This window comes from Phalacrocorax aristotelis, chromosome 6 (genome assembly GCF_949628215.1).
Source record: "Phalacrocorax aristotelis chromosome 6, bGulAri2.1, whole genome shotgun sequence".
NCBI classification, from domain to species: Eukaryota; Metazoa; Chordata; class Aves; order Suliformes; family Phalacrocoracidae; genus Phalacrocorax; species Phalacrocorax aristotelis.
In genome coordinates, this window is record NC_134281.1 from 14834187 (window position 1) to 15962500 (window position 1128314).

At 37.3% G+C, this 1128314-nt stretch overlaps 11 protein-coding genes across 44 annotated transcripts; 8 read left to right on the forward strand and 3 right to left on the reverse strand.

Annotated features, from left to right (window-relative positions):
- Positions 1-4332: 4332 nt before the first annotated feature.
- PDE12 (phosphodiesterase 12) lies at positions 4333-9370 on the reverse strand. The gene is made up of 3 exons (XM_075096145.1): positions 8035-9370; positions 6888-6966; positions 4333-6136 (listed from the first exon to the last, which is right to left on the reverse strand). Exons 1-3 carry the CDS (start codon positions 9256-9258, stop codon positions 5694-5696), a joined length of 1746 nt encoding a protein of 581 aa, XP_074952246.1. The 5' UTR covers positions 9259-9370; the 3' UTR covers positions 4333-5693.
- On the forward strand, positions 9310-86862 carry DNAH12 (dynein axonemal heavy chain 12). 12 transcript variants are annotated; one of them, XR_012661044.1, is made up of 75 exons: positions 9310-10061; positions 12739-12902; positions 15097-15187; positions 15471-15497; positions 16442-16631; positions 17948-18023; positions 18889-19047; positions 19718-19913; positions 21161-21349; positions 22437-22587; positions 22697-22788; positions 23055-23233; positions 23995-24130; positions 25003-25128; positions 26749-26883; positions 27876-28069; positions 29008-29248; positions 29835-30020; positions 30380-30580; positions 31702-31896; positions 32101-32222; positions 32355-32637; positions 33265-33384; positions 33779-33935; positions 34161-34333; positions 35842-35994; positions 36408-36647; positions 39654-39899; positions 40204-40323; positions 41052-41161; positions 42045-42228; positions 43382-43522; positions 44452-44535; positions 44619-44807; positions 45459-45578; positions 46385-46573; positions 47216-47367; positions 48636-48774; positions 48861-49027; positions 50010-50265; positions 52408-52707; positions 53895-54073; positions 55697-55889; positions 55979-56140; positions 57971-58165; positions 58985-59118; positions 59433-59595; positions 60053-60133; positions 61325-61501; positions 62304-62435; positions 62877-62966; positions 64539-64679; positions 64815-65056; positions 65398-65545; positions 66416-66561; positions 69730-69944; positions 70804-70996; positions 71867-72059; positions 73057-73229; positions 73738-73878; positions 74813-74971; positions 75974-76118; positions 76944-77094; positions 77416-77669; positions 78236-78376; positions 79202-79339; positions 80247-80301; positions 80423-80480; positions 80895-81080; positions 81613-81716; positions 82841-83045; positions 83240-83377; positions 83837-83928; positions 84184-84251; positions 85381-86666. XR_012661044.1 is itself a non-coding variant. In XM_075096135.1 (74 exons), the coding sequence occupies exons 2-74, from the start codon at positions 12739-12741 to the stop codon at positions 85569-85571; spliced, it is 11877 nt and encodes a 3958-aa protein (XP_074952236.1). In that variant the 5' UTR covers positions 9310-10061; the 3' UTR covers positions 85572-86862. The 12 variants fall into 12 exon arrangements, 5 of the variants coding, with proteins under 5 accessions (XP_074952236.1, XP_074952238.1, XP_074952237.1 ...); XR_012661049.1 differs by having other exon boundaries at positions 73143-73229; positions 85381-85691; XR_012661047.1 differs by lacking the exon at positions 80247-80301 and having other exon boundaries at positions 85381-85898.
- Positions 86863-87893: 1031 nt separating this feature from the next.
- Positions 87894-100514, forward strand: ASB14 (ankyrin repeat and SOCS box containing 14). Its single transcript, XM_075096147.1, has 9 exons — positions 87894-88880; positions 89390-89440; positions 90827-90963; positions 91060-91218; positions 93196-93441; positions 95676-95847; positions 96796-97339; positions 98200-98353; positions 99226-100514. The coding sequence occupies exons 1-9, from the start codon at positions 88753-88755 to the stop codon at positions 99417-99419; spliced, it is 1785 nt and encodes a 594-aa protein (XP_074952248.1). The 5' UTR covers positions 87894-88752; the 3' UTR covers positions 99420-100514.
- A 4370-nt stretch (positions 100515-104884) lies between these two features.
- Positions 104885-129892, reverse strand: APPL1 (adaptor protein, phosphotyrosine interacting with PH domain and leucine zipper 1). 2 transcript variants are annotated; one of them, XM_075096141.1, is made up of 22 exons: positions 129695-129892; positions 125023-125121; positions 123881-123940; positions 122345-122416; positions 121415-121502; positions 119803-119844; positions 118931-118989; positions 118307-118453; positions 117558-117640; positions 117292-117450; positions 115814-116002; positions 115276-115318; positions 114309-114365; positions 112453-112544; positions 111700-111882; positions 109345-109394; positions 108783-108957; positions 108646-108682; positions 107184-107330; positions 106882-106932; positions 106445-106534; positions 104885-105832 (listed from the first exon to the last, which is right to left on the reverse strand). In XM_075096141.1, the coding sequence occupies exons 1-22, from the start codon at positions 129746-129748 to the stop codon at positions 105683-105685; spliced, it is 2127 nt and encodes a 708-aa protein (XP_074952242.1). In that variant the 5' UTR covers positions 129749-129892; the 3' UTR covers positions 104885-105682. The 2 variants fall into 2 exon arrangements, with proteins under 2 accessions (XP_074952242.1, XP_074952243.1); XM_075096142.1 differs by lacking the exon at positions 123881-123940 and having other exon boundaries at positions 129695-129866.
- Positions 129893-136645: 6753 nt separating this feature from the next.
- Positions 136646-139729, forward strand: HESX1 (HESX homeobox 1). Its single transcript, XM_075096149.1, has 4 exons — positions 136646-137375; positions 137494-137699; positions 138024-138125; positions 139047-139729. Exons 1-4 carry the CDS (start codon positions 137162-137164, stop codon positions 139143-139145), a joined length of 621 nt encoding a protein of 206 aa, XP_074952250.1. The 5' UTR covers positions 136646-137161; the 3' UTR covers positions 139146-139729.
- Positions 139730-152791: 13062 nt separating this feature from the next.
- Positions 152792-208530, forward strand: IL17RD (interleukin 17 receptor D). 2 transcript variants are annotated; one of them, XM_075096151.1, is made up of 13 exons: positions 152792-152981; positions 182285-182342; positions 185737-185862; positions 190573-190691; positions 191146-191266; positions 194659-194703; positions 194801-194952; positions 195860-195925; positions 196488-196542; positions 197483-197593; positions 199263-199426; positions 202053-202974; positions 205262-208530. In XM_075096151.1, the coding sequence occupies exons 1-13, from the start codon at positions 152850-152852 to the stop codon at positions 205375-205377; spliced, it is 2187 nt and encodes a 728-aa protein (XP_074952252.1). In that variant the 5' UTR covers positions 152792-152849; the 3' UTR covers positions 205378-208530. The 2 variants fall into 2 exon arrangements, with proteins under 2 accessions (XP_074952252.1, XP_074952251.1); XM_075096150.1 differs by having other exon boundaries at positions 152793-152981; positions 199242-199426.
- Positions 208531-214772: 6242 nt separating this feature from the next.
- On the forward strand, positions 214773-363313 carry ARHGEF3 (Rho guanine nucleotide exchange factor 3). Of its 7 annotated transcripts, none has more exons than XM_075096165.1 (13): positions 214773-214977; positions 237499-237594; positions 271048-271114; positions 298692-298754; positions 344141-344248; positions 350962-351132; positions 353170-353232; positions 353587-353683; positions 353789-353865; positions 355370-355627; positions 358025-358195; positions 359678-359864; positions 360971-363313. In XM_075096165.1, the coding sequence occupies exons 1-13, from the start codon at positions 214943-214945 to the stop codon at positions 361315-361317; spliced, it is 1740 nt and encodes a 579-aa protein (XP_074952266.1). In that variant the 5' UTR covers positions 214773-214942; the 3' UTR covers positions 361318-363313. The 7 variants fall into 7 exon arrangements, with proteins under 7 accessions (XP_074952266.1, XP_074952267.1, XP_074952269.1 ...); XM_075096166.1 differs by lacking the exon at positions 214773-214977 and adding an exon at positions 221363-221433; XM_075096168.1 differs by lacking the exons at positions 214773-214977; positions 237499-237594 and adding an exon at positions 259384-261276.
- Positions 363314-372376: 9063 nt separating this feature from the next.
- Positions 372377-402948, forward strand: TASOR (transcription activation suppressor). Of its 7 annotated transcripts, XR_012661051.1 has the most exons (24): positions 372377-372901; positions 380052-380197; positions 381324-381416; positions 382368-382440; positions 383873-383964; positions 384320-384478; positions 385796-385923; positions 386573-386604; positions 387301-387406; positions 387801-387904; positions 388016-388119; positions 388349-388421; positions 388574-388648; positions 390290-391006; positions 392755-393197; positions 394309-394453; positions 397282-398222; positions 398976-399098; positions 399665-399824; positions 400466-400574; positions 400742-400920; positions 401004-401162; positions 401541-401746; positions 401821-402948. XR_012661051.1 is itself a non-coding variant. In XM_075096155.1 (23 exons), exons 1-23 carry the CDS (start codon positions 372511-372513, stop codon positions 401594-401596), a joined length of 4608 nt encoding a protein of 1535 aa, XP_074952256.1. In that variant the 5' UTR covers positions 372377-372510; the 3' UTR covers positions 401597-402948. The 7 variants fall into 7 exon arrangements, 6 of the variants coding, with proteins under 6 accessions (XP_074952256.1, XP_074952253.1, XP_074952257.1 ...); XM_075096155.1 differs by having other exon boundaries at positions 401541-402948; XM_075096152.1 differs by lacking the exon at positions 401541-401746.
- On the reverse strand, positions 402758-433129 carry CCDC66 (coiled-coil domain containing 66). Of its 6 annotated transcripts, none has more exons than XM_075096160.1 (20): positions 432984-433129; positions 431620-431684; positions 429281-429303; positions 428057-428477; positions 427049-427184; positions 426774-426877; positions 425680-425804; positions 424208-424384; positions 423209-423340; positions 420299-420552; positions 419803-419887; positions 418791-418952; positions 417147-417291; positions 413830-413949; positions 411195-411667; positions 409808-409845; positions 409259-409542; positions 408666-408793; positions 404755-404841; positions 402758-404097 (listed from the first exon to the last, which is right to left on the reverse strand). In XM_075096160.1, exons 1-19 carry the CDS (start codon positions 432992-432994, stop codon positions 404758-404760), a joined length of 2967 nt encoding a protein of 988 aa, XP_074952261.1. In that variant the 5' UTR covers positions 432995-433129; the 3' UTR covers positions 402758-404097; positions 404755-404757. The 6 variants fall into 6 exon arrangements, with proteins under 6 accessions (XP_074952261.1, XP_074952262.1, XP_074952260.1 ...); XM_075096161.1 differs by lacking the exon at positions 402758-404097 and adding an exon at positions 404115-404133; XM_075096159.1 differs by lacking the exon at positions 402758-404097 and having other exon boundaries at positions 404449-404841.
- A 27395-nt stretch (positions 433130-460524) lies between these two features.
- Positions 460525-935329, forward strand: ERC2 (ELKS/RAB6-interacting/CAST family member 2). Of its 2 annotated transcripts, none has more exons than XM_075096173.1 (18): positions 460525-460790; positions 461498-462904; positions 478809-479610; positions 546024-546440; positions 587585-587659; positions 599786-599941; positions 606455-606622; positions 648740-648907; positions 676209-676346; positions 684545-684685; positions 685235-685375; positions 695554-695747; positions 716513-716648; positions 758671-758831; positions 838136-838283; positions 856802-856936; positions 873933-873998; positions 935243-935329. In XM_075096173.1, exons 3-17 carry the CDS (start codon positions 478954-478956, stop codon positions 873957-873959), a joined length of 2862 nt encoding a protein of 953 aa, XP_074952274.1. In that variant the 5' UTR covers positions 460525-460790; positions 461498-462904; positions 478809-478953; the 3' UTR covers positions 873960-873998; positions 935243-935329. The 2 variants fall into 2 exon arrangements, with proteins under 2 accessions (XP_074952274.1, XP_074952275.1); XM_075096174.1 differs by lacking the exon at positions 935243-935329 and adding an exon at positions 923078-924761.
- Positions 935330-1013351: 78022 nt separating this feature from the next.
- On the forward strand, positions 1013352-1028346 carry WNT5A (Wnt family member 5A). Of its 3 annotated transcripts, none has more exons than XM_075096175.1 (5): positions 1013352-1013847; positions 1017257-1017390; positions 1018506-1018771; positions 1023622-1023914; positions 1025497-1028346. In XM_075096175.1, the coding sequence occupies exons 1-5, from the start codon at positions 1013842-1013844 to the stop codon at positions 1025953-1025955; spliced, it is 1158 nt and encodes a 385-aa protein (XP_074952276.1). In that variant the 5' UTR covers positions 1013352-1013841; the 3' UTR covers positions 1025956-1028346. The 3 variants fall into 3 exon arrangements, with proteins under 3 accessions (XP_074952276.1, XP_074952279.1, XP_074952277.1); XM_075096178.1 differs by lacking the exon at positions 1013352-1013847 and adding an exon at positions 1014174-1014834; XM_075096176.1 differs by lacking the exon at positions 1013352-1013847 and adding an exon at positions 1016748-1016824.
- Positions 1028347-1128314: the final 99968 nt, after the last annotated feature.

Consider the following 1128314-nt stretch of genomic DNA (forward strand, 5'->3'; position numbering starts at 1 on the left):
CAAAACAATAATTTGTACGCTAGTCTCCTTACCCAAACGCAGTACTACAACTAGTATAAAGGCACTGACTGTCATTTAAGTCATTGTGGATAGGTAAAAATACCTTTTTTGGCATTCTTCAAAATTGTTATTTTCTGGCTGAAGTCACGTGTGTGTGTATATATATCACGTGTGTATATATGTATATATATGAGGTATATCAGTAACAACGTATAATACAGCCCTGCTCTCCAGAGGCAGATGAAATTATTTTAAAGATCCAATTCTGTCATGTCTGTTAAGAGTTTAGATATACTAACTTCGTCATTTCCCTGTCAAGAATCAAATACCTGAACTGAGCTGTTGTCCCAGAAGTTCAAAATCTTGGGCAGGCACAAGACTGCTAAAAATTTGTTTGTCATTCTACCATGACGGGAATTTCTGAGTTGCAGTAGCTGAAATTTTTCATTGCATAGCATCAACTCCTAGGTTCAAACGATGGGTAAGTCAGTCTGGGAGGTCAGTCTCGTAATACAAGGGGTATGGAAATGTGCAAGGGGTAATATGCAAGTGGTTTTATTTCAGTGTATCAGATGGCCAGCTTGCCTACAGAGAGCAAAACACTGAAGAATGTTGTCTTTTTTTATTTGGCCATGCTGACACAATCTATTCCTTCTATTTTCAGTACACGCGTGATTGGCCTTTCATTTTTTCCAGTGTTCAAAGATATTCAGATCTATGTACAGACAAGTGCAAAGGCACTTCTTTTCTCACATGTAACTAACCTGATCACTCAATTCTACAACATGAACATAGTGGGTATTTGTTGGTTTTTGTGAACAACATAATCTAGAACTTGTTGTGCAACTATTTTGTAGGTAATCTGCAGACTTGGGTTCAGCTGCTTGCAAGTAGAATAAAATCTGTTCTAAACGCATCAGGAATTGGCAACAAGTGCTATAAGCATTTCTACTTGCTTGGTTTGTTCTCAGTGTTTTCAACATACACCAGTAAAACAACGTACTGGAGGCAATCGAATGCTGCAAGGGCAGTTGCAGCAATGGCCTGGCTTGTGTAGAAAGTGGTTTAGGGTTTTGCCAGTAAGGAGAACGCGGAGCCCAGTTTGCAGTCCCTTGCTCGTCTGAGTAACCTTTATATATAATGTCTGAACAAAGGCAATTTGAGTGCAATTTGATGAGACCTGGCACACTGCCTTGTCCTAGTACATCTTTCCTGCCCTTGTCAAGAATGGTATTAAGAAATTACATTCAGCATGCTGCCGTTGGGCCTGTGAATAACGCTTGGCTACCGGATACATTTGGCATTGTGCAGAAAAATTTCCAAGAGCATCAGGTTCTATTAAGGGGTCTGATGCAAATTCTAGGAAAACAGAAATGTTTTGGGCTCTTCCTTTTACTGGATGGGAGCTGAAAGTCTTGAATATTTTTTTTTTTTTTGCTAGGAACGTGAGAAACAAGGCCATTATGTAATTCATTTGAGGTGTCAAAAGCTCTGACTCCTTTGCACGTTGGGCGTTTTTCCCATTTTCTTGTACCATTTTGCTCTTTCCTTTTTTCCTCTTCTCAATCATACTTTGCATTGTTGTTTGCTATATGATGATGATCCATAAATGCATTTTATTGAAGGGTTGAATTAGTCCCTTCAGAAATAATAGTGATACAAGAGATAGCGATGTGCAAGAACTCAAGTACTGACCGTCACAGGCGGCTAAGACCCCTTTGTCTGGTATGAACGAGGTCAGGGAACGTGAGTTCCAAGTTGCCAGACCCATCTGAAGGGCATGACAAAACTCATTTTTTGCACAAAAATACACAGGTAAACTAAATTTCATAATAACCAGAATGACCCAAAAACTGTCCCAGTTTCTCTTACCTCTGGAAGGCCAGCCTTGCAGTGCTCTTATTTCTTGCTCTTCTGGGTGACAAGTTTGTCCAGAGCAGGAGCCGGTGTGAAGGGAGAAACAACTCCCTCCAAAGAGACCAGCAGTCACAGCAGGTGCTGGAGCAGTGCCGTCCCTCTTACTTGCTGCATCCCGTATCAGAGATGGGAAAGCTGATTAGGAAGAAAAGTAAGATGTTTCTTTTTCCCTTTTTCCGTAATGGCTGGTCTGGGAAGGTAGAATAACAGCAACAACAACAAACGAAAAGATGTAAAAAGCATATTGCCCAAATTTTTTTCTGTGAAGGATATGAAGCATCCCAACTGCTGGAAGGGGAACACAGGTGAGTTTAGGTTTATGAAATAAAATGGAGACAGGCTTAACAGGGCTTTTACAAATCTGTGTTCCAGAGGTGATTTTGAGGGGAAGAATTAATTGCTTGGCAAGGTCCAGATGTGTAAGGGGAGTTAAGATGGGAGCTAAAACTACCTCATGTGGAGTAGGAAGCCCCATATATTACCTCACGTAGCTGTAAATACAGCTTGGGAGCATGGGGGATATGGGCCAAAGTTGTGCCTGAGGGTTGCTTCTCACCATCCCCACACCCCCTTCCCACCTCCCGAAAAAACTCACAATTCTTTTGAATTTTGACTTTTTCCTACTGTAAACCCTAGGTCTGTGTTTTCACTCTGGAAATGCAGAACCAGTTCCTGACACATTGCTGCTCTTGGTACTCGGCCGCTGCTGCCGCATTTTACTGATTAAACCAGGGGTACTTGGGCTGGAGAGTCTGCTGCACTAGCTGGTGGGGCTGAATTTCCTCCTGAAGATACTAAGGGATTTTCTGCCGTGTGCGAGGGCCATTTCCTTTTACTGGGTGTGTTCCAGTGCCGTGTTTCTTCCTCAGCGCTTGCTGCCCGCAGATGGCAGCTCTCCTGTGCGCTCCCTCTCCTCGGGGTGCGAGCAGACGGCAGCAACCCCAGCGCCGCTACAGGGCGCGGGAGGGACCGGCTGTTTCTTGGAGGGCAGGCAGAACGCCGGGCAAGTCTCTTCTCTGAGCAGCCCCATCTGCTGGTACTAAGGAGAAGTTACACATTTTTAATGTTTCGGCTTCTGAAAATAAGTAATCCAGTTGTAACAGGTACTAAAAAGGACAAGAAGAGTGGGGGCGTTTTTAAGTTACAAAAGGAGCTCAGTTAGCCTATGTAAGTAATACGATTTCACTGCAGAACAATTGCAATCTTACTATTCTAAGTGACTGAGACCAAGGCATTTCTCTTGCAAGCCTGCATTACTCAGTGGAGTCTGGTTTTTCAGGCTGTTTTCCCCCCAAATTTTTCTAGAGCTGGCAAATTGTAGGTCTCTGACTCAGCTGTAACATAGTCATTGTCAGTGGTTTTCCAAGGTGTTAAGATTTTCTTCTTGAACAGCTCTTAAGATGCCATATACTTGCAAATGTTAAATCTTCAGGTGTAACCTTTCCTGCATTTACTAAATTAGTAAACATCTTTTGCCCAGATATGAGGTTCACAGCCTCCATTCTGCTTGCAAGATTTTTCTCCTCCTTCCTATAGGCTGAAGTTTCATTATGAATCACTGATACCTTTATTATCAACTTTTTAGTCTAGAAGAGTACAGACATCACCTTTAACTCATGCAAGATTGAATTGCAGTTTACTTCTTAATTAGACTTATCAGAGAACAGTAGCTAATCAAGCACCCACCCAAAGTATTTAGGGTCCAGTTTTTACAGGGCAAGTACTGTCCATGTCTGTTACAATGATCTAATGTCATTCATTGCTACTTTTATTGCTGTGTTCCCTGGTTTGCTTCCATTTTTTTAACCAAAAGCCCTTAGCTACCCTCTGGCTTAGCTAAAATGCTAACTTAGCAAAAACTGAAATCTGAGGGTTTACATATAAGCCTGCCAAAGCCCATTATAATAAATGTGTGCTCTTCCAATAAGCTTCTGTGTTATGTTTTGTGGCTTAAGCAGGTGAATGCTTAAGCAGGTGAATGCCTTGTTCCAGGCCTTGAACACTTATTCCCACCAAACCTGTATCTTGCTCTATGCTGAATCAGCGCCAAGATACAATGACCCACTAAAATAACAATACAGTCAAAAATGGCCCTGTATTTTTAGCTGGACCACAGAAAATTCTGGACAGTTAATGAGATTTGTTTTCTCATGTCATGTTGTCTGAGACATGTTGATGTTTATGGGACTGCATCTTTTTAGCCTTGTGCAACCTCTGTGGCTAAACCTGTCTGTTGGCTTTACTAGTGCAGTTGGTTACAAGCATCAATTTGTTAGATGCTCAGCTACTGCAGTAACAAAAAACAGTAGTAATTCTATTGAAAATAAAATAGAAAAGGCTGAAGAGCAGATGTTTATAAGCTTCTGCAAAGCACCACCCTTCACAGCAAGAGACAAGACCAACAACCCTCAGCAATATGCTACTTGAAAGCAACTTTTATTAGTATATAAACAGTTCAGTGAACCCCAGCTGTAACCTACAGTCCCCAAATGCAGTGGAGGTGAACAGTTGTGCAAGTATAGGGTACATTGCTTTCACCACCCTGGGCAGGCTTGTCTTGCCATGAAAGACACCAGAAACAAGAAAAAAAAGTGACAGACAATTGGAAAGGGACTTTTATTAGGTGAAAGAGAGAGGCCTAGTGAAACAGTTTTCAAATACTGTTTGTTTCATATGGACTAATGATGCTGGGAAAGAAGCTTGTTAAATGCTTCAAACCCCTCCAACATATTTAGTGAAGGTACAGATAAAATACATTTCCCCACATCCAAATTATCTCCTACAAAATAGGGAAGACCAGACTATTTCTAGAAAGAAAAAATCCAGGTAAAAACACTATTCAAAACTTTTTCTATGTAATAGAGGAACAAAATAGAACAATTGTGATACAGGTTTGCAGGTCACTTGTGTTTGTTGTTAAAGATTTAGGCACAGATTAATGTACCACTAACTATTCTGTATCTTCCCCCTACCTGAAAAGCTCCCTCCCATCCAGAGTTGACTGACCTAAACTTCAGTATTTCTTTTTTTGCCAATTACTATAAACAGCAGAAGAAAGTGATGTTCAAAGTAGATGCTACCTGTATGTGTACTCCAATTTTACCAGGTGCTAAAGTTACCCTTATTACCCATATTAAGTGGGGAAGCAAAATGCTTCCAAATCAATTACAACCTTGAATTTAATATGGCTATTTGTTGACAGAAAGTCTACTCACTGATAATTAAACAACATCTTTTCAGGAGGTAGTAGGGACAAGTACACTGTTCATGCCACTCACTAAAACAATGGGACACAGTAACGGTAAGTGAACAAGACCATTTCTGAAGTTACTTTAAAAAAACTGTCTTGTCATGACAGTAATTACAATGAGGTTGAATCAGCTAAATCAATTTGTTTTCAGGTTCTGCATTTTGTTCTGAATTAAACAGGGTTCAGTTTGTAGTGTCTTATAAATCAGAGTAAATTCATAGATCTCTTAAAATAATTCTTAATCCTTTAAAAACACTGATAAAAAGGTATATGATAATTCAATTTTCAAAAGCCCCTGTCTTAAATATATTTTTCCTATTAGGATATAAAAAGGGAAAGGAAGACTTGTCATGTAAATATTCTGAAGTGTGATAATATTCAGTAGAACCATTGAACACATAAGCTTTCCAGTAATCATTCTGACCTTCCGTTTAGTAGCATACAAGCCAGGGTGTAACCTCAGTTCCCCAGCAGTAAATCAAGTTTTGTCTTTGAAAACCCCCAAAAGCACCACACAAGAGCTGATCTATTTCCACTTTAAGTCACATATTAGTGCTATGTGATCAGAAGGATGTGAAATGCTTGGCAAAGCCTGATGGGTTGTTACTTCTTCATGACTTGGCAATGGAATCACCTGTTCAACCTCTAGAGCATTTTTATCAATGAAAATGTAGTCCAGACATCCATGAAACCCACCGACGTAGTTTGTATAAGCAGGTTCTCCACAAGCACTTAGCAGTTTGAAAGGATGGCTTAGAGGCATATTGCACCTTTCCTCTTCACCATTAGAGACCCAGTCTTCATGATCTTCAGCAATGCCACCAGTGTTTATAAAACTGTAAGTTCCAGATGATGGCGTACTATTAAAATCTCCACAGAATATGACTGGTATGCTAGGATACAGATCACATGCTACGTGCTTGATGTGAGACAAGGCTACAGCGATTTGGATGAGACGGATATTTCCACCTTAAAATATAAAAACATATTACTTTAAACACTTCACAGCAGCATTGGTGGAATTTCCCAAGTTGTTCATTTAAGCATGTGTTATGCATTGCCCTGAAACAGTAATCTCATTTTAAGTTTTCTATGCATTACATTTTAGAATAGCTTTCTTAAATAAAGAAGCTTTTGAAGTTTGTAACTGTGAAAGTTTTAAAGAGGAAGACCATGTTTTAATTTAAACTCGCACATGAACCTTGAAACACCCATGTTATAGCAGCTTTCCATTTTGTGACAACTGTCCTCTAAGTATTCCTGAAAGGCACAGAACCAAAAGAAAACTAATTTAAAAGAGGAGAATCTCTTGTAAAAAGCTTCTGTATCCCAATTTTGTTGCCCTTTTAGAAGTACCCCAGCACAACTCCTTCATGTACAATAGGATTGGGAAGCCATGAGCACACACAAAGCTATCTATATTTTATGGTCTATTCTTTGGGTGAATTGTGCATAACATGACTTGCCTTGCTTTCAGCTGTATTCTACTGACACCCAGGCAGACTAGAACAATTTTACTCTAAGAAAAACAAAAAAAGAAATGGGCCTAGTAGCCTGGTTTGATTCATCTATTTAAGAAACAAGGCAGGAAACCGTCAGTTCCAGAAGAAAAGGTTATACGTGCAAAACAGTGGGGGAGAGAAAAAAAATATTCTCCCTACAAAAGACAAAACTCTTTACAAACCCAGTCATCTTACATGCAGAAACATGACAAAATTACCTTTCGGATGCCAGTATAGGTGGGTATTAGCTACACAGATCTTCCTGGAAGGATCAGTTGTAGACTGAAGAACTGAAACCTTCAAGAGAAAAAACAATGTTTGGTAAGTCTTAAACAGAGAGGTTACACGTTTTTTAAAAATGCAATGGTTAGCTTAGGCCTGTATGGTCCAGTTCAAAGAATCTGATGCTTATAACTAATGAACAGTACAGCTCCTAGGCTGAGTCTATGTTCTATATAAGGTTTGGATATTAGCCAATATATTTCCAACGTTACTGCTGCATCCAGGTACTTGGCAAATGTTCTTTCTCCCTAAGTGTCTGATTTCGCTGTATTTTTTTCCTTCAACCCATTCGACATTTTTCATAAGATGTCGCTAATACTGTACCATTCTTAACTACTATTATTTTCTATTCTTCCACCTCTGCAACAGGACTGGAGCTGTATCTCTGGCATCAGCAAGCAAAGTGTAGCATTGCATAGTTGTTAAATTGAATGTAAATTTAGAGGTGATTGCAGTTATCAATGAAAGCTTGTTAGTCCTACGCAGCCCATGACTATGAAACTTTTACCAATGAGTGTTTCTGAAATTCCTCACACAGACCTGGATCTTACACATTGTACTTAAAGGATAGCTCTGCTGGCAGACCCACTGGCATCAACAAGCTCACAAATCTGTCCAACCTTATGTCTCTCCCTACTGACACTTTGTAAAGTGGCATTATTAAAACAAGCCAAATTAACCTGATCTCTTTTACAACTGACAGGTTTTAAGTTTTATCAAACACATATTCTGACATATGAGACTAAGTCGTGAAAAACTCGGCAGCCAATACCACCATTGATACCAGGCCCAGACAGCTGTCGTCATCCTAAAAGAATAATTTTGCCTTTTTTACCAAATTTTGGTAATTCCACGTATCCAGTTCAGTAAAACTTCAATGTTTTGTTCTTGTTCCTAAGGTGCTCTATTCACTACCCTAGTTAACAGAGAACAGACCACCACTGTTCTGTCTGTGTTTCAGACTGTTAATCCTTCGCCTCCCTTCTGCTGTGGTTTGATGCCCAACAAACCTAGCTTGGCTGCACCTGCCTGGAGACAGTGGGACAAGGAGAGGGGAAGAAGAACGCATGTAAAAGCTCACACCTGCAGCACAGATGATCTCTGCAGCACCTTCTCCAGCACCAAGGGGTACTTGGCCACCTTATCACACAGCTCCTTGTGCAGCGGGTCCGAGAGCAGGGCTTCACTGAAAGCGATGTCGTGCTGGCTAAGGAGGCTGAACTTGTCCCTGCGGTAGAAAGTGGCCAGGCCTTCGTGCTGCTTGTCCTTGATCTTGAAGAGCCCTTCGAGTCCAAAAGCATCTAGGGCTGGAGCCAAGCTGTCCACGAAGACAGACTTATCCACCTCTTGCAAGCAGATCAGGTCGGCGCTGTAGCCCGCCAGCTCCTTCTTCAGCAGGTTCTGCCGGTAGTCGAGCTCCAGGGCGTACGGGGCGCAGTACGGGTAGAGCACGGTACGGGAGAACTCCGTCTGGGCGTAGGTGTCGGCCAGGATGTTGTAGGAGACGGCGCGAACGGAGCCCTGGCCGCAGACCTTCTTGGTGTAGAGGTGCCGGTAGTCGAAGGTGCAGGCGCCGGGGCCGGCCTCCACGGGGCCGCTGCTCTCCACCTCGCGGGGCGGCCCGTAGCGCCGAGCTCCGTCCCCAGGCGTGCACCGCAGCTTCAGCCGCAGCCCCACCAGCGCGTTGGACGGCGTGAAGACGCGCTCGCCGGCAGCCGCCGCCTCCACCCAGCCCGGGCCGCCGCCCCCGCCCTCCGCGGGCCGCTGCTCGCGGTACCAGTGGAAGAGGCAGTGCTGCGGCGCGGCGAACTCGGCGCTCACCTTGGGGCAGACGGGGAAGCCGGCCAGGAGCGAGCGGGGCAGCCGGAGCTCGGTGAGCGCCGGCGGGTTGCGCTCCACGCGGTACCGCGCCTCCCCGATCTGCAGCACGGCGCCGTCCTGCCAGGCCGCCGCGTTGGGCACCTCCTCCGCCAGCGCCTCCCCGTCGCGGGAGAAGAGTCGCACGGCCGGCACCGGCGCCGCCGCCGCCTCCCCCCTCGCTGGGCCGCCCTCCGCCCGCCCCTTTTTGCTCTTCTTCGCCGCCTTGGCATGGCCCTTGGCGGCGTTGGTGGCGATGCGGGCCAGCGCCCGGCCCAGCGGCTCCGCCTGGTCGCGCTGCATGTGCTTGGCGCTGCCGTCGGGGAGCACGAACCGCAGGCTCAGCGTGGGCTCGGACGGCACGCACCGCACTACGGCCCGCTCCATGGCACCGCGGGTGGCGGGCGAGCCGCGGAGCCTCCCGAGGGCGGAGCGCAGCCTGCGCCACATGGAGCCGGCCCCGCCGCTCGCCCGCTTCCGACAGGCGTGCCCGGAAGCGACGGGCCACGCGCAGCCGCCTCAGCGGGACGGAGCGGGGCGAGTCGGGGCGGCACGGCGCTGTGCGGCGAACCGCCAGGACCCGGCCCGGGCTGAAGCACCGCCCCTGCGTGGCGCGGGTCCCGCGGCGCGCAAGGTGCGAGCGCCGCTGGCTCGAGGCGCCGCCGGCTGCGCTTCCTCACCGCGAAGTCCCGCCTCCTCAGGAAAGCTTCCGCGGCCACGTGGCAAACGGCTGTCTGGAAAGGGGGGCGGGCTCCACGTAACGAGTAGGCGGGCGCAAACTGTCCGTAGATGAATGTCGTGATACCACGGGCTTGTTTGCTGTTTGTGAGAAAACGTTTTCGCGTCTGGGATATTGAAACTTCAGACCGAATAGTTTTGGGCTGCTGAAGCGTGTCAGGAAAGTGCCCAGGACTTTTGAAAACGGATTTAAAATTCTCTCTGGTTGTTCTTCCAGCCCCTGCTCGTGCAACTATGCCTATACAGATATAAAATGAAGATTTTAAAGTGTCTTTGTCAAATGGGGGCAATTGTATAGTAAATCTCTGGAATTTCTTAAAGTTTCCGTTTGTAGTTTTACAGAATGAAGAAGCTTAGCAACAGCGATCTGATGTGTGAGGGTACTATAACTTCTCCAGCATTCTTGCTGTGATCTGGAACAATAAGGTGTCTGCTGTGCAGGCAGAACACTGCAGCAGAGACTAACTGCCTTGCTGAGGCTGTATTAAGCCCTGTGGCAGACTAGGAAGTTTAAGGTAAGATTTTTCCAAGTGTCTGCTTTTTTTTTTTTTTTCTTCTCTTTTTCTTTTCTATCACAGGAGTGTATTAGTCGTCTGCTATCGTTAAAATGCGACGAACCCCCTTTCTGTGACTAAAGAGGCCTTGAATGCGCTTTCCCTTCTGGGCAGATGAACCTTGTTGGCAGCAGGACCTGGGCAGGCACAACTTCCTCCTGACGGGTCGTGCCGCTTTCTTTTCACGGGAGAAGTCTGCCCTGAAAGCTGAGGAGACGCGGCCAAAGGTCTGGCCGTGGTAGGCAGGCCCTCGGGGAGCTGAGGAGGGCCGCCCGCGGGCGCAACGTGCTCTGTAGGCGGCTGAGAGTACCTCGGGCCGCCGTGTGCCTCTGGCCTTGGAAATGGCGCTGGCGAGCGCCCCTGTCCCGGCCGGGACACCCCCTGGGGACGCGCTCGGCCGGGGCCAGAGCCAGAGCCCGCCCGCCCTCGGCTCCGTGGCAACGCGTCCTTTCCTGAGCCGCCTCCGCGCCGCCGCCTGCCCGGCGCGCCCGGGACTGCGGGAGAGGTGAGGGCGGCGGGCGGCCCTCCGGGGGGCTGGGGCGGCCGCGGGGGTTCATGCTGCTCTTCCCGCGGGGCGCCCGCGGGGGTTGGTTGATGCTGCCCTTCCCTCCACACCGGCGGGGCCGCGTCCCCGGGCCCTGCTGGGCTGATGAGCGCCAGGAAAACGTAATACTGCCCCGGCGTTCTTTAGCTGAGTTTTATGTCTTCTGTTGCCTCCACCACAACCCGTTTTAATTAATTTCTAGTACATAGCACTGATTTGGGAGGTAGCTTTGGCTTTCTGCTTCCCTGTGAGAGCCTGTGAAATGCAGTTGTGAGCTTGTGTATCGTGTTTCCAGGGGAACCCTACCCTGAATCGTCTGGGATAGCTATACTCAGCCACAAGTAAGCCTTAAGCCATCATAGAAGTATAGTCTTTTAGTGAACCTGAGTCTAGCCGCACAACAGGTTTTTTTTTTTCTTTCTTTTCCTTCTTTTTTTTTTTCTATTTTTCTGTCTTTATATGATGCAATTATCAAACTTGGGTTGCCAAGTATCTTTAACTGTGATCACCCAGTTATCTGCTCTGCATCTTCATCCTGCCCCCCAAACTAGGATTCCTATTTGAAACCCATACCCATCTCTACTTCCTTGTTGCACAGCCCACCTACCCACAACCGTGGTCACAACCAGAACTCCCATATGCTTAGCTTGAATCCTATACCCACCCCACCAAATTACAAGCTGCCTTTTCATGGGGAATCGATGTCCACAGGCCAGGATTTAGCCACATCCTCTCAGCTTAGCCACATTAACACCTTGCTTGCTTTTTTTCATCATAGTAATATCAGTTTAGTCTTTGCTCAACTTAGCCTTGCTTTTGAAAATGCATGCCTTGGCATACTGTGAGTATTATTGAGAGAGCCCAGGGTTGCTGCAGCTTAGAAGAGTAAAGTACTGCCCAGCACCTGCTTGGTATTTACAGAGGCACTTGTTCTGGTAGCCCAGATAAACATTTCCAGGCAGGCAATTGAAATGAAATTGTGCCCAGCTCTGCCTTAGGTAAATACACAAACACTCTCCCTAGGGTCTATTGATGGAATATGTTTATGTGCAAGATAGCAGGCTGCTTGAGAACTCTAAGTTCACCAAAAAAATTTAAGCATCACAAAATTATTTCTGAATAGTCTCCAATTTTACACTGCTCTTTACAAGATGTTCACGTAGTTTCTTAACCTTTCCATATATAGAATAGAACTTTTAATGACTACTTTGCAGATAGAAAATAAGCTTAATTCTTTTTTTTTTTTCCTTGAGGAACATGAAAAGAAGAATAGGGTACACTTTTTTATAGAAATTCTTTCTTAATAATTTAATAGTTGTATAGTGTCTAAAGAATAACTTTCTCATAATTTTGTTCCCATTTGCTTGACATTGTGGTGAAGCTGTAAGTCTGTGTTGATGTCATTATGAATTTTTTTTCTTTTCTTTAAAGACTGCCTCTCACTTCAGTAGAATTCTAGGATCTGAAGCTTTATCTTTACAGCAATACCAAACATCAAGGATGCTTTTGGGAATTTTTTTCCCCCCATAACTTTAGAGGCCACCCTTGTCAGAATTTGTTCCACATTATCTACCACGGGTGGACTTAACAAGGCAGTAATTTTTTTTAGTGACCAGACAAGAAAGAAGTAGGTAGTACCTACTGAAGCCACAGGAACAGCAACACTGTCTCAGGCCCCATCAGAACAGGGAACATGCCTACATCAGGGCCAGCCTGGTACAGTCTGCCCGGGGGGTTCATGGGCTGCTTTTCTGGTGTATTCTGTGCTGTGTACAGCTGGTGGATTAACACTTAGATTTGTAATAGAACTGTACTACTATGCAGTGTGCTAATCTTGAGTTAATAGAACTGTACCATCGTTTTTTACTATTGCAGACTTTGTATGTACATGCTTCCTGTTGAATTTTGCCATTTTAGCATATACAGTACTTTTCTTTTTTCTGAAAGCTAAACTTTCTTACCTGGATTGTGGAAATCCAGAAGGATACCTCATTTTACATCTTAGGTGCATTCACCTTGGTACATACATCTGTTAAACTGCTTTCTGGACAGGATTAATTATATTCTAGAATATTGTTTTTGTTATGGTTTTAGATGGCACACTCCAACAGAACACCTTCCAATAAAAAGGCTTTGAGAACTTTGTTTCTTCCTGCTGTTTTACCTTCATCAGTCACATCTGATACGTCACCATTACAGAATAAACTATTGACTTACCGAAGATGCAACGAACAGCAAAAGATGCTTAATCGGTTACTGTGAGTGTCACGTAATTCAAGAAGTGTTGAAATTCAAATGAAAGAAACATTGCACATTTCACATCTGAGAAATAATAAAGGTGTTTTGTTAATTTTAGAGGTTTTTGATGCCACTATTGCAGTGCTGAACATTTTCCATTGAAAATCATTAGTAATAGAAGAACATTTGATGGAGTCTTTGATATCTTTTCTTTTACAGCACCCAAAATCAGCTTAATGTGTGTTTGTTGGGGTGAGTTGTGAGGAGAAAGTGGCCTTCGCATTTTGAACATTGTTTATGATAGACTGAAAAAAATCCTTTCTCTTTATGAAATCCTTTTTCAAAGATAATCGAAGTCTGGATTACTTGCTTGCTTTTGTATGAATGATCCAAACGTGGGTCTACTTCTAACAGGCTTCATTGTCACTATCTCAATGCGTTTGCTGCTGAGCTTAGTGATCTGTGTTGCTGTCAGAGGAGCACAGCTGCCAAGATGATTGGTAAATTCACATAAAATTGTCTTTCAAGATTTTCATTTGCAGAGGAAAGACAACAGGAAAAGGCTGCTTTCATGTATTTGTTGTAGGTCTAATAGCAAATTAGGGTTTTTTAAATTTTATTATTTTGATAGGAATTTATTCCTGAAATATCTATATTATTTTCAGGAACTTACTGAAGAATAGACATGCTGATTATTTTGGCATTAACGTGAGAGGATTATGTGGACTAGGGTTGCATTGTTTATAGTAGTATTATGAAATATATAGCAACTTGCATTTTCATGTAAAAGATTAAAAAGGTAAGGAAATCTAATGGTATTTGGTAGGATTAAAAAGCACAGAAAAAAAATGTTTTGGCTTTCAGAAGAAGAAATAGAAATTGAAGATCTACAGACAGTCTTAATTTAATCAATTTAAAATATTGTCACTGGTATCAATTTTATTTTCGTTGGTGTGGGTTTTTAGTCATTCCATTTGCTGTGACTAGATCTGGTGATGGTAACCAGTTACTGAACTAATTCCTATGCAATTGATGTTCTATTTCAGTGGCTAAATTTTTAAGGGGCCAAGTATTACAGGTTGTTTTATCTTGAAAGATACTTGTATATGTCCCAAATTGTTGGCTTCATTGGAGTTAGGCAGTGGTATAAAACCAAACTGCAGGATTGAAGTCTGAGGAGAATTGATCACAGAAGGGAATCTCACATGTGCCAAAGATAAGTGAGGGGGTTTGCCCCCCCCCCTTTTTTTTTTTTTAAATAATGGTAGCAATAATCAGTTACAGAAAGCAGTTAATTTATATAGAACTTAAAAGTAGAGAAAGCTGTTTCCTTTCTTTTAATAGTTTAAAGGCTGTTATAATGCAAACCTAACAAATGAGAAGTCTTTTAATTTTAGCTCTTGGGAAGTAAATCCTGACCTTTCAATGATACCTGCAGTAGCAGCGTGGAGTTTTTAGAATGCAGGTGTTCAGTATGCTGAAAATGTCAAATATGGTGTAGTGATACTTTGCTGTGCGATAAGATGACTGCTGAGCAGGCATCTGACAGTGACTATTCTGCTGGAACATTGATCCAGTTACATTTTTGTACAAAGTGAACTGCCTTCTAAATAAGGTCCCATGAAGTAATGATTTGACTGTATACTTGAAACTGGCAGTCGAACTTCCACTTGGGAGTTTCTAGCTGAGTTATATAGACATAAGGCTGAAATGCTCTTTGCAGGATATGTACAGTGTGTCCCAAAAGGATGGACTGAAATGTTTTAATGCATGGGGTCAGCAGGACATGTCAACATTAACCATTCGAAGTTCTCTGATAGTTATTTAGCAATGTATAACCACAGCAGTAAAAAAGAGCTCATCTTAAAATAAACAGCTTTAGGAGTTTTGTTCCGCACCTTCCCCCCCCCCCCCCCCCCATAATACAGTTGGGCAAGATCCGGTGTAGTTGTTTGAGGAGAAGTAAGATATAATCCTAGCAGGAGGACTGTGCAATTGGATGAGGTGAATCAAGCATGTATATATTGTGATTGTGGTCAAGATAAATGGCTCTTCATATAAGAGAAGACAGAGTATACAAAGGCAGCCTTACTTTTTAGTGATCAAAGAGTTGGTAAACATTAAAAAACCAGTTGTGTTAGTTAAAACGATAGCATTATTTTTAATGTATTATTTGTAGTTTTTGTGCACTTCTGACTCTATGTTTTACTTTAGAATTGATCGAGCTTTAAAAGTCTATTACAAATCCATGGAAGAAAAATATCACAGAGACCCTGTACGTCCTATCCCAGAACTGCCTTCCACTGTGAGAAATTATTTCTTTAATAATTTAACTGTTGCCTGTTTTGTTCTTTGTTATTGGGGCATTTATGCCTCTTACTTCTTAGTATTTACTTAAAGATACTTATATCAATCCTTAGTAATTCATAAATGTATTTGTATGCTCAGGTAGTCCCACTGAAATTGATACCTGTATATCTACAGAATAAAGTCTTTATTTAGGAATAATATTTGTTAAATTTTGTATTTCTGATTTGTTTGATTATGTGTTGTTAATACGTTACAATTTTCTGTTCCTTTTTATACAGATGAACAGTGAGCAAAAACAACGAAGAGTGAGTTAAATTATTCTGCTTTTTTAGAGTAGAAGAGTGAATATTCTTTATTCAGGGGGGTTGAGTATGTTATGTGGAATTAATGGTGGTTAATCACTAAAAGCTTTTTCAGTAGTCTTGTTGGGGAAGAATGGATAGGAAGCAAAATAGGAATTTTTCCTGGTGGTCCAATAGAAGGAAATTGTTTTTCTATTACAGAAAATATGTCCATCAGCAACTTAAGTTTTGATCTAAACCTTAGTTAAAGATCATTACTTAGAAAAAATTCTCACAGGCTTCAGGATTTTTTCAGTTGAGATCATAGATGGTACTTTAGCCTTTACAAAAAGTAGTCTTTGACATTGTTCACCTGATTTGAAGAACACGTACAAATCCTGGAATTTGTGAATAGCTTTTAAAGTAAGACTTTATCTCTGAGAGCCACTTTAAACTCACATTAGCACTGAAATATTTAGTAGCTGAAAGGAACATCTATTTTTCCTAGCCAATGTTAGGTAAACTCATTTTGAAGACTACAGAGATTCAGATCCCTTTTTGTTTTGTAACAAAGCTGTCACTCAAAAGCATAAATAACTATTTATTTGAAAAAAAAACCCCAAACCCTCCTATCTGTGCATATTTTTTGCTAGATAAATATTTTTGAAACAACAATAACAGGAACCTTGAACTGTTTTTTTGTCAGTCATAAACTTCACCAGAGAACCAAGGAAAATGTCATACTACAAAGTACAATATTTTGTATTTAAGCATTGAGACACGGAAACCGTTTTACCAACCATAGAGTAGCTTTTAGTGTATTAGTCAGTGAATGCTGAAAAGATTAGATTATGTTGCCTGCCCTTAAGTGTAAGAAATAGTGAATAAAGAGAGAATTCATTGTCAAGCCTAATGCAAAAATACTTACACAGCCAATTATTAGACCTCTGACAGTATTGTCTTTTCAGACAAACTATCTCTTCATGAAGGAGTGTGTGCGAAGTAATCCAGTGGTTCCCATTCAGCAGCAGTGGCTAATGTCCATGCTCACGTTGGTGCCACAGTCGCTTATGGAAGGCAAAGATAGAGAGCTGTTAGTTGAAAAGCTTTTAGGGGAGATAATAAGGGATTATGAAATGAGCATGAGAAGATGTATGGGTAAGTACCAGAAACTACACAGTACTAATATTAATATATTAATGTGTGTATATATATATATATATATATCACAAGCTGTTCATGTTCTCCTAATGAAAATAATTTCTGTGGATTGTTCTTTCAGCCAGGAATAATCTTTATAATTAAGCACTGATTTCTCAAATGTGTATTGGCCATAATGTTTAAGGCAAAACTTGATGGTTTTATTTGGACTAGTGAAAAGGTAACCAGCTGAAGGTATAATTCAAGCAAAGACAAAGGCAGCTGTAGACTTCATGACAGAAAGGTTGATTGCTGATTACCTTATTTCATTAAGTCTTTAACCTGTTTAATTAATTTGATGCAAGTATGTATCGCTGTTACCTGCTAAAGTAGAAACTTTTAACGTATCAGTCATTCTTTTTTCTGCCCCTTCAGGAACAGCAGCTTTTAAGCTGTTTATCCACAAGCACATCCATAAGTTTTCTGATGCTGCTTTCTATGCATGAGGCAGCTCACACTAAAAATCTGCAAAGATAATTAGCGGTTTTCAGATATCACTCATACAACTCACTTAGATTTTTAAGCTTTTTCAAAATAGTCATGAACTGGAATTTTGAAGGTGTATTCCCTTGAAATCATGTATTAATTTTTTAAATATTTATTTACGGTTATAGTATCTGAAATCTGAAGTTAAGCCAAACTTCGCCAATATTTTGGGGGATGGGTGATCCTTTTAAAAATGCAGATTAAAAAACCACACAATTTTGCACGGGTCTAACTTTTTTGTAATGTCCTCAGTGGGATAATTATAGTTATGCGCTACAATTATATTAAATAAAATTGCCATAAATACTTAGAATCATAGAATATCTCAAGTTGGAAGGGACCCAGAAGGATCATTAAGTCCAACTCCCTGCTCCTTGCAGAACTATCTAAAACTAAACCCTGTGACTAAGAGCGTTGTCCAGATGCTCCTTGAACTCTGACAGGAGTGGTGCCATGACCACTTCCTTGGAAAGCCTGTTTCAGTGATTGACCACCTTCTCAGTGAAGAAATTACTTAAGTGCTTAATTATTTAATTTTTTAACTGGTTATCTGAAAACCTTCATGAACAGGGGACAGAACTGGAATTAAGCCACCTGAGTCTGTCTAGATATTTAGCAGAAGCTGTGATTTTTGAGTTACCTTTGGGAGAGGTTGTGTTTTGAAGACTTGGATGATAGTTACCTTTCCATCCTACTATATGCTTGGTTCAACCTGGAGAAGGACTGAGGAAGTACAGTGCCTATTGAATATAGCTTAATTTTCTTCTAATGATCTTTTTTTTTCTTAGTGCGAAATGTTCTTCTTAAACCAGACGTAAAAGGACTTGAAGATGAAGAAGAGGCACCTTTGCCTTTATTACCTCTGTGAGTGGATTAAGTTAGCAAATAACCCACTGGCAAAATGCGCTCAGTTGAATGAGTGAAATTCTCGTTGGGCTGAATGAACAGAGTTATGGCACAGTATTAATTCTGGAGCCCCTTATTGAGGCAATTTTTTCTGTCTGTACAGGATCTTATGTTTGAACACCTCATATCTGAATACTTTACAAAATTTTAGCACTGACGGTGTTTCATCGCTGTTGTTACAGTTACACAGAGCAGCACTAATGACCGCAAATTACTCTTCTGGCTCTGAGTGCCCAGACACTAAAGTCATATTGCAGCCACCTCTGGAATGGAGTGTGTGCGTACAGGGTAGTTTACTAGCAGACAGCAGCATTGTACAGTACTTGAAGATGTTAAAACTTCATCTAAAGCTAAGGTTTCCTATGACCTTGGTGTTATGAGGTGAAACCCTGAGACCAAAGGAAAGGCTATTATGCTCTGCCAAAATAGAAGAGGAATTCAGGTAAACAGAATATAATTATGTGAATTGCACAGTTTACTGAAGCATCAGAATGTATGCCATCTAAATATTGATGATAAATACTTCCTGTTAGCAGTTGGTGAAGTTAGAAGCTTACATTGTTTGAAAGAGCTTCAGAAAGAGCAGGTGGTCTGAAAATACTCTGGAGTATAAAACATGGTTGATCAGACAGAGTATCTTTATGGTTTCCACTGCATCATATTGAGGGTATGTGTATGGTACTTAAATAACTATTCATGTTAGAGAATAAGCTTTTTAATGCTACTTTTTATATGTAAGAATGTTTTATTCCACTATTGCGTGAGCTCTTCACTTTTTGTTTGTTTGTTTTGGTGGTTGTTGGTTTGGGTTTTTTTTCCCCAGAGGCCTGGATTTTTCTAGACCATGGCGTAACAGTTTTATCCAAGCGAAAAATCAGATCCTTTCCAGCTTGCACATTCTCCACCCCACAATGAAAACTCTCCTGGATTTTGGTTATGCAGCATTTTCCACCTTTCTTATAGTGGATTTCTCAAGTTTCAGGTAAAGTCTGTTTTGGTGAATTATTAACCTGTATAGGTTCTTGAAGCTCAATTCTGTTATTTATCATAGGCTTTTCTATATAATAAACTTCTTCAATGTGTTATTTAATGTTAATTGAATAGGTTACTGTGTGTTATGAAACATTTTAGCTTTTCCTTTCTCTGGGACGTATATATATTTTATTGGTGCTTAAATTTCTGCTAGTATTCAGCCCTTTTGTTTTATGTTATGCCTTTAATTCTGTAAAGATATCCTCATTGTTTATTTAATCTTCATGCCATGATCCCCATAGATCTCTGGTTGAAGTAGCATTTGAAAAAATTACTTCTAGTAGTATTACTGTCTGTGGGGAATTCTATGCTAACTCTGAAGATCAGAATTCTTGCTGGTTTTCCTGAGCTGAATTTTGTTTTTAATCTTGGAATTTTTAGTTTTCATAATTTTCAATATATTTTTCCTCATTATATTTTCTGATAAGTGTTCTTTATTTCCTGGGGTTTGGGGTATTTTTTTCCTTGTTTAAGTCTACAGAAGTGATGCTTAGTTTCCCCCTGTGCTTTCTGCTAAAAAAGAATGGGTTTTTGTAATACAGTGTAAATTACTGTTACTTTACTTCATGGGTTTTTACTTTTTTTTGTTTAATGAAGCTGCCTGTAACTTTCCTTTCTAGATTGAAAAGGCCAATTGACTCTGAATCTTTAAAGACTGATGTCTCTCTAAGCTGTTCTAAAGCAGAAGCTAAGATATTGAATACGTGGTATCAAAGAGTTATCAGTCTCTTTACTCAGAAGCAGTCATTGAATGGTGTTAGGTTCGATCAGGTTGACTCTTTTTATAACTGTGTGGCTACACTTATGTCTAATCAGGTAAAAATCTTTCCTCTCCGTGATAAACCTAATGTGAAATCTAGGTAATTTTAATGAGTCAGCACACTATATGATATGGGGCCTATTTAATTAATCATTGTTAGCCATCTGTTGCATATAATCCAGTAAGTATTCAAGATGTTAAATACTTTTAACTTCCCTCATTTAAAAGAAATACATGGTCTTGTCTGTCTTTTTCTTCTAGCTTTTTAGATGCAGAAAATTTATTCATTCTACCAACAAGATTGTAATTAGCTTAAAGAAGGAAATACCTCACTGTTCTCAGGACCTTTCCTATCACCAATCTTGGCACTACAATTACATGTCATATATTAGCAAAACGAACAAAGCCTGGTCTCTCTCTTGGAAGAAAATGTACCTACACAAACAGACTGGAAGTCCAGCTCTGCCAACGTGTATGCCAGTGGCTATAGTTGTGCAAAATTTCCAAACACATTTTTTTTCTGTAGAAAATGATACCACAATGCTTTGCAAGTTAATTTTTTTCTCCCTGATTATTTATATCATATGGATGTTATATCAATGATCATCTATTTATATAAATATATATAACAATCGTATTATATCAATGGAAGTTACATGAAGCATTTCTCAGTTAATTTTTTTTTGTTTTAGGATTTTCCAATTGCGTTATTTCCTAATAATAATAGAACAAGAACATTCAAATGAAATCACTGATTTCAGATGGCGACAATTGTTTTTCAAAGTTCTTAGTTTACGGAAGATTAAAAATCCTTTAACTTCCAATTAACTTAAAGCATCTGTTGTTTACATTGTTCTATTTAAGAGTATAACAGTCATTTGCAATATATATGTTCAGCAGTTTGAGAGGGCAGTCATTTTTAGGATTAAACCTTTATTTACTTTGTAGAAAAATAACGGAACAATAGTCTAATCAAATCATTGTCAAATTAAAAAAAAAAGTTGGAGAAAAATGCATTCCAGGTACTTCGTTCATACATGTATTAGTAATAGAGCCTCTTTTGTAGCGACAGTAAATTTGTGGGCTTTACCAAAATGTTTGTTTACTTTTCATTAGTTTACATCCTTTAAGGGTTGGGGCTAATGCCCGTTGAAGTAATTAGAAAAATTCACACTACTTCAGTTATTCATGAATCAGGCCAAATGGACTAAAATGAATGGAAATCCTGGCTGATTGAATGAAGGGTAAGTGGGATGGGGCTTTCTGTTCTTTCAGCTAATAGGTGATATATGTTCTTTCCTAGCTGAAAGAATTATTGAGAAGAACAGTTGAAGGTTTTGTGAAACTTTTTCATCCTGAAGACAGACATTGTCTACCTTTATTTAAGATGGAATTGATTCTTGATGAAAAGAAAATGAAGTTTTATCCAAGCTTCCAAGACCTAGAAGAAGCAATACTGTTTATAGTAAATCGTATAGGACAGACTCTCCAGGTGTGCTTTTATCTTTATTTAAATATGTAACTGCTAAGTTGCTCTGTACATGAAAATATTAGTAATTTAGGACTCTGACTACCATGGTAATAGGAAGCAGAATGCAACCTGAGGTATTTATTTTCCATGAGCATTCTGCAGGTCACAGATGCCCAGAGCCCTGGTCTTGATGCCCAGTGGAACTCCAGCACTGAAACTCATTTTGTTATTCCTTGCTTATAAACAAAGTGCTACACCTGCTAGTGATTGGTTTAGTCTGCTGTTTTAATCTGCAAATCTGTGTGTATGTTTACAAATTTATTGTCTGCTTGTTCATTAAATAGAAGTCAGACTGAAAACTTACCCAGGAAAGAAAACTAGCTAGAAGATAACATTTTTGTGTTCTTAGGTATGTTTAGAAAAACCTAAGAGTGCTTTAAGTACAAGTAACCACATATTCTAATTTATTTATGTATTTATTTCTTACATTGAAAATCAAGTAGTTTCGCAGTGTATCCTTTCTGTGAACTAACATTTTGCATAGAAATGTAATGAGCACCTTATTATATGTGTGATGTTTTACAATAAACGTAGATTAATAATTAAGGTCCCCAGGGAAAGACAAGGAAAATTAGGGTTGATATTCCTTTTCTTTCTAAGAAAATGAAAAGCCTTCAATCCCTAACAACTAATATTTACAATATCTAAAGATTTATGTCTTAGGAACCAATCTGTGACTCCAGGGAAGAGAGCCTTTCTGGGGACTTTAGGTGTATCCCTGTGGACTCAGTATTGGCCTTTAATCATACACGATGGTACTTTCAGAGGTGTGTTTGGGGTTTAGTTTTGTGTGTTTGTACATAGGATAGATTTTCATTTTATGTAAGATTGGATAATTATTTTTGTCCATTTTATGTGTTTCCTGTTAAACTTTCTGAAACAGTAAGAGTCATTCTAGGTGTGCATGAAGCACCTGGCCTTGGTCATGATTAGGGTCTCATACTTCTCTGATACAGTGTCTTCTGCAGATTGCAACTTACTTTTAAAATATATGTATCCCTGCATTGCTTTTTGAAATTTAAATAATCAGAACTTGCACTTCTATTAGAACACCCAGACAGTACGCTCTTGGCTAATGGGAGGCATTACAACTCTGGACACTGAGCTTCCTAGACATGTCATAGCATGGGCCACATCTACACTGAAAAAATTGATCAGAGACAACTTAGAAGGTCCAAAGGAATATTTTGAAAACTATGGTGAGTGATGGAAGAGTGTTTAAATAACTGTTACATGTTACTTTTTTCAAAGCAGTAACTTACTGTACAGTGTATGCTTTATAATAATATTAATATTATTGAACTGTAGCTGAAAGGTATGGCTGGCTTGTAGATGGAACTGCACAGGCACGGATAGAAAGATTTGAAGCAGAAGAGCACAGTTTTGATGAATATACTGCTGTAAGTTTTAATTCTACATTTTATATATAAATTTTTACTATACATATAACAATAATTAAAAAGGAACAGAGGATAACAGGCGCTTACCCTTTAGCTAAAAATCATGTTGACTACCTACATATATACAACGTAAGTTTTTTTTTTTTCCCTAAAAGTCTGTGGGAAATTGAAGAAAATACTACTTTTCTTCAATGTGTAATACTTGGCTACATGAATAAGTATTTAAATAAAAGCTTTGAAGTGTGAAATCTGGTATTTTTCTGAAGTTCATAGATGAATTCTTCACCCTCAAGAAGGAAATCTTGAGTTTACCAGAGGTGGCTCATTTCCCTATGATCTGTTTGAATTGTGAGGATTTAAAGCAAGGTTTGGCTAGTAATGCAAACACCTTTGCAACAAAACTAATGGACAGACTAGTTGCAAATCACAGAGAAGAAAATGAAAAGTAAGTAGAATTTTCTGCATGTGAATGCTGTATGTGTTAAATGCATAGCAGAAACATGTAGAAGAAATGCGAATATACCATCTTCCTGTTCAATGAAGACTCCTGGCTACCTAATGATCTCACGCAAGTTACACCAGCTGATGTATTTTTTCTTCTGCTTTAGGCTCAAAAGCTAGAAGGGGAACTTACTAATAAACTTAGATAACAGAGGAGCTAAAGGATCAAAGGGCTTCGTTACAATTAGTGTGCAATACAATACTACTGCACTGTTCATGGAAAGACTAGCTAGATTCTCTTACTACATGACAGATACCTTTAAGTTTTCATAGATGACATAGTAACACTGATCAATTCTAAAGGTTAATTTGCAGGTATGGATTAAATCATGAGTGAGGTCATATTAAATAGCTTGGTTAAAATGAACACTTATAGTCAAGTTTTATAGTGATTCCACATTACCAAAATGACAAAATAATTACTAGGAAAGTGTGTTTGTGTACTGTACTTAAGTTCATGTACTTACCAAAAGTAATTGAAGCATTTATTGCAAAATAATACCCCAAAATCCAAACAAATCAATTACTGTAAGTTTCTAGACTGACGGGGTCATATTCCTTATTTAGTTTCGTAAAGTGATTAATTTTGTGCAGGGTTAATACTTAAAGAAGTAATTTGAACTTTTAATTCCATTAAAGCTGAGCTTGAAGCTAGTCAAACTAAAATCTTAAAATGTTGATATTTTATGTTAAATAAATTTATAGGATATGCAGGGAATTTGAAGCAATTAAGGAACGTGCATTAAAAGTTCCTGAGACAACAGAGGAAATGGTGGAAACAATAGCTTATATAAAAAAGGTCAAAACCAAAGGTATTCAGGACCTGTTGTTGAGGATCAAGGTAAATGACTATCCTTTAATTCTTAATTTTTTACCAAACATGCTGGGCTATGCAAATACAGAATTCATTCCAGAGTACAGAGACTTTTGTCTGATGATGCTGCATGTATGAATAAACTGTATCCTCAGTGTTACCTCAGAGAGAAGTGGGAAGTCCAGCTCATGCTTCGTCATATGCCTGCCTTTCTTATTCCCCATTCCCATGTGTTCTGCATGTCAGTGAGGAAATGCAGCTTTAAGTAAACGATAGCAGATTATAAGACAGTCAGTTTATTGTTTTACCTAAAAACTTACTTCAGGGCTGCTTAAAAAGCTATTTGTGAAAATGTAACACACAAGTGTAAAGAGAATTTTGTGTGTAAAGAGTCATGACTTGGAACACTCGAGGCAATTTACTATTTCAGCAGAATACAGATGACGTTGCATTAGCAGTAGTCCTTTGTGTGCACTCAGAGAACAAAATTGAAAAATTGTGTAAGGTGTGGGTCAGCCAAAAATGTTACTGGATAAGAAGCTCTTTGCTGTATGTTATGATGATATGTATAAGATTTTCTGTTACGGAAATTGGTCTGTAAATAAAACACACATTTATTCTGCAGAATTTATATTTTTTAATAATACTAGGATTTTTGCATGTAGATTTACAGGCCACAGGAATCTCATTTAGAGAAGTAAGCTCACAAATGCGGCAGTGATTTTAATAACTTTTTATATGTATTTTGAATATTAATACTCAATTGGCTGAAATAGCTCTGAATTCTGAAAAGACCATGAAATATAGACCTCTATTTTATCTTTGTAGATAATATTGTCCTACCCTATATTTTAATTAGACCTATGATAACTAAAATTTTGTGAAATCTCTTTTCATAGGAGTGCTGTCGGAAAATGGATTACTTCTTAGATACTTTTTTACTTGCTCCTGAAGATATTGCACTGAATGCAACAGTTCTGCTATGGCCAAAGATGATTAACTCTGTTTTTGATGAGCATGATGATGTAAGATAATTTTCTTAATTTATGGTATATTTGGGCTTGTTAGACTTTTCAGTTTACTTAAGCTATTTATGTCCTCAACAGGCTAAATGTATCTACACATATAACATGAACCATACTAATTTAGACATGCATAAATAACGTATTTCCAGATTTATATATCAACAGAGGGCTTTTTGTGGAGGAATATAAAAATTGTCACAGTAACTTAAAACCTTTAGCAAGTCTTAATTTGTTTGTGGTCAGTACTAGGTAATTCATAGGAAGATGAAAATTCACTATACTGCAGTTAACTAGTACTGAAAATGTAACTGCCAGGCTTCTAATAAGAGTTAGTGCTCTGGACAGGAAGTCATTTAGTTAAAATGATATTTTGTTCTGTCAATAAAAGAAGAGTGGGAATTGTGCTTTTTAGGTAGCAATCATTAATAGAAAATATGCAACACCTAATTTTTTCTCTGTGTGACTAGATGACTTTCTTCCACTTGTCTGTTTTCATCTTGCTAGCATTCTTTCTCTCTGGCTGTGATACAGTAAGTCAAGTCTTTTGGTTTTCTCTGGACTGTCTGTAACAATTTAGTATAGATTTAATATTTCTTTTAAAAATGTTTAAGGATTAATAACATTTTCGAAAATAAAAATCTCAATATCTTAAATATCACAACTGAGGATTTCTCTTTCACTGAGTCTTAGTATCTAAATAAGGGGTATGTCCACGGGTAGTAAGTATGCCTCTGATGTAAAACATACCCAGCTTGGGAGACTGCTATGTTTGCATGTTATCATTCTTGTAATCCCCAAAAATAAATGACTGAAATTGATTTTCTACTTGTACACAGAGAGTCCATGATGCTTGTTCAAATTATTTTTAATGAAAATGGTAGTACAGAGTGTATCTGACTTAATGAGAGTCCCTCAGGAGTATACCTCTCTGTAGCCAACTCTCTAGTAACTTGCATTGTGCTAGAGCTTGAGGGCAAGAAATGTTTTACATCAAGTTTTTATGAGTCTGCATATTTGCATTTTATACTTTCAGATATGAGTCCGTTCTTACTCTAATGCAGTAGGAAAAGACTGGTTCTTCCTTTGGAGAGGTTCTGTTTGTCTGCTTCACAGTTTTTGTGTGTCAATAGGTGTCCTTTTCTCAGGAGATCTCTGCCTTCATTGATTTCTTGTTTGGTACCTTAAAAATAACCCCTCTGGGTGCAGACCCAGTGCTTTAGAGTGGTGTTATGTTCTAGAATTTCTACCTTCTATAGCAGTAAATACATGTGGGATAGCACAGACTCAACAACTGTAGATGTCTCTCCTTCTGGCAATAAACCACCGAAACCCAGAGATTAGAATCTTCTATTTTTTTCTGTAATACTTTCCTATCTTTTGTCTGATTGCTGAAGGAGGCCTTTAAGGCAGTTGTAACTGCTATGATTATTGAGAGAAGGGTTCCGTGTTAACATATAGAGGTTGCAGACACTTAAATGGGACATACGGAAAGCAACTCCTGAAGAAATTTCAATTATTGTAAGGAAAACACTTACCTGTGTTGTTTATTTTCTGTCTGTTCATGCTAAATGTTTAATTTAGATTTTACCATTTTAAAAAAAACCCACAATTGTTTTATAGCTGATTGAACAGTCTAAACGTAAAGGAGAGCAAGAACTAGTACGTAAATGTGAGAAACTGATGGTGGAATTAGACAAGCTGACACGTTCTGTGATGGAGTTTGAAGAATGCTCGGAACTGGATTGCATGCAACAGGTCTGCTTAACATTTAGTATAAAATGGGTAGAAATATTTTGTATGTTTAATACACAGGGGTCATAGAAGAAACTTAGAATTAAAAGTGATCAGTTATTTTAACAAATGGGAGCTAAAAAGGTTATTATCCTCTTGCCACAGTGAACAAACTCATAAAATTAACTCTCCCCACCGTCACCCCTCCTTTTTGTATTGCATTGGCAATAACATTTGACTTAAAGGGAAGTTTACTCTAAAGTTGTGCTTAAATTAGCTGAAAGTTAATACCAGCAAGGTCTGAGATATTACAGATGCATAAAGTGAATGATTTATCTACCCTGGTTTATATAAAGCATGGAATTCTGGCCCCAGTGACATTATTCGCAAATAACTTCAGTGGTTTCAGAATTCTCTTCCCTGTTTTCGATATATTGAGGAACTGGAGGAAGAAGTAGCAAGTTAGAAAGATGGATTGGTAGCAATGTGATTTTTTTTTTTTTTTTCCTATGAACCTTAAAACTTCGTTTTTCTGCTAATGAAGAGCAGACCATGGGCCCCAAAACTTTGCAAATTTCTAGAAGCATTTTATAATCACCAGAGCATGTCTTGTCCTTTAATCGCAGGCTTATCACAATTGTGCTTGGTAATTTTGGTTTTTAAAACAAAACACTTCAAAGCACAAAACAGAAATCCTAAAATAATCGCAGTTGTCCTTATGATGAGTCAGGTACATAAAAACGTCTATGCCTGGGAACAGTGAATTTTAAAGCTCAAACATTTTGAAAATGGTTTTATACTCTTAAATTCAGTAATGATAAAATCAGCTTTATTTTTCTTCATGTTGATCTGGGTTCTTCACAGTTTATCTACTCAAGGATAAGAAGATGTGTTTGTAACTCATGTTTTCTAAAATATTAATAAATAAGAAGGCTTATTATATTTTGATATTTTATTTTGATGGCTGTCAGAGCATAATTAGTTATCTCTCAAGACATCCAACTATTTGATTTCAGTATGTGGCTGACCTGAGGGTGTTACAGAAACGCATGCAGGAGGCTGATGAAACAGTAGCTCTTATTAATAAAGAAGAGACTCTGCTCAAATGGAAACTGAGTGAGTTCCCACTCCTCAACAACTTAAAAGTTGAGATTGAACCATATCAGAAACTCTTTCATCTTATACTGAAATGGCAACGAACAGAAAAAAGGTAATTCAGCTCTTGAAGCTAAGTGAGGAGAGTGGGAAAAATGCTCATGCTGTTTTTGTTCATGTCAGATGCAGAATATGGATTTTTCTTAAACATTTATTTGTTATTAGCAATCTAAGTACAATAGTAATATAACCTAAATATCAGGGTTGTTATTTTAATTCAGCTAGAAAAAACGTCAGTTGTGGTTTGTAATGGGGATTTTGGGAGGGTTTTTTGTTCATTTTTTTTGTTCGTTTTTTATGTAATTCAAAGGTGTATATCACATACACATGTATTGGTCATGCCGGCAAAGCCTATAATAAGACAGACTGTGAAAGAAATGTATTAGGAAATAAAAATTTGGTTAATTATGAGCCAGTTTGTATACCAGGAAAAGAAGTAGTTCAGTTAGAAAGCTCACAGTCCGTATGTAATGAAAACCATTTTTAACCTAACGGCTGTCCAAAGTGCCATGCAGGTGTGCTCAAGTGATTACATTGCTTCCTCATGGCTAGATCCTATCACAAAAACTGTAGTATGTCTGAGGCTAAATTAAGTGAGATTGTTTAGCAGTTTCTGCACTCTTTGGAAGTTAGAATGTCACGTGGCTAGAAAGCGTGGATTTTTTTGAAAAATACAAAGGCCTAGTATATTTTGGTGTCATATGTTAATCTCTATCCAGAGCTTATCTTAAATATTTCTCTATCCGTGCAGTTACTTGGTTTCAATATGCGACTGGCTTGAGTGAATTACACAAATACAGAGAAGACACTGATCAAGCCACCTTTAGTTGCCATTCTATGCAAAATTCTAATGCACAATAACTAGAAAAAAGTGCTTTGCTCTAATTTAAATAACTATTAATCTACATCTCGTTTGTGTTGCAAAACAAAGTGTTAATTACTTGCGGTCTATTTGTTTATTATTCTGTTTTCTAACTTTGTGGGTTTTCTCAGATGGATGGATGGTACCTTTTTGGATCTAAATGCGGAAAGCATGGAGGCTGAGGTTGATGAGTTTTTTAGAGATATATACAAGGCGTCAAGACTGTTCCAACAAAAGCAGAAGAAAATTCAACAGGAGTGGAAAAAGACATCACAACACAGAACTGCAGAAGAGAAGACAGAAGAAGAAACAAAGGCAAATCCAACTCTTACAATGTGTTCTTCAGTTCTGGAGCAGATTAAAGACTTTAAGGTAAGAAAAGGTGAGGGATATTAATATTTCATGCCGAGGGACAAATGCTAACTTCAGCACTCAGTATAGGTAGATGATGCAGTATTAGAGACTCATATTATTACAGAGAGAGAGAGCTCTGAATCACCATTTCCAGATTGTACTGCCATATTGATTTTAAATAAAATTGGATTTTGGATATCTTTGTAGTTTTAGGAATGTAAAATGTTAAAGAGTGGACACATACAGCAGAAAAGTAATTTTTGGATGCAGAGGAACATTTAAGGATGTAGTTGGGAATTTTGAAATGGGAATATACATTATGTTGATGGAAGCCCAATTTAACATAAAGCAGCTGAAAAATGGTTCATTTTCTCTTTCCTGCTAAGACTGTGCTTAATAGTTTTATGTTTCTTCTTCAGTAATTTACTGCAATTATTTAGAAATTGAGTGGATAACTGAATGGATCCATCTGCACTTTTCAGAAAAGAACTTCATGTCATCAGCTACTGCAGCAGAATTTCAAATGCATGGCAGAGATGATTAAAAATTTAAGAAATAACACACATCACAATTTTTACCTTTATAAATGTATTTCCTCAATTAGGAGTATATTCCCACTGTGACTATCTTTTGTAACCCTGGCATGAGAACTCGTCATTGGCAGCAGATGTCAAATCTAGTAGGATATGATTTAACACCAGACTCTGGAACTACCCTGAGGAAAGTTTTAAAGCAGAATCTAGCCTCTTATTTGGAAGAGTTTGAAGCTATAAGCGTAGGTGCAAGCAAGGTAAGCACAAAAAATTGACAGTGACAAATACAACATAAGGTCTCTTGGTGATGGCTTTTATGGCTTACTAGAATTTTCGGCTTTGCCCTTATGCAACAAAAGAGACTTGGTGAGACTTCGGTCCATTAGATGATAACAGTGAGCGTGTAAACATTTGTATGTCATGTTACATCATTAGTATTTCCTGAGTGTACTGCTTTCTGTGCACTAGAAAATGATATGCTAAAGAAATAATAGCAAGAAGTTAATTTATACTGTTAGAGAAAAATAACTTATTCAGCTAGATAAGCTTATACGTTAGTGAGCTGGTAAAAGAAAATAGTTTATTTTAGACACTGCATTATTTTTTTCAACTGTAGGAATTTTCCTTAGAGAAAGCAATGCAGGCCATGATGGCAACTTGGGATTCCATTTCCTTCAATACAAGCTTGTATCATGAGACAGATGTTCATATTCTGTCTGCAGTGGATGAGATTCAAGCTGTTCTTGATGAGCAGATTATGAAAACTCAGACAATGAGAGGATCACTTTTCATTAAACCATTCGACAAAGAAATCAGGGTATGATGAGTACTTTTTTTTACCATTTTTACTTGCAGGATAACTATAATATAAGAGTATGTCAGCTGCATTAAAACTTTATTTGACTTGTTAATGAAATGCTTTCATTGATTTTTATTTTTTTTTCAGCAAGATTCTTCTGAGTTCATATAAGTCCTAGTTACATTATTTCTGTGTTGGCATTCCCTCTTCCATTCAGATTCAAGTGCAACCAAGAGAATGTGACTTATTTTTTTTTCCATATTTTGCAAAATCACTATTTCTGTTAGTGTCTTTAACTTTGCTGCTTAAAAACTGGAAACGTTTTTTATTATTGTTAATAAGAACAATTACTGATTTAATCCTGGAGTTTTGGACTCAAATTTTGACCTATAGTGGTTTTGTCTGGGCAAGGAAACTTCTTGAGGGCTGGGAGAGGTTTTTTTAATCAGGCCTCAGAACAATGATGGGATTGCTTTACAGATGCTTTTGTATTTTCAGGGCTAGAGTAGTCTTTGGTGGTAACACCATGACTATTGACAGGAGAGAAGCTGGTGAAATTGCTTTGCAGTTACCCTCCCCAGTTCTTTGTAGGTTTATGTAGGAAATCTTCAGGTTCAAGCAGGCTCAGTGAACAGAGGTAGTATTTACCCTTTACAGGCAGCTTCTCCAGCCTCTTCCAGAGGTATCTGCTATTGTTCACTTTAGGGACAGGATGCTGGGCCGGTTGGATCTCTCCTGTGATCTAGTGTGGCCTTTCTGGTATTCATGTGTCCCTGCTGTAATTAGCTGCAAACCAAAAGCTCCTTGCTCTGGGGACATGAAACAGAATTTATCACTGGTAGCCCCCTGAGTATTACTTAACCATTAAGTTGTTAAAAGATCATAGCTCTAAAGTGATAACTGCATTTTGGAAAATTCATTTCCAGGTAATTTAAACTTTCTGAACTACTTTGACCATCTGTTTATGTGGAAGAACCTAAATGCTCCTAAGTATTTTTCTTTTATTTTGTTTACTGCTTGGCATTTTTATTTTCTCCTTGGGAACTAGAGTATCACACTGTCTACTTTTCCTGTATTCATTCTCTCTAACGTTATATGTTTGGAAATATTAAGGTAACATTCTTTAAATATTTATTAAGGAATGGGAAAATCACTTAATTCAAATTCAGGAGATTATTGATGAATGGCTGAAAGTGCAAGCACAGTGGCTTTATTTGGAACCCATTTTTTCTTCTGAGGAAATTATGCAACAGTTGCCAGAAGAGGGGCGTCTCTTTCAGACTGTGGATAGATACTGGAGGGATATTATGAAGTATTGTGCCAAAGACCCAAAGGTAAGGAAAATATATGGTATTTAAAGGAAACAATAGCTTGTCTTGGTTCTTTTTGTCAGTGCTTTTTTCAGAATATATATGATGAACTAGTACATCAGTTGCCTAGACTTTGTAGGGCCAAAGCTATGTTGTACATTACTTAAATAACTTCTACTGTTTGAAGTATCTTATTTATAACTTGCAGTTTGCCTGTGTGTGTTACAGGTTCTTGTTGCTACTTCTATGATGGGGTTACTGGAGAAGCTTCAGAACTGTAATGAGCTTCTTGACAAAATCATGAAAGGGCTTAATGCTTATCTTGAGAAAAAACGTCTCTTCTTTCCCCGGTATGATGAGTTTTGGCTATTTAAAAACCAAAAATTCTGAATGGTTATTTTGTTGTGAATAAGGTCAGCCTTTAAAGTAGCTTGATAATACAGTTGGCTTTTTTTTTAATCTTTTTTTCTAAATTTTTTAAGCTTCTTTTTCTTGTCTAATGATGAAATGTTGGATATCCTGTCGGAGACTAAGGATCCTCTCAGAGTTCAGCCTCACTTGAAGAAGTGTTTTGAAGGCATTGCTAAGCTACATTTCCTTCCCAATTTGGATATTAAAGCGATGTATAGTTCTGAAGGCGAGCGTGTAGAACTGATTTCAACCATTTCTACTTCTGAAGCTCGAGGTGCAGTGGAGAAGTGGTTAATTCAAGTAGAAGATATTATGCTGAAGAGTATACATGATGTTATTGCTAGATCAAGAATGGTATGGGTTTTGTAATAGTTTAACTGTGGCACAAATAGACCTTCCTTTATTTTAGGGCTGTCTCTTTGCTTCCTAAAATTATTCCTGAATACAAGACTTGATGAAGTTATGGGTCCAGGACCAAGTTAATGTGACTTGTATTTATAGGCTGGTGAGATAAGTAAGAGTTTAGTTTGAATAAGAATCAAATTGCTTTCCCCTAACACTGGGTATAAATTCTTTTAAAAGCCTGGCAGCGGTACTGTGTTTCTAGGATATATCACCTGATGTAAATAAATTATTCAGGTTTTTTTATTTAATTACAAGTTAGAAATACAACACTCATATTATGTTTTCTCCCTCCTGAAAGAAAATAATTAGTCAGGAAGTGTTTCTTTGTATGAAGTTAGCAAGTTGTGAATATATACATAATATGGAAAGATAATTGCAAGAATCTTTAAAAGTTATTTTATAACAAATTGCAAATCTAAGGGGAAAAGAGCATTTTAAAGTTCACTTGGACTTTGAAAATAGGAAAATAATATTTTTAGCAAAGAATATTATTAGGATCACATTATACGCTTCTGTATTACATTATTATATATATACACTGACGCTGTATTTGTATACTGTATTAAACTTCTTCAGGCATATCTAGAGACTGAAAGAAAAAGATGGGTTCTGGAGTGGCCTGGGCAAGTAGTATTGTGTGTATCTCAAATGTTTTGGACAAGTGAGGTACATGAAGTTCTTAGCAGTGGACCAGAGGTACTTTTTCATGCATAATCTTTTTTAAAAACCTTTATAAATTTTTCCCTTTAGCTTATGTATTTTTCTTAATCAAATATTTTTCTAAAATCAAAATAAAATTTGAAAAAGCATCAGTATATGAGTTCGATATACATGAATTTGTGTACAGTGATTTATACCTTTGATTCAGGTACTTGAATATGCTTCTTGCTTAGAGCAAGCATAGATTTAAACATAGCTTTGCACCATAAATACATAACTCTGAGAGTGAGAGCGAAATTGATACAAAAACATGACAATGTAAAAGAATGGCTTAATAAGCAATCTCCATTAAGATATTTAGTCAACATGAAGTCTGGAACACTTGAAACTGTCATATAATCAGTCTCATAATTAAATTTTTTTCTCCTAGGGTTTAAAGGAGTATTATGATACACTTCAGCTTCAACTTAATGATATTGTAGACCTGGTAAGAGGAAAATTGTCGAAGCAAACAAGGATTACGCTGGGTGCCTTGGTTACTATTGATGTTCATGCTAGAGACATCCTCATGGAAATGATTGAAAGTGGTAATTACCTTTTAAAACATTTTTCTTCGTGTGTGTCTTAATACATAGTTAGGTAAAAATAGTTAACCAATCTGATCTTGCTGCCTAAAACACAACAGTATTAAGATATGTATGTATTACAATGTGAAGATCAACATTAATAATTTCAGAGCTGTTTTAAACCTAATAGAAAATCCAGTTACCTAAAACGTCTTTTATGAGTGCTTTCAATTCTGTGTTTATCAGGCGTGCAGAGTGAAACAGACTTCCAGTGGCTTGCACAACTACGATATTACTGGGAATTTGAGAATGTTCGTGTCTGCATCATTAATTGCAATGTAAAATATGCCTATGAATACCTTGGAAACTCACCACGCCTTGTCATTACTCCTCTTACAGACAGGTGTTACCGCACCTTGGTATGATCTTCCACCAGTACTGCTAAATACTGTATTTACTGCAGTGTAGTATTTCTTATACTGCTCATTACAGCCATACTTTTTAGGGCTTGTAGTTGCTGTCAGACTCTGGTATTTCTGTTAAAATGTGGTTTTCGAAGATGATAATTTCTATAGAATATTAACATGAAACTGACTTCTAACAACTAATCCGGACAGCCCACCAACATGACTGAAATATTAGTGGATTGTTCTGTTGTAGATGTGTTTTTTAATACGCAAAGAGAAAAAACACCCAATATTTTTATTGCTGTCCAGATTATAAGAACACAAAATTATTTTCTGATGTTCTGTGGTTGCTAAATAAAATGGAGAAGGATCCACTTGTGATCATATTGTTCCTCAGACTAGAACAACAGTTTGGTAACTTTTTAGTATTCCTGCTCTTGTAAGAGGTGTTCATTATTGTACTGGTCTATCCTCAGCTAGCCTCTGACAACTGAAAGGTACCAAAGTCATCTCAGATATGGCTTTCCTGGTTATCATTTACAGCCGTTTATTTGGCTGGACTGTGGTTTCAAGTTTTACTAGGCACCCATCCTCCTCCTGTTTCAAGATGGTAATTTTTATGCTGTGGAGACCTAATCACAAACTCTGTAGGGTTTAAAAAAGAAAAGGTCTGAAAACACCTGAATGATATATTTGAAGATTTTTTTTTTTTTTTGCCCTCTTCATAGCTTCAATTTTTATGGTATGCTTCTAGCTGATGCTTGGTACCTATTTGGCAAAACATCAAGGTACATTGGTGTGAGAGGAAGATATAGCTGGTGCTATGTTGCTTTTTTGAGCTTACACACCTTGAATCTTGGAGCAAGGTTGTTGGAATCCTGGTACCCTGGCAAAAGGAATTCTTGTCCTTTGCCCGCAAAGGTCTTAATACAGTATTCCCAGTGCTTGTCAGTATAGACATGGCCCTGGAACTGTGGACTGGAAGCCAAATAAATCTGAGTTTTTGTTTAGAGTCTGCAACTTTATTTTTTTTCTGTCAGATTTTCCTCCTACTTCAATTGAATGTAGGAGGGAATATGGAACAGTCAATGGAATACACAGGCAACAAGGTGGGACATGTGGGAAACAAAAAAGGAAGAGCAGGAAAAAGTATATTAAAGAAGAAACAGAGATAGAAAAGAGTAGCAACCAAGTTATTGCATCAAATTAAATTTGAAAGAGTTTGGATGCTTAGAAGGTATCTAAGCAGGAACTGAAAGATTGGGTCCAATAAAGTTTGAGTAACTAATCATGGTCATGATCATAATAAAACTAAACTTTCTGTTAGGGTCAAAATTCAATATGTAGTTCCAAGCTGTAAATACATTTCAGATTGTTTTTAATTAGCATAACCATACATATAATGCTAGTTTAGACCAGTCACTGTATCTCTCTAGTGCAATTTAATTTAACATTTTCATTCAGAATAATTTGATGTGAATGAAGTACTAATAATTTCCATAACTATTTCTGTTTCTTAGATTGGAGCCTTTTATTTAAACCTTGGTGGTGCCCCAGAAGGTCCAGCGGGGACAGGTAAAACAGAGACCACCAAAGATTTGGCTAAAGCTCTTGCTGTTCAGTGTGTTGTCTTCAACTGCTCTGATGGCCTTGATTACCTGGCAATGGGAAAGGTAAATAGAAAATAAATGTTAGGCTTTGTATTGTATTTTTTTTAGGATGAAAATTGTAGGTTGCTTACTTCGCAGAGACACTTAAATGTGTCACCTGTGACCTGCTACCTTTGGACACTATAAACTGGTCTCTACATATGTTTTTAATTTTCAGTGCTTTATAAAATCCTATTAAGTCACTAAAACATAAAGAAACAAGAGTTTGCAGGATCAGGATCTTCTGATTTAGCTTTCTTTAGAACCAAGGAGAAACTTTGTTCTTCAGTACATCACTGATCTTTGCTCTAAGCAGGCTTACATATTACTATCTTCATTGTATCTTTCATGTAATTAAACTTCCAACATGATACTGTTAGTTTCTTTTTTTCTAACATTCTGTCAGTGATATTATTGCTGTCTTTCTTCATTTGCAGTTTTTCAAGGGTTTAGCTTCATCAGGTGCGTGGGCGTGTTTTGATGAATTCAATCGCATTGAACTGGAAGTACTGTCTGTTGTGGCACAGCAGATCCTTTGCATCCAGAGAGCCATACAGACAAAGCTAGAAACATTTGTTTTTGAAGGAACTGAACTGAAGCTTAACCCCAACTGCTTTGTAGCTATTACTATGAATCCAGGTTACGCAGGGCGTTCTGAACTTCCAGATAATCTGAAGGTAAAATAATAATATAAATGCTTCTGCTTAAGAATGAGTTTTTCAGAAAAATTGAGGGACACATGTATTGCTGGTATTATTCTAGTTGGTACAGTCTGAATTATAAACATATACTTGTTAAAGAATTTACCCATACTAAGCCTTTTTTTTACTTCTTCCCTCCCGCCAAGTACTGTGGTTTTTCAAGTAATTTGAAATAATTTTTATTTTCTAATTTTTTCATGTTTTTCATTATTATTCTTCCAGGCCAAAGGCTGCAATGCTGTAGCAAGTCAAGTGGCAAGTGTCAGGCTGTGGGTAGATTATAAGATTTGGATGGTAACTTTAAGGTGGAGGCATAGGCTGGAAAAAATGCTATAAGAAAGTGTTTTTACATTGCATTTATTGTAGTCCTATGTAAAAGAAATGTTAGCAAAAGAAATGTATGCAGAGATGTGATGAGGAAGGCCAAGGCCCACTTGGAATTAAATCTGGCAAGGCATGTTAAAAATAACAAGAAGGGCTTCTTTAAATACATCAGCAGTAAAAGGAAGACTGGGGACACAGTGGGCCCACTGCTGAATAAGGAAGGGGCCCTGGTGACGCAGGGTGCAGAGAAGGCGGAGTTACTGAATGCCTTCTTTGCCTTGGCCTTTACTGCTAAGGGAGGCCCTCAGGTATCTCAGCCCCCAGAGAAGAGAGGACAAATTGGGACAAAGGAAGGCTTACCATTGGTTGAGAAGGATTGGGTCAGAGATCACCTGTGCAAACTGGATCCTTGCAAATCCATGGGCCCCGATGGGATGCACCCATGAGTGCTGAGAGAACTGGCAGATGTTCTTGCTGAGCCACTCTCCATCATCTTTGAAAGGTCATGGAGGACAGGAGAGGTGCCCCAGGACTGGAGGACAGCAAATGTCACTCCAGTCTTCAAGAAGGGCAAGAAGGAGGACGTGGGGAACTATATGCCAGTCAGTCTCACCTCCGGCCCTGGAAAGGTGATGGAGCAGTTCATCCTGGAGGTAATCTCCAGGCATGTAGAGGACAAGAAGGTTATCAGAAGTAGTCAACATGGATTCACCAAGGGAAGATCATGTTTGACCAACCTTATTGTCTTCTATACTGGCTGCTTTGACAAAGGGAGAGCAGTGCATGTTGTCTATCTTGACTTCAGTAAGGCATTTGATACTGTCTCCCATAGCATCCTCACAGGCAAGCTAAGGAAGTGTGGGTTGGATGAGTGAGGTGGATTGAGAACTGGCTCAACAACAGAGCTCAGAGGGTTGTGATCAACAGGGCAGAGTCTGGATGGAGGCCTGTCACTAGTGGTGTTCCCCAGGCATCTGTGCTGGGTCCAGTCCTGTTCAACATATTCATCAGTGACCTGGATGATGGGATAGAGTGTAACCTCAGCAAGTTTGCTGATGATACCAAGCTGGGAGGAGTGGGTGATATGCTGGAAGGCTGTGCCACCATCCAATGAGACCTGGACAGGCTGGAGAGCTGGGCCGAGGGGAACCTGATGATATTCAACAAGAGCAAGTGCAAGGTCGTGCACCTGGGGAGGAACAACCCCATGCACCAGTACAGGCTGGGGCCTGAACTACTGGAAAGCAGCTCCGTTGAGAAGGACCTGGGAGTGCTAGTGGACATCAAGCTGACCATGAGCCAGCAATGTGCCCTTGTGGCCAAGAAGGCCAATGGTATCCTGGGGTGCATTAAAAGGATTGTGGCCAGCAGATTGAGAGGGGTTATCCTCCCCCTCTACTCTGCCCTAGTGAGACCACATTTGGAGTAGTGTGTCCAGTTTTGGTCCCCCAGTTTAAGAAGGATGTGGAACTGCTTGAGCAAGTCCAGTGGAGAGGTACAAAGATGATGAGGGGACTGGAACATCTCCCATATGAGGAAAGGCTGAGAGACTTGGGTTTGTTTAGCCTGGAGAAGGCTATGGGGGGGATTTCATCAATACCTATAAATATGTAAAGGGTGGGTGTCAGGACGATGGGACTAGGCTCTTTTCAATAGTGTCCAATGACAGGAAAAGGGCCAATGGACACAACTTGGAACACAGGATGTTCCATCTCAATATGAGAAAAAACTTCTTTCCTGTGAGGGTGACAGAGCAGTGGAACAGGCTGCCCAGGGTGGTTTTGGAGTCTCCTTCACTGGAGACATTCAAAACCCGCCTGGATGTGGTCCTGTGCCCCCTGCTTTAGGTGTGCCTGGACAAGATGATCTCCAGAGGTCCTTCCAACCCCTACCATTCGGTGATTCTGATTCTGTGTTCACTTAGTACAGGCAATTAATTCTCGTAGATTACCTGATTAAGTGAAATCTTTGAGTTGATTGCTTTGACTAGATTAGCTGTTTCATTGAGGAGGCTTGGCTTTAGCATAATGTGGATCCTTTTGGAACAGCATCTGTTCCTTAAAACTCAACGTAGCGCAGTGCTGCTGGGCCAGAGCAAGTTGCCTCAGTGGGAACTGTACTGTGAATGCTAACTTAAAGCAGTTAATACAGCATGAAGAGTATATCAACTGCAGATTACTTTAATGAAAGCAAGTACATTATCTCGCCTGCCATGTGCAACACCTTCCTTCACTTACTGCTGTGTTGGATATGTCAGTGTAAGGGGCAAACTGCATTCCTGAGACAGGGATGAGGGAAAAGAGCTGGGAGTGACAGTGTCTTTTCTGTACCAGATTGTACATTGAGATAGGTCTTGATGGCAGCGTACTTATGTTAGCTTCCTAGTGAGTCATAAGCTGCAGACCTTGATAATTTGTCTATTTCATTGGCTCCCAAATGTTGTGCAGGCATTGCTTTCCAGTACAACTGTTTTAAACAATCCACACATTACCTAATCATATTAAGCATTTAAAGCATATTCATTTAAAATGCTGTTACTATTTTCAGTTAGAAATGCTGTGATGGGATGAATACTGAGCCATCACCTGCAAAAGTTCTAAGTTACTTTCCATTCCTCAATTAATTATTTAAAGATATTTCTTTGGCTGTGTATTTCAGGTTCTTTTCCGAACAGTAGCCATGATGGTTCCTAACTATGCTCTGATAGCAGAAATTTTGCTCTATTCATATGGATTTTTGAACGCGAAGTCGCTGTCTGTGAAGATAGTCATGACCTACAGGCTTTGTTCAGAACAGCTTTCCTCTCAGTACCACTATGACTATGGTATGCGAGCAGTTAAAGCTGTGTTGGTGGCTGCTGGGAATCTAAAATTGAAATTTCCCACAGAAGATGAAGATATATTGGTAAGTTTCTGAGGGAATAATTCTTAAGGAGTTTTTTACAGATGCATGCAGTTCTGAAGGCAGTTCCACCACATCTTGTCACATCGCTGATCCATGTTTCTTGGTTTCCTTATTTGTGAAACAAAGATAATAAAATACATGCTGCACTTTCTAGTGCTATACTGATGATTGCACAGTTGTGCTTGACTGCTTATGAAAGGCACCATTTAATTCATCTTTATTACATGTTAGATTATTTTAATTGATGAACATTTTTTTCTGTGTCTTTAATAAGAACAGTAAAATGTGTATTTGTTTACTCTAGCTTCTTAGATCAATTAAGGATGTAAATGAGCCCAAGTTTTTGGCGCATGATATACCTCTGTTCATGGGTATAACTAGTGATTTATTTCCTGGAATCAAGCTTCCTGATGCAGACTACAAGGTAAGTACACTTGTAACTTTTCCTTGGTCATAATCATTGTGGGTTGTTTTGTGGTGTTTTGTTTTTAACTAAGTGTAACTAATACAGTAATTTGTGCATCATTGGCAAGGCAAGGAAAATCACCAAATGTTTGCAATGAAACTTAGTACCAAAGAAAATTCTTAGATCTCTTACAAGCGTAACCCACATCTGAGTTCCGTTACGTCCAGAAGGGTTGTGTAAGACATCCTACAGATCAGAAATTGATCTTCAGATATAGCAAATTTTAGGGTCTTGTGCTGATTTTTTTCCTAATTTTTGGACATAATTAAGTGAGATTAAGCTTTGTGTTGGTATTTTCTTTTGTTTATAGCAATAATTAAAGCATAGCTCTTTTGTAGGAGGATGGTTGGAAAGAAGGTGAGCATGTTGGAAAAGACTAAATGGACTAACTTCTAAAAATTTCCAGTAAAAATGTATTGTTTGAAAGCACACTGTTGGTTTCCTGATGGTGATAATGCCTTCTTCTCAAGATAAATTTTGTAATTAACTCCTGTTCTAGCATGTGAAGTACAGAATTGATCCCACTCCCCCACTCCTCCCAGGAATGTTTCCTATATTCTGCTTATAGTATATCAGTTATTAATTAATTTGAAATCATTATTGATGAGCATAAACTGTTTTACTGTAGTCACAGACAATAATTTAAATTGTAGCAATGATAAGATTATGATCTGTTTTGATTTTAGGATTTTCTTGAATGTGCCAGTGAGTGTTGCATTCGACATAATGTCCAACCTGTAAAAGCTTTTATAGAGAAAATGATACAGACATATGAAATGATGATTGTGAGACATGGGTAAGATTCTCATTACTGTATCACAGCAGTATTTGTTGTAATTTTGGCTTATATCATCACGGTTATTTATATTAAATATAAAAGGTTTTAAGGGTGGCAAAATATTTCTGTTTGCATTGGAACAGCTGGTCACCAATACTCCTTTTACGTGTACCAAAACTCTTGTAAATGTATGCCTGGGGAATTGTACTACTTTTGATATCAGAAGTAGTGTCACCTGTGTTACAATTTTAGATGTGGATATCAGTATGGTGAAGACAGGACTGTAGAAGTTTGTCTATATTAAAATATTAGTTATCAGATCTCTGCCATTTTATTCCTAGCTTTTATTACTGAATAGCAACTGTGTGGAGAAAATATATGCAATGTGACATTAATCATATGATTGTTAATATTCAGCTTATTAATTAATCTTTTCAGTGTGACATTGTTATAGTTTCATCTGTCTGCTGGGTGACTAAAGAAGTTATTTTGAAATGCGGGTGAAGATAGTTTGATTTTTGTGTGTGTGTGTAGTATATGTTCCTACTGTTTGTTGTTCTTCCACAACTTTGTTATAAACTCTATCTAGACTGAAAAGAAACTAGAAAGTAATCTTTGATTCAGCAAATAAATGAACTAGTGTGCAGGTAAATGTATGTTTTAGAGGGCAACTTGCATGCAGTGGCTATGCAATCAGGTTTGTGTGTGCTAATAAACTGGTTTTGCCTACATGATGTTTCCTATATACAAACCAGATTTACTTGCTCTGCTTTTTGAAAGTTAGGTGAAAATTAGCTTTAAGCATACGAATGATGCTGCTGGCCTTCACGTGGTCTGTAAAAGTCTAAATTGCAGGACAAAGTTATTAATAGTTTTTTGTTTTTTTTTTTCCATCTAACAGCTTTATGCTGGTAGGGGAATCTTTCTCTGGGAAGACGAAAGTTCTACATGTGTTGGCAGATACGCTGTCTCTTATGAAAGAGCGGGGTTATGGTGAAGAAGAAAAAGTAATTTTTAGAACTGTGAATCCAAAATCAATCACTATGGGCCAGCTTTTTGGGCAGTTTGATACGGTATCCCATGAGGTAATGTATTTTTTAAAAATACTGTATAGTAACTGCCCACCATTTATCTGTTTCTTCCTCTCGCCTGATGTGGCTTTCGTGGGGTTTGTAGATGAGTGTGCTTGTGTAAGCATGTTCTAACTTCAGGTTGATTCACGGTGTCATCTGCAGTTGTTTTCAGGGGCCGGAAAGGCAGTTTAAAAGGCTCCTGCTTCTGTTTTTTATGTCCCAATTCCAGACAGCATTTCTTCATCTGTTCCCTGGACTCCAGACAGTGTTTATAGGGCTGTGCTATAAAATAAGTTGCTGGTTTGGTTTTAAGAGAAAAGAAACAAACATACCGGTATGGGTTCAAGACTAGGAGCTAACAATCCTCTCTGTTTTTTCTGCTTTGTAGTATTTTTAGGAGTGAGTGAGTTTGTTTTTCTCCCTCCCTCCTTTTCCTGAATATGTCAGACCTCTGTTACTCTGGATTGTACACTGCAGAATTCATAATTTTATTATTTTAAAGACAGATGAGAATGCAACTGTAATTTTTATTTGAACTAATATTTTTATGGCTTGTTTTAAATTAGTGTATAAAAAATGCAGTACTAAGTGTGCATGCAGTTGTGCAGGTTTAAATATAAAAAAAAAAAAAAAGGCAATACCAGTCTGAGGGTCATTGTCATAATAGAGTTGCACCCATGCAAGAAAATCATACCAAACCTAACTGTATTCATTTCTCTGTCTATGCCTAACCAGTATAATCAAAGTAATGCAAAAACTATCTAGAAGAACTTAGGAACTCATGGGTCCCCAAATGTGAAACTTAAGTTTGGAGAAGAAACCACATGAAGAAATGAATGTGAAATAGTTAAACTTAGGGTGACTCTGGGGAGGAACAGATGCAAGACAGAGCAGAAGCAGTTCTAAGTTTCCGTAAATTGAACTGTCGGTCTTCTGTGTGTTACAATATTTGTTAAAGTGAAAAAACCACTGTTTTAAAATTTGCTGATGTTGTATGACCCTCAGTGAAACTGCAAAGTTATGTTCTGCTTTCTGCCCACCAGAGAAAAATAATTAAAACAGAGGAATAATGGAAAGGAAATTGAAGGTTTTTCTGTCATTTGCAGTTTAAATTGAGCTATGTGTACTATGTCTTATATTTCATTCCTACGTTCTCCTCCTCTAGTGGACAGATGGTATAATTGCTAATACTTTCAGAGAATTTGCATTATCAGAGACGCCTGAACGCAAATGGGTTATCTTTGATGGCCCAATTGATACCCTGTGGATAGAAAGCATGAACACAGTTCTGGATGACAACAAAAAGGTATCAGTCAGTAGAAATAAATGCCTAAATAAAATAGTGTGACATTTCAAAAATATTCTTCTACATATTAAAAAAAAAACCACAAATGCAAACAGCAGTGCCTGGCATTTGAAAGAAGCAAATGCAAGCTGGCTTTGGTAACAAGTTGTAAGCCTTTTTTGGTTGTGTTTTGTTGTTTGTTTTTTTTTTATTTAATTGGAATCATAGTCAGAGAATGAACTCATTGCTGCAAGACATTAAATGTATAGTATTTCCTTAATGACATAAGTTTGTAGCATAATTAATTTGAATTTAAATTTAAAAAAATACATTTAGTTATATTTAATGCAAATCGCACAGTTTTAAAACTTGCACAAACGTAGGCTCTTAGGCTTAAAGACAGTCTCAAGACACAAAGGGTTGTTTTTTTTGATTAAATGACTTCTGAAGTCAAAGTTCTAACCATACAGCACTTTGGAAAATGGACCTTTGGAATTTCAATGTGAATATAAAAATTAGAGAAGACATTTTAAGTTTAAGTTCTGGACGATAGTGTGTCAAAATACTCAAACTGGACTTTTATTTTAATAAGTAGGAATGGTGGGTCTCCAGCTGGAATGCTTCAGTGTTAGCAACAATAGAGGCAGATATCCTTAGTCCTTTTTGCTTGCTAACTTTTCTTTATCCTGTCATACGCAAGATTGATAGTTACTTGTAATGAGCCTACTGGTAGGAAAATGTGGAGTACTATGGTTTAAGTAAAGAATTCAGCTAAAGCTTGAAAAAAACAATTATTCCTCCAAGTGATTAAACGTTTTATGTGGTTGACCTTGCCTTTGATTATACCCGATTTTGCTCATTTTCGTATAGAACTCTCCTGTGATAAGAAGCATAACTTACAACTAATTTTTTTTTCCAATATTGCTTGTGATTTTTTTTAACTATTATAGCTTTGTTTGATGAGTGGGGAAATCATCCAAATGCCCCTTCAGATGAATCTTATTTTTGAAACAATGGATCTTTCCCAGGCATCAGTAAGTTTTGTATTTAATGAAAATATAAAACAAAGTTCAATATATTAAATGTATAATAAAATGAGTTTACAATTTTTCCTTAGCCTGCTACAGTCAGTCGTTGTGGCATGATTTATTTGGAACCTTCTCAGCTGGGCTGGAGGCCACTTGTTACCTGTTGGTTGACTAAACTGCCTGAACCCCTTAACTTCAAAGGACATCAAGATCTTCTGCAGGGACTTTTTGATTGGTTAATACCACCAGCTTTAAGACTCCGTCAGAAACAGTGCAAGGTATCTTTTGCCTTTTTGTCCTGCAGTAGCTGGGTGCCCATTTCCGTTCCCTTACCCTTGGCAGGGAGGGACTCTTCTCTCATGACAAGCACAATTAGAATGAATATGCAGCAGCCTCCTGTTGTTTTGAGAAGGGTAAGTCTTGGGTCCAGTTTGGAAAATTAGGAATTTAAGACAGACATAGTTGATCATAGTTTTCACCTTGTTTTTTTCAAAAGTAAAGTAAGTATTTAAAGTCTTCCTGAGATAATTTTGTGCATATATTTTCTTTAAAGATGTCATGTTGAATAGGGAAGTACTGTTTTTTAAGTGTTAAGGGAAACATACATGTAGTTCCTTGCAAACACTCTGACAGAGTGCTTTAGGCTTTTGCTTATGTATTGCTGTAGTTACTTCCGTGGAGGTTTTTGTTTTAAGATGTATGATTGCAGTGGTCACATGGTAGCCATGAACATGGTTAACAAGCTAAGTGTCTTCATGTTTCAAAGATAAAGGAGGGCAAATGATCTTTTGAATAGAAGTCAGGGTAGAACTTGCCTTTAAATATTTGTACAGAGTTAGCTAATTAGCTAATTATTTTATCATTTTAGTTCCAAAAGATAAACTAACTGAACATACAAAGTATAATACCCATCCTTTTGTATCTCATAGGAACTGGTACCTACAAGCAATACCAATGTTGTAGTAGCTCTTACACGGCTTTTTGAAATGTTGATTTGTCAAACTGTGCAAGAAGATCCCACCAACAGAAACATCCGTGCCTGGATTATGGTTTGTTTTAACGTGTACAAAAATGTGTATCTGTTTCTGCATATGTTGGTCTTGAAAAATAACTGGACTAATCAAAACAACTTTAATTTGGGATAAGAGACATGTGAAATGATTTCGCTGCCTCCTTGCTCCCTCCCCACAAACCTTGGAAATGCCCAGACAAGACAGAAGTCTTAGAAGTAACAAATATGATTAAATATTTTACTTTTTCCAATTAATGGGGATAAATAGCGTTTTTGTTAAATGCACTTTTTAGCTAGCCAAGTAATTAGTTAAAGCAAAGTGTCTTGTTTCCCTTGAAGGAAATACGTGTTCATGTAATGCTGATCGGCTTGTTTGAGCAACCTTTCCTCAGGAAGAGTGTTTTCTGAGTTATATTAGTTGGATGCTCTGTCTGACCTTATATGACTGTTCTTATGAAAAACTGAAGAAGACAGAATATAAAAGTATTTCTTTAAAATTGAATTAGAAAATTCCTAGACCCTGGTTTGCTATTAGAAAGTCCTGAGACCACATGACTGAACTCTTCCTCCACCTTTGTCGTGTGACATAATGCTTTAGTCAGTGGCCTTTGTATTTTTTTTGGTCATCTCTCTCCCCCCCACCCTTGAAAAGGTTTTTAGTTTGCTCTGTCTTTAATCAGATTTTTAAATCCCTTTAGACCAGTTCTATTCAAAGGTAACTTGTAACACCTATCTGCTTAACAGTATATTTCAGAATTAGTTTGTTAATCAGTAATCAGACTGTACAAGGTTTATAAAATATGTCAACTTTTTAGACGGTTGCTCATCTTTTTGCCCTTGCAGGGTTGCTTTGCTTTTGCCATAATCTGGTCCATTGGTGGAACTTGTGATGGTGACAGCAGGGTAATTTTTGATAATTTCTTGAGGGAAACTTTGGCTGGGAAATCTGGAATAAATCCTGTACCGACAAGTGTGGGAAAATGGGAGTGTCCCTTTGAAGAGAGAGGCTTGGTCTATGACTACATGTATGAGGTATGGTTAATTGCTTCTGCGTTGATTGAAGTAGATTCTTATAGTCTGAATGGAAGGAAATTACAGCTAGATGGGTATTTTAAGTTCACAAAGCTTATTGGATGTTGTAGTGTTGGTATTGGATTAAATCCCACATTGCATTTTTCTTAGAAAATCCTAAGATGTAGGCATCACGTGTATTTACAATGTTGCCACATTATAGTTACTCTGTAGCTAAACCTAAGCTGAACTCAAATCTCCTTTCATATAGACTGAAAGATGTGGACTGTCTAGGAGGAAAGCAGGATATTGAGGCCATAGGCAGTTTGCTTATATTACAATTTTGTTTATAGTATCCATTAGGAATGTTACATTATAACTATGCTTTTTAATTTTTGCATATGTTCTTCTGTTGGGTTTTTATATGGATTTGTTTGTTTTGGCTAAACAAAATATTTAGAAAAGAAAGGAGGCTAGGCTTAGGTATGTACTTTAACACTTTATTAGTGAGATAAAGCAAACTAAAGACAAACTTCTGAAACAGTTAATATTTATTAACTTATTAAAATTAATCATTTTCATTTTTCAAAAGTGAAGTAGTGGAGAAAACCTTCCATATGTAAAGTAACACCATTGTATTTTACCCTGTGTATTTCTTCCTAGCTGAAAGGCAGAGGATGTTGGGTTCATTGGAATGGATTTGTTAAAAATATTAATTACAGTGATAAAAATGTGAAGATTCAAGATATTATAGTCCCAACTATGGATACAGTCCGATATACCTATTTGATAGAGCTATTCATTACCCACGGAAAGTAAGTTACTTCAGTGCAAGTTTCTGAAATACTGGTCATAGGTAGAAATATCTCTTATTCCTTCCATTGATTTCATTGTTTTTATCAAGCACTCAAAGTTTATTTGGCCTGTTAAAAATAGACATTTACTACAAAAAAATGCAATTTGTTGCATTGAAGTCTATTTTGGGTTTGGTTTTTTTTTTTTGAAGTCTTATTGTAATCCAGTTTTAGAGTGCTTATTCTGATGATACTGTTATGACAGCCCAGAGGTTTTGTACCCTCTTTCTTCCTTGGTAATGAAATTTTTCTCTTTTTTTCTCTTTGGTTAGTCATATGTTGTGATTTAAGCTGGCAGACAGCTAAACACCACACAGCCGTGCGCTCACACCCCCACACACCCTGCAGCGGGATGGGGGAGAGAATCGGAAGAGAAGGAAAAGTAAAATTCGTGGGTTGCAATAAAGACAGTTCAATAGGGCAGAAAAGGAAGGGAAAATCATAATAATGATAAAAGAATATACAAAGCAAGTGATGCATGACACAATTGCTCACTACCCACCAACCAATGCCCAGCCAGTTCCGGAGCAGTGGTCCCCTCCCCCCGGCAAGCTCCCCCAGCCTATATACCGAGCATGACACTATATGGTATGGAATATCCCTTTGGCCACTTTGGGTCGGCTGTCCTGGCCATGCTTCCTCCCAGCTTCTTGTGCACGTGGCAGAGCAAGGGAAGCCGAAAAGTCCTTGACTAGTGTAAGTACCACTTGGCAACAACAAACAACGTCGGTGTGTTATCAACATTATTCTCATACTGGATCCAAAACACAGCACTTTACCAGCTACTAGGAAGAAAATTAACTCTATCCCAGATGAAACCAAATCAAAATCAATTATATTAGCTATGGTCAGGTCATATAAGAGAATGAAATATAAAACAGCCTCAGGTTAGATTTCAAGGCTGAAATGTTTATGAATTTTGAGTTACTGCAAGCCCGATAGGGAGAAATTTAACTCCCATGTGTGTTCATACATACTCCAAAGCCAGTAGAATGAGGGTATGAGAAATGTCTCTTTCTCTGTGTCCCCTTTTTCTTGTTAGTGGGAGCAAACTAAAATTGAGGGTTATATGAGTACGTTAAAACCCTTTAGTTTCTTCTAAGGCATGTAAAGTTTTTAGAGGTAGAACAAGCAGGGCAAGTTAGTAAAACCTTTGACTTCTAATTACAATTAGTTTATAGTTTATTAGAATTCTGCAGTCTGTGTGCTTTATTTCTTTTTTTATGAAGACCACTGCTTTTAGTGGGACCAACGGGTACTGGGAAATCTGTGTATGTCAAGGACAAGTTAATGAACCATTTGGAAAAGGAGCGCTACTTTCCCTTCTTCATTAATTTTTCAGCTCGAACCAGTGCCAATCAGACCCAGGTTAGTAGAATTGATAGTTATGTTTCAAAAAGATAACATGTATGAATATTTAATCTATGTTTTGAATATTCCTGTCTGCGTTGTAGAACATTATTATGGCCAGGCTGGACAAGAGGCGCAAAGGAGTCTTTGGTCCTCCAATGGGAAAAAAGTGTGTTATTTTTGTAGATGATATGAATATGCCTGCTTTGGAGAAGTATGGTGCACAGCCTCCTATAGAACTTTTAAGACAGTTCTTTGACCATGGATTTTGGTAATTATTTGAAATATAATTGAAACTTTCTTGTTTCTGCATTTTCTGTTATAATTATTTATTCATTTGAATTTTACTTCCAAAACATGCTTTGTACATGTTAAGATAGCTTTGGTTTATATAACAATATATTATTTAAAGTTGAACGAACTCTGTGTTGCTCTTTAAGTGACTTTTCAATTTAGGAAATTGATCATCAGATTCATTTTGGGTTTTTTTAGAAGGTTTTATTGCTGAACTTCAGCAGTATTTGTATATATAAATAAAATAATTCTTTTACGCCTGGATTTTTATATGCCTGCATTTTTAATTAGTTTTATTTTTCCACTGCAGTTCCTTGTTTCTTTTGTTTCTCTTCCTACTCAGAGTGAATTGGCACTTTATATTTATATAAAAATTTTTATTTTACTCATTGCATTGGTTTTTACTGTCATGCCAGGTCACTTTTTTTTTTTAACATTTCAAAATTATTTTTAAACCAATAATAAAATCAGAGAAAGGCATGAAGAAAAATAAGCTTAAGGTCTTCCCTGCTTTTGAGGTTTTTGGCTCTGCTTAGATTTGAACAGGTGGTCTCTTGAGGTCCCTTCCAGCCTGAATTATTCACTGATTCCAGGCACTTCTCAAATACTGCTACTTTTGTGATTCCAGGCTCAAATATTTTTTGCTCTTGAATACTGGTAATATATCTTGCCACTTTACAGTTTTAAATACCAGTCTCAGGCCAGCATGGTATGTTGAGATTAACTGGGACATAGTTGTAAAGCTAGTTGTTCTTGGGGGTTTTTGTTTGTTTTATTTTGTTGTTTTGTGTTTTTTTTTTTTACATATATAAAATACATATTAAAAATGTAGTATATAATATTATATTTTTAAGTACATATGCATGCAGAGAGTACTCTGTAATATAGATGCATCTAAGCTGTAACAAATATGTTATATCTGTAACTACCTAAATGTCACATTGCAATTTATTTTGAAGGTATGATTTAAAGGACACATCTAAAATTACACTTGTTGATGTGCAATTACTTGCTGCAATGGGGCCCCCAGGCGGTGGGAGGAATCCTGTTACGCCTCGATTTTTGCGACACTTCAACATTTGCACTATCAATTCTTTTAGCGATGAAACACTGGTCCGCATCTTCTCCACTGTAGTAGCTTTCTACCTACGGGCTAGTGGATTTTCTTCTGAGTTCTTCACAACTGGAAATCAAATTGTCACTGCCACCTTAGAGGTAAGAGGCAAATGCCTTAATGGAAGTTTCCTTTAATTTATCAGTAAAGTTCCGCTGGTTCTGTAATAATTTAATTGGTAGAGTAGAGATTTTAGATATTTTTTCCTTACTGTTTTTAATATACAGCCTAATCTGCTTTGACAAAATTGTCCTAGTTTTATTGTTGCAGTAACCGTCTTATTCTAAGAAAATTGTCTTTGAATTTGTGTTAGCATGAGCTCTGTGGTACCTGTCCACGTGATGTCAGGTAGATGAGACTGGAATCTCTTCAGGGTCAGACAGGCATGGGAATCTGTCACATGCAAAGAGAAAATGAAAATGTCAATTCCAACCCTCCCAAAACTCCTTCTTAAAGACTAAGAAGGAAGAAATCACCTTCTCCACTTTCCTCCTTCCTCTCCCAGTGTTCATGCTAATTATGGGCACATCACAGCAGAGTAAGGGAGCTAACATGAACATGCAGCTTTGTACAGTCTGACCCCAGTATGACAAAAGACCGCTGAAATGTTGTGAAACTGAAAGCAGTTAGGCCCTGTTGTATCAAATTTCTAAATATTTTGTGACGTTCCATGTTACAGATTTTAGCGAGTATCACATTTGCAATGTACCATGCACATAAAAAAAGGAATGGCAATTTGTGAGATTTTTGCAAAGGAGCATTAAGTTACAGGCGTATTATCAAAGTATAACTTTGCTGGCTTATGTAGCAGAGATCATTAGCAGTATGAAGCAATCTATTGCCTACCATAAGTATTCATCATGGAAATGCGTTAGGTAGCTAGTATTTGACCAATGAAAAATTTTGACAGAAAATCTGATCAGCTTCAAAGGCAAAATCAAATGGCTGAAGTTTCACAGGGGATGTGACTTCCTTTTACTGCAGAACTGAGGCCTTTCTTAGACTTTTCCACTAGTTCTGCTTGTATCCAAGGACATATTCAAGACCAAATCCATCTCATTCCAAGGATTTGCAGAGCTAGTATTTCAGAACTATTGTTAGATAATACATTCAATGTATGAATCACAAGGCTGACTGACTACTGCCACTAGAAATCTTTTTGTAGGCTCGATTAATCCTTCCAAAAGAAACAAAAAGGTGATGAGCAAGAAATTCACAAGTTTTGCTTCTTTAAACAGAAAATAATGGTAGCAGCTACTAGGGATTTGAATGTATTTGACTACATATTTAAAACATTCAGTTTTGTCAGGACATGTCTTAGACCAATTTCAGAGTGTTGTCTTCTAATACAGTCATGCAGGTATTTCTTATCAGACTGCATCAAATTTTATTTATACTGTTAGACTCTTACTCATTTGCCTGCTACAGAAGGTGTTCTAACATGAATTTTCATCCTGTTAAGTAATACCCTCCAACTCCCAAGATTAAAGTAGAACTGGGCTTTGGAATTGGCTTTGGACTTGGGACAACAGATGAAATGTGTACTCACTACCATGGATATAGTCAAGCCTGTAACACTTGATTTTACCATACACTTTTTAGCGGGTTGATGTTTGATAATTGTCCTCACCTATGAGTATACAGCAACAGATTAAGTTTTCTCTGCCAACATTCGCTTCAGCATGTTACTTATGTGCAATGTACTGAGAAATTACTCCATTTCTGTCATAACAGCATGAGCTAACAACAGCTGATGTGTTCCAGATTAGAGCAAAACACAGTCAAAAAGCACTTTTCTTTATCTGCCTACTCCTTCAGCATTTTTGACTCTTTTTTTGTTTTTGAGTAATTTGTAGATATGCAAACAAATAGATTTTAAAAACTGAAAATCTAGGAAGCTACCATTACGTATCATTCAGTCCTTCACTTGAAGGAGGATTTCATATAATTAAAGGAAGTCAAGAGATTTCAGTGGCATTCCTGGTCCTACAGCAGATTTCTTTACACTTACTACAATTACTTTCCCATTTACGATTACGTTAGTAGTACATGTGTGTTCCAGAACTGCATAAAGCGTATCTGATATATTCAGGCAACTTCAAGATCTTCAGACATTATTACAATTTATTAGGTGTGAAATGTTTTTCTTGGAGAAATAAATTTTTTGAAGACATTTAAGATTTATTATAATATAGTTGGTGTTACTGTTTTGTTGATTTTGTGCTTCTTGTTATTATCTTAAGGTGTATAAGAAAGCCATCAAAAATCTTTTGCCCACACCAGCCAAATCTCATTATACATTCAACCTGCGTGACTTTTCACGTGTTATCCATGGCTGCTTGCTCATTAAGAGAAAATCGGTTGAAAGCAAACACGTAATGATTCGACTGTTTGTACATGAGGTATTTCGTGTCTTCTATGACCGTCTAGTGGAAGACAATGATAAAGCCTGGTTGTTCAATTTAACAAAAGATATTGTGAAAGAACATTTCAAAGAAGCATTTGATTTGGTTTTTGCACACCTGAAGCAAGGGAACACACCTGTGAGTATCATGTTTAACCTGTTGCAAAACAATTGCTTTCATTTTAAATTTAGGACTAGAAAGTTTCTCAATCACAGCTGAAATTTTGGATCAAATATGCTTGAAAATTTGAGTTGAATTTGGCAAAATGGCTTCTTTGGGGAAAAAAAGGAGTAAAAATGTTTGGAAGGGTTTAACTGTTGTACATAAACAAATTTTCAAAAAAATATTTCATTTACAATGTGGGTAAACTTACTACTTTTATGGAAAAGAATATTGTGTATATGATAAGAAATAAATCTTTGTTTTACTATTCAATTAAATCTGAAAAAACGTTGCACTATTTTTTTACCCCAAAACCGCTAGGTTTTTCTATCTTATGAAATTCAATTTATCAAGTGTAGTGTTCTATTAAGCTCCTAGATGTCTGCACATAGAAATAAAGGATCCAATTAGTAGGTCTGCGGAGCAACTTTTCAGAAAAAATTCTGTCACATCTTTTTTTGGAGATGTAGCAGCACATACTGAATCTTTGGGCAATGGGAGATAAGATAATAGAAACAATCAGAGCAATTTATAAATGACTACGGCAAAAGCGGCTGGGATCTGCACATAGTACTGAGCCTGCAAGGGGAAATATATTTATAAATACTCTTAAATGGACTTCTGGAGACCTGATTTACAGGATAAAGAAATATTCCCTTTTTAAATTTAGCCCGTGGCTGAGTTACTGTGTGGTAAACAGTATTCTGTAATTTTAATGAAATTTTAGTGTTTAAAATATTGTATAATCATGTTATACTGTATGCCCTGTCTTCCTTCTTTTCTGTTTTTCTTTTTTTCTTCTCCTGTCATTTCAATGATGTATAAAAGAAATAACTTTGTGGTCTTAATTATCCGTTTTGTAATACGTTGAAAATTGCTAAACATATCTGTATAAATTTGGTGTAATCTGAAGGTCATGATTATGAGACTGTCAATATCTATTTGAGCCAACTCTGTTCCAAGAACAAATTAAGAATATCGTTTAATATGAGAAATAGAGAATTTTGTGGTGGGTGTTGTCTGTGAGTCAAAATATTTCATTGTGCTTGTTTTCATGTCTTGAGTATTTGCCTAAATTCTCCTTTGTTTTCTAAAATTCCAGTGAGGAGTATGTTCGTTAAATATTAAACTTGACTTCATAATATGTTGAACATTTACCATAGGTAATGGAAGAAAACATGAGAAGTTTGCTTTTTGGTGACTATATGATTCCAGAACTTGAGGGAGATGAAAGACTTTATGTTGAAATTCCAAGCATTCAGATTTTCGGTGATGTTGTGGAGCAGTGTCTGGATGAATATAACCGAACCCACAAAACAAGAATGAACCTTGTAGTTTTCAGGTGCATACAATCTGTATTAAGAGCTTTAATCAGTAGTTAAGTCTGTATATCCAATTTTGTGGGCTGTGTTTTTTGCACATCTTCTCACCTGTATTCATCCACAAAAGTGTGTGTGGTGTCACACCTTTTTGGATGGAAGTAAACTGATTTTTCTCTTAGGTTCCTGCTTTTTCTGCCCAAAAGTAAATAATGAGAAGTTTTTCTCCTCAGTGACTCTGAATGTATTCTTTGGTTGTTAAAGAAACATTGTGCACCAAATCAGGTGGGTGCTCTACTTCTGCTAGGCCTCTGTTACCAGTGAAAATGGATTTTAGTTTTGCCTGCAGTCACTGGACTTTGATTCCACCAAGGACAAGGATTCAAAGGTTGTGGGTTGCAGAGTGAGATATAGCACATTCATAGCCATCTGTCTGCTCTGTTGTTATACAGCACAGCCACGACCCACTCTGGGTCATGTACCCAGCCTCATGCTGCATCTAACCTTGTGGAATTTTAGACTCTGCAGGCTGCTATTGTTACCTTGACTTGTGATCAGGCAGACCTACAACTGAGACAGATTAGGAGTTCACAACCCCTTCTTCCTCCCTGTTGCTAGAGATTACTGCCCTTTCATGTGTGCCAGTGTAACCTGACACATAGCTGCTTCGTGAAGGTGATTTGGGTTAGTTTAAACACTTCTAATAGCGGTTTATTTCAACCTAGGTCATTTTGACAAGCTGGATTTGTGAGTACCTGTATATACAGCTGTGCTGGGAGTTTGGAGATCTGGCAGCCTCTGATCAGAGGCCGCTTCCTAAGTGTAGAAGCAATATCCCAGTTACCTCACTGAACAGCAGCCAGAAGAGCATGTCTGACTGTACCCTTGGAGTCCAATCTCATGGATGACATCTGGATTTGACTCCCTTACTTTTCTAACCAATCAAAATAAACAAGAATTTATCTTCTTTGAAATGCTTTAACCTTTTTTTGAGACCATTTTTAACGGCTTCTCAGCTTACATTAACTACCCCATGCCCTGTGCTTAAACAGGCCATCTCCTGTAGACCTTGCTGCATATTCCAAGATAAACTATGCTTGTGTTTCCACAATAGATAGGACTCTCAGTAATGTGCAGATACTCTTTCTGAAGGTGTTGTTTCAATACCGATTTCACATGTAAGTTATAAAACACTGTCAGAGGCAGCGTGAAGGATAGTTTGTTGATATGACCCATTTTTTTCCCAGTTTTTCCTTTAAAAAGTATTTAAACTGTTATATTTCAAGAAAGGTAAAACCAGTAATGCTGTTATGATTAATAAGTAGAGAATTTCTGTTGGTTTTCTTTTTCTTTGACACCTTTATCCATATAGTGCTCCTGTTCTCACCACTGCCCGTTCCTTTCAGCAATTTGTAGTCATTTGTAATGTAGCTAAATACTGGTAGTTGTATGAAAGAAGAGCTGTGAGTTTTGTTTTATTTCATGGTGCATACCCACTCCCTTTCTTCCTCTTCCCCCTACCACCCCACGCCACCTTCAGAAATTTGTTTTGGAGATGCTACTTCTATACTTGTTTCACAGATTTATAGGTGCATAAATGTATATGTATTTTTGCCATTCTGGTAATCAGCACATTTCAAACACAGGTATGTGTTGGAACATTTGTCTCGTGTAAGCCGTATTCTGAAGCAGCCAGGTGGTAATGCTTTGCTGGTTGGAATGGGAGGAAGTGGACGTCAGTCTTTGACTCGTCTAGCAGCATTTATGGGAAAAATGTGTGTTTTTCAACCAGAGATTTCTAAGACCTATGGTACAAGTGAGTGGAGAGAAGATCTGAAAGTGAGTATTAATAACTGTCTGCATTTTGACTTAATTTTGAGGAAGGATATTTTGGAATGTACAGTATTTTAACTGTCTTGCCTTTTTAGAGTCTTCTGAAGAATGCAGGTGTAAAAGGCTTGAAAACTGTATTTATAATCACAGATGCACAAATTAAAGAAGAAAGCTTTTTAGAAGATGTTGACAGTGTCCTCAACACTGGGGAGGTACCCAATCTTTTTGCAGCAGATGAAAAACAAGAAATTATAGAGGTATCTGTAAAAATTCTCTTTAACATCACCTCCCTTTTAAGCTATTTTATCAGTTCAGTGTGAAGTGTGGATATATGCACTTAATTCCATTACTACTTCTGAGATCTTAGATAACTCAGACAGTTACTAGTAAACTTATGGAGCAGCTTATGCCTACTACTAGCTTTAATTCTGACCTGGCATTCTGTCCACAAACTTATTAAGTTGTGCCCATAGGGATCATTGACTGTTCACAAATGCCCCATGGCCATAATTATTTTTTCCAGGGTATGGTGCAGAAGAAGAACGTATGTCATAATGTTTTCATTGATCAGTTAAGGACAGAGACCTTTTTTGGGAAAACAGTAACTAAACACTAACTAAACTAGCACTAAAATCAGGCTTGGATTTTCAATATAGCAGTTACCAGGGAGAGGCATCAATCTTCATATACATCAAGTTGGAAACTTAATATTAGCTAACAATATTTGGAATTGTATGCTGTGCTGTCCTCATATGTCTCTCTGGTACGTTTACTAATAAATTACTTAGGTATGCTTCTAGTTGACATTCAGAGTGGTTCTTAGTACATGCACAACTGTTCTTTACTGAAATGGCTTTATCACTTGATAAATGTTACTGCTTTGGTTTTTCTTGTGCTTAAGTTATGGAGCATGTTGATACCAGCATTCCATGTATTTTGCAAAGAAGTTAGATTATAGTTCTAATAATCTTTCTCTATTACTGTTTCATTCTGGCCAGGTATATAATAACAATATTAAGATAATGTGGCTCTTCTACAATTTTAGAGTTTGTACAAAAATACTCGGTGTATGCTAGAACTTGGTAGCTATCCATAATATGCCAACTGGAGCGAAGTTGGTTTTTACTCATTTACATCTGCTCCATCAAAATATTTCCACTTTTACTCTGTTGCATCTAAACAGATTTTTGTAATTTATTTTAATTGCGGGATTGTCATGCATATATGCACAATATATATGTGTGCATATACATGCTTTTGTGGAAGAATAATTTGAGTTTCAAGGGTTTATAGTGTTTCATGGGTTGTTAATTGAGGATAATACTTTTATGAAGTATTCTTTTAGTTTCAAATCTCGAGGTTTTTTCTTGTTTTGAGAGATTACTGGTTTTGGTAAATGAATGAGTGGAGTATGTTTTGATGTTTGAAACCTTAAATCTTCCTCTCCAATTGAGTAAATACAGCATATTTTAGTATAATATTAAAGCTTTAAAAGTTCTTAGTAAGTTAATGTCTTGAAATGTTGTTTAGGGGACTTACATGGCACTGAAATGTAGGTGATGAGAAAAACATTTGCTTTTGTGATAATGGATTTTTGTAATAAAAGTAGTAAATTGCCTCATCTGTTTGTGGCTCCTAAAACTCTAAGAGACTGAAGACTGATTTTAATCAAGCCCGATAGTTGTGTTTATCATTAGAAGGCTTTGGTTCTTTATTTCTTGAGGGGCTAATTACAAATTCTGATTATTCAGAATGTGTCTTAACTCTCTCATCGTGATGTGTCTTATCTGTCTGGAGCTCATCTTGGGATGGATTTTTAGTTTTTATTCTGACGTATTCTCAGTTGCTCAAAGCATCAGATGATTATTTCTTGAATGTGTTGCCAGGGTCACAAATAAATATTGTAATCCTATTCTCAAATAATATTTACTACTTGTTCTGTTTTTCTAGTTTATTCTACCTGTTTCATTTATCAATAAAAAATTTAATTTCACGGTGATACTATCATTAAGAGGATTGCTGTAGGACTTCAGAAGTGCTTAATGAGAAATTATATATCAGTTTTTACCCTATGTATTATTCCTAAGGGTGTTCGTGCAACAGTTCAGGCTGGCAATAAACATGAAGAACTCAGTCCCTTGGCCTTGTTTGCATTTTTTGTGAACTGCTGCAAAGAAAATCTCCATATTGTGGTAGCATTCAGCCCAATTGGAGATGCTTTCCGCAATCGTCTGAGACAGTTTCCGTCACTCATCAACTGCTGTACTATTGATTGGTTCCAGGTATGTGGAAAAATTTATATTGTTTCCTCAACAAGCTACTTCAGTTTCCTAACAATCTATATTTTTAAGTCTCATTAGATTTTTCTCTTGTCTTCTGTGTAGGCGTACTGCATGTTTTTCAAAATTTTGAAACAGCAAAGGCATTTTCTGTAGTAGTTTGGGAGCTCTTTGGCGTGCAATCTCAGTATTTCTACAAGTAAACCTAAAATTTGTTGCTACAAATTTTATATTTCTGAAGTAGTGAATAGTCTCATTTTGGTGATGGTAATTTGTCATTTTATTATGTAACATGTATGTTTTAAAGGACTAGAGAAACCAATTGAATGTCGTTGTAAAATGAACTTAAGTTCTGCTGCCTGTTAAGCAGGTCTTGCATCATGGGAATAACTAGCGCATATAAATCTTGTTGTTTACCAGTAAATCTTTATAACAGAATAAAACTTGGAAGATTGCTGTACTTGACAATCCTTAATGTAAGCGCTGTTACTCTCAGTATAGTGCAATTAGATCTATAGCTTGGCCTGTTGCTGATCTCAATTAATTTTTCTGCCAAAGGATGACATAGACACAGAAATGTTTGGAAAGAATGGCAATATATAGCTTTTAACTAGAAGGTCAGCCAGGAGTTGCCAGAAGAGATTGCACAGGTAGTGACCTTGCTGCCTGATCTAACCCTTATATCAATTTGTTGTTCTTGAGACGTAGTTAGGACTAGTGTGTCTCATTCTGCTGTTTTGAATGGTAGAAGTTGTTTTTTAAAGTGTGAAGACTGCTAGCAGCTGAATTTTACAAAAGCTTCTCTCCTCACTTCTCCCTCAGCCGTGGCCTGAAGATGCCCTTGAACGTGTGGCTAATAAGTTCCTAGAAACACTTCAGCTCACAGACAGTGAGCGTCGGGAAGTTGTGCCCGTCTGTAAATATTTTCATACTTCAGTTTTGTCACTTTCTGTAAGGTCAGTCTGTTTCTTTTGAAAACAACTCAGTAATTTATAGAAATATTAAGAGGGAAAATATGCTGTTGAAAGTAGTAAATTGAGCAACAGAGAGCTCAGAAGTTGAATTTTTGGAAGAAACAACAAAACAGTAAGTGATTGAGTTTCATTACTACTCATTTCTGTCTTAAAAGTTAATGTATACTATCTGTCTGCATAAAAATATGCAAAATTGTCAAAACTGTTTACTCTTATTTTTCAGTTACATAACTTCCGCTAACAATAGTTAGACTAAAAAAGAAAACAAAACTTAAAGGTACTCTTTTGTTTAATAGGTTCTTGCAAAGCCTGGGACGCCGTAATTACGTTACTCCTACTTCTTATCTTGAGCTTATTGCTGCATTTCGGAAACTTCTTACTCAGAAACGAGACGCTGTAAGGAAAGCCAAGAAGAAATACGTGAATGGACTAGATAAACTAGCTTTTGCTGAATCACAAGTGAGTCAGAACAAAATGGAACTGAAAATACAACATGTTTGGCAAAAGCAGGTCTTTTCCTGGAAAAGACCTTTTCAGTCACAAGCATTATTTCAGATTTAGTTTAGCTCGGTCTTCAACAGTAAAACTATAAAAAAGTTATTTTGCCTTTTCTTTCCTACATTCATAGCAGTTGTGCTAGAGGCCACAGGCCTCTAAGCATGTATTGCGAAGCAGCATATGAACAGAGCTTCCCTTTCCTAAGTGGTTAACAGGTGACTATAAGCGAACGTAGTTCTTAAAATTAGAGATTGTATGTATGAGATAAAAATAAGTCTCTGAAGTGTTTTGGTTTGAAACTGGATGTTATTTCCTTCTATCAATAAATTAGTCATTAGGTAAAATCTAGCTCTTAGAAATTGTTGGAAATTATTCTTGGCACTTCTGAATCCTACCTGTTTCTTTTGAATACGTATAGGTTGGTGAGATGAAACGAGAACTCGTTCAGCTGCAGCCCAGACTGGAAGAGGCTAAATTGGATAATGCAAACATGATGAAGGTAGAGTTATACAAATATAAGTTTGTGGTTTTTAATGTAAGTATGTGTATACTTGGGATCTACAATTTCATCTGCGTAATAATTAGCTTTGAACGAGGAATCTTAATCATACAGTGTACTTCTACTTTAGTATTTCAGCAGATTGTAGATACATTCTAAAGAATATGTCTGTATAAGGTTGCTGATATGTGACTTTCAGAAAATAAGAGTTGAGTTCAGGTTTTTGAGCTCAATTCTTGTTTGCTGGGGTTTGCAGTGTTGTGAAAATTGCCATTATTTATGCTTATATCCTTAGAACTGGAAGAAAATTGTGTTCTTTATGTAAGATACAGACTCTGGATATACAGTCCTTGCCTAAGCTGCATGCTGAAGGATCTCAGAGGAACTTTCATGGTTAGACTGGATTTCCCAAGATCATTCATAAACATTGCAAAAGCCACAAATACAAAATAATAGGAACAGTTTTCTACAGTCTGTCTTTGCATGCACAGGGATTATACGCTTGATTTTTGAAAGGATCCTAAAAAGGATTAACTTCATAGAAATTGGTCCCTACATCCCACTAAATCTCCTAAGTGGTTTTGAAAAGTCCAATTTGTGAAAATACACTTACCTAGTGTGTTAGAGTTGCTTTACAAATAAAGCAAGCTTTGATAAATGTTTTTATGCAGTTGCTTCTGATTTGTAAGGGTTTTTACAGATGCAGTGGTATCTCTTCTACCTACTGTTACAAACCTCTAAGAAAACTAGATGTCACTTAAGTAGAACTGAAAAGGGAGTACTTGGATGAAGGCTTGACTCATTGCTGAAAAAAAATAAAATTCAGTAGTCAATGTTATAGACTATGGAGCTATGAAAACTCACTATAAAAGCTAGTAATTTTTTAGTTACAGCCTGATGCACAACATGAAGAGTTTCTTGTCTCTTGAACTTCAAATGTATTTTAAATAGATTTTACTGTCAGTAATCTGACTTTATGCAGTTTATCTACTGTTAAAGCTCCATGATGATGTTGCGTTATGCTAAGAAACAAATTATTCCCTTAAGATAATTAAAAATACATGAAAATATTGACATACCTAGATTTTTTCTTTATGTTTTACAGTATTCTGTAAGTGCTATACTAGGTAATTTCAGTTTATTTGATGATTCACTGCTCAATAGGAAACTCAGCGATGTGTTTTTCCTTAGACTATAGAAATAGAATCTGCAGAAGTGGAACAAAAAAGAACAACTGTAAAAGTAGATGAAGAAATTGCTACAGAAAAAGCTGAAGAAGCTCAGACATTGAAAAATGAATGTGAGAGAGACCTGGCAGAGGTGATTCCAGCCCTGGAGGCTGCACTGGATGCTCTTGACACTTTGAAGGCAAGCTCATCTAAGCTTTCGGCATTTGAAAGAGTTACTTAACATGACAAAGCTCTTCCATTTATTTGGGAAAGAATGCACTAAGATGAAAAGAATTTGAAAAGTGTTAAATTTCTTCAGTTTTGGCAGAGGAGAGGACCACTGTTCAGTATATTTCCTCTTCATGTACTCAGAATACAATGGGGTGGGTGCATTTAAAAAATTCCTTATTTGCAAGAAAGCCCACTCGTGGGAAAAGTAACCAAAACCTGAAGTCACCAGCAGTGGTATCACCTGAATTTCCTCTTTCAGCTAAGTTAATGTTGACGACTAGTGTGTAACATGGTATTTGTTTATGACTAAGAATTATCTAGATGCTTGGTTTAAAGGTTTTGTCCTTGTCCATGACTCACACTTAATCTGAAAACAGTGTTGTTGCGAAAGTCCTGCAGGAATTCAGTACAGTAGGAGTTATGAAGTATATGGGAAATCTTAGATGACACTTATGAAAGTGGATCAAAAATTATTCTGACCTGGACTTTTTAGAACATCCGCTTAATTAATCATTAGTTTACAGTTACTTAGTAACTTAGTTTACAGTTACTTCATTTCATTTTTATTTCCCCTGCATAGGATACATGGATGGATACTGTGAATAGTCCTGCTAACACTGTATCATCCCTTCTAAAAGTACTCTATAATTACGTTTATTGGTAATGGTGGTGTAATTCCCCTTTTTTTTTCTGTTAGTTCATTTATCTTAGTGGTGAGAAAGGCAGGACATCTGTCATAATTTTATAAAATGTGATTTTTTTTATTTTAGCCTTCTGATATATCAATCATCAAATCAATGAAAAATCCTCCGTCTGGTGTCAAACTTGTCATGGCTGCTGTCTGTGTCATGAAAGACATAAAACCTGAAAAAATTGCAGATCATTCAGGGTCTGGAGGCAAGGTAAAATGGCAGAAAATAGTTTCAAATAAAAGTTTAATTCATGTTCTCAATGCAGAGCACTTGTTTGGTAAACAAGATCACTCAAGGTCCACTAAAGTAGGCAAGTAATTACAGCTTTCATCCATTATTTTACTGAATGCTTCCAGAATTCCAAATTTTCTAAGTTTTGTAATGTGCAAAGAGAACACATTTAATTTGCTTGACTTGTCTATAGATAATAGATAATATGTAACTTCCCTGAGACACTGTTCAGTTTTTGGCTTTAGGTATGGTTTGGGGGAAATGTTTGACCTGATAGACTTTCTCCTTTATTGATGTCTCAAGGAGATATGAGGTCATCAGTATTAAATATGCATGAGTTTAAATTAAAAAAGATTTGTCATTTTTTGTTTGTGTGTGTGTTTTAAAGCTTGAAAATACATTTCCTACCTTGTTTTGTAGATTTTGGATTACTGGGCTCCAAGCAAGAAACTGCTTGGTGACATGAATTTCTTAAAGGATTTGAAAGAGTATGACAAGGACAATATTCCAGTAAGATTTCTGTCTAATTTTTCAGAGATTTTTACCATGTGGACACTTTCTTGCAGGGAAAAAAAAATAAAAATTAGAAAATACTATATCAGAGGCCCCACTTGTCCCGAGTTAGTCAACTTTTGTTATGACCAAGGATCTTTACAATGTGATGGGGTATCTCCATAGGATGAGTATGGTCAAGGATGACTCACGGCAAGTGAGTCAAAATTCCTCAGGCTGAACCTTCTAAGTTCCATTTCAGAAAGTTTTAGAATTCCCTTTGGGAATGTCTAAGGCTTCTATACAGCCTGTCTTCTATTTGAATGAAATGTCATTCTGCGCACAAATGTTTCTAACGTTGCAATTTATAGGTGATATCTCATTAGAAGGTAAAAAGAACACAAAAAAACCCTATCAGAGTGAGAAGTCTGTCCTGTCCATTATCCTGTGTCCAAAAATGGCCATAAGCAGGTGCCTTGGAAGGAGTAGAAATAGTATATATGATATTTTTCCAGCCTCCAGCACTTTAAATTAAGGACTTCCAAAGCTAGATGTGGCTGTGTTTTCTCTGTGTTTAGTAGCTTTCAGTGCATCTCTCTTCTGTAATTGTTCTAGTCTTCTTAAGCCCATGTAAATTTTTTATATCTACAAGATCTTTTTACAAGGCATTTACAAGGCTTTAAGTGGTATGAAGAGCTATCTCCTGTTTCTTCTGAACCTGGGTCCTTTTAGCCTCATGTAATGTATTCTGGTTTGGGATTTGGTTGGTGGATTGTTTGTTTGGCTTTTTTTGGTTTTGTGGAACCAGGGAACATGGATATCTGTCCAACCTTTCTATGCCTTTTTACTAGTTTTTCTAAATCAAGTACTCTGGCATTATAAACTTTTTTTCTATTTTTAAATAACTGCCCACATTGTTGTTGTTCTTAATAGCTGTTTCTAATGGTGTTTTTGTCCTCATTCATTCAATCAAAATAAGGGTAATATTTTAAGTATACTAGAAGATACATAATAAATGCGGAAATATACAGCTATATAACTGTAATTTAACATATTACCACCTCCCCCAGAGATCTTACTCTCTGAAAATGTGATTCTTGGTGTTTTCCCAATTCAGTGGAAAATGAATATGCTTTGCCTTTGTAATACTGGTCCCCAAAAGTAGGCACAAGTAATGTAATTCATTTAGACTTCATCTTACATTAGTAGAAATATGTTTTTATAATGATCCCCTACAGTTGTGTCTGAGAAAAGATAGCAAATAATGAAATTAGCATGTTTTGCACAAGGCACAGCATAAAGCAAGGCTTCTATGTGACTGTAATGCTCTCAGCACTTAGGTAGCTGCTGCATGGAAAACATACCAAATGCATGATTATAAAGGATAAGGATAGGATTAGGATGCAAACAGGAAAATACTACAAAGCCTGATAGGAAAATAAAAAGAAACAAATGCGTAGTGGTTTCTACCACAATTAATACTAAGTAGTTCTTTCCTATTTCATTGTGTAGAGAAATAGCAGTCAATCAGTATAATTTTAAAGTGCCAGCCACAAGACTTTGATGGGCTATAATGCTTTTGTTATCCAGGCAACTGTCATGCAGAAGATTCGGGCTGAATATTTGACTAATCCTGAGTTTGATCCACAAAAGGTGGCTAAAGCTTCCTCGGCAGCAGAGGGTTTATGTAAATGGATTATGGCAATGGAGGTTTATGACAGGGTTGCAAAGGTGCGTTTTTAATCCTAGTCCCTCAGTGCTATGAAATCTTTCCTTTGCTTGGTATATTCACTCTAAGCATAGTATTAAATAATAAAGTTACAAAAATGTGCTTCAAGCGTTCGTGTATTTTTTGTAATTGAATAGGTGGTTGCACCCAAGAAAGATCGTTTAAAAGAGGCACAGCAGTCCTTAGCAGAGACACTGACGCTCTTGAATCAGAAGAGAGAAGAACTTGCAGCAGTTGAAAATCATTTGGCTGCTTTGGAACAAACCTTCACTGAGAAAACCGAAGAAAAGGCTCGTTTAGAATTCCAGGTTGATCTGTGTGCTAAAAAACTAGAACGAGCAGAGAAGTTGATTGGAGGCCTCGGTGGAGAGAAATCAAGGTCAGGTTAAAGTTCAAATGTCAGCTATAACAGCCATTTTAGAAACAGAATTTGAATTGCAGTTCTCTGAGGTGTATCTCTGTCTGAGGGCTGTACTGCTGAAGAGTGTAACAGTCTGGGCCCTTGAAAGATTCGTAATTGTAATGTAAGAATGTGGGTAGCAACATAGGAAAAATTGCAGAGGTTTTAAAAAATGAGAATAAAATACACAAACACAGTGTCCTTATTCTCCACCTGAAATTAAGATAAACATCACCAAAAAAGGTTGATTTTTGTCTTCAACACCATTAATGTGGAGGTTGCAGCACCATTTTTTTTTCTATATATTCTGCTTGTCATAGGTGGAATAATGCTGCAAATGATCTTCAAGACACATACGATAACTTGACAGGAGATGTTCTGATATCAGCTGGTGTGATAGCATATCTGGGAGCTTTTACTACTGCATTTCGCCTAGAATGTACCAAAGATTGGAGCAAGCTGTGCAAGGTTAGAAGGTTATCTTAGATTTAAATAAGTGTTTGCTTTTTTTCAGACCACTGCAGAAGGCTTCAAAAATCCCTTTTTGTCTATTAATATTAGCCTAGTAAAACTCACTAAGATCAATGGGATAAATTCTGCTGATCCAGTATTCTGTAAACTTGAATTTAATTAAATCAGTGAATTTACTCTAGACTTAAAGTAGCATATCAGAAACGAGAGCACATCATTGACTTTGTAAGTCTTGATTATTACTTAAATAAAATCTCAGGATTTTCTCTATTTTCCCTTTAAATGAAAGAATTAGCTTGAAAATGCAGTTATTATAGAAATTTTTTTACATTATACATAACTTACGCTGTGACATATGCATATGTTAATTAAATGGTTGATTAGGCTGTTTGCAAAGGGACAGTTCCAACATGCTTATACTAATGCCATAATTCATAAATCAAGTGATCTGAAGTCACTGATTGTGACTGTGACATTAAACAGTAACAAATCAGCATTGGATTGCTGTATTGAGTTAATGGAAGATGTAGTCATTAGATGATTTCTAACTGTGTGTGAGTTCCTTAAGGTAATGCATTGTCATAACTTTCTGTAACAGCACCCCCCACATTTAGAATGTACAAAAAACTTGACAAATCCTACAAAGTTTGGAGAGAGAATAAATATTCAGTGGGGAAATATAGTTATAGAAACTATAATTTTATTTTTCCCACAATTCTTAAATCTACTTGACCTGTTTAAAACCCTTAAAAAGAAATGCACATTTTCACTTTGGATTGAAGTGACATTTAATAAAAGATGTAAAGAAACATGTAATAAGGATAAATGGGGTTTTCTTTTTTTTTGTTTTTCTTTTTTTTTTCCCAGGAGAAAAATATCCCTTGTTCTGAGAATTTCTCTTTGAGTAAGACTCTTGGTGACCCAATAAAAATAAGAGCCTGGAATATTGCTGGTTTGCCAACTGATATATTTTCTGTAGACAATGGGGTCATTGTTGACAATTCAAGACGTTGGTAGGTAACAAAAAGGTTTAATTTTCAAATCCAATCAAGTTTTCACTTTTAACAAAAAAGCCAACTAACTATATAGAGACAATGTATCTTCTGTAGAGACAATGTAATTGAAAGCATGAGTGGAATCTATATCCAGCTCCTGTGAAATTTTAGAGGTATAACACTTGAGAGATTAGTGTATGTAGTTACTTGAAAGCTTTCCTTTCAGGAAATGCAGTGCTCTTGGATAAAGTTGGGTTGTTTGGGTTTTTAGTTTGTTTGGTTTGGGTTTTTGTTTGATTTTTAAAATATTTTTTTACCTTGTTTTCCTATTACTGGCTAATAAAGCATTTGTAAGAATCAGTTTCAGAACTGCACAGAAATCCTCATTCTTTGTGTTTAATGATAGGATTTAGGTTATGCAAGTAGCAGGGTCCAGATACCACAGTCCACTTCAGGTTCTTACAGTTTTAAGGCTATCAGATGACATTTTTGTTTTATAGATACTTACTGTGTGTGAAACTCTGTATAAAGGATTCCTTTACAACCTTTAACCATAGAATCATTAATGTTGGAAAAGACCTCTAGGATCATCAAGTCCAGTCGTTTACCCAATGCTACCATGCTTCCTAAACCATGCCCTGAAGTGCCACATCTACACGTCTTTCAAATACCTCCAGGGATGGAGACTCTACCACCTCCCTGGGCAGCCTGTTCCAATGCCTAGCCACTCTTTCAGTGAAGAAATTTTTTCTAATATCCGACCTAAACTTCCCCTGGCTCAGCTTAAGGCTGTTTCTTCTCATCCTATCGCTTGTTACTGGGGAGAAGAGACTGACCCCCACCTCACTACAACCTCCTTTCAGGTAGTTGTAGAGAGCAATAAGGTCTCCCCTCAGCCTCCTCTTCTCCAGACTAAACAACCCCAGTTCCCTCAACCTCTCCTCATAAGACTTGCTCTCCAGACCCTTCACCAGCTTCGTTGCCCCTCTCTGGACGTGCTCCAGCACCTCCAAGTCCTCCTTGCACTGAGAGGCCCAAAACTGAACACAGTACTCCAGGTGCGACTTCACCAGTGCCGAGTACAGGCGTACGATCGCTTCCCTGTTCCTGCTGACCACACTATTCCTGATACAAGCCAGGATGCTGTTGGCCTTCTCGGCCACTTGGGCACACTGCCAGCTCATGGTCAGCCAGCTGTCAGTCAACACCCCCAGGTCCTTCTCTGCTGCGCAGCTTTCCAGCCACTCCTCCCCAAGCCTGTAGAGTTGCATGGGGTTGTTGTGACCCAAGTGCAGGACCTGGCACTTGGCCTTGTTAAACCTCATACAGTTGGCCTCAGCCCATCAATCCAGCCTGTCCAGGTCCCTCTGCAGAGCCTTCATACCGTCAAGCAGATCAACACTCCCACCCAACTTGGTGTCACCTGCAAAATTCCTGAGGGTGCATTCAATCCCCTCGTCCAGGTCATTGATAAAGATATTAAACAAGACTGGCCCCAACACTGAGCCCTGGGGAACCCCACTCGTGACCAGCAACCAATCGGATTTAGCTCCGTTCACTACAACTCTCTGGTCTCGGCACTTCCAGCTGGTGTTTTACCCAAGCCTCCAGTCACCTGGGACCTCCCCTGTTAACCAGGATTGCTGATAAATGGTGGAGGGTGGCTTGGGTAAGCTACTCTGCCAGCTACACCAGTACTCTTGGGTGGATCCCATCTGGCCCTGTAGACTTGTGAGAGTCCAGGTGGAGCAGCAGGTAGTAAACTGCTTCCTCCTGGATTGTGGGGGCTTTATTCCTCTCCCCATCCCTGCCTTCCAGCTCAGGGGGCTGAATACCCTGGGGATAACTGCTCTGATGGTTAAAGGATGAGGCAAAGAAGGCATTTAGTACCTCAGCCTTTTCCTCATCCTCAGTAGCAATGTTCCCCTCCGTGTCCAATAGAGGATGGAAGTTTCCCTTGGTTCTCTTTCTGTTGTTAATTTATTTGTAAAAACATTTTTTGTTATTCCTTAGCAGTGGCCAGGCTGAGTTCTAGCCGGGCTTTTGCTTGCCTTATTTTCTCTCTGCAAGACCTAACAAGATCCCTGTACTCTTGTGTTACCTGCCCCTTCTTCCAAAAATGGTAGACACTCCTTTTTTTCCTGAGTGTCAGGAGAAGCTCCCTGTTCAGCCAGGCTAATCATCTTCCCTGCCAGTCCTTCCTGAAGAAAGCCCAGCCTTCCTGGACTCCTTTGCCCTTCAGGACATCCTCCCAAGGGACTCTCCCAACCAGTGCCCTGAACAGGCATTGCCCTCCAGAAGTCCATGGTAGTGGTTCTGCTGACTCCCCTTCTTACTTCACGAAGAATTGAGAACTCAATCATATCATGGTCGCTAACAACTTTTTTTTTTTAATTATTCCAACGGAAATGTTATTTCAAGGAAGATACCTATTACATTATATGAAAACTTGTGATAACTGTCTGCAAATAATCTGCACCCAGTAGAAATAAAAGATTATAAAACTTTTCAGTGGTAATCTTGTGATGTGTTCTCTTGAGAATTAGTCTTTGTGATAGATTCAGATCACATTCAGATTACAGTGTGTAATTCAATTTTTAGAATGTTGCTTAGTTCTCTGACGGTGCAGTTAGAGGAAGTGTTTGATATCATTCATGCCTGACATTAAAATACATACATATAGATGAAATCAGCAAGTGCAAAGGGGGACAAATCTGTTGAAGCAAATTAAAATATTGTCACCTTTCTGTGCCCAGCTTACGTGTCCTGTCTTATACTAGCTGATATATCAACATCCCAGATTTAAATTGCATCTGATTGATGATTTTTATTTTTTTAAGTGAAAAAATATATTACTCAAAATTTGTAAAAATAAATAAATTCTAAATAATGAGAATTCCAGGGGAGAGGCAGAACAAGATTTTACAAGAATTCTGCTTTCTGGTGTATTTATGAAAAATGTTATGAACATTTTTTTGCAACTCTTAAAACTATTTTTTGGTTTTACTTTTTAAATTATGATAAAACACCTATGCATCTGTTTGTCATTGATCTCTTTAAATAACAGAATCAAAATTGTATCACTTTTACCGTGACAGTCTGACACAGAAACATTATGAAATAGTTTAAATAATTCGAAATTTTTAAAAACTGCAAGCACTGAGAAAACTGTCTTGTATGTTCTAGGCCATTAATGATTGATCCTCAAGGTCAAGCAAATAAATGGGTGAAGAATTTTGAGAAGGAAAACCACCTGAATGTTATCAAGCTCAGTGACACAGATTACATGAGAACTGTGGAGAACTGCATTCAGTTTGGAACTCCACTTCTGCTAGAAAATGTTGGAGAAGAACTAGACCCATCACTTGAACCTCTGCTACTTAAACAGACTTTTAAACAAGGTAGAGCAAAATTAATTTTGAACCCTGAAGTACATTACATTGATGTTAATCTTATAGTCTATGGTACTGTCTGATGTTTTTCTTACTACTGTCTGGTTTACTGCTGCCTGTGGTAAGAGGAAGGTAATTTCACAACAGCCTGAAGTTTTATTTTATTTTTCTAAAAAATGTCAGTCATATATCACTTGATAGTGGTTTTATGTGAAAACCTTCACCGTGTCACTATAGGAGACTAAATAAAGACACTTGACTCCGCAAAGGGAAGATTGTAAATGAAATTTTGCTTTTTCATTTTCATATCTCTTAGTCTAATAGTAATATTTACAAAATTTTGCACAAATCTAGAAAAGCTGTCAAGGCATTTTGCTTAAGGCACAATTTTCCTGTGTTTCTCTGGAACTTGCTAAGTAGCTATGAATTTAATTTTCAACTTTTCTTTCTTTTCCTCCTGGAAAAAAAAAAAGAGAAAAATGCAGGTAAACACATACTTTTTCCTTACTTCTTATGTTGGTTTTCACGTTGATTAGAAAAAAAAGTTTCCTATTTCAGGTAGGTAATTCAAGGAAAGAGTAGTCTGTGAGAATATCATATTTAAGAATATTTAAGAATAATTCCATGGCACTCTGTAACCGTCTCCAGGATTGAATATGCACATTGAAAGTACAGTAGTAATTGGATTGACTCAGTTTCATCTGCTAAGAGTAAAATGTGGCCTCACTGAAGTGTAGCAGAGTTATTTATTTATGTATTTTTACTTTTCAGGAAATGTGTAACTGAAAAGAAATCTGCTTCTAATTAATCACAAAAATAACATTTTTCTGTAACTAACTGAAGTAGGTAATGGTTTTCTTAACTTTAGGAGGCATGGAGTGTATCAGGCTTGGTGAGACCGTTATTGAGTATTCCAGTGATTTCAAGTTTTTTATTACCACAAAACTGAGAAATCCACATTATATGCCTGAACTTGCTACAAAAGTTTCTTTACTCAATTTTATGATAACACCAGAGGGACTTGAAGACCAATTGCTAGGTATTGTTGTAGCAAAAGAGAGGTAAGTCACTCTTTATGGCAAATAGCCATTAAATATTTTTATGGCACAATTCCAAGGAAACAAGAGATTAATTTATTGTAAAGCAAAGTGAATGTTACATGGTCTAAATGTTGCTCAGTAATGGCTTTAAAAGAAAAAAGTTGGTTTTCTAGTTTTCATAACTAAAAAGTTTGTCAGGGAGACAGATTGTCGTGTTTACTGTGGGTAAGTGTTCACAAGATAATTAAAATAGCAGATGTAAAATCATTGTGTTTTCATGGCAATTTTGTCCTGAAATATTCCTTGAAAGTTAGAAAACTATGTAAATATTATTTGAAGTTTATATCATTATTGTGTTTTTTGCAATGCGGCTGAGCTGCCAGACAAGGATGCAGAATTATGATGATTTAGTTTTAATTTCATATTAAATAAATGCACAGTACCTCTGAAACTGATTATGGGTCTTATCTGAACCCTCACAGAGATACAGACAAGCAATATCTGGGTTGTATGGAAATGTCTATTCAGTTGGGCTAAACTCTGCTAAGAAAGTGTTTCCAGCAGTAAACTTATTCCGCATATTACATGGTGTTTTTTTCAGGCAGCAGGGATATAAAAAAGGAAACTAGGTTGCGCTGACATTTGCAAAATGCTAAGATGTTAAAGTTTAGTCTGTTATTTCCAAATACTGGACTAAAGTTATGCAAAGAAATCCATACTCAGAATTATAAATACATGCTGAACAGTAACAACTACTTAGACTTAAGAGAATGTTGACAAATATTTATTGTAGGAAGAGGGAGTCATCTTCATGGCCTTCCTTTACAGTCAGTGAAGGTGAGCATTGACTGGTTTTGTATACAACAAACATAGAGTATTTTTCTTCATTAGACCAGAGTTAGAAGAGGAAAGAAATGCTCTCATCCTTCAGTCTGCAGCCAATAAAAAGCATCTAAAAGAAATTGAGAAGAAAATTTTAGAAACCTTACATTCATCTGAAGGAAATATTCTGGAGGACAAGACTGCTATCCAGGTCCTGGATTCTGCTAAAATAATGGCTAATGAGATCACAAAAAAACAGCAGGTAAGGAATGTGTATGTGTGCTTTCCTTAACAATGCATAGAAATTAGATGTTAAAATTTGCAGCTGGCAGATGGACTGTGAATTAGTTGCAAAGCATAAGGAGGAAATTCTGTACGCGTGAAATGTGAAGAGAAGTAAAATTGGATCCATTCTATAATCTTCACTGATAGTTTAGTCAGCCTTTAATTTAAAATGTTTTAAAGAATGTGTATCTATCTATAAAGACTGAGTGAAAAGTAATAAATTCTGAAGTTAAGGTGACATGTTAAGATAAAGGAAGGAATTAATTTTTTTAAACAACAGAAATATTCAGGGTGACATTAAGAATATGGGTGACTAATATAGTTACAGAAGCACAGGTTCTTTTGTTATACTTTGTGCATAAAAGACCAACTGAAGTCAGTGAGAGCTAAATAACATTGGTAAGAGAATAAAGGGGTTTTTAAACTTTTTTTTTAATTACTGTAGACTTAACAGAAATAAAATATTAGTGTTTTCTTTAAGCTGATTAGGCTTACTGCTATTTGTTAATGACTATCAAATATAATCTCCGAATTTGTCTGATGGTCAAATTCTCAAAAACCTTTTTATATTCAAAGTATTGTTTTGTATAAAGCTGATTTACAGGAGAATAAATAGAGCTTAAATACATAACCAGTCTGAAATCAGTCATATTTTTGAATATTGCAGAGGTAGATTGATACTTTTGATGCTAAATAATTCAGCAAAACTGTTGTGCCTCCTTTGTCCTTTGTTTTGACTGTTGTATCCTGTAGCATAGGTAAGTAGATCAGGCAGTACTATGTTAGGGGCAAGTACACATTTTACCTAGTGTACTCATTACCTACTGTGATTGTGCCTTCTAGAACATAAAAGTTGTCTAACTCTGGTGTTATAAAGTGCTGTATAGAACTATTTTAATGATGTTACTAAGTAGAAATATTTTTGTACAAAGAATATTGAAAGCTTTTCTTTATTCACTACTATTGATATTTAGATTGCAGAGAAAACGGAACTTAAAATAGCCGAATCTCGAGAATGCTATCGACCTATTGCAAAGCATTCATCGGTGCTCTTCTTTAGTATTGCAGACTTGGCAAACATTGATCCCATGTACCAGTACTCCCTTAGTTGGTTTGTCAACCTCTTCATCAACTCTATTCATGATAGGTAAATACAGTCTTTCTGGTGTAAAATAAGGTGTTTTCAGTCTCATCTTATGAATGGATCTCTCCATTTTGAAACCATTTACCACTTATCCCTCATTAAATGCAGGCTTTTGAAACAAAATATGATTTGTTAATGAAGTAAATGCTCTTTTTAGTTACTGTTTGAGCAAATCATGAGCTGTTACCATGTGCTTTATTTAAGTATTTTTAAGAATGTGACTTATAGAAAGGGTGAAGTCAGGTTCTGAACTAGGCTCCATTATGAACACTGAGTGCCACCCCCTAACTGTGACAAATTGATTTCAGTTCACTATTTTACTCGGGACTTTTAGAAGAGCTGTAAAACATGGAGTGTAATTGAAATTATGAGGAAATGGACATCTAAGTCCCTTGTGGAGCATGAGTGTCTAATATAATTTCACTGCAAGCTTAAATAAATTTAGCTATCTTAACTGATTGCCTAAGTTATTAAATGTGAAGTCTGAGTTTCTCACTTCTTTTCTTTTTAGTAACAAATCCAAAATTTTGGAGAAGCGACTTCGATATCTGAATGACCACTTCACATACAATTTGTATTGCAATGTGTGTCGTTCACTGTTTGAAAAGGACAAGCTGCTCTTCTCCTTTTTGCTATGTTGTAATCTTCTCATGTAAGCTCATTTTTGTGAAGTCTCTTAGTAACAGAAACGATTTATTTTCTTATAATGGAAAAAGGTATTGATGAGATAGTATGTTCTTGTACATACAGATAATAAAGCCTTTGGAGTAAGGTCATGGATGTTTTAGGCTTTCTAATACTGATAATATTTACAAGTGTAAGAGTATGTGAATGCATGTATCACTGTGGCTGGACACATTATGAAAAGAATGTTCCTATGCTCATTTAAACCAATGGTTTTGTCAATGATATATCTTTGACTCCCTTTAAAGGACCATGCTACATAGCATCCTTATGTCAAGAACAATTGCTATTATTTAAGGAAACATTTTAGAAAGGAATCTAAGACAGTAATGTGCCATCCCAACAACTTCTAGGCTTTTGTCTTTGTTTTTAATTTATCTTTTCTTTTTTATCCTTTTGCTTACATCATGAGATCTCAGTCTTCTCTCTTCCACCGGCTTTTTAGTTTTGTCTTGCTGTGGGTTTTTGTAATTATGTGTGAATACATTGTGAAAGGAAAGATAAGTTCAAAATTGCACAGTCACCATAATGTGTATACTTACTTAGCTATGATGTATACACATCTGTATATGGAGCATTCTTGCTGGGCCCATTTGTAAGGCTACTGTATTTCCAGAACCCATTATTTTCTTTGAAGCCTTTAAAAATCAGGAATAATTACACTTTTTAAAAACAAATAAGTCGATATAAACCATTTACTTCTTGAAACCCTTACTATAGTCTTAATCAGTCATTTTTACTATACAGTTTTTTAACTATATAGAATACTGAGATCTGATCTCAGCTGTTACTGCAATAGAAGTATTACTAAATGACAGTGAAGTGTAATTAATTTTAAACAACTCTATATTATGTAAAATTTTATCTCAATAACTGAATAATATCCTTTTTTTTTAATATAGGGCTAAAAATGAAATAAAACATCAAGAGTTTATGTTCTTACTAACTGGGGGTGTAGGTCTCAGGAATAAGTACAAGAATCCAGATCCTTCTTGGCTACCAGAGAAGAGTTGGGATGAATTATGTCGTGCAAGTGAAATCCCAGCTTTGAAAGGACTGAGGTATACTAAAATGTTGATGTGAACTAGCCTTAATTGTTTTGGGCCAAAACATGTGTAACACGGTGAAAGAAATGTTCCCTATACGTTTTTCAAACCAGTGCCAGAATGCCAACATGGTGAAACCAGCCCCTTTCTACAAGATTATGTTTGCTTCACTTAAATAAGTCAAACAGATCTCTAATTATAATATTATTTACTTAAACTATTTTCCTAAATTATTTAAGGCATTCCCTAAAGAAACTTTTCTTTTGGAATGTCTCCATCATAGAGGAACAGTGTTTCAAGAGGGTCAGTGGAGGCCAAAGGAAGTATATGTCGAAAATTCCACTGCAGTGGTGCTGGAGGAGGAATTTTTCTGGTAAAATCTCATCTCTTGAAATCAGGAAAATTTCGCCCTGGAGTTAAATAGAATTTAACCCTAAATTCTGAAGCCAGCATGGCTATACAAGTCTTGCATATAAATAGCTGACAGAACCCAAATATTTGGAGGATTTGTGTCTGACTGCAGAAACACTGCTCTGTTAAAAGAAATTGTCTGGGGCTGTTCTGTATTTCTCCTCCTTAGGTGTCTTAGTAGTAACGTGGATGATGATCCAGCCTTTAAATAGTCTGAGAGTTGTCCCATTGCAGAGGATGCATTCTGCATGTTGCATGAAGGACTTTTTTTTTCCCCTGGTTGGATTTCCTGGTAATCCTCTTCAGTTAAAGAGTGAAGTTTTCCTGAAATATGAGAGGCAGAAAATTCAGCCAGATCTATGAAGGTCCAAGCAGTGCTGGCTGGAAGAATAAGCAGAACTAATTGTCAGCTCAGAACCTTTCAGGTGGAGTCTCACATGTCTGCAAGAGCATGGTGGGAAAAGATTTTTCACTTTTCAGTGTGGAGAAGCTCAACTGTAGAATTATTTGCCAATGTGGATGTTGAGTGGCTTGTATGTAATTTTGATAAACATCAGAAAAGACTCCAGGTATTTACAGTAATTGTAAGTGCTTTTTTTTCTCCAGGAGTCACATCTCTGAAAATATAGATGAATGGAAAAAAATCTATGACAGCAAAGAGCCACAAAGCTTTCCATTACCAGAACAATTGAATTATAGGTTAAATGAATTACAAAAGATTATAATTCTTCGGTGCTTAAGACCAGACAAGGTAAAATGATCTATTATCAAGTGTTTGTAGACTGTTCCATGTCTTGTAGCATCATTTGCACTGCTTGTTAAAATAACTAATTTATTTTTCATCATACTTTATTAAGAAAATAAATTATATTCTTATTTTTCAGTTGAGCAATACAAACACCACATGTATCAGCTAAGATCTTTTGTCTGACATGCTTTAATGCATCTTTCAGAGTATACTCATTGTTCTAGTTTTCTTCAAGTGCTTGTCCATGTTGAGTCTGTTACATACTCGAGAGCAGGGTGTGTTGGCCTGAAAAATACACAGCAGTACCATGAGCTCTTTTACAAAGGGTTCGAAGGCAAAGAGAGATCAAATGTATTTATTTGAACAGCCAAGGCAAACTGTTAACACATTCTGCCTTTGGTGCACCTAGCAAATTGTATTAGGAACAATAAATGTTAGGATTTAAAGTACATATTGCAATGGCTCCTTAGAATTAATTAAAAATAATTAGATTAATATTTACTAAAGGGGAATGTGCTGGTTCTCCACATCAGGTAAAGCCTGAATTAAAGCTTTAATGTAATTTAATATTGTTGGTATGAGGTATGTTATTTTTTATTTTCTAAAAGCATAATTATTCCACTTGTAAGGAAAAAAAAGGGGGGGGTGTCAACAAGAGGTGAAAACTTTGCTTCTCAAGCATTCCGCAAGACTAGTTTCAACTCCCTGCAAAGAAGAGAGGTGTCTGTCGGCTCAGGAATTTAACTAATACATGGTACCTAAAAGATGCTGTCAAATACACAGTTATGTTGAATTTATGTGAATGGTTTTTATTTACTTTTTTACCAGATTGGTCCAGCTATAACAGCATTTGTAACTGAGAAACTGGGGAAGAAATTTGTAGAGCCACCACCTTTTGATCTAACAAAAAGTTACTTAGATTCAAATTCTACAATCCCTTTAATATTTGTGCTGTCTCCAGGAGCAGATCCCATGTCTAGTAAGTATATGGAAAGAGAAAACAAAAGCGTAGTACAGCTTTTCAGATTAGGGACCTGAATTTCCTCTTCAATACACAATGAGGATTTGCACTTGGTGCAAGTAGATTTGAGTGCATAATGCCACACTGGTAAAATTCTGTGCTCCCTAAAAATGGGAATGGTATGTTAAACTGAATAAATTTCACACTGTATATCAAAGCAAACCATCTTGTTGTATGTATACTTTAATAAAGTAGTAATAAACATTTAAAAATATTTTTTTCCTGATACAACTCCTTTTTAATGAAGAAATGCTAAAAATCTTACGCTTTCTGTTCAAGGCCTCCTGAAACTGGCAAATGACAGAAAGATGGTTGGAAATAAGTTTCAGTCCATCTCATTAGGACAAGGACAAGGACCTATAGCTACAAAAATGATTCAAAAAGCAATGGAAGAAGGAACCTGGGTTTGTTTACAAAATTGTCATTTAGCTGTCTCCTGGATGCCAGTGCTGGAGAAAATATGTGAGGAGTTTAACAGTGAAAAATGTCATCCAGTCTTCAGACTTTGGCTTACTAGTTACCCTTCACCAAAGGTACATGCATTGCCAAATAGTCTGTATTTGGGGAAAAGAAAAGTTGATGATATTTTTAGGAAATATTCATGTCCCTGAATGAGCTGATAATATCAAACTTCCCTGAAATATGATGAGGCTGTTGAAGAGAGAATTTAATTAAGAAAGGACACTTTAAAAAATTATAAACAGAGTAATATTGAGCTTTCTTTGTAATATTTTGATATTGTGATGTGGGATAGCTTGTGTACTAGTGAATGGAACTGCATTTTGCCAGCATATATAATTAAGAAGTTTTTATGCTGTCACTGAGGTTTTGTTTTGCATAAATTAAAAAATTTAATTTTGCACTTTATTTATAAGGTGTTGAACACCAGGAAAACATTTTAAAATATAGGTTGTTTACAAGAAGGTCTTACTTTCTTGATGCCTTTGAGAATTTATTTTTAAAGCTGTTAATGTTTAAAATGTAATTTCTTACAGAAAATTGTTTATATAACAAACACAGAGTAATAATACACTGTTATAACAGTATAGCATCTATTCCACACTTTCTGAATGCAGTTTTGCCATTTTTTAATTTCTAGTTTCCCGTAACCATTCTGCAGAATGGAGTCAAGGTGACAAATGAACCTCCTACTGGTCTCCGGTTAAACCTACTGCAGTCATTTCTTTCTGATCCTATTTCCGATCCTGCATTCTTCTCTGGATGCCCTGAAAAGGAGCTGGTAATGTGCCTATCTCTTGACGGTTTTATTCTTTGGGTTTTTTTGGTTTGTTTGGGTTGGGTTTCTTTTTTGTTTTGTGTTTTGGTTTGGTTTGGTTTTTTTTTTACCCACAAATATACTGATTTCTGTCCAGTCAATATTATAAGCTAAAATTTTTACTATGGTTGTGAGTTTAGGTTTTGCAATGATAAAGATGATTAGCTGAGAATTACTCTGCTAGGTGATTTCACATGGAACAGGCTCCCCAGGGAGGCAGTCATGGCACCAAGCCTGATGGTATTCAAGAAGCACTTGGACAACGCCCTCAGAGACATGGTGTGAATTCTGGGGTTGTCCTGTGCAGGCTCAGGAGCTGGACTCGATGGTACTTGTGGGTCCCTTCCAACTCGGGACATTCTAAGATTCTATGATTACTTGTGAAGGAGGTGAAAAACAGTGCGATTGCTTGGAGATATGAATATGGTAATCAATATACATAGGTATAAGTGGGTGCATTTAAGGACTTATATTAAACAATACATCTGTATTTTATGTTTGTCTAATGAGCCTTAAAAATAAATATCTGTTGCTATTTGAATTCTTATGAAGTCAGCTGCCCTTTACATGGAAGAAGAGAAAAATCTTGTGTAATGGTACTTGAGAAACTAGCTGAATGTGCTTGCATATTTGTTCCCAAGTCAAATAAACACAGCATACTTAATAGTTGCCTGTATTTGTACCCTAGATGGAGAGCGGTAATCAAATGGTGTGTTCTCTATATAAGCTACAGACTAACATGAGCATATAGCTATTTAATAATATTGTTTTGTTTTGTTTTTCTCAAAGGTATGGGAGAAACTGCTCTTTGGAGTTTGTTTTTTCCATGCTCTTGTTCAGGAGAGAAGAAAATTTGGGCCTCTTGGTTGGAATATACCATATGGATTTAATGAATCAGACTTGCGAATCAGTATCAGACAGCTGCAAGTAAGATCATCGATTGCTACCTTTCACTCTGATCATGCAAAGCATAGGAACGAGCTGATAGTCAAAAAGGAGCAATATACTTAAGTTACATCAAATGTTTATAGATTTTTATGACTGCAGTTCAGCTACAAAGGCAAGGAATGTCAATACTATTACAAATATTTTTCAAAATTACAAATGGAATAAAACAAAGTTATTCTTCATGAGGTTTAAATTCATACAGACACATGGAATATAATGAGTATATATGAGTATAATAAAAATTAAAGCACAATGAGCTCTTATATATGACAATTTTAAGTAACATCATGTCAGTGACAGTCACCTGCTATGTTTTGTGGTTAGGAGCAGAATTTTTTTTTTATGTGTATACCATTAGTTAACTATCCTCCTTCCCTAAAATGAGGTGCTGAGTGCTACTTGACCTTGAGCCTTCTGCAAGTCCTGTGTACAAAAGTCAGCAGAGTTAAAACTGTGTATTATAGAAGCTGAGGCTGAACAGCTGGAAAAGTTATAAAGAAGTTAATGAAAGAGATCAGAGGGTTCTGAAGATTGGAAGAAAAATTATGTGAAATGCAAAATGCACGCTTCTTTACTACACAGAAAAATGTCCATCTAGAAAGTTTAGACTGGAAAAACTATCCACTTATAAATAATTCAAGAATGACTTGGATGACTTACTAATTTGGATATTCATAAGAGGCTTTTACTACTAACTCCTCTTTGTTTTAAACAGTAATTTTACCTGAAAAAATATTTCAGAATTTGGATTTCCAGCACTTAAGGAGAAAACTCACTAAACTGCAGTTTTTTATGCACTGTAGCTTCCAGCCCTTTAGTCTGTAGGCCACACTGTTGTTCTGCAGATATTTCAAGTCTCTAGAATTACTCATGTCTTCTGTTTCAGTTATTCATAAATGAATATAGCCATGTTCCTTTTGAAGCTCTGTCTTACCTAACTGGTGAGTGCAACTATGGAGGTCGAGTGACAGATGACTGGGACAGACGTTTACTGCTGACAATGCTGGATGACTTCTATAATCCAGATGTAATTGAAAATCCTCACTATGCTTTTTCTCCCAGTGGCAACTATTATGCTCCACCAAAAGGCACATACGAGGACTACATTGAGTTTATTAAGGTAAAAAGTAGCAACAAGATTTTGAACTGTTATGATGATAATGCACTAAAAAGCAATCCTTAAAGGTTTCTCTGCATTAAAAAGGTAGTTTTGCAGCACGTTAAACTGTGCTTGGCTTCTTGCCTAAATCCTTGTATGATCATAGCCATTATCTAGAATGTCTCTGGGAGGGAATCGGTAAGTAGACAGGAGGACCTAGAATAGATAAGAATTCCTTGGAAACGGCTTTCTATAAGTGAGGTGATGGCTCTATCCCCAGTAATACTGTCTGCAAATATCTACCATTAAGGTCCTTATCCACCTTCAGTTGAAGTCAGTGGCAGTTTTTCATTTGACTTCTTAGAGAAGGCTTGCATCTAATTCCTAGCATGCTGCTTTAACTTATGCAGATGTTTATTGTTTATTTTGTCTTAGAGTCTTCCCTTTAGTCAACAACCAGAGGTTTTTGGTTTGCATGAAAATGTGGATATTTCAAAAGATCTTCAGCAAACTAAGATCCTCTTTGAATCTCTGCTTTTAACACAAGGAGGCAGCACTCAGGGAACTTCTCGAGGTGGTGACAATACTCTCTATGAAATTGCAGATGATATTCTCAGCAAGGTATTGTATTATAGCAGTGACTCCATTTTATCTTTTACAAAGCAGAAGTTATTTAACTAGAATCTTCACTGTCAAACTGATTTCATGTTGGAGGAAGAACCTGCTGGGAGGAATTTAGTGCAATATGAAAGTGAGGACTTGTGTGGCTGTAACAGACCACAGATATATTTTAGTTTAAAGAAGTTTTATTAAATAGGTAGGAGATAGGAGACAGAGAGAGAAAACAGCACAAACACAACTTGAAAAAGCAGTTGATTCATTTGTGTGAACAAGTTTAAAATTAATAAAAATGAAACATTAATAACTTTTCATGGTATGGAAAATTCTAGGTGGTTTTTAAAAGATAAACATCACTTTAAAAAACCCATAATTTTTATTTGGATTAAATTACTAAATACTGGATTGATGATGTGTATTCCTAAAAAAGTTTAATGGTAGGTATTACTCTGCAATTTTTCACATCTGCATACATTTAATGTAATACCGATGCATAATGATACATGGAATGATTTCCAAGTATTGTCACTTACAGCTTCCTGATGATTTTGACATTGAAGGCTGCCTAAGTAAATATCCTGTGAGATATGAAGAAAGTATGAATACTGTGTTGGTGCAAGAAATGGAAAGATTTAACAAGTAAGAGTCTTATATTTTATGAAATGTAACCCAAATAATTCCATTCACAGAAAAAGTTTTCATGCAAATCATACTGTGCAAACTCTATGTTCTGTGAAATGATTTATTTATTTTGTTCCCTTCTAATTGTCTGCAGTGATATCTGCAGTCCAAATACCATTACTCCTTGTGGAAAGTCAGAATGTAGGATAAATGACAGGGAAAATGATCTAGTGACAAGATGAACTGAAAGATTAAAACATAAGATAGAAGAAGGGAGTCTGAGGAGGCATTTGGAAAAGAGAACATGAACAATATTTTTTATGTTCCTTTTTTTTTTAACTTCACTTTCTCTTTCTTTATGTTCAATTATATTTTATTTTCTTCATATTTCTGACCTATAAAGGGGTTAGAAACTGTAATACATGCACAGTTATAGTTTACGAAACATTTTCCTTGATAGTTGGAAATATTTCTGCTTATTTCTTTATTCTCATATACTTCTGTTCTAAATTTTTCCTTTTTTTTTCCTCTTTCCTGATGCCTTTCTTCCTATACCTTCTTTTCACATTTATTCTCCTAAGATTACAAACCTATAATCACTCCTATTTTTCTCTTTGGATCCCCAGTCTTTCTTTTTACTTTGTTCCCTACTTTTCTTTCCTATCTTTGCCTGGTCCTCCAGTCTTTCTTCCCTGTTTTTCTGTCCTCCTCCTTCTCTGTTTGTGTCTTCACATCTCCCACTTCATTTTCTCCCAAACTTTCAATAATGCTCTCTGCCTTCAGTCTCCAAGTTTTCCTTTGTTGCAGACCCTACCCACCTCTTCTTTTGTAATCTAAAGCTTTCTCCTTCATCCAGTATACAGTGTATACATTTGGAGTTCCAAATTTATCCTCTTACCAAACAACACAGAGTATATCAGAGATAACAAAATAATTTATTAAACTGTTACTATCTTAAATAAATCGGTACAAATGCACAAATCCATGGCTTTACAGATATAGCTAATTATGCAGTTCTGTCCCAGCTATACAAGTTCTATAGATGGTTCCGTAATCCTGTTCGTTTCTTTTTCCACTGAGGAGGATGTGTTTTACAAATCATGCAAAACTTGTGAAAAATCTGTTTTATATTTTAATTCTAGTTTAATCCGAACTATTCGTGTTACACTAATTAACCTGAAGAAAGCCGTTAAAGGACTGGTTGTTATGGATGCTGAACTGGAGGCTCTGTGTTGCAGTCTACTTACTGGAAAAGTTCCTGAGAATTGGGCTAAACATTCATACCCAAGTCTAAAACCATTAGGGAGCTATATTCTAGATTTTCTAGAAAGGCTGAAATTTTTACAGGTAATGTACAAGAGCCAGTACTATCAATTATTTAATGTGCTTCTTCACATAATTTGTCCTTTATATTAAAGGAATATTGGGAAAGGAGTGATAGACCTTGCTTAGATTTTCTGAGTACGGTTATGTAGAAAATGGCCAAATGATGTGGGTTTTGTCTCTTTCTGATTATTAAATGTGTCATTTCCACTTTCCAGGATTGGTATGAATTAGGTAAGCCCACGGTTTTTTGGCTGTCAGGATTCTATTTTACTCAAGCTTTCTTAACTGGAGCGATGCAAAACTATGCTAGGAAGCACAAGATCCCTATTGACCTTCTGGGATATGAATTTCAGGTAGAGATAAATTATAAATGCATATTTTCTTAATCTGAGTCCTGATATTGCAGTTAGATGTAGTAAATAAATCCTGACTGGAAGGTTCATTTTGCAGCTAACTCACTGCAATTTGAAGACATACATTTAATTCCTTGGTAAGGTAGGCATGTTAAATAACGTGTAAAAGTTGTATATTAAAAGTAGTTCTATGATTGGACCTGGACCTCCACTCAGGAAAACAGCCTGTAGAATACATGTTTGTGTGATTAAAGCCTTATTTTATAACCTACAATAAAAGTAATTAACAAACCCACAGAAATCGGCTTTCTTTATAGTTTTGCATAAAATTAGTACCAGAAGGAAGGTATTACTATATTATTCTTCTTTTAGATTGATCTTCTGAAAATTGGTTATTGGCATAATACTTCAAAAAGCAAACAGCTATGAAAGTTTAGTAACATATAACACTTCTTGTAGGTTATTCCTCAGGATACGGCTGATACTGCACCAGAAGATGGTGTTTATATCCACGGATTATTTTTAGACGGAGCTCGCTGGGACAGGACCAAGTCAGTAACAAAGTGGTTTACTATGGTTTTGGAAAGCTTTCTTAGGTGCTCAAACAAGATTTGTTTAAATATTTTAAGTGATACTTTTTATATTATTGAAATAACACACCAAATGAAATACTCTTTCATGCATGGAAAATGGTAAAGAAAAAAAAAACAAACTCCAAGCAAGCAACAACCAAATCACATACACCAAAACCCTCTTTGGTTAAACCCAAAGCCACAAATACTTACTTTGTTGCTTTCTCTCACCAGGGGAATGTTAGCTGAGCAGCATCCCAAATTGCTCTTTGATATGATGCCAGTCATTTGGATAAAGCCAAGTGAGTATAATTTCTCTGAAGTGTGAGCTATTCAACATGAAATTGTAACAGTGAATCCCTTTTTTTACATAAGATCAATGCTCCTAGTCTCACCAAAGTACCCAAATGTGCACAGAATTCATGTGCACATGGCCTATGACTTTTATGTTAAAAACTGGGCCTGCTAGCTTGATTCAATCTCATCTCTTCTGAGCAATAGGCCTGTCCCTCTCCCCACAGACATTTTTAATTATGGATTAGATGAAAGGCCTAGTTAAATGAATTTTTTATAAATATGTATAGGTGCTGCCCAATCTGTTTTTGAACCATAAGTTAATCTGGGTAGGAAAGCACGTGGTTCGTGAATTCCTGGCTCTACTCAAGTTGAGGAGAACTTTTAATTAACTTAGGCTGAGACTCAGTGTTTTACCTCACATGATTTAGGAAGGTTTGCTCAGGTTATTTTTAGCTGCTATGCTAGTTGTCTGTCATACTAGTCAGCTATTTTCCGTAACACTGGTTTTCTTTGATCAGGAGCAGTAAGTCCTTCTTTTTATTTATTCACTTAAGCAGGACTTTCTACTGCAACTATTGCAACCTCAATGTTATCAGCTAATAGGCAGTCTTACAAAGTTTCCACTTTTTCTGTGCTTTTTCTTGAGTTTGGATGAATCTATTCAGACGTGCATGATTTTAGACTTTGCATAAATTTTATATAAGCAGTCTAGGCACACAAGAAGTTCCTGCAGAGTTGTGTCCTTGGATCTCAGGTGACTTGAATTGCAGTTAGGTCCTCTGGCTGCTGGACCAGAATTCTTGAGGAGCTGTTAAAAGCTCATGTATAAACTATGCTTTAACTATTCAGATTTTCATGTGTCTTTGAATGATTACAAAGCTGGTAGAATCACAGAAAGGCATCGAGTCCTGAAAACAAATCATAGCTATATTAGTTGGGTTTAAAAACAAAACAAACCACACAAGAAAACACAAAAAAAAGCCAGATAATTTTACTATATTATTCACAAAACAATTTTGCATTTTTATTTATCTTTAAGCATGTTACTGTAAATACTTAATATTTGTATGTAGATTATGTTTCTGTCACTAGATCTGCTGAATGTAATATATTATTTTTTGGTTTTTTTTGAAGCTGCAAAATCGGACATAAAGAAATCTAATGCATATGTTTGCCCACTCTACAAGACAAGTGAACGTAAAGGAATCTTATCTACTACTGGACATTCTACTAATTTCGTCATTGCTTTGGCACTTAACACAGATAAACCAGTTCAACACTGGATCAAGCGAGGTGTTGCGTTGCTCTGCCAGCTGGATGACTAACTTTGGACAGTTCAGATACAGACTTCTCAAGATCCTGTTCTTTTTGTTGGCTAACAGAGGAAGTGGAACATATTGTGTAAAAGAAACATATGGACTTCTTTATATTAAAAGAGGTCATGCAAATATTTTCTGGTCCTCAATGTTTTGCCTTAAATAAGAATGTATTGCTACTAGCATCTTAATCTATAAAAGATACAGCTCGGATTTTAGCCTTTGGTAATATTATTAATGTGTAAACATCAATTTTATGCATTACTTGAATGTTGCAAAATACATCCTAATGAAAAATAAAAACAGTCTGCACTTTCTGAGGGAAATGTTACAGTTAATAAACTAGAAGCATTAATTGTGCTGAATCATATGAGTGGAAAGCTAGTAGGTAGTAAGTTTTGGGATTTCAATCTAGATTTATATATAGCCTATGTTCTGTCATAGGAACAGTGAAGACTGCAGTATGATAAATCGCTTAACTATCTATAGTATGTACTTCTGATGCCTACCTTCCTCAGCAAATTAATCTTTTCAGGATTTAATTCAGATATTCTGATTTTCGCAATTTTTTTTCCCCCAAATAGTTTCCATGAAGAATAAATGATAAAATCTCCCTTATGACCACCTGCCATAAAAAGTTCCCTGTTTCCCTATTGCTCCAGAGTGGCAGTCCAGTTTCAGTTCCTTCACTGATTCTGCATTTTTGTTTTCTTTATTTGAAAAAAAAAAATTACTCAAGCATTCTTCCTAGATCTCCACCAGCAAAGACCTATTTCCACCTTGCATTCAGACGAGCCATCATCACTTCTTTGTAAGGAACCCTCTGTAAAATGCAGTAGGAATAAATTAAGCGCATGAAAGCCTCACTCCGTCCTACCCTCACTGTTATAAGTAGGCATCTATGTCCTTGATTTCCCTGCTTATTGTGTGTTACACCAGCATAAGTTTTCAGCATAGGTCTGTCTTTCTGAAACTGCGCTTTTCCTTTTAAAGACTTTATAGATTTATCTTTTGTTTGCTTTTCTGTTGATATATTAATATGTGAATTGTAATGAAGCAATTGGAAACACATAGTAATTTTTAATAGAATTCTTGCTTGTTTTTATTTGCTTGTTTATGTTTCCTTTTATTGGTTTTAGTTATTTTTTTACGTTGTCTTACTCTTCTAAGTAAGCTCCTAACAGTATCTTTAGTTTACTCTCTTAGGAAAGCACTAAGGAATTTTTTTTCCATAATGTAATAGTTACTACTTATAGTTGTCAAAACTAATTCCAAAAACTCTTAACACGAGTATTTGTACAAAGAAACTGGACTTCTAATTCCTTCTTTTGCTGACACCGTTTGTCAGGACAGATTATTAAACATAACTAACCTATATGAAAGAAACATGGAGAAAGTCCCGGAGTATCTTATGATCGGGTATTTATAGTGAGCTATTAATGGATGTAGGCTCTACTGAGATCATTTTCAATCCTGAAAATATCACTTTCAACTTAATAATCATTTCTTCAAAGTGTGAGGTCTTCCCTCTTTCAGAAGGTGAGGAAAAATGTTATATTTTCTCAATTCATAGGAAAAGTAGTAATTTTGTTATACACTCATTATACTGCAGGTATAGTCAAATACTAGTAGTTGCTTGTCTGTATATTTTGTTAATATATTTCTGTTTTTTGCTACATGTGCAATTACAGAGCAAGGCCTTGAAATCACACATTACATGGATCAGGTAAGAAATTAAATGATGCAAGTTTGCCATGAATTGCTGCTGCTCAACTTTAAGATGTTTCCAGGATTATTCCAAACTTTGTAAGTGGCATGTTAACAACTTCCTTCATTTTGCTGTGCTTATTCATTTTGCTAATTTATTTATTTGCTTTCAGTTTATTTTATTTTATTTTATTTTATTTTATTTTACTTTGCCCTGTATTTTTGCTTGATTTTTTCAGGCCAACTCCTGAAAAAGAGAAGTGGAAGTTTTGAAAAGGTAAAACAGATGAGAGGCTTGAGCCTAACAGAACATCCGTGATTTTAATCTATAACAGCATGTAGCTGAATGTGCGAAAGAACAGTATGACTGCTTATGCATGTAACAGTGTACATCTACACACACTGTACTGTTTAATAATTGATTTGGTCATTAATGATTGTTAATGATTTCGTCTTAAATTTTAACATTTAGACTTAAGAAATAGTATCAATGGGATTTATTTCTATGCTCCATTGTATTACAATCTTAAAGAGGTAAAATTATTTTTAATTGAACCCTTTCAATTTGGCCAATATTTTTTTAACTAACCCTATTCTTAAGCTTTTTTTTTTTTTTTTAAAGCAACTCCGTTGTGGTTACAACAGTGTTTTTTATTTCTCCCTGCATTTGGATATATATTGTTGCAGTATTTTTACATATCCCCTACAAGTATTAGAAAAAAAACAGACATGCATTGATGAAGAATACAGAATTGTAAGTTTGTCTGTTCTAAATTGCTGTAGATTATGCACATAAAGTGGTAAAGTGGATCTTATTTCAAGCATGGATTTTGATGTTGTTTCAGTTGGAATGCTGATGCACATAATAGCACAAATCTAAAATACTTCCTGACTGCCAAATATGGCCCTAATGATATCTTTGTTGAAACAGTCTGAACAAAAGCTATTATTAAAAAATTTAATGTCCTTCACTTGTCCTTCACTTCCAGGCCCTCTGTGAACAAAATGAAAAAACATCCTAAGTCTTATTGCACATCTGTCTTCCTACTAAGAAAATGTCAGAGCACAATTATGACGGTATTTGAGAGTCTGAAAGACTTAAGAGGGAATAACTATTTATCTGAAAACTAAGTTTTCCTTATTTTTATTGCTTTCTGATAAGTAGTGCCAGAATAAGTAGCTATTCTGTAAGTTCACTCCGAGGAACAGAGATAATAGCACATGCTATTGGAATGGAAAATCTTTACTCTGTTCTAAATAGAATAACTCTTTGGAACACAAATGTAAATACCTGGGAGGACGCTGGAGCTTGAGATGGAGAAGTTTCGACTCATTTATTTTAAACTATGTTTCGTTTCTTGTGATACTTAAACAGCAATTGCTATTTCTATTATTCCAGATTTAACCTGTAGATTTAACATCTGCTTCCAATTAAAAAGCAGTGTTTCCCTACAGAAAGTGAGCCAGGTGGTGCTGATTTGCCATGTATAATTCTACATATATGTTCAATGATGATTCTGATGATGAACTCCCAACCCAACAAGCTATTCAGGAAAGCTTACAAGATAGGCATAAAATTGAAACAAGTGGCAGTGCAACAGAGGATGAAAGGTAATAAATTATTACTTCTGTTCTGGGTGTTTTCTTGGCATTATTATAGGCATGTAGTAGCCTTATTTTCCTTTGTGACTCCTTATATTGTATTGCTCTGGCCTTGTCTCGTGGATACTGGAAACCTCTGGTAGTTCTGAGTCCTCCTTGAGAATATTTCCTTGAAAATATGGAATGTACAAAACTTTCAGATGGTGTTTTACATCCATATATAAATGAGTACAAGGCTTTATGAAGAAAAGTACATGATGTAAAAATATATTGATATGGTAGCTTGCCCCCATTTTAGTATTTAATTTTTGGCCTTTGTGTGAAAAATCCAATATTTATAGTGGCAGGGGAGGACCAACAAAAAAAGTGTTTCAATGTGTTAAACCCTCACAAAACCTATGCAACTTACAGAAATCTAACATGTAATCTAGACTTAAGTATTTAAGTAAAGGTATAATTATATCCTGAACTTCACATTAATTTTTACTTCTCACTTTATTTTTGCTCTGTTTATGCAGTTTCCAGAATATTGCAAGTGAAGAACATGGGAAGATAATTGCGGCAATTCGGACAGTTAAGTACAAATACAGCACACTAAGCCTATACCCCTAGGAACCACTTGGGTATTTGCATTGTTGAACAATGCCTACGTTTCAGGTGTTTGATCAACTGATTTAAGTGCAGCTTTTCTTTATATACTCTTGAGAGGAGTAAGGCAATAAAAACAGGACCCCCAAAAGCTAACTTATTAGATAGGAACATGGTAATGAGATGGGTTCAAATGTCACTCCTCTCAGATTCCAGTGATTCATCTCATGGAATTAGGGGACAATGCCAGGCCTTTCTTGTAAAATAAAAGAGAGGATGGCAAGGGCCCCAGTCATTTAATGCTTCCTAAAAGCATTTCACTTCATGAGATACCTGGATTAAAATCCATTTTCTACCTGAAGAGTGCTCCAAACTATTCCTTAACTGCCAAAAATTAGTGTATTCCTCTATGAGATGCTCTTAATCTGCTCTTCTGAAACTTCTACTTTTTGTGGTATAATCATTTTATATACTGAGTCACAGAGATCAGTAAACAATGAGCACAAGTAGTACAATTGTTAGGACAGTTGTCTGGCAGTGGGAAACCTTCAGTCCAGTCTTTATGCATGTCATAGTAAGTAACTATAGAGATATTTAGTGGAGTAGGAAGCAAGAAACAAAGTATTTTCTGGAAAAGCAGATGCTATATATATTCTGAACACTATAAAGAATGTGCCTAAATGCTAGTTACACTTGCTTTCTGGCCTTATGAATGTATAATTCTTCCATATGTAGGAAGACTTCAGCAGCAGAGATTGAGAGCAGTCTGTCCCCTCATACTATAGTTGTAGATAACAGGAGGGCAGACTGCCTTCTCCCAGGAATGATGGGATAAAAAACATGAAACAGAAACCAGGCCTCTACTTCATTTTCTACAGAAAACAGGCTTTCCAGCCAAGAAAGTTTTGCTGTTTCTTGATGAGATATAAAATGGAAAACATAATCATCTGTGTTGATTAAAGTTCTAGTAAGATTGTTAGTTAAAGCAGGAATAACAAGATAGGTCTCATCCTGTTAAATCAGCTTCATTTTACTTTTGCCAACCTAAATATTTTTCCTACAGTTTCACTGTTTACTTTATACATTAAACTTTCATGCACTGTTGCTCATGAGAGAGGATTGTATTTGAAATATTTTAGTCATATTAATTATAAGTAATTTTTTAAATTTATAATTCAAACTGCTCTGTGAGTCAATGTCAATCATTGATTGTTCCATTTATGTAAATGACCCTATGAGAAAAAATTGCTTTGAGAAAGCAAGTTGTTTATTCAAGACACACTGATGGGATAAATAACACTCAGTGTATTAGTTTCCTGAATTTTGTTTTATTATGGCTAATGGGGTATGTGTCTGTCTTAAAATATCACAGGCCATGAAGAGGCCTTGATGAAGTTGGTGAGGCACAGTTCTGCTTTTGAAGAAGCAGATCAGCAAGGCTGGCTTCCTGTGCATGAAGCTGCAGCACAGCTAAATAAGAACATCCTTGAAATAACTTTGAAAGGTATGGAGGCCTTGTGGTTTTCCACCAAAAAGTTCTACAAAGTCAGGTTTAATGAATGATCCAGCTTCAAATGTGTTCTGCTTTTCTGTATTTCAGCCTCCCGTGCCATTACGTGGGAACAGACCACTCTAAAAGGGGAAACACCTCTCTTGGTGGCAGTAAGAAATTGCTTTGTAGACAATGTCCGCTTTCTCCTGCAAAATGGCTGCAATCCCAATGTTAAGAATGAAGAGGGAGATTCTCCTTTAGTTATAGGTGAATACTTTATTTAGGGGTGGATAGGTGAGGGAATGAGGTGAGGTTATAGTTACACATTTTAGGTTTCAAATTGACATATTATACTTCAAGATCTAAAATACTTTGCTATAAGGAGCAAAAAATGTTAATCTCAGTATTGAATGCGTCTGTCCCTGTCTGTTTTTCTTAGATGATGTCAGGCCTTTAAATGAGCTGACAATTCCATGTTAGGGACTGTCAGCACAAAGTTTTTAGCATTATTTATTAATTAAAGTGTTAGCCTTATTGGTCTAGTGAAGCACGGGCAACATAGAGCTAGAAGCTAGAAGTCTTTCCCTAGTCTGATCCAATGCAGGGAGCTCCAGATACACCTACTATTTTCCATCCCTCAGTTGTAAAGAATTTGAGGTTCAGGCTGAACATATATCTTTGTCCTCAAAGAATCAAATAGCTTCCTCCACGAAGTGCCAGAATGTCTTCCTCTGCTTTCCTTGGCGTCATTTATGCAGTGGTGCCAGATAACCAGGTCCTCGTGCTTCTTCATGCTATTACTGTTCTTCATGTCTGCAGGCAGAAAACATTCATATTCTCTGCCTACATGGTATCTTTTTCATGGCATCAACTTATTTTTCTCCAAGAATCATGGTAATTGGCTTTGATTTTCAAAAATTATAGCAAACCAGCCTGATTTGTCTGTATTACATAGAGGGTAAAGCAGCGTTTGTCCCTTTTCAGACCTTGTTGGAATTAATCCAAGTATGACAAGTGAAGAAGCTAGCCAGGCCTAAATTCTTTCCTTTCTTTTTGAATTTTTTTGTTTGAAGAAGAAGGTCCCATACCTAGTAATGCTCTTAGTGTGAATGCCGTCTTAATGCGAACATGCACAAGAACTGTAATTCTTGAGTTGTAAATAAGGAGTCCTAATATTTTGCCAAGATCTTTTTCAGAAATGTTCTATGTTCATTTCACTTGCTTCCCCCAATTTGGGCTATGATGCTATTATTCTTATTGAGCTGTAGGCAAAAGAAGGAAAGTGTGATCTCATTATCTGAGTTCTAAATGAGCACCGTAAGTGTCTAGGATGAACCTTTCAGTCTTTCCATATTGGAAGGGTGTTTTTTTCAAAACTGTTGTTAAAGGAAGAGGAAAAAGCCTTCCTACCTATCTGTAGGATCCCCAGTCCATCCTTTTGAAATTATTAAAGCTTCTATTCAGGGCCACCTGCTTAGAAAAGATGTAGAGACTTCCTAGATACTTTTAAGTGCACTATATTAAAATGCACAATCCCCCAAGAAGGGGATGTGTGGGATTTATCTAAAGCAGCCGTGTAGGTTATAGACAATGGGACATCACAGGTTATAGTATGCTGTCAATGGTATTTCAAGCAGCTGTGGCACATGAAGCTTCTCTGCCTAATCTGTGTCCGTGAAGGGCACTCACTGTTCTACCCTGCACAGCCTAGAAGATCAAAGGTGGGAGGAGGGAAAGGTGTTGCCTATTCATTCCATCCACTGGAGGCAGTGCAGATTACTCTTTTAAGATCCTTACTGACTTGACAGATCAAGCTTATTAAGCTAAGAAGGCATATGACAGTGTCATTTTTAACTTTTTTTCATATTATGGTAACTGCTTAGGAAGATTAAATAGAGCGCTCTGAACAGGCCAGCTCCTGACCCCACCAAGTCCCTGCATACGATCTCCATCTAGTGGCAAGGAAAGTTGCATTCCGCTGCGTTGCCAAACAGTACAGAGGATTACAGAGAGAAAAAGAGATTACCATAAAATTATTCATTTGTATAGTTAATGTTATCCTGGAAACAAAGAACAGACTTGTTGATACGTTAAACCTTTCAGTGTAGTGTGACATTTCTCAGTGTATAAATAGCACTGTCAGGAACAGCTCGAGCGTCCCTGAGCTGCCACATAACAGAAGCCATAGTGCCTAGAATAGTGTTGAATAACATTCTGGCTGATACTTCACTTATTGTCTTATAGCAATTAAACAAGATTCATATGAGATTGCCTCCTTGTTGATAAGCTCTGGTGCAAAAGTGAATTTGCAGTGTATCCACAAGAGGACTGCTTTACATGAGGCAGCCAGACTAGGCAGGAAGGATCTGGTGAAGCTTCTCCTTCGTTCTGGAGCAGATCCTGACCCTCGCAGTGGATATGGGCTCACACCTCTAGCACTGGCTGCACAGATCGGACATACAGAAATTATGGAGCTGTTATTGCAAAAAGGTGAGACTTTATTATATAGACTGTTACAGGAAGGCAAGGCTCAGGGTGGGAGTCTATCTTGCTGGTGTTCAAAATACCTGATGAGATGGTGTAAAGAAGACAGAGCCAGTTTCTTCTCGGTGGTGCCCAATAACAGGACAAGAGGCATGGGCACCAGCTGAAGCCTAGCAAACTTTGTCTGAATATAAGAAAATACTTTTTTCTGTGAGCGTAGTTGAATATTGGAACAGGTCACTCAGAGAAGTTGTGGAGTCTCCATCCTCAGAGATACCAACAACCTGACTGGATGCTGTCCTAGGCAACCTGCTGTAGCTGACCCTGCTCAAGCACAGGGTTGGACTGAATGATCTCCAGAGGTCCTTTCCAACCTCAGCTATTCTGTGGTTCTGTTTTACAACTCAGTAGATTGATTTAGTAACATGTAGGTTCGGTGACAGTGTTCTTCAAGTGAGTAGAGATTGTCATTCACATGTGTTAGTACTGAAATATTTAAAGCCCAAATAGTTGTTGTGGTTTAACCCCAGCCAGCAACTAAGCACCACCCAGCCACTCACTCACCCTCCCCTCCCTGGTGGGACAGGGGAGAGAATCTGAAGAACAAAAGTAAGAAAACCGGTTGTTGAGATAAGAACAGTTCAATAATTTAATAATAACAACAACAACAACAATAATAATAATGTAATGAAAAGGAAAACAACAAGAAAGAGGAACAAAACCCAGGAAAAACAATTTATGCAGTTGCTCACCACCTCCTGACCAATGCCCAGCCCATCCCCAAGCAGCGATCACTGACCCCCTGGCCAACTCCCCCAGCTTATATACTGAGCATGCTGTCACATGGCACAGAATATCCCTTTGGCCAGTTGGGGTCAGCTGTCCTGGCCATGCTCCGGTCCCAGCTTCTTGGGCACTTCGTTGGTAGAGTATGGGAAGCCGAAAAGTTCTTGACTTAGTATAAACACTGCTCAGCAACAACTAAAACATTCAGTGTGTTATCACATTGTTCTCATACTAAATCCAAAACACAGCACTCTACCAGCTACTAGGAAGAAAAATAACTCTCTCCCAGCCAAAACCAGAAAAATGGGACAAAATGAATCCTCTTTCCAACAGAGAAAATTATTCCCAAATGCAGAGGCAAAAAATTGTTCTTAGCTCAGTGGCCAGTAAAACTGAAGTGAAAAGAAAGGAACTGTTACCATGTTACTGAGTATACTGCCTCTAGCATAAATAGAGCCAAATGTATACAAAATATATTTTTAGAGATCACTTACTTGTAACAAACTGTAGTAGTCATCAGTGAATGCTTTGCAAAACTGCCAGCAAATCTGACACATTGCAGAAGATACCTTGTTTGCATTTTGGATGGCATCTTAACTTATTTGAAGAATTTGACTCCCAAATCATGTGAGTTGAGGTCTGCCTAAAGAATTCCTAGTATCTAAATTTCATGTTGTAAGATCTATATATGCGTGTGTGTGTATATATGCACTCACACATATATGCGCACAAACACACCCATATATATTCCCTCTAAATTATTCAGCCTATTTACACACGTTTTTATTGGTTTTCTGAAAGGTCTGTGATTGGATTGAAACTGGTTATTGTAAGGTGTGCCTTCAGAAATAGCAGCAGAAGTAACTTCCCTTACTAAAGAAAATGAAACGCTATCTGCACCAAGAGGATTTTTGTGATGTAAAGTAAAGGCCTGATAAAGACTACATTTCCGTAATATTCAAATAATGTGTTAATACTTTAGTAAGTAGTTGTAATTGTTTTCTCATGCAGGCAGGTCACCTTAGGGAATGCCCGACAAGACATTTATGGTAGGGAATTTTATATGGTGGCTCAGCAGTGCTGTGACTGGGTTGTATGAACTCTTTTGATACTGGGTTCTCTCATATTTGCAGTTATATCTGTCTGGTCTTTGTAAAGTAGAAGAACTGAAATGCGTTGTATATAAGCCAAAAGCCGAGTGTCAGCATGAGTAAGAACCAACCCCTTGCTTACCCAGTTCTAGCATCAAGTCTTACTGTGTGATTGTGTTCAAAGCAATTTGGACCTTCTTGTTCCCAAGGATCAAGGATCCAACATGAAGGTTTTATGCCCATAGTGGTTTTATTTGGCAAAGAATAGTATCCATGATACCATGTCACTGGAGGGTTGGAGATGTTAATTACTGCTGGATATTTACAGTGTCTACTTTAAAAATCCTTGGTGCTTCTTTCCAGGTGCAAATGTTCTTTCCCAGGCAATGGATTGTGCTTCTGTATTATTTGAAGCAGCAGGAGGAGGAAATCCAGAATCTCTGAGTCTTTTACTAGAATATGGGGCTGATGCCAACATACCAAAGCACTCGGGTCATTTGCCAATCCACAGAGCTGCGTACAGAGGACACTTTCTGTGAGTTAATATACTTAAAAATAAACTAAAGGTGACACCAGAAATATTAATTCAAAGCAGGCAGCAATTCTGTAGTTTTGCAGAGGAATTCTTTTTAACCATGTAAATATGAGTTTTCTGTGTCTGAATGTAAGAGACCATACAGACTAAAATCTTCATCATTTTAGGATGAGCATACTAATTCCTGTAGTATTTCTCCAGTTGTCACAAATAGTAACACTGTCCGGTCTGATGTTGATGTTCTTGGGACACCCTCGCTCACTTTGGGTGTGCCTCATCTCCACCCCACCACAGGAAGTTAAATGTACTAAATCATCAAATAGACTTAGGGGATAAGAGTTATCCCTGTTTCAAAGGCAGGAAGGTCACCGGAAGATATTTATGCTAAAATCACAATCAGTAAGTGAGAAACAACTCTTCAATACTAGGAATGTTGCATTGTGGTTAAGAGTCTGAGAATTCTTAATTCTCTTAACCACAATGCAAGATAGATTAATTAATTAATTTATATCTTAAACTATATTTAAATGTAAATTTATTACATATATTAATTTATATTTTATATATTCATAATATTATATTAATTCATTAATTCCTATAGGTTAAGCAGTAACACTGTGCACTTGACATTCAGGAAAAGCTTCTATTGAGAAGGAATCGTTACTCCTCAAGTAAGGAACAGGGTTGTTAATTAATAATAGTATCATAGAATAATATTTTATGTGTAGTAGGTGTAAAGTCAGTACCCATTGCTGGCTAACAATTCCATTGTTAGCCATTGAAGTCAATGCAGAGGTATAGTGTGCCGTGGTACTGATTTGGTAGATTAAGATAATTGTATACAGTCATGATGAATTCAGAAGCCCAGCAACACAGAAATTCAAAGACTGAGCTAGGCTAACCAATGTGTTTAAGATTCTGAGATTCTTCCTTTTTTTAATTCTTCAGAGCCCTAAAAAATTTAGTTCCAGTTACTAATTTTGATGCCATTAAAGAAAGTGGGATAAGTCCAGTTCACTCGGCAGCAGCAGGAGCACATCCTCAGTGCCTTGAGTTTCTCCTAAAGTCTGGGTTTGATGCCAATTTCATGCTGGATCAGAGAGTTCGCAAAGGCTACGATGACCACCGGAAATCAGCATTGTACTTTGCTGTTTCCAATGGGGATATCTGTTCAACACGGTTACTGTTGAATGCTGGAGCCCTGCCAAACCAAGATCCCATCAACTGCCTCCAAATCGCCTTGAGAATGGGCAACTATGAGTTAATGAATCTACTGCTCCGACATGGGGCTAATGTCAATTACTTCTGCAGAGTGAATACAACCCATTTTCCATCAGCTCTGCAGTATGCTCTGAAAGATGAAGTCATGTTAAGAATGCTGATGAACTATGGGTATGATGTGCACCGCTGCTTTGATTGCCCTCAGGGAAACAGTTCGCATTCCCAGTATGTAACTGATGGATGGACTTCTACTGTTATCAAAGACACAATGGTAAGTATATCAGATGGCTTCATATGTTGTTTTACTAGCAGTATCCTTCCTGAAACTAAAAGAAAATGTACTTAATGCAGCGTCAGAAAAGGAAGTTGTGAAACTATAAGTCAGTTTACACATAAAGGTAGGAACACACAAAGCTTTAAAAATAAATAGATGTTGCTACGAGGCCTGGTTCATGACAGCAAATTATCATAAACAATATTTTTGAATTGTGAAAATGCAGGTAATGATACACTAAGATCAGTACAGAATTGGCTCTCCAGGGCAGGCTTGTCCATGCTGTGAAAGCAGGGACTTGCAGGCTGGGTTGTCTTGTATCGTAACTCCAATACTTGGAAGGCTGTTGTAAGGACGCCCTGGAGCTGGCATGATAAGCACTGACCAGAAATTAACAAACCTGGATCGACATAAAGAGGTCGCAGAGGCACCCATCAGCCTCCTTGTTTTGCAGTTTGCAAAGTCCACTTGAACCTAATAAGCCCTTCTTTAACCTGAAGATAAGGGGGCGTGGCATGCACTGGGCTGGCGGGTCCCCCTGTTCAGCACGCTGGGACACACATCTGAATTCCACTTAGGGAGTGGCAGCACTACTTTTTAAGCACTTAAGCAGCTTTATATTTGGTAACTAAGGTCATTTTTGGATCTGGTACAAAATAACCATCTCTCAGATTTTCAGATTCTACTTGTGAGGCTTAAAAGCAAGCTGTGACGCTCTCTAAAGCTCCCCTGACTGACAGAACACTCATTCTTGCTGGCATTCTGCTGAAGTTATTTAATTGCTCTCGTCCTGCAGACACAGAAGTCATTCACAGGAGTATTGACTATTATCCTTTTAAACATTTTCTTTCTGTCAGTTCTGTGAAGTGATAACCTTGTCATGGTTGAAGCATCTGTCTGGGAAAGTAGTGCGAGTAATGTTAGATTATGTTGATCATGTTAATATCTGCTGGAAGCTAGAAGCAGTGCTTAAAGAACAGGAACTCTGGCCAGACATCAACTCGATTTTAAGTAAGTATCTGATGTTTGCATTTGGAATTAAAAACAAGCTGGTTTGGGATTGGGGCCTTTTTTGTTGGTGGCAGTTTAGTTTTCATTTTATTTACCTCAGGCTGTTGCTTTTCTTGACCCTTGTTAGGCCAAATGTTACGTTTTGACAGTAACTGGCCTCTTAAAAATCATTCTGTGTAAGAGTTAAACTTAAATTTCTCTCAGAAGTCAGATAGGCAGTACCTGCCCAATTTATGTAGAGCACTTGTCTACATTGCAGTTAAAGTTCCCAACACAATCCTCTTCAAGGGGAGAAAAGCTTTTCGCCCTGCTGTAGTTGATGTAGCAGATCTAATAAAATTAGATTTATTAGGGTCTTTTTTTTAACCGTTTATTAGATTTTTTTTTTTATATATTTTAAAAAAATTTTAAAAGAAATTTAGGTTTATTAGATTCCTTGATTATTAGAATAATCTGTAGTTGATGGAACAAATCTGGTAACTACTAATTTTAATTTATTTCATTCCAGTCTAGATTAATTCTATGTCCTTTTTGTTTGTATATAGATTAAGTAGTAGTGACTCGTACTTCTACTTTTAGTAGCTTCTTCAGGTTGTCAGAAAACTGGCACCAATTATTTGGCGTTGAAGTACATTCCCCAAACTTTACTACTTAAACTTGCATTAACCTACATTTAGCCAACTTGATAGAAACAAAATCTGTTGATTTGGCTGGCAATGATTATGAATATAACTGAGAGAGGTATGGGCTGAGGTGAAAAAGCTATAGACCCTGACAGGTCAGGTTCTCCAGGTAGCAGAGTATTGAAAAAATAAATTGAACAAAATTTAATAAATAACTTACTTATATCAATCTCGCCTTCTCATTTCTAGCAAATCCTCGCTCTCTGAAGCATCTTTGTCGTCTGAAGATACGGGAATGCATGGGCCGGTTGCGTCTCCGTTGTCCTGTCTTCATGACCTTCCTTCCACTGCCAAACTGCTTGAAAGACTACGTACTGTACAAGGAATATGATCTTTATGGTCAGGAAAACGTCACAGGAACCTACAGCCTCAACTGTACATAATTATTAGTTCTGTTTTGAAGGGAACGTTGACGTGGATAAGACTTATGCAGCTGCTTCTTCCTTTTGGGATCTTTATATTAAGGCATACCAGCATTCCCCCCTCATCCCCTGAAGAAAATGGGGAGAACCCCAGAATGTAATTACTGGTGATCCCATTCTACAGATCTGCTGGAATAAAAACTATCTGAAAGTTATGGCAATAGTATTTTAAATGCTTAGTGTGAAAAGTTAACTGTAAAATGTAGCACTGCACACCATGCGCCGTTGCTAAGGTAAAGCCTGTCATCACAGATAACACTACCCCCATTGCAGGGTTAAACTCAGGGTTGAGTTAAAGGTCAGGGATTTAACTAACATGGAGAAGGGACATCGTTCTTTTTTCTCTTGTCAAGAACTAGAGTTTTTGTTTGTGAAGTCCTGCATCGAAGTTCCAAAGAGCAGCCTAAGGAGATTTGCATTTTTCACCCGATTAAGCAATCCCACATTCTAAGAGGCGAAGTGGGATTAGCAGCTATAGATACCTCTGCTTATCACAGCAGCTAGTGTGAAATACCGATGCTTCAACAAGAAGGTACTATTTCTGAAAGATGTGTTTTAGTTCTCAACTGCATTCTCAGGTATTGATACGTCTTGTCCATTATGTATTTTGATTGCTGTCTCTAGAACTAGGTTTTGCTTTTACAGTGCGACCCAAAGGCATGCTTGCAATTTTTGGAGTTTCTCTTCATATAGTTGAAGCTTAACCTTTTGGAGCACTACCTGTCAGCAGTCACAGTTGTCTTAGGAAGTCTTACATCGCACACGCAGACCCGCAGCGTGCCCATTCTTTCTAAAAATACTGCAGGTGTCAGGGTGGATTTTAGATAAAAAAAGTTGATCAACACACTTGGCATTAGTAGTATTTATTCCTTCATTATCAAGTAAGCATAGATTTTTCTTCTAGTTATACATGCATCTTTATCATGGAAGTTACATAATGCAAAAGTCTGCTTTTCCCCAGAAAAATCTACAAATCTTATAAAATACAAATTTAACCATAATGTAGTTATGACCCATTGATTTTTACATGGTGTTTATGATACAATAAACTAATGAAGCGTGTGAAGACACGTGTGAGTACCCATGTTAATGGTAGAGAGCTGGTATGGCCTCGGTGCGCATGAATTTGGATCGTTACCATAACCACAGCTCTGTGGAGTGCTGCACGTTGTCCTGTGGCCACAATAATATGGGCACTAAACACCAGCTACGTAAGGATGGTGAGGATTTTCTGCTGTTCAGTCTTTGATGTACAATAACTTCCTCTGAGGTTACCTGGCTAATATGATTAAAATTAAGATAATTGAGATACACTTTGACAACAGAGGGCTATATCTGCATGTTTAATGGAAGGGAATGCATCCTGTCACCAATAATGGTACTTCCTGGAAGTCAGTATTACAAAAAATGCAAGAGGTTTTTGCATCAGTACAAATGCCACCCAGAAAGTTATGATAGTTAAGCTTTTATTTAATCTACGAAATGCTGACTGAAGCCCTGGCATAATATGTTTACTATCCATGTTTCCAATATTAAGAGACAACAATCAAAGTTGACACAAGTATGCCACTGGAGGTTTTTAATACAGCTATTCAGGGAAAATGTGCAAGTTGGTCTCAAACATAGCAAAAATCACTTACACTTCACTAGAACAGGACCAATCCAGAACATCATCATCAGAAGAATTTGACCACTCCACTCTATTATAAAAATGACCTGAAAGATTGTACAAAGTCCTTGGCTTGCAATATAAACTTCATTAGGAATACAAGTGCATTCACAATGACACACTGAGACTTAAGAAATTCTTGTCATGACAACTTAGAGACCACTGTGTCGGGGGGGTAAGTAATTAACCAAACTTACTGCTCAGTTAAAAAGAAAACCCTCAGAGACTAATTGACTTGCCAGAAATTTTGTAAAATAGAGCAACGGAAAGATTATAAAATATCAGCTCTTGCTGTTAGACTAGACAATGTCTCTACTAAATTCATTAGGCAGAGGCAGATTTTCTTTCTCTGTGTGAATTATTTCTGAGATAACAAGAGACTATATCATAAGATAATTTTCTCCATTGGCTTCTCCTCAGTTCTGTGCAGCTAATTAATCAGAATTTACATCTTCATAACAATGTAAATTATATCTTCATAAGTAGCTTCAGCTGTTCAGGATTTTCAGCTCTGGGTTTACATCCATGTAAGGATGAAATCTGACAGCACCGTAGAGGGGGAATGTTCCTTAACTCCTAAGTATTACTTTACTGTTAGGTAGTAAATTGTCTTGATACAATTTCAAACCTAAATAGATTAAGGAAGTAATAGACTATCAAATACAAAGTCATTAATACTACCCACTTTTAACCGGTTATCTATGGCTAAGTTGTTTATGACTCTTGATTTGGAGAAATCTATTAATGGCTATAGAGGAGTGCTAGGTGTTATCTACAACGCAATGAAATGCATACCCATAAGCACACTTTATGTAATTTGATATTCATGCCATTACATACATAAAGAACTTGAAACAACTGACAGCAAGGCTTGCTTGGTCTGCAGTGTGTAAATCTACATAGTGTAACAAACTTAATATCCCTTTACCGAAGGGAAAAAACATGGCAATAACTATGAGGCTGCAATTAATAACATAAACAATTAGTCCTCAACAACACAGCTGCTTCAGTACCTATGCAAGGTCACTTTAAAATCATGTACTTGAAAGAATATTTTTAGGAGTGTCTGAAATAATAGCAGATTTACATGAAGCAAACTGCAGCTTCAGCGGGAAGTGCTTGAAAGACCAGCCTGTAAGCAAAAGCCAATAGGAAACACTAAATGGGAGAAATAAATTACAGGAGAGGAAACCCACCAGTCATTTACTTACAGTAATAAAATGCTCGGGTGGTAAAATCCTACTGCAGTAGTTCCCAGGAGAACACGAGGTGTTTATATTAGAAGTCATACTTTCAAGGAAAATAGTAAGCACTCTAATATTTTTTAATTAACAAAAATGTTTTCAAATGAAGTATTTCTAAACCTCATAGGAAAAAAGGGTACAAATAGCATTTCATTGTGGGGAGGAGGGCATGGATAAAACCTCAGCAGCTGTTTCGCCTTGAGGTAGTTCTAATTACAGAGCCAGGTGCTCCTCCCCTCAAGCAAAAGTCAGTACTTCTCACCCCACTGCTAACTCATTGCACCTTTCCAGTTTAACTTCCTCAGCTCCTCTGACCTGCCGTTGGCTCCTGCAACTTTCATTGCTCTCCTAGATGCTTTTATATCTTTTTGCTCATTTTACACCAGTGAAACTCTCACAAATGAGCAAAAACACCCCTCGTTTCATTCACGCATGTCAATCTGTTCTCTTTAACCATTCTCTTTGGTCCTTTCCCTTTTTTTCATGGTTGAGAGTCATCTGACATAAAAGAAAGGCCCTTCACGCCTACACTGTCTAGTTTAGAAAACTACATTTAATGACATAGATGGAAAGCCTGAAAAGTGAATGGAATAATTCCAATCATGCATGTTAAATCTGAAAAATCCCATATGACAGTGAAGAAGGCATCTGCCAGCTTTCTTTCTCCCACTCTCTTCCTCATCTTTGCAGATTTGTCTAAAACAGCAACTGTAGGTTTTGAGAAAAAAAATAGAGTGATTCAATTTTCTGACACTTCTTCAGTAAGGCTAATGCAAAACAGGTTCAAATCAGAAATGCTTTTTGCTGCAACGGCTCATCTATTAACTGCTTTCCCTATGGAGCTTGGGCTATCACAGCTGCACTGCTTACCACATTAATCGATCCTACTCTGACAAGCTGGGTGACTAGATTCTAGAAACTGGAAATGGCTGATTTCATATCCTTCCTGGGCTGTTTCAGAATTACTTCATCTTCAGCATGTACTTGAGGAAGTCACAGCAAGACAGAGTAACCTTGAGCTACGCTGTCATATTATTTTATAGAAAACTGAAATATCATGAAGTAAAAAACAAAAACAAAAAAAAAAAACACCAAGAGACAGCAACATGAACTGGAACAATTTGCAGAGACCAACTGCCTGCCATGCAATATCTGTAAGCCTAGATTTAGGCACAAAAAGGAAAAAAAAAAATTGGATTTGCTGCCTCTCTGTACATTTTTGTTGGCAAGAATAAAACCAGTCTCTTAAGGCTGAGAGATGAGATTAGACGACCATCTATGAAATAAAAATGCTGCTCTCTTTTAGAAAAATGCCTCAGAATTGTGTGGTCTGTGTGACAGTGCACCAGCCAAATTTGGGCACAGGGCAATCTGTTTGGCCTGACAGGGCAACAGCAAAAGCAGGTATTTCCACAAGTGACTGGCTATTCTGGGGATGAAAAATGTACTGGAACAGGAGTTGCTAACCAACTCAGGAAGAGACTGTGGAAGTGCTCTGCTGCTCAGCCTCCCCCCTCACCTCCTCTTTTAAGGCAGGAGCACCGTGCCCCCTTCCTCGGCTGCTCCAGCCCTTCTGTAGGCCGTGGTGCCCACAACACCTCCGACAGCTGCCCTAGCTCCTGCTGCAGCAGTGGCCCCGGCATAGCAGACTGTGTTAGTCCTGCCCAGGCGCTGCAGGGGCAGGCGCTGCTCCCCGTTCTCTCTCGCGACAGGAGCCAGGTACAGTGACCTTTTACACAGAATGCGCATCTCCAGCAGAAGGGGCAGGAGGAGACTGCTGCCTTCAGCCGCCACCGGGCCCCTCCAGTGCGTGAGGAGAGCTACGGCTGCTGATCCCTCTGCACCTACAGCCATCAAGCAGAGAGGGCCTGGGAGTCCTTGCTTACTTTGTCAACACTGAACAACCCCAACTATGAGGGGCTGGGCCACCACCAGCTGAGGGGGAGATACTCTGAAAATTGCTTCCATTCCTGAACACCAGAAATGCCCTGCAACAAACTGTAAAACACTCATAACTGTTATATTATAACTTGGAGTATAAGCATATTTTTATCTTTCTATATTTCCTGTTATTTTCATGCCACTATTAGAGAGATATCTTCTGTTCCACTGACTGTTAGTATTTATAGTAATTAGTGCAAAAATAAATATTTATCTTCAAACAAGTCTCCTCTTCTGGATTAAAAGGTCAATGCACATTTTGTACTATACAAAATAAATATTACACAGGGTATGGAACACAGAGTTCAGATCACAAGCCGTAAACAGACACTGCTTTGAAAAATGCTTCATGGGATTGACTAGGATGTAGGATTAGCACAGTCTCTTACTTCAGAGCTAGTCCATTCTGTTTGCAAAACCAATTCCCATTAAAAGATTTAAAAAGCCTCATCTCACTTTCAGTAAATGTAGCGTACTGGTGGCAAGGCATCTACATATTCAGAAGATTTTTGAGATGATGGAATTCAAGATGTTCCTGCAACTCTAAGCATGTTCTATAAAAAGTGAGCTCAAACGTTTACAGCTTTTTATTACAGGTACTGGGAAAATCAAGAACATGGCACTTGTGCTACAAGAATATATACATTATTCTTATCATTTGATAAGGAATGCTTTATACATTCCTCATGCAGCAAAGTGCAACTGTGTCTCATCAGCTCTTACCTAGGTCTGACAGCACTTTTTTCTCCTGTTGAAAGAAGACTTTCAGCATTATATTCACCAAAAAAAATAATCATGACAGTATCATACAGTGCAATATGAAACAAAAAATAAGATCTTTCTGCCTAGAACTATTGCACACCTCACTGATGTTAATGTGGATTTTTCTTCCTAAACCTAAGAACAGTTATGTGCAACAAATTAGGTAAAGCTTAGCACTGTCTTATTTGGACATCCACTTTTGTTTCCAGCAAGGTGTTCTCCATACTGCAGTGTAAAGAACAAATTTCAGCGTACTGCTGAATTCCAATGAGCGTTTTAAGTTTTGCTTCATGAGCAGTCAATTGCACAGAGGGGTGGGGGTGGGGAACCATTTTTTCCATAGTGCAGAGAAGCCTTGAGAAAACATAATTCTGTAATAAACATGGTAGCATCACCCCACTTCATCTGGCATACAGAAGAGAGATTATATTGACATGAAAATTGAAATTATTTAATTGAGAAAGAAAAATCAAGGCATAACAGGGTCTACATATTGTAAAGTCGTTTCTATACTACAACAGACCCTCCAACTGCATTTCACTTCTTGTAGAACTTGTGCCATTTTACCAGATATAGCCATGATTCCAATTTTAATAAAGTAGGCAACCTTAGGCTTCAGATTCTCTCTTCTTCTTCCCATCTTCTCCTAAATCGCTGTCTTCTGACTGGCTACTGCTAAGGACTACAAATTGTCCTTCTCCACTGCTCTGGTTCGATCTGCTGGAAGCAGCTATCAACCGGCTTTGCTCCTCTAAGTCCTGATTTGAAAAGGAGGGGTTGGGAAATCAGAAAAAGAACCTTAACTTTAGAGCCATCTACAATTGAAACAGAATACCATTATTATGATTTATAAAATATCTTTTAATACTATCAATAGACAGCTTTCTGTACAGAGGGAATGAAAAGACTGAATAGGAAACCACAACATTTACATTTCAGTAGTTGGCACCATTAGAACAGCTAACACATTAACCCATTTGTACCTCCAACCCCCAAACCACAGCAGGTCAGAACAAGGGCCCTTCATCTGCAGCTCGCTCCCTGCAGCCCCATCCTCACTGCCTCGGCTCAACCCTCTCCAGCAACTGAAATTATTTTGGGCCTGTGGTAGGTGTTCCTTCAAGCACTGCTCTTGAGTCTCCCTGTAAAGATGTTTTGTGGTTTATCCCCTCAGAAGAGCTCTTTTTAAAAACTACTATACAAAATTATACAAAATCTGCACAGGCAATACTTTTAATAATTAAGATAATTCCATAACTTTCCATGAACTTGCACTAAAGAATGTGATAGTGGAGCTTGGCGTACAAAAGCGCAAAAGAAAGCAAGCAGAAAGGAAAAAAAGAATATTAAGAAATAATGATGAAATGTACCTTTTCAATTTGCTTTTGTTTATTCAGTTGTTTTTGTTGCTTCTCTTTTACTCTATCTATTTCTTTTTGCTTTTCTGATGCTTTTCGATCCTAAAGGGCAAAAACAAAGTAAGTAACAACAGCCTGAGATGTTTGATACCCTACCAACGTATACGAATTTGCTCAAAACTGTTATACCACTGTTTTGATTATTCTTCCTTTAAAGCACCGGTATGTTTGTTAAAGGTATCTAGCCAAATCCTATCCTGAATATTGTTCCACAGCACACATTTGTCTTTTTATCTCAGGTTTAAATTTTAGAAAACAAATCCCTTGCAATACACTACAACATTATGACTGCCGCGATAAGCACCTTGCAGAATATCTTCTAGTACCCATATTAGATATGCTCTCTCCCTTCCATTTACAAGTGTCCCTTGCCCCAGAAAGATTCTTACCAGTTCTGCATGTAAAGCTATCTGTTTTGCCAGTCCAACCGAGTCACAAATCTAAACACAAAACAGATTGCAAAGAGTCAAAAAGACTAATAAAAATGCCTTTAAAATTAAGCCAGAATCCTGAATTAGAGATGATGGCATACAAAAGCACTCACAGGTACTTAGACCTCCAGTTTTAACTGTTTTTCAGCACATAAACAAAACACTCTCCCACAGAAATCCCTTAGACAGCTTGAATGGATCAGACATCTTGGGATCCATGTCAGGTTCAAACCCGATACAGGTATACCCATCACCAATACCTTTTCCCCTTCATTATTCGATTCAAATATGTAGCAGACGGAAGTTTGGCGGCTCTCAACTCTCCCTCCTGAAGTTCTAAGCACAAATCCAAAAAGGCGCTTATTCTCCTGGTGTGTAGCATACAAGACTACATTGGGCAAAGGAAACTGCCAAAAAGGATCAAATATGGAGATACTAAAATTAGTTCCAAATAGTTTCTATATGAGGTTTCAATATACTTCACATTAATTACTTCAATATCATAAATGCACAACCACACCAGGAGTTACAACCTGAACAAACATGTAATTACGAAACACAAACAGCAGACTAGAAGGCAAGGATTAAATTATTCAAAAGAGGAAAATTTCTAAAAACACTCTATATAAGAGAAGGGGACCAAATTTGCAATGCAATTCAGTCTAAGTGTGAATATGCTCCTTTTGTGTTTTCTTTAAAGAGACATCATCCATACAAATCACATATGACTAAGCTTTCAATATTTGGTGCCAGGTAGAGGCACCACTTCTCCAAAACCTCTACTGCGATTAGTTCAGCTCTCCTGAATTATATAAGCAAGAAAAAAAGAACGCCACTACTACAGCTGTTATAAACTGACAGGATGAGTTTTTCCTAACCTTAAATGTACACATGTCGAATACTGAATGTGCACTCAGTGGATACATCTCACCTGTAAAAGCTTACAGCTTTGGGCAGTTTTGGACTTAATGCCACAAACGTAAAGAAAGAAAAAAGCACCACTTAAAACATCAAGACATTTTCACGTGCTTAGGATTTCCTTTCACGGTAATTAAAGTAATTCAGAGTCCCTGAAAAACTGAAGGTTTTTAAAAGAAGAAAAGATTTGTTTTCTAATTCATAGACTGTGAATTGCGCATAAAGAAAAAGAGGGGGGAACAGTTTTGAAATATGAAAAATAAGAATTAAGCTGGCCTTATCTGATACCCTAAGAAGAATTCCACTTATTTCTTTCAAATGCTTTTTTGTGAAGAATTAGAAAGAAAAAAAACCCCAAACCAGAAACTGTACAACACTCGCAATGCAATTATGCAATAAAAAAAAAAGACCCAAAACAAAACAAAAAAAACCCACACACCAAGCAAACCCTTTTGGACTTCAGAACTAACTTGACTCCGACCTTAATGTTACCTCTCTACTAAAAATATAAATGTTTACAATCAAACATGTTGTTAAAAGACAATATTCTGTTTATCTAAGGTTTTACCTCATCAAATCAGGGGCAGGGGAGTTTCAAAAGCCTATTTAACCTATTGAAATCGCTCCCCTTAACCCTGATTTGCCAGTGGCTTTCTGTCTACTTTTAAAAGTATGCATTAGTCTCCTAATTTCAGTGGAAACTTGTCATGCTGTCAGTGATTTTTGCTAGCACCTAATAATACGATTTTTAAAGTAGAAGAATTACATTGCTAGGTATTTATCTTAAAATGTAAAGTTACTTACTCGTAGTCTTGTAACTTGTGTCTGTGGATCAATTAACCTAAAAATTTGTTTTTAGAAACAAACCAGAAAATAAATTTTACCAAAGCGGAAGATCATTCTGTAAATTAACATCAGCAGAAGTCAGGATGCAAACTTACTTTAAACAGTCACAAGTGACTAATAAATGTGATTCTGTCATCCTGAAAATGTTATGGATGGCACGAGCTGCTAGTATTTGACGCATTGTTTCATAAACAACATCTGGACTTTCATCAGACTTCACCTCCATAGAGCCAAGAAATCTTACAATAAATAACTGATGAAGAATTGAATCTAAAGGCAAAGAAAAGTATTGAGAAAAGTGAATTCCATTTGGGGTTTTCCATTCAAAACCAGAGATGGACTGCAGTCAGGAAAACTCCAAACTCCTAACAACTTGGAAAGAGATTGCTGATACTTAGGAATCAGAGGCAGTTACTACACAGCAAGTCACACACCTTTTCATTTGGCTTAATGAATACAAAAGAAGCCAGGAATTGTTTTTAAAGCAGACTTTCTGACAGTAGCCTGATTTAACTCAGCTTGTCTAACATGTCACTAATGGAACTAAGCGCTCTAACACTAGTGTTAAATTAGAAGGGAGAAGCTACACATTAAAACAGAAAATTAATTTTCAAATTCTGTTTTTTATTTTGCATTGAAATAAAATTTTTGCTTTACCTTCTGTTTCAGATTTTGAGCCTCCAGATTCACCAAAAGGATTTGTGCGTCTATTAAAAAATGAAAACATTAAACCAGGAGTCAGATTACAAGAACCACTGAAAAAGAATGTAGCAGTCTCATGCTGCATCAAATAAGAATATGTAATGATTTTACAGACTTGAAATCCAGATGAGTAATGTATGATAAATCATAAATACAAGCAATTTAATCATGAGTTAAACATAGATTGCTATTATTTGAGGGCTCAATTTATGGGAAAAATATCATTGTCCTATTGCTACCATAGAGAGTTTTGTTCACATGGTATTTTTTCATGTCTGAATTAAGCCCAAGACAAGACCTTGTTGATATTTGAAAAGGTATAGTTTTAGGGGATGAACTTTCACAGAACAGCCTCAGTAGGTACAGCCAAAAGCTAGTCCTTTCAGCACTCCTTAGGAGCACTACACTTCTCATCACTGTCTCAAGCTGTTGAATTACTTACTGAAGAGAAGTCACTCAGTTTGTTTCAAATGCAGCTTTCTGAAAACACCACTGGGGTTTTACTCCTAGAGGGTCAAGAGAAATGTGGCTATTTCTGGCTCTCAAAGACAGAATTGCTATCAGTTACAATGAAAAGTGAAAATACTCTAGGCTTCCAAGTCTACATTTTTCAAAAGCAGTAAAGCAATGCTGAAAAGAGTATGGGAAGTGGGGAAATTTTATTTAAAACTTCTGAAGAGGAAAACACCCTTTCTCTTTGGCTAACTGGTAGCTGAAAAACTATTGTCAAGGGTTCAACAGACTTCAAATTAGGTTTTATAGGGGAGTAATGAAGGTGTCACCTCTCAATAGTTAGTGTTCTAAAAGCAAATTTCAGAACTGAGAGAAAAAAAAGGTCAATCTCTTTTTCAGTTACATGACATACTGACTGCCAGCTTTATTTTATCAGTGAAACCTTTTAACTAAGAGATGTCTAAAGTAATAAAATTCTTCTAGATTGAACTCTGAAGTCAAGATTGCGTTGCTACAATGTCTACATAACATGGACTCAATCAAGAATCATCCCATCAAATGTTGGCCTGTGTCAATACACTAAAGGGAAATTCTTTTTATTAGCATCTCTTATTGCTCAGACTTTTATTGTCATTTAAGATTAGACTGGAAGAGTAAACAAAAAATCTCACAGGATCTCTCAAAAGGCAAAAATAAAATTTACATATAAGTCATCAGTATCAGAAACTGAGGAAAGCCTTTTTTTTTTAAATAATTAATACTTCAAAAGTAGCATGTTGTCTATCTGTACAAACACCAGTAATGGTTAACTGAAAACACTGAGCACAACTATGTATCATTTCTGCTATGAAAAATATGATTTTCTAGAATGGAATTATAACTGATGACATGAATTTAGCTGAAGTATTAACCTTTCCACGTTGTGGAATACAGCTCAAGTCTATTTTAAATCAATATGTTCCTAAGGATATAGTTAGCCAACTGATTACCCTGCTATACCGAACAACAACAACAAACTGTCAAAAAAAAAGAAGAGTTGAATGTGTATAATTTTAACTCCTATGTATCTGTGAGGTGCAACTGAAAATTCAAATATTTTTCTAGGGGGTAGGGGGATACAACGCATTATTGTGACTAGAGTAATGTAAATTAGTTGTCAGCTTTTTGGCTTTTTTTGTGGTTGTTAAGAGCAGCTGGATCTGCAAATATGTTTTCTTAATATCAGAATTCCATACATATAGTTCCAGAAATGCAGTGCAGATTTTTAGGTTTTATTATTATTTTTGAATGGGAAGTCTGCAAAAAACCAAGTAGGAGAAAATGTTTTTATCTTTTGGGAATTGCTCTTAGACAATTTCAAGTTGTCTGTATATGAGGTTACTCTAGAAGCCTAGATCATTTTCACTCACCTTTCAGGTTAAGAAGAGTGTCATCGTATGCCATCATCACCTGGAGGCAGGGCTACCAAATTTCTCTTGAGTTTCCAAGAGGAAATAACCCAAGCTGCTGGGTGAGCAAGCAATAGGAAAGGAAAATACTTTGTGAAACCAAAACACTCAAATAAATCAAGAAATAAAAGCATTAGCTGTTAAAGGAAGAAAAGTTGCTGCTGAATAGAAAACTACACCTTGAACCTACTGCATGTAATTAAGCCAATTTTTTACAACTCTGTTTAACAATTAAAACAATTGTTTTGCTTCGCTGGCCACTGCAAATTTTGTGACATGAGTCAGGGCAAAGGCAATGTGTGTTTTGGAGCTGCAGCCTTAAACGTGGTGTTCTTGTTTGTTTGGGTTTTTTTAAATTAATAACATTAACTTTAGGATTTTTTTTCTTCCGTCTCTCTACATTCCCTACCTGCCCAACTGCCCTGAAGATTTTGCTTGACCAGGCAGATCTTCACTAACCGGAGATATTATGTCAAATTGTATGGGAGTGTCAGGGGCAACAAGTGAATTCAAAGAAAGTGCCGATAAAGCTGCTGATTCAGATCCCAGTGACCCTGTGCTGCTAGTACGAGCTGCAGGAGGACGAGATTGTCTAAAACAAAACAAAAAAATTAAAATGAAGACATCTTAGTTTCAGGTTGGTTGATAATAAATTAAACCATATGGGAGACCAATGCAATATTCCAAAACTTGGATATAAAACAAAACAAAAACTAAAAACCTAAAGAATATCAGGGTATGGTAAACAAAAATGAAGTCTACATTCCTAGTCAAACTTAAGTTAAAGTTACTACTTGCATTAATAATTGCATCAGATTGTATTGTATTTCATATGTGATTATATATTGATGTTAAAACAATCTGAGGTCTGCTTCCAGGAGTTGGGCACATTAAGAAAAATCTCATTATTAATTCATACAACAAACCAGACATATGATGCAGCCAACAGAGCTGTCTAGTCAGCTGGAAATGTGGGGTACTTGTAACAATGGATGCTAAACAATGCTAAGAGGTGAGTTCAAGAAATTTTCCTCCAGCTCATCAAAGACTTAGTTTGGAACATAGGAAGTTTTGTTTTGGGTTTTTGTTTTCTTCCTGGGACTTCATCCAGGATTCTCTTTATAGATGTGCTTTTGAAATGACCTGAAGTTCATCAGCTTACACAGTTGGCCGCATGCTCTCATGCCTCTGCTGAAAGGAAGGAGATGGAGTAACAGCCTCCAGAGCTGACTGATTTACACGTGCAGCAATTTCCTGCAATAGAGAGATGGGAAAAAATAACTGAAAACACTTTACTCAAAATAAGCTTTAAGATTTTAGTTTTATTTATATGCGATTGACAGAAGTTATAAACTCAACCCTTTGTGAGAAACTTACATTCCTAAATTTTCACTAACATAGTTGTAGTATTTTCTTCTAACTCAAAACACATTTCCTGCTGTCCACTTTCTAAATTTACATGGATGCACTTGCTTTATAATACCACGAATGTTAATAAATGCCAGCAACAGAGAGAAGTCCCAGTGATAAGTCTGACAAAATAAGCAAATGTAGCCAGGAAGAAGAAGAAAAATTTCATTTGAGAAATGCAGTCCTCAACTCCTAACTAAAAACCATGAAGATTCAGAAGTCTACACTTGAACTTTAAGAATACTTAAATGTTTCTGAAAAACTGAGACATTAACAACTATCAAGTAAGGACTATGTAACAATGTTATTTCAGCAAACAATGCATCAGTTACAGCTGAAGAATTCCATTTTAATCTTTCATTGAAATAACTAATTCTGAAATATCAGTATTTAATGTTGATGGCTTCACTTCACAGGATAAACCCAGTAACTAAAGTCCTTGAGGAAAGAGGATTTTTCAGAGGTGGAAGGTGCAGCAGACAAAACACTTTGTGCAAGCGCTGACTCAGAAAATGAGAATGACTATAAAGCCATTGGGAAGTGAGAAGGCACTAAGATCCAGGTGTAACTGTGCACCCCCTCACTGATGTAAGGGAGCTGCGCCTGTTTATGCCAGGACTAAACAGAACCTCAGCTGTCTATTTTCATAACACATGCTTTAGGTGACCGAGCTCTGCCCTAAAACCGTTTTGTTTCTTAGCTGTAGAGTTAACTTAGACAGTCAGCCAGGTACTTGTATTATCTACAAAGTTATATTTAATCCCTAAACCGAAAACTGCCATGACACACTTTCCATTTCATCTTGATCATCCAGATCATTTGGCAAGAGCTTTGTGTTACACAGCTGAATGAGGGATTCCCGTATTATTCAACAAGCTGCCTGTTGGCTGCTGTATCTACCATTCTCACCTCTGGTGATCACTGGAAAGCTTCCTTTCCAATAACCTGTTTCAGACCTCAGCAGGGACATCAAGGACTACAATTTCACTTTCAACATGGTTTATATATAGATAAATGCTCTGTTATAAAACAAGAGATTCTGTTGGGCCAATCCCCCTAATTTAGCAAGTAAAAATAACTATGTAAGTTTCTATCAATATGAATTTACTATATATATAAATGAAAACCATATAAATGACATTAATTTACCTACCCACATTCTCTACATGAAACCAATAATCGTTTTCTAACTCATCAAAAGGCAAATAACTCTTGAATGAAGTGAAAATATCTCCTTCCTACAAAATTGCTATGCTCATCTAATTCCTAAGATTGTCAGTTCCCTCTAGGAGAAATTAAAAGTATCCATCCGAATATTTGTCATATTTATTTGTAACAAAGTATAATATACAAAGTACAAATACAGGATCTTGAAGATGTCAGAAAGTTATACCAAATATAAAAGTCACACACCTTTAATGCTTTCTATATAAGCATTTAGATGAAGGAGGCAACAGGCTGTATATTTCATACCATGAAAAGCTTATCAATTAGGCATGTAGGAAGTACTCAGCTTAATTCCAATTAGATCCAGCTCATCTCTTTTTAACTTTTTGCATATCTACATCTTAAAGGTATTACAGATACTATAAACTTTAGTCAAGTTACCTCAGGGTTTTCACTTAGATATATCTGTTTAGATATGTTGTTTATGGTGCATATCCACTGAAAGACAGAGAGAGAAAAGAAAAAAGTCATTTTTTCGTAGTTTTTTTTTAACAAACTTGATTAACTACACTCCTATACCATTAGGCTATTATGTGCAAAAAGTCCAGAGAAACTTTTTATTTTCACCTCTAGAGAAAGCTGAAAAAACTAGGGAAAATATATCCCTGCTGGTTGGGTGGGGTTTTTTTTCCCATTTCCTTTCTCCATCAATATTTGCTAGAACATATAAGTTTTCTGACCTAGTATATGAATACTGACATTTCTCAGCTGGTATTCATCCATCCATGGCACAGGCAAGTAAATCTGCATCACCAGACTTAGCAGCCATTCGGTAACAGCGATCACAAGCAGCAAGCAGCTTTGGAAGCAGTCCAAAAGTAAACTATTTTACATTTCTTGATTCAACTTGTTTGCAAAGTATAAACATGTTTCCCATCATGCATCAGGGGCAGAAAACCAAAGAGTTTTTCCTCATTTCTCAACCACCTGTATCATTATGTGTTTCCTAACCTAAGATTTCCTCTATTTCCCATTCCTGACAAGCAAGTAGGAAGAAAGACCATTGCAAAAGCATGAATAGGAAGAAGGAAAAGCAGCATTTGTAAAGATGCCATTACTGCTAGCTATTTTGCTGTGGGGTTTTTTTTTCCCTTCTTCCCTTCCTTTCTTCCATAATACTGTAAAGGACTTGGCAATCAGAACTGCATTTTTTTCTCTAGGAATTAAACACAGTAATATTTTGTTGGACTTCCTGAAATCTGCCATTATAGGTAGGATATAATGAGTTAAAAGTTCACTGTTCACCACCTAGAGAACATAAAATGAGCATTCCAACTCTTGTTACGAATACATTCCTTCTGCGCAATGGAAAATCACTGGACTCTGTGCAAAGCTCCTATAAGCTTACCTCTTCATAATCTTTTTTACTCTCAGCCTGTAAGATCGAAGACCTGAAAGAGGAGAATGGCAAAGACAATTCTGTCTATTTAAAATGCCTCACAAGTACGTTCACACAGGAAACCCCATTTTCATGTTTATACATTGCACAGTAAATTAAGGACAGCTAAAGACTCTGAGTACGTGGTGAGTGCAGTCAACATTTAATTGGAGGGAATAAAAACCCATGTTTTCATTTCAATTGAAAATAGAAAAGGAACAAAATCCTACTTGTGCCCATGTAATATTTAAGTGCTCACAAAATGTAATAATACACCATTGTAAACCGATTATGGTAATTTTATTCTGAAAAAAACACTCAGCTACATTATAAAGGTGATCAACTAAAAAAAACAGGCATTACAAAGTTAAAAAGACATCCCAGATTTTGCCTTTAAATACCCCCAAAATCTATCAAGCTATAATCTGGCCAAAGGTAGACCATCTTTCCTTTCTTAATTAGTGAGTCCAGTATGACTTACAGGTAACAGTAATGTAAGAATACTTACTTTTTACCATCAAAAGATGTTATCTGAAAACAGTACCGTCTGTCTTCACAGTCCACAGCCATTACAGAACAGTTGTCTATATCCATGACAAGTCCCCCAGCTACGTCACCTCTTGCCTGGCTCATCAAATTTCCACCTTGAGTGAAGTAAAACTGTCTCTCCCAACTGGAAGATACCAGCCCTGTCTTACTGTAAGATAGAAAGAGGTTCTTAGTTCATAGATTAGGAGTTCAGCTGAGCTGTATAAATTAGAAAAAAAAAAAATTACTTGGAACAAGCCATCTGGGCACTTAAGAAAACTTTTTTGCCCCATTTAATGTTTTAGGTTAGCTTTACAGCTAAATTAGTCTCATCTGTTGGTTTTTTCATTCTAAACCTATTGCTGGGCAAAGAATACATAAAATAGTTGCTTTCTTAGATTATGTGAAACAATTTAGAATAAAAAGTACTTCAGTTTTGATGATCAGCTTTCACGGCATTGCTTTACACAATATGAGTATTCAAATTATATGCATTATCAATATAATTGATAAGACCTCTGAACTCTGCACTTACGTTGTTAAGACTAAGTTTTGAAGAACTTTGTGTTAAGCATTAACTTAGGTAAGATACATCAATTTTCCAAGGATTTTGTACCATTTAACAAGATTTCAAAAATTTTGCTTAGACCATGTCATTGGGTTTGTCCTGCTCCCCATGGAATAACAGAAGAGGAACACTCTGAAACCAAAAATCAGTAACACTTGCAGTTTAGCCTTCCTTTTTGTTCAGCTACTCTCTTCAATATTAATTGCTGCAATTTTTGTTCTACTATGGAAACTGATGCCTCATTCACTGGGTATGTTACTCTAACTGCTGTTGTAAAAGTAACCTACATGGTTTTTAAAATTCCTTGGAGTTTATTGCATAAATTAGAGAAAAAGATCTGAGCGTAACAACTACTTTTTAGTAACTATTAAAATCAGCTGCTAGACTAACAGCTCCCTCCAGTGGACAAAAGAGCACCTCATGAAATAGAGAAGGCTGTTAAAAGTGTATTTCGGTTAACAGAGAATGTTTTGCCTTGTGTATCTCAAGCTTGTTGTATTTTATTAGTGACTTGACTCCCAAAGCTTTAACAGACACTTATATAACAATCCTGACAGCTGCAATCTTGTGGTTTTCTGATTACAACCCAGTGAAACTACACTCTCCTAAATTTTAATTTTTATTTTTGATGGGAAAATTCAGGCAAAATTATGACTAAAATCAAGATAACTATGCTTTGCACCTGAATGAGGCTATGTCAGTGTAACCACGAAATTGATGCTAATTAACTGAAGGAGTGCAGAGAAAGAAACAGAATAGTTCCTATGTGACTTACTCAACTAAGTTCATAAAATCAGCATAGCTAACTTCAGAAAAATATTGCATATGTTTTAGCTTTCCTTTCTCAACATTAAATATTCTGGAATTTTAAAGTGACAAGTTAGTCTTACTTTCTTGCATTGAGATAGCCAGCTTTCCGTGTTAGATTTCTGTGAACAGGAAATTTTGTAGTATCAGGATCAGGCAAGTACAGTGGATCACTAGCTACTTCCAAGTCCTCTATAGTTTGTTGCATATTTTCTACTTCACACTCCATTTCCCTGCGAACACTACAAAGGTAAAAAAATGTGTTATTAACAAAGATAATTTATTAATAAGTAGAAACAGAAAAATAATTGTCTTGATAATAGTTCAAAATTTGACAAAAGCAACTTACTTCTGCACACTTGTGCCAATGTTGGTCAAAAATTCTTCCAACTGCTCAGTAAGGTTTTCTGAACCCATTTTAAAAAAACTTATCTTAAAAAAAAAAACAGGAGGAAAAGGGAGAATTTAGTAATTAATAAAAGTACAGTAACAATTAACAGATGAAACCATAAGAGGTTAGTTTCTCAGAGAAATGTGTTTTCATCCCTCATGCCCCCAAAGCCCAGTTCTTCCACACCCTTGACTGAAAATGGTAGTGATGCGACTTTGATGACTATCTCATCTCAGAATAGCTGCCACAGGAAAGTTTAACTGCCTACACATGACTTTCTAACAAGGTACACTTCCACATGGACTTGCACGCATGAAGGTTTTAATCAGCTATTTCCATTAATGATCCAGTGGAAAAAGTACCCAGCAATGAAAACTTAGGCAGAGCATTAAATTTAGCCATTTGGGTTCTGGGGTAGAATATGACCTTTATATTTGGCACCCAGACTTTCCTAAAAGATTCTCCTATGGGAGTAGGCCATGTCAAGATGAGATTCATATACTGAGTGGGAAATGACTAGTGCTGCTGCTGACAGCATTCATGGCAGCAGCCATGACAGCTCTAGGGATTAGGATGGGGTATGTCTTTTTCTCCAGTTCCTCCCTTGGATTACAAAAGAGGTCTTGCAATGGATTTCAGTGCATCAACCTTCATGAAGTACTTTTGCATCTCCTTTTAGCCCTACAGCTTTCAGAATCTGGAATTACCTGAGCTTGCATGTATCCTAGCAAGGGTTCTAGCATAGCAATTTTCTTTTTGTACTGAAGAGTATTTAATGCACAGAAATAATGCATCATAGTCTGATGCTGTTTCTTCCTTGAAGTATATACATCTTCTGTAACTTCAGCCTTGATCTAAAGAGACACAGACAGGGGGAGGGGGAAAACAGAATGTTTGAGACTTGGTATTCATCACATGCCTTCTAGGCAGCTTTATAGCCAGCATGGAAAAACAACACAACAATGTTCTACCCTCTATCATCAGCAATTGCGTATTTTACCCTACCACCATTCTGCTTCTCTAACTTACATGAGACACATGGAAAACAAATACAGCATTCTTTTCTCCCTGGAAAGTGTGGTTATTTCTTTACAAAAATATATTTAATATAGTGTCACAACCTTAATCGTAGAGCAATCTGGTATTACAAGGCAGGCATGTATTGGGGAAAGCTGCTTTTCTGTTCTGAAGCAAACTGCCTAGACTGCTAAAAACCATCAAACTTCAGGTGCAATCTACCATACATTGTTTTCCATCATGAATATATATATTAGATTAAAATAATTTATCTCCTCTAAAAATCTTAATATTAAGTATTTTAGTTTACAAACCTTTTCATTTTCCCTTCTTTTTGATAACCGACTGTATCTGGTAATGGCAGCATCATGGTCTAAGCAATCAAGAGAGAATTTATGATTATTTTGATAAATTAATGACTTCAAAAACAAGAGCAGAAAACCGTTTATATCACCTCATGTTGCATAGCCAGCTGAATGCAAAATTCTATGTTATTAAAACCTTTAAGAATTATTCTTGCCTGTTTATAATTACTTCACTGCCACAAATACTTGGGCTGAAGAAAAATTCTAACCAGATGCAAATACGGCCAAATTGTTACAAATTTCCCTAAACATCTAATATTCTTCAAAGACAGAAACTTTCTATAAGTAGAAACAACTTTCCATTGTGAAAACCTGTATCTGATCTTTTTTGCTTCTAAAGCAATGAAGCAATTTACACTGAGAAGAGCAGAATCTTTACTTAATCCTTACTTAAAGAGTGTGCTCTCCATGAGGATATAGTAGAGCTAGCTAAAAAAAGTAACTTCTGACAGTGGGGAAGAGAACTATCAAACTAGTTTTAGGGAGGTAAATTTGTTTATTAATCCAGGCCTGACTTTAAAAAGTGAGCTAGCACCTTACTACTTTTAGTAATCTTGGTAGCATAATCCTAAATTACTTAATAATTATATATCCATTTAAAGTATTGTATAAAAGACTAATACTGTCAATTTGCCTTAGCGCTTTGCTACACAAACCAGAGATTTACAAGTGAACGAAGGAAAACTGGTGCCTAAGTATCGCTGAAAAAAATCACAGCTTAATTAGTTGCTTTAAGCCTTGCAAATATCTTTACTGAGTAAACAATCTACAATAATACTGTTGTCTTGTAATATCTATAACATTAAGTATTTTACACTTACCATTGCTTGCAATTTGGAAAACTTCTTTTAGAGTTAATATCTCTACAAAACAACATATCACAAGTTAAATAAGTTGTTATTAACATAATATTTATATATTAAGGTTTCTCATGCAATGTTTCACCAATGAACAGTTGCAGTTCACACCTAGTACCATACTGAGTTAGTTACCAGCACAGGCACTATGTGGCCAGCGAAGTCTGCTCCTTCTTAGGGCCTGAGCATTGTTTATGTGACTGTCCGGCTTACCAGAAAAGATACTGTACTGGACTGTACTATGGTAAGGAGGAACTTCTTGTCAAAAGACTTTAAAAGACATTGTCAATACAAATGCATCACCTATAGCTCTGGTCTGAGCTCTGGTCTGAGTTGGAGAAGTGGAAGCACAGGAGTCGGGGAAGTATCACTGGATCAAAGGAAAGCCCCAAACACATTGTGATTCCTCCTACCTAAAATTAGTCATGTTCTACATGGTAATTTGGTCTCACTGTGTCAGGAAACTGGAAAGAGTACAATACTTAGCACCTGTTCTGATCCTGCTTGTGGGTTTGTGTCATATTACAACACAAACAAGCAGAGCACTACATTCCACTTTATGGTAAAACAAAGACAAAAAAAGCACGCAAAAGCTTTACAGAATGTGCATATGAAGTCCATAGAGAAGTACAGTGTCATTAAAGACTACATCAGTTGGTGGTTAACAACTTCCAGTGGGAAAACTGAATTTGCGATTATTGCCTCAGGGGTGCTTCTTCAGTAAATATTAACAGGAGGTCTTCCAGGTTCTGAGGAGTAATATTAGCCTTAAGATACTCATGTTCCCTTGCACAAACAGCATAATCTATTTAATCCACAATTTTGCAACAAACTATTGCCAAAAAATTATTTTCCAAGATTCATAAAGAGCTAGAAGACTTAAGGAAGAGCTGTAATTTTTATTCCAATTTAGACTTAAAACATTTTTATGTTAGGTATACCCACTCTAGGAGGTTCACATTAGGGATTTAAGTTATTTTGGTTTTAACTCTTATCATTTATATTTGAAGCCCATTTGCCACACCAGTATATTCACTCGAGTTAAATCAGACACATTATGTATTATTTTAGACCTGGCAGAATAAGATACAACTGTTATGAAAATAAGAAGTTGGAAGCATCTTATGCCTGCACGTAAGAAGCCACCTGTATTACCACCTTTGAAGACCCACCTTCCTAGTTCTTAATAAGTACAGCTTGGGCACTTTGCTTTTTGAGTTTAGTCCAGACATTATATTGATGTCATGGTATTATAATATACACAAATATTTCCTGAACATGCAAATTACCTTAAGATTATTCCTTCCTAATGTTTACAGTAACTGCAAAATCTTAATCTTGAATAGAAGTGCTTCCATAAGTAATATTTTTGTTGAAACAGTAATAACATTAAGTTCTTCAACTGCAATACCCTCATGAAATAACTTACTTTTTTAAAAAAAATTGGGAGGTGCATGCTTTTGAGAGCTGAAAAATAAGTGACATATTCTATTTAGTGAAACTAGAGCTATGGAGAGTAAATGCTACATATTTGTTGCTGCTGCTGCTAAAAACAGTATTTGTTCGAGTGCTCTACCTTTCAGATCCCTTTCTTTAAACTGGGTAATAGGAAACATCATTGCATCCGCAAGTTGAGTTGAAAGTACTGCATGGCAAGAGCTGAGCTGTAAGACAAAAGAAAGAAGGAAATTTTAGGAAAACAGTGTTGAGATAAACAAAATAAAACAAAACAAAACAAAACCAAGTTGACATCAATTTCACTCAAAGATGACATGTACAACTCAAACATAATTTTGCACATTCGTTTTTTTGCAGCTATTCTTTTCTACATTCCTGATCTCATCGCTAGCTGTTTATAGAAGACCATTGGAGTTTAGTATTTGTCCCTGCTTTTCCAACTTCATTCCAAGCTACTGGATCATGTCAGAAGATGCTCTCATACGTTCTGATGACTAGTCAATTTATTTCTCCAGTTTCCCTCCAGCTACATCACAGCCCATCTTTCATAGGTTACAGAAGTAGACAAATGCGTTCTTCCTCCCAAAATGCTGTTTACATAGTGTTAAAAGTGAGGAGAGAGATCACAGAAAAAATCCTAATTCAGATCTTAATGGTGCTAAGTTGTCTTTCAGAAGAGTTGGTGTGTGTTGCTGGTACAGAGAGCAGGAGGTTGCTTTGTCAGTCAGGTACCTGAAATAATGCAATACAAATACCCACAAGAAAAACAGTTTCTAACTGCCATTCTGTAATGTTTTGTGGCTGTATCTACAGTAAGTTAAACTACATTCTTTCTCAACAATGTATCCTCACTTTGTTGAATTGATTCTTTATCTTCAGGTTATGTAACTTTAAATACATGCTGCAATATACAAGTAAGCGTTACCTTATTGACAAATGAAAGCCATTTCTGTACCTCCTATCTCAAAAAAGGCTGGAATAATTAAGCAAGTTAAAGTCTCTACATGACAACATTAGCAAAGTAAGTGAAACAAATACAAGTACTTGCCTCATCTATCACTTTTGCAAATTGCTGTAAAGTGGAAGTCATAACTTCATCGTCTCCCCCTAGTGGAAAACGCTAAAAGAAAATAACAGGAGGCATGTTTGCAGTGTCTTCTGCCACTCACAGAACTAAAATAATTGTTTCTATTAATGTACTGGGTATTCTGTTATTTTAAAATATTACTCAGTTAAGATATAATGAAGTGCTTCTTTATCGTCCTGTGAAGAAGGAATACTTTTTTGGGGAAAAAAGTAATAAACAATTCTCATTTTAAAATTCTAATTAGTAGATTTTATAAATTAATAGATTTTATTTAAAAAATCAGGAAAGATGCGGAATTGACATCTATGAAGATTTTTATCCAGCTCTCCAAATTAGTTTAAAATTATCAGAAATTAATAAATATTTGGTGTTCATCTTAAACTTCTAGCTCTTAAGTTATGTGATTATGTAAAATTTTTAAACCATTCAAAAGAGTTTGCTTCTATAATGCCTTGATGGAGGCAGAGTATGACCAAAATGGTCACACGTGAAAAAAGAAATAATCCAGTTAAAACTTTATTTGTGTACTTCTAAGCTAATCTCCTGACTGGGAAAAAAGCAGTCCAAAGGAGACAAACCAGAAAAATAAGTTAAAAGGGCCAATGCTAATTTAATTCTTCTTTTAATTTGCAGCAGCTATACAGGAAACACTTGGAAATATAAAAAAGAAAAAAACAACAACAATTTCTTTCTTAAAAACTTTGAGCACCTCTTTCCAACTTGTTAGGTTCCCCCTCCTTCTTCTCAATGAATGTAACAAAGTGTAATTGAAATAAGGTTATTTTGATATCCGTAACTGCTAATGAATGATAATATCATGCTCTAATAGATTCTTCTAATCTGAAGCTAGTTCTTTTCATTTTGATTCTCCAAAAGCTATGTTTTTGCTAGAAAACAGCAGAAACAGTGCAGTTCATTGAAGAGCTGTGTCATTAAAGTCAATCGGGTACTGCATCAACAATGTTAAAACAATTCAAATGACAGCATTGCAGCTACTACTAAAAAAGAGCACAAATAATTTCATTCCTGCTACAATCTGGACGGTGCACAGACATTGTATGCAGCACTTCCAGTCTGTCATTAGGAGTATATGACTTTTTTTAAAAAAAAGGACACTCTAAATCTCTGTCTTCCTCCATGTCTTCCGAATGGGACTGCTGTAGGCAAGAATATGCAAAATTAAAACACTTAACAGCGAACAGGTTTATAAAACAAAAACAACCCCCCACCACAACCCTAAGCAACCCTCAAAACACTGATCCAAAAGTAAAATATTCCAGAACTTACTAATATTCATCATGGTAAGAGAAACTGGATTCTTGTTTAGATGGAAGAACTAACAGGAAGGCAGTAGATTCTTTTGGCAAAGATTCGACCCACCACCTACAGCAGTTCTGGGCCAAACCTAAATACATTCTACATTGTGCTCTGGGAGATAAAAGACTACAAAAATATGTAATCCTGGCCACACAAAGACAACAATGATTTACACAGTACCTGTTTCTCATATTCCTTCAGAAGTTTTGAAGTCAGATGAGTTGCTGCACTTAATTCATTCTGATTTAAAAAAAAAGTCAACAAAACCCCAAGCTTGTTACTTTTTAATTAATATTTTAAAAATCACATATATGAAGAGGAAACTATTACAGACATGGAACTTAAAATCTGACTACAGATTTTCAGAAAACCTAAGCATCCCGCCCTTCCATTTCTCTAACTGTATTGAGAGTTACAGGTTACCAGTGTTCACAAATACCAAGTTCACAGCCTGTACTATGTGCACTGATTTCTCTATTTTTCATGTTATGCAGGGCATATTTGCATTTAATTATTTCAATTTAGCTGCCCTCATTAATGAGTGTTAGGAATTTTTTACCTGTGAAGGAATGAAAAGATTACAATGAACCCCAGTACTACCTGGCTACAAACTGCTTTGTACACAGGCAGGACCTAATTAGCAGATTCATGGTATGGAACAACTTCATCTCTCATGATGCAGTTGAAGGAGAAAGAATAGAAATTAAAAGCTAACTAGAAAGGCAGTAAAATAAAACTACTTAGCTGCAAACCTACAACAAACACACTAGTCATTAAAGCAAAAAATGACAGTAAAATAAAAATATGAAAAGCAAGAGTAACAAATCAGTAAAAAAGTCAAACAGCTCACGTATATGCAGGTTAAAAATACAGCCATAAACTCAATTGTTCAGAAAAACACACGAAATAGCTTCTGCCTTTGACATAAAATTGCAGTTACTTATAGATGATGAGTGAAAGATGGATATATTGTGGGTAAAAAATAATCTCCATCTTTGTACATACTATTATACACACTAAAAGCATGATGGGAAACATTTTAGAAACACTTGGGAAATACAATAAAACTACTAGAAGACCAGGAAATCTTTTCACTTGTCATAAGAAATTCTCTTGCAAAAGAAATCCCAAGAATTTAGTCTTTACCACCCCCTAACATACAGAAAAACAATAATTTAATTCTTATTTTATTTCACTTCTGCATTGAAAAAATGTGGAAGTTTAAAGAAAAAATACCGCTTCTCATAATTTGAAAAAAAAAACAAGACAGGAAATGTGGTTCAAAAGCTTTATAAGGCATTCAAGAATTTAATTAACATTACCTGTGCATCATATATTCTGTGCATGGCTTGAAATAACTGATTGATGTAATTGGAAATTGCAGTAGCATCTTCTTCAAATACTCCCAGCAAAGACCGGGTCTGTAAAAGTGAAACAACCAAACATGTCAAGTTAGCAACGTAGTATTTTAATGTAACAGAATTTCAGAGTTAAATAGCATTGTTTCAGGTTTCATTACTGGAAAGATTATAAACTCTCCAACACTGTTTCCAGGAATGATACATGTTGCATGCCAGAGAATGTTAAAAGTTATCCACGCTCATCCTCACACCTTCTGTCAACCTCTCTCCAGATAAATACATTTTCAAAAAGGAAAGGACCAAGGGAGATGGATAAGTGTATAAAAAAAAGTTGTAGCTGTAGGCAACTCCTGGACTCAGTATGGTACATCCCTATGGAAAAGGGCAAAGATGACTGGCCTCAAATAGCATGCCAGGCATACACATTTCTTCTGCAGTGAGATCAGAACAAAGGCTGTGGCATTATGGTACCCTCCATCCTGCATGAAGACAGCTGCTGGCTGTGCTTGGACCTATAATTCACCTGGGCAATAAGAGTCAATTCTGTGATCAAAAGGCTGAGGAACTAAAAGCCAAACCAAAACAGTGCAACCTACATCTTGTTGTCCCTAAGATAAATGTTTCTTCCCCTCACCACTCCCCCATGAAAGGGAGTGAAAAGATCTGTCCTTTTTGTCCTTACCCCAGCTTGTCAGTCAGTCTGTTCCTTAGCCGGTGTCACCCACAAGCTTGATGACCATGCATCCCATTGCACTGCCTGCATCACTGATGAAGGGGCTTAACAGTATTGACCTCAAAATCAACCTCTTTATCACTGTCCACCTATTAAGACTTCAAAACACTTATCTTTAACTATTTAAGCCCAACTACCCAGCCAGTTTTTCCACCCAGGTCACCTCTCCATTTAGCCAGAAGGGTGTTACCACAGACCATGTCAGAGCCCTTGCCTAAGTCAAAGTGAATGACATCCACGGCTCTTCCCTGTGATGAAATGACTGACTCTGAATGAAAAGGCAATCAGGTTGCTCAGGCATAATTTGCCTTTAAGAGTAAATGAGATGCTGACTCAGTGTTCTTGCAAGCTTTTTGCACTTGAAAGCAATGTTACTCCTCAACAGGAGGATATCAAGTAGCTTCCTTCCACCAAGACAAAAACCAAGAAGAGGGAAGAGCAGAGGATATACCTATAACTCTGCACAGGCTACATTTGCTTTTCCTAATCTAAAATGTTGGTTGGTATGCTTGGGTGTAGAACAGGAACATCGCTTGCAAGAATCCACAGAATAAACCCTTTACCTCTAGTAATGTTTTAGCAAGAGGACTGTGCTTTGTTTTTAGGTTTACACTAAAATTAATGTCCAGATAGTAAATAGAAAGAATAGTAAGTATATAACTGTTTTTTCCCAAAAATTATGGTTGTTAAACACTTGAAATCAGAAATTCTGTTTCTTAGTCTTCCCTAGGCTAAATAACTGTGGCTTTGTCAAAGAGGAAGGGAAGGAACTTACGGGACCTGAGAAAAGAATGAAAGACTGACACTACAAGTCTGGACACTGGGCAAACCCCTCTGATGAGATTAGCAAAAAGCACTCAGTCACACGGCATGTGAATTGTGGGGGTTTTATTATTAGGAGTTCTTGTGATGTCAAAGACTTATCTTGAAATTACTTAGACTTTAGTCCATTTCCCATTGAAGCATGCAGGTCTTTTTCAGCTACTTTGCTGTTTTTCTGCTTTTAATGATAATCGAGTACATATTAAACCTACATAAAGTATATTATTTGACCATTCTTTTGACATGAAATTCTTTTATTGAACTTGAATTAGATGTCTGGTTTTCTCACAAATATGATCATATCATATAATGCGTACAAGACAAAAAATATAATCAAACAGCATAATCAACACAATAAATCGCTTTAATGGTGGTTCTAGTTTATAAAACAAGTGGAAAAGGAAGGTGGAGGCAGAAAGAGTTGGAGGAGAACTCAAATGTTTGCCAGGTGTGGCAACGTGTTGTGTCATCCAAAAAGCTGTGGCTCTCCCATTAAAGGAGACATACATGAAAGAATGCTAAACTAAAAATTACATAGTACCATAGCCACTGAATTACAGACTCACGATGTTTAAATTTGAACATTAATAAACCTAAACATAAATACACCTGAACTTGTAATTTTAAAGGAATATCATGTAAATTTTCCGGATTATGCTTACTCCTTAAAACTGAACACTGTAGAATAAAAGCATTCTTATGTTTTATTGTGAAAATATCAGTTATTGATGTCCAGACTTCAGACTGACCTTTTATGATATTGATGGAAAGAAAATAACCTGAAACTGTAAACAAGTTATGGCAGACTATTGCTTAGCAAGAAGTCAGAGGAACTGTTTACTCATGTTTCTAGTAAAACTTTGCATCACTTTGCATGTTCTTTAAGATGCTTCCATCCCGTATATATGAGCAGGTACACTAGAAACTATCAGTGATAAGCTGCACAAAGAAACCACCTAGTTAGAAGTCAGTGAATTGTTCAGCATTTAATGTCATCATATGTACGGTACTGTAAGCGACACAAGATACACCCTGTCTTGGCTTTTTTATTGTGCAATGCTTTGGGAATGCAAATAAGTCTGAGCAGAAATTCTCTCTAAACATATATATAATCACTGAGTATGTATGTAATATATGTCCTAAGTTTAAATATTAACTGCAGTGCTTTGAACAGCAAAAGACACTATAAACTTGGCATTTGATTTAAATCTAAAAAAACAGTGGTTAGATTTTTATCGTGCAGCAAGAGGAAATGAATGGGTTTCGCCATTTTAGAAAAGCCTTTCCTTCCCTCAGATGTAGAATAAGTTTGATATAATGTTTATATACCTAAAGTTAGCAGCTGAAACATGTCAAAAGGTGCAAAACTCCAGTCCATAGTTCAGCACTAAACAACAACCTACGCTGATGATCTTTTTCAATATTCCACCATGACCACATTGATCAGAAAGTCATGGCAACTCCTAAGGAAAGCAAGGTTTCCTCTTTCTTCAAGCAAGATTTGCTTCAGTTTTCATTGCACTGCTTTTAAAATAACAGAAATGAAATCATGTAATAGAAGACTACAGAGTCCAAGTTATGTTCAGCACATCAAACTCATTGGACTGAGTTAGGCTTTGCTAGTCTGTCTCACAAATACCCTCAAATGAAAGATTCTAAAACTTATAATTATGTTCCAATATGGAGCTTTTTTACAAGGGATTCCCAAATGACATTCCAGTCTTAAGTGCTTGGGAAAAAAACACCCTATATTTTATTTTTTAGGGATCCTAAGTTTAACGCACATTTGATGTTTCCTATAAATATGAATAGTTCTGACTTCCATGTACTGAGAACAACCTTCAAGAGAGAATTTTGTTAAACTATTATTATAAGACTTTCAGAAATTTTTCCTCTTCAGGAAAGTACATCAGGTTTGGCTCCGGGCCAGAGACCATGTTCCAGGCTAGATCTCATCTAACATCTAGTATCTGAGCTATGCGGGGTGTTGTCCTTTTGCAAGCAATTATATGTTTTCTTCATGGCCTTACTCTGTTGCCTTTCCGAAATTGTCCCTCCACTTGACGTAGATTTGTTAAAATGGTTGTAATTTTAGGGGTTATAATTCTCCTATTAAGCAAGTCAAAGTTTCTCATCCTGTGGTTGAGGAACCAAAAGTACCAATGCATATGCTATTACAATATAGGATGTCTTGCTCATCTAAATAAACAACGCAGCAAAACAAAGATCTTAATGCAAAAGTCTGCAATAAAAGAAAATATACTCTAAGCTTTTTTTCTTGTCTAGGAAGACCAGTACAAAGTACTTGCTGCCTGCAAGAGAAACCAGTGCAATTGAATAAAGTGCTTCCTGCCTAATAGTAGCGTGAAAGAAATGCCAATGAAATATACGGCATCAACATCAAAAGTCAAGCAGCAGAAATGTAAGTGAAGAAATCAGAGCAACTAAAGGCCCCTCAGCACCATGGGTTTCCCACCTACTCACAGCATCAACAACCGCCACGATAACCTACCCAATAACTGCTTTTCATACGTATCTATTAAACCTTAAGGAGTTTAGAGTAAAATACAAAAGGTAAGAAAAATCGTCTTGAGAAGTGAAGACGGGTTTTGCCAACGCGAGGTCTCCAGAATAAGTCATGAATGTAACTGCGGGGGTGGGGGAGTGGGGTGACAATACGAGCTACGGCCCTGGCGCCCCAGGCTGAAGCACAGTCCCTCTGGGAAAACATTACCGAGTGCGCTGCTCTACGAACAGCTCGCTCGCCCGCCCGCAGGACGCCGGAGGAGGCGCCGCGAAGACCGGGGCGAGCCCTGGCCTGGGGCGCTGCCGAAGCTGCCAGCCCGAGCGCCGCGACTCCCGGCCCGAGCCCCCGCCGGCCCCACGGGCGCGGAGGGTGGGAAGGCACCCGGCCCCGCACGCAGCGCCTCTGCCCCGCACGGGGAGGGCCCCCCGTCCCTGCCCTGCCACCGAGGCTCTCCAACGAGGGGGGACGGAGCGGGGAGCGGATCAGAGCTAGGCCCAGCACCCGCCGGCTGAGCGCGGTCTGGCCTTCGCCCACCGGGCTGCCTCCCTCACCTGGGGGCTGTCTTCCAGCGTCTCCTCGATAGGGAGCTTGTCGATGCCGGGCATGGCGGCCGCCGGAGCGGGTTCTGCTCAGCGCCGCTGCAGCTCCCGCGCCGCGCCGCGCCCCACCGCACCGCAACGCGCCTCAGCCGGCGAGGCCCTCCCGTTCCCTCCCTCCCGTCACAACACAGCCACAACCGCCCCCGCCCCGCTTCGCGCCGGATGTCCCGCCCCACGCCAGCTCCCGCTTGGCCTTCCTATTGGGTCTCCTACCCAGCCCGCCCAGCTTGTTATTGGTGAGCGGGTCCACCTATTTGCTGACAGGCGCGCGCGGGGCGGTTGGCGTCGCGAGGTGCGTGGGCGGGCGCCTGCTCGTGCTCAGTCGTTCAGAGGAGGAAGCCGCGCGTCCCCGCCAGGCCCCATCCCGTCCCTCAGGGGAGAGAGCCCCGCGTCCCCGCCGGGCCAGCGGCACCCCCTCCTCCCTGCCGGCAACGTGAGGAGCGGAGAAGAGGGGCCCTTTGGCGGCCAGGTCGGCTGCCGCTGCGTCGGGCCGCCCCCAGCCCAGGGAGGGGAGTGGGGGCAGGCGGGGTACTCCCGCCCTTAAGTGTCCGTCCGTCGGTGCCGCCGGCAGGTGGTGCCTGTCAAGCGAAGTTACTGAGGGAAAAACGAGAAAACTTTTTATCTTTTCGCGTTTGCAGTTACACGCTGAGCGTTACAAATCGCCATGTGTGCCTAGCCCTGTTTGTTCCGGCTGTCGCTGTATCCTCAGAACAGGCAAACCCACAGTGGCATGAATGCTGTTGTGGCCCTGTCACGATGGAAGCATCTCTTGCGCTCTTTTGGTGTTACCTGGTGCACCCATTTTGAGAAGTCTCGTTCTTATCCCTGTCATGTCAGTCTCCACCACCCACTAGGGCTTTTATCAAGAAAGTATTTCTATCCCTACCTACCGAGTATTTTTTGTTACCAAGTGATAACTCCAGCTGAGGATCTGGTGTTCCTGCCTGTCTTTTTAAAAAACAAACTCATTGCTGACCACAATTTTTCCCCTCGAGAAGCAAGAGTATAATTGGTCCTAATGGACCCCCTGCTTCCTTGGACTGGATCAGCTTGGTGCTGTAGGTTGGTGGCCAATTTTAAATGCTGAAAACTGCTGTGAGGGGTCACTGGAATTGAACCAGATTGTTGTGCACTGTTTAAAAAAGACCATATTCTTGAATTGCCCTCTGTGATTAGTGTGTTTTGACCAAAGTTATCCTACTCTAAATTATTCCTGCATGTTAAGCAACTTGTATTTTAAGAGTAGGTTTCTTAGGAGGTGTTGATTATGTACAAACTGCTGATCAAGAATATCCATCTAAATTTTCGTTCATTTAAAAACAGATTAAAATATACTCAGTGTCAAACAAGAGGTTGCATAGAATTCTCACTCTTGAAACAGAAGCAAAACCCAAAGTGCACAGCATATTTGAATTTGTAAACTGGTTCATCTCCAAAATTGATGGTATTTCATTTCTGCATTTTAATAGATTATTTTAGGTACACTTCCTATTACAGCTTACAAATTTTTTTTAAAAAGGTTGTTCCCTTGCTGATTTTGCCTTTTTGGGGCCAGGAGAATTTACTATAAAACCAGATTAGAAAGTACACAAAGTCAGCCAGCAGAGTAAATTATTAACTATTGTGTATTTTTGCTATGGAGACCTTTCTTTATGTTGTACCAGATCATGTTTTACCTTTAAAAGCACATAAAGGAACAAGTTGGTATTAAATTACAAACAATTAAGGATTTTGGAGGTGGCGGTGGTGGGTTGTTTGTTTGGGGGTGGTTTTTTTGTAGGTAGCAGTGAGAAAATTTCCAAGTTGCAATTTGGTTCAGTCAGTACATTTCCCAGCTCAGCTGGTGACTCACCTGACTGAAGCAGGTCACACCACTTCTCTCTTTCCCTGTCATATGAGGGTGATGACACAGAGTTCTCTTACAAGGGCTTTTAAAGACTAAGCCTTGTATCTGTAATTATTATGTGACAGAACACTAGCAATGGTTCATGACCTATATATATGTGCATAGCTTTGTGGTTTTGAGATCAGTTAACTTGTGACTAAGTTTTACAGCAGTCTTCTGTGAGAAATGCTCTCTGGTTTATACTATAAGATGCATTTCCCTAGCAGAATTCAGGAAGGTAGTAACTTTAAACAGAATTGGGTTTAGTTAGTTTTGTACATTTACAGCTGTAAGTGGCAGAGGAGAAAGGATTTCTTGAGCTGCTATGAATAAAGAACAGCTCTTTGAGAAATAAATGCTTTGTAGAAGAAAAAACAAAACACTAACAAACATATCTTTAATATGTAGAAGTGTGCTTCGGTACCTCAGCTGGTATGTAACATAAAAACGTGTCTAGTTTCTGTTGATCTAGTGATTCAGTTCACTTTAGTTGCAAGAGGGGGGCCTTTCTAATAATTCTGTGGTATACTAGGGCTTCTTCGAATTAGTAGTCAGGTTTTTAAATACATCCCTTATGTTGAAACATAAGATATTACTAGTCTTGTTCTTACCTTTTGTGTACATTTTTTACAAATGTTACAAGGCATCCAAAAGTTTTGAGATACAAATTTGACAGCAACAGATGAGGTTCAATAGTAATGAATTGAAGAATCCCTCTGAACCCTCTAAGTGTGGTTTTAGTGTTACACTTCTTTCAGCATTGTAGTCTTTTTTTTTTTAGTGTGTGATTGATTTCTTTGTTAGTTTGGGTTTTTGGATTTGTGGAGGTTTTTTCTGTTCTTCCTGCAAAATACTAAGAGGCCTTAAAAATGTGGGGAGCTGACACTTGACACGATGTAAATAGGGAGAAGAGCAGCCAAAACGTCTCTAGAGGATTCCAGATACATCCCCTAATGGAGAGAACATGTTGCCTCTGCTGGAGGGTGAAAGTAGCTGTCTGGGTAGAGTAGGCTTTACTTGCACGTTACACACTGTTTAACACACTGTTTCTCAGACTTTACCTAGTGCCACCCTTGGATTTACCTTGAATTTATCTGTGTTCACTTTATCTCTCTGGGTCAAAAGAGCTTTTACCTCGGCCAAGAAATAGCCAACTGCTTTTAGTCATATTTTGTGAAAATTGGTATTAACAGTTTTGAGGTCTTCTTGCCTAAAAAAATGCTTTGGAGTTTTGAAGTCGGCTTTGAATATAATCTTTGTTATTCACGTTCAAAACTTATTTGAAAGGGAGCTGCATGCAGCAGAACACCTGAGGTGGTGAAATACTGGTGCAGTTGGGTAAAGAAGCTGGGGTAAAGGTAAGATGAATGACAGTTTCTTTGAGGGTGATAAGTAATCAAGAAAGATTATATATACTATTTATACCTTTTTTTAAAAGCTGAAAATATTGCATGGCTATTGTGATAGGTGACCTGCCAGTGGAGTAGCAATGGGTGACAATGGCAAAAGGTAGCAACAGTAAGCATTGGGGTTTCAGTCCGAAGCCACCAAGAACTCTTGGTGTGGTCTCTTCAGCTGGTATAAACAGAGTCCTTAGAGGCATCACATCTCTAAAGAACAAGAGCTTCACCTACTAAACAGATGAACTCTACTGTCCCCAGGCAAAAAACAGTGGTGCAAAATCTGAAAGGGAGATTAGTTTGCTGCCTCATCAAGTATGTGATGCTGTAAGAGGATTGGGTTTGCGTATCCACGGATCATTGATTTCTCCTATTGTTGATTACTTAGGATTTTCAACTTAAGGTTTGTTGTGTTGCTCTAATTGCCCCTAAAAACTGTATTTAGCTAAAACTCCATAGGTAATGTCATATGGGTTGCAAGGGAAGTATTGACCATTTCTAATGGGCCAAAATAATGGAATATAGGTTTTGAGTGAAAGCTCAAGGTCTATTTACACTTCCAGTGGGTATTCCTAGAAATTTAATCTGGTACTTTACTGTCAGGTGTTCTTAGATCTAAAACTTTCAGTTTTCTGCCCCGTGGAAAATATATTTTCATCCTCATTTCTTATGGAATGGTTTGTTGACTGTTTGTCTTGATAAAAAATAGCTTGCTTCTACAACTAAGCAAGATTCTGTTCAAAGAAATCTAGAAACATTTGAATGCTAGACCTTCAGCCAGACATTCCTGTAGGCTTGTCTCTACATAGATTATTTTTTTAGAATCATAGACTGGTTTGGGTTGGAAGGGCCCTTTAAAGATCATCTAGTTTCAGCCCCACTTTGGGGGCTTAAAGCCCATCCAACCTGACCTTGAACACATCCAGGGATATGATGGAGTTTTGGTATAATGCAGAGTTCTTATCTTTAGAATAAGTTTCCTTTTCTTGTGAAATTTTTATAAACAGTTATGTGGAGCTGCATTAGCATTTTAGAGGTCTCTTAGATATATGGTGTTCCAATTTCAATGAATTTCTCAGAAATTAGAGAGCATAGTGTGAACACCTACCTTGTGAACCTCTGAATTGTGCTTCCTGGTCCTATATGCAGTTGCAGCCATGAACTCTGTATAAAAACAAGACTGTTGATACATTTCAGTGACTGCATTGCAGTCTAGAGGTCTGATTCAATGCAACATTGAGCAAATGAATGTAATATGATGATTTTAATAGCACAGTTTCTTACTCAGATAACATTGCTGATCGAATGTAACAGCTGAGCAAGCCTCAACACCAGGTGGCAGTATTTCATGGACTTTTGGCCTATGCCTAGTGAAAGAGTTAATTGGTTTTGGCCTATTTTATGAAAATTATTTTTGAGAGCTACCAAGATCTCTTTTCCCTGAAAAGTCATTTAAAAAAAAAAACCTGAAAGAATGAGTGTTTCCAACTGGGAGTTAAAAGCAGACTACCCTGAAGAAGTTTTTTTCCATCTTCCACAATCTCAGAGACCAAAATTAAGTTGTAATTACTTGGTTAACTTAATGGTTAGCTTTGGAAAGAGACATGCCTCTCAAGTGTCCCTCTTACCACCACATATGCCTGTCTTTACTGATAGCTCTTGATTGCTTCCTGAAGAGAACATCCATGAAGGTATTTACCATTCAGGACTTGAAGTACATGGTAATTGGAGTCTCAGCTGTGTGGCTCAGGTTAATTTCATTCATATTTATCCAGGAGAAATAAATATTTTCTGAAATGTGTTTTGTATCAGTGCTTGTGTTGGTATTTTTATGTTCTTTGAAAAAAATAGTAGGCTGTATTTGGAAAAGAGCTATTTATATTATGATTATTAAGAGGTTTTTTTTGTATTATTAAAGCCCACACTGGTTTCTGAATTCGAGAGGCTGTCTCTCTGTCAGTGATCATACTTTTCACCTCCTTGGGACAGAGAAATTGGTAAGCAGCTCCAAGTTCAGTACAGAAGGAGATGTTTTGTCTTCTTTTTGACTTATTGTGTTTTATGGGAATTTTTTTTTTAAACCTGGTGTTCCACGTGGAGACTGTAGAGACAGAAAACTGATGTACCAATCACTGGTATGTAAGAGGTTTTGCGTTATCTCTTTAGTAACCTCTGGACCTGGTGTGCAGTCTGAATACTCAAAATAACCACCTGCAGTCAAGAAAAGGAGTCCTGATGCTTTCTTTGTTAAGGTCATAGGTTGCCTTGCTGGGAACAGCTGTACTGAAACATAAAGGGCTGTAAGGCCCTTGCTTAACATCCCTTCCTACTGACCTCTAGTTCACCAAATATTGCAGCAAGCAGTGGCTTCATACGTTGGTCCTTACGGCTTTTTTTTGTGTCTACACTTTGTGACTGCTGAGGCTGTTAAATGATGGTTGGAGCTTAGTTTGCAGACGGTCATTGCAGTTATATTGATGCTGGTCCAAGATCCATTGATACGTGCTGATAAGGTTTCCTTGGTAAGATCATTTCTTGAATTGTCACTCTTTGATAGTTTGGTTTGCCAATAATCTCCTTGCACAACACACAGTCCAGTAAATCAGCTTTCTTCAGCTGAACGTCTTTCTGATATAAAGCCATATATGGGTTGCGTTTTTCTCTGTAGAATCTCCCTCAGCACAGTATTGTCAGTTGTAGATTGTGCCATTTCCTCAGCAATTTTCCTGCTTCTGTCTATTCCTAAAGATTAGTCTTGGGTTGTTTACAAATGTACAGAAAATCAAAGTGGAGGCACTGTTTATTTCCTTGATATTAGCTGTTAGCCATGTGAATGTGACTGATTACACCGAATAAACTACTTTGAGAAAACAGTAAAACAACAAAAGGTAGAGGGCCAGATTTTTTTTTCTCTAAAACCACAGTCCTATATGCTCATGTGCCCTATATCAGGTGCTCCAAATTAAAAATTTTATTTAGGAGAGGTAACTTTTGCATCCTGAAATTAAGATACTGTTTTCATTTTAGCATGTTCTAAAATAAAGCTTTGTCCAAAATAAGAAAATGAGGAATCTCTGTAGAGAGGTTATCCTGAACCAAAAGCTGGTTTTGAACACGTGACGTGAACTGCTGTGTGGCTGACCTTGAATACAAAAATGTTATAGTCAGTAATGAATAAAATCAGAATTCTGTTCTCAAACTTTGAACTTCATGACAAAACCTTTGCCTTCTTTCTCCCCATTACTGATGATTTTTGGTCATTTTAAGTGTTCGCTCTGTAGGACTTAAATAAATTTCTATTGGTTATAAACCTACAAGAAGGGAGGAACACCTAGCAGTAAAAGGAGAGAGTACTGTTTCTATTACTTTAAGTTTTGTTTCTACATTGTAAAGAATGATCAGGAAATTTCACATATGGTATGTTTCAAAAAAGCTGCAACAAAGTTATTTTAATAAGAAAAATTAATGCATGAATTATTTAAAATAGTTGGTGCAACTGTTCCTGTTAACTAATCCAGGCACTTGGAAGGCAATTACACTGAGCTTTGACAACATTGCCAACCCACTGCACAGTGCCTTATGCCAAAAGCTATTGTTGTTTTATTGACCACGTTCACCATTACATATGCATATGAAAAAACAGAGGCATTTTCATCGGGATTACCCTAATAGCATTAAGAGATTATTTTTTAAATTTCCTTGGAAGGAAATTCACTTAAATGAGATTACTTATTACTTGACTGGTTTCCTATCATGCTGCTATGTTTAGGTAAGTGGAGTCCATTAGAGTATAAAGTTTTTAAAAAACCTGATTTTATACATTAATGGTTTCAAATAAAAGAGAAGTACTGTATTTGTGCACAGCTTCTTTTGAGAAAGTTAAGTCGATGTTCTGGTTAGGAGAGATAACACTTTTTGTCCCTCTTGGTGGCCCCCCTAGTGTCACCATTAGTTCCTAATTACTTGCAAACAAATAAACAATTAACTCCTCGTGCCTCTTGGTGGGAGAGTTTTCATTGACATGCTAAAACTTTCTAATAAAAGATTTTAATTAATGACGTTGCAAATCCAACCCCCTTGTCAACATAGCTATAAGGAGGACTTGCAGAGAAATGCAAGTACAGTACACATGCTATGCTGGCTGATGGTGAAAGCATGGCAAGTACATCGCTATGTGCCACTAATACATCAGCATCTCAGAATCTTCGGAAAGCGTCTGGTTTTGTAGAAAATAAAAGCACACAGTGCTCATTTTCCATTGAAAGTATTTTGGGACTGGAGCAGAAAAAAGATGGCATTCCAGCTGTGAAACCTCACCGACCATGGATGGATGCATGCACCAACTTGGGTAACTCAGCAGTCTGTTTTGTAATTTCTCAAGCTTTTACTCCTTTAAAAATTTATATATTTTCATGTTTACGCTGAAAAACAGTAAATTGAAGCTCTTGTTTGCTTGCTTTTTCTAGTTTTAGGTGATGAAAGTAATCCTCATCTGCAAATCCCTGTTGTTTGCTATGAAAATCCATTATTTCATGCTAACAGTAATCCAGGTCAAGAGGAAAAAGTTTTGAAATGTGAAAAATATTTTTCAGTCACAGAAAGGTTATCCTTCAAACGAGAATTGAGCTGGTACAGGGGCAGGAGACCAAGAACTGCATTCACTAGAAACCAGGTAGGAATTTTCTTAGTATTTAATAAATGAATAACAATGTAGTCTAGTAATATGTTGGTAGAAGCTTACAACAGCTGACTAATTCAGTATGATGTACCTCTGCAGAGAGAAATGTAATCAGGAACTAGTGTACGTTGTCAGTATACACTAACATTGTGTGTACATTAGTAATTCCAGCACACCTGTGTTTATGTGTGGAATCAAAATTGTGCAAACACTCCTCAGAATTCTCCTGTTGAACAAACTAAAGTGGTTTTTATATTTATTTTATTACTCCTATGAAGGTAGATAAACTATTCAACAAGTGTGTTTTAATCTCCTCAGATTGAAGTCTTGGAAGATGTTTTTAAAATGAACTCCTACCCTGGCATTGATATTAGAGAAGAGCTAGCTCGCAAATTAGATTTAGATGAAGACAGGATCCAGGTAATTAAAATTTTATTTGCACTTTTCTGTAATTCTATCTATATGTACTTCCTGGTTATATAAATTAGTAGTTTGGCACCAGTAGCAATAATTTTAACAGTCTCAATTTAAACCAATGTATATTTATATGTGTAGTATGCCTCCAATGATTTGTGAAATGGAAACCATTTAATTCCTTCTGAAATCTTAAACCTTCCATCACTATAATATTTCCATGATATCTGCTCTGTTTATGTCTAGTTAGCACATACAGAACTTGATCATTTGCTCTCATATTTTAAAATCATGCTTATGTTTGTCACCATATCTGAAAAACAAATTTGAAACAAATATTGAAACAATTTGTATGACTGTCTGAGTATTTTCTGAGACTATCAGTAGACCATACATGTGTTAAACTAATGTTTTAGCCTATGTCTTCACATGGCCAGAAGCAAAATCTATTTGGGGATTTAAATTATTGATTTCCAGGTAGTCCAGTGTGATAAGAAGCATACCTAAACATTAGAATTTGGGCCTCACCTTGATGTTTATTAATCTTTTGATGCAAGTCTTGTATTGGGGCTGATGGGAAGCTTGATGCTGAGATTAATTAAGACTTGTGTGTGAATTCCAGATGCTCAGGATTTGCCAGGGTCTGAATCAGTGTCACTGAAGTTCATATTAGTGTCTCTATTCTTTACAGTGAAGTTGGTCCTCACTTTCCAGTTAAGCTGCAGTATTATTTTCTTCATCTGTGGTGTTAAAATCATTGCAAGTAGCTATATGCCATCATCTGCAGATCTTAAATTTGTATTGAACTTCCAAACTACTGTCATTACACAAAATACTGTAAATTTGTGTGAATATTTTTAAGTTTCAAAGCTTATTCTGCTTGCAGTGCTGTATTTCTGAAAAACATGCTTTTTCTTTCAATTTTAGATCTGGTTCCAGAACCGTCGTGCAAAGCTGAAAAGATCCCATCGAGAATCTCAGTTTCTAATGGTGAAAAATACTTTCACCTCCAGCCTGCTAGAGTAGAAGGAAGGATATTTTTCTTTTATGGTACTACAATAGAACATGAAGAATTACTGGAATTTTCACAACTTGTATTAAGTAACTATGATATATTAATTATTATTTTATCCCCAGATTTGAAAGATTATAAAAATTTTCATTCAAATAAACTGTAAATACTTGAAGTATTATAATCTATTTTTTGTGGGAAAAGTGAACTTTTCATATGTATTTTAATAAGTATTTTCAGAAAAGTTTAGGTATTTTTGCAATTAAAAAAAAATCCAAACCATAGTTTGCACAAAATTTTCAGTTAGTATGAATTACTGCAGCTTAACTCAAGACAACTTAACAAAGAATTGTGGTTTTTTTAAAAAAAAATCAGTTTAAAGTCTGAAATATGCAAAATAGATTTTGGTACCTGAAGCAGCTTGTGCGTTGTATTGGAGTTTAAGTAGCTTATATAAAGAGTCTGATACTTTTCATAAAGAACATAATTTTTAGAAAAAGATATCTCAAATGGAAGGGCTGGTATTCAACTGACTGTTCAGTTTCAACAATTGTTTCATTAAAAGAAGCTAAAAATTAAAGTAATCTTTTTATATCATATTTTAATGACTTAAGATATTCGCCTATTTAATGCTTCACCTTGGATATCTCCTGTCTTGTCAATGTAAGTGTTCCAGTTATGGAAGTTGCCCTCATTATCTTTTAATGATAGAACGCAGCATTTCACAGGATCAAATCAGCTGGGACCAGAGCAGATATCCAGATCATTGCCATTAATTTTAGGGTGTTGAATTCATTTTTATCAAACAGTACATGAAAGTTAATTATTCTCATATTTGATATTCAGCCTGAAGTCAATATGCATAAGGAGAGCCTTATACAAAAAACCCAACTCTTCATGACCATGATGTGGGAAAACACCGTAAGTATGGGTTTACACTGTTCCTTGTTCAGCAGAGCTTTAAGCACTTGCTTGAAGTGCTGGTGTACTTGACTGAGACTTCAGCCTGTGTTACTTTTTATAGATACATTCTGCATGGGCCCAGCTGTGTATACAAAAAATCATTTTGTGTTAGGCTGAAGCACTGACTTTAAATAATATTTCAATCTGCAAATCTGAAAGAACCAGTAAATCCCAAAGAATTTAGACATAAAGCTTTGTTAATTGGGTTTTCCCACTTGGCTGACTTGAAAAATAACTTATTTTGAACCAATACTATATTTATAAAAAAAGAACATTGGGAAAAATTCTGAAAATTAGGAAGAAGAAATTATGTGAGTGCTTATGACATTCAAATTGTTTTCGTCTAAATCAGAGTTTAGATCTCAGTCTGACTGTCCCACATTGAAGGAATGCCTAGCCACTGAGCTATGATGTTGGTTTCCAGGTTTCTTGTGGAAAAAGTTTTGCTTTATACAAAGTACTGTGATTTTCACTGGAGGAAGAATTTGAGCCAAAGACTTCAATCTATACACCTTAGCCACCAGGCTTGTTCGCAGTCTGACACTCAAGTTCTCTGAAGTCAGGACACCGAGGACACAGAATTCAGCATATCATTGGTAATATAGGCTAAATGTAAATACCAAAAAGGGGAGAAAAATCCATAGATTCTTGCAGTGGTTTAGTAGTGCAAATACAGTTAGATTGCACTTTCTTGTTTAATAATAGTAAAATTACAACAGATTTTTTTTTTAATGTTACTTCCAGTGTAGTATAGTCTCTAGAAGAGAGTAGGTGTTAAAATTTTAAAGACCTGTGCCTACTGTTTTTGATTCCTATATCTCTTCTAACATGCTTTGCTTTTCCTTCAGTTTGTGTTCTTTCTTAGGACATCTCTATGTATTTCAGTTGTTATAATGGACGATTTAATGTAGCTTTGCTGCATGTTTGCAAGGTATAGCAAAATGCAATTAGTTTAGGATTTTCCAGGATACCATTGTACCTGTTACATCATGAACAAACCCAAGTATTGCTCTTCCTTTCTCAATGCTTGTACCCGTGATATCTGCTGTCCTATAGAATGAGAGGTAAGTCTGAGTAAAGGGGTGACAGAAAAATCTTAATTTTATGTAGTGTCATATTAGGAAAAGCTAAAGGCAAGGATGATCTGACTTCAGTCCTTAGCTGATATGTTGGATGATAGGTTGAGATATAAGAGTTTAAATAGAAACTATTTCTACATTTTCTGAAAAATATTACTGAAAAGCTGCATTACTTTAGAACCAGACTACAAGTATTTTCCATTTTTTGTCTCTAATTTCGTGGGCTTATTGCCTTCATTTTTATAAAATTTCTAAAATCTTGAATTGATTGACTTTGCTCCTGGAAATCCTATATTTTTTGTGAAAATAACATACTTTTATCCAATATTGCAATGTTAATTATCCATGCTTTGTAAGACTTAGGAAATAACATTACTAACTGAACTTTTGTTGTACCCTGAATTCAAAAATACTTAAGAGAACATTCACAAATAAAGCCATTTAAATGGAGCCAAATCTATTAGGAATAGTTTTTAGAGAAGCTGGGATCTCAATTCAGATACCTACCTGATCTGGTAAAGACAATATTGGGAATGCATGAGTACTAATTTGTTTTCCTTCTCACCTCAAAACATATATTGCCCATAGCTTAACCTTATTCCAAGTAATTTGAAACTATTGTCTACTTTACTGTTGGAAACAAGGTTTCCATCAGCAACAGATTAGACTAATCTGTACAGATTGGTGCCTAAGAACCTTACTCTATTATCTGGCAAATACCTAAATACACCTAATGTCTCTTACAATGGAACTTGTCTCAAGTGACGGAAGTCTGACAAAGCAATTTAAGAGAAGGTGTAGAATAATAGCAGAATAATAGTAGCACAAGCCCTGGTATCCAGGGCTCAATTAGCAAATGTTACCAGAAGGATGATTGGTGTAAGGTACTAAGAGTGTTGCACATACTGCTGAGGGGTAAAATGCTTAATAGCATAATTGCATTATTTGCTTCATCTTGGCTTGGCTTGTTCTATACAAAGTAAATGCATCAACGAGTTAAAGGAGAACCTCTAAATTTACATTTATACCTACTTTGACCAGCATGGGTTTAAACTGTAGCCATCACTTTCATAAATACAGCTGATTTTTTTTCCATCTTAAAAAAATATTAGTCTAGACCTTACAGGATTTTCTAATCTTGTGCTCCCTGGTAATATGCAGCTTTCTGGGCTACCTCGGTAATACGTGTAATAAGCTATGTTATCTGTCTATAGGCACAACCAGTCCAAATAATTATAGTGGATGAGACTATATCAGAAGAGGCCACCATGCATGCTGAAATCAGGTCCCGCTCCAGTTTTGCATATTTTTCCTTGCAATGTTTCTGTTTGTCTATCTGCCTTTCAGAACTGTGATCAGAAAAGTCTCAGTCTTCTTCATTCCTATTCTGACTTAAGCTTTGTGAAGCCACAACCTCCTTCCAGCCACGTTGCCTTGCATTGGCTCCAGTGGTCATTTGACCCTCACTCTTAATACTGGCAAGCTGTTACGTCAACATCCATCAACAGCTACAATTTAGGCTAGGGTCAGGTTGATACTGGGCTTCTGTCATTGACTGTGATGGCACTTAAACATTCTAGTAGTGCTTGCCTGAAATAGGTCCAGTGCCTGTGACCCTAATCAGGATGCTGGGCTGCATAATTATTTGTTTTAAATTGATGCTCTTTTCTTAATTAGGGTCTCCGTCTTAACATTTTTTTCTAACCACAAACTTCAGCAATGCCCAGTGCTGACCAAAAAAGATGAACTATGCTCATGGTCTAAAGGCAGATTCAAATTAATTTATACCAAGGAACCAGTGTTTCCAAAGTTCCATTGTAATATTCCAACTTGCAGCACACATAATTTAAATTACCAATGTTAGTACTGAAAGCCCAGATTTAGAACACCGTTCATTAAATTGTCATATAAAACTTTGAATTTGCAATTATTTAGTTTGTCAAGTCTGTGCTTCCAAATAGGAAGCTAGCACACCAGCCAAGTGTTTGTTATAATCTTCCTGGTGTGCGTGGGTACCTCTACATTTTTCCAGTTTTTCAAAGTTTTGTATTGAAAATACTTCTAAAGCAACAAAACCCAGGACTTCTTAGAGTTGCATGTAAGAAGATTAATGCTCTATTCATAACATTATGTAAAGGAAATGTGGCTTCAAAAGTCATCCAGCATTTATATGACTGGATTTAACAAGAGACTTGCACAAAAGTAGTGTAAAATCATTTGCACACACCTTCAGTTTACCTAACATGAAATTAAGCTAATTTTAAACAGTTGAGATTAACTCTAAGGGTTAACTAGTAATCACAAAACTAAAGCTTTTTAGAAATTTTTAGAAATTTTTAGAAATTGTAAAATATATTTTGTTTTGATTCTTTGGATTGACTTAGTTTCCCTCTCAGTTGTTAGGTTGATGCTATTTGTCCCTTCATATTAAAGGACTTAGTATGACATAATTGGATGGGAAATATTTTATTTTCAGAAATACTTTTGAACAATGGTGATTGATCTAAATTACTATCTCGTGTCCTGCTACTCGTGTCATGGATTCATCTTGACTCAGAATCATATTCTGATACTTTTATTAGAGCTATTTGGAATATCTCATATATTTATTTGGTAATGGAACAGTAAAAAGACAAAGTAGTAATGATCATTATGTGAGGGGGAACTGGGGCTGTTCAGCATCTTGGGGGGGTGGGAAGGAGCCTATCTGATCTGTTGCATTACAAAGGAAGTTCATGCTTTCACAGTAGGCCAACAGGATTGTTAGTAAGGGAGAAGAATCTAGGGCTGTTGAAGAGCCATCAGTTCTAGATCCCTTTGTGTGGGAATTGTCCCTTTACTTGCCTGACATGAGGAGGAAAGGGTTAGACAGAAAATGTGGAAGACCAGTCTTTCTGTTTTGGGCACCCAAAGATGATATCGGCATGGGCCGGCAGTATGTTCTTAGACCATATCAGGAGAATCTCAGAAAGTCTGAAGTGCTGCGTTAGCATGGCACAGTATTAGCATTGCAGTTTTGCTTTTTTAGATTGACTAGCAAAATAGAAAACTAATCATGTATTTGTTGAGTTTAGAAGAGCAATAAATTGAATGTTTTCTAATATCTGTTTTTGCAAGATGCTGTTTATTAGCAATGAGGTAAGAGCATGATCAAAAATGCTTAGGGATATACAGGGTTTTGTGTAGCTGTGGTGTAATTGGCAATGACTTTTATATGACCAAGTGTGTTTTATATTTGATCATATGAATGTGGTATGGTGATGGTATCGGAGTGATAGAGCAAGTGGTGCATTGCCTGTGCCTTCATTAAAAAATTATAAGAAGAGCAAAAAAGCAGTGAAACTATAGATTTTTCAAGTGTGTTTTTATCCACGTTGCAAATCAGTTGGTGTAAAGTCTAGTGCCTTTAGCAAACTGAATATCTATTTGTTGATTCAAACAGGGCACAAGTGATGCTTTTGATACCAATTTTCAAGCATGGTCATATGGCTTGGGATGTCATAAGGAACTGTATGTGTGGCCTGTAAATGTGATGCCATATCTGGATTGGGAGTAAAAAACCATATTTCTTCTTTTTGGATTTACAGTCCAATGTTTTGTTTTTGCTAGCTCCTAAACCAGATTTTCCTCTGCCACTGTGATGGCTGGAGAACCCAATGAGTGCAGTCTATTACTCTTTTCCTTAATCTTGTGCAATTTGGAGCAAAAAGGACAGAAAGTAGCTGGTTGTATAAGGTAGCCTCCTTCACTAAAAGTTATGTTATTAGCCTTGTTATTAATCACTATAAAATTCTGGGAGTTTGCCATTTCTAAACTGCATATGTAAGCATGTGTTTCAAACTCATTATCTCATTGTGACCTTTTTAAAAAAATCTGTAACCCTGCACCAAATTAATTGTTATACCTTATTTTCCTCTAATCCTTTATTGCACTTTTAACACTGAATTTTTAATTTATGAGTCCATATCGTTTTCCTAATTCTAAGGTGTCCACAATTTATAGATTCCGGGGCAGTCTTTTGTCCATGTATAACCAAATTAAGCTGTATATATTAAATGAAAATTAATATATATCTTTTAATGATAGGTGTCACATTCTTCTAATGTTTAGAATGATATTGTATCCATCAGTTACACTCCAGAATATCTTGGGATTCAATTTTTCTGAATGATGCCACAGTAAGGAAATTAAGACAACAGCAGATCAAATATCCTGCATTAAAGATTCTTGGCTATATATTAGCTGAATCTTAAACACTTTGCTTTTTCATATTAAATCAGACTTTAAATTCATAAATCTTGAAACAGTGGTAACACACTGTAGTTGAAATGCCTATAAAAATGCTGGGCTGCTTTTGCCCTCTTGTGGCTAGATATTATAATTACAGTCCTACCCGCCCTTAAATTATTTTTGGGTAAAATCTGCAGTGAGGAGTCAGACTGTTAATTAGTTAACTACTTACTTAACTGTACAAAATCTGTGACCAAATTTATATTGTACGTGCATATAAATGCTTGACATTGGGCCTGATTTTCAAAAGTTCTGAATAGTCAGTATTGAACTGAACTTAGTGAAAGTTGTTGGGTGCTTCATTTTTTGATAGCCTGAACTATTAATAATTAGCTATTACCTTAGGATTTCAGTTTTGGGCAGCCAACCTTTTAAAATCTTGCCTCTAAATTAATTTAGGCTGATTTCGTGAGTACATGTTTATAAGACTGCTTAACATAATCAATTTTTAGTAGCAGAATCTTTTTACATTCCAGAAAGCATTTGACAAAGTGGCCAGTAATTCTAAAAAACCCCATCCCTTAGAGTGTAAAACTTAGAATTACTTCTGGTACAATATCTGCTAATACAATTCTTCTGTGATAGTAAACACAATGTTGACAATGCAAAGGTTTGCCATGCAGAAACACTGATTACCACCAGACTTTTCATTTGTCATTGTTTTATCACATTAGAAGGATAAGAACTGACTTTGTGCTGTTTAAATAATGTACATTTCTTAACAGTTTGTCTTGCATTTCAAAATGTTCAATCAGGGTAAAGTATTAAACACTGTGATAGTATCCACTTCCATTTCTTTCTTGAATCAAGTATTTGTAAGTTACCAGATAGATACTTGGATATGAGGCATACAGCGAAATGCAATTCTCTCACTTTAGAGTTGGAACAGCATCTTATTCTATGCTACGGGATGTGGCTGTCTGACAATATAACTGCAAATTGCTTTAATTCATTTTGACAGAGAAAGGAAGTCGTAGGGAAGCATTCTAACAAGGCATCAGCATTGCCCTTAGAATGCAGTTGGCTGTGGCTAGATATTTTTGTGAACCTAAGTTACGTGGAAAACTTCCTTTTCTTGTAGCAGTTGTTCAAATGAGAAAACTGATCCAATCTTTCACTTCTTTCCTCTGTGAACATATGGTCCTGGGCAATAAGTTCTATCACAAATTACAATTTAGTAGGAGTGGGGTTTTCAGTGATTGTTACTATTATCATCTAACTAGAAACAAATAATAATTATCTGTTGTAACTTATGTTAATAGGCATTAACTTTCTATGTAAGTATTAACAAATTTTGTTCATTGTGTTTGATTAGTCTATTATTATCTGCATATTTATCTTACTCTTTCAAAAAATAAGCAGCTAACTCAGTCCTGATATCCAACTGCTTCAAATTTTTGTTTTAAAAGATTGCGCCATACTGTAAATAAAAAGGACCTTGAGTTTGTTTGAGAGGTAGGGCTGCCAGCAACAATTGCCATTCCTAACAGGACCCTTCCTCTTTTTTAAGCCCAGTCTTGTAGAATTGCTGTGGACTCTTTTGTAAATTTGCTATAAAATGTTTTAAAATCTCCTCTGAAATATTGTTATGTATCTGTTATGTAAACAAAGATTGCAATTTCCAAAGGCTTCCAGCCTTCCTGTTTTATTTGTGTATTTCCCTTAGTGGGAGTGGAATGAGGGGCTATTGACAAAGTGCTTTCCAATCTTCTTGTAATGGTGACACAATAGTAAGATTATTTTTTTTTAATTCTTCTGGCCTGTTGTTCTGAAACGTATCTGTTAGTGGTGTCTCTATGCATTTGAATTACAAAAAACTTCCAAAACATTTTCTTTAGCCTTAATTGCCCTTAGCTTTTCAGTCTCAAATAACGAATGATGTCATCCTGAAGCGCTTGAGCAAATAGCTCTCCTTCAGGTAAATGGGAAAGGGTTTAAGGCAGGTTATGCTCAGTGAGGGGTCCCTTAGCGTGCTAGGATTAATTTTGAAGACATTGCCGCAAGATGCTGTTGAATTTCAGAATAGACTGTTAAATCAGGTTAGGTTTGTTCCCCTCCTCCCCCACCATGTTTACCTGCAGAAGGAAAATGACAAGCTGTCTGGATGGAAGGTTTTGTGCTGTAATAAGAAAGGGTTAAGATTAGAAGGAAAACTGAGAAACTTTTGTAAAAATGTGACTTTATTACCACTTCTAGTGTTTATACAAACTGCATTGTGGGGATCTTTATTTGCATTTTTAATAGTTGATTGATGCCTATATTGCAGAAAAATATTATTTTAAAATCAAACATCAATGATTATTCAATTATTGCTAAAGAATAAAACATGCATAACTTTCGGGATACAGTTGTTGGTTTGGAATATTTCTAGCTCAGCAGAATTTTCATTGAAAAATTACTCTTCCATGCCATTTTTAATTTTCTTTGCATCACAAATCTACTTTTCTCTAAACATGCAGTTTCATATTACACTTAATCCAGTGTAACAGAAGACTGCTGCTGAAAGATGTGGTCCTGCCCTGCTCCCTCTTTTCTCAGAAATGACATGGGGCCACAGAGTCAATTCAGCATGCTTTTGGAGCAGGGAGATATGTATTTGGTGGCACATCAGTAAGTTGAATCATCTCTCATATTTATATGAATAAACAGATGAAAAACTAAACAGAAATACCAAGAGTTACCATTTGACTGCAAATGTTCTCTGCCAGCAGAACAAGCTGGCCTGTATACAATACAGAGAACTGTGAGGACTGGGGAATAGTAATATTATATGAAGATTTGCATCCGTGGTTCACTGATAAATTGTTATTTTTGATGGTGATCAGAGGTAATTTTCATTTAATGACCGTTTGGTTTATTTCAGATGGTTCCTTTTCACTGTAACTTACCCTTACATCGGATGCTGACTTGAGCCTTTAGGAATATAGGACTGAAACTTCCTTGGTCATTAAGTGCAATTTCCTGTAGAAGACACTAAGTCATCCAGAAAGGTCACAACACCTTTCACACTCTAATCTCTCAACTCTACAAGCCTCCAAATGCACCCAAATACCTGAAGGCAGACTTGAGATTTTTGAGAAAAAAGCTCAAACCTGACAGTGTGACATAACAAGTGAGCAGGAAAGAAATATTACTGCCTGTACGCTACAAAGGATTCTGTAAGGTCTAGCTTATTCAGCATTAAGGACTGGATGCTCAATTTCAAGGACTTGTTGCAAGGCATCTGGATATAGGGGTGGTGGCTGCCAGTGTCGAAGCAGAATTCATGCATCTAATTCCACTTTCAAGCCCCATCTGGACACAGCAGCAGCTAATCTAGAAGTGCCAATAAATGTTTGGACACAGCAGGAAGCAGTTGGCTGCCAGGACAGCATGCTGTGCCCTTTGCCATTCGTAAGATACGAGCAGCCAGTTGGATGGAATTGTTTTGGAGGCTGTATCTGGGCTCCACGGCCCACAGTATTTTAAGCACCCACTGGTAATGTCTGGATGACCTTAGGAAGTAGAGTGTGTGTCTGTAGAAAGAAGCAAATTACAAACAAAAAACACTACACCCAGGGGTCTTTCCTGTCTTACTAGGGGGCAGAGTCTTTCCTGACTCCAAATCTAATTACTGGTTTAGCCCTGAGCATGTGTGCAAGACATAAAAGCAGGCATCTTTATGACTCTGTGCTTAAGTTTCCCCGTCTATAAAATGGGAAAAGCAATACAGATTTTCCTTTCAGAATGCAGTGTTTTTCATGAATTCTTTGCAAATTTCTCAAGGCCTAGTAATTTTAAAGTTGCCTTGAACAAGATAATTATTCATAATAATTGATAGATTTTATTCAAATTTCAGTTTTATGGCCTGGAGTCACTGTCCTATCAGTTGATAATCTTTCACTTGAGCTTAGCCAGATCTTTTGCAACTATGGCATGGTATAATATGGAAGATTTTATTTCTAGGACCCTTGACACTGGTGGGAATGTTCATGTCCTTGCTGAGGGTGTCCACATCGATTTCACACTTTCTAATTTTGTTCTTAAGGTTTAATACTGGAAGGTCTTCCTCCTTTTTATGCTAGGTGTTCATTCCATAGGTAAACCATACCTGTGTAAGTGGGACACTCCAGTATAGTGGTTATTATCAAAAGATCTGGGGTTTTTGCCTTCTAGTATCCACCAGATGAAGTTCCAGAAGACTCTTGCATTGTGGATTTTCTGCTCTGGCATTATATTTATGCTTTTATGGGAAGTGAGATGATAATTTATGATTCCAGACCTGTAAGAGGTTTCTGAGATGTGACCGATCTTTTAGCATATTGTCTGCTTGGTTCATTTCCTAACAGTGGGTGGTGGATATCTGCAACAGAAGTGTGATACTGCAATAGTCATGATTGTCTGAGTCAGCTGAGTACTTCTACAAGCACGATGCATGCCTTCTGGCCCAAAGTGAGCTTTTTTATAACTCCTTTTGCAAAGTCAGTCTCTCTTGGGAGATTTTGGTGCTAGAAACATGAAGTATGGACGGAGCATACAACTTCCAAGTCTAAGAAGGAATTTTTGCTGAGCGATAGAAAAATTCAGGAGGGAATTTTTAACCGTGTTGTCAGAACTTTTTACTACATAAGTTTTCATGGTTTTATAGAAACTGCTGCGTTCTCACTGTTGCCTCCATCTGGGAACAGCTGCTCAGAAAGGGGAAGAAAAAACAAATATGTTTGTTAGCTTTAAGCAAGACAGTGGAGTGGCAACCAAAACCAGCTGTAGAATGCATGATATTGATACCCATGACTTCTGGATATTTTGCGTTCTACACTATTTGAAAACAAGAGACTGTTGTAAGAAGGACAAAAGAGCCTACAGAAAAGCAGAGTCCCCACAGCCACTTTTGCCCTTACATCAGCTAGCAGCATTTTGGAGAATCTAGCTAAAAATATTAACTGCTGTCATTTGATTCCCACCTCTCCCCTACCCATTTCCACAAAAGATTTCAGTGGCAGTTATTGTCAGTGCATACAAAGCAATACAATACTTCTGTATTCAGTCAGTTCATTCCCGTTAGCAAGTTGGACATGGTGGCTGTATGGAGATAATTTTTTTCAGATGTGTCATTTTGTTTTTAGCTTAAGCTGAGCTATTGGGAAGAGGGCATCAACGCTGATTTTGTCAGATGGCATCTTTGCTTTGTGCCAATAAGTCTGAGGTCTTAGTAAATATGACTGATGATTTTGCTGCTTTCTGGGTACCAGTGGTAGCTGAGGGTTCTTCAGCTATGCTGCTACCTAGGAGATGTCACTATTCATTCTGTATCTTGGTTTATATTAAAATTATTGTAGGTTAATTCATCAATAGCACGAATAATACTGATTTTCCCTCTTCATTCTCACTTAAATATTTCAGCTTCTCCAGCAGTCTAGAACTCTATTAACACAAAATGTCAAACAGATTTCCCCATAGTTTAGAAGGAGATGTGTTCAACAGGGGGAGTCATTGCTTGTTGGTTATGGGCAGCAGAGGCATTGTTGTCCTGTAAATAAATGTCCATATGTCTTCCTTTCATTAGCCATGATACTGGGTTGCTTTATGTCCTTTGTAATGTATTAAAACATAAAAGGACTAGTTATTTACAGTTTTTATACAGCCCGACTTGATGTAAAAAAAAAAAGCTTATGTAGTTTTCAAGCCTGCTTTGTCACTTCTGAGTAAAGCAAGAATACCCAGATAGAAGGGCATGGTGTACAGTGAAAAAACATGCTAAACTCTAATTCTGGTCTGGGATATACTTGACCTTAGAAAAAAAATCTCATCATAAAATCAGTGAAATTCAGCCTGTAGAATGAGTAGCGTTAATATTCCCTTTCTCAGAATTCCAGCCTGCAGGGGAAATGGAGATCAAAAGTAAGCATCATTAGTTCCCAGAGCCCTAAAAAGACTATGGCCTTATCTCCAATTTGTGCTAAATATGTTCAATGGCAAGAATTTAATTTCTGTTCTCGTCACAGCAAACAGCTTTGACCATCCTGAAGTCACAAACCTGTTTTCAAAGGTAACTGTGAGTGCAAGAACTGTGTTTCATCAACTTAAACAAACGCTTTGAGAGAGTTTTATTGTTTGGTTTTTTTTTTGCCAATAGTCACAAAGGATCAAAAACCCTACGATAGGTGTAAAACCAGCACTAGTTTAAAAATTACTGACGGGTCATGTTTCCTTTCAGCTGATTGGCTTATTGGTGCTTTTGCATACTATTTTAATCCAAACCATAATGTCTTTTATAATGCTGATGGGCTTGTCTATTCCATTAGGATTATGTTTTTGGCTAACATTAATCATGGCAACAGAAAGTGCTAAAATGAAAATCTTCAAAAATAATTGGAGTTAAGTGATGTGTAAAAGTGGTGTACGACGAGTCCTTCAACTGCCTGATCTAAAACTGTCTCCTCAGAGTAGTCCTAAAGTCAGTCAGACCTAATGGCCCCCCGAGGTCCCTTGAGCTAAACTACACTGGGGTCCTGTGCTTTGGAGGAGCCTTGGGCTTTGATGTCTCTTCAATGATTTTGAGAACTTCAGGCAAGGGGTTTGTAATTGATATGATTCACTGATGTATCAGAGCAGCTTGCATTTGAAATTTATTAGGAAGGTTATTTATTTTCTTTTAAAGAAAAATGTTTTGTCAAAGCATGTAATACCGAAATTAACTGTAGAGACTCCAACTGAAAAAGCTGAAACATTTATTGCTACGTACAACTTGTATTGTGTTTTCTGCAACTGAAATTCTACGATAGTATATTCCTCCAGCTTGTCTTAGTATTTCATGAATTCCTTTTAATTGCTAAAGACCTGGGATTAATTTTTGGCCCGCGGCCCTCATCTTGCAAAGTACAAAGACTGCACCGCGATGGTTTCACGACGACCGCTCCCGTGGCACCCATCCTTCCTTGCTTGCGGGGAAAAACCAGAAGCCCACATCCCCGGGTTACGGCGAAGAACGCCAGCCCCGCGGGGCAGCCAGCGGCGCAGCGCTGCGGTAGCGCAGCACGGAGGGGAGATGGGGCCGCGCCAGCGGGCAGTAGCTGAGCCCCGTTATTCCAAGGAGAGCAGCACCGAGCGGCCCCTCTCCCCGCGGACGGGGGCGGCCCCGCCTCCCCAGTGCCCCCGGGTGGCAGAGGGTGTCCTGCTGATCGCCACCGTCGCCGCCCACCGAGGCCGCGGGTTCCCCCCGCCCGCGGCAGGGCCAGCGGCGCCGCCGGCGGGGCGGGGGCGAGCGGCGGGGGCGCGCCCGGGCCCGGCGAGGAGGAGCCCCTCCGCCCCCGGGCGGGCGGCGCGCATGCGGACAGCGGCGGCGGCAGCAGCCCTCCTCCGCCCCCGCCGCCGGGCCGCCTCCGCTCGCCGGGCTCGCTGCGGACCATGGCTCCGGGGCTGCAGCTCGGCTCTTTCCTCTTCGCGCTCGTCGCCTGTTTCGGTTGTCAGCGGCTCGCAGGGGCCGCTGGAGGAGCCAGCGGCAGGAGGGGCTCGGCGGGCGATGCTTGCGGCGGGAGGGTGAGTGGGGCGAAGCGCTGCTGCTCGGGTCCCCCCGCGGGCAGGCGTGTGCGTGGAGCGGGGCTTTTCTGCAGGCTGCCGTGTTGAGGGGAGATGCTGAGAGTGCCAGCGCGGGGTGCTGTCCCGCGGGCGGGCGCGCAGCGCAGGTGCGAGGGGTGCTTCCCTCGGGGGCCGGGAGGCAGCGGGCTGCCGTCGGGGGGCAAACGACTTCTGCAGCTAGTAACGCTGCTCGAGGGCTCGGGCAGTCAGCTTGCGGCCGGAATAAAGGGTGGCATTTCTCGGGAAGGGATGTTTGTGGGTTTCTCGCCCGCGGAGGGAGGGAGGCGTCCCGTAAGCGGCGAGTGTGAAGAAGTCACTCAACAGGTCTTTTACCACCAGCTCTCTCCCCTTCCTTAAGTGGACCTGCGCTGCCAGGAGGATAAAAGCGATCACTTGGGCTTTGTTATTTTAATGATTCGAGGCCGGCTTGGGGTCTTAGCTTCGGGCCTGATCATTATACAGAGGATGTAGGAAATTTACGGGAGGGGGAAGGAGGGAGGAAGGTGATAAACATTTTGTTACTGGTCTTTACCTTTTGTTCCTGTTTCTGGTGTTCTGCTCTCAGACGTTTCTTGATTGCTTTTCCTTTTCTTGATATTTTAAATAACTTTCGAGTTGTGTGTTTTGTTTTGGCTTTTTTTCCCTTTCTCCTGATGTCTCGTTACAAATTTAGTTGAAGCGTGGTGATCCAGGAACACCGGAGGGAACACGGCTGACTTTCATTGCTTTTCCTTTTTGTTAGACTGTCACTAAGGATTTTCTTGGTTTCAGATCAGATCTTTTGAGAACGTTACTGCAAAGCACAGTTCAGAAGTTTGTAGGGCACAGTTTAGAAAGGCGAAAGCATTGGAAAAAGTGTAAAAGAAGAGTGTGGAAAAACAAACTTCAAACCCTGATAAAGCATAAGACCTAAATCTTTGTGTTGGATGGAATTGTTGAACCTTTAGACTCCCCTGTTAGGACTTTCTAACTGAGAATCAGGAATAAAATGTTTTGGCTCGGTATGTCTATTGTACGTTTCACCAGACACAGGCAGGATACTCCACATGCTCAGAGCGACCACCGAGTATCTTTCTGTCAAGTTTTGCATCAGCTGTTAAGTAAGTTATCACTCTTAGAAGTCATAACACTTGATTAGTGCATTTTGACGTTGATAGAAATATACACATGCAGTTTGTATTGGATTTATTTTTGTTTACGTAATGTCATTGTATGTATTAAACCTGAGTGTACCGCAACATAATTCTTTTAATATAATTATTTTGACTGGCTTTTAGATCAGTAAAGGTTACACTCTTTCCAATTCACATAAACCCCCCTTTGTCTTTATTGCTCACAATAAATGTACATTTTAGCTTATTAAATATTTGTACTGGGTTCTGTTTTTATCATATTTTCAGCTTCAAGTTCAGACTTTCCTAGCCAATTTGATAGATATCTTGTCTGATTATTTAGTTATAATTTCATAGTCTGATTTTGTAATACCAATCTTATGATTGCCTACGTAATCCAGGCAGGGCAACATTTATTTGAGTAATGACTGCAGGATGGTACCTATTGTCTCAGTTATGTGGTATTTATCTTGGTCTGCATGTACGTTTTGAGTAGACTTGACATGCTATTAAATGACTGATGGCCCCTCTAACACATTGTCTGCTCTGGAGCAGGGATGCCTTTGAAGTAGTACTCTGTAGGAAGTAAAGAGACTATTTGCTCTATTAAAATTCCTTGGTATTTCCTCTGTTTAACCACAGGCCACTTCCCCTCTGCCACTCTAAACACTGCAGGGACACTGACTGATTGAAAAGACACAAGCCCTGAAGTAATTGTATCCTATTCAAATACATATTCTTGCAGGTTATTTATAAGTAGTGTCTAATTAATGTATGTTAAGAGCATGAATAAATCTTAACATTCTATATAGAGAAAGTAAAAATGTCTAGATTGCATTAAATGAAGCAGTTGAATTGAGGTAATTCTCAATGGCATAAATACACAATAAAAAAATCAGTTACTTTTAATAGTTGTTTAAGGAGAAATAAAATGTAGGCAGCTGGGTGTTTGTAGGTATATTCAGATACACACATGTTGGATATTTTCCTCTGCTGAAACGGTGAATGTGTGGTGTACTTCCCACCGCTATGAATCTTTTCTTATTGTTTGAGTGTTGTTTTTTAAAATCTTTGTTCTGTCTTGGTACATTTATAAAAACAATGTTTGTTTTCCTTTCGCTCTCCAAAATACAGTTTTAAGTCTCCTCAATATTATGGGGCAGTAGACGCTTGACTTGATGAAAGCATGTTACTGGACTATGGTTAAAAGAATGTGATAAGGAAGTATTTGATATTTTGATTCATAGCTCCTGAAGTTGTTCTTGATGGCTAACGTTTTCAAAGCTAAAGTCTTTAGATGTGATTTCTTTTTTTTACAACTTTCAGCTCAAAATATATGCCTATATTAATCACCTTCTTCAGTAATACTTTGGCATTTGTCTTGCAAGCTCAACATACATCTGCAGCAGGAAAGCAGTTAATATCAGGATGAGTAACTTAACATTACTGTTGCTAAGAGTCATCAGTGATTTCAGTGGATCCAGGATTTGGATTGACTTTACTAAGTCTAGGATTTCTTTCACTGATGTTTAACAGAAGTTTTAATGTATTCCTGCACTTAATGTTATTTCAGATTAAGGTAGAACGCTTGCTTAAAGCAGAATAGTATTGCAAAGTAGCTTTCCATATGGATGGTCTTTTACTACATCATATGCATATCTTTATCCAGAAAAAATAAATCGGGGAAGGGCCTCTTTTAATCTAGAATAAATATGTCCACATGGGGAGCTATTCTGGAAAAGCAGTCTCTGAATTTTTTTCATCCTATAAAAAAGCCATGAGGTGTACAGAGAAGACAGACTTGGGCTCTGATGATGATTTGAATACATTTCAGATTCATTTATTCAGTGTTAAACACATGAGCAACTTTACTCTCAAGTTATTTTGTAGATTCTAATGGGACTACACACATGAGTAATTTTTTTCATATGTTTAATTCCTCTGAAGTTCCTGGCACTGAACTGTGCACAGTATAAAGCTTAAATTTAAGGAGACTGTATGCTGAGAAAGAATAAATACTAAAACATTTTAGCAAAACTTGCACACACACACACACAGGCCCCCCCCTGCCTTGTTAGCAGAGGGTTGTACCTTCCTTTGCTCTGCTAAGCAAAGCTTATCAGGCATAGTAGGGGTCTCTGTTCCTGTGCATTCTCGCCTGAAACTCTCCCTGTGCCATCTTCTATGCTTGTTATTTAAGGAGCTTTCTGTTTCCTTTTCACTTTCGTAGTAGAGACTCTGAAGATCCCCATTTCCTACCATTCCACTACCAGAATCTCTGCCTATCTCATTATTCTTTAGGCTCATGCTGCTATGTCCCTACATTTATCTCCTCAAGCATTCCTTCCAACACACACTCATTATTCTCTACAGCTAGGATTTTACTGAGCACAGCGTTTAGTCATACTGAAATAATTTTCCCAGCTAAGGGTATGTTTTGGGAACTTTCTTTAGGAGGAAGAATACCTTGTCAAATGGTAAGAAATAATTTACTGGAGTTTAAATTCCTCCATTTATTTGTTATTATTTTTCAACAGTTAATGAAATCAGATTTTCTCTTGCAGAGTATTTAAAAATTTTTAAGGGTAGTGGGCAGAAAACAGACCTGAGATGAAGCATGGTGGAAGGTGTTAATGTTTGCCATCAGGGGGTTCTTTAATCTGTAGACAGTTCCAGAGTTGGTTGAAAGCTCTGCAGACCAGATGCCAGCAGTTCTGTATCCCCCACTTTTTTTTAACTTTTAGAATCAACAGATTTTTCTTCATGGGCTTATAGAACTATGTGATAGCATTTTAGAATTGATCAGATGTCATTTAAAGCTTAGTGCATTTCTCTGATTAGATATAATACAACATGTTGAGTGCAAGGCTTTGCAAGCACGGTCAGTCATCCAGGTAGGCATCTGTTACTTTCATTTGACTTAGAATTTGGCTTCAAGATCACTCCAGAGTTTGTTGGGGTTTTTTGGGGGGTGGGGGGGTGTTGAGTTTCATTTATTGGGTAAGGTAGCAGAGAATGTGACCCCATTTTTACTCTAGTGTCAAAAAGTGTGGGTGACAGTCTGCCTATGTAAGTTAATTAAAAAATGCACCAAGTACCCTAAGTATGCTAATTTTTAAATACGCAGAGGAATGTTTCTTCAGGAACTATGAGGCTATACAGTTTAAATGCTGTGGTTTCAGGATCAGCATTCAAACACACAACTTAGAGAACAAAATTATGGAAACATAAGCCTGTTTGTGTAATTGAAACTAAGTATTAACAACAAAAATTTATATCTCCTTGTACGTTGGTGTGCAATTAGAAAATTTGTATATGATGCTAATTTCTAAGCTGTTGACCTAACAAGATTTCTGCAGCTGAAATCTCGTAGGACTGTAACAGATTTTATTAATTTCTTCTCTAGATCTAGTTTGGATGTCAAACTCCGCTCCCTACCTTGTTTCCCCCAAAACCTGCTTTTGTGGAAGCAGAAATGTAGTAACTACTGTATCAGACTTGTTAATTTAAAATCTTGAGACACTTATTTAAGAACAAGTTCTGCTTTAATATATTAATACTTTATAGGCCACTAGTGAAAAGATGTTAAGCAGTCATGATTAGACGACACTAGCTTTTCTTTTGTTAATTATTTGGTAATGTTAATCTAACATGGAAGTTACTTAATGAAAACTGCAACATTTAAGGGTGTTTAATAAGGACCAGCTGTCTTTTCCAACAGATCAGTCTAAAGATGATGAAACAAAGCTTTGATGTGAAGTTGCCTGCTTAATTCTGCTCAAAGGCTGAATTTTAGCCATACATTTACCATGTTTTTTTAGAACCAAACAAGATAAGAAGAGTGTGAAGTATTACCAGAGGACTGCTACGCTTGAATGCCAGTTTTAATTTTCGAAAGTAAAAATATTTATTTTTAAAGTATACTGCTTTGTTTTTACATACACTGCTACCAGTATAATGAAGTATGTTTTGAGATACATGTTTCTTTTCTGAAACTTTAGGTAAATACTAATGTTTCTATACCAGGTGTTGTTTTTTGTTAAAGATGAGCGTTATGCATAAATACATTACACTAGAAAAACACATCAAAGTTATATCAAATACATAGACTTTTGTTAGATCCTTTTCCCTGTATTAATTATGAAAAATTATTTTATGGAAGTGCAAGTTACAGTAACTTAAATCAAGGAACTATGACTACATCAGTACATATTAAGTATTTAATTTTAGGTTATGATAATGTGAGACTTCATTTAAGGATCAAAATTTAAGTGCAAACTTCGAAAAGGATTTTATCCTTTTATGCATACAGTATTTTACAATTGTTGTATTGTCCAGCTATTTGTCGTTTCCAGCTCTTCTCAACAGGAGTCACCCATCTTGGCAGTCAAAGCTTCTACATGATTTTGTCGGAGACTTTAACCAGATATATACTTACTAAAGGAGTGAATACAGGCTTATGCCAGTAATGGATAGACTAATTTCTGTAGTTTTACTGAAATATTTATTTAACAGAAACATATATATTATCACTTTGATTATCCAAAATTCTGCTAGCCAAGCCAGAGTATAAATGTGTATTTTAACATGCTTAAACCTATTTTACTTAATAAATTGTACTTTCAAGATCATATCATAAGACATAATTTCTGGATTTATAAAGAAGTATTGGTGACCTCAGTGGATCAGAGATGTCCCTGATCAAATGGGTGTACTGGTATAGAACAAGCAGCTATAATTTTTGGAAGTGAGTCAAACTGTGTAATCAATAAATATTAAGTAACAGAGGAAAGTACAGTTAAGAAATGTTTCTTAATAAACTGCAGTGGATGTCCAGTTTTCTTCTCTGGGTCTATATACATCAAGTGTTCTATCTTACAGATTACTTATTTGCCACCAAAACTCAGAAAGCTATCAGTAAACTTATTTCTTAATTTTGTCTTCTAATACATTGTAGCGTTTTCTGAAGTCCATAAATACTTTATAACTGGTTTTGGTTTTAGCCTATCAGCAATATTTTTACATCTGACTTAAAAACACTTCGAACACAGACTTTCTTGGTTGGGCATGTATATAGATAAGGGCCCAAGTTTTGTTTTTGAAAAGGGTAACCTACTTTATGGAGAAGGTGCATCTGATGACTCTGTATCAGTGTTTGAGTTTTTGCTAAGTCTTCTAGTAACACCAGCTTTCAATGGCTCTCTGCTTGCCAAGCTTTTTGTCTTACAAATTCCTTCGTTTGCCACCAGTGCTCAGAAGGCTAGCTGATACCTGGTGTGTTAACCACACTGCTCATGGGGCATGTTCTGTTTGGTTGTATCAGTCAAATACTCCTAGGAGATATTGTCCAAATGCACTGTTTAGTGAAGAATAGCAGTGGCCTTCTGGTTAATTTATGGTGTGACTGCAATGAAGAACATGATTGTGAGGAAGCAAACTTACTGTGATTCAGTAGTACCTCAGAGAGACTGATGGAAGTTAGTTAAGTTAGAGTGCACCTAGTAGGTAGAACACTAAAATTTGAAACATTTATGACAAGGCAATTTAGAGCAGCTGCTGGCCCAGCAGTAACTATCAGTCATACCTGTGCAGTTTGACTAAATTCTTTTCCCTGCCCAAAGTACAGTCTTAAGACTTCCAAACAGAGCAGCGCTGGAGGCAGAAGAGGTGGAAACAGTGCCACAGGAGCCTGTCGTGGTAAAAACTGAACAAGATGAGGCACAGCTGATGATCCTGGAATAAGTTCTAGAACAAATCACCTGGACAGGTCAACTAGAGGATGTTCTAAGAAGGCATTTCAGAGATCTGTTTTTTTAAAAACAGACCAAAACAAACCCAAAGCCAATAAACTTCAGAAACCCACTGAGGAAGCCTCACAGAGGCAGATCCAGATACGTTGATGACAACGTTGTAAAAGGTAGTGTAAGCACTAGTACATAAAGCCACGTGTACAAGTCACATCATTGATCTAGTCCTCCTGTTCCCTCTCACCACTGTATGGATGGATTCCAAGAGCATAAAGGAAATCAAATGGGCAGGCAGGGATTTGTTCTCTCAAGGTTTGAACTGATTATTAAAAATAATTAAAGCTTGGATTAGAGGTTTAGCAAGCATCAGCACAGGTTTCAGGATATATTGTATTCTTTGGAATTCTGTGTCACTTGAAGGCTATTACAATGTTATATCACTGTTGGCTTTGAAGAATTGTTCCAGACATCCTATTTTATTATTCCTTGTGCTAATAATGGTGCAAAAGTCATACGGGTATGCCAGAACGTGCCTCTTGGTACACTCTTCTTGGCACATCATTTGGGTAGTAAGGCAATAGCAAAAGGAAGCTAATTCTGTGGCTAGGAAGTGTCTGCATCCTAATTTGGAATCCTGTTCAATGGTCCCCCACCCTGTTGATGAGGATTTTTCAAACATTTGAAACTCAAAATGCTCTGTCAGGTTCTAGTAAAGGACACGTACAAAGAGGCTGTTTCTGTACTTTTTAAGCCCCCTCCGTTGGTTGGTAGGTTCTTTAGGCAGTAGGTGATGAATGTCTTCAAACAGGTGGATGAATTTTTTCTATTAGCTTAGAAAAGTAGTTGTCTGCTCCTGTCAGAGCTATCCAGTACATTAAACACTGTTCCTCCTTTAACCCGAGTTAAACAATCCATTACAGACCCTAGATAAGTTCCTTAATCTGTAATGACAAGGTTAAGAGTTAAGTATCAAATACTTTTCTTAGTTATGTTACCAATAATTAGGGCTGGAATCATGGCTAGCAAAACCTTTTGAATAGGTTTATGTAGAGATGAAATACAAAGTACAACAAGATTAATTTAAGTATCGATCTGCAGGTGTGCACAGTGCAGAAGGTAGGGGAAAGGATTGCTTTCATTTAGATGACCAAAGAGTCACATCACTGGTAGGACACTGTACTTCTGAATAGCCATCAAGATCTTTTAGGAGAGAGCCATGCACTTCTAGGGCAGGTAGGAAGAAAAAGACTGATAGCTCACCTACTGTGCGAAAAACACATTGATGCTGGCTACAAGTTAAGTGATTAACATTTTCAGTGATGTGTCAAAATCTGTCAGTAACATGGATATTGAACATATGGAATATATGTCACAAAAATATGATAAACATATGTTGTGGTCTTTCTTCATGTTACCTCTTACATTTAAAGCTGTAGGTGCATAAGCGCCCTTTATTTTTCTTACTCTTGTGGATCTGGTCTTGGGCTGTTATTCAGCAAGACAGTAGATCTGGTTTGGGGGCAAATCACTCATGCTGTTTATTCTAATATGCCCAAATAAATGTGAGAGGATGCTTTTTCCTAGGAGATTGCGTGCCAGATCAGGTATCATATATATTCTTGCAGTCTTGAAAGCATAAACTGAAATGTACACTCTGGTTAATTCAACAGAATGAGTTGTGTGTCCATGACCAATCTGAATCAAATTTGTACCACTTGGTGATCTTACAGTGTACAGAGGTGACTGTGAAATCATGACCTCTGTGTTGGCAGATGCACCTTCTTGTTGGCAGCATGGAGTCTGCAAGCCAGGAGTCTTTGAGTCTATACCTGGCCTTTTTCTCTTCCTTTACAAATGCTGTACAGAGCATAACATGTCACAGTAATGCAGAGATCATTGAAATGTCTTCAAGGGAAGTGCTGTTGAAATCCATTCTTTTTTTTTCTGTAACCTTTGTATTGTGATCTAACATTGAAAGTAGAAGCTCCTTCTGTGCTGGAACCCTGGGTTGACAGAAACTGTAAGGGACAAATGAGGAGCATGCAGAGTTCAAAGGGCTCTAACTAAATGTGTGTATCAGGTCATAAGTTGCTATAAACAGTGGCTATTACACTAACAACTAGACAACATCAATCTAAGTCTTGAGGCTGCTATGTGGAGATGATAGGCATGCAGTTTTGCCTGGAGCTGCACATTCTGTGCTACAGGCTTCCAAATAATTGATTTCTAATGACTGATCTATATGAATCTCTTACCTCACAAAACTGTATGTAATAACTGTTTCTATACCCACTCTAATACGGCAATGCTGAATTTCCCTCGTGGTTGGTGGGCAGTCTTGGATTTTAATTTCTGACCTTCCCTATGTTCTTCACTTTTATATCAGTGGGAGGGACTAGATATTTCTGATCTTACTTCTGACTACATTCAAATCCAACCAAGCAATCAGTGACTTCTCTGACTTTTTTTTTTGTATACTGCTGTGGGAAAATTCCTGGTTGGCTGGCTATGAATTAATGAAAATCCTTAGAATGCTTCACTAATGATAGCTCCTGTGGCTTTAAAAATGCTATTCCCTTTTTTAATTTGAGGGAGGTCACAGAGGTTTACAGAAACTAAGAAAAGAAAACTTAACATCTGGTTGTGCTCTGTTGATGATTGCTTTTGTGTGAAGAAAAGTTATGGCGTCTCCTCAGCATCAAACACATTCAAGGTGATCCTTTCTAAGAACTCCTTGCAAGAATACTTTTCACTCAAACTGTGTTTTCTAATTAATTTTGCTTTGTATTTTCAAATGGAGGATTTTAGTCCTCCATAGGAATCCAGACTCATAATATTGTCACTTAAAATACACCTTACCTTTGTAAAATAAACTTATTTTCTTGAGTTTTGTATTTATAACATAAAAAATATTTATGTATGTTTCTAATAGATTCCTTTAAAGTTATAGAACTCCAGGATTAAAACAAGCTCTTGTGTTAGATTCCGGGATTCATGAAAGGAAATTTTTTTGAATTTGCATATCCATAGTGAAGTTCAGTTTCATTTATTTGCATATAATGTTACAAAGAGTAATCTGATTTGTAGAAGTCCCCTTTTTATAATTTTAAATTTACAGGCTAAAAGAGAACTTTTTTTTAAAATAAGGCAGGTTAAAATGATGTGTGAATTTAGTTTAGCTAGTAGGAAGGCATAATATGAGAATGTTTAGGTCCAAACAGTAAATCAACTAGAAGCTATCAGCTGCTCAGTTAAAAATATGTATTCCAGGTGTGACTGGCCTGGAATCAGAAAGCATTAAAAAAATACAACTTTAGGGACTTTTAATAGTCACGTTATCATTTTATTTTATACAACGATTTAAACAAACTGCATGCAGACCTCTGTCATCTGCTTGTGGAAGCAACACCCCAGTCTTTTCCATTTAAACATAGGCTAAGGGTTTTGTTGATTGGTTTTGTTTGTGTTGTTTGGCTGGGTTTTTTTGTTTTGTTTAAAAAGCTAAAATCCTACCTGTTAAAATCAGTGGCAAAACTTTGACTTCCGTTTTGATGGGATTTTGTCTTTTATACCTCAAGTGGCTTGATGGTTTGTGATTACCTGGCACCAAGCAGCTGTGACTGACTTCAGTGCAAAAGCTGGGTGCTTTGCACACTTGAAAAAACAAGCCTCTTATCTGGCTGCTTCTTTGTGAATATGGCAATATTGCTGCCCACTAAACCAGGATGCAAGTTCAGGATGCAGTTCACTTCCCAGTAATGTCCCATGTGGAGAGTTTTTGGGTGCATGTTTGCAGCACAGGGCAGTGCTGCAGGCGGCCGGACTAACTCAGGGCCCACAAGCTGAATACCAGAAGCAGGACAGCTGTGTTAGTGGGGCATCATACTTGTGTTCATGGCTGACCCAAAGCAGAGCAGTGTGCTAGCATGGCAAATCCTGATGCTTAGGCTTTCTTGGTAATACATATTTTCAGTCTCAGTGTCGTGTAGGTCTGTCCTGGAACAACCCATACAGTGTGTTGTCCTAGAGTAGGTAATGCACTGTGAAGTTACGTCTTAGTTTATCACATAGTAATAATTTCCTTTACAAACAGGCCCTTGGGGATAGATTAAAAAAAAAAAAATGTACCAGAGTAACTTTGGGAACAGCTGCCCACACAATGAAGAGTTCCATCCCTTTCCCCTGTCTGAGCTATTCAGATGCCAGTCTGCATCTTGTCTCAAAGCCCTTGTAAAGCCTATGTGCCCTGCTTCATATTCCTCCAGTTTCTGTGGGGATCAATGTTATCTCCCTGCCTGGGCTTGCCCCTAATTATAGGCAGTAGTTACAATATGAGGATGGAAGTTGGAATCGGTAAGTTGTGCAATTTACTCTGAGTATAAAGACTGTTCTGTCTGGATGAGCTTTAAATACAGTGTGGGAAGGGGGTGTTGCTGAATCGCAAACCTTTCTATCAAAGTTTTCAAGCTTGTGCCGGGCTTCCCCTTGAAGTCTTAGAGATGCAGGGTATAAATGGGTGATTTAAGCGTCACCCTGTAAGTGTGAGCAGATCCTTGGAAGCTTGGAGTGGGATTCTGAAAAAGAAAGGAGAGCCCTAACTCCTATTAACTTTCAATGGGATTTGGTCTCTTTTTGTGGCCTAGGGTGTAGCTATGTTCTGTATTTATTCTGCAGTGAAGCTGGTTAGTGAAATTTTCACTCCCATCTCCTTCCTCCCACTTTGGTGTCGCTGTTTACCCTTCCTTCCCCACCTGTTTTAATGCACCTGTTTGTAAGCTGCATTGTAAATCTCATTAGTAAAACAGTTTGAATTGGAAGTATCCCTATTTTTTTTTCTTTTCACAACTGGGGTCATTTCAATGAAATGGATAAAATGAGGTCCCCATGCAGTTATGTTAAGTATATGTTCAGAAGCGGTGAACTACAGCATGAAGGAAGAGCCAGGGACTGGACAAGGGGAGTCAGGAAATCCCTAAACTAATTTTGTGATTAAGTCAATATTCCATGTGACCATTCAGATTCTTCTAAAATTCCCATCCTTGAGGTGTGTTAATTTAGATACCTTTAAGAAAGTATCTTATCAGAAGAGTTTGAGGTTAGTATGCTGAGCATCTATGAAACTTTGAAGTCTAAATTACACAAAATTTTTCATGTGAACATTTTCTAAACAGTGAATTTTTCACAAGCAAGGAGATGATAATGTTTCAGAAATCACTTCAGCGTCTGTTGAAATGCAGCCAACTCTGTGGTGGAATACAGAGAGCATGGTAATGCTATACAACACTTCTGGCCAGGAAATGAAGAGTAGTGTATTCATTTGTAACCCAAGGGGGGGGACTTCACTATAGAGCCTATAGTTTGTGAATGGAATTTGGGCGGATTACCACTAAAATTACAGTGTGACCCACTAGGTTTATATAGCTCTCTCTATTCTTATCTTGCTCTGAAGACAGCACCTCCTATTAGTACAGTATCTACGAGCAAATTTGTGTAGCTACAGAGTATGTTTAAGGATTATATCGCTATAAGGAGCTTTGATTTTATTAACTGCATCAGAATTTTATCTGAGGCCTCCTAATACTGCTTTACAAGGCATATATTAACAGCCCCAAAAGAAGAAAAGGCCAGAGGTATAGCATGATGCTTTTGTTATAAAAGAATATCTAATGTTTTGCTTTTTCTGTTGTATAATACAAAATATTTAGTTATTTTCAAAGAATCAATAACATGATCCACTCTAAAATAGTTACAGCTTTGCTTTATTGTTTACATTTTCCCAGCAAATTATGCTGGCGGTATTTAATAATTTACCTTAGTTTATCTTCTGACAGGAGTAGTAGGTTAAGAACAAAAAAAGATAAAATAAGAATCAAAAAGACAAAACAAACACCTAACTCAGCCTGACCCATAACAGGTGAAGAGCTGTTATTCCATGCTGCTTTGGAACATGAACGGAAGAAAAACCTTTATCTTTTATTCATTAGTTAGGAATAATGCAAGTTGGGATTGCTTAGGTTTCTCCATATAGTTGCATTTGTAAGAGTAATTCACTAATCATGCCATTCACTTTAGACGTTCTCTTTCAATAAGGACCACTAGCCGTGAAATGTCATGCAGAGGTTTGAAAATGGGACATTCAGCTCACTAAAGAATGAGCTACAAGGACAGAACTCTCTTTTATTACATTCTGGCAGTAAATGTAGGAATCAAAGCCACAAAATAACTGATAGAATAATGCCCACTATCATCTAACAATGCTGATAGACATGGATGACTGTTGTTCAGTGTAGCCACATTACATCTGATATATACGTTTTAGTTATTGTTTATTATATTCCATTCAACCACAGAAGTTAGCAATATGTAAACTCCAGTAGTTTATTTGCATGCTTGTATGGGGAAAGTTGATTTTTAGTTATAGGTATGATTTTTCTCCCTCTCCCCCACAGTAAGGTTAGGTTTTGTTGCAACAGAGAAAATAATTGTTTCCATGTTTATGTTTTACAGTCACATCCAAGTAGTATTCCTGTTCTAAGTTATCATTTATATTGGAAGTGGAACTTGCTGGTCTTCGGATCTACTTCTCAATTTACTACAAATACATAATTTTATTTTAATAGAGAGGAGGGTTTAAACTGAAAGGGATTTATGTTCTGTATTGTATTTATCTTCCTGTTCAATGTTTTATGATTAACTAATTATATATTCAGTTTAACTTTGATAAAGGGAAGTCAAGTAAAAGTTTGAGAGAAAGAGTTTAATTTACCTTTTTAATCTGTGTATTTAAATGCTTAAGCCCTTAAAATTTGTATTGCAGTCCTGGCTTCTTAAATAAGATGACTGCTAGAAGGAAGCTAGTTCATGGTATTGACTGTATAGAGACTTTTTTGTTAGAGGTGATTCTTTTTCTGTAGGAAACAGCAGTTAGTGTGCATGGCTTTTCAAAAATAAAAGGTTAAAAATTTATTGTAAATGCTTTTTCAAGTACTTTTTAATTTAAAAGAGTTTTTTTCATAATTTGATCAAAGTCGCATAACCTGTGGCTCTGTTTTTGTTACACATGCTGATGGTCTGTGGATAACATTACATTTTTTCAGCATGAAACCGAACACTTCAAATCCCTAAAGCAGTCTCAAATTTATGGTTAATAAAAGAATTTATTGTACTGGATGTCATCTGTTATATCACTCTGGGAACAGAAACTGGCAGTGAGTGGACAGGAAATATTTCCATTTCAAATAGCTTCAATCTTATGGTCTAGGGTGAAAGTGTCTGATTTCAGAAAAATCACTGTGAATATTGATGCAATAGAAGTATTTTATTTAAGAAGAGTATAATCTTTTTCAAATACTCTTTTGCTTTATATTATTTTATGTAAAAATACAACAGAAATTATTAATCTCATACTTTCTGTATTTCATTATTGATCCCTTAACCTTTTCAAGGCAGAAGGAATAGTAGTAATGCATTTTCAGATAAACGTCTACACGTGCCAAGTGAACAGCAGTTTGATGAGTTACTGTATGGTGGCCAAACTGCTTCAAAGTCTCAGACCTTTGTATTTAAAATTGGTTGTTTTTTTAAGACTGTGAACTCCTATGTGATGATTAGGTTCTTCCAGCTTAATGTATTTCTTCAGGTTATCTACGTTTCAAAAGTATTCAAAAGCATGAGATCCATGGATTGTAACTTTATTAATGGGAACTTCAAGCAGACAGATTGAAATTTCTGTATATTTTTTCATGTGTTAAGTAGTATTTGAACAGATCTACATTTTAAAAGTATTTCAAATAATCGTCCGTTTTAAATGGATATGTTTGTCTAGGGGACGTTATAACTGGGGGAAAGAAGTTTTACATTTTTAGCTTCAGCATGTATTAACATCCTGAAATATTCAAGTTTTCATTTTCATACTGCTGTGCAGTAATACATGATTATAAAAGTTTGGAACCAATAGTGTATTTCCTTCTTTAAGAGATATGTAGTGGAGACAGAAGTGTTCTTTTTTTTTTTTTTTTACAGGTACTTTATGAGACTGATTAAAATTCATTTACTGAAAGATGGGTGTCAGTTAATAAAATTTTTCAATGCAAACCATCTTATCTGGAGTTCCTTTGAGAAAAGTTACGTGAGAAGAGCATATAGAAGAAAACTACGAGGTGGTGACCATATGAGCACTAAACCTGATTGATAATTTTCATTTGAGTCCTTTCTCTTTCAAGTAATTAACTATATTTTATTTTATGCTTTGACTAAGTTTAGAGGTGGAAGTAAAAAGGAATTTGTGGATTATTTCAAAAGGAAATAATAAAAGTCTAGTATGATTGCTTTCCTTCTGGGTGTGCATATACCCTGATGTGCACAGGTATATTTGTAAATAGAGAAATGAGTTCTGAAGCTTTTTATTCATGATTTTACAGAACATGGGTAAACATTGAATTTGGTGTATCTCATGCCTTGGAAGATCTTGGCTGGAGTAATGAAGGTCATCATATTAGACAGAGATTAAATAGGGTTCAGACAATACTTGCTGTGTTTGTTTGATTAGTTTCTGTCTAACCATGGTAAAATTATTACATAAACTTGACTATTTACTTAAAAATCAAGACAGAAGTTAACATATCCTGTCACTAAAATCAGAGCAGATGATTGTTTTACCTGATTTACCCTGTTTCTGCAGGATTATAATTCACTGTCTTGAACGTCACCTTGTGGAAAGCCCAGTGTACTGCCACTGTAAAGGTGACCTTTGCTCATCCTTAAATGTTTTATATATTAATTTTGTAAGTTTTTTTCCCTAAGCCTCAGTAGATTATAATTTAGGTTTCAAATTGTTCTTGTGAAATTTATATCAGCACTTATTACCAGCTACCCTGATTGTACTATTATAATAACTTAACCTCACACCTTATTACTAATCAAAACAGCTCAAGCAAATAATCCAAAAATTATCATGTCGAAAACTGCGGGACTGTTTTCTTTTATAGTCAAGCCTTAGCTTCTGTGTACCAACTGTGCATCAAGTAAGTTAGGTGTATGGAATTTTTTTTCTGTTTTGCATTCCTGTGAAGCTGAAAAACAAGCTTTAATAGGGTCAAGATTTATTACTTAACTTGGGCAGTTTGGAAAAGTTTTATTATCTGAGGTGTAGACTAAATAAATAACTAATTAAATCTATATGTAAAAAGAAAGCACTCCCCTTTTAAAGAGAGGAAAAGTTTAAACTATGGATTTGTTGTAAAACTAAGTGGTTACTGTGATTATCACAAAGATATTAATTGAAATCTGCATCTCATTATTCTGAGTGTGCATTATGTGTATATATACACATTATAAATGAAAGTCCTTAGAGTACTTTGCTGTCTGAAATTATTTCATAGACAGCTGGAGAAAAGGAAATTCTGTTATCCCGTTTTACAAATGAGAGGCTAAGGCACAAAAGGTATTAAATGACTTTCTCAGAGTTGTCAGTATAGAGTATGGATAAAGCAGGAAATGAATTTGTGTTTCCCAAGTCTTTCAGAGAAATCACAAGATGGTTATTCTGTTCAAAATACAATGCAAAAGGTGTTTGTGTGTTTTCTGTTTGTTTTTTAATGGTCAGTGCTTCATGTCTAAGGGGTCTGACAGAGAATTAGGTGAGAAGGAAAGTGAGATTGATAATCTTTTCTCAGTTTTAAGGCTTTAGGATTGTCATCGTCCTCCTTTTGTGTATGTGCAACACCACAGGAACGCGCTGGTGTATGGCTGGATGTTATAAAATATGCTGTGGTCGTAATCAGTTACAGCTTCTTGCATGCTGGGACCTAGCCTAGCTTGACCTTTTAGGTGTTACTGCAATAGAAACGCTATGTAAGAAAATACGGCTTTGCTGAATTTTTTTTTGTCCACTTGAACAGCTTGTGTATTTGATATAGTATTCTAAACTGATTTTTCTATTTCCGGCATTTTTAGTCAGGTAGGTGAAATTACAGTTTAGGATACGCTGTTTTCAGGTTCCCCTCACTTGTAAGGACTTAGTGTGGAATGAGTCTGGATCGTATTGGTGCTGCTTGAGTGGAAAGCAGAGGAATTTCTTTAGAGCAGCACAGCAATGGTATTTTTCCTGAGGCTAAATGCACTTTGTACCATTCCTGCATCTTGTCAGAGTAGGCCATGAGAGAGTAGACCCATATGCCAAGCTTGCACTTGTACATCAGGCATTTGATTTTAGGATTCCTGTTATTTTTACCAAGGTGTGATTTCCTGTTATTATTAGTGAGTATGGAAATTTATCATTTAAAAGAAGGCTGCTTTGACTGAAAAATTAAATTTTATCAGGATGTAGATTTTCTTTGCCATAATTTTTTTTAATTGGATAATCTAATTTTAACCAGTAATTTTAACCAGTAATACAAGAAGTGTTCCAAGGTTCTAGGAACTGGGTAAGAGCAATCCTTCACAAAAAAAGATTTAGAAAGAAAATATTGCAAGAGCTTAAATAGTCATTAAGCAAATAGCACCAATGAAGTAATTTAAAGCCCAAGCAGGCTGTGATACAGGTTGTGTCAGTGTTTTAGCAGGTATCACATTTCAAGACAAGTAGCGTATTAATTAGTATGAAAATGGCAGTTACGAACTAGCCATGTACTGTACGGATAGAATGTGTAACCTTTGCTTTGGCCGACTTTCAAGAGCACTTAACGTGAAGTACATAGGAAAAATGCATCTCTCAAACGGTTTTACTTATTCAAGTGTATTATAAAGTGTGATATCCATAGGGTACAACTTTTATTAGTGGAAACTGAATGCAGTCAGACTGGACTTGCAATACTATTTCAAACACTAAATATCTATTTAAAAATTGTATTTATGTTCCCTTTTATTAGTAGTTAAAAACCTCATGGGACTGAAGAGAGGTGAGCACATAGGAATATTTGAATATGTTCTGTCTTCTCTTCATCTATTTTTTTCATTGTGAAAAGCCTCAACAATCTTGATGGCAGAAACTATTCTGTGTAAAGAGATGGTTGAATAGCACAGTTAAGGACAAAATACATGGATTTCCAGTGTGAAAATCAAAACTCTAGGAGGAGAGAGTCAGCCTTGATGATAAGGTGAATTCTGAGGTAAACATAACCAAGACTGGCGATTCTTAGAAACACTTTCAAGAATGCCTCCTCAGAAAGCTGTATTTTGGGTGGTTTTACTGTGTTGTGTTGCTCATCATTTGCCAGAACTTTTCCTACCTAAACGGCAATAAGCAGGGAAGCTCCAGTTTGCTTGCAGAGAAGGGCCGATATAGTTGGAATATTTGACTACTATTTCTTCCAAGTATCCTTCAGGTGGACCAGAAGTGTTTGTGCAGCTTTGTGTATATTTCTGACATGTTCCAAATGGAGATTTTTTGGCTGCAAGCATGATGGCTGAACTCCATAGAGGGTAACCAGGAGCGTATAAATTCCCTGGCAGCTGAAGCTTTAAATCTGCAGCCACCAAATGTATCTGCCTGTGTCTCTCAAGTTCAACCATGTGGATCATCAGCACAGAGTAAGCACTGGACCTCCTAATCCTTGCTGCTGATTGTATTACTGCTTAAGCTGGGGGAGTAATTTTCATCTTCTCTGTGGACCAGGACTAGACAGAGGCTCTAAGAAGAAATTTATTTGCTAAAAGCACATAGTTCAGCCACAAAAATCTCTGCTTGCTTGCCTCTGGGAGGTGGGAGTAACAATGCGTAGCAGTGAAGGAACCAAAGCCCATACCTTTAACGCAGTTAGAAGGAAGGGCAGCATAACTGACACTTGTTTCGAACTCTGCAGGAAGCCAGCTTATGCAGCTTGTCCATTAACTTGTGAAAGGAAGAAAGGGAGGAATACTTGATTGCTTTCTAGGGCTAGATTTTTTGGGAAAGGTAATTTATTAGCATAGTTGATGCACAAGAACTTTCGCTTCTGACCAAAAAGTATTTTTAGTCATTGTGTTTGATGTAATGGTCCCTCCGTTTTTGCTGGTTTGTTTGTTTTTTTTCCCATCCAGATTAAAAAAGTCTGATACAGTCATTACGCCAGTCTGTTCTGAAACTATAGCAATCTGCCGCTCACTTTTGACGAGGGGATTGTATAACATGGCTGTATATGGAATAAATGTGCTTCTTGGTATGTTGTTGTTGTTCTTATGTCCCTCATGATACTGAACTTAATGCCAAAGGTACCTTTGTCTTGCTGCTGAGTAGATGCCTATCACATTTAAAGTCCTAGCTTCTCGTTGCCTGAGCCTTTTTACATTATATAGCTCACAAGGATGGTAACTTTGGGAAGAGATGCTTGCATCATCTTAAAGTGGGGTGTTTTGTTTGGGTATTTTTTTTTTTTACTTCATCTCCTGCAAAAACAAGTTTAATATGAGGTATTAAAAATACTGTTGAGGGAATGGTGAAAGATTCTTTAAAGCAGAAACGTGGGATTTTGGCAAGCAAATAATTGATTGTTCCTGGAATTGAACCATACTGCTTATGAATTCTCAGTTTTAAAATCTTATGGATGAGTACAGTTGTGTGTTTCTAAATCCGTATGAATAGGTTTTTATGTCCAAAATAATTGCATTACTTCAAAGGGAGGGATTAAGATGGAACAATCCCAAATCCTATTTACTTTAAAAGTTTTATGAGTTCTGTGGCACTCTAATCAGTAAAGTAGAGTTATTGCTGAATTACCTTGGCTCCATATCCTCCAGAACCAAAACTTAAGTCTATTTATATGTTGGGCCTACAAAACCAGTGTACATTAGTTTTCTTTAGTCATGAGCTCCTGTGAATATTTAATGCTTTCCTTAGTTGTGCCTGTATGTTTCATTTGGGTAAGTTAGAATTAAAATTAAGTTTCTAAGAATATGCATTTCCTATTTTCTGACTGCAAAGCTGTTACAGACTTTCAGTGACTCTCAAATAATATGGGAGAAGGATTAGGACTAGGGGTAGACATTGTGTGAATGCAGACAAAACAAAATAGATGTGCTACGTCAAATTTTTCACATTCCAGCCTTTATGTGATGCTCTGCTTTAAAGGTTTCCTTACAAGCAGCTGTTCTTATCATTTTCAAAAGTTACAAATCAAATAAAGTCACCCTGTACTGCAAATGGAGTATCTCCAGTCTGCTTGCTCTAAGTTTGTTTGCAATGAAAATCTCCAACAATGCAGTAAATTTCAGATTAGAACTTTTCAGGCAGAACAGTTATGAATAAAGTAGTTAATCCACTTTTGATGATAGTTCCCCTCAGAACTGTTAGGGGTTTTTTTGTGTGCACTTTGGCATTAGATGGAAAATGAGCAAAAAAACCCCACCCTGAAATAGTAATAATTGTGAATTGTGTTCTGACTGAAGCTTAAAATTGAACCTATGAAGTCAGTCTTAGTTACTTTTACAGATTTTCTGTTTATTTGGATGAAACCTGGGATCAAAGAGCTTGTGATAGGAGTTTCCAATTTGAAGGGTAGGAATCTGGCAACAGCAGGTTAGTATTGAACCATTTATGATTCTGGAAATCAGCTCCTTTAGTTGTTCTCCAAGTGCCACTGCATATAGAATCATAGAATCGTTAAGGTTGGAAAAGACCCTTAAGATCATCGAGTCCAACCGCTAACCTGTCACTGCCAAGTCCACCACTAAACTATATCCTCAAGCACCACGTCTACCCTTCTTTTAAATACCTCCAGGGATGGAGACTCCACCACCTCCCTGGGCAGCCTGTTCCAATGCCTGACAACCCTTTTGGTGAAGAAGTTTTTTCTTATGTCCAACCTAAACTTCCCCTGGTGCAGCTTGAGGCTGTTTCCTCTCGTCCTATCGCTTGTTACTAGGGAGAAGAGTCTGACCACTGCCTTGCTACAGCCTCCTTTCAGATGGTTGTACAGAGCGATAAGGTCTCCCCTCAGCCTCCTCCAGACTAAACAACCCCAGCTCCCTCAGCCGCTCCTCATAAGACTTGTTCTCTAGACCCTTCACCAGCTTCGTTGCCCTTCCTTGGACATGCTCCAGCACCTCCATGCCATTCTTGTACTGAGGGGCCCAAAACTGAACACAGTACTTGAGGTGCGGCCTCACCAGTGCCAAGTACAGGGGCACAATCACCTCCCTGCTCCTGCTGACCACACTATTCCTGATACAAGCCAGGATGCTGTTGGCCTTTTTGGCCACCTGAGCACACTGCCCGCTCATGTTCAGGCGGCTGTCAACCAGCACCCCCAGGTCCTTTTCCTCCAGGCAGCTCTCCAGCCACTCCTCCCCAGGCCTATAGCGTTGCACGGGGTTGTTGTGACCGAAGTGCAGGACCTGGCACTTGGCCTTGTTGAATCTCATACAATTGGGCTCAGCCCAACGATCCAGCCTGTCCAGGTCCCTCTGAAGGGGTTTCCTGCCCTGCAGCAAATCGACACTTCCACCCAGCTTGGTGTCACCTGCAAACTTGTGTGTGCTTGATCCCCTCATCCAGATCATCAATGAAGATATTGAACAGGACTGGTCCCAACACTGAGCCCTGGGGAACACCACTCGTGACTGGCTGCCTTTAAAGGAAAAAACTTTATTTTTGGATCTGGCTGGCTTGGAAGTACTTGCTGATTTAGGAAAAGCAGCAAACCTTCATGTGCATAAAATCTTGGAAGATACAATTTGTATCTCTGAAGTATTGTTGTTGTTTGCCTTCCTTTTTTCCCTGATACCCTCTTCTCCGAAAGCTGTATAATTTCTTACTGTGGTAAGCAAAATGAATTAACATATCTATATGAATTTTAAATAAATAAATGTAAAATATATCTGTTGTTCTCATGTTTCAGTCACCTCTTGAAATAATTTCTTGATTGTCTTCTGTCTTTGAACGCCTCTGGGAGAGGACTGTCCCCCTCAGCTTATGCATCTGCATGTTTGCACATTAAGTGGACAGTCAATTAAATGAATGAAAATATTGTTTAATTGTTTTCTAGATATGTTAGTTTAGAACTGCTTGGGCATAAGCTAAAATTTAGTGCGTATGCAATTGTTCCTCTTAAGTGTGAGGGACCATGTAGGCTTGTTGAGATTGTTGATAACTTTCCACCATAAGAAGAAATATATTTTTTAATTTGAGTAGAATAATTAGCTAGCTTGTTCATTTTGTGGTATTCTGTGTTGTATGTTAAGCAGCACGCATTCATAACAGGCTTCATTAATTCTTCCTCCTCTATTATTTCAGATATGAGTTATTCTATTTATTTGTTGCTTATAGCACAAGTCAGTGTTTCTCAATCTAATTTGTCTTGGGTCGCTCTAAAAACAACTTTACCATTTGCACCTCCCTCCCTTCACAGTCACCATTTGTGCACCTGTCTTGGCATTGCTTTTTCTCCCCCTTCCCTTCTCAAACACCTCGTCTTTTCTCCCAGCTCTCCTGCCAGGGGTCATGTCCCACAGTTAAGAAAACACTAGTTTAACTACAGACTTCTGGCTTTTGTCCAAATATCCTTAGATTAGCAGATTTCAGTAATGTTTGTGGGAAATATGCATTGTTTGAAAATATTTATTCTATTGATTTTTGGGGAGCTTTTGGGGTATGGGTTTTTTTTGTTTGGTGGTGTTTTTTTTTTTTAGAAAGCTGTTAATTTACCAAACATTATTCACATAAGAAAATTGGAAAAAATTAAGTGACAGGGCAAAAAAAATTAAGTGACAGGGCAAACTATAGAAAACTTCTTAGGCAGACTTGCAGATTGCATAAGAGAAATAAGAGCTGGTACCCTTTTTCTGCCATGCTTTGCTGCATTGAAGTCCTGGGTTTGACTCAGAAATTTAAGATTTTCACAGTAGGCGGCAAACAGTATAGATTAAACTCGCTTTTATTGTTAAATTGTGGCTTTAAGAACTGTCTGTTCCTTAAAGTAAACCAGTTGACATAATGTTCAGTGAACAGCTGTGTGGAGCCATGTTGCATACTGAAGAGTCATGCTGTAAATACTTTTTGTAGTATTTCTTCCTTACAATGATTTCTTACCTCTCTATCAGACCGTCTAATGTGTAAGGGAACATTCCACATTGCCTTTTTAAAATAGAAACTACAATAGCCAGGTGTGAGGCATAATGAAAAAGCATTTCTACTGTTTTTTTTATTACTATTTTTAATTTTTTTAGATAGATAATGAATTACACTGTATCCTTCAATCAGCATGTTTCACCCCAAAAATCGTAAAAGACCCCCATGAGGGACGACCTCATTCTTTGAGAGGATTTAAGTCAGCAGCTGTTCAATTCAATATCCTTTCATGATAGGAGGATATTGAGAAAACCAGATCTAGTTGAAATGGCAGAAGAATTTGTTCAGACAAAATGTAATTACCTATGTGTTAAGTCAACCATAAAACCATGGATACTGTCGTCATTTTGTGAAAAATGAGATATTTAATGATCACAAAACATCAGGACAATTCTTATATAAATGGAATATGAGTTCCTTATGTTTGGGGTAGGGAAATAAGTATTACATGTTATTCTTACAAGGAAGTCTGCTCTCCCAGATTCTTAAGTAGCTTTTCTTGTGTTTTTGTTATACCTGGATTATAACTCATGGTGTCTGTGCCATCTATACAGTCCTGGTTTTGAATTTTTTACTTCTTAGAAGGTTTTGACTGTTGGTTAAGTTAGCACATTTTTTTAAAAAAAGGCTAGTCTGGATCCTTCATAATGTTTTTCCAAGTCACAGGGCTTAAACTGGGGTAAAAAGCTGTATTCTGGGAGATGGAGAAGGAATATGCTAAGCATTAACATGCCTGACAGTTTTAAACAAAGGGAGGTGTATTGTGCCTGCCTCAGGTCACCAGGCATCTGCTCCCTGGAAGGCTGAGCTGGGCTGAGAAAGTCAAAGCATTAAGTATGTTCACATGAAACAAGGGTTCTTCCAGTTCAGAGGAAGGGCTTAATTATCTACCAGAGAACCTAATAGTCTGTCTGAAAGGGACAACTGTGTAAAAGTAATGTGCTAACACCTGGAGATCGACCACTGAATTTTCACGACTAACATGGAAGTAAAATTGGGATCCTTGAACTTGACAGGCTGTTCTTGTCAAGGACATGTTAGAAAAGGACCAGCTAACCAGCTGGTATAACAAGAGGATAATCAGGGTTTGGATGGACCATGAAGTTCCTTCATGCTCAAAAATTATGGTTTCTTTCCTCCACCCAATACGTAGTTTATAATGAAGTAAAACCAATGCTTTACCTCCATATCTCAGGCCAAATTCAAGATGCAATGCTCTGAAGACACATTCAGCTCCTCTGCGGCTGAACTTGGGTGCAGTGGCTCTAAAGATGAAGCAATGAAATGGTAAATAACTACCAACAAAGAGCCAACCAAAATCTGGTAATTTCTTGTAAATCATTATGTTGCTTGCATAAGGAGGAACACAAAAGATGTAAACTTATTAAAAGAAGCTTAAAAAATGTTTTGAAGAATATAGGTCCCTGTTTCAGATATGAAATAGGCACTGAGAAGACTATTGCTCCTTGAATTCACTTCTATTAAAGCTTACTTCTCCATTGTCACTGAGATTTTTTAAAAAAAGTTATTCCCATAATTGGTGCATGCAATGCAGTAGGATATGTGTGTGTGTGTGCGCGCCTGTATATATAGGCAAATCTGAACAAAATTTATGGTTGGAATTATCAGTTACACCAAGGATATAGTAATAACAGTACAAACCCATCCACTCAGCATTTAGAATTCATTCTGCAGTCAGTGGAGTACACAAGTGATATAGAAACATTAGCATGGATTATCTGTTTTGTTCTAGTCTGTTGGAAGTATTCCAAAATGTAGGCATGTAAATAGTACAGATAATTAATCTTTTTACTGATGACTGTAGAAATAGAAAATATTTTAACTTGGCTTGAAAGCATCAAGAAAGCTTTAAAATGAAAAGAGCAGATGTCAGATATAAAGCTTTTAGTTTACTGAGCAATGAGTATGATAAACATTGATTATTCATCTTGATGTTAGAGTTCAAAAACAATTGTCGCTTCAGTTTGCCTCATGGGACCATGAAATTAGGACCATGTGTGTATTGATTAACAACATATGAAAGATGAATCATGATTAATGTTTTGGTCTGGTGCACAAGGCTATGCTTGAGGGGTAGTGATTTCCTACCTCCTTTACCAGATCTCTGTAATTAGTGCTAGCATCTATCTCTGTTTCCTAGTATTGATGATAATGTGGCTGCTTGACAGTGCTTGTTCACATGCATAAATTGCTTTTACTGAATGAAAAAGTGTTTGCTCAACAGAAGTTGAATGTTGGAGTATATTGCAATATTATTTGTAAAAATCGTTATTCATAGGACAATTCTGAAATCACCAATGCCACCGCTGGCAGCAGTCGTCAAATATAAAATATAGATGTTACTTTCAAATATGAAACATTATATGTTCTAGATTGAAAGGAAGAGGGAAAAGTTCAACAGTAAAAGTTAAGCAGATATTTTATTTCTTTCCATTGTATTTAATTCTGCCTTTGATGACAGACATTAGTTAAATATAACTTTTCTTGGAGGTACAATTAGTTCCTGTGGTTAAAGGTTTCATTTAAGCTTTATTTCTGGGAATGTAATCTTGTTTCCTTTCTGGCCTAGTAATGGGTAGAAAGTGTTGTTCTGAGTGCATTTCATTAATAAGTTGTTAAGATAAATGAGGGGTAGATATTAGCAAAATATAAACAAACAAAAATGCAGGTTAACTTCATGTAATAGTCTTTGCCTCTTATTAATACGTGTGCTCTTTCATGTTGAAAGATGGATATTTAAATAAAATGAAATTCCTGCACATCCAAATGAGTTATTCATTCTTCAGGAGATGATGTGTATTAGTGTTATTCAGAACTGTTCTGGTTTAAGATATCTTAGGATCTTAGCCTTAACTATTCAAGCTGTTCATGTGGATTGAGGAACAGATTCAACATTGATCTCTGTCATTTGAGGTATGTGATGGTAATTGTTTCTGTCTTGCTTGCTCAATATAGATGCAGGATTTGGATCTTAGCTTATTATGTTTTCTGTGAAGTTCTGTGCTTTGAGCTCACGTAATGTGAGATTTAATGTTGTTGTGGATAATGCCCCCCCGCCCGCTTTTTGACAAAAAAGATTATTTGTTATTTAATCTGTGCACATTTCAACTTTGATTATCTCTTTAAAGATCAGTGGTCTATAGTTCTACATAAAAGATGTTTTGGCTGTTTTCTTTCCTATGTATTCCTTCTCAGTCAGTGTGTCTAGAGGTATGTGGACCAAAGGGATTTTGTAGACAAAGCTCCAGGCAATAGAGACTTGCTTTCTAGTAAAGTTTAGAGTAAATTAAAAGCTGCATGTAAATTCAACAAATGTTAGTGGTTAATTAGCTACGAATGTAGAGCCCTAAGGCCATAACATTAGTTTTTATAGTTTTAAAGGAAGATGCTCTAAACAAGTTGTCTTAGCTATAAGCCATTTAAATAGCAGTTACTTTATAGCTTAAAAATAAGGGAATGCTTCCTGGAAGACTGGATTTTTAAACTCTCAGCAGGAAGTACTTGGAAGATAAATACCAAAATTTAGCATGACGAAACTGTCTGACTAGCTTAAATGTTTAAACTTATAACTACTATGACAATTATCTAGTTCAACACCTTAAGGTGACCCTGATTCTCACGCGAATTACTGCAGCCTTTTTGCACCTTTTATACATTTGAGAGCAAATTTGTACAACCAGTAAGTCTCATGTGCTGCTTAATTTCAGCAGTGTGGCTTATGCTATATTTACTTTTTGCATCTACTTTATTAATAGGTTGTGGTATTTTGATTTATACATCTACCGTTACGTATTTTGTGGTGTCACCATAATCCCAGTAGAAGTGCAATTAAAGGTGCTGTGAAAAGCATTGCTACATTATATTTTTTAAAATATAGGATATAAAAGATCCTATCTAATGGATTAAAAATATGTGTGCTAATTTTCTGTGGGGTTTGGTGAAATTTGTGTCTCAGAACTTCAACTCTACGATGCAAAAGGAAGAGAAGTAATAATTAATTGATTTGATATTTTTATCTGCCTTTATTTGTAGGTACGAAAAGTCAATAGTTTCTTTTTTCTCATTTTTTAATCAAACACGTAATGTCTCTGTTTTGCTGTAGTAGTAAGTTAAACAACATTTTATATACTTTGGGAGAAACAGAGAATGAGTTAGAATTGAATGGGTATTAATAGAAAAGTTAAGACTGAAAAAAATTGATGCCTTCCTGTTTCAGGAAACCTTTTTTGATAACAGCTTGTTTAATGCCAAACTGAATCAAAGTTAAACAAATGAAAAGCCACCTAAGAAGAAAGTGAGATTACAAATTTAACTTCTAACAATACTATCAAGATCTGATTTGCTTTCATCCTTTACGTGGTGTTTTACTGGTTTTTTTTTTTAAAGGTAACTTAACTCATACCTTGTTTTTAATTATAAATACCAGTGTCTGACTACTAAGTGACACAGTGAATATTTACCAGTGATCTTGACAATGTCTAATTACTGTTGCAGTCCTTTTATACTATTAACTTCTGTGCTTTACACTGTAGCAGTAAACCCAGATACAATTATTTGTAAAAGGTGGTACTTTTTAAGATAATGGCAGATATGATGTTATCTGCCTTTCAGAGAATGATATTACTCCATAAGAATCACTGTTCCAGTTTTCAACTTTGTGCCTAGTAAGGGTGAAAGTGACGCTACATTGTGTGTTTCAAGAACAATTTCATTGCTTTCTCAAGGGTAAGTTGTCGCATCTCTGAAGTCCAAAGTTCTTTCTATGAGTATAGAAGAGAGAGCAGACTCGTCAGCCTGCCTGTGTGTCTGGATTCCTCCCTGGGAGAGCAATGGTATAGTTCTCCAGTTGGCCCTCAGTTTCCGCGATGCTCAGCAAGGATGGCATTATCTGTTTTAATAGTATATGGTAATAGAAAGGGGTGTCTGATGTAGCATAATGGATTTCTGCAGTATGCACTTCTACTGGAAAAGTTATGGGATATAATTATCTGAATTATTTCAGTTGGAAATCCACTGTTTCATTTGTTCTCCTTTAACTATTGTTGATTTTAGCCAATAATCAGTGGGTAGATTGAAATTTCAATTCTCCACGTCTGTTTTTGTCTATTTAAGAAGTTCTCAGCAAGAATTTCTTTAAAATGTCTATAATGAATTTCAAAATGATTGGGGCCTCTATATGGGTGCCCTTCATAAATAAACGCAACAGAAAAGTAGTCCAGTACATAAGCCACATAAGACTCAAAGCACAAGGAGATATAAATTCCAGAAGAATGCTATCAGGCACAGACACATAAGTTACATACAAATATATGTGTATAAAATAATTTAATGAAGGATAGATGTGGGCACATATGTGGACACTGGACACTGATACTCTCTCTGGAGTAAGTTTCTCCCATATACAGCTCAGGCACACTGATGAACCAGGCCACAGGCTTTGTGTCTTGGCTTATCATACCTCTGTCTTTGCTAAGCTTTGAGTACTGTGTAGTTCTTGTGAGCACTGGATAATATTATACTTATGAAAAAAGCATGACTTGATTATAGATGAATTCTGAGTGTGCTGAAAACTTGGTGGGTTACTTTGCCTAGTTGACAAAATAGAGTCCTTCAGACAGCTGTTCTGAGGTAGTTAATGAGATGAGGAGTGTCTGGGAGGTGATGAGTGCTCTTTAATCAATTCTTCTACTGTTTTGCTCCTACCTTTCATTTCTTGCATGACAATGACCTTCACCAAGAAGACACAGTTAAAGTGCTACGACCACAGTGCTTAGCAGTGACATTACTTCTTTGCTCTGTTGGAACTTTGGATACTCTTTTTCACAACTGTGGAATTGAGGTCAGCTTTTTCAGGCTGACATTCTCTCTTCTCTTTTCTTGCATTGTATTTGCCATGGAGAACCCAAACTGATTTGTCATTAAACCTTGATTAAAGGTGTGGTTTTTGTATGGGCATGATTAACCTAGATGGTAGAAGTTGAGAACATCACATAACCTTCTTTCAAAAATAAGCTTCTGTGATTCACATCTACTGGGCAAGTCATACTACTGAAGTCACAATTTCATGTCTGCATTCAAATATTATATTCAGACTTAAATTTCTGATTTGTTTTCACGTCTTTGAGTATTACATTTGGAAAGTTGATGACAGGTGAGTGCACGCAGGTGTAAGCAGTCTGTTCTGTCATTGCTTCTGTTCAGATTGACCGATAGTGTGCCCAAACAGAAAGAAAAAAAACGTGAGTTCCATTGTCCTTCAACAAGCTATTTGCAAAATAAAAATCTACGTAAGTTCAAAGTAGCTTGCTTTACTCAAATTCTTTTCCTGATATTTCTCTACAGGGGCTGTCATCAGTCACCAAGAACAATGGACTACTCAATATCACCTTTAAATATGACAGTAAGTTGAAAATCTGCACTATATTCACAAAAATCAAGGACTCCATCACAGTTGTTAATATATAGCAACATGTCTCTCAAAAATGGCTCTAAGAATAGGATGAGTTCTTTAGTATTGAATAGAAATTTATTTTAGTCATTTTAAAATCAAGATTTGTTTCTGCCGGGTCTGGTGGATTTTCTCCTTCCTGTGTTTCATTGATAATAAAAAGATCAAATAATTTGTAGTAGTTTCACTTTCAGATTGGTCTACATCATCTACCTAGTATTTGGCTAGAAAATTATAGAGAATGGTTTTATTCTGTGAAAGAATGTAGTCATTGCAAGGTACACTACACACTAACTCATAAAGAAGGATTATTTCAAGCTTTAAACATCTTTTCTCTGATATGTAATTTTGGGGGAAAGTGCTGTAAAGTGTGTCTCAAGGCAGAAAATATGTAGTTTGTATTTGTATACAGGGAGTATATTAAAAATGTGTCTTAGCAAGGATTAATATTGAATATGAATATTGAAGATGAATGGCGTCTCTTCATCTAGTTGAAGTAGTTGGAACTTTTCATTAGCTACAGTGTTAAAGGACCAGGTTAGTGGAAAATTGCGGTGTACATTTTCAGAAGAGACAGATGGTTTTAGTACTACGGCAGATGTGGTCTGTTTTGCAGCTAAACTAAGAAGGAGGTAATCTCTAGCATAATAACAGTAAATAGCAGGTTGCAGCAATAATACTTCAAATGTCTACTAAATGGCTGTATCTTACTGTCTTAATTTTTTTAAAGGTTTTTGTCAGCTGTGTTGTCTAGTCAGTAAAGTATGACTATTGACTACATTGGGAATTTATGTTAATTTGGGCAGTTAGTGGCCATCATCAATACAAACTCAATGTACAGTCACAAGACTGTCCTAATTTACGGCAGTAATATTTGTATTAATGCCAGTGCAAGTCACAGGCTGGTTTTTTTGCCTACCTGAAGAAATTACCTCAGATGCTGAATGTGGGTAAAATTTAATCACTGAGAGCATGTATCACAATCTAACAATAGTGCTTTTGTTTCATTCTGATCATCCTGTTGTTCCTCTATTTTTGTGTTATTTTCTGAATTTGAGATCCTTCATTGTGAAGTTTTTAGTCTAATTTGATGTTAAATATTTCAAGTGAGCAAAATTTCAGTACATCAGATTGTATAAGAGGTAAGTGGTGCTACAACAGAGTTAAGAATTTTTTTTTTTTTAATCTACTTAAAAGAAAAACAGGAAGCAATACCCGTTAGAACAGAGATCCCCACGTTTAGTTAACACAATGGAGTCTGTTTAAGTCTCAGTATCTGCCATGTTTTTTCCATTAAGTCTGGCACCAGGAACTGTATTGAACCAATGACAAGTGTTAATTCAAAATTTTGCTGGCACCGCATGCTTCCTGGACAAAGGAGTTATTTGAGTTCTGCTGTACTACAAAAAGAGTTCCCTGATACTAAGGTTAAAGAGTTCGTCTAATATGAAAACACATACTTATCTTGAATAAGCCAGCACAAAAAGAGAACTTGGGTTGCTGGCTGTGGTTTAAAGGCTTTTTATTTTGCCATGCAGCAACTCTAGCAAACTGTGTTTTATGTTGTTAAATTAGTTGGTTAGATTATTTATTCAGGTGAAAAACAAATGTTTGTAAGTTTTAGTATTTCACTTATATTCAACTAAAAGAAGTGGTTTCCTGAAAAGTACAATTTTTCCCTGCTGTTTTCTTCCTAAATCTGTTTTCTTAAAAAATGTAAATCAGTGATGCACAGTCAAACTTGAGACATTTGTGCTACATTCCATTTTGGCAAATTGTCGTTTGACCATAAAAATTTAATAACCAGGATCCAAAATCTTGGGCTTGCTATTAATTAGATCCAGACCTAGCAAAAGACTGTTACTTCAAACTTTCCATTGAAAGAGATACTCTGTTCTCCTAAGGGGAAGTTCATGCTGTCATTGAGTTCACTCATCGCAACAGAATTCTACAGGCAGCAGAGTAAGTACCAACTGCCCAGCTTTTGTAAAAGGCAATGTAGTACAAACTATTCTATTCTTATTTGTGTGGCAGTTACATACAAGACCCCTTACCATTGTTATTCATAGTAAAAAGCCATTTTCTAAAACTGCTTTTCAGTTAATAATTTTACTTTCCTTGCCTTTACGATCATACCTCCAAATTAAATTCAAATTTCCTGCATTGGCTTATCATAACGCTTGATTTTTCATGTTTTGTTTCTACAGACTCTCTGTAGACAAATACATAGCATATAGATTATCTCAGTTTTTTTAGAATTAATCATCAGACAGTAATATATAGCCTACTCATCAACTTCTTCTGGATTTTGTTGGCTTTACTAGTTCAAAAAACAGAATGTTTGTGTGTACACATCTTCACGCATACTGTGCTCCAGACTATTGAATTCTCTAGCTGCTACTTCTCTTCCTATCACTAAGTATGAGCTGAAAAATTTTAAGGCTTTAAAAGTAATAAAATTTGGGTTATTTGTTTTCTTTTTTTGAATGTATGAAGTCAAGCATGTTTTTCTTATATTTTATTTTTTTAATGAAAGCTGGGGTTTTCTATAATCACATGTTCGCAGAGTTGTAACTGTAGGGAATATACTGTATTTTGTGAGGATAACAAGACAAAACCAGTTCTGACTGGATCCAATGACAGGAAAATGGTCTTACAGGGCTGCGGCTACTGCCTGGATAACAGAGATGACATGGATTTAGGCAGTAGGTTCTTTGTGGTCAGAATCAAGCAGTGTCGTGGTTAAAAAGCACTTCTTGAGCACCAGTTCTAAAGCTTCACATTGTTCATTGTTCTCATATGCACCTGATCATTGACCAACATTCTCTTGCTCTAAGCACTGTACATGCACAAAATCAATGTTAATCTTCATATTGTTTTGAGTAATCAGTGAGGAAAAGTTGTTCTTTTTTGGGAGAACAACATGTGTCATTTTTACTCATACTGTGGCACAGGCTACACTGGTATTATAAACTGGTAATTTCCTTTGGAGTTCTGTGAACTGGGGTTTTGCAATTGGTGAAAGTGGTTGTGCTCAATGATTTGTAAAGTTTTGTGTTTTCAAGTGTCCCGAGACAAAAGCTTCATCTAGATTTACTATCCAGTACTTTTATAGAATAAATAGTGCACATGTACTTTTTACTTTGCTCAGTCTTGAAGAAATATTAGGAAATTAACTTAATTCTTTATTTACATGAAAAGATGCGGGTCATGTTGGAAACCGGTTGCTTGGATAGATATTTAAGATTAAGTGCTGTTGGCAGACTATGATTTACTTGCTGTGGTATGGCACAAGAACATCAGCTACAATGTTTTTCTTAGAGTGTTTATTTCTCCATATTTTTAGACTGCACGCCTTATCTGAATTCTGTGGGAAAACATGTGATTGGAGATGTGCAGAATATAACAGTCAGTCAGTATGCATGTTATGAACAGGTTGCAGTTACAATACTTTGGACAGCAAACACCATCGGTAAGTAGCAGAGAGAAATGGACTAATTCATCATGTCTTTGGTAATAACTTCTTGCTATTTGGTATTAAGTAAAATAAGTAAATTATGCTTGGAATCATTGAAGCAAACTGCTTAAGAAGAAAGACATTCTTAACAGCTTTGCAAAGCTGCTCTTTTACCTAGCTCACTTGAAATGCCCTTACAACTAGGATGCTCTTTGCAGCCATATGCTACTTTTTGCTGTTCCAGTTTGTTGAATTGTCCTGCTCTTCATAACTGCTTAATAGCCCTGACTTCTTTCTCTGCCCCGAGGCATTGTTGCATCTCAGGCATTGACTGAGTTTAATTGCCAGTACACTTAAAGATTTTCTAGGATGCAGGTCGAAAACATTATTTAATCATAGCTATACAAACTTTAATGTGTTTCCTTGTCAGGTCTGGTCACTAAAAATATTCCTCAGTCACTTAAAAGTCACTGGAAGTACCTTGATGCCCACTAGAGCAGTAGTTTCCAAAGCGGGGGGTGCACAAGGTGATCCACTGGGGCATGTGAAGAAAATTTTAGAACTTCTATTTATGTATTTTTTTAAAATCTTGAAAAGTAAAACTAAGCTTTACTAGTATTTAATATATGGATTCACACTAGCACCCTTACTTGGTCTCTGTGTCAGATGTTCATGTTTCACGTGTGGTACATGAGGTATCCTGAATGAAGAGTGGGTGTTCTGCAATGCGGAGAGGTTCATAACGGGGCCTTCACTCCTTCATTTGCTTTCAGCATATTGCAATGGTTTGCAGTGTATGTGTGCCAGGTTAAGTGGCTTTACTGATTATCTTATCTTGTTTTAACCAAACTAACTGTCATGATGAAATGGACAAGCGGCTTAAGGTAATTGAAGATAATACTAATAATGTGAGCACACACGACCAATAGGAAAATAGTAGAGCTGACAGTTCCCCTACTCCTAGTACAGGCTCTTTGTCAGCCACATTAGAAGGTAAAAACAATTATTATTTAATCAGTTCTGATAAAAAGTTGCCAAAATTATCAAGACTACTTGAAATACAGATTTACACCTGCCATTGTTAATGATGAACCTTGCCCAAAGCATATAGTGTACCTTGAGGTATTAGCTAATACTGTGAAGCCACCACAGTTAGCAAGACATTTGAAAACTAAGCATCCAGAATATGAAGACAAACCTCTACAATTTTTTTCAGTGATGCTTGAAGCCACATGATACCAATAAAGTAAAAAATTTCACTAACCTTAATGGTAAATCTTTTAGAAATCTTTTAGAAGCCTCATTTTGTGAAATCTCTTTTGAGATTTCTTACTCAATAGTCAAAGACAAAAAAAGCCACATACTGGTGAGGAAACACTTGTTCTTCCTGCCACAGCAAAACTGGCTGAAATAATCCAGGGAAATATTGGAATGAAAAAAAGAGAAAGATTCTGGCGTAAGATTACAGAGGTAGCACCACACATGAAATTCAGTCATTGCATCATTCATAGGGAAACTATTTCAGCAATGAAGCTGGAGCCAGAAGTGCACAGGATGTCATCGGTGTGCTTAGTTTTATAAAAACAAGACATTTAAATAGTAGACCATGAAAATCTGTTGTGCCACACAGAGGTTCACTGGTTATCTTGTGGCAAAGTGATTAAGAACTGTCAGACTCAGACGTCTGAGTTAAGCATTCCTCTTTCACAAAAAGACAAGTGTTCCAAATTTGCTCACCTTTTCTGTGATGACAAGTGCCTGTCAGTAGTATGTTACTGAACAGATATTAAAACAAAACAAACACCAAAACCAAACAAAAACCCCCAAAACAACAACAACACACCAAACCAAAACCCAACAACCAAACGACAACAACAAACAAAAAACCCCAAACCCACACTTAATGTGTCTTTTCAAGGTAGAGGTGACATTTTAACAATGAGTGAGACAGTAACTGCTTTTCAAAAGAAACACATGCAGTGGAAGGAGCTTTTTGAAAATAGGTGTTTGGAAATGTTTCCTTTTATGTGACTTTGTTGCTGAAAACAATGCCAGCTTCTCACCTATAAAAACTCTCATACTTTTACACTTAAAATATCAGGAAACAGAATTTCCCAGCCTGTTTAAATTTTTTCTGAATGCAGAGTTTCAGTGGGTTTTGAACCCATTTATTAAAAAATATAAAAATGCAACACATTCTGATTAGTTTGCAAGAACAATTGACATCAGGGAAGACAGAAATTTATTAGCCAAATTTCAAGAAAAGCCTTTGCATAATTAGAGGATGGAAGTGAAGAATTAGTATCATGATTTAGTAAATGCAGCTGATGATGCACTTCCTCCATTTGGATCCATGTATCTTTGTAAGGTTATTTTTTCAGCTCTGACAGCCATTAAAACCAAGTAATGAATTAAACTGAACTTAGAACAAGACCTTCAAATTGCCGTATCACAAGGTGTTAAATAAAGATTAAATTAAAAAAAAAGGAAGCCTATTCAATCACATAGCTCTCACTCAAAAATATCATTATGATAATGTTTTTAACTGGGACCAAAAAAGTTTTGTATCGTTAATAAAAAATATTTTTAAAATAGCTTTTAATCTTTATGTCATGCTTTTTAAGTTTTGTTTTTGTGTATACTTGATAATGCATAGAATATTTACAGTATATACAGCATATATAAGTATATATGTGTATGTATAGCACAGTAATACATATGTGTATTTTATAAATATACTGGGGGTTTGTGCTCAAAGTTTTTGTTGTTAGGAGTGCACGACCAACAGAATTTGGAGACCACTGCACTACAGTCCACTCTCGCTGTACCAACACCTGGTCAACATCTTTTTCTTCACACTAATTAAGGTCCTAAATAGAGTAACTTAATATAAACTTTTTTTTTTTTTTTTTTTAGTTACCAGTGTTTAGCAAATGAAAGAGGTGGAGCTCCCTTCTTGAATGTTTTTAATACTTCATTAAAGAATGTTAACTGCAAAGGTGCTTTTTCATATCAATGAAATAACTAGAATTAAGCACAATACAGTTTTCAAAATTAAACCAGAAATTTGGGTTTTTTTTTTCATGTTCTTTTTCTCATACAGCAGAGTCTCAACTTGATATTTCATGGTTCATACTCCCTCAGAAAGCTTTTAAATCAGGTTTTTCTTATGATTTAGCGAGAGCTGGAAGTTCCCATTTATGTCGTAGGATTGCATCCTAAATGATGAGATATGGCTAAAAATGCAAATGTGTATTTATTAAACTTGATATAAATTTTTTAGCCTAGACCTGCATTTATTAAATAAAACATTTTAGACAAGAAAAACTGGCATGTTTTTGTGGCCTCCCAGTATTAAATCATTGCTTCCATAATTTTTTGGATACAAAATAATGATTAATTTCTGGGGTTTAAAAGAGTATTGAAGATTACACTTAATTCTGCAAAATTGTGCAGTTGAAAGCATTTGGTAATCTTCAGCTGCAGACTGGATGAATCAAACCTCTATGGGAAACAAAGCTTGGTGTTCTTGTAATGATCAGAAGTTAATCCTTTGGAAAGCGTGTGGACAGAACTGCCGTTGAAACATCTCGGGTAACACGGAGACTGGACACTTTCTCTTTCATGGTCTTCATGTAAGCACAAATAGTGCTTTTGTTCCATGGGATATTAAGAACACACTGGGCAACTCATGGTCTTTATCTTCTAAAGATTGTAAAACATTTTAAAAAACCCACAAAACCATGAAAACTAGTGAAACAGAGGAGGTCCATGGAAAATCATACATTTGGCTTTTTTTTTTTTAAATTTGACAAGCATAGCATAAACTCCGTCCATTTTGGTTTATGTAGCATTTAGCTTACAAAGCCTGTGGCTGTGTCTTTGATAAATATGTATCCTGCCATATGTAATGCTGTTGAAAATATGTAATTAGATGGAGTAGGGGTCGCTAATTCTGAAGAGCGCTGCAGTGACTTTGATACCTGAGCCACAAAACGGTTGGAGGGGAACACTCTAGCATTGTCCTGTGACATTTGCATCACTGTCACTCAGTGTAGTCATGTAATGAAATAATTTCATGATGACAAAATTGCAAAAAAATGTAAAGATGCTGCTGAGTGTTAGTTGTGTTAGAGTAACTTGAAAAAAATGGGTGTAGTTCTGGCATCAGTTATAAGTAACTGGAAGTATTCACTCACTGGAATAAATTCCATTCCATTTAAGTCAAGTTTTCTGTTATCCCATACTATACTAGAACTAAAGAAGTCGCAACAACCACTATCACTTTAATCTGGTAGTCTCAGAAATTATAGGAAGATGTCATAAAGGAGTGCTTCTGTAACTTGCTAGCAAAATGTTATATTTCATTGCTAATAATGGAAATGAGAAGTTTCTAGAAAGTATTCCCAAGGGTGGTGAAGGTAATGATAACTTATATTGCAGTGATAATTTGGAAGCCTCAGCTGAGATGTGGGCCCCTCTCCTCTAGGCATTACGCAAGTATGTAGTAATTGCAGCCTTTGCCAAAGACTGAATTCTAAATAGGCAAGATAGAAAATGTGGGAAGAACTGACATACAACAACAGGTATTAAAACATGAACTTATTTCGTATGAATGGTAAGTTTTATTTTTAAAGGCAAATTAAATATATTTGAATTACATAAAATACCACATTATGCATTTTGAAATATTAGCCTTCTGTTTAAATGCCCTGCTGTTTGCAGGGATTGAATACCTGAAAGGATTTCGAGTGATACTTGAGGAGTTAAAATCAGAGGGAAGACAATGCCAGCAGATGGTTTTAAAAGATCCAAAGCAGCTCAGCCCCAGTTTTAAACGAAGAGTAAGTGCTTTGTTTCAAGAAGAGTTTCATTGTTCTTGATTGCGTGAGTAGTCTTGAAAGTGTTTATAAGCTGCGTATAAATCTAAATATATCTCTGTCTACATATACATACAACGTACTGTTTACTAGGATGCAGGTTGCTTCCTTAAAAGTATTAATCTTCAAACTAATTATAGTTGTTGATCCAGGGATAGGTCTATTTGCCTTTTATAGGAGCTTTCCTGAAGCTGGAGACTGTCATTTGGGTGACTCTGGAGTACACGTGCACAGTTGTAATAGTCCACATCCAATTCTGTGCTGAGATTCCTCATGTCAATGTGTAATGGAGGGGTAGATGAAGGATTCTTACTGTATTAATTTCTGCTTATGTTTGCAAAACTGGGCCTGTTTTGAAAGATACTTTCAGTTGTAATAGTTGATTTTAAACTATGTTGCAATCTTGTCTTTTTTGTAGGGAATGGAATCCCAGCCCTTTGTAAATCTGAAGTTTGAAACAGATTACTTTGTAAAGATTGTTCCTTTTCCTTCCATTAAAAATGAAAGTAATTATCATCCATTCTTCTTCCGAACTAGACGTAAGTGTTGCATACAATGTAGTATTGCATATCATCTCTTCACCAATGGGTGCCCCCTCTCCGCCCCACCCCAGCTTTTTAGCTTTCCCTACAAAGGAATGTAGTAGATGACGATGTTAGATGAGTCTGGGTTATGATAGTTACTGACATAGTCTTTGAAGGAAGTTCTGGGTGTTAAGGGGAAAGAATTTGGATGACACAGATAAATCTGTGCTGTGTGATAATACACATTAGGCAACAACCAGAAGAAAAGTTTCAAGTAGGCCTCAGGTAGGACTTGCCAGAAGGAGGTTCTGGGGATCTACAGGCCTGTCAGCTTGACCTTGGTTATGGAGTGGTTCATGTCGAGTGAGCTCACCAAGCATGTGCAGGACAACTACGGGATCAGGCCCAGCCAGCCTGGCTTCATGAAAGGCAGGTCCTGCCTGACCAACCTGACCTGCTTCTATGACAGAGTGACCTGCCTAGTGGATGAGGGAAAGGCTGTGGATGTTGTCTTCCTGGACTTTAGCAAAGCCTTTGATACTGTCTCCCACAGCATCCTCCTAGAGAAGCTGGCAGCTCATGGCTTAGACAGGTGCACTCTTTGCTGGGTAAAATACCAGCTGGATGGCTGAGCCCAGAGAGTCGTGGTGAACAAAGCTAAATCCAGTTGGCAGCTAGTTGCGAGCGGGACTCCCCAGGGCTCAGTGTTGGTGCCAGTCTTGTTTAATATCTTTATCAATGATCTGGACGAGGGAATCGAGTGCACCCTTAGTAAGTTTGCAGGTGACACCAAGTTGGGTGGGAGTGTTGATCTGCTTGGGGGTAGGAAGGCTCTGCAGAGGGACCTGGACAGGCTGGATCGATGGGCTGAGCCCAATTGTATGAGGTTTAACAAGGCCAAGTGCTGGGTCCTGCACTTGGGTCACAACAACCCCATGCAATGCTACAGGCTTGGGGAGGAGTGGCTGGAAAGCTGTGCAGCAGAGAAGGACCTGGGGGTGTTGACTGACAGCTGGCTGACCATGAGCTGGCAGTGTGCTCAGGTGGCCAAAAAGGCCAACAGCATCCTGGCTTGTATCAGGAATAGTGTGGCCAGCAGGAGCAGGGAGGTGATTGTGCCCCTGTACTTGGCACTGGTGAGGCCGCACCTCAAGTACTGTGTTCAGTTTTGGGCCCCTCAGTACAAGAATGGCATGGAGGTGCTGGAGCGTGTCCAAGGAAGGGCAGTGAAGCTGGTGAAGGGTCTAGAGAACAAGTCTTATGAGGAGCGGCTGAGGGAGCTGGGATTGTTTAGTCTGGAGAAGAGGAGGCTGAGGGGAGACCTTATCGCTCTGTACAACCATCTGAAAGGAGGTTGTAGTGAGGTGAGTGTTGGTCTCTTCTCCCAGGTCACTAGTGATAGAACAAGAGGAAATGGCTTCAAGCTGCATTAGGGGAGGCATTAGGAAAAATTTCGTTACTGAAAGAGTGGTCAGGCATTGGAACAGGCTGCCCAGAGAGGTGGTTGACTCTCCATCCCTGGAGCTATTTAAAAGACTTGTAGATGTGGCACTTCAGGGCATGGTTTAGGAGACACGGTAGTGTTGGGTTGATGGTTGGACTTGATAATCCTAGAGGTCTTTTGCAACCATAATGATTCTATGATTCTATGAGATTATCCCAGGTTTGCCTATAGCAGGATTACTCCCATGGTTCTCAAGAATGCTTGACTCATGAAGAAGGTTTGCTCCTTCTCTCTGGACATTGTGAAGAAGCTCAGGTTGTTTTTGTTTTTGAGATCAGTTTCATGTCTAGATGTCTAGAGCTAGATTAGAAAAGTACATATAAAAAAAGATAGCAACAAATCAAGTTGAATTTCTCAAAATTACTTAGCAGTTCTCATTGGAGTTGGAGAGAAGAAACTGGAATAAGCTCCTCAGTGCTTAAATAGTATGATGAAAAACTGCAAGCACCCTTTAAGGTGAAATATTGATGCACTATAAAACTTCCTTAAAATATTTTCAAGTCTGCCTGTTGGTGCAAACTGCAGTAACATTTGTCTTTGTAATGGTGCCCAAAGGGTGGCGGTAAATAGCTCTTTTTCCAAGTGGCAACCTGTCACAAGTGGGGTCCCCCAGGGATCGATATTGGGCCCAATGTTATTCAACATCTTTACAAGTGATCTGGATAACGGCATCAAGTGTAGCCTGATGAAGTCTGCCGATGACACCAAATTGAGTGCAGAAATAGACACTCAGAAGGGCGAGCTGCTCTGCACAAAGATCTGGATAGGCTGGAAGAGTGGGCCAACAAGAACCTTATGAAGTCCACCAAGGAGAAGTGTAAGATCATGCACCTGGGAAAACGTAATCCAGGAGTGCAGCACAGACTGGGATCCACCTGGCTGGAGAGCAGCTCTGTGGAAAGGGACCTGGGGGCCCTGGTGGACAAGAAGCTCAACATGAGCGAACAGTGTGCTGCTGCGGCCAAGAAGGCCAACAGGATGCTGGTTTGCATCAAAAAGGGCATCACCAGCAGAGATAAAGAAGTCATTATCCCACTCTGCTCAGCGCTTGTCAGGCCACACCTGGAGTACTGTGTGCAGTTCTGGTCCCCTCTATACAAAAAAGGATGTGGCCAGGCTGGAAGGGGTCCAGAGAAGGGCCACCAAGATGATCAAAGGACTGGGAAGCCTGCCATACGAGGATAGGCTGGGAGAACTGGGTTTGTTCAGCCTTGAGAAAAGGAGGCTCAGAGGGGATCTCACTACCATGTACCAGTACTTAAGGTATAGCTACAAAGAAGATGGAGACTCTCTTTTTACAAGGAGTCACATGGAGAGGACAAGGGGGAATGGACACAAATTGCTCTTGGGGAGATTCCGATTGGACATGAGAGGAAAATTTTTCACAGTGAGGACAGTCACCCATTGGAATAATCTCCCCAGGGAAGTGGTTGACTCGGCCATGTTGGACACCTTCAAGATCTGTCTGGACAAGGTGCTGGGCCATCTTGTCTAGACTGTGCTCTTCCTAGAAAGGTTGGACTAGATGATCCCTGAGGTCCCTTCCAACCTGGGATTCTGTGATTCTGTGATACGTATTTACTCTGACTAAATGTATTTAAGGCTAGTTTCACCTTACTCTCCTGCTGTGCTGTGCCTGGTGCTATCCCTTCTGTCTTACTAAGGATTGCTATTTCAAGTTAATGAACCTGTGTTTCTCATATAAAGGTGAGAGGGAACTTGAAATCATAACAAAGAAGCTAAGTTTGCAAAATATATTTACTCCAGGCATATTAGAGACTGGGAAAGAAATGGGGGTATTGTCTTCAAAATTATGAACTCCCTTCTTTTGCCCTCATTCTTGTTCTATTTAAATAGCATGGCATTTTGATACTGTATAATTAATTTTTTTGTATATTTGCAGCATGTGAATTGTTGCTGCAGCCAGAAAACCTTGTCTGCAAACCTTGTAAGTAAAATGTAATATTTTATGTAGATTCATCTTACAAAAAGTTACTGTACTTGAAGAGTTGCTTTTTCCAATCCATTAATATCTTCTCTGACAGACTGGAAGCCAAGGAATCTGAATGTTACCCAGCAGGGTTTTAACATGCAAGTGTCGTTTGATCATGCACCTCATAACTTTGGGTTTAGATATTACTTTCTTCACTACAAACTTAAGCATGAAGGGCCATTTAAGCAAAAGACCTGCAAACAGGTATGTAGCTGAGTTTTGCAACTCTTGAAAGCACAAACCAAAGGTTTAAAAACTTAATATAATACAGAATACTATCAGTTTTAAAATTTTTAAACAGTTTGGCTATATGGTATGGAGGTGTTCAAAAAAACATGTAGACGTGGCACTTCAGGGCATGGTTTAAGAGACATGGTAGTGATGGGTGGACAGTTGGACTTGATGATCCTAGAGGTCTTTTTCAACCTTAATGATTCTATATTTATGTAAATAATAATTGTATTGCGATAGTACTTATCAGTCAAAACCAGGCTTGAGTGCTCCACTGGAGCTGGGTAGTATAAGCACATGGGAAGAGACTGTTCTTTCTCTTGAAGACTCTACAACTAGCTAGTACTTCAGACTGCACTTTTATGATGTTTGTTATACATACTGTTGGTTTTTTTTTATTTCACCTTTGCACGAAATTTAACCAGTTTATATACTACCCATCTGAGATAGCTCTCATTTTAGTATGTGCATAGAATTAGGGTCTCTGGGGTTTTTTTGTACAGCTGTGTGCCTTAGCCTTATGGAAGCTGCAGTTTGCTGTATTATTTTCTTTAACTTCCATTGGTATTCAATGGCGAATTTGTTCTCCCAGGTCAACCTTTAATCCTAAATCCAAAAGCTAGGGAGCTTCACGGCATAATGTAAAGTTTATGTATTAGAGCAAACTTTCAAGATGTCTTTTGATAATTAGTGGTATTTTAGTTCTGCAGGCAGAGGATTGTAGTCTTTGCATGTCTGAATGAAGAGACTTAGTTTTGCTGGTTTAAAGTATCTTAATACAGGAGGGTACTGTATATTTATAAATCAATGCAAATATATTTTTAATTAGGTTTTAAAAGTATGTGAATGGCTTGCAAAGTATTCTCTTTCTTTGATGTAGGAGCAAAACACAGATACTACAAGTTGTATTCTTCAGAATGTATCTCCAGGGGATTATATAATTGAGGTAATACTTACACATAGTCATTTGTACAACAGTAATGAGTGTGTTAATGGAGGAATTTACTGAAATTAAAGGAGTTCAAGTCACTTGTTGGTAAAATTGGACTTCAGGCATCCCTACCGAATTATCTTGAGAGAGTAAAAATTTTTAAACAGATTGTTCTTGACCTTTCATAGTTTTGCTTCCCTGAGCACATAGCAGTTTCATCTGTGTCTTCAAGTAGAGTTGTGGGCCTGCATAATTCTTGGGCTTTGATTTTTTTTTTTTTTTTCCCAATTGGAATTCTGTAGTTTGGTCACTTTTTTTCCTGTACTGGAAAGGTGGGTATTTCTCTTGGTGATGACAGCATGTGAACTCTGAAAGTTAATGTTACAACATCATACTATGTACCAACAAAGACAAGTGATTTCGCTAGTTACTAGGTTGTGGTGCTCTTTAATTTTAAATTTTGGACAGTAAGTTTCTTCACATTTCATTAAGAAAGCTGTCACAGTTTTTTACATACTGCAGAAAATAAATACAACTAAATTTCCACAAAATAAAATTAAACTTTTACTTTTCAAAGCTGGTTGATGACACTAATACAACACGGAAAACAATGCACTATGCCCTAAAACCAGGTATGAATTTTGTTTTTTAAAAAGTATACAGTATTTACCTTATTAATTTAAATTCAGTTTTAATTATGTTGGAAACAAGTCTTGATTTGACCTGTGTCTGTTTGCCAAAATCGAGACTACTGAGGCAATTGTGCTGTGATCTTTTGACCCAATGAAAAAGGGTAGACATGCACACTTGCAGGTACACATCTGCGTCTCTGTACATTTATATTTAGTACAGTTTAGATCAATATATCATTGGAAGTCTTTGGGGGAAAGTCACTTTTGTCGTATATATGGATGTGAAGAATCACAGCCTATATCTTAATTGATTGCAACTGATGGACACAGTATTGTGGAAATAATGTAATGAAACTGAGAGCAGCCTAAACGCGTTACCTGCCTGTCTACTTCAGCCCTGAAATGAATTTAAGCAGTCTGGAAAACCTGTCAGGTGAGTGCTTAGTCAGACCAGTTACTGAGAAGCTAAACAGAGATTTCAGAATGTAACTGCAGACACAAAACATAGCTGCAGATGAAGGCAACAGGCAAAATGGACTGAATCCTAGTGCAGGTTGCTAAAGGTAATCTCTACAGGAAGAAGCTTCTTCCTAAGTGGTTGGTCTAGCACCCTAGAACAAAAATCTGACAGGTCCAAATGACTATTGCATACCTTATCAAAACTACACTTCATGTAGAGTTCTTCTTTTGGGGGGGAGGTATGAGTTAGCATATAGCACTTGTTACTTATGTTGGTCACACTAATGCTGTGGTGATGGGGGCAATTCACATAAAACCTGTTTAAAATGGAGCAGAATATGTCGTTTGCCTCTACTGTATATTTGAGAATTACCTGATAGTAGTGTACTGCAGCAGTTTTACATTCCCAGTATGAGGATTTGATTAGTTAATTATAATATAGTGTATTTGCATATGGCTAATTCTGCTTTATTTTTCAAAGTACATTCTCCATGGGCTGGACCAATAAGAGCTATTGCCATCACAGTCCCTTTAGTTGTCATTTCAGCATTTGCAACGCTTTTCACAGTGATGTGCCGCAAGAAACAGCAAGGTAAGAGGATTTATTCGATACAGAGTTCCATTTAAAGATCTGCTTTTGCAACAAAAAAGAGTCTTAACTGGTAGGTTTATTCCAGATATACTTTCATCTGAAGAGCTTTCTTCTTTTCTACCTCTCTCTCCTTCCTCCCCACAGTTTTTTTTGTGTGTTGAAACTTGTAGCAAATTTTTAATCAGTGCATGATGGTAATTTGTTGCCATAGACAGTATTGTATCACAAATCAAGACTTCACTGTAGAAAGGAGCGAACAAAAGACCTGTTGGGAAATATTTTTGGTGTTGGGTTTCTTTTTATTTGTGAAGTACTGCATGACTATGTAGAATACAAACAGATCTGTAAACTTTTATATTTTAACCATTCCCTTATTTCATTCAGAAATTACTAATTCATATTTATTTTAAATCAGAAGGAACATAAAGCCATGTGATACCAATACCATTCTCGGCATTGTCTGGAATACTACCTGTATCTCTTTTTCCAGCTTTCCTCACTTTCCTGGAAGTTGCCTTTATAGTTCATCCTAAGCCATCTTCATAGATTTACTCTTTCTAAGACTTGCAGATGCTTCTCTAAATTAGATTCCATCCCTCTTTGCTGACTTCTCTCTGTGTCTAGCGAGACACACGTTACATTGAGATGTTAAAAATAAATTCTATACAAAAAAATCCTCCAATCTAGGGCATCGTGCAGTTTTATGAATATGGAAAAAGAGATTGCTTCCCCGAATCTCACGTATATCTGTGTTACCCATCTGAATTTTGGCACTGATGTATACTGCAAGTGCTATATGCCATCTGGGTTAAATCCTTTTACCTTCTGGTCTTCTGTAACTATCCCTTTGCAAACAGCTAGCGCAGTTCCAACAAAAAACCCAGCCAAATCACTAAGGATTTGTCTACAGAGAAAGTTGTTCCAGAATAGTTATTCCTGATGAATTGTTCTAAATTAAATCCCTAGATGGATATTTGTATTTTGAAATGCTCGTGCTTTATTCCAAATTAGTTTAATCAACTGTAGAACTAGATTGAATTAGTCTGGCATAAGACCAGACTTCGATGTTCCAGCATGAAAGCATCTATACAAGGAAAGAAACACTAATAGCTATTTTGATTTAAATTAATCATGTCTTAATTCAAATTAATGTCAAATTAATGTCCAAATGTGTGTCTGTATACATACCAGAGAGAAACTGTGTGATATTCTCAAGGGATTTGTGCTCCTGGAGTTTAATATTTTTACCTGGCCTCTATTTTTTTTTTTAAACAAGAGTCTGTTATACAGGAAACTCCTGATGATGGTTCATCTTCAAGGTTTATAATATTTTAACAGAGAGATAAAGACTGTTGAAGCTGGATAGAGGTGAAACAACCTCATTCTTTTTGTAAATAAACGCAAGGAAGGTTTATCTGAGTTGCACAGTAATAACTGCACATTTTACTTTCAAAGTGTGTTCCATATACGTAGCAGGTCATAAGCTGGATAAATAGAGCCTGTGCAAATTTTCTTTTTCAGGCTGCAAAAGAAAAAAAATCTTTTGAAAAAAGCCATTACTGTATGCATTGGTAATGAGCCTACAAGTGTTTTAAAAGAACAAACCCAAGCTTTACAGTGTAAAAACTCTCTATCTCTTCCAATTTAGAAAATATATATTCCCATCTAGATGAGGAAAGCTCAGAATCTTCAGCATATGCTGCAGGTCTCCATGTGGAAAGACTTCGTCCCCGGCCAAAAGTGTTCATCTGCTATTCCAGTAAAGATTGCCAGAAACACATTAACGTCATCCAATGCTTTGCTTATTTTCTTCAGGACTTCTGTGGCTGTGAGGTAAACTCAATATTTCTTTTGCAAACAGAGTTTCCTTAATTGACACAGCACCCCCAAAACTCGTAATAATATGTGCTTGAAAATGGGGTATTCCAGGCTCTCATTTCCACAGAGATAACTTTTGTTATTTTTCTAAATATTGGCTATATAATTTTTCTTCTCTTAGGGAAAGGAGCTGGTCATAGCCTGTGTAAAAAACAGAATAGTGGAAAATGTGTACCACATTGATTCCAGGACTTTGATTCAGCTGTGTTTAGCTTGTTTCATGTTAACTGCTTTTTCTGTTTGGTAGGTGTTGCATCTTTATGTTCGGCAGCTACAAAGACGTGTTATGTCTACCCAATGTACTTCAGTATTCCTAAAATATATTTTATATTGTAGTTTTAAAGTAGTTGAATCTATCAAAACTCCTACTCATAGAGCAAAATTGTGTAATTTGGATTAATTGTTGATATTATATATTAATTTGGGGGGAGTTTTATTTTTTTACTTCCCTTCTGTTTCATTAATGATGTAAAATAAGCATGTGTTTTGGTTTTGATTTAAAGCCGTAAGACAGACATTCACATTGCTACTTTGAACGACTAGGCTTAGAATCTCAGACTGCTTTCTAAAATATAATCAATATGTGGCCTGTCTTCCACTTTTCAACTGTAAAACGGCAAGACTATCGTTAGTCTATTTTTGCTGGATTTTAATCCTGTCACAGTGACTTTAAATGCATGAACTGGATCTGGTTTTTCAGCGCTACAGCAAGTCTGACCTCTAGTGGCCAGACCCAGTAACACAAGCGATGCCTCACATGTTCGGGGGTGTTCACAATTTATTCGTATGTGTAAAGTGGTTCAGGTAAGGTGTTTTATAAGTAACTTACTTGAATCGCCTTTTTAGAGACATACTTTGGCCCTGTTACATCATTCTTTGGAATAGTGTTAAGGTGAGCTGTGACTGCTATAACTATGTACCATGGAACATATAGTATCAGGCATTATTTAAGATAAGACAATATTGATAGCATCTATGTACAGAAATAATATATGTTGCTACTAAAGGTGTGCATAATGGAACAGTTGCACAAGTATTTTTCATATGGAATCAGAATGTTTTCTCATAAAGCACAAAACCAGTGGCATTTAATAGCCATTTAAAATAACTTGACCGTAGTAAACATCCTTTCTCACAGATAGGAGAGCAGACAGTTTTTTGAACAACAGAAGCAAAAACAGACACAAAAGAAAAACTACCTGCATTGTACCTTTATCAGCGTATCTCCCAAGAAGCTGTAAAACGACTTCTCTTCCCCATGCATAAACTGGAATAGGTCAGTTGGAAGGGACCTACAACCGTCATCTAGTCCAACTGCCTGGCCACTTCAGGGATGACCACTTTCTTCCTGTAGCTGACTGTGCGGTGACAGTTTTCATGAGTCCTTGTGTTCTAGCCATCCACCTACTCTCTGTCTTCTGACAGGGCAAAGTTTTCCTCTCTGTTATGGGTGATACAGCAACCATACTTTGTTCTTGGGAAAAATCCTTGAGAGAAGACTCAATAAATGGTTTTGATGTGTGTCTATTATGAAGATTTTTTGCATCTTTTCTGTTATTCTACTGCTTATGCTTTCTTTCATGAGATAAAGCATTGTGTCCTTCATCTTGGTGTACACAGGCATTTCAGACCACGTAGAATGTTCAGAAAATTTGACAAAGTACAAAATAAAACAACTCTTACGATAAAATTTTCAGAGTTTTCTTATCAGAGATAAGCTGCTGCTGTTCTGCATCCTAACTGAAAGGACTTGATATTATAGGCACTAATTATGTTTGTATCTAGATATGAAAATTCTTGGCAGCAGACTTCATTAATAAGCAAAAGATGATGAATATAGATTTCCATTACATTCAGCATATTAAAGACCCAAATATACAACAGTTAAATTGTTTGAGGCAGACACAGTACATTGTTTCTGATGGATTAATGATACCTAATTTGTTCAGATAGATAAATAGTAATTTACTTGGTCCAGCCATATTTTCTATGCTATTTTTATTCCCTGAGAAATACTGCTATGTACGAAATCTAGAGTGGTTTTATTTTTTAAGGAACTACCCAGTTTATATTCAGCTACTTGGCTTTGTACTGTTACTTGTAGATTCCATAAATTTATACATAACACAGGGATAATTAGGTATGTTTTTCTTTGTGTAATAAATAAGCAGCAAAATGGATTAATACAGTAACTGGCATTCTTTTTACAAAAAAGTCTGGAAGGTTTTCCTTTTTACTGTAGCAATTTACCCACTTCTGTAGCCCAGTGAAATATTTAGCCCGCAAGTAAAGTTCAGAACGAATGCGTGGCCTTGCTTATTTTGGTGAATAACTACTGACATAGTTAGTGTCGCTCATTCAGGTTTGTCCATTATCAAGGCTATGTTAATTATTACTTACTTCTCTTTTAAAAAAGCTTGCATTTGCATCAGGGGCAAGCTGTATTTAAACTCATCATTAATTCTCAGTTGTCGGATGAATACAAGCTGACTCACTGAGGATAACTCATTTAAATTTTATTAGCAAATATATCTAATAATCTGATAATGCATATCAACCAGAATGTTCTTCTCTTTTCCAGGTGGCTCTAGATTTATGGGAAGATCTAAAAATATGTAAAGAAGGTCAGAAAGAGTGGCTTATTCAAAAAATAAACGAGTCCCAGTTTATCATCATTGTGTGTTCCAAGGGAATGAAGTACTTTGTTGAAAAGAAGAACTGGAAACACAGAGGGGTAACCAAAGATGCAGGAAGAGGAGAACTCTCTCTGTTTGCTGTGTTGACTGTTGCAGAGAAGCTTCGTCAGGCAAAGCAGAATTCAAATGACCTCTGCAAGTTCATTGCAGTCTACTTTGATTACTCCTGTGAAGGAGACATCCCTGGTATTCTGGATCTAAGTACAAAATACAAACTCATGGACAATCTCCCTCAGCTGTATTCACATTTACACTCCAGAAATCTTAGTGTACAGGATTCAGAGGTGTTTCCTGTTAACATTAGTAAAAGGAATTATTTCAGGAGCAAATCTGGGAGGTCCCTTTATGTTGCCATTTGCAATATGCATCAGTTCATAGATCAGGAGCCAGATTGGTTTGAGAAACAATTTATTCCTTTTCCTCCACCTTCTTTACATTACTCAGAGCCTGTCATGGAAAAATTTGATTCGGGCTTGGTTTTAAATGACTTAGTGAGTAAACAGGTGATGGATGGCGATTTTTACCTGAAAACAGATGTAAATTCAGACTCTCACTGTATAATTCAGCACTTAAATCTTGGAGAAGATATAGAAACTCAGGACATTCAAGGTGGTGGCAGCTCTGCTCTTCAGCCGTTGTTACATGTTGTTAAAGCGTTGAATCTTAAAGATATGCCTCGTGATTCTGGAATCTATGATTCATCTGTTCCTTCATCTGAATTATCTTTACCTTTAATGGAAGGACTATTGACAGACCAAACTGAAACATCCTCCACTACAGGAAGTGTTTCTTCATCATCAGGTTTAGGTAAGATAGAGCAGTATAATATAATTTAAATAACATAATTTAAAAATTATATTCAATTACTGGGAGCATATTTCTGCCATCTCAAAATACTTAAGATAATATGTGAGGAGCCATACAGAAGGCTGCAAAGGAAGATAAGAATTGTGTAAAGATGGTAAGAAGATATAGGTTTCAGTAACTTCAGAAAAATTAATCTCTTCCGTCTTGGTGGGGCAGGGATCTTTAGCTAAGTAAGTTTTCACTAAAATTCTGTTAATAAGTCACTTCTCATTAATTGACCTATTGTTGGAGAGACTGCTGCGTTCTTCCAGTGACTCCTTGGCAGCTGGGATACTCAGCTGACAGCTGTGTGGTTTAAGCAAGGGGGTGATATAGTGAAGCATTCTTATAGAACGGCCATAAATCTAAAGCTGACATCCTATTTTGCTCCAGCGCATACTAGAACCTTTAGGGATATCGTCTGTACTGTGGTTAACTCAAGTTTCAGAATGACATTAGGCTTCTCATTGGATATGGGGCTGGGAGGAATGAACAAATGCGTTTCAGTAGAGGAATTTAAATGTTTGGAAGATGGTCTCCAAAACAGATACCCAGCTTAGACTCCTGCAATTAGAAGGTGTATATATTGCCTCAGGCTATATAAAGAGCTGATCTGACCTTACTAGTTACAGGACATTGAACTGGCATCGCAACTACATCAGTGTCGAATGCTCCAGCAATTGTATTCATAGGATAATACTGCAGTTTGAGATTTTCCTTAAGCAGTTACAACAGGTGGATATTGCATTTTGATGGTGGTATGCCGTTCTGTGTTCTTGAATGAGTGTTGACAGTGAGATAATTTGTTAGACTTTTATTTTGGCTAAATGGATTGGTGTGTTTTATCATTCAGATAATTCATAACTAATGTTTGATGCTAGAGTTACCTTGAGGGGAGAGAATATAGATGTTGATTTACAGATATAGCATCTATATCTATAGGGTAGATATATATAGGACAAAATAAAACCTGAAATCTTTTCAGGTGGAAAAGATCCAGATTTACTGATATGATTGCATAAGTCACAAATACTCTGTTATTGTTTCAGAATTAGTATTATATTCTTCAATTTCCTGCCATCTTCTAATATAGTCTTTTCTTGCATTTGTGGTGAAAATTACAGAAGATATCTGTAAAAGTTCTAGTGTTGGATGAAAGTAGGATGCTAGTTTAAAATTTATGGCCTCTCTGTAAGAATGCTTTACCCGTATTCCCCTTCTGATTCAATGACAGAGCTGTCAGCTGGGTATTCCAGCTGCCGTGGAGTCACTGGAAGAAAGAGACAGTCTTTCCAGTAATTAATTCTCAAGTCACATACATACTCATTAACATGTTTCAGCTACAGAGGTTAAACGTTACAGCAGTAGTTGGTAGAGTCGCATCTAAACACTGGTGTTCCAACACCTTAAGAAACCGCAGTAACTCTGACATTTTCCATTCACTGTCCCTGTCCAAAAGCACCACCGCGACCAACTTTCACCCAAACCTCCCCTCACCCAAACCGCAGTCCTAATTAGGTAGAGGGTACAAAGGAGACACTAGCTAGAAATAAGCATCATCTACCTATTAGAGTGCAACCCATTAAATCTTTTTACTGTCCCAGATATAGAAAATATTTATAGCCCTAATATTTATATGCCTAATAATGAAAGGAGTAGATAGAATTTAGCTTTTGTTCTTGTTCTAAGAGTTGGATATGTCTAAATTATTACTCTGAATTTACAGTATCATTTCTGTTCTGGCTACCTATTTTTTATCCATTACTTGGTCAGAACAGAAGTGAATAGCTCTGTCATTTAGCATCTCAGGGTAGATGTTTCCTTTCTTCTTTACAGAACAGTTTGATTTAATCTTTTGAATTAGAATCGTAAGTCCCATGACTTTTCTATCTATTTTTCAGTGCAGTTCATGTGCAGGCTACTGATCTGCAAAGAAAAGATTCTCAGAGAGATCATCATATTGGGCATCATCAACTGAAGTTGAAACCAGTATAATTTTGAGGAAGTACCAATAATCAAACCATTACAAGGTTCTCCAAGGGCTTCTCTAAGAAGCTCTGCCTGGGGAGAAAATTCATATTAATTCCTTAGATAAGGAGTTACTGAGCATGGTAGTTCAGCCTCATGGCTGTATGACATTATGATCCAGAGGGTTTTCATAAGTTTTCTTTGCTTTGTTTCTAAAACACTGACCAAATACAAAATCAATGTTTCAATTAATGAATCTCGCTGTTTTTTCCTTTTATAGGGGAAGAAGAACCTCCTGTAATCACTGCTATGAAATTCTTAGTGCCTGGAATATGTAAAGCAGAACTTCATTGCCGTATCCATACTGATGAACTGCAGGCAATTGCTCCTTTATAATACATCACAACATTGTTATGCATTGCCACTTTATCAACAGCCTCTGTTTGTACTTTAACTACCACACTGTCTCAGCACTAAATCTACTTGAAGGAACAAAATACTCCCTGAAGATCTATTATTCCAAAGGGTGTTTGGTTTTTTTTATGGCCAGTAAACTTGAATCTGTTGGTCTATATGAAGTCTTTCATGATTTGAAAATGCAGCATGGAAAAAGAGATGAGAATACATTTCAAAATTATTCCTATTACTAATTTGAATGTCATGATATTACACTGTTTACAGATGCCATAATTAAAAAATTAACTCTTTTTTTTCTAGAAATGATCTTGCAACTGAACATAAATAGCTTGGAACATTAAGCCGTAGTAAATTTTGTAGTCTAGCCTCTAGTTTTAAGTGCTGACATACTTGATGGCAGGAGTGTTGTAGTGAATGAGAGCAGGCTTTTTTTCAGAAGCAAGATAAAATGCCAAAGGTGACATCAAGAAATGCTCCATCAGAAGAAATAGTTTTGTTTTAGAAATGTTTGAGCTCCTTTCCTGACAGTCTCCTCTCTTTCCCAAATGTTAATGTGTCTCAGTATTTAATTTCAGATAAGTGCATATCTCCCTCTTCTGTATGATTCTCCTACCTCTTCCCTACAATCTGGCTATGGTGACTCACAAATAGTACCATACTGAGCCTGAAGTATCATTTTTATAACAGACAAAAATATAGATCCTGCATATGCTGAGTGATACCATGGAAACCAAGTTTCCTGTTTTCTTCCTGGAAGGGCTAATATAAAGAATACCTCAGAGATGAGGGAGGAAGACGAAATTTTGTATTCTGGATTTGTTCAGCCATGAGATCCGCTTTATAGCGGATTTTATATTCTCCTCCAAGGACAAAACCACCTGGGGTATAACAAGTTAAGAGAAGTGGTTAACGGGCATGAGTACTTTGCTTTGTTTTGAGCCAACCAGTAAACAGAAGCCTATGAGTTATTTTGCAGTTATTTTTCACACTACTTAGATAGTATAATATTACTAGTGTTATATTAAAAAAAATTGCTAAAACTACAACTGGACATGTTTACCTAAAGACACAGAGCATGCACATCATTTCTTTTGCAGTGACCAGGTAGGTGTACCATCATCCAGAACATCCCTGCTGTTTCCAAAGAGCAACTTTTCATAAGTAAAACCCATCTGTGTAACTGCAGTTCTAGGCACTATTATAATAAGCATAAGAACAGCAAATAGCCAAGGACACCTTCTCAACGTGCCTTTACTAATTTTGCTCATGGAGTCAGATTCTGTCTCATTTAGCCTGTCTTTACATTCCACTAACAGGAGGTTACTTTAGGAATACATCAAGGGAGAGCTGAAACACCTCAAATATTCTCTTACTTTTGATAGATGAGAATTAGACATTGCTAACTGTTACATTTTATTATCCATTTTAATAGCATGAGGTAAAACTATTAAACCAGGGATGATTTGGCTGAGTAGCTTTAAAGCTCCTGTTTTTGTTGGTTTGTTTTTTTTTTAGTCAGTTTATATTTAATAATTTGAATTTCCAAACAAAGTACTCTCAAAATTGTTGTCACATGTGGAGTAAGAAAGTGCTGTAACAATTATTTGAACAGAACCATCAATGGCAGAATTCTGGCATGCTTTGCAATTGTAATATGGAATTCTGTGACAAACTAGATGTATGTGTCAGATTTGGAGGGCTTTGTCATTAATGTAGTGTTCCTTACTCTTCCTTTTTTCAGAATTTGAAATAACACTAACTGGAAAACCTCAAACTTAAGTAAGTTTTAGGTAGTTTTAAATACATAGTGAATCATCTGAACTTTCAATTATGTTTTTGGTTTTGTTTTGGTTTTTTTTTTTTAATGCTGTGCCTTGGGCTGTACTGACAGCAAAATCCTTCATGTTTTCCTATTCTTTGAAGTTGAAAAATACCTGGGTCAAACTAGGCAGAAAAATACAGAGGTGAATGCTCCTCCACTAAATCCACCTGTGAAAGTACTTGATTCAGTGCAATTCTTGCCATTTTACTAGAGAAGGAGTTTGGGTTGATAAGATGCAGGCAAAAATGTTACAAAATTTGTGTGCTGAAGAGCTGCTGTGCATAGAAATGCCAAAGCTGCAAAACATGAGGAGGAGGTAATGCCGCTTTCCTCCATGGAAAGTCCCAGCTCACATACTGTTGTTTTATGCTAAAGATTGGGTAGATTTCCTGGTTCTGTTAAATTCAATAGCAGAATTGGTATTACTTAATGGAATTAAGTTGTCATTTTGAGCTCTAAGAAAGCTCAGTTTTGAAAATGGATGAAGGCAGTTGCACAAATAATCACTTGTCATTAATGTTTTTATTTTCATTTCTTCAAAATTTGCTGTACAATCCTGCAAATCTTATTTTTTTAAATTATAAAAGGCCTATGCAGATGCCAATCAAATCTGTCGGGGGGTGGTGAAGAAAAGAAGAATTCCTTCATTCCTTCTTAGCGTAAGGTGGAAACAGCGTATTATGTGTCCTCAGAAGAAAGAGAATATAATTAATTGAAAGTATAGAGTAGGACAAACCCACACTTAAAATATACAGGATTGATAAAAGTCATACTTAATCTGATTTAGCATAATTTTTTTACAAAGCCACAGTGGTTTACAAAATTCGAAGAATACTGTGTATATTGAGATGCTGGAAGGACATAGTACTGAATTTGCAAGAACTCTGTTTTTTCCCCTCAAATGAGAATAACAGCAAAAATCCTTGTAAAAAAATATTTTTGAAACAAATACATTAATGCACATATTAGAGGTTAGCTTACTACTATTTTCAAACATTAGTAAACTCTAAGTGGAATGTTAATGGTGAACGGATCCCTGTAATTTCTACTAGACTCAAATGTGTGGACACTGGTTGTTTTAAAGCGTATTTTCTGGGAGGGTGGAAAAAACATTGGAAAGCTGAAGGTTCAAGATATGGCGGTATGTTTAACATTTTGAATGATTAGTATAGTTGTTGCCATAATTTGTACCTGTACGTAAACACATCAACTGTTGAAAATAGAATGCAGCTGACATTTGCAGAAATAAAATTTTTATGATGCTATAATTTAGAAGGTAAATATAAAAATAAAACATTTTTGTTCAGTTTTTCATTTGGCTTTTCTTAATAGCATAAGAAGACTTGGCTTAAAAGTCCAATTGTTTTATCTAGAGCACTTTTAATGCAGTTACACACACCACACAAATAACCAGACTCTCTAACTGCTGTTCATACTCTACATCTGGAAGTGAAACAGATATTTTGATCAGTGTTTAATATAGTCAAGAAACTCTAAGAAACTTTATTTTTCAATAACTTCAGTATTGGACAGACTGAGTCTGATTATTTTTTTTTAAATGAAACTGCCTTAATATGATTTTATGTAAATATTTTTCTTACATCCTCCTTGAAGGTCTACTAGCAGTACATGGTTCTGCAAGTCAAGTGAAACCTATCCATACCAACTACAAAACTATAATAACCTGGATTGGATTAGTTTTATCAAAGAAGATGTAATAATTGCCGAAGATTTATGTGCTTTTTGTTTTCATCCAAGTGGATTTCAAAGCACTGTTCCAGTCAATGAACCTGCAAACTAATTTCAGGGATAAGCCTTGAAACCACTTGTATTCCTGATGTTGTTCAGGTACATGAAGGTTTCTATAATGGACTTCTGGTCTGGCACAACCAAACTCAGAATGCTATAGAAAAATCTGTAATGAGTCTGTAAAACTTCTTGTTGTTGAAGACTTGAACTGCTTACTTAATATCAGATAGTTTGCATACACAATAGCTATGTTGAATTTACGGGATGATGTTTATAATCTGTATATCTGTTGTCTTCTTTGGGCCTGTATCCCACAATTCCTAATTCTGCTTCTATCACCAGGTAAATCAGAGACATTATGTAAGGTCACTAAGCATGTGAATAGTTGCATTAGTAATTCAAAAAAGAATTTGATAAGTTACTTCTCTGTATTTGAACTGGACTTTTCTAGAGGAGTGTTATCCATACATATATTCTGCAGTCCTAATCTCTGTATCCTCTGCCTTGGGCCCTGTACACAAGGGACTTTGTGGTTGAAAGAAAATGGAAAGAAGTTATTGCTCTGGTTTTTATACCTTCAGTTTAAAACATGAGAACCCTTGGGATGCTTTCCTGATGTTTGGGAACTGTTGGCCAAAATTCTTACACCTTGACAGTGTGGAAAGATATGCTTTGATACAAGGATGTGCATATGGAAAAACTGAAGGAAGTGAGCTCTCATTTTTTTTTTCTTCTTTTTTTCTTTTTTTTTGTTTATCTTGCATTACAATATTGTGGTGAATTGATACTGAAATCCCCCCCCCAAATCCCACACAACGACAATAACTTTTTGAGTTATAGTGAAAAACGTGCACTGCACACAATATGTGCATTCAAACTATAACTGGTCAGACCCGCATTATTTCTACAGGGTCAGAAGTTAAAGGCTGTGCTGTAGATCAGCTGAAGGAATTTTCTCCTCTATCTGCTATAAGTTATTTTAATTTACTTGCTATCATCTGTTGCTGTTTCTCAGACATAAAAATATTGAACAATGGACAATTTATATCTTTCATAACAGGATAAAATTTCATTCTTCTCTTAGAACTATTTAATAATTCTGATTTACCGATCATGTTCATTTTTATGGGCAGGTCCACTGTTGACAATGATTTCATATTTACAGCAGTCCATGGGAAAAGTAAAGATTGGTTGTATTGTCCTGCTCACACAAAGCAGAGAAAATGTTCTTTCCTTGGTGTCAGATGTCACCTAGATGACCGGAAATTGAAGTGCTTGCCCATACCTACCTCAGGGTTGACAGCCTAGTCCTTAGTGATTTTGGTATTTTCATCCCATGCAGATACTTTGGGAAGGCTGCGGCTTTGAAAAAATATAGCATGAAAATATGAAACGTTGGGGGGAGGAAGTTATATGTAATTGGATATAACAGTTTATAATAAACTGTTAATAGAGAGTTAAATAGTAAACATCAGTGCAAGAAGAAATTAACACCTGGAGAAATTTCTTCATCAATTAATAAAAAGATTTAATTCTTAATGGATGGGGTTCTGTAACACTGTAACAGTCAAGGTTGATTTACCACAGAAATCAAACTACCTTTTCTCCAGACTCTGCTTGTAGGTTCACAGGCCTGGACCATAGATGGAAGATTGAACTAGCATGAGTGAGTGTATGGAATGCTGTCCTGTTGGGCTGCTGATTTAGTTGGAATTGTAACTATTTAGTTGCTACTGGTATGCAAAAAGATCTACTTGGAGAGAGGCAGTCTTGTTGGTTATATGAGACAGGTAAATTTACTTCATAATATTCTATAGAATTGGTATTTTTTCTCCACAGGGGAAGTACGCATCTGCGGTTTCACATGATTGTAAATGCTACAACCTGTGTACGCTGCCTGTGCAAATGCTGTATTAATCCTTTGACTGTAATTCAACACCAAATTGTTCACATAACTTGCTCTGAATTTTTGTAATAGCCAACCATGTTTATGATGAGATTTTACTCAACAAAAAATATCCGGCTACTGATAATCATAGTAAAATTTCCCAGGGAATGTGACATTTCTTACTAATAGACATGGAACCCAAGATTATACAAAGGACCTGGGAGAGTGATTCCTGTATCAGAGTAAAGCAGCCTTTGGAGGCTACACTCTGCCTTTTATTGGAGTATTGACTATTGCCAACAACTGCGGACCAAGAGTCCTGTATTACCTTTGACAGTACACTAAAAATACAGATGGAAGCTAAAACCAGAAGTCACCTCTTCCATGGCTGAGAAAATTTTATTTCTAACCCAAGTACAGAGGATTAAGTTTGTCAAAAGGCTGGATGCCTAGCATAGCAAAAGGGAAAATTAAACACTTAGGGAATGGATTTGTTTTATTTATTTCTTACGCAGTTATAAAACTAAACTGTGTTTCAGGGAAAAAAGTTTCCTGAAGGATTTTACATCGAGGAAATAAGTGCCAAGAATATTTTTACTGCAGCTAGCTACTGCCTGGTGAAGGTAATCTACAGTGCAAATTGTGGAACAATAATCACAATATACAAGGCTTTTTCAGTAACATTTTGTAAACCTTTTATGAATGCTGTGGCCACACCCTTTTTGGCAATGCTTTATTTCTCAGATGATTCAACCAATTTCAGTGGGTCTGGTTATGAAATCAGATATTAACAATGTGAGTAGGACATATATCAGAGGAGTTGTTTGGTGTGTCACGAGTCAGATTTTTTTTTCCTCACAAGCGCACAACTGGGGATATAAAGGCCATAAGCAAGTGTTTTTCTCATTTTACATGAGAAATGGACAGGAAATAGATCTACTTTGGGACAGAGATGAGGCTGGTGTTAGCTGAAGGCAGAATGCAGGGATTCATGTCTTAGTCTTGAGCTGTAATGGTGCTCTTTCAACAGTCTGTAACCAGTCAGTGTATTTGGTTAGAGATATTATTGTAGCTTTTGGAGTTTTGCAATAACCTGTGTGATAGAACAATCAACAGCATGCTGTTTGACGCTCCAGAGTTCTTTGGCACCACTGCAACAAGTCATCTACTGATGGAGCATAGTGGGAAACAGGGTGGCACAGCAAGAATCACGAGAGAAGGAGGTAGATTTAGGGCAGACGTTGAGCAATGTGTTTCCTCTACAACATCCCATGGAGACCTCTGAGTTAGCTTAGGGCAGCCTTTTGATGGACTCTGCAGGGGCCCGTTTCAGCCCCATAGCACTCCTTGGTACTACTCTAGGAGTGCATTGCTTGATGGGATCCTGGTTTGCAAGAATGAGTCCTTTATAATTTTGATGAAAATCAGGAGTGATTTCATTGCTGTCAGTTGCATCATACTTATTTCAAAATAATTAAAAGTGAGAATAGAATTAGACCTACTTGTCTTTAGCAATCTCTAATATAGGGGATGTACCCAGAAAAGTCATTAGTCATCAACAGAAAGGAAACTGTCAGCTCTTTATTGTAGCTTTTGCAAACATGCCAAGGTGTGATTTAGGTGTTAGGAAGGAAATCACCATCTCTTTGCAGAATAGTTGGACAATGCTCAGCTACTGAGGGTGGAGTGAGAATAATAGTTACAGTGAACCAGGAAAGCAGGGCAGGATTCTTATTTCTAAACTTTACGTTCTCTGCTTAGACTGCCTTTAGATCTGAGAAGTACAGGTATATTTATTTGAATATTCCTGCTCTTACCCTTAAATTGGCTGGTTAAAAACAAACTTTTTAAAGTATAGCTGTCAAATATTACTGTATTTTAAGATAATGTTTTGGACTGAAGTAATAGTAAATTTAACACTTGCATTATATATTTTGTACACTAAAGAAAATTTAATGCTTGTTAAGATTTAAAAACACTGAACAAACAACAATTGCAAGTTGCATTATATAGTTTTCATCTTAAAAATCAGGGATTACAAATTAGTCATCAATTTAAAAGTGTTAAATCTCCCCGGATAACATTTTTAGTTGGTGTGGTCAAGCAGATTCCAGTATGTTGTATAATTATAGAAGTTACATAAACAATTCTTCATTCTCTGTGTATGTAAGTAAGTGGAAATTTTGAGGGCACATAAAATAAACTAAAAGTTAAAGGTCTCTAAACAGAGCATCTTTTCCCATTTCCACATAATGAATACCAAATTAAGCTTTAAAACATGTCTAAAATTGTCACTTCATTACAGGCATGCTAAGTCCTGAATAAAAAATGGGCAGGCACTTGCTGCCTATTGCAGCTCTGCTTTTGTAATAGGCTCCACTTTAGTGGCACTACCAAAGGAGGGGGTGGGATGTCTTTTCTTGGCAGCAGCTGTGATGAAGACTCCATCTTTCAGGAATCTATTAGAAATAGTCAGACCTGAGCAGTCTCAGAAGATTTCTCCATTCTGCTCAGTATATTGATACTGCTGGGAGCCCAGGCCCTGTGTAGCTAACTTTGCCACAGGGCTGGATAAGCACCGGGTCCCCATAGACCTGTCTAATTTATGTGAATTGCTGCTTTAGGAACAGAAAAAAAGTAGTTGTGAAACTACTATGGCATCTCGATGGCTATTTGCCCATTGAATTGTCCCTAGTTAAAAAGAGTTTTTCACCTTAAGAACCTATTTCTGTAAATGTGGCTTTAATTCCAGAGTGTTTTCTTACTGTGTAAAGTGGAGTTCAGAGATTAGTTTAGTATCCCAAACCGAAGAAATTAAATGGAATTTAAGACATTTACTTAAAAAGAAACAAGGTCTGATGTCTATATGTCTGTGGCTATATCGCATTTCTAGTCTTAGCAATTTGAAAAAACTGAAAGATTAAATCTCACTGCAAGATGTTAGGTTTGAAAGCCTAACTGTAGCTGAGAAACACAATTAATTATATTGTTTTAAAAGACACATTTCTGATGTCTGGGCCACAAGATGTGGTGAGCCACTTTTCATCTTTTATTATTGTTTTTCCATTGGCTGTTTTATGCTGGCAATACTACTCTTGGAAAAGACCTACATTTAATTTGAATTTGCATTTGTGTTCAGTGATGTAATTTTTAGTATTTGTTATTATACTGAACTAGTGCCTGTAGACTTTGGTTACAGAAAATAAGATTATCTTTACCAGGCACAGTACAAACGCACACCGGAACGCTAGTACCTCATCTAAAGAGCTCATAATCTACTTGCTTCCATTTTCACAACCCTATCTTTTTTTCCTCTGATCAATAGGGTTTCCTGGTGTATTTCCATACGTTTTTCCTCCAAAACAGACATGCCTGTTACCTTCTGTAAGTTATTTGTCACTACTTTGCCCAGGTTGCTGTTCTAATGGGACCTGGCCACTTGCTGTTAATCTTGTCTGAGGTTCCCAGCCTGGACCTGGTGCCATTTGCCTTTTTTTGGCCGGTCTTCCTCCTTGACTGTTCTGAACACCAACGCGGCGGCGGGAGCGGAGCTTCCAGGGCGGCACAAGCCCTGCAGAGCCCGCGGCAGGGTCACCGGGAGCAGGGCGGGCTGCCGCTGCCCCTTCTCTCCTCCGGCGTCTCGGAGGTCCCCGCTTCCCCAGCCGGCAGGCGGAGGGCTCGGCGGTCGGTGAAGCCCGGAGCCCCGGGGAGAGGCAGGGGCCGGCCGGGGCACGCTGCGGAGGCACCTCGCCGGGGCGGGATTTCGGGAGGGACCCGGACGGTAGGAGCGGCGGGTAGTTGGGAAAGGTGGCAGCGGGTGCGAGCGGGGCGGGGCGGCGCGGAGTCGCGGGGCGGGCTCCGGGGGCGGAGAGGAGCGGGCTCCGGGGGCGGCACAGACACGCTTCTCCTCCCTCTCACCTCCCCTGACAGCCGCCGGGCCGGCCCTGGAACCCACCCCCCGCCCCACCCCCCCCCGCGTCCTCTCCGCTCCCGCCGCCGGCCAACGGCTCCCCCTGCTCGGCCCCCGGCGCCCTTTCTCGACGGCCGCCGCCGGGTCCTCGCCGGGCGGCAGCTCTGCGAGCCGCATGCCGGGAGCCGAGGAGGAGCAGGAGGGGGCGAGGTAAGGCGCTGTCCCTTGTGTCCGGGCTCTGCTTGGGGCCGGGCAGGGGGACGGCTGCCTGTCAGGGCTCGGGGGGCTCGGGGCCGCTGGAGGCGGTCAGGCCTGCGGGCACGGGGAGAGGCGGCCGTGGTGGGGCTGACCGCAGGGGTTGCGTTGTGCCTGCGGGGGGACCCGCCGCCCCTTACGGGACTCCACACGGAGCGGTAGTGGGGGTACCCCGGCGGTTCGAGGGAGGACCCCCCCCCTCAGCTCCCGGTGGGTGTGCGGGGGGACGCGTCCTTCTCATCTCCTCGCCGCCGCCGCCCCCCGCGCCCCGCTCTGGCCATGACCCGGGGAGGGGGAGGTGGGAGTACTTCAGCGTCGGGGCTGTGCGCCGCCAGGGCCGGTATAACGCGAGCCGGGGGCGGCGGGCGGGACCCGCCGCCCCGCGGACCCCCGAGCTCCGCGGTGAGGAGCACGCTGTGAGGGTTGGGGGCGGCGGGCGCTTGACGGCTTCCTTTCAGGGCTCGACAGCCGTTTCGGGTTTATTTCTTTATTTTTTTAAAAGAACTTTTTACGCTTATTTAGTGACAAATCTTACACGAGTGTCCGTTTCGAAGGAAAACGCCGCGAAGGAAGGGCCGAAGCCTCAGGCGCCTGTTGCCTGCTTTGAAAACCGTCATTGTTATCACAAATAAGTTATTCCCCCGCTGCTTGTTTGGCTTGGCGAGTCGGAGAGCGGTCCCGCCGGCCTCCGCCGCTCGGCCCTGCCCGCGCCGCCGCCGTGGGGGGAGGAGGCGGTGGAGCTTCGCGGGCGAGAGAAAGTGTCAAAAACAAACACCGAGCGTAATTACTTACACTTGTGAAGTCGGTGACGGTCGACTCTGAATAGGCTCTAAAAGAGAGACGACGTTATTTAGTATGGCACGGATCACTGCCTGAGTTTAAATAGTTAATGCCGTTGAGGGCCCGTGTAGGTGAAAATGCCGCAAGGGTGCTGTTGGTTGGCTCCGGGGTCGTGTTGCAGTGCCGGTGTTTTACCAGTTATCTGAGTGATGTGGTTGGCGGGGACCAGGAGTTGTGATTTACTGAGGAACCATTTACGCTAATGCAAGAAATCCGACTTTGGTAGCTGATGTCTTTATTTTTCTATATAGTTCTGAAAGTCTTGTGAACGTATAAACGGTCATGTATTTCTGTTCTGTGTGTGCATATGTACGTTCATATAATTTAGAGTTAAATGTTATCCTGTAGTACTTTCTGTGCTATATTTCCGTAGTGAAAGGGCAGAGAAAATTCTTTCATCCTCAAACACTTGTTAAGGAATTAATTTGGTTCTGAACCTGATTCTGTAGGATGTACAGAGGTCTGCCAAGTGCAGCCAGCTCTGAGATGGATGCTGTATCTGTACAGAATTTGAATTCATAATAGGAGAAGGCACTGGATTTGGAAACAAGTAGAGTTAAAATATCTATTGCAGAATGTTAGGTTTTGCAGAATATAGGTGGGGAACACGTGAAACGGAGCTGCCCCAGTGCATGTGAAATAGGGGAATGCACAGGAATACCTTAGGCTTGTAATTTAGTGTATTTAGCCGTTACATTAAGATTTTTATACATATCACTTGCTACCTGTTTGCAGTAAATATTTATTACACAGTCTTAGTAAACAAAATAACATCGTTTTGAACAGAAATCCCTTTTAATTTCCCATCAGAAACATGCCTATCAGTTAGCAATGTGACAAGGCCTCGTGATCCATGCGGACACTGTAACATTCAGTATCATTCCCTGCACATTTTCTCAGACCTCTGCTCTGTTTTGAATGGTGCACTTCTTCTCAGGCCTGCTTTTGTGTAGACAGTTGGTCTGGCATGGTTCCAAGTTGTGGGAGTCTTATGCACGTACGATTTGGAGGTATATTATGTGGCGTTGCTTCCAGCAAGTGGCTAGTGGGACCACATGTCCTTAAACAAAATCCTGTTTTGTTTTGCTGTTTATGAATTGAAGTGGGTGATACCTGGTTCTGCTTGGGAGTTTATATGTAGTGTCTTAATGTCCACTCAGGAGCTAGTTTTTCCCATGTTAAGCTTTCTGCTTTAGGTGCTAAAGAAAATTAACCTGACCTCTTAAATTCTCTTTATGCTAGAGTTTTATTTTTATGTTTTCAGTATTATAGGTTTTTGAACAATCTCTTTTGATGAAACATATTTTTTCTGGGTATTTTTTGTGAAAGCATCAGCCCACTGCTACAAATACTGCAGTAGATGCATTTAGAATCCTTTTGGAGTGCTCTCTGTATGTGTATTATATTGCAGAAACCTTATGCTTAGTTAAGTGCTTTGTGCGTTTTGAGAAGTAATTTGTTAAGAGTTGCCATTTTCTTTCTTGTGCAATATGTAGGGAAACTGGCAAATGATACACTTAGTGGAAGACTAAAAGATTTGGGGTGCTATATATCATGTTATTGATTTATTTTGCTTAACTTAGTATATTGATGTTTAATCAGTCCCTTCATGTTATGTATTTGTTCATTGAATGTTGGGAATGTAAACATTGCAAGGTCATATAGGTTTTATAGATTCAAGTACTTAGAGATAAATAGGTAAATGTGGTACTTTATAGATAAATTCTAATCTGTGACTTGGAAAAAGCCTGAGCAGAGCAACACCGCTTTGGAATAAAAGGTGGAAAGAGATGAAAATACTTGAACTTGCTGGACAAAGAAATCTTGAAATTTTCATGTTTGCATCTATACTTATTAACTGAAAAAAAGGTTATCTCCACATATTTAATATTTTCTAGGTCCAATAAAAGTCCCTTAGATTATTTTTTTGTTTGTTTTTATCAAATTTTGCACCTCACCTTGTGAGGGGGTGTTGCAGATTTCAGTTGTCCGAGTCATATGAAATCTGGAATAAACAAATGGCTGTAGTCTTGCACAAGTCTCTAAGAGCATGTTGAGCTACTGTAGTTAGGTAAATGTTTGGAAAATAAAGGACTTGGTAAATATGCTCCAGTAATCTGTTATTAACAAACACCTTGTGCTTTGTTTTTGACTGTAACAGCTGTGTAGTAACTATTCTGAAATAAATAGTTATATAGCATGTAACTGTGGTGGCCTCTATCCCCAAATGTAACATAGAGGATGTAAAAAAAAACAACCCAAAAAATATATTATCATTTAGTGTCAACCAGGGTTGAACATGAGGTGATATGCTGTCAATTATGGAAATGTAAACAATGATTAACTTGCGGGTGCTCAACGCTGTACAGAATCCAGCTGAAGTATTTAGCATGCTAATGGATCAGGCTGTTAATATCCAAGCACAAGGGCATATGAACATGCATATTTATTTACTTTTTCCTAATCGCATGCTGATGAGAAGTCTAAGGATTTCAGATCTGAGTAAGCATGCTGCCGTAGGTATATGAGTTACTTCAAACTAATGTGTGTCTCATACAGACCACTGCTAAGGGTTGTACTTAAAGGCATGGCCAGTAGTGAAATCAAGCACTTCCCTCCCCAAAATTTTTTTTAAATGGGGCAAGAAGCTGAAGCTTTATGTTCTTTACAGTAAAAGAGCAGTTTTTTGCTTTTCATGTTAAAACATTATATATACAAATAGAAATGGTAACATTATGTGACTAGAAAGGTGCCCTATACTGTTAAAGATTTTCCCTGCCCCCTTCTGTATAGGATTAATTACCCTCATAGTCATGCAGTTCCCCTCATAACTCTGCAGGTTTAGTCAATGTGTGGTACAACTCATATTCAAAAAGGTTTACTGGCTTTTATATCACTGAAGCTTGCATAAACTTGAAAAGTTGGCAGGAGTTATCTGGACTTATGTGGTTTCTGTAGAGCAAGAACAGCTGCTCTGCTGGTATCGTATCTATCTCAAACGTTTTAGTTGTTAAATAGAAGTACAGCTTTCATTAGTTTATTTTAAACACTTCAACATTTTTTCCAAAATAAATTTCAGGATCGCAACTAGAAGCGTAAGTCCATTACACTCTGTATGGTATCAGGAATCCTATTGATTTGATTTGAAATATTACAGCTCATCTGGCTAGTGTTCCCTCAGAAAGTTCTGTCTGGACGATCACCTATTTCTTGAAGACAACAACCAGCTATTTGGACAGTGAGTGTTTTGGGGGTGGCTGACTGCTTCTGCTTGTATATGGCCTTAACTGATGTGTCCAGAGAGTAGGTGGTTGGGAGAGGTTGGAGGCATGTATGAATTGCAGTGCAGTGCTTAAAGCCACCATGTTTGTAGTGACATAGGCTGTGTTGACTGCATCTCAAACCTGGTATCCCTCTGTAGATAGTGAGGTTCTTAGGTAAGTACAAGCCTTAAAATACTTTGCCTACTACTTATCTGTGGAGCATCAACACATGCTAAGTAATATCCTAGAAAAAATTCTCTCAAGCAAGTCAATTACTGTGTAGAGGGGTGATCTTGCAAGCTTTTCCATGTAGGTTTGGGTTCTGGCTGTGCTTAGCAATTGGGGGTGAAAAGCTATAAAGACTGAAAATAAGATAATTTTAGGACAATACACCTCTTTGTTTGCTGTTCAGAACTATTAAATAACCAGGAAAAATAAATGCAAAACCAACTGACAACCTTCAGTCTCCTATTAAACTGTGCAGCAATCCCAAATGAAATAATAATGATTATTAAGATAGTAGGCTGAAAAGATGGTAATTTTCATGTTAAGGAAAAAATGGGGCACCCTTCCAGGTAGATAAAATTCTGAACCTGCTGCCGTCACCTGGCAGTGGTGATTCTGATAAAGGGGAAAATAGGTTGTGTTTGTTTCAACTGTGTTGGTATTTCTCTTTGTTTTCACTTAGTCTTAATGTATTTTTGATGAAGGTAAAATCCCTTTATCATGAGGGAGGTAGGAATATGTTAAAAGGAAGAGAAGAATATGAAAAAATACGGCAGCGGTTGCATTAATTTTACACTGGTCGTGCATGCTGTATCTTTTTTTTTTTACATCAGCCATTACCATGAAAAATGCTTAAGTGCTAGTTTCAGAAAACTTTCTAAATAAATTGTCCTTAAATTGGTTTGTCTTTGTATAGCCCTTCTAATATTCTTTACAGAAATAGCGCATAGTTATTTCTGGAAATAGTTTTTCCATTGATAAAATCTAGATTTTAAAAAAATCATGCATAAAATCTTTGTGTTTGTCATTGTTACAACTTTTGAATAATAACTTAGTTCTTGTTTTCAGATTCAGAAGCTTGAGGAGGATAGAGTTAAATTAGTCTCAGAAATTGCTAGCTGTATGAGTCACTAAATTGGGAACATAAATACTCATAATCTTTGGAAAGAACTTCTCAACATTGTTTTGTTGTGTAGTGTCAACTGCAAAACACAATAGAGTGCATTTAGCTTAAAAGTACTTGTATTTACATTTGAAATCATAGTTTATGAAAACAATCGGATAACTTTCTGCTCTTTTTTTGCTTGTCAAACTGACTAAGGCTAGCACCAAGTCTGCAGTAGAAGCTAGATTATTATACGGTTCTGTTTTCTTTGCTTTGCTGAAAAGAAGTAAAAACTTGGAGGGGGGAGGAAAGGGTAGAGTAGTGGCCAGTGCTAGAGAATTCTTCTTGCACGCTGATAGAATGGATAGGTTGTTTTGTTTACTGTCTAGTGCTGAAGCCAGATACTTGAAATAGGAACATCTGGATCTTTTAGTCCAGAGAGAAACAGCTTTGACTCAGAATGACAGATGTAATTATAACATCAGTGACAAAAGAATTCCTTGATATCTATTTATGTTGAATAGAATATAGTACTTACACTGTTTAAGCAGAATACAGAGAACACCATTTAATTTTGTGTGTGCACCTTCTGCGTTTTAACCTTCTGTTTAAAGTGTTCTGTTCAAGTCTTTGCTAGTATTTCATAATGTTAGATTAGGAAAAAATCAGATAAGAGAGATTTAGTTGTGTGTTAAGACACAGAGTACTAAAACATTAAGTTCCTTTTTTTTTTTTTTCTTTTAAATTAAATGGCAATCAACTACCATCCCAAAAAGTGGCAAGGCTCACAAACATTCCCTATTTCCCTCTACACTGCTAAAGTTTCTGAGTTGAAACCACTGAAAAACTCAAAGCTCCTGCTAACTTTGCAGATTGGACGGTGCAGATGAGTCCTTGCTCTTCTGTTCTTTCTCACAGTGATGTACAGTATTATATAATACACTGATATGCAGGATAGAGTAAACCAGCAGTCTGAATTCTTTCATAACACCTTTTTTTTTTTTTCACAGCAGTAACCAGCTCAGGAAAATCTGTGCTTGTATTTTGGGAATAAAATGTGCGCCTGTACCTGCTTGTGGTTTCCCTGATGCTGGTGTCTGACTATATAAACATATTTAGACAGTTCTGAAAGATGCACAAGTTGTAACCGCATCCTCTCTTCAATGCTGGTAAACTTCTGCATGTGCTTTCATGAAGGTAATGTGAGATGAACTGTAATGTAATTGGTTGTCTTCCTTTTCTTTTGGTATTTTTTTAGGGAAAAGAGTTAAGTCTTGGTAAACTAAAGGACTCAGTCCTGTTGAGAAGTGTGTCTCATAGTAGGCTATATTTCTCCAGTGTGGAACACTATTCCGTGTCAGTGGTCTGGCTTCAGCCTCATATGAACTTGTAATTATTTAACTGTTGTCTTTTACCTTTTAATCTACTTTGTGCTGAGAATAAATATAACATTTATGCTATTTCAGAAATAAACATTGTCTTTTATACATGGCTGGTTAGACTGTCTGTTTATAGCAAGTGTGTGTGTATGGGAGAGGGAGCCAAACTTGATACTTGATGTGAGACAGAATCGTTATATTATTTTAAAGCTTCTTCTCTATCATCTTGGAGAGTTCTGATGGAATCACAAAATATGGAGTGAAAAGTTATGTGCAATGCCTGTGGTTCTCTGAACTACCTCCTCCAAATATCTTTCTAGACATACTGCTGTACAGTAACTATATAAAACTTATCTGTGCTTTTTAAGAGGACAGAAAGAGACTATTTTTTAATGAGAGGCCTCAAGGACAGGAATAAAAACCCTTTCAAAAATACGTATTTAAAAAGGTTCTCCAAAACCTCATTCTTTAGTGCATTGGGTGCATTTTGAAAGACTTCAAGAAGGTAAGTAATGGTATGCTACATGTGTTCATTGAGGTCAAAACTTTCTTGAAATAACCATAGTGTGTGTGAAACAAAGTTTATGGTAAGATAGACTTGGATTATGCAGTGTGAAATTTCTCAGTACTGCCTGCTACTTGGAGTTGTAGTCAGAAGAAATATTCTTCAAGAGCTCCTTGAGTTTCACTCTGATTTTACTGAAGTATGCTTTAGTGGTATAGAGATGCCTGGCAACTGCAGAATCTGAAAACCCCAGAAAAACAATTTGGATAAAATATTGGTTTTGGTATTCGTTGTTATGTAGTTAAATGATCAAGTTGGTTTCAAAGTTTAAATTGCCCTTCAACAAGCTATTTGCCTAAGGCAGTTGCAGGTTAGGAGCTAAGTGCTATCAAGATGTGAGATAGACTATATGCTTGCCAACTTTGTGTGTGGAAAGGCGACTTTTCAGAAAACAATATAAGAGTAAATGTATTCACTAGAAGTTACAGACTTTTGTGCAGCTAGTAAGGAAATGGAAAATTGGCTCTCTAAAGATGATATGATACATGCTTGCTAATGACTAATCTGTTGTTCAGGTTTTGTGAGCACAAAGACTTCTGCTTGAGAGAATGATGGCATGTAACTTTCCTATTTTTTTTCTTTGTAGTAGATGCACATTAGTGATGCTACTGCCTTCTTTTTCATTAAAAGGAATAATAGTGTCTGCACTGAGGGGTCTTAGGGTTCAGTAAAGCGTTTTTCACAGTCCTCTTATCCATCAAGTATAACAAGGTACTATTTCAACAATGCAAAGGATTTTGGTGAAGGTAAGGAGCTGTGGGAACATGCTTTATCAGAAGATACTGGTTAATTTTGCTTTAACTGTAGAGAACAGCTGCTGAATGATATGTTACTTTTTAACTACTGCTACTGTGAATATCTTACTTATCTAGAGATATAAATAAGGAGTGGAGGGAAAGGCAAAAATGAATTTAGCCCAGGGATTGAAGTGTATCTACACTTCATAACACCAGAGAGAGAGAAAAAAAAAAAAAGGACTTTGTGCAGGGAATCATGATTTTAAAAAGGTTAATAAGTTTAATAAGTTTGCTGTTCTGCTAGATATAAACCACAGGCTGGTTTGAGCCCATGGGGTGTTGTGGCCTCAAGACTTTTCATAGAACCTTCTCATTTTTTTCCTGTTCAAATGGTCCTATAATGCAGGCTTGAGTGCTATGCTATACAAGATCCTTCCTCCCCCCTCACCCCTCTCCCCCCCTCCATTTATTTTTGTCCATTTAAGGGCAATTGCAGGACTAACTTCCAGAGTTAACTCTAAATATAAATGAATAAAGTACACTTAAATATAGCACACTTTTCTTGAGCTGGTGGCTTTCCACTATGAGGCCTTTCTCTGCCATTATGGGGTGTAAGAATCTACTCTAAGGCAGATGGACTGATAATGCATCAGATAATCAAAGTTAATTATTTTAATGGAAGCATAACAATGAGTTTCTTTGTAGAGATAAGAGAATTTTGGGGTGCATGCTTCCTTCTGGGTACTCTGGTATTAAACAATCTATACTTGGTCTTAAAAGACTAAGTATGCTAAATTTCTGTTGTCTCTTCAAAACGAGCAAGGATGTTTCTTCAAGGCCGTTCCCTCCGTAAGATAGTGACAGTAACATCAAACATAGCTCCTATAAATAAAGGCTTTGACATTGTTTTCCTATGGTTTTGTTCTGGAATTGGCTTTTGCCCACTTCCTCCTATTACAGCACAGCACAGTCTCTAGGACAACACCTAATTAAAGTGCACGCTTCTTATCTGGAACAGTCAAGGTTCAGTGTACAGAGGATGCGGAACAGAATGAAGCAGTGTCTCTTACGTTAATATTCATTGACTTGCCTTGGCATCTGGCTTCAAGTTATTAAGAGGGAAGATGACAGATTTATTTTCCTCCTTCAAGTTTCATCATGTATAGTGCCTATGTCATAAAGTTCAAGTCCAAACAAGAGTTGAATGGTGATACAGAAAGAGGCACCTGTGAATAGCATATTTTTTTCTGAGCACTGTTCCTTTGCTTCTTGAATTGCATTTAATTTTCTAAGATGCTATTATTGCTGGAGGCTGATTTCTGGGAATAGCATTAGTATTCTGGTTGAATAAATCCAAAACCAGTATATTCCAAACAAAATTCTACTTTGACAGTTGTCGTGGTTTAGCGGCAGCTCAGCCCCACACAGTCGCTCGCTCACTCCCCCACCAGTAGATGGGGGAGAGAATCAGAAGGGTAACGCTCGTGGGTTGGGATAAGAACAGTTTAATAATGAAAATTAAAAGAAACAACAGTAGAAATGCAATGTGAAGGAGAACAATGAGAGGCGCAAAGCCCCGGGGGAGGGGGGAAGGGAGGGGAGGGGAGAGGGGGAACGAACCGCCGGAACAAACCGCACGCGCCGCAGCCGCTCGCCGCCCGCCGACCCGACGCCGCGCCGCCCCCGCGCTGCCACTGCCCCCCCTCAATATACTGGTCATGGTGTCACATGGTATGGAATGAACCTGCCATTGGCCAGTCGGGGTCAGCCGCCCCCACCATGGCCCTGCCCCTCCCAGCCCCCCCTGCCACGCCACGCGGCAGAGCGCGGGAAGCTGGAAAGGTAGCTGACCCCCACAGTGAGGAGAATTAACCCCTTCTCAGCCAAAACCAGCACATTCTCCACCCCTTATTCCATACCACTTACACCATGCCCAGGTCCCATATGATGCAATACAACCGTACCAACCACCACCCCTCCCCTTCCCATCCTTTAACATAATACACAGACATCATTCCCTTAGTTCATGGATCTTCCCTGTAAAATGTCCATTAAAATGTCCATTGAGTTCACGCAGTCCATGACTCTGGGCTCCATCTGTTGTATCAGTCTTTCCGGGTGGGAGAGATGGTGTGTGGCGTTGGGTTGCTGCATACCGAGTCAGTCATCGTTCCATCACTGCTGCACGGCTTGTTTCATAGTTGATCTTCCATGGGTTGGGAGGCTCGTACTCTGATATCATTGATACAACACAGAGGTGACACACAATATTATATAGCAGTTCACATTGTGCCATTCAGTTCATTGACTGTTTTCACCCAAAATCAAATCCCCTTGAGGCACACATCGGATTTCTCCATCCTCCCGCATCACCCACCAAGTGCACCCAGGTCCTCGAGCAAAAACAATCCCACGAATGGGTTTGCCTTTGCCAGAGGCAGGAAGAACCCAGACTGTTTTGCCCAGCATACTTTTTGTGTGCACTACAGGGACTCTATCCCCTTCCACAGTATGTAGGATTTCTGACTGGGCAGGGCCAGCTCGGTTGGCAGATCCCCTCGTGTTGACTAACCACGTGGCTTTTGCTAAATGTGTATCCCAGTGCTTGAATGTCCCACCCCCCATTGCTCTCAGTGTGGTTTTTAACAGTCCATTGTACCTTTCAATTTTCCCAGAGGCTGGTGCGTGATAGGGGATGTGATACACCCACTCAATGCCGTGCTCTTTGGCCCAGGTGTCTATGAGGCTATTTCGGAAATGAGTCCCATTGTCTGACTCAATCCTCTCTGGGGTGCCATGTCGCCACAGGACTTGTTTCTCAAGACCCAGGATAGTGTTCCGGGCAGTGGCATGGGGGACAGGATATGTTTCCAGCCAGCCAGTCGTTGTTTCTACCATTGTAAGCACATGGCGCTTGCCTTGGCGGGTCTGTGGGAGTGTGATATAGTCAATTTGCCAGGCCTCCCCATATTTATATTTCAGCCATCGTCCCCCATACCACAGAGGCTTTACCCGCTTCGCTTGCTTGATTGCAGCGCATGTGTCACATTCGTGGATAACCTGTGCAATAATACCCATGGTCAAGTCCACCCCTCGATCACGAGCCCACCTGTATGTTGCATCTCTCCCTTGATGGCCTGAGGTGTCATGGGCCCACCGAGCTAGAAATAGTTCACCCTTATGCTGCCAGTCCAGATCCACCTCAGCCACTTCAATCTTGGCAGCCCGATCTACCTGCTGGTTGTTTCGATGTTCTTCGGTGGCCCGACTCTTGGGGACGTGAGCATCCACATGCCGTACCTTTACAACCAGTTTCTCTACCCGGGCAGCAATATCTTGCCACAATGTGGCAGCCCAGATGGGTTTGCCTCTGCGCTGCCAGTTGCTTTGCTTCCATTGCTGCAGCCAGCCCCACAGGGCATTTGCCACCATCCAGGAGTCAGTATAGAGATAGAGCACTGGCCACTTTTCCCGTTCAGCGATGTCTAAGGCCAGCTGGATGGCCTTTACCTCTGCAAACTGGCTCGATTCACCTTCTCCTTCAGCAGTTTCTGCTACTTGTCGTGTAGGACTCCATACAGCAGCCTTCCATCTCCGGTGCTTTCCCACAAGGCGACAGGACCCATCAGTGAACAGGGCATATTGCTTCTCATCTTCTGGCAGTTTGTTATACAGTGGGGCTTCTTCAGCACGTGTCACCTCCTCCTCTGGTGATAATCCAAAATCTTTGCCTTCTGGCCAGTCCATAATCACTTCCAAGATTCCTGGGCGACTGGGGTTTCCTACTCGAGCCCGCTGGGTGATCAGTGCAACCCATTTACTCCACGTAGCATCAGTTGCATGGTGTGTAGAGGGGATGTTTCCTTTGAACATCCAGCCCAGCACTGGCAGTCGGGGTGCCAGGAGCAACTGTGCTTCAGTACCAACCACTTCTGAAGCAGCTCGAACCCCTTCATATGCTGCCAATATCTCTTTTTCAGTTGGAGTATAGCGGGCTTCAGACCCTCTGTATCCCCGACTCCAAAACCCTAGGGGTCGACCCCGGGTCTCCCCAGGTGCTTTCTGCCAGAGACTCCAGGTAGGGCCATTCTCCCCGGCTGCAGTGTAGAGCACATTTTTTACATCTTGTCCTGCCCGGACTGGCCCAAGAGCTACTGCATGGACTATTTCTCGTTTAATCTGTTCAAAGGCTTGTCGTTGCTCAGGGCCCCATTTGAAATCATTCTTTTTCCGGGTCACTTGATAGAGAGGGCTCACGATCAGACTGTAATTTGGAATATGCATTCTCCAAAAACCCACAACGCCCAAGAAAGCTTGTGTTTCCTTTTTGCTAGTTGGTGGAGACATGGCTGCTATTTTGTTGATCACATCCATTGGAATCTGACGACGACCGTCTTGCCATTTAATTCCTAAGAACTGGATTTCTCGTGCAGGTCCCTTCACCTTACTTTGTTTTATGGCAAAACCAGCTTTCAGAAGGATTTGGACTATTTTCTCACCTTTCTCAAAAACTTCTTCTGCTGTGCTGCCCCACACAATGATGTCATCAATGTATTGAAGGTGTTCTGGAGCTTCTCCCTGTTCCAGTACAGTCTGAATCAGTCCATGGCAAATGGTAGGACTGTGTTTCCACCCCTGGGGCAGTCGATTCCAGGTGTACTGGACGCCCCTCCATGTGAAAGCAAACTGTGGCCTGCACTCTGCTGCCAGAGGGATTGAGAAGAATGCATTAGCAATATCAATTGTGGCATACCACTTGGCCGCCTTTGACTCCAGTTCGTATTGAAGTTCTAGCATGTCTGGCACAGCAGCACTCAACGGTGGAGTGACTTCATTCAGGCCACGATAGTCTACTGTTAGTCTCCACTCTCCATTAGACTTCCGGACTGGCCATATGGGACTGTTAAAGGGTGAGTGGGTCTTACTGATGACTCCTTGGCTCCTCAGTTGGTGAATGAGTTTATGGATGGGGATCAGAGAGTCTCTGTTGGTGCGATATTGCCGCCGGTGCACTGTTGTGGTGGCGATTGGCACCTGTTGTTCTTTGACCTTCAGCAACCCCACCACAGAAGGGTCCTTTGAGAGACCGGGCAAGGTAGACAGCTGTTCAGTTTCCTCCGTCTCCAAGGCAGCTACACCAAAAGCCCACTTGTAACCTTTTGGGTCCTTGAAATACCCTCTCCTGAGGTAGTCTATACCAAGGATGCACGGAGCCTCTGGGCCAGTCACAATGGGGTGCTTCTGCCACTCATTGCCAGTTAGGCTCACTTCGGCCTCCAATACAGTTAGCTCTTGGGATCCCCCTGTCACTCCAGCAATGCTGATGGGTTCTGCCCCTATATAGTTTGATGGCATTAAGGTGCACTGTGCGCCGGTGTCCACTAAAGCTTTATACTCCTGTGGGTCGGACGTGCCAGGCCATCGGATCCACACAGTCCAGTAAGCCCGGTTATCCCTTTCCTCCACCCGGCTGGAGGCAGGGCCCCTCTAGTCCTGATCATGGCAGTCACAACTCACTTCCTGTAAATGTGAATCAGGAGTCCCTCTATTACACTTAGAAATAAAATCTGCGCTTCTACTCCTCTGTCTGGGGACTTGCTCGCTGGAAACTGGAGCAGCAGCTTTCCTGGAAGAGCCTCCCTGAGTGACTGTTCTTCCTTGCAGTTCATGTACTCGTGCCTGTAGGGTCGAAGTAGGCTTGCCATCCCACCTCATCATGTCCTCTCCGTGGTCACGCAGGTAGAACCATAGGGTGGCCCGTGGTGTGTATCCCCTTCTTTGAGCCAAAGGACGCTTATTCCTAACAGCTGAGACACTGCTCTGTCGAGGTGGGGAGTAGGACAGATCTTCTTTGAGTTGCTGGACCTCTTGGGATAGTTTCTCCACAGCAGAGACAAGCGAGGAAGAGATATTTGTGTCATAATCCCGGAGCCTATCTATCACCTCTGCCACCGTTGGTGTCTCGTCATCTTTCCAGGACATCACTGCCAATGAGTTTGCATGCGAAGATGGTGCGCTCCGTACAAACTTCCGCCACATGGGTCGTGTGCACTCGGCTTCATCTGGATCTTTGGATGACCGTTGATCATCCAGGTCACCATAAATCACCTCAAACACAGCTAATTCCCTGAGATACTGGATGCCTTTCTCCATAGTTGTCCATTTTCCTGGGCGATATGTAACATCTTCTTTAAAGGGATACCTTTCCTTCACTCCAGACAGGAGTCGCCTCCAGAGGCTGAGGGCTTGTGGTTTTTTTCCAATTGCTTTGTCAACGCCCCCTTCCCCAGAAAGGGATCCCAATTGTTTGGCTTCTTTTCCCTCTAGTTCCAGGCTACTGGCCCCATTATCCCAGCATCGGAGCAGCCAGGTGGCAATGTGCTCACCTGAACGACGGCTATAATCTTTTCGCATATCTCGCAACTCGCTTAAGGACAGGGATCGGGTGGTCTCTATTTCATTTATTACTTCTCCCTCCTCTCCCCGCGATGGCCCTGGTTCTTCATCATCCCGTTCTAAACGAGTTGATGTCCGCTTCCAATATTTCGTCTTATGTATGGGGGCAACTGATACTGGTACGGGTTTATTTTCTGAGCTAGCTCCGGTACTTGTTGTGGGGGTTTGAGTGGCTGCAGTGCCTGTTGTCAGGGCTGGATTGTCTACAGTGCCAGTCACTTTGCATTTCAATCCAGAGACATTCTCTTCCCCCTGGGGGCACTGAATACTGTTGAGCAGGGCTCGGTATGCATGGGCCAGACCCCAGCACGTTGCAGTTATCTGTGTCTCTCTGGAGTTCCCAGCGTAACAACATACTTTTTCCAAATATTCTACTAGTTTTTTAGGATTCTGCACTTGCTCGGGGGTGAAACTCCAAAACACTGGGGGTGCCCACTGCCCTAGGTATTTGCCCATGCTATCCCACATGCCCTGCCACTCGTAACTATCAAGCCTCGGGGCAGATTTCTGGGTGATATTCTTAAGTTGCTTAGTCAAAACCAAAACAACATGCCCAAAAACTAACAATGACTGCACCTTAACCACCCAAGGATGTTCAAGATACAAAAACGTTGTTGTAACAAAGGCACAGACATCATAGAACAAAGTTGCAAAGGTATTATTCTGTATTTCCTCCATATAAAATCTCTCAGAGGAGGAGGTATAATTGCTAATTGCCTCAACAAGGTGGTATCCGAAGTACAGTAACGGTTTCAGCAAAAACCCCAAATACCAGGTAAAGCTGAAAACGAGTGTTTGTATAACAAATCTCGTAGGCAAAACATTACTAATCACAGCAGAACACAGCAGACTCAAACAACCAACACCGATTTTTAACACCCACTGCAAAAAGGACAACATGGTGCTGTGACCAGCAGCTGTTGTTATCTCCAACCCTCGTGCCCCACGTTGGGCGCCAAAAAGACTGTCGTGGTTTAGCGGCAGCTCAGCCCCACACAGTCGCTCGCTCACTCCCCCACCGGTAGATGGGGGAGAGAATCAGAAGGGTAACGCTCGTGGGTTGGGATAAGAACAGTTTAATAATGAAAATTAAAAGAAACAACAGTAGAAATGCAATGTGAAGGAGAACAATGAGAGGCGCAAAGCCCCGGGGGAGGGGGGAAGGGAGGGGAGGGGAGAGGGGGAACGAACCGCCGGAACAAACCGCACGCGCCGCAGCCGCTCGCCGCCCGCCGACCCGACGCCGCGCCGCCCCCGCGCTGCCACTGCCCCCCCTCAATATACTGGTCATGGTGTCACATGGTATGGAATGAACCTGCCATTGGCCAGTCGGGGTCAGCCGCCCCCACCATGGCCCTGCCCCTCCCAGCCCCCCCTGCCACGCCACGCGGCAGAGCGCGGGAAGCTGGAAAGGTAGCTGACCCCCACAGTGAGGAGAATTAACCCCTTCTCAGCCAAAACCAGCACAACAGTTTATCTTCAATTTTATGTGGTTCACTTTGAATATAAACAATACTTTTAGAGAGTATAAAACTTAAAATAACTTTTCTTTCTACAACACAACAATTCAGTTTTATTTTAGACCTACTGAAGCAGTTTGTATTCACTAGAAATAATTCCACAAAATATTCTTAATGCTTGAATAAAGATACCCCCTTCTACATCTTAAAATTTTTTTAAATTTTAAAAATAGTTTTTTTTTTCTGAAGAAAGAGTCTAAGAGTCTAAGTCTGTGTCACAACAATGGGTCAGGATAGAATCTACAGGCTGAGAATTTTTCATTGAATTTCAAGTTAACAGAAGTAGTGGTAATAGTTGGTATCCGTGGCTTTGGAAAGTGTAGATGGATACCAATTTTCCATTTGTCATTTAGAAACTAAAAAAACTTCTGGTATTTTGACAAGGCTGTAATACTTGTCAGTAATGTGGGGATCAGCTGTTTAATTACGTCTTGCTCCTGCTAAAGAGTGAACTAGGACCTGTGGAGACCTGTTGTCAGGAGTAGGATGACAAAAGAGTATCCCTGGTGATTTTCCAAGAAGCTTGTCTGACTCATTGCTGTCCAGCCTCCAAAGTGTGAATGGGAAGCACTGAACGGACACTTGGTCTCGAAACTTTAATTATCTCCTCCACCTGAAAAGACAGTAAGGAAGGAGGAGTGTGATTTGAAAGAAATTTCTGATATAGGAAAGAGTCATTCAGGATGCTAGGAGCTTCTGCTACAGCAGGCAGGGATTACATGGCAGGTATTGCTGGAGCATTGTTCATTCTTTGGCGTGGGTGGAAAGTTAGAGGGATGCTTTGTACTCCCTGCTCCCATCTTGAGGAAGCGTGCTCTTGGCTGCTGCAGTGTGCAGGACAGGAGAGGGCCAGGCAGGCGTGGTGGTGCTTCCCGTCCCCCTTTTGTCAGTGGTAGATGAGGAAGGATGCTTGTCGCAGTTGTATCAGCTAGCTGTGATGCCCGTCTCCTCCATATGTCTATGTGAAGAGTGCATTTGTTAGGTTAGTGGGTGACTTGGCAGATCTCTTGTATTATTGGAAACCAAGGAGTGGAGGCTGCAAGAGCATGGCTGTGTGTCTTGAAAGAATATGACTTATGGTATCTCAAAAGGCTGCTGTCTTGTCCAGCATACAGATATTTTTCTGAAGGTGTGGTGGATGAAATCTTGCTGTCAGAATGAATAAATGCTGGCCTCTTGATTACCTCTTTTTATGTTACAGAAAACACCAGAAGCAGATTTTTGTAAGATCCTGAGGCTGAGGGGAAGGAGTACAATGTGTTACTGACATTTTCAGATATTAGACTGGGAATGGGAGGGAGTTGAGAAGTTTGACAAGATGTATTCCCCTCGGTATTAATTTACGTTATTTTCTTTATGGAACATATGAGAACATAAATTGGGTTTATGCCATATTTCATTTATTTTCTGTTATATTTATGTCAACCTTTATAATCAGCTGTTCATAGAGAAGTTTGTAACACAGTAACTTCTATCATTTGTTCTGTCCTCTGCCTTTACTCTAATTTCAGTGTGGAAATCTCAATGCAGAGATATGTATGGAGCATTTGCTTAGACATTTCCAAGGGAGGGGAGAGGAGAGGAGTGCCAAATCATTGGTTTTTTTAGTCATACATTGAACACTTTTACTGCTGTAGTACTAGTTCACAAGCGAACAGTAGAAGTTGGGTGTTTGTTTTTTTGTTTTGGTTTTTTTTGTGTGTGTGGTGGTTTTGTGTTTTGGTTTTATCCCCCACCTCCCAGAATGGTAACCTTGTGGTTATGTAATTTCAATCTTTCAGCTTCCAAATTTGAGAATTAATGGACTACTTTTAACCTTCCCTTGAACCTTTGGGTTTTCTAGTATGAGTGACTGTAAGAGGAGATAAAACTCTTGTTGGCATAACTTGCACGATCATTGAAGCATCTGGGCTTTCCCGATGTAGAGTAGAAATTCATTACCAAAAGAAAAGTTTAACTTGCCCTGTCAGGAAATTGCTTCCTGAAAGAGAGGAACTTTGCAGAAGATGCTTAAATATGGACTCTTGCATTGTTTCTTCAAAATATACTTAAGAACAACTCCCATCTTCCTGCACTATTATAGACTAGAGAGGCAAGTAATAATTTAACTTTCAACACCTGCTGCTGCTGAGACACTTCTAGAATTACTAGATTTTTTGGGTGGGTTTGGTTTTTGGGGTTTTGTTGTTTTGGCTTCTTGGTTTTTGGGTTTGGGTTTTGTTTTGGTGTGGGTTTTTTTGGTGGTGGTGGTGGTTGGTTTTTTTTTTTTTTACTTTTGATTTTTTTGCCAAAGTGGTCCAACTTCAGAATCAGAAGTAAATTTGAGGTCAGGCACTGATCCAAAAAGAGGTAAGAGGTCAGGTGGTTAACAGTCTCTGTTCCTGCCCTCACAGGGGTGAGGCTTTTGTCATTCTACCCTGCAGAATACTTTTTTGGATCTTTAAAACAAGATTTCAAGAAGCAAATTTGCTCAGAAACAGACTCTGCAGAATTTCTATCCTTTCTATTATGAGGGATAAAAAAAAAGACAAAAAACCCCCAGGACCTGTTATTGTAAATCCATCCTGTTTTCTCTGGAATGGCAGTGCTGCATGCTCTGTTCACAGCAAAGGGCAGGCAAAAAGAATACATTAATTACAGTCAGGACCAACTTTTGGTTGCTGATTTTTGGGACTTTTGTCCAATAAATATGCTTGCTAGTGCTGTTTATCTACTCCTGCATGGACAGAATTTTGAAACAAAGATTGGTGTTCTCTTCAAATTACTTGTTTTGTGAAGATTGGCCTAATCTGCCTGCCACTGATGGGACACAAGCATTGTGCTCATCTTGTCATGCTGTCCATGACTGCCAAGTCAGATTTTGACCCAGGTTTCACACAGGTTAAACCAGCTTTTTAATGGTTCTTTATACCTTCTTGCAAAAGCAAGGGAGTATTATCTGGACAGGCACAGCCTATTTTCTCGGTAAGTTCTAGTAGATACTAATTAATATACAGTTGAACCTGTTCTCCATTAATCAGTTAGGTCTTATGTGCTGATAGCAGTAGAAACCAGGTTTCAAAACAAGTCAAATAAGATTACTTTGGCTAAAAGTATTTTTTTCTCTCTCTCTCCTTTAAAAGAAAGGAAGGAAAAAAAAAGTTATGGATGTAAGAAGTTCCATGTTAACATTGTGAACCCTGTTTCCAAAACATAAGTGTATCACGGTGAAATTAACTTGTCTTATCTAGAGACTTTATTTGTTCTTACCATGCAAGTAGTTTACTTGAAGCACCTTTGGCCATAAAGACCTTTTGGAAGCAATGTCACTTGGGAATTGCTATTGCCAACATTTGAATGTCTGTGCTGTTTTTGAGAGTGACTTCAGCCATTAATGAATTCTTATTTTTTGCTAATCAGCAAAGTATGATCTGGAGTTATTAAAATCACAGAATGATAGGGGTTGGAAGGGACGTCTGGAGATCATCTCACCCAACCCCCCTGCTTGAGCAGGTAGACCTAGAGCAGGGGGCACAGGAACGCATCCACATGGGTTTTGGATATTTCCAGGAAAGGAGATTCCACAACCTCTCTGGGCAGCCTGTTCCACTTCTCTGTCACCCTCAAAGCAAAGAAGTCTTTCCACATACTCAGGTGGAGCTTCCTATGTTCCAATCTGTGCCCATTGCCCCTTGTCCTGTCATTGGGCACCACTGAAAAGGGTCTGGCCCCACCCTCTTCATACTCACCCTTTATATATTTATAAGCATTGTTAAGATTCCCCCCTCAGTGTTCTCTTCTTCTGGCTAAATAAACCCAGGTCTCTCAGCCTTTCCTCATACGAGAGATGCTCCAGTCGCCTGATCATCTTTGTAGCTCTCTGTCAAACTCTGTCCAGTAGCTCCCTGTCTTTCTTGAACTGGGGAGCCCAGAACTGGACACAGTACTCCAGATGTGGCCTCACTAGGGTGGAGTAGAGGGGGAGGATAACCTCCTTTGACCTGCTGGCTACACTCCTTTTTATGCACCCCAGGGTACCATTGGCTGCCTTGGCCACAAGAGCACATTGCTGGCTCACGGTCAACCTGCTGTCCACCAGCATTCTCAGATCCTTCTCAGCAGATCTGCTTTCCAGCAGGTCAACCCCCAACCTGTACTGGTGCATGGGGTTGTTCCCCCCCCAGGTGCAGGACCTTGCACCTGCTTTTGTTGAGTTTTGTTACGTTCTCCTTGGCCCAGCTCTCCTGCCTGTCCAGGTCTCGTTGGATGGCAGCACAGCCTTCTTGGTGTATCAGCCACTCCTCCCAGCTTGGTATCATCAGCGAACTTGCTGAGGGTGCACTCTGTCCCTTTGTCTAGGTCACTGATGAATATGTTGAACAGGACTGGACCCAGCTCAGATGCCTGGGGAACACCACTAGTGACAGGCTTCCAACCAGACTCTGCCCTGTTGGTCATGACCCTCTGAGCTCTGTTGTTTAGCCAGTCCTCAATGCACCTCCCTGCCCACTCATCTAACCCACACTTCTTAAGCTTACCTATGAGGCTGTTATGGGAGACAGTGTCAAAAGCCTTGCTGAAGTCAAGGTAAACAATATCCACTGCTCTCCCCTCATCTACCCAGCCAGTCTTGCCATTGTAGAAGGCTATCAGGTTGGTCAAGCACGATCTCCCCTTGGTGAATTCATGTTGACTACTTCTGATAACCTTCTTTTCATCTCCATGTCTGGAGATGACCTCTAGGATGATCTGTTCCATCACCTTTCCAGGGATGGAGGTGAGGTTGACTAGCCTATGGTTTCCTAGGTCGTCCTCCTTCCCCTTTTTGAAGACTGGAGTGACATTGGCTACCTCCAGTTTTTGGGAACCTCTCCTGTCCCCCATGACCTTTCAAAGATGATGGAGAGTGGCATAGTGACAGCATCTGCCAGCTCCCTCAGCACTTGTGGGTGTAACCCCTTTGGGGCCCATGGATTTGTGAGGGTTCAGTTTGCCTAGGTGATCTCTAACCCAACCCTTTTCAACCAAGGGGAGGTCTTCCTTTCTTCAGATTTTTCTCTCTCACCTCCTGAGGATCAGCCTTAGCAGTGAAGACTGAAGCAAAGAAGGCGTTCAGTAACTCTGCCTTTTCTGCATCCTGCGTCACCAGGGCACCCACCTTACTCAGCAGCAGGCCCACAGTTTCCCTAGTCTTTCTTTTACTACTGACCTATTTGAAGAAGCCCTTCTTGTTATCCTTGACATCCCTTGCCAGATTTAGTTCCAAGTAGGCCTTGGCCTTCCTCGTTGCATCTCTGGTTACCTAGACAATGTTCCTATGTTCCTCTCAAGTGGGCAGTCCCTTTTTTACCATATTGTAAACCTCCTTTTTCTATTTGAGTTTTTCTATAAGCTCTTTGCTCATCCATGTGGGTCTCCTGGCTCTTTTGCTTGACTTCTTCCTCACAGGGATGCACTGTTCCTGAGTTTGGAGGAAGTGGTACTTGAATATTGACTATCTCTCTTGGACTCCCCTACCTTCTAGAGCCCTAACCCATGGGATTCCTCCAAGCAGGTCTTTGAAGAGGCCAATGTTAGCTCTCCTGAAGTCCAGGGTCAGATCCACGCAGGATCCTGAACTCCACCATCTTGTGGTCACTGCAGCCAAGGCTACCCCCAACCTTCACATCCTCAACTAGACCTTCTTTGTTTGTTAGTATAAGGTCCAGCAGCACATCTCATCTCTGGCTCCTCCACCAACTGCATCTAAAGGTTATCCTCAGTGCTCTGCAGGAACCTCCTCGATTGTGTATGCCTCACTGTTGCTTTTCCAGCAAATATCAGGGTGGTTGAAGTCCCCCATGAGAACTAGGGCCTGTGATTGTGAGGCTGCTTCCAGCTGTCTGTAGAAGGCCTCATTGACTTCCTCATCCTGATCAGGTGGCCTGTAGCAAACATCCACAAGAGTGACACCCATATTTGCCTGCCCCTTAAATTTTTACCCATAAGCTCTCAACTTGTTCTTCCACCCCTAGGCAGAGCTGGATGCATTCCAGTTGCTCCCTCACATGAAAAGCAACTCCCCCATCTCACCATGCTGGCGTGTCTTTCCTAAAAAGTGTGTAGCGATCCATAACAGCATTCCAGTCATGCGAGCTATCCCACCATGTTTCTGTAATTGTAGTGAGATTGTGGCCCTGGGACCGCAATATGGATCTTGAGTTATAAAAATATGCTAAAAAGCTTCTGTAAATCTTTACCTACTAGAAACTGAAATTTCCTCCCCAGTGTTGTGTGGATCATCCCGTGGCAACGCTAGCTGTGACTGCTGCACTAAATTAACATAACTGACACTATGCATAGCCCTGGATACAGGCTTGCTGACATCAACTCTTTTGGCATGTGTTCAGAAAAGTAAACAAAAGACAATCAGTGTTGAGTTTGGCATAACTAGCAGGTCCACAAAACTGCCAAATCCTTCTCAATGTATTCATCCAATTAATCTCATTGATTTAGGACATTTACTTAAGTGAATGAAACATACTGTATTTGGTCTTAAACGTTTTGGTTTTCTAGTGAATTAGTAAACACATTCTTCACTTACATTGCATTTTTCATGGTTTTTTGGTATTGTTGTTCCTTTGTAGAAAAAAAATGAATTCTGACAGCTCAGCACTTACCATGAGTAGCCCTGCTGTAATAAACCAATGTGCCAGAGGAGGAATGGAAGAAGAGAAACTTTGGTAAGCTTTACTTCTAATTTTCTAAGAGGTTAGTAGACAGCAATATTGGGAGATGTAATTTTAAAATTAGGTAAAAATTATTTATTATAAGTGTTTGCATTTGTTTTGCATTATTTAACAACACAGAAGGAAAAAGGGAAATAATTTTTTATATTGGTTTTGAATTATTAGCAGATGACCATGGGACAGGGTGTCATGGGGGATGGGCAATGGAAAAACTGTTCACTTCAACAGTGCACCAGTTGTACTCATGGAATCTTTCACATATGGCAAATGTCATAATCTCCCAGTGCTGTTGCTATGCCTGTGCAATGCTATTACTAGTACCCTTCAGTACTGTGCGGGCTTGGGGCCTCTTGAGATTTGTGCATTGGGAGACATTAGTCAATAGTTTCTACTTTTTATCTATTTAAAAAAATTACTCTGTACTGGAGGAAAAAATATTATGCTGTTCAACAGTAGATGTGGACAAACTCTTCCACATTAGGACAATTTTTTGTGGAAACTGCCACCGTCCGTGCAATTTTTAGCACCTTCTTTAGTGTTTTCATGAAAGGAACAGGGTGTTGAGAATGCATTGAGACTATTTCAGCTGTATTAATAAGAGCCTTTTATTGAGAGCCTGCTGATTTTTACTTGCTGCTGTTCTAGGATTTTGTTACATAGTTTATTTGCTATGTAGAAAACAACCAAATAAACTCATAACAGGAGCTAACCTATGTTGGTTTTGTAGTCTGAGAAATAATCTTGAAAAGCTAAAGAATTAAAGAAATATTAGCAAATGAATGTTATTTCCTGTCGGATGCTTGTCAGGAAATCACGAAGAATATTTTTTGGTTTTGTTTTTATGTAGGATTAAATTAACAGCATCATAGTACCTGGAAAGTAGGTTCTTTTTAAATGTCTCCCACTATTCTGCTACTATTCCTTGAACATCCTCAAAGCTAGAAACAAAGTCTTTGGATAAGGGGTGGGATGAAGAAGACTTGTGAGCTTCCCTCCTGACTCCTAGATCTAATGAGGAGTGGGGAATTGTCACATACTGTTCCTTTATTTAGTATCTTTTATTGTTTTTTATCCTGCTTGTGGTATTGAGCAATATAATTTCATTTTCTGCATGGCATTTCTTTGTAATGCTTCATGATAATTCTTGGTGATGTTGACTAAAGTAATGAGAGAGTACAATTAATGTTATCAAGTATTAGAGTATAATGAATAAATGGTATGATTTATTACAAATGTGTATTTGACCTTAAGGAAAGTGGTGGAAAATAGCAGATTTACTTGTCAACTAGTCTTTGATTTGCCTTTAGCTGTGTGTCTCCTGCTCCCCCATGCCAAATTTTTGTCTATATTGTTTGTGTATGCTGATCTACAATTTATTTGACATACATTCAGTCTTACTTGCTAATATTTTTAATCATTGCCTTCCTGCAATTCTTCATTAAATTAGTCAGAGGTTAGAGTAGAGATTGTTCTCTTCTTTAGGAATTAAATATATATTTTAATTTAATATACTGGGATGCTTAGGAGTTCTAATTAGGAGATAAAACAGATTCCTTTTTTTCAGCCTTTGTAAAATTAGCTTGGGATTTGAGGTTAAATAAATATCCCCAATTCCAAATGCTCATCTGCAGGAGCAGACATAATCTCAAAGCCCCTCTCTATCTCTGTCAGCGCTAGGCCAAGTTACACAGTGTGTCACTGAGATGTAGGGAATTGTTTCATGTTGTAGGATTAGTTTAATGCATTTTACATGGCACTTGGAAATAAAGATTTCTATAACCGCTAGAGTATTTTCACTGGCTGGTTGTAGAGTCACCACTGTATATGTGGATGTAAGCTTGATAAATATCTTCAGTCAGTAAGATAAATGTGGAATGAAAACTTTAAATTTGAATCTCACCTTGTAGACTCTGTTGGCTATGAATAAGTGTGTGACAGCTTATAAGAGCGCTAATCGGGCAGAAGAAACTTGGACTGAGTTATCTTGACACCAAAGTGTTCATTACTGAAAGATAAATCGATGAGCACTTCAGTGGTTAAGGATATATTGAGATTTAACTCTTCTGTGGGCAGAGAATAATATATGCTGTCATAGGTTTTGTGATATCCTTTTCTATTTAAGTATCATGTATTAGGTTATAGAAGTGGTATGAAGAGCCAGGTTATCTCTTTGTGTAAATTGTGGGGCTTGTGCTGAATTACAAGGAGCTAACAACATTTAGCCCAACTTAAGGTGTCTTTCATATCTTCTTAAATGTGTTTCAACCTGTATATCAACCAACAATATTACTTTCATTTTTGCTAGCTTCTTATTCTGTAAAGCAAAATCTAATTTGTTAAAATGGGCATTGTGTTTGCAATCTGTGGAATTTCAGTTGGGTTTGGACTTGAGAAGCTGAATAGCAGTCTGAGGCACGGGTAGTGTGATGAATGCAAAATGAGGCTGACTTCTTTACTATTTGTGACTCAGCTATTACTTAGTGGGTACAGTAATACAGTGGTGATATTTTCATTTAGGTCTATGTGGAATATATTTGAAGTTTTCTAAAATCTTTTTGCTTGGTATCATGGGCTTTTGTGAGTACTACAGCTGAATAAATGGTTTTCTCAGCCTAACAAACTGCAACATTTTACTGCATCATGCATTTATTATTGTTTTTTCATTGACTGATTCTTGATACATTTATATTCTGACGGGTTCTCAGTTTTATTTTCATGAAAATGTGGCTATTAGTAAGGACCGGTGTTAGTCATAGCAAGATTAGGAGTGTATACTATTAAAAGTATGCAGTAACACTGCAAATTATTCAATCAAGTCAAAAGTCTCCAAAGAGCAAAAGCCCTGAGCAAGACTTTAGCATTTAAACATCACTTGTGATGCATGTAAAAGGCTTTGATGTTGCATAAGGCTTTATATTCAGGCCCCCTAGAAATAGAGGGAAGAGTAAGTAATTGACTGGTGATGATTTTTACTCACAGCCTGAAGATGAAGGTCTTAATTTTTTTCCTGAATAAATTACTGCTCAATTGTGAAGAACAGATAGATACATGTAACAGCAAGACATTAATATGATACAACAAACTTGTGGTGGAATTATCCACATAACCTTACTATATTGTGAAGTTTTCTCAAGTGCTGTAACTAAACTTGTGTGCATTGTGTGAGTGCTGTTATATACTTTGCTCAGTAAAAGCATGGTGCATTTGTTCAGGCAATAACTGTATATTGTTTTGTCTTGTCCCATTCCTTAAAGTTAGGATCTTTTATATATTTATACTTTGTTTATAAATCATAAGTGGTGTTTTATGTGAGAATTTTATTCTCATAAATTACCTACTGGATAGTATCCTGTTTTAAATAAAGCTGCCATAGATACTTTAGGCATGATATGTTTTTATATTGGGGACAGATTAGAAGATAAATTATTAAATGGAAATAAATAATAGCTCACTAAATTACTTTCCTCCCCATTTATAGAAGATAATAGTGTAATTTTATAGAAGACAAAGAGTCACAACAGTACAGTACTAACTACCTAGAATTTGAAGTTAAATGAAAGAATGTCAAGAGGGAAGAACTCTTAATTTCGGTCTCCCCAAAATGCTAATGGATATTGGGAATTCCATGGTTTAACTACTTTACTGACTATGAAGAGAACATCTGAAACCTTCTCTGCTTTCTTTCTCTAGATTAATGCCAGAAAAGGATATAATCTGATAAGATACAAAAAAGCTTCTGAAAAAAAAAACCCAACCAAAAAGATAAGAAACTTAGTTACTGTCAGAAGTTTGAAATTCAGAACTATCTGCTCTGTTCCCAGTTACATTGCATAGCCAGTTACAAATTCTGGCATTCCATTTCATCGGTGTTTTCTATCTGCATAGTTTGGCGCCTCTACAGGATACAGTTAATTGAATTCTCAAACTTGCAATGCTTCGCTTGCTTCTATTACATTTTCCCCCCCCAACATGCATAATCAAGATTACAGCAGCAAAAAGAATGCTAGTTGTAGTACTAGTGTGACTGCTGTAAATGTCTGATAACTGGAGGGCACCACAGCAGAGTTCATGTGTGAACCAAATTAAGCTGTTCTTGATAAGCAGGAGTACCGAGAAATTTAGCTGATACTAACTGACGTGACCGTTCACTGTCTGAGCTAGTATGGAACAGCGCTTGAACAAAAAAAGGCTTAAAAGCCTTGAAATTCTAGAAGCTACTGATTTGGCAGATTCTCAGTTTCTTAATGTTGAAAATTGCAAGAAAGGAACTAAAGATAAGGGAGCAAGTGGGAATCATGTCAATCCATCTATGCTTACTATGAAAGCAGCTGGCTGGCATGTTGTTTTTCAAAACAAATGTGCAGGGGAATTGGAAATTTTCCAGTTTCTGTTATTGTGTGTGGATTTATAATGTGCTTCCTCTAGGCTGGTTGAAATCTTGCTAGTCACTTCTTTATCTGTTTACATAGGTTTAAGTTGGGAAGTATTTCAGCTTTTTAAAACTAGTAACTGAAACTTGGGGTCTGGATCTCTTCTGTGACCGAGTTTGTGGTGCCTTGGCTTTCCATTTCTGTCTCCAAATACTCTGTGATGTTGCTTACTGAGTATGCAATGCTCTCCTATTTCTATGGCAGTCACTGTCACTTTTAGAGCAAATCTCTCTGAAAACTGCCTCTGTCATGAGGCTCTGAAGAAATAAATCTATAAATTTTAAAACTAACCAAACAAGCATTGTTGCATGTGGACTCCAGTACATTTTGACTGTCTTTGTATTTATGACTTGACTTAAACTGAGTTTGGGGACAGAAACATCTTTAAATCTTTTTTTTGTCTGTTCTTTGTCTTCCGGTGTAACAGCTAGGTTGTTTTTGTTTCAGCTTTCTGTTCCAATCTGAGATGGAAGTATTTTTGTAATCTATAAAGGCATGTGGGTACTGGTGCTAATCTTGGCTGAGAGAGCAGTGGTGTGCAAATGACAATGTTAAGTATCTTATGTGAAAACTTCAGTTTGGAATCTCTTGACATTTTTTAAAAGTTGTGTTTCATCGGGGGCTGGAATTACAGTAATGTTTTTGCACTGAACTTTAATAGAATAATAACTCGCTCTATGATAAATTTACTGTAGAGGAATTGACAATTTGTAACTACTATTTTTGGTGACTTTCGGAGGAAGCGGAGCTATTGAAAATCTAGTCTGTGTAGTGAGAAAGATGACTAACTTAGATACTGAACTTATGAACTACAAAAATTAATTGCAAAACCCGCCCCATAATTGCATACAGCATACATTGAAAGAGGAAAGCTTATTGTCATATCTTAGTGTGAGCGTATCTAGGGTGTGGAGAGATTGTTAGGATCTTACTTCTGACATTGGCTGGTGTGATGCATGGTACTGCTTCTTGTCATGCAGCTGTACCTGTGCAGCCCTTCTGATGAGACTGGGTCAGCAGTCTGCCATACATATGGCTGCGTCGTTATGCCTAAAGTAGAATCTCTGGAGATGCTTCAGTATATTCTCACAAAGTTGTAAGAGCCTGCTTTTCTTGCTCATTATTGACATAACAGCCCTCCAGCTCAGCATTGTCTATATGAGGGCTAGACACCATTACAACACATTGTACTGCTCCTAGTTAAAGGGATATTCTAGAAAAGGGACACAGAGAAGTAAAAATTACCATCTTTCACGGGGCTGTCCTCGGGATTCTAGAAGCTTATCCTGTAAATTCAGTGTGGTTGCAATTTCAAGGCAGGAAAGAAAGAAGTACAATATGGAAACCTAGAGATTCAGGGATATATGGACTACCTATTTGTTCTTGCACATCTGGCTTCTGTAATTCTGAAAACTAGACCAGCTCTAAATGGAGGAATGTTGAATGCAGCAGTGAGTTTATGGTTTGTTCCCAAGCATATATTTTCTATATTATCAAATATTCACTCAAGTCAAGTATGTGCTGTTACCTCTGATAAGAACACCACAAATATTTGCCAGAACCAAAAGGAGTAAAAAGTTGTCTACTATTTAATGTTCCAGAGAGAGATGTACTTTGGGTGTCTTCCACTTCCTTTTCAAATGGTCCAAGTTATTATTAACTTTTCCTGAGTTTTCTATTCAAAAAGGAAAAAAAAAAACCTCCAGCAATGCTCATCTGTCTCTGATTTTTGAGTAGATTACCCAAGACTACCCAAGGATTTACTTTTTTTTTCTTCCAGTAGATTTTTAGATGGGTGTAGTTACCCAGAATGTGGCTTATGTATATGAAAACATGACACTTGCTGTATTTGACCATTAGAATGAGTTTTTGAAACTTTTTTTCAGTCACTAAGGCCTGTCAGAAGATGTGAGAAAAACATCCCATAAGAAGCAAATTAGTAATTCTAAGCAAAATTGTAGTTCTCCACCATGACAATCCAAACCTTAAAATTACTTTCATGGATGCAAGTTCCACAAGAACTTTTTTATTTTGATTTTTTTGATCTGAGTAATTAGTAATGATTTGTTAACTTAGTGATAGTTACGCCAAAAAGCTTGTGTAGATTACATTTATTTTAAATTTTTGTCAGAAAAAAATTTACTGTTTTCTTTATATCATAAGTGACTGACGAAGACAGTAGAACTCTTCTTGATTCTGGGCTCTTTACAGAGTTTGTGGTTTAAAGTCTTCACTGAAGCCTCACACGTTGTTTGGTGGTTGGCGGTCCCTTTCCCTAGGCAAGGGATGTGGTATACTGTGCAATATAATTAGAGGCCAAGTTGTTACTTTTACTGTTGTTGGTTGGTGTGGGTTTGTTTTCTTTTTGTTGTTGTTGCTGTGGTTTGTTTTGTTTTTAAATATCACAACTTTGGAAATGTGAAATAGAACATTGTAAATAGACACAGGAAATAATTAATTGAATCATACCAGAATATACATGTGTGTGTGTATATATATAATTTTTTTTAATCAGGAAAACATTCAGGAGTAAGGCTTCACAATAATCTGGCTTTTGCAGTGAAACTACTTTAAAACACTTCAGCCTCTCAGATGCCTGTTCCTATTTTCACCATTACTTGCCACCACATCTGTTGTGCCAGTGCTGTATTGATCTATTCTGCGAATTAGAAGACAATAATTTTGGTTAGAAACAGCTTTCCGAAAAGGAGGTTCATTTTTTATTTCACTAATGTTATGTTTACAAATAGTTGCTTGGTACAACTCAAAGGGTGAAAAATTGCAGTTAAGTATGGGGTGGGACACAGTGGCCAAGGAAGTGGGGAGTCACAGGGTTCGATCACTTTACTAGGACTTCTTTGCCAAAACTACAAAATATATAAGGAAGTGTAATCTAAAATAAATTGATGACTTTTCATACTTGCCTTCTTTAGACAATTATTATTTTTAAAAATTAGCTTTATGAATAAAAATTTTTGATCTTTATTTTTGGTGCTGTTTCATAACCGGATGCAGTATCTGGTATGCTTGTGTTCTAGGATTTGTAAGATCTTCATAGGTGAACATTTCTATTTTAAATGATTGGAAAAAGATTTCTGGCTTCAAAAATATGCATGCAGTATGTAGCTGTCTGATCAAAGGAAGGAAGAAGGCTTATGTAGTGAGTCAGATTGGCCTGATTATGTGAGTGTTGACTTCAGTGGAGCAGTATGAAGCTATAAGAACTTACAGAGCCACCCCAAGAATGACACAGGCCTACTTTAAAGACATTTTTCTTCTTAGAATCAAATTCCTGTTGCCAGTTCTTAAGTACTGTAGACAACATGTCACAAAAAATCCCTTAAAATTGATATAGTGAAGATACTAAGTTTGTTTAACGTTATGAATACCATGCAGTTCTATTGACTTTACTGGGACTAATTCACACTAAAATTAACTTGTGAGTACATTATTAGGATGAACGGAACCTAAAAGCTGTTCCACTGAAAAGATGACTGGAATGCTGAAGGCACTAACTGGTTTTGTTATCCTATTTCTCACAGCACATTTTTTATAAGAGGCTGGCCTTAGTTTATGTCATGGATGATGGGGGGGAAAAAAAGAAACAGAAAAGCAAGGGGAGAAGATAAAAATACTGGGTGGCAAAAAACCAAGAAATGCAGGTTAGCATTTAGAACAAACAAGTGTGCTGGGTGGAAGGTGGGGAAAGAAAGGCGGATGGAGGAGGGAAGGCTTCAGGCTGCCCTAAGTGTTTATTAGCTGCACTCTCACACTTTCCAGGAAACGTTATGTGCCTGTACATATTTATGTAGCATTTCTATTGCAATACGTGCCATTCGATCAATAGCTGTTGGGCTTACTGTGTCTGAGCTCTCATCTCAGTTGTGAAGCGTTTTCTCACTTTTTAAATTCTAGGTTCTTAACAGCTGTTGCTAAGATAAACTTATTTTTAGTTATTAGCTTATTTAGGGACTACCAGATTTACAGTTACACAGCTAGCTTTTAATGTTAGTTTATTTAATAAGGAAAAATGGTTCTACAGTGAAGTTCTGCCCAGTGGCTAGATATCAGATCACTCCCTGAACATATGGGTTATGTTAATGTCTGCTGATTATTGTTTTGTCTGAGCTTTAAAATTTGGAAACTCTTTGGTATAGCAAAAGTAGTTATTCTGGGGTATTGTGCAACTGTGTGTTTGAAGCTTGCTGCTTTTTTTTTAAATTCATCTGCTATTTAAAAACATAGAAATAACAGGGTCAACTGAGATTAAAAAGATACTTGAACTAACATGTTTGTGGCTGCAATGTGAGTAAAAATAAGATAGGAAAGCAGTGGTGAGCAGCAGAAAATATGCATTTTCATGGTGAGTTAGTATGTAGATACCACATAGTAGATACTTACCTTAATGCATGTGGTTTTAATCACACAACCCTTCTTCCTTAATGAGGATCAGAATAGGGTAAATTGCTGCATATTGTACCTCAAAGGCAGTCAGGTACTCAAGCTGACTCCTAACTTGTGTGGGAAGTAAGGTTTCGTGACATAAATCATAATTTTGTTGCAGCTTTTGCCAGCTGCTAACTGATGAAGGAAGAATTATGTGTCTGGAATTAAGCGTGAGAAGAGAAACAAGTTTAACAGCTTTCCCTGTTTCTTCTATATCGTTGTTCAATCAGTAGAAATGAGTCATCCTGAAGAACTGACTTAAAATGGCTGTAGTCAAGTGCAGTTTAACTGCAGATGTTTGTGATTACAAAAGGCACATACGTGTTTGGAGAATATAAGGTTACAGTGTTTGAAGTCCCATAAATTGCAGATTAACACTTTAGGTAGCTAGAGAAAATTAATCTTATTTGCAAGAGGCCTTGAATTAGTCGGTTTTTAGCAATGTCTTTTTTGCAAAGACAAGAAATACTCTTCTTGGAAAGCTGAGGAATATCCAGGGTAGTTAGCATAACCTAACAATTATGACAGACTATTTTAATAAAGGAGATAAATATTTACAAAATAGACTGAAAAAAAAATCATGTCTATCTTACCTAACTTTCCTAGCTTATTTAATGTACTTATCTGCCCATAAAAGGAGTAGTAGAATTGAAAATTGTTATGAAGGAATCGTTTGCATTGGAACTGGAAGCCTGAGAGCCAGTCCCTTAAAGGAAGTGGATGAAGATCCAGGAGAGCGACTTCGAACACGGAGAGGATGACTCATATCAGCTTCTGTAGCACACCCAGAAACAGTGAGGGATGATAATGTGCTGAAACGGTTGGAGTAAGAGCAGTCACCAACTGCTGACTTAAGTCTTATGCACACATGAAATCGGCTTTGTAACTGAAGAAAATATGCCCCAGAGGCAAATACAAGTTTAAACATATGTTTAATCATCATGTCTTACAAAACTTGGTTTGGATTGTATTTCCTCGTCCTGGATGGGATCAAAAAAATGTTGATTGCTGCCTTAAGAAAGAAAAGCGTTCAGCTTGCATGCTGCCCTGAATCTGAGTCCCACAAGATGGCAGGCTTGATCCAAAATTGAGAAAGGCAGTTTTCTCAGCCTGCTCTCGGTGTCCTTCCGGTTTCTGGTTGTTCACCTTCCCCTTTCCCGCCTTGCCCTTTCCTTTATTCTGGGACTGCATAACGAGATATAAGCAGAGGTGACAGTTATTGATTGCTTGTTTCAAAAGCCATCTTACTGCACAAAGGCTGTTGCTTGTAGGTAATATTCAGTGGGAGTTTTCTGCAGGGGCTTTATTTCTTTTTTTGGTGAAAGATCACTCCCTAGATTCCTGGACAGAGCTGTCATCTGCATTTTGTACATGTGATTATATTGTTTCAAGGTCATGCTTCAAATAATTTCTATCGGTATTGCATCTCTTGAGACATTTGCTACGTGCTTGGTGATGACTACTGCATTCTACCTGCTTTTTCACTGCTACATCTCTCTTTTGTATTATAACTGTTAGCTTAGGGACTTAGAACAAACATTTCTGAAATACCTGATTGGTTCCAACTCAGTCAGTAATTTTTTATCCAAGTAAAAGGTAATACCATCCTTCGGGTGCCCTCAATGGTATTTTGTCTATAAATATGTATTAGTGAACACATTAGTGACATGGCTTTTATGCTCCAATGTACAGGTAGATGGAATGTTCACAAAGAGTGTATAGAGAAAGTGAAATGTATTTAGTTTTTAAAGAACTGGAGAATGTCTGAAAAATATAATTTTAAAATTTTTACTTTAAAATTCTGTAATTTTTACTTTGATGTAGGAAAGGTGGATAAAAATCTGTCAGTCTTCCTGTTGTTAAAAGTCTCTTCTTCCGTTCTTCCTGATGGGCTATGTTGATGAAATCTAGGAAGGATATTTAATAAAAATTAATGTCACTTCAGACTTTCTATGGCAGTCACTCTCTTGCCTGTAACAGGGATCACTGGAACTGAGAAGCTGATCTGTATAGCTTTATCTAAAGAATGAGGTTTTCTCATTTTGTCATGTTAAGATTTTTTTTTTTTAATAATTCCCCCCCGCCCCCATGTGGATGAGAGAAGTGCATGCTGACAGGGTGATAAAAACCACAGGCATGGTGATTAGGCTTGTATTGCCAGTGTAAATAACTAATACACTGTGGAAGGAAGCCTCAGCGTCCCTAACTCATGTTTTGGTCATTTTCAAGTTGAAGTTATGGTTATAGCAGATGAGATCTTCTCCTTCAGTGCAATCTTGCAAACACAGAATAAATGAATTTGCATAGTTTAGATCAAGGGTGAAATTTGTCATCCATCTTAGTTGTTTTTTTCACGCTGTAGAGCCTCATCATCTCTCATTCAGATACACTGCGTCTCATACTGTTTTCTTTTCCTTCTCTATTACTTTATGGGAAAAAAACCCACAAAAAATATAGAAATAGTAGAAATTTTATTTGCAAAACATAAAGCAAAGTAAAGGAAAATATTTCCTTCCCTCTTTAATAGTCTGTTCCAGTAATGGTAAAAATAACTCATGGCAATAGCAAATTAACAGCAGTAAGAGGGTTGTAATATTTTTAGGTTGTCTTAATCCCTCAATTTCCATTTTTCTACCAAAAAAGTTTAACTCTGGCTAAATTAAATATACAATGATATGATACTTGAATCATAATCAGTAAGCATTTGATAGATATAGAAAATGTTACATGTTGTAGTAGAAGAGCTTTTAACTATTTGAGTCAGTGGGTTACTCATTACCAGAAATCATTCCCCAATCCCCACCATTAGAGCTGTTTTAGCACATCATCATATTTGATGCACATACTATGAATTTTGTAGGAAAAATGCCATTATTTAAAGATGTCCCTTAGATGGGTTTGATATTTAGATACTATGTATAGCATTATGAGATCTGAGCAAGTAAGTCTCTTAAGCAAGCTGAGAGGGGAACGAGGCAAGGTTTTCCTATTTCTCTTTAGGGAGGCTGCAGGATGTGACAGTAAACACATGATACTGGTATTACTTATGGAAGGTTTCACCAAACGCATGTGAAGTTGACTGTTCTTTCCAGAGTACGTCTCTACTGCTAATCAGCCCTATCTCCATTAGCTGCTATCAATACTTCAGGAACTCCAGGCCCTCCAGGGACCCTTACTCATCGCACGCAGCTGCTTACCACTTACTGCAGTTAGTCTGCCAGTGTGCTTCAAAGCACACCATTTTTGTGATAATTAAAATCTTCCAGGCTCTGTAGCAATTATGTATCCTACAGACTTCCTTATAGCCATCCACAAAGGCAAAAGTTCATGTTTGATATAAGTCTAGCTGCCACCATCTCTTCAGTCTTGTGGATAGGTTTTTTGGTTTTTATTATCTGTACCTAGGAATCAGTTTAATACTTTTTGGGTTTGTTTTTAAGCAATTTTTGGCTGATGAGCTCTAACAAAACTCTGTTAACATGGGTTTACATTCCTCCTCGGCCAGTAACTTTCACTGTTCAGTGAAGGCACCCAATGTTCAGTGGAGCGTACCAGGTTTTGCTGCATTCCACTGAGGTGGTGCATGCTTTACTTTCAGGCTGGTTTAGTAAAAACAATAACTCTTAACTTAAACCTACTAAACAACTCTAAAATTAAATAAAAAAAACAAAAAAGGCCCTCAAAGTAAATTGCAATAAAATGCATAAGTAAATACATATAAAATGCAGAATAGTGTGAATTTCTGCTAATCACTTTGAAACTTCTTCATTCTCCGAGCGGGTGTACATGCAACTACCTGTATGAAGTGTCTGTGACTTTTTTTTCAGATGTAAAAAGAAGACCCCAGTGATCCACCATTGCCAACCATGTGTTTCCTGTATGCTTACCCTGCTTCTCTTTTAGAGATTCTTGTCCTTGTTCATGATTCCTTTTCACTAAGATTCCAATATGTTTTTATAAACCGTTACTATTTTATATACTTGTTCAACATGTAGTACACTTGAGCTTCTGGTTAATACTTTAACACTTATAAGACACTTAAAATTCTCCCTTCCCTCCCTTAAATAATAAGTGACTATATATTTTTAGTTTATTCTCTGACTGTAGAGGGAGCTGGTGATAAATTTTTCAAGGGAAACAAACATGGTGTTACTATGGGAACATTTAAAGAATGTAGTATTTGGAAACAAAAGATCGGAAACAAAAGGCTGATTTTTTTGCTTGCCCTTTCCTTTGCGGGGAGGGGAGGGAAGGGTGGAGAATATGTGAATTGGTTAAATTAGCTGCATTTTCCTCTGGGCCCTGAAAATTTCTGTAGATATTTATTGCAAGAGATAATTATTTGAATATGTATCTTTCCAGCTGAATACATTTGGTCACCTGCAAATCTCTTGGATATGACAGAAAGCTTTTCTGTAGTAAGGTGTCATTACATTACCTTAAAACTACACAAGGAAATTCCCCAGCTATATCTGTAGATTTTTTTCTTCTGATGTGGAAAAGGTAATCTGGGCTAATAGTAACAGCTCATATTAAGGTCATTATGAACAGAAACTCAGTAAGCATACATGGCTAAAATAAGAGTACTGCAAAGTATTGAAAAAGATCTGCAAAAGTTTCAGAATATCTTTCCATTTGTTAGTATTGAGAACAAGTTTTTTTTTTCTCTGAACTTCAATATCATTGTAAGAAGCATAAATTAAAATTCATAAAAACTAACCTGATCAATCAGTACGAATATAGGTACCCTGTTTCCTGCTGTATCATTGTCTTTTCTGTCACATTTTGCACTAAGTGGTGAAGGTCAGAAGCTAACTGTATTTTACTAGCTGTCCAGTTATGTCTTCATTTTTAAAAGGATTCTAGAGCTGTATTTTAAAAAGTAAATTCAATACTAGTATACTTCTGAATGTGGAGAAGATATTGTTTCAAAGACTCTCATTTATAATAGCAAATTATATCAGGAGGAGCTCTCGATTTTTCTTTCTTGATGTCTCCCACACCCCACTGTGTACAGAACAGTAGCATAAAGATAGCTCTATTTTTGAAAGCTATATAGTGTGTTTCTATTCCACAGATTAAAACGCAAGGTGCATGTGACCAAATAGATAAAAAAAAAATTGCACTCCAATTTTTAAAAACAAAGGCTTCTCTGTAATATATTATTATAACAATTTTAGTGCTGCAATTTCATTACATACATTCACATGCAAGACTTTACGTTGTGTTATTTATTACTACAGCAGAACGGAGAAGACCTGGCAAGTTGTAACTGGGCCTGCTTAGGCACGTTCCCCTCACTCTCGTATCTGTTATTTATGTAACTTAAAGCAGTATGTGAAGTCACATAAGTCAACTACAAATCAAGAAGTTTTGTACCAAAGTGCAGACAGGGAAAGTGGTGATATGCTTTTATTATACCTTTATGTGTAGCACCCTTTCTGGCCCAACCATCAAATTTCATAAGGTGTTTTTTTTCTTCTCCCAGTAATCCTCCTTTTTCTGAACTGACAACTGAGCTAGGCAACTCTTTCATCTTTCTCCCTGTGCTGTGTTGACATGGGAGCACTCCATAACAAAACAGGAAAGGGTGGGAAATGTCCACCAATCTCCATACAAATGAAGAAGGAAGTAGGAAGAAAAATGAAGATTTAGGAGGCTAAATTAGCTTAATAATCAACTTTGACATATATTTACTAATCTTTTGGTTTATTATTCCTGAAATAACAGGATGATCATAAACCCCTCCAACTCTTGCCTTCCAATCTGTCGGAACGTGATCTGGTGAGACTTCTATGATGATCCAGTTAATCAACAGTGATGCCTGTTTTGTAGCATCTTCCTGGTCAATTCTTGTAGGAGTTAAAGCTATCTAAAATTTATTGGGCATCATATGGTTAATCCAGAGAATAAATAATAGCTCCTTTTCATGGTCTTTATATTCGGTGATTAAAAATAAGTTCTCGTCCTTCATATTTCTTATTTAATCTGCAACTCATCTGGCACAAGCTGACATTTGCCTAGTCATGGATCCTGTAATGGAATACTTAATTGATTCTTTTGCATTTCATTTTAACAGAGGTTTGAAATGAATGAGGAACTTTTCCTCATTCTGATTTGTATTTCATTATGTTTGGAGGATGTTTTAAATATATGTATGTAATGTGTTTGTATTCACCATTTACAGCTTGATTTAAAAAAAAAAAATTAAACACGGGGGAGGGGAATTTAAAAGGAATATTCTTATATGCATTATAATGGATAGGCTGTCCATCCAGAATCTTTTCATTTTGCATTTACTGGAGTAGGAGAGTTGTGAGGAAATTTAATTTCTCTTGTTATTGCTTGCCATCAGGATTTTGTGTGTAAACGAAAGAGTACACAATATCCAGAAAGATCATAGAGCACAGTGACAGTAACTAACTGCATTACAGGTTTTATATTTTGCACAGCAGGGGGCTGTATTTACCAACAGTATGTGAATAGATGTTTATTGTTTTGCTTTCTGTGGGGACTGTGAGTGACTATATAGGGTATTTAATTTAAAAATGTATAATGTTTTAATTCCATTTAAGGCTTAGGCAAACTTCTCTCACTTATTAGCGTGTGTTCTTTGTTTTGGAGGACTTCATATTACAATACTTGGTTTCATGGTAGATTTTTAGTATCTATATCAAGGTATTGAAAAGGTAATTTCTTCTCTTCCTCTTTGAAGGTTATTCCTGTATGGTTTTGCTCATAGTGTGTATGTATGCTGTGCATGTAAGACTAGACTTTTTTGACCAGCAGTGTTCTTTAGGTCTGTATGTATGCTTTGCATAGTTTTCTCCTGTCAGCCTGAGGGAAATCTCTTTTACAGCTCCTAAGTAGTCTGTTTCCAAGACAACTGTGAAATGTCCCCTTACTCTGTACACTGCAGTTTACAAAAACTATATACAGTAACTTTGTGGTCATAAAGAGAAGAGTGGTTTCTTATATTCCTGTTGATGCAACTGAGGCAGCTGTCTCTGCCTCCCTGAGGAACACTGTCCATGAATGTTCATTGTTTGTTTTTCTAATAAACGGTACAGGTAGAATGTGATCATGTTTTTTTCCTACCATGCTCCTGCCTCAAGCCTTTCAGCAACTGAGTTCTACCTACTGAAACCCGTTAACTGTCACAAGGGACAGGAAGATTGATAAAGGACTCTAGAACTGGCAAAAACTTGTTTGGGATTCTGAACCTCTGGTATCCTCGTTTAAAGGAAATAGTTTTGTGTTATCAAGTTCCATCAAAGTATTATTTCCTTGCCCATTTCAACTCCAGCCGCTTTAATCAGTGATCCTGTGAAAATAATGTTTTGCGCCCAGCAAGGAATCTGTGACTATCTCTCTTGCCAAGGTATTGGTAGCCCCAGGAACAGTCTCATCCATCATCAGATCACAGTTGATTTAAGATTTTGCATCTGCTAGGTGAATGGATAAGGATAGTTAGTAGTCTGATGAAACATCAAGCAGTGTTTCCACTGAGGAAACTGCTAACCCTTTTTCTCAGCCTAATCTAGCAGTTTAGAAATTGCTCAGATTAACAAAATTTCGGTGCTACAGAGCAAAATTTGGGATCAGTATGGATGCCTGTTGTTTTGCTTTGCTACCAACTTCATGAAGTGGAAATTTTAACAAAGCATGTGAATTTCCTTGGTTACCAGTGCTAACTTGTGTAGGAAAACAAGCCCAGTTGTTCAATTTACTTGTATTTATTTGGAAGTCAAGTATCTAGAATTTCAGTTACAATTTCTTTACCCAGTGACTCACATACTTTGAGATTTCTGTAAGAATGGAAACCTTTTGTGTAAAGCTGTTGTAAAGGTGTCATAACACTCACTTCTTATTATGTGTTATTGTCTATTAGACATTATAATCTGGTGGGCAAGGATTTACACTCATGATATCAAAGCATGCTTGCAATAAATGTCTTCTACGATAATTTAATGCCTTAATATCATTTTAGCAATCAGTTAAATATTGAATGCACTATAGGGCAAATTTTTGTTTGCTGAGGCTTTTGTTCCCAGTAGAACTCATTAATTACAAGTGTACTGCAACTCTGTTTATGTTCTACTAGAGCAAAGATGTAACTGTTTTGATCAGGTTTCCATTTAAAGACAAATTAAAAATATAGTAATGTTTCTTTTCTTCATTTTCTTTTCACAGTGCAGTTGAGTTTAGAATGATCATCTTAAAAGCTCTTAGTTTATGTATCAGACATCGTGTTAGTATATTTCTTTGTGGTTTAGGTTTAACATGAAATATTTTTCACGAGCAAGTGAAAATAGCAAATACTTTTAAATTTTTCTCTCTTGAGAACAACCACCTGATTTTATGAACTTTGGGAAAAATCATTGTACTTTTTCTTTTCCTGAGTAGGGTGGTTGATTCATTATGATAATTTAAAGAACAACAAATTCTTTTTTCCCCTTTCCATAGATTTACTTGAAGAAAAGTTATGACGCATTTTCAGTTTAAATAACCAACCAAACAGTCCCTCCCTGCCTTTTATCTTTGTCAGTAGGATGTAAAGGGGAGTGGGAGCTGGAAGTCATGAAACCATTTACTTTGCTTTTCAAGGTACCTAGAAAAGTCAGATTTGCAGAAAGATTCATGTGTGTGGTTTAAAGAAAGCCTAGTTTCCTCAGGAAATGGCATATGACTGTGCTGTCTGTCTTTGCCAGTAATTTTTCAACCCTTTGCCCAGTTTCATTTTTAAAAAGATATAAAAAATAGCCAATAAACTAAAATTTTAACTAATTGTGTATGGGTGGAGGTGAGAGACCCCAAACAGTACCACCATTGTGAGGAAGGCTGCCAGAGCGTAGCCATTTTAGGTTCTTTTGGCAGGAGCCTGCCAGCAGATGTGTTGCTCTGAACTAACCACAGCCTTTTCATAGCAAGAGATAACGAGAGACAAGAGAGCATGCTGAGGTGTGGGACAAACACAGGACCTGCTTCCACAGGAAACCAATCTTCATCAGGTCTGCCCCTTGCAGAGTCTGTTCAAGTGACTGTATTGGAGCTAAGAGGTGGTTGCTTGCGGCAAGATGATGCCTCTGCTGTTATGCGTGCTCAGTGCTCCATCTCTAATTTTTGCATTCTGATTGAGATCATGAGGTAACATGCTGTGCATGGGATGTAGCTGTTGGTTCACTTAGTTTGGGTGCCATCTTACTCTCTTAGGAATGAGAAAGCAGCTTGTTATAATTAATCTTTATCCTTAACAAAGAACCCATTACTGGAGCGTCAGACTTGCAAGGCTGAGCTCTATAGGTGGTTCGTTGCTCTGCAACTTCTCCCAAGAGATGTACTCATCACATTGCTGCATACCTATTTTTGCTCAATTTGAGGTTGTCAAGTTTGGGAGATCTGCCCATAGAGCAATTAGACAAATACTTCTGTCAATGAGTCTTGCACATAATTAAATCATTAATGCGTTTAATGCAAAAGACCCCACTTTAGTTGGAGGTGGGGAGAGCATTGGATGAAATGAACTCTTTTCATATCAGTTTTTCATAAAATCATAGAACGGCATTTTTTATGCATTTGGAAATGAAGAGTGCTGTACTGAAAGCAAGATGCTATTTTACTACTCAAGAGGTATAGTGTAAGTGATTGGAAAAAAATCCAGTATCTTGGCTTCAGAAATGTGTTTACATATTCAAAAGAAGTAGGACCATTCACCTTATGTTCCAGTCAGTCTGATGGCTACCAACAGTAGTTCTGGTATCAATTATGACCTCCATTTCAGAGGAAACATAGTAGTGGTGACTGTCTTAAAAAAAAAAAAACAAACCAAAAAACCAAAAACCCACAAAACAAACAAACCCCAAAAAACCCAAACCTGATGAAAATACAGAATGCAATGGTGTGCAATTGATTGTGCAACTTCTAACATTCAGCAGTATAACAAAAAACAATAACCAATGGGTTCAAAACTAGTAGTTACTACATGTCAGAGTGAGTCTTCTACCATATATTATAAGGTTGTTACAAATCATGGAATATTTTCTTTGAGGGAAGAATAGTAGTACTGTACTAGCTTATGCGATGAGAATATGTCAATATGTGCAAGAGCAAATAGCCCAAAATGTTTATATTTCTTTGAAAGGAAATAATCTCTCGCAAATTTATGTTACAAGATTTTTCTGACATGAGTTACTGGAGCAAACAATATTATTCCTTAGGCTTTGTAAATAACTGCAGAAAAACTTTAAAGTTCCATATACAGCTTGGTTTATTTCCTAGGATCTTCTGGCAATCTTTTCAGTAGGTAATCTCAGTTCTGTATTAACTTCCTTTTTTAAATGAGCTGAGACAGGAAATATTTTGTATATACGGCACAAACACATAGCAGGAGTAAATAGATTTTTGTTCATGTTTTTTGGAAGAGCAAGGTACAGCAGTGTGATCTTAGCAATATTGGTAATATATTAAAATAATTATTTGGGCTCTTTGTTTTCCCTACAGCAATAGTAATCTTAAAAATAATATAAAGAAGCATTGGATACTTATTAGCAGTAATTTTACCTTGATGGTGGGTACAAGTGCTGTTTCTTACAAGATTTTTCTGCTTGCAGCTTTCACACATGGCTAGTTTTTGCCCTTTAAGCACTTTCATTGCATTTATTTTGTAAAGCATCTTAAAACAGGTAACCTAGAGTCATAGGCCGAAAATCTGAGTTTGACTTTGTCTTCTGCCTGTAACAGCATACAGCAGTACATTTGAAACAGACAATGTGAATGTACACTGAGGAAAACAAAATAACATAGTTACTGTACTTTCTGCTCTGACATTGTATTTCAGGCAGAGATTGTGGAAGGGAAACAATGAAATACTTGTATTAATTAAGGTAATTGATAACAAAACTCATAAATAAGATGAAATGAGAAGGATATAGGCCTTCCTGCTTTCAGGCATGGACAGACAATCTTACCTTGAAAGAGATGAGAAAATTTCCTCCATTGACAGATCAACCCGTCATTGGTCTACTTTAAAGCAAAATCCCATTTCCTGTCTGATCCACTGGTCTCACTTGATATGTTAATTCCTGTTTTTTGCAGAAGCTATTTTTTTATATATACATATATATGTGTTTCTGAAAAAAAAACTGGCTCCAAATGTATCCCACCCATAAATGTGCTTTTTAAATGAATGTACTTTGACCCAGGACCAAAAAACCAAATGCTTTCAGAGTCATCACTGGTATAATGTTATTTTTTAATTACAGGAATCTGTTCTTGCTACAAAATTGTTCTATCAAAATTTTCTGTGTGCTCTTGTAAAATGGTCTTGGGCTGAAATTACTGTAATGTAGTTAGTGTATTTATACTGAAGAGACTAGAAAACATTACTTGTTGCTGGCAGAAGTAGAGATAAGTGAACATTTTGTGCCCTGAGTTGATATATTGAATGGAGCTTTGATGGAATGATAGTTTCAACAGGTTTTACTCCATTGGATTCAGGGGTTTCCATAGTAATTACTATGGCAACACTGATGCAGAAAATGTTCCCAGAGGAACCCAGCTGTGAATAATAACTAACAACTGAAAACATCTTGTTTTCGCATGTCAGGTTAAATATCCCTTCAGAAATGATGGAAGTAGTGGAAGTGTGGGTTTTTGCTTACTTAGTGGGAAGTCATTATACTACGTAAAACCGCACTCCTTATGAAAGGGGTGTTTGGTTTCAGAGTACAACACACCCTTTTAATGTATTGCTGAAGCGTCATCCCTCAGACCAATGAAGACTGTTAGAAACATGACGTGTAAAACTTGGTGCTGGCTTCAAATATTTCATGTTGTAAAGAAACTTCCACTACCAAAGTAGTAGTATAAATTCAGACATTTATAAATAATAATAAACTGGGAAATTATAACTTAGCTTTTATTACCAGCATTAGTCATTATGTAAATGGTTTTACATAATTCTTCAAGAGAAAGTTATCTTGATAGCCTTCTGACTTCACTGTGAAGACCAAGATCACAGAAGTCACATGGTAGAGGTATTTGTTGACGTCAGTGTCTATTAATAAATTGCCTTCAAAAACTCTTCTGATTTTTGCAGAAATAAGTTTGTCAGTGTTTGTATTAAACAGAATATCCTGATGTCAGAGGATGCAGTATTTGTTGAAACTGTTGTTAAATCTGGCTCTCCTTGTAGGTCTAAACTGGCCTTTGCGCGTAGAGTTGCCTTGTTTGTATGTATTTCACTTTCATTCAGAACAAAGGGGAAACCGGTCCAGTGTTTATGATATGAATAAACATTTAAACTTTAAAGATTTAGGTCTTGATTTGATAGCTTTACTGTCATGGAGTAAGACAAAATGTTTATGGAGCTCAGGGAACTTATGGTCACACTAACAAGTCCACATGAGTTATATCAAACAAGGGAAACTAAAGTAATCAATATTAAAAAGGCTCCGTTAATTCTTTTCAAGATCTAAAAAAAGATGTTAAAGCTGAAAAAAAAAATTGTGAAGATAACTTTGTTGAATATGAGGAGAAAAAAGTTTCTTAAGTCCAGGGAGCTGATGGCTGCTCTTACAGCTATTTAGGCAACTTAATAGGAATTACTGTGCAGATGGAAATGAAGATGAAATGGAGATGAAGTCATTATTTGTTTTATTTGGGTTCCTGCACTGTACAATCTGCTAATAGTGTAAGTGAAAGTCTTAAAAGTGTAAATGTCTTCGTAAATCTAAAAGTTACATAATTTGATCTCGATGACTTGTATGTGTATATATATACACTACATATTGCTTTAAACTGTGATTCAGGGCCTCTTGTAATTTATTTTGGTGTGCATAACATAACTGAGTTTAAAAAAATTAAATATACGGGCAGCTTATTAAAGAAAACTGGTTGTATTGGGTACATAACTACTAAAAATGTTTGCTTGTTTATAGATGTTTCAGCTGTGATTATCTTAAATATTTTTTTTTAAGCATAGTTGTGTTTATTGTACCTATTGATTTAGTAATCTAATGAACAGGAAGTGTTCTTTCCCAGGTTTCACATTCCCCTAAAAGAAAAAAGGGTGTTTCTTTGTGTGCTTATCTTTAAAAGAGTACTCAAATGAAAAAAAAAATATCCCAAGTCATGGTACTTTAAATTTAATTAAATTTAAATTAATAAACTTAAATGAAACAAAAAGCTCTAGAAACAGGGGAAGGTTGTTCGAAAAAATTGAAGCTTTTCCCTCAGACTTGGTATAAATATTGAAACTCATTCCTGTGAAAGGTTTTGTTATAGATGAGTTGATGAATTCCTAACTCTCTCACTTCTTAATACTCTGTTCTTTATTTAACTGACAATGCTTAAAGCGTGGGAGGACTTTCTGTTGCCCATGTTTTAGTTATGCCACAGTAAAATACTTGCTTATATTGTAAGCAGGGTCCCAGTATGCTGTGGAACTTAACCTTTGGTGAGATTTTAATGTCCAAGTTATTGAACTATATGCAACGAAGTAGCTAAATGGAATTTGCCGTGACGGCCTGCAATCCTTTAGGCATGGCAGAGGGCAGAACTAGTGCAGACATGAATTTATGTGGTATGATTTGACTTTTTGGGGGGATGGTTACTGCACGCTGAAGTTAAGTCATGGACATGGTTACATACACTTGGAGAAGTTTAGTTTATTACCTCCAGAGGTGACAGGCCTGTTACAATCTCAAGATAAGATGTTCTCGTCTGTCTGCATAGAAATTAGAGGAGTGGTTCTTGTCACTCAGTTGAAAATGCTTCTTCATGTAAGCGTAATCTTTCTCAGTGAAACAGTATTCAGAAAGTTAAAATCCTCTATAACTGATTGTATTTAATAAAAGAAGGTTTCCTTCCTTGACTGACTGGATTAATGCCATAACCTTGAGAGCGAGGTGTGAAAAGTATCATACAGCACTCTTTAAAAGGTGCGTAGGAGTTTTAGACTTTTCAACACAGAGGAGCCTCTAAATTGACTATGGGCTTAGTGACATAACGATCCTATTTGACATTTTTGTTACAAACCTACATTTTTTGCCTTTTTCAGTTGAAATACAAGCTATAATGCAGAAAAATGTATCATCACAAATGAAGGGATAAGGAAATAGCAGTACGAGAGTTTTAAAATCTTGGAATGACTTGCCCACAGATGTTTTAAATAGGGTTGCCCTCTTTAATCAGTCCTTCTGATCTTTCTAAATGCCTGTTAGTGAACCACAGCTTTGCAGGAATTAATGTTTACCTGTAGGAAGAGAGACAGATTACATGAATCCAAACAGAATGGAATTTTCAGAAAACACCATTTCCTTCATCAGGAACATGTGATGGCACTTGAATGATCATTTTGAGGGTGTTAGTAGCTTCTCTATAGGCTAACTGAAAAAGCTGTTTGGTTGGATTTCACGAACTGCTAAGAAACCCCTTGTCTGCTTTCTCTGGGCGAACCTTTTTGTTTCTATCTAACCAGTAAGTATCCAATCTTGCTTAACTAAGTGGATTTCCCAGCCTTAGGCTCTCAATGAGAGCTTTTGAAGACAAAAGGGAATAGACTTAGTCTCTTTCCTTGAGCATGAATATTGTGATTTTTTGCCCAGAGGCTTGCTTTTTCTGAGTCATATGGTGGGGGCCCTTTAAGTGTTACCACCAGATCTTTTTTCTTCCCATGCAGGACTGGATCTTATCTGGATGGCTGACTGTAGGGGTGGAGATGAGCAAACATTTCTTTCAATGGGTAGTGTTCTCTTTGTAAAGTATTCAGCATGTATGTGAGATACAGCAGTGGGATGAGGTAATGACTAAAAATTAACAGACATGTTATTGCTATTTCTTCTTCCTAGTATTATTGAAATGCTATCGGAATGATTTGAGGCTGCTAATTCAAAGTGAGCCAGTGAATAACCTTTCTAATCTTAACTCTTACAATATTAATGAAACAGTGATATTTTGTTGTAGAAAAATAATGCCGGGAGGATGAGAAGAGAGTCCTGTATTAATGCAGCTATACCTTTGTCAAACAGTAGAAGAGCCTGTATCCTCCTGTTGGCTAGTAGCCAGGGCTTTCTGTTTCAGTTGTGAACAGTTCATATATTTCAAGGGGATGCTTTTATAGTGGTGTATATCAGATGTAACTTATTGCATTAACCTGCAGTAGTTACAGATAAAGAAATAAATTATATTTAAAGCTTTAAATCAAGCCTGAATTTCTTCAGAAGGTGAAATGTTACATCATTAAGAATATCTGAGTTTTAGATCAAAATGTAGAACCTTACTTGTTCTTCAGAATTTTTTCTTTTTTCATAAAATCACTAATAATTTTTACAGGAAATTAATCAAATGCAGAAATGAAAAAAATGCAATTTGCAGCTTATTTGGGTTTTATTAGTGATGGGATATTTTATGGTGCTTTGCATTGATTCATAGTATAAATAAACACATTCTGAAGAAAGCATGGGAAAAGAGTAGGTGTGGGACAGCTCTTGGTACATGTACCTGCTTCAGTGATGATGTGCATCATCACTGCAGTGATGCTTTTGTCTGTGTATATGCAGATTCACAAGGGCTGTTTTTCTTTCTTAATACGTTTATGACACATAGTTCATGATGATAGGACAATAAAAGATTGTGTTAGTGTTCAGGAAGTCAGCTAGTGAAAATCAGTCATCTAGTTTTTCCTTAGTAGATATTTTTGTTTTTGTCAAGATAGTAAGTATTCAGTCTTGCTCACCTAAGTGGTCTTCCCCCCCTCTCCAGTTATCTGTCAGTAGGCACTATGGGAGCTTAAAGAGCTCACGTATGCAGGATTGGACCTTGGCGAATCAAACATACACACAATCTCTGAGAGATGTGTTGCCTTTGGGAAGAAAAGTGTATCAAATAAACTCTGCATATGAATTTAACTTTTCTGAGCCAGATTCTACTGTATTAGATTTGGTCTTTCTCCTTCTGGAAAATAAATGAAATTTTCCACAATCTCCTTTTAGTGCCAAAATGCAGAGGCCTAGTGTAGAAGAGAAATACTATTTGAGATTTCAAGTGGAAGAGTCAGTGTTTGGTTTTTTTTTTTATTAAGTAAGTCAAACCATGGGGGTTTTTCTGCTTTTAAAATCAGTACCAAAGGTACATTAAATTTATTATTATCCGTAACGTAGAACATCTAAGAGAATCAGTATTGTTCAAAGGTAAAATGCTGTTGCATATCTCAGGCTTCACCAGGTAAACCACTTTTTTTTTTTGTTTTGAAGTTTTTTGTTTTGTCTTTTTTTTGTAATTTAGTATCACAAATATCCCAGTGTGTTAAAATAAATGTGCTTTTAGGGACCATATATTAGTGTACACTTTCGATAGGTTGAGCAGATGACATTACAAAGAACAGTTCTGAACAGTAAGTATTATTTATTACATAACAGTCTTTGTAAAATACTCACAGCTGTAGTACCAACTTTTATTTCTGCAGATTGAAAAAAATTTTGTACTTAGCACAGCTTGTCTCTAAGTGGTTTGAGCTTTCCTTTTATTATGTTCATGTCCTTTTATTATGTTCATGTTCATGTATGTTCCTTGTATTATGTTCATGCAGATTTGTGAAATGCGCTTTTATCTTCAAACAGATGTAGCAGCTGAGCATTTTAAACAAAACACACAGCTTGGATATTCATATCTAAACAAAATACTGTTGTAGTTAGTGATTCTGTGTGCAGAAAGAGTGCAAGGTCTGATGAAGATGTAAAAGTTACGTAACCTTAATATAAACTGCCGCAAATCGTTTACTTATCTCATCATCGTGCTTCAGGACAGGTAACACTTTTTTTCAGTAAGTGTAATACTCTTTAAAACATCCAGTGCATGTTGTAGTCTTTAGATTCCTTTATTTACTTATAGATTGTCATTACAGAACTAACCTACAGCACAGTGAAGGTTACACAAAAAAAAACCCTCCACTGATGTATTCTGGGAGGTGTGTTAATTTGGTGTCTAAAAATTGTGTCTAAATAAAGATTTTGCTAAGGGTATCTTTGTCCAGCAGATATTTTAATTATATCTCCTCCTAGTACGTGTTTGAGGGAACCTAAACAGAAAACTCTCCACATCTTAAGGACAAAAGCATTATTTTATGACTTTTAATTATTTTTTCTTAGCATTTTCAGCACAATTCTGGGGAACATAGGTGGGTTCTATCCTGAGTTTTATGCAGAAAGTATAGTTATAGTTCATATTCAGTCTTTGTAAAAACTGCAGTTTCACTGATTTGTAAATGTTATTGCTACTGGTGACGGATGAGGGGGGAAAAAAAATAATCAAGTTTTAAGTTCCAAGGCAGAATTGGAACATGCTAGGTATATATTAATTAAACTCAACACATGTAAAATATAGGGATCATTTTTGCAAAATCATTTTAAGAAGGATCGACGTTTTGTTTCCAGACAAGCCTTTGTGATGATGCTGGTTTAATATGAAATACTGAGGGTTTTTTTGTTGTGGTTTTTTTTTTTCCCCTGAATGAAAGCAGCCAATGGGACAATATAAACATACTGTAAGACAAATAATACCTACTTCAGTCTTGACAGAAATGTATGTGTATTTTTAATTCAGTGTTCCACAGTGGAAACCAACTGCTGTTTATCCTTAATCCGCTCTAGTACTTTATTAGAGTTTATGGCAACATCATCTTTATTGTATACAAACTTCTGTAGTATGTACTTAGCTGTGAGAAAGAAAACAACATTTCTCTGCCTATAATAGTCTTTTATTTCATGGTTTATCTTGTTCTTTCTCCTTTTTTTTTCGTCTTTTTTCCCCCTCCCCACATCTCCAAGTCATTTTCTTTTGTAAAGCTTTGCTTTCTGTTGAGCAATGTGTTATATAGCCTTGTGTTACAAGAAGCACAGGGAGTTGACCTACTGTAATTAACCTAATAAACTATACAAGTTAACTCATGGGTACTAGAAGTTCTAGAACTTTATTCATGCTGACTTTGGACTTTAAGTGATTCTCATTCTGGGACCTTACAAATCTTTGGCTGATAATTCACTATATGTTTAATTCAGTGGCCATTTACTCTCCAGGCTACAAAATAGTGGTAGAAGCAACTTGTTTAAAGATAGTCACAGTTCAGAGGGTATTAACATTGTCAAAAGTTCCTGCTGTAATAAATGCTTTGTTCAGTAAAATTCCAAATTATCCTTATTGACCAGCAGGATCACTAGGAAACTAGCAGGCAAGCAAGTCAGTACAGTTCAGTCATTCCCTGGTAAATGTTTCAAGGGATCTAAGATTATCTGAGCTACTAAGATGTGAAGATGCCATTTCCAGGGCTTATTTTGCCAGGGCTGGATCTTAAAGGTCAAATACAAAATGAACAGTTAAAACTCCCACTGAAGAGGAGGAGGAGGAATTTAACACGGCTGAAGGTTGAGTATTTTCCTGATCTGCCTTTCCAAGCGGCAGGCCTCCGCTTGCACTTTTCTGAGACTGGATAGACTTGGTTTTAGGCTTTATTTCCAAGATAAACTTTCCATAGTGATCTCCAAACCAAGGTCAGCTGACAGGTTTGGTGACCCCCTCCCTCCCAGTCTGAAGAGTTCCTAGATAGTACCACCTTGTAGTCTTTTGAAACTGCGGTACTGGGGAAAAATATTTTGGTGACTTTCAGCTAAATGAAAACAGATCCATCTGTAAGAAAGGTCAAGTATTATAAAGGTCAAGTATTATAAATTACAGCTTTGAGATTACTGTTGCAAGTAATTGTAGGGAGGGAGTCCACTCTTTCCCTCACACATTATGTACTTTCTTTTCTCAGACATGATATAGTCTGTGATCATCTAGATGATGTATTTCAAGAGTGTTAGTCACAGGGATGGTTCCTATAACTGCATATACTGTCTTGTTCTTGACATCTGAAAAAGCCTTACTATAGCATTTGAGTAATTTATTTTACTTACGTGCCTCTAAAAGTCAGATCTGCTCATCACTGTTAATGACTATTGATTTATCTCCTCTTTCCATCTTTAACTTAATGTTTTATTTTGATCTATCTGCTACCTACTTAAGCCAGTGATAACTTCTATTATTGGTCTGGTCAGTAAATTATTTTCTTTACAAATCAAGTGGGTCTAGTAGACCTATTATTAGAGTATTCCTTCTATAAAAATGTAACATTTATTGGTTATTTTAAAAATAGAGTTCTTTGACAGTTTTGTAGCTTTACGTTTTTGTATTTAAAATATCAAATAGCAATTTAGTGATAGCCTTGGCTGCAGTGACCACAATATTGTGGAGTTCGGGATCCTGCTGAGTGTGCTGAAGGTCAGCTCTAAGACAAGGATTCTGGATTTTAGAAGAGCAAACTTCAGTTCACTCAGGGCTCAGTTGGGAGGGATTCGATGGGAAGCTCTCATGGAAGACAAAGGAGCTAGTGAGAGCTGGGAATTCTTCAAGAACTCTCTATTGGAAGCACAAAGCCAATTTATCCCCTCCAAAGGAAAGGGAAGTAAGCGGAGCAAGAGACCCCCTTGGCTCAAGAATGAACTCCTAGGTCTACTCAGATCCAAAAGAGAAGCGTACCAGAGATGGAGAAGTAGAAGATTATCAGTTGAGAGCTACAAGGGCATTGCCAGAGTGTGCAGAGACGCAGTTAGAAAAGCAAAAGCCCAATTTGAATTGCAACTGGCTGTAGATGGCAAAAATAACAAGAAAGGTTTCTTCAGGTATGTCAACCACAAGCAGAAACAGAAGGAAAACATAGGCCCGCTGTTAAACAGAAAAGGAGAGTGAGTTACCAACGATGCAGAAAAGGCAGAGGTCCTCAACACTTTCTTCACCTCCATCTTTACCAGCACTGTTGGGTCCCAGGCTTTGGGAACAAAATTCCCCATTAATCCAAACATAGACCCACCATCACTGAAGGAAGAGTTAGTACATGAATTATTACAGGAGCTTGACCCCTACAAATCCATGGGCCCTGACGCCATCCACCCGAGGGTGTTGAGAGAGCTGGCTGACACCATCGCAAGGCCACTCTCCATAATCTTCGAGAAATCGTGGAGAACAGGGGATTTCCTAGAGGACTGGAGGAAGGCAAGTGCTACCCCTATCTACAAGAAAGGCTCGAGGGAGGATACGGGTAACTACAGACCCATCAGCCTTACTTCAATCCCTGGGAAAGTTATGGAACGAATCCTCCTGGGGGCCATCACAAGTCAAATGAAGCACGTGATTGGGAAAAGCCAACATGGCTTCACTAAGGGCAGATCGTGCTTGACAAACCTGGTGCCCTTCTATGACAAAGGGACTTGCCTGGTGGACATGGGGCAGGCAGTGGACATTGTCTACCTGGACTTCTCCAAGGCATTTGGTACAGTCTCTCACAGCCATCTCCTGGAGAAATTAATGTGTTATGGCCTAGACAAGTGGTCTGTGCAGTGGGTGGGAAATTGGCTGACAGGCCGCACCCAAAGGGTGGTGGTAAATAGCTCTTTTTCCAAGTGGCAACCTGTCACAAGTGGGGTCCCCCAGGGATCAATATTGGGCCCAATGTTAGTCAACATCTTTACAAGTGATCTGGATAATGGCATCAAGCGTAGCCTGATGAAGTTTGCAGATGACACCAAATTGAGCGCAGAAGTAGATACTCCAGAAGGGAGAGCTGCTCTGCAGGGAGATCAGGATAGGCTGGAAGAGTGGGGCAACAAGAACCTTATGAAGTCCACCAAGGAGAAGTGTAAGATCATGCACCTGGGAAAACATAATCCAGGAGTGCAGCACAGACTGGGATCGACCTGGCTGGAGAGCAGCTCTGTGGAAAGGGACCTGGGGGCCCTGGTAGGCAGGAAGCTGTACATGAGCAAACAGTGTGCTGCTGCGGCCAAAAAGGCCAACAGGATGCTGGGTTGCATCAAAAAGGGCATCACCAGCAGAGATAAAGAAGTCATTATCCCACTCTGCTCAGCGCTTGTCAGGCCACACCTGGAGTACTGTGTACAGTTCTGGTCCCCTCTATACAAAAAAGGATGTAGACGGGCTGGAAGGGTCCAGAGAGGGCCACCAAGATGATCAAAGGACTGGGAAGCCTGCCATACGAGGATAGGCTGGGAGAACTGGGTTTGTTCAGCCTTGAGAAAAGGAGGCTCAGAGGGGATCTCACTACCATGTACCAGTACTTAAGGGGCAGCTACAAAGAAGATGGAGACTCCCTTTTTACAAGGAGTCACATGGAGAGGACAAGGGGGAATGGACACAAGTTGCTCTTGGGGAGATTCCAATTGGATACCAGAGGAAATTTTGTTCACAGTGAGGACAGTCACCCATTGGAATAATCTCCCCAGGGAAGTGGTTGACTCCGCTACATTGGACACTTTCAAGTGTTGTCTGGACGGGGTGCTGGGCCATCTTGTCTAGACTGTGCTCTTCCTAGAAAGGTTGGACTAGATGATCCCTGAGGTCCCTTCCAACCTGGGATTCTGTGATTCTGTGAATTTAGTGTTTTAATAGTTTTATAATACAGACAGGATGTTTCTTAATTAGCTTATATACTGTTGCAATTCTGAAAAGATTTACCCAGTAAACAGAATGTTCAGAATTAACAGGACTAGTGACCTGTAGAAAAAAAGAGGAAGACATTAATTTAAAATATATTAAAAAAAAAAAAAAAAAAAGCAATACTCCAATTCTATTTCAGGACAGTTCTCACTGATGTTGACAGTTGGGAAGACCAAAAGATCAAAATTATTTAAAGATAGTGAAGGACAAATCTAAAAACTGTGAATGAGGTATCTTTTTGGTAGAACTATATTCTGTTACTTGAGGTGCAGTTGAGAACCAGAACTTGTATTTTACTTCATTTTGATTTAGGGGCGTGTTCAGCTGTAAAATGCTGCTTCAGAATGGTGCTCATGAGCAATTTATGAGTATGTTTAGTGTAGGTCATTTCTAGTTTTGGGAACAGTAGGGTTTCTGAAACAGTCTTTGGGTAAGATAGTAGGACAGTGCTTTTGCAGTTTTAGTATTTGGTAAGTTTGAGACAGGCTGTATGAAATGGTTGCTTTTAATGGGAAATAAGACCTGATGTATTCACTGTGTTTCAGACTTAAACTTTGTGTGCCCCTCATAGGACAGAAAATAAGGAAGTGATAGCCATGCCAGATGCATAAAAGTGAAAGTTTTTTTAGAAGTTATTTAAGGTAGCCCATAGGGGGGTAAATGAGTGTAACACTTTGGACTGATTTCTGTTCATTGGAAGAGTGCTGTGCACATTGGGTGAAAAACAATTTGTGAAGAATTTTCTTACACCCTGTATGTATCAGCCCAGGCCAGTAAGTCAAGGAGGAACATACAGTGACTTCAGTATGTTTCACTACCTTTTTAATTAACTTCTTTTGGTAAAGCTGGCTTGTTTCATTAGGCTGCTGCATTTAAGGCTCTTCAATAACACAATAGTATTAAAAAGGAAGAGGTTAGCATACCATTGTGAATAATGAAGAGGTTCATTCTCACTAAAATGAAGTAAGGTTCTTGACTGATAAGGAAGGAGGATACCTATTGTGAAAACTGGCAAAATGTAGATTTAATATTGCCTGCTCTCTATAAAGACTGGCTGTTGTTGCATAGTCTGGGATGCTTTCAGTGAATGGGAAAGTTACAGATTGATTATAACAAAAGGTTAGTCATTGGTTGTCTTCTAGTGGGTGGCCTTCAGTTTATTTTAGATGAATGATACAATAAATTTATTGCTTATTACAGACTTCTCAGTCCTTGTTACAGAATGATTATGGGGAAAGATAATTTTTAATGAAGTTTTCATTTCCCTTGTAACTGTTGTCTAAACTATCATAAATCCTGCTATATTGAAGTTGAAATGTCTTTTGTTTCCTCTATATTCAGCTTAATTAGAATAAAACTAGTGCAGTTCTTAATAAACTGGGAAAATAGATGCATGAACAGCATTGAAGTATCAAAGAAAAAAATTCAGAAATGCAAGTTTGAGATTTCTTTGAAAAGTGACTAAGAAGCAGAACTCCAGAAAGCTCACAATGCTTTTTAGAACATCTGACTCTGGCTCTAGTGTGAGATCATGTGTGAATAAAAAGGGTGCAAAACAGTGTTAGGACAATTGATATTCTGTGTAACTTGTTCTTGTTAATCATATTTTTCTCTTTTTACTATGCAGTTCCAGTTCCAGTGAGGCTTTTGGGTTAGAAATTCAGTTTCATAATATTTTAATTTGGAAAGCTGCAGGAGGAGGATTTATTAGTGGGATAGTCTGTAATGCTAAAGTTTGATGTATGTTGCCTTGGGCTTTTTAATGACTTTATCAATATGCTTCAAATACTGATATTCCTTCTGGTTGGCTGGCTCGTAGAGTGAAAAACTGAGAAGATTTACATCTCAACCTTTGATGTTACCAAAATGACTTAATTGTCCTGATTACTGTTTATTATTTGCGTTATGTTGGCATCTAAAAAACACCTATTGTGATCACAGCAATATGGTGTGTTTTAATGCACTTAACGAAAAAAAAGTCTGTACATCAAATATTTTACACCAAAATAGAGAAGACAGAAAAAAAGAGAACTACGGCTATCCTGACTCTACAGAAAATAAACTGGGGCAGTGTGTTGGAGTCCTTCAGGAACTGTAAGCAGCAGGAACAACTCCCAGATCTTTCATGAGTTAATCCAGCGCTTTAGCTGCAAAACATCTGTCCTGTTATTGTTGGATGGTGAGGTTTGACAGGCAGCCATTTAATTTGCTATTTTTTAACCAAGTTTTTGCTTTCCTTTTATTAGTTATGATCACTTCTGTAGTCTGTATAATTGCACAGTTGGAGTTGCAGTGCGCTCAGCACTTAGGTCGCACCACCAAACTATTTGTTGGTTTGGTCAACTTAACAGGTCAGTGAAGCTTTGTTTTGACTTTATGTGTAAAATCTCAGCAATGTTTTCCTACCTTTGTAAAGTAATTTAAGATCTTACTGGTGGAAAGCACTTACTAAGACTGGAGTGGAGAATGTTATGGTTACTTTGCAGAAATAATTGTACAGTGGTAATCATAGGGTAGGAGAAGGGTTTTGGAATGAGCAAAAACTGAAGTCAGCTTCTCTAGTTCTTAGCGTCACGCAGAGGTATGGCTAGCTTGCTTTACATTGGTGCTTCGCGTAGCTTCACTGTTAGGATTAAAGGCTGTTTAGTGTCCCCATCTAGTACAGCTGGCAGACTACACCATCTTGCATCACATGGCATAATTGCAGCTTCATAGACCCACACTGTTCAGGTCAGGGTTGTCTCTGCTTGTTGCCAATCAGTAGGAGTAATAAGTTGTTGTCAGACATAGGTCAGTGCATCTCTGAAGGCTTGTAAGGCTGCCATGTCCCTTAGCTCTCAATCTGAATTAAAACATTTAACTAAACTGAAGAGAGAAACCTGTCAGAAGTACAGCCAAGGAAATCTAAGGTGGCTTGGTACCTGAAGCCTGTGTTTTTCTTTTCTTCCTCCATTGTTGCTCTGTTATTGATATAGAAAATATGACAGCTGAAAATGTAAACACTATTCCTTGTCTCATCTTGCAGGCCGAAACAACAGCAACAGAACAATTTTACCTTGTTTCCTTCTACCAAGGGCTGGAATTTCAGAGGGGTAAGTTTGATGTAATTTTGTTCATGCTCTGTAACATTCCCTCCTGCTTTATTCTACCGCAGTGTAACTTTCTCGTTAAAACATGATCTGCAAGTACTAAAATTATGGCAAAAAATTATAAAATTGAGCTTTTAATTTTGTGACCTCCTAAAGGCTGTTTAAAAAAACCAGCTTTTGTTTATGTGATTGAGTGACATACTATGAGGGATGGGGAGATCATTTAGTATAACTGGGTTAACATACAGTGTGAATTAAAAAATCGGTGTGTGTTTGATTCTGAAAATAATTCAGCCAAACTGAACTTATATGTACTCTTTTTTTAAGTGCTCGTTTAAAACAGGTATTTGTAAAGTTACATATTGAAAGCTTGTATATGTGAATTTTGCAGAAGTACAGTTGGAGAATGATAGCAAAAATTACGTGGATTTCTTACAAGGCAGAAGGGACTAGGTTTTATTCATTTTTGGTTGGGTGAGGAAGGAAGTATGGAAGCATGTGTTACCACAGTAACTGAGTGGAAAGACACATGAAAAAAAGCAGGTGAAACTGAGAATCTTAATATCTGCTGGTGGTATTAGAAGCTTTTATTCCTGTCTGCTTCAGGTTTCAAAGGTGTGCTTCTTATGCAGATTAATTCTTTCAAAGTCCTGTTGTCCCCTTTCTGTTCTCTATGACCTGTGAAGCCTTCTACACCATCTGCTGAAAAACTCAATGTGATGGTGGCAGTTTTTGAATGGCAATGGTGTGTTTGCCGTGTATGTAAGTACTGTAGTGTGGGATACAATCTAGGAGGAGGAGTTGTCACTGCATGTTGTATATAAGTGGTAGTGTTACTGCAACCTTTAGGTCAAAGGAAGGTCTTTTCTGCCTTGCAAACTTTATTTGGCACAGTAAACAGTAAATTACCTTTACCTGTAATGTGGAGTGACTTATACTGAATCGAAAGAGTTCAGTTTTTTATTCAGGAGAGTATATGAATGCATTTTCTCTGAGCTTCTTCCAACAGAAGATTTAAGTAGAAAGACATTACTTAAATGCTTTGCTGAAAGGGTAAATGGCATTGGTAGGTTTACTGATCTGTGTTTGTCATAATATGGTACACTTCATTAAACAAAAAATACCTTTCACAATATCTGATACTGATTTCTGCATTTTAATCTGATATTTTAAATAGAGCATCCACTGTTGTTTACTGTGAGCTTTTTGTTTTCGCCATCTATTTCTTGCATTGCACCACAAAACTATGGGGGTGAACTTGTCAGTGTTACTGAGAAAATAGTTCCCTCACAACAGCATTGTCAAGAATGCAGGGGAAATACCAACAGCCTCTAATCTGTAGATTAATTATAAATTTCAGAGCCAGTTTAAAATTACAATTGACTCTAGTATTTCTCCCAATTCCCATCTATGCTGGAAAAGTAATTGAGGAAGAAGGTACATGTGAAATTAGTTGGAAGAGTGTTGTAGGTATGAGTTGTAGCTGGAGAAACAGTGATCCCAAGTTCAGAGAGCAATAGCTCAATGGGAGTAGGGGTCTCGGGTTGGTGTGTCGGCTTGAAGTCAGTGACACAAGCTGCATGGCAAAGGAGTGGGCTAATACACACAGAACAGAGAACAGGGGAGTAAAAGACTTCAGAATCGAGAGCAGAAGTCAAGAACCTGAAAGGAGACTGGAATACGTAGTGTATATATAGCCTGATTAGAGAAAACAGGCAGTGAGTAAAGGATCCTCAAATTGCTTCCTTCGTGCGTAGAAATGAAGATCTATGTGAGTTGTCTGCCACCTCATTTTTAAGGAAACTTACGAGACACTGATACAGATGTCAGGCTCCATAACTGTAATATTTAACTGAATGCATAGTAATTGGCAGTTGCAGCTAATTGCTTGAAATAAATTACTACATCAGGGGAAGAACCTGTATCAGTTGTTAACTTGACCTCTTTAGATGCTGAAACAAAGACAGTTGAGCACTGGACGAGAGATGTAAGTCTCTGTTGATGTTTGCATTGTGTCAGCATCAACTTCATTTTGATGGATGGAAAAATTGTGTTATGAAAAGCCCAATGAGCAGACTTGAAGTCATAAAGGTTTTCATACAGATGGTGAATGGTAAAAGGTGAACTTTGATGTCTTTTCTCAAACAGGAGTAAAACCTTACTGGGTAAAAGAAGTAAGTGAATGTTGACTGTGGAGCAGTGCCACGCCTGAGTACAACAAACAAAACTCTGGAGCTGACTTATTCATAGCTATGGTTTTTTTCAAACATCTATGCCATTACAGACTGTAATACAGGATCATTTCAACAGTCACAAAAAAAAAAAAAGAAAGTCGTTAAGCACCAAATTGCAATGTTGTGTTCATCTACATGTGAAGTGTATCCTCACTTTGCAGTCAGTTCACTGGTTTTAAATGTCTTTGTATCATGCTGATAAAGTGGGTGTGTTGAAGCACCCTTGAACATACACCAACGTAAACCTCAATGTAAGATAAGGAAGGCCCAGATGCTAAACATTTACGGAAGAAACTCCTTTGCACTTCTCTCTTCCTCTCCTTACTTAAATGAATTTTTTCAGAAGAAGTTTTTTTTTCCGTGTTGAGCGGCTCTTTTGGGGCCCATGGTTAGAGATCATATTTAATTCTCTCCATGGGGCTTTCCATGTCAAGATGATATCATTTATGTGTTTCTGCCAATGCTGTAATTTTTAGATAATGGTAATGGTTACTGCCAGAACTTTGGGCAGCGTTTAGGTATCAGTGGGGAGAAGAGAGTTTATTTTCATTATTCATTTATTTATTTATAATAAATCAATCCTACTTTAGATCAAATTTAGGCTTGACTTTATCAAGCAGTGCAATCTCTGCTATATGCTGCTGCATAGACATGAGGCATCAGGTTAATTTGGTCTCTGAGGAGATTGTATAGTGAGGTGTTCAGCAAATAGACTATTTTAGAGGGAAGGTATTTATAGTGAGAATTGTAATTTCAGAGGAAGAAACACAGAACCTGTGGAGACAAGAATATAGCAGGCTGGAGGGACAGTGCAATGGGAAAACCAGAATACAAGAGATTAAGTGGTGGATTGCAGTACTTGGATTAGAAAAGGAATAAAGCAAAGGAAGATACTGAATATAGGATTGAAGAGGGAAAGAGGGGGAAGCTGTAGCTTGGCAAGAGGGATAGTCGGGATTGTGAAAGCAAAGAGTGGTGAAAGTTGTAGCAAGAGAGAGCGTGAGTGGAGAGAGATCAAGTATGGAAACGGAGGAAAGCTAGTGAGTGTGAAAGCAGAGAGGTGGAAGTATGGAATGGAGGCAGAAGTCTACTATAAAACACAACAGATTTATTAGTTCAGCCTTTGTAAATACAGACTCTAGGAAGATAAAGATGCCATGTGGGTGTGGAGCAATCTGTGGTCAGGGCTTGGTAAGGAGAAGGAGAGGCATGGATATCTGGTGGCATAGGGCAATTCAGAGACAGGACAATAATGTATGTAAAGACAAGAACAGCACAGGTCTTGTCACAGAGATTGGTAATAATCCTCTTTTTGCTCTCTCTTCTGGTTGCCATTAACTCTCACTCTTTTTCTTCTTCTCTCCATGCCACTTTTCCCTTAAAACCTTGATGCAGATAGAAGGCTTTCCTTACCACCACTCTTTGGTGCTTATACAGAAGAGAGAGCAGTTTAATATGCTGCTTCTGGTGTCTATGGAAGTAACGTGTTATGTTGCCATGTAGGGTGGTAAACAGTATTATTTAATAAAGCATCCCATCAAATGAGGATTACGTTTGTACAGTCATGCATGTGCAATTAGAAGATGTCAGGATTAAAGCTTCTGTGGTTGTTTGCTAGTTATGATACAGTCTTGAGTTACACACTTGTGTGCTATTTTTTTCCGTAGTAAGAGTAGTCAGGCTTCTTCATAAGAAAGTTCTGAATTCAAGAAAACTAATAATCTCTCCTGAGGAGTTTCAAATTTCAGCTTCTTTATCTGTCTCCCCTCCTGCTTCTTTAAAAATCACCCACTTTGTTTTTTGTCAGCAGGATAATTTTCTAGACTGCTTTACTCATGTGAATTGTGGGCTTGTGTTACTGAAATTCATTAAATGATTTTTTTTCCTAATAATATGTTTATGTACATTTGCAAAAACAGTACGTAGCAAAGTACATAGCAGTCCTGCTGTTGATTTAATGACATTTCAGATGGCTGTGAAGACACTGTCAGATGATTGAAAGAAAAGCTGTTACCCAGCTCATGAAGAATATTGGGGCTGTAGGCATACCCAAAGAGGATGCATGTTTTGTCTTTGCTTGTCGTTGATGTTTCTCTCTACTGTTCCACCAAGAGCTAGCATCATTTCCTGCATACTTTAGAAAACCGTCGGAACCATGATGATGGTTTCTCTACCTTTTTTTCCCCCCTACACACCAAATTTGGCTGAAGAACTTCAGTGCTAAAAATAAGTAGTGAAATCTAAACCAACATTTTCTACTTGAAATATTTTGAGGCATGTGTTTGGTGTGCAGTTGCCTGAAGGTTGAAGATAATTTACTGCAGCTAGGCTTCTTCCTATTTCCTCCATTTTTGTTTCCTTTTTACATTTGCTAAAGCTTTTAACTAACCAACTTGCAAATGTGGTCACCTGTGAGGAAGACTGATGTAAGTTATGAGAAGCCTCACTTAAAAATGTGCTAAGCATGCTGGAGGTCAATTTTAGATGTGTAAGTGGTTTCTTTGCTAGTTTTGCCACAAGTGTGTTTGTGGGGGGGGAAAAAAGGTGTCTTTCACACCAGATGGGAAGAAATCCATGCTCTTCAGACAGTATTTACAGAACAGTATGTTTATTTTGTGCAGGCTGGCAGACTTCAGTTATTCCCTTCAGGGTGCATGAATATAAACAATATAAAAGTTGTTAAGAGAAAAGTTCTGCCCTAGCTTTAACTTGATGATTAATTGCATACTATCACAGAAAGCACCTCTTTACCTTTGCTGGATTCTGACTGGTTTTACTTAATGTCTGTATCCACTGATATTCATTTACTTAAGCAATGATGTTACCCTTAACAGACAGTTATTAGGAGTGGTGTCAGACAGGTCTTTATTCATACTTGTTGAAGCAAAATTATGCACTAATGCCTCTAGATCAAATGTGCTTAAATACCATTATCATAGAATTATTAAGATTGGAAAAGACCTCTTTTCTATCTTTCAAAGATCAAGTCCAACCATCAATCATTGTCACTAGTATGACCAATATGATTTTAAAACACAAGTTATCATATAGATTAAAAAGCGCGTGTGGTTTTCTGTTGTTTTAACATACTTGTATTTTTCATGCACAATTTAAATTGTTTCCTCTGTAAAGGGGGGTGTGTGGGTTACTTTGCATAATTGAAAACATAGCTGTAAGAGGAATAATTATACCCGTTATGGCTTAACAGTCAGGAACTAGTTTCTTCATGTGTCATAGAAAGCCTCCTCCACGTGGGGGAGTCCTGCTGGCATCTCTGCTCTCCCAGCCTGCTCTGGTACTGTATGCCTATCCATTTCCCTCTGTTTCTTCTAACCTTCTGCAGTAGGTTAGAGATGCTTGGTAGATGCTTGATCCCTTACTCTTCTCACCCACCTTTCTCTTTGAAAACGAAAAGTACAAATTCCATATTCCTTTTTCTCCTTTCTAACTGGTGATGTATTCCTGTGCTCCACTTGCTCCTTTTTAGATCTCTTCTTCCAGTGGGTTGCAAGCTCTTCCATTGCAGGGTTTAACTGCCCCAGTACTATTTCTCTTGTACTGTCTTTGTTCAGGCTTGCTTTTATTCTGCCTTTGTGGAGGTACTGTTGTGCCTCTGTCCAGCATTGACCTTTTTTGGGCCAGAATGTCTCTGATACCTGGTATTAGAAGTGGTAAGAAGCAATTCTATAAGTCTTTCTGCTTTAAGGCATTAGAATATGGATGCTGTAAACATAGAGCCTGTATAATGAGCTGAGTAGAAGCTGAGTTTCCCTGTAGCCTTGCAGCTCGTTCTTTGGAGCATTGCAGGAGCAGGGAAACTTTGCTCCAGACTGTTGATAGCAGTAGAGTTAGGGGGCTATAGGAGTGTTAAAAGTTCCCTTCCGTGATACACGGTTTGTAGTTCAGAATACTAGAGCTTATAAACTGTAGCAAGCAGACAGCCTGGACACTGATTTTTATTTGTAAAAGAGCTGGGTTTGATGTCTCCCTGCTTAATCTATGGGGAGAGTTTTAAATGTTTTAGCTTATTATTGGTTTTGTTTTTGAACAAACCATTGAAACTGTTGGTGATTAGTCACAAGACTAATTTCTCTTGGAACAGCAAGGTTTATGTTGGCAAACAGACAGAGATGTTATCAGAAATTCATTGTGTGGCATTTGCGTAACTGGATAGCAGTCAATTCCATCTGCAGTTCCAAAATACACATCGGAACTGTTACATTCTTAATGTATACACTGAATTTAAAAAGCAATTCAGTGTGACCAGTTAGACAATTTTGAAGAACTCAAGAATGTATTATTCCAAACTGATGCACTGACTCAGCATGATTTAATTGCCATGATAATATCTATCCACAATGTGTGATGTTAGGTTAGTTATGTCAGGATGTTTTATTTGAAATTCCAGCTAAACGTGATTTGATGATACAGCCATTTACCACAGACCTAAGAATTAATGTACCTCTTTGTAGGCTCAAAGGGTAGTATAAATTACAAGGTTCTTTACATACAGTAGTACTTGAACATGTGGTGGTAGGACACCTATGAGTTAGAGTTATTTGTAAAGGAGAATGATGTAGGCTGGCCTTTAGACTTGGCCAGGTTTCTAGTAGTTTGGGACTCAGGTAGAAAAACCTGTGCACATTTTATGAGCTGTTTATTGCTCATGCTATCTAGAGTGCTGTAATGCTTAGGAGTTTGCAATGTTTTCATTAACTCAATTCAGTAGCTGTTTTATTAAACTTTCACAGTTTTTATGTCTAAATCTATGAGTTAAGTACGTAGCCATTAAGACTGTCTACCTAGCTTACAGGGCTACTTTCCAGTCAATTACATGCTAGTTATATAAAATACACTTTAGACTGTATGTTTCTTGGGACAAGAGTTATGAGGCATGCTTACAGAGGGCTTGGCTAATGAATTCTTGAAATGAAGAAACTGTCATAGGATTTTATATCTGCAAGACTTTTTAATCATTATTTGTATTGTAAAGAGTAGGTATTCTGTTTATTAAAGCTCAGTTATTCAATTAATATTTTGAATTTTTCTGATAATGAAAATACTGTGATTTCCCCCATTTGGAAGGATTTCTTATAATTTCATGTTATTTTTCCACAGAATAGATATTTTCTTGAAAAATACTTTATGCAGTTATTCTGTTAATATTGTGGGGCTTTATTTTATGAATCTCTAAGTGCTTTGCAACAAGTTTATTTTTGTTCCGGGTGTGGTTTGTTATTTATAGTAGAAATATTTTGCATATGCTATAAAACCGTCATGCCAGCTATTTTGCACATACAAACAGTACTGAGCTTGAAGCAACATGTGATAAAGCAGATAGGTCCAATTGTCATTCTCTTAGGCTAAGTTTGATGTTCTGTTATATAGCAGATTTCCTGTCTTTAATCATAGATTGGGTGTTACCTTGTACTCCTGCTGTCATTTACTGTTCTTTTCTTTGTTCAACAGCGTATGAACTTGACCCCTGTTCAATTTAACTCAAACCAAACTCTGCCCATTTCTTTGTATTTGTTTCCCCCCCACCCCAACAGTGGCTTTGAGAACACATGATGTGAAATTACTATTTGCTATGACTTTGTTTCAGAAACTTGTAAAGGTTAACAGGGTGATGCTGTTGTCCAGCTGAACTTGATGCCACTTGGTCTGAGAAACCAACATTTTTGAAACAATTCTGAACGACATATTTGTATCTTATTGATGCTACACTATTTCAGATTAGCAATTTTATTTTAAAATGACTAGTGGACATGAATGGTTGTGAACATGGAATTTAATTGCCTCTTTTTTTTTTAGTTTATTTTTACTAGTCATGATGCTTGCAGTAGAACTTGATGTTATTACAGCCTGTTACAAAGATGCGTTATTAACATCACTCCTTACTTTTTTTTTTAACCAAATAATTGTGATGGTCTGTTGTCTAATTTCCTAGTGTTCGTACTGTAAAAACTCACTGGGCAGTCTAAGTTAATTGTAGCGGTTTCCAATTTGGCAGTGCTTAGAAAGCACTATTTAAAACTACGGAGTCAATTTTAAAGAAAACGTAAATTAAAGGGCTACACATTTGGAAAAGATTGCAAAAGCATCATTTGTAGAAACAGTTGGGAAATCCTCTGTGCTTTACTAGAGGTTTTATCAAACATCTGCCTCTCCATCTCCACTTCCACAGGTTCTGATTTAGGTTGTCAAGTTGTACTAGTGACAGAAAGCTAAACAAAATCTTTTAAGGACCAAGAGAGAAGGAAAGCCTTCTGAAAACTTCTGAACAAGCTTATAAACAGTCCTCAAGAGCTGATGGGAAAAGAACAGGAAATCTGAATTTTTTCTGATGTTTTCAATTGGAAGAAACATTTTGAGTATGTCTGTTGGTACTCTGTATGAAGACTGCTGTTCCTCCCAAATGTAAAAGTGCTTTCACAGCCAGCATTGCTCTGAGACATCTGTCTTAGAACAAGTCCTAATTATTTTCTAACTAAACATAAGATGATGATTCTCCTTGAGAGCTAATGCTGTTTTGTTTGGTTAGAAAAGCACACAGCAATTAAAGATGTATGGCCATCTTTTAAAATCCGACACAAATGCATAGTAAGAGCAATATGATTGTGTCTTTTATTTATAGAAGCCTGGAAACAAATTTTGTTATTACAGTAGCAACCGGAAAACAAGGTCTCCATTTTGCTAGATATCATGTAAACGTAATAATAAACTATTGTTTCTTTAAAGAATTTATAATCTAAACTTTTGTAAGAACATACTGTAACGTTTCTAAAATACTACTAAATTAAAATTTTCTAGAAAATTTTGAGCTGTTGAAGCTCTTAAATACCACTTATGATGACAGATTTAATAATTCCTGGGTTCTGCTACATGTTTCAAAATGGGATATTAAATCTAATTCCAGATTATGAAGCATTGCATATAATATGATCCTAACATGATTTGAGGTAACATTCTAAAACTCTAAAATACACATTTAAAAATATTCATTATATTGGTTTTGAGTAAAAAACTGTACACTGGTGCTGTCTCTTTCTACATTGTGGTTGATTGTGTTGAAGAGCGCAGAACCTCTGTTATTTGCACAAAAACTTGAGACCCCTCATAGCTTAATTCAAGTAAGTTGCTTTCCTCATGCCACTGTCACATACTGAAATGGATTAAAAGCTTCAGAAGTTGTGGGGGGTTTTGGGTTGGTTGGCTTTTTGTTTCTTTTTTTTTGTTTTGATTTGTTGTTTTTTTTTAAAGGAATATTTAAGTAGGTTGCTATCCTTCTTCTGAGTAACAAGATTTTTTTCAATAATTTTTTTTACCTTTAATATCCAATAGTAAACATGTATCAAATGCCAACCTTGTGGAGGCTTTCCTCTGTTACCAGTAGGTAAATCAAAGAATGGGTTGACTGCTAAACAAAGTTTAAAGTCAGCCCCCTTAAGACACAGTTTCTGAAAAGGGGGAGGTAGCTGCAGGTTTTTCTGAATGGCCTGGTGGCTGCATGTGAACCTGCATTTCACTTGCTTAGGCTTCCAGAAGGGAAGAAGGGTGTGTTGTCTTCCTACCACAGTACTTCAGATGTGTGCTTTCCCCTTAGTTGTACAGTTCAAAATCCTAGTTGCAGCAGTAGGACCCTGCCCTAAAAGAATATTATTTTTTTTTCTTTTAACATTTCCTTACTTCTAAGAATTATAGGGAAGAAAGCAACAATGAAACTGCTTTGACAAGCTCAACCAGCAGAAGATGCTTGGAAACTGACTGTGTGCTGCCTGGGTAAAGACTTACCATGTGCTGCTTGTTATAAACATTTGACACACTAACCTTATGCCACCCGTACGCTTTGGGCATTTTACAAGTGAGGATACGAAGGCAGGAAGGTTTCTCAAGATGTTGTCAGATATTTTTTGAATTTAAATCATTGATACCCTGTGTTCATTCTCTGTTCCTGTAAACCAAAGTTACAGTAATATTTAATTCCTTTTACCCACAGTTTTGTGGATATTTCTGGCTACTTGATCTTGTGTTCATGGTGCTATCTTGTTTCGTTTCATGTTTTGTTACTGCATTGGTCTCAGCAGCTGCACAGAGACTGAATGAACAGCTTGCTTAAATTCATGTAGTTTGAGTTTGTCAATTACAACTTCTTTTCAGCTGTTTCTCTTGTCCATTATGAGTGCTTGCCTGAACTTTTTGCACAATTATTACTTAAGTCTTAAACAAACAAAAAAGTCTCTTTGGAATAGTAGTAATAACATATTCAGTCTTCTGATATGACTAATGAATAAGTCTTCTGAAACAAAGAATGAACTATCTTACAAATGTTTAAAAATATTTTGAAAGGTAAGCGCTCAAATTTTTTGCTGTGTATTTGCAGTGTGTGCAGAAAGGATCCGAGAAGTTTCAGGGTTTTACTTTTCCCTGTATTTGCACTTGTTCTTTACATTTGAGTCCATATATGCTTTAAAAATGAACCAAATCTTATACATCTCTCAATAGTTCCTTTTTACTGGTTTCTGAGGACATGTTTCACTTGCCCAAAATAGTTAATTCAGTTTGTAATGCAGGAAAGATGAAGGAAAGCCATTTGAGATAGCTCATTTTTACTCACCATATAAAGCACCGTGTTTCAGTCACTTGTGATGATTATGGATTCCATTTTTTGGGGTCAATATTCTGTATTGTTTTCTCCTTAACTTTGGCTAAGGGAAGTTGCTCTCTATGTCTAGATTTCGAAGAGGGCTGCTCAAATGCACATTGAAACTGGTATATATGAATCATATGCAAATATAATTTTTCACATAATGTGTGGGAAGTTATGTATTTTGATAACTTGCAGATAAACGCCTCATGAAACTTAGCTTTTCTGACCTTGAAGTAATGTATATTAATATGATGGCCAAAAGAGGCAACTAACTGAGTATATATTCAGGAAAATATGTACTAGAAAGTGCTGGTATCCTATCTGGCAGTCTGAGAGAGACTGCTGAAAACTCTCATTATTAGTAGGCTGGTCTCTTTCGGTTGTTTTTGTCCAAAGGATGATTTGGCATGCAAATATAAGAGCTCTCAAGGCAGCAATGTATTTTGCAGTTTACATTATGAGTCTGGAGCCTAATCCTGTAAGTTTACGACTTCAGATTCTCAATTACATTGATGTCCAGTGTGTATGTGTCCAGGGAGTCCTTGCAGGAGGAGATCTGCAGCTTTGAAACTTCAAGTGGGCTGGGAAATTTTTTGTCATTGAGGTAGCAACAGTCTTGAAGTTATTGCTGCCTTAAAAATACCAAATAAGTTGAATGCTTTCTTGGTGCTTAAGGTATATAGCTTTCCAAACTCCAGTGACATGAAGGCTCACTGGATTTCATAGGATGAAGTTGCTAAAGGCTTGCTTATCTAGATTGGTGGAGAATCAGCGAAAATGGAGTTTCTTTCATCAGTTATATCAAGCTACCAGGGATAAAATCAAACATTGCACTTCCTTGACATGTCCTCACATGCAAAATTTGGGCGCTCTGCCAAGGTCATCTTTGGGCCTTGATTCTGGGCTGACTCTGAAGCATTCTGTGCTGGGTCCTTGCCGTTATGCCTCTGTTAATTTAAGAACTCCTGCTTAGCTGATCCCTTAGTTCTGAAATACTGCAAGTTTTCTGTGAACTAGTTGCTTAAAAGCTCTACCCAGTGCTACCAGCTGTTTTGTTTTCTGAGGTGTCTACATTTGGAGATGTCTGCCCTCGAGTTTAAAGCCTGTTGCTGCTGTTTAAGACTGAGAATTGCACAGGCAGGAGATGGACTGTGTTTCAGTTACTGAGTCTCAAAGCCCCCAAAGACCTACCTATTACTTTAAAAACATGTTAATGATGTCTTTGCCTTTACCATACCATGCCATTCACTTGTTAGAATTTTTTAAAACACTTTTGTCTGTTTAAAATATTATTCAAAGCGATCTATGTGGAAAAGCCACAACAGAGATAGACATGACAATACATATCACTCATCCTCTGACACTTCTACTACACTGCATGACAGGAAGCGAGAGCAAACTGTGCGGCTGCATGGGGAGGAGTTCCTGCTGAAAACTGAAGGAGAGACATAGGGACTCCTTTGTAGCAAAGACTTTTCACTGACACGCTGAATATTAAGAAACCTCCTAAAACCTGAGTACAATACTAAGTACCTCATGGTGTGGTGTTGCTTTTTTGTGCATCATCAGGTAAGCGTAAATTCAGGTTTGTGTTACTTTTTATTGTTTGTATGTGTGGCATTGTAGTAAGTTGAAATTGCACAGATACTGCTTCCAAGCATGCTAGGATTTAAAATTGGATATTAATGAAACCAAAGTGTTGCTTAGCAGGAAGGTTTCCTCCTGTAAGGAAATAAATTAGTTAAAAGTTTAGATAATATGCTCTGATATTCCCAATGGGATGGATGACGGTTTGTTTTTCTCTATGTATTGGTAGTTTATTGCTGCAGGATGGTGGTTTTCTGCTCTTGGTTTTGCTTTGTTATCACACATATGTAAATATCTCTGCCTCTGTCTTCTAGTGTGAAAATGAGGATTTTGGCTGATGCTAGGGTTTAAATGGGAACATTTATAGCTATATGCTATCCATTATCAAAGTGAAAGCTGTAACATCCTATTTACAGTGCATTTACAATGCATAATGATTCTGCTCTGCAACATGTGTATGTGGTATCACCTGGAAAACTGGGTGCTGTTTTAGACATTGGACTTTGGAAAGATGTGGACAGAAAAGTAGCAAGATTGATAATAACTGTAGAAAATACAGCCTATGAGGAAGGTTTAAAAGATTTAGTGCACATTGTGAGTACAAAAATAAGACTGGAAGCACAAGCATATATCTGTTTCTGAATGCGTGGGAACAATTATAAAGTTGGTACTCGTTCTATGTATTTGCCAAGGGTAGCACAGGAATAAGTGGGTTTATTTCATAGAAAGGGAGATTTAGGTTAAATATTTTGGGGGGAAACACTTCCCGATTGTAATGTTAATTAAGCAGTAGAACAGAGTATACAATTATATTATAAAATCTGTCATTTCAAACTTTTCAGCATAATTTGGAAAGAGCTACATTGTGTCAATGTGTACATTGACTTGTGTTACATGTTGCAATGGTTAGCATTTAATACTTGATTGTTCTTAATGATTTGTGTGTGATTTTGGTTTTGGGCTGTTAGTAATATGAGAATAAGAATAGCACATCAGGGTCAAAAGTGCACAAATCTGATCTCCAACTTCGCAGCTCTGGTTCCAGTTTGTAGCATCCTTCCACTCGTTGGAAAGCTAGAGAGCTTCCTCTTATTTAAGAAGCAAAGTTATTTCAAAATATTTGCATATATGTTGAATAAAACTGTACTTTGAAGTTCTTAGAAACATGTGAAAAAGGTGGGGGCCTGTAGTGCGAGGCAAGCAAGTCAGGGATATGTTCAAGGGCCTATATGTTCTTGGGTTTGCTGTGGAGAATGTGTCTTAAGTATACAGAAGCTTAAGATTGGATTGTTAATTGGGATATATTATATTTATGTTCCCTGTGACATTTTTCAATAGTGAAAGGGATGGTCTGTGATAAATTTATTGTGCAGAATGTTCTTAAGATGTTATCTGGAATGCTTTAGGCAGTTCTGACTTAAATCATGCTTAAGAAAGGTAAATCAAAATTGTAACAGGCTCAGAAAGTTTATTAAGATTGTCAGAGAAACTAAGAGCTTTTGAACTAGTGAAAGTTAGTTTAATAGATGTTATACATTTGACTTCTCAGTTTTTATTAAATAGTCGAAGAATGGGACTGGTGATTGCTAACTGCCATACTGTTAAATTGTTGTAGTCTTTTTGGATGTACTTAATCTGCATATTTGCCGTGGGTATGCATTTTAGATATCATTCACTTGAAAATTTGTAGCAGAAGAAATCTAATGCCACAGTTTTCATGGGACACGAGGGAGTTGCATGTTTGTGAAGTAAAATCACACAGATTGTTTAGTGTCTACTAATACTGCTGAGCTCATTTTGAAATATTTAAATTGGGTGCAAATTCTGTCTGCTGTCCTATATACTTTGTGCAAAATGATTGAAGTTTTTATGTCTTTGTCAGTTTTGGTTGAAACTGTGCAACAAGTTGTACAAAAATAAAATAATTCAAGAATCACAGGAATATTGGTCAATATCCCATAAGCCTTGTTCCCTGAGAAATGGAGGTAAAGTGCCTCTGTGTGTGTTTATATATGTTGAACCCCAAAATAGGTATAGCAACATGTAATTTTTAGTAAAAGTGGTATTGTTTTTATCTGCAGAAAAACCCATTTTGGGTGCAGCCATTTTATCTATTCTGTGTGATGCTGAAGAAGAGCGCTTGCTTAGATCAAAAGCTGTATGCAGGAACCCCTCTGTGGTTTTAAAGATACAGCAGCATAGTGAGTCTGAATGTGGGAGACTGGGGAAAGCAGACTAGCAGTAGAGTATGAGAACAATTAGGGATTACTGTAGTTTATGCAAACGTAAGCCAATTGAATGCCACGTGGAGGCATAGTTTATGGAAATTGTTTGATTCTGGTGTATGTGGTTCCAGTGCTGTGCACAGCATCCACAACTGAAGCTCTCTTCTACAATGAGAAGCTCCACTGGATTCTTAAAATCAAGCAAACAATAAAACGCCCAAATCTAAAAAGAAATAATACAGTAAAAATAATAAGAAATTGTCATTTGAATGAATCTGCTTTCAGATGAGTCATACCTCTTCTATACACAGATGAAGAACCAGAAGTGGTGGTTGATAGCTGTCATTAAATGATCGACTGCAGCAAGTACAGGTCATTGCTGTCCAGTCAGAGGAAGACCCCATGCCTTCAGGTGCACAAAACCTTTAAGGGTAGAGTTAGAGCATTAAAATAGCCTAACTTTGTTTATTCTTGCTTTTACAACTAGACCTATAATAAACTCCCTCAACACAAACGTATAAGGCTAGGAATGGCAACTTCATCACATCAGCTTGCCAAGGGCGAAGGAATCCAGGTATTATTTGCACACCGACTGATTATGTTACCTGAGGCCACAAAGAACTGGATCTGACAGATCCCAGCTGAAAAGTGTTTGTGAGAAGAACAGGTGATGACTCTAAATAGTGTACAGACTCTTTTAAACTTCACCTTAGTTTTAATTTATTTATCTAAGGATTTAGAATCCTTAGATATTGATTGTAGGTGTTAATTAAAAGCCTAATTTATGTAGTAGTCTTCAAGTTCTGACTGAGAAGGGAGCATGTAATAAAGATTGCTCTTCACTCATCTAACAAACAGCTCTTACAGAAGAAGAAAGAAAAGTATGTAACTTATCTGAGTTTGATTCAGATTTTGTAGTGAACTGAAAAAGTTTTAGCATGTTTAACTCTGCACTAGATTCCAGTGACTGATACTCTTCCCTGTCTTCCGAAAAGGGGAAGGAAGAAGGTTAAATAAAGATAGAATAAGTAGCAGTCCTCAAACAAAGCTACGCTGATCCTTGTCCTTACAGCATCCCGTACATGCACACCCATTTCCTGTTGTTAATGTTAAACACATTGAATATAACTTTCATTGCATTGTTCGCTTCGGTGTTCATTTTATATTACATTGACCGGAAAATCTCAAATACATCAAAATAAGCACTGTAGAAATAAAGCTTGCTCTCTGTGCTCAGAGAAGGGTGAAAAGGAGCTGCCATTTTGTCTGGCATAGATGTGAGTGGCTCCTCAGAAGAGCTTAGTTACCTAAGTTTCAGTGGCAAAGTCTTAAGTGTCATAGATGACATCACCTCCATTTCAGAGTTTTCTGCTGTGTTGTAACAGAATTAGAGTGGAGTCTGTGTTTCATTTGTTTGTTTTGCTTGGGACATCAAGAACAAGCAAGTTCTGTTACTAACACCAATACACAAAGAGCCTGCCAGCTGGACATGTGCAGAGTGGGAAACAGAACCGGCAGAGCTTTTTACCAGACTTGGTGTAAACTGTGCAGTCGGCTCATCTCTGACTGTTTCTCCCTCAAAAGGAATAAAGCCTTTGTTTAGAGTTTTGTTACTCTTGAGAAAAAGAAACCTGTAATGTCTCTGGTATTCTGAACAGTAGAGGGCAGCGGAAATATATGTGGAAACCAGTTTTATTATAAAATGAAGGAATTTTGGCTCTCTTTAGAGCTTAAGCAAGTTCTTTTTGCCAACATAAGATAAAGAACTGTGATCCTGGAATGCAGGGTAACAGGTTTTATTCTTGTTTTAAAAATGTTGTATTAGAATTTGGTGCTCTGAAGTTAAGGTCCCAAAAAGCATTCAGCTAAAACCAAGGCACTATGCTCTGGGAAAACTTGCTTTAGGGTGCTGTTGTCTTCCTGTGCCTTCAAGCTCTTAGAACTGTCAGTGGTATGGCCACGGAAGTGAAGGAGCAGCACGGAGGAATAATGGTACTGGCATGAAGGTGAGTAGTAGGCTATGGTAAAGTGAAAAGAGGGCTGGCCTTAAAAGATGGTGGGAGATAAATCTCTCAGAATGAGCTTAAGGTAGGGAATGAATTATCACTTGTTTGTGGAATTGTAATTGGTTAGCTCTGAACCAAACTTAGGAGGAACACTGTATTCAACAGAAAATTCAGAGGTTTCTCGCTGCTTATTGCAGGCAGAGATGTGACTGATATGACTTATGGACTTCTTTCTAGAACCGTGCGTTATGTCAACCAGGCCAAAGTTCTTTCTTTTTCCTTTTTTTTTTTTTTGGGGGGGGGCGGGAGGGGGGGCATCTGTACGTTTATTTCATCTTAGACACTTGAATGTCAGTGCAACACTAACGTGATATGATGGAAAATGGGTAATCTTATGTGATGCTTATTCTTGTTTCAGTATCACGAGCATTCTGGCTTGAAGCTGGGTAATGTGACACCACTGCTGCCTCTTCTAGTTCACTTCTGAAGTCTGGTTTGTCATGTTATATCCCACCACCTGTGGAAGGAAATGTTAAATTAGTGATTATTGAAGTAACCTTAAGATAGAAGGTTACTAATCTTTTGCCTAGTAATTTTATACCCAATTTAAGCTGGATCCAAGGCATATTTTGTTAACTGAGTGGTAACAGCAGGTGAGAAAAATGTTGAAGCATTTAGTTAGAATTTCTTCCTGTTATATCAGGAAGACCAAAATGCTTACCTTCTCATCTGAAATATTTTTAACTTTTCATTTCTCTGGCTGTGTCATCTGTGAAACTTCTGGAAACATTTTAAAATAGTCTGGGGAATTTAAATACTTCCCTCCCAGTCCAGTTTGTAATTATTTCCATCATCCTACCTCACTTCTTGCACACCTTTTAACATCTGTTTTGACCTATTTGTGCCTCATCACTGGACTCTCTGTCCTGACTCTGAATCCTCCATACTCTGTGATAGAAGTAACTGGGAGCTTGATACCTTTGAGATCATTTGAATGTGTTTTGAAATGGAAACAGTGAACACTTGAAACAGATCTTATAGAAGCAACAGCAGGTGGAGGCTTTGGAGTTATTAAAGGAATAAATTTGGTCTTCGCAAGTGTTATTTTTCAGGGCTTTTTAAGAAAAGGATCAACGTGTTAGGGATGGGTGTGGAAGTACTGACAAGTTACAGAGGAAAAAAATGAGAACTGTAGTGTCTGAATATTCTTTTGAACTCACCAGCTTCTCTATACGTTAGGTATTTAAGAATTAAAAGGGTGCTTAGAATTGCTGGTATATTTGAATATATTCATGTGGATTTTGCTGATAAAAATTATTTACATATTAAGAGAATTTATATGCTAACTGTATTTTTTGAAGTAATGCTGTATAAAAACAGCTTGAGCGGAAATTCACATGAAAGTCTGGATTAATATTGGGATTTGGTGTCCTTATAGAAAGAAAATGATTGTACGTTCTTGCCTTATTCTCAGCTTCTTAAACACCAACTGTGGTTCCTAGTGCAGAAGGCCATCATCAGGCTTTCGGTATGAAGGTTCCTTGTAGGTTGAGAGAGCTCTCAGCTGGCTAAGGAGATTTTTTTTTTTAATTTTTTTTAAAAAGCAGTAAGTATGTCATAGAGCTGCTTTTCATGCAAATACAGTCTGCCCTTTGGAGTGTGGCTTGAACCTTTTTTGGCCTATGATGGTTGACTTCCTGTTAAGTATTTGGTGTATTTTCTCCCCTCCTTCCACATTAATGCCTTTTGGATTTTATTTTTTTACTATATCTGATCTCTTGAAATTGTTTTTCATTGGTTGGTTTGGTTTTTAACTCAGTCTGACAGAGGTTCTGTCCTTTGGCTTGTGCTTGATAATAGTTTACCATGAACTGGACAGGAGCATAAAACCCAGAACAGTGAATCCCCTCCTGCCTTTTCCTCACCAGTAAAAGTGATAAAAAATTTTATCAGCTAAATGGTTTTCCCTTTTCTGTATTGCAAATTTTGGTTTTGTTCAGTTTAGGAGGGTTTATTTCCTGATTAAACTTGTATTACATAGGACAGACTTAGCAAAAATGCAGTGTTTATACACTAATGATGCGTTCATTGGGTCATTATTCATGACCAATTTTTGTTCATAAAAGTAGGCAATCGAGTAGGAAATCATTCACATATAAAATAGTCAGACACAAAATATGTCTACATTCATGCATTTTTAGATGTTTTCCTTTGAAAACACAGCGGCTGGTGATGTTCTATTGTGAGAACTGGGACTGGGAATCCCCAGTTGCTCTCATTATTGAACTTTGCAAAAAACATTTTAACTTACATTTTGCCACTTAGAAACCCTTTTAAAGAAACTTTGAATTAATTCTAATATGGAAAACTGTTTCTTTCACTTACACTTAAAAAATATTTGGGTAAACGTTGTTAGCTCATCATGTACTTCCCTCCTGCAATGTCTTAATAGGACATTCAGAGGAACTGTGGTAGAACATGTGGTATGTTTGCCTTGGTTTTTGTTTGATTGTGTGGTTTTTGGTTTTGTAGGGGTTCTTTTTTTTTTTTTTAGGGAAAAAGTACATTATATATACATGTATATATGTAGTTTTATATGCACATCTAGTATATACACACTCTTATATAAAAATATATTAATCTACATATAAGTGCACTTCTACCTACTTATATTCATTTAAATCATATATTAGAACTGTATTTTTTACAAAGTTGCTTTCTTCCAATTAGCGGTGTTGAAGTGTACCTAGATGTATGTTCTGGAAAGACTGAGGTTTTGAGGTTTTTTATTTTAATGAAAACAGTTTGAAATACAGAATGATTAAATGGTTTTTAATTTTTCTTTATTTTGGACTTTTTGGGGAGGTGGAGAAAGTCTGTTTTGGTAGAGTGAATGGATCCTCATTTGTTAAATGGATTTCTGTATAAGAAGAGGGCTTAAAAAATAAGTTGTTTTGTGTTTTGTTTTGAAACAAGTCTTTCTATGACTTAGAAGGTTTAAGGATATAATGTGCCTATGCAAATACATTGTCTTGAGCTATTATTTGTTTTGATGCCAGTCTGTGTGCGGACACATTTCTAAGCAGTTAGAATGGATAGATGATTTTGCAAAAGTCAGCGATTATTCTGAAAAGCATTTCCTTCCCTGTCACAGGATGTGTTTTTTTAATCAAGCTATTTCTGTGCATGTTTGCATTTCATCTCCCAGGTAGTAAAATGTAAATCTCTGGTATTGATAACTAAATCCTGTGATGGAGAGAGGATGTTAATCCTGCCTTCCTATAACAATGCCTTATTGCTTAATTCCTTTAGTTAAATCATTGCTTTAATGTATAAATGGATTTCTTACTTTCTCATCTCCTGTGAGATAATTATTGAGAACAGCTCTTCCCTGTTATGTTAAGACCAGGAAGCGTTCTGTCTCTGTAACTATGGATGTAATCACAGCCTTTTAGGCAACAGTATCTCAAACATGGATCAAGTCTCAGACTTGTTATACACCCAGTCATTGTGGTCTGGGAACTTAGGGGTTGTTTTGGGGGTTTTGTTTTTGTTGGGCATGTTTTTTAGTTTTGGGTTTGATTTTTTGGGGGGTGTTTTTTTTTTTTGTACTTCTAAAGGCAAAAAACCCAAGTGTGATAGAAAATGTTTTTCAGTCTAGAGGTACACATTCAGATGCGTGTAATGCATCTGTGTGGTCAGTCAGAAAACAAAGACACATCTCTCATCAGAATAGATATTTGTTATTGGTATTCTTTCATGCTGACATGTACACCTTTTTTTAAGAACTACCAATATTGTGCAGAAAAGGGGACTTATTATGATGTTGCAAGCTGTCCTTTCTCCACAGCAAGACAAACAGCTTCATAACATTTTTCTGATTTTGTTTATTTCAAGTACATACAAATTCTATTATATAAATACTCTGTAGTGAGATGGCAGGTGGCATTTGTCCATTGCTCATCACATGATATGCAGTAATCACAGTATTTTGTATTTAATACAGTGCTGCAGCATGGCATCATCTCCAGTGTATATTAATTACACGAGTAATGAGTGATCATGTCTAGTGTAAGGATAGCATACTACCTTTTAATTCTATTTTTTTCACATTATTACTCTGAATTTAAAATAGGGATGGGTTTTAATTGGATAGTTGAGTTTAAAATTTCAGGAATATGCACATTAATAGCTTTAATGTGCTTCCTAAGTACAAAGAGAGGGCACACTAATGGTCATGTGTCTTACAACTTTATCCATGTTTCATAGTATTCATAGTAAGTTGGGGCTTCTGACTGGGTTTTAATTAAAACAAAACCCGATACAATCTCTAACTGGACATGGTTCTGATAAAACAACGTGCATATGCAGTATATTAGAACGTGATTGTGTATTACACATGTAGGGAATGTAGCCTGTGTGTATAATCCAGGCATGCTCAGGCATCCATAAGGGTCTCAACTTTTATATCCCTTGACGTGTTTGTGGTTAAATCTTCTGCAACTTACTGAAAGATTTCTGCATGGGTAGGCTCACAGACTTACTATTAGTGTATGTCATCTTAATATAGCACACTTAGAGTGGGCTTTCCTTCTCTCTGTTGCATATGCTTCTTCAAGATATATAGTCCTAAAAAAAGCTATTAATTTGTATTAAAACTGGTGATTGCTATTGCCATAGATAATTTTAAGAAATATTAACAAGAACTAGGGATACTTCATGTGCAAGGTAATAAAATGGAATTAAGAAATCAGTCCATCCTCTCTAGTGCTGTGCCTGGGCCAGTGCAGGTGTCATGGTGAATAAAGATTCACACGTGTGTTTTGGCTAACATAGTCTTGCGTAACAATATAAGTTGGTATGAAAAATCCTGTAAAACGATATGATGCAGTTAGGAATTGTTTGATAAGTTCATTTGTCATTCAAGCAATATGTGCAATAGATGTTTAAACCTCTCAAGAACACTGCTTACTTAAATTCTCTCAGGAAGTTCAACTTCTTCATTAATATGCCCCTTAACTGATTTCAGTATTTGGGCTATAAATAAATTTTATCCAAAGACCCTTGGCTTTGCAGTGAAGCTTCTTCCACTCTGAATGTGTGTAATACATACAATGCTTTATCACACATTTATTCTTCTGGTTTCATCCCAAACCTATTACTCTGTATTTCTCAGGTCTTCTGTGAAAGTGATACACACAAAATTGTTGAGATCAAAATGGAGTCAAGTCTGTGTTACTTGATGTGCCATGTGGTTTAAAACATAAAGTGGAGAGCAACATTTAAGGGGTGATTTTCTGGAACATGAGAGATTTAGAGGTCAGCTGCATTTTGCTATGGCAACCAAGACAGGACTTGTAACTCCTTTGGGTAAAAGATGCTCTCAGAGAGCAGGGATTAATTTAATGAGCACCTTATGCTCCCTGCACAATATCTACTGTAATCTTTGCTTCTAATCCACTTATTATGGGCAAAGAAATTTATCTGGTAGCTCAATTATTGGAATTTTTTTTTTTTTTGCCATAGTGTTCTACCCCCCTCCCCTGTTGATAACAGCCCTTGAAACTCTTGGAAAATTAAAACATTAATCTTAACTACAGTAGTTGATGATATTTAACAATTTCTGTATGAAATTACTTGTCTTGCGTAGCTGCTGGGACAAATGTACAAAGAACATAAATAGTATGATATTGCAAACTTCGAGGTAACAAGAATAGTATAATATGCATGTTGTTAGGTAGATTATTTGTGTGCGTGTGTTACTTTTCAGCGAGTAGAAGAGCTAAAACGAAGTTAGGAGTGATCCTTTGATTAGCACCATCACCAAGCTCCATCTGCTTTGTGGAGGCTGTACCCAGACTCATTCAATATGTAATTGCGTTTCTTACAATTTACCTGTCTTTTCATCCCTTTTGGTGTGTACATCCAGTTGATATTGATATGTTGCTCGTGAGTGTATTGAGATTTATATAACCAAAGAGGTTACCTCTAAATAAGATAAGAGCATGTTAATATTTACTATTAACTACATTTTGTGCTGTGCTTTACTTGAATAGCCTTGTCTTGGACACTAGTCCTCATGGACACTGCTTTCTCCACGGTACCTCTGTGTTTTGGACCCATATACCCACTTTGAATGTAGTAGTCGGAAGCCCAAACAGTTGTATAACTTTCCTTCTACAGTAAGAGGATGTCCTGTCTCCGCTAAATTCACTTTAATCCTGCAGCCTTCTTAGCATGCTTGCATTACATACTATGTAATTTATAGTCTCAATCCGCTTTCATTAGACTTGGCCTGTGTTGGAAATGCCACATTCTGTGTTAATCTGTAGCCATGTGACCACCAGTAAGAGTCTTTTAATCAGTTATTTAACAAAGACGCTACCTATTTGTTGTGTGTGTGGTCATTTGTCACACTCTGTTAACAACGAAATTGCATCTATTCCATTACGGGAAAATTTTGTTATAGTTCCAAAATGCGTAGTATTTAGAGATAATTTTTTTTTTTTAACCTGTCTATAGAGTACTAGGAGCACATACTCTAATCAAGCGCCTGACTGTTTTTGGCGGGGGTGGTGGTGGGGGTGTGGGAGTGATGGAGTAATACCTCTTATTGTATTACTATATTGATTGTTTTGGAATTAATCTTTATTATAATATTTTGCAAATCGAGCCTTAGGTTTACACCATTTTTATACTTCCATAACGAAAGCTGTCAGACTTAAACCAACACCAACCCAAGCTGTGAATGCAGTTGCATCCCATCCACCTGTACACCAGAATCGCCATTGGTGTAGATTCCGGTATATCAGATCCATACGTGGTTTCAATTTACACTTCTATTGCAGAAATCTGTATTCCAAATCTAAACACTCTTGATTTAGATTTCACCTGTGCCACTGTGTGGGAGGGATGGTATCTCTTAGTTCTGTAATTTCTTGTTTGCAAAGTAAAGTCTCAATGTTAACTTAAATAAAATCAATATTTTTTTTTTTGAGGAAAACTAAACGATACATGCATTTGTATCTCTGGAAGTTTAATTAGGTTTGACAAATAGTCTGCAACATGTACACTAGGATCTTAGTAAATATTACCCTCTGGGCAAAGTGCAGCTTTACAGATCTCATCCCTGTTTTGTGTTCTTCATTGTGAATTCACCTGGACTAATCCTAGAATAGTAATTCAGGTTTATTTATCCTGGGGAAAAAAATCCCCAAGCTTATAAAAGACCACGACAGGATAAACAATTATACTCAGTATTATTTCAGATGTTTCTGTTCATTGCTTGGTGTGGTCTGGTCCAGAAATTTCTGTGTTCTATTCTCTCTTTTAACTTGCTGCTAAAAATCGCTACTGTAACAGTAAGAGGGATTTAACTGTGCGTAGTCTGAGGGTGAAGAATTACTATTCATAAAACATTTCTCATTGTGTAATGTGGTTAGAGACCTCAAGATCCAGTTTCTGTTTCTGAATATAATGGTATTAAAACACACCTATCCTTGACAATAATAATTTTTGAAGTCAGAAATCAGTGAGACAAGTTACTTCCTAAAAAATGGCAACATTGTATTTTAATGTGATTAGTCAATTCAAAGATCCCCTGAAAACTAGTGAGTAAATACAAAAAGATTCAACAGCTACAGTATCATTTTAAAACAGCATGAAATAAAGTCTGGATTTTATGATAAATATTGCTTATCTTTGTTCATCTAAGAAGGTTCTCAGAAACCATATGCTTGACGTAGTAGATATAATAGTTGTTTTACTGTCTTGATGGAATCACAGAATCCCAGGTTGGAAGGGACCTCAGGGATCATCTAGTCCAACCTTTCTAGGAAGAGCACAGTCTAGACAAGATGGCCCAGCACCCCGTCCAGACAACACTTGAAAGTGTCCAATGTAGCGGAGTCAACCACTTCCCTGGGGAGATTATTCCAATGGGTGACTGTCCTCACTGTGAACAAAATTTCCTCTGGTATCCAATTGGAATCTCCCCAAGAGCAACTTGTGTCCATTCCCCCTTGTCCTCTCCATGTGACTCCTTGTAAAAAGGGAGTCTCCATCTTCTTTGTAGCTGCCCCTTAAGTACTGGTACATGGTAGTGAGATCCCCTCTGAGTCTCCTTTTCTCAAGGCTGAACAAACCCAGTTCTCCCAGCCTATCCTCGTATGGCAGGCTTCCCAGTCCTTTGATCATCTTGGTGGCCCTTCTCTGGACCCTTCCAGCCCGTCTACATCCTTTTTTGTATAGAGGGGACCAGAACTGTACACAGTACTCCAGGTGTGGCCTGACAAGCGCTGAGCAGAGTGGGATAATGACTTCTTTATCTCTGCTGGTGATGCCCTTTTTGATGCAACCCAGCATCCTGTTGGCCTTTTTGGCCGCAGCAGCACACTGTTCACTCATGTACAGCTTCCTGTCCACCAGGGCCCCCAGGTCCCTTTCCACAGAGCTGCTCTCCAGCCAGGTGGATCCCAGTCTGTGCTGCACTCCTGGATTATGTTTTCCCAGGTGCATGATCTTACACTTCTCCTTGGTGGACTTCATAAGGTTCTTGTTGCCCCACTCTTCCAGCCTATCCTGATCTCCCTGCAGAGCAGCTCTCCCTTCTGGAGTATCTATTTCTGCGCTCAATTTGGTGTCATCGGCAGACTTCATCAGGCTACGCTTGATGCCATTATCCAGATCACTTGTAAAGATGTTGACTAACATTGGGCCCAATATCGATCCCTGGGGGACCCCACTTGTGACAGGTTGCCACTTGGAAAAAGCTATTTACCACCACCCTTTGGGTGCGGCCTGTCAGCCAATTTCCCACCCACTGCACAGACCACTTGTCTAGGCCATAACACATTAATTTCTCCAGGAGATGGCTGTGAGAGACTGTACCAAATGCCTTGGAGAAGTCCAGGTAGACAATGTCCACTGCCTGCCCCATGTCCACCAGGCAAGTCCCTTTGTCATAGAAGGGCACCAGGTTTGTCAAGCACGATCTGCCCTTAGTGAAGCCATGTTGGCTTTTCCCAATCACGTGCTTCATTTGACTTGTGATGGCCCCCAGGAGGATTCGTTCCATAACTTTCCCAGGGATTGAAGTAAGGCTGATGGGTCTGTAGTTACCCGTATCCTCCCTCGAGCCCTTCTTGTAGATAGGGGTAGCACTTGCCTTCCTCCAGTCCTCTAGGAAATCCCCTGTTCTCCACGATTTCTCGAAGATTATGGAGAGTGGCCTTGCGATGGTGTCAGCCAGCTCTCTCAACACCCTCGGGTGGATGGCGTCAGGGCCCATAGATTTGTGGGGGTCAAGCTCCTGTAATAATTCATGTACTAACTCTTCCTTCAGTGATGGTGGGTCTATGTTTGGATTAATGGGGAATTTTGTTCCCAAAGCCTGGGACCCAACAGTGCTGGTAAAGATGGAGGTGAAGAAAGTGTTGAGGACCTCTGCCTTTTCTGCATCGTTGGTAACTCACTCTCCTTTTCTGTTTAACAGCGGGCCTATGTTTTCCTTCTGTTTCTGCTTGTGGTTGACATACCTGAAGAAACCTTTCTTGTTATTTTTGTCATCTACAGCCAGTTGCAATTCAAATTGGGCTTTTGCTTTTCTAACTGCGTCTCTGCACACTCTGGCAATGCCCTTGTAGCTCTCAACTGATAATCTTCTACTTCTCCATCTCTGGTACGCTTCTCTTTTGGATCTGAGTAGACCTAGGAGTTCATTCTTGAGCCAAGGGGGTCTCTTGCTCCGCTTACTTCCCCTTCCTTTGGAGGGGATAAATTGGCTTTGTGCTTCCAATAGAGAGTTCTTGAAGAATTCCCAGCTCTCACTAGCTCCTTTGTCTTCTAGGCTTCAGAAGAGCTAATGGTGTGGATACTGGGGAGGGGGGATTCCGTTTATACATATATATACATATATGCATGTGTATATATATGTATTATTAATTAAAAAAATACCTGCACAGTGTGCAGCTCCTGTGGTTTAGCAAACCTGGGTCATCTCATAAGACAGGAGCTCCATATGGCATCTGTGTGACGTTTTTTGTTGTTCTTTAAATTGCTCATCTTTGATTTCTGTAGACTGGAAACTAAATCCCAGCTATTATTATCTGGAATGTTTATTTGTAGTTGACAGTGGAAGACAATACAGCTGGATAAATAAGGAACATGTATTTTGTGACTTCTCTCGTTTCCTAAATCTTCCTGACCTGGTAGAAAATGCAGAGCTCTGTTAAATGAAATTTCTTACTTCTTATTTGAAGGGCATGAAGATTAATCTTGTGGTGAACCTGTGAAGTGGCATCAGGGAGGGCTTGCCCTTTTCCAAAACAAAGCCTGAGTAGAGAGCAGAATGCAATCACTGCATGTATATTGAAATCCAAATATATGCTAATTTAAGTCCTGTAGTGCATTTCACCTATTTTCCTCACTTGTAACATGGACTGTCTGGAAATAGTACTTGATTGCTGAATGTATGTTTTGAAAAATTGAAGTGTAGGCTTTTGACATGAAATACAAGTTCCTCCTCTTGACAGTTGCATTAGTTACAAAAGTTAATATCAAGTGCCAAAGTACAATTTACAATATGCATTACTCATGCTTTTATTTAGAAATAAGTTTCTTAATTGAAGTGAACCTAACTCTCTGTGAGCAGAAAAAGACATGTTAGTTTACTAATGTGCTAATAAGTAGCTTTTGAACTTGTGATAATAGAGCTTATATTCACATGCATGGTGATTATAACGATGATGAGAGAAAACAATTAACTATATACACACATATGTATGTATATGACTCTATGTATACCTGTTTCAGCATCAGGCTAGTTGTAGTTGGTACTATTCATCAAAACTGAGCTTTTCTTTTCATTTTGTTTTCTAGAAGAAACGAAAACAGAGTACTCAAGATGAAGATACAATCAGTATCTGCAGCCTGGATACAAGTGTGAGTAATTTTGTTTTCTGTACTGCCTTCCCTCCACATCCCCCCTGAACTGAAATATGGCTATTATGGGTGCTCTGAAACAAACCTGTTCATCTTTTCTGCTGTATTGTTTTCATACATAGCATGAATAACTTTTTCTGCTTATTCCTAAAAATTTTTATCAGGTATATTACTGCTTTTCATTTTTCTGTAGGAGAACTTTTAAAGAGAAAAATAAAAAGTCAGAATGACAGTAAAGCAGCAAATCTTTTATTAGTAGATAATTATGAGGATAAAAGGCCATTGTGAATGCAGGACTTAAAAATAGACCTTTTATCTCATTGGATGACTGTATGAGAGATTTTATTTCAGTTACGTCAGTTGTGGTTAATGCTGGTGTTGTAAAGCTGTCTAATGGGATATTAATACAATTGTGAGAGCTTTGTGTGTCACAGCTGAAATGATGTGCACATCACATACAGCTATGCTGTTCTATCACACACTTCAGATATGAAGAAGACATCAGAAAACATGTTTTGTATAAATTGTGCGTTTTTTAATGTGTATACTTTTCCATACAAATAGACTGTTTCCAAGATGTGAATTTTTTAGCTGTTTCTGTAAGTAAAAGTGAAATATTGACTTACATCAGTTGGTAAAACTGGTTTTATTATTTAAAACAAAACAAAACAAAACAACCCCAAAAACCCAAAAAGTACATAGTGACTGATGTCTGCTTTAAAAATAAGCTATAAGGACCAAAATCTGTTGATTTTGGTGCATGTTGAATCAAAGTATTAATGAGTGTAATTATGCAGTAAACTGTAATGTGTGTTGTTTTTTATGTAAAGTTGTGACATAAGGGTACGCTTGCATTTATCACTTCAAATCCATGGAACTAAAATAGATGGAGGAAAATTTACCATTCCTTCTGTTCAGTGTTTGTATCATCTTTTTCAGTGTTTTATTCACAGTCAGCTGTTGACCCAGTTTTCCTTCCGTAGACCTCTCAAGTAGTACAGACAGATAAAGTAAGTTAAAAAATAGAGAATGAAAGCACTTGTTTTAACAGGTTTGGTTTTTTTTAATTTATTAGCAGGTGTCAAGCCTAGTACTGTGGCTTCTTTAATGATCAGTTTTTGGTTTTGAAGTGTACCTGTTCTTTGAAGAAGCAGTTACATTTAAGGGTTCATCTACCTAGATGACTGCAGACAAATGCAAGCTCTTTTAGGCACTCAAATGGGCTGGGTAGAAAACAGCACTGTTTTGGAGGCCATAAACCTACAGTAGCCTGAGCTCTGTTAGCTAATACTTTAATGTTAGTTAATCACATTAGACCTTACATTGGGCCCAACTTCAAAGGAATTGTTATTCCTTTAAAGGAATTTTAGTTATTCTTCGGGGAAAATTCAAAATTGTTGACTACTTATTCTGGACAAATTGTTAGTTTTTTAGATGCCTGACTCTGATCTGGGATAGAAAATGCTGTTTTTAACTACTTTCATGTTTCTGTAAAGAGTATATATTTTATTCTGGTATAATTAAGACAATTATGTAAAGCTCTTCTGTAAAAGCTGTTACACTGCTGTAGAAATACTTGGGTGAGTGTAACTTCTGTTTTGACTAATAGCCACAGATTTAAATACTGCTTAAAAGGTACAGTTGCTATTAATAGGTGAACTCTTAGAGGAAGGCTATCTTATGTGATCTCAGAATTTGGCCCGCAGGAATACAGACAGAAAGCATAGAGCCAAGTGAGGTTCATGGTTTACTGATAAGCAATAGAGCGTCCTTAGTTTCCAGGTATTAAATGCTACTTAAAATTTATAAAATGTTATTTCCTTGATACTGCTTTTCTGCGTAACCATTATTATTGGCAAAACAAGTGAATATAAACATGAATTGAGGAAAAGAAAAAGCAACTAACTAAATGTTTCTATGCTGACCTGTGAGGCAATGACTATTAAAACTACTGAATTTTGATTTTCATGAAAATATCTGTAAATCCCTACTTAAGAGGGATCTTGTCAATAAAATGTGTGAAGGGCTGTTAAGAAAACTGTTCATGCTGTCTTCAGTGAATAACTTCACTGCTTAAATTTAAATGCATACTGAAGTCTGTATTCTTAGAGAATTATAGTTCATGTTGGTAGACAATATTAGAGTCTTCTAGCTGCAATGTGGAATGTTGTAGTGTGAAGAGGCAGTTGGAATCCAGCAGTCTGTGGCTGAATACATATCTGTAGAAGCATTTTTTTCTGTGTGGGTGCTTAAAAAGCACGAGAAAAAGGAGACATGCTAGAAAGATCCTATTTATATTGGGGAGTGATATGTCACCTTGGGTTTTGCTCTTAGAGAGCCATAATTGACATTCCAAACACTAAGATATTTTGTTACAGAGCGGAGAGTTGTCTGTCTCATGTTTGTAAAGGCAAATTTCAAAAATAAGGAAAATTTCAAAAAGAATCGGTTATACTTCACAGAAATCAGCTGTGGATGGTGTTATGCAAAAACCACTTTTCCTCACTGGGTTGCTCTCCACTATTTGTATACTTACACACACACACACACACACAAAAAAAAAAAACAATGGGGTGGGGGGGGAGAAGAAGTACCTAGAATAATTAGAAGTTTGGAACAGTTTCCATATAAGAAACAATCAAATATACTGACACTTACATAAAATGATATCAAATATACTGGGGGGGGTGGAAATGGTGGGTGATGAGTTCTATGAAATATGGTCAGTGATTAAGGGCACAAAATGAAACTCTCTGTGGATTCAGACCAAACCAAAAAGGATACTTCTTCACCTAGCATGCAGCGGCAGAATTCTGGCACATCGTGTTCTGGATACCAGAGTTTTGCAGGAGTTCAAAGAGCAGATTGGATAAATTCATAGAAGAAGAAAATCCATCAAGAGCTATTAGACTGAGTGAAACCATCCATCTGAGGAAATTCTTCAACTTGCATACTTCTGTAGAGTAAACTAGGTGTGTATCACTAGGTGTTTACTCTGCTTTCACACACTTCCCTGGACAGCTGTTTTTCACCATTGCTGGAGACATGATACTGGCCTCAGAGATCCATCCTTGGCCTGAGTCATAACCACTCTGAGATTACTTTAGTTAGTCCAATACTCTACCTTTTTTATTTTTTTTTTCTTTCAAACAATGACAGCTTTGAAATTACATAGTGAGGGCCCTACACTTAGTTGGAACCTTCGGGTTGTACCATGACAAAAATAACTAAATATTCAGGTTCCTTTGTCTAGTAACTCTCTTAATTCTCTGAAAAGATATGCCAAATTGCTTATATATATATCCTCAATGAAAGCATTTATTTTCCAGGGCAGGGGCTAAGAATATAAAACTTTGAATGCATGTGTTCCCTGTTATGAATTCAGATTTTAACTGGGATAATTTTATATTATTATATTTTTACAGATAATAAATCTCTTAGGCTCTGTAATAAAAATGGTTGTTTTTATTAAACAGTGTATGTATTTAAGAAATAAGCATATTAGGCTTTCCCATGCAGCATACTTCCTGGTTTACATAATTAGGTGAATAACTCCTGTTCAGTTCTTCCAGCTCACTTAGCTGCTGATGTAAGGAAATGCTGTCCATCACATGCTGCAGTCACTGCTGCACAGGCTTCACAGGCATCACCTCAGGGATATGCCTCCTCTTTGTACGTGCCAGTGGAAAGATCCAGCCATCTTCTACTCAGTTTATAGTTTCCAGTTTGTGTAAATGCATCTGTTCATCAACTTTGTCCAGGAAAGAGTGGGGATAGGAAAGAAAGAGGGTAACTGTTTAAAGACTGGAGTTGCTTCATACCTTGGAAAGCAACATACATCTGGTTCTCCAGCCAATTTGTATAATCTGTCTACAATCTTTCTATAAAAATAGATTTAAATTTTTATTATGACTGACCATTGCTAGACACACCTATCTTTTTCGGCAGAATCAGTCATAAAGGCAGAAGTTCCTTTCACAGGAAATGCTGGTTGGAGCTTTGCTGACTCAGGACAAGGACTGGTAACCTAAGCATGTTAAATGATCTTTGTATTTGTTTAGTGAGCTGGACTGGTATCGATGCGTCAGGAGTTGATAAACTAGCTTATTAAACTGACTGGTTGGTCTTGGCTCATTTTATTGCCAGCTTAAAGAAGTGGATTTGTAAATCCCCTCAATGTCAAGTAGTTTGTGATAACTTGTGACAGATGTGGCCAGAAGACCGTGAAGGCTCAGTGCACGAGTATGAGGCCACTGCAGTCTGAAGTCTGTATTAAGTGAAAATGTACGTATTATCCAACATGCTTTTGTTCATGCTGGCCTCCACGGGATGGCTTACCTTGTATTCAGTCTATACAGTTAACTCTGACTGTAGCGTTTCATGCCTGTGCTCTTAAAATGGTGGTATGTCCTATAGTGATTCGTATGCTCGTATTGATTTCAGACATTATGTAATTAACATGACTTACATAAACTGTAGATTTTACAGATGTCCTTTTATAGCTTGGAAAGTTGATACAGAGAAACTGAGACAGCTTTTAAAGATCATAAAGGGCTCAGTACTTTTTTGTGTTTAAAATATACCCCTGGAGCTCTACAATTCTCTCTGTTCCTCCTTGTGTAGATACTATGTCTCCTTACTTAAATTCTGAGCTTCTTCCAGTTATTTTTCTACCTGTGCTTTCACTCCTTGTTGCTGCTGCCACTTTTGTTCTTTTCTGATACCCAGACTTTGAAATGTGGATCTTCAGTCTGTGCAGCCTTCTGAGCCTGGTGGAGTGCTGAAGGAGTGCAAGGGTTTGTGCTCCTCAGTCAGGGTCATGTAGCCAGTTCTTCAGGTATGCTCTGTACCTTTTTTGGAAACAGGGTGTCTATTTAGCTTCTGTAGGCCAAGTGCTCTTTGGGAATTTGGGGCTGTTAAATGTAATTAGTATATCATAGTAAGCAAAGTGGTGATGGACACTGTTATCTGGAGATTTTTTACATAGAACACTCAGCAAGGTAGTTAAAAGCAATGTATTTTTAATGGCTATTGCAAAATGGGTAACTGTAAAGTAGTTGGAATCTTGTAATGGTGATAGATGATATCATGTGCCTCATGGTCTCAACTCTATAAAATCGTAACTCAGGAGGTATCCAGAGCAAAAAGATGGTAAAACCTGCACTTTTCAGGGTAAAATTATACTTACTTAAGTAAAATCCTGTTCAGAACAGATGCTGTATGGTTCTTCTCTGCAGTCAATTGTATGCAAAATTTGTTGTAAACTCATGGAAGTTGCTTTTGTTTTCTTGTTATGTTGAGGAGAAGGAACACACAACAAATACATGATGAACTAGACAAGTAAAACACTTTTATAAAGAAGGTAAAATTCCATATGTAAAGCCTCAGAAGAGCTATTTATTTTGGTTATAGAGAACAGTTGTTATGACTGAAAATAAAAATCTCCCAAGTGGTCATTTATTAATGCGTTCTGAACTGGAGATATCTTACTGCTCATCTGTCTACTTGCAAGTTAATAAAATATGCTCAAATATAAAATAGAAACAAAAAGTTACCGAGACTTAAGCTACATTTGCATGCACTACATCAGGGTTCATTAATTTTGATTGCTTTTAGTGCTGAGTGAACATTTGTTGTGTATTTGGGAGTCAATATAACTGAAACGTTCTTTGACCTAATTAAACTTAATTATAAACTCAATAATATTTGATTGCTAAGGTATGGTGAGCTAGCTTTGAAAAGCTTAGAGAGGATTACTTCTACATCAGCTTATCAGAGTTGAGATAATTAAAATATATATTGTATCTGGGTCTTTATTTCTATAAACTCTGGTCTGTTACATGTTCATAGTATAAAAGGCCTACAGCTTGCCCAGTAAGATGTATACAATATGTTTGAATTATGCATGACTTCTTAATATTTCTCTATTGCATAGACGGTCAGTGCTCCATCTGGATTCAGACTTCATTATAAAGTGACTGTTCTTAATCCATTATTAATCCATCATATTGTTATAGACTAGACACTGTCTGCTGTTGAGTATTTGGAGTAGTATACTGTCATTTATCTTAAGGCTATGTTTTGTTTTTCTCTTGCTCTTTCTCATTAAACAAGGTCTACAAGTGCTCTATTGGAAAAATGTATAAACTGCCGGTTAAGCTGCATTCTTTTTTAACACTTTCTGGAATGATCTCAGACTTCCTGTGTAGTGTTGCAATACAATTACTCTTTATTTACGTGAACAGCTTCTCAGAATTTGGCTAATAGTTCCAGCAAGTCTCACAGATTATTCTGATGAAGACAGCAAATGTGTGATGATGTTGGACATCTTCAGTACAAATCTGTCTATACAAATACACCAAATCCTTTGGAACCATGGACCAAACTGTCCTAAAACATACTTGTGCAACTGGGAACCGAGTAAGAAAATGGTCTCTTGTATGAATTCACCCAGTTTCTAGAAACTAAAGCTGATCTATAGATACCTTAAATGAAGTATGGTTGAAACTAACTTTCTTTAAGATTTAACTCAAACTATAACAATATTTCACAGTGACTGGCGAGCATCTATTTGTCTGCTTCTATTTAAATTCATGTACAAGACATAATTCAAATACAACATCCTACCCTACAAGTACAGATAATCCACTGCCCTCAGGGAAATTGTTCCTTTTTATTTTTATTTTCTTTTCAGAAATTGGACATGGAAGAAAAAAATACTTTGGCTAATTAACATATATGGCAAATTCAGTACAACTCTACCCATATGCAAGACCATTAAGCAATCCTGTATGTGTTAAGGCTTCCAAAAGTGTGTTTTTTTTTCTTGATGTGCAGTGTTCAGATTGTCTTAGTAGTTCTAATGTGATACATATTTTGTATAAAACAAGGTCTGTTTACAGACAAAAAAGAGTATCTGAGTAAAGAATGCCCGATACTTAAGTGGGGTCTATAACTGCAAAATTGGGATCAATGAAGGAAAATGCAATTTGGGGACGTAGGGTACCGTCATCTTGTCTTTGGCAAACTAATAAAGTTGTAGGAAAACAAATATTATTGCCAGTGTGTCTCTGATTTTATATTTTATAGAAAAGGAATAGTGTGCATGAATAAGCAGTGTTTATAATTTTCATTTATATATTTAATATATAAATAAATATATTTATACACTTAATATTCATTTATACCAGTATGTTAAAAATGATCAAGTAAATGAAAAAGAAAAATATCAGTCCTCCTAAATACCATGTTAAAGAAATTATGTATTCTTTTTAATGAAATAAATGTGACCAGAGACCAGAATGAGCACTGTGTTCTTGCAGAATTACTGAAGCTGTTGCTATATCAGCACTAAGTTTAACATAGGTAAAGTACTTAGAGACAAAATTGGGGGGGAGCAGAGAGACTTTCAGACATTGTTGAAGTAGAGTTTATATAGACAGTCTAAATAAAATCTGCAAATTATATTTTTTCAGGGAAACAGAAATTGCTTATGTCTGCATTAACACACCAGGGATATATCAGTGTCTGTATTTGGTCTTTTAATGGGTGGTGCTTTGGTGGTAGGATTCATCTTGCCTACCTTTTGGCAGCTATAGCTGTGAGTTAGTTATGTAGACTTTATAATTTCGAGATTTGGATCTTGTTTTGACAAGAACATGTAAGAGTGATAAGCTGAATCTTGCCTTGAATACTGTCTGTGAAATGTGTTTTGCAGCAAAGGGAAGATACTCCAGAATAAACTGGAAGGAAAATGTAGGTAGAGGCTCTAGGGAGGTGGTTGGGGCATGTGTGTCTTGTGCAAGAATGCATAAACTGGTGTGCTCATGGTACAGCTGGAGGAGTCTTTCTATCCTTTCCTAGCATTCCCTTTTCTAGTTCTTTTTTGCCTCTCTTCAGCTTATTGGTATGGATGCCCTTTTGAATAGAATAGACTATTTCACTTGGAACGGACCTACGAGTCCAACTGCCTGACCAATTAAGTGTTGACCAAAAATTAAAGCATGTTATTGAGGCCATTGTCCGAATGCCTCTTAAACACTGACAGGCATGGGGCATCTACCACCTCTCTAGGAAGCCTGTTTCAGTGTTCAATCACCCTCTCGGTAAAGAAATGCTTCCTAATGTCAGCCCTGAACCTCTCCTGGAACAGCTTTGAACCATTCCCACGCATCCTCTCACTGGATACCAAGGAGAAGAGCTCAGCACCTCTCTCTTCCCTTCCTCTCCTTGGGAAGCTGTAGAGAGCAAGGAGGTCGCCCCTGAGCCTACTTTTCTCCAAACTAGACAAACCTGAAGTCCTTAACCGCTCCTCACATGACATACTTCCAGCCCTTTCACCAGCTTTACTGCCCTCCTCTAGACTCATCCCAATACCAGAACATCCTTGTTAAATGGTGGGGCCCAGAATTGCACACAGAGCTCCAGGTGAGGCTGCACCAATGCTAAATACAGTGAGATAACCACTTCTTTTGATGGACTGGTTGTGCTGTGTCTGATGCACCCCAGAAAACGGTTTGCCCTCTTGGATGCCAGAGCACACCGCTAACTCATATTGAGCCAGTTGTCAACCAGCACCCCCAGATCACTTCCTGCAGGGCTGCTCTCCAGCCACTCCTCTCTGCTCTATCTATGGTTTCAATGCTGCTGTGCTGAACACAGCTAATAACGGCATAATCAATCTAGTTGCACACTGTCTGGTCCTGCTCCACAGGAGATCAATAAATAATAGGCAGAGTTACTGTAACTATGTGTAAAATAAGGGAAGACCGTAAGGGGTTTCCTTTGCCAAAGTAAGCAAGCCTATAGTTTGGCTGGCTCTTGAGTGTTTGAAGAGTCTAATTGAAATAACTGCTGGAAGTCAGAGGAACTACTTAAATGCTTGAAGATAAATAAACCTGTTCAAGTGTGCTTCACTGAATTGCAGTACGATCTGTAGAATTTAAATTCAATACATTTTGTAAAATCTTCGAAAGATTAAAAGTTGTGTTATTAAGAGATATATCTCTGAAGACATACACCTGAACAAAAGGAAGCATGTCCACTTACTATTTGTGACCTTGACTAAAAAAGGCAGAGTTGGGCTAAACAATTTGTAGTAGTGTTAAGATGTGTAACAGTAGAGGGAAAAGCGGTAACACAAATTCCAGAGCTAAGGATGATTAATATGTGTGTAAAGATACAACAAAGAGTAAAAAGTGAAATGGAAATGCATCAGTGGAAAAAAAAAATCACTGTGTTGTGTGTGCCTTTTCCTCTGCTTGGAGATTCTTTCTTTGTTCAATTCTCGGCATTCTGCAGTCTTTGAGGGGGAAATAAAGTAAGGCTTTGTAGGGAACTCATTGGTTCCTAGAAAATGGTTTTTCTTCCAAATGTTTGTTGGGGTGGTTGGTTGGTTTGTTTTTCTGATGAGGTGTGCTCAGTATTACTGTTCCTAAAGTGAAAATATGCGTAACTGTGGAGCAAGGCAGAAATTGTAAAACTCCTTACAAGAATCCAGGGATACTTTTCAGATATACTTTTTCAGACATATTGCAAAGCTATCGCTTATACTTTTGCCATCTGTTTTAATTGTTGATCAAATCTTAAATTGTGATAAAGTCTTAGGAGCTCTGGAGGACTTGTGGTACAAAACTGGAAACAGATTATACCAATTCTTAGAGTTAATATTTTTTGGTGAGATTAACCATGGTCATGCAAATTTTTTCTTCCCTTAACTGTAACAACAAAAGAGAAGAAAATGAACTAAGGTTTTGCCTCCAAATCAGAAATGTTTAATCCAAAAGATCTATTTAGTCTGTATGGTTTGCTCCAAACAACCCCAAATTACTGGTCTGAAAAATATGAGACAAAAGAGAACTTTATTTTCAAGAAATACAAAAAAATCATTATTTTTATGAGACCTGCACATAACGGTCTATCTCTTTGATTCTGTCAAAAGTAGTATACTTAAGTCTGTGTTAGACTGAAAATAGTTTGGATAGTAATATAGAATACATTAACTTAAGTTCAATCTGGCTGCCTGGTTATTAACTGAGTGTCCTAAATGAGCCTCGCAACTTGTACTAAGCTCTGAAGCAGCGTATTTTACTGCTCATGGCAGGTATAGGGACTCTCTTGGCCACATCTACATAAACTGCAGTCCAGCACTTCTTAAGCTACAGCAGTTACTTTGTGTGTGGTATACTAATAGTGAGATTTTGATTAATTTCCTTTAATATCTTTGCTATCCTATATTGTTTTTAGAAAAGTGACTTTATAGGCAGATGGTGGTTAGCAGTGCAGTATTTTCCACTTGCTGTTCATATCTTCTTGCAATGTAGTAATTTGATAAATTGAACGTTATATTCTTGAATGATGCTGTTTTTCATTATCAAATTCCTCCATAATGGAAAAAAAGCAACTCAACTTTGAATTCAGTTTAAATTACTTTCGGGTCACAGAACCAGATTTGACGTATGCTTATTTTCAATATGGCAAGATCAGGAGCATTTGTGAACAGAAATTATCCAGATGTTATTGACACTATGAAGTTCGATATCTCTTAAGAAATGCATATGGTGATTGACTTGATGAGGTTTTGCAGAGGAGATGTAGTTATATTTTCATAATGAAATTGAGTAAAGAAACAGGATTTATCATAGCTTGGCTGGTTTATGTGGAGGTCAGAATAAAAAGGGATATTAGTTCTGTAGTGATAAATATATAATCCAATACATTTTCAAAAACTAAATTTTATACTTCATCACCAGTAACTGTATTTTATATTGAATCTGTATACGGACCATGCAGACAGAATTTGCAAGAAAAATGAAGGCTCCATGTAAACAATGTGGTGCATGTGCCCTTTAGTCAGAATGTTGAGTTTTTCCAAGTTGTGTTATACTTTTGATTAAAACAGTCTATAGTCTTCAATTATTCCACTGAGGGGGGAAAGGATAGCCCATTCATCTTCAAATATCTGCTAGGAGTGTTTGAAATTGTGACACAGTCCAGTTCTTATTGAAGTCTTGAGTGGAAGTCAGGTCAGGATTTCATTCAATTAGCATGGCTGTATATTTTGAAGTCTATAAATTTCTGTAATGCCAGCTATGTTTTGGCTATGCCTCTAGAAGTGACCAACCATAACAGGAAATTAAGTTTGTACATAAATATGCCGGTATGCCTCTATAACATCATAGGGTTAGGATAGGCCTCATAAGGGCATTTGTCCCATCCATCTCTCTTGGTATTTGAATTAAATTATAATAAAGTTATTCATTACAGATATTTCTGCAACTTTTTTTAGAAGCCTCTGCTGCTTCTGCAGGCAGTCTAATCTAGAGCTTCTCTGTCCGTGGTTAACAAGATTTTCCTAGTCACAAACCAGTTTAAGACACTGCCTTATACCATATGTGATAGTTCAGATCAATATAAGACTGTAAAATCTACTGAAGAGATATGGACAGGGGATCCTATACTATACTTCTCACTGTAGCCAGAACCTACTGATAAGCAAAGTTATTTCACATGATGCTTTTCGCTTTACAAGAGTTAAGATAATTTTAATGAAATAAAATGCAGCGATAGTTTATTTTTTGGTTAGACAAATCAGAGGAAGTACTATTTGTTTCAGCAAAAGAGAAGAGAAGGTGATTTTATCAGTATGTTGGCCTGACTTTCATTAAATACTAGGTTATGGGTGTCTGTATCTTCTGAAGAAAACTGTTGTACTAAGTTGTTTGGTCTGTTGTGGTTTTTTTTTTTGTTTAAACTGGCCACATTTTAGGAGTAAAATAATTATCAAAAAACTTACTGAGCAAGAACTTAGCAACAAGAAAAACAAAGACGAGCCTTATAATTATAAATCTTCCCAGTATTTTCTCAGTACTAGTATTACTGTAAAAAATTTTCTGTTAGGTACTTTCTACTTGTGTCTGGTAAGAGTAGGTTGAAAAAAAATAGTGTTTTGCACAGATATTTGAGGTTACATGGTCTACTTGGCTCGTATTTATTCCAGCATGAGCCTGAAGTTTTCTGTGTAACCTTCCGTGAACCATCTGACCTCTCTCTTGATCAGAATCTTGTCTGCAAAATACAAATAATAACACTTTGTTGTTTTCCTAGGGTTCTTTGTGACCAAAGTGCAAAAATTTCTGGAGGAGTGTTCCGCACTGCAATTGGAAGGGGTATATGCCAGTGCAGGCTGTTAACCAAGGTCACTTCAATGCAGAATAGTGCAGGAAGACAAGCAGGTGAATCTTAAAGTTTATTGTGACAGAGAAGTGTAACATGATTTTTCATAAAAGTTTCACTAGTTTTCTCTGGGGACATCTTTCAATGCCATGATAATCTGAGAATATTACCTCTGCATAGCAGTGATTTCCCAATTCATTTGGTAGCCCTTAGGTCCCCTTATCTCTCGGGGCAAATTTTTTTATTACTTCTACCATTCCATTGTTGCTGTAGCTGTGCAGTCGGGACAGCTGAAGGATATCTGGTTACAGCTGCTGACTCAGTTATGCAACTGTACCCTGTTTTCTACGCTACGGTATAAAGCAGCAAGGAGGGGGGAAAGCCCTAGCAAATAGAAGCCCAAACAAGTGTTTGGAAATGCTCGAAGAATATTTTACAAAAAATAACATTACTGTTTACAAATGTGTGAATATGTTTCTCAGTAGAATGTTAGGGTGTCAGCTCTCCTGATGAACCAAAATGAAGAAAGAGAGTAACATGTTTGGTGGCTAAGGTGCAACCACTAACATACAGGAGGCTGAGCACTTTTAGACCTACAGGCAATAAGCCTATAATGCACATGGCATTGCAGGACCTTACAAGTCTGCCTTATAAAAATTAGATTTTAAGATTAGACTGAGAATTTTCAAGTTTATTCTGAGCACTGTGGTGTCAAAAAATCACCCTGCCTGTATGAGGTCAGAACAGCTCCAGTGCTAACTTCTGAGATCTTTACAGCTATTTGAACTTGTTAATTTAGATAAAAATTAACTACAAAAATTATTCAGTAGAGAATACAATAATTTTTCTGTGAACCTACAAGCTTCATACACGTAGTCTTTATTCACTCCATTCTAAATTTCAGAGTCAAATCCAAATCTGCTGCTATATTGGAGGGTTGTTTCATTTACTTCCTTTATACTCTCTCCTGTTTTATCTGCTATATCAGTCATTAGTTGGATTAAAAGGTCTATTCTTTTAATTGATCTGTTAATTCTTAAGGCAATGGTTGTATGACAACCTAGCTGATCTTTTTCACCACTGTTCTCAAGGAAACTGATACTGCAAAGATTTGACTATGTCTTAGGAAATGCGGAGACTTTCAGCTGCTATTTTTGTACATAGAATATACTATTTAAACTGTATATATTTGCATTGCACTGGTGATGGAGGTTGCCCTTTGAGTTTTGTTTGCCCCATGAAAGGATTAAGAGCTTTATCCTTTCATGGAGGAGGGATTCGCTTGATTTATCTCAGTAATCTGGCTGCTTTGGTGAACGTCTGATAGAATTGGAAACTGCACTGCAATCTCTTTAAGGTCTCCTTCCCAGAATGTGAGCAGTTTAGCTACCAAAGGTATTCCTTTGCACTATTTAGAACTGTATGCCAATTTTTTTTTAAAGATGCTTAGGTAGTGATGGATGCATATATCTGCATAGAATTGTCAAAGATACTGAAGCATTTGATTTCCAAACTTGACTGTAGGTAACAATATCTAAATATGTGCTGCTGTGTGGTTAATGGTTTTACTCAATTTTAACTCACTGTGAGAATGTAAATGACTTTTTATTTGATTTCCTAAAAATGTTATTCAGAAGATGGCAATATTACACTAGTCTGTTTTTTCTTTAGAGTGCTTATTAAATAGACTTCATGAATTTTTGTGTATTTCCTCATAATACTGTCACTATTTGAAATGCTTCCCTTCCAAATACCTTACTCTATTATGTTTGTAAAGAAATGTGAATTTGTCATCCATGTGTGTTTAGAACAGACTTGATTTTAATACATGTAGGGCATGAACCTCATGTTGTAGCAGATTACAGCATAAGTGACTTATCTGCTTCATAAAGTAGAATAAACTAAGGTGGTGTTTTGAATATTAAGTTTATTCTATACCAGCTCCATATTACTGAAAAGTTGAGGCAATTTATAATGGTTTAGTTTTACTATTACATGGATAAATAAGTGACTATTAAAGCTTTTAAGAATTCATATTACATAAACCAAGAATGTGTTCCTACTGATGTAACTGTAAGCTATGTAGATATGCTGGTAATTACAAAGAGTAGCCATAGCGTTACTAGAATTACCATTTACCTATTTAAGCACAAAGTTCTAATTCTGTGATTGTACTTTTCTGTGCTAGTTCTTCAATCAAATGTAAAAACTGGCTATGTATTATTTGGAGGTTTTTTGTTTGTTTGTGTTTGGGGTTTTTAATACATCATCTTTCAATACATCTCATTCGATTACCTTAGTTTTGAATTATAGGACATGCAAATGAAAGTGTATTGTAATTGAGACTTCAATATATAACCTTGGTAAAGAGCTTTGGTGTTCGTTGTGTAGCTGTTACTCTTCTGTAAACATCAGCGAAGAGCTTTGAATGTAAATTAAATTAATTGCAGACTTCCAGAAGTGCAATAATTAATGAAACAAATACAATCCCTTAGCTGGAGGGAGAGAAGCTGGCAGTAAATTTCTTCTTCCTGTGAAGTTAATGGAATTTCTTGCAGAAACCTTTGATTTCAGCCAAAGAATAGGGGCCCTGATAGTCTGAAAATATTAAAGACAAGTTGCAAGTTTTAATAAGCATATGCTCTTGTTTATTGTTTAGAGATATCTTTGTATCAGATCTGTCAGCTTCTAACTCAGATATTTTGGCTAATGTGTGTCTGTTATTGGGTTTAAAAGGGGGTCAGTCATGTGTATGTGATGGGATGTAAACAGGATGGGACTTCAGAAGGGGCAAACTGCGCAGCTAGATCTGTCATGAGAGCAGAAGCAGTCTTTGAGAGTCTGCACTAGTGTTTGTTATACCTATTAACTATTTACTAATTAACCATTAAGTAAAGCTCTGAAAGTACTTACGGGTAGTACAGAGTAATTGGATGAAGTTTTTCATTCCTCTTTTATGAAAGCTCCATAGTTGCTTCTTAATTAAGCCAAATGAGTAAATTCTGGGGCATAAAGCTGTGTTTTCTGAGCATTGTTGTATTGGAATATGTGTTGTATACATTATGTTATTTATTGTGTGCATTGTTTTATTCCTGGGAGGGTTGTTTTCATATTGTTGCTTCTTGCTTACATCTGAAGCTTGTTAATTGCACTACTTTTGTGACTTTTTTCTTTTGACCCATCACTTCTTAGAATAGCACAGTGACTTCCTGTGCACTGTGTGAAATTTGCTCTGAATTCAAGCAGCTTGTGTATTTTGATGGTTGAAGACATTTTTGTTATTAGAGTAGAACCTCTTGCCAGGATAAGCAGCTTTTTATGCCCTTTTCTGCTCACAATAAGTTTTTAACAGTTTATATATAATTATTTTTCTGCCCATGTCTGTGTGGAATTGGCCAAAGAACTGATGTAGAGGCTGATCTAGAGTTCCGAGACTGTTTGTGGTTATGGCACATATTTCTCGTATGAACTTCATGTATCACCTGTTCTTTGGGTTGTTTTCACTGGTTATAAAATGCTGATGAGCTTATTTTTCCTTAGTGACACTAAGAAAATTAATTCATCAAATTTAAGGGACTATACAAAATAGTATTAAAATGGAAACTGTGATTCTTTTATTATGTGATTGAGATTGAGCTTGCTTTGCTTGCAGAGTTTCAGGACCTGCTGTGGTTGATAGGCTTTTGATGTAGGATGCATAGCTGTGCAAGAAGCAAATTAAAAGCAGTCCCAGGAAGTACTTTAGTCAATGCAATGGTGTTCTGTCATATAATAACAAGGAAAAAATAAAAAAAAGGATCATTATGGCATGGCTGAGATAAGAGTGAATATTGGTCTCTGTCTGCAAGGACATTTTCCAGCCAGTACCTGCATCAAATTCTCGCTTGATTTTTCTGTATGTAGGCCTTAAAGTATCATGTTAAATGGGCACTCTATTTTACATTTACAGAAATTCCAAAATACACTAACTGGCCAAAGGGAGAGATGAGGATAATAAGACCCCTTTGTTGCCATTGGTCATCTATTGTTCCTCTAACCTGTATTTTTAAATTGAGTGATTTTTTTTAAAATTTTTTTTTTAATGGGGTGGGGGCTTGGGGGGAGGGAAAGGCCAATGGACTAGGATACCACCTGCATCTTGGGTCATGAATGGGATGAGATGCCTAACTGGCAGCTTTTGCCTAACTCCTCAGGAAGTTAAGATGGTACGCCTCAGGAAAAATAATTTTCCCCATGGCTTCCTGGGAGGGAGACTCTTTTTTTATGTGTCTGGGAATAGGAAGAGTGAATGTTCCTTTCCATTAAATTAGATGCCTTGTTTCTAAAATAGTTTCTTTAGTAGCAATAGTACACCTATACCGTGATTCTTACTATCATCATCTGTCTTTTAGTGGTCTTTATTTACATTAGCAGAAAACATAAATACTGTCAACATATTAACAATTTTTCATCCATTAGTTAAGCAATGATGTATCACTTACTAGATATATTCACTCACATTTGTCACTTTTAGAGCTCTTTAAAAATAACTTCCTCTTTGTGGTGTTCAGAGTTTTAAGTAGGCTGAAAACCTTCTACAAATGAGAGATAGATGGGGAAATCTTAAAACAGTTCTTAACATTAAACAGACCACAAAGTTTTAAATACACAAGTGCTGGATGGATTTATTGATAAAACTCTCACCCTCTAGTTTCCTCTTAGTGACCTTAGTTTACGAAGGAAAGAATTGGTGCATTCAGCAGTGTGTAGTTTTTTCATTTAATCTGATGTGTTGAGTCATTCCAAAATGCAAACCTATATGCAAGTGAGAAAGCAAGGATTGATAGAGCTTTGTAAAACAGTTCTCGTGGTATATGTAGGTACTGCTACACAGGTAATGAAGCTATGCCATGTTTTATTATAGCTTGCATAACTTCCCACTTCTTAAAAGTAACTCAAAAAAAGTGAGTTAAAATTCCCCATTGAATAAAGAAGTAGGAAATGGAAGCGGGAAGAAATCGTTAGTGGCAACATTCATCTTTCTCCTGTTAAAGGATTGTCAGAAAAGCTAGAATAGCTCTTTCATGTGGAAGCTTCTGTATGGAAAATGTAGGTTTTGTCCTTGGGGATTATAAAAGCTAATGAAGGAACCATTTATTGTTCTCAGGTTACTGTCATTTCCTTATACAGAAAAGGATTGAGCCAGCCAAGCTTGCACTTGTGATTTTGGAGTGGCATCACCTGAAAAATACGTGAATGTCTTCTTTCTCCTTAATAGAATTCTTATTAATAACTAAAGTGGTGTGAATCTATAGCAAAACTGAATCAAAGACAACTCTGTGAAGCTCTAAATAAGTACAAGTTCCTCTGTAAGCAGCAATCCCTGGCACTCTTAGGTTCTTGTAGCTGTTGATGTGATGTAGCTATAAATTTACAGAACTAATTCGTGTTGACTTTTTTTTAATGTTCATCATCTTTGAAGGAATTATCTCCTGCTTTGCAAATACTCTGTAAGAGCAGTTAAAGCAAAAGCCAACCATGTGTTTTTTTAGATATTTCTCCCAAAGAATCTCTCTGAATCTTGACTGAGTTCCTTAATGAAGTACTGTTCATTACCAAAAGTTGGCTGAGAAGAAGGAATAGTTAAAGACAAGATACTAGATGTAATTTGCTCATAAGCTTTTACTGAAGTATGCAGTCTGCTTCGAAGTACACTGAAGGGCTCCCAGACAGAGAGGCACAGGGACCCAGGCCAGATTAGGAGACCAGGAGACATTAGGATACTGTTAATGATGGACATCTCGTTAAGCTGCTGCTAAGATAAACCTACTGAGGTGTTCAGGAAGGAAAAAAAAACAAACATGCAAATGTGTGGAACAGAAGATACAGAATCAGGAACTCCCTAATCTAAAATTTATTCCAGATAAGACTTCCATCCTGAATTCTCTTGCATCATTTTTCACCTGGTTTGAAATTTGCTTTGCTTTACATGAATAGTATAAGGAATTTGTAGGGTATTTTGAAGAGGCAAATTATTTTGTTGAGGTGTTTGCTCAGAACTTTAGAAGGGAAGCTTCATTCAAGAGAAACAGTCCAAAACATATGACAGAGATTCTCTGATATTTACTGAGTTTAAAAAAAAGGGCGGGGGGGAACACGACACGGACTTGCATTGAGGATACTAGATATGTTCTTATAAGGTCTGCTATTACTTAACAACAAAGACCAATGGAAGGAAATGCTCCAAAAATAACTGGCTTTTTTTTTTTTAGTCTATACCCCTCCAAAGATTGTGTTTTAAAATACAGCAGTTAAATATCTGGCCTAATCTCTGGGAAGGTGGCTTGTCCTGAACAGTAAGAGCTGATCAAGAAGAAAGGTTACAGAAATTACATTCCTGTCATGAGTGGGTGAGTATGTGGAGCTGACGGCATTCCTGACCCAGGCTTTCCAGATGAGTTAGTAGTTGAAATGTTGATTCTGTGTACTGAGAGGTTCCAGCTGAGACTGTTAGTAACAGCCACATGAATCATATGGCTTTAGACAGATTATTTAAAATAATTCTAAACCCCAAAAGACTAAAAATGTTGCAGTCTATTGTTTATTAGGTAGGATAACTATTCTTATTGTATCTGTTTGTTCAGGTAATAGCTTAGCAGCTGAGACACCCAAATGGTAAAAATGACTTCTAGAGGCACTGTCATCCATTTGTTAATTTGCATTTGGCTTTACTGTTTTACCTTTCCAAATTTTGTAGCAATAAAAGAGTACTGAAGAAAGCAGCAATGTTTTGGGTTTTTTTATACTGCTTGCCATGTCTAATTTTATGCTGCATTCAAGTATGTGCTGGTTCCACTTCATTAATTAATTCCAGGCTGCCAATTACAGGAGGCAGCTGAAATACGAATCTATTCTTGATGTTGACACATCCCCTCCCCCCGGTCAGGTGTGATATGCTAAAGCTATACATGACTCTGCGGAACAGGAAGAAGTAACACTTTTAGATTTAATTAAGACAAGGCGTCTTTAAAGTTTCTTCCCCCATCCCCCTCATCCTCCAGTTATTTCCTGATACATTTTGGGGGCCAACTTTAGGAAGTTTAGGAAGGAACAGGTTTAAAAAACAGATGCATGCTTCCTGACAAGAACCGTTAAAAACTTCTACCCGGTTTCCCAAACAAGACATAATCCTCATCCTATAAGAACCGAATACTGTAGGAAACAAATGCTGATGTTAGGTATTGGAATTCATTCACATATGGAAAGATATTTAACAAAATTATTGTATCAGAATCTTTAAAAACAGTAAGCAAAGATATTGTTTTCTGCTTTTTTTACTGGTGAATACGGGGGGGTGTTGAGTTTCATTCAATTTTTTTAGCATCATGTGAACTGTTCAATTCCTTTTGTTAGTATTTGTCACCTCACAAGCACAGTTGTTATTAATTACTAGAGGAAAAAGGTCTAAATAGTGGTCCTGAGATTATGAATGGCAGACAGCACTGTTTCTTGTGGCCATAGGAAATTTAGAAAAAAATTCCCAAGCCTGAAGTAAGCACACCACTCGCTTAATATTGTTGTCCATGAGCCCTAAAGTTTGGGGATTACCAATATAAAATCTGCATAGCTTTTATTTCCAAAGACTGTCCAGCTCTTGAGCCCACTTGCTAGCAAGATGTACTTAAAGAGATACCTGTACAAGCAGGGGTATATCATGGTCAGAAGGCAAAACTGGGTATGTACTGTGTACTCCTGTCAGGTTAGATAGAGGATGAGAAACATTGCACTGTGTTTCTGCTGTATTTTTTCAGCATGGTGTTTGGTGACATTTTCCTACTGAGTTGGACATGAAGTCTTAATGAAATCTGCTCATCTTTAAACACCAGAGATGGAATCAGGAAGGATTCATCAGACATAAAGATTTCCTTCTTTCTGTTTTCTCTTTTTGCAAGAAACATGTCTGTCTGTAGTAATTTGTTAATTGGGTTTCTCTCTGTTACCATTATTTTGGAAAACTGGCAGTGTCTCATTCAAAACTGCTTTCTCATAGTCTGGATAAGGATGTAAAAATTGGCTACCATGATTTCTTGATTGCATTGCACCTTAGAGAGGGTGCAGGGATATTGAAATTCTGACAAATGTTAGAGCAGAAGCTCATTAATTTAAAGGATTTTGCACTCAAATGTTGCAGGTGTTGAGAAAGAATGTGAGGGCAGGCAAAGATTTTTTTCAAAAAATCCCAAACCCCACAAACAAACCAACCTCCCTTCCACTCCCTGAGCTGTTGTGATTCAGATAGTATTTCCCCAAGATACAGCTCTATTGAAGATAACACTGTAGATATCTAAATGCATAACTCGGGGGGGTGGGGTGGGGAAGTAGTGCTAGTAGGGTAGGTAGCAGTTGTGAAACAAGTGTACTGCAGTACGGCATAAGACTATGCCTTACATAAGATCTACTGCCTTGTTATTGTATCTTTCCCATATGTGCGAGTAATATCAGACAGGTGATTTAGTTTCATAGAGATCAGGGAGGCTGCTCATGTTCAAAAAGTTCTTTGTAGCTTCTTATTTCAGCTGTTTGGCTTATTCATGTGATGTGGTTAATATATCCTGCAACGACACATTTTAATGCACATCTGCTGTTACATAGCACGTACTAAAATAAATGTAACTTCCTGAACTAACAAAATAGATATTTTCTTATTGTGGTAAAACTGCAGTCATTTTGGGAGGATAGATATCCTTTATTTTAATATAAATACCAGATTTAGAGGAAGCAATTATGAACAGAAGCAACAGAAGCAGGTAGTCTCTAAATGTTTGTACAAAAACAAACCCACCAAATTCCAGAGAACAGTATGTAATAACATACCTGCTTTTCTATTCCAGATATGAAGTGCATTCCAATCTTTATTATACAGCTACACTTCGATTTTTATTCCCCCCCTTCATGGATTATCATTGCAACTCCTTTAGGTTGTCTTGAATACCCAGACTAATCTTCTCCCCCCTGTCCTGTTTGGTTTTAGGGAGGAATGGGGTAGTGAGTTCAAGGAGAGCTTGCAGAGCACATTGAGAACACCTGTAGCAGACAGTGTGCTGGAAGTATGACATAAGAATTAACCTTTTTCCATCTAGTTTATTGCAGTATGTTCACATGCTGGTACTTTGTTCTTGCTTTTTGTCCTAATTGTTTGGTACTTTGATTATACTTTTCTATTCATTATTTAATTATCATATCTGGAATAAGGTAAGTATACAGGCACTGGAATGTATCATTCTTCTAATCGATAATTATTAGTGGAAATAAAAATGAAGGCCCTGTATCCTGCAGTCTGGAAAAACATGGTTTTTACTCCTACTGCACCTTTTGCTTCCCTTTTTTCTTTCAACTTTTATATGTTACAGAATATTTCTGCTTCAGCCTATGTTAGTAGTTCTGGATGGTTGCAAGTTTGGTTTTGGTTTCTTTGTTTTTTATTTCCCCCCTCCCCTGGGCAGTGTTTTTTTTTTAATTTCACTTTTTTCCTAAGAGGAATTTAGTTCATTGCTAAGTCAATAAGATGGCTTCCACTGATACCTTCTTCTGGTATCAATATTTCTAAATTAGCCTAAGCTGCTGATACTCAAATTACATTAAATAATACCAGTGCCGTGTAACTCTGATATGGTTGAACTATAGCCTCCTTGGACTTCTGGCAAAACCTCCTTTGATTTCAGTGTGCCCAGGGTTTCTCTTTTATGGTTTGCCCCTCTCTAAGTCTAAAAGATGTAACAAACCCAAAATAAAAAGTTTTTTTTTCTTATTTTTGGGCATAGAAATACTTTGTTTATACTGTCCTTTGAGTTAACAAAAATCAGAAAACAGTTCTTTGTTGAAGTGCTTGCCAGCCATTATAACTACAGCAAATTTAGTTACTGAGAGGTATTACATGATGTTGTTCTCTTCTATTCTGTAGTAGCCTAGAACTCACATTTTGAGAGTTGGAGAGTAAAATAAGATTTGGGGGGAGAAATTTTATTTTATTCAAGGTCATTTGCATGTCTACTTAAATGTCTGCTTTTGTGCAAGATTGAATATTCAGTTAAGTAAAAGGAATGACCCTGGGAATTTCAGTGTGCAGTATTGTGTACAGTTTCCTAGCGGGATATTTATAGGACGTAGCCTTTAAAACAAAAATTGTTCTACCCATCAATTACAGAACATGTATTAGCACACATAAATTTAATATACAAGAATTAATTTAATGCAACAATGCCATCTCATCTAAAACTCTTTGCTGTGTTCTTGAATGGCATCAGACTCACCTGAGAAGTAGGTCCTTTTGTATGCCCTGTGTCTAATTTTGCTTATTATTTCCATGTTATCATTAGTTTGATCTTTTCTATCTACAAAGCTAAAATTCTCCTTTGGGATCTTACTGTGTTGCATTTTGATTATTGCAACAACCCTTTTTTCCCTGACTTTAACAAAACCAGTTTTGCCTTCCGTGTATGCAGCCAAATGTTATTACAGAAGCCATTTTCTTAGGTGATCACTTTGATCATGCTGTGCTGGGCTTTGCATTGCTCTAATGACTTCTATTTTGCATCAAACAGAAACTACAAAGGCTTTTGGAAGGATAGATAAATTATTTATCCCAATTTCCACAAATCATTCTGCCATTGAAGTGGTTCACTCCTGTTCCTGTATGGTCTAGAATACCAGCCCTCATCCTTAATTTTTTTTTTTAAATCTGTGTGCTTCCCCACCCACCTCTACCCCCCCTAAAGCCCCATGCTTTCAGAAGGACCCTCCCCAAAAGTTACATGATGGTTAGAACAACCCTGGCAGCTGTTAAACATCTTGGGTTCTGAAACCAATGCCTGGTGTTAAAAGTATATGGCATCAATATTTTTTTTCTTGCTATATTTTCTGTTTAACAAGCATTGTAAGAACAAAATAACTTTATGGCTATGGGTTCATTTTGAAGTCTTCTCATGTTGTTCTAAAATATCTTCTGTTAACATCTCACTATTTAGTAGGGTCTTAAGATGACAGTATGTTCATATTCTTGCAGGGATTTGAAGATATAATAGTTGTCATCCATGTAGACTAAATCTATTTAAATAATAAAATCAGAATGTTTTATAAAACATATGAATATATATGTTTTGCTTTTCTGTTCAGTCAGTCGCTATGTTTTCAAGATCAATAGATGTAGAAATGCTGTTCTGATGCAATTTTGAGTTGTTTCTTAGCTTTTAACATGATAACCAATATTTTATCTGTGGTGGTTGGAATTACTTTCTAAAAGTTTTTTTTCCATTTTCAATTATTAATGATCTCTGCTATTTTGGGAACAAAGTTAAGTGTGGTCGTTAGGGACCCATCCAAAATTCTTAGTTGTTGGGAAATGGAACACTTATGGTGGGCCATGGTTGCAGATTTGATGATGGAGATCACATAAAAGTAGGATGTGCTTGATCTTCTTGCCATATAGCAGTTTGTAGTTAACAACTTGACCAGAGATGAGATAGCCTTCAGAAATAAGAGTTATTATTCTTGACCCAAGAAAGAAGTATTAGGAAAACTGTTTCTTATTTATATTACATATTTCAATTAAAACTTGTTATAGTAACTTCTGTACCATATGGAATTACTTCATTGTATTTACACTTGGGAAGATAGTTATTTTGTAATTTTAAATTTAACCTTTTTGTAACCCAAAGTAAAACATTCCTGGGAATGGCTTCTTGATTCCCTGATTCTTGATTGGGGATATAAACAAAGAAGTTCTGTCATAGTGTGAGCTGTTGGTGCCTGTTTGAAGATGTTATGTCCAATTTCAATTGTCTCTTAGAGATTAGTCAAATTGTTGCTAATGCCATATCATCTTTAAGGTCATACAATACAGTTGGTACTGGCAGTGGGTTAGTTCTAACATTTGTTGATGCATTATCAGTGTTTGCAAGGACACTTCTTTTTGAAGTTATACCATGGTTTTCCTCCCCCCTCATAGGGAGAGGATGTGGATAACAGAAAGATGATTTAATTTCTTTGTGTTTATTTTTGTCTGACTTTTTTGTACGGTATGTCATAGCACATGGGAATTGAACAACATTTCTAAAAAGATTAAGGGACCACAGTAGTGGAATATTGCAATTTGGATAATCACTGTGGTAATTTGGATTGTAAGGCATTGTGTGATCTGCAAAATTGTATTCAGGACCAAATGTGGAGTTTTCTGCACTGGATTGTCAGTGAATATTGTAGTGTGAAAGAAGGCATCTCAGTTTCAAGATTGCTCTGCTGTAGTTGAGATATTAGACTGTTCTTATGGTTTGTAAAACACTTAATAGTCTCACTCTTTTGCCTGACTACCATCACTCTTTCCCATGGATGTCTTGTAATCTGTATCAAAGAATTTAAAGTTGCTTAAATTTGGGTCTAGAAACGCAGCTGGCATCTCCTTGGCTATAGTCTAGAAAAGAGTACTTCCTGCTCAGGAGAACATGAAATCAACCTCAAGGTTTGTGTTCTAAATATTTATTCAAGAAGCACAGATGTTCTCTTAATTTCAAGATATTCAAATTGGCAAAAATAACTAACTAGAAGATGAGTAATAGTGCACAGTTTTTATGAAATTAATAGGTGGGTCTGTTTTTTAAAGTAAATAGATAAATAAAGCTTCTGATCCAAAACTTTCTTCCAAAGAAACCTGAAATGCTGACAGTATTCTTTGGGTATGACTTCATGGAACAACTTAAGCTGAGCTAACAGTTTATATAGCTATTAGGATTAGCCTTTTCTCTGTCATATGCTTATTCACACCTGTGCCCTTTTCCACCATTTACCTTCAGTGAGTTCTGGTGCTTTTCTCATGGCACAGTAGCCTATTCTGCTCACAAAACCAGCAGAAAAGAAACCTGGCAAAAGAAAATATTGTTATGTTTTTGGACTGCTGACTTAGCTGCGTGATGAGTGCTAGAGTTGGCATCAGGTGGCAGGGAAGGACTACACAGAGAGAGGGTACAGTGCCAGTGGAAGAGCATGAGAAGAGTGAGGAGCAGGAATTTGGGTAGAGGAGTGGGGAAATGAGGTTTATACTTCTACGAGTGGCAAATCGTTAATTTGCCTCAGCCATACTGTAAAATCCTATTCTTTGTCAGCACTTTGAGACTTTATTTGTATCTTGAGTACAGCACTTCACAAAGTAAAATCTCATTCCAAAATTAATAAAAATAATGAAATATTAATGAAGGGTAGAATGTGATTAACTCAGATAACTTCTCAGGACGGGAGAGAACCATACTAACAGGCAAATACTGTAAAACTTATCACACTGAACACAATGAAATGTATAGCAAGGTTTGAAATTTATACAACTAGGCAAATGAATTAATAGGAAAAGAAAACTCAAAAGGCTCAAGTATTTTTCTTTTCTGCTTTTATTTATGACCTGAAGAAGGACCTATGTACCTGAAAGCTCTTCTGTGTTGTTTGGGGGTTTTTTGTTTTTTTGTTTTGTTTTGGGGTTGGTTTGGGTTTTTGTGTCCTGTGTGTTTCCCCCCCCCCCCCCCCCCGTTATATAATTTGGTCTAATAAACCATATTAACCCCAAACTTTGCTCTGCATATTGCAGTTGGAGGGGGTGGTTGGAAGAATAAACTAAGTGGCATTTGGCCAGTATTATATGTGAGATCAGTTACAGAGTGTGTGAAATCCCTGTTACTTCTTAATAGAATAGAATTTTCTTCTTGCTCATATGTAAGCATACACACATACCGAAGCATACAGCAAAAGATTAAAAAATAATATCCTGTCTGAGGATAAATATTATGGAGTTCCTAATGTAATATAAATGTTGTTATAATAAAATTTGATTAAACAAAAAATAGACCACTACTGCATTAGAGACAATGGTTTCTTACAAAGAAATTTGTTACTTAATTCTCCAGTCAGCAGGAGTGCTCTGGAGAGAAATTCCTGCTCCCACACTGCCTGTAACTTAAATAACAGTATTTTAATTAATTTAGTCTCATTTAAATATCATACAAGTGGTTGCAGTAATTTCCTTTCCCTAGAATGCATCTTTCAATGTAAAATTTCAGGAAAGGACACTACACTTTGGGTCATCATTTCACCCTCTACAGAAATTGACTGGCTGTTTAAAATCCACATCGATAAATCAGTACAATCCTTCCCACCTCCTCTCTGCTCTCCCCGGCGAAGTAGACAAGCTCAACCAACTTCTTTGTTACAAGTGTAACTTATAACGGTCATTTTATCCAGCCTCACCACACCCTGTGCATTCCCTCATGAGGGACCACCATGGTTCATAATTAGTTAGCACTGCTGCGTGTGGTAGAGGGGTGGAGAAGCATGAATCCTTCCTGATCTTTCTGGGCGGGCCATCGTTAGTCCTGAGCTGCAAACCAGTCACCATAACAGTTTTTATATATGAATCTGAGGCAGCTTTAAGAGTGGGTTATTATTGTCTTTCTAAGGGAAGCTCGTGGAGGCAGCGACTCTGTCTCAGTGCAAATGCAATTGTTAGAGGGCATCCTTTAACTGCGGAGTACTTTCTGTAGTAATCATTACATGCATTTAGCAAAATGAAAACAAATAAACAAAACAGGCCATTCTATGATTTTATGATCTGTTTGTCTCCCAGTGCAGAATTGTTCTGCAGGCTACATTTATATGAAGAAACAATGTATGCATGTCTGCCTTTGAAAGCCTGCAGAATGTTTTACAAGCTGGATGTGTGTTTATACAATAAAACATTAATGATTATTTGCATGAGAATCATGTCTCTCCATCAGTTCAACATGAACGTACTTCAGTATAAATGTAGTATTTTGAAATAGCCATCATTCAGAGTCGAAGATGATGGAGACTCGTGCTATTTATTAATTGTATTTGACAGAACTTTGGGGAATAGGTCAGAGCATCTTGGCTGCAAATCTCAAAGCACAGCCCATGGTAACAGTGAAGAAATATAACTTCCTCCTTCTCTTATTACTCCATAAACTACACAAATAAGGGTCATATTAAAGGTAGTCTTCAAATGGAGAATCTAGACAGAAGAGAAATTTGGGGTTCGGTTTGTTAATGTCAGGTGTTCCCCAGAGATGTGTTTCTTTGTTCTGTACTGATCTTTCCAGGATTAGTACTCTACCAGGAAAAATTACAGCTGTGGCTTTTGAGAGAACATTTTTAATGGTAGTCATTTATCCCATAATCATATTTTTATTGGAATTTCTCAGCACTAATGTGTTTAATCAAGTGGTCTCTTCCTAACATTTATTACCTAGTAAATTGTAACTCTCATTACCATGTGTACAATCCGTATTTGCAATGTGGAAATTGCAGTTTCTTGAACAGCTGTGTAACTGCCTGAGAAATACCCTTTATCAAGCAGTTCATATGTTTTCTAGCTGCCCACTCATCGTTGTCAGTGTTTCTGCATGCTAGCTCCCGAGCAGACCCAAATTGATAATCTTTAGTTGAAATGACTGCTTCAAAAGATTTCTTTCGGTTGTTTGCATGTGTTTTTTGTTTTGGTGGTTGTTTTTTGCTTGTTTTGGATTTGTTTTTCTGAGAGGAAAGCTTTCTAACGATTACCCTGAAGAGATATTGGAGTATGTTGAAGAGAGGCTTTAGAGATACTCAATAAATGGAGAATTGTTATTACTAGCTTGGCTAACTTTTGCTGGTCATAGTAGGAATAGTAGCTTTCCTTTGAATATTCTTGGGAAAATCATACCTCTCCTAGGTAGTGGCTTCTGAGTGGTTTGTTTTGGGTTTTTTTGTTTGTGTTGGGTTTTTTTTTTGTGAAACCACGTACATAGGATGGGTAAATATAAGAGAGAATACTTCATAAAGTGCAAACTACTAAGATTTTTCTTTTTTTTTTCCTTGAAATGCGTATGAAATATTTCTGCTTAATTTCAGGTTTTTAAGGTAGGTAAAATTTCCAGAAACACCATATACCAAGTACTCTTTGCACACTTAGCCAAAATTGTATAGGAGATTCTGCTCCTTGACAACACACTTTACATTCAATCTTTTACTCCCTCCATAACCCTGGAGTAACTTAGCTAGACAGCAGAGCTACTCTACTCAGGATGACTCAGACACTACTGGATAACCTGATATTTTTACAGCAATTAATCTGTTTTGAAAAGAAAGCAATGGGCTGTTTATTGTTCTTAATATAATTTTCTTAAAATAAGCTGGGAATATAGCACATCTGAAGATGACAGTGATGGCAGTTGCTTTTGTTGGTTTGTTTGGAGTTTTTTTTAAGCATTAGACCTTTTCTTAAATTCTTGCCTTGTTGTTGGAAACTTGTCACATAGGCATATATTTCACCAAGAAAGTATGTATGTGTATAAATTTGTATTTCTAAGTCATCAGAATGGACAGATCCAAAGGAAAATCTCCCATAAATATGAATCACAGGAGAAATCCAGTTAGTGTTTTTCTTTGAGCTTTGCTGGTTGTAATTAAGAAAATAAATAATTAGACTGAATTGTTGCAACTAAGGCTAGGCTGAGTCTTAGGCATCGCAGTCAAACACAGACCAAAAACAAGCTAAGGGCTGTTTTACATTGGGTGAGCAAAGAAAAGCAGAGGCAGGCAGGCAGACAGACATTCAGTCTTTTACTTCTTGGGATACCAATATTTTAACAAAAATTAATCGTTTGGTTTTTTTTTTAACAGCTTGGCAAAACAGATTTTGACTTTTAATAGGGAAAGCAGTCACATTAGCATATCAGGAGGGAGAAGGTAATCAACATCTGGGTGTAGACATCTCAAAATATTTCTGTTTAATCACAGATTCTGCATTTCTGCCCAAAGGCGGTTAAAATGTGTTGGCAAAGATCCTGTTAAAACCAGACTTAAACAAAACAACTCAAATCTTTAAACGATCTATTTGTGGGTTCTGTTCCTTAGGCAGTATTCAGCTTTAATTGATGATTTTCAGTTCCACTGAACTCCTTAAAGCCCATGACTTTGATGGTTGAAGATTCTTCACTCCGTTGGGCTTTTCCTTATTTAAACAGCTAGACTAAATGTTTCAGTTCCTTTTGCTGCTGCTTAGCATACTGGCTTCTTAACTGTCCTTTAAAAGGAAACAGGTTTTGTTGTTGTTTTTTATTTTGCTATAGTATTTTGGATCCTTTGAGAAACCTTTAATCAACTGCTTTTCAATTTTGAAATTACTTTGATCAAGCTATATGAATCTCAAAGATTAGCATAAGAGAAAAAGGAATTCTAGCCACATATAAGGATATCTTTAAGGTTCAAAACCTAAATATTTCAATGGACTTTGCCATGCAGACAGATGCTTTTGCAATAATTACTTCAGTATTGGGTTTTGAATGTGTGAGGAAACTAACTAAAGGCATTGGTGTAAACAAGACAATCATAGGATGGTTTGGGTTGGAAAGGACCTTCAAGGATGATCTTGTCATTATGCCCCTGCCATGGACAGGGACACCTTCCACTAGAGCAGGTTGCTCAAAGCCCCACCCAACTTGACCTTGAACACTTCCAGGGATGGGGCATCTACCACCTCTCTGGGCAACCTGTTCCAGTGTTTCACCACCCTCATTGTAAAATTTTTTTTTCCTTATATCCAGTCTAAATCTACCCTCCTTAAGTTTAAAACCATTACCCCTTATCCTGTCACAACAGGCCTTGCTAAAGAGGTTGCCCCCACCCTCCCTATAGTCCCCCTTTGAGTACTGGAAGGCTGCAATAAGGTCTCCCTGCAGCCTTCTCTCCTCCAGGCTGAACAACCCCAACTGTCTCAGCCTGTCTTCACAGGAGAGGTGCTCCAGCCCTCCGATCACCTTTGCGTCTCTCCTCTGGACCTGCTCCAACAGGTCCATGCCCTTGTGCTGAGGGCTCCAGAGCTGGATGCAGTACTCCAGGTGGGGTCTCACAAGAGCAGAGCAGAGGGGGAGAATCACCTCCCTCGACCTGCTGGTCATGCTTCTTTTGATGCAGCCCAGGATATGGTTGGCTTTTGGGCTGCAAATGCACTTTGCAGGGTCATGTTGAGCTTCTTATCAACCAACACCCCTAATCATAGGACAACTCTGTCAGTGAACTTCAGTCCTGAACCAGGTCAATGATAGTAGGCACTTTTTCTTGAGCAGGGCTTTCCAGGGTTACCAAATAGTTTACTTACTTCTCCCTGACAGATAAGTAACTGTTAGACTAAATTGTGCCTTTGGCCTAAGTAAATAATAATAATAAAAAAACCCCAAACCACAAAACCCAGTTCCAGAAATCCAGAAACGGCAAAACTGACGCACTGCGTCTGCTGTGCGATCTAGTCACTAGCATTGTTTTTTCTTAAATATTAGTTTCTTTTTAGAAAGTAGCTTGTAATTCAGATCTAATTTTTTATGGTGTTACTGTATATTTGTAGGCTAAGTATAATTTTTTGAATGACCCACTGGCCTCCAGTTTTACAAGATTCCTTAGTGGTATTACTGAAACCTTTATTTTTTCAGCTATATAATGGGAGTTCACTAGGGAGTCTTTCAGCCCAAGTTTATGAAATGACATTTGGCTTTGCTTGGGAGTGTGTGCACAGACACACAATACAGTGGCTACTGATGGACAGTCACTTTGCAATTTAAATTAAGGTAGAAATGAAAAGTAAATGTACATCAGTACTGGCTAAGTTTGTAAGACCTTTCAGAATGGACTCCGTGTTGTAGTTGATACATAATACAGAAGGGACTCAATACCATGACTAAACTGACATGGTTTTGATTATGAATGCATATAGCATTCTACAGACAAATTCAGTTCTCTGGAAGAATTGTTTGAAATGGTACCATTGTGTTATTCCATCAGATTATATGATAGTTCAAGTTAGGTGCTTTTCATCAATGAACTTTGGGTCCAAATATCAGTTCTAAAACCATATTTACACTCTTTTGGTGAAGTAAACAAACATACAAAGAGTGTAATGAATCCTGTTTCAGATGTTCATTGCAGTCCAATCTTGTAGGTGCGAGATGCTCTGAAACTTGTTGGTATGAAGGTCCTGCCTATTTTTAAGTATCATGTTCCTCTTAAGACAGAGTCTTCTCTTGTTTCTCAAGAATACTTAGTCAAGCTGAAGCGCACTGGCCTGATTAATGGAGAAATGACAGAATCCCTCTCAGCATATATTTTACATGTGTAAACCAAAGTTTGTTATTTCAGTCTCCAAACCAGTACACTCTTGTCCTGTGTGAAATGCTCTTTATGCTGTGAAGCATGTTACAGGATTAGAATGCTTTGAGGACAAGCCCTTGAAGGCATTTTGTCTGATTTAAGTGAAGCAGGTTTTTAAAATGGTGTGAGCATTCATAAACAAACATACAAAAATGGTATTTGAAATCAAGGCTTCTTGGGCTTAAATGGTTACACAGCAGCTGCAGCATTCTCAGGAGGTTCTTGACCATTTTATACAACCTGTGTGTATTGGTGTTTTGATGTGCTTGCAATGTGAGGAGAAACTGTCCAACATTATCACATTGTGCTCAGAGGTATGTCCTCTGAAGGTCACACTCTGAAGGTTTCGTATTTTTTGAAATATGGAAAGGAAGGGGGCTGCAGCAAAGATTGATCTAACCTAATACCAAATCTCCAGTGGTGGTCAGCAGTAGATGCTTAGGGAAGAGTACAAAACAGAAGTAGCCTGTCATGGTGTTTCCCCAAAATACTGTCCCAGTAGCCAAGAACTTGAGTCTGAGCAGCTTGCTTAGCAGCAGCATCTTATGACAAATACTTCCACTGTATGTAACAGAAAAATTGTACATAATGTGAAGAATTAGCTCCTTTTTCTTTGCTCTGAATCTGCCACCATCTGGTAAACCACATCTGATGCACCATTTTTTTCCCCTCTAGTTGAATGCAGTGAAAAATCATTCCCTATTTGATTTCTTTGTATGGTTTGTAGATCTTCATCATGTCTGCTCTGATTTCTCTCTTTTCTCTGAAGTGTCCTGTCTGCTTAACTGTTCTCTACATGAAAGCTGTTTGATGCCTCTTGTCAGCACTTTTGCTTTCAGCGAGCCTTGTCCCATCCTACTATGATGGAGATGAGGTGAGTGGTACTGCACATAACAGCCAAAATATTCAAATGTCACATGTTCTTCTAGAATAATTGGACATCTAGAAGTACTGATAACTTCATTCTAGCAATTTTCCAGGAATTCCAGGGTTGGGAAACTATTGGGGATTTTTGTTTTATGAGGAGACTACTACAAAATAGAGAGGTCTGTGTAACAGGCAGCAGGATAGCATCTCTGGCTCTACTGAGCTTGTGCCTGAAAAGGCCTAGGAGGGTAAGTGTGAGAGGCATATGTTTGGGATATTGGTGAAGTCAAGCGTAAGTGTCCAAATGAGGACTATGCCTGCCATTTGACTAAGCTAATTCTAAAGAGATTGTTATCTGATTAACAACTTCTAGGGAAATAAATGCTTGTAAAGCAACATCTATCATACAATCTGCCTTTAAAACCAGTTAATTCTTTCAGACTCTGTGAGGTTGTTCTTGGTTGTGCTGCTTCCCTTTGGCTGAAAATATCCTTCCCTCCTCCCCCCGTCCAGCTTCCTCCTCAGTTTCCTTTTCCTCGTCTCCCACATACTCTTTTTGTCTGATTGGTCCTGTATTGCAGACAGGGCCCCTAACACTTCCTCTCTCTTTTCAGGAAATTTTCACTATCTTTGCCCTAAGGTAGACATCAAACAGAATGTGCCTGGCTCCACAGGCACTGAAATGCTCTATAAGATAAGTTAGGCAAAGGTATTTTTCCACTTTCTCGGCTTGTTACAATGAGGGGTGCGGGCAGGCTTGCTCTTTGGCTAAACAATAGCGACAAATGTGGAACTTCAAAAACACAAGAAACAAACCCCTGCTTGCCAGACAGGAAAAAGCAACAATATGGGTGAAGAGAAGAAAGGCAAGAAAGAAAAAAAAAAAGCACCGCTGTATGTTGTGGCAGCAGAACATGATGCAGCATTCCTTCTCTGAGCCGCAGGAGCATTGCACGCAGAATGGCGATGCCGCTGCCGTCCCTAGGACTGCAGTGTGTATTTGGGACACGACTGCTGTGCCATTTGAGGCTGCTGTTAGTTGCCAGGAAGCCCTGCGCTCCTGTCAGATACTTACTTAGCCGCCTGAAAAGTCCGACACTAATCGAATCGCTGTTAGCCCGTGAGGAGCGAACGGCAACGCTGGGTTAGATTTTTCCGTTTGTAATTTGGTTGTTGGCGCGGGGCGGCGCCGCTTCCCCGCCCCGGGGCGGGCCCTGCGGGGCAGCGCCGCGCCCGCCCGCCCGCCGCACCCGAGCGCCGCAGCCTAAGGCAGAAGCTCTCGGTTCCAGGGCTGCCGAGCGCCGGGGAGGGGAGGCTCGGCTTTGTCCTCGCGTTTTGTACTCGGACGGAATCAGCTGTGACCCCCGAAACCGCCCGTCCTGCCGCCACGATGGTGGCCAAGGATTATCCCTTTTACCTTTCCGTCAAGAGGACGAATTGTGCCTTGGAAGCGCAGACAGTGACTAGCCCAGTTAAAGAGACCGAGGTACTTAATCCACCGGTGGTACGGTTGCAACTTTATTTTCCTTTGTAGTGTCATCTGTATTGCCGTGGGGAAAAGTAATGTTCTTTGAAAATAGGCTTCTATGTGTAGATAGTTGGTTTGTTCCGGCATCTGTCACTGTTGTCTCCAGATGTTGAACTTTCCCTTGGAATAAGGCAAGGAACCAAAAAATCCTAGATTTTTGTAATCTGTTAATTTAAGGAATTAAAATTAATCTTTTAAGTAGTTAATTGAGAAATACCTGGTTTAGACATGTAGTTTAATGTCATTTATGTGTATTTTATTCTAGTGCTAACCATTACTTATAAATTGTTCAACTTATGCAGGAACTGGCTTTATACTTTGTTGACTGGAGGGAATCTATAAAATGGTGTCTTAAAGCCATTTCCTCATCAGCAATAAACCAAGAAATTAATATGGTAACACAGGTAACTGAAAACTGCCCTATCAGCAGGTTGACTACTCTGTTTCTTTAAAAAGCATGAAGTTCTTTCAAGTGATACTAAAAAACTTACTCATTCATCCAAATTCAACATATTAATTTGCAAAATTATCTTGAATGGTGAAACTTACCAGGAACAATGTTCATGGAAGACTTAAACACTTGATACTTTAGGTTAAGTTTGCATTGTGTGCTCATTTGGAAAGAAAGCAGTGACCTTAAGGATTCTGTCTAGGTGTGCTGGAGGAAGAATAAGTTTCTCTGGAAGTTTTTATCACTTATATATGTGTAGCTTCTTCATTAGTCTTGTTTGCTGGGTAACTTGAAGACAGTGTACTAAATTGGGTGCATTTAGTACAACTATATCAAAGATTAATTATGTCCAGCATTTGAATAAAGCTAAAGTATAAGTAACATAAACCAAATTGCTATTAAGCATGGTACTTAAGCTAAGAACTAATGAGAAGATGCTATAGTCTTGCTTTTCAGTGTACTTTTACATAAAGGGATTTAATTATTGTGGTTAACAAAAGCGGGATTTTTTTTTTTCAGCTGTGTGATTTTGAAAACTAACACCCTGAGTGTGTGTTTTACATAGATGCATACGTATACATAAGCTGTTAAGTACCAAATGGTTCTCTTAAGGGTACTCATTTTACTAACTATAATATTAAAGAAATGTGCTTTTAGCCTTTACTGCATGAAGGGGTTTTTGTGAATTAATAGAATAGTCAAATCTGAAAAGTTGGAGTGTTGCTCTCTTACAGTTAGGAAGCGCAGCTTAATTATAGTCAAAATTCAAAGAAAAAGTCTCAATTAAAGTTTAGAATATGAGGAAGTATCTAATAACAGATGTGATCAATCAAAATTACAATGTGTAAACAGTTGTTTTGGATTTATAATCTTTCAGTTTGTGTTTTATGTGAATAGGAAAATGTACCCTGTGTTTTCAGGCTGTTATCTGGGAGTATGATGGACTTCAAGCATTCTGAAAAATAAACTTTTAAACATTTTCCTGTTTGTCTTAGAGGGGTATGAAAAGACCACCTGCCACTCTAAAAATTTGGTTAAGGAAGCAGAAATCGAAGTACTCTTTGGGAAAGGCATTATAAGGATAGATGCATGCAACCTGTTTCTTTGAAGTCTGTCAATATGGGGTGGCAGGGAAATCCACGTTTCTTCTCAAGCTCTAATGTTAAGCTGTTCGTCCATCCTTTAGTATTTACAAGTCTAAATAAAGCTATTGGGCACCTCCTACCACAATTTTGTGTTACTACACCAGAAAGCTAGCTTGCGTTAAGAGTTATGAATTTGTGGCTTTGAAAACCCGAGTTTCATTTTAATTATTGGCATGTGAGGTTGGTTGATTTATTTAATGACCTAACTTGTGGATAGATGTTGATATGTGTGGAATAGAACAGATTTTCTGCTACATAGATGTGTTTTGGCTTTAAATTAGAACTCAGGATTATAAAATACTTCATCTGACCTTACAAAACAATAATCTTCTAGTGTTTGTTTTGAACAAATGCAAAATATAGTCTGGAAGATCATATACACTAGTTCTTACATGGGATGAAATTCAGCCAAAACCTGAGCGTATACTGAATGGTTAAAATTTTCCCAAATTTCCAGCTGGGTCTCTGGGTAACAAGCTGAAGCTTATGGGCAATAGATTAGTTCTTCCTTGCTTTTGGACTTCACCTGGAGCCTGCAGAACAGCGGTGGAAAACCAGCAATATTTCTGAGGAACAAGTCAGTGGCACAAAAGAGAACAGAGGTTTTCTACTTAAGAGTTCTTTCTTTAAGCCACACTGGCTTCCTTGGCATAAACTCCATAGAAGTAGCACAGTCATAAAAAATTATAAATAAATACCCAAAATGTATGTGAACAGTAAAAATCTGGATTCTGAGAAAAGGCTAGTGTACCTCTAGTGAAAGTACAATCATCATAATTCTTTCTAAATGCAGTTTAAGGCCAACAAAACACTTCAGTGTCTGAGGAATGAGTTAATATAGGAAATACTGGAAATATTTGCTATATTAGGAAATACAGGAAATGGGTTAGTATAGGAAATAGGAAATATAGGCCTTTACATACATCATTGCATACCCCGCATGAAATAATGTGGTACAATACTAGGTGTAAACAGTACAGAGATGTTGGGCTCTTTCCAGCTTTTTCATAATAAAAAAATAGAGAGTAAAACTTGAAATGTGCTTGCTTCAAGATATAACAAGCCCCACATCTTTCCCAATGATATATATACCCACACACCATTAACTATGTTTCACCGGTTAAAGCAGCTCCCTTATCACCACCTCTAAAGGAAACAAAGTGAAGCAGAGCCAGTGGATGGGCAGCAGATAAGAAAGAGCTCGCACAATCACGGAATGAGGTTTAAAGGTCTGAAGTCGTGGGAAGATGTGAATTCCTTAGAGTAAGGATGTTCTGTTCTGCTGTACAGGATCTAATACAGTGCCTGGGTTTAGGCTCTAAAAACTACAATGGTGGCATAGAATCCCTTTGTATCTCCGGTATGTTGTATGTCTGCTTACATCTCCTAAGCTAAAGAAATCTTGGCCCTAGGAACCAGGGCTGTTTGCAATCTGTCTTTTGTTGTCTCCTGATATCCTCACTATTTTGATGTGCAGGAGGTTTAGGCTGCCTCCTGCTCAGCACCCTGTTTAATTCAGAGTGGGGAGAGCAGGAAAGTTAACCTGAAGGGTAACCCACAGGCCTCTGGGCCATGGCACATCGTTAACATGAGAACCAGGCATGGAGCCAGAGGGAGAGGGGCCAAAAGATTGAGATAAACTGCAAGTCATGAATTTTCTTTGATCTTCATAAATGTATGTATTTAATTTTAAATGAAATATTAGCAAGCTGCAGTTTTGATATATTTCAGGTAAGTGTATGTGCAGTGTAACTGTAGTGAGCTACATGTGGAAACATGTCAAACCCCCACACTCGGAATTGCTGATCTGTTCTGCTTAATGGCAATTTGAAACAAACAGCTTGCCTTTATTTTTCCATTTAGAAAGTTGCTGTATGATGTCTGTTTGTTAATTGGTAGTCCAGCTTCATGTCCAGTTTGTTCCAGAATGGAAAAGGTCTGTCTTAGGTAGTCTGTACAAGCAGCTTCTAATGAGAGGAAATGCAGAGTTTAATCAACTCTACATTAGCTGTCTGGGTTTTTCAGAGCTTCTGTTACTTGTGTTAATTCACCTCAGTGTAAAGTTTTCTGTTAATTCACCTTCATTTCCTAACTGCTGGTAGACGTACTGATTTCTCGATATTGCAGATGAATGAATAGTCAAGATAGCTGGATGCAACTTGTCCTTATGCTACTGACACTTCAGTGGTTCGGTCTTGCATATGGCAAATGAAATCTGAGGTCTTAAGAGTGGTGACTGATGAGGACAGCCTGCTTGCAGTGAGGAGCCCATCTTTGATGAACATATGATGCAACAGCGTGCTGCAAATTTCAGCTGATTTTCTTTGAGAACACTTCACCACTTCTCTATATGGCTTTTCATTGTACCCTGACTGTTGTTTCAGGTCCTCTTCTTTTTAACACTGATTAAAATAAAACGTCTCTGGGTTTTGCTTTATTTGCTTGAGACTGGCAGACAAGGAAATAACAAATGTCTTCCCGCTCCCATCAGAGAGCACAGGTGGTAGATGGAACCTTGTGGATTTGAATTAAAGTTGTATCATTGATATACACAATTTATTGGCTGATGAGGTTGCCTTTATGTATCAATTTACTTAAATCCCTTAAATCCTTCTTGCGATGCCGGCAGTTTTACTGGTGGGATGCCTCTCTCAGGTTTTAGGATGGATTTGTGTGAATGATTACAGAACCTTTGTGCAGCACTGAACTATACTTAGAACTGCTTTAGAGTCACCTACTTCGTTTTTCATGACCATCAGCCTCAGGTCTAGAGGAGTGAATGTTATAGAATTTCCCAATCAGAATATTTCTAAGATACTGTGAAGCAAAGGTAAATTCTCTGCTCTTTCAAGTATTAAAAACCATAGTCTTTATTAACGCCAGTGACAAATGAGAATTTAGTTCTCGTTTTAGATTTGCTTCTCTCTGAAGGTGCAAAAAAGCCTGAGATGCCTGGCTGAATTTACTTTTAGGTTGTTTGCTGTATTAAGAGACTCTGTTGTAACACAGATTGCTTTTTCTATTTTAACCTTTTTTGTTTGTTTTTGTTTTTTTATCCTGCTGAAGGTTAAATACTGATAACATTCTCTGGAACAGAGTTTGAATGTGTTCAGGGTTTTTTTGTGTGGTGGGTTTTTCTGGTGGTTGTTGGTTGTTGTTTTTTTTTAATTAAACTCCAAGTTTTGGGGCATTTATTAGAGCTGTTTAATCTTAGGCCAATTTAACTAGTAGCAGACTAATAAAAATAATAACGTTGGGCTTCCTGCCATGACAAATGTTGACTTACCCTTATAAAGTTGACTAAAAACTAATAACCTTTAAAGAATAGGAGTATGGAAATATAGCCAGTTGCATGAAGTCTGAAACAGAGTGGTTCTGTTTTAGTTTCCTGGCACTGCTTGTGAATTATGTTTGAAACAAAGATTACTGTACTGGTTCAATTTATAGTGTCTTCCATTTATTACACTGTTAACTCTTTTGAGACTAATTTAAGTTAAAACGCTTTGCACTAATTCATGTTCCCATAGCACAGAATGAATGCTTTGGATATCTCTTTGTCTTGGTTCACAAATAGAAAGTACATCAAAACAGGAAAAAAAAATAACCAGCATATTTTTTAATAAAATATCAAGTAAGTTAGCAACCCCAAATCCAGAATTACTACAGTAAATAATTATTTTAGAACTTCTTGAACTCCAGTAAGTTAGGATGTTTTTAACAAGCATTGCCAGTTTCAGTGGTTTTCTATGTGGATTGAGAGGTTAGTGTGCCTTTGAAGGTAAACAGGGTAAATTCTAATATTCTAAAATACTAATTTCCTGTGCCAGTTTTCATGTAGCACTTACTTTCTGGGTTGCCTTAAAAAATCTCTGTAAGTTCCTTTTGTTGAGTTTGTTTTTAAATACAATCAGAAAAACCAACACAATGTGGTCACAGTAACGGTGCATGTGGGCTGAAGACACAAGTGTAATGACCCCTTAGGGAAATATTTTCCCTTGTTTGTCAAATTCAGCACCAGCTCTCCGACACTGAGGCTGTTGTTGAAGTTGCTGATAAGAGATAGGTGAGTCAGGTGGAAAAACAATCATACCAGTAGTGAACAGAGGTTTGCTTTTACTGTTCACTGGGAGTAAATCAGTGGCTACGCCAGGCAGGAGCATAGAGTGAAAGAATTTTGATGTGAGGTGCCGAAGCAGATGAAGACCTTTGATATGGTACCTTGACTGCTACCCCATGCTCTTCAGTACGTGTTACCCAGGTCATTGGTTCTGCTGTTCTGTGGGAAATATAAAGGGAACCTGGCCTAGTTCTTTTTGTTCCCTTTCCTTTCCTTCAGTTTGTTAGAAAATTAAAACTGATCTTTTCTGAGAGTAATTTATCCGTCAAAGTGTGATAATTAAGCTGTGGGTGGCCTTGTTGAATGACAATGTATAGAAAACTAATTTCTATTATTAAATGGATTTAACTCACTTTGGCACTCTACACTTTGGGAAACATCTGTTCTTTACGTATACTAATAAAAGAATTGTTCTATTTTGTGGATGAAGAGCATGAGAATTGTTAGCTTCTTCCCCTAAATAGCCTCCTAGAAGCTTTTAGTAACTTTGTAGTGTGTTATTGGATACAATATATCCAATTGTTAGGTGCCAGTTTCACTAATGAAAAAACAAAAATAACATCAACTTGGCTGTTAGTACATTGCAGCTATTGTAAGTGCCTAACTCTTCAAAGGATCTTCTGCTTTAACATGCTTCCAGAGCTGTTGAATGCTTAGCTTGCCCCAGGAGCGGGTGCTGTATGCTAAGATTCAGGCTTTTAAATGGTAATCTGTGTGTATTAGAGCCAAAAATAATGATACAAAAGTTATCTTCTTGCCAAGATATTATCATTTTTAAATGACCATATCACAGTTTTAAAAAGCAACACCTTATTCACTTACGCAAGGCAAAAAGACTTAAATTTTACTGAAGAGGGAGTTGGCAGAAGTTACTCAGAAGAGTATGGCTTCCTGGGAGCACTACAGCTCAAGCTGCTTGCTGTATGCATTTCCCAGCTGTCCAACAGCAGCAGACCAATTTTTGTAGAGTTATACTTTGAAAACTAGAGCTTTCCTTTCTTACTCAACAGTCTAAACCGTTAGGTTAGAGTTTAATATGTAGAAGATACTAGAAATACAATTGTACATATACAGAGAGGGTCTACAGAATAAATTACAATGAAGATGCAATCTAGAGCACTAGCACTGTGGCCTTCATGCCAAATTAGAAGAATGGTGAGGCATGGCATCTTTGAAACTTGTTATATGATAGTTTCCTGTCTTAAATCAGTGATAATCAGTGATTATGGCATTGTGATTACTCTAATCTTCCTACGAATTATGCAGAAAAATATATGATAAAAATATACTGTCTCAGGGGGACATAGTAGTTGTTTGAAATGTCCACTGTATGGTTTCGAGGACCATGCAGATTTTGGACACAGATTTGCTTGTTTTATCAGTTTGTTCACAGTTTTAAGAGTTCTTTTTGAGGCTGCATATATACACAGTATTTCCACTTGGATTTTTTGCTCTCTGAATTAAAATCTTACCAAAGTCATCTTGAGTTCAAATATAAAGCTCCCTCCAAAAGCCATCTGCTCTTTGTTCTAGCCTAGTCAGGTATTAATTTGACTTCACTTGACTGTTCAGCCTTTGAAGTTCCTGCAGTCATGTTTCTCTCAGCTTTATTTAGCCTTATATCAAATTTAAAGCCCTGTCAGATTAACATTACTTGTTCACTTATACCAACTTTACAATTTGGAAACTCTGCCAAACTGTAGTCTGGATCTTTTATTTTCTAACTTCCTCTGTTGTTTCGGCAAGCCTTTGTGACTTTGAAAGTACAGTCTAATATTTTGTTTTATTTCAAAACTCTGAAATTATTTTTTAATACCAATAACAACAACTTTAAAAGGTCAGGCAAAACATTGTAACTCCTGAATTTTTTGTGTCATAACTTGGCCCAGTTCCCAGGCTGGGCAGGTGATAGTTGTTGCAAGCGGATCCAGCCACTAAATCCCATCTCTCAATCCTGTCTGCTTCTAAATTCCCTGAATTGGGAGGGGGAGCAGGAGGAATGATGCCTGAGTCTTCTGAGCACACTTAGAGGTACAGACTTGGAATCTGATGTTCATTCTATATGGACAATATGTTCTTACTGGAGCCTCTTCATACTGGACAGACACTGGAATCACATGGTTCTGCATTCCTATGTGCTTAGATTCATATCCCAAAAGATTTTATGGTTGTGGGACCCATGGTTCACTGGAAAACCAGAGATTTTTCAGAGACCAATTAGTAAAATAATGAGTAAATGTACTAGGAATTCCTAACCACAAGCAATTCATTCTTAAAAAAAAAAGAAAATTGAAGAGGCTTGGGAAGTGGCATCTGGAATGCATCTCCCTGATCTTATTGGACTAATGTGCAAGTGCAGATTGTGGTTGATATCTCTGGGTAAAGCAGAACAGCTCACACACTCTCCATTTGATCTGTTGGTTGTGAAGATCAGAACCCTTGGTGAGAAAAACAGCTATCTGTTCAAAACTTCTTTATGCATGTGACTGTGGAATTCTTCCCTGTCTAGTTCATTGGCCTCGGTAGTTGGTTCAGCTTCTCTGTGGTGCTGGTGTGGAGAGGCAACACAGCTTGAGAATGAGGGTGTTGATGAAAGGGGAGGTAGAGGAAGAATGGATGTAGACCACGCAACAGAAATACTGTGATTGAATGTCTAAGTTTCAGTATTACTGTTACAGTTTTAGAATTGCTCAGGTAGTGCTATATTTTCATTGCACAGTCAAAGCCTTACCTGTACGAACTTTGTTATTCCACAGTGGAGGGGGTGACTCAGTGCTGATTGCTCTTGTCGTTAGACTTGTCTGAGGGAGATGACACACAGAACACTAAGGTTTGATGGGTTTTCCCTTCCAGCTGCCTATCTTAACCTAACAGACTGTTTCTAATGCAGGGTGAAGATCACATTAGAAGTATTCAGAAAGCTTTCCCCATAATTAAGAACTCCTGATTAACAAGATTTACTTCCAGTCCTAATTGGTAAAGGTGTAAAGTCTGAGACTTCCAAAATAATTCTATTGGAGAGAATCATGTAATAATGCTCATTGCTCTTAATAAGATCAAATTCCTAATTTGAATTACATGTTTTAGCTGGTTTGAATTCTGATCATATTTTTCAGTGTGAGATCAGAATATCATACACTACATGAGGAAGACAAAATGCGATGTTGAGGCAGAAGGAGTAGGACCTTTGCAGTCATACCTTCACAACCCATTATCTGACTTTCCTTTGAGAACTGGGAGAAGTGCTGACCTCTGGTGGCTTAAAACAAGCTCTAGAAGAGCTTAATTTTTTTTGATGGTGGCTGAAACATTTCTGTGTTCCCCGTGGAACTGTAGGCGTCCTTGGCTAGGAGACAGCACAGGTTCCAGAGAGCCTTTGGGCTGTCTGATGTGAAGAAGGGGAAATCATATTTCTTTTTTTGACTTCCTCTCTCCAAGAGAAAGGTGATTTCCATTCTTTTTACTCAGGCTGATTTTCTCCAAGGTTATTTGATGCTGTGCATCAATTTTCACAGCTGCCTGAGGTTTATGTGCCCCACGAGGGAGAGCAAATTAGGTCCTGGTCTGAGTGCTTAGCCTGCAGGCTTTGGGTAGTAATTAATAAACTTCAGCTGCAGTCACACACACACTATTTGGAAGTATTCAAATAAGGATAGACTGACATGCTGTTCCTTACTTAGTTTTAAATACTACTCAGGAAGTTTCATTCAAGTTTTTTGCAACACACTTAAATGAAATACTGCAAAGATGCAGTGAAATACAGATTTACTTCTTTTGTGATTTCATTTGCTGTCAGTAGACTCCTCAAAAAATTATCCAAGGGCTTCTGGACTTAGTTTTGTTATAAGTTAAGACTGAAAGACTGTGCAAAATTATGAATAGATCACATATGTGTGGAAAAGGTCTGTAAGGCTATGGGGAGTATTTAACTTTCAAGCAAGAATTAGCTATGATGTTGCATGGATCAAATTTGTGCTTTTTTGCATGAGGTTTGTCTTTTGACCAAAGAACATAAACATAGCAGCAAAGTTGTAAGATAACAAAGGTTCAGCAGTAAAGAAGGAGAAATCTGTTCTATTAATCCTAATCCGCCACCCCCTGTCTTCTGGGAAGTCCATACAGGCTTGATTTCCAGATTTTGCTTTCGGGGTGTGGTATTTATGCCTAAGCAGCCTTTGCTGCTAAGGTAAGGCTGCTAGCAAAAGCTGTGCTGCTGGCATAGCACTGCATGACTTGGGACTTCATGTCCTTTCACTGCACTGCAGCACGATTCTTAACAAGCGGGCTCTGCCATGGGATATTATTTGTGCACCAGGACTGGCATTCTGAATAATCATAAAAAAGAAACAGCTGATGGCTGAGCCACCAGTTAGAGAACAATTACAGTGGGATCGTGAAGATTTTTCTTCTTTTTTGAGGGATGGGGGTGCTGTAGATAAGTATGCTAGTGGTGCTGCAATGACGTAAAAATACTCCTTCAAGAACCGGTGTCAAAGACATGGTTGCTGAAAAGGAAGGAATATGAATAGCAGTGCAATGGTGAAGATAAGGCTGTAACTTGATTTAGGTTGCTAAAATTCTTTAATGCCAGGTTTCATGTGTATTGGAATACATTATTTTTGCTAGGGGGTTAAACTCTTTGTCCCTCTCAGCTGGCATTTATGGATTTCCAGGTCTGCCTGCTGAGAAGTAAATTAAATATGTAGCTGCTTCTCACCTTTCCTCTGTTGCTGTACTAATGGAAGAGAATATTTTTTGCCAGTAATACAGATGATGATAATCACTGTTGAGATTTATTATTTTTTGGTATCAGGAAGGATGACAAATCTGCATTATTTCCAGAAGGATTTGGATTTCTGAACAAAAGGATAATTGGCATGCTTCATTTTCTTAAAGCTATGTCTAGGAAAATGGAGGCATAGCAAGCCTACACAAACTTTATAAGCATGGCTGAAAAAGAAAGATGAACTGCTTTAGGATGTCCTTGAAATACGATGTTGGATGGGTGTTTTAACTTCACTTGGAAGGTTTGGCTCTTTTTCTGTCAAAAGTTGCCTTTTGCATGTGCTGTTCAAGATCCATTAAATGTCAGATGGAGGTTAGGAAGCCAAGGGTAACTGTTCTATTTTTATGTATTTATAATAACTGTTTTCTTGTGTGGTGATTTCTGTTAACTTTATTTTTTAAAATCTGCAGGGCAATTGGCTTTTTATATTGAAGTAGTTATGTATTACTATAAGTGCTATTAAAAGTAACTATGAAAAGAAAAACATTAAATAATTTATGATGGTAGATTTTTGTTTAATTTTCCTTTCTATTTTATGCAAAAACTAAATATATGTAATCATGTTATTAATGTGCTTGCCTGTATATTTAAGTATTTCCATAGGAACATGCACCAAAAGGACAATTAGAGTTAGAAATTTCTGTCTAAATTATATTTTCTGGAATAAAATACATATAACTGAATAGGGTCACATGCTGACAGTGCCAGAGGCAAAGAAACAAATGGATTAGTTTTTATTTGGAAGTATTCCTTTCAATGACAAGATTATCATAACATGCATTAACTGCAGAGCACTGCTGAAAATTTCTCTTTTAAGAATGAGTTAATACATTAAAATTATTTTTGTCTTTACCTTTCTCCCTTCCCCTGCTCCCAGCCATGCCAACTTTTCCATCATTACATTTTTCACCTGTTTGCAGGGTTTGTATGTACCAGTGTTTAAAACTGCTATTGTTTATTTACTACCCGAATTATATAATAAGTTTACAAACTTGCTTTTCACAAATGCTTTCTTAGGAAGATCAGCAAAATGGGTAGCAATGTTTATCTGATTTATGCTCACATTCCCCCCATTTTTTTTTCCTTTCCCTTGTCCTCCTCTACAGGAGCCCAGTAACAAACGGGTCAAGCCACTTTCCAGAGTTACGTCACTAGCAAGTCTCATTCCTCCTGTACGAGCCACTCCATTGAAACGGTTCAGCCAGACACTTCAGGTAATCACAGTAAATGCATTGCTGCATTAAACTGCATTGCTAAAAGGCGAATGCATAGATATTCACAATTTATTGTCTGGTTAGCATGGGAATGTGAATTGCACATAGGCGCGGACACACACCCCATTGTAACGTGCCAAACAGGTTTAGGCAACTTACCACTACAGAGTCACTCAACTTAAAAACTCAGTACTCTCGCCTTGAAAAAACACTTCTCTGTCCAGGTAATTGATGTTTTTTAATTACCAGTAGGAAAACTCTTGCACCTGTAGCATATAAAAATGTTATACTAAAGGATTATGATTCCTTTTAAATTTGATGAACAGAATTTTCCATGATACTTTCTGTTAATTTTGGCTGGTTTCTCTGAAAATGTTATTTTTGGTATAGTTAGTCATATTAGACTGCTAAATTTCCTTCTGTGTAGTGAACGTTGACCTTGCCTAAACAAAAGAGTGAACAATTGGAAAAAAGCCGTTTTCCGAAGCTGCTGATGAAAATGAGTAAAGGGCAAGCAAATTTTAAATGCAGTTTAGAAATCAAATAATTTTGTAGTTGCAATTTCCATATTATAGATCAGGTGTGTAATATTTAACATACTTGGAGACAAATGGAACTTTAATTTATAAAGTATTTGTGTCTTCAGACCTAGAAACTGCAAAACATTTGGGTACTCGGTTCCTCATGGTTATCATGAATGGCCAACAGCTGAGGCCTGCTGCAATACTGCTGTGGGTCTGGCCTACAAAGCCAGACTGTTTCCTCTTTAGAATGCATGTATAAGATCTAAATAAAATTATTTAATCTCTTTGATGAGAGGAAATATAAAAATATCTTTAATGTATTAAAAATGTTACTTAATAAAAATTAGCTTAATTAGAGCATTAATGAAGTTATCTGTTAATCTCCAGGAGGAAAGAAATAAAACCTTAGAGCCTACGAGTCTTACGACAAATAAATAAAAAGTGATGGGAAAGAACCCCATTTTTCTGTAGTGGTAGTTATCTAGAAAACAGATATTACAGGGTTTCTTTAACATTGGTTTTCCTGTGTTCTGTTCCTGTGATTTTGAAAGTGCAGACATCTGCATGCAAAAAGCCGCATGTGTGGGTTAGGGGAGAGGCAAAATGGCTGAACTCCCCTCAGTCTGGGTTTGATCCAGAAGGTGTATTATAGCGTGACTAGAGCAGAGATGCCTGTACTCCCTGGGGTGTATAAATCTCCTCCATAGTCTGCCTCCAGGAAAAAATTGGCCCAACTCTGAAAGAACTACATTAGTTCCAGTTGTGAGGAGTGTGGAAAGTGAATTAATTTTTGGCTAAACTGCTTCTGAGCCCAGTGCTTCCCTTTTCACAGCCTTAGACAGCTGTTGTCCTCATTTAAGTACCTGTGCTATCGTTCTGCAGTGAATGACTTTGAGACTGAGTTGTCCGGTACAATATTGTATTTAATAAAGTTTGATTTAGACTATCTGAAACAAACTTTCATGCATGTAGTAGCAGCTTCCTGAGATGAGAGCTACATAAATGTGTTTCAGGGCAAATTTTGACAAAAATAGGAAAGAAAAACAGTGGCTTTGTTGCAGGTCCTTCTGTTGCAAACATTTCTGTCTTACTCTGTTCATACAGATTATAAGAACATAATTTAATTAACTGTCTGCGTCTAAACAGATTAAACAGTGATGTTATTTGTACCATCTCCTCTAAGTAACTATGTTCTTGAAGGAGCTGCGATGAGAAATCAACCTGTAAGTTCTCCAAATCCTAGGTGTAAATCCATTTCCAAGTGATGAATGCTGGTGATGTCTCTCAAAACTGCCTTCATGGCTGGCTGTAAATTGACTTCTTATCTGATTTTGTCAGACATAACAAAACAGGGGAAAAAAAGACTGACTTTCTTGTGCTCAGATGCCCCATTTGGAATTATTTAGAAACATTCTGGGAAGTATGTATAGCTTTTTTACTTTATTATGCATTGATGTAGCTGTCACTGTGCCTTGTGGAACAGTATAGAGCAGGAATTTTTTTCTTGGTGTAATACCTGGAAAGAGAAAAAAGTTTAGATTTTTTCTCACTGGGTGAACTTTTATGTATCTTTATTAAGTTATTTCAGTGAAGACTCATGTTTCTTCTTGCATTGCTGCTAGATTTTCTATATCTGTAAAATGAAGAAAACTACTATCATCACCACTATATCCAAAACAAACAACAACTTCCCCTGGAAGAAAACAAAACAAAGCCAACAAAACATCCATCCATAAAGACCACTCCAACAGCATGAATAAAAGGAATTAGAAAATTCTGAGTTTCCTTTATGGCATTTCAAACAAACCTTCTTATATATTCTTTCTGAATGGAAGATACATGCAAGAGGAAAAAAGAGATTTATTATGTATAATTTTCCCTACCTCTGTACTTGGAACTTCCATTCTGTAATAATGGACTTTCTGCATGCAGATTGAAAAGAAACACCTCAGTGTCTGAGATCTGTGTAGTATCTTTTAAGATAAGTTCTTAGTAACTTTTCTTGTTTTGCATCTATTACTGGTTATAGGAGTATTTGATTTTTTTCTTGTCTTCTTAACTTTATTACAGTTTTCCACATTATTGCCAATGCTTTTCCACAAGGATTCCAAGTAACAAAACACATAAAGTCTTTCCAGCTTTCTTTCGGGTTTTTTGGTGTTGGGTTTTTTTTTTTTCCACTCTGTAGTCACTCTGTTTCTGTCACACAGAGCGCTGTAGACTGACTAATATAATGCTGTTAGCTTCATCCCTGACAGAGGCTGTCTGTGTATCTGCAGGATACCAAATGCTAAGCAGGTATTCTTATTTGTTTATCCACCTGGAAAAACACTATTTCATACTGGTATTTTCAGTCTGTATCAAGCTAGACTAATGATTATGATGATCTGTTTATTTCTGCTTGGTCTTATTTGCAGCTGTGCTGTATCGCATAAAAGCTGAGAATAGGATCAGGAAAAGAACTCCAGCTGATGCTGAAGAGAGAAATTAAAGTCTGGCTAGCTTCCTCTGCAAATTCAGTTTTCATCAGTGTGTCTTGAATTTAAGTAGGGAGTCCAAATTATTTTTATCTATCTTAGCATACCAGAAATTTCTAAAAATCCTTAAGAAGAAAACTCTCTTTAATGCTGGTTCTGAATGCTAGGACTTTGATCTCTAGTGCCCTTGTCCCAGTACATGAAGCTGTTTGCTTCGCTGCTGCTGAAATTAAGGTTTGTTAATTGCATGAATTAACATCAGTAACGCATTGACCCTTCATAGTAACAGTCCTGTAACAGCTAGTGAAAGCTATTGCAGTCAGATAAATACAGTAAACAAAATCAGGGGTTTTGGCTGGATTATTCCCCAGCTGCTTTAGTTTCTGGAATTATATGAACATTTTAATAATCCCAGATAAGCATAACTTTTACCAGTATGCTTGACATGTTTTTTAAGGAAGCTGGTGACTAGGAAAATATTTTTGAAAGATTGGAGGCGTAGACATGCTGTTTGGACATTCCTACAATTCTTTCATGAGATTCTACCACATGACCATCAGAGATACCATTAGAGTACCTTTAAACTTGTTTTTAAAAATTTCTGATAGAACTTCAGTTTAGGGCTCTATTCCACTAAACTGTAATGGGTCTGTTTATTTGAAAAAAAAAAAAAAAAAAAAGGTAATAGAACTGAGATGATTACACTGATGTACATTTATTTTAAACTAAGAGAGTTTTATTGAAATAATTTATGTTTATTTGGGGATTCCTTTAATTAGGCTTATATATCACATTTACACCTCATTCCTATTCTTGTCTGTTACGGCACTGAGGATTCAAGTATGCTTGACTCTCAAGTGACACAGTATTAATTTTAGCAGTAAATAGTATTTCCCTGGTGATGTATTAGTTTGTCTCTTCATATCTTAACAAGCCAGTTTCTGCAACATGTATGCAAAGGATAAGTTAATATGTTAAAATAAGCTTGGATTCCACACTGAAGTATGTGATTCCCAGTTTAACTAGATTTCAGAGTACCAGGCCAGGATAAGCCAGTCAGTGTTTTTGCCTTTGCTGTGTTAGCATATAAAAGAAGGAAACATGCCAGACAAAGAAACTACTTGCTCTTGAAGTGAAATTTGTCCTCATTGTTAAATAACACCTCAAAACATCTTTCCCTTTCCGCTGATAAATACTCTCAATCCTTAATCCTTAAATTCCCTATTAAGCAAGGTACACTTTGTATGGTTAATTTAAAATGGTGATGTATGAGAGAAATCAATTAAATATATACTTACTGTGTCCAGGTAGCAAGGATGCTAAACAAGCAAGCAGGATTTGGGGGAGTTTGATTTCCTTTTGAGTCTCTTAGCCTTTTTGTGCCCCTTCTGCCCAACGGAGGACAGTATAGGGCTGTAGAGAATAGTATCAAGCATTCTCATGCAGCCTGAAGAAACATTACTATCAGTGGACGTGAAAACTTACTTTTCTCAAAACACCGTATGGAATTTCAGTTTGCTGTTACAGGTGCATGCCATGTTATAACATGATGTATGACTTTTTATTAGAAGGTTTCAAGATCAAGGCATTTACTTTAAACATCAGTCTGTCTGCTGCTGTTCTTTATAAGTACTTTATTCATTCAACATAAAATATTCCTTTAAGAAAACACAACCACAAAGGAGCTATATACCAGACGATGCATATGGGAATGCATGGAAAGGGGCATTCTGCCATGGGTCATAGAAAGACAACTCTTCTGCTTGGCTGCATTCTCGTGGTTGGTGATCTGTGGATGCCACACACCTGCCTCTTTTCCCTAATCTTCCCATTTGCATGTGAAAATAACAGGTTCCATGATTCATCACTGTAACAAGTGTAAATTAAGCATGTAATTTCATGTGTGTTTCTTTATCTTCTTAACTCTTGAAGGAAGACTAGCACCTGACTTGCAAAGTTCTGGAAGATTGGTGTGTATATATATATATGTGCGTGTGTTTATTTTTAGGGGGTTTTGTCAATTCTAGGTAGGGCTCAAAATGGCTTCTGTTAAAAGGCACAGTTTTAATTTAAAGTATGTGTCTTCTGATGTTTTAAAAACATATTGTATTTATAGGCACTGTTTGCGTTTCATGGGCTTTTATCTTCAGAGGAGAATTTCAGATGTGGTACTTTGTATATGCTGCTTTTAACCTGGAAATGAAGTTATTTTGTTTTAAATGTTCTTATCCAGAGCAATTGAAAGACAATTGTGTTATGCAAGACAGGTTTTACATAACAACAAAAATGTAGAGTATTTCACCAATGTGAAATACTTGAGGCATTTCAGAGGTAGGACCTCAATTTTCAAAATATGACAGTGAGAGCATGAGGTATCCATCTGTACCCTGACCTCTTTCTTAAGGGTCTACAGGCAAACAGAGCTGTCAAGTCTCACTTAAAATTGGACTTGTTTTTATTGAAGACCAGACCACATAATAGATACAGAGGTGCTGGTACACATCATCAGAGTTTAGAGGCTCCAGAAATATTAATAAAGATTCTACAATAGTAGAACACAATACTGGTATTTCACAATTTGCTGTATGCTACCACTGATTGTTTAACACATTTCTTCAAATGCTAAGACATACGTAGTGGTGTGAAAAGAATCTGACTTGTTGCTTGTCATAAACATTAAAATCTGAATATGGACCTACCTTTTCCTTAAAGATAATGTGATTGTTCTTTTTTCAGTCAGATATCTACTTCACACCCTTCTATGTGATTTAGTCAGAGCATTATAGCACTAATTATTTAATCCTGCTTATGGACATATCTGGAGTGATCATAAAAATCTTTCATGATTCTGACAGCTTACAAAAAAAAAAAACAGCCCCCAAACAAAAAACCCCAAACAGCCAAACAAAACACATATGACCATCAGGTAGCGAGACACTTACTAAGGTAAGAGGAAAGGTTTTGAAGGGCAGTCTCACTTTATGAACCTTCTTCCTGCCTAACTGAGAGACCATTTTTTTCCTTAAACCGTTAATACGTGTTTGATGTAATATGCCTTTTCATCTGATAACCTCATGGTAGGACCTATTGTTTCTCAATACAGACATCTTGGAACAATCCCACTCCCCCAAAATATGCAAAACCCAACAATTCTGTTGACTTTCAGTTGATACAAAAGATGAATTTATCTACCAGATTTTGCTGTCCTAGCTCTCCAGAATTTGTGTAACAATTGAATCTTTCTTTCAAAATTAATGAAAAAAAGTGTTCATACTAGTTTTGTCTCTAAAATTTGCATTAATTCTAAATTTTTAAGTATTTTAGGGATCTAATGAGGCAGATATGTGTAATGCATGAATAATTCCTGTCTGTGTACTGAATTGAGACTTTGTATTTGATCAATCATGCTAGTTTAGTGTATTGGACTATTCTGCCATTATTTCCATATTCATTCTTGTTGCATGGTATATGCGTGCATTGTATAGTTTTAAACGTTGAGAACAGGACATGGACATAGTTCACTGTGGGAATGGAGGTACTGGCCTTCCATAAAGATGTATTAAAATAATTTCTCTTACATTCGCAGTACTAAACATTGCTATTAAGTCACAGTAAAAATGAATTAGATAACATTTGTTTGTGGTATTGAACTACATAAATGTGTAATCTGAAACTGTTCTAACAATAAAACTATTCTTTTATATGTTTCTAGCGTTCTATCAGTTTCCGTAGTGACAGTCGCCCAGATCTGTTGAGTCCACGACCATGGTCTCGAAATATGCCCCCTGCTAGCACAAAGCGGAGAGACAGCAAACTATGGAGTGAGACCTTTGATGTTTGTGTCAATCACATGCTTACTTCTAAAGAAATAAAGCGTCAGGAGGTATAATTTACTTTTTTACCATAGATTTCATGTTCAAAAGTCATCCTTAAAGCATGCAGTTGAGAAATGCTAGTGGGCATTAGGCTAGCACTTGAAGCTTTCCTGAAATTAAACAGAATGTCACCACCTCCACTAGAAGCAGAATTCTATCCCTAGTCTTTGTAATTGAAGTTATATTAGATTAATATATTCTTTCTTAAAATCAGGTCATCGTATTTCCTTAATAAATGTGAGGTTACTAAGAAATATTATACTGTGTTTGGCTGCATGTGTTTGCATGTTCTGTGTGACAGTTTCTGTAGTGATGGTTGATATTTTGATGTTTCATTTTGTTGTTCTAGTAATGATAAATGTGTATGCTGTTTCAGGAACAGGTATTCATCAAGTGATATGTACGCACAGAAATGCACAGTCATTTTCCTTGTTGGAAAAGAGTGTCTTTGAGGAAGCTTTCAGTGCTAGAAAGATGAAATATTGATCAAAAGATGTGTCTTTCAAAGCAAAACAAAAACAAAAAAAAGACCCCAAACTATGTCAGTTGTTTTAATGTGTTGTGCATGACACATTAAATAGTTCGCATTACAGCCAATGACAGAGCTCCTGTGGAGTCAAGAAATTTTGTTTCCTACAGAAATTTCTAGCAGTATCAACAAAGTTTATAACAATATCTCTGAGAATACTTCAGGGACTGAGTCATAAATAAAACAACAGTAACATCAAGTATTTCTTGTGCAGATTTTAGCATTGTACAAGAATTCATAGGAAATAACTTTTAAAATTGAGAACTTGAAAGGCAGCATATTGAAAAATAAGCTGTAGAAACTGTTTGCATAATGTAACAGTCATTACTGTCTTGGGATAGAAGCCAGGACCCTTCATAAAGCCCAAATAAATGAGCTGTATTCCAGGAAGTTTTGCATGAGCGTTCTGCTTTATATTGGTTCTTATGCTGCATGCCTCAACAGAATAGCTGAACCACTTCCAGGTGTGCGTTATCAGTTAACTCACACTATGGCAAGCCTACCATGTATGCATGTTATCAACCTCAGAGAAGCTGCAATAGCTGAAGATGTTCTTCGATGATTTATGCAGGTTGAAAGCCTTGACTATGAAGTTAGTGATTCTAACTGTCAAAAATGTTAACTTTTACTATACACCAGTTTAGAAGGAAATAAGGTCTCTGAGGGGAGACCTTATCGCTCTCTACAACTACCTGAAAGCAGGTTGTAGCGAGGTGGGGGTCAGTCTCTTCTCCCTAGTAACAAGCCATAGGACAAGAGGAAATGGCCTCAAGCTGCGCCAGGGGAAGTTTAGGTTGGATATTAGGAAAAACTTCTCCACCGAAAGGGTTGTCACACATTGGAACAGGCTGCCCAGGGAGGTGGTGGAGTCTCCATCCCTGGAGGTATTTAAAAGAAGGGTAGATGTGGTGCTTAAGGATATGGTTTAGTGGTGGACTTGGCAGTGATAGGTTAGCGGTTGGACTCGATGACCTTAAGGGTCTTTTCCAACCTTAACAATTCTATGATTCTATGAAACCATGCAATAAGTAGATACAATGGTATTTTGATAAGCCAGTGTATTAAGGTGGTGGTTATTTTTAATCTGCCAGCTTTAAAGTCTCAATTCTGCTTCAAGAGAAGTAACTAATATCAGCAGAAAGTTAAGCAGAGCTCTGCCTTCATAACAAAAAAACGGAATGCAACAAACTCCTATGCAAATAGTTGTATAAACAGTTAAGATACAGTTGAGTCAAGATAGCCCCCCAGTCCAGGAACACATCCATTTGAAAAAAAATTAATTCTGTGGGTATTTCTGATAAGCATTTTATGAGCAAACTTATATGGCTGTGTTTTTAAAAATACTGCACATGATTCTGTAGCTAGGGAATTAAACCTTATTTTATTTCTGCGATCAGATTTAGCAGAATTTCTGCTACACAGTATTAAGACAACTGTTCAGAATATAACATCAACTCAACTTGTTGAGTACAGATTAAATAAAGACATTTTACCATGTTTGTGTCTATTTTTATAGGCTATCTTTGAGCTTTCCCAGGGAGAAGAAGACTTGATAGAAGATCTGAAGTTAGCAAAAAAGGTCTGTTCAAAACAAGACAAAAAACCCAAACAAACGAGCAAACAAAAAACCAAAACACAACAAATAGTATTCATTGGTTCATATAACTTTTAAAATAACCCTTGCTTTTTATAATTGCTAAGATAGTAAGAGGGGAATCCCCACCATATTTCTGCTTTCCCATTCTTTCTGAAGCACTTAAATATACTGCTTTAAATTTTTTAACCTATGAAATGGATAGCTTAAGATACACTTATGAAACTTCAAAATATTCTCAGCAATTGGTCTGGTTTTACTTACAGGGAGCTTCAAATGCTATCACTAATTTTCAACTACCAATGATATATTAATTACAGAGCACCCCTTTTTTTTCAGGCTTATCATGACCCAATGCTTAAACTTTCCATAATGACAGAGCAAGAGTTGAACCAAATTTTTGGAACATTGGACTCTCTAATTCCTCTACATGAAGGTAAAACTCAAATAGTCTTTGTCTACATTACTATTACACATAGATTTATAGTCATCTGGTTCACTAAGTGAAGTTTCCCTTCTTTTTTTTTTTTATCATGATCAGATCTTCTTAGGCGACTTCAAGAAGTCAGGAAACCTGATGGATCAACAGAACGTGTTGGCCATATCCTTGTGGGCTGGGTAAGGCGGAGTTTTTAATCATTTGCGGAATATAGTTTGGAACTGCAACATAGTTTTTACATTTATCAGACAATTTCCTTTCTGTATCTAGCATAACATGTCAAAATATATTCTTAAAGTATTTTTAAAAGGTAAGGCAGTTATTTAGGGACATAAAGGAATGTTTTCTCTTTTCAGGGATTTTCCATGAAAAGATTTAGACTAGGATGTAATTTTTGAAGCTCTTGCTAATCAGGAGACAAGCCGTATTTAATATGCTTCAAATAGTAATCAAGAACAGACTAGAGTTTGTCTAGTGTAGATCATTTAAGAATCTGCCCCCATTTGTATTCTGGTTTCTTAGGGAAATAAAACTTGAACAGTCACATTGTGTAATGGTACCCTACAGTTATTTTTAAATGTCAGTTTGTTCCAGTCAAGGTAACAGGTAGTTGTTAGTGCTGTCAAAGGTAATTTTCTAAAATTCTGTTAAAGTAAGGCAGAGAGGGATACATGACAGATGCTATTGCTGCCCCACAAATGTTCCTATGTTCACTTTCACTAGCATCCAACAACATAAACACTGAAAATAGCTTTTGTTAGTTTTGTTGGCAAAATTGCTAATTATATTTAAAAAGAGCTATTTTTAAAAAGATTTAGATATGTGAGAAGGATACTTGTAATTTTATGTAAGTGGTAAAATTGAGCAGGAAAAAAAGGGCTTGACATGTTTAAGGGATTAGGTAATATTTGGCAGCTCTGTGTGAAACAGTGGCTTATTGTAAACATGAGAAACATGACAGCTATTTGTACATAATGCAAATAGTTTATAATAAGCTTGTAAGTGTCAAAAATTCTCTGTTTTTCTTTGCATAAAGTAATTTTAAATATATTTATTTTCTGGTGTGTTTGAACACCAGTGAACTACTCTTGGTCCAAATATGTCTGAGTCTAACTTCCTTTGTTGAAGATTTTACATATAATTGCACGTTAATACAGCAGTTTTTGTAAATTGATATATTGTTCTAACCAACAGATAAGCTAGGTTTTTTTCAGATTTAAGGCACAGTTGTGTCATTTTAGTTTGGTCAAGGTTTTTGAGGGCAATACTGAAGTTTAACTATAGAAGTTTCCTTATGTAGAAAGGCCAGGTCTGGGAGTACTCATTGCTAGATTTTTGTCTCCATTCACAATTAAAATCAGACTTCTGTGTTCAACTGTTGTCCACACTACTTAGTGCTCAGTCTTAAGTCATGGATATTTTTAATGCTTTGGAGTAATATTGATGATGTCTAGGAACTGAGAGATGAGCTAGTGCTTCTAAATTATTTAAATGATAAACAAGATGGTTAGAGGACCCTTGTAAACCTTATCTTTTTTGGAAACATTATCAATAAATTCTGGATAAATCTCCAGAAAAAAAAAGATTCTCAGCATGAGTTCTGACATCCTGAATCACCTGAAACTGTCTATGTAGCAAACTGTGCTTTGTTTCAGCTGCAGAATAATTTATTCCTTTCTGCAGCTTCCATGCCTAAACTCCTATGATAGCTACTGCAGCAACCAAGTAGCAGCCAAAGCTTTATTGGATCACAAGAAACAAGATCACAGAGTGCAAGATTTCCTACAGCGCTGCTTAGAGTCTCCTTTTAGTCGAAAACTGGACCTTTGGAATTTCCTTGACATCCCAAGAAGCCGTTTGGTTAAATACCCATTACTGCTCAGAGAGATTTTGAGACATACACCAAATGATCATCCAGATCAGCAGCACCTTGAAGAAGCTGTGAGTTACTGTTGGGTTTGGGTTTTATTTAGGAGAATAGAGCACTTTTAGCTTATTAATGAATTAAGGGACGCTACATAAAATACGGAAATGCTAATACATATACGAACAGCCAAAACTATTACATGAAATATCTCACCCCGCTCTCCCAATTAAATCCTATTTCAGTAGCAAAGTGATACTACAAAAAAGGGGGTGGGTGGGAAGTGTTTTCCATAGCTCTTGTCTGATCCTTGTCCATTTTGTATTTATCTTTCAATGTTGTTTTCTATTCTCATCTAAGTTGGGTAATGTGGACATTTCAGGTTTTAGATCATTTAGCTAATTTTATTCCCTGGCTTGAGACCTCTTACATAAACTCTGAATCTAGATTAATTATCATCTGTGGGAGTGTTGATGAAATTTGCCTTCATTCTGGTTTGTGGGGTTTGGGTTGGTTTTTTTGTGTGTGTTGTTTTTTTTTTTTAATAGCATTGCACTTTCTGAAGTAAAACTAGAGGGATAAATGCAAGGCTTTAAAACTTCCTTATTAATAGAAGAGGACCTGATTCAGATATTACAAAATGTTTCTAAGGTTTCTTTTCTTTCCCGTATATATGTGTGTGTATATGTAACAAAAAAAAAAAAGCACAACCAAAAAACAAACCACCCCAAACCATAATACGTGCACACATGCAAAAGTGTATCTGGGAGTAAATGATTTTATTGTAGCTGATTTCTTCGAAACACATCTAAATTAATGAATAAATAAATACAAACTGTATCCTACTGCTTTTGAATAGTTTTCAAATACAAGTAAATTTCATTAATATTTTGAGGAAAAAATTAATTATTTGCCTAGGCTTTAATATTTTGTACATTTTAATATTTCTCTGCTGAAAAATGACAGCCCTGCTTTTTTTGGAAAGTATATGTTTCAAATCACATGTACCTTACCACTACTGTTCTCCTATTCCTTCCCCAAGTCCCTTGCCCAGCTCAAGTTCTCTATTGTAAAATTGGACAACTGTGATTTAAATTCAAAGCTTGGATACTTGCATTTATATGTAATATATAAGGTACATTTTCCCCTTGTGCATATTTTTTCAAACTCAGACAAAAAAATCATAAATATCTCAATTCTTCTGCTTATTTCTAAGGTTTGCTTTTCTATATAATGTCTGGTAATATCTTAAAAAAATGTTTTAAATCCTTTCTTCCAGTACTTGTATTTGGTAGTTGTTTAATAAAAATATAATTAGGATTTTTTTCTTGGTATTTCAGTGACCTTATATAGCTTTGTGGTATTCTGCTTCAGCAGAAAACCGTTTATCTTTGAAGTTATGTATTTCCTAAATTGTATATTTGCCAAGTTAAATTAGGAAACAGAAATTACTCTATGTGGTTGGCTCTTAACACTGTTTTAGGCTGACGAAGTAAATTTGTCTTCCTGTCTGGCAATCTGCTATAAGCACATTGGGCCAAGCTGATCTTGATAAATCTCCTGGGATCAGTAGATTCTGTAATTATCTGTTTGGGCATATACCTCTCCCATTCCCCTGCTCCACCTCCAGTTACTTAACAGAGGAATTTGATTGGTCTAAGCAACCTATGATCACTGTTAGAGTTGACTAAAATCAACAGAACTTCACACCCACATGCCCAATTAAGGAGCCGTATTTTAAGTTTCAGATAAATTGATCTCAAGGTCCTTAAAGGCTGCACAGTACAAGGAAGTTCAGGATAGGGAACATATTTATAGAAAAGGCGAAACTTTCTTTTTAATGCTTTTTAAATTAAAAAGGCAAGATAATTGTTACTTTTAACTTTAAAATTTTAGATATATGCAAGTTAGTGGAATTGTAAAATAAAATTAATTTACCTTATTTTCAGAGGGTAAATTTCATAACGAACAAAAGTTGAGAATTTAGTGTTTTGGGCTAGTTGCATATTTTGCAGGATAAGGATCTTGATATTCTGCTTCTTGTTCTCTGATAAGATGTAGCAGTTTTCAGAGAATTTTAATCTATTTTAAATAAATATTTTTAAGGCAGGTTATTTGTCCTCTGTGTTTTATTGGCACATTTCAGGTGACAAAAATACATCTCTGATTATATTTCTTTTATCTGTTTACCTTTATTCTGCCTATTTAGGTATCATATAAAGAGATAAATATCAGATTTTTAAGCCATTGTTAGAAATAATGATAAAGCCAAACTAAAGGGTCTTTGTATACTGTAGTCTGCTTAATTCTGTTGCTAATATTAGTATTCTTATAAAATGGTCTGCAAAAAATACATTAAAAATATACTGTAAATTAAAACATATTTTCTTGTAGCTACAGTTAAAATTATTAGGAGATAGCTCTGAATATTAGACTGTCTACTTAAAGTTCATGTGTTTCATTGTTTTCTGTAGATAAATATAATTCAGGGCATAGTGGCTGAAATCAACATCAAGACCGGTGAATCTGAATGCCAGTATTACAAAGAGAGACTTATTTATCTTGAAGAAGGCCAAAGGGATTCACTGATTGATAATTCACGTGTTGTATGTTGTCATGGTGAACTGAAGAACAACAGGGGAGTGGTAAGGAATAAATATTTGTCATAAATAGCTTTTAAATTTATCTTTGTTTTGCATGACAGCTAAAAGAGCTGTGAGTATACATACAGAAGCATCACCCTCTCATACGTAGGAAGTTGGTAAATACTATTATATGTAACACTCATCTTTTTTGTTAGCAGTCAAATGTATGTGGAGATAATAAGCTTATATGCGTCTCTGTCTCTTAAGGGGAACTAACAATATCCTGGCTAAATTGTAAATCTGATAAATTTCAATGAAATTTGCATGGGGAAAAAGCAAATAAGGAACATATTTCTGGTCTCAGAGACATGATAGTATTGTCTATAATGACACACAAAATGTACTGATAAATTTTAAATGTCAGAGGCTGTGGTTATTAAGAATGTTTTACTTGACTATTTGTTGAAGTCAAAGTTAATTTATTGACCAGAGAAATTTGATATTTGATACTGTGAATTCCAGCCTCCTGGAGTCTGTACTATTGGCAAGTATCATAAGCTGAGCTTTCCTTTTAAAAACAAAAAACACCACCACCACCACCCCCCCACACATTAGTAGAGAGACTGATAGAAGAGAAACCATTAATTCTTAGATCCCCCACCCACCCCACCCCCGTCCCCCCCCCCCCAAAAAATCTGTTATGGAAAAATAGAATGACAATGGACTTTTTCAATATCAGAAGAGTGCCAAGGCATATCAGGAAAGGTTTCTGCTAAAATTACCTCTTTCATTATAGCCTTCTGGAAACATGAGCTACTAGAAGATGGGACAGTGAACTAAATGGATCTGAAGATCTATTTTGTATTAAAACTGCAAATAGTATCTCTATTTAGATTTAGTCAGGTCAACTTCAGAAGCAAAGAACAGTTCCTTGTGACTGGGAAGAAAATTTCGGCAGTGAAAAAAAAAAAATTAATTTCAATGCATGCTATCAAGTGCAATGAATTTAAAATTTCAGTTCGTTTATTATTGGAAGCCACTGGAGATTGAAAAATGTGAGGAGGAACATAATTTAAAGATGATAACAGGGGACTCGTGCCATCTAAGAGCAAAAGTAATTTTCAGAGCTTTAAAGAGCTGTGGTGAAGCTGATTGTGAGCAGCATGCGAATTGTAAAACATACTTGGATGAATAAGATTGCCTGTTTCTTAGTAACACAGTCAGTAGAAAAAAGTTCAAGTGGGTGTTAGAAAAATGTGTATAAGCATGCTGCTGTAGAGAGTTTTGAAATGTCATGCACATTTCAAGGCCTCAACACTAAAAGATTAATTAGGATCATCACATAAGAAGCTGAGACAAGGACAGGAAAAATAATTTTAGAAGTTTTTAAATAGTTGCGCCATAAGACTTTTAAAGAGTGGCAAGAGAAGAATCCTTATTAACTGTTGAAAACACAAGGTTATAACATACTAGAGTTTAAGTAAATTTTGTTTAATGATGTTCTAAAAAAAGTATACTTTATTATTTATTAATTTTTAACAGAAACTGCACGTCTTCCTCTTTGAAGAAGTGTTGGTGATTACTCGAGCTATCACCCATAATGAACAGCTCTGCTACCAGCTGTACCGGCAGCCAATTCCAGTGAGGGAGCTTGTGCTAGAGGATTTGCAAGATGGAGAGGTGCGATTGGGTGGATCCATACGTGGTGCATTCAGCAACAATGAGAGAAGTATGACTACACCATTTTTTATTTGCTCATGTAGGATTGTTATAACCTTAAGACACCTGCCAATAAGACATCAAAATGTTTTCTCTCAAATTCACGTTATCTATATCCAACATCTTCATTTTGATCTCAAACTGGTTTGTTACATTGTAACTTGCTTCTTTTAGGTTGTTTCTCAAAGTTCACTATATTGATAACAGGATTATCCACACACCTGCTTCTGTACTGAATTGAGAAGGGACGAATACGTAGAATGTAGTGGCAAAAACACAGAATTATAAGCAAGTTGTGGTTTAACACTGCAGGCAGCTAAACACCACACAGCCACTTGCTCATCCACCTCCACAGGGGTAGAGAATTGGAAGGGCAAAACTAACCAGCTACTAGGAAGAAAATTAACTCTGTCCCAGCTGAAACCAGGACACAAGTGTATTTTGAAATCTTAAGCTTTAGCTGTTATGACTTTCCTTGTATTATGAAGACACTGATTGCTATTCCATAACTAAGTCCTTCATCTGACAGATAATTAACGTAGTGCTCAGTGCTAAGACTGCAGCTATTCGTGTTGATGTCAAGAGGCAAGAGTTGATGTCCTTCTACTTAAGCACATTATAAAGATGCTTGTTCCTATTACAAGGGTCCTTTGAATCTCACTTACGTTGTGAAAACTTTGAGGGTTTTTTTGTATGCATTCGCTTTATTAGTGAAGTGAATGGAAGAGGTGAGGCAATCTCCGGCTGACATAAGACACAGTATTCAGAGAAGGTTCTGGAAATCTGCTTTGCAGAGAAGTAGGAGGAGAGGCGTTGAAGTGTGGGAGAAACCTTAATCCTGCTGATTCACTTAAAGCTCTATGGGTATCTCATGCATGGTAAAACTAAAATTGTTTAATCCAGCAATAAAAAATTATTAGAAGTGCTTGTGGTGTTCTGTTTTTGCCTCATGAATCAAAGAGATACCCAGACCTTTCTCTCTGGTTTGGCATGGTATTGGCAGGAAAACACCATAAGTCAAAAATTTTGCAGAGTCTGTTATTTAAATACACTCTTTGATTATAAAATCCATTTGGCCAAAGCATTCAGTGTTTTGATATGTATTGTTTCTTTCAGTCAAAAACTTCTTTAGAGTCAGCTTCAAAAATGGATCTCAAAGCCAGACTCACTCACTCCAAGCCAATGACTCCTTCAACAAACAACAGTGGCTTAACTGTATCCGCCAGGCCAAAGAAAAAGTTACGTGTGCAGGCAAAGCTGGCGTGCTGAACTCAGAAGCACATTTTCTTCTGTCACCAAATGGAAGCAGAGTACCCCAGGGAGAAACCACGCTCGAGCAAATGGACCAATCAGACTGTGAGTCAGACTGTAGTATGGACACCAGCGAGATCAGCATCGACTGTGAACGTATGGAACAGACAAACTCTTGTGAAAATGAAAAGCAAACAGAAACCAATGTTTGACAAAAACTCAAGAGTTCATGGAAGAAAGTCTGTCTCTTACCTGTACAGTATTTGCATTCCATACATGGAACCATTTGCAGAAGCACTTTTAAATTTTTTTTTTTTGTGACAGTGTCAATGCAGTCCTTGTATTCGTACCTATGAGTGTCGTACTGTAACTGCCGATCTGTGTAAGCTGGAATCTCTTGCAACTCATGTCCTGTGATTATATTCCATAAACATCTAAAGTGGATGAAAGAGGTACTTGACCAGTTATTCTCAATGTCCTGCTGTAAACAGAATCTCTAAACTGCTGTTTATATGAGAGTTACATAAAGAATCTTTTCATAATTTTTAAAGTACTTTATTTGCCCTTTAATGGGGCAGCTGAAGATGTGGTCTTAATATGGAGTTCCAGGATACGTATCAAGATCGTAAGTTTTCGTAAAGCCATGGAAGGAAAAAATAGTTTCTTGGAAAAAAGAAAACCATCTTGCAATAACCAGTCTGAATTCTTACAGTGTTAAATCAACAAGAACTATAAACAATGGGCCATGTAACTAGTGGCTCTTTAGGGATTAATTTTTCAAAATGAAGCACTGTCCTAAGATCCAGCAGCCAAACTTATTACAATCTGGTGAGGTAAAGTGGTCAGCATAGTGCTATGGTTTATTTATCAAAGCATGTAATGCTAAAAATAATCAACTGGGAAAAAAAACCCCAAAACAACAAAAAAACCCCAAACAAAAAAAACCAAACGCAACTGAATCTCTACAGCCAGCACTGAATTAAATGAAATGCTGAGAATACTGGGTATTTGTAAATAAGCTGGTAGTTTGTTTTCAGTGCCATATATATATGTGTATGTGTGTGTGTGTATATATATATATATATATTATTCCGAACAGGATAAGAATGAAAAAAAAGCTTTTGCTTGTGAATAGGCCCTCTTCAGCATTTTGCACTCCACTGACCTCCACTGTTGGTTTTAAGCACCACTAAACTAATGTTAAAGCATTTAATTTTCTGTAAATGTCTGTTTACAATTACATGCAGTTGGTTTATAAACTAAGTGACAATTTTATACAAATGGTGCTCTACAAATACCCTATGGGATTATGTAGAGAAAGTTTAAACAAAAAGGGAATTGCTTTCCTTTAGGATGTATTACATCCTTTATATTTTTCTCAAGTTTCGTTTCAGAAGTTTTGTTGCATTTAATTTCATGCTGCAATTGGAAACATTACTGTGTTTTCTGGTGGCTGATTTAATCTACTCATTATGATGAGAAGCAGATGAGTCACTTAAACGCAGTCTAAAACACTCAATTCAACATCCTGTTACTTTTCAGGAATCCCTGGGTAGTATTTTATTTCTTAGTATGGGAAATAATGCCAGTGCTGTATGGCAAGCTACGAAAACGATATATTAATAAATTTAAATGATCCTTGATATTACACAAGATAACCTGTGCAAAGTACTTCTACCAACAAAAGTGAAAAACCGTAAGTTATTGCCAAAAACATTTTTCTTGTGTTTTACAAGTTTACAGAAAATAGTAAATGTCAAGTATCTTACTATCTATGCTGATGTGCGTTACAGAAATCAGCACGACAAGATGATAAATCAATATAAAACAAGGTATTTTTATTTTTTAAACAAATGTCATTTTTACCCGATAGAACATATTTCTGTATTTATAGTTTTTCAAAAAAGTCAGTTTTCTGTATCAGGCTTTGTAATTTATTTCAACTGCTTCATTTTTAGAGCTGAATGAATATGCCAGTGAAGATGAGAGAAAGAAAAAACCTGCAGAAGGCAGGCATAGGAAAGCATATTAGATGATGAACCATTTTCATAAAACCTATTCAGCAAAATGTTTAAAAAGAGAGAAGAGCATGTAAAGTGTTCAGACAGAGAAGAAAGAATGAATGTGTGTATTGAATTTTTTTAATAATAGCCTTAAACTTTTCTGGAAGCATTTCAAATAAATTACATTAAACCATTTTGATTTTTATTTGGTTTGGTTGTTTGTGCAAGAAGAATACAAAGAGATTTCGGTGGTGTACACAGTGAGTCTTAACATATGCAACCAAGGCTTATATTTTGGTTCTCATAGAAGCGTTACAGATTTGGATCCTATTTGTTAGATACAAAATGGTAATGAAGAAACAGGTGCACTCAATTCAGCACACTCCCCAAAGTTTTGTATCCTATAATCCATTTAATAAGTAGGTGGAACAAAAATTAATATCCTGCCATCACTTTCTCTCTCCTAATTCCTTGTAGGAAAGTTGGCTCTACTAAATATATTTTATTCCAAAACATTGAGATGACAGATTTTAGGGAATGTAAAAAGCCACCAACCAGCCAGTGAATCTCAGAAGATTAATGTACATTTGGGTACTCTCATTTAGCATCATGTTCAACACATGCACTGCAAGTGTTTCAGTTTTGCTTTGTAGCTGACATGCACTTATAATGCATGTAATATATGTAAAGATGTCAAAGTGATCATCATACTTGGTAATCCTGGTGTTAGCAGAATGGAGTCTGAGAAGCTGCAAGAGTGAACAGGCATGCAGTGCATACTGGAGCCATGCAGTACACATAGGCCTCTGCATGGTTCTTATGCAGGAACCGGCTTGTGATTTCTCAGGTTACCCACCATTTGATGTATAATGCGTCCACTAATGAGACAGTTCAAAGCTGTGTAATCTTAACGTTGGCTCTCCAAGGGATCTTAGATCATGTCTCAGATGGAAGAATAGTGCCATGGCAAGAAGGTGAACGAGAACAGGTGGAGTGTGTTTTGTAAAAAAAAAGTTCCAGCTCTAGATATGAGGTATGAGTACTCTGATTCTCACCGATCTGGGAGAAGAGTAAGTGACAAGGCATCTTGTTCTCAAGAACAGGAAGTCAGTAGTCTGATGTATCATTTTATACCTTTTTGACAAATCTTATCAATCTGTTTCCTCTTTTATTCCTGGCAAGAACAGTCAGTGTACTCTTGGCTTGTGGGAAGATCTGATGAACCAGAAGTAATAAAGATAAAAGCATAGATTGTCTTGACTGAGAAAGGAAGATAAGCAAAGAGAATGCCCTTGAAGTCTTTGCAATATATGGTTACTCTGAGACTACCAAAAAAAAAATTAACTGTGGTCTTTGGTTCCCTAGATTTGGTTTGCAGCACTGAAAAGAACAATGCAAGGATGAAGACCTATCTCCTGGAACACAATGGTCCACTATGAGACAGTTAAAGTCTGTGAAGCTCAGTACCAAGGAATCAGTTGCCAGAATCTGGGTAAAACATAGGCCCAAAGTTGAACTCCAAGGTGGACAAGGTCTCAGTGGTGACCCCTATTTAGCATGACCCACCTGAAGCAGGAATACTGCCTTAGGCATGCCTCTGCAATAGCGAGAAGCAGGTTTCTTGAGGTTTCACAGAAACTTCTAGCACTTGAAAGCTATACCAGAATGCAGATGCCAGTTTAGTCAACTGCTGTTTTTGAAAAAGTTGTTTCATGGTGACACTGTCAGGCACTTAGATCCTGGGAATCAAGATTGTCTGCTAACAGAGCCAGAAACTTTTATATCTATGGAAGAAGATACATTTCCTTGGAATATGGGGTTCCAGAATGGACAGTTCTTCCATATTTAATACTTATGCATGAATACCGATTTTAAAATACTGTGATCGGGTCTATGGCTTTATGCTGCCATCTACTGGAAATGAGTGCATATTTTAGAGGTGATTTGATTACTTTAAATTTTAAATACTTTAAGATTTAAAATGTATTAATAACTATAAAATGGAACCCAGTTTTAAAAAAAATACAAGTAGATCTTTTCAGACTGTCACCTGTGGATCACAAATTTGTTTAACATAGTACTCGGTGAAGTTCTGCTACTAATCCCTGGTTTTATAGAGACAAGTTGAGACTACTTCCCCCATTTGTTTCACCTTTTACTATCACTTATTTTCTCCATGGCTGTTAGATGACTCTAAAGCGCTTTCCAAGTGTGTAAATTAGGTTTTGTCTCTGAATTTTCTGAAGGTGGGGCCTCTTTTTTCATAATCTATGCAGAAAGTTTAATTATACAGGTGTCTTATCGTTGATCTCCTGGCACCTAAAATTTCACCAGCACGAATAGCATTGCTCAAAATTAGCACTTAAACATTTGAAGAAATTAGATGTGTTTTGCATCACAAGTAACTTTGGATGGTAAAATAGTAATTTCTTGTTATTTAAATTAAGCTGTAACAGATAATATGTTGCATTTCTAAATTTGCTTTCATAAAGGAATACCAAGGTAACATGTGGAACAAGCACCCAAGTTTGTTCCTTGAGCATGGAGCCTTATGCAGCCCTCCCTTATAAATGTCTTATTTTGTGGCTATTAATCTGCTCTAAATCAGTATTACTAAGGTATTCCCTTTCATCTGATTTCAGAATCAAAGGGCTCTGCAGCTGCTTTGTACTTGGGTGGGAACTCACTTGGTGCATGCCAGGGAGTCATGCTTGGCAAATATCAGAAACCAGAAAGACAATAATGTGTCAGATTTTATAACCTTTTTTTTACTTCAGAGTATTCAACTGATTTCTTACTATGGTGATTTTTCACTGAACCTTTCTTTTGTGAGCTGGGATTTTTGCTACCTATTTTATATCTATCTGGATTTTAGATTCATAATGATACAGTGATCCAGAATTGTTATATCATTTATCAAACAGTACTTAGTAATTTTTGTGATGATCTCTCCCAGTCTTATGTTCATTAATATATAAAATAATTTTGTACAACTGCAAAGACATATCTTTTTAAAGCAAGTGGTACATTAGGAAAACATCTTTGTGTGTTGTTTGGTAAATGAGCAAGACTTGTTAATACATTGTTTGTATTTGTTATGATACACACTTAAAATGTTTATATTTCTCATTATTGAACACATCTAAATATTGTAAACATATGCTTTAGCATATTTTCCAGTATCCATTGTGAGAGAAAGTGGTAGTAAGCATACTTCTCACAGTTACAGGGTAATTTTTGTAGACAGTAGTTTCCCCACCCTGTTGCCTTTTTTTTTTTTGTAGGAGTTTCTTTAGTGCTTGTTGAATTTAATGGAAGGGCTCTGTAGTTGATCCATACAAAGTGGCTCTATTCTAGAATTACTGGAGTACAGTGCAGATACGTGGTTTAGACTCTATGTTTCTTCTGAAGTCTTTGAAATCTTACTGTCATATGGTTATTCACTGTGGATAGGTCTTCATCTGATGTGAACAGTATGTCAACAGAGCTATGATAGTTCAAACGAGCAAGGGAAGAAATATCATGTTTATATAGATACATATTAAAATTATGCTTAGGAAATATGTCTTTAGGGAGAAAAAAGTAATATATACTTACTACATCTATACATATTAACTTAATGGCTACCAGAAGATCTCATTTTCTTTTGAAAATTTTCACTTTGCCCCAAAAATACATTTTTTAGTAATTCTTTTGAAATTACAATAGACAATATGGTTGGAAGGACCTACATTAAATAAATGTGAACCCATTTCTGGAAGAAATTTGTCTTACCTAACTTTAAAGCACTAAGTAAAGAAAACCCCCAGTGTCCCCAAAGAATTTCTTCCTGTATTTAACTTTATTGCTGGACATTTTTTCCTAACATTTAACCTAAATCTCCTTTGATACAACTTAAACGTCATCCCAGCCACCAGGGACATAGGGAATATTTCCTCCTCTACAACAGCATTTTCCATATTTGATAACTGCGGTTATTTATCCTTTCTCTGCTAGACAAAACACATTTTTTCCAGTCTTTCATAGAATGGTTTAGATTAATGCAGCACAAAAGAATCATTAAATATGTTCCCAGAAGTTACAGCTAAGAAAAGAGTTTGTGTAGAGTGGGAACACCAACTTAGCTCTGTAGAATTACTGCTCATTTGTGAATGCAGGCAAGCCAGATATAATCAAATCCAAACACCGATCAACTGAACTAGTTATATATTGAAAATGTGCACAGCCTGGAAGTGATTTTTAACAGCTTTGCCAATTCACACTTAGTGAAACAGGTTGACATGTTTGGAGATGTATAACGCATCAACACAGACTTAAATAACACTAGATCAGTATTTCCATTTTTTTTCTTGTATATGAAAATTCTATTTGAACGAGGTAAAGCACAGCAAAATTATTCTGATGATATAACAACTCATCTGTAATGTTCTCTTTACCACCACTGAATCCTTGCAGAGGCAGGAGACCAAATTCTTAGGCAGTCTTAACTTATCCATAGGTTGAACACTGTATTTGTGGGTTTTATTATCTCTGGATAATTGAACACCATGTTTCTGCAATTAGATAAATGTTTGGTGTTATGTTTCTGTAATTTATGTAAATTATAGTTACAGATACTAATTACCCAATTTAAACTTGGCTAGCTCCCTGTTGTGCTTTAACCCCAGATGGCAACTAAGCACCACCCAGCCACTCGCTCATTCACCCACAGTGGGAAGGGGGAGAGAATCAGAAGGGTGAAGATGAGAAAACGCATGCATTGAGATAAGAACAGTTTAACAGGTAAAGCAAAAGCTGCATGTGCAAGCAAAGCAAAGCAAAACAAGGAATTAATTCACCACTTCCCATGGGCAGGCAGATGTTCAGCCATCTCCAGGAAAGCAGGGCTCCATCACACGTAACAGTTACTTGGAAAGACAAATGCCATCACTCTGAACATCCCCCCTTTTCCTTATTTTTCCCCTGGCTTTATATGCTGAGCCTGATATCGTATGGAATACAATATCCCTTTCGTCGGCTGGGGTCAGCTGTCCCAGCTGTGTTCCCTCCCAGTTTCTTGTGCACGCCCAGCCTATTTCCTGGTGGGGTCCAGTGAGAAGCAGAAAAGGCCTTGACTCTGTGTAATCACAGCTCAGCAGTAACTTAAACATCCCTGTATTATCAACACTGTTTTCAGTACAAATCCAAAACCTAGCCCCATACTAGCTACTGTGAAGAAAACTAACTCTACCCCAGCCAAAACCAGCACATTCTCCACCCCTTATTCCATACAATTTGTGTCATGCTCAGGTCCCACACTACCCTATACATCCTCATTAACCACTGCTCCCCTTTCCATCCTTTGACATAATACAGAGATATTATTCCCTTAGTCTATGGACCACCCTTGTAAAATGCCCACAAATCTCCACAAAATGTCCACTGAGTTAATTCAGTCCATGACTTTGGGCTCCATCTGTTCTGGTGGTCACTCAGGACAGGAGAGGCAGTGTGTTGCATGTTGTTACTGGGCACGAAAGCCAGCTCAGGTCAGGTCATTACTGCACTTCCACTGCTTCTTGTAAGGCTTCTCCATTGGTTTAGGTGGTTCCTGCTATAGTAATTCTTATAACATAAAACTCAGATCATAGGTTACACCAATTTAAAGGTAGAAACATTACAATCTCTACCCCTGGTCCCTTCGGGCCAGACCATAGGATTTAACATTGCAGTGAACTCCTCCCCTTGCCCCTGCTCCAGCTTGGACTTATTCACAGACTGCAGTCCCTTAGGGGAGTACCTGCTCCAATGGAGCATTACCTGCAAGCCACAGTCTCTCCAGGGGTGTTACCTGCTGTGGCACAGGCATGTCCACAGCCACAGTCACTTTGAGGTGCATCTGCTCCAGTGTGGCCCTCTCCACGAAGGCCTTTTCTATGGTGAAAATTAGCTGTATCCCAGCCAGAACCAGCACACTCCCCAAAGACTTCTACAAAGAAACTAATAATTGATAGCTTATCTTCTTTTAACCCTGGAGGCTACCATTTGCACCAGACCATATGTGAGTTGGTAGATTACTTACATGTTCTGACTCACAGGTAATCCAAAAAGAGATCAATAACATAAAAGGGCAAGGTTAAAATATTTGTTCCTTGCATAAGAAAATCCTTGCAATTAAGCTCACTAGCTACTTTTGAGATGGTAATATAAATAGCCACATTTATCAGGATTTAAATAATTGGCATAAGCTAACTAATGAATATACGCATTTGTTCAACAACTACAACAGTTGAGCACTAGTATACTTTTAACAAAGAAAACAAACTGTAGGCTTTTAATGTTTTGCTAGTTACTTGTAAAACTAAACATTTGGTATTCATATTTCTTCCTACACACTGCAAGAATGGGCTATTTTCAGCAGGCGCTCTTCAATTTAGTGCATTTCTCAGAGCTGCCAAAGAAAGGTCTTTGCTATCTTTAGTAAAAGAGCTAAAATTTCACCATTATATTTCAAATGTAAAATATCAGTGTGGCTTTACTCTGAGTTATGCAGCTACTGCACTTGTGACTGCTGATAATTTACACAGCAGAGAGTTCAACCTCCCATGTTAGGTAACGTGACAATGAATCTAAACTCACAACAACTAAGTAAGCACACAGAAGGTTCAAAAAACTCTGTACGTGAGTTTTCCTTAGACAATACTGTTTGCAATTTCTACAACTGAAATTATAGAGATGTGATTTCAAACCTATGAATTACTTTGCCAGTTTAAGGAAGTACTGGACTGAGTCTGCACAGTAAATTTGATGAACAGAGAAGCTGTAACATTTTTATCTCTCCCACCATAGCAAGAAGCTACCTGATCTGCTGAGCTAAAAAGTGATAGGCACTATGGGTTTTTAAAATTAGGCATTTAAACATTTTAATGCTCTGTGATGATCTTCATTCTGCTCCCTATCAATAATTACATAAAATCATTCAGCCGAGTTGGCTTTCACCTATTCACACCCTTCTTCTACCAGAAGTTATGAGCTCTGCAGCAGGGGAGACAGAGGCAAACAAATGTTAACCTTCTGATTCCATACTGGCCTCCAATACAGGTGTAGGATGGACAACATGAGGTAGGAACACCTTAAAAGTACTGCAGAGGAATCCAGTACAGTTCATCTGTGAATACCTAACAGCTGTGTAGATGTGATGGAATGTCATTATTTGTTGTCTTTAAATACCAGTTACTGGCATTATATTTAAAGCTTTAATTTTCCTTAAAAGCTGATTTACATCCATGATCACAAGGGTTAAACGCACTCGCGTTATTCTTTTAATTACAGAACATAGAACAGACTCCTGTGACAGAGAAGTAATTTAAGTTAGCGCCTTTCCGTGTTTTGCTATATCACACTTACGTCCATAAATACAGCATTATGTTTTCTTTGTAGGTAAACAGAACTTGTAACATCTTCACGTTATTATTCAGCTCTGGCACCAAAAGAAAAAAATGTGTTGCACATAACCATCCGAGTGTACTAGTTCATTAGTTTACTTAGCAGATCTGCTGGAAAAACTGTCTGAGTTAACTTCAATAGCACCAAAACCACCTACAGCATTCAGTTTCACTCAATTTGAAAAATGGTACTCTGAGTATGAATAATGGATTATGTTGCCTTCAGTTAATATGTAAATCTTCATCCTACTGATGAGATGTTATAGTTGTTTTATTTTTGAAAAAGGTCAAATAGTCAATTACTCACCATGCAGTTTTTTCTTGCTGGAGCTTGCTTACAATTTGTAGTTTTACAAGCCATGGAACACAAATAGCTATTGTCACTTAGTACCCTTACTATAGAACCCGTCTTTTGTCATGAGCCTAGAAGGGCATGTACATGCACTTGATTAAACATATCAAAAAGGATTAAATTCAATGAGGTTACACAATTAAACACGTAAGCCTCTGCGATAACACACATTTTCTTTCCAGTTTAAGGTCTGTCTCAAAAAGGTGTAACACATGATATTGTTCATATTTTTAACTGATTCAGTAAGAACTGTATCTCTTATACTGCATTTGTACAAAGCTGCCATTACTGTTTTAATTGGAATTACTCCTTACACTAAAGACACATTAGTGCAAAGACAGAAAAAGTTCGTCAGTGCTTGTACCACCCCCAGCCCACCCCACCCCGCCAATAAAGAGGGGAAGATACTGGGGGGGGGGGCCCCAGGAAAGGTCATTTGGTGCTAACTCATCATAAGACTATCCAAGAATTCTGTTACAGCATATCAATACTTCGGCCTGGCCTTCATAGCTAATAATTTATTTTTATTCTTCAAAGGGGAAATGTTGTCATTTTGGCCAGTATCTTGAAAACAACTCTAATTTGAGAGAAAGAAGTAAGAGCTGGCACTCCCAGTGCACAGCTGCTTTTTGTTCTTGGGAGCTCGTCCGGATGACTTCATAAGCAACTAGGCTGCTTCAAGATACGATAGAGCATCCCTTACGCAGCTGGATCTTCATCTGCCCAGACAACCTACTGGAAGATGCTGATGGCAAAGTGTTACTCGACCTGAATGCCAGCCACCATGGGGTTCCTGCCTGGGCAAGGGTGAGTCTGCTACGCATGCTTCTGGAGAGACTACTCTAAGCCAGTGAGCCAGTTACTGCATCGCATGAACGATGCTGCCTGTTAGCTGTAGATCGAAGCATGTGGCATTATCTTCAAGAGAAATACTCGGTCCCCTCTTCCCCAGCACACTGCCTCCATACCAGACCCTCTCTTGTCCTGTGCCGGTGGAACGGCGACGTGGGCCCAGCAGCGGCCCCGCTCCCCGCGAGAAGCGGCGACGGACACCGGGACCAGTCCTACCCAGCGCTCCCTCGGCCACGCCGGTACCTCCCTTGGGCCCTCTCCAGAGCCGGAGCAAGGAGCCCGCCAGTTCTGCGCACCCACGCCGCTGGTATGAGGGAAGCGGGAAACGAGCGCGCTGCCTCTTCCGCCCCATCCCGGCCAACTGCGGGCAGCGGGGCCTTTCTCAGGCGCCGCCGACAGCCCAGGGCCTCGCGCGTCCGGCGCCTGCTGCTGCTGCTGCTGCTACTGCTATCGTTTTAAACACGGCTCCCCTGCCGCGCCACTCCGCCTGCGGTGGCGGCGCCCCCAGCGCGGGCAGGTGAGGGCCTCCCCCACCGCTTATAACCTGTGCTGCGAACGGATTGGCTAAACCGGGCTGGCTCCAGCCCCGCCCCCTCTCCGGGTGCGCTGCCGCCATGTTAGAGAGCGGGGAGGGGGCGGTGGGGCTGCCATAAAGCGAGCGGACGGAGGGGGAGCAATAGCGGCAGCGGGCGGTGCATGGTACTGGGGAAGGGGTAGTTTGGTGGGGAAGAGAAGGCGCGGGCTATCGTGGCCGCTTCTCGGCGATAGGAGTGAATGGCGGATGCTGCGATCCCCCGTGGTGGTGAGATGGAACCGGAACAGCAGCAGCGGACGGAGAAGACCAGCGCGGGCCTCCTCAGGGTGGAGAGTAATAGAGCAGGAGCCGCTGAGGACACCACACAAAATGGCGGACGCTCTGAGAGCAGTAACACTGGGGAGGCGCTGCTGGTGGCTGCTGTTGCTGCAGAGGACAAGGTCCCCCCAAATCTCAGCATCACTAGCAGCAGCCAGCGCAGGAGCAGCATCTCAACGGCAAACGAACAACAACAACAGCAGCAGCCGCCCAGCGGTGTGTTGGGGGGGCCTCCCCCTCTCCCTAAGCCCCCAGAAGACCTGCCTGTTAGAAGGAACTTTCAGATCCCCAGGAAGAGCAGAGAAAAGAAAGGTTGTTCCTTCCCTTTCCCTCCCTTTTCTCCTTCACTCCCTCTTCATCTGATTCATTAGGCAGGCTCTTTATGCACCTCACACAGCTGCATGCAAAATCCTGCGGGTGTGGAGGAGGCTGTGGCATGGCTCGGACTAGTGACTGTTGGGGATAAGATTTTTAGCGTCAGAGAGGCTTTTACATTCTTTCTTCTCCCTACCCCTTCCTCTTTTATTTTTCGTTTTCGTTTTCCTTTTGTCACAAGGAGGAGAAAAAACCAGAAACGAAACTCGGCTTGAATTTCAGCCTGTTGCTTTAAAAGGACGGAAAAGCTGGATGTGATCAGGGTGGGCTTGAGTGTTGATCTTGGCTCTGCTTCTGGAGATGCAATCGTATGCAGAGAAGATGGTTCTCTGGGACACGAACATGCAGAGAAGATGGTTCGCTTTTCTCTTCCCCCTGACCTCCTCCCTGCAGGAGAGGGGTGTAATCCTGTTCAGACTAGCAAACACTGAGCAGAGTTGTCCTTTGATGATATGCAGAAGACTGGTCTTATCTAGTGTAAGTTCCTTACTTTGCAGGGAGGAAGCGAGCATCCATGTTCACGTGCCTCGCCTGGGAAGCATTCTTCTTCCAAGCATCCAGGGTTTGTTTTTTGGTTTTCAAATAACTCTTCCTCTAAAAGCCTGTGGTATTTCTTACTTTTTGTGAGACTCCATTGGCTTCTGCTTATCTTTGATTTTGTAAAGTGGTGTTGAAGACGTGTCTTATTCCCTCCCTGAAACTTATCTCAGTTCTTGACCTTTTGCAACATGGGGTCAGTAACTTAGTATGTATCACAAAAATACCTGTTCGCATAGGCTTCTAGTTCTTCAGAGAAGAGTCTAACATCTCACTCTTGAAGTGCTTTCTTCTGTAAGGAAAAGATGAAGGTAGGTTTATTTCATTATCCAGTCTTTCCCTTTCCCTCCTTCCATTTTTGGCAGTAATGTCCCCTTTTTCCTTTTCTTCCCTTTCTTTCCCATTGCCACCCCCTGACGGGGTATACAAGTCTGGCAGAGGTTCCTTGTAATAAGGACTGGGTTGATTTGGAGGAAAAAAAGAGGTCTCTTACTCATCTGACAGAAAAATGTCTGGATAAAACATGGTGCCTTTTGCACTTCCATATGTCAGACCCAAGTGTGGTTACATTTGAATACCTGTAAGTATATCTCAGAAACATTTAGTACTTAACCACAGACATTTGAAGTTTCTCTCTAGCATTTGGTTCCCATGTGAATGAAAGCCTGCAAAATACCTTTTTGGGTCATCTAATTCATCATTTGCCTATGCAGACCCATCTCCTACAGTATGTAAAAAGCTTTAGAATATGTAGGTCAGGGATCAGGCATCTGTGGCTTCTAGGGTAGAAAGGGAAGCCATGCTTACCTTACTTCCAAAATTCACTTGCAAATATCAGGGTCATTTGACCTATTCTGAAGGGCTTACTTTTTAGTGTACTGGGTGGGGTTTTTTTTTTCCCAGTTTACAGAACCCTTCTTGGACACTTTAATCATACTGGTGACTTAAGGTTTCCATGGTTCTCAAAACAGGCCTTTCTCCATTCTGCCCGTGGCGCTTGAGGTCTTACAGTGGCTGATGGTTGCTGATAGTTGGCCTTGTACCATGTGATACCATAATGCAGAGTGCTTTGAGAGAGCATGTCAGGCAAGACTAGCAAAAGTGGGCTAGCATTAAAAACTGCCAATATGATCTCTGAGGACAACCAAATTGCTATTGGAATTGGTATTGGCATTTGAGAAAGTATGCAATTAAATGAGTTCTGGCATTAAAATAGAAGATCAGCAGTGCGTTGATCATCTGATGTTGTAGTGGCATACACTTACAACATACTTGGTACCACTGTTCAAATAAATCTTGTTAAATTACAAAATAATCAGATTATCATCTGTTCCTCTCCAAAGAGCTCTCTTGACTAAATTCTAAATTCCATCATGAAACAACACACGTAGAAGCTTCCTCCATCCTTCCTTGTATTGGAATTGTTCTTGTTTAGCCTTTTAAACCTCCATTTTATTGGTCAACATACTCTCCTGAGAAATACCTGCTGTCTTGATTATGAAGACTGATCTGTCATGTGCAAACTATAAAATCTGCACAGAACAACTTTTGTAATTTCAGTGGGGTTTTTTGGTGGTTTCTTATTTTCAAAATGTGTTTTGGGAACAATTTTTTGTTCATGAAACAAAAAATCAAATCTGCAGAACAATAACATAAGGGGAAATCCTAGAAAATTTAGGATTTAGCTGCTATTTAGCCTTTCTGGAATTCATCTCCACGTGTATTTGGAGACAAATGAGGGACTGAAAGTCAACAGTTGGAACCTTGTTAATGTGGAGAAATGCATCTGGAGGAAACATGCTTCTTAAAAACTACCTGTGGTTTGTTGTCACAGAGAATCTTTCTTCTAACTTCCCTTTTTTTTCCCTAGCAGAAGAATTTGGGAAACTAAAGTGTAAAAAAAGGTTAGCTGTGAGATTTCTTTAATGTGTGTGTGCATTTGTTTTCCTCTTAACTGTCTTGTAAGTTTCTGTTTTCTTGTTACATACAGTTTAGTAACAGTGTTATGCTCTCTTGAGTAGCTTATCTCTTTTTTTGGTCTTCCTACTATAGCCAGTTGTTATGGTCTCTTCTAATTTGATTGTCAGATCTTCTCAGGTGTCCAAGTCTGCCTGAAACATCAAAGATCCTTGTTTACTAGGATGAGGAAAAACAAATTTTCAGGAAAAAGCACTGGAAGGGCATTTTTTTTTTACCTGCTGAACTCTGAGTGGTCCTCATACCAAAAGGCAATTCAAAAAAAAAAAGCTTATGTAGCAACCAGGGGCTTAAGGGGTTGCTTTTTGGTAACGGTTGGACATTTTTTTCCATATTCTCCCAAGTTGACAAGTGACTGCTCTTTCTCAGGCTGAGTAGGGGGGGAAAAAAGGTCTTTCTAATAAGACTTTAATGGACAAAAACTACATGCTTGGAGGTCTAGGTTGTCCCTTTTCTACTTAACAGTATTTGATGTTTCATTTTTCCTTCTCTTTTGTGTTCTAATTTTCCATATCTTTGGTAGAGATGTGAATCTGTGTTTCACTACTTTCTATTTCTACATGGGGATTTCATTAAGCAATTCTTGAACTTTGTAACTACTTAGACCTTTGGAGAGCAAAAGATATCTTGGGTTGAAAAACAAAATCATGTAAGTAACATTATGGTTCATTAGCATCACAGATTTTTGGTCTTAAAAGTACAGACTTAAAGAAGATGCTTCTCAATGGAATTTTTGTAACAGGAACACTTCTTCATGAAGAGTGCTAGCATTCTGTCAACTTACCTGATAATAAAATAAGTAATTTACTTATCTTCACTTCAAAGTTAGTTAGTTCAGGAATCCTGAAGGTCTCTTGTCTTTGTCATCTTCACATTCTGATTTAATAATAAAAGGGAAAAAAAACCCAAAACAACACCAACCCTTCTAACTTCAAATTTGGTTTTCTCAAGTTGAAGCATGGGACAGCTGTGAAAGGGAAACTTGAAGCCTCTCAGGAGTTATATGCGTCCAAACATCCAGTCTTAATGTCTAGGTACTATGTTAGTTAATCTTAGTTTCCACCTACAAATACTTACATATGTTCCAGTACACTGGGTAGGAACTGAACAAAACCAGTATTTGTTTACTCATTTTTACTTCTGCAGAACAACTCAGCAAAACCTACAATAATTGACTTGATGTGTGATGAGGATATTGCAAGTTAGGCCTTACATAAATGACTGTTTAATTTACATGGGTCCAATAAAGGTGCAGCATACTTGTATCAGGTTTGTATAGTGAGCCTGAAAAATACATATGCACACGCTACTGGTCTTTGAAGTGATGTAGGACTAGAGATAAGCTTAATAATCTCATCCTTTGACTGTGAACATAGATAGGATTTGGTGACTGCTATAGAAAGTGTAGCTTAGTACTTTTCAGGGTTTTTTCTTGCTTCTGAACTCCTTTGTTAAGTGAGGTATGGGACCTTCTATAGTGACCTTAACATTTTAGAAAATATCTGCCCTTTAGCACCAATGCTTAATGACAAATTGAAGAGTTACCTTGCTAGTTACCTCAGTAGGTAACATTTCAGGTTTTTAGTAAGAACCTGAAGCCTGCAGTGCCTCAAGTTCTAGAACAACTGTGAAAATGGATTTGAGCCTGTCGTGAAGCATATGATTAGTGTGTTTGAAGAGTCATACTTGAACAAGGAAAAAAGCCTCTGCCATGCACTCTTAAAGTTTTTGGCTGTTGTATATGGTAATTTATCTGAAATTCAAAGTTAAGAGACTCATTGTTTTTACTTTATTATTACAATGCTACCCTGCAGACAGTTTACCAGATTTTTGTCAGAAATAGAATGCAACAGATACAAAATTGGCAGGCTGTCCCTGAAGAAGAAATGCTTAGTGGGTGCTGTCTAGTTCTGAAACCAAGTGTAGATTGTCTGCCACAACTACATATGTAAATGTGTCAGGCAGACAGTATAAAATTTGGTGTTTGTAAGTACTCTTCAAAATAGATGTAGGGTGTTAATTCTTTAAGGATTTTACATTCAACAGATTTCATTCACGTTCCTTTTTTTTCCTCAGTCAGTAGCTGATAGTGAATCAATCACTAATTTATGCATGAAGTAAACTAAAGTAAGGTTATATGAGTAGTTGCTCTTCTTGTTCACTTTGTGTTAAGTGGCAGTGCACATCAAAGGAATATAATTTCCTTTACTGTCAAGTTTTTGGATTACTAAGCATTTTCCTACTAAAAGGTGGATGTAAGGTCTTGTTCTTGGACTGATGTGATTGATTGAGAGGAATCAGTCTTGTTTTAATATTCTGTATGTTTTCAGGTTGAAAAGTTGAAATCTCAGAAGGGACTTTAAAAATAAATAATCTCTAATTTGCTGTATTCTGTAATTTAAGGCATTGGGTAGAACTTTTCAATAAATCTGTTGAGAGCTAATTGTATATATTTATGTAGGTTCTCCCTACCTGAAGAACAGGGGGACTTGCTGTTGGGCAACTCTGTCTCAGCTTGCTTGCCAGAACTTTCCACAAAACAGGAAATGTTTAAACACAAATGGGAACATAGTTGACAATATTTGAATGAATGACAGGATCTGAGCTGATGTAACGATATGCCTCTTCCTAGATTTGCATCTGGGAAGTAGGCAAGACATTGTGTATAGTTCATGGTCATGCTTTCTGGTGAATTCTGTAGGGTTTTCTCCTTGCCTGGACTCTCAAGATCGAAGAAATAGGCTAAATAGGCTGGGTTTGAGCATGCATTTGTAGGGGGAAGGAAGAAGGGTGGGGTACAGTAATCACTGTTAAGGAAACAGGAAATTTGGATAAGCAGCTGGCGTTGGTACCCTTCTGCCTTAACTGGTCCTTTTAGACAGAAGAGAGGCAGGCAATGTGTGAAACTTGTGCACTACAACCCTAGGGTTTAATAACTCCTTGTCAGAAAGATCTAAGAGGTGTTTGGGGATGGGGTGGGACAGGAGGTGTTTTTCCAGTGTGTGTATATCTATAGTAGGCTTGTTTTATATTTTACAAATAAGTTATTCTCTCTTCAGTACAAGTGCATTCAATCTTAGTAATACTAAGTTGAGAATTTAATTCACTTTCAATTATCTTTCCTCCCATACTGCTGTCAGCCCTTCAAGAATGAAGGCATTGTAACTGAAAAGGATGTTAAATAAGAAGGGTTTCTTAATCACTTTCGTAACTTCCACTCTTAAAAATGCTTCATTCGTTGTTGATGGTGTTGGAATCATTGCTTTACTTCAGTTTGTGGATGTGGTATTACATTATAAATTGTGTGTGTGTAAATGCAGCTTTTACTAGATAACACAAACCAGTTTTCATTTAGAACATTTGTTTTATACTGAGGCTAATGCAGTAAATATTTCCTGTAAATGAGAAAAAGATTACTGTCTAAATCTACTACTGTATTTAATGAAGTTGGAGATTACACCCCAACTAATTAAATAATTTAATTTTAAATTTTAAATTTTAATTTTTAATTTTAGTTAAAAAAAAACTAATTAAATTTAGTTTGGTGTTAGAATAATGGTAGATTTTCTTTTATGTGAGACTAGTACTATTGTAGTCCATTCCTAACTATGGTAACTTCTTATGATTTCAGGTGGTGGTGGTAGCTTGGGGGTTTATTTTGGTAGAGAAAAATAGGCTTTTCTACAAAAAGATAAAAGCAGTTTCAGAAATATCTATTGGGAATACTTTGAAGTTTGCAAGTACCACAAAAATACTGCCATTGAGTATTTTGGAAGTTACCCCAGGGAGAAAAAACACTTGCCATACTGACCTAGTTCAGTTCCCCTTAGGACTATTATTCTCCTAGACGTTACTCTCAAAATCTGCACTCAGGCTCTCTGCTGGGCCACTCCTGGGTTGTTCTTCTGATCAGTTTGTCACTTGCAGTACCCAAATACAAATAAAGAAGCTTGGGGAGATGAACACTTTACTGTGCAAACTGAGGAAGGGCTGCCCTTTTAAACCAGTTATCTTAAGGGATAAGATCATAAAGCATGAACACAGGCAGTGTGTTTTTTAATAGGAGCTGATTGGACTTCTTAAGACAGCATTGAATTTATTAATATTTAGCCAAATTACCTTAAGCAAACAAACAAACCTTTTAATGATTCTAAAGAGAGGCTAAGCTATGAAACTATTGAGGTTTTTATTAGAACAATTTGTTCCTGGTTGTTAATGAAAAGAGCTAATTAGTTTAATTAAAGTTCTAAAAGTTTAATTACAGTGTGTTGCAATACATATCAGATGTTTTCAAAGGGTAAATTCAGATTTGAGGTGCTTCCCTTATTCTAAGTAATATTAAAAAAGCATAAAGAAACATGATTTTTTTTTTTAAGATGCGATACTTCTAGGCAGCTCTAACAAACTTTCTAGTCTAAATTCTGTCTTTTCCAAATATTTTGGGTGTTTTGTATTCTAAATTGAATCATAAACCATTTGGTTTTATGCCTAAACTGTCAATGAACTGGAAAAAATTTGGAATTTTTTTCAGTTATCTATTGGAGCTTATTATTTTATTTCTTCTCTTTTATAGCACTCTTTCAGCCAGTAGCTGTAGGCTCTCGAGAGTTTGAGGATATAGTGAAGATTCTGCATTCATCTTACTTGGAACCAAGTTCAGTGTCCAATTTTAATTACAAGAGAGCCAGCTTAGTTCATAGTGAACTCTTGGAAAAGGAAGTGAGTATATTTCTGGCTTCTCTTTATGAATAAGGTACAAGTCGAATTAAATTTGATGTTTTTTTCTGAGTCTAGAGGCAGAGACCTGGAGATTATCTCCTACTTACATGCTTGATATTTAATTGCAAACTCACATCCCCAAAAATGTAAGCAGCTATTTTTCAGACAAGTTTATTACTGCATAGATATAAAAACTTGCATGGCAAATACTTGAAAAAGACTAAAAGAAAAATTGTGTTTGGCACTGCTTGTGTCTCTGCGTTTTTAGTTTTCAAAAATTCTGTTAATTTTTATATATTTTTTTAATAACCTGGAAAGATGTTAATGTCTTATTTGAAAGGGCTGATACCTCCTGTGAAGCTTAAGATTAAAATATTTTTCTGATACTAAGCTTACATAGTCTCTGTAATTTTGTTGTTTTCCAAGAAGTAGTACCTAAAAGAGCTGGTAACTTGAACTAGTTAGTAGAGCAGCTTGGTTGAAGCACTTCTGCTGTACGTTATCTGGTGTCTCCTAAATGCAGCCTTGGCTTTCTTTCGTAAGTAAGTTTTCAGTCTCAGTGCCGAAAAGCTTCATATATGGAGTAATAGAATATATAATTGGTTTGCTATAATTATTATCTTGAAACACTAAGGTGAACTCTGAAGCGTTTTTATTTTTTTGCTACTATATCACTTCTGATTCATGGTTACAGCTATGGGAACTGAGGAAAACCACCTCAGTAGCAGTGAGGTACAACTGCAAAAGTACATGCACCATGTAAGAGATAATGGTCTGTCTCCTAAAAAGAGAAAAAGGCTTATTTCTGGAATTTCAGAGATGATATGGAAGGCATTGAGATGGATGCTTTTAGGTAGTTATGCTTCAAAGATAACGCTGAAACATAACTGCACAGGTTTGTTTGAAGAGTGTCTCTTCCTTGGGGGAAAAAAAAAATCTTTGGGCAGATTAAGCCAATGATATTTCCTAGGGATAGAATGTTTTTGAAATTTAATGTTAGCATGCTGTTGTCTCATTCAAATTCTTTTGATTATTTTTGTACACTTGGATCTGCTAATATAGATTGACACTTGAATGTAACAGCAGTAATCTGTCTACATGTATTAAAAACTTTTTGTAATAATAGTTCACAGAAAAACGCAGAGAGCTGAAATTTGATGGTCGCCTAGAAAAAGAGCTTTCTGAAACCTATGCATTTCTAATGGTTGATCGACCTGAGGTAAGGAAACAAAACTGCATATAAAATGCTTTCTTTTTCAGTTAAGAGGTGGTGTTTTTTTTAAACTGAGTGTCTTTATTGACACGCTTGTTAATCTTTAAGTTATTTTTTGCAAAATCGAGCACAGGAAGGTGTAGAAGGATGGGAAGGAGATACGATATTATGTCACCATTTAAATCCTTTATTCTCTGCTATGTAATGTGCTCCATTTACATGTCTGTAAAGTATCTTCTCTGGTTTAGGGTCTGTTTTATAAATAAAAGGATAGATTTTCTGGATGGCATGTGGGTTTTTATTGGTTTTGTGGTTTGTTTTTTTTTTTAATTGAAAAGGAATGTTGTATGTTTTAATTGTTTTTGGGTTTTTTTTTGGTGGTGGCTTTTTTAGCGTGGGTTTGGGGTTTTTTTAATCAGGAAGAGGTTAGCTTAAGGAGAAGGTAACCTGTAACATTAGAAAATAGACCTTACCTTCTGTGTCTCTTCTTTGATCGTGTGTTTTTAATGAAATGGTGGAAAAGGAATGTATGGAATTTCTGTGCTTTTTCTGCTATTACAGAGCCAGGATTTCTTAAGTATTCAGTAATTTCACAGGTTTGCTTCTGATTTGTTTATTAAAAGCAAGTAATGTTTGTAAAGTGTGTTTAAGGTATAGGGAGCCTGGTTGTTTTTAAGATACAGGTGAGTGTATGTAATGGCTTCATACTGAGTGATTGACTTGCACAGTTTAACAGTTTATGCAGCAATTCAGACTAGTCTTACCTCTGGGTGGTTTTGTTTGTAAAGGTTTTGGGGGGTTTGTTTTGTGGTTGGTTTTTTTTTTGGGGGTGGGGGGGTGTTTTTGCTTTTTTGGTTTCTTTTTTTTTTTAGATCAATCAAAACTCTGTAATTTTTTTCTCCCTGTTTGTTCTGTTCATATTCTGGCTTGCTTAAAAAAAATGTCTGTTCTCTTCAGATCCAAAGCATATGCGAAAAGGGGCTCCAGGTGGGCCACTCCAAAATAACAATTCTTGGCAGCCCTTCCATGGGTAACTATCTTTTGATTATATGTGCTGGTATTATTCAGTATGAGTGGCAAATAATGTGATGCAGTTGTGTAAACTTTCAGTTCCTTTTTCTGTCACTTATTGGAGGAATATCACAGCTAGATGTTTTTAGCAAAGCAGATTGACATCAGAACTTTATTTCATAACTCTGGTTTTGACTAATTCTTTTACCAAGGAGGAGACCTAATTCTCACTTTGGCTTAAGTCAAACCAATAGATCATGTCTTCCCAGTAAAATTCAGAGGCCAAAGAACTAATGCAGTCTATGGCTGTGTGCCTCTCTGTGTGTGTACATACATATACGTGTGTATATGCATTTAGAAATACCTAACGGGAATAGCTCAACTTAATATTGATGTGGATAGAGCTAAAGTTCTTGAATCCATAAATCCAAGAAAAGCATAGATAAATTGGAAGGGTCACAAAGTGTTAAGAGATTTGAAAGTGCATGATGCAAAGTTCCTTTTGCAAAGCTTTTCACATAGAAAATTAAGAAATAATTTTGTCATCCTCTGCAAGAGTAACATGATACAGAGGTACCAATATGTTGAAAGCAGAATAGATGCAAGAGACGGGTGAGAACAAAGGTATATAAGCACATAGTTTTTTACTGTTTAGCTGGTGAATGTTCTGGAGCAATTTATCAAAGCAGTTATATACAGACTTGGAATGAGAGGAACCAAGGAAAATGGATGCTTTTCTGAGCTACCTGAGTTCAGTTACAGTTATTTGATCTGAGGTAGTCAGCTAGACCAACAAATGATAGTGTGTGTTTGAGGCCTTCAAATCTATGAAATTATGACTGAATTGAAAAGCAAGAAATTATTTAACCTTTCTATTTGAGTGTGAATTCACAATTCCAAGCCAGTATATTTTTGTCAACAATGGAGGATGAAAGATTGCGGAGGATGCCAGTGTTTTCCTGCCTTATTTTTCAAACATACCTTCACAGCTTATTTTGACATTGTGCAATGTCCCATTGCACGGAAGGAGCTGAGCTATTTAAAAAAAAAAAAACAACAAATCCCAAAACAAAAAAATACCCCAACCTGAAGGCAGTATTTGTATACACTTTGGGCAGGGCTTGTTGTATTGGTGACAACACTTTCTGTAATGTGGGTGTGCCCCTTTCAAAGTGAGCTAGTGTCCATATTCTGCTGTAGTGTGTTATACTGCAGTTGGTGCAAGTAAATATTTATTCTACTGAGTTGAAGCAGCAAATTCTAAACATGCCCTTATACTGTTCCCTGACCACATTCCAGAAGATTGTTGTATCTTTATTGTTTGGTATATATTGAGCTTTAATCCCATGCAATGCTGCTTAAACATCTAATAACGCTTTTGACATTCAGCATAATGTGTTTTTTTGTTTTGGTGTGTTTTTGTTTGTTTTTTGGTTTTTTTTTATACTCAGGTGTATATATCTCCAGGTATGCTGATTTATTGCAGCCCAATCCTCTGGAAGCTGGAGCAACTGGAGATGTGATTGTTTTTAAAATAATAAAGGTAAATCTATCTTGCTTATTCTTGAAGGAATCTATTGCTTCCTGATGAAATAAGGGTGGTTTTAACCTAACTTATTGAACTTCTGTTTGTGCAATTGTCTGCTTGTAGAGAAGCTAGAACCCTACCAGGTTTAAAATCTGATGTTGACACTGAGCTTAAATAAAGCATAAGAAATCTTTATAAAAGGTGAAAGTGTATTTGTTTTCCTTGAAAGTATGAAAATAATGTACTTCTGCAAATGCCTTTTTTTAATGGCTGGTTTTCATTTCCCTGCTCTTGCTTCATTTGGTACTTGAAGCATTCTGCCGGTGTTCAGGGAAAAGCTTACATTTAAAATTCTTCTGCTTTATTACAGGGAAAAATGAAAAGCATATATGACCACATCGGTATGAAAGCAATGGAATCAACAGTAAAGAGTGCATTAGATCCAACACCAAAGCATGAGTGTCATGTTTCAAAGAATGCAAATAAAGTAACCTCCTTGTTGGCTTATCGAGCCTACGAACTTACTCAGGTAGAGAAAAACTGAGCATGCGTTAACTTCTTATATAAGAATAACTTTATAAACAGAGCTCTTTAAATGATGGAGTTAAAATCACTGAAGATGCAGCAAATACTGAGCATGTCCTGTAAAGCTGCCATCTAGTGTATCTTTCACAGTAGCCTGCAGATGCCTGTATTAAAAATTACAGAACAACATGTCAGCATCTCCTGTTTCTCTTATATATACTTGGACCTGGTGGAGAAGATCTTTAGGTTAGGATGTAGGCGGAATACGAAATAGCTGTGGAATGTACATGGGGGTTAGAATGTAGGCCAGGGAGGAGAGGAGATAATGTGTGGAGTTTGAAGTGTGAAAGTAGAACTGGCTAGTGGGTATTATGTGAGACTCCTAAAAGGGAAGACATTGGCTAGGAAAGAACAGTATTTTTCTTTTTTTTTCCTTTTTCTTTTTTAAATTTTTTAGTTCTTTTGTTTCACTTACAAAAATCTCAGGTTTGGAGATGGTAAGAGAAGAGAGAATGGAACTGGTTCCAAGCATCTCTGTTCCTCCAGCTGTTCTATCTCTGTTACTGCAGTCATCTGCTGCAGTCAGATTATTCCATGAAGACCATAGATTTCAGGATACTTACTTGAAAGCATTCTCTTCAGTATTACAGCTTATTTTGATGTCTGTAAATCAGTGCTAGGGACTGAATCAGGTGGCTAGAAGATGAATGTATGTTTTCATTTCTCATTACAAACTCGCCTTAATTAACATTTTTCTTTAACATTAAAATTTTTTGACTGAACTAAGGATGCACTCCAAAACTCATAGCAATATTTACTTTCCTCAGTGAATTTTTGGTTTTTTTTTGTTAATTGTCCCTTACCTCATCAAGAATATACTTTCAAATAAATGTTATAAAATTATTTTTTCATTCTTGATTAGCTCCGGAAGTCGTGTCCATCCTGTCAGTGTTTGATAAAGGAGGGAGAATGTGAAAAAACTACCTTAATTGATTGTGTTATAAAGCACATATGAGAATGGCATTTAAAACATTTCTTATTTGAGGTATCAGCTTTTGAAGAAATAGGCTGTTGGCAAAAGGAACATAAATGGGATTTATTATAGTGACTTACAACTTGTTCTATATACCAGTTAATGTTTGGCATAATGTGTTTCAAAAAAACTCCTGTTGTTTGTTTAATTAATCATGAGGTGTGTTTTGCAAGCTATCCCTGTGAAACAGAGTACACCTTTCAGTGAAGAACAGTCATGGGTTGTTAGTGTATTTGCAAAATACAGTCTACCAGACTTTAATTTAACATTGTTCACTTATTTTTCTAGTACTATTTTTATGAATATGGCTTTGATGAGATAAGGCGAAGACCAAGACATGTTTGTCCTTATGCTGTGGTTTCGTTTACTTACAAAGATGAAATGGTGCAAGTACCAAAATTCTTGCCCCCCTCAAGGTAAGCTAGGAAGTGAGTTTTGGAAAGAGTGCACGCAGCATGAAGAATTCATAGCTCTTGGTAGTAGCTTAAAATTAATTTAGATGAACAGTGCTGAAATGAATGGACATGTCACAGGGACTTAACATCATAAATACTTCCAGAGCAAAGTAAGAGGTGACAAAAGGCAACAGGCTGGCCCCTGTAGGAAGCAGTTCTGCTCTTTTCATGTGCTCACCTTCTGCTGAGGTGGAATCCCTGTATTAAGTGGTTTTTCTGCTTAACTGAGGAAGGTCGCAGACATTAATGTTCACAGCATTATCTTGCTTGGTATTCTAAAACAATGTTCTGTATACTTTGTTACTGAGCTGGTGTCATCTTATTGCTTGCAGAGAGAATATCTAAATGGGTAATTGGTGACAGATACAATATGATACCTGTACTGATAGGAAGGCATCCAGATGTGGCCACTGTACTATGTAATGCTAAAAATAGTTATCAATATATCTTAAAATAACGCAAGATGCTGCAGCAGTGATAGCTCGAGGTTAGAGAGGGAATTATCAGTACTGCTGTTTTGTTGGATTGATAAAATATCCTTAATATAAAATTTATTAGCCAGAAGTTTCTGTCTCAACCTAGACATTCTGTCTTTTCTTCTTTTTGTTAGATCAAACAGCTTCAACACAGATAGAAGTACAGGTAAGAATGAATTGAAATTTATTGCTTTTTTGATACAGATATGGAAGGTTTTGGAGTTTTTTCCTTATGTAGTTTTATTTCTCTTTAACCAGAATGATTGCTTAGTTATGCAAACTGTATACCTGAGGCTTATCCTGTACCGTACAGATTGCAGGCAACTCTTCACTAAATGATTGAACTGACACCTTAATGTGTATCTTCTTTTACCAGAACAAACCGGAACTGAACAAAATCAAGTCTTTTTTCCCCTCCTTTTCTACTTAGAGCATAATAAGAACTTACCTTGTGTCCCCGAATCTGCTGTTCAATGGCACTTCAAATAATATGATCCTCTGTCCTGCTTTGCTTTTGAACCTCATTCAAGTAAAATATTAATATGTATGAAAGTGGTTGACAGTTAAGGAAAGAGGATATCTTTCCACAGATGTTGGCATTAAGGGCATGCTTATATAGACAGGTACAGGTGATGTACCAAACTCCCTTACTCTGCTCAGAGCAGGTCAAAACCAGACAGGACTGTAAACATCCTTTCTGTTACCTTTTAACTTATTTAACATATTATTATCTGGTCTGGTATTAGTACAAAATTTTCCCTAAGCTGCTCTTGGAGATTCAGGAGCCTCTTTACTGCTATTTCCTTTCAGTCCCACCTAGCAAGTGGCTTCACTTAATCTTTCTTTCTCCATCTTACTTTAGATAAATCTAACTATACATTATGGAGGGGACAGCTTTGGAATAAAGGCAAACTTCTGTGCCACGTTTCCTTGAAATCAGCAGTATGTCCTTTACTTCCATGCAAGCTGTGAGTATTACCATTTAAAGAATAAGTTTAAAATATTGCTGTGTTAAAACTCTTTTTGGTAGAGACTGGTGAATTTTGGATATCAAATGAAAATCAAAAATATACATTGACTAGATGCTTTAAATGTGTCCAACTAGACTCTTGAGTTGTGTGTGTCCAGAGCTGCTTTTACTTCACACAACTCTGTCAGCATCTCTTTAGTTTGGTTGGTTTTGTTTTTTTTTCACTTTGAAGTGACACACACTCCTTTGCAGGAGTAAACACCACTGGCTCACAAGATAGTCAAAGAACTGATTTATAAAGGCATGTATTTGATAGCTCTTGTATGAGGGTAGAACTGTGGGGGGATTAAAGAGGTCTTTATTTTTTTTCCTTCCTCCTTCTTTGCCTCCAGTCCTGAGAAGCTTGAGGTTGAAAAAGTTGTGAGCATTGATCAATTGAAGAAAAAAATTTCACCAGCATTGTTCTATAAAGAAACTTACCAAGGAGCAAAGGAAGGTAAATAGTTCTAGCTTAATTTTTTAAAATTCATAATTTTAAAAAGTTTTCTGAATTACAACTTTGTTTCTGTTTTTCTTACCTTCTCTTTCTACCCTTATATCATGTCAGTGTTGAAGAACGGCATGTACTGTAGCCTTTATGAAGTCGTGGAGAAGTCCCGCTCTGGTAGTCACTTGGAGGGTTTACTTCAAAAACTAGAGAAAGAGAAACTTGTGAGTACAACAGATTTTGTTATTCCTATTTGTAAAAATAATTTTACTAACTAGTAATTGAGGTGTACGACAAGATCCATGAGCTCACTGGAATTCCTTAGCTGGCATACTCCGAAGTATTGTATCAGGGCACTTCTCTACCCATGATGGAATTTGGCTTACAGGCTTGTAGTGAAGAAATAGCTTTGATGGTTTGAAACAGTATGCTTTTCTCTTTGCTTGAAAACAGGTTCTTGTGAAAACACTTCTAGACAGAGGATTTCTTTTTCTTCTTTCTCCTTGGCAAATGACATCCCCTTATGGTATGCACACTCTGGGTTTTTTCATTTTGATTTTGGTGGGGGGTTTTTTAGTTTTTTTGGTTTTGTTTTTTTTTAGGGGGTTGGGTTTTTTAATACTTTTGAAGCATACTGGTCTTCTCCTTCTCAACTGACTTTATTTTCTTGTGTTTTAGATCACCAAACTGGACGTCCACGCATGCTACATGCATTGTTTCTGTTTCCAGAACCTAGAGGTATAATAAGCTCAGGTAAGTTTGTTCACTGTTGTGTGTTGCATATGTGCTTATTTAAATGTAGTTTATATTCTGTTGAAGACTGCAGTGTTTATAGCCTGTCAGTGTAAACTAGGAATAACAGTTTGCATTGGTTATGGTCATGATGATGGTGTTCAAAAAGTGTTTTATTTCTTCACAAAAGTAATGATCACACTGTACTTTAGGCTCATTTGTTCATATTTTAGCAAGTAAAACTTCATTCAAATTTCTTGACTGTGTATTCTAGTAGAACTGAGCATCAGTATTCCAAGACATCTATGCATTAGTAGTAACACTGCACTTCAGAACTTTGAGGGCTTTCTTTAACCATCAAAACATTAACAACAAAACACCTGAAAGCCTTTAATGTATGTGTAATTTTTTTTGCTTTGGGATATGCACCAAAACCTGAGTAAATGAGCAAAGAAAATATTGATACAACCAGTTGTAATAAAAGATGACTGAAAGGACTTGCCTTTAGTAGAACTTTAATACTTTGTGATGAGACTTTAAAGCTTTACAGTTAAAATTTGCAATAAGCAGTGCTAGCAGCAGAACATGGTCCTCTTGGCCTGCTGCGAGTTAGAAGGGATATTGTAAAAGTGAAATGCCTGGAAAGAACTATGTTTTGACAAAGAAGTTCTTGTCCTAAGTCTTGGCAGCTTCTTAGATTCTTATCTCTATATTTCTTATTTTAGTAAACCCCTTATGTTTTTCTTATTTAAGTAACCATTGTGAAAATTCAATCAGTTATAGACTGGGTAAGAGGAGCTGTGACATAAGATGACATTGAAAGTGTGTGTACGCCAGGCCCATAAAAATGCTCCGGTTCTTGCTGCTGTGACATTTCAAAGGCTTGTGAGCTCGAATATCTGTCAAACACAAGGTTAATCACTGGTCTGAGTCTTCAGAGGTGCTTAAATGGTTGATGGAGAAATGCTGCAGTCTGTGATTGGAAGGGAGAAGAGTGTGAATAAATAAATAAAATAAAAGGAGCACATAAGCTTGAGCTTCCTTGAGCTGCTGTTTCAAGAATGTGGTAGAAGGATCTAACAGCTTCCCAAGGACAGGGAAATCCTACTCTTGGCACGTACTCCTCTTGCATGTCTTCGATTTAGTGAGCTGTATTGCTTTGCAAAGGAATGGAAAAAGCTGCATAGGTTTCTGCTGGGTTACTAAGCTGAATCATTTTATACAGGTCCAGTGAGCTTAGAAGCAGCACAATGAATGTGTCAGGATCGCATAGGAAGGAGTAATGCTTCCCCTGTTTTTTGCAGGGAGCTGGTAGGCTGCTTTTTAGTAAACCTTAGTAAGCCCTTAAAGTAGCCGCCTTGTTGAAGGGTCAGTAAAGTGGTTTAAATTGGAAATGCTACATGTATCTAGGTTACAGGTTACCACAAAACTATGAAAATGAGCAGTTTGTCATGACTATGAGTAGGCTGACTTTTAAGTAGGCTTTTAAAGCTGGTTGCTTCTCAAAAGCCAGGAAAGGAATTTTTTTGTGTTATTCTTCACAGTCATTCCAAACTGTGTTTCACCAAATATGTATAATACAGAATATTGCTAACTAGTCATCATTTATTTATAGCTTTGTGATTTGATTTTAATTATGAATTCCCTTTTCTCCTATGGCAGCACAAAAAAGTGTTCCATTTGGAACACAGAAAAATTCAACCACCATGGTGTTGCACGAAAATCAGGAAATCATTCCAGAATTCACAAAGTTTATTCAGTCTCTACATTTTGCTTTAATCCAGTCTCGTAAAGACGCTACTGCAGATTTCAATGCTGTTGTGGAAAAGTATATAAATGAGTATTTGAAAAGATGCTGTAGTGGCTCTGGAAAATATAGAGAATTTGTATTATATCGGTATGAATCACGGTTGGATGACAAAAAATTTCTTTATTCTGCTCCAAAAAATAAATCTCATATTGACAGCTCCTTGCAAAACTATATTTTTGGTTGTGAGGCATATCAACTACCTGTTTCTAGAGCTAAGGAACTGATGGAGGGAAATCGGAAACTTCAACAGTTCAGTCCCATCTCAGACTATGAAGCCACAGAAGAAGACTCTGATTTTGCCAGTGCAAAAAGTGGGAAAAGAATCCGTGCAACATATGAAGCCACTGCTGCCAAGCGAAAACCGCCTCATTCTGGAGATTATGATCCTGACAGACTCAAAGAACTTATTAACTTAATCCAGTGTAGGAAAAAAAATGTAGGTGGAGATTCTGATTCTGAAGACCCTAGAAATAAAAGTGGTCTGAAAAGGAAGCTGGAAAAACAGTCTGAAAATCTGAGGAAATACTTAAAAATGAGTGAATCTTCAGAGAATAGTTGTCAGTATGAAGGTAAGAAAGCCTTTGTTTAGAGTTCCTCTTTAAACATTATAATTCAAAGCATACTTAAGATTTAATCTTTATTGACTATTTTTTGCATGCTGTGGATATTTTAATGCATAGTAGTACATTTTAATGTCGGCCCGATATCTATCAATAGAGATGACATTTATTTTTATATAGGTTGCCTCTTTATAGAAGACAAGTCTTGGACTTGTCATGGAAGCTGCTTTTGTTCTGCCTCTTTGGAAAGAAGGCAGGCTTCCAAAGAGTTTCCTTAGTTGTGGAACTGTCCAAAGACTTTCTGATATAGAGTACTAAGCAGACTTGATACCATAATGTATCTTGCAGAGTTTGACTTCAGTCATTGCTGTAATTATTTATGGCTCCAATACCCTATGTAATTCCTAATAAATTCAGATTGAAGGGGAGAATTAAACTTGTAAGTGTGAGCACAGTTAAGTATTGAAACAGCCAGTGATGTGTTTAGTGGGACAAAGGAAACAACCTAACAGTATTAAGATTGAATTATTCTGTACTTGAAATTATCTACATCCAAACCTCAGGTAATTATCACAGATATTACCTGATACTTAAGATTTGCCAAAAAATCCCCTTTGATTTCTGTTTCCCTGACCCTTTTCTTAAGGCAATGATACAGGCCTGCTTCAGAAGGGGGAAAATTGGGGAGAAGGGTGGCACAAAGAAAAGGGGAAACTACATCAAGCACCAGACATTCTTATGTGTACATGAATCACTTTGGAAAATGAAGTGGCTGGTCTTAGGAGTAAGTTTCCCTTTTGAGAGGGATGTGTGCACGGAGGAGACAAAGGGTAGGCTACATGGTAGATCTTGGGATTCCTGCTTAGAAATCTGTGAACCTTCAGGGTCTTTTTACATTGATTATTAGTGTAAAATACATGAATGTATTTCTACCTGGCTGTAATTAGAACAGTATCTGTTTAAAACTAAATTTTGACTTAATGCCTTCAGGGGTACCAAAACAGCAACATCTATCTATGGTTTGAATTCCATGGTTTTATAGAACCCTAAAAGTAATTTGTTTGTCTTGCAAAAAGTCTTACCTAAACTATTGTGAGCTTAAGTATCTAAACATTATTAGATTTCTATATATGATAAATTAGTTAGGGGTTCATCAGATACTTAAAGTAGTTCCCTGGTCTGTCTCTTTCCAAGAAGAATAAATATTTATGGTATTTACTCATCCAAGGGGATAAGCAGAACAAAAATAACCCTGTTCTAAAGTCATGTTTAGTATAAATAGGCATGGTAAAGTTTTAGAATTATGCTTAGTCAAAGATAACTTGTGAGGTTAAGCATTAAGATACTCATCAGCTTCTGGAGCAACAGTGATAGGATGGAGGCAAGTAAGTATTTTGCTCAAACTAATCTTTTTCTCCCAACAAGCACTGGAGAATTTTGCAAGATTTCTGTAAAATACGTAGAACATAGTATGTGACTTCTATTAAAATATAAAATAGTGTGGTATTTAGTGACCTAAAAAACAGTAATTATTTATCTGGGGGGAGACTATTAACTTTAAAATGGCTTTTTATCAACATCTACCTGCTTAAAAACTTTTAAGAAAATAAATGTATGTGTACTGCATGAATTGACGGTAAAGAGAGACTGTGGGTATGTGGTAGATGTTTGGGGGGGAGGGTGTGTGTGTGTCTGGTTTTGCTTTTATTTTAAAACTTAGTAATGGATTACTTTTCCCCTCCTCCCCCTACTCTAAGGGGGCAGAACCTCGGATTCGCCACACTCTGTTTTCTCAATTAATACTGGTCTTGGTGGACATGATACTGACTTGAGGCAGCACGACGTATCCGACCCTGCTGTTACTGACACACATGGCCTCATTAAACTGCTTTTAGAAACACTAGCTAGTGCAGGACACTTGGATTCATCGTTGGCACGGTCTGTAAATCAAGCTTTAGGATTAAGCACTGATGAAATTGAAGAGGATATGAGACAAAAATATGAATATGAATCCATTCCAGCACAGGACAGAGATGACCATGAGCTTCCTAATACTGCTCAGGCTGAAAATATTAACTTTAAGGACCCACAGAGCCCAGTGATGCTGGAAACTGATGCAGCATGCTTATCTTACCCTGTTGATGTTGATCTACGGCTTTCAGCTAATGAAGTAGGCCTTGAACACATGCTACATTTAAAAGTAAGTGAAACTGCCCTGTATGTAGATGCTGATAATGAATGTACTATTTTCATAAATGTTATGATACTGAATGGAAAAAAACGTACTTTTTTACATAGGTAAACATAGATAAGCACTAACTTTTCTGTGAAGAAGCTTTTCTGTAGGTAGTACAGTGTATATGTAGGTAGGAGTATATATGGAAATTTACTCACTCTAGCGATAGAACAAGAAGAAACAGCTTCAATGTGCATCAGGCGACGTTTAGATTGGGTATTAGGAAAAATTTCTTCACTGAAAGAGTGGTCAGGCATTGGAACAGGTTGCCCAGAGAGGTAGTAGAGTCACCATCCCTGGAGGTATTTAAAAGATATGTAGACATGGCACTTCAGGGCATGGTTTAGGAGACACGGTGGTGTTGGGTTGGCTTTTGGACTTGATGATCCTAGAGGTTTTTTCCAACCTTAATGATTCTGTGATAGCATATAACTGGCAAACACCCTTTGAAGAAGGCTTTTGTGCTTGGGGTTCAGAGTGCCCCAGCTGCTTGCTCAATCACATTACTCTACGGAGTGGTTGTTCTATGATCTCTGTTATCGATACTTTTACATGAAGCCCAGTTTCTAAGTCATAGAGCAGGAAAGAGTTTGTCCTACCTGTAATCTCTGTGCTGTTTTTCTTCTAGCCGTCTGAACTGGGAGATGAAATTGGATTGTTCAAGGGCTTCATACTAGTTGCAGGCAGTTCCCCAGTAATGCTGATGTCTCATGGCTTTAGTCAGCTACGAAGACAACAGTCTGAAAAAGGCTAAGGAGCAGACAGTCTTGCTAATTTCTTCCCCTCTGCCTCCTTTCCTCCCTGCCCCACCCAGCTTCTGTACTCTAAGGCATGTGCTCAGGTCTGTCTTACTTAATGATAGACCATCAGTAAAGACATCTCTCTCAGAAATTATCAATTAGGTAAATTAAATATATAAGTACCTCATGTAAACACTTTGAAGTTTGACTTGACTTGATTGACAGTAAAATGGCTGGTGAACACTCAGGTGTGTTCTTACTGTCAGCTGTTCAGAATGTAAAAGCTTAATAGCTACCAAAAAAGTTTTTAGTTGAGAATTTTTATTGTTTTTCAGGAAGCAAGCACTGGAAGTGTAAGTAGTTTTGAAGACTATAGTCCCTGTCCTAGTACACCTATAGAACATGTCTATCGCAGGCAACATTCCAACTCAAATAATATAGGAGAGGTTGGAATGCACTGGAAACTTATTCCAATTACAGGTAAGATGGGTTTATGGCTTCTGTTGCTACAAATAGTGAATGAAAATACATTCTAAAGGTTTGTATCTTTCATAGATCCCATTCTTGGGTCACGTGTTGGTACACAAGCATATACATATAGCCTATGCAGTTGTTTCTGATACTTGATTAGTACAGAACTCTGCTGGATGAAAACATATGCTTTCAGATTAAAACATCAGAAAGCGTTGGAGGAGATATTTGTTCACAGGCCTTCAACTCATCTCGACTACTTCTGTATCATGTTATTGTTCATTTCTTCACGATAACATAATCTAAACTTCTGACAATGGTAAGGAAACCTGAGTCCTATTTTTGAAAGCAAACTTGGGCACACGTGTGTATTAACAAACCCATCCTAACTCAGTTTTGGTTTGAATTTGAGACTTTTCTTTGGCTTTGGACATCAAATACCATTTTTGTGCTCATTCTTGCTTATTCTTCCTTCTCTTGTAAGAGAAGATTAATGCATTAATAGATACTCTTAAGTGATGGCTTTTGATGACATACATCTTGGATGTGAAGAAACAGAATGTTCTAGGCTTTCTTTTTGAGGTGGTGTTTGAATATCTGGTTTTAAAATCTATCCAAGAATCCTATTTCTGGAGTCACTGTAGAAGGACTTGTCTTAAGCAGTGAAGAATTTGACTCTTAATCTGCAAAGATAACTACTTCAGCAGCTCTTTAACATCTGTTCTTTCCAAGGTTGTTTTCAGGCAGTTGTCTCTTTGCTGGTAATACCTTGTAAGCGGATATGTCAAAGAAACCAAAGAGTGTGTTTGAAAACATAAATAATACTTTAATAGTTGCTGAAGTGTGTGTTTGTGGGTTTTGCTCTTTCCTCATGCACTTTTTTTTTTTTGTGAAGACTTGTGACCCAAAGGTGTAGATCTATGAAGGATGCCACCTTCAGAGAATTCTATTTAGATAATTTCAACTAAAGTTACCCTTATTTTATTTTTCCTAATCCTGTTTTTTACATGTTAGAAAATACTTTGGATTTCATATTCAGCAGTATATCCTTTTGTTTAAATTCTGCTTAATATTGTTTAATAAAAACCTTTCTTTAAAGGCTTTTCTTTTTTAAAAACAAAGTTTCTTTCTTTCTGGAAAACTCTGAAGAATAATCTGATCAGTTCTTAACCATATATCTCTTAAACTTTTTTCCTAATATAAATGTTGCAGAAACTTTCCATTAAAGCAAGATGAGTGGATTGTATATTAATGTTCTCAATAACCTTAGGACTTGAAATTTTACCTGTATTGGGGGTGCGGACAGGAGAGCCACAGAACAAAATTTCATTGCTAAAAATTGGTATGCAACTGATGATCTGTATTAAAATATAAGAAGTTATAAAAATAGCCCCAAATTTAAAGCCATAGTACAGCTTTTATTCTTCTTACCAGGACTTGCTTATAGTACTATATTTCTTGATGACAGCAGTGACATAGCTCAAGAAGAATGGGATACGTAACATATTCTTAGGTACCTTGCATCTTAAATGAGCTTCAACTGAGTTTATTCTGTTAACATAATTCGGTGCTGAGTTCTTCGAAGTCTCTTAAAATTAATATAGATGTGCATACAAAAGGTGTAGATCAACACTGAAGGTATAAGGCAACAGAAAAAAGGTTCAAATAAAATAGAATAGAACTAATTGGAATAACCTGATTAATATCTGCATTTAGTGCTTTTAAAGAAAACTAGAAATTTGAGTTGACACAAAGATGTGCTTTGAAGGATGAAGAAAGAACATACAGTTTCATTGATAAGGAAAATAAAATGGAACCACGTTTCTAGTTTCTCTGTATAACTCTGGTGGCATAAAATAACTATGAGGTGATAATGTCTCCTTGAAAAAGGGATGCTGTTAGTGTTTTCCTTTTAGATCTGGACGTGATCAAGTTAGGGACTGAACAGAACTTCTTTCAACTGGCTACAAAAACTACTGCATTCCAAAATAACGCTGATTTTTAGAAACTGCCTATACTATGGTGGTTATTGCTTCTCCTCCAGAAATCTGGTTTCTGCTTACATTATTAGCTTTAACAATAATACAACACTTTAAAAGCCCCCAAGAACCTCAAACTAAACCAACAAAGAAAGCCTCTTTTGAAGTATTTATGCAACAGATGCATACTGAAATGCCTGTATCTGAAATACCTGTGTACATCATTGGTTGCAACAAAGCGCTAGATTTTGTTTCAAAAGTATGCTTTTGTTTCTTTTTAATGTGGGTGGTGAAGAAACCGCATGCTGCAGAACTGATCTAAGGTTTAGATGAGAGGCTTTCAGTGCTCCTTGCAGCATAACCAATTCTTCCTATTGATAATTACCGTAAGACTTGTGTCCTACCTTTCTAAGCAAAAAACCTCCTGTTCCCAACTGCAAGATCAGATATGCAGCTTGCAGTCTAACCCTGAAAGGCAGGGTGTGGCTAAAAAAAACTTCTGAAAATCTGAGGATTATAACCTAGTAGCAAAGGAAAATATTTGAATGATTTGTCACCCTGCTTGATTTCTAATTTGATTTTTTTTTTAATTAAGGCGGTTCCTGTTATGCTTAATCAGATGTTCTCTCTGGGAAAATAACTTGTGTTCTGCTTTTCTGAGCAAAGTTTGACTTTACTGTTCTACTGTCTTATGAGTTATTAAATTTTCTGTTTCTGTGTCTCAGTGGACAGTAACACTTGAGTCTTTGGATTTAAGTTGATTGGAGGGGGGCAGCACAACGGTAATGCTGTTCTAAACCTGTCAGTTGTTTATCACTTTCAAACCTGAGATGATGATGATTAACTCTTCTTATATAGGTCTGAAATCACCAGAAGAACCACTGGTGTATTTACCGCCAAAGGATGCCTTTCCTAATGACCCCCGGGTAATAAATAGACAGAGAAGTTCTGATTATCAGTTTCCATACTCTCCATTTTCAGACACACAAAAGGGGACAGCAGAAGATGGACTTTATAAAAGACAAGCGGAGAAACTTGAAGATCAGTGTGGTCTAGCAGATCACCCTTTTACAACTAAGCATTCCATTAGTGCAATAATAGAAACTACGCTATTAGAAGAATATAATCTCTTTGCAAAAAAGATTCAGGAAATTTTGCAGCAAAAGAATATCGCTTATGTCAGTGGTATGTCCACACCAGTCTTCTCTGCCCGAGAGAGGATAATGAGACTTTCCGAATACATATGTTTACACACATCAGAGATTTCTGTCCAAGAATATATAGAGACACTGAGTGAAAAGTTGAATAGTGTTATTTTGTCCTCTTCGTGCATTAGGCATACTCCACCAATTTATTCTAGTCCAGAATTGGCAGATGTGGTTAGTAATGCTGCATTGAATCCTCCACCCGACACGTTACCTGTTTGTAGGGACTCTGACATGGTGTTATCAGAGCCATTGTGTAATAACATGGTGGAAGATCTGGATCCTAATGAGCAGCATTCATCAAGCTTAGCCATAGTGAATGAGGAAATAAATCATGTGAATGCTAAAACAGAAGATATGTTGACATCTGATCAGACCTCTTCCAGTGGTGATCTGATGGAGCCACCGGAAAAGACACTCAAATCCCCAGAGAACTTAAACATTTCAACCCAACCAGCCCTTTCCGATTTTATAAGCCAGTTGAAACCTGAAGTATTTAACAGTTTGGTCAAAATTATTAAAGATGTACAGAAAAACACTGTGAAATTCTATATTCATGAAGAGGAGGAAAGCGTTCTCTGCAAAGAAATCAAGGTAAATATGTTCCACTTCAACTTCTCTCTGGTGTTAAATTAGAATAGAGTGCCTGCTTAAAACTGCGCTTGCAGACATAAGGTAGTCTGAAATTTGCTTCAAAAAAGGTTAATAGTGACAGTGAATTGGGAAAGTAGGCTGTCCTGTCCCACTTCTCGGTTCAGGTTCTGAGGTAGTCTTGCTTGTATTTGGCTTTTACGTAAGTCTCTTTCTGATGGTTGGAAAGCAGAACAGGCTGTAGTTTGGTTCTTTCTGAAGATACTGCTGGGATGGGGGGTAGCCTTATGGAAAAAAGAGAACAAGGGCAAATATGTGATAGCATACCTTTTTAGAAAGAATACATGAAAAGGCTCTGTGTGTGGTTTTGGGTTTTTTTTTCCCCTTCCCCTCCAGTTAATAGTACAGGTAACTTTTGGAGATTACTGTTCTTCTGCATTTAAATGGCAAGGATGAAAGTTGAAAGTGAAATAATAAAAACTTGTGGCTGTACTTGGAAATGCATGCAGTTCTGATGGACCGTCTGTTGGCCATTTATGCACCGTTCTGTAAGAATGATTGACTTGCTGACACGGCCGATTTCTGTGTTGCTATGTTATTCCCATTAATATATTGGAAAGACAAGGAAAACAGTCCCTCTGAGATTCATTTGAGAGGAAAACTTACTTAACACGGTCATTGTGTGGGGAGTTTTGCTTGAACTACCTATTCTTTTTTTTTTTTTTTTTTCACCATCTTCTCTTTCTGTGGTGTTAGGAATATCTTACAAAGTTAGGTAATACAGAGTGCCATCCAGAACAGTTCCTTATCAGAAGAGCTGCTTTAGATAAACTGTTGATAATTATTCAAAATGAAGACATCGCCAACCTCATCCATAAGGTATTTCATATATGTAAATGTGTACTATAGAAAGCTACTGTTAAAACATAGTGAGACAACCTTGTTTTGAGCCAGGCTGCGTTCTCATATCAACATAGCATTTTAAATGGTGTCCTGCATTTAGCTGCTATCTGAAGAAGCAAAAATGGTGGTGGTGAATACTTTGTCTTGTTCCATCATATACCCCTAACTTCTACCACCTCCACATACACACTAATGCAGATTTATCATTAATAGTTGCAGTGTTGTAGAGAGGCCTTGAGTAATTCTGCTCCTGGTTCGGTGATGCTCCAAGGGCAAGTGAAGGCAGCTGAGGTTACCAGAGGTATTCCTGACAGCCGTGGTTGATGAACCTGTGCTGGACAGGAAGTAAAATTACTTTAAGTGCTTAACCTCTATTGCCTACTCCTGTAATGTTTTTGAGAGGCACCTCCCAATGCAAGAGAAAAAATAATTCTTTGAAAATGTGTTTTGAAGTTTGATCTCTGGTATTAAGTGGGGAAGTTCTGTAGGCTTTTTTTAATGATCTTTGGTATACATATCTGATTAATAACATTTTTAAACAGATACCTGGCTTAGTAACTTTGAAGAGGCTTTCTTGTGTCAGCTTTGCGGGTGTCGATAGTTTGGATGATGTGAAAAATCACACTTACAATGAATTATTTGTATCTGGTGGTTTTGTTGTGTCAGATGAATCTGTCCTTAATCCAGAGTCCATCACTACAGGTAAGTGTGATGCTTTCTGAAGCTTTAAAACAGACAAAAAAAGCCTAATGCTTTCATATGTGAGAGAGATGCCATACTCATTGCAGTGAAGAATCAAGTCTTCCAATTCTCAGGTCTTCTAATTTTTGTGAGTTTTCTTTGAGACCTTCAGCTAATTCAGTCTCTTTCTTTACCTCTGGCCTTTTTGGAGAACATGTTTCTGGGAAACGTGAACTTGGAGATCTTGTCTTTCTAAGTTTGTGTTAGATTGCGTAGTTAGGTATATGGCATCTTTTACTCTTTACCACTCAATCTACAAATATGCTAGGGAAAAATATTGAAAAACTGTAATTTTTTCACTTTTTCTTTATTTGAGATTGAATCGTTAACGAAGCTACCAGTTTTTAAAATAGATATTCTAGCAAGGCAGACCACATGTGACTGAATACCACTGCTGGGTATCTGACCTACACAAAAGATGTTTGGTTTTGGAATATTGTTGGCTAATCTGCTAGGAAGAAAACCTAAAGTACTAGGCTGATGTTCATAGTTGTGTAACTACACTTTAATGAAAATGGAAAGAAGCTTTATGTATACACTGAAGGACTCATTTCAGTTTGCATACCACAAAATTTAACTTCTATTCAATATCTCCAAAACAGATAAACTAAAACAGTTCTTAAAGTTTCTGGAGGATCTCAATACCCCAGATGGGAAATGGCAGTGGAAAGTCCACTGCAAAATACAAAAAAAACTTAAAGAGCTGGGGAGGTAAGTAGCATTCTTCAAATCCCAGTTGTTACAAAGCTTCAGCTTTAATTATGCTCTCCAAAACCCAATTAAGTAGAACTTGCTGTTTTGTTTGTCGTTTGACTTACTTGATTTACGGTTGGTCTAAATATTATCTTTCTAATAGTGTGCTTTGTCGTCTATTACAGAATGAACGCTAATGCCCTGAGCCTGCTGACCCTTCTGAATACCTTTCAGAAGAAGCATTTGGTTGAGATTCTGTCTTACCACAATTGTGATTCTCAAACTCGAAATGCTCCCGAGTTAGACTGTCTCATTAGGCTTCAGGCTCAAAACATACAGCAGCGACACGTTGTCTTCTTAACAGGTAAGAAGAAAATGTGTGAATGCTTCTCTTCCTCTTTTGATAATAGGCGCTAATTAATGCAAAATCTCCTTGTATGTATTTAGAAAAGAATCTCAGAACACTTTCAAATTACGTTGATAATGGAATAGTGGTTGCTACTGTTGATGACTTTATGCAAAATTTTAAAAACCTTGTTGGGTATCACAACTCAGTTACTGAAGAAAACAGCCTTCCTCCTGCTGACGCTCACAAAAGACAATCAGGTAATATGAAACGCGCTTATGCTTTCTTTAGCTAATTTGATGTGTGGGGTGGAGGTCCTTGAAATAGTGTACCTTTGCTCTTGTAAATGACCACTGCAGACAGCAAGGAAAACCCAACTCTCAAGCTACTCTTCTATTTTTAAATGATGGGGGAAAAGCAGCTGGGATGGAGTGCCCAAGGAGACCTTAACTAGAACATTATAGGCTGATGTGGTAGTCAGGAAAGTTAGATGTATGCCATAGTGGTGTAACTGTCTGTTCTCAGGAGAAGGATAAATGTAATGGTAGCTTTTAGAAAGCGTAACTGAAGGACTGAGATGTCAGTAATTGTACTGCTTTAATTGTCTGATCAAATACTCACCTACTGTGTAACTTTAGATGCTGTTTTGACATTAACCCCTTTGGAGCTGGGAGTTGGGATTTCCCAACACTAAACATGAACACGATGCGCAGAAGCTTTTAGCATCGGAATAACTGGACACTCACACAGAGGGTTAAGTGTGTATGTTGATTAAGTGAACAAGAGTGGCAGAAGACCAAGACTTAACTGATATTGGACTTACAGACCTGAAGCGTAACACTGTGTGAGTAGTGTATAGCTTCTCTAACAAAAGTTTGTATTTCAATAGAATAGGACTTTCTCTTTTTTTTGATGTAGTTCTTGTAGAAAACGATGAAAAGGATGAGGAGGACATGTCTCTGGATTCAGGGGATGAAACATCACAAATAGAAATCTGCAATGATGCCTCTGATGCTCATTTGGAAGCTTTGCAGACAGAGGCCAAGGGCTCACATGGAGTAGATGCAAAAGAAAGCTGCTTATCAGTTACAGAGTTATCTCCCGAAGTGCAAATTGGCTCGATGGAAAAGACTTCCAAAAGTGACTTGGAAGAGATACAACCAATTACTCCAGTTTCTACAACATGCTCTGCTGAAGGGGAAAAACACAACTCTGTTGAACAAACTCCTTTCAATAACTTCCAAGTTTATAGCAGACAATTAAACATGTCCCATCAGTTCAGTCACTTTAATGTACTCACTCATCAGACTTTTCTAGGAACAACATACTCGATTTCTTCTGCAAGTCAAAACCAAGAAGGGGGCAATTATTTTCTATCTGCTTACAGTCAGAGCATGGATACAGAAAAGCCACCATTGCCCAGTGGTTGGGATATCAATGGTGATTCTTCCGGGCCATATTCAAAACAGAACTAAACTCCTGACTCTCTTTTTATAAGTTGCTGTGGACTTTTCTGTTTCTAAAATGGTGGATTAACAATTTCTATTTTATTCTGGAACAAAATGTTTCTTGTCCTTGATCTCAAATGTTTTCTTGTCTTATTTAAATCCTGCTGGCCTGTACGTGTTGGAAGCATCTGAAAATTGAAATAAATATATATTTTTTAACGTTTACTGTACTTGAATTATCTTGTTTGTTGGCACTTTTAAGTTTCTACATTTGTATTTGACCTGTACCTGGGCTTCAGTTTGAGGTCTGTTTTAATGTAAAACTGAATGTTTGCTTAAAATGTGTGAAACAGCGACTTTTTTTTTTAACTGTAAGAGTATCCAAATAACTTTCCTTTACATAAATATCAAAACTTATGTATTTATTTGACATTTGAAACAAATTTTGTACAAATGTTTTTACATAGCTCTAAGGCAGTGTAGTTATTTTAATGACTATATACTGGATTTTGGCTAAATACCTCAATTAGAGTAACTAATGGTGCAGTTCCATTACAAAGACAAAATAAACTCTTAATGCACAAGGGACTTGCTAACACATGGCATTGTCTGTGGTTTTTGTATTGTTTTCCAAGTATGTGAGAAACATTCCCAAACTTTCTTTCCTGAATAGCAGTTATCTTTGCATGTAACTGGTACTCCACGCTTACTACAGCACTGTCAGAGTGAGCTTGCAACTTGTATCGTGCCATTGTCATCACAGTAATGAGAGAAGGACAAAACCTGCTTTTAATGACTGTGGTAGTTCAGTTGGCATTAGAGAATCGGCAGTCCTCTCTCACTTCCCCATAATGCTTACTGATGCTTTGTTTTTTTAACTAGTGTTGTCATAAGTACAGTGTCTTATCTGTTTCTTAATCTTGTCCTTAATTTCACATCTGCCGAGTTATCAACTTATTTTTCCCCAGTTATTATATCTTAATTGGTGAATTTTGTACGTCATCTTTTGATCTGTGCTTCTGGCAGACAGCAGCTGCCTGTAAATAGCTGTGGAGGCTCAAGACTACCCTTGCTACTACAGTGCTCGTTTTCCACATACTGATGCTCTTGATGCATAGGTTTACTGCTCTTGTCTTTAGGTTGTCTGAAGTTGTATGTTTGGGTTTTTTCCTGTTTTGTAATTAGATTGTTAATGCTCTTATGTAGGGCGTGTGGTTTAGTACCAGGTGACAGTGTTTGAAACTATATGACCCCAAACTCACAAAATTAACTGGGACAGTATTATTGGTTAAAAAAGGGCAGCTTTTAACAAACAAAACCTCTAGACTTCCGTGAAGTCAAATGTCTTCCCTTCTATTAACAGTTGTTAATTTAAGCAAAAAAAGTCTTGAACAAACCTGTGCTAGGCTAGTGTAGCAGCTGTTACCCTTGTCCCTACCCCCAAACATGGCAAATCATCTTTTTTTTTTTTTTTTTTTCAAAGAACTCCCTTGTATCAATAAACCTTCATGGATTTTGTGAAGAATTGTTCTGCCACCTACACCTTCAAGGGCAGATTCTCACCGACTGCATGCTCTGCCATACCAATGGACAAATGCACCTTTAGTCCTTTGCTACTGCTGTAAGATACCTCAGGTTACGGCTAAGAACAGTTGCTGCTGGGAGGAATCTCTGAGGTTCTGGTGTTTATCGTGTGATAGCACAGAACAACTACTGTGAAGTCAGGTTATGCATCTTCTGCAGAGAGCTAGAAGAGAAACAGTTTTATCCCAGATCGTCCTACCTTCGTAAAACAAAAAGCAAATTGATGTAAACATTTAATTCTGACTCGATGCATCAAATCCTGATCTGTTCAGACCTTGTTCATAAGAAAATGTCCTTAAACTGAATTCTACTGCCTTGGGCCCAGCCCACTATGTTAAATGCTGCTGTCCTGTTTTAACTGAGAGTTTGTAGTCAGCACTTCTGTGGTCTTAAAATCTGGAATTACTTAAGTTAATAGCCATTGTCTAAGCCTAAAAGCTGTCTGAAGAGTTAAGTACAAGCAGTTTCACACAGTTAAAAATACCAACAAAGTCTACCCAAGCCACTCAGAATGCATCTTAATCTTTTTATTTATCAAAATACATATGCTGGTTTCCACGAAAACCCATGTAACATTTTCATACAGTGTTTTGGTGATTTATATTAAATGGACATAGGTCTTCAGGCAGCATGAAGACATTTTGAACAGCCAACACACCATCATTAGTTTAATGTATCTTCAATATCATAAGCAACATGACCCTGTACTCTATCAAAGCTCACATAATTTAAATAGTTCATTTAAAGAGAGATGGTTCATAATTACAGTAGCAAAGTGCTGTGCCTATACATTTTAAGTATTCAGAACATTCATATGTACCTTTCAAAATGGTGAAATAAAGTTCTCTTCTTGAGCTATAGCGGGAATCAGCGCAGACTCCAACTCCTTCTGCTTCTGCAGGAGGCCCTGAGATAAACACAAATGTGAATGTGGCATCATCCTCGTGCAGCTTGAACTAGTGAAGTGTCACTGCTTCATATTTTAGAACCATTTGCTTGTTAAGGCTCAATGCTTTTAAAACACACAGTTTTTTAAAAAAGCAGCACAATATAATACATTCAGTGGAGAGGGAGCGCAGGATTCCCTATTTTCTGCAGAGGCCTTGAAGCATGACTGAAATGGAAGCCTGTCCAGTTTCTAGGGATGACTCTGCAGAGCAAGAAAGACATCTCCATTGTATTAACTGTAACTTGCTCACTCCTCTGCACTGTCGTTACATTTGTGGTCTTTTAGCGTTTTCTTGTGTGAAGCTGGACCCCAAACCTTGATGGGTACCAGCTTCTAGTCCTGATGTAAATTATGCGCTAAGCGGAAGGCCAGCGTTACCATTTGAACTAGAACAGTGGCAGATGCTTTAGGATATGCGTATTTTCTCTCAAAAGGTAAAAGGTTCCTGCTTTGTTAATGGCTCTGGTAAGTAAGTCCTAGACAATGGTGAAAACCTGTAACAGAACTCTTGGAAGTGCATCCTTGGAAGTGTGATAACTAATAAATGTTATCAGTGTGTCAGGTACATTCATAAATATGAAATAAGTTTTTTTACTGTAATTGATAGGATCATATGTATTGCTACATCTGGCCCCTCGGTCTCTACCCATTTTAGACTTGTCAGAAGGAATTTGGTACCGAGGAAGTTTGTTTACAAAATAAATAAAAGAGGGAAAAAAGGTTACACTGGTATTTTTTCCTCAGCGTTACGAGCCCTTTCTCAAAGGTGAGGCTTATAGGCTGCTGGCACAGCACAGTAGAGACCTAACACAAGCCTGCGGGTACTACAACAATTTAGTTATGAGATTCCTGGTGGCACAGAAGGGGAGAGAGGTCATGCAGAACTGGCATCAGTTAGCAAAGCTGCCTGTTACACCTCACACTGCATCACTCCAAAAGCAGCAGCTGCCTACTTTCAAGCACTTGATGAATTGTTTTTTAACTAACCAACACTATCTGCTATTTCTATTAATGGGTCAGTGCCTTGGGCAGTCCCTTTGTCAATAATTACTTTTATTATAGAATGCTTTTTGCATTTAGTAGCATGTTACAAAACAAAGTCATGCAATAAAGTGCCTTAAATCAACCTGGAGCTGAGGTGAGAAACAAGTAACACTGAAAACTGGAACAAAGTCTATCATGTGGTTTGCAAAGGTCGAGCAAAGGGCCAAGCACAAAGGGCTGTGCAATACCTACACGAGGGACAAGTAGTGGGGTCTGTCTTTGCATGTCCTTGGCCATCCTGGCTCTGGCTGGCAAGCTCACTTAGTCATTGCAGGCTATGCCCTGGTGGTAGGTGGGTTTATTGCCTTAGTGACAATAAGATGCTCTGGTACCCATGGACTGGAGCACGGGGGTTTGTCCTTTTTCTTAAACTTTGTGCAAAAGAAGGGCCAAATACTTAATTCACTTTGCTGAATTAATAAACCTGGGCTTACTCCACTGACTCTTTCGATTTTAGGGAGGAAACTAAAAGTCTGTTGATAGTTTCTATTAACTGCTGTCACCTGAAATACAGGCAGAGACCTTCTGTCTGGTAACAAACGCAATGACAGAATCACCCTTCCTTTGGCAGAAGGAGGCCCTCATCTGCCCTCTGGTTTCACTGCATGGGTTCACTCCATGGGTCAGCCAGTTCAGCTAGACTGTTCACAGAACAGCCTATTTATCCATCACTCCAGCTGGGTGTGTATTTCAAAGACTAAAGACTGGTGAAATATGCTGTGAATTCCCCCAGACAAAAGAAGGCTAAAGAATGGCCAAGTATGCTGTGAATACATAATTTTAAAAACCAAGACTACATTAGCTTCTGAAATAGAGAAGTAAACTCTGCTCTTTGTCTAAATTGTATTTCATACAAAATACTGCATTACTTTTCCTTTCCCAGTGAAATAACTGCTGCAGACCAGATGTCACCTGTAGGAGTATACAATACTTAGGTTTACAAGATACACCTAAGTTCAGCAATTAATGTCCTAAATGCATTCTGCAGCTGGGAGGATTTTTAAAAATGAACTCTACGTGTTCTAACGCTCTTCCAGAGCCAATGTCCACTGAACCTTAACATTAGTTTTTAGCCACTGTTAAGACGTGATTATATACTATTTATCAAAAATGTCCCTCAGCTCCAGTCTCCTAAGTTTGCCAACATGGGTATTATCACCTTAAAACTCTTTAAATATCCACGGCTTCTGTTCACCTCAGCAAGAACAAGGATCAAACTGTGCTTTGAAGTTTGCTTCATTCTTAACCAAAATACTGGTGCCAAATGAAGCCTGAATATAAAATACTTCACAGTTGAGGATATTTAACAAAAACATAATGAGCATTGGGGAAGACCAGATCTGGTCAAACTTATTTGGAAGCCATTAGGAACTGGTAACCTTTCAGTGTCCTTGGGTCGCAACTTTTCTTAATAACTTGGGGAGCGCCACAACCCTTCATTTGCACAAGGAATTTACCTACTACTGAAGCACGACACATCCATGGCAGAACTTCTGTCTTTCTAAAGCTCAGCAGGTAATCAATAGTGTTAACTACTGGTAGTTTTGTTGTACTTCAGTCTGTCAGATTTTTCTTTCCTTTATTTTGATGATTTATGCAATTTTCCTCCCTTAAGGCAAAGAAAAATAAATAGCACTGCTAGCAATAAAGTCCTTTTAGTATGGAGCCATTCAGAAACAAGGGAAGATACCCATACATATTCATCTTTACTGTTCTTCAAGAACGAAATGCAAACCTAAAAGTAAATTTTTTAATTTTTTTTTTGTCTTGCAGTCCTGTCAGGCCATTCAGAAGCACCAAAGGAAATTCTTTGTGTGATTGTCCAGACCTGCAGTTTGAACCTTCTATGGGCCGCACCTTGTTGCCAACAGGTAGAGTATCCAATTCACTCATGTTTTAATAACTAGATGTCTGACAGTTTTTGTCCTGGTGTTCTTAGTCCCATCAGGAAAATACGTAACTTCACAGCTACCAGCTATTATCTTCGCGCTTCTTTAATTTACTGCACCATGGATCCTTAAAGACAGTCCCACCATATTCAAAATCCTTCTGGCAATGCTGAAGATCTAATCATTACCAGTAACTTACTACAAATAGAACAATATATACAAACCTACACAGCCTTTTGGCTCAGGAGCTCTTGTGTGTGTAGTATTAAACTAAACTTCATTTTATATTCACACACTAAATCAGGACAATTGACAAATCCTGAATTTTACTTTACATGCTAACAAAAAACCCTCACATAGGTAACTTGGAAGGATTTTGCAAGTGTTCACATTTAAAATTCGTGAATTGCAGTATTTTTCTAAGACTGACACATGACTACCACCCCCCTAACTCCTCTGCACCAACCACACTGCTCTGTCATAAGAGGCTTACACATGAAATGCAGGTGTGAAATTTTATGAACAAGGGTTCTAGTGTTTTGTTAAAATACTTTTCTTTCTCCCCTTGAAATTGAAACATTCTTACTACAAGCAACCCTAACTATCAAAACCTGGAGACTAAATAAAACCATTCCTCTTGGTTGCAAGTTTTCTTGAAGGCAGAAGTAACACATGAAAAGCAAAATTAGTTAAGAGGGAACAAAAGTAGAGGACAGGGCCCAAAACTTATCATATATGATGGAAAAATTAATTAAAGACTAACACGTATAACTATGAAATAGTTTGCAATGTTCATTTTGACTTTAGAACATATATACATACCTGTTTATCTAATAAATTTTTGCTTACCTGGCGTAATTCTGACAATCCTTTGAGAACTGCTTGTTGTCTCTCTCTAATTTTAACTACATCAGGATTTAGAAGAGGATCTCTAACATGATCAGAGCTAAAAATCTGTCGTGGCGTTTGGTAAGAATCTAAAAGTAAAAGTATATCAAATCAGTTAACAATACTCTCTATGAATTGTTTTAATTTTGAAGCAGATTTTCACAGCTTGTGAAAATCAGGTATTACTTGCTATTAGATTACAATCACTATTTTTAAGGCCAACAACACTTAGATTCCTAAACCCAAATCTATATACAATAATACCAGAGAAGTGCAATCATACTTCATTAAAGGTAAACAGACATAAGACAGATAAAAGAATAAGAAATTTCATTGCTTTTTAAATTTTTTTAAATCTTTTTGTGTGTGTGTGTTTTTTAATACAGAGTATCATTTGGCTGCACAGGCTTTCTGTACAGTGCTGTGACACACATGGGTTGCTGCAAAATTCAGTAAAAACAAATATCAAATTTAATAAACTGTAGCACTTTGAACTAAATCACTGTAACATTTCTTCTCTTCTACATGAATCAGTTCACAATACATTTCAGTACCATTAAACTGTCGATACTGTGGGTCATGTGTTGAAGGTCTAGTCACTGGTGCATCTGGATCAAGATAATATACTTCATTTGTTCGAACATACGGAATAAATTGTGGAGAGGGAGGTCTTCCAGCTTCTGTAACGGGAGAAGGGGAGCTCCTCTGCTGTGTATCTGTCTTGATATTTTTCTCTCTTCTACTGTTGTTATGCACCAGGAAATTAGATGCTTGTATCTGTTTTTGTTGTACTTGGTGTAATCTGTTCTTAACTGATGGAACAGGTGGCGATTCAGACCTGTATGAAACAACTTCAGTTAAAAAAACCCAAACAATACTTAAGTAATGTGGATAATTTTCTCAAATAGCAGAAACAAAGAAACCTCAGAGGATAGGACTTTTTCTCATTTACTCTGCTTTTGTACCTGCAGTTTGTCTGGTCTTGTGTATTTTTAATAGTAGACAATTAGATGCATCTACATTCTTTTTAAAAAAGTAAAAATCAGGAAAGAAAAGCATATTAATGTTTTTATACATTTCATTAATGCAGAGTACTGACATACCTTTCTTCATTCAGATGATTTTTCTGTAACTGTTCTTCCTAGGAGAAAACCAAGAAAGTCAAAGTAAAACAAAAAGATCCACGTGTTTTAATATAAAAGCTTTCACTTTTGAACAAGTTTGTTCTGAAATTCCAAAACAACTGTTTGACCTGGGTTCAGGAGAAAGGTATTTATCAAAGACTTGCATTAAAGAGACTTTTAGAGTCTGTGAAATTAATTAAACAAATTACAGGAGGTTTTGCTCCAGTTTTCTATGTCTTTGGCAGCTCTAAGTACTATCAAAAACATTGTATGTATTTTCCAGTGACCGTGGAAAGCTGCATTTATAAATCTGAAAGATTCAGCCCAAGATAATGATTATTAAAGGAAAGGTTGTGTTTCCAGATACAGTCAGTAGAAGTTTTCCATTTAAATGAAAAATATTAACACATCCCATGCTTCCTCTGGTATCAGACAATGATTACTTGCCTTAATAATCTGCTTAAAATTCATTACCCCACTTCTCAGGTACAAAATTCTTGAACTTTCAGCTTTCAATAATTTAAGCACAAAACTTTTAGATTTACCATTAACCTCAAATAAACCAAAAAACTCAGTTTAACAAATGAATAAATCTTTAAAGATACCTATGTGAAGAGTTATGTATTTTCACATACTTTTTTTAAGACCCACAGCTTCTAAAATATGTGTACGTAGCCAAAGTAAACAACTGGCTAAACAGAACTGAAGTGGCCACCTCTTCTATACCAGAGTGTTTCTATTGGAAGGTGTGAGAAAGTGAAGTGTCTATCCATATACATGTATATACATACAGAGGGCAAGCAAGCGAGAGAGAGAAGGTGGAGGGAAGGCATGAATATATTAAATAGTATTTGCTTTAAATGAAAATTGATTTTTTTTCCCCAGCCACAAGCAGTACCGATACATGCTTACTGCAAATGGAGAAGAAATGACTCCGCTAAAAATGATGCGTTTTTATGACCACAGAATACATCCTCAGTAATCCACATTCTTTGCAGAAATAAAAATTGTTTTCTTGAACAGGTACTCGTATACCTCAACCATCACCACAACATAATGACTGGACCAAAAAAGAGCAAGTCAGTGACGTCACTCTATCCTGCACACTGCTTTCAGTCAAGCTTCCTGTTTACATAATGAATCGATGATAATTTGGAAGACTGAAATAACCGTAAAAGCTAAGCCACAAAATCTAAATATGTTGTTCTGATCACGAAGAACGAAATAATACCATTCTGTACACAAAGGGTAGTAATAGGAAAATTCTCAATGCTTGACTTACAGAACTGAATTCCCATCAGGCAAAACCATGCGGAACAAGAGTCTTAAAAATACACATCATTGTTGTTAAAGACCAAATAGTTACCTTTCTGACTCGACGTCCCTTATTCTTCCTATTTATTTCTTCATGAGGTGAAAGAGACCCGTCTGAATAACCACCCTTTCTTGGGCAGAGATTCCCAGGGGTATTTCTTTCTACCAGCTGAAGGAGCTCCATTTGTCCTCTTACTTTGTTTTCTTCCCTTTGTTTTTGTAGCTGTTTAGGGTATCTTTCTGAGGCTGGAATGTATCTTTTCCCAGGCTTGTTTATGTTCCAATCAGGTCTTTTGCTGTATTTTTCTGAAGTCTTAATCTGTCTTTCTTTTCTTGCATATTGTTCATACAGATCACTGTAAATGTAACCATTCTCTTTTCCTGAAATTTTATCTACATACTGCATTTCCTTCTGGTATTTTTTGCTGCTAGAGGCTTCTTTATATTCTATGGAAATATCAGGTGATCCACAACACGCAGTTCTTTCCTCAGCTGACTCGGTGTATGCTGAAGTAATAAAGTCATCTTTAATAAAAAAAAAATAATAAATTAACTCCAAGTCTAAGCTACTGAAATTACTTGTTTGACTTTTGTATGCATATCAACCTGTAACCAGGGTGATGATGTTAACCAGACATGGATGCTGCTATACCATCCAACTGAACATTAAGTCTGGGGACAATCAGTGTATTCTTTAAGCTGTATTTTCGTTATTAGTTAATCATTAATGCAATAGATAATGTGTTTCTGTCAGAACCCCTCCTTTCAGACTCAAAGCCTAGTTTTTAGGTCCCAAACCCTCACTCTTAGTGCTTAGGGTCCAAACCTCTATTTTAAGGATTAAATTAAAGCCTCACTTTTAAGTAGCAATGATTCAGGGTACAAATGGTTGGGAGTTACTACTACAATCTAGTGTAGCTCAACTAATGCTGGGACCCGGAGCCAAAATTTAGCCAAGATAATGAGGTAGCTGAAACAAGGACAGCCTGCACGATGACTAAACCATGTTGCTTTAGGGGAATCAGAGAGGCCTCAAGATTCAAAGTACCTAAAGTCACGATGACATTTGGCCTTAAGAAAAGCAGATATACAGAGCCATAAAGATAAGGAACTGCAGAGCAAACGCTAAACGAGAACAGACCAACCCTCAAGGATAGTACATACGTAATCTCAGAACTGAGTTTGCGCGAAAACAAGGGTTAACTAGCGGACACAGGGAGGAGGAGTAAGTCCTTCATCCACAGACCCCTGACGACCACCCAGAGACACCAACAGGCATGCGCAAATGACGTCTGCATATAATGATTATGTATAACTTTTATCAGAAAGTTAATGAATATGTATATGAAGCATGTACTTAACTGGCACAAAGAGATCTGATGGAGCGCGTGTTAGGAGGAGCGATCCCCTGTGCATCCGGCGCAGTATGCCTGCCTTTTAACACTACATTGGTGTTACGAGGTTTATTCCCAATTTCAGTGACAAATTTACCATCACTGATTTTATTCAAAAATTGGTTGTACAGTTCTATATTGTTTTTTATTCTTTTTGATGCGGAAGATAGATAGGACCAGTAGAAACAAACTTATAAAGGAAGATGGGAGAAAAAAATCAAGTCACTGTAAAGCAAAATAATTTGTGTAAAAAGAAACTACATTATTTTAAAGTGTAGAATTCTACCTTTGTCATGGTATGCAATGGCAAAGAGCAGAACACAGCTTCTGTGTAGTTTTTCAGCATGCCGATGGTTTGGTCGTATTTACAGCCCTACTGGGAATAACTTACTTTCCTAATCCTTGTCTTCCAATAGAAATATTTTGTTAAATTTTTCAATTACTAACAGTCCAGCTTCTTTCTTTACTAAGAGGCATACACAAAAACATTATTTAATTTGTAAACTCTCCAAATTCACAGTAAGATTTCTACCAGTGCTGTCAAAACCAAAAATATTTACTGTTGCTTAAGCAAATAGAAACAAAATAAAGCTTCCATTTCACAAGTGATAGGGAGCCTAAATACAAGGCACAAAGTGACTGTAAGTTTCCACTGAATCTTCTCATTCACACCTCATCTACAACATTAATAGATGCAGCCTAAGTTTGCTCTAGGGTTTTTAACAGTGCAATACAAAATCAAGATAAAGAATGGAAAATATTCTCTCTAGACCCACAATTCTGTCTGGGTATTTAGCAAGAATTGTAGAAAGCTTTTCTAAACATTTGAATGCAAGCTCTTATTTTCTAATGAGTCTAGTTTTCTAATTTCAGAATTACTGACAATGTTCCTGCCAATATTTTCAAGGAGTCATTAGAACTCAATACCAAACCACATTACGTAAATCTGTGAACATTCACACTGAAGACTACTACAAATACATGTTTAAATGCCTTAATAAATGTAGTGCTACCTGGCTTGGGACCATGACTCTAAGCCAACACTGTATTTCAGAATGGGTGAATCTGTAACTGGTAAGTATCAAATATACAGACATGTAATTTCTTTTGAAGAATATAGAAATATATTGTCATATTCCAACATGCCTGTGCTTATCCAAGTATTTCTGGTTTTATTCCTTTCTGAATGACATTGATTTGGCCCTATAGCTCAGTTTCACAAATATGCTGTTCTCCTGTCTTTTAAATTTAAATTTAAATTTAAAATTTAGATTAGATTTAAGGGCTGAATACCTGTCTGTACAGCAGTGTTCTTCCAAGAAGTCTGCTGATCAATGTGGCTCTTAATGTCATCAGAAAAATTGCAACTTTGATGTGAAATGTCAGTATTACAATTTTCAAATTCTGTATCACCTAAAAAAGAAGTCAAATTGTTAGATTTAGTAACATATGTTCCAATTAAACTATGGTATCAAGTTATCAGACTATCGCAGTTTAGAACTCAAAGCAAGATTGAAAACTGTGATTCAGAGCCTAACACTCTCCCTTTTTCACTGGCAATCTAATCGACAGCACATAGGCCTGAATATTCCCTATATATTTCTGATATCTCTGTATTTCTTACTTTATGTAATATAATATTTGAAGAGGGGTATGACATCATAGGAGTAACTGAAACATGGTGGGACAACTCAAATGACTGGGGGATCGCAGTGGACAGTTACAAGCTCTTTCATAAGGACAGGCAGGGTAGAAGAGGTGGAGGAGTTGCACTCTAAGGAAAACCTTGAATGTATCGAAGTCAGCTATGGTGATTACAACTGCTCTATCGAATGTCTCTGGGTTAAAGTCAAAGGGGTCATCTCCAAGCAGGACCTCACAGTGGGCATCTGCTACCGACCTCCTAATCATGATGACAATGCCAACGAAGAGATACTTGGGGCACTAAAGCAAGCTTCTGACCAACAGAACCTGGTCCTTATGGGTGACTTCAGCTACCCAGACATCTGCTGGAAGAACAATACGGCAGCTCGCATCTCATCCACCAAGTTCCTGGACTGCATAGAGGACTGCTTCCTCATACATATGTTAGATGTGCCAACCAGGAATGAGGCACGGCTGGACTTGCTCTTCACAAACCGAGAAAGCCTGCTTTGTAGTATCTCGGTTAGTGATAGCCTTGGCTGCAGTGACCATAATATTGTGGAGTTCGGGATCCTGCTGAGTGTGCTGAAGGTCAGCTCTAAGACAAGGATTCTGGATTTTAGAAGAGCAAACTTCAGTTCACTCAGGGCTCAGTTGGGAGGGATTCGATGGGAAGCTCCCATGGAAGACAAAGGAGCTAGTGAGAGCTGGGAATTCTTCAAGAACTCTCTATTGGAAGCACAAAGCCAATTTATCCCCTCCAAAGGAAAGGGAAGTAAGCGGAGCAAGAGACCCCCTTGGCTCAAGAATGAACTCCTAGGTCTACTCAGATCCAAAAGAGAAGCGTACCAGAGATGGAGAAGTAGAAGATTATCAGTTGAGAGCTACAAGGGCATTGCCAGAGTGTGCAGAGACGCAGTTAGAAAAGCAAAAGCCCAATTTGAATTGCAACTGGCTGTAGATGGCAAAAATAACAAGAAAGGGTTCTTCAGACATGTCAACCGCAAGCAGAAACAGAAGGAAAACATAGGCCCACTGTTAAACAGAAAAGGAGAGTGAGTTACCAACGATGCAGAAAAGGCAGAGGTCCTCAACACTTTCTTCACCTCCATCTTTACCAGCACTGTTGGGTCCCAGGCTTTGGGAACAAAATTCCCGGTTGATCCAAACAGACCCACCATCGGTGAAGGAAGAGTTAGTACATGAATTATTACAGGAGCTTGACCCCCACAAATCCATGGGTCCTGACTCCATCCACCCGAGGGTGTTGAGAGAGCTGGCTGACATCATCGCAAGGCCACTCTCCATAATCTTCGAGAAATCGTGGAGAACAGGGGATTTCCTAGAGGACTGGAGGAAGGCAAGTGCTACCCCTATCTACAAGAAGGGCTCGAGGGAGGATACGGGTAACTATAGGCCCACCAGCCTTACTTCAAACCCTGGGAAAGTTATGGAACGAATCCTCCTGGGGGCCATCACAAGTAAAATGAAGCACGTGATTGGGAAAAGCCAACATGGCTTCACTAAGGGCAGATCATGCTTGACAAACCTGGTGCCCTTCTATGACAAAGGGACTTGCCTGGTGGACATGGGGCAGGCAGTGGACATTGTCTACCTGGACTTCTCCAAGGCATTTGATACAGTCTCCCACAGCCACCTCCTGGAGAAATTAATGTGTTATGGCCTAGACAAGTGGTCTGTGCAGTGGGTGGGGAATTGGCTGACAGGCCGCACCCAAAGGGTGGTGGTAAATAGCTCTTTTTCCAAGTGGCAACCTGTCACAAGTGGGGTCCCCCAGGGATCGATATTGGGCCCAATGTTATTCAACGTCTTCATAAGTGATCTGGATAACGGGATCAAGTGTAGCCTGATGAAGTCTGCCGATGACACCAAATTGAGCGCAGAAGTAGACACTCCAGAAGGGAGAGCTGCTCTGCAGGGAGATCAGGATAGGCTGGAAGAGTGGGCCAACAATAACCTTATGAAGTTCAACGAGGATAAGTTTAAGGTCAGGCACCTGGGAAAACGTAATCCGGGAGTGCAGCACAAACTGGGTTCCACCTGGCTGGAAAGCAGCTCTGTGGAAAGGGACCTGGGGTCCCTGGTGGACAGGAAGCTGTACATGAGCGAACAGTGTGCTGCTGCGGCCAAGAAGGCCAACAGGATGCTGGGTTGCATCAAAAAGGGCATCACCAGCAGAGATAAAGAAGTCATTATCCCACTCTGCTCAGCGCTTGTCAGGCCACACCTGGAGTACTGTGTACAGTTCTGGTCCCCTCTATACAAAAAAGGATGTGGCCAGGCTGGAAGGGGTCCAGAGAAGGGCCACCAAGATGATCAAAGGACTGGGAAGCCTGCCATACGAGGATAGGCTGGGAGAACTGGGTTTGTTCAGCCTTGAGAAAAGGAGGCTTAGAGGGGAGCTCACTACCATGTACTGGTACTTAAGGGGCAGCTACAAAGAAGATAGAGACTCCCTTTTTACAGGGAGTCACATGTTGAGGACAAGGGGGAATGGACACAAGTTGCTCTTGGGGAGATTCCAATTGGACACGAGAGGAAGATTTTTCACAGTGAGGACAGTCACCATTGGAATAATCTCCCCAGGGAAGTGGTTGACTCGGCCACGTTGGGCACCTTCAAGAGTTGTCTGGACGGGGTGCTGGGCCACCTTGTCTAGACTGTGCTCTTCCTAGAAAGGTTGGACTAGATGATCCCTGAGGTCCCTTCCAACCTGGGATTCTGTGAAGCTTAGTAAAATACAACATTCTCCATATTAGTTAACACTGATACTTGTTTGGAAGGCTCTTTAGATAAGCTGAAATGAAATTTGGTTCGTGAAGCAAAGGAACATTTTCTGACCCAAATGCAGAAGGGGGAAAAAAAACCAAAACCAAAACCCAGCAACAACTTGCATGCAAACACCGAAGGAATAGGCAAACTGAATATGAAAAACTTGTACTTGCCACCAAGATTCCTCTGAAGTTTTGAAATGTCATGTCCCTTCTGAGCCAAGTCTCGAATGCGCTGTTCTTGTTTTAATCTCTGTGCTAATTCTTGAGCTTTCTGCATGGTCTGGTAAAGCTCATTTGTTTTAAGAGTCACAAGTTCCTTTAAAAATGTAAATATATGCGATCATTTATTTTGAGAATAAAATTAATAGGCGTATTTAATCTCCATATAATCCTCCAGGTTTACATATATTCTTATTTTGAATAAAACTTTTTCTTTTTAAAACAAAACCAAAACTAGTTGAGAAGATACAATATGTAACATATAATTTCTATGATTATAAAAATAAATTCAGAACCTCTACTGTGCTCATTAAAGATGTTAAATCCTAGCATTAAAAAGCAAGCATCTATATCCTCAAACTTATTTAGATATTTAACTTTCTAATAAATTCATCTTTTCCTAAATGCCATCTGATTTCAGCCATCTATGACTTCCTATATCATGTGGTTTAATTAAAGAAGCCTAAATAAAAATAATTAACCCATCTTCCTTCTACTTGCACAAAAAGGAGACAATAGAAGCCTCCCTAACACAGGCAGAACACCCCTAAATATGAGGGTTAGTTTCCAGACTCAGCAGGCTCAAGGTGCAGGAGACTGGGCCAAGGAAAATCTCCTTCCCAAACTGCTATTACCATCTCATCCCCATTTCCTACTGCATTTACAGGTGGAAAGAATAACAACTGATAGGATAACATCTTTTGAAGGAGCTGAACTATTACAGAGGAAGATGACTTTCCCAGTTTTTTTCCCAGTTTGTTCTAGCATCTACGGGCAGATGCTACAAGTTTCTGTCCAGAAAATGCAGAGAAATCAGGGAGCCATATGTCTGCAGGTTTTAGAGGGGTGTGTGTTTTTAGAATCACAGTCTTATGACGTCATGGAATTATGCTACTGTTCCAAATATGAAGCAAATGTTAATGGCTGGTACTGTGCCAGAAGGAAGAATAAAACATCAGACAAAGCTTTTAACCTTTTACGGACTCTTCTGTAACAGGTAAGAATGTATACACATGTAAAATTTTTATGTACCAAAGGTCAAAATGTTACCTTTGATTCAACTTTTGTACGAGAGGAGTATGTAAAGCTCAGCAATAGTTACAGAGGACAAAGCTCTAGAACATGAATGACTTTTAAAATTATTTTTCCAGAATATATTCTGAAAAGTATTTATTCTGGAGTGAAAGCACATCCAGTCAGGTAAAGTTCATGGTACTGAAGCAACTTAAAAGCATCAAGTTAGCAACAACAATTGGATCACATATTTGAGTGGTTTTTTTTCTTTATTTTAAAATTCGCATTTTAAAATGTATGTTTCATTATTTAAAACTACAATTCCATTTTTGCCTGTTCTTATCCATTTCTCTTAATGAAAAGGCCCTTGTCCAGAAAAAGAAACCTGCCTTAAACTCAGATCATTCTACAAGTTTATTAATTGAGGAAACACATTTTGATTTCAAATGTCTAAATTTCAGATAGTTTTAATTTTCAAAATTATGAGGCAACACCATTTTGAAGGTGAAGAACAAGAACCATTTTCTGCAAAACCCAGTATTATTGCAGACTATCTGCACTAAAGAAAATGCAAAACCCCACCTCCTTTTGTTTTTGTTTCAGCATGTCTTCTTCAAACTGTTTCTGCATTTGTTCTTTTTCTCGTGCTAGGCGCTGTTCTTCCTCTTGTTCTTCCCATTTTCTCTGCTCTTCCTCCAGTTGTTTCTTCTTCCGTTTTTCTTCTACCTGAGCCATTATTGCTTTCTAGTAGTATCAGAAAAAAAGGAAAATTAAAAGATATAACATTAGAGGTATTATAAGCTATATATTCTAATACTTCCATATAGGTGCCTAATAATTGGATTTGGACAAATAAAAAATTATCAAGACAATTTCTTTCAAACGCTTCTGTTTCTTTTAATTTCTCACAAGAGAGTCAGTTGCCTTCCCCCCGCTTTTTTTTTTTTGTTTGGAGGGGTGGGGGGGCGGCAGTGAGAACCACCAGCCCAATAAAGCAGTTTGAAATACTCAGAGAGAAACAGAAGTAGCTTTTTATGTTTTCAAAAAAGCTTTATTTTTCTTGTGAAGAAATGGTGGTCTGATTTTTACCTTATGTACTCAAAGCTAGTATTTCAATCTAGCAGAAAAACAGCTTAACCAGAACAGGCTCATTACATTTATACTAAGTCACTGTGCTAGAGATGTCATCATGCAGATATACATTCAATTAGAGCGTCACAGAAGTAATGTAAATGACAGTAAGGTAGATAATCTAAAGATTCATGGAGTGGGTACCTGTAAATATCAGTCCTCCCAATGACAGTGAAGACTGAAGAAAAATGCACACAAATCTACTAGAGCTCTAAAGAGTGCACTGTACGTTTTTTGAGGCAAGAATTCAGTTACAGAAATGCAATCATCTCTGTACAAACATTAAAAGAAAATGGTAGAGTCTAACTGAATGAAATACAATTAAACAACTGTAAACATGTAATCTGAAGCATGGAAGTCACTCACTGGATTCTGGTATTACAGCTCATGCTTTATTGATGTGACAACACTACCTTTCATCCTATCATCTCAGCAAAATAGTGTCAGTAAAACAGAAGCCTACCTGATGTTCTAACTGTTTCTGCCGCCGCCTGTCTCTCTCTTCAATCTCTGCAGGGTCCAGGAGTGCTGTCATTGAACGGAGGAAACTGTGAACAAAGAAACATGTAAATGGTTTTAATCATAAGAAAATAATCCTAAAGCCTTCCTTAATTAGGATCAGCTAGATTTCAAGTAATATTTTCATACTGATATTATTGCATTGTATTAATTTACAATTATTAAAATGAGGGGTTTGCACTGTATTAATTTACAATTATGAAATTCATTCTACTAAGGAACAAAGTATGGTTATTTGCAGTAAATTTTATTAATGAACAATGGAAGCACTTGTGTCATTCAAAAATGAAACAACAGGTATTTCTGAAAAAAGCAAAAGCCAAATGAGTAAGATCCAAAGTTCAGATTGAAAGAATCTTACTCAATTTTTAAAAAATTTCTGAGGAGGTATCAGAAATGTACCAGCTGGGAAGATGAATACCCTTACAAAGCTCACTCACCTGACTTTCTGACTGTATTCCAAAGCACTGTTTTTAGCAGCTTTTTCTGCATTTTCCACCTTTGAGGGCATGGGGTTGCCTAAAGCTGCAGGTGAAAAAGGGTGAATAAAAGCAGTCAGCTCCTTAGGGTCAGGTGACAGGCAAAGACTTTCAGGCTGCTTTTTGTACATTCCATTTAGGGGGTGTTTTGCATTAGCATTAAGGTGGTTCTTTAAAGAATCAAAATGCATTGCCCATCTGTCATGCTCTTCAGCCTAAATAAATATGAAGCAACAAAAAAAAAAAACAGAAATGCGCTCAATTACGCTGTTTCTATAAAGTATGGTTAACAAAACAGACAATACACAATTGTAAAACAGGAACATTTTAAAAGCTCTGTTGTGGGGCTGCAATACAGACAGTAGTTAATTCCCTAAATGGGAAAGCAGAAGTCTTACTGTTGCTTAAAATACAAGTCAGATCAGAATTATACTGCTGATCCATATACTTGGTCAGAAAAAACATACTGCTACTATATTTTCAGGAAAAAAAAAAACCCCAAAAATTAGCAAGTATAAAAAAATTTGAAAAATAAAAAAGTAAGTGAACACGGATTCAGGCTTTTTGGTACTGCTTTTTCAATTTATATTATTATTCCATTCCATAATTTTTCTAATAGTCCTGGGAACTGCTTGATTGAGAGGTCAGTACCCTGCCCACTCTGCCATACTCTCCTTTTGTTGTGTACATATTCTCTCTCTAGTAACATGAACAAGTGGCGGTTCTACATTTACCCTCTCCATTTTAATTCTGGATGGTAGCAGGATGAATGTGCTTTGTGCACAGATATTAATATCTAACTTCCTATTTTCAGCTAGACAGGCCCATTATAAAATAGGGCTTCTTTCAGAATCTCTTCCACCCACAGCTGCCATCATTGCTAGCCTAGCAAAGTACCTAAAACTGCTTAGAGGTGACATACTGGGTTTAAGTCTCCCTTCTGTACCAACCAGGCGTATCTTTTTGGCTCAGTGTTGGCAATTCAGATATTCCAATAACAGATTTTCACCTAAGGGGCCTTTGTTTTTGCTATAGGTACTGAGAAGGTTTTATCTTCTGGCTAAAAAACTGTTTCCTTGGAGGGACTGGAGAATGGCCGCCTCAAAACTTGCATTCTGCAGGAAAAATTCTAACATAATCTAATCTGATCAGCCTTCCACGAGTCCTTTCCTTAAACAAGAATTCCCTTGTGTCATAAAAGTTTCACATATATTTTAAAAGAAGCAAGAAAATCATATTGTAAATAATAAGAATCCAAATTATTCTTCCTTCTGTTCCCTGAGTTTTGTTCCCTTTGAATACTCTGTGGTGTAGAAGCAGATCAGAGTAGATGGACAATCTACATTATTCTTACGCAAATCTGTGGTGCAATATGCAGAAGGGTTGAGAGTATAACACAAGACCTGAAAAAAAAAGATGTTGACAAAAATGAGATTAAGTACATATTAACTTCCATTCATAAAGAGGCTGGAAGTGAGGTTGCTGTTAGGTTGCTCACTGGTGACCACAACCATCTTCCCACAGCACAGCTATCAAATTAAAAACCAAGGCAGCTAATGAAGGAACCTTTCACAGCTGTGTTCCCTTCAGAGTTACAAAGCTCAATTTGCAAAGGAAATCTGATTCTTTCAACAACTGAGGAAATGAAAAGATTTGTGTTGTGTGCAGGTATGTAACCAACCTTGGCAACAAGGGTTTTTTTTGGAGGGTCAGTAGAAAAAGCTCTCTTCCATTACTACAAACAGTAGAATTAAAATGAAATATTTCTATCTAGGAGTTGTGTAATTGCTTCAATTGAGAGTAAAAATGGTAGCTTTTTAATCCAGAAGGCCACTGACTATTAACATTCATGTCAATCAAATTTTGGTAACCAAGATTCTTGTTAACTAACAATACAGAACATCTCATGATGTGAATATATCTCATGCATGGTGAAAGATATAATCCTGGGTTTAAAGCTGTGTACAGGATTTTGGAAATCTAGATTCTAGCCATAGGGCAATCTCACTCTGTGTTTCTTCACTTGAAAAGACAAAGAGTCTCTGGAAGACTGTGTCAGTATGAGGTTGTATGCAGAGTATTCCCCTGACCTTAAAACTACTAATATAGTAGAAAGAGTAACATGTAAAGGAAAAAAGTCAGCTTCCATATGAAGAACCTCCAGGTGTAAAAAATAATTGACTAAATTGGCCAATAGTGACAGTATCCCTTCAGGTATTCCACCTGCAAAGCAATTATATTGGCCACAGATGCAGCATAAGAGACCTACATTCAACAGCCTGGAAAAACCAAAGGGTAAAAAAGGTAAGGCTATTTTCTTCAATACTTTTTGGAGTACAAGTGTTTAAGAAAGTTTCCTAAGAGTGTATGTACATGCATGTGTATATATGCATATCAAAATAATATTGCTAGAAACAGGATTTGAACACCACTGTGACACACTGTAGTTGTCTGTAACATTTCTTCTCCTTTTCTCATCTCCTTCCATAGTCTACAGAAAATGTCTTTTTACAAAGTGTCTGGCCAGGGTCTCTACAACACCTTCCAAACCCTAGTGCTACCACACAATGGTGGGAAAGAAGACAAAGTATAGTAATATCACTGTTTTCATCTCTGCAGCAAGCATTTTTAACACATCACACCAGACACATGGTAGTCTGTTCTCTGCCACCGAAATACTGGAATAAATACTGGCTGAATGTTCAGTTAGACTGGCCTATGGACTTATGGTGAAAACCTGGACATGCTGCAGGTAATTACATCTTTGTGGCTACTTCATTAGGTCTACGATTTCATCTTTTATTTTTTCAGAACAAAAATGGGAGAGAAGAACTTCTATTATTCCAAAAATTTCCTCTAAATCACAGATACCTTTGATAAATTAAGTTTTTCTTCTATTTTTCGTAGCTTAGCTTCTTCCTTCTGTTTGTCCAGCTCTTCAAGCCACTTCTTCTGTTGCTCATGTTTCAAAGCACTAAGAGGTTGCTCCTGTGGCACAGCTTCCTGAAATAAGAAAGGTGCTAGTCTCTTCCTCGGACAAAAAAATTCAGTAGCCTTGTCTAGCCATACAGTTAAGGACTTGGCAGAAAACATTGCCTTCAGTTGCTGGGCACAACTGGGCTGTTCTCTTGCACAAAAAAATGAATGTAAGTTTGTAATGTATGACTGCTCCATAAAATGCTTCAGTTGTTAGAAAGACGCTAAATAAGCCAGTCTTTGAATACTATTCTAACTTGAACCATCAGCCTCTCACTCCAAAAAACCTTACTTCTATGTATCATGAATAAAAATCCCTTCCTTCTTCCTATGAGTTACTGCTCAGTCTCTGTTCCAGGTAGATTCAGCACCACGATCAACGAGACAGTTGAATGAACTGTCTCAAGTAAATTCTAGATACCATCTTCTGTTACTGCTTCTTAATGGATATCTGTATTATTTAAGAGACTCCAGTGGCACTGAGAACTTATAATGCTATCTGACATAAACCACTCTTCAATCAGTGCCTACCAGCAATAACTCAAAAACTACTTCTTGAACCTTCTGCCAGGAATGTATTTTTTTAGTGTCTTCTATTACTGATTGGTTCCCACTTCTCTATTTCTTTACTGTGTACTTAAAAGCTAAGTAACACTTCAGCTCACACCTCTAGTACTGTTCCTCACATCAGCCTTGAAAATGCTCGGTCTTCAAAGCATCAGTATTTTGATAAGCATTTATTCAGACACAATTCCCTAGACAGGGCAAAAAGGTCTACTGAATTCTTCTGGTTTAGAAGAACTTCTGAAGATACACATCTGTGGTCAATAAGTTAAAAAAAAAAAAAAAAACAAAAAAAAAACACAAAAACCTGCATGCAATTTAATATCTTACCCATAAAAGAAGTGCAGTGCAGTTGACAGCTGGTAAGTCAGAAGAACTGAAATCAGAAGACTGCCCAGCTGGAGCACTTGAAACATTCAGTCGAACTTTATTAGCCTCTGTGGTTAAAGCAGTTGTACAGACACAGTTTTCCTCAGTGGTAATAACTGAGTCAGCTGGACACATTGTCTGCAAATACAGTGACCATGAAGTGACTTGATTTATTTAGCTCACCTGTTTTGTTTGTATTAAATATCCCTTATCATATTATAAACAAGTAAATAATACTTCTAGAAGCTGCTAGTCATTAAAACTTCAGCCAAAACTTGTAACTAAGCATTTCATATCCAGTGTTTCTTCATGTAGACTGAAACAAGTTCTTATGGGGCAGAGTGGTAACTTTCCTAGGAATGCTGAATATGACACAAAAAAAGCAATCTGCTGTGGGATATCTGGAAAGCCAAGGACACGTAGTGAACAATCCAGACTCAGGCTGTGTGGACTTAATCTGCCTGTGAACAAGAAGGCCTCAAGGATGTCGCAAGTTAAAACCAATGTATGTAGCTCTTACTAACAAATGTGATTTTGTATTTACCAAGACTTACAAAGTGGCGTTGTACAAACTTACTATGGAGAGGTGCAGGAGGGCATTACGTCTTCCTAATAAGTTGCAAATTCCAAGGTTGGCCACAGACCCTACCCTGTGGACAGGGGCGGTATCCCATACCATCAGTGAGAGTGTGCCGTTACAGTGTAGCAAAACCAGGGCAATCCACATTCGAGAGTTGCTGATGCTGCTGGTGGCTATCCTTACCATAAAGTCCAAGGCCATACTGGCCAATTAACAACAGGCTGGTGTGTAATAAGGTAGTTAAAGAGCTATATTAGCCGTGCTGTGTCTGTAATAAACTGGCATTTGCTTGATCATATTGGTCGTGTGCTGTGTCCGTGACTTCTGCGTCAACAATCTGCAACCCTACCTTCTGTTTACCAGCAATCAATGTCACTGGAGAAGGAGTCTCATCTGAGCATAATGTATTCATGATGCAGCATTTTTAGAGGGACAGCTGACTTTTAAAAAGGCAGGTTAGAGTGAAAAGTGAAATTGCTATGTTTATTATCTAAGCAATCAAATATACGTGAGAGCTCATGAACAATGTAAACAATTATATAAGCACGAATTACATCTGAGACTATTCCTCAGAACAGAACTAGAAAAGATTTATAGCTTTTAGTTAGGAATCAAGATGGAAGGACAGGAATGGGTTGTTCATACTACAAAGATCTTAATTTGTGAAGCTACAAATTTGAGCAACAGATAACTGTAAAACAGGGACCTGCAGCAATTTGTGCCACAAAAGAGCTTGAAGTGACTGCTGAGGTTGAATTCTGTATTCGTACAGAAAAGAAAACCTTATATGAATTAAAAGTTGAACAGTGCTGTGGAAACTGTGTACTCTGCTTCTATTTATTGATAGCCTTACCTTATCTGGGTCAGCTGTTCCCACTTTCTCTTTACAGGCTTTATTATTGCCAGGTTTTGCCCAGAAATGACCCACCTCTCCCTCCGAAGTTTCTTTCCATTTCTTCTTCAGTGCTACCTGTTCATCTTCAAAAAAACACCAAACTCTAGTAAGACTTCCTAATACAGATGTGTAGCAGCTTTAAAAAAAAAAAAAAAAAAGCAGCAATGCATGCCTACCCTGTAATATTGACTGTAAAATGGACTACAAGAGTAAGTCACCATTGTCTGACCAATCATTCTAAACCTGACTCAGTTCTCAAGAGGATTGCAGCTGAACCTCTGTCCAGAGATGTAGAGGTAATTGGGGAATCTCTCTGAGAAGACTACAAAACACAGAAGGCTTAACAATGTCCCCAGGGAAGAAGGAAAACCAACAGAAATAACCAAGTATATAAATTCTCTCCATTTTATTATACCAGTCTTGGACTACTGTAATATTATTAAAACCAATGGAGCTATACATGGAAGCTACTGACAATGCAGAATCAATCCTCAAATCATATGGTCTATACCCAAGTTGAAACAAAACACAATGCTCCTGCATGTGAATCATAAGAAGCTTAATTTGTCAAAGAGACTTTACTACTGTGTTAAACATCTTTATTTTTCTACAGAGATTCCCCTTGGTTGGTGATGGGGTAGGATTGCAAACTGTTTCAAGTTCAAATTGCAACTTTATATATTCAGTCATGCTTGCAGATTAGGGTGACACTTTTCCCATTAAAGAACAAATGAATTTGTTAATGAAAATGGCTACCAACTACTGGAAGAACATGACAAAATCGGTGGCAAGTAACTGCTAAAATATGAAGTATAACTGAATATATTTTGGCTAAAAAGCATTTTTTGCAAGAAGTTATAGATAATGTTTGCATAAAATTTTGGAACTCAAGAATCTTAGTCTGTCTTGGAGACTAATAAAACTATAAACTTTCCAATTTGTAGCAACTGCACTGATAAAAGTAAATTTAAAAGAGCATAAGGAACACAAAATTTCTTGGCATCCTGAGTGTAATAAATTGATAAAAAATATATTCTGTATATCATAAGTACCTAATTCCTTCTTCCATTGGGTCTTTCTAAATTCTAATAAGGCTTTCTCGCCTTCTCTTTCACCCAAGGTACTAAACACGTCAGCAGGTTTCCATGAATCCTTTCTATAGAAAAGGAGGGAAAAAAAATTTAGTTTTACCTAAAACGTTAATCTGTTAATTTTAGAGGTAACTTTTAAATTAGTATTTATAAAGATTCTTACTGTGATTAAGAATTACAATATGAATCTTTATTGGAGATAAAATTTTTGTAGACAGTAATGCAAATCTACATACATATCTTTCTCTCCTGGCTGCAGATATGCTTGTTGTTTCCTGCTTGATTCAGAGTTAGCTTCATTTGGAACTGATGAAACTTCACAAGCTTTTTGGAGCAACACTGTGATGTTTTCCTCTGATGCCTCATTAGTAGCTGTGGTAGAACATAAATATATAAAAATATATATAAATATATATGTGACCACTAAACTTTCTTCAGCAGAGTATATACTTTAAGAACAGCAGAAATCTGCAAATTCCGCACTATTTGACGAAACTGTTTTCAGCCCTGCTTGTATGGTTGAGGCACGTAAGTTACAACATCGCAGGGTATTTTTAGAATGCTAGACTTAAACACTATTCTTGGCTAAGAACTCAGACTTTGGGACTCAACTGAAGGGTGTCTTGTTCTTAGTGGCAAAGAGCTGACCACCTCCATAGGTCCACAAACAGGACTAAGTATGTAATACAAGATATGCGATAGTTATGCTTCTGAGTAGAAGAATTGGAAAAAAAACCCCAAACTATTCAACTATAATGTTACAGTTAGGCAAAAAGATATATGTACATATTCAGGCCAGAGGAAAATCGCACTACTACTCTTGAGACACACAGCGAGAAATTAACTCTTCACAAAACCAGAAAGACCTATCCCTTTGAGGTACTGCTTCTTCCAAAACTCCTAATCATAATTCTACAGTGCAGTTCTATGTTTTTCTCCCCGATGTAAAATGGTTTATTTTTTCATGAAATATTGACAGAATTGCTCACTGTTTTGCTCTTCAAAGTACTGGAATACTACCAAGCAATCCTTAAATTTTACTGTTAAAATTACTGAATGCTTGGTTCCTCACAGTAAGAAGCAATTTCATATCCATAACAGCAAACAGTATTTTGTCTGAGACCGTTAAACATGAGTAGCATCTCTGCAACCTGCAAATAAACTTAAATTATGAACTCAAAGTTAAGCTTTCACATTTTGCTCTGTTTCCATAAAACTAACTTATTCAACTATTGGTATCTTACCCATTTCTTCTTGCTTTTCTTTGTGAGCCTCAGAGATGCTTCCAGTTCCTCCTTTTACAGTCATCAAAATCTGCTGAAGCTGTTCTTGTGTTAAACACACCAAACTTCTTAGGTCTTCAGCTGATACATGTGGGTTTTGAGGTTTCTGTTTACTTTTTTTAACAACATTAGGGTTCTCTGAATCAGGATAGCTGTTTGCACTATCTCTTTGGAAAATCAGAGTGCGATCTTCAGTTGTGGCTTCATGTGAGGAGTGTTTAGTAACCTGTGGTTTTTCAATTTTTGTCATTGATAAGCTTGATTCACTCCTTGGTTTTGTAAAATTTTCCTGCTTGATACAAGCATTTTGTGTTGACCTCAGAACATGTCCAGTACGCCTTATTCTCAATGCCTGTTTAGGTGCTCTGGCTTTATTACCCATCTGTTAAAGCAGTAAGATTTCACCATATATTAAATAAGGAAATAGATTTGCATAGGTAACAACTAAAACCAAGATTGAAGCAACAAGTAAAATAAGTGTAATTTTTCTTCTCTGTTACATCAATAGAAACTAACTCAGTATAAACTAATGAAATATCTTCAGGAGTACTAGGACTACTTTAGAAGAGGATATAGCACCTAAATTTGTATATTTAAAAATGACAGTATGAAAAATAACTTTATGTAGCATAACATTTAAAGGAATTAATAAACATTAATTCTGCTTTTCGTTGGTGTTTCTCAGGCATAGCTTCAAACAGGTATATATTTTCACCATAAAGCCAGTATTATTTCGATCTTGATTTTTCCATTCTGTACTGAAGTTTTATCCTTTTCAAGCTTCTTGATGTACACTTGTAATTATCTCCTATGTACTGAGACCTTTTTCTGCTTTCTTTCCTTCCCCAACTCACTGCATTCCAGGCTACTCAGAGACAACTTAGACAACTAATCTGGAGCTTCGGATCCCTGTTTTACCAGAATCCCTCTAAGGTCTCTGTCCCTGTGCTGCTGTAACTTCTTGGCAAAGTAAACTAAAGCATTTTGCAAAGGTAAGAGTAGTCATAGAATTTTTAATTAGCCTTTTTAACAGCTATTATGAACCTGAGAAATACTTATTTATCTTTCATAAACATCATTGATTACAAGTATTTAGACAGTTCAAATGTGTTCTCAAATTTTTGTGTTAACGAATTAGCTAGTTAATTTGTGTGCTCTAACCAAAAAAGTAATTTTTACACTTACCTTCATTGCAGGCTTTGATTTATCTTTTGGGAAACAAATGCAGAAATATGAGACATATTTAATAATAACTTCCTCCTGAAAAAACAATCTTGAGAAATTAATAAACTGTTACATTCATCTTATTTTTGCAAGGGGGGGGAAAGTACCTTCCCCACAACATCTGCCCCAATTGTATTATTTTACTTTTTTTTTTTTTTTTGGGGGGGTGGGTATTTCAGTATACACACTTCAAAAGTATGTTGGAAAAAAAATTAGATATATTTCAATACTTATTTCCAATTTTATGTAGATCTAATAAAATTATTGTGAGTCTGATCCTCTCCTGCTACTCATTCTGTTTCTCAGACAGCCCTGTGGTAATGGCTTGTTTTTAATTGCTTGGTTTTTGTGACTTTTCAGTTTGCTTCCTGTGTCATGTCCTTTTCCAGGATAGTCCCTGCATCCAACCCTATAATGTTATCTGTCTCCATCACTGACAGCCTGAAGAAACAATACCTGCATAACCACATCACCCACTATTGTACCCTTCAGTCTTTTAACCCGAATCCTAGGGAATGTACAGAGATGTAGTGGTCTCAAAACAATGTTAAGTACTATGTTTAATATAATACTTATTAATAAAGAATATTAGAATACTGATTAATAGAGGCAATGTGGTACTCAACACAAGAAATCCTGCACATAGAGCTAATGGAAAAGGGGGAGAAAATAGTAGGGATGATGTTTTAGTGGAACGTGTGTTGGAAATAAGGCTTCTTCAGCTGCACTATGCAATTATTGCTCTGGCAGTGGTTGTGCACATTTTGCACTGGTAGCACCTATACTTTTTTTTAATTACCAATTTAAGACATTGGGGAACACTGTTCGTGAAGTCTGCAAAACTACACTATTAATAGTTTCCAACCTAGATGAACATTTTAAAACTTGGGAGTATGCTAAATTGTTGTCTTGTGGGGACAGGCATTAAATCCTGAATCATCTTTATGATATTTCAGTAGTAAGGGTGCTCTGTGGCCATCTTTATTGCTGGGTTCTCAAGCACTCAACACTCATCTGACTAGGTAGAAGTCACTTTTGACTTCATCCTGGCTATTCAGAAAAGAAATAAGGTGGGACTCTATGTGCTATGCAAACCCAACCTCTCTGTGGAAAGGAGAAAGAAGCATAAATAGGGTCTTTGCCACTACAGGGGGAAATACATAAAGGTGAACTCCAAAGTGCTGCTTTCAGGTTATCTTCTTTTTTTTCCCACTGTAAAAGTGAAACAACTATCTCAAGTAGCAGCTTAAGCTACTACAGAATAATCCTACTTTAGCCCCTAAAACTGCAAGCAGTATTTGACAGTGCAGAAAACTGAATTTCAGAAGAAATACAATTTGATCCAATTTTTGACACTATTAGAATCAAGGAAGTGCTGTTTGTATCAGTTGTATAAACATGTTCATTCCTGAAGAAGACTGACTGTTCAAGGCTAATTCAAAGTCAAAGATAATGCTTTATCTTAAAGCACTCTGGGATGGACACTGCCCCTATCCAGCTGATAATGTTAACGATGGTTGGAAAAGGCAAAAGTTGTAGCATTGCTTTTTAGGTGTTGCAAGGTTTTGCCTCCGGTAGACTGGTATTCTTTACTGACTCAAAACTTTCCCATAATGCCTCGTTAGACAGCTCTCTGGTAAATGGAAAAATGAAATATAATTTAAAGGGCATTAAACGAAGAATTTCTGTATCCTGACTACTATGCAGAACAGTTAGGGAAAGTAGACTTGTGCTTGTATAGAAACATATGTCTGACAAATCACAATAATATAATTTATTAAAGCTTAATTATGAACATATACTGGAAAAGTCAACCTCAGAAGGTAGTAATGAGATCTGGCCTAAATAAACTGCTTACTGAAAATTATAAACATCAACTACCAAATACTAAAGCTGTTTTAAAGTCAGAAATGTGACTATAATGATGCAATTCTGTGTAAATTAAGCAGAGAGTTATTAGGTCTCTTTCCTTGGAAAGTAAGGTGCTATAAAGTTATAGAAATTCACAGGTTATGTCAGTCAATATGTAATAGTACTTTTTTTTTTAATGAATGGAGAGACAAGCTGTAAAGAGTCAAGACTACTTGCCAGATGTTCACTAGTGTGCAGACTACTCAGAAGTTCAGTATCATCCCAGACCAGTGACCAGCTGGTAGGTAAGAGGACATGTAAATAACAATGCACAAGTATTCTTATTTGAAGAATATTTCAATAAAGCTTTGCTTCACATTGCTTGGATCTTAAGTTTAACTTCAAGAAGCTTTAAAGATTACTTGAGATAAATTATTTTTTAAAAATACCGGAAGAAGCTAAAATTAGCCTAGGCTTTCCATCCAACACTTCAGTTTCAAGCTTCAGTCCATCTCTGCAAAATATGAGAGAGAGAAGGGGGGGGGAATCTGAAATATTAAATAATCTGATAACGGTAAGACTTTTACATTAATAACAAGGACAATTGTACTTATTATAACACTGTATTTACTGTTGGTCCAGATGGTCTTTCATACCCTAAGCTTTCTATGTTTGTGAGACGTTACTTAATACAAAGAAATCAACAGGTCTTGAAGAGGGTATATTTTTGATACTGGAAAATTTGGATTTGCATGCTACAAAGTAAATCTTCATGCTGAAGGTGGTACTCTGCGTTGTTATACATAGCAATATGCCTCCCTCAAGAATTTAATATCCAATAACATAAACTGTGTCTACAAGAAATGTTAAACAAGCCTCCCTGAATGCCAGGCTGATCACAGAGAGGCTGTATTCTGAAAACACTCTTTACCTGTGCTTTCATGCAAAACGGTCCACATTTTACAGTGGAACAAATGTAAATAATAAATAAGGGTTTTAAAAATAAGGGTTTTAAAAAAAGAAAATAAGGGTTTTAAAAAAAGAAAAAAAACAGTTGGCAGTGTTTAGGTGTATGAGTGTAAAGTACCCAAACGCTTTTCTTTCTTCCTTGCATTAATTTGAGAAATCTAGTACGAACCTTGATGTTCAAAATAACGCTTATCTTTAAAAAAAGCCTAACACATATAAAGCTGGGAAGCAACTTTCCAATTAATACGGCAGGTGAGAAGGGCTGGAAGCTGTAATTCTGGACGTTCAGGCACCACACGGCAGCTGAGCCGAGCCCAGCAGCTCTTCTCCTTCGCGGAGGCTTTGAGGCGGCGGGGCCGCGGGGGAGGTTCGGGCCCTGGCGCGGTCACAGGGGCGCCGCTCCGTCCTGCCCCTTGCCGGGGGCTTCCCCGGCCTGCGGCGGCCTGGCTCGGAAAGTTGCCCGCCTCGCTGGCCCCGGCGCGTGGTACCGGCGGCCCTGTCGCACCTGAAACGGGGCGTTTTGAAAGAGCTTATCCCTCGAAGCTGCTTTCCAGGCCCCTCCCGTGGCCCGCCCAGAGAAGGGTCTACTAGCCCCTCGGCTTTGCCACGCAGAGCGCTCCCGCCACCAGCGCCTCGGCCGCGAAGCACTAAACGCCTTAACGTCGGCGGGCAGTGGGATTCTCCTCAGAGCCGCGGCACCGGCCCGCCACGCAGAGGGAGGCCGGGCAGACCCCCGGGCCGTGAGGGGCTGGGGCTGTCCCTCCCCGGCCAGGGCCGCGTCCCAGCCGGTGGGAGCGGCTCTTGCTGCCAGCCCAGCGAGTCTCTTCCTCCTGTCCCTCCTTACCCCAGATTCATGGCGCTGCCCGGCTACGAGCTGGGCTGCGGAGGCTGAGGAGGGACGCCCGGCAGCGGCCCACATCGCTCCCTGTGCAGCGCGGTTGCCAGCCTCGCACAAGGAGCCGGGAGGCGATAGGCTTCCCGCGGAGCGGCGGCTTTGCCAATGGGCTCCTCGCACACTGCAGTGTCGGCCGCAGCGAGGCGTTGTGGGGGATGGAGTCCCGCGGCCGGGAGGTGTAGCACGAGTGCCCCGCCTGAGGCCACAGGTCCCGCTGAGGGCGCGAAGCGGTGGCGGGGCACTATCCCCGGTGTTCGGGCGGCTGCGGAGGGAGGAGGAGAGAGAGGAGATGGGAGCGCTACGGCGGGTGGAGAAAGGGCGGGGGCCCGGCTCCGGGCCGCTTCTGCTCGGGGCGCCGGTGGGGCCCCCTCCTCGCGGGACGGGTTTCGTCCTTCACATCTGCTCTCTCTAACGGGTAGTTCCATCCAGGAGGCTCTTTGGGGCTCGCTTTACTTTGGTCTAAATTAAGGGGTTTCTGCGTGACCGTCCTGCTGAGCTTTGCGATCCAGCCCTTTGCGATCGCCACTGTATTTGGCGGCTTTCCCAAACCGTGCCCTGGATGGTCGTGGGTGTTCGTGGTCCTTTTGTGATGTTCTTGAGAAGCGTTTTGGGAGCTGGATATTAAGCACCGCCCAGTCTGTTGTTTTGTTGGTATAGCTTCTTGACTGACGGGTCATGTAAACATGCAAATTCAATGAATCTACATTTTCTGGAGAAACGTATTCGACATACGTGAGGAGGATTTGGCTGCTTTAAAGAGTATAGTCAGATTCACTAAAATGCTTCAGAGCCCATTTAGATCTTTTACTATTCACAATGGCATTTAAGCTTATGCTCAAAGCCAAATGCTTACTGAAATCCTTCATTTCCAAGGCCGTTAAGACCTGAAGGCTTGTCTTGAATATTGTTGCTTCTAGATGTAGTCAATTTTGTCTTGCCAAAGGTACCATAGGTATAGGGGCGGATCCTGCAGTGCCTACTCCAGCTGACAGTAATAGAAGTTTTGCCCTTTTGAGACTTGAAAGAAAATGAGCAATAATAGAGAAACAGACAATAAGGCAGACTTCAATGTGTACACAAAACCTGCTCTCTGCTATGCCATCTGAACTTCTTTGTTTGTCTTTATATAAAATTAACATCAGTCACCAGACAAAAGTTTGTCTTTTTTTTTTTTTTTTCAAATATTGCTTCGCAGCTCTTTATATGGTGTTTATTGATTGGTACATCAGCTAATGAGTCTTTGAAACTTTCGTTTAAGGGCTAGAACAAGGGAGGAAAAGAAAACATGGGAGTTTTTCTCAGTAATGCACTACGTACAAATTCCTGTGAAGCACAGAACATATATGTTGTTGATAACTGCTGACATATTTGGCTGCCTTATATCACTTTCTCCGAATATCTTACTCTCTGAATCTCCCTGGGATGTCATCAAAAATAACCTCTGAACATTAATTTGTCTAGCTGATATATTGTAGGATCATCATTAAGACCAGGACTGACAATTTGATAAAAGTGAGACAAAAGTAAAGAGCAAATGCTTATCAAAGTCTGTTGAACAATGCTTTCCCACAACAACATTGAAGTTGGGTTCTTACAAAGCATGAAGGGCATTGTCTGTTTAATTTGGATGAAAACATTTCACACAGGCACTGTGTGTCTCCTTATCTGCTGTCTAAGAATAAGAATTTTTGTAGTGTTCCACACAGCAACTTTATATTTTCTTTTATTACTAACTCGGTCCCAGAAATACTGCTTTAAGCTATACCCCTTTAATTAATGCATTTTTAAAAAATTGAATGGAGTACTACTGTGTTGGGGTTTCTTGCCCAGATACTCATTTCTCTTCACATTTCTAACCTTTCAGTATACATCTTTTTATCTTTCTTTTTCTCTCTTTTTTTTTTTTTCTTGTGGGGTCTCTGTTGGTATTCGTAAATCCTTGTAATTAATTTAACAGTGCTTATATACCAATTAACTTGTTCTGTTTAGTTCCCTTGAAACACTCAAAGTAAGGTGTTAAAAACATCTTAATGTTAGTCTATTTCTTTCACCATCCTGCTTCTTCCGAAGCTTAGTTCATTGAAATGTAGCATTACCATAGAGATACTAAATCCTAGTTTCCTGTAGATGATCACCTCTTTGCTAAAAAGATAGACTGAAGCATTTTCTTCTTCCTAGTCAGCTTGCAGTATCCACAATCTCTCAAAACAATTGTGTCTGTAATAAGCAGCTCTTCACTTTCATGTGTCTCATCCCTGAGTTCATCCCAACTGTATTTATCTGGTCACAATGCGATAAGAGCTGCAAGAGCATGTTGGTTTATGATGAGCAAGGCGTGACCAGCTACGCAACCTTCACTGGTAATTTCCTTATCATTTACTCATTTTGTTTTCTTCTGGACAAATCATGGCCATCGAAAGGGAGCTGCAACTGCCCCCATTAATGTCATGGTGTCACATGGTATGGAATGAACATCCCATTGGCCAGTCGGTGGGAGGCTGGAAAGGTCCCCGACCACCACAGGCACAACGCTGAAGAGAATTAACCCCTTCTCAGCCAAAACCAGCACAGGGCACTAAGTCATTCTTCACAGTTTTAAAATTTATGTTTCATCCCCTGCTTCACAATGGATTTCCCAAGTTAATAGATTTCTATTATACTTGCAGAAATTTAAATATTATAGCCAATGAGACTTGTCTCCTGATTTTTGTTGAAGACAGCAGGTGGCAATATAGTTTCAATCATCTCTGCAAAAGTTAACTTTGCCATACAGAAAATCATCTTATAAGGACTCCAAGCCCTTTTTTTCCCCCCTGAAACAACAAGTTTCACAGTCCATTTGGAATTCTTTTTATTTTAATATTTTATAAATAAAAAGGTGTTTTGCTAGACAAGTGTGAAAACAGGTTCTTTCAAAAAGCTGATAGTAGTTGATCAAATGCTGCTATCTGAACCTGTAAATAAAACTAATTATTAAATTACGTACCTGCTGATCCACTCTGTAGCCTGCTCTTTTTCTCAAGATGTCCACAGAAATGGTAAGACTGTTTTTCTCTTCATAGTGAAGCTTTCTTGAGGTGTCCAGGATGATATCAGAATTAAGATTAAATAATCTTTTTAATGCAAATCCCAATGGTTTCAGGACTTGATAAAAAAAACCAGTACTATTCTATTCTTCGTCTTCAAGTTAAGACCATGTAGAAAACTTGTTCTACACATATGAAACTGGAGGTTCAAGAATCTAATATGGTTGAGGGGTACAATATGCAGGCTTGATCACAAGTCTGTTTGAAAAAGCCACTCTAATATTAAAGAGCAATTCAGACTCTTAAGGTCAGTTTGTTGGCTGTAGCATTATGGGGGAGGGGAATGCTTCCAAAGCAACAGATTAATCCTGTCCCCTATATTCTATATTTAATTCTGTTCTGTATTTTATGCTGTTTGTAAATGAATAGGCATGAAATGTTCTGGACAATTCATACATTACAGTAGATTACAGGAAGGCTTTAATGCAATTGTACTACTACTACAGCACTATTCAGTTTTGATAGCTTCAGAATGTTGATGTTTTTTTTTTGTTTAGGTCATATCAGTTCTACGGTAAAATTCTACAGAATCAAGAGTTAATCATATGCTAATCACTGTGGTTTCATAGAACTGCATGTATTTATTTTTGGTTTCATTAACCAAAAAATGAGAATCAGGGAAGCTGGAACAAAGTCACCTTTTAGCCCTCACTGAATTTGTCCTTCATCCCTAGTTCCCAATTATATTGTTGTTATGCCATTTCACTCCTTGTTTTCAGAACTCTTGCCTCCATGGCAAATGCATGGGAGCATTTGCATAACTTTTAGTCATTGAGATTATTGCTACCCTTTCTGACTTACAAGGAGAAATCAAAATTTTTGCCTTGCTGTATTTGAAGGTCTGGCTGAGAGTTATTAAACTTCAGTTTTTTTAACTCTGTTTTAATCCAAATATTACACCTTATTTGCATAAAACGTGTCTAAGGTCAGCAGAGGCTTGAGGAGGAAAAGAATAAAGCTTGGTTAGTCTAAATGAAGAATTCTAGTCATTCGTTTACTTGTTCAAAAAGAAAAATATATATTTGATCCTGTTGTGGGGCAAAGGAATATATCAAACAGCCTGTTGATTCACCAAAATCATATCAAGAGACATATATTTACATTCTGCCCTGGGATGCACATTTCATTCTGAAGTAAATGTGTCTATGTGCACCATGAAACAAAAATTGGGCTTCCTCACTACATAGAACTTGAGCACATCCGGTGTTCCATAAGAGTCAAATGAAAAAAAGTAAAACATACTTAAGTGAGTTTTGTCAGAGAGGAAGAGGTAGAATGAGAGGAAATGGCTTCAAGCTGCATCAGGTTTAGACTGGATATTAGGAAAAAATTCTTCACTGAAAGAGTGGTCAGGCATTGGAACAGGCTGCCCAGAGGTGGTAGAGTCACCATCCCTGGAGGTATTAAAAGATGTGTAGATGTGGCACTTCAGGGCATGGTTTAGGAGACATGGTGGTGTTGGGTTGATGGTTGGAGTTGGTGATCCTAGAGGTCTTTTCCAACCTTAATGATTCTATGGAATGTTCCTTTGCTCTTAGTTTGACTAGTAGTCTTATTGTAAATTCAGTACATAAAGCATATAAGTATCTATACTCCTTTTACTCTGTAACTTTAAATTATCTTTGTTGAATTGAGCAGGCTGTTGCCCTTGGGTAAATCTTTTTATATGAAGCAGAACTGGTTTGGCTTGCATATAACATGTCAAATTAATTCTTTAACAGCTACACCATAGATGAAGTTGGCCAAAGTAATGTTAGTTTGTGTACTACTTTATCAAATGCCTGAAAGACTTGCCATTTTTGAAGGATCATATTTTGTCAAGTGCAAGTTTTTTATGTAATTAAATGCAAATAAGCGGCTTGTAACTTGTTCAAGGATTTCCTACACTGTAAAAAAACTTATTGCTTCCAGTAATGCAAACATGGCTTTGTATTATCATGAAGGCCAGACAACTTATTTTTGGTTTTTTTTTTTTACTTTTTTTATTTTATTTTATTTTATTTCAGACTACCTTGGAAATTTCCTCCTGATATATCATGTGTCATTCCCACGTTAAGAGGCAGAATTCTAAAAATATCCAATGTCCCTTAACTGAACTGCTGTTTCACAAGGAGTCCCTATGTAGTCTTTATATGTTGTGAGAAGGACTGTATCAAGGTATTTATTTATGAAAGCTGAAAAGGAGAATTACTCTGTCCCACAGCAGGACTGTTATCTATCTCGCACTGAGAGTACACTGTGTACTAATACAGACAGTACAAATTTTAAGGCAGTCTAATTACCTGCAGCCTATAAATTGACATACTTTCTTAAATGAGCAAGGAAATCTATCTGGTGTACATGCTATCACTTAAAATGTTTTTTGAAGAGCCAGTAGAGGAGTCTTTGAAGATAAATCCTGCTCTGGTATAAATTTTTTAAAAATACTTAAGTTTTTTTCACCTTTCAATATTTGTTACTATTTTAAATCATTGGGACCCTTCAACTTTAAGATGATTATTCTGTTTTATTTGAAGAGTTTTAACATAGGTTGCATCAGGTAGTAAAACTCCAGCCTTAACTTGTGGTTTTATCTTCCCTGTATCTTTTCACTAGATACGAAATCATCTCCGCTGATACACATTTTTGAAATATGTTACTATATAATCTACATATTATCATTGGGCATTTTTGTATTTTGGACTGTATGCTTTAGCCATGCATTCCAAACTCTATGTGGATGATATATCTATTCATGACATTGTCTCATTGTATGGACTATATTCTAACTTGCCATGCTTCCATATTGTAATTAACTTTTGTAGTTTTATTTACTGATTCTTATCTGCAGAATTTCATGTGAATATTATAATCCAATAATGGGCATCATAGGAGTTTATGTGAAATACCTGAAGAAATCTAAAGATTATGTTTGCTTTTGCTGCGTGTCCAAAAATATTTTATAAAGTGCATATATTTTTAGGAAGGAGAATATAGGAGGTGATATTTATTTCTATAATGCAAGGACTGTTGGAATCCTTGCAGGAAAAACGTTACCAGGCTCTATTTAATTTCCTGATAAATTAATCACCAGTATTCCTAGGTCCTTGACTTATAGTTCCAGAGGACTGAATAAAAATGCTTTCAGGCCACATGCATCTCTCCTAAGCATCATGAAACGCTGTAGCATTTCAATTGCTCATTAATTAAACTTTCTAATAGCCTATATAAGCAAGGTAAGAGGATGAGATTTCGGTGGGAGGTAGGTGTTATGAAAGTCCCATCAGGTGTCTGTCTTAATCTCCAGACACATAAATACCTTGAGCCTTGAGCGACTTAAGAGAACAAGTGCCATTGATTTTTTCAATCACTTACATAGTCATGAAAGCCCCACTCAGAATTGGTATGCTTGTTCTCTAAGGTGGATAAATGGATTGGCATAATGATTAAATTCAACATCGTTAGTGATCGCTTCTGGAAGCTAGAACAGTGGGGTTTTGGCCTGGGATTGGGTTTGTAAATGCATTTACTATTCAAATGCAGCTGAGAGGGTCCCCCAAGAATACATTTCTTTGGGACTTGTGTATAGAATGTAGTCAGATTTGTATTTGGCATGGTTGCTCCATGGGAAAATATTTTTTTAAGTAGTTGAATATACAGCAAGTGTGGTTTGAGTCCCTTAATCTCTGGGTTTTTAACCGGAGATTTTGGGGGAAGGGATTCCCAAACCTTTCTAGAATAACATAACATTCATAGAAAGTGTATCCTTTTACCCTCCAGCGACAGACAGAAATCAGAATCCTTCCTCTTAATACCTGTATGTAGTTTCTCTGGGATATCCAGCCATTGCAGATGTAGTAAAGTAAATCAGGAATGTCCTTAAGGTGTATTTAATTTTTCTTAATGAAATGCAGTAGTTTGAACTACAGAGAAGCTGTGTGCATGGGTGAGCACACAGCGAATCCCTGTCAAGTGCTCTACAGGTGAGCATTGAAACAAAGATGGCTGCTGAAGAACAGCAGCCCTCAAAGCATGAATATGTCTTATGTGGTGCCAGACAGGTTCAAATTCATACTTAGTTTTCAGGTCTTCAGAAGTTAAATGGGAAACCTAAATAGTTTTGGCCTTGATTCCAATACGTTTTAGGGAATGTAATTGGAAGTTTTTAGACTTTTTTGATTGCTTCCTGCAAAAGCGAAATGATAAAGAGTAATTATCAACTTTATGCAATCAAATGCCAGCATGAGTTGGTGTTAATCTTTAGCTAACATACTTGACGATTAATGAAACGAACATATCAACTGTATGCCAAATAAACTGTTGAAATCAAACAAAATTTTTCTTTCAGGAAAATCAGTTACTTTTTGGCACTGCAATTAATACAGGACTGCATGTTCTGATTTAAAAATAGTATTCCAAACAGAGGCTTATGTGATGTCTGTAAATTAGAGTTAATAGCTGATATTGTAGATTACTACAGACTAAGAAGTTTTTAAACACTAGAATGTAGCAGAGGAATGCAGTTCCTGAAACCTGCCTTTGTGGCCAAGAAACATGCAGACCATACACACCCAACTTTTGTTCTCAGTGTGGGGTATTACACACTGCCTCCCTTCGTATTTATGTATTTACATGATAGTTATGCGTGAGACTGTGTTAATAGGCATTGTCGTCGTGTAACTTGTTACCTTGCAATGACTATTACATGGAAGATTGGTACTTTTATGTTCTGAAATATACAGTGTAGACCACCAAAAAGCACATAATGTAAAGAAAGTATGTTTTTATTGCATATTTATTGCATTACTGAAGGACATTCAAGAGGAAGACAAACTCAGGAGTAAACCACCCAAATTTGTGTAAAACGAAGCCTACAGTAGTCTTTTCCCTTTGTAACCTTCAACCCCATCATTTTGATTGGGTTGCAGCCAAATTAATGGGTGGCAAAAATGTCTGTTGCTCCAGTGGAGTTGCACTGTATCAGAACAACAGAATCTTACTTTCCTATTGAGATAAACTCTTTAATTAACTAATTGGGCGTTAGAACATTTTCCACAAGTATTTGTGAAGTATTTTCTATATTCAGGTGTCTCGTGCACACCTATGAATATTAACCTTTGCATACACCACTGTTTGTAGGAATTATTCACAGATTACAAACTTAACTGAATATTCCAGCAGCCTCTTTTGGAAAAAAAACTTTTTGAAGTGAGCCTTGCTTCAAAAAGTCAAGTGTACTTGCTGTGTGTTTGTTGTCTGTATGTGGCAAGTAGTACTTCGAAATCGCACATATCTGTGCAAGGTCCCGTCACAGTCATTTCCTGTCCTGTTTCTTCACATGGCAGCTTAAATGAAAAAAAAATCTCAAATCCATCACATAACTTATTTCAAAGTTTATATGACTAAAAAAGGATTTATGTGTAGTGTTGTTATAGAATTGGTACAAAGTGTAGAAATAAAATGTATTGCATAGTAAGGCAAAAGGTTATCAAGCAAAGACTGGATTGCAATCTAAGTTAAGTACCTGAGTGGCTGCAGGTTATTACCAAGTTTTTTTTTTCTACATTCTTACTAGCAAAGAAACAAAACTTCATGGTACTATACTGTAATACACAGTGATTGTCACACAAAAGAGTTATGTCATATTTCTTACAAATGTATTCCCCATTGAATGTTGGGGAAGAATAAAGCTTGCATCAAAGTAACAATATTATCTGGTAACAAGACTAGAGTGTTAGTTACATAATGCTAATATGTAGCATCAAGTTCAGATTTTTTAAAAAATGAAATTACTAATGATCACCCTGGTAAGTGAGGCTGGACCAGTATTTCTTATAGAGGATGTATAATCTTTTTTCCTGAAAGTATGTTTTGATGTAGTTTATAATAAAACACTATAAAAGCAAAGATTGCCACTTACATTTAATTCTTGTCAGGAAAGCATCTCCTGCAATGTACCTTTCTCTCCTTCTTTATTCTTCTATACACATATTCTTTTAAAGTGCAACTTATATTAAGAAGAAAACGTCCATAAATTGTTTAAAAACCCCTAAGATAAAAACAAATCTACCAGTTAAATAGGGAATGTTCATCAGAGCTTGGACAAATCATCATGCAGAAGATACACTAGGAGAAAGCACTGAAACAATCAAAGTTAAACCAGCTGCAGAAATATAAAAGAAAATGATAGCTTTAGCAAATGAATGCTAGTAATTATATTTCCATCACTTTGTATTATATTGTTCGTCTTCTTTGGACAAGATTTAACTTATTCGAAATCTGAACCATTCTGATTTCTAGAACTTAGGCAAAGGGACTGTTCAGAAGAACCACTGAGGCAAAGAAAAAGCATATGTTCGTGTTGTAATGGATCATACCTGAAAAGTGAAAGGTATGTTATGAGTTTCTGGGGCTTCTGGTGTTCAATTTTTAAAACCAAATTTTCAGGGATTTTAGAGTAAGCTTAACACTGAGTTGCATAGCTGCCTCAACTTGGCAAGTGTGGGAAAGTATGAAGGTGCCTATTTCTTTACAGGAAACACACAGACCTCCGTAGTATTAGAAAACTAATATACATAACAATAATAAAGAAACAGAAAAATAACAGACAATAATAAACAAACATTTTGAATGGCAGCATTAATTAGAAATTGTGTGGCTTTGAGAAATCAGCTGAGTTGATTTTTACCTTCAAATGAAACAATGGAAATATAAACAGGAGAGGAGATGATTGCCATTTATCTTGCTTTAAGATAAATATATTAATTTATATCCTGTGTATCCATTTATTGTAAACTGGGAAGTGTTACTAAAGGAGACCGCACCTTCTTTTATGATGTGACATTATCCAGGATGACAGCATGTTAAAAATCGTTTTATCTTGCAATCTGTTAATGTATTGTATACTCTTCCCAATTGTTTCTGACTGGGGGGGAGGAAACTATAGAAATTTTACATATGTTAAAATCAGTCAGTGAGGGCAAATATTATACTTTATTGTAACATATCTTAGGAAAAATAATTAATATACCATTGTGTTATTTAGGGAATACATAATTATTTTGTATATTCAGAAGTTTTGTTAAGATGATTAATCTAGATCACAGCACTTTTGTGTGATAAGGGAAGAGAAGCACATCCACAAGCCAGAGGCAGATACAAACAAGCAGACGTCTCTACAACCATTTTTAGGATGCTTTTGTATTTTTGCTAATCTGATTAGGAAAAATCTAAGTAGAATATCAGCAGACTGAATATAAAGCTATTTGTGCTGAGGGATAAATAGTAGGATCTTCTACCAAATTCCTTCATCTACCCTTTTCTTTCTACACTGTAAACAATGGCATTTTCATAGGCATTTCCATATTCTCTCGTCCTTCCCTTTATCAGTATCTGGTTCCTTCCCAGAATTTCAACACATTCTCTTTTTCCTTCACCCTTGAGCTGTGCATATGATTGGATTCATGGTTATGTTTGGGGGGTAAGTGACAAACTGTTGCAAACTCACCTTCTGGATTATCTAGAGTAAGAAGAATATGAAGGAAAAATGTACGTGTCTAGTTAGCACAATTTTCTCTTTGGTACCATGTATTTTTGTCTGGTTGATCATTTATTTCTTTATGCTCTTTGATGACAGTATTTAAGCCTAAATGTAAAAAAAAAAAGATACGATTGTCCTTTTCCTTGCCATTTTTATAGTCCCTGTAACTGTATGGAGAGTTCTGTTAGGCAAGCAGAATTTTGTATACATTTTCCAAAGATACTGTTAATATTACAGGTTATACATGATGGTGAATCGGTCCCTCAATTAGTACAATGTCATAAATGCTCCCAAATGGGAAGTTTTATTATCGTTTTGCTTTCCCTCCTTCAGAATTTCACAGTTGTAATTACAGTTTGCAATAGGTGAAACTTCACAGACTTCTGTAGATTTATAAACTCTGCCCTAACAGTTCCATTTCCAGAAATTCCTATTTATTTCATATTTGTGCGGTACTTTGTAAATCTTTGACTGGCTAAGCAGTGCATAAAAAAGTTAACCAAAGCAGTAATAGCCAGTTCAGCTCTGACTAAAATAAATAATTGCAGAAATTGGTTTGTCTTAAAAACCATCAACTACACTAAGTTCTGCCCCTTCCTCTAAATTTAACAATAAAAAGGTGTTTAGAATCGGAAATGTTTTGCTTTTATCCTTATGTCTTGTTTTCAACCTGTCCAACCCTTGGGTATAGCTGAAACAGAAAATGCAGCATAATGGATGGAGATTTAACAAAAAGAAAAGGAGGCCCTGTGCTGATGTAATGCTTTCTCTCATTTGTTGTACGAGCCTCCCCTTTTGTCAAGTTTTCTGAGCAAAGGTCTTTAATCATAACTTGCTTCTTAAACCGAGTTTGGCTTGAACTTGGATATATTTCAAAATCATTTTAATAAATCTCAAAAAATGCTACATGCTGAATATTGTCATTTTCATATGTGCTTTAGAATTTCTGAAGATGAAATTCATTTAGATGTAATCATTATCAGTCTGAAAAGAGTGTTCATTATATCTGGCAATTATTGTTTTGCAGAAAATTGGGAAAACAGCCTGGATCTCTTGAATGGTTTATGATTCAGTCCCACTTCATGAGTAAGCTTTGCCAATAGTTTTGTTTCTACCATGAAAACTTTATATATATGGGGGGGTGTGTATACACACATACACATATATTAAATATATATGGGGTTGTTCTTGTAAGTATACATACACAAAAATGTGTATAAGTATATACTGTATTTCTTTTCTGTTCTGAAAGCTTGGTACTGTTGAATTAGATAAGCTTGAGTAGAAACATACCGGCACACTAGTAATTCAGGATATTCCTTTTGAACAGGCAAAGAGACTTTATTAAGAAAAGGAGATAAAAATGTTGCGCCATAGCTTTCAAAAAATGTTCTGCGCTTCAAAGAAAAATACACTTATCTAGCTCCTGCAAGATGAGACTGAACTTGTGATGACAAGCGTGACAACGAATCGCCGTGTTGCTTACTGTAGCTCAAGTCAGTCTAGCCTTCCTTCTGCAGGGATTTTTCTATACTACTGCGATGCAAATGTACATCTGATAGTATTACTCTATTATATTCTGGAACAAATGAAATCGACCAGCAATAATTCCAGTATCAACAAGAAATTGCTTCCTACTTGTACAAGTCTTCACAGGTTATAAAAATCTGTCAGTTTCTAAAAGGGTATTTATAATATTATGTTACACCTGATGTTTTTAATTGAGTGTGCTTTTACAACGTGGTAATTCAGAAGCATGAATTATTGGATCACAGTAGTAAGAATAAGCCAAATTATGTCACTTTTATGCACACTGAAAAGAAAATAACTTGGCTTTAATGGGATTATTGCCAGACCAATGGAAATTTCTAAGTAGTATCAGTAAAGTTGCAAAGGAAGAGGCTGCAACACTGACATAGTAATGACTATTTCTGTTTCCAACAGTGATTAAAAATATTTTCCCTGAAATTTTTATGAATATTCTTATCCAAGTGTATGTGCATGTGCTTTTTCACTTGTATTTAGGGAGTCAAAATACAGAACTAGATAGATGGTGTGCTACTACTATTCTGTCAGAAATGCCCAAATAGAATGTCCAAAGATAGTCTGTGAAACTGCCATGTGGCCAGGAGCTAAAACACATTAACTGCTATACCAGAATAATTAGGGTGTAATCTTTTCCCTCCCTACTTTGCTTTTCCATTTGCAAAATAGGGCAGTATTATTAAACAATTTGATAGGATTTTTCTTCAAATATGTTAGACTATGCTGTAAGTGGCATCTCACTTTCAGAGCACGTACCTTGCTCTTGTTTCCTGTAACAAAGAAGAATGCAGTTTCATCTCATCTCTATGGCTACATGGTGTTACACAACATGACTTAGAAAATGATAAGAGTTGGGCTTCCCCCCCCATTTTATTGAGGTAAATAAATCCTTTTGTTCAGTCTCAGGGGAAAGCAAAATACTGAAAATAATAGTATCAAAAAGGCTACATGGTTCTTTGTGTTTAAGTTATATAATATTTCATAAGTGGTTAACTGGCAACTTGAACTACTGAAGCTTTACACAAAAGCTACTTGGAGAGGCATTCCTTACCCAGGCCTTGCTATACACACATCAACCCTGACAGCTGTTGTGTGGAAGGGGTTAACACCTTTTTTCACTTCCATTTCTTTCCTAAAAAAATAAGTTATTTATTGTGTTTTCTTATTTCATGCTAAGGAAATTAACAATGTAGAGCACTTAAGAACTTATTGAATGGCCTTTAGGTACTTACAAAACTTAAATAAGCCAACTAACATCAACATGGAATTAAACTAAACTTTTAAGGCCATTTGAAATGTCATGGAGATCATAAAATGCATACACATTTGAATCTGCATTTGGTGAATGAAAAGAAGGTGATGTCTGTGGCACTTAGAACTGATTGTCATGGGTGGAAAATAAAAAGAAAATGAGAAGAATAGGGATTGGGGTCTGTTGATTGCCTAAAGGGCAGAAGTTACTGAGCAATTAATCAGCAACTGATTTTATGAGAGTTCCAAGCTCAAAAAATATTTTATGGATGCTTCAGAAATGGTGCTATTTTTTCCTTTGTAATAAGTACGATATGGATTGTGGCAATGAAGACTATCTATTCCCTCCTTCCATCTGTGTTCTACATCCATCTGTCATACTTTATCCCTGTTTAGATTGAAAATGTTCTGGATTTGTGGCAGTGTTTGTATTTACAAACCAAACAACCAATAGGCTGAATGCGACAGAAGCTGTAAGACTTACTGTCATGGTTTAACCCCAGTCAGCAGCTAAATACCACACAGCCGCTTGCTCACCCTCCCTCCCAGCCCCCAGTGGGATGGGGAGAGAATCAGAAAGAAAAAAAAGTAAAACCCATGGGTTGAGAGAAAGACAGTTTAATAGGACAGAAAAGGAAGATAATATAATAATAATGATGATGATAAAAGAATGTACAAAGCAAGTGATGCACAGTGCAATTGCTTGCCGCCTGCTGACTGACACCCAGTCCATCCTTGAGCAGCAATTGCTGCCCCTGGCCAACTCCCCCAGCTTATGTACCGAGCATGACACTATATGGTACGGAATATCCCTTTGGCCAGTTGGGGTCGGCTGTCCTGGCCATACTTCCTCCCAGCTTCTTGTGTACCTGGCAGAGCAGGGGAAGCTGAAAAGTCCTTGACTAGTGTAAGCACTGCTTAGCAACAACTAAAACGTCGGTGTGTTATCAACATTATTCTCATACTGAATCCAAAACGCAGCACTGTACCAGCTACCAGGAAGAAAATTAACTCTATCCCAGCTGAAACCAGGACACCTATTGATATAGTCACTTGGCAATATGATCCCTCCTACAAGTAAGAGGCCATTTTTGTTATTGGAGTTGCTAAATTCTGGCATCTAATGCTTATCATATTATAGCCAAGAAAAAAACACGATTGCATCCTACCGTCCTTAGGACACACCACTTCTGAATAATAACTGATCATCCAAAGAATGGCTGGAAACAACTGGCATCTGAGTGAACAGAATGATGATACTTCCTAAAATGCAAGACTCAGGCTAATCAATAAATAGATCTTTTTTCCCCAGATGACAAAGCCAAATGTCTAATTGTTACTGTATTTACAAGCTCTATAGTCTTTGCTGAGTCTTGAATTTGTTACAAACTGGATATGTACAGAAGAGAAAAAATGGAAATTATTTATCAACTCCCAGTTCAATTTTTTTTAATTTAGTACTATCTTGAATATTATCACAGCGGTCAGGTAAGAACAATGGTTTTAGTTCTCTGAGAGAGGCTCTTTTCCCCACATACTTAAGGATTTTTTACTAAAATTACACAAACATTTATTTTTGATTCAAAAATACTATTTCACTAAACTGTTAATTTATCCAGGTAAACATATGACAGCACTTTCTAGATAAGAATTGTTCCTTTTCCCTGGAGAGGTATGTATTTAATATAAACAGTAATTTAGATAATACTTACTCAAATTATGGCTCATGAACAGGTTGGAAATGTAAATAAATAAATTAGGAAATGTATATATAGCTCAGAAGTATACTTAATGTATTAATTAAAAAGTATATCAGTAGAGCAGCAGAGGGCAACAAAGTTATTACATGAATCTGCACTCTGAAATGGCACCTTTTTTCTTTTTTTTTAAATTAAGTTCTGGTTTCTAGTATCTCAACTTTCAACTAGAGAGACTAGACATGAGAATCTTTCTCATATAACTAAGGCAGTATTTTTCATGGTGAAAGAAACAGCTCCTTGGCTACGTTGAAAGATTCAGTGGAGATCTTGGTCCTTCACTTACTGCTATTCTTTTCTGTGTGCCAGTACCAGTGTTTCATGCTGCCACATGCAGACCTTAACTGGGAACTGATCTGACTAAAAATTTTGTGTAGAGGAAAAATGGAAGCAGAAGTGGGAGGGTAATTTTCTGTGGATCACTTTCTTGATTTTCACCGTATAACCATACAAATAGCTATGCTGTCATAATGGAAAAAATTGTGGTGCAGCACCACGTATGAATTGGTAGATCGTTGAGCAGATGGATAGCAAGGAATGCTAAACCTGGCATTGCTCCTAAAGTAATACATATCAGATTATGCCCTCATTTCTGTCATTGTGGTAGAGATATTTTTTTCCCTGATAACTGTGATAAGATGAACTCGGGAAATGTCCCATAAAGCAAGAGTAAAAATATAAACCAGGCCGAGAAAAGACCAGCTGGGAGACCAAGAAAAGACTGCATCAAAACTCGAACTGCAGCATCACTGCACCTTATCTGAAGAAGCAGTTCCTCAAAAGAAGTAGCTACTTCCCTGGTGATCCTGTTGTCAGATGACAGAAAACTATGGTATGAACATTTTAAAAAGATTCTGCTGGAATAGAGACTATAACTTCAGGAAAAAGGTACATACTTGTAATCTATGTATTTAGGAATAAATGAAATTTTTCCTGTGCACTGGCATGAAGCAGCTTATTATTTTCTTAAAAGAGGTCCCTTTTTAAAAAAATACGCCTTTTTTTTTGTGTAGGAAATGAAGTCTCAATGTGTTTCTCACTTCATTTGAGCAGTCATAAACTGACATATTAATTCCAGGGCATAGTCTATCTTTGTTTTAAAATCTGTATTAATTTTATCATGACAAAATAAGCAATCTGCAGCCATGCTATTCATCTCATCTGACTGGCACGTGAAGTCGATTTCCAGTAAGCTCTATGTGAAGCACATATATTCTCCCCTAACAATCTGCATTCAGCACAGCACTTCCACCACCATCACTTCCACCAAAAGTAACACCTTTTGATAAATTAACAGTTGAGATTCACTTAGTCTAATTTTATATAACAAAATTGTTCAACAGCATATAAAAATGGAAATAATGTTTCAGGCAATTTAAAATTTTTGGATAGCTTCCCTTCAAAATCAGAGCATAAAATGAATGTGTCTTATGAAAAGAGGGGACAAAAGGATGAGAGATTCAGTATTGTAAATGAATGAATCTTCAGAATATGTAATAACAAATAGCACTGATAGCAATGTAATAGCTAGGAACAGTTAATCTAGTGTTCGAGCACAGGAAATGTGCAGCTTTGGGGATACTGGTCCACCTTGGGTTCTACTATAAGAAGTAAAGAGCAATCTCAGGGATAATACTGTACCCTAAATTCCATTAAAAACTGACTGCCGGGGTGATTGGTAGAGAGATCATCTCTGTACTTAAAGTGCTGATTATTGCTAGAATTGGATTAATAAAAAGTACTTCATCAGTAACTCAGTAGCTTTCACTTATTCTTCCAGTGTCCATTTCATAACCACAACCATAATTCCATTGCAATATGGGTTTTTTTTTGTTTCTTCTACAAATAAAAATTCTAGTTATTGCAGTATTTTATTCTGGTCTTCCCCCCACCTCTCTCATTCATTTCTTCCTTAGTTAATTTTGTTCCACTTGCATGTGTCTTAGTCATTTCTATGCCTCTGAAAGTGTTCTACTTTGCAAGCTGATCTCCAAAAAAGCATCTCTTCAGATGCACGCTAATTAATATGGATGAGTTTGGTGGCCACAGCTTAAATTTCAAATAGGAACATGCAGATCTTAACTATTTTCTGTTCTATATAAGAACTATGTGATTTTGGAACATCTCAGTTTGAGCTTCGGTAGCATACAAGATTTGTCTTTTAATAACTTGGTGTAGGAGAACTACAGTACCCCAACCGTCTGCTTTAAGCTGAACTCCCTGAAGCAGCCAATTTTGTCTTTCAGAACATGGCTGTTGCACATGCTGGGTGCTGATTGCAAGTATTATCTTAAGAGAATCACTTCTCAATATTTAAGAAAATTACTCTTCTTTTAAAAGCATTCTTTTGTGCTTTTATACTCCTGCTGGCTTCATCGCACCAGGAGGTAACTGACAAATAGCATCATTTAATTCCATGGCTGCCTTTGCTGCTGCATTGTGTTTGTCAAACAAATTGGGAGGAAGAAGAGGACTGTGAAAAATCAACAACCTGCAGCTTCTCAAGAAGCAAAGAATGTAGCGTGGCAACAAAAGGAAGACCTGTGCTATAGTGCAACCAGAGTGGTTTGTCCATAACAAGATGGGAGCAGTATTTGAGAAGGACCTGAAACAAAGATTCATAGCCTTTGGACACCCTAATGTCCTGCTTTACAGAGAACTCATGAAAAATCAAATGCAGGTAGGAGCCCTGCAAGACAGAGTGTAACCAGGATATCTGCTATCGGGCATTTTTCCTTACCTTTTGTATTAGTAGGCATATGATACAGAAGTACAATAATGAGTGTGCGAAACAGTCATCAGAGGTCTTGAAGATCTAATGTGTTTATGTGCAAACAACCTGAACTCACCTTACGTTCTCAAGTACCTGCTGCTCTGCCGAACTAAATCCTTTTAAAGCCTGATCTTCTTTCTTCACTTCTATTCCTTATAATACATTGTGGATGACAGTAATCTCTGCTTTGTAACAAGAACGCAAGAAGTAAAGAGCTATTTCACTCATATAATTATAAAGTACTATAAATTAAATACTTGTCAGCTTCCAAAATACTTTGCTTTTTCTAGTTATGCTCCTGCGTTCCTGTCTTTTTTCTCATTAAAGACAGCAAAGGAGTTTTGCTCAGATTCCCTTTTATTTCTGAATTAACACTTCTGTCTGTCAGGCACAGGCCATAGTGCTGTTTAGGATCTTAAAATTGCAATTGTACTTAAACACCAAAAACATTAATCCCATTGGCTTCATGAAAGAAGCAGGCAAAATATTTATAATAAAATAAGGTTTGTGCAGAGAGGTAATACATTTTCTTAGACCAACTGCTTTAGTTGCAAAATATTTCTACTCATTTTCAAATGTACTTTTCACAGCTGCCTGGTCGAGCTATTAAAAAAATGAATGCAGGAAATAAAAATATATTACGGGAAATCCAAAGTACATATAAATAAGGAGCAGGGAAATGTTATTAAAAATGTTGCCGCCTCTTTTATCCCAGTATCTCTCTGCTTCCTCCATTCATAGTAAAGGTGGTCATATACAGTTCCTCATACAACACTATTAGCACAGTCTGCCCAGGGGTCAAGAAATCATTTTCTGTATTGTAGTGTGATCTTTCATGGTTTATACAAATCTTTTTAATTGGGCTATACTTCAGTGATTAATACATTTATCCTCCTCTTCACAGTAGCTGCTGCTGCTGCTGTAACATATGGTTTGCCTGTCTGCCTTTTGCTATACATATTTGCTTTTTGATTGCCCTGAAGATTTCAGAATAAATTCAGTACTGCATGGCAAAATACTCCTTTATCCCAACATGAAAGATCTTGTGATTTATAGTTTATAGTTCACTTGTATATAGGTGTTTTATGTCCTGAAGGAGCAAGAAATTTTTTAGTACAATGGAAATAAGCTATATTTGCGAGGTTTTCCTTTGCTTTTCTCTTACCTTCTCTACAGCTGATAAATTTATAGAAATTTAGCATATTATTTCTTCCTGTAACTAGTAATTTCACTAAAGAATTTTACCAATACTTCTTTTTGTTTCTATCACCTGTTTTTTCTGGGAGTTCTGAATCTGCTCCTCAATATTTCTATATGGCTTCAGCATAGATTATGGTTTTCTTCTGCATTTTTTCACATCTGCCAAAAGAATACTGTGCTACTCAATGCTAATGGATTGACAGGAGTGGACACGGTTCTTCATCCTTAAAGGTGAGGGAAGGATAGAGCAACAGCTGTTTATAGGCTTCATTTTTGCTTTCTGTGTTTTGAGGTTTCTGTCATTTTTCAGCAGCTAAATGATAAAGAAGAAAAAGCATGTGGAAATTAAAGTTAAGTTATATTTAATCTGTAGCCAGAATTGGTTGGAAACAAAATTGTTAGTTATTTCCACTAAGCTTTAAAGTTTGATGTTTTCCTGGTTTTGTCTTTTTTTTTTTTTTTTTAATTTAACAGCCCCAATAAAGTCAGTTAAACAATGAGAAAGCCCACAGAAATGGACAAAGGAGATTAGGCATAGTCACGCATATGGATTTTTTTCCTCTAAACAATACTTTATCAAGTGATAACAGAAAAAAAGATCATTGAATTTGCAAGAGTTATATTATGAGAGCCACCTTCTCCCTCACTGCACAGTCACACCTCAGGCATATTCATGCTCACAAATTGCATATGCTGAAATTTGTAGTCCACTAGAAATAGATGTGCCAGACTGACAAGGAGGAATTCCTGTACATTAGCAGCCATTTTGTACCTATTTGTAAGGAAATGTTATATAATGTCAAGCTGACAAAAAATATTTCTCCCTCTCTATTTTAACTTGTGAGCCCTCTCCTTTTTTTTTTTTCTATATAACTTAATAAAGAAGAAGTCATCAGTTACTGAAGCCACAACTTGCTCTTAGTCAGAAAGATAATCAACAAACTATACTAGTGGAATAGGATGTAAAAGTGGGATTGGAGCAATGAAGAAAGCAGAAACTCTTAGGGGAGGAATGCTAAAAAAAGACAATACCAACTTCATCCCTGGACCTAGATGCCCTAAGGAAGGCACTTCATTTGCAATCATCAATACTGAAGTAGGCTTTCTTTTTAACGCACATTTCAGGTTCTGAGGAGAACTTATTCATTAGATTCTTCTGTAGACAGAAGAAAAGAATATCTTCAGAATCAACCACATAGAAAGAATTTCACCTACAGTTACATTTAGGCTAGTAAATTAAACAGGTTCAGGAAGCACTTCTTGGCACTGGAACTTAACTGTTGAATCACTAAAACAGTACCTATAGAGTTTTGGACTAGACAAACCCCCTCTTTCCCTGTTCTCAGGCATGTTTTGGAAGCTGGCATAATTTTGAGTATGTTCCCAATAGGAAACCTACATGGGAATACCCCATTTTGGGAGCCGAGAGAGTCTAGAGGCATGAATCCAGGTAATGCTAAGCCATTTCCTCTTTATGCCAGAGAGTGGTTTGGGGTATATTTAATTAAATGTGCTAGCATACATATAGTTTACAGGGCTGGCTCTAAATGGTAATAAATGAGAAAAATACCATTATCTCTTTTTAGTTCTAGAATTGGTAAGATAAGTTGACATACCACTTGAAGTTAGATCCTCAAATAGTGACCAAGTTTTATGCAAATGTGGGAGAAGTACTGATATTTCATAAAGTCAGGGTCATAGATGATTGTCATAGAAATACTGTTAGATATTTAATGATAGCAACATAAAAGGACACTTCCAAGCCTATTTTTAATCTTTCTTCAATTTTAAAGACCAGAACATAAAGTATTCAGAATAACATGTGCCATTAGTTATTCTGTGTTACAGCACTGACAAGAATTTCAATGACAAAAATCCAATGGTTAAGGGATCTTTAGTAAGTTATCACTACAATACTAAGAAAATGGGACAATTAAGTTAGGACTACTTCAGTGAAGATTATGGAGTATATGACAACTGTCTGGTTACTGAAATGTAGGACTCCTGAATATCTGGCCTTAGGTTCTACATAAAACAAAAAATACATTCATACAGACAGAAATCTAATGTTCTTGAGTTCTGTAGATGCTTTTTTTTACATAGTATAACTTCATATATAACAAATACATTTAAAATTAATTTTTAAAGAAAGTTGGGATGGCATAAAATATCCCTTAACTACAATCATGAACCATGAAAGCACTAAAAGTAATGTTTTAGCTATAGAGTTCAGCATAGCTCATAGTATTCTCATTTTTTTCTTAAAGTTTCTGGGAGTTTGTAGCAAAGTTGAAGACTGAGAGAACCTGAGCCTTTGTATCATAGTTTTTTACTGTGGAAGTTGTGGAGGGTTTTTTGTGTTTTCATGGAAAAATACCAAGGAAGAGTACTGGTATATACGAAAAAGCACCTATAAAATTACCTTGTAAATTGCCTAAAGTAATATGTAAAATAAATAAAACTTAATTCCCCATAAATTTATACCTGTGCAATGCTATGGCGTATTATGAAGCAGATGTAAAGTGTTACCCTCTCAGAAGAGTAGTTCTATAAATCCTCTTCAGCATGTCTATACAGAGTAACGGAAGACTATCAAGTCCTCTTGTTACAAACTTACCAGTTGTGTGAACCTCATGCTTTCTATGTACTGTCAGTTATTGGCTGACAACCAGCATTACTGTGGGCTGAGTTGGCCATCCATGGTCAGGCATGTTATACTTCTTGCTATTCTGGTGGACATGCAGCTCCTCATCAAAAAAAAAGTGGTACAGAAGTCAGGGAGCATCTGCAGGTTCATTGTCAGTTTTGAAGCAGTCATCCAAGACTACTGTTTTTCACTATTTTCACTTTGTTCCTTAATTTATTTGATCTAGTGGGGAACTATTCACTGTAGAAATTTGATTCCATTTTGGGACTGCTCCTCTGGATTGAGTTTCTAGCTTCATCAGGCAGGAATCAAACCAACTAAACTTAAGTCCTTCCACCATGTGAATGTGATAAAGCCAGTAAACTCAGGCTTCAGTACCCAGCTGTTTAAAATTGGAGGAAACTGTCTTGCCAATAAAAGGTTCCCTTCCTGAACAACTACTTGGTAGCTCTGCTGAGAGAAGATGATGTGAGGGGAACAATCTTACAGTCCTGATTCTGTTTGTACCTGCCAACTTCACTGTGGTGGTTGAGATTGTGACTGGGGAAGGAGATCTCAGTTTCCTGCAACTGGAGAATTAAGAGGGGAACCTCAGTTACCTCAGATGAAGTGCCTTATGTTGATGCTTCTAAGTAAAAGTTTTAGTATCTAAATTTACTTTTTGGGAGTAAGGTAGGAATTTAAAAGCTGAAGTCTTACTGAAAAGTCAGTTGCACTTTAGCTCTGAAGTGTCTAAATGGATATAAAAAAAATTAACCTTCGTCTAAGAGTTTACCAGTCAGTGCTCATTTAGCAGCAGCTTTACTACAGGCACATGTACTATGGTGGTAGCAGTAATACTGTGTTTCCAGAAAACAGATCCAGCCAGGTAAATACAGGACCACTGATTAAAACCTTAGGTCTTAAAATATTAAACCTAACTCAAGATGTTTTAAGCTAGGTTTACTAGATACTGTTAGGGGCTGCTGGAGTTTGAATTTTTCTAAGAAATATTTTTAGGTCTCTGAAATACATTGCACAGTTGATGTAAAAGACTGTTAATAGCCCTATTTTAAGATGTGGCAGCTGAAGAACTTTTGAGATGTGTATTTTTACTGTAAACTAATTTTGCTATTTTTGCTTTATTTGCAACAATGAAATTAACAGCATGTGCCAGGGTAGCTTTATTTCTATCCTGAATAGATTAGCAGTGCAGTGTGTAATAAACTGCTTAAATTATGCTATTACAAAAAAGAGCATACTTTTCTTATAATGAATTCCACACTAGCGTTTTGTGCATTCATGTATATCCAAGTAAAATTTTTGCATCCTCTGTAAACCATGTGTCACTGTTAAATTAAAAATAAATCAATTATACTAATGATTTTGAAAACCAAGACAGCAGGCTTTGATTGGTGATCTGTCATGAGGAAAGTAAAGAAGGAAACTAACATTTGGTGGAAAATATTTTATGATTCAATTTGACATATCTGTAGGTGGATATCTGAACAGATAAAGAGGAAAGAGAGCAGTCCTGTAAGTTACTGACTGACAGGTACAACACCTCCATGGACTAGACTAATAGGACCTTATTCTGAAATAAACAGGGATTTATTTTTGTTTCAAGGATTTTTTGTTTGGAGTTTTGTTTTGGGTTAAGTGCTCACCCCAACTCTGATGAACACACTGTGGTAAATAAGCACTTTTTTTTTTCCTGTTACCTTCAGTGTAAATCACGCAGAATTCAGTAGCTTTTTTTTTTCCTTCCAGAGAGATCAGTATTCCACGTGAAAGTAGTTTTCTTGCACAATTCCATTAATTTTCTTCTTTCTGAAACTTACCAGTTGGGAAGAACTTGCACTATCAAAGTAACTTTCTAATTTGATCCTTGCTGGGAATCAGGTATTAATATGGATAAAGAGCACCAACATCCATAATGACTTTCAAAAAAATAAATATTTCCCTTAAGCCCTTTCTTTGAATATTAGTTAAACAGTGTATCTCAATAATGTCTTGCAATAGGGAGTCCTACTGGACAATTATAACTAACTTTAAAAGTGCTTGTGAATGCAATAAACAGCTACATTTTACCAAGGATATTACTGTCATTTATTTATTTTGTACTGCAACGTAGGGTAAACAGAATTACTGATTTCATTTCTTGGTAATAGTCTAATCTGGCATTATCTTATGTATTTCTGGTTTTTACCATCAAGACACAGAGGCTGACCTGCATGATCATCTCTTATTTCTGCTTCAGAAGCTCCCATGCTTCTAATTTTCATGTCTTTGTGCTGTATTTCTGTAAGAAAGTAGTTCAGTTTTTCATACATAATACCAGAATTATATTTTGCAATAATTTTTTAACTTTTAATTTTTAGTTAAAAAATAGACTGCTATATCATGTTCTTGACTTGGATTTTGTAATAGAAAATGAAAGCAACTCTGCCACTAGGGAAGCACAGATGAATACATCAGGGCCAGGCTCCATGGAATGAAGCTAAAATACATTTTCCTCAGTTTTTAAAGCAGGCACCTGCAGTTGCTTGCTCTCAGTTATGCAGCAGCAATGAGCTCAATTTCTATTTGTAATTCTATTTTTAAAAAATGAATCACTAAATAGCATATATCTTCACCAAAATATGAAAGGGAGATAGCTGCTGCTGAAACGTTATTACCACACGTAAGAAGAGAAGAGAGAACTGGGAAGGATAAAGGGAGGCACGAGAGCTGAAGACAAACAGTAACATTATATGTTTTCTAATGTTATTTTGAATTATTTATACTTAGAATAATTAAACAGAGAAATTATAAGGGTATGTTTTATACTTTCATGTCTCCTAAATCATTATAGCATAGGCTGAGGTAAATAGCAGACTTTAAAATCTGTATTTCATACATACTTTAATTGTTTAGGGCCTAACTTAAATAAAAACCTTAAATAAGTAAGAATTGGTCAAGAAGGGAACCGCATTTAAATAAAAAAAGAATTTTGTCATTAATTTCAGTGGGGTTTTCACAGCTCCTGAAGTACAATATAAGCAGAAAGAACTATGAATATGCTGCATTTTTAAGGTATAAAGCAAACAAACAATTTCAGAAAACAAACAAAAGTATCCTAGCCAAAAATGTACCTGAAGGTAGAAGCTGTTGAAAGGTGCAAGCCTTAGATATATGATAACATAGCACTTCTATTATAAATCCTGGTTTAAGTTTTACAACAGACTGCTTTCCTCTAACTGTTGGCTGAAAGATAAGTCTAGTAGTTAATGCATTGGAACCTCTTGTTAACCTTTTGTAAGAGCCAAAGGAAATGAAGTGCTAGTTTAATCACATGATCTGGCTTTCTTTCTTTGATGCTTAATGGCACCCACCTGCATCATTACACCAAAGACAGCACAGATGTTCCTGTGATTAGACTGAAATGAGAACTTTCATCAGCTGCAAAGAAGTTAGTCTTAAGTATGTAGTGTTGTTGTTATCCTACCCATTGGATTTGGATTCCAGCATTGCCTAGAATGTAAGGAATGGATCTTATGGAAGGGTTTGGATTACATGGCCCTGAGGCTGTTCGCATGGATGTTGTTCCTACTAAAACAATAAGTAAATTAACTGTAAAATTCTGGTTATTTTCTTCCCCTTTACTTGAACTGTGCATTTTTCTAAGAAATCTTTTTGAATACAATTGGCAAAATATTTTTTCAAAGCTGTACACCAAATGGTCTTGTCCGTAGCGGGTATATTCTGTTCCTTGTCGCTAGTGATCCTGACAGTCCCCCTGCAGCAGATGGTCTACTGCTCCAATATGGTCTGTGATTAATTCTGCTACAAACTTTATTGAATGATAGCAAGCCTAATTCATTGCAATATTGTTGCAACCTTATGCTAAATCTGTGGTGTCTTCCCACAAAGATCACTCCTTGGAAAGAAGATTCTTAGGCTGCTGGTCTTCTGTCAGAATGATCCTGGCTTTTGCAGGCTATCACAAGGGCCAGAGCCTTTGCCGGTGAACGAGTCACAAAAAAGATAAAGCAGAACCTGATGTTCCTGTCTTTTCATATAGACAAGGATGGTGTGATATGTTGTTTGAAAAACTGTCAGCAGCTGACACCACTTAGAACAAAAGTCCTGTCATCGTTAGCAGTACTGAGACAGAATTGATATTAGCAATACTGAGACAGGTCTGTAACATATTCCTATTGCACACAGAATCCAAATTAATTACTAAACTTTTGAAAATGGACACTTCTTGTGCTTTGAAGCATTCAGTGTAGCAACCCGCATTTTGTAATGTTTATCCGTTTTCTTACAGATGCAGCCTTGCTAACTCTTGAAAAGTACTTTCTTTGCTTTTTAGGTCAAGTGAAATTAGCTGTATACAAAACCATGCCCCTGCTTGTCAATTTCTCCAGGAAGAGATTTTCTCTGTCCATAATTTCCATGGTTTTGTAACTATTTTAAGCCTTCGAGTAGATACGCAGGTTTGAAAAGCAACTGAAGTTTACATTTTAATCATGGTTTATCCCGTTACTTCAAAATCGGAAAAAATATTTGCCCCATATTGTAATTATAGCTGAGGTAGACAGATATTGTAAGAGTATTTCCCTTTCCTGGGGAAATAAAAAACTGCTGTGCTTTTACCATGAATTGCATTCTAGCATTGTTTTGAATATTTGCTTGCATCTCTGAATAAATATTCACGACAGCAAACTATTTCAACTGGCTTTGGATAATTCAAATACAGCAAAGAAGGGATTATGTTAAACATGATTGGTTGAAATCAAATTCATTTGACACAGCTTCTAACAGTAATTTGATAAAAGCTGTTCTTATCAATAATGTTTAATAGTGGCATGTATTAGTGCATATTTATCCTCTCAAAATACAGAATACAGTGCTTAAAAACATTATTACAGCAATGAGGTTAAGAGGCAGCACATAAAATACACTTGTGAAATTCTGTGTAGGGTAAGGTATGAAGTTGCATTGAAGCTAAGGACTGAGGGTTGTCAGTTATAATTGTATCAAGAGCAATTAAACTAAAAAAAAATTTTTGAGAAAAGGGGAAAAGTAGAAGAGGAAAATCACCCCTCATTTCTTAGGATGAGAAGTCAGTGATGTTTATAGAAGGTTGCCTCACTCCCCTTAATACAATACTAAATAAATAAAATCTCCAGAGTGATTTCTAATGCAGTTTGCAGTCTTCTGATGAAAAAGGCTTTTGGGCTTCATGTAGCAGCTTATCTACTGCCTTTTTTTTTTTCCTTCTGTATACTGTTTTTTTTTCTTTAAACACAAATATGGATGTTGTCTTAATTACTTTTACCCTTAAGCCAAAACACAGATATAATTTCCCCCCCACCCCCCCGTGTATGTATGCACATACAGGAATGGATTTTTAGATACCATGTTCTTAAGCACCTGGCTTTGAACATTTTTGGCCTTCAGTGAACAGGAACAAGAAAGCAACGGTGGCTCTGCAGTTTTATGTGGACGCAGGTGTATTTTTAGGCTATTTCACAATGAGTAACCCACTTTCCTTTCAGACCTTTGCTGGGTGGGGACTGGAACCCATGGGTTTGCAACGAATGGACAGGGACCAATGCTGCGAGAAACCCATGTCTCGCAGTCCGTGCGCTGCTGCTGCCGCCCGCGCTCGCTGCGAGCTGTGAGAGCTTACTGCTGCCCCCGGCGGCGGCCGCTCGGCGCGGATGAAGCCCCGGCTCCTCGGGAATGCTGGGAATGTTGAGTCAGGGACTGGCAACCCAGACAGGCAGGCTCGCAGCTGGCGGAGGGAGGCTCGCGGAGGGACAGAAAGACGACGGACAGGAGCACACAAGCCTCCCCGACTGCAGCAGGTTCCCTTTCTTCCTGTCTCGCAGGTGTTCGGTGGCTCCGGCTCTCCCTGCTGCTCCTTCCTCCGCGCAAATGAGGTGTCAGCTAAACGTGATGTTGTAAAATCCATGTGAGGACGAATGACAGATGCAATGATTTGAAAGGTGAGAAGCTTAAACGAGAATATGGCTGTAATACGTTACTGTAAATTTATTGTGATTAAGGAAATTGCTATATATTGCTTTCTACAACTGTCTGGTAGCTGAAATGGGAAATGAATTTGCAGAATAGGCTTTTTATATTGCTTTAGAAATACATTGTAATAAATGGGACCAAGTGCAGATCTTATTCTGGTAACAGAGTGCCTCTCCCTACAGAATCATCAACCAGAAACCTCTCTTGCAATTTCTATTAAAAGCAGCCATAGAAGTCTCATTTTTTGTGCCCAGTGTTTAAAAATATTATTGTTGTTGTTAAAGTTTTCTAGAATAGAATTGATGAGCTTTGGAAATTCCTAGCTTTATACCTAAATACTGAATAATGTTTGGTGTTTTAAAAATCGTGTTAGGAAAAAGGTGAGAGATTTCTGTTCCCTTCTAGTGGCTGGTGAATTGAAACCAGAAACTAAGAAGATATTATTTTGCAGTTATATAATTAATGAATACTTACTGGGGTCCCTCATTTATGGTGCTGTGTGATTTTTTTTTTTTTAATTTTTTTTTAAAACCATTTTAGGTTGGATAAGAGTGATGCATATGATAAAATCCATGCATATATCCATCAAGGATACGTATATATTTTGGTGAGAGCACTAGAGTAGTAGACGATGGAGAAGGAATATATATTTTTTTAGTGTGTGATTGATTTCTAGGCGGCTACCTGCTAAGCCTTGTGATGGATGGATGGGAACCTACTCTCTCAGAGGCGAACTGATATTTCCCCTTTGATGGACACACCAACCGACCACTTGCATTGGCAGATACAAGCTCGTTGCAATTAAGCACGGCCAATAAGTGCAGTCAAGAGGAGGGCAAATCCTACTCGACAGGGTTAGTTTTCTGGTTGGCTTTTTAAATCAGTGGTTTCACGTAACTGTTTGTTTGTTTGGGATTTGTTTTTATTCCCTATTCCCGTGCCCCCATCCCCCACGCGCGCCTGCAGGGCGGCCACCTCGTACGCAGCCCCTTCCCGGCAGCTCCCCCGAGCGCAGGCCCTTCTCCCGCTCCCCCTCCTTCGAAGGGCGGGGAAGGGGGGAAGCTCCCCCCCTCCATCAAGTCGCTTCTGCGCTGACACTTCGTTTCCCTGTGGCGAAGTCGAGGACGGAGAAGATCCTCCGTCTCATGCGTGCCCCCACGCCCGCCAGCCTCCTCGCCGCCCTGCTCTGAGGGAAGATGCTGTGGAGAGCCGTTACCGCTCTCCTCCCACCTCAGGAAACCGTAAAACTCCACAGCCTTGATTCAGCTGCTCTCTCTGGGGCACGGAGACACGCCTCCTACGGCCCGTCGTTTTCCAGCCCCAGCGGCCGGAGGGCGCTTGGGTCTGTCCTCCCAGTCCCCCTTCTCGTCAGCGAGGAGTGAGGGCGTCCGACCACCCTCCCGGCCCAGCTCCCCCGCGGGCGGCTGTTGCAGAGCAGGATGTCCGCCCCCACCTGCGTCTCTGCAGAGACCCCCAAAGCAGTCCCTCTGCTGAGGGATTTCCTTGAATTCTCCTGTGAGGAGAGCGCCCCCCACCACTGCTGCCGCTGCGCGGCCGAACGCCACCCTCCGCCTGCCTCGCTGCGGGCCGACCGTGGTGGCCGTAGCAGCCGCCTGCGAAGCGGAGGGAGGCGGCAGGCTCGGTGCTCTCGGCACTGGCTGCGGGCGGGAAGCCAGCGCCGCCCCGCGCCCCCTCCTCGGCGGGCTGGGCGGGAGCGCCCGAGTTCCCTCCGCTCCGAGGGGGCGGCGGCTGGCGCGTGCCTCCCGCCGCTCGCCCAGCCCGGCGGCCGCTCTCCTCCGCTCCGCTGGCGTTCCGGGGGTGAGGTTCCCGCACCACCGGCTCCTCCTCGGTGCCCCGCAATCTTGCTTGATGGGGTCACGCCGTTTGCCATTTTGCTTTGCTGCTAGTGCTGGCTGGTGTTTTCTTTACCTGTTCTGTGGAAGAGTGAAGGCTCTTGTAGCCTCTGTCCCTCCATGGCCTCATCTGCCTGAGCAGTGCATTGCCCGATTTTTTCCATTCCGTGGATATGAGGAGGAACAGGTCCCTTTTAGAGTCTATTTTTGCACGCAGGGAGTGTGAAATGGTAAGTTTCTCCAGTTCCCTTAAGGAATATGTTTCTGTGGGAAAAGCTTTGTTACAGTTTCTTGATGTAAGAAACTTTCAGTCGAAGTCTTGGCTTCATGGGTGACTTTGTTAAGGGTTTTGTGCGGGGAAAAAAACTTTCCGCATCTCTTCGGTGCTGTAGAAGAAACCTTTCCATTACCGTTATTTTTGTTTGAAAGCTCTGTGTAAAACAGTTTTCAAAGACATCAAGGTGAGTTAGCAATTTCACTTTTCTTAGCGGAAACGGGTGGGGGAGGGCTGACTTTGTCCTGTGTGTGAAGGGGACATAACTTCTTCCAAAGGGTTAATGAGATAAGGGCAGTCCCAGAGATTTAAGGCATCACAGCTCAGGTTGAAACTAGGTGTTTAAACTATAGAGCACCTCTGTGCTGTGAAGATCTTCCAGTTAAGAACAGAGAGATTGCTTATTTATTGGTTTTGTTTTTTTTTTTTTTTTTGTAGTGCTAGTTCATTTGTACTACGTCTTCAAACAGACATCTTTTATTACCACGAAAATTCCAAATGTAAGGGGAAGGAGGTAATGTTTTGCTAGTGAAAGAGAAAGCAAGTATGTGAATGTCCTCCTTATCATTCTCTTGGAAATGCCATTTGTGTACTTGAGAGTAGATGGTAAAAATACTGACTCCAGAAAACAGTTGCAGTAAATAATTTTGAAGGGTAGTACTGTGGATTGAAAGGTTGTTTCTGTGTTGGAGAAAGTGTCTTTAGACAGGTTTGGAGGTGACTTCGCTACCATTATCCTTAAATAGCTCCTATTTTAATCTTACCCTGTTTGTGGGGTACTGCGGCTGATATGCTGTCTTCCTGAATGTGGAAGATGATAGAGTCTTATTTTCCTTTCTCACTGTAGCATTGAGATCATGTGCTTTGACTTTCTAATTGTGTGGCTTGCTTTTTTTTCTTCCTATACCATGAAGATGGGTTTATGAATAGAAAGTGTCTTTTGTCTTGAGCTAAGATGCATCGCTTTTTTCCAGTAGGTAGAGGATTCAGTTACTGAAATGGTTTCCCTCCTTCCCAAGCATGAAGGAGAAAGTTGTCACGCAGAGGCATCTCTTGCTCTTTCCCATCCTACTGTGCAAAATGGAGTTCCTTGCCACAGAAATTGTGTGTCTATGGCTTTCCTGAGCATTGACCTCATTTTACTTTCTGCTAGTGTTTGAATTCCTTATTATACTCATTATAGTTATGATACTCTCTCTTGTGGTTAAGCTGCGTTTGGAGGAGACCCATCTCCCCACCTCTCATTTTTATGTGTGGCTCTTGAACTACCCTAACCTGCTGGTAGTCAAATTCTGGGTGAAATTCTGATGAAAGGTGGTGTAAGATGTAATTATCCATGTCAGTTGCCCCTCCTATCTCTTGCGTGCTCTGAAGGCTATAGAAAGGTGACAAGGGAAGGGGTGGCCCATATTTGTAGCAGCCAAATACCAAGTGAGCACATTCAGCCATCTTAGAATGTCAGATATACCTGATATTTAGAGAATTAGCTATGCAGCATGCATGTTTCTGTAAAATAATGCTCAAGGTGATTTTCTTGCTTTAGAAAGATGATTCTTGCAGACCTCTGAAGGATGACTAACAGAAGAGTGGGTTGTTCACCCCTCAAAGAGGGTGAGGCAGCCAGTCTGTGTATCACTTCCAAAGACAACATATGTTGTCCCACCTGTGTCTCGTATGGTGTTTATTATATTTTTATCCACTATGATGCATTTGTTATCTTCTCAGTTTAATTTAATTTGTAAGATGCCTGGGATATATATGGAGATGGTTAGTCAGCTCCACCTAGGAAGAATTACTGTGGTACTGATTTTTTTTCTTTTGTAATGTGACTGCTCTTTTCTTTGTGAGATTACACTTTTTTCCTTCAGTTTTAGGATTGCTTTAAAATATTTTAGTGATGTAAGTTTTAATTTTTGAGTGATCTTATCTGTACTTAGCAATGACAAGGTTGTTTCAACATGTTTATTTTACAACATTAATACCACTTTATATTTTCTACAAAGTCCTGACAAAAGGAAAAGAGTTACTTAAAGCAAAATGAGATTATAATTTCTTTTTGAGGATCATAGTTGGTCAAGGGAAAGCTCAGAAATGAATTATCTAAATGATCTGGATAGTGCTGCTTCTTCTAGGTGACAGAAGAAAAGGCAAGGGTGGATCAGCAGAAACATCAGTTAAATCTTTTTCTGGAGCACTTCTCTTTTAATTGATCATTTTTTTGTTACATAATGCATTTTATAAACAATGTTTCTGAAATAAAGTGAGATGGGTTTATGTTGTTTTGTTACTGCTTGTATATAAGGTGTGACCAAAAAAAAACCCCAAACAATTCCTTGGAGAATGGTTGTGGACTATTTGTGGGGTCCAAGGAAGTTTATGGGCATAGATATCCGATGTTTGTTTGTAAAGAAAATGTAAATAATTTGAATTAACATCTGTTATGTAGTATTTAAGTTGTGTTTTTGCTTTTTTGGCTGTTGGTCCCAGGGTTTTCTTATAATTCACCTAGTGATAGCAGGTTTTGAAATGCCCATCTTTGGAATATCTTAAATAGCCAGATTTTGTTTTGGAGTAGCTATAACAATTAGAAATACCAACCTCATCTCCTTTCAAAGACAGTCTGTGAGGTGCTGAGCTCTGACAAAAGAGAGAATAGTAGCAAAGATGTTTTAGCACTTGTCTGGATAAGGCTCCATTACTGTTGCACCATTTTCGGTCACAGAAACCTGGAATTCCTTCACGATATTAGAAGTATAGACTTTGAGATGGACAGTTTACATGTTTGGAAAGTTGTATATTGCTACCATCTCTTTAACTTGTAATGAGTATAATGAGGGAGAACTGTAGTTTCAGAATTTCTGTTCTTTTAGGATGACAGATGGAATGTGTCTAAGAATTTGAGGTAGACGTCAGAGTTTCAAGTTGTGATCAGATGTGTGGGAGTCTTTGTTTTGGAAGTTTAGCAAAGCCTAAGCTTTTCTGAGAAGTTTTAAGTTTAGGTTTTTGAAAGGGGATATCAGCTTTCTAGACTATCTTAGAAACTCACTCTTGCAGACTGGCATTCACTGGAAGTGCTGCACACTGGTTAACATGGCTTCTTTAATGACCAGTGTACTTTTTATTTATTTGAAGTATCCCACTTTCAACAAATACTGCCGTTTTTTTTAAAAGCTTCTCACTGCTTGTCATGCTTATTATCCTGTCCTTTTAACTGAAGTCACAGTGCAGATGTAGAATCTAGCAGCTAAATTCTACAGAAATGGAAAATTGTGGGAGACTTACTTTAAAGTTAAATCACTTTAAAAAAATCTCAAATTGTGTGGGAAACGATGGTGAGAGGAGTGAAAAGATCAGTGAAAGATAAACGGTATAGGTATGTGTGAAACTGATGTGCTGTAGTTACTGGGATAACTGGAGTTGAGGTGGGAAGTCACTAAAGAAAGTAGCAATGTCTGTAATGGTTGCCTTGCTGGATATAATGTTAATAAACACAATTTATTTCTAAGGAAGTGAAAGAAGTGTAACAAAAGTCTATGCCATTCCTGAATTTAGTCCAACAGGTCACATGTTGCACAGAGCGTTGGTAGTATGTGGGACAGTTTCCCTCCAAGTAAATAGATCACTTGGGATGAATGCTGATTTATTGGCCTGTTCTACTGTTCTGCTGACTTTGAGAGGCTAACAAAACACATTTTGGTGACTTCTTTCCAATTCCTAATGGAGGTTTACTGTGTCCATACTCGTGGCTACACTACTTGGCATCCATTTGGATTGTCTCATTGCAAAAATAACAAACTGAATGGACTTGGAGACCACAGTACTTGAATTCTCAGCAACCGATTTATCTTTGTCAAATATGAGTTGAATCCTGTTGGAGATTGTGCTGATGCTTCTTCAGTTTCCAATACTACTAACTAAGCACTTTATGGTCAGTAGAATTAATTTACAGGTAATCTGCTAAGATACGTTTCATTATGTCTGTGGTATGTCCAGTGACTGAATCCTTAATAACTTTATAAAACAGCATAGAAATAACACGTTTTGTTTCTGTGAGTGTGGACTTTGACTTGAACCGTTTTCTGTAGTGCATTATTTTCCTCAAAATATTTTGTTGTTGAAATACAGTTCTTACCGCTTACGTTCTTTGAACAATTTAGACTAGCAGACAAATACAACATGCTAAAGCATAGTTGTTCTTTCTGTTGACCGATATCAAATAATGGTGCAACAAATGGGTACTCTCAGGTGCTTCTCTGGGAGACAGTTTGCCGTGTAAAGCATGTTCAATTTTCATGGCTAAGTATTGGCAGTCATGATGTACCCTGGTTTTCATTTATATATCTTTTTCACAGACGTCGTTTGAAATCTGCTTAGATAATTTTTTTTTCCTTAAGGAAAACAGTTACAAAAATGTCTGTCATCAATGTCAAGTATTTGTGTCGGATGCCTGTAAGGACTTACACGTGTGAGCTGGCATGATTACACTCAGCTAAGATGGGTCCAGTGTCAGTGCAAAGGTGCAAGATGGGGTTGTGCTATGAAGTTGTTGATAACCAGCAACTAGGTGGCTGGGGGACTCTATTTATTTATTCACAGAGAAGGTTGAAATAAATAAGGTAATTCCAGAAGTGCAGTGCCTTCTAATTCTTCCAGGGGCTGATTCTATGCTGAACTGGGAGGTAATCTATTAGATCGCTTGCATCACTTACAGAGCCTGTAAGTTCTTCGGAGAACTTTGCTCTAATGTGGCTGAGGGACAGCCAGTTTCTTTTTTTGGCACGCTCCTAAAACATGTGCATGCCCTTATACCCTATTGAAGGGGACAGAGAGGAGAGATGTTCAGCTTGTTTTTGAATTCTGACGGCTTCAAAGCATGCTGAATGCACAAATGTAAGCTTTTTGTTTTATAATTTGAGTATGTATGTTGCTACTTCTGAATCCAAGAAATGTAAAATGCACAGTGGATATTTAGGCTTGCTGAATCGTAATATCCCAACATTTAAGTATTCTAAGAAAATTATGGAAGTGACGCAGATAGTCTTAATAGCCAATCCTGTGGCTATTCTTTTGCTTTCTTATGAGAATGGAAGTTTTGTAGCGCAAAAGAAAAATATAGCTTTATCCTGCAAATGTATAAATCTGTGTTTAATAACATTCATGTGAGTAGCCTTAGTGAATTCAGTTTAAAATAATCCATTGTATAGAAGTATCTCTGATTATTTCTAAGATAGACTTACAAGTTTTAAATACATCTTAAAATGAGAAGTGTTACATTGCTGTAAATGACAATATTCTTAAACATACTTAATGCAAAAATAGACAAATTTACAGGTGTAATTATAAATCTGGACAATTTCCTTTTACATTATTTTCGGTTTTCAGGTTTTATTCCTAAAATAAATAATTGCAGTCCTTAAAGTAGGTTTGATGTATGTATGCATTATCAGGTAAACAGCCTAATATTTCAAAGACTATTGGTATGAATGTTGACAGTATAAATGTTTGCTGTTGCATGAACATGTGTAACAAGGTTTTTGGTATTCGACCTTTTGGTCTTATTTGAAAAACATTGTTTATTTTGGCATTATCAAAACATGCCTAATCCATCAGAACTCTTCCTATTGTAGGCATAATTTATAAGGAAATATGTTTAATACCATGATATTTTCCTTTCGTCATTCCTGAGCATTTAACTGACTCTATTCTGTGTCTTTTATTGTTAATCTCTTATAACATTATTTACTACTATGTATAGCAAGGGTAAAGAAAGATACTAGGTGCCACACAGAGTGTTTACAAAAGCTTTCAGTTTATAGCAATGTTTTTAGTATAAACACACATATATAAAAACATTTAAAACATATTTTTATGCAGTATAACTTTTATGAACCTCTTATTTGTATTACTTTTGAAGATCAAAGTCATCTTTTCAATACCTGAGTTCTGAGAGCTCTTTCTGCAAGATCTAAAACGTCACAAGAGTTTTCCATATTGGTTCCTCATTCCCAAATATTTTGAGTCATCCTTAACCTATCTTCCCTTCTTGCATGATCATATAACAGTTGATGTAACAAACTTCTGCAATACTAGTTTTCGTAAGAAAGTCAATGGGCTCTGTTAGTCCAGAGTATGTGGATGGAAAAAATAAATGAACACAATTATCCTGTAAGAAAAATTAAAGTTTCTATCAGAATCACAACTCAGTGTCGTTAGCATGCATACAATTTAAAGAATTATTTTTTTGTTTTAATTAGATCCTTACCTTCCTCACATTTGATTGGAGAATTTGGACCATAATTTGCTTTGTTAAGGGTTCAGTTTTCCATGCTTATAAACAAGGCAGTAGAAGTGTGGACTAGATGATAAATTAGCGATATGAAGTTGCAAACGTGAATTAACTTGTTTCAATTTTTTTTTGTATGCAACTTGAATGCTCCATGGTCAAGGAAAATTAGGTTGCAGCTACGACAAGGAAGCTCGGCTATTTAAATAATAATATAGATGTATTATTTTTTCCTTAAAATTTTTGTTAGTTTATTTCCTTTACTGGACTATTTACCTTTTAAAACAAGTATTTAAAAATGGAAATTCAAGCTAAATTATGTCCTGATTTGTCTCTTTACATATGTTTATAATGAAATATGTGTAGTATTGCTAAAAATATTGGTCTTTTCAATACATCTGGAACCGTCTCTTGTGTCCCTCTTGACGTTACAGGTGCCCTGTAAAAAAGCTTCAAAAATCAGGCTTTTGTCCTTATTAAGTATAAATGAGAACTAACATACATATTGCTTAAAAAGGGAAGAAAGGTGGCATTTTTGCCATTTTAAAATTAGAAACAACAGAAAGAACAAGACTGGTTTTCCAGTTTTTGCTAAGAAACTTCCAGGTTGTCTTGGATCAGGCTTGTTTTTAAACTGTAACTTCCCGTTTGATATAGAAAGGTAAGTCAGTCTGTAATAAAGGCAGTGTTTTTGTAAACTCTCAAATAGTCATTCAAGTTAGGTAAATTTTGGCAAAAGCAAAGCAAAACTGTGCTAATCATTAGGCGTAATTTTTAAGTTACCCTGAAGAATGGTGTATACTTCTACATTTTAATATTTTTCTCCAAAAGAGACGATTTTAGTAAAAATTTAAGCCATTTAATTTTTTTTATTGTTGTTGTTTATTAGTAATTAAACTAAAAATGACTGTTTGCCTGCCTAACCAGGTGCCTTAGAATAATCTTCCCCAAAAGCCTGGAATTCATAAATGCAGGCTTGCATTGATAAATGAGATTTCTTATTGAGAAAGAAATAAGAGCAAGTGATTAACAATTGTAGGATGGAAGGCGCAATGAATACAGTCTAGGACAAAACAATGGCACAGTGAGCTCAGGACAGTGAATTTGATCGACTAAAACTGGGGTGTTTTACCCTGCATCTTTGAAACTTTGCTTCTGACAACACTGTTAATGCTGGTGCTTAATACTTTAAACAAAGGATGATGCTAAACATTGGAAGATAATTTTGGGGGCAGGCTGTACTTGGTTTTGCTTGCCCAGAACTGGCAGATACACTGCCCTATAGTTTTTTGTAAAGATACAGTGTGTTCCCTGGCAAAACCAATGAAAAGTAGATGTGATGATTCTGCCACTGCATGGCTATAGAAGCCTTTTTTTTTTCTTTTTGGATGATCTATCATCAGGTCTTTAATATTTGATTCAACATAAGAAAAATAAAATTAAAATCTTAAATTGCTCACCTCCTTTAATCATCTTAGAAAACCAGGGAGGCTTTCTTTTGTCACATGTAGGAGTGCAGGGAAGAATTCTTTTAGTAGAAGTGTTAGAGAGAAAATGTTAAGAATTAGTGTTTGGACAGCAAAGAGAGACCTAAGTTAAATTAGTGGAGGTGTCAGTTGATGAAGTTTAAATATTACTTTGATTTAAAGCCCATTTCTAATTAATATTATGCTTTAAAAATGTTTTTAAAAAATTACAATATCTCTAACATTGTAATAAAGAGAAAAAGCCAGTGCATTGAAAACATGTTCCTCTACTGAACACTAGCCTTATTTTAAAACTGTGAAACTTGTGTAAAAGAGAGTTAAAAAGATATTATTGACTCTTCATGTAAATATACTTGAGAGTAATATAACTGACAGTCCTGATTATTCAGTTTTCAAGATTTTTAATACTGCGTTTTGAGCAAATATTTCCATTGCTGGAGTTTTCTGATGGCATGATAAGTATTAATTGCTGTCACTGCACCTGATGACATTAGAATGCCTGACAACTTTATTTTCGATGTATGTCATTAGATGCATATTCAGCAGCCATTCCTACTTTCTCCTTCATATACTGTTTCTTTTGTATGAAATAGAAATGAAAGGCAGGCAGGTGTGATGAGCTATTCCTGTGCGATGGTTAAGTGCCAATTCTTTCATTTAGCATTGATGGGAGTTCAGGGACATCACCAACTTGCAAAAGCAAAACAGACTTTGAAACTAAGCTTATACACAACTACATATGTACTATTTTTATAACTACCTACTAGAGAAAGTAGATAAATTAATGCTTATTGACAAGTAAAAATACATTTATTGTGCAGACTGCAGTAAAACTTATTTACATTAGAAATGCAGATTCAGGACACTCTAAGGAACCTAAATGATGGTGTTGCTTTTAACGTTGTCATGTATATTTAGTTTTTCAAACTTCTAAGAAATAGTAGGAAGAAATGGGTGATTTTCTTCTTATGATTAAGAGTGGGGGGGCAGAAATAGGTAATTTGATCAGTCTGATAGTGGTAAGTAGGAAAAAAGAATACTTTGCTCTTAACAAAAGCAACGCAGGACTTGTACTAACCCCATATGAATCAGCATTTCATTATTTTTTTGTCACTTTGTTAAAATAAGGCATGCTGTGCTGCTCAGGTTAACGAAGACATAGATTTCGGTTCTCTGTACCTAGTTTGCATCAGCTTTTTTTTTTTTTTTTTTTAAAATCAGCACAGAAAACATGCAAAGAAAAGAATCTTTTTTATGAGGATGTGTTGAGCTACTGTTAAAGCAGTCAAAACCCAAGGTAAAACAAAAGATTATGCCAGAAATATTTCTGTCTGTGGTCACTACTTTAAATACGTGTGCATCCATGGGCTTGTGCGTACAGTGATAGTTATTGTTGTGATAAGAGAGTATTTAAATGATACCTTTATTTAAAAAAGAATTCTTATTGTTTGCCAGGATGTGTGTTTATGGAACAGAACTTTTTCTGTGAATCGCCTTCCTTTTGTGGTGTCTCAAAATACAGGGAAGATGAGTCCTGGTAGAGAATATAAGAGATGATGTAGAAAATAATACTCTGATTTATTCTATTTTGTTGCTTTTTGTTTATGTTTGGGGAGCTGTATGGTACTAAATAGTTTTAGACAGTTTGGAAGACATTGAGTATTTTAAAAATCAGGTTGGTAATTTCTGCACTTAGCTGTCACTATATGTTATTTCGGGAGGATAGCTGTAAGGAAAGGGTTCCTTTAAAGTGTGTGGTAGTATTACAAATATTTGAGCTCTTGGCTGAATGTTAATATTGGCAAGTAGTTGTGCAAAGCTATTAAGTATTTGGCTAATATCCAAACTGACCGCTGACTGGGAGATTCTGGCCAGAGGAGGAGACACAGGAAGTCTAAATTGGGCCTGAGCTTTCTAAGCATAACTGTAATTTTTTTTTTCCCTACCCCTGCCCCCATCTGTATTTTGGTGTCTGTTCTGGCCCCACTATGTCTGCCTGCGAAGATGGTGTTAAATGGTCAGCACCTGAGATATATTGACAGAATGTCAGAAAGTAGCTCTGTGTTCAAATATTAGTTTACTGTTTCCTTATCATCAACTGATATGCTGACCCTTATGAAACTAATAGCGTGCCCTAGTCTGAGAAAAAAAAAACCAAGCAGAGAGGAAAAAACCTAAAAAACAAACCAAAAAAACCCAACAGAAAAACAAAACCCCAAACCCCCAAAGAACAGAAGGAAGAAAGAAATCAAATCTCTTTATCCTTCACTAAAAATGTTGGGCTGCTTTTAGTGATAAGAAGGATGATTTCTGTACAGTTAAGATGATAATTTAGATTTAGTAGTGTCATGGTTTTAGCACTTCCTGAGCATAGTCTGAATATTTGCTCATATTACGTTTTCTGTCATGGGAATATTCCATGAGGAAAGGTTTGCTACATTTTGTTGTCTTTGGCCCTATATCTAGTTACAGGACTTTTTTCTACATTTCTTGGTGTTTTCCAGTGTAGTGTGATTTGGTAACTTTTATCAATAAAGTTGTTAAATCTGCTGTGGAATTAGCCACACTGCATGCTGTCTTTCACCTGCTTGTTAGTGAAACCTCTAACAAACTGGTGAGAACTCTGCGTGCACTGTGGCTACATGCAGAATTGGTAGCAAAGTTCAAATTGTTACTTTTATTTCAATGTTTTGGAATACTTGATCTGAGACTGCCGGGGTGCTTAGGCCCAAACATTTTACAGGAGAGACAATGGAAGGTAACAACATATTGTGCATTTTCTAAACTGAATGAAGGAAGAATTTCATAATTTCATTAAAGTTTAGCCAGACACCACGGGCTTTTGTCTAGCAAGATCTAGTTTCCATTTTTTTCTAAACCATCAGGATTCATAGAGCTCAGGAAATGGGCAAAATAGCCCCCAGTCTGTTCTGAGGCTGAACTACAATGCCTCTGTGCAATTATTTTGGACTTGTTATGAAAAGATTGTCAGACACAATGCAGAAAATTCTCACTTGCTTTGAACTTGGTTACACTGATTTGTTTAAATAGCTTAACAGAATTAATAAGATTGCTTTTTTTGGGGGACTGGGCGTGGGGTAAGAGTATGTAACTGGTGAAAACCAGAAATTATGGGGTTCTGTGAAGACAGTATTTCAAGGAAATTTTGTAATTATGTAAAATGTCAAAGTAATGCATTTTGAAAGTAAATTGAGCGAGACAGACCTTCCATTAGCATCGTATTAGAATCCTATGTTTTAAGTATCTATAAAAATAGTTAAAAGGCAAATAAAATGCAGTGTCAGAGACTTATGTGATGTGGATAATGTGAACCCATGATGATATTGTCTGCAGAGTGCAGGTGGTGAGATAGAAACATGGAAATAAGCTAAGCCAAAGTTAGAACAGCAACCAGGAAGGATTTTAACATGAAATAGACTATTTCTTATTTGCTGGGAGTTTCAAGGCTGATGAGCATGGCTGGGGGGAAGTGTCTGCCCACCCTTGCCTCTCACCATTCCCAAGAATGCATGCTTAATTTTCTGACTCTTTCTATATAATTTTGCTTGCAATGCAAAATATTAATGTCACCATTATAGTGGTTAGCTTTTAAGTCATACATTATGTACATTAACATATTTTTTAAAGTAAGAAAATATTAAGATGAGTAAATAAACATCTGTTTTTTTTCTCATACTCTTAAGCTGATTTAGATTTTAAAACTCAAAATAACATTTTATGGGAAAATGAATGCAGTGGGTCTGCAGCCTCTCCCAGACCAGACTGAATGGATCTGTGTGTCTTTTTGTCTTGGAGCAGTTCTTAGGGGGTTATAACCTTCATGAGTTGTATTGGAGCTCCTTTGTGCATGCTACTGCAACATCAGAAGCTTTTGGGCTTCTGTCAGAAGGGAGGATCAGCCTCTTTGGTTGTGGGTACACTGTTCTTGTCTATACAGCTCTCCCATCCTCCCCATAATATATGAAATTCTTACGTTTCTGCTTGATTCCATTTATCTTTCTCTCCACCCCTTATACTATCGTGCATAAGGGTTATGCTTTAGTTCAGCAAAACAATCCTTGAAATATTGGGTGAAAAATGATTGCTTTGGAGTAACAATTTCCCCCCCTAAATTAAAATAGCAATATAAAATAATTTAGTTTTCAAGATAATTTTCTATATCTTGCCTGCCCACTAATTCAGCTAGAACAGCTCTGTGCCAGGAGGTTCTATGGGAGATGGAGAAGGGTTCTCCTCTCTTTCTTTTTTTTTTTCCAGCCAGATGATGGTCTGCATGGCAACTGTTGAGGCCCTGAGGCTGATAGTGTTTCTTCATTCCTTCACTTCCTGATGTGTTGAGACACACAGTAAATCTTCCTGAAGCTAGGAAGGCTCTGTGTATAAGCAGTAAAGAGTAGAAAATGATGTAGGTGCTTTTCTCCCTTCTTCCATAAAGCAATGGTCTGTGGCTTCTACTGTGTCTGAAACATTTCACAGCCATAAAGGAAGGCTCAGGATTTACCCTTAAGTTGTATACACTTCCAAAAAGCACACTTTTATATGCTTTTCTTTTTCCAAGCTGTTTGCAAGAAAGCCAGTCTGAATAATTCAGGTTGTAGTAGGTAATGAATTGCAAATGAAAATAAACTCAAAGAATTTATTTAAATCACGATTTTCATCTTTTTGTCAGTGAGGTATCCTTAGTAGTCCATGAAAGTAAGAAAAACAAGCATATTGTCAGTGTGCTTCCACTTTCTACATAGAGGACTCCATCTTGATTATAGTATTTTTAGGGGGGGGAATAAAAATATTATTTGAAAATGCTGTGGAGGTAGTAACATTTCTTTGGCTGGTGGTGTTCTCTTCTCCTGTTATGTTCAGAATTTTCACAGGCATATGAAAGTTACAATGTTACATCAGTATGCGAACGTTTTTAATAAAGTAAAGGAGTAGTCCAGAGAGAAGTTAGCCTCCCTTTGGATGAGGGATGATGATTCCCTTTTTCAGTAGGGCTCAATGCTAAGTATTGGAGTGCTAAGCAAGTTAAGTGTTCTCTGCTTTGCGATGACAACTCAAAACTTAACACAAGTAGAGAAAAGGAGACAGACCACAACTAATAGTCTAAAAGGCAAAACAACTACCTAAAAATACGTATCAGAGGCATAAACAAAAGGCTAAGTAGGATATTAAGTGACTCAAAGGAAGAAGCATAACTATCAAACTGTGGCAATGGAAAGGAAAAATAGTATTGTTATGATGTAAGGGTATCCTATACTTATATTTTTGAGGATCAACAAATCTGCACCTACCTCCACCATGTATCAGGTTTGCTGTATCTAAAAATATTTGATTGTATCCAGTTTCAATTGACATTGACAGTTTATGCTAGCAATCTTACTTTTTTTTTACCAGGCCAGAATTTTTTTTTTGGTGGAGAGAACTGTATCTGTCTAGAAGACAGTTGCTCAGGATCTGCTGTGAGCCAGTGGAAGGAAAATGATCTTCAGCTCTGATCTCATGTGAGATCCTCTTTGAAGGAGCTACAGAACTTTTTCAGGAAACTAGAAATATGCAGGGACAGATTTCTCAGAGTGCATTATGTGTGATGTTACTTGGACAGAGGATGGTGCAGCCACTTGAGAATTAGGATGAGCAGTTACGTTGCCCCCAGTCACCATGAGATACAGGTTTTGTTGATCAATGCATTGAAGTTGAGATGGTAGAAAAGCTGCACCATTTTTTTTGTGTAACAAGCTGTGGGTCATCTCTTGAGTGCTGTATGACAACTAAAGAGGGGGGCAGATTTGGATACTCATGGTAACACGTCCAAGTTCGGAAACGCAAATCAGCAAGTTACGTTCCTTTAAGTCTGTGCCTTGGGGCTGAATTCTGGGAGCTTTAAGAGGTTTTCGGGGCTCAAGAAGCTGGATCGGGCTTTTGCCTCTAGAATTAAAAATATTCATGTTGTTTTGAGTTATGTGATCCTGAAGTAGGAAACAGTTGCTAGAATGTAATTTTATATCTCTGTCTTCCTAAATGGTTATACTACATTTTCTCATTGAAGTAGGTACCCCTGCTTTGCTTTATGCATCGCCAAATTGTTTGTACGTGGCAGAAAGTGCCAGCGTGTGTAGCTGAGCTGTTAGTGCATGGCAAAAAGTGGTAATGTTTTATGACAGAATTACTGGTCTGGTTAATATAGTTTGTGTGGAACAATGTTATGTTAGCTTGTTTGATCTGCTCTGCCAAGGGCAATGTTTGCATTGAAATGAAATACTTTTAATGGAGCAGCCTGGGTGTGGTAACAGAGTTCAGTGTTTCAAAATTATCAATGTTGAATAAATACCATACTTATATTGTCCAACACCCATAGTGCCATTGTCATCAACATTTCGGTGTAGTGTAGTGCTGTGCCTTCCACTTCTGAATCTTGTGACTCTTGACACAAGAGTCCTGTGACCTCTCAGTAAAGAGGTGAAAATTCACAGGAATGGCCGCTGTTGTATAATACTAGTTGAAATAAGATGAACAAATTGGAACATCTCAACTAATTCAGATGGATACTTGTAATTCACATGAAAGAAAAATGCTTTAGACTATGTTAGCTGTTAAACTTTATGAAAATGTAGCATATACCGAGCAATTCTTAGAATTCATATAAGCCATGTGGTAACGCTTGAGTGGGATAATGAGGGGTCAGTGCAGAACGCAGCATGCTTCTTTTTTGCTGACGTAATTAGTATCCGTAATGTTTTATGCAGATATCGTTGTTGAGGATTTAATATATTGGAGATTATTAATAAATATGACATCAAATCGTCCTTCAGCCTGCCCCTGCATCAACACTTTTTTTCACAGCAAATGTAGAACAGATGTTTTAAAACACTGGAAAATAATGTATCTACAGATAATGAGGATGCCTTGAGGGTATGGCTAAAGATGACTGGATTTCACTGAATCCAGCTTTTGTTCTTACTCTAGTTACCTTTGAAATAAATGGTGCTAGATGTGGTTAATGACTGCCAATTTAATTAGTACCACAAATTTATTTAAATGGTCAGATTTGTTTAAAAAAAAAAAAAATCAGTGGACCTACCTAATCCTAGAGTCCTATTATATGGATATATTTATGCTATTTAAAGTTAATAAATTTACTTGAAAGTTGGGAAATGTATAATGATGGTATTAAAGAATCTGAAAACAGATCCTTGGTCCATACTTATCTGTTTGGGTAAATAAATTAGGAGGGTAGTTCTATCAAAGTAACAATATGATAAGCATAGGAAAAAAAAAGAAAATTGTATTTCACAGCACTACTTTTCTAAAGGAAAACCTAGATTATTGTCATGCAACCTTTTTCTGAGAAGCTAATTAACAACAAATATTAGCAAGCTAGTACTTCATTGAACAAAAAAATACTGTGTTGTAGTACATTATAATTCTTTAGAAAGAAATATTAACTCAAATTAGCTTAGTTTTATTGTTAACTTTTCTTACGAAAGTGTGTTTGTACTGGTTACAGCTGAACTATTAGAAACACTGTTCCTTCATCCTCTTTCCTGTCCAAATACCTCTTTGTTAATCCAAACAAAAATTAAAACCCTTGGATATTTCCTTGTTCTGTTTTAATTAATCTAATATTACTAGAGAATATATAGAACTGCTGAATTGCTACTTTTATACTGTCTTTTGAAAATGTAATATCTTAGTTTGGGTAGTTCTTAATGTCAACAACAGCTATGTTTTTTTCCTTTATACAAATCCACATGGTCAGTCATTTAAGACTATTAACATATCAGCTGGTTTTGGGCCCATGGTATTTATTGCAACATAAAACTTGCTAAACTAAGTCAAAATATCAGGATATTTTCTAGCAAGAAAGAAATTAGCAGTTTTTTCTTCTGAATGAGATGAGTTTGAAAATGCATTTATAACCTAGCCATCCTAAATACAAAATCTATAGTAAATTTTATTTTTAAAGTCATTACTCTAGGAAGCTAGTTACTTTATTTTCTGATATATGCTGATTACTTGTAAACTTATTTTCCAAGATTAAAATTTACTTAATTTTATAATATCTTTGTTTTCAGGTCTCTGACTTTGGAGGAACAATAGATTTTTGCCTACTGGAAGAATGCAGTGAAACTGCCAATATTTCTAGCTGGAATTCCAAATTTAAAACTCAACTTTAGTGTTACTAATTTCTTACTAAATAGTACCTCATAGTAGATAAAAATGTATGGAAGTGCAAGAACAATCGGCAATTTAGAAGGAAGTCCCTCCAGGTCTCCTCGCTTGCCAAGATCTCCTCGTTTGGGCCATAGGCGAACAAATAGTGGAGGAGGAGGAGGAACAGGTAAGACGTTATCAATGGAGAACATCCAGTCCCTTAATGCAGCCTATGCAACATCTGGACCAATGTATCTGAGTGACCATGAAGGTGTAGCTTCTACTACTTTCCCAAAGGGCACAATGACTCTTGGAAGGGCTACAAATCGAGCTGTGTATGGAGGTCGAGTCACAGCTATGGGGAGCAGTCCTAATATTGCGTCAGCTGGACTTTCACACACAGATGTCCTTTCTTATGCTGATCAGCATGGAGGTCTGACCACATCTTCACACCATCACCACCATCAGGTTCCTTCTATGTTGAGACAGGTTAGAGATAGTACCATGTTAGACCTGCAGGCTCAGCTTAAGGAACTACAGAGGGAGAATGATCTTCTCAGAAAAGAACTAGACATTAAGGACAGCAAGCTGGGATCCTCCATGAATAGCATTAAAACTTTCTGGAGTCCTGAGCTAAAGAAAGAAAGAGTATTGAGGAAAGAAGAAGCTGCCAGAATGTCAGTTCTTAAAGAACAAATGAGAGTTTCCCATGAAGAAAATCAGGTAAGTAATTCTAAAAGTTTCTTTCTGTTGATTTTACAGCTAAGTACTTGATGTCTTCCTTGTGGTACTCTATCCTATGCTGGAACAAGTCTGACATTTACAGCAAGAACTGTACGTCTTGATCAATCTACCTCTGGCTGCTAAACAATAAGAAAGCACAATAATAATCTGAATGCAGGTTACGATTTCCTTCATGCAGCACTCTTTCCCATTGTAGCTGAAGAGAATGATTCTTTCTCACCACCACTTTTTAGATTTTGAGACTTTCTTTAGCGCTTTTTTTCTAGCAACAGTCTAAATACATGCAGCAACCTTTTCTGAAGAGGTAAATGAGCCACTTCTGTAAAGTATAAATCAGCATCCAGAGGCATATTCTGTATGAGCTGTATAGGGATTTACCTGCTCAATTTTTTTAAAGTTAAATGAAGATATGATATTAAATCTCCATATGCAACCTTCTGTAATTCTACATTACAGCATGAAGTTCAAGTTGTGTTTTCAGCAACACTTCAGAGACCTGCCACTTAGAAAAAGCATCTTGTAAATATGTATTTAAAATACTTCTATTCGCAACATAATATTCTTTCTGAAAGTTATAAAAAGATTAAAGTGTTTTAATCTGCATGAATAAAGCTATATGGTCAAGCTTTGAGACTCTCTGCTATTTCACAAAGCTGTACAAAGCAGTCACAGAATAGATCAAAATTCTTGTATTGCTGTCTCTACACAGTTTTTTGCTGTCAGTCTTATTTTAAAGCTGCTCCTTTTTAGACCATCTGTTAGCTTTCCCCAGACAAAACCACAATCCTGTGTTTCTCTCACTTCCAGATTCCCAATCTAAACTTCTTCGCTGGCAGGCAGCAACAACTGAAATTTTTAATTTACTTCTGAGTTTGTGATCATCAGTACTTCTCACCAAACTTTCCACCTCTTAGGCATGTCACGAGCCTAAAGATCTGTGGAATTAACAAGCCTGATACCAGTTACTTCACTGGGAAACTGACTGGGTGTTGATCAGGAATTCACTTGATCAGTGAATTAATTTATTATTTTCTTGTATAACCTGTGTATCTAGACTGACAGTTACTGAATATTTATTTATAGTAGGTGCACTATGATGCTGCTAGAACTAATGTGATAAAAAACATGTTTGGTGGAGGTTTTGCTATTCAAAAGCCTTATTGGTTAGACATTCTAATCTTGATAGCTGGTGTCACCTTAGCAGTAGGGGGAATATTCTAATGCACTCTGTTTTGGTAGCCTTTCTTATGGAAATGTCACATTAACATCTTGTATTGGCGTTTGGAATCTGAATCTGGTATTTAAAGACTTTGTCACTTGCCAAAGTGGTTATGTGTTTGGTCTTTTTCTAAAAGCTATTTCCTCATCTTTAGGGTAAAGTAACTCTTATGAGTCATCCTATTCATTTATTTCATAGATTATAATATGCTTTTATTTCTAACAAGTGCTCTTATTTTCTTGTAAGGGTGAACCTAACAAAAGACAAAACAGGTGTGTTTTACCCTATCTATGTATTTAACATGAATCCTTACCTATAATAAAATAACATGAAGACTGGGTAGCCCAGTATTCCATTGCTAATGATGTCCAAAAGTTCATAGAGTAGACCTAGTATATGGTGATATCTCCACCGAGTACTCTTTATGGTCCAGCTACAGTATCTGTGTTCTCAATAACTCTGTCTTCTTAATAATTCTCAGTGGACTTTTCTTTGAATTAAGCCAGTTGCTTTTGGACCTATGTAAATTCTGGTGTCTTATGATAGTGAATCCCACAACTTAATGTGTCATGTGAAGAACCACTGCTTTTCATTTGGTTTTACACTAGACTTCGGCTGCTTTTGCTAGTACTTCCTGTTCCTTGTACTGGAAGAAACATTAAATAGTTGATGTCTGATGCTGATCTCAGTGCCACCTATGATTTTATAGGACACCATCATAACATCTGTCCCTCAGCTCTTTATCAGACAGGAGAATCTTAGTATGTGTGATAGTTCCTTTTATTGAACTCTGACATTTCTTTTGATTCTTCTCTGAAACCTTTTCAGACCTATTAATTTTTTTATTTTGAGGTGAGCAGACCAAAATGGGATCATGCTTTATGTAATACAGGTGTAAAATGTGTTTTACATTGATTTTGTAGTGTTTGCCTTTTTATTCTGTACGTTTCTCCCAACACTCAGTTTGTTCTTTCTAGCTTTGGATGACTTCTTTTTTTTAACTGCTACTGAATACTGAGGTAATATTTTAATGGAAATATTTATCATAGCTGAAGAATCTCACCAGTAGTTATAATCATTTTAGATCCCAGCTTGTTATGCATGAAGGAGGGATTGTTTTCAGTAGCGTATAACTTCATATTTATCTCCCTGAATTTCTTCTGCCAGCCTTACCTAGTTGCTTAGTCTTATAAAATCCCTCTTTGCTTTTGGCTCTTGTCTTTACTGCCCTGAATAACCTAATATAATGAGGAAAGCTAGTCATCTTGAAGTTCACCGTGTTCTCTGGGTTGCTTAGGATATGTTAGACAGCACAAAGCCCAGCCGCAGGTTCCAGCAAAACTCCCCAGGGGCCTTCTGTTGGTTTTATGACTTGACCATGTGTTTCTGCTATTTCCTGTCTTATAATAAAATATTTATGTATAAAAGGACCATCCCTCTTATCTAATTGCTGCTTAGTTTTCTTGTAAGCATTTGGAGAGGAGCCTGTCTGAAGGAGTGGCTTTAGAAGTCCAAGCTGGCTGTGTCAGCTCGTTTGTCAGCCTTACTTATCCACATGGTTACTGATTCTTTCAAACAACTAATTTTGATTAAAAATACCAAAAAGCTATAATTTTAAAGAAAAAAAAGTGAAGCCATCTATCACATCTATACTAAAAAGTGATAGATCTATCCTTGTGTGTCTGAGGGTTACTGGTTTACGAAATCTCCTTTCTTAATCTGAGATGTTTCTCAATGAAACACTAAAAACTGTTTTCAGGTTGGCTGTGCACAATGAAATTGACCCTGAATGGGGCCCTAATCTCATAGCCGATTTTGGGAACTCCCAGGAGACTGTAGGAGGGTAAATCTAGCTGCTGGGGGGGGGAACGAGAGAGAGAAATGAGTGAATTTTAAGTTTGATATATTTTTATGGCAGTGTCTAGAAAAATATTGTAAGAACAATCAAAGAAAAAATTATTTGTAAACTATTAATTATTTGTATTTAAATTATTAGCTATTTCTTAAATAAAAGGAATATAAAATATAAAAAATATTTTCAAAAAAGACGAACACTCACTATGGATTTGTCAAGAATAATGTCAAACAAGTCTGGTTTTCTTGGATTACAGGAAAACAGGCTTTATACATGAGGGAAGACCAGTAGTAACCTATTGACAATAAGAAAACTTCTTACATTGTCTCAGAAGAGTTTCATTAGCAAGCTGGTGTGGGAAGCATATGAGGTGAAATTGCTATTATATGTATGCATATCTGATTAGAATACTGAGTAAAAATGTAATTAATGATTCATGGTGAAATTGGAAAGATGTCTAGTAGGATCTGGTAGGGATCTGTCATGTGTTTGAGGCTTTCATCAATGTTCTACATGATGGATATGTATTACGCACTCAGATAATGTCAAGCTGGGAAGGGTTAAGAACATGCTGGAAAACAGGATTATAAATGAAACCAGATTTGGCAAACTGAAGAAACAGTCTGAAAAAGTAGGATGCATTTCAACAGAAAATTGTTAAAAATAAAACCTTTTGGGAGCAGGAAGAGACTAATGAAGAAATTTATGGACAGGAACTTGGTCATTCCTGATTTTCTTTTGAAGGTTCTTTACTTTTGAAGAGGTATGCTTTGAGCACCTGTCCTTTGGTATTACAACCCAAAGTTAGTTGTCTTGTCTTCCTGTTCTTCTTTCTTACTCTGTGACACATTTTCTCACAGCACAATGTATATATTGATTATATACATAGGGGCAGGAAGTACTCTAAATGTTTTTAACTATTTATAGTGGTTCTTCAACTAAGAATTATCCATTTGCAAGTTCTCAATCAGATTTTGCATTTTTTTTTCTAGGTAGATATTCTCTCTAATCTTGCTTGAGTGTGTTATACAGAAGAGTTAATGTAGAAGGTTTCAATGGAGAGCAGAAGGCAATTAGGTGGAAAGAACTGGGAGGACACAAGAAACTATTCAGCAGTATTCATTCCCAGGATTGTTGCCTCTCCCCCCAAAAAAGAGGGGAACTAGTTTATCTGTTTGGATTAGCTGATTCTAAGACAACATATGTTTATCAGTTGACATGCGGTTTTTATGACACTGCAATAACTGAATTAGGTCTACTGTGACATTTTAAAAGTAAACCGTAAAGTCGGTTGCACAAACTAATGCCCCTCTTCCCTACTTATTAAATAATGACATTTATAGGACATAATTAATACAAAATGAACCACTGCATGCAGTGAACAGTGGCTTTTTCATTCATGATATGGTTATATGTTGTTGGAAATAAGTTTGTTTTTTTTAAGAAAACCAGGAAACTTGAATATGCTTAATATGTTCTTTGAAAATATATTACAAATTTTGATCTTCTTTTGATGTTTAGTTGCTGTCCTGATACTGCAGGAGTTTGCCTTTCATTAATGAGATGAAGAAAAGGATAAAAAGGATAGTGAACAGTTTGCCTGAGAGATTAATAATTTTGAATACAAAATAGATCCTTGAGATAATTTTTATATATCTGTAGCAATATGAATAACTAATAGATGCTGCAATTAACAGAATAGAGCTGGTAAAATAATCAGTAGATAAAGGCATGCATATTCATGAAGTCAGAACTATGAGTAGTTACTCAATGTTATTTCACATGATCTTCATTTTTACTTTGATTCAATACAAGTATCTAAGTAGAACAGTAAAAGAAAATACACTAAGAAATACTCTGAAATTATTTTTCCCCTCTTGGTATTAACTAAACCACATTTCTAGTAAAACCTTGAGCAGGTTAATGTACCCAGTCTTAAAAAAAACCAAAACTAAACAAACCTAAAAACCCCCAAATCAAACATACCATATGCATATTTTGCTTTCTGATGTATTGCACATCATAAAAAGGACAGTCTTTTAGTCATCTTTCTGCCTTCTAAAAGGAAAGTCAGGAAGCAAGAGCTATAATTTAAATTTAACTTGCTGTAACTTCGCTAGCTTATCTTGGAACTAGTCAGTGGAGTTAAAATTAAAAATTATATATAATGTTTAAATATGCTTGTAAAACTACATATAGTTGAAAAGTAGTGTGTATTAATGTAGTCTATAATTATTATTGTTGATGCTTAAGGAAACTTACCACTTCTTAACTTTGCTTAATTGTTTCCATGACTGGGATCAACCCTGCCTGCTTCCAAAGTGGACAGTCCATTGCTTAGACCCTGCTGGCATCCTTAAATGCAAGTCAAAGGAAGTTGAAGATCTGTTATCTCCTCACTATGTCTGTCCACTTCTGAGACTATGCTTCACTTTTTTTTTTTAAATATTTTGTTTATGCCCATTGAAATTCTGGAGGTTTGATCCTAGTAGAATATGCAGGGAGTTGCCAGCAATTGGGTCTTCCGTTTGAGTTCCCAGGAGGATATTTGTTCCTTAATATGCATCGAAGTATACACCTGATTACTGGTGGAAAGGTGACCCCCCCCCTTCATTGTTTCTAAATACCAGAGATGGTCAGAAGAGTGTTTTTTGGGGTATAAATACCTCTCAGCCTGCCCCATTGTCTCTATGTAAGTGTGTGCAACACCACAAATTTTGAAGCTCATTCTGAATATTTATGAAGTACTAGCTTTACCTTTTGTGTATAACCTTGTAACCGGAGAAATGGAAAAGTTCTGTTCATGCTTTACTATGCTTCCTGAGGTATGTTATCACATTAATAAACTAATAATAACAAAAAATGACCTGATTATTTTTTTGCTAAATATGTCTCTTGAAGAAAAAGTAATCAGTTTAAAAATCTTTAAACTCAAATTTGTAATATAGTATTTACAACCAGTGAAAGTCTCTTTTAAGGTATTTTGAAGCCAGTAGGTTCAGCACATTCATTCACTTCATCTTCCGTTTTTCACTGTACTGTTGTTTCTTGCTTTCTTCAGCTTTTTTTTTTAATACTTCTGTCTCAAGAGCTGCATGCATACTTGTTGATTTTAACTTTATTTTGGATGTTTTCACTGTTTTCTTCATTTAAATTCATGTACATTGATGACAATTTAGGTAAGTGCAAAATATTTCTTCCTTACTCTTTTTTAAATGAGACAAAGTGCTTAAGCATTTAAATGTGTGGAATAGATTAAACATTCATTATAGAGCAAAACTTCATTATCTGAAGTTGAAAGTATAACGAAACAAAACCACATCAGTAATTTTTTCTTCTAATTTGAAAATAAAAATGTTTCTGTCAAATGGGAAAGGCTAAAATAGCAGGACTCCTCTGCTGAGGAATGACGGTATATAGGTGGTGTGAAACAGAGTGAACAATCCATGCCAGAAGGGTTTGTGTTGGATTTTGTGCTGCTGTTACAAAGTCAGCTTTGTAAGTACTGAGCTAGAAAAAGAATAAGGGGAGTTTGTCCGTGTAAGTGTGTAAGCACTTGTTTAGTCTCAGCTGAAGCTTTTTGGTGGTATTCTGGTTTAGACAATAATACATCTATACAGATTATATAGTAGAAACTAATACTGTAAGCTGTATGAAAATGACATCACATGTTAATGGTCATTTGGAAAGGATAGTAGTAATAAGTTACATCCTTCTGTACATTTTTGAGATAAAAAGAGATCTGAGATTTTAATGTTCTGTTCCCCCCAGTATTTGAAAAAGAAAAGGAACATGAACTGTAGTCTTTAGGATGTGCTGCGTGTAACTCTGGCAGCCGAAGGAGCACTATTAGTATATTTCAAACATAAGGTACTTTATTAATCACGTTAGAAATTAAGAGTTGTTGAAAAAGTGATTTTAAGCTTCAAAGAATATGAGCAACATACAACATACCTACTTTAGTCAGTTGGGTCACCTTTTTTTTCGGTGGGTCGTTTCTTTTTTTAAATGCAGGATATAGGTCATTCTCAATTATGCCAGTGCTAAAGTGCTAGTGTTAAAAAAAAAACAAACCACAACAAAACAAAACCATTATTTCAGTTGCATCAAGAAGTCTTAGAATGAGCGTCAAACAATGTGTGTCAGTGAGTGTTCTTTATAAAGAAGCGTAAAGAAGGCCAGTCATGTTTTATGGAAAGACTCCATAGCAGAAACAGCATTCCAATAAAAGGTGTTTGTGACTGTGTAATGCTATATGATTCAGAATTGTGATCTTATCAGCTTTGAACATATTCATATCCTGAGCTAACATCCTGAGGTACATGCCTGGGATACTATGAAAAGTGCTGCTGCTTCTGTTGTGGGTTTCTTGTCCTGTAATGGTGTTGATCATCTGCTGCATAAAACTTAAAACTGAAGTAATGCGTGAGGAGTTTTCTGAAAGGCTGTAGGGTTTATCAGCTGATATTATAGCTGAATTTAGTAATGTCATCCTGTTTGTTAAATTTCACTTGCAACTTCACATGGATACTATATTGGATGTTCCCTCTTCTGATGCGCTTTGAAGCACAGTTCTACTGTTTAACAGTGATTATTGGGTTGCTCTTTGGGTAGAACCCTTTGTACAGAAGCCAGGATTCTGACAGGGTCTCAGAGATGACCACTTCAAAAAATGTAGAACTAGCAGGAAATAGGTTGGGATAAAACTACCTTTAAGTTAGCCTTGCTTTAGGTTTGTAGCACTGCTTGAAGGTATTTCTTCAGTACATACTGGTAAGCTATACCTCAAGCATGGCAGCTGCTGCTTTTTGCCACCTCCTGCCTTGAACTAGGGATCAGCCTGGGGTAGGCATTCTGATACGGTACTTCGTGCTGTCAGAATGACATAAAGGAGATGGGGAGAGAGGTAATTTTATATAAACTGTTTTGAGTTTTGTTAGAATTGGGAGGTATCAGATACATAGCATAAATAGCAAACTAGTTGATAATGCAGGAACTTATTTTGCAAGCAAGGCTTACAAAGCATAAATAAAGTCTCCTGAAGAAGTTAACATTTAATCTCACGAATGATACAGTTTCTTACTGATATCATAGATAATACATCAAACATTATCCTTGGTGAATTTCGCTTCCATCAATTGTGATGACACCTGCAGTTTATCGGGTGTTTTTCTAAAAAATATTTTTATTTCTCTGTTTGTTTCTGTAAACTGGGTTCCTTCCTGCCTTTAATCCTTGAGGCCTTAGGGTTAGTCTGAAAAAAATGCTGGAAATGAGTCTTCAAAATTTTCTATCATCTGAAGTTGGTGAGAGAAAGGGGAGGAAGTATGGAGGAAAAAAAAAAAAAAAGAAAAAGGTCATTCCTTTCTCATTACACATTTTTAGTCTTAACATTTGCAGACATTTTCTCTCATTTTGGTCCTTTCATCTTGACTTTTCTGAGAGTTGCCCCTGATTTGTCTACCAGGCAGTTGATAAGGCCATATTCTATTAGCCTGCAACAGGGAACTCCATCCTCGAGGCTATTTCTGAAAAACACAATTCTTTTGGCTGTGCTGCAAAGCATTATTTTTATTTATTTTATATATGTATATAATTTAAAGATAAACTTGCATGACACTTTCTAAACTTTCTCTTTTCTGTTAGGTTTCTGAGTTCATAAGATGTTTTCATTTCAGATTGTTGTGTCGGGGTGGAGGGAATGTTATGATAGTGACTTAACCTGTTGGTCACTGATTTAATTTTCTTCTGAATTTTTGCATGTCTGGGAGTTATGGTTTGTTAATGTCATGCAGGATCAGATTCTGACTTTACCTGTCATTTGCTCTGTTCAGGGTGTCTAACATTCCTGACTATAGAACTGTGTATTTCCTTTGTCCCAGAGAGTCAGCTGTAAATGCTGTCAGTTGCCAGAGGGAATTTACTACTAGAATTTATTGCTAGAATGTCTCTCAGTTGAATAAGCAAAGAAACTAGCAGGTGCCCTTGGTATATTTTATAGAGGATAACCTTGGTTCAAATTGGATTGACTGTAGCAGGAGCAAATAACTCTTTTTAATTTAGTAATTTTAGAATTTTTGGCTTGTGGGGTGGGAAAATTGTATATACTTCTTGAATTTCCTTAAGCATCTGCCACAATATAATTATTGCTCTTACTCTTGGTGTTGGAAGATGATATACAAAGCTAACAAAACACATGTGAAAAGAAGGCAGTAGACTTCATGTGAAGTCCCCCTCAAACCCTGAAGGGAAAGGAATAAATGATGTTTTTGCCAAAAGAAAAATCCTGAGGCAAATCAAAGTAAATATTTCAGTGTTAGAGACTTGGAGAACACTGGGGTAAGGTAATCTTTATTTCAGTTCCATCTATAGTTGACAGCATGAGGTCACCACCACATCACATTTCTGTAGAACAAAAGTGAAAGTCAGCAGAAACTAGAGAAAAAGCAGCTTCAGAGGAGCAGTGAGCCCTGAAACAAGGTCTGCTTTTTGCATACTGAAGTTTTCCATTTAATTGGCTGCAGTATTAATTATGCAGAATACAATTCTCACCACAGAATCCATGTTTGAATTGAAAGAGAAGCAACACAGAGGCAGGGAGTTGTGTTTCAAAAATTAAATACTTATGTATTTTGTTTTAAATTATGTGTAAACTGATGTTGTATAGCTCTTTCAATTTGTAGGTAGAATGTCTGAAAGAATGGTCCTGTTAGAGGAAAAAGTTCACACTGTGTGACACTAACTCCCCATAGCTAGTGGTTACAGATATAGCACAATGTTCTTAACTAATTCAGTGAAGAAATGCCTAAATATCATGGTATAGTATTCCTGCTGGATACAGTAGAAGGTGAAATAGGTTGATTGGTATAAATCTTGCTGTACCAAACCATTAATAAAATGTTTCAGTCCAAACTTGAAAAACACTGTTTGAAAGTAACAGGTCTGTGATAAAAGCCAACTGGTCTGTTGAAGTATGTATGTAATTATGCACATACATAATGTATACACAAATAATGATATATATATATATGTTGGGATATTCGGAATGTTTTGCATTCAATGATCGTATTAAATTCCTTCTCTGTATCAAAAGTTTCTGCTGTTCTCCGAGTGATAGAAACTAAGCTGCATCTCTCTGAATTTTGAGGGAAACCAAAATTACCAATTGCCCAAATTGTATTTCTTCTTATGGCACTCTGAAAATGTACCTACTTGTCAGCACAGCTCTTTGGAAAACAGAGTATATGTTACCTATGCAAAACCTTATTTTAAATAAATGTTTGTACAGAGTTTGATGCTAACATAAATACGTCTAGGTAGATGTTATATTGTCTTATTTGTTTTGATATATATTGTAAAAAACAAAAACAAAAAATCCACAACCCTTTTATATTTCTGGATATGGTTAATGCTGCCATGAAAATTACAATGCACCACTGGAATGATTATTACAGTATTCTGGAAACCTGAAGCTCTTCCTACAAAATTTGTGTTCAGAAAGACGTGTTGTATGCTAGTGTAAGTTTTACTAGGAAGTTTCTGATACTTAAGAGATACTTGGCATAATTTTTAGTCATTGGTTAACAACAACTGCTTAGAAGGCCATCACCCTCTTGTGGATAAAGTTTATTAATTTTTAATTTCATATTATTATAGTATGCTTATTGTTCTATTTATAACACATAACTCATATATTTTTAGTTTGATTGAAATGAGGAAATGAAGGAGCTGCATAATTGCATAACTGTGTATGAATAATCCAGTACTTTCCTTACACTAGCGAGATTTTTATCTTCAGATTCCCTAGTGGACTTAAGGAAGGGAGGAGAGAACTGTAGAGCAGATAGCACAGAAGTCACTTAAGAAAGCAAAACCAAGCATTCTTTGTCCTGTTCAGGTAGTTCATCCTCTGAAGAGGGAGAGCTGTCAGAATGAGAATTTGAACAATTAGAGAAGGATACTCATGATAGGCTTTTCCACCTGAATACGCTGCATTATCCTGACTTTAGGACTGCAAAATGAACAAGCGGTGCCAGTCTGGCAAAGTCCAGGAAAAATTATTTCTAAATAATATTTTAGAGAAGTGCTTGTTTTCTTAAATAAGTATATAGGTATAACTGTAAATATGAATTGAAGCCACTGGTAATGAAGACTCTATGTTAAATAGACAGGGCATTATCCCTTTCAGAACTCGGATCTTGTGTAAAGCAGTGCTTTACTGTTGTCATGGTTTTAGCTGGGATAGAGTTAATTTTCTTCACTGCAGCTGGCATAGTGCTGTGCTTTGGACTTAGTATGAAAACAATGTTGATAACACACCGATGTTTTGGTTGTTGCTGGGTAGTGCTTGTACTAGTCAAGGACTTTTCTAGCTTCCCATGCTTTGCCAGGTGCACAAGAAGCCGGGAGGGGAGGGGGCACAGCCAAGACAGCAAATTTAAACTGGCCAAAGGGATATTAAATATCATGTCACATCATGCCCAGTATGTTAACTGGGGGGAGCTGGCCGGGGTGGAGGGGCAATCGTGGCTCAGAGACCAAGAACGTCGGTCGGCGGGTGGTGAGCAGTTGTATCGCTTGTGTTTCTGGTTTTTTTCCCCCTTTTTTTTTCCTTTTCCACATTATTATATTATAATTATTGTTATTATTATCATAAGAATAGTTTAATAGTTACAATAAAAATAAATTATAATAATTATTATCTCAACCCACAAGTTTTTTTTGTGCTTTTGCTCTTCTGATTCTCTCCCCCATCCCACAGGGGTTAGGAGAGTGAGCGAGCGGCTGCGTGGTGTTTAGTTGCTGACTGAGGCTGGACCACGACAGTCCTTTTTGGCACCCAACGTGGGGCAGGAAGGGTTTGAGATAATAACAGTTACTGGTCACAGCATTGATTCATCCGTTCTCAATATTAGTTTGTCCAGTCTGTACCATTGTAAGGTACACGTTAAAAATTGCTGTTGGTTTTTGTAGTTTACTGTGCTCTGCAGTGCTTAGAGATGTCTTGCCTAGGAGATTTGTTATTAAAACACTGGCCTTGAGCGTTATTGGTTATTTGGGTCTTGCATGGAAGCCGTTACTGTACTTTGGCTACCACCTCATGGAGACAATTAGCAATTATACCTCCTCCTCTGAGAGGTTTTTTATGGAGGAAATACAGAATGGCACCTTAGCTACCATCTTATATAAAGTCTCTTCCTTCATTACAACAACTTTTCAGTATCTTGAACATCCTTGGGTAGTTAAGATACATCTGTTGGTATTGCTTTGGCAGATGGTTTCAGTTCTGTCTAAGGTTAATAAGCAATTTAAGAATATCATCCAGAGATCTGGCCTGAGGTTCGATAGCTATGCGTGGCAGGGTATGTGGGATAGTATGGGCAAATGCCTAAGATGGTGGGCACCCCCAGTGTTGTGGGACTTCACCCCTGAACAAGTGCAGAATCCTGAAAAATTAGTAGAATATTTGGAGGAAGTATGTTGTCACCCAGGCAATACCAGAGAGATACAAATCACTGCACTGTCCTGGGGCCCTGGCCCATGCCTATCGAGCCTTATTTAACACTATTCAGTACCCCCAAGGGGAAGAGAAGGCCTCTGGATCTAAAAAGACAAAGACAAGGAAAGTGACAAGCACTGCGGCCACTCAAACCCCCACAACAGACACTGCAGCTACTCAAACCCCGGTGACAAGCATTGCAGCTAAATCAGGGGACCAACCCGTGCCAGTATCAGTCGCCCCTATACTCAAGAAGAAATCTTGGAAAAGAAAGTCAACTCATTTAGAAAGAGATGATGAAGAACAGGGCCATCACAAGAAGAGGAGAAAGAAAAGGAAGAACTTGTACAAGAAACGGAAACTACCCGATCCCTATCCTTGAGTGAGTTGTGCGATAGAGGAAAAGATTTCAGCCATTGTTCAGGTGAGAGCATTTTCACCTGGCTTCTCCGATGCTGGGATTATGGGGCCAGTAGTCTGGAATTAGAAGGAAAGGAAGCCAAACTACTGGGATCCCTCTCTAGGGAAGGGGGCATTGACAAAGCAATTGGAAAAGGAACACAAGCCCTCAGCCTCTGGAGGTGACTTCTGGCAGGAGTGAGAGAAAGGTAGCCCTTCAAAGAAGATATTGTATTTTGCCTAGGAAAATGGATGACCACGGAGAAAGGTTCCCTCAGGTACAGGATACTAGCTGTGCTTGAGATGATTTATAGTGACCTAGACAATCAACAATCATCCAAAGATCCAGATGAAGCCCAGTGCACATGACCCATGTGGCGGAAGTTTGTACGGAGTGCACCATCGATGCATGGGAACTCATTGGCAGTGATGTCCTGGAAAGATGACGAGACACCAATGGTGGCGGAGTTGATTGATAAACTCCTGGAATACGAAGCAAATATCTCTTCCTTGCTTGTCTCTGCTGTTGAGAAACTATCCTGAGAGGTCCAGCAACTCAAAGAAGATATGTCCTGCTCCCCACCATTATGGACCACTATCTCAGCCATTAGGAGTAAGTGTCTGTTTGCTCAAGAGAAAGGATACACATGACGGGGCACCGTGTGGTTTTACCTGCGTGACCATGGGGAGGGCATGAAGAAGCGGGATGGAAAACCTACCTTGACCCTAGAGGCACGGGTACATGAGCTGCAAGGAAAAACAGTCACTCGGGGGTTTCTCCAGGAAAGCTGCTGCTCCAGTTTCCAGTAAGCAATTCCCCAGACAGGAGCAGGAGTGCTGATTTTCTTTCTGATCTTAACAGAGACACTTGTGATTTGTATTTACAGGAACTGAGTGACAAATACTATGATCAGGAATAGAGGCGCCCTGCCTCCAGCCAGGTGGAGGAAAGGGATAACTGGGTTTATTGGACTGTGTGGATCCGATGGCCTGGCACATCCAACCCACAGGAGTATAAAGCTTTAGTGGACACCGGTGCACAGTGCACCTTAATGCTATCAAACCATATAGGGGCAGAACCCATCAGCATTGCTGGAGTGACAGGGGGATCCCAAGAGCTAACTGTATTGGAGGCCGAAGTGAGCCTAACCAGGAATGAGTGGCAGAAGCACCCCATCGTGACTAGCCCCGAGGCTCCGTGCACCCTTGGCATAGACTATCTCAGGAGAGGGTATTTCAAGGACCCAAAAGGGTACAAGTGGGCTTTTGGTGCAGCTGCCTTGGAGATGGAGAGAACTAAACAGCAGTCTACCTTGCCTGGCCTCTCGAAGGACCCTTCTGTTGTGGGGTTGCTGAAAGTCAAAGAACAACAGGTGCTGATTGCCACCTCAGCAGTGCACCGGCGGCAATATCGCACCAACAGAGACTCTCTGATCCCCATCCATGAGCTCAATTGTCAACTGGAGAGCCAAGTAGTCATCAGTAAGACCCACTCACCCTTTCACAGTCCCATATGGCCAGTGCAGAAGTCTAACGGAGAGTGGAGGCTAACAGTAGACTATCGTGGCCTGAATGAAGTCACTCCACCGTTGAGTGCTGCTGTGCCAGACATGCTAGAACTTCAATATGAACTGGAGCCAAAGGCATCCAAGTGGTATGCCACAACTGATATCGCTAATGCATTCTTCTCAATCCCTCTGGCAGCAGAGTGCAGGCCACAGTTTGCTTTTACTTGGAGGGGTGTCCAGTACACCTGGAATCGACTGCCCCGGGGGTGGAAACACAGTCCTACCACTTGCCATGGACAGATCCACAATGCATTGGAACAAGGTGGAGCTCTGGAACACCTACAATACATTGATCGCATCATCGTGTGGGGCAATACAGCAGAAGAAGGTTTTGAGAAAGGGAAGAAAATAGTCCAAATCCTTCTGAAGGCTGGTTTTGCCATAAACCAAAGTAAGGTGAAGGGACGCGCACAGAGATCCAGTTCTTAGGAATCATATGGCAAGATGGTCGTCGTTAGATTCCAATGGATGTGATCAACAAAATAACAGCCATGTCTCCACCAACTAGTAAAAAGGAAACACAAGCTTTCTTGGGCGTTGTGGGTTTTTGGAGAATGCATATTCCGAATTACAGTCTGATCATAAGCCCTCTCTATCAAGTGACCCGGAAGAAGAATGATTTCAAATGGGCCCCTGAGCAACAACAAGCCTTTGAACAAATTGAACAAGAAATAGTTCATGCAGTAGCTCTTGGGCCAGTCTGGGCAGGACAAGATGTAAAGAATGTGCTCTACACTGTGGCTGGGGAGAATGGTCCTACTTGGAGCTTCTGGCAGAAAGCACATGGGGAGACCCGAGGTCGTCCCCTAGGGTTTTGGAGTCAGGGATACAGAGGGTCTGAAGCCCGCTATACTCCAACCAAAAAAGAGATATTGGCAGCATAGGAAGGGGTTCAAGCTGCTTCAGAAGTGGTTGGTACTGAGGCACAGTTGCTCCTGGCACCCCGACTGCCGGTGCTGGGCTGGATGTTCAAAGGAAACGTCCCGTCTACACACCATGCAACTGATGCTACATGGAGTAAATGGGTTGCACTGATCACCCAGCGGGCTTGAGTAGGAAACCCCAGTCGCCCAGGAATCTTGGAAGTGATTATGGACTGGCCAGAAGGCAAAGATTTTGGATTATCACCAGAGGAGGAGGTGACACGTGCTGAAAAAGCCCCACTGTATAACAAACTGCCAGAAGATGAAAAACAATACGCCCTGTTCACTGACGGGTCCTGTCGCCTTGTGGGAAAGCATGGGAGATGGAAGGCTGCTGTATGGAGTCCTACACGACAAGTAGCAGAAACTGCTGAAGGAGAAGGTGAATCGAGCCAGTTTGCAGAGGTAAAGGCCATCCAGCTGGCCTTAGGCATCGCTGAACGGGAAAAGTGGCCAGTGCTCTGTCTCTATACTGATTCATGGATGGTGACAAATGCCCTGTGGGGGGTGGTTACAGCAGTGGAAGCAAAGCAACTGGCAGCGCAGAGGCAAACCCGTCTGGGCCGTCACATTGTGGCAAGATATTGCTGCCCGGGTAGAGAACCTGGTTGTGAAAGTACATCGTGTGGACGCTCACATCACCAAGAGTCGGGCTACTGAAGAACATCGGAACAACCAGCAGGTAGATCAGGCTGCCAAGATTGAAGTGGCTGAGGTGGATCTGGATTGACAACATAAGGGTGAACTATTTCTAGCTTGGTGGGCCCATGATGCCTCAGGCCATCAAGGGAGAGATGCAACATACAGGTGGGCTCATGATCGAGGGGTGGACTTGACCATGGATGCTATTGTGCAGGTTATCCGTGAATGTGAAACGTGCTGCAATCAAGCAAGCGAAGCGGGTAAAGCCTCTGTGATACGGGGGACGATGGCTGAAATACAAATATGGACAGGCTTGGTAGATTGACTATATCACACTCCCACAATCCCACCAAGGCAAGTGCCATGTGCTTACAAGGGTGGAAGCAACCGCCGGCTGGCTGGAAGTATATCCTGTGCCCCATGTCATTGCCTGGGACACTATCCTGGGTCTCGAAAAACAAGTCCTGTGGCGACATGGCACCCTAGAGAGAATTGAGTCAGACAATGGGACTCATTTCCGAAAAAACCTCATAGACACCTGGTCCAATGAGCATGGTATTAAGTGGGTGTATCACACCCCCTATCACGCACCAGCGTCTGGGAAAATTGAAAGATACAATGGACTATTAAAGGCTACCCTGAGAGCAATGGGGGATGGAATGTTCAAACACTGGGATACACATTTAGGAAAAGCCACCTGGTTAGTTAGCACCAGGGGATCTGCCAAGTGAGCTGGCCCTGCCCAGTCAGAACCCTTACGTACTGTGGAAGGGTTGGGGAAAAGAGTCTGGGTTATTCCTGCCTGAGGCAAAGGCAAACCCACTCGTAGAATTGCTTTTGCTTGAGGACCTGGGTGCACTTGGTGGGTGATGTGGGAGGATTCTGGTGTGTACCTCAAGGGGATTTGATTTTGGGTGAAAACAGCCAATGAACTGAATGGTATGCTGTTCATTGCTATATAATGTTGTATGTCATCACTACTATGGTTGCTATATGCCATACCAATGGTATCGTGGTGGGAATCTCCCAAATTAATAAAGAATGACCTTTCACTGACAAGGACTAACAGTGTAGTGGTGATGGAACAAGGACTGACTTCGCATGCAACAATCCAACACCACACACCCCACCTCTCTGAAAGAATCGTACAGCAGATGGAACCCAAAGTCATGGACTAAATGGACTGAATGGACATTTTACAGGGTGGTCCATAGACTAGGGGAGTAATAAATGAAATCTGTATATTCTGTTAAAGGACGAGAAGGTGGGTAGGGGTTATTGAAATTGTATTGGATAGTATGGGACCTGAGTATGATGTCAATGATATGGAATAAGGGGTTGACACTGTCATGGTTTTAGCTGGGATAGAGTTAATTTTCTTCACTGCAGCTGGCATAGTGCTGTGCTTTGGACTTAGTATGAAAACAATGTTGATAACACACCGATGTTTTGGTTGTTGCTGGGTAGTGCTTATACTAGTCAAGGACTTTTCTAGCTTCCCATGCTTTGCCAGGTGCACAAGAAGCCGGGAGGGGAGGGGGCACAGCTAAGAGAGCAGGTTTAGACCGGCCAAAGGGATATTCCATATCATGTAACATCATGCCCAGAATGTTAACTGGGAGGAGCTGGCCGGAGGATGGAGGCAGCAATTGCTGCTCGGGGACGGGCAGCGTCGGTCAGCGGGTGGTGAGCGGTTGTATCGCTTGTGTTTCTGGTTTTTTTTCCCCTTTTTTTTTCCCTTTTCCACATTATTATATTATCATTATTGTTATTATCATCATAATTATTATAATTTATTTTTATTGTAACTTTTAAACTATCCTTATCTCAACCCACAAGTTTTTTTTTTGTGCTTTTGCTCTTCTGATTCTCTCCCCCATCCCACAGGGGTTAGGAGAGTGAGCGAGCGGCTGCGTGGTGTTTAGTTGCTGACTGAGGCTGGACCACGACAACTGTGTAAAGAAGTGGTGCCATCAATAGCTAAGCATAGAATGGAATATCGGAAGGAAGACTTTGCAAATTTACAATAAACAATTATTTTTTAGAAATATATTTTTCCATATTGTTTTCAACTAGCAGCTCTCTTTTTTAATGTCACCTTGGTCTCAGAAGAGTGGTAACTCAATCCAGTTGGAAACTGTATTTGAAAACCTATGGTTCCAAAACCTTTCTAGGTGTTCGTTTCCCAGATGTGCACAGTTGAGTAATTTTGTTTCCAAATGTGTGAGGCAGAATCTACTCTTTATTAGATATCCTTGAACTAAGCTTTTGGATTCACTTGAGGGTAAAATATATATAAAAACACTTGGTCTCCTATTTATTAACATAAGTATTTTATGGCAAATTTTGTTACAGTGTTGCAGTATTAATATTTCAGATATTTTAACACATATTGATTTAAAGCAGAGAAGTAGTTTGGAAATAAGAAGGCATCTTTGCCTTATACCAAATTGGTCCCAACTTCTGTTATTTTTCTGTGTGGGTGTGTTTTCCCCCCTGCTTTCCCCTCCCCAGCTCCCCAGTCTTCTCTGCATTTGCTGCATGTATCTGCCAGTTTTGGAGAATGGCATTCTTGTCCAGCTGACGTTGTTTATTTTGGGCTTACTTTTTCACTCCTGTGGATGCTAGATAATTGAAAACTTGTGAAACTCAGCATTGTATTTATGCCTTTTTGAAAGAAGTCCCACTGTGTGTAGAATTTCCATCTTTACATTCTGATGAAGGTTTACTCTTAATATCTTTCAAGGCACTATTTTACCTTTTGGACTTCCGTTAGGAATGGGTGATTCATTTTGTAGAATTTTGTTTAAAGAATGTTTCACTTAAGTTTCATTTATTTAAAATTCTACTCCTTGTGGGTTCTGACTCTTATTTCCCCACTATTTTAATAACCAAACTTGAAAATTTATCAGCTTTGACAAATGTGTGTGGTTTAATGTCTTCTGACTTTTGCCATCTCATTCTTTTTCTGCAGGACTTTGGATCTTAGTGGGAAGGATCACACAGCACTTGCAAAATCACTTTATTTTTGTGCTAACCAGCAGTCTTGTGCATTCTTCTCCTGCTGCTTTACTCAATAGTTGTCATTAGAATTTGTATGTCTGCATAATGTGCTACATTAGGGCCAAAATACTTAGTTGTTACACACACACCCCACCCTCCGGGTTAATTTTCAGCTGGATCACTTCCCTGATGGCTCACATCTAATCGTGCTGGGTTGAGTGGCCAAGAGCAGGAGATGAAGGTGGGATCTCACATTCTGGCAGCAGCTCAGATTCTGCTGCTGAGCCTCTGTGCTACTAAGGCTTAACTGCCTTTGGCACTTAAAAATTTTCTTGAAAGAAAGCTTGAGTATCTTTACTATACTGCAGTCTTTGTTCCAGACATACCTCAATGGGTACAGAGAGTAATATTTAGACTACCTTAGGTATTTTGTGCTTGCATACTTGCATCATGAGGAAATGGTGAATACTGATACTGCGACTGCAGTGTACAATACAAATTGCCATTGAGTTACGTACTCTTTGGCAGGTCGATAGTGCATTTTAGCTTTGTTGTCTTTAGTGTTTGCCCTGAGTGCTTTATTTTCAAATGTCCATAAATCTGTTTTTTTTAATTCTACCTTGATATAATCTGAAGGGTTGGGTTTTCTTCAATTACCTGATTAAGATCAGTCTTTCCCTATTACCATGGGAATATTTGGGTGGTTTTTCTTTTTTTCTTTTTAATCCTGGCTTAATAGTGTCTACAATAAACTTAACTCTTTCAGCTTTGAAGGCTTATTTTCCTCATACATTTCTTCTAGAACTAACTAATCATCTGTTTTTAATTACTAACAATATTTTTATGCAAAAAAACCCCTAGTAAATACACTTTCTTAGGAAGTATGTACCCTCATCCTCTCCTTTAATTGCTGAATTAATTTTTACCAGGTTTGTAGAAAATTCTGGAAAACACATAACAGGGTTCTCTGCTGTTCTTGTTTTAATTCAGCTCACAAAAGGCTACTGGGAGGGTTGTGTGATCAAGAAGTGTGAGTCAATTTATATAAACTCTTTACACTGTTTACTCATCTTACGCATTCAGTATTATCCTGCAGTTTTCTGTTGTGCTGTTCAGCTGTGACCATGCATTTTCTTTGACTCATAAGTTTATAGTCTGCAGTGCCTCGATATAGTAATTCTGCACTCTAGAGCATAGCTAATCACCTACTTTTCCCAGATTGACAAGTTTAAGCGTTTAAATACCAAAAGAATAACTATGTTTCCTCTTCATTGACGCTTTGAATAGTGTGGTCATTGAAAGCAATGTTTCATTCTGTTTCCCTCTGCAGGGGAAAAACTCCAGCAGGCATCAGTCAGGTCTGAGAGGATAAAAAGCTTAGGTGTGAGGAACCATGAAAAAGCAAAGGTTTCCAGCTCCATAGACGTTTCCCCTTTTCCCATATGACTGTGCTCCATGAGTAGGTACATGGTGTGGAGTGCTGTACTGCAGGAACAGTTTGACAGAAACAAGCAATCATTTGAGAACATGGATGTAGACATAATGGAGGACTTTGTAAATATTTCTAAGCCATTATAATGAGCATAACAATTGGTACACTATTGTTCAAACTTAAACGTGGTACCCTTTTCCTATTAGCAAACTGTTGTTGAATCAAAATGAGTTTACAGTTCAGGAAAGAGGAACATCCCTTTCCTGGTAATCTGGAGCAAGTCCTCTTTCTGAGTCAGAGTGAATTTACCTTCTCTAATAAATGAATATGAGAAGACAGGTGGTATGTGTTCAAGTTGTTTAACTTGCAGCTTATAGCATGAATTTTCAGATAAACACAGATTATTTCAATACTGAAATCGGGCTTCACTTTTCTGGCAGGAAAAACTTAAAATCTGCAGGCTATAAGCTATAGATGGGGGTAAGAAGATTTTGATGCAAATTCTGGAAAAGCTAAAACAGTGTTAATTAAAGCCAATAAAGAAAGCAACAGACCAAAAGATAAAAACTGTATATAAAATCATCATGCCTTGAGATGTACCTTTCTTTGTTTTGAATACTAAGAAGTATAATTGTTTAACTCAGGCCCTGAACAGTATGTAGCAGATTAACATTTCTATTTCATGATTTCAGAATAATTTTGTAACTTTAGGCTTTAGATGTGAAGTAAGAAAACCCAAACAAAATCAGTAAAGAAGTAGCTTCCTTTTGAGATTAAGAAGTGGTTCTGTCTTTGCGCATGAATCTTGCATTTCTTATAGTTATTATAGGAGAATAGGGAAGGTGGGTATTCTCCTGTTGCCTGCAGAGGCAAGTATGAACTTTAGATCAGTACATTTGCAGCTGTTAGATACCTAAAATCAGTGCAGACCGTACTATTAAAGAGAACTTAATAATTCAGGATGGTTAACTTAATAGATTGTTTTGTAAAGCCACTTTCTTTTGCTTTTCTGTTCAATTTTATCCAGAAGTTGCTTGATTTTAGATCAATATATATCACAATTCTGCTACTTTATAGGTAAAACACTGGGTAAATTACAACTTCAGGTGTTTCAGAAGGAGAGGATTTCCTATAATACCAAATTTAGATGAAGCTTCATCCAAATAAGCTATTAATTTCTCTTGTGTTTCAAGAAATTATACTGAAAAATTTACTTATGCTTCCATGAACTCCATGTAAAACAAATGAAAGAAGGAAAAAGGTAGGAATTCAGGAGAACACCACAGTGGCTTTAGCAAATTACATAGTAATGCTCAACTATTCTAGTATCGCTTCTGCAAAGGTAGGTAACTGGTCACGCTTCTGCAGTTCACAATCCCATCTACCAAACTGCCAGATAAGATTTTTAAGGAAAATAGAACATTTTGTGATAAATTCTGTCAAGAACAAGTGCACACCGACACACTTGCAGTACTTGCATTTTAAAATTCTGCCTAGACACAACTACGTTGTTGAACTTTACATTTCAAATTGACAATTCTTGTATATGAAGCAATTCCTCTGATCTGCCTAAGTGTTCTTAGGATGATGTTGTTTTCCTTTTAATGTCTTTCTGTTTTCTGCCATTTGTCTTGTGGCTTATTTTGCTTCAGCAGTCTACTCTTTGAGTTGAATAGTATCCAAGCAATGAATGAAGTGATTCTGAACACAGGCTTACAGGTTTCTGTAGTGCTATTCTGTTTTAGTTTACATTTTCCTTTAAGCTGGGCAAAACCTGAATGATGCAGCAAACTAAAAGGCCTTAGTAATGTCTTCAATTAAAAGTGGAGTGTTTCAAATCTTTGTACAGGAATCTTTAAAATAATTAGGCTGTGCTCTACTAAGTATTTTAAGAACACAGAATCATAGAATTGTTAAGGTTGGAAAAGACCCTTAAGATCATCGAGTCCAACTGCTAACCTGTCACTGCCAAGTCACCACTAAACCATATCCTCAAGCACCACGTCTACTCTTCCTTTAAATACCTCCAGGGATGGAGACTCCACCACCTCCCTGGGCAGCCTGTTCCAATGTGTGACAACCCTTTCGGTGAAGAATTTCTTTCTTATGTCCAACCTAAACTTCCCCTGGTGCAGCTTGAGGCTGTTTCCTCTTGTCCTACTGCTTGTTACTAGGGAGAAGAGACTGAACCCCACCTCACTATAACCTCCTTTCAGGTAGTTGTAGAGAGCGATAAGGTCTCCCCTCAGCCTCTTCTTCTCCAGACTAAACAAACCCAGCTTCCTCAACCTCACCTCATAAGACTTACTCTTCAGACCCTTCACCAGCTTCGTTGCCCTTCTTTGGACATGCTCCAGCACCTCGATGTCCTTCTTGTAGTGAGGGGCCCAACACTGAACCCAGTACTCGAGGTATGGCCTCACCAGTATTGCGTACAGGGGCACGATCACCTCCCTGCTCCTGCTGGCCACACTATTCCTGATACCAGTCAGGATGCCATTGGCCTTCTTGGCCACCTGGGCACACTGCCGGTTCATGTTCAGGAGGCCGTCAACCAACACCCCCAGGTCCTTTTCCTCCAGGCAGCTCTCCAGCCACTCTTCCCCAGGCCTGTAGCGTTGCATGGGGTTGTTGTGACCGAGTGCAGGACCCGGTTGAATCTCATACAATTGGGCTCGGCCCAACGATCCAGCCTGTCCAGGTCCCTCTGTAGGGCTTTCCGGCACTCCAGCAGATTGACACTTCCACCCAGCTTGGTGTCACCTGCAAACTTACTGAGGGTGCACTCAATCCCCTCATCCAGATCATCAATGAAGATATTGAACAGGACTGGCCCCAACACTGAGCCCTGGGAAACACCACTCATGACTGGCCGCCAACTGGATTTGACTCCATTCCCCACCACTCCCTGGGCTTGGTCGTCCAGCCAGTTTTTAACCCAGCGCAGCGTGCACTTGTCCAAGCCGCGAGCAGCCAGCTTCTCCAGGAGAATGCTGTGGGAGACAGTGCCAAGGCCTTACTAAAGTCCAAGTAGACAATGCCTACAGCCTTCTCATCTACTAAGCACGTCACCTTATCATAGAAGGAGACCAGGTTAGTGAAGCAGGACCTCCCTTTCATAAACCCATGCGGGCTGAGCCTGATCCCCTGGTTGTCCCGCACGTGCCGCATAATGGCATTCAAGATGATCTGCTCCATGTTTTAGATGATGTCTGTATTTCTAAGAATTGTTGTGGCTTAATCCCAGAAACAAAAAGCCCTGTACAGCAGCTAAAGAAGTTCATGCTCTCTTGTGTATGGGCAGCTGGAAATACTCACTGAATAAACATGCTCTTTTTAGTTTATAGCCTGTTGGATCTTGTGTAAATGTTGAAGTTCAGAAACCCTATTGTCAAAGGTTTCATAGCTTCTAAGCACATGAGTTTCATTCCTGCATTGCTTTTGAATATGGATCTCTGCCATCAAATCACTCGATTTGCCTTCATCAATCACAGAAAAGTATTTTTATACTTTAGTGATCAAGACTTTGATGTTTCTACTGTGAAATACCACATCAGCACAGAATATGATTCCCACTATTTTAGTTGCATGGATTCTTGCTGTGCTGCAAGGGATTTAATGATTAAATATCAGCAAAACTGAATCCAAATCTGACCTTTAAGACTAATATAAATTTTACTAAATAAATATTCCCATTAGTGCTTTACTAATATTATCCTGCATGTAAAAGTTCAAAATTTAACTCTTTATTTTAGTAATCAATGACTAGATAAACCAGGAGGTTTCATATCAGTAGAACACAGGAACAGCGATTGTGCTTAAAGGAATACAAGAAATTATTTTCTTGGTGTGTCTGATTCCTTACTGTTAATTTAATTTCCTTTTTTTTTCAGTTGTAGCTGATGTAATTCAGTGCCTTCAAAGTGAAACTGAAAAGATGCACTTTCAGGCCCCCCTTCTACAGTGTCTGTCAGTTCTAGTTCCTAACTCTGTGCGCTTTGTAGTGAACCCAATCCATTTTTAAATTTTTTTCTTTAAATGATCTTTAATGGAAATTCTGAACTGGTGATAAAATTAAGGAAAGGTGGTGGTCACTGGTGACATCTGGTAGGGGAAAAACAGCGATTGAGACAAGCAGCCCAACCATCTCTCCCACAGGGACTGGGATGCATGTTGGGGAAAAGATACTGTTGAGGAATCACACTAATCAAAGTCACAGGTTTAGTTTTGAATAGGTAAGGAAGTCTGGCTATCATGTCAATATCTATACTTCATAGATAATATATCCTATTTGGCATGAGAGCTATAGTCTAAATATTAATTTCAGCCTAGATGTCATTTAAATTCTTTTAGTCTTCCGGCTAGACTGTGGATGTGTTGATGGATATTGTGCTTGACAAGCTATGTCTGCCACTTTTCCAAGTTATTGTTTAAATCTGATTGACCAGGCTGACTTAGAACAGTTGTAAGGAGCACAGAATGGGAGGTTAATTTTGCTGCAACCTCAAAAGCTTATTTAGATTTTAGTTAGTTTTTAATTTTAATAAAGGAAAATTTTAATGTTGAATGAGCAGGTTGTTCTCCCTTCAGAACTTTGAGCCAATAAGTCTCTCTTAACTGAGGATGAGAAATCAAGACCTGAAAGGCAAGTGTCATGGTTTTAGCTGGGATAGAGTTAATTTTCTTCACTGCAGCTGGCATAGTGCTGTGCTTTGGACTTAGTATGAAAACAATGTTGATAACACACCGATGTTTTGGTTGTTGCTGGGTAGTGCTTGTACTAGTCAAGGACTTTTCTAGCTTCCCATGCTTTGCCAGGTGCACAAGAAGCCGGGAGGGGAGGGGGCACAGCCAAGACAGCAAATTTAAACTGGCCAAAGGGATATTAAATATCATGTCACATCATGCCCAGTATGTTAACTGGGGGGAGCTGGCCGGGGTGGAGGGGCAATCGTGGCTCAGAGACCAACAACGTCGGTCGGTGGGTGGTGAGTGGTTGTATTACTTGTTGTTTGGATTTTTGTTTTTTCCTGCTCCTGAGGGTTCATCTCTCTCTTTCCCTCTCTCATTACTTTCTTTTTCATTATATTACCATTATTATTATTATTGTTATTACTGTTTTATTTTAATTATTAAACTGTTTTTATCTCAACCCATAAGTTTTCTTTGGCCCTTCCGATTCTCTCCCCATCCCACAGGAGTGGGGGGAGTGAGCGAGCAGCTGCATGGTATTAGTTGCTGACTGGGGCTAAACCACAACAATGGTTGTAAAACCACAACAATAGTGGTAAAAAGATAAGTTAAACTACCTTGCAAAAATTTATTGCAACAGAATGATATTTATTAAAATGTCTATTAACAGAAGCATTAAGAAAATTTGCAATTGAGAGAGCATAATGCATAGCTGATAAAGTAATTAACAGATGGAAAATGCAATATTCATCACTAACTTGATTCTTCATGACTCTGATCATTATCAACCTGTCTTTCCCTAGAATAGCTAAAGAAGCTATTAAAAAGTATTTAATGCTCTTAAAAATACGTATTACTGTTCAGGCTGCTTTTCAGACAGTTCCATGCTGTCTCTACTGTTTAGCTGTATCAAAAGGCATGCATTTTTGGGAAATATTTTATTCTCTTTGATTCTTTGCTTTTAAAGAGACCATTTATAGTTGACTATTTTAGTTTAGCATTGCCTATGTTAAAAACCAGAGTTTATTTATGCTATTAGTTACCTAAGCCTCCAAATGTTCAATAGCACAGATACAGTGTACTCTAAATTCCTTGGCAGCTATTAATATTTGATCTGTAATTGCATCTTGATACGTATTATAACCTGAGCCACATCCAAGGTAGCCTGGCTTTCTCTGGTTGTAGCTGATTTTTACATGGATCAAGAATAAAATATACTCAAAAGTAATACTAAAAAAATCCCTCTGAGCTCACTTCATATTTGTTTTTAAACATCTTAGAAGATATGGACGAAGTTCTCTATTTTAAATGAAATATTATCTGCAAAGTATAAGTGCAGGTTAACATGAGATACATGATAGGAGCCTAAATTTACAAAGGAATGTAGGTTAGCACAATAATTCATAGGTCTACTCCAATTTTTAGGCATCCAACACTTTTCTATGTATATTTTTTTCTTTATTCTGGTGTGTAGACTCCATAATCAACAGCTGTTAATGAATTATCTTCCTATTGTCATCAGAGTACCGCTGCAGTAGAGTAGTCATAGTTTCGTTTGTTTTGTTCTTTCTGGTCCTATGAAATTTGCATTCTTGGTTGCACAGTGGCAAAGCTTTACTGTATTTCCTCTAATGACTTTTAGATATCTCCCGTTTCCCTTTAACAGCTTTATTAATGAATAACCCATTAACATAATAGGAATTTTTTCTTAATATCTGAATGGAATTGTGTCTTTACCAGTGACATAAAAAAAAGTATACCTGTTCTCTCAATAATTAGTATAGAATATCCTATTACACTGTATAATCTCAGACAGACACAGGTCAGATCAGCCTCAGTAGTAGGGGGAATTTTTAACCATATGGCTTTGATTATAAACTGTGACAAAGAATGTCTTGCACTATTTTCCTCTTCCCATATATGCATGATAGGGCCCTTAGGGCCACAGTGCTCAAAGCTAACAAATACTTGAAGGGAGAGAGTACCCTCTGCTCGTTTCTCTTTTAGGATAAAATCTGCAGTGTACCTTTTATCATAAATGGTTTCTTATGAGCTTTTGTTAGCACAGCGGTGCCTAGCTACAAAATACACGTAATCCCTCTATTTCCAATCAGAATCAAGACCCAGCTATTGCAGACCTATGTGTATTGAGTTTTCATGGCTGCAGGAAGTTGTTGTCTAGAATTCTGACCAGTATATTTAGCTGCTTGCAGTGTCAACACATGAATAAGTATAATTTAAAAGATATAGTTGAAATATCAACTTACTGTGGCCCCTTATTTCTAATGGAAATTCAAGAAGCAAGTAAAATTGGAACCTTTTCCCATAAATGAGCTACTGCTACCCTTTATTGCTTTCTTTTTAGACACTGAAATGTAATTTAAAGATGGTGGCAAGAACAAATTATGTGTTGAAATTTTCAGTGTGTTGATAGGAATGCTTTACACCATATTTTTTTCTTTCAATCTTGATCAGATAAAGGCCATTTTTATTTGACCAACTTTTTAGTTATGCATGAGCATAACTAGCTTTCTACTTGATAGAATTCCATCAATATCAATAAATAAATACACCAAAATTCTGGAATAGCTGCTAGTTTAGCATATTGGATGCCTTTTCACATCCCTAGAGGTATCTCTCTTCCTTTTCATGGTGAGCCACTGTGTTTTATGAGCTGAAACATGAATACATTAAGAAGGTACAAGTGACTATCATTATTTATATATAATTTTCTGCAATGAAATGGACCAAAATAATAAGGTATGTATTCTGACGCTTCTCAGAATATCATAGAAGTATTGAAGCACTTTTCAGATGTCTGTCTGTTGAAATCCAGTTTTACATTGGCTATTTTGACTCTTGGATATCTATAATGCTCTGTTTCCATTAGATGGTTGGCAGCCTTTGGCAGCTCTGGGAACCTTCTTTGTGAGACTAAAAATATCTTGTCACTCAAAAGTCGTTTGCTTCCTTTAGTGGGGAAACTGGCAATCTGCGTGGTTTGGTTTTTTGTTTGGTTTGCCCCACCCCTTCACCCCATCTTGTGTAACATACCTCTTATTCTCTAAAGTGTTATGAGGTAGAAGATCTTGTTTTGTTCAAACTGTAAAGATTTTCAAATGTGTAAGAATGCTAAATAGTGATTTGTGCTTGGGTGGCTGCTGTATCAAGCAGCTGCAGGAAATGAAGATGGGGTTCTTACGTTTTTGTAAGAAAATACACATCTATTGTCTTTGAAACTGTGCAAGTATACAAAGCAGTGTCCATATTATGAAATGGGCAGATCTAAAATCATCATCCTTAGGATAGACTAGTGGACACTTTGGGACAGCAGTGACTCTGAATATGTTGTCAGGCCCATGATGTCTTCTAAAGGAGCCTGTAAAATGAACAGTTTTTCTGCTATTGCACATGTCAGTAACAACAGCATCTGTGGAAATTATGCATGGATCTAAATATGCAAACATGTTTAAATCTACATTAAATCTGATGTAATAAAGAATATCTGAACTACACATTATCTGAAGTAATTCCTAAAAAGCATATCTTGGGGTAAGGAAATAACTTCATCCAAAGTTACTGTGTTTCTTCTTTCCAGGTTTACATTTAGAAGTAACTGGAGTATGTTAAAATGACCCCATCTGTGGCTTAGGAAAAAAAGTCACAGATAAACACTCTTTATCAAGACAAATCAAATCTCTACTCACAACCCTGTAACGGTAGTTTTATTTTTTTAAACAAGAATTTAAAGTATTTTACTCAATTTTCTCCATTTTAAAATTTGCATGATTTTTCTGAGAAAACTTTGAATTAATGAACTAAAGCAGAATCTATAGACTTAGAATTTATAACACTTCAGTATTTTCTGATTCTTAATTTAAAAGAGAAAACAGAAAAGGATTTAAAACTATTTCCCTGTTAGCTCAACTTTCTACCTGTGCATACAGGTATAGAGTTTTATACACAGTAAGAATGAACTAATGTAGCAAATTTAAAGCAAGAAGAGAAAACTAAATTGTGTTTGCATATATTACGTTCATCAACAGCATAACTGGAAAACATAAAACTATTTCTGAAGTCCAATTGAATTGCTGTTTATAAAAAACAAACAAACAAAACAAATCACAAAACAAAATAAATAAATAAATAAAACAAAACAAAAAAACCCTAAACCAAAACAAAAAAACAAAACCCAGAAGAAAACCACTAAAACCTTCTTGTGGGGAGAGTAAATTTTATTCCCCTGTATTTGAAGTAAAAGAGTTTCTTGGCCTACCTCATGATAGAGGATGAAATAGTAAAATATTCAAACAAGCCATACTTAAAAAAAAAAAAAGGGGGGGGAGTGAAAACCCAACATAACTGCTGTTAGTGTTTTGTCAGTGGAGCAATTGGATAAGGCATCTGAAGGGAGGAAAAATGTAGCTGGCATACAGAAATGGCCAGAACTACTTTGTCAGGATTTGCTACAAACTCTGAGAGGTTTTACTTAGCTCTTAGTTGTTTTCTTAAGTGCCATATGTATAGGCCACTTCTTTCTTGTATTATCGGGTTTTACCGAATCTGTCTTTGGCAAATCAGTTAAGTAGTCGGATTCTTGAAGAGATTCACTCAAATTGCTAAGATCATATTAATAACTTTCTAATGTTTTGGATTAGATGGGAAGCACTGCAGATAGATAAAATGCTGGTTACAAGTACATGTAGCACCACATCTGACCTCAGTACTAGTGCAGGGAAAGCTGGTGAGGGCACACACTGATGAAAACAATCTTTATCCTAAATACCTGGTTTCATTCACTTTCAGAGAGATGCCAAGAAAGCATAGTTATCTTGATTAATTGCCAACCTCAGGTGTACTGGAGACACAAGCAAACTGGAGCCTCACCTGAGGGGAATATTAATTAGCACTAGCACACCTACTGTTCTGTCTTGAGTACTTAATTTCTTTAGCCTAGATGAGAACCGTGATTTATAAAACAGAATTTAATGACTGTATTAGAAAACTGGTTGTGAATATGAACATAAATTAATCCCTAGAGTAATTTCCTCTATAACATGAAATAGGGAATGTTTCTGCAAATTTAGCTTTATATCTCACATACTAGTTTAACTTTCTTTTTACAAGATATTAATGCGGTTTGATTTTTAAAAAGAAAAATACATAGCTGACTTCTTCCAACATGTTAGAGTAATATGAGAATGTTCATTTGGACATTTCATTAGGTGGAGGAAGAAGTGTGTATTTGATGCGTCAAATCCCATGGTCCCAACTAGTTTCTATTGGGTGAGGTCACGTCTTACCACTAAGAAATTTTATCAGCCAAACTTTTGCTGCCTTTCAGCTGCCGACTTTGCTGTGCTGCTGAAGCACATGCACGCTTGGCTGCTTTTGCTGGTGTCTCTCCCCACTGAGAGATATTGCGCTGGCAAAGGCACTGCACGCGGTGGGTAAGAGCCCAGAGCTTACAGCTGCTGGTGCTGCTGTATTACTGGAGTGCGCCCAGGCTGGGATTTCGCCAGCAGCTGAATGTCAGCTGAGGGTTTGTGTCATTTGTGACGGTGGTTTCAGTGGAAGGACTGGATTTTGCCTGCCTCATTTTGAGATACTGTGGAGGCATAGCAAAAAGAAGGCAATATCTTACCACAAAAATTGGCAGCATATGCCCATGTCGAATCAAAAAATTATTAAGTGATCACTTTGAACAGTTATCTTACTTTGAAAATGCTTGTATCATAGCATTGTAGAATGGATTGAGTTGGAAGGGACCTTTAGAGGTCGTCTAGTCCAATGCAAATATAATACATTTGTAATACAATTATAGAAACATTTCTTTTTAATAAAATTAGGCAATGAAATAGTTTCATTAGGAATACTATGCTATATTTTAGGTGTATACCTATAACTAGATTTACTATGCCCTGAGACTACTTTGGTCAGTCTCTCCTGTGCAATGAAGTTGGTGACATAAATGCATATATGGTTGAGGAAAAACATGTCTCATTACTGAATGAACGTGTGTTAATAGATGAGGGCTATGGCTTAAAAATAATAATGAAACTATAAATGTAATCTAATGAAAATAGCAGTAAGTTGAAAAATTGTGAACATGATTTTTTGGTAATTTCTAAGTATCTTTTGTAACTGCTGCTTGTACCTTGGTAAAGAGAAAAACCCAGTTCTAATAGCAGACAGTAGGGTAACTTCTGAGTACATCTGGAATGTGAACTTAGTCTTGATACTAAATATGGTAAGAAAGCAGAGTGTATGAAGGCCCTGGCTTTTCATTCCTTGAACTGGAGTGAATGCTACTCATACAATACCACTGTTGGCATAAGCAATGTGTTTTGATATATCTTTTCTTGAGATAGAGAAGAATATTGATTTTAAAATTAGTTTGTGCAACCTTGTACTTAATGCTTTGAAGGGAGATAGTGGAAAATGCCTAGGGAAACTGGGAGCAGATCTCACAAACTTTAGCTATTGAATTTGTGCTGTGAAATTTTTTTAAGGTCTTACAAAATCCCATCCTAAAGGAAAACATAAGTTTTGATAAAGTGATGTGATACATACTCTGTAGCACTTAATCTTTCACAGTCATAAAAATGTAGCAGTGGAAAAACTAGGAGGAAGAAAGTTGCTAATTGGTTGCATGTTATGTATCAGTAGTGTCTTGTTCACTTGCTGTTAAAATAATACTGATAAAGTATGACCCAACTATCCCTTTATCAATAAAAATTAAAACCTTCTGGAAAATTACCTGTTCAAAATGTATTTATTGGAGTTTTTGTTTATAGATATCTCTTTTTTAAAAGCTTTTCTGCTGATATTTCTATTGGTATTCTAATTCATGCTAAAGAAAAATTTGTAGGACTTTGTATGTTGTGTTTAAAGATACATAAATAACTAGTCTGTTACTTTTAATATAAAGGACTTTCCGTACAGCAAGGAAATGTATCGATATTTTTATGTTTTACTATACGGGAAACTGCTTTTAATATTTCAGTTTAGTGTAGTGCCATTGACATATCTGGAAAGCTTATTCTTTGTCAACAATCCAATTCATAAAATAGTCTACTGAAAAGCATGTTTCAGTTCTATCAAAATATGAAATGTGATATATGATATCAGACCAGTGTTATATCAATTCAGTCAATGAATGTCTAAAAAAACCTTTTCCTCCTGTAGGTAATACTGTATTCTCTCAACAGGTACCTAAAATCACTTTCCTGATAAGAATATTTTTTCTTCTTTTTAAAGTATACATGTCTGTTAACTTTTGAGTAATATACATTTATTTTGGTGGTTATGGAGCAAGAACAGGGAAGAAATGGTAAGGGTGACTCAGAAGTTAGAAATTGAGTTGTTTTATTAATTTACAGTGTTTACAGCATGCTGTAAAATGTTTAATAATATACTGGCCTAAGAGGAAACCATTCAGACTCTATAATGGTGAAGCGGCCAGAGAGCTAAATGTTCCTTTAGCTTCAACTTCATAGATTATGGTCTAATTCATAGTTTTATCTTTCTCTGTGACAAAATTGAAACGGAACACTTTCAACTTCCGGTGCCAATTTTCAATGTGCCAAATCTAACTACCTTCAGGCCTTTGCTTTCCAGCAAAACTACCATCTGCTTCACAAAGAAAGGAAAAGGGTTGAAGTCTTGCAATTAAAACTGGCATTTCAACAATAGTGCTGTATTATTTTTATTGAATGTTTATTTATTTAACGAAGTAGTAGTCAGATTTGCCAATCAGTGCTACATTGTGTGATGTGATATAGAGCCCATAGGAAAAGACAGCTGCTAAGAAGTATTTAGATTTTCTTGGACAGATTGGAGAAAGTATATTTTTGGCAAATTCAGATTTTTTTTTTGTTACATTTATTGCCACATTTTTGATGTGATGACAACATAATCAACTTCCAGTATCAGATTCACAAAAGACTGTTACAAGTTTGTTTCTATCTTTTCTTTTGCTTAGGCGGTTCTGTATGTATGCAGGTATAGAAAAATTGGGTCTCACCATTATGCTTGTGCTCAAACTTGTTACTTTCTATCTTGACTGTTTGTGTATTCACTGCTCTGTCTCAGCTCCCATGTTGCTTCCCCAGTTGTGTCTTTTTATGCTTCTTTCTAGCTCAAACTCTTTTCCACACCTGCCATATTACTTCCCCCTAGGCCTATTATTTCTTAGTGAGCTCTTTTTATATGCATTTCTGTATATCCTTTCGGTGTTGCTTGTATCTCTAAGTGCACCCTACGGGTAATGTCTCTTCTTATCATGTGTTTACTTTTTCAACGTCACGTGCCTTTGGCCAGTTAACATTTTTCCAGTGTCAGTTCCTTACTATTCTTTTCTCAGTGTGTTCTTCCAGTTTTCTTGTCATGCTTTTTTTTGCCTCACAGAAGTTTTAGCATGGCTTTTGTGCCTGGGGTTGCCTATACAGTTGGAGAATATGTCTTTGTACAGATCTGAACAAGTATTAGGGTTTGCTTAAATGAGTTGTAGCTATTGTTTCTGTTGGTGTTATCTTCTCTCTATTGCCATCACTTTCACTGTGAATGATAGTGTAGGAGTGTTTGCAAAAACAAGCTTCTGGAAGTGAAGGGGTGTAAAGTGCTTGATAATATGACTTAATATATTGCTATACATTTTGCTATACATGAGGAGGGATGGAGGAATATCATGTTCTTAGAATGACAGTGGAGGTATGCAGCTTAAAAATAATTATTATGAGCCAACAGAAGTGTGTTACTGAATGTTGAGAGAAATAGTATGACAGCAGAAAGGGAAAATATGAAACAGATGTACCATATGTTTCTGTGTGTTTGTTTTCTATAATAAAACCATGGGGCATGCAAGAATAAATGTATTATTCATAAAAAAGTAAATTTTATTTCCTTTTGCAGGGGCTGGGGAAAGCTCCAAATTTATGTTTCAGATTCATTCAGAGAAACTATCTTCATGCTTGAGCGCAGTGTTTTCTCTTTTATATTCACTGATGATATTTTTTTTTGTGTGATTTTTTTCCTCTGTGCTTTTTGGCAGTTGGGAAGGGCCTAAAATGGGCCTCAAATGCCCTGAAAAGCTGTAATAAATATTACTAAAACAAGAAGGGACATGCTTCTATGCACAGGATTTGTGGCCAAATGTACATGTATCCCAGACTATATAGGTGTTTCTGGGGAAATAATGGATTTTAGAAGGCCTGTATGGCTATCACACACTGGAAAGTGGATACGCTTGCTAAGATTTCCCAGTCATTTCTGGCAGTCTCCAAATATTTTGCCATAGCATAGGGTAGATAATAAGTATGAATGTTACCCTTCAGTTTTATTTGTAGGAATTACCTGAATTAGAGTATATTTTAAAAAATATATTTTCTTACCTCCTACCTGGAATTAAAAAAAATATTGTTTTAGTACTTTATGCAAACTGACCCACTGACTAGGAATGACATGTATTTTTTTTCTTTGAAGGGAAAGATGGTATTTTGTTGAACACTAGATTTAAGCGTGGTTATATAAGGTTCTCCATTTTCTTTATCTAAAGGATAGAAAAATTTCACCGATTCACACTGTATATATGAAGCTCAGCTGTACGATGTGTTTAATTAAACCTCCCTTGGTTTTACATTGTGTGTAGTCTTGGGGATCAAAAGTTTTGTAAAGGAAATAATGAATTATATTTAAGTATCTGACCCCTTCTCTCTTGTTTTTCTTTGTAGTATCATTTTGCAGGCTTCTGTGAAACTACTCTCAGATTTGCAGGATAATGAGTAGAAGAGTTAAGGCGTAGGTTCCAGTATAGTTGTTTGTTTTTTTTTTTAATCCTATGAATGTCCCCATTTCAGTTGGTTTTGAGGGGACTGTAGTTTTAAATTAATCCTGTTTAATTATTCAGTTATCTGCTAGAACAAACTTTGAATTAACAAGGCAGACCACCCAAAGCTTTCACGTTTAGGGAGAAATAATTATCTTCTGTTTCACATTCCTTTTTATTTTAAAAAGCGTTGATGAACAAATTGAAAGATAGGAAACTTATTCTGTCTTGATTTTTAACTGCAATTACTGCATTAGATCTTGTGTTAAATATCTTTTGATCATTACAGCACAATTAAATTGACTATAGAAATGGGAGCTTGGCAGAATAGCTTAAATTTTTTCAAGCACTGAGGCAAGTACATACTTCTAAACCATATTCAGACAAGCCAATATGGATTGCTAGGAAATAAACCAGCATTTTCAGTTTTGCTTTGAGTCAAAACTTACAATTCTAAGTCAAAATTTTAAGTCATTTGGAATTTATCTGAAGTAGGAAGTTGAGGGCTACATCCTTTGGTTTTCCTCAGGGAAAATGGAAAGAAAAAAAAAACCCCCAACATCTGGATTTTTGCAAACAGGAAGTAAGTAATTTTAAAAAAGAGACGTGGTGATGGCTGATCACTCTCCCCATCTCTTGACTCCATGGAAATCCTTTTTTACACTTCCATGGATTTTGGATTCCAGTATGTAAAAAAATACCACTGGGACATCAGCAATAGGATTGTTCTATGTATTCATAGCATTTGAATAGTCTAGATTGAGGCTGAAGCTATTCTCAGTTATGGTGTTTGGGTACCTGTGCTAGACAGTCATAGGCATCTAGGTCTGAATACTGTTCCCATCGCTGCTATGTAAGATGGCCTCCTCTGAAGGATGTTTGTGAAACTCCTTTTTAGCTAATTTTCTAGTTGATACAGAAATGTTGATTTGCATTAAAATGAAGGCCAAAATGAAGCCAAGAGAACTGCACTCTGAAATAATATAATCTTTGAAACATGTTAAAAAGTACCTGCTAATATGGGATAGTAGGATTGATACCATTATAACTCTAAGAATTTCCTAGATAGGTTAAATTCAGTGGCTAGATTATCTGATGATGTAAATTTATGCTAGAGAATGTGATCAAGTTTTCGCTGCTTGTGTTAGAAAATAAGGAGTGGTGGAATACATCAAGATGATTCAAAGCAGGAAGAGGAAATTAAATTTATTCACAGAGTATGAGCAAACCTTGCTTTGTTTGAGATTTTATGAACCTTGTGATTATTATTTTTTGCATGTTTTATTTTTGTGAATGAATTCAGATTGTCAGGATTTTGCATTTAATCAGAACAAAGAGAGGGACTGAGCTGTTATCTACTGATGCTTCTCTGTAACTACTTTATGTTGTACTGTAGAAGCAGCAGAAACTACTTCACAGGCTTTTTTTGAGGTCATGGAATTCAATTAAAGAATTACTTTTCCCAACTTTTTTTTTTCTCGTTATACGGAATCTTATTTTTGAATAAGGGCATAAAACCATATTCAGATTGGCAAAACTTAATACCTGTAAATGACATATATTCTTTGTGTTATCACTACAATTGTTTTCTATAAAAAAAGCAATGAGATTAGAGTAAAATTCAACTTTGAATTTTTGAACACAGGAAGTTTGAATAATAGTCTTACAGTAGGTGTTCTGCAATACCTCCAGGTCAGAGATAGTTTTACCAAAAATGAGCAAAAGGGAATGAATCTTTTCTGTTAAGAGCTCTTACTGAAAGAGGAATCAAAGCTTCTGTGTTGAATAGACTAACACATCAGCCTTTGATACGTATGTTTTGATGGGAAAAATGAGGCTGTTACAGCAACCCCCTTAGGAGCTACAAGAGGTGCTTCATTTGTTGTCTAAGGACATCTGAATTTTGATGTGCTTAAAAGATTTTCATTATGTGTACTTCTTATTTATATACACACGTGTTATGGTGTCTAGATGCTGTGTTGATGGCACAGTAAAGTAAATAGAAAAGAAAAAAACCTGGTTTTGTAATATTTTTGGGCCTGTTCTTTTGCATGATTGCATTTCCTATATTGTTTCTGGTCCACTTTTAAGATCATCTGAGATTTCTGCTCTGAACTTTCCTTCCTGTGGGTCTGTTGCTTTTTGATCTGAATTGTGAGACCTAATGACTGTTGTAGCGAAGTGTAAAGCTTGTGATGGCTTGTCTTGCCTACTAGTTCCTATTATCACCTAGCAATGAGTTGAGAACCTATGGTTTTGCTATTTCATCAAAGATTACTGGTATTCAAGTTATTTAAATTATTACTTGCTAGGTAAGCAACTGAGACCTATCTCCCAGGAAAGTTGAAAAGAAAAACCTGTTTTTTGTTTTGTTTGGCTTTTTTTTTTGTGGTGGTGGTGGTGGTTTGTGTTTGATTTTTGTTTTCCCTCCAGAAAACTGTTCACTGAAATTGTTCTGGCATAACGCTTCAAGAGAGGATTGTTACACCATCCAGGAATCTAGTCTTTCTACTCAGTTGAACTGAAGGATTCCATTTATAAAATATTTAAAAATATTTTATTCTGAAGGATCCTGCTTTGGGGATTACCTTTGGGGTATTCTTGAGAAGTCACAGGTTTTCTATCAATCTGCCTAGCTTGCTTATGAGAAAGTTAGATAATGCACTCCACTTACAGGCAGTAAGGGTCCTGATATTTTTATTTGAGAACCACTTTTTCATATTTCATAATGACAAGTTGAGATTTCATTTTTCACTGGCGATGAAGTGGTCAGGAGCAGTATAAATGAAAAATACAGTTTCCGTATGCAGAAAGTAAGCCTGAAAGACAAATGGCAAATTCTTACTTTTTGAGTTAAAATGAATACTTCCCTGCTGTTCAACTGTTTTCCCTCTGGGTGTAGTATCTTAAGAATCGTTTCTTTCTCCATGGACGCTGATTGAAAGCTTTGTGGTATCATCTGCTCTTTACACTCTTCTCCCAGCGTATTTGGTACAGGACAGCCATAATCTAACACAGGAGGTGGGTGAACAGATGGAAAAAAATCAAATTGAATTCAGTCCTCCCGTTCTTATTCAGGCAAGATGATGTAACAAATGGGCTTGTGTAAGAAGTTTTCATTGTTGTTACCATATTGCTGTAATCTTCAATAGGAAATGTGTGAAAAGATTTTAGTTGATATTTTTGGAGAAGTAGGACTAAATTTCCAGGTGACTGTGAAGAGTTATTTTCTGAAATTATTAAAAAAATTACTTTCACTTGTATTTCATTATTGAGATGTTACACATTCCTATTGTTTACCACCTGTGGAAGTACATGACTAGCATATGTTGTTGACATAATCTAAAATTAGCTCAGTATATATGCAATTATGAAGTACAAATAAATGTAACTTGTGCATTTTTAATATTCAGTTAGGAAATTTGGATACACTATCAGCTTAAAGATTACAAATAAATGATTTAGAAACTTGCAAATTATTCTGAAGTGTCTTTGAAGTGTATTTCAACTAAGGTGTAATAGATGTAGTCTATTTTGATACATACAGAGGACAGGTACAGCATGACATTTAAACAACTAGTATGTCACATTTTCAGTAACAGACTTGCAGTGTAGGCTGCAAGAAGAGAATTATTTATTTGCATTCCAATATTGCTGAGAAATTCCAACTAAAACTGAGGTTTGCTTGTGAGAGTAGTTGGGTAAAATAATTTTAGGCTCTCAGTTGAAATAAAGGATAAAAAAATACAAATGGTGAGAGATAACATAGAAAGATAGACAGGGAGGAATTAGTTTTGTATTCAGACTGGTCCAGCCTCCGTAGTTACAGGTAACTATCTATTAGAGATTTGGTATGGAGTGGCCCCAAGAGGATACTCTTTCTTACTCTTTCATGTGCTCTTTCGTACATATGTTATTTTGTAATTTGGAGTGCTCTGTGGGTCAAGCATCATCCCTGCACTCCTTTAATCATTTAAGGCCATAACTGAGTACCTCAGATCATCTCTGCAGGAAGCTGGCAGAAAGGACTGTACAGGAGCTCTACGTGTCCCCGTTATTGGAGAATCCTGCTCTGCAAGCTGTTGTCTGTGAAGTTACAATAGAGCAATTTGAGAGATGTGAAAAGAAGCAAAAAGTAAACCTGGCTGTATGGATTATAGATTCTTGCTTAGGTGACACAGAGGAAAATGGGCTGCTATTGTACTCATTAACTGTAGCTGGCAGGAGGGCTGACAAAAATATCTACATATACTTGTAGATAATTGTTCTTGCTCTATTAACAGGAAAATGATTGGTTTTGTAGCACCCTGATTGTAGCAAATTATTTTGTATAACCTGTGGTCTTTACAAAAGAAACCATCTCATATGGTTGGAGACATAGAAAAGAATTATACCTTATGACCAGTCAACATGCTGTAAATTCCTGGCCTCCTCTTTATGGTTCACTGGTACTAAGTTTTGAAAACAGTGGCTTAGAGAGATTAAAAAACATTTATTATTATTATTTTTCATATTATGACATAAACAATGCTCCATGGCAAAAATTCCACAAAAATAGGAAAACTCTGATTAACTCTATAAGCCTACAATTATTTTTCTGTCAGGTAGAATGTAGGAGTAACTGTATTCCCCCCCGTCATTAGAGTCCAAAACTGTTAGAAACTAATTTGTTCATGCTTACTTGTATCATATTATTCAATCACTCTTGTCTTTATATATGCCAAGAAGTCACTGATTACCTAGATAATGACGATATAGTTGGTATAGTCATACAGTATTTTGAAAAGCTTTTTCAAAGTCAGCTGTCAAAGGTTCTTAAAAGAACTAATCTGTTGTGAAATGAAAGTTTCTTTGCATGGATCGATCACTTGTAGAATACCTCTCATGGAATAATAACAGGTTGAAATGAATCAGGGAGATCACTTATAGGATCCAAAAGGGATCTCTTCTGCTCAACATATTCATTAACTATATGAAAAAGGGGCAGAGAGTATGGTGGCAGCTTTTGTTGATGTTCTTAGTAGGGATAATGACAGCGAATACTGACTCAAGGTGTTGTAGGGGTGTCCTGAATGAATGTATGATGAAACTGTAAATGAAATTCAATACTGAGAAATGGTGCACCTCAGGGAAAACCAATACTAAATTTACATAGGCAATGATGCTCACTGGGCTATTAGCACACAGAAAAGAGGTTTTGGGGTTATAACAGATTTTCTACCAAAATGTCAGCGTGCATGCTCAGTACAGTCAAAAAAGTTGATAAAAATTCAGAAAAAGATTGGGAAGAAGGAATGACACACAAACTAGAGAACATTATGGTGACCGTCTATGGTTTGTAGCTCATCTGTGTCCTGAATTCTCAGCAAGTTCAGATCCCCTTCATCTCAAAAAGGGTATGGTAGAACTACAGAATGTACTATTTAGAAAGGAAGGAATGGTAAACAAAAATATGCAAGGTCTGCTAAGGTTGGAAAAGAGATGGTGGAAGTGGGATGTAACAGAAATCTGCAAGAGTTTGAGCAGCATGAAAAAAGAAAGTGAAGTATAACTGATATTTCTCATAAAATGGGGATTAGGAAATACCAGATGAAAGTAGCATGGTCAGAATTAGCAAAAAGACACTTAAACAAAAAATGTGGAGTTCAGCTGGCAGCTTGTTGCTGCAGGACTTTGGCTTCCACAAATTCAGAAAGTCATTAGATAGATTTATAAAGGTGTTTCAAGGACTGTTAAGCACATAGCTCCTCAGCCTGGGCCTAGAACTCCTTGAGCTAAAGACTACCGGAAACTGCATCCCCTTCCGCTTATGCCTTTTATACTCTTCCCTAGGCATCCAGTATGAGCTGGTTGTTGGAGCCAGTACAAAAACATCCTATAGACTTAGGAGCCCCGCTGTTTCTTTCCCTTGTTCAAAAGATGGTTCAAAGATTCTTTTGTTTTGTTTTGTTTTTGTTGGATATGCAAGAAGTTTTCTCACTAGATCATGCAATTGCAATCTTTTCTATGAAAGCACAGAAAAAGAAAGCACTTAGGTTGTATTTTAACTACATTTGAACTGTGGTTACCCCTCCCTGTGTGTAAGTTTAAAAGATGAATCACCTGTGTGGACTGTATTCCAAACCTCTCACTGATCTTAAGAAGAACAGAGTGATCATAGTCATAAATAAGGTCATCAATGAATGGTGACATCTTCTGGGCATATACTTGAGTCTGTGTTTCAGACATTCTTTCATCCTGCTTCTCCCAACCAGGGATTCTGTCTCCAAATCAAGAGAAAAAGTGCCAGAAAGATATCTCTATCTGGAACCATGCTCACAGTGAAACTAAATTAATTGTCAGCAAGCTTACAGCAGATATTCTTGTTCACAAGCAGATTGCATTAACTCACTTCATAAAAGCTATTCAAACATTAAAAAATTTCAATCTCTAAACAAGAATTGCCACTATCAAATATATGCTTAGTATAAAACTGGCAAGTAGATCAGTTAGAGGATATTTTAGGAGACGATAAATTTGGGTTTAGTAAAGATCACACCTTTATTAGGGAAAATAAAAATGATGACGTATACCACCTGGTCAGGATAATTCCGACCTTTATAGGCAAAGCTTCCTTTAAATGGGTACCAGTTATCTTAGAAAGCACTTAAAATCCAAGGGATCAGATATAAAGTACCAGAAATTATTCAGATTTAACACGTGAGTTTGAATTAAGAAAGTAATATCCTGTTCAGAGGAAGCAAGACTGTCAAAAAGGTTGTTAAGATTAAAATTGAAAGACCAAAAAAGCTTCCTTTTTCTGTAACTTTTAAATAAGGACATTTTGGTGTTTATTTCTTATGTCACGTAAATTTTGGTTTTTCTGAAGAGTAAGAGACAGCAAAAATGTCAATGTCCTGAACAATCTAATTAGTCTCAGCTAATGCAAATATTAATATTATTTCTGCTGGAAAAAAAAAATTGTATACAGGCTGGTGTGAAAGTGTGCTATATTTGGGTAATATTTATAACTAGCTGCAGTGCATTGATTTATTTATTGAATAGTTTTGTCAGATGCTTGTAATGAAAAACCAACGTATCTCTTCATTAGTAATAACAGCCTTCTGGTATTTTGTCTCATACAATTGAATTTTAACACAATAAAAACTACAAGTAGAATTTCTTTTGTTGGTAGGTATGTAGTTATCAAACTTCTGTCATTGGCACAACTTTCAGGACAGTTTCATTTTGAGCAAACTTTTCAAATGAAGTTGCCCAATAATTCTGAGGAGAGCTGCATTGATCATTAGTGTTTATTCTTAAACTCTAGGATAGACTTAAATTTAGCTGAACAGAGCTGTAACACCAGGTTCCTGAGTGTCTTGTCAGACTACCCAAGTGAGAAATTATCAACTTGTTGCCCTGAGCTTAGACTGTTGTGTTTCTCTTTATAGATATTATGAGGAAAAAAGGTGACAAAAGATTCTACAGAACAAAATGTTAATATAATGTCTATTTGATTATAAAAGTAATTAAATATATCATTTTTCTTTGTTTTCTGAAATGCCTGGAGCCATTTTCTCCTTGATTCTGTTTAGCGATAGTTAAACATAAATGATCCAGCTGGCTGAAGACTTTTCACTTGGCAGGTAAGCAGCTGGTATTACTCTCCAAGGAGGTCAGGGTATCTTCATTTCATCATCTGTGGAATTTATCTTCTCCGGTCCAGCTTGATTAAACCTCCTGTGGCACTGGAGGAAAAAGAAGCAAAGCAAGAAAATTTTTATTGACTAATTAGAGTTTAGGACTATGCAAATTTAACTTCTTTTTTCCCCTTCTCAAATACTTCTTGTGCTAAACAGAATACAGAGTAATCACAGAAGAATAGTTGCTTGGAAATATAAATTGATTATTTAATTATTTTACTTGACAGTTTTACTTGCTATAAAGGTCTAAAGAATTAAAGAGCTTTAAGCTCATAGAGAGCAAAGCATTGTGAATGTGATGTGAGTGTGAAAGCCACAAAAATATTTTTCCTTAGGAGGGTTATTTTTCCACCTCTTTGCAACTGAAGAGAACCGGCAGAGCCCTACAGTTGATAGCATCTCCTGTTACCCTTTCCAAGGGAATTTTTTTGATGAGTAGACTATGTGGGTATCCTTCTGCTGTTTTGCTTCAGAAACAACTTTGAATTTCCCCCCATGCAAATACAGGTTGTCTGATTAGATCAAATTGTAACATACAGACAGCTTCTAGGATTTGAATGACCTGAGAGATGAAAAGAAATTAGTTTAAACCAGATACATGTTTACGTTTTTCTGCAACAAGATTTTCATATGGGAATGTGCATACAAGGAAAAAGTGTGGGTTTTTTTTTTTTTTAATGGAAAGCCTTTATCTTTTAAAGTAATCAATAAGAAAAAGTACTTGAGATTTTCTGGAATTTGCTTTGTCAATAAGTATTCACTGTGCTGAACAGTTTTGGAACACAGAGGAAAAATGGAATGGTTATTCACATCGTACCCAGATATTTGATTCATATTGAATATGGATAGCACGTACACAGGATTTCTATAGGCTCTGTTTATCAAAGGAAAAAAATATCCTCTCTAAAAAGTATAATGTGTTTTACTAAGGTTTTTGGCAGCACAAATGGCAGAGTGCTGTTTTAAGGTACGCTTTTCTATAAAGGGTTTTTTCATGTCAAAGTTTCAGAGTAAAAGTGGCCTAGACTTTTTTCTCTTAGACAAAATTCAATATCTAGGACTGAACTTGTGTTCCCAATATGACTGGGATTATTAGAGAAGGTCTGTGCAACAGATGAATTGTGGATGATAGTTTGGAGAGGAAAAAAACCTCAAGAGTACCTTTAACATGGCTTAAATGTTAAGAGAGATTGAATGTGCTGGGTTTTTCTGTTAGAAGTGAAAGCAGGTGGTTCATTATTCCACTGATTTTTGAATTATGAATAAATTTATAAAAAACCCAGGCCTTTGAGCTGCGGCTCTTTGGTTCATGTTTGTGGGTAAAATTGCAGTTTCGAAACTGTAACCTTTCTTGTTGTTCTGAGATTGATCTTTTTAATAGAATAAGGTAAATTAATGATAACACAGAGGAATTGAAGCAGGAAGAGAAGGAGAAGCATTGTAGAATTACATCCTGTTTTGGCTGAGATAATGATTTAAGACTTGACAAAAGGACATTGTTCCATTGACCACCTCGGTTCTCTTTTGTGATCATTTAACATCTCTGTATCAGATACTGTTACTGATCATATATATATATAAAAAAAAAGCCTGCAATGCAGGTTTCACTGCCAATATTCTGGCAAGTGTTCCTATTAAGGATAAAAGATAGTTTAGTACCTTTTAAGCTCCATTTTATTCTCACTTCTAGGACTTCTAATCTCTCCTGAACTCTGTGATCATGCTCTTTGATGGCTAGTCTTTTCCTTGTCTTTGCAGACACTGCCTGGCCATACTGTTTTTTGCACCTCTACCTCATTGGCTGACAGTTTCATATCACTAAGTAGCATCATTCTTGAAGAAAAGGTCTCTATTTTTTCTTGCATAGAAATAACTTCTAATAAATGTGCATAGGATGACTTCCCATTGTTACTAGCAACTTCCCCCTATAGAGTAAATTGGAAAGAAGTAAATGATTTGCTGGTTTCAGCAGCAACTTGATCTACAGGCTGCAATTAAGAATGTCTACTCTGAAGCACAAAAGAACAGTGTTATGTTTAATGTCGGTTTCTCTGTGCATCTCTAATAAAACATGTCAGGAGATTGGAATAATACTGTTTAGTTAACAGACGCTTCTGTTGTCTCACACATTTTAAATGTAGGACTATAGTCCAAGAAGGCGAGCTTGTGTAATAAATTCTGACTGTAAAGAGACTTAGACAATGCTTACAGACTTAAACCAAATTTTTTCTATTTTTCAGTTGAAAAACGAATAGTTTTCGTCAGAAGTATTAATTGTAGTACATTAAATGGCTTAAAATGTAGACTATTTATAGTGACTGATACAATTTCTCACTTATGGTGGATTGTGTCCTCTAGAATAACTTCCTTTGGGGCTTTCTGAGTAGCATAAAGGCTTAATCCAGAGAATTCTGGTGCAGATTTTACACCTCAAGGAGCACCTGCATTACTGTGTCCTTCTTAGAAGGTGGCATAAATGCATTTACTTTACAGATTGAGTGGGAAGGCATACTGGAAACTGTATGAGCTGTAGCATGTGGCCCTAAATTAGAGAACTATAATTCAACATTTTATTGCTTCTGGCAGTAGTGCAGTTGATCAAAATATTAGAAATATTATTTTTTTCTGTGCAATCAGTGCATATAAAACTGTTCAAGAATAGTAGAATATACTATTTCTCTTACCAGGAATTTGGTGTGAAAATATCGCCTTGTAGAGTGGTGATTCTCCTGTTTATTAGAGAAGGAATTTCAAATGGAGGGCTTGAAATCAGCTTTTCTGGATTTGATGTGAGAACAGTAAGGACTGCTGATAGTGATAGCTGGGCTAAAAAAAAAAGACATTATAAAGACTAGTTTGGAATAAAGGAAGAAGTCTAGTGCATCACATTGCTTGTTGCACTCTGCCTTCAGTGGCAGGCTATGGGTTGGGGACAGGACCACTCATGATTTTGGCTGATTCCCAACTGCTTTGCACTTGTGCTTTGCCCATCAACAAACAGCAGCCAAAGCAGGAACAGAATGAAGCTTTATCTGTCTTAGTCTTTATAAAGAAATGTATATCCCATAACCTTTAAATTAGAAAGTAATTTACTTATATTTTCAGTAGTGTCTTCAGTTTACCAGACTATTGTTTAAGTAATCTGTGCTGAAAAAAGTATGTTTTCCCCTAGAATTCTCCTAAAATTCTAGTATGGAGTCTAAATGATGTCTGACATTACATTAATTTATATCACTTAACTATTGTAAGATAAGAACATGAATGAAGCGCAGTACTGAGCTTAGGTAGTCTGGCTTCTGAGAGATTAACTGCAGCAATGTGTGAGTTATCAGTTTGCTAGTCTATTTTCAGTCTTTTAAGAAAGTCAGGATAGAAATTATAACCAGTGTTGCGAAACAGAACTCAGGAAACACTGTAAACCTTCAAAAGAAGAAAAATACTTCTGATTTCCTTGACAAATGTTTTATATGGGCACACTTTTCTCACTAAATAATGATTGCCAGTGCAGCCTTTGAATACATGTATCAGAAACATTAAAACTTGGTAATCTTTGCAGCACCACAAAGCAAACAATGAAGGTTCATGGAGCTTTCTGTTTAAATCGAATGTTCTTTTAATGGAAGTTGGTAATTAGCCGCATTCAGTCATAAAGTTTAGTTCACTTTTATATAGTTATTTTTATCTAAAAAGTGAAGCTAAAAGCATATGCAGCACAGCAAAGATGATGTGTTTCTCTGATGTTTGTAATTGTTGCTTGATGTTTTGCGTTCAACTTAACAGTCTCAGTGGAGTTTCTCTCTCTCTAAAGGTTATTCTCTGAGAAAGGCATGGTTTTAATTCCTCAAACAGGGATATTTGTTACTTGTGTACGGTGGTTCACTGCAAAGCAGTGACAATGCATCCCATCACTTTGGGCTTTTGTGAAGTGGATTTAATGATATTTCTTTAAATACTGAATATTATGTTGCTTTTGTCCACCAGACTGTAGAAGACCTTTTAGGCACACTGGGGTGCACTATGCAGTATGTTTTGCCTATCATAGCTGACACTTATTGTATATTTAAATTGCTTCAGATATGGCTATAAGGGGTTTTTATATAATTTCATCATGTTGGAATATATTTTATTCTGCTCATTTTTTTTTATCTTCTATTTATTTTTACTAGTCATCATGTCTCTGCACGTACTTGGGGAAGTAACAGCCTCCCTACCCACACCACCACAGATCCTTGTTCAAGATTTTGCTACTGCATGAGTTCTAATGGAAGTACAACATTATCTGGGAAACATTAGGGTTAAAGGAAAGTTGCAATTGGAAAATATGCGTAATTCAGATATGAATGAGAATTTGTTGCAAATGTATAGGAAAATCTAGAGAAAATGTGACTATGGAAGAGAAGGGAGGAATTGGAGGTAGATCAAAGCAAAATCTCTCTTATGAGGAAAGGCTGAGTGAGATACCTGTGTTCATTTAGCCTGGAGAAGAGAAGACTATGGGGGGATCTTATCAATGCTTATAAATAAAGGGTGGGTGTCAGGAGGATGGGTCCAGACTGTCTTCAGTGGTGTCTAACGACAGGACAAGGGGCGATGGGCACAGATTGGAACACAGGAAGCTCCACCTGAGTATGAAGAAAAACTTCCTTACTTTGAAGGTGACAGAGCGGTGGAACAGGCTGCCCAGGGAGGTTGTGGAGTCTCCTTCCCTGGAGACATTCAAACCCTGCCTGGACACAGTCCTGTGCCCCCTGCTCTAGGTGTCCCTGCTCAAGCAGGGGGGTTGGACAAGATGATCTCCAGAGGTGCCTTCCAACCCCCACCATTCTGTGATTCTGTGAAAATAGATAAGATGACCCTGTTATAAAGATGCTTCTGAGCATGAATTAAAAAGTAGAAAGATAGAAGAGAATTTCTTAAAAAGTTGAAAGAGCCCATACATTTTATTAAATTATTGATAGAAGCTGACATTAGCTGAGCAGGATGCATGGAGTGTTTTGGTTGACAACATGAGTATTGATTCTATACTCTCACCTTGTTTTATACAGTACAGAACAAATCCTCTCTGGTAATAGAGTGTGAAAACTGGGGATTGGAGGAAGGATGTGTTGAAGGGGATATATATTCAGATCACAAATCTGTGCTTAAACTGCAGTGAGTTTTCATTACACAGCCAGCAGATGTGTAAGCATATGATTTGGTGGGAAAAAAACCCCTAGCAATTACAACTAAATAAGGTTTTTGCTCTCCAATGTGCCTCTAGAAAGCCTTATCCATCCCACAGATCTTGTGTTTCTTATCTGTAATGTGGTGTGGTTGAAAGGAAATCAATAGTAGTGGTGTGCTTGTGGAGCTTGCGTTGCTTTTTGTGCTTGCAGCACAGACCAGATCCTGAAATCACTTTACCTTTTCTTCCCTTAATCATTATTTTGTTTTGTGTCCAGTTGAAAAGTGGTTGCAGAGCTCCGTTCTTTCTGAATAGTTGTATAAATGGAGTAGTCTTTCAGCATGCTTGCTTAAAACCGGTTTGAGAAATAAGAAGTATGATACAGTAGACTGCTGGCAGGAAAGAAGATAGGGCTAACATTTTAAAATTCAGCACTGTGGAATGCAGTTGGCCCCAAATGACCCTTAGTACCTGTTTGTTTAATTGTAGTTGGCAAGGAAAGGCTCCCTGGAGGCTTCTGGGCACTTCATGAGTTTGAACCATGACTAAATAGTAGACCAGCATAGGATGTGCTACTATTTCAACACTGGAGTAATTAAGATTATGCTGGGTACTTGGGGGAAAAAATCCACCAACATACAAGGACAGAAAAAGGTATTGGTAGTGGTGGTAAAAATCATAGCTGTAAAGAATCTTCAGGTAGTTTAAAATTGAATATTTACTGCATTCACTTGCTCCTCTGTAGTGGTTTAATAGCAGACTGGTAGTCTTAGCTAAGAAATTTCTTGCTGTTTGTGGATTACTTTCAAAATCCTTCTGTTAGTTTGATATATTTTTTCCAGCAGGAATATACAACGGCTTTTACAGTCATGTATAAAGAATGTAAGCCAGTAGTACTTAAAACTTAAAATCCTAAATACTTAACTGCCTAATTAAAAGCCAGTTAGGTGTTTTGTGCAGTATTGAGTTTTGAATGGTGATTAGGAAGACACACAGATTTAACCATTCTTTGGTGTATGTAGCTGTACTATATTTGTAATTGCTTCTTAGGGATGAAGGCCATCCCATATTTAAACATGCAAGTACAAAACATTGCATCTGACTGTTAGTGTTTGCAGTGCAAACAGTGTGTCAGCATTGACTGACCAGTGTTAGTGTAACCATGGGAATGAAATACTTTCTAGCTTAGAAATATTGTGGTTCTGTATGAGAACTTGGAATAAAGGGTCAAGGTTAACTTCATTTGTTGTTAAGTGCCTACTGTAAGTCAGGGATTAGTAAATACTGAAAAATTTCCATGGGGAGAAAAAAAACCCCAGCACTTTTTTTTCACTGTAGCCTTATACATATTTTTGATTAGTGATGATAAGTCAGCCTGTGAGTTAAGGTTTTAAACTTAAGAATTAAAGCAGAGTTCCAAACTAGTAAGGCTTTGATTTAAATTTCAAGAGTATTGTAGTTTAGGGATTCCATAGTCTTAATTTAGGTAATTCTGGAGAGGATATTTGGCTACACACTCCGGGTGCTCCAAATTAGAGGTTTTTTTCCTACTGGAGATTATAAATTCAGTTATGTGTCATGTTAGCTTTTTAATGGTTATCCTCTGCAATACAATCCAGTTTCAGACTCAGGCCTGGATTTTCAGTTTCTACAGATATTTTTGTGTGTTATACATTGAGGAACAAATGTTTGGATTTTATTTACTTTTTATATATATGTACAGCCACATGTGTGGCTGTACATGTGAGTACAAGTACATGTGAGTTTGTGTAAATATATATTGAATGTGCATGTATTTATATGCGTGTGGTGGTGCCTGTGTGCCTGTCGTGTCCCTTCCCAACCTATTGTTGAATTATGAGGGGAAAATTGCACTCTTCTAAGAAAAGACCTGACTTAGGCTGTTAATTTTTTTTCTCCACACTTACAACTTCTAATTCTTATAGAGAGTTTCTTTGTTTGGTGTTTTTTTAAAATTATATTTTAGGAATATGACCATAATTTTTCCTTTGTGGTTTTTGTACTAGTTAATAATTTTTTCCAGGCTATGGATTTAGTGCCATCTTGTGGGAAAACTTAATAACTGCAGATTTTTTTATTACTGAATGTACTGGATTCACTTAGGCCATGAATGAGAAGATACTTCTATTAAATATGACAAGAATAAATATAGATTTAACATAGTTTATTGTTAAACCAAAGTCTTTCAACTTATGAAAGCATATTTTTGCGAACTGCATAGATCTTTGGAGCCCAAAATATTGTCTCCTTAATGATTTCTGTTTCCTGCTGATCTGCACTTCTTCAGTAGCTCAGGATGAAGTATCTTTCCAGATGGTCGTCTTGCTTTGTGATGCATCATTTTTCTCTGTTGGATCTAACTGAACACTGTTTTGATTGGAGCTACTGAAATCTCTGTATTGATATTTTTTTTTCCCTTAACTGTCGCAGAACACATAGTTCTAAAGCTCCTTTTCAAATTGTTTCAATGGGAAATGATTATGTATTATGGTTAATCATCTGACAGTACTATTCCTAGTAAAGAAAAAAACTGGAAGCTGAAGAGTGCTCTTTTATGTATTTTTCCTGATTAAAATATAGCAGGGAGAGGTTGAAATTGGAACTCAATTTATCACTTTTTAATTTCTGAGTTACTAAAAGCTGTGCTTTAAATTCTCATGTGAATAACTTACATTCATATGATTTTTCTAGTGGATACATTAAAAGAATATAGTTAGAAAGTTTCAAAAGCGAAAGGTGGAGAGGGTAAGAAGGTCTTACAAAATGCTAAGATGCTCCATTCCAACAGCTTTCAGTGATGCTATGCATTTATCTCTTATGTCAGTGAAAACTTCCTGTATAGAAACTTCAAGCACTCATTTCACATATAAGTTAAATATCTATGTTTGCAATGCAGTGCTGAGCTTTTGTCTACTCTTTTCCCTATTCTGTGTCTTTCACTAGAGTGTAAAATAATCACTGAGATCTCTTTTTGAGAAATTGACAAGCTGTATCAGGCTGTTATGCTTCTCCATATTGTTTCTTAGATAGGATATGCAAAATGTTAACTTTTATAGTATGTGGCATGTTAAGGTCATCTGAGAAACAAACACATGCTGTATATTATGGGAATAATTGTTTTAGTATTTCTAATGTAATTCACATCATCCATTACCGCTTACCGACAATGGCAACCATTTCTATTCCAGTCTGTTATGACCTTATTATTGGAAAAATTATTTGGACACCTATACAGCTTTCCTTTAAGTGTGTTTGATAGCTTCAGCAGAACCTCTACTATGTCCACAGAAATTCCTGTCCCCAGATTTTATTTTTTTTAAAATGAAAGAAGTGGGATGTTTCTTTCTTTGGAGGCAGACCACAAAATAGGAAAAGGGAGCCCAGTTCACATGGCTTAAATCTAGAAAAAGATTTTTTTTTATTTTTATTTTTTTCAAGGTAATAGTGAGCTTTCTGCCAGAAGCCACTAAACTTTATAGCAAAAGATCAAGCAGATAAAGGGAGGGACTGAAGATCAAATACCACAGGTTTGAAATGTGACCTTGTTTACTTTTTGTAATTTCTTGACTTAGTGCCTCAAAACCATTCCTTTAATGTAGCTAGACCTCAGTTTTGGAGAAACAAGGAAGTAATAGGCTGTTTTAGCACCCAAGATTTTTGCTATGCTATTATTTTTACTGAATCGGCAAGCTGGATAATATATTCTACTGTCCGAAAAGAGAGAGGAAGTTACTTGCTAAATATTTTTTGGCTTATCAGGCTTTCTTAAAGCTGGTATTCAGAAACAATAAATTCTTAACTTCCTGCTCTTCACAAACTGAAGTTGGCACTATGGTTCCTACTGTGCTCTGTGTGTGTTTTCACTGTGAGGGGAGCTCTGCATTTTTTTCTTTTTAAAAAATTTTTTTCTTTAAAATAAAACCCAAACCCCACAAAACCAAAACCAACACACATCCCTGCCCTCTCCCAACATTTGATTAATCAATTTCTGTAATGATAACATAAATTTGTCACTGATTTTATGGAATAGAAAAAATTTAAGGCTTGTTATGGTGAGACTGTGACAAATAATATTTTAATAATTTTTTGGACACTTTAGTTACATGTTGTCAGGTTTGAAGATTGGGGAATTCAAAGTTCAATTTGTACCTCTGCTTCTTTGATCATTGGTTTGACAAGACTGACATCAGGGAAGAATCTCTTCATATCCCCTTCTTACACAGTGTAATTTCCGGTGCCTGGAGGAGTCCCTCTCTTCATTGCTGATGTTTTCTGAGAAAGAAGTAGTAAACTGATACAGTGCAGGTAGTAGCATTTCATAGCAGCTATCCTATATTGGTAGTATGAATTACTATAATTTCAGTATGTACAGTATCTAGTATAGGAAATTATCATGAAAAGTCTGAAGTAATGACTTTTATGACTTTTCTTAAATGTTAGTAAGGTTTTGCAGTAGCGTTGTCATACATAGGTGAAGGCTGGTGGTCTTCCTGCCCTTTACTGGAGGGTGCAGTTGAAATGATTCAGAAAATCCCCTGTTCTGGGCTTTTGCAGAGAGATTAAAAATCCCAGTATGTTCAGGACCTAATACTGTTTAGAACTTGAGCCCTCATATCAGGGACAACTGAAGAACTAGAAGAGTGCTACTCAAAGGAAGGAAATAAACCTTGGGTTTAAGGCTCTGAGGAATTAAAATTTTTAATGACAACCCTGAAAGATGTTAGATCATTCTATGTATTTTTTTTCTTATTAAAAAGATAGCCAGCAATATTTGAATACCAATATCCTTGAAAATTCTGTGAATGTTTGCTCACTTGGTCTCAGTTATTTGGCTGTTAACATTTCAGGAGCCTTAAATAGGAATTCTGTCATAGAGCTGAATATGTTATTTCCCTATAATGTGCTGGAAATTATACATGAACTTAATTCAGCAATATTCTGGATTGTCATTTATGTTCTAAATATCTTCTTTTGACATTTTTGTGGTGGAATAGTAATGTAGTATTGTCTCTTTGCATCTTTAATGTACAGTTTATATATTGCAAAAAAGTTATTTTCTAAGACTTGTATAATTTTTCTCAAATGATTTGTTGAGTTACTCAACATTTTCCTTTAGGGAATGATTTAATGGAAGCAGTTGTTATTGTTGGCAATCTAAAATATTTAATACTGTATTTGCATGGCTCAAAACCAGGTGATTGACCTAAAAAATCTATTTAGGCAACAGGTCAAGGCCTTTCTGAGAGAAGCAGCATGCACTAGGCTTATTCAAAGGCACGCAGATGAGAGCTGATTAATGCCTAACGCTGCAAAGTGGTAAAATACCACAAAAGAATACTGCTTGCTTTCTTATGTGAAAATGTTAGAATGGAAACACTAAGAAACAACTTACCTTAAAGGATAACAAGAATCATTTTAGTAGTGTCTTTGATGAATGAGGCACATGAAATAGACCAGACATAATTAAAAGCATTAAGGCCACACTTGTTTGATCTTGCTGGTACAAAAAAAGCCCATAGGTTTCTTTTGACTCTTAAACAAGACGTAAAGCAGAGGTGCTGACCGCTTCTAATCATTAATGAACCCATATGCACTTTTCATAATAAGAGGAGTGTTAAAATACAGTGTGCTGGCTAGATTACATGTGATTTACTGACTTATTCTGGGTATGGCACTTTTAATGTTCTGGGCATTAAATATATAACCTACTAATTATAACTGTAACAAAAGAGGAAGATAATGCTATCTGATAAAAAGCTTGACATTAAACATCGCTATGCAGGAAAATAAATTTTGCTTTGTTCGTGGAAACTTGAACTTGTTAGAAGTCAGGGAGGAAAATATTTTTTTCTTAACTTCCTCCTTTCTTTTGTTAAAATAAAATTGAAACAAAATTTCAATCAGTTCTAAATCACATAATCACAACACACAGTACAATGTTTTGTTAATGAAAAACACTTTGCTCATTGAGTTTTAAGAAAGTTTTTTCCCAAAAAATTTTAAGAGCTTTGTGTGTGTCTGTGTCTTCGTCAGATAGAACATATTGAAAGTACTTGATAATTTACTGCAAATTGTTACCTTCTGAAAGCAAGTCGTTATTACTTCAGAGGTATATTTATGATGCTGAGTTAAATCTTTTTTTGATAGGAAAGTTTTAGCATCAGAGAATGCAATCCCAAAACTGAGAGCTTCCAGATGTAACAGGCAGTGCATCAGCAGAATTGCAAACTTAATGTTCCCTTTAGATACAAGGCTGAGGAGATAACTGGAAACGTGCTGTTTTATGAACAGGAGAGAGCTAGGAATGATGTGCTGTTTTGCTTTTTGTTTTGCTTTTCAACTCATGTCTCTTCATTAACAGTAGGACTTGGGCACAGGGTTGTTGGAGGTGTGGAATTTTCTTTGTTCTTTGGAAAAAGACTTGAGTGCTTTTGCACTTTCTTAGATTTATGCTGTGATGATGTGATATTTTGGGAATTCTGTGGCTGCAGTTACTCCTGGGATTAGCTGTAGGATTGAGATTCTGTTCATCTTTGGTAAAGCTTGGGCCGTCAAAATACAAACTGAAAGGATTCGTTATGTAGAGCCTAGACCATGTGAGAAACCCTGAGTGGGGAGGGTAAAGGCTTATGGTCCCCAACAGTCTAAAAGCTTCCTTAAGGTTCTCTAAGTGCTTCAGTCCCCCAAAAGAATGAAAATTATTTATCCTGGCAAGAAAAGAGTACCAGAGAAACTGCAGTGCATCAGAGGATGGAGGATTTCTCACATATTTATTTACTTTATCTGATGACAATAGCTTTTAAATATGAATGCCAGGACTTCTAAAATTTGCATTGTTCTTACCTGGGTAGCTAATGTTACAGGCAGATTATTTTTTTTGAAAAAAAAAAAATCTGCTTTATTAAGGTAACATTGATTTCCAGGCCTTGCTTAAAATGTGTTTTGTTTTTTCTTCCTGGAAAGTTGTAGTAAGTGATCTTGAAACAGATTCTTCCAAATGTGTTAAGATTGGTCAAAATCTTCCAGGTGATTTTCAGTCAACTAAGATACTATTTAGTGATTCTGGCATTGCTCAGCCCTAAAAACATTTTGGCAGAATTTTTTCAAAGGGAAGAGGGGGAAATGCGGTCTTGCATTTTGCTGTGATACTGATGGCATACATTTTTAAAAAAGCTTTTCTTTTTCTTTTTTAATTAACTAAAGAACTTTATGTGGGCATTTTAGTGAACATGTATCTTTGCAGATTACTCATCTCAAGGCTTTATTTGACTTCTTACATTTCTAAAAGTTCCTTCTTCTTGGCCTTCTGGTTCTTATGATTACAGGCTGCAAGATGTGGCGCATGAGTCTTAAAGTGATTTTTATCAATAAAAGAAAATATAGATTAATTCAAATTTTCTAGGTTAAAGGACTTGATGAAGAAGGTTGTACTGAGCTTTTGCTTTTGAGATCTTACTTTATGCAAGGTACACCATAACTGAACTCCTATTGGTAAGTGTGGACTGAGGCAAAATGTACTGTGCCTCCACAGACATAAGACTGTGTTCTGACTTTGGTTAAAGCTGGTTGATGAATATCAGAAATTATTTACTGAATAATTCAACAAATAGTATTCAGTTAGCTTTCTTCAGGGGAAAAAAAAACCAACAAAACAGTATTGCATTTTAGAGGCAAGGTGAATTTGAAAGACCTGAAATGAGAGCACACACCACAGAAAGCATTGCCTATGCTCGATAAATGTAATGGAAGAAAGAAGGAAGGGGTTATAGGAAGAGATATTTCAGACATAGAGTTAGCTTCTTCTACCCCCAAATACTCCAAGTTAACAAATGAACTTCAGTGCTTTAGAGGTGGATTTGTGGTTCTGTAAGTATCTATTATGAAGAAACATTGTTTGACAGAATGATAAACTCTATCTGTGACAGCAGACCTACTTAGGGCAAATGGCAAAGCAAAGGAAATAAATGAAAAGTGACATCTCTCAGCCCACAGCAAACCAGAGAATTGCGAAAGAAATATATTTACAGAATTTATCTTAAGAATTGGGGGTGAAACTACTATGAAACTTGCAATATTAAAACACTTTAGCCTACAGTTACTCCTCAGTTATAAATGGAGATGCATTTTTATACAGTGAACTCAAGTTTTTAGGCAATACTTACTTTCCAATCTGATTTGTTTTCCACCAATATATTTGTGCAAGATGACCCAGAGAAGCTGACTGAATAGTAATGAAGTCTGATAGTTCAGATTAAATACAATGGCTGTATTAAGAAATGCAGATTTAAAGGTACATTACATTATTTAACTTGCAAAGCATGGTATTAAAGGCAAGCTTTGTAGAATTTGACAAGGCACCAAATTTAAAAACATAAGGAAAGAAAAATTAAGGAAAGCCAGTAAACAAGAATTCTCTCCTTTCAAATACGTGGTTCTACCGGCAAATGGTGTTATACAGAAGTTGTCTCACATCTGCTGCACCTCCAGAATTTTTAAAGCTGAAAATGCATTGTGTGTGTGGTCTGAATCTCCTGTGGTTCCTCACAAATTACATCAGTCTTCTCCTTTCATCTCTTTGTCAGTCCTGCCTTATTCAAGCAAAATTCTTGTCAACTGATCCTCAGTGTTGTTGTTTGGATGCCAGGATTTTAAATTATGTTAGACAGATGAGCAAATGCATGGGAGAATCCATTTCTTAATTCATGCTGATGAAGAATATATCTCCAGTTCCCTTTTTGGTTTTCTTTTACAGAAGAAAATAAAGATTTGCATGTTTGTCCTTAATGGTGTTTAGTTATAAATATTTGCAAGTCTAATGCTCATACTTGTTTCAGTAGTATAACTAAAGTTAACATACAAATTGGTTTAGATGCAGTTCATAAGAAAGCTTTAAGTAGTTTGTCACCTTTCAATGACAGAGCTTCATACAGTGAAGAATGGAACTGGAGCAGTGGCAGATTATAGAGCTTGATTATGAGAGTATAATTGATAGTATAATTTGCTGTTATACTTGTTCAGCTGTATTCAGTTATAATTGTAGCTTTCCACTGTATACAGTTACACAGTAGGATTTTCACCCCCCAGTCTTCAGTATTGTCATATATTTGCCACTGTCAAGAGACTAGACTATATCAACTGATCCAACCCTGTAAATTCTATATTTACATCCCAAGACACAGGGAATGTTAGTTAGTACATTTTATTCCTTTCACTGCATGCACCATAGAGATAATGTGATCATGCAAGGCTGCTTATTAAGATAACCCATACCATCAAGAAGTTAGCTGCAGAGACTGCTTAAAACAATCATAGGTAGTTTGAAGAATAAATTCAGAAAAATAATGTGTTAGACCATGCCTTTCCAAAAGCTGTAATAGATCATAAACAACTGACAAAATCCTTTGTCACTTTGATGTGCATTAATAAAAGGACAAAAAAGAAAAACAAAAAATAAAAAGTATATTGAAATCTTCAGTTGGTTTGATTTCCAGCTCTTCTGGAAGACTGTCATGAATCCATCCTGATGTGCGCCTATGCATTCCCATACTGCCAGCTGCCTGGTGTAAGTCAGGGCAGTTCAGCCTCACTTCACATCCCACTCTGCAGTGTGTGGATGTCTGTTGCCTGGACCTGCTCTCTTTCCTGGACTCTGGTTATTCCTTCTAAGCTTGCAGGGTTTTGCTGTCAGTTGTTTTTCACTTTGTCAGATCGACTCACTGTCGTGGTTTAGCCGGCAGCTCAGCCCCACACAGTCGCTCGCTCACTCCCCCACCGGTAGATGGGGGAATCAGAAGGGTAACGCTCGCGGGTTGGGATAAGAACAGTTTAATAATTAGAATTAAAGGAAACAACAACAGAAATGCAATGTAAAGGAGAACAACGAGAGGCGCAAAGCCCCGGGGGAGGGGGAAGGGAGGGGAGAGGGGGATCGAACCGCCGAAACAAACCGCACGCGCCGCAGCCGCTCGCCACCCGCCGACCCGGCGCCGCGCCGCCCCCGAGCTGCAACTGCCCCCCCTCAATATACCGGTCATGGTGTCACATGGTATGGAATGAACCTGCCATTGGCCAGTCGGGGTCAGCTGCCCCCACCATGGCCCTGCCCCTCCCAGCCCCCCCCCCCGCCACGCGGCAGAGCGCGGGAAGCTGGAAATGTAGCCGACCCCCACAGTGAGGAGAATTAACCCCGTCTCAGCCAAAACCAGCACATTCTCCACCCCTTATTCCATACCATTTACACCATGCCCAGGTCCCATACGATGCAATACAACTGTACCAACCACCACCCCTCCCCTTCCCATCCTTTAACATAATACACAGACATCATTCCCTTAGTTCATGGACCTTCCCTGTAAAACGTCCAGTAAAATGTCCATTGAGTTCACCCAGTCCATGACTCTGGGCTCCATCAGTTGTATCAGTCTTTCAGGGTGGGAGAGATGGTGTGTGGCGTCAGGTTGCTGCATACTGAGTCAGTCATCGTTCCGTCACTGCTGCACTTTGCTTGTTTCATAGTTTATCTTCCATGGATTGGGAGGCTCATACTCTGATATCATTGATACAACACAGAGGTGACACACAGTATTATATAGCAGTTCACATTGTGCCATTCAGTTCATTGACTGTTTTTGCCCAAAATCAAATCCCCTTGAGGCACACATCGGATTTCTCCATCCTCCCGCATCACCCACCAAGTGCGCCCAGGTCCTCGAGCAAAAGCAATCCCACGAATGGGTTTGCCTTTGCCGGAGGCGGGAAGAACCATAGGGTGGCCCGTGGTGTGTATCCCCTTCTTTGAGCCAAAGGACGCTTATTCCTAACAGCTGAGACACTACTCTGTCGAGGTGGGGAGTGGGACAGATTGTCTTTGAGTTGCTGGACCTCTTGGGATAGTTTCGCTCATCTCTGCTGTGGAGAGGAAGAGATATTTGTTTCATAATCCTGGAGTTTATCAATAACCTCTGCCACCATTGGTGTCTTGTCATCTTTCCAGGACATTACTGCCAATGAGTTCCCATGCGTTGATGGTGCACCCCGTACAAACTTCCGCCACATGGGTCGTGTGCACTCGGCTTCATCTGGATCTTTGGATGACCGTTGATCGTCCAGGTCACCATAAATCACCTCAAGCACAGCTAATTCCCTTAGATACTGGATGCCTTTCTCCATAGTTGTCCATTTTCCTGGGCGATATGTAACATCTTCTTTAAAGGGATACCTTTCCTTCACTCCAGACAGGAGTCGCCTCCAAAGGCTGAGGGCTTGTGTTTTTCTTCCAATTGCTTTGTCAACGCCCTCTTCCCCAGAAAGGGATCCCAATTGTTTGGCTTCTTTTCCCTCTAGTTCCAGGCTACTGGCCCCATTATCCCAGCATTGGAGCAGCCAGGTGGCAATGTGCTCACCTGAACGACGGCTATAATCTTTTCGCATATCTCGCAACTTGCTTAAGGACAGGGATCGGGTGGTCTCTATTTCATTTATTACTTCTCCCTCCTCTCCCTGTGATGGCCCTGGTTCTTCATCATCCCGTTCTAGACGAGTTGATGTCCGCTTCCAATATTTTGTCTTGTGTATGGGGGCAACTGATACTGGTACGGGTTTATTTTCTGAGCTAGCTCCGGTACTTGTTGTGGGGGTTTGAGTGGCTGCAGTGCCTGTCCTCAGGGCTGGAGTGACTACAGTGCCAGTCACTTTGCATTTCAATCCAGAGACATTCTCTTCCCCTTGGGGGCACTGAATACTGTTGAGCAGGGCTCGGTATGCATGGGCCAGGCCCCAGCACATTGCAGTTGTCTGTGTCTCTCTGGAGTTCCCAGCGTAACAACATACTTTCTCCAAATATTCTACTAGTTTTTTAGGATTCTGCACTTGGTCGGGGGTGAAACTCCAAAACACTGGCGGTCCCCACTGCCCTAGGTATTTGCCCATGCTATCCCACATGCCCTACCACTTGTAACTATCAAGCCTCAGGGCAGATTTCTGGGTGATATTCTTAAGTTGCTGAGTCAAAACCAAAACAACATGCCCAAAACCTAACAATAAGTGCACCTTAACCACCCAAGGATGTTCAAGATACAAAAAGCTTGTTGTAACAAAGGCACAGACATCATAAACAAAGCTGCAAAGGTGCTATTCTGTATTTCCTCCATATAAAATCTCTCCGAGGAGGAGGTATCATTGCTAATTGCCTCAACAAGGTGGTATCCGAAGTACAGTAACAGTTTCAGCAAAAACCCCAAATACCAGATAAAGCTGAAAACGAGTGTTTGTATAACAAATCTTGTAGGCAAAACATTACTAATCACAGCAGAACACAGCAGACTCAACAAACCAACACCAATCTTTAACACCAACTGCAAAAAGGACATCATGGTGCTGTGACCAGCAGCTGTTGTTATCTCCAACCCTTGAGCCCCGCGTTGGGCACCAAAAAGACTGTTGTGGTTTAGCCGGCAGCTCAGCCCCACACAGTCGCTCGCTCACTCCCCCACCGGTAGATGGGGGAGAGAATCAGAAGGGTAACGCTCGTGGGTTGGGATAAGAACAGTTTAATAATTAGAATTAAAGGAAACAACAACAGAAATGCAATGTAAAGGAGAACAACGAGAGGCGCAAAGCCCCGGGGGAGGGGGGAAGGGGAGGGGAGAGGGGGAACGAACCACCGAAACAAACCACACGGCGCCACGCCGCCCCCGAGCTGCAACTGCCCCCCCTCAATATACTGGTCATGGTGTCACATGGTATGGAATGAACCTGCCATTGGCCAGTCGGGGTCAGCCGCCCCCACCATGGCCCTGCCCCTCCCAGCCCCCCCCCGCCACGTGGCAGAGCGCGGGAAGCTGGAAATGTAGCCGACCCCCACAGTGAGGAGAATTAACCCCGTCTCAGCCAAAACCAGCACATTCACCATCACGTTATATGGAAGTGCTGGCATTGAGAGGACACAGACTGTTATCACAGTAGTCGTTACTTCTTGATTGTTGTAAACCCATGTAAGAGGGTTTCAGAAGACAAAGCTAATATATTTTGTCCATGTGTTTGGAGTGGGGGAGAATCAGGAGCTAAAAATGGAGCTGTGAGAGATAGGAGCTGGAAGTCAACAAAAAGTCAGTAGGGGGTGAGAGGGAGGATTGAGGCCTTAGGTGGGGGAAAAAACCCTCAAGTCCAATAAAGTAGCTATAGCTCTTTTGGGATAGAGCACCAAAATAACAAAACATGGATTGCTACAGAAATAGTTGTTTAAAATATACTAAATGATCTTGCCATTACCCCCTTTACTCGTAGTGCTGGACTGAATGATTTTGAGCAGAAACTGTCAAAGAACATACTCAGAATCCTTCAGCAGCTCTGGTTCCCGCATTTGAGTGACTCCTATCTGAGGAATTAGCTTGTTAGTCTATCACTACATTGCAGAAAACTACTAGCAAATTGTATATAGGTGGATGTATATTTCAAAATCCATTACTTGATGACAGCATAAGACCACTTTCTGCCACCAAATCCTTCAGGTTAGCTTTCCCAGTCAAGACAGCCCCAGCTATAATTTCTTTCTTTCTTGACCTTAAATGGGGTTTGTCACTTCCTTCCATGTTAGTAGCAAGCAATTTTTTACATGACGGTAGACTGGATTCTTCAACATGATCTTTGCTTCTGGTTCCAGGGTGATAGTGAAAAATACAAGAAACTGTGTACTTCTGTAGGTGGACTAACAATTTTAAATCAGTGGGTCCTTTTCCTCCACTGTTCACCATCTGTCTAAGGCTTTGGATGCTCTGAAAGTGCTTATGTGCTTATGGCCCAAGGCATACTGTGGCAGGACAGTTCTCTGCAGGCAATTCCTTTGGGAATAGCCAGTTGGCACAGATTAGAGGAACTTCCTTGTGTAGAATGTGAATTGGAATCTAGGAAGGATCATTTATTCATCTTCCTTTCATAGTTTTGTTTCAGTTTATGAGGGCAAATTTTGAAAAACTGCACTATACTTAATTCAGAAAAAGATTAATGGAACTTCCTGTGCAATTCCATGGATTGCCTCTTGGAGTAGGGCTATAGAGAAGGCATGAAAAAGTTCTGAGAGAACTACTTATCTATTACCCAGAAACTGGCATGGAAATATTTCTGGTCAACTGGTCTGTTTGTAATAGAAATTATGAAAAATATGATAGATCTTGCACGGTGTTTTTAAATCCCATAAAGTTCTCTGTCTATGTAATGACAGCAGTGTGACAGATATTCACAGCACTCCTATATTCCTCCCACACTGCAATTAATTATGCAATTTCTTTCCACCCTCACAACATTTGTTCTTTCCTTCACTTAGCTAGCTGCAGATACAAAAATCTGTGCCAGCACAAGTCAAGACCTGGTCCATTATGTTCAAAAAGAGTTCTAAGTCTTGATGGTATCCAAAAATGGATTCTCGTATGTCAAAGTAGCAGTAGCCTGCCATAGCTGAGACTGTTAGTTTTAATATAATTACTGAGAAGCAGCTACAGCTACTGTTGTGCTTAGTGACAAACATGGCTATGGGTAGAACCTAAAAGCCATATACATAGGTTGCTGTGGACAGAAAAGGAAGTTGTCTGGTTTGTCTTAACCAGAATTGCTGTTTGAGTTCTGATTTCTAATTATTTGTGTGTTGATTCAACAGTTTTGGCTTTTACATCTTGCATTCAAAAGGGTTGCATATTAGCAATGTATAAGTTAAGCTTGCTTTTGTCTTACAACTTTATAAATATTTTAGAAATGTGTTTCCCTTTACTTAGCTGAAGTATTATTGACATATAGGCATTTGTTGTACAGATACTGCTTGACTTTGGGAAAAAATTTATTTGTAAATAGTTTTTAGCATCAAGTAATAAATACTGTCTGATTTAACATTAGGAGGACATTACTTGAATCATTATTCAGATTGGAGAAAACAATTCTTTTTGTTTGTCTATTTCTAGACTACTGGTAGTTTCTGCATATTGCTGTTTCTTAGTTGTGAAATAATTTTGGAGTGCAGAGAATTTAGTATACTGTGCTTACGCAAAATAAATTTTATATGCGTGTTATTTCAGCCAGTCATTCCTTTGAAAGAATGCATGGATATGAGCTTCATTCTTCAAATAAATGCCCTGGGACTGAAACTCTGACTGACAGCTGATGTGGACACCAACTTGAAAATTAATTAATTAAAAGGGAAAATTCTTTGTATAATGTTGAATGAAATTTTGTTTGATCAAAAGGAAACATTTCACTTAGAGGAACTCAAACTCCATTTAAAAATAAAAGACAATTTATAATTAAAAGTAGCATGAAAAAGTTTAAAAGCCTAAACTTCCAATTTGAAAACCAAAATATTTCTTGAATTCTTTTGAGCTTTTGGGAGGTACTGTTTGCCAAGCTTGATGCAACTTTGTGAATAGTTTAAATAGATACAATCTATTTGTCCATAACTACTCATCTGAAAATTATCAATAAGCTCTAACCAAGGCTTCCTTCCATAACAGGAAAAAGTCCAAAGTTGTAAAAAATGAAGCTGTTTCTCTAAATTGAAAATGAAATATTTTATATAAATTTTATTATTTATTTGTTTGTGGTCTTTTAAATAATTGTCACATTTGCACCACTCTCATGGTTTCCTTTGAGGTCTTTGGAAAAAATGTATTTTTGTAAATGGAATCTCTGAGTCTTATGCCTAATTGCTTTCTGTCAGGAGCTAGGATTTACACACCACTTCACCCACCCCTTCTGCCCCCAATCAGTAACAACAGCAAAACCCAAACAGAAAAAAACCTGTTCCTTGACTTCAGGATAGAAACTTGTATTATGAGTTCTTAAATACTTAAAAATAAAACCCCTTATCACTCATGCCACTGAAACAAACTATTGAGTGTAATTTTAGAGTAGCTTGCAACATCGTTGGCTAAACTAAAATGCTCTCAAAGATGAGAATGGAGATATTCCAATGTATTCTTTGAGGTGTCTGTCATATTTTTTCTGAGAGTTTACTTTTTTAAGAAGTGAAATATTACTTTTACCTGCTCCGTTGCCTTTTCAATCGCAATAGTCATATTGAATAATGTAATGTAATGTCAAGGTGGTTTCTAGTTTTCTTTTTCCTTTTCTTTTTAATACCTTTAAACCAGGATTTCATCCATATTTCTGTTCTAATGCTAGTGAAGAAAAAGAATATTTTTCTTGTATAAAGGAAACTTGCAATCTCTTTAGTAAGAACAGAATTATTTTTAATTGGGTAATCTCAAGCATCTGTTCTACAACTTTCAGTGATACAAAGCTACAAAGGATTAGAGAATACAGTATGTTTATATTCTATAATGCAAGACGTCATTTAGTTTGGAATCATCACAAAACTACCATATTAGCTGGTTAAGGTAATCTATAAAAATTATGTCCCTATGACTTTACATAGTGAAAAAGCATTTGAAAAGAAATGGTTTTGATTCTGTTTACTTTGCAGCTTCTGTCCCTCTTTGTCACTGCCTTCCTATGTCTTTGTTAATTCACTCATTCATGATAATAATTGAGTATAATTTCTGTACTATTTGAAAATTTGATTTGGATTTATGCACTGAATGTCTGTGCTGAAACTTTCATTCTTGGGGTCATAAACACTCAGTATATTAATAGACTTAAAGTGGGAAAATTAGTACATCTAGGGGAGTTTTAAGTTTATTGAGAGATTTTAATTTTATATAAATCATTAAAAAGATTATGAGATTAAGAAAAGATAAGACTTACCATTAAATAAAAGCAGGGATGTAAATGAGTAGCCTACATTTGTATGCTCTTAACTGAGTGTGTGCCTAATAAGATGCAACTAGAGGGAGGGTTAATATCTGGACGTTTACTAAAACAGTGCTGTTTAATGATAGAACAGATTCAAAGTGTCTAACTACAGAATTCTACCACCAGGAATACTTTTTCCCATTTGAAGTAACTGATAAAAGACATGATTTCAAAAGGGTATTTTCTTAAGGTTTTGCATTTTTCATTTAGTTTAAATTATTGTTACAGTCTGACAGCTTTAGATGTAATTGTACTAAACATGAAGGTAACATCAAATGAATTCAGGTTTTGTTGTTTGTTTGGGGTTTGGTTTTTTTTGTTTTTAGAATGTGGAGTTGCAGAGGATCCATTAATGCAAAAAAAGTCTGGTGCCATGCATTTAAGTCCCCTAATTCCTGCAGTTAAATATCTTCTGGGGCAGACTGTGACTATTCAGGAATCCGTATTTCTATAAATTCAGTAGGCTGTGTAGGCAGTGAATAGAGGGAAAAAAAAGAAGAAAAACAAATCGTCAGATGAAATATAATCTGAAATGAACACCATAAACCATAGTAATTTAGGACAATTATCTATGTTCCAACCTTAACACGGGCAAAATCTTTTTTTGATTTTGGTTTGTGTTGAATAAGGAGTGCAAGATTTACCTCTTGAACCAAGAAAGCCCCCTGTACTCGATTGTAGTACAAATATTCTAGGACAAGTTACTGTATTTTGAGAAACCTTAAAGTGTAAAAGAACAGTAAGATAAAATAGGTATGTTGTTATTCACTGTGGGTTTGATTATTTCTAATATGTTTTTCTTTGTCACATCTATTGAGCAAAGTCTGTCTGTATTTTAGGTTTATATATTTGAGTACTGTGAAGTTGTTGGTGCCTTTCTGTATAGCTCAATAAAATTATTTTTTTCTGTTGAAGATAATTTTTGTTGAATTCAGTTCTTTCTGTTGAATCTCCTTTGCTTGCATCTGACCTTTATTTATGTTGATTTTGCTTCATTTTTTCATTTACCATGCTGTTCAGTTTTTGGATGCCAGGAGAACAAAGGTTTGTCCACTATTTGCAGTCAATTTATTTTTCAAAATACAGTATTGCTTATTGTGTTTTTTTTGTTTGCTTGTTAGAGATACAGTTATCCAGTTTACTGAACATGTTCATAGCTTTAGTTGCCAAAAGAAATAAAACAAAACCAACCAGCCCCAACTCAGCCCCTCCCCTTCAATTATATTGAGCGCTTTGATTGACTTTACAAACAACATTACTGTTGAACACCATGAAGGGCAGAAGTACCTCTAGTCTATGAAGTAACTTAGAAAACATGGAATATTGAGTCTTCCAGCTTTATAGGTACAATTGACTCTAGTAATGGATGTGTCACTGCCTAGTGTTTGGGTTTGTTGGTTTGCCTTTCCTTGCAATTTATTTTATCTGTAGCTGACACTATTTTGTGTGTGTGTGTGTGTGTGTGTTGTCTTCCTTTTTTTTTTTTCTAGAAGCACTTGAAAGATACCATTACAAATATTGTCACATGCATTTGCTATTTTATAAGGTCATTTGATATACTTTCATCACTAATTCTAATAAATTTTTGTAACAGCGTACAACAAAAGTTTAATAAAAGACTAATCCTATATTCAGATCCTAATTTTTTTTCTTTCTTTTCCTTATTGCAGCATCTGCAAATGACAATCCAGGCACTTCAAGATGAGCTTAGAACCCAGAGAGACCTTAACCATCTTCTTCAGCAAGAAAGTGGGAACCGAGGGGCTGAGCATTTTACCATTGAGCTCACAGAGGAGAATTTTCGAAGACTTCAAGCAGAGCATGATAGACAAGCTAAAGAGCTCTTCCTGTTGAGAAAAACACTAGAAGAAATGGAGCTTAGGATTGAAACACAAAAGCAAACACTAAATGCCAGAGATGAATCAATAAAAAAGCTTCTGGAAATGTTGCAAAGTAAAGGCTTGCCATCTAAAGGGATGGAAGATGACAATGAGAGAACTCGAAGGATGGCAGAGGCTGAATCTCAGGTTAATCATTTAGAAGTGATTTTAGATCAGAAAGAGAAGGAAAACATGCATCTTAGAGAGGTAAGGAAAGAATCCTTTATTTGTTTAGAAGATATTGTCAAAGAATTGCTGCAGTTTCAAAATATAGAGTATCTAAGTTTTCTTTTTCTGCTCTCATTTTTTCCTGAAAATAGATAACATGCATTTGTATTACATCCTCAACAAATACACAATAGGACAATATGACATTTAAAAGCAAGTATAAGAATTTCTGGAAGAAAAGTAATTGAATTTGGGGCTTATTGTCTCTGACATTGCTGCTTTGCATAGTTTCTGTATTCTTTGTATTTTGACAAATCAGTGTTTGACAAATGAAGACTAGAACTACTGAAAGGGAAGTAACACCTTCTGCTGCTATAAACTAGGCAGTCATGAGTGCATGCTACTTTTGCGTTTGATTTTACACCCCTTGTGTTTGAAATTAGTGTTTTAAAATGTTTTGCCTTCATTATAAACAGAGGCTTCTGCCTATGTGCATTTCTAATGTATTTTCTTGTGTGGTGCCTCGACTTGTTGGGTAAATATACCACATAATGTTGCCACATTAAAACACTGGGGTGATGGCTTTGAGAGATCTTTAATTTGATCCCAAGCCCACCTGCATCCGCTGCCTACATCACTTGTGAATACATTTTTGGGACTGGATTTGGGATGATTGAATTAGTGAAGTTGAAAGAAAATCTGGCCTGGACTTCAAGCCCATCTGCCCCTCTACGACCCAGCAACCCATCAGCATTGTCCCGTGCCTAGTGTCAGGCAAACAAGGCAGTGTGACTCTTCCTCAGAAAGACCCTGTTGATTCCTGCTTAGAATGGTGAAAATAGCAGGGAAATCCAGTACAAGCTACCCATAGTAAAGGGGAAGCAGGACAAAAGCCAGGTCTGTTTCCTTAGGGACTCAGCAACAGTGTGGTCTGATTGAACTTCCAGTCTAGTAAAAACACCAATTTGCCTAACAGATCAAAGCATGAATAAAATTAGTACAAGAGCACAGAAAACTATTATTGGCACCTGTATATCATTGAACATATGAATGCTAGAGATTAGGAACAGCTATTTACATCTACAGAATGTTGTCAAAATGTTTTCTTTGCTATGGACAAACTCACATATATTTATCTACCTTTGGTTTCTTTTTTCTCCGCCCCCTCCCCCCCCCCCCCCCCCGCTTTTTTTTTGTGTTCTCTAACCTAAAATATGTATTGAGGACTTAGTGGTATCTGGGGCCCACCTGAGGCTTGGAAAATGTCAGGTCACAATGATACATTTCAGTAAAGTTTTCTTGTGAAGGTGTGGATCCTGAATCTTTTCACAGACATAATTTTAATTAAAAAGTCATGCCACCCATTAATGAAGTCTGAAAGTCAATGGATCCTGAAAGGAGTTGTATAAGAAATTAATGATATTGACTGTGTGATGGGGAGGATTGTGAGACAAGCTCTATAAACTAGCAGACAAGTTTCTGGATTTAGATCTCCTGTTCTCAGAGTAGTACATACAGTCTGTTTCAAGGATGGATGATTTGCTATTTATTATTTCTTTTGTTTTGTGAGTATATTTCACCTGTTGCACCACTATCACTTAAGCTTGTGAATCCTTATTTGGGTATGTATTGGACGTGAATACATTTACAGCGGAAACTTTAAGAACATTTGTAATCAGCACGGTAGCCAAGAGTAGGGAGAGAAAGAGCACTAAATAGAGCTTGAAAAGTAGATAAAATGTAAGTTGTTGGGCATTCAATTTATTGATTAGTCCAAGGAATGCTGAATGCTGAAAGGAGATCATGTTGCTACTTGTAGAATGTGCATGTTTCTGTTCTATTTTTACTGAATTAGTTTTGTGCTTCAGAGTTCGTACTAGGTTACCCTCAGGGGCCAGGAAAAAAAATTGTTTCTCCCTGAATTTGAAGTTTGTAGGGAGATTGGAAGTATGATGTGTAGGGTGTACGAACTCCTTAGAAACGAAATATTTAGTAGATGCCTGCTTGTTTTTCCAGGAATCTGGATTTTATTGTTCTGGTGGACTCTGGGAAAATGTTCCAGTTTTTCAAATTATGTCTTTTGCTGTCTTGTTATGGGAAGTTGTCTGCATGTTTTGACGGAATATAAGATATTTTTTATAGTTTTACCTATGCATTAAAAGCCCAAATGGATTAACTTTTGAACTTCATGTGTAGCATGGTAAATCCTTGTTATTCTGCACTGCTCATTTGAATTGCTGTCACTGCAGGTAGTCTTCATCCTGTAGAATACAGTTTTCCAACATGGTAAAACAGGAACTACTGTGAATCTTCTGCGGTAGTGTCCTCAGTGGATTGGTATTTTTATTTTTTTACCTGGTGTTTCTAAGTTTTCATCCTAACTGTGTAAATGACCTTGCAGAGTTACTGAATTACTTTTTTCTGAGAATACTTTGAAACTAAACTGAAACTTGGATACATTTTTAATTAATCCCATTACAAATTATTTAGTATTATTTCAAATTATATTAAACTTCCTATATCTTTAACAAAATATTTGTCATTTTAGAACTTCATCTAAAATATTCTGCTTTCTGTATTTTTACAGGTTGGAGTATAGAGTTCATGTGTTAAGTATATTTCTGAGAAACTAATATATTGTCATGTGTAACATACTGTTTGATCAAATCCTGAATGCTTGTTTCTGTTTTTTAATTAGTTTTGCTTTTTGACTTTCTGACAATGCACTTGAAACAAGTTATGGAAGATGAACTTCTTTATAGCAGCAAATGAAGTTATTCAAGGAACAGAGTTTTCTAGGGTGCCTATTTACTCTTACAATGACAGATTCTGCTCTAGCCTCCATCCGAATGAGTGCTATCTATGAAAATGAAGCTGAACATGGTGGAAATGAGGGTGAATGTGGAAAACATAACTGAGGATGACCGATTTTCTAGAGTCTCAACCCTACATTAAGAAGCATATATAGATCGACTTCTCATAAATTATGCTGTTGGTATTTAGTTTAAAAATACTTTCAGTCTGAAGCTTTTCATTCTTGAAATCTAATTGTGTACCATTCTGTTACCTTTTAAATCCTAGCTGGAGAAAGGACAATACCTCTGTGTATTCTGCTGAGCTCTTGAACATGTTTACCCCTAATGCAACTTCATAGTTCTTTAAATGAATGTCAAGGCTGGAATCTGTCTTCTTTCTTGTTCATTCAGTCGTTTAGACCTCTCAACATGGTGGAATAGAAAGCTAATGGATGAGAAGTAGAAGAAATTGATTTTGCTGTTAATCACTGGTGGGTGGAATTTTGACCAAGTGAGAGACTTAAACTAACATGCTGTGAGAGAAACTGAAGCAACTGGTCTTGAAACACTGGCAGTTAAGGACACCTGATCCACACAAACATGTCTCCAATGGCTGTCAGTTCTCTCTCTTTGACCTGCACCCTCATGAGCTCTGATCATACTAGGAATTGAATAGTAAGGGATATGTTCTTTGTTATTCCAGAGCTGCTTTTTTCTAGCTAGTAATTTTTTCAAAGTTCACTTTACTAGGTAGAGAAATAACTTTTCCTATTGTCCTTCAGTCTCTACCACTTTGCCAATTATGCAATGTTTCTCATAGTAATTTTCTGCCCATTTCACATAAGCATGCACATTACCAAAATCCAGTATTTTCATAACATAGCTGCCCTCAAAGATCTGGAATTTCTCCAGGCCTTAGATTATATTTTTTAGAGAAGGTACAGGGAAGAGACATATAAATAGCTAGTGTACCAGAGGCATAGGAATAACTCCATAAAATAAAATAAACCATTTTTTCCCTTTCTTTTCATATTCTTAGCAGATTTGGAATGACTTTGGTGTGTTAACTACCTGGCCCTCAAAGACTGTACCTTTCTGCAGTGTGCAGTCTACTGCATCTTTAAACTTTGTTTCACAGAGGCAAACTTGTGATGATAAGTTTACTCAATTTTGTGTCTGAAGGTATTAGGAATGGCAAATTTGAGGCTTATGATACAGGAGGAGGAAGACACTGCAGCTGAAGTTGTAATCCTGCTTTGTTACAGGAATAGCAAAGAATGTCAGTGTTGGTAAGGTGAATTAAAATGTTGGGAAATAAGCTATGCAAAAAAAGGGATTAGATTTCTTTCTGTGTATTAAGGAATTTAAAATACAAGCTTTTACAAGGATAGCTATATTCCTAGCTTTGCATTAGTTATAGCAAGTGTTTCCTTAGTTCCTGATTCACAAAGCAAGAAGGAACAAATAAAACTGAATAGCAAAAATTGCAAGCATGTGTTTCTGCTTCAGTTTTGGAGATGCAGCCTATTGAGGAGAGAATGTTGAGCTCTCTTCCATGGTTTCTGAAAACTTCTGCCCAGTTTGCACTCAGTTTTCTATCACTGAGTTAGACTGAATCCTATGTCTGTAAATAACCTCACTCAAATATTTTTGTTTGTATTTTTAAAAGGTAGTTGAATTTTATTGATATTTTCTGAGGCGAGATGATATAGCATTTTCTTTGATAAGAAAATAATGTATCCTGTATGGAACAAAGTAGTCTTTGCAAATATACACACGTAAGAAAAAGGACATTCTTGGGCCAGGCAGTCTCCCTGTAAGTATGTTAATGGCTGAAAATCTGTCCTGAAGCCATAATATCATACTGTGGCATTCTTCATGTTCAAAATTAAATATCACGAAGATTGCTAAATAGACATTCCTGTCAGAAAACACAATACGCGGGCCTTAAAGTTCTTAAATTGATTATCACATGTCTCTTCTAGAATTTTAAATAAACTTTTTTTTTCTCTATAACTTTGGGAGAACTGTAGGTAATATGGGGATTTTATCATGTGGCAATCTAGCACAGATGTTTGGTATTACTTTTTTAAACATAGTGACCACACATTATTTACCCTAAGTACCATTAAGTATTTTTTTATTATTGCTGTTAAAAACTTGCCTTAGGCAAAGTCCCACTAAATCTCTAGTAAAGTCAAATGTTAAAATTCCAGCAAGTATTTTATTATATATACATACACGTATATTATACATGCCCTTTCTATATAACGTACAATTTCACTAAAACAGAATCTGAGATCATATAGGATTTTATATACACATTTTAACTCTTATCTTGCATGTATTCTTTAAATAATGTTGTTGCACATGGTTTAAAGCTACAGATTTTTTATATTTAGTAGAAAGAAGAACACAGCTTCTTTATTATAATTTAAAGTGTACTTCTAAACTTTCAAGGGTTTTTTAAAACTTGCTCTATCTTTGAACTTTGCTTGGTCAAATAATGAAGGCTGCTGATAGGATTTGAACTGCCATCATGAATTAGTTATTGCATGTTTTTAAAGTTATTAATGGAGCAAAGTTCCTTCTTCCACTGTGAATAGAACAGATGCCTTGCAGACTTTTGGTGTTTACTGTAAATGTCTTACACTGGAGCCAGTAGTAATTTACTAAGGAAATGCTTTATCGACACCAAACATTTCTTCCCTGAAGTTGCTTATATAGATTAACAACCATTCTAGACTGAACCTCTTTATTAGGTTCATTAGTGCCTCTTTCCTTTTATTTCTCCTGGCTTAGCTCAAAATATTAATCTAATCAGTTGCTATAAAGACAATTACTTTCTATCAAAATATCAATAGTAATATGCCTTTTTTAAGGTGACCTCTTAAGTGTAGAGAAGGACTTTGCAATGTTGGCAGTCACTCCAGACACGAGAAAGTAGACAGAACCTGATTATGCTCTAGAGAACAGTTATTACTTCTAACATAGCCCATTCAGGTTTTTTTATGCGCCATGATATTCTTGCCACGGTGCTTGGTTGCAATAGTTTTTATAAGTCCACGTGGAGGATTAGAAATCTTTGTTCATTTAGAAATCAGTTTCTTTAAAGACAAGACTGCTCTCCATGACAACACCACCAGTAGTTTGGAATCTAGAATATGAGAAAATTGCCAGTTTCAAACTGACATGTCTCAGAGTAGCAACTAAAGAAATTATTTTAGGAAGAGAGAGAAAAATCAGAGATTCATGAAAAAGCTGCATCTTCTATACGTTTCAATATGTGGATGTGATCAGTGTTGATCCTGCCAGCATTCCTGGAAAGTACATCCTTTGATGGTAATCTGGGGACTGTCTTGAATTGCTGTAAAACTAGTATTGTCCCCAGATGTGGAAATACTATCTTTGCAGTGCTGCTTGCTCAGTTAGCACGCTTACAACCTTCAGTCTGTGTGTAAACATTTTAGAGACTGGCCAATAATGAAACAGAGAAAAATTTTGGCCAACAATTTTGGATTCTATGATAGGTTTTGTTTACTTTAATCTTCTATTATCTTTTAAAGTTTCTGTTCTGTAAACATGCTGCTACTCATCTTTGTGTCAATAACTTCATTACTGTATTCTATAATGTAATTAATTTTCTCTAGCTTCATCTCTTTGTCCTTGTTCATATGAATGACAGTAGCTTATGTATGTGACTCACAGTTCTGATATGTTGATGTATTTTCACAGAAGGAATCAGAGCTAAATTTGCGGGGAAGAGGGAGGTTGGTTACCCTTGAATTCCTCTGTATACTTTTCTGCTTTAGACTGTTTCCTAAGAGCAAGATGATGTACCCAAAGAGTAGTTAAGCCATGGAATAGATTGCCCAGAGTTGTTGAAGAACTTATTGGGATGAGGAGATACAAGATACAGATTGTAAATCCCACAGAATTTATGCTCATAGCACAGTTTACTATGCTTAGAAGTGCATTTGAAAGTAATTTGGTCATATCATGTACTGTTTTCAACACTTATTTTAATATTAGTTTCATTTAGTGGTTCTGTTCCTATTAGATAATCCATGGCTAGAACTTTTCTTAGAACAGGCATTAGAAAAAGAAATAACTTGTCAGAGAGAACGTGGAAATTTGCTGCTCCTGAAACGGAACTAGACTGATAGTGATTATGCATCTCCTTAGTTGCACCTAGACAGTGCTGTCTGATAGAACCTGTGTTTCCTAATCATTTAATCATTTAATCAGTTCAGGGAGAAGTCATATTTCTACCTTGTTAGAGCCTCCAAAAAAACCCCCCCAAGAGATAAAAGGAGTGGTGCTATGTTGTTCATATAAATATAATGAAAATAAATAAAAGGGGGGAAAAGAAACATCACTGAAGATTAAAAAACAAATACAGAAACCAGAACAAAGTGCCAAATTATTCAAGATGTAGGTTTATCATATATGTAGCTCATCATAAATAATGATTACCTTTTGCATCTCACTGGGATCAGTCAACTCCAAATGAAGGAAATACTTCACAGAAGAGCGTGAATGTGTCTTCTAGAACTTCAGCACTCTAAATATAATGGAAATATTGATCTGCCTACTGATCTGTATTGCTGATAATGTTCGCATGCTTCACAGTTTATTTTTAACAAATTATATTTCAGTGTGTTTCTTAGTGTAATACTTCTCTTCTACAGATGAGGAAAATGAAAGAAAAGGTAAGTCAGCAAACTGCCTAGGTCTTCTCAGAAAATCAGTAATGAAGCCGGGGGAAGGGCCTGCATGAACTCCATGTACATTCCCTGACCACTGTTATTCAGTTCAGTCCACTGTGCGAATGGAACTGCAGTAGTTGAAAAAGGAGTGTCTTTTTGTCAAAAATTTTAATTTAAGATGTTAGCGTGTTAAAATACATTCTTCCGTGTTAAATGGGTTTTGTTTAAAACATGAGAAACTGCTGTAAGTAACTACGGTGAAATCACCTTAAGGAGGATACAGCTGGGAAGGAAAAGACTTAGAAAAAGAGTAGTACTGAGAATTGTGTGAAGGAGTAGGCCCTTGGTAAGAGGGTTTTCAGTTGTTTGTATAAGATCAGCTGAACGCTTGGGATGGAAGAGTTGCCATTAGATGTGAGACTTCTAGTACAAGCCCTGCTCCTTGCAAAAGCCCTGTTTCAAACCAGGCAGATCTGGAGAGTTTATCAGATAACCCGTTCTGCCTAGTGCAAAGCAGCCAATATTTTGCGTATTTTGAAAACTCAGGGGGATGAATTCAATTCCAGCTATGCACAAGAGCATACATCCTTAACACTTGATAACTTTCAGTTGTATTACACGCTATCTCTTGAAGGGAAGATGTAATATTCTGAAAGACAAATGCTTTCTATTTTTCTTCTATTACTTACTGTCTTTCATAGTCTCATGAGATCATGCTGGCCAACTTTCTAGTAAAAGAAGTGTAGGCTTGTTTATATAGTATTAATGCAGGTTCTAGGCTATTCTTTATATGTTAAAGATTTTTCAGGAGGAGGTGAAAGAATTAAAGCTTCAGTCAAGTGGGTTCTTACTCATGTGCTGAATTATTGTTCTTACCTCTCAACTGAATAAGCTTAATTAAACCACATCTCTCTAATCTTCTGCTTACACTGGACACATGCAAATAATGTGTCCCACTTTTGCTGACTCCTAACTGCACTTCATACTGAGGTGCAACTGACTGAATCTACTGGGGATTTTTTAGCTTCCTTTGTAGCATGTGTTGTTTGACAATGTTTAAATCAGGATATAAAGATATAATTAGTTAGTGATTTGATCTCTTATGGCAAATGCTGTCTTCCTAGTTATACAAAGGAATTTGAGACCATACTACTAAGCAAGCGTTAGAGTAACAGTCATGTTGGGTGCATTTACTGCAATTTAAAAATTACGGACCTTCAGCCAATGGGCATAACAAATTGGAAATGTGCTTATGAGTTGGACATCAAACCTGAACCAATTTTTTGATTCCAGACGTAGGGTCTTATAACACCCCAGAAGGAAAATCAGTCTGAAAAATTATTCTATCATCCATTTAAAATGAAAGCTACTGCTGAATCTTTTTATGGTAATGGTGCTTTCCCACTGTATGAATATTTCCAGAAGAATATTGGAAGAAGAGACTGGGAATCTGAATAAGTTCAGTTACTGTTGAAGTTGCTATAAACTGACATCTCTCTTAGTTACTGCCTCCCACATTACCTCACAAGAAAACGTTAGAACTCTAGAGGAAAAGGAAGGTTTTGGAAAATAATATGTTGAAAAACACTCACTGTTCTTCTAAATGTGTGTATATGCGTGTATAGCTACAAGAGCAGCATAGATTAGCAAACCCCATTTTGTCATTTTCAGTACTAGTCTTATAAAATCTAAAACAAAACTGCTATTTCCAGCACATAACATGTCTTAGATGAAGTGAGACTCCTTTTTCTTAAGAATCATCCAGCCTTTTACCTGGACTAAAACCCCAGATATTACAGTCCTATGAGCTTAACTTCCAGAAACTGCAACAGACTAGCCTCCTGCGAGAGGCTATATGCTTGTGGTATGTGTGTGTATGTATGCATTTTTTCCTTTGTGTGGATATAAAGAACCAAAAGAAGCAAATGTGTTTTGTTGCCTCCGCCCCCCACCCCACAAGCCCCTAAAAAGGAAATACATATTTTCATTTGCTAAAGTTTTTCCTTTTGCGTATCTTAAACTCTGTGTAGCAACAAGAGTTTTGCATTTGTATATGCACCACCTACCTCAGTAATAAACGTGGAAGCGTAGTATAGGCAGTAGAATATGGCTAATAATATAAACTCTTCCTAAAGTTTCACCTGAAACTAAGTTTGTTGAAGGAAAAGTGTAATATTAGATTAGAGCATGTAATGAAAGAAGATTTCTGAGTTGGTGAACACATGTAAACTTCTTGCTGAAACAGTCTGACCCCTTTCCTCAGAAAGAATGTGTGGCCTTTGATCTAGTGGAACTGGAATTTGGCTAGTCACTAATTAGCTGATCATATCCTAATTTTATAGATGTATTCATTGGTTTGTGAGATAATCTTGATTATAAGTCAGGTTTTTTTCCTGTTGTCAGCTTGAGTCTGGTAGTCCAACATGATTATAGAGCTCTCAGTATATTTACTTGCAAATATAGAGTTTGATAATGAATGTAAATATAGCCTATCTTACTATAAAGTTTTGGTTAAAATATTGATGAATAACCCCAATGTGCTCTGAAAGACATATCCATGAAAATTACAGATATGTTTGAATGTACTGAGGACCAAATAATGTTTGGGTTTTTCTGTGAGTCAAATGAGGTCAATGGGATTAATTGAGTGATTTAAGGTGAATAGGATTAGATTTGAAAGAATTAATGAATCCAGACTTCAATACTGCTTCTTAACTGCTTGGTTACACTGGTTGGAAGGAAGTAGTTCACTGTAGCTTTTCTGTAGATGGAGCTAAATTCTTCACCTGCTTGGCTTATCTCCATTTAGCAACATGTGTCATCACACTCGTATGTAAAAGTATTTTGGTTGCTCTTCAGATTTTCTTCTCCCTGAAACATAATGCTTTAACAAACAAACAAACAAAACCACCCAGACTTTTTAGAGCCATTTATGTATAATGAATATATTTAGGATACTGGCTCTGTGTGTTCTTGTGACTGTTGTTTCCAAGATTAAGGGCAGTATTAATATAGACAGTTATATGAACTCAGGGGACTAATTATTATTATTCATCTCTATAGAGTTTGGGCCCTTGCCTGTTCCTTCCACTTCCATACAGGAGAGTTGAGCAGTATTCCTGTTGGTCTTTTAATAGCACTTCATAGTTCTTGTTGAAGGAAATGAAGTGATAAACAGAAATTATATGTGATCCAGGGGAGTGTGAATCAGACATGTTTCCCTAATTACTGTAAGAGGAGCGCACATGCAATACCCTATTATAGACTGTAATGAATTATAATTTTTTTTGAGAGTAGAAAGATGAAACTGTAGTGTTTCCATCTCTGTAGACTCAGGAGTTGTAAGGGGCATATCTAGTATGTCCTTATTGCCCTGCTTTTTGCACAATTTACTTGAATTTATTCTTTAAAAATACATGTTTCTATTCTTTCCTAGACACTTATGATACTGGAAGATTTTGTACATAGTTCAAGTTCCACTGATAAAATTTAGCAGAAGAAAAATAATCTAATAATTGATACGGAGCAAAATGCTGTCAACTTATGGCTATACTTGGTAATTGCAAACAGGTTCCTAGTGGTATATCACGGAGTTCTGGCTACTGTATTCCTCCATCAACAAAATTTTTATGCTGCCATTTCTCTGTTATGCTGGAAATCTCATTCCTAATTCACTTCAAACAAGCATTTCTTGAGAAAGTGTTGCAATTGGAGTTAGTAAAGGGACATCTTACTAAAGGGAGTGTGCTTCACACACTGTTCTGCTTAAAATCTGCATCTGTAGAATGCATTATTTTAGTCTGTTAATAGATAATTAACAGCTAGATATATATTTCTTTAGTCTCGCTGCTGTAATTGGCTTTGACTCTTGACACTTTTTATTTCTCTGAATATAAATTTACTTGAAAAAATATGTGGATCTTAGGCTTTAGATTTATAACAATGAATTTAAGCTAAACAATGTGTGTGTGTTTTTTCCTTTAGTGCATTATTTGACTCAAAAATAAATGTTGGAAAAAAAGTATTCTCTTAGCACGTGATCTTTAGAAGGGGAGCTTGAGTAATTCCTCAGTGTGAGATCTTTATAGCAAGTTCCTGCAAATAGTGAGTTAAGTAAATTTATACTTTTTCATGATCAGCTGAATTTTTACAAGGTTTATTAACTAAAACAGTAGTCTTTGGACGCTGAACAAGAGATACTATATTGTTTGCTAGACATCTGAAAGTGTTGGGTGGGGAAAAAAGGTGTTACTAACTTGTGCCCTTATTTGCCACATAACTTTTTGTGACTATTGATAATATTCAGATGATATTTTAAGATTAAATTTAACTCAGTTCAGGTTTTTCTTCTTACAGTGAAATTACTTAATTAGAAATGTATATAACCCATAAGAATTAGTCTGTTCTGCAGTATCGCTTTTGACAAGAAACAATTGTTTGGTAATGAAATAATGCATTTTCTCTGGTAGTTATATGCAGAATAAGTCAAATTATGGTTCCAATGGTTTGGCTGTGGCCGTCTTTTTAAAGTGGGATACTTGCTGCATCTTCACCAGTCGTTGACAACATATCTTGCTTAAGGGGGAGCTGAAATGGGATGCTTCAAAAAAAGTATGTTTGTGACAACAAAAAAGAAAAGATGTGTTGTTTCTGCCATGCTTCCAGAGCATGATTCAGTTTTGTAAGTTCATAGATCTGGCTAATGTAGAAGAGGTTTTAGTCATTTTTGTCATGTTAAATGAACAAATAACCAATGGCATGTTATATAAGCAGTACAGATTAAAATTCCTATTACAAATTACTATATAGCTATTATGATTCTGCTATTCTTTTGCACCATTATTCACATTGAAAGAAAGGTTGCATGAAACTTCTTATGGTTTCCTAGAGGAACTGTGCTATGAAAACTGGAGGCATGGAGAAACTTAGAATACTCTATTTTCATATATCCTCTTGTCAAGGAGTGGAAATTAAAAAAAAAAGAAGCCACATGATAATCTAGAGTAGAGAACATTTTTGCCTTATTTACTTACTTTTTCAAATTTAGCAATTGTTTTATAGTCTACTGTCATATAACTTGCTAACTAGAGAGTACTTGATGGTTCACTTTTTCTGTTAGCTTCTGAGTCTGCAAGAATACCTTTCTTTCAAGATCTGTGTGTAAACTATTCATCAGAATTTAATTGTATCGTTTGTTTGAAAACAAAGGTATGAAAAAGTATCTCCTGAATAATTCTAATGTTGGCTTTTTTGAATTACAATGGGAACATGATAGGCCTTATCTCATAAAACCTCAGTATGCCTGTGTACATGTTTGTATGAATAGTCCCGGTGAACACTGTATAAAATTGCATAGTGTAGGGAACAATATTAATCAAAGATCTAATCTCTCCTCTCCTTTATATCACAACCAATCCCCACACATGAAGATTTGTAATGAGAACTGAAAAAAGTTAGTAGTGTACTTTATCATGATAAATGCTGGATAGCAGGGAGTTGGACGTAATGATCCTTACGATCCCTTCCAACTCAAGATATTCTATGATTCTCTATTTTCTTAATACCCAGCACCATTCCCAAACACCAATTCCCCATTTACATACACCTTGGTTTGTTTCCTCTGGAATGGTTAGACTTCTGCAGATGTGCATTTTCATGGATATGCACCATGAGGTTTATCAAGATACAGACTTCCAGGTATATAAAATTAATTCAGCATTGGAGGTTATAGACATTCAAATTATGCTTGTCACTTAAGAATGTCCTCAATTGCTGTGGCCCTCAAGTGAGGTACTGTAATCCACAGCAAGAGTAGTCTATTAGAGAAACTTTGTCATTCTACAGTTTCAAATGTAATAACTCCTCTTAAAAACAAACAAAAACCAAGCCAAACCAAACCAAACACAAAACCAAAAAACCAAACCTAAAACAAAAACGGGGAGGAGTGTACCTAAATAATTCCTAAAAATCAGCCTGATATGTAACCTGATCGGTTCACATCCTTCATGTAAAGGATGTAGGGTTACTTTAGTCACTAGGTGGCACTCTTGAATGAGGATTGGTTTTCATTCTGGGTTTCACAGATGATCACACCCTATTTGTTATTTTTGTTGCTCATTTTACAATGACAGAATTGAGAGGAGAACTACCCGTATTTGAAGTCGATGGAAAGACAATTTCAGAGATTTTATAGCAGTCTGTAAACTGAATACAGTTTAGAATAGCTGCATCTAAGAATCAAAGCAAGGAGACTAAAAGGTATAGTGCAACTCTACAGAAAAAGTGAAATCAGGAATTCAGTCTGAAGGTATTACTAGAATTCAGTCCCAGTGTGTTTGTCAAGGTTTGTAATTTAATTTATGAAAGTAAAAGATCAAACTAAGATGTCATCTTCCTCTTTTGAATGGATTGGGGTTTCACCGTGATATGTGCTCTCCTACCCCAACCGCTGAAACACACCTCTACACCAATACTACATGTTTGGGACCTGGAAGGTGGATGGTGGAGGACAGCTCAAGTCATGCTGACATGGCTTGTAATACTTAGCTTACTCAATGTTTTCTTGCCTTTGTAAGTGCATGGTAATGTATAACCATACTGAAGAAGCCAAAGGCAGTGTGTATATAACTGCCTTCACATCGCATAGTCTGTGACGCGTTTTGGATCCCCTGACATGAAAGTCCATATGTGGATATAGCTTTCAGGAATATACGAAATACTTCCTATAACTACTTCCTATAACTATAGCAAAAAATGCATTGTTTCTATTAAAAAAAAAAATTAAGTTCAGATGAAGGCTCTCTTATAGATCAAACAACAGACCTTCATAATATTTTTAGTTTTATAATTTATAATCTACTCAAAATACCTAAGAGTTTTGAACAACATGAAATTATTAATTTCATGCATAGACTATATGCAAGACATGAAAAGAACTTCAGAACCAGATCCTGTAACAAGAGAGACAGAACATTGCTGGGGGGGGGGGGGAAGAGAAGGGAGAGAAAAAAAGGCAGAAAAAAGGCAGATGAATCAGGTTTTTGCCTTTTATCCTTGCACCATTAAGATTTTTTGGCCTAACTGATATACATCAAGAAAAATTTGGTGTTTCTAAACACATCTCTTTTTAACATTTTCACTGTTTGGCTTTTTATTTAGTATAGGGAGCCTCTATTCTGTAATGTGGTTAAATCTAGACCTAATCTAAAAATCAGGAAAGAAAATAACATAAAATCCCCCCCCCCCAACTAGTTTCAAATTATATTACAAACTTTTGTGTGTATGTGCAGCTTTGTTTCTTTTGTAAATATACGTAGGACACTGGAGCAATAGGAAGCAGAATTGCCTCAAATTTTTTTTTCTTTCTTTTTTCTTTTAAATCTGGGGTGAGCAAGGTAATAAAGCAACAGTTTACAGCAGTATTGAAAAGATGACTAGGGGATGCAATCGAATCTTTTTGAAATAATAGTTTACTCTTAAATGTCTAACAATTATAACTTAATATTCTGCTACAGTAAAATACAATTTAATTACTATTAGCTGGTGAAGTGTACAGGCAAACTATGATAGCCTATTAGGGAACCACTTATGGTTATTTCAATTGTTAGCAAGTTTTTAGCAAGATCTGAGTTCAAGCAGCGCTGAAGAGAGCCACTGCACTTTGCAGCCTAAGGCTCCTATAGGGCTCCATCATTCCTTGTTTCAAAATTATGGAGAAGAACCCACCATCCAAAAGAACAATGCTTTTAGTGAGAAAACATATTGTTCTTCTACATCTTGAGACTCATAGGCTATGTCATTCCTCTTGAATTCATCTGTCCTAATATGAGTAATTCAGCTTTTTACTATTTACATTTTAATAGGTGATTGTGGAAGTGTAAGGTAGATGAGAACACCCAATATACAGCCTGCTTCATTGTTGCCTTTGCTGTCATCTATTAAACATCCATTTTGATGAAGAACTGCAGTATCCCAGGGAATTACCATATGATAATTCCCTAAGATGTAGCTGTCATTCTTCACTTTTATTTTTGCCTCATATAGAAGGTGCCTGTAGAGGTTGTTTTTGGAGCTTGAAGAAATAACGATGGTGAGCAAACTTGTGTTGGAGATTTTTTTTCTCATTTTGTAGTGCAGTTATATGTACATGCCACGAACAACTTTTTCCTTTCGTACAGCTCTCTCAGGACAGCTTTCTCACAAAGGAAGCTGTCTATATTCTATTTAAAAGTGTACCGTTATAGCACAGGAGGAAGGATTTTTATTGCAGATGCATTGTTATTCCTAACAAAAAAGTTGATCTGTTTCAGAGCATTGATGGACTGTACACCTGCATGTTTCAGAGGCAGAACAATCCGTTTGTTGTCAATTATTCCTGACTCACTTGGAGAGAGTAATTTTCAGCTCTCAACTTGAAAAGGCATATTTTCACATAGGAGTACATCTGGCAGACGAAAGATTTTCTGCTGATAACAAATCTCAGAAACCATTATCAACATAATGTTACCCTTCAGCCTCTCAACAATATTGCAAGTGTTTACAGAGGTCTCGGCAGTGCTTACATCCCATCTGCATCATTAAGGCACAGGATGATTGGCCACAAAAAAGGAAATCTTACCAAGAGATTGGGAACAGATAAACATACTCCCTCTTGTGCGTTTTTCTTATCTCAAGAAAAAGTTCCTTTTAACACCAACTCAGATGATAGAATTTATCAAAACAATAGTGGAATTCAGGATGGTAAGACAGAGCTTCTGGAAGGATTCCAAATCAGGGCTACTTTGGTCAATTGTCTCCACTGTGCCCTTCAGCAGGAGGGGTTTCTTTTCTCTGTGGCATGTAGTTGGAAGCCTGGTGCCACATGCAAACTTATTCTTTAATTTATTAGCCATTTTTTCTGAGTGATTTGCATTCCAGCAAACTAAAAATAGTAGTTTCAATCTCCGGAAAACCTGGGTGGGTTTTGTGTCTGAAAAATACAGACTTAGAGACTTGTATAAAACTTTTCTTTCCTTTTATTCATTTGGAAACAAATTATGAATACATTATTAGTAAGCTGGGTATTCCCAGTGTATGAATTTATGGTTGTTGAGCTTCACAGGAATCTTTGACTCAATTTAACATTGTGGAGCTTTAACTAATGCAAAAAGACTGTAAGTATTTCCTACCATGTGTTTCTGCTGGAATCATTGGGCAGTAGGACAGGGATAAACTTCATAAATAAGGGAAGGTGTAGGCTGTGTAATTACAAATGCTATCAAGCAGGGTTTGGAACTGGTATGTACATCATTGTTTTGTGATATTAGTGAAATGCTTATCAGCATTTAAAATATGCTGATAGTCTTAGCAGAAACTCTCCAGGGAAGATCAGTGAAAGAACTAACTTGATATAGTTTGCCAGTAGTGGGGGTTATCTGTCTGTGGATTCATTGCAAACAAGAATACCAATGAGTTCTTGAGCCTATGTCTGGACAGAGATCTCGAAGGGTTGGTTTTCCAAGTCAGTGGTCAGCTTAACTAATACCTCCATTCCTATCATTGCAATCATTGTGGCCAAAGCAGCGGTTCAGCTAACATCTCCTGCATTGATGTGTTTTTTTTGGATTTCCACAGCTGTTTCAGCTGGCTATAGAAGCCATGTTCAGTAATGTCTTAAATCAGATTTCTTTTCTCTACAGGAAAGAAACATTTGACGCCTGTCTTCTCACCTTTAGTAGCATGCTTTTTGGATAGATATTTATTATAGAAAAGTCAAATTTAGACAACTGTAAGAGCAGGAAGGAGTTTACAAAGAAAGCTTGCTATGTCAGATTGGGAAAGGTTTTGTACATTATTTGAATAATTACATTTGCCATTAGGACAGCTAACTGTATTTGACTGCATTAATTCTAGGTTAAAATTATTTATTGTAAACTTGGCAGTCATTAGTGTTTCTAGTCTCTCAATAGACTCCTGCACCTTAAGGTTGCAGAGACTTACCGATTCATGAATGAGCTGCAAGAATTCTTTTTCCACAAGAGCACACTCCCCTCCTTTTGCTGATCTGAGTTTAATATTCCAGCTCTAATGTATTGAAGTCCTTTGTCTCTCATCCCTTTTCCATTTCACTTCAACAGTGGTATTACTTTAGCAATAAAAGTATCACCCAGTATCATGGCGAAATGACTGAGACACTTTTGTCGCACTTTGGTACTTTACTGCATTTCATCATGAGGTGATCTTGATGAAGCCATACGCAACACTTTTGCCCAAGGTAGGTTCAGAATTCCACATTTAATCATATGCTAACCTGTGTTCCTTCTGAGACACATTCAAATCAGGAAGAAATTATATGGCACTTCTTAGATATCAGAAGAGTCTTGTTATTTAAAAGTTGAAGCCCTCCTTCCCTAAACTTAGTCCTGTTGAGAGACTAAAAAATTTTACTGTCTCTCTGAATAAGGCTTTGCTATGAATTATCTGGCTCTGAGCACATTCAGAATTTTTCTGTCCCAAAGTGTTGTGTGCTGCTTGGGATTCACTTACAGGGAAACACTCACAAGGGCAAGCAACTGAAAAAAGAAAAGTTTACCATGTTGTCTGTCCTCTGGATTTCCTTGAGGTGCTTTGACCCTTTATTTATTCTATTTCCTGCTTCCCCCCACCCCATCTCTTTGCCTCTCATCTATACTCAGAGCACAGAAAGAATGGCAATAGGTCATGCCTTGTTTGTGCATCTTTTATACCCTAAGCATAGCTAGGAGGCATGTGCAGAAGAAGTAGCAGCTGTTATAACTCTGTTGCAGCTGTATAAAGCACATGAATAACCTTGTCTGTCTGTCTGGCTGTCACACGTATATGGCTACACAGCTCGGACTTCAGTTATTTCCCAACCTCCAATCCAAAAAGCAATTACTTGGGAATTATAGCTACGTAACTATTTATACAAATACAAACAGCACCAACAAAATTAATGTAATGTACAGAAAAAGGGACTCGAATCTGTCTTTTCCAAGTGAATTTCCTGGCTATAAGGCTATTAATACTTCCTTGTTCTTGTCTTTCTTTCCTCTAGACCTAAATAGTTCTACCTTAAGCTTCAGAAATGCACCCAGATATTTTTGGGGTTGACAATTCCCATCCTTTAGCAAAGAAAATTTGTTTCTATAGCACTGTTCAGCTCATGAAAATACAAAGCTTCCCTTTCCTACTGTCACTTAGTATTTCTGTACATTTGTGTTTCTGTCACTGTAATTTTAAACAAACACCATCAAAATAAATGCAAAACCTGCTACACATATTAACTTTGTGCATTTGCTATGCATGATACTTTGTATAATGTTTACTTTTCTGGCACATCACAATTGCAAAGGTTTCTGTTATCCTTAAACTGAAACTCGGCAATAGCTAATAGGGTAAAGATTGTGACAGATATTAGATTATAAGTGAGAAACATTTTCACCAATAATTTTAAATGCTGATAGAGGTAAGTTATTTCACAAGTCTCTGTTAAATAAACCATTACTAATGTAAGACGACTGTTTTTTGTGCAGTCCTTGATGGTCTTAGCTTATTTCATAGACTTCATCCATAGAGGAAGAATCTTAATTCAACGTTCAGGAATGTCATTCTGAAGTGCAGTGGGAAGTGTGGTAATACACTTGTTGCAGTCATTGTATGCATTAACTGCAAATTTTTAACTCACCCGTTATATGGAACATAGACATAGAGGTCTGGATATTTTATTTTTATGTTAATTTACATTCATTTTGAGAACACCACTAAGAACTCATGCATATGTATCGATATTAACTCTTGGTCTTTGTGAAAAGTATGTCTCTGTAGGTACTAAAGTAATGCAGTTTTAAGGCAGCACTAGGGTTCCCTCACAGTTCTCCTCTACAGTAGGATACAAGTAGTTTTTATCTGTGAAGTGCTATTTTACTAGAATGTGTAACTAATTTTATCAAGTTAGTAACTTGATTTTCAAGTTGGTATAATAGTTCTGAGGTGCTTTGCAATTTGGGTATTTTTAGAATAGTAGGAAAAAATTATTATGAGTAGAATATCTTTGCAGCAGGGTATAGAATGAACATACTTGCCTTTTAGCTAACCAGTTAAAACTGAAAAAAAAAGTTAGGTTTATTTTACATGGAACATCCACTATTGAAATAAATGCAATTATGGCTAAAATATTGATGTTCTTTTTGTGTCAGAGGATTTTCTGATACAACAGTGTTTTCTGGATAGTAAGATATCCTTCATGCTTAGTGTTAAGTATGCAAGTCCTTCATAGTAACCTTGCATCTGAATAGGAGTTGTTATCAGACACTAACTAATGTTTTTTAAAACTAAGTGTAAATAATATATGATATGTAGCATTTTATATATTGTGATATTTTTGGTATTAATGGACCTTCAAAAATGTTTTGGGTGATGTTGTGTTAGTTCTTTTGCATGATAAAAATACTATGTGAAATGCCATATAAAAAAGATGAAATATGAATAAAGCCCAATGTTCTTTTAAATATATTTTAGACAAACATATAATCTTTTTCTGCAGGCTAAATTCAAACTCTGATTTATTCCATCCATAAAGTTTCTTTCTAATAATTCTGAGAAAATTATAATAACTGTGCTTTTCCATGTTTGTTTACAAGTGCAAAAGTAATTCTTCTTTAGTGACACAGTAAAATTTATGTGAATGACAGAAAGAAGAAAGGGTTGTTTTAATTTTTATTTTGAATGTAGGAATGCAGAGTTTTGTAGGGTACCTATTTTGTATTCAGAAATAAAATTAAAGATAGCCTGTCTATATTTTGCACTAATTTTGCCTTTTGCATGTCTTCAGAGCTCTAGGTGACTGAATTGTTCTTTCTATCCTTCAAGATTTGAAGCACTATGCATCCTGATTCTTGGTGTAATATAAAAATAAATTCAAAAATTGACACTTGCTGTGAAGCATAGCCAACACATATATAGCATGTTGAAACTGCATATTCTTTTATACAGTGCCTTGCAGCTGTGGAGATATACTTAAGAAAATATTTTTTCCAATGCTTTCTTGAGCGAAATGATCTATCAAAACCTTGCTAGGAAAAGGAAGTATCTTTAAAAATTTTCATTATGTTCTCAGCTGTATTAAATCAGTGGTATTAAAAGAATGGATTTATGCACTCTGGTACCTGAACAAAGTAATCTGTAATGGGATTTTTTCGCTGTGATGACAGAACTGCAAATTATTATTAACAGTGTAAAATATTAAGTATGAGACATTTTGTATTTCTCTTTGCTAGCAAGCTCCTGAAGGATGTAAGATTGTAGATCTTGCCACGCTCAGAGGCAGTGTCTCACCTAACTTGGAAAACAGCAAGATAAAAAAGGAGGAAATAGACCTGTAAAGAACAAAGCTCTTTGGGATTTTCCGGGGCTGGCTTGGAATCTCTTGAAAAGAAACTGAATTAACAATTGACCTTGGGGAAGGAGTGAAAATAATGAGGTGTTATTGATAATTCTTAATTGCCAACACTGTAGGTGATAACTGGAAGCGATATATTGTTTAGTCTTGAAAACACCCTTCAAAAGCTGCTTTAGATGACTTTATACCATAAGAGGCAAGCAAAAAATCAGTGTGCTTTATATATGAATCTGTTAATCTTGTCTGATTTAAGGTACTGAGTAATCAAGTCTTGCTTTTTAATGGAGGAAAGTCTGTCGATCATGTTTTAAGTGTTATGATAAAATAGCAGTAAAGTATGTAAGGATCCTTAGTAAAGGATGGTTTTAGACTTTTTTTTGTAACATATGGGCTGCAACAGTGCAAGCTATAATTTTTTTTTTTGTTGGACCACCTGCTTACGTACTCTTGCTTAATAATGAGAAAAAGGATAGAAAGAGAAGAAAGCCAAAAATATCTGAAGGTAGCTGAGAAAAGTCTTGTACTGCAGTTTCGGGAGTGGCACGTGAAAAATACAAGCTCTTCACTTACTCTTAGGCTGTGTTGATATTAGCATAATAGGGAAGCATAACAGGAATAGTTTGGGGAGCTAAACGTTTGGTACTGAGGCTATTTTGGGGAATTTTTGCTGGATTATATCCAGCCTGATTCTGTATGTTGAATTCCTGACAATAGGTGTAGCAAGTAAGAGCTCAAGATGGGGACAATCAGAAGGTTCTCTGTAAAAGCCAGTGGGACCCTTTTTTGTTGTTGTTGTTGGTGTCAGCTCTTCTGAAAGAAAAAATTGCTTTTGTGCTTTTGCCCAAACATTTACGGTTTGCTAGATGTTGAAGGAAATACAATTTGACAGGAACTTGGAAATAAAGGTATTTGCTGTGTGTGAAACTTGTGCTAAAAACATTCAAAGAATTTTCAGTTGTATTTGTAATTTAATCAGAGAAATTTTCAGAGAATCATATAATATCTCAAGCTGGAGGGGACCCATAAGGGTCATTCTGTCCAGCTCCCTGCTCCTCGCATCCGGATGTCATCCGGATTCTCCTTGAACTCAGTCACAGCACCAGCCTGTCAACTTCCTCAGGGAGCCTGTTCCAGTGACCAACCACCCCTCAGTGAAGAACCTTTTCCTAGTGTCCAGTCTGAACTTCCCCTGATGCAGCTCCATACCATTCCATGAGTGTTCAGTTAGGTTCTTAAATCTTCTGTTTCATTCTAGAAAACTCTTTGATAGAGGAATATCTCTATATCTTTTCTTTCTTTTGTTAAATGTTTGTTTCTCCTTTTCCTCTCTCTACTCTCTTTCCACTCAAAGCAGGCAGAATTAAAAAAAGTATTTTAAGGAAATTTCTTCCGTATTACTAAAGTAATATTATAAGAGAACCGCCAGTACTGAGAAATAATGAAACATAAACCCTGGTTTTCTTTAGAACCTCAAATGTCTTTGTCTTTACAGAATGTATGCTGTGCTTCCACAAGACAAAACTCTTAATGTAAAAGATAGACAGCGCTCAATGGTTCTATACTTGGGGTCAGGTAGTCAGTTTTTCTTTTGGCAGACCTTCTGTTATTTGCTCTAGAAACTGGAAGAATGTGTATTGAATGAAGCGGGATAAGAAAAGAAGTATGTGACTTGAGATGCCATGTTCCTTGCTAGCTCTGCCACTGCCTTTCTTTTTAGTGCCGGCCCAGTTGTTCCAGGCAGAGTTTTTTTTTCAAATGTCTGCTTATGTTCTTCAAATTTTCTGGGTGGTTATCCTTCAGTTCCTAAGAATTCTGTAAATGCTAGGATTTTAGAATTGCGGGTGAAGTAATTGGAAGTCTCAGATAATCTATTGGGGCGGGGAGGAAATCCAGTCATCCAGTGATTGGGGCATCTCATACTTTCTATTGTGAGACACATACTGAACAGCTCATAAGTGAGAATGCTCTTAAGTCAGGTGCGTGAAATAAAAACATTATTAGTTAGGAATCTGGGAAAGGTATTTTTCTGAAATAGCCACATAAATAAATATGTAACTTTTCGGAATAAAATTCAAAATGTAATAGTAATTTACACTGATTAAATTAAAGATGCCACAGAAGTTTTAAGGGCCTGCTCATTAACATGGGAGCTATTTTTAATTTTATTTTTGAGAGAGAAATTTAAAAATCAAACCTATTAAAGTTATAGTCTTTAAGTTTAAGATGTGTATTGCGCTAGAGATAATGTGACGGTTTTACAGAACAGTTTCTGTAGTCCGTTAGGCTGTAGTATTGCTCTTTCATAACTCTTATTACTACAATAGATTGTTAGTTCATGGACACCATGTTTAGTCAATAAACAAACATCCAGAGCATGTGGAAAGTTCATTTTCCAGAGGTTTTGGAAAAATCTAATTAGATGAGATAATGTAGTGTTACGGTAATGCAAAAGCTGAAGTATAAAATACATTGACTTGTAATCTGAGAACTGCCCAGACTGCTTTCTGTTAAATGTTTTCTGTTGGAAATTACTTGCATTAAAAGTGTAGTAGTGCTTTCTGGTGAAGGAAAACCCTTTGAATGATGCTGTTCTTGTTACGATTTTACTTAACAAAGTCTTGAAAAAGTTTAATTTCATAACTTAGAAGGTTCAAGACTCTCTGTTTTCATGTAATATTACCAGTGCAGTGGTCTGAGAAGTAGAAGAGGGATGTACTTCTTCCAGAACTTGCTTGGCTTCTTTGAATAGGTTGTGCTGGTATTTCACAATATTTGGAATTTAATAGGATATGATCTTTAATTTCTTTATGGTTGGTCTTGCAGGACACTGAGTAAAATTTAATAAATTAATTTTAGAAAATAAAGACAGCACAAGGTGTGTTCAGGGCCTGGACATTTGAAGCCCAGTGAGCTTCATATGTATTCATGTGAAAGTACAGCATTAGCGCTCAGATAACATACATATCTCCTATAATCTGCCAAAACAGAAGGGACAGTTGTCTTTATTATAGCTTAGTATACCACTAGATTTTTAGTCCACAAAGCTCTACTAAAATTGTAAATGCTTTTTACATAGCAGCTCCGGACTTTCCAGAATTACTGGAGTGAAAACTCACTAGGTTTCCAACAGCTTGACAGAAGTTCTGCATCCATGGGAATATCATATTTCCCAGAGGAATATTTGAATGTTGGATTAGCAATAATTCATTTTTTTTCGTGTGCTAATGTTTTCCTAATGATACAGTAAATTCAGTCCCTAAGAAAATGAGAAAGAGTAATATTTATGTAGAAAGGGACTTCTTTTCGGTGATATTTAAAATTAAAGTGACTGCCCTTTATCTAACCTGAGTCATCGTCCACTATAAAATTCTGATGCCTTTCTGGAAGACGGTACACGCAAGCTTCCAAAAAGTAAACAGCATTTGCATTTTCTTCTAAAATGTAGAAAAGTGTTATTGTGAGTGATGATACATTAAAGAATCTTGGAGCAAGGACTGAAATTAAGTCACCTTGCTAGCTGTGGAGGCTTGTACATCTTCCGTGTACTCCAGTGAATCTGGGCTTATTTCTGCCCAAAGAGCTTTCAACGGAAGAAGTGTAATATGCTACCCATCACTCTAGGGTGCTTTCAGAAGGGAAACATGATTTTCAGTCTTAGTGGAGGTAATCAGTATATGTGTTTTTCAGTTGCTCAAGAATGGAAGGAATGGGCATAATGCACTCTGAACTTCCTTATTAAACTGAGTCCAAAGAGGAATACAACGAACATTCTTTAGTTCAGATAGATCTTAATTTTGAGAAAGACGCATTGTATCTTGGTGCTGACAGTATTAGAGGCATTTGTGAGCCCATGTAGAAAGGGAGTGATAGACATCTGCAGTACCCTCTTCTGTTGCAAGGAATTTTTCATTGAAATGTTTTGGTTCTAAGTAGCTATATTTATAAATTACAACTAAACTTCATAAAGTCTTATCTTTATAAATATCCCATCTTCCAGCCATGAGATCAGTTGGTTCAGACCCAAATATCTCTGATTCTGAAGGGTCACAGGACTTTGAATAGTAAGAGAAGCCAGTGACGTTATTTGTATAAGTTGTGTTATCTAGAAAATAATTTGCCTACTCTTCCCATTTACTGCTGCTGTATATGAGTTCTTCCTCTGTTTTTTAGTCCTTACACTGGGGCACTGTCTCTTCTTGCTCAAGCTTGAAAGTTCTGGTCTGCTGTCACCTCAATCCATATTTAATAAGCTTACAGAGCTAATCTAATATTAGAAATACAGAGCCTGCTTTTTCTTCAGCTAGTATCTGTAGATAAAGTAAACTTTTAAAATTTAGATGGGTAAAGGTAAATAATGATTAACAACCAAATATGGATATAAACATCTATATTTAGATGTTGGTAATTGAGCATAACCATGCTGATGCTTGCTTAAACAGTGTGCCTAGAACATTTTGTGTGCAACTGTTGGAAATATATATAACTAAGTATCAGAAAAACCTACATCAAGAGTAAGGCTGGCGAATGAGTAATTTAAGGTAAAAATCATTCAGATGAATTGTAATTTTTTTTTTTTAAGGAAAGCGCTTAAACCCACAAGAAATTCAGAAGCAATACATAAGAGAACTCCAATGTGTTAAACCTTAACTTTAATTATAACTTATGAAGTATTGTTTATTGTAAATAAATTACATACATTACATTACAAATTGTAAATAAATTATTGTAAATAAATTACAAACTAATTGCTACCTATCAGATAAGCTACGGTAATTGAGAGAATTTCCAAGAACTGATTTTGAAAGCTATTCTGTTGTAAAAGAAATTTTGTAGCATTGATACTGCTCAAAAAATAAGAGATAAAGATATTGAGATTCAGGACTTCTTCCTTTAGATAGGAAAGGGAGTCAACATGTTAAGTAAAATTTTGAACTACGTTCAGTTCTATTTTCTTAGCAAAAAAAACCCCCTCATTAACTTGATCATTTCTCATTTTGTGAAACAGTCATTGATTAATTAAAAAGAACCCCATAAACTGGGATTTATTCTGTATGTAGGGATTGTTCTGTATGTATACATCTGCAGATGGGGAGAACATCAGGGTGTAGCAGAAGAACTAAAGGGGGGCCTTCAAGGTGGCCCACTTCTTCCGGTGAACACAGGGTACGGGTCATGACCGCACCACAGAAGTCCTACAAGCCGTTCTGTGGTAAGTTTGCTATAGTGAATGAATTATTTGTCAGTTACACTCGTATTTATGTTTGTGATCACAGAACTAATGATTTGTGCATGTATCTTGGAATATTTTTTTCCTAATTTTTCAATTAAATTTACTTTATCATTATATTTCAATTTCTTTGTTTATATTTTGTTTTAAGGGGTTGAATAATGATGTGAGCTACAAATCAATTTAGGGTTCTTTTTTTCCTTTTCCTGTCTTGCAGATACTTATCATCTGGTAGGAAAAGCATTGCATAAGAGAAGGGTCAGAAAAAGAAATTGATGATCCCAGCTTGAAAGACTAAATTGAGGCAGGTAATGATGCAGTTCCTTGGCTCGTAATTCTTCCCATTTGATATGAGGACTATATAGTTAGCTGTGTCTTAGAATGCTGCATGGTATACGTTAATGAAGCAAAGTACAGAATCACAATCCTTTTAACTAATTGCTTTGTAAAAAAAAATTAAAGCACCATTGTACCATTCTTTCTCTTAGATCACCCCTGTGATGAGATCATCCAGTGTAGCATCGTTTTCCTCCTAGAAAACGTGGACAATAGGAGGATCAGAAGAAGCCTGCGAAAAAAGGATTGTTGCACTCATTTTTTTCTTTAGAAATATTTCCTCATGTTGTAAACTGTTCTAAAGAAAATGCTATCATCCAAAGATGAAAAGCTTACAATAAAATTATATAAAATGTAGTTATTTTTAAGTATTTTTTTTATTACAAATGCAAAGAAGCTTTGGCATTAAGTTTTTCATAAAATGATAGTACACTTCCTGTGTACTGTGTTTACATGGAGGACTTGAACAACAAAAGAGACAAGTGTACATATGAGATCTAACTTACAAAGATGCTTTATTGTTGGTATGTTTGCTACTAAACGAAAATATTATATCCATTTCATTTTTATTCCCTGTAAGTATAGTGAAGCTAATGTAAGATACCTCGTAGTACCTTTTTCTATTCTATTATGTGTAGCAGACTTGAGTAGGATTTAATCTGCAATGACTTTGCTGCAGAATGATGTCACTTGACTTATGCTGTCACTTGACTTATGCTGATGTAAATAAGGAAAGAGTCAAACTATTGGTTCACAGAGACCTACTGACTGCTGAAGTTCAGCCTTGAAATTCAGTCTTGTGAGTAATGGCACACAGCAATATCCAAATAGAAAATGAATAATGTATGTAAAGGGAGCTTTTAGCATGCTGAGATGCTGACTATGGACCTGTTACTGAAGAGATTTCTGTTAGGCAGGAATTGATGCCAAGAATTTTTGACGTTTGTGGGATAAGTCCATCAATTGGCAGGATATGTGAAGAAGTGATTTTGGAAATGGAGGTTATGTGGTAAGACAGAAGGGCCTAGAAAATCTACTAGGCTCTACTGGAAGAGTCCACAGAGAGCTGTAAATAACTAGATAGTATTTAACCAAGAAGCAATGTAATAAGTAAACTACAAAATAAATTGTTTCTGTAATATGTCAACAGAGTTCTGTAGTTGGCAAGTTTCCACCAGGTAACTTTTTATACTCTTTAGGTTTCAGTTTTCACTCTACACAGTTTCCTCTCTTCATTGTACAGTTAGCCTACCTCTTGTAGTTTTTAACCCTTAAACCATTTAGAACTCAGTGTTTTTGAATTAACTTGTGCCAGAATGTCTTTATGTACAAGCTTTGCTATCTGATGTCCGCAGAGCTTGGGTAATAGTTGTTAACAGTCTACTGCTGTATTTAAATTAAGGAAAATCTATTAATTCATAGTTGCTAGGTAACTAGATTTTTTTTTTTTCATTTAGCGACAGTATTTTACATTCTGTATTCATTGAGAGCTTCTAAATGCAGAGTAAGTAGCTAATTAAAAGTGTGGAACACATATGAATGGCATTTATGCCTAGACTGAAGATCTGGCATGTTCAATCAGTAGTATGCACTTAAGCCAGTGATAGAAATATAAGAATCAGGCTCCCTAGTGATTTACAGAATGCCCAGACCAAATACCCCACAGGGAAGTTGGGGAAGGCATAGAAAGTCAACTACCATGTTTGAAAGAATTCTTAGGACTGACCTTATCTAAGCCCATAAAAACTTATGTAATAGATATGAAATAAATGTGAAATTCAACATCTCAGGCAGCATTAAGATAAAGAAGAGTTGTAAGAAATGAACTCGAGAGAACGGACTAAATCAGATTGCAATGTAGTGAGGTAGTATGAACTACCTCATACCTGTACCTGTAGTGAAGGCAGTATGAAAAATAAACAAATAGTCAGTGTGGGTTATGGAATCCCCAAAGGGAAGTGTCATCATTAACAGATGCTTAACTCCTAACAGAGAAGTATCAGAAGAAAAATGGATAGATTGAAGGGTGGATAAAGCATAAATATATTCAAGCAAGGAGTGATACCCTATTGCAGCCTCAGAGCATAGAAGTTTTCTGTTAACATGATAATTGATGAGTTAATACTGTTAAAGTTTATGTTCCAATAACTGGTCTTAAGACTAAATGATGAAATAAAATTATTTCATCCCCTAAAATATAGCAGTCTATATAGTGGAGACTTGGCAACAAGTAATGTAAAGCAAATGTTGAGTGAAATTTTACTCCATCTGTGTTGTAGTTTTCACTTGTTTAGCACCTTTTGCTCAGCTATTTCAAAGAGCTCTACAAATACATTAATGTGTCAGTGAGATGTATTATATTTTGAAACTGATTTGTAAATAAAAGGAAGAAAAGGGTGGTTCTCCTTAATTTTCTGTGTTGTCACACAGACAATAGGTTTGTTGTTTTCTATTCTGAGTTGTAGATTGTAGAATACTGTAATATTATAAATAATGCACTTGGTATATGCTTATCTACAATTTTTTATTATGCTAATTTTATCAACAATATAGACTCTGAAGTGTTAATGCATTTATTATGTGATAATTGAATAGGGATCAGGAATTCATGACTTTTGCTGTTCTTGTTGTGGCTAAGGGATCAGCAACAGATTGTGTTTTCCAAATATGATTGCTCTTTTTAAGTCAAACTATGCAAATGCAAATCCTCATAGTAACACTGCAGATTCTTCTGCCAACCTGTGCTATTGCAAATTTGCCTGTCGATCTGAAGTTGTTTCTCAGTTGTATGAATACAGTCTTTGTCACGTAGTTAGAATATAGAAATAAGATCAACAATTTTATTGGCCGTTTTGCATGTAGTAGCATGTTTGTATATCCTTTCTCATTTACATTGAAGGTATTTTATGTGTTTGTCTCATTTGTGGGGGGTAAAAAGTGTTCTGAAGGGGAATTTTAGCTAGTAGTTGTACTACATAGCCTATGTTTAAGAAAAACATATTTGAGAAACAGCTTATTGACTGAGGCAACTTTAACATGATTCCTTTAGTATATTGAGAATTCTGTTTCTATTCTACAAATCTCCATTCACTGATGAGATAATTAGCATTTAGCTATCATGGGAATTACTAGCAAAATGACCTGTGCTAACTGACTCAAAATGGCATAAATATAATTGCTCCAGCTCAGAAATATTTTCATAAATAATAAGTTAGAATTTTTTATCCAACTTTTGTAAGTAAATAACCTGAATCGGCTATCATGTGGTGGTATATATCGCTATTAATACCATGATTCTGTGGTTAAGATAGATTCGAATATTGGCCAGTAATCCTAAAATGGCTCGCTTACTTTTTTCAGTTAGAATGAATCTCAGTTTTGTGATGAGGGAAGCCATCTAAGGCAACATTTTCAATGTCAAAGAGACCTTTAGAATTGTTTCCTGCTGCTGTCTGTAGCCATGGTTGAGAACAAGAAGTGGAACAAAATAGATGCTGCAGAGTGATTAGTGTGGCACAGCTTAGCCTCCCATGGTGCCAGACTTCCCTAACTCCACTGGTAAGCAGCACAGTGTATCCACTATGCTGCTCAGAAGCTACTAACCTGAAGAGAAGCACTGTGTGTGCTTTCCCAATCTCAGAAGGAGGTAGCGCTGTGGATTCTAAAAACTCTGGGTCCTGATTATTGCTGGCACAGAAGTTGTTCCTAATGCACTATCTAGAAGTTGACTTTCACTGTCTGATAAAGAAACAGTTAATGAGTGGGACTTATGGGGCTGTGCAATCATTGGACTGGGCAGATGATGTAGCTCCATATGAAATATTGAATGTGCATTCTGAGCTACCTTCAAACCATAAAATGAGTTCACACCATAAAATGAGAAGTATAATAAGATAATGCATGACCAAAATGCTGTTGGCGTGGCTTAGGGACAGGGTGTACCTGCTTATATATGGGAAATGTCTGTATTTTTACTCATGAAATGGGTGTGTATTTGGTCATATGATTTGTGATGGATGGGCTGCAAGTTTTTTTGGAAAATGGTAGCAGTGTGCAGGCTGGCATAATTGTCCAGTAGGCAGAAAGGAAGAGGCTGTGGGCTGAATAAATTGTTCTGGTTTCTTACATACTGTGGGAAGTTAACGCCTTTTGATGATTAAAAATGCTCATTTTGTGGAATAACAACTAGTATTCTGATACTGATATCTATACTTAAGATAATGTGAAACTTTTTCAGGTTTATAAAGACCCATGTAGATGTCTATTCAATAATGCCACCAATCAATGTGTGCAAATCTTGCAAGGAGGAAGGTGTGTACTATTGGTGCGTAGTAAACTGTGCAGAAAATTTCAGGTTACTAAACCATGTTGTAGCTGGATCTAGTCAATGTTACATATGACTTGATATTCAGAAAGCATTTTTGTCTTGAGTTATAGGTAGATATTATTGAACTGGACTGGAAGTCCAAAGTCAAAAAGTCTAAGTTGAGACTTTTAATGTCTATAACCCATCTGCTTTCTATATATTCTTCAGTTCATCTGTGGGACAGATTTCATGAATATGCATATGCAGTCAACTGATGAGCAGAACAAATCTATAAGGAACAGGCCATTTAATAAGATATAGGTAGTACATCTTCTAGTTTTCCGGAAGTTCGTTGTATTTGACAAGCCATCTTCATTTCTTCATTTGTTTTCAACAGTTTTTATAAATTGTAGGTTTTAATTTATTTTTTTTTAATTAGGTTATGAAGCTTTTAGTAGAAACAGTTGCTGGAACATACCTTGGAAGGAAATTAAACCTGACCTTTGGTTGACCTGATAGAAAATGACTGTTATCTTGTTTGCAGTTACACATTTATAGCTTGCTGTTTGTGATGTGAAAATATCTTTGTGTATGCTATCCTTCTCTGTACAGGACCACAAAATGGCAGAAGTCAGTGTAAGGGGCTGAATTGCTGCAGAAACTATGATTAAGACTTTACCGGTGTGTATGTGTAATTGTTACATTTTTCCACTACTTTGCGTTTACAAAGGGTCATTGCATTATAAGAAGGATCAACAGCAAAGCTTATCATACTCTCCTCATTTCCACAGACATCATTTTGAGAAAGTTATTCAACAAAGCATTATTTCACTGTGTTCTGATAATATTTTGGTTTAAATTTCTTTGAATGTAAATGGCGGTGCTGTTCTTGCAGTCATTTTGACATCTTCATGATACAATCTTTCACAGCAGAATCATTTACATTTTACTCTGTTTAAGGCTATACTGTGTTTGAAAAGTATACTTATACTTTCAGACTAATCAATTTCTGGTCTGAATCTGTTAAAGCTAATTGCATATTAGTAAACTACATTGTTGTAATTCTTTACTTTGTAACCAAATACTTTGCATATTAGGAAGTTGGATATATAAGCATAAAACATTGCAGTAGCAAGAGTAATAAAACATACTAGCTTTTGCAAATCGTGTTCCCAAATTATTTTTTTAAGGTGGATGTAGGAAGATATATAGTTTTAATGGACACAAGGGTTTAATTAAACCACAGAACACCATTTAAAATTTCAGTTTAGGTACTGCAGAAGATACCCAGAACTTTTTAGGAAATGCCTGAACCAGAGCCCAAAAGGGTTGATGGCTTCTTGTCTAAACATAAAATATTTGTCTTGTACTGGGTAAGTTAAGTTCTAATTGCAATATACAAGCAATAGTAGGTGGCTTAAACTGGGCTAGGGACTCAGTGTCTTTTGATGTGTTCCTGAGCTAGAGTTTGTGAAAGCAGATAAAGATCGTTAAAAATGAAAATGTTACTAAGGTATGAAGGAAAAAAGGTAATGGATGTGTTTAGATGTATCAGTATTGGGACCCCATTGTGAATCATGAATTACACAAACCTAACTGAAGTTCGTCTATTCACTCTAGCTTATTCAAGTAATGGGCAGACCAGGCAGTTGCCTTGATGGTAATCTGCCTGCCCTTGTCTATGCTGAGAAACTGAACCACCTGCTGTAAACCAGAAAGGCTTCAAGTCTCCCCAGCTTGAGTAGGGAAAGGTTCAGAACGTTGTTGAGTGGCTCCCTCCCTGTGACAATGACAATGATTCTGCCTCAGTCCCTCCTTGAAACTCTAAAAGGAGCATTTCCTTTGCTTGTTCAGCTCCATTTTACTCCCCAAAGCATGAGATGAATGGGAAGGTGAATGGGACTTTCCAAGTGAAAGGAGAAACCGTAAGGAAGAGAAAGCTGCTGCTTCTAGGGTGTGAACTGAGGCCTCTGCAGTACCTCCAGGCTACATGTGAGCATCACATTGTCCTGTGTGCCACATAAAAGAGAAAATGACATTGTCTGAAGAAGTATGGCCTGGGGAATAGCAAAACACAGCAATAAACCTCTGTCCTTGCCTGTTACTCTCTTTAAGTTCCTTTCTTCTACCTAAAGATCCCCTGAAACAAGTGTCTCTGAGAAGCCTTGAGCTGACTCTGACATTATTTTGAAACAAAGATGACATTAAATGTTTAAAATAGCAGTAATTCAAGTTTTTGAGTCTGAAATTAGAGACATAGAAATTGGATAATATATAGCATGTAATTTTTTTTCTCTACATTAACTTTTATTTGTTGAAACTATACCTGTTGTCTTCAACCCATCTGGGACAAATCTGGCTCCAAAAGTTACCAAAACAAAACAAACCCCATACTTACACTGAGGTAAGTTGAGTGCCTAAAAATGTAAAAAAAAATTGAAAACATTAGATAACTCTGTTTTATCATTGCTAGCACTTCTGTTTGTAACATAGTGAGATTTCTTTTTTAATACATATGGTAATCTTTTCTGTACAGAATTTGGTATCCTACATCATCATGTAGTTTTCCTTAATTTGTCTGTTTTCCGCTTTTACCCTGTTTACATCATCACGTGGATTCCTAAAGTTCTGAAAATTCTCCTTTATGGTCTGATTTTAATCACAACAGATAATACCAGTAATTTCAGTGGAGATTCTTTTGATTTACATCTTTACAGAAAACGAAACCTTTGGATATTTATGATATCTATGCATTCAGCATTTATTTTAAGTACTGACACACAGCAAAGGAGTTGTAATCTGTACCTTGGCCCCTGGGCTAGAGATATTAATATTCAGCATATAGTTACACAAAATATGTAGTCTCTAAACTGTGTAAAGAAGTGGTGTCTTGCTGCTTATATTACCCTGAAGTAAGGAAAAGGAATAAAACAAAGACCTTTTTTTGCTTTAAAAAAACCCCAAAACCTGGAAGGGAAAGTGGCATTGTTTTGAAGAGGCAATATCAAATATTTTTAACTCTGTAATAATTTTAATGCAGATAAGGATCTGTAGCATCTTTTATGCAGTGAGAAAACCCCGTTTTTTCTCATCATATTTTCAGTTCAGGGGTGTTATTTTCTTCTGCTGAAAAGGGAGAACTGAAAGAGGAAACTTGAACAGATGGATTCAAGTTACCAAGCAACACTTTGTTTCCTAGGCAATGAAAAAAGAAACAGAGCAGGTGCTAAGTGGATTTTCTTCTTTTTTTCTCTTTTTTAAAAATTTTTAATTATCGTGAGCTGATGTATGAAATTCAGTTTAACAGGCTCTTGACAGGCTTCATAGAATGATAAATACTCAGCTGGATAATAACTACTTGTGCAGGTTCTTTAGTCTGTGACTTGAATGGTTCTTTTCTGTAGTTAGAGTAGCACACAGTATAGGTGGCAAGCAACACATCACAACTAGTTTTTGTAGGTAACACTGGTGGTGTGTTTGATTCATTCTGCATATTCACTGATACACAATCAACTCTATTTTACAATATTCTGATTTAAATGTATTCCTGTAACGACGCATGCATGCTCTTCTGGAGAATATAAGTTTCAGAGTGAAATGAGTGTTCTGTGTTCTCAAATGTTTAGACATTACCCCCTACTTCTACCCTGCTGAGAAAGACTGGCTTGGGTGGCTCAAAGATCTCAACTGATAGGTAGATCTGCATTGAATTGGTGGGTTTGGTTTTGTTTCTGGCAGACCCAAAAATGGGATTTTTTTTTAAAAAAAGGTCAGCGCAAAAAAATATTTTCTCTTTTTTTTTTTTTTTTTGGGGTGGTGTGTGTGTATGTGGTGAATTTTTTTGGCAAGCATAACACTTAGGTTAAACATCATGATAAAGTTGCGTTCTAATTGTTTGTTTTGAAAAATATCAAAGGCAATGGAAAATAAAGGCTATTTTTTCCCAAATATCTCATTTAACACTTCAAAAATTTTTTACTCCTTTAGACTTCTAAAGGTTTTTAAAGATAGTTTAATAAAATGGAAATATATTTGTTTGTGTTGCTAACAAGTTTTTTCTTAAAAAGACCCAAACAAAGCACCCCCACAAAACCAACCAACCAACCAACCCAACCCCCAAACTTTTCATACGAAAGGTTTTTAATCTCTTTTCCAGAATTAGGTTAGTGCTTTCATGTCTCTCTCTGTCATAAATTTGCATAACCTAGCAGCTATATAGAATTTCTACTAATCACTGATCCTTATTACTAGTGTCATACATAGAAATGTGTACACATACTTATTTTAAAATAGTATTATACTGCACATTCAAATTATTTGTAACGGAAAAGCTAATAAAATAATATTAATGTTTATAGGAAACATTATTTAAAAACCCAACTTCTTTGGATATAGAATATAATGCTTACGCAATTCTTTTGTGTGTTAATTTGATCCAGCAAGCCAACACTTTTACCTGAACATATATTAACTACTTGGGAATGTAAGGATGAAATTTGCCTGAATATCTCGGGGAGATAATTTTTTTGAGGGCCTTGACATTCTGTTACATGACAATGTGATTATTGTAATCTTTATAATTATGTTAATAAAATAATATCTAATTTTGTCTAATTATATCTAACATCTCCAAGTCCTTCTCTATAGGGCTGCTTGCAATCCATTCATCCATCACCCAATCTATAGTGATACTCATGATTTCCCTAACCCAGGTGCAGGACCTTGCACTTGGCCTTGTCAATCTTCATGAGGTTCACAAGGGCCCACTCGTCTAGCCTGTCCAGGTCCTTGCAGATGGCATCCGTTCCCTCAAGCCTATAAACTGCACCACTCAGCTTGGGGTCATCCGCAAGATTGCTGAGGGTACACTCAATCCCACTGTCTGTCGTCGATTAAGATTATTTAATGGTATTGGTCCCAGTACAGACCCCTGAGGGACACCACAAATATCACCACAAAACTTTGTTAGTGTTTTTAAAAAAATTGCTATACTAAAGAGAGAGTAATTTTGGTAAGAGAAAAAAAAAGATTAATGATATTGGGCAAAAAAGGAAATGATCCTCTAGACATTTTGTTCCTTTTACAATGAAAAGAAGTAAATTTTGAAGAATTCTGGTGAAAGTAGAGTTTCAGTAGCTCCTTTCAGGAAACATTCTATGTGCTTCAATTAGAAACTAAATTGTCCCACATGCATTTTGAGCTCCATACACAAATCGCCTTTTCACTTTTAACTTTTTTCATGTTGTCTCTTGCCAGAGGACACTCTTCCAGTATGACAACACATGTGGCTGCTTAAGGTGTTTTTGACATACAAGTCAAAGAAAAGCTGAGTTTTTTAATGCTCATATTATTTTTCCTTAGAGTCTGTCTTAAGGGATATTGGTAAAATATATCATAAGCCCTTCTTTTATGCATGAATCCAGGAATAAATGGAAGTATGATCATTGTAAAGAAGAATTTTGGCTAGTGATTCAATGCAGTGGTTTTATCCTGGTATAGGAACTCCTCCTTCCTCCCTCCTACCCGTCTTCACACAGTCAAGTTTTCTAATGTAGGCCAGGAGTGGTGTCAGAATCGTTGTTCAAGAGTAATACTGAGGCCAGTGAGATTATTGCTAGACTTCTTTGCAGTGCTGGACTATTGACTTTTGTTTTATAGTTTGTTGGCGGTGCCTAATTAATGCAATTTATTCCTATATTTTCCTGTATTAATCAAAACTCATATTTTACCTGTTTGAAAATGCTAAATGGAGAGAATTAGGCATGCATCTGAATATTTTGCTTAACTCGGAGAACTTAATAAACTTAAGTACACCTAGTTTACAAAGAAACTCTTTCTTTAGTACAGAAGTCCTATAGCTATCATATATTTGTATTTTCCTGTAATTTTTCATTTCATATGCTTGTATCCACATTTTCATTTCTTCAAACTATAAAATTTGTTGGGATTTGACAAAATTTCTTTAACAGGTTCTCACAGAGTTCAAATACCTGTGGTAGTGGGTTTTGAAAAGACGACCAATGGCAATGGGATTTTTGGAATCCTTCCTAATAATAGGGTTTTTTTTCCCTACACACTGGAGCCAGACGTGGAAATTTTCAGTGTTGTGAGTTTATGGTTTCCAGAAAGAGAAAGAGTTTGATCAGGTTTTCTTAAATATACTTTCATCTAAATTACTATAATACCATTTTGGCTGGGGGTAGATGCAAAGAATTACAAAACAGGAAAAAGAAGATAAGCTTATGTTAAGAATAAATTAGTTCCTATATGTTAAATTTTTGTAGTATTCTGGTTAAATAGAATTTGATCAGTCTTTCTAATGATATTTTTGGCTGAAGAAACACTACTGTTTAGACACTTTAGGTAAGTGGCTGTGCTTTTACTTAAATTAAATAATTGATCAAAATATTAATATACTGCTGACTTAAATTTTAAAGTTCAGACAAGCTGATGATATAGAAGCAATACCAAGGCTTTATTTTCCAGAAGAATGGAAGCAGTCTGCTTTAAAGTGTTTGAGAGAACTAGCAGCTCCTATACTATTGCCTGCTGTGATTTACAGATTTGTACATTTTACCTAGGAATACAAGAAACTAAATTTACTGACACAATGGTTTCTCATACCTGTTTTTACGCTGCCCTAGGTATAGTTACTGCCATCTTTAATCATCTGTCTTCCTTCTTCCAATGGTTATTTGATTCTGATGTCTTTGTTCCTATTATGTCTTTATTTTTTATAAATCTTGAATTTTGTGTTAATTTTTTAAAATCTTCTGGTTTACTATTTCATTTTCCTTCTGTTCTTTAATCAGTAGAAGCTTTCCAGTTGAAATGCAGGCACTCATTGATGGTTTCATGATATAACCTATAAATTGCCTATTTTTCTGAAAAAGTCCTCTTTCTAGCACTTTGTGTCATGCTATTTTAGGCAGTTTTATGTAAATAAAGGTAAAACCTTGAACTGCATGAATGGCATTGATGTAGTCTTTTATTTAAGAGTTTCAGCTCAATCTCATCTAACCAGAACCCATAGTCACTGATGTCTTAGGAACATTAATAAAATACATCAGAAGAAGAATAAAAGGAGAACCATTTTGCAGCACCCTGGCTTTCCTGCAGCCAAGTGATGAAGTGTCTTATAAAAAAGCTGGGATAAAAAGGCAGTTTTGTTTCGGTTTTAATTATTACTATGTTCAGACTATGCTTTGTAGTATGGGTTTTGAGTACTGGTCAATAATGATAAAACCTTGCAAGGTCCTTTTATTGATTTCTGGACAAAAGAACAGGACTCCTCTTCCACCATTATTTTAGGAAGTATACAATATACACTGTCTCCTCTTGGGATTTTTTGATCTTTAAATTAGTGCTAGAATTGTGTGCTGAAGTTACTTTTGAGGCCAGCAAAAGATGCTAATCATAGTATCTCAGAAACATGTGGAAGGAGAAAGCAATGGCCAGCTTTGGTTTAAGACTCACTTTGGTCTAAAAGTAAAGAATATTAGAGTAAATTGAATGTGAAGAAAAAGATCTCATTACTTGCCAATTTTATGTGGGTGTGTTAATCACCTTGACAACTAAGCATCATGAAATCCCGGGTGTGGGCATCTGATTATGCAGAATTATAATTAATTTGTATGTGCAAAGTGATTACTCGGAACTATTACCAATTGCAGTGACACACATGTCATATAGGGGATATAATGATAGTGTAATTTCATAAAATACACCTCTGAGGGATTATTAATATAGACCTTGATGGTTGCAGAAATGATGGCACGGGTGCTTTATTGTGGGTATAAGTATCAAGATTTCCATTCAATACAGTTCAGGTTAAAATAAACTATCCCTGATGTTGTTTTTGTGGGGTGTTTTTTTTTTTTAAAGCATTTTATTAGGCTCCTTGGTCTTTTTATTAAAAGAAATTAAAAAGACAAAGCAGCATCATTCCAAAAATGATGTAATGGATTTAAATCTGATTTTCTTAGGCTATAAGGACTTCATGAAATGTTCAGAATATCTGTTGGTTAGATGTTCAGGCAAATTTGGAACCCTCCAGATGACCTCAGATAGTAAAACAATCAGTGTAATGTATTATGCACATAAAGTGGTAGTATCTTTGAATAAGTACCCAAAAGTACATCCCTGAATCAGGTACCCCAAAAGAAAAAATCCATACATAAAACAACATAAATTCAAGAACTGACCCTTGAGGGAGTCTCCAAACATTTGAATCTGATTGGAAGAAAACCCCCACAAAATAATAAAGTGGGAGTAATTTTCTGATCTTCTCCAGAATCCTAAAGTCTGCTTCATTTTACCATCAGGGATGGAGAAGAAAAGCTTTTAAGTCAGCCAGCATCAGATTGATTCATAAAGCAAACAGGAAAAGTATTATGAGGCAAGGCTTCATGCTATGATAGACATCTAGGAATACTCATCTTTGGCAGACTATTCATCTTTGGCTAAGGGGGTGGAAACTCTGGTTTGTCTCCCTGGGTAATGTGTGGAATCCTGTTTATACTCCAACCCAGTTTATGTGGCCTTGGGGAGCAAAGTCTGGTCTTAGAATTATCTGTAATTTTTGCTGATCAGATAGTGGTATGACTGGCCAACTATTTTTCCATGTGTTTTGTGGGAGAACTATATGACAAATCTATGACATACTCTTATTTTTTAAAACATTTGTGTAGTGAAGATACTTGTTTCATCTGAGACAAACAGCTGGTGGTGATTGAGAGATTCCCTGTATAGGTGATTTGCAAAGGTTTCTTTCTTTTTATAATGTGGAGAACTATTTGTAAATAAAAAAAATAAAGAAAAAAGGACTATTCAGATATACTTTTTCATAAATCCCCAGTGCAAAATTAAAAATTCACTGTTGTCATATGCTAGAGGTAGTTTAAACATACATATGTGTATCTGCAATATCTTTAATGTAATAAAAAAGCATGCAGACCTATTCAACTTTATGTATGCAGTCAAACACGTGCACGTAATCTGACTCTTGCAAGTAGTGCTGTGGTTTATCAAGATATCAATAGGCTATTTCAGGTCAAAATCTAATTTAATAGTTTGTCTAACTTATGTTTTGTGCATCCCTTCTATTGGAAACAGCAGAGTGAGCAATATAGAATAGGCAAGACGGAGCATATCCTATTCTTGCCTCTTCCTTATATTGCCAGGGTTCCTAAGAGCTTCAGTCATTGACTAAAGTATCATTGTTAGCTATGGTACAAATAGGGAATGAAAAACTGCCCATGCCATGGACGTTTGCGGGCTAGAATCATGATGCATTATAGGTTTTGTTATACTACTACACCACCCCCCCACCCCCCCAGCCCCCGCATTTATGAAGATGAGGTGGGAGAGGCATAATTTGGAAGACACAATAGCTCTGGTTCTGGGGTCAGCTAATATCTTTGTAGTGAAGGAACCTAGTTTCTCAGCCTACCAGGCATAAATGTTTTTTTCAGGGTTGTAAAGTTAGCTCAAATGTGTATGTGGAGCACTGGGGTAGAAAGGACAGGGAGAGAAAGACTTCGGCCATGGCAGTCCTGCCCTTTAGAGGGACAAGAAAGGATGAGAAACAGGACTATATCTGTCCTGTTCCAGTTTTGTTTAGTAATAAAATGTTCAGTTTGTGGGAGGGGTATAAGCATCACCAAATTCTTAAATGATGATGTTTCATTACAGCTTTACATTGTTCTATGTAGATAAGTGAGATTTTTATCAAGATATCTTATACCAAGATACAACTCCTGCGTTTTATAAGGTACCAACTGCCACACAACTTTGTCTTCTTTTTTAATAAAGACCAGTAGACATCAATTCTGCTAACTGTATGTCTTAACTAATGCAATCTATTTTTCTTTTACCTGTGGATTAAGGTGCATAAAAAATAGTACAAAAAATGTAGAAACTGAAATGTAATTGCTACTGTAGAGTGCTGCATCAACCCACTATATAATTATTATCCTTAAAATGTCAAATTTAAATATAATATCTTTAAATTGCTTATTTCAGATATTAGAGGAAAACCTAAGAAGAAACTACAGTAAAAGGTTTTAAATTACTTAACAGTGTTTGAATTAGGAACACAACTGAATTAAGTTTTGATGTTTAGGCAGAAACAGCAGCATTGTGTTTGGACTAAGAAATTGCTTTCTTTGTCACCGTTGATATTAATTATTGATAGGGGTTTCAGAAATAGCGCATGTGCTGTCAGAGTTGACTGTAATATAAGATAGGGACTGCAGTGATGCTAGAGAGATTATAGAGAGGGAAGCACCTGTAGCATTTGGAGTTACATGCTTCTAATCATCAGTCTTTTATTTAATTGTAATAAATTCATATGAGCAATTAAAATAATGGAAAGATGAGTCGTCAGGCTTATTTCTATCGTGTCCCTCCACAGGAGTTACACAGAAGAACACAACTTCAGCCTGAGCCAGCAAAGACAAAAGCTCTTCAAACAGTTATTGAAATGAAGGTATGGTCTTTGCATGTTTTCCCATATAGTATCTTTATAGCATGAACTCATGTACTGTATCTGGCTGGGATGGAGTTAATTTTCCTTAAGGCAGCCTGTATGGTACTATGTTTTGAATTTGGGACTAAAACAGTGCTGATAACGCACTCATGTTTTAGCCGTTGTTGAACAGTGCTTACACAGAGTCAGTTTTCTCAGTTTCTCATTCTGCTCTCCACCCAGCAAGTAAGTTGGGGGTGGCCAAGAGGCGGGGAGGAAACGTGGCTGGGACAGCTGACCTGAATTGACCAAAGAGATATTCGGTACCATAGAATGTCATGCTCAGCAATAAAACTGAGGGAAAAACATTCAGAGTTATGGCATTTGTCTTTCCAAGTAACTGTTATGCATGATGAAGCCCTGCTTTCCTTGAAATAGCTAAGCATCTGCCTGCCAGTGGGAAGTAATGAATTTCATAATTTGCTTTGCTTGTGCACACAGCTTTGCTTTACCTATTAAACTGGCTTTATGCATGAGTTTTCTTGCTTTTGCCCTTCCGATTCTCTCCCCTATCCCACTGAGGGGAGTGAATGAGCGGCTGTGTGGCACTTAGCTGCCTACCAGGGTTAACCCACGACACCTCAATGTATAACTTTTCTTATTAACTCATTACATGCTTCCATTCACTTCTCAACTTATTTTGCTGTGTATTTCCTTCTCCCAGTCTCTTTTCTTGGCAAGACTTGATTAAAAAAAAAAAAATCAAGTGCAACACTGCTGAATAATGAGAACCGAATATTACCTTTAAAAAGTTTTGGGGGCGGGGTGTGTGTGGTGTGTGTGTGTTTCAGGTGAGCCAAAGTAGAGGGAATAAACTGACAAACAGAAGCAAACGCAAACTGTCCAAGACTGATGTAAAATGTCTTTCTTCTTGATCTTCAAAAACAATACTTTTGTTGGTGGTTATTTGGCCATCATTTTACACCTAACCTAAGGAAAATATTCATTGCATCAGCAGAGTGGTATGACAAAATGTGATGAAGCTCTTGTCTTAGTCCTGAATATAGTTTCCTCTTTTTAATATATAATATTACTAAAGTGTTGTGGGGTTTTTCCCCCACAATAACAAAAGATAAAAATAATAATTTAAAAAGTGAAAATTGATATTTATGCATAATTCTATGAACCTGGAATATATATCTTTAAGAAAAATACCATGAGATTTGAGATAATTTGTGAGTTGGCAATGCTGCCTGAAATACATTAATGATGGTCTTTCATTGCAGTCTTAAAAGGAAGTACAAATTTAAGGCCTCATTTTGCCAGTGACTTCTGTTATGAGCAAATATGTTCAGCATGGCTGCACATTGTGGTAAATACACAGTTTCAAAAGCAGCAGGATGTCATAAATACCGTATCTGCCTTTTAATAGATAATAATTAATTTGGATTAGATGAGTAACTAATTAGGTACATCAATTTCAGTATTCCATCTTCTGACGTGTATTTGCCTCAGACCTGCCGTGTTTATTCTAGTTTACAAGTCTATGTGTGAAATCTAAAACCGTGTATTTTTGCAGTAGCTTGTTACCCTAAGTACATAGTGAAGTAGGAATCTGGCTGAGAAACTTGTTTCTTTCTATTAATTTTCAGAATCATAAATGTAAAAGTTTTGGGGTACAGAGATAGTGTGTTAGGATAATTTATGGTCTTCCATGTGGGTTATTAACAATGTAAAGATTATGTTGCAAAATAATCTGCAATTCCTCTTCTTGTACCAAAACTCTCTGAAAAGAATGGAGGCAGAGTAGGATATGACACATGAAGGACACATGCAATGACTGTAGTTGCAGCCATTCTGACAGCATCTGTCCCTGAAGACAGTAAAGTCTTTTCTGTTGCTCATCCAGGACAGTTGAGAGTGGTGCAATCTTCCACTTTTTAAAAATCTGGCCTTTGTAACGAAGGCTTTCATTTGTCAAGGGTGAGGCTGTGATCGTGTTGCTGGAGCATTCTGGTGTGGTGCTGCCTTTTGGCTCTGAGGCACACAGTTCTTTCTTTTCCTATGAACACATGCTCCTTTGGGGTTGCCCTGTCTAAAATAGGCCTAATATTGAAAAGAAAAAGGGACAAATGTAAGATGTTGAAATCCACATGATTAAACAGCAGTTTTCATTACAAGTTCCAGCTTTGGAATGTTTTCAAGTAAATTTAAATTGTCTTAATCCAGACAGCATTTGTTTTGAAAAAAATGGAACATTTGTTTTGAATGATCAAGCATTGAAGCAATAGTTTCCCTACAGTGTTGAGGGTAGAAGAAGGGAGAAGATTACCCTCTAATATCGCAATCTGAGGCCATACGCTCCCCCATGCAGAGGCTCCAAGCAGTATACATTTCTCTTTACTGCACCCAACCCCTTCTACCCCTTCGCCCCATTAGCTTTTGTCTGAGTCATCTCCCTGGCTTGCCTGGGCTCTGCCAGGAGGCAGATTTGCCTCCTTCATAAATCCCTCTATTCTTTCCTGTGGTTTTCTTCTGTCCCTTGCCACTGCTGAATGCTTTCTGTCCCTTTTCCCAGTTAGCCCTCCCTTTCATCCAATGAAGTATGCCCATTTCTCCTACCTATCATCTCATATGTGATTTTTTTTGTCCTAAACAGTTTTTTTCTGCTACATTTCCTGTCTTCTCATGCTCTTCATTTCTGAAAACTTTGCAAGTAGTTGCTTTTTCTTATAGCAGTTGCATTTTCTGCATAACTGTTTTCCCCTTCACCAATCTCTATCTCCTATACGCTAATAAAGAAAAAAAAAGGCAAAAAAGGTAGAAAATTCACATTCTGTTTCTTGACTCCTGTTGCTATTACTGTATTCCTTTTCAGATATCTATTGTCCTTTCAGTTGAATTGCACAGGCCTTTCTTTCCTAACTTTCTGTTTTTGCTTCTTAGACACATGTGCTTCCAGATGTCCCATGTCTTTTACTTATTCTTTCCCCTTACATTCTTTACTCTCTGTTCCCTTGTCTGCAGCAGCTCTTCTTCTCCAGAAGCCCTTTTTTCTCTGGAAAGCAGAGTCACAGGACAGGAGGAGGGCAGGCTCCTTCCTTTTCCCACACACTCCTGTTATTCCCTTAAGCTCCTGTTTTTTAAAAAAACTTGCTTAATCACATTGTAGACGTTGCTTTCAAGAGATTTTGGTTTGTTTTGTTCCTTCAGTCCTCTGCAATGGTTTTCTCTGAGATCCATTCTCTAGAAAGTGGGGCATACTAGATATGCTGTCTGTATTCCGAATTTAGTAAAGGAATAAAAGTTTTGAAGTGCACATCTGCCCCAAACAGTGAGTTACATCATAGAGCTCATGGTGTTCACAGAATAGCCTCCAGAATGTTTAAAAATATTATCAAACAATGAATGACTTTAGGAGCTTAATTTTGTGTAGTTTAACAAATAGGAAATGACAGAGCAAAGAGATTACAGTCTGTACATACTTACCTGAGATATCTTCATTTAAAAAAAAAAAGTCCTCTCCAGTAATGTAATATTGCAAAATACATTGTGTGGAAGCTAGAGGTAGCAAATGCACACTAAAACATGGTGTGTATATTTAGCAGCATTCATGTAATTTTATGACTTGTGTTACAAAGTAAGCCAGTCTAGTTTTGTCACAATGGTTGCTTCTGACTTTGTGACTATGCATATATGTAATCAAACAGCATTTTTTTTCTCATGCCTGTATCTTTGTATATTTAAGCATAAAATAAAGCTGGTACATTGAAATCCTTTCCTTTAACTGCCATTGCACCCATGCATAGTTCTTTGCATATTGTGCGCTGACAAATCCCAGATCACTGATTTCTTTGAATATTAGTGATATTAAAAGTTGATTAACACTGATCAATATAATAAAAAATAGTAGAAGGAAACACACTTTTCATTATTTCATTCTTTCAACAAGTAGTACACCTAAGCACATGAATCAGGTCTAAACTTTCTAGTCTCTTGTGAGGCCCCACCTGGAGTACTGCATTCTATTCTGGGGTCCCCAGTAACAAGAAAGACATAGACCTGTTAGAGCAGGTCTACAGGAGGGCCATGAAAATGATCAGAGGGCTAGAACACCTCTCCTATGAAGATGGGCTTGAGAGAGTTGGGGTTGTTGAGCCTGGAGAAGAAAATGCTCTGGGGAGACTGTATTGTGACCTTTCTGTATATAAAGGGGGCTTATAAGAAAGGAGAAAGACTTTTTACCAGGACCTGTAGTGACACAGTAAGGGGTCAATGGTTTTAAACTGAAAGAGCATAGATTTAAGTTTGACATAAGGAAGAAATTTTTTATGATGAGCGTGGTGACTCACTGGAACAGGTCGCCCAGAGAGGTTGTGGATGCCCCATCCCGGGAAGTGTTCAAGGTCAGGTTGAATGGGGCTTTGAGCAACCTGCTCTAGTGAAAGATGTCCCTGCCCACAGGAGAGGGGTTGGACCTGATGGTCTTTAAAGGTTGCTTCCAACCCAAACTATTCTATGATTCCATGCTCTTGTTCAGACAGTTCCAGACTTAAACCAGTGGTATTACTTGAAAGAGAAAATTAGAAATGAGTTGCCTACAGATATGGCATAAAGCTCATTCTAAGTTTAGGATATTGACCATCCTGAAATATAGATAGTCTAGCAACAAGAATTAAAAAGTCTTTAAAAATGATAAGCTGAAAAGTAAACAAAAATATTTATGGTTTACCTTGCTTGCAGAAACAGCCGTATTTATGTATTGATCCAGCTTTAATATTTCAGGTATGAGTTTGGTTCCAAAAAAGTGTGTATTTGTGTTTGCGGTGCAACATACTCTTATTGTTAAGATTGCATGAACTTTCACTTTCCCTTGTCTTCAGAAATAACCCTGAATATTCTCTGTATTAAATTGACAAAGTTAAAGTGTATAGTAAGAGTAGTTGTGTGTAGTCTGTTGATAGGATATGTGCATTTACATATAAGTTTTATTGAATGTGGTTTCAAGTATTTGCTTATGACTGCTTTTTGAATCCCCTACAAGCAAGATTTTTCACAGACATAGTTTAAATTTACCAGGTATTTTAAATAGTGAAGAGTATATTTTCATTACTTCTCCTTTCAGAATAAGACAGACTGGAATGCTGTATACTTACAAATGGTTTGCCCTCCTATTGTGCCCCTCCCCCCCTCCCCCCCCCCGGAAACGTTCAGGAAAAGTGCTATAGCACTATTGTAAGGACTGGATATATAAGATTCATGAAACGTTGTGGAAACTCATTTGTAGACTTAGTCTCCTTTCCATTGTGGAATATTATTTTCTTCAGCATCAGGACACATACTAAATGTTTCTTGTTCCAGAAGAGACAGATTTCTGCTAGGTCCAGCATAGAAATAGCCCTAACCTCTCTCACAGAATATCTACAACGCTATTCTAATAAAGGAGATGAGGAAGAAGTATTGGTTACTGGTGGAAGGAGGGGATAGATTAGGGTGAGTACCCTGATCTATATCACAAATCCTGCTATATAATCTTAAGTCTTTTAACACATTTAGAGGGCCTGACTGGAAAAATCTGCACAAACGTTGCATTGTTGTAGAACTCAGATGATGTTTATTAATACCAGCCAGTACTAAGCTGCTTCCTTAAAATTACTGCAAAGGAGTCGTCTTTGTGATTCAAGACAGACCCACGTAGTTTGTTAGAACGCTGCTAATGTGAATAAGTCTTAGAGGGTTGAAGGAAATATTGCATCTGTTCTTATTTCAATTTCTGAAAGATTGCCAGACCCTGTGCCACAACAAGAGCTGGTTGAAAGTTTTCCAATTTAAGTTTTCTGTGGAAAAATGCTGATTCAGCTGAATCAGAAGATTTTATGGGAATGTGCCTACTCTGTCAAAACTTTTAGTGAAAGCAAAGCTATCTAACTTTCTATCCATCCTGTAAGTCAACCCAAGTCCCTTGTGGCAGTACCCATTGGGAGCTCCAGGCTGTCTGTATTATCTTTGACCTACAATGTTCCTTGCTTTCTAGCAGTAGTCTGGACAGGAGAACTTTCAGGTTTCCTGGGCAAGCGAGGAGCATGTCTGGTGTATTTGCAGAATTGCCAACCATGTATTGTTCATACATAAGGGAACAGTACCTTTCATTCCTTGAACAGTCTGTGCACGAAGGTGACGTCTGGCTTCTCTTCTGTCTTGTCATCACTGATATTTTGATAAATAATTCTGAAACAGATTTTAGTCATCAAAATTTGTGAAATTCTGACTTCTGTTCCAATAAAAACTTAATACAAAACTGACTGACAATTTTTTAAAAAAAATCCTGGTTTTTTATACAGCTGTAATCACCGTATGCAGAGGCTGATTAAACATAAACTTTCCTTGGAGAGTTCAAAATTGTTGTGATAAAGTAGAAGTACAGAAAATGCTTCCAAAAGTTATGGTAGATATTTCTCATAAAGCTTAAATGTTATTCTGTGAAGTATAAACCTTCTAAAGAGTATAAAAGGCTGTGTTTTAAATTATTTCTGCTGTGTTATATTTGCAAACATGTAAAATACAAATGCAGTACAAAAATCCAGACTTTTAAAGACTTCATGGGAGAGGTTTGCTGAGGACTACTCCCAGACAAGATGTCATAACAGGTCATGCAAGTATTAATATATTTCAGTGCAAAATAATTCTGAAGTGCAGTGAAGCTTAGGCTTTGCTTATATCTTCAATAATACGAGTAGAAAATTTCTAAAATTAAGTCTGGAGCAAGCTGATTTGATTGTAGTATCTGTGAGAGCTACAATAATTTATTGTTGTGTGTAAGCCTTGGTAGCTTTTAGAATTCTTTTTTTTTTTTCCTTCGGTGTTTTTCTTTTAATGCAATTTCTCCAAATGATAGGTTTTAATGAGAATTCTTCCCCTTTCTTTTTTTCATTCCATCTCAACCTTTTAGTTTACTTTCTTTTAAAAAAAATGTTTATGGAAAAATGTCTTGTGAACAGAACAGTTAACATTTTAGAGGTTTTTATTTTCTGTCGTGTGAGGGGCTGCTCATTTAACAGAAAGAGTACTTTTTTTTAATGATCATTCATAGACTTTGCTCTACGATATGAGTAATGTTGATTCCATGGACAAATATAAATAAAATTTTTAGGATTCCGCTATTGGAAAACAGTCATATTAATATTGTTAGACTAACACACTAAGCAATTTTAATTGCATTTTACATGTAACTTTAAAAGTTGTTATTCAAAAAACCAACTCCATAATTATATTAGAATTGTTGGAAGTCTTCCAGAATGGGGTGGTGGTGGTGGGGCATGTGTGGTAGGTTTTTTTGGGGTGTGATTTTGTTTTGTTTTGTTTTAGAGTTGCATCCCTAGTTAGCTCTTGTGTTTTTTAATTGACCTTTGGTGGAATACTCTTTCTCTTTGAACATACCCTTCAAGAAATGAGAATATGGGTTGATGGTTAAGATTATCATCAGCATTTTCAGTATCAAATATTTTCCAGAAGAGAAACAGCTAGTGAGGCAAAAGATAAGAAACAGCAAGTTTCACATTCCAAGATATTTTTTTTTTTCCTTTGCATTCTGACACTTTCTACTCTTTTGGCTGGAGCTCCTTTTCTGAAAGGGGATGCAGTTAATTTGGAAACTTGTAAGAGGCACAAAGGGGTTTTGTACTTAAACATGAGGAAACACTTCTTTCCTGTGAGGGTGACAGAGCAGTGGAACAGGCTGCCCAGAGAGGCTGTGGAGTCTCCTCTGAAGACATTCAAAGCCCACCTGGATGTGTTCCTGTGCCCCCTGCTCTAGGTGTGCTCAAGCAGGGGGGTTGGATGAGATGATCTCCAGAGGTCCCTTCCAACCCCCACCATTCTGTGATTCTGTGATTATTTCTGTGTTCACTGCTTCCTACAGTTATATAGTGATTTTCTGATGTTTTCAGTGGAATAAGCTTGAAAATTTGTTTACACGTGAATAAAAGAAATTAGATCTTATAAAGACTTGTAAAATTAACTTCTTACATTACTTTTATTATGAACAGTGCAGCTGGCTATTTGCGGAAGAGAAAAGCCACGAAAGAAGTTAGTCCTACTTTTGGGAAACACATCCATCTGTTTCTACAATTAATTATATTTCAAAGCCATTTGTGATTAATTATTAAGGGTGCTAAAAGTCAGACATTCAGGCTTAAGATCACTGAACTACAATTACTGTGGGAGTAAGACATAGAGAGAATGTTCTTTCTAACCCATTGGAATTCATTAATATTTGCCTGCAGTGTATTGTCTCTTATGATTGCAAAGCCCCAATGAAGTGATGCAATCAGGGATGTATCCTGTCAGATATTGAAAAACCTCCAGAGATGGATGACACCGCCTCTCTGGGCAACCATTTCCAATGCTTGCACTCAAAATATAACACTTGCGGATATTGCAAGGCTAGTTTTAGGTCCCCCCTGAAGCCCTCTCTTCTTGAGGCTGAAAAAGTCTGCTTTTCTCTCCCTCCACTTGGAGGGCAAGCACTCCAGCTCCCCAGCCGTCTTGAGTTCAGCAGAAAGCCAACATCCAAGTTCATCAAGTCTGTCTTGTACTGTGGGGCTTAAAACTGGATGCAGTATTCTAGATGAAGTGTAATGAATGCTGAGTAGAAGGCAATAATCTCTTCCCTTGATCTTACTGACTGTGTTCATGTTAATACCCCAGGATGCTGTTTGCTGTCTTTGCTGCTGGGTCACAGTGCTAGCTCCTGTTAAGCTTGCTGTCCACCAGGATTTTCAAGTCTTTTTTAGTGGAGCTGCTCCTCAGGGAGTTAGTCCCTGCCTGGTACAGCTGCAAGAGGTACCTTCCAAGGCGCAGGACTTTGCTTTCATCTTTTGTTGAATTTCCTAAGATTCTTGTCTGCCCATTCAACCAGTCTGTCTAGGTCCCTTTGGATAGCAGCCCTGCCCTTGAGGACATTGACTGGTCTCCCAGCTTGGTGTAATCTACAGGCTTTGTGGGGCAGCACTCTTGTCACCTCTTTCAGGTCACTGATAAAGATAGTAAACAGGAGAGGTCCCAGCATGAACCCCACGGTACTCTTGTTACTGACTTCCAGGTAGAGCACAACCTATTAACCATTACCCTCTAAGCCCGATCATAGAACTAGTTTTTTCACTTTGCTAGCTGTCTATCCACTCAGACCATAATGTCTTAACTTGGATACAAAAATATGGGAGGCAGTGTCCAAAACCTTGCTAAAGTTGAGGTAAATGACACCCACTGTTCTTTGTTCATCCACAAATCTAATAATTTTATCACAGAAGGCAATTGGGTTGGTCAGACATGATTTACTGTTGGTAAATCCCCACTGACTGTTCCCAATTACCTTCTTCATGTGATCAAAAATGTTGTCCAAGAAGACTTCATAATTTTCCCAGGGACCAATGTGAGGCTGTCAAGCCTGTAGTTCTTTTTTGTTTGTTCTTTTGGTCTCTTGTTAATGATAAGTGCAACATTTGCCTTCCTCTAGTTGTCAGGGTTCTCCCCCAGTTTGCATGATTTTCTGAAGATGCTAGAGAGTGGACTTGCAAGGACATCAGCCAGTTGTCTCAACACCCTTGGATGCAGCCTATTGAGTCCAATATGTGTCCAATATGTGTTGAGTTCTCACAAGTAAGCCCTGACTGAGTCCTCACTCTTGATAGTCGTCTTCCTTGAACCTTTTCATTAAGCACAGAGGCCTGAGAGACCTTGTCATTGAAGACTAAGGCTTGTTTCCTACCTACGTAGTTCAGATTAACTTGAGTTTAAACTCAATTGCTCTGACTTCATGAAGACAGTGTGGATAGATTACTTGTATGCAGACTTTCTAATTGGGTCAAGCTGTGCTATGAGTTATCTAATGAACTATTATGTGACAGCTTACTTGTCTAGGCAAACTGTCTCTGTATCCTAAATACTTTCATTAATGGGGAGATATGGAAAGCTCTTTGTGGTTAATTGAGTGTGTTCATGTGACATTATTCTGCAGAAAGGCTGTGAAGTTCTAATGCTAATTTTGGTGGGACTGTTTCACACTGCACAGGTAGAATCCTCTCATGCAGCTCCTGTGTGTGAATTATTGTTTTTGACTCACTAATAATGGGAAAGATGTGGGGAAATAAATGTTTATTTACCTTACAAAAGAGTAGTATTATTAACTACAGTAAATATTGTTCTTTGAGATGTGTTGTCCCACATAGGAATAGGATTGGCTAAGAATAAGCGTTCTTTATTTCCTTAGTTGAAGGCACAAAGGATATTCAGGATACTCTGCTCAGGTACTCTAGTCAAAAGTATGTGTATGCACTCCAGCATGTTTGGTGAAGAAGCATCAGCTTCTGAGAGAAAAATCTTGAAGGACCACAGTTACTGTAAATTAAATCATATTATAATTTTATTTTTAAGTAGAATTTCTCTGGGAGTGAAAATTGTAAGGAAAATACAAACTTTCATATTATGAATACTTATCCTGTTAGATCTTGGAAAATCTCCAGGATTTCAAACTATATTTTCACTTGTTTATGAACAGCTTTTACACTGCAAATAGTTAAAGTCTTTCTGATTCAAAAACTCTATTAATTTAACTAATGTAAGAAATATACAGAATATAATAAAAGAATATAATAAGAAAAGAATAATAAAAATACTTTTCTCAGTCTGAGACTTATTGTTGACTATAAAGATAAAAGCTAAAATATTAGAGGAATGATATTGTGCTGTATCTCAAAACGAATCTGAGTTTCATTTTTGCTTTAGTACCAAAATTTCAGATGCTTTTTGGAACTTTGTCCAAACGATCCTGTGTCTTAAATTGCTAAATTCGTCTTGCTTTATTATGAAAGAAGTTATTACAGGAGTTCTGGATTTGCTTGCTTTTAGGCAGCCTAGAGGAAGCATTGGTGTACCCCTAGAACTCAGGAAGATAGAACTGGTTTTGAAAAAAAGAAACAAAGTTGTAGTTAAGCTGAGCATTTCAGGCTTAGCTTGTCCTGGTTAAAGGATCAATTCAGTTTGTATTGTTTCCCCAAATTAGCTAATATCCTGATCTTACCGAATCAGGATTTTTTTGTGTGTTGTTTTTGTTTATTTTGTGTATTTTATTTTGTTTGTTTTGTTTATTTTGTTTGTGTTTTGTTTTGTTTTCACTGACATCAATGGAATGATGAGCCCAATCTCTGAGTTTGGATGGATGGTTGCTCCTTTACATTCTTCAACTGATTGTCTGACCATCTGAATCACAATGTTTTCAATTTCTTAATAGATGTCTGCAAACAGGCCCTAAAGCAGATTTCCTAATGAGTCATTTTGCAATGCTCTTTTAGACAGAAAACTATGTGAAAAAGTTTGTGTAATCACTTTTTAAATCTTTCTGACTCTTACTGAAGAGATTTAGTCAATTTCCAAATGACTGGCAACAACAAAAAAATCACTGGGTGTTTTCAGTCCTGTGCTGGCACGCATGGCAGCCATTGTCTGTCATGTAGAAATTTTTTAGTGGTTGTGGTTTTGTTTATTTTAGGACTCATAATAAAAAGTGCTAAATCCCCTCCTAGTGATGTGGCTGAATTAGTGAAGGGAAAGTATGTGAGGAGACAACCTTTCTTCCTCCTGACAGCAGGCAGAACTGGAAATAGGAAAACTCAGCCTCAGGTTGAGTCACAAAAAGAATTGGCCTGTTGTCCTGCAGTGATGATGGACTGGCCACCCTAGGCTAAACTTTGCATTTAAGAGCTTCGAAGAAGAGCCAGGCCTAGAAGGTTAACAAAGCAAACAAGGTATGCTATCATGTACATATGGGAAACGGAGCATCCTCCATTCTCCCTTCATCCCTAACTGTGTAGGAGTGAAGACGGAATTTTGACCAGAATGTATTCTCTACAGACTACACAACAGAACACAGAATTGCACATTTTTCTGGGGGTGAAAGAGGTCTAAATTCTGCATTTCTTTTGGCCAAAATCAATAGAATGACTCTTGGTTTATGACAGTATATGCAATCTGTATTTGTACCATCTATTTTTGTTATTATTTGATGTTCGTGCAAGTACGAATATACTTTTGTTATAATTTAATATACAAGTTTCATATAATTTTCAATACTCTTTTTTTTTCATAACTTAGGATACAAAAATAGCTTCACTTGAGCGCAATATAAGAGATCTTGAAGATGAAATACAGATGTTAAAGACAAATGGTGTTCTGAATACAGAGGACCGAGAAGAAGAAATCAAACAAATAGAAGTTTACAAGAGTCACTCAAAGTTCATGAAAAATAAGGTAAGGTCAATTAAAAAGATAGCTTAATGCTGTTTAAATAATGGAAACAAAAGTTTTTAACTTGATCCGTTTCAACAAAAGCAGCTCTTTGCATGTCTTCTTTTGGTACATCTCTAGTATGCAATACTCAGCCGCTATGGAGGAGTGAAGCATTTTGAATAAATAAAAATGTGTTTATGTTTTGACTTAGAAAGAGTTAAGGAAGAGGCTATTTCACGACCTCTGCAGAAAGTACTACAATCCTGAGTCTATACTGTGTTACCTTTTCCCTTTCTTGTGTATGGTGTTTCAATGTTGGCTTTCTGAATTGGTTCATAATTTTGACTTGCACCATTTTGGCACATCTTTAATTGTGCATTTTTTCTAGTTTTGACTGTAGTTTTACTGTAGGGACTGCTGTTCCGTAGATGACGCCAAATTGCAATTTTCTAATATTTTAAAGACCTGCAATTGGATGACTTTGTTCCTGCAGAGTACCTTTCATTTCAAATTATTGTCCATAGTTAATTATGAGTTGACCACAAGCAGATAGTAAATGTGTAGTGATGTAACACAGTTCCTGGTATCAATCTCACAAAACAGTACTGCTTTTTCGTTATTTTAAAATATATCAGACTTAAAGCTTGATGTCTAAGTTGTTGTCCCAGCGGGTCTTTTTACCTCCTTTCATTCTGATGTGCTCAGCTGCTGTCTAGATAAAGAAGAGCACTTCAGATAGTCTTTCTTGTGAGTTCCAATATTTCTTTTCTGATAGTTTTATAATTGCCTTAAAATTTTAATAAATATATATAATATTACAATTTGTGCTGGTTTATTCCCATCTCTCTAACTTGAATGTGTTTTGTTTATGAAGTGCTAAAATACTGAATTAAAGTACTTGGTAAAAATAAAAATAAAAGTTAGAAATTATGGAGACTGAAGCTGATGCTCCCATTCTCAGATAAATAAATTTAGGTTCTGGAAATAGCATTTTAAAAATATTGTTTATAAGCTAAACTAAGATGGGCTGAAACAAGTCATAGCAGCCTCAAGTAGAAACACTGAAAGGGTGAGCCAGCCGTCTCATCTCCTGCAGTGTTGTTAACAATTTGACCGTAATGCCAAAATATATCATAAGCAAACAACTACAGTAGTCATGATTATTGTGAAATCTTAGTTTATTTTAAAAGTCTTTCCATCCTAGTTATTTTTTTGGGTTCTGATTCTGTCTAATATTTAGGAATTGTGTATGTGAAATTCTAGGGAACTGAGATGGATTGGTTCACTTTTTCTGAAATGTGTACTTGTAGCTGTGAAAAAAATGCTTGAGGACGAGCTGGTACTATTACTTCTCTAGAGGCCATGTAAGCCTAAAAAGTAGAAGTTAATTGACTTAAAGTGTAGTTTCTGCCTACCATTGTCTGCTGATGCTAAAAATACTTAGCAATGTTGGTGTTTAAGTACAAAGTTTGCAGTATCAAGTAGATAAATACCAGTACCACTCTTCCAGAGTTGGGCAAGCTAAGATTCAGAGAAAATATGCAGCTTGTCTATGGTCAGAGAACAAAACATTGTCAGCATCTTCTGGAGAATCTGAGTTCTCTAATTTTCAGTTTTCTTGTGTAAATTGGACCTTCATTATCTTCCTGACAAGATGCTCTTACTTCATCTGAATTCCACAGTGAGTACAGAGGTAAGCAAATTCATCACTGTGTAGTATTGGATACTGAAGATTTTCCGCCTCAGAAGAGCTGTTACAGTCTCCCAGTTCAGAAACTGTAGTATCTTGTAAAGTACATCACGGGAAGTGCTGATGTCTTGGGACATTGGGACATATTTTTGTCTTCTTCTGGGGGTTTATGCTACAGAAGAAATGGAAGTGTTAGTGCTCATGTGGCATTAATCCAGATTTATTACAAAAAATTTTAAAAATTCAAAGAATAAATATTTTGTATTGAGAAAAGTAGCTCTTAAGCTACTGAAAAGTAGCTAAAGTTCCTAAGTAGTGTTCTCATCAGGAAAATATTTTTGCCTATTAAAACATTGTTAACTTCAAAGCAATTCAGTTTCAGTAATTTACAGGAAAACTCCTAATTCATTTCAGCAAATCTGTTGATATAAGAATAATGTACAAAGCTTAGTATTTTGTTAACAACCTTCTGATGTTTTTGAGAGGAAAAGCTTCAATATATTTCTGTGGCATAAAGAGCAGATGAATGAGAAGACTATTAAACATGCTTGTTTTGTCACAATCTTCTGAACTTTGATAAATGCCATATTCTGATGAAACTTTGTCTGTTTTCTTTCACCAGTCCTTTTCTTCTACTTAAAAATGAGATTTGCAGCAGAAGATATTGTTTTTATCATTCACCTGAGAACTTTTCAAGGTGGAAAAGTATTTATGTAGCTGTCAGCAAACAGATCTTATTATACCTGATCTATTGAACCTGAGATTGTTGATAAATTCTGAGAAACAGAAGTCTTGACTGATGGCAAAGAGCAGAAAAAACTCTTCTCAGAGTTAACAAACTTAGGTGCTATAAAACTCTTAATACTTCACATTTATTCTTGAAACAGAACTTGTTTTAAATCTGTTCTTGATTTAATAAATGTGAAGGTGTTAAATGGAGGCCAATACTGAGTATTATTTATTGCACCTGAGTGGCAGAGAAAGTTGGGAAGTGTTCCTTTTCTTAACTAATTATTAGTAATAGTCACTCCTTCCAAAATATATAGGCTTAATTTTGACTTGCAGTTAAATAGAAGTTGTAGAAATGATAAAGAAAACTTCCTTAGATTTTTTTTTTCTTGTCCACTTATGAGCAGACAAGACAGTGCTCTGTTTTTGAAGGGACAAAAATTGCCATTACTCACATGATACAGCAATTGTCAAAACAAGTCTTAAAGTTTTCATGACTGAGGGAAATGAAGCTTCAAATATCTTCATTAAGGATGTGAAGAAAACATAGAGGATGATAGGTATTTTTAAAAATAATTTCTGCTTTTCAAGACTGACTTCTCTTCCTAAGGTTTGTCCTTTGCCTAGCAGCTAGATATTTAAAGGAACACTGATACCTTTTTTTTTTTTTTCTTCTTTAGGTGTGAGTTTGCACTCTGGAATTTAAGTAGTTCTTTGAGTATTCATGCTATCAACAGGAATAAATATGAAAATCGAGTGATAGTTCAGTACAACTTCAGCAAATTACCATTAAGATTATTTTTAAGAATTGATTAGGCTGTAACAAGGCTCTCTAATTAATGGCTGTGCATAAGAACATTTCACACTGTAAGAAGGAAACATGGAAGTTCTAGGTGATCCTGTAGAAGAAATATACAAGAAAAGAACTACAGCATTTTTTTGTGGATAGGCCTGGAAATGAGATAAATGCTTTAAAAATAGACCTTCACCAGTATAACCTGTAGAATCTACAGACAGACTTGTAAAGTCTACTGTATGCAGCTATTTTATTTACATTACTACTGTTTTTCCTTTACTTAAATCCTTCACTTTAAAAAGCAATTATCATTTGTCACGTAAGGCCAGATCCTTATTATGTGTAAATCAGCATAGTTTCATTTAATGGAATTAATTATTTACTTAAAGATTTAGCCATTAATTTTAATATGCAATATTCAGGGGAAAAGATCTGATTTTTTGTTTTGCTTCGTTTCCTTGGTTTTCCAATTTCTCTATGTAATGTCATTTAACATTTTGGTGTGTAAAAATAATAAAGTAAGAAAAAGGATAATGTTTTTCTTGAAATGCTGGTATCTAAGGAACTGAAATTGTGGGAGGTAACAGTATCATAAATTGAGAAGGAAGGCAAAGGAACTAGGGTTTCAGGAAAGGAGGTGAAGCAAGATCATATTGAGCAATGTTGAAAAAGTGGTGACAGGAAAATTACACATATGAAATATGTGAGACAGTGGGAGGGTCAGGATCAGAGGACAAACTTGGAGTTCTTTAGATCCTACAGCACTTATACCCAGACCTGTAGGTTATCTTCATTGTAGTCTTTATAAAGTACAAAAATGTTTTTGCCTTTGTCTTTTCCTGTACTGAGACCAGGAGATCTCATTGAATTGTGACTGTTAGTCTTCCATGCAACTTAAAATATAGCAAAGTGAAAATGTTTGGACATCTGCTGGAGACAGAAATTTATTTCATGCCCTAATTTATTTTTACACACTAATAGGTAATGTGAAACTTTAAAAAGGCAAATATACCCAGGTCTAATTTTTTTTTTTTAAGTTATGTGGTTTCTTGTTATGCCTTTGGTATTTTTGATACTTAATTTTTTTTTAATTGAAGTTTTAATACATTTTCACCATTATACTTTATTTTAATAAGGCACCAGAGAAAAGCATAATTATTCCACACAGGGGTGTTTTTGTGTGTGTGATGGGCTGCTTTTTGTTGTTGTTTGTTTTGGTTTTGTGTTTTTGAGAGCTCTAACACATTTTTAAACTTCTGACAATTTGTAGGTCATGTAGCCAGAACTTTATCCTAAAAAGATTCTGTTTCTGAAACACAAAGAACATACCTGTGATGAAAATGAAGCTTCTTTTTGTGGTGGTTGTTGTTGATTATTTCTCAGGGTGTGGGTTCTGTCATGGAGAAAAATGGTAAAAGTTTCTAGGAGAGATTAAGCATTTGTGATGTCCACGTGGGTCTCATGTAAAGCATGTGAAGTAACTCAGATCGGCTGCAGATTTACATTTTGTCTTCGTATCTTGTAGACAGATTTTCTGATTGTTCATTTTGTATACATTTTCGTCTGGGTTGCCATACTTGCCCACAAGTTCTGGCAAGGGATGGAGGAAGGTGCTTTGCTTTAAAGAGAAAGTTTTCTTTTAATGGTTTCTTAACTGCACTCTTTACATTTTCTTGACATCTGTTTTTTGTATGCTCCTTTTCTTATTTTGATATTTTCAGTCTGTGAAGGTGATTGCTTTTAGTGCCAGTATAGATTCTTGATTTTATACAGTAGCTCGTGGTGGCTAGCCAAGTACCTTTGCCAGCTAGACAAACATATGGAGATTTATAAAGAGAAATAAGGAATAAGTATATTAAGACATGCATATGGGCTGTAGTTGGAAAAACCTTTTTAAAATTTAATTTTTAAGCATACACTTACAATGTAGAACAAAATAGAAATATTTTGATGAGCAGTAAATGTTTCCAGTGACTCTGCCATACAATATTGAATCTGTGGATCTTTAGGATGTGGTTGAGTAGGGTCAGCCTGTGGATACATATTCTGTTTTTCCTGGGAGTTTTTGAATCACCTTCCGTCTACCCCTTCTAGATTTCTTGCATCCCAAATATCTGTTGAGATGTAACTGATGGGACAGATTGGAAGGAGAGGTCTTCTAGCACTTCTCTGGTTGTTGCAGAATGGAAACTTGAATTTTAAAGAAAAATGTCTAGGCCTTATAGTCATCAAGAGAACTTTCCAAATATAAAGGAAGTGTGGTTTCTCTGAGTTATGCAGATGCACTGAGGCGTTTTATTTCAAATAATCCTCATGAGATGATATATTTGAACTCATTTGGTGACCAGTGTTTTCACAGAACTTTAAGAAGAATAGTTGTATGTCACCTAATTCACCATCCTTTAACATCATTCTCTGTATTGTCCAGTACTTTATTTAGATTCATATATTTTAAATCCACAACATATTTGCATTCTGTGGCTACCTTTCCCATTTATCACTGTGGAAAAGGAAAAATAATCACAATTCCATGACATTTACTGATGAACCTTAAATTCACTTAAATTCAGAAGTTCCTTCTTAGTGACTGCATTTCTGCTGTTTCCCCTGGGATACACTTTTACAATCTCACAAAACTCTCACTCTGGAATTTTTTATAACGTTTTCCCCAGACTTCTCTTAAGTTAATTGCTTTGGCTTGGCTTTACTAGTACCTGAGAATTCCATATGAACTGCCAGAGGGGAAAAAAGGGGGTGGGGATGGTGGGCAGCAGCACATTTGCAAGACAGTAAGGTTAAAATTCCAGTTCTCTGTTTTCCTCTCCTTACTAAGATGTTGCTTTTCCTTATCAGGCTCTTAAAAAACCTTGATTCACTCTGGCCAATGACAAGTCACAAGAATTATGCTGTTGGAAGGAACAGGCTATTGGACTGAATTTATACTTTTATGAACACTTTTCTTCCTAGGCATTTTTTCTGTCCTGCCAGAGTTGCCTCACACAGGATAAATTCCTTTGAACTTAAGTGAGGTCCATGGTGAATTTATAAGCCAAATCATCATGTATAATCTTTAAGAATTTCCTTGTAACTTCTGCAACAGCAGGACAATCATTGTTAAAACAGGGTACTTTAAAGTACAAGGAACTCAGTCGAAGTTATGAGTGTAAAACGTCTGAATCTTAATTATCTTCCAGCATTTACAGGTGTCTGAGTTGTATTATATCATGATCATTCACACCTTTCAGAATTCAAGGGCAACTATGAATTGGAAATTAAATAGATAATCTAACCATCTAACCTTTCCCCCCACCCTTTACAGATTGACCAACTGAAACAAGAACTCTCAAAGAAAGAATCGGAACTTCTTGCCTTACAAACTAAGCTTGAAACCCTTAGCAATCAGAATTCAGATTGCAAGCAACACATTGAAGTGCTTAAAGAGTCACTTACTGCCAAAGAACAGAGAGCTGCCATACTTCAGACAGAGGTATTGTGTCTTCTAATCATAAAATGCAATAGAAATAACTAGTTAATAGTATGGGTAAAGGTGATGATGTGTTTGTTGCAAGTCTGTGTCAAAGGCATTTGTTAAAGAATAGTGAAATAATTTTAAACCCTTTAAATGCCAATATATTTTTTACATACATTTTTGGTAGTACACCAGCTCTTATTTTAGAATTTTTTTTAGAAGCATCTATGACTCTGTTTTAAGAAAATGTTTGTGCCTAATTCTCATTAGATTCAATGGGGGGAACTGGGCCTTAATGGCTTGATGTGATTTCATTCCTTGTTTCTTCATCTCTTAGTTGACTGAGTTTTCCTTTTGGTTGCTATGGCTTGATGCTTCTTTTCTACTGTGTATTTCTATTCTGAAGAGTGAAGCTGCTGATGTATTTTGAAGGGTTCTCTTGAAGGTTGCATGATATTAATCTGTGGTTATTGTTTTGAGTGCAATCAACATTTATTTTAAAATATGAATAATTCCAGTCTTTAAAACAGGCCAGTGCATTAGTTATGTATGTATCTACAAAGTCAGATCATAAAAATGTGGATAAGGGAATGAAAGATTGAGATGGTTGGCAGATTTGATGGAATGTGTAAATCCAGTGTTAAGAATGTTGTCCATTAGTTCACTTCCTGGTGTTTTAAAAAACTTCATACACTTGGAGTGCACAATACTGATTAGATTGATTCCTATTGTAACTTCTTAATTTAAACTTAATGTGTATACCCCTTTCAAGAAACAGGAATACCTGTGAAATTCATACAGTGCAAATGGTGTCTATTCAGATAATTGTATTATTTAAGGTATAAAAGAATCTTACAGAATGTTTCAAATTTCTGGCTTACAAAGCTTTAGGAAAAAGCCAGCTCAAACTCGTCATTCTCATGGAAGCAGGAAACAAATATTTCTAAGATTCTGTTTATCCCTCTGTTCTGTGTGTCTTATCCTCTGCATATTAAGAAGATACAGATGAAATCTTGGAATTTCCATCTTGCGTTTAATGGGCAAGCCAGCATATGTATACAATACAAAATAATCATAATAGAACAAGGGTAAAAACTTCAGCAATTTTGGCAGATCTCAGTCTAGCTTTTGACTAGCAAAGGTTATTATTTTAAATCTTCAGCTGTGCAAATCTTTTTTGCAAGGTGTGTATTACCTGTCATGCTGCTGAGGATAGTGATGATTTCCATTGGCTCTCCACTAATTTGATTTCCTAATTCTTTATCAGACGGGTATGTATTCAAGGCATTACAGTCTTATGGTTGACAGGTGGTGGTAAAAAGAACTGAATCTACAGCACTCTTGACGAAGGGCTGCTGGGATTGTGCAGTCCTGGTAGAGAACCAGTTGGTTTCTGAAAGGTGTTCAATTCCTTCTTTTCCCGGTTTCTACTGTTGTGGTTCAGCTCACGTCAGCAACTAAACACCACGCAGCCACTCCATCACTCCCCCCACCCCTGTGGGATGGGGGAGAGAATCGGAAGAGCAAAAACAAGAAAACTTGTGGGTTGAGATAAGAACAGTTTAATAATGAAAATAAAATAGTAATGATGATAACAATGGTTATGATAATAATAATAATACAATAAAAAGGAAAAGAGGGAAAAGGTAAAAAAACCACAAGCGATACAACTGCTCACCACCCGCTGACTGACGTTTCCCATCCCCGAGCCGCGATTGCTGCCTTCGTCCCCCAGCCAACTCCTCCCAGTTAATATACTGGGCATGACGTTACATGATATGGAATATCCCTTTGGCCAGTTTGAATCTGCTCTCTTGGCTGTGCCCCCTCCCCTCCCGGCTTCTTGTGCACTTGGCAAAGCATGGGAAGCTAGAAATGTCCTTGAGTATTACAAGCACTACCCAGCAACAACTAAAACATTGGTGTGTTGTCAACATTGTTTTCATACTAAGTCCAAAGCACAGCACTATGCCAGCTGCAGTGAAGAAAATTAACTCTATCCCAGCTAAAACCATTACATTACATAAGGCAGTTGAGCTTGAACCTTTGACATGAAGCAATTTAAGTTAAAATTAGCTATAATTGTCTGTTGGTGTGCAGGTGACAATTGGTAGTATTGTGTCTGCTTATTATTCTCTCAGGGAAACCAAATGAAAAATTAATGTTAAAATGATCAGAGAGGTAGCTTGATAGAAGAAATGCTCTATAATAGCAGAGAATGAGTCCCTTTTGTTTGGCCTAATATAATGTTATTTGTGATATAAGTTGTTGTGATATCTCGTACAAATAATATGAGATTCTTCCATCTTTTAATGAAACAAAAAAAATCTGTTTAGGCATAGGATTAGTGAAAGATATGTTCAGTATAATTACTATTCAGATGAGGATACCGGTTCCTGGTTTTGATTATTTATTTTAAGTAACCCTTTATTTCTGTATAATCCAAAGCATTCTGATGACAAGCCTTGCTTTGTTTCTGATTGAAATAATATTGTAAGCTAGGTGGGTCATTGCAGATATGAGACTTAAACGTGAAGCAAAACAACTCATAAATGTCCTCACAATATATCTTGGCTCTAGACAGTTAAGGCTATCTCTGCATGGACTTGCTAAATGAGTTGAGCCTGAATTTGTGGCTGAATCTTCAGAAATTGTGGGTTTTATTTCATACGCATTATTGTCAACCTTCAGTAACTATGTTACCTCATAAACTGATGAAGCTCTGAAACACTGCAAACTCTTTTTTATTCCCCATAGAAATCTAGGTGATTTCCATTTTCTGCTTTGAGTAGGGTGTAGGTAATGATTTTATCAGAAAAGAGTTTTTTTACTTTATCTTTTTAAAATAATCTTTGTAAAAGGAATTGGGGAAGGTTGGTGAATTATGTCCACCTCTTATGGGAAGTAATTTCAGTTAAAATTTGCTGTAATCATCTGTTCATGTATTAAAGGCTTTTGGCCGACGGGTCACATTAATGTAACTATTTTTTTGTTTGTTTGTTTTCTGGGAGATCATATGAAAATGAAGGTCTCTGAGTATTGGTTTAATACCAGACCTCATTTTGGGATATGATACATCTCAAGATGCGTTAGAAGCAATGTAAAGAAAACAAGTTCCGATTCCAGTTACACACATGTGTTGATGCAGCCACTATTTGAAGTGGTTTACAAAATAATTCTGACCTAATAGCAGATTGAAAATGGGAAATAACATCAATTGCCTCAAAATTTCTTCCTTTTACTTTTGAAAAGATATCATTGTAGGGTGTGCTCTTATATGCACCATTTACCTGTGAGGCAGAAACTTTAAATAACCTGTGTTAAACTTTAAATTATGTCAGCAATTACCTGATCTTGAAATACTTTAATAACATGCATACTTTGGACAATATTAATTACATCTCATTTTTTATCCATTGAAGGGCCACTGAATGATTTATTACTTTCCTGTACTTTATGGTGGAGATGTAGCGCATCTCAAATCTTTACTTTTATGTTATGTAGGTAGAAATAAGGCACACTGTGTACCCCTTAGTTTCTCAAGGCAGGACTTAACAGGAAAGAGGAGTACTTTTGTTTGTTATTTTAAAGCCCCGAGGTTGTTGTAGGCATGTCACAGGCTGTACAACTTTCTATCTAGAAGATGGAAATAGAAGAAGATATTTGGGGTTAAAAATGAAGGATGGTTTCTGGAGTTAAATAGTATTGAGGCTCGCAAAAGATATGTACTTAGTCTGAACATAATTTTCACCTCTTTGTACAGACTTTGAATCAAGAGCTCCTTAAAACTACTGAACTATCCAGTCTTGTTTCCTGGAATAGAGTCTTACAGCAGTTTTCAGCTAGCCATATGAAATACGCTCATATAACCAAACTCAGGATTTGTCATAAATTTCTGTGTAACTATGTGAGACTGTTACTTGCTTTCTCCAACAATCATGACAACAAGTGACAGATCTCTGTGTCCAAGCAATTTCACAGATTAGAAAATAAGATTCTTCAAGGCTGACGTGTATGTTCTAATGATGTTCTATTGTTCCATATTTTTAAGACCCTCAGGGTTTTGGCGCATTCCTTACCAACATGCTGTATGCTAGGGAGTATTTCTGGTTTAAAATGATTGCCAGAATGTCTCTTCTCCACAAACTATTATGTTACAACTTCCAGACTGGGTATGCAGTTTATTGGAGAGAGAGTCTGTTAAACTGTGGGTGTTCTGGAAAAATGTGCTGGACTCTGAGGAGCACAAAAGCTGGACAGCAGCTGAATTTAGATTTCCTTTATAGACCAAGGTCCTTGTTTCTTATCAATATTTAGACAAAACCAGAAAGAACACATCCTTAACATAAGTGACAGAAGACATCTCAATAAAAATTAGTTACTAAGGCTGTAGACTACTTATTGGATGCCATAAGTTTGAGGGTTTTTAGAGCTGATCTTGTTCCTAGGGTTAGTCAGTTATGAGATAGTTGAAAACAGGCTGTTTGTGCTGCTTGAGCTTTTTCTTATTTAGGATGGAAATGCCTCCTTTTTTTTCGTATTTCTTTTGCCAGCTTATTTGCCCTTCATATATATTGACTGACCAGTGGGCCAATATGTGGCAATAAGAATGAAGTAACTTTTGTTTGTTTCATTGTATGCTTCATTGTACATTTTAATTAGCAAATTTATGCCTTCAGGCTGCATTCTCCTGTTAAATCCTGTACAAACTAAATGTGATGCAGCAGGACAGGAAAGATCAAAACGATACCTTAGAGTAAAATTTTCCTGAATTCCCTTTATACCTACTCTTAGTTTTATGGAAAGTCTTTTTGGTAATCACTTTGCAAATATCAACTTCATATAACTCAACAATGTCTGTCAGAATCATAGAATGGTTTAGGTTGGAAGGGACCTTTCAAGACCATCTAGATCATCACCCCCTGCAGTGAGCAGGGACATCTTCAACTACAGCAGGTTGCTCAGAGCCCCATCCAACCTGACCGTGAATGTTTCTAGGGTTGGGGCATCAACCACCTCTCTGGGCAACCTGTTCCAGTGTTTCACCACCCTTGAAGTAAAAATTTTTTTCCTTATATCTGGTCTAAATCTGCCCTCCTTTAGTTTAAAAACATCACCCCTTGTCATGTCATAACAGGCCTTGATAAAGAGGTTGCGCCCATCTTCCCTATAGTCCCCCTTTAAGTACTGAAAGGCCTCAATAAGGTCTCCCTGCAGACTTCTCCAGGCTAAACAACCCCAACTCTCTCAGCCTGTCCTCACAGGAGAGGTGGTCCAGTCCTCAGATGGTTTTTGTGTCCCTCCTCTGGACTTGCTCCAACAGTTCCACATCCTTCCTGTGCTGAGGGCTCCAGAACTGGGTGCAGCATTCCAGGTGGGGTCTCACCAGAGCGGAGTAGAGGGGCAGAATCACCTCCCTCGACCTGCTGGCCACGCTGCTTTTGATGCAGTCTGCAGTACTCAGAAATATCCTGTCTTTCAAAAGGACCTTTCATGTTTCCACTTAAACTTTAGTTTGGAGAATTTTGGGGGAATAGAGGGAATGTTTCTATCTCATATGAATCTTTGCTGAAAATGTTACATTTAGTCATGTGTGAGAGACTAAACGTGGGCTAAATCTAAGTATCATCAGAGGCCACTGATGTTTTGTTTCTGGTGTATGTATATTAAGCTGTGTTAAATTAAATAACAAAACAACAGCAAATCAGAAGCTCCTCTAATGAAGCTTATGCATTTACTGTAGGAAATGCAATCCGTGCAACAAGAGAGCTGTGATAAGATAGAGAGGCTTTCTATGCACTAAACTCAGGATCCTTCTTACTGAAGACCTGAAAATGAACAAGTGTCATTTACATGATGACCAAGCATATGGCCTGCCAATGTAGATGAATGAGGAATAAAAATACTGCTTTGCTAGCTGAGCTCTCTGAGACCTGGGTTTTAAGCTAAGCTAAGGCCTAGATTGTGCTATGGTAGTAATCCAGCAGTGATTCTAGACATAGCAGGTTTTGTTCTCTGCAACAGGGAATTGGGAAAAGATTTTGTTTGCTTAGAGCAACTGAATCTTCTATCTCCAGCCTCAGGTCTTATCTAAAGGGAGGGCAATGGCTTCCAGCAGCAGATGGGAAAGCAGCTGCAGGGAGATGCAGGGCAAATGGCAGCCCTCCAGCAGGTGGAAAACATTATGGAAAGAATTTTGTACTGTACAAGCTTTGTTGGTTATTCCCAGATGAGTACAGTTAATAACATTTTGGCCTGCATTGAGCCACACTAATTTCTTCCTGCATGTCCACATTGTCTATTTGTAGAATAGATAGTTTTTGTTAATTATCACTGTAGAATTTTATGCTGTCCTAAAGCATGCTCATAACCTGCCTTGAAGGGCTTCTTTCTGGAGAGGAAAGTAACCATCAAGGGCCAGTTCTAATCCTGAGCCGAGTAAGGTATTGGTAGCTGCAGTGTCAACTTCCTGCTTAATTAGGATTACTTCGTAATCACCTTGTTGTAATTAAATCAGCTTAGTAAATCCTGTAATAAAATAAATCCTCAACAGGATCTCAGTTACTTTATAACAAGCGTTCTATTATTATTTAGTTTAATAATGGTACTCTGCATATTATCTTCAAGTTTTGGTGACAGCAGCTGCATATGATGCAACAGGATGTGATTCATAGAAACACATAATGGTTGAGACTGGAAGGGAGCTCTGGAGGTCATCTGGTCTAACCTCCCCTGCTCAAGCAGGGTCACCTAGAACTGGTTGTCCAGGACCATGTCCAGACAGCTTTTGAATATCTCCAAGAATGGAGACTCCACAACCTCTCTGGGCAACATGTGCCAGTGCTCAGTCACCCTCACAGTAATGTTTCTTGATGCTCAGAGGGAAGCTCCTGGGTTTTAGTTTGTGCCCAGTGCTTCTGGTCCTGTCACTGGGCACTACTGAAGAGCCTGGCTCCATCTTTACAGCCTCCCTTCAGATATTTATACACAGTGATAAGATCCTCCCTTCTCTTCTTTAGGTTAAACAGCCCCAGCTCTCTCAGGCTTTTGCCATATGAGATGCTCCAATTCTTTACTAAAGCCCTTAATTAATCCCTTCATTGCTTTGTAGCCTTTCACCGTGCTGTCTCCGGTATGTCCATGTCTCTCATGTAATGAGGAGCCCAGAGGAGAACACAATACCCCAGGTGTGGCCTGACCAGTGATGAATAGAGGGGAAGGATGACCTCCCTCAACCTGCTGGCAAACCCCTCCTATTGCAGCCTAGGGTACTGTCGACTTTTTGCTGCGAGGGCACATTGTTGATGTTCAACATGGTGTCCACCAGGACCACAAGGTCCTCTTCTGCAAAGCTGCTTCCCAGCTGGGTGGACACATACAGGTCCATGGAGCTGTTCCTCCCCAGGTGCAGGACTTTACATTTCCTTTCCCTGAACTGCATGAGGTTCTTGTCATCTCATTTCTCCAGCCTGTCAAGGTCCTTCTGAATGGCAGCATCACCCGCTGGTGTATCAGCTGCTCTTCCCAGTTTTGTACTGTCAGCAGGCTTGCTGAGGCTACACGCTGCCCAGTTATCCAGATTGCTTATGAAGACGTTGACCAGGACTGGACTCAGCGTTGACCCCTGGGATACAATACTAGTTCTACTTGAGACCCCTGATTCTATTTGATATTTCTTCACTTCCCTTCATGGTTCTCATAAGCCGGGTCTAATAGGGCATGAGGCTTAGAAGTAATCTGTTGGTATTAATTACAGTTTCTTGTAGTTCAAGTATCCCTGGAAGTTCATTAGTTTAACTTTTCACTTTTCTCTTCAGTGTTTGTTATTCAGTAAAATAGATTATTTTTTTATCATTTCAAGGCTGAAATTTTCATGATGTCTTAGCAAAATTAGCTCAGAAAACATTGCTACTTTAAAAGTATAGTTTAAGTTTGAGCTCATTGTTACATAGTTTCTTTTAATGGTCAGAAATGAAGTGTAAGCAGAGTTATAATGATTCTTAATCTCTGCAGAATGTTGACTGCTATTGAGAGGCATGACTAGTGTATCTGTTTATTCAGATAGTTGCTTTACATGTATCGTAGCAGATCATCAGAAATAAGAGGGCATCGAGATTTTTTTGAGTATAGTTAATTTCCTTCAAACAATGGTAATTAGATCAGATCAGACAAAGGGCACTTTGTCACATGATGTGAGAAAATTCAAAACCAACAATGAATAAGTCTAGATCTTAATGCAACATGCTTTTTGCATGGTGTTTCTGTTGTGTAAGTGATGTCAGTGTTTTGGGTTCTTTTTATAGGTTTATTTGATTTTAAAAAGCTATCATTTGAAGTTTTTATTGACAGCTGAAACAAAAAGATATAACCCTGTAAAGCAATAACTATCATGGTGGCCAGAGTTGGGAGGTCTGAAAATGGTTTATTGCCAGTAGGAAAAATGTTTGGAACTAGTCCTTAAAAGGTTCACCACCTCTGCTACGTGCATTTAATTTTGTTCCATTTTTAAGGGTACATACCGTAATAGTGCCAAACTGTATGCAAACTTTTCCTACCCTAGTGTATATAGCCTTTGTTTTGATTATCTCTTTATTAATGATGTGAAAACCCTGAGGTCAGATAAAAATGAGTCAAGGTCAGAGTACTCAAGCTACAGAACACTGAAAATGTCACTGCACTCCATAGAGGATAGCTAAAAGGAAGAATATTAGACTTGCTGAGATTTTCCTTGCTGTTGTGCAAAATCTATAGATGTTAATTTTTAAAGGAAGCCTTGTGCTGTTACTGCAGTGGGAAAAAGCATGATCGATCCCTTTTGATGATTTAAAAAAAATGAGATACTTCCATTTGTATACTTTAAAAAAGTGGTAGACCGTACAGTTTGAGACTATATTTGCACATATTTGCAGTGACTAGCACTCAACTACCGCTTTTACCATCAGGAAAAAAAAAAGGGTATATAAATTGATGCAAATACATTCTTTTCAGCTGGGTAGCTCTTGGAAAAGAACATTAATTTTATAAGCAATTCTGACACAAGCATACTTGGCACTTTATTAGTTAGTGTATCATTGCTATAGATAACACACCTGCAAAGTGGCAGGTGTGCTGTTTGAAGGTTAATGAACTGTGAAATAAGTAAATGTCTGCAAAGAAATTTTGTAAATTGTGAGCATAGTCCTGTCAGTAGAGGAAATGGATTAGAAAAATAGGTGAAGTCTGTACTGTAACTGAATACTGATGTGTTCAGCGTACATGCATTAATATAGAAAACCTAATAAAAATGAAGAGGAAAGGTGATTATAGTAGGTATTTATTGCAATCTGTTTTTTCTTTTAAACAAATCTGTTTATAGAGAAGGGCTGTGAAATGATTGACTTCTTGGCAGTTCTTAGTCTGCATAAAGAGCAAATAAAAGCAGACAGCACAAAATACTTGGAACAAAACTACAAACACTTTATTTTTCTTTCTATTACGATGTTGATATTTGATGTTGCTTGAAATGTAAATCTGCTTTTAATTTTACAGTAATAATGGTTTAACTACGGTTATTTCACACTCACATTTTTATTTTTCTAACTTAGTGTTTTACTTTGAAATTGTATTTTTCTATTGTTTTGTGATTTTTCTTGTTTCAAGTCAGGGTGGGCCAGATACTTCAGTGTGGTCTCTTTGCTGTATTGCCAGGGTATTGTTCTGGTAGATCTCCTGTGCATGCAAGGGAAAGATGACCCACTGTAAAAAGCACTATTCTAGAGGCTTGTGTACCACTTACTCTCTCTGTCACTCTGCAGCTATTCACAGCTTTCTTGACAGTGTGTTGTATATTTCAAACTGAGCTTTTTCTCAGGTGAAATTTGCCAGCCATTTCACTTCTTTTACAGTTTTCACATTTTGTGGGCCCTTGTCACAGTTTAGAACAGGAGAGAGGAGCAGAGTGGCAAGGCAGTAAATTCAAAGAGTTAAACTGAAAGAATACTTAAGATTCACAAAATGCTATATTTTAACAGAAGTAAACTGAAGCAAACTGTTTTTTTGACTGTCTGTCTACTGGAGAATTTCAAGACTTGACTGTTCAAAGGCATATCAAACGGCATGGTCTCATTTCACTGTTCTCTGTGCTTTGAGCAGGAGATTGGACTAGTGACTAGTGACATCCTGAGGCCCATTCCAACCTCAGTGACTCTATGGTACTACAAATGAAGCTTTCTTAAATACATGATAGATAATACTATCCCAAAGATGTGTATTTTCGATTTCGTGAGTTATATAGTAGCTTACATTTATCCAGAGAAAGATTAAATGCTGATTTATTTATTTATCTCCGTGTCCACCACAAACACCCCACCGCCCCCCGGCCCGATTGAATCCATTCTTGACAATAGCTTTAAATGTTCTGTCTTTCTTTTGGGGTCACCATTATTTTACTTTTGAATTGGAACAGCCAGAGGGAGAGGTGGTGGAAAAAGTGGAGTGTTCCATTTGCGGGGCCTGTAGAAAGCAGCGCCCAGAGACAGGAAAACACAGATAAAAAAAAAACAAACCAGGAAAGATGAAAGTACAAAGATAAGGGCTGTATGTAACGGCTGTATGCTCGATGTGTAAAGACTTTATGCAAGTTGTTTGGAACAAATAGTTTAATGAGTGTTGGATTTATCTTACTGTCAAAACACTTCTTATTTTCATCTATTTAATTAAAATGATAAATAACTGTGGTTGCCCCCCTCACCCCTACCCCCAGTTCTTAGATTTGCAGAACATTACCTTGTTACTATTTAAAACAATATTCAATTAGACAGCTTTAATGGTTTTTTATAACCAAGAAAAATTTACTGTGATAAGATAAATTAAGCTTCAATTAGGCTTGATTCTAGTGGATGGAAATGATTAGAAAAATATTAGTACTGTTATCTACTAATTTAAAACCTTTGCTCTTACTGGAGATGGTTTGAGAGGAACTTTGATAGGATTGCTTCAGAAACTATTCTTTGTATACTTTAACTATCATTTATATTGTGATTAAGTCTAAAGGGCCCACTTATAATCCTAGTGTATTAGCACTATATGCAAAGAAATGCAAAGAAAAACCCACCTCAAAACAGTATTGAAATTTCACCTGGTAGATGCAAAACCAAGGGGATCACAAATCTTGTAGATGTTGTAATTAACATAATAACTAGAAGACATAACCCCCCAGTTCTGAAACTGTTAATGATGTTTTATACATAACACTATAATGATGAAGTGTGAGGAGAAGTTACTGAAGTAATTTTGCATATTTTTGGTTTTTATGCTTGAGGGACAGCTGGGGAGAAAGGACTAGAGCCACTTGAAGGAAGACATGATTTAAGTCTGAGACTGAAGGGAGATGGGGGGCCATGGTTGGGTGAATAAGCCATGAATGGCCTTAAGGCCAAAGACAAGTGGCTCTTCTGTTTATAAAAGTGAAAGAGGAAAAGGGCAACGGTGGTTGGTGTTTTGTGTCTGCTGTCTTGGGGTAAAAATGAAAGAAGACAGCAAATCATCAATGAGGCTGATCCTTGTGTAGGATCTGTACACCTAGGTAAAAGTTTGCTATACAAAGGTAGGGACAAAGTAGGCTTTTTCACTTTTTACATAGTACCAGTGTAAGGGTTGTGTGTTGTGTGTTTTGTTTTTGGTTTTGTTTTGTTTTGTTTTTATGGGTGTTAAGAATGCCGTGCAGGGATATGACATAGGACAGTTCAGCCTTTGTGCTGGGACTAAGGCCAGAGACTGCAGACTGTGTCTTTTTTAATCAGTGATTCAGTTTGGGAGCATCCCACTTCAGTGAAGAGATCTGCTCTTCCTGACATAGATAGCAGAGTTCTTAGCTCTTAACCCCAACACTTAAGCCTGCAGTAGGTGCAAAGGTACATTCTCAGCCTGCCCTCTGTCTCTGCAAAGGAAAAATTTTGCTCACAGCAGGAGCAGAGTTTAATAAAATAGGAGATATGGCCCATTTGAAATAGAAAATCTTCTGCAGCTGTGTTGGTCCAGATATCTTTAGAGATGCTCATAGTGACAGTAGACCTCAGATGGCTTTTTGATTCTTTTCTTGGTAGGATTCTGAATATTTTCCTTGTAGTGGTGTGGTGGTTTGGGGGGTTTTTGTCTTTTTTTTTTTTCTTCTTCTTCTTCTTCTTTTCCCCCCCCTTGTTTAACTTTCAGAAGGCAACAAATCCCTAGATCCTGGTATCACAGCAGAAAATGAAATTAGGAATCTAACTTTGTTGAAAGATCAATGGTTCCACAGATGACCTGCTAATACTTAGGAAAACCTCTGAATAAGATTAGCTAAGGCAAACAGAACTTCCACACTTCATGACCCGAGTGATAACATAATCACATAACACTTCACATTTCCCTAGTGCTTTCCCTACTTAAAATCATCAAGTAATGCATGCTGAGAATTTTTGAAACATTTGTCACTCTTATAGATAAAAAGTATTTACATATTATCTCCTGTAAAAGAAGCAGCAGCTGTATTTTCTCCTGAATAATTTGATTGTCATTTTATGGTATATTTTCAAATAGCTGGTATGGTAAACTTAATGGAATTTCAGTTTTGCAGCTTCCATTTTTGTTTTCTGTTAAAGTGAAAGGTGCTTTTTCATTTTATAAATTGGAGAAAATAGAAACCCGGACATAAATGTACTGGGTCATTAAGACAAGCAAAGGATAAGATGTGTGGCAAAGGCTGTCTTTCTGAAGCAGATTTGGTACTTCACATCTCTACCGTGGTAAGTCATGGTAGTTAAGTTGTGTAGCCTTAGGCTTTAGTGAATAAAAAACCTTGTGGCCTGTTGGCTGGCACAGACATGTGGGAACAATCATCTTAGTTTCCAGCTGTTGCAGGCAGGAATTGCAGTTGTGCACAGTGAGCCATGAAAATAGTGGTCTGACACTTAAAAAGAAGCTGGGCTAAATAACTACTGTACATGTTAGCACCTAGTTAAATAAGGATATTAATGTCCTTAGAGCAAAATTTTTTGAAGATACGTAGTTAATGAGAAGGCTGTGAATTTAATTTAATTAAAATACAAAATGTTCTCAAAGGCAGGATGCTAATTAACATTTGCTGAACTTGGCTAGGTAAAAAGTGCTTGTAACAAAGTTCTGAGATCATCTGACTCCTTTGAAAAACATGCTTTTTAGATCTTTGGTCATGTAAGTCATTAATGATGTTAGTAAACTGTTGAGTTAGTTGACTGTGGTGCAGTTCTCCATTTCTTAGATTCTTTTATTCTTTTCCTCTGATTATTTTAATGTATAGCATTTTATTTTAATGTATGGCATTATAAGTCAAATCTTCGCCCTTCAAACAAATCCTTTGCATTTGTGTTTCCTGTATGGAGTCATATACCTTCTTCCTGCGAGGGTTAGTTACATTATTTCTATGCAATAAAATTCATAATGCAGTATTATTTGTTAAAGAAATAGCATTATGTGGCATTAAGTAACTTGGATCTGTATAACTGGCTATTCTGTGAAATATAAAGAAGAAAGGGTTTGAATTATTTCCTCTGTAATTCTGTGTTGAATATGCACTCTTTTTCACACAGAAGATTAATTTACTCCTATCATTCTCAATGTTAATTTCTGTATTTTTGAGAAGGAAGTGTGAGATGTGAAAAATTATGAGAATGCCAGGGTTTGCTAATATTTTTACAGACACCGTAATTGTAGGTTTGTTGCTCTTATATGATCATACTTTTCCTACCTGTGTCCATTCCACCAGCTGTAATTTTTTAAAGACTCCACATGCATCCTGATTAATTTTCTCTGTATACTCTTTGCTACAGATCTGTGTCTCTGCTTTTGAAAGATTCTTGCTTAACAGTAACAGTGAATATTTTCAGTGTGGTAGCATTTTTAGTTTTACAGAAGAAACTGTGTAAGCAGTATCATGCTAGAAGAAATAAAGATTTACAGAAGTGGAAAAAAAAGGTTTTAAAAAATGCAAGCAAGTCTTTCAATGCATTTGAAGGAATAAAAGTTACAAAAGAATAAAAGAAGAGTAGATTTTTGTCAAGTATTAATAATAATCTAAAGCTTCATGAAGAAACCCAGGTGTTCTACAGAATCAGAGGGAAATGAGTGATAAAGGAACATGGCACCATAGAGAAGGTTTGCTATGGTACTACTTAAGAGCCTGGAATAGAAGCATCAGTGCTGGTGTATGCAGATGCTTAAATGTCTGAGGCAGTGGAATTCTGCTATTCTTAGGGTTAGAAATGTATTTAAATATTGTAGAACTAAGCCCTAACTAGATAAAATCAGGGAGTTAGATGTCAAGTATTTAGAGAGTTTTGAAAATGTTGGTACTAGTGTAAAGTTAGATTGAGAAGTAGGTCGAAAGATAGAATAAAATGGGTAAGGATGCTTCGGTTTCTGTTTCTGTAGGGATTCTTTGGCTGCCTATTTTAACATAAGGGGTCAGACTGGATTTGCAGAAGCAAAACTTAATACTGACATATTGTAATGTGTAGTATTGATGTTCTTCCCCAAGTTCAGCAATAATTTTTCTTTAAAATACGTTATTTTTGTAGATATTCATATAGGGCTTCTGAATCATCATTGCCTTTGATAGGTTCCCTTCTACTTCTGTCTTTCAGTGGAAGCAAGTTCGATGCAGGCAAGGTGCATGTCAGGCAATGTTACCAGAGTTGGCTAGAAACAGGCTGAAACAATTCTGCAAATACTGCATTTATGAAGACTATTTTCTTTCCCATGTCCTTTTGCTTTTGTCTTTCAAATTCTTCCTCAGGTTGAACAAACATAACAGCTGTTTCTTATCTTTAAAGATTACTTTATTCCAGCTGCCCTACATTGTGAGATCAGGCACAAGAATGGTGTAGGGTGGGAAAGACTGAGGAGCTTGTAAATAAAAACAGTTCTGGATCATGTTCACTGCATGCTTATTTTCCCCTTTAAACTGTTTAAACTGTTGAAGTTCCAAGAAAAGACTTAAAATACTTTCCATTAGTTTAATTAGTATTACACTGTATCCTTTACTCATTTTTCTGAACACTGTTAGGGCAGCACTAAATTGGATTCTGGAATAGATTATAGTATTCATAAAAACTATAGCTGTCTTCCTATAATACCTAATCAAAATTAAAATCAGTGTCTATTATATCTGCCAATTTCTATATATTCATAATCATTTGCATAAATAATATTTTGGTGTTTTCCAGGTATGTGTACTGTTCATGGTTGAATTTAAAGTATTTTTGTACGAAGAGTGGAGAAAGTTACTTCCTGTTGTAAAATACTTACAGTGTTTTTCAGTAGTAAATTTGGAGGAACATTTGAGCTGAAATATTATTCACTGAGGACAGTAATGTTGCCTTAAAACTTAGGACAAATAATAAAGTAATAAGAAGAAAATTTCTCATAGAAGTTACTAAGATTCTTCTTTGAATTTCCGCAAAAAGTATTCATGTTGCTTGCTTGCCATATCAACCCTAACAGAATTGATTCTTTGGACAGTGGCTTGCATGTTAGATGGATTACTACTGGAAAAATTTGTATCGGAGGTTCATCTTTCATCTTTAAATTTAGATACATAGCAAAATCATGTAAAAGTAAGCAGAGTCCTTACAGGATAAGGAAGGAAACTGTAGAGGAAAAAGTGCTCAGATATATTTGAGCTCCAGATTACGCTTCACTGATCCTTTACATGTTTCGGAACTGTAAAACATAACAGTGCGCAGTTCCTAATAGGCTCTGAACTATGTTGAATTTCGAACAGAACATGTATTTTGCATCTTGGTAGAGTTCCACATTCTTTTCTGTCTTTGAATATTTATTGCTAAATTTCTCTGCTTTATGTCAGAAGCAGTAAAGTTCCTGAGATTAGAAAGTCTAAAGATAAAAGATTGAAACCGTAATTCTCTGCAATACCTAGTCAGATCCACATTATTTGAGTTGCAATAAATTAATCTTTTCCCTTACTATTAATTTATTTCATTTTTGAGGCAAGTATAAATTTCATTTTACTCTTTTGGCTAGAAGAAATTCAATTTTCTTCATTAACAAAGATAATTACTAAGATATTTCATTTTGGAGTTGTTTCATCCTTCTGCATAGTTGATATAAGAGAAAATTGCTTTTCTCTTACAGAATAATATTTTTTTAGGCCAGTTTTACCTTTCTTGTAAAGAATGTTCTGGCTTACCTTTCAATATAAGGGTTGTTTTGCTTCCTGGTTTATTTTGAAATATTGCCAGAAATTGGGGGGTGGGGAGGAGGAAGAGAAGTTGCCTTTATTTTACCCCATTTTAGGATTTTATGCATGATTTCTTAAAGTTGTGGTAAATACAATAGTACATATTTAATACAGCTTATAGGTTTATGTTTGCAATAGACTGGAAACAATTGAGAGTAGTTTTCCTAAGCATAACCATAAACATAATGAAGTTTATCCTGCCAAGTGTCAGGCCGCAAATAAAGACAGACACATGTGTGGTCAACCTGCCCTCCGTTTCTAGGAAAAGTGCTATTGGACCAAATAAACTAAGTTTAAATCAGGCAGGAAATCTTTGCCAGACTTGACCTAGACTTATATACATTGGTGACTCCTGGTTGTTGCCCAGCCCTGCAGCTGTGTGAGTTTATAAGCCATGCAAAAGTTCAAGCCTATCTGCATTGGAGTGCCAGTTGCCTCTGTTATCTTTTTCTCTTCCAGCGTGAATCTGTGTACTAGTTGTCTGGCAGTGGGCTAGTTTACTTTGTGTCATTTTCTGTCATAAATTTTGAAGCAATCTGTCACATACCTAGTGAGACAGTAAGCTTAGATGGTGTATGTTTTTCCTGGACAAAAAGTGGTTTCAGAATTTGTTAAAATATATGAGAATGCTTTGGTACGATGCATTCGTACGATCACATTTGTATAACTGAAATCAGCTCTCATTCTTCTTCCTCTAATTATGAAGCTAAATCAAAAGAAAAGAAACAGGGGGTGGGATCAGACAAAAGCAGCCTAGGAGGAATAGGGACACCACCTGAGCATGCAGCTATAGGGTTAAGAAAGCCAAAGCCCATCTGGACAGCAAGAGATGTGAAGGGCAACAAGAAAGGTTTCTACAGGCACATGACAGCAAAAGGCCTAGGGAAAGTCTGGGCTTACTGATGAATGGTAGTGAAGACCTGACCCTAAAGGACATGGAGAAGGCCAAGGTACTGAATGCCTTTTTCACCTTGATCTTTACTGGTAAGACTAGCCTTCAGGAATCCCAGGTCTCTGAAACCAGTGCAGAAGTCCAGGCCCAGATAAACTTACCCTTGGTGGAGGAGGATCAGGTCAGGGAATATTTAAACAAACTGGACACATGTAAGTCCCTTGGCCTTGCTGGAATGCACCTACAAGTGCTGATGGCATTGTGTCAGTTATCTTTGAAAGGTCATGGTGGTTCGGGGAGGTTTCTGAGGACTGGAAGAAAGCAAATGTCACTCTTATTTTAAGAAAGGCAAGAAGGAAGATCCAGGGAACTGCAGGCTAGTAAGACTCACACCCATCCCTGGGAAGGTCATAAAAAGGAAGGAATAATCCTGGAAGTAATTTCCAAATGTATGACAGACAAGAAAGTGACTGAGAGTAGCCAACATGGATTTATGCAGGTGAAATAATGTCTGACCAACCTGATAGCCTTCCTCAGTGAGGCAATTGCCACTACCAGGTTTGCATATAAGCATTTACTGTTGATGCCAATGAAGTCCTAAGTGTTAGTGTTGCTACATCAGATTGCGTTTATGTTCTTTTTATCAAGCACTACCGTTTATAGGGCTTTTCTTGCTGTATACACCCTCTAGTCTTAAAATCTTCTGTAAGAGTATATTCTAATTTATGCCAATGTGCTACTTGTTTTCAGCCTCTCGTTTTAGCTAGAGTAATTCAATAAAATTACTAACTGCAGGCTAACTCATCTTTAAAATATACTTTGCCTTATTACAATAAAGATGTGGAGGCAAGAGACTGGTTTTCTGTTCAGAGTGGTATAATGTATTTTGTAGTTATGAAAAAAAGCAGATTATTGTTATTCTATCATTCTATTATTCTATCAATTCTTTCATGAAGATATTAGAAATTTGGTTAAAATAAAATATATTAACAAAAAGGAAAGTGCTTATAGCTACCTAACAAAGCAAATGAATAGTAATGGCTAAATATGACTTTGAAGGTAGCAGGATTCCATGATAAAGGACAAGATTAGCCTGATTTTACCTGTGTACAGGTCTATAATTTTGAATTTCACTAGCTTTCAGATTGCATGCCTACCTCTCAAAATGTCTGATGCTTTAAGCATATTTTCAGCACATTCTCAACATATGCTGTCATTGGCAGTTTTTTTTTTATTTTCTAGAAATTCTGGGGATATCAACTGGAAATATACTGCTAAGCATAACACAAATTCTGTGAAAATAAAGGTATTATTCTGGATATATCTATAAGTAAACTCTGCCTTGTATTTTTTTTTTAACCTTTTGCAATTTGTCTGGGTGGGTTGACCCCAAGAAAAGCTGTCTTTTTGAGGCATTGCTGATAGTTTGATTTTAAATCTGATATTCTCCTTTGCTTGTGTTGGGTTGGATAATTCTTAAGAATTTTTGTTAGAGTATTTCTCTTTTGCAGTTACTGGCAAGCTCTGTTTTTAAATATGTCATGTCTGTAGTGGTTCTAATGGTTTTTTAGGCAAGTGGGAACCTTGAAAGAGCATTTATTTTTTTTTAAGTCATAAAATGGTTTGGGTTCCAAGGGACCTTCAAAGATCATCTAGTCCAACCCCACTGCCATGGGCAGGGACATCGTTCACTAGATCATGTTGCTCAAAGCCCCATTCAACCTGACCTTGAACACTTCCAGGGCGGGGGCATCCACAACTTCTCTAGGTGACCTGTTCCAGTGTTCCTTATATCTAATCTGAATCTACCCTTTTCTGGTTTAAAACTGTTAGCCCTTGTCCTGTTGCTACAGGCCCTGCTAAAAAGTTGTTCAGCTTCATTGTGGAAAGGATAGCTAAAGCACAGTTACATAATAAATTCTCACCACCTACCTTATGAATAAAATCACAGGATAGCTGGAATGTTGGGACCTTTTAACTTTCTCTTATGCAGTGCATTTCACACTCAGCCCGTGCAGCCCAGTTGCTACATGCCCATCTCTGTGACTTTGGGGAAAACCTCTGGGAGGGTTGGTCTGCAGGTGCTTCCTCTTCCAGTGGGTACTTCCTACTGTTGTGTGTTGTGGTTCCAGGCTTAGTGCAAGCACAACTGTTGTCTGACAGATTGAGGCTTAAGTGCAGATGAATCATAGAATTGTGTACCTTAGCAGGGGGCTGTGGAGGTCATCTGTCCCAAGCCTTCTGCTCACAGGTGGTCTTTCTTACAGCAGGTTGTTCAGGGCTGTGTCCAGTCAAGTTTTTGATATCCCGGGGACGGAGATTCTGTATCGTCTCTAGGCATCAGTTCCAAGTGGTTGACCAAGCTTGTGGTAAAAATGTCAAGGTGGAATTTCCATGTTCCAGTTGTGTCTCATCCCTTCCCAGGGCACCCTTGAGAAGAGTTTGGATCTATCTTCTCACACCCTCCCATTAAGTAATTGAAGACACCAGTTAGATCTCCCTGTGGCTTTTTCTTCATGGTGCACAAACCTGGGCCTCAGCCTCTCCTGGTTCATTTTGTGCCCCAGTCCCATGACCATCCAGGTGGAGCCTCAGTTGGACACATGCTAGTATTTCAATATCTGTTTTGTACTGGTCAAGTCCAAAGTGGGCACAGAGCTACGAGTATGATCTCTCAAGTTCCAGAGACAGGCTCCACACCCCTAAGGTGGGTGCTGCCTGTTCCTCTAGTTAGTTGGCTTTGTGCTGGTTTAGCTATTGTTGTGAAGAATTTTGTGTTCTGATGCATAACCAGAAGAAGTATTTCTAGAACATGAGTTTGGATTTGCAATGTGTTATTAATTCCAGTAATTATTATTAGTCATACATAAGTCCAAGAATTATTATCCACTTACAGTTATAAATTTTGATGAAAAGCTTATATTATTATTTGATGTGTTATTTAACAGTTCAGTGTATTTAAAAAACTATATAGCAGTCTGTCAATAAAAAGAGAACCTTTCCTATCCAACAAAAAATTTTGTGTCAACCATAGACCAAAAATTATTAGGAAAATTATTTCAGTGTTCTTATTTTCCTCCACTGAGACAGATGCATTTTTTATGATTTGAAGACCAGGGTATGTTTTTCAAACCTTGCCCATGTCAGTTGCAGGATTACTGGTAGATGGGTTTTCTTGATGTTTTTGTATTTTCAAAATGGTTTTGATGAGCAGCTGCTCAAAAAGAACGTGAAAAGAAGCCATGACAGCATTTTAAGTCAATCTGATAGCACATGGCTTCATCTCTTCATGAAGGAGAAAGAAATCCAGGGCATGGTTATGTGGTTCTCAGCTTCTGTCTCCAGTTACTGTACTGAACCCCTCAACTACCTGATAGAGAGCAGGAACAAAGGCATGGCATACTTTGATGTTCAGGGCCTCTCTTTATTTATTTCGTTATTTTATTGCTGACTGAAAAGTGTCAGCAGTCACACGCACATGGGGATTGGCCACGTGGGTAAGAATCATAACAGAATTCAGTTCCCTTATGTTGGATATTCCCCATCTAGGGAAGAGCTCTTGCATGGCTATAATAGTTTTATAGGTCTAAAATGTAGTGGCAATAGTTAATGCAAAATTTAAAAATATAAACAATCATAATTTAAAATGTCAAATGCAGCAGCTGAGAGGGAACTCAGGATGGCAGCTGTGATGTGCCATATTGATAAATCAGAATCATAAATTCAAAACATATGATCTCAGTAATGTAATCCAGATTATGCATTAGAGGGTAAGGTAACAGTTGTGCATTTTGAGTGCTAGAGGTTTACTTTGCCTTTCACCTGATGCCTTCATGTACACTAAAGGTACAGCGTTGCTGATTGTGACAAATTGTATTTGTGCTCAAGTGGTACTATTGACCTAAGTTTTTATTCAAAGGAGACATACTAGTTTGATTTATAGTGTAAAGCTATGAAGATTCTTATTCCACAAGAATTATATTTCCTTTTCTTTGTTGCATAAGATGCAGATGGAACTTTAAGGTACCAAAATTTGGGGGAAAGGGAGGAGAGACAGCTACTTGCTGTGGTAAAACCTTAAAGTGACTGTGAGAGCATTTTTATACAAGTGATGAGAACCTCCTGGATATGATTGACTTAAATTAGCTTGATTGCTTTTTATCAATTGCAGCTGCACTATTTAGCATAAAAATGCAAAACATCCAAAAATCATTTGCCTTGCAGTGTAGTAGAAAGATGGTTTTAGTTAGTCTTTAAGATGTTTCAAATGTTTATTCTACACAGAGTCTCTGAGAATGGATCCAGAACATATCTAGTTACAGAGAATTAGTACAGATATTGTAAACTTTGAGAAAATTAATTAAGGAAAATATGCTGCTTTATGAATTACATATTTAGGATTTTTTTTCCCTTTTAACTGTGTTAGTAAGTTGAACTGTTCAAATATATTTGTTGTAGTGGCATAATCAGGCATCTTCTGTTAAAAGCTAAAACAGAAAGACTAGAACTTCTTGTGTGATGTACAATTGTCTCACTTGCTCTCTGAACCAGTGACGTGGTTGAAAGAGAAATCCTGAAGTTACATAAAAATAAATTTGTTTCTAAATAAGAGGAGAAAATTTTAGGCCAGTGTTGAGGATTGCAACCCATGTTGAAAACTTGACCAGGGAAAGGCTGCTACTGTTATTTAATGTCTGTGTTGTGTATATTGAGTTTTGATATCTGATGTTCCTTTGCCATCTGAATTTCCTTTTTGTGCTGCTTACAAACTCAGATTGTACTTTTTGCAAACAGAGGATCCTGTCTTTGTTTCAGTGGCTTATTGATTTACATAGCATGTGACCTTGAGATGAATTAAGTGCTTCTTTATATTCCTTGGATGCTTACTGTTATCTAATTCACAGAAAAAAAAATAATGTATATATAACTTGCATTCTTTACTGTCATAGATTATAACCAGCAATTTTGCTGTAGGACCACCCTTACTGTTATGCCAAAAGATAGATTTTATTAAAGAACAAGATTACCTGAAGTCAATCTTTTGTACACTTCTAAAGTGTTTTTGATACAGGATGCCTACACTGAGGTAAAAATCTTTTATTATTCCTTAGATTCTTTTACCCTTACATGTTCCTAGGATAATGATGCCTTTTTAAGTCTTTAGACAGATTCTTCAACTTAAGGTGTTCAAAATGGAAAAATAGCCGATTAAGGTCATACCTAATGGTACAATTTCAGTGGCTGAATGCCTGTTAAAGGCAAAACCTCAAATATTTATATATACGTGTATATAAAATATAAAAGCTTGTACATATATATAAAGAAATCATGAGAAAGTATGGGGACTATTTTGTTTTATTACTGTGAAAAGGCATCTTGTGCTCCTCAGGTTCATTCTTTGTTAATGTTAAATCACATCTTTATACATTGTTCAGCAAATAAAGTTTTAATTTTCTTTATTCTTGTGTTAGGTCTTGCAGTCCAGTACAGAGATGAATGAGGGCAGAGGGTTATATTTCTTCCTGCATAAATAATAGAAGGGTTTAGAAAGTTTCAGTTACAGAGGCACTTAATTGCATCTGCACAAGTTTACAGGCAGACTGCAGAGGTATTACTGGGCGTATAATATATGCAGGAAGAACAAAGGCTACTTTCATGTCCTAAATTTAATTTTCAGGAATGATAGGCCTACAAAGTTCCCTGTTTTTGGTAAAGTGAGATGGAAATCAAAGAGCCTAATACACTTAGGTATCGACAAATATACTTTTGTAATATAGTCTTAAGGTAGCTCTGTATTTAATACATTAATTAAATTAAATTGTTCGTGGTTGGTTTTATTCTCTAACTACTAGCTCTTCAATTTTTTTCTTTAAACTTCCTTACTAAAGGAGTACTTGGAAATAAAATTCTCTGAAGCATCATTTTAAGCTCCAAAGTGCTTATGCATTTTGCCATTTAGTTGAACTGTGAAATGCACATCACTACATAGGATTATATAGGGAAAACCACTAGGTAATGTTTAAGACAGCTTGACAGCTACAGAGAGAAAAATTAGCAGTTCTTTAACATGTCCTTTCTAACTTTCTGGATTGAAAAGGTGGGGGGTTTTGAGGGGTTTGGTGTTTGTTTTTTGTTTTTGTTTTTTTTTTTAATTCTCCTTGAGACGGTATTGTGATACTAATATATGATGATAAATATAATTAAATTTGCATAGTGCGGGATCCTATGTGGTTAATCTATGCTAAACTTTACATTAAGATTCCTTTTGTGTGCTGGCATTGCCCTGTTTCTTGAAATGTGTCTTTATTTTCCCAATCATTTGAGGAGGTTGGAAAAAGGAACAGAATTTTACCCATGTGCAGAATAATCTATGTCTGGAAAAAAGATTACTTTCAAACACTTTCCAGGAAAAGAAAAACAGATGAGGAATGATTCTTGTTTGTTTGTTTGTTTGTTTATTTATTTATTTATTTATTTATTTATTTATTGCATTTTCTTAAAAGGCAGATTTGTAAGGCTCCATGTTAATGTCAACTGTCAGAGATTGGGGAACGAATTTTAATACTCAGGATTCATTTCCATGACTAGTAAATCTGCTTTCATGTAACCTCTACTTCTGTATTAAATTATTTATACTGTGATTTTTTTCACAGTAATATTTGTTTATACAAGAATATGTGCATACTTCTATATATATTCACTCAAAAATATAGACCAAAAAGGTTATATACTAAATATATATGCACTAAATATATATACACTAAAAAGATTGTTAAGAATGATTAAACAGTAAACATTTTTTTAAAAAATCAATGTTTCTTGCATGCTTTTTATGACATATTAGGAAAATCCATTTCACAGTCATTTATATTGTCATATTTAAGGATGACCTCAGCTGAAAGGGTTAAAATCCTAGAAGATTCAATCCTGGAACTATTTCAGAGACATATTTTCAAGTAGAGGAACTTTCAACAAAAGTCTTCTAAACATATCCTATTCAAAAAGTGGGAATACTGGTGACATTTTTTATGGAACAAAATAGTTACTCAAATTTTGCAACTTCATTTCTAGCATAGGACTTAAAATAGATTTTTCTGAAACAAATAGTAAAAATCAATTTGTATCTATCTAAAGTAAAAACATACGTTATTCTGAGTATATGAATTTGCTATAAAAGATTATTTCTTTGGTATGAAATAAACCTTTTCATTTAGCTATTTTTAGAGAGCCACTGTGCATCCATTTTGGTAATGAAATCTGTTAAATTAGACTAAGGCAGTATCTCTCTTTGATAAGAGCACTGATCTTGTAAACAAAGAAAATCCTTGGTGTCTAATCTGGCTGCGTCTTAGTAAGGCTTTTCATGCCATATCATGTTCAAGTGATTAAAGTGGGAGAAGATGGAGGTCAGTTCAAGAATGGTAGAATTGGTGAAATATTGGCTAATAGAGAAACAGTTTAGATAGTATGGAAGAGGGAAGACCAAGCTGGGGGAATTCATTGTTGAAGCATCTCAAAACCTGATATTGTGATGAGGCTTATCTAATATTTTCATTGCATAGCTTGCCAAAGTTTGGAAGCACACTTGTAAGATTTCATGGAGATGCACAGATTGGAGCCACTAGTAATGCTGAGGAGATTTGGGTGATCTTGAATTCTGGAGTGAGAAAAAATAGCTGAGATGTGGTAGTATGAAATCCAGGGTTATGCCCCAGAGGACTGAAAACTAGGACTTCTATAATGTAAAGATTGAGGTAAAGGTAGTAATAGTGTGGTAGAAGATTGCTGTTAGTCACCAATAAAATGTGGCTGTGGAAAACCTGATCCTAGAATGTATCAGGAGACAGATTTCGGCTACAGATGGGGAATATTTTATTGTACTCTGTGAGATCTCATCTGAAATGCAGTTTATGGTTCTGGTCACCCAGATTCAAGAAGGATTAATTCAGTACAGGAGAGGTCCAAAGGAAGGTTAGAGGGTTGATCAGGAAAATGGAAAAACTTCCTTATGGTGCTAAAAAGGCTTGGCTCAAATGTATCGTTGTATCATGATTTCATTTATAGGGGTCACTTCAGCCAACTCATTTTGCTTATCACTGTGGTGAACTGGTGACACTCCTCTTTCTTTCAGTTATGATATATTTGCTAAGGAATAATAATTTCCAAGTTAGGAATGAATGAGGTTTTAAACAACTTCAGACTGTTTACTTGTGGTAATCTGACCAGACTCTAAAATACTTTAAAAAAAAATTATTTTTTACAAGGTAGATCTGTCAGTTTGTGCTCAGAATCTTGTAGCTTATATGTTACATGTTCTTCGATCATGTAGTATTATTTACATGTCACAGTTTGGTGTTCCAAAAATTAGGGTTTGTTGTATGGAAAAAAAATCTGTAGAATGTTTCTTTCTCCTTCCCCTTTACAAAATGGAATCTTTCTATCTTTACACTGAACAAAAATTTTATGACCATTTTTGGTAATCTTTCCCCAAATTCACTTTTTAGAGCAAACCAAGTCAAGAAAAGTTTTCATTTTGAAAGGCTCTGATAAAAGAATTATTTGAAATGCCCATTTGTGCATTTTTTTGGCTCAGCTGAAGTTTTGCTTCAAACTTTAAAATATGGGAAACTTTTCACAGGCTACCTGAGTAGGGGTACATTTCACTTTCTAGGGGTAATGATTAGATTTTTACATAATGTTTATAATAATAATACTAGCAGAAATTGGTCTGGAGGATATCTGCTCTTAAGATGCTGTTCATCATATTGCATTTTTTCTTCCAACCTACTATTGTAAGGTATAATAGCAGTTCTTTAATGTCTCTGTCAGACATCTTGAAAACACTTTACAAGCTTCAATGGGACAACTGTCATTGTGGGACTCTGGACCTTTCCTTGGGAATTTTTGGAAGAGATCCTGCTCCTAAAGGAACCATGATCTTTCCAGAAATGGCTGAAACTGCCTGCCTGCTGTCCTGATTCAACACTCCATTACCCCATCTACTTTTTCTTTTTTTGCCTTTGTATCATGAGACACCTCTGGCTTTTTGTGCAAGGCTCTTTTCAAAAGTTCTAACAAAGTGTTAGAACTTTATAGTTTGTCTGAGAGGTATAGAAATTACTATGTTTACATTATGGACAGGAAAACTGAGCTGGACAGAGAAGAACCATCTTGCTGATGATTGCCTACTTGAGGTATTGTCTGAAGACACTAATTCCTTCTACAGAAAATGGTAGAAAATGGCATTTAGACCCTGACATAATAATATACTTTATTGTATTGACTACATTTTTTCTCCCCCTTAATTTTCCCTTCCTGCTGGTGACAAAATTTTGCTACTGAAAAAGAAAAAGAGAAATAAACCACACAGAGTTTATATGTATAGTTATATCTCCAAATTAATTCAATGGTGTTTACTATCTGACGTGTAATGACCACAGTTTAACACACTTGGATCATTTATCGAATATAGTTAGAGTTTCTGCTTTAGTTCTGACAGCAGTTCTCCTGTAACATTATTTTTGTATCTGGTACTTTCCTGTAGGTAGGAGATTGTTGCCATGCTTTTGGGAGGAAGTATGAGCAGAGGAATTATACTTAAACTATCTAAAAAGCACGTATTCATCATATTTTCAGATTACTGTATTTATTTTAAGTTATATTTTTGACCTTCTGGTTAGTTATGTTGAATGCTGTGACACCTTTCTCTACTATAAATTCTGTTGAAATATACCCAGCATACAGATTATACATTTGACAAACATTACTGAAATTAATGATAAGACTTGTGCTAACAAGATTAAAACAACAACAACAACAACAACAACAACAACAACAAAAACCGTGGTAGTAGATGGAAAGTCAATGAATTAGCATTTTATTTCATCACAATTAAATTTCATCTGAGTACAGTAAAATGAAAAGCCTTTTTACTTGGGCTTTTTTAGAGACCACCATTTTAATCACACAGAACTAGCTGAGAAGTTTGTACATGTTATTTTGTATCTTTGGTCTGTGAACCATTTTTAACGGCCATTTTAATACCCAACAGAGTTATGAATTTTATTCCTAGGCATTTCATTTGAAGCTGTTTTTCAGGACTGCCTAGAGGAATGAGGTGTCAGGAACAAATTTTTTGCCTTGTGCACAATTGTTTTCTCATGTCTAAATAGTTCCCCCACAGCCCCATTCATTGTCTCTGTGTCTTCATTATGATATATAATAGTAGTTATGTTTTACCAACGTCTTTTCCCTTATAGCAAATAGTACATTGAATCAAGTATATAAAAAAATTTGGGATGCCTCTGCAGGATTTAGATGATCCTGTTTTACAAGTCTGGGATTTGTTGCTCTGTGATACTCTGATTGCACTAGATCTATATTAGCCACATTTTTTTCTGATTATGAGCTTTATAGATTAGAGATTCCTTGAAGAGAGCTGGAAAAGGGTGAATAAAGAAAGATTTATTTCAAGCTGTTCCATTGTGGTTTAATGATTTTTCCATGCAGGTTCTACTGCAGTGCAGGATAAAGCATTGATATGTAGTTCATGAAGGTTCTCTTTTAGGAATGTAATAAGGTGTACATGATATCTAGTATTGTCTTGCACATTTTGGAGAAGGAAAGAATATCATGGCATCCTGGAAATTACAGTTGAGAGATCTGTGGGTTATAGACTTCCTTGTACTGTGAAGAATCAGAGTTGGTTTATATTCTCATTGAATTGGTGTTCAGTTGAGGAGTTTCCCTCCTTTCTTTCCCTCCTTTCCTCCCAGTGTCTTGGCTGTCACTGTTGGTTCTTGTAGGTTGTAGAGCTCTTTCTCTGAACATAGTTTTTGAGTTATTTCACTGCTGATTCTTCTTCTGAAAGTATTCCTTACATATTTGACAGTGTAAGGCCACTTATGTGATACAGTTTGTTTTCATATCTAACTTTACGTAGCTTGTTTAGTGTCAAGACTGTTACGAAAGCAGCACACACCAGTTTTGCTTTATCTTTCTCATGCAGATGCTATTCTGTCCTGAGAAACTGAGTGTTTCCCAGATGGGATATAATTGTGGTAAACTAGTAAACCTATAGTTTCCAGCTGAATAATAAATAAATACAAGATCAGATCTTGACATGTCTCTGACTTGCTGCTAGATGATCTGGCAGGCTGGATTCAGTAAAAATATTTGGCAAGCTAATCTCGGTTAGTATGTTAGGAAGCTTGCAACTGAAACTTGTCTGATTTCATTCCTGCATAACTTTTTATTTTTAATCTACCATGTAACCTCTATTATAAGCACTGTATTTTTACAAAGAATAAAATTGTTGCTTTTATATCCCTAGTTCCAATCTCATGCATTTCTTTGCAGTATAGTTTAGCCTCATTACTTATCTTAGACAGTTCAAATACTTAAAATATGAGGTGAAGATCTACCATTTCTGTGATGACTGAATTTTTTGGAGTAAAATGCCTTCTCCAGTTCTACCTAAAATGCCTAATGAATGTTACTGCAAAGATGACATAAAAAAAGGAGTTGCTGGAATCTAAAAGTGGCTATTTAGTCTTTTCTTGACACACTGAGTCTCAAGCAGCCTCTCATGGTCTAAGTAGTCTTTCCTTGTGTGGAATTCTTATCACAAACCAGCACAATCTCTGGAAAGTAGTTTGGGAGTCTGTTTCTAGCATAAAAAGTAAATATATTTGCAATGTCTAAGATAGGCAAAATGGCTGCACTGCTGTCTCAGTAGGAGTACAATCTGCTTTTTGGTTGAGATGCTTGTTATTAACAAAATAGTTTAGCAGTATTACCAAGCCTCATCAGTTTCAGCTGATGGGACAACTACTATCTGTAAGGTATTTTTGAATAATGATTTCCAGAATTAAATTAATATATATTGATACAGCATTTCACAGAGCAATTTTTTAAAGGGCTCAGGATATCACTGAAAAGCTATTAGTTTCCATAAATCTGAAAACACTGAGCCCTCACATTTTAAATCTTGACTCATCTGTTGAGTCTGAAAATCACATCATTTTAAATGTGATCTAAATTGTATTTTTCTATATTTTTCTTTCTGTTTTGCGTTTTTTAGATCTTGTTTTTTCTACGCTATCATAAAGACCAGAATTTTCTTTTCCTGTAAGTTTCAATACTTATTTCAGATCTGAAATTTTAAGAAAATAAGTAGTTATCACAAGACTCACAGCATGCTTTTTAATCTTGTTCTCAAGCCACTTACAAACTAGCCTAGGTAAAGTTACTTGTCCTATGTACTAGTGAGGACTTTGGCCATAGTCAATGGAATGTTTGCAGACTATTCTCTGGTCCCAAAACTAACTGACAAAACATATGTATGGCTATTCAGGTATCACCCCCTAATATCAATAATATAGATAGAAGCTTCCAGAAAAGATATTACAATTCTTGGCACTCTGGAAGCCTCCATGCATTAGATAACAAATACAATGTAGGTATTAGTAGGTACTCGCTTAACTTGTTTCTGGGTAATGCACTGATGGGAAACATTGAGAGAACTGCATATATATCTACTCTTACAAGACTAGACCAGCTAGCAAGTTCCTGTGTCAAACAGTTGTTGATCCACTCAAAGGCACAGCTACAGCTGAGCTATATTAGGGTCACTTTTCTGATTTTTTTCAAGTTGATTGTTTGCAAAAATCAAGTAATTGTGTGATACACAAGTCAGCTACATATATCTTGGAATGTTTATTGGAGTCCTTACTTTTAAGCAATCGTTTGGTATTATAGTCCTAGTTTTTTCCTCTGAAAATGTCAGGTCATACAAGAATGTCAGTTCTTTCATTATTCCTTTTGTTATTCTCAGCACAGAGCTGTTTTCTTTAAGTGAGCTATTAAGTGATATCCTGTTCTTTTTCTGGCTTATCTTTGTTGTAGACTAGTCAACACTACCATTCACATGACAAGCAGTGATTTGTCTAGGTATGACATCGAGGCAATGCTGACAGACTGCTTTTAATTGTGTAATTCAAGAGTTTTTAAAACCTTGTGAGTTGTAGCTATAAATATGTTTTTTATACAGTTAGCTTTTTAAACCTCTTTCACCTGTTATCAAAAAGTTTTCACTGCTAACCTTTGAGTCTGAAATTTTTTGCTTTGTGATCTTTCATATATCATATATCATATATCATATATCAAGTTCTACTTACTCCCAAAGCAGAATCTCAACATTTGGTCTTCCTTCAGTTAAAGAAGTAGATTTTATGTAAGTTGCATGTATTAAGCATTTTCATTCCTCTGGAAAGAAATTTTCACAGAATGGATCACAGAATAGTATGCCCATCCACATTTTTACCTATAATTCTTCAAGTATAGGTCAAAGACTTCAGATGATCGTGACAGATGGAGTTTCTGCTCCACAGAATCACAGAATGGTAGGGGTTGGAAGGGACCTCTGGAGATTATCTCACCCAACCCCCCTGCTTGAGCAGGTACACCTAGAGCAGGGGGCACAGGAGACTGCGTCAAGGCAGGTTTTGGATATTTCCAGGGAAAGAGACTCCACAACCTCTCTGGGCAGCCCGTTCCACTGCTCTGTCACCTTCTAAGTAAGGAAGTTGTCCCCTAAATCAACCTACCACTTGCAGGAAGCAAAAGACTTTGCTGTAGATACAGTGCATAGAGACCTTGCTTGAAATAGAATTCTCATTAAAACTGTCTGCGAGAACAGTATGCAAACTTTGCTGTTTAAAGAACTATTTATTGCTATTTATTATATCCCGAGTAGCTTAGAATGTTCTTGCTGGGAGACCTCTATAATTTTTTGAACCTTATTAAGTTTTAGTAGATACAGAGATAAACTTTTACCAAGAATGTACCTTACTACATGCCAGAGTAGCCCTTTTATGGTCATTTATGGAACTCTCAGTCATTATTAAAAAAAAAAAGGCTTTTAATATTACTAATTATTACTTGCATCAAACATTTTAGAAGGTATGTTCAACTCTGAGTATGGAAATAAAGGTCGCTTCCAAGGTAATCTGTTCTCATGTAACTTCCTGATTTATTTCTAGGAAGATGTACTTTAATCATCTAGTCTCTTAGTTTCCCCGTATTTCTTGTTTTAGCAGACCTGACTTCTGAATTCCATGAGATTTGTGTCCTTAGCTAGAACAAAGAACGTAAAACAGGATGTTACTTTTAATTTCATTTTTGAAGTTAATTTGCAACTTGTTTGCTAACACATATATTTTTTCAGATTTTATACTTATGATAGAATTGAGCCAGCTAGGGTTTGTTTCACAGACTTTAGGTAGGGTTTCTCTACACAGATGCTTTATGCCATGTGGTTCACACCCAGTACCTTCAGTTTGGTTGTACCACCTATCTAATTCTTACATTAGAGATATTATTTTTGAATCTACCCTTGCATTTTGCTAGTCCTTAAACTGGTAATCCCAGAGGACTGGGGAGAGAGATGGAAAGAGGATGTAACAGTGAACTGATGTAGCCAGTGAAAGAGAAAGCATGTCTGATAAATATTGCATCTTAGTCTCATAAAAAGATTTCCACTAGAAACCTCAACATTGTCGTTTGTTAACACCCCCACCCCACCCCTGCCCCGGGAGGAACTTCCTTTATGGGCAAGTCTCAAAAATAGCCAAAATAGATGTCCTAACTTATGCAACGTTTCTCTTCAGAACATTACTACTGGAATGCCAAATATTCCACATCACCTTTTTGTCCATCTAATGTAGAACATTGCACTCGGTTCTGTTACCAGGCAAATATCTTCTTGCTCGTATATGCAAGCGGGTTGCCTTGGCTTACATGCCTCGAAAGCCAGAGCTAATGAGAAAGTTCTGAGTTCTAGAAGGGCCTAGAGAACCAAAGGTTTGGATTGAGGACAGGTGATGGAACTAAGCAGACCTGTGACACTTGCTGGGACTTAAGGTCATTATCAAAGCAGCTGACATTTGCTGTTCTTTAGCAGATTATGGAGCCTGGCTTGTTGGGAGAGAGAGTACTTCACTCTCAGCTTTCATATTTGGAAAATTTTAGAGGTGAATTTTTAATCAGAGAGATTACAAGTAGTTAGAAGCATATTCACTCTCGAGAAAAATGCAACAGTTTGCAGAGAAAAGGCTGTAACTTGGTCTCTGGAAGAATGTTGGCAGGAGAGATACAAAAGCCAAGACGGCATATTTCTTGAAGAAAATATTGTTATATTTAGAGTAAACAATACATGTTTAGCTTATTGTTTTAACCTTCTTCTTTGTTCACTGTGTTCTTATGAATAAATGAAAAATATTGCCCAAGCTGTTTTATGTGATTCTGTTTATGAGCTGGCCACAGATCCTGGAAGATAAGCTTGTAGCCAAGCTGATTCCAGCTGGACCTACTGATGTAGGAATGTCTGATAAACAAGCGGGTGACATAAACAGGTGTTCCAGTCCCAGAACAGGGTGAATCATAAGACTATCCTCTGAGATATGTGTCTTACTCAAAACATGTGAAATTGAGAGGTCAGGGGTACACCTCGCCCCTGCAAGCATAACACAAGGTGCTCTAGCTCAGCTGGAGAGAGATTTACCTACAGGCACCACGTTTGTTTCAATGTTCTGAGTAGGTCACAAACTAAACGTGCTTTTTGAAAATCACACTTTCATTGCTATGTCAACTATTGGTAATAACTGACCCCTACTCTTTTTCTCTTTAACCGAGAAAAACTGTTCATATAAATATTCTGTTTTTATTGTGTATAAAGCTAACAGATATTTATCAATGATTCTTATACTGTTATGGAATTCTACACATTTTTTTCAAGAAGCAGTTAAATGCATTGGCATGACTTTAAAAAAGAACATTGTGGCCTTTTAATTCACTTTCTATTAATCTGCTGCAGTATAATAAAATTTGAATGTTATTGGAGACAGAAATTTTGAAAGTTAAAAGCTTCCAAGATTGATAGTTTTGTAAATTGGTTTTAAGTATTTTGAATTTATAACTATCATTATGTTGCTAAATAACATTGACTCTGGAATGACTGACTTCCTTTTGCAGTAATTCAAAAATATTATGACAAGCTATAGTTTTATAGTGAGCATAAAAATCAGTGAGGTAAGTTCAATGAGGTAAGGTTAGTGTTGGAAGTTTTACTAACAAAAACTCCAAGTATTAGCACATGAATTACAATTCCCATGTGTTTTCCGAAATTTGCTGGAAGTGAATTGAATATTAAATTCTGAACTTTGGACTAGTTGCTTTAAACTACCTAATTTTAGTGGTAGGAGTAGGCAAAGATATAAATTTGAATAAAACAGCTGTTTGGCACTTGGCTTCATTGGTAAGCTACATGTGATCAGAATTCCTCGTGGCATATAATGTTCCACAAGGATGAGTTTCAAACTGCCTGAGGGGACCATTTATATCTTGGCTACAATTTCTGGTTCAGCTAAAACATTTTCTATTTTAGTTTGACCAGTGAGTGTTACCAATTTTCTTTTGTCTAGAGCAGCATAATCTGGACTAGTGGAAAAAAAAGAATGAAAGAAAAATCAGGATTTCTTAGCAGAGATGGTGGCTGGCTAAGATGTCGGGGAGGGAACTTCATGAAACCTGTAAGTGCGCTCTTTCAAGAAGTAAAGGAGAGTAAGTGCATTTGATGCATTATACCATCAGGTGGTTCTCCCATCCTTGTGCAGAAGGATTGAAAGAGCCTGTGACAGTGATTCTATGAGGGAAATGGTATGAGATGGTACAAGTTTGTTTTCCTGATGTGAACAGCCAACACTGCCCTGTGCTTATACACTGTAATATTGCTCACTGTCTGTTCCCCTTGACTACAATGTACTCAGCTGCTTTAAACCCCTCTCCTTTTGTCAGTTCTTAAATACTGAAGTAGTAGAAAGAAGACAGTAAAATAGGTTATCCTTTAAAGAGTATAAAGCCTGTTAACTATCAGCTCTGTAAGAACATAAATTCCTGAATTAAAATGTAAACTAGAGCAACCATAATACTGAGAGTAATAGGGGTGGGAATGTTGTTGAAATAATGCTTGAAAGTGGAATTTTCCTCCAGAGAAGGAAAAAGCTAGCTAACTCACTAAAGTTTCAATTTGGAACAAGAATGTAAAGCATAGTAATTGTACAAAATTAAAGTGTCTGAAGCTTCAAAATGTGGCCATGTTCTGCCTTTGCTGTCTTGAATTTTACATAGATCAGATATTTGTGAAAGAAGTGAATGTATTATACTACGGATTACCAGGCACAGCCATTGCTTTGAAAAAATATTATGTTTATCACAATAGACTGAAAAATGAGGAACAAATATGATGAGGGGATAGTTTTCATTTTGTTATTGTGTTTTAGAATAGGTTTTTTTTTTTTACTAGCTCTGAAGTTGGGAGTTTCTGAAGTGGGGACATTTTAAAGACACATGATATCCTTTCTATACTTGTAAATCAGTTCTTATATTTGCAAAAAGGCCCATGTGAGGATATGCTCTCTGTACTCACAAATCAGTTCTTCTCTATAGAAAATTGAAGTGACAGCTCTTTTTTCTTCATGGTTTAAACTGGTTTTTGTAATCAAAACTTAGTATATTATATTTCCCCAGATACATATGGATGTATAAATACAGGCAGCAAGATCTTTAATAAAAGTGTATTTTTTGATTAACTGAAGTGGTTCCTCAAAAGATGGCTGTGTAATACACTGAGAGAGCAAATAGTAGCACAGAAAAGTGTCAACAGCCCTGTGGAGCCTGTACTGGTCATCAAGAATGGAGAGAATGATAGTACAAAATAGGAAAAGACTGGCTTTTGGACACAGTGGCAAATACTGCCTGCAGTGTGTGCTGGAACAGAGGTGGGGTTAGGAGGGAGATTGACAACGGGTTACAGTTTGCCTTCTCTATTACCCCAGGTGCGGTACTACGGTACACTTAGTTCTTTACTAGTGAATTCAGAATTAGTTAAACAAAATACAGCCAAACCTTTGCTTTAAATGTATTTATTTATGATGGTAAAATAAATAATTCTTAACAGTGAAACACAGTAGTGCTTCTTCATGTTTTACTTCCTCATGGAGCTCCATAATACTAAAAAAACTTTCATAAATGATATATATAATATGGCATATAAGTTAAACAGTTAACAGTAAGGAACTTCAAGAAATAGACGTCACTACTAGAGCTGGTCATGAGTGGCAGGTGATGACATGAAGATTAATAAAGTTTGACTTTGAATTTGGCAATTTTTGCCACTTACATTAATTTTTCTTTTCTTTCTAATGTATAATTTAATTCTGAAGGTTTTGCATTGTGTTGTATATTTCCAGAGCAAGAGTTTATTGTATTAAATAGTTGAAATAAGTAGTGGCTGAGGAAAAAGAAGTTAGACAAAATTAAAAAACAATTTACTTGGACAGAGGTCTTTGAAATGCTTTATGTGTTAGCTATCAGATCTGGTTTTGCTTTATTTTTCTAGAAAATGATGGTGTTGTTCAGATTGCCAGGTTTTACTAGTAAATGTACTGCCAGAGCTTTGGAAAAATAAGTCAAGGACTCTTAAAATTACATAGTGTTGAGTGAAAAGCCAAAGAGAGGGTTTTTGTGTACCAGAAATCCTTATCCTTTCAAATACAAAAATATATATCTGATGCTGTAGAATGACCTATATTTAATTTCCTTTCAGATTATATTTAAAATGCCATAGATTTAAAAGGAGGAGTAACAAAATGACAGACATTTCTCATAGCGTACTGGCATACCCCACTTAGACTAATTCATTGTTTCATTATTTTTGGGAGGTGTGATTTCGCAGGACCATTTTCGGGGAAGAGATAATTTCTAATATTGGCAAATTCATCCTGACTATAAATGCTTCTTGTCTTCCACAAGATGAGGAACGGATTTAACAGCTTTTTGGTTTTACACCACCTGGAGGTTCATATTTGACTTATGATTTCATACATGTTTAGCACCAAACAGATACCATATAGTAAAAGGTCACATGCAGTTCAGGCTGAGGTAGTTTTATTTTGCATTATGAGAAATGTAAAAGTCTCAGTTCATGATTACTGGAGGCAGAAAGAAGAATTTGGGGAAGGAGAAAATGACTGACATAACTGATTCCTGCATTCCTGTGAATAGAAAATAAATCTGTACACCTAAGACCACACACAGTATGAGTTGCCTATTCATTCTCTCAGACTGGCACTGGCTCAGAGTTCTGCCTCTCTGAAACCTCATGTAGAGCACTGATTTCAGAATGGCTCCTTGCTGTGTATGTTAGTTTGGGGATGATATACCTATTCTATCAAAATACCTGGGCTTCATTGTGTAGGTGGATTTTTTAATTAAAGTGCTCTGCTGTGTCAGTCTCAAGATATCTGACCACTGGTTGAGGCTACGTAAGAAAATAGAGATATATTTGGCAGATTTTTTTTTTCTCCTTTTTTTCTTCCTGTTTTCTTTCCAACATTGATGTCAGGACACATTCTGACTTGAGCTACACAAAAAAATAACTTCTGGGGAGGAAGATTAGAGGTAATTCTGTTTCCTCTACTCGCAAAGAGGAAAGTACGACACAGATCAAAACCCATGATGTGTTATAGTATTATCCTTTTCTGGTCTTAAAGATTTTAGTCTGAGCTCTCACAAGGATTTGGCTTTAATTATAATATGTAATGGCTAAAATATTTCTGCACAAAGGGGGGAAAAAGAGGGAGCATCAAGCTACTGTTTTATAAAAAGAATAGGAAAAGGTTTTGTATGGTTTGCAAAAGATTAGTTTGAGTCTCCATGATCCAGATTGAAACATGGGAAACACTATGTCAGTAACTCATGTCACTAGCTTCTCATCATATTTGAGAAAGATTTCTGTTTCACCAGGGAGGTGAAATTCTTTTAAGAAGGAATTTCCTTGTAATTCTGCAGAACTCAGATTCTACCTAGAACAGTAGAATGTTTGCTGACCTATGGTTCATTGGGAAAGGGCTGGGAAATAAGACACTTTAACCTCCTAAGTGTGACCCTGTTTTTGCTGTGGCTTGGAGGTTACATCATGGACTGTTATGGAAGTGTCAGAGTCCCTGACACAGAATGTGTGGTGTAAGCCTGTCTTTTATCTCCCTGTGTTAGCAATGAAGGTAGCCTCTTTGGCCTTAGAGAAGCCAGAACCACTCACCTGCCAGAGAGCAGGGAGTGGGGGTAGGAGACACTGGGACTAGAATGGAGTGTCTGCCACCTAAGGCTATGGTTGGATGTGCTGTATTCTTTCCTTCCCAACCCTTGCACTGTCCTTGTGTGAAGGGGGGTTGCTGCGATCGAGATTCTTTGGCTGTTTCAAATCTTTTAGAACGTTTTTCTTCAGTGCAATTGAAGCTGCACTTCAGTCATGCTTTAAAGCTTTTATTTGAAGCTACCAAGGTTAGAAATTAATTCTTAAATGAAAACTTATATAGTCTTATATTATGAGTAGCCTCTTGTGGGAACTGGGGTTCTAGGCAGAAGTTATACCACTTACATCTGAATATATTCAGATTTTAAGTCCATGTGCAGCTTCTTATGAAAGAACGCAATTCACCTCGAACATGAGTATTCATTAATAAGTGTTAAAAAGTTACTATGGAGCTGAAAGAATTGATCTGTGTCGTCAAATATTTACATGAAGGTGTGTAGATTAATCTGTTTATGACATTAAGGAGAAAACAATCAGTTTCTGCATTTAGAGTCAGTCCAGACAACTCTGAGGTCATAACCCTTGTGCTAAATTAAAGGTTTTCGCGTGGATGGCTGGAACACTAACCAGTGAAAGGAAAGAGAGGTTGCAGCTCTGCCGCAGAGTTCCATGTGTGTTTCTTTTCAGTGTGAAAGAAGACCACCATGCACCTTGTCTTGCCCCTCCAGGTTGAATCTGAGTCTTTGTTTAGGGAATAGAAGTAATGTATTTGTGTTACGAGCTGGCTAGTGGTGAAAGGAAATGCAGAAAGGTTCAGTCATGTGGTGCTCTTTAATTAACAGCTGTGTAAGGGCAGGATTGGGATCTGAGAAACTGGAGTGGACAGGGCTCTGCTCCCTTCTCCCACTCAGGTTGTCACTCTCAGGTTTGGACTTCAGCACCATCTCCTCATCCACTCAACCCTCCGTCTTGTACTTCCAAGTTTTAATGCTTAAAATCCCCATTCCTGAGTTTAATCTAGTGAACCATGATGACAGGATGTGTAGGAAGAAATTTGTGAAGAAGAGTGAGAATTGTCTGCTCTGCCCTTGTGGTGGGGACTGGATGGGTAGAGGAGAAAAGATTATTGACTCAGAAACTGCCTGGTTCAGCCAAGCAGAACACAACTGTACCAACACAGGTGTAAGCTACTGTGTTATCCCAGTCGCTAGGGAAATGTACCAATGCTTTGTTTATCAGTGGGGTCTAATCACCTTCAACTCCCTTTGACTTCAAGCATTAAGCTTCTGCCTAGTGGCAGTTGGAAAATTAGACTTGCAGTGCCTGACTGAAGAGAACCCCTTTTGGAGCTCCTGCTGCAATGTTATGACGAGCTTCTCAGCTGCAACTTAAAGGCCCGACAGAGCTTTTTGTGATTTGACTTAAGGTATTGCTTTCAGACATGAAGCAAATAAGTGATTAAGTATAAAGAAGATGTGGTAATGAGTTTCAGATGAGGTCTTTTATGTTTATTAAAAGAGGTCTAGAATTTCGTGCCTACTACTATTTCTTGTTTTCTAACTTAAAAAGTCATATTTGAATCTCATACTGCACACTGTTTACAGACTGCAAGCTCCTATTATGGTAATATTGTAAAAAAAGTCTTAAAAATAAAATAAATCCAGTAGAATATAAATCTTTTTCCAGTGTATAGAAAAGCAATGAACCATTTTAAGAGCAGGAAGAACATGCATTTCAAGATCCAATAGATCATCTAAATTGGTCCCAAACCAAGTTTTAAAATGGCATTGCAAGGACTTTTGCTTTGAATAAATTTAGCATTACAAAACTCAGAATATAAATAAAAATAAATTAGATTTGCTGATTGTTTTGTACTTTACTAATATTCTGATTAACTAGGAAAAAAGTGCTTAATACACACGACCCTTTCTGACTATTCCAACTGTAGGACTTAAAAATGCTAAACTAACATTTATGCCCTTTCAGTTACTTCCATCTAGCTTTTTATTATGAATACACATCAGGAATTTCTAGGTAATGTAAACATTAAACCCGTGTTCTTTATTTTCTGACATTTGTATGTTTGAAATTTGGATTAGTAAATCTAAAATTTCTCACTTGCCTGACTTCCTGCAGCTCTCTTGTAGGTGGAGAATTATTCTAGATTGCCACATCATATATCTTCAGTCCAAATCTTTTCTTCAATGGCATACCTTGCAGCCAAAACAAGCCTGTGTGGGTCCACTTAATGTGAACACCTCATTGTTTCAGAGCTCCAGAAGAAAACAGTATGGGAAAAATGGCCTCTCTTCAAGTAAAGCTGTCTTTGTAATAACAAATAATTGCACCCTCTTTATCTTAGTTCTCTACTTTGCATGAAATTATAATGTAATTATAATGGCTTGCAAACCTCGCAAAGGTTCTCCATGTCCATGCTACCACCTCTGTGTGCTTTCTGTGCTACATAGCATCTTTTTCTCTTGGACTCTAAGTTTCAATGTGTTAACCAACCTTCTGGAAAACTGAAATATTTCACTAAGAATGAACTCCTTGATTTGCATACCCCGGGCTTGATTTTGGCAGTTTGACACCACACAAGGAATGCAGAATTGAATCTATAATGCTTAGCACTAACAGTGGGTTGGTTTTGTTGATCTCTTATGATGTTTAAAAGTGCTGACAAAATTTCATGGCTATACTATATTTTCTTGTATTATTTTATTCACAAATTAGCCTTCAATACCTTGAGACTCACATTTAAAAAAAAAAAAAAGTGTCTCTTTTGGTCTTTAAAACTTGATATATGATGAAATCTTTTTTTTTTTTTTCAAAAATATCCTTACCCAGTATTCTCTGCTGTGTTGTCTGTGAGCCACTCAGTGATTCAATTGTAACTGCATTTCTGAATCAGAATGTGGAAACAGGTATGATTTAGTAGAAGTGCTCACTGAAGGGACCAATGCATGTTAAGGTGCAACTCTTGCAGTACTGATGCTTTAATACAAACATATTCCATCGCTTTAATGAGTTGAGATTGGTACTTTTTTATTACAAAAATACCTTTTATTACAAAGGTATTAAGAGTAGAATTTATGCAATGGATAATTCTTTCTTTGGCATTAGAGAATTAAGTTCCACCACTCAGCACCCCCCAGTGTATTTTAGGTTAGACAAAGAAATTGATAAGTATTTTAAACTAGAGAGATACACTCCAATTCAGTTTAATTTCTGGTTTTTATCCCATTACAATTCTTCATTTGTCTGTTCAAGTTAGCCCACCCTTCCTTACACTTTTTTTAAACATTCTTGTAGGAATAATGTTACTTGTTCTTTCCATTTCAGTGAAATGTATAATTTTTCATTTTGCTAAATACCAAGGTCAGCAAAGATTACACGTCTCAGAGTTTGAACTCCCTACATTCTACAGTCAGTATCTTTATATTCTTGAATTATTACAGTATTGATTCTTAATTGTCTCGTTCTTCTCTACTATATAAAAAGCTGCACCATTAAAACTTGCAAAACTTCATTTTACATCTCTACAGTAACACCTTTTCTATTTGGAGTCATACCTTACCTTGTGGTAACTCCTCTAGGCAGTGCTTATGAAGAAAAATATTACTAAAAAGGTACTAGGAATTTGAATCTGTGAAGTAGGATTGTTAAATCTACTTAACAAAAAGTTGTTTTCCTGTCTAGTTTTTTGTTTCTTCCCCTATTGCAACATTTTTTTTGTGTGTTTCCACCTGGATCCATGTGTTTATGCCTACTCCTGTGGCCATGTCTGCCTTTTTACATTGTACATACTTTCCTGTTTCGTGATTATACTCCCCAAACAGCCAATTTCCTCCTTCTCCATTTCCGTGAACAGGTACCCTGTCGTTTAGATTTTCCTTTTTCTTGCCACTTTGTTCCTTGCTTCACCACATGTTTTTCTCTTTTTTTGATGATAATATTTATACTGCTGTCTTTGAAGGTGACTGCTGCTTCCCCCTCCCGTGTTGTAACAGAGTCAGCTATTTTTCCTCCTTATTTCCAAATGTTTTTGAGTACCCAAGCTGTTAATTGCAAAGCTGCTTATAGAAAAAAACTGTACACAAATAGTAACCGGTATCAAGTGATCTACAGATTTTTTCCAGACCACCATCATGTATTTGCCTGACCATAATTTGAGAACAGTTTGAGTTGCGTTAAGAGAACAATGAAATCACATGCTTGAGCATTTATACAGCAAGAAATGAGAAAATCAAGGCTATGTACACCTTTTGGCCTGTTCGAATGCTTTATTTTTTTTTGAGTTTCAAAAGGGAAAAAATCTTACATGATACACACTGGAGAAAGTGAAAAACCTTATAATTACCCTATTCGCCATCTCTTTGTTAAATAATTCTGTTTCTAGATTACTGATCTGTGCTCAACCCTGTGTAATGGCTATAGTATCTGATTGCCCACTTCATGGCTTTACTGGACAAATTAGATACATGATACAGAACACTATTTTCAATGAGCTACATATTTAATAATTTAAGATTTTTTTTTGAGTCCTTTATGCATATGTCAAGTTAGGACTGTTTTAATGCTATTTCATGTTTTGACTGTTCTACTTTTTCTATTAATGCTTTGGCACTAAAAGTGCTTTCATTTTTTAATTACATTTTATTATTTTTTATTTTTTTATTTAGTAAAAGAATCGTGTAGTCTGAGATAAAGTTGGAAAATCTACATAGAAAAGAAATAAAAAATTTCTTCAGTGACAAAAAGCAGGGAATTAGAAAAAATGAATACAATATGCTAATAATCTTTACTAAAACCTAAATATGTTTGGTTTACTTAATGTAGGTTGATGCCTTGCGGTTACGATTGGAAGAAAAAGAAACCTTTCTCAATAAAAAAACAAAACAACTTCAAGACCTCACAGAAGAGAAGGGAACCCTGGCTGGAGAGATTCGAGATATGAAAGATATGTTAGAAGTAAAAGAAAGAAAAATTAATGTTCTTCAAAAAAAGGTAAGATCACTGATGAAAGGATATCTTGTAAAACTCTTGAGGCACATTTAAAGGAAATAAATATAGTTCTTATAGCATATTACTTTTAATACATTAAAAAAATGCAAGGACTAAGTCTGTAATAGTCAAGTAGTTCCCTAATATAGCATGTGTTACTGTTTTCCATGGGATCATTTCTATAGTACTATATCTTAATTTTATTATATCACAAAAATATTAGGTGTTGCTGTTTCCACAAAATTATTGGAATTAAATGAAAGTCCTAAAACTCTGACAAAACTTCTTATTCCTCAGCATGAGGAAATGTAAATAAAATGTGTGGGACTGCTACAGGTTTAGGATGCTGCTTTTTTTTCTCTAAAGACTTTTTTTTTGGGGGGTGGGGGGTTAGGGGGTGGGGCAAGAAGAGGAGTGGGGAAGGAACCTAAATTAAGTCAATTAGCTGCTTGTCCTGTAAGCTAAAGACATTAAGAAGGGATGCTGTCTCTTAACAGCCTTATTAGTCTTATTTCTAATTTTCCATGAATTTAGCTAACAGCATTTACTCTCTTTGGGAAGTTGGATTTAATCATTATAGTTTCCACTTGGGGGGTAGGGAGGGAATTTCCTGGAAAGGCAGCTCTGCAAGGGTTCTGCATATGGTAGCAGAGTGTTTGTTTACTATATGCTTTTTCTCACACTCACAAAAACATTTCTGCTAGCAGGTAAGTTCTGTGTGTGTGTGTCGTGTGCATCACACTCTATCACATACAGAGATGTACTGGTGAGCATACAGATAAATGGAGAAAAAGTTCCTGGCATTAAGCACATTTTACTATTACTTCTCCCCTCTGTTTACAGCCACTCAAAGAATGTCTACTCCTTACTCTCTATTATTATGTAGGTAGTTCATGTTACTGAGGTTTTCCTGCAGAATTCATATAGGGTTCATGTGGTCTAGCTGTGCTTCTGTCTGCAATTCGTTAAATACAATCTTTAAAAAGCCAAGTCCTTATTTTCCAGAAACTAAGTCTGCTTTTTCAGGCCCAGGAAATAACACCTGTCAAAACTGGAAAATAGGTATATTCCAGGATGACTGTAGGTCATCCACTTTAGTCTTCTTTCTGAATATTTGCCTTGTTAGCAATGCTGCTGATGTAAAGAGAGCAAACTTCAAGCCTTTTATCCTGTGCTGAATGCTAATTAGTTTTGGACATCACTTGAGAATTTTGAAAAGAATGTATCTTTTCTTACTGCTTGCATTCTAGAAGGCCCCAAACAAGCCAACAGTTTACAGTTGGTTTTTATTTAGAACTTGAGGAAGTGGATTAGTAGGAGGAATGTAGCTTTGGTGATCAAAATTGTGCGATGAAGATATCTTCATACAGAGCTGTCATGGCTATATGCTCAGAAATACACAACACTTTTTCTGGTTTTGATACCTCATTACTATTTTATTAGGGCTTGCAGATGGTCTTGCCTCTTTTGCACCTGCTTCTTAATGAAGATAATCACTCTCAAACTGTACTGTCTCCCTTCACTAAATCATAGAGTAAATGTATGTTATAGACTTTTAAGCTCTAGTATACAATGTGATAAATCAATCCTAACTACTAGGTGCAAAACCACAGTTAGTACTAAATTGATTCTTTAAAACTGGAGCTAGCACCTGATTTTTTTTTTCTGAGGTCTTTATTCTGGTAAATATGCAACATCAGGGGACTTCTGAAGTTCAGGTTTTCTGCTATGGGCTAAATACTGGGTTTACTTAGAGAAGAACGGATTATGATGATTAAAAAAAAAAGAGAAAAATAGTTCATTTACATCATGTGAAAGTTATGCATAGGTTTGCTTCTCTGAAGCATTTTTAATAACCACGATGTCTTAATATGTAGCTGTTAGCATGGCCAAAAATGCTAATATCAGATCATCATTACACCATTATTTTGTTTATAGGAAAAGAATATCATATATGGAATATACCTTTTTAAAATGACCCTTAGGTCACATTTTCAGCTTTGGATCATTATTTTACTTGTGCCTTACTTCCAATATGTCTGGATATAAATTCACTCTCAGATAATTTGTCTGGAGAAAAATTTGATTGAAATATCTTCCTGCTGTACTCGCTTTTGTTATTTAAATAAATCTAGAGTATGATACTAAAAAGGATGCTTTCACTGTTTACTTTTCATTTGTTTGGTGTACAGTTCTGAAGTAGAAAATTCTGTACGTCACCAACGGAAATCCAGGCTTTTAAATTAATCTGGGAAAAAGTAATAATCTACGTGTCTAGTTAACCCAAGCATTAAACTTCATTTTGGCAGTACTTATTAGATCGTGACTTCTCATGATTAACCTCCTTGAGCATCCCAGCATCCTTGGCAGCAGATGCAATCTTGTCTCTGGACCATGGTACTTGCATGCAGAAGGGAGGACGTTCCATGTCTGTCTACTTTTTTTTCAAGAAACTTTCCTGGCATTATTGCCTTTCTGTTCTAGATAATTTTATCCTCACTACATGAAGTTGTGTGCCCCAGGGCACTCATACCTCATAGAGTCTTCATGTTCTGTCAAAGGCAAAGGGAGCTCAGCTCCTTTTTGACCATAGGCAGATTATTCATTGTCATGTGTTATTTCAGAAATATGTTGGACTATGTATAGTAGTAATTCCTAGGGCTATAGTATTCTTATTGTAATATTGGAAGTTTTTTTAAAGAATTGAAAACAAATATTGAACGATCACTTTTCAGGGGTTTTCAGATAGTCTAGTAGTGGATGCTGTGCTTTAAGGAAAAGATTGTTCGATGTACCTCTTTTCTTTCCAGCTTTGACAACATAGCTTTTCAATAGCAACCCTATATAAGAATAAATTTTGATGGAAAAGCATTTAATATGTATTGGTTTCAGTGATTTTATCCTTTACTTGAATCTAATTATGCTTTTATCCTTTACTCTTTGCTGGATTGCATGTGTCTCTTACATTCTTCCAGTTTTTGCTCATCTCCTCCTCCTGACCTTTTGGTCACTTCTTCCACTATTGTTTTCGCTTAAAGTGATGGCAGCCAGATATTTGCGTGTTGAGCATTTAGAAATTAATTTGTCCTCATCATGTACATATAGGTGGGTGGAAAACAACATGGACTGTTTCAGATGACACTTAGGAGGTGAAACAGTTACTGAGCCCTCTAGTGGATTGTTCTGCCTTTACATACCTTCTTTCAGGATATTGCCTTGGTTTCTTACTCTCATGAAAACCCTCTGAAAGTGCAGGAATTGCTTCTAGCTCTTCTTCCTAAGTTCCTTCTAGACATTAGATTCTTGTGACTGTAACAATATAATGCTTGTCTCCATTTTCTTTTTTTCTGTGCAGGGCCAAACTTCATATCTGTGCATTTTTATTTACTTTTGATATGAGGACTTGTGAATAACCAGTTATTTAAGTGCTGTCATTTGTTGATGCAACATAGATGGCTACATCTCTCTCCACTCAGCCTGAAGCGCTTCACTCAGCCTAAAATAATATTTGTTTTAATGGTTGCATTCAAGTAATTGAAGAAGGAAAAATTTGTATATAGTGCTTAAAAATATTTCTGTCGGTAATAACCTGAAACTGAGTGGGAAGGAATACGTAACTTGGAAAGATGCAGTTTCTAATTCTCTGTTCTTTCTCTTGTGTACATTACTGTTATCTGCCATGTTGAAAAATACAAAGGAGACCAAACCCAAACCAGAAAAGCTCCCTTTCAAAGTTGGAGCTGTTTCTTCTCCTTTCTGGATAGCTTTTATACTTGGAGAACAGGACAGGTTCTGTTGAGGGCTCCTTCCAAAGATGTGGAAGAAACAAAAACATTGGCAACAAATCAGCTGTGGTGAGTGGAGAGTCCCACAGGATGCTATAGGAACACACATAAGGTAACATGTTGCAGAAAAAAGTAATGGGCTAGATAATGAGCTAATAATTCATTGTCCTTCCAGGCAGTGGTTTTGGTGTAATTTTGGTCCAAATTGAAAAACCGCTACACTCTTCAGTATAATTTGCAGGCTTAAGGGAGGCCTAGCACTGGAACAGCATGCATTTAGAGGATTTGGATCAAGGTAGATTGGCGTGGAGTAATAATAAACTTATGTCAATGTCAGAGGTGCAATATTACTTAATATTTCTTTCTTTTAGAATCTTTGGCACCACTGTTCCATTTTAGTGCCAGTAAAGTTGGGTATGCTGCTTTAATAGCCTTGTTTAACCTGGCAAAGCTAGTCTTACACCTCATATCTGTCAGTTTAGCATGCAGAGGGGCAGACCTCAGAAATCTTTATTTATTTCTTACCAGAACGTGCAAGTTCTATGAATATGGCCTAGTTGCAGGCTGAAGGGCAGAAGTGCTGAACTGGGTGATGATTCTTTTGTGTCCCTTTTTGCTTCCAAATTTCGCTCTCATACAGTGGCTATACTGGTGTGTTTTGTCCTCTAGGAATCTGTAGATATTTTAAAAAACAATTATATATTTTGAAATGTGAGTCTCGGTGTTGAAAACAGTAGCTGCTGAGACAAGAATGCCGTGGAGGATGTAGACCTGGATCATATTAGGACAACAGCTTGTGGAAATTCTTTTGTGGGGACCATTATAAAAGAACACCATGTAAAGGGGGCTAATATAATATTCTACTTTGACTTGAAACATAACTTTTCATGTAAAATGTTACAGTTTCCATCTTTAGTAGTTTAAGCTTTGGGATTGATGAAGTGCTACATGACTTAGGGCCCTAACCTACCAGCTAATTAGCATTTGTAGGAAATGTCATAAAGTCTTAGCTCTCGTGTAATAATTGGAATCTGTACTAGGAGTGGCTGGACTGTGCACACTAGGTGATGTCGTCCAGTTCATGTTAAATGAAAATGTGTTGTACAATTAATTGTACATATTACTGTTAGCTGCTTCTACAGAAGAAGAAATTTACATAGGTCAGATTAGGGGTACACTAGCATAAACAAAGGAGTCCTACTCCTGTGCTTAGAAATTTGCATCAGTATTATTGCTTGGTGTGGGAATTCTGGCTGAGAACACCACTGAAATTGAAACTTCTGAGTCCAGAATTGTTGAGGAAGACCTAAAAGACCTATTTCTTTTGTTTGATCTTAATCAGTAGAAAGTGTGAGCACAATGCTGATAGAAAATGCCTTTGGTGTTGTTTTTTTTCATGGTTTAATCAGTTGGGAGCATGTTTTCATAATCCCGTAAGGGGGTCATGGTGGCAGTGTGAAGGACTTTATTATTAACTTTGTCAAATTCTACCAGAACACTGTAAATAGACTGTGATGTGAACTGGGGTTTTGCAGTTACCAAATCAGAGTCCTATTGTATTTCTGGAGTGAGACAACAAATTCTGAACTAATTAGTTGTTATGTAAAACAGACCAATGTTCTGACTGCAGATTACCAGTGTTGTTAAAAAAAAAATAAATTAGGGAGTCATTCTGCTGTAACATGAAAATTTTGCTGTTTCAAAGCTGCTATGGTGGCTATTGACTTGTGCATTATGTTAAGAAATGTTTCTTCTAATAATATATGTCCATGTTAAGGATACAGCATTCAGTGTGCTGAGTATTAGAAAATCGTACTTTGTTGGCTGTTTATTCTTGCTGCTTTGCCAAATCATGTTATGTTATTCAGATAACACAGTCTGAAAGTGAGATTGAACTAAATATAGCCAATTGTTCATCCAGGGTGTTGGTGTTACTGATCCCAATACATTGTAAAAAAATGGATCCTCAGTGATTCTGCACATAAAATGCAGCTTTGAGATCCTTAAACTTTGCATGTAGTATACATTAACGCTATCTGAAAAATATAGAAAATACTCAAGCCTAACCAGTGCAGCTGTTTGGATGCTCTTGGCCTACACCCTGAGACATTGAGGACAATGTCATTAAGATCAGAGGAAGTGATCATCTTTGCTTTCCCGTTCTTTGTAAAGCTACATTTCTAAGTTTTTACAGGGTACAAAAGGTCACCGGAAATACGTGACTTAGTATAGATTCACTGGAGAAGCCAACCTGAATGATCATCCAGCCTAAAACCATAGCTATGAGCGATGTAAGCCCTTGCACCTTGAAATCCATGATCATTGTAAAGTTTTCCAGTCTGATTGAATCTACTGCCTTTTCCAATGAATTTGCCACCCACTGAAGCTAGAAGCCCAGCATTTTATTGTTCCTGCCCACTCGCAAAGATCTGCTTGCTACTGCTGCTTTTGTTCAAGTCTACACTTCGAAAGGAGAATAGTTGGATGACATGCTTTGGCTTACTGACGTATTTGAAAGTAAACACTTACTATTATAGGAGAAAAATCTCTGAATTCCTCAAATGACGTTTTGTGAGATTACAAAATCTACAAACTGTTTTATTTAATGCCAGTTCTGTAAACATGGTAATTTTTGAATATCAGGTATATTGTAAATCATGGACCCTCAAGTAAGTAAAGAAATATTAACTCACCTGGTCTTGGTGTTAAAGTTGTTTGGAGATCTGCTCATAATAATAATTTCTAAGCAGGTCTCTATGAACAGCAGCTGACAAATTAATGAAATGGCTGGAGATGTTTTGAAGAATTCAGAAGTGTCACTAGGTTTCAGTATAAGTGGCTGGAACGGCAAACATTTCTTAGTTTACAGTAATTATTCCCCCAATATGAGGGGGAAGCATCTATTCTTTGGGATGACCTTCATTCTCCAGAAAATATTACAAGAAACAACGTGTACGTGTATGAAGTTTCTCAAGAAACAGGGTCACAAAGCAGTTGGTCAACCTAGTCTGGTTCATGTACCAGTAATATACATCTCTGAACAGGTAACAAAGGAACCTGTTTGTCTGCATGTTTGAAAATCTTAATTGTATTTTAAAATCCTAAAAGTTCAAAATAATAATTTGGCTGCCTTTGTATGCTACCTATGGAAAACTGAGCATTTTGGATATATCGTTTAATTCATTTGGGAGCTATTGGGTAAGAGATTGTTAGTGAAACTGAAAAAAGTACTAGTTATTTGAAGAAATAAGTGCTTTGAAGAGATGCTGTCATATATTTACATTTGTTTAGTTTTTAGCACAGTAGTATGATACTATTACTACATACATTATTAACTAATACATTATTAGCTTTCTAAATGTAGTTATACATACAGAAAGGAGGCAATCAGTTGTAAGATCTAAATATGATGTGGTACAATATATAAATGAGAGATACAGAAAGATCACTTTTGGGAAGTAATGAATGTGTATGTGTAGATCACATGTATTTAGAATTTTGAAGATAAATCCTTAAGTGTAAATAATGCAAGTTATTCTAGAGCAAGTTATGCTAGCTAGTTTTGAGAGGGTTCTTCACATGCAGCTCAAATGAAGAGAATTGAATAGTTCAAGATTCAGGTTATACGTAGCATACAGAAGTGCTCTTAGAAACAGTATGCCAGTTGCAAAGTAGGACTGGGCTTACATAAGGGTTTCATACTGCTAGTGTGACAACAGTGCTGTTGGCGAGGAAGGAAGCTGCCATTCGGCTCTGAAATGTCAATACTGATTAACAAAGTTATCTTTAACTAAGATCCTAAGTTTTATTCATGCTGAGAAAGCAGCCAAATCGCATGCTGGGAATTTTAAGTTGTGTGAAGAGTAATATTTTCTTTTCAGTAGAGTTGGAAGAAATTTCTTTTGAAGTGTGAAAGACCTGAATTACATGTAGTGTGACTGTAGGAGAAAGAGAAAGAAAGTAGGAGTTGTTATATTTGGGAGATGTAGAAGAACACAAAGGAATTATTCAGGGAAATGGATGACTACTTAAGTATCTGAGAAAGAATAAGGGAGAATCAAAATTGATTAAGAGAAGAAATATATTTTTCTGTGAAATAGTCTTCCAAGAACTGTGATAGAATTCTGCTGATTGGAATTTAAAAAAGAGAAGGAAGAGTGTTATAAATGTAATTAAGAATAATTTTACATTAGAGAGGTATCCTGCTGTCATGACTTTCTCTTGAATTTTCAGCTGCTGACTGAGAAGAGTGTGTATATTCATGTGATTCACTGCTCTTGGAACTGCATCTCTGAGCGGCAGCCTGACTATTTCCTAACTGTCTTAACATGACAGATTCAGCTGGTTTTGTACCTGCCAGCTGTTTACCACTGAATCCTTGACAACTTATTTAAATGAGACAAAATCAGATCCTTCAAAAAGTAGCCCGTGGAACAAAGTTTTGCACTAACCCAAAAAGCTTGTGTGTCTTATTTACATGCTAATCTTTTTCTTGAAAGTTCTTTCAAGCTCCATGCTCCAGGTGATGGATTTTTGGTAGGGAGGAAGGACACTGAGTGGCTTCTCACCTTTTCTGACCAACAGACATTGAAAAGGGGGATTCACAGGAACACACTGCATCTGCCTCTCTGAATCAGCAGCCATTTCTCTGTGTGTGTTGTAACTGAGTATAGTAAGTGCTGTCTGCCAGGCTCCAGAATTTAGACCCACTGGATTAGGTTACCACTTTAGACACATTCTGCAGTAGAATAAATACATGTATGTTAAAAGCATAGCTCTAGCTTCAGAATATATAAGGTGGCAAGCTGGGAATATGTTGCCAAGTAATACTTTAACTAAAGCAACTGTTTTATTCTGTATATCATATTTTGTTTACATGGCATAACTGTGATTATACCAATATTGGAAGAGATGTTTAACTCATATATTTTTCCTTTGGGATACATAAGTTGTCACATTCAACATAATTCCTTGCAAAGCTGGGAACTGTGCATCCTATCAGGCGAGTATATTTGGAGATGTATATACTTCTTACTGGTACATGCATAGCAGGAACACCTGTTGATGCTACTAGTTTGGGGGAGATTTTTGCTAATGCTAGAAGTATTTCAAAGCTGTAATTCCTTCCTGCTTGGGTACAGTAATGATGTTATTTACGAAACTGAGCAAACAAAATATTTGGATATTATTTATTTGTTTTCATTTGAACTAATACACTATTCATACTGGAATTTGGTGTATTAAAGCTGAGTCTCAGACACAGTTCAAAGTTTACTAACGTTGCCTCTATGCAAAGTATAATGCTAAATTTTGAATCTAAATAAATGGTCCGTATGATTCTGTATCATGGTTATAGTACACTGTTTCAAACGTGTTGTTACCAGGTTTGTATTAATGACCCTTATTTTTCTTATTAGCATATTTTAGCTAAAAAATGTTAGAAAGTGGCAAATCATAGTTTTATGAAATACTTCCTAGGAAAATAAATGATCAGCTTGTTAATTGTATACAGTAAAATCATGAGAAGAGATTTTAAATCTTGAGTGATTCAGAAATGATACATTTTATGTATGATTTTGAGCCTATTTTGACTGAGAGTTTAATGTTTTGTCATAGTCTGATGCATGAAATATTTGGCAATGTAGTGATTGAATAACTTGTTAATGTGATAAGCCATCCTGACCTTACCCTGAACTAAGAAAGTAGATTCCACTGCTCTTGTTCATCTCCTTGCTAGGATAGACAGTTACAGCTGATCCGCAACTTGACCTGATGTATCTCCGAGTTTGTTATATCTGGAAATAAAAAGAAACATTTCCTAATAAATATAAAAAGTAGACTTACACATTAGCAGTTGGTTTTTACCAATATTGTAGTATATTAGATTTCTACTCTTTTGTTGGCATTAAATCAAACACACTAATTTATGCATTGCTAGAGCTCCTTGATGTTGGCAGTCCTGCTTTCCTGGTGGTATTCCATTGCTGTTCGTCTGACTGAGCTGTCTGTGACTAGGGACTCTAATACCTTAGTAAATTGGATATTTTATCACTTTTAGAAAAGCACCACCCCTCACTCTTGAGTGGAGCTCTTATTGCCTTTATGAAAGCACAAAGTTCAAAGACTTAAGAGTACACATGCAGATAAGTTTAATGGTAACAATAAATGGGAATTGTTATCTTCATACTTCTCCCTTCATATTATTGTTACCAGATGTAGCCAGAGCTAGTGGTGCCAATTTGGGCAGATTGCTTTGATAATTTTCTTGTTGCCAAGTAGTATGTATTTCTTGGTGGTAGAATCAGCAGTGGTATGTTTGAATATGAGCAGAATAAATCCACCTTTAGAATGGAATCTGAATCTAATTCACTTCCTTGTAGCACACCTGTCTTTAATTTTTAACGCCTAACCAGGCACAGTGCTAAGATCAAAGTGAAATAAAGAGAATGGAGTAAAACAGTTCTTGGAAAGTAAAAAAAAAAAGGCATAACATTGCGTAATCTATTTATATGAAAGAACTATTGGGCCTATTTGCCGTTCACTTAGGAATAAATCTGCAGTAAATTTACAAAAGTTAGTTATGCTAGTGTAAACCTTATTTAGCTGGAAGACAAATCAGGTCCACTATATTTATTGCCTAAGAGATACCTTGAGTTGACCGTAGAAATCTCCGTTCATGCCCCCAGACAGGCAGAGAGTCCTTTATTGCTCTGTGTTTAACCCCATGCCAAAGTGACTGTACACCATGGGAACTTCTATACATGGCTCTTTGTAGTGTCTACTGCTGATCTTGACTGATGGTGAGAAGCTGCTAAAGGTCCACATCAATTTGTAATCTATTTGTCTTAAAGCAGCTGCTTGTTGATAGGCAGGATTGAGACTATGTAAAAGCACATTTTAAATTTGAGTGAAATACCTGCTGTGACCTATCCCAAAATAGTAACCTATGATTAAATCTGGGTTTTTGTTGTGGCTGTCGTGGGAGCATAAATAGCTTGGTTTGAATGTTTATTTTGTTAAAAAAGAATCCATTACCTTTGAGAGTTTCAGAATTTTTGTATATCAGGAGGTGGATGTGATTGTAAGCAATTGAACAAATGTGCGGAATGTCAAAGGTAGAATCTAGAGTACATAGGAAGGTAATAAAAACCAGGAGTTTGCTACTTCAGTTGCAAAAGAGATCATCCCTGTGAACTAGCTGTGGGAGCTAGACTTGTAAGTTGTGTTAGATTTCGAAAACATGATTTCTTGCAATACATTTTACTTGTTCAGCAATTTTCACTGTTAACACTCTTTAATTGTTACTAATTTTCGTATACTGTTATTTTATGAAATGTGATATAGTTCAGCCTCTGCCTTGAAATGTATGAATTGCAACACCTTCCACGAGTCCCTGTAAATCATTCCAGCTTTGGGGAGCGGGAAGAAGAGCCACCTCATAGACAGCTAGCTGCAGGCGGAGGAGCAAAATACCATCATCCTTGTGAATTGCCTCCCCCTGGCAAGGCAGGAGCATTTCTCCTTCTTTGGGCATATTGTAATGCTGACAGCAGTGTTTAATACTGACAAATGTATCTTTGTATTGAGACCTGTGCTACAATTTATGCTGCAAGACATATTTCTCAGTAAGGGCTAAATCTGGGGGGTGTTTTTGGGAGGGGAAGTGGGGTGGAGGGAGGATGGGCAGTGCTGCAGTCACTGTTTATCACTGTGCCTTAAGGGTTCTGCTGCAAAACCTGTTAAAAAACACTCCAAACTACAAAAAGGCACAGGAACAGAACAGGTAGACTTACTTGGTTTTGCTTAAGTTTTAATATATTTTTCTACAGAATACCTGAGTAAGATTCATAGACTACAGATTATCTTTTCATACTAATGATAAAATAAGAATTATCTGAGTAAAACAGTAGGAAAAAATCTCTATATATGCTCAGTTCTGGAATAAGCTCTTCCCTGTGTCTGATAGTTTTTTTAGCATTGAACTGGCCATCATTCAATCATTTTAAAAGTCCCAGACTGTTAGTAGTATCTGTAATCTTCTGAATAGGAAACACTGAAATTGGAAGTGTTGTCAGACTATTGTAGTGTCATTGTTAAGCAATGCTCAAGTTTTTAAAAATAATTTTACACTTAAAGTGCATGTTCTTGAGGAGAAAGCCTGATAAAAATTAAGTTCTGCAATAATTCTAATGCTTGCAGACCTACAGAGATAAAGTAGTCAATCTGTGTAATATATTTTGATATAGCCATCATCTCTAAAGAGTTTCTAAGTGTTCTTAACTGAAAACTCCTAACTCAACACTCTTCTGAAGGTTTTATCTAGTGTCTGTCAAACCCCACCATGGAGAGGGGCACATATTTCAGGTAGTAACGGAAGTGAACACAAAGCTACAAAGAGCTTAACGCTATGGGAGAGACAACTGCATACAACAGTTGCTGAAACTTCTCACTGTCCTACGTATTTTTTGAAGACAAACTTTTAAATATCTGGCATAAAAATCAAAGAAATATACATCACAGAAAAAATATTACAAGTGTGTTATCAGTTTTAGTATAGTATGAGATCAGTGTCACAGATGTTGCAATAGCAGATGACCTCCAAATGCATCTTCAGGCTATTACAATGAATTTTCCTGTAATTGCCAAAGGGACAAGGAGTGTTCTTCATGGATCCTTTCATTATGGCTTTTACAATAAATGAAAAAAATGAAGAAAGCCAAAAATCTACATTAATTAATAAATCCCAGGCATCAAGGACCTAATGAAAAACTGGGTTGGGGTAAAAAGTATTTCTGTGTCATAGATCTACTATCTAATTATTTCCCCCCCTTTTTTTTTTTTTAAATAGTTGATGATATTAGAATGAGGCTAAGTTATACATACACACCTGCTTGTTTTTAAGAGGAGATACATGATAAAGGAAGTTCAGTGAAAGATTAAAAAAGGACATTTTTTATAGCAAAAGCAAACTATTTTAAACATAGAACTACTTGAGATTGTTTCTACTTCCCATTCAGACATTTATATGAAAGCATTGCTGTGTTACCTTTGCTGCTATGCTACAGAAAATCTAAACTGTTCAGCAGATGTTGATTAAAGACATCCAAGTTGCTGCGTTTAACATTTCAGTTTAAGTTTAGTGGTGCTTTGATAGTTTATACGTAGAAAGGCTGTGTCTGGCCTGCAGTAACTATTGGTGAAACTTAATATGTGCATTGTCTTTCATGCAGCTATAGTGCAAATATTAAATTTCGTCTCATAGTAACACGAATCTTAGTTCTCTGATGAACAACATTCTGAACACTTTAACTCTTAATTGATATAAACCTATGTACATTGACCATATGTTAATTTAGAATGATTAAGAAAAGACGTCTTTAAAAGAAGGGGGCAGGGAGATATGTTATCCTTCTGCAAAGCTTTTCTTTCATGTAAAGTCATTACACTGTCCCTTATATATGAGTATAGATGCCCTCTGTAACCAGAGAGCTAAAAGGAAACTTTCCAATATAAAGGGTATTGTTTCTACTTAATTTCTGCCTAACTGTTAAAGCTCTGCTGCTATGGGTTTTTTCTTACTTTTTAGCACTGGCACTTAAAGTAGTTCTTATAAAATAGTACCATGTGAAACTGTGTTCTCTATTACAAGCTCTTGAATGCGATTTCTAAGTGCGGGATGCTCTTCTAGTACAAATCAACATGGTTTTATTGAATTCATATAGCCATCCTTTATTTATAGTAGCTAGGGGGCAGGCCTGTTATTTTTACCTTCACTGTAAAAATTTTTGCTATTATAGACTTTTTTTTTCTTTTCCCTTTAAAATTCTTTTCCACTTTGAGGGCTTCCCTCTTCCCTCTTCAACCTGTCTGCTTCCTTACTCTGAGAGTAAGGAAGTATAAAGTTTAATATTTTTCTTCTGTTGATATTGATGAAGTATTATATTGTTATTTAGAATGTTTTACAGGAAAACTGGGAAATAAGAGAATATTGGAAATCTCTGAAATAATTTCATAAGACTGTAGGAGGAGGTATGTAATTAAGGATTAAATATGACAGAGCAGTTTTAAAGCACTCTATTTACACTTTATTTTCCCTTCAGGAGTGAAATGCCTGTGATTTCGAAGTTCTGTACAATCAGTTTATCATTTAGATTTAAGAGCAATACACTTATCTGAAAGTCTCTGAATTAAAGAAAGAATGCTGAGAGTTCTCTATGATTCTGGAACAATCAAATAAAGCTTACATTAACTCTTAAGTGAATTATCTGTCTGTACTTTTGAAATCTTTCTACCAAATATGTTTAATATCTTCATACAGTTCTATGTAAAAGGCATGTTACGAAACTATTAATATAAGGAGATATATGATTAATGTTAAAATGTAATTTATGGCCAGAATCTTCTAACAAAATTAGTTGTAGCATGCTGCAGTAAATGTTAGACATTTCCTGTACTCATAATTGTTACACTGTACTGTAGGACAGTGTGATGCTTAAATGTGCATTCTTTTTTGCTTTTGTCAACTCTCCTGTATCCTTTATAGCTTTCCATTAGAATCAAAACTATAGGAGTTGCTTAAATGAGAGATACATTGAGTTTCAAATTCAAACCTTGCAAAGCATGTTAAATATCTCTTTAAACCTTCCAGGAAAGGAAATAAAGGTATTATTTTCTTTCACTGAAGCTGGTGATTTAAATGGTAACCCTAAGCCTTCAATGGAAATACATAGTGATCTTAGTAAAACCAAAACAGATATTCTTGAAAGTATTACAGTGCATAGGTATATAAATTAAAAGTGCATGAAAAATAGGTAAGAAAAACTGGGAGATTACAGATTATGGTAGAGTTTAAATTTTGTGTTAATTCTTTAACTGGATTGCCCACATAGATGTATATATCATCTCAATGGAGCAGTGACTTCATAGACTACAAATATTTTGTTATAAACCATAGTTCTGGAGTGAATATGGAAAGAATGAATATAAGACAACAAGAATAAATGCAAAAAATCCTTCAGGTAATAGAAAAAGTTCCCAGCATTGATTGAAGATTGAAGTTGATTGAAGAAGTATGAAAAAGGATAAATGGGCAACTACAGGTAAGATGAGGGGAACTTACTGGGAATGAGAAAGCAGTTTTTTATGTCAGATATGGCCTTCTTCAGTATTTTTGTTTAGAAAATATTCTTCAGTATTTCAGTTAGGAAAAAAACAAAATTTAAATGTAGATGGGGAAAAAGAGATGGTGACTAGCCTGAAAATGTAATTTGGAGCGTTAATGCCAGAAGGCTGAAGGGAGCAATTCATATCCATTTAGGAGGTTATTTGCAATTGGATGTGGTAGTAAAAATTGCCAATATTTCTGTCTGCAGAAACACTGGTTAGCAGAAGCAAAGATGATAACCTCTCCCTAGACGGCGTGTGTGTCATCCCACCTGAAAATAACATGTTTGATCTCAGATATCTCATTGTCAGACCAATGATGTGAGAGTTAGGCAATAAGAACAGAGACCTGACAGGGACAGGGAGTTTAGTTTTTATCCTAATATTCTGAAGTTATAAATACCACAAAAGAGGAGAAATTATCTTGGACAGTGTTAAACTTAGAAAAATGAGTAGCAGGAAATCAGATTGACAAGATCTGTTAAGTGATTGAATAGCCTTCACATGGGAAAGGAAATTCAAATACCATAGGTTTTTCAGTGCTAGGTGTAACATAGGCCACAGTCCTGGTAGATCTTAGAGTATCATAATATGTTCCACTGCCCACAAGCAAGATTTGAATGAGATTGTTACAGTGAATGAAAAAATTGCATTTTCTCTAGAGATTAAGCTAGGCTTCCAGCCTCTCTACAACACAACATGCTCAAACTTTTCATTTCGAAATGAAGTACAGTTTGTAAGGTTTCTGCCTGTTATTCAGAACCCTAGATGATAGTTCTTCTGCAATTAAAAAGAAATATTTTTTTTTGAGATGTCTGTTTTCCCATCTTAATTATTTTCCTAAGTATGTAACTTCATAACTTAGGATACGTTATGGTAAATCATTCCTTCTGTTATTTTTCTAAACTCTTTTTAGTCTTTTACTGATAGAGATTGTTTCTGGTTTACTGCCTTGTTTTCATTGATGAATGCTTGTCATTAATTTATCAGGGCTATGTTGCTCTTTAATAATTATATTGACTTTAATAACATATTGTAAAGTGAAATAATTTTATTGAAAATGAGGTAATATGATTTTTAGCTTTCCTTGTATTTCCCTTTATATATTTGTGTATTTTAAAATAATGCACACAACATATGCATCTGCGTTGGACTTTTTTTTGGTGACTTTTTTTCTTTCTTGTGCTACTTCCCATTCACGTTGTCCAGCATTCTGATTTCTTTGTGTTCATTGCTCTGGAAGACTTTCCATACTATTGTCTGACTGGCACTTGCTCTCTTTCTGCAGCTCTTGAAGTGCCTATTCTTACTCTTATTTCTTTGTAGCTTCCCTTTTCAGTATTCTCTGTTGCCCAACACTTGCCTATACAACTTGTCTGCTGCCTCTCTCTTCCCACTGTCTGTTAACTTTTTAATGAGACCTGCTGTAATTTTTTTAACATGGGCAGAGGCCCCCAAATCTTCCACACTGATACAGACATTGTAGGAATGACAAGATACAAACTACAAGGCATATCAAAGTTAATCTTAAATGATTTGTATTAAAAGTATGCCAAAGCAGCTTTTTTCTACATGCAACTCTACATTAGATATATTAGAGTATAGGCACTTCTCTGGCTTGCATACTTCATAGTCTAACTGTTTTTCATGCAAAATCTTCTTGAAAAAATTCTTGTGTAAGCTAACATATCCTATTTTATATGCACCTATACCAAATAATACAAAACTGGCCATGGGTAACAAATTGTCAGATGTCTTCAAATACCTGAAATGTAGGATTGAGCAGAAAGGTACTATTTTTCATGGTGAGCTTGGAGAAGTAATACAGGTCATATCTGCAGGTTTTCTCAATGTGTAATTGGGCTAGACTTCAAAAAACAGTTCAGCAATCAGTCATTACCCTGTAACATGTAAAATGTTGTGAGATGTAGCTTGAAAATCTGGCCCTGAATATATACAGACAGTTGCTATAAGAAACATTAGCTTGTTAAGAATGAATGTCCAGTTCTTCATGTGTCATAACTAGAATTATGTGTTAGTCCATTTTGTATTATTATATTTACTATCTGGAAAATATGTACTGCATTTTGAATTATATCACAATAAATACATATGATGAGAGCAAAAACTTTTCAATGGATGTCTGACAAGACTGAGTCCTGCTTAGAGTCCAAGAATCAAGCTGTTTTGTTCTGAGAATTTATTGGTCCCTGAAGAGAAGGAGACAGAGACTGAGTATTTCCAGATACACAAGTGGATATTATCAGCCCAGGCTTCTTTTGGCTAGCTTCCTGGTGAAGGTTAATTTTAGCATTAAGTTCCAGCTCTTTCTCAGCTGGAGTCTGGCAACAGAAGCCAAGCTTTCTGTCCAGGAGCTCCTTTCTGTGTGACAGCCTTCTCTCTTGGCTCAGTTTGCCCACTGACCTGCTTTTATAGCCCTGTAAAAGTATCAGCTGACTTGAGGGCAGATCCCTTCCATAAGCAGCTCTAGGGCCATTTTCTCTTCTCTGTACAAAAAACTCAGCACACATGCCTTCTTTCTAATGCTTGTTGATTCCTCTGAATCCTTCCTGTGACCCATACATTAGAATCCTGTATTATGGAAGGAATCTAGAATCTCACAGTAAGTAAAAATAGGTGAAGTATTTCCTGCAGTGATTGTGCAATGAAACAAACACGCTTGTTTTGGAAGAAGAAAATATATATCACTTCTGATCCCCAATTTTAGTTGCATTTAGTTCTATTTATTGATGCAATAGGATGCTCTCAGTTTCTACACGTACATGAGATAGTAGGCTGACGTTTCCAATTACAGAATAACGACATTTTTTTTTTCTAGTCACATGTAATACTTTATTTCAGGTACTGACCAAAGAATATGGCTACATATTCCCAGTAAATGATATACATTTTCTCTTAGTCATCAGCAGTTAGTAAGTTATTTTCCTTCATTATACCTTTTTTCTATCCCAAATTAAGGGACACATATATTTTCTCTTTTCTTTAGGTAAACTTCTAATCCTATTGGATTTTTCTAGATACCATAATGATACTTTATGCCTCTGTACTGTTTTACTTAAGATTTTGCTAATACTCAATTGATACTCCATATGTTTAACAAACTGAATTATAAAGAACGTATGGGAAATACTTGCACATTATGTGAGTATATCTCTTGATTCTTCCACTGACTTACTTGCTTTCCTCAGCCTACTTTAGGAAAGTGTAATTACTGTGTAACATCTGTTCAGAAGCTTGATATCAATGTAAATTCCATGTCTTCATTAATGATATTCTTTTTGTTCTTTACATTTTTACAACCACACTGTGGTGAACGTGTTGAGCGGGCTGTCTAATGGATGGATACACAGGGTGAACATAGGAAGAATGTCTTCTAGACCCTAAAATACCCCTGTAGTCCTAAATTAATTGCTCCTTAGGACAGAGATTTGGTGTAAGCAAACCTGACAACACACTTGTTGCAAGTTACAGTATAAAAGTAACAGTCCTGTTGAGGTTTTTTTTTGTGACAGCTAAGAGAGGTTCAAGGACTGAAATTTTGTTTGTAGAGCGTGTATGGAAAGTGGGCTTCAGGTACTGCAAATCTGTGATGATCTTATTTCTTTTCAGGTTGCTATACCTTTGAAGTATGTGAGAATTTTGAAAACAGTTAATTTTGTTGTCAGCTGATGGGAAAAGGAAATGTAAGAAATGCATTTTCCCTGTTATTTGATGGAGTTCTGAGAAAGTATTTGCAATCAAGTTCAACATGTTACTGCAATCGTACTACACTTCAGACATTGTAAAAATACAAAAATATAAATAAAAATATGGATTTTTATGTTTTCCCTTTCCAGAATAACAATGAAGTATTGGGGCCAGCTATTAATATTTCATAGAATAATTTAGATTGGAAAAGACCCTTAAGCTCCTTGAGTCCAACTGTTTATTTAGGTATAAAATTTTTATATGAAATTTTCAGCCTTATTTCTTTCTTTAAAACGAAAGAAAAAAGCAAATCAAAACTGAAAGCTACATTGGAAAAGAAGTATCTGAATCGTCATTAATGGTTTTGAAAATATCTCAAGCTTCACCGTTTGAGAGAAGAAGATAGGAAAGACAGTTCTGCAGAGCTTGCTGCCATTACTAATAATTCAAACAAGAAGTAGAACATCTACATGCAGAGGAATACCATGTCCTGGTTATTCTGCTCTCTCTTCCTGGAGGCCTTGTTGGTGCTAGTGGGGAATCCAGCATGAAACAAGAATTGGTAGAATTCTGGCGACAGACTTGGGAGTTTATTGATGAGACAGCCAATTCTGGTGCTGCTATCTTCTAGTTTTTATCTTCATTGTTGTTAGAAATCTCTTGTTTAGAGGTGATGATGTTAATTTTTTGCAGTAAAGGCATTTGATGACAGTGGTGGAAGTGGCTGAAGTATTTCAGACTTCACAAAAACGTGCATGCTGACTTCAAAATTATTTTAGTTCTCTGTTTGGTTTGTAGGTTTTGGCTTTGTTCATACAAAAGGAGTTGTGTATATCTTGAAGTAGAAGTAAATTTAATCCCAAAAAGGCTTGAATACACCATATCTCATATTTCTCTTAGAAATTTTTTTTGTCATGATTGTAGTTAGGTATGTAATGTTGATTCTTCTGATCAAATCAAATTACAACTGCCCTTTGCTTTTTCTTTTGTTTGATGCTCCTGACAATGTTTATTTACTTCTTCATAGCTTTTATACCTCTCCCTTCCTTTTTTGTGTTCTTTTTCTCTACATTCCTTGACAGTTCTCGTCTCCAGATCTCAGCATCTGTGTAAACTCTTGTTTTTGTTTGCCTGGTATTTTTTTCACGTTTGGTTCCTACTGTAGCTTTAGTGTTCAGTAGTGAGAGCATCATCTTTTTCATCCAAAGTACTCTTTTCGGTATTACGGTCTTTGTTTGCACATTTGTTATAATTTCCATCTCTCTGTTTTAGAGGTGTGATGCCATCTTTGTCTTTCATCTTGCATGTCCACTTTCTCTCTAATGGTAGTATCTTCAGATAGTTTTCTTCCTTATTCAATTGCGTAAGGAGTTAGCCATACACATTGCATAGCTTATTTCTTTTGAAGAGTATATGCAGTTGATAATCTCTGTCTCATGTCCTATTGACACTACTGTAATTTTACACATTCAGCTTCATAAGTTGTTGCTTGTGAATAAACAAAAATTAGTTGCCTGTTCTGTTCTGCATTATCTCGTACCAGGTGCAAGCATATAATATGCATCTCTATTATATCAATTTGTTTTTCTGTTAACTTTTTATGTGGGTTAATTTGCAGCGTGCATCTTAATGCTTTATTTAATACATTAGTGACAGTTTTTGCAGGTTAAGAAGAAATTGGAGATAGCTAGGTGAGTGAATAGCTTTCATAAAATCTTGGATAGTCCTGGAATACAAGTGGTAACAAACAGGAAGCAAGCACTCTTTTTCTCTACCTCAGAATTTCAGCTGAACTCACAGTGCTTATTTTTTGAAGATAATTTGTTCTAGCCATTGAGCAAGGCAGAGAACAAATTCTCATGCAGTCTTTCATGACTGTATTAACACAGGGCCTTGCCTAACAAAATCAGTTGTACTTTGTATGTCATCCCAAGACTTGACATTTGTTCTCTATGAAATGGTACACTTGGCTTACTTATGTCAGTGCATATTACAAGGGGCAGTGTAAGTGCATGGGGTATAGTTTCCCCGTAAGTTCTTGGATGGCAGTGTTAATACTGGATAACAGTAGCATTTTGTAAGTATAGAGAAAGGTATGTCTTAGGTAAGTTATTGGTTTGGGTTGTTTTATTTGAGATATTTTATACACTATTGTTTTAAAATGGCATTATATATGTTAATACAATAACTAATGCAATAACATTACTGAACAAAATGTGACGAAAAATAGAGATGAATTGATTTCACAGTGAAAAAAATAATGTCACAAATGCTTAATTTTCATTTGTGAAATGTTGTAGTATTTTATATTGCAGTATTTTTGTGAAGACACCAATTAGAATTTGAAGCCTTATTTGGCTTAAAGACTGTATAAACTAACATCCTCCTGGCCCAAAGCACATGCGATTTTTTTAGAGACAAGTTTGCACATAAAGATTAGCAACTTTACACACAGCAAAAGGGAAGATGATTCTGTTATATTGGATAAAATGGCCATAACCAGGTGGTTCCTAATAATGTAAATGTAGTGGGTAAAAAAAAAAAAAAAAGTCTTTGGTGGTATAAGAATAATGAACAACCATAAAAGTTAAGTGCTCAAATCACAGAGTTATTCTGATCAGGTGTGTAATCCTAATGGCAAAAACTTGATGAGCTTGAAGAAGCAGAAAATGTGTTGTACAGAAATGCTGAAACTTTGGAGGGAAACAATGTAAGTGTACCTCAGGGAAAATATTTTTATGTTGTCTTCTGGTTTCATATTATGGTCTTATATCTTTTTCTGTTTTTTAAGCTTGTCAAGTAGAGCAAAATTCTGAAGAATTAATTTCTTTCCTGCTTGGATTATGTGACTTGGGAAGGTAGCAGTAGGGTAATTACTAGCTCATGCCACTTCTCTATTGCTCTTGTCATCAGGTTAATGTGAGGGCTGATGTCTGAAGCAGCATTTGCTTCATTAGCTCCTTTGTGACAGTCACTGTGCAGCTGCACTTTGCTACTTTGAACTGTAGTCCTGAAGGAAGTTTGAGGTAAAAACTATTCAGACAGATCACATCATCTTTTGTGAAAACCTTACAGACCCATTGATCTGAAGATTGCTTTTGCCTCGGGCACACACTGAATCCATGGTTGGAAATGTTGTTTTGAGTATCCTAAAGGGTTATGTAAAATTTACGTATAACTTTACCAATATCCTTACTGTCTCTGATTTAGTAATCCACTATCTTATTGACAGTGTGGGATTGAGCTGGTCATATGCTTTGGGCGATCTAAAATCTCTGATATTTAAGAAAGTGTTGTGGGGCAAAATAATGAAAGAATATAAAGCTAAAAGATACTGTTGAACCATGAGGTATGTGGTAATGTGACATAAGTACAATGCTGCTGTATTACTCCAATTTAGAATTTATAAATTTGGAATGTAGTAACAGGAAGGCACTCTGGAAAGATGTTAAAATGAGAACATATTCTGCAATAGGCAACTATAGGTAAGAAGTTTTATTCTATTTGAGAAATAATAAAGCATTTTGGTAGCTATTGGAACTGCTTATGAAATCCAGGAATATTTTATCATGTCATGATAAGATTGGCAAACTTTTTTCAAATTACCTTGGTAAAGCCAAAGATGAGTGCAAATCTTATACTGTAATAAATATATTTAGTTGCAAGCAGCAAACCCCCATTTTATAATAATTTTAAAAATTTTTCAATATAACATTTATTTTAATTTTTAGAATCTAAGTGTATATGTATTGTGACTTTTGAAAAAAGTAATTAATAATTAATGTGTGCCTGTCTACCCTTTTAAAAGGAAGAAAAACAAAATGAAAGGTAGTGGTACTGAATGATGGAGCACTTTCGGGTCTAGTCTTTTTCAAAACAAAAGAGAATTCTGCAATGCCAAACTGTTGAAGCAGAAGTTGCCCTTCAATGAACTAATTTTGTTAATTGAAATCCTGCTAAAACTGAAAAATGTACTTAGGTCGTGTCATGAATGTTAGTGGAAAGCTATGGAGCCATAGCTTCCCCCTCTGACCCCACAGGCTGAAACTTCAAATAGCTGCTGTCAAGCCTGTTAACGTAGTTTTTAAAATACTTTGGCTGACTTGATATTGAACAACTGTACATCATTCATTAAAAATTTCTGGCTAAAATTTATAGTGCTTTCCAAAAAACTATACCTTTATATACTGAGCTTTCAGGTAATAATATTTTTATGGTGATGGTGGGGAAAATTATTTCAGTTTTTTCATTCTAACTGGTCGTTCAGACTAAGGATGGGTATTTCATTAGAAATTATGCACGTGCGCACGTGCACGCGCACACACATAAACGAACAGAGATGTTAGGACATCTGTAGATACGTCTATTTTACTAAGTCACTGCCAAAGCTGGTTATATATTCTGGGATATACAGAGATGTGTCTGAAATGCACCGTATGAGACAGAATATTTATCATGGGTCATACTAATAAAAATAAATTTTGTGTAAGTAGACATTTAGAGTATTTGCATCTGAACTATCCCTAACTATTTTCTTCTGTTTTGATTAATAGTTACAGGTTTTTTCTTTTGTTACGTGTATCTATGAGGCAGCAGCTGAAGTCTGAGAATGAATACTATGGTTTAAAGTAGTCATAGTTAATGCTCATATTGGTTGAATGCTGTTGATCATTAAATCTCTTTTTCTCAAAATTCCATTAACTGTTTAAAGTAGAATGTAACAGTACTTGGGAAATTGTTCATTAGAATTTGTTTTCTTAAAATATTAAGGGTTTTTTAGTAAATAATGAAAATTATGTATATAGAAGTTCTGTTTCCTGACCTGTGTTTCAATGTTAATTTTAAATTAAACTAATCTTATATTATTGATCTACTTTACTGGAACAGACATGACCTGTGTTTTAATAAGAAACAAATCTCAGAGAGTTCAGCCTAGAGGAATGCAGACTAGAGCAACGTGAATTTTAGGATTAAAAAAGCCAGTGTTACAAAACACTTGTCGGAGTTATTTGAAACTCAAACACTGAGCAGAGAGGAAAATATATGGAGCTAAGTTTAGCTATATGACTTTATGATTTCACTAGCTAGGCCTAGGAAGTCTCTGATAGATTCTCTTTTACATTGTCTTAAACTCTCTAATGCTTTAATGCATTCTCTAAAGGCAAATGGTTATAGCACGACACATTTTCTTTGATTATATAATTTTCTAGAAAATTCCAGAGTACAGTACCTTAATTTTGACAACGAAAGTAATTTTCCCTTGAGAACTTGGGTTACTGTAGAATTTTAAAGTTTGTCTCTGGGTAAGATCTAATTTAATCCCTTGAGTATTTAAGAAGCATTCCTGAGACCATTGCCAAAAAGTGACAAGATCAGCACTTGCAGTGTATTGATAGGATGCCTCACAGAAAAGATATTTATCTGTAAAGGTGTTGTTTTTTTTAAAAAGGAATAAAGTCTGTCTTCAGCTCTGGGAATAGACACACTTTCTGAAATACAGAAAGAATGGAGCAGTTGCTTTTCATACAGTTCATAGCACAGGGATGTAGTAGTTTACAGAGGTAAGAATTACATGTTGACAAAACTACACAGTAACTAATTTCCTATCAGATAAAAATGTAAGTGCTTGAGGTTTAAGAAAGTCTTAACAGTCCCTGTCATAAATTGAATTCAGGCATGCTCAAAAGTAAGTAATTATTGAGCAATAAAATTGTATCCTTACATATATGCCTGTGCTCTGGAGAACGACAGAGGTTACCAGAGGGTTTGTTGTTCTTTCTGAGTTTAAAAAACCCAGGAAGAACTAAATCTTATCTCGTGTTCCAAGGTTTTAGCATGTGAGACTGCTCAATCTCTTTGCCTCCTGTAATATTTTTGAGAGAGCGCACTTTGTGATGAGCTGGTCATAAAATCTTGTCTGCATTAGCAGATCTTTTCTAATCCAGTGCCCATCCCAGCAAGCAAACAAGTATTCTGGGGTACTGATTCTACTTTCACATACCCCAGCATGGTCCTGTTCCCATCAAAGTATTTCCTTCAGATTTATATAGCGCAAATAGAAGAATAATCAGATCCTTTCCTCTTATTTTATCTATGGACTACGCATTGAGTGACTTATTTTAAAGCAGTTGTGATTCAGTGGGGATGTTTTTAATTTGCTGCCTGTTCTCTTTACCTCTGAGGAAAGAATTTTGTAAATGCTGAATAATTTTAGAACATGTTTTCTTGGTTAAGGGTTGGATCATATTTTAAATTAGTTTTAAGAGGAAGGAAATCGTGAAAATGCTGTGGAATTCAGATAAGCACTGTGCATAGGAAATAAGTACTTTAATTTAGGGTGCCTAGAATTGGTAGGTCAAGTTGATGATAATAAAGGACCAGATCTTAACTTTGCTTCAAAGAACACGTAATCAATATTCTCTCTCCTCTTTTATTTCCTTTTTGCTTAAGAAATTATTCTGGTGAAGCTGAAATGTGCAATTGCTTAAGTATTCCACAGGGTGTCATGAGGTAGTTGTTGGAATCATTAATACTTGGATGAAAGTAAAGAAAGAAACATAATGTGCAATCCTGTGAATGCCAGTTAATGTAATTTTAGATGTGACTAATACACGTGCCATAAAATAAAAAGTTCTTAACTCATTAACACATGTATCATATTTCTGTATCTATATAAAATATACACACGAAGAAAAATATTACTAGAGATCATTTACAAGGGTGAGCTATTCTATGTCAGGTCTTCCCAAAACCCCTTTCTATATATACCTTAGTATTTTGGAGTTTACAGAGAAAGTGGAGTCTTTGGACCATAGCAGTAATCTGACATACCAAAGTATGTATTTAAAAAAGAAAAAAAGAAAAAAAGAATAAAGGTACAGCACTTGTAATTCCCATATTGTTATAAAGAATTTCTAATTGAAATGTTGTCCTCCAAATTTATTATCAAAATTTATTTTACTTTAATTTTTATTTAAGTTCTTTTAAAATTTAAAATTATTTAAACAAAGTTTGTACAGTACACACAGCTGTACTGTGGGTTTTATGATTTGTTAATTATATATATATATGATGTCAAAACTTAACTTGAAGCTTTTTTTTTCCTGCACATGTATAATGTAGTAGGAGGAGAATTTTTACCGAAGTATGCCCCAAATTAAAGTGTGTTTGATTATGGTGATACATTTTTGCAAATGGAGACCAAATTTTTATTGATAGAACTGTTGGCTTCTGTGGAGCTGCACATGCATTGAATTCAGCTTCAGGTTTATAAAAGAACCTGTAAATACAGTTTAACAGTAATCATGAATGATCCTGTTTCTGTTAAAATCTGAATTGCTTTAAATGGGAATGACATTGGCCATAAGAAAAATTACATTACTTTATGAAATGAAAAGCAAAACTGCATTCATTGCAGTAGCAACAGAACATGATCCAAAGTGTAAAATCACAGATGAAATTAAGAGTTTAAATCTCTGACAGTAATAATTTGTTTAATTTTAATTTTAACAGCATATTTAAGACCAGTTTTGAACAAATGATACCTCATGGATTTAGGCATATTTTGTCATATTACATAAAGTAGCACACTAAAATAATAGACTAGTTGGTTTTCTTGGTTTTTTTGTGCTAAGTATTTTGGAACAAATTTTGGTTTTATACCAGTGGCATAATAGTGAGTGGCACTGAGAGCATAGGATGAAGGAGGATGATTCTTCTGACAGATAATTAATAGCATTTTACACGTATGACATACCACACGTCCTCTCTGCATTATGCCCAGAAGGTCATAGTGCCTTACAGCCATAGAAGGTGATTGCCATGACAATCAGAAGCTGAGTGCTTTTATTCAGATTTCATTCCAAAGTCCACGTGGTGCTGTGGACAATTGTTTGTGCAAAACCTTTCTGACTTAACCACTATAAATCATGACGTGTTTAACAAGCCAGTGTGCTTATGGGTACCTTAGCAGTATGTTTAAATACTTGCTAGAGGAAGAACTAGACCTGTTTAAAGCAGTTTTAGTATCCAAAATAGAGTGACATACCTTAAATCTTCATGGAGATGAAGAAAGTGAACAGAAATGATGGCCTTTGGGCTTTTGGGCTGTTTGGGGTTTTTTGTTTCTGAGTTTGGCTTTTTGAAATATAAACATCCTGATCTCTGTCCAGGTGAGTTTCCTTTACAGCAGGGCATCGTGGAAGAAGAGGTTTTTAGATAGGTTATTATCTTTCTTCCTCAATTTAAGGCTCATTGAACTTGCTTTGCCCCTCCCTTTCTTTGTCCTTCTTACTGCAACTAGAATAATCTAAAGGGGTAATTCCACACATACTTGGAATTACTGAGATAATACAGTACCTTAAACTAAAGTGATTAATATCAGAAAATATTTAAATAATAAAATACCTGACTGCACTAAGATTTTTCCTATAATTTATTAGAAAATGATAAATTTTAGCAAAGGGAAACAAAGTAGAAAGGACAGAAGTTAAAAATTGTTGGTATACCGTGTAAAAACTTGGCAGTATACTGAGGCATATGTGTCATATGTGTGATATATATATATGTTCGATTGACCCTAGCACCCAATTCCCTCTTTGAATGTTAAGACAAGGTTGATGGACATTATGATCTGTTTTTATTTTCAGATTGAAAATCTGCAGGAACAACTTAGGGACAAAGACAAACAACTAACTAATCTAAAAGACAGAGTGAAGTCATTGCAGACGGATTCTAGTAACACAGACACAGCACTAGCAACCTTAGAAGAAGCTCTATCAGAAAAGGTAATGTTTTCTCATGGAACAGCATTATGTGCTGCTCTTGTGGGTGAAGTTTGTCCAGAAAGTGTCTTTTTAAGTTGGTCTGGCACCTGTAACAAAGCCCGTGGGCCTTGCTAGGAAAGCAGGTGGCTCAGTTCTGGTAGGGTGAACAAGGTGTGATTCCTGGCTGATGAACTGAAACAGGACTCTGAGGTAAAGAAGGATGACCTTTTAAATGGGGATGGCGTAAATGGCCCAGGACATGGGAAGATTTTCCCTTAGTCAATGGGATGGGTGGTTGTTCCCAGAAATAGCTGAAAGTCATGGACACCTGACTTAAAGAATGTAGAGTTTTAGGTATTCTGATGGCTTTGTGATCTTGATTATCCTGTTCTTTTGTCTGTTAAGCAGAGCCTAAATGAAGAGCCAACAGCAAGTGACTCTACCAACTGTTACCTTGGCTTGCTCTATTGGTTTCCTACACTTAATTTATAGGAGGAACTGTATTTCATAAAAAATTGTTAATTACTTTTTTCTTTAAAAACTAATATGCCTTTAAGTGGAAAATACCTAGCAGAAGGGATGAATCTGGCCTGTTTAAATTAGTGGCAACATTCCTATCAGTTTCACTGAGGTAAGGGTTTTTCTTACAGTTAACTCTGAATACAAGATAATCCAGATGAATTTATGTGTCAAAAAAATTAGTACATGTATCCACTTTTTGCAGCTCACAGATCTTAAAGTAGATCATTTACATGTGCACAGGTGAGTGCAACTAATTAAAGTACTATGTGCCATTCTGCAGTTTTACAGTTATTTATGGCTGTATATGATTTTAAAATGCCACTGTGGTGTTGGCACTAACATGTAAAATGCTAATGTCAGATTTTTATTTCTTTGTACGTACGTTTAATCATTTTATGAACATTTGCTTGGTCAACATCAGTGAAAAATGTTGGCATTACTACTACTTCTGTGGTTTCATATAGATAAGCTCACAGCATTTATGCAGTAAAGAAAGTACACACATTTTGTTAATCTTTCACTGCTAATGTGGACACAGTGCTCACCAATCTCACAGCATATTATTAAACAATGACATTAAATACTTTTTAGTCTGATTTCCCTCCTTGTAAACTGTCTTTTCTGGATTAGTCTACACTGTGACTTTTCCAAAATGCCCACAGAGGCAGCAGAGAGTTTAAAACAATCCTTTAACCATCATGCTAGTGTTGTCCATGTAGAAAGCAGAGCGAGTGTCACACTGCAAACTTGCCAGTTCCCCTGTGCAACTGAGCATGATGGTCAGAAGCCAAAGAAATCTTGTATCTCTCAGCCACATCTGCAGCACTCCAGAGAAGAATGCACTTATGCAATGCTGCTTAGCTGGGGTAATTTGCTAAGTTGCAATATGTCTTCAGTTGTAACATATTTCTCTGTTGAAAATATTAAATTAATGATGGTTTGCCAGGGCTCATAGTAGAAGCAACAAGTGTGGAGGTAATGAGTAGAACATGTATAGTCCTCTTCTCACTACCAGAAATATGAAAGATTAAGAGGTACTGGGTTAAAACATAACCCAAATTAATGAGTGGCAATTAGTTGTTTTCAAGTAATTTTGTGCCAGTACCATGTTGAAATAAATGTAAACTAATAAAGGTAAAAGTTTTTATAATTTTAAATATTTGTATGTATCTGAAAATAAAATATCCTATTATTCTCAGACATACAAACTGTAAACGTTTATTAAACTCAGGATGCATTATTTTTTAATATTGTAGTGAGGATTTGTCCCAGAGTTTGTTTAAAAATTGTGCTATAGAATTCCTTTGTGTATGCGATAACTTGAAATGTGGCAACACTAGAGACTCTGAAGGTATGGAAATTTTGTGTCAAGCTTAATTTGATTGCTGTAATAAAGGTTGAAAGTCCAATAAATAATGCTAGTTTTAATGTTTTGGAGAAGTTAGATAAGCTTAGATCTTTCTCTGAAATGTAATTTTGCAATTCATGTCTACTTCATTTGGAATTGCATGGATACATATGAACAGATTTTTTTTTTTTTAAAGAATCAGTGTGATTAGTGTTTTTTCCAAGTGGAATTGATTAGAACTCACATGGGGTCCCTAAGACTGAATTCTGTACAAAGTAGTCACTTTGCTTATATACAGTCAGCTGAGAATGGCGTCCTCCCTGCAGTGTTTGCAGGATATTCCGAGACACATATACAATGAATACTATGGGATGTTTTCCTCTGCCACAGAGATTTCTGTCTTTTTGCAGCTGATGAAGGCAATGGTATCTGTTGTAAGCCAGTGGTTTTGAGAAGTGACATGAAGCTGAGTTGTGCTATGGTGTCCGGTGACTGCTTCAATCTCTATGGGGAGTTTGTTATATATAATTTAGGTGGCAGCATATGAAGGGAGTAACTGTATATACAAGTGATACACTTACTATTCTGTATTACTTCAGAAATACTACTTTGTTATATGAGCTTTTGAGAAACAGGGTACTTGATCTTAAAGCATTAGACACAATGAGTAGGAAGTTTCCAAGGTAAAAGCATTTCTCTGTATGATTTGTACAGAGAAATCGTGCACAATTTCTTTCCTGTAGTGAGTTTCTTGAAGGCCACACTTTCAAGGGCAGGTTTCTCAGTATTAAGGGTAGTGTCTGGGATGTACTTATACATTGAAAGAAGCCAGTAGGCATCTTCTGGAAATTCCAAATGAACTGTTATGTTTAGTTTGCTTGTGTCTTCTGGCAGCTAAATACCTTGGCAGTTTGTTTACATATGTGTCATTCCAATTTCTGTCCAGCTTTCCAATTCATCATAGTTGCTGTCAGTGAGTAACCTTTCTTATCCCTATTCCTGTCTGCAGTAACATTCTTAAGACCTACAGATTTTATCAATAGTTATTAACTTTTACACTTCAAATACTGTTAAAAGTATGAATAGATTTTTGTTCAAATGGGACAAAACAAGAACCCTTAGTGATAGTTTCTTACTAACAGTGCATCAATATAAGTACTTTTATCAATTTAAATTTGTACTGCTGCCAAAGATGCTGCTTTCATTTAAGAATACCTGTTTTCCATGGAAACACATTGTTTGTGGGGTGTTTTTGTTTTTCCTAGAAATTATGTCACGACTATTTTGCAGCTTTATCATCCTGTTTTACACTCTGAGATTAGGTGCAATTTTGGGTTTTACCTTAATTCTTTGTCAATTCAACAGTTTTTGGAATTTTAATTAAAAACAAAAGATGAAGAAAATACTCCAAAAGCATCATGGGAAGTTCTTCTAAAATAGAAATTAAATTTATTTACACCAATTTAGTTCGCCACAGTTCACTAAAATTGAATTTAAATATTTTCTTAGTTTCCACGTGAAGAAAAAAATACATTAAAATGTGATCATATGATATGAATAAAGCATGAAACAATTTTTAAAGTCCAAAACTCAAATGTTTGAGCACTTATGTTTTTCCTGCATTCTTCTTCAAAATATTCAGACTGAGGTTTTGGCTCTGAATTAGAAAATATGGCTCCTTATTCTTCACGAAAATAGATGTTTTTCCAAGTATCTGTCTCCGATATCCTTTTTCTTTCATATTTAGTCATTAGGTAGCTTGGTAACACTAAATGAGAAATTACTGTAAACATCATAAAACAGCATCAAACTTTCCTGGAATGGACTCCTTTTAATCTTTGTATCCTTCCGGAATTATTGCTGATATAATTTTGTTCTCTTTTCAGGGATCAGAAATGAATCAGCTCAACTTTAGTCACTTTTGAGTGCATTCTAGAACTAAATTGAAAAAAAGTATTAATTCAATTCTTTATCCCTAAGTTTGGAGCCTCTCTTAAGTACTGAAAAATCTTAAGAAGAATAAAGATTACATTGCAATAAACAAAAAATAAGTTTACTCCTATTAAAAAATAAAACAAAAAAAAAAACCCCAAACCAACTTTAAAATCAGAATCTGCAAAACTGCTATCAGCTTCCTTGATGTTATAACGAGAAACTTTTCAAAGAATATCTCGGCTCTTGGACTGGCCCAAAGCAGCTCAAGAGGTTGCTTTCATGAAGCTGATATTTATAAAGTTGGTCCTACTGTAGCAGCATACAGCAGATAAGCAATTGAGTATGTCTGATAATAGAGCTATATGCTGTGGCAATTCAGTTCCTGTTTCTGTGATAAAGTGCAAATAGATTAGACCTGTGAGGTCCTAGATTGGTGCATAAGGAAAGCTTGCCAGTGCAAATAAGACTGAAACAAGAACACATTGTTGGGATTTCTGCAAGTTAGCTGTTAATCAAGAAAAACATGGTATATTAGGGCCTTTTAACACGTTTTGACATTTAGCCTTATGCAGCTGACAGATAAATTAGTCTTCTTTTGTGATAGGCTGAGAAAAAAATTATACTGTTCATTAATAAGATGAAATAGTGTTATGTTTAATTCATTATAGAAAAAAAATCATTTAGGTAAATAAATCTCAAGAAGGAATTGGTATAAAAATAAGCTTGAATCCACTAAGTGGATTCTGAATGATTATTAAGCTACTCCACTTAGTGGAGGCTGGCATTTTAACGTTAATATTCAAGGAATTAAGAATTTATATTATTTGCTACTAGGAATAAACTTGGAATTTATTTAGTATCTCATATCCCTTTCTTGCAAAATCTATATGGGAAAAGCCAGCTAATGTACTAGATTTTTTGTTTTGAATTTTACTATTTGCTGGTTTGTCATTTGTGTAATACTCAACAATGTTGCTGCTGAAGAACCTTCATTCTGTATGAACGCATTTCTACCTGAAATCCTGCCAGGTATGAGTCAAAGGGAGGTTTTGCCAGGAGTTGTGTACATCTGCAGTGCCAGGGAAACAGATTTAATAACACATAGCCTGCTACTTTTAGTTTTGGCCATATCTTTTTTTGCTTTATGCTAAGTGGAAAGCAGTATGTCATCAATGTGTATTTCTTTCTGAATGAAATATGTAGGGATATGGGTAGTCAACACTGTTTTCTGTTCAGATTCTTACAGTAATGCTAATTTGGTAATATGTATGGTCAGTTAACTAGATTGTAAAAGGGAGTCCCAGATGTCAGGGGAATGCTTGGTGCAAAATTAAAGAAGCGCTATGAGCTTCCAGCCCTTTGAAAAGGTTTTCCTGAGAAACCGAGTAGCAAATAATAACTATACCAATATTCTTATTACAAGATTATTCAGTATAGTGCTGATTATTTCCCAATGTCTAAAAGATTCAAAATATATTTATTTACGGACTTAAATATAACTACTTATTTGGTAAAGATCTTTAGCTAGTTGTTGAAAATGTTCTAACAATATTTAATATTAATTTTACTAATATATATAATTACATTATAAAATAATCAGTGATGCATTTTTAAAAATTTTGAGTATTGGTGAAACAAATTACTACAGCTGGAAGCCAATATTATAAAACTGGAAGAAAAAGAATTAATGTATCAGAGGAACACTAATGTTTGAAATGGCTCTGTAAGGCATATTTTTGAAATATATCACATTTTTCACTTAGGCGTAGTTTCACATCCAATAATAGACAGTCATATAGCAAGCATCAATGAAGATTAATAACCCCATCTGCTTTTGACATGTGCTCTTAACTGCTCATGTTACATAATAAAATATGTTGCATCATCGCTTGTTTGCTATATAAACATAATGCAAAAGTAAGTTTATTTTTAAAGATTTAAAATAAAAATAAGGAAATATAAAAATTAAGATTTAAATGCAATTAAGCATATTAGAATTTTAACTTACACTGGGGTCTACAATTAGCCCTCTAATTAGCAACCACAAACACTAGAGACATTGCAAATAAGCAAAGATCAATATGAGAGGCTGAATTTTTCTATTTCTTGAATTGGCCTTTTAATATTTTCAGGGAAAAGCATAACTCATTGAAATAAAATTGATTTAAGGGTAGCCAAGGTTTAAATCAGTAATTTAAAATAATAAAATATTTATTCAGCTCGTACAGAAACTGATTATCAGTTTTAAACTTTATACATGCAGATAATATGGCATTTAAATGATAGGAGGGTGAATAAATGGGAGATCTTCAACAGATGCTTATTGAAAGGCAGATATATAGAAGCTGAAAATATAAGGGGACACTTTATGGAAAACTTCCCAGTCTTCTGAAAACACTGTGTGTTCAATTTTCTAGTAACTAGTTCCTTTGTTATGCAGCATGACAAGAAGCAGAGGCAATGGACAGTTGTCAGCAGAGTTGCTGATGTAGTCAGTGTTGCAAAAGGATGAATTGTGAAAATGGGGGAGAGAGACAGCAGAAGAGAATCAACCAGTGCTTGAGGTACAGAATCTAGAAAATGTCTCTGTGTAGTCCACAGAACCAATGAGACTGGAAAAGACCTCTGGAGATCATCTAGTCCAAGCCAGCTGCTCAAAGCCCTGTCAACTAGAGCAATTTGCTAAGGATCTTGTCCAGCTGGGTTTTGAATATCTCCAAGGTTGGAGACTGCTGGGATGAAAATCACAGACTCGAGTTTAGGCTCTTTTTTATTAATTTAAGTGTTGACAGTTGGCTTTTTGTAAAATATGCCTTGAGCTTTAAAAAGCACAGAAGCAGTCTTCAGAAGATCCTCTAGGGCTTGGAGGAACATCATACCTAGTGTATGGAGAAAATGAAAGAATAACCAGGATTGTCCAAACAATATACACATTTTAAAAGTGCTGTTACTACTTAAGCTAACTTTGATAACGAATTAACTTTTTTCTTTCATTATAATGACTAAGTTCATTGTAAATCAGAATGGGATGTACAGCTGCTGAAATGTTGCTTGCATTATAGTATTTGTTGAGATATAATAACCACAGCTGAGAGTATATTGATATGGGTAAAGGTAAATTTTATGTATACATGTAGTGTTTGTATATATATCTCTACATATGTATCTCCAGTGTGTGTGTTTGTATCTATGTGGCAGCATAAGGACAGAGGGTATTAGCATGAGATTTTTCTCTTTCTAGTAATATTGGGCTTCCATCAGCCTTGTCCAGTTCTATGAAATAGCACTTTAAGTATTAATCTCACTCTTAAACTACCTGGAGATTTCAAGGATATGTACAGGAGGACTAGAATAGGATCTGCGAGTACGCTGATGGTTCTACCTCAGCCATGTCACTGGTAGTGTAGGACTTCATCAGTCAGGATATAGTTTTGTCCCATGTAGCTTTAACTTTCCCAAATGATGTTGCTTCTACTGCCCCCCTGACTACCACTTCCAAAATGACACTAGCTAATAGTTTCCCTGATATTCTGCTTAAATTGACCTATTCCCAATTCAAATGCAATTCTAGTGGTTACTTTATTTTACCCGAAATACTTCTTTCTGATTAGTATTTGCATCTTTCAAGTATTGGTAGAACATGAATTTGAAGAATGTAACTAAACCTTAACAAAACTGTACTAGAGCATCTGCTTTTTACACTTCACCCTTTGAATTCATCACTCAGTACTTGACTGATGATTTTCAATAATCATTATAATATTAACTGGAAGTCAGCAAAACATTTGAAAAACATGGTTGAGTTTAAATGTGTGTAGACTTACTGATAATTAGATGGAGAAAAATCTTCCTTTGGATATCATAAATTGTATCAGGGTAGTTTTTCTGTCTTGGAAAACTTTTTTTTTTTTTGGTCATGTCAAAATACAATACACGTAAACAAAGTTACTGATAGTTAGCAAGTGATTGATTTCTAATTAGATTTGGAACCTTGAAAACTTCTTGCAATCACTATAGAGGCTACTAGATTTCAAAAGAACATAACCAAATTCAAGCTGAGTAAACCAGTAATGGCCTCTCTATTTTGCACTTTTATTCAAGGCTGCAATCACTTATGAATATAGGAAATATATTACTGAGGTTAATAACTTCCCATATCTATCACAAGACTAAACATTTCATATCAGTATAGATATGTAATGAAGTTTCTGCACTATGTTACTCTTATCACGCATTTAAAACCTTGATCTGATGCTTTTGAAATCAGGGGAAATCCTGCCTTGACTTTACTACCATTAACTCAATCATCAGAAGGTCAATTTTTCTAAGTGCTACTTAATGTAAAGAAATTTTATTCTGTCTTTTCTTAAAATGATTCCCAACTTTCCCATTTTGTAATCCTTTCCCTTGTTAGGAAAGAATTATAGAGCGCTTGAAGGAGCAAAGGGAGAGAGATGACAGAGAAAGACTGGAAGAAATTGAATCTTATAAAAAAGAAAACAAAGACCTGAAGGAGAAAGTTAATGCTTTACAAGCTGAACTGACAGAAAAGGAGGTCAGTCTATTCAGTTAAATCTGTGTTCTTGTATCTATGTCATTATGATGAAAGAAAGTGCATTTGGATTAATCTTGAATCATTTTAAGTACTGAAATTCTGCCACTTCAGTGGTCAGCTTCTGAACTGCTGTTTTCTTAAGCATTCTTCACGGTCCTCACTTTTGTACATAAATATTGCTTCAGTTTTTCTGTAAGTGTGTGTCATTATCCCTGATTTTTCCTTTAAGCCTTCATGAGGCTCAAATATTCCATTGTTGCTCCTGTTTTCGTTTGTCAGTTAGATCAATGGATTTCAAAGTAGTTGTACTTCCAGAATATAATGTCAGCTTGTCTGTATTATGAATGTTTCTGTGTTCCACTGTATGCCAGCTCCTGTGGCTCCAACTGGTTGTATTCTGAAAACGGTGTTTTGCTATCAGTGCTTATCTTTGTGTCAACTCTTTCTGGGGAAGGGGAGGGGGAACAGGATCCAAGTGATTACTAAGTTGGAAATAAGTTAGTGTCCTGGTGACTAGGAATTAACTTTTTACTCTTGGTCGTTTTTCAGTCTAGTTTAATCGATCTCAAAGAACATGCATCTTCATTGGCATCAGCAGGGCTGAAAAGAGACTCCAAACTTAAGTCTTTAGAAATAGCCATAGAACAAAAGAAAGAAGAGTGTAGTAAGTTGGAAGCACAGTTGAAAAAGGTAAGTTCCATCTTGAAACAAACAAAAATCAGAAAAACAAAAATCAACATCCCACACCCTCATTTTGAAAAGATGAGCTTATTTACTCTTCTGGAGTAAATCTAAAATCTACCCATCTTGCATCAAACACTGCTAACTTTTTCTTAAGAGGCTTGTACCAAAGCCTCAGAAATTATCTTGATTCTAAGAAGCTGCTACAAACAGATGAACTGGGAGCAGGACATTGGAGGGAAAGTAGAAGAGCAGAAAGAAATTATCAAACCAGCACTTTGTATGTATATGCATTTATACTGCTATTAGAAGTAGACTGAAATGTTTGTAGCTTGGGGAAAAAAAAAAATTAAAGCTCATCCAAGAAATGCTGTACTTCCTAATAAAAAATATCTCCTTCCAAAATGGAAACTCTAGCTAGGTTTTATTTTGGCATTTTTCTGGCTTCATTGGTGAACACATGTTTGGGGATAATTAAGCAAAATAATGTATAGTTTATCTCAGCTAGCAAGTCATTATTTCTATTCAGCATGTAGTGGAAGCAAGCATTTAAAGGAAAACATACAAATTCTATATTTTATAATGTGGTTTTATTTAAATTGAAGCATTAAAATAGTTTTTGCTTAAATGATTTGCAAGTTTGTTGATGCTTTTTCCTACCATACATTGTTTCTCTGACCTTTTTCTGTGTCATTGGTAATGTCTGCTCTCATTGTTTGAACACCAATCTCATGGCATATTTGATGGGTTTAGGCATTATGTTTGCCTTCTGCAATTCATGACTAAGTGTGTGTTGAACATTAATATTGATATCTAATGTTTCATTTTCTGGAAAAGAATATTCATTTGTTCTATGAATGTTACCACCATTAGGATAATATTCTGACACTCTTTCTACCCAGGTTGATTCGTATCCTTCTCTGTGATTAAACAGTGTTTCAATAGCCTTACCTGTGAAGAAGGTATTGCAAAGTCTAAAGGATACCGAAGTGTAAACCTTATACTTTTATGATTTCTTAATTCAGAATGAATATGTGCCTGTGTTACAGGTTTAGTTGTGGAGAGGAAGGAAGGGAATCTTTTTCAATAAACATATACAAAAGCTCTTAATGGAAACAAAACTACTTTAAATGTTTGATAGCTTAGAAATGCTATTGATGTCAGAATGAAAATATCCCAAAAAAGTATTTATCTGGAAGTCCTTTATTTTGTTTTCTTTTGTTAGAAAATGCATTTATTTACTTTGCACTTCACTACAAAATATACTTCATTACAATGTGGAATACCTTATTTACTTCATTTAAAAAACTAGTTAAAAAAAATACCCCTAAAAGCACAGATCACTTAAAAAAATCCTCTTGAAGGACTTGAAATCTTAAGTCAATCTTTTATGACTGTACATATAAACACATCATATGGTCATGGAAAAATAAGCACTTATAAAAGTCAAAGAGTGTCTGGGACGTCTTTCATATAAAAAGGGAGTATGTTCCCTGTGTATAAATACAAAGGATTATTAAATGAAAGTTGAAAACATAATAGTTTTATTATATCATAAATACAGCATAAAGCCCCAGTGGAAATTCACCCAACATTTGTAGGAGACCAGGTATTTCCACAATAAAATGTAGTTACAACCTTCTTTGTGGGCATGTTTAGTTGAATAGAAACAGTGACTGTTAATGATAGTAGACTCCAAACAGTAATTCTCAATTCACATTTTCTCTAATAAAATACTTTATGTTCAAACCTGTAAATATCCTGTGTTAAAAGTAATTGGTCCCCAGAAATATGCCTTCACCATGTTTTCACTCCTTAGGAAACTAACTGAAACAGAATTCTTGCATATGTCTGAGTTAGAGTAGGAGGGAACATCAACATAGTTCGGAGTAAATTAACCTGCATGTCCCATAGGTGTGCTTATGTATGAACATTAACCACTAAGGAAGCTAGAAGGAATGGGCGCAGTTTATATCTATCTTTCAAAAGTGACTCCAAAGGGCTGTCTTGTTATTTTCAGAAATTTGAATGCAGCTTACACATTACTCCTCTCTAAGAATATCGTAGAGGAGGCACTTTCATTATGGTATTGCACAATCATCATTGTTAAATGTCAATTTATATGTTTTAACAAATTATACTAATAAATGTGAAGATAGTATTCTGAGCACGTTTGCTAGGAGTTAGTTTTCCATGAGCACTAATGGTAAGAAGTACTATGCTTGAAAGAATATGTGTAAAAGGGGCAAATCCAAAGTCTGTAAATTGAAAAAAAATATTATTTTTAAAGTTGCTCTTCCCCTGTTTCCACTCCTTCCTATTTATGGAGGGAATAAGATTCATTTGATGATAATAAAGATGATTTTTATTGGCCCTGGTTAGATCCAAATATTTCTCGGTGTTAGTTAGCTGGATTGTTTGCGTTTCAGCAGGAGAAAACATGCTAATTCTAAACCCACTGTTTTAATTTTATAGAGTAGACACGTTTTAAAAAGTAATAAATAGGATACTCATAAAAAGTAATTATTCATGTGACATGCTATATTTTGGGACACAAAATAATGTTTAAAACCATAGACATACTTATTAAAATTTTTGTGACAAAGATTATGGATTGAAATTCATAAAATTCAAAAAATATATCATAAAACCCAGAAGAATGCTCGATGCTTTTTTTGCCAGAATTCTACAGACTTTTTGTTGACTTACTTTGTATTCCTACTAGTGAAAGAACAGCAGGAATTACATAATAGGTAGCTAAGTGTTTTTATATATATATACGTGTGTGTGTATGTGCATGTATATATATATAATCCTATTATCCACTCCAGAATTCCTTCCTTTTGTTGTTTTTCATTATCTTAAATTTACTTACTGACATATTTGCAGTTGCTAAAGTACTTTTTGCCAAGCTGTACTGTTCGAAAGTCATTCTGCATAGAAAATTCAGTCTTGTGTTAAACAAAAGGAAAGTAATAAATTTAATGATACAATTTAATTAATCTTTTATTATTACCATCTTTGAAGCTTTGGTGATAAATTGCAGCCTCAGCCAAAAGCACTTTTCGTGATTCATTGCTTGAGACCAGCACTTAATGTATCATCAAAAGTGGACACCTTTCTTTATTTCACGGGTTATTTAACTTGAGAAAGGGAAAGTAACACAAACCTTAAATTTCTTACTCCAGCTATTCTTTTTTAGGAGCCAAAGTCAACATTTATGTTTCCCCAGTGCCTCTCACTTTCACCAAGGAATGTTTAGAATCTTAAATTTCTACTTTCTTATGACAAGTTCTTCTGTGCAAATGCACTGGTTTTGTTGAGCTAATACTGTTTTCCTGGATCTTTCCTTCTTTTCCTGTCTGTGCTTCACTCCCTTCCAACTTTGCAATGTAGCAAGCCGAACAGTTGTTCAATCAGATGTACAATCCAGTAAGTTCTTTTTTAAAATGCCCGCTGTAACATATGAAAGCATGAGGATCCATTACCTTACTGTGTTGTGCACTTCCTCTGTGGAGCTTTGCAGAATACCTCTAATGCTCACTATGCTATATTCATTATAACCAAATAAATGAACTTTGTGGACTTCAAGGCCATTTTAAGAATATGAGAAGTATTAAATAGGTACATACAGTATTTCTGAGAAAAAAAAACATCCTAGCCTTTAGGTCCTCAACTTCTCCATCTTCTCTATTAGAAAAAGCATGCAGATGATTTTTTTTCTTTGCTTTTTAATTCCTCCTTCTGCAGTACTTTATATGATCCTTCAAACCTAAATAACTTCTATTTATTGAGTTTATCTTAAGTGACTGAGTTGATTATGTGAATAATAAATCTAGGAAGTAACTGGTACAATTGTCAAAAGTCCATATGATTAAAATAGTTCAGATAGTTTTACTCATAGAAAACTGTATACATTCAGCATATACATATATACATGTAGAGAATATGGAAGCATTGTATTTAATCAAAGAAAATGATGAAATATAAGAAGATGAATGCCAAGGGCAGTGTTTGAAAAGAACAAACAGTATTACATCGGCTTGTTTAGCATTATTATTCTTGCCAGCGTCTGCTTTAACTGCACAATCTCTACCCTTTTGGTTGTGTTCCTTTTTCAATCTCAGGAAGAGGTGTAACAGAGCTGTCTCTCTGCAGGAAGCAGTTTTCATTTTATGGCTGAGACATTTAATGTGCTGTGATCATCACAGGACAGAGAAAATGATGTAACTGTAACAGCAATTCACAAGCTATAGTTTACATATTAATCATAGTTGGAATTACCATTTTATAGGGATAGTATATATCGAAGAACAGGTTTTGTAGCTTAAGTAATGTGATACAGTACATTCGGGAAGGTATTGTGTTCACTGAAGTCAATGGGAATTTTGTCATTAGTGTCAGTGGACCAGGATTCCAGCTTTGGAGTCTATTATTGCTAAGTTTTGTAGCTTCTAACAATGTAATGGATATGTCATGACTTACGTGTGGGAAAAGAGTCCCACAGAACATGCTGTATTGACTTTTAAAGTTATTGGTTAACTTTTTTTTAGAATCCAGTAATCCATTTTAAGTAGCATAAGATCTGATATCACATTTACCATCCAGCACACTGCTGGTCAAAGAGCTTTTCCATCTGAATGATAAAACCCTTTTTTCTGTATCATCTTGGATCACCTTTGTGGTAGTTATGTTTCTATTCATATCATTTGCACTCCTACTGTGCATGTCTTTTCAGACTGCAGTCTTTTTTTGTGTTAATTTTTTTCTTGATTTTCATAAATGCTTTCCAGTCCTTATTTCAGTATTAGTTATTCTGCTGTATGGAATTCGTATGTTACTACCTAGTCTATTTGCGTGTGGTATTCCAAAGTCAGTCAGTTTTTTTTTTAATTTTATTTTTTCTGCCTTTACATGCTTAATTTTCAAAAGGACAGCCTCTCAGCAGTTCCAAAATAATGGATGCAAGATCCTTTTCCTTTGGCATCAGGCAGCAATTGTAGTATATCCTTGAGATGGGTTTTCTTAAATAAACTTTTGCTCATCATCTTTCTTCTCCTACTTATATATATATGTCTACTTTTAACAACATAAGTAATGATCCGCTTCTCCCCCATAACGACCTAAGGTCTCGAAATGAAATAATGATTTGATTGAAGTCAAAGGTAGCATATTCTTTGAATTTCACAAGGCCAAGATTTCACCTATGTCCTTTGAGATGGCATAATAGCAGTTACCTGAAACATTTTTTGTACTGCAAATCGTTATGACGCTTTATTTAATAGAATATCTCCTTACCTTTTTTTTGTTTGAGAATAATAGTGTTATAAAAAAACCAGATGCCAGTTTAGTCTTAAAATATTGACGTTTACATTTGTTTACATGTGTCAGAGAAATAACAGTCAATCTCTGAGTAGACCTCTTTCAGCCCATGCAGTAATGTAGAAATCTTTTTGTGGTGAAATGTCTTTTTTCTACTATGTCACACAGGTATTAACTCCTAGACTTTCACTTATTGCTAAATCTAATGTTTTTAAAATGCAGCAATGGATAGAAGTCTCTTATACACATTTGAGCACCAAAGTGGAGATGATACAGAAGGGGTGCTAATCCTATATACTCTATAGTAAATGATTTCACAATGTATTCACCTGTGTGAATAAGACATGAGCAGAATTGGGCACACATTTCTTCATGTTTGTTCTGAAAGGTGAACTTTTTTAAATACCCAGTGAATACTTGTGTAAAATTGATTATAAGTAGTTACATGATTGTTTTTGTCCTGTAGTGAAAATATAATTATGTACTTAGTTGGAGTTCTGGTGAACCTTTTTCTGAATAGTAGAGACTTAATTTTCCAGATGCTTCATCAAAGCAATGTCAGATTAAAACTTAAAGTACTTGCAGAATGCACTCTGAATTGCTTAGAGCAGGTCCCTGAAGTTAAATAAAAAACACCCTTGAATTTTAAGGAGACTACAAAAATATTAAAGTGACAGCAATTATTTTAGTTTATTATTGAAAGTAATAAAATTTGAAGGATCTTACAAAGTAATTTCTTGCATGTAAACTCTACTGTTCCATTTATTTTTTTATTAAGTATTCAGTTGATTTCTGTGTACGTTTGTGTCTGAAGCTTTAAAAATTAAATACTACATTTATCCATCCATTTCTGTTATGCACAATAATGCTTGCATGATTGCACCATAAAATTTTAATAGACTAAATAATTCATGTTGCATGTCTGCACCACATTATTATGGTGTTTTTGTAGGAAATTTGTGATTTACATAAGGAAATGTTACTTTATTTCTAAAGTATTTGTAGTGCTTATTAAGCAAATATCAGAACAGATACATAATTACTGTAAGAATTGGTGAAATTCTAATAGTAGAGTGATATGCTATTTTTATTGAATTGTAAAAATAACATAAAACAACAGTCACAAGATGGACAGACAAAACATCGTAAACCAAGAGTGCTAGTTTGAAACTAGTCTAATCCGCATACACCAGTATTATCATTTACAGGTACAGATTAAGAGAGCAATTACTTTGCTGATGAAAGGTATGCATGAACCAGTCTCTCTTATCCATGAAAGCCCCATAAAAACAGCAAATGTGTTCTTCCCAAGAAAACAGAGAACTTAGGGAGAAAAAGGGGGACAGAAATGAAGAAAGGATAGAAGAGAGGACAGCAGTAATAGATAGAGACTTTCTGATTCATGTGATAACCATGCAGCTTCAGGTTAGAAGTGATCCAAGCCTGTCTCTCACAGCCTGCAAAAAGCCAAAGAAATCTGCCCTGTCTGGGTGGGAGCCGGGTCAATATCAGCTGAGCTGCCTTTCATCTCCTTTGGGCCTACTGTTTGACCTCAAAAGTCAAGTTTTGTCTGTCAACAAATCACCCCTGACCTGTATAAAACAATTTTTAAAAGTGCCTAGTTCAGATCCAAACACATCTTTCAAAGCCATAAAATATAATCGGGCACTTATAAGTAATTCTATGCCTTTGTTCTGGGAACGTCAGATGGATTGTGTTTTGCATTTTTGTAGTATCAGCAGCTTTATTTACAGCATAAGGATTCCCTTCAAGGGACTCGTTGCAAGTTAGAATACCACCTGCAGAAAGCTCTTTTTAAAATATGTTTTATGTTCTTGATCTCCCGTTCTAACTTTCCTTTCCTTCTTCTTTAAGACCCTGGTAGAAATCTGATTCCTGCCAGTAGTCCGACAATATTCTATGGGAAGTGCTTGTAGAAGTAGAGGCAACCAACTTACTTGGTGGTTTGCAATACTGGGATCTTTTGTTTTCATGTTTGTTTTGTAAAGATTGGAATAATCTTATACTTGTCTTTGATCTGAATGCTTATATTGATTTATATGTGACATTACGGATAACTGTGCTGCACCTCAAAAACCTGTATAGGTTGGATTGGATTTAATCATATCTTAGAGGTTCTGCTTCATGTTGAGAACCATAGGGAAATACAATGACCACTTTTGTGCTATGGAATTTTGCCAAAACACATCCCACAAATATGGCATGGCATGAGTACCACAGAAAGCACAAGAATTGAAAATATTTCTGCACCTTAACTTTAATTTCCTTAGCATACTACTGAGCAAGGACTATAGGGCTAAACTGAAGAATATAATTTATATCTATTATTTCAGGTGATGTTTCAGTTATAAGCTGTGCAGTAGATAATTTGTTCAGTACATTTCTGAGCTGCTGTGTAACAGGAATATTCTATGACAGTTGAACATTTGGCACCTTTGCACCTATCATGTTCTTGGCCAATTATGTATTTTCATCATAGAAAGTCCAGTGTGGCAATGAAAAGCAAAAAAAAAAGGACTGGCTTCTCTATCTCTTCTTCATTACTTCTTGTCCTGGGTTAAAACTCGGGTAGAGGCGCATAGGGGAAAAGATTTTTTGGGCTGAAGCTGAGAGTTCTTGTATGCTAAAGTGAAGAAAAGACTGATTAGAGGCGGGAAGGTGGGTGTTTTGCCTGTTTCTGAAATGATAGAAGCAAGGCTGGTAAATAAGTGAATTATACACTAAAATACACAGAAATGGAAAGGTGACAGGGAGGAATGTGGAAGAGTAATAGCGTCTAGAGGGGAACTGTGAAATTCTGGATTTACCCTTGGAAAGGAAGTAGATATCTGAAGAGCAATAAGGAACAACATGCTCTTTGCATAGGTTTCTTGGTATCTTAAAGGTGGGAGTTGGGTTGTATTTTCTTTTTCTAGAGTGAATTTACCTTTACCAATACATTGAATTATTTTTATTCTTTGCAAAAGAACACTTACTGTTCATTTTGGGGAGGTAAAACATTGCCTAATTTCTTAATAGACCTGATGGAAAATTGAAGTGGTTTGCAGCTGAAAATTGGTACACCGTCTCTCACATAATTGACCCTGAGTCTGAGTATTACATTTATTAAAAAAATTACAAAGCCAGATGGAAGTAAATTTTTTGACAGAATTAACACCTGGTGTAAAATAAATCAAAGTTTATTATTAGAGGAGGAAGATTTATGAGGATGAAAAGGAATCATCTGTTGCTAGCGTCTCACCCAAACTGTAAAATCAAGATACTGTCTGGATGTTACCTGGAAATGAGCTCTGTGCTAGGAAAGTCCAGTATCTGCATAGAATTCAGGGCTGGAGCATGTATTATTATCCTAAATAGAGAATTTGAAGAGCAAGGCCAGTAAGTTTAGTAGCATTCTCATGTCATTCCCTTGGCTTATTTTGGTGACCAAATATTTCTTCAGAATAAAAATCTCACAGTTAGATAAATAACACTTAAAATCTACTATCTTTTTTCTTATTATCCTCATGCTTAAATGATATGTTACATGCAACCCCCTAGGTTTCTTCCCTAGTAATTTCAATTTTTAAATTGCTGTATTGAAACTAAACCCAGACCTGTTCTTTATTTATACAGAAACTTTTGACCATTGCAAAGAATATGAACCTTCTAGTACCTGTAGTTTATACTAATTCTCTCCAAAACACGCATGTTTCATTTTGATCTGCATTTCTTTCATTGCTTGCTTGCAATGTCTATTCCCTGAAATTAAGAAGATAAATACATCCACGTCTTCTCTGCATAATAAGATAGTTGGAGGACCTTAATTTCTAAATACCCTGAACTTCTGTAAAATTCCTGTATGTTAAAAGAATGTTATCTGAATTTTCTATGTTTAATGTGCAGTGCCTTAAACTACTTGTTTTTTCCTTGCCTGCTCTTTCAAGATGCCAATTAGGAATAATGGGAAGCAAGGGGTAGGCTAAGCATTGCAGTGCATTGTTGTTTCCATCTGTCTGTGATTATTCCAGCCAACAGTTTAAAGCACTTGATGCCAGATCATGCTCCCGTTGAAGTTAATTGGGTTTTTGCCATTAGGTTTGATGGGAGTAAGATTGGGCTCTGCACTGTTGTTGTTGTTGTATTCATTGCATTCTTTCTTGTCTGTGAAACTGCCACCCACCCATCCATGCATGTGTTTGCCAGGTTTGTGCCTTTTTCACCAATGGGCTTGTTCTTCTGATGTTTCAGGTTAAGTATTAATGATAAGAGAAAAAGGATTATTGGGTAAAATGTCTGCTGAAAGCAACTTTTTAATTTATTGTTTTATCTTTCAAAAACACCACTGCATAAAAACAATTTCTTCCATTTAAATTCTTTGTAACAAACTGCATTTGAAACATCTGGTGATACAGATTACAATATGTATATGTCTATCTCTGTGTGTGTGTGTATATATATACACACACATGGACAAAGTGTATATATATGGGGAAAGAGAGACAGTATGATTTATTAAGAAATTGCCTACATATTTGAAACACTTTAAAAGCTTAATGTGAATTAAATTAATTATAATGTGTTTTTTAAATTAAAAAAAAACCTTAAAATATGGTCACTTTAATATGTAAAAAACCTTATTAAATCCCCTCCCTGTTCAGGATGATAGCATTTGACTATAATTTTAGACCATGAAGACACTTGCATTCCTTTTTGTAACGCTTCTCTAGAAAATATTTTCATCAGACATCAAAACCCATAGTCCTTTCTGATGAAAGTTTGAACTCCGAGATTGAAGAAGTAAAGCTCTTAAAGCCATATAAATTATTGTCATCCTTATTTTTTTAAAAATATTGATTCTGAAGGCTCATGAGGCTGAAGAGGAGGCACGGATGAATCCAGAATTTGCAGACAGAATAAAACAGCTTGACAAAGAGGCATCGTATTATAGAGAAGAATGTGGCAAAGCTCAGGCTGAGGTTGACAGACTTCTAGAAATACTCAAGGAAGTAGAGAATGAGAAGAATGACAAAGATAAGAAAATTGCTGAGTTAGAAAGGTAATTCTTGTATTATTTGTTTTACATTGAGTAGCATTTTTATTTACTTGATCTTCATTGCAGAGCAGAGAAGTTAAGAGTAGAATATGCTTTTTAACAGAATATTTGTTATGTCTCATAAAATTGAATCAGAAATGAAAAAAATGGCTACCTGAGAACTGCATCTCCTGTCTGCTGACTTTGGAACAATTTAAGGTTTCCACTTTTTAATAGTCTCCATAAAAGAAACATATATAGGAAAAGCTATATGCAATTTACAGTGACAACAACAAACCTTATTAAGGAACAATCCTTTCTTTCTAGTAATTGGTAAATCAAAACTGTCCCCACACATGTTTCTTGAATGTGAACAGCAGCACTAGTTCTCAGAGGTCTTGAAAAATATTGGTAAGTATTTCTAACCAGTCTCACATATGTCTAACCAGTCTCACATATTTCTAACCAGTCTCATGACTAACTAATAGTAGTTTTAACTGTTTCTCAGTGTTTCTGTAGTCTTTGTGCACTTCAAATTAATATTTTCTGATGTTGACCAGGCAGTGTTTGTCTTATTTCTGGAAGGTTGTACAGTCTTTCCTTAATGGAGACAGCAGGATTTTGGGATCCATTTGTCTCATGCCCTTTGTAATTAAAAGATTCTTGGGACCTTCTCCCATATGGCATGCTGCATAAGCATATATGCGGATCTGATTTCTTTGTTCCCTTCCTGTACTTAGCCACTCTTACGTAAATGAAAGAAGAAAGTTTATGTTTTCAAATATTTTATATAATTTTTTTCTAGTGATCAGGTCAGAAGAGAAGTGCTTCATGGTTCCAAAAGAGAAGTTTAAGGGATCTCATTGTGATTATTGATGTAGTTCCAGTCAAGACATAGCACTGCTCTGTCTCATTAGGGAGATTTGCCATGGAAGAGGGGAAGTTCTGCTAGAAATGCTGGTCACCTTAGGAGGAGGAAAAAAGCCAGCTTGGAAAGGAAGATGTGTAGATCATCTTATACTGATGATGACTTATCGACCTTCACAGTTATCTGTTGCCAGAACTTCTTTCTCTGCAGACATTTGGCAAAGATTTAATAATGATAATAATGAATGGTATGTAGTTATCAGTCAAAGTGTCATGAGAACCGAGACCTCAAATTTAAAGTGAAAAAATGTTTTGTACTCAAAATAGAACTGAGTGTTTACATGTTGGCAACTTTAATTAGCCGTTACCTCTCTCACCACACTAGAAGGAGTTTAGAATACTCCAGTGTTTGCAATTATTTTAATGTGTTAGGTAGATACCAGAGGAAGCTAGTAATGAAGAGTAGTCACTTTGCACACCATGACTGTGAGTTCTACCTAAACTCTCCAAGGTCCTAAAGCAGCATGTTGGAAAAAGTTAGCAGGATTAGTGAATTTGTGTGCTCAGGAAAGTGCTGCCTGTCCCACCCATTGGTGCATGTACAGCAGGGGCAATTACAGACCTATGCTTGTAATATAGTGACTCCAGGTGTGATCAAGATGGTGGAAACTGACTGTATAGTTTTTATAGAAACAGTAACTGGTATCCTCCTTGGGCTATAAAACCTACGGAATTATTGTGTGACACTAGATGCAACAGTAGGCATGCTAATATTTTTGTTCAAGGGGGTAATCTTAACAGATTTATTAAGTAACGATCACGTGTATGTTGTATGGTTGAATATTAAAATGACAACTAAGAATAAAAGATGAACATGATGAAGTAGAGAAACTTGTGATTTAAACTTTTTAGTAAATATTAATTTGATTTAAATATTTTATATAAAAAGAGTTTATATAGATCAGGAGATTTATTTGAATTAAATTGAGAATTATTGATTACCAAAAAATGATTACAGAAAAAACAAGGAACCAGGGGATGCAGATGTATTACGATGGCCTTGTCAGCATACAACCTGTTCTTATTGTCTGAGAAAATTGTAGTGGGTTATGTAATGGACAGGATTTTCTATTTTCGTATTAATCTTTTTTGAAAATTTGATGCACTTTTATTAGTGAAATTTTGGGACATCGATTTCCAGTCTGTTATTGCTGATCATGAAATAAGTTTTCAGAAAATAATTTGGTACCACTGAATAAGCACAGAATTTTTTAACAGGATGTACTGCACTTTGAATGTGATGAATTAGTTAAGCTTTGCTATGAAACTTTAAGTGCTTCTGTAATGCTTAAAGTAAGATATCTCTGGCATGGCCAGCTAAGGACAGTAGTATGTTGCAATTTTTGGGAATCATCATGCTCTAAGATTTGTTTGTGACTTCTGTTAACTTTAATGCAGTTTCTCACTTGATTTAGCTTACGTACAGCTGTCAGGATTAATCCCAAATTCCTATATATACACTATATATAAGCTAATTATTGTAAACTAGGGGGGGGGAAAAGGGATTTACGTAAAAATTATCTGTTATTGATTGCATCAACAGAAGTTACTGCCTTTACTTGGTAATGGAGTCTTAAAGCTGCTTTCCACCACGCGTAAGCACAGGCGCAAATGTGTTGCTTAGTTCAGTAAGGCTAGGAATCTGCCAGCAATATAAAGGTCTAACAGGGAAATATTTCTGGGGAGTGCGTATCTAAGCCTTCTTACTAATCAGGCTCACCTTAGGTTTCTCTAAAATTTAATTTATTTCTCTCCCTTTTCCTTATTTTCTAAAACATTGGCCTAAATATCTAAATCCGTATATAACTGTGCCACCTGTTGGTGTGCCTAAAGAGGGAACTTTGATGTTGAAATTCCCCTTTCTAGGGGGTCAGGTAGAGTGTAAATTGCTGTAACATTTTATGAAGTGCTACTACTTTTCTGCTTGTAATGACTACTTGATTGGCTCATTATTGAAGGGAAGAGGTGGAGCCAAAGCTCAGTTTACCCACTTTATGGGAATAAAACATTGTGAAAATGACTGCAACTTTAACAGAAGAATATTTGAAAATGTTTTGCTTCTTGTCCTGCTGTTTTGTAATTCATATAATGTGCTCTAGGTTGCTATTTCTCTCCTTACTTTTTCTCCTTTTTTTTCTTGCTCAGAAACAGTGTATCTTCAACATTTTCCCCTAACTTCAGATGCAAGGGCATCTCTGGGGTTTTGTAGGAAAATTAATGCTCTTTTGAAATTTATTTATTGGTTAGTAGCTTGCTGGGATTCATGTTCACTGCTGTGCCAACATCTTTGCATTGCAAGATAATTGCAACAACATAAATTCTCAAAATTTATAAACATAGATTTCTGAGAGAGTTATAATCTAGAGTATAGCAATCTATGGTTCCTTCACAATATTTATTATATTCACATATAAATTCATCAGCTTAATGAGGTGTACTTGTATAAATCAGTTTGAAAAGTAAAAATGTTTGTAATAAAGTTATTTACAAATGCAAACAAGGATTAAAAGAAGATGATGAATGCTAATGGTCTACTATTTGTTGGAAAGTATTGACCCAGAAAGTGTCAAATACTCAAGGGTAGAAGTAACTGCTTCAAGATATAAGCAATTAAATTTATAAGTGTATGCTATTTGGCAGATGAAGATTTTTAATAATCCTGAAGAAGATTTCATATGAATGGTAATTCTTTTGTTTTTAATATGATTTTCTTGCCTCAGAAGCTATCACGCTTTTGAGTTTCATCACTTAAGGTTGATGGTTCATGCTGTTCCTCATATATAAAAACATGTTGATCTTTTTCTTAAATGAGTCCATTTATATTAATTCTGTTTATAACTTATTACTATATAGAAGAACCATTTCCTCCTCCTGTACTAAAGCTGTTTGATAACTTTTATTACATCTTTCATGATTTTTCTGTTTATAAGGAGAACAGGTTAAAAATAAATGCAATGTATCCCAGCATAAAATGTAGTTTTGGTAAACTTAGCCTGAAGTTTTTCTTTGGTTTTCTTGGTGAAGGAAACGTGGTGTGTGGTGGGGTTTTTTGTTGGTGTTTGTTTTGGTTTTATTTTTTTTCCCAATAATGTAAATGAAACTGGGTAAGATAGTGATCAGCTTAAATTTTAATGTGAAGAGCCTAGCCAAATAGAGGTAAGTGCAGCTGAAACGGAAGTGTTCAGGGGGGAAGGAGTATATTGTTAATGCTTTTATTAATGGTGTTAGAATGAAAAGTGTATTTATGAAATATGCTAGGGAGTTTGAATCATGAAATTAAGTGAAATACAATAGTACAAAATGCAGGATTGTGAAGTTAGGACCAGTAAGACTGCCTACTGTAAGCTAAGGATAATCTTTGATACAGTTTAGGAAGAGAAAGGTTGGTGAATTTGCTTATGGCAGAGTCATTTTGAGCCATCTAAATAATGAGGTGCGAATCCTGCTATGTCAGAATACATGTCTGCAGTAAGGATACTAAGGTACTAATGTCATCAAGCGCTAGCAAGACTCAATGTGGAACAATGTGGAACACTGCTGTATACTTCTCATCAGTCATATTTGAGAAGGTTGAATTAAAACTGGAAACAGGTGCAGAGAGGACTGATAGGATAATTAAAGGAATGGAGTGCTCTTGCCACAGGAGGAGTCTAAACAACAGTGATTTGTTTCTCTGGCAAAACAAAGGCTCCGTAACGATGCTTGATCTCTATAAATATGTGAAAGAGTAAGCCCTGCAGAGAAAGAAAAGTGGTGTCAGTAAATGAGTATTGGCACATAATACAGCAGCTATAAGTTATCCATTAATAAATTCAGACTGAAAAGATAAGTGATGAGAACATAGTGTAGACTGCAAAATCTTGGATCTGCTTTTCTACAATGGCATGTTAGATGGTCGGTCATTTGCTTGATCGAGTGTAGCTTCTCAGCAAAGCTTACAACAATATGAAAATTCATTTAAAAATACTATGCTAGCTATGGGACGAAACCATTTGGTTTTTTTTTAAACAAGAAGTTTGTTTTTACTTTTGTTATCCACTTCTCATATGGAGTGGTAAGTTTTGGGTAATTAACACTGTACATGCGCATTTAAGCTCTTGGACTGTTCGGACTACAATTAATCCAGTCTGAATTGATTTGGATTTGAAGCCTGATATAAAAATAAGTCCACACAGCACTGACAATTCATTGCATAAATAACAAGACATCATCATATAGAATAATTGTGTTTTAAGAAAGTATTTTTGTGGCTTTTAAACAATTCCCCTTTCATAAGTGAATGAAAAACTATGCACCAGTGACAGCTTTAAGGATTAGCCTGGCTGGGTGTTAGGGGATTTTTTTGTATTCCTTAACTGAAAGGGTATTTTTTAACAAATAAGTTATCAAGCATTGGAGTATCTTTGGTGATGAAGTATTAACCTTATTCTTCGGACTGAAGAAAAAAATTGCTGTCAGTATTAGAAGGGGCTGTATTTCCAGGGAGTGGGGTGGGGCAAATCTCTGCCTTTCATTATTAGGTGCAGTGCTTTGTGAACTTCTAAACTATATCTTTGAACAAGCTGCCAAATTGTTCAGCTGTTTTGGCTTTCATGAGAAGACTTGATGAATGTGGGTCACCAAACCTTATTTTGGTTCAAAAAAAGACTTTGTGGTATATGCTGAGACATTTGTATGGCAGTGAATACAGTCAATATCCACCTAATTTATTTGTTCCATTTGATGTGTGTGTGCATTTGGATGGTTATAAATATGAATGGCTTTCCAAAGTCTACAAATGACAAGATGCCATTTTACTTCAAAATTTCTCTTTTATTTAGTGCACAGCAAGGATATACTGCTACAGAAATTTTATTTTACTTCTTGCTTTCCCTTCCCTTCCCTTTCCTTTTCTTATTTTGAATAAAATCTGCTTGATATAACATCTGCTTGTTATATTTTAAAGAACTAATATGTTCCTCCCTTTATTCTCTTTTGCTGTCTTCCTCCCTATCTGTTTTCCTCCAAACTGCTGCTTTCACCCCTACTCCAACCAGCTTGACTTCCAGGTCAGTATTTTCTGCTCTTCTACTTAATTGCTCCTTCTGCAATGAAGGTTTTCATTGATGCTCCATTTATTTGGCCATTTTAATTCCATATTATTAACTTCTGTTTGTCTCTTCCCCTCCCCCCACCCCGTTTTTCTTTTTTTTTAGTTTATTCTGCTTGTCCCTGCTGTGAATTTTTTGGTCATTCCGTTTCTAGATCAGAAACTTTACAGTAAATGAATGCTTTTCATCAAAAGTCTATAAGAAAAAAAAAGTTTATTAACAACATATTCAATTCATATGTTGTTTTGTGTGAAGATTTTTTTCTTCTTTCAGTTTTACTTTTATTATCTTTATTCAGGGAGTTCACACTGGGAATAACTCCTTGGGAGACAACCCAGCCCAGTAGGTAATGGACTGAACAATAACAATAGTATGCAGAGAGATTTATACTTAAGATCAGAGACGTAATACTTTACCATCACCCCTTTTACTGTTATTGCAAACATAATAGGATGAGTTGAAGTGGTTCAGCTTCTGGTTCAGAAACTTTTAGCCGTTTGTGCTGCCCAGCTTCTGGACCAGCCCATAACTGCAAAGGAGATGTATTTATGTGTATATGCTGTGTTTGTATACAGCATCATCTAGTCAGATTAATTTTTTTTCTTTCTTCCAGATTTTAGATTAGTTTAGGTAGTTTTTGTGCTTGTGCACTGTTTTTGAGTAATCTTATAATCTTATCGAATATTATTACATGTTTGTGGTGCTTGTTGAAAGTAAAAATTGATCTTGTAAACTTTTTTTCCTCTTAGTAAGCCTTGATGTAAATTTTATCTCTCATACTTATGAATGGCAGTAAAACATAAGTTAGCCGAGTCTTAAAACATCTACTTGGTATTTTAGAAACTGGTTACTTTATATAGTTTGGACTACACGTTCATCTGCTTCTTCCTTTCCCCATTCGAATGTGGCTTTTTTTTTTTTTTTTTTCTGTCCTTGTGACAGGTATTTAAAACAGTTCTATATCTTAAGCTCATCCCTTATTTTTCAGTTTCTGATATTGGTGATTGAAACTTGCACCGTTTTGTTTCCTGTACTGAAGGAGCTTTGCTTTAGGCAGGAACAAACCTTGTTTTCAATTATTATCAAGGCAGAAACTGTTTGCTTCTTCACAGATCAATTGGACTGGAGTGTAAAGGAGAACGTATACTGCAAAGACTTTGCAGGTGGATTTCAGCTACCAAAGTTTTGCATTTGCAGATATAGTTCTGGGTATTAGGTTGCCACACAGCGCATTTGACTAGAATCATGGCAAATGTCCAGTCTGCCTTTATAATGTGTTCAGATCTGAAGTTTTCAGAATTTTTATGTCAATGTATACTGTTTGCACAACTTTGTTCTCTATTCATACAGAAGCAGAGCTTGCCAGTTTGAGAGTTTTAGTACCTTAGTCTCAAAACCAAGCACAGTTCACATATCGCAGTTCAGATATGTCAGAGAAGTTTAACTTGGATGCCTTCAAACTGTATGGCGAAAGATGGCCCATTATGAAAAGATTGACAAGGCAAGAGGGGTTTTTCTCCTGATGTGCTTTAACGCACGTCACAGTTGCAAGTTACTTTCCAGCTGGAAAATTTTGTTTCTGCAATTTGAGGCTTACTGATTGCAGTAATGAATCAGATGAACACTCTCTTTTTATTGTTTATCTACTACAAGCACATTTTAATGTGCTTGAATGGGTAGGTATTACACCTGAATTATAAAAATACACAATTTATTTTCAGAATCTTTCCTTCTTCTAGAAATTACTTAAATGCATTTACTTTGGAGTTGGCTATGATGAAATTATTGTCTGAATGTGACCACTCTGGCATTTCTACCAGAACATACTCAAATCTGATTGAAAATTTCCCTAGCCAGAGAGAGCTTAAAGAAAGGCATTATGCTATGCAGTTGTCATTATGGTTGATTTCACTGGAATTCAATGACTGGTATGCAGAAACATTTGTTCAGCAGTCGGAGGTGCAATTTCTGTTATGTTTTATTGACCTAAAAAAACAGCTGACCTTGCTGAAGCAAACTGTCTTCATAACCCTGCCAACTTGCATCCCTGGAGTCCTAGATAAGTTGTAGCATATGATTAGAGTTTATTGTGGGATTTCAGTGAAGTGTTAAGTTTTCGCAGCTTGAATCGTCATTAAGGTCAAAACTTAATTTAAGAAACAGATCTATTAATTGCTTTAATTTATGATTATCAATATGACCTTACCTGTGATTTTATTAATTCATATTTTTATGGGGTTAGAATGCTTAGAAAAATGCTTCATCTGTTTTATAACATGATGGGCTATTGATACTGATGGCAAACATGAAAATCAAACACATTAGCATAAACCCACCCATGTGCACCTACCTGTACAATAAAAAAATGTTCTGAGCACAAGAATCAGTACAGTAACCCTATTTTTTTTTTCTTTTTTTTTTTTAAATTTAGGTTACAGCAGGTTATATGGTCCCCAAACTTTTCTGCCTGCAGATAAAGAGATGGCTATTTTTTCCATGTCTAATATACTGACCAGAGCTAGAAATTTTCCCACCAACCTCTGATGTTGGCCTTCCTAATTGTTTCCGTGGGAGGCTAGACCTCAATGAGATGTGTAAGGCAAGGTTTAACGGAGTTTTAAATTTAACTTACGAGCCTTCCACAGTTTTGTCAAATGTCAGTTTGATGGTTCCAAGGGCAGAGTGATATGTTGTTCAAAGATAATTTCCCTGGAGAAATTGAGATAGTGTACTAATGAAAACTGAGAGAATCTGTGATATACATTACTCTTCTGAGAGACTGGTTATTCTGAGTGAGAAACATAGTTGTCACATTGGCTAACAGGCAGATTGTTGTCATGTCTTTCTGTTTTAGTCTGTTTGCCACATATACAGATTCAAGATTTTAACATTGTGAACCTTTTAACGTTTAAATGTTTTGCAAGAGATGAAGATTTGAGAAGCGAGTATTTAGATTTATCTGATTACATGTGTGGTTTTGAATTTGTGTACATTTCCATTTCATTTTATTTAAGCCTTCTACTTTACTATTTCCTTTTTCCTTGGAATTCTGCTCTTTTTTTTACAAAAAAAAAAAGGTAAAATAATAATATATTATAAAATAAGCAGAAATTATAGTGATAACAATAAAAAGGTACAAACAGGTCCCTGGGACAGGATAATGCATTGTTGTTAATTTTTATCCCACTCACTCCTGAACCTGGCTGCTCAGTTCTATACTTTGCCCTTTCAGTTTGCTTAAAAGCATGCAGAGGTTAAAATAATAATTTCTGAGACAACTAGAAATGGATTATTTAAATAAGGAAGGATATTTTGCAATTTCTCAGTGATGTGGTTTTTTTGTTTTGTTTTGTTTTGGAGTGTAAATACTCTGTGGAAGTAAATGGATATGCAGGATAAACTGGATATGAGGAGAGGAGAGCTCTACATCTCTGAAGGAAAAAAATCCATTTTGTACTGGGTTGGACTTGACACCACAATTCTGGTTGAGGAAGGGAGAACATAAGGAACTCTTTCCATTTCACAGTTACTAATTTCAAGAGGGAACAATATTTCTTATGCTTCTCTAGACCTGCTGCTTCCACTAGTTCTCCCCAGGGGGAAGATCCACAGAGCATATTTCTTTACCTCTTGAATGTGTGAATAAAATAGCCATACAGCACTCCTCTGAGGAGCTTGGTGACTGCCTGGGTGCAATGTCATCAGGATTGCCTGTGTACAGTGGAGGGGTGTGTGTGTGAAGAATCATTGTGAGATAGCACAGCTTACCCTCGAAAAGCTGTGATTGAAAAGAGACAGGGGAACTAAATTTAGGAATTGGGCTGTTGGTGGAACCACTTCTTCCACTTGCATTGTTTGCTTCCGTAACACAGGAGCAGTATGCCTGGACAACATGATTATGACTGGATTGAAATGCTCTGATCTGAACTTATAATAAGGGGAGGTTAGTATGTCAAAACAAGAAATCATACAAAGTGTACCTGATGTATCTGGAGGTCTGAAGAAGTTTCTGCAAAAGCATGGGAAGTTTGATTTATATATTGAATGATAATGGCTGGATTGATCCTGAGAACTGCTAGGTTGAGCCAGGAGTTCCAGCTGAAAAATTTGATTCAGAAGGAAATTGCAGTGAAACATGAAGTGCAGCAGAGGAGGTTTGATCCTGATGGCTGTCAGTCTGAGCTGGACATGCTGTGGAGCAGTTGGATGCAGAGAATAACTGGGTGGAGTCAGGAGTTGGTGGGGCTTTTTTGTTTGGGGTTTTGGGGTGTTTGTTGGTGGGTTTTGGTTTTTTTTTTTTGGGGGGCGGTGGGGGGTAGGTGGGGGTGGGGTGGGTGTGGAAGGTTGGTTGTTTTTTAAAGGGGGGGAAAAAAAAGAAGAAAGCTTACCTGGACAACAGCTGGAAAGGGCCTGAGGAAGCAGCAGCAGGAGTGCAACTCCTTGGTTGCAAATATCAGGCAACAAACTACTTCCAGTTACTGGTTACAGTTATCACTAATGGTATCAATTAATAAAATAGCTGAGCAAGCAAGTGCCATATTAAATCAGAACAAATATCCTTCCCTGTCATCAGCAGTATTTTTTTTTTTTAAAGAAGAACATCAGAAGAAAATGCAGAAGAATCCTTGGTGTACAAGAGAGATGTGTGACAGATGAGTTTTCTGGTATGGATTTCACACATGTTCATATAAAGTGTCATCCAGTAAGAATGTGCTGAGAGAGACAGTAGTGCAATGCACTGTACTGGAGTTTCAGTGGTCGCAGTGCAGATACGTGTTGAAACAAAGTGATATGAACCATAGTTTGGAACAGGATTTTAGTGGGTCTTTTTCATTCATGCATTATCCTCATGTGGATATTTCTAGCATCTCTTCAGGGCTTTGGAGGAAACTGTGTCAGACTAAACACTTCTTAAACAAAGATTCTGGAAAACTTCCCAGATTGTGTGTTAGGTAAACCCTTCCTCCCATGTTTTTGTCTTTGAGGTGAGAAATGTTTCAGTGACTTCTGTGACACTTGCTTTATTTCTACCAGGTAGAGTTGTTGGTTCTCTCAAGGCAACAGTATCTTTTTGTGGTGGATTTGGAGGCAAAATAGTTGTCACACTGAAGCACTGTCATAATCTGAGTATTAATAAGTCTTAAACCAGGATTCAAACATTTTAAATAATGACATTTAAGGTCAAGGGGCAGGGGAAAGGGGAAGAAGAATCAAAAAAGGATTATTTGAATGTGTGGCCTTTTTTTTTTTTTTTTTTTTAACCCAGTAGCAGAATTGCCTTGTGGTTTTTGAGACCTGTAGATCTGTGTGGGCTGCAAGCTTGCTCCTTTGAGCAAAACTGAAATAGCTATGTAATCCATTGGTAACAGGACCCGGGAATGTAATGAAAATATTGAATATACTAAAATTCACTTATCTTAACTGGTAACTCTGGGCATTACAGCATTTTTACATTCAAATGGAGAATTTGGGATGTGGGAGTCAAATTCTTCAGAGATATTAAAAATATTGTCTGGCTTAGATGATTTTTTTTGTCCATTGTTTGCATTGGTCATTTTGATTCCAGTCCTTTATATCAACATAGAGAGAACACAGAGGGTGCTTCTCAGTTCTCCCGGTAGTAGATGGAGAATGAACTGTGACATGGAGTTTTCCATAGTCTCAGCTTCAGGTGAATGGGAGAAGGAAGACCAAGCATTCTTCTTTAGTAAGAGATGACAATATTAACTTCTTGTGATAATATTCTCTGAGATGTATAGCAGAATACTGGTCTTTATTACCAAAAGATAAAGTCAGTTTGGCCAAAGTTAACCAGAGAGTATTACCTTCCTCCAATTTCTCTTGTCCAAAAGACAAAAAAAAAGAAAATTTCTCAGTTACCACAGGCTTATTTCATAAGGGAAGGTCTTAATGTCCCGTGTTAGCCTTCCTGGCAGCAGGGTAAGTCCAGCCTCAGGGTGACAATGTTTTCCTGTCTCACCAGGAGGCATCTACTCAAACTTTCCTTCTCATCCCATATTACAATAGACATGCTAAGGAAGCTGAGCTACTGCCATTTATGTCACTGGAGAACGGATATTTTTTTCAGTTGCAAGATCAGATAGCACCACTGTAAAAATGAAATTGTGTCACAGGGTCAGCCGCAGGGTGGTAGGTTATGTTGTTACACAGTTTAGGAGTCTAAACAATTATAAAGGCAATTAGTTCAGGCAGTTGAAGTCTTGCCCCTGCTCCTTTTCAGTGGGAAGCAGAGAGGGGAAAATCTAGTTCTTCTCTAGAGAAATGGAAAAGAGTGGGAATGAGATCTGCTAGATTTTCTGCTTTGACTTTCTTGCCCTCACTATTCCAAAGGTGAGACAGGATTTTCTTCTGTAGGATGGTAAAAAGTTAGTCAGACATGCAAAGAAAGGAATCCCTTGGGATTTGGGGAAGAAGTATTCCTCCAAAATGTGGACTTTATGATAACAGACATGGAATTTTTTTTTTTCCTTTTGATTCTGTCTAAACAAAAATCAAGGAATGATGTTCCCCTTCCCTCCCTTAGGAAGTCTTCATTCAAAACACTTCACTCATATGTGCTTATGTAGTGGTCTATATTGACCTCTGAGCTTTTCATGTTGGTCTGTCAAATTTTCACATTAAAAGCAGAAAGACTTCCAACTTCAAAAGCAGCAGAAGAAATGTTATTTTTTAAAATGGTGTAGTAGCTTTGAAATAGAGAATGGAGCTGATTTATGCCAATGTTATACTCTAGTTCCAGACGAATCAGTATGAGCCATGTCCTCCTTAAGGGAGACAATTATTTGGCCAAATTCTCTGAATTTGGGTGCATTGCATAGTGTTAGCAAATGGATTAAAGAGGCTGTGCAGATAAAGTATCACAAGTTTTGGTACTGTTTTTAACAAAGTAACAGATATTCATACATCTTAGTCACCAGACTATTGGAATAACCAAAGAGACAAACCCCAGATGAAATAATTACTCTGGAGGGGCTAACATATCAGAAGTGGTAAATTGCTTAATTATAGCTTTGGGACTTTCTTAGGCTCTATTCTACATATGTTGCTTGTTTTGTGGGTGGAGTATATGTTATCAGTGGTGAATATGCACTCGGTGTGGGTTGTGGATCAATTTTGGTAGGGCATCACTGCAACAGTTCACACTGATTCATTCAGCCCTGCAACATATATACATTTTTCTGTGATTCAAAGATTTCCTATTGTGAGAACCAGACAGCTGCTTTGGACCTTTGTTTTTCCCTTTTTGCTTTTTGGTACTGCAGTTGTAACACACCTTACTTCAGTGAGGAATATTAATTTTCTTTGCAGCTTTGGACATGCTAATTCTTCCTTCACTCCTAACAATTGCACTAGCAATTAATAGTAGCAGTCTGTGTTGCTGTAACATGACATGTTTGCTAGTCAGCAGATCTCACAGAAAAATGTCATTGTGTAAAATGGTGTGCTGGCTTTGCAGTTTTTCTGTCAGTAGACTTAATTTTATAAGGAAAAAAGAAAAATGCTTATGAAATAAAATGTTGTTGTTATTCTGTTTTCTTCCTGTGGAAGATCATTACAACTCTGCCATTTTATATCAGGGCATAAAGCTAGATGAATGTTTTGGCCTGAAATGTACACAAGCAGTCCAGCTTCTGAGCATCATCTACATAATTTAAAAAAAAAAAAATCAGTCCCAATATAACTTTTTGCCATCAAGGGCAAAAGCATAGAAGTTATTTTGAAGCTCAGTTCTGTTAGACATGCTGGCTGTGCCAAACTAATTAACTTCTTAACGGTTGGGGTGGATTGCTTTTGGTTTTGCCTTTAAGGTATTTAACTTTTATCATCATGACAATTGTAGTAGTTAACAAAAAGAAAATAAGAAAGATTAAGAATAAGTAACCCCCCCAGATTTTAAAAGATGTTTTGGATACTAATAATTCTTTAGGTTTTAGAATCTGGATTTTAAAAAAAACCAACCTGAAAATTTTTGTAAATGCAAATGACGGTATAGGAAGACACTACTTAGTTTATTATTAGCATATCATAAATCTTAAGATGATTAGAGTCTAACTTATTAAATAAATTTAGCAGTCAAGCATGAGGGCTTTCTTTTAGAAAAAGGATGATTATTTGAGGTACATTACATTTTCTTTGTCATATCAAAATTTCAGCCTGTCATGGATATAAGTTTTCTTATCATAATACCTATTTTCCCCAGACAAATCCATCTGTGGGTTGTAAGTGAATAAACAGCGTCCTTGCATATTTGTGTCAGGAATGTGTCTGTCAGCAACCCTCTTAACATCTCTTGTGATGTTTACAGTTTGCTACAGCCTAACCCATCATTGTTTTTCAGGTTTATGGATTGGTAGTAGCAAATACATTTGTATTCCAGGAAAATGCCAGAAACAATACTTAATTTTGCTCATATCTTAATGGAAATTCTATCTTAAGGATTGCAGTGGAGTTGGATCTGAATTTTAAAGAATTGCCCTTGTGCTGTTGGTTTAGTCTTGACTCCATAAAGCAAATGGGAACCTATGCGTACTGTCAGTGAGAAGTGAACTGTGTGAAATATTTCTACTGAGTCTTGCTGAAGTAATTTAGTTCAGAATGGACATTCACATGGGCAGGATTTACAGGATCAGGTCTTCTGCATGACTAGCTACTGAGATCCAGAGCATCTAGTACAATGTTAAGATTCATTTTATTGCTCACATACATGAACTGTTTGTAAAAGTGTGGACTATTTATAAAGGAGAGAGATGATCTGGTAAAATTTTTTTTTTCAAGAATTTCTGCCCAGTGAATGCCTAGAACAATAGATGAAGGTGTTTGATTATTTAAAGTATGTGTATGGATTAAATTTTAAAATGTATTTTAAGACTTTCTTATTTTATAGAAATTACTTTTTTGACTAAATTGTTGTATTTTATAAAATAGTTTAACTTTCCTGAAAAAAATTCTTTGGTAAGTTTATTGCACTCCTTTTTTTTTTTTTAAATTTGTTGAGGAGTACAGGTTCCTAGCATTTTTTGATTGACTTTCAGCCAGCTGGTCCCATTGTAATGCTGTTTAATGTGACGAAAATTATTACAGAGACATATTCCTTTAGAAAATGCTACAGATTTTGCTCTTGGGAGTATTTTGCATGTCTGCATTTTTTGGATGCTTTGAGGGGAAAAAAAAATCTTTATGAAATAAAGGCTATACTAAGCATGTAACACTTCTTTTTGGCTGACATTACCAGCTTTTTGGCCAGGGTACCCCGGTGGCTAATTAAAGCTAGGAATTTAATGAAATAGTGTGTTTTTCTATAGCTATCAGAGATGAAAGCACTGGAGTTTAGACAAGAGTTACACACTACTGTAAAAAGAAATATGAAGGATACTCACAAATACGCAGAAGCTAAATATTAATATTTGTCTTAAAAAGTTGGACTGAAGGAATTAAATGTACAGTAGTTAGAACTACGAGATCAATTTGTACACTATTCCAGAAGAACAAGAAAAAAAACATGAATGAGGGTGGTTAAATGTAGTCATTAGAATAGTGTTATTCATACTAGCAAGAACTAAGTGCTGTTACTGTTTTGATATTTGTCTTTCTGCTGATCAAAGATCTGGGTCTCCATGATACCGATGTGATTTATTACAAAGACATTTCAATTAAAAAACGAAATAGAATGAATGGCTAGTGTAATTGATGTAAGGGCACCTTGCTGTTTGCATAGCAGGATTAAGGGTCTCTAGGTTCTTTAGTCTGGAATTCATAGGAGAGAAAGCTGTAGGGTTGTGTAAGAATTTTTTGTCCTTTTCCTTCACCTGTCTTGTTCAGATCTATGATATTCTAAGTGTGCCTAAATATTTAGCAGTCATAGTTTTGATGGTTCTTCAGCAGTATCAGAAATCTGAGCTGCTATGACCTATTGATTTCCTGTGTTGGTGGTGAAAGGGCATTTTTCTGAAAAAGTTGTTGGATGCTGAGGAGAACAGATGCAGGCATTGCTGTGGTTTAGATACCTGATTTTAAATCTTGTTCCCAGTTGAGGTGGAAATTAATGTCTGTGGAGCATTCTGTGCGCTGAGAAAGATTACTGAAAATTGTCCCAGATCAGGAATTTTGAGGAAGAGGTATGGGGAATTATGACTGGACGTTTTTTACTAGAGCAGGATAGCTGCAGTCTACTGTGTATTTACAGTTCAGAGCAATGGCTTGATCTAGCTTTAAAAAGTTCATAAACTCAAAGTTTAATATACAGTAAGGTAGTTTCTAGAGAAGTATGTTACTTTAAATAATCATTTTCTCTTCATTAGGAATGAATGTCTAATGTACTAGAAGAATCAAATTTTATTTAAAATTTTTTCTTATATCTAGTGTTCTTCATCTCTTCTTTACTAACTTTGAATATCATTGTCATCTAATATTTATGTGTTTGCTGGATACTGCTTCTCTATATTGAATGATCAAATGAGTTGGAAGATGCCTGTGAAGTCCTTCAGTTTGTAACTATGTAATAGAACAGAACTTAATCACAGAATCACAGGTTGGAAGGGACCTCAGGGATCACCTAGTCCAACCTTTCTTGGAAGAGCAGAGTCTTTTATTTTTTTGTAACTATTCAAAATGTGCTCACATTCTAGTTCGATTTTTAAGACAGCTTAGCTCCACTTTGAATTATTTTTTTGTCCACATATGAAGCTGCTGGATGGTTTATGACAATTGCTGACTGGCTACAACCATAGGAACAGAAAGAGAAATTTAAATTTGTTATCTGAAAAGGTGTCATTACCCTGCCATTTTAATATCTGTCCAAGATTAAGCATCTTTGTAAAGTGTTAGTCATCTACACTGCTTTTTAGATCGCTTTTTCCTTCTTAAATGTATGAGCTCAGAATATAATTTCTTTAAGACAAATGTGGTGTTGGCAGCACTTCAGTGTGCTCTGGGCTTGGCTGCTTTAGAACGAGTTTGAAGATCGGCTTTCCAGTTACATGGAGTTTGTAAAATTAAAACCAGCATAGTATTCTGTAAGAACTAGTTTGAGATTACTGTAATGCCTAGTTCAGTGGTTAAAGAACTTAGCTCACTATAAGATAATAGATACCCAGCTTCAAAATGAACTATAACGATGCGGAAAATCAGAAAGCTGTGGATTTCATCTTAGTGCTTTGGGGCAGTTACACAGAATACAAGTTACAAAGAATACTTCTGCGTATATTTTAGTACCAGAACATGATTAACATGTGATGGTAAGATCAATTCTACTGCCCAGACCTCTGCAGCATACATTTCAGATTTTGAGGACATGTATTTTATACAGTAATGTTTTTTTTTTTTTAGTCTGTCTAATGAATTTTGTGGTCTTACAGCATTAAATTGAAACAGTGTAGCAGAACACATGAAACTAATTCCTCATGATAAAGAATAATGTAGGCTCAACTATGCATATCAGCATAGCTACTAGTAAACTATGTGGCTATTTTATATCCTATATGGTAATGGCATCTGATATTTTGTGCTGAATGTATACTGTTACCAAATATTTTTCTATTTCTTGTGCATAGTTTTTACTTATCTTAATCAGCTGTTTTATTCAAAAGTGTTTCAGAAGCAGAGCCATGTGAAAAAATACTAGAGCAAGCATGCTCAAAAAATATATATTGGATCAAGGATTATATTTTATATATTTGCTGTAAAAAAAAAATTGGTAGGGAATGTGTTCTTGTATTTATTTATCTATTGAACTCCTGTACCTTTAATGCAGGCCTGAAAGAAAACTACTCAGCTAGGCTTTTTAACTGTAGCATTTTCTTTTCATTTCCATAGGCATGTAGTCAGTTGTGGAAGAAAAAGAAGCTATGATACAGCTTTCTCTTATTTCCTTCTCTTTAAGACTTTGCATATCACAGGCACCAGATGTTTTCCTTTGCAGCTTTACCATATTCTACTTTGCAGTGTGGCATTAGACAGAAACTGAAATGGGAAGTTGTGAGGGGGAAGAGTGATGAAAGAAGCAGTTAGCATTGGCATAAAATTGAACTTTTTCAGAGATTAAATATAAGTTAATTTATCATTTACTCAGCATTAGATTGGAAATAATTTTATATTTTAACAGCACAAAGTCATATACACTGCCAAAATTTCTGCCAAATACCACATTTATATATGAAGTTCTGAAAGTCATTTTTTCTAATATTCACTTTGGTTTTATGCTGATTAGGTCTATGCTTACAATTTTGTGGCATGGACCCATGAAGCAGAACTGATTTTCACTTGGAGTTGCACAGAGCACCAGAAGTGTATTTGAATACTTGTTTAGAAAGACAAAGGGCATTGCTACCAAATTCTGGAGGAATTTTATTGAAAAATAGACAGTAGCTAAACCCATTATATTTTTTTTAAGACCTAGAAAAAAGTTTAAACCAGAACATGCATTTTCTGGTTGCTTTTTTATTAGTCTGTTACTGTAACTTCGGCAGAAATATCCCTGCTGTTGTCAGCACTGTCATGCTGCTTGCTTATTATTGGTTAGCTCTGGCAGTGTGTTGTGTTTTTCAGAAAATTAACCTTTCTTAAAACTCTATGAAAAAATGCTTGTAATTTATGCTATACTCCCAGGCCTATTGAGGCAGGTCTTAGGCAGGTTTCTTCTGACCATCGTGTAGTGTATTTTTTTGTTCTCAAGTCAACTTAATTTGGGGATTTAAACATGATGCCAGAAATCTACCAAAAGACAGCTGTAGTGCTGTATGGGTGGTCTTTTTGAGCTGGGGAAAATGCATTGTTTCTTAGGAGTCTTCTAATTTTGTTAAAGGTATGTCTAAAGGGAAGGGACCCTTAGGTGTATAGTTTATTAGAACTATATCTTGGTACTATAAAAAATATTTGAGAATATTTAAGGAAGATACAGACTAAGGTCTCAAAATCTCTAGCATTGCAAAATGCTAACTCCTAACTAGAGTTGATTCAACCTGGAGAAGCTCAGCTGTTCATCTTCCAGCCAGTATTTTGTTTAATATAAAAATGATTGTACTAAAAAGAAATAAATTTTAAAAGGATGGCTTTTGATACTTTTTTTTGCTGAAACTGGTTTATTTCCTGGTAACAATGTCTTGTTGGGTATTCTTTTGGCTTTATGGTATGTACGGTCTTCACAAATTTTATTTCTAACATTAAAAATGGAGTACAAAAGACAAATGTTGTAAAAATACAATCAGCTAGGCTAATCTATTTTTTTGTGCCTTAACAGGCTGATGCAAGCACTTGAACACAACTGTAGGATCGATCTGTTTTTCAAATAGAGGAATTCATACTTGTCTTTTCAAAAAATTATCGCTGAGCTTGATGTAGCTTCTTTTAAAAAGCAAAGATTTTTATTTGAATTAGTTGTACCCACTTTTAGTTTTCTAGGCAAGTTGAAATTACTTTTTTTAGTAACAATAGATTAGCTTTTCTGCTATGTACTGTACCTACAGACTTGTATATGAAGTGTCTTCTAAGAATTTTTAATACTATGGCAACATTTATTGATTGGAGAGTCATTGTTAATTTTTCAGTATAAATAAGTAGTGAAAAAACAGAGGTAGGAGAAAGAAATGTGTGATAGTAGTAAATATAAAATGACCTAGTTTCTTTAGCATAACTAAATCAGTGCAAGAAATGTATGCTATAACTGGTTTTGTTTTTTACAAGTTCTATTGTGGAAGCAACAGAGGCATTTTCAGTGATCCTTTTGGGGATTGAATAATATGCTCTTCATTTGCCAAAATAGGATTAGTGAGTAGATCTCATTAGGAATTTGCACATGACTTTATTTTTATATAGATAAAAGGGAGCAAATTCCTCAAAGTTAAAGAAAGTTGGGAAAATAATATCAAACAGTCCAAGAAGGTAGAAGGCATTACTGCAAGGATATTTTTTCAGTACCTGCCAGGCAAAATTAGCTTGCCTTCTTTCTTAAAAGCATGTACACTCAGTATCAGAATCAGGAAAGCTTTGGATAACTTAATGAATAAGATCCACAGCAAAAGATAATTAAACATTGAAACAATTTAAAAATATATTTTTTTACTTGAGTACAGTCTTAACAAAAGAACGTATATAACAGTGGCAAAGATTGTTTCGTTTTCATTAGTAGTTACTCATTAATTTACTTGTTCATAATCTTTTGTAGAAAGAAGTCTCATTAAAAAAGATAGAAATGTAATGTTTTTGTTACGTACAAAGCTATTTTGAAAGACATCATTTATTCTTCATGGCATATATATAACCTGACCTTCTACCCCATCACATTTTAATCCTCAGAAATATTGTATTTATAGTCCATGTTTTCAAAAATAGAAGTTCACAACATACATTAGTCATCACCTTCACCTTCTGCTCCTTTGAAATTAATGCTACTTAAAGCATCCATTAAAATTGCTCCTGAACTCACTGAGTGTGTAAGGCTAATCTCCCTCTGTTACAACAGCAATTTTCCTGCATAGTGCTTAAAACATGTGTGAGTATTTGTGAGCAGATGGTAAAAAAGAAAAAATCTTGTTGGGCTGAATAAATGTGTTACTATAGTATAATCTGATGATTTAAAAGCCATTTTGATATGCTATCTTGCAATCAAGATGAAGTTTTATTGTTTACACCTGATACTTGGAATACTTGTATCTGTTGGAGAATCAATGTCCTGTCTCATAGTGACAAGATAATTTACAGAGAAAAAGAAGTGATTGCAGTCATTAACACCAATGTGTAAATGTATACAATTCTTAGACATATGAAGGACCAAAACAAGAAGGTTGCCAATCTGAAGCACAATCAGCAAATGGAGAAAAAGAAGAACGCACAGTTGTTGGAAGAAGTTCGTAGACGAGAGGACAATATGACTGACAACTCTCAACACTTACAAGTGAGTTTATTTTTCAATTGTGTTTTAAAACCACCAAAGAAAGTACATCTTTGTTTTGCTGTATGTCCTCCAGGATGTATTTCACTGTGTTTCTTCCCACAAATAGTTGATAGCTCTCTCCTTTCCTACCAGAGGATGCACTACTGACTTCAGTTGCACCCATGAAATATTTAATATTTAGGGTGAGGAGAAAACCATTAGAATCTTAAGCCTTCTCATCACAAAGGCTGTATTCTACTTACAAGCAGGCAAGTCATTATAGCTTGTTTTAAGGAGAGTCAGAAAACAGGAGGATAATTATCCTTTCTGTATTCTATTTCTGTGCTGGCCACAGCATTATATCCACAAGCCATAGTGAGGTTATGTAGCATGGTTATCAATGTTCAGCATGTTTGAATATCAAAAAATAGCCTGCTGTGATTTCCTCCCCTCCCACCCCTGGGGAGACATTTACATATCCAGGTGATTAGCTGTGTAAAGTACAATTTAGTTTTTCAAGAGCATTCAAATGTATAACAGAAATTTGTCCATATTTTCCAGTGTGGTGATTGAATGCAGTAGTATTTGAGACCCTTGAGCACCTTCCTGTTATATTTTTCTAGATGTAGCTCTTCTCATTAAATTCCACTGTCTGGGAGTGCAATTCTGTCTATATCAGCAGAGGTATCATCATCTGGTTGCATACTCAGATCATTTAATGAGTGTGATTCGATCTTATTAACTCTGTACATGCATATGTAGTGGGTTAAAAGGGTGAGGATAGATTTTGCTAACAGGGTATGGTGAATTTAGAATCCTCACCAGAGATAATCTTTATCTTATGTACTTAGATGTAACACAGAGGAGCACTGGAGACAGCTATGGCTGGCTGTTTAGTCAGATCTCTTATAATCATTACTGCACAGTTACTACATCAACAACATTTTTTCCTACAGTTGGAAAGAAAAGGTTCTGCTATATCTTCTTTTAGTTAAGATAGACTTTGAACCTTATCCTAGGTGAATTTCTAGTTTGTAAGTTATTGAGCTTGGGCATTGAGATTTGAAAGATAGCTGATGTGGTTAAAGGATACATTACATACTAGGGAATTTGTATTAAAGACCACAAACAAGTTTGATGCTTGACTTAAAAATAATTCTCTGAGATCTGACCATGAAAAACTATGAGGAGAAGTACTGATTTCTGTCAACATCATCAGTGTCTCCATATCAGTGTTTATAGGCAAGTCCCATTTATGGTGCAAAATATCAATTTTGCCTTGATCTGGTTAATATAGTGGTTTCTATAAAACTTGTAATTGATGGAGTTTGACCCTCACATGCTTCATACAGTACTGTATTTCTCATGTGTTCCTATATGCAAAATGGAGAAATTAACACCACAAGTCTCTTCAGGCTTGTGTTGGTGAAACTATGTCAGAGTCAAGTTCAGAGAATGATACATAATTTATGTATCGGTGTATTGTTATGTATACTTTATAACCTCAGTCATTGCATACTGCATGTGGTATAGTAAGCAAGCCTTGTGAAATATTTGGTCTGACAATATGACATATCAAAATTAAATTTCAGTGTTGAGCAGCTGCTTGTAATTAATGTGGTTCAGTAAAAAGAATATAGTAAAGCTTTATTTTTTCAGCATATTTTGGAAATCTATTAGAGTGGTGTGATCACAAGAGAACAGAAGTCATTCCTAGGGTCTTTGATATAACTGCTATACTTAAAGCTTTCAAGTCACATGATAAGAATAGGTCTACCAAATGGAAGCAGCATGGCTGAATAGCCTGAATTTAGAAAGAAAAAACCTTGTCTGATGTATAGCTCTTCTGTGACATTCACTTGCTATAAAGCATTTACACGCTAAGAACAGTTTATGAAAACCAGGTAACTAAGAGCTGTTGTTTCTCCGTTACTATTCCTTAACATGTTAATATTTTAATATTATGTACTTCAACATATTACTTTGTGTAATATATGTGTGTATGTGTTGTGGCCCCTTCTACACTTGCTGAGCTGCTGGGAAAGCGAAAAAGAGCATCCCAGCTGCTTCTGCCTGTCAGTAGGTGCTCTGCATTCCCAACTCTTCCTCCAGTAGCTGCAAGAACAACAGGAGGAAGTATTGGTTGTATGTACTGCTGGCATGCTGGAACAGCTAATCCTGCCTTCTCTGGCATAAGCAAAACAGGCAATCTGCTGCTTTCAACAGTTTGCTACCATAACTAGTTGTTCTACATCTTGTGTCTAAAATATTTCCTCATTTCTTCCCATGCCTTTCTTAATTTGACCATTGTGTTCATGCAGGGCTGGATGTGTTCTCAGTTTGCTTCTTTTGTGAATTAGACTGGCTGTCACTGCATGGATCATGGAGGAGGCAAATCCACCTGAATGAAAAGGCAGTGTTTGACTTTACAGGTTGAGCCATAAAATACCTGAAGATGTGCAGTTGCAAATAGAAGTTTGACCCTACAGCACTATGATATGTTCAAGTAAATCCCTAAGGGAACAAAGTGAATAGAACGGGATGGAGAAAAGCTGCCAAGCCTGATGAGCATATGGCAGGTTTTTCCTTCCCCAGCAAATTAAGATACAGACCTGCTTTGGTCTAGCAGGTACATGACACAGACACCTTCAAGGGACCCTTTCCAAAATGGGCTTGATATGTGTCCCTGTATGATTGCTTCTTTCATAAGATTAAGGCAAGTGGGGTAGTGGTAGTATCTGGGGCTTTTTTTTTTTTTTTGTGTTCTTGTGAGGTAAATAAATTGTTATTCTCTGTGGAAGTTCCTTAGGGTTCGCTTTAGAAAATAAATGACAGAATTCAATTAAATTCATTGGTCTAGTAAAAGCTTATGATGCTACTTTTAAATCTAATGGAAACATGTCCCTTCCTCACATATTGGGAGCTTGAGGTTTCCCTATAATTGCAAGATTCAGGGAGCTTTTAGTTGTTCTACATAAATTACACAGTAAACTTTGCAAGTAAAGCAAATAGTTCGACATTGAGTAAAGGAGGTAACATGATTCTGATGTGCCTTTATTCTGCTGACAGGAGAGTATTTGACTTCAAGTTTTTCACTGCTATGGTTTATTTGTTTTATATGTGTCAGGTAGTTACAAATATTAGATGAGAGCATCAAGTCATCTTCTTACAGGAATCTGGTACAGTAGGTGGAGGTGGTTGGCTGGTTAAAATTAAATTTCAGTTTATAAATAGTGTATAGAATTAATAAAATGTAACAGTAGAGATCTAAGGATTTAAGTAAGGCAGGATTTGTGGGGAGACACATGATATGAGATATATCATATACTTTGAAAAAAACGTTTCTGGGAGTAGTATGCGTCTGCTAATTAAAAATAAAATCAATTGGTATTTCAATAAATATTGAATTAATGTTTTAGTAAATCACAGGGATCTGACCACCTTTCCTTGTTACCGTTTATAATACCTTCTAATATGTTTAGTAGGAACACCCTATGTTTATAGGCATTTATAACACATAGTGCTATAGACATTGTGTCTATATTGTACGTGTTACATTTGTGAATGATGTATTGAGCTGTTAGGGTAAAATAGATCCTAAAATTCTCTGGCCTGATGATAATGATTGTGTTTTTTGGCTAGCTGTGATAAACTGGCTATTGGCTAGCTGTGATAATCTCAGCTGACAGTTGAAGAGCAATTAGACTAGTCAAATTGCATTTAACCCAGCCAAGTCACAGTCCCTTCTGCAGAAGTGCTGGAAAAGATGTAATAAGAAAGCTAGTATAACTGTCCATGGACCATTCAGGGAGTCATTCAGGGAGCCATTCAGGATGAACTGAAGCAATCAGTTGAAGTGTCATCCATCTTGTACAGCTCAGGTAGGGGCTGAAGCTCTACCCATTCAGTTGTTCGCTTGCTTTCTGGTACATTTGAAGACGTTCAGAAGTTTGTAGTTTCTCTAAAGCTTCAATAGTATGCAATAGTTCCTGAGGCTTGTAGCATCATGTACATCTGTGGCATTTTTCGCTATCTTTTCAGATAAAAGTCTCTCAAAGCTGGTTCATATCTTAGCATCAGTGCTTCCAGGTCAAGTTTGAGTCTCTGATGGCCCCATCTCAAAGCACTCCAGGACCACTGCTGTGAGGGAAAGTGCCCTGGGATGCCTGGGGAGGGAATTCACTTTGGTCTCCCTCAGCTATCAGCTGTAATTGTGAGTGATGCTTCAGGTGTGGTTTTGGGGGGTTATTTGGATTGCTGTAAAATTGGAAACATCAGGGAGCCAGACTTCAGATTAATTCTTGGGAATGAAGAATAGTTGTGAGGTTTTCTGCTTTTTCCTTCCACAAATCAAGGGCAGACCTGTGCAAATCTTGCCAAATGTGATGGTCATATATTACATAAAACTTCACAGCAGGAGAGCTGGCCCTTGGACACTTTATCATGAAATTTTTTGAGAATGGTGTATCTAACATGCCTTCATTTTTCTCTCTTTTTTTTGTCTGTCTTAAAAAGATAAGCCTTTTTGAGAAATGTTGAGCTAAGAAATATACAGGTATCATGTCATACAGTTGTGTATAATTCCTCAAATCTCTTTGCAGGATCTTGAAATGTTATAGATGTGAGGCAATTTTATTTCCTGAGATGTGTGTTTCTTTATTCTTGTATGGAACATCTTTGTTCCAGTAACACTGTTACCTCAGTAGAACTGGCAAAGAAAAGATTTGCATATCACTGAGAACTTGAGTTGGTTGGGTTTCGATTTTGATTTTCAAACCTGCTGTAATAACAGCAACAAAAGTCCTTTCTTTTCTCTAGAGTAAACAATAAGAATGTGTATGTAATAATATTCCCATAAGTCTCATCACATAGCCTCAAATGAAAATAAATGTACACTGTTGTCTCATTATACTTTTCATAAATGTGAAGTATCAATTTAATAAGTGAGTCAAACCTTATGGAATAATTTCTGTACTAAGTCCTGAAAAACTGCTCTGTGGAAACTTTGTGCAAACTGTTTGACACGTACATGTCACAAGAGAGGTGCAGGGATGAGTCTGAAAACAAAGTTTATAAAGTTTAATATCCTATTCTGCTCTGATCTACACAGCTTCTGGGTGTTCCCTCCTTTTCTTCTTGTGTTTCTGCTGGAAAAGTTTTTTACTCTCCTAACATTTTAAATGCTTGGGTTATTTGTCACAATTCTCTTTTAGGTAGCTTGGATTTTCTCTGGGCAGAAATCCGTATGCTGAAAAGAGATATTTCACTACAAAGATTGTTTTTGAGTGAGGCAATGTGTAGCTCTCATTGATTTCAAATGCCATATACAGGCAGCTTGATCAGTGCTCTGAGCCTCAAGCACTGTGAAACAGATTGTGTACACATGTATATTTTCCAGGTGTAAATATCTAGCTTTTTAAACAGTCGAACATGTCAGCCTTGGTTTGTCACTGGACATACTGACGCAAGGCAAGAATTCTAGTTTTTCAGTCGTTTCATACTGGCTGGAAATTTAGTCTTAGATAGTGAATATAACATGATCAGGAGAATGTCCTATCAAAAAAGATAGAAAAACTGGGTAGTTAATATTACTGCTGTCTGATTTTTGCCATGTGAATATCTGTGGTGTCTTTACTAAAAGTAGCTCCCAAGAGATTTCACAGCTAGTCAGAGTCAATCCTTAACCTTGGATTTGTCTCTTTATTTTTCACTCTGTGCTTCAGCCTATAATTTTAATCTCCACAACAGTTCTGGAAATACAAAATATACTGAAGACAAAGCACATTGCCATATGTTATGTCTGTGTCTTTTGAAATAAAATAGAAGCATGGCCTAAACAAGGGGTATACCCAACATTCATTTATTATGATTTTTCTCTTACTGCAGTGTGTTTCGTACTACATTGTCTCAAAGTCTTTGAAACGATAGTATTAATAAAAAGAGGAAGCTAGAGAATGAGGTTAAGTCTTGCAAATAAAAATGAACAGAGCAGTGTAATCAGTTCAGAGGTAGAGGAAACAGTCATGACTGTTATGCAGACCTGCATTAATGTACATAGCTGACATAAGGCAGGAGAGAATTCATTGCATAAACACACAGCCTTGTGTGTGAAATACATATGTAGTGAGAAAACTCAACCTTTTAAGAGGTTAAGATCGTAAGTTATTGTATTAAAAATGAATTCTAGTTCAAGCATGCATCAAAAGGTGGACCTATACCTCTCTAGAAGGCTTTAATAATGCTGAGTGTTTAGGAGATTCTGTATGTTTCTGTTTCAGGAGGCTGGCCATTTTGGGGAAGATCGAGATAAGATTGGGATTTTGCCTTTTACCCCATTCCTCTGATTTCCACATTGTGCATGTGTGATGAGTAGAACTGCTCCCTACTTCTCATTCAGTTGTGGGCAGAGGATAAGGGGAAATAGGTGACTGCTCTTGATTTTCCTTTCTCAGTATTATGAGCAATTAGAACACACAGATGAGATATGATGGAGATAGACTTGTAGAAATATGTACAGAGGCAAGAGAAAAGATAAGGTATGGCCTGCAATGCTGTTCAAGATCTTACCTCTTGCTAAGACTTCTGCTGTCAGATACAAATATTTTGAAACAAAACCTGGGTTTTTTTGCAAGTCTATGTAAGAATCAGCTGCAACAAGTCTTTCAGTCTTTTTGTAAGTTAAAAAAGAATCGTAAGGGTTTGGAATCAGCTCAGTGACAAATTTGGAGGATGGGATAAGCTACAGCTAGAATCAAGTTCTCCCTTTAAAGCTTCCATGGACTTGTTTGTGGAAAATACAGAATAGAAACTTATTGTTATGGTTGTAGTGAGTTAGAAACGTATTCTACCAGAACTTTTCGACAATTAAAGCAGAAGCTTAATGATGCTTCTGACATCTAAGACTAAAGACGGTGATGGTCTTGCGTTGTAGATGTCCTATTTAATATTGTAGCCCATGCAGAAATATTTTCAACAACAAGCTTATTTCCAAAGTTTCACACTAAATTGTAATTTTTTTCACTGGCTACATTTGTTCAAGCTGTTGCAAATACTTTTTAACAAGTAAGTTGATTTCAAGTGCAAGTGAGCAATTTTTAAAATTTTTTTATAAGTTTTCCATATGTAGTCTATTATGTTAATGGACTAACACATGAAGAAACATGGAAGTCTACTTTATGCTAGTTTTCTGTAACACATCTACAGAATTCTCTTCAGTTTATTGTTTGAAAACTAAGATATGTTCTTTTATGCTTCTCCTTTCAAATGATACATTCCTTGGAGACTGTAAAATTTCGTCTTTGAGTGGTTAAGCTGAAGTTTGGGTACATATTAAATAGTTTTACGCTTATAAAGCAAGAGTTATGCACTAGTAGGTTACCCAGTTGTGTGCATTAGTGATATGTTCATGGGTACTTCCTTTGGCATTTCTCTGCTTCTCTAATTATAGCTGGATTTTGCCAAGATAGAGCGTAGGTAATAACTACAACCTCAAAATGTCCAGCCTTCAGCAAAATGTACAGCTTATTATAAATTTCACACAGTTCAGGGAACTTTTTTCCCTTGTGAATATCTAGGAAAAAGAGCAGGCATTGCATTTGCTTATAGCAGTCATTTTCATGTAGCTGAACATAATTTTTTAATAGACATTTTGAAAAAGTAGGATTTAACAAAACTATCTTTTCTGTGATGCACTGATAACCAATTTGTAAAAAAAAAATCTTTGAGTGGAGACTAAGGCAGCGGGTAATAGAAAAAATAAATAACCTTGTGATGTTGTAGTGCAATATATTAAAAAGTGATTACCAGATTAGAAGTGCATACTTAGAAAAATCAGACTAATCAAATTCAAACAGATGTAAGACTTTTGAAGACACAGCTAGTATACTTGTCTTCAGATTTCCAACATAATATAAATATAAATTCAGATTGTAAACATGGATGGACATTTAGGAATTTTCTTTCCTTGGCCTGTGGAAGTTCCATAAGTTGTGGATAAATTCCATATGTGTTGCTGAAACGTGTGTTGAACTTCAGCCAGTAGTTTAAGATTATATTGAAGAAAATATTTCTAAAAGGTTTCAGATGAAGAAAAGTATTTGAGAGTCTACAGAGGGCAGCAAGGTTGATTGGTAGGTCTGAGGATCAATACCAGAAGTGGCTTTTTTTCTTTGGGGATTTACTTTGACATTTGTTTTCACTGTGTGGTATAATCCCCAGAAGCCCGAACTACTCTTGTTATAAAATGTCCCTATAGACAATCTGTGAAAATCGCACTTGAAGGTCAGTTTCTACTAGACTCAGTGTCTCTTAAATACTTTTTTCCTTTGTCATAATTGGTAGGCTGACGGAAGTGACTCAGTGTTCTGTGCCACGTTGTTCCAATCAGCCGTAATATATTAAAAAAGTGGGTAAAACATTATCACTACAAGCGCAGAATGTAATTGTCATGTCTTTTCTTTTGTCTAGAATATTACATTGTATGAGTGTGCATAAAATAACCTGAATTTTACTCTTAGAAATATCCCAGTTCATTACTTTTGGATTTTTAAGCAAGTAGACAGTATTAGAGAACTTATATATATAATTATTAATACAATCTTTGAACTATTACAAGGACTTCTAGAGCATCCCATATCAGAAAGTCTGAATACTGACTTTCTCACCTTTCTCAGTTTCTACAGTTAAGTCAAACATAATGTTTTTCAGTGTTGTCTAAGTAATATTAATTCACTGACTTCAACACCCAAGAATAAAAACTTGAAATCCTGATTTTTCCAACAAAGTTAAATTTGTGTATTTTAATATAATTGTTTTGAAATCTGTGAACTGCAATTATTGACAAGTATTTTATGTTTAGATTAAATAACTTATTTCTACTATGTGCTTTAATAAAAGCACCTTGTTAGTTGAAAAGGGCATATATGGCAAGACACTGGAAGAAAAAGATCCTGTTGCAAAAAACAAAACTGCAACAATAGGAAACAGGAAAAATTTAACGTGATACACCACTTTTTTTTTTCTCCCCCTCAATATTTATGTAATAACTCACACATGTGGGACTCCTGTAGTCTCCAGGGGGCAATCACATTCAACATGCATCAAAAGAAATAGTTCAGTTAAACCAACTCTCCCTACCCAGCAATAATTACCACAGGTTTACACTGAGATATAGTTGCAAAAGGTTAGTCAGTAGGGCATCTGCAAATCAAGTCATATGTCAACTCTACATCAATAACCTCATTATAATAGATGTTAGTATTTCAGCACATGACTGTCCAATACAGCATTCCATGTATAGTTCATTTTTAACTTTTACATTGACTTATAGCTTGTCTAATATTTTCCTAACTTATGTATTTAAACACTCTGTATTACATAAATTATAATCAATGACAAAACAATGATTTAGATTGAAATTCTGCAAAGTGAAATTGCAATAAAATGTCTGACCCTATTTGTTTAGCTGTCTTCAATATAAGATGAATATAGCAGGTTTAACCCTGTAATATAAAAGCAGTGTAACGGAAATTTGTATCAGCATAGATTTTCCAATTTAGTAATTGCTTAAAAATGTTACCTATAAGTTTTTTTTATTTCCAGTTTGCACAAATGGAAGCTGTTTTCCTATGTATAAATTAGCAAAAAAGTAGTCATATTCTAGAAACACAACTGATTAGCTAAATTCTATGCAAACTATGTATCTATATACCCTGTTATATGCACAGCTCATCCATGGGCTATAATATTTTTTTGCTGAAAGCTTGATAGGCTGGATAAAAATATAAAAATGTTTTCAAAAATCTTCTTGTGGTCTGCATTGAGCTCAGATTTCTAGCTAGTTTCATAATTTGGTCTTGTTGTATTAATAATTTTGTAACCAGTGCTAGCTATTGCTGCTGTTTGTCACTCTCCATAGATCATTTTGAATAGCATGCAAGTCTGGTACTAATACATCTAGTCAGCAACAGAAGTTCTGCCTGAGGTAAGCCTAAGTAGAATTATTTTGGTTGGTTGCTAATAAGCCAGATTTATACCATTTATCTTCTCATTACAAGTGTTCTGTAATAGCCTTATACACTATTACTTACAGACTGCCTCGTGTTACAGACTCGAAAGAGAAGGGAGATGAAGGTGCTTCTTTACATAATCTTGTCTAGAACACTTTTACCTAGGAAAGTTTTCTTAAAATTATTTATTGTAAATGCATCTTTGCTTTGAGAAGCTTTCATGTGATAGATTTCATTAGAAGATTTTGGGACCAAATTTCACTGTTATACTTTACCAACTTCTTATTTTGAATTGTTTGGTTTTAGTTGGGTGGAATTTAGCGAGCAAAATTTGTGATGGTAGAAGAGATAAGCCAGGGAAAATGGAGATGATTTTCGAATCTCAAGCTGAATCATCACCTTGTGGAGTTAAAGAAAAAATACTTTACTTCTAATTTAAAGTGTGTGATCAGATTAAACCCAATTCAAAACAAACAGGTATTGGCCACCTACTGAAATTTGTAGTCGTATTCAGATATTGACTTTTTAACCACGGAAGTATGAGAGTAAATTCTTAATATTTCAGGTTCGTAGATGTTTTGCAACACATGCAAGTTAAAACAGTATGCACAGGCTGCCAGAAAATACTAATTTGTGACTGAAGGTAAAGGTAAAACTTTTAGTCTTCAGTTAAGAATCCACACATTTGACATAGCATACTTTAGTAATAGATCTCATACTATTTTACAGAATAGAGCTATAACAAAGAAAGAAACTGAGGTATTGAAAGAAACTGAGGCATAAGGAATTAAGGTTATGTGTGCTGTGTCCCAGATGGCTGATGGCACCATTGAGAGGCATAGACTTAGTCTATCCAGTATTCCATTTACTGGTCTGAGCTCTTAACTGATAAGGTTTTTGAAGTGGTGTGTTACTCATGATCATAAAAATGTTTGCTAATGAATTGTTATTGAATGAGGTACTTAGTGCAGGTAAATTCGATATAGTTTTTGGTCCAGTGAGCAATCAGAAGATTGGTCTTCAGCATATGAAAGACGAGGAAGGCTACTTACCACATTAACTATTTTGCAACAACTAGGCAGTTTTACTAGTGTCTTGCTTCTCTGTGGATGGTATAACACCTGTATATGAAGAAAAAGAAAAGAATACTGACATTTGAAGTTCAGATTTCTTTTACAATGGATTCAGCTTGTTTTTTTTTTTAATGTGGATTATCAAGATAATCAGATGATTCAACAACAAACACCAGAGTGCAGTACATTAAATTTTATCGAAGGCTGATGTTTATCTGTTCTTTCAAGTTACACCTAGGGTCCTTACTGCCTTAACAAGCATTTCTTTGATCCTCTACCTCTGTTTGTATTTTTCCATTTCTCTTTTTCCTTGGGAAAACAGTCTGTTCAGCCTTCTGCAGCTGAAAAAGACTCCTTCCCTAGAAACACCTTGGAGAAAACCTGATAAGTGATGGGTATTGTTGAAGTCCCAATGTTTTCACTAAATAAATGTATTAATGCAATTGGAATTTTTTCTGTGACACCTTTCATAATTTTCAATAGGTAAAAATAAACTTAATTTAAAATATTAGTTTGATGTAGATGAACTATAAAAATGTTAACTTTGAATCTTACACACTGAAACTATGCACAGAATGCAGATTTTTTTTTCTGTTGCCTTCTAAAAATACATTTTGAGTTATTCTTTGTATTTCTGTGGGTATTTTAGTGACGTGAATTAGAAATGCTTTTACAAATGCATTTGTTCTTTAGTGGGGTGGAGTTTTTTTAAGCAATATTATTTGGTATCAGCCAGTCATGTTTCTTTTCACAGTTGCATATTGGCATAATGAAAGAAGCATTTTACACCTACTCTTCAGCTGTCACATACCTTTGTCATATTGAGAACTATCATAATTTATCCATCTAGAAGCTATGACAAAGATAAAAGCCAGGTGTATGTGATTGCACCTCCCCTCTTTTTTTTTTTTAAACTTCAAAAGGACATTGTAACAATGTGAACAGTGTGTCACATGAGTGCTATAGTCCCTTTGTTTTGAAGAAAGAATTTTGTGTTTTCCTGCATATGGGGTGAATTCCTGGCTCTAGTAAAGTTAATGGGAATTTTGCCACTGCCTTGTCTGACAAAGATTTCTCACATGAAGAGAAAAATAATTAAAAAACCCCTCTACAGACAAAAAATAAACTTAAAAGGTCATTGAGAAAGCAGATCTCAAGTAAAAATGGAACCAGGCCATTGTCATTCATCATTTACATCTGATCTGTTGATGAGAGCTGTAATTTGTGAGAAAGTCCTTCCACTGTCAGCTGCAAGGTTTGTCAAGATTGGCTTTTCTGTCTGGGTGTTCGTTTGTAAGAACATTTGGCTGCCAAGTCCAAACAAATATCATTACTTCTCTTAATACAGACATTAGAAAAGAGCGCTAGAAGGCATAGACATCAATCCTGCATAATGGCTTTGTTCATCTTTTTCTTATGAAACTGATAAACACTAAAATAATTAGTGATGTAAGCAGGATAACTAGTATCTTAAACTTCCCTTTTGTATCTTTTCTCTAAATCTGAAATAAGCATATCACAAGAATACTAGAAAGCTAGCATATAAAGCATCACCGAATAGCTTCCTACCTAGAAAACCTTGCTGTGTATTTGTATGTATGGGGTACCTGGATGAAGGTATCATAAATCCATTGTGGAAGGATATGAATAACTAACTATACTTAGCTGCCTGACATAAGCAAACCTGTGTATTTTTGGTTCTCTAAGATGCTCTATTCCATTTTTCAACTGCAAATTACATTCTTTCCTTACTGAATTGAAATGTGTATAAATCACCTATTAAATTAAAACACATATTAAATTACCTAGCAGACAGTCAGGTGAAATAATTTATCTCATATCCTGAAAATGTTTATTAAAAGCTAAAAGATAAAGTTTCATATAATTGTTGTCCTGGATGATCCCATGAATTGTGATTTCCCCATTCACTTTGCTGTGGTACTTTGAAAAGACAGGACATTAAAAAATACATGTAAAGACATTTGAAGAATATTTATTTCTGCAAATTCCCAGTGCAGAATTATCCTGCAGTAGCACTCTGCTAGTCATAGTAAGGGAAGTAGGAACAATGCATAATCATTTTGATACTAATGTGGTTCATGGTAATGAGACAAGCTGCAGCTGAAGTTGGAGGGGATCCAGGAGGCAGGACTGGGGATAGGAGTGGGCACAGGTGCTCCCACAGCATGGCTGGGCCTGAGGGCCCAGGGCTGCGCTGAGATCGAGGTCCAGGACCTGTAGGCAGGGGATGGGGAAGGCCCCAGGTGATGCCAGTCAGGGCCATTAAGGCTGGTTGGTGCCCTCAGGGCCCTACCCCCAGCCTTTCTAGTCCCATGGAGCCTCATGGGACTCTTGAGAGATCTGGCTGTGAAGTGACCTGTTTGCCATGGGGTGTCAGCAGGCTCTTTCAGGGGACAGCAAGGTGGCACAGGGGGCTTGGAGCTGGGTCAGCATCATAGCAGGGACACAGCTCAGGAGCCTGCAGCTGGTGCAGGGGAGTTAGTGTTGAGGCTGCTAGGTACCAGGAGCAGGAGGGCCACCTAGGCACTGGCTGTGCCCTTGGCAGCTGGTCCACTCCCACAGGATCTCAGTGTAGTGGACAGAGCTGTCAGCAGGGTCATCTGCACATGACTGGTGATGAACAGGGTCCAGGGGCCATTGGGGAACCCTGTCTGGAGGAGCAGGAGGTGGGACCAGAGGCCTGACTAGGGACAATGGTCTGCCACGTACCCTTCAGGTCCACTCATGAGATAAGGTACCACAGCTGAGGGCTGACCTCTGTCCAGGGGACAGGGTTGGAGACTAGTAAACCTACAACACAGTTCTAGCAGATAACTGGTATATTGCATAAACTGTTTTCTTCACTTTACTGTTGGTTTGAGTAAGTTATTTTATACAGAAAAGCTTAAGAAAATAGAAGAGTAAGAATCCTTCAGTCTGTAAGGGGAAGTGACTTTCTGGAGCCTCTGTATGTCCTTTCCTCTGTCTGTCTCCACTCTTAATATTTTAGCCATGTGGTGCCTACCAGAAATACCCTGTACCACTGAGGTTATATCTCAGTTGGAAACATCACCCAAATACAAAGCAAAAGCCTCAAGATTAAAAAGGGAACATTTTACATAAAAGCAATTCTTTAATTTAATATAGTTGAATAGTAATCATTCAATAAAACCTTTTTAAGTAATTGAAGTATTACTATATGGTGTATTTGTTTTCCTTATCTTTTACAATGAAGAGCTATTGGATTAATATTTCAACCTTGAATTTCTGAGAAAGGAATAAATAGTTTAAATGGGTAGTCTTTAAAATCTGTGCTTGTGTTAGACTGCAACTACAGTAGATTTTGTTAAAGGATACAGGCATAAGTGCCTCTTCATTTAAAATGGCTTTCTTACAGTCCTGAATATACATCACCAAAGTTCATATATAAGTGTAGCTTTGCCCTCTCATGCCCAGTGGTTGGAGTATGTAACGTTAATTTTAATGCAGTAAACTGCTGGTGGGTAGACTTAATTGCATATGTTGAAAATGATGTACACAGGTACCTTGAAGCATTCTGCTTCTGGTTCTCTTGCACTTTTTCCTTGTGAAAGGAAAATTTATGTTTTGATAACACAACATATTGTTGTGTAGTTACGAGAAACTAGAAAACTGCGGTTTCAAAATTTTTAAAGATGTACTCCTTCCTTTCCCTGATGTAATAATACATTTACATATTCATTTTAAAGGTGTTTTTTCTTGCTCCTGTTCCAGGATTAATGCTGTAATTACACTGTTTGGTGCACATGTATTAAATTCTCCTTCATAGGTTATACCACATGTGCAGCAGGACCATCTGTCCTCTAACCCAGATATGGACACAGGAAGTCTAAACCTGTCTGTCTCCTCTAGCAAGGTTCTGAAGACTCTGGTGTATCTGACAGGGTGTGTGTTTTGTTGTCTTTTTTTTTTTTTTAATATTTCCTTTTTTCTCTTCAAATTTATTGTTCCCAAGACTAGTTCTTGAGTAAAAAACAGCTGGTCTCATGTTTCATATAGTGATTGAAGGTCAGTAAATCAGGCAGATTGTAACTATAGCATTTGTGCTTTAAAGGAAAGCATAATAAATTATTCATTAATATTTATAAATATTATAAATAATAAATTCAATGACCTAGTAATAAAGGACTTAAATGTTGAGCATGCTGCAAAATAGCTCAGTATTTTCCTGAAAATTTGAGATGTTTAGCTCTGACTATATATTCAAAAGGAAAAAAGAACTTTTCCACTAACTCTTTAATGTAATAATTGAACAAAATCTGAGTCAAGCTAGGACCTTAATAAGAATATGTGGGCTTACATATACTAATATGAATCCTGAATGCCATGAATTTATTTGTCTTTAATAAATTATGTAAACTACTTCCATACATGCAGAAGTTGTAAATTGTGTAAAAAAGAAAAGGGCTTTTGTGTGTGTGTGTTCTGGAAAGAATCTCTCTTTGGTAGAATTAATATTTGAAATATGAACAAATAGAATTCTGCTTAAGAGAACATGACTTTTCTGAGGCTTTTAGTCTCAGTCATGTTCAGTATCCTGAATTGCTGAATTTTGAATTTTGTATCTGAAGTATTTTGAATTTGAATATTGCTATTACATTTTTTCTGCAGTCTGAAAATTTTGTCCAATATTGAAAGTATCTAAATCTAAAATTTGACCCAATTTGGATTTTCAGATTTGTGTTTTGTGTATATAAAAGGTAGTATTTATTCCTCTACACTTTCTCAGCTATGTAGTTTTGTCAAAATTTCATTAACATTCACATAAAGCCTTGTCTTTATTGTTCATATCTTTTAAATGATCAAAATATCTTTATGTATGTTGGCAGTATGATGTCTTCATATTTAGTCTTGATTCCCAATGCTGAATACCCAAGGAATTTTTTTAATTAACAGTCAACACATTCTCATTCTTCATAGACCACTGCAACATCCTTGACACATGCCCCATTCAGAGAACCTTTCAAGTTCTCTTTTTTCCTTGCTGTAAATGAAGTTTCACAATTAATGAGGTAAAGCTGGAAAGCAAGCAAAATGCAGCTTATGTTGTCAAATGCAGTACAGCTGTGGTGACTACTGCTGAAATTAACTGCTGATACTATATGCTCTGTACTTGTTTAGTATTTTCAGTCAAATAAATAAATTGAATATTAGCCTGTGCTGATTAAATAAAATGAAATTGAAACCTGGTTTAAAAACCAGGGACTGAGAATGATGCTGTATTGGCTGACATTTTACATGACTCACTATATATGCTGGAACTACAAGAACCAAGAAATACATTGTATCTGTTTTAAAAAAAAAAAAAAAGGGAAACTGCACAAAAATAAGGAAGTTGGTTTAAAAAAATTTAAAAGGACAGAGAAAGGAGCAAAAGCTTTACAGGCATCATGAAGGCTATTTGAAGGAAATTATATTGGCTCAGAGGAAATGGATACCAACTATCAAAAAATACTTTGGGAAGACCAAATGGAAACCAGCATAGTTAAACAGCAGGATAAAGGAAGCTATCAAAAGCAAAAAAAAAAAAAAATCTTTCAAACAACTGAAATTTGTCCAGTTGAGAAAAACAGAATCATAAAACCTGGCAAGTAAAATTTAAAAAGCACAAATAGGCAGACCATGAAATCCATGAAGCACAATAAGGAGTAAGTAATGAAATGCATTCAAACTAGTAATTTTCCAATGTGTCAGAAGGCGGAAGCCTGCCAGATCATCTCTAGAGCCAAAGATAATCAAGACACACAAAGAGTGCTTTCAGAAAATAAGGTCATGAGGTCAAAAAAATGAAAGAAATTTCTTTCTCCTGTGTTCACAGAAGAGGAGCTTGGGTAGTTTCTGCTTCTGGAACTCCTTTTTATGGGCAAAGTCTTGGAAGATTTATCTCGGAGTGAGGCTACAGTAGAAGAGATTGCATAACAGTTACCAAAATTAACAATGCCATCATCATCATAGGATCAATGGATCAGAGCATAATTCAGGTTGAAAGGGACCTCAAAGCAGCCATCACGTTCAACATCTTGTTCAAAGCAGGGTGAGCTTGTGGTCAGGCCAAGTTGCTGTCAGATCCAAGTAGTTTTCATTCTAAACTTCTTGGAAATTAGAGGTGAAATATGTGAATTTATAACTCAGGTGTATAACCTGCATAAATTTTCATTTTTACCAGAGGACTAGAAGGTGACTAATGTGACATCTGTTTCTAAAAACGGTACCAGGTAAGTTTTGGAAAACTACCTCTACATATGACATCTGTATTGGACAAATCAAGAGAACTTGTTTTAAAAATTGTAGAATTAGTGGGGCACATGGCTAAACATGGTATGTTGGTGAAGAGGCAAAGTGCCATTCCTAAAATTAAGTCCTTCCTCATGAGTTCAAGTCATGATATTTTTCAAAAGTCCCATAAGAATCTGTGTTGTGACTGTCCAGTGTATTTTTAAAAGGCCTGGCAAAGAAAGTGAATAGTTTAATGAAATTTGGTATCATCCAGTCCAAGACCAAGGATTGTTTATTTGATTGTGCATCCCTACAAACTCATAGGAAACTGGATAGTATTTAAAAACAAAACAAAACAAAACAAAAACCAAAAGCAACCTTCACAGAATAAGCAAGCCATTATGAAGCTATGTAATCATGTTACTAAATGCAGTACTGATGGGAAAAAGTTTACATGTTACAGGGAAGAGTGTAGTGAAAGAGCTTATGCAGAACAGAAAAGAACATTTTGGCAAACGTGGGCTGATTTATGATGGTAGGAGGAACTCTGTGGGTTTGCATGGTTTTGACCCTAAACCTGCAAAAATATGTTGGATTTGGCAATGTTTCACTTGGAGTTTTTGGCTTCCTTTAAGCCCAGAAGTCAAAGCAACATTTGGGATATGAACCAAAGCCAAAGAAAAGGTTTGGATGAACCATACATACCATAACAGCCAAGTTTCACACAAGTCTAATTATCATAATGGTTTTCCCCTTGCTTTGTTTCTTTACACGTTTTTCCAGAGCTGCTTTTCTATTTCTGAATCTTAATGGATAGGAGTCTCTATACCCAATAAAAATCTTTTTACTCTGTGTGCATAAGGAGATGAAAAATGGGAGTTGAGATGTTTTGTGTCTCATTTTTGTATTACAGCAAGGTTGTAGATACCATCTGAAATGATGAGATGTCTTCATGTCCATTTTGGAAATATTTTATTTTGTTTCTTTGGTGGAAGTGATGATGTTAGATACTTGGCCTTCGTTGTGTGTTTCAGAATATGAAATGTCGTAATTAAGTCATCCAAAACACTGAACAGTTTAAGAAAAGGATGTAGTTTGGCTTCTTTCTACCACTTATTAACAAGTATCTCTTAAATTCTGGTGATGTAAATACCACTTTCCATGGAGACAGCCATGCCTGTACCGTAAATGGTGCATGTTCTGCATCTCATTTGGATCTCATGAAACTGCGGGATACGATATGTTCAAGCTGCTGGTCTGAGAAAATGTCTCAAATCCATAGTCTTTGTATGCACATCAGACACTATACATATGGTAAATGATAAACATACCATATGGGATTTGTGAAGTTAAGACTATCAAATTCCTCTCCCATTATTTTTTTTCTTACATTGTATGGTCAAATCAAAACCATATTATTCTTCATGTTATTAAGGGGTTATGTTTGTGGCCCCATTTATAAGGTTACAAAACTGATCACGCTTTAAGCTTTCCTTTGGCCTAAAAATTTTCCTGGTTACACTCAGGTTGTCATTTAAAAAAAAAATGGGTGTGTGTGTGTATGGAGTTTAAAGAAGTTTGGCCAATTTTTGAATTATAGAGTTCTGAAAACTTCATGTGTAACCTTAGGCAAATATTAAAGCCCAAAAAAGCTGAGTTTAAAGTTCATTTTGAAAACTTAGTTTTCCAGAATTTTATTGTATGTATTGTGAAGATATCCACAATCTGGAAGACACTGTTTCCAGATATCTGGAAAGAATAGTTGCAGTCCTGACAATATTGCAACTATATGTGCAGTTTCATGATAGTTTTATTTTGTATGTTGGCTTTGTAGACTTGAATAACTTAGTATCCTCAGCTGAACTGTCAAGTGTTCATCTAAATATTGTAAATTTAGTATCCTCCTCTTCACTTCCTTTCACATGGCAAAATTCTTCTAATCTTACCTCAAAACTCAAAATTAGTTAAAATGAAAGCAGAAAAGCAGTGACCACAGTCAACTATGGCAATAGGAACCTGTGGGTACTAGGGGAGGAACTAGAAAACAAAGCTCCTTGAAGGGAGGGGAAGAAACGTAGATTTTGTTAATCTGAATGCTGCATAACCAACCTAATTTTTCTTTTGCTTCTTGTTTTGTAAGCAAGGACTGTATATCCTGAGTGCATTGGAATGCAGCTCTCTTATTGTGTCCCCTTCCCATGGTAAGCCAATAGCTGAAACAGATTAGGGAGAAAGCGTCTTTCATGCTACATACATCTCTGTGGTTGAACTCGTTCTGTAGCTTAGTGTAGACTTCCCGCCTCCCGCTTTTTGGAGGGGATGAGGGGGTGGGGAAGGTCCCAGTAGGTTTTTGCTACAACTAAGAATAAAAAAGCTGGAAATATGTTTTCTTTGATGTCTCTCTGTTAGATTTTCTAAGTGAAGATTAGTTTTTAAGCAAAAGTTCTGTGTGGAATTAGTAAGAAGTAGGGATATGGCTGGGTAGTGCTTGTTACATGTGGAATGTATAGCTATTTCTTTCTGTGAAGATGCTACAGGTTTTTCTTCTAGACACGTCACACTGAAGTATATGTGGAAAAAAAGTTATATTCCACCCTTATTTTTTGTCCTTCTCAACATTCCATTCTCCAGGGACAGGCAGCAGACAGAAAGTTCTGCATGTGAAGTCTTACGTAGATTCATAAACATGTGAAAGGCTTTTGCACTCTTATATTAACATTTCTGACAGTTTAGCCCAGTAAATAGATATTTCATCAGTGAGGGGGCTCACTGAAAACTATAGGAAAGGAGAGTCAAACACAGTATTGTAGTCTTGGGGGAACTGGGATAAAAGTTACTGAAGAGATATGGAATACTAGAAATACACAGGGTTTACATGAAATGTCCGGCTACCAACACATAGGCTTTTAAAATTAATTATTTTTAACCTGCAGAAGTACCTACTGTAAACAATGAAAATGTCTATTTCTTTGTGAAAGCACTAGTTAAGGCACCAATACAAATCTGTAGCTTTTGATAGTGGGTTTCATTCTGTGCAGTGTACTTAGCTAAGAAAGCTAGCAGCTGAATAGAAGAATCAGGAATGACATCAAGAATCAAGATCATACATCATGAACTGATCTCATTGTTTGAGATGGGAATGAAGCATGCTGGGTGTAAGCTGTCCTTTTTCTCATTGTACTTATTAGTTAAAAGTAGAATAGTATGTCAGAAAGGAGATAAAGATACACATTTATCTATAATGTGGGTAAGATTATATATCAGAGCTGACTGGATTTCTTAATTTTTACAAACTTTGGACCAAAAGTTTTATGGATGGCAGCCACAACACTTACACCTTCGAAAATCAAAAGTAGGGAGGTAGAAGATGGGCTTTTAGGATTGTTTACCAAATAGGAAATGACACTTTCTTTGGGGGGTCTGTGGGTGAATTGGCTTTAGCCATGGAGCTAGCATATAAATCAATCTTATAATTTTAGCTGGTTTTTTTCTTTCTCAGCCAGGGATTCAGATTACCCAGCTGTATCCCCACTGCAAAGGACTGTTATCAGTTGTGTAACGAGACCCTACCACAGGAACTTTATTTGACCTATCCACTAGACATGTGGTTCAAGAGTCGCAGTCTGGAAACTCATTTCACATATAGCCAAAATGTGGCTTAGGGTAAAAGAAGATAAGCATTTATAAATCTTGACAAGTATCTGTTTAAAGACAGTAAAAAACTCCAACTCAAACAAGGAAGCTCATATAACTGAAGAGCTAAGCATCTCCTTCTCTTAGCAAACATGAATTTGGACTTGAAGTTTAACTGAGCTAAGTCTGATCCCATTAAAATAATCCCATTAAAATTAAAGGACATCTCACTGGCTCTTCAGTTATGCAGAATAAAAATAATAATAAATTAATGTTTTTTAATATCTAGAAAACATGTTTACAGGAAAAATTATCTGGTGACAAAACAAGCAGCAGTTAACCGACAAATCTAAAAGGAATAGTAGCCTTAATACAGCATTTGGGTGATATCTGCACTAATAGAATGTTTGATAAATTTTTCATAGTCTTTAAAAAAGGTAGCATTAGTGTTTTAAGGAAATTCAGGGGAACAATGGTTCCTAAAATGTCCCCAAGACTGAAAGGATGAACCATTTCTTTCTGAGGGACCATGAAATTGATACTGGTTGAAGGCAGTGAAATTATCAGGCAAAAGCTGAAGATTGAAAAGGAGCTGGAATACATAGTGAGTGATGGTCTTGAGCTGCAAAAGTAAAATGGATGCACATGGTACACCTTTCAGGTCATTCAGTGCATGGGTAATACTTAAGGAGGATGTGCTTTAACTGCAGCACAGGTATATAGAGTCAATTGCTCAGTTACTTAGGACTTAGGCAGTAGAAGATTAATAAGTTTGAGACTCCTTATTTACATCTTTTTGCATACCACCATTTGGTTCTGTACTTTCTAAAATGCTATAGAAACATGTACGGGAATGTTTCAGAATATCTGGGTCTGCAGGAAAAAGCTAAATATATTATGCTTGGATCTTTGTAAGAGTCTGTGAAAGACATCTGATTTTTTTTGTAGAGCTTTTTCTTTTATTCTTTTTTTTCCTTCTTTTTTTTTTTTTTACTTTAAAATCTGAACAAAAGCCTTAAACTTTTGTACCTGGAGAATAATTTGTATGCTTTTCTCTGTTTCCCCCCAACCCCCATGCTACAACAGCATATCCTGAACACGAAAACAACTTATTGATGTAACTCACTGATTAACTGTAAAAGCCCAGAATAAACTCTAGGCATCAAGGCCCCTAATCCAGCCAGCTGGTGTCTTGCTTTCCAAGGAAAGGATCCAAAATGGCATCTCAAACTTTGTTTCATGAACCAACTGAACTGTGGTGCAGTGTCTTTGGAGAAAAATGGTTTCCTGAGATTTTCATATGATCATTACGCTTCAGCAAGTAATTATAAGGTGTATATACATTTTAAATTCCAGTGTTGTCAAGGAAAAATGTGCATGCATTAGTGTAACATATTATGATTACAGTAGGACACTTCTATGCACATTACTGTATACCAGAGGACCAAGAGTATCTGTTGGTTCTTAACTGTCTACTCACAGCTGTATTTAAGGAACTAATACACATTTCTATAAACAACTTAATTTATAGACAAAGTTGGCCACTGAGAAGTAAAGTTTTCCTGAAGGGTAGGAGAAATGTCATTCTTCTTTGGTTTAGCGCGAAGATCACAAACTTCTGGCTCCTGTCATGCCTTTTGGTGTTCAGTACTAACCATTTTACTCTCCATAACACTTGTGAGTCTGTTTCAGTTGATAATATATTTTGTCCTGTCCTAAATATTTTATTTTCATGAAAGAGAGAAGTGCTTTTAGTACTTTTATTCTAGTTACTATTGTTAACTCTTTGATAGAATTCCTTGATTTTAAGTAGAAACATAGAAGAATTTGACTTATATTTCTTTTTCTATTTTGGAACCCTTAGCTGATTAGAAACTGTAGTGGTCTTGCCAAGAGTGATTACTTCACTCTATGCAAAAGAATGACTGAGCATTTACTTCCAGATATGAATATTTCTGCATTTCTGTAAGCATGTTTCACCCTGTGATTTTTTTTTTTTAATCTGGTTCCATATAAGGTTATACATTACATTATTAATGCTCTGAGGCTGAATTAGTGTAACCTGCGTGACATACCTAAGTGGTTTTTAGATATTTCTCCAGAATACATATTAGACTGCAAGCCATGCACATCAATAGCTTTAATTAATGCCTTCAGGTTTTTTGATTGGTCCCTGCAGCTTGGGAATGAGTTCTGTAATTCTGCATCACAGTTACCCTCTGTGGATATTATAATAATAACAATGCCTTCCTGATGAATTGAGAATGGGTTGGTGGCAGCAGTGTTTTTAAAGAAGGAAGCATTGGCCTTGACATCATTCCTTTCCTCCTTTCATGCAACTAAGTGTTAATCTTTGCAACATAAGAACTGACACACTGGGTCAGGTAAGAGATATATCTACTTGATTTTTTTTGTCCTGGTCATCAGAAAAAAACTTGAAATAGAATAATACAAGAATTAAAGCATGAAAAAATAAGAATAGGGAGAGTGTTTTTTCCTCAGTGTACTGTCTCAGGTTCTACAAGTTGGTGGCTTTAGGGACATTTTGAGCTGGGGATAGCACATATATTGTTTAGAAGCCACAGAACTTATAATCAATAAGCATTTTAAACTTTTTGGCATAATTTTGGGGCTGAGAATTACCCCACATCCTTGAGCTGAGCAACTTAAAATGTCATAGTAAGAGTTTTATGTATTTTTTAAGCCTGTTGCCTAGTAGTACCCTAGGTGCCCATAGTTCTTGAGCTGTGAGAAACAGTGAATAGTTCCCAGTTTACCTTCTCTTTAGCATTTATGGTCTCTCGATTCTTTTTCAATAGTGCGTTTTCCAAGCTGAAAAGCCCTGCTTGAAAGTCTGCCGTCTCTCGTTGTTTGTCTTAACTGGGAGAGTAGGTTCTATTCAAATGATTTTTTGGCAGGTCTGGAATGTTTTGTTTAGCAATCATTTTGTGCATTTTATGCTAGAAAATAAGATAAACAGGTTTTACATATATTTGAAATCAAAATAGAGAAACAGGGCTGGGAAAGATGTGAAGGTATCTTCTAGTGCATCCATAGTACTAAGTGAATATCATTTATACCACTGTTATTTCTGAGATAAGTTTGTCTAGCTTGTTCTTAGTGATCTTTGTAATAACCTTGTTAATGATTCATTGTCCACAGGTATTAAAAGATTTCTCTAAAACCTTAACTTAGTCTCTTTTTCTGTAATTTCAGGCAGTTATTTCTTGTCTTACCCACATTGGACATAGCGAACTGATTCATTTTTTTCCCTCTTCCTTTGTGATGGCCTGTATCTGAAAATGCATATCATGTTCCTTAGTTTTTTCTTCCTGAAACTGATGGACCCTAATTCTTTCAATCTTACCATAAAGGTTATGTTTTCTAGTTTTCTTATTGTCCTTGTTGCTTTTCTTTGTAGCCTCTCCAGTTTGTTCACATCTTTGAGCGGATAAAGTTGAATCCAGTTCTCCTGCTGAGATCTTGCCAGGGCCAAAGAAAACAGAAGGATTACTACTATATATACATCTTTCCATAGGGTGTTTTTTGCAACAACATGACACTGTTGACTTGTCACCTTGGTGTCTTGATCCTTTTCTTCAGTAGAAAATGATAACTTCTTACTCAGTTATTTCTCTTCCTGGATTTGTGGGTTTGCTTAATTCTGCTGAAGTGTATGACCTTGCTTTTTTCCCTACTACATATAATAATTTTTTTCCAGTTCAATTCTCAGGTTTGAAAAGATGTCTCAAGGGTATGTTTTTGTTTTTCATACTAATGCCATCGGCAAATTTGTAGTTTTAGTATTTGGGGTTATTAATAAAAGAATGTAATATCATATGGCCCTGCAAAATCCCATTTTTTAAACATCTTTCTAGTCCAACAGTGAATTGTTGGTGGCTCTCTACAGTTTCCCAACTGCTTTGGCATCTGTGTTATGTTACTTTCATTTGGATCATATTTTTCTTTAGCTTGCTTATGTGAATATCTTGAGATTTCATACCTAATATGACTACTACTCTTGTCCTTCAGCCAAGCTAATTACTCTGTCATATGAAAATATTTGATTTGTTTGACATAACTTCTTGGGAAGTCCATTGATTCTTCTAGGTGTTTACAAATAGTCTGAAGCAGATTACTTGTTCCAGTAAGTCTCAGAATTAAAACTGACTTATCTATAATTCTTCAGTCTTTCTTTCTTTCTTTCTGTTAAGATGAAAATTATATTTGTTATTCCCTAGTTTTTTGGTATCACAGCTGTTACCCTAGAGTTCTCAAAACAACTTTTGCTTTCAAGAGCACTGAGATTTTATCAGCCATTTTTATTCCTAGGACAAAATTCACTATATCTAGCTAACAGTAAAACACCCTAGTATTCTGTTGCCTCCTGTTTTTTTCCTTCCCACTAACAGTGAGAAGTTTACTTTCTCCCCCTTAATGCTAATTGTACTATTTGATCAGTGCTACCCCTAGGTGAAGAGTGATGTAAAAGAGCATCAGCCTTTTGGTGGTCTTGGCATAATCATTTAATAAATTTACAGATGTGTCAAAGAGAGTAAGCTTAATGCAGTTAAGCCTCACTCTTTCAGTACAGCTTTAGTCATTTTGTTTGTATGTGAGTTTATGACATTATTTTTGAAGTTTGTAAATGAAAGGGATAATGCTGTCTCATCTAGTACAAAATGCTTGAACATTAAAATCAATAGGATAGTAGAGTATGCATTTGTAATTATGATAGTTAAAGATCCCAGTGGGGTTTGATACCTACCAGCATCCAGTAACTTTAGCACAGACAGGTGGTAAAGGATGAGGGAAATATAGTTGTAGCCTCAGGCAGATACTCGGCTCACACAGCTGTTCCATGCATTCTGGCAACATGACTCAGTTAAAATCAAATAACATTCCTTATGCCAATATTTCTTACCTGCATATGAAACCAGTTGTCTTTCATTTTGCAAAAACATGATAATTCAAAGAGCATTAAAAAATGTACTGTTTCTCACACAGAATTTATATCTTGCAGCTGCACACTAATCCAAGTGAAATGGAGTAGAGTTTCACTTTATCAGCCAATCATAACTTTAAACTGTTTTTACAATTCATCGTACAGTTTTTAAAGCCAGATTTAAGTCTGTATATGAAAAATAGTCTACTTGATGTATGAAACCATAGATTAGTCAATATGTATTTAAAGAAGTACTTCAGTAACAACAGAAAAATGACTTTAGAGAATTTATGGAGTAAACTGAATGATACACGTGGAATGCAAGTGTTATGCCATCATTACAGTTAGGAGTATGTGTGAAAGGAGTAGCTGAAAAATTTAGTTAAATTGCTCCAATAATCTCTGATCCTGGTACTCTCTTACAGCTGTCATATTTAGTTTATTAGTCTATCCCGTATCCTAGCTGTTTGTTAGTCTTTTTATTTCTGAGAGCATATATGCACCAGGTGGAAGAGCAAGTGGATCTGTCCTCTCTGGGTAAGGCTGAACCTGTTCATTATTTCCTTAGATGGGTTCATGGAAGAAGGTAACATACAATTAAATTCCTACTTGTAAGTAGGTGTGCCATGTAAAGATGCTAGGAGATGATCTTTGTCCTCTCAAGACACTGCTGAGAATTCAATTGCATATCTCTATTGGGAAAGCCACATTTTGGTTCCTGTGCCCTATTTAATCCCCTCTTAGGGATTATTAGAATTAAAGAATTATTAATTCCTTATGTTAGGAGGAAAGGAGGAAAATCATCATAATGTGCATACTCAGCACTTCTTGTCACATGCCAGTGCTCAGGTGGTGGTTAATAGTCTATGGCACAGATTTGGGACTGAATTGTATATGCAGATAAACGTTGCATACTTCATCTTCTCTATCTGAATGTGTCAGGAGAATTGTAAGATATTGGTTTGGCCTTTTTGTCTAACTCAGGTTAGAAATTTTTCTTGGGTCGAGATTGTGTTTTAACAGGAAGAAAAGGATTAGAAAAAGATTTATCTTTCATGCCCATATTATTGTTAACTTATTTTTGGTTCTTCAGCAATCTTTTTATTCTATACAGGCTCAGATAGACTTGTTTTAGTATGTGAAAGGTTTTTTGTATTCTTAGAGGGTTTTGGTACTTCGGGACTTAGTCATGTGGTTGTACAATAAAAGTTACAGAAGTGACTGCACAGGTGACTCATGATCTCCATTTACACAACACATTTAAATATGCTCAAACTTAGGTTCACCCTCATGTACTATTTTGCTAATAAACTTCAAGTATGACCTAGAAAAGACAGCTCCTAGGAATAAAAGACTATTCAAGTTTTAGACCTACTCAGTCCTATAAAATTCTGTTTAATATGCCAGATATTTTTAAAATTCATGCCAGTTATGATATTTGTCTATTTTTGCTGTCATGAGGCTGTTAAACATATTACTATTTGGTATTTTTGTATTAATAACACCGTTCCTATTTCAACTCTGTTTTTTAGAAGTAACTTCCTGTTATAACAATATTTTCTTGAAAAAAATCAAGAATACTTTAATACCTTAAACAGTTTTTACAAGTTAACAGTTCTGCTATAATTAGTCTTCAGGCTACCTCTGGCTCCATGGATTTAAAGCTATCAAAGTTTACTGTTTTGTGAAAAATATGTTTTACTTTGTTTGGACGTGCTTGTCATAAGTTTCTCAGTATATCATTATCCTATAAAACCTCCCACTGGCAGCATCTGGAAGAAAAAAATATAGTGTAAACTATAGAAGACCTGATGGCAGCTTCCTGCCAACATTCATTCTTGAGTCAACAATGTTTGTTTTTGTTTTTGCTTTTGTGAAAATATGTCACAATCTAGTCTTTCATATAAGTTTGCTAGTTCTATTTATCAGCCTAGTAGAGCATATATCCACCACTTCTACTTTCCCCTATTTTTTCTTATTTTCATTCCATGATATCTCTGTTTCTGGTCATACCACCAGTGAGTGTTTGCACACATAAATTATACACCTAAAAACACTCATCACTAGAAAATTTACTGCTTCTAATATCTTTCTCATGAACAGTTGTGTTTATTTCTGAGTTGACTTCTCTAGTAAAGACAGCAATGCTCTTAGCTTTGGTTCAGTTCTTTGTTTTTTCAAGACTCTCATTTTAGATATTATAGTGTATATGGGACCATGTGGGCTTTTAACCATAAGCCTGTGCTGGGAATTTTAAAATGGTTTTAGTTTATAAATGCAACTCTGAGTAAACAATAATAGTGGATTGCTATCTATATTAGCTATACTGCTTCTGCCCTGCTGAAGCCAAGGGCAGTACATGGGAGCAGAATATATCCTCCTGACAGAGGATATAATTGGCTTTTGTTTTTCTTCTTTGAAACCCTATTTGGAAAAGGCAGGGGGCAGGGAGGAAGGTTGCTGTTCTTTAAGATAAAGAGCTTGAGTCTTCTTTCCTATGTCTAGGAAACTTATGTGATTTGGTTTGGGAAATCTTTTATCTTCTGGGCCTCCTTTTGGCAGTTTAACTACTAACTCAACTAAAGTAAAGGAGAGAGATATACTACAGAAACTGTCTTGGAAAAGTAGATGCTCTTCTTTTCTCTTCTAAAACTTCTTTAAACATTCTTTGCCAGTATTTTGGAGTTTTTGAATGTGAAATACTTGGTGCTTTTGTAGTATTATAACAGCATAATAAGCTAATAGTTGTTGCTATTTGTCTTATGTTACTGTGCATTTATAGCAATGAGGGTTACTCTTTTGTAATGGCTAATTTTCCCTCCTCTTGAGGTGGAATGTTGTATAACATTACATGAAGTACCATAAGATACATCTCAGATTAAACTGTATTCGTAATGCAGTACAGTAGGATACCAGTTTTTCAAACAACTTGTATGACACTAAATTTGTCTGGGTGACTCAGAGTTTGTATCATGAGGAGTCACTGCCAGACAGGAAGACATGTATAGCAGAGAAGTTTGAATAACCAGGATCATACTGTATTTAGGGTTTTTTTTGCTAATTCATTACATGTAGAATGGCTATTTTTTTGTTGCTGTTGTTGTTCATTCATAGAAAGCTCCTTTAATATTACTCTATCTTGTGAATTTACTGAACAGATGTTTTATTGTAAACCATTACTTTTGGTCTTGTAATGAACAGTAGATAAATGGCACCAGCACAAAAAAGACCCCAGACTGAAAAAGCCAACTTACAACAACCGAATGGTTGAGCTCCAATTTAGAATAATAATTTTATTTACTCTTTGTAAACAGTGTTTCCTAAAGGGAAAAACATAAACCTTTCAGTTTTGAGTGCCCACCTCTCTTGCTAGATTTAAAAAAATATTCAAAGAATATCTTTACAATTTGCTTACCACTGTTGTCTAATTTTTATGTCTTTTGTCTTTGGTAGCCCAATGAAAGTGGACAGATATAATGATTTTGTATAACAATGATTTAATTTTATTTAATTTAATTTTATTTTATTTTTTACTAGCCTTGAAACACTACTCTTCTCAGTATCCCTTGTAAGAATCAAGAGAAAGAAAATCCAACTGTCAACAAAAAATGTCTGCAATTGTTTAAGCTGTATTGCCTAAATGAATGAGAATTATTGAAATCGCCTACAGTCTCTGTGGAGATTTTGCTTTGTAGAGGTGTATCCTGTGGAATTTATCTTATAGAGGGGAAGGAATTTAGATGTCATTTATGTGCATATGTGTGTGCTCACTGAAGTGATTTTGAAGGTCTTATGTATGTACCAAGAAACTGGAGAAATTGGATATTTGGGAATGAAAATTGGTGGTCTTCCAGGCAATATTGGATCTAAAAGTGCTAAATCCTTTAATAAATAAACCTTGATTCAGACTGGAATGTCTTGGCTTGATCTTAAAGGTGATATTATGAGGGACTTCTAGCTGTTGACTAGCCTCAGAGATAATTATCTGCACATTCCAATCTTGTTCTGCCATCAGCAGTGCCTGAGATCTAAATGGAGCAAATGTTATTTCCACTAGAAGAATATTATATTTAGACTATCCTCATTCCCAAGCATTTCAAAAAATATTTTCATCTGACTGGAAATATGAAGAATAAAATAATTAATTAACTATATAACCTGTTTGTTAGAGTCCTGTCTGCTTAACACAGGAGTCATCATTTCAGCCATTGTAGGCAGTTTTCTAACTATGTCATTGTATGTTGTGAGCACACAGTTATATTGTTGGTGTTACTATTACATTAGGCTGTGGATGAAAGAGTAAGTTTTTCTTTGCTGAACATTTTGGAGGTGAGATCTCTTAAAACACATCAATTCAATGTTGAGGATTTTGCTCATAATACAGATCAGATACCTCACAAATTTAATTTACTCAAAGTAATCACATCACAAAGTACATTTGCATTACATTTATTTTCATTATGTAATTTAAGCATAACAGTGTCATGTTTCTGTTTCAAGCACCTTGAAATGGTTGGAAATGCTCTTCTGCCTTAAAAAACTGCCAATTTAATTCATAGTACAGAACTGCTTACATAATACATGGTAAATCTAAGAATTGTTTGTTTGTTTCGTAAGTTTTACCTGCAAAAGTAAAATAGAAAATTGATTATTTAAAGACTTAGCTGCTTGGTATAGTGGAGACTTCCATAATAAAGTTTGTCTGTGGGACAAAAGCCTGTACAAAGTTGAGAAAGAAAACATTAATTTATAACATGTTGTGTAAATATTTACATTTGTAAATGCACTTTAATATAATTTTAACTTATCCTCACTTGTGGGATTGTGTGTTCCTTTGATGGGGACTCCAGATCTTAAAAAAATACTTCAAATATACAATCTGATGTGGACATAGATGTCTCTGTCCTCTGAAACCAAACCTGTCTTTGGATGAGAGGGACATAAGAATAATAAAGGATATGTCCTGATGAGAGCTATTATACAGAATATGAAGAGCAGCAAGGGTGTTAGTTTACATGGAAGGTCAAGCAGATCCAAAATACAGTTCTAATTAAGGCCAGTTTACGTCTCCCAGCTGTAAGTTTTGTAAGCCCTGTCGCAGCTTGTCTTCTTAATGCCCATATATTTGGCCTTGAAATAGTGTGAATAATATCAACTTGTAGATCTGCATGTTTTCTGTTTATACTCCATGCATTTTGCTTCATGTGGGAAGAGGCTTGAGAGACTAAGAAGGAAAACAGATTTTTAGCTGAGGAATAAAAAGCAGCTTATGTTAGTTAAAGATTCTGTTACTACTATTCCTTTTTTTGTCTGGTGAAAAAAATTATTATTCTAATCAAACTTTGCCTAATGTATTTTGCCTAAAAGAAGGTATTTATAGCTATATAAAACTTAGGCTTTTATATGAGTGCCCATTGTTTTGGTATCTAAATAATGTTCATACAACAGTTAGAGAAGTAAAATCTTCAGTAAATTCCATAGAGCAATTATTATGGTTGCCCAGTTGAAGCCAAGGCTTTATAGTACAACTTCTCTTGTTTTCTAGATTTTCTAAGTTTTTCTATTATAAACTGATTATTGCTTTATCTATACAGAAACTTTCTTCATACTACCTGTCAATACAATTCCTGCATCTAATGAGGTTGCCTTTCATAAGGATTCCTGTTGTAATGTAATGTGAAGTGCAATTTAGGAAGCATGAAAGCTCTATCTAAATGTCGACAGCTGCTGTTCTTCAATATTTATTCTAGCAGATGGCAAAAATTTCTTGTAATCACTAGATAAGAAAAGCTGCCTTACCCCAATTATTGAGCTTATAACCCAACAAAAAGGCTGAGCAATAACTAATTGGTAATAATTGGGAACTCATTTAACTTCTGTAGGGAAGATCTGAAGATCTGTTAAAATATTTCAACTGTTACATCCTTGGGCTGAGAAGATAAAAAGGCAAAGACGTTTAGTTAAGTGACTACCAGGCATAATTTGGAACTGAAGCACTCCAAGAATAATATAGAGAAATGTTCCAATATGACCTAGACCAGCAGGCTGGGAAGATGAAGAGGGAGATTTTGTTCTGTAAATTCTGGGAGCTTGCTAAAGAGGCAACTCTATGATATTTATTCTATCAGAAGCCAAAAGGGAGTAGAACGGTCATAGAAAATTGAATTGCAGAGCATCGTAGTGGGGGAGTACTTGTGGATGGTTATGAGAGGGAAAATGCAACTGAATTCATGGAACAGAGAGCTAGGCACCATTTCTATTGCCTTTTTCTATTATTTTCCTGTACCCGGTAGATGTTGGGGTAATATAAATACTCTGGAATATTATAGTGATAAGGTTGAATAGGGGTATAAATATGATAATCTTCTCCTCCCCTTTTTCAGTCTAGCGAAACAATATCTATCACTCAGTAGAAATGCATTGCCAAATGCATTTTTGGCTGGTATATCATTAACTGCATGAGGGGAGACAAACATAAAACCTAGGTGCTGGAATTTTGAGTTACAGTATCTGCATTTTTATATATGGGCCAAACTCTCACAAACTGCTGTGACAGAACTGAAATCTTTGTTTTTGTTGTAGGTGATGCAATAGTTTGAGTGACAGCTCTTTTTCTTCATCTGGGCATCCTCACTAAACCTTGTTTTGATTCAGTGACAGTTGAACAATGTGGTTTTGTTGCTTGGAAAAGAGCAAGTTCTGTAATTCAGAATCCTTGTTTTTCCCAATAATGTTTTTATTTGTTGTTAACTGCTCCTGTACTTCACAAAGAGATGGAAATTATATTTTAGGAGCTAACCTGGAGTAAAGTCATTGTTATAAAGCCTCTTCACTTCCTTTTCCTTCCTTCAGATAGTGATTGAGGAAAATTCTAAAATTTTGCAATTTCAGAAGGACAGTACTTCCTGGGCTATCTTCCTGCCCTTGTCAGTGTTCTCTCCCCCACCTGATTTTCTTCTCCCATCTCTAATCATAGTGAGCCATTCATAGAATCATAGAATCATAGAATCATTAAGGTGGGAAAAGACCTCAGGGATCATCAAGTCCAACCATCAACCCAACACCACCATGTCTCCTAAACCACGCCCTGAAGTGCCACATGTACACATCTTTCAAATACCTCCAAGGATGGCAACTCTACCACCTCTGGGCAGCCTGTTCCAATGCCTGACCACTCTTTCAGTAAAGAAAGTTGTCCTAATATCCAATCTAAACCTCCCCTGATGCAGCTTGAAGCCCTTTCCTCTTCTTCTATTGGTACTGACCTGGGAGAAGAGACCAACACCCACCTTACCACAGCCTCCTTTCAGGTAGTTGTAGAGAGCGATAAGGTCTCCCCTCAGCCTCCTCTTCTCCAGGCTAAACAACCCCAGTTCCCTCAGCTGCTCCTCATAATTCCTACAGTTTCTTTTCTGCATTGTGTGTGTGTGTATAATTCTGCACATTCTGTATCTTTGCAACTTTGCTCTGCAGCATTGCATGCTGTCTGTGCAATTATGTGTAAGTATCTGTTTAGTCGCTGCATAGTTTCCTTCTGAGCTAGTGTGCCTGCAGCATTGTGGAGGCATCTGTGGGTCTGTTACTGCCTTCTCAGCTTCTGCTAAGTGCCGGCAGCCCTGCTTTCAGAGGCAACAGGCTGTGCAACCACCCTCACATCTGGCTCCCTTTTTGCGCAAGTAGTATTTCCTGAGACTGTTATTGTGTTCAGTTTGGCATCCTGCTCCTCCAGCACTGCTTCTTCCTCCCATGGGGAATTTCTCTCTAGTGTGTTGATTGAGGGGAGGCGCTGTGATCTGTTACTGATTTATCCAGTAAGCTTATTACTGTGTAGTAGGTGTGGGGATAGTTTCATGAACAGGGAGCTAGTATTTGAGCAAGATTTCTATTTAGAAAATTTGACACGCTGATTGTAAACTGCCTTCATGGAGGAATTCCTGCTGACAAAATCTGGGTTGATATTTTTGCTCCATCATGTGAAAATTCCTAGCTTATCATGTGTTAATAATGGAGTCCAGTTGTCAGACATCTTGTTGTCCCCCGCAGGCCTCCCCTGACTGTCCTATGGGCTACCCTATCCTGGACAGACTCATAAGCACTTCAGTTCTGTTCCTATTGACTGGTGTCTCCCTGAAGTGACCCTCCAAAGCAGTTTTTAATTACTATTTTTGTAAGAAAGATTTCCTTCTAAAGAAGCTTTTTCCTCAGAAATGTACCAGAAATTATATGAAATATATAACCTTTATTTTTAGTGCTTAAGTGCAGCTTATTTGGCCTATGACGGAGCCCATATTGGTAATCTTGTGTTGCTTACGTTCGTACCATGGCTGAAACAATTAACTGAGTCAACTGTTTGCAGTCCTGCTCCATGTGTTCTCCTGTAGTTCACCCATGGCTCTGGATAAATCTGAGTAAGGATGTAACTACCAGTTGCACCCTTAGTAGTCAAACTTTTCTTGGTAGTAGAATTTTTCTTGGTAAGAGTGACCTGCAGATGGGTGTGCTGGAGCCAGAACTTGGTTCTTTAATGTAGAGATATACCATGACTTTTCTTAAGGTTATTTATATAGTTGATACTGCATTAGATACAATAGGAATTAATTTTAGTTTGTAAGCATGTAGCATGTCCATGCCACTGTGACTTTTGTAGGTGTGCCAAGCCAATAAAATATTGTATAAATAATTTTGGATTAAAAATGCCATAGAATTAAGTAAACAGGGAAAGATTATCTGCATTAAGAGAAGAGCACAGTTGCAGCTTCCTTGGGCTGCAGTACTTGCATGAACGGTATGTTAAAAGTCACAGTACTAAAATGGTATCAAGTTTCTTTGGTGCGGAAGCTATACCTTGTTACCAGTTGCATGAGTCCTTTATTTATCTTGCTGCATATCAATAGTATTCAGCTTGTGTCAAAACTAGATAGGAAACTGTATTTTCTGAGATTTCTCACGTAAAACTGTCCCAACTATTTTCATACAATAATGTTTTCACTTTAATAAATCTTACTTGCTAGGCTACAATATGTAAGCACATTGTAGTGTGTGGAGAAGCACTTACGTACATAAATTACCTGTTTGCAGTAAGACTTTACACATACCATGTGAATCTCTGCTGCCTTTGGAAATATTCTAAGGGAGAAGCATTTCTAACTTTAATAATACATTGGGATTATGGATTAAAAGCAGTGGGGAAGTAGCTTTGTTGAGTGTAACCTAACAAATGTGCTAAGAATCAACTTTTGGCAAGAAAACTCCCAATTTGCCCTCTCTCCCTGAAGTTGACCTGGTGGATGAAATAGTAGATGTGTGTATGATTCTAGGCATGCCTTCTCCAAAGATCAACATTTGTACACACTTTAGTCACCTTTTATACGCAGTGCTATTGACGTTAACCAGAGAGGCCAGTCTGACAGCGCTGTACTTTAACACCAGCTAAAGAGTTGCTCTGCTCTACTTGCATGGTTTATCTAAAAAGACTCAACACTGAAATCACACAGCGTAATTGTTTTCAGTCTATAAGAGTTCTCTTCCAGATACAACATCCTGTAGGACAACTGAGTGTCCTACTGAAATCAGCATATGTTCAGTAACTAATTCAGTTACATATTTTTTTATATTCCTGAAAACATTAGGTTGAGCTGTGTAATTTATCAATATATTCTATCTAAATCTGCTTTCATTTGCAAAACTATAAAACACCTTCAACGCTACTTTTGTAATTAGGTTTGCACAGTATCAAGTAAGTGTAAGTTTGAGCAATACTGAAGCTACCAGCCATTTAAAACAATCACAGACTTGCTCAAATGAAACTCACTGAAAAAGGAGAAAAAATTAATATGTCAACAAAATAATTCATTTTCAAACTAAATGAAAAAACTTTAAAGATGCTTTTTTTTTTTTTTTTTTTTTTTTTTTTTTGGTAAGTAATGGACTTGCACGATTGCTCAGGTGCTTGGTCTTGTTTCCATTACAGTGCACGTCTGGATGACTTCTAGAGTTGAATGAGGCCGACAGTGAGTTAGGCCTTGTCAGTGTGCAGTTTACCTTGGACAAAGAACATTTGTTGATTGATTCTTGCAACACTTTGAATACTGTATCTTTATTGACACGGTCTGAGGTCGTTTTTTTTCTGCTTTATATAGCATTGCATAACCAGAATGTGATATTAATTACTCCATCATATAACTGTATTTTGCTGCTAATGAAAGAACTTTTATTTGCCGTAAAACATTCCAGCTGCATCTGTGAGGAGTATTCTGCTGTTTTGCCCATCCTTTTAAGTTTTGGAGGGAGGTCGCATTCACATTTTGACACTGGGTTGTCATACAGTGTTTTCTAGTTGAAACTAATGGAGAATTCTATAACTGGAAGCCAGTTGTGTTTCACAAGATGAAGCGTTTAAATAGATTATAGTATTCCTGAGGCTGCAGTGGAAGCATCATTTTTGTTTGCACTTGAGAATAGCTTTTGTTTTCATCTGTTTAGAAACATGACCCTAGAGCACAGAGGTTAGCATTAGTTATAGCATCATTTTTGTTTGATTTAATTGAAACTGTATATATGTGTGTATATATATTTATTTAAAAAACACTTCTCTTGTTGCTTTCGGTTGTTGTTTTGGTTTGGCTTTTTAAACTCATTATTATTCTATTTCACTGATTATTATCAATATTTTCCAAAAATATTTAATTATGTTTTTCAATTATAGGTGAAATCACTTTATTAATTGGAAGACCAGATAATGAATCCAAAATCTATACTGTTGTGGCCCTATATTTTGTTGAATTACTGAGGTTTAGAATAAAAGATGATCGAAGTTCTGACTCAGTATCAAGAAAGTTAGTAATTTTAATACAGTTTCCAGAAATGTCTTGCAAAATCTTAAATTAACTTAGTAAAGACCACTACATTATTAATCCTTTCACTTAGGATATGTATTTCTTTTGATCCATGGGAATGTGCTAAATTCTGGAATATTTTTACATAGAGATGGACATACGTCTCTATCCTAACACCATGCTAATATAAATTAACATGACTGGTAGCCACCATGGGACAGCCAGCAAGGAAATACTAAGGAAACTAAAGTACTTTCTCACCCTGACTATGGTCCCTACAAGGCTAGATGGGAAATACGTGCTATATCTATAATGTCTTTCTTCTTTATCTGAATAAAACTAAATCTCATGTATTATTAAGGTAGTACTTAGCAAAAGAATTAAAATAGTTTAAATCCTACTTCAAGTAATAAAGTAATCTCAATAATATTTCTGATTTCAAATTCTGCAGCATGGCATCCCATTTGATAATTGTGCTGTTGTGTTCCTATGGAGATGGCAAGCCATTTCATGAGGACTGCTATTTTAGTGCTTCTGGTAATTTGTGTTGTACTACCACTGCATTGCTGGTTGTTATCATTGGGCCCTACTTGCCTAGTCTATTATGATTTCTTTTAAAAAAAAGAATGTCAAGTTGAAAATGAACAATTACCCTGGATTTTATAAGTGTTCTACTTCATTTTCTGTCAAATCCCTCACTTAAAATGTTTATTTTAAAGCTTATATACATTCTGGAGTATAGTTACGTTTTTCTTCTCTGTCAATATCCAAAATTGTGAGAGACAACATGTGCCTAATGTCTTTGGAAAGGTTGAGGAACATCAGCCTCCATAACTATACTGGTTTTGTTAGACCTGTTTCCCCGATTTAAAAGCTGTGATGGAAGAAGTCAGAGACAAGGAATTTGGCTGTGGATGACAAATGGGATGGGAAGAGAGTGGAGGGGAAAGTGACAAAGAGTTTATTTCCATGTCTTGCAAAGCTCAGTATGACACTTTGCTATGTCTGTTTGCTTTTGTGAAAAACACCTTTTTAATGAAACCGTTTAGACAGTTGTACTGTCTATACTGGAGAAATTCCCATTAGAAACAGAAAGAACCATATTACAAACCATATTGCAGGACAGTCTTGGTAATGTTAAGAGCAGTGGCTCCACATGACTTGTGTTGGACCTCCTGTAGGTGTATAATTGAATTAGTCATGAGATAGAGTGGTTCTCTGCCTGGCCAGCAGCCGCTGGTACAGGATCCTGGGATGCCTGGCACGCCTGGCACTCATGCTTCACTCTGCAAAGCATGGGCAATCCATTAGTGAAAAAGCTGAAGCCTCCAGCCTGTGAGTGAGAAAAGCTGGTGAGTGGATATTTGTGTGTACAAATCCAAGTTTTTATCTGTTTTCCCTCATCTCCATGTATATGTTATCTATGTCCTTTTAGTCCAGTGACAGAATAAATTTGTAGGAATGCCACAAAGAAAAACTTTAAGGCATATAGCCTTTCCTTTTTTGCAATCTCATGCTTAATCATGGGGAAAAATGCAAATATAGTTTTATTAAATTAATCTTCATAGAACTGGAGATAGTGGAAATTTATGTACTGTGTAACTTGGCAAAAAAAAAAAAAAAAACAAAAAAGGGATTTCCTTAGTAAATGGAAAAAAGAAAGCACGTCAGAACAACTGGATGGATTATTACACTGACTGATATTATAAAAATGCAGCTCACATAAACCTGTACCGGACAATTGTAATAGTTTAACTTTTTTCTTTTAGTTATCTATAATGGTTAATATGCTTGTATTTAAGAAAAGTGAAGAATCTATAAGTAAATAGTAGGATTTACTTATTTTATTTTACTATAGAAAATTCATAAATTGTCCATGTGTACTAAGACAAGATTAAGTTTTAAATGAAAGTAGGTATGGAGGTTTTATATGGCTACTGATATTTGAAAAAGTCAGTTAGGGAAATCCAAAGCTTTTGTATTTATCACCAATATCATTGTTAAATTGAAATGCCATGAAGTGCCTTTAAAGATAGTAATACTAATAATACTAATCTTGATTGCTGGAAAGTTGCCAGCTCTTCGTCATCCTACAGACATATATTATACTTGAACTGAGAAAACATGCAGTTGTCCCTCCCCCTCCTTATTCCCACAAACTGGAACAGTATTATGTTAGCATGAGTTGTGCTGAGCCGAATCCAATCTGGAATTAAGAATGCTCCAGGGCATTTTTAATAAACTGTCATTCATTTGAGCCCTAACCATCTTTAATTTACAGAATCTGCTAACACAGATGTATACTTTAGCCACATTCATTTCTTTTTCTGTTCTTATCTTGGTGTGAAATGCTGCTGATTGGGCTTGAAAATGTGAAGCTGCAGAAGTAGAAAGTGTTCATTTAAAATAGACTCAAAACTGAGAAAGAATTATAGTAGTTTAGTTTGCTGGTTTTCTGCCATTTTGAAATGTAAACTTAATTCTAGTACTGATTTTAATAAAAATCTGTGAAGTGCTGAGGTCAGGCTTTCTGAAAGTATGAAAAAAATAATGGCTTTTATTAGAAAATACAAAGGATGAAACAAGGCCCTTGTCTTGCAAAGAAGAAAAACCAGTTAATAATGTATTTAGGGCATAGAGCACTTACTAGCAAAGAACTTTGTACTCCATGAGGTTCCCACGGTAAACTCTTTCAAAACACGAGTTCTTATTAATGCTTCAGCTGGTATCGAAAATGGCCGAGTTTGTGATTAGAAGTAGTCAGACTAAGAGATACAGCCAGGGAAAACCGAGCAGGCTTTCAGGCACTCGTTCTCTCGCCCGGCTGGGTCAGGAGCTGCCCCTCAGCAGCCTCGCGGGAGCTCGGCGGCGTCACCTTCACCTTTCCCAAAAGGTGTCGCTGCAAGGCAGAGCCGCCGCCCGAGGGGCTGCCGCCGCCGCCCGAGGGGCTCGCCCAGGGACCGTGCCTGCCTGGCCTCGGCACCCGAAGGCATATCAAGTGCTGGACGGCCGGGCCATACCAGTGCTTTGGAGAGGAAAGTGCTTCTGCACACACGTTATTCTCTACATGAAATGCCCCTAAATGCAGCAAAACCCCCCACATTTCCCAAAAGTCAGAAAGCTAATATTTTGCACTAGAGGTACTGGATTTGTTTTCATTTCTTACAGTAGGAGTAAGAGTCGTAAATCGATGTTAACCCTTCATTTTCTTTTCTGCCATACTTTTATTTCTAATATCAAAGAAGAGAACATGCACTTACATTAAGAATTTGTTTTACGATGCTTTTTCCCTCCTAGACTTTTATATCTAGATAATGCTGCCTTCAGTGTTCAAAGTTATTTTTCCATTGTAATATAGCTGCTACAGCTATAAAATAAACATGCTAAGATGATTGCTTGTGCAACTTCAGCTTTCACACGTTTACCTTTGATAGTAGTTGAATTAAAAAAAAAAATCGATTTCTTCTGCACGTGCCTGCCAGTTGAATTCTGCTGTAGGTGTTGGTGGGACAGTTAACTAGGGAAACCTACAACTCTGAACTTGGGTCATGTTGAAAAAATGAAGGAAGAACTAACTGGCAAATGCCGTGTGGAAAGTGTAAATGAAGGTATAACTTTCATGTCTACACATGTTAATGATTTGTGGTTTGGAAAAGTTTTCGTATTTAAATTTTTAAAGGTTTTTTACCTCTCAAACTTTGATCTCTTTTGTCTGGTAATACAAGACTATGTTATTAATATACATTAGCAAATCCTCAGCTTTGTTTTCCTCAAGTCTTTAAATCCCTTAAATGTTTTAAAATATAACTGATGTGATATCTCAGAACGTAGGTGAGCAATCAGTCAGTCAGCAGGTTGGGTACTAAATTCAGCTGAACCTGTAGGAAACAGAGGGCAATGATACTAAAGATATGGAAGTGCTACTATTCTGCGTTTTTATGTTCTCATCTGCCAAACAAGATAGCAAGTGTGGGGTGACACGGTGTTTATATATTATGTGACCATGGTGGAATATTGTCAGACTTTTCAATACACAAGCAAAAGTGAATAATTTTCAATGACTTGCATCCCATGAATAACTGGAATATATTCTCTCTCCCATTTCATTTTATTTAGATGTTCTTCCTGAAGTGTTGGCTAATCTATAAAACATTAATATTTGGACAAAGGAAGTGAGAAAGAAAATACAGGAAATAAGACATTCATTATTTAAATCACTGTATCTCATAAAACCAAATTAAATCTGTTGTTTACTCACAGCTTTTAATATAAACTGTATCGTTTGAATAGGGAGAAATCATGCTGGTTACCAGAGACTGTTTGTGACCCTCTGGTTCTGTGAGTATAGTGATTCACACCACAAGTAAATTTTCTTCTGCCAGGCAGGTTTCATATGTAGACTCCATTCTTTAGTATGTTTTTTAAATAACGTGATAGACCATGTTACACACTTTTTTTACTTCTGAATTTTGTTTTCTGAAAAGATGAAGGTATTCTGAATTCCTGCAATAAGCAATTCATCCTACATCCAGTTGACATTTACCAACACTAAAGAAAGAGTGGGATCACCCTAACATTCCTATATTTCATACTTCAGAGATTTTCACAGTTGTCATGAGGAAAATAACTTGGTTGTTATTAGAGCAGTAACAGACATTTAAAGTTCAGAATCAGAATAGTTCAGGTTAGAAGCGACCACTAGAGGCAATGCAGTCTAAACCCCTGCTCAAAGCAGGGATAACTTCGAAGTTGGATCAGATTCTCCAGGCTTCATTCCATCAAGATCTGAATATACTCAAGGATTGGAGAGTCTACAGCTTTCATGGGCAACCTGTTCCGCACAGAAGGGTGTGCATTTTTGATGAAAAATAAATGGATTGTCATGACTAGTTTTATATTAAAATACACAGCTATATCCACATTTAAAACTTCTGAAATTACTATTATGATGACTTACCACCACCCTGAATTTAAATAATATTAATTGCACAGAAAATATTTATAAATTGTGTCTGTATGTGGCAGGGGCCCAGGTTAAATAGGTTTCTGGTGGTCTGTGTTAGTTCTGTTTTGTATAAATGTTGCTTATTACTTGATGGATTCATGGAAACACTAAGATTTTTTGGTATTTAAAGACTACTTCTGTTCTTAGTTTTTAAAACAGTTAAGATAGGAACGGATTCAAAGAGTCATTTACTTAAAATAATTCCCTTTGTATGGGTTTTTTCTGGATTTATATAGATTTAAGATTTACTTATTTTAAAGAATACGGAGCTTAAAAGTTCTCTCTCTTAGGTAGAAGAGCTGATGAATGCACTGGAAAAGACTAGACAAGAATTAGATTCTACCAAAGCCCGTCTTGCTTCAACACAGCAGTCTTTGGCTGAAAAAGAAGCACATCTGGCTAACCTGAGAATAGAACGAAGAAAACAGCTTGAAGAAATCCTAGAAATGAAGTAAGTACATTGATTTATCTAATTTCTACAAAAATTAAAATTACTTTCTTGCCTTAAGAGACAGTGTTGTGGTTTTTTTTTCTCTAAGCGTTTTTTTTCAATGTATATATTTAAGTCTGAATCTAAGGACTTCTAATAGCTATAAGGCTATTAAATTCCTTTTAAAATACGGAAATGCAAAAGTCTTCATTTTAGAAGTACTTAACAGTTGACATGAGAAGAATTTTTTGAAAACTGTCCTTTGTTACATATAAATAAAATATCAGCACAGTATAACTTCCATGAGAAACTGAGGGTCTAAAGCCCCATTTTTCAGTGAGTGTTCTATGTTGAAGTTTCTGTTAGTGTTGAAATCAAGGAAAGGGGTTTATTAACTTTATATGAACAGTGCAAAGTTTATTGCATTCAATTGTTTAAAAAAATCCGCAAACCCGAAACAACAAAAAACCTATCTGCATACACCTTATCACTGTGTTTAAGTGTACAGAACTAAAAAAGGAAGATAGACCTTTAATTTAAATCTAACTTCCTACCCACAATAAAGGTAAATATCTGCAATTTTGGGATGTTAAAGCTCTGACACGATCTTTAAAATTGACAAAAACCAGCAAACCGATTATGACTTGGCTAGGCTGATGAGTGTGTAGTTAGCATTCAACAAAGAAAGTTCACAGCTGTAATTTCAAAAATGTTTTTCTGAGGAAGGAAAAAAAAAACCAAAACACTTAAGCCATATATAACTTCAACTAAGTTGTTGTAGATATCTTTATATTTTCAAGGATGGCAAATAATCAGACAAAAAATATTTTAATAATATTGTTGTAAATAAGACAAAGTAGAAATGGAGACATATGCTTGATAGAGTTTTATAAAAGTAGGTTTTAAGGCTATGGAATATAGGCCATGTAATACAGGTGCGGAAATACTGGAATGTAATCATGAATGTTTCCAGTAAAATCAAATGAACTTCTGCTTTTGACTCTAATAAGGTCTATATCTGTACAGATGCATACAACATGTATGCTGTGATATTATATTCTATAATAGATATTAGTACATAGGTACATTTTTTTAGTTTTCTGATTTTCTTTTACATGTACGTATTAATTACCTATGATAACTCAGATGCTCAGTGCCAGTATATTTCATGCAGTCATCAGTTTTCTGTATAGTGCTTCAGTCTGTTTCTCTGAGAGCATGCCTGGTTTTTCTCCTAGTGGTAAGATTTTTTATTTTCTTTTTATCATAATTTTCAATTATTGAGCAAGATAGGGAAAAAACCCCCAGTATCTTTAATTCTGTTATTGCGACTTTTTTGGTTGGGTACACAGAACCTCACAGTACTGTGAAAGGCATGTATCTTCAGTCTGGGAAGTGAGGTTGGTAAAAACTCGTGAAATTTGACTTTTCTTTCGATAAAAGCTGTTGTGCTTTGTTAATAAAGGTACTAGTGGTGAGAGACCCAGTATCAAAGGTCCAAGTTAGGAATAGTTTGGAATTTAAAATGAGATATGAAAATATAGTGTGTTTTTACAGTATAATTTTAAAAAGTAAAATAGTAAAATTAGAATAAAATTTTAAATTAGCATTTAAAAAATAAAAATTTCTAGTCAAATATGTGTTGGTTTTTGTTCTTTTTTTTTTCTTTGAGTAGTCAATAGTAGGGTTTCTTTGTAAAAGACTTTCTTATTTTTCTTTTTTGCCTTTGATTTCTTAATTACTACTTTGTTAGCTGTGTAAGTACATAGACTTTTTCTGTCATTACCCTTTTTCTGCCTTCAGGAGAAACAACTGTTTGTATACAGTTTTCATTTTTAAACCTGAAACTGACCTGAAATTCCTTAGAAGTTCTAAGTCAATAACAAAATCATTCTAACCTGTAATAATAAAATGCAATTAATTGTAATGCATACTTCTTCCTACTTAGACTAATTCTAGAATTCTAGAGTTCTAGAATTAGAACTCACTTTCATTAAAAAAATGTATATTCTATTACTATTTTTAATTCTATCCTAAGTTTAGTTTCTGTGAAATATGTTACAAAGCTGTGTTCATATCAGAGATGGAATCAGACAGAACTTCTATTGCTTGTGGTGAGGTGGAAAGAAATTAATACAGCTGTAGACATTAGGATGGTTTTGCTGGTCTTGGAGATAGGAAATAGAGTTAACGAACAAGACAAAATATATAAAATCACAGCACAATATTACTAAACAGAGGGAACAGTTTAGAATAATGACAGAAATTCACAGAATCATATTTATTTTTTTCTTTTTACTGCTTCTTTAACAGCATTAGTACTGAATCAGAAACAAAAATGAACATACTTATTCATTTTTTTTGAGCTCTGCATATGGGAAGGGCTACATGACTGCTATTAAATACAAATTAAATGTAAATATTAGTTTCAGATTATTTAATTTAATAAGACATACTAAACAACGTAAAATAATAGATACCCATGTATTAGTAAACATCTTTCAGAAATAATTCAGATATTTCATTACAGTAGTTTGATTTTTGTCAATGTTCACTGAAATAAGTGTATGACAAACTTTATAAAACTGCTGCATTACAACAGAATATACTAAATATGGCATTACGTTCATTTTTATGAATTAATGTATTCTAAAAAACAAATTGTAGAAGCTAGCTATGACCCAGGCATCCGCTGACAAAGTAATGATAATGTTGTGTTGTAGCAATATACTAAAATAGTGTGTCTTGTCTCTGATATATTAAGATAATTTATTAATTGGCAGCATTGACCATAACATCTAGTTATCATTTTTTCAATTTAATATTGAGTGATTCCAGTTTTTGGCTGCTAGCTTCCAGTTAAACAGGCATGAACTGTGTTTTTTAAGAACATTCATGATGATTTCCTATGCTTATATTATGCTCAAGTTCCAAACATAACTCTGCATTCTAGGCCCATCTGGCTGACATTGCCAAGATCCATCTTAATTTACTGGCTTTAATAAGTTGTCCGTTTTAGATAACTTCTTGAGTTGTCATGACATGTTCCCAATATATATTCAGTTATTTAAGGAAGTTTAGAATAAAAATTGATAGCAACTTCATCTTGTTCATTATTTGGTTGGTCTTTTTGAACTGGAAACTGGATAAGTACCCGTTAAATGAAAAGTACTTTGATGGAAGGCGATAAACATCAAGTTATTCTTAACTTGATGCCAACACATGAAAAAATAAGATTTATTTTAAAGACGTCCAAAGTGTTAAGTTTGGAGAAGGATTTGCATTTGCATGTTACTTTCTGAATATGTGATTTCCCCCCTCCCCCCCAAATGCCTATTAAAAATATTACTATATTAGTTCTGGAGGAAATATTTTTGTTATGGTCATATTATTTTAGTAGTGCATACATAACTCATACTGACATTAATGGAAGTTATGCATACATGCTAACAGTAAAATGCAGCATGTGTTCAAATCCATCATTCTGCCTAATTGTCTTAATGCTTTGTGCTCTTTCTATCTCTGAGCATAAAAAAAAAATGCACTTATTTTTTAATAAGTGATAGTTTAAAAAAATGTCTATGTTGCATAGTGTGACAAAAGGCATGTTAATGTTTTATAAAGATGTATTTATTATCCATAAATGTTTCAATTGGCCTGAGCTTAAAAATTTGTAGTTAGAAATATATACAAAGGCTACTTTTTCCAAACATTGTTTTTGTTTTCTGAGAGTCCGCAAGACAGAGCACAGCCTACTGACAACTTCACAAGGCTTGCCTAGAAAAGCTTATTCATTTTGTAATATGAAGAGCTTGAGGATAGGAGAAGTTTCTGTGCTGTGATGTGGTGGGGTTTTTTTTCAGATGTTTCAGAAATGCCATATTTGTGGAGCATACTTTCATGACCACAAAGCATCCACAATGCTCTCATGCAGATGTACTTTCCTATATGGTGGTTCCTTCCAAAACTCATAAACCTGCTTGTAACAAAATTAGACAGCTGTATAGATAGATAAATGAGTATTTATATAATATTAAAATTGCATTATATATATGTGTGAAATAAATGCCTGTCCTTATGGAAAATGGATTTTACTCTGTGGGATAGATCATCTTTTTAGAAATGGTCAAAATTATTTTCCCTTTGAAAGATATAAACCTGGAGAGCCAATAGTCGTAAAAGAAAGTCTACTGGCATGTGACAACAAAGACATAAAAATTATCATCATCTTTATTTTTAGCTCAACTTTTACACTATATGCATGTAATCTTCAAACAAAACAAAGCAAAAAAACCCCACCCACCCGAGCCCCCAAAACTCTGTTATCAAAATTTGGGGTTTTCTTGGTTAAAAGTCCTTAAATTAACTTTCTGTGGTGCTTACTCTACTTAGAAATATGTTTAAATACATGATTAAAAAAGAAAATTATTTCCTTGTGGTTTTTCATTAATTTGATGATCTTTCAGTGACTTAGATATATGTGACAAACATTGCACTTAGTAGTGAGTGACCATGGGATTAATCCCCCAAAAGCCTGAACTTCTTCATGTTTTGACTTGAAGATCTGTGAATTCTTAATTTTTGAGATGCAACTGTTAATTACTGAGTGTTTCCTTTAGCAGTCAACTCGGTACACTCAGTGCTCTGAAGCTTTCAGAGTATACTAAATGAAATTCTTGCCAAGAGTTTGAAAGGGAATTTCCTTGGCTTTGCTAGAGTTCATGTGGGTACTGCTAAATCAGTTTTGTTGGAAGTGTCTTTGCCCTGAAATTCACTACAAATTTCCAGAAGAGTATGTATTTTCCCTTATATGGAATAAATCAGATTATTTCAGTAATGAAGTATTAAAGATCTTCTAATAAAATAACCAGCTACTAGTCCTTTCATTCAATAACAAAAATAGAACATCGCTGTGCTGTCAAATTTATTTTTAAATCAGATTTTGCAGTAAATTTTGTTACAGTGACAGTATAAAATTAAACATCCCTTCCTTTGTTTAAGAATGTCCACCACTTTTTCACTGCAAATAATAAATGAATATTGCTTATCTCTGTTTTTCAGTATGTTTACCTTTTCATTTAACAGCACCTGTGTATAGTCAAGGATGAAATATTTGTGGAAAGAAGGGGATAAAATGTTTTTTCCAGCAAGCATTCAGTCCCACCAGCTGCCACTCTTTGCTAAACACATACTGCACTTTTACCTGCTGGGTTAGTGGTTCAGCTGCACTCCAGACAAGGAGAGGGCACTTGTATTTGCCACTAGATGCCAGTCTCGGGTGCAAGGCCGTGGTCTAGATCTGCTTGGTTCAACAAACAGTATGAGCAGCTTCGCAGAGTAAGCAGGAAGCTTGTCTTGTTGCAGGGAAGAGGTGTGTCTTGGCTGTTCATCTTTCACCTGGTCTGACTGGGTCACTCCTTCCTTTTAGTGCAGGAAATTCAAGCATGGCTTCCTAATGGACTTCTGAGGATTTTGCAGGAGTGAAGAGGGACTTAGAATGGATTCTGGAAGTCAGGAATCACAGCCTAAGGGGAAGACTGTGTAAGATGTAAAACTAGTCACAGTCAGATTTTGTAGAGAGGTCACAATGCTTTATGAAGTACTTGTGGCAGAAGTATAAGGAGGTTTACTATTCATCTGGTTTTCTGCAGACATACCCCTTTTTTCCATCTATAAATTTTACTGGAGGAGAAGTTCGGGATTTCACATCTGTGTAGCAGCTAAGCAGGAGCTGCAGCTCCGACAAGGGCTGTTGGATGTCCAGAGAATCTAGACATGTTTCCAGCACCTGGACAAATCAGCTCGTGTCCCTGCCTTGCATTCTCCTATTACTATTTCCACCCATCACCAACTCAGACTGGCACCTGGGGAGGGAAAGGGAGAGGAAATCAACATGTTTTCTTCTATTTAAGTCCTAATTACTTCACCCCAAAAGGTTCTGCCACCCACTGGACAGTGGTTTCTTCCTCATCGCTGTGGGTACAACTATGGTCAAAAGTGCTTCTGAAACCTCCGTGTGAGTAGTAAATCCAGTGCATCTGGAACATTTCAGAGTAACTGTGTATGCAATTCACCTGTTCAGTACATACACAGGCCAGAAGCATGACACTCATTGACAGGAAAATCCCTGATGAAATTGTAGGGACTCTACTTGCATGTAGTCATGAAGTTAATTTCCTTTATGGGGGAAATAAAAATACAGCAGCATTTACATTTCCATACAGCAGCAAGTATGAGGAAAGCAATATAGCGAGGTAGGAGAAACCGGCAAGTTTATTTAAAGTTGGAACTACTGTCTGAAATTGCTTGGAACTCACTCTTGAAAACCACTTAAAACAGTAGCTTCCCTACAGAAACTGTCTGCTTTCTGCGTCACAGTTAGGCAGCGCTTTCCTGCTGCACCCTACTTTTCAGAAAGGAAAGCAAGAAGGTAGATAATTGTTTCTCTTGCCTATACTGGAAACTGAGGTGCTTTAACTAAAAGTTTTGGGCAAAGATGCTTAGTTTATGCTCCTTTTTAAAATGTTACTATATTCTAAAAAGAGAGCCAGCACCTAGTTTGGGGATAGTTCTACGCTAGATAAGTAGTAGTGGATACTAGTGGACATTAAAGTAGTGGAGGTAAAGTAATGGATACTACTGGACATTAAAGGATCCTCTTTGAATTGAAGTTTAAGCAAATACAACAGGGTCAGGTTTCTTAGACTTAGTGTTATTCTGAAGTATTATTTTGAAAGTAGGATAATTTTAAAATATTTTTTGCTACTTTGTCAGCTCTAATACAGCCTATATTTTGAGAAAGATAGCTATGGTAACTTCTCTAACATGAATTCTTTAACGTGTCTTTACTTAATAGGTTAGATAACAGACAAGTGTATAAACAACTCTGGACAAAAAGTAATTTTCAGAAAGCAGTTTACTATTTTTTGTAATTGTATTAAAGGGATTATTTTGACTTGTTTCAACTGTGGTAATGTATACTATAAATACGTTCAGTGAATGCATAGCAAGTTGACTGTCTCAAAAATTGTACCATTTCGAATGTAGAACACTAGGCTGTTTTTTAGTAACCTGTGGACTGCTTCCATTTAATTGTAGGATTCATGCTGAGAGTGTAGAGAGTCATATCCCAAGTTAAATACAAACAAAACAGCAGGATGTTGATACAACTGTGACTTCCATAGGAAGTAGTTAGAATGGTAATGTGGTCTCCTTCTAACTTGGGTGGAAAGTCTCTTGTGACTGCTTTTGCCCCACAGACCTGTAACACAGCATGCCTTGACTAACATTTTTGACACCAACTTGCAAACACCATAAAGATTAGAGAAACCCAAATGAAGGCTTTGTTCTCTGGAACAGAAACTTTCTTGACTAAAATGAAGAGATGTTTTTCTTTTGTAAACAACGAAGGGGCACAAAGCAATAAAATGTTTCTCTCTGTGAGAATAGAATGAGTGAACTGTTTACTTGGCAAAGTGCTTCTCTTATTTAAAGACGTATGAGTGTCACCAAGTTCCTATTCACTTGAGAGTCTTACACGTTCACACTAAATGGAAGTATATTTTGATTTTATTTTATAGGATTCATGATGTCTGAAATTTCATCGGCATGGGAGGAAGGCATGCCATTTCTTTTCTTCATTCTGTTCTTGTTAAGGTCATAATTTACTTTCAAAACAGGTTGTCACCTCCTGTTGAAGGTTAGTAAGATCAATTTAGGATATCTCCGAAACATCATATGAGAGGCTGTAGTTTGCCTGCTTTTATATGGATTTCCAAGCAAAGGAAGCTGGAGACTCTCCCATGTTTCCCATTCCCTTTAGACAGTAGGAGAGTGCAGTAACAACCTTTTCAAAGTGTTTCTCTCCCAGGTAGGCAACACCTTCCTCTCTGTCATGGAGTGGCAGTAGTGTTTCTTATATCACAGAAGCGAACCAGAAAGGGTTCAAACATATTCCAGACAACACATACTATGGTTATATAAAATAAGCATACTTTTCTGATCTAGAAAATGGATCTCGATTTTTACCAACTTGTTTTCTTCATTTCACAAGTATTTTGGCTGAATTATCGTGCATTTCCATGAGTAATGTCTCAAGAAACTATAGAAATTTAAGCTTCTGGCTCTCTAGTTGTAAAAAATGATCTTCCAGGTTCCTATGATTCATATGGTTTGAGGCATCTGCCAGACGGAAAGGAACTTTGATGGTAGTTGCCTCTTGGTATTGTAGTAGTGCATTTTTATTTCTGATTTTGTTGCCATTATTCTGTACCCATTCAGGTACCTTGCCCCAGTAGAAAAATAACAGCCAATTCTCCAGCAAACATTTTATGTTGGAAATTCCACAGTACTCCTTAGGGGTTTTATTCCTCGAGTGCTTTACCCAGAACCTGAATGGTAGAGAGATCAAGGGGATCCTGCAGCTGCTTTATGAGGGAGAGGCTTAAAGACTCTTCCCTCTGGGGAGGGGAAGGCAGGGGGAGGATATGTTTGAAGTTTGCAGAATCAAAAAGGAAGGCATAAACTGAACATAGAACTGTTGTTTGCCAGATCCCCCAGCATGAGGAATATCTGGCACTTGCTGAAGTTAATCAGTGATGGATTCAAAAGAGAGAGGAGTGCTGCTTTATGGAGTGGTTCGCTGATGACCTTCTGGAACTTGCTTCCACAGAGGGTAGGGTGCCATCAGCTGGTTCAAAAAGGGATTAGACAAATTCATGGACTAGAGATCCATAAATGGCTACTTCTTTATACTCTGGCAGTTGTTCTTGAACTGTGTTCCAAAAATTTATTTTCTCACTGAAGTATTAGCTCTTTCCTACCAGATTGCTCCCTTACACTGAAACACATGTACTTAATCATCAGATGACTTTTAAAACATTTTTTGGGGGGGAAGGGGTGGGGGTGGCCACCAGTTATATTGAGTCAACTAATACACTCTGTAAAGATTAAAGGCCACACTTTGAATAGCCTTTTGGTTCTTCTGTTGCCCTAGAGTGTATAAGCGGATTTACAAGATGACATAAGTGACAAAATGATTGTTTTAAAGTGCAGGTTATAGGAGTGAGATATGATAGTTACATTACAATCTCCAGTGATTGAACCACTTAGAAGACAGACAGGATTATTAGTGCTTCAGGTTTACAGGTGTCTCAAGCTGCTTTAAGGACTTTGAGATGCAGAGTATTCTAGTCTCTTGTAATGCAAATGAAAATTTGAAGAAACAGTTGCGATTGAAAATCATTACATTTGCTTCTCTTTTTTTTTAAAGATCAACCTCTTTAACATGCTTTTCTGCTTTTTAATTTATAAATGTGTTAGGGTTTAAAATACACTGATTTAATCTATGATATATCTTGATTCATAGCATTCTAAATTCATGTAAGGTGGAATAGTATTCAGAAAGGGACAGTGATGAAAGGGGTAGTATATAAAAGTGAGAGGGACTTTGAGTTAGTGTTCAGCAAAACATGGAGAATGGTAAAAGGAAGAGGGGTGTACAAACCTGAAGAATGAGAACCCAGGTCTGGACTCTTCCAAAGGAAAGCTATAGTTGGAAGTATGTTTCTGTTTTGTAAGGAAGCTTACTATTTTTTTCTAAAGTTAACTTACTGGGGAGTTCAGCAATCATTTTAACTTTTTAGATATAGAAGAAAAATTTTGTATGCTATCTCCTAAGTATTAAACACCTCTTGTCTGGTTTCTATTGCACAACTTTTTTTTTTTTTTTTTAATATAAGAAAAGCAGCAAAATCATTCTACTGGAAAAACAATACTATAGAAAAAAATTGTACTCTGTAGTTACTGATCTTGACGAAGATATATATGGTTTGTTTTAAAACTACCTTAAAAGTGCTTTTATTAGCTCAAAAATTAGTAATGATAAAAACAATAAATAGGATGGCATTTGTTTTGAAGTTCAGCCAGCATGGGAATGTGAAGGCCTCTACCTCTGATAATATACTCAAAAGAACAAGTGGCTCAAAAGACAGAAAGGAAGGAGTAGGAGGCTGAAAGTAAAAAAAGAAAGAAAAAGTTAGGCTTCTGTTTCATGGATTTTGTTTAAAGCTGACTGAATTACACCCTTGTCTACTGCAGCCCTCTTAGTGTAATTCCCATTGGCCTCCGTGACATCTAGGGCAGCACTGATCAACTGCAGGCTCCCATATTCCTAAACCTCAGCCAACTGAATATGATTCTAGCAGATGTTTCTGCATTTTAAACCTCAAAATATGATGGGTCAGGTTTTTTTCCTTTTTCCAGTGGCAAATCTTACATACTTGAGACCCAGGACAAGCAATTCAATGGTAGGAATTATGAGCTGAGGGTCTCCCCATTGGGATAATGCTGACCTTAATGTAAACTCAGATCATTGGAGAACCAAAGAAATGTAAAGGTTTGGAACATTTAAACTAAATTACTGGATTATTGCTTAATATTGTATAAAAATATAAAATGTGCTTAAAAATGTATATGTTGATGTTTTCTTTTAAAAGGAAAAGGTCTTATAAAGTCAGGAGAGAACAGAGTCAGAAGCAATCAAACAGAAACAGCTTTTGTAGTGGCAGAAGGGAAAGGTTTGGTTAGTTTTCTCTGCCTTCCCATTATCCGTTAGGTGCTATGAAGTAAATCCACTGCTGCCTCCTTCCTGTGCCTCCTCATTCCTCCCCTCTCCTCCCCTCCCCTCCTTTCCCCATGCCCCCAGCAAAACAAATACTTCTCTGTGTTCTGTGGAAAAAGAAATCCAAGTTCATATCACTTTATTTCCTCTGATCGGGTGCTCTCGTGTCTAATAAGGTTCAAGATGTGCTTGAAGTTTTGCTTTCTTGTGTCTGAGCGCGTTCATTAATGCTCTCTAATGTGCATTCTCTCTTACTTTGTAATGTGTGAGCTCACAGGGCAACCTTTCTGCCTGTAAGGGCATAAGTAAGATTTACTTTTTTTATCTAACTGATATAATGACACCTGTAAGAGTTTATTGTCATAGAGGTCTGTACCTCTATCTTGAAATGAGTCAAAGAGTTTCTGTCTTTTGGGGAGGGAAACACACTCATACCTACCATATTTTAAATGCAAGAGAACTTCACGCTATGTGTTCTGGTGTATAGCTTACCTGTTTAGATATAAGCCTGACAAGACTGATGAATACTCTTTATTAATACAATGCCAGGCATAATAGGCTCCCATCTTTTATTGACTATCAAGCATTACTATAATAAACAAGATAATAATAAAAACATGTACCATGTTATCACTGTCAACATTATCTAAACAATGTGAGTGTAAAAATATTGTAGTAAAAAGAGAATTCTTCAAATATGATTGGTAAAATATGGCATAGCACACAAAAATGTGCTAAAGCACTGAATGGTGTTTCAGGTGTTCATCCTTTCAATGATGTGCTTGCTATTTAGCAGAGACTGACAGATCATGACTTAAGTGATGACAATGGAAATTAGGATGAGCTCATCTCAATTTTTTCTGATTGTGAACAAACTTGGCTATGTCCACACTGTTGTGCAGTGTATCAGGATATCTTTCCAAAGAAAAGCCCTATTTAAGAAGGTACATTATATAAGCCTGTGCTACATCTTATAGTCAAGCTGTTTTGTTCAGGATAAACATCACCTTAAAAGGACACCTTGACTTCCTTCTTTAGGGTGAAATGGCTTCAACTGAAGAGATAAACTTTTCAAGGCAAAGCAGAAGCTTGGTGACAGCACAAACTGATGCAGAATATTGTTAGTGGAAATATTTTTTTTCAGTTGTTGGTGAATAGAAATGTTGCATTTGTAGAGGAGCTTTTATAATCCTAGTAGGAGTACTATGCTTATTATGTTGCATTTTAGTACTTAAAAGTATATTGGGGGATGGAAGTGAAAGACTTGGTATATTTTTTCCTCATATTTAATGGTGACTTTCTCAAAACCCATCCAGTTTTAGTTTTGTAAATATGTAGATACTAGGTGGGGAACTGTGATTTACTGGCTTAGATTAGAAATTTAAAAACACTTTTCTGTGGTTAAACTCTTCCCAGTTTCTAACCACTCCTACCTCAAACATGTAGTTTATCTTTATTGCATTCGAGACTGACCAGAATTAGGCCACACAGGCCCCTGAGGACCACCATATTGCTAAAATCATTCTAGTTACTAGGGATTCTTCTTTTTTGCCTACGAAAACAACTCATCTTGAATTCTTTGAAGACTTGCTTTCATCATTCCCATCTTCTAGGTGGGAGGGAAAATATAGGTTGGTCAAACAGAGACAGTCATTAACTGTACTACTTTGTTCTTTTGTTTTTCAACCCCCCAAGCTTTCTTTATGATTAGGAAACAGAGGTAGGTACTGAGAAGATGTTGAAGGTAGGTTTTATAGGATAAGATAGGTAGGTCATGTCTGTCCAACACAGAATCAAAGCAAGCCTAGATACTTTCAAATCTTTACATTAGGTGGATTCTGAATCTAAATTATTGAACAAAATTCTAATTCCACTTAAATCTACATCCATAAGAATGTACTTTTATATCCTGCCTTATTTCTCTAGGCTGGAAGAGTTTTGGATAAAATGCAGTCGGGTGGGAGCATAGGACCTTATTGCATCAATCAGTAAGCAGTAGTGAGGGGACTTCATGGTAGTTATGTTCAGTAGTCTGCATGTTATGGCAAGCTATGTCCCAAAGACTGGTTGGGAAGTAGGAATGCAGTTAATAGGAAGAGCAATCTGAACTTTTAAACCCACTCACTCTAAAAGCTCCAAAATATGGCATTTTCTCATCACTATTTACTGTGTTTGATACCTTATGAGTATATGTGTGAGCCAGACAACCTTATCAAGGTCTTGTATGACTGTCTTGAGGGGAACTACTTTTAGTTTTCTCTGTGGTCTGTAAACAAAAGATAAGTAGTTCATGTCTGTGGGGTTTAGAGCAGAAGCTGGTGTTAGGACTAGTGTGAAATTCAGTAGCAAAAAAGTAGAGATTATTACAGAACACTTAAAGAATAGAAGCCCAAGAAGTGTGGTAGGTCATCATCTGGCATCCAGCAATCTGATACCCTCTTAACAGAGTGGAAAATACTCTGACATTCATGAGCTTAAAGGAAAGACTTTTCACCTATTGAAAAATATTTAAACTTTCAGAATGCATGAAAGAAACTTGACTGCTTTCCAGTTTTGTTTTGGGCGACCATTACCTCTCTCGCATCCCTGGATTATTTTGTCAACAACTGAAAGAAAACTGGTGAAACGAAAACAGTCTTTTAAGATTTTTGTGGTTATGCATACATGCCTACCACCAAGCTACCCACTACTGCCCCTCCCATCAGATCCCCTCTTAAAAAAAGTAGTACGAGGATCCAATCAGGATGAAAATTACCTACAGCATTTTCACAGTTGTATTAGGAAGTATAATGTATGGTTTTTTCTCTCTTGGAAAGATCTCCCTTCAACACTTCAATACCATGATGTTTTGTTTAGTCTAATGGAGGTTTTTGTTAGTATCTAGCCTAAAAATTAACAGATGAACTTAGGAAATCCCTACTGTAATTTGGCAACTAAATAAATGGGGGATATCAGTATATGACAAGCAACTTCCACTTAAGGCTAATGTAACTATTACCTCATTAGAAGTGCAACTTTACACTCTTCAGCTAAAACCTTTATGAATTTAAAATATATATTTGACAAAGGGCTAGCTGAACTTACTTGAAATTGGCTTTGTGAAATTACAATGCCTTTATTGATACTGACTAGCTTTATAAATGTTTATCTTAATTATGTTTTATTGTGATTAAAAAAGATTGCAGATACTCTGCCATTTCTGTAAAGTGAGCTGTTGGAGCTTTTTTTTGTTAAAGATGGGGGTAGGGTACAAAGAATAGTCCAGCTCCAGAGAGGAGGCCCCTCACAGGCCATATGAATCCACTTACATGTAAATTGCTTGTCTATATGAATTAAGGTGAAGGTTATGAAAGAACTGCATTTCTGTGTTTATTGTAGGATTTTTGACAGTCTCTTTCCTCTTTCAAGTAAATTTGGCTTAAGTCCACAGTCAGTACAGTTTTAAGTAAACTCCTCTTTTGTTACATTAACAAGGTTATAACATCACTGAGGCAGATTTCCAGCTGCATGAATTGAGGCCTAAGCATGTAGACTGAGGGGATAATTAAAACCTTAGGGTGGGTGAGTTAGACTACCAACTAAAATTGGATAAAAGGCTAATTGTCCATAGCAACATAATACATGTTTCTAAATACCTGTGAAATAAAGATAAATATTCGTGGTCTTTTAATACCTTTTTGAATGCTCAGAATCAGATTATATTTTAGGGCATAACAAAAATCAAGAGTAAGTAAACAGAAACCCAAAGAATTCTTTCCCATGTATTGTTGTATTTTAGTTATTAATTGAAAAACAGAATTATTTTGAAGACTTCAGTGATTTTCTGACTTTCTTTACAAAACAGGAAGCATTTTTGTGTAGGAAGTATAAGCCCCTCACTGTGTGATACAGTATATCGGAATGGACTGGTCGGTGCTTTGTCAAAATTTGTCATATCTCTTTTTCCTTCCTCCTTTTTTTCATTATTAAGAGTGGAGTTACATACCTTTGGTGACCTTCAAGAAGATGACATAGAGTCAGGCAAGATGATACATTACCACAAAGTTAAAAAAACAAAATGGGTTGTAATGGCAGCTTGTACTGAACTAAATGAATTGTGAAGGCCCATTTGTTATTCATTAGGAGAAGCAGAGCAGATTACTGTTCTGCCTTCATAGGGAGCCTTTAAACTTAAGGTCATTTTACACTAGTACCCTTGTGGCATGGACAGCATTTAATACATTTTTAACAGCTTTTACATTTCCATGGTTTGCAGCAGTGCTGGTTGAATCATTTCTGTAATGAAGGTGTTTTAAAGTAGTTTAGAGTTACTTTGGGGGAAAAAACAGGAAAAAAAAGAAATAATTGGGTTGATGAAGTGACTTTATATACTAAAGAGCTAAGCATGCAGAATGTACTGCTATAAAGTAATGCATGCTGATTCCCATTGCTACAGAAGTACATCCCTGGGGAACTGTGGCGTGTTTTTTTCTTTTTTCTTTTTTTTTTTTTAATGTAAATAGAACTATAGTTGTTTTTTCACAGTGCTTATTGCTTTGGGGAAGGAAGGTCTGAGGATATAAATTTAAGAATATTTTTTGAGCAATTTCTGAGTTGCTCAAGAGTCTGATGGAGAACATTCAACACTTTCACATGTTTTGGTGAAGTGTGCATACTAACTGTCATAACCATTGATGTGGGCATCTAAGGAACCCAATATAAAATGAACATGGAGTGGAGGGTAGAAATTTGCTGATCAGAATAAATGTTGATTATTTCAATACCTCTCAAATGGTTCAGTGGTGCTGTGGAAGGTCAAAGCAGAAAGGTAGGTACCAATATGAAACAATCTGAGAATAATTTGTTTGAAAGTGCTGAACAAATCTAAAATTCTGTTAGCTTAAAGAATGTTTTATAACTCTAAAGAAAGGTGTAATAACCCCTGTTAAAGGAGGTAACCATTTCACAAGCTCACATTTTATTGTGGACGGTAGTCTTTAATTTGCTACCTTTTAATTATACTGTGGATTTAGCTGTAAAAATCCATAATACAGTGACTTTACTTTGTTGAGAAAATATTAGAACACAAATGATGCACTGTGTTTCAAGATTTGTTTACAAATAAACTTAATTAAGAAAATGCTAATTTGAATGTGTGATGGTACTTTCCCAGCAGCCAGTCCGCCCTTAATTTCCTTTTTCTTATTTAGCAGATTAACTGCATTCATTCTATACATCATTGCAGATGGCTTTCACTCGATTTTTTTTCTACTGATTTTACTGTTTTGTCAGGATAAATTTTGACAAAATACATGTGGATTGCAGTCAGCATATGAGGAAGAAAAAAATGACTAATTCTTCGACAGCAGAAGTATTTTTTCTGAGATTTTGAACAATACATATTTTAAAGCTGAAAGACTATGTATCTTTAGAAAGTAGCAAGCTTTAAATAATGTTATAAATGCAATGATTGCTTTTATTTAGTATCAAAGAGAGAGTAGAATGTAAGAAACTGTGAACTCTAATCTTGTTGCTGTTTGGACTATATATTTTTTCAATAAAATTGGATTCTTTTAATATGAGTTCTAAACGTTCACTTGCACCAGTATTACTGAGTTTTCCTCTAATAGAAATATTTGTCCTCTTTTACCTTTGCACCAGCTTTGCGTAGTCATTTCTCGTTTGTGAACTAAAATGGTTTTAATGAAAACTACTTTAATCTCTCTAAGTTTTTAAAAGTTCTTCACACATATCAAAACATAGACTGTTACTATATGTCCATTAAGTATATCAGAAGTGGTTTTGTTTGGTCAGAAAATGAACCCCATCACTTTTATTATTTTAGATTTCTGAATATGCAGTGGAGGGGCTGTTATCACCCCATGTCAAAGCAATACCCTAAGAAAGGCATAGTGCCACTACTTTAATCTGTAAAACTCACTAATGAGAACACAAAGAATTCTGTGAAGGCCATGCATACTTAGCATAGGAATTCTGAACTGGGGTACAATATAAATTCAATTTTAATTTTATTTTTTTCAAACTAAATACATGTAATACATGTAATTAATGATAGCCAAATTTTATTGCCTGAAACTGGTGTTTATTTTTCCTTTAGGTTACCGTAAAACCTTATTTTCATGTTTTTGTAACTTGTCAGAAATGTAAAATAAAGAACATGCTAGTAAGATGGGAGTTCCAATATTGGGGCTACCTTAATTATAAAATGATATTAATTAACTAAGACTAATGTTCATTCTGTTGGCCCTTTAACATAGGTCTGTATCCTAAGTTGAGGATCATACTCTCCCCAGTTCTGATGCTTCTTCTAGTGCAGCAAACACACACCTCTTGGATTGCCATTGCTTGGGCATCATGTTAGCATTTCAGACAGATTTTGTAGCAAATGTTATCAATAAAGCACAAGGTAGCCAGAACAATTCCTATATGCCTCCAAAATGTTCTTTGCGTTTTATGTTAGGAGGGTCCCTATGACAGTACTACGTCGACTGAGGCTTACTTAGAATAATTCCAGATGTTTATTCTGCCACTGGGAAGTGATACATTTAGTCACATGTTTTGATTCAAGTAAGAGTTCCAGAGTTTGAAGAGGTTAGAACAAAAAAAAGTCAAACCAAAGAAGTAAAAAAAAGTCTCTTGAACATAGGCATGAAAGATTGATACAAAAGATTCCTTTAAACACCAGTATTGTTTGAGGTCCTTAGACCTGTATGTCTCATTTGCAACTTTGTTACCTTGCTGGAGCCACAAAGCAGAAAGCTTGGTCCAGCATCTTCATTATTGTGAATCTTCTCCTTTTGATAATACATTTTCTGCAATGTCTGTGTGAGAGAGAAGATTCAGATGCCCCTTCAAAGGGAAGGATCTGTGTTTGTTTTCTTGGCCTTTTTGTGAAGGACTGACTGGGATATTCTGGAAGACTTCCACATGAAGTTTTTGGTTCCACTGGTTTTTGGCATGTAGAAAGGGATAGGTCTTAGTGAATTTTATGCCTTAGGAATTAATTTGTAGTTTAATTTTACCCTTTTACGGTTTCCAGAGGCTACCAGGCTTGATGATTCAGGATGTCTCTCTGAATGCATGTTCCTACTTCTGTCCATTCTTTCCCCAGTTATTAGGCCGTTTCTTAAAAATAAAGATTGTAGCTACCTTCTGAGTCACTTAAGCAGTGTCTCTTCCTTTTTACTCCTTCTCATTCCCCTAACAAAAGAAATCTAACAATTTTCGTGTTCTGTTTTTCCACAAGCAAACCACATCTCATATATAATACATAAAATTATTCTTTTTTCAGAGAGACCTGGACTTTATGGTTTTACCATAAAGATTTTACTGATGTCAAAAGGAGTAGAACTTTAAGGCTGTTCTGTATTTATTTTTATCATTTCATATATGTCCAGGAATACACAGATGATGTAACTGGGGCTGGCCCTTGTAATTTGGTGTCTCAAAGTCAGTCTTGTGTATGAACGTTACAAGGTGGATGCAGTTCTGAATCATGTTTGCTAGTACGCTTGGCAATAATTATGAGACGCTTGTTTGTTCTGGTTTGACTCCTATTTCAGAGGTAATTTTAAAGATTAAATTAAGATCTAATCTTTCACTTTTAATGGCTTTTTCTCTTAAAATTTGCAGGAATCTTGTGAGTAAAAACTCTATTCTATGGGTATCTGCATTAGTATTAACTCTCAGTTCAGAGGCCACACACATTCAACTAGATAGAGCAAACCTTGACCTGCAGCCGCCTTCTTAATATTCCTCATAGAATACAGATACACAAAGGGAGTTCTTCTGAACAATGAAATATCACGCAGCAACCCGTGTAGGAGATAGCATAAGGAAAGAGAAATCATGAAATAAGTTATTTTGTTTTCTTCACCTTTGGTATAATATTATATCACAGTCCATAATAATGGCTATTGAATCAAGTAAAGACACTAGGAGGAGTAAAATTTTTTCATGAATGGATGTTCATAGTAACATCCTGTTATATGGAATCTGTTCAGACCTCAGAAAATAAATTAATATTCACTAAAATAAGGCACTACATTTGTCTCAGCTGAATTTCAGTTATTTTTGTGTTTGCTTTCTATAATTAGTGTAGGAAAGACTTTGCTTGTAGAAGTGTTCACGAAACCACTAATTTTTTAGCCTGTTTTAAATCATGGTGACTGTATGTGTGCATCCTTGACTAAAAATTTATTTTAAAAGTTGTCTACCTCAGTCTATAGAAAGGCATGTAAAAATCCCAGACATAGGTGACATAGAAGCCTACTTTTATAAGTAACATCTTTTTTCCTATTCTGCATTTTTTAAAAGTACCTAGGTTTTGAGACAGTATAAGTGTATCTATGGCAGTTTATTTTCTTTGATTCTATGCAAGTCAGCCCTATGACAGATATAATGTATCTGGGCAGGCTGACAGTTTTACCTCTCATTCATAATAAAGTGGCTCAGTTGTCTGTGGCACAAAATAGACATGGTGTGATAATGATTTGTGAGAAACTGCTAGTGGTTAGAGCTTTGCAGTGTGCCTGCTTACATCTAGGCTAGATGAATCTAAATGCTAAAATTTCAGTGTAAATAACTGAATTTGACTAAATAGGTGTTAAGTATTAATGAAAATAACTTGAAAATATTATTGGAAGGATAGATAAATCGTAATTCACAGACAAAATCTTGCAGAGGTTTTGGGTTTTTGTGTTACTCGCATTGCAAAGCAAGCAGGGGATTTCTTTAAAGAGTGTAAGGAAAATAGCCTGATTTGGAGAACCTTGCACTGTTGTAAATGTGTCAAAACTATGAGAGGAAGAAAGTCTTCTTCAGTTGTATTCCTTCAGGTGGTTAACCCTCAGACTGATAGGAACAATGACAGAATAAATGAACACCAGGTAAAAGATTCACATTGAGAGCTGACATCCTGCCTCACTAAGGAAAGAACTGATTTCTGTGCCAAGCGGTTCTTTCGACATTGACCACTGTGGTTGGAGTATGTTTCTTAGATGGGAAAGACTGTAGGTTTGTGAAAGCAAACAGGATATAGCTGGTGTGATCTAATCCCAACTCTGCTACATCACTTGTTTCTAAATCAGGTGAACCACAAAGCAATCATGTTGAGGTCTCATAAAGGGCAGGCATGGATAATATACAGTGTATTGGCACTCTTCTGTTTTTGTAGGCAAGAGTTTATAGTGGCTCAAGGTAAGAACAGTAGATTCCAGGCTCCTACTGGCCAGGTCTATGGAACACTTGAGAAGAACTGCTATGGTTCCCTAAGTGAACAAAGCAGTAGTGGGACAGGAGCAGAGCTTAAATGAACTGCACAGTAATGTACTGTATATTCCTTCTGAAATGATAATGTACTACACTTTGCAGGCAGGTTGTGGTAACAATCCGAAGTCAGTTATCATAGTCAGATAGAGTCTAGAAAATGAAAGCAAAGACATTAAAGAAACAGGTCATATGCCTTGCTGCTTTAGCATTAAGGTGCATAAGAGGCACAAGCTTTGGCAAAACATAGGGAAATATATTCCTGTTGAGAACACAGTATCTGTTGTCTGAAAGCTGGTACAAGCTAGTCTTTCTTCCATTGGAAGGTAGGGGTATTGTCTCTGAATTTTTAAGGCAATCGAAGGTTTAAGCTCTGTTCTGTTCAGAGATTTTGACAGTATGACTGGCTCCCTTAGAGTTGCAGCTAGGACAGTCTGGTGTTAGCAAAGGATGTTTTCTTCAGGAAAGTTATACAGGTACCAACTGTTGTCAGGAACCATCATGTCCCTAACATGGTGAATAAACGTGTTCAATAACTGTTACATTAAAATTTCTCATATCAGAGATCATTTTATTCTCACTAGTGGAAACGAAAGATCTGATCTTCAACTGGATTATAACAAGAGTTTAGATCTTATAAGAGAATAAGACAAGCTGGTAGATTTCAGTGGTGAAAAGCTTCTGGTTAAATGAAGTGAGCTGCAAGGCGCAATAGTCATGGCAAAATTGGGCAGAGACAGATGTGCAGATGAATAACCAAAATTAATAGCAGGCACCCTTAAAGGGCTGGTTAATCTGCCAGTAGAGAGTCTGTCTCTTTTCTACCCACTAGTACATCAGCTCATAAAAAATACAAATGAGCCCAATAGCAGCAAGAGCCTTAAGATCTATTTCCTCATTAGTGAAACTTCAGAGAAGCATTTCCTATGGCTCCATATCTTTTTCTACCTTTTAAGAAAAGTTGTTAGCAGGAATGTGTAGCCTGAGTCCTTGGGGTGGGGGGTGAAAGGAAGTAGTGGAATGAATCTATAAAAGGAAGAGTTTATCTTGGATTACTTTGGCAAACAGAATATTTAAGCATTGGTGAAAAATATATTAAAGTGTTTGATAAGTGGGTTTTTTTAATATGGTGGAGAACTATCTTGTGTGGTTTATATTTTTTTTCATGTTGTAGCCCGTTGAGAGCAGCAGAGCTAGTAGATCGTATATTATATTCTGTTCACTCTTAGTTATTAGGTGTTGGTAGCAAATTCTCCTGTTTTGCACAATAGGGGCAAACCTAAGGAAAAGTGATCCAAGGATGGGCTTTCCTGGCAGTACAGGAAAAGTTCAAGCACTAGAAGTTGTGTGTGTAGGGTTGAAGGATAAACAAAGTTGCAAATTTGGGTGGGAGACAATGCCCTTTTCAAAAGATAAAAATAGCAAGACAGGGTAGAACAAGGTGGGGGAATAAAAAAAGTTCAGCTATAGAAAGATTCTGTTTCATGTAGTTGTGGAAGATCCAAAAAGTGAGATGGACAACTGGAAAGAAGAGGAGAGGTCACTGGTCAAGAGGTACACTAGGGTTTGTTCAATTGTAATGATAACTTAAACTGATAAAATTAGTTAAGTTTCTAAAGAGTTCAGCAATCTCGCACTGAAAAAACTGAGGATGTAAACAACTTTGTTCCCTCTGTCTTCCTTCTGAAATTGCCCAGTGAAAGCTAGGAGCTTGCTTCAAGCACTCTCTCACAATTTATCTTCTCTTTGACCTGCTGTTTGGGTATACTGCCTAATAAATAGCAATTATCTCAAAGCTATTTGTAGTCATCTTTTAGGATCATGTGGATAGTTATGTGACCCACTTTTAAAAAAAAGTTGGAATAAAAATTGGTCCATGCAAAACAACCAAAAAGCAGAATTGTAAAACTCTTTGCACATGTGTTTAGTGTGACGAAATTTATGCCTGACTCTTTCCCTAATGAATGCTACATAACAGATCATGATGATCTTACTCCTGCTCTATGTAATTCTTCTCCAGTATTTCTGAGTTATCTGACTGTTACACTATTGTTCAGATTGATTCGGGTTCTTCTTTCTCTCCTTTTCCTACTCCTCCCTCATAAATAGTAATCACATGTTGTTACATGTTCCTGTATTTCTTTTAATGACCTAGTTTATGCTTATCAGGAGCTCCTACAAAGGCATTCATGTTTCTTTCCCAAGGTGATATACTCTGCCCCTTCACAAGTCCTTTGACTAAGCATTTATCCACACTCATGTTTAGAAGAAAGGGCTTCCATGCATGAAAGATCCAGACAACAATAGCAATAGAGAGCAACGACACATGTTTGAAGTTCTTATAATGATGTACTGACTTGTAAACCTGTACGATTCATCTCAGAATTTTGTTCATTAAGTTCTCCAAGATCTTTGTCAATTTGTCTGTGTCTGTCTGCATCTATAAAACACATACATGCACACATATAGATTTTGTATTTGTCAGTGATGTGAAAAATCCTTTAGCCCTCTTCTGCTAATAGGTTCAAGAATCGCTGCTTTTAAAAACAGTGATTGACCTGATGGAGTCAGGAAAATCACATACTTTTAAAATCAAAGTTTTTCCATGTCAGGAATATTATTCATTAGCAATATTATTAATTTATCTAGATGTATACTTAAACTATATTTAAGTACTTCCTGTAGGTCTGTAATTACCAGCTGAAATGCCAATTACACAGATAGAGTGTCAAGAGATTGAGAAGCTTTCCTCCCTCTAGGGAACCTCAGAGACCAAGAAATATATTAGCTATTTAGAAAAAAAGTAGTTGTATAAATTTGCAAACTTTAACAACATTTGTGGAATTATTTAAATTGTTCCTATTAGAGGGATAAAAGTGTGTTTCCTTACCTGCCTTCTCTACACAACAAATTTGTTAGCTGCCAGTTTTATACAGAGTTTATTTATGTTTGACGCAGTGGGGATGGCCTGCACTTTCTCATTCATCTGCTGTATTTGCATAACCTTGCAGAGTTAATGGCTGCCATTCTGACAAATTAAGCTGGTTTCCTATGTCTTTAATGGATTAAGTACTCTTGGACAACTTATACTTTATTTTAATCCATGAATAGTGTTTGCTAAGTGTTGTAAATAATACATTCATTCATTTTATTCTACTGACATTTGACTTGTATGCTAAAAACACTTGAAAAATAAAGAACAAAACAAGTTTTTCTTTATTTATATAAAGACAGAATACAAAGATCATCAATGTTTAATAGAAGAAAAAATAAAATGTGTTATGCTTTAGTTACTGTCAAATATTTTAAAACATTTGGGCTGTGAGAATAGTCACACTTAAAGTTTTTGATTACGTTATAGTAGAATTGGACTTAGTTCCTGATTCCTGTCATGATTTTTTAAAATTATGTAATTTACACAGTGTACTCCAGGTGTAGAAGTATTATGTATGATACATGTGATAAACAAGTTCCCTGACAGCTGCAATAATATGTAAGAACTCTAAATACGTGTAAACAGGTTAGAGGCAAAATATCTGAATTGAAAATGTATGTTACTGTTATAAATGCCTGAAAATGGCATGTTTTGCATGTTTAAAAATAATAATCTGTGGCATTCTGGTATGGTAGAAAGGTAGCCCTTCTGCAGTTCTTACTCTAGAGATAAACGGAGATAAAAGCTACTTCTTTTCATGTAAATGAAACTTTTTACTCAAGTTTGTTTCAACAAGAGAATTAGGCAATACATTAATTTGGCACTACTTCAGGCTGTGTATTTCCTACTTCGCTGCCTGTGCATTTCCCCAGAAATACACCTGGGGTTTGGGAATGCAAATATGCATCTCTGTTCATCACATTGGCATTCATTTAGATAAGTGAGATTTTTTTTAACTCCATGAAGTACATATATAGTGTATGTGATGCTTGGGTTAGAACTCCTTTGTAACTGAAATGTTGTATTTAGCCACGTGGTATAGCTAAGTGTGGAGGAATTGAATTGTTCCAGACCTCTATTCAATTCAGTAGACCACACATACACTGCACTATGAATTTATTTTATTTTTTAATTTTTTTTAGTAATATGTCAGATCTTTGGCAGAGTTCCTAAATTCTGTATGTTTTGTGTGCATGGGCTTATAAGATGGCTCTTCTTTGTAAGCAAATCTGAAAATTCTATTTCTTCCAAATAAGTCCTAGGCATGAGATCTCTCCATGGACTACAAACAGTGCTATTTCTGAGATATGACAGAACAACAAAATATTAAACAGGAGCTTAATTCTCCCCATCCTACTCTGGACCATGACAGTGGGCCTCCTACTGGGAGATACAATGATCTATTATTAAAATGACAGCCCCACCTAGGGAGACAACAACCCAATTCAAAGAGGAGAGCCAAAAGTGCCTCCACTACCACCACCAGCAATTGAGATCAGCTGGTGCACTAACAATCCCTTGATTTAAACATCTGGTGGCAGGGCTTTCTCAGTGGAGGTCTGTTGACTGTGGAATTCTCTTACACAGACGCATACATGGTTTAACAAAGCCAAAGTTTCTTTATCCTCAGGGTACAGTGTGAGGCTATTTCCTTTCCCAGGCAGAAGCATTTGCTGATGGTTCCGCTGGCATCCAGTACTGCGTTACAAGAGCTTTCTTGAGGGATATAGCCAGTGATGCCAGAGGATGAGCTGCTCTGCAATGTCAATTCATGTTCTTCACCAACCCTCCACAACTACTAGAGCCCTTGAGGGAGCACAGTGTTAGAAACATCTCTTATTCTTCCATGGGAATTCATATTTTTTTTCACGTTATCTCAGTTTTACAGAGGTGTGTACAGACTGGAATTAGGAAGTCAGAATGTATATGCTCTCCTGTTCTGCATCCTAGAGCCTGTGTTCAGCTGCCCAGTTTCCCAGGGTGCTTCTTTAATTATCTCCTGAAAATGCAAAAGAAAAATTTTTTGTTTTGTTTTGCAGGTGTAATTCCGCAATGTTTTTTTTCCCAGCTTTCTCACACCTATAAAATATGTTTGTGTTGAAGAAAACATTTTAGAAACACTTTAGCTTACTGTAAAAAAAAAAATCAAGCTACTAGAAGCAATCAGGTTGCAGTGGCAAAGAGAAGAGAACGTGTTAACTTTCCTTGCAGCTGTTGCCTGGTGCCATGCCTCCAGGAGACAGGAAGGAGGGGATTGTTGTTCTCCCAAGTTACCTATGGACACTAATTTTCTTTTTCCCTAAAGTTGAGTGTTTCTTTTAGAATCAGGTGAAATCTGCAATCTTTATCATTCATTTGGTACTATTATACATATTTCATATGAACTACTGCATCAAGCATAACATGACTTATTTCATATGGTTTAGTTACAGCGTGCTAGAAAATTAAGACCACACAGTGGAAATAATAGTCAACACAGATATGCGAATCAAGAACAGAACTGGGAAAGGAATTAATAGGTATCCATGGAGTTCTGATGTAGCATGACACAGAAGTTTAACAGAGTACTAGTACTATAATGTAGGTACAAAGCAGTACGATTCCTCCTTCCTGCCCCCAAATATTCTACTTTGCAAAGTAAACATAAAAAAGAAGTTTAGCTGAAGAAGATAAAACTTGTGTATTGACTTTTGAGTGCTTTTCAACTATGTTTTAGCTGCTTATCTACATGATGAAAATTCATTTTGAAGCATATGATAAGGAGATGCTACTACTCTTAAAACTGTCTGTAAAACTAAGTATAGGTACAGTCTGGAATACTGCACTGCATTAGCTTTCACTGTGAAATGGAAAAGGAAAAGCTTTAGTCAGGTAATTAGAAATGTTTTCTGTGCTATTTTCTGGTTGTTTTTTTTTTGTTAAAAGCAAGTATTTTTAGTAGCCCAGTACTGTAAGCTGTATAGTGCCTTAAGTTTTTTTCTTCTTTCTATTTTCACTATGTGCATATTAAGGTAACAGAAAAATTAACACCAGCTTTTTTCTGGTAGAAAGTACATGCAAGTAACTTCCCCGTATATCTCTCAGCTCCTTACGAATAGGAATGACAGAAGCCAGGACACCAGTGCATTTACATACAGAGTCCTTGAAATTATTAAGTTGAGACTTCTATTAATTTCAGCAAGCAAGTTAAAAAAAGGTCATATTATCAACGTTCATGTAGTTTTATGTTTAGTTTCTTTAGTTTTTTTATGTACTTTATGAAGCTGATTTTACACACATGCTTCTCAGTGAAAGAACAATGCTAGTTTATATAGAAATAAGTAAATAAGCTTTTGTATGCTCGTATAGAAGGAAATATGCCATTGGCAATACTGCAGAATATGTGTTGTTGCTGTTTGTAGAAGAAAATATTTGAAAGACACAGGACAATTTCTCCCTAACGATCTTCAGTGTAGCCTTCATTTAGATTATTTAAAATTTATTTGACATTTATTCTAGACTAAACTTCACTGAACATTACTTTTAATTCTTTTTTGCCTTGTTCTTTTGAACTGTTCCATGCTTTTGAACAAAAAAAACCAGAGCAGAACAGGATAAAATTAAAGATGTTTGTGTATATAGTGTGTTGAGGGAGGACATATATTTCTTACTTTATGTGAGAGATTGTTGATTGTTTGGGGTATCTAAGATAATACTATATTTATTTCTGGAATAAAAGAAGTCCAGGCTTAAAAAAAGGGATAGAATTTTGTTTTATTAACTTCCATTAATAGCCCTTATTGAATACATGCAAATAAAACAAAAATAAATGCAAATAGCAGAAGTCCAAAATATTCTTGAAGTTATATTAGCGAACTTAACTAATATGCACTCTTATATAAAATAAACACCAACCTTCACCACCTTCCCTCAGGCATAGTTACGGAGTATTGGAATGTTGTTCCAAAATGGCACGTGTCTTTGCAGTTCTAATATCATCATTATCCAATAGATGCTATCCCACAAGTGGGAAAACAAAAATGTATTCCAGAGCCTTTTCTGCTCTCTACATGTGCGGTAAAAAATTTCCATGCACCACATGTCTCTTTACTGTATCTATATGGTGTTTGCCAAAATAAATATTTTATTCCATTTATTTTTAGTTAGTATTGCACAGGTCCTCCTAAGATTAAACAGTCAAAGGTCAAATAAGTTGAAATGAACTATAGTTTTAAAATAGTTGTGCTACTTATAATTATGTGTATAGAGGTTTTTAAATATATACACAGATACATACATACATCTATAGATACGCACTCATACTTTATTAAAAGCCAAGGATGTTTGCTCAGCAGAGAAGCAAAACCATCATTATCTGATTGTACATGGAATCCAGTGGCTGCTAATCAAACCCGGGGCTGCATCTGGTTAAACATACTTGGCATAGACTTGTTACAATTAGAGGTTTTGCCATGTCAAGGGAATCTTTCACTCAAAGCAGCGACCCATATTGTACTGAACAAACACATGAGTTTTTAATTGAGAACAATAGCTTAACAAACCACTTCCCAGGACCACTGAAAGAAAAATATGTGCCTGTGGCAATTCTGGCACTGAATTGTGTTTATTTGAATCCATTTATTCCAAGCCAGGGTTCAATATTCCAGGCAAATAAAAAAAAAAAATTTAAGTCAACATGGAAAACAAAGTTAAAGTGAGAAAAATATAGTATGCTGAAATGTAATGCCAATCTGTAACTGAAATACTTGTGATTTAGCAGAGCTGTGTGTATATGCTTTTGCCCTCTCCCCTCTTTGTAACTTTTAAACCTGAAGATCTACACTTAAATTACTTTGTTTCATAGTCTATATGAATTTTACAATGTATATAGCTACAATGTAGTATGGATTTACATTATAAAGTGAGCACTGAGTATAGCTTTTGTTATACAGAATTTATTCTACATCTGTATTTTGCAATACAACTCGATAGAAATTATTGTATATTTAGAAGTAGCTGAAAATGGTAACAGGAATGTAATAAACATTAAAGAACAAAATGCTTAGTTTGGGAAGATAGGCGTTATATGCACTAGCCAGGGCCCCAGATTTCTAACTAGTACATATGGCACTCTGAATTCAATAATATCTAAAGTCTGAATATATATATGATAGTATGAGTTAGACCAAGCTAAACAACTCAAAAAGAACAGTGAAAACTTGAGAGAGTATTTATGATACTGGAATAAAATTTAAGATATTTTAGTTCAATTATCTATTTTACTACAGCTTTCTCAATATTTTGAAGTCACAGTTTGATAATTTTTCAGCCTGAGGTTTCTAGTAGAAAAATATTGTCATTTGCTGATTATATGCAGCTGTAGGTAAAGTTGGGTAATCAAAAGAGAAATCATCTGGATGAGTAAAGCCTCTTAAAGGTTCTAATTGTAATTTTTTTATAGGTTTGTCATCTTGGCAATTGAGCTTATACTCACACCTTTAATTCTTGTCTAGACTGTCAAAATGTTGGTTCAGTTTCTGACTCATGACTGGAACGAACCAACTTCATACCAGCTGGGGACACAAAGATACATGGAGGAAGCAGGGAGGAGAGTGAAAGGGAAGGCTGACTTGGACTTGATCAGGTATATATTGTAGTCACTGTGGACATAGTTAAGTTCAAGTGTATGATATGGCTTGGGAAATGGTTAGTGAAATTTTCAACATGTATGATAAAAACGCTGTAGACAGTGCTATAAACAATGTGGAAAGTCTGCAAGTATACCCAATGAATCCATAACAGTAAAGGAGCAAAATCTTAAAGGTAAGTGTTAAGAAAATGCAATGTAAACTTTCTAAAGAAGGATGGATATACAGAAACCGTGTAGTGCCTGGCAGTTGTGTGAATGACTGACTCTTAGGGATATCATGCTTAGGAAGTTCTGCCAGTAAAGAACTGATCATGAGAGAGATGCATAATCCCAAACCTTGTCTTATTGAGCAGAAATTTGAGGCTGTTTTAGCTAGAAGTGATATGGCCCAATCTGTGGCTGTTCTTTACCAAACTTGGACTTTTGTTTCAGGAGAAAGTAAATGTACAGTAGTTATTAAAAGATCAATAATGTAATTAAGTATGTATGCTGTACAAACTCACCCTTATGGTTCATACTTTTTTTGGAAAGCATATTTCTTCTGGCAGTCCTTATTCCACATCAGATATTGTCGGACCATGTGACTATTGTGCCCTGGCAGCCAAGAAGGCAAACTGTTTTCTGGGGTGCATCAGACACGGCACAACCAGTCCATCAAAAGAAGTGGTTATCCCACTGTATTTAGCATTGGTGCAGCCTCACCTGGAGCTCTGTGTGCAATTCTGGGCCCCACCATTTAACAAGGATGTTCAGGTATTGGAATGTGTCTAGAGGAGGGCAGTAAAGCTGGTGAAAGGGCTGGAAGGCATGTCCTGTGAGGAGCAGCTAAGGACTTCGGGTTTGTCTAGTTTGGAGAAAAGTAGGCTCAGGGGCGACCTCCTTGCTCTCTACAGCTTCCCAAGGAGGGGAAGGGAAGAGAGAGGTGCTGAGCTCTTCTCCTTGGTATCCAGTGAGAGGATGCGTGGGAATGGTTCAAAGCTGTTCCAGGGGAGGTTCAGGGTTGACATTAGGAAGCATTTCTTTACCGAGAGGGTGATTGAACACTGAAACAGGCTTCCTAGAGAGGTGGTCAACATCCCATGCCTGTCAGGGTTTAAGAGGCGTTTGGACAATGGCCTTAATAACATGCTTTAATTTTTGGTCAGCCCTGAAGTGATCAGGCACTTGAACTAGATGATCATTGTAGGTCCCTTCCACCTGAAGTAGTCTATTTTATTCTATTCCTACCATATTTTACAGGAAGCATTTCTGCCCTCCTGCACAGAACTTAAAATTGGAATAAACACCTTATTTTGTAATCAACTGACATGATGGAAATGCAGTTGTTCTCACTTCAACATTCTTGCACTATTGGGCTCCAGCACTGCACAGATCTTAGTGTATTTAGAGCTATAGTGTTAGTTTTGTTAAAACAAAGCTAAAATTTTTTCCTACTGAAGAAAATATACACTACTTTCTTGTATCGTTATCAGTATGTATGTGTTGGTGGTTTTGTATCGTAAACATAGCTTCACTTGGCTTTAGTAGGATTATGTAACTTCTGTGTTATATGATAATTTTGATGCTGCTGGTGACATTTACATTAGAATCTACTGCAAACAGTGTTGCTTATATTTGTATTGGGTGATTGGCAATGCAAGGTACTTGAACTACAGAGTGGGGTTTTTTTTGCCCTGTAGGCATAAGACCTTGGTAATGTGGAAAGAGTAACCTAATAAGTAAATTACTTGACTGGATGATTGAACTTCCAATATTCTTGTTTTATTCTTTTATGTAATATCTCTAATAAGATAATCTTGAAGCAAGAATTCATTCGAGTAATATAAAGTTTGTTTTATCCTGCTGCTTGCATGCTATAATAGTAAGTCACTGCAGCTTAGAATTTTCTTATTGATTTCCTGAAGACTCATTTCAACACTGGAAATCCCCCCCTGGCTACAACATAGTTTCTTATTACTATTTCTTTATACATTTGCCCCAGAATGAATTCCAACTTGTTGACAGCAGAGCCTTGTACTAACAGAGTAGTAGAACCAAAATATTATTATGATAAAACTGACAAAACGGAGTAGAGGAATACACTGACTCTTTTTTTTAGAAATGTCTTATCTTAACTATGTTGGTTTTTTCTTTATTTTAAACGGGGCATGTTTTTAAGTTAGTCTGACGTAGTCATCGGTAAGTCTTATGTTAATCTTTTGCACTGTAATCTCAGCGGATGGAGTGAAAAATGTTGGTAAGTTTTCCATGATTGATTTAACCCTCTTGCATGTCTTAGCCTCCATACAGACACCCTGTTCTGCCTGCGACTGAGTCTGTTTATGAAGTTATGTCCTCTAGTTCAACACTGAGTGTTTCTACTCTGCTAGGAGATTGCTCTCCTTTAATTTCTTTCTACTTGTATTTGCTTCCTACACTAGTCCTATCAAAAATGATGAAAGTTATCTTAAATTCTTTAATAATGCTTAAGAATTTTTCTAAACCAGAAAAATTTGATAGGTACAGTTCTACAATTACATTTGTAATTTTACTGTGAGAGGATGAGGATGTTCCCTCACATGATACTTAAGGGAAAGTATGCAGTTAAGATTTAGAAAAATGGAAGTTGGGCTGTTCCGTTTTGCAGGATCTTCAGTGCTGTGGCAAGTGAGGCTAGTGGTGAAGGTCAGCAGGGAATAGGGATTAATTTGTAATATGTAGGCCTTTTCGTGCTCATGTGAATATTTGAAATGCAGTTTATGGTTAGAGTTACAAAACTATGAGCTGAAAAATCAGTGTATTCGCTGAATACTGGATATTCTGCCAATACAAAATGAGGGCAAATGTCAGCAGTACAGATGTACTCATCTTTTCCTCCTATGGACAGCAGAGAGTGTTAGAGGATGGTTAGGGTTTTGGATAGATTGGCGCGAGGTAGGATGCACACACTACAAAGGGGACGAACTGGTTGTTCATTTTTAGGTCATTATTTATTTGCAGAAATGCTTTTGCCAAAGTGAATATTAAAATCTGTGTAGTGAAAGCCATGTTTTCAGTGTACATTAGGTAGTTGTAAAGGTTAAAGTTAAAGAAATCAGGAGCTGGAGAGCTACTTTACTGAAACTTGCGGTGTTTATAAACCAGGATGAAGAGCATGTAGAGGATGGAGTCCAATCATATATAGATAGTAATAGGAAGCAGTAATTCCTTGGACACAGTGTTACGGTAAACCAACTTATTTTGATTGCTCATTGTTATATGCAGCACATGTTTGCTGTAATGTTGTTTCTTTATCAAAGAGAGATGTAAGGAAAACCTGTGTATTCTTAATAGCTAATACATTGTATTATAGGACAGGCTCAATACGTACTTAAACATTTGCAATCTGCTGTTTTAGAGTAGCAGCTCTCGCTCAGTTCGGGTGGATAGTAGTAAAAAAAAAAGTCGCCTTTGCAATGATTTGGGATGAAAGGTTTAATCTGGGGAAATTATTTCTTTGCTGTAATCAGCGCTACCCATTCTGGAAGTTCTAGAGTGGCTTGTGTAATCTAAAAAGTATTAGGAACATTTTTATGGTCTGCTCTAGTACAGTATCTGAAAACTTCTCAACAGAAGGTCTCCCCATCCAGTAAAGCTCTATTGACAGACATGTTAGGCATTCCAACATTCTGTGATTCTCGAACCAATCTGTTGTTTCAACATACTTTAAATCAGGATCTCTTCCTGCAGTGTAGACCCTTAGTATTTTCTTTTGCTTATTGTTGCTAGCATATGTGGAAATGAACTCATTTACTCTGGTGGCTACTTTTTCAAAGGTAACATAGGAGGTTGTACTGTAACTGATGTTCTTCCACGGCTTGCTTGATTGAAATGGGCATATTACTGATCTACTAGCCATTAACCTTCATCCTGCTCTGTTAATAAATCCTTCAAGCATATCAGCTTGCACGATAAGGAGATGAAGAGAAAAAGGATAGTATCATGGCCACTATGCGGAAAGAGAGTTCTGCTGTTAGTTCTGTCTTGGCAATTTGTGAGTAAATTGCATAATTGTTCTTTATTTCACTTTCTGACTATCAAAAGAAATGAAAAAAAAATGTAATTGCTCACCTATATTGATCAGTCTAAATGATTCTTTAGATTTTTGAGTTGGGATATAATTTTCCTAAAACTGTATGTATGTACAAATGCATAAAACATACACAATGGGAACTATTATTGTTCCCATAATCTTGGTGACCTAAACAGCTCTAAGATGTTAATGACTATTATTTTGTAGTGGAAGATGAGCTGACTTTTTAAAAAGTCCAGGAAGCAAATGTAAAATAACAATAAATTAAAAACTATGGCTTTTAGGAAAGGTAACACGGCATTATCTGAAAACCCGGCCAATCAAAAAATCCAGATAGAACAGCAGTAGTTATTGAGGGGTTTTGTGTACCCAAATTTGAAACATGATTACTGTTTTCGTGTTATTAACCTACAAAATGTAGTGGACCAGCTGAAACACCAGGCAAATTATAGAAAGCTGTGAGTTTATAGTTTTTTCTCCTGAAGTGATGAATGTTTATTCTTGTGAATTTTGAAATGCCAAAGAAAGTTGAAATCAAAATGGGCTGTTCAGGCAAACTTCCAGATGTGGAGCTTGAAAAACTAGAACTTTAATATTTCAGGTAAAGCAAATAACTAGTGAAATAAGTATATTCAGCTTGAAAGGTATAATTTTTAAATAGGAAGTTATTCCTTCTAAATGTTTGATTTGAGTCCTGTCTCTAAGTACACCTTCAAATTTATGATTCTCAGACTGTCAGTATCCTTTTGCAGAGATGAGCATAATCTGAGAAAATAATGTGCAACTTCAAGGTTGTTTCAGGAGTTATTTTTCCTGGAGATACAGGCAATTATGAAACCAGTAGCTATTAATCTTTAATTAATTTGTATAATAAAAAGAAGACAACACTAAGCTGGTAATTTATTTCCTATATTTTTGTAAAATATATTGTCTTCTAGGGTATGTTGTCCTTACCTTTACATTAAAAATCTTTAGCAATAAGCTAAATAATAATGTGATTTTTTTCTGCTGGTAGTAGATTATTTATTCCTTATCCTAAGCACCTGTAGATATGAAAAACTTATATATGCTAAAATAATGAAATATAATTTTCTGTCTTTCCAGTACATTATCTCTTGTGAGGGAAAAGTGTTTTCACTGTCTGTTTTGTTAAAGAAATTTGGAAATGCAAATTCATAAAGTGAAAACAGTGATGCCAAGTGTGGCATGAAACCCTCCTTTGGTATAAAATCTTTAACAACCCATTAGCTTTGCCTCATCTGTCACTCAAACCTTTATAGCAGAATATATTTTGTTACTGGAGTAAGGAGCTCCAGAGAGCTAATTTCTTCATGAGTGATACTCACTTTTTTTCACATTAACTCAAGTAAACCAGCTCCTAACACTGGTGACAAGGGAATAAGTAGTCTTCCCAGATCCGCAGGGTATGAATACTCCGTCTACTGGAAGACACTGTCATTCTTATTTTGGCATCATTACAAAGGACCTGCTTTTTTTTTTTCTTACTTTTTTTTTTTCCCTTCCTTGGTCCATCCACATTATCCTAACTTACTTACATGCAATAAATATGAGAGTGCCTCCTTCTAGTTTCTTACTGGCAACTTTGTCAACGCAAGTTAGTGCAAACCTAAGTGAGCCAGGGTACTTCACATTGAGTCATCATGTCTCAGTGAATATCACCTTTTGTAGCTGAGGTAAAAGTATGTAGTTAAAATATTCAATTGCAAGGACAATTTTCTTCTTTCAACTGATTACTTTTTCATAGGCCACTAAATGCTGCATTTTACTCACTGCTTTTAAAATGACAGCATGAAAGTCAGACACCATAAAGTCAGTGGCAATTTTGGCTTTGAATAAAGAAAACAGGATATCGCTAGCAATTTTTGGCAGCATTATCATGTGAATTGTAATTCATTCAAATTTTAAGGAAGAGTGGTTTCAAAGTATCAATAAAAAGAAATACCATCCTTGAAAACTGTAGATTGGAGATTATTTTTACTTTTATTCAGGCAGTGCGGTATCTCCTAGCAAAATTACAGTGCATGTCAATTCGATAATATATGGTGACATGTGAGGAAAAATTTCATTGTATTCATGTTACTTCAGTATGCACAGATGAGCTCTTCCTTGGGCTGTTGAGAGGGTCATTCATCACATATTCTAATGGAAGTCATATGTTGTGGAAATGTACTTTAGCTATTCCTATCAAGGAGAAATAAATATACATTGAAAGGTACAGTTATCATTTAGAGATAACAGGATATAAAGGAGTTTTCAGTCGTACTGGAAAGAGTTGTAGACCCTAGTCTAGTTCATAGAAAATGTTTTGTAGAGTTTGAGCTGCATTAATTAAAACTCATCTGAGCTTGGCGAAGGAAAACTGAAAAAGGAACTGCTGTCCTGGTGATACATGTGCATTAGAATCACCGATATGTTTTTTATGTAGTCATTTAGCTATGTGTCATAAAAAGGGCAGTAGACTTGATAATAATAAAGCAAATTATTAAGCAACGTACAAAGCAGCTGTTGTGGAGGAAGAGCATGTGTCTGCATGCATGTAATGCACAACATCAAAACACATTTTAGTTTAAAAAAAGAGATTCCAGTTCTCTTATGACTGATTCCAAAGTATTCCTTGTGTTAAAAAAACAACAAAAAAAGAAAGTTGTTTTAGATACTATAGGTACTGTCATGTAATCATTACAAGAAAGTTTAATAGGAGTTAAGGCATGTGACTTTGCATTAATGCCATGTAAGGCTCATTATTTAATCTTGGTAAAAATCTTAAATATATATTAGTGGATATTTTAAAGTACTTTTTCTTGTCTTTTTGTGAGCTGTATTAGTTTTAAAATAAAATTTTTTTTTTTTTAAAGTTGAGAAAATACGTATTTATACCTCAGTTAGCAATATGTTGTATACTATATGGTTAGATGACCTAGAATGTGAGTCTTAAAGGAACATAGCTGGAGGTTATGGTTAAACTCAGTTTTATTATAGCCATTTTATACATTGTTAGGACGATTTAATTAGCTAATAAGCAAAGGAAGTTATTTCAACCCTCATCTGTTAAGAGGTTGAAAGACTCAGATGGTCCATATGGCTGCATTTAAGCTTCCTGTTGTGTATTTTTTTTTCACAGTTCAGATATCTTCTTTGTATTAATCTGGAGGATCAAATAAGCCAGACATGCCTTAACTGGCACCAACAACAAAGACAAACGCCTTGTAGCTGTGAGACCTCATGAAAGCCAGACTTTGGTCTCTTTGACCTTTTTAATACCATTTACACATCTATGCTGAGCCTATTAGTGACATTTTTCTTAAGGTGGAATTACTCACCTTTGAGTTTAGTATAAACTGAGAACCAAAGATTAGATATTTCATATGACACAAAGTAGATGATGGTTATAACATAGGTTTTATTGAATGCATGATGCTTATACAACATTTAAGTAAATAAACTATTGTAGAATATGCATGGTTCCTATTTCTTCTGGAATTTTATTTCACTTAAGATAATCACTAAAAATAACTTACTAGAATGGATAAATAGCTCTATAGAGCAATCTTCCTTTCAGGAAATTACTCATTACATGTAATTTTCATGTTCGAGAGGAGATTGAGGTCTATCCTATAACAATACAAATAGTGGGTCTACCACACAATCTGAATTCCAGCACATTTAGTAGTTTAAATAATCACTATTCAACTTATTACTAAGTTACTAAAAATAAAAAAAAAGGGACTGATATGCCTATAGATTTGCTACATTAAGAGGAAGTTGTGTCCCTTGATATCTGTTCCCTGGAAGAACAAATAGTCTTTCAGTTAGTTTATAGCTTGGCACACTACTAAAATTCAGTTGTCTAACTTTTTGAATAAATATTTATGAAGGGTGCCCTGCACAGTTTCATTGAGAATTAAGAAATATTGGCAGTTGAACTGATGTAAATCTACAGACGACCAGAGACAAACATTTCTTTTGATCTTTGTCTTAATAAAGCCCTGTAAAAATGACCAGAACCTGATAGCATAGTCTCAACTCGTAGAGGCTGATCTGCTGAACATGTCCTGTAGGATGCTGAATGTAACACTTTTGTGGGAAGGCACAGCTACAGGTTCTGAACATGTCATAGGAAAAGGTCTCTACTTCGCAGTTTTTCAATAAGGTTTTTTAATTGCTTTGTGGAAATATGTTTCTTCTAAGGTAGTTGGAAAATCAGTTTATTCCCTGGAAAATTTTCATGAACCGTGAAATTTCATCATAGCACTGCAGACAGTGTTTTTTTAGTGTCCTCTTATAATATTTAAAAATATTTTATAAAAATAAATAATCATATTTTGTCTTTCATGCACATATATCCACATAACAGAAGCAGTAGGTTTGCTGTAGCATGATCTGCAGCTCCTCTTTAAAATCTGTGAAAGCTAGTAGAAAAGACTGTGTTTATCTATGTTTGGTAGTTAAGAAATCAACATTTCTTTTCTGCTCTGGCATTCTCTGTCTGACAAGAGAAGCTTTAGTGTTTGCAGTGTACTGTCTGGTTATATTAGGACCACAGATGATGGGCAGAAAAAGTCAAGCTGCATGTATCCCAGTCGAGTAGAAATAAAGTAATGCTCCCAGGTTCTCTGTTACAATTTTGTATGTGAAAGGCATATCCCGTTATATCTATCGAACATTGTGCAGACACATTTTGTTATCCAATCCTTACCTATTGTCTCATTTATTAAGTTGTACTTTTGTGAACAAAACCATGGGAATCCTTGCTTCCAATGTTGAAGTATATTGACTGACATGTCTTAGTGATCTCAAGGGTAATCCTTAATCGTAGCATTTCAGTTATACAGGATGGAGGTCAAATGGAGTGATGACCTGCAATTTTTCAGCAGCAGCAGGCCAATACAGGCTTGCTGTAATGGAAAATGAGTTCTAAAGTGCAAGCAAATTCAGCAACAGGCAGGAATCAAAATTATTTTAGTAAAAACATCAGTGTGTGACCACATTTTACTAATTAAATAAGCTTCTACATTTATAGCTATGTAATTATTTTTCAGTTTGTCCAGTGGTGGGAGGAAGGGGTTGGTTTCTTTTCAAAACAAGTGAGAACTTTTTTTCACTCTTTGTTTTGCTCATTTCACTCATAACAGAAAGGAAGGTAGTGCTTAGGTTCTCACAGTATCAGAGAAGTGGTACTAATTTTGTTTTAATTGATTGGTTGTGGCTGAATCCACATCCTTCACCTGCCAGGAAAATGTTGTAACCTGTTGGCTGGCAGTCAGTCTCTCCTTCTAGATCTAGTGCAATAATGTTCTGGGAAGAAAAGAAATATCACTCAATGTTTATGGGAGACCTAGGTAAAACTGTGTTCCAATCCTTTTGCCAGTGGAGTAAAAGAAAAGGTGAAAACATTTAACCCTAGTCCTTCAGTTACTCTAATTGTTTTACTTTCCTAGAAGACATTTATTTTGTTTTATTTGGATTGAGTCTCAGTCACTTTTTGTCCAAGCTTCTGCTGGACTAAGGTATTGGGAAAACAGAGGAATATTGAGCTACTGACTCCTGTTTGTGATACAAAGTGCTGCTATGATCAGCACACAGATGACATCTGAGCGAGTTTGTTCAATCATTTTGTAGTTTTATCACTGAACTACACCTCTGTATTGTATTCTGTCCTTAACTTCAAAAGAGAAATTAGTCCCATTGCTGGAAACCTCTCTGTGTGAGGAATCTCTGTCTGCATACATCTGAATCTGCAGCCCCAAACCCATGAGAACAGATTGGATTTCCTGGGTTCTTTTCTAAACTTTTGACTGAGAAAAAACACATGCTATATTCAATATAGTGATCTCCCTTGCAGTTCAACACAAAGCCTTAACTGCAATCTTAAGAACATCAACAGATATTCAGGGTTGACATATGTATGGTTTAGGACTGTGGTATGTTGTGTGTTTGTGGGTGAAAGCATGAGGTTGTAATTAAGGTTTTACATTGTACTGTGTGGAAAGATTAATGTGTTTGTCTGTAATGTGTTTCTTCATCACTGGGAGACAGGGGAAGTTCTTAATAATGATGACAAGCCTGTCACTGAAAATATGCTATTTGGGCACTGGCATTAAATTAAGTATTGTCCTATAATTTGTGATATCCTGGGTTTGCCTTGTGAGTGATGCATTTTTTCAGCTTTTTTTTCCTTTTAATATGGAATTTTTATTAAGAAATTTGACACTGAAGAAAAGGAAGACTAGTACTTCTATTCTTTCAATTTAAATTCTAGTAACTGAAATTTGTAGTAGAATATTAATTTTAAGATTGCATGAACAAGGGATGTCCTGCAAGATGTTTGATCAGAAACTGCTCCCTATTCCCCGAATCTGAGGTGTCAAAACTAAATATAACATTCAAAAAATTTTTTATCATGAATCCTGTAATGTAGGTTATAAAAGATAACTTTCAGCATGCGTTTATCATCCTGATCAACTGCTGTGTTCGTGGGCAACACTCTGGAAAGCAGGCTGGAAGAAATATGGAAATATGTAAGGCATATCATGACTAAGTTGGAATACCACTGATGTTCAATTTAAATGGCCAGAACAAGCTGAGGTAGTACTATCACGTGATAATTGAGGAGGCAATAATCATGTAACAATGTTTACTGAAATGAAATGTACGTACTATAACTGGAGATGTTTAAAGTTTATTTAGGAAGTAGAGTAAATGCTGAGAAAAATGTAGCTTAAAGGATTTTGTATGTTAGAAAATGAGAAGAGAAACATTAGGATGAGGAAATTCTTGGTGAGTTGTATGGAAAATGGAAATACCAATTATATAGCTGAACCAGTGAGGTTCTGATGCAATGGCATTTTATTAGTTAAGTGAGTACATATTGGAGTAGCTTCACTACAAATCTTAACAAAGTTCTAGTCTTTTTGTCTCCAATAAAGAACCATACGTGAGGTCACCGTTTCTTATGAGATCCTATTTTTATGATTTAAAAAAAAAAAAGTAATTTGATTTCCTTTTAATTCTTTAATATGTGGCCTATGACTTTCTACGAAGACTTGCCACATTGTCATCACCAGTGCCAAATCCTTCATCCCATAGAGAAAGCATTTATGGTCCAAGTTCCTGAACTAAATTGAGCCATGAATATTGGCTAGTCAACAGAAAGTTGAACTGTTCAGGAGTGGTAGGTCCTAGCATAGATTCAGGAGTGGGTGTGAAGTACAAATTACAGTGTCTTCTGTCTCCACTCCAACTGCCTTTCTCCCTCTTATTTGATTACCACATACTACTGTTTCTTCATGGGCTTCTAACATCTTGGTAGTCTCCTTACACTCTGCATGACGGATTTATATTGTACCCTCTGGACAGAAACATGTCTGTTTTTAAAAGGATGTTTCTTTTCAGCTGAGAGCAAAGGAAATTCCTTATGTTCTGCATTCAAATTGAGCTACTTTTCCTTCTCAGCATTGCAGTGCGACAGGTATGAGAGAGAGACAGGTTAGGTTTGATGCATAGATTTCAGCATTATGAATCAGATGATGGATATTATCTCTGTATTTCAATATATTTTAGTGATGGTAATTGTAAAGAATATTGTTACATTTTTAATGGTGATGATTATAAATGCTTCCATAAATCTATTAAGCTTTTAACTTCACATTATATTTCAACTATTTTACAAAATATTTTAAATATTCTACACTACTGGCAAGCAGAGTTTATATGGCAGTACCCAGAAGGATGGATGCCTGGGAAAGCAAATGATAAGGAAAAAAAGTCTTTGCTAAAAATCTTATTGCAATTACATAATGCAATATGTGTATGAATGTGGCAGTGGGAGCAGGGAGTACAAATAATTTAACAATAAATTGCTATGTTTAGTTATAGACAGACCAGATTTTTTTTCTTCTCAGGCAAGCCTATCATGGGAGACATACTGCTGTACTGGCTTTTAAAAAAAAGAGTATAAGTAAGAAAGAAGTTTCTCATGAGTTTTGCTGAATTAGTGACTGAACAATGCTTTAATATACCAGACCTCTCTCTGAGTAAGAAATATTGCAATGTTATAAACTTAGATCAGCTCTGAATTATGTATTGTGTATTTAGGCTATACTAGACCTATAGTATGTTTATCTGTTGACTTCCACTAAGATTTAGAGTCTATTTTGACTTAATAACTTGCTTTATTTTGTTTGACATATATTTTATGTCTTCCATGTTCATGGATACATAAGGTACACAGTCGTGGGTGAGGGTCTTGAGAGAAAGTGCAGCAGTATAAGTACTAATAATAGTGGTTGTAAGATAAAAAATAACACATCCTGTTTTTTTTTTTCTGGTGTCTTGTCACTCCCTAATAGGTCTAGAAGCCTTAATAAGTGTTAAGAAACACAAACTGAAGAAGTTGTCTCTTTATGCTTTTATTATATTTTAATCAGTGAGTCCAAAACATTCAAAAAAAACCAACACAGAACCAAAAACCAAACCAACAAACCAAAAAACCCACAAAACCAAAACCAATCACCATATCCTGCTGACACGCAGCTTTTGTGTTCAGTGCAAAAAAATAATTTTACAAAAGGTATTGCTGATTAGCATCTTATACTACACCTCAGTTTGTGTTTCTAGTATTAAAAATGAGATTAGTGAACGAGTCTGTGCAGCATGTGAAGTGCTCTTAAGTTTAGATATGAGTTTAAATTGCGCTTATTTGATATAGATATTGTAAGAAATGTGTGATTTACAAAGCAACTGGTTTTTAGCAGTTTGGTCTTTCCTGTTAAATAGAGAAAGATTAAAGCTAAACTAATCTACTGTGTCTATAAATTCTTTTTGACTTCTACATTCTGTGTGTCTTTTAGCTTTTCCACATTTTTGGTTTATAAAGGAAGTCAAGGGCAAACTGATCTTGTTATGGACCCCTCCTGTGTCAGTGCACTGCTGAAGCTAATCACTGCTTTCTTGGAGATGTATATAAGAAGATTAAAAAAAAAAAAAAATCTGGACTTTTAGTGGAGGAAGTGTAATCTTCTACGTTTATTAAAGTTTTAAGTGAGGTGACAGGGCAATCCTTGCAGTTTTGTCAAAGATGATAGAGGAATAAACAAAAAGAAAGAAAATCCCGGAAACAAGCCCAAACCAAGGAAGCAATCTGTCTAAAGACAACTTTCAATTCAGTGGAGTTCATAGAGAAAATTTGGAATCTTGTGTTGTCTTGCTTTGGTCCTGCCTTTCTGATATGGTGTGCAACTCCAGAAGTGCTAGCAAAAGCACTATAGTGACATTCTATCTGGGGAAGCTGATTTTAAAAAGTTAGTGTTAGGTATGCTTTGGCTGTTCAGCGTATTTGAAAATCCGGCTACTTTCCTGTCCTACACCATGGATGAGCAGCCCTGAATGTAGGGCTCTTTGTGTGAGTATAGAATTGTGGGAGATCTGACTGGAGGCATGTTTGTCCATGTGGTTCCTTCCTACAAAGTGCATGGGCATCAACAGGCAGAACCTGAAAACAGTGCAATGCATTTTGGGACAATCGATAGAAGGTCAAGTGAATGCTATAAAGTGAATATCATAAAATACTTTACTCCATTGAATAAATTTCATTCTGTACAGAATAGGCCTTCTGCTATGGGGTAGAAATGTCCATGTTAGCAACAGGAAAAGGTTATGAGTAGTTGATTCTGTAGGTTGGGTTTTTTCTATTAAAATGGATGGCATGATAATGAATACTTCAGACCAATCTTCTCCTGTGAAACTTTTTTATATGCATATGGTGTAGAAGATGGACATGAGTGATTTTTACAAATGCCAGCTCAATTTTAATGGAAGGTTAGCAGGACTGCAGTGTCAGAAACACTCTTATTAACTGAGGGTGATCTTCCTGTTCTACAGAGTAATGCAAGTTTGAATTCTACGAATAGTTTAACCACAGCAATACATCACTATCTGAAACAATTAACCTTGCCAGTTCTTGTTAGCTGGGATGCAGCACTGTGCTGATATAGCTACAGTCATCCTACTTCAGAGATACTTAGTTTGTGTTAAGTCATGGCTGCATACAAACCCTTTGAGCTAGCAAACATCACATGAAGCAAGATAGACTTCACTGCCATTCCTGACTTTGCCTAATTTTTCAACTGCGTTACCTATGGATCTTGGTTTACAAAGTTAATTGCACCTTTGTATTACTATGTTTATCATATTGTCTGTTGTTGTAGTTTTCAAAAGACTAAGGAAAAGCATATGAGAATAGCCTGCTCTGGAGAACAAGCTATTAAAACACTGAACTATTTGTGGAGACTTTGCAATGGAAATATCATTTATCTTCCCATGCAGAGATTTCAGGATCAAGCTGAAGGTGATGTTCCAGGCAATGTAATATGATTATGCCTTGCTTAGGAGCTAGGCAATATATTCTTTTAAAAATTATTATATATTGTTGACTGAAAAGGGAAGCTTGGCAAACTGTGGTGAAAATAACATTTCCCCTTGAGAAAGTTTGCGTGATAAAATGATTACCTTCTAGTACGAATTCAGTACTGAACTTTCTAAAAAAGAAAAAGAAAAGATTGTATCCACTATCTGTATTTTTTGATTACTGGGAAAAAATACCCATGATCAAAATAAATCATAATTGTTGAAAATAGAAACCTGAAATTAAAACCATGGCTTTAATGATTTCAGGATTTTTTCCAACATCATGTCATAGTTTGCTCTTCATATACAAAATGAACTTTGAACCCCTGTTTCTCCAATGCAAAATATGAAGTTATAGTAAAAGTCTTATTGTAGAAATTGATAAGAATTTCTATGAATGCACTTGTGAGTAAAGAAGCATGACCAGCAGGTCAAGGGAGGGATTCTGCCCCTCTACTTTGCTCTGGTGAGATGCCACCTGGAGTACTGCATCCAGATCTGGAGCCCTCAGCACAGGAAGGACATGGAACTGTTGGAGCAGGTCCAGAGGAGGGACACAAAAACAATCTGAGGGCTGGAGCACCTCTCCTATGAGGACAGGCTGAGACAGTTGGGGTTGTTCAGCCTGGAGAAGAGAAGGCTGCGGGGAGACCTTATTGTGGCCTTTCAGTACTTAAAGGGGGACTGTAGGAAGGACAGGGGCAACCTCTTTGTCCTTGTGACAGGACAAGGGGTAATGGTTTTAAACTTAAGGAGGGTAGATTTAGACTGGATTTAAGGAAAAAATTTTACAATGAGAGTGGTGAAACACTGGAACAGGTTGCCCAGAGAGGTTGTGGAGGCCCCATCTCTAGAAACGTTCAAGGTCGGGCTGGACGGGGCTCTGAGCAACCTGCTGTAGTTGAAGATGTCCCTGCTCACTGCAGAGGGGTTGGACTAGATGACCTCTAAGGGTCCCTTCCAACTTAAACCATCCTAAAGGATTCTATGATTCTATGATTATTAATACAGCAAATTATGCTTAATATGATTCTTAGAAGAAAACTAAAATTCATGTTGTTTTGTGATACTAGTAGAGGAAGCTTTGAATTCTCTGTTGAAGATGATGTTACAAAAGCTGGAAGTGCTAGAATACAGACTTAGCATATATAGTTTTTTAAGAAGAAAGGCCTTTTGGTAGGTGAACAGAGACATTATTTATAGACGATACATGTCTGCACAGTAAGGGATAATAAATCCACATAGAAAAGCAGCCACAAAATAATTTTACTATTACAGTTGGTGTCCTGGGCCAGATTAATCCCTGGTTTTCTGCTGGTAGATCAGTAGAATGGCACTCGGGATTAATTTATCCCTTATAAAAATACCCATTCCTCAACTATAACTCCCAAACCCATCACCTTCTCTTGTATCAGAATATAGCCAAACGTTGTGTATCTATATATATACACACTGATTTTACGTGCCTTTTGACAAAAGTTACCGTAACATACCATTGCTTATTCTGTATATGTCAGATGTTGTAAAAAATAAAATATTTAAGATAGAAATTTAAACAATGAGGAACTTTCACATTGGATATTTTTGCATCCCTTGAAATCTGAATGCCTTAAATTGCAATCAGTCCTACTGTATATAGGTTTGTGAAAGCCAGATTTCCAAAGTTCTTTAAGCAAGAATAATTTTTGTGGTTGCATAATATGTTGTGTTAAGATCTAGTATTTCTGGTCTTGCTGTATGAGGAGGAAACGCTGACTTCTAATGGAAAGGTGATGTCTATCAGGTAAAAGCTTCAGGTCACTGAATCGTAGTACCACATAGAAGCATGAAAAAATTGCTATCAAAATTCTCAAGTTTATGCAGTCTCCTTGTGGAAATTTTTACTTAGGAGGAGGAATAAAGACATATTTTTTAGCAAAAAAAAAAAAAAAGAATATATTAAGTAGCATAGTATCTCTATTTTATATATGTCGCAGTTCAGCCTCAGTCAGCAACTAAATACTATGCAGCCGCTCGCTCACTTCCCCCACACCTGTGGGACGGGGGAGAGAATCGGAAGAGCAAAAGCAAAAAGAAAAACCTTGTGGATTTAAAGAAGAACAGTTTAATAATTAAAATAAAATAATATTTATAATAATGATTATTATAGTAATAACAATAATGATGATATAATAAAAAAGGAAACGGGAAAAAGGTTAAAAACCAGAAACACAAGCGATACAACCGCTCACCACCTGCTGACTGACGCTGCTGGTCCCGGAGCCATGATTGCTGTCTCCGTCCCCTGGCCAGCTCCTCCCAGTTAACATAGTGGGCATGACATGACATGATATGGAATATCCCTTTGGCCAGTTTGAATCCGCTGTCTGAGTTGTGCCCCCTCCCCTCCCGGTTTCTTGTGCACCCGGCAGAGCATGGGAAGCTGAAAAAGACCTTGGCCAGTGTAAGTGCTACTTAGCAACAAGTAAAACATCTCCACTTTATCACCGCTGTTTTCAGCAAAAATCCAAAACACAGCCCCATACTAGCTACTACAAAGAAATTTAACTCTATCCCAGCTGAAACCATCACAATATACTTACATTGCCCAATTACTTTTACATTGAAGTATCCTGGTAACATCAATGAAGTTAAGTTTTGCAACATGCCTAACATGTTTTTTATTTTGTTGATTAGAAGCGATATAGAAAGAGACGAGCCAGGTATAAGTAATTGTGTATATATCTACACAATTAAGCAACAAATAGGTAGAATTTTCTAAAATTACTGGGTCAATAATGGAAAACTTTTTCATGACATTTCTAGAAGTATTATCAGCACTAGCTTTTGTGATTCATACACTGGGTCACCTGTCAGAAGCAAGTTCCTATATGAGATCTATCACTAGGTATAATGGAGAGATTCATCAGTCTAGGTAACCTCCTTTTCTTTCCTCTGAAGTGGAAGTGTCTTCATTACTCAAACTCTCAGGAGTGTTTGGTAGAAAAGCTGAAGAAAAGGGGTATTACAGTGTTGAAAGCGTGTGAGTTTCCAGAACCCCAGCTGGCGAACAGTTGAGATGCTATTAGCAATATGTTCTGTTTGCTATAGTTTGGCTATTATTTACCAGGGTATTTTCTTCAGAAAGTCCATGGAGTTTCTAACTGTATCTTTAAACTCTTAAATACCCTTTTCCTAATTTGCCTTTAAGTATCTTTTGCAAAGTAATTTGTAGAATCTAGGACAGAGGCAAGAGACAAATCATTGTGTCATGCCTGGTGTTCTACCTGTGCTAGGTGGTACTGCACATGTTAGTACTAGACATGAGAATGTGAAACTGTGTTCACAGGAGAAATTTATAAGGCAGCTGATAGCAGGTAAGGTGATCAAAGATGTATGACAATTTTCAGTCATTGTGTCCACAGGCACGTAACAGCTTTCTTTCACTGTGCATGTTACGTTAACACTTCGGCTTCCTCTGAAAGTCCTACCCTGCTTGCAGTTAGCAAAGATTCATTACCTCAACTCTAGCATACCACGTCTGCACTGTAAGAGGTGGTGAGTTATCTTCCTGTTTTCACCCTCTGCCTTCAAATGTGCTTAGTGCATTTCCTGGTGACAATAATTTTTTCCTTGGTAGCCTAGATTTCTTTTGCATATGTAGGCAAGGATGTAAGAACATAGCAGAAATATAAAACTGTAATTTCTTAGACAATTTCAAATTTTCCAAATAGCATTAACTTGTGCAACAATATCACAGATGAGAGATGTTCATTGCAACATGAAGAGAGAGCTATGTATATTTATTTTTTTAATTGTGGTATAGTAAGAGACTAATAATGAAACTGCATTAAGTCTTACTTCTCACGGGATCATTTAAAGATATATATACACACAAGGTAGCTGAATGTTAGTGGAGAGTGGCCTGTCTCATAGATAGCTTGAAGGAGTTTGTGGAAATTCTGAGTACTTAACAGGCCAGTTAGTTAGATCTGTGCTTTAAAAACTGTGAGTTGCAGATGAATATTGGATGTTACTTCTGTGAATTAAAATTATTTCTTAATTTTATGCCACAATTCTTTATTATTTAATATAGTACCGAGTAATTTATGAATCAATAATAATGAGACAATGAATTTTTGGAAAGTAAAGTTTTTCATGAGAGGAAAATACAGAATGAATGACTATTAATAGTACACCTTTTAAGAAACAAAACCCCCACTAATATTTAATTGGGAGAAAATTAAGATAGAAAACAATTTTTTGGTTAGTTCACATACCTTTTTTTGTTCCCTTGCTGTGTTTTGCAAAGTTCAGCAGTCAAGCATGACTTAAGAAACAGTAAAGTTCCCTTAGGGACACTTTGGGGATTAGAGACATACTGTAGTAGAAAATGTAAACATGACAGAGCAAAGAGCAAGGCCAAGCAGAGCACTGTCTATTAACAGAAGATCTTAAAATTGATTCACTGCTTCTCTATAAATTCGCTCTGAGAGAAATAATGATCTCTGACATATAGACTGGATGATCATTCTTGCAGGAAGGTTTTGGTTTATGTACAGTTGCTTAAAGAGAATAGAAAGATGACACTTTCAAATAATCAGCTGTGTCATTCCAGTCCAGAATTAATGGTCAGTGTAAAGGCTTGTTAGACTTAAAAACTATCAAAATGAAATTAATTACTGTAACCTAAAGAAGTTTCTGAATTTGCTAGGATTATAGATTTATGTTGCACTTTAAAGGAAGACATAAAGTGAAGCCCAGGTGAGGACTAGTGCAGTATAATTGATCTAAGGTAGCAATAAATTCCAAACTCCTTGAACTCAACTTTTGGCCCCAACATCAAAAGTTACAATTTATTTTTAAAATAAAATTGGTTCGTTTTAGGTGTATTGATTTTTAGAGCAGTCAGGCATCGTCAATGTCAAATGTCTGTGTTTATCACCACTTGCAAATTATTACTACCATGACTTCAGTTGTAAACAATATTTCAGTTGGTGTCTCCCCACATTATTGAAACTGGTAGTGGGCCTATCTCCTGTAGACAGCACAGATGAGTGGCTCTGATGGATGCATTCTTATGTCGGTCTGAATTAACATCCACCATGGAAGAGGCAGAAGAGCCATATGTGCCTGCTGATGTTCAAGTTTGCCACTGGAAGAATGAAGGATTACAAGTGATTTAATTTTCTAAAGTATTCTTTACTTAACAAACTTCATCACTCCATTTTCAGGTCTGTTCTCTTTAAAAGTCTGGTAAGTTTTTTTGAAGGGACTGTGTTTTCATGCTAAAAGCAATATGCAGGAAGAGAATACCCTAGAGATATTACATTATTCTCTTGAATTCATGATACGTATTCTGATGTCCCATGTATTACTTTTTCATATATGAAATCTGTATCCCCATCTTTTATGGCTGCTTTTACTGTCCTTCTGCTCATCTTTTCTGTAATTTTTTAAGTCTAGAAATTTATTTCTTTTTTTATATATTCATAATTATTGTTTTTCTGGTGTGAAAAAATATCGCCTACAGCAGCAGGTGGATTCAGACAGAAATCTGTCCTTTCCAATGATCTGCCAACCTCTTTAAAACTTTGAAATACCTTTTTTTTTGTGTTAATGAGGTAGAAGACAAACTTTTAATATACTTTTTAGTCAAGGAACAGAGTAGACATAGCAGAATGCTAAAAAGATTGATAGTTGCTCTTATCTGCAGATTAAATAAGATTCTGGAGAACATGAAGAATGTTACAGAATATTTGTGATCCTTTACCAACTCCTACAACCACAAATACATACTGATTTAAGGGAGGATCTTACAAGTGAGAACCATGCTGTTCCTGACCAGCAAAACACCTGAGCAAATATTTAGCTGTAGGCATCTGGCTAGTTCTACTGAATCCAAAGCAGATTTGCGTATGAGAAGACATACGTTTAAATACCTAGTGAACAGGAGCAAACCACGTTGTGGCTTTCAGGACTCAATCTCATTAATCAAGGAAAATAATCTTAAAGGGATTCTGTAGACTTGGGAGTATAATCACTTATGGTGATTGCAGGTTTTTGATTGGGTTTTTCTACACCGTTTACTCAATGAACCATTATAGTCACTTGTTTCTGTTATGACTTTTACATATATGTATCGCTTCTACAGTATTTCTCACTTTTTCCTTATAAGTTGTGTCTTCACTGATTTGAAAAAATTCAAATAAGAGATACAAAATTTATTTTGGTAATTGCAACCAACTGTATGGGAAAACTGGGGAAAACTGGGTTTTGGTTGTTGTTTTTTTTTTTCAAGAAATCATGTCATTACAGGGGAGAACATCACATTTGAGGTTAACAAAGAACCATATATAATCAGCGTATTTAAAATATATTACATAATTAAACAAATCCCTTTCAGAATTCCTGAAATAGGAAAGTGATGGGAATTCTGGATGGTGGATGAAATTCTGGATAAAGAAATTATTTTGACAGCTTTGCTCCAAGCCGCAACAGTGAAAAACAACTGACAAGACAGCACGTTTCTCAAGTGTTGTATATGGCACATGCAGTTAGGGATTCTGGCGGAGAGAGATCTGAACTGTTAAACAGGACCATTTAGAATAATGAATGAAACGTATTTTTTTTTTCATTTCTGGTATCTCCAACATGCTTTATGTATATTGATATTAATCTTCCAGTGTTGAAGTAGCTGTTTAAGTTTTGGTTTTTTAATGGCTTTTACTGGATGCATCTGAGGTAAAGAAAAAATGACAGCTTTCAGAAAAGTGGTACTAATGATGGAAGTTTTTATATAAGTGAGTTTTGGGAGCTAAAATCCATCTCTCTTTAGCTGCAGTTCTTTTCTTTAGCAGTCCTTCCCCTACAGTGAACTTCAGTGGGATCTGTACATCAGGGTGGCTTGCAGTAGAATGCCAAAACTTGTTACGTTACACAACAATCCATATCCAATCTTAAGACAGTGGGGCTAGTGAAGAAAGCTGAACTCTGGGAAACATAAAACTTGAATCTTGTTCCTAATTTGGTTTTTGCTATTTTTTGGATGATTTTAGAAAAATCAGTTTCAACCTTTATTCCTATTTTTCCTTTTTCTATTTTGAGATAAACTGAGGAAGAGCTGGATGATAATTTAGAGAATATTTTTAGGACTCTGTTTTACTTCCTCTTTCTCTGAACACTTGCACATAAAAGAAAATATTTTGGCTATTGTTCTGAAATTCCCACTTATTTAAAACATGTCAGCATAAAAATAGCACTACGCTTGTGTCTGATACTGAGCAGTTTCTGAATCAATAGGATCACAAAATGACAAGAAATAATGGCAGTTCTGTGATGGATAATTTTTTTCTGTTAGAATTACTGATTTAAAAATGCTCATTTGAAGTGGAACTGGCATTAGCCTATCTTGTAATAGAGATTGCATTTTATCTAGGTTTTTTTTTCTTTATTACAGTCTTCTCTATTATTAAAATAGATTATGCAAATATATACTTTATTGCTGCATTATATATGTTTGACTCATACCACAGAATCAATAAATTTGGAAGAAAAGTACTCTAATGAAAGCCAACCTGAAGATTTCAGAAAGCTTTGGAGTGAAATGGCTATTTTTAGCTCATTTAGCTGAATGTAGCTATTTTGCTCAATAATGACTAAAGGTAAACACAGCACTGCTATCTTAACACATGAGATCAGGAAGACAGAACTTTTATTTTGGATAATTTTGCATTGCACATTAATCAGCTGAACACATGCTATACAATTAGAGTTTTACTATATAGCATGATCAGCTTTGAAAAATTAAGATGGGTTTGTGCTGTATTTGAGGAAAGAATTTGAAGAACAGCAGTATAACTGGATGAAGAAAATGCCTGATGTTCTTTTACATTTATTTTAATCTTGTTTTTTCCCCGTTGTCTGTACACTGAGTCATGTACCCAGTCGCATTGGCTCTAAGCAAAAAGAATTTGATTCAATTTTACTGCTTGCTTAAGTAACAAGACAGGGTGTCTCCTGAACTCACTTTTGCTCTGTGCTTCAGACTCCTTCCCTTGTAAGTCATTCCATATGTTTATTGTACATGTCAAATTGGTCAAACTGTTATTTCTAGATTGTTTCATTTAAGATTTATTTTTAAACTGGCAAATACAAATTCACTGAGCCTGTCTCTGTGTGGACCAGTGTTGACACTCTGTGGCTAACTAGATTAAGTCACAGATGAGTATTTAATAGGGATATCCTATGGGACATCTCTCAGACTTTATCTACTACTTGAATACAGTGGTCTCATAGCTGAACTGTGTACTAACTGTGCAGCATGTTTCTGCTCTCATTTACTCGAGGGTATATGTGAAAATGGTGCAATAATATATTGAATAACAGCTGAATTTTATGGCTACTTTTCCTTATCCTGATTCAGTACCTTTTAACTACTTATATTCTAAAGTAAGAGCTGGTTGCCAAGTGTACAAAAGCATTATGTGGTATGTGGTGAAAGTGTCTTTTAAACAGTCATAAAATCAATGTTCTATTCATTGACCATTCCAAACATTCAGTTACAAAATCTTTAAATCTTTTTTATTGCTGTTGTGGACATGGCAGTTCTCTGGAAATTGTGGCTATATAATTTATTTTATATCTTAATGTCTGTCTTTATGTTAAGTGCAGTGCTTCAACCTTAAAACATAGCGGTAAATTCAGAGTAGCACACTGAATGAAGAGTCTTTAATCAACTGAGAGTAAGGTGTACTTTAAGCAGTGATAAGAATATGGATTTTTAATAACATCCATTTGCCTTTTGCTATAGATTTAGGACATCATGTGAAAATATAAAAACTTGATATTATTTTATTTTCATTATTTAGCTGTGTAGTGATGGCTTTAAAAAATCATATACCATTCCAAGTATTTTTTTACCATTCTTTAAGGAACCTTTGTAAGTGAAACCAAGGAATAAAGACAAGCTCAGAATAACTTCAATACTTATAAAGTCAAAGACTGAATATTTTCCGGTTCAGGTAGCGTGTTCATCAAATGGTCATGAATAAGAAACGATACCCTCTTCAGGCACTCAAATAAAATGGTGGTCCTTATGGCATAACCTAATGGACTGTTTCACATCAGGAAGTGCAGTTTTTTGCACAAGTAAGGGAACACTTCTTAGTGCTTTCTCTTCTTTCCTCATCCCTGTTTCTATTTCTTTCCCCTTGCCTCCAAGCAGTTAGACTTCCATAGGGATGGCTCTTGGGCTGGGACTCTTACGCTGCTCAGCACAAAGAAAGGGTAAGAGAGAATCTTTCAAGTAGTCAGATGCCAAGCCACTTAAGACTTTGTAGATCAAAACTAACACTTCCAGTTTCACCCAGAAGTTGGCAGACAGCCAGTGCAGGTCATGGAGTATTGGTGTTAAGATCTCTGTCTAAAATATATGCTCACTAAATGGATTGCTGCTGCCCTTTGCATTAGATCAGATTTCCACTTGCATCAGCGCTAGAGTTGCCTTGTGTTGAGCACATTGCAGTAATTAGCCCAAGAGGACACTTTAGATTAAATTCTTACCTAATTTTACACCTCTACAGTGCCAGTCATCCCAGTGTATATGGTATGTAAATCAGAACAGTTATGCTATTAGTTGTTGACACTTGGCACCATTTTGAGCTGGCTTTTCTCTATAACTGTACTAACTAGAAGCCTTCCCCTCTTCCTTTAATAAATTGTATGTCGGCTGTTTGAGGACATCTTACTCACTGAAGCTACATAACTTATGTTATCCATTAAGAATAATTACTAGATCTATTAAAATTTCCATGATTTCAGATTTTTTTATTATTTAAAGGAATACTAAAAAAACAATGTATTTTCTTGGATTAACAGAAGGGGTTTGTGGCAGCATATTTTGGGGAAATAGCTAGTTGAGCCTTTTGTTCTGCTTATCTCTCCATGGGTAATTCACTGCACAGGTCCTTGAGGTAAAGTTAATTTAATACGGTCCCTTTGATATTTCTCCTTTTGCTTTAACCCATAAGACTGGACAGACAACTACTCCCATGTAGTGCTCCACAGGTCCCTGCCACCCCTCAAACTATCCTTCCACTTTAAATAACACCATAGCCTAAAAGACTCTGTCACTTCAAATTTATGCAACCCATGCTGCTTTCACTGTACTGAAGATTTTTCTTATGATTTTGAGGGAGAACAGGTCTGCCCTGCTAGCTTCCCGCCCTATCTCCCTTTAATGTCTCAAATCTCTTTGCTTAGTTTCAGGTTTCATTACATATGCTTTGACCAGCTCTACTTGTTGCCAGTTTTAGACTTTTGCATTCCAGTTATTATATCCACTTGGGAATAAAAGCTTGATGTGCTATAAATTTACTTTTCTTTTACAAGAAACAGAATATAGTTCTTTGGAAGTTAATCTATTGTCCCCATTTGTCTGATAACCTTTCGGCTCTTTTTTTCTTTAAGAAAGTGAGTGAAAACATATTTCAGTGTTCTTGTAACAAAGTATTTTAGTAGAAGAAACAAAAGTGTAGGGATTTACTGTATCTTAATATATTCCTACAGGCAAGGAACTCTGAGACATAGCCTTTAGAAATTTTTAGACAAAGGACAACTCATTTAACCAAAACACAATGTGAGTTCTCTTTTAAACATTTTTTGTTTGTTTTTTTTTTTTTCCTTTCTTTTTTTACAATGGGAAAATGTATTTCTTTTCTCTTTAAGTGTGTTACTCTTCATAATCCTCCATAAAACTTGAAAGTGTCAGTCATTTAGATAATTGAAAACATATAATAAACTTAAGACTTATATAGTTGTTAAATTAACTACTGAGTACATTTAAAGACAAAAAATTTATAGCAGAAATGTTTTTTCCCAAGTCATCTTTGCTTCTAATTATGCTATAAGGAAAAAAAAAAGATTTTACAGTTAGTGGGGTTAAAATATTCTCTTCTGTTTAGTCTTTCATCTTGAGTTTGAGAAGATGAACTACCATGTTTATCATACTTATTTTGACCTTAACCTTTTTTTAATGAAAGAGACTTAAAATGTCCCAGCTGGCATGTCTCCCACTGTTGTGGAAAAAAAAAAAAAAAAAGAAGAATACTTGAAAACTTTGAGTAGTTCTTCCTCTGCAGCAGTCCTAGCAGGATGACTAAAACCTAATAATGTATTTGGTGAACAGTCAGTAATAATCTTACTTGGAGGTGGAATTTAAGAGAAGTCTTGCCCCAGTTTGTTATCAAACCTACCAAGAAAGAGAATAGAAAAAAAATGTCAGAAAAATATTAATAAGCATACAAAAGCATTAAAATATGCTTCTTTTTTAACTTTATTGTTTTGCATCAATAAATACAAGCTCAACAATCCTAACAACATCTTTACAAATTTTAACATAAGGTATTTGGTTCAGTGCAAGGTTTATGTACGAGAGCATTAAGTTTGAACTAGGACAGTCCCCGTGATTTTAATGGAATTTAAAAAATATGTACCAGCTGGAGATCTGACTTAAGAAGCCTTATGTAAACCTCTGTACCTCACCTATAAAGCACACATAAATTACAGGTGAGAATTGGCTCTGAGAATATATTGTCATAGTAGCATGAAAAGGGCATCACTTCATGTAAGTCAGAAGATTCTACTTTAGTGCAAAAGTATTGCAATACAGAGGTTCTTTTTTTTTTCAGTTTGTGATTATATTTTCTCAAGTCTGTCTTGCATCAAATGTAAAGGAGGTGAGATATAAGAGATGAGGTGTATTTATCTTACAGTATGTATCAGATGTCTATTTTGAATATTGTCTGAGAGAGTGCCTCTGAATGGAGAACACCTTGCTCCAGATCACTTCCAGACAGATGTGGGAACCAGCATAAGGCTGCCCAGATAACAGTAGTATTTGATCAGGGTAAAACATGAGAAATATGGTTCTACTTTTTGGCAGTTGCTGCAATTATAGAAGTGTAAGTAACACTTTTTGCTTTGTAACAAAGGAATAATCAAGGAGACACATGCTGTAGCCTACGAATAAGGTTTAGAAGAATAGTTTTTGGAACTCCTTATATGAGTACTTCACCTAAAAGCTGTTAGTAGCTACACACACTAGCTGTGTATAAAAGCTGCATATGTTGCTGATTATATTATATGCTGAAATAGAATTTTGTCTGTATAAAAAGTTAAGTTCTTATCATAGTACTTGAAAGACTATTTTTCACTAATCCGTTAAAATTATCCGTGCTTTATAGTGAACATGACTGCTAATTAGCACAATAGAAAGTTTTTGAAAGCCATACTTACATCATAACAAATACATGACATTGTGCATTGATGTAGCATGTTGATGTAATATGGACTGTACTCAATGTGTTCAGAATCCCTGGGTACTTTGGATTTTTTGTGGTGTCAATATTTCAGCTATTCAGCTCTAATATCTCAGCTCTTCTGACTTTTCATTCAAAGTCTAAATATAAAAAAGGTTAAAATGCTTTCTTTTAATAGGACTGAAGTCCTTTAATTTATATGGCATGCTTGAAGTGATGTTCAGTTGTGTCAATGACATGGAAAGACCCATGACTTCTGTCAGTCTTGTGGCATTAACCTGCTAATCCTACTTTGACCTGATACGCTACAGTAACAGAGGGTCAAGTAGTTCTGAGAAGGAGAGATATTCAGGACTTGTACCTTAGTTAGTTTATTATTCTCAGTAAAAATTGTAAAATGTTGATGGAACGAGATTGACAAATTTGTTGTTTAGGAATGATCTGAAGTAATTGCAGGTTAATATTCCAGAAACAGTCATATTTTGTTAAAAAGGTGTCAGGTAGCATTTTTTTTAATCCAGTGCCTTCTAAATGAGAAAAATAAATAAATGAGACATAATTATCTAAAAAGTATTTCCTTGAAAACTGTCAGTGGTCTGGGAACTTGAAAAAAATCTGTCAAAGAGTATTAAAGAAATATAGCATATTTAAGCATTATATGTTCATTATCATATAAGTAGATGGCCTAATACATTTTTCTCTTTGTGAGGTTATTGCATAAGGGATAGATAATGGTAAAACGATGTTTAAAAACTTGATTATGGTGACATTATGTAACAGTCGCTTTTCAACACGAGTTATAGTGTTTCAATTTGCAAATTTTACATTAAAAAAAAATCAGTCTAGCAAGCTGCAAACTTTTAAAGACTTTAAATCTGCCAAATTATAGCCACTTATTTTTGCCTGACATATTTTCAGCTTAGACCCACATAGGGGCTGCCAAACTTGTTTCTTTTCATTACCTGTTCTATGTCTGGCTCGAAGTTTAGATTTTAGAAAATGGAAAAAAGCTGTTTGTGAAATCACAAGGCTCCTGAGCTCTTAGTTTCCTCTTAGTATCAGCGTTTATTTATTTAGGTTTGGGCTGGGTTTCAAAAGATTGAAATTGGAAACAGAGAAGGTGACTCTGAATACCATTTATCTGTATGTAAGCGAACATTCAATGTACATTTAATTTAAAAAATTGCTGTTTCCTACAAGAGGGAGATATTTTTCACATTGTTAAAACATTTTTAGAGGTCACTAGGTGGTCATGTCACCAGCAGGGAGTTTTTGTTTGGCAGGCTGCATTAGCAGTTAGTAACAAATGCCTCCCATGATTCTGTGTTCAAAAGGACTTGCTTTGCAAGTAACAAATACTTACAACCTGAGAACTGAAGTATAAAAAGTAGTGACAGGGGAAAATGTTTGGAAATGTAAAACAGCATCTTTAGTGGCCAAATTGGGAGTGTTTAGGGAGTTGAAGATTACATATCTACTTTATATTTGAGCTTGGAGTTTACAGAAGCAATAATATTTTCACTACTGCAGTTGTGAGTCTCATCATTTCTAGTTAGTAAAGAACTGTAAATTTGCAGCTTACAGAAGTCCATGGCTTGGGATATAATTAACATTTTCTATATAATTGTCACCACCAGGTCCTTCATACTCCTTTTAAATTTTGTTTCCTGGTATGGTATTTGCAGATTTTATGAATGCTTATAAATATTCTGCCTTAATTTTCCACAGATTTTAAATATTTTAAAAAGTAAGAAGGAATAAAACTATGTAACACCAAATGTGTACAAAAAGTTTGGCCAAATCTACACTGAGAGAATGGAAGCCATGTCTGAGAGATTCTTTGTAATCTCTTTTAATGTTGTCTTTGTTGATTGAGATACAGTGTGTAAACATTTTCTAGCGAGAGCACAATGGAAGTATTAGTATTTGGAAAGGAAAAGTACTGTGAGTTGGACTGAAAATATAAGTCTGTTGTATATGTAATAAAATTCATTTATAAACAGATGCTATTAGTAGCTGGATCAGTGATTTCTTCCTTTAACCATAGAGTTAACTTTTTCCTGATGAATGTAATACAGAAATTCTGGTTATTCCAGCATATAATTTAGGTCTATGTCATCCCACTATGCAAAAGAAAAACAGGAAGAGCTCTAGAAGAAGATAATGCCCATGGTGATGTCAATCTGAAGCAACTACTTGACTTTCTTTCTTAGGACTGTATTGATTCACACCTAAGCTCTGACCTCAATACCCGTCCTGTTCCATTGCCAAAATCTCCATGATCCCTAGCCTTTATGCAGTCAGGTGCCCTTGATAGGATGGCTATATTTTTCATTTAAATTGACCATGTCCAAAGCGAGGCCTTCTTTGTAGGAAAATGTCTGTTGTTGGACACATGCCCTGCCCAGTTGTGTTTCATATGAGGTATACCTTCTATGGAGAGTCTGCAAGGGATGGACAAAGCCAGAACCAGGATGAATTGGACACATGAGGTCCTTTCCTTAGGCATCTCAAACATTTGTTTTCTTAAAAGAGAGTTTTGCACTTCTTAAAGGGAGACTCTTGTTGATGGACAGTGCTGAAAGTATGAGAACCAAGAATACCTCTGAACTACGGCAGGACGAGATCTGTGTGTAATCCCATCAATTTACCTTTATACTTAACTTCCACAGGAAGGAAGCTCTAGAATATAAGATAGAAAAGAGCTGTTCTGCCCTCTGATCCTGTGACCTTGTGAAAACCAGGCCTCCAATCTGGATGAGCTGAGGAATAATGTGCGCCAGCTGTGCAGTCTAGATGTAGCATTGGGAACCACAAGTCTTTGACAAAAGAAGGCGCTTGGAAAGACACATTAGTCCAATTAATACCACATGGTGACCTTATGAGGACTAGAGTCCTTGGGGTCCCTTTTCGGAATTAGACCTGGACCATATCTAGCAGCTGGATTTTGTTTACACTAGAGGGTTGCTGTGGTTTAGTTAGCTATACTCTTGCTTGTCTGTACTGAATAGGAAAAGACCAGGCCTGGAATTCTCAATATCTCTATTTTATTATACTCAAAAGACACATTCTGATAATTTTTCTGGGATTCCTGGCAGGAGCAATATAAACTTAATCCTTACCTCAAGCTCTGCTGTACCAGATTAGCTCATGTATTATTATGGTTAGGGCTAGAGAAGATACGAAGAGTGCTATCTCAAGTCTGTAGGACAGTGGTTTATCAATCAAGGAGAAAAGGACTTCTATTCTCAGGTGTGTTACCTGGCTGCTCTAAAGCCTGCCAGCAAGCTGTCTTATGCCCTATATTATTGTGGGTATTCTGCTCAATCTGATGTTGGCCTTGTCTGACTCCTGAGAGGTATGCTTATGTTTATCTTCATTATTGTGGCCTATAATCATGCAATACCTGGAAGCTGTGACTTTGTGCTGGGTCATGGCGCAGTCTATGACTAATGAGATTTACTTAAGATCTTTACTTTCTTGAGCGGGGTTTCCTAAAAGTGATCTTAGCCATTTGGAATAAGCAATATTTACCCAGTCCAAGAGTTCCACAGCCCTTTGTAGGGTTCTCACCATTTTAGTGTCTGTGCAAAAGGGATCTGCAGGATATTTTGAATATTTTTCAAAAACTTAATTTTTCTTTAATCATTAGGCTAAAGAATTTACAGCTTTTTAAAGAACATGTAGGCCCATATTGTCACATGTACAGTATGAAATAATTTGTAATTTGGTGGGTTTGTATTTGTATGTTAAAGAACAGAGTCTGAGTAGTTCATTTTGAGGAAAACTAAAAATTGAGGTGGTAAATAATGTTGGTAAACACTATTTGTTCTTTTGGTAGCTAACAAACATTTGCTTCTCTCCTCTTCTGGAGCAGCTGAGGTTTCATTTTTGGAATAAATTATTTTAAGGTGATTAGTATTAGATCCATCTTTAGAAAATTAAGACCATAGCTTTTTAACTAGAAAATTTTATCAGCATCTTTAACAAATCACCAGTGAGGTGCAGTTGTCATTGTCAGTAATACTTTATTTGCTGATCTGGAAAAAGTCATAGTTGCTGAGACTCTATTCTGTTGCTTGAAAAACGAAGGCCTCTCTCAGCAATACAAACATATGCTTGGGTCCTTTGAGGAATTTAAGCGGTTTACTGAAAGGAGGTGGGGATGCAGGGTTGTGTCCATCCCTCAACTCAGAGAATTGGTCATTTTTAGGTACAGTGTTGAACTTTGGGAACTATTTTCAGCTGATATTGATTGTGGTCTGATTTATTCAGTTGACTGTACTGTGACTAACTGTTGTTTAGTTACCAGAAAATGACATAAACCTAAAAATGAGGAACTACACAGAATAAACTGCACAGATAAGCTCTGCCGGGTATGTCTTAGGTTTGTCTATCATTTGCCTGTGCATAAGCTGGCTGGAACTGGAGATGCTGGTTAGGCATTGGAACAGGCTGCCCAGAGAGGTGGTGGAGTCACCATCCCTCGTGGTGTTCAAAAAATGTGTAAATGTGGCACTTCAGGGCATGGTTTAAGAAGCATGGTAGTGTTGGTTTGATGGTTGGACTTGATGATATTAGAGGTCTTTTCCAACCTTAATAATTCTATGATTCTATGATTCTATGCTGGGGTGTATGGGGCAGAGATTTGAGGCTAGCCAGTTTCCTGGCTTAGTGACAATACTGGCACAACTGTAGGATGTAAAACAGGTGTTGGTACTGAGGTTAAGTAGAAGTGGCAGCAGTACACTCTAAGAAAGAAGGCAGGTGGAAACAGCCTAAGAGCATTACTCCTTAAGAGATTTTCAGCTGCAAAAAGGTAGGCAACTAGTGATGTAAATTACATTTGGATGGAAAGACTTCAAAAATTACTATCCATTTGGCATGCCAGGTCCAACAAAAATTCACTGGCTAGCAACATAGGATTTGATTATAACCAGTAATAGTTATTCTGTTGAAAAAACTGAGGAAATATTTATTAGCAGTTCCTCCTTTTGCTATAATGCACATATGTCTTACACACTGTATTGATTGCAGAGTAGAACAATTAATTTTGTCTAGTATATGAGTGGCTGAGACAGTGACTTCTTAGAAAACAAGAAATTATTTATTTTGGAGGTATTGTCAACATATGTGAAATTATGTTCCCATATGCTACACTGATTTACTTTTCACTTAGGTAGTCAGCACTGATACGTTAAGTTTCTTGTTCTTCAGCTCTCTTGCTTCAAGCTAGTCTGCTTCCTGTAAATGTGAACTGAATATGTCAACCTTTATAAACATCATATGCACTCTGTTCGTCCCAAACAATTGTAGCTGTTAGTAATTGTTCATTACAAAGTAACTTCCACTAATGTTCAGAAGCATGGAAGTAATTTGGGGAGAAATATACTTTGTTCTTTTGTACTTAAATAACACAACTCTGCTTAAGGATAAGCTTAAGTCAACCTTAACTATGGAATCATGAGCAGTATTCAAATAGTATAGTTTTAAAATGAGCAGAACAGCCAAACCAATTACATCTCTGCCAGGTTTTTAATATGTGAATGTAGTATTTAATGTTTTAAATGTTGTATTTATTAGACTTTTACATAGTGTTTCCTACTTTTAAAAATACATCAGTTCTTTATTAACCAAAGTATTGGTTTCTGTTGTTAAATGAAAGATTTTTATAATGAACACAATAATAGCCTATATATGTTTCTTTTTTTGGAAGAATTAAGGCAGACATAGAAAAACTTTCTTCGCATCTGATACAGACCTGAATTTTTTATTTTGTTTAATCTTCTATTCCAGAACAGACAATATTGCATTGTCTCTTTCAGGATCTTTTTGGGAAGCTTTTGTGTTATTTCCTTATTTGGGGAAATATTGTTCTAGCCAGCTAACTTATATGCTTATTTTCTTATGTGCTTTAAAAGTATTTCTGGAATACTGCAAATCTTTGTTGTACTTTGAGAGTGAGCATTTTCTTTTGTCTTGGACAGTGCATTCAACAGCATAGCTACTTGCGGAGTTGAGTTGAACTAATTAACTAGTTCCCTTTTGCGCAACAGGAAGAAAATCCTACACCTACTTTTGTGTCTAGACTTTGATTTGGTCAGTTCTGTGTTCTTGGAGCTGCTGAGGTGCTATTATTTCCTACCACCTGTACAGAATCTCTGCTCATTGCAGAAATTAACAGCTGTCATTTCATTTCTCATGGCAATGGCACTTACTTCTATTAGCATTCCTCCTTCTAATGGCAGCTCATCTTAAAATGGATTGCATTATTTGTATGAGTCACAAGGCCACCCGGATAGCAATTTAAGAGAATATTTTCCATAGCAACTACGACTTAGGCTTTTTGTCACGATTCTTTCCAGATGTGCTGTTGATTCAGGTAATGTTCAAAATCCTGCTTAGAAACATCTTATTTTTCTATTGTCTTGGATTCTAGAGCTCATCCAAGGTTATAGTAAGTGTACAATTTTGTACACAGTTTAAAAAAACAGATCGAGTCAACCGTGGACATGCAGAGGCCCTAGAAAGTGTCCTTTATTTGATTCCAGGCAAACTTTTTGTTGGCTGGTTGTTGTTTTTCCAAAAGCACTATTGATTTTTGTTACAGTTAGAGTCTGTGACTTAGGTTTTGGAAGTAATTTATAGTTTTTGACTGTACCATAACCACTGTAGAAATTTAACAATATTTATTAATTTGAATCTTCTTGCAAACATACCTCTTCTAGGACTATCCCTGGGAAACCTGATTGTATTAATTTACTATCTGAACTGCCTGAGTACTTTGCAGTTTTCAGTGCTGAAACCTGCATTGGTTTTTTTTTGGGGGTGTGTGTGGTATTTTTGTTTTCTCTTTTTTTTAGTTTAAATTTGCAGGGATAAAGTTTGTCATCACTGTTGGATGCCAAATGTAAAAGAAAACTGAAAATTGAAATGATTTGCATTTTGCATTATACTTTCATTTTTCCACTTTTTATTTTTCAACTGAAACATTCTTTTAAATTATGAAATTTATGCCTGTGTTAAAATTCAAGTGTACCTAAATATCTTTGCATCCTCTTTGCCATAAAGTGTCATTCATCCTGATCTAAGAGTCAGGGTTTCCAATAATAATCCCTTTTGATTTTGATTCTTTCAATCCCTTCTGATTTTGTTTCTTTAATTGAATAATTTATCCTCTGCTTTTGTGTTGCTCTTGTAATATCTAGTACAGGTTTAAGTAGCTTGGCTGCCAAATACTAAAGCCTCCTCTAGTTTTTGTTGACTTCTTAAAGAGTTCTTAAATTTTAGTAAGACTGTAAACAGCACCTTACCCAGTGTTCTGGAACAGATCTGCATATTTTTCTAAGATACAGCCATCAGAAGTTTGCAAAATAACATCTAGATAGTATTTTGAAGTTGTATTTTTGAAAGTATTTTTATTTTTTATTATTGATGGCTTTTCAGATTACCTCTTTATGTTTTCTGAAACCTTACCTTAAAAATAGACTTTGCACATTGTACTCAATATATTTTTCCTCTAACAGAAAAGTCACTTGTGTCCTCCTAAATAATGAAATGCAATAAGAAGGGAAACTCTCAGGCTTTTTACATTTTGCAGATACAATGAGGTGGGAGGCAAACATTGCTAATTCCTGTCAGTTTCCATAAGATAAAAGCAGAAAGAGTGAGGAGGAAAATGCTGCATTCTTCATTAGGAAGAAAAGATTTGAAAATATATGGAAGACCACTATACACAGTCCTGTTACTCCACTATCACTTTGAAGATTACAGTAGTGCATTCACTGCCAACATATATGTGTCTAACTGATAAATAAACTCAGCTGTGTGCCATCTGCATGGATCTCAGATCCCATGGTTGATGGAGACATGACTGAATGACTATACACATAAGTGCCTGAAAGTCTAATTTCTCATGACAAGGCCACAGGTTGGTCAAAGTTTTGACATAGATCTTCCCCCCCAAATATTTCTCAAAGTTGAGCAAAAGGCTAGGACTGCCTCATCAGAAATGAAAAGAGCTGTATATAACTTTGCCCCGCTCCCCCCGCCCCCGAGATGTGCTCCTTTTTCAGCCCACTCAGTGACTTTTGAATGGCAGCAAACTCTACCCAGTTCCCACTGGTTCCTCAGAAGTACTATCTGTCCCCTGCCACCCCTGCTTGTAATCTGAGTGTCCATGCAAGCTGCTGGCCCCCAGCTCTCTCCTGTTTCATCTTTCTGTGCCCCACCTTGCAGGCTTGACAGCTTCTTCAGGAAAGGTCTTAATACTATCTTCCCCCAAGAAGATTCACCTCAGTCAGTTATTTTTAACATATAGCCTGAGAATACCCAACTAGAACAGATAACTTCTGACATACATCTAACTGATATCTACAGAAGGGATTGATCTAACTGTGGAAAGAGCTGATAGTTAAAACATCAATGAGGAAGGAGAAACAGTTTGGTTAACCCACCCAACTAAGAATAAGTGCCATATTTTTTTTTTTATTTCTAGTTCACTGATTCTAATAATTTAAAAAGTATCATCAAACAACTTTTCAGTACTCAATGTAGTCCTATGGATTAAGTATTATTATCCTTTTTTGTAGTAAATTTTGAACTAACTTGATCTTAGCTCAAAAGCAGACTCTTTCTTTACCCTCAGTAAAAGTCATTCACAGAATCACAGAATGGGAGGCGTTGGAAGGGACCGCTGGAGATCATATTGTCCAACCCACCTGCTTGAGCAGGGACGCCCAGAGCAGGGGTCTCAGGAATATGTCTAGGCAGATTTTGAATGTCTCCAGGGAAGGGGACTCCACAACCTCCCTGGGCAGCCTGTTCCACTGCTCTGTCACCCTCACAGGAAAGAAGTTTTTTTCTCATATTGAGGTGGAACTTCCTATGTTCCAACTTGAGCCCATTGCCCCTTGTCATGTCACTGGGACTAATGAAAATAGCCTAGTCCCATCGTTGTGACACCCACCCCTTAGATATTTATAGGTATTGATGAAATTCCCCCTCAGTCTTCTCCAGGCTAAACTAACCCTAGTCTCTCAGCCTTTCCTCATAACTCTGCTCCATTGATCACGACCCTGAGTTCTGTTGTTGAGCAAGTTCTCAATCCACCTCACTGTGCACTCATCCAACCCATACTTCCTTAGCTTGCCTGTGAGGGTGCCTTACTGAAGTCAAGATAGACAACATCCACTGCTCTCCCTTTGTTGACCCAGCCAGTCACGCCATCATAGAAGGCTATCAGGTTGGTCAGGCATGATCTTCCCTTGGTAAATCCATGTTTTCTACTTCTGATAACCTTCTTTTCCTCTACATGCCTGGAGATGACCTCCAGGATGAACTGCTCCATCACCTTTCCGTGGATGGAGGTGAGGCTGACTGGCCTCATACCCACATCCTCCTTCTTGCCCTTTTTGAAGACTGGAGTGACATTTGCTGTCCTCCAGTCCTCGGGCACCTCTCCTGTCCTCCATGACCTTTCAAAGATGATAGTGAGTGGCTCAGCAAGAAGGTCTGTCAGCTCCCTCAGCACTCGTGGGTGCATCCCATTGGGGCCCATGGATTTGCGAGCATCCAGTTTGCATAGGTGATCTCTGACCCAATCCTTCTCAACCGATTGTAAGTCTTCCTTTGTCCCAATTTGTCCTCTCTTCTCTGGGGGCTGAGATACCTGAGGGCCTCCCTTAGCAGTAAAGACTGAGGCAAAGAAGACATTCAGTAACTCCGTCTTCTCTGCATCCTACATTACCAGGGCCCCTTCCTTGTTCAGCAGTGGGCCCACTGTGTCCCCAGTCTTCCTTTTACTGCTGATGTATTTAAAGAAGTCCTTCTTGTTATCTTTGACATTCCTTGCCAGATTTAATTCCAAGAGGGCCTTGGCCTTCCTCATCACATCTCTGCATACCCTGACAACATTCCTATATTCCTCCCAAGTGGCCAGTCCCTTTTCCACATACTGTGAACCTCCCTCTTCCATTTCAGTTTCTCTAGAAGCTCTTTGCTCATCCATGAGGGTCTCCTGGCTCCTCTGCCTGACTTCTTCCTCCTGGGGGTGCACAGATCTTAGAGCATGAAGGAATTGGTCCTTGAATACTGTCCAGCTTTCTTGGGCCCCCCTGCCTTCCAGAGCCCTAGCCCATAGGATTCCTCCTAGCAGGTCTTTGAAGAGGCCAAAGTTGGCCCTCTTGAAGTTCAAGGTTGTAATCCAACTCATAGCCCTGCTTGTACCTCACAGTATCCTAAACTCAACCATCTCATGGTCTCTGCAGCCAAGGGTACCCCCAACTCTCACATCCTCAACCAGCCCTTCCTTGTTTGTTAGGATAAGGTTGAGCAGCACATCTCGCCTCCTTGGCCTCCTCCACCACTTGCCTCAAAAAGTTGTCCTCGATGCTCTGCAGGAACCTTCTGGATCATGCATGGCTCGCTGTGTTGCTTTTCCAGCAAATATCAGGGTGGTTGAAGTCCCCCATGAGGACCAGGGCCTGTTATTGTGAGGCTGCTTACAGCTGGCTTCATCAGCTTCCTCTTCTTGATCAGGTGGCCTGTAGCAAACGCCCACAACAGTGTCACCCATATTTGGCTGTCCCTTAATTTTTACCCACAAGCTCTCAAGTTGTTCTCCTTCCACTCCAAGGCAGAGCTCGATGCATTCCAGTGGCTCCCTCACATAAAGAGCAACTCCCCCACCTCGCCTTGCTGGTCTGTCTTTCCTGAAAAGCCTGTAGCCATCCATGACCACATTCCAGTCATGCAAGCCATCCCACCATGTCTCTGTGATAGCAATGAGATCATGGCCCTGCGACTGCACACAGGCCTCTAGTTCCTCCTGTTTGTTCTCCATGCTGCATGAGTTGGTGTACAGGCATTTCAGAAAGGTGCTTGAGCGTACAGGTTTCCCCGGAGGGGTGTATGAAGACCCACTACAGCTATGGAAACCCTTGAGGTGGTTGGTCTCCTGGTTGCCATCGCATGAGGCCACCACAGCACCTTTATCACCACTCAGGTTGATCACTGCTTCAATTTTAGAAGTTTTGCTGAAGACTGTCTGAAATATTATTCAAATCAATAGAGAACTTCATGTGTTAGTCCTGTTAGTCTAGTACGATATGTAAGAAGTTAATTGTTTATCAAGACTAAACATGCTACGTTTTGTTATGGAACTATCTTAAAATATCCAAATACCATTATTTCTATTGTGATGACTCCTCATTGCCATTCAGTTGTCTGTCTTGCTGGGCACTATGCCTTTTCTCTTACACAGTTCAGTGATATACCTTATACCTCTTTTGTCTGCTTTGAGAAAGTCAGTACAAATGATCTTCACTGTGAGTCAACGTGTATTATCTTAGTGCTCTAAGACTATACATATGCCCTTTTTTAAAATGGTTCCTTAGTCTGAAACAAATTTTGAAACAGTTAACCCACCAAAGAAGTTCAATGAGAAAACTTATTTAGGCAAAGTTGAATCATATGATGGCCTTCATGCTCCTGGCAATGCTTGTGAATAGCTCCATTAGCAGGGAAGTCATATAATTAAATAACATAATGTGGTATCCTATCTCCTTCATTCTCAGTCTTTCAAGATACTAATTAGAGAAATATTTCTGAGACGTTGTCTAATTCCCTCTCTCCTTCTGACTAAAATATCTTGTGTCTGCTCTAGGCTTTCATTGTCTTTACTGATACTTTTCTATTTTATAGTTATTATTTTCATATGCTGCATTTTGGGCGTGCAATATTTTATTAAAAATGAAGGTTTTTTTTCACTGAGGTAAAATGATGGAGACAGGTTTGAATAAATGTTGTCTGCCAAAATGCCTTTAGGCACTTATGTTGTTAGACATCCCACACCTAAAGGAATTGTGGCCTCTTAGTTTGAGAATAAATACCTTGATTTTTTTCTTTACTCAGATGCATAACTACTTTTTTTTTAATGTTAACACCAATAATGAGTGGTGTTAATATTTGGTTTTCTGTGGCTCGACCATAAATGCATATCCAATGGTTCCAAATATAATGAAATCCTCAGAAACGATATGTCTGGAGCACTATACGTTTATGCTGTACCTAGCAATACCTTATCAACTAGGCAAATTTAACAAAAACATTGTAGTTTAAAAAAAAAAGTTGAGTTGTAATAATTTGTAGAATTTCATGTATCTGTCAAATTAAGCTATGTAACAGTTTTAGCATGCTCATAGTTCTCAGTTTAGCAATAAGTGATGGATGTTGTCATGTTAATAATGGCAATGATGATTCTGACTTCACAGATCTAAATTAGAATAATTAAAATATTAAAACTGTCAGCCTATTTGGGTGTGTGGGTGTTCAAAATTCTAAGGAGTTTCTTAGTTTAAGGCTAACATACAGAATTGTACTCTGACATATGTTTGGTTAGTGGAAATTATATGACACTGGTTTACATAATCTCTGTCTGACACCAGTCAGACAGATGCTCACCAGTAAGTGAACATTTAAACTATGTCCTCAGATCAGTTATCAGATATGAATTGTGCACTGCCAAGAGAGTGCATTTTGTTAATCATATGTATTCAGGCAATTTTCTTTCCTGAAATTGCCTTCTAATATAGTGTAAAGCTCAAGGCATAAATTCTAATACATATTAATATTGATTTCTAGATGATGTTTCAAAACGGAGCTAATTATTCCCTCTGTGATATACTTTAAAGTTCAATGTGATCTATGTTGGATTTTGAGTTTTGTTCAAAGGGCAGCTGCTTGTAACTTTACGGAAATTAGAGGGAGGACCTTAAGTTCTTTCAAAATCAGACCAATCTTTTTCTTAAATTTCCAATGGAAAGGAAGGAAATAGTTTTTATTATATTTCTGTGTTATCTGTTTGCCAAAAGGATAATTTTGTTGATCAGCATTTATTAGAAATTGAAAGAAAGCCCCACTTATTCTTTAGCATAACCATCTACTTTGTAACAAATGGACATTTGGAACATGTTGTAAATTCAAATTAAGAACAGAATGCAATTAACAAAAGTTTGTGTCTTTTTAATATTCTGTCTCTGCATCTCAGTTTTCTGTCTTTCACTCAAATATTTTGAATTCTCTGCAAATGCATTAAAACAATAGTATGTCTTTATAGTAACTCTTTCCAAGCTTCAACATTTATTTGGCAGTTCAAAAACATTACCAAGAACTATATTCTAGAGATCAAGCCATTCATCCTGCAAAGTACTTTTATCTTTGTCTTCTATAAACACAAAAAGTGGTGTTGAAGGATAAGGAGGCTGACAATGACAGATTACCTATAGTTTTGTTTTCCTATTTAACTTAGGTGGACCCTGTGCAGTGCTATGTCCTGCTGTAACACAATCCTATGAGTTCAGATGCCATTGTTCTTGTTCTCAGCGGCCCCATCTCTGCGCCGTGTTGTCGTATGGCATAAAACAGGCAGAGGTATTTTAACCAAGTGTTGGTTGCATGGAGAATCATACAAAACCAAATGAACAATAGAGTCAATTCTAGTAGAAAGCTGAGAAACCCAGAAATAATTGTTATCATCTAACTTCAGTTGTGTTTTGAAGCACTGTGAATTCTTTTTATTGTCTGCATTTCTCACACAGTCTGAAGCTTGCTATATCTACGCATGTGTGAGAAATGCAGTGGTTATTGAAGCATGATCTATGAAACTATGATGTAATTGCTTTCACAGATGAACATGTCTTTTCTGAGGGTGTCTGTTTTACTTAGCTGTCATTTCTAAAATATAAATCATTGAGACATCAGAAGTACAATGTTACAAGGTTTGAAAAAGTTCGGGGAATTTAAAGGGCAGTTGAGTGCCTGTTTCTTACTTGAAAATTAGCCCCAAAAGATGGGCATGAAGTTCCTTCTTTGCTTTTAAACGTGTATCTCTGAACTTATACCTTTATACTGGATGACTTTTGTTTGCTTAACGAAAGACCTATATGCACATTCCAAACTGCTGTTTTAAGGAGAATAAAAGGAATAATTTAAAATTGCCAATCTAAAGACAACACAGTTACTGTTACTGGGGGATGTAAGGAGAGGTGTGGTTGTGGGAATAATGAAACATAGGGAAGACGCTCTCAACTGTGGCTGTAGGGAGGTAAACTTGAGGAAAAGGACAAATGGATAAGAAAGCTGCTTTTTCAAGAAACACCCCTGTGATTATTCAGAATCAGGTCATTTCTTTTAATTCTTTCCATTTACTCTAAAATTTCACATTAGGGACAGCTTCTTCCTACTTCTCCTTGATTCTAGCCTAATGAAAATATACCTCTTAATGCAGGTGTAGTGTAGAGATTATTTGTTGTCTATCTCACACAGTGTAAGCTTTGATATCTCCTCCTCACACCTACTTTCAGCAGAAGTTTTGATCAGATGGTAAATCAAGGTTTTATACCCAGATAATATGAGGGAAAATGCTTAGTGGGTTGGACCTGTGGACTGGGGTGTGTAAGAGCTGGGGCCCCCATCTTTCTGTCCCATAGTTACTGAAGCCATCTTCTCTGCTTTTTGATGTGTTTGGGCCTTGGAGTGTCAGTAGTTCTCTGTGCTAGCTGTAAGGGCACCAGGCCAACCTGAAGTGCTATTTCATGCTAGTTTTCCTTTTGAAAGTGTTTCAAAAGGGGTTGTTCTTTGAAAACAGTGCAAAATAACTGTTCATTTAAAAGAAGTAAGCTGTAAATATGCTTTTGTAAAGCATATTTAGTCATTTAATTGGAGAGACAAGTTTTCTGTCAGTCTCAGACATAAAATTTTCGGATAAACATCTAAAATCAGTAGTGACTGAATTTACATGTCTCTGTCACACAACTAGCTTGGATTTACAACTCCGCTGTTGAACATACAGATTTTAAATTCTATGCTTGTGATCAGTGTGTTTTGGGTTTAAAGAAAAAGCTTTAAAATACCAATAATATTCTGAAGTTTATTTTCTAAGATGCATGCACATCCATAATGGATTAACAGCATGTTTTAACAAACCATTTATTTGCTTTAGGAGTGACAGAGAGAAGCTGTTTCAAACAGGATCTCTCATCACCGTCTATCTCTAGTCACCTCCTACTGAACTTAAGGTTGAATACTGGGGGTCATGAGGGAAAGAAAACAATAATTAAAGGGAAAAAGTTGATTGAGCTGGTTTTTTTCTCCTTCAGTACGATTAGCATGTGAGAAGCTGGCTGAGTACTCTACTGTATATCATTAGTTTAAACATTTCTGACTTGATTTAACTTTAATGGTGACTTTTTAAGTTGCATTTCTGTATTGTGTGGAGGATGGCTTAAGTAGTAAAGGCAGTAAAAGTTCTTGTTAGAAGATCTTGTTTCTATAAATCTTAATCTAGGAATTCTGTTAGATTACAATTGGGCTGTTTCTAAATTGTCATGAGGTTTTTTTATTAAAGCTCAGAAAATTATTCTTAGACTAACAGAGGTGGGGAGTAAAGCAGGAGTGTTTACAGAGTTCACTTCTAAATTGACTGTGATAAGTGGCAATGCAATGTATTATGATTAGAGGTTTCTGGGAGACTTTTTAAGAAGGTTAACTGCAAGGCAGCTCTCAAAAGAAAGCATTTATCTTAGTGGTCATCCTTCAGTGTTTTATACTACTGAGATTTTTTTGTGGGTGGTTAGAACAATTTTTTGTGTTTTATTAGCTGTATCTTGAATACCTCCTACAAGCTGAATGACAGTTTAGGGTTATTAAATCTGTTCTTAGTACATTTTTTTTATCCATAGTTAATCTTGACTACATATATGCTAGTGAACAATCCTTTTTTCTCAGTTGTTGCCCATATTTGTTAAAGAAATTATTCCTTTTGACATTTGTTTAGGCTGCAGTTTGATAAAATACTGTATACAATATACTTTTTCAGTTTGGCATTCAACAGAGTCTTTCATGGATTTATTTCTTTTTGTTTTATCTTATCTTCCCTTCTAGTGTGCTAAGGCTTTCTTTTCATATTAAGTAATTTTTTTCTCTCCAAGACAGACACTTTCACAAACACATATTCTATGTCTGTATTGCTAGAGATCTATAAGATTGCATTTTTCAGGTGTTAGGTTACATTTATAATTGAGTTGCTTTGGAATCATCTGCTTTCTCTAATCCTGTGTATGGTATTTTCTTTTAGTTCAAATTGTTCTTTAACACTACTTCCAGTGACTTTACTAAAAGTTTTATATGATTCTATACTTTTTGTTTGTCTAAAGGTCATGTCTATTACCAGATTAGTAGTTGATAGATTCTCCATAGAAAGGCATCTCCATATTTCACTATCACTGAGGAATGGCCTACGCAGTATAAAGTCATTCTTATCTGTAGTTGCTGTCATGGACATTTCCAAGTTTTGTATTGTTCTTTCTTACTAGAGATGTAGAAACTTAAATGTAAAAAGTCTTTTCTTCCAGTCATAGGAAGGCTAGCAAGCCTATGATGGAAGCAGAAAAAATGTGACATTAACTCCAAGGACTGCTGTCTTAAATGAGACATAGAGTAAATCAGGTTTAAAACACTGAATCATTATTGAATAATTGGGTTGCTAGTAAGGTCATGTCTCGGGGCAAGATCAACTATACCACATCATTTCTAACAGACATTTGCCTTAATCGTTCAAAAAGACTTTCACTGGCCGTGACCATCTTTCCCCAGCAACTTCTTCTAGTAGCCAATTGCTATTCATACTTACCTGCCATTATCATTAGACTTTTACTAGATATTAGGAGGAAAAAACCACAACTACTTCTCCTGCAATTTATGCACACTACTTCTTGTTCTGTGTGCCATGGGTATGGAAAAAAATGTTCTATTTCGATTTGATATATCATTTTATGTTCTCATTATCATGTTTCCAATAATGGACTATTTATTGTAGTTTTTTTTTTTTTCAGTGTTTTCTTGTCAGTAATTTCTCTGACTGCTTTTGTCGCTCTCCTCTGAGTAGTCTTCACATTTTTCATAGAGAATCATATCCAAACTGGATTCAGATTTTCAGCTAAGATCTTCCTGAAATCATGTACTTCAAAAGAATCACTTCTGTCTTGCCATCTATTTCTGTTTGTACTTCACAGTATGATGTTTGCCTTAATCACAACATATAATTAACATTGATTTCTCCTTAGTTTTCTAGATGGCATATTTGGTTTGTCAAGACATTTTTATTCCTGTCTTCATGGGTCTTGAAGATCTTTGCAGTATCAAGTCTCACTGAAATGTAATAAGTAGATTTTCAAGTCCATCATCCATGTAGTTAATGAAAACATTAAACAGAGTGGAATCCTGAATAGTTTTGGGTAGGATATCACTTGGGTAAACAAATTAATTCCTGTTCATTAGGAAGGGACTGTTCCTTTCATCTTTTGTTTTGTGTTTTAGTATGAAGTGGTGTTAAGAATACTAAGAGATTTGTGCAAGTTTCTTGGTACTTCTCACTAGAATCTTCGATACCTTAAGCCTGATCTCACAGCTGCGAGTGTGCCTATGAAGAGACTCTTACATTCACAGTCCTTGTATTAAGGAGACTAGCCTGAGGTAGTAGGCTGCTGTGGAGTAGAATGCAGTCAGGCTTTGCCAGGAGAAGTTTCATTTAATGAGTTTTGCTTTTCCAGGGAAAAGTTCTCCTTCTCCTCCTTGTAATGAGTAACCATATTATAGGAAGGGTATATAGATAGGGAATCCTAGGAATTCCTTTGTGTATGTTTAAGGAAGATGTAGGAATAATTACCAATGTGGAGCAATTGTTGTTAGGTTTAACATGTATTTTATTAATCTGAGCGTTTGCCTAATTTTACTGTGTACCATTAGAGTGACTTTTCTTGGTGTTAAAAATACTACCCTGCTGTTTGTATAACAGATTAATTTTCAAAAAAAGAGAGGAAAAACTACTAATAGTAAAAAGGATTACTCTTTATAAATATTACTGTTAAAGAATGTAATTTAATTCAGTGCTCTAATAAATTATTTTTAAATGTATTTTATTACCATATTTATTAAAGAATAAGGAGACATTTTGGCTGCAAATAGTGATAACATCTCTATAAAATTGTATTTGGATAGTCTTTTTTTTTTTCCTGACACAGTAGATAATTAGGAACTATAAATTATACTTATGGTCTTAGGCATGTTAGATGGAGAGTATATCAGATTGTGTGTTGCTCTTGGTGCCAGCTCAGGTCTTGAATTTCAAAAATTCTTGCACAGAAATGCAAGATAAGTTTCAGTTTCTAGCAGCAAAGCAGAAATGTATTACTCACCTGAGAGATTTAGACAAAGACGTTATTACTGTTGCATTAATGGTAGCAGTCTGAGGAGTGGCTAGGGAGAGACCCTACTGTTGAGTAACCAGGTTCAGACAGGACCCCCTTGCTTTCTAAACTCCTTCTCAGAGAGGAGTCTAGGTGTGGCTAAGTCCAGTCTTAGTCTCAGACTTGGTCAACGGTTTATTTTCTAAGGGATGTAAAGTAACCACTCATCAGAGTAGTTGTTATAGTGACTAATTTGCCAGATGCCCCAGCCGGTAGCGTTCAATGGGAACGATCACGGCTAGATTAATGAATAGTACAATTTATTAAAGCAACAGATACACAGGTTCTTTGGATTACAGGTGATAAGATTGCTGGTTACAAGACACACAAATACTAAGAAGATGAGTAACGCTGCTGGGCTACAAATGCATTAAGCAAATATGAAGCACTGGAGATTTAAAGTGAAGCTATAGAGAGGTTTTTAAGTTTTCCCAGGGAAACAGATGTTTTGATCTTACCCAAAGGTGTCCCAGTGGGGGCAGAATGAGGCTCAGCCCATCGACTGGTCCCAGAAGTCAGAGTGGTACACAATGGCATCTTCCACAACACCCTCTTTCTCTTCACACATTTTATACTATTTTTCATCTTTCAGGTGGAGCTTGAGTGATTCTAGTCATACATACCTTTATTATGTTTGGTGTAGGATTTCTTTGCTTTACTTTTAAAAGCATAGACTAGAAGAAATTCAAAGTGCATGCCCAATGAGGGGTGATTGCACCTTAGAGGCAGGTAACTTTTGGGATGGAGGTATGTTTTGGTATTATAATGATATTATAATGAGCAAAGTTCACCAAAAGGACAGCATTTTGTCAAAAGTATGACGGACTGTTGGCCCAGGGTAGCAAATGTGCAGCCTACAAGCTCCATGGTACCTTGAGTTTCCATTTATCACAGAGCCTGACCACGATGCCTCCACACCGCTCCACCCTCTGGACAACTCCTCTTACGTTTGGTACGCCAAGTTCTCCTGGCATTGCTGACATCTAAGTTTACTAGGGAACTTCCATGGAATGGATTCTTCACATAGCAGCTGCACTTCACCCTGACAGCTTCTTCAATGCTGTACCTTTTCTAAAAACATAAGAACCAAAATAATCAGATTTGGTTCTTCCATATAAAGCCTGAAGTATTTTGACAGGGTAGCACAGCAGCTTTCACAGACGTGCGTAAACCTGTGTGTGATAGGTAATAAATGAGATATGATAATGTAGATCTCTGGGTATATCCCCACAGACTGCTTCATAAAGGCTTGGATCTCTTCACTTAACATGCCTCACCAGCATTGGCAAGATATTTTTCATCTTCTATCTCCCAGGGACTTAGTGGAAGAACTGTAACTCTGGTAGTATGCTAGGCCATGCAGAAGTAAAGGAGGCTGCTTTGGTGTCTTTAGATACCCTGTCACAACCTGCATCTTTATTTTGTTCTCTGCAAAATAATAATTAAAACTGCTGGGTCTCTCTTTCTTCCCTCTGTATTGAAGTAGTTAATTACTAAGGATGCAAACAACTAACATGTATAATTTGGTAGAATATACAGTCCTGCTCTGCTGAACTCTTGTTAACCTGGATGCCTGGTTAAATGCCACTGGATTATATATGTGAGGTTATTACTGTTCAGATTATCCATGATAATAGACACAGATAATATGCCGACATACTCCAGGAGTATGTCTGTGCAGACAGGTGTAGACAGATGCAAGCTTGCTCTGCCCACACTCTGAGCTGGCTGTGTGTGAGCCAGTTCCAGTCTGGAAGCCATCAGCATGTTGTGTGGCACTATGCCCAAGCTAATACACCTTGTCTCTTAGATAAATGAGGCTTTACAACTTCTGAACTGAAGCTGACTCACATTCAGGCAGCATCAAAAGTACTGGCAGTGTGCGTTTGCATTCAGCTGCCCATCTTTGTGGACATATTCATCATTCCACATTGCTGTGGAAGGATTTCAGTAGAAATTCCCATCCTTGTATTCTTGTACAGTTGTCTGTCAACATTTGTAGGTTTAAGGCCTCCCAACTCCACTTTTATTTACTATAAAGACAGGAACTAAAAATATATATTGACAATAATTTTGGGGGGCCAATTTCAAACTTGTGTATGTGCTGTGAGTTTGATTAAAACCTTAGGGTGTCTCAGTGGAGCATTTAGGGCAGCAGCTAGTTCGGATGACTGCGAACCATTATTTCCTGGAAGTGTTTGGTATGAATTATTATTTCCTGGAATTAAGTGTTTAGTTACATATTTTCCCAAATATTTTCCCAAGATAGGAGAAGTAGCATACTGGATGGAATTACCTTGTGAGCCACAAGACAATAGAGAAAACAGATTTTCTTAGCTCTCCCTTGCAAAAACATTCTCATAACTTCTGGTTGGCTTTAGTAATCCCTCAACACCATCAGCTGAGAAAAAGCACGATAGGATGTGCAAAATCTTGTGGGTTTGGGGCTGCAGAATCCAGAGTGGAGATTTTTCAAAGTCTGTTGATTGACTCTCCTCTCCTGTGGAAGGTTTTACCTCATCTGCTATTTTAAAGCACAGTTGAACAGTTATGACCATGAGAACGTGTGATCATTTTGGCTGGCAAATCAAAAAGGATGGATGTGAGTGAATCCCATTACCAGATGTTGAAATGATACCAAATAATTCAGTAGTTCTGACTTCCATTCCTCACTAGTGAGGTGGTGTTTTCACTGCCAGTTTTGAGGCAGTGAAATAATCTAAACTTTAGAGGAGAATTAAAATTTCAGTATAGCTTCATGTTCTTTTCAAGGCAATTAAAAACTTATATTCTGTTTGTGCCTTTTTACAGCTGTAGTATGTAATGTATAATGAAATGACTTTATATATCATTAGCAACTGCATAGATGGAGCGTATTTACAGTGAAATTTGCTATTAGATGAGCGGATGTATTAGGTCTGGCTGGGATGGAGTTAACTTACATAACTTAAGAATTAATCTAAATATATTTAAAAACCTTGGAAATTCTGAGATGTAGATTTCTTTACCTATTTTCATTTTGAGTCTGTTGGTTTCATGATGGTTATGTCACTGTTAATCTTAAGTTATTAAATAAGTATAACTTTAGACTAATAATTATGGTATAAATAGATTTATATTTTGCTTTTTACCAGAGGTTCCTACTTTACAGCAATGATTACCATAAGTTAAATATTCATATTTAATCACATTGGTGTTAATTGCAGACAAGGCAAATCTTTGTCCTATGTATCCTGAAAACTAGAGGAACATTGTGAAACCTTTTTTAAATAATGTTCAAATAACAACAAAATTGTTACTTGATGGAATTTAAAAATTGAAAAATGTTTCTTGATGCAAACCACTGGAATACCATCAAAACTTCTGACTAACATTTCCTTGTAATTTTAATAGAGTCTGCTATCAGATAGCTGTAGAGGAACTAACCTAATCTTATTTAATTTAGAAGAATATTTTACATAATAATGTAATATGATGTTTCTTTGGCTTTAAAGTCATGGAATACCTGTTGCTGACACTTTCTGTCGGAAAGCTTGTTATCATCCCTGAAAAAAACCCACCCCTTTCTAAAAACCGCACCCATTTCTAAAACAGAAAAGTACAGGCTTGTATGTCAAAGGTACTGTGGAGAAAAAACTGAAACTGTGTTACATTTTTCTTCTTGTTTGAGCCAGATGCTCTAAAGAGGGCATAGATTTTATATGGTACATGAATTCTTTGCTTTCTGCAGGGTGAGAAGAATTGTTGAATACAGTAGCAAGTTGGCTTTCTTCTATTACAGTGCATTAACAAGTTAAGATTTTAATGAAAATGTTAAGCAATTGATACTGTATTTGGGCACAACACATAAAAATGCCAACAGTCTTTTACAAATTATCAAGCAACAAGTTTTATGCATTATTATGAGGTTTATAGAAAACAATATACCTATATTGCATTTCAGATTAGCATTATGGATATGTGACCCTTTGATAAATTCCCATTACATACCTGTTTAATACTTTAAAAAGTAATTAATAGCTTTCATTTAAATTAAGATTGTTAGAGAATTATGGCATCCTTTTTAAATGCAGAATCACAGAATCCCAGGTTGGAAGGGACCTCAGGGATCATCTAGTCCAACCTTTCTAGGAAGAGTCTAGACAAGATGGCCCAGCACCCTGTCCTGCTGAATCTTGAAAGTGTCCAACGTGGCTGAGTCAACCACTTCCCTGGGGAGATTATTCCAATGGTTGACTGTCCTCATTGTGAAAAATTTCCCTCTGGTGTCCAATCGGAATCTCCCCAAGAGCAACTTGTGTCCATTCCCCCTTGTCCTCTCCATGTGACTCCTTGTAAAAAGGGAGTCTCCATCTTCTTTGTAACTACCCCTTAAGTACTGGTACATGGTAGTGAGATCCCCTCTGAGCCTGCTTTTCTCATTTAACTGTGATTAGAATGAAGAAGACAGCATAGTAGATGAGGCTATTTAAGTGTTTGAATAAAATGCAATTGCTTATCTGAAATTGATCCATGTCTCATAACTTTGGGAGTAAAATAAATGAGTTGTTTTTCTTTGACTCCATCAGAAATATTGTCCTTTAAATATTTACACTAATACATTAGGAGCTTTGAAATAAAAGTTAAATAACTTTCTTTACATTTTTAATGCAAGCCAAAGGACTGTGAGAATTCCAAACTTCTAGCTCACCTTGACTCTATGAAGTTCATGAGCTGTATTCTTACATTTATTAGCAGTTGGAGCCTAAGGTTAATTTATGGCTCATTTATCCACCTTTATTTTTTAATGATTGATCTTATAGAGTTCTAGGAAAAGGCATAGGCCATAACACATTCTTTTCTAAAAGCTATTAAATATTATATGCTTTTTCTTGGCTGATAAGTCATAGTCAGTCATTGAATGCGTTGCAGAAGATGAATATATTTCTTTTATTTCAGAAAATAAGGGGTAGATTATGGCATTGCCAACGTGAGCATTTTAGAGTATAAGAAATAATAAGATACTGCAAGATCTGTGTTTCCAACTGCATGTTGTAAAAATTACCTTTGTCTTGTGTCCTCACAAACTATTTATGATGTGACCCCGCAGGCTTCTATGTAATTGTATATTTTTCTGAGTGTGGTAAGTTTCTGTTTGCTTTATGGAGATTGAGGGGTCAAGATTCCAAAGGAAAAGCTTCCTCATGAACAATAAGATCAAGGAACTTCTTTTCTAGATGTTATATTTTACTTCTATAATTATAGTACTGTGGTGACACAATGAATAATAATAAATCCATAGGAAAACATGTGAGTAAATGTGAGGAAAATGTCCAGAGATATCTGTGCTGAGGTCTCTATGGTACCAAATTAACAGGATAATATAAAAAGAAGTTTTATCTGTATCACTTTGCTTTTTATTATTCAATCTCTATGATTTGAATAATTCACAACAAATTTATGTAAAATATTCTAGAATTCAGGAAGGTTAATTCTAAAAAATGAATATCAAAGAATTTTAAAAGCAAGACATTTTACAGAAATATTGTTAAATATCATATTGGCGTAAAATAGACTGAGGTAAATGTTTTATGAAATAGTTAAATAATGAAAAATCTATAGAGAGAACTTTTTTGGCTACTCAGTTTATTTCATTATTTGATTAGACTTGACCATGTTTGCTATTTAGAGTGTTCAGAAGGTAATTGATTGTTCTCGTGGTGGTTAAAAGAAACATCTTATGCAGTATGATATAGTAGTACATGTTCTCTTTTAATAAGAATATAACAGTTTATATTTATTTTATTTTATCAGACAGGAAGCTTTGCTTGCTGCAATCAGTGAAAAAGATGCAAACATTGCCTTGCTTGAACTGTCAGCTTCAAAGAAAAAGAAGACTCAAGACGAAGTAATGGCTCTTAAACGAGAGAAAGACAGATTAGTACATCAGTTAAAACAGCAGGTAGGGAGATATTAATTTTCTTATTTTCATGGCAACAAAAAATTGTCATTATTTTCATTTGTACTATTTGATTTTAACCTCAAAATGAAAGCCTTCAAGCCAGGTCTGACATGTGACAGCAGTTACAAAAGGTAGGAGGTGTTCAATGAAAGTGTTTCTGTATTGCTTCTCTATGGTTATTAAGTATTTAGCTGCATGCTTGCTTGGCTCATATTATATGCAGCCAATACACTCTGTTTTCCCTCGCCATATACCTTCCAACCTTCATGATGTGAGACAGAGGACAGCAGATGCTCCTTGGCATAAAGCAAGATCTATCAATTCAGTTGACTGTTTCTAACCTTCTTCTCTTCAGTTATTTCCTTATCTGTTGTAAAATAATTGTGTTTTCAAAAGATATCAAGCTTTCTAAGTGGTTATCTGGAAATCATGATTATTCTTAAAATAAATTCTCAAACGAGTAAAAACCACCCTGTCTTTGACATAAACCTCATTTGAGGTTTTAATAAATAAACCATGTAGTTTCAAACTCTAGAAATAGATTTTATCACAAGCAAATTTAATTTAAGTTCTGCTTTATCAATGAGGAAAATAACGATACTAGACACAGTACACATGTACCACAACCAGTACATAGGTCTCTTCTCTGTCTAATTAAAACATTTAAAACTCTGCATAATGTGCAGTGGCTACTTCCCCTGATTTTTAAAAGGTAATAGTCATAGCCAGAAGAGGTGATGTAGGCAAGAGGAAAATGGATATTCAGATAACCTAGGTACTATAGACCAGTGCTGTGTGTCATGTTTGTTGTTATACACTTTTCCTCTTTCAGAAAAAGATGAGAAAGATGTTTTCAGACCAAGTCTGAAGGTGTTGTATCTGATGCTTTCCTTTGTGTGACATTACTGAATTCTGTGATTGTTGCTTGAGGAGGGGGAGAATACCATCGGCAAAACCATTCTGGTCTCCTTAGCCTGTTAAAGTAACCACTCTACTGTCAGGCAGTGTGCCACTTTACAAATGAGCATGCCATAATAATAAAGTTCAGGACATACTACACAGTCAATGTTATGATTCTTTATTCTGAATCATGCATTACATACTGTAGAACTCCATACACTCAATAACAGAAAGTTAAGGAAAACTCTTCATGCTGTGCTAAATTCCCAACAACTCTGACCTCATACATCTAATCATTATAGGTTTTTCCCACAGATCTGCAAAAATAGGATACAGCCCTTGAGCATGAACTTATCATCCATTCGTGATGCTGACTTCATTACAGGCATTCCAACCATGATGCACTCATGTGTCAGGTCAGTCAGCTGGCCAGGAGACATTTCACCCAAATTTTGTATGCTAAATAGGCAGATGTGGTTTATGCTTTTTAGTACTTCATCCTCTGTGCTGCATTGGAGCAGATGATGTTACATTCCAAATAATTTTAGGGATTTTTGTTTTGGTTTGCTTTGGAAAAGAGAAGGCAATTATTTTCTCTTCTAGATATCTTGTTTTTTCAACTTCATCTTTCATTACTGAAGAGTAAGTGAATACACCACTTTGCCATGTTCCATGATACCCGTCATGGATATTTTAAAAATACTCATCAGAGACTTGGGCAAACTGGGGTGGTTTTTGTTTTGTTTTGTTTTGTTTGGGTTTGTACCTTTAAGCTATTGCTGGAAAGTGTTCAAAACATTCATAACTTTCCTCAGACAGAGTGAAGGAACAGCAGAAGAGGATTGCTAGAGAAGCATTGTTTTGCATAACCAGTTAGAATTGTAACCAAATACTTCAAATACCTCCATTATTTATAGTGATAAAGATCTTCAGTAAAGCTATTTAACTAGATTAAATTGATGCCAAAATAATCTCCCTGTTATCTCAGACACCACAAAAAAAAGAGACACCAGGAACAGGAATGTGGTTTAACTAGGTCACCACTTTATTACTCTTAAGAATTATCTGATAATAGAGGTCGTAGAGATCATTCATACTTTTTTAATCCCTTTCGGGAGAACCACTGTCAACCCCCAAAGCTTTGTGCATCCGACACAAAGGCTTGTTAGTGCTACTCTTCCTTGCTATGACGGTGCTGGGTAGCGGTGGGGAAGTGACAGATTCTACACTCTGTGATATATCCACCCTGTTCCTCAGTTTCTTTGAGAGATGTTGTCTCCCAATCTACTTCTGATTCTCTAGAACTTCAGTGAATGACCAGCTACAGAATCAAATTTTTTCTTATGCCCTTATTTGTCCCATCCCCCATTTCCACAGTTGTTATATTGCTGAAAGAAAGAAGAAAAAAGCCCAACTTCTCCAGCCTAATGTGATTCTAATATAAATATTAGAAGATTACTCACTAGATAATGCTAGACATTAGGCCACCAAATCCAATCCTCTTTTATACTGTAGGAGGAATTTTTGCTTTGAGAGGCAAATGGTGGGCAATGATAAAAATCTCCTTCAGCGTCTGCAATTCAGACATGTATTCTGATATATTTATGTCCTAGAGGAAGTCCCATTCTTCATTTGCATATCAAATAATGCATCTCCTGAACATGAAAAATGCTTTTATATTTGTTCTGTGATGCTACAAAATTTCTACTATTACAGGTGCATGAATTTTAAGAGATTTCTTCATTAAATGTAAAAATATTTTCTGCAGTGTTTCAAAAAAAGTTGGTTTACTCCACTTATTTTTCTGTCTTTGTTTTACAATTCCTGTGCTCTTTCTAATGTTCTCCAAATTTTGTTGAGAAGTGTTCTCTTCAGAAGCAGACTTTCATTTCACCATTGTGTTAGACCTGCAAAACAGAAGGGCAGTTGTTGCAGTGTAAAGCAGTGTAAAGTAGATTATGTCTTAAATCATGTAGTCAAGCTATTGGGAAATAATTTGTAATTATTTTAGAGTGCTAACTGCAGTTAGAAATTTGGTTGAACATAATTTCACCTTGCCTGGAAATCTACATGCACTGTTACAGATGTCAGCAAAGCTCATATAGAAGCAACATCCTGGAGTTTCTTTAAAGAATCTTGTTTTATTGTCCTCGTTATACTGCAGAGTTCATGTGGTCCTGCAATTGAGCTTCTAATTGCATCTGCTCTCCTTATGTCCTGCATGTCTCCCAAGAACGTCTTGTCTTACAAAGGCTTGTCATTTTAGTAAAGAAGCAATAATTTGAGATTAGCCTTCAGTGAGGATGAGCCTTACTCTTTGAAATAGAAAATATTATTTCAATCAAATTTTATTTTGTGATCTTTATAGACAGGTGAATCACTTTTGCCTAAATAAGCTGTTGTGAAACTTCAACCCTCATGCTGCATCATCATACATCTGGCAGTTTGATTTGCTTTTTGCTTTTGTTTGCTGTTTGGGAAGTTTCTTTCTATCTCAGAAACTCTCTGAGTTACTGTTTCTGCTGCAGTCTCTTTCTGTGGCATCCTAGACTTTGTCATGTATTTGATAAACTCCAATTCCGTATATCTAGCAGTTTCAAATCATGCTGTACTATGGATTATTGCAATGGATAATACCTAAAAAAGCACATTATATACCAAACCTAGTGTGTTGGTTTGCTATTGCTATTGAGTTGGTAGCTTCAGTACCTGAGGTAGGATCACTGTAGCTTGTAAAGTCCTCTGCTGATACGAAAGAGTAAGTACAAAGAGTTTGGGGTTTTTTTGAGAAAGAGCTACAAAAGCTGTTTCTTGAAAGAGAGAAAGAAGGAGAGGCATGTATGTGAATTCATCAGAATCCAAGATTTCTGGTTGTATACATGAAATTCCCATGAAATGCCCTTTGAGGCATGAGAAGGGAAGTCAGAGTCTTACTCTGGAAAATCGTATTGATGAAAGTCTATTTCCTAGAGTCAGAATTTTTTTTCATATAAAAAATGTGAATGCTCCTCCTTAATATTTCCATGTGCAGGAGAGGGCCAACTACTGTTGTTTCTCTGATGAGGCCAAATGAGTGTTGCAATATAAGGGAAGGGTTTTAATGGATATACTTCAGAACATTTATAGGTACTTGCCTAGTTGGAACATCAGAATGTTTGCAAATTCATCTACTGGTACTCAGAATGCTGTACAAAAACTGTGGTGGCTCCCACCATGTGAGGTAATTGTAGGCATCAAAAGCCTGCTTTATATTTAAAGAAATAGGGCACAGTATGTAGTAGATGTCTTAAAGGTTCAGGAGGCCAATTCTATTAAACTCAATGGAGTAACCCAAAGCATTGAGGTTACTTATAGAATTTTATTGTTGTTGGATTAAGGCCAGAAAAAGAGATTATATAGCTGTGTTGTAATGTATTGCAGGCTTGCACTGAGATTGAATTGCCTAAATGCAAATGTAGCTGCTTTTACCACAGACTTACACTGTGGAAAACTTTTCTAATCACTCTGGTAGAATCCTAAAGGAACCTGGTATATTTTGTATTTCAGCTGGAAGCTTCTTGGCTCTCCATCAGCTTCCTTAGAGTTGCTTCAGAAGAATATTAACATTGTGCTACAGGCAATGGGCATGAAAAATTCCATGACAGGAAGAAAAGTACCAAGAGATTTTCAGTATCTAGGAGTAATAGGCCATTGTGTAAACATACCATTCTGGCAAAGATAAAACAAATACAGTGTACTGCCTGCTTAGGCATGAATATTCATCTTGGTGTACCCATGTTATAAACTTGAAGTTCTGGGGTTTTTAAATGTGGTTTTTCTTACAACAGTGAAGTCAGTTATTACTCAGTTTAGAGGCAAAGTATTTCATTCCCAAATGTGCTCCTCCCCCCAAACTCAAAAAGACACCTGCATCCTTTTCTTTTTAATTAATCAATTATTATTTTTAGTCATAAAATATCAATGTTTTCCACATTGACAAATGTACTGATTTCCATTGCTGAACAGTGCCTGCAGACTGACAAAGGACATCCCAATAGTAATCTAAACTAAAATAAAATTAAACCAGAAATAGAATGTGTTCAAAAAAGAAAGTTTAAAGAAGTCTCAATTGCAAATTTCAGGGATTTTTCTCTTTTTAAATAGTTAATGACTTAAATAATGCTCCTAGCACCAAATATGCTGTTGAAAGCCTTTCTCACAATTTTCCTATTCTAATTTTTCTGGCCTTTGGGAACGTCAAACAGATTGTAAACTACCAAGACATCGATTTTGAAGTAATTTGTCACAATTCTTCACACTGAAAAGGAAAATTAAACATCTTAAAGAAATTAAATATACCGCCTTTGTAAGGGAATGAGAACATATGTGATTTATTTTAAATGTGAAGCTACAGATGTACATCTATTAGAGACAAAAATATTATTTATGTGAATGAGTTGAGCAGTCTTTTTATGGATAGTGACTATGTGATTTAAGTAAAACTCCTGCTATTTCTAATCTGGAAGAAAAACATTGGTTTTATCTCACGTGCTGGTGTAATATCGCAGGTTTTATCAAATTATGTTTTGATAACCTAGGAAAATTATTTGTATCACAGTGTACCCACCTAAAAATTAGTAGTAGTATTAATGACCTCTGTGTTGGAAACACCTTCCCATAAGAAATAAGCGTATTTAATTGTAATGATTTAAATACAATTTAGAAGCTGCAGTCTGTTGGTTAAATATTTATTGCTTAGTGGTTTAAATAAATGGGAAGCATAGTAATGCGATCCCAGAAAAACAGAACCACTGGAATTGTTTTGATTCATACACCAAATGCTGTATATTGAGAGCCACAGAACTTTGTAGTAGGCTTAAAAATCCTTTCAGAAATACAGTATTAAACAAGATCACCACGAGGGCTTGGCTGAATGATTACATAATATTTATAATCACCCTGGCCAAGACTCCTTTTGAGAATTCTGAGACAGCTATTTTAAGAGAAATTTGTATAGTGATGCAATCTTTCATTAAATGATTAGCTAAAAGTCCATTTTTAGAACATCTCAGGAGACTTTGGTAAGAGCAGAAGACACTGCTATGTTACTGATTCACTCTGAACTTGGATACTGCAAGAAAAGTTCCCAGTTGCCTCTTTCTGCTTTTGGGATATAGAGCCAAAAACGTAAGTGGAGTTGGCCAAAATGCAAGATCTTCTAACTCCTTGAGAGCATTTTATTTTTCTTTTCAAAACATGAAATTGGAAACCTTTCCAGTGTTTTCAAGACTGCAGGTGTACAGAATACTCTGGCCAGAGGCAAAGCTGGTGTTTGGCAGTCTTCTCTAGTCTATTAGTTCACTGCTCTATATTTCATCACATGAACATATTGCTAATGAAACAACATTGAGAAACAATCAAGGAATTTTAAAAATCTATATAACCACAGTTTCTCAGCAAATTAACCACTAGCAATATTTTCTCCTGCATGCAATACATAGAAGTATTTCATACTAATTAACACCCAAATATTTCAAAGAACTTTTTCGGCAGCAAAGGAGTAAAATGGAATTGAAATCAGTGTGTTGCATTACATATACTGTTCTAGTTAAGTACATCACAAATAGCGCTAATGTGATATTATGGTGGTGGCATCAAGCACTTAAGAATAACAAAACACCCCAAGTTATATTTTCCCCATTAGATTAATTCAGCTGTATTGCATTGTGTATTTTATGATATTGAAAGTGTTTATATTACTATATAAGAAAAAGAATAGGGTAAGAAGTTGTTGTGATTATGATTATTCTGGCAGCCCAATATATTCTTCTGCAACACTGTGCATTAATTAATTGCATCTAAGCCCTCCAATGCTTAACAAGTGTGGGAACAAAGAAGTCTTGCAATGCTTTCTTACTGTTAGAAATTATTAGTAATATCTTACCGTTAGACATTATCATCTTTAGACCTTGTGATCGGTAGCACTGTCCTGGTATTGTGTTGGTTCCTAAACATTATCGCTTCTGTTTCTGATGTTGTCAGACTAAGCTAATATTTCTGATTTCCTTGAATTTCACAGGTGGCAATATTATAAGAGCACAGAATACATGATGATGGTGGTGATTATTATTATTGTTATTTACACAGTCTGCTTCAGAGAGAGATTTATTGTACTGTTGAGTCTAAATGTTACTGCACAGTAAATAGAATCCATGTAATGAAGCCATTTATGTGGGTACTGCAAACATATTTGACCACTGTGCTTTTTTTTTTCACTCTTCTGTTTATACTGTTTATTATCGCTCATAATACTGGTCTTGCTCAAGCTTTAAGCACCTAACTTTGAACAAAGGAGTAATCTGAGACCCTTAATTTTAGGACTTTTTTTTTGTTACAGTTATGCTACACAAGCTCTTTGTTTTATTTTGGGGAGGTAACTTTATATATTGAACTGTCGAATACGGAAAATCAGTCTGCTTATTTTTTCGTTAAAAATTTTGAGGCAATGTAGCAAAATGGCTATTAATCTCTGATTTTAAATGTGTCTGTTTAGATCCCATTGACATCAATATAAGCAGCCCATGCATTCAATGAACTTAAATTTATTTACTGTCTTAAGAATCCTTGTAGTTTATACTTTTCTATTAATGAGAAATATCCTAAGGCAATATTTCTACATTTCTTAACGTTGGGTTTTATTCTCTTCATTTGTAATCTGAATTTTCAATCTGTATTTCTGAATCTGAATCTGTAATTCTCAATTTTGCCAAGTACAAGCAGCTTGGATATAAACCCAGTGTGGACAGATTAGTGTAGGGGTGAAACAGCAGAGTGCCACTTCTCCCTATAGCTTAACAGAGCAGGCTCCATGTAGCACAAGGAAAGAAAGGGAATATGTGTGTGTAGCTGATAGCTTTTGCCTGATCAAATCGGTTAATTCAGAAGAAATGTTCTGCATTGGAAAAATACTGAAAATGTTGTCAATGCTGACACACTCTTCACATATTCTCAGTAAGATCTGACAATTTAGATTATTAAATTTGAAGGGCTCAGGTCATAGCTGGATACGGTATTGCTTTTCCTCCTTACGCTCTCAGAAATCCAAATTCTTTTGGTTGGTATTTTTACACATTTTTCAATGAAGGGGGCTTCTTTTGGCCTTGTAGCCTGGAGCAGTCAGGCCCCGAAGGCATCACAGGCTTGGTACATAAGTCCTTTCCTGCTTTGTAGTTGGTGATCTGCTTTAAAATCTGTTTTGGTTTGCTCTCTGGTCAGAGTTTTTTCATTCTTGAAGAATTTATATCGTATCTTAAGTATGGCTGTGTCTAATGGCACCTTTTTTCAATGGTGATAATCTCATTGTGAACTTATACAAGGATCTTGCAATAGCTATAGCTGTTGTAACTCACTTCGTTCAGAGAAACGGTTGAACTCCTCTGAGACTGAAAGTCTTAAATGGAAAAAGTAGACAATGCAGATATAAAATAAAGTGTATATTAAGACTGGAACTTCTGTAGTTTTTGACCTGGCTGGCTTGATAGGTGAAAATGAGTATTAAGATTCTCAGATAAGAATAGTGAATATCTCCATTATATAAATGAGTGATCTCCCAAGCTAAAAAGTTGTTTGTTTGGTTTATTTTTTCTCCATAAGACATTTTTGAAACAAGTCCTTGAATTCTTCTGCAAAGTAACCCACGATATTAAAGCTAAATCTAGTTTAACCCTTCATCAGTGCATCAGTACAGTGCTAAGTAGCCAGTTATTAAAAAAATATTGTAAAAATTGGCTGTCAAATTTTTCTGCTCCTGTTATGGTGGATAAAACTTATCATTTCTACAATCTAGCATTAAACAAAAATTAGTTATAGGTAAAGTGTCTCTATAAAGCATGTCAAGACAGTGTTGTGATCTTATCTCCAATGTGGTCCATATTCATGTTTACCATCAGTGTGTTGAAATTTATTTTTACCTCTCAATTTTTATTGTATACAGTGGAAGAAATGTAGTAATTTCAACCTAGGCTATGTTTTCTGTATGATACTAATGAGAGAGCTTGGCTTGGTAATGAAACTGCAAAAAATTACAGCTGAAATGAACTATTCAGATATTAAGGACACTGAAAGCCAATCAGTGCTCCTAACCAGAGATTTGCAGTTTCAGTGGTCTTGTTTAGCTACTGAAGTTTCTGATTCATGTCTGGTTTTAAATAATTATTATGGGGAAGTATCTTTTTAATGAGTTATTTCCTGTTGTAAAAAAAAAAAAAAAGAAAAAAAACCCCAGAGAACTGTTTCCTCTTACGTTGCTTGTCTGCATTTAGTAGTACCTGGCCTGAGATATCCTCAGGCAGCTACAGTTTCAGAGCTTTAATTATGCTTTTTAACCCACTTCTTTGTGTCTATGTTCTTACATATTTCAATGTAATTACCAAGTTTAGCAGTGGGACTCAGACAAATACTTTTAGCATGACTTTAGCCCATACATTACTGAGTATTCTGTATTATTACAAGATATTTCCTGTGCTTCAAGCCATACTTTTAATCCACAGAACTTAAAAAGACTTCAAAACACAAACTGTAAATGCAGAGACCGCAACTAAAAAGTCAGGTGGACCATGTTCAAATGAACATAGCTTTGTTCAGTCACAAGTGTCAGGAAAGATGAAATTTGGTGTTAGTACTTTAGATAAGTGTCTGCTTGGCACTTGGAACTGCTGCCTGTCTTGGTCTGCCAAGTGTCTAATATCCCAGCTGGTGTTTGTGAGAGTGTTATCCTTCAGCTCGTGAAGAGGGAGACTTACTATGAGCTCTAACTTCTTCCAGGATGAGTCAGTCTTGCAAAGCAGCAGGTGTAACGGTTGTTAATATCAGTTAAATAGTGCTGTAATTAAAAAAGAATTGAAATATATGTAAAACTTCTGTGCTCACGTTCAGCACTAAATTATCAGATCCAAGTCTTTGAAAAGATCTGCATTGGAAGCCGCTTTCCATTGCTGCACCAGGAGTGAGAGTATCTAATTGACCAGTAATTGCTTTTGTAGTTCACCTGGGATGAAGGTTGGATTTCATGAAAACTTGGAAAACACTCAGTACTGTTTTTTAGACCCTATTCTCTGTCCTGTGAAACTTGGGAGGGCAGACAGGGCCTGAAGAACAACTGTTCTGGTTACATGCATGTTACAAATGATAAGAATTACAAGATTTTAATGTAAAACATCACATGAGTTAAGTTTAATACATAACTAGATATACATGAGAAAAAGAAATATTTATATGCTTTCTTAGCATAAAAAATTTATTGTGTTCTTTAATTCATACGCAATGCCATATCATTAATGAGGTAAAAAAAAAAGTTAAATGAGGAGTAGCCAAACTTTTCTCCAATAAGCCATCATGCACACTTTTAGCCTGTATGTATCCTGTCTCTCACACTTTCCAAGGCAAGTCATATACTGTAACAGGAAAAGAAAAACATGCTTATTAGCCTGTTTGGAATTTTAACAGGGAAAAAATTAATTGTGTTCTTCAATGGAGGTGGGAAACAAAGCAGCAAAACCCATGTTAAAATACTGTTAAAAGTAAGAATATAAGAATAGATTACATTACAGGTATGTTATAAAAAGAAAATGTATAATTAAAGCACTCAGTAAAATATAACTCTACCCCATAGTGATGCATTCCAACACCCATACGGTTATGATTATGATAGTTATTTAGCATCTGGAGTTCCTAGTTAGTTACCATACTGTATTTTGTTTCTTTTGGTTACTGATGAGTGCTTGCAAACATATAGTCTTCATGACTTAAGTTTTTTTCTATTGGAATTTTTTTGGTGTCTAAAAACTCACTGCATAAGCAACAACAACAAAAAAGCCTGAACTGAATATTATAATATATTTCTAACAATTGAAGACAAAAGTATAATTTATTTTGGAAATAATTAGCATTATGTTGCTCATATTATGTTGTTAGAAGTGGCCTGAATAATTAGCATAAGTAGTACAAGCTCTGGAATACTTTGAAGTATATTGAAGAATATTGAAGTCTACTTCTTCCATGCAGCTCCAGTATTGGCAAAAGACCCTTCAAAGCAACGGCCGATTAACAAATTCTTCAGCTTGTGGAAAAATGACACAGGTCATTCTGTCAAAAACATAGTTAGTTGCTAGGTATATTTTAACTATTTGTCTCATTTAATCATGTGTTGATTCAAGAAGTGTGCTAACATTAAAAGGAATTGAGAGCACTCTCAAGGTTAGGCTTTTGAACAATAATAGCCTTGGAATTACCTTTTTTGCTTCAGCTAGATAATTACTGAAACAGTGCTTGAAAATCTCTAAGTATATCAAGAAGTTTAACTAAAAGAAGTTTCAACTCAGAGTTTGCAATGGAATCTCAAATCTCTTTTCTTGATGGCAAATTAAGCTCACTATTTGGCTTGTTATCAAATCACTTATGCAGGATGCATGTACCTCTAGTAAGCTTGACATGCTCAAAAGAGGGTGGAACTAAATTACAGTGATGTTGAACATGTTTTTTAGAGGCTCCAAGGTTGGAACTTGAACTTGTTAGTTTTGATCTCAGAAAAATACTTGATGATGTTCAGACAACAGAAATGAAATGAATGGAAACCTGCTGAAGAGTTAAAAAAAAATAAAAAGGTGGTGAAATTGATCAAGTTCTAGAAACACAGGCTTTACACAGCATTTAATTTTAATTTTCAGTGCAGTCTGTGATGACTTCTTTGGTCTTAGAAGTCAACATAAGTGTTACTTAGAAACACAGCATTCTGTGTTGCCTTCTGAAATGCCTTTTGTAGCTAATTTTCAATACTGTCTTCCTCTGTTAAACAAGCGTAACAGTGTACATTGTGGAATACTTAGTATTTTTTAATGAACAAATATATGCTGTTTTTGTAAAGTCTTCATTTCATGCAAACTGTTATAGCACTTTAACAGATTGTGAGTGATGAATGTAATTTGGTGAACTTTAAGGATGTTTGAGGCCAAGTACAGTGTTTGTTGTCCAATATTTAATTAACTGTAACTTATCAAGTAACAAATGAGCTATAAATTGTATTTTATGGCACTTAGCAACTTTTGTGTTGTGCAACAGTAGAAACGATAAGAGATTCTTCACTTGTCTTCAAATGATAACAGTTTTCACAGAATGTGTAAAAATATTGTTCTGACATGAAAACTGATTTTATTTGGACAGAGTAAGTACAGGCCTGGCTTAATTAGCAAACATTTTGCTAACCCTTAGCGAATGGAATTCAGGCGTGAAGTACTGGATTCATACTGGAAAACCAATTGCAGTTACACATGCTTTCATTAAATCCAGGCTAATTCCACTAAGTTTATGCAATTTCTGGATAAACGTGGTGAACTATATAGTCTTAAGCACACAATATTTTAGATCCTTACCTTCTGGATTTGAAAGTTAAAACAAGATTTTATTTTTGTTTTCTAAAATTATTGTCTTAGGGGAAAAAGCCCAGATTAAATAATTTATTAGTAAAATTTAGGAAGATTGGAACAAACATCTGCCACATGAAGATCTCAAAGTGCTTTGTGGAAATATTAGCATGCTTATTTTCAGAGAGTGAGATTGCAAGAAACAGAGGTTCTGTGTCATTGAAGACAGCAAGGGCCATTGCAGAATCAAAACTAGAATGCGGGTCTCTAGATTTTAAATTCCACGCTTTAATAATTAGACCACAGGATATCTCCAGGATAGCTTGTAGGCCTTATCTGCCTCCCTGCCGTATCATATAGGGAAAAAATCCTACCCTGTTGAAAGCGAATATTCTAGAAATTATTCAAATTCCATTTAATGAAGGGAGATTGAAAAGAAAATCCGAAGGAAAGTAGTAGCTATTGAATGGTATTACACTTATATCCCAGAGCAACAAATCTTACTATTTTCCTCATTTGAACCTCATTCATGAGAGTTTTGCTGTTAACTTGATCCAGACGACAGATCAAAGCATAGTTCCCTATTGCCACCTTGCTAAAATATTTTTTAAAAGACAGTTTTAGTATTATAGTTTTACAGTTACAGATTTCTGTTAAGCAATTTAGTCTGTTACCAGTCAATCAAAGACTTTCATTTCACTTCAGTAGATCCTTACTTAAAATCAACAGAATTTTAGGAGGGCAAGAAATATCTGTCAGTTTTCTTACAATGCTAGATCATAAATTCTCTGGTAAGTGGGTTAAAAATTCAGTTACACATACCATTCGTGACCTTGACAGCTTAGCAAATAGTGATATACAGTGATCAAAGATGACTGTTTCAAGCCCTGAGGGTTAATATACCTGTGCACCTAGATTTAATCTGCTTTTAGTTCCTCTATCATTCCTTTATTTCAAAATGGATACAGTATTTATTGAATGTGGTCAATAAATTTAAAGCGAAAAAATCTGAGGAAACTGTGTAGGTAAAACTAATAAGGCTATACATGGTCTGTAGGAGATACAGTTAACTAATTGTTGTATTTTACAAGTTAACGTTTTTTTCTTTCATAGTATAAATCCAAATTAAATACTGTTCCTTCTCAGGTGTGGGCCTGGTGTTCACCAGGCATTTTCAAAAAGAGCTGTTGATATGATAAATTTGTTGCCAGAGCTGTGGCTATGTAAATTTTGAGAAACCCCATTTTCAGGAAAACCATATCAATAATGCTAGTTTTGAGATGAAAATGTGAAAAAAAGTTTGAACTATATAACTATTGAACTATATAACTATATATAACAACACTGTCAGGTCCCAGGCTTTGGGAACAAAATTCCCGGTTGATCCAAACATAGACCCACCATCACTGAAGGAAGAGTTAGTACAGGAATTACTACAGGAGCTTGACCCCTACAGATCCATGGGCCTTGACACCATCCACTCGAGGGTGTTGAGAGAGCTGGCTGACACCATCGCAAGGCCACTCTCCATAATCTTCGAGAAATTGTGGAGAACGGGATGTCCCAGAGGACTGGAGGAAGGCAAATGTGACCCCTATCTACAAGAAGGGCTTGAGGGAGGATACGGGTAACTATAGGCCCATCAGCCTTACTTCAATCCCTGGGAAAGTTATGGAACGAATCCTCCTGGGGGCCATCACAAGTCAAATGAAGCACGTGATTGGGAAAAGCCAACATGGCTTCACTAAGGGCAGATCGTGCTTGACAAACCTGGTGGCCTTCTATGACAAAGGGACTTGCCTGGTGGACATAGGGCAGGCAGTGGACATTGTCTACCTGGACTTCTCCAAGGTCTTTGATACGGTTCCCCACGGCCTCCTCCTGGAGAAATTAATACATCATGATCTAGACAAGTGGTCTGTGCAGTGGGTGGGGAATTGGCTGACAGGCTGCACCCAAAAGGTGGTGGTAAATAGCTCCTTTTCCAAGTGACAACCTGTCACAAGTGGAGCCCCTCAGGGATCGATATTGGACCCAATGTTATTCAACATCTTTATAAGTGATCTGGGTAACGGGATCAAGTGTAGCCTGATGAAGTTTGCAGATGACACCAAATTGAGCTTAGAAGTAGACACTCCAGAAGGGAGAGCTGCTCTGCAGGAAACTCTGGATAGGCTGGAAGAGTGGGCCAGCAAGAACCTTATGAAGTTCAGCAAGGAGAAGTGTACAGTCTTGCACCTGGGAAAACATAATCTGGGAGTGCAGTACAGACTGGGATCCACCTGGCTGAAGAGCAGCTCTGTGGAAAGGCACCTGGGGGTCCTGGTGGACAGGAAGCTCAACATGAGCGAACAGTGTGCTGCTGCGGCCAAGAAGGCCAACAGGATGCTGGGTTGCATCAAAAAGGGCATCACCAGCAGTGATAAAGAGGTCATTATCCCACTCTGCTCAGCGCTTGTCAGGCCACACCTGGAGTACTGTGTACAGTTCTGGTCCCCGCTATACAAAAAGGGGTGTGGACAGGCTGGAAGGGGTCCAGAGAAGGGCTACCAAGATGATCAAAGGACTGGGAAGCCTGCCATACGAGGATAGTCTGGGAGAGCTGGGTTTGTTCAGCCTTGAGAAAAGGATGTTCAGAGGGGATCTCATCACTGTGTACCAGTACTTAAGAGGCAGCTACAAAGAAGATGGAGACTCCCTTTTTACAAGGAGTCACATGGAGAGGACAAGGGGGAATGGACACAAGTTGCTCTTGGGGAGATTCCGATTGGACACCAGAGGGAAATTTTTCACAGTGAGGACAGTCAACCATTGGAATAATCTCCCCAGGGAAGTGGTTGACTCAGCCACGCTGGACACTTTCAAGATTCAGTGGGACAGGGTGCTGGGCCATCTTGTCTAGACTCTTCCTAGAAAGGTTGGACTGGATGATCCCTGAGGTCCCTTCCAACCTGTGATTCTGTGATTCTGTGATATAACTACTTCAGATATGGAGTGACTCATGCAGAATAACATATGATACAAATTAGACGTGGCACAATTTAAATGCAGGTAAAGTCATCACTTTAATATTTGTGAATTGTACATTTCAAGATTGAGTTCCGCCATCATCCAGAATCATACTGAATGTTCTGTTGTGCTTTCAAATGCAATATAAGAAAAGGTCTTGGATGTTCCTGAGTAGGAAATTCTCAAGTATGCTGAAGATGTTGCAGGAAATTATGGCATTGCCAAGTCAGTAGGTGGTATTTTTTCATCGCAGTCAGTACTGAAGCAGTGTCCTAATGTGTTGGTACAGGACCCAGTCCATGAGGATTTACTGTCTGTCCGATAAATCAACATCCTAAAATGTATACGCCTTTTTGTGTGTTTGTGTATGTGCGTGTATGTAAGTGTAGGAGCGTGAAGCCCTGGGGTCCTGAATGAATTCCAATGTGGTTAATTAATTTCTTCCTCAAATAAAAATATACCTGGCATTTAAAAGCCTACTAAAGATTAAACGGGTTAGCAAGGGAGGCAAACAAGAGTAATGTTACAGATTTTTGTTTAGAAGGACCTAAAGTGGATTGCATTATTCCTCCAGGTGGCTTTACTTTTATTCCTCCTTCAGAAATCCTCCTGCTCATCCTCCTCAAAAGTCCCACTTTTGAAAGTTTTGAATCATACCATGTTTTGCACTTCACTTCTTAAGTCAAAGCTAAGCATACCTGAAAAATACAATTCAGTGTAGAAGTATAGCACTCTGACGATAGCTAAAGCACAGACAAACAGAAACTCACAATCATATTAGTTATTGTGAAGATCTAACAAGTAGCAATGAAAAACTTTTAAAAATAATATTTTGCAAAATATTTAGCATCATTTAAAGAAATTAATGACAATCTCAAGTCAGGTAAAGGTTTGGATGGTTTGATGATCACTTGAGTGAGGAAAAAAATCTCATTTCACATTTCTTATATATTTTGGTTTCAGAACAGCCTACTAGAGCATTAACATTTCTTTGTGCACATTTTACTGGAATCTGGCATCCAAAAGGAAGAAACATTAGAAGTGGTTTATTTATATTTCAGCACCAAATTAGAAAGATGACATCATTCATTTACAGTTCTTATCCCATGACATGTCTAATCCCCAACACCTCATTACTGGGGACACTTTTAGGATTGCATATATCATCTTGTTTAGATTTTACATTCTTTTATGGAATACAGTTGAAAGGTAGAAATTTAAGGCTGTTCATTGATAAGAAAATAAACTAATAAAATGTTAGGAACTTCCCCAAAGAGGCAGAATATTACAGTGTTTACAGTAAGTGGGTTATTATTTGTCTATTAATTCTCCATCTTTTCCACTCTTTTGTTCAAAAGACCTTCCTCTTTGAATCTAAGGACAAGCAGGTCAGCTATGACAATTCAGACTGAGTTGGTCGTTTGGTAAAATTCGTAGAAATTCATAGCTGAAATTCATACGGCTATATGCTTCCATCTTCTTATCTGGAAGGGAGAAAATGAAATGGCTCCAGCTGTGCAGAAAATAGTGTTAAAAAAATGTGAAATGATACCATATAGTGCCAGTGCAATTCTCTTCCAAAGGAATCTACCACTCGACCTGTGAAGGACATTTATTCTCTAACACTGGGAAGACGCTGTTTTAGTGCTATAGAGATGCTCAGAAAGAGTGGCAGTGGCTAAAGTATGTGCACATCTGAAATGTGGTTGTTCCTTTATCTTGTTATTGTGGATGCCTTAAGGTTTTGGTTTGGTTGGTTTGGTTGTTTTCTCTTGAACTGAGTGCAGGTCCCTTCCTGTAAAATAGTGTTCTATGATCCTTCTAATGGACATCAGATGAAGTGCTTGAGAAGCATTGTGACATTTACCAAAAAAAAAAGCCAAAACAATTGCTAAAAAGACATGTCAGGACTTCCTGTGATCTCTGTGGTTCATAGGTTTCCTCGCATTAGGTTTTGTTATACTTCAAATATTGTGTAATATGAAAATTTAGTTTGCTTATTTCCAAATCTCTTTTCTACTTTAGCAAAGATCATTAAAATTTGGGAATTTAATAGCAATCTCTGAGTTTTTACATCTTCTATTAAAATATACTTACCAGGGAAATTTTCCTAAATGAGATTTTGATATTGGATTTTTTCTCATAGGAAAATCATTTTACAATAATCCTGGAAGGAAATTTACCACGTAGTAACTATGGGATACTAACTATCTCTTGAGCACTTCAAACTGGAAGCCAGTTAGACCTGTTAATATAGGAATATACCCGAATAAATGAGTTGTGTATAAATTCATCTGTTCAAGTTGGTCCTTTGCAACAGAAAAGTTAAGTACTGTATTCAGTGGTATTGGGCAACTGGTAGTAAGATATTTTTGGTATTATGAGCAAGGTTTGAATTATTCCCGTCTATGCATTTTGTGGTATGGAATAATTGTAATAGTGATAAAGAGCAGCAATGTATCTTGTTATCTCATGGTGACATAGATTTTATTATCTGTACACGGCAGTAGCTGAAGTGTTGATCTTTTTTTTAAGATCTATATCTAAGACGTACTTTCATTCAGTAACATGTGTCAAGTTCCATAATCACTTATTTGTCTAAGTGCCTGTGTCTGTATCAGTTAGTTTTCAGATTCTTTTACCTTATTGTTTAGCAGGGTAATCCTGGTGTACAATAAAAATAATTAAGCCAAAATAGAGCTTTTAGCATGGCTATTCATGATTGTTGTTGACGTGCCTTAGTAGCTAACTATGAATGTTTGAAGTACACTTAGCGTTCCTTTCAGTGAGATTTTACAAGTTAATTGGCAAGACATAATAATAGACTGGAAAAATAGGAAACTGTTCTAAAATTGTACATTTAGAAAAGCTGAATGTCTTTGTTGGCACCCTTCAATCACAACATCCTTGATCATATACTTTTCTGACTTCTTTGTGCAATTCTAAATTCTACTCATGTGAAAACTGGGACAGAAGATGTGTTCACATACTTTGCTATCTTTTTCTATTTCTGTTTCCTTTTCATTGTGAGCCAGCAGCCTGGACTCCTATTGTTAGATCTCTACAGCTACCAGGAAAAAAGAAAAAAAAAAAAAAAAAGAAAGAAAAAAAGAGAGAGAGAGTGCTAAGAAAGAGCTAAGGTCTTCCTAAAACACTGTTAGAGTAATATATTCCAGCATGTAAAAGAATTGTCTCACTTTACGTCTTAAACAGACACAAAACAGAATGAAACTGATGGCAGATAACTACGATGATGACCATCATCACTACCACCACCATCACCACCACCACCATCATCGATCTCCTGGGAGGCCACAACACTCCAACCACAGACCCTCTCCAGATCAGGTTAGTCAGCTCTATTTTCACCTTCAGTTTTATAATTTTACTGTTTTGATATTTCAAGATTAAATTAATATTGCAAAGAAATAATAAGCAAGTGATATGTTCTTTGATCTGAAATAATAGCTCTGGTATTTATTTCCATCCCTGAAACAACTTAAATGTCTTGGCTTTTTATCTGGTGTCTTATGTTTTTCTTCCCTATAATTCTTTAGAAGTTTTGCATCTATTTTCAGAATTTCATAAGACAACTTTTTCAGCAGAAAATCACTGAAAAACCTCCTTCATAGTGATGAATAGTGATCTTAGAAATATGCACTTTTGGGAATGAATTTTTGGTTTTTTTTTTAAAGTAAATGGATGAATCATTAATATTGAAAAGCCTGTGCAGGACTTCCCTTTGGCAACTTGTAAACCAATGGTTCTAAACTGGTTTTAAAAGTATCTTTCTATTGAAGCTTTAAAATAACCAATATAGCTTAAAATGAATAGTGATGCATATTTTCAATTCCAGAGATGTTTTAGTTTAAAAATGCTTAGTAATTCAGTGTTATTCTTCTTAGTATCCTGTGTTTCAGAGAGAGCAAATAACTATCCTGATCACATGGTCTTCTGGAGTATGTTAATTGAGCATGCTAGCATTGAACCTTTTCTCCTCTGCCCACGGTGAAAAAACATCCATAAGCCCAACACTGTTTTGATTTTGTAAATTTCAATATTTGTATAATGAATAAATATAATTTTTGAATTAAAAATATTTTTGTAAATGTGTAAGTAATTTGCTTTTATTCTTAATGTTTTACAATATTGATGATATGAAAGTTAAGTGAAGATTAAAATACAAAATAATTAAAAAAAGTTTACTGTCACATAGTTTAAAATTAATATTTACATTGTATATGTTTAGAAAGAGGAGGTCATGATGTTCTGTGGTTTATTAGCATTCCAACATTTTGTCTTTTGGAATACTTAATATGTGTTTTCAGATAATGTTGCTGTCAGTAGGCAGAAATCTGCCAAGTGTCCAGTATGCAGGCTCAGTACTTCTGTTTCATAGACAAAGGGGTGAAGCACACACCTTGACTGAAACGTTTATTGTTTTGATATGTTTGAAACAGATGTTTCCAAACAGAAAATGCAGCACCTTTTATTTCTGGAAAGCTTAAAGACCAGATCCACCAATATAAAGTATCTGCTTTAATTTTATGGTTATAATATTGAAAAGAATGCTATAGTATTGCTATAGCTATTAGAAATAATGTTATAGCTAGTTATCATTATAATGTTATAGTATTAAAAACAATAAGTTCTTTAATTCATTATATAATTATATAAAATATGCATTATATTTGTATATATACACACCAAAATAGTATTTAAAATTCTAGTGACAACTTTTTCTTGTCCTTAAAATACCCTTCTGCCAGCGAACATGTTTTCCTAATTGTTTTCTGAGGTATCTGGGTCTGATACTGTTAAAAATTTGTTTTGTAATAGATGAAATTTCAAGAAACAAACTTCTGTTTTGAAATTAAAGCATATATTTAAGCCATGATGCCAGCATGCCATGACTTTCCAGCTGATACTGAGTGCCACTATTCCATTTCATATGAATATGCTTAGTAAGTGGAGAGCTTGTCAGCTATGGATGGACTCTGGCCTGAAGATGACTTTCACATTTGAAGATAGAATTCTTTTCACTCTTTAGCCTACTACAATACGTGAGAGTTGAAATATGTAGGAGTTTTAGGAGGAACTCAGTCACAGTAGGACAAGGGTGAAAGTTATCCATATATGTATTTATCTGGAGTAGGAAAAACCATCTATAGAAGCAAGTAACTCTCAGGTAGAGAACCCTCTGGAAAAATAAAACATTGCTTTTATACGAAGAATCATTGTTTGATACTAAGTTAGTTTATAAGTTCATAATGTCTAGGCAGAAATAAAAAGGAAAAATGATGAAGTTATAACAGGGACATATGATAGACTACTTAATTGGGAGACAAAGAGGCAAATGATGCTTGTTTTAGAATGATCAATAGAGTTGTACTAAAGACAGGAAGTGGTAAGTATGAGAAAACTCAATTTCTTGGATACCAACTGAAAAAAAAACCAACCCAAACCTGAACAACAGAACATAGAATCCTTCAAGTTCTTGGAACTTGTTAAGAACAACTTTTTCTTTCAGAAACTGGAGAAGGGTATTAAGGACTTGCTGTCTTGGTTTGAGTTCTGTTTCTTATTAATAGAGATAAGTTGGCTGAGTTAATAAAAGAAGGCTAAATTGTCTGAAAATGACCATGAAGTAAAAAAGGTTTTGGATTTGTGCAGGGCATAGAATGAGAAAAACAGAACGAAGGCAAGACACGTGAAAAAACAGGTAATAACAACCTCTGTGTTACTGAAATCCATACACTTGTTTCAACTAATTCAAGAAACCTGAACCTGTAAAGAAAATTTGATGGACAAGACAATGTAAGAGAGCTAACATTTAGTGAAGAGGGTGCTTTTCAATGTACAGTAACGGGTTATTCAGGAAGAGAACAGATAAGAAGCAAATTGGAAGTCTGTATCAAAATAACTTCAAGAACTTAAAAAACTTAAGAAATTTTATGAATGGTGGAAATGGGTACATGATTAAAGACAGAGCACATGAAATACTAGCTATTTTACTAGTATTTACCAGTACTAGTATTCTCAGTTTTATTCTGAACTGTTTATGATTATATTCAACAACTCATCTGTAGGATATAGGAGATCCTTGGAGGCTCGAGGAAGGCAAACACTGTCCTCAACTTTACAAATAAAATATATGGGAATTTATTAATAGCTTTATTTTAGACACTGGAAAGCTATGGAATAAATTACTAATCAGTGAATCAATAGAAAGGCAGTAATCTTTTTACTGTCTATTTTCAGTAGCTTGATGTCTGTTTCAGACTGTATGATGGTATCTATCCATCTCAGTGTATATCAGATCACTTTATACTTGCTTCACCCTTATTCTCTTTTCCTAGTCATCAACTGGTGGTTCCTATCTCAGAACAGATAGACTGTTTTTATGTTACGTTCTTGAAGATAGGAGATTGTTTACCACTTTATTCTTGCACTCTTTCCTAGGTGACAGTTTTGGGCCACTCTCTAATACAGAATGCAGATCTAGATGGCTGTTACATAGCATACCTATCCTATATTTAGTCTGGCTGTATTTGTCAAGGACAAATTATGTCAAGCAAATCTAATTTCCTTTCACAGGGTAACTGGCTTTGTGTCTAAAGAAGAAAGTGGTAGCTGTGACATACTTTGAATTCATAAGGCCTTCAACACTGTCCCACCATATAGTTGTAATATACAAATAAATACATTAATTTGTAATGTAATTAACATGTAATGTAAAATGGATTACAATAATAAAAACTGGAACTTTAAATAATACTATTTTAATTTAATTAATTATGAAATCACCCCAAGATGGGTGTGCGACTGATACAAGTAAAATGCTACAGACAAATTTTCTGTTATTCTTTGTCAGATAGGAGGGGCATTTACAGCAGGGTTCCAGAGAGGTCTGTCCTTTAACTGCTTCTGTGGAGAATTTTTATAAGAAATTATTTCCGTAATGAAATAGAAAAAAAAAGATTAATATTGTTGATAATGAACCAAGCTGCAAGGAGCTGCAAGCATAGTAGGGGCAGTTTAACTGCTCAGTAAGCTGTTCCAGTCTCAAACTGGAGAGGAAATCTAGAATAAGTAATCTGAAATTCAGTAAAGACAAGTCCATTTACAAGGGAGAAGTCATATGTACCGATGAGCCAATAACATGGAAAAAGGAATCTGGATTGCACATAATATACAGCAACAATGGAATACCATTGCAATGAGGTTGGATCTAATTCTGGGATGGATGTAATACTGGAAAAGGAGTAGGAAGCAATTATTCTGTACTTTCCAGCACTGGTGAGACCCATCTGAAAAGCTGTGTACAGTTTTGATCACCATAATTTAAGAAAGAGAGACCAATTAGAAAGAGACAAAAGGAGAGCAACAAGAATGATAGGAGTTTTAGAGAGCATGACCTATGAGGAAGGCTTAAAGAACTGGGTTTGTTTAGTCTAGAAAGTACTAAAGCGGAGACATAAGTCTTCTAATACATTAAATGTTGTTGTAAAGAAGACGATGATCAATTGTAATCCAGTGCCCACTGGAGAAAGAGTAGGAGTGGTAAATTTAATTTATATACCAAGAATAACTAGGTTAGTTATTAAAAAAGGACACCTTTTCACTGTGTGTCTAATGAATCTGTAAATAGAAAGAAAATGAGGACATTCTTTCATATAGGTGTAATGGAAGCTCCTTTCTTGGAGATTTTTAAGAACAGATTAGATGAATATCTGTGGCACATGATAATAGCTTTCTTTCATCTTGTGTTGGGACACTGGCCTTGGAGTAGGTGTTCTTCTGAAGTACTGCCATCCCTGAATTTCCACAGACCCTGTGAACAATGGATCAGCTCAGCAAATGTTTACTTATGAAGCAAGCAAGAAGGACATCCATAGCAAAATCCTTACTCAAATAATCTTTGAGAGCAGCAGTGTCAATGATAATCATGAGTGAACTCCAGTCATTTCTTTAGCTTACATTTTTTGATCATGGATTTCATTTTTTTCTTTTTACTTTCTGTTATTTACCATTACGTACAGTACAGTAATTTAATTGCCATGTGCCATACAATCCTGTATTTCCCATTCAACAGTGTATTACACATAAATTCTAGATACGTGGTTTTTAATGACCATAATCCAGCATACTGCTAGTGGCTTGAAACCACAGAATAAACTGAGAAAATAATAAACTTGCAAATTATCAGAGGGCATTTTCAATTTTGTAAGGAGGCAAGAAAGTGGTGCATATTTTAACATAAATGCCATTTAATTTAGTGAATGCTAGGGAAGGTTTTTGAAAGTTTTTTCACAAATTCTGGAGAGAAAGAGATAGTTAAACATCCAGTGTTAATCTTGAAACTTTTCTGATTTCTATGGATAACACTGGATTTTCTAATTTATATACTATATTTGTATAAAGAAATACATGTATGCAATTATATATATGGCCGTAAAAGTATTTACCTGTCCATTTTAGCACATATTTGTAAGGAAGAATAAGACATTTCATACTTACTGATGTAAAACACTGTATATATGCTACTGTGAGTCTATACTCCCTTTAAAGAGAATGGTGTACCACCAGTCCCATGGAAGAAAAATACACATGCATCCTGCTTGAAATACACGTACTTTTTACATGGTGCTGTTCAGCTATTGACATTTTGTTTTAATGATCACGGTTTTATTATAACTGTTACTTGATATCATATCCTGCTATGGGCAGCATGTGGCAGCATAGTTCTAGATGTAGTAAAGGATGGGATCTCTGAGTTCTCTCGAAGGAACTAGTTGGGCACCTTTTTTTCAGATGTAGTGGATGTGTTTGGGTCTTATGGCAGCTGCTAGGGAGCAAAGCCAAGTTTCCAGCCACTTCTTGCCTTTATCCCCTCTTTTTTTTGCTCTTCTGTTTAGGCATAGGTTGGCAGCATTTTTTGCCGTTGTATGTCTGGACCTAAACTCTGGGGAAGATCTAAGAAAACTTCACAAGCAGTAGGAAGAGACAAACTCTTCTCTGCTCATATACATGATCACGTTACAGTGAGTCATGATACGGTCCCTAGTTAAGTTGGTGCATCTGATTTTTATTTGATGTAAATACATTTCTGTGAATTGAGTGCTGCCATGTCAATAACATTGCAATATTAACCGTTTTTACTAGTCTTTTAAAAACTTGGGAAAAAAGATAGTTTTGCAGCTTTGCACTAAAAACTTAGATTTATTCTCTTCAGTTTTGGCTTGAGAGTTGGCAATCTTTCTTAAATTCCACCTGGAAACATTTTGGCAGTCAGTGTGTATCCTGGAGTGTGGGTGCAATACTCCTAGCATGAAAATAAGCTTAATAAGCATTCTGTACTAGCCTCAGTTTCCAAGGAGTTGTAATAAGTAGCCCCTTGTAGAGTGCATTACAGTAATCTAATCTGGATCGTTGCATCTGAGATCTATCTGGAACAAAAAAATCTCATGGCTAAATAAATGTGAACTTCCAGATCTAGAAGCTGCCCCATAACGTAGACTTCATCACAAAGCCTACTGTCCAACAGCCTCCCTGTCTTATTTCTCACCTCTACATACATACTGTCTTTCCTTTAAAACTTTTTCTCTTGGCCTCAGTTGCCCACATCATCTTTCAGTTTTTCTTCCTTGTACTGAAAATGTTTTGAAGGAAGTGCCTGTTTGTGTCACAAAAGTGACTGAGTGCTATTGAAGCAAATTGCTGTTAATGTTGAAAATTGATAGAAAATAGTGCATTTGTATTCCCTGCTATAGGTGCCTTACTGTACAGCAGTCCTGTCATTTTTTTCTTGTACTTCTAGTATGGTAAGAGGCCTGTAAGTTACTAACCAGCAGGGCATTCATTCTCACTAATACACAAGTCTGGTCAAATTGAGGCATCTCATTCCCTTTGGTTTTCTAATCTCAGAAGCCTTTTTGCCCCTGCATATTTGTATCCTGTTCTGAGTCTCAGGCTCTAGTTACTCATATTTACTTCCTGTTAATTTCAATGGGCTTTTGACATTCCTTGCTGTTTCTCAAACAGTTCTTAACTTATTGGCACATATGACAGATCTCTAACTCTAGGATGGTCTCCACATAACAAATAGCATTCTTTTGCTATCACCCAGGACTTTCTTGTTCAAGTTCATGAGCTCTTTGCTATGTGGTTGCAAAGTCCTAAGTTCAAGTTGCACCTTATGGACTATACAGTAAAAAACTGTACTTGATTATTTAAATTAAAAGCAGCATCTCTACATAAAAAAAAGGACTTAGAAGTTGTGTAGGTAATCTATATCTATGTGTCTAGGATCTACTTAAGTTAGTTTGATGGCATTCTTAATAGGAAGTTATGCTATTTGAGGGGGCATATGGAAGAACTTGATTTTGCACCCACACAGTGGAAGACTGAAGGTATAACATTCAAAAAATTTTCATACTTTAGGACTTTATTGCCAATCCTGATGATTATAAGAACTATCAAATCTTCTTACTTCCCATAGTACTGGAGATTTTAAAAGATGTAAAATGTAAGGTGTTTCTCATCTCATGAGTTTCCTGAATTCCCCAGCTCTAGTTGAATCAAAATTGAATGCTTTACCTCACGGTCACCAAGGCTACAAATATATTTTAATTTTGTTTTATTATGAGAGATAATGTTCTCATAAAAAGAATATGATTTTAAGAAAAATATGAATATCATAGGACATGCCATAAGGCTATAGGATCTGGCTGCTTTCCAAAACATTGGCCCTATTCTTAAAAGATGTATAGGAGGATGGAATGTCACTTGGTGCCGTAAGTATGTAGCATGTTCTTTTACATCTTTTAATCCAGTCTGTCTATGTAGAGATTTTGTTCCTATTTAAAACATTTGTGGTGGCTCTTCTACAGGGTAGTGGTGATTAGAAGTAATTTCTTGCAAGCTCACCATCAAGTTTTCCATTACTCTGAAATCTCAGCAAAGAGGCCTAAAAGGAAGTTCAAGTTTTCTGAACTGTCCTCTTACCTAAAGGAAAAATCCTCCTTTTTAGGGCAGTGATGGGGCAGTGTGTATCCATGAAGCTTCCCTTACTGCCATTCTCCAGTCAGAAAGCCAACTTTTAAAGAACTATCTGATAACCGCCTTAGGATTAAATACGTGTTGTTTTAAAAATATTTTTTAAAGTATGCTGGTAAACTAATTCATTTGAGAAAAGAAATCACATACAATGATGCATGAAACTTGACAACAATCTGACTGTTGGGAAGTAGGAGTACACCACTAAAAACTAACTTTTTGAAGAAGGCCATGTGCTCTCAAAAAAAGTGTTTATTGATTTGTAAAGTGGCGACCGGTCTTGGCAACAGGTCTTTGTTCATCAGCTGGAACTGCTAACTATCCTTGGAGTCGCTGAAAGATGATATGTGAAAAACTCTGAACAGGTCAGATGGGATTTTGTTTGAGGTGGATGACTTTGAAATCAGGGCACAGGACAGTCAAACAATGATTATTACTTTAGTGTCTGGATCCTGATCTGCAAATCACTGTATTGATCCATACATAATTTTAGGGAAAAGGTGTGCTTGCAACTTTGTGTATTTTGGCAGCTCTGGCTATCAGCCCAAGGCCTTATATTCTGTGGCCATACTGGAAAATTGCCAACCTCAGACTCCTGAATAGGCCTCAGGAATATTGAAACTTGGATTTGTCTTTAAAAAGAAAGAACACAAAACCAAATAACATAACTTAAAAGGAGGACAAACATAAACCAAGACAGATTATTTTAGCTTATTCAAATAACCATGGTTATTTGAAAAGTGTAAAATTCTTCAAATTTCTTTAGCCTGTGAGTAGAAAGTTCAATCTGAGCAGTAGTATCTGGAAAACAAGTATCATGTTTGGGAGCTTTCTACAACATTAAAACTTTGTCTTTTTGTTGTTCAGGAAAGAAGAAACAAAAATAAAGGGAAAAACCAAAGCACCAGTGACATTTTAGTATATAAAAGAAGTGATATGATATAGAAGTTTAATGCAATAAATTGGAATTATTAGGTCCCTCTGTGACCCAGATTTTGTTTAATATTCTGTGTGTTTCTTTATCCTGTGTGTTTACACATTTTATTTGGGCAGGTGTGAGCTTGCTCTTGTCTGTTCACTAAATGTATGTGAACTTGTTCTGCTGGTGCCTCAAGCTTCAAGGAAGCATGCAATTGCATTAGCACAGTGCTGAGCCTGCACTAAGCTTGGAGTCACATGGATTTATTTAATTTAGGAATTTGGGCAGGGCAAGGTTTGCTTGTCGGTACATTCAGTATAAACAATCCCAGGCATATCCATTGTAAATAACTAGTATTGTGCTGGATTAATTAGTGTTTTGAGATCTCCAGAGTGCAGTGCAAATTAGTCATATAAGTGCTTTCACATTTTAAAGTATTTCCTCTAATTTTTCATCTTTGATACACATATTCTCCCTCCAGAACAAAGAACTTGTGATTCATGTCACACATTGTTCAGACTTGTTGAACTGAATGCAGTAGGTCCTATTTGTATCATGGTCACCATTAAAAAGTGAATTTTCTGATTAAATTGTATGCAGTTATGATAGTTATATTGTTTCCTATAAACATGCAACTGAATGGCAAATACTTCTCTTCTAATGAGGATGTAATTTCTAAGCATTTCCTGAAAGTCAGTAAGTGTTATCATATGCTTATTTCAGTAGATACAGAGAATTTTTCCTTCCTCTGACAGCTAGCTAGGTATTTCTATCTACTTTACCCTGAAACTGAAAGAGTCTTCCACAGAGGCTTGCCTAGATTTTGAGGATAATAAAATTGGTTTCAAACCTAAATTTCATTGTAGATTACACTGTACTTGTGATGAAACAAAATAAGGAGCCTTGAAATCTGGAAGAGTCTGCTCTGAGTTTGATTTTATCTTTCAGGGTTGCTCCTGATTTTGATATACTGCCATTTTTCAGTTACAAACATTGTGCTCTACTCAAGGTTTCTCATTTAAGTAAGAGCCAATAGAAATTTGTAATATTTGTTAATGTTTTTGTTATTATTACCTCTTAATAGTAATTATACTGTATCCAGATAATTTTTCATATCCCTTTAATTATATTAAATTTGTAATTTGAGTAAGAGATCAGCTAAACTGGAGCTGCATTAAAAGTAGGAAGTAGAAAATAAGTTTTGCTGTCTATGATACCTCCAGGAGATGGATTTTGTATATTGAAAAGTTATACCTCTACTTTGCTTACAGAAATGAATTTATTTTATGTTTTGAGGTTTAATAAATGTGATATAAATGTATACATACTGCTCAGCATGTATATTTATATATATCTATATTTATATGCTAGCTTTGCAGTCTTTTCCACATATGGAAGAATTTTTTGAGATCATGTTTAGCTATAGAAACCTCTCCCCCTCACTTCCCCTGAATGTGTGCGTTAGAATATAAAACACTTATATAGAGGTTTACATTTATCATATATTTCTTGCTAGAAAAATTAGCTGCCACCATCAGAGTCTAAAATAGGCCTTTAGACCATCTGAAAGAGCCAAAAATGCATTTCTTGGAGAAAGTAACTTGATAACAAAAGTTGCATATCTGGCACTGGTTACTTAAGTGAGATAACATGTCACAGGCTTTCACTACAAAGGGGACCATAAATTTTTGCATTGCAAATCTGATTTCACGGACCACTTCTTGTAAGAAGCATTGGGTTTCCACTTCATATAGTGATAAAACTTTAGAATGCACGAGTATCTGGTGAAACATCTTATTCATGTTAATGCTAGTTTGGGTGTTGTAAAGTAGTCAGAAACAACCTTCCGCTTACCCGCATCACCAGTATTTATGTTTGATTTTAACCTAACTATATACAAATAGAACAAATGGTGAGATGGGTTTTATGGTCATTTTCATAATTGGATGATGCACGGTTACTTGTGACCCCTTCTGTTATGGATAGGTTTGAAAATAGATCTGTGACACAAATCCATATTGCTGAAGTGATTTTTAAGATTTATTCAACTTTTTGAATATACAAATGAAACATAAAATAAAGACCTTCTAAAACTCTGCACACTGAAGCTGTAAATGAATCCACTGTTAGCCTTTCCCCTTTCCAGGTACAGGCCCAGTTTTTCAAATCATTCATGCACAAAGTTCTTCTGTAGTCAACTGTTTTGCGTATGGAGAGTTCGTGAGATTAGTGCTCAGCTATGTTTGCTCCTAGAAACTAAGTAGCAGCTAAAAATCTTCCTAAGCTCTGAAAGATTCTGATTTTAGGATAAGTTCTTGATTTGAAAGAAATCCCATTACTTAGCAGGTCGATTTCTGTGTCACAAGGGGAAATTAATATTTGTTAATGTAATTGTTTGCTCTAAGTAGGACAGTTTCACAGTCCAGAGCCAGTAGTTACATGTTTAATGACCCATTAGTAGCCATAGATAATAAGGAGAGTAGCGTAAATCAGTCATCAGAAAGTTAGTTCAAGAGATGAGCAGGTTATCACTAGATTTATTTAACCCAAGTTAAGATATTATTTCTTAGCATGCCAGCACATGAAAGGGAAATGTGATGAGCCTTGTCAGGAAGGGTCTTCTATTGTGGGAAGAGAGCCAGAAAAGCTTAAGTCATCAAGTTTTTAATGTTGCCTGTGTTGCAAAAGCTTTTGTCTAAAAGGAGATTAGTATTTTTAAATTTTTATTTAAAGGATGGATCTTATAAAGATACTTGAGTGTCACAAAAGTAAGGGGACGTGTGCTGTACTTCAGCTTTGTGGAAGTATTTGCTCTTTGTTTTTTGAGTCAGTTTCACTATATTCTTCACTTCAGATAGCCAAATTTTGTACACCAGCAGGCCTCATGGTAATGCAGAATTTTGCAGTCTTTGAGTGCATCTACATTTGGGTTTTAGTTCTGATCAAGAGTGCAGATTTGAATCAAATCTCCTGATCATTCCCACTTACTGCACTATGGTTCATGTCCAGAAGCGGTGTTGGCGTGGGCACACTGAATTCCTGTTTCATTAAATTTAATTGAAAGATGTGTTCCAGGAGGTCCCCCAACACAGTGAAATTACTAATGGGAATTCAGTCTTGGAGACAGAGCAAAATTAATGCAAAATACCCCCCAAGATAGGTGTATTGTACAGGTGCTGATTCTCAATACCAGTTGTATTGGTTATAGATCTGTTGCTGTTGCAACACACTGCTAAATATAACCTCTTGTAAGTATTTCACATTCACCCATAATCAAGAGTATGCTATACATAGAATGGTTATGAATAATCTTATTCTGGCATCTGATGATTAAAATTTTTAGTTATACTTAATCATGTAGACCATTATTAAAATTATCATTTGTTTCTAACCTGCTGCGTAATGTAGCCCCTTTTATCTGAAGGCCACTGTCTCAAATTTGCTACTGAGACTGATGAACCTTAAAGAGCTGATGGCTGAGCAATGTGCCTGCAAAACTCATACTGAGATACACTTCAGTAATCTAACAGAAGACATCTTTATACAAGCTTTTTACATCTGTGTGTAGTGTTACCCAAGCGCTGTTCTTTAAATTCCTCACCTTGCTACTTTGAAGCCAAGTTTTGAGCTTCTAATGTTAAGTTTTACGGCAACTGGATCAGAACAGCAAATCATGTTTAGTAACACCAGATATTTCTTTTTAAGTTATTAAGCAACTATGACAAATAGCAGCACAGAAAAAGAAAGGACTAGCAAAAGGATGAGAGAAAATCAATGAATTAATAATCTATGCATAGCCATTTACAAAGGCTTTCACAGTACTTGAGATTATACCAATGTACTGTACCGTACCTAAATATATGTCCAAATTAGAGACTTGGATGCCAGATGCCTGTCTATCCAGACATTGCCTAAAAATAGAAGGCATTCCATATCTTAAATATTTTTAATTTATAATAATTTTATAATAATTAAACACGTATACTAATTTATCAATTTAAATGGTATTTCTTGAATTTGGGGGTTTTTGCTTTTTGCTTGCCTTTAATTAACATTTTGCTTTTCAGTTTTTGTCATTGAATTGCTATTCTTGACCCAATGAAAGATCCAAGTTTAGAATGCAGTTAATGTACACAAACATTAATCAAAATTTGCTTGAGTATAGTTTATTGTTTGAAAGAGCCATAGATTAATGATTCTGTAGGATACACACTGATATGAAAGACTAAGCATGCTTCTGGAAGCCTCTGAGCTAATATTATTAAATGATAAGGCATAACTGCAGCTTTTATTTTGCTTCACAGTGTGTCAAGAATGCAAAAATAGGTAATGGAATTCATTTGTCTCAGGACATCAGTGAAGAATTCTGTATTCTCTTACATTATCTGTTTGTATTGAGGTACCAAGCCTTCTTCTTCATAGAATAGTTTATTCCTAAAACCAATTAAAGCTATAATCCTGATTCTTATGTGCTTTTTATCCAGTGCTTTTGGGTAGTTGTTCCTATCTATAGAGAAAAATCTGTAAAGCCTATAGCACTAAGTTGGGATTTTCACAATTGAATGTCCACTCAAAATGTAACAGGCAGCACAATGACAAGGATAGTTGTCTTAATCTCATAGCTTTGATCCAATACACAGGAAGGAGGTAGTGCAGGCTTGAAAACAACCTGTCTGCATAATGGGAATAGTAAGTGATCAATGAGTTCTTTTAATATTCCTTTAAGATCTTGCATCTGTATGTTCTGGTTACCATTAAATTAAAAAGTGGCAGAATATATCATGAAATAATGGTCCTTGGTTTAATCCTATCTTTTTGTAATAAAAAAGAGGGTTGATGTTCTCCAGTATCTGTAGGAATTTTACTTTTCTTCTCAACTATTGTCAAATGCCAAGTATTTTTAGGTCAGTGCATTATCTAGTGTCAATATATGACGTAATGAACTAAACAATAACAAATTAAGTAATAAAGCATGTAATTTTGAAACGTTGGGCTTTTTTGATAGGGATGCTAAGTGAGTGAGTTTTGCTTAGGTTAGTGCAAATCTCTATCTTCTATAAATAATTAGTATGTGGAATTGAAAATGTGATATGAACATATTTTCTGGCATAGGAATAAATCAAGGAAAAATACTATGTAGATACAGGTTTTTAAAACAAGGCAGTAGGCTGAGACTGGTTTTGAGGTTGCTCTTAGTATTAAAAATTTAAAATCTAGTGAGGATTTGTTTTCTCTGTTCAGTTGTCTGTCAAAACAGATCACTGTGTGTAATTGATTTTTTATGAACTTGTTCATCACTAAAATTGAAAAATGCATAATAAATTCTGTGTACAGAATAAGATCATGGCACAGACATTCTCACTAAAACAGATATGAGGAAAAAAGATGGAAGAGGATTTTTATTAATTGTAGATGTTGAAGGTGAAGTGGACCATGATCATAATCTGGACCTGATGGCTCAATAATTTCTTCTTTAAATCTGTAATTTTAAAAAAATTATTTTAAATACAGTTAGTCATATTTTTTAGAAAGTGTCTTAGTCTTGATATAAAATCTTCTAGTTATCCAGAACTGATGTGTTATTGAAAAATATGTACCATATTTGCAGTGTAATTACATCCTATAAATATCTATCTAGCTTTTTCCTGCTAGAGAAGAGAGCTGTCTCCTTTTCTCTATGTGTTAGTTAATAGTGATCAAATTATTTTTTAAATATTTTCAGAGTGATAAGCTAGGTTGAGTATCTTTTTTGGTTTTCACTGCCAGTTTTATTTTTCAATAATTTTGTTTCCTGATCTAGTTACAGTCTTTCAAATATTCAGAAAAGTATGACATGAGCACCATATGTGTAATTCTATTAATGGTCTTACGCTACTGCATAGAGATACAGCAAACCTTTCGATTTTTATTTCTCTGCCTGTATTTGTCCTTGTAAATTCAACATGGTACCACATGTTCACTTCCACCATGATCTGTAAAGCCCTTTCTGATATCATCAATTTCAGATGCAGTCCCCTGTCTTCTAAGTTTGCCCTGTACGTTTTCAAATGATGACACTGTATACATTATTTCAGTCATATGCATATGCGGCTAATAACATTTATTCAGCTAATCCCAAATATGTTCACTTTTCCAAGCAGTCTTTGTCAGACTTTTCTTTCAGATCATGGAAATACAGAACAATTTTGGGATGAGGAAAAATATCTGCAGGTCCCCTTCCTTCTCCAACAAAATTCATTCCATATAGAGCTAATTTTGCTCACACTGTGACTTGCAGCACATAATCAAACGCCTTACAGAAATTTCAGCATATTATTTCAAAGCACTTACCCTATTAAAAGAGTCTCTATGTAATTGGAAAAGATAGAAAGTTAATTTGAAAGGACCAGTACTCAATAAAGCGATGTTAATTGACATTAACTGAGCTCCAGCTTTTAAGTTACTGCTTACTGTGTATCAGGATCAGTGTCAAACTATATAGTCTGTAATTTCCCATAATGCTTTTTAAAATATTTGACAATATTCAAATTTTCAACTCTTCTAGAACTCTGCCAAAAAGAGATTGTGCAAATAATTTAAGTAAAAATTAACGTCTGCCTGTTTGAAGAATTACAGTACACTAAACAGCAAAACAGCTGTTTGTAGTTAGGAGTAATTTGGAAACGTACTGAGTTGCCATTTTGTTGAATTTTGCTGTTTTTAAAGATATCACCGAAGATTAATCTAATGTGGTCTGTTAGTGAAATAGGATCAAACTACTCAGTGGGAAAGAAATCCTTCAGTCTTTCTTCAACCTTTACTCTGGCAAAACTCTTGTCAACTTCAAAGTCAATTCAATTAGCATTAGTCAGCCTGAATAAAAGTAGCTCGTGCAGAATTCAGGGGGAAGGACTCGTATTTTCAGTGAGGCAAACCCAGCTCATTGGATCTTTTACAGAATCTGTCCCTTTTTTCCAAAAATAAATAAAAGTATTTAGTCCTTACTGTGGCTTTGCGATGTGGTATACTTGTGCAGACCTTATAACCAAGATGTGTTCCAAGTTAACTGTAAAAAGATTTACCCACATTTCTTCTGTGTTAAATGATAGCTAAGTTTATAGTGGATTGTCAGATTTCTTTACTTAATTCAGCAACATGCAAGACATCTATCTTAACATCTGGTTTTTAATAACAGTTGACATCTGGGAGCTCTTTTTTATTCCAAGAATGGACTAGGAACAGTAGTGATACTGGCAGTGTATATTTTCAGGCTAAAATTCCTGTCCATTTCAATCATAATTAATTGCCATTCATTTTATTTAGATTTTAGATTTAATTAAGTGCCAGCAATATGTTACACCAGCTAACTTTCAAAGTTTTGAAACTGTAGAATGTAATTTTTTATATTTCTAAAATATTAATGGGTGAATTTTAAGGATAGCTAAAATTACAAGATTATATTTGATTTTGAAATGCTGAGTTAAATGAAAAATGTTGTTGTGCATCTCTGTGTTCTAGAAGCTGACTATCGCATCAGAATTTGGCACAGTAGAACTATAGATATATAGATATGCATATACGCACCTGTGTGTGCTTAGGTAAAGAACCATTATAAAAAATGTAATCTTCAGTAAACGTATCCATGGAAGAACATTTCACTCTCCTGGTTTAGTTCATGTTTTTTATTTTCTTCTTTTTAACTTTCAGCATATCTACAGTAAAATAATCCCTTTTTAAAACAAATTCATGAAATTGGTAATTTTTTTTGTATTTGCCGTTAATGTTATCTATTATTAAAACTCTAAATAAATGCGTAAACCTAATGGTTCAAAAATGGAAAAAAAGAGAGAAACTGTCTAATAGTTTTCAACAGTGTGCTGTGTTTAAAGATTGCTTAAAAGACAGATTTAATTGATAGCACATTAGAATAGCATACTTTGCTAATGATAGATTTTTTTTGATTCTTCAGCAGTTTTGTATCTTTTAACCTAACAGAATGTAACACAATTTAATTTTAGTAATTAGTTTGCTTACTTATAAGGTTTGATCTATTTCTGCTGTCAATGTTGGTTTGAATTGCGTGCAATTAAAAAATAGATAATCTTTTAATATTTAATCTTATAATCTACTTCCTACACACTGTTTTAACTGGGTGGGAAAAATGTTTACGTCACTGTTCTTGTTTTTTTGGTTGCTATAGATACAGATTCTTGTATATGTAACACAAACTTGTTCTGTTGTTTTTGCTGGCTTATATATTCTTTTAAAACATCATGTTTTTAACAGCCAAGGAAATTGTATTTTATATGCACCGAAGTAACTAACCTTTTCTTCTTTCATTCCAATGCTAACATCTTCTATGTGCATCTCCTAATGTCTGGCACACAGGATGACGAGGAGGGTATATGGGCATAGCCGTTCCTATAAACCAAAGTTCCAGTTTTGTTTTGAGGGGTGAGAAAGTCTCTTTTCTATCTCTTTCAAGTTACAGTCTAACTTTTATTATTTCAAACCGCACAGAGTTGTTTGTTTTTTGACAAATGTGTTTGTGAACCCTGTAAAAAATGTTTTCATGCAATGAACAATGAGGAACTATGTCTAATGGTTTAATGGTCTAATGGTTTAATGTTTTTTCATAGCCTATTGTGGCAAAAGGTGTAGGTAGGTACAAAACTTTAAAAGGAGTATATTTCTATCTGCTTGTACCTGTCTAAAAAATTTTCTGTTTTCAGTAGATAAGAATTTCTTTAAACTAGTATTAATAAACTAGTATTATTATTAAACTATTAACCTAGTATTATTAAGCTAATATTAATAATATATCATCCTGAAAATCCCTATAAGAAAACTGTAATATCTTTGCAGAATGAGTATGAAAGTTTGATACTTAAGAAAGTTTGCCACAGATTAAGCATAAAATTTTACTGAAATAGAATTTGTAATATGCATGGAAAAAATGAGACTACCTGTTATGCTATAAGGTTTTAGTGAAATTTTAAAATATGCAGCAGATGCTTAATAAGGAAAGTACAAACTGCCTGTGCAGTATGTGCTCTTTGCCTGAAATAATCTGATAGACTAACATCCATAAAATAATTTGGTTGTAATATTTAAGAGTACAAAGTGCAACTTATTTTGTTTAAGCCTCTTTCAATTATGAGCAAATACTATATTGTCACTGTGTGTCAGTTATTGATCAGTGCATATCCACTTTTTTGGTGCTTGCCTTTGAAGTTGTAGGTAATTGTAGCTCATGATCACGGTGGTCTCAACGTTACTAACACCATCAGGCCTGGTGTTTCACTTGTAGAAATTGTCACTCATATCACTATTTCTTACTGGAACAATTCTGTTTACCACAATGAGCCTGTTCAGAGGAGCAAAATCTACTGACATAAGTGAAGATTAATGTGTTATTAAAGCTGCCATACTTTATATTGCTTTGGCCCCTGTCACCCCAAGCGAACACTGTATGATTTGTTTTGTTTCCAGTAGTGTTATAAGCTGTGTTACAAGTCAGTCATTCTATTTAGGAGGACTAAAATCTCCAAACTAATTTTTGTTCTGGTAGATTTCCTTTTTAGACTAGTAGTGAGGTGCAAAATTAATGCTATCCGTAATGAATAATTTGTATCTTGTTTTTAAAAAAATTAAACTGTTGAAGCTTTCTATAACAGGGAAATTTAAGATTCAACAATTGTAAAATAAAATAATGGGCAAGGTGATACCATTAAAATTTAAAAGAAAGCAACCTTGGTTTACCAGAGTACAGTTATAAACATTTTTTGGTTTATGCTTTCTGATTCAATTTTAAATGTCATGCTTGTACAGGTTGTGTGTGTAGAAAACCTCGGTGTTTATGGACATACATGTTGCATGTGGTAACAGTAGAAAAGGATGTGATTCATATTCTAAATTTTTTTGTTACACTTTCTTCTTTCCTGAAAATAAGCAGCCTAAAAAAGAGCCTGGAGTTGTTCTTTTTCACATAAAAATGTAAAAAAAAGATTTATGGGTTTTATAGTGTTGTGTTTTAAGTAATTAGCAAGTTCTGTTAACGGCAGCTGCATGATATTTTAATAGCAGTTTATGATGTTATTTAAAAGTAATGTAATTTTCAGCTGTTTGTCAGCATCATTCTTCTGTTTTGGGTGTGGAGAGCAGATCTTTGTTTATTTTCCAGGCCCATATATACTTCCAATTTAAAAACAGACATTCCTCACTGACTCTTTTGTTCAAATGCCAACATAATTTATCTGGTATCATTATATATCAAACCTTTGACAAATAACTTGTTTGCTGTTTCTTTTCAAGTGGGGGAGCACTGCAAAGGTAGTATAACAACTAGCTGGTAATAGGCATACCTGGTCCTCCAGACTGAACTCATGAGTAGACCTGTCCTTGTAGGTAGAATAGCCATGAGTCTAGTGGAATGGCTATCATAAGGTGAAAATTCATGTCATAGACCTTGTTCCTTAGGGGAGAAAAAAAATTTATGTCCCAGACCCGTAAACCTTTCTGAAAATGCATGTGATAATATTAAATTTCCTCATATTCACTATTAAGAGCTGTAATTATATCTTACAAATGAGGTGCTTACAAAAGATACACTTAGAAAAAATAATGGATAAATTTTTCTATTTTGCACAGTCTTGAGAGCTAACAGCTTGATTTGGCTGTGTAAGCACAGGAGTTTGCAGTCTCCGCTCATCTTGCTCCGCAGTGGAGGTTGCTCAGGTAGAACTGAGCTACTTAGCTTTTGTATTAAACCTGAGGAAAACTGGATTTAGTTCTCAGAAGTATCCCTGAGGGGTAAAAGTTATGATATAAACTACTTTAGAGTCCTTTATCCTACTTTCTGGTGTTTGAGCAGAGCAGCAGTTAAAAATTACTTGATTGTTAGATAACTCTGTGGTACATTCTACCACATAGACCAAAGCCCTGGATCTCTTAATGAATAAAAATTTTGGATAACTGGATTATTTCCTGTTTCTATTTATAATCAATACTAACAGTCAAAAGGCTGATAGAGCTGAATCGTGCAGGCACTGTCTTTGTAAAATACACGTTCTTCCACATTTGTTTGGTTTGTAAAAAGTCTGGACATTATAATCAGTTTTTTTATTATAACTTGCTCTATGATACTCCTTTTAGAATCCACTTTATGATGCTGTAGTTATGATTGAAAGGAGTAGTGCCTGAGACTTACTTTTGGAACATATTGATTTCTATTGCTATTTAAATAAGACACACAAGATTTCTCTTGGTTGCATGTGGCTCAAGGCTAAATGAATTTAGTAGCTCAAATGGTTAGTAATCAAGGTGAAATGAACTGTTGAATGTTGCATTACTATTTAAAAGTGGCATTGTTAACATGAGTAGAATATCCAAGTAAGTGATTACAATAGATTTATTTCTGTGCACAGTTTTATAGCTCTAGGCATAAACTCTACACTACAGAGTTCTGTCCTGTGTTTTTGACAGTGCATGTAAGAGGAGTCTGGGTGCTCTTCTCACCAAGGCAAGGTGATAAAACTCCCTGAAAAATTGTTCACCACCAGGAGTAGCAGGTGCACCGTTCAGTTACCTTCATTGCAGTGTGGCTGCCTGGTTAGGCTGTTCAGGTCGACTCTCTGCATGATAGTGGTAGAGCGAATGCGTGGTCAAACTGGTAAACTTTCAGCAGCCTGTTGAAATAGATCTAGACACTAGGTAAGTGGAACTGGAATGGGATAGAGATTTCATCTCCTTGTAGGAAGGCGGTGATTTCAATCTTCATAATGTAAGGACTCGGAATTAGACGTGTTTTTACCATTCTTCCTCTCTCACTTTCTCCTGATTTTCATAACAAGTAGTAGGGTTGAGGGAAATCAAACATCTCAGTCAGTTAAGCGTATATTAAAACACAGACTGACTTAATACAATTAAATTGGGTGTATATCTTCTTTATTTTTTTACTGCAGACTTCTGTCAAAAGTTAATTGTGAACATGAGAAAACCAGGAGACCCAATGAGAATGAACATGAGGGATATATTTCACATTGAAGAGGAAAATATAATTTTAGTAATAATTTAATTTTAAAAGTATTTGAACTGCAAGAATGTGGATTTCTAGGAAAAAAAAACCCCTTCACCTAACTTTTTTACAGTTTGTATATTTGCCATAATTTTTAGTTATACAGTTTAAATTATATAAACTATGGATGCAGCAGTTCCATTGTGACACACACTTTTGTTTATGAACCAAAGCATATTAATGTCTTTTTCGAGTCCCAAAGACACATTTGTTTTTCTTTAAAAAAACCTCGTGTACTAAGTGTACAATGATTTTGAAAACTGACTATCAAGAGATTATGAGAATCTTAATTTAATTTTTGTTACAGTAGTGTAAAATAAACAATATGCTTTTGAACTGGAGTTGATTTCTCTTTAAGAGGATTTCTTTTTCTATAAAACACAAAGACCTGAGATACCAAAATGTTTAGCTTCTGAACTTGTTTGGTTTCAAGTCTAATTTTATCCTGATTATATAGGCTTACTAACATTGCTTTAGGTACCATGCAGACAATCACCTGCAATCAAATTTTCCTGAGGCCATGAGGTACCCGTACTCTGCCTAAATAAGGATAGTGCAGGCTGCCTCTCTAATTACATCTAAAAAGTAGTAAGTTAAAAATCAGTGAAGTCCTTTCAAACTTTACCACATCAGTGCTGAAATACTACAGAAGAGTGACATGAAATGATGGTGGAAATGTACAGTGGCAGGACAAGAATGTGTTATAAGGTTATAGAGAGCTCGTTACTCATTAAGGAACAAATGAGATATTCAGGGATATCTCTGGCCAGCAAATTTGGTAGCACATGTAGCTGCACTGGTTGGGGCTTGTTAGAAACAGGATCTCGGATCTCTTCCCCTCTCCTCACCCTTACAAAGGAAAAAAAAAAGAAAATCAGGAGGTGATGATAAGTTTTAAGAATTAAGCCTATATAGCAGTCTGTCATGGGTACCTGAAGCCATGTGACTCTCAGAAAATATGATTCGTGGCACAGCCAAGGTGTGTAGATAGAATACAAGTGGGTTTTTTTTTCCATTCTAGCTCCTACCACTGAAGTGCAGCAGACACGGGAAAAACAGTTAGGACTTTGCCACAAGTTGTCCATGTGTCTGTAACAGAAATCAGCACAAAACCTGTTTGTACAGTATTTTGTTTGTACAGTACTGTAGACTTTATTCTTTGTCAGATGTGAAGTAAATCTGATGTTTTAAAAGACATTTCAGAGTGTTTGAACAAGGCTATTGTCTGTTATTTCCTTAGAACAGGGTTACCTTCACACCTGAAACAAAGAGGGACTGAAGCTTATGCCTGCCAGCAAATAATGTCTAGTGGTTTTGAAACTAAAATAATAAAGCTAGTCTGGTAAATTTGGATTTAGGAGCTGAACATAAGGTCTGTAGTTCTAGAATTTTGCCTTAGTAGTCACTGTGGAGGCAGTCTTTGGGAGGCATCAGAGTCATTCAGTAAAAAACCCTTCAAAGCAGAAATTGTCTACAGAATGGGCGAAAAAGTAAAGCTTCTTAATTATTGCTCAGACAAATATTCACTGTTTGCTCCTAACTATTGGATGTGTTTTGTATGTGATTTCAGGGAGGAGGAGGAGAAGGCTGTTTTAAAACAAATGTGGTGCCTAGCTTTGTCTTTGTTGAGATGTGGCGAACAGTTTTCTTTCAAGATGTCCTTACTAATAGCAGTATAAAGCATAACAAAATTTGGTCATGTTACTATATAAGGATATGTTTAAAGACATTAACTGTTAGCTATTGTTCTGCTTTTTGTTTTCATTATTTCAAGTCAAGATTTTTGTAAATAATTTATTTTTCTTTGTGTTTGGATATTCTGTTTAGCCTGTTTTGGAAAAAACATGTTAACTTTGAAATGAGTCTCAGTAGCATGCAAAGCAATGGAAAAATAAGGAGCATGACTGCAGTGTTCATTTTAATTCTCTCGTAGAGTGTATGAATACTAGCTCTATGCTTAATTAGCTAGATGGGTGTTGTTACATTGACTGGAGCCCAAGGGCATCTTGGATTTGTGAATTTTTAGACATGATTGTTGTTTTACTGCAACTTGGGCTTTGCTAAACAAAAGGAGGAACCTCCCTAGGAATGTTTGTTTGGCAAACTATGGACAGATTTGTGACTAAGCTTCATTCCTGTTAAAATACTTTAATTCATAATGGCAGATGTTTATAGTTTTTTTAATTGGGAAATTTTATATTAGTTAAAAAGTTACCTTTTTTTTAATGATGTTATAACTACTGCTGGCATTTTGGGTATTAATTGCCCACTGTCGAAGACAGAGGGTTTTCACTAAAAGTACATAGGAATTTATTTAGCTGTATATATTTGGTTATTTTTCATTGATTATACACTGGAAATATGTAAATTGCTTGACAAACGTGAAACTTTTTCTGTGTTTCCTTTGGAATGGAAGATCAGTAAAGAAGATCAGCACTGTTCTTTTGGAAAAAAAAAATCTTAACTTTCTGTTACAACTTTCTGTTACAGTGCTGCTATGGCCAAATACATTAGAGTTAAGGTCAGAATTTGAAACCCAGGGCCCATTGAAGTAGATGAGAATCTTGTTATTTATTCCAGCCCTGTTATGTTTTCACTCCAAGTAGTTTCTGTCTTTTGATTTGTTCATAGTCTTAGTAGGAAAAACAAAATCTGTGCATATACACATACATATTCTCAAAGAGATTTTTACGAACTAGATGTCTTTTACTTCACTCCAACAGGCATTTATCTTATCTTATCCTTGGTATTTATGAGACACCAAATCACCCTCATGTCTAGCTTTAGAACTTTATTGTATAAATAAAATAGTTTTTGTCTGTCACTTGTGTTTTAGCTGTGTGAGTCAGGCCATTCTGCCTGAACTTTGGCCTCAGCTGCTTCACTGCAGGTGCAGAAGGTGTGCAAACAATCTAAAATGTAGCTGATGACTGAACTTCAAAGCTTTTGATGTAGTCAGTCTAGAGACAACAATCACAGGGCCTACAACCATCAGTCATGCTCTTTTGTAATCTTCCATAGTAAAAATAAATAACATACAGGAGCGATTTTTAATACTGTAGAAAGTGAGAAGAGGCACTATGTATTTTCACACCTAAACTTTGTTTTGAAATGTTATAGTTGCTGTAAAGAGGAATATACAATCACTGACTTCACACAAAAGGAAATAATCATGTGATCTAGATATAGTTTAATATCTGAAGCTAAGCTGACATCCTGAAAAAAGTAGCAAAAATCTGCTTTAAAGAGATTAATTCAATCATGAATTGCATTTTTTTGATTGCACTTCTACAAATATTCATGTGAACGAGTGAAATTACTATTATTTGTCTTGAAACCAGTTTCAAGCAGTTCTTTGTGAATATTAGAGTATATGAATATGGGACTGGCAGTACTCCATTCTTCTTGGAAGGTCTTGGTTTCTTTGGAAGTAGAAATACCACCTGACTTAAAGACCTAATCAAAAGTCATATGACCTAAACTGTTTAATGTAAGATTTTGCAATTGAATACTAAAATATGAAAAAATGGTCAATCTTGAATAAACATGAAATTTATATAAATTGCTTTGGGAAGCTTATGAAAAATACAAGAGAAAATATTCAGTAGAGTACAGAAAATAATACATAATAAAAACTATCTAGTATCTGTTTTTATATAAACATATTTATTCATTGTTAGTTACAGTGCCATAATGCTGCTTTTTAAAATAACAACAACAAGAACACCCAAAAAAACCCTCCCTGTGCTGACCTAATTAACATCAATGAAATACCAGTTGTCATTGAAATATGTCTCTTGATTTCCTCAAGGAAAAGCTTTGATAGGTGGTGACTGCTGTCGTAGATATCCAGTCCTACCAGCCACAAGGCCTGGAGCCGGTTTAGAGACACATCCCTGTCTCTTATGCTTCATGTTATTCTGCCAGTCGTTTCTAAAGCAGATTTTCAGATCACACACATGCAATAATTGAAGCACTTCATCTGGGTGTGGTGGCCAGAGCTCAATCTGAGCTAAGCCAGGTATAGATGCAAAGAAACAAATAAAAAAAGGCATTTGGCTGTTTCAGCAGGTGTATACTACTTGCATAGCCATTCCCTTTTTCTGCCAAAGAAAAGGCATTGGGCAGGATGGGATTGTCTTGAGTTTGAACCTTGAATCAGTGGCTGAAACGTAATTTATAAATAATTCTATAACAGAGAGTACAATACAGAAATCTAGGAAAAATATTTATTCACGTGATTTAATTAAATTCAGTATCAAGCATCTGGGGAAGGTTGCTTTGACAACATTAAACTATTTGTATACTTGTGCTCTAGTAGCAAATATTAATGTAATGGATTAGAAATAGTTAAGGAATGCCTGTTAACATTCCTCATTTTGCTATACTGTCCCACTCTAATTAAGCATCCATTTTGACATCCATATTCTCATTTGTTCAAAAAATCTATTAAGCTGATTGCCCATTTCAAGAGACCACTTGGGAAAGAGCAGCCTCAGTTGTGGTGGAATATCCATGCAAATTGCAAATGGCAGAGCCTTGCTTCTTCACTGCTTCAGTTTTGGTCTTTGCTTTATAGACAGTTCACCAGTGAAAATGTTTACAGGTCTACTTCCCAGAAGATCAGTGATGGTTTCACTGGTTCCCTGCTGGAGCCTTTCAGACCATCTGGCTGGCCAGATCATGAGCTCTTCAGCCTGGCTCTGAGTTCTACCAAACTGAGCCAAGCCAGCTAAACAGTTCATGTACTAGTTTTATTTTAAACCAGATCTTTTTGGCTAAAATGAGCAAGCTACTTAACTTGAAAAGCTTTACTGGAAGATTTGAAGAAGTAATAGTCTTAGAAGAAAGAAGGACAAGCAGCTGGAATATCTTTCAGCAGCATATCTGGATGTAGATGAGGATATCTGTCCACAGCCTTAGGCCATGGGCAGAGCACTCTACAAACAGCTGTGCTGGTTGATGATGTTATTACCACCCACCCTTATGTGCTTATTACTATTTTTCTGCCAGAGATTGTTACCGTCCCAGATCTCTCAACAGAAGAAATCAATCCCATATCAACTTCAAGCAAACTGAGCCAGGTTAGCTTAAATAGTGATGAATACCCATTCATCAGGCAAGCCTGTTTATCATTGCCTGGTGTGGATTAGAGAGCACTCTGACATTTCTAACTTTCTGTTGGAAACTATGTGGTAAGATCCAGCTGATGGTTGGTGAAGAGCAGCTAGGAGCAGTGACATCTTCAAGTGGAAGAGCTCAGTCTGGAAGAGAATTATGTCCACAAGTTAAGAACAAAAAGACCCTTACTGAAATCTCTTTATCTTCAAAGGCTCTTGCACCAATTTAGGTAATCAGGTTATTAAAATAATTTCAATTAAACCACTACACTTTTCTTGTTTAACTAATCAGAACCTCTTTGTTTGTTTTGCAGATAGATATATTTTTACTGGATGCAAACAGAGATCAGTAATAAATGATATTTTCCATTTTATATATGAGCTGTAATTTTGGATAGTAAATCTGTGTTAAATTTTAGGAAAACCAGTTCTTAAAACAAAACAAAACAAAACAAAACAACCAGAAACCAATTTGGATAGAGCTTCAATAAGTCTTTGCTGGGCCAGTTACATTAATAATATGATTAATTTTGTCACACATAGTTCTAGGACCTTGAAATAAATTAGGTGATAAATCTCAAACAAAGCTGAAAGCTTTGCTCTTTATAGCAGATCTTAAAGTTTATCTATAAGTGTTTACGAATGACTACCGTTCCCTAATGTGGCTGAGGCCTAAATCTTTATTTGTTGAAGCCATCAAAGCAGCACAGTATGATCACATTCTTTGTGTAGTGTTTTACATCTGTTGATCTGGCTTCTGCATGTGAGCTTTTCATGAGGATTCATTTTAGTTCTAAGAATATGGATAGGGTCAAATGTAAACACTGAGGCAAATTCTCAATGATTTAGGAATTCTGTTAGCTAGGATGATTTTGATTATGGCAGTCAAGGTCTGACTTACATTGGTTTTATACCCCTATAGGAATTTATATCTGTGTAAATGATAACAGTTCCTAACATTATGATTGAATTAAGTTGTGTTCAAGCCTTTTGGGTAGAAAGTGCTCTGAGATTGCCCTTATATTTTTTAATGTAATTGAGTATTTTATCCTACCTGCATCAACTGTGGGGAAAACAACGGATAAAGGTGAAAAGCTTTACTCCTTTTGCAAATTGTTTTTATAATAGTTCCTGATGCAATACTGCGCTTGCCTTCAATGTCATGCTACTGAAAGAATTTTTTACCAACTCTCTAAATTTTCATATCTGCCTAACTCTATGCTGCAGTTAGGATTTAAATTTGTGGTTAGATTTAATGAAAACATAACTCCTTATCCACCCTATTTACCTTACCCTCACTCTGAGGATGACAATATTGTTGAGAAATTTACATAGATCCTGCAGCACTCATTTGTAAAATATTTGCAAATGGTAGGTCATCCTTGTAAAAACTTATAAAACTGCTTGAAATCTATTTGCTGTTTTCCCCCAGACTTAGTTACCAAACCAGGTTCAGTTTTTATTTGATCTTTTATGCAATTATGGTCATTCATTTTCTAGGAGATCTTTTTCTTAATTTAGAAATTTGCTTAATTTCAAAAGTCAGTAGCAGAAACTTTAATAAGAAACTGTCTTACTGTTAACTATTCTATAATTCAAATGAACTATTTTACAATTGCACTGTTGCAAATCAATTTACCTTGAGGCTTGTAATGTATTTCCAGTGTGTAATTAATAGATGGAAAAGTATTTAGACCTTGAATTGCCATTCATTTTAAGAAAAATGATAAATGCTAAAAACATCTCTACTAGTAGTAATAGTTTTAGAATTGAACCCATCACCCAAAAAAAGCCTTCAACTGTTTGCAAGACAGAGAAGGGCTCATTCTGAAAGGGCTAATTCTTTCTTTCAATTACATCTCTTTTACTAAGTTCTCTATTTTTTAATTAGAAGAAGTGACGACTACTTGTTCAAATATTGCAGTGTCTTAGAGTACCTTGTCTTTTGGCTTTGTGGGAAAGAGAGGTCTTACTATGAAAACTACTGAAATTGTATGTGAAACCTCCACAGATACAGTCTTATTGCTTGAAGGAAGTTTGGGAAAGTTTTATCTTTAAATGGTCCTTCAATATAAGTAGCAGAAGAAAAATACACTTTCTTTCCCTCTTGAAAGCAGTGTAGCTTCTAAGAATGTATTTTAAGACAAGCTGAGTGAGAACTCTGCCTTAGTTACAGAAAAAAGATACTCTACAGAGAAAAAAAAACATGAGCGCTCTAGCTATATTTAACTGCTGTTAGCACCAAGACAAAATGAATACTGTCAACTGTACTTTTACCAATGTACTCTGTTTTTCCTTGAGGATTGATAGGATTAAATGTACTGATTCTCTCCTTGACTCTGTCTGGCAAACTTTGTTCTGATGTTGAAGTGTTCAAAAGCTGCATGTGTTGCAGGATTTCAGCAAACTTGATCTTACAGGTTTAACTTAAATATTTTTTCCATTTTGAAGTCTGTCATATGTGTGTACCACAAAGAGTGTTTGGATTTAGCCCTGATGTCTTGGGTGATGGTATGCAGCAAGTAACAGAATACTGGGAATAAAGAAAAATCCTGAAATGAATCCCTCCAGCTATGGGCCAGTTGAGAGCTAGAGAGACAGGATGTAAAGTAAAACCAGTATGTCTCCCTTTGATCAAAGGATAGATTCCCCACCACCACCCAGCAGGTGATTAACACATAAGTACATTCTCCCCTAAATGGGCTGATTGGACAAAACTATCTGCTTAGTATCCACAAAGCAAGCTTCAGTTAATAAACTGGTGTTAGAAATATTTCAAATGTTGTGATTGTGCCTTCAGATTCATGAAGTTATGTGATCTGATGCACTTAAGTTGCTACTAAATTGTCTTAGAATACGAAATTCTCTAAAGGAGGAATTACTAATCACCTTATGAAACCACATTTTTATTTTCAGAAAACAAGTTGTTTCCACAAGTAGTGTGTTACATATTTTTTCAGCTGTGTATGCTTTCTGTATTTGGAGAAATTCATTAGTAGCTACACTATAAACTTTGAGTATGGTGAAACGATAGTGTAGGGTGTGGTTGTGCATAGTCTTAATCATAAAAACTGTTCAGAAATAGACTTGACCAGCTGGAAGGTCTGTAAGCCACAGAGTGTTTTTGCTTCAAAAGTAATGACAGTGGGCATTTCACTTTGTTTCTGGAAGTATAATACTGGGTTTAGAAATCTTTTTTTTCTCATGGTTTCATTGATTTTATTTATTACGTGCCCAGTATATTTTTGTTGATGAGGACATAGAACAGGAAGCCACCACTGCCCTGAAGAATTTACAGCACACTGATGTCAGTAAACAATGTTGTTGTCCCATTAACTTCTTTGAGGACAATGTTTCACACAAAAACTTTTAAAATTGGGAGTATGCCAGCTATGCTGTTCTCATTTTCTTGATTATGAATTGCTTTCCAGTACAAATCAGAATATAATTACTAAAATCTAAATCTAAACCAATTCTGCTATATTTTGCTATTAGTATGATAGAAAAATCTCATCAGTGAATAACTTTTTAGTAAGTAGCCTCATTTGGGATGTCTGATAGAACATAATATTAAGAAAATTTTTTTCAAACTTCATTGTAGCACAAGTATTTTTATATGAAAGATAATCACTCCATCTCTCTTACTAAGCAGGATCTGCCATGTATCATAATTCAGAACAATGCATTTCAGAAAATGGAAAGTAGTAAGTTAATTCCTAAGCAAACTATTTTTTTCATAATTTTACTATGTGATATCAAATGTATGTATACATATGACACATACGGTTTTGCTAGGATCCTGCTAATCATAATTAGCTACTTATCCTGTTTACCCAAGAATGCTACATTCTTCTTAATTTTATGACTGAATCTTTGAAACAGACAAAGATGCATTGCCAGATTCTGCACCGATATGAAATAAATAAATCTGAACCAACAGAGATGCCAACATTCCAGAAATAAAGTGTGGATGTGGTATTCTATTAAATACTGGCCCCGCCCTCTCCCCCCCCCCCCCCCCCCCCAATCTATAAAAGCTGTACTAGATGTTGTCTTTGTAGTTGTCTGTTACAAGACTGCGCTATGGTTGTTACACATTGTGTGCTTTGGTATTGGTATTATAATGCAATTTTATCAAGGTTCTGTTTAAGAAAAATATTGTTTATCAACCAGTCACTTTTCGTTAGATCAAAAAGCAGTAGTTGGAATATAAAACCTCGAAATCTGCAGGAGAGGTGTTTGACAAATTAATGTAATTTAAAAGGATGAAATAACACTGTTTTGAAATGTTATTTACTTATTGTTTTTCTACATCTTCCCACAAATTGTGGGTAGAGTGTGCAGAGTTTGCAAGAACCTAATATTCTCTTGGCAAATGTTGCAAAGATTAATGATCAGGTAGTTCCAACACTGGTGTTTTTAAATGATGACAGATGAATAAAGGCTTTGTAGCAAGGAGAGAACAGGTGTTGAGATGCAGAACGATTTATTGTGTATTTTGAGGCTTTTTTAATAGTAGAAGAGCTGCTTTCTTCTTCAGTGACTAGTTTTGTGTTGTTTTATTATTTTAGCTAGAGACTCCATCTTTCGTGACATACTGCTCAAAGTGCTGTCATGATATAGCTTAACAAAGCACCACCAAGTATCCTGATGTGCAATCCTGACTGCCAATCACTTGGTACCTAAGCAGATAGGCACTATCCTGAATGTCCTCAGGGTGAATTCTTGTTTGCATTTCCTTTACAAAAAACCTGCGGTTATTATTACACCTGCTGGCGTTCAGTGTCACTGACCTCTCACCTAATGTACAATCAGGTGCTTTTTTTTAACAGTCAATCTGGCATTCAGCCACTTAAATTAGGTTCATTTGTCATGTTCTCCTATCCGCCAGCAAGCAAACTGGGGAAAGAGAGGTCAAAGTAGGGATTTTTCAAATGTAAATGTTTCCTGGAAGGGGCTGTTGAAACTTAGACATGTCATTCAAAATGCATGTTACTGCCTGCCTTCTTTCTTAGCAAACTAATTGTCTTTTACAAGTGCTTGCTTTTCCAAATGTCTTTGCAATGGTTTTGCATGAAGTTGTTACATGAACATTTTTATGTGAAATATTGTTGCAAGCAATAAATAAATCACTGGGCTGTATTAAAAGCATATTTTACCCAGATGCTGCTTTGAAATACTGGATTAAAGTGGAAAAAATTAGTTTTAAACCACTTACAGGAAGTGGGATCGTGCAAAATGCTGCTTTCATTTCCAAGTATCTTGTTGCAATCAGTGCTTTTGCCTATGGAATGTGTACAAATATATATATTACAATATGATATTAAGTCTACATTCTACAATTATTTAATTTAGTCTGCCTTTATGGTTTGGTTTTTTTTTTGTTGGTGTTTTGGGGTTTTTTTTCCTAATTTAATCACATGGGCCAACGTATGAGCAACATGGTGAGATGTAGATTCTGGTAGTAGGTGATGTTACTTCTTTAAGACTTAGTGGTAATTAACTTCCTGAAGACTTGTGGGGATTCTGTCAAACTACTAAATGTTTCAATACCTGTGACAACATTACAACTTGTATAAGGTAGTGATCCTTGAATCAAGATTATCACAGCAAGATATACAGCTATCCCCAGTAACAGAGATGGAGCATGATGAGGTTGGGGGAAATATGCTTTCTTCCTTGTAGAATAATTACTTTTAGTTTTGCCATTCTCGTATAAAAGGAACTGAAACTTCATCAAATAACTGTATATGATTGTGCTTGGATCAAAAGGTAATAATAGTGGCTTAATAATGTAATGCCTTTTGCTTCTGCTTTGTCATTTCTACTGTCGATAATAAGGAGGGAAGAAAGTTTCAGGCTAGTGATAAGTCAGTGAGAAGGAAGAGACTGGTTGTGAAATTGGGAACTGGCTTTCTGAGACTGCAGGTTGACCAAAAGACATTTCTTCAAATCTGTGATTGTTTTATGTGATTGAGACAGAGAGACAAACCTGGTGACCAGCGTCAATGTTTTCAGGCATGTGGAACAGGAAGGTGCTGAAGAACCTGGCTAGTTTTAGCACCAGGACGGGGTGTAGTTTGTTTTGGCAAGACTGAACATCTGTGAGATGAAGGAGTGAAAAGGTGAATGGCAAAACAGGTTATTTGGGTTATGTCCAGTGAAAGTGGTAGGTAAATTGTATGCTAAGAGTTAGGTTTGGGGATAGAATTAAGACATGGGGAGAGCAACAAAAGGCTGAGAGATATAAGAAAAAGCTGTTGTTTCCTTAGTCTCCAAGTTATTAGTTGATGGATCTTCTCCGCCACTTCTTTTGACAATTCTCTTGTTTCCATTTTCTTATCTCTCTGCACCTTAATCTTTGGATAATCTCACTTGCAAACACAATTTATTTACTGTGTCTTTGCTGATGGTTCATAATCCGTACTCCTATCCCAGATCCAACTAATTTTCTCCAAATTAAAATAATGGCTATTGCAACCCTCACATATCTAGTTATTATCCTGAGGAAATATGTGTAAAATAGGTAATCTACCTTTTTTGTTCTGTTTACTTGCTTTCATGATCATTATATCATAATCTTACTTTTCCAATATTATTTATTAATTAATTTGTCTAGATTCCCCAAATAGTCAAACTACCATGATCTGTCATTTACCTCTGCAGACACATAAAATGAGCAGCACACAGCTAAAACCTCAAAGCAGGGAAGTGGAGGTAGGCAAGGTCTAAAACAGAAAGGAAGACTAGGTTTTCTTTTTACTTTGGTTGGGCCAGAGCAGCTTTTGTTTTGATGATGTTTACTTTAGGCTATGAATGTGAAAGCCTCTTTAGGAAATTGGCTTCCAGCTTCCAGAATAGAATACAATTGTTTTATTCATTGCTGAAGCTAATAATTAACACATATAAACTTTGTCTGCTTCTGTAGATGAGTCACTACAGGATAGTTTTAGTACAAATTAAACTGGCTGGGATTTAGTATGGATAGAGATGTAGTTACACATCATCTTGCCAGCCCACAGAAGAATCTTCTGATGGAGTCTTTCCAGTAACTTAGACATTGTATATTACTTATGTTACTATAACAAAGCATAACTAAAGCTATTTTAGTAGAAAGAAATAGTAAGAATTGGCACAGTAAGTTTCGTTATCTTCGATCATCTGCAGATCAGAGTACAGACAAAAAGAATGGTGTAGGTATAGCAAATGTCATGTGGACAGATTAAAGAAATCCCGCGCCTAGTGTACAGGGATATTGCCTAGGTATTAAAAAGATTAATTCAACAGTTGGCATCTTTCAAGACTTAAAATTCTTCTACAATGGACTTATGGCACTGCCTGGTATATTCTCTCAAGGAAGACATAATTCATGTCCTCAGTAGCTGAAGAATAGGTCAAATTTTCAGCAAAAAATAACAACAAACTATTAAAACAGTAGTTTTGTAAGTGGTATTATTTGTTTCAGATGCTTTTGCTTGCTGTTGTGAGCTAGCAATAGCATATGAGCAATGAGAAACCTTTTCTTCTTTCTTCATGGCTTTTTGTCAGTTCTCAAAAATCCCTACTCCCTCAGAAAGGTCTAAAAGATTGTTCTTTTGATCTCCAAAGCTAACTGAAACTGCACTGGAAAACAGATTTTATTGGATTTTACTTCTTGTCAGATATCTAGATTAAACAAGATGGATAAGCAGGCTACATTTAGGTTTCAGATTTTTTTTTTAAGAATTGTCCAGAAGTGGATGGAGAATTCTGACTTATATAGTAGGGTTAGAAATACATAAGTTTAATGTAGTAAGGTATAGAATATAAAATATAATAAAATACATAATAAGGTTAGAGGTTCCTCAGAAACTGCTGTTCTGAGATGGTGAACAAGTACTGAGTTCACATTACATATTATATTACGTATTAAATCATATATATAATTTGCATTTCAATTTTGAAATGGGGAAACCACTACTTTTTTATTCTACAATTCTTAGTATGAAGACAATAAAAATAATTAAAGCAGGAAATGGTCAGTCAATTTTAAGGAAGTTTTAACTTTTATTACAAAATAAGTTTTTAGATTATTTTTTAATAAAGTTTTCAAGGTTATTAATGCCCTGTCTTTCATTTTCCAGTTGGTGAAAGGTAGAACAGACTCTTCAAAAGTTTGAAATGTCTTCCCAGAATTTCACAAATTCTAAATAATTTGCAAGAGATAAGGAGGAATCGGAAAGGTGTAGAAAGTTGTACCAAGGATAAATTCTATTACTTTTTCCTTCAGTGTGGATGGATCATCATCCATATTCATGTTTTTGGTTTAAAGGATCCAGGGGCATGTTTGCCAGTCATCTTCCCTGCTGGTCTGTCCAGTTTAAGAAAGTGGTTAAGGTAATTGATAGAATCTTACGTCCACTCCAAATACAGCTTATTCATAGGAATCCATCTTACTGTGCTCCCTCCAAACAAGCAGATGCATCATAATCTCTGTCTACTTTGATTTAAAAAGAATCTGTTACTATGGGATGCACAGTATAAAATTATGCATATGAAATCAGGAATGACTCAAGACTTCTGGTGTGTGGCAGAGTAAGAATTCTAGATCCTTATTGCCAATTTTCAAGGCAACTGCTGAAGTCAATATTAAATGCTTATTCTTGCTTCAGCAATTTCTGTCAGGGACAATGTTGTATAGGACAGCTTGTATGATATTCAAAACAGGACATTTGGAAACAATGGGAGAATTTGTCGTTTATTAATCCATAGGGTGTGCACATAGTTTAAATTACTTTACGATGTGAACATCGATGTGCTTTAGAGTCACTAATCGAAAGCTTTGCAGATTTAGGAGAAATAATTCAATTTTAAAACAAAATTAACACATCATTATAAAAATCCCTTAACATAAAACTGGAATGCAGTATGATATAGCACACTAAGCTTTAAATTTCCAAATCCTTTTATGTACCCTGTTCTGAATGCAAAGTCCAGTATTTACATGAAGACTGAAAATGTGAATCAAATATAAGTCAAGCATCAGCAAAGATTTGTGCACATATTTTTGCATCTGAGTTTGAAAATGTTGACTTCCCTGAATTATTGTGGGTTAATGCATTAACTTTTTATTATAATTTTGTTTTACAAAATATCATTGGCAACCAATTCATTAATCATATGCTTAGAGATATGAAGAAATAATATACCCTTTTGATAGCTGTGTTTTTGTCATTTGAAATCTAGTAAATTTGCCTTTTCTTCTGAATTTCTTAGAATTGTACCATGTTTGCATTACTGTGGTGTAAGGGGTGTATCATGGTAAGGAATATGACCAAAATGCCTGTACACCATCAAAGAATATCTAATGCTAAAAAAATGTGAGAGGTTTTGATTCACCAGATTTAAGCTTTCTTTATGTCAGGGCAGAAATCAGGCCCACAGATTCCAGATCAGGTCTGTAGTATTTTCCCAAGGGTTTGCCACTTAGTAAAAAGAAGGCCTGTTGCACAGAAGCCTTAAAAGTATAAACTTAGCTATTTTGGTTTTGTGGTTAGGACAGTGCTGTTTATTGAGTTTCCAGGTAGGAATCTGGTAGGTTATCTAGCACTCAATAAATTACTGTATGGCCATTGAGCTAAAAAAAAAATCAAGATGCTTACAGTGTCATCATTGGAAAACAGTCAACTGGTCAATCTGCTTATTTAAAACAATGTTATAAAAAATATGAGATAGCTTCTGGAATAATTTCTCTGTCCTGTAAGGACATATTTTGATTTGCTCTTCCTGTTTACAGCAGCTTCAAAGAAAACTCACTATAATTGCCTTGCTATACATGCTAAATTTTGTTGGTTTATTTTTATGTTTGAAGCACACTGCAAGCCTGAAAAAGTAAATATGTTGTGCTGTTTAGATTAATGAGTTCCTAGTTGTTTTAGCTTCTGTATGCTTGAAAATTTGACATGTGTTGAAACATAAATATATCAGAGTTTGGGGTCGAAAGAATAAATGAAATGGCTTTTTGTTTGTAGATATATTTTTTAATGTACTATTTTATCATCCTGACATGTTCAAGGAAGTCTAAATCTAAATTCCTTTGGCCAATTGGCTTGACTTTCCTGCCAGGGGCAGGGGATTGAGTAGTTGTGCCAAAGTTTTTTATTCATCCCTATTTACATAGAGTGACTGGGAGCTTTCAGAGTCAATCATTCCATCACTCATACCTGACTGAACCCACATGAATGTGAATCCATTTGGCATTTACCCATCCCATTTAATTTGCATATTTAGCTATATGATTTGTATCTTTTTGTAGGCATAGTTGAATATCGTTTATTATTTGGTGAGAATGGCTTGACCAGTAGCATCCTCTATGAGTCAGTGAAAGAAGGAAGGGGGTATAAAGGACATACTCAGGAATAATGCCTGAGTTTGCTGTTCATCTACAGTTCAAGCAGAACAGATGCGTGCTGGCGTACGTGTTAGTGAATGTCTCTTTAACTAGCTGTGTGGTATGAGGGCCAATGTGATGAGGTGGAGCATGCCAGTTTTCCTTCCCAAAGGATCTAGTTGTTCATACTGGCAGGAAGTTTTACTTACCAAAGTGGTTAGCAACTGGCAAAGTGAGCACATCCAGGTCTGAGGTATTCCTTACACACATTTCTTCATGGGAATTTCTTACGTTAACAAAGGTACAGTATGCAGTGTGCTTAATATTCTCTTTTATTTATCAAGGCAAAAAAACAACTGTATGAGTAAGGTCAATATACAGTAAAAGTTATTTTAGGTTGAAGGTCAGTATGTTGGTCCGTGTGGTTTGTTGTTTAAATCTTTAGCGATTTTACATATTAGCAGCTATTTCCTGGAAGCAATAGGAATGATGTGAAATCCTAGAAGGATTTTCACTTTTCATTTTCCCTATCTTCCTTTTAGAGAATGGCACTCATCCTCCTAAAATTAGTTAATATCTCAGTTGTAATGTTTATATAACTTTTGAAGACTTCTATAATTTGCATGTCATCTGAATAAAATTAGCTCAGTTGAAGTGTTATGTTTACAAAACTTGCTCTCTTCTCATCTGCACCAAATATAAAGCTATAGAAGGTCCTTGTTCAAGCTAACAAGTTCAGGGAATTCTCTCCTTCCTGTCACGGACATGAAGTCTCAATGCACTGTACTACAGTTAAGGTCATTGCTTTTCACTACTGCATTTGATTTAGAACATTATTTTTATTGAAATGGCTATGTTTTAAAACTTTTGCCTAAAGGAACATGTTTCTCCAAATAATTCATTGAAAAATTAATTTGAGAAAATTAATTTCTACTCTTATTAAAATAAAAAAATTGTAATCTTATCCAAAACAAAGAAACCCTGCCCATACCAAATAGCAGTTTAAAGGTAGCAGAAATAGTCAGTTTATTAAAAGAAAAAATCACTTTTTGTTAGTATTGTTGTCAACATTAAGACACTGCACTTTGTCTTAAGGGTTTTTGATGGGACAGTGTTGTCTTTAGTAATTTGTGATCAGTACGACGGCCTGGCTGTTGAAAGACTCTCTGTGGTTATCTGGAGGACATCAAGGTGCATCACCTGTAGAACAAGTCCTTGTTTTGGCTCACAGCTGTCCTTCTGGAAAGAGAGCACAAAACTTTGAAAGAATGTTACTGCTAAATCCATTCTTTCACCTCAGTTACAAGCTTACGTGTATGTGAAGTTTAACTGCAGATGAGTTCTTTCCACAATAAGGCTCCTGTGTTAGTAGTTTTTAAGGCTTGCTATGTGTTCTGCTATCACTATTTTCTCAGTAGCATGACAGCAGCTGTTCTTTGATTGAAACATGAAGAAAGATGTGTTGAAGTCAGATAAGCATCACTGCTAAAGCAGCTTTACCTCCCAATTTGCTGGTCCTTGTAATATGGCTAGTAATAAGGAATGTTGAAATTGAGCTTTGTACTTGATTTAAATTATAATCTTACAAGATGTGTGTAAATCTATCTAACAAATTTTTTCTTCATGTATCTCTGCTTCTTGAGAAAAAATACACTTATGTCATCATAAACTAAAAGGCACAGAATAACAGGATATCATCTGACCCTTGGTAGTACAGTAGGGGTTTTTTTCTTGTCATTCCTTATGATTGTGATTTTCCTTTTTGATGACTTATCAGTCCTTTTTTTTTTTTTTTTTTTTAAATCTGAAGTGATTTCTGGTTGGACGGCAGTTGTTTCTTTTGTCTTCATTTCCAAAGCTGCACTTGTAAGACCACATTCAGCAGCAGATTAATCCTCAAATACCTTGGTTCAGTTTTCACAGTTGCTGCCAAATAGACCTTCTTTCACAGACCATTTTATACTTTGCGATACTTGTAATTAACGATTACTTATAGCAATTCTGCTTCTTCTGCTTCTGTATTCTGCACAAGAAAAAGTAAGCCTTACTGATACAAAGTACTAATGAAGATAAGCAACATGAAAATTTACATTAAACTTTCCATCTCATTTTTTAGGTGCTGTGAAGTCTAGTGGGAAAATAATCTGTTGGTGAAATGATCCCAAGTGCTTTGGCAGATACTGAAGATTTTCAGAATTTAAGTAGGGCTAAAGAAATGCTGAGGTCTGGTTTCATCTGATCTCGTTTGATTTTTGGTTATGTACAATGATGAATGGCATTCTTTTAAAAACAGAGTACCAGCTCTAGTGACTGCTTAAATCCACTGGATGCCATTTAAATTGCATTAGGAATAAATGGCTCTGGTAAGGTATATTTTCAAACAATACATGAGATGAGAAACTAATCTCCCAGCTTTTTAGTGACTTTAAAAAATACGTGTCATTGCTGAATTTTCTTACCAGAGGACTGCACCAGTAAACTTTTCAATTCATGTCTAGACTGGGTTTGACTGTGATTTAAATTGTGTTTCAGTTTTACTTCAACAAATGTCAAAACATTTTCAAAATAACAAAACTTTATATTCAGTTGCAGTTGAAGTTAAAAAAAAATTAAACTCAATAGGGTTTAGCTTGTCTCCTTGATGACCTATCTCTAATCTTTCTATTTTATTTAAAATAATAAATATATTACTTTGGTATTTAATATTTATAATATATTCAAATAAGCATTTTCTGACATTTGCAGAAGCTGGTTTTGAATCTTCATGAACTGCCTGATGTCTGTATTGTTATAAAAATTAGCTGTCACCTGCTGGTGTACATACCTTTGACCATTACCCCAAATACATTTTTAGCTCTTGGAATCATTAACTCATATGTTGTCTGTAGTCTGGGATAAATTATTCTCAGGACTAAAACTTTGAACAAGACATATTTCTTCTTAAGATGATAAACACCCAAATCAAACTATATCTCACATGAGGCTCCTCTTATAGAATAGTATTTGTACAAACTTTATACGTTGCATCAAACTGAATCGAAAATCTTCTTAAAAGTGTGCTCATGTGCATCAGGTATCATTTAAGCAACAGGAGTTTAAATAGGGACTTCTTCATGGGCTTTGAATCAAATGCATATTAAATAATGTATTTAGCAGATCTTTCAAAAATACGGAGGATTTAATTTAATTAAAGCCTATTCAGAGATAAGAGGATTGTGTTTGTCCACTGGTAGTATTTTTATGAAATAAATACCGACAAGAATTTTAAAAAAATGTGTATGGGTCTATCTACATAAAGGTAGTGATTAACCACACAATGGGAAAAAAAACCCTACTACACAGAAAACTAATGTGAAGAGTTCACATTCCAGAAAATATTAATGAATAGAAAATTCCTTTCCCTGTTTCCTCCTATCTCTGCCAATGCCCTGTTGAAGAGACCTCTCTTGGTGTTTTGCACAAGGTAGGTATGGTGACTTATGATAATAGTAACAATAATTGTAATATTGTTGCTACTAATAGTAATAGTAAGAGTAGAAGCTTGTCTTCTCTAAAGGTGCTCATTTCTACTATCATTTTAAACTAAGAGTTTTTTGTGTTGGTGTGTTAGAGCACTTTGTTTGGAGAATGTACCCATTGTGACACTTTAAAGGAACATGTCTATTTTAGCTACTTGCAAGCTGCTGTGTGACTACCTGCCACGGAGCAAATTACAGACCTGAAGAAAGCATTCTAATCTAGGTTCTTCATTCTGTTCCTTATCTATTATCTTTAAATAACTTGCAGAGGAGGGCTGAAAAGAGGGAGTGAATTAGAGTCCCGTTAATGTAAAAACCATGGGAAGGGTTTGGTGAAATGCTGTGAGATCATTATAGGAAAGCAAAGAATTTACAGTAAATTTAAAGCACATAAAGAAATTATGCTTTATTTAAAATCCTTCAAAATTTAATAAGACTTTAGTTCATTTCTGAAAAGGTCCAGTGTCAGTTCCAACCAATTAGCCTAATGAAAAACAGTTAGAACATCCCTGTTTGCAAAGAGAATTTTCAGACTTTTTTCTTCTTCGTTGTTTTTAAGCAGACAGACTGAAGTATTTTGGCATAGCTACACTCACTGTATCCATTATCACTCTTTCTTTTCTCACATATTAGTGAATGTAAACCAAGACATTTTAAGCCTCCCTGGTTTTCATTGAGTTTTTCAGACAAAGCGGTAGTGACTAAAACAGCGCTCTCAGCCTCTCAAAGAGGCCAATTTAAGCTTTGGCAACTCGCCATAGACACAAAAATACTATTTATTTATTTATTTATTTGGGGTGGGCGAAGGTGGGGCAAGTGCCCTTCTTGTTTTCTTAAACAAAAAGAAAATTTCACCTACCTTGAATCTTCTTCAATAATAAATCACTCTTTTTCAAATTTCATATAACAATAATTAAAATTGTTGAAAGGAGATTGCAAAGTTCAGTATCCTAAATCCATTGTAAGTCAGAAAAGAGGTCTCATGGTGTTTAGTTAATTTAATTGTATTTATAGCCCAGTGGTTAAAAAAACCTTTTTGTGTTTTGTTTGCATATTTTAGTCTAAAAACCAATTTGCATAATTATCGATTGTTATCACTCAGAGCCTGTTTTAAGAAATGTCTGTTTTGTTTGCTGTTTCCAAAGTTGAGCCAGTATTAGAACTTAAAGTTAAAATTTCACTTTGAAATTTTGTGTATGTAGCTTTGACTCTACTACCCAGTTTAGGTTTGTGCCCCTACTTTGTTCCTAGGTGTAATGCAAATCTTGAGAGGGTCTATTTTCAAGTCCTGGTTGCAATTTTAACTGGATCACATTTTTCTGGTGGGACTTCAGTTCATGTGGATAAAGTAATCCATCTCATTTTCTGAAAACAGTTTGCAGAATTCCCACCTGATTTCTGAATTCAGCCCATCAACTGCATATTTGGATTGAAACTTGGTAATCATTTTACCCTACTGTGAATTAAGAGACTGACACCTCACTGATGTCTGGTTTTTGTTTTCCATGCTGTTTTTTTTTTTTTTAAATCTCATTAGCACTGATATCACATTCATTTCCTTTCCCCCTATTTGCTTTTTATCTGGTCAAAAATATTTGTGTCTTAAACTATGAAAATAAAAGTCAACAGAATTAAAAAGGCATATGTTCATGTTAGTAGGATCATCTATGATGTTCATCTTTTAGCATAGTTTTTAAGCAGTATGGTGCTTCCTTTGAAACATAAATCAGGGATTTTTTATGATTTAACAAATTGCACAGTATGGAGGAGTGACTGGTGAAAGACTTAGAAGCAGATGTGAGTCAGAATACAAGAAACCTTATGTATTGTGGATGAGTTATTCATAGAATCATAGAATGGAATCATAGAATAGTTTGGGTTGGAAGAAACCTTTAAAGGTCGTCTAGTCCAACCTCCTTTCCGTGAGCAGGGGCCTCTCGCACTAGATCAGGTTGCTCAGAGCCCCATCCAACCTGACCTTGAATGTTTCCAGGGATGGGGCATCTGCTACCTCTCTGGGCAACCTGTTCCAGTGTTTCACCACCCTCACTGTAGAAAAATTCTTCCTTATATCTAGTCTACATCTACCCGCTTTTAGTTTAAACCCTTGTCCTATTGCAACAGGACCTGCTAAACAGTTTGTGCCCATCTTTCTTATAAGCCCCCTTTAAGTATTGAAAGAGGATCCTTTGAAGGAAGTGATATACTGTTGATTTAAGTGTTAGAAATAGCATCCTGCTGTATTTTATGCTTTTAGGAATTGATATGGTTTCACAGACTGTGCAGACTGTGAACTGGTCCCTATCCTTATGGCATAAGTAACATGACTTTAAGTATTACCTGGACCCCTATTTCCCAGGTGGCCTCTGACATGGGTAACTGCACTGTTCCAATAGGATCAATCTTAATGAAATAGAGCTGACATTTCAGTATGTTTCTTGGAGCAAGGAAAGATGCTTACTGTATGTTTTTTTCATCCTGTCTAAAATAATGACCACAAAAAATTAACTAGGTGAAGTGAACAATAACAGTTCTTTGTTTCAGTATGTTATTAGTGTCTAACTTCTTACTGGGACAGGAATTTATGTAATTTTCAATGTTAATGCTCACAAATTGCAATTCTATAATGCAGTTGTCTTGACTATGCATAGGCTTTCTCCTTAACCACTTATTCTGCCATGCTAATTTTTGTTCTAGATTTTAGTATGACATTGATTTAGATAACTTTCTTGCCAGATCTCAAAAAAAAAAAAAAAGAGTGACAGAACTATTCAGAATTTAATGCAGGGTTTCATTCCTTATGGAGATGAACTTGTGTGACACTCTACAGAAACAAGTTGCTCTGAGATGTTCATTAGGTTGCAAAACCGTGCTGCTTGAAGTGGTGATGGTCAAAGATTCAAGTATAGCTTAATACTGCTACAAGGTATTGCACTGTTTCTTAGATATGCCTTTGGCCCAGACCTGAATCTAGGGTTAGCATTTTGAGCTAGAAGTAGGCATGGGTAGTCTCTGGGAGATTGGAGCAACATGCTTGTATACCTTCAGCAGACCACTCCATGACAGGAAATCAGTGTAATATTTCCAAATCGCTTCGAGGTTACAGCAGTCCATTCTAGAGGACACAATGCCTGCACTGTGGTGGCTAGAAGAGTCATCGATAAGGAGAAAGCTTTGACATTTCCTAGCAGTCAAAAGTTGTTGCTTATATAGGATAAGTGGTGGTAAAACAACACTGAGGTTGCACCCTGCTCTAAAGAATGCACGAGTAAGCATCTAACATGAATAAGCTGAGAGAGATATCCTGGTTACTCCTATCCTGGTCTTACCTGTGAAGAATTCAATCCAGCTCCTTTTTATTCAAATGTAATGCTTTACCCATTGTGAAATCATTACGATAATGCTGCTTCTGACAAAAACAGTTAGGTTTCTTGCTGTCGTATTAGTGGTATCATGTTTTTCAGCTTGTCTTCAAATCACCATGGCATTTTTCAGGAAGGTAGAGCTCTTTAGTTTCATATCTAACTTAGGCAGTCATTTTCTTGATATTCTGCCTCACTTAAAAGTCTCCATTGTACTTTTTGCTGGAGTCAGTATGTTTTAATTTTTTCATAAACTATTCAGTCACATTTAGTTTTATTTAACTTTTGTTTATTTAACTTTTTGTTAATTATTTTGTTAAAATAGTTTTAATTAATTTGTTGATTTTACTCAAAATGAGGTATGGCTTGAAGTGCCTCGGTTCAAATAGACATCGTTTGAAGGGTGGATAGATACCCTTTCTGGATGACAGATGTTACAAAGATAAACTCCTGTAATATGCCCTAATATTGTTTCTGAAGCTGATTTATCAAGTGATTAGCAGCGCTGTCAGAATTAGCTTATATTTATTTCCTGGTCTAGAAAGCTTTTTTTCAAGCCACTGACTTGTCTCTCTTTAATTCTAAAATAGTAACCTATACTGGTTCCTGTAGGGAGATAAGGCAGAAATAAACGTCTGCTTCCCAGAAGGTAGTTTTTGAAGTATGATTGCTTTACCTTTAAAAATAGTAATGAGAAAAATGTCAGTGGAAAGGATTTTCTGAAGTAAAATTTTTTTAAAAAATCCATTACATAAGATGTCATGGAATAACACTTTTGGTTAGTTTGTGCTGTAGATATATTTTTCTTGGAAATATTTGCTTTTTAGTGATTAAAGATATGGTTGGCCATTTGAGTAGTTTATGTAGAGTTCTGTTTCATGTGGAACCTTAACTAGCCTGCACTTAAAATAATATATTAATTTGATATCTGGATTCCTCATTTGAAGTTTGTCTTGGAAATAGAATGTTTTCCGTATTACTGTCAATAATTACTCGGGCATATGATCGGTATTAAGAATGCATGAAGATGACTTGTAGTTTCAGATCTCTGTGTGTTGTTTTAAAAGAAAAACTGACACGAGTTAAAGAAAATTCTCATAAATTGGATCTCTCGATATTTTGTTTTAGTAGTCAAACCTTATGCACTTATTCTGAAGGAAGGATTTGAATGGAAGTAGATTTTTAGAGGCAAAACTAAACAGGAATTTGTTAATAAAAATATATTTTTTACTTTTTTAAATGCATTTTGTTGCTGGAGTTTCCATGCAAACATATGAAAACAAGAAAGAAAGGTTTTAACTGGGAGTCTAAGAGAAGCTTTGGCTATTGAATGAATCACTCTTCCTTCTAATGACAGATTATGAAGCTGGTTTAGTTTTGCATTGTACGTGAGTGTTCTTCTGACAGGTTCTCTTATGAAGAGATTAGATATCCATCTGAGACGTTTTTATTGTACAGATTCGTTCCCTTGGAAGAATGCAGACTGTAACTTATTTTAGAGATGATTCCAAGTGACTTGTCGAGATTACATCTTGCATGTGAATTTTAGCTGCGATTACATTACATAGGAGTGACAATTTTTAATAGGCATGGTTCAGGTGGTACTGCAGAAAATTAGTAGCTCAGCTTAATGGAAAAAGCTAGCACATACATATGTGTAGCAAGCAGCTCTTGGAGAAATCTGTAGATAATATACTTGAAAAGTGCATGTGTACGTAAAAAATAATATTAAAAAAATCACTGCTGATTTATATTCTTAGAGAATAGGAAGTTGTATATAACCCATCCTATGTCTGAGGTACTTCACAACCAAGTAGCATCTTAGATAATTTTAAAAAGCATCTTCATTGATGGAAAAAAAGGTATAAATACTTTTTAAGCCAAACTTGACTAATGCTCATTATTGCTATAATATTTAGTCCTATCCTGACAGACTTCAGGCTTAAATAAAAATTTTACATAAAGCATAGAAATTAATATTTTGTTTAAATTTTCTATTATGCCTTATCATGAATAGATTTTTACTTAAGATGATGTTCCTCTTGAAGCAGTGTGAACTTCAAAGTGAGATCAGGTTGCAGGCTCTTGTTTGGACAGTTTTGTTGTTGTTGTTTTTTGTTTTGTTTTTTTTTTTTACCAAGACCTCAGAATATATGGTCAGTGAGTATATGAGGAAACATATCCTTTATGAGTAATTTATGTATTTGTCTATCTGCATTTCATGCAAGCAAGGATGAAGCAAGGATGTTGTAGAGATGATGATAAACTACCAGATGTAACCTAAAGGTCTTTGCTGGCATCACAAGCTCTATGTAAATGAACCTTCTCAGCAAGAAGACTTGGAGATTGTGTCAAGGAGGCTTTAATTCATCAGCAGTCAGTCGGAAACAGAGAACTTAAGAATCAAACTTACCTGCATATCTGGAGATCATTGAATGCTCTTTTTCTCAAGGAGATTGAACTGCTGTGAAAGAAACAGAGCACATACCTCCCTAGTGACTCCACCAGTGCCAATACGCTTTGGTATATGAATTTATTAGGACAGTCAGGAGAACCCTGTGAATGGACCACTTACCTGTATTTGGAAACCCTGTATCTTGTCTTCTCTGCTTGATTTCTCCCTTTAGATTAGTAATAACACTGTATTGGCCAACTGTACAGTACTTTTAACTGTCTGTTAAGAACCCTCATGTAGTAACTAATGTAATATTAGCCAGCTATAAGGCTATTTGATTAGAGTAACTTTGAAATAATTATTAACAGAAACAGAAAACAGAAACAGAGCTTTAAATTCCTTTAACAATAGCATGGCTTATCTGTTTTCCTAGCTTCGTAAAATAGAAATCAAATGAACTTGCAAAACTGTTCCATTTTAAAGATATTTTGTAGGAAAGCAAGGCATTCTACCTAATCTTAATTTATTATTTTATAGCCATATGATGCAAACAACTAAAAAATACATCTCAGAAGGCAGTGATGATGCATGAAAAAACAGAGATAGAACAGTGTATATGCAAAGCGCAAAACAACCAAAAGGTTTTTTTTATTAACTGCAAAAGCTGATCTAAGTCTGTTGGTGCTGCTGTGAAGGATGGTCCAGCCCTTGTCCTGAATCCTGGCTGCATGGTCTTTTTGCCATTATTAGTACTCATGCTCAGTTTGCAGATCGAGCTGAACACTACCCCTTACTAAAACAAAATAATAATGATTGCTTTGTTGAATTAGTGAGCTTATCCAGCTCACCAGTTAGCCAAATGAATAGTGATGCCAAAAAAGGCCAATGATGAGAACTGCGTGCTGTGACTGGGAGGTGGGAGCATCAGGGACAGGGGGCATAGGAAGGCAGGATATCCTCCTTTAGCATGAGAGCAGACAAAGTGAAGGCAATTGTAAAATGATATCCATTGGCATCAATTGTAATATTCATAGTTGCTACATATTTTTTCTGTTTTAGGAATATACTGCTAAAAAAAACCAAAAAATAATCCAAGGATTTTGGAATACTAATGTGTTCAACCAATATTGGGTTTTTGTTTGCTTTAAACAGTTCACTAACATGAGGTCTTTGGATTTTACCTAAATACCAGTTCTTTAAAGGTCAAATACAAATTCACCCTGTAATATCTTTACTGATTCAGCATAACGAAAATGGAGTTTTCCCATCATTGCAAGCTATAAATCAAGCACACTACTCTTTCTTTGGATAGATTTCAGTTGTCATTTCTTATATATAGCACTTGCAAAATTATTTCTAACCAGAAGTTGAACTTCTGTGACAAAGTCCCTATTCATTAGTCTTTATATTTCCTGGATATCAGAAGGGTATCTGCAATAGCCTTTTATAACAGAAAAGATAAGATTCCTCCTTTCCCTGTGTCTGAGCCAACCCCAGCAAGGAGCAGATAGGAGTTTTGTATCCTGTTGCAGGTAGTTAAGTCAATTGCTTTTCATTTGGCATTAATAAAACATTTTGCTTAGTTGCAGGTTAATCCCTATCATCAGATGTCTTTATCTAGAAATATATTAAGTCTTTTAATGTTTAAATTTATTAAATATGCTTACACTAGGATTATCATTGGATTTAAAGATGCATTATTTTGAGCACATAGGAAGGGAAATTGCTGCTTTTTTCCATTTTTCACAACTAGACAATCATAAATATGTACAGCTTTTTCAGTGAAAACTGCGACAGAATGAGTGAAGTCAAAGTTGATGGAAATATAATTAGTATAATAGGCCATACCAATTGTAGAAAGAAGGATTTGAAACTTAAACAAACCAAAAATATATAAATAAATGACAGCTTTGGTCCTGTAATTTACATTCCAAAAGGTGACCTACACTTTAAAGCCTGGTTCCTTCAGTGATCAATAAAAACAATAGAAGTCACAACAAACTCTCTGGCTTGCCATGACAATCCCCTAACCTGGAAGAGAAAAAGGCTTCTGAGATGACGCAAACTAAGAAGCGTTCATTATGACACTAAATTTTATAGGTCTTCCAAATAAGTGTTTTAGAATAAAATGCGTTTTGCACAGACTTTATTCATTGATTCTTTTCTCCTAATATGACAAATAAAATTTAGTCAGATATTAGAAGTTTAAAAATAGTCTTGAATATTATGGTTAAATTGCTTTGCTTAGATGGGTAAAAGAGTGAGCCCTACACTCAACTCATGGTATTTGGCAAGTTTGTAGGCATGGATTTGGCATCAGATTATTCCCTGTGTAAATGGAAAGGGCCAAATGTTTTTTTAAAAGTGGTTGGATTTAGGCATTGTATGCTTATTAATGAATCTTTCCCCAATGCTTATGTTCTAAACATGTATGTATATTGCATGTATGAATAACTATTTTTATTGGGAGTGTCTGAGAGGAATGTAACAGAGAAAATTTCAGAAAAAAGAAATCACAGTAGAAAAGGTCAGCAGAAAGTGGTGGGGTTCATCCATAATACACTGGTCCCAGGAGCATGATAAAGCAGATTCTGTTCGGCAGGTGTCAGCTGCCAGCAAGAAGAGTGGAGGATTGCATGCATATCTGTTGTAACTGGTGGTGGATCATAGTGTGCGCACAACCATATCAAATGCACTTATTGTGCACAAAGCATGTCCTGTATCTTCTACCACACCATGTATTTTTCAATTCTTTCTTTGCTATCTGTTTCAGTATCCCCTTCAAGGTATTTAAGGATTTTGTCATATTTTCAGGATAAAAATCAATCTATATCTACCTTGCAAATACCTCTTTGTGCATGGGTTGTAGTTAAGTCTGGATAGAGTTATATCTGGATTTACTTAAATCTTATTTCTTATCCTTAAGATGTCCCTTATGCCAGTTTACACTTCTAGACGCATCTACATTCACCTCAACTCAGTGTGTAAACACTCTTCATTGATACTGAATGTAGTAACAGTGCAAAGATGTCTTAAGTAGCGTAAGTGGCTTTAATCATAATATTGAGGGATAGAAGAGGACGCACTCTCAGGAACATGTGTGTTAAAATGTGGACAAAGGGAGGGTGTTCACTTACATTTTCTTTCACGTATTTGGTTGCTAGGTGCTGTCAGCACAAATTCTACTTCACTGTGGCTGGGTGGTCCAAAATTAAATTCCAGTTCCTTTTTTCCCCAATTTTTTCCATTTTCTCTTCTAAAATCTGATATTCAACCCTAGTGTAATTATACTGAGGTTAATTTGGTACACTATTTCAATATTTAGATGTATGAGAAAAATTGCAAATTTGAGTTAGTCTGCCATAGGTTCCTTATCATAGAATCATAGAATCGTCTGGGTCGGAAGGGATCTACAAAGATGATATTGTCATTGCCCCCTGCCATGGGCAGGGATATTAATTCCCCTTCACCAACATCCTTCTCTTCAGTTACAATGTGCTCATTTTACAGGCCCCATTTTGCATACCTGAGCTGGTGTCTGTATGTGTGCTTTCTTGCAGTACCGCATTTCATGTCAATCCTCCCCTGAAAGGTTGCTGTAAGTATAACATTATTTCAATCTCAAATGCTTTCAGTTGCAACCCCTACACAATTATGGTAAAAGTTTCTGGTAAAAAACTTTACATCCAGTTTTATACTCAGTAGCTGCCAGAACATGAAACAAATCTGCAAATACCATGGCACTCATGTTTCTTTAGAGCACTCTTCCTTTACGCCTAGGAAACCATAATAATTCATGTAAAGTCAAGGCTACTGTGTCCCTTGGCAGAGCTTCTTTCTACCAGGATGCTGTTCAGATAGATTGTGGGTATCCATGCAGCACAGGTGTGTTTCTCTTACATGTGTGTGACAGGAGTATTCTTCCTGGTGCCTCCATGGAAGGAGTTATACTTTCTGCTTTTAGAATCTGACCATTCCCTCAGCTAAATAACTTTTTGGAAAGGCCCAAATTACTTGGACATTGCAGTAAACAAATAAGCTTGCACATTATTTCATATATTATAGGATTGTTAATTCTTAATATATTATTTCATATCCCCTATACATTAATTTGATTATTTTGGTATGAATATTACTTGCCTTTCATTAATTTCATTTTACCAGTGGCAAGCAGGTTAGAGAAATAAACAAGTGGAAAGGAGGATCACTGCCAGGACAGGTCAAATTTTAGGCCTTCCAGTCTTGATCTGTCACTTTAAAAAACAAAACAAAACACCACCCTATAATTCTGTGAAGACATTACAGCCTATTAAATGAACAGCGTAAATGTTTATTTAAAGAATACTTTTTAAAAAAACTTGTCACTGACCCAGTGTGATAAATAATCAAGGCTGGATTATTTTAAAAACTGTATCCAGCTATGAAGCCATATGTCATAAGAAGTTTGTGAAGAATGCAAAGCCGTAGCCTTAGGCACTTGCACTGTGGCACTTACTAGCTTCAGGATCTAGCTCTCAGAAAGCTTTGACTGGATTTTGTCATATACATAATTGGGAGCGCTTCAAAAGCATTAACATTAGCACTTTAGTAGGGATTAAGTGTTGCATGTACCAAACTGTCTTCCTGTTTTCAACATTTTTCCTAACTTAATTTGGCACATTGTATAGCTGTCACTACCCAGAAGAGAAAAAATTAGGAGAAAGAAGTGGTTGGCCTTACTGTAATGTTTGCATTGTAGCTGATCTAATTAAATTAAGTGTAAAACTACTGATACTAAAGCAAGGACTTGCTCTGTAGAATAGGATGAGTCTGACTTTGTGTCTGCTGAGAACATAACTAGCAAAGTGCCTGGAAGGGGGTGGAATGAATCACAGAATCACAGGTTGGAAGGGATCTCAGGGGTCATCTAGTCCAAACTTTCTATGGAATATTCTCTTTCTTCTGTAGGGCTGTTGAAATCAACCCTATATTAGAGCAGTTAGACCTGTGTCATTCCTGAGCTTTAGAAAACCCAGATGCATATGTTCTTTAAAAAGAAAGTGCACTGGTTTTGTATATCTCAGTCCAAGTTTCACAAGCACAGAGGCTCTACTGAAAAGGGCAGTATCCTGTCCTGCTGTAAATAACTTCACCAATCAGAGTACTAACTGTGGTTGATTATGCAGTTATGTGTATGTGTAAAGACAGTTACATTCTATAGAGAAGTAGAAAGATGATGTCTGCTTTTCAATAGTTGAGGAATACAAACGTACGGTAGCATTTCAGCTTCTTCTGAAGGGATTGTAAACATTTTTTCTGTAACAATAATTCTTTACTAAGTCCTTGAATATTGTAGGTTATTTTTTCTCATAGTCATATTTGATGGGGAGTTTGGAAGACTGGGTGCTAGGAACATGAATTCATTCAACTTCTTTCTTAAAAAGCACATTGAAGAAGACCACCTACCCCTTTTCTCTCTACCCCTAAAAAGCGATTTATTTATGGGAAAACAAACATGTCAGTGTTCCACTATGGACTGTATCACCACTTGGTGTTTTATGTGTCTCAACTGTGTTTTCAGATTGTAAGCCCCAAGGGGCAGGGACCATGTCTTCTTTTGTTTGTACAGTGCTGAGTCTACTGTCAGCACTCTATAAATAAGAAGTAATTATAGTGTTATGCACCCATGTATTTTGAAAGCTTGGGTCTGCTCCTGTTGAAATCCAAGGAAATTTTTCCCTCTTCAGGGACAAAGGGTAACATGCTGTATTAGCTGGCTGAATTTGTTTTACGTTGAGGGGAGGTGGGTGTTTATGTGACGAAAATAGACTAAAAATTAGAATGCATCCTTTTCAATCAAGGTGCTTTATTATATGAAGCTGTATTTTGATTATGTTAAATGACCGTATAGGAGGTGGCGTGAATTAAAAATATTGTTTCAAAAGATGATAACCAGTTTTCCAAAGCTAACAACTTAGCTTATTAATGAGATAGTTAAATAAGAAATTAAACTGCTACCGACTATGGAAAATTGTAAGTAGACTGGAAAATTCCATCATTCTATTCAGTAGACACAAAGGTTTTTCTGAGTGCAAGGAGTGCAGAGAATACTAGAACAAGAATGGGAAACCTGTTTTGAGCTACCATGTAATCTGAAAGGCACACCATTTTTTTAATATATGTGAAACATACTTTAATGCTGAGACCTCGTGTGTTAAGGTTTTGCCTGAAGTGAATTTTTATGGCCAATTTATAAGGTCTTGCAAATAGGAGTTTACAGTGGAAACAGTGACTCTTACCTTAATTGTAGCAATGTCAATAGCATTGCTGTAATGAGCATCTGGCTACATTCCATCTGTTGACCACACCAATGGGTTTTGTGCATCATAAAAGAAGTGTTTCCCCTCCATATTTGATTTTCCACATGTCAATCCCTCCTACGCACTACAGCCCTTTCAGTTTATTGGACTCTCCATATGTGAGCTGTGTAAGTGATGGAGATGGGTGTTTGCTCAAATGATAGAGACAGCCCGGCCCATGCAGGCCTTGCAGCATGCTTTTCAGCTGCATGACTCGCCCGTGTCACTTCCCCACTACCATCTTAAGTCACACTGGATTCACATGGTTGATTAGCCTGTCAGTTGCATGTGGCATATTAGGTTATAGATTTGGAGAGAGGAAGTGGCACCAGGCATGAGGTCTTGCAGCAGGAGAGCATGAGATGAGGCCAAAAGAATGAATTTTGTGTTTAGCACATGAGACTTGGCAGATACAGTTACTGGCATGTGTTTGGGGGAAGCTTATATTTACATTTGTAAAAGGGAAAAGTTATGCATTTAAAAATGTTACAAACGAAACTGCATAATTTTAAATGAATGCTGAGCAATTTCAGTTCTAAGTCACTTTATTATTTTTTAATCAAAGCAAGAATTGAGTAAATGCACCTACTAAAGTAGGTAAAGAATTTAGAATAAAATATATTTGTATGAAATACGAATAGAATATCTTTTTGTATGAAGCAAATGTTGTCCAGATGTGCATGTAAGTTTTCACAGCAGTACATAACAGCTGCTCTTGTTCTTCGAAGGTAAGTCTATTACTGGAACTTTTAATGGGTGATCTAATCTCTTCCAGCATAAATGGCTCTTCCATCTCCACCAAGGTGAGATGCTCTGAATATCCAAGCTATTCAACACAATGACAAACTTACCACTTTTAACTTGTCAATGTCTGGGGCCCAGTGCACTTATTCCAGGAATAGGGACAATTGACAGTGAACTGTCTTTTTTACAGACCTATATATCTGTGTTCTTATAGCCACAGCTTGTTTTTTCCTGAGCACAGAAGAAATGAAGTAGAAGTGCTGTACCTACTTGATGTCCTGTTCTGGTTTTTGCAGCATTCAGTCCACACAGCTATCCAGGTCACAGTATCAGAGTTTCTTTAGCTATGCTTTAATTTCTCCTCTATGTCAGTCCTGTGCTGGTTTTGCTGGTCCTCTATCATGTATGTACACTCAAATGCCAGTCTCTGAAACACCTCTCCTTTTTTCCAATATGCACATTTGCATTTTTTTGCATATTTTGGAGATTGTTCCAAAGTTTCCCTAGGTCCATTGTCTAAAATCTTCAGGATCACCAGCTTCGGTAATATGTTGCCCAAGCACCTTCTATTAACTTGTGTGGTAGTTTGTTATAGGAAGCTCTTGAACCCATTAGAAAACTTAATGCTGACATGATTGAAGATACATATTGCAGTTGTGTTATATATGTAGTGGTTGATATTTTTATACCATAAGCATATCAGTTTTGGCCCTGAGTTTCTGGTAAAGTTGGTACAAAATGTGTTTTGAGTATCTTTTATCAACAGTTTTAACCTAATTAGATTTCTAAATGGTAGTCTTCAGGTCTTTGGGAATTCATTGTGCATCAAAACATTGCTGTAGTTTTGTTCTCAAGGAACATTCCTTATTTTCTATCTTCACACCTGCTTGCATTCTGTAGAGCATCTGCTATTAATGCAGTAGAAAAAGTAGTCCAGGGTTTGAGAATGAAAGCTGGTCAGTAAACTTTGTCTTTGGGGTGCTCAGAAAAGTATGTGATAAATTAGAATATTTTAGGCCTGTCTCATTTCAGATTTCACATCTTCAATAAGAAATTATCTCTCTACTATTTAGACCCAATATTCCAGGACACAATGTCATTGCCTCCTTGGCTGCATGAAGTCCAGCCTTTATTGCTAGTATAGTCTACTTGTTCCTCCAATAACTTCGCACTGTCATTCATGTTTCCTCCAGGTGAGGGGAAGCTATGTCCAAATCTATAAACTCACACTGTGTCACCCTTTAAATCACTGATAATTATCCTTAAAGGCTGTTAACTTCTTTCTGAGAAAGAGGTGCAAGTGACAAGCAAAGCTGATAAACACTAATTCAAATCAGGGCTATATCTACCTCTTCATCTCACCTTTATTTGTTTCTTTGTATTTTTATCCTAAGTTGTGAAAATTCTAGAAAAAAGCTATTTATACTGTGAATAGCATGATGGGACTTAAGTCCTTGAATAAGTACAGCTGTAATAGAAATCAATAATTCTGAGTGTTATCAGCAGTGTAATTTTGAATTGTCACTTTCAGTAAATCACAGACAAATCAGGAAATGTGCACTTAGGGAAGTTTACTGGAAGTAACTCTATAAAATAGTAGTTCTTGGGCATTCCTGTGCAGACCTTTTTGGGGGGCAGGGGAAGCTTTGACCCATAATTTGTTAGGATTGTGACAGTCTGTGGAGAGCTGGGGAAGCTCACCCTTACAGCCATTGCGTTCTCTTACTCTGAAGTGATTTCCCGTCTTCCTTAGAAAGCTTTGATTACCATTAATTTTGGCTGCATGTGACAACTAGATATTTAGTCTGAATATCTATTCCATAAGCCATCATTACCTGATGCACTTCACTTTTTGTGTGTAGGTGTAGAAATGGTATTATTTTCAAAAGTGTAAATTGCTAAGATTGATATGAGGTTTTGCTGTTAAGACTTTTTATCTCTGAAAGATAGTTTCTTTGCTTTTCTTATTCATAGTAAGAAGTTCTGTAGTTTGTATGTTGTAAGCACACTCAACGTTTGCTCACAACAGAAGATAAGACACTCTTTATCTAATAAACCTTAGCAGGAGTACTAATTTTTGAGATGTCAGAGGAATACTACAATTATCGCTGTCATTAATTATACAGACAGTGGCAAATAATTCTTCTCAGTGCGGGTAGCTGCTCAATGGAAAATGCGGAGACAGGAAAGGACTGTTGAAACAAGAGGCTGAACTCAGTCAGCTGAGATTCATGATTTAACTTGCATTCCTTGGCTTTGTTGCGTACGCTAAAACCACATACTGTGTAGTTGTAACGGAGCTGTTAATGTGTAGTTCACATTACTGAGCATGTTATTGAGTCCTGGATCATTTTGTGCCTCCTCTAGTAATGTCCCCCATGAAGTATCTGATGTGGGAAAACCTTCCAGAATTTTGGAGTGGAAAAGCTATTTTTGTTTCAGTTTGTTACTGTACCTGCCTCCTAACTGATGATAATGGCCCTGACGATTTAGGGAGCTAACAAGACATGGCAGGAGTGCAAGTGGTTGAGAAGGTTAGTGCTTGAAAGTGTTCCACAGATCTTACCTGAGCATTTGCTTTGTAAACCAATCTGTGATTGTTGCTTTTTCTTTCACCTTATACTTAAAAAGAAAAAAATATTCCAAGCCAATGATCGAAACCAAAATATGAAAAAAGGATGAAGACATACATCTAATGTGCATCATATTGATTTATAAGATGTTTTGTGCATTTAGAGGGAATTAAAAAACATAATATTGTTGTGTATAGTGGCCCTCATTTTCCTTGTTTTAAGTGTGTGGCATGGTACTGTATATATGATATTTGGATCCTTACTGTAACATACCTCAGTCAAGTATTTTTGTTTGCTACTTAAAGGTCTTAAGCATAGCAGTTCAAAGTTGAGTTATTTATTTATTTGCTTATTTTCCTTGATGTACTCGGAGAAGATAAGTATCCAAAGAATCTAAGACTTAAAAGATGCTTACTCTCATAGCCAAATGTTTTAGAGTCTTTGAGGACGGGGTTGATATATCTGTTGGAACAACAATAAACAGGTTTTATTTTATCAGAGCCAAAATATTTTTCAAATGTTGGTAATTAAATTGAGTCCATAAAAAATCTAGGATATTAATGTCAAGGGAGGTTATGTCAATATTAGGAGATGCCAGCTTGCAAGAGTCATGATTAGGAATGTGATTCAAAACTACTGTAGCTATACCTTTAATCCACACACTGCCATAATTCAGATCATATGCAATATATAATCAGGGCATCCCAGTGGCTTTTTTGTATTTTACTTTAAGTATTTGTATTTACTTTAAGTATGTACTTTAAGTATAGTAAGTATTTTCAGTATACTATGAGTATTACTATAGTTGACTATTAATCTACTCTGAGCAGGCAAAGTTTTAATGCATTTAATAATTTCTAGTATTTAATCACATCATTCAGTCATCCATACTCTTATTTCTTATTCAGTTTTATTCATAACTTTTCAGGTTGTTTCCTCATGTATTTATCCTGGTCATTTGAAATACAGCAGCCAGGAACTAGGGAGTAAGGTGGGATTTACTTGTACTTGAAATAACTCTGCAAGGTTTCATTTTGTCTTATTTTGTCTCATAAGAAAAAAAAGATATTATGATTCTTGTGTTTCTTTGGTTTATTTTTTACCTCTTCTCAGGTAAGTGTATAGGTCAAACAGTAGATAAAAGAAACCATGTTTTTGGTAGTTCTGAACTAATGTATCTAACCCAGAAGATTCTATTTTTTATCATTTTTATTATAAGTGATATGCTTACTCAGTTTTCATCATGTTAACATTCTAGTACCTCTTTTGGCCCACATCTGCATATGGATGCATTTTAAAAAATACTTTTTGTTTCTATCTTTACTTTTTGGTATTTCCATTTTGCCAGATAACTTACGTGATGGTATGTGACAAGCTGAAAAAGTTGTCAAAACCATTCAAAGCAAAAGGAGTAACAATATGCTGGGAGGTAAATTTGACAAATGACATATAATATCTGGATCTTGGAATGAGTCACAGGTAGTAGAAATAATTTTAACAAAGTCAGCCTATTAAAAATGGAAGGAAATAACAAGTTTGTAACAGAGGAAGCCTCATGGATGTGAGGCTTTTTCCAGTGCTGTTTTGCAGAGTGAGAGCAAGAACAGAGAAAGTGGAAATTAGAAATACAACTCTTGCAGAATGCAGAATTAAAAGGAGTCTGAGTTAAGGGTATAAAGCAGACAAAACTAACAGGATGAAGCGCTTAGAAGCCACTGATCATTACACTCAGGGATTGAAAATTACAAATAGCTACTTAAAATTACTGGAAACTTGTGGTGGAATGAATTATAACATATATTTCACATAAAAAAAAAATTCACAGGACAGATGAGAGAGAAATTTGTAATGGGGAAGACAAACAAAAAAAATTGTGGTGGATTCTGTCATTCTGAAACCTTCATTTAAGATCATAGAATCGTTTAGGTTGGAAAAGATCTTTAAGATCATCAAGTCCAACCATTAACCCAGCACCACCAAGTCCACCACTAGACCATGTCCCTAAGTGCCACATCTACAGGTCTTTTAAATACTTCCTGGGATGGTGAATCAACCACTTCTCTGGTCAGTTTGTTCCAATACTTGGCAACTGTTTTGCTGAAGAAATTTTTTTCTAATAGCGAATCTAAACCTCCCTTGGCACACTTGAGGCCATTTCCTCTTGTCCTATTGCTTGCTGCTTGGGAGGAGAGACCCACACCTACCTTGCTACAACCTCCTTTCAGGTAGCTGTAAAGAGTGATAAGGTCTCCCCGGAACCTCCTTTTCTCCAGGCTAAAGAACCCCAGTTCCTTCAGCCGCTCCTCATGAGACTTGTTCTCTAGACCCTTCATCAGCTTCATTGTCATTTTTTGAACACGCTCCAGCACCTCAATGTCTTTCTTGTACTGAGGGGCCCAAAACTGAACACAGTATTCAAGGTGTAGCCTTACCAGTGCCGAGTACAGGGGCATGATCACTTCCCTACTTCTGCTGGCTGGTTTCACTATTCCTGATACAAGCCAGGATGCTGTTGGCCTTTTTGACCACCTGGGCACACTGACAGCTCATATTCAGCTGGCTATCGACCAATACCTCCAGGTCCTTTTCCACCAGGCAGATTTCCAGCCACTCATCCCCAAGCCTGTAGTGTTGCATGGGGTTGTTGTGACCCAAGTGCAGGACCCAGCACTTAGACTTGTTGAACCTCATAAACTTGGCCTCAGCCCATTGATCCAGCCTGCCGAGCCCCCTCTGTAAACCCTTCCTACCCTCAAGGAGATCACACTCCCTCCCAACTTGGTGTTGTCTGAAAATTTACTGGGGGTGCACTAGATCCCCTCGTCCAGATCATTGATAAAGATATTAAACAGAACTGTCCCCAGTACTGAGCCCTGGGGAACACCACTTGTGACTGGCCACCAACCGGATTTAACTCCATTCACCACAACTCTTTGGGCCTGGCCATCTAGACAGTTTTTTTACCTGGCAAAGTGTATGCCTGTCCAAGCCATGAGCAGCCAGTTTCTCCTGGAGAATGCTGTAGGAAACGGTATCAAAGGCTTTACTAAAGTCCAGATAGACACCTACAGCCTTTCCCTCATCCACTAACAGGGTTACCTGGTCACGGAAGGAGATCAGGTTAGTCAAGCAGGACCTGCCTTGCATAAATCCATGGTGGCTGGGCCTGATCACCTGGTTGTACTGTACATGCCGCATGATGGCACTCAAGATGATCTGCTCCATACTCTTCCCAGGCACTGATGTCAGACTGACAGGCATGTAGGTCCCTGGATCCTTCTTCCAGCCCTTCTTTTAGATGAGGTCACATTTGCTAACTTCCAGTCAACTGGGACCTCCCTGGTTAGCCAGGACTGCTGCTAAAGGACTGAAAGTGTCTTGGTGAGCACTTCTGCCAGCTTTCTCAGTGCCCTTGGGTGGATTCCATCCAGCCCCATAGACTTGTGTGTGTCTAAGTGGTGTAGTAGGTCACTAACCATTTCCCCTTGGATTATGGGGGCTTTGTTCTGCTTCCCATCCCTATCTTACAGCTCAGGAGGCTGGGTACCTGGAGAACGACTGGTCTTGCTATTAGAGACTGAGGCAAAGAAGGCATTAAGTACCTCAGCCTTTTCCTCATCCTTTGTCACTGTGTTTCCACCCGCATCCAATAAAGGATGGAGATTCTCCTTAGCCCTCCTTTTGTTGCTAATGTATTTATAGAAACATTTTTATTGTCTTTTACAGCAGTAGCCAGATTAAGTTCAAGTAGGGCTTTGGCCGTTCTAATTACCTCCCCACACAACCTCACAATATCTCTGTAGCCCTCCTGAGTTGCCTGCTCCTTCTTCCAAAGGTCATAAACTCTTGGTTTTTTTCTTGAGTTCCAGCCAAAGCTCTCTTTTCAGCCAGGCCAGTTGTCTTCCCCACTGGCTCATCTTTCGGCACATGGGAACGGCCTGCTCCTGCGTCTTTAAGATTTCCTTCTTGAAGAATGTCCAGCCTTCCTAGACTGCTTTGCCGCTCGGGACTGCCTCCCAAGGGACTCTGTCAAACAGTCTCCTAAACAAGGCAGAGTCTGCCCTCTGGAAGTCCAAGGTAGCAGTTCTGCTGACACCCCTCCTTACTTCTCCAAGAGATGAAAACCCTATAATTTCATGATTGCTTTGCCCAAGATGGCCTCCAACCATCACATCACCCACAGGTCCTTCTCTGCTCACAAACAACAGGTCTAGCAGATGCCTTCCCTAGTTGGCTCACTCACCAGCTGTCTCAGGAAGTTATCTTCCACACACTTCAGGAACCAACTAGACTGTGTCTACTCTGCTGTATTGTATTTCCAGCAGGCATCTGGTAAGGTGAAGTCCCCCACAAGAACAAGGGCTAGCAATAGTAAGACTTCTCCCAGCTGCTTATAGAATATTACATCTGCATCTTCATCCTGGCTGGCTGGTCTATAACAGACTCTCAGCAGGATATCTGCCTTGTTGGCCTTCCCCCTTATTCTTACCCATAAACACTCAACCCTACTATCACCGTAATTAAGCTCTAGACAATCAAAACACTACCTAACATACAGGGCTACCCCAATGCCTCTCCTTCCTTGCCTATCCCTTCTGAAGAGTTCATAGCCATCCATGATGGCAGATGCACTGTTCCAGCTAAACAAAAAATTCTGGATCTGTTGAAGGAATCACTTGAAGATACATCACGCACAATGTCATGGAGGGACTTTGGCTTTATCATTTGTTTTCTCATGGCTTTAACTATGAGGGAGATAATACAAAGGAAAGGGGCTTGGTGAATTGTTAAGAATTTCATTACAAAGTAAAGAAGATTTAACTTGCTCACCACCTGCACACTGCTGTTCTTCAAGGTCAAGACTTTTTTCTGGAACCTCTTGCACAAATACATACTCAATATTTAGTTTTTACACACCTTTTTATACTGTCTTTAATAGCAAATAGAATGGAGTTGTGGCTAATTCTAATTTATTTTAGAATTAGCAGGCGATCTGAAAAGATTTGGAACACTATGTTTAAATGACTGCTGCAACCCTTTTTTGTCTTAGAAGGTATAAACCTAAGAGTAAAACAGATGGTGTGTGCAATATAGGAGAAAGAGCAAAGGAGTGAGAAGAAAACAGTTGATTGTTTACAGCTCTATAGTGGGAGGTAAATAAAGCAGTGTCTGATATAGTGTCTTCCAAAAGGAGCAGTGAAAACTCAACCACCACATTTTGATCTGATCTCAGATACTTGGCGTATAAGAGAAGGTATCTGCACAGGCATGATCGTGGAGAAAGTGATTGACATGCAGCCTTATTTTCTTCAGGTAGGCCTCTGTACAAATTTTGTGGCATGATTTCTATCCCAGAATTAAAAAATAGTTGAATGCATTCCTAGTCAGTAGGAGATCACTTTGTGTAATGAAGGAGCTTTCATGCCGTAATACTTCAGTTGGTCTCTACTAGTGCTAAAGAGGTAATTACCACTCTTAGTGTTTTCCAAGTTGACATCCAAGGGGGGTCGAAAATGCTTTTTCTGTCTGATAATGTGCTTAACTAGCTTTCAGCGAAGTTGCATATCATGGTTCATTGCCCCTTGAACTTTTTTCAGGACCTAAAGTGGCTGGTTTAGTGACTAGCAGTAACGTATCAGTGCAGATCAGCACTGGATAATTTAGTCTGATCTTGTTTGATTTTATGGGTCTCCTAAAAACTTTGTTTCCACATACCTAGCAGCTTAACAGACAGACATATGATTTCAAGCTGCTAAACTTCAAGGACTGTTGTAGAAGGGGCAAGAATGCATGGTAGAGGGAAAAAAGGTGGAATTAATGCTGAGAAAGAATTTGACTCTGGCTTATACTCTGTTGCCTTTCATTTTTAGACATGTCTACACTGAATATTATACATTTCTGCATCTGTTTGTGGTACAAAAAAACAGAAATGAGATTACTAAATTTTAATAGATAAAATGTTTTCAGATGTATATAGTTATTCACGTTTCTCTAAGAGGAAAAAAGAATGTTGTTTATTATTCTAATATAACTTAAAGAGTACAGCTAGGAGATTTTGAAGTTGTTATTATTTAAAAGTAATCTGTGTAGAAATAAAGATGCACATTTCAAATATTTAATTAATATAAAATTTCAGTGGAACAATCTATCCTGGACTTAGCTTGTGTTTCAGAATGTGTTGATCTTAAGGTGTAAATGAATGGATTAAAATGTGGTTTGGTTTTTTACCTTTGAAATTAAAAAAACCCAAGTCTTTTGTCATTTCACTTCATAGAGTTAAAAAGCCAGTATCTTAAGCATATACTCGTTACAAAAATGGAGCTCTGATGTGGAAATTAATAGGCTAAAAGTTAAGGGAAATGCAATATGCTAACAATGTTATCCTCCATACACCATCATCCTTGGGAACCAGCAACTTTGAAGTTTATGTGAGGCAATAATTTAATGAGGTTGAATTTTCCTGCATTCTCGTAGAATGAAATATATTCCCATAGAATGAAACAGCAAAAGAATAGTCATTCCCAAGAGCCCAAGGAAGATAAAATGTATTCTTATGAATGTTCCTTGCCCTAAAAAATAAAGCAATACACTAGCGGAATTCAACAGACATTGTAGACAACCATTCTTTTCATCAGCAGATAAATCTGATTTTAAAATACCTTATATTTTAATTTTATAATTATATGTTAAAAACTGACAAATACATATATTTCAAATGGCTGTGATTGCTGTTATTTCTTCTACTTAGTTGTTTTTTCTCCTCTTACAGTAAGCATTCACCTTCAATAAAGTAAATAATAGCAAGTGACAATTATTTTAATTTTAGACAGGATTAAGTTGAATCAAATTTAATGGTGGGATGTGTGTAGAAGGAGCCAAAATACTCCAACAGAGATCGATCTGGTATTAACCAGGGATTGCAGGGTCTTACTTTTATGTGCCTAAGGACTTGATGTATTTATGGAGTGTAGGATGGTGGATAGTTTCTTTTTAGATTTTTTACAGTTAGACAAGGTATTACTGGCATGAGCAGGTATTTCCTATATGCAGAATAGGAAATACTGCTAATACAGTTAATAACCCAGCTAACAGAAGAAAAAAAATTAAAGGGAAATGCTTTAAGGGCCTTCATGGTACACATGGTATTAAACACATGGCAGTCCATAGAATCAAAATAAAATCTTACAATTTGTGTGTGATGTCACTGGTCAATTATTTGACTGTGGTAGCAGTACTGATAGTGATATCACACCTATGAAAACTGGAATTCATCCAGCTAGGTTTGAAGGTGTGACCTACAATGCATCAGTGTCAGTTGAAAGTCAACCATTACATTTTACATCAAACTGTAAAAGCAAGTTTTACCTTCACTGCTGAAGCGTAAGGGTGTGGTTCAAGCAGCCCATTCTTTTTAGATATTATGTATATAGCTCGTGCATTATGTTCCTCTGAGAGGCCTTTGATTACATCTTTAATCGTAGTCAATATCTAGTGTTAACTACTAATAATGTGTACTCTTTTTAATAAATTTAAACTTCACAAAATAATGTGTAAGTAGGAACTATTACATTTCTATTTTGAGAAACTAAACTGTGAAGATGTTATGACCTGTTCATAAATTATTTTGTATTTTTCTATTTGTATTGACCTCGTTTGTGACTAATTGTGCCCTGACTTAATTTTGAACAGTAATATTTTACAAAATTTTAAAAGCAAAAAATGATTCTCCATTTATTTATTGAGGTAACTTTAAATATATTTAATCAGCTCTAAATAGTGACATTTTCCCTGGCAATACTGTAGCTTGAAAGTGTTATATATCCTTTTTCTTTCTGCTGAATATTTATTCAAATAAAAAACAATTTTTTATTCCTATCATGCTGGAGGGGGTTTTTGTCCTTAACAAGAAGTACCCCAAAATTTTATCAGTATATGAACATTTATATCAATATGTGAAATAGATATCATATAAGTATGTAAATATCATTATATTAATGTAGACATTTTATATCAATATTCCTTTTTACAAAGAACTCTAACAGTATTTATTAACTTGTTTGCATGGGTTTTTTTAATAGAGTTTTCAACTGTTTTAACAAATGATTATCAACCTAGATTTTCTACATCTTTTTATTTTATAATTACAGCACTTGAGAATTCCCTTTCTGGTTCTGACAACAAAAAGAAACAAATTAAATAAGTTATTACAATAAAGCAGTAGTATGGGTTTATTTATCTGCATTATATATTCCCAGTTTACAAACCTGCCTAGTATCTTTTCTTATTTCAAAGGCTGTCTGACCTTTCCCATAAAGAAAGCCTTTCCTTTAGCTGATAATTTTATAAAATTACTTGGGACACTTGCCAAGTGAGGTATCTGTCTCAAGAGTTTATACTCTGCACAAATGGTTCCATGTGCGTAGCTGAAAAAGCTGAGCTACTTCTAAGACAGAGGATATAGGTTAAAAAAACCCAAACCCAAACTGGTATACAATACAAGTAGAAACTTTTTCAAAGTTTACTGATCCCATTACCTCAAGGTGGTGTCCTGAGTTTTAGCTGTTGGATAGTAATCATTTCATGGATGTACTTTTTGTTGTCCAAGTAAATGTTTGTTAAATTTGGTTAATTTATTGGCTTTTAAAGGAATCCCACTTTGCATAACATCATTAGGTTTTAGCAGCTAGGATTCCATCTTCATGATCAGTTCTGGGGCTGAGGAAGATTTCCATTATTTTCAGTTTGGGACAGCTTCTGTTGTGTCAGGTCCAGAGCTGAAGCTGAGAGATTGTCTCTCCTGTATCTTCTGCATCGTCTGCCAGTCCATAGGTGGGATTTTTTTCTCAACAAGTTCATCTGAGGGGGGAGAATGAGATCCAGAGAAGACTGAGACAGATCAAAAACCTTGAGAAGGGAGGGAAAAGAGTTCGGGAATGTGTCTTAATAGAAAAGAAAGGGTAAATCAGCTACAGGGGTAAAGTAGAGCTGAAGTAGCTGTGTAAACAGGTGAGAATAATGATTGGTGGTTCAGGAGAAAAGGAGGAAAATTGAGACGGCTAAACTGTGAGGGAGGGCATTGTGAGATGGCAGTTGGAGGACATGGTGAAGTCAGAGTACACAGATAAGAATGATTGAATATGGAAGTTAGAGGGGAAATTGGAACTGGCTGAGCAAAATCCCTAATGGTAGTAACAGAAGAGAGTCCAGAGGGATGAGGATAACTACAAGTTGACTGAGTAGTGGACTAGTATTCAGGTATATTAATGCAATAATGTCATAATAAAGAATGCTCTAGAAAAAATGGAATGAAATCAATAGTTTTGTTTTGAAGGTAGTGTTTGAATAGCATTCAGTTAACCAAGCTTGAAGTTAAGATGCGTCAAAATGTCAGCTAGGTGGTCATGGGTGGTGGCCTGACATCCATTCTGTGTACTGATTGAGGCAGGAGTCCTGGGGAAAACCATAATATGCAGAAGGTACAAAACTTAAAGTGAACAAATAATTTTAATTCTGGAACTTTTTGCACTTTGCTTGTTTGAATTTGTAAGCTGATAATGTCGTTACACCATAGAGGTTTTTTCTGTGTGTTGAATGCATATTAAGTAGACTGTACGCAAGATAGTAGAGAAATTTCTGGAAATTAATTGTATGAATTAAAAAAAAAAGGGTGTCTAGGCTTTAGTCACATTATGCAGTTAATGTTAAGCTATGTGACAGAAAGAAGGATCAGCTTCTCACTATCTTTTTAATCAGTAAAATATTTGCTTTTTCATCACTGCAAGAGCTTAAATATACAGCAAGAGATTTTCTTTGTGTTTTATCTTCAGTATGTATACCTCTATAAGTCATCTTATAATTTTTTAAATAATTATTTTTAAATCAATTCCGTTATTCTGATAAAACACCGTTTCCTGAAGTGCATAGCCTGACAAGTTTTACTACAAGGTTTACATGTGTCAACACTGACAGGTAGTTCTACAATTATTTTTTTTAAACTACAAGATAGTATCTTGAACTCAAAAAACCAAAGTAAATAAAATAAATTGACTGAAAGAGACAGCTGTGTGCTTTTATGAAGAGAGAGTAACATAGGATACATCAAAAAGCCAAGGATGATGTGTTTCAAATAAACCTTGGTACCTAAGGCAGTTCTCTGTTTAGGATATTCTCAAAAAGGTTCAAGATAGAATAACTTAAAGGTGGAATAGAGTATGGCCAGAATATTTGACTTGTCCTGTAGGCAATTTTTTGAGGCGATGCAAGTATTTAATTGACCTAAATAGGAAGAATTTATTGTCCAAGAAGGCAAGTTCCATGCGTCAGCAGTGTTTACAAAATAAGAGTTGCCAGGCTCTATGATGGGGTTTTTATTTGACAGGATCTGGTCAGTAAGATATTATTTAGAGTAAACATGAAATAGAATAAAATTCCATAATACCATTTTGTGTGTCTGGTGCAGAAGTCTGCAGTCTGTAGTAGCCAGGAACTACAGCAATTTGTGTTGCTAGAAAGTTAGAGGGTGCCTGGGTGTTTTGAAACCTGATGCTGATATGCGTAGCCTTGATTTGGAATAATCTCTGTGTTAATTTTTTTCATGTAATCAGTGCAGCATTATGTACTAAAAAAGTATATAATTGTAACACATTGCAGGCTATTTCTTAACAAATCTTGAAAGTATGTGCAGTCCCATTCTCCAGGCAGAGCCTCCCCTTCAGCTAGTTTATTAATAGAAGTCCCCTTCCTAAGACTTTCATACCAACAACTACTTTTTTTTTTTTTTCTGAATAAGGAGATTATCATTCAGCCTAGTGCAAAAACCAAATGTTTGTCTTAATGACCAGGTATAACTCTGGAGTTATAATCAGCAAATGTGTCCCTCTTGATTTCAGCAGAGGTTGAGAAAATCAGTGTTTTCCTCTTCAAATTACTGTTGACACAGGCTATAGAGTACCTATTATTAAGACAAGGCTATGTAAATCTGTCTAAATCTTACATTGTTAAAGACTTCATTTGTTCTTGCCATTCTATTTCGTTGCAGAGCTCTATGCACAGACTGGATGCTGAGTAAGCAATAACAGACAGTTCACTGTGTACACTACCACCTGGAAATATTGTTAAGGACAATCAACGAGGGGGGAAAAATCAATGATGTTGAGTTTGGATTCTGTGGAAAGAATTAAGTAATGATTTTTTTAACTAGATTTCTTAAAATCTGTGTTTTCAAGAATTTTTCTGTTTAATTTTGAAGTTTTCTTAAGGTTTTAAACATAAAGTTTTGTTTAAATAAGTAGGCTTTTAGTGGAAGAATAAACAAAGAGTCTAATACCACCTAAAAAAGCTTCAAAGTCAGTCTATCAAGTTCTTTCTGGTAGTGAAGCTCTTGCATTATCTTTTTAATGTTGAAATCAGTTCAAGTCAGTGAAATTTCTTTAATGAACTTTAGGGCACATCTTCAAAGAAACCTGCAATTGAACCTGTGGAAAGGCCGATGTCTTTGAACTGTGGAAAAGAAGTTTATCCTAGATTAGCTTGATCTTTCAGTTTACTCTGCCTTCTAATCTAGTAACAAAGATCTAAGCTTTAAGAATACCCCTGAACTGCAGTGACAACCTAAAAGTAGTGTATTGTTATGGATAAATTCATTACTTCCCTCAGGTATCAGCATTTTAAATTTGGAAGGATAGCAACATTGTTTATTTTGTACTGTGAACATGAACATTCTGGGTATCCCTGAGCACTAAAGTTTCTTTAGCTTCATGACCACCTTATAAACTGAATATTTAACTTCATTTTTGTTTTCATTCTCTCTCTAACATTTCACTGTACTTCCACCCAGTTCAGTCTTTCATCACCCAAATGTGGAACAATGTGCCTTCAAATGTGAAAGAAATAACAAAATCTGGAACAAATTATGAAGTGATGGCGAAGGGAAATGCAGAACTGTATGGAAATAAGTACATTAATGTATAGGCTCTGATGCACATAAGTCTGTTTTGAAGGACACTTCATTTTTAGTTTGAACTTCTGCTTTTGAATTTTACTGTAATATGATATAGCATTTGCTTTTGTGAGTACTTGAGGAACTTTCGGCATTAACAGTATTCTTTTCTATAGAAATTCCTTTGAATTTCGGATTTTGTACTCTTTCCAGGTTACAATAAGAAAAACATGGAAGAGATTTTTAATATAAAAACAACACTCAGTGGTTTGCAGCTGGCAATCACAATGCCTCTACTGCTGCTTTTATTTTATTAAGTGGAACAGGTCAATTCCATATCAGAGCTGATTGCGTTCCTTCTCTGGTCAAAGTGAAAATACAGGTCTAGCAAAAAAATTAAGTGACCACTAGCTTCTTCCTTTCAATTGTTCTGTGAAATGTCTTTTAATAACCATCTCATTTTGTGGAATCATGTAGGACAAGAATGACTATCACTCAACTGGTGAAGGAAAATATGCCTTTTGTCTACAAATACTGATGTACATAACTGATATTATTTGATGCCTACTTTTAGTTAAAGTTTAATAAGAAATAGCACTGTGCAAAAAGTAAAGAAGGTATCTAGGAAATCTCATTCACAATCAGATGAAAAAATTATTTATAAAACTGGATTTTTGAAGAGGGAAATTTAGAAGAGAAGAATATAAAATGTGGTTGAAAATGTGGAGAATAACTGAGAATTGAAAGTATATATTTATCCAACATTAAAAATTAAATGATGCTATATTTTCCTGTATTGTATTTTATTTTGAGATTAAATCCTTGCCCTTTTAAAGTCAATGGGAATTTCACCACTACTTGATTGGCAGCACTTCACCCTTCATCTGTGAGAAACAGTTTCTGCTTTTTATTATTATTTCAAAACAGTATCCTTCCTTTTCTTCTCTCACTCCAGTTTCTTAAGGATTTATAATGTTTTGCATCAAAAGGAAAATTTTTTTTGGTATGTACTGTATAGTTGAAATCAAGTACCACGAAAAAGCTAGCTGACCTAATGGGCTGATTCCAGCAGAGCAGACGTTTTGAATCTGGACTTTCTTAGTTACTGAGAGTATAGGATTTTGAATGCTTTTATCCTTTTATTGGTGAATGCACTAAAGTGCATGCAGACAGAGAAGTTAAAGTGGCAGTCAGATAAACTTGTTAAAGCAGTGGGAGTTTTTCCTTTCTTTCTACGTGACTTTATCATCACAGTGGAGTTAAAAGGCAATTAGCCCTTCAGCTCTTTTCTGGCCACTTTATTGGCATTTTACACAGAACTCTTGAATAGACAGTGCCATATTAAAAATTCCAGCGAAGCTGGCCTGGGGATAACAGACTCTAAATTTCAGGTTAATGTAGGTTTGCTTGAGAGGAGCTATTGCCAAAAAGCTCAAGTAAAATTATCTAAATACAGTACCTATGCTGCATGTACTCATAGTTGATGGAAAATTGTAGTAGTCTTGCTACATGCTGTGTTACATTTCCAGGGAAATATTTTTATAAAGAGTGTTTGATGAAAAAGTTTATTCCTGTAGTAATAACAGGCTACCCACTGTGTTACTTAAGGCAATGAACATAGTGAGTAGAACTAGACATTCTCATCATAATAACAACAATTATACTTGCTTTGCATTTCTGTAATTTTCATCTGAGGTCATTAAAACACTTTATGAACTTATTTCTTTTAGTATACGAGAAGGTGAGGTGGGGGAGAGATTATTATGTCAAAGTTTTGACCAAATTTAGTCCAAAAATTTTATTCCTTCTTTTCTTTTATTTTTTTATTTTAGAATTGTAAAGGAAACATTGCAGGTTTTTTTCTCATTTCAGTGTTAATAGAAAATCAAAAGTATCTTTTGCATTTCTTGCACCCCAAAATGTTAAGAACAAAAAATTGATTATAATAATTTGATTAATTATAATTGACTGATTATAATATTTTTTCATCACTGAGGAGAATGAAATACAGACAGAAAACACATAAGCTCACTACTGGAGAGAGAGAGAAATACTATTTTCATAGTATTTCTGTTTTAATCTGCTCTTGCCAAAGAAAATGGGAGGTTTTTGATAGACTTGACTGAGAGTATTATTGGGTCTTAACAATGCATTCATTGCTTCTACGAAGAACTTTATTTAATTAAATTTTGTAACTGATTCTAATTTAGTGATGTTAGAACAGATAATGAGGAATCCATTGAGGTCTGTGTGATTGAAAACCAGATGGTAAAAACAAAGAGTAGATCTGATAATTTTAACCTGACCATATGCATTGCTCAAACTCTTCCAGGCTGTATGTCACCTAACTGTGAAATCAGCAAAAAGGTCCTTATAAGTCCTGCTGATTTTTGGATCAGATCCATTGCAAAATAGGGAGGAAAAGCTGGTAGGTTTAAAGAATCAAAAGCCCTATTTTCACTATTTTATGGTTTGCATGACCACTCCAGAGAAGGTACTCAGATTTTGTTCAAAGAATAAGTGATGGATATATGCTCCAGTGTGTTTTAACAAGAAACAAAGTAAACCAAAATGCTTTCTTCTGCTCAGGTATATAAGCTAGCAGCTTTTTCTATCAGTGCACAACACTATAATTGGAAGTGATCACTAGTAACCACAGGTTTACTTTAAATAATTAATATCTGAACTTCAGCTGTCACTGTTAAGAGCTCAAACTTAGCTTCTGGTACTGATGAGCCATTGTTAAAGTTGTTGGTAAGTTTTGTCTTTTAATACAGCAAATTTATATTGCAAGTCAACAAAATGGCTTCATTAAATGGGCATTACATTGTGAATCAAAAGTCTGGAAGTTAGGAAGTGCCAGATTTAAAGTACCTCATATAATTTTTATTTTGCTGCCCTTTTTGGTACATGTTACAGTGCTTTTCAGTTATACAGCCATTTACTACCTTTTCTGTAGCACCTCACTGCTGTTCTATGCTTGCTGTCTACAATACTAAATACATTCTTGAGTTGTATATTGAAGGAGATAGTGCCTGTGAGAGACAGAAACAATAATGTTATTGGTCAGCTTAGCCCTACCCATTCTCTTGCTACAGATTTCTTATGTGCCAACAAATTGTGTAAACCAAAATATAGGTATTGTGTGAACTTCTATTTATTTCAGACATGACCTACCTCAGATGTATAGAGCATTCACAGTACCTCAGAGCAATGAAAATACCACCATTATGGTAGTAAAAGTATCTGGTCATCAGGAGCAAAATCAGTGATGAAGCACCAGGAGTGGTTCTGAGTTTTAGACCATTTCTAACAGTTCTCTGGGCTCTCTAGGCAAAAGTCACTTTTTAACATCTACAAAATGTGTAAAATAAAATGTACAATTTTATTTTATAGAGATGTGTCGAATATAACATGTTAAAGTCTATACAACTGTTTCAAAAGGACTATAAAAACCGAAGAACTTTACACAAGTCAGCCTAACGCATTAGTGCAAATGACCAAGACATGTGCAGCAAACAAAGATTTTTGAAACTGTGCCCAGTGTCTGTACACCATCTTTTCCACACAGATAATAATGTTCTTTTCATATCACAAAGAAGATGCAGAAAGCAGTTTGTTAGTGTTCTGGAGATATCCAGATATGGTGATGAGCAGCACAGAGAAGCCCAGGAAGTAAATAGTAACATAATTTCAGGGAGATGCTTTGCAAAGGCAGCATTTTAAAAACTTTGGTACTATTGAAAGGCAATTTCACTCTGTAAGAAACATTTAGCCTGTGAACAGAATTACACCGAGATCCTAGAGTGAAAAATAATGTGTGATCACTAGTTAGAAATAACTATAATTCATAGACACCAGGGGGCAGAATTAAGGTTGCAAGGGCAGCTATAAACCTGGCATTTCCAACCATCTAAAGGGCTATTTATGTTCAAACTCAAGCACACTTTTGAATTTAAATATTTGAATGGTAGAGAATTTGTTACACATAATGTTCTAAGTTTGTGGAAACAAAAGCATTTAAATACACTTGGAAGAGGAATGTGATTGCACATATACTAAAAATGTGAATTTAACTAAAAGCTAATTTTAATTTGTTTCAGCTAATGTCCAACACATTGTTGTTTGTGGATAAATTAGTCCAGCTTTCTAAAGAAAAACATCAAACAAATCCTTTCTTGAAAGTTAGACCTCTTTTTCTTACTTTCTGAACTGCAGAAAATACTGCAGATTACTGCAGCTTTTTATTTCCAACCTGACCTTCCACATTCTGAAACTAATTTGCCATACTGCTTCTCAAACTCTGCTCAAGGACTTCCTTTAGCAGAATAATGTGGTTCTTATTAAGTACATCCTATAAGACCCAGGAGGATTGCATGCAAAGGAAATAAGACGGAGACACAAATGAATTTCCATCCTCCAGTCAGATACATGATATTGATGACCAGGATGTATATGAAGGATATTGTAAAGAAGACAAAGAAAAAGAATTAAAGCAAATGTCTGACAAATTGGCTGTCTTCATATGCAAAGATGACAAGTGGTCTATACAACTAAGTAGAAGAGATGTAGGCATCAAGCCAAATAGTTTTATAGTCAACAAGTCTCTTTGAATCACATGGTTATATGTAACCTCTCTTTTAAATAAGGCCTCACTTTAAATTACATCATCATGAGAGACTTAAAAGCCATGAAGTTTTACATGAAAACCGATAGTTTCTCTTAACTCCAAATGTTTTTTTTTCACTGTTATGAATTTTATATTTTTACCAGAATACCGACATATTCTGTTAAGTAGAACTTCTTTAGGAGTCTTTCCCTAGTTTTTAACTGAATGCACCAAATATAAATAATTGTGAAAATAACAGCTTGCCTTTCAAAGTCTGTTTCTTCCTTTACTTGAAGTTTTTCTATAAGGTGACAAAATATTTTCATGTTTGGATAATTTGGTTGAAAAATGCATTGAAATAGCTTGAATGTACTATAGTGTCTGCAGTTCCTGATGTTGTGGTTCTAGTGTGTCTTGCCTAATGTAGCTAAATACAGATTTTAGAGGTTTTACAAGGCACTTGGTTGGTGAGTAAGATTTACGCTCTATATGTGACTCAGTGCAAGTGTGAATAAGTGAGTGGACACCTGAACCATCGCTATTTTTCATTTCATTCTTCAACAACATGCAGAATTTGGATAATCAGGATTCTAATATGATTTTCCTATTAATCTGTTTTCAACCATGAAATCTGATATTTTCACCATGACTAATCCGTGAAATTTGTCAACTTTGTCTGTGATTTACACAGCTCTATTTTTAAAGGGAACTTGTTTGAGTCCTAAGGCATGGGATATTATTTCCCAGCATGCGCTTTTAGTGTCTTTTTACTAATAAGTATAAACAAAATGTGCTTATTGATTATATTATTATTTCAAGATCAGGAGGTAAAACATGAGGAATGTTCAACAGTGTGTTCACCATAGCAGCGTATATGAGTCTTAAGCCATTAAGAAGAAAATAACCTATCATATCGGAGTTGGTGAGAATGGTTGTGATCATAAAGTTTACCTAAAATAATTGGATAACTTGCTTGTAGATTAAAAACATATGTGATACTTGTATGTCTTTATGCTGTAGGCTTTAGAATTAATTGCCGTCAGCATAAAACAGACCAAACAAAAATAGATTTGCATCAGTTCTTTGTAATGGGGGCGGGGGGGAGCTTGAATGCCAGTGAGGATAATTCTGTTTTGTATTTGGGGGGAAAATGGCTATACAATGTTCACATGCTGGAGTGCAATTTACTATATATGGGAAAGAATAAAGATCCTTTATGTAAATGTAATAACATGCAAGTTATACCTTCAAAAGGAAAGAAAAAGGTCTCTTGTGTGCAGAAAGTTAGCCTACTCCAGCTGTCCTCTCTCACTTTGTGGGGGGAAGACATTTGGGGAAAGGCCAAAACACAGATATTCACAAAGCATCCAATTTTTACTTCAGCATAATGTCTTAATCAGCTTTTACAGAGCTGCTCTGCTCTGTACCAAACATGCTATAAATGTGCTATACATCCATACATGTAAATAAGTCACACTCCCTGTGGTGATGAGAACAAGATGACTACATATTTCAATAACTGCATGATGCTGCAGGTATAGAAAAGCAGCATCGCCTAGTTATTTTTCAGCTGAGCAGGGGACTAGAGCTAGAGCTGCTGAATACTATGGCTATCTCTCATAAAACTGTATGATCAGGTATTTGAAACTTATAAAGATCTCCAGAAATCATACACATTAACATCACAGATGGCCAGCTTGTGACAAGATCCATAGGCTGGAGCCAGCTAGCAAGAACTTGATCTGCTCTGTAATCTGGTCTTCCTCCAGAAGAAATGACTGTAGGTCTATTTCCATGTCCATCAAATTATCAAAATACAGACATCATCTGTCATCTTCTGTCACTCAGCCATGCAATGTTAAATGCCTGTTTTGTGACCAGGTGATAAGTAAACTTCTGGTTATGTGCTGAGAAAGGTCTCAGGGAAAATACTTTTCAGGTGTATTCTGCTTCTGGTTGGCCTCTTCTCTCTCCTGTTCTTAAAAGCACAACTGCCTTTTAAACCGCTGAATGAAAACGGTCAACTGGATAATTAATAACTGGAGAACTAATAAGGTTTAACCAAATTCCTGTGAGTTTCCAGAGAGTATAAAGCTGTCCCTGATGAGAAGTAAATTCAAAACAGCTACTTACTATCCCTCATATTATAATTAATCTGAGTATCAAATAAAATTAGCAGTTGGGATTTAAAAAAAAAAAAAAAAAGAAGGGAGAAGGATAGGGTATTTCTTCCTATAAACTACAATTCATCTATGGAACTTCTTGCTACATGATACCGTGAGTGCCAGAGATTTTACTGGTACAAAAAGAGATTTGATTAATCTCTTCATTCATCAGATAGGGGGCAGGAATCCATCAGAGGCTATTAAGTGCTGAGATACTGTTTGCAATGCATAAAATCTATGCTGTGAAGGTTGCTTATCCTGGGAGGAAGACTATACCAGGAGAAAGGGTGCTGTGGTAGATGGACCTGTGGTTTGCTCCAGTGTTTTTTAGCTCTCTACCAAGCAAGTAATTTCCCCACCACTCAGAAATCCTGGTCTCTCAGTGTTCTAAGCGTCAAGGGGAAGTATGGCCTCTACTCCAGGCTGGAATCTGTTCTTGACTTAAGAATTATAATTTATTTTAAACTCACTGAAGTTGTTAGTTCACAATGATATTTTGTGGAGGACAGGGAAGAATTTGGGGAAGACAGATGAATGTTTTACACATAATGTTTTGTGCTTCCCTAGCTAAAAAGCAATTGAATTGCTCATAGCATAAGATGGAAAGTAAGTGGAATCTCAGCCTTCTAAATGGTATTTTGAAAACAATGTGAGTGAAAAATAGATGTTTAGAATGAAGGTGTGATTTTATAAAAACCCATCAAATTTAGAAATCAAAATGATCTATTGATCCTTTTTTTCATTAAGTGTATCTCCATGTCTCTTTAGAAATGCAACTGTTCCCTTCAGAACCTTAAAAGGTCTCTAATACTACTGCTATAAAATGGAGTTTATGAATAATCAATAGGCTTACATAGATTTTGTTACTTATTCATTCTAGATATCCTAGATATTTAGGCCTAATATTTTTATGTATATTTAACCTAATATACATAGAATTGCTTAGGACAGAATTGAAGCTGTGCCAAACTACAAAAGCTTTTGGCTTTATCCGTTTACTGAATCATTATGCAAATACTCTTGTTTTCGGCATTTAAGCCCTTAAAAATTATTGTCTTTATCTTATAAAAATGATTGGCTTTATATTGTAAAGGATTCTGTTTTACATGATTAACAAGACGTGTTCATGTAAGACGAAATACTCTCCAGTGTAAATTAGGTCTACAGAATTTACCTAAAAGTTTGTTGAGTACAAAAGTTCTACAGCAAGGACTTCTCCTAATGCATAAATTTATCAGCTAAAATCTTGATTGTTTTGCCTGTATTATGTCACTCACGTCTGGAAAGAACAGCATCCTGCTGTTTGTGAAACTGATCTCCTGCTGCAATTTAGCCACTTGTAGGATTCTGTCCCAGTTGCTCTAATCCGCTCTGTTTCAATAGCACCATATTTGGACTCCTTCACACATTCTTTTGCTGCTCTGTTTGGGATGCTCCATGAACTGAATTAGAATTTTAATGTTCTGTTCAAAACAGAAGGAAACTTTTTGTTAAATCAGACTGTAAAGAATAATCTCTTTCATTCCCTTGGATAGAATTTCTACACATGCACTATATAATTTTCCTTCAAACAATAGTCCAGAAGTTTGGGGCGCTATTTCAATATATTAGTTTACTTTATATAAATCAGATCCAATTTGAGTTTTAATGTTGCAATAAGCCCTGCTACCATCTTAAATTGTTTCTTTCCTGTTGTAACTCCTCATTCAGAGTTCAGTGCTCCTTGTTTCCATTATGTCAAAGATTTACTGATATCTTTTCGAGACGCTTGTGCAAGTCAGGACAAATTAAAGTGGAGAACTGAAAGGACTCCAAAAATGGTGTTAGAAATGACACCAAAACACAAGTGCGCTGTAGATATTTTTGCAGTACTTTCAAGAAGTTAACAAAGATACGCATATGTATTTTGCCAGTAGCTATCTTCTGATCCCCACATAAAACAAGGTTTAGAAAAAGCAACTTAAAGCTTGATTGATATACCTATGTAGACATTGTCTGTCACTTTACTTCACAGCTAAGCCTATTAACTTCAGTGGAACTATTTATGGCTAAGATAGCAATTGAAAAAACAGGACAGCAGAATGTGATCCGTTTTAATGAAGAGCTCCTAGGCTTATACTTGGTTTAAGAATTGTTCTTTAGTGAATAGGTTTTAGTTTACTGGGAAATAAAAATGTGGTTGAATTATGATGATAATTTTACTCTATGAAAAGAAAGAAGTTCCTTGGACAAAATGTAATATTACATGAGTCTCTGTTGTACAATTTTAAAATTTTCAGTGCAGTGTATATAGCTTACCTAAGTGTATGAAGAGAACAAAGACATTATGTAATTCAATAATTTCATAAATTGTCTCTTACTTATACCACACTTCCTGCACTGGTAAATTTAGGAGGTTTTTTAGAGCATGTACCATGTTTGTTTTAGCTGTAGCTTTCTGCCATCCAGAGTTCTCTCAGTGTGCTGGATTATCATTGGCAGGAGCCAGGATCTGATGAGAAACACCATCCTGTGAGTGGGGTTAGGGATGAATGCAGAAATTGGAAAAGACAGTGGCTACAGCAGTTTGATAATATATAAATTGCTATCAAGTTTTACAGCTAGCAATGGAACAGAGAAGATAACAAAGAAAAAAGGGGAAAGAAAAAATAATTCAGAAGTGAAGATGAATCAGGGAGAGAGGTAGAGAAATACAGGAGGAAGCAAAGGAAACCATACTGAAGAAGTAGGACAAAGAAAAAAGTAATATATGGCCACCTTCTTGCTTACATTTGGCAAGTAATGTGTATATGATTTGTTCACAAATGTGTTAACATTTCAGATCATAGAAACATATAGGAAAGAAAGACATTTAGAAATTTTTATCAAGGGATTTATTTTATGTAATATAAAATGAAGGGATTTTTAAGTGATCCATCTATGCAATATTAGCTTGAAGGCTTGTGGTTCTGCTGTTCCTTCTCTGTTTGTACTTTAAAATTAATTGAAAGCCTCATTGTTTTGTTTAAACTGTGAAAGCTTCCAAGGTCAATGAGTGAGGTAATTGACCTGCCTGTTGTAGGGCAAAAATATGTATGTTAAATTGCATAATTAGTTTTAATTACTTAATTATGGTGTTTAATGTGTGGAGGTCAAAGGTTACTATTACATTTAGAAGTCATGGCAAGAAACACAAAAATAAGCAACATAGCTTAATTCTGTAGTTCTTTGGGTTTTAAAGAAGGGGTTTACTGTGATCTATCCATGACCTTGGATATTGATGATTATATCAGATAATATGTTGCTGTTATACTTTTTGGAATCACAGAGACACCTTTGTAAATGACTAAGTGACTTTACCAAAGACTTCATTTAGGTTTAGAGTATGCGAAAGTTAATCAACAGTGGGAACTCAACTGACAGCAATTTAATCTGATTGGGTAAGGTAATTACATGATTACCATGAGTGTTTATATATGGACAAGGATATTTTTATTGGGAAAAAAAAACCTAATTGCTTTCTTACTGAGAAGAGAAAAAAACAAACAAATTTGTTATCACAGGTTAAGAGGACATCCTTCGTTCCTTAAAATAGCTTCTTTTCATATTTTAGTGACAAAAGGAACTCATAATTCTTTGCAAATTTGCACTGGAATTATGCTATGGGTTCCTCTGTTTCTAAACTAGAAATAATGCCATTATTAACTTGTTTTGATTAAGAAGCTCATTGCTTGCACATTAATTGTGTATAGCCTAAAGATGTCATGATGCTTGTAATTCATGATCTCTTTTACTGTGTGTAAACACTGTTGCTTAAATACAGGTTGATTTCACCACACTTAAACCTACAGGTCAATTATACTCATAGATATTTCTGGGAAGGAGGGCATTATTTGTTTTTTGTGATGGTTTAAAAAAAAGCACTATGTACAAGGTAGGTAGATAAATGATGATATTCCTAAATGCTAGAAGAAACAGTCTCAATTTAGGTGCTCTGAATGGTCCTTTAGAAAATGCTCTTTCAGTCTGTTGACAATGGAGGGAGTGTTGGGAGATGAATCTTCATTAACAAACATTAACCTTTGTGAATACCTCGCCGAAGTGCGCTACAGAGTAGAATCCCATTTGACTCATAAATAGTGGCTTGCTACAAAGCGTGTTTAAATAATGGGCCAGGCCTGGCCTTGGCACTTTGTATGGTCGTGTTAGACACCAAAAAAAGAAATTGAAACATAAGAATAACTTCATATCTCATCAGTAACTATTGAACATATTCTGCCAATGGAAATGGGATACAATCCTCTAAAGGCTAACTTCTAAGGAATTAAATAAGTAATGAACTAAATGTTAAATGAGAAATAAATGCATTTTAAAAATGAACAATATAATTGTGGGAAAAAGTTATGTGATACATTCCATGTTATAAAAATAATTTGTTCTCCCTTTTGCTAATTTTTCCCTAAATAAGGTCTTTAGAAAATATTACAATTTTGAATTGTTTTTCTAAACCAGATGATCCAGTCACTGTTGGAGGCACATAGCCACGGCAAAATCTCATGCTGTACATTGATCACCTGTCCAACCTTTGCCTAGAGTGTGATCCCCAGTTCCTTCAAGAGATCCATCTTTACCTGTCTATAAAGAAGAAGAGGAGGAGGGAGACATCTGGGATATTCAAGTATCAAAGTTTAACACCAGAGAAGGTTGAATCTCCATTTATATTATTCTCTATATATGTTGCTAGTATTGACTTGGATATTTGGCTGAAGAATTTTTTTTTCTGTAATTATATAGTATGCTCTGAAGTTTCACCAGTGTTAAACCTTTTTTTGTTTAGGCTCCTCACTTATCAAAACTACACATGCATTTTTCATAGTTCCATGAAGTGAAATTGAATCCAAAATTGTTCTGCTATTATGGAAGTTAGCTAATATTGAGCATGCCTGGCAGTCTGTCCCTGTCTCTTCAACATATGCTTACCACACAGACCAAAATGGCTTGCTTAAAACTGTTCGGTGTACTGTAGTTGTACCATTCCATATTTAGCATGCACAACTAAATCCAGGTCCCTGGCAAGTACGCTCATTTTCATTCACTTGCTTCAGGCAAGTTAAACTTGCTTCTTACTCTTCCTCTTCCATTTCCAAGAGGACTTTGATATCCACAAAACAGACAAGGTTTCACTTACTGTCCTAAGGACTGCCCCTTTAGGAGCCTAGCACAGCCCACACACAATCCTGGAATATGTCCAACTTGTTCTTTGAGCAGAATTTGAACCTCTGACCTTCTGGGCCTCCGGCAAGAGTGCTGCCTACTGAGCCACCAATACCCAGGCCATCAATAAGTTTTAAATGCCAGTTGCAGACTTCACAGAGATAATGACTTCAGTGTGTAAAGGTTTTGTTGTAGAGGCTGCAGTCTCACATATGGCGTGACAGAGTAAATACGCTAAAACCATAGAGAGCTGTTGCATAACTTGCCTTGATATAACAGTTTTTGTAATATGTTTCAAGGCATGGAATATTATTTAAAGGGACCCTGTTATATAGGCTTAGGCCCAAAATGAAGCTATTATAAAAAGAATGTTTAGCAAAAACAGAAATATGTCCATGAAATCGTTGGAGTGGGAATTTCAGAGTAAACTAGCTTGGATTTAAACAGTCGCCTGCATGACATTGCACTGTTGTGCTAGGGAATGAGAAACAGCAAATGAAAATACTATTAAGTGAGAATCAAAAACTGAAACTGAGCAGAATTAAGACATGAGGTCTATTGCTGTTGTTATAACTTCTTAAAAATCTTACCATATCCTGAGAAAGATGAGATGAAAAAATAAATTCCAACTTAGTCATTCAAAGCAGCATTACTGACACAGGTAAATAAATGTATTTGCACTTTAATATTATTTTTAACCTGCTTTCAAGTAAGTTCTTGTATTTTGTATACATAGATAGCAAAATTAATATGAAATAACTTCTAGGGTTTTGACAAATTTCAGTTTGATTGATGTTCTCTATTTAAAATTTAGCATTAAAAGCATCCAAAAGACATGTTGATGTTTATTATATTCAACTTGATAGATGTGATTACACAAAATGTTATTTATAAACTTGGATCAAGAAGGAAAATGAAGCCAGATTCAAGCTAGGGCTTACATTATGGAAAGGCTTCTAGATAAATTGCATGAACCTTCTATGGAGCAAAGGCCAGGAACCCAGGACTCCTTTTCCCAGCTGAGTGCCCAAATCACTAGGCTACAGACTCTTGCTCCCTCTTGTGTTCTTTCTCTGGCCCAATGAATCATGAATTCTTTTCTGTACAATGATACAGCTTCAACAGGAAAGCTTTAATATATCCCTGTCCTCATCCCAGCATTTAATGCAGCCTGTAGCCTATTGATTAGAACATTCTGCTAAAAGACATTGCTGTGAGACCCAGACTGAAGAAGGAATTGAACCTGGATATTTGGCTTCTGGGATGAGTAGTCCTTCTGCTAGGGTCGGAATGGCTGCTGTTCAAGTACCATTTTAGAAAGAAATAGCACCTGAAGAATTTTGTAGGGAACCCGCCTAGTTGGTGTTTATTAGGCTGGCTTAGGCTGGCTTTGAGAACACCTGTTGGATCAAACTCCTCACATCATCTGTGCAGGGGTGGGCTTCATTTCTAGATCCCAGTCAGGCCTAGACATAAACTGAGCAGTGAGATGTTCAGTCCTGGCTGGAAAGGTAAAATCTTGCCATGGACAGAGATTGCAGCTCCTCTGTCTGCCCTATCTTACCAAAGGAAACTGTATTGTCTTCAAGAACAACATCTCCAGGATGAGATAGGGGCCTGGAGGATAACGACTTTGGCTGGAGGTACCCAAATTCTGCTCATGTCCCATTTTGAATTCCCATATTTTTAAGCCTGTAATTAGAGTATTTTAATTTAACAGCTCCTTTAAATGTAGAACTGAGGGATTCTTATGAACCTGTTTTTCAAATATGTTAACTTTAAAAGAATGTGTTATAATTAAACAAGATGAGAGGAAGGATTTGTGGTTCAAAAGTGCATTGACAGTTATGAACCATAGTAAAACACAGTGCATTTTGAAGCTCTAAAAAGTGAAATTGCCTTAAATGTGTTAATGCTTTTCAGGAAGTTTGGTAGAGCAGTGTGTATTAGATCTGAAGTCAGGAATAGTCAACTAAATTAACTGCATTGCAGTTATAAAACAAATGTTTGTCAAGATTTCTGGGTTGTCCTATACAGGGACAGGAGTTGGACTCGATGATCCCTGCAGGTCCCTTCCAACTCAGGGCATTCTATGATTCTGTGATAATTCCTAGGCTGTCAATTTCTTTTTTTCACTATGTATGTTTTTATTAGGTCCTGCGGTGCAGGTCCTTTTTCATGCAAATTCATTTATCTGCCTCAGCAGAATTATTCTGGTAAGTCAATGTCCAAGATCAACCAGGATGAGGCTGGTTTTCTTTTTAACAGAAATGCTAATTTTGAAAATGACATCTATGAATTATTTTTAGTCTGAAGAACTATAGACAGTATAAAATTAGAGCTGTGAACTTCCTGGCAGTTCTTTTATTATTGTTTCTGCCTATTTAAAACAGTTAATGTGATTCATTACACATTACTTTTCTGTCAGTGGATGTATCACCTAGTTTGGTACCCAAATGTATTACATTGTGAATGATTGCTGCCTTGTAGTATGGTAAATTGCGGGGTGGGGGTGGGAATAGAAACTTACATTCATGACAGCCTGTTGGCTTTAAAGACAAGTCTTTTTCTGTCTCGCTAGTGTCTATTTTCATTGCAGTAGAGCTTTTCATATAGTAGGATAGCACTCAGCACAAGTAGGAAGGATGCAATCCATATCCTGGTTATTGACTGAGTAGTTTTATGTGCAGCTCATTTAGCAGCATTTCTGTTTCCCCACACAGGACTTTCACTGTCTCATAAGCTGTCTTTAGAAAGCCTATGATTTGCACAATTTAATGCTATCTCTCATTTCACAGTGTACACAGTTAAAGTGATACAGATTGTAAGTCAACATCATATTAATGATTTTGTGTGCATGGGGACCTACTGGTGCAGGGAACTGCTTAGCACAGTGTTGACTTGATTGCTCTAAAGAGTGTGTGTTAGTATGTGAAAGGGTGAAATCAATGGGTGCTTAGATACCAGTGTTATGAATTCAGGATAAATCACTAAAAAACCACTGTAATAACCTGCGTAATGACAGAGGAGGATAGAGAGTTCTGAAAGACAACTGCAATCAGAAAACTGAGTAGGAGAGCAAAGAAAACAGAAACATTTCTACAGAAGGGAAAATCTCTAAAAGCTATGACTTGATAGAGTGGTAAACTTTGGAGGTGAGTAGAGGTCTTCAGGAATGAATAATTTTTGTAAAACTATGGATAAATGACACTACATTATTCTAGTTGATTTGAATCAGTGTACTTTGGGAAGCTCTGCATAAGGCAGTTACAGTAATTAAAAGTTGTGACGAATAAGCATCATGTTGAAGTCAGGTAATGGTGACATGTAAGACAAGCTATAGAAATGAAAAAGAGACATGGTTAAAATAACATGAAAATTAGTATTTAATTTGAGAGCAGCATATTTTCAAGATTACAGATAGGAAGGATAAAAAGAAATCACAGTGAAGATGACTCGTATGTTAGTTAAAGCTCAGACTAAAGGCCTTATCCTCCCAGGTATAAAAATTGACACCTGCATTGTCACTTAGCTAAAAAAAATTTTTTAAAAAAAGTAATATGAATGCTTTTGTGTTTTCCCTTGATCAATTTTAAAAGAAAATGGGTTTCATTTTATTGTGTATTTTGTTATTTTTATTTTATGTGACAGGTTTGTTGGTGGTTGATCAGCAGCAATGATTCCCCAGCCTTAAATCACTTGATACCTTGAACAGGAAAAGATTGCATGATATGATCCCACTGTCCCCTTTTTAGTGTTGCCACAAAGGAAAAAAAGACTGTTCACAAATGTCTGAAACTTATTTGCATTTGCCCTTGGAAATACCAAAGCTGCTAGGGAATTTTACAAGTTAACAGAGTTTTTGATAAAAATTGTTACTTTATTGAACCTGAAACCTCTCTCATATCAAGGGTAGTTTAAAGAAACTTCCTTCAGGAAGCTTTAATTTCAAATAGCAAATAACTAATTTATTGAGAATGGAACAGCTCAACAAGAAACCTTGAGAGAAATCTGCATTACAATACCCAGAGCTTAATCATTAGGGCATTATCCTTTAAGACACGTGACTTTGGTTCTATTTCCTTTTCTGAATCCAGCTGAATAGAGACTTAAACCCAGTTGAATATCTAATGCATCCAAGGCAACTGTCATTACCGCTGGACTATTGTCTGTAATAGGTTGGGTATCTCTGCTTTTGTGGTAATTGTGAAAGGATTTGTCCTAATACCAACAAGACCTTTCTGAGATCTCCAGAATTCTTATAGGCTGGGAAAGAACCTTTGTGCCTAGCTTTATTCATAACCCCCAGTCTCTGAAGAAATGCCTGTAATAATCATTATTTTATATATTCATACCAGGCAACATTTGTTAATCTGGACTCTAAACTAAATCTCAATCTCAAACTCCATACAGACCTGTCTTTCCATGCCTCTGGTTATTCCTGTCAGCATTCTCAGATTTTCCTCTGTTTTTCCTATAACCATACTTTTAACAGTTCAACCAAATCTGCCTAGCAGTAGTGCTTGGGATATAACAGCAATGAAATCAATGGCGTGTTTCAGTACAGTATTCTATCTCTGTTTTTGCACCTTATACTTTATGATGACATGGTGAACTCAGTGGTGATCACTGTTGAAGATGCGTCTAGTTGAAATGTGCACCCACTGGAAAAAACCTAAAAAATCCAAAAAGTGTTGTAATTTGATTGTAGTTGGGACATTGTTTCAGAATATGCAGTTGATGATGGATTCTGTGAAGCTACAGAAATCAGGATTGTTTTGTGCCCTATCAATGTGTAGGTATTCTTCTGAGATTACCAAAAGGGATCAGTTACCTTGGTAATGTGTCCACCAATATTTATTTTGTCTATTTCTTTACAGAGGCTAACAAACATTCATCATGTGGGAATGTTGGTCATGATCAGCTTGAGCTGACTTTAAATTGATGACCTAAAGGTTAAAGTCTCTGTATCCCGTTACCTCTCCCTTGGGCTGTCCAGTCCCCCTACAACTGGTTTTAACACCATTTCCAGTTTATCAGTGTCTTTGGAGGAAGAGCAGTCTTCAGAAGTGTTGATCTGACAAATACCATCGATGTCTTGTTAAAAAAAAAAAAAAAGAAAAAAAATCAGTATGACTTTTGCAGCTTGTCAATTCTTGATGAAGAAGGTTCTGAGCAAGTATTCAGATGCTGGACTAATAGCTTCACCAGCCTGTTAGACAGCTTTACCCAGTCATATGGGAATGTAATGCAGTGTAGCAGCCCAGTGAAACATGAAACTATGAGAACAGCTGAATAAATTTAAACATATTTTTGAACATTCTAACCTTTGTCATAAAACTCTGATATAATAACACTTTCTTTTGGTTTTGTTATTCTGTACAGTAGTTGAGAAGACAACATTTCTTGTTGTTGCTGACTCTAAATAAGTAGTGACAATTTCTAACACTACTTTTTCCCCCATATGAAGTCTATTCTTTCTCACTCATTAAGGAATGAATCTGGTTTCTGTTTTATTCAATATTGTATATACATCTCACCCATAAATATTTAAACTAAGTAAATATAGAATCTTAAACATGGAATATGCTTTCATTCTAAACTGGTGGCTGTGGGGGAAGGTAAAAATATTTTATTCAAAGACCAGTGGTCCCTTTGGAAGAGAATAAAAAAGGTGTTTTGCATAAAAATTGGGTAGACTTGTGCTTGCTTTTAGAGCAGCAAACTTTTTACCAGATTATACCTATATTGTTATATGTATAAAGTTCAGACTATAAAGGATCAATAGGAAAGGGTTTGCAGATATTCACTTCAAAAACACATGGCTAGTATTCAGCCCCTATATCTGGGGCTAATTTAATTCTTCTTCTCCATTCAAAGTGCCTCAGTCCTGCCTACAAATGCAGAACAGATTTCCTGGTAGTTTTCTTCCTTGGAAGTACCGTCATTTTATTCCTAACTGGGAATAACATGAAATGGAAATACATTTATGACTTTGCTTAAAAACAAACACCAAAAAAAAATAACAGCAGGGATAATCTGAAAGATAGTTCCATAACAAATTGATGAAGAAAAATGCAGAAATATGAAGCATATTGAAAAGTACACAACTGACATTTTCTCCAGGAAGATTTCCTTTAGCAAACTGATTTTTGGAAGTGGAGTAATGTGGCATACATAGAGTACTTAATTAATTTTGGCTTTATTGCCAGTCAAAACTGGTAATGCAAATTCATGGTTTTAATTTGATCCATGCAAGTAAAGTTCAATACATGTCTAAGTATGCAACAGGTATAGATCCTGTTCTTTAAGATACAATTAAGAGAGTTGTAAAAATAAAGTTTTATTAAACTGAGTACAATGAATAGTGGGCCTTTACGCTTTACAATATTATGACTGTGTGGCTTTCCTATGTATATTCCTCTCTCCTTCCACATATATTGTACAATCTGAAATGCTGAGATATACTGAAGGTTACATCCTGAAGCACAGTTCTGCTGAGGCTTTCTCAAAAAAAGACAAGCTCTTTGTTATGTTTCAGACTCTGTGGTTCAAACTGTAGCTTGTGTAGGTAGCTAATGGGCTAGACCAGCTCCTTCAGTAAAGTCTGGATCCTTGTGTGGGTAATATATCATTGAAACATAAAATAAGCTTTGATTATAAAAGGTGTCTTCTGTAAACAAAGACAGTTACAAATATAGCACTTTGTGTTTACAAAGCAAGATCAGACCAAACCTCAAAACAGAAATGCAAAGTAGAGTATATTTTCTTATGCATTACAGAGTCGTAATTAACTCATCAATAGGAATGTCCTTTCTTGAATTTGATGAGGTCACAGAATTAATTTTAAAAGGGAAACAAAAATCCACCCTTTATTTTACTTGATTTTTATGTGGACACCACATACCTAAAATGGACCAGTGGTATAGACTGCTTTAGCTAAGTTTAGTATGGCTTCTCATTTTTCTTTTATCTTTCTATCAAATAGAAAAAGTTGGTGTGAGAGAACATGAAATGGTTTAATCTCCCTTCTTGTAGAAAACAGGAGGGTAGATCAGTATTTTCAACAAGATTCAGTGGTTATTGTTGACTTTTTAATGTTAAACCTGTGCTCATGAAAATCAATGACAAAAGCTTTACTGATTTGTAAAAGAAAGATTGGGGTATTAGTTTTGCCCTCTGTAATTATACACAATAGAGAGTTTTTTGTGTAGAGTTTTTTAAACAGCTTGGTCTGGAGCTACCATTTCAAGCTCTGCTGGTTGAAGTGTTACAGTAATGAATCCTAAATTCAAAGATGATTTCTTAATAGTGTGGCTTTGTTCTCCTGTGCACACTGACAGATACAGGGAGAACAAAGTCTTTCTTTGGTCTTAGATCAGTACTGTAATAAAAATACAAATACTTGTGTACATTACCACAGCTCCCATAGAAGCACCACTCACCCATTGGGGTTTTTGTTCCCCACTTTGATTAGCTGTACTGGTCCACAAATTCTGTCTGTGTTGGCATGGAGCCCTCAACATGGAAAATCAAGACAGAAGGTAAGTGTCCTGTCATGTGTCCCTGTGCTTTTATTTCCCATCTCTTCGAACTGTCCTGAAATTTTCCGCTTTAGCCATGGGGTTAATCTAAGTACTTCCTTTTACTAAATTTAAGTGAATCTAGCCCTCTGAGTTCCAAGTATCATTTTCATGTGAACATAAGCCCTTCTTTTTGTAGGCATCTTAACTCTGCTGTGCAGAATGAAGTAGAGTCCCTTTGTCTGTAGTTGTAATATACTTCATTAGTTTCCAGAAGACAATAACTTGCTTTATTCCCATTTTAGAAGGATTAATTATACTCAGAAAAAGCACTCAAATAGCAAACAGAAAAGGAAACCAGATGTTGCAGAGTTATTTAACCAGTGTTATTTGCAGGCAAATATTTAAGCTATGTGATTTTTTTTTTTTTGTGAACCTTTGGAAGCTGGCTACTGACTGAACAAAACATCCAAAGTATATATGAAAATATATTTTTACCTGATAGTATCATTCTTATACCTAGCTATTGCAGGTAAATACTTTATCAATCCCTGGCCAACAAATTTGCAAAAGTATTTGATTAGAACAGGAATTATCCCCAAGGCATATTGTGTATAGAGTCATAATTCAAAAATAGGTTTTTGTTGCATAAGGCACAGTTGTGCATTTCCAACTGTGTCCGTTTTCTGTGTGCTAATGAAATGGTATAGTGGTAAACCTCTGTGCAAATTTGTTTTTCTTGTAGATGCAGAATCTAAAATAATGAATGTTTAGAAAAAGTAAATTAATTAATCATCTGGCCAAAAAATTTAAATGTGTTTCAATGAGAGCAAGCTTCATTTCTGGGCATGGTGTTTTGCAAAACAGATACATTCAATTTCTCTTACAGCCATGATTTGTATGGGCAGTTAAAGGCACTTTTAAAAGTCAGCATGTGTTCCTGAAACTGTTTCTATCTGTTTAAACTAATTTTCATGTAATTTAGTACTTGTGAGATTTGTAAGACACAGTTCTAAAGTATAGAAGCTTCCTGATCTAGCCATTGTAGGACAAACAAGAATATCAATTTGAATTGTTGCTTTCATCATTTCTACATTCTTGACATCTCAGAAATCCTGAACTGTGGTATCTCCCCAAATTTTTCATTCAGCTGTCTTCTTGAGCACCTAGAGCTTGTCTTCTGCTTACCACTCCTGTCAAAGACAATGTGCCTCCTGTCATTAATAGAAATTATCTAAATGACAAATGTTGCAATATTCCAGTTACTAATATCTCAGCACCTGTATGGATAAGCCTTATATTCAGCTTTGGCTACCTAATTCAAGGAAGCATCTTATCCTTATTTTACCAGATTTACTCTGTTGAAATTTTTCATCCAGCATATCCATGTCTCCTTTCTTAAAGCCTCTAGTGTCTCTTCATTCTTATGTGGTCTTTTTTGCTGTGCTCTCCTTTCCCTCTACAACCTTTTCCAGCTGCAGTGTTCCTTCCAGGCTTTCAGCTTCATTTGATTTATTTTCAAGCCTATCTCCAGTCTCTTCTCCCTTCTTTCCTCATTAGTAACCTGCAGGCTCTTCAAACTCTCTTCTTCCAAACTTAAAACTTCACTTTCCCGGGTTACGTCATCTATCTCCTGCCTCTTCATCTTTTTCCTACTGTTCTCTAGTGGCACAGAAGTTTTGTAACAGTTGTGTTACAGTGATTTTCATTGCTCTGTTCTGACCTTACAATTTCCTGTTATTTGGTCCATGCAAGTGCTCAACCTAATGGACTTTGCACTGAGCATAGTCAGGGAAAAAGAAAGTATGTAGTTTCTGTCATCACAGATGATAATAATCTGTTCCCCTTTTTATAATACCATTTCCTGTTTATGGGAACCCATTATTGCTGACATTTTATTGCAAAGAGGCATCATTCTTAAAAGTACATTCATCTTAAGAAGTTTGTGCCTTTTTTTTCACTCTGTGCAAGGATTGTTTGCTTTATGTAACTATTTCCCTTGTCTAAATGTAACTTGCAGAAAGCGATGATAAATGTTAAATGGGTCTTGTAAAACTGCTAAATTGTCAGTTTCAAAACTCAGTCAAACATTGATGTTTTCATTAGATCCCAGCACTGAGGAATGTCCGGCTTTCATCATAAGAGAGTTGTTTAGTTCCATATAAGTCTAAATACTCTGCCCTTGGGAGATATCTTACAGTCACCTGCTCCTAAATTGAAAATTATTTATTCAGCGAAAGGTTTGTTGTGGTTTTTTTAGAAAGGACTCTTTTTTGGTTTTCCCCTTTAACAGACATCTTTGATATGGGACAGAATCCCATCAATGTAAAATAAATCAAAGCCTAAGATGCTATTAAATAACCCTTTTTTAAAAATATATTCAGTTCTAGATAACCAAAAACTGTTCGTTCCTGCCCTTGTTCTCTCTTTCTCTATTAAACAGATGTGTAGATTTTCAGACAAACAGTTCTACTGGCTACATAATGAGCTACTAATCACTAGCACTTTGCTGATGAAAAAAAAATTCAGTAAACTAGTTAAACTTATTTAGAACTCATTCTTAGTATAAGTATCTAAAAAAGTTTATCCTAAATAACAAGAGTACAGCAATCAAAGGCAGTAAGTTAATGTCATTCAGCATAAAATAGAATCAAAAAGCTGAATGTTTCTCATCTCACCTAAACAATTAACTGCATCAATTTAACTCATAATGTCAGAAAACACTTAAGACTCTATAGTGCAAATACAGCCTTGATTTAATTGAGTGTAAATAAGAACTGTTGTCACATTCATCAAGATATGTTTGGCTTATGCCTAAACAACTTTTTTTTTTTTAATAATAATGCCCTGTATATCTTTAAGAGGCATACAGAGGTAAGGCCAAATTAGATTTTGCTTGAAAGTAATGAAGAAGGAATGCATAAATAAATGCATTAATACCTAGCTGAAGCATATTGTTTTGAATTCTGTAGGGCTTTTTTTCAAATATTTATTAAGAATATTAGCAAGTAAGTTCTTCCAGTAGATATGGAGCTTCAGAATGAAAAAGGAGCATGAGGCAAATATTACAGAACTAGAAGAAAAACTGTGAAAGGAACCAGATACGGAAAGGAGGAAACAGATCTTAAGGTGTTTCACATTTATTTTCCTAGTCCTTGTACAACAAAGAAACCACAAAACAAAAACCCTACGGAAAGCTCATGGAAGCCTGAGGTATACTGCATCTCTGAAAACCTTGCAGTATACATCTCAAAACAGAAAAAGAATGTGTGCAGCTTTAATATCTGGGAATATTCTGTCCAGGAACCTATTGAAGAACAAGACTTGGCATCTTACCCAAATCATTCTCGTCAGCTGACAGCAAGGTACTACACAGCACTATACATTCATGTCCTCCTCAACTCTATTGAAATAAAAAGCTTCCAGGCCCTGTTTATTCAAGAGGCCAGCTTTAGTACATTTCTGGTATGTCATACACAATATTACATCTAGTTTTGAATCTCCTTGGTATCTCCTGTATTTATGTGTTCTGCCTCCAGGTCCGCTCCCTTGTGTCAGTCTAGTTAAGAATGCCACATATACAATATGACTATTATAATCCTAGCCTCATAGTCTGCACAGAGGAATTTCTTCAATATGTACCCTTTACTTATAAAATACAGGTGAAAATTACAGATAAATGGAGAAAAATGCTTCTGTGCTGTTCCTTTCTTTGCTTTCATCAGCATGTTTCTGAGTCATTTGGTCTCAGAGTTTTTCCAATGGTACAGTCCTCTTTTATTCTTCTCTCTTCCTATTCTGATGATGGTATGTCTACTCAGCTAGGGAATATTTATCTTTTTAGGAACAGCCTATAACACTTTTTCTGCTTCTCTTCTTCCCCTGAAGTTTTTTCACTTCTGACACTTTGAGTTCTTCATTGCTTAGTCTTTGTTTTTAAAATGAGAAATAATTCTATTAAGAACACATGCTGGTCCACTGGAATTGGGCTGTGCCATTATCAGTGGCCTTTTGATGCAACATCAGACACTTAAACATCAGGTGTCTCTTCCTGATATTAGAAAAATGACAATTAAAGAGATAATGATTGAGGAAGACCTAATTAACAGATGTCTCAACATGGAACCAAGATGTATTATAGGTTTATCTTTCTGCTTTCCCTCCCATTCAGATTGCAGACATAGATATTAAATTGTCACAAGGTGCAAAGTGATCTACGGAGCAAGTTGTGTGTCTAGGCTAAGAATATCTGTGGATTTGACAGCCACAGCATGATACTTTCTAATTCTAGGAAGAAGTGAAGACTGTTCTTACTTGCCTACTTAACAGGGCTGCTGTGAAACCATGTCTTTATGACTTTTAACATGAAGTATAAGGAAAAATCCTCCTTAAAGGATTTTTACCATAGTCTTGATCAAATATTTGCTACAGTGCCACAGAGATGAGAAAGTACCAGAAAAAGATGTATACTTTATCCCAAGTTCAAAATACTGATCAGATAATTAATAAATAAGTATAACTTGGTTTTTTCTTTGTATATAATGAATTTATAAAATGGAGGAGAAGGGGGAGAAAAATAATTAACAACACTACAATGTGCATGACACCTATTTCTGTTAGTACTATGGACTTTGCATACAAAAATAGATCTCAGGTGATTATGTGCTAGGTTGCTTTTTATAAAAATCCCACTTATGGACCAGGAGGTTAATGCATTATATACTAAATGTGTGTGTATATATATATATTTTTATGATCCTGATAGTCATTTTGAGATGTAAATAAGATCTGTATGTTTGTATGTGTACTAAGCAAGGATGATTTATATTTGTGTGTGTTTATATGTACACATTTTGTGTATACATACCTATTAAGCAAGCTTGGACAACACTATGCAAAGAGCTGTCTAAAACTGTTTCTAGGTTCCAATCCTGTTCACAGTCTCTGGGCATTATTTTAATATAAATAATAATGGGGGGGGGGAAGATCTCCCCTAGAATTACTTACTTAGCAGCATTTTTCACACTGATTTAATAATCTAGTAAATATATTTCCGTAATGGACAGGAAATAGCTGTCATGTGTGCTACCAGGTAACATCTGTTGGTTTATTGAATCATGGTTTCTAGAAGCCTAATCCAAAGCTTTCCCTGTATTGATGTGTGGGGGATATTCAGAATTCTCAGTATTTAATTTCTTTTTTCCCTAGCTGGTGTTGATTGTATTTATTTACTTTTTTATTTATCTCTATCTCTCTCCATTTCTATTTGTGCTTTCTCTTATTTATGCAAGTGAGAACTTCAGCACCTCCCCTTATCCTTGTATTGAGAGATCTACTGTTCCTATACAGAACTTAAAGAGACCATTTTTTACATAAACACCCATATAAAAATTTATCTAATCACTGAAGCCTTGCATCTTCTACTCAAGATTTTACTCACTATGGCCTAACTATGAAATCAAGGTTTAAATGGTAGCTACAATTTGAATTTAATAATAGTGTCTAAGGAGTATGAAACAATGCATCAGTGAATGATACTATATACATGTGTGTGAAGAGCAAAGCAACCTGCTGTTCTTCCAGACAGTTATTACTCTGGGACACTCAGGTTCTTTAAGAGCAAAGTCATGGAGGCATTTTCTACATACCACTGTTATACTTCTAGTAATTTTGTTTTTTGAAGATACTAGAAAAATCTGACATATTGGTAGGTAGACTGGTCATATTGGTAGCAGAACTTACATATGCTAAATATTTACATGTGCTAGAGGTCTACCAGTTTGTAAGAACATAAACATTCCTTTTGTATTGTGTCATTTTAAACAAAATTTCCAGAAATCAGTAATGTATTCAATACAGAATGTTTTGTCAATCAGATCTAAGCCTGCTAACTTGCGTATCTTATATTTCAGTAGTTAATAAAAAACAAATTCCAGTGATACTCTAAAGAGGGTTTATGATGTTCTCCTCCATTGTATATAAGGTTTTACATGAGCCTGTAGCAAGGATCCAGGGATTGCATATCCTTGAATATAAAAAAAAAAAAAAAGTAGTTTTAAAGGGCTCTCTAGAGTAGCTTTCATCAATCAGACTCTGTCTGCAGTGAAAAACTTGATATATAATTTCTACTGAATATTTTTAAGTGTATTTGATACAGCATATTCATGTTTTAAATGCATTTATTTGTGTCTAATGTTAACTTTATATTTAGCCTATGTGTATTTTAAGATCTGGGAATAATACAAGGAATAGTAATTGTTTTTCCTTTCAACCAGAAAAGAAATATAAATTGAAGTTGGTTGAGGCTGCCAAATTACTTAGTTACACTTAGTTAATTATTAAATCCATTTGCAACATGACTTAGGAATATACTAGTTAAAAACATTGTACGTAACAATCGCTAAAAAATATTATTTGGCAGCTTTAAATTTGTACTAAACAAGGAATGAATTACTGAAACACTGAAACAATGCCAATCACAAAGCCATCTAAAACCTTCCCTGCTTTTCTGTCATTCACCAGAAAAGCTCTTGTTATCTGTTTTCAATTTATATTCTGTATTTCTGCTCTATACCCTCAGCTTGGAAACAGAAGATCTGGAAATACCTAACGGCAAATCTTAGTTTCTTGAAGCCAACAAAATAATTTTTTAGTTCATCATAAATCAATTAGTAATGATTACTATTATCTACATACTATGAAACTAACCATTAGGAGAATATCTAAATTACATAATACAGGAAATTAACTGGTACATGGGTTGCATTCTTTCTTTCTGGGGAAAAGTGCATAGCCTAAATATCAAAGCTCAGTCATGTATGACTTCCAATAAGCATGCTGTCAAATGCAGTAATCGCTCTGCTGTGCTATGTAAATCCAAGCTGCTGAAAATTTAGCAAACAGTTAGCTAAATTACATTCTTCTGAAAGCTTTTAACTTAGCACTACCACAAAATACATAGTCAATAACAAAAACAGCTGCATAGACATTCTTGGATGCCATAATTAAACTGACAAATCTGCAGTGACGTATATCTGTGATGAAGAGATCTGCCAATAGTGGGATTTTTTTTTCTTTAGTCATCATATGTGTGTCTATAGCATCTTGTTGAAGAATGAAGCTCCATGCTTAAAAGCCACTTGGCATTTTTTTATGAAAGTAGAAAAGGACTATATTCTTAGAATCATAGAATGGTTTAGGTTGGAAGGGACCTTTAGAGGTCATCTAGTCCAACCCCCCTGCAGTGAGCAGGGACATCTTCAACTACAGCAGGTTGCTCAGAGCCCCGTCCAACCTGGCCTTGAATGTTTCCAGGGATGGGGCATCCACAGCCTCTGTGGGCAACCCATTCCAGTGTTTCACCACCCTCATAGTAAAAAATATTTTCCTTATATCCAGTCTACATCTGCCCTTTTTTAGTTTAAAATCGTTACCCCTTGTCCTGTCACAACAGGCCTTGCTAATATTTCTGTTTAGAAGTTTGTTAGAAAAATATTTTCAAACAGAATTGCTATTTTTTCCTACCTGTTTGGTAAAGTAAATAGTATTACAGCAAAACCTGTAACAAGTGTTACTTTTATCACCACCACTCCATGCACTTGTGGCACATACACAAACATACAAACATATTTCGGAAAAAAATTTACTGCTGTGTATATGACCTACTAAATCATTGCTGGAAAAAACGCTGAACTCTTAGTATTATGGCTTGCATAGGAGTGTGTTATCTTTTTGGTTAGCTCTACAATTCAAATTTCACTTGAATGGATATAACAATCTCTGAAGGAAGAACCAGGTCTAGTATGAAATATTCTTTGCATCCCAGATAATTTTCAGTTGTCAGCTATATTTCCCAGTCCCTATACAACTGAGAATGAAGGGGTGCAAACTACCTAAGGCATTGCCTTCGTATGGTTTTCCACTCCTCTTTCTAATATGTGTTAGTTTGTCTGGTTTTAGATTTGGAAACTTTTGGGGGTGATTGTGTGAACAGAGAGGGTTGTGTGCAGTATATACAAGTTTCAATTCCTACTGAACACTCCAAAAGCACTTTTCTTTAGAAGCATTGAACTGCTGCCTGCAGAGCAGAGGGTCAAGTTCATATCTTGTGTCCTGGAAGCTGTCCAGCTTCCTAACAGAGGCTCATAAATTCAAGAAGTCTGTTCTGATTCTGAGAACAGCTGGGAGTTGCAGTAGCAAGTGAGAGCTCGGACCAGTTCACGGGGAAATAAGGTATGCAAAGAACAAATACAAATTAATTTGAAATTAGCTTAGTTACTGCTTACCAAAAGCCAATGAAAATGTTCCATACTTATTTAGGATTGTCCAAAGTGATGATTAATTTTCCTCAATAAGGATAGCTGCTTTTGCTAATGGATTCAACCAATGTTAATATCTGGCTATTTTTTTGTTAGGAGTTTCTCCTGTTTTAAAGACAATTAGAAATCAATTTTGATGTAGTAACAACTGTAGTAAATTACTATAGAAATCTTAAAATTTATTTATTATATTTATTGTTAGTTATTATTTATTATTAAAATATTATTTATTTTAGCAGGTGTTTCTATCTAGATCATGGACCATACTAGTTTGTTCTTTTCCTAATTGATCTATAAATCTGATGGATGGATAGAGATGGACTTTCATTTTAACATTTCCCTGTTCTTTAATGATAGATCAGTGTTGCTTTAGGAGAGGATTTTTGAGCACTGTGTTGTGAGACAGAATTGCTTTCAGTCCATGTGTTGTTCATGTTCCCTAATGTCATGGATCAATGTGGCCCATATTTGGCAAATCTTCTTCATTGGTGGTCATTACAAACTTTCACTTTCTCCTTGTTATGATACGTAACAAATTAAGAAAGTAAATGCCTTGGGCTAGACGGAAATCTGTAATAAGTCATCATACATGCTGAATGCTATGATCATGGTTCAGAAAGCCTGTGGAAATTTTGGCCTGAAGTATTTTGGAAAACGGTTCCAAAATCTGCTGAGCTTTTTTCTTCTTCCAGATTAGTGGTTTCTATCAGAGTGCAGGTTAGCTTCCTAATTTTGTGTCCAATTCTATGCATAACTACTGTTGTATTTCAAAATTCACTTTGCATGATAGCAAAGCATTTATTAATTATTGCTTTAAAAAGGTGTCCTGCAACTAAGATATGTGATTGCAAATACAATAGTTTCATTTTTATTTCCAAAACATTCATCCATACAAAAGATGGCATCAGGCCAGTTTCAGGAACTCAAATGTGACTTGCAAATGACAGCCTCCAGGGGAGCAGGAATGCAGCACTCCTAATCCTGGCCTGGAGTCCCTGGGAGCCAAGGCAGTACCCTGCTCAAAGGTGTCATGCCTTGGCCGCTGCTCTGCTGGCCACAGCACAGCAGGACCAGTCACTTCCCTGTACACTGGTTCAGCTACGTGAGTGGCAATTCTGCCTCTCTTTCTAAGTGTTATCAGCATTGCTGCAAGCATAGGATTTTTTCAGGCTGTTGCATTTGGGAATACCAGGACAATTGCTGCAGCTGGCTTTTGCCCATGGAGCAGAAGCAGGAAAATGCAAGTTCCATTTCCCCAGCCAGGAACCTCTGTGCACAAGGCAGTTCTGCACAGCATGCTGTTCTTATTGGGATTGCACCAGCCCCTAGGTCAAGTATCCCACGTGAATGTCAGGAAAAATAACACCAGTGAAATGATGGAAAGCAAATCATCTGGTTTGCCTGTACTTCTGAGAGATTGCTTTGTAAACAGCATGACGTCTTGGTATGGGTGTTAAAATACTTGTGACATTCTGTAAGTGAAGAGTTATATATGGGTAACACCATGACTAAGATCTTGTATCTTAGCACTGCCCCCTGACTGCATATATAAGTGCCTCTGTGTGTGTGTGGCTTTCAAACACTTGTAGAAAAGCAGCTGGGCACACAGATAAGAAAGAGGTCTGCTTCCTTTTTTTAGGATCCAGTATATGTTACTAGTTTGGGCTTTAGTGTCTTACAGTGTATGAAAGTTATCTCTATATGGGGATAATTAGAAAGATTTTTGTTGAAAAACTAAATTTCTTTTTAAAAAATGTTTTGAAGGGTGCTGTGTGCAAATACTGTGGGCAAATTCAGGTCAGATTTGGTGAACAGATGTGCAGTCTCTTTTAAGAAATGTTTTTGAAAAGTTTTAAAGATTTTAAACCTTTGTTAGTTCTATATAGAAATCATATTAGGATAAATTCATTGATAAGCACAGCAGGTTTTCTACCACAATGTTGAACCTTGTGTGCATAAAACAGCATATACTTCTGCATTTTTTCTTTTATAATATGTCTAATTTTACTGCATGTTTGTATTAATTTACATACAGTTCATATACATATGGTCTGTCATTTAATTCTCCGCTGCGTCATTACACAAGAATGCCAAAGCTGATTCTAATTGTTCAGCAAACTAAAGGAATTTAGGGAGGTTGCCCAGAAATTCAGTGTTACTTAAATAAAATACACATGTATTTTAAACCTTTTAACAGACATATTCTGTGCCATATCCCCTTTACTAATATTAAAATAAGACTTATCAGCACAAGCTGCATAAAGTTGTGCTGCTGGAGCCAAATCCTGGGATCAGCATCCAGGCCACGAGCCTGCAATCAGTTACACCTACGTTGAACTTCATGCACATTTGTCATTCTTTTGAAATCGGTAGGATTATTCACCTCCATAAGACAAGTAGTTGTGGAACTGATTCCGTGAGCAGGCCCTCCATTTTTATTGGCTTCAGTATGAATCTGAGAACAGGAAGAGGAAACTCTGCTCTTAGGGATCATACTGAAGACAAAATTTTGGTACTTGGGCTGCTGGTAGTCCCTGACGGAGAAAAGGATCACGCAGGTGACACACATGGCCAACGGCAGAAGCGTGTTCTGGGGGATAAAAGAGATTACGAAAAACAAGAGAGCGGAAAGTTACTCCATTGGTTCCTTAGTTGAGCTGAACCTTTTGAGGTCCTGTGAAAAATAAAAAGCACATCATGAAAGGGTAAGAATGGTAGAAAACCAGTAGAATAAGTGTAGAAGGGAAGATTAGAAGTTTTTTTGGTTTAAATTCTTAACATCTGGATTTAGTAAATATTTTGATGCCAGAGTTTCACAAGCTGTTCAGTTGAACCTGCAGAAGGATATTTTTTGGCTCATCCTAAATGGTAATGTTAATATAATCTAGGAAACATTTTGTCTTCCCTGGACACTTCTTTTTACATCACTCCTTGAAGTCAGTATGCAGTTTGCAGTGTCATGCGCAGTAGTTGTAGAAATTTGTGCTATCGGTGCCAGTATTTAGCAACAGAATTTTAAATGTATGTGCAAGTATGGTATTAATGGTCTTACTTCCTCTGGTTCTTGAGGAATTTTTGTTTGCAAATTTGGGATTGAATCTTTTAATAATAACATTCATGCCCTTCCTTCACCTCCCCAGTAAAAGACCAATAACAGCTATGAAGATATTAAGACAGGTTAAATGAAATCTTGTTACATTAGATGAATGTTACTGCTGCAGGTAATTAACACCTTTCATTTTGAAGAACGATTTCAAGCACTTGAGGGAGTTTGGAACAATATTTTACATTTTATTCCAACTAGTAATGTAGAAAGGAAATGAAATAAGACTAATTTTAGTTTCCATTTTTGCTGTCTCTCTTCTCTCTCTGTTCTTTTCCTTGTTGAAAAACTTTTGTCATTTATGTCATTGAAACACAGAATTATTGCTCCCAGACTTACAGTGAACCACAGCTGTTGACCTTTTTTGTCAAAAGCTTTGAATACAAAGCTACGTTGGGAACATTTGTAGCCTGTGGACCATGACAGTACTGTAGGCTCTCTCCTGTCCTGACAGAAGAGAGTGCCAGAGGGTGTGCTCACATAGTGACTGCATTATTTGCTGGCAATTGTGGTAAAGATTTCCTTGCTTTTGGTTTTTCTGCCTCCTCTCAAGTGTACAGTCATCATTCAAACCTATTATACCACCTTCTGAACACTGTGGCTTTGTTCCTTAGGCTACATAATCTATTGTTTAAAATGTTTACCAGTGCTGTACAGATATTAAATTAAGCATTGCAGCTTCATGTGGAATGTGTGGATACTTGAAGTTGGATTTAAAAGACATCTTGAGTTCCTTGCTATGTAATAGTGTATTACACTGAATGGGAAAGAAAGTTAAAATTTAACCTTTTTCAGTATAGGAAGTACTAATTTTCAGTGAAGACTTATGAATATTAAAATAAATACTGAATACTAAGCGTGTGAAAAACTCAAGATGTCTTCACTTTAAATATGCCATAAAGTCTTCTATTTTTCCTGCTGATTAAATGAAGCACTTTGCAGTAGTGCACACCAGCTGCTGCATCTGTAAGTAAACCAAATACTTCCCCACAGTACATGCTGTATATTTCATTCTTACAGCATTTTATTTTGACAGGTAATCTTTATTCTTCTGGATATGAAGTCAAAATTCAGAGGAGAAGTAAAAATTAAAGGCAAAATACAGTGTGTTTCACAATTTCTGTGAATTTAAATATAGCCATATTTTTATTGACAAATACCAGGACATGTAAAGCTCTATTTCTAATAAAGCTCTATTTCATAGTTTACATGTAGCATGAAGTCTCAAGTTTGGACCTAATTTCTTTCTTCTCTGTACAACTGATATTTCCCCAGTCTTTCTCTTGTAAATGTATGAGGAAAGCAGGAAGGGAGATGGTGGAAGGGAATTCTACTTCTTTTTTTAGGCTAATTTTCTCTGTGAAACTTGATCTGTGTTAGTTACATTTATGAGATTTTGTGAACAGAGTGAATGCAAAAATCATACATTTTCAATACAATTCATTAGATTACACTGCAACTTATATACAAAAAACCCCAAACCCTCTCATAACTGAGCTTTCTAAGCATTACCATAATTGTAAGCATACACTTATTCTAAATAGTCTTTTCCCTTAGAGAATAAACAGGTACCTTTTTTTTGTAGCCAGAGTCAAGTCCACTTAGAGGTGCAAGGAACAAAAATTGTACTTGTAATTCAACTGGTATTTTGAAATTATACTGGCAGAAGAGAAGCTGCCTTTCAGAAAACTGATTTCTACACTTTTCCCCCTCCTGTCCTCCCCTTTCTATAATAGGACATTATGCTTCTTTCAGCTGAACCACAAAGTTCTTGAATATCCTGAAAATCAAAATCGGGATTAATGCTTGAAATGTATGCACCTATCGCAAAAAACTCAACCTGTGAGCTAAATGTGGCCCACAGAGCTCTGGCTTCTGGTCACTCCAGATCCCAGTAATCAACATTAGGCACACAGGGGCCACAGTGAATGCTCTTTGGCTCCTCTGCTTTGGGTAAAATCAAAGAACTATAGCAATGTCCAAGAGACAATATAGCAAAAAGGATGAAGAGTAACATGGTTTAAGAATATTCCACCCAATAACTACTTCTTCTAAATTAGCAGCAATGTTACTGGAAGTTCTTAGTGTTGAAATGTCTACAGCTATTTATAGTTAGAATATCTGTTTTCAAATTATACTGTTATATTTTATACAAGAGTTGTTAGTAGTACATGCAATATATATTTTTTCTTTTTTTTTTTTTTTGCATACCCAGGTGCTTTGTAGTCTGCAATGAATTAACCACATTATAAAAGTTGTTCTATGTTGTCATTTTTTACTGCTGTCATTACTGGTAGGCCTGTATCTCACCATAAAAGGCTGCCTACTAGTTGCTGATTGCTCACATGCGGACTGGAATAGCCCATAACTGCAGGCAGCAAGCTTAGACACCTTGTTGCACAAATAATACTGCCTCCATTCATATTTTTGGGACTCTGAAGATTTTCTTTAATAGAACTAGTAACACATGATCATTCAGCTGTCTGGGAAAAGCATCCCAACAAATCATATTGTAGGGAAGATGGTAAATGGCATCAAAATACTTAAGAGTGTGTGATAGGAAGCAGATCTCTTTGGCTGAGGATGCACTTCAAAGCACATGAATGAATGATGCTTCCTCAGTGCTGAATTGTGATGGAAAAAGAGAGTAGGAGAATTACGGTAATGGCTCCTTACACTAATTCTGAACAAAGCGCTTGAGTCAGATTTATGTTGGTGTTTGAGTTACATTGTTTCCACTCAAATCCATCTTGTTTTCCTAATTTAATATGCTGTTATACAAAAGAGAGGTACAAAATTTTTCCTTTCTTTGGGTAGTTAACGTAGAGCATCTATTTTATTTTCGTTGTAATTGCGAGAACAGCACAAAAGCCATTATATTGGATGAATAAAATGGTGATTGTATGCATGTATTTAACTCCAAATTCTTCATAATAGGCCAGAAAACAAAGGGAAGTTATATTCTATCATCATTATGGTGATCTTGTCCTCCTTTGTTAAAGCAAACCTTCTAAAACTATAAAGCAATTATAATATATAAAAAAAAAAATGAGGATTTGTTATTGGAGAGCACAGCAGTGAAAATCAGTAGACACTTAGAAAAAGGTTGAAATAGGACATTAAGCAATGCACAAGGAAACACACAAAGAGCAGAGAACCGTAATTCAATGCAACTAGGATATAGCGAGGGGAGGCCAAATCCAGGTGCTGGTGCAGCAGTCCTCATCTGTCAGTATCATATCTTTCATATTGGTATTTCTAAATATATTGGTTAGGTAGTTAATGTTAGTCTTTAGAAAAATGTGAACTTAGATCAATAAGAAGGTTCTATCTGCTTGATAGGTGTTTTGGAAATGAAATGTTAAACACAATGGTGACTTATTCTTACTATAAACATTTTATTTTTTTTTAACCCAAAAAGCCTAAGCAACTTACTTATTTAAGGCTGTTATTTCGTTCGAAGTCTTGATAATCTGGAAGGGACAAGGTGTCTTCCTGAGCTAAACTTTAAGAGAGCTCATATGCAGGGATCCTTACATCAGCACCTATTGCCAGAGGCTGCTTTCTCCCAGCCCAGTCTGTCCTTTGCTTGGCATCCTTACACAAAAGATGTTTTCCTCCAACTCTTCTGAAGGGATTTTTAAAAAAGTAATTCTGTCTGAAAACATAGAATGGCAAACCTTCTTCCTGTCTGAGATTCTTCCCCATGACTCTCTCCTATGTCACGTTTTTCTTCTCTTTCAAAAACCAGAATATTTTAAAAATAAATATCCATCATCTCCTAACTGCCCACAGCTGCCGCTTGCTTCCTCAGATTGCTTTCTGTGACCCAAAATTTAGTATGGCAATGTTTGGGGGACAAACACAGAAGTCCAAGAATATTGGTCAGAAAAAAGACTGAATTACTGAGTCCTGCAAAAGTGGGGTTTCCTATGCAGAACAGCATCTGGCAAACATGGGAGAACTTGCAGAAGTGGTATGGGGACAGTAGGAAAAGCTGTAAGAAAAAGAGGAATCCAGACTTTAAGGTTTCTATGAATGCATGAGATGATAGGAGATTTCAGCCCCTGCTCTTGATAATTAAGTACATTCAGACAGATCATTACTTTGATGTGCATTTCATCTCCCAAATTTTCAAGGTGATCTTTATCACCTGATCAAATAGATTTTCTGAGAAAAGGGATCTCTCTATCCAGAAAAAAATAAAATGTCTTATTGCTGTTATTAAAATTTGTGGGGGAAAAAAGATTACAGCATTGTTTTTGAAACACAGGGTTAAGTTTTTGAGGGCATATGTGGGAAGTTGAACATATAAATCCCACTGATATATACCCCAACTCATATGTGCCTCTCCATCTTGCACTCAGTGCTCAAAAAATGTTCTCCTTTGTGTCCCAACATTTAGCTTTATCAGGGAATTACTGTGTTCTGTTATTTTGTTACTGTGTTAATATCAGAAGAAGAGCAAGGCAAAAGAAGTTTTTACAATTAAATTAGAAGAGAGTGTATAGGTCAAGACAGTGGTTAATCCTTAAGGGGAAAATAGTAATAATAAAAAGAAGAAGAAAATAAATCTCTTTGGAAGAAGTAAGAAAGAGGTAGGAACTTACTGGTGATTTTTCTCCCTATGCAATATTCTTGGAAGACAGAAAAACAATAATGAAAGACAATTAATTATTTGTCATGTCATAAACTAAATTAATAGGCTGATACGCTTTTAAATTCTTGACATAATTGAAATCAGTATCTATATGAATTACCAAAATAAAATGCAATCATAATATGAGCAAAATAACATTTTTGCACACATCAGATGCAAAAACACTGGAAACTATTCATCGGATTTAATTGTAATCTTTTGCCAAAAACATTAATGCAATACCTTTGAAGAGTAATTGGTATAAAGAATATCCTCAAAGAAGAGCATTTCCACATGCCTAGGCTTTATTTTGCCCTCATTAAACTTTATTCTGAGTTGAATATTTCCTCTCTATAGCATAAGGATTATTCTTGTTCTGCAAACATCTTAATCTTTTAGTTTTATCACATTGTGTTCTCTGATGCCTTTTCCAGATGCAGATCAGTTAATAACAGTCAAAGAGGATTTTTAAGCCCTTTAATGTTTTCAGGTCTGCCTTTCTCCTTTGTTTAATCAGACAGGTTTTGAAGCCTGTTCTGGTCAGCCAGTTCGTCAGGTGAAATGGCCAAATTTAAGCATTAATTGATTTCAGGCTGCATAGGAACCAATATGTACAGTACAAGTGAAGTTCATCCCAACCACGAATTAAGGACTGAAGAATTATAAGAATAGAAGGACCCTCAGGCAGGATCGTCATCTACCTTACTTTTAGTCCCAAGTGTAAAACTCTGAGTGAAGGAAGCTCATAAGAAAACTTGTTATCATATTTATTTCTGTATGACCTCATCTTACACTCCTTGTCTGTTTGCAACTTTGAATCGATACCTTTTTTGAGTTAGGTATTAGCTAGATGTGCATCATGAAGAATCCCTGGTCATTAGCTAGCCTAATTGGACAAAATCAAGGATTGTTGCTTTTATTAGTTTGCATCATAATAAAATGAACTGATGCCGTTGTCTATAAGCTGGATTTGTTTCCTCATGAGCTCAAGATCAACCAGATGCTTAGAAGGCGAGATATTGTCACAAAATGGAAGTTATATTCATAATAAAGTCTAGACTTATTATCTCTCTCTCTTCCCACCCTCTCTCTCTCCTGCTCTCCCCCAACATCCTCTTTACCCCACCCCCATTATCTCATGAACTTTGCTTCTCACCATAAATTTGTCTGATACTGACATTTTCAAGATAGTAAGTCTAGACTTTTGGAAACTCTGGAGACTAATGAAGAAGTCATTGAGGTGGTTCTTAAGTGTCTTGGGCAGCGTTCCCAGGGCACCTTTGACAATCAGTGTTACTTTAACATTTCCGCTCCACATTTAGAGGGCTTCTCCGTTAACTTCTGCCTGAAGCTAACCCTATAGACAAGAAAATGTTTATGATAGGAGTTTTGTGGGTGTATGATCCTGTAGGATGTTTCATTAACTGCTTGTGGCCTCTCCAGTCACAGCAAATCTTAAGGATCTTTGCTTTTGCCATTTGTTGTGAGCTGGAGGTTTCTGCTCCTGAAGGGATAATACAGGTCACAAAAAGCTCAGTGAATAATACTGGCTATTTGATTTTGCCTAGTATTATGCAGTCACTATCAGCAGATATCATACACTCCCTGCATGTGCGATATGATTTCTGCTGTGAAAGCAACTTTACCAGTTGCTGTCTGGGGCACCTTAACTGATTTGTTTGGAGACTCTTATGCAGCCATAATGAAGACTTCAGCTGGTATTTAGCAAAATTGTCTTTGGTTTCTAGTTTACTTGCTTACTTACAGCTTGTGAAGTGATGACAAAAGCCAAAGGAAGAGAATCACACTTCACAAGAGGTCTATTTTGGTAAGGCAGGAGCCCAAGGAGTGCAAGAAGGGGTTCAGGCTGCTAGGGGACACCCACAGACCTCTGTGCAAGCTCATTAAAAATATCTCCCTTGTTAATGTCTTTTATCATTTACTGCTAATGCATCTGGAACAGGTAGAGCTTAGAGGGATGTCATATGTTTTCTAAAAGGAGGCTTTTGTCCGAAAGTTCGTAATTTTGTAAGTTATGGCAGAGGTTCTGAAAGCCTTGACTAGGTTCCCCTTTTTCACAGATACGATAATGATTAGTGGTGAAACAGCGTACAGAGATGACGATCCCAAGAGGGTAATTCTTCCAGGTGCTCAGAGTTTTCTGCAAACTAAAAAATATAAGTGCTTTTTGGGACTTGAAGAAATAATGAGCACTGCAGGATAATTCTCAGTGTGGCAAATGGCGTATTTCCATTAGTGAACGTGAACTGATTGTATAAACAAGAATTAATATAATAATAAATATTTACAGCCATCCTGAAAACTTCTAATTCCCAATTACTACATGTTTAGGAGTATGAAATCAGGTAATGTAAAGATGTCTTATTTTCAAAATCTACCAGCTCAAATGATTTAACAAAATTTTCAACACTGTAATGTGCTTGCTTCCCTGCTTCTAGGACTTCAGTGTCCACCATATACTGCCTATGCTATATATAGTAGACTTAAGTGTATTTATAAAGATATTATTGAGGCATATTTGAGTGTCATTCTGTAATCCACACACTGGTGCACAGAGATTTGGTTTATGGAGGTTCAGAAGTGCCTGACTGCACGTGAACCTGCTAGCACAAAACCTTGTATCAGCACAGCACCTCTTGACACTTATTGAGCCGAGAGCTGTAAGCATTTTACACACTGAGAAACCCCATTAACGTCAATGGCTCTCACTCAGACATAATGTAAAGGTAGTTTTCTCTTTGGTGGATTCTAGATGCACTGTCCTGCCCCAAAGTTTCCTTTTTTTGCTGCTTACATTTGTGCCAGTGTGAACTGCTGCTATACAGCAACAGGGTATATAATTTCACCATGTCCATCTCTTCACAATTTCTCTGTCCCTTCATTATTAAAAAAAACAGCTCTCCCACTACAAGAACAGATGTCCAGTTTCCATCCATAATTAAACACACACAACTAACAGCACTACTCAGTCTTTTTAATGCACAAATTAAACCACCAGGTTATTCCATGAAAAAAAAAAAAGGTACTATCTCAGGTATGCTTATAAACATGGCCTCACGTATGTACCATCAGAAAGCATCAAACACCTTACATTTAATGTTGATGAGAAAGATTTTAATTCTTTTACAAACTAATGGCCTGATTGTCACTTGGATTAAATTGCTATAGTTCCACTAAAACCAGCATAGCCATGCTCACTTACATTTTTACCTACTGTCAGACTTGTATTTACTTCTAGCCCAGTCAGCACTAAGAAACCTATACAATAGCTTTGATGCATCTACCTGTGTCTGTTTTCAACCAGTCTTTTCTGATACACAAGTTCCTCTTTTATATGGTATACCCACATGTTTCTTTGACCTTTCTTGGGAGGTTGATGGATGTGTTTTTAAGCATCCATAAGTGAATTGTAATATATGCTAAAATTATATTTTTGCAATATTTCTGCCAAAATGAACTACAGTGGATGGCTTGTGCCCACATTACATTGCAATGTGCATGCTCATAAAATTTTACACCGGACATTTGACATTTTGCCAACATTCATTTGCTATCACATCACCATCATTTCCTACTTTAAACTTATTAGTACCAAGCGCGTATACAAGCATAGTTGTATGCTGGATAGAATATTATATATTTAGAGGGGAAGGAAAGATGAAGTCAGAAAGACTGTGTGAAGGTCTACTTAAATAGCATAGTAATGCTTGAACTTTATTCCTCATGCCTTAGACAACTGTATGAGATGGGTAAAAAAAATCTATAAGGAAGATTTCTGGTATTTCTGTTATCTACATTCTAAGACATTATCTGTTACTAAGTTGAAAATTTTTGCCAATAACAAGTCAGAGCTGTTATGTCTTCATTAATATGTACGTAAGCTGTAGTCCAGGAAATTACAGGTCAGAGGACCCTGTGTTGTCTGAAGACTACAACGAAAGGAGTTGTTTTCATGGAATTTTTTATTTAAAACAGTATTTCTTCCTTTAAATAGAAGTATAATTAGAGAATGTAAAGGAATGTTGTCAACGTAAACTGTATTCCTACTCCTTTGTTATGAATATCTTGGGCTTCTGCAGCAGAGAGTAACAAAATTTGTATTGACTTTAAAATTTGGTTCAGTTCCACATTGTTATTTCATTCATTTGTAAGGATGAGTTATGAGACTGTTGATCTCGCTTTTGGCAATAATGCATTATCTACACTGGCCATTTTGTTCATAATGCTGTTGTGTTTGGGATCACAGCACAGGTTGGGGGCTTGCAATACAAAATAATTTTGATTATTGTTTATGTTATTTTTAAATGTCAAGGCATTGCTACTCCAGTTGAATTTCCAAAATATCTTTCACTTTTTTTTTTTAAATCTACAAAACTATGTTCTGAGCCCTATTAAGTGATGCTGTATTTAAAATAAATTATTACTATTGGACCTGATCTACATATGTTATGTGGGAAATCTGCCATACACCTACGCATTCATAACAGCGAAGCTCTATATACAGGGGCCTGTCCCTTCAGCTGGCAGGAGGATCAGATGGTATTTCTAGAAATGTACATCCTTGTTGGCAAGATGACCTTTGAAGAAGATGGACGATAAGCCTGTAATGTGAAGGTATTCTCAATTGCTAGTGATATTTTGGAATGGGAAAAATGGATTCTGAGAGGAAAGCATATGAAATTAAGAGAAGAAAAGAAAAGGTTTTGTTAGTTGGAAATAAAAAGAAGATAGAGAGGACGATAAATATAAGAGGGAATATGAGAAATATATGAGGGAATAAAAGAGGAATGGATGACTGCAAAAGTTCCTATTATTCTCAAGTTGTCCAAATTTTTGGACTTTACCTGACCCATCTAGATTTTTATACTGATTTTCTGTATTACATCTATATGAGCTCACACTATAAGAAACAGAAGTACTTGAAAGAAAATGAACAAACAAGTCTGGTCTTTATTAGCAAAAGAAAACAAAGGACTAAAGCAAAATTAATCCCCTTTGTAACCATATAAAGTTAAGAGGCACAGTGCTATGAGACAAACAGCAGAACAATTACATCTGAAGTCTGTAATAAGATTTACAGCATTATATTTTAAGGAGCTTAAAACCATACTTATGAATGTTTTGCGTTTTATATGAATCTTTTGAAAAGATATAATTTTCCAGGACTTCTTTACTTTAGGACTAAAACTTGCATAAAATTATAACTTGCTGCACTGCAGACTGTTCAAGATTTCATTCTGACCCCACTGTTGCTGGGCTTAGCTATTTAATTACATTTATTTTGTGCCATATAGTCACTGCCTAATTAAAATATAAATGTCAGATGTTGTTTCATGAGAGAGTATGCATTTCATATGGAACATTCTGCTGTTGATATACCTCTGAAAATAGAAATGGCTTTTTAGGTACTTGGAATCTTTGAGTAACAGGTATGTGAGATAGAACTGGTTTAATGCATGAAAAAAGGGGTTGTAAGGGAAAAACAGTATAGTGCTGTTGTTTCTTCTGAAACTCATGAGACTGAGGGGAAAATGATACATTCCTTGCAGCATTTTATGTAGGCAAAAGCTACTCCCTGCACTTTGCTGCCGGCAGGCGCAGACCTCACCCCTCTCTACAGGTTCTTCCCATGGCAAATAGGTCATGGACAAACTATCAAATGCCATTTATTATCACAGAGTTCCAGGTGTTCCTGTTTTCCCTCTTTCTGATTTTCTTAAAAAAAAATATTTGTCCAGGATTGAAAATAACATAACTAAAAATCAGGAGCTGGTAGGATATGTCATACTCCAAAACAAGGGAGGGTGTAAAACTCATACAGCTGAAAGCAAACCCTAAATCTTGACCAGGAATTATGCAAGTGCAACAGATATCTTCTTTCTTCAGTGTCTTTTTGTAAATAAATAAAATCACCATGGTCTGTTATGATAATGAGACAAATTCAAGTTAGAAATACCATCTGCATTATGTGTTTCTAGTATATGGGTGGGTAACAGTAAATATTATGTAACTGTTAAGATTTGGACAAAAAAGCAATGCCTTGCTACCCCCTTGGTAGGCCCTCATCCCCTGAGGTACTTAACACTCATTTTCCACAGTAATCATTTGGCCCATTATTTTCATCAAGTGATTGCATCAGATAATACATTTTAGCTTGCGTAGCCTAAAACTAGTAATCCCAAGAGATTAATAAGATTATAAATGTAACTAGAATTAATCAAGTTTAATCAAGAGAAAGGATTAACATGGTACTATTTTTATTCTTGTTGTCAATCACTCATAAGAATATGCAAGGCAGAACTTACCCTAGGGTGATGTAGCAACACTTCAGCATTTCAAAACTTTCCAATTTCCAAAAGTTCTGCACTGAAGTTTTGACTATATAAAATAGAATGAAGTGCATTGATTATATACCCATTGCATTTTAAAACAACCTACAGTTAAAAATATAAAATAATATCAGATATAATGCATGAAAAGCCAGACATGTGGCATGAATAAATTGATTTGAACTGGTCATTTAACATGTAATTCATCTACAAAGAATTCCTGACAATGGAATTCCTGGACTTCCATTTTTAAAAAAGCAATGCTGATTAGTAGATATCCAAGACCATTTTTTTCTGACTTTTCACTTGATATTGTTTTGTTTTGTCAGAATAAATTTTCATACCTATCTTTGAAGTAAAGCATAGACTCACTTTCTTCCAGAGGTCTTCTTTAATCTTGTTCTAAACAGCAAGTTCATTGTACTCTGTTTAATCTTGCTAGGAATGCAGCTTTCAAGGTCAGTTGTTGTCCCCTTGGAGCCATGGACAATAGAAATTTTTAAAAAAAGATTAGTTCATCCATTCCACCTTCTTACCAGTGAGGACTATTCCCTAAGCAACATTTTCTGAAGCTATTAACTTTGGATAATAACAAGCCTTCAACATCAGATTTTCAGTGTCTGCAGGACTGGAATTGAAAATGGAAAATTAAGGCCTTAAATTTGTCTTCTGGTAAGGCCTTAATTTTTAGCTGGAGTGTGTTCTGAGTGACTAACTTATGTCAGTTTAAGACTCTACATTTCTTTGGGGTGAAACATCATTGCAGGGAGTGAGGGCTTTAGTATAATAGTTCTAGCAATGAGTGGGGCCATTATTCTACTTGTAGGAGGTGGAACACTGCTTCACCTCTGTCTTTGCTGCCATTTTCAGTCTTTATTTGTCTTATCTGCTTAGAATGTTTTTCAGTATGCTTGCACAGCCATTTCAAAGGCTACTTATTATACAAATTTATGGTAACTATAGTTAGTTACAGATCTTTGGTAGAAATATTTCTCTCCATCTCATATCCCACTGAAGAGTGAAGATCTGGAAAGGCCCACATTAGCACGGTAACGTATTGCGCTTTTGACTTTAAGATAAATAAAAAGCAAACAAACATGTCTCTGTCTGACAAGTTTTGTCTTGGGCACACCCGCTTATCCCTCATCAGCCAAGATAAATTGCTTCAGAGGGAGGACTTCCATGTTCACAGAAAGAATGCAGAAATTCTATTTTGTACATTCTTGGCATCTTTCCTTTGTTATCAATTTCACGTCCTCATTGTGTTTTGAAGCTCTGCTTGGGAAATGAGCTTATAAATATTAAAGCTCTGCACAAGTTCTTAAGAATGATTTGAGTGGTTTTTTTGTCTTAAATATTCTTTGCTTCTGCTATTTTTACCTCAAAGCTATCCTTCCTCATGTAAGCAGTGTATTTTTAGCTAGTCCAGATAGTTGAAAAGGTTGTTATTAATTGGACAGATATTACTTTTGGCTTTCTTTTCCAGTTCTGTTATAATATTGCCAGCACTGAGAAACACACACTTAGAACAGATATTGCAAATATTATATGGAAGATATAGAATTTATATTTTGCAAGTACTTTAATGAATCCCCTGCCGTAAACAAGAGTTTTTAAGTACTGGAATGTGTGTCTTAAGTTGGACTTAATGAAGAAACATCCAAAGACTTTGTCCATGGTTGCATAGGACTTTGTAATTAAAATTTTAATGTGATCAGGCTGTGGGTCATACAGTTTCTGTATCACTGCAGACAATGTAAATATGTTTCTGGCATGGCTTGAATTAGATGAGAATTTCCATTTTCCCTCTCATAAACATTTACAGTAGCTATTGACACATACTTGAAAGGCCAGGATTTTGACTTTTAACTAGGGGCAAAAATATATATAGATATATAGATATCATATTGAACCTCTAGCTGTAGACCACATTTTTAAGCTTAGGTTCCCTTTCACACTGGTATAGAAAAATAAAAACTATGTGAAACTTTTCCACATCAACTTTCCTACAATTCCCTGCATTTTGTTTGCCTGGCTTGTTAATAGTCTAAATAGACCCTTTTCCTTCATGTGTGAGGGTAATGTACAGATCCTTCTGTCCCTTCCCACAATCACCCGAAGCTCTGTAGGGGAACAGTGGGAAAGGATATGGAGTAAGCAATAAAAGGTACTGTCCAAGTGCAATGCAAAAGAAAAAAGAACCTTCCATAATTGGAAGGTTCATAAATTACTGTAGCCCCAGGGTCAAATATTTATGTGTGGAATTCTGGACCATTTGAGCAGCTACTCATTAAAACCATGTAAATGCTTGAACAATCAAGCTATCATTTTACACTGATACTTGTACCTACTCCCAAGGAAGGCAGGCAAATGTGCATTGATAAGGATACATATACTTCTAAAGAAGGGTAGATTCCCACATACACAGCCCATCTCCACACAAACATTTCCTTAATGGCATACTGTCAGGTGAACAGACTTTCAATCTTTATCTCGATGTTAAGGCCTGCTAACTTATGGAAAAAAGCCTACAAGAAATACAGAAAAATCCCTTGCAGGTTGCTCCATTTTTTTGATGTTTCTGCCTGTAACGCAGCAGAAGCAGTGTGGATTTCCCTTGTGAAGTGAGCAGTGAGGTCTGCAGAGATCACAGGGAGTCCTTAGGGGTGATCAGTACTTCTGTGCTACTTCTGCACTTCAGTCTTCCCCCTTTCAGTTTCTGAAACACAGGGAAGAGGGAAGAATTTGCTCAGCAATGGTAGTTTGTTCATAGTTTAATTAATCCTCAACTGCATTCACTTTTTGGCAGCCTTCCAGTGGAGTTCAGCAAGGATGGTGTGTATCACTCATGCCTGTACCTGCCTTCTTCCTCTTCCAGAACTGGGGAAGTTTCTCTGCAGGTTCAGAAACAGCAGTGACATCCGTCAGTCCTCTCAATGTACTTTGGCCCTCAGGTACAAAGTCTGAACTCTGTCTTTGTTTAACACACTGGGTTAAACCCTGTTTTTCTTCTAATGCAGTCCTCTCTCTTTAATTGCCCATTGCAATTAAATATTGCATCACAACAAACAAAAAAGCAAAAAATGCATCACACATTGCAGGGTGTTTTATCTCTTCTATCTTGGCCTTTCTCCATGTCTGTATTTAAATTCCGTTTTTCAATTTTCCCTGTGCTTTTCCCTTCCAATTTTCAATTGCAACTGTTATGATCAGCTGCTGCTTTGTTCTTCTCTCTGATCCTTTCACCACCCCACTGAGATGAGGTCCCTCATTCTTCAGCCCCACGTGATGTGAGTGGGTGAGTAGTGAGCAGATGACGGAATTAATTTGCAGGTGTCTCCCTCCTCTTGCTTTTGACATCCTGTCATTTACTATGTCCTTATATCTAAGGGGTTATTTCTCAGAGTTGTGCAATCCTTTTCTAGGTTAGCATTGAGCAATCTTAATTATTCCAGAGACAGTCTTTATATAAGGAGATATTTTTTTTGAGGGAAAAGACTTTCAAATGGTTTTCCTTTGAAAGCAATTGAATACAGTAAAATGGAAAAGGCATGGAAGTAGTGGCATGGTTAAAGCATGTCTGAGCCATGAGAGTGGAGTAGTTTGCAATAGAACAATAATGCCAAACTTAAAAAACTGAAAACAATAATAGTAAGATCCATTGCTGCATGTTCCTTTTTCATTTTAGGAGATGACATATATTGAAGGTTTGGTCTACTCTGCACACAGTTGCCTCCTGGTGAGGTGAGGTATATCTGTCTGCAGCAGTGTGGTGTGGTTGACTTGTATGTGAACTTCTCATTTATACTCTTATTTGTTTACAATACCTGGGATGATTTACTACACAGAGCGTTTGGAGTATTCCTCCTGCACAGCATCTGCATGTCTTATTGTGCCTGGTGAATATCTCTCATCCTTACCATTAATTAACTAGTATAGGAAAGGTAATCTTTGCAATAATGGAGTCAGGTATGAGTGAAGAATTCTAAACATGTATTATGTACATGCTTAAATCTAATAATATGTATTTATTTACTGTTTAATTTCCCTCTCAACATTCTGGTGTGCTCTTTATTATTAAATTTATTCTTTTTTCTTCTGTTGGGTGACCCCAAAAGCATTCGTTTTTCTTAGTCATTGATATTCAGCCTCATTTTGGGAGACAAATGTAAGTAAAAATGTCCAAAACTGTAGGTCTTGTGAATTGTCCTTTGTCTTTGAGCACTATAGATATTATTTCCTTGGAATACTTCGGTTATGCCTTGCCTTAAGGGAAATAATCTTTCTCTTAAGGAATTTTTTTATTATTATTTTAAACATTTCTGAGAATGACAAGTGAGGTTAGCTGAACATAGTACACATTTGGGAAAGGAAGGATGAATAAGAAATTTAAATGACATGAGCAGCAATATTCCTTTTTATGGGTTTCATGATGTATGTTGTTGTATGAATACAGAGGGCAGGTATTGCTAAGAAGTCATTAAAGGAGACCCCATTATCTTTATCTCTAACTGTGACCTTAAATACAGAAAACTCATAGCAAAATAAATGTGTGCACATCTGTGATGTAATAGCAAAAAGAAATAAATGCTAGAAACAAATTTGTAATTCTTCAACGCTCACTCTGAATGATAGTTGATGTTATGCTCAATATTATAGTTCATAACTTCCAGTGAAATAAGAATCTAAAGTAAATTATTCAAAAAACAGAAACATTTGTCTTGATTAGTTGTTAATTCTGCATGCTTGTTGCTAAACTGTTGCTATAAATTGTGAATAACATCTAGAATTTAATATGTTTGCATGCTACATTTCAAGACTAAATGGACTGATTATCTTTTAGTCCTCATAAATGATATAAACATTCAGATTCCTTTTGCTACTTCTGTGTTCCCACTGACTTCAGTGGGAATTATTGGTACTAAGATCTTTAAAAATTAGGCCAAAAGACAATGTTGAGCAATGTTGGTTGTGGACCGATTTGCAGACAGATGTACAAAATTCATTTCTGACACAACCGGAAATCACCAGGAAGCTCCATCCTCTCCCAGGATCTTTGTGGGAAGAAAGGTTTCTTTTCTACAAACAAATTTATTTTCAAACATCCCTGATTGTCTAAATTGTATTTCAATTCATGTGAAGCTTTTAAAACAAAGCTGGCATCCTTTCTGTGAAATTGAAAATGTTTTAACATATTTGTGTCATTTTTTTGGTTTGCTTTTCGAACTAAGTCTCTGATATATCGCCCTTTTTATATCAAACTAGAGATGGGCCAAACCAAGCAGAACAAGCCCAGTTATCTTTAAGATGGGTCAGAGCATTTGACTAACTGAGGAAGGTGACGGCATGAATGCTTAAGCCAACCTGTCTAACAAGGGAGTCTGTAACAGTTCTCCTTGTCACAGAAGGCTCTTTTACATGCTCTATTTATAATGTCCTGTTGCCATTTTATTGTGCCTTTAACAGCTATGCAAGGGTGATTAAAAACAGTCCCCAAGTTTCCCGTGACACTTTTCACTCATCATCACTGCTCTGAATGGTGACAGTTTAAACCTTCCCATGCCCGTTAGCTAATATTTGTTGAGAACATAATATTGGCCTCTTTCTTTTTATTACAAACTAGATGAATCTGTATTATTAATTTTTCATTGTCAGGCTATGGGAAGGATCCAAATCCAGAAATTTAAATAACAATTAATCTTCCTTGTTTTCTGGTCGTTTAATTCCTCCGTGCAAAACTCTACTTGAGACAGCATTACTGTAGAATTAGTTTCACTGCCTTTGCCTAGCAACACAAATAAGTTTTAAACTTTCCAGGCTTCTCCTGTTAACTTCTAAAGCTGATTGTTGTCACCAGTATATCTTTGTTTGCTATTTATTTGTTACTAGGTGTCATGGCTCTGGACAGTCTCCCCTGGCTGGATGCTCCCCAAGCTATTTCTTTAGGTCCCACCACACTGGAGCTGTGCTCTCTCAGTCTTCCTGACTTTGAGCAGAACCTGGGACTGCCTTTGGCTCAGGGCTCCTATGCGCCTTCTCAAGACATGCTCTCCTAATTGCTCAGCCCTGCTCTTTGTTGCTTAGGCCTGTATTCATGCTGGATCTCCAGTAAGATCCTCATGCTTTCCCAAAGCTCAAATCTTTGCACTGTTCTTCTTCAGAGCAAGATGGAAATTTTCTGACACTACAAGAAATATTCTGAATCCAAAAGACAGAAATATCTTTATGTCCTTGCGTAATTTTCTTCCTGCATTAGGAACACAGCTTGTAGAGAGGGGCACAGTCCCTCTTCAGAAACTTGCAGCCTGTTTCTTGCTGCCAGTCAATTCCCCTTCACTTTTGCCATTACACAGTAAGAAAAGTTTCTTCTTTGGCCCAAAGCCTGTGCCTTTCTTCATCTCCTACTTTTTGCCTCATCTGTCTTCTTGACCCACCCTATCTTCATGGCTTTTAAAATCCATGTTTAATACTGTGCTCCCTTCAGATTTCCCCAGGAGGGTGGTTCTGCCTTCTCAGGCAATCCTTAGCAAACTTGCTGCCCAGCTCAGCACATTCTTGAAGTGTTAGCAACATCTTTGCTTGTTCTGTAGTTTCTCTGGAACAGAAGGTGTCAGAGGAGAGTGCCCTCATTGGATTTACTTAGTGTGTGAAATGAAGAGGAAAGCGTGAGGACATGGTTCGTAGCCTGCCGGTAACAGCAGCTGATGCCTAATGCGAAGGTAAAGCACAGCTGCTCAGCAGGATTAGGCTTTTGGATACACCACAGGTTTGCCATTGCCTGTCCTAGGCTCTGCGGGAGCCGGCATCATTGTCCCTTCCTAGTGTTTCCATCCTGCGTGCCCCTTCCTGAGTCACCAGCCCACCACGGCTTCTGCTTCCTGCAGCACTGAAGGAGGCTTTGCTCTGCACCCTGGTGAGTATGTTATGCTCAGGTGAGGGAGCAGCTCTTGAGCTATCTAGCTGCATAGGGCCCTCGACACCTCAGAAGGTGCTGGAGACCTTGGGGATGGGCTGAGCTTCAGCATCTTACTGGATGCATGGGACAGCTCCTTCTGGTGGCACTTAAAATGACTCAGAGAAATAAAAAGGTAGCAGCAGGTAAGACTGCTGGAGTCAGTGCTGATTGCTCAGCAGAGACTTGTCCAGTTACAGCCACACCTCAGACTTGTCATTTAAGAGCTACCACCAACACATTCTGCACCCAACTGATGCCAGCAGTGGTGGGAGTCCCTGAGCTCCCATGTGATTTGCCCACTGCATCTCCTTCTCTTGCTGCCTGCTCAGTTGCATCCCCAGAGATTGTCACCCCTCCCACTCACTTGCATGCAGACGATTTTCAAACACAGACTAAGTGGAACAAGCCTGTGAGCAGAGCCTGTGCTTGGCTGTCTGCAAGGAGCTGGTGCTTATGTTGGTCCTCAGTGTATATATTTCCTTTCAAGAGCATAAATGAAATGTTAGTATAGAATGTCCTGGTGAGGGGGTTTTGCATAAGACACAAGTGATTCCTAGTTTTGCTGATTTTTAATAACATGTTTTGTAAATTACACAAACATGAGGTTGTTACCTATTTATTCTTTCTGTGGACAAAAAGAAGGCATTCGAGGATAGCTTTTTAGTGAATATGCTTCAGCTACAGACACATTCATGAATCAGTTACTGTCTGTATTGGGAAATATATTGTTAATATAATTGGCTTGATGAAATTAAACATTTAAAATGAAGAGTAGAAAGATACTAAAGAATTTAAATTAAAAAAAAAAACTATCAAAAGCAGGAAAGGACATGACCTTCTTAGGTCAGTGATGTTTTTTGTTATTATAGGAACGAGAGGCTTAATTCCTGGAAGTGCTAGAGTGTTTTCAGTTGGCTGAATGTGTCCTTCATAGTAGTCTGTCGCCTCAACCTTTTTGTGAAAATGGAATTCAGATTTCTAGCCAAACGCGTAATAATTTTTACTTTGCATTGAGGTTATATAACAAATGGTGAGCTAAAATGCGCTTGGTGTTTCAAGATGATTTGATGACTCATACAACTGAGTAACACTTTTTCATCAGATCATGTTTTGATTCTATCTAGGGATGAGTAAAACTGTTGAATTAGAAAAGACTCCATCTAAAATATTAAGCAAGTATTGAACTGTGAAAAATCTGTTGGTATTTTTTCTTTAAATTCCTTTACCTGTGACTTGTCTTGTAGCAGGAAGTACTTGAAATCTCACAGGAGAACAGCGTGCAATTCCTAAATGTTTAAGGAACAGCTATAGTTTGGTGACCATTGAAACAGCAAACAAAACCTTCAAGTTCCCTAAGCGTTCAACCATATAAGTGGAAGGAACTTAAAGTAAGTCTCTTAAAAACTGCTGTTTTCTTGTATATTTGGAATTAGTGGGACTCAGGTTCCTTTGGAAATATTTTAGAGGACCTATCGGGAAATTAGGTGTCCAGTTCTTTGAACATTAGCCCCTATACTTGTGTGATGGACAAACTTAAAAGGCATGGGTCCATTTTTGGAAGTTTCATACCACGGACCTATTTTGTTTCTGCTGCTACAATCTATCATTTTCTTGGACATTCCAGTAGGTGCCCTTAGCTGCTGGTTCACCTATGCTGAAAGGATAAAGTCATTGACTCTGTTAATTAGGTATTGGTAATGCACGTTTGGTCCAAACACTCCCTGGTTATAGTTCAGTCTGATCCTTTTTAAGAAGCAAGGCTAGTCATGATACTGTGCTTGGACCAGATGAAATTTGCTTGAGTTAGGAGGGAAAAAGAACAGTGTTTGGGGTCTTAGCACACATTAAGGTATTTGTGAGATCTGGAGAGACACACAAGGTTATGGAGCTGATTAGGTCTCAGTACCCAAAAGACTGTCTGTATCAAGGGAGCAGACAGTTCTCTGACTGGGTACTCACAGGATCTGACAAAGGAGGTGGTCACTAACCAGCTGTTGAGTTTGTGTTAAGGATTTTGATTCAGGACAACCTCTATTTATTCAGGCCTAACAGAAAAACTCCATTACTGTACCTTACTACTCAGCTGTGGATATATTTTTAAGTTAACATACACCTTACTATAGAAGAAAGCAGGAAACTCAGAACATTTGTATCTTATAAGTACACAAAAGTATATTATGTATACAAAGAATATACAATTTTGAAAGGGGTCTTAGGCCTGCTTGTGATGTTTACATAAAGACTTAGTATTTCCATTCTAGGTGTGTTGGTAATATTTGCCTGAAAAAGAGATGCCATCCCTTGGATTTGCTTCTGTTTTGTAAAGTTACATTTTTGCTCTGTATATCTAGTAGCACAAAGCTTGTTTTTCTACAAGTTGCTCTGTTTTCAAAGATAATAGGTAGATGTTAGAGTTCCAGCTTTTCTTCCTGATATTACATGTGTGGCTCTATTTGCATTCTCTCAGCTCATGTTTTCTCAGATGCAGAAAATTATGTAATTAGTTGTGGGGTCTCATACCATCATTTCAGAGATGTTTCCCATTTAAATTAAAGGCCTGTTCTTCTACCCAATCAGTAATTGTCTAGATCTTTTAAGATCTCCTTCAGCTTGATTTAATTGTTAAACATTAATTTAGTGGGAAAAAAGGCTTCAAAGGGGAAAAAAAGAACAGCTGGAGGGGCAAAATATTAATAGGTGCTTAAAAGCAAAACAGTAATTCTTCCCTTTCTAAGCTTGCAGCCCTTCAGGCCTAGTAGAAAAGAAACAATTGACTGTATTACAGGATTATATAGGTTTCATTGACTTAAAATGAACTGAAAGCAGCTGTAGAGAGATTTACCTCAAGTCTTTATTATTAGCCATATGAGGCAGAAAGAAAAACAATGTTTTGTTTGAATCAGAAAATACAATTTTCAATGGTGGTTTAGAAAAGGTTAGATAAAGAGAGCATTACTTTTCAATAGGGAAAAAGGTGAATTCTGTTTTGCCAGCATTATATACCATATGAAAGAGTTCAGCCAACAGAAAAATGCTATCTTATATGTGTAGTGTCTTTGTTTTCTTTCATTTCTGATGGCTAATCTTTGAGTTTAGTACACTTGATATCTCTTTTACTCACTAATGACAGTAATACTTCACTCCTTTGAATACTTCTACCATGCAAATGGACATAAAGTTCAAAAAAGTGTTGCTTTTTTCACAAAGAAAATCTTTCTCAAGTCTGCATCTCATTGAAAAATACGTTGGTACAGGTTTCCCTCCAAGATTTCTACCCTTGTTAAAAATTCTAATTAACGAACAACCAAGGGGTTTTTATTAAAAAAAAAGTTCAGGATGCAAAGTCAGAATCTGTTTTAAAGGTCCAGAATATTTCCTTACCACGAAATTTTAAAATATTTAGGATTATTTTACCTCCCATAGACTTTTCTGGAAACCATACATGTCATTAAAATGCACTTAATAGTAGTTGTTTTCGAATTACTTTTGTAAATCAGGATGTTGCTTTAGTTCCAGAAAGTCTTATGAGGAGAGGTTGAGGGAACTGGGGTTGTTTAGTCTGGAGAAGAGGAGGCTGAGGGGAGACCTTATCGCTCTCTACAACTACCTGCAAAGAGTTTGTGGTGACATGGGTGTTGGTCTCTTCTCCCAGGTCACTAGCAATAGAAGGAGAGGAAAGGGCTTCAAGCTGCATCAGGGGAGGTTTAGATTGGATATTAGGAAAAATTTCTTCATTGGAAGAGTGGTCAGGCATTGGAACAGGCTGCCCAGAGAGGTGGTAGAGTCGCCATCCCTGGAGGCATTTAAAAGACGTGTAGACGTGGCACTTCAGGGCATGGTTTAGGAGACATGGTGGTGTTGGGTTGGCTGTTGGACTTGATGATCCTAGAGGTCTTTTCCCACCTTAATGATTCTATGATTCTATGATGTGCTGAGAATAGAAACTGCTCACTCTCATACAAGTACACTGTTGTGCTGCTACAAAGAGGGGTGGTAAGGCATCTGTAAATACACCAACAGGAATAAAAACTGATGCCTGATATCAGTAATAACATACTGCTATTTCAGAAAATACAAAAATTTCTGTTGTATTGGGATTTCTGGTACACATTTCTTATTTCCTGTAACTTACCTTTGTCCAGGGTGATCATCTGTAGCCACATGTATTTTGTTAGGCTGTGTTACTGATAGATTCTGCACTACATAATAGACTTTTTTTTCCTCTGGTTGTTCAAGTGAAATGCTTTTATATAAATGTATCCACAATAGTATTCATTATGATGCAGGATGGAATTATGTGATCCTGAATATTATATTAGCAGTATATTAATTTGGCATGGCAGCAGCAACATTTCAGCAGAGCCAAACTGTGATTTAGAGATATGAAAAAATAAATACAAAAAAATTCTATGGACATAGAATAAAAGCTGGAATTAAATCCTCACTGATACTCAAAAATGTTTTCTTAACCTATGGATGAGCTGCTCCATAGTGCATTTTTGACTGGAACAAAAATGAAGCATTCTGGGATAAGGAAGGACAACTTTGTTTGTGTAGCTATGAGTGGCAGATATACCTCTCACCCACTTATCCATGAAGTTCCTTCTTCAAAGGAGAGTCTACAAAGAGAGATGTGGCTGATTCTGTCTGCAGCAATGTAGCTTTGAAGTACATGTTGTTGCATTCTGATACTCTGTGTATGCAGAGGTGGAGTTTTCCCATGAATAAGAGTTGTATTACACTCTCATATTCAATTCATATTTTTATGGAACATACAATTTCCCAAACTTTTTGCAATGGGACAATGACTTTTTGATATATTATAGATAGTATCTTTTAGAATCTGCAGCACTGTTATGTTAATTTTCAAGTTCGAGTTTTATATATTTGTGGAAGAGGTGTTCTCAACTCTCTGACATTCATGGGTCAACATACCATTGAACTACGAATTTTTTCTTTTCAATTCTTTTTTTAAATCATCCACCAAAGGGTTATCTTTGTACAGCAGCATAGGAGCTATTGCAAAACACAACCTCAAGTTGGTGGAACTCATTTTTGGATCCTAAGTTAGAGAAAGGCTGAATACTTTGTCAAAGTAAAACAGTTTTAATTTTCTCAAATTTGTCATGCAGAACGACTATTCACTCTTTTAAAAGGTATGCCATGGTTCCTAATCAACCTGAATTCAGATAACACTGCATATGCTTTTTGACCTAAAGAAATTGAAAATGGTGTAATTACATCTCACTTTGATCTGTAGGTTGCAAGGAACTTCTCTGGGTTTAGTAGCTGCTTTTTTGATTTTTACAGTTGAGAAAATCTTGATCCAGAGAGAATAAGCAACTTGCCCAAGATCTTAAAAGGGTTCATTAACACAATCAGAGCTGATCACTGAATTCCTGTCCAGTTGTTCACAACACCTAGAGCACAGGCTGGAAGGGTGACAGGTGCTGTGGGATTCAGAGGAGTTTCTTCCTGGAACCTCACCCCCAGTTTGCTTCTCCAGCAAGAAATCCTTATCTCCCATAATTTCCAGTAGGTTTCTCCTCCCTTGTGCTATCAGCAGACACTTCTTATTATCAATGTTGCCTTCTTATAAGAAGTCCAAGTACCTGCCACTGTGTGTAGGAAGTGGACGCTTTCATTCAGGTTGATGTGTTTCATGCTCAAAAGTATTTACCTCTAATTGTAAATTCCAAAAGAGTTCAACAAGGGAATTTGATATATTTACTGTAGACATGTTGTCAGACTTGCTAAACACCATCCCAAACACTAGCAGGGGTGGGAAGTAGAGAGTGAATACAAGTGACCTGAAACACACCTGAATTGTTTGCAGAACTATACACAAAATTATTTGATATTTGATATGTGTTTGCATTTATTGCTGCTGTAATTGCATGTCTGATGTACTTTTAGTTATGTATTCATCTGTTAATCTGTTGAAGAGACCAGAAATAGTAAACAAAATGAAACATTTCTAATGAGAAATTTTATTTCATCCACATATTCACAAAAAGAAAACTTACCTGTATTTACTGTGAATTTAGGTTAGTGTTCTCGACAAAGTGGCTGCTGCTTGTAGGACAGGAGTAATTTCCCTTCTTGGAAGTGATTTCCAATTACTTGTGCATAGGATATACAGAATATTTTGTTTCCTTGGGCAATGTTTTCTGTTCAGAGTTCTGAGGGACATGTTCATTGTGTTGTTAGTGATCAACAGGAGTTATGAATTATCAAAGGTGATCACACCTTCTAGGCATTTCAGGACAGTAACATAAAACAAGAAGAGGCACATTTCCCTAAATGAATACATTTTTATTCAGTGGGTTATTCACTTAACCAGCATTAAATGTAATCCTCTTTGAACCTCAGTGGCCACCTCCTACTCTTTTCCTGTCAGTCTTCATCTTCTGCAAAAGCATGAATTCAGCCTTCAAAAGAGTAGTAGTTTGGGTAAATCACTGTATAGCTTTCTGTAAGAAGTACAAGAGTGATTCTATAGAATTAGTGCAAAATAGCTCAGTAGCTCCTAATACTTTACATCATAATTAAAGTATTCATATTTTGTTTGGTCTCTGGTAATTTTTTCCTTTCATTCCCTCCCCTCCCCTTCCCCCCCCTTCCCCTTCCCCCCTCCCCTCCCCCTTCCCCCCTCCCCTTCCCCTTCCCCCCTCCCCTTCCCCTCCCCTTCCCTCCCCTTTCCTCTCCTCCCCTCCCCTCCCCTTTTATCTTTTAACTTTATTTTTCCCTTTCCTCTTGTCTCATCTTTCTTTTTCCTTCTCTTTTTTTTTTTTTCCTTTTTCTGTTATTTTTAAGATGAAAAGGCATTTGTCTCAGTAACATAGCACCATCACCTCTTTTTATGCAAATTTTATTTTCAGACAAGCCAGATCACACTGTTGGCCATTGTGATTTACTGCACACCAGCTTTGCAGAATATAATGGAGCGGGACAGTATTCATTTTGATGTGGTTAATCTCTGTTATACTCGTGCCTCTCCTGAAAACTGCACTGTGTCAGAGAGTCTTTTGTAGCCAATGGTGACAGGAAGATCAACAGAGAGAGGTTGCTCCATTAACCTCTGAAGTAATGAAGTTGCATTTCAGGCAGTCAACACTCATGCTGCCAATTTATTATCATTTAAGAGGAAGTAAAACTACTTCAAGCCACTCTAGTGTCCAGATTTTGATAAATACACAGATTGCTAATGTTCTAATGCTAACAATCAGCCTTGAGGGGACCTCTAATGGCGTAGGATGCTGTGGCTGTGTGTCTTGTTCTTGCAAAATGATCAGTCTTCAGCACCAAGAAAACAGGCTAAGCATATTTATTTCCATACTAAATATGCAGATATAGTTTTGCTGATAATGCCAGCTTTATCTGTCCATGTGGAAATCCTGAAAGTAGATAAATAATTTGATAACCAATTTGTGTAAACTTTCAAGGGAATTAATTCAGATCTCCAGATTTGCTTCTATTTAATTCTGGTTTCCCAGGGGATACACATTTGTAAGGAGATTACTCTCTTTTTTTAGAAATGAACATAAAAATCTTAGGAACACATTTAAACCCTCAGTTTGTTAAAATCTTGCAGGATTGTCTGACCTTATAAGATTTTCATGACCAATAGACAAGTGCTGTGAGAACAGCTTTCTGAGGAAGCAATAACACTGGTCTCCCCCACCTCAGCAGTAAAACAGGCTTGTAAAAGAAAACACTGCAGAACTGGCATGACCATACCTCCATTCTTCCTGAGTTCTGCTCCTAGGCATGGTCTTTGGCACATATTTTTCCTGCTAAAGGTAATGTAATTTACATGTCTGGCTTTCCATTAATGAAAACACTTTTTATATATAGAAGTCCAGGTGGTTTCATAGCCATATCATACATTCCTTTTCTCCCAGGGTGACATAAATAGTTATTTACCCACAGTATTTCAGAGACACAGAATCAAGGTGGTCAGTTAAGTGCACTATACTCTTGCTGGTACCTTGCTGGATTTCTGATGTATTCGTATTTATGCTGTGGGCCAAGTTTTGTCTGTAGATCGGTCTGAGTGTTTGTTGCCTGGGAGTCTTTTGACATAGCTCCAGTAAAATAATTTAAAAGACTGTCTTCCGTGGGCTTTGGATAGATCCATTTAGTGTCTTTCATCTGTGAAGGAAAAGCACTCAGTAAAGCAGGGGGAATGTTACCTGCATTTTATAAAAGGATATTGTTTATGAACAGAATACTCAGCCATGGCCTCGTGCCCACTGTGCAAGACGACTGTTTTCTAGCCTCTCCTGTCAATAGTCTGAACTATCTTTCTCTCCCTCTGAGCTTGCTCTTGCTGTTGAGCAGATTCTCTACCTTGCTCCCTTTGTCATGCCTCTCTATGAGGAAGGTGGCTGCATCTCCTTGCTTGGGCTTTTCATTCATGAGCAATTGTTGCTGGACTATGTACCCAATGGCTGATGGTGCAGAGCTCTGCCAAGGGTGGGAGTAATTGCTGTGGCCAGTACAATTTCTCACCACTAGCTCTGTACCTAGTAGACAGCATCCTGATGTCTGTAGCAATGCCACAGGGTTTAACAGTGGTGTGTTGCTCTGCTGTTTGCCATGGCTTTTTATAGACCTGGTGCCAGAAAGAGGACTGCAAGCATCTCCCACATGTGCCCCAAATCTGCATTGAGAAATGCAGCCTGCAAAGCTTAATGTATTTTCTCCCACTCCCTCCTCTTTCCCTATCCCCACAACACATTTTTCCCTGTACTGAGAAATCAGGTACCTCAAAACTCTCCCTTTTGTTTTCAGGCAGACAGCTTTGGAAAGGACCCCCTACCAGGTTAGAGCACAAGGCTGCTGTTTGAGTACCTGACTTGACACACAGTGGTTGGCTTTTTCAGCTGTTCTCAGCTGGGAGTGGATTAGAGCTCAGCTCCCAGCTGAGTGCAGCTGACGGGCTGGGAAGGACACGTACTGCTGCTGTCTGCGCTGCTGGGGAAGCACTGCTGGGCAAGCGCACAGCAAGGGTTATGGCACTCGACAGCATTCCCAGCAAAATGTTTTGAATATTGGGGGAACAGGCTAGGGAATCTCTGCCACCTGCACAGCCGGTGGCAGCTGCAGAGCACTCAAACTGCCTATGTGTCCCGGATGCAGCCTTCAGAGTTGCTGCAAGGGCATGTCGCAGGGGAACTGGAAAAGCTGTCAAGAAATCCATAGCAATGCTAAAACCAGAGAAACATGGGCAACCCTCTGTGGGCCAGTACTGTTTCAACACTCTTTGCCCTCTCAACCCCTTGCTTACTCGATATTACCAGCATTCATACAGCAAACGAATTGCACAGTGTGTGTGTATATAGAGGAAGAGAGCTGGGATACGTGTTGTGTGGTATTGCAGAATGAGTTTGTTGGCATCATTATCAGATTTTCAGGTAGTGAAGAAGTTTTCATTTAGCACAAAACTAGTTTATATTTTGTATGAGTTTTCAAAAATGTGAGAGAAGATTAGGCAATACTGCATTATAATTTATAAACCTACAGTTTGTTATCGGTTCATGTCTGTAGTCTTTTAATGTGATTTAAATACACAGGTCACTAATCTTAGCTTCTTCTCTTCTATGTTTAGCCAAAGTGAACTGTTAAAGAATATGAAATATATTATTTTATTGGCACTGACTTACAACTGAGTGAACTTTTTGCACTTGCAACTAAAATTGGATTCTAACTTTCAAAAATTTATGACAATTGCTCCTTCTTGTGGCTTGAATGTTGACATATAATTAATTTAGGATTTCTTCTTGAGATTTCCTGTGTAGGTTTGTACCTGTCATAAAAATATCTTTGGAAGTTTATCTAACAGCTGGAACACCACGAGAGTTGATTGAAATTTAGCGAAGAGGTTTACTGGGGCCAACAGGAAATGCTCAGAGCAGGATGACATAAATATACAAAAAGAGCCCTTTTATTTCAACTGTTTTAAAGGGTCCCAGTACAGGCTGATAATGGCATAATCCTGAAAAGTGCTGACACTGTGTCAGCCAGCACCAGCACAGAAAAAGATTCCACAAGCATGGATTGACACTTTCTTGAATTAGGCACAGAATGGAAATATATCTGTTGCCTTCCCTCAATCCCAGCTGCCCTACAGGTTTCAGCTCATTCTTTTGAGAAACCAGATATAGTTAATGGGAGTTTCCCACAAAATGATTTTTAATGTATTTTGTACCTCTGATTACAGATAATATTCTTGATTGAATTCTGAAAATTCAAAATCTAGGTTGCAGTGACTTGAGGGACTGGGCAGTATAACAGCAGATGACATTTCCTTTAGATAAATGTAAAATGAAGCATATGGGAGAAAAGCAACCCTCACACTACATACCAAATGTCAGGTGATAAATTAGCTGTTACTCTTCAGGATGGAGATGTTGGAATTATTGTGCATAGTCCTCCAAAAACTTAGCTTTATTTGCAGCAGTAATCAAAAAGGTTAACAAAATTATAAATAGTTAGGAAAGAAGTAGATACCTAAACACAAAGCCATTTTTAACCCCCGTACCTGTTCAAGGTTTGTCCATACCTTTGCTGTTCCACGCATTTCTGATAACCACTGAGAAAGAATAGAGCACAGGAAAAGCTAGAAATGATGAGAATGATGAGGATGACAGACATTTCAAATTGTTTCTATGTAAAGAAAGGCATTTGCAATAGAATTCTTCAGTTTGGAAAAGAAGTACCAATATGAGAAGTCTCTAAAATCATGAATAGTCTGAAGGGTATGAACATGAAGTGATTGGTAAATTTTCCCACAACATGGACTCTTAGTGAAATGAGCAGGCAGTGGATTCTAGATATAATACAAACAATACTTACTCAAATATCATGTAACTGTTGCCCAGGCTTGCCATGCCAACTGTGGAGACCACAGTGAATGAAACTGGAACAGTGCTAAACAGTTTGTGGATGGTATTGGTCTACTGATGGTTACTAAATACAATGTTCCGGATTTAGCAGGGAGCCCTGAGCTCCTAGGGGTATGTGGATTGCAGGGAGCCTGGAGGATGCATTCCCTGGAGGGGAAGGGCAGGCCCTGTTTCTTTCTGCATAGGGATAGTGGAAGGTGTGAGTTGTTCTTAATCCACACTTCAAATTTTGGGAGGGCTAAATTAGAAACCATTACTGGAACAAGCTGCATTTTCTGTGAGCCTACAAAACAATTTATGATCATTATTGTGGCAGTGCCTAATGGTGGAAGGTACGTACCTTGGGGAATTAAAAATGGGATTTCATTTAATGAAAAGAAAGTAAAGGTCCCAAAACATTCCAGGGGAAAAAAATTCTGCAGAGGACATGGGTGATCCTCCTCCTCCTTTTCTATGTCCTATGTTAGTGACCTTGCGACTTGCATGAGAAAATTAATGGGGGTTTTTGTTGATTTTTACATGATTGTTAATTGGTGAACTCTGTTAAAAAGCTATTCTGCGCTTAATCAATTGCTTTTGATGATAAAAAAATTTATATATTACAGTTCAGGTATATGCTACAAAAATTGGCTTGTTCAAAAGCAAAAGTAGCTTAGATAAATTAATAAAATTAGTTTGATTTGATCTGTGCAAATGTTGTAAAAAAAAGTTTTTATCATTAAAAAAATGCAGTGAAACCATCTTCTTTGTCTTACTCCTGGCATATAATATTCTGGAATATTATCTGGATATAATAATATATCCTGGAATATAAAATACTTTAGACCTCAGAATACAGTAAGCTAAATTCAAATATGAAATCATGGTCCAGCTGTGTTTTTCTGCTGAATTTCCCACATCTTTTTGTCCAACTCTAATACACTTTACATAGTGCAGGCCACTGTGTCTTATATTCAAAGCGTAAAAATACAAATGTGGAGGTATATGTAACAGTGGTGACCTATGTTATATCTTTAAGTTCAGACAGAAAATGAGGCAACACATGCAAGTGTGAGGAAAATATAAATCCAGAAGATTACAATTAAATGGGCTAGATAATTTTATTTGTATTTAGAATACTTAATGAGAAGTCAGGATGTGTTGTCAAATTTGGTTTTCTCTTCTTGAATTAGAGAGTCCAGTAAGAACAGGGTTTCTGGAAAGTAGTCCTGAAACTATCTTGTCTTTCTTGTAATGTAGTTGTTTCAGTGGAAAAGATTTTAAGTAACAGTTTTGTTGCTACTCCCTCTAAAATTAATGGAGGAATGAACACAGTTTGTACTGCCATCATTATTATTTTTATTGTCCAAGTTGTTTCTATGAGTTAAGTTCCACTCTGAGTTTACTTTTTCCTGTGGGGTTGACACATCTGTGCATGCACAACAAGCGTATCTTCTGGTTTTGTTTTGCTGTTTTTAATTAGCAAATTGTTGTCCTCAAAAATGCTTTTGTGAATTACTTGTCTTGTGTTTTATCTTTTCCCAACCAACAGAACTGCAATATGCAGGTAAAGTAGACAGTGATGATATCACACAATTTCCAGCTATAGTCCAATATACTCAGCAATGAGTTGGTCAGAGATTGGCAACTGAGGCTGACAGAGTGGTAAGCGTGCTACTGCAGAGAAGGGAATAAAAAAGAGTGGGGAGAAATAAAACTTAAGTGAGCAGAAAAATAGAGAAAAAATAGAGAAGGTCTGTGCACAGCTGGAATTGAAGATTGAGAGGGGAATTAAAATGGTCATAGGGCCATAGGTGTTCTCTAGAAAAAAATACTATTCAGTGTAAGTTGTGATTAATGATGGATTGTAGTGATTATTTTTGCTCACAAATTTACTAATCTTGTATTGCTAAACACAATTTAATTGCAATGCATCAATTTTTTATAAATGCATCAAGTAGAAAACATTAGCCTTTTAATTTTGCATGATTGCATAATGAAGTTCACATTTTTAGTTGTATATGTTTACCTGTCATTTCACACTTGCACGGAAGGACTGAGTATCTCCTCTGGAAATCTTGCAATCTAAGCCTCTGATCTCGCTAATTCTTACACACTTGCATGATTTTGAGTTCATAAATGGTGAAAAAGATGGTGTTTGGAGATTGAGGAGGGAGCAAGATTTTGCTTAAACAAGTTGCTTATTGCTATTTTATTATTTCCCTTTACGCAATAGTCATTAGTATGCTGATAACTGTGGGTCTTTGATCTGCATGGCTTATTATATGCATGCCCTTAGTGAAAGGAGAGCCTGTAAGGTCCCTTTCACGATAGACTTTTAAGCATTCTCTTAATGTTAGATGCGCATTTAAGTCTCCGAGTAAAAATTAAAACATATGCTTATATGCTTACCAGAACTGGTCCCTAAGTCTTCCCTATCATGCACTGAGAAATGCGTGGGCAGACCCGTAATTGTGGAGAAGCTCATAATATTGGGGCCTAAAGTATAAAAATTATTGCATAATTAGACCACACAAGTTAGATTTCAAAATGCTGCGTGTTGTTTGGATGGGTATTTAAAAAATAAGTAGCTGCTGAGCATGTATGGTCATGTTCACACTGCCACACACAGTCATTGTAATGCTTTAGCAGTTCGAGGAGTTTTAAGTGGATCCAGCATTGCTCTTACTTCAAATAGACCAAACCTACTGACACTTTCCTTAGTTGTATCTCTTTCTTCTTGACATTAAAAGATGCAACTGTAAATATCACACTTCACTTTTATAAGTAGGTTCATATCATGAACCACATAAAAAATATTTAGGATCATTTGCCTGGGGAGGAAGATGAAGGTTTCTCTCATGTACCATGAAACAGGCTTTTGGTATATAACAAAACTCTAAGCTATCCTTTGGCATATTGATTTCTTTTATATTATTATTATTAAAGCAATCAGCATACCTCATAATGCCCTCCACAGCTCAATTAGTATTTAAATATAAATGATAGGATAGCTTTAAAGAGTACAGGGCTATTAACTAGCAGAACAAACTAATGAAATGGCATGGCATGGTTTACCTAAATTATGAAGTATAGATAGGGACATACAGCTGTTGATACAAATATTCAGATCCACAGAGTGATACTCTGAAGCTCATTAATTTATTCTCAGCTTTAGAAGATAAGCAATCTGAGGTGATTGGAAAAGTAGACACAAGCCATTAGGTGCATCTTTATTAATTTTCTTATTATTATTTGGTTAAGAAAAAGATAATCCCAGCAAACTTCTGCCAATTTACTGGAGTCATCTGCCCTAAGGACACCATGGTATGCCCAGCACTTCCAAGAAGACTTGTCCTCTCTAGCCAAGAATCCAGCCTTTTCCTAAAGGAAGAAATAGGCCCACACATGAAGTACCTCAAACCTGCACTCAGCCCTTACCACCTCTCTTCCTCCTGGCTCCATCCAGCCTTTGGGTACTTCAAAAGAAGGAGTACAGCTCTTGTATGCCTGCTTGTTGGTTGGAATGTTTTTGGATTAAACTTCCTCACCACAACCACCAAATTTATTAGTATTTACTCTGGTACAACATCTAGTAACCAATATGCTTCTAACAACACAGTGTGGTGACAGCCACAGTAACTAGAGCTATCCAAGCACAACAGCCAGCCAATTTTAGCTATTAAATATTGACTGACTCTGGTAGGATGCATGAGGTGAAAACCAAGTCGTACTCCCTACAACCAGACAAATATGTGTGAGATTTTAAGAATTTCCTTCTAGTCCCAAACTATTAGCAAATCTAAAAAGATGACAGAAAAAAAAAAGTCCTACAAATTCTAGAGATTCCCCTCATCCAGAGAAAAGCCACAGCTATGACCTTTCTTGGTTCAGGTGAACTCCTAAGAACAGAAAAGAAACACTCCCTCATCACTGGTGGACAGAGAAAGAATGTGCTTTGCCTTTGACATAATTTTTGTCCCTCCAAAAGGAGTGGCCAGTCATTTCTGTGGATCAGCAAGCGGGTGCTTACTGAGCCCTCAGCAGCGCTGCCAGCAGCAGTGAGCTGGGTGCACCCAAAGGATGACTACACCTGAGCAAAAACCCTGTTACCTCACCCATGAAGAAACAGGGGAGGGCACCAGGGAGATGCCTGTGGACAAAAAGAACAAAAGATTGCCAACCCCTTCCCTCCTTCAGCTGTGACCTGTCTTTATCATTCTCTGCACATTTAACCTCTTACATAAGCTTTAGCTCATTCAGGAATGAGGGCAGCAGCAACACGTAACAGACTTGAGAGAGACAAATGTTTCAGATACATGAGCGTTCAGCCAACTCATCATTTGCTGCATATTTACAGCCTGGTAACTCCTGGCAGTGATGAATCTGCAGGGATTTACAAAACGTGGGACCACAATGCAGTTTTGAAAGGCAAACAGAACCTTCAGAGCTCAGGGCATGTCTACGAGCATCCTCATCAACGTGCAATAGGCACCTTGCACTGTCCCCTGAAAAAAGTGTAGTCCTTAGGGAGACAGGAAGGCGTATTCTTCAATTTGTATCTCAAATTAGGATTTATAATTTAAATCTACCCCTCACTTATATCAGTAATATCTCCTTTCATTAATTTAATTAATCTTTCTTGTCTATTTCACAATCCATTTTTTAAAAATCTGATTTAAATATATGTTTTATCTTAAAGAAATGAAAAAATAAGAACAGTGGGGAGTGTTGATTTAAATAAGTGGATGCTCATAAGTGAAATTTATCCCAGCTGAGATTTTAGTGGGTTTGTTTTCTCTGTTTTCATTTTGCAATGAATTTCTAGCAAAAGATTTCTGTATCCAGTGAAAATTTTCTCTTTTAAGAGAAAACAGCATCTTGAGGTTTCCTTTTTCATTTGAATTAAACAAAGCATGCAGCAAGTTGCAATTAAATTTCTGTTAGCAAAATGCAAAAATACACCCAACCTCCATCTGCCAAAAATAAATAGTTTGAAAAGTAATTTCACACTCCTGACAATGACGACTGTGTTTATGACATATTTCTGGTGCCATATTCCGCTCTCCTATCACTGCCAGCTTGCGTCCAGTATTTAGAAATAAAACAGAAACACACTGAACTTGCTGAACTAGATGTTGCCACACTGCAACTCTAATGGGCTTAGTGACCACAACCTACAGGGGCCAGAATGTGTCAACAGCAAAAGGGCCAACCTCAATCACTGTCTGTACTTTTACAAAGTTGTTACATGTTTAATTCTTTGCAGCTTAGTTCTCCTGCTGTTTTGGCTGCTCAAAACCAAGGCTCATATATTGCAGCAGCCTTCTCTACCTCATATAATGCCACAAAGGTCCCAGCAGGAGACCTTTCAGTGGAGCAGACAAGCCACAGGCTAGGGCAAACAGGGCATCACAACTTCCTAATAAGATGACTTATTAGACTGGGGGCTTGACACAGCTTTTATTTAACCACTTCTTTTCCCAGAAGCATGAACTGTCTGTCTGCTTGGAGCACAGCAAGTGGTATGTGGATGTGCAGCAAGTATTGCCACATGCATTCAATCCAAATACAGCATGGTTTCTGATGGCATCTTTATCACTACACCAATACAATAGTTTTGCCCTTAATGTCAGATTTCCAGCCTCAGGATTTTTTGTTATATTAAATTAATGCTTTCTCACTGGATTGGTCACTGCCTATACAGGACTTCGAGTGGGCTTGTGGAGGGCTGGCAGTGAATGGGTTAAACGACTGAAAAGGCAGGATCAGTTTCCTGCCTGCACTTGCAATGGCCTAAGGCAGTGCCTGCTGTTCAGGAGTTAGAGAGAGTGCCTTGCCTTTTCCCAGGTGGCAGACAGGCAAACCATGTTATTAAGAGGCAGAGATCGCAAAACCTTGATCTTCAAAAAAGGCCCCTAATTAGTCCCTAGCATGAGAATAAATGGCATTCCACATCAGTAAGGATGAAAAAGGCTCCTTCAAATTTCATTAAGTAATCTCTGCTATTGACAGTTTTTAGGATCATATTGGGAACTCTTGTTGTTTGAACAACTTACCCAAGAACTCTTCTTTATTTGTCACTTCTGTTTATTTATGTAAGAAAAAAACCCTCTTAATGGTCTCACATGCTGCATTGTAAGGAAGTTATAAATGTCTTGACAAAGAACTCCATGCCCTATGTTGCTGCATCACTGCTGCCTCTGTGAGTGGCTCTCAGGTCCACTGGAGTTGATGGAAGTTCTTCCATCATCTTCAATATGCTCCAGCTCAGCCCATTGAAGAGTGGTGGTCTGAAGCCATCCTTAACATTTCCCATAACCCTCTTTTTCATACAGTGTGAAAGTGACAGATTGAGGAATGCATGCTGAGTTTTCTCATATTTCTGAAGAGCTTTGATTTGGACTAGACTTGTTTTACGAAAAGAAAGTGTCTATTAAAAAAAAAAACACAAAAAACTGTCTTTCAATTCATATACCACTTGTCCAATTTTGATTTATAAACATTCCCAGTAGAGAAGACATCCTTGTCCAAATAGTCTCAAGGTTCATAAACTACATCTAATTTTATCATATAATTGTACAGTAGTTCTCAAGGACTCTCACTCTCTAGAGGGCTTGAATCCATTTGGCTTTATTCATCCCAATGGTACCGCTTTTATCCCTAACTCAGATTAACAATCCTGGCATTACGGCAATATGGAAAGTTCATCACAGTCATGCAGTGATTCTACCACCAGCTGCAGACCCTTCTGAAGTTTACTGTATAATGAATTTACAACATAAGTAGCAACAAATGGGATAAATAATTTCTTTGCCAGAATTGGAACAAAGTTAATTTTGTCTTTATAAATAACTTTTAATACTGATGGTTTTTGTGAAACTTTCAGTATTTAATTAAATCACACAGTTTCTGGATCTTTCTTTTAAAATATATTCTACTGATGTATTTACCACTTTTAAGCTTTAAGTAACTATAAATCATTGAAAAAGTAAAAAGAAAAATGGTTCTACCTTTACAGTGTGGCTAAGCAGATATTTTCTAGCCTCTAAGAAATACACCTCAGAATTGCTTATTCAAAATCAAGAGTCATCATATCAGGGATATTTCATGTTATTATAAAAGAGAGATTTGTTATTGGGATTTTGTAAACTAGGTTTGAGCTATTTATTTTTTGAAAGGATTAGTGCATTAAGACAGGAGCAGGATACCTTTGCGTAGGTATACCTGAATGTTGTCAGACAGTTGCAGATCTCCCAGGTAACATTTCCTTAAGTGGAGTTTTTAAGAATGACTAAAATTTGTTCTCCTCCAAGCAGTGTGTTTACTTTCTGTGTTCAGTGCTCTCCAGATAATGTGCAGTGCTGCACTTATCATTTGAATCAAGAAACTTCCTTTAGCATTACTTTAACCTGTGGGCTTTATTGATTTGAGATGTAAGAAATTGTATGCCAAAACTTTGGTTATTTTAACTAGTTCTAAACAAGAAAGGCTAACATCAGTTTTGACAACAAACAAAACCAGTTTTTGTTCTATCGGTTATGTTTAAAAGATTCCAATTTCAAACCAAACACAACTTGTGGTTATTCTGTCAGATATTTATATAGCCACTGGGGCGCCATAGTTATGCACCGCATACATCATTGTATTTTTAAAATGTACTTAATGAACATTTTTTCTTTTCTGGTAACTACTTCATTGCCTTAAATGAATGCATTCCAATAGAATTTGTAACAAATGAGCACTTTGTGTTTGCATTAATGCCAAACACGTTTAACAAATTTTTAACAAGGAACACTGGCAAAAAGCCAAACTCCTAGAGGGACACTGAAGGAATGCTATAAATTTAAACTAGATTTTACCTTTTCACTCAGCTCAACAAGTGTCTTAGGTGTCTCTGGCATCTCAGCATTGAAAGTTTTCTACGTAGGTTGGATACAACTTTGTGTCTTAATTATTTCTCTTCTTGGCCCTCCTTGCTACAGATTTTCACATCAGTATAACAGGCTTTAACAGGTTACTGTATTCTCTAGAAAGTGAGGGGTGGGTTTTCATTCTTTCTGTGAGAGTCAGGCCTCGAAGAAGAGTCAAAAAGGGTATTTATTTTTGGGACTGTAGTGACAGAGAAGTTCAAATAGTATATATCATGCCATTTTCATATCCTATGTTAAGGGAACTATATAGCAGCGAGCACTCCAGTCTGTGCTACCTAATATTGTTTCTTGTGCTGAGTTGCAAATATCTGAACTGCGATCATGTTTGCAACTGCACTTCAGGGGCAGGGGAAAAGCAGCCCACAGTGCTCCCACTGGTCCGAGCCCTGGGCTTGTACAGAAGCCACAAACAGATTTACTGGCTGAATCAAACATCTGGGGGGATTCTGCAGTTGTTAAGTTATGCCCACATGGTACATGTCATTACAGACCTTGGGAATCACCTAGTCTGTAATACACGTTCATGTTAGAAGTGTTACAAGTAGCTCCACAAACCACATGCTTGCTCTTTACTTGTAACTTAATATATTAATTTAATTTTTACTATGTTATTTCAGTTTTAATCAAATGCAGAAACTGAAAAATAGTAATACTTAGCCAAGTACTCATCCGATACTATTAAGGCACATTACAAACATTAAGCCTTGCAAATTCCTGTGAGGAGCCTGATGTTATCCCTGCTATAGTGAAGAGCAAGTTAGGCACAGAAAAATGATACTTTTTCCTTAGTGATACAATAAGCTAGTGGCGGGAACAGAATTCAAACAGTACCGTGCCAGGGTTTTGTCTTAGTTAATCACAGAATCCCAGGTTGGAAGGGACCTCAGGGATCATCTAGTCCAACCTTTCTTTTCATGGTTTTGCACAGACAAAAGTAAAACTTGAGAATGTATTTTCTTTTCTTCATGTTATTTAGATTTTGTTCTTGCAAGAGGCACAACTGTGTTCCAGGAGGTCATCTAAGAAAGACTTTATGAGTTATAGCCTTATTTTTTAAATACTACTTTTCAGTCTAGTTGCTTGTTTCCAGAAAATTAAATAATTTCCCGTCGTTAGTTGGTACTCTGATTGCAGTAATGATGACTGAGTCTAGAGAAGGAAACCGAGGAATTCATCCTGACAGCTTTTTTAAAGATGTCACATTATAATGCAGATGCCTTGTCATGGACTAAGAAGCAGAAATAGCCCTAACAGGTTTTCATTAATGATATCCTCTCTACTAACATTTGGTCAGATACCAATTCCCTTCAATAAAGTGGCTATTCCCTCTCTTTCTGACTCAGTAATTACCATATCAGTTGTTGGCCTTTTATGTAGGTACCATGTGTAACAGGTTAGGAGAGAGCAATTTAAGCCTATGTGAATGGGTATCTGTTTTTGTATCTGGGTGCTTGTTGCAAACATTTGGAAAGCATATGGAGCATAATGGACATTAACCCAGATGTCAAAAATAGCCTGCATTTTACTACTGTTATTAAACAGTTTCCCCTTTAACCCCTTTGTGTTTACCCACCCTCTCCAGCTTGTTTCTGCAAATCACCGCTGAGAGGAAAGGATTGGAGGCAAAATGTAGTAATCAGGCAGGTGTCTTTATCCAAAGGAAAAACAATCTGAACAAATATTTGTGGGCTACTACACTTTTATATCTTCACATCCTTCTGCTGTTTTCATTGACTGGTATCTAACGGACTGTCAGAGGTGCCAAACTCATAAGACATTAATTTCAGCTGGAGCACTGCTGAATCTCAGGCCCAATGTATGTCACCAAATTTTATTTCTTTTTAGAGGTTCAGTGACCTATACCAAGTAAAGCATTGAAGAAACAAATATAAATTTAATTTACTAAACCTCTGTTGGTATTTGACAGCAATATCCTTTTATATATTTATTTGGCTTACTTGAGAAATACTTTGCATTTCCTACCTGTGGTCAGCAAGTTTTTGTTACACTTCCAATACATATATGGTTTCCTGATGAATGGGTGGGTTGATTAAGCGGGTGGGGTATATTAAGGGGTTTCATTCGATACTAAAACACCAATGAAAATTTGGGGAGCAAGCCGGAGAGAGATTGTATTTTGTGATTTGTTACTATTCCTCAGATTGGGCACTTTACTCTGGGTTCTTATTTTTAAGAGTATAAATGAGTGTTAATAGCAAAGGAACTTCAGCTTGTAAAATACAAGTATATTGAAGATTTGCTGTGATTATGTTTTAGCGAACCTGTTAAAAAATACAGATATTTTTTGACATGGTTTCTGGAATATACTCTACTCATTAATTTATATGAGTGCTTCCTAGGCCTATATATCTCTTTGAATGATGATTAAGAAATACTCAACACGCAAAAGAATTGGAGCTATGTGCAGTTCATGAAACGTAACGCATGCTCTGACTTACAGTTTTCATAAAAAGTTTGCAAAGATTTTATGTGCCAGAAATAGTAACATGATCTACTTTAGGAACTCCCTGGCTTTCCAGCTCTGCAGAAGTCATTTTTCCTCCATTCAAGGGCCAGATCCAAAACCTGTTAAAATCAGTGGGAACCTTTCCACATTTCAGTGGGCTTTGGATTAGTCCCTAAGTGCTTTAACCAGAAGAATTGTATCAACCTCCCATTGGAGAAGTAAAACTACTCATCTAAGTTTGTATTATATAAACTGTTATACGTACTTGCCACACAGACTTGAACATGAAAATAGGGATTTAAAATAATTTGCAAGTTTATTATGTAAACAGTCTTTCACTTTACTCACAGCATAATTACCGTGATAAATATTAGCTTCTAGAATTTAAAAGGGCATTTTAGTCAACTAGTTCTATTTACAAAATGACAATTTTTCAGCTGTATACAAAAGTGTAAGCATTTTATGGCAATTTCTTTTTCATAAAATCGGATGTTTTGGAAACTTCTAAGGTTAACTAAATGCAAGGTCAATAACGGAGAATACCATACATAATGTATTTCCACTTTTCTAGAAACAGAGTCAGTAGATAAATGAACAACTGCCCTGTAAAGGAATCATTTAATTCCTCCCACTCATCTGATATACAGATAATGTGAATAAGATGAATTCAGTGCTCTCTGTTCAAGAATACTGTGCCACTTGCTTGCAACAGAACTAGCGTAACAATAAAAATCATTCAGAGCTCACTCTGTAGTCACTTACAATCAGACACAGAGCCTCATTAAAAGCCCATGAAAAGCTGGAAGACTCTCTCCATGGACTGACTGGGGCTTACACCGCTTACCTCTCTTAGTCCCTTGGATTTCAGCAACACTAGCCAAGCCATGAAGAGCAACATGATTAGTGGCTGCATGGCTGAAGAACTCAAGAGATTGTTCTATATTTTAACTTTTATAAATCTGAGGTTCTTGTATCCATAAAGTCTTTCTCCACTGTTTTGTAAATTAAAGTGGACTTAAAGTGCTTAAAATAATGCAATAAAATGTTGCTTTCAGTACTTTCAGTTCTGGGGAGTTGCTAGAGGTATTACATACTCCCACCTGCCATGGAACTGAGTGAAAATAAATGGATGATTCCTTTGGTTTCCAAATAAAAATATTTAGTTTTACTGATAGCATTTCCACTTCAAAGCTACTGTGCTTATATATACAAGCAGAAAACTCTCTGTTTACAGAATCAAAAGCACAATAGAATTTCATATCTTTGGAATTTAAGATCTTTCCCGTTTAGGGGGAATCTTGTCATACAAATCAGCTGTAAAACTAATTGGCACCCTATGAACATAATAGGTGGGTTCAAATAGAATTTAAATCCTCACTTAATCTGTAGTCCCTAGAATATGTCCACTGATGTCTATGAGAAGCTTGATTAGATGAGAACTAGGGTGTTTTGTATGCTTCAATCACATTACTAATTGGAATATTTTTTTCTCTTGTTACAGTTGTCAGAGGAACTAGTGAAAGAGGAAGAAAATATAGTAGCACTGGAAGGTAACAATGATAATCTATTGCATTGGATCTCCAAACATGACCATGATATCCTGGAGAAGATCACAGATGCAGAAAATGAATGTTAAGGTTGATATCTAGTGAAATGCTGCATTAATTGGCATTTTCTCCATTATTTTTTGTACTCTACTATGAAATTAGATACTTTGGAAAATGATGAAGGAGACTAAAGCAGAAGTTACAAGAACTTCATTTCTGTCTTCAGTGGGTCTTGCAAGTTATTCTGTTTTCATAAAGAAATTATCGGTTCAGAATATTATTGTTTAATGAAGTTGAGTTAAAGAGGTTATTTTACTAACTTTTAGTAAATTGATATTGATTTCAGTAAGTAATTCAGATTCTCTTAGGTGTGGTATCTGCATTTGCTGATTTTACCTAGTCTGTTCTAAAGTATCACTTCTATTGCACTAGATTATCAAACAGGTATTAGTAAAATGCTGTATAAGGGTGTTGGCATTAATCTTACCCCAGTTAGATGTGGGCTTTTCCAAAAAAATGAAAACCAAGCCTTTACCCTCCTCTGTTTTCTTATATCTACTGATAAAATAATAGTAATTACAAAGAAACCCAAAACAAAACCCAAAAAACATTTATAGTATTACCGGTATTAAGCTCTGGGCCAGGTTGGAAATGAAATCAATTTTTGGTACTTATAATTGATGACAAAGATTAGCTTTATGAAAATATGGTGTGTGTCTCTGACAATGCATAGGACATCTAATTTGAGCATAAATATACGATTATATACAAGATGTATCTATTCCTGGATGGTAAAAGCTTGAGGCGTATATAAATACATATGTATGTATATATATGGACATATACACAAGGATTTATCAACCTTTTACCATCCAAATGCATAAAGGTTTTCAACAATAAAAGCTGGGACTCTTAAATAAAATAATTATAAAGATAAGGTTGCTGTGAATACAGTGTATGCACTAGGTCTCCTGTAAATGAGGAACTGTTTGTTATTGTTTTCTACATTGAAAAATGGTCTCCAACATGGATCCCAACAAATCTTAGCTGTTAAAGAAGAAAATACCAATGAACAAATAGCACTTAAAGGCTGTTTGATTCAACAAAATGTATCTAGTAAAATAAATGTAAAGCACATGCAAGGAAAAATAGAAATGTGAATTCATTACGTTCAGTGACAGAATATAACTGATATTAGAGAGTCGAATCTCTACCACTTCTCAAGGAGAGGATCCTTATGACTCCATGAACATTTTCAGTCAGTCTGGCAAACATGCAAATGGTTGGCTGTGTTATTGGGGAATCTTTTTGTCCATGGAAGAAATGCTTCCATGCTGATGGGAGTTGAAATAGAATATCTGCATTTTTAAAGGACAAACAATAAATTTAAGCATGGGTGGCCTTAATCCTTAGTAGTTTTTCTTTGCTGCTGTAAAAAAGATAAATCTAAATGGATACTCCTAAAGTCTTGCACTGAATTTAGAAAAATTATTTTTTGAACCTGTGGTGCAATTAACCCTAAACATCCTACATGAGCCATACATAGTAACCCCTTTAAAATTATTGTCTAGAGATGATATTTTATTTATTTGTACCATAATTCTTGGTGCAATCAAAGAGCAATTTATTTGAGCAGGAGTCCTGCTGGATGCTACTGTCTTCAATAAATAGAGTAAAATGTATAGAATTAGTATAGCTTAGATAATCCAAATTTCATTCATGTTTAAAAAGTTTGTCCTTTAACTATCAATGACATTTTAGATCTTTGTTTTTGAAACAGCAAAGCTTTTGGGAGTATATTTAGCACATATGACAAATGTTGCACTTGGAAACTCAGACAACAAAACTAGTTTCTCATGACAAATTTGTTGTCGCAGTAGGGGACAATCGTCTGTGTCTCTTACAATCAGGTCTTTACCTTAACTCTGCAACTGAATACTTGAAGTAGGAAATAAACTAGGGGGAAATAGGGTCACAGATACAAAGCTGTATAGTTAGATATTTATATGTATGTGCCAATTTTGTCACAGATATTATTTCAGGGGCATTTTTGCTCCACTCATATTGTAAGAGTATTGATCTAAACTTTTATTAGGGCCTACAAGTTAGCCCCTAAAGAGAAGAATTTTGTCTAACATTGCTTTTTTCTTTCTTTTTTTTTTTTTTTTCCCTTTTCATTTCATGTGATACTCTATGATGTTTGGAGCAAATCTTTTCATATACTAAAATAGAATCTCGGGGTTTACAATAAACACTGTGATGTTGGGAAATATTTTATTTGAGCAATGTTTGGTAGGTTTTTTTCCCCCTCTAAGTGTAAAGAAGCAAACCAACTTTTGGTTAACATTTAAGATAATGATTATTATTTTAATGTGAGATCAGTCTTGTACTGCACATTCTTTCTTTCATTTAAGTGTACAGTATGAATTTTGTATTTAATGAATTTTGTGTATCCAGTATGCACGTACCTGCACATTGACTTTCATTTGAAAGTGGGTTTTAATTTACTTTTTAAACAGTGTTTATGAAAAGACCTCAGATGTGTTGACACAAACTATATCTGCAATGGTTTTTTTGTGTGTGTGTAGGGTGACGTTTGAATGTGATGTACTGCAGCAATGGGTCAGTATTCCCTATTTACCTTAGATCCTCATTTGATAGTGCTTCTTGTAATAATTTTTTCAAGTGAGTGGCATGTTCTGGATTGTGATATTGATATGTGGTTAAGGACATTGATATGAAACTAAGGAATTCCTAGAAATTACCAGTGGGCATGTAGTAGACAGTCATTGTAATTTAATGTCTAGTAGAAGTGTAAAGTACTAAGGTATTTCGAGTTCATAACATTGTTATCATGTGTATGGGAAGTATTTAGTGTTGATCAGCTTGTTTATATTCATCAAATAAACTCTGTTTCTTTCTGAAATCAGTGTTGTGTCATTACAAGTAGGTTTAATGACTGTAGGAAAATGTGTGAGAGATGTTTTCCACATGGTAAATCTATTGCACTCCTTATTTCTCTAATTGCTACCATTCAAAGTAATTTATCTTCCTGTTGTTACTATCACATAAACTGTTTAAGGAAGCATAAAAAGGAAAATGTCTGCTAGGCCCTGTTCCCAGAAATGCTTACGAGCAACTTTACTAAAGTGAGGAACCATTTTCCGGATTGGGCTCTTACAGAGCAATATGCTTTTGAGTGGGTTTCTAAAACATAATATTCTTGTGTGACCCTGTGTAATTGCATAGAAAATTACATTTTGTTTATGTACTTTACTGACCAAAAGCCATAAGGTGTGAAATTCTCTGCACAGTCAGCTCCTTCTTCAGCTGCCTGGTAAGTGGTTCCCCGTTTCCATTATGTTCACTTTTTTTAGAAAAGGAACTTTTGTTGAACAGGAATTTCTTACCTCATAGAACTCCCTGGACCAGCTCAGGGCACACACAGCAGGAGAATAAAAGGTAAGTAAGTATGCATTTTACTTGGGTTATTTAAAAACACACAGTCTCTTAGTTTTAAGCTCTGTTTCTTTACCTATAAATTGGTTTTCTTGGTAAGAGAGTACTATGTACTAACATAGGATATTAAGTTTCACTTTTAACTACAGCTAGATATACATTTATTGTGTATTCTACTTATGCCTACTTAGCTTTGAGTTGTAATATTATAAATTGAGTAGCAATTGCTTCTATCTTCTTTCCAGATCTGCACAGTTTTTCAGAATGGTCTTGTTCTGTATTCAGGCAGTGCCCGTATTAAGGGACTCTCCATTCCTCTCCATTAGAAACACATATTTTTTACTCTATTTTCAGCATTAATCACTTCCTGCTTTAAAGGCAGCTTCTGCCTCCCTGCACAGTGGAGGAGACAGTACGTGCCAATGCATCGTACTAAGCACATACCGGATGACGGCATCGGATTTGGGGAAATTGTAAAAGGCTCTTGAGCCCCATTTTCTGTAAGATTGTTTTCAGCAAGGAATCCCCTCTTTCTTCTGTAGAAGCGGCTGTGAGGGCCCCCGGGGAAGAGGCAGGACCAGTGTGTCTGCTGGGTGCCTCAGCGGAGGGGAGATCCCCAGGGGGCAGCTCTGGCTGCAGGAACATCTCACCTCAAGTTAACTTTGAGTTCATACAGTTAAGAGCTCCCCCAGCCCTATAGGAGAGAGACGGAGTATGAGTCAACCTCTCCCAAGCTTGAATTTTCTTCCTAAGAGAGCCTGCTTGTTCACTCCGGACTTAAGCCAAAGTAGCTTGAGGTTTGAGCAAGCAAACTTATAAGCAGTGGGGGACATTCAGGGGATGAAGCCACGTGACAGCTTGCATTTCAAGACAACATGTCAATTCAGACACACTATGAGAGCCACAAACATCTCTGTGCCAGCATGAGTTGCATAAAGCCAACTGCAGAACACCTACTGCATCTCCTGGTTGTCCACACTGTTCTCCAGGTCCAGGATTTGATCCTGAAAGAGCCACACTAATTACACATGTGGCATCCTGCCCTGTGCAGGATGTACCTGTCAGAAAGTACAAAGCAGAGGGTCAAAGAACAGCATGACTGTATTTCACCTGTTGATATTGCTTCTCCAAAACACAAAACTTGTAATAACTGATGTATTAAATCATACTAAATAAAGCCAAATCAGCTCTAAATAAGTAATACATTTCCTGTTATGAAGTCAGTGGGAGCCCTGCCTGTCACCAGGGCATGATTTGACCCATATATGAAAAGGACAGCTGCTGTGGGGCTCCTGCACAGGGCTGCTGTACAGATCTTCCTCCTGTGATATTAGAGTGACATTATTTTATGCTCCTGCCTTTTCAGACAAGACACCTCTTTTTCAAATGGACCGTTTCAAACAACAGGCAACCTCTGCCTTCACCAGGAGTAGCCCAGAACCCATCACTACAGATTTTGTATGGCCTGGAGGCACTGATGCACCAGTAGCCCCATTGAGAAGTCTACCTTTGATGGATGCAATTGCCAAATCAAGGACTGATTTGTTTGGTTTTACATTCCTTCCACTTTTTGCTCTTCAAAATGACTCTGCTTTCAGAATGAGATTACTCTAAAGCCAGATCACCGGAGACACAAGGGAAGAGCAGGCAAAATGCCAGCCCATCCTAAAGACAACACATGTATCCCTTTGAAATGTGCATTTGAATTTGTGTTACAGATAGCTATACCATATATTCCCACGTAGCTACAAGTCTCAGGACAAATCCAAGAACTTTGAACTCATCCAGTTTCTAATGGGGGCGACTATCCAACTTTAAAAAGGCCGTGCTTTTGGTACTCACCCCAGCGAGGCCAGGAGACGGCAGATGTTCTGGCAGCTGCAGGCTGCCTTGCGCTTAGGGAGTCAGGGCTGGAGGAGAGCTGCCAGCTCCCTCCAGATGGAGCAGACAGCGGAGAGGTGATTGGGAGGCTGCACAAGGAAGTTAGATAGCTCAAGGACTGATGATGTGTGGTTCCATATCACCTCACCAACTTTTGAAAGGCTGCACAAGAGAAAAAAGCACCAATCCACAGTTAACCTGAGCTCAGTAAGAAGTCTTCTTGTTGTGGGAAAATCAATAGAAAGGAAATATCTGTGCAGAATGCATGATAATGTAGCATGGTAACTATTTTTTATTTGAATGTAATTTGGACAAATGCATTACTCATAAGTGAGTTATCCAGGGCTTGCAAATATGCGGCTAAACAGTTATTATAGCAAATTACAGCATCATCTAAACACCTCTGTTTTGGCTCTTAGTTGTCTTCTTTTGCAATAAGTTTTTGTTCTTGATTATTGTTGTCTAATATTGCTGTATTTACTGCTTTGGTTGCCATAGAAATAAATAATATCATGAACAACAACATGCGTACAAGCGAATAAGAGCATTTTCTGAATTTCGTGAGAACACCCTTGTTAATGAAGACCTATATGGCTGGGTAGTTCTTAACATAGGTCTCAAGTCTATTGATTTGTGTCCTCACATGCATTTTATTATGGGCTTTATATTTAATTTTAAACTTCTAAAAATAAAGAAAACCAGCTGAAGTACATTTTTTTAAATGGCCAGATTTTGGGTAGAGGTTAACACAGGCCAAAAGAGAACACAGATCTGCCTTGGCGCTCTTACAGTTTTGGGTTTTTTTCAATTTTGTTTTAATGAAAAGATCCTTATTACAATCCACTAAGGTCATTATGGACCTGCCATATTCCTTGTGCATAACTCTCCTGCCCTCTGTACCTTCTCTAATCTTCGATCAATCAAATGTGTGAAGGCATGATTGGTTGTCAGTCATGATAAGGGTTGCATTAAGGGACTAATCCAAATTTTACTGAAGTGGACTGAAAGACTATTGAATAAAAGTAAGTTTCTGATTTTGCCCCACTTGCTTATTTCTGGAGCATATGTGTACATTTACAGGAACATGGGGCCAAACCATTTCCTCTATATATCAGAATTTGAGCTATGTCCAATTCAGATGAAGAAACTGTCTGACTTTTTGAATGCTCTGTTGTAAGAAAATGTATCTTAGGTTTCATTACTGAAGTTCATTTACAATGTATTTTGTTTAGAGTTGTCCTGACTGTGTTTCTAGGTCAGCACTCTATTCCTACCAACTTTTAAGATAGCCTGTCATTATAATGTCTCAACATTACAGTCACTTATCTCATGGTATTTGTTACAATTGAGTAAGTATCATACAGTCTATAGGTTAATTTGCTATAGACAGGTTTGTTATTGCCTCAGTGAGTAAAGTGCATTATATCTAAGGAGTCTGTTTTCTAAAACGAAATAAATTCTGACCAATCTTTCAGGTGGCAAAATTGAACTGAACTACAGGAAAAAGAAAAGGAAAAAAAACCCTCCATAATAACTAACTCCCAGGGCTGTCCAGGTAGCCAGTTTCTAGAGGATTTGTTCCAATTCTGATGACATTCACCATGTCAGAGTTATTCTCACTAAACAACCAGTCTCCATACCTGAAAGCTGAGGGTTGTAAATCTCCCTCATGAATGTTGCCTATGACAGGGAAGGAAAGACTTGCATAATTACCACTTGTACTTCCTCAGAGAACATGAGCTTAAGTCTAAAGCAAGCAGTTTGGTCAATAAAACATCATGGTCTGAAAACTACAGGAAAAGACCTGTCCAGCTCATATGATAAGGAATTTTTTCTTGGTCACAAGCATGTGAATATTTCAGTGGAAGCCCCTTCTTCAGACCTGAGTAATTTTTCTTCAAGATTACCATCAGTTATTGCAATTCATAGGTAAATAAATTGAAATATCTCACAATCTTCCTTCTATGTGACACATGCTGCACTGGATATAGTTATTCTGCTAAAATACAGAGAACTGTTCAATAATCTGACTATAAATGTCATTATATTCATTAGTGTCTTTGAAACAGGTTAAGAATTTAAAATCAGACAGCAGCAGTAACACCCTGTTTCCATGAGTAATGCTACTGGAGTCAGAAGGAACTACTCCCAGTAAGGCATATCAGTGCTTGGCACTTTTGGCTATAATTGGCCAGATAGCTTGCAGAAGAATACTGCTACTCACGTGAGCAAATTTTTACAGGACTTAGCTCCTAAAATCAATTAGAAATGCTTTGGGGGTAATGTGAATACTCATGGTCATACTGATGATTTTTCACAGCAATTCTCGTCCACATCTGTTCTCTACATACATCGCAGGGAATTATTTCGGTTAAAATGTTTATGCTTTGCTGCTACACTGCTCTTTTCCATTGCAGCCATAGGGGCATACAGGACTGATCTTTCTACTTTCTGCAGTGCTTTACACATTTTTTAGCTCTAAATTTCCTCATGCAGTAGTGCCATATGCAGTCTTTGCAAACTTCTTTTTGAAGGAATCCTGTGAGTCTTCAGCTGCTTTGCCATCTTCTCTGAGGGTGCACAGAGGACTTTGCACAAGGCAGGAGGCATGTAAGGTAAGACTGTCTGAAATGCAACACATGCTTCAGATTTGAATTGCTTAAAGGTCCTATTCTGTGCACTATGGAAATGCTCTCCTTCCTTTGCTTGCTGTGGATTTGTATATAATCAGCATCTTGCATGATAGAGACTGCAAGGTAGAAAACCTTACAAAATTTTCCTAATATATGTTAAGTTGCCACCACTAGTGTCCCAAAGAATCAGGCAAAGCAGGAATTATTAAAATAGGTTGTTTAGAAGTTATATTTTTTACAGTGTTCACTTGCCTAACTAGTTTGGCTCAATGATTATTTTTCCCTCTCACTTTTGAAATTCCAAATACAAATTGTGATACATGCATGTTTGTTAAACTCCGAGTGATTAGTGAGGAATTGCACTGAAGGAGCATTTTCTGCAAATGATTTGTTAGACCTTGACACCATAGCAAGTTCAGAGAAGAATTTAGATTACTTAGCAACACAGACATTAAACTGCGGTCTGAAAATAAAGTAAATGAGATATTTGAATTGAGTAATTCATATGAGAGGAATGGTGCCTTGATGTGTGATAGCCTAGTACTTTCAGAAGGGTCAAACACCAGGGGAATGGGACAAATTTTTTAAAAATCAGATGGTTTTATTTTGCTACATTTCTTCCTATTTGCATATTCAAAACATTTCAAAGTCACTGCCTTAAACCATTTTACAAACAAAATGGCAACTGAAGAGATAGTTTTGATGTGATGCACATCCTACTTGCACCACAGGAATGAAGATGAAAAGGACGCTTCTTTTGAGTGCTACGTCTCAGTACAGTTTTGTAATTATGCTACACAGACAATATTAACAATTTCTATTAAATACAGGATATAATCTTAAAATGAATACCAGATTTTTAGGAAAGGCTTTTTAACAAATATTTTAAAAATCTGATTTCACTTTGAATTAGCTTTCAAAATCCAGTCCAGATATATGTGAAGAATATAAAATGTAAATATATTTTCTAAAGTACTACAGTATGTGAAATTTATAAATTGTTACATGCTTTGCTAATGCAGCTGTGTGAAGCTTAGTCTCAGATCAGATAGAATCTTTTAGATAAATCATTTATGACTAGATGACTTCTTATCCAAAAGTCAAATATGTGATCATTTACAGAGGTCACTGGCTGTATTCTGCTCTGTGTTCCATAATCAGCTGAAATAAACCCCAGGAGTCCCTCCTGATTGTATACTCACAGGGTCACAGTATAATAAAATACTGCTCAAATGGTATTTCAGACAAGGAATGCTTTCCCCAAAACTATTCCAGTCTCAGGGACAGGATGTCAATATTCATTTCAGTGCAAATGGCAAGTATGAAGTCCAGCATTTTGAAGGGGAGCACCCTGCCTACTTAGTGCCAAAAAGGTCTGCTTTTTAACTATTTAAGTGACCTTTGCAATGTATATTCTATACTCCTTTTTTTACAGGGTCAAGCTGGGACTTATAACTAAGGCACCTTTTTGATAAAGAGGAGAGGTACAAAGAAAATACTGAAAAGCTTAGAAATATTTTCCTAAGGAACACAAGCTGGTGGTGTAGGATAGTGAAGAAATACTACCAGCTTCTATGGAAATAGATAATATCCTCATGATATCCTACTCATGATAATGCAGCCCTCACAATAACTTCATACTGTATTGACAAAAAAAGAAAACAACAAGCAAACACAAAAAAAAAAGTCACAGGATGTTGGAACTGCATGGAAATGCACTTTTGCTTGAAAAGCAGATAGGGTATTAGTCTCTGGCATTTCCATCATTCCACAGAAATACACGTAGCTGATCGGGAAAACACAAAAACTGTTCTGCATAAAATCTTGCAGAAATGAATGAGATTTTATTTCCCTATGGAGTTCACTACAATGAGTTGGTAGATCAGTACATCCACCTTTGTGCTGGGTAAGTTACCCTGTGAGCCTCAGATGTTCTGAAAGGAAATGTTTTATGAAAATATTAGCAAAACAACTGATTAAATAAAGGAAAGTTGCTAAATTGGCAACCCATAATAAAGACAATTAGATAAACTGAAGGGCAATGACTATTATCGAGGAATTAAGTGGCTACTTCCGTAGCTGTTCCTTTGCTTGGCTGCTTTGTTAAAAGTGGTATCATGGAATCACCACTATGCTTTGAATTATAGGTTATTACTGACTGTTTGGATGGAAGAAATGCTGTGACGAGGACAGATGCCAATGAGGCAGGGCTGGGCAATTACCATAGCTGTTCAAAGCAGCACTCTGGGCAGTAATGAGTACCTGTCATGCTCTCCCAGAGCAAAAATACAGCTCCTTGACAAAAAAGCTTGCAGTGTTCTGTACTATTATAAAGAACAGAAGATCATCTCCCATCTCCGTGGGACTGTCAGCTCCAATAGCATGATAAGCTGCTTGGATGGCTTTTCTCTGCCTTTGAATGAAGCAGCAAAAAAAGAGGAGTCACACTTACACAGGCTATGGACTTCGATCCCAGAACTCAGGTAGGCTGGAGCACAGCAGAAGCCTCACTATAGAAGCCCTCATCCACTTTGTTGCCAGGTCCTGCCCGGAAGCACAATACACTTTCAACCACAATGGTCCTTCTTTCTTCCAAGATTATACTGTAAGCATTTTTTGTTAGGTCACCCCTCAAAAAGTGACAGCCTACAGGCTCTAAATAGCAGAAGGGAACGAGAGGTGGTCCAGGATAAATGAATTTCCAACTTCTTAAGGCTGGGTTAGTGATTTTAGCTGGGGAAGCACTTGCCGTAAGTGCCAGGTCTACACATGTGGCCAATACATCTATTCTGTAGAGAATCTTAATACATACTAATCAGTCTGGTCCCATGGCTGTGCTATCAGTGTATCTTTGTGTTATTCACTAGGGACAAATATTCACACTGTCAGTGACATTTTCAAAAGTTTTCACAATTCTCATTTAAATTGAGGGGAAAAAATGTAGAGCTAAAATGGTACTTTAAACATTCCATGAAAAAACAAAGGCAATAGTATCACTGGGGCAACAAGTCACAAGGTTTGTCTCATCAAATACTTAAAATGAAGAGCTCACAATTAATCTAAAGCTTAAATATCTTTGTAAAATGAGTTGTCAACAATGCTGTATTCTAAATAAACTGGTAAAAGTCAAGCCCAATTCATAGAATATTATGGAGCTTGAAAGATAGGGTTAAATTTATCAGATGTGTTGCTTATGATGCATAGATTGAGAGCTATGTTCAGAATTATATTGACTTTAAGCAGTCATGGACAAATATACATCGGCTTAGCTGTTATGACATATCTTTAGTTCTAAGGAAATTATGAATTAGCTAAGTATTCTTTAAGTGTCATGTAAGGGCTAACCAAGCTCCCTCCTCTCACTCTTAAACACACTGCACTGATGTCACATATGTGTGTATATAATTAAAGAAATGCTTGGTGATATTGGGGATCTAATATTGCTACAATTATAAACTCAAGCCTAATCTTCCAATCCTCTTGGAGGTAAGTAGCACTATTCAGGACCAAACACAGCCCCAGGAAACCACACATGGCTGTGACCACATCAGGAGTGGGTGTCAAAGTGGTCCATGCTCATGGAAAGTCTTTGGTGCCCTTTCCTCTCTTCCCTTTCCTGCATGCAAATTCATGCCCATTCACAGTCTGCTGGGTTGCCATCAGTAAAACACCCTGACAGTCCTCATTACCTGTGGGTCATGAGTATAGCACAGCAATCACAGCCACACCATGAAAACATGCAAGGCAGAATATGGGATTAAAAAGTTCCCTGAGTTAGGCATACCATCTCATATGGTCCAAGGAGGATGGTGAAACAAATGTGGTGATGTACCACCCAGCACCATATATGCGCAGCCCCAGACTATGTCCCAGGCCACCTGGGGTGTGTTAGTGTAAATGGAGTGCAATGGCAGTCTGCTTGCAGAGGTGTCTGTTTACAGAGCAGAGATCACCCCAGTGTGATCCCTCATCTCTCTAGCTGATGCTGGGCTGCTTCTGCCTTCTTTGCTGCTGCAGTCGGACACCTGCAGCACAGACACAAGGCAGAGAGCTGTGTGCGAGAATGGGGCTACTAAAGGGCTGGTACACATGAGTGATACAGGTGGGCTGTGGAGAAGAGCTTTTCCTGGCCTTTCCCCACTGTCTCCTGTGCGGACCCCCCCTCCGCAGCTATAGCCTTCCATGCCTTTGCTATTCTGCAGCTCTCTCAGGAAGATCCAGGAGCCTGTGCTGGTCTGTAGTAACTGTGACAAAGCTCCCTGGTCATCTCTGGAAAATAAACTCTGTGTGTGCCTTTGTGTGTGTGTATTGGGGAGAGTTATGTTCAGGCCCCTCAGAAGAAATATATAAGAGCCCTCCAGAGTTTGTGGGAGGTGCCTTTGGCTTCAGTGAAAGAAGGAACTGGTAGCATTAGGAGAGGGAAAGTACTCTGTTGTTAAGGAGTGGTGGTGGGATTGTTTATTTTTCCTCCCATAAACGTTTTTTTTTTAAGGTCCTAATGGAAACAAAGCAAAGTATTATTCCTCTAAAAGCACTATTCTTTAAGTAAACCAGACTCACTACTTGAAACATTCCAATGACATATGGTGGCAGCAGGGGGATGGCCGAGATGTGGACGGGAGAGGTATCACTGAGATAAAGACCCACAGCTTGCAGGCAAAGGCACAAGGTGCAAGGAGAGGGACACCTGCCCTGGAGAGAGGCAGGACAGTGTAGAAAACAGCAAATGCTTCTGGGGACATAAAGTTATCCCCTTGATAATTACCTTCAACAAGATTGTGATCCCAGAAATAACTAAATAATACCTAACAATGTCAGAAGCTCCCTTTCATGGTCTCTATTACTACAGAAAACAGAGGTGCAGGCAGCTTTCCAGTGTCATGTTGGCTGTTGGGCAGTCAGGTCTTCCTTGAACACCTCCTTGAGACATCTGCATTAGCATTAGCACCTGCACCTTCAGCTCGCTGAGCTCAGTGTGCCAGAGCCAGGACTGGGCACAAGCAGCTGCCTGGGGCACCAGTCTCCCAGGAACAGTAAAATAACTGTCACCGTGGGGCACCAAAACACAGCCTTCCCTGCTCTTGTGAGGGTATTTTCTGACCATCTTCCACCTGGCTGAGCTCACAGCAGTTGAGCCCCATGCTCCAACAGACATGGCACCAGGTTGGCATCCCGGTTCAACAGCTTTTAGAGTTACTTCTCATTTTTGTAAAGAATTTTCTCATAGCTTTATTTTCCTCCATGACCCAGCACACACACATGTTGTACCTGGGCTGTGATTTCTGTGGTGGCAGCAAGGTTTAGTAGATCTTACTAGGAGGGAATGAAAAGGATCCATCTGTGTTTTGCACACTAAAAATAAAAACATGAGTCCACAACTTGCTTTCTCCAGCTGATAATGCAGAAAAATGCTGAGTGTTTTGAGCGGGCTACTTGTTATGCAGTTCATTCCTAGAAATAACAAATTGGTATAGGTATCATAAATTAAAATATAAAATGGTATATTTTTTTCTACACACTTTGCAGGTTTGTAGATCAGTGTATTTAAGAGAATCTGTGACACTTCATTACCCCGTAAACTTTCCTTTGTTTCCTGCTGCCTCTTATTTGCATCTCACTGCAGCTAAAATATGTCTTGACCCAGTAAAGATGAATGCTAACCTAGACTCTGTATTTCTTCCTCTCTAGTGGTTATTGCTGCTCCCAAATATCCTGGCTTCTTTCAACATCATGGCTTTGGGATTTGAGGGAGGGGACGGGGGCACACAGACACACATGTCCATACTCTTTTCTTTATATTCTAGTCTTATAACTTGTCAAAGTTTCTTTAGCAGTTAGACAAGCTAGAAATGTAAAAGAATTATTTAAAAAAAGAGTTTCCCCATGCTATTTCTTGCCTCTAGTGGATAATGATACAGGAAAATAACAATTATTGCAAGAGTTGGCATAAAAACATTTTTGACATTTCTTTTGTAGTTTAGACATCTTTTGGATGACAGGGTGGTCTGTAGAAGGAAGAAACAGCATGTTTTAGGAAAGAAAAGAGCCTTAGGAAAGTGCATATATTATTTCAAGGCAGTTACTTCTAAGTACCTCAGAGCTTAAAATAAAAAGTCAATCCTGGAGTAGATATAGTGGCAGGCAGAGTGCAGGTTTCATGTTCAAAATAACATATTTGCTTTGTCAAATGGTCATTATGGTACTATGTATGGCCCTCACCTAAAAAAAAAAGCATATATACAAATACATTATGCAGAGTAATACTGAAGCAGCTGAAGATGGGCTATGCCTTCACAAAAGTTCAGTGTGATATGTGTAATAATTCCTATATTGTATATTCAAATGCCATGATGAACTATGAAGAGATAAAGGAAAAGACCTTCTTCCCTCGAAGTTCTGCTTCCCAAATGGGTTCTTCATGATGGAAAATCGTGTCTATCGGCCTCTGCCTGCATACATGCCATTGGCCAAGGTATAAAGATATAAATCACACAGCACTACACGTCAAAATTAACGCATGCAATATTCAGATGTGACTAGTCCTTTGTTAAAATTAATTATTCTGCATAAAAATCACAGAAACACTTCTAAAAGACCAGAAATAATCTTTCTGTCTTACAGAGAATTGCAGAGCAGAGCTTTCTCCCTAAAATCCTGCAGTGTTGCTGTTTGGACATTCAACGCTATCTTTGCACTTCCTATTACATTACTCTGAGCATTTTAATTCTTTTTTTCCTCCAGAAAACACTTCAACGTTGGCAGTACCAGATCGACTGCGTGGTTAACTTAAGAGCTCCATTGCCAGCAAACCTGGAAAACAAAAGCTTGGGTAGCATGAATGCTTGTAACATTGTCAATGCTTCTCCCTCCTGCCCCCTCTAGCTTCACCCAGCTGTTTTAAATAGCGAGGAGAAATTAAAATTCTTAAAGCCTTGCAGGATGTTTGGATTTCTGCCCTTTATTTCCACTTCTATGCGCCATGGCTTGAAAATTTGCCCGTGATTTATAAATTCCCTGTTCAGTTTTCTTTTTAAAAGCAACGACTAGGAATCCCGGCAACGAAAATGATCTGGTGTTGGCTTCGCCTATTGCCAAGCCGCTGCTAACAGCCCTGCCTGCTTGCCTGCCTGTATTGATTGTCCCGTTTTCCTGTGCCTGATGACATTATGCAATTACATGATGATAAACATCATTCGGGAATACAAATGCGAGAGGTAAACAGCTCGGGGCTCTTTATTAGTTTATTTCAGGCGATCTTTCTTGTTTTACTGCGCAGCTCCTCCCCTTTTTACAGTTTTCTGCTATTCTTTACTAATTCTAGTGATTTGAGAAATGACCTTTAACCCACGCAGTTTGCAGACTCCTAAAGGGGATAATTGAAATGCCACAGTAAACCAAAGGCAATAAAATATTATTTACTAGGCATAAAACTAAGGTTGGTCTTCCTAAAAGGAACGAACAACCCCTTTATTCCTCCCCGCACACCCCCCGGACCTGGTGCTACACCTAATTTATAAATTCCTCACCAGCCATCCGAGGAATAAGCCGCAGCCCGGGCTGTGAGGATGCCTAATGGAAAGGCTCCTCGGCTGTCAGGGAGTAAATAAACCTGCCGGGAGCGATGCTGCGGCCTCGGGCCCCGTCGCGGCGGGCAGGTGCCGGGCTGGCCGCCCGCCCGCCCCCGGAGCGAGGGGCTCCGTGCTGCCTTCGCGCCCCCACCGCTCCGTCAGGCAGCGCCCGCCTTCCCGCCCGTCCCTCGGCCCTCAGAGCCGGGCACCCCCTTCGGCGGCCCCTCCCGGGGCGGCGGCGAGCGCCGACGGGCTCGGTGGGGAGCGGCGCCCCGGGCAGTGCGACAGAGGGGCGTCCCGGGGGACGCCGGGCAGCGACCTGGGCAGCGACCTGGGCAGCGGCCGGGGCGACGGCGTGCGGCGGTGGCCGGTGCCGGAGGAGGGCTGCGCTTACCTGGCGGGCAGCGCCCCGTGGGGGCGGGCGGGCGGGCGAGCTCCCGGCCCTGCGGGCCTGCGGTGCATCGGGCTCAGGCCGGCCGAGATGTGCCTTTCCCCCCGGTGGGCTCCTGAAAGGATTCTATTTGCACTGGAATGGCTTTGAAGGAGTGAATGCATTTATTGATAGCGGAGCTGCTTTCGCAGCCTGTTTGGATTTCCCAGGGCTGCTTTGATAATGTGCCCCCTCCCCTCCCCCGCATCCTTCCCCCCACCTCCCCCCCGTGGACCCCTAGTTGCAGGCGAATACAAGGGAAATAATGCGGAGTTATGGCATGGCTTGGGGAACGCTCCCATTTCCTGCACTTGGGTGCATGTGAGAGGTGCAATAAAAATCCTTTGGCTGAGGACGGCAGAGTGGGGAAAGCACTCTGAAGTACAAAGGGTCCGCGAAGCCCTCCCCGCCTGTAGCTCTCATTGGGTCTTACGTGATTTAACCCAGTTTTGTCAACAACTTGCCATACGTACGAAGGGAAAAAAAGATACTGAACAAGGGAGAACCCAAACCGACGAGCCCGCTCCGTCCCCCAGCGCTTGGCAGCAGCACACGCGGCCGCCTCTCGGGCCTCGGAGCATGCGATAAACAAGACTTGTCAAATGAGCCACTCATCAGGAATGCTGGTGCAGCCCCCTCCGGCTCGGCCATGTGCGCCGCACATTGCACGCACATGTATGCGAGGGGAGCCTCCGCGGGGCCAGCCCGGCAGATGTGTCTGTCTGTTCGCCTGTGTGCGTGTGTCCCCCGCCCCAGGGTAACCGGCCGGCGGTGCTGATGGCACAGGGTGGGCCGCGCACCCCTGCACGCACATCTTCGGACAGGGGGAGTGCGGGGAGGGGTATCACTTTTGCGGGAAGGCCTTGCGTTCACGGGGTCTCACACCGGGCCCGGCCATCGAGAAGGGCGCGGACGACGCGGGGCTCCGCCGGGGAGGACGCGGAGGCCGGGCGCCCCCCGCCCGCCGCGGGGCTGCAGCGGGGTCCCGCTCCCTACCGTACAGCTTTAAAATCCAGCCCAGGCTGCAATAGGTCGGCTCCGAGCGCATGCGCTGCGAAGAAAGTTTTTCAGCTGCCGTTGGTTCTCCAACTTTTTTTTTCTTCCCCCCTTTTTTTTTTTTTTTTTTTGAACAGTTTTAAGCAGAGGGGTGAAGAGGAGCGAAGGAGAGACACGGGGGGAGCTGGGCCGACGGCAGTGGGCGGGGGGCAGAGCCCCGAGGAGGAAGGGTCGGCTGCAGCGCGACGCCGTCTGCCGCGGCCCGTTCTCCCGCGCGTAACTTGCTCCCCAGCGCTGGGTGCCGTCGCCAGCGATGGATTGGGGGAGCCGCAGCTCCTGAAGTCCCGGACTTCTCCCCTCCCCCTGCCCCTACTCGCCTTGCAGGATCAGTCGCCCCGTAAGATAGACACACGCGTGCACAAGCCCCCCCCCCCTTCCCTGGTTGTGCAGAAACTTCTTTTTCTGTTGGGCTTTTTTTTTTTTTTTTTTTGGCTTTTTCTTCTCTGTGTAAAATGGAGGGACCCAGCCCCAGGATGGCTCTCCAGCTACGGACGCCCGGCTCCGCAGCGCCCAGCCCTTAAGCAAGTGAAGGGGGGTCGGGCAGGGGGGAGCCGTGCGCCCACTCGTCCCCCTCGCCCGGTCCGCACCCAGCTGAGCCGAGCCGAGCCCAGCCGAGCCGCGGAGGGGCCGCGCCGGCGGCCCGAGCGCTGCCGGGGACCGGGTGGGAGCCGGGGAGCCCCGCGGCGGCACCACCTGGGCTGGTGGGACGGATCGTCGCCCGCGGCGCTTTCGCTGCCGCTTGTGAAGATTTTTATTTGCTTCCGCACAATCACGCCCACGGGCGCTGTGTGCGTGTGTTGGGTTGGCTTTTTTTTTTTTGGGGGCTTTTTTTTTTTTTTTTCCTCCTTCTTCTGGTGGTGGAAAGCCCTAATTACTGCGATTGCTGATGGACCTTGGAAAGAAGGCTGCACTGGTGCCCCGCTCCTCAGTCGGACACGCTCAGCCTGCGCCAGACAGAGCGACCGCTCGCCCGCCGTCCCCCGCCAGCTCCGCGGGCCCCCGCGCTCCCCCGGCAGCCGCCGCCGTCCGCTGCTCGGGAGGATACCGCCCGGCTCCTGCGATCCAGGATTTTACTTTCGCCTCGCCCCTTCCCCTCCTGCTCCGCTTGGATTACTTGGCTGATCCCGCTCGGTGATCCCGCGGCGATGGAGGTGAGTGCGCGCGGGGAGCGGTGCCCCCGCCCGCAGGGGCTGCCGCCGCGGTCGCGCAGGGTGGGCAGCCCCTCCGCGGGGCGCGGCCCTCTCCTCCCGGGCTGCCGCCGTGCGCTCCCACCTCTCCGCTCTCACCCACCGCGGAGAGCGCTGCTCCTCGCCTGGAAAAAAATCCTTTATTTTCTTTTTTCCTTCTCTTTTTAACTTCCCCCCACCTCCCCCGCCGAGGAGAGCCTGCCCGCCGCCGGGACACTTGCTGGGCTCGCTCTGCCCGCCGCATCCCGGTGCATCGTTCTGGCAGCGGCTCCTAACGCGAGTTTAAAGACATCTTTCCAAACTTCCCAAACTTTCTCGAAGAGGATCGCTATGGAGGAGCTCAACGTCGGCGCTAATGGTGGCCTGTACCTTTAAGGAGAGCTGGCTGGGGGCCAGCGGAGGACCCGGAGTCAGCCCCCCTGCTCCCTTTTTTTAATTTTATTCTAAGTTTCTGGAGATTATCACTCTGCATCTGCAGAGGGTCCCGCCTGGGTCAAAGTGGAGGAGCGCGGCTCCTCGGGGTCCCCTTGGCGCTGCGAGGACTCCATGTTGGATAGGCTTTTGGCTTTTTGTTGTTTGTTTGCTTTTAATTCTCAATTGTATGCTAAATCGGTTGCGCTCGGAGGGTCACGGAGAGTTCAGCTGGGCTGAGAAGCGAGGCTTTTGCCCGGCCGGAGCTGGCGTGGAGGGAAGGACGGAGGTGCGCCTTAAACCCCCCTGGAAAACCCCCCCCTCCGCCTCTCCGGTAGGAGAGAGCTGGGCTGGGGACCCAGCCAGTGCCTTTCTCTGCAAACGTGAAACCTGGTCTCGCCTGACCAAAATGGATGTAAAGCTTCAGCAGGGAGCAGGGGGCGGCCGGGGGGTTCCCCGCAGAGCCGCTGCGCCTCCCGCGGAGGCCGCCGCTGTTTACAGCCCCCCGGAGCCGGGGCTCTGGATGCCGCCTTCCCGCAGGTAGTGCTCCCAGAAAACCAGATGCCTTCGCAGGCTTTCCAGACACCCCGTGTAAAACAGGATCATAGGCGATCCCGCGGCTGCAGGATCTGTAAAAGCCTCCCTTTTCATCTCAGCAAAGAGCGCGGGCTCCGCATGGGGTGCATTAAATACCAAAAACCAATCTCTGCGGCCCTACAAAGTTGAAAATGGTGCCTCACTCTCCTGATAGCCAATGCTGCCATGCGGCCGGCGACTCTTTTGGGGTGCTTTTTTGGTTGTGGTGGTTTTTTTTTTTGTTTTGATGGCAGCTTGTCTGTTGCTGCCTGCAGAAAGGACGGGCTGGAGAGGCTGGGCCCCCGCCCTCGCCCCTGGACGCAGGTGCCTCCCCCCGCGCCGCCACGCAGCGCCGTCTCAGGAGGACGAGGAGGGTGACAGCAGCGATGAGAAGCGGGAGGTGCCGTCGGAGGGGCAGCAGCCGCCCGTCCCCGTCGCCCCGGTCTGCGGCGGCGGAGGCCGCCCCCTGTTGGGAGTGGGGCGGCACAGCTCCCCCGGGGGCCTCGGGGGCTCCGGGGCTCCCGTCTGGTGCTGAGCTAGGGGCGGCGCGGCGGCTGCCGGGCCCGGGGTGGGGGTGGGGGGCCACCCGGCCCCTTTGAAAGGGGCAGAGGGGCTTTGGCCCCGCCGTCGGGGTCTTGCAGCGTCGCCCCGCTCCCCGCAGTGCCCCGGCCACCGGCTCCCTCCGCGCCTGGCGGGCCCCGGCCACCCGCCCCGCCGGGGCAGCTCGCCGTGCACTGGGCCGGCTGCTGGGCCGGGCAACTGCACATATGCTGGGGTCCCGCTTGGGCACCGCCAAGCTCCTTGGGCATCGCCAAGCTCCTCGGGGATCGGGCAGTGCCGTGACGCTTCTTCATTATTGTTGTTATCTTAAGAGATAATAGATGAAAAAAAAAACCAACACGTTGGCTTTTAGGTGTCGCAGCGAGCTCCTCGCACACCTTGCTTCGCCTAGTCCCTTGCTTAACGTGCCCTCGGCTCCTTTCCCGGCACTGATCCCGTCTCACGAGACGAGCTCCTTGGCTGTGGGAGAGCGGCCCGGATTCACCCACCCCCAGCAGCGAGGAGCTGGGGGCTCCCCGGGCGGGAGGTGTTGAGCCCGCGGGAGGCGGCCAGGGGCGAGGGGAGGCTGCGCCCCGGCGCTGCAGCCGCGGTGGGGGTGAGTCGCTCTGCACGCACACGCGTGCGGGTCCCCAGGCTGACTGCAGCTCCCCGCGCGTGTCCGGGCAAGTTTCGTGTCGGCCCGACTTCCCGCCGCGGCGCTGCGATCGGTCCTCTCCTCCCGACCCTTCGCAAACAGAAATAAATTAGAATTAAGAGCACCTTCGATTCAGCATTAAGGGCTTTTTGAGAATGAATAGGGAGCCCCCAAGTGTCGAAATGTCTTTTTTTTTTTTTTTTTCTCCTTCCGAGGGGAGGGGAAATAAAAAACCGTGAATGGCACTGGTTAGCAAGTTCAGGAGTCCCGTGTGAGGACGCAGGGTGATCGCGGGACCTGTCGGGGGGGGAGCGTTTGACTTCCAGGACGGCAGCCCGGTTGTTGCAGGGGCCGCGTCGGGACGCGGAGCCGCTCCTTGTCGCTCCTGGTACCTCCCCGGGCCGGTACCGACCCCGGCGGGACCCGGGGGCTGCCGTCGAGGCTGTCACCGCGGCGCCAGCGCGGAGCTCCGGGCTGCCTCGGCGATTGCGGAGAGCGGGCGGCGGCGCAGCGCGGAGGCTGCGGCGAGATGGTTTAGGGGGCGGCGGGGAAGGACGAGCACCGGCCGCATCGTCCCCGAGTGGGAACCGCCGGGCCCCACCCCGCGGCACCGACCCCCCTCTTGGCACCGGCCTCCCCCCCCCCCCCCCCCCAACGCCCTTTTCCCGCTCGGGCTCGCTTTGCAAACCTGAAGCCGTCTTTAGGCAGCCGGGAGCGTTTCGTGTCCACGATGCTGGCTGCGGAGCGAGGAGCGATGGGGTAATGCGCGGCCCGGGGCCCGCGGGTCGCCTGTAGCCCCGGGGCAGCGGGGGTGGCCGGTCGGGGTGCGGGGGTGGGGTCCTCCGTGTCCGGAGCAGCCGTCCCGTCCCGTCCCGACCGGACCGGTGGCGCCGCGGGCGGGGTGCGGGGAGCGGCGGGGCTGGGGCAGCGGGACAGGCGGGCGCGGGTCGTGCTGCGGCCGCCCCGGGAAGGCGGTGTCGGCGGGGGGGTGGGGGTGCGTGGGTGGGTTTTGCCCGGTGGAGCGGGAGCTACGACGTGACTGCGTCTGGCACCAAAGCCTCGGCGGGGAGAAAGGCAGGAGAGTCAGAGTCGAGTTAAAAGGGGCCCGGATACTTCCGTTGTTTAAACGTGAATGCTCGAAAATGGTCTGAGAAGCGATAAACAATCTGATCCTTTTTCTCCCCCCTCTAGAAATCTACTGCAGTATTAATCCAAGGAGGTGCTTTGGGGACAGTTGGCAGCACAATGGCTTCTCAGTACCTCATAGTGGCTCTGGCCATTTTCTCCTCTTTTACCCAAGTTGTAATAGAAGCCAGCTCGTGGTGGTAAGCATCTTATACCGACTTGATTTTAAAAGGGGGTGTCAAGATTTGCATGATTAAATGTCTATTTACTTATTATGTACTTTGTTTCTGAGGGAGTACCGCATGACTGAGACAGGAGAGGAATAATGTTTTAGTTGTAATATGTTGTGTAGTGAAACGAATGGGTCTCTGATAAGTGTAAATGTGCAACATCTAATGTTGTAAAATTCAGTTTTTAGAATGCTGTAAAGTAGATCCTCTATGGATCTGATCATCCTTAAATTACTAGAATTGCCTCTCTTCTAAAAGAGTAGTTTTAACTCCCTTAGATGAGAAATTCACATATATGAGAGAGAATGCTGGTTTACAAGTAAAAAACTTTTATTGAAACTTTGGTTTGAACTTTTCTATAACAGTTAAATGTTTATAAATATATTTTGTTGTTTCTGCTTTGGCAAATTATCTTTCTCTGTATAGTGTACGACGTTGAGAGTTCTTGAAATAGGTGCTTCTCTGCTGTTTCAAGTGATTCTTTTCAGATTAATGGCCACTTCTTATTTGAAATGTATTATGTGAAGAGTACTTTAAGAATTAAGAAAACAGAGTTGATTTTGTTTACAGTGAATATACTTGCCTCTGTGTTTTTGTGTGTTGTTCGGAAGAAGCTAGATGTAGTCTGTCACAAGTCTCTAACTTCTGGCATGTTAAAGGTTTCCCTATTTGTTTATGGTAGAACAGATTGAAAATCCACACTTAAATCTAAAATGTGTGTTAAAATAAATTGGGGTTTGGGGGGCTTTTTTTGGGGTTTGCTTTATTTATTCTTCTGGCCTTGCAGTTGTTTGGAGCTTCCGTTATTTAAGTTGGTAAAGGACGGCCTGGATGCATGTCTTCCAAGTCTGCGTCTTACTTCAGTCCCTAATGTATAGTGATAACCACATGGATGGGAACTATTAACTTTGGTTCTGTGCTGTCTTTGAAACAAAAGTTTCATTTTTAAGTGTTTTGGTTTTTTTCTCACCGCTTAGCAAAACCAGTTGTATACTCATGTATAAGATACGGCTCAGTTTGGGATTTATAGACTTTTGGGTTTTTCTGAGTCTTCTCTTTATTAATCCAAATCTTTCTTTATGCAGGTCTTTAGGCATGAACCCTATGAACCCCATGAACCCTGTTCAGATGTCAGAGGTATACATCATAGGAGCCCAGCCACTATGTAGCCAGCTAGCAGGGCTTTCCCAAGGACAGAAGAAACTCTGCCAATTGTATCAGGACCATATGCAGTTCATTGGAGAGGGTGCAAAGACGGGCATTAAGGAATGCCAGTACCAGTTCAGACATAGAAGGTGGAATTGCAGCACTGTGGACAACAACTCTGTTTTTGGCAGAGTCATGCAGATAGGTAGGAAGCAACATCTTTATGATTAAACTCTCGTCTAAGGATATGTATGGCACATATTGTTCTGCTCTTGAAACTCTTGCCAGGTTCTTCCTGAGTACTGTATACAATCAAGTGTTTTTAAAAGTTGGCAAAGGAGTTGAATTATTTTTAGCTGGAGGTGATTTCCCACCACTGTCCAGCCATGTGTCTTGGAAAACAAAGTAGGAATATATATTCCTATTTGCATATGGGAATAGAGGAGAAAGAAAAATGCCGCTCTGAAATTTCACTTTAGACAACCTGAGACAAAATGAAGGCAACCTAAGAGAATTAAAAACAACAGCATCTTGTAAAATTAAAGATGTTCATGTCTAGTTCCAAAGTTAGCGGCTGCATAATAAATTGCTTTTGGTCTGGAGGTTAACTGAAAATTGCTGCTCTGCCTACTAGTGTTTATAGGCAATTCCTTCTTGCATGTTTCCAGATATGGTAACTTTTTTTCTGTTTTTGAAAAAGCTGGATTTATGTTAAAAATAACGTAGAATGGTAATTTGTATGAGATCAGTTCTATCAGACCAATATGTGTGATTGTCCCTGTAACTTGTATCTAATGTAATCACATTGCTGCTAAGAGAAACAGATTCCTGTTTAACATCTTGCCACAATTTGGTGGGCACCCAACCCTTTCCCTATCAGATCTTCTTTGAAATGTGCTTCTCCAGTGCTCATGTGCTGCCTTCCTTTCCTGACGTTTAAGGACCTTGTCGTATTTTAAAGTCCTTGACAAAATTTTGCCCAGTGCTGCTGAACTGAGTCCATGGTGAAACCTTCCTCTGACTTTCCCGAGTCAGATTGATGAGTCTGTGTAAGCAACTGAAAATGCCTGTTTTTCTGGGTGCCAGTTATGATGTTTTATGTAGTGATCAGTACACGACAAACTCAGCAGTGCTTTTTAGTTGGACGTGTAAAGTAAAGCTTTTATGTCAGTGTATTTTTGTCCTGCTTTAAAAAAAATGAAGTTTTAAAATCAGACTCAAGCAAGGTTATCTGTAAATAGGCTAACTCCAGTTAAGGCTGAAGCAATACATCAATTCACATTTGGCCTCAATTTTTGTTAAAAGAAGTTTTTATTTGGAGATTGTCAGACAAATAGGAAAAAATCTACTGCATAAAAATACCTAATTAGAACAGCTGATTTTAGATAAACAACCTTCCCTAGGTTTTTGCAAACACAGTATTAATCCCCCACATCAAGTTAGGTTTTTTGCCCTACCTGAGCAAACATCTAAAAGCACATGAAACACGAAATAAATTATTAGAACAGAAAGGCGTACAGAAAAAAATCTAACAAATGTCAGAAAAAATAATCTGTTTAAAATTTGGGCCTTCATCCTTCAGCCCTTATTTATTACCCAAGTAAGTAAAAATCAGTTCAAGAGGACTGTTGGTGTGAAGAAATGTGCAGGATTGGGCCCGTGTTTTGTGGTGTCTGTCTCTGCAATAGACATTTCTGCCCTCCCCAAGTATGACAGATCTATTTAAAGGTGATTTCTTTCAAGTTAAATAACTTTGCCGCACCCCTCTCCTGAACATGACTGTATTAGCTGATGTCTACACAGCAATTCATCATGTAATTAAGCCACTTATTCTAATTGCAGATGGAAGCAAGGTTAATAGCCATATTCAAGAGTTAAAGAGCCTAAAGAGTGTATTCACTGAGAACAAGAAAGGTGTTGTGGGTAACAGTTGTATTATTTCATGCTGACCTTCAGTAATGACCAGTTGCTGCTTCTCTGAGTGGAAGGAAAAATAGGTACTTTTAGGGGCTGAGTCAATTTTACTGCAGCCCCCTATACCCTGGATTGTCGGAGACTCCTAACTCTCACAGACATGAGAAGATGGTAGTCAGTGTGTGCACATAGTTTGGGAGGATTTTGTCATCTGAGCTAATGACGGCACTGTCGCTGGCTGTGCTCAGGAGAGCACCTAGGCAAAGCACTGACTGACAGCACAGTAATTACCCCAATGTATAAAAGGACAGACTTTCTTCCAGGATTTACCCTGCAAAGTTAGCTAAGGCTGTACAAATAAACCTAGCATGGGGTTTGGAAACATGCTCTGTGGCTTACTGAACTGCAAAATTTTAGGGCTTTTGTTCTCCGCTGCTCTCCTTTGCTGCTGGCTCCCAGGTCAGGCCATGGCCCTTGCTGCCGTCACTGCCTTGCGCCATCTCCTGGCTTTGTGGCTGGCCCCAGGCTGGTGTGCTTGGTCTTTGCAAACAGCGAAGTGCTAACATAAAATAAAATAACAGGATCCTCCCCCAACAGCTTGGTGTAGCTGGGGTCCAGTCTACTCATGCCTGCCGCATGATGTTGAATGCTTTTTAAATATGAGACAAAGAACATTTTGTATCTTATGTTCAGGTATTAAAAAAATTGTTCTGTTCTTGCAGACTTATTCATATCAAGTGTAAAGCTCAGCTCCTTGCTCTGTGGGTGGCTTCCTACAGTGTATGTATATTGAACAGTTCCATTTCTATGTTTTATATATATGGGCGAGAGGGGACTCGAACGTGTTTGGAATGTGTGTTTCCTTGCCATGGCTACAACAGAGAGAAATGCTGGACTGTGGGAAAAGACAGATATGTTTGACAGTGAAGGAAAGCACAGTCGTGCCTGAAGACTTAAAAAAAAAAAGGGAAAAAATTTCAGAGTAACTCATCCATGTGGAACCATCACTCTTAATGTGTTCCTGGGGTCGATGACTTGAGACAGTGTTGGCTTGTAACCTGCGGGGGCTTGAAATCTACTTCAGCAGCTGATGCTGTTTTGTAGTTTGCCTAAATGTTCAAGGAGGGAACCTGGGGGGCAACTCTCCTTTCCCAGCCTTTCCTTCTCCTTCCCACTAAAAGTAAGCTTTTTAAAATATGCTTCAGGATAATAATGAAAACTAGTCAAAAAAAGTCAGCTTTATGAGTTTAAATCCTGCAATAAACGGCATAGTTAACCATGTAAAAGCATGAGCTAACTAAACAAGAAAAAGAATAAAATGGAGCGGAAGGGGCAAGTCCTGTGGTCCGAAGCAGACTGCGTTCTTTCCTCGAAATCTAGTGGAAATTTTGCTTAAGGAATTAATCCAAAAATGTGTGTTACAGAGCAAACGGGAACATTAAAATCTCTATGAGGTTCCCCCATTATAGTTTGCAGTAAATGCAAGGCATAGGTCACCGCATAAAGCCAAATCTTTTTAAACTGAAAAGGCTACTCCTGTAACCCTTTATACCCGTAATCCATGTAAGTACTTCCATGAGCAGGTGCCTCTGAGAATAGACCATTGTAAGTAAGGGAGCAAAGTGCTTCTCATCTTCCTTAAATCTGATCTTTCCCAACATAAGACTCCTGATTTTTCCCATTGAAAACCAACATCTATTACTAAAATTGATCCAGTGGATGACAGCTGTTATATTAACAAAGCTGCGCTGAGCGGGGTGTCATTCTGATGTTAAATACGGACCAGACTACAAATTATTTATGTTCCAGAATGCTCGAAAGCTCCTGTTAGATTTGACCTGTTAGTGTAGGTCTTGTACAAAGAGTTTTTGCTTCAAAATGTTGCTGCCTAAATACAGATGACATGTCCAGAATGCAACTTCTTAAAGCCCTAATCTTACAAAGGCCCATGCTGTTCCCCAAGAAAAATCTTGTAAAAATCAAGATTAAAAACTAGCTTGATCTATTGATTGGACTAAAGAAAATTAGGAATAAAATTTAACTCATAAATGGAAAATTAAATATATATATATATATTTAGTCTATTCTCAGTCTTTCTGGGAATCTTTCTTGGAGAAGACGCAGTGGGATGCTGTCTCTTAAGATGAAAAGGAAACTTCAAGTGGGTTCTCTGGTGCAAGTTCTGTGGGTTTGGTTTTTTTGTTGTTGTTGTTTATTTATTTGTTTGAAATCTTTTCTAGTTGTAGTCAGAACTTCTGGCATCCTTGGAAAAGTGATAGGGGAAGTCAGGCTCTAAATAAAGGTGGAATTAGATAACGTCAAGGGGATGGTACGTGGCCATACTGTGCATTGTGGGTATTGTAACTTTTTCTTCTGAAAGTTTGAAACTTGAGGTTTTCAATTTCCATTTAAGGGCACCAGATGCAGGAGAAAACCTTCAAGGCTGCCTTGTGCCAAGGGTTTTTTCTTCCCTGTAATTTGTAAAGATGATTGTCCGTGGACTCACTTGCCATATACACATGAGCTGGAGTGGTGGATACTAAACAGCACAGGTTGTTGTTAGCTTTAAATGGCCTCCTACAGAAGTGCCTGGCTTATGCATAGGGTAAAAAGTTGTGTGTTATTCTGCTGCGCATTTCTTTTGATACCAGGAGGCTTTGTAAAATGCTGTAACTTCAAATAAATTGGAACAAGTGGGTGAAGTGCATAAATCATGTTTGAGAAGTAGTAATTTAACAACCAGGCTTTTAGAAGTTGTATTTAACATCTCTTTTTTCTGAAAGACAGGGAGTCTGTTTCCCTTTCCGCCCTTCACACGCAGGCACGGTTGCTTCAGCCCTGCTGGCATTGTGCTCCAGCCCCGATTCACCTCCTGTCCGCTCCCTCATCCGAGGCTTCACCAGCGTGAATGAGAAGCAACTCCTGTTCTTCACAAACACCTTGTGTGCTGTAATTGGATTAGTTTCGCTTGGGTTTTTCAGAGTGAAGACATTTTGCAGAGCATGGTTCAGGGTTACTCTACCTTTTAGAAGGCAAATGAATTTTGGTAGCTCCTGGAGAGCCCTTGCCTTCCTGGCTCATCGGCGGGCAGGGAGCGGTGCATGTGGACTCTCCCCTAACACTGCTTATCTTTCCGCGCAGGCAGCCGGGAGACAGCGTTCACCTATGCGGTGAGTGCGGCTGGGGTGGTCAACGCCATGAGCCGTGCTTGCCGGGAGGGCGAGCTCTCCTCCTGTGGCTGCAGCCGAGCAGCACGGCCCAAGGACTTACCCCGGGACTGGCTTTGGGGTGGCTGCGGAGATAACATCGAATATGGATATCGCTTCGCCAAGGAGTTCGTTGATGCCCGGGAGCGCGAGAGAGTTTACCAGAGAGGGTCCTATGAGAGCGCCCGCATCCTGATGAACCTGCACAACAATGAGGCCGGGAGAAGAGTAAGTGGCGGCTAAACACCACGTCCCTCTGCCCTCATCGCGTCTCTCCTTTTGGGGAAAGATGTGCCTTGGCAGGGCACAGGGCAGCGCTGGGCGGTGACTGGCCACTGAGGCTTGTCTCCGTTTTGATGCACAGAACAAGAAAATAGCAGGGTGTAGGTGGGTGGAGAGTATTTGAATTTGTGTTGCTCCCGGTTGTCTGACAGCCCTTTTGCCTTCCTCATGGGGGAGGTTTGGGACTGAATTTGTTGTGTTTCCCTCCATGTTGTTTCATTATAAGTGTCCAGCTCACGTGGATTTTCTGTAGAACGGACTTCTATTAGTTTGTATTTCCAACCAGGACACCGTGCGTTGGAGGGAAGAGGGACGCGCTGGGCGTCCCAGGCTGGAATCGTGCCACGGGATTGTTCTGACTCTTTTTTTTTTTCCTTGCTTTAAGAGGATGCGAAAAGTTCCTCCATATTATTAGAAAACATGATCTTCTGTGGTTAAACATGTCTTTATGGTTTCTTTAATCTCGAAAATGCCTTAAATGAATGGGTGTAAACTTTTCTTTTTTTAATAGTCTGAATACGAAGAGCCAAAATCATTATTTTCCTAGAGCTTGAAGTGCCAGAAATAGTCAGCTGGAGACTTTGCACTTGTGTTCTAAGGTGAAGGAGGATGAAAGATAATTGAGAATTAATAGTATTTAAATGTTAGAGGAGGGTGTCTGAAAGCAATGGACAGGCCAATTTACTATTAGCAAGAAGAAAAATTACACTTTCACAGTTGCTTACAGAGACTCGAGCAGTTTTTTCCTTCCTCAGCCTCATCTTTGCAGTGCCATTTGGCAGCGTTAAGACTGTCTGTAACTGCTGGGTGGAAGTTGTCTACAGTATCATCTCCTGTGTCAGACCCCAGGATTTTTGGGGCAGTGTCAACACTGACTCTTATTTCTATTTGTACAGGGCAAATGACTGATATTTCCCTGCCAAAGCTTTGTAAAGAGGATATTGCTATGTAGCTCTGTCTCCCACCCATAGGTGTTTGGGGGTTTCTTCTTGGATGAAGTCTCTCTGGCAGAGCAATATTTGGGATAGGAGGAGGATGCCGAGCCAAGAGTAGACAATCAGCTGCAGCAGAGCCAGGAGCAAGAGGAATCTTAACTCTTTCCCTAATTGCAGCCTCAAGCAGAGATCAATAGAGAGAGTAACTCAGAAAATAAAGGGATGTCCTACATTTCTCAATGAAACAGCAAAATCCTTTACTGGCATGGGAGCAAATTCCTAAAATTTGAACGCAGCCTGACTGATGCTGCTGTTTTGGCTCTGTGTGTGCTGTTGTGGCTGTCTCTGTGGTGGGGAGAGGCTGGCAAGAGTGCTCCCCTCTTCCTTCTGGCTAACAGTGGTGCTGGGGCTGCACGTGTGTCTGCTCACTCACCTTTCCCAGCATATTGCAGGAGGGAAGAAGATGCTAAGGCTAATATTGTGGAGGGATGAGTGGGAGTGCGACAGAGGACAGGAACTGAGGGGAATAAATGCTTTCACAGCCATACTAATCTTTCATCATCCTTTTTGCTTTCTCTCCCTGGCTCCTCCAGACTGTGTACAACCTAGCTGATGTGGCCTGTAAGTGCCACGGTGTCTCTGGTTCCTGTAGCCTGAAGACCTGTTGGCTGCAGCTTGCCGATTTCCGCAAGGTAGGCGATGCCCTGAAGGAGAAATATGATAGCGCTGCTGCCATGAAACTCAACAGCCGGGGCAAGCTGGTGCAAGTGAACAGCCGCTTCAACGCACCCACCATCCATGACCTGGTCTACATCGATCCCAGCCCTGACTATTGTGTGCGCAATGAGAGCACTGGGTCCCTGGGCACCCAGGGCCGCCTTTGCAATAAGACCTCGGAGGGCATGGACGGCTGTGAACTCATGTGCTGTGGCCGGGGGTATGACCAGTTCAAGACGGTGCAGCGAGAGCGCTGCCACTGCAAGTTCCACTGGTGCTGCTATGTGAAGTGCAAGTTGTGCACAGAGATTGTGGACCAATTTGTGTGCAAATAGGGGACGGATGAGGTGGGAGGAACTGCAGCTACCTGTCAGCAAGGGGTGCAGGCCCCTCTCCCGTTCCACAGGACTTTCTCCACTTTATTTATAGAGTCCAACAAGTTGTCGTCGTCTTTTTTTTTTTTTAAAAAAAAAAGGGCGGGGGAAGGAAAAAGGAAAAAAAAAAGAAAGGAAAAAGAAAAATATAAAGGTTGCAAAGAGAAGTGCCTGGAAACCCTTTCTGCGTCCATCCCAGAACTGTGTGCGGCTTATATTTTTGGCAATAATGGGGGAGAACCTGAGAATATTTATTTTACAAAGTAAAAAAAAATTGACTTTTCTTAAAAACAATAGAGTAGTTTGAGGGGAAAATTCAACATATCCTAATTTAGTCCCATGGGACATAATACATGTGCAGTAGGCAGAGCAATCATGTAATGTGCTTGGGATGTTAGAACAATCCTTATGGATGTGAGGAACACACAGACCTGTGCATGACTTTTAGTTTCAGACACTAGAAGTTATGAGAATAGGGTGTATAAAGCTTTTCGGTACATTTAGGGCTCTGTAAATAAGGGGTAGTATATTCATCATAAAGTGCAGTGGCAGTTGCATATCTGAATGTGCCCGCTTAAGTACACAATGTCATTGGAGGGTAAAGAGCAAAGGATCATAAAGGCTTCAACTGCGCTATTCCTGAGTCACCGTGTCTGCTTCCAGAACCTAACAAGACCAAAAAAAAACCAAAAGAAAAAAAATCTGCCTGGACAAATAATAAAGGCAGAATTTGGCCTTATTAGCTAATTGTGATGTTCTAGTGTCTCATCTTACAGAGCAGTACTTCGCCACTACCGAGTATGGAGAGCAGCCGAGGTGCAGACTGCGTGGAGCACTGTAGCTGGGTGGAGGGGAGCTGCATGCTTGCAAACAGTTTCAGCCTCCCAGCCTGGAAAGCCTATAGAAAATAGAATTCCCCAAATTTGAAAATGCCTTAAAAATGGTGTAACAGCTGGCTGCCTTTTGAAACACAGCTTGACAAATAACTCCTCTAATTTTATGTGAGAAAATAAATCATTAGATATCCACTCTTGGAATGACTGATTTTTATTTTTTTGCAGATTTTGGGAACACTTTCACTCAAGGAGACAATAGTTTCATATTTTAATAACATTAACTGGCTATTATAGTTCAATGAGATGTTGCAGCAATACCAAATTTATCTTCCTATGTCTTTAATACACATGCTTTAGATAATATATTGCAGATATACACTACAACTGTTCAGACTGTACTTGAGCAGTTACATATATATGGGAGAACTGTGGTCTGCTGGTGTCTGATATTTCAAAGCTTTTTGTACATATATATTTTAATGATTTAAGAAAAAATAAAACTTTTAAATTACAGGGGCAATTCATCCCCCATTTTCTTTTTCAGATCTCTTCAGGTTTTTAGATTGATTCTAATCTTTCGGTGTTTTTTATTTTTTAATTATTTTTAAAAGTTTTTATCATTCAAAAGTTTTAAGGATAATCACAAAGAAGTAAGCCTCTTCCCCACTTTAGGATTTTCTTAGGTGGTTGTTAGAGGCAGCACCCTGCACTTGAATTGATACCAGTCTGGAGATTGCTTCTATTCCACTCTCACGTTTAGGGCATTATTAATTATTGCTGAAAGGAGACACCTTCCAACTCTAAAATGTGCTGCATTTGGCCCTTGCTTTTCAGTTTTTGAAATGGAAGTCGTTATTTGTTGAACACTATGCGTTCCCCCCAGTGCTGTATAGTTACACAGGATTTCATTATTGGTTCAGATGCCTCTTTCTAACTCAATCCCATCCAACAAGTTAAAGAAAATGGTTTTGCAAATACCAAGTGAGGAAATCTTTCACTTTAGCCTAGTTGTAAAGCCTTAACTTTTCATGAGCCTCTAAGCTGTATCATTAAGTTCGTCTTGATCATTTATCATCTTCTTAAATGGCGCTTTATTGCTCTTAATTTATTGTACAAGGACATATTTACCCCTCATCTTCAGATGTTTGCAAAGGATATCTTTAAAATAAGATAAATAAATAAAGCACTAATTCATTGAATATGTCACTTTGGTTTTTATTGTGCAAAAACCATTATTTTTTTTTTCATTTGCTGAATCACCTCTTGTCCCTTTTTAGTGACTTTTGTCTGAGCAGAACTGAATCTCACGATCCTAGCTATTAAAACACTATTTAATGTAAAATATTTTACTTGTCATTCAGATATGTAAATCTTCTATGCCCTTTCCTCTGTTCTGTACATTTAATGTACATATTTCTGTCTTGCGTGATTTGTATATTTCACTGGTTTTAAAAAAAGAAAGGATTATGCCATAATGGAAGATAGACTATAAAAATAAAACTTTGGTTGTATATTGGGAAGTGGTTTTAATTATCTTTCAGAGGAGGGTTTGTTAAAACAATGAGCAGAGTTGATTTTTTAAAATTTACTACGTGGTAAAAGGGAAGTGATTGTTTGCCAAACTACAAAGTGCATCTTGAAGTTTTATTTCTATATTAAGAAGGCATACAGATGTAACTACTTCTTAAATAGAAGGGAAAAAAAAACCAAAACACCATCTCAAATCCCTGCAACTGTGAACTAGAAAGCATTTGAGAGATGGGTAAGTACTTAACTGGCAATGGATAGGGACCTGGGTTAATGCTATTTGTGTGCATATGGCTTCAAGGGCTGCTTGTAATGATTCTGGGACAGCAGGACCTGATCCTATGATCAGCTTCCTCCAGTAATCCCAGCGATGGCAGCAGGATCCTCATGTGAGCAAAGGTTTCCAATGCGGCTTAGTTTCTGGGACGGGTTTTGTGTGGTTTGGGTTGTGCATGCAGTTTCTGGAGGTGTGGTTCCCCCTCCCATCAGTCTGACTGCTTCAGCTGCAAGGTGAAAGCTCACCAGTTTTTCCTTAGACTTCTTGCCCAGAAATTGAGTGTGTATGGAGGCAAGAACCCTTAAAAAAAGAAAAAAAAAAGTACAATGAAGTGCTAGTAATAAGAAAGTAAAGTAGAAAATGAAAATTAATGTAAAAACCAAGCCTTCTGTTTTGAGACTGGCTTTTCTTTGAACTGATTTCATAAGTCACAATTTTTTCCTTCTATAGAGAGCTTGATGAATTAGCGGCCTTTCTCTACCTCTCTTGTGCTGCTTTTCTTGTTTTTTTTATGTGTGGGTTTTGTTTTTTTTCTTTTTTCTGAAGGATAACCTTCTAACATATCGAAACTCCTTCTAGCTGCCAAGAATGTATTATCCTACAAACCAGTAGACCAACATCGTGTGTTTAAAATAGCAATTCTGGGCAAATGCAACGTTCTGTGGTCCTATTACTGACATCTGGTTCAGTTTTCCTTCACTTGTATATTGACCAGTATTCTTTATTGCAAAAACACAGCCCCTATTTAGGAAAGTCAGCATTTTTTTGGACTGGATTGTATTCAAGCTCTTCCCAATAACAGAAAAGTTACCAAAAAATTTCTTCATTGGCAGCAGTAAATATCTGTATTCAAAATAGTCATTATGGGCTCAGATACAAGCAAATTGTTTTAATTTGCAGCAAAGTTTATCTGTTTAATTTTGTTAAAAATGTTGTTATCCCCTGGTTCAGAATCTCGTATTGTTAGTAATCTTTTCAAATCTTTGTGTTCAGTTATGGCTTTGCCAATACCAATTTTCAGCCTGTTTTTTGCAAAATATTGAAGCCCCGGGTGTTAGCAGGGAGCATACCAGGAACAGGGAAGAAACCTGAAGAAGTTAATGGTAGCTTTAAGTCAGGCACTGCATGCAGAAAGCAAGCTAAAATCCTTCCTTTCTTACAGATGTGTTTGACAGAATGATCTTAGGAAGATGAGACAAAACTTGTAGAAATTGGTACTGGAGCTGACAGAAAGACTGCTTTCCTTTGGGTAAGGAGTCTTGAGAAATAATATCTAGACCGTGAGGATATTCATTGTAAAAGGGTGGTTTTGGTAAATCAGAAAAGACATCTAGTTTTTTTTCTTCTGGACTATGTGCTAGAGGAAACTATGAAAACAAAGGGGTAAAATAAAGCTCTCTTAAAAATATAGTTCAATATATTAATGTATAGCTTCTGTATGTACTTGTTGACTGTGAGAGTCTTAAAATTGCTTATCTATTATTGAAGTCAGTTTGGAAGGCAGGCCAGGTCTGTTCTTTTGCTCTTCAAACTGTATTTAAAATCTTCAACAGGGAAGAAAAAAAGAAAAAAAAAAAAACTTTCCTACTACGGGCTCTCGTATATCTGTTTATGTTGCAGCGGGATAAATGAACCACGTAGGAGTGCAGTGAGGGGTTTGTACATGAAATTTTGTTTTTTTAAAAGGTGTGATTAAAAAAAGCCAATCTGTTTCATTCTCTGCTCTTATATGAGGTTGCGTGTGTGCATTTGTATATACTGTGCTGATATTTTCCAATTGTGTTGGCCAAATTCTGCTTTTAGTTATGGTTAGGCATCTCTCCTGACTTTGGTGGTGTCATATGAGCCTGACATTTTTCGACCAGACGTGAAGGCCCCCCTTCTCAAAGAAAATGCATATGAAATATATCAGCTTTTCTTCTGCTGGCTGGTTATTTAAACATGAGTAACTGAATTATTGTGAAACAAATTCTGCGACTGCAGCTGCAAAAGCAGTAATCCAGTATATTCATAGAGATGTTTCTATACCATACCTCCTAATTTCCCAGTTGATTTCCAGTGCAGACAGAAAGTCTAGAATGCATGTGGTATGTTCCTCATCATATATTTTATAAATGTGAAATAATGATTTGTCAATTACTGTTTCTATTATAGAGATAAAATCAGATATTTCGGGCTCTCATGATTTCTGGAAGACCTCTTACCTTTGACTGTATTGAACGTTGCTGTCTAGGAGCGTCATTGTGTCATGTGGTGCGAAGTTGCTTTTAGTCACGTGTCTGAAACCCAGGCTGTGCAGTGTGAATATTGGTACACTATATGCTTTTATAGCCAATGTTGGTTTACATTGTGTTGTCTTTCCCAGCAGTCCTCCTTTCTCAAATGGTAATTGAACAGCAGCAGTCAAAATACTCAGCTGACGGAGAACCCCTGGACACTCCATGGGCAGTTATTCAAACACTTTCGAACTGGTTTGACCCATGGCTGATTTATTCCAGATCCATTGCGAGGAATTTAAAAAATGCAAACTATAGGGTAAGGTTCATAGTATGGCTCACTTTTTTTTTTTTTTTTTGGCTTGGTTTTGTTTTCATAAAGCAGCCCATTCCAAAATTCCATTTTTTTAAAAGAATTTTTTTTAAAGTCCTTCTCTGGGAGGCACACCCTGAGCAAAGGAAATGGCCCCTGCAACACAAGACGATAATCTCTGTGCAGTTCCTCCGGTGGCTCCCAGGTCCCCAGGGATGAGTTACATTGTGAGGACCAATTTCAGAAACCACCCACTGCCCAGGGTGTCCTCCTGCTTCTTCCTTGGCAGTTAATTAGCAGAGCGAAGCAGCTGCAGCTTGCCAGTTGTTAAACAGTTGGCTGCTGCTTTCTGTCTCTTCTTTCTATCAGGGAAACAAGCCCATCTCCTGGTAGGTTTTCCTGTTGCTTTTCATAAAGGGAATTGCATCTTTACACAGCTTTTCTAAAGTATGGGCTGGGATTTACTTTCCATGACTATTGATTTCAGAAGAGCTAATGCTTGGTATTCAAATCGTTTTAGGACTTGTTAAGTATCTCTTCGCTTTGTAAATTGGAAGCCTTGGTGGAGTAAAGAGACATCCCTGACCAAACTTGAACTGGCTGTTACTTGGGGCAGGGAGATTGAGGTCATTAATGCTGTAAAATACTGTTCTGCTGTGTTTTTGTGCTTTCATTTGGGTGATAGGATTTACAGCATGAAAAAGAAAGTTGTTACTCAGCAAGACATGAACTAGTAAATATCTGAAGAAAATGGGGAAAACACCAAGTTATGGTGGGCGTATCCATTGACATTGTTTGCAGTCTTCATTGGTGTTGATTGCCATTCATATAAAATCGAAGATTTGTGTATTTCTGCATTTATGCTTTCTGGATCAAAGTATTCCTTTGATGATATTTTCATCTTACAGTACATTTGTGGGTAAGAAGCCTGTAAGTAAATCAAGTTTGAGGACTTAATGAACTGGAAGTAAAACCATAAGCAAAGAAACAGCTCCAAAAAAACCACTATAGAGAAAACAAACAGTGCAAGATGTGTCAAACAAATACTTAAGAGTTAGTGTTGCTATAGTTCTCAATCAGGCAAATGGCTACTTCTGTCAAAGATACCATGCCCATTTTAAGCCACAGTGCCATTTGGTTTATATATGTACAACTAGGCAAATGCCAGTGATAGTGGTCTGGGAGCAATTCCTTGGTAATTATATGCATTGTATGGAATGCTTGTTAGTTATGGACCTCTGGCAATCCTCAGTGTGCATGATGACATGCTTGTACCTGAAAATAAGTGATAAGATTTTTTTTAAACTTTTTAAAAGTGTCATGATTTGCACTGCATTATAGATAACACTTTATATTTTTTTTGCTACAGCTTTCTAATATATGTGGGAATCTGAATAGCTGATAAAAGTTATGGGGGGGTGTGCAACACCTTGGCATAAGCAGTAGCTGTACACAGCCTAGGGGATGTGAGGCGGAAGTTTCTTCATTCTGATGTCGTCTTCTTTAACAAGGCAGCATGTGTAGATCCTGTGTAACAGATGCTTTGGAAAAGGAGGACTTCATGAACAGAGGACATAATTCATTCATAGTAAGTACAAGGTCTGATGTACTAGTGTTGCCTTTGCCATGTCACTTGCATGCAATATATATTTCTATATGAACATGTCAAATTCTAAGATCTCTACTCAAACGTAAGGTCTTTATTATAGCAGATTAAAAGCAGAATAAGCTCTAATGAAGCCAGATGTAATAGGAACTATGTCCCTTGTTCCTACATTCTAGTGGATTTTGTTGTTACCTTGTTAAGATTCAAACTGTGTCTTCAGGATTTGGCTGACTGAAATGATAGATTAGTCATTGTCGAGGATTTCATGGATAATACATCACTTTTTTTTTTTTTTGAAGGGATGATATATGACTTTTCTGGAGGTCATTTTTATCATAGAATCTGCTTTAATTTTAATGCAGTTTCTGATCCTCTCTGTGGTTAGAGAATATGTGGAAACATCTATGCCTTGTGTAGACTTTGTCATTTCTCATATCTATTGTCCTCCTAGGTGGTATATATTTTGAATACTTTAAGTTACTAGGGCTTTACTATTTTAAAGCCTAAAGCCTGACTCTTGAAAGTAGACATCTTGTAAGACCCCTGGCTTGTGGACCTTACTGTGGGATATCTATTGCCAAATTTAGTGGAACTATTTAACATAAATAAGAGTGGCAAAATTTAAACACTGATGTGAGGAGCTGGCTTGACTCTACATTTAAAAAATCTAGGTCAGCAAGATTAGGAAAAGATGTGTTTTCTTCACCTTATTCTCATGAAGAACTGAAGACGTCTATGGAAGGAATAAAAGATCAGTGTCAAATGGTAGCCAACTTTTTCCTTCTATGTCATGATCCTAATGTATTTTTATTATACTTTGAGATCCTAAGGCTATGTGGATCTGCTACATGATTATATAATGCTCCAGGACACCTGTGTAAATAGCAAACAGAGAGGCTTTTTATAGATACTAGATCTTAGATAAGTGGCTCTCAGAAGTAATATAGGATCCCAGCTGTAAACCCCTGCTATACATACCATGTATTTTTGGTCATTTGTTTATTATGAGAAGTATAGAAGCTGTTCCTTGTAACATATTTGCAAATGTAATATTTAAAAAAATTATTAAATGGAGAAGCATTAAAGGAACCACTAAATGAATAGCTTCACGTTCCTCATTCCTGGTTCTGAAGCCGGTTTCCTTAAATGCTGCTCCGTTAACATTCAAATTTGTGTGCCGTTTAAGCATCAGAGAGGAACTACGCAATCCCTCAGCCCTGGCCTGCTCTGGGTGTACATCTCAACCAGCAGTCTTTAATGGTAACAGATGTTTGCTGGAATCCTCCTCAGGGCACTGATGTTCTGGGTCAGGAGCTTGTGGTGCTAATCAAAGCACCCTGTCTGTCAGTGCCCGCTGAGGATCTGGCCCTCTGTAGGGACCGTGTTTTTCAGGGAGGTGATTCCAGTGTAGGATTCCCTGGGGATAAAATCAGTAGGAACTCTCCCATCTCAGCTCCATCCCGCAATAGGAATGCCCTGGTACAATTAACTTGGCTTGCATTAATGAAAACAGACTAGAATCTGGAGGGATTGTCTTCTTTTTCCCCTTTCTTCCCCTTTCTTCCCCTTTCTTCCCCTTTCTTCCCCTTTCTTCCCCTTTCTTCCCCTTTCTTCCCCTTTCTTCCCCTTTCTTCCCCTTTCTTCCCCTTTCTTCCCCTTTCTTCTCCTTTCTTCTCCTTTTTTTTTTTTTTTTTTTCTTTTAGATCGGCTAACTTGTGAGAAGCCAATTTGTTCCAGTGGTCTTTGGTAGATACACTTCTGGGCTGCTGAAGCATTACAGTCCTCAGATTCCTGAAAAAATGTCCCCCAAATCTACAGGAAAGTGTATTGGATAGTTCCCCCTCTATACTTCACTGTGATGTTAAGGAACTACAGTGGTGAGTGAACTATTGTTTACCAGTATTTATAGAGGAAGGTTGTTTTACATTATTGCTTTTTAAGTACTTAATAGGGTATCTATTAAGAATGAATCATGTTTTTTCTTCCAAAAATAGGGTGAGGAAAATAGAGTTGAGAATACAAAAATGTGGATGTGGCAATACTGGCATGATACTGTTCCTGTTTGTACACTGTTAGCAGATGATTCTGCAACCACGTAGCTGTAATTAATAGTCTGTGTGTGGCTTGGAGCTGACTGACCCATGACTTCCCAGGGAGTCAAGGTTTCCTTATCCAACCATTTCTTGCAATTCAGTGAAGAATAAATGAGTCACATGGTACATTTTAGTTGAGCACCTCAATTAGCAAAAAAGTGCAGGGTAAATTTAGTGGCATTGATGAAACTTCTGTTATAAAGAAGCTGTGTACAACGAAGTAATTCATATTCCAGATGCCTTAAATTTCTGTGATAATTTCTTAAATGATCCATAAGTAAACTAGTTATTAATAATCTCATTATTACCCAAACTGAAATTTATTCAGTGATGGTGATATGCCTTTTATTTTGTAGTGGCAAATGAGCAATAATATCAAATGTGCTTAGTTAGGACACAAACACATTATTCAGCATGGCGAATAGGACTTGAAGTGCCAGACCCGTCAACATATTACAATAAGTAACAATATGCCACAATTAATTAATCCAAGAAGATTTTTTAGTGATTGTTAATTTTTTCCCCAGTACTCAGACCGATTTGTCATGTTGGTGTTTATTAATTTAACATTTGATCTGAAAAAAATTCCCCAAACTTCAAAGTTCAGCCTGTTCTTTAAGAGCAATCCAAAAATATGTTTCTTCAGGCCCCAGGCATTTCTGAAGTAGCTGAAGTTAAACAAAAAACATTTCTCTCAACTCTGCAAATGTTCTAAAAGCTTTAAAGTGGCTCCTCACAGGGAGCCGGAGCAGAGAGGGGACCCCTGGGTTATTTTTGTTGCTGTGCAGTGGCACATGGTTTCCTGGAGGAAAGCTCCAGAATTATCGCTTTTCTGTGTGTTTGTGTATGTTTTTCCTTCCTCTTTTCACCTCTGTCACTGAGCTTCTCTCTACTCCTGTGCCTGGATCCCCTGTTGAGAAAGTCTGGAGAAGGTAGGGGTTAGATCATCCTTCCAGCAAGGATAAACTGAATTCATGTCTGAATGAGAAGATGACTCATGTTAGACGTGGTTTTTTCCTAAGCTCCATGTTGGAAGGGATGAAGAAGGACTTTCTTTTCTTGAGGAACTGCACCATCACACTGGGGTCTGAGCAAAGTATATCCTTGGTGTGTTTCACTTTCATAAACCATGTTTTTGTTCTGCAGTAAAACAGCATTGGTAAAGTAGTCTGTATTTTGCTGGTTCCTTTTGCTGTTATAACAGCATCCCTGAGGTTACGAGCGCTGTTGAGAACTCTTCACTGGAGTAATTTTGGTGTGGTCTTAATTAATTTTCCCAAGCAAAGACTGGTATTCACATAAGATGACAACATGGCTAATCTGCCTTAAGTGCAGGCTCTGAACATATAGAGGCATTTCTAAGGGAATTGCTTCATTACTCTGAGGAGGCCCAACCCAAACTAGTAATTCTGCATCCAGTTTGGTTAATATTTGTGTTTGTTTAAAGGTTTTCCATTTACAGTTCACTTCTGGAAATTTCTGCCCAGTGCATCCTGCCTTGCGAGAAGCCCTTTCAGCTCACAGTGCTGTTTTAAGTGGACTAGAGCACTTTCCAGGCACTTGGTCATCATGTAATGTGTCTTGCAGTGGGGAGTTAAATTCTCCCAGACAATTGTATTGTATGTTAAAATATGTGCTGTTGCACTTACATCATACGATAGCTAGTTGTGCCACATCACAGACGAGAGTTTGACATATGTTGCAATATAAAAGTTGCCAGTCATGGATGCTTTTTTGGGTGTTTTCATCACCAGCAGGGCTGTCATGATCTCTACTAGCAAATGTCTCCTGCGGAGAGCATAACAGAAATACCACCAACACCCTGCTTCCAGATGTGTTACGTGGCATTGGACCAGTGACAAATGATGCTCTTTCAATCTTGCATGATAATTGACAGCAAGGGGAGCACCTTGATATCCCCAAATATCAACATGCTATTAAGCTTTTTGTATGAGAGGTCCGTGGCGTTAAGGGATGCGGTTTGTTTTCTGTCATTAGGCACCTGCTTTTTGCCAGGTGTGGCCTTGCTGAAACCAGTCCTGGCTGGGACCCCTGGCATGACCCAAGCTCTCCCTCACCCACCTCCCAAAAATCTGTAGAGACCCCAGATTTTCGTGCTCAGCAGCTTTGGTTTGCATAGGCTCTTTTCCTGGAGAGCAGGAGGAGATCCACAGCCCCCCTCCAGCCATGCTGCTCTCTTGCACTGCCACAGAGACATAATCCTTCCATGGGAGACGGGCTGGGAGGGCAAAAGTAAAGTAACCCAAGACCAGGATGGGGTGCAGAGTGGGGCATCATGCTGGTGTCATGCTAATAACATTGGTATGTTTGATACCACAAGCATTTACCCTCCTGCTGCTGTCATGGTGCTGATATAGCACCCACTGCTATGTGGACCCTTGGAGCTGTAACAGCCTTTTTTGTTGCACGCATAGTTCTGTCCAAATATGCTCTCTGGCGCACAAACCCTCTCATTTACACCTGTCAATGAAACAGGGAAATACTAAAACTTACATTTCTTTGCACTTGAATGGTGAAACTCATGTCATGTAGAACATGAAGGGCCTTGCAATAGCTGTAAATTGTCTCAAAAAGAGCCATTCTGCCCAGGAAAATTAATTTTTGTCCTTGGAAAGCAGTGAACAAAGTGGCATACGCTGAATGCTATTTACTAACATGCTTTTGAGCTGTATGCTTTGGAGGTCACTCTTGTAATGGTGAACAAGCCTGAGTTAGCATGGGCACAGCCCTCTCCACGAGTCAAATAAGTTGTGCTCCCACTGAAATGGAAATTAATAAAATTGGAGGCTGTAGTAGGGACTGCAGGTTTGGGTATTCAGTCTCCTTGTTCATATATTACTGTAGAACAATGCTGCTGTGGTGGTAATACCTTTGTCTTATACTCACTAGAGGAGTAAATTAACTTTATTTGGATTTTCTATGGAAGAAACACTAGCGCTGTTTTACTTGTGGCATTTGAATTAGCTTTTCAGAGCTTATTTGGCTGCCTGCTGCTTTTGAGACAGGCAACAGAGCCAATCTGGTTTAGTATGTTGCATATTTTACAGTAGTAGAAATATGTAATCAGAAGGGAAAATATTTAAAATAGCTGTATGTCTTAGTGGCAGCTGAGGTTGGCATTTGTGCATGCAGCCTCCCTTTTCTTCTTAGTCATTAATCATTATTAGTGGAGGTATGTCAGAAGTTATAATTAGATTCAGCTCTTACTGTGTTTCTTATTTCTTGATAAGTTTTGTTTTCTGGAGTTCTATGAAAAAAAAAATCAGTCTGCTTTGGGTTTTGTTTTTACGGTGTAACAAAGTGACTTGTGGCAATAGATAATTGAATTTCCAGTCTGTTTTCCCCTGGGAGGCTGAAGTAATACATTGGATAATGCATTAGTGATTATGCTTTATCTGCTGTAGCCACCAGTGTGAAAAGACTGGACAAGGGTTTCACATCTGACGATCTCTGATGCCGCATAAGATAAGGCTGCTAGGAACTAGCCATCCATTTCTGACATGGATCTCCTTTGGGCTCAGCAGTTGAAACTGTTAAAAAAAAAAAAAGAAAGCAACCACACAACAAAACAAAACAGATGAAAATAAACCAAGAAGGTTACAGGTTACAAGTGGCTTAATCAGAAAATCACACTGTGCAGGCTTTTTTCCCTTTTCCTACTGTTGGGGCCCAAGGAGCAGAACACCCTATACTGGGGAGAGAATTTCACTATAGTTGGGCAAGTACTTCTGAGAAAGCTCAAGGAAAGCCACCTCTCAGACTTCCCTTTCTTCATTATTTTAACTGGTGTAAACCTTATGAAAGCTGAACTGCAGTGGGGGATGTTTGAATAGTTATCCAGGCTCCCAGGCTGGTGTCCTCCTCAGTTGTACATTGCATGCATAGTGTTCCAAAGCCAATGCACTGGTTGTCACACATGATAGTTCTGCCACCAAGGATGGAGAGACAGGTGAATCCACACTTTTGTTAAGACATGGGTTCGTAGCTAACACAAAATCTTGCTAGTTGTTGGGAAAAATGTCACAGTGGGTAAGCTATAAATGCAACTGTATTTTAACCTACTTCTCTGATTTTTTTAGAAATGTGATTTCCAAACAAAGTATTTAGTAGAACTCAAGCTGACTTCATGGATACATCTTGTTTTCTTCCTCTCTGCATGATACTCCATCCATGGTTTACTAAGTGGTGCAATTTTGATTTTTTTCCTCATCACAAGTCTAATGGGTGAATGGTGATAAGTTTGTAGCTTTGGAGAGATCTTCTTGGCAGTTCCAGTCTATATTTCTGACAGGAAATAATTTTCTCCCTTGAATTATAATTGCTGGGTTACATGAGTGCAGTCTAACCACTGCTGAACTGCTGTTTGTCTGTCTTTCTGGTCTTATGAGAAGGCCAAACTGCCCTAATGCAAAACATAAAATTAGATGAATGCTGCACAAAGGGAATAACAACATCATTTTCTGTGATCTCTTGTGATTTTATTTTACCACTTCTTATCTGAAAAGCATCTTCAATCCCACTTGGAGTCAAGAATTAAATTTGTTTAGAGACAGTTCTTCCCATATATGGAAAACAAATGGAACTGACTCCATTTGTGTGTTCTTTTCAGTGGAAGATCAGTGTATCTGCTACAGATGTTTGCAAATCTTAGATCCACAGAAATCTGCCCTGTAACGTGGCCTTTATCATTTGGCTAAATCTTGTGTAGTCCACTTAAAATGCATAGTACTGACCTTCCAAGGACATAAACTATATATTTGGTGTGGTGTTCATCTATAAATTGCTGTAGGTCCTACTCTCCTCCTTGCTCCTGAAAATGGATAAACCTCTCTTAGTAATGGAGGCAAATCAAGTGTTTGGACATAAATTATTTAAAGCAAAATATTGTTACAGTTGAAATTTATAAAAGCAAGCAAGGTCTTTTTTTTTTTTTTTAATAATGAATAGCTGTGTAGACAGACAGCAAAACCCATCTGTTACTGCAGAGTTATCTCCACAGTTTTACTGTCAGCACCCTGGGCCCATTACTAAGGCTCTGGGCATTGCTGTTGGCAGCATGCAGGCAGGAACGCAGGTGCATCTGCTCTCTAGATGTAGCCGTTTGCAACGTTGGTGAGACAGACAACTGAAAAGGAGCAAATGGAGGAAATTATAAACAGAAAATAGTAGAAGTCTCACCTAACCAGTGCCAAACACAAAGCAGGTCTACCATTTCTATCCTTACTTTTTTCCCCAATATTGTTAATGAAAATCTTCATAGTACTTGTGTGAGTAATCACTGAGGAATGAGAGGGAAGAGGGGCTCAGCCTTGCCACTGCCGAAGCCCAGAGAAGCTCTGTCACTGCCTTCTGTGGGCTTCTCGCCGCAGAAAGCTACAGCTGTCACCTTTGATGCTCTATTGAACTTTCTAACGTAATTGTAAAGATCATCTTGAAGTAATTTGATTTTTGTCTTTATAAAGTCATGCAAGTGTTGCTGATTTGTGTACTTGCTGTGTTTATTTTTGTTGCAAGTTCAGTTCTAGTCCATTTAATCAGTAGGCCAGAGGGTCATCTCCCCTCTCTCTGCTTCAAGCCATCAGTAATTCCCCCCTGCAAAGTGCAGTTGGCTTCAACAGTGGGGAGTGAGCTGTGCCCTTCCTCAGCGGGTGCCGGAGGTGGTGGGTGGGGATCAGAGCCCCTTGTGCACCAGCACTGTGGTCCCTGCCCAGGCCCTCTGGGCACTGGTGACAGCGGCCAGAGCAGAGCATAAATCCCCACTGCATGGTCCCTGCTGTCACCTGGGAGAAGTAAAGACCATGTTAATGCAAACAAATCTTGTTAATTCCCATGAAATGCATGCAGTTATAACCCTGTTAATAGCACAATATTAATTAATGTGATGCTTGGATTAGGTACTTATTTAATTTCCCTAACGTGCTCATAACCCATAGCAACACAGTACACGTTGTGCTCTAGAAAAACTGTGAATGAGAACTGAAGCAGGAGTCTTGCAGATTTTCTTAGGGAAAGAAAATCTTCACCCTGACTAGTCCAGTTGTGTCTAATCCCTGTCCCTAATCATTTTGAAGTCCTGCCCCATGATGTAGCTTGTGTTTTGCCTGAGAATAGAAGAGGTCAGCAGGCTGAGGGAATTTAATACATGAAATCTGGAATATAACTCTAGCTCTTCCAGCTAACATGCTTCTTAAAGGCTGCCAGTCTCAGGTTTCTGTGTGAACAGAAAGGATGGATGGTATAAAGTGGGGTATAAGGAAAAGAAACGCATGGAAGGCTGAGTCAACATAATAGTAAAAGTATACATTAATAAGTGTCTTATAACTGTTTCTGGCTCAAATACAAGCAATATGAGCTCTAGTCTGATTTGCTGCTCTTGAATTAGACTTGCCTTTACTTGGGAACATTTTACTAAACAAAGTAGGTTGATTTTTATCAACCGAAAAAGGCTTTTGTAAAACACCGTTCTGACAAACAAATGATTACCATAAAAGCTCTCATGACACTGGAATTTTATTGTAATGATAAAATATTTCATGATGATGGGATGCAGTATGTTAACATGGGTTTTACAAGCATTTGGAGTTTCCTAAAAACCCATAGGAGAGCATCAGGTCATGCAGTCTGTGTTTCCCAGACCGTTAAGAGTAGTCTGCACAGCACAACCCAGAGAATGAGTTAAGTACTCAAAATAATACGGTAGTAGTGGTGAGGTGCTCCACACAAGCTGATTAGGGGAAACTGGGGAAATTAAACTGCAGGGAGAGAATAGGAAACCCCCAGTGCTGGCCTCCACAAGGCTTTGTTGGTAGCTGTGAGCTGCTGCAGTATGGTTTGCTCAGGTGGATGCAGCAGCAAAGTGCCCCATGGTCCGGAAGAAGATGAAGCTCCCCAGCCCTACTGACCTGCTTTGGGGAAAGGATCCCTGGTAGCTTAAGAGAAGATTATTTGTACTCCCTCAAAATGCATCCCTCACCTCTCTGATTTTTGGGCTGTGGCTATTAATCAAGGGTAGGGAGGCAGGAGAGGAGTTATTTCTGACCTGTGCACATGACTGGCTAAATCTGTAACGCCTGACATTAATCTCAGTGTGGGTCTGCAAGAGTTTGGAGTAGTCTGTGGGCAGTGTGAGCAATCCTGTTCTTATTATGTAATGTTCTTATTAGAAAAAAGAGCAAATGGGAGTGGTAAAGTCATGCTGGGGCTGCAAGGGGGGAGCATGTGGTGGCTATGGAGTGAGGACAGTGCTGTACAGCGGGGCCCTCCACCAAAAGGCTCTCCTGGGGTCTTGAAAGCAAACCTGCAGCACTGCCCTGGGCTGAGGGTGCTGAGTGGGAAAGTAAGAGTCTGTGTGTGTGTGTCTGTCTGTCTACATTTAATGTTAGACTATGTATCTGCAAGGCTGGAAAGTCACTACCAAGAGATTATTTTTTTCCATGTGTTAATACCTAAAATCATCAATCAAGACACCTCTCAGCTGCTTCCTAACTCCCATGCCAACTAGTGAGCAATGGGATTAGCTTGGTCAGTAGATGGTGAGATCAAATATGTCCATCACATAGTCTTAAATGGTGGCTATAAACAAGTGCCAGAATTTGCAGCATAAATAAGAAGATTTTGAGGACTGCTGTTGAAATGTTTGCTCATAGACAATGAATAACTTGGTAGAACGCAAAGTATAGTAAAATATGAACCTCTTGATTTAATAAAAATTCTTTCTTAAACTGTTGTCTTCAAGAAGTCCCAGTTTCTGAGTAGAATCAATACCACCTTATTTTGTGACATTGACTGCTCATTCTCTGTGGAATTTTTACTTCAGTGATTATAAATTTAGTGACATTCTGAGTTCATTGAATAAACCCTAAATCCAGTACCTTTAAATAAATAATAAAAATGAGAGGTGGCAAATATTTTTTCTGAACTGGGGTGTGTTCACCAAACACCTTGTTGGTGCATGTCTGATCGCTTGCCACTGGTGGACTTGAATCCTTCAATACAAAGAACTACTACTATATTTTTTTTATTTTTCTTTTACAAAACAGCTGTGTGATTTGGGATTGGCATTAGGATTTAGTATGATGCTGTTGCAAACTGTGTCATTGCCATGACCTCGATCCTGCAGTTGGCACATGCGCTCGAGTTAGCAGCGTTACATGTGAAGAGACAGAAATCTGGTATTTTTCAAAAGATAGTTACCCATGAATGAGGTGGATGCTGTTAAATATTTCTGTGCTGCTACAGATCAGGTTTAAAAGAAAACCTTTACAAACCTTTTTTTTTTATCACTGAATTTGAACAAGATGCAATGTATGCACCAAGTAGCATGAATAGTACCCTGCCTACTCATATATGCTTTTAAAAAGCACAAAGTACTCGTACCAGTGCGGATAAGAATTATTTTATGCACAATGCCTTTTCAGTCTGACTTCTGTTATACAGAGGTATTTGAACTCGCAGGGTACTAAGAGAAAACACATGGTCAGCTGAAACATGAGAGAGCCTTTTAAGCAGCGTGTCTTTCAAGTCTGCAGCCATTCCCCATTGGTCTGGGAGCCATCAGCTTGCAGGCGAGGGCGAGGCCTCTGCAGTTGTCTGGAAAGCCACCAAGGCCCAGGCGCATCAGGGAGCGGGTGGGTCACCGGGAGGTAGAGCCCTTCCGAGTCAGGGGTAAATTGGTGCTTAAGGTAGTGGTGGATTTCCAAAGGTGCCATCTTTGTGAAGAAGTGGACTGGATCACTACAGGTTTCAATGGTGTTTTTGTAGAAGTAGTGTCCTGGCTGAATTCCAACTTAATGTGGTATGGGGTGCGCTGATGGCTCTGTGTGTCTCCCATCTACTTTCTGCTTTCATTGGTAGAATTAGCTGGTGAAGGGAAGTCTCCTCAGTTTAGGGTGGAGGTGCTTTTCTTTGACTTCACAGGAGACTCTGATAATGTGCCAAGCTTAAAAAAAAGGAGAAGCTATTTTCCTACTATATTGTATGTCTTAGATCTGATGAGAAAAAATGATTTTCTTAAATTGCATGGGATGTTTGTGGGATTTGATCCCTGGGTAATAGCATGTGGTTTTAGGGCTCTGCATGTCTCATTAGTTTTACATAACCTCTTGCTCTTTCCCGATACCACATCCCCCAAACTTTTCATCCTTCTCCCACTTACGTTCCTATGCCTTGTGCTGTCACCACCCACCCCCTCTGTTAGCAAGAACGTCTTCCCATTTTTGTAGTAAACAGACACCTACTTTTTCTTTCTTCAGGAACTGTCTTTATAACAAATCATTCCTTTAAGACTTTTGTTGGTAAATCACTTGGATCTGTACAAATTTGATGCTAGACTTCCAAGAATCTAGTGGTTATCTGTTATGTACTATGCTGTCAGCACTTTTAAAGACCTAAAAATATTTTATTAACGTAGGGCTATAACACAATTCAGTAACGGTGTCTACACAACAAAGAGCAGAGCATGTTATAACATATTTGGGACACAATGTCCTAGTCACAGTACATTTCATGGTGTGGTCAAACTATACTTTCCTTGGAGAAGGAAATAAATGTGAACAATGTACTGTACAGAGCTGAGAATTTTGTTGGTACTGGATAAATTGCAAAACAATATAACTGCTTCTCCAGCACTAATGATCAGAGCCATCCCTAATTATGCTAGTGCCTTGGGCAAAGATTTTTTTTACAGTGTTCCTGCTCCAGCTTGAAAGACCACACTATCCACATCCTAATGCAGCATCAAGAGCCCGCTTCTTATGCAGCACCATGGTATCAGCACAACTCTTTCGAGGCTGCTGAAGTTGCTTATAGGTAAAGAAGTTTCTGTTGAGGGCAGAAAGATGTATTAGTCCTAATTTTGAAGTGATTACAACCAAGCATGAGAAATTTTTTGTTTCCACTTCACTTAGCAAAATGCAATCAATTCCATATTTTCTGTGAAACAATACTCTAGATGACATCACAAAACCAGCTCAATGCCTGCAGTCCCGGGAAGATTTGGTTGGAGACAGATTTTCCGTGTAGCCATTTTGTACAGCCTCAGGACAGAACCAAAAATTCCAGCTCTTTTGAAGGCAGAGAATAAATAACTTTAAATTTCTCCATTGAATTTCGACATGTTTCTTTTATTGCAAAACTTGGATTTTCATGCCCTTATTTGAATTGTACATTAAAATCTGTTACTTGCCAGCATCCCACCCACATATAGTACTACGTCTCATGGAAGTCATCACTTAGTTGGAAATGTGTGCACCATATGAATACACTCAACTCCAAAAGTAGCACCCAAGGGTTTTTTAAACTCAGCCCATAATCTACAGACACTGTAAGAAAAGTATAAAAGATAAAAGAGAATATTTTAAGATGCTATAAAATGTTTTAGAAACTATTTTAAACCTCTCTCTGTTATAAGGAATCTGAGGAACATTTATTTTTCTCCTCAAACAGGAGAAAAGATAGGAGACTGTCCAGAAAGTTTTGCAAGCATTTTTATAGCATTGCAGGAGTAGGAAATGGGAGGTTTGGAGGGAGCAGGGCAGGAGGCGGAGGGGTGTTGTTTGTTTTCCCAGCTAGAGATATCTAAAAGTTTGGAAGCCTTATGAATAATATATACATTGACATATTTCTGGTTGGAAGATATTAAAATAACAGACTGTGTGGAAGCTCCTGATTGCATATCAATATTATAACCATGCCATTTAAAAGAATGTTGCATATAATGCTGCTGATTATACCTTCCAGTGCAATTATTTTTGCTTAACAGAGAAGGGTTTTCTAGTTGTACATAACATTTCTGCAAATCAGTCACCTGCTTTGGGACCCACTGCAGCCTGCTATTCTTTGACAGAGGGGAAGGGAAGCTGTTCTGGAAAAATGACTTTGCCTTTCTGACACTGCATTAGATGGGAGTTTGTGATTCTTTTGAAAATGACGTAAATATTACAAAGAGGAGTAAAGTAAAAAGGACATTTATAAAAGGACTTCAGAAACAAGAAAAGGCAACATGGATTTCAAATACCTGCATTGTGGGTAGTTCTGGTTGGGTAACATTTTATATCCTGTTGGCTCAGATCTGTATGACTATGCAAGGTAAAAGGTGAGGGAAAGTCAGTCAAGTAGGGTTAAACAATGTTCACTTTATTTTGATAGCTGGGTGTGCATCTTTTGTTTGAAGCAAGAGATCAAAAACTAATGCCATCACCATGTCAACCTGTTCCACCCCTTTTCTTTGCATTGCTACTTAAAAAAAAAACAACAAAACAAACCCACAATACAGAAAAGGAGAAATGCATTCCAGGAGGTGGAAGGAGCTGGGGTCAGCGCTAAAAAATATTCAAGACATTTTGGTAACTAATAGCCTCGGTAGTAATGGATGCCAATCATACTGGCGACATGGGCTCGCCTTACACCTCAAAGCTCATGCTCGGGAGAGGCTCTTGGTCTTTACCGAAATTGTTTTTCTCTCCTCATTTTAGCGCTCTCAGTCACTTTGTATTTGTTTATGTGGTTTTGCTCATTATTTAATGAGGAAACCTTTTTTTTTCCCCTCCTCCATTTGTTTTTGTTTTGTTTATTTGTTTAAGGGCACACTCATATGTGCCATTTGTCAGCTTGAAACTGGGGTAAGGGGAAGCTGCTTCTCCTTTTTTTCAAGTTTCATAAACCTAGGGGATTTCTAGCAACCCTGCTGCTGACAGTCACCCATGCACTCTTATTAAGTTTGTCAGTTTTCAAGTAAGAATTTCCAGGTAGTTATTAATTAAATCCCCCAAGTGACCAGGCCGTGCCTGAAACTTATTTATACAAAAAGCATAGACAGCTATTGCAATTAAAATATTACATATATTAAAATATAGCCAAATGCACTTAAAAACTCAAAACAGATGTAAGCACAGACTTTCAGATACTAGACTAAGGCTTTGGAATAATCTGTTCCTACATGACATTTGCTCCATAGCTGCTTGCTACAGCACTTACTCATCCCCTCCTGCGGCACTGGTACCCATTACTGGCAGACACAGTGGAGGGAAGAAAGGGCCTCTGGATGGATTCTGGGTAGGGATTCCTGTGTTCCCCAAACTGGTATAATACATGTCTTTGTTTAAGTTCCTGTGGCTTGTGAAAGGTGGAGAGCTCGTGGAAGGATGAAAGCCTTGAGCAGGCGAGGGGAGGGAGGTGACTGGCTCAGCCACTCTTGCTGCCCCTCTGCAGAGTCACTGCTCTTCAGCCCCTCTGTCCACCTTGGCAGCCAGCCCCGTCTGTGCTCAGGGGACGCTTGGGGCATCAGGGAGGGGACACATCCCTTTCCCTTTGCTATTTAACCTGCTGCAAAGATCAGTGGGGCTTGAGTGATGCTTTGATATCTCCAGAGATCCCAAGGACCCTGAAGCATTGGCTAAAGCTTCTCCACTAACTGCTTAAACTACCTCTTGAGCAACCTTATGCCAGAAAAGCATCACAAAATACAATCCTAATATCTCTCAGGAACTGATAAATCACTTTGAAGTGAAAAAAAATCCACAACGGATTTTTCTTATTAAAGAGATGGATGATTTCTATGAACTCTTCATTGGAATGCTGATTTTTGGAATTCCTGCTATAGGAGTTACTGGTTGCTCCACTTATTGCTCTTATGTTTAGTAACATCACAAGACTTTTGTGGGTAGTATCCATTTTGTTCCTGAAATTGTATCTGGCTTGTATCTGGAAAGGCAGACAGGAACCAATAGTTCCCTGGCCTAGTGCTGGCTTTAGTCTGTTATTAAAATAGTGGTTGTGATTTTCCAACTTAAATTAAAATTAGGTCAAATTCTAAGGCCTTCACACAAGGAAGAGAGTGTGCAGCGGTGGCCACTATGCCATCGAAAGAGCCACCACCAGGGTCAGGGGAAACCCTGCCCCATGGAGACCTCCTGGAGAGCTCTGAACTTTGCACAGCTCTTGCAGAAGGTAAAGGGAGCCATGTTTTCTCAGACTGCTGACACCCGGGCCCCTGCTTCTGCTGATTAAAGAAACAAAGTAGCAGGATGACAGATTATAGAGGCTCATTTAAATATATACTATTGACACTATATTTTACAAAAATTAGGATGTAACTTTCTTATGCAAACAAATTCTAAAACTGTATATTTTGGTCTCTCTTTAAGTTGTTTTTCTTATTGAGAAGGTAAATTAATGAAATATAATTTGCACTCCGTTTATGTAGCTTGCTTAAGCATTTTTAAACTGAAATGTACTTGAGCTTCTAAGCAATATGTAGAGGCTTCCTTGACATGATGCTATTGCCAGCTGTCTACATTTTATGGGCATTTTGCTCTATCTCACCAGTAGAAATCCTGAGGGTGCTCTCTGTGGAATTTTGTGTATTGACCCAAATGTTTTGATTTTCTTTTTTATGGTGAACTTTACATTAATTTGCATAATTGATGTGGTCTTGGACTACATGAGCATTTGATGTTGGCCAGAGAAATCTGTGAAACGGGGACATACTCATCTTTCTGCTAGTTGCCATGATGTGACCCATAAGAGACTGCAGCTCCTGCAGGGCTACAGGCTCAGTTACTGGTGAGCTGTGCTTGACTTAGAAGAATCTAGTCAAAACAGGTGCACAAATGGTGTAGACATGGGTGTCTCTGCTCATAACTGCGTTGGGGGTCTGGACTGGTTGGTTTAGCTGCTCTAAACTATGCCAAGTGACTCTAGGGACTCCGGGGACTGTTTCAGCATGTGGAAACCCCTTTAGGCAAGGAGATGCCCTTTTTCTTGGAACAAAACAAGTGCAGGGGCCCAACGGTGATGTACCAGGACATCTAGTACCAAGACAGCACACCACACAGCACCAGGATATACAGTCCTCTTAAGCCCTGATGCAGACATGAAAGCTCAATAATGGCTCTTTTTCTCAGCACTGAACACATCCCACTTTCTGAGCAGCAGAGAATACAAATATATTGCAACAAGCCCACGGGCACAGGGATTGTGCTTTATCCAAGTCTGTACCATGGCTATCGCACTGTGCGCTCCACTTAGGCTGGTGCCTAGTCCTTTCATAGCCATGGGACATTAGGGAATTAATTGGAAGCAAGTTTGTTTCTTGATTATTTCTGTGAGAAAATAGCATAGTCACAGATGAGTGAAAGATCTGATGTCTGTTAAAGCTCCTGTTGAGAAATAGCGTATTACAACTGACTTAATTTAAGTATAGGAATTTGGAGGAAATGTACAAGGAAGTACATATAATATATCAAATTAGGTCTGCCATCCATGGGGAAAATGTCTTAAGCATTGAAGTCTATATCCTTACTGCATTGCTTTCTTTTAAGAAAAAAAAGCTACATTTTCCTTCTAACACATGGTGCTGTATTTGGATCGCTTGTGTTCTTTTTGGCATGCCCTGATCTGCGCACTCCTTTTCTCAGCAGAGAATTAGCCTGATTAAGAAGCAGGGTTCAGAGTCTTCTATGTTCCTCTTCCATTGGAACTGAATTATATTTTTAACACTTTATTTATTCCTACCTTATTTACATAATTGGATTTTTTCAGTAATATTTTCAATGCAGAAAGAAAGTGAGAAATTGAGTGTTTTGGCCAAATTAGCCTACTTCATGTTAGTTTGGCTAGCATGTTAATTTTCTCAGTTTGATCTGAAATAGCAATTACATCATGATGAAAGTCAAGTATAGGTTTTGTCTATACATTACTTGTGTTTATTAGTGAGTTTGGGGTGTGTGTGTGTGTTAAATATTATTTTCACTTGATTTATTATTATTATTTATGGCACAGCTCTTTTTGACTGTGTGTGCATATATGTATATGCATATAAATGCACACATTTGTTATGTTATATAAAAGATGGCAATGTGTGGTAGTAAATACATTTCTTGGCATGAACTTGTAATGTCAGCAATACTCATGAGTAGCAAATTTACTTCTTGCCAAGCTAACATAAGAAGATATGCAAATATTTAACATTATATAGTGGTTTTATGGGCTGCAATCTGCACACATGTTCTCTTTATACTGCTTTTGTCAGGAGAGAGAAAACTTTTTCTTCAAATTAAAAATATGAATTAAAATTCTGTGAACACAGGGGAAGCTGCCACCCAATGACTGGTCTTTTCCCTGAAGAAATCCTTTCTGTTAGTGATGGGATTTAGCTCAGCTGACGACAAACAAAAATAGGGACACAGAGTTTCTCTGCTTCTTCTTCAGGTCATATCAAAGTCCAAGCCTGTAAATACTTATGTATGTATCTAACTTTGGTACTTTGAGTACTTTTAATGATTCAGATGAGTTTCCTCATGGCAGAACAGTTAATCATGGGAAAAAAATGTTTGCGGGTTTGGGTCCTGTTTTTCCTCTTCAGCTGCATCATTTCAACTTTTTTTTATATTCTCTTATAGCCCTCATATGTGGGAGCAGTATGTAACGATCAAGTTATGCCATGCCTTACAAAGCAATAGAAAAATATTTTATGTAGAAGAAGTGGTTATTGTTCTTCTGGGTGTCTACTGTGGATCTAAATGTTCCTTTTAATTTAACTGCTTTAAAACATTGGTTAAATGTATGGGAGAATGGTAGAAATCCTAAATGAAAATTGCAGGATGGGAACACTCATTGAAGGAGAATGAAATATAACATGTTATCATGACGAAGTGTCTGGTTTAATTCTTTATTTCTAAACTCTCATTTAACTCTACTGCGCTGTCATGTATTCCTTAGGAAAAAATGTTAATGCTGATTTAATATGCATGTAGTAATCAGAATCTTGCAAGCCATTTGTGATGTTTGGGTTGATAGGACCCAGCTGTTCAATGGCATTTATAGGTACGCCTAATGCAAATATTTAATCCTCGTTCATCTAGAGATGGTCTATTAAAAACCAAAATGAAACACGGTGGATAAAATGGTAACATTTCCTCCCTTAAATGTATCAGATAATGTACTCTTAATTTAGATACTTATATTTCATAACGTTTTTCTTTTCGAATTTAAGTAGTGCTCTAAGGGAAATGCAGTGCTTATATTCTGTGTGTTGCACTGCAAGTGGTTTTGTGCATCGTTGTGGTAGGTAGCACGGTGCTAGAGCAAATGGACTGCCATTTCATATTAGCTTCTAAGTGCTTTTTAATATCTTTGGAAATGAAGGGGAAAATGGGGATTTTGTGATTTTTGTCTTGATTAACAGGACTATTTGTGTAGAATTTATGAAATGCTTCAGTTTAATATTGAGTTTGTTTCATCAGCTATTTATTTGGAGAATTGCTGAGAAATGTTGCATATGCCTTTTGGGTTATTTTAAATGGACAGATTAGCTTTAAAATAGGTTTTAATCTTTATCACATCTGTGGTGGATTTACTACACTTCCTGTAAAACATTTTCTAAGGTAATGAATATAACATTAACAAAACCTACTTTTTATATGTCAGTCAGCATTACTTGATTTTTTGCTATCTTATTCCATTAGCATTTTTGTCTTTTTCCTAAAATATTTATACTTGAATGCATTTCAAAAAGTAAACTAGATTAGAAGTATTTTAAAGTGCACATCAGATGTACTTGGATAGTCATATAAAATATAATATTTGTTAAATTTTTATTCACGCATACATTTAAGTTTTTAAAATCAAAGAAAATAAAAATGTGTATATGCACTATTACATGTAGTTTAGAATAGCCTTGTGCTTTGTATTCTGCCTATGTTTGTATCTTTTCCAAGCATATTAGTAATTTCTATATTTATATTTTATAAATGCAAGTAAGAAGAATACTGTACAAGCAAATAATATTACATGGCACATACTTTCTTGAATATTCTTATCATCCATCTGGAGAGTTTTTAAGGGACAGTGCAGAATATATATTCTTCATATGCAGCTTTTCATAGTAGAGAGAAATATTGCTCTTTTGCCCTTGTTCAGAGTTGTGGTGGCCTGAATTTTCTGCCATTACTTTCCCATCTGGGAATTCAATACACCTTCCCATGGGCTGCCTTTTCCCCCACTGAGAAGCTCTGAAAGGTGCTGGTGGGGGGAGATGGCCATTTTCTGTTGCTGCAGAATGGCATGCTGCGATTTAAATAACCCATCCTTGAAATTTGGACCTTTCATTTTTGGTAGTAGATGAACCTTAATGAGGTAGTTAAGAGAAGCAAAGGCAATCTTTCTGAGTATATGTCAGAGCCATAAAACTTAAGAAAGTAAAATATAATAGGATTTTTCATCTTACCTGCAAGGTGAAAATGATAGGAATAGAAATGAATGAATTTGAGGATTTCATGGACTACTGTTTATTTATTTGATAAATGTTATAGCTTGTGCCACATACCAGTGGAGCAGTCATTTTCCTGGACATTTAAGCAGCTGTTTCATTTGACCCATAAGCCTGAGCTCAGATTTAGCTGCTGCTGCTAAACCTGTTACCTCCCTCACTCCCAGTGTTTAACAAGTGCTGTGAATCCAGTTCCAGGAACTGTTCACATTTGAATGTTGCTGAAAAACTTTTCTTCTGCTGTATTTTTTCCCTTGTGTCAAATGCAGCCATTACCTGCAGTTACCCCGTTAATGCTGAAAAATGTCATCATGAGAGAGAGAATAACCCCTTGCCTTCAGTAGGACTTGCCGTATCTGCCTGGACTCAGGGTTAGACACTGAAGTGGCTTTTCTGTGTGCAGCAGGCAGAGGTGAAGCAGGTGCTTTCCCAAGGCTGCCAGGGCTGGGGCAGGTGGCCCCCCCAGAGTGGCTGGAGAGGAGATGTTCCAGGGCCTCATCACTGGTGTACAGGGCAAGCACAGAGCCCTGGCTGTGACTGCTGGTTAATCTTCCTCTTCCCCTGCCAGAGCAGCAGCCTGGGGTCTCCCATACCCAGGCTTGAACTGCCCAGGTTGTACCCTAACTTAGGCACCTGACAAGCACCCTGAAATCTGCACTACCAACCCAGATTTTTGGCAAGATGAACTGCAGTATTGCAAAACTCTGCATGGATTTTGGCTCAGTTTTGTACTTTTTAAAACTTTCTCAAAGGGTGTTTTGGGTTGAATTCTTCTTGGGACTTGGACTAATACGGGAGTGAAGACAAGATGCCTCAAACAGGGCAGTGACAAATGCAAAAAGAAACAGTGAAAAATGAAGAGAGAAGGATCTTAAGGAAAAATCATAATAAACATCACATACAGGCTACCCACTTATGCCAGCTCAGCTTTTGGGGTGTTTTTCTAGCCTTTTTTAATATATAGCACAGGCTTCCCTTCAGTTAGGAAAAACATTAAAAGTATATTAATCATCCTTAAACAAAAAACCATGTGTTTGAATGACAGGGGAAAAGCATGCAACGTCGAAGAAGATGTTTCTGAATTTTGAATACCCCCTCCATATCCTTCTCCTGAAGTAATTCCTAAAATTTACTAAACATCTCTGCGATCTCCAAGCCTGGCACTGGTGCGTGTGAGCCACTGTGCGTGGCATCAGGGCAGTCAGTTCCAACCAGCCTTACATGGTCAGGTTACCTATGTGCATGGGTGTTTGCAAGATGATGTCCCCACTTCTTGTGAAGTTCTTGTGAAGGGAACTGTGTTTTCTCTCGTAGCAAATGAAACGGAGTAGCTGTGCTTTAGGAATGAAGGAGTAGTATGACCTTCAGCTCTCCTTTTATGTGAGGAGCTGTTTGTCATCCACTGCAACAGCATTCAGTGACGGAAAGGACAAGAATGCAGCAGGGTAATGGGAACAAACCTATTCGCATGCAACTTGTGGGTGTCTAAACAAGCTGAACTGGAGCTGTAAATGTAAGGCAGTTGCTGTATGCACCAAAACTGTTCTTGTTCACCAGCAACCAAAAGATCTCTGTTTATGCAACATTAAAACAAATCAGGATTAGAAACCCAATGTTTTTAGTGCTGGAAAAAAGGTGAGTGGTCCCTATTCCAACAATCTGACTAGCTAAGGCTTTGCACAGTAGCCTGTGTTAAGTGTTAACACCATGTTTTAGAAAGACTTAAACATGTATTTTATTTGTCCTTTATTCAGAAAGCATGTCAGCACTTTAAACAGCTGCTTCACTGGTATCCTTGAGCAGGCGATGCTGAAGATGCTTTCTGAACTAGGTCCTGATCCTACTGTCAGAGGGAAGAGAGAGGAAAAAGCAGCAAACTGGAAAAAGAAAAAAGGATTTCAGGATAGAAATTTTTGTGTATTTGCTCTCACATGCAAATCAAGAGGATTCTCCTCATGAGAAGAACTACCTCAAATATGAAATGACTGTACTGAATAGATATTGCACTTGGGAAAAATGGGCAGGCAGATGTCAGAGGATCATGCTACTGAGCATAAAAGAAAACAGATTTTGAGAATTTCTGCTTACTTTGGTTATTATCATCTGTTTGATAAAATGTTTGTCTGAGAGAGAAACATTTTGAGAAAAGGACCTCTGAGCTAGTTTAAGGTGACTATTTGATGTGACTGGAACAAGACATTCAGGTGTGAAATGAACAAGGTGCTCTGTTTAGCAGGAAGGAGTGTCAGTTTAATAAGACACCAGAGCACATAAATGAGGCTATGGGGTTCACTTGTCACTTTAGGGGTGCTTTCCACCCATGCATGAATCTCAGCAGCCCGTGGAGAGTCTTGTCCCATCCCAAAGGTAAGAGGCTGCACCATGGCAGCTGTGAGGCACTTTATGTGCAATTGTTAGAGAAGACAAGGTTAAAAAGCTATTTTTTACCCTGGGAGCAGAAGTTCCCCAGCCTTGAGCCACCTTTAAGATATCCCAATCTCTGGGAGCTTCCCATTGGCATGGAAGGTCCCCTGTACCGGGTAACAGACTCCTGCAGAATATATTGCTTTTTCCGTGATGCTACTCTGGCAGAGATCAAAGCAATCAGCACCCAGTCCTGCCCCGGAGCTACTGATCCTCAGGCTACTGTGCAGAGAAAACATCCCTTTTCCCTGTTTTGGTTTTCTCCTGTTTCTGGCCTCATAAGATACTTTGTCTATCTTGTATTGTAGCTCTTTGTTTTCCTTGAGCAACATATTAAACATGCCAACATATCCAGCACAGCTAATTTGCAGACCAGCAAACTTGTTTTAAGCACCTTCTAATCTCTTAGAAAAAGACTCCGCTTTATTTTCAACAGCAGAGACAGTCTGTGAGGAGTCTAGTCTTTCATGTATCAAATCCTGCACTGCAGCGCTACTTGTTTCACATCTAACTTACTGATCTCCCACACAGGACTTGCAAGACTGGATACAATTCCCTGTACTGTAGGCTGCCAGACTGCTTGGGTGGTGTTGGCAGTTTGTTTTTAAACATGATGAAAACAGAAGTCCTGCTTACCCCTTTCTCAAGTGTCACCTCAGCAATCATAAGAAATTTCCAAAAGAGGCACAGCCAAGCGGCCAGAGAGGAGCAACCGCATCTGGCCATCTCTCCTCCCCTGTGAGTTGATCGGGAGGAAGAAGTGACACTTGGGTCTGTTTTTGAAAGTATAATACGTGAAAATATGAACTAGATACATTAATGGAGGCTAAGTCCTTCAGGGGCTGTTAAATCTATGGTCCAGGTGCAGCTTCCAGCTCTGGATGTCCCTATTCCACCTTATGATTAGAAGTTAAGAGGGCATATGTTAGAGGGAGTAACACTGTACACTCGTCTATAAGTGCATCTAGAAGTGCGTCTTCAGATGACCCTTACTGTCCTCTCCTAGTCTGCTAGGGCCTGCTGCCAGATGCAGAATACAGAGGTGGATGAATCTCTGACCCAATACAGTACTGACAGTCTTGTATGAAAAGCTTGGGTCTTGTCATCTTGAGGTGGTAAGAAAGTTTCTGCCAAAAAAAAATTAAAGAGACCACTCACACAATTTGAAGTACACACCCCTGTTTACCATCCTCCTGGTTACATGTTGTGGAAGACCTTGGAGGCTGGAGAGCACCAGGAACTCAAAACCTCTGCTGCAGGGCGTAGTGCATACAACTATGGGTCTAAAAATTCCCGTAATGCATTCAGGATTATCTGCCACTCCTATCACCTTGTTCAGCCCCTGAAGAAGACAAAGATAAATGTTCTTTTCTCTCTATGCTAATTGGAGTGACCAAGGAGATAGCTGGTAAAACCTACTGATAAGATTCAGACAGAAGTGCCAACAATTCCCAAGCAGATGTGGAACATAAAATGTAAAGCATTTTCCCAGAACAGCAATTTCTAGCCACACTGCTAATTCTGTAAGACAAATGCAAGAGAAGCACTTACTGTTTACTCTCTAGAATAAACTTCAAATATGGTGCAGACCTCCTTTACTCACTGGGCGTGGGCAGGGACATTGCTGTGATGTCAAATTTGTCCATCACTGCTATAGCATGTTTTACTTTCTAATTTATGGGTTGCCATTTGTTATTCAGTTTCCATGTTTCCAGACCTTCTGCCTAGCACATTACTAATGAGCTAATTTTCCCTGAAGGTAGGTATTGATAAATGCTGGGCAGGCAGCAGGCTGCCCTGTATAGTGAAGCTTTCTCCCAATAAAAGCTGTAATGGCAAAACCTCTTTGAAGCAAATGTATTGTAGAATCAAATGGGATCAATATGTTCTGCTTAGGCTGAAGACAGTTAGACTTACACTGAGAGAAGCAGAGGTGAATTCCAAAAGAGATGTTGCAGGTCTCGTATAATGGGGATTATGAGACCACTGAGCCATATAAGATATTTTAAAGCCTATTCAGCAAGCTTGCTGGCAAGCTTGCTGCATAATCAGGTATCAAATGGCCAATGCTGTGGAGTCCGTCCTGATAACTTCCTCCTTTGCTGTGATATTGAATACAGGAGTATCCACAAGAGCTTTGAAGAGTGCTACATAAACAGCCCTCTGCCCACCCTGTCTGTGTGTGAATCGCCTTCCCTGTGGTGTTCCCATCAAAATTAGAGCCTGCCACTAGTGGCTTATTTTCCATGAGTGATGAGGCTTTGAAAGGAAGATATAAAAAGAGTTAATGGAAGCAGGGGGACATTTCTGAGTCAGTTGGCCATGTAAATTTTGAGTTGGGCTTCCCAAACATAACTTCAATATTTGAGTTAAATGAATTGACAAGGAGCTATTGAAGCAATGAGCAATGCGCACTGGATATTTGGCTGCCACATTGTGGTTTTGATCATAAGCATGTTGGAAGGACTGTACCAATTTCCTTTCTATACTAAAAAAGTCCTAAAATGCCCCATTTGGGTTTTTTTTTGTGTGTGTGTTTTCTTTTTCTTAAAAAAAACCCCAAATTGTGAGATAAACTGTAACTGCCTTCTTTTTGCATTGATTTTACTTATCCTTTCAGTACTCCTATCCTGTGACATGATCTAATTCTATCTGCTTTCCTGATGGTAAATGAAAACATCTTGGGAATGCAGCATGGGCACAGGCACAAACTTTAAAAGCAAGGAGTGATCAAAGACAGCATTGGCTAACCACTAAACAATTTCTAATTAGCTTTCAGCAATCTTTATAGAGAACAAACTGAATGATAAAGAGTAATTATTCATGCAGAGGCCACATAATTTAGACAAATAACTTGTAAAATATAGTAATCAGGCTGCATTGCACTCTCTTTTTTTAATCAGAAATCATATTTGAGATGGGGGGGAGGATTCTTCTGTTTTAAAAAGGAGGGAAGATGTAAGCTATAGGAGTTAGAGAAGAAAAAGCATAATCACTCATCTGGTTATCTAGATAAATCCCAGCCGAATGTGGCATTCTTCCCTTGAAGCATTATTGTGAAGACCTAGCACTGCCACAACAAAGCTTGAATATATTTCCCTGTCTAAAAGGAGGCATGCAAAATATTCTAGATGGTTTTGCCTTGTGTAGCATTATATGAAGGAAGTGTGGCACAGTTAATTTGCTTTCAGCATATATTGCAAGAGTCACTAGACCTTCAAGTTCAGTGCAGGATGTAACTGCCTCTTTGCCTGGGATATTAGCATACATTTGTCTGGGTGATACTTCATTTGGTTTTTCCTCTCTGGAGTTTTAAACATCTCTAGGTCCTTTCTGATGTTTGTAGCACTTCCTAATGAATATGCCGTGCATATTTAGTTAATGTGCTGTGTGCTCCCTCTTAGAGATTATTAATAAAGATGTAAAAATAAAATTGGTTCTAGCATTTATCTGGCAGTCACTTGCTGTTTGCCTCCTTGCACTTATAAAGACATTTATGACAACACGCTATATCCATTGCATTTTTTCTCTCCTGAAATTCTGAAGCTGTCTCAGTCTTGGTGGATTCTAATGGAATCTTCCCCAAATTATGTTCAAGATTCTGATATTAAGAATCTGGACTTTTGTATATAATTGGATTTTTAAAAATCCAGTTGAATTAATGTAATTTGGTTTTGCTAGCTTGTATAACGCAGTGTAACTATTTTCCCCACTTACACAATAATCAGCAACAACCAAATTTGTGTCATCATGGCAAGGCTCTTTGTTTTCTATTTTGGCTGTTTGTTTCATTGTTTTCTAAGGGTAGACTTACAGCACCATACTTGCATATGTCTTTTCCCTCCCTTTCAATGATTATCAACACCTTGGCTTTCCTGTCTTCCCCACCCTAAACTTGATGCCAATTCCTGCTCTGAAATATTGAAATATTTTTTCTGTTATAGCAAACATTAATTCTCAATATTAATACACTATGCTTGGAAAAGGATACTACGATATTAAAAATTATTCATGTACTAATGTGAAATTAATCTCAAAAAGGAATAATTCTTTCAGAATTTTAGTAAGATCAGTTAATTTTGTTTCTGAAAATGATCAGATCTGATTTAGCATTCAAATATACATACAGAATGAATTTTCTGTTTATGATGTTCCTGAGATCACACACTGCAAGTAAATTGTTTCTTTTTTTTTCTTTTTTCATCAGTGCAATCTAACCTTTTAAAAACTCTTCATGAATGCGGTATGATGAAAAAACATGGGAAAGCAGAGTGGTGTCTGAGGATGCAACAAGTATGGTTTAGATGAACAGTGAAAATACTTGTAGCATAGGCTGGGTTTTCACTATGTTAAGGGAACCAGGGACTTTACATAAACTCCAACTAGTACAGAATGTGGCTGCCAGGTTTCTTATGAAAAGGAGACGACAGGAGCACATTTGATTTATTTTGAAAATGTGTTGGCTGCCAGTCAAATACCATACTGGTTTTGAAATTGCTCTGTTGTTTGTAAGGTGTTACATAGTCCCAGCCTATCTCTTTGACAGTCTTTGTCCTTACATTCCTGGTCAATTTCTGTGATTTACTGAGTTCTAAGAGTCCTCAAAAGACCAAGGACTTTAATTTCTTACCGACAGTTTCTTATACAGAAGATATTAAGATTGTCCCTGATTTTTGCTGCAGCCCTGACTCAGAGAATTTCACTGACTCAACTGAGGAGTCTCTTTGATTTGCAGTTGGGCACACTGTTAAATACCTTGTTCCTGTGCTCCTGCTCTAGGCGTCCCCGCTCAAGCAGGGGGGTTGGACAAGATGATCTCCAGAGGTCCCTTCCAATCCCCACCATTCTGTGATTCTGTGAATTAAACTCTCAGTATCACACTGCCTTCAGTAGTTTTGCAATGCACAGAGTGAGAGAAGAATCAGGCTTTTCCCTGTTTGAAAGTTAAATATAATGTGGTAACTTCTTTTTTCCAGTTTAGCTTTTCTGATGCATTGATTATACATTAAAAAAAAAAACAAACCCAAAAAACCCCACCACTAGAAAAAAACCCACAACCGCTGAGGGCTAGTTTTCTATGCCAGTCATTGTGCAATATTTTCATGACAGCTGGTAGAAACACATTTTTCTGTCTCATATAAAAGACTTAATCTGATTTTAATTTTTTTTTCCTTTCAATTACCATGCAGGAGATCTTTACAATTCATGACAGTTTTTTATTTTTCAAAAAATTAATGTCAGATATGCTTGTAAATTATTTTCCTCACCGTATTTTTTTTCTCCTTTCGTTTGTCATTGTGTTTTTTTTCCTTTGCTCTCCTTTTTTGCCTGCACTTTCTATAAAGTTCTCCAATCATGATTTTACATGTCAAAATGGCTCTTTCTGCCTTCCCACTCACACATATTGAGAAACGTTCCAAACTTTTGATAAAATAGAGTAGTCATGTTGTAATGGTCGACATTTTACCATGTTTCTTCAGCTTTAGAAAAACATTTAAACTCTTTGGAGTGTGCAGCTCTTAGCATGACAGAGTGATGGTGGGGTGGGTGGGTGGGTGGAGGGGGGGAGGAGAAGAGAAAAAAAAAAAGAAAGGAGGTGATATATCTTTCTCAAGGACCTGCATCTACATATCAGCTTTTTCTCTTATTTTTCTTTAAGAAACTCTTCTCTAAAAAGGCAAACTCACCTTGCTGTCTCCACTAAAAAGGTAGTGGGTGGGACTGGAAACTGTTGATTTATTTTTACAACCAGTTTATGTTTATTTTCTCCAAGTCACTAAGGCACTTGATTTATTCTTTTTTTCCCACAGGGTTATAATCTTTCCTACTGTTGTTTAATGTTTTACAGTTTAATTAAGTTCATTCCATAATTTAAAAACCATGAATAGGTGTTTTTTCAAACTCAAATAAGACATTAGCTTAGGATCAAATAAGCCACTGCTAGTGCCACCCACTACCACCCACTACTGTGACCTAAAAGGGACTTGCAACCTGTACACCTTCGGTGCCCCAGCCGTTGAACGATGCCTCTGTTAACTCTTGATTTCCAGATTTTTGAATTTGTGAGATGATTTTCTGAGGAGATGGATTTTGAACATTATCAACTTAAAAACCCCCAAAACTTAAAAGGATCTGATTACCAGCCAACACTTTTATAGGCAGGTGCTATTCAGAATGAGAATGAGTTCTTTAAAGTTGTGCTACTGATTAAGTACGTGGGAAAGTTAAAATAAGTGCCCTGTGCATATTCTTTCTTTTTGCATGTAGAATATAATTCTACAAAAGTAGTAATAATGAATCCCTCCTTTCCTTTTTGCCTTACCACCAAAAATGCTTTCTCTCCCTGGGGAAGACAGACCAAGATACTTAGCCAAGGGCGTGTTTTATTTCTCTCAGTACTTCTGCTGCTTTTTTTTCTTAAACTAATATGGTGTGTACTCATAATTTTTTATAAAGTACAAAATATGTATAAACATAGCTGTGTACAGTTACAGTTTTGCAAAGCCAGGTTTCCTTCCAATAGCTTCTGTTCCCTTCTCTTCTGCTCTTATTTTTTTATTCTTTACCTTTTTTTGGACGGATTGTCCTTGCTTTATTCTTCTTTCAACACTACATAGTAAAGCTTCTGTACAATTTATCTTTTGTTTAAGATGTGTGCATGAGTTTCATACTTATACTAAAGAGGGAATTAACGGTGCTGACTTCTTTACACAATCATGTCAATACCTCTTATTTCACATTGGCAATATCCCTTCCATGTTATGCTTATTCCTTCACTGAGTAGCTGTAATTTTGCTAATTTACTAAGCTTGGTGATGTGCATAAATGAAGGGAAAGATGAGGCACTGCAGAGTATTTCTGCTTGTGGTCAAACTGGAATATTCAGAGCTCTTCTGGGCAAAATTGGAGTGCTCTGGGCGTAAAACAAACAAACAAACAGAATCTTCATTGTAGTTTTTGTTTTTCCGCATCAAAATTAGGAGTGGTTTGCCTTTGGGTCTTGTTTCATTTGAACTTGCAAAAAGTGGGGTGGAGTAGGGAGAATTCTATGAAATAAGTCAGGCTTTGGCCAATTTCTAGATTAAAAGCAAGTGAATGGACTAATGTTCTGCATCAGCAAGTTTTCATATTATCTTACTTTAGGTTTGTCAAGTGCTTACATTTCTTTCCTCAAATTTTCTCTTTGAATCCTGTATTGTATTCAACCCACCTCAACAATTACACGCCTGGCAGTGTCCCAAAGACAGCAGCAGCCTCTCCCATGACGGGATGCCAGGATGAGAAAACAATAAAGAAAATCCAAACATGCAAAGAAAGTATTACTTTCTTAATGCATGCTTTTCACAAGCAAATAACCAGTATTTACAAACATGAAAAAAAGCCTTATAAAATACTAACCAGATACTAATGCTTTTGCTCCCTTTTTGGGTTGCTTGGTACATAATAATGATGCTCTTCTGCACAAGGTCCCTTTGATATTCATACTCCATTACAATGAACCGCTCTCTTCTCAGAGAGAAAAGCTGTAGTACTAAATGGGGATGAATAAACACAAATATATACAACAAAGGCAGTCCTGAGCTTGATGTAACTTTATTAGCAACAAGTAGGAAGAACATGACATAACAATATTCTGTCAATCAGTATAACTATAGAAGCACCATTAGAGGGAGCTCTGCTACTTAGTCCAATAGTTTATTGGACAGAATTGTAACCAAGTTGCAGATTTCTGATTTGAAATTGGACAAAATATAGGATTAAAAAAAAATAGTCGGCTTTGGCTCTAAGCACAGACATCAAGAGAGCACTCTGAATGTGGTTATCTCTCTTGCTGAAAGAGCATGTTGGTTTCAGCCTATTTCAGGCCGCTCCGTATAACAGTATCTATAAAAACTCTAAAACTGTGATTCGGTCCTTTTCATCTTCCCTGTTTTTCCCTCCTTCTATCTCCCTCGAAGTATTAAGATATTGGCTTGAAAGTAATGATTTCTTCATTCTTTTAAACATGTGCTCTTTGTCCCCTTTTTTGTGCACAATGCACATATATGTGCATATTAATTTTGAGCACAGGAAAACATGGGACCTGGGATTTGAAGATTTATATATAATTTTATGTCTACAAAATACAGAGTTAAAAGGAAATAAAAATGTATCTTAGAATTAGCTAGAATTAACAAATACTGATGTTATGTAGAAATAGTATAAAAGAAATGAGAGAACATCACTACTCTCCTACTTTATTTGTATCCACTTTACAGTGTACGAGGTATAATTCTGCAATTAATGTGAGGATTTTTTAAATTTCATATTCCTCTTCCTTATCTGAATCCTATAAATGCCTTAAATGGTTTATTAATTGGCTAAATACCAATCATGTGGTCCTTGAAAAATTATTCCAGTTTCTTACCTGCAATAGAATTGACCTGAGTTCCCAACCTTTGCTGTACTTAATGCTCTTTCTTGAAGGGTGTTCTGCTTTTTGACTGTCATTTTCCCCCCTTTCGCATCCAATGACACTTAAACCGAACTTTGCAGAAGGGGTGGTGGTGGTTCTAAAATAGCTTCCATTTTAATTTGTTTTATAAAAATAATCCAGCAGAGAAAAGGGACCTAACTTGTGTCCCTACCAAAGGACAGGTTATAGTGAATGTTAACCTCTTATTGCAGATAGGGGACATCCATTCAGCAGTTTGGTATCAGGTACAAATTCTTAGGAAAGCAGGCTTTACTGGCTCTGCTGTTGGCAGACCGTTATCTCGCAGGGAGTTTGCTTATGAAGATACCCTGAGATGGGATCATTATCAACATTTTAAATTCTTGATCCTAGAAAGCCAATAAATTGTCTAAAAGTAAGAAGACACGAGAAATAAGAAATAAGTAAACACAGGAAAGGAAAACAGGGCTCTGCTTCCTATGTCCAAGTCTGAAGAGAGGAGCTAACTTGTTTCTGTGCAGAGCCAAATGCAGCAGTGCTGGGGCTCGACTAGAGAATAAGGCTGTGCCTGGCACATATCATAATACAGCGCAGTATTTATGTAGCAGCCAACGATTGCTAAGTGCTGAGTGCTGGAGTGAGGGAGAGCACTCATTGCCTTCCTCGGTGACTCTGCACTTTGGTGTCATACATCCCAAACGAGGACGTTTATTGGCTTTGACCACTTGATATGAATAAATGAACCAATTTATAAAATGGAGTAGCTCCCAACTAGTTGCCACAATTGTAATATTCCTTGAGTTCCTAAATAAATACGGACTGAATGAAGAATATCAGCCATATTTGAGCAAACAGCCATTAGCACTGGTTTTCTTTTCCTCCTCTTGTGTGGCCTCTCTCCTTACACTTGTGGTAGCTTGTCAGCACTTTCTTTACAGGTAACACAAAGCCCCCTGAATCTCCAAACAATGAAAAATGAATTACCATAATGTATAATAAATAAGAATCGCCTCTTAAATCAGTCAGTGGCTATGTTAAAGGGGTCCCAGAGCTTTCCACATTTCCAGAACTGATGTGTGAGTTAGGTCATGCTATCCCCAGGAAAGGTGGCTGGGGCAGAGGGGAAGGGGGATTTCTTTTTTTTTTTTTTTCTTTTTAATTGCGAGGGGACAAAGCAAGAGCATTCAGAAGAATGAGTCACAAGGACCGACTCAGGAGCTCAGGAATAATAGACAAAGCTGTGAAAAAAATGTTAATAATAAACAGTGGTGTTTCAAATTAATTAGTCTAGACAAACTGGTGGCACACAGTAACACCTTGGCTCACACTGAGGAGTGCCTAACCCAGGAATGTGTATTTCCGCTGATCTGAAGCCCTTCTCCACCACTGCTTTTTTTCTGGTCCCCTACCAGAAATCTGTGGGACTATCTCTGAAGCCAGATCCCATGCAGTGGTAAGATAGCCAAAGTCTGTCCCTTACGAGAAACTGAAATATTTCTTCCTGAAAGTCAAGGAGACATGAAATCTGAGTGCTGGCAAATGTGGGCAATAGAGGGAAGAATGTTGGATGAGAGTAAGAAATTAGTTAATGACACAGTTATTTACTTTGCCTGAATTTCCTCACCCTCCCTGGCAAACCTCTTGTGGAAGCAGCCGGAAGAGAAGCTGGGTAATTTGAGACTTCAGTCATGAATGGCAAATACAGGAGAATATTAGTGGCAGCGCTTTCCTGCATTTATTGTGGAGGAGCACTGATTGCAGGCAATTGTATCAATCCATTCAGCCACTCATTTGACTTCATTGGAAAATGAATTAATTCTGACAGGCTTTGGCAAGAAATCATTAGTCTGTAGCTTAATGAATAAACTGTCATCTCTTCTTTAACAGTGTAGGACCAACTGCCAGCCAGCCTGGTGGTGCAGGTAAAATCTGAAGATGTTATTTTTCTCAGAAATTAGATTAATAAAAGTCAGGATGATATGGGAGAAAATGAAAAGAAATACATACTTGAAATAAGTAAGCAAAGCATCTACCTGCAAATAGGAAAGAAAAATTATCAAAAAAATAGGAAGGGGGATTGGAATTTAAACCTATATCAGAAATTATTTATTTCACTCTGGCAAAGCATGAGTTACTGTTGGATGACCTTGGGGCATCACCTCCAAAATTTTGTAAAGTGAGGTTATTTCTGTTGGTTTCAATGATATTATTTCCTGTGCTCTAGACAAATAGTTCTTAGCATGTTAATAGCCTAGATTTTATGAATGTGAGAAAACTTCCATTCAAAAACCAAACCTGCACAGAAAATGTCATATATGAAACTTCACTAAATTATTGATTGACTTCTTTACCTCCATCTATCTGCTTTCAGATCTGAGGTCAACCATTACTTTGAGCAGTAAAAAGAATTTTCTCAGGCTCTGATAAATGCTTTGAATACAGCATGATCTTTTAAATAACTTTTGTTGCATTTTCAGATGTGATTGTATTATATTAAATATGTTGTCCCAGCAAAGCTCTTGACAATATCTTGAAGTGCCATCTAAAAAAATGAATGCGCTTATTGTGTTTTCTGTGCTAGATTGATAATCTTGCTTCTGCAGCTATGGTATTTACTGTGCAGATATTCTGGCCTTTCTGGATCTACTTTTAGTTTGTTATGTGTGTAAGTCTCTGAAGGACCGTAGCCATCACTGCTTTGACTCTGGGTAAAAGTATAGGAAAGATGGCCACAGGTGGTACATGAAAAGGTCTGCACAAACATATGGGAAACCCTGTGAAAAGATTACTGTTGCTATCTCAGGTAATATTTTTCCTACTGTAAAAACATGCTCTTATTCTAACTTATTGTCAAGCTGTTGTCCAATTCTCTCACCTGCAAGTAAAATCCATTTCCTTCATGTTTTATGATAGAATATAGATCGATTAATTCAGTTGAGGATACTAGTGACTACTCCAGCTAAGTGAAATGAAATAGTAGTCCCCTTTCTTTTCTAATGCAACAAAGCCAGGTCTTCTGTCTCTGTGTGTGGCAGTGGCCATGCCCCAGTGCATCTGTCCCATTGCAGCGAACATATAGGGGTATAGCCCAGCCTCCAAAGGCTTCTTCCTTTCCCACCATCCCCAAAAGAGTTTGGGCTTCCTGAAATTACTGACCTCAGAGAGATTATGGAGAAGAGAAGTAGCACCTATCAGTGGCATCAGCTCCTACATGCAGTATGGTGAGATAGTGAGAGTTAATGTCTGAAGCAACATTTATCTGCAGCATAGCATGGATTCCCTACGCGAGAAAAGATTTGGCAGTTTGCTGTTCTGGCAAACTTTCCTACTGTAGCCACAGCTTATACTGGCAAGCTAGTGTTTTGTCTGTATGTAGTTTATACCAGTTGCCTGAATGAAATGTGCTATACTGGCAGACTCCTTCCCCCTCCCACCCACATACAGCAGCATCTACTTTGGCATTCAGTACACAGCAGAAGTTTTGACTGTATTAGTGTAAGAAAAATAATGCTCCTTAGTAAAAAGGGGGCTGAAAGGAGGTCATGTAAGAGTGTTGGGTAGAAAGCTGTCTTTGCACTGCAACTATATGGGAAAACTGTAAGCTTGTGTGTTTGGTAAGGTGATTTACCAATGTCATTGGTGCCAGATTAGTACTCCAAGAATTGTACCTGCACTGGCGTGCTACTACATTTTCTAGATGGAGAGCCTGGAGGCATTACTTCTCCTGTGTTGCATAAGATTGGTGGGTGAGAAACTAATGCCATTGATCGGTTTACTCTTACAAATAACCCTCTTTTCCCTTATAACACACTCCCACCCCCACCCCCCTTTTCCTGAGGGGATGTGGAGTTTGAAATGCTGATGGCACAGAAGTCCCTGTCTCTGTCATCTCTTTTTATGGTTCTCTTTGAAGGGAAGAATTTCCCTGCCTGTGGCTGAGATAACAGACAGATGCTAAGTGGTGGGATTTTTCACAGCACTTGACCATATGCAATAAAAGGTCAATTTGGACTCCCATCCCAGTGAACTTGGAAACATCAGAGTTTTGCCAGTTTAATGGGGAAATCAAAGTGTTTCCATAGCTCACACAGTAGAGCCATTACCTCCTAATTGCCTTTTTCTTCATTTGCCCCCCACGTCTTAAAAACACAGTGCCTTACTATTTACTTTCTTTTAAGTTTAGAAAATTCTAAGTAGGTGGATTGAGATGGATTCTTGCCCCTCTCTAACAGGAGGATGAGGGCTCACAGTTGAGGGCTGTGGGGGCCAGGTCAAAACCCCCCAAATTCTCCATGAGATGAGCAGAAGAACCTCTGGAACAAGGACATTTTGGGTGTCAGGTGTCCACATGGGCTCCAGTCAAGACTGGAAAAGGACTCATGAGAGAGACCCTCTGAGAGTTACTGACCAAACCAGACTGGGGTTGGGAATCAGCAGAGCTGCAAATAGTTGGAGGCTGGGAGAATGCTCCCAGTATTGGGAGTATTCAACACCTTTGCCTTTTTTTTTTTTTTAAATTTCCCTGTGTGCCAGCCAAGAGACTGCTGGAGACTGGAAATGGGTTAGATGCACCCCAGTATGACTGTTCTTATGTTCTTGTGTATATGGGGTTAAATCAGCATGGAATACAAATTTATAGAGCCAGAATATATCCATCTTGTAATGTTCCTACTATTAAGCAGTCATTTATGCTTTGCAGAAACATGCAGAAATTAAGGTTCCTATCCAGGTACCTCCTTGATAAAGAATGCTTGGCACAGTTAAAATTTTCAGGTTTTGAGTAATATACTGCTAGGAGTTGGAGATAGCAGCACAAAATAAATTTTTTTTTTGTTTTGGCTTGGCACCTAAAGCCAGCTGAATGAGGTTTAGTAAAAGGAAATTTGGCATTGCTGCTATTTAGGAGACTGGCTAATACAAGGATTTGGAATATAAAAACCGAATCAGAAAAATATTTCATCTTCATAAGGTGGTGCCTAGGTTCAGTCCTGCAGCCTTCACTCATGGAAAACAAATTTCTTATACAGCTTATTCACATTAGGGGAAAAATATAATGATTGGGCCATGTACTTGTCAGGTTTATGAATATTTCTCTAGCAGGAAGGGACCCTTGTGCCTCCTTTCTCACTTGCCTCCTCACTCTGTGCTGTCTGTGCCAGTTGAAGTCAACAAATTCGTCAGCATGGAGGCACAGAAGGCAGGGCTTCTCAGGGAGCCATGGCAGGAAGCACAGCCAAGGCTCTCCCAAAATGTGCCTGAGCCCATGCATGTATACAAGCCCTTCTGCTCTAGCATGTGTCCCAGTGCCAGGCTGGCTGTCAGCAGCAGAATCATTTGTTAGATTTGCCCTCCAGTTTCTGTTGCTTCATTGTTTTATTTATATTTATTTAAACCTTTGTCTCTTTTCTTTGTCCTGCCTTCTCCTCCACCCCTTACTTTGTGTGGTTTCTTGTTTTCCTGTCTCAAGACTGGGGACTGGGCTGTGCCAGTGATGCTGGGCAGGAGGTGGAAGGGTCACTGAGATCCCTGGCCCACACCAATGAGGCAGCTGCATTTTGACTCTTGGCTTGCTGCTTCACAGCCTCAGGGAAGGGAATGGGGCAGGGCCCTTCCCTGCTGCGAGGCTCTTTGTGGCCTACTAGTGCATCAGGGACAGCACAGCCTTTGGTGGGTGCTGGTCGCCGCCCACCCTCGGTGCGTGGGGAAGGGGCAGGACCTTTGAAAGCCCTTTCAAATGGTGATCAGGACATTTGGGGTGCTGTTCACAAATGGCCATGATATTCCTGAATGTTTGTTCTTGGTGGCCACAGTGATGCGGATTGCCAGGGAGCCAAGAGTGAGGGCTGCAGCACAGGCCCGCCCCAGCTAGGCAGCCATGTTGGGGCCTTGTGGCTAGGGAGTAGTGCAGCTGCAGGGGCTGTGGGGAAGCAAATTGAGTTTCCATGTTGTCAGCACAAATTGTATCGCTTCTTTCTTTCTCTGCCTCTAAAAATGTGGTTTCCCTTAGTTTGGAGGCTACCTTGCCTTCAGCAAGTAAATAAATGCCAACTAAAATAAAAAGGAAGCACAAAACAATAATGAGGCCTGCCACACGCCAGCTTTAGCAGCCTCTTGAGGCTGGATGGGAAAGCAGAGCGTAAAGGGCCAAATCCTGTGCCCTGGCTGCGGGGCTGCTGCGGGGCCTCTCCACCCCGTGGCCGTGTTTGCCTGCTGGGGGTTGGCCCCTGGCCAGAGGGTCCCCCAGGACATGGCTGGTGAGGGCAGGCTGCCACCTCCGGAAAGGGAGCAAAGGCCCCATGGCTGTTATGTGTACATAGGAAGTGGTGGCGGACAAGCATTTGGAAGTAAAAGCTGCCATACTGCATCACTAACACACAGAGAGGGCAGAGGCAGACCGGAGTTAGAATCAGTAAGATTCTAAGATTTTGCTTACTAAAATCAGTAAGTAAAAGTAAGTAAAAACCACATATACAGTGGCAGCCTCATGTAGATCCCCTCCAGCTTGCAAACTGCATATGGATTTGCCTAATTGAAACACCTGAAACCTGAGTGATAGTTTTACTTCTCACCTACCATTTACTGAAGAATGTTTAAGGATTTTTCTTTTTTTCCTGTCAATATGTAAATGAATGGACATATCACAGAAAGAAATAGACCTTACCATTGAAGGACAGAGGAATTTATTGGCAGAAATTTCTCACAACCTTTTTTCTTCTAATTAATGTGTTGCTGCTAAAATAAGCTATAGAAAATAAGAATTGCATATGTTTTTTTAAGGTCACTGAACAGTTAAAGCTTGAGCAAACTGAAAGAGATTCCACTATAAATGGAAAGAACCTGAAAACAACTTTAAAGGGACATTTATGTGTGTAGGAGATCACTTTGTATTAGCCACCCCAACTACACACTTGTTAGGAAAAAAAACTATGTAGCGTATTACTTACCTCTGTTTGAAAATTTTACTACATATGCTTTCCCATCAAGATGGGGGTAGGTTAAATACTTAATTTATTTTTGCTGTATACTCTTGTTCTCTCTGATGTTTCATGCCAAACTTCTGTGGTAAAAAGAAGTTTAATATATTAAAGACATATATTTTAATTAAAAATATTAGAAGAAACATATTAGTGTTCCTTTTTTATTAATAGCAGATTGTTGGCCAACTAGGCAGCAAAGTTATTTATTCAGAGGACATATATTATGCTGTGGAGTAATACTACAAGTAGGACATTGCATGTGATAAGTGGTTCTGCTGGCAAACTGCTTCACTTCACTTCTGCTGCATTATGGGAGCACTGGGCAAATCCTCCCCTGGTGCAAATTGGCATTGCCCTGCCAACACTGACAGAATAGGGCTAGTTTGCCTCAAACAGGTGTCTGTCCCTGAAATCAGAGCTATCAATATGACCACATTTAGTGTGAGCAGAAAGAAATCACTTTTGTGATGAACTAATTTAGGGCTGTTATCTGTGAAGTGGTCAGAAGAAAATAAGGTAATGACATATTGCACAAGCCAGCTTTTTTCTAGGGTTGAACTAAGAGCTTAATTACATAAAAGTTATTTTTCATTTAACTTAAGTGACTAAATCAGGCAAGAAAAGTAATAAGTTTGGCCACAACAATATCAGAGAGAATTATAATAAAAGAGGTGTTACTGATACAACCTAGGCTATTTTTATAATTTTCTTCCCGTCTTCCTCATCTTTATCAGTGTGTTTAATGTAAACCTGACACATTTATATATGTGAAACAGATGCAAAATGAAGCAGTTTTGTCTTCAGTTATGACCATGTTTTTTCAATCATGCACATGATTTATGGAAATGTTCTTTGCTGTAAAAAATTTCTTTTAAAATCCAAACCACATTAATTATAAATCTAACATTCAATTTCTTTTGATACTTTGGGGAATGTGGGGAAGTAAATTTTTAATGCAAACAAACAGTTTCTTTTAAAAATCAGTATTCATTAAATGTTGAGATGAAACCAGTGCAAGACTTCTCAGTGAAACTACTAGAGAATTCATTTAGGTGTTGAGAAAATTAACTCTTTTTTTAGAAAAATATATGTCTCAGTTTTCTATCTGCTATGGTATATTTGGCACTTCTGGGGTCATCCAAACTGTGAAAAGCTATTGATGTTGTCTCCTTGGCTGATCAGCCCATTCAGGGTTGAGCTCAGTTTAATGTGGAATAAAATGCTAAACATTTTGGAGTTCAGAAGAGTTGTGCAAGGTGTAGGAACTGCCTGAGACTGAGCAGTATCACCAGCAGAGACCAGGAGAATTTGTAAGGTCAGCAGCTGGAAAGAATATTTTTCTCCTGGACAAGGCCAGACTATGCCAACTATGACGACTTTATCACATCTCTTACGAGGCTTAGGGTTTTTCTTCACACCTCAGCCCTTGAATCATGTACAAATCTCAGTTTCTATTTTTTAAGTAGTGGGTTTCTAGTCCTTGTGATAACAAACAGAGCTTGGAAACGTTAACTTTAGATGCTGAACACCCAGAAAGCAAATAAAACAGTAATATTTTTCTTAAATCTCACTTTAAAGCCAGTCTCATGGTTTTGGGGGTCTCATTCATAACTTCTGATTGTGTAGGTCTGGCTACACTGAATACTAGGAAACTAATTCAGCTCTACAGAATTAATTCATCCTGACAGAAGGTCTCTGTGGTCTGTGGTGCTCTGGTAGCCTGTGGTGAACTGCTACTTCTCTCCTCTCCCTCTTTCCACCTGCTATTTCTCATTAAAAGACAGCTAAAAATACTTGACAGGCTTTCACTGTGTTCCTATTGCTTATAAGCAATTCCAGTGCGTTAAGCACTATTCAACAACATTGTTGGAGTGGGGGTTCACATGTTCATCTTCTCCCTACCCCTTCAGTTGTCTGTGGAATAATCTCTCAGCTTGTGTTTCATACAATGAAGTATTTTTAAAGTATCTGTCTCAAGATCATTCCCAGTGTCAGTATTGTGATGTTTAAATTATTTGTTAAAATGGGAAAGGAAGTGACTTTTGCCCAGTCTTTTAAGAGTAGGCAATGGCACAGGCCTTTTTGGCCTGAGCTGGGAGAATGGTTTGTGCTTGAAATAGCTTTTTATGAAAGTTATTTCCCTACCTAGCTGGGCTCTGATGGAGATTGGATCTCTGTTGTCATTAAGGCTTCTGTGTAGCTGAAACCTCTGATAGACGCAGAAGTGACGGGGTGGGCAAGGGACATTGGTTTCTGTGGAAGGAAGGAAGGAAGCTGGGAGTCCTGGTATCTGTGTAAAACAAAAGCAGCATCATGAAGTCTACGACTGATCCCCCAATAAACCAATTTTGAAAGCCCTGGCTTCCCCTATCCCCCTCCTCACTGTCTTCCTTTGATAGGAACAGGAGGTAGGAGCTTCCCAGGAGTGTGAAGATGTCTGGTCTGGGAAACATGAAAGAAGAAAGCTTTTATGTTTATTTTGCATGCCACAGATTTTAGGGCCAGAAAGCCTTTTCTTTTTTTCTAATTAGAAGATAATATCTTGTTAAAAAGTATATGTTCTGAAGCTTCAAAGAGGGAAAAACAAAACAAAACCTCCTCTTGACCTATAAATACAGTTTGAAAAGCTACAACAATTCATTGAAGTTTACTGTGATAACTTGAATTTGGCCTCAAGTTTTGGGTACTTTGGGAACTGTAGGAATCTTGAATCTCACTGGTAAACTGAGAGAAGTATGAAAGTATGGTGCAATGCTGACAGGGCAGCATTCCTGTTCATCGGCAGTGTCAAAGTGTGTTTATGACTGCTGTTTCTTTCTCCTTCATCAGTATATGCAATCTCTCCACTCCCTGAAGTTAAATCAAACCGCTGTAAAGCAACTACTGAGTAACCACTGTAAAATTTCCACTGAATTAATCATGTATCTGGTCCAAAATATTTAAGATGTAAACAAAAGACGACAGAATAAGACTAGCCAGGCATGTACACATTTCCAAAGTGGTTGTTTTCCTGATAGTTTTTGAGCCACAACTGGCGAAAAGCAGGGTGGTTTCACAAAGCTAGCTTTGAAAGAAATGGATTGTCATCAGTTCACACCAGCTGAGGATATGATCCTGCCTATTTCGTGACTGCCTGTTTAAAACATATCCAAATTCCCTTGGAAAATATTTTTCCATTAGAAAAAAAAAAGGTAAAAACATATCTATGAGAAAAGTTGGGCAAACTTTAGTAGTAATTCTAATTAATATAATCCTATTATTTTAAAATAAAAAAGGGGCTTTAAATCTGCATCCAGTGTCCTTATCTGGCTTTCCAGCATATATATGAGAACAATAATTTGTATGACATTTTTAATTTTCTTCCTTGAAAGTGTAGTAAAAATAATGAGGACTAGTACTAAAAGCACAATGATTTGGGGGAGACTAAAATTCCAGACATTACAGGTATGGTTCAAAATCTTTATGATACACAGTGGATATAGTGCAAAAAGTGGGGAGGCAACCGTTCACACAGCAAACGGTAAAGTGGATGACAACATACAGTAGAGTAGGTCAAAAGCAGAATATTCTAAATCTGAACTTGGGGTGCATGAAAAAGTTATGAAATGGTGAAAATTACCTCTTTATATCTAAAATCCAGTATGCAGGTTTTATTTGGGAAGTTTGAACTGTATTATTGCACACCACCATTTTTTAGTGTTGTGTGAAATGAACCCAGGCTGAAGTCCCAATGTCTTTCGTGCTTCACACACAGTCACATGAGATCTATTCAAATAATAAGCTTTAGATCAGCGGCTAGGAAGGTAATTTATTGCTCTCCTACAGTACCTAGAGGAAGAAGGTGCATTTAATATGTTAGACACTGAGGTTCTTCCTCAAGGCACATGTTAAATACTGGTAGTATTCAAACTGTGTTTTTATATATATATATTTGTGAGGGTGGCTAGAATCCATAGTTCCTATAAAGTCTTTGCCTGGCACAAGGGCTTAGCGTCTTTCTGGTTAAAGTCAATAATTGTCTGAACTTTGGGTGAAGGGAACATATTACATGGTATAGAGTTATGTTTCACATGACTTTGAAATATTTGGAAGATAACTCATTAGAATGCATAATTTTCTGGTTTTATTTTCCTTACAAGCACATAAGCCATTTTTTGTTTTATTACATGCTTTCTTCCTATGGTCCTGCAGGCCAGTTAGGGACTGATTCTTGTGAAGCAAGATTTGTAGTCTAAGCAAAGAATCAGCAACACCATCTTTCGGGTAAAGCACATTCTGAAAGGGTCTCTACAATTGCAAATGACAGTTTATCAATTGCTACTGCAGCCTTGAAAGTTCAGATGAGGTGATAGGGCTGAACTGATAGGAAAAGTATCCCAAAATTCATTCTCTGCCCCAGGTAGCCTCATTCCCAGGTTTTTTGAAGGGACGTATCTTACACTGATAAGGTCTGAAAAATCCCCAAACAAGTAATTTTTCACAGTGTTTCTCTAGCCTAGTAAAATATTTTGTATTTTGCTGATGGAGAATACAAGTGCTCCTATGACCTCTGTAACCTGCTGGTACAGGTGCTGGATACCAAAACTGAGTCCTTGCCTGGCCTTGTTTCAGAGCCAGGACCTACAAGGCAGTCTTCTGCATGCCTGGCAAGCATCCTTAGTGTGCTGGTTTTGGCTGAGAAGGGGTTAATTCTCCTCACTGTGGGGGTCAGCTACCTTTCCAGCTTCCCGCGCTCTGCCGCGTGGCGTGGCAGGGGGGGCTGGGAGGGGCAGGGCCATGGTGGGGGCGGCTGACCCCGACTGGCCAATGGCAGGTTCATTCCATACCATGTGACACCATGACCAGTATATTGAGGGGGGGCAGTGGCAGCGCGCAGGCGGCGCGGCGTCGGGTCGGCGGGCGGCGAGCGGCGAGCGGCTGCGGCGCGTGCGGTTTGTTCCGGCGGTTCGTTCCCCCTCTCCCCTCCCTTCCCCCCTCCCCCGGGGCTTTGCGCCTCTCGTTGTTCTCCTTTACATTGCATTTCTACTGTTGTTTCTTTTAATTTTCATTATTAAACTGTTCTTATCCCAACCCACGAGCGTTACCCTTGTGATTCTCTCCCCCATCTACCGGTGGGGGAGTGAGCGAGCGACTGTGTGGGGCTGAGCTGCCGCTAAACCACGACAGTCTTTTTGGCGCCCAACGTGGGGCTCGAGGGTTGGAGATAACAACAGCTGCTGGTCCCAGCACCATGTTGTCCTTTTTGCAGTGGGTGTTAAAAATCGGTGTTGGTTGTTTGAGTCTGCTGTGTTCTGCTGTGATTAGTAATGTTTTGCCTACGAGATTTGTTATACAAACACTCGTTTTCAGCTTTATCTGGTATTTGGGGTTTTTGCTGAAACCGTTACTGTACTTCGGATACCACCTTGTTGAGGCAATTAGCAATTATACCTCCTCCTCGGAGAGATTTTATATGGAGGAAATACAGAATAATACCTTTGCAACTTTGTTCTATGATATCTGTGCCTTTGTTACAACAACGTTTTTGTATCTTGAACATCCTTGGGTGGTTAAGGTGCAGTCATTGTTAGTTTTTGGGCATGTTGTTTTGGTTTTGACTAAGCAACTTAAGAATATCACCCAGAAATCTGCCCCGAGGCTTGATAGTTACGAGTGGCAGGGCATGTGGGATAGCATGGGCAAATACCTAGGGCAGTGGGCACCCCCAGTGTTTTGGAGTTTCACCCCCGAGCAAGTGCAGAATCCTAAAAAACTAGTAGAATATTTGGAGAAAGTATGTTGTTACGCTGGGAACTCCAGAGAGACACAGATAACTGCAACGTGCTGGGGTCTGGCCCATGCATACCGAGCCCTGCTCAACAGTATTCAGTGCCCCCAGGGGGAAGAGAATGTCTCTGGATTGAAATGCAAAGTGACTGGCACTGTAGACAATCCAGCTCTGACAACAGGCACTGCAGCCACTCAAACCCCCACAACAAGTACCGGAGCTAGCTCAGAAAATAAACCCGTACCAGTATCAGTTGCCCCCATACATAAGACGAAATATTGGAAGCGGACATCAACTCGTTTAGAACGGGATGATGAAGAACCAGGGCCATCGCGGGGAGAGGAGGGAGAAGTAATAAATGAAATAGAGACCACCCGATCCCTGTCCTTAAGCGAGTTGCGAGATATGCGAAAAGATTATAGCCGTCGTTCAGGTGAGCACATTGCCACCTGGCTGCTCCGATGCTGGGATAATGGGGCCAGTAGCCTGGAACTAGAGGGAAAAGAAGCCAAACAATTGGGATCCCTTTCTGGGGAAGGGGGCGTTGACAAAGCAATTGGAAAAAAACCACAAGCCCTCAGCCTCTGGAGGCGACTCCTGTCTGGAGTGAAGGAAAGGTATCCCTTTAAAGAAGATGTTACATATCGCCCAGGAAAATGGACAACTATGGAGAAAGGCATCCAGTATCTCAGGGAATTAGCTGTGTTTGAGGTGATTTATGGTGACCTGGATGATCAACGGTCATCCAAAGATCCAGATGAAGCCGAGTGCACACGACCCATGTGGCGGAAGTTTGTACGGAGCGCACCATCTTCGCATGCAAACTCATTGGCAGTGATGTCCTGGAAAGATGACGAGACACCAACGGTGGCAGAGGTGATAGATAGACTCCGGGATTATGACACAAATATCTCTTCCTCACTTGTCTCTGCTGTGGAGAAACTATCCCAAGAGGTCCAGCAACTCAAAGAAGATCTGTCCTACTCCCCACCTCGACAGAGCAGTGTCTCAGCTGTTAGGAATAAGCGTCCTTTGGCTCAAAGAAGGGGATACACACCACGGGCCACCCTATGGTTCTACCTGCGTGACCACGGAGAGGACATGATGAGGTGGGATGGCAAGCCTACTTCGACCCTACAGGCACGAGTACATGAACTGCAAGGAAGAACAGTCACTCAGGGAGGCTCTTCCAGGAAAGCTGCTGCTCCAGTTTCCAGCGAGCAAGTCCCCAGACAGAGGAGTAGAAGCGCAGATTTTATTTCTAAGTGTAATAGAGGGACTCCTGATTCACATTTACAGGAAGTGAGTTGTGACTGCCATGATCAGGACTAGAGGGGCCCTGCCTCCAGCCGGGTGGAGGAAAGGGATAACCGGGCTTACTGGACTGTGTGGATCCGATGGCCTGGCACGTCCGACCCACAGGAGTATAAAGCTTTAGTGGACACCGGCGCACAGTGCACCTTAATGCCATCAAACTATATAGGGGCAGAACCCATCAGCATTGCTGGAGTGACAGGGGGATCTCAAGAGCTAACTGTATTGGAGGCCGAAGTGAGCCTAACTGGCAATGAGTGGCAGAAGCACCCCATTGTGACTGGCCCAGAGGCTCCGTGCATCCTTGGTATAGACTACCTCAGGAGAGGGTATTTCAAGGACCCAAAAGGTTACAAGTGGGCTTTTGGTGTAGCTGCCTTGGAGACGGAGGAAACTGAACAGCTGTCTACCTTGCCCGGTCTCTCAAAGGACCCTTCTGTGGTGGGGTTGCTGAAGGTCAAAGAACAACAGGTGCCAATCGCCACCACAACAGTGCACCGGCGGCAATATCGCACCAACAGAGACTCTCTGATCCCCATCCATAAACTCATTCACCAACTGAGGAGCCAAGGAGTCATCAGTAAGACCCACTCACCCTTTAACAGTCCCATATGGCCAGTCCGGAAGTCTAATGGAGAGTGGAGACTAACAGTAGACTATCGTGGCCTGAATGAAGTCACTCCACCGTTGAGTGCTGCTGTGCCAGACATGCTAGAACTTCAATACGAACTGGAGTCAAAGGCGGCCAAGTGGTATGCCACAATTGATATTGCTAATGCATTCTTCTCAATCCCTCTGGCAGCAGAGTGCAGGCCACAGTTTGCTTTCACATGGAGGGGCGTCCAGTACACCTGGAATCGACTGCCCCAGGGGTGGAAACACAGTCCTACCATTTGCCATGGACTGATTCAGACTGTACTGGAACAGGGAGAAGCTCCAGAACACCTTCAATACATTGATGACATCATTGTGTGGGGCAGCACAGCAGAAGAAGTTTTTGAGAAAGGAGAGAAAATAGTCCAAATCCTTCTGAAAGCTGGTTTTGCCATAAAACAAAGTAAGGTGAAGGGACCTGCACGAGAAATCCAGTTCTTAGGAATTAAATGGCAAGACGGTCGTCGTCAGATTCCAATGGATGTGATCAACAAAATAGCAGCCATGTCTCCACCAACTAGCAAAAAGGAAACACAAGCTTTCTTGGGCGTTGTGGGTTTTTGGAGAATGCATATTCCAAATTACAGTCTGATCGTGAGCCCTCTCTATCAAGTGACCCGGAAAAAGAATGATTTCAAATGGGGCCCTGAGCAACGACAAGCCTTTGAACAGATTAAACGAGAAATAGTCCATGCAGTAGCTCTTGGGCCAGTCCGGGCAGGACAAGATGTAAAAAATGTGCTCTACACTGCAGCCGGGGAGAATGGCCCTACCTGGAGTCTCTGGCAGAAAGCACCTGGGGAGACCCGGGGTCGACCCCTAGGGTTTTGGAGTCGGGGATACAGAGGGTCTGAAGCCCGCTATACTCCAACTGAAAAAGAGATATTGGCAGCATATGAAGGGGTTCGAGCTGCTTCAGAAGTGGTTGGTACTGAAGCACAGTTGCTCCTGGCACCCCGACTGCCAGTGCTGGGCTGGATGTTCAAAGGAAACATCCCCTCTACACACCATGCAACTGATGCTACGTGGAGTAAATGGGTTGCACTGATCACCCAGCGGGCTCGAGTAGGAAACCCCAGTCGCCCAGGAATCTTGGAAGTGATTATGGACTGGCCAGAAGGCAAAGATTTTGGATTATCACCAGAGGAGGAGGTGACACGTGCTGAAGAAGCCCCACTGTATAACAAACTGCCAGAAGATGAGAAGCAATATGCCCTGTTCACTGATGGGTCCTGTCGCCTTGTGGGAAAGCACCGGAGATGGAAGGCTGCTGTATGGAGTCCTACACGACAAGTAGCAGAAACTGCTGAAGGAGAAGGTGAATCGAGCCAGTTTGCAGAGGTAAAGGCCATCCAGCTGGCCTTAGACATCGCTGAACGGGAAAAGTGGCCAGTGCTCTATCTCTATACTGACTCCTGGATGGTGGCAAATGCCCTGTGGGGCTGGCTGCAGCAATGGAAGCAAAGCAACTGGCAGCGCAGAGGCAAACCCATCTGGGCTGCCACATTGTGGCAAGATATTGCTGCCCGGGTAGAGAAACTGGTTGTAAAGGTACGGCATGTGGATGCTCACGTCCCCAAGAGTCGGGCCACTGAAGAACATCGAAACAACCAGCAGGTAGATCAGGCTGCCAAGATTGAAGTGGCTGAGGTGGATCTGGACTGGCAGCATAAGGGTGAACTATTTCTAGCTCGGTGGGCCCATGACACCTCAGGCCATCAAGGGAGAGATGCAACATACAGGTGGGCTCGTGATCGAGGGGTGGACTTGACCATGGATATTATTGCACAGGTTATCCACGAATGTGACACATGCGCTGCAATCAAGCAAGCGAAGCGGGTAAAGCCTCTGTGGTATGGGGGACGATGGCTGAAATATAAATATGGGGAGGCCTGGCAAATTGACTATATCACACTCCCACAGACCCGCCAAGGCAAGCGCCATGTGCTTACAATGGTAGAAACAACGACTGGCTGGCTGGAAACATATCCTGTCCCCCACGCCACTGCCCGGAACACTATCCTGGGTCTTGAGAAACAAGTCCTGTGGCGACATGGCACCCCAGAGAGGATTGAGTCAGACAATGGGACTCATTTCCGAAATAGCCTCATAGACACCTGGGCCAAAGAGCACGGCATTGAGTGGGTGTATCACATCCCCTATCACGCACCAGCCTCTGGGAAAATTGAAAGGTACAATGGACTGTTAAAAACCACACTGAGAGCAATGGGGGGTGGGACATTCAAGCACTGGGATACACATTTAGCAAAAGCCACGTGGTTAGTCAACACGAGGGGATCTGCCAACCGAGCTGGCCCTGCCCAGTCAGAAATCCTACATACTGTGGAAGGGGATAGAGTCCCTGTAGTGCACACAAAAAGTATGCTGGGCAAAACAGTCTGGGTTCTTCCTGCCTCTGGCAAAGGCAAACCCATTCGTGGGATTGTTTTTGCTCGAGGACCTGGGTGCACTTGGTGGGTGATGCGGGAGGATGGAGAAATCCGATGTGTGCCTCAAGGGGATTTGATTTTGGGTGAAAACAGTCAATGAACTGAATGGCACAATGTGAACTGCTATATAATATTGTGTGTCACCTCTGTGTTGTATCAATGATATCAGAGTACGAGCCTCCCAACCCATGGAAGATCAACTATGAAACAAGCCGTGCAGCAGTGATGGAACGATGACTGACTCGGTATGCAGCAACCCAACGCCACACACCATCTCTCCCACCCGGAAAGACTGATACAACAGATGGAGCCCAGAGTCATGGACTGCGTGAACTCAATGGACATTTTAATGGACATTTTACAGGGAAGATCCATGAACTAAGGGAATGATGTCTGTGTATTATGTTAAAGGATGGGAAGGGGAGGGGTGGTGGTTGGTACGGTTGTATTGCATCATATGGGACCTGGGCATGGTGTAAGTGGTATGGAATAAGGGGTGGAGAATGTGCTGGTTTTGGCTGAGAAGGGGTTAATTCTCCTCACTGTGGGGGTCAGCTACCTTTCCAGCTTCCCGCGCTCTGCCGCGTGGCGTGGCAGGGGGGGCTGGGAGGGGCAGGGCCATGGTGGGGGCGGCTGACCCCGACTGGCCAATGGCAGGTTCATTCCATACCATGTGACACCATGACCAGTATATTGAGGGGGGGCAGTGGCAGCGCGCAGGCGGCGCGGCGTCGGGTCGGCGGGCGGCGAGCGGCGAGCGGCTGCGGCGCGTGCGGTTTGTTCCGGCGGTTCGTTCCCCCTCTCCCCTCCCTTCCCCCCTCCCCCGGGGCTTTGCGCCTCTCGTTGTTCTCCTTTACATTGCATTTCTACTGTTGTTTCTTTTAATTTTCATTATTAAACTGTTCTTATCCCAACCCACGAGCGTTACCCTTGTGATTCTCTCCCCCATCTACCGGTGGGGGAGTGAGCGAGCGACTGTGTGGGGCTGAGCTGCCGCTAAACCACGACACTTAGCTACCAGACTATTTGTTATTTCTGGATGTGTCCCTGATTTTCATTTTGTAGCTGTCCTGCTTTGTATTAACTAACTCTTCATTAGGCAGGGAGGGAAGCAACAAGAGTTGGACACTCCAACCCTTGGTTTTGTCACTCCCTTGGTACATTAGCTAGAGAAACTCCTAAACACTGGCTTAAGAAGTTCCAGATAGCAAAGCTGTAAAGCTCCAGCTGCCAAGATCAGGAATTTGTCTTCTCTCTGTTAACTTCAAAACAGTCTCCTGCAGACACAGTACTGAACAGCTTTGTGTAGTTTAGCCCCCCAGCTGTTTCGCTTTGGCAAGGTGATGGTATTGTTCACTTCCTGCTGGAGCTTGTCCATATTATATAAATATACATGTTGGGGAGCAAGTCCTTAAATTCCGCTATCAGAAGTTAGTCCAGATTGATTGTTCACTTCCTTGTGGCTATGGGAGGGGGTGGCAACTGATTTTTAGGCCAGTCTTGGAGTCTGGACTGGGTCCTGACTCTGAGTAGTTAGGCAATTAACCTGGAGCTGTTTTTGACAGCTTTGTACTTCAAAACGTAGCACTTTGAAGTTTCATTAGTTCTTGTTTCATAAGATCATGCCTCATTAGTGCATGCTTAATTAGTTCCTGTGCTGTAAGCTGATGCTTTGAACATTTAAAAGCTCATGGTTTGTTGTTTGGTTTTTTTTGCATGACAACTACCAAGTCTGTTTAATTGATATTGTACATTTTATCAGTTCCCATGGCATAACAGTTGGTGAAACTTGCAATTTTATTACAAAACAATTAACTTTTAAAATGTTCGTTCTAGTTAGTTCTCTATTCATGTCCTTTGGGCAAAACAAAACTCTTCAGTGTGGTAAATAACAATCATTTAAGTAAACATAATGTGCTTGAGGGAGCTGATGCAATTTTCTATGATGGTATTAAAGATACCTATGCCAAGTTGTACTCAGTTCCATAGTACTAGGCAGTTGTCTCTGGAGATAAGGATTGAAATATAGGAGTGGCTGCCTCTCGGGTGGGATGCCTTTTTGCCACGAAGTACTGATTTTGCCAGTTGGAGTCCTTTGATATATCTGCTCAGCCAGGAGGGCTGCCCGGGAATAGGATGTTGTATACAACCCTTGTCCTCAGTCTGAGTAGAGCAGAAGGCAGCAATCACAAATCACTCCACTCATATTTATTTTCACAAAAGACACAGTCTAGCATGCTCATATAAGTACTGATAAAAAAGTTGAGGCTAGAGAGTTATGCTTTAAACGACTGGTGCAGAGTAGTTATATATAGAATGATTAATTTTTTTTAGAGAAGCCAAGGGCTGTCCTTAAACTTATGAGAGACCTCAACAGCAGGTGGGAGCAGACAGCAGGTGAAGATTCATATCTCCCTGCAGAGGCCGAGAGCTGTCAACAGAGCTTTCCGAACATTAGTGTTAAATGAGTATTCTATGCAAATAATACTATTCCTTCCACCAAGACTTAAGTCATATATCTGGCACACTACCTGCAGATGACAATGACTTGTTTATTTTATTAGATCATGTGCTACTCTCCCAAACTCAAATAGATTATTCATTTCTGAAGAATGTCAACAGCTAATGAATTCTCAGACGGTTCACAAAAGCTCAATGCTCTCTGGAAGGTTGGATCTGTTATTACTATAAACTGGTACACTTAATTGTGTATGTAACATATACAAATGAGGGCTCTTTCTTCATCTTCCACTTTTTGTAATGATTTTCCTTTGAGCTGGCTATGGTAAAGTATATACCAGTTAGCATGGCCAATGATAAACTTAGTCATATACACTGCAAAATAGTTTACTATATTTTTCAAGGAAAAGAAGTCATTACAGCACAGGCTTCACCTGTAGTCTGGATGACAAGATTGCTTCAAGGTTCTGGCTAAAAATCTAGAGTATGATTGCTTTGTTCACTTCTAAAATTTGAGTAATGGATTAATTACAATAAATCAGACAAAACAACTCAAGAAAAATTCTAGGTACTGTTTAATTTTGTAGTTTCTCTTTGTCTCTTATACAGTACTTGGGACTGTGAGTGTTATTTCACCGGATTGCTTCTAATTATATTTGTTTGGATAACAAGTTATCTTTCTGTAGAAAATATTTGCTTTTATGTTCTGAAACATGGCTCATTTGAACTGTGAAAGCCATGCATGGTTTTTTTTGGTCTCAGTAATAGGGTGAGTTTGCAATGTCTGCAAAGTGATTATAGTTACCTAATAAGGAGATGAGAACAGAGATAATACTTTTAAAGTTATGAAGCAGTTGTTGGAAAAGAGAAACCATCACAAGTTTTTCAGCAGCTCTTCTAGAAAAAGTACACAGAAGTTGAGGTTCTCCTTTCTTAAAGGCAGAGTAGTTATGTATTTCTGTATTTCTTTGCAGCCAATTCCCAAAGGTCCAAAGACAAGCATCTGTGCATCATTGTTCTTACTTGGGGAGGGGGAAAGCCTAAGTCAAAGTAGACTTGAAATTTGCTGGTAGCCTGCTGTAAAGCTACCAGAGCTAGAAGAGACGAGCAGGATTTATATTTCTCGTATGTATTTCATATTATATTATAGACCCAAGCAGTATCAAGCTGTACACACCTGTTTCAGTAATGTATTCTCACAAAGAACTCAAATGCCAAGTGAAGTATGAAATGGGAGCCTTTCAGGGGATTTTGTCCTTTTCTTTCTGAAGATGTTAGGTTTGTGAAGAAGCAATGGGTTCATGTTGCCTGACTCCAAAACCACAACAGTCAAGAGACAGGCCAGTGACAACTTCACACAGAGGTGTGATTTATCACTGATTTTACATCACCATTACCAAAGCCACAGATGATGGAATAATAAAATTGTCCACACTTTTCTGTATATATTGTCCCTCTGCCAAGTTGTAGCCAAAGTCTGTGTCTGTGTAGTTCAACTTCATGGCAAATACAGTCCTCACAGTGCCCAGGTACAGTAAAGCATGCTTGCTTACATTCACTGATCTGTGTATAAGCATGGTTTTTTACCACTACATTAGAAAAAACAGCGTTGCCATATTTCAGGAGTCAACTTTAATTCAAGGCAAAAAAAAAAGACCTCCGTCTGCTTGAAACACAAACTCTTATTAATGACTAATAACAGGTATCTAAGTGTAGAAAGTGTTTGTAAACTTAAGTTAACAACTTTAATATCCATCATAAAGACAGAAATTACTAAGTGACACTGCAGCTGCTTCATATGTGCCTTTCGCAGCCCTGTAGAGCTATTTGTTTGATCAACTATTTTGATTAAAATTGCTGGAGCAAAAGAGCCTTTTCTATATTACACAGAATTTCTATTTTTTGAGCTCACTTATTGTTATTCTTTACATGTTCTGCCATGTACAAAATGCTCGTACAAAGCCTTTAGAAAACAAGTACAAGAACAAAAAAAAGCCCCCCAAAAGGGAAGTAATGCTAAAACCCATATGTTTCATTAACAAAGCAATTTACTGTCAGCTTATGTTCTTGAATATTCAGGAACTGCCTGCATTAAATACCATTTCAATTGCATTTCCTCTCTTGGTATAGCATAATTTTTACAGCATATATATAAAGGAAAGCAAATTTTGAAAGTGTGCTTTTTCTCCTTAACCAGGATCTCTCATAGATGAGATACTGTTGTCACCAAGCGCTCACCAGTAAGGGGGTTTTGGTGAGAAAACTGAGAAATGTTCCAAAACTGAGAAAAGTCACAAATGTCAGTGTAGTCAAAGACTGATGTTTTAATTACTTTTATCTGCTATTTGTTCAAGGCTGGATTACATAAATTCTCCCTTAAACATCTTCCCTTGAAAAACACTTCTAAGACAGATACAGGTAAATTGGATAGCCTCAGTTTTGTCAAGAGAGTATTCAGTAGTAGCTTCAACAAGGTTTACGTATATTGTACATAATACTGAACAGGAATTATTCTGATTGTGGACACTCAGGTATTTTCTCTACTATTGCTAAAAGAGCTGTGTGGCAATGAAGAACATCCAGACTAGTGCATTTGGAAGACTCTGATTTGTCATTTTTATTCAAGACTTGATCTTGTTACAGAAATGGGTTTAACATAAACTAAAGAAGATACATGTCATGGTTTCAGCTGAGATAGAGTTAATTTTCTTCACTGCAGCTGGCATAGTGCTGTGCTTTGCACTTAGTATGAAAATAATGTTGATAACACACCAATGTTTTGGTTGTTGCTGGGTAGTGCTTATACTAGTCAAGGACTTTTCCAGCTTCCCATGCTCCGCCAGGTACACAAGAAGCCGGGAGGGGAGGGGGCACAGCCAAGAGAGCAAATTCAAACTGTCCAAAGGGATATTCCATATCATGTAATGCCATGCCCAGTATGTTAACTGGGGGGAGCTGGCTGGGGTGGGTGGGCAATCGTGGCTCAGAGACCAACAGCGTCGGTCGGCGGGTGGTGAGCAGTTGTATCACTTGTTGTTTGGATTTTTGTTTTTTCCTGCTCCTGAGGGTTCATCTCTCTCTTTATCTCTCTCTCTCTCATTATTTTCTTTTTCATTATATTACTATTATTATTATTATTGTTATTACTGTTTTATTTTAATTATTAAACTGTTCTTACCTCAACCCACAACTTTTCTTACTTTGGCCCTTCTGATTCTCTCCCCCATCCCACAGGGGTGGGGAGAGTGAGCGAGCGGCTGCGTGGTATTTAGTTGCTGACTGGGGCTAAACCACAACAGAAACACAAATCCAATTTTTCCCCTGTGTCTACTGCACAGGTGTGTTTCAGCCATCACAGCCCAGTCTTTAAGAAGAAATTCTTTCCAACGGCAGGAGCAGATGGTGGTGGGAGCTACACAGAGTGCCATTTTGGGAGGGTTGCACTGGTTAATGCAGAAGTTGCTAAGACCAACCCTTTGTAGAGGAGAGCAAAGTGCCAAAGCGTAGCTGAGGGCATGCTTAGCCAGCCAGGTCAGCAGTGTGGGAAGATCTCCAGACATCAGCACAGCACAGAAGCAATCAACATGCCCAACATCTGTTGTGTTTCTGTGAATACATGACAAACTGAAGTAGTGCAAAAAAGATGACACAGATGTTTGATGTGTTGGGTGATGCTCCCACCACACAGGCTGCCTGACAGCTACCTCAGACAGTGTCAAGGTAAGACAATAGGCAAACAGAGAAGGTCATCTTTCCAGAGAAGCTGTATTATTAAAAAGAAAAAAAAATAGCTAAATTATTTACTGCGGCCCACCACATGATATTTTCTGTAGCTCCAGTCACTATATCGGTGATCCAAGTTTTGTCCTGATCACTAACCTTGTGGAAGAAGGAGGATAAACCAGTGAATCAAAGCATAAGTTAAGTCAATCTTTCCTGCACTCCAGCAGGTGTACATAAAATTTTTATGAATTTAATGCTGCACACAGGGGTAATGAAGAAATATTAGGGTTTACTCATCCCTTTTGGAACAGGAAAGTCTATCAAAGGTGGCCATTGGTCTGCAGAGTTCTGTACTGAAAAAATTTAGTTGTGGTTACTACACCGTTGCCTCTTCACAAGCAATAAAGGGAAACCTGCACATAGTGTTACTGATGGACAAATGGTCAAACCAAAGATTGCCTTGTATCTCCTTTCATCAGCTGAAAAATTTATGCTGGTGAAATTTCTGTCTCAGAGCCTAAGCTCATGTGTCTAGCTGCATTTATGTGAGCAATGAAAGTATTACAGGAGCACTGGTTTAACTGAGTTCTGTCTTCCACCTACTGCTTGAGCACTGCATTACTGACATCAATAACAAATTTTGAGTGTTATTACTGTTGAAGAAGGAGGGAGATCTAAATATTATGTGTCTGCTTGATCCACTACTTAGTTAAGAATTCATTTAGAAAGAACAGATGGGCCAAAAAGAAAAATATATCTCAACTGAGGTACTAAGAGGATTAAGGATTAAATAAGCACAAGATCAGAGGCTAGAGTAGGGCCAAAATAAACAACTCTCTTTAGTCAGGTATAAGATGGGGAGATCAGAAGAAATTAGAGGAATTAGAAGACAGTGATGATGAAGGTGACTCAGAGAGGATATTCAAGATACAGAGGTCACAGACGAGAGTTTCTAAACCACAAACTAAAATTGTTAAATCAAAAACAGATGACATGCAGAAAACCAGGTCATGATGGCCAGATGGCAAAATTCTGTGAAGAACTGTCTGAGGATAAAAAACCCCTGTTAAATAATATTGCTTCGACAGGTGACAGAGAACCATGACATGAAAAACTGAAAAAAAGTTTGCAGTCAAAAAGTCAAGAACAGAAAATCTCTAGGTACTAGGCAAGGTACTAATAGATTTTCCGAGGTTGAATGTCAGTACTAGGGATGATTTGTTCCAAGTGAGACCATGGAGAACTTTGTATTAATACTCATTCCTTTACCATACAAAAATAATGGGAAGACTTGTATAAACAACATCAAACTTTTATTATTCCATGGGATCAAAATCAACCCTGGCAGCTTTTAGAGAAGGTTTTCAGAGAGGTCAGCTCTCCCCCAATTTTTTTTTTTTCCACAGAAAAGTGAATAGCTTGATACAGCCTGTGTGAATTGGCATCGGTTTCTAACATTTCATACAAATTTATAATGTTTGCCCATCTCTTCACAACCAGTGTGCTGTCCACTATCAGCCCCAAGATGCAAACTTATATTTACTATCTTCCATCATCATAAAAGCAACACTCAAAAGCTGCATCTATCAAAAAGTAAATTTGGCATCCTCTTTACATTGTTTACCAGAGTCTTTCAAGTTCTGCGGCAGGCATCCTTGTTTCAGCAACCTTTGTTTTTTTCATACTTGTTGCTTCCTTCCTTATTAGCACTAAAACAGTCACTAATTGGTGTGTAAAGCTCTCGAAAAGGACTTGGCACTTTAAATTGTAGATCCTGAAAAATTCCCTTGCAGCTCGTACCTCAGTTTGATTGAGTTCTCACAGGAGTACATTTCTAACTGTAAAAATTGCTAAACACCTAAATGTCTGCTTCTGAACATAGCCAGACCTCACAGGTCCTATCAGTTGATGCACTATGCACATGGCTGTTCAAAACAGCTTCCAAGAACGTGTGGGTGCATGGCATGATCTCATCGAAAAGGACCTTGCACAGAGCGGGGCAAAATTGTGCTGATGAAACCTCTGGGAAGGGAGGTAAGGAGATGAGAGAGGGTCTTTTACCATTTGCCCAGAATTCAGATAGCTGAGTTTAACTTCCTTTAAAGTGTCAGAGAACACAAGTCTGCATTGCCCATATTGCAGATGAGCACTATGCTGGAGGTGTTGTGGGTTTTTGACATTTCCTCCTTATTTAAAGCTGCAAGACTGTGACAGCTGGTCCACAATGTGATGAGTCACACTACAATGGGAGGAAGGTGGGGTTGGGGGGAGATCTCCAAGAGGCGGGTGGTCCAGGCACCAAAGAGCAGGAATCACTACAGACATCCTAAGATAACTATCTGACTTGTGAGTCAGAACCCAAAGATACCAGGATTAACAAACTTAAAAGCAAAAGACTTAGTCAGACAAAGATTTTATATAATCCAGTGTATACATAAACTCCTTTTACACTGCCCAGCCAGTGATCCAGAGTGCTTGGAAGGGACTTCTTAGTGGGAAGTCACTATTTCTGATGGTTCTGAGAGATGAGTTAGAAAGCATGGTGTCTAGTTTCTTGCTTGTGAAACTTTGCTAGCCATTTTGAACATGTATTTTTAGCTTAAGTAAAACAGAATTTCAGTAAAACACTGAATTAAGGTTATTTAGATAAAGGCCTTGTTTCCCTCCACTGTATGGTTATACAGTGAAGTGGCACAGATGAGGGATGTATGTCCAGAAAGCAGTGGAGCTGATAGGAAGTATCTATGCAATAATATGTAATTATGAAATATGTAAGCACTCAGTGTGTAATCCCAGGTCAAACTATGGTGTCCAGTGATAGCAGTTAGTGCAAGATCACAGCTTCACGTGAGCAATAACCAACCTTTAATAGCATGTTTTCAGGGAGGGGGGTTTGCTTCCTTCTTTCTTAACACACCTGCTCAGAAATACTGGAGTTCAATTTCTTGTTAATTATGCAGTATATTAGATAATCTGGGTAATTCTAATATGTAGTTAAAAAAGACAGATCTGCTTTGTGAGTTGCGCATTATTTTCATCTTTGCTAGCTGGGTAAAGAAAAACCTGTCTCTACTGAAGTGAGAAATGAAACAGCAATGAAGGATGTACTTGACAGTGGGCTTTTTTTCCCTCTATTATTGGACTTTTATTTGGATTCAACTTCTTTCCTAAGATAGAAGATTATTTAGTTTTTCAACTGCCAACAAGCACCACTTTGTTAATTAGAGCCATTTTACCGGTACTTGGCGTCACTTTGTTTCCCATGGAGACATGTCTGAGGGATCATGAGAATTTTCTAATGATACGTCTGACAATTTCCTGTTTTATATGTAATCTGCACTGCTGCCTTTGTTAAGGAATACCACCACAACTACTGAACCTTTACCATTTTATTATCTACAGCAAGACTACCTCTATAAGAAGACATTGCTTGATATGAAAATCCTGGGAATCAGAATTTTTCTGGAACCACATCATATGCTAACTAATTTTTTTCCTACTTCTGGCAGAAAACAAGGAAAAAAAGTCCTAAAAACAGCATATCTGATTTGTAGCAACCCCAAGGTGTAACTAATGTTAGCACTATATAATGGTTCAAGCAGGGTGGGGAGAAAATAAATTCATACCTGAACCTCTTTAGGGGGAAAATATTCAAATTTAATATACCACCCACAAGGAAGCCAGAAGCCATGTTTCTATTGTTAAAAACCAATAAACAAAAAAGCCCCAATACATGTTCATCCTTTTTGGCACTGCAGATCAGAGCCAAGGGGTAGCATCCTATTGTTACACTCTGAGTGAGTGAAATCATGTTAGCAAGCGCTTTTATCTGAGTGTTGGTGACACCTAACAGATATTCCCCAGGGCACCGGCAGGTCACAGATTTTTTAAGACTTGGAGTAGTTGCTTTCCTGTAAAACTGATTCTGAATGATCTGTAGAAAAATTAGTTTTGCTAATCTTTTTGCTGGTGTTAGGTCATACATATGTCATCATACCTGATTGGCCATTCAGATACCAGGTCTTGTGATTGCAGATATAACTCATAAATTGTAATGTAGGAGTAAAGCATTGCAAAACACAGGAGAAGCAACAGAGAGCAGAGAGAGAGGCAGGAAGCAGGTCGGTCTGTCACAGGAAGCCAAATTGGCAAAATAGCAGTAAGAGAAGAACAGCCAGATAAGGAGGAAGAGAAAGGAAAGAAAAAGAGAATTAGTGAAGAAAATGTTGATCCTGTGATAGAGCCTGTGTTGTTTTCCTCTAATTTCTGTCCTTTGGAAGGGTAATTGCAGTTTTCAGATAAAGTGGTTACACAGTGCATCCTGAGGCTCATTGTGGTCCCAGGCCAGTTCTAAGAAACTGTGTAAAACCCCAAACAATCTTGCAGTAGTGCTTGTTGGCAAAGGAAAGAATCAGTGATAATCTTTCTGTCAAGAAATATGTATGGAGTCTTAGCACTGCATTTGACAGCTGTGCTGCGGATGGCAGCTGTGGTCCTGCTCCCCCAGATGCAGACCAAGCAGGAACAGAGAGGGGAAGGAAAAGCTTGAGAAGTTTCTGTCTGGAAGGTAAATGCTTGGTGAAGGCATTTACGTAAAGAGCTATATTTAAACTTTTCTTCACTACATTTTGATGCACTGTCACATCATGTGTGTGAGTCCTTGTCCCTGCTAAGACATAAGCTCTCACGCATAACTTTTAAAATGGATATCTTTTTGAACTTAATGGAGCTGCTTCTGTGCTTCAGACTAAGCTGGCAGGCTTGGAAGCCTGATGGTGTGACAAATAATAGCGGACACCTAAAGGACTGGGGAGGCCAGATTCCAGCTCATCAGAGGACACCACATTGCTGTACAGAAACAGAACAGGGTTTGCACTGATTCTGTAATTTCTCCAGCACAGCTTATGTCTCCTGCCATCCCCCAGAATAAAACAAAAAATGAGGAGAAAACAATAGCAAAACATGTCTCTTACTGTGTTTGGGAAGTGCCAAGCAGCTTGTGGAGGCTGCTGCTGCAAGAAACTAGCAAATGTCAGTGATATGAAGTTAATGAGGATCAGGACACTTGGCGGTGGAGATTTCTGGGCTGCAGGAAGGAGGGGGGCTCTCAGGAGGTCCCGATAAGCATTAGCAGTTTTGGATGTGCAGCCAAAACTTTTGTGGTTTGCCTGTTAGTACTGAATCTCTTTTTTGTTCAGCCGTTACTTTATACTGTGCGGTCTGGCTAGCAGTTGTACAACAGCATTTAAAATATACAACATGCTGTGAGACAGAATGCAGCTACCTTGTCAAAGATGCCAGCATTAAATTACAAAGAGGCTAGTATATGCCATATATAGGATATAGCCATTTTGCCTGTAATAGTCCAGATAGCCAACTTCTGATATTGTTGGGTTTAGGATGTAGCATCTGCCTTGAGTACAGCAAGGGAGGGTGAGGGATGTACAAGAAAATGGAGGTGGATGGTCCCATTTGGGTCCATAAACAGTCTAGCCTGGAAGAATAAGAAAGAGAAGAGGTTGGTGATCTTTATTTGGAATTAATGGAAATGGAAAGAAAAGTAGTTGTATAAGGTCTCCACAGTGCTCATAACATGAAAGCGCAGGGGTTGTTAGAAGGGTGAATATAGCAGAGACAGTGATTATGGTTTTTGAAGGGAAACAGTGAAGAAGCTCTACCTTTAGGTGTGGGGTTTGACTTTCTGTAATTATTTTTTTTTTATTTTTTGATGAAATTGGTTTTCCTTTAGCATTATTGGCTTTGAGACAGAATATATAGAATAGGGCTTTTGAACAACAACATTGCTGTGACACATCATAAGCCTTTGTGCTCGGCAACAGGTCCTTCTTTTCTTAGTAGTTAACTCTGTATTAGTGAGAATAAGTTCCATATTCTTAAAGGAGGTGGAAGTAAAGATGCAGCTACCCCAGAAGCTGTGTAAGAATTACAGAAGAAAGCTTAAAAAGATCTCATAAGAGAAAACAAAGACACTAGATTAGCTTTGAACCTGGGAGTTTCCCACACCGCAAATCAAGTGCATTGTCAGAAAAAGCACAGGTGTACACCACATGTACAGGTTAAAATGTAGTCCTGAGTGCCGTGATGACAGTTCTGTGTTTATAATGTATATAACCTAAAGAGTACGTATGCATCTGTTATATATTCAGGTAGGATAGAGATAGGGGAATTTATTTCTAAGTTACAATATTGTAAATACAGCTTTGCTCTACTGGTATCAAAGGAATTATTCGTATGTGAATTTGTCCCAGAGGTTTTTCTTTTCCTTGTAATAATAGTTTTGTGGACACCAATATTTAAATACTTATGTATCTCCCCCACTTTAAGACATGGAGAAAGATTATCTTGAGACTTTGTTGTGGTCTGATAAGAGCAGTGAGGAATTCTCTGCAGGAGCAGGTCTGATATGTACTGTGGTAAGGATATAAAAGAGCTGAAAAACCCTTGGAGGTTTCACAGCTTTCTAAATGACACAATGCAGCATAAATGGAGGAGATGGGTTAAAACAGACCAGGAGTTTGAAGAACAAAACCAACATAAAGCTGTTCATGTAACACTACCAAAATAAAAATGGTTTTACATCAGAAACACACAGAAACTTACTTTTCTCACCCGATATCACAGTAGGTGTTTCAGCAAATATTTGTGTCTAGCACAGATGTTGAAAGTAGCACATGCCTTTGGTAATTATGAAAAATCAGTGAGCTTTTCAATTGCAATTTTGCACAAAATAGCTGTTGGGACTCTGTGGCCCAGCTGTAACAGGGTCCACGTAAAGCTTGGCACATGATCAGACTTTAAGGGCTGAAGCCTTTTGGGGATGCGGGGCATGGGATAAAACCCTTCTAAAAAAAAAACTCTGCTGCCTGAGTTCATGAGATCTACCATCTTGGATCCTGAAAAGAAAGGGGGAAATTTAAAGAGGGAGAAGGCACATTATCCCAGCTCCACAAATGAATTCTTTGTTGTTTTTATTCATAGCATGCACCTAGAAGCCCTGAGTCAGCTTCAGGCCAGTGTACTAAGCACTATATTCCACACATAAGAAGTAAGGTTATTGCTGTCGTCAGGCTCGTACTGCCAAAGAAAGATTTGCCAAATTGTTCTGCCACAAGAATGCATTAGTTAGCCAGGCTGGAAATGAGGGAGAGTTTTATCAAGAACCAAACACAGGTTTTGCATCAGCTCCGGTTAGTCCAGGCAACAATCATAAACATAGTGACCATTGTGATTTAAGCATCTTTGAGAATTAATTAAAATATATGAAAGGGTTAGCAATGAGCTGTGTGAACTTTGCTAAAAACCTGTTCAATATTTACATAATTCATGCATCCCACAAAGTGAGAAGCTGGCAGTCAGAACAGCATCAGTTCAACATAATACTACTGCAACAGGAAAAGGAAAATATTTTCTACATCCTGAATCAGTTATTTAAGCCTTCTCTACCTCCTTGGGAGTATGACAGAATCGATCAGCCAAGCTGAACACCACTGGCATTGCAAACATTTATTCATACCATCTGGTACAGAGTCAAATCCAAGTAACAAAGGCTTTTATTTTCCCACAAAGGCTGAAGGTTACATAAATGTTACCCACATACTTGTGGCATCCCAACATGTTACTCTCACGTGCTGTAGAGAGATTGACAATTCCCAGACCAGAACAAGACAGCCAGCCACAAAGATTCCTGCAGCACAATTGCTTGCTAATACCACTAAATGTACATTTTAGACCCCTTGAAGGGCATTAAGTTCCCCTTGTTCTTTATGCACAGATAATATACATGGTCCAACATGACAGGCAACATCTCTAGTGGTTAAATGCGAGGGTAGTAGTGTCGGGTTTTTTTACTTATCTGGGATGACCACTTACTTGAACTCACTTATGGCTTTATTTCATTCAGCTGCTCATAAATTAGCTTGGCATCCTGAACTCATGAAAGTAAATACATATTTGGTGCTTCACCAGTGTATAGTCACTTTCACTTGCTGCTTTTTTTCAAATATTCAGATGCCCACATGAAACTTCTTATCCTTCTTCACAGCTATAAATATCCTCTGAACAAGTTTTGAGACTTAAATGTTTTGTAAGGGGTTGTGCAAAAAGAAAAGTTTAAGAAATACAGACAGTACTTCAGAAAGTTTAATGATGTGGGGTAACTTGTTAAAAAAATATGTATTTTTTCATAACTTCCATTTCAGAATCTGGTGCACCTATTTACAATCTTACAATTAAGACGTTTATATGAAACAGCTTCAGGCTTTTAGGCCATAAAGATAAACCACGATCTGAAACATAGCACATTTGCTCACCTGCTGCTGGTCTCTCCTATTTATGAGATGCTCGAATGGACTAGCTCCTCCAGCAACCCCTGCTCCAGGCAAGGGGCCACATCCTGCAGGTGCAAAGCTGCCAAGGAAATTTTATATTTGAACATTCAGAAAAATAGACCTGATCAGAATTGTTCTTCTCCTGAAGTAAACATTAAAGGAAAATAAAAATAAAAACAGGAGTGGGAGGCTATTCACATATTTTTTGGGGGGAAGAAAACACAGATAAAAAACTTCCATTTATTTTCAACAAGAAATTGATGTGTTTGACATGAAAAAATGGAAGATTTGTTTCTCCAACGTGCAGTCATGGTTCTATTTTCATGATGTTTTATTCACACTGTATTTTCCATGAAAAACCCAGCACATGATCATTGCTTCCTGAGATATGTGAGACATCCTGAATCTCTCTGAATGAAGAACATAAAATAAAATGTTATTAGGGAATATTGGCTGCTCTGCTTTGATGGGAACAGGATTTTAACCATAAGGCCAGTAGGATCACTACGATATGGGACACTGTATTCCCCAGCTCTAAAGATAAATTAGGGACGTATCATATACTACTGATTTTTTTTAATTTAAAAAAATATCCTAAATTCAGTTCCTTATGAAGCTACTGAGATCACCTGATGGTAGTAGCAGAGAAAATGGGAAAATCAGGATGATAGTATAAACGTGCCAATAATCCTTTAAAGCTCTTCCTTTTATAGCTGAGTCATGGCCACACACGAGAGCCTTCTATGCAAACCTGTTTTTAAGAAGCTGCCATGGAAATTTCCATTCTTAAACATCAGGCCAAGCTCAATTCTTAGAAAACAACTTAGGAAGTCCCAAAGCCTGATACTATCAGAAGTTGCAAGGGCCTCTTGAGGAAGAAATCACTGTATCCCTACACTGTTTCTTTATTTCTTTTCCTTAGCCAGGCAAAACATTATGTTAGGCATATGTCTCGTCCACAGCCAGGGGCACGTTTAAGATTTTATATTTCTTAATGGCACACAGCTTTCTAGGACAGGTAAAGCCTGTAGTGCCATCAGGCACTTTGTGCCTGGTAAGGGCAAATGAGACTTTATCTCAGTATAAAACCTCCTACTGTCTCTTGAACATTTTATTATTTAGTCAATTAAATAATGCAGCTGACAAAAAAGACCTAATTTATCCTTGTTTGACTGATTCCCAGCCGCCTAAGAAAAGAAGCTGTCAAATAGAAAGCCAAATCTGTGGCACCTACACAACAGAAGAAAGCAATGGAAATGTTCCCTGGGAGATCAAATAAGGACTCGAGTGTTTGATTTCTGTAGCAAAAATAGTGCACAATTTCCAGATGTTTATGACTTTGAAGAAAAACTGGTTTAGAGATAAGGATCTCAGAAGAGCTCACACTGAGTGCCGAGTGCTGTGCATATGAGACGTGCAACTTCTGATCCAAGACATTCATTTAAGGCACGAGACAAGACTGTCTGTTGGTCATGTAACTCAGAAGTGTCTTAATGGCATAGCTTCAGACTTCTGCAAAGCTAAAACAAACAAACAAACAAAAGCCCACAAACCCCCAGCCCTTCCTCCTGCCATTATGAGACAGCTTGGTCAAAATGTTAGCGTTCTTGACTGTATTCCCAGCTTATCCTTCAGGACAGGCCCAGAGACCTACAACACACATTTCACAAAATAGTATATTTGGTTCATAATCATGTGCTGAATGAGCTAAAAAAAACCCACTCTGATAATTTCAATTATTTTCTTAAGATGCTGTAAGTAGATTAAGATTCAGGTATAAAGGGAGACAGCATTGGAGAGAGTATCATTATTATTTTCAAAGTTTATATTGCCATAAAAAGAGAAAGATGAAGAGTTTTGTAGGATTGGGATAAGAATGATACAGAAAAAAATGTTTCAAAACAAAATCAACCTCTTTTGTGGAAACAGAAATAATTTTGCTGGAACAGTCAAAAGCAGGAAATTAATAACTTATCCTTTAGACTATTATGGCTGATTTTTTTATTCTTATTTGCCATCTAGATGAAAGGTAGGAATGCCATATTTCCTTGGTACCTGAGCACTAAAACAGAGGCATCTCACTCCCTAGGTGGAGAGTTAGAGACAACACTGCAGAACTAAACTGTAGGATCTGATTTTTTCAGAATATTTGACTTTTATGTCTGGAGTTTGATAACATCAGTTAATTATGAAGGAATCTTTTATCATTTCTCAATCTAGTTGACCTTAAATCATGCAGTTAGGCAAGAAAAGAGCAGTTCTCACAGTCTGAAATTAGAAAGAAAACTAGTAATCAGATAGAGATTATTATCAGAGACAAACATTTGTATTTCAACTAAACTACTTCATATACTTGTGTCTAAGTACCATGAATGGTAGCACAGGCTTAAGTGTACTGATTATTAATCAGGCCTTTGAAATAAGCCCTCAAAATAGGCTTTAAGGGGTATACCCTTTCTTCTCCTAGCAATGTTAAGTGTATTATTACACTTAGGACAGTGAGACCAGCCTCACTAAAATACATGGAGGCCCATATCCTAGTCCATCAGGTTTGCAGGTGCCAGGGACTAAGAAGCTTGTATTGGACAGGATGTGACTTGTTGAGTTTTTAATCTGATTTTAACACTTACACTGACCAGACTATACAGTTAGTATTTTAAAATATTTTGCTCCTTCTCTGCTTGTACAGTTTAAAAGAGTCATGTCCTCATTCAAAGCTTCAATAAGAAAGAGACTCTTCTGTTAAACATTTATGTTTTGCTGCTAGCTTTAAAAATTACTCATCTTTAATAAAGTTGCCACAAACTGCACAATTTATTTTGCACAACAGGAGTCTAACTGTTTTCCCTTTCCAGAAAATATACAAAAACAGGTGGCTAGATTTCCTGAGAAAAACCTATTTTAAATGTTTACTTGTTTTAACGTATACTTAGAAATTTTAAATGCTCTTAAGAAAAACTTTTTATGAAGTCAAGTTTCAGTAGTACTTTTTCTTTTCACCTGTAGTTTTAAATGTTCTCTAAATCTACGTCTTATTTCATGTCTGTGCTGTTTATACACTATTTTCAGATTAGGAAAAAAATTCCTCAAATAACAGTTGACAAATACAGCATGCGGTAATGTTTTTCAAGTAGTTTGTAAGAGTGATTACAGCTCGTTATGTGGCTTATTTTAGTTTCATAATTACTGTAAACAATTGATACTGTAAACACAGCACAACGTCCGAAAGAACTCCAGTGGACACTGTAGAAAAATGCTGCCCAGCCTTTTTTAAAAGTGTGAAAAGGAAAGCCTAATAAATTTCCAAGGTATTTTCTTGGATTTGTTTTTCTTTGTTTGCATGGTTTGGTTTTTTGAGGTGGGTGTTTTAGTTTTCATTTAACAATTCTGGATTGTAACATCTGGATTAGACAAAGGGAGGTTTGGTTAATAAAACAATAAAATCTTTTGAATCCATATTCCTAGATTATATCATAGTTTTATAAAGAAGCCTTTTCCCCAGTGAAGTTCACAAATTAGGTTTTGTTACTATGTTGCCGTTTTTGGCAAACTAGAGTTTTATGAGCTTTTTTGGCTGAGCTGCCCTGTAAATCTGAAATAGCTTTGCCCTCCCATTTTACTCCCTTGCATACAACCATGAAATGACACAAAATATTGACAGACGTGAACCCTTTTTCCATGACAGCTACCCAGCAGGTGGATGGTGCTGTGGCCCCGGCGGCAGTTCCCAGGCAGCCTGGGACGCTGAACAGGATGTTGAACAGCTTCTGCAAGTGCCCAGGGCTCCCGGCTCTGCTGATTTTGCTGGGATTTGAAGGCATTTAACACCTTGCGGTCAGTCGCGTCAGGCACTGTGGGCTCAGATCACCCTGCTTGTGGGGACTCCAGGCTCTTGCTTTCCATCTGACTCTGCGCAGTGCTTCCAATAAACGAAAGAGCCAATTTTACCTCTCAATCCTTGCTCTGATTTATGGTTTTAGACACACTTGTTGTAGGCCTCAGGGTGGAGGGATGTTAATACATGATCCAACTGGAGTGCTATGGTTTGCACTATATTCCTGTCATTGTGTTAGAACCCCCGTTCTCTGTTATTTAATTTGTTGGTGTGTGTATGAGTGCACCATGCTACACTACTACCAGAGGATTTTCCTTCATAATATTGCTATTACAAATAACAAACTGTTGAATAGCTGGAAGTTTTTTGATTCTTTTTATTCTCATGAAGAAACAAATGATCAGATCTAAATCAGGAAATTCCAGCATGGGTTTGCAGAACTGAAGAAGCCGTGGATGGGAGAAGGGGAAGGCAAAAGGCAGATGAAAATTTATCTGATCTTCTTTTTCTGGGAAGATGCCATGAATGCGGACTGCATTTCTACATAGCAAATTTGAAAGAGTGTTGTGTAACTCATGTTCAAAATAGTAATTGAAATGTATAGTGTTTATTACGTTCCCATATGTTTGTAATCGAGGTACAACTCTAGTGGATGGGAAGCAAAAATCTATACTTTGCTTCTTAGCATCAGAGCTGTTGCACATTCATTTAAATAGCTTTATTTATCTTCTTCCCCATAAAGAACCTTCCATGCTGTAAATTTATTGAATGGTTAATGGCCAAAAAGTATGGGGTTCATTACAAAATGAAGTATTTATTGCAGTGTTAATTAAATAAAAGCATTGTAATCGTTCCAAATTGAACAATTATGCTCATTTGAACATTTTAAACAGAAAATCTTTTATATACTAATTGAGTTGCATAATGAAAAGCACGTGCAATAGAAATTTTAATCAAAACAAATACTGAAATAATTTGAACACTTTTTACAATATAAAATGTCTACCTCAGTTTTTATTAGAAATATTATAACAGCCAGATTAGTTTCAGAACTCATGACCTTTGAGTGCGGTATATTATTTCTGAGCTGATAGGCCACCCTCACATACCAGTTGGCTAACCCCTTAAACATCAAAGTTACTGCTTGGCTACCAGCCTCAAACCATGACAGACTGGCTGCAAGCCCAAAACTTGACAGCCTGGCGCTAGGCCTGTAGCCTTAGCTGACAGCCTTTTCTGCAAGGGGCTGATGAATGATTTCTGGCAACTTGTGCTGCGCTCTGACTGACTGGGAGAACAGCATTCAATCAGAAAAATGTGCACAAAACCTCCGTAGGTCTGTAAGAGATGGCACTTTGCCGAATGCCCAGATCAACGGCATGTTCACACCCAATTTTTTATTTACTTATTAAATTTCACCGAGCAACCCTAGAATATTTGCAACTGCAATTATATTTCAAATGGCTCAGCCACCTAACATCTAAGTTTTGTTCAAAATTCAAGACTATTCTTTTGCTTCTTGCTGTTTCCTGTTCCCTTGCAGGCATATTTGGCTTTGTTTTTTCATTTGCGGACAAGAGCTGAATAATGCATATTCATTTGTGAGTCTGAATAAAAGTCCTAAAAGATGAAATTGCATGCCACAGACTTGCAGCTGAATTTTTTCAGTTCAGAGCAAGGCATGTAACCCTGTCGCTTTTACTGGGAGTTTTCTTGTTTGTGGACTGGCATTTCCTAAATTCTATTCCCATTTAAAAATGTTGTATTATTAAATGGAGGAAAAAGGAAAGGAACCACTTAGATCCTTTACTTTGCGTGATATAATTGCACTGTAAAGGTAGTGGTCCATTAGTTGACATCAAGATTTTGCTGGGATTATCAAGAGATTTAAGGATAAATCTCCAGAAAAAAGCCCCTGTAATTAAAAGGTATCAGCAGTAAGCTGACAATATATTGATGAAAATGCTTTAGAAGCAAATTCCTACTCACTTTATCCTTAAAGTGAACAATTATTTATAGAAATATGTAATAGTAATCCCTTACAATGACTGAACATAGAGGTTTCTATAATAAAATGGGCCTAATTGAATGCAAGTAAAAAAAAAAAAAGTGTTATCAGACAAAGGAGCTATATTTTATATATGAACTGCAACAAACAATATCGCCATGAAATACATGTATAGCAAGGGATTTTAATGGAGATAAAAGAATGCGTAAAATGTAAAATTGACAGATATGGTGAAAGCACCTGTGATGCTGACTTTTTTTGTCTGGTGTACACTGATGTAGGGAACAGCCTCTAGAGGATGTTATTCCATACAGCATATACAACATGTTATTCCATTACTTGTATTGGTAACATGAAAGTCTACATGCATTAGCAGTTTTTTCCTGTTATGCAATACATCTTTGTAGCTGTTTGAGCATCAGGTTGCACTTTAACGTGAATAGGCATTCATATGATACTAGTAAAGATGAGTGATTGCCAACACATTATGACACTGATATTTCTAGATCACTGCTAATGGGATCCGACAAACCCTAGTGAACAGCCAGCTATAGCAGTCTTTTTTATTTCAAAAGCCATTTTCATCCCTTCTCCCAAAAAGTCTGAATGAAGTAGAAGAGGAACCTCTTGCAGTGAAAACTTGTTCTTATTTTTCTTATATTAGTGTGGTATAGATGTCCTGCTGTTCAGAGCAGAGAGTCAGTGCAAGCAGGAGGGAATCTAGCTGTAGGCTTCCTGAAATTATCCTATCATGCTCTAGCAAGCTAGATGAAAAAAAAAATAGCTATAAATGTGAAACAAATATGCAGAATATAAATAGATCAGGAATCCTACTACTTTGTATGGATAGAGATGATTAATGCAATGACCATGGATCATGGTAAAAATATTACCATGTTATTATTTATTATATACAGCCTTTTCCACCTCAGACACTGCAGAAAAGATTTTTCTTTCCTGGGTTGCAGAGGGAACATTTCTATCCCAAAGAGATTTGATTGTTGAAAAGTCCAGGTGAACAAAACTAAAATGACTTCACTGAATAGTTTAACATAATATCTGGAGTATGCTTCCTAACTAAGATACCTAAGTTCCACTTAAGAAACCAAAAAGGAGAAGGGTTTTTTGTTGCCTTTTTTTTTTTTTTTTAAAGTGGGGAAACCATTTGCAGTCTTATTGTAACCATCTGTAAGAAACACCAAGACAAATGAACTTGAGTTAGAAGGAGCAGCAGACAAAACATCGCTGTGTGCACCCACCAAAAAGCACGTTTGGCAGTTCAACAGCTCACAGTTCAATCCAGGGCGTGGGGAGGAGGTAGTAACTTGCAGCCTCTTGGCAGAGCTGGGCTGCAGGCAGCCTCCAGGGGAGGGGAAAGGGGAGGAAGGACAACCATGGAGAACTGTAGTTTTTGCTGCTGAGGCATGAAGATGAGGACGTTGCTCCAGGAAGAAGAAACTCTGAGTAAAAGCTGGCACTCTGCAGGCTCTGACCATTCACAGGGCAGCACCCACCTGGCTTTCCAGGACCAGCATTGTACAAACATCCTGCCTTCTCCAAGGTCTTGGGCAGGAAAATAACACATCATTGCACTCAGGTTGAAAATATTATCCAGATGAACATACTACTGGTAAGCTTTCAGTAGTGCTCTTCATGCAGAACAGCAAACAAGAGTAATTTTTTCTTGTAAGAATGAAAATATTATTATACTGCTAATAACTACTACAAGACGGTGTAGGAGCTGCATTTCCATGGACTGTCCATGAACTGTGCCAGCAGCTCCTGCAGATGAGACCTGTGTAGGGTTTGCTGCCTGCTCTCCTTGCTCGCTGAGACAGGGTTCGTGCTTGGGGACCCACCAGCTCCCTCCTCTGCCTGACCATCAGGGTTGGCAGCAGATTTTGACTTGCTGGAGTGTTTGCTCCTGTCCTTCCATGGTAATTCACAAACATAGCAGTGTTTTATTGAGAACGAAGAGGTAGCCCAGGTATTCCTATTCCCTGCTCTTTAGTAGCTCTGTAGGAAGGTGTTGGGATAAAGAGAGGAAGCAAGCAAGTACCTTATCTGCTAGCCTGTTATTTAAATTGTGCCTAAGCCTGATGGAGAGCTGAGACACTGTAGGGACTTTCACAGTCCTGCCAACTCATGGCTGTAAGCCAAACTATATTCAATTAGAGAAACAGCTACAGAAATCTTTCCCTCAAAAGCCAAAGTCCAGCAAGATACAGGAAGGAGGAATACAGGTTGCAAATGTAACTCAACATGTTCTTCACTACGTATTATGACCACACGTGAACAAATGTTTCTCAAACATATTAGAAGGTGTTGAAGGAAACTGAAATTCACCTTTTTCTAGGGGTTATTTTGGGATTACGAGGAAGTAACATCAAGAAAGGCTGTTTCTCCTGCAAGTGCCTAAAATTAATCATTTTAATCTTATTCTTACATGATATCTCATATTACTTAGGATCAGGAGGCAACTCTCCCAATTGTTTCCACTAGGCAGTGTGTTTTCAGTGAACAAATTTCTTGGAGGTGTGGTCAAACACCTCCTGGGCTGCTGTCATCACTATGAGCCCAGGCCACAGGACTGGCCCAGAGCTAATCCCCTTTCCCCACCAGCAATGCACCCAGTGTTGATTTTGCGTCTACAAGATTAGGTCCACCATGACTGCACTGCTTACTTGCTGCCATATAGTCATGAATATGCCAATACAGAAAGGGTACAAACCACAGCCCTCAGCAGCTTCAGGTAAAAGGACTTAGAAGTGCATGCACCCAGGGATGAGCCTGCAGCCTGAGCCACTTAGCTCCTGGGCAGGGAGCAGAGCATCAGAGGCTTTTATAACAACTTTTGTACCTTTTATAGCGCAAAGGTGTTAGTTTGTGATACCATTTAGGGACCCTGTCATAGAACTGTTTACATTTTACCCACCCACCCTCCCAAATAAGAAAGCCCTTTTGCAAGTGTTTCTATGTCAAATATGAAATGAAAAACAAAATTGGAAACTGGTAGCTTTCCACTGGTGCCTCTAAAATTTCTAGGTTTTATCATTTACTTGAATCAGATTAATTCAGTTTAGTAGTTCCCAGTCTCAATCAGGATTAAGATCCTCACTGCTGAGCTGTGTACAGAGTGAAAGACCAGGTCATATCTTAGAGATCTATTTTTTAAAGTACATGAAGTGAGTTGAAGAGAAAAGAAGCTGACAGTCTTAGCAGAAGTCAAGTGCAGGGACCTGAGTAGTGATTTGGCATATAAATATCTAAATGTGTATAAAAATCTAAAGGGACGTGTGAAGAGGATGGGGCCAGACTTTTTTCAGAGGTGCCCAACAAGAGAACAAGGGGCAATGGGCACAAGTTGGAACACAGGAAGTTCCACCTGAATATGAAAAAAAACTTCTTTCCTGTGCGGGTGACAGAGCAGTGGAACAGGCTGCCCAGGGAGGTTGTGGAGTCTCCTTCCCTGGAGATGTTCAAAACCCACCTGGATGCGTTCCTGTGCCCCCTGCTCTAGGTGTGCCTGCTCAAACAGAGGGGTTGGACAAGGTGATCTCCAGTGGTCTCTTCCAACCCCTACCGTTCTGTGATTCTGTGATATGGGTGGCAGAATAAATCTCCTGCTTTGTCAAAGCTATCTAATATGATTTTGTTTTCATCAGTCACTTTGGTATGACTCACTAAAGACATTTAGGGCTTAGATCTCATTGATTTTAGTGAGAGACAGGCACTCAGATACTCCTGAAATCCCAAAGGCATGTATCTGCATTTTTAGGTAATCAGATATAGTTAAAAAAACCTGTATTAGTTCTCTGTTAAATGGAGAAAATACCTTCATCACAGAGAAATTTGAGGTTAAAAAGGCTAGTGTATACTAAGAGTTTTGGTTATTGCAATAATGTAAGCCAGCTTTAAATACCTAAAATGGACCAGAGGGACAAGGGTCCTCATGCTAGACTGTTAATCACTGGTGTGGTCAAAATGGGCCAAATTCTATAGTCATTACTCAGTCAAAACTCCTGTGAAAAATCAGTGTAAGGTTTGCCAGGGTAAAGATTTGGACTTACAGTGGGTGATGGCTTAGTCTTTTATCATTTGTTAGATCAGCAAACTCTTCTCAGCATGCAGCGTGCACGCAGGATATAATTTAGACCACCTACAGAACAGCTTGTCTGATTCCTAACTGCAAGCCATTAAAAACTAGAATGTAAACATGATACTTGAGCCAATAGTGCCATCAACACAGAATGGATTTCTTCTTCAAAATCAGGCATGTCTTGCCTGACTGGATTTCACAACCACCGCTTGTCTGTGAATTGTCTTCTTGAGATTCTGAACCGTGAAGTTTTAACTGTGAAGTTCAAAAGACCCTGAGCTGGTAACATGCTGCTGATTTAAGGACGATAATTAGATCAGAATATAGCCTGGCTTTGGTTTAGTTGCAAAACCACAGATGGAGTCAAATTTTTCTCACCTGGACACTGCTGTAGATTAAGAACAACTCGGCGTCCAGCAGCTCCTGGGTGCTGCAGAAGAGCATGAAGCCTGGTCCACAGTGCCCTACATGAAAGGTTACTTTGAGTTAGTACTAGACTAGGGCTTCAGGAGCTAAATAAAGTTCAAGACCCTATTCTCTCAGGAGCCATACACATGCATGCTAGGCCTTCAGAGCTAAATAACCAGAGTGAATGAAGTATAACAAACACTTTCAGAGCTGGAGTGAACTGAGCGGCCAGAGATCTGAAGCAACCTGCATGTGAGGGCATAGGGGAAGGTGGTAACACACTCAGGAGCAGGAGCCTGGATGGCAGTTAATGCCCCATATCAACTGCACCATGCTGCCTTGGCTCTTCTCGTGCTTCAGTGGATATTGTGTATGCTATTCTTATGGTACTCTTGGTAATTTTAAGCACTCTAGAATCATAGCTATTTATAGCGTATGGAATTTCAGTGGTGTTTATATTTCCATGTGAAAAACCACTGATATGATGACTTAGTCATTTATGTAACATTAGGGGATAGATGAAGATGGGGATCCTGGCCTCTTTCCATCCTAAAACATGTCTTATGTTTGTAACATTATACCATGTTTGCTTGGATGTATTTTTGCTGCATTGATGAATTTGTGATTAATGAGGTTTTATCATAAAAATCCAGTACACAACTATAAATTACATGCAATTATATGTGCAGAAACAAAGTAAAAAATATTTGGGTTGGAGTGCACAACTTTGATTTGGCCACATTTGCTGGTTACATGCAACCGAATCTGGTAGTTTTTCTTACAAAAACAAAGTAATTAAATAACAGTAATGATACTTTCACATGCAGACTGAGTGACATAATGTGGCTTATTAATGAGAACAACAAAGAACAGTGGGATTAAATGTATCCCTGGTGTAACACAGTTGCTAAAATTCAACATTACCACTGGGACTAATTTGGTCTGAAATGGATTGTTTCCCAAAGGTTGTTGCTATGTGAAATCTTGTCTTTGAGAAAAAAGGAACTACGATGACCTCACTTTACATTTGCTTTCTTTTTCACTTGCCTATTTCCACTGGTTTCGGTGTGATTGTACAGGTGAAAATGGGGACATGATTTGATCCCACCATGTAAATAGATACAAAATTCAACATCTTGCTGGGGAGACAGAATGCTTTGAATATGCCACTTTTTGAAGAGTTTGCAAACAGTGTTGCTATAACATATAGGTCTAACTTAAGTATCTCCAGAGATCAGGTTAAACTGGTAAGCCTTAGAGAGGAAACACTCTGTTATCTGAAGAATAATGAATTCCGAGAAGCTTCAGTTGTACCTGGCAGGATGAAATGACCAGACATAGTTTTAAAACAGCCCTTTGAGATGTCAGAGGCAACAGACAGGTCCAATGGCCTAGTGCTACCATGATTGTGGTCAGGAATCAAACTCTGTAGGTACAGGGTAACCAAACAGTAAAAAAATGCAGCATCACCTGATGCATGTTGTTAAATTCATTGTGAAAGACTCACTGAATATGTTGTTGTTAATGATTATCGATGATAAACTTGTTAAATTCAACCTATTTTGCTTGCAAAAGTGTTGCTGTAATTAAGGCCTAATCCTGCAATTACTGCCCCTGTGCAAATAATTTAATTCAGTTTTGAACAGAAGAGCAATTCCAGTGGATCAGAATTCATGCAAGTGCTCTATGTTGATAAATCTTTATGTACATGTGATACAGGAAAAATAAATCTAGAAAGAAAACCTATTTCAGCTTTAAATTTCTACAAAGTAATTATACTTCTTAGAAATCTTCTTAGATTATAGAAATTTATAAGCAACAGCGAATAAAAATAAATATTAAATTATGAAGCATAGGTTGATGGTTTCCACTTAACAATTTTAAAAATAAATTTATGCATGGGAGGCTTAATATAGAACAATAACACTTCATTGTCCTGAAGGCTAGACATTGAATAAGAACAACACATCGATGTTACACTGAGATATAATACTCTATACCCTAATTTTTGTGCAGAATAACATATTTTTCTTGGATAGAAGAATTTTGTGTCAGCTCTTAACCATGTTACAGTTTCTTCTGGCATCCAGACTTGGGAAGCTAACATTTATCTAGTTGGACTATTAGCACTTTACAGCCCTATCTGAAACTTTCTCTAGTCCCTCTACTAAATAAACTTAACAAAGAGTCTGGGAATCATAGTTTTCTCTTTACAGATGCCCTTTAACCTCCATGACTGTTCTTAGCTACATATTTATTTACATAAAACACAGTACTTCTGTGAAACACTAGGCTGCCTACCTCTACAGTCATTTCCTACAGAGGGGAAAAAAAGCGCAAGCTTGTCAATTTGCTTCAGTTTTCATTTGCCTCAGTGTAATCATCTTTTGTGATTTAAAAGCTGGGAATATGTTGATCTTCATTGCACTGCTGTTTTAGAGGAACGATAATGTATAAACAGCCATCTTTTGGTGCATGGATTGCAGTAATGTTAATTTTAATCTAAAAGGAATTTAATGCCCACCGAACAGCTTGATTTACAACGTGTCTTAGCTATGGATGCTGATAATAGTTGGGATGGTGTTTTAGAGAGGCTAAAACTACAGCTGACTTGGCTGACTATTGAGCTATGCTACAGTTTCCTTCAGTGTAAAATTTAGTTTGAAAGTGTCTTATATCGGGTCTGGACAAAGCAGGAGTTTTAATGGGCATGCCCTCCTCGACCAATCCAGACGACAGGACATTCACCAGACTTTCTAGCAGGCCAGTCATTAGGTGATCATACTTTAAGATTACCTAGGTGTTAAAAAGTGTTTGAAATACTGATCAGTACTGATCAGATTTTTTAAAAAAAATCATGCACCACTTGGTGTCCTTGTTGCTTTCACTTCAGCTTATTTGGTCTGACTGTCCTCTCGCCCTGATGTAAGGTGTTGCACTGGTGCTTCATGACCAGTGCTCACTTGTTCACAGGCTTTCTGCAGAGAGCCTAGAGGTCACCATGTCTAAGAGGCTCTGGGGAATGGTGGTGACTATCCAGACCTGTGTGGCAGCCGTCACTGTCTCCTGTGTGGTGGGAGGCGGCGTCTTTGGGAGAGGGACAATTATCCCGGCCAGAGAAGGAAAGCAAGCAGCAGTGTTTCAGTGCCTGCTTGACACCGTGCTGATACACTGTGAGTCCTCCCCATAACCATCTGTTCCAACACACCACACAGCATCCAAGTGCCATTCAGTGCCGTGGTTGCAGTCGAGACAGTATGTTCTGAATTCCAGAGTGCCTCTAGTTTCGATTTAAGGAAATGCAATACCATAGATAATTATTTCATCGCTGAAGGATGGCTTTCCAGGCATTGTACCTTCCCTTTACAAAATCTACGTCTGTTTTATCTAAACTAACAGAAATCATAATAACTACACTCCCCCCACCCCCCCTTTTTTTTACACATAAATTTGCTATCATTCCTTCTCATACTTGAATGTTCTCCCACCTGTCCTCAATTTAATCCATGAATGTAAGCACATAAATCTTCATGACATTTTGGCAGAAAGTACCTATTTTCAGATTACTCCTTTAGGAAACCCTGAATCCAGGTGTTTGTTTTTTGCATAAAGTGTTGCAAAAGGGGAATTTTAATGTGACCATACAACCAAAAAACTGGTTACATTTGAAATTCTGTAAAAGGGTGGGCTAGTATGCGTGCAAACTTTGCGTATCTTTTCCACACCCTGATTTATATTCAGAGAGCTAAATTATAATTACTGCACCATCTGTAAATGGAAGAAATACAGGATTTTACTGCTACAAGCATGTGATTACGCAAACTTTGTTATGTGTAACAAATATGCACTGGATAGTTAAAAGTCCTTTATCACATTTGACAAAAAAGGATGAAAAGTGGAATGCTGATCTCAAAACATATTTTTGGGATAGGGTGAAAAAAGAAAAAAAAAAGATATGAAACAGTTGGCTATTTTTCTTTGGCCAGATGGTTTCTAAACAAAGCTCAGAATCTATTTGAAAGTCTGATCAGAAGGTCTGCACTAAATAGTTTTGACATAAGGACTGCATGATCTGAAATTTGAAAAGCCTTTTACCTTTAGTCACTATGGGTCCTATAAGAACCCCAGCGTTATTTAAGGTTGTATGCTGAATTAAAACAGAGGTGCTCACTCTTTGCTCTCTACCAGGTTTTATATACTGTATAGGGAACAGATTTCTTAGTAAGTGAGTGCTATTCTACAACCATTGGGGAAAAAAATCTTGCTTTTTAAAAATTACTCTAATTTTTCACCAAACTGAAAATGCCTCCCAAATAATTGATCATTAAAAAAAAATTACGTGTATGGATACCATACTAAAAATACAAAAAAATCCTTTGTTTCTAAGGTGGTGAGGAGAGCATTGTATTTTGCAGTCCACAGTCTTTTACATTTCTCCCAAAGGTGAGATTAGCTGGAAGGGGTGCTTTGTCTAGTAACGGGACAAAAAAACTGACTGGGAGAAACTCGAAAAGGGGAGGAAAAGAAAAGGCTACCACAAAGAAAAAAGCTAAAAAGAAGAAAATCTGACAAGGAATTAGTTGGTTTTTCTTCCTTTGATACAAAATTGTAGCACATCCCTCCTCTTTCCCGAAAATAAGTCAGATGTACATCTCACACACACCTTTTTCTCTTGAGAGAGGATGGAGGAATGGACCACACAGGACAGCGGTTACACTATCTCTCTTAGCTCACACTCCTGGCAAGCAGTCAGATGTGATGGAGATAAGGGCAGTACAAGGACTTTAGGCAGAGGATAAGAGCGTGCATTGTTCCAACCTTGATATTCCCCACTATAGACAGACGATTTTTTTTTTCTTTAAATCCCATAATCACTTACATTTTGCAGAACAACAAAAAAACCTTTCTCCTTTTCGCTTCTAATGGACTAATCCTGCAGAAAGGCTTTGCTCTGAATTCATACTTTTCTATAGGGCCACAATCTCTTTTCTAGTGAAAAGGTTAATTCAAAGGTCTTTTGATCACGCCGGGCGGTGGGGAGCACTCCCGAGGTGGCAGCACAATTGCTGGCGCAGGAGGGGAGTGGCAGCTGCGGTGCCCGCGTCTCAGCACCCGCTCCCCTGTGCTCTTACAGTTTCTGGAGTTGACTATGACTCTGGGAGCCAAGATAAGGCACCAATGTAAGGAAGATTGATGCATTGATTGTGCTGCATGAGACCATAGTGTTCAGCTGCTGCCGCTACCTCCTTGCAAGCTTTTAACATCAGCACCAGTCTCTCAGGGTTTGCTAATACAAAGGGGCAGGAGAGGCTGCAGCTGGGGGTCTCGGGTCTCAGATGAGATGCCTGATGTACCTGCTATCACCTTTATGGTTCACTCTTGTATAGTACCCTTAAAGGTGAGCAAAAACCAGCCCCTTGCACTCTGTCTCCTCAGTGTACCTTTACTGAGAGAGAAAACAGAAATTTGGATGGGCCCATGGTGTTGGCTGTTGTTACTGCTGCTTTTTTGGCATCATCAGAACAATCCCTTTAAAATCCCAACTTCCCATGAACTTACCCATTCTGATCTGAATTTCGGGTGCAGGGATTCCCGCTGGCCACCCTAATCTCCCGCCTGGGCAAAGGATTCTTTTCATGCTGATGGCACAAAGGACTTTGTGGTGAGTTTTACACAGCATGCGCAAATGAACTGATCTTCTGTTCACAAGCAGGAGGAGAGATTTCTTTCTTTTTTTCTTTTTAAAGTATTCAGTTCATAGTGGTTTGTTCCTTTTACTCACTCAAGCTATCCCAGGGTAGAAAAAGCATTTCTTGCCAAAAATGGAAGCATATTCTACTTCTGGGTGGGGGAAAATAAATTTACTGTTCAGAAACAGCATTTTACATTTGCTTTAGCAATCCAGAACAGCTTATAGAGAAACATTATGCTGACGATAAAAGCAATTTATAAGGTGAAGTTATGCTTCAGGTTCAATGGGACTTGTCCATGGACCTCTGAGAGCAGAGATTGTTTCCTGAAGGTTCATGTTGCACAGTTCTTTGCTGCTGAATACCAATACCAGCTATAGCATATTCCCAAATGGAAAAAGTGGTAGTTGTTGCTATCTAAGGTGAAGATATACTGAACAAGAGGCATTAAAATTAATCTCTGATACAGAAAAAGTAAAAAACAATAGCTAAAAGAAGTATGTTCTTCTAAAGGAATGGTATATATTTCTGATGTCTAACCAGGTTGTGTCTCTTAGGGGAGCTGATCTGATGTCTCCTTTGACACCAGAGCAATGGCATTTTCCGATCTCCCATCACATCGTCCCCTTCCCACACAGCGGAGCTGAGTCAGCCTCGAGAGCAGCTGAAGCAGATGTGTGTTGTACAGCTCCAGCAAGCCAGCACAACCCCCCCAGGGCCCACCACCCCCCCAGCCCCCCAGTGGGTTCCTACTCTTGGACCCTCTGTGCCGGCCTCTGACCTGCAGGCATCAGTGCAATGACCTTCCCTCGACACAAGCCCACTGGGGCTGTCACCAGCCAGCCGGGGAGCCATCACCTGGCTGTACGCACCCACCAACTGCTGTTGGCCCTTGGGGAAGCATTCAAGCGTGATTTTTTTATTTCTGTATAATAGCAGGAGTGTCTCTATCTGTCAGGCAGCAAATCCAGTGCACACAGTCTTTTCTTCCTTTTTTTTTTTTTTTTAACTTTGATCTCTTGAAACTGAAGATAGAGAGGACTATGGGTTTTTGTGGTTAAAGTACGAAATCACATAGGTCTTAGTAGCGAATTCCGCTTTTCATTTTCCTGACTGAGTAAAACTGTTAGTAATTTCTGGGGCTCGGGTCCAATTTGAGCATTTTCTGGGTGAATGTCCCACTTATTCTTTCTTTCCTTTCATTAGAAAGACACCTTTATAATCAATGCTAAAATGCTAATTGGTGGAGGAGAATATCCCCAGATTTTTCACAATATTATTTAATTTTGCCCAATTATTAAAAATTTCAGAAGTTTTTAATAGAAGAGAGGACATATTTCAGAAAAATATATTTGTATTTTCCCTAGTGCTTAGCAACTCCAGGTTTTCTTTCCCCTGAAAAGGATGAAAGTTAGTTTTTGCATTTTTAAGTTCTCAGAACTGTGTAATACTTACAGGCTGTTTCAGCATAACACTTCTTAACTGCAATGCAGTTTTCATCTTTTTAAGTGTTTTAGTAACTTAAACAGTAGTATCAGCAAGGTTTGATGTATAAAGCAAGTAATTACAGGAGTTTAGTCAGTATTTCTCATAACAAGAGAAAATTAGCATGGCAATTAAATTTGTGTCTACTTTGCACTGCAGCTGTATTTTTGCTAATCTAACCTAATAATCTTGGAAGGTTATAATTACTTGTCTTTTAAAGTGCATCTGCTAGCTGACATGGTGTGGCAAGCACAACTGCTATTTGTTTTATTATAGTCAGTGCCTTTGCAGTCATGTTGGAGAGCAAAGCAAAAAGAATCGCCACTGAGGTCAGCTGACGATCCCTGGTGGGCTTTGGGTAGGGTTTGGTTTTCAGGAGAAAGAGAGAAGAGGTTTAATTTCTGATGCTGTGGCAGCATTACCGCATGACTTCGGGCACCCTATTTACTCTGTCCCCACTTCTTTCTTCTCTAGTTAGTCTCTCTTTAGTTCCTAAGTGGTGATGTATTTGAGAGTAAATTCAGCTGAACAAAGTTTCCCCAGTGCTGAGCGGGACAATATAGGGTTTAGGCACTTCTGTTCATTGAGCTGGTGAGTTTATCTGGTTTTAAGCCATTTCCCTCAGAGCCAGTATGGGGTACAAGCTGACAGGTCTTCCAGTAATTTATTTAGCTGGGTGCTTAACAAAAGTATTGCCATGGGTATTTGTGGACATTTCTTCTGGCTGCTCACTCCTTGCTTGGAGCTGACTCGAGTCCTGAGTGAATGAGAAAACTTTGTCAGCCCAAGTCCTTCTGCTTATCAGAGCTGGGGTCTGATATGCACTTGATCTTGTGTATCCTCTGGATACTCAATGCACTTCAGCCAGCTCTTCATCTTAAGTCCACAGGAGTTTTCCAAGATGATTATAAAAACAGCATTGTTGAAAACAGCATCAGAAAAAGCAAATTTTATTTTTGTATGCATTGCAATTGTCTCCTGTTTACTAATCAGAATTGATCCCTGCCTTTAGTAATACCATTAACAGGTGCTAAGTGAGCAGCTCCATTGCAGGAGAATGAAGCCTGTCTTCATGTCTCTTGATTTTGCATTACTTGTTACCGCAGTGATTAAATAGGACAGTATATTATCTGGTGAAGAAGAAAGCATTTTGTATTTAGCATTTGCTGTACATACATTCTCACAGTAGTTTTCTTAGGAGAAACATGTTGGGCCAGATCTTCCTTTACTCAAGCTGATGATGCAGTGTCATATATTTACTAAATCAATAAACCTCAGAGGAGATAGTGCCCTTAATTAAGCATACTAGTGAGAAAGGCGTGGTTGTGAGGATCTTAAAAATAAGCAAACAAATTCCTACCTCTGCATTTCACTCCCAGATTTTCTCTGGATTAGAGTTGCTTAATCTAAAAGGCTGAAAGCCATGTAATAATTTTAAAATAGTATCTATATCCTTCCTGTTTTCATTGACACACTTCATGTAACTACTGCTATTTATTTGCTCCCCTCTTTAATTTGGCTATTTTTGATCTGAGCTGAGTGCAAATGGCACAGCATTTTATGACTGAAAAAGCATGTGAATGGGCAGCCCAGCCCTCTCGGCCTCCCTGCAAGTTTCTGTGCTCTTGCATGTTCAGACTCACACAGAGATGCTGTGGTGATTTCTGTCCTGAGCATGGTGGGGTCCACTATTTCTCTTGCATCGGTGGGAAGAAATGACCGAGAGATTGCTGCTGCTCTGCAATGAGCAGTTCTGTGTAAAAGTGACCTCTACAGCTGAGGTGGATGAAGTGTTTGGACAGTTTGTTTTACCAAAAAAAAAAAAAAAAAAAAAAGCTATTCAGGTCAACAAAAGGTAGCCAGAAATAATTTCACTCAAAAAAGAAACTAAACCCTAAATACTTCAGTTAGAATGAAATACTTGTCTGGCCCCAAAGAAAGAGCTTTATCCAAGTTAATTCTTGTTTGTTTGGGGGTGGCTGAAAATTCAGTCCGAACATGCGCTCACTCCCAGTATTTTCCTGTTTTGCCAGCAAACTCTCTGCCCAGTTCTGCTTTACAAATTTTTGTCATTCTTCAGAGATGAAAAAAACCCGAATCAACCAACCAACCAACAACATCAAAACTCCAGCATTAATTGTCTGATTGTCCAGTCCTCCGCCTCAAACACCCACTGAAAGCAGGTGTCACCACCTACAGACCTCACCTGTAATCTGGGCTGCTTGATCCAATAAGTGCTGGACCACTAATCTAGGCTTGAGCACGTACTTATTTAAAAGCTTATTTTATTTTCCTGGACAACAGCGGATGTGCTCAGATTGCAGGTAAAATGCAGTGTGTGGAGGCATGTAGTCTTGTCCCTGTGCCCGAAATGACTGGCACAGATAGGAAAAGCAGCTGATGAATATTACTGGGAAGCAAAATTCGAGTGTCAGATGTGTCGGTGCAAACTGGAAAAGTCTCAGCTGAAACCGCTCAGGTAATTTCAGATTTATATGTACCGGGGGGTGAAATTTGATCTCTTAGTTATTGATAACTTTCATACCATTTTAGAAAAAAAATCTCATTTGTTTCTTTCTGCTTCTGCAACAGTTAGGCTTCGCTGTAGGAGGGGAAAAGCTCTGAATTTCTGAGATGCAGTTTGGGAATTAAAACTCCAACAGCATCATACACAGTGTTATGCCCATTTGTGCTGTATAAATAAATATCCAAAAAATGTTTTTTATATTCTGCCTTGTCTATTACTGAAACCAAAAGTATTTGTGCTTCCAAAATGATCCTCAGAGAGTTGCTTTGCATTTACAGAGATTTTCAGATTGGCAGGGAGCCACTGGACAACTTATTGAAACTCACTGAAAGCAATGTGAGGGTTAGACATGGAAGCACAAATTCACAGATGTTAAAGGCCCAATTCAGATTTCACTTATAGAGGAGAATAACAATAAAACACACTTCATTAGAAAATAAATATATTGTTCAAAAAAATCCCTATTACCACTTCTATACCTAATATAATTCTTCCAGATGAAAACAATCCACAAAAGAAAAAAAAAAATCCAACAATTCTGCTAGCTGTTGGGTAAAGCTATTGTGAGGAGGATAGCCAGAGTGTAAGCACCTAGCTATGTGAATTGTTTTTGCAGAGGATAAGGCTGAAAGTATGAACTGCAATTCACAAGAAGTTCTCTTATTTTTGCTCACATGATTTTTTCCTTAAATTATCCAGTCTGTTTGTTCAAAATTACTTGCTGTTTCTTCAAAATATTGGTTTGCTTTTTGAATAGTACACAGCCAATTCACTATAAGGGTTCACTATTTAAATGTCAGAAGCCTTGGTGTGGTTAGCTTTTGAAATGATGTGGTATTGTTTCTGGTCACTGATCGAGTGATTTATGTAATCCAATGAATTGCAAATTGCAAACATAACAATGGATAATTTGCGCTAACTTTGAAAGCCTGACTTGAGGAGTCAGACTCAGGAGTCAGTCCCTGTATGTCTCAAGTTCTCCATTTACAAGTGCTAATAATAATGTGCAGCACACTGGAGGGATATGTGCTTTTCTGCTGAGATGCTGTGGGGACTATTGAATGAGACGATGTCTTTGGTGAGAGTCATCAGGAAGAGTTCTGCTGAACTGCAGCACTTGCAGATGACATTTAAGCTGCAGCTTTAAATCCAGCCCAGTTTGCTCCTTCATGGCAGCCATGTTTTGTCCTGCAGGCTCCTGAATTTCTCTTACAGCATCAAAGCTGCTTGGGACTTTTACAGGGTCTTAACATAAAAAGGTGCATGCTGGCTGTTTTAATCAAAGCAAAGAAATCAAACTAAGGGAAATGCAATCAAGAACCACATGTCAGGACTGTGCCCACACCTTGTACCTGCTGAGGAGCTGGGGGCTTCTGTCCTGAGGGCAGGGGCAGGCAGCATTTGGCCATAGCAAATGCCAGGAGAACCAGGTATGGGGCAGGCACTGCTGTCCCTCTCCCCGGCCACAGGTGGCTGTGGGGCGGCTTCATCCCGGTTGGCAGCCAGCTTAGAGGACTCAAACCCCCTGCCTGCACCTGCCACGAGGACACCACACACTTGTCCCAGCCTGCCCTCATTTCTCCTACTGGCACCGCACTTCAGTTTCCATATAACCTGAAGCATATGATGGCTCATGAGCTCATCAGCAGAAGTGACATACCTAGGAGTCACCTAAGCCAAAGATGAAACCAACATCACAATTCACTTGGTTAGTTCACAATCTCTATGCTGAGCTGGGAAGCAGGCAAAAGGGGGCTTTGAGAGCAGCAGCTGCCCAACATCAGACCTTACAAGTCAAATTAATTCATGGTGCAGAAAGGGGTACACTTTCCAAGGACACATGTGATTATTTGGGCTCTTTTAAATATAATATTTTGTAACAATAATCTACCCTTTTCTGAAGCACATGGGAGGTGTATTTGTGGGCCAGTGGTGGGGCAGGATGGAGGGAAGCAGGTGGAGAAGGGAAAGTGACACTAATTAGACTGGATTGTGGGTAGTTTTACCTTTAGTTCTTAGAGAAAAAGGTGTCCATGTCAATAAAGGAAGTGGACCAAACATATGCACAGGACCACATAAGGGACAATCAGTACAAAGAAAGTACTTGAAAAATAATTCTACAACTGATGAAGCAGGTTTAGTATTAGTATAACTGGATAGAGCATTTGATGGTCTAAACAGGGGGCAAATGCTTTTTAAGAACAAACTGATCTACAGCTCTGACTCTCATATATTACATGTTACAGATCCCAGAGGTGTGTTCACATCATCTGCCTAAATGCTGCAGAGTGACAGGCACACCGGATGCATGGCAACTTTCCTGGCAAGCATTTGCTTGTAATCCTCTGGTTTAGCTATATGACGGGAGTTGCTGTTTCTCTATTACAGTAAGCACACTAGATTTGCTTTGTCACCAGCATTTTGTGCAGGGAAGACTGTATGCTAAGCTGACTTTTGGGAGGGTGCAGGGGAGAACAGCTGTACAGCCAATAATTAATTCCGTAATTGCTTTAACCTAGACCAAAAAACTGAGACAAACCTTAGATAGAAACACAGTGCTGCCAATGCTGTGATCAGCTGTCTGTGTATCCAGGAAATGCTTACAAAATAGGTTCAGCTACACCATGAAAGACCTCAGCAGACATGAACCCCATCATTAAAAGTGCAATGGGGCCTTTTAAAAGTAAGATTTCCAAAATGCAGGTATGATTAGTTTCCCTGCAGAAGTTAGCAAATGCTCTATGCTGACATGCATGTTCACAGCTGTGTCCCTCCTGGGAGAAACTATTGCCCATCCTTTGGGTCTGGAAGCCTAGCGGAGAATACAAAGGTCTTCTTTCCATGGTTTCTGCCTAGAAGCTCCCTTCACACAGACTGCCTGGATATTGCCAGACCCTCAACTGATATTGAACTTCCTCTAGACAGAGACACACCAAGAAACAGAGGTACTTTTTTCAGTATTTTTTCTTTTTTAGATACATCTGCCAAAGTTGCTTCTAAACGGACTGATGTCAGCAGGTTTCTGTGCATGGTTTCTGATCTAGCAGCAAAAGTACTTCTCATTGCTGGGAAAAGCATATCCCAGCAATGACAACCATCACCTCTTGCATAGGCCTGAAGCTCAAGGCCTGTCATTTAGACGAGCAGTATTAGTGGGGTCATACCTTCCCTTATCTTAGACTTGTAGGATGCTCTTGTGCTGCAGCTTCCTGGCGACGCTGGCAGATCACCCGCATGGGGCAGCTCTTGCTGACTAGCTCTGGGAATAGAGGGAGGGCTTTAGGCAGATGCAACTGGCACAAGTATGTTCTCATACCACCTGCTCACAGTGGGATATTTTCAAAGCTTTGAGTGGGATTTTTAAACTGTTATCGGCACAGTGCAGGGAAACCACAGCAAAGACTCCATGCAATGAGCTGAATATTCAGCTGATGGTGAGATGAAGATCTGGAGCTCAACTGTCCTGTCCAAATGAGTACGGCTGGCTTAGCTATGCCAGTTTTCTTATGAGATTCTTTAAATAACTGCATAAATGAAGTAACTAACATTTTCTCAATGCATTTGGGTACCCACTTTGGATTTTAATTTTCTGCCTCATAGGAATTTATGTTTGTATATTACAGTGGTGAAACATCATCAAAATATCTTTACATGATACATCGAAAGGAAACCATACAGCAGAACAGAGCAAACCATCAGTAACCGCAATACCAACTATACAGCCTTTCATTGCAGCGCTACTTGCCAGTAACGATGCCTTGCACGTATAATTGCTAGTTTCTAAATGTATTATTTGCTTTCAGGGGGAATTACTACAGAAATGAGCCACAACAATTTTTCTGTATTTCATTTGTAGAAATTCCACAAGCTTTGCCCTTTCTCTTTGCTGTGAAATCGGAGGAAACTGCTGGTCTCCCGCTGAAAAAAAATGAAGGCACTCATAATCTGAATGCTGATTTTTGTAGTGACACCTTCAACAGACTCATTAAAATGTTGTTTCTGGAAAAGTGCTTGGCATGGAAAAAATAATATAAATATATACAAATAACAAAAAAAATTATCTACAAGTATTTATATGTATGTATTTGCAGTCCCTCACCATTGCTCACTGGCAGCCAGGTGCACAAGGCTGCCATCTAAGTGGCTGCTGGCTGCTGTGGAAAGAGTAGAGGCAAAAGTGGAACTGTCATTGTATGAAGAGATGATGAAAAATTTCTGCCTACAATGAGAAGGTGGCATATTGGCTATGGCTGTCTGCCCTGTAAATCAGTCTGGCTTTGGCAAGAATCAAGAAAGCTTAGTAAACATCTGTCGTGGTTTAGCCCCAGTCAGCAACTAAGCACCACACAGCCACTTGCTCACTTCCCCCATAGAGGGATGGGGGAGAGAATCAGAAGAGTGAGAAAACTCCTGGGTTGAGATAAAGACAGTTTAATGGGTAAAGCCAAAGCCACGCACACAAGCAAAGTAACACAAGGAATTAATTCACTCCTTCCCATGGGCAGGCAGATGTTCAGCCATCCCCAGGAAAGCAGGGCTCCATCAAGTGTAATGGTTACTTGGTAAGACAAATGCCATCACTCCAAATGTGTCCCCCCCTTCCTTCTTCTGCCCCCAGCTTTATATACTGACCATAATGTTATATGGTATTGAATATCTCTTTGGTCAGTTGGGGTCAACAGTCCCGATTGCGTCCCCTCCTAGCTTTTTGTGCACCTGGCAGAGCACGGGAAGCTGAAAAAGTCCTTGAATAGTGTAAGCACTACTTAGCAACAGCTAAAACATCTCCACATTACCAAACTGTTTTTAGCACAAATCCAAAACAGCCCATACTAGCTACTACAAAGAAAATTAACTCTATCCCAGATGAAACCAGGACAACATCCATTACATTTTAATTTAAAGTCTATTTAGCGCACTTCAAGTATGTAAGCTTATAAAAACCAGGGGTTTCATTTTAGCCTCTCTTGATGAGTTAAATGCATATTATTTACATATTTAAAGGAATTTAAAGTGCTGTAAACCAAGGGGTGTTCCTTCTCTGGAAGTATCAGTCTAAATGGGGAGTAAGTTTCAGTTTCATTGATGTTCTTCCCCCTCGTCAGTAGTATACGTGAGCACAGATTCCATCTTTACATGCTATAATCTGTGAAGTATTATTAATTCATTATCTAGTGGACTAATGAACAAGACATTTAGTTATTGTTCACTGCTACATCATACTTCTACTATGTTTCCCAGAAGTAAACCACTTTATTCTAGAGTTCTGGAATTCATTAATTTTTTGTCTTGTTTCTGATGGCTGCAACTTTTCCACAAGCAGCTCCATTTCTTTAGTTTGTGCCAGCTAAGGATAAAGGATAATGGGGGCAAAATAAATCACAAATATGACAACAGTAATAGCTGTCATGAATGTCCTTTTCCAATGTACTGCATTTAGCTCTTCAATGTTTTGCAAAGTGCAGACGTAATATTTCATTGGAACAGGTCACAGGGAAATTGACTATCTAGTAAAATATGAGAGGCACAACAAAACAGATGAGTTAGTAGCACAATGACTACTACTGCTGTTGGAATACAATGGTGGCAACCCTTGGTACTATTGTCCATGCTTGGTAGCGCTAAATCAGCAGTTGAAGTCCCTACGCCCTATGCACATCAAAAGTTTTGGTGCCAAACTTCTATTCCTTTCACAGCCTTTCTATTTAAAGAGATCTTTTACAAACAAAAATACAATAATTTTATACTCTGCATGGGCTAATCATGTGAGGGCAAACATCACCTCCATTTGCTTTCACCATGTGTGGCACACTTACCTGTAGACAAGACTCATCTGAACTCAGCAGATGTCCTGGTGCCCCCAGGGATGGACAGGAGGACGGGGTGCCTGGGGGCAGATGCGCACTTTCACCACCCACAGCGAGGGCTGCACTGCAAGGGCCAGATTCAGCTCCCCTGTGCTGCCGTGCTGTCAACGCTAAAGGGGTTGAATATCATCAACCACCTTCTCCAGAACACCTTTTTTTTTACCCAATAAAGGCTATTAACAGAGTTAATTACATGGTCACTCACTGCAAGCAAGCTTAAAATTCAGCACTGGAACTTAGTTACTGCACTTAATTTTGTTTTCATATTTCTGTAAGATACAGTATGAGCAACATTTTTTAGGTGCTGAGTTTCACCTGTTCTGTAGTGCTTCACTCTTGTTTTTTGTCCAGATGGATGATTTGGGCTGAATAAATCTGTATTTCCCTTGATTTTCCTATTAACTGCTTTTAGAGTAGCTTGTTTAAAATAAATTAGTAAAACTGAAATCTTATTAATGAAACAGAGAGGACAGGACATGCTTATATTGAGATTCATGTCTGCTTGCATCAAGAAGAAAAACTTCTAGTTATAGTTTTGCACCAACTCAAATCCCAAGAGATTGCTCACCTCAGTGACAGTGGTAAAGAAGGCAGAGCCCAAATCACATCCTGTGCCTCCCGTGAAACAGCTGGGTTTCACCAGTTCAAAGGGAGGGAATAGAGTGAGAGTCTGATACTGCAAGTTTTCTCCAGAGAGATTCCCATCACACCTGTGAAAGAATTAAGCTAGACAAGTCAACTGCATGTTTAACATTTTTATTGATTTGTTGACTAAGGAAAGCAGTAGGCAGATGTCTATAAAACATGTCTAGGCTTAATCTAGTTGGCCACTGGATGTCACTGATGGCCTCAGAAATACAATGGTAGTATGTAAAAAAAAAATTATGAACAGGTATTAAAAAGAAAACTCTGTACCTCATCTATATATTTGAAGGGGACATTAACAGTGTCTCATTAGCTTTGCAAGATGTTATTACTTGAGTTTTTAAGTCCTTGATGCAAATGTGTGCAAAACTTTCTCATTGTGGTAAAAGAAATATGGCCTTTTCATATAATAGAATAAAATACCTACTGTTTCCATAAGCTGATGCAGGACTTTGTTATGATAGTCAAACTGTTGAGAGAAGAATTGTATCTGAAACTCATCCAGGTCAAGGTCAAACATCCTGAAGTGTTTAAAAAGCAGAAAAGATTTTTAAAAATTTATTTAGTTCTTTTCTTCCCCCTTGTATAGTGCCCCTTTAACTCTGAATGGGAACTGCCAATCTGTCAAAAAGAAAGATCATATTTGAGCAACTCCTGAGCCAGGCTGCAGCAGGAGGTACCAAAGGTCTGGTTTTGTTGGCTTGGGAGCTTGGGTAACTCAGAAAATCTTCTGGCATTTTGGGTGCTCACCCATGTTGAAAGGAACTCCTGCATTTGGCGAAATTTGCTAGTTGTCACAACCTTTAGCTAACGTACCCTAAACTGACAGGAAAGAAAATTGCCTTTGTATTGGTAGGTGAAAATACGTTAGTGTCTAATGCCTTAGTCCTCTGGTAAAGTAAAATAAAGTCCCCACTAAATCAAGCTCAGACTTGTGCTCTGTAGAGCGTTTTCACCATTGCTAAACATCTGCTGGGTCTGTTAGTAACTAAAACACATTTCTGGAAAGAGCAACTATGATTGTTATTTCCCTACATTTTCTTGGGATAAAAGTTGAATGAGGTTGCATGAGACTGAGAGCTGAGTTACTTCTATTGGTGTGCCTCAGCAAAAATAAGTGACAACTGCTTATGGTAACTGTGTGAAAAATATGTTCATTAAACATTTGAACACATCCAGTGTTGGCCAAGTTATTTCCAGAAGACAAAGCAGCCAAAGGCTGAGCTAAGTTCCTAGCAATACTAGGAAGACAAGGTTCCTGAATGCATGGTGAAGGGCTAGAAGGCTGCTGAAACCAAAAATTCAAGGGTTAATTTTCATACTAAGCTCACATTTAGAAAAACATGAAACAGATGTTCATATCAAAATCTGGTATTTTTCCATAAGAGCCAAACATGAAAAAGAAGTGAAGTTAAAGCATGCATGCTAATAGCTCCTTTCAAATAGTTTAGTCTTTTTCAAATGCATAGATGTTCAGAAAATCTCAGTCTAAGCAATTCTGTGTAACGTAAAAAAAGCCTCCGCTGGCTTAAGCTAACAGAGTTGCTGCTTTATCTCAACAGGAAAGAACTTTTCTCTTGGGATCTTCTGTCTCACCATCGAATTCTTGTGCTAAATTAACTTATTAATCAGCGTGTACATATGTCTGTATATATAAGGATAACATGTGGCAAACAGGCAACCTGGACAGGGAGATACTGACCACGACATGGCTGCTCACGGAAAGAACGATGCAAAGAGTAGTTAAAACGGTCCTTTGCCAGGTCCCTCTATGATCAAAGCTACAGCAATAGTCAGACATGACACCATAAATGAGAAATGCAGCACAAATAATACAGAATCAACAATGTATTGTACTCAACATTTTTCCAGCAATTTGCTGTATTAGTACTTTGGTCCTCTGACACCTGGGGCAGCCCTTGGATCTTTGCAGGCTCTGCAGCTGCTGCATTTGCTGTAGCTCACCAGACTTTGGATGCAGTTCTGGTGGCTGCATGTATGAATCGCTGTCTGTACATTCAGCTGACTTCCAGAGAGAGGCTGCGGAAGACTAGAGCTGCTGCTGCTATTTTTGGAAATCTAGAGAATACTTCAAAGTAGAAAAACGCATAATTATTTTGGGTAAAGTTAGCTTCACCAACACTAGCAGCTTTGTGAATGATACTGAAGATACTGCTTGTGCAAGCATGTTTTTGACAAAGTCCACTCAGAACTGCTCTAGTTTAATCTAACTACTCCTCACCACTTCTACTGGCTGAAATTCTTTACCCAGAACATTTTTTTCAGGCTGTGTTGACTGGCTTTTTCAGAGAATGTATATATTTTCTCTCTGTTTTCTTCTCCCGACTTGGCCTGTTCTTTAGATTTCCTTCCAGCTACTCAAGGCCATGCAGATCTAGCTCCATGAAGGATTTACATGTTAAAAACCCCAACAGACAAAGGTGGACCAGAGGTCCATGAAGAGCTGCATTCTTTCTCTCTGACGTCGCTGATAGCAAGAGGATTGTGCCCTACCCAGCCCATCCTGTGCTCTGCAGGACTGACCAGTTTGTTGTACCCTTTTCTACACCTTTTCTGGTTCTACTGTTTTTAAAATGTAGGACACCAGGATTGTACCTGCTATTCGAAATGTAGGTACAGGGTAGTTCTCAGTTTTGTTTTTCTTTCTTAATTGTTTTGCTTATGGTCTAACTTGTCTGTGAACTGATGTTCTCCTAAACACATCTATTATGGCTCTAGATCTCATTCTTTGGGAGTGCTAGTAAGTACTTCAGTGCCTCCCTTTCAGTCTGTGCAGGACTGTGTGTTCATTGCCATTTTAGCATCCAGCCGCCTAATGCCATACAATTCTGCAAATGTTTTCGTTATCTTCAGAACCTGGTATCAGTAACAAATATTGCCAACTTATCTGTTATTCCTTTTCCAATTTATGGTGATTGCAAAGCCAATTTTCTCTAGTTAGGGACCCTAACAGTCTCTGGTGTTTTGTTTAAGATTTGCAGGAGGCTTGCAGAACCTATTTTTTATACTTTGATAGTAAAGTCTTGAAGATTTAAGTTGGTCTCTCTAGCACGATAATTACACAGGGACCAGAGTAGGGTCAGTGAACCATCTAGGATAAGTTGTGTGAGAAATAGGGGTGCCACATGGGGAATGCCCATATCTATCACAAAACACTATGACTGCACTGGATCTCTGGTGATAGGTAAAATGGGAGTGGGAAGGAGCGCACCTTCCCATGGTTATGAAGACATGGTGTTTTTAAGTGACTTGGGTTGAATAGCCTAACTCAAGGTGTTCCAAGAGCTGTGCCAGGACATGCTTTTGATCTGTTACAAAGACACTATTTCAAAATTCATGGTGTTCGGTTCTGGCAGGAGCAGCCAAGGCAACGTGCAGATCAGTTCAGGTTTGCTGCAGAGACGTTATCCAAGCTTAAAGGAGATAAAATCTTCAGTGTGAGTATGTGGTAAGCCTAGGGAAAGAGGCCACACATTGGCACAGCAAGCAGTGAAGTGTCATGACTTGTGCATACAGAGGTTGGGAGAATTACAATAGTTGGGCAAGGGGGAAGCAGAAGGGGCCAGGCACTGTCTTTGGAAGGACTAGGGTGACTTTGAGAGCTGCTTAACCTTCATCTTATACTGTAAATTGATATTGCTAACACAGGACTAAAGCACATCTTACTTTGCTAAGGAACTTGTGACTAAAGCAAGCAACTTAATAGGTATTTATAAAGTGGGTTTTTCTTACTGAAGAAAAGAGAAGAAAAAAGCCAGTTGATGCTCTCTCACCAGAGAATACTCTTTTAAGAGACCTACTAGTCTTATGGCTAATACTGCTAATAAGAATAATAATAAGCAAGTTATATGTCCTAGTCCTGGACTTAGGCCAGGCTTCCACTCCAAACTACAAAATCAAGCAAAGATTGTCCCTTGTTGTGTCAGCAAAAGTCCCTGCTGTGGACCTAGTTAAGACAAAACTGTGTATTCACCATAGTAGCTTATTTCACCGATATTACGCAGCAGAAGTGCAGTTTTGCCAGAATAAACATGTCTACATCAAGTGCTAGGACAGTTCTCTAGAAATAGCTACACTGGGAAAGCACTCTGCTACGGCCCAGGTTTAGGGAGAGGAAGATTGGGAGATCCTGTCCTAGTACAGATAAGACTACAAGGCATAAGGTCAGACAGTGAGAGACTGGAAAATGTCTCAGTTCCTAACGTTACTGTCTCCTTGCCTTCGTAGCAATGAGGTATTGGCAACTTGAGACAAGCTGCCTCATGCAGAGGAGCTACAGGCCAAGGGAAGCTAACTATTTCTGTCTTGTTTAATTTGACCACTTAAACAGTTAATCCCTTTGCAATGTCATGTTTTGGCATAGATACCACATCTGTCTATTTCTGAAAAGATCTTTTTACTCATGTAGCTTTTTAATATATGAAACAGTTTGCATCAGATTACAGTGCCTTAGCAGTAGCAGACCACTATCAGTAGGCATGCATACAGACACAGGGACATGTGCTTCTACACATGCATATTACCTCTAAACATTTCTGCTCTGCCCCATCTCCCAGTTCTTCTCTGTGATGCCCTGCTTTCCCTCTTTGCTCCCCATCAGAAACAAAGCAAGCAGAACATGCCCTGGGCAAGTTGTATTCCTGTGTGCTGAGGCTTTATGTACAAAATCCAGGGTGTAACAGATTATCTTTGATATTTTTTACTTGCTCAGCTTTTTTATCTTGTTTCACTGACTGTGTTTCTGCCTTATTCAAGCATGTTTAACCTAGGCTCTGCTTTGCTTTAAACGCACCCTTACCTGCAAATACTGGACAGTGATCAGTGAGGGGCCATGAAGATTAAGGGCCTGGAGCATCCATCGTATGAGGGAAGGCTGAGGGAGCTGGGACTGTTTAGTCTAGAGGAAGGAAGGCTCACAAGAGAGATCATCAGTGTATATAAATACCTGAAGGGAGGGTGTAAAGAAGACAGAGCCAGGCTCTTTTCAGTGGTGCCCAGTGACAAGACCAGAGGCAACGGGCACAAACTGAAACACAGGAGAGTCCGTCTGAACATCAGGAATCATTTTTTATCATGAGGGTGACTGAGCACTGGCACAGGCTGACCAGAGAGGCTGTAGAGTCTCCATCCTTGCAGAAGTTCAAAAGCCACCTGGACATGGTCTGGGGCAACTGACTCCATGTTGCCCTGCTCAAGCAGGGGGATTGGACCAGGTGACTTCCAGAGCTCCCTTCCAACCTCAACCATTCTGTGTTCTGTGAAATAGGATAGTAGATTAGAACTTGTATTAGGTTCAGCAGGACATTTGTCCAGGCAATGAGTTTTTCTTTTCATTTTGTAAAAAGTTTGTGACAACTGCAGGGCACACTAAAATAATTTAAACTTCTGCAGTGACAGCCACTGGAGTAGACAGTATATAAGAAAATTACTTTCATAATTAATATCAATATGCACAATCCTGATGCTGAAGAAGCAGCGTCTAACTAGAAAAACAGGACAAGAATCTACCATGATTCTTCTATTTGTTCCAGCATAAAGTGCTGAAATGTCAGCTGGTTTTGCATGTATGAAAATATCTTGCAGAGAGGACTCATGTCTAAGAATATGTATGTGGTGTTTTTACAGCAAAAATAATGCTGATTTGCAATGCCTAGGTATATAGTATTTTTACTAGAGCTGTGAGACTACAAACAAAACATCTGAGAAGACATACATGTGCACATCTTTTTTCTCCCTTCCTTTCTAAAGGATTGAATTTTAATCCATTCAGAAATAAGGACAAAAAAAAAAAAGAGAGGGAAAGGGAAAAGAATGTAGACAAAGAGGGGAATGAAAACTAAGTGTAATTTAAAAAGGAAAACTGAGTTTCTCCTGTACTTGGAGTTATTGTGAAAAGACTTGCCTTTCCAACAAACTTATTTTAAATACATACATGTAATGGACTATGGGAAGGTTATGGGGTAACAGAGTAGCTGGAGTTGGCTGAAAAGACATTTAATTTGGAGCTTGCAAGATATCCTTCTGGAAACTTAATATTAAGGTTTTTATATACTGTGGGGTATATCTTGTTCCCTAGGTCAAATATGGGTGCATTCTTTTGGCGGAATGCATTCTGTAGCAGCTGAGACACATTATTCTCTGGCTATATCTTGTGAAAGTAAAAGAAGCGGGCTAGAAAGATGTTTTGAGATAAAATTTGAATTGAGATATTGGATTTTAGACAGTGAATACAGAAACATGCTTTCAAGCATTAGAGAAGACAACTTAAAATAACAACGAATCTGCAAGGCAAAAAAAAACCATTAAATTGTTATTAAACTGTTATTATAACAAAGCTGTTATTAAACCGACACTAGTCAATTTACTTTCTAAAAGAACATATGTAAAGATCTCATTATATTTCATGTTTCCAACTCCAATGCCACACTACTTAAGCACTTATATGTACCTTATAATCCAGGTATGTTTGATATGTCATTCACTAGTCTATGTTGATTCATTGTTTGGGGTCTAGTAATTAGAAGAGGAACTCTTTACAGATTGACTTAAGTTATTCTATTCTGGGTTTGTTAATATGTTAGTTGTGTATTCTGATTCCCATGACTTAACAGTTTCTACTAACCGCTGAATAAAACCCCTTTAGGGAAGCCAGCTAGAAATGCATGACTTATTCAGTGTGAGGTATCTGCAGATGACTGATTAAAAAAAAAACTTAGCAGTTTTGGGCTGAGGGAGAATTTTCAGATAGTTTCATTTTAATATATCTGAATAATTACCTGAATATACAGTGACAAAACCATTGGATTGTTTTAGATGCCAGTGAAAATGTTTGTATGTGAAACTAACTTTGTCTTTATTACACATTTGTTTCATAAATTAGAAAAAAGATCTAAGGTAAATGTTCAGTTCATCTGGTTTGTAACAGAAACCATGGCTATGGTGGATAGGGTACAAAGATGAGCTCATTCAAGAATTCTTCTGAAACAGTAATTTATCATCTAGGTAATTTTAAAGGTTCCTCATGTCATT

What these genes read in the sequence shown, in the direction of transcription:
- CCDC66 (XM_075096160.1), bottom strand. An exon ending in AGAAAAGCAAGAAGAAATGG is followed by an intron (nt 427,185 to 428,056) that starts GTAAGATACCAA and finishes GTTCTACCACAG; the next exon opens with CTACTAATGAGGCATCAGAG. An exon ending in ACTTCAGAGGAATCTTGGTG is followed by an intron (nt 413,950 to 417,146) that starts GCAAGTACAAGT and finishes CTTCTTTTTTAG; the next exon opens with GTGATACAGAATTTGAAAAT.
- HESX1 (XM_075096149.1), top strand. Translation starts at nt 137,162, where the DNA reads ATGCTGGCTGATGGTGAAAGCATGGCAAGTACATCGCTATGTGCCACT. An exon ending in GGATGCATGCACCAACTTGG is followed by an intron (nt 137,376 to 137,493) that starts GTAACTCAGCAG and finishes TGCTTTTTCTAG; the next exon opens with TTTTAGGTGATGAAAGTAAT. An exon ending in CTGCATTCACTAGAAACCAG is followed by an intron (nt 137,700 to 138,023) that starts GTAGGAATTTTC and finishes TAATCTCCTCAG; the next exon opens with ATTGAAGTCTTGGAAGATGT.
- ASB14 (XM_075096147.1), top strand. Translation starts at nt 88,753, where the DNA reads ATGTATAATTCTACATATATGTTCAATGATGATTCTGATGATGAACTC. An exon ending in GGAGCTGTTATTGCAAAAAG is followed by an intron (nt 93,442 to 95,675) that starts GTGAGACTTTAT and finishes GCTTCTTTCCAG; the next exon opens with GTGCAAATGTTCTTTCCCAG. An exon ending in GCGTACAGAGGACACTTTCT is followed by an intron (nt 95,848 to 96,795) that starts GTGAGTTAATAT and finishes TTAATTCTTCAG; the next exon opens with AGCCCTAAAAAATTTAGTTC.
- ARHGEF3 (XM_075096165.1), top strand. Translation starts at nt 214,943, where the DNA reads ATGCCGGGAGCCGAGGAGGAGCAGGAGGGGGCGAG. An exon ending in GGTTCAGCCAGACACTTCAG is followed by an intron (nt 344,249 to 350,961) that starts GTAATCACAGTA and finishes ATATGTTTCTAG; the next exon opens with CGTTCTATCAGTTTCCGTAG. An exon ending in ATTCAGCAACAATGAGAGAA is followed by an intron (nt 359,865 to 360,970) that starts GTATGACTACAC and finishes TGTTTCTTTCAG; the next exon opens with TCAAAAACTTCTTTAGAGTC.
- WNT5A (XM_075096175.1), top strand. An exon ending in TGGCAGAGTCATGCAGATAG is followed by an intron (nt 1,018,772 to 1,023,621) that starts GTAGGAAGCAAC and finishes CTTTCCGCGCAG; the next exon opens with GCAGCCGGGAGACAGCGTTC. An exon ending in ACAATGAGGCCGGGAGAAGA is followed by an intron (nt 1,023,915 to 1,025,496) that starts GTAAGTGGCGGC and finishes TGGCTCCTCCAG; the next exon opens with ACTGTGTACAACCTAGCTGA.
- TASOR (XM_075096152.1), top strand. Translation starts at nt 372,511, where the DNA reads ATGGCGGATGCTGCGATCCCCCGTGGTGGTGAGATGGAACCGGAACAG. An exon ending in GAATAGTTGTCAGTATGAAG is followed by an intron (nt 391,007 to 392,754) that starts GTAAGAAAGCCT and finishes CCCTACTCTAAG; the next exon opens with GGGGCAGAACCTCGGATTCG. An exon ending in TCCAGAGTCCATCACTACAG is followed by an intron (nt 399,825 to 400,465) that starts GTAAGTGTGATG and finishes TCTCCAAAACAG; the next exon opens with ATAAACTAAAACAGTTCTTA.
- IL17RD (XM_075096150.1), top strand. Translation starts at nt 152,850, where the DNA reads ATGGCTCCGGGGCTGCAGCTCGGCTCTTTCCTCTTCGCGCTCGTCGCC. An exon ending in GCCCCAGTTTTAAACGAAGA is followed by an intron (nt 190,692 to 191,145) that starts GTAAGTGCTTTG and finishes TCTTTTTTGTAG; the next exon opens with GGAATGGAATCCCAGCCCTT. An exon ending in GTGCCGCAAGAAACAGCAAG is followed by an intron (nt 197,594 to 199,241) that starts GTAAGAGGATTT and finishes CTTCCAATTTAG; the next exon opens with AAAATATATATTCCCATCTA.
- APPL1 (XM_075096141.1), bottom strand. Translation starts at nt 129,748, where the DNA reads ATGCCCGGCATCGACAAGCTCCCTATCGAGGAGACGCTGGAAGACAGC. An exon ending in TAGGATACATGCAAGCTCAG is followed by an intron (nt 117,641 to 118,306) that starts GTAATTCCAGAT and finishes TTTTTTTTTAAG; the next exon opens with ATAAGTTTTTTTAAAATGGG. An exon ending in GTCACTTGTGACTGTTTAAA is followed by an intron (nt 108,683 to 108,782) that starts GTAAGTTTGCAT and finishes ACAAATTTTTAG; the next exon opens with GTTAATTGATCCACAGACAC.
- PDE12 (XM_075096145.1), bottom strand. Translation starts at nt 9,258, where the DNA reads ATGTGGCGCAGGCTGCGCTCCGCCCTCGGGAGGCTCCGCGGCTCGCCC. An exon ending in AGAGATCATCTGTGCTGCAG is followed by an intron (nt 6,967 to 8,034) that starts GTGTGAGCTTTT and finishes TTTCTCTTGAAG; the next exon opens with GTTTCAGTTCTTCAGTCTAC. An exon ending in CCTATACTGGCATCCGAAAG is followed by an intron (nt 6,137 to 6,887) that starts GTAATTTTGTCA and finishes TTATATTTTAAG; the next exon opens with GTGGAAATATCCGTCTCATC.
- ERC2 (XM_075096173.1), top strand. Translation starts at nt 478,954, where the DNA reads ATGTATGGAAGTGCAAGAACAATCGGCAATTTAGAAGGAAGTCCCTCC. An exon ending in TTAATGTTCTTCAAAAAAAG is followed by an intron (nt 648,908 to 676,208) that starts GTAAGATCACTG and finishes TTTTATTTTCAG; the next exon opens with ATTGAAAATCTGCAGGAACA. An exon ending in AAAATTGCTGAGTTAGAAAG is followed by an intron (nt 695,748 to 716,512) that starts GTAATTCTTGTA and finishes TACAATTCTTAG; the next exon opens with ACATATGAAGGACCAAAACA.
- DNAH12 (XM_075096135.1), top strand. Translation starts at nt 12,739, where the DNA reads ATGGCACACTCCAACAGAACACCTTCCAATAAAAAGGCTTTGAGAACT. An exon ending in TTTATGACAGGGTTGCAAAG is followed by an intron (nt 64,680 to 64,814) that starts GTGCGTTTTTAA and finishes GTAATTGAATAG; the next exon opens with GTGGTTGCACCCAAGAAAGA. An exon ending in TTCTGGGATATGAATTTCAG is followed by an intron (nt 83,378 to 83,836) that starts GTAGAGATAAAT and finishes CACTTCTTGTAG; the next exon opens with GTTATTCCTCAGGATACGGC.